This window comes from Macaca mulatta, chromosome 15, assembly GCF_049350105.2.
Source record: "Macaca mulatta isolate MMU2019108-1 chromosome 15, T2T-MMU8v2.0, whole genome shotgun sequence".
NCBI lineage: Eukaryota > Metazoa > Chordata > Mammalia > Primates > Cercopithecidae > Macaca > Macaca mulatta.
This window is the reverse complement of record NC_133420.1, coordinates 59,478,398-60,631,830: the sequence shown is the minus strand read 5'-3', so window position 1 is coordinate 60,631,830 and position 1,153,433 is coordinate 59,478,398. Positions and strand designations below refer to the sequence as shown.

Here is a 1,153,433-nt window from a genome sequence, read left to right as displayed (position 1 = left end):
AAAATAACTAACGTCCCAGGAGCCCCTTATCTTTAGAGCACATTCTGCCATTGACTGATACGAATTCAAACGAAAGTTTCCAGACTCAAGTGTAGCTGGGAAACTATTGGGTCTGTGTTAAAAGTTTCCATTCCTCTGGGTGCTTGCCATGAGACTTTAGACAGGTCATTTTCCCTGTCTGGGCTTCCATTTCCTAACCTGTTACCAAAACATAATAACTTCCAGCAATGTCTGGTTTTCATGGCTAGGTGAACATGCTTTCTAATATGTATACTGTGGCACAAATTCAAGGGCTTATTACTGTTTCCTGAAAAATTAAAATAGAGTTACGGCTTCCAAGCATCAGTTCACAGTAGAAAAGTCAGTATAAGGTAATCAGATGACTGTTATTGAAAAGAACTGATTGGCCTTTAGTTTTAAAGTGTGTGTCTTTCCTAATTATTTTATTGGGGGCTATTAAAATGTCCTTCTCTTGGAAAATGGTGGCAGATCTTAGCTTTTGATGGTTTATAAATTTCTTTGCTTGACCTGACTTGGAAAACAAACAAACAAAAAAATGGACATTCCATGCAGATTTTCCCTATTTTTACTTGAAATATTGGTCAATCCAAAAGTCTGAGAACTACTGGCTTAGAAGATCAAGACTGTGCCTATTAAACTGGTTTTATTGGCCATGAAATGGTTAAGTAGTAACATCCCAGAACTGCTATAATCATGGGATGCTAGTGAATCCCTCTACTCAGATTCTAATCAAAAAGTACCTCCTAAAAATGGACTTTTGGGTGATGTAAAAGTTACAAGAGACAACACAGTATGGTGGTTGAGAGCATGGACTCTGGAGTCTTGCCATCTGCGTTCAAATTCTGCTTCTGCAATTTACTAGCTGTTAACCTCTCTGGACCTTAGATTCCCTGTTTGGAAGTTGGGGATAATGAAAGCACCCACCCCATAGAGTTGCTTTGAATCGTTTTGAGGATTAAATACATTAAGCCATGGGAAACACTTAGAACACGGTTGGCACATAGCAAGTGTTCAAAATATAGTATCTATTATTATTATAGGCATTTACATTTTAGTAAAGCAATAAGTGTGTCTCCAAGTCAATGAATTCCATCTTGGTGTGTGAAAGTTGTAACTGCAATATCGAAAGTACTCCCTGTAATCTTTGAGAAAAACTCACAGAGAAAAGGAAAAGTAGCAAAAAGTTGAGTAGTGTTAAATGTTTTGATTTCCAAAACAATAAAAGAAAATGGATCTGAAAGACTGCACTAATCCTCTTATCAACAAGGCAGTCTGTCAGAAAATAGAACAAAATGGCAAAGAGATGAAAATAGTGGAGAAAGTGTAAGAAAAATAAGGATGAATTCAGGAAATTTGACTAATAGTACTTCCAGACAGTGGAAAAAAAAAAAAAAAAAGAAGGTGAAAAATTATTTTCTTTAAAAAAAGATTGAGTTCTCCAGAACGCAAGGGCATAAGTCTCCAGAATGAAGGAATCCTTGAGAATCAGTCCATAGATTAAAAAACAAACAAACAAAAAGCTCACACCAAACAATTACCACAAAGTACAAGAATACTGATGATAAAGAAAAGACTCTATGAGGTTCCAAACAGCAAAACCAAGTCACATACAAATGGTCAGCAATTATAGTGACTAAAGACTTCTCAGAAAGTAACACTGGAAGTGAGAAGATGATGGAACATTGCCTCCAAAATTCTGAAGGAAAATTATTTTTGACCTAGAATTCAATTCCCAGCTAAATGAAACAATAGAATAGACACATTTCATACAAGCAAAATTTCAAAATATTTTCTATCAGGGCTGTGCTGAGCCATATTGGAGGCCAAAGCAAAAGGAAAAGTCAGTAATGCTGACTTTGTCTTTATCTAAAATTCTGATTTTTTTTCATAATGATTATTTTGCACCCATTTTTATATTTTAAAATGCTGTTTAAAATACCATTTATTGTGATTACTGAGATTTTGGTGCTCCTTTGCATTTTGCACTTGAAGCAAGTGCCTCACTTGACTTTCTCTAGTCCCATTCTTAATTTCCATGACCTTTCTTGGGAAGTTACTGAAATACGTACTTCCCTCAAAAAAGGAGAAAATCAAGGAGATAGACATAGACACAAGGGCAAGGCATGAAACACAGCAGAAAGATCAAGGGAATTCCTGTAATGTTGGTGAAGGGTGATCCTAGGGTGATGGCCATGCCCAAATCAGAGAGGCCAAGAGACCTAGACTGCAGCAAGACAGAAGGCAAGAAGTGGAAACTGATAAGTTCATATGAAAACACAGAGAGGAGGGCATTAAGGATTAAATTAGTAATAATTTTTTTTACTCCAGCAAATGAAAACACAGATAATTATTATCTCCAGACAAAATCAAAAGTTCAAAAATGAAAATAAATAAATAAATAGTATTCTACTAAGTTCAGCTGTGAAAAGCATTTACATAATACTATAAACACTGACTACTGATCTAATTAACATTATGATATGACTATATTAGGAGGATGGGGTAATAGGAAGGATGGGTACACATGGTGGAAATAGGTGTAAAAGAAAGCTAAATCTTTATTTTCCATAGTGTTAAGCACAAAATCTGAAATATTAAGTAGTAGCTGACACTGAAAGCACATGCAACAAAAACAAAAATAAACTACTGGGACTATGTCAAATTAAATAGTTTCTTCACAGCAAAGGTAACCATCAACAAAACAAAAACACAGCCAACCTATGGAATAGGAGAAAATATTTCCAAATCTGACATGTCTGATAGGAGTTAATATTTAAAATATATAAGAAACTCAGACGATCCAGCAAAAAAAACCCCAAATAATCAAATTTAAAAAGGATCAAAAGACCTGAATAGATATTTTTCCTAAGAATATAAATGATCAACAGGTATATAAAAAGAATCTCAGCTGGGTGTGGTGGCTCACACCTGTAATTCCAGCACTTTGGGAGGCCAAGGCGGGTGGATCACCTGAGATCAGGAGTTCGAGACCAGCTTGGCCAACATGGTGAAACCCTGTCTCTACTGAAAACACAAAAAAATTAGCTGGGCATGGTGGTAATCCCAGCTACTCAGGAGGCAGAGGCATGAGAATTGCTTGAACCTGGGAGGCAGAGGTTACAGTGAGCCGAGATTGCACCACTGCACTCCAGCCTGGGCAACAGAGTGAGACTCTGTCTAAATAAATATATATGTAAATACAAATAAAATGAAAAGAATATCAATATCACTAAACAACAGGGATATACAAATCAAAACCACAATCAGATATTACCTCACGCTTGTTAGAATGGTTATTTCACAAAAGTCAAGAGATAACAAGTGTTGTCAAAGATGTGGCGAAAAGGGAGCCTTGTACACTCTTGGTGGGAATGTAAATTGGTACAGCCATTATGGAAAACAGAATGGAGGTTCCTCAAAAAATTAAAAATGTGACTACCAGATGACCCAGCAATCCCATGTCTGGGTATATATTCAAAGTAAACAAAATCAGTATGTCAAAGAGATATCTGCACTCACATGTTCACTGTGCATTATTCACAATAGCTAAGATATGGAAACAACCAAGTGTCCTTAACAGATTAATGGATAAATAAGTAATACACACACACACAATGGAATATTATTCAGCCTTTAAAAAAGGATATTTTGCTATAACTTGGATGGACTTGGAGAACTCTATACTAAATGAAATACACTAGATACAGAAAGACAAATGCTGCATGCTCTCACTTATGTATAGAATCTTTTTTAAAAAAGCCAGACTCCTAGTAATGAGAATAGAATGGTGCTTACTATGGGCTGGGAGGTGGCAGAAAAAGGGAGCGTTTGTCAAAGGGTGCAAGCTTTCAGTTATGAGATGAATAAGTTCTGAAGACCCAATGTACAGCATGGTTACCATAGTTAATAATACTGTGTTATGTACTTGAAAATTACTGAGAGGGTAGATCTCAAGTGTTCTCATCTCTCTCTCTCTCTCTCTCTCTCTCTCTCACACACACACACACACACACACACACAAATGTAACTACATGAGGTGATGAATGTATTAATTAGCTTGATTGTGGTAATCATTTCACAATGTATATACACATCAAAACATCATGTTGTACACCTTAAATATATACAATTTTTATTTGCCAATTATATCTCAATTGTTAAAAATCAAGTAATAGCAAGTTAATTGAGTTATATGGAGATGTGGAAGGAAAATATCAAAAAAATTAGTCAAAAGAGGTGGAAAAAATTTGCTTTTGGGTGGGAGATATGGGAGAAGGCAAAGCAACAGGGCTCCTCTTTTTGTGTCAAACCTTGTAGAGTTATTTGGCCTTTAAGCTATGTATATGATAACTTTGAAAAATATAAAAACTTTTTAAAAATGATGTGTTGATAGGTGTTTTCAGTTTAGTTGAAATGTTTGGGAAGAATTAGAGAAAAGTACATAGACGACTCATCCAAGCAATTATTAACTCCAGGAAAAACAAAACGAAGTACAAAAAGAGAAACACAGTAATACGGTTTGGTTATATTCCCACCCAAATCTCATCTTCAACTGTAGTTTCCATCACGTGTCATGGGAGGGACCTGATGGGAGGTAATTGAATCATGGGGGATTACCCCCATGCTGTTCTCGTAATAGTGAGTGAGTTCTTACAAGAGCTGATGGTTTTATAAGGGGCTTTTCCCCACTTTGCTCAGGACTCATTCTCTCTCCTGCCACCCTGTGTGAGTAGGTGCCTTCCACCATGATTGTAAATTTCCTGAGGCCTCCCCAGCCATGTGGAACTGTTAGTCAATTAAACTTCTTTTCTTTACAAATTACCTAGTCTTGGGTATTTCTTCATAGCAGCATGAGAATGGATTAATACAGTAAATTGGTGCCAGGAGTGGGGGGCTTCTGTAAAAATACCTGAAAATGTGGAAGCGACTTTGGAATTGACTAACACGCAGAGGTTGGAACAGTTTGGAGGGCTCAGAAGACAGGAAGATGTGGGAACGTTAGGAACTTCCTAGAGACTTGTTGAATGGCTTTGACCAAAATGCTGATGGCGGTATGGACAATGAAGTCCAGGCTGAGGTGGTCTCAGATGAAGATGAGGAACTTCTTGGGGACTGGAACAAAGGTCACTCTTGCTATACTTTAGCAAAGAGACTGGCAGCATTTAGCCCCTGCCCTAGAGATCTGTGGAACTTTGAACTTGAGAGAGATGATTTGAAATTGGAACTTATGTTTAAAAGGGAAGCAGAGGCTGGATGCAGTGGCTCATACCTGTAATCCCAGCACTTTAGGAGGCCGAGATGGACAGATCACCTGAGGTCAGGAGTTTGAGACCAATCTGGCCAACATGGCAAAACCCCGTCTCTGCTCAAAAAAACAAAAATTAGCTGGATATAGTGCTGGACACCTGTAATCTCAGCTACTCAGGAGGCTGAGAGAGGGAGAATTGCTTGAATGTGGGAGGCGGAGGTTGCAGTGAGCTGAGATCGTGCCACTGCACTCCAGCCTGGGCAACAGAGTGAGACAACATCTCAAAATAAATAAATAAATAAAGGAAGCAGAGCATAAAAGTTTGCAAATTTGCAGCCCGACGTCGGAATAGAAAATAAAAACCCATTTTCTGGGGAGAAATTCAAGCCCATTGCAGAAATTTGCATAAGTAAGGAGGAACTGAATGTTAATCACCAAGACAATGAGGAAAATTTCTCCAGGACATGTCAGAGATCTTCATGATAGTCCCTTCCATCACAGGCCCAGAGGCTAGGAAGGAAAAATGGCTCTCTGGGCCAGACACAGGGCCCTCCTGCTGTGTGTAGAGTGCCTTGCATCCCAGCCACTCCAGCAGTAGCTAAAAGAGGCCAAGGTACAGCACAGGCTGTTGCTTCACAGGGTGCAAACCCCAGCCCTTGGCAGCTTCCATGTGGTGTTGGTCCTCCACGTGTGCATAAGACAAGAATTGAGGTTTGGAAGCCTCCATCTAGATTTCAGAGGATGTATGGAAGAGCCTGGATGTCCAGGCAGAGGTGTGCCATAGGGGTGGAGTCCTCATGGAGAATCTCTGCTAGGGCAGTGCAGAAGGGATATCTGGGATTGGAGCCCCAACACAGAGTCTCCACTGGGGCACTGCCTAGTGGAGCTGTGAGAAGAGGGCCACCATCTTCCAGACCCCAGAATGGCAGATCCACCAACAGCTTGCACTGTGTACCTGGAAAAGCTACAGATGTTCAACACCAGTCCATGAAAACAGCCTGGAGAGGGGCTGTACCCTGCAAAGCCACAGTGGTGCAGCTTCCCAAGACCATGGGAGCCCACCTCTTGCATCAGCATGACCTAGAAGTGAGATTTGGAGTTAAAGGAGACCATGTTGAAGCTTTAAGATTTAATGGCCGGGCGCGGTGGCTCAAGCCTGTAATCCCAGCACTTTGGGAGGCTGAGGCAGGCGGATCACGAGGTCAGGAGATCGAGACCATCCTGGCTAACATGGTAAAACCCCGTCTCTACTAAAAAATACAAAAAAAAAAAAAAAAAACTAGCCAGGCGAAGTGGCGGGTGCCTGTAGTCCCAGCTACTCAGGAGGCTGAGGCAGGAGAATGGCTAAAACCCAGGAGGTGGAGCTTGCAGTGAGCTGAGATCCGGCCACTGCACTCCAGCCTGGGCAACAGAGCGAGACTCTGTCTCCAAAAAAAAAAAAAAAAAGAAAAAAAAAAAAAAAAAGATTTAATGACTGCCTTGTTGGATTTCAGACTTTCATGGGGGCCTGTAGCCCCTTTGTTTTGGCCAATTTCTCCCACTTGGAATGGGTATATTTACCCAATACCTGTACCTCCATTGCATTTTGGAAGGAACTAACAATGAGTTTGATTTTGCCAGGTCATAGGTGGAAGGCACTTGCCTTGTTTCAGATGAGAATTTGGACTTGGACTTTTGGATTAATGCTGGAATGAGCTAAGACTTTGGGGGACTGTTGGAAAGGTATGATTGTGTTTTGAAATGTGAGAACATGAGATTTTGGAGGGACTGGGCCAGAATGACATGGTTTGGCTGTGTCCCCACCCAAATCTTATCTTCAATTGTTGTTCCCATAATCCCCACATGTTGTGGGAGGGACCAGGTGAAAGGTAATTGAATCATGGGAGCAGTTACTCCCACACTGTTCTCAAAATAGTGAGTGAGTTCTCACAAGATCTGTTGGTTTTGTAAGAGGATTTGCCCCCTTTGCTTGGGACTAATTTTCTCTCCTGCTGCCCTGTGAAGAAGTGCCTTCTGCCATGATTGTAAGTTTTCTGAGGCCTCCCCAGACATGTGGAACTGTGAGTCATTTAAAGCTTTTTTTCTTTATAAATTACCCAGTCTCAGGTATTTCTTCATAGTAGTGTGAGAACAGACTAATACACATAGTATTTTACTTGGCTTAGCACTGAAGAATATTTACACAGATATGTTAGTGTTAACATATTGAATACTGACAAAAAACAAAAATTGTGATAGTATAGTGTGAGGATGAAGGGAGGGAAAGTTGGAGAAGGTTAGGTAAAAGGGTTAAATCCTCTTCTATAAAAGTAGGAAATCGATAGTGTTTAAAATTGATAAATCAAGAAATAAAAGTATGAGCATATCATTTAGAAATGCAGATATAAGTGGCTCACACCTGTAATACCAGTACTTTGGAAGGCGGGTGGATCATGAGGTCAGGAGTTTGAGACCAGCCTGGCCAAAGAGATCAGTGTGGGCAACAGGGTGAAACTCTGTCTCTACTAAAAATACAAAAATTAGCCAGGCATGGTGGCGGGCACCTGTAATCCCAGCTACTCCTGCTGAGGCAAGAGAATTGCTTGAACCTGGGAAGGGGGGGTTGCAGTCAGCTGAGATCGCACCATTGCACTCCAGTCAGGGCAATAGAGTAGTCCAACTCAAAAAAAAAAAGGAAGGAAGGAGGGGAGAAATTCAGATACAAGTATCAGAAGAAACAGCTGAAAGGGTGTAAAATGATTGTCTCAACTCTAGGGAGTGAAAAAGGAAGGAAGAGAGTTAGTTTTCATTATAAATAAGACTTCTAGTATTATTTGACTTTTCAAACTGCATGTATTTCTTGATTAAAACAAAAATTAATGTTAAAAAATAAAACTAGAAGCCGGTAACAGCTACAAGGAGGCTAACTGCGGTTCCAGATGAGGAAGAATTTTTTAATATCTAGAAGTATCCAACAGTGGAGCTGGCTGCCCCTGCAAATAGAGTTCTCTCACCATCTAACAGAGGTATTTGAACAGAAACTATATGCTCAGCCTATCAGAAATAAGGTAGAAGGTTCCAGTTTCATTAGGGAGTTAAACTAAATGAGCTTTCCTATCCTTTTAACTCTAAGACCCTTTTCAATTTTATGCATCTGTGGAAGCTGGGATGTTATTGTCATTTATCTCCTAAATAATTTATTTGAGTATTTTACAAGCATTTGCTTGGTACCTATTTTGTGTCTGATGCTGCACCAGGTCCTGGGTTGGGGATAGGACAGCCGAGATAGACAGGTGTGGTGTCTGCCTACAAGAATCATTGAAGGGCAGTGCTAGAAAGGCCCTCTGAGTTTGTCTGGTCCAGGTCCTTATTATATAGAGAAGGAAACTGAGGTCACAAGATGGGCAGACACTTCCATAGTATTATACAGCATTAGTGGCAGGGCCAAGATCACATCCCGACCTCTGGACTCCTGTGCCAGGAATCTTTTTCTCACCATGCCTCCTCTGAAGAGCACTTCCTTAAAAACAGTTCTAACAAAAATGAAGCTGCTTCTTCATGTCATTTTACTGATCTCATGTAGGCAGTATTGTGTCGGAAATCTTATATTTGAATTGTAGCAATATTTGGTTTCCTGGATATCTGCTTCAGAGGGCATGTGGTGAACCCTCTGAGACACCAAAGTTTGCTGAACCCAAACCTCCAAGTCATTCACCAGAAAGATCTAAACCAACAGAAATGAAACGAATTGACATTGCTTTGTCTCACTATCTCATGAGATGCGTGAGAATTCTTAAGTAGAGAGTTACTGCCTGTGTCATGGGTAAAATCCCAAATCAGTTTGTGGGGTTTGTTATTGTTCCAACAGCTATAAAAGAGCCAACATCTGCATGTACCAACATCTCTTTTTAGTATCGCTTCCTGGATTCTTTTTTTTTTTTTCCGCTTGATTTGGGAGTCATGTCTCTGCTACCTTGAAAAAAATCCCACCATCTTGCCAAACTTCGGTTTCCCCATCTGTCTGCTTGCTCATTTAAATAAGAAAAATCAAGGGCATTAGACTAAACCAGTGGTTCTCAGCCAGGGGCAACTTTGCCCTCACCCTTAGAGGACATTTAGCTCTCTGGAGACATTTTCAGTTGTCATAGTTGGGGTGGGGTGCTGCTGGCATCTAGTGGAGTAGAGGCCAGGGCTGCTGCTAGACATCCTAAAATGCACACAGCAGCTCCTTCCAACCCAGCATTACCTGGTCCAAAATGTCATTAGTGCTGCTGTTAAGAAACACCAGGCTAGATTATTTGGCTTCAAGAGACAGAAACCCAATTCCAGCTTGGTTAAACAAAAGAAAAGAAGAAGAGAGGGTGGTTATTGGAAGGATATTATCATCGCTTAAAAACAAGATAAAACAGGCTGGGTGTAGTGGCTCACACCTATAATCCCAGCGCTTTGAGAGGCCAAGGCAGGGGAGGATCGCTGAGCCCAGGAGTTTGAGACCAGCCTAGGCAACATAGTGAAAACTCATCTCTACAAAAAAATACAAAAATTAGTCAAGCATGGTGGCACACGCCCATAGTCCCAGCTACTTGGGAGGCTGAGGTGAGAGGATTGCTTGAGCCCGGCAGTTGGTGGCTGCAGTGAGCTTTGATTGCACCACTGCACTCCAGCCTGGGCAACAGAGTGAGACCCTGTCTCAAAACAACAACAAGAGGTAAGAGCTAAGCTGAATTAAAAATAAAAAAAAAAAAACCCTCAGGATTAATATGCCTTGGTGACTAGAATAAGCCGTTCAACCCCCATCTGGGGCTACCTCTCTCCTCTCTCTGTCTTCCTTCTGTTCTCATTCTTTTCATGGGACATAGGACGAGCCACCCAAGCTCTGGGCTTGTATCCTCCCAGTGTCACAACCAGACAGGAGAAGGTCCCTTTCCTAGATCCATTATAAAGGATTCTGATTGGTGAAGCTTGGTCACATGCTTATCCCTGATATAATCAGGTATCACCTCCACTTGTGAATTTCCTGTAGGTGCAGAATCCAAGAAGAAAAGTGTTGCTGTTGCTCATCCCTGAGAAGATTTAGAAGTTAAATGTTTTTATGTTAAAAAGGCGAAGAGAATCTTTGATGCAAATTGTATTGGCGGCACTACTGGAAACTACCTGTTTCACTTAAGCAACCAATATCAAATGGCTCCAAATCAAACAAATCAACACCAAATTGAGCCAAAATGTATTCTTTTGCATGATTGCTGTAAAAGAAAAGAACTGACATCTTAGAACAGAATAGGGAAAACAAAAGAAATCCAGAGCAACCCTAAGTTCAGTTTAGCATCCATAAAATTAGCAAAAACATTTTAAAATGCTAATTCACCAACGCAGTTGAAGGTATGAGAAACACCAGTGTATACACTGCTGTTGGAATATAGACTGTTCACTTCTTTGGGAAGTATATTTGGTAATATACATCAAGATCCAAAAACCAATTCTCCTCTTAAAAATCGATAATTAAGAGAATAATTCAGCAGAATAAAAAGGCTCTGCATATAAAATATATATATTTGTATTACTTGCAAAGGATCAAAAAGAACAAACAACTACAATAGTATAGAAATGGTTTGCCAGAGTGTGTTGCGTCCACAGTATGAAGTATTTTACAGCCATTAAAACCAATCATTATGGGAGCATGGCTGTGGCACTCTTAGTCCCATGTGCAAAACCCCTGTGAGTCCTGTTGGTCTCCGGAAAGAGCCAAGCTCTCAGAATAGGTCCTTGCTCAAGTGTTTAAGCAGGTCAAGGCCAAGTTCTCCAAGGTGGTCCCAGTGAAGATGTTCAGCTTAACCAAGAGCCCATGAGATACTATGTGGCAGTGGGTTGGCAGGAGTTGGTAATGGGCACTCCAGTATTGCAGGAGCTTTGGTAACTTACTGTTGGCCTTGCTCACAATGAGGCTGTACACATTCTGCTGACCACGAAGGAGACTGTGGACACCTGGAGTATGGATGTGTCTTCTGCAACAAGTTCCCAGCCAAAATTAAGAGGATGGTCAGATGCATAGTGGGGAGAAGGGGTCGAGTACAATCAGAGAAGCTAGGAAGGCTTCTGACTCTATGCTCCAGGTAGCTGTAAGAGGGTCTCAATAAACTATGCCTCCCAGTGTTCACGTGTTTGTGTACTAACTACCCTTCCCTTGGACCTGGACCAGTCCTGGAACTCTCACTTGTAATAAAAAGAATATGGCAGAAGTGATACTGTATGACTTCTGAGGCTAGGTCAGAAAAAGCCTTGCTGCTTTGACCTGAGTCTCTTGGAACATTCTCTACGAGCCGTGAACTACTACATAAGAAGTCTGCCATGCTGGGGAAGCCAAGTGTAGGAACTCCAGTTGACAGTTCCTGCATAGCTCTGCCTTCCAGCCATTCCCACTAAGACATCACACATACAAGGGAAGTTGTCTCAGATCCTCCAGATCAGTCCATCCACAGGCTGAATTCTTCTATGTGACTTCAGTCACGGAGCAGAAGAATCTCTCAGCTGATCCTGGCCCAAATTCCTGACCCACAAAATGATAATGCAAAATAAAATGGTTGCTATTTTAAGCCACTAAGTGAGGGGGCAATTAATATGCAGCAATACATAACCAGCGTATCACCTTTGGGAGATGCTTGAGAATAAACTCATTATTCCAAAAGCAGATAAATTAAAGGTAAAGAATCAAGCATTTGTCCTGCCTTTCCTTTATGAACTATTTCAAAGTAACCAGATAGTTGATGAGACCAAGCTCTTCTGTATAGAATTATAGCTAATAAAGGAAGAAGGAATATCAGAATTAGAATATCATGTGAAACCTCTGATGAAACATAGTGTTAGACAATAATCATCAATGACTGCTAAAATCATTAGGCAAAAGGCCAGCAAGGAATGTTAGAATGGATGGATCAGGCTGCAAACACCTGAATCCCCTGATCAATATCTTAACAAGCCAAGACTGGAGAAAACCAGCAAGCATGTGCCTTCCGATGTGAGGCAACAAGGAGTACACAGTACCGCCTCTAAAACTTTCTTGCCCTCAAATTCTGTTCCCCTGAATCTGATAGAACTTCTAGACTTCACTACCAGGAGCCAGAGGAACATGTTAAATGATCCCCTGGGGATGCAGTCAGCAAAATCCAGAACACGGAAAATTCTACAGGACAACCAAGTTTCTTCAATACATAATTGTTTTTTAATAAGGGAAGAAGGGGAGCATATTAATTAAAAGAGGTGAAGGGCCGGGCATGGTGGCTCATGCCTGTATTCCCAGCACTTTGGGAGGCCGAGGTGGCTGGATCACTTGAGGCCAGAAGTTCAAGACCAGCCTGGCCAATATGGTGAAACCCCATCTCTATTAAAATTAGCCAGGTGTGGTGGTTGGCGCCTGTAATCTCAGCTACTCAGGAGGCTGAGCTGGGAAAATCCCTTGAACTCAGGAGGTAGAGGTTGCAGTGAGCCGAGATTACGCCACTGCACTCCAGCCTGGGTGAAAGAGAGAGACCATGTCTAAAAAAATAAAGAGATGGACATGGTGGCTCGCGCCTGTAAGCCCAACACTTTGGGAAGCCGAGGCTCTCGGATCACTTGAGGTCTGGAGTTCGAGACCAGCCTAGCCAACACGGTAAAACCCATGTCTACTAAAAATACAAAAATTAGATGGTTGTGATGGCACATGCCTAACACACCTATAATCCCAGCTACTTGGGAGACTGAGGCAGGAGAATCACTTGACACCAGGAAGTGGAATTTGCAGTAAGCCAAGATCGCACCACTGCACTCCAGCCTGGGTGAAAGAATGAGACCACGTCTCAAAAAAAAAAAAAAAAAGAAACAAACAAACAAACAAGAGATATATCAACCAAATTCAATGTGTAGACTTTGTGGATTCTGATATATACATTTGTGTGTGTGTGTGTGTGTGTGTGTGTGTGTGTATTTAAACATAGACTAGGTATTTAGTGATATTAACAATTATTTTTAATTTTAGGTGTGATATAATATTGTGTATATATTTTAAAGATAAAAGATGTATTTAGAGATAAAAAGATATGTGCATCCCAGATATATCTGGGATTTGCTTCAAATGAATGCAGTGGTAAGGGGGTAGGAGTAGACGGGGTGTAAGGAGGCAAGATTTGCCATATGTTGATATTATTGAAGCAAGGTGATGTCGATGTGGAGGTTTTAATATCTCTACTTTTGATACATAATTTATATTTGCATTCAAAAGAAAACAAATAGCTCTGATCAAACAATGAAAATATGGGGGGCAGAGGGGGCAGGAGGTATTTCCAGTGAAGTATCTCTGAGTGATTGAGCACAGTAAAGACATTCTTTACTGCTTCCCCTCTCACCAAATCCTCCTGCATTCATAAGACTAGAAACCTAAAGAGGCATCTGAGGTCACATCTTAAGGATGCATAATGGAGGGGAGTTTGGAGAGGGAACAAAATTATTAAGGAGGATTATACTGTCACCACTCGACACAATGGAGACTGCTGCTTTTAACTGCCTTAAACAAGTCTTACTTCATACCAGAGCTGCGACTCAAGGAGGCGTCGCCATGGGAAGTGGATCCTGCCCAGTCGATCAAATCTTTCTTCTTGGCTGGGTCTTTGAGTGCAGGTTTTCTGCCTATACAACAAGAGAATGGATGTGGCTCTTAGAATGCACTTGAAATTCTTTTTCCTCTTCATGGTGTCTTTGTGGCCAGGTGTCTTGGAAGGCCCAGGAATGAAGGCGCCTCCGGATAAAGTGGCTGTCCTGCTTCTGAGAGGCTGGGGGACCCAGGCAAGTTACTGTCTTTCTGTGAGTCTCTGTTTCCTCGAGACGCAGTGAACAGCGGTATAGCATAGGGTTAGCCAGAGGGCTCTAGAGACATCTGGTTCCACAACTCACCAGCTCTGCAACCTTGTTAGGCCATGCAACTTCTCTATGCCTTATTCCGTATTTATAAAGTAGGGATGATAACTTCCACCTCACGTTGTTGATGAAAGGATAAAATTAGATAATGCATGTAAAGTGCTCAGTGTGGTACCTAGCATAGAGTCCACTCTCAATAAACAGTTATTACAATTATATTTATTTCTTCATAAAATGTGTATTGCAGCTAATAGCCATTAAGGTTCCTCCTAACTCTAATGTTTGAGGATTCATTCATTTATACAACAAATTGTATGTCAGGTGTTGGTGCTAAGGTGAAGACATACCTGGTATTGGGGTTAGGGGCTGAAGTCAGCATATTAGGCAAAAACTGAGCATACTCAAAATTACTCTTGGAAATCTATCTATCATCAGCTGACCACCCAATCATTTGTTCCCCCATTCAGAGGTGATGCTGTGGAGATGCTTCTTGGGGGGTGGGGAGCCTGCATGATCTGGGCAATGGAGTAATAGTAGCTGAGAGCTCTTTCAGGAAGTGGCATTTTGTTTCCTCCTAGGGCCTGGAATGTGAAAGCCATAAACTGTCCTCCATTCAGAGCAAAGCTGTGCTCCCTCCATTGCTTCTGAGCTCCCAGCCCCAGCTCTGGATGAGAAAACGGAGAGCAGCCTCAGTAGTCACTTTCCTTCAACTTCAAGGCTGCCGTGAGATGGTTACCACCTCATGACCAGGAAGGAGCATGCTGCTTTGGTAGGCTGCACACACATCCCTGTGTCGGCCAGTCTCCCACCACCCATTCTCATCATTCCACACAAACGTGAGCCCCTACCATGAACAAGGTGTTGCACGGAGCACTGGCAGAAGCAGAGTGAGTTGAAGGTGGCTTCCTCCCAGGACTGCAAAGTCACAGTCCCCAGCAACAGCAAAGTATGGTCATCAGGACCATAGGAAGGGCCAGAGATGGGCTATGGGGCACTGGGGTCAGGAAGAGTGCCCCATCTTCCTGAAGGGTGATACTGGACCTGGCCCTTGGAGAATAAGAAAGATCTAATGAAGCAAAACACTGGGAGGAGGGTACCTAGGATGAAGAAACAGTATGAGGTACAGTCTGGAGGCAGGAAAGATGGGCTGCATTGGAATCACACCAGGTAGAATGGTTGGTTGGTTGAATTGGGAGGTGGGGCTGGAGAGGTAAACGGGGCAGATGGCAAAAGGCCTTAAGGTCAGGCCAAGGAGAGTAGACTTGATTATGGAGGCAGCAGAGACTGAAGGACCAGAGCTGGGATTGGAAGGAGGCCCCAAGCATATGTGAAGCTCCCCTACTCTTGCCTGCCCCACACCTTTTCATGGGATGTTGCACAGCACACTCCCAGATTTGGAAAGCCCCAGCTATACATCTTTCAGTCCCAGGATCACTTCTTTCTACAGTGGCTTCAGCAGCAACGACAGGGTCAAGAGAGGTCACCCTTTAGGTTTCTCAACACAGTTGCCTTTCCCCTCTGGAGAAACCACACCACGGTGGAATGGGAGAGGTGAGATGAAGGCTAAACACAAGAAAGAGGTTTACTCATAGAGTGTCAGACGAAACAACCTGAAGTTTCCCTGCTACAAAACACTCAGAAACGCTGGTAAGAAATTTTTCAATTATTTTAAAGGTACAGCTAAGCTTACAGGAAAGTGAGAGCATTTTCCTTCTTTAAAAAAAAAAAATAGACTTGGGGATACAAGTGTTGTTTCGTTACATGGATATACTGCATAGTGAAGTCTGGGCTTTTAGTGTAGCCATCACTCAAATATTGTCCACTGTACCCATTAAAGAATTTATCTTCCTTTACCCCCCTCCCACCCTTCCAACTCTCCAATGTCTATCACTCCACAGTGAGGGCATTTTCAAGGTCAAAATGAAGGGAGAGCTGAGCACTGGAGCAGATAGAAGGCTGTAGCCCCTTGCAGAGTTTGCAGCAGGAGATGTCAGGGAAACAGTGGAACTGCAAGGTTGCTTCCAAGCAGGAGGACAGCCTGGGAAGGACTGTGCTGGGAGGTCCTCTGACAGTCTCACTCTGTGAGTGATTCTGAGTCCCTGGCTGCCCTCTGCATACAATGCTTGAAAAAGCTATGCATATTTTGTCTAAAGAAATCACTGATAAGGTGAACGAGCCCCTGACTTGGCTTACCTCTAACATCCCACATCACTTCTGCCCTTCTCTAAGTCTCAATTTTATCATATTTTAACTGGAAATGATGCCACCACAACTGACCTCACAGGACTGCTGGAAGAATTCGTTCAGTATTCAACTAATACATATTAAGTAGGGAGTGTGACAAGTGCTGGGATATGGAGTTGAACAGGAAAAAATCCCTGCCTGCAAGGAGCTTACGTTCTGGTGCGTAAACAGACACTTTATAAACAATATGGACATGAAGTGGCAGAGATCAGCACTAGGTAGAGAGGAAGGAGCTCCCCCCAGCCTTGGCCAGGAGGGTTGGCAGGCCCTGGGGGGAGGTGGTGTTTGAACTGATTCATGAGGGATGGATAAATAGAAATCCTTCACAAGAACTGGGGAGGGCATTCCAGGAATGAGCTAGAAAGCCCAGAGTCCAAAGCAGCATGACATGTACAAAAACTACACATGGCACAGGGTTACTGGGTGGTAAAATGTGGGTAGGATGCGGTGAAAGAAAAGGGTCGATAGGGACACAGCTCACATGATTGGAAGACAAGACCCTGGATCAACTCAAGTAAAACTTATGTGAATTTCAGAGAACTCCTCCCTCCTTGCAATAATTCACAGTCCTATTCCCACCGCCATGACACCCAGTGGTATCCTCAGAGTAGGAGTCAGCCTACTGCTTGGACTTAACCTACCTTCCCCAGAAAGCAGAGCTTGAGGCAGAGGGCTTTTGAGCTGCCATAGATGATCCTCAACTTACCATGGTTTGACTTATGACTTTTCAACTTTATGATGGTGCAAGAGTGATACACATTCAGTAGAAACCATAGTTCAGGCCAGGCGCAGTGGCTCAAGCCTATAATCCCAGCACTTTGGGAGGCCGAGACGGGCGGATCACGAGCTCAGGAGATCGAGACCATCCTGGCTAACATGGTGAAACCCCGTCTCTACTAAAAAATACAAAAAAACTAGCCAGGTGAGGTGGCAAGCGCCTGTAGTCCCAGCCACTCGGGAGGCTGAGGCAGGAGAATGGCATAAACCCGGGAGGCGGAGCTTGCAGTGAGCTGAGATCCGGCCACTGCACTCCAGCCCGGGCAACAGAGCGAGACTCCGTCTCAAAAAAAAAAAAAAAGAAAGAAAGAAACCATAGTTCAAGAGCCCATACAACCATTCTGATTTTCATTTGCAGTACAGTGCTCAATAAGTCACATGAGATATTTAACACTTTATTATAAAATAGGCTTTGTGTTAGATGATTTTGCCTGACTGTAGGCTAATGGAAGTGGTCTGAGCACATTTGAGGTAGGCTAGAGTAAGCTATGTTGTTCAGTAGGTTAGGTGTATTAAATGCATTTTCAACTTACGATATTTTCAGTTTTCGATGGGTTTATTGGGACATAACCCCATCATGAGCCAGGAGCATCCGTATTTTACTAGGGAGCAGGAGTGAGGAACAAGGATAGCGAAGCAGGCAAGAGTGAGGATACAAGGATATATGATGGAGATGGCCACTGCAAAATTCACCATATTACTCAATCTCATGGAAATGTCCCCCGAGAAGCCATGCAATCTGTGTCTCAGGTAGGGTGAACAACCATCTTGGTTTTCTCAAGATGGGGGGATTTTTCCAGGATGTGGAACTTTCAGTGCCAAACCCAGGAAGGTCCTGGGAAAAATGGTAATGAGCTGGTTCCCCAGAATCAGGACCACTGGATTTGAGGATAGAAAAATGGAAAGATAGGGAAGGTAACACTTGATGGTCTTGATTGCTTTATGAGGTGCAACATACAGAGATGGATGTGGGAAACTAAAAATGGGGTATGAATAGTTGAAAGAAGTGGAAGAATGAGTAAAAAGACAGCCTAGTGGCACTAAGAGCCTGGCTCAAATTGAAGACCTTGAATTGTTGCTGAATAGTATTGATTTATTCAGTCATTCATTCACCCATTGATTGTTGGTTACCATGGAAACATTGATCAGTGATGTCATTTTGGCCATACCAATACATGTCAGAGTCTCATGGAAGTTCAGAGCTCCAAGCTGTCAACCAGGGTCATGACTCCATCATGGCCACACCATATACATTACTGAATGCTCTCATTCTCTACCACAGCTGCCACTACCGAGTGGATGCTGATGCTCCCCAAATCTCTAGCCCCAGCCCAAACCTTTTCCTGGGCTTCAGACCTATAAACACCCAACAGGCACCTCAGTCTCAACATCTCCAAACCCATATTCATCATCTTCCCCCCAAAAGCTGCTCCAGCAAGGGAGTGGACTTTCCCAGACAGTCTGTGTATATGAGGATACCAGGTTACCTTCTCACTATCTACTTCCTTGCTTGGTTCTGAAAATGCCATCTCCAAGGCTTCCCCATGGTTTGAGGAATCATGACTTTCAGGGGATACATGTGGGACAAGCTGGAGGAAAAGTGTTTGAGGCAGAGAAAACAGCTAGTGCTAAAGCCTTAAGGCAGGAAAAAAGTATGTTCCAGGGGTGGAAAGAAGGTCAGTCTAACTGAGGTTGGTAGACAAGGAAGAGTCTGGTTCAAAGGGAAGTCGGAGAAGTAAACAGGAACTAGATCACATGGAGCACTGTAGGTTAAGTGAGGGAGATTAGACTTTCTTCTTGGAGCACTGCAAAATCATGTAAGGGTTATAAACAGAAGAGTTGGTGCATTAGCCGAGGTTCTCTGGAGAGACAGAACCCATAAGATATATATAAATGTAGAGAAAAAGATTCATCATGAGGAATTGGCTTATGTGATTATCTGCTATCTGCAAGCTGAAGGCCCAGGAAAGTCAGTGGTGTAGTTCTCATCCAAGCCCAGAGGCCTGAGAATCAAGAGCACTGATGTCCGAGGACAAAAGAAGATGGATGTTCCAGCTCCAGAGAAGAGAGAATGTACCCTTCCTCGACCTTTTTTGTTCTTTTCCAGCCCTCAATGGACTGGATGATGCCCACCCATGTTGGGGAGGGTGGAGCCTCTTTACTGCCTGCTGATTCAAATGCTAATCTCTTCTGGAAACACCTGCACAGACATACTCAGAAATAATGTTTTGCCAACTGTCTGGGTATGCCTTAGCCCAGTGAAGCTGGCACACAAAATTAACCATCACAGTACGCATTATTTGATTTATACTTTTAATTACACCTTTAAATTTGATTTCCACCTTGGCTGCTGAGTGGACAATAGAAAGTACAGGAACAAGACAAACAGAATATAGGCAGGGAGACCAATTAAGGGAGAGCAGGAGATAGGCAGGGAGACCAGACTGCAGTAATCTAGGTGAGAGTTGATGTTGGATGGGACTAAGATGTAATTGTGATGATGAAGAGAATTTTCAGATTCTTGATTAGTTCTAGGGGGGACATTCAACAGGACTTAAGTATGAGGCATGAGGAAATAAATCAAAGATGTGTCCAAGGTTTAAGCCTGATAATATGTGTGAATGTGTGTTATTTACTTGGATGGGGAAGACCTGGGAGAGGAACATGTTTGGAGGCGAAAGGGGAAGCAGGAGTTTGATTTGGGACAAAGCAAGTCTGAGACACCGATTAGACATCCAAATGGAGGTATAAAATATAAGGTTGCATATATATGAGTGTGAGCTAGACAGAGCTGGAGGTAGTTCTGGGAGGCACTGCAGCATATTCAAAGCTTTGGGCCAGAGGAGCTCACCAGGGAGAAGATGGATCTAAAGAAGGAGATATATTGCCAAGACTTAGAGCACTATGACATTTAGAAATCAAGCAGCAAATGTGCAGGGCTGCTAAGCAGACTACAAAGGGAAAACTAAAAAGATATGATATTCTAGAAGCCAAGAGAAGAAAGCAGTTCAAGAAGGGTGTGGCCAATTGTATCAACCATATCATATGCTGCTGAGAGATCAAATAAGGACAGAGAAGTGACCACTGGAGGTCATCAGCAGCCTCGTGAAAAACAGTCTCAGTGGGTTGGAAGAAAGAGAGGACCCATGGCAGAGGGGTGAGCAGAGAATCGAAGGTAAGGAAGTAGACACAGGAGACAACTCCCTGAAAAGGGCTGCTGTGAAGGACAGCAGAGAACTAGATCAGCTGCAGGAAAAGGTAGGGTAGGGAAAAGCCTCTGCAAACCCTGGAGATACTGGAACAGGTCTGCATTTGGGGGTAATTATCTGAGTGGAAAGAAAGAAACTAGAGATGCAGCAGAGATAAGAGAATTGCAGAAGCAAAGTCCTTTAAAAAACCAAGAGGCCAGAGGATCAAGCTGACAAGTGAAGGGGGTTTCTCTTGGTAAAAGCAAAGACACTTTATCCATAGCAATATGAAGACAGGAAGGACATATGAACACAAATTCAGACAAATTGGGAGGTGTGCTGGGAAGATAAAGGTCCTCCTTTATCAAGGACACAGCCAAACCATATCAAGGAGGACCTATATAATTGCTTCTATTTTTTTTTTTCCGGTGAAATATGAGGTGAGGTCATCAGGTAAGAATGAGGGAAGATAACGAGGTGGATGGCCCTTGGGAGAGATGAAAGGCCCCAGTAAGTGAGGGAGGCGAGGGAGGCAGGAGGTAAAAGATGTGAAATAGTTGTTTTGAAGACTGGGGAGTGGAACACATAGTGAAGGGTAGGATTGCTGAGCAGGGCTGAGTGCTCATTTGAGATTTGTGGTCATGAATTTAAAGCAAGACCAGTTGGTCTAGTTATGTGTTTTTCTCTCATGACATTTACCTGCTTGAATTCAGGTGTGTAGTAGTCAGATGTGTAGGCTTAAGCAGAGAACAAATATGAAGGAAGAAGAGTGGAATACAGGAATTAGAAGTACTTGAAATAGAGTAGTTATGATGAACCACAGAAATTAAGCTGGTTAATGAAGGAAGTGAGAACCTGAGGGAAATGACAGATAGTGGGAAAAGTGGAAGGGCCAGTGTATTGGAAGTCTTGATGAGGTGGATTGGAAATATTACCCCAAGGGAGCTGGGATGAAAGGAGGTAGCAGTCAGAGAATGTAGGTTTTTAATGATGGTATGGTCATGGACATGACAAAGGTAATGAGTGACTGGAATGGGACAGATCAAAGGAGTAAATTAAAAAGAAGATACATTAGTCTGTTCTCACACTGCTAATAAAGACATAACCCGAGCCTGGGTAATTTATAAAAGAAAGAGGTTTAATTAACTCGCAGTTCAGGATGGCTGGTGAGGCCTCAGGAAACTTACAATCACAGTGGAATGGGAAGCCAACACATCCTTCCTCACGTGGTAGCAGGAAGCAAAAGTGCTGAGCAAAAGGGGGAAAAGCCCCTTATAAAACCATCAGATCTTGTGAGAACTCACTCATTATCACCAGAACAGTATGAGGGTAACTGTCCCCGTGATTAAATTACCTCCCACTGGGTCCATCCCACGACACGTGGGGATTATGGGAACTACAATTCAAGATGAGATTTGGTTGGGGACACAGCCAAACCATATCAGAAGATCAAAGACAGACATGGAACCTAGAAGCCAATGTATTGGATGTCTCACCCGTATGAATGTTGAAATTACCAGTAATGGTGTCAGGAAAAAGGATAGAGAGGAAGACAGTGTGCCAATGCTAAAGACACCCACAAATGAGGGTAAATAGAGCATTCATATGGGCATCAAAGGAGTGGAGAGTTGAAGGAAGAGGGAGAAGGAATGGGTTTGGAAGTGACCGCAGAAGGCAAGGAGGACCACTTACCCAACTTTTCCACCTTAGGCCCTCAGGTACCCAGTTTTTGAGAGGAAAGACACCTTCCACCTCAGTAGGTTGTAAAAGAAATAATGTCATGAGCAGATATTCAGCTTTCATTTAATGCAAAAAAGTAAGTGAGCACTCAGAGAAGTAGTTGAGGATATTGGAAAGAGTGTAATTGACAGCCATGAGTTCACAAACCCACAGAGAAAAGGTTTGGGAGCACAGGAAGGAATAGAAAATTGAGTCAAAACAGAGACTGTTCAGAGTGGCATGGGCATTAGGGTCCCCTTGACCTGAGGAGCTTGGGTTTCTGGAGATGACTAAGGTGGACAGGAATGAAAAGCATCCTGAAATTAGTATTGATGGTCTCTTAGGGAAAGATAGACTTGAGACAAAGGGCACAATGCTCATTAGCAACAATTCTCTACTGTGCCTGTGAGTAATGCAGAAGCCAGAATGAGTCCCTCAAGGGATTGTTCTCTTGTGGAGTTCACTGTGAAGGCTTCTGGGGAGGGTCCATCTACCCTGAAAATGGATCCCTAGGGCTGACTTTTCCAACTCTTCAGGTGGCGCAGTGTTATGATGCTTTGGAGCACAAGCAGCTCAGAACCTGCCCCTTTGCTGCTGGGTGGTTTGGTGGTGTGGCAGGCAGGTTCCCAAATCATTCCACACAAGTGACATTCGTGTAAACACCACTGCAATTTCTCTGTTGGAGTCTGCAGGCCCATCCTCAAGTTATCAGGGAGAATTTTAATTTTTCTATATTGATAATAATCTTAACAAATAATAAAATCATATTCTACATCCTCTAAATGTGAGGCTACCAGATAAAATACAGGACTCCCAGTTAAATTTAGATTTCACATAAACAGTGAATGCTTTTTTAGTATAAATATATCTCAGATATTGCATGAGACATATTTCTACCAAAAAATTATACTTTATAGCTATTGCCACCTGATGTTAGTACCTGTGTGTATGCATTTATTATATATTTATTACACAATAAAGAGATTTATTATAAGGAATTGGCTTACACAATTTGGAGGCTGGCAAGAACCAGGATCTGCAGGATAAATCCACCAGCTGGAGATCCAGGAGAGTCAATGGCATAGTTCCAGTCCGAAGGCTGCAGGTCTGTGAACCAGAAAAAGAGCCAATTTCCCAGTTTGGAGGCAGTCAGGCAGGAAGAATCCTCTATTACTCAAGGAAGGGTCAGTATTTTTTTCTAGTGAAGTGTCAACTGATTGGGTGAGACCCACCAACATCAGGGAGGGCAATCTGCTTTGCTCAGTCCATTGATTTAAATGTTAATCTCATCCAAAACCACCCTTGTAGAAACATGTAGAATAATATTTGACTAAACATCTGGGCACCCTGGAACCCAGTCAAGTTGACACACCAAATTCACCATCACAGTGTTCATGTTTGCACTGTTTATGATGAAACTGGGACCGAGCAGTAACATTAATGAGAAAAGGGAGGCAGACCCAATCTCAAGGTGTAATATGGCCATGTTAACTAAAGATGAAAGAGTATCACATCTCTGTAAGAAGCAAGCTTTCTCAGAAGTTCAAATAGAGAAAGTTCAAACTGAGTCATCCACACACAGCATTACAGTCATGACAAATTCCAAAGAACCTGCCCCTTAACAGGTTAGCCCCATAGTAACACTGCAATTTAGTGTCAGCAACTAAAAAAAAAAAAATTCCATCATTAATGTATGGGTTTCTATTTTGATTTTGTTTGTAGCATTGTATTTAATTTATAAATTTGTTTTGGTTTGATTGTTTATAAGGCTATATCTAGTTTTACATGTCAACATACTTAAATAATGTTAAACTAAAACTCATTTAAGTAACACATTAAGTACCAAGGAGTCTATGAGATTTTTCTCCTTTTAAATGGGTTCATTAGTCTGTTATTCTTAGTTTGAGAAACACTTATTATAATAATATAAAAGCATTTATGGCCCTTTTTTAGGGGATTTGTGTTTTGGAGCATTTCGTTTGCATAATTCATTGAACTAGATATTATTAGAGGGATTTTTAAACAACAAATGGACAAAAGTGTGTACTGTGTGCTACACTGAATTAGAAAATGTTGCACATTATATTTCCTCTTAGATATATACAAAGAATTTTAGTGAATAAAAGACTTGGAGAAATTGGGCAGAAAAAGATGTCAGATGCTGTTTTACTCAGTGTTCCCAAGCTTAGCTGAGCAAAGAATACCTCTATTCCAGTAACTATCAATATCCTAAGAAATAGCTTTCTTTGAAAAACGAGTTTGGAAAACATTCATCCATAATACTATCTAGAATAAGGATATTCTATTAACATTTTTGTGCCAAAGACTCTTCTAGCAGCCTAGTGACAGCTATGGACATCTTCTTAGAATAATGTATTAAAAATACAAAGGAATACAAAGGAAACCAATTATATTCAAATACAGTTTTCAAAATAACTTTAAAACAAATGGGAGTACCTGAAGGAGAGAAGAGGAAAGGACAAAAGAAATATTTAAAGAAATAATAGAGGCTGGGCACAGTGACTCATGCCTGTAATCCTAGCACTTTGGGAGGCCAAGGCAGGCGGACCACTTGAGGTCAGGAGTACGAGACCAGCCTGGCCAACATGGTGAAACCTCATCTCTACTAAAACTACAAAAATTAGTTGGGTGTGGTGGTGCATGCCTGTAATCCCGGCTACTCAGGAGGCTGAGGCAGGAGAATCACTCGAACCTGGAGGCAGAGGTTGCAATGAGCTAAGATCACACCACTGCACTCCAGCCTGGGCAAGAGCAAAACTCCATCTTGGAAAAAAAAAAAAAAAAAAAAAGTCACATGACTATGCTTTATTTCAAGGGGACAGAAGAGTATATGCATCCACATACCTAAAAGTAAAGGAGAATTGGATAATTGGTGAACATTAATTATCTTCCACGATTACCTGTGATACTAAAAATTATTTCCACACCAACATATTGCAAAGAGATCACAACAGAACACGCTCAAAGAATGTGAACTGTCCCATGAACCAGAGGTCCTACTCAGAAAAGGTGGGAGAACTGCAACTCCTGCCACACCTTATCCTCTCAATACATTCCCAGTATGGACAGACAAAATTCCAAAAAACCCAAGGACATCAGGGTGGCAGCTCTATTTGATTAAAAAAATCTCTTAGTTGGTGGAGGTTGCCGTGAGCTGAAATCGTGCCATTGCACTCCAGCCTGGGCAACAAGAGCAAAACTCTGTCTCAAAAAACAAAACAAAACAAAACAAAGTCTCTTAGCTGCCTAGAAACCAACTTTCTTTGCACTTGCTATGCATACAGTCAGATACCTCTACCACTTGTTCATTCAATATCCCTCGTCTATGCCCAGCTGATGGAGAAACCCATCAGGTATGGTCTACACCCAGGAGTCTAAATAAAGCACTATGGGAACATAGACGAAGGAGCTAATTGTTTTTCTAGTGTTTTGCACTCCAACCTAGCCACTTTTTTCCTGCTTTTGTGATACAAACCTGGGTCCCCCACCTTGCCAACTCTGCAGCTGAGCAGCTTTGTGGCCATGGCAAATCCCTTCACCTGGAATTCTGAGGCTCGGTTTCCTCAGCTGTAAAATGGGAATGATAACGCCTACCTCCCAGGATTATTGTGAGAACAAGAATGAGATAATGTCTATAGAAATGTGTTTTGTGTCAGGCCAAGTTATCATCCCCATCAGCAGCATCATGGCTGTCTTCTACTGTCTAGAAGGGGAGCCCCGGGGCTGGAGAAGGCCCAGGGAAGAGAGGGGTTCCCAGGCCGACCCTCTTACTCTGGGGGATTCAGGGGCCTCTCTCTAATTAACTCTTCCTGGCAGAAGTTTCTTGCTGGACGTGTTTGCCTACCAGTGAAAAGCCAGGTGAGGCTTCCAGGGGCCGCCTACTGGCCCTGACACACCAGGGAAGAATGATGACTCACCAGACTCTAACAGCCTTGCTGACAGGCCCATTGGCCCAGTCCAGGCAGAGGCTGGAGAGGGCTGCCCAGGGTGCAGCGGGGCCATTAGGTTTTATAGAAGTGAAAGAGAGAAAGAGAGAGGGAAAGGAAGAAAAGGGAGAGAGAAAGGAAAAGAAACAAAGGCCCCAAAAGGGAAAAAGAACGGAAGAAAAACAAAGTAGAATGGTGCTTAGGAGGGGCGGTGGGATGGGTAGTTGTTTAATTGATATTAAGTCTGTTTTGCAAGATGAAAAAGTTCTAGAGCTCTGTTGCACAACAATGTGAATACAGTTAACACTACTGAACTGCACACTTAAAATGGTTAAGATGGTAAATTTCATGTGACATGTTTTCCACCACAATTAAAAATATTAAAACACACTTTTAAGAGAAATGAGGCCGGGCGTGGTGTCTCACACCTGTAATCCCAGCACTTTGGGAGGCCGGCCGAGGCAGATGGATCACGAGGTCAGGAGTTCAAGACCAACCTGGCCAACATGGTGAAACCCCTTCTCTACTAAAAACACAAAAAAATTAGCCGGGCGTGGTGGTGGGAGCCTGTAATCCCAGCTACTCGGGAGGCTGAGGCAGGAGAATCGCTTCAACCCGAGAGGCGGAGGTTGCAGTGAACCGAGATCGCGCTATTGTCCTCCAGCCTGGGCGTCAGAGGAGACTCCGTCAAAAAAAAAAAAATAAAGAAAGAAAGAAAGAAAAGAAAAGAAAAGAAAAAGGGGAGGAAAGGAAAAAAGGAGAGGGAGGAGAAAGAAGAGAGAGAGGAGAAAGAAAGGAAGGAGGCAGAAGAGAAGGAAGGAGGGAGGGAGGAAGAGAAAGGAAACGGAAGGCGGGAGGAAGGAGAAAAGGAAAATTAAAAGGAAGGAGATGGAGAAGGGAGGAGGAAACGGACGGAAAGAGGGAGGAATGCGAGAGATAAAAAGGAAGAGCTGGGAGATGGTAAGAAAGAAGAAAAATAGCTGACAGGGAGGAGGAAGAAGGAGGAAGAGGCGCAGGTCTACAGGCGGCCGCGCGCCGCTTCCTCCCTAGGCCCGGCCCAGCGCTCCGGGGCTGCCCGTGACGTCGCCGCCCCGCCGCCCCGCCCCATCCCGTCCGGTCCCAGCGCCCCGGCCTTGTGAAATCGCGCGCGCTGGCGGCCGCAGTAGACCTTACCGCTCTCCTTGGGTGGCTGCGAGTCCCTTGGCCGTGGGCCCTGTGCGCGGCCAGCCCCGGCGGCGGGAAGGCGATAATTGCCCAGAGACGCAGCACTTATCTGAGCCGGTTGTGTAAGGCGCACGGGGGGGGGGCCACGGGCGGCGGCTCTCACGCCTCAGCGGCCAGGCATGCGCGGGGGCGAGGGCGGGCCAGGGTCCCGTGGGGGCGCCTCCAGCGGTTCCCGTTGCGGATGCCGCCCTGTTCCTCAGGAAAGAGCCGCAGCCCGTCACCGCTGGGGATGGGGAGACCCGCGCTCCCATCCCGCTTGGCCACCTGCTGGGGTGCGTGACGTCGGTGGACTCCCACCCGTGCCTCTGAACCCCAAGCGCCTCCTCTGTGTACTAGGGGTAGAAACGCCACCTCTCTGAGCCTCTGGTTGACAGGATAAGAAATTATGCAGGAGAGGTCTGGAACATTGCCAGGCACACATTAGGTACATGGCAAATGGTGGCCTCGATGCCCATAGACTGCCACTCAAAACCAGGTTCAAGTTGTGTCTGCCACTGACTTGCTGGTGACTTTGGGACATTTACCTCCCCTCTCTGGTCTTCAGTTTCCTCTTCAGAAATTGGAGTTTGATGCTCACCATCATCGTGGGCCAGGATGATGGTCTGTGCCAGCTATCTTTGAAAAAGGGTGAGGCCGGGCTGAGTGTGCACTGGGTTTGGACATGGCAGGTGGCTCCTGTCACTTGCTCCTAGTTCCTGGGGCCATGGTCCTTGGAGCTGCTGTTAGAGAGGGATGGAGTGGGACAGGGTATCCTGAGCTTACACCAGGATCCCTAGAAGTGTGATCACACATAGACACACACATATGCACACGCATATACACATACATCACACTACCTACACACAGGTGCACACATAACCCATGGAGGTCTGACAGTAGCTGCAGTCACCCAGCACCTTCTGTGAGCCTTTGAGGCCAGTGCTCCCCAGGGCTTTAAGGTGGTGTTGCTGTCCCAACCAACAAGTAAGAAACTGAGGCTAGGGGAGAGCAGATGAGCTTGGTCCTGGGAGCAGCCACCTGCAGTGGGGCCTCATTCTGCACCAACAAACACTATGAGATTGTAGTCCAACCTTGGGAAGGAAGCAGAGCTAGTCACCTGCTCAGGCTCAAGTCTGGGGTGCCCAAAGATGGTTCCATAGGGGAGCCACTCTTTGGATCTGGCCTGAGAGTCCCTACTTTCCTCCTTCCCCTTTTTAACCTTGAAAAAAATAAAAAGTATGCAGGACAAAAAGACTCAAAGAATAATATAAAAATAAATACCCATCATCCAAAATGAAAAATTTTAAATTAAAAAAGGAGAAGTGGCCAGGCGTGGTGACTCACGCCTGTAATCTCAACACTTTGGGAGGCCGAGGCGGGCGAATCACGAGGTCAAGAGTTTGAGACCGGCCTGACCAATATGGTGAAACCCCATCTCTACAAAAAATACAAAAAAAAAAAAAATTAGCCAGGCATGGTGGCACACGCCTGTAATCCCAGCTACTCGGGAGGCTGAGGCAGGAGAATCACTTGAACTCAGGAGGCGGAGGTTGAAGTGAGCCAAGATTGCACCACTGCACTCCAACGTGGGCAATAGAGGGAGACTCCGTCTCAAAAAAAAAAAAGGAAAAGTTAGAGTATGATGGTTCCCACTTCACCAATCTGTTGGGAGGATTAAAATAATGAGGTGGCCCTTGGAAAGTGAGTGATATACTCACATCAGATTCTCCCAACCACTGTCCTCCTTGCCCTCTGCTTCTGTGACAACAGGCACTCCCAGTTTCCCCTTCCCCGTCTTTTTGCAGGTTCCCACTCCCTTACTCATGCCTGAAGAGTGGTGTGCTTAGGGGCTAACCAATTTAGGCATCCCTCTCTTTTAGGCATCCCGCTCTCCCTTGGGATGACTTAGTGATTGCATACTCTCAAAGACTTCAGGTCCCAGTGTCCTGCGATTGTATGAGATTTTAATTTTGTTCGTTTTGCTAATTCATATTTTCTGTATTTGCTCTCAAACTATGTGATTTTTTAAATAAATCTTTTTAAATAAAATGTTTATTGATTGATTGGGTATTTTTATTCCCAACATGGCTGGGATCCTTAAGCCTCTTGGAGCTCCTTGGAGGGGCCCGAGAAGCCAGGACAAAAATGCCTCTCACCTATATCCGATTCGAATACATAGCCATGTCAGTGGGAAGGAAAAACAGTTGCTCCTTCGGTAGAAATGGCTACTGGAGGAAACTTGATTCATTGAAGAACTTGGCTTGGGAATTTGCAGGATGGTAGCACTCATCAAGGCCTTGGAGATCTTCAGATTCCACCCCCTCATCTTGGAATCAGGAAACTGGAAACCCAAAGGTGATTGATTACTGTCCCCGTCTGCCAGATGGCACAGGAAAGTAATGGCAGAACCAGAATTTGAACATGTTTCCTCACTCTGTGGTCCCTGCTCATTTTGAAATATGTCCCTACCCATCCCAGCAATTGACCCCAAGACAATCTACACACACACACACACACACACACACACACACACACACACCATGAGCAGCCTACTTTTCCATCCAAAGTCTTTACATTCAGAAAGCAGATCAATCTTGGATTCACTTGATTTCCTATGGGGATCTCTCATACTAATCCTTGAGAAAAGTGAACCAACTTAAATCCCCCACCAAGCTCTGTTCTAAGGAAGAATATTCAACTCTGTGGCAATTACATTCCAAAGTCCCTATTTTCTGTAGAGAGCTTCCTTGATGTTAACCACTTTTCTTAGTTATTCTTTTATTTTTTATTTTTATTTTGTTTTATTGTATTCTTTTATTCTACCAACAACTCCACAATGTAGGTATTAGTGTTCTTTTGCCCTATGAGAAAACTGAACTTCAAAAAGGTTAAATAACTTCCTCAAAGGCACAGCAATAAGTGGCAGAGCCAGGATTCAAACACTCATTCTCAGGACACCACACCCTGTACCTCAGTGTTCCCTGGTCCACACTGCCAGACCAGAGCAGAAGTGCTTTGTACAGTTTGCAGGGAATCATTCTTGAAACCCACAGGAAATGGGAGCTAAAATGACTTTGTAGGTCCTCATTTCACATTTCGTTCCATCTTTCAAACAAACCACATTGTACAGAATGGTTTAAATCATGACTTCTGGACAGAGAACCTGAATTGAAATCCTGACTCAACAACTTACTAATTGTGCAACTTTGGGCAAGTTACCTAATCTCTCTGTGCCTTAGAGTCCTCATCTGTAGAGTGTGGATAATAATAGTACTTAATTCATAGAGGTGTTATGAGGATGAAATGAGTTACAACGTGAAAGTACATAAAACACTGCTTGACACATAGTAAGCTCTTCATAAATGGAGAGTTTTTACCAGTGTCATTATCATCATTGCTACACTATTATTACTACTACTAAGAATTTGTGATACACTGGGTCTTAAGATAGTGAATGGGAAGACAAAGATGACATACACACTGTCCTCTCCTTATGGAACTCATCCTATGGAAGGAGGATACAGAAACCATGTATGATTACAATTTAATAATACGGTAAATGTAATAGCAGTGATGTGTGTGGACACTCCAGAGAGTAGACATGACTTGTTCAAGGCAGCAGCAAAGTTAGGACTTGAGCCCAGTTATCCTGAGCCTTTTTCTGTTCCACCTTATTGACTGGGAATGTGCCTGTGGACTGCACATATAGGTGTGACCCCAAAATCTTTGCACACGGCACCAAAAAGAGGTTCCTAAGGCCATGGCTTCTCCAGCTGAAGATGTTACTAAAGTGGAGAGATGGTCAATGAACCTCTGCTGAATGAGTCAGTGAATCAAAGGCCCTGGTGAGAAGCCAGCCAATTTTCTCCCCCCACCCAGCGCGTAGGTTTGAGGCAATGGCAGGGCAAAGCAGTTCTACATGGGCCCTAGAGGACAGCTGGTCCCCCTCTTCATCCTCAAAAGGATGTTTCATCGGGGTACCACCATTCACAGACCCCTCCTTTACCACAGCTATTTCTGATGCCCTCAAGAGAAATTTAAATTCACTCAAATCAATAATTTCCACAGTTCTGTGATTTGTATGTGCCCAACTCTGTAGAAGGGAAGGTGAATCAGCAACACTCCCTACCCTCGGGGTGCTCAAATTCCAGAAGGCAAACATGACAAATTGCTAGCCTACAGGGTAGAAAGTGATCCAGCCCTGAGAAAGGGACAGACCACAGAGACAACCAGCATCCAGATAATTAGAGCTCTCACAGATAATTAGAGCTCTCACAGTACAGTCGACTGAGTAATGTTGCCAAAGATGTCCATCCATGAATCTTGGGAACCCGTGAATATTACTCTATATGACACATGGGTCTTTGCAGGTATGATTAAATTAAGGATCCTAATATGGGGAGGATATCCTGGCTTATCCAGATGGGCCCTAAATGTAAACATTTGTTTCAGCAGCTATAGGAAACTAATACAGATAGATTGCTGACTATGCTAAGCATTCTCATTGAGTTTTTTCCATGAACTCCAAAGCCAGACTGCCAGGGTTCAAATCATGGCCACTTTTCTTTCCATCTGTGTGACTTTAGTCAATTTTCCTCTGTGGGCTTCAGTTTCCTCATTTATAGAAGAGAAATAATATTTAGTAACCTCCTCCCCCATAGGAATGATGTAAGCAATGATATGTAGGAGATATTCTAAATGCTCACGATTATTTGGTTCTCCTTTCCTTCCTAGTTATTTGGGAATCTACACTTCCTGCCCCCTGCAGCAAGAGGCACCATGTGGCTAGTTCTGGACAATGAAATGTGAGCAGTGAAAAGCCCCAGTGGGACCTGGGCCACATGACCACAAGCCTATGGGCACATCACAAGCTCTCTCAGACTCAGTGACAATATTAGACTTCTCCAATGTCCAATGTCCCTTCCAACACTCAGCCCCTAGGACCCTGAGCACCATGTGACAAAAGGGACAGTAAACAAGAGAGCAGGAGAGAAGAGATTTAAAGGGTTCCTGCAGCAGTGTGAAGCATGCAGAGTGTGCATCGTGTGGATTCCCCAGAAGATATGTGCATAGCACCAAAGGTGATCGTAGGCGGCACCAGGATGAACTTCATTGTTATAATAATTAATTTAATTAATTATGGCAAATTATACTGGGTTTCCATCCAAAGTTTCTTTTTAGAGTAAATGTACATTTTTTTAAAATGAGTTAATTTAAAGAAAAAATATTGATTACTCTCACAAGTGGTTTGTAGATAGGGCAAAAATTGTAAAGGCAGAATCAAAAGACTAAAATTATGATGAACTTCCCTGGAACAATGAAAAGAACATGGGCTTTGGAATCAGGCCAGGGTTTGAATCCAGTTCCTCCACTTGTTAGCAGTGTGACCTCGTTACTGAAGCTCTCTGAGATTGTTTCCTCCTCATTACTTTTTAATGGAGATCATTAACCAAACCTCATGTGAGGGGGAGGAGGTGGCGGTGTGAAGGGATAGGGTGGGAGGGGATGCATGGGTGTGTGTGGGGGGGGTGGGGAGGTGTGAGGATTATGGCTTACTTTTACCACTGCTGTCCTTACATTCTTCCTCCTTATTGTTACCCCTGGGTCTTGACCCAGTTTGTAAATCGGGGGCCAATGCAACCCACATTCCCAGATGCCTGGCCAGGCTCCGGGGACAGAACCCAGCAGGACCAGCTTCCTGCCCTCCAGGAGCTCCCAGCTGAGTGCGGCAACTAACACGGTCTCAAAGATCCATAGTCCACAGTCAAAATGCCATGAGAGACAAGCAAAGGTGGTGGCACGGAGGCCCTGAGATGACTCCGAGGAGAGCCACGGGCAACAGAGATGGATTTTGACCCGTGAGTAATATTTCAACAGGTGCTGAGGGTAGGGAATGCAAACCAGATTTCCTTACTCGCTGAGCCTCAGTTTCCTCTTTGGTAAAATTTAAATAGTATTTCCTATGTTTTTGCTATGCTACTGTAAGGATTAAGTGGGATAAAGCGTAGGACGCACCTACCACAGTGCCAGGCTCATGTTAGACCCTGGATAAATAGAGGCAATTACTTTCCTATTATGCTAGATGATAAAGCCCCAGTGGGTGGCCCCTTTCATAATGAAACTGTCTCCTCTTTCCCTATGACTCACCTGCAGGGGATTGCCCAGGGGCACAGATGTCCCAGGCTCCTGGGTGGGTTGGAACTATCAAGCTCCCTGAAGAAAGACTCCCAAGAGAGGGAACATAATTATTCCCCCAGGTCAGAGTTGGACTTCAAGTGCAGCTTTCCACCATCTATGGAGAGAAAGACCATGTCTTGGAGTCAGCCCCAGACCCTTCCAGCCTCCACTCAAAAGCCTGCAGTGCAGGAGCCCAGAGAGACCACCTATTGGGAAGAAACAAGAGACCAGGGCTTAAATCATTCCTTGCTATCTGAACAGCATCACAGCCCTTTCTCCCTCCAGGCCTCCATGTTCTAAGGGTAGGAGTGGGCTGACTGAAAAAACCATCAGGATAGCAAAGACCAATCAGAGCAGACACTGGCAGGGGCCTGGAATGTTACTCCTCCCCGCTGGGTGTTAGTCCTCTGCTTGCTGGGGATGGGGTCGTCCAGGGGTCCTGGGAGGGGCCAGCACACTCAGAACAACAGGAGGAGGCCACTTAGAGAGCTGGAGGGAACAATTCTCAGCCTGCTCCCACCAACCTCCTGCACAGGGTAGTTATGAACTAGATACTGACTTGCTTTCCCGGCTGGATGTCCATCTGCCCATCTCCATGGGCCATTCTTCCCTAGCTCCCCTAACCATGAAGAGAGAGCTAGACACGTAGCCCAGCCTCATAGCCTCTTCTTAATGCTGAAAATGCACAGCTCTTGCCCACAGTTACACAGGTGAATCAGTTGCTCAGGCCCTGGCCATAACCAGGACCCATAACTGGGTCCTGCCATCTGACCCAGTGCAGCTTTTCTTCCCACTGCTAACTGTCCAGAGGCAAAGCATCCCTCAGGGGCAGGTGATGACCAGGACCAAGGTGGTAAGAGTGAGAAGGGCCTGTGGCAGAGGTACAGAATGTGCACTGGGGGCACGGTGTGCTTCCCACAGTGGAAGAGGGCATGTCCTTTCCCCCTACTTCCCCCTGAGTGCTGGAACTGTGTCTGGCATATGCTTGCTCCACCTCAAGGTCAAATGTGCATCCTCCAAGTCCCTCTCCCTGAGGATGGCCCACATCCCCAAAGAAGAGTCTGGGGCCTCATGATTTTTTTTTTGTTTGTTTGATTTGGGCTTTTTTTGTTTGTTTGTTTTTGTTTTTTGTTTCTTCCTTTGTTTTTGTTTTTGTGAGATGGAGTTTTGCTCTTGTTGCCCAGGCTGGAGTGCAATGGCATGATCTCGGCTCACTGCAACCTCCACCTCCTGGGTTCAAGCGATTCTCCTGCCTCAGCCTCATGAATAGCTGGGACGACAGGTGTGCACCACCATACCCGGCTAATTTTGTATTTTTAGTAGAGACAGGGTTTCACCATGTTGGTCAGCCTGGTCTCAAACTCCTGACTTCAAGTGATCCAGCCCCCTCAGCCTCCCAAAGTGCTGGGATTACAGAAGTGAGCCACCTCACCTGGCCAACCTCACAATTTTTGTAAAGCCATACTGAAGTATAACTTACACGCCATGAGATTCACCCATTTAAGTGTACAATGCTATGACTTTTAATAAATTCACGGAACTGTGTAACCATCACCATAGTCTAGTTTCAGAAGTCTTTCCATCATCCCACAAAGATTCCTCATGCCCATTTGCAATCAATCTTTATTTCCATCGCCAGCCCCAGGCAAACCACTACCAGCTGCTTCTATAGATTGGCTTTTTCTGACATTTTATATCAACAGAATCATATAATATGTGGTCTTTTGTGTCCAGCTTCTCACACTTAGCATAATTTTTTTTTTAGTTTTATCCGTGTTGTGGCACGTACAGTACTTCATTCCTTACCTCATTTATTTTGTATTCCTGGCAGTCTGCCAGGGCCTGGCAGATAGTAGGTGCTTAATAAGGGGCTGAGGAATTTCATACGGAGACCAGATGCCCTTCCAAAATGAGGGCAACTATCTGCAAAAATCCCAGCCAATTCCAAGCTGCTACGGACAAAGGCAATGATTCTCATGCATGCTGCCGGTGGTATAAACATAGCAATTTGTTTTCATACCATGACTGTATGGAGTGAACTGTCAGGCCCTCCATCTCAGAGGTGCTGCAGCATCCCATCCACTTGTTTTGAATTTGCCCTTATTCCCCCTTCATCCTGGCTCTGAAAACCACAGTGACTCATCCTTCTGAGATTAGCTCTCCTTCTTCAACCCTGAGTGACTGTATTGCCTGAACTAGTTGGAGAAGAACACTCCAAATACAATCAGAGCTCCTTGAGAGGAAAACAGCTCTGTGGAAAAATGTACTTACCTTGAATTGGCAAGGGCCACCCCCAGTCTCAGAAAGATAAGAAATCGGCTTTCTCTGTCTTGCTTTGGCACCAGATTCACTGGTAGCTCTAGGAAGGAAAGAGGTTGACTCTCTTTTGTATGGTGAATCTATAAATATTTCTGTTATTTTCTGCATAGGCTCTTGGACTCCCAGCTTCAGGCCTAACTCAGTTCAAACACCTACTGTGTTTCTATTTTGTGTCGGGTGCTGTACTAACCTTGGGAGGGGTGGACAGAGACATGTAAGTTCTTTCTTCTTTTGATTGTGGTAAAATACATGTATAACAGAAAATTTGCCATTTTAACCATGTTTAAGTGTGCAATTCAGTGGCATTAATTACATTTACAGTGTTGTACAACTGTTACCACTATCTAGTCCCAAATTTTTTTGTCACTCCAAACAAAAACTGTGTAGCCACCAAAAAATAATTTCCCATTCCCTTGGTCCCCAGCCCCTGGTAAGCTCTAATCTACTTTCTGTCTGTATAAATTTGCCTATTCTAGATATTTTATATATGTGGAATAATACAATGTTTGTCCATTTGTGTCTGGCTTCTTTCACTTAGCATAATGTTTTCAAGGTTCATACATTTTGTCACATATATCAGCACTGCATTCCTTTTTCATGGCTGAATAATATTACTATATACATACAGATGTATATAGAAATATATACAAACATACATAGGAATATATATACACACACATATATAGGAGATATATATCTATATATATGCACACATACAGGAGATATATATCTATATATATGCACACATGCATACCACATTTTGTTTATTCATCTGTTGCCGAACACGGATTGTTTTCACCTTTTAGCTATTTTTGAATAGTGCTGCTGTGAACATTCTTGTACAAGTGTTTCTTTCAACACCACCTGTTTTCAGTTAATTTGGGTATACACCTAGGAGTGGAATTGTTGGGTCATATGGTAACTCTATATTTAACTTTTTAAGGAACTGCCAAAGTGTTTCAACAGTAGCTGCACCATTTTACATTCCCAAGAGCAGCATATGAGGTTTCCAGTTTTTCTACATCATCTACAACACTTGTTATTTTTCACATTTTTAATTTTACCCTTTCTAGTAAGGGTGAAATGATATCTCATTGTGGTTTTTATTTGCATATCCATAATGACCAATAAGACTGAGCTTCTTTTCACATGCTTATTGGCCACCTGTATAACTTCCTCAGAGTAATGTCTGTTGTAGTCTTTTGTCCATTTTTAATTGAGTTGTTTGGGTGTTTCTTTGTTCTTCAGTTGTAAGAATTCTTTGTATATTCTGGATATTAAACTTTATCAAATGTGTGATTTGAAAATATTTTCTCTCTTTCCATGGATTGTCTTTTTACTCTCTTGATAGTTTCCTTTGATTCACAAAAGCTTTTGGTTTTTGAGAAGGTACAATATATCTATTTTTGTTGTTGTTGCCTACACTTTTAATGTCAAAAAAAATATCTTAAGAAACCATTGCCAGGCCAGGCACAGTGGGCTCACACCTGTAATCCCGGCACTTTGGGAGGCCGAGTTGGGTGGATCGCTTGAACCCAGGAATTCAAGACCAGCCTGGCAACATGGCAAAACCCTGTCTCTACAAAAAATACAAAAATTAGCCAGGTGTGGTGGTGTCCACCTGTAGTCCCAGTTACTCGACAGGCCGAGGTGGGAGGATCACTTGAGCCCAAGAGGTTGAGGCTGCAGTGAACTATGATCGTACCACTGCACTTTAGCCTAGGCCACAGAGTGAGACCCTGTCTCAAGAAAACAAAAGAAAATAAACTATTACCAAATCAAGGTCATGAAGATTTGCCCCTATGATTTTTTTCCAATGTTTTTATAGTTTTAGCTCTTACATTTATATCTGTAATTTTGAATTAATTTTTGTGTATGACATAAGGTAAGGGTCCAACTTTATTCTTTTACATGTGGATATCCAGTTTTTCCAGCACCATTTGTTGCAGAGACTGTTTTTCCCCATTGAATGACCTTGGCACCCTTTTCAAAAATCAGCTGACAATAGATGTGAGGGTTTATTTGTGGATGCTTAATTCTATTCTATTGGTCTAATATGCCTATTAGCCTGTTCCCCTGGTCTGCATGCCAGTACAACATGTTTTGATTACTGTAGCTTTGTGGTAAGTTTTGAAATTGGAACAAGTGAGTTCTCCAACTTCATTCTTTGTTAAGATTGTTTTGGAGATTCTGGATCCCTTGAAATTCCATATAAATTTTAGTGTGAGTTTTTCCATTTCTGCAAAAGAAACCATTGTGGTTTTTATGGGAATGCATTGAGTCTGTAGATGACTTTTGGGGTAATCTTGACATGTTTTTACTTATTTAGGTTTTCTTTAACTTCTTTCAGCAATGTTTTGTAGCTTTCAAGGTACATCTTGCACCTCCTTGGTTAAATTTATTCCTGCATATGTTATTCTTTTTGATGCTACTGTAAGTGGAATTGTTTTCTTAACTTCTGCTTTGGATTTTTTATTGCTAGCATACAGAAAGACAGCTGATTTTTGTACATTGATTTTGTATCCTATAACTTTGCTAAATTCATTATTAGCTCTCACATTTTTGTGTACGGGTGGATTTTTTAGGGGTTTCCGTATATAAAATTTTGTCATCTGAAAATATAGTTTTACTTTTTCATTTCCAATCTGGATGCATTTTATTTCCATTTCTTTTCTACTACCCCTGGCTAGAACATCCAGTACCATGTTAAATAGAAGTGGTGAAAGCAATAAAAGCTTCTGGTCCTGGGTTTTTCTTTGTTGAGAGGCTTTTGATTACTGATTTAATTTTGTTACTTCTTACAGGTCTATTCAAATTTTCTGTATCTTTGTAATTCAGTCTTGGCAGGTTTTGTGTCGATTCTGGAAGTTTGTGTGTTTCTAGAAATTTGTCCATTTCACCTAGGTTATCCAGTCTGTTGTTGTACAGTTTTTCATAGCATTCTCTTATAATCCTTTTTATTTCTATAAAGTCAGTAGTAATGGCCCTTCTTTCATTTGTGATTTTAGTAATTGAGGTCTCCTGTTTCTTTTCTTCTCTTTTTTTTTTTTTTTTTTTTTTTTGAGATGGAGTCTCACTCTGTTGCCCAGGCCGGAGTGCAGTAGCGTGATCTCGGCTCACTGCAACCTCCACCTCCTGGGTTCAAGCGATTCTCCTGCCTCAGCCTTCTGAATAGCTGGGACTACAAGTACATGTCATCACGCCCGGCTAATTTTTTGTACTTTCAGTAGAGATGGGGTTTCACCGTGTTAGCTGGGATAGTCTCGATCTCCTGACCTTGTGATCCATCCACCTCAGTCTCCCAACGTGCTGGGATTACAGGCTGGAGCCACCGTGCCCAGCCTCCTGTTTCTTAGTCTAACTAAAGGTTTGTCAATTTTGTCGATCTTTTCAAAGAACCAACTTTTGGTTTCATTGATTTTTCTCTATTTTTCTATTCTCTATTCTGCTTATCTCTTCTCTAATCTTGTATTATTTTCTTCCTTCTGCTAGCTTTGTGTTCATTTGCTCTTCTTTTTCTAGTTCCTTAATGTGTACTGTTGGATTGTTGATTTGAGATCTTTCTTCTTTTTTAACGTAGGTACTTACAGTTATAAATTTCCTTCTGAACACTGCTTTTGCTATATCTCATAAGTTTTGCTATGTTGTGTTTTTCATTTTGACTTGTTTTAAGGTATTTTCTTATTTTCTTGTGATTTCTTCAACCTATTCGTTAAGAGTATGTTATTTAATTTCCACATATTTTTGAGTTTTTAAATTTCTTTCTGTTACCTGTGTCATGTTTTATTCCATTATGGTTGAAAAATATACGTTTATGGTTTTAATCTTTTAAAATTTATTAAGACTTGTTTTGTGGCATAGCATATGGCCTATCCTGGAGAATGTTCCATGTGCACTTCAGAGGACTGGATATTGTGCTATTGCTGAGTGGAGTGTTCTATGTGTTTGTTATGTCTAATTGGTTTATAGTGTTGTTTGAGTGTTCTGTTTCCTTACTGATCTTCTATCTGGTTGTTCTATCCATTATTGAAAGTAGAGATGTTGAAGTCTCCAACTATGACTGCAGAGCTGTCTCTTTCTTCAAGTTTGTCAATTTTTGCTTCATATATTTTGGGACTCTATTTTTAGATATGTATATGTTTATAATTATTATAAAATTTTATATTTATTAGTGGATTAACTATTTTATCAGTATATGATGTCCTTCTTTGTCTCCTGTAACCCTTTATTTAAAATCTGTTTTGACAATAATATATTAATAGCTATCCCAGCTCCCTTTAGCTCACTCTTTGCATGGAATATCTAGTTTAAAAGCATCTTCTTCTGTGAATCCTTACAATAGTCCATTAGCAAAGTAGTAACCCAAACTTGTTTCTTACAACAGTAGTGACTGAATTCACAAGAGCCTGATGATGGATATAAGAACAAAAGTCCTCAGATTTAATAAGGGAGGGAATGTGTCCCATAAATGAAATACATCTAAAATGTTGTTGAGGGACATCAACTCAACTATTTATTTATTCCATAATCTTATGGCCCTGAGCACCTACTCAATGCCAAGCCCTGAGCTGGACATAGCATTGAATCACTCATGACCCATGCTTCCAGGACTTAAAGGATGATGCAAGCAAACGGAGCCATTTTAAGACATTCTTGAACTACATCTGAGTTTCTTCACCTGTGAAAAAGGGATATTAGCAGCATAACTTCACAGAAGTGCTATAAAGGTTAAATTAATTTAAAATATGTAAAGAACTTAGAACAATACTTAGTGCATGTAAGCACCCAATGAATGTTACTTATGGTCATTATCATCGTCACCATGGGCCTTAATCACTCTTTCTTTTGTAAGCCTCATCCCACCCAGTTAAAGTTAAATGTTTTTTCTGAAAAAAAATTTAAATGTTTTTTCTGTAAAAAAAGGAGATTTCAGCAATTTTTAAAATTTAGAATTAATTTCAATTTTACCATTTTATTTTTATGTTTGGCAATGAATATATTCTGGGCAAGCTCCTGAAAACTCACAAGACTATACCTCTGGTGTCCTGTGGATAAAGTGGCCCTGCCCAGAGTGATCATGTAGGGCTGCACAGGCAGTGCTTACTGCACAACTCCAAGGAAAACCAATCTCATAGACGACAAACTGAATGCCCTCATCCCCATCCCCGGGGATGTGTAGTGCAACATTCCTGGCCTTGTTGGTGAGTAAATCAAAGACTACTACACAAAGCAACAAAGATCACTTCCAGTTGGGAAAAAGAGAAGGCTTTATGGAGGGATGGCATCTGATGAAGAGTGGAAAGAGTAAGTTTGCAGAGATGCTCTGTGAAGGGCATTCTTGGCAGAAGGAACAGCAAAAGCAAAGCCAGGGGGGTATGTTTGGGGAAGAGCAGGTAGTTCTATTTGGTTGGAGTAAAGGATGTGTGAAGTGGGGACAGGAAAGTAAGTCTGGAGAGAGGTGAAGAATCCAAATCAGGGACAGCTTTGAGTGGCAGGCTTAGAATTTGAATTTTATTATGTAGGCAATGAGAAGTCATTGTAGGTTTTTGAGGAGGGAGGTGTCATTATCAGGACTATGCTCAAGAAAGGTCCCTCTGGAAGCTAGTATGGGAGGTAGACTGGAGAGGGCAGAGACTGGGAGAAGCAGACCAGCAAGGAGATTATTGCAGTAGTCTGTGACTGACAGAAGGAATGGAGAGGAGGGACAAAATCAGGATGATGTTGGGGAAGTAGAGTGGACATGGAGCATTACAATGGCCACCGGGACAAGTGTAGTGGACATAACTCAAATTTCCAACCCATGTGACTTCACTCCCTAATGTAGAATTGGGTTCACAGGCTGCAGCTCCATTCTCTCCCTGGACCGGTAGAGGATTTGAAAAATAAGTCCCAGACTGTAGGATTCTAACCTATGTTGAAAGTGGCTGATTATATTGTTTTCGTGTCCATGTTGTTTCTCCTCCTGATGACTGGATTATATAAGAGGTGGATGTTCAATTTTGTAAGAGGTTATTAACATATCACATAAAAAGAGGTGTGCATTTGTGAGGCCTTAAAAATGTGGTTAGGGAAGTTCTGGCTACAGCAATTAAAAAAGAGAAAGAAATAATGGGCATCCAAATTGGAAAGGATCCAGTCAAATTATCTTTGTTTACAGGTGCTATGATCTTATATTTGAAAAAATCCAAAGACTCTACCAAAAATTATTAGAACTAATAAAAAATTCAGTAAAGTTGCAGGATACAAAATCAACACACAAAAATCAGTAGCATTTCTATACGCCAAGAGTGAACATTCTGAAAAAGAAATAAAAAAGCAATCCCATTTACAATCACAACAAATAAAATAAAATCCATACACATTTTAGGATTGATTTTTCTATTTCTGTGAAGAGTGTCCTTGGTATCTTGAAAGGGATTGCACTGACTATGTAGATTGCTTTAGATACTATGGACATTTTAACAATATTGATTCTTCCAATCCATGAACACAGAATCTCTTTCCATTTTTTGTGTCCCCTTCAATCTCTTTCATCCATGTTTTATAGTTTTTGTTGATGAGATCCTTCACTTATTTGATTAAGTTAAAGGACTTTTCTCAAGATCTCACAGTTAGTAAAACATACAGACATTATTCAAGCCCAGGTGATCCACGCTGACCCCAAAGTTCAAGCTCTTGAACACTTTGTTACACTGCTTTCCAGCAAAATCAACTCTATAAGCATAGTGGTATTCATGGAGAAATGAAAGCTGAAAGTTCAGGTGGTTGGGTAAGGGTTACAATATTAATAATATAATTCAACATTATTTGAATAGTAATATTTTAATATTTTAAAAAATAAGAAATAGGATGCCAATGATAAGATTTCCTAAGGAGAGCAGGGTAGAAAAATATCTGGAGGCCGGGCACCGTGGCTCATGCTGTAATCCCAGCACTTTGGGAGGTCAAGGCGGGTGGATCATGAGGTCAAGAGATCGAGACCATCCTGGCCAACATGGAAACCCCATCTCTACTAAAAATACAAAAATTAGCCAGGCATGGTGGCAGGTGTCTGTAGTCCCAGCTACTTAGGAGGCTGAGACAGGAAAACCGCTTGAACCTAGGAGGCGGAGGTTGCAGTGAGCTGAGATTGCACCGCTGCACTCCAGCCTGGTGACAAAGCAAGACTCTGTCTCAAAAAAAAAAAAAAAAAAAGAAAGAAAGAAAGAAAGAAAGAAAAAGAAAAAGAAAAAAGAAAAATATCTGGAGTTAGGGTATGCAACTGAAAAGCATCACTGAGAGCTTGCTGATCTGATAAGAAAGCTCCTTTACCAGGCAGAGGGGCATGACTTGTTCAGTTCAGTGGGGCCAGCACAGGGCAGGCAAAATCTTGGGAAATGCTTGGTGAATGAATGAATGAGTGAGTGAATGGATGAGTGACCCTAAAGAGCTGTATAGGAGACTGCTGAGGCTACCTGTTGGGAGAAGTGATGGCTGGTGCTTGGGACAGAGTGTATGAGTCCCAGGAGAGTGTATGTGTGTATGTGTTTGTGTGTGTGTGTTTGTAGGTGGGACTTGGAAGGTGGGAGGAAGAGGCAGGAGCCTTTGAGAAGCTGATGAGGGAAATGTGAGGCAAAAGGTATACAGAAAGAGAAGGTCAGAGAAGAGGGGCCTGGTGGAGGACTTCTGCCCTCACTGGCTTCATCCCAGCAGCTTAGACGTGTTTATTCCCTTAGACAGCAGTTCTGAACCCTCACAGATAACATCATGTGGGTTTCTGCTGTAGGTCACCATAAAGCCTGCACAGTTCAGCCATTCATCCTTGCTACTACTGAGGCTTCAACTCATTCTACCCACTCGTGTCTCAGGGTTCTGTCGTCCCTCAGTTTGCCTGAGGGGTTCAGGTTTCCTGCAGAGAACTTGGGACTTGCTAGTTGCTTTGCCCCCACTATCTCATTTCATCCTCCCAGCAACCTTGCAGATGGGTTCTTCAGTGATTCCCACTTTTCAGATGAGGACCCTGAGACTTGGAGAAGGAAAGTAAATTGTCCACAATCACATACCTAGCAAGGACTGAGTGTGGGATCTGCTGGACTGGGTTCAAGTTCTAAATTTGCTAATGACTTTCTCACCTTCCACACACATAAGGTAGGATTAGGATCCTTGCTCTCTTTCCCTGAAGGGGGCTTTGAAGAGCCATTGAGATGACAGAAGTGAAATCACTTTGTCAGTTAGGGAGATAAGAAATGGAGTGTGAAAAGATACAACCTGGGTTCGAACCCCAGCTTCACTGTTCATTTCCTGGGTAACCATGAATAAATTAATCTCTCTGGACTTTCATTTCCTTACCAACAAAATGGGGGATGATAGCATGTATCAGGAGGATTTAATTAGATGTCATATATGAGGCTGTTAGCACACTCCATGACATAGGAAGCTCTACTAAATGGCAGCTCTTAATAACAGCAGACTGTGAAGTCCAGGAGCTTACTAACTACAGTATTTTTTTTAAACCAAAGGACAAGAAGACATAGAATCTAAGCCAGATTGATGTCAGTGAATGTGATTTACATGGAAATAAGAAAATTCTGAATAAACAAAACTCTCTATGCCAGGTGTGAAAAATAAGATCCTGAGGCACTGGTATTTTTAGCAGCCATTTTGCCTGTCATTCTTGTTTCATTTTCCTAACTCTGTGGGGATGAGTTTTTAAATAATTTAACTGCTAATCTTCAAACAAATTCTCATTCAAGGAGATTGACAAATGCCCTCCATTCATTTTTTCTTTCATTCATTTAGTAGATATTTGTCCATTTAGCAGATATTTACTCAGTACCTGCTTTGGGCCAAGCAGTGTGGCAAGTGCCGGGGATATAGTGGCCATTCCTGGCATCAAGAACTTCTAGTCTAGTCCAGAAAACAGACAAACCAATCACCAGGTACAGCTTCCCTGAGGAGGTGGCACATGAGAAGTCATCTGGTGAAAGGTGGGAGAGGGGGGTAAGGGCAGGTCGGGATGAGGTAAGAGTAGAGCAAGAGAGATATTTGGGGGAAGGGCAAGTAAGAAGGCATGGTGGGGAGGAGCCCAGAGAGATGGGAAGAGTCCTGATCAGTAAGGATGGCCCTGGAACTTTGTAGCAGATTGAACATCTGCTTGAGCTAGAAAAAGTAGGCAAGGGCAGGGAGTGGGGAAGATTCATCACGGCCCCCCAGAAGGGTTTTGTGTGGTTGTTTGTTTAGCTTTGTTTTTAGTTCTAGGATCTCAAATGGGCTAGATTCTGAACCTAGTTCCATGTTTAACCTGATGCTGGATCTTGGCAAGTCACCATCTCTCTCTAAGTCTCATTTTCATCAACTCTAGCTGAGGCTAAGAGAGGAAAGGGGAGGAATCTAAGATTATAAACTTTGAACCCAGGATTCTGGCTCAACACACTGCCAAGTACATGAAAGAGATCTGTTCATATCTAATGCTGGGGGGAAACAGTGCTTATCAAATTGAGGATCTTTCAAAGGTAAACCGCATAAATAAAATAAAGAGCATGAATATGAGTAAGTCTGTGGCTAAGGTTAGTGTCTATGGCAGGATGCTATGGAGTCTAAGAATTAATAAATTCAATATAAGAATAGATGCATTTGAATAAGATTGGTGTGTGAGGCCAACCTAACAAAATCACATACAGCCAGCATTTACCTCCTCTTACTCCAGAAAAGCCTATCTTGCCCCTATTCTTTAAGATTATAAGGATATGGGCATCTTAGTTCATTTCTGCTGCTATAATAGAATAGCATAGACTGAGTAATTTTTTTAAAGAAATTTATTTCTCATGGTGCTGGAGGCTGGGAAGTCCAAGAGCATACAGCCATCATCTGGTGAGGGTCATCACACGGAAGAGGGTGCAAGGCAGAAGACAGAGAGAGGAAATCAGGCAAACTCATTCTTTTTATTGGGAGCCGACTCTTGCAATAAGTAACTCACTCCTGCAATAATGGCATTAATCCATTCATGAGAATGGAGCCCACTTGACCTAATCACCTCTTAAAGGTCTTGCCTCGGCCAGGTGTGGTGGCTCATGCCTGTAATCCCAGCACTTTGGGAGGCCGAGGCAGGCAGATCACCTGAAGTCAGGAACTTGAGACCAGTCTGGCCCACATAACAAAACCCCATCTCTACTAAAAGTACAAAATTTAGCTGGGCATAGTGGCGGGCACCTGTAATCCCAGGTACTTAGGAGGCTGAGACAGGAGAATCGCCTGAACCCAGGAGGCAGAGGTTGCAATGAGCTGAGATTGCCCACTGCACTCCAGCCTGGGCAACAGAGCAAGAGTCCATCCCAAAAACAAAGAAACAAACAAACAAAAAAGTCTTGCCTCTCAGCAATTGCAATGGCAATTAAATTTCAACATGTGTCTTGGCTGGGATAGTCAAATGATAGCAATGAGCAAGCACAAAAAAATGAAGCAGTTATCAACACTGGTGTCTTTCAGAGAGACCAGCTATAGAATGATTGCTAGCCAACTCCTGTCTAAAACCTACTTGGAATTTGGCAACATCTACTACAGATTTAAAATATTTATGTCCTATGACTTAGCAATTCCACTTCTGAGAATCTATTTTTTAAATAATGAAAGTTGCAAAGTCTCCTGTACAAATATTCGTTGCCACATTATTTATAATAACAAAAAAATAGAAACAAATGTCTGTTTTAAGCTGGGTTTCCCCAGAAGTTGACCGTGAGACAAGGTTATGGATGCAAATAGTTTATTTTAAAAGTGACCCTAGGAAGCACCAGTAGGTGGATAAGGCAGTGGGTCAGGTAAGGAAAGAAAGCCTGTAAAGTGTGAGTTATCAAGCCAATTTCCACCATGGGCAACTGGGGCTCTGTCCCACAGGGGAACCCTCAGTGACACTGCAAATCATACCTCAGAATTACCCCACCTGACAAGTGAGGAATCTGGAGTATTTACCCACCAACTCTATATCTGTCATCATTTTCTGTGACTCCTGGGGGAATTAACTTCCTGGAACTTTTATTTTGTTCCACATGCAGGCTAAGTATACTTTCATAGATAGAAAAAAGTCCTCAGGAAAGTCATAGGTGTTCCCAATAAGCAGCCTCCAGCGAACAGAGGTAGGTTCCTATGTGACACAGAAGAGCAGTGACAACGTTAAACATAGGGTAAGTCAATGAAAGACAAAATGATAGATGTTGAGGAAAAATAATCATAAAGCCAATATACACTTATTTGGTGTTCCTTAAGAGATTAGAATAAATGAAGCACACGACAATGTAAAAGCTAGAAAAGAGAACATTACAGAGATGGAAAAAAATGGTGAATGTGTGATTGGAAGGTTTAATCATGTGCTGTGCAAAACCAAAAAAAGAGGCTCCATCTAAATACATTCTAGAAAACATTTAGAACTGAGAGCAATTTTTAAAATCCACACAGACAGAAAATTAAAGTTAACACAAAATAACAAAATTCAATTTGACTTCAAACTTGTCTTCTGCAAAAGTAGCCTGAAAGATAATAAAGTAATATTTACAAAGTTTTTGAGAGTAAGAAATGTTGTGTACCAATAACTTTATATAAAGACAAGTTGGCTTTTATATAGAAAGAAAACAGAGAAATTTGGGAAAGTAGTTCCACTCATTATAAGACAAAAGAGAAAGAGGATATAAAGCCTAAAGGATTTCCAAAGATAAAGTTCTATTAAAAATGAATATCTCAGTCAGAAATGTACCACACAAAAAATGAGGTGGTAGGTCAGAACTGCAAAAACTGCAGGTTTAAGCTATTAGAATTATCAGAATAAAAATTTTAAATTGTATTTAGTATGTATCAAAAACTAAGAGTCTTGAAAATATGAACACAAGACTAGGACAATAACTAAGCATTTATAGAATACTTCTCTCAACAGTAGCAGAATACGTATTCTTCTCAAGCCAAATGGAGCTTGAGAAGATAGACCAAGATAGACCACATTCTGGGCCATAAAATGCACCTTACTGCATTTAGAAGAACTGAAATCATGCCGTTAATGTTCCCAGACCACAATAGAATTAAATTATAAACCAGTAACAGGAAGTCCTAGCTAGTGTGATAAGATACGAAAAGGAAATAAAAGGTATACAGATCGGGAAGGAAGAAATAAAACTGTCTTTGTTCACAGATGACATGATTGTCCATATAGCACATCCCAAAGAGCTGACCAAAAAACAAAAGAAAAACCTCTTGGAACTAACAGGTTGTAGGATACAAGGTTAATATACCAAAATCAATTGCTATCCTATATACCAGCAACTAACAAATGGAATTTGAAATGTAAAATATAATACCATTTATATTAGACTAAAAAAGAGATACTTAGGTACAAATCTAACAAAATATGTACAAGATCTGTATGAAGAAAACGATAAAACCTTTATGAAAGAAATCAAAGAACTAAAAATAAATGGATAGCTATAATCTGTTCATGATTAGGAAAGCTTAATGTTGTTCAGATATCATTTCTTTCCAACTTGATCTACAAGTTCCACATAATACCAACCAAAATCCCAGCAAGTTATTTGTGGATATCGACAATTGATTCTAAATTGTATATGGCTGGCCAGGCACAGTGGCTCACCCCTGCAATTCCAGCATTTGGGGAGGTTGACTGGGGAGGATCATTTGAGGCCAGGAGTTCAAGACCAGCCTGGGGAATATAGTGAGACCCCCATCTCTACCAAAAAAAAAAGTTTATATGATGAGGCAAACAACTCAGAATAGCCACCACAATACTGGGGGACAACATATTTAGAAAATTGACACTATTCAACTTCAAGACTTACTGTAAAGCTATAGCAATGAAGGCAACAGTGTGGCATTGGCAAGATAATTTTAAAAGTCAATGAAACATAACAGAAAGCATGAAAATAGACCTGTACAAATATAGTCAACTGATCTTTGACAAAGGAGCAAAAGCAATTCAGTGGAGGAAGAACAATCTTGTCAAAAAGGGTACTAGAACAACTGGACATTTACATGCAAAATAAAAAAATTAACCTACACATAGCCTTCATACCCATCATAAAAATTAACTCAAAAGAGAACATAAACCAAAATGTAAAATGAAAAACTATAAAACTCCAAAAAGATAACACAGGAGAAAATCTAGATGACCTTGGGTTTGGCAATCACTTTTTAGATACACCAAGGGCATGATCCATGAAAGTAAAAAAATAAAAAAGTTGGACTTAAAAAAATTATATTCTGCATAAGATACTGTCAAGAGAATGAGAAGGTAAGCCATAAAACTGACAAAAGATATTTTCGAAAGATATATCTGATAAAGAACAGTTGTCCCAAATATACAAAGAACTCTTAAAACATAACAATAATAAAACAACCCAATGTTTAAAATGGGCAAAAAATCTGAACAAACACCTCACCAAGGAAAGATATACAGATGACAAAGGATATCATACATCATTAGGGAATTGCAAATTAAAACAACAGTAAGATACCACTTTACATCTATTAGAATGGCAAAAATCCAAAATACTAACAACACCAAATGCTGACAAGGATATAGAAGAAAAGGAACTCTCATTCATTGCTGGTGGAAATGCAAAATGGCACAGCCACTTTGAAACACAGTTTGGCAGTTTCTTACAAAACTAAACATACTCTTACCATATGATCCAGTAATTACTCAGATAACTTGAAAACGTATGTCTGTACAAAAGTCTGCACACAAATGTTTATAGCAGCTTTATTCATAATTACTGCTATGGTTTGAATATTTTTGTCCCTTTCAAAATTCATGTTGAAACTTAATCCCCAATGCAACAGTATTATTAAGAGGTGTGGCCTTTAGGAGGTGATTGAGTCATGAGGGCTCCACCCTCATGAATGGGATTAGATACCCTTATAAAAGTGCTTGGCAGAGGGAATTTGCCCCTTTTTGCACATCAGTCCATTCTGCCATGTGAGGACACAGTATTCCTCCCCTCTGGAGGATGTAGTAACAAGGCACTATGTTAGAAGTACAGTGAGCAGCCCTCATCAGACACAAGGTTGCCTTGATCAAGGACTTCCCAGCCTTCAGAACTGCGAGAAATAAAAAAACCCAGTCCGTGGTATTTTTTGTAGCACCACAAATGGACTGAGACAATTGCCAAAATGTGGAAGTAACTAAGATGTCCTTTGATAGCTGAGTAAATAAATAAATGAGTACATCCATACAGTGGAATATTATTCAGTGATAAAAAGAAACAAGCCATCATGCCATGAAAACCCATGGAGGATCCTTAAATGCATATCACTAGCTGAAAGAAACCAATCTGAAAAGGCTACCTACTGTGTGATTCCAATTATATGACATTCTGGAAAAGGTAAAACTATGCAGACAGTAAAAAGACCAGTGATTGTCGGGGGGAACAAAGGTATAAATAAGTGGATCACAGCGGGTTTTTAAGGCAGCGAAACTATTCTGTATTATACTATAATGATGGACACTTGCCATTATACATTTTTCAAAACCCATACACTATAAATAAAAAGAGTTAACCCTAATATAATCTATAGATTTTAGCAGGTAGTGATGTGTCAATGTTGGTTCATCAGTTGTAACAAGTGCACCACACTAGTGGGGAAAGTTGATGGTTGTGTGTGTGTTGAGGGGTGGGATTGCAGTATGTGAAAACTCTCTGCACTTTCTTCTCAGTTTTGCTATAAATTTAAGCTGCTCTAAAACAGTCTATTAATTTTATAAAAACTGACAAGAAAAAAACGTAAAACCTAGTAGTCCTACAATTGTCACACACATTGAATTGTTTAAAATATTTCCACAAAAGAATCAGCAAACCCAAAAGATTTTAATAGCAAAATCTTTCAAATGCTTAAGAAAAAAAAAATGCTAACAGAAAATGGGGTGGGGCATGGTGGCTCACGCATGTAATCCCAGCACTTTGGGAGGCTGAGGCGGGTGGATCCCCTGAGGTCAGGAGTTCGAGACAAGCCTGACCAACATGGAGAAACCCTGTCTCTACTGAAAATTCAAAAATTAGCTGGACGTGGTGGTGGGCGTTTGTAGTCCCAGCTACTCAGGAAGGCTGAGGCAATATAATCACTTGAACCCGGGAGGCGGAGGTTACAATGAGCCGAGAACACACTGCTGCACTTCAGCCTGGGCGGCAGAGCAAGACTCCATCTCAGAAAAAACAAAAAAAAAAGAAATGAAAAAGAAAATGAGACTCACTGCAGTCTGAATGTTTGTGTCCTCCTCAAAATTCATATATCGCTATCTAATTCCCAGTGCAATAGCATTAAGAGGGGAGGTTTTGGGAGGCGAGAGCTTTCATGAATGGGATTAGCACCTTTTTAAAAGAAGCCAGAAGGAGCTTGTTCATCCCTTCTATCATATCAGGACACAGCTAGAAGGTGCCATCTTGGAAGCAGAGAGAAGCCCTCACCAGACACTAAATGTGCTGTTGCTTTGATCTTGAACTTCCCAGGCTCCAAAACTGTGAGCAATAAATTTATGTAGTTTACAAATTGCCCAGTATCTGAGTTATTTTGTTAAAGCAGACCAAACAGACTAGACGGGACTATTCCCCAATTATTTCATGATGATATCATAAACTTGACACAAAACCTTGAAAATAACATTAAAAGAAAGGATAATTAATTATGGATCAACCTTATTTGTGAGCTGGATACCAAACTTGCAAACAAAATATGAGCAAATTAAATCCAATAATATATAAAAATGATAGTATATCTTGCTCTAGATAAGGTCTATCCCCAAAATACAAGGTGGTTTAACATTTTCAAAAATCAGATTAACATCTCAATAAATGCAGAAATAGCATTTAAAAAATCAACATCCAACCTATGACATAATTCCCTAAAATCCAGGTACAGAGGAAAACTTCTTAACTTAATAAGTGTATACCCCCCCAAAAAAACTATGGCACAATACTGTATTTATTTGTGAAACATTAAAACATTATTTTTAGATAGAGATCAAAACAAGGATGCCCACTATCATCACTTTAATTCATCATTGTATTGAAAGCAATAAAGCAAGAAAAAAGTTACATATATATTTGAAAGGAAAAAACAAATTGTCGTTACTCACAAATTATATGATTATCTACACTGAAAACACAAAGAAATCTAGAATAAATTATTAGATTTTTAAGAGAGTTTAACCAGTTGCCAAATAACCAGTTACAAAATTAATATGAAAAGGTCAGTGCTGTTACATCCATCAGTAGTAAACAAGTAGAAATTGCAATTTAAGAAGAGCTAATATTTTCAATTTTATTTTTTAAAAAGACAAAGTGTTAGAAATAATTTTAATAAGATGCACAAGGCCTTTACTGAGAAAATGGAAAACTTTATTGATAGACATTAAGGAAAATCTAAACAAATTATAAATAAAACATGTTCATGAATTGAAAGGCTCAATGTCATACAAAGTATTGGCCCCAGCCACCAATTTATGAGAAATACAGACGGTAAAAACATGTTGAACTACACCATAAAAATACAATTCAGAATATGGAAAACTCTACAAGACCAACAATCCAGTTTCTTCAACAAATAAATTCCAAATAGGAAATAAAAGATGGAGCAATTATTTATGTATTAAGTGAGATAAGACTACTTAAAGCCAACCCAAAACAAAATGTAGAAACAAAAACAAATAAATTTATGAAATGAATGAATGAGTTGGAAATTTAAACCTTGACTTTCAACAAGTCATCAAGTTGCCCTTGATGATATCAAAGACTTACTGTTAATTTTGGGGGAGTACAACAACAGTGTTGGGGTTTTGACATCTTTTTGAGATATATACTGAAATATTTACAGATGAATTTAAATGATGTCTGGGATTTGTTTCAAAATAATATGACCGCAGGGGATGATGGAGGCACACATGGTACCAAATTGGACAGGATTGATGGCTGTTAGGGCTTCGTAATGAGTACTGAGGGACACATCATACTATTTGCTTTGTATATGCTTAAAATTCCAAATCTTTAAATTAAACATATATATCAAATATACATGTTATCCCTTATTCATTTATACACTTAATATAATCCTAATCAAAATCCCAACAGAAGACTAAATAAATGTAACACATACTATATTAGAATACTAGGCAACGTTTTAAGTGATTCTCTTAAAAAATATTTAAGTACATAGAAAGTCACTTATACATATTGTTAAAGGTAAATTATGAAGCATTATGTGTAGAAAACTTCCATTTATGTAAAAAATAGGCCAACTGAGAAGCAGAACTAGGATAAGGAGTTTTTGCAGAAGGTTAAGTATCAAAGAGGTATGTCTAAGTGAGTGCTTCTTAATCCTCACTATGCTTTGGAATCATCTAGGAGGATTTTTTCTTTTTTTCTTTTTTCTTTTTTTCTTTTTCTTTTTCTTTTTTTTTTTTTTTTTTTTTGAGGCGGAGTCTCGCTCTGTCATCAGGCTGGAGTGCAGTGGCACAATCTTCTCAGCTCACTGCAACCTCCGTCTCCTGGGTCCCGGTTCAAGCAATTCTCCTGCCTCAGCCTCCAGAGTAGCTGGGACTACAGGCACACACCACCACGCCCAGCTAATTTTTGTATTTTTAGTAGAGACGGGGTTTTACCATGTTGGCCAGGATGGTCTCGATCTGTTGACCTCGTGATCCACCCACCTCGGCCTCCCAGAGTGCTGGGATTACAGGCGTGAGCCAATGCACCCAGCCTCATCTGGGAGGACTTTCAAAATATGCAAATGCCCAAGCCCCACACCAAAAGATTCTATTTCAACTGGCCTGAAATGGAGCCCAGGCATCCATAGATCTTAAAAACTCTTCAGATGATTTCAATGTCTTTCCAGGTGATTTTAATGTGCAGGACTGAGAACCAATTATCTAGATTTACGAAGAGAGGCATAGACGGATGGAGAATAGAAATATGATAGAGATGTAATAGATATATGATTGATGGTCAGATGACCGATTTTTTTATAGGTAGATACATACATAGATGACACATGGATAGATAATAGATTTTTGAAAGATGATGAATGAGACAGAAATATGGACAGATAGATAGATAATAGGTAACTAAGTAGATAGACAGTAGACCTGAAGATCTGAAGGAAAGGAAGAGAAAAAAAAAGAGGAGAAAGGGATGGGAAAAGAAGGAATGGAATTTGGAATGACAGGTCAGAAATGGCTCATAACTCAGACCCTAAATGAACAAAAGAAAATGAAACAAAAATGAATGTGGAAAAATAAAAGGTGAATAGGTACAACTAATGCAATGAAATGTTAAAGTTGTCTGTTCTTTTATCTATTATTTTTATTTAGAATCTATACCCCTTACTCATTTCACAAAGATATCTGTGATATCTTAAAGAATGGGGAGTGACTGCTTAGTGGACAAGGGGTTACCTTTTGGCATGGTGAAAACATTCTAGAACTAAATAGTGGTACAGATTGTCAATGCACAATCGATTGCATGGCATTGTGAATTGCTCAATGTCATTAATAGTAAATTTTATGCTACATGTTTTTTACCACAATAAAAAAAATACATCCAAGAAAGATGAATTTTAAACTAAGAGAACCAATTCAAAAGCTCAGAGGATGTTGCCAGACCATTGGGGTGAGTTAATTATTACTACTAGCACTAAATTCCTTCCAAGTCTCCTAGCAGTAAAGCAAAAGAAGAAATCTGGCAGGTTATGGGGTTTTCTGTATATGTTCATGGACTCTTTGTGTAGCAAGATCTCTGTCTCCTTTCACTGCGCCCATTTCTTTTTTTTTTTTTTTTTTTTTTTTTTTTTGAGACGGAGTCTCGCTCTGTCGCCCAGGCTGGAGTGCAGTGGCGCGATCTCGGCTCACTGCAAGCTCCGCCTCCCGGGTTCACGCCATTCTCCTGCCTCAGCCTCCCGAGTAGCTGGGACTACAGGCGCCCACAACCGCGCCCGGCTAATTTTTTGTATTTTTAGTAGAGACGGGGTTTCACCGTGATCTCGATCTCCTGACCTTGTGATCCGCCCGCCTCGGCCTCCCAAAGTGCTGGGATTACAGGCGTGAGCCACGTATCACATGCTGATGATGGCAGGAGTGAAAGTGGGAGTCCTTCGGAAGGTTAGACCCAGCCAGGAAAGGAGGATTTGCGCCGGCTGGGAGAAGCAAGTCTGAGCTCAGCTCCCTCCCAGTGGAGTGCCGATATCTGCTCCCAGCCTGTCATCAAACTGCTCCTGAAGAATAGCAGCCCCTGCCGCTGCCTGGCCTCAGCCTCACTGGTGGGGCAGATGGCTGCTGTTTGTTCAGCCTGAGCCTGGTAGAATCAGCCCTGACACTGATGGCCCTGTCTATATTATGGAAGGGGAGCCGGCTTACCTGCCCGCAGACAAACAAAGCGAATGATTTGACAGGCAAAACAGAGCCAGCCTCCTGTCTTCCAGGCAGCCAAGGGGCTATTCAAACCCAAGACCTGGAAGATTTTCATAGGTGCTGACATACGAAGCCGGAATGCAGAAGGGACAAGACAGAACTGACACCTGTGCAGTCAGGCGTGGCCAGCCACTCTGGATATCCACATTACGCCTTCAGGAGCTTGAAGTAGGCTCCACCCAGGAGAGAGACAGGGAGGAAAAGGGTGATGGGTGGGAGAGAGAGAGGAAGCAGGAGGGGAGATAAGCGGGTAGAGGGAAAGAGACGAGGGTAGAAGGATAGGGAAGGAGACAGGAAAAGAGAGAGAGAGAAATTTGGGGGAGAGGGCCCCAGTTTTCAGGCCTGCACCTTCAGCAAACCTCACCTTTGCTGCTGCCCTTGTTATTGTTCGACAGAGGAAAACCTTCCAGGCCACTCTCCTGGAAGCACAGAACTGCTCCGGAGAGCCAGGAATACTGACCAAGCCACCCACAGCAGGGGCAGGGAGGTCCTGCAAAGGAGCATGTATGGAGTTCCCACTGTACCTTTGTATGCAAGGCACTAGCTAGGGGCTTTACCCTCAGTCACAGATATCATCTTCAAGGAGCCCCTAAGGTAACACCCTATTATCTCTCTATCTTGCACATGAGGAAACTGAGTCTCTATAACAGTAATTTGCCCAAGCCACTCAGCTGGAAAGTGGCATAGCTGGAATTTGAATCCAGGTCTCCCAAGCACCTGACCTCTGCTCTTTCTACCTGAATTAAGCCAGTTCGTAAGACCTACAAGGCCCTGGAATCCATCAAAGTGACTGTGATACTTTCCAGATCTTTGACCCCAGCCATATCCCTTCTCTTCTCTTCTCTTCTCTGAGCCTCAACTTCCTCATTTGCAATATGAGAGAAAATTGTTCTAAAAATTAAATGAGACAGGAAGTTGAGAATGCTTTGTCATTCACTAGGTCAGCACTGCAGAGCTTCATCACATTTTTTTTTTTTTTTTGAGACAGGGTCTCCCTCTGTCACCCAGGCTGGAGTATAGTGCAATTATAGCTCACTGCACTCTCAAAGTCTTCAGTGATCCTCCCACCTCAGCCTCCACAGCAGCTGGGACTACAGGTGTGCACCACTGCACTTGCCTAGTTTTTAAAAATTTTTGTAGAGATAGGGGTTTGCTATGTTGAGAAATCTGGTTTCCAACTTCTGGCCTCAAGCAATCCATTCACCTTGGCCTTCCAAAGTGCTGGGATTATAGAATCACACTTCTTGACTATTCTCAAAAACCACCTCCACCCATAATGGAGGTGGCCAAATCTATACAGATAGAACTCTACCCATCCCTCTCTCAGGACTCTGAAAGAGCATTCTCTGCCCAGAGTCATGAGTAACTTGAAAGCAGAATTGCACCCCACTTGTCTACCCCAAATGATCACCACAGAAACCAACACTTAGTAGGGACTCAATAAATGCTATTGAATGAAAGAAAACATAAATCCGAATGAAAAGTTTGCCACAAGACACATCACGTGCTGTGACGAAGAGCTGGAAATCAAAAGAACCGGTTCTGGCTCTACTAATAATGCATTATGGGCACTCACTGGCCCTCTCTGGATCTCAGGGATCCCATTCATTAAACTGAGAGAGGTGGAGTAGGTATTCTCTGGCAGTCCATTTCAGCTCTAATTTTGTGTGAGGCTGTGGGGTTAAGGGGAAAGAAAGATCACACCTTCTGTAGCCCACCCTCCCCTCTCCATGAAAAGCCAAAGCTACATTACGGTCATATTTGAGGATAATCAGGGAACATTCTAAATAAATGGCATCTATGTGACTCCTGATTTAATCAGAAACAGACAAGCAACATTCTGAACAGCCAGGTCCTTCAGTCTGTGGAACACAGACTCACTCAGGTGCGCACTGAGTTTTACAGTTTGCAAAGTGCTTCACCTCCTTTGTCTTATTTAAACCTCAGCACAGCCCTGTGAGGGGCCCTACAATGGCAGAAGTCATCATCCTGTTTTACTGACCATGAAACTGAGGTCACAGGGATGAAGTGACTTACCCAGAGTCATATGGGGAAACAGTAGCAGAGCTGAGATGTGAACCCAGAACCGGGCTCCTGACCCCAAATTTTGCCTTCTTTCCTTTACACAGTTCACCTGTATACAGGCTGTGAGCAGGAGATGAACTCATTCAACCAAAGCCTGATTTGGAGGTTCACAAGTTTACCACCTGGATGGAAAACTATCCAGCACAATGGAGCATTTTAAAGTCAAATTTGGAGGAGAAGAGTGTATGCAGTGATACCAGATGGGCTTGTGGCCATGGAGAGTCGGCTGTATGGGAGGCAAGAGGCCAAGCCTGGGCTGCAAGCCTCATATGCCACTCAGTGTCACAGCAGGAAGGATGGCCTATGTGCAACCTCTGAATACGGAGATACTGAAAGCCAGCCATGCCCACAGATACATATCCACTGCCCAAGCTCCTTTCCCCATGCCTACCCCTTCCCCCAGCTGTCCTGGTTGTCTTAACCCTTCCCCTGGGACTCCCAGGACCGACCTTGAGATCCTGCAACTAAAAGGTTAAAGCCTGCATCGCAGGGGGGCCAGTCTGAGCAGGCTTCCATTCTGATTGATCCAGGGCATATTCTGATTGGTCAATACCTCCTGCCCTGCGGAGTGTTAAAAATTTTTCTTTAGTTATAGAAAAAATTGAATTTTATTGGTTAAAACATTGTATCTATGATACATTCCTATAAAACAGCAGGAAATTGTAATTCCTGCAGCTAATATGAATTCTACTCAAGAACATGCTATTTTGGTTCTTTTGATGAAATTCTACCCTAAAAACTCTTCTTTCATCAATTCAACAGCTATTGCCATTTAATAGAGAAAGTGGCCACCATTTCCCCTGCATTATTTCTACCATATAATCAGTTCCTAATAACCTATTATTGTCCTCCCATAAAAATCTCTGCATCCTAATGTCTTGGCCTGCTCATTTCATTGTCTGTTGGTAGAGCCTTTCTTTCCTATAACCCACAATGCCCTCTTGTCAGAAGAGCATCCTGAACACAATAAGTATGATGATTGACATTATAGTTTTACATTATACTCTGCCCCTGCTCCAGGCTTTCTAATTCAGAAAATAGGATATTGTTAATATTACTCCCTCAGGCTAGAAGAGACCTTGGGGAATGTCTTAGTGCTTCTCTACCATTTTGAGTTTGAAGATACTTTTTTAACAGCTATAAATTCCACAGTCCTTGCAACATACAAGGTAGATAGACCTTTCAGTAAACATTGAGAAATTTTATGTCCAAAACATGACCAAAAATTCAGTAACATCTTAAAATGAATTTGCATTTTATTTGTCACACAGCTTGACATACATTTGAAAAGCAGATATATATATGTGTGTGTGTGTGTGTGTGTGTGTGTGTGTGTGTGTGTGTGTATAAAAATCAGGTTGAGTATCCCATATCCAAAATTCTTGGGAACAGAGTACTTCAGATTTTGAATTTGGGGGGATTTTGGAATGTTTGCATGTACATAAAGAGATGTCTCAGGGACAGGACTCAGATCTAAACACAAAATTTATTTATGTTTCATATATACCTTATAGACATAGTCCAAATGTAATTTTATACAACATTTTTATAATTTTATGCATGAAATAAAGTTTGTGTACATTGAACCATTGGAAAGCAAAGGTGCCACTCTCCCAGTCACCCATGTGGACAATCTGGTTGTTTGGCATCACCATCATTCCTGACTCTGAATTTATATGCTACTGATTAGCAATCATTTTCTTATGCTAATTCACACCTAAGTACTTGATAGTAAAAAATATGACATACCATTAATGCAGTAAAAAAATAATGTGTTCAGGGTAACTGAGCAGCACAGTAGCATCACCAGAATACCTGCATCAACTGTAAAACAACAGCAACAAGTAACAGCAGGCTTTCATTCTCCATCTACAATGCTGTTTTAATTAAAAAGTTACTGTACACTGTATATTTGGGGTGGTGAGTGAGAAGAATCATCACAAGCAGTTGAGCCAGGCATGATGGTTCATGCTTCTAATCTCAATATTTTGGGAGGCTGACATGGGAGGATCACTTGAGGCCAGGAGCTAGGGACCAGACTGGGTAACATAGTGGGAACCTATCTATACAAAAATAAAAGAAATAAAAATTTAAACAAAATTAGCCAGGCATGGTGGTTCATGCCTGTAATCCCAGCTACTTAGGAGGCCAAGATGGAAGGATCACTTGATCCCAGGCCCTCAAGGCTGCAGTTTTCTATGATCGTCCCATTGCACTCCAGCCTGGGCAACAGAGCAAGACTCTATCTCAAAAAAAAAAAAACAAAACAAATGAACCCACAAACAGTTGAAGGATCAGGAAGGGGGTATGCTGAGACATAGATGGAGTCACTGGTGAGTTCCACCAAATGTTGGAACTTCATAAATTATTCCAATAAAATAGAAGAGAAAGGAATACTTCACATCTCAATCACTGAAGCTACTATTACCCTAATACCAAACAAGATGAAGACATCATGAGAAAAGCATAGACCAATATATTTTATGAATATAGATGTAAAATCTTCAACAAAATGCTAGCAAACTGAATTCAACAACATATAAAAAGGATTATACAACATGCCCAAGTGGTATTTATCTCAGAATGGAAGGTTGGTACAGCATATGAAAATTAATCAATATACTATGGCATATTAATAGAATAAAGGACAAAAACTACAAAATCATCTCAATAGAGGCAGAAAATACATTTGATAAGATCCAACTCCATTTCATGATGCAAAAAAAAAATCTCAACAAAGTAGGCATAGGAGAGAATTTTCTCAATCTGAAAAAGGGAAGGTATGAAAAACTCACTGCTAACATCATACTTAATGGTGAAAAAACCAAATGCTTTCCCTAAGATCAGGAACAGGAAAAGGATGTACATTCTCCCCACTTTTTTTTCAACTCTTTTCTTAGATTCAGCGGGTATATGTGCAGGTTCATTACACGGGTAAATGGCACATTGCTGAAGTTTAGTGAACAAATGATCCCATTACCCGGGTAGTCAGAATAGTACCCAACAGGTAGTTTTTCAACCCTTACCCCGCTCCCACCCTCCCTCCTCTAGTAGCCCCCAGTGTCTATTGTTCCCATCTTTATGTCCATGTGTATTCAATGTTTAGCTCCCACTTCTGAGTGAGAACATGTGGTATTTGGTTTTCTGTTCCTGCATTAATTCGCCTAGAATAATAGCCTCCAGCTGAATCCATGCTGTTGCAAATAAAATGATTTCATTCTTTTTATGGCTGCATAGTATTCCATGGTATATGTATAGCACTTTTTTTTTAATCCAGTTCATCATTGATGGGCATCTAGGTTGACTCCATATCTTTGCTATTAAGCATACTGCTGCACTGAACATATGAGTGCATGTGTCTTTTTGGTAGAATGATTTATTTTCCTCTGGGTATATACCCAGTAATGGGATTTGCTGAGTCAAATGGTAGTATTGTTTTAGTTCTTTGAGAAACCTCCAAACTGCTTTTCACAGTGGCTGAACTAATTTACTTTCCCACCAATAGTGTATAAATGCTCCCTTTTCTCCACAACTTTACCAGCATGTAATTTTTTGACTTTTTAATAATAGCCATTCTGACTGGTATCTCACTGTGGTTTTTATTTGCATTTCTCTGATGATTAATGATGATGAACATGTTTTCATATGTTTGTTGGCCTTGTGTATGTCTTCTTTTGAGAAGTATCTGTTCATGTTCTTTGCCCATTTTTTAATGAGGTTTTTCTTATTGAATTGTTTTAGTTCCTTATAGATTCTGGATATTAGACCTTTGTCAGATGTATAGTTTGCAAATATTTTTGCCCATTTTGTAGGTTATCTCTTTACTCTGTTGATAGGTTATTTTGCTGTACAGAAGCTCTTTAGTTTAATTTGGTTCCACTTGTCAATTTTTGGTTTTGTTGCAATTGCTTTTGGGGACTTAGTCCTAAATTATCTGCCAAGGCCAGTGTCCAGGTTGGTATTTCCAATGTTTTCTTCTGAGATTTTTATAGTTTTAGGTCTTACATTTAAGTATGTGATCCATCTTGAGTTAATTTCTGTATATGGTAAAAGGTAGGGTCCAGTTTCATTCTTCTGCATATGGCAAGACAGTTATCCCAGCACCATTTATTGGATAGGGAATCTTTTCCCCACTGCTTGTTATTGTTGACTTCATTGAAGATCCAATATTTGTAGGTGTGTGGCTTTATTTCTGGGCTCTCTGTCCTGTTCCATTGATCTATGTTTCTGTTTTTGTAGCAGTACCACGCTCTTTTGGTTACTGTAGCCTTGTAGTATAGTTTGAAATTGGATAATGTGATGCCTATGGCTTTGTTCTTTTTGGTTAGGATTGCTTTGGCTATTCGGGCTCTTTTTGGTTCCATATACATTTTAGAATGATTTTTTCTAACTTTGTGAAAAATGACATTGGTAGTTTGATAGGAATAGTGTTGAATCTGTAAATTGCTTTAGGCAGTATGGCCATTTTAATGATATTAATTCTTCCAATCCATGAGCATGGGATATCTTTCCATTTGTTTGTATCACCTATGATTTCTTTTAGCAATGTTTTATAGTTCTTCTTGTAGAGATCTTTCACCTTCTTGGTTAGATACATCTAACTTTGTGAGTGTGGCTATTTTAAGTGGAGTAGCATTCTTGGTTTGGCTCTTAGCTTGAACATTATTGGCACATAGAAATGCTAATGGTTTTTGTATATTCATTTTTTTAAATAATTTTTTTAAGAGACGAGGCCTCACTATGTCGCCCAGTCTGGTCTTGAACTCCTGAGCTCAAGCGATGCTCCCACCTTGGCCTCCCAAAGTGCTGGGATTACATTCATGAGTCACCGTGCCCGACACTGATTTTTATATATTGATTTTGTATCCTGAAGCTTTACTGAAGTCATTTATCAGCTCTAGGAGTCTTTTGGCGGAGTCTTTCTTTAGAGTTTTCTAGGTGTAGAATCATATCATCAGTAAAGAGAAATCATTTGACTTTTTTGTTTTCTATTTGGATGCCTTTTATTTCTTTCTATTGCCTGATTGCCCTGGCTAGGACTTCCAGTACAACGTTGAATAGGAGTGATGACTCTCTCCACTCCTATTCAACATCATATTGAAGGTTCTAGCCAGAGCAATTAAGCAATAAAAGCAGATACAAGGCATCCATATTGGAAAGAAACAAGTAAACCTATCTCTATTTGCAGATGACCTGATGATCACCTCTATTAGCAGATGACTTGCAAAGAAAATCCTAATGAATACACACACACACATACACACAATTAGAACTAATAAACAAGTCCATAAAATTGAAGGATGCAAGCCAATATACAAAAATCAAGTATATTTCTATATGCTAACAACGAAAAATTAAAATGAAATAAGAAAATAATCCCATTTACAATAGCATCAAAAAGAATAAAACATTTAGAAATAAATTTAACAAAATAATTACAAGGCTTGCCTACTTAAAACTATACAACGTAGTTGAAAGAAATTAAAGAAAACCTAAATAAATGGAAAGACATCCATGTTTATGGATCAGAAGACATAATATTATTATGATGGCAATACTACACAAACTAACCTACAAATCCAACATAATCCCTATCAAAATATCTGTTTGTTTTATAGATATTGATAGGCTGATACTAAAATGCATATGAGAATGGAAAGGACACAGAACAACCTAAACTACCTTAAAAAAAAAGAAGAAGAAGAAGAAGAAGAAGAAGAAGAACAGGCCAGGCGCGGTGGCTCACACCTGTAATCCCAGCACTTTGGGAGGCCGAGGCGGGCTGATCACCTGAGGTCAGGAGTTCGAGACCAGCCTGACCAACATGGAGAAACCCCATCTCTACTAAAAATACAAAATTGGCCGGGCGTGGTGGCGCATGCCTATGATCCCAGCTACTCGGCAGGCTGAACCAGGAGACTCTCTTGAACCCAGGAGGTGGAGGCTGTGGTAAGCTGAGATCGCGCCATTGCACTCCAGCCTGGGCATCAAGAGCAAAACTCCATCCAAAAAAAAAAAAAAAAGAATAAAATTGAAAGACCCACACTTCCTGATTTCAAACTTACTACAACACTATAGTAATCAAGACTGTGTGATACTGGCATAATGCTAGAGATATAGATCTAGAGGGAAATTTATAGCTATAAATGCCTATATTACAAAAGAAGAAAACATTATATTTTGCATTTCTCAAAACCCATAGAACTACACAACACAGAATGAACCCTAATGTAACCCTATGGATGTTAGTTAATAATAATATATCAACATTGGCTTATCAATTGTAACAAATGTACCACTCTAATGCAAGATGTTAATAACTCAACAAATGCTAGCAAACTTAATCCAACAATATATAAAAAGGATTATACACCATGACCAAGTGGTATTTATCCCAGGAATGTAAGTTTGATACTGCATATGAAAATCATTAATGGAATAAAATTCAAAGTCCAGAAATAGACCCTTGTATTTATGATCAAGTGATTTTTGATGCGGGTGCCAAGATCATTCAATGGGGGAAAGAATAGTTTTTTCAACAAATGATGCCAAGACAACTAGATATCCTCTCCGTGTCCCCGCCAAAAAAAAGAAGCTAGACTACGACCTCACATTATATACAAAAATTAGCTCAAAACGGATTACAGACCTAAATCTAAGAGCAAAACTATGAAACTCTTAGAAGAAAATGTAGGAGTAAACTTTTGTGACCTTAGATTAGGGGATGGTTTCTTAAATATTATTCCAAAAGTACAAGCAACAAAAGAAAAAAAAAGGTATATTGAACTGCATCAAAATTTAAAATTTTGTGCTTCAAAGGACACCATAATACAACCCACAGAATGGGAGAAAAGATTTGCAAATCATATATCTGATAAGGGACTTGTACCTAGAATATGTAAAGAATTCTTACAACTCAACAGTAAAACAAGTAACCCAATTTAAAAACAAGCAAAGAATTTGAAAGACATTTTCTGAAGCAGATATAGGAATGGGTGATAAGCATATGAAAAGATGCTTGACATCATTAGTCATTAAAGAAATGCAAATCAAAACCACAATTGGTTACCACCTCACACCCACTTGGATGGCTAAAAATCAAACTGACAGAGAATAGCAAGTACTGGAGAGGATGTAGAGAAATTATAAATCATGCTGCTATAAAGACACATGCACACGTATGTTTATTGTGGCACTATTCACAATAGCAAAAACTTGGAACCAACCCAAATGTCCATCAATGATAGACTGGAGTAAGAAAATGTGGCACATATACACCATGGAATACTATGCAGCCATAAAAAAGGATGAGTTCATGTCCTTTGTAGGGATGTGGATGCAGCTGGAAACCATCATTCTCAGCAAACTATCGCAAGGACAAAAAACCAAACACCACATGTTCTCACTCATAGATGGGAACTGAACAATGAGAACACTTGGACACAGCAAGGGGAACATCACACACTGGGGCCTGTCGTGGGGTGAGGGGAGTGGGGAGGGATAGCATTAGGAGATATACCTAATGTAAATGACGAGTTAATGGGTGCAGCACGCCAACATGGCACATGTATACATATGTAACAAACCTACACGTTGTGCACATGTACCCTAGAACTCAAAGTATAATAATAAAAAATAAATAAAATTTTAAAAATAAAAATAAAAAAACTGAAAGAAAAAAAAGAAATTAGAATCACTGGAAAGGATGTAAAATGGTGGAGTTGCTGTGGAAAGCAGTCTGGTAATTCTTCAAAATGTCAAACAGCCAGCAATCCCACTCCTAGGTATATATCCAAGAAAACTGGAAACATGTCCATACAAAAACCTGTACACAAATGTTCATAACATTAGTCATAATAACCAAAAAGTGGAAACAATGCAAATGTCCACCAACTGAAGGATGGATTTTTTAAAATGTCATACAGACACAAGGGAATATTATTATGAAATATTATTCAATGATAAAAAGGAATGAAGTAGTGATACATGCTATGATATAGATGAACCTTAAAAATTATGCTAAGTAAAAAAGTCAGCCACAAAAGGCCACATATTGGATATTTCCAATTGTATTAAATGTCCAGAATAGGCAAATCCATAGAGTAGATTAGTGGTTGCCAGGGGCTAGGGAGAGGAAATGAGGAGTGAGGAGTGACTGCTAATAGGTATAGGGTTTCTTTTGGGGTAAAGAAAATCTTCTGGAATTAGATAGTGGTGATGGTTGTGTAAGTCTGCGATTGTGTTAAAACCCAATAAATAGTATACTTTAAAATAGTGAATTTTATTATATGCAAAATATATCTCAATAAAGCTAGATTTTTTTAAAAGGTCATTATAGCGGCAGGGCGCGGTGGCTCAAGCCTGTAATCCCAGCACTTTGGGAGGCCGAGACAGGCGGATCACGAGGTCAGGAGATCGAGACCATCCTGGCTAACATGGTGAAACCCTGTCTCTGCTTAAAAAAAAGAAAAAAAACTAGCCGGGCGAGGTGGCGGGCGCCTGTAGTCCCAGCTACTCGGGAGGCTGAGGCAGGAGAATGGCGTAAACCCGGGAGGCGGAGCTTGCAGTGAGCTGAGATCCGTCCACTGCACTCCAGCCTGGGCGACAGAGCGAGACTCCGTCTCAAAAACAAAAAAAGGGGGTCATTAGGTCATTATAGCAAACCAGGCAAGAGATTGTTGTAGCTTAAACCAGGATAATGGCAATGAAAATGAATAGAAATAAACAAATCGAATGAATTTCAGGGAAGTAGGAAAGACAGAACTTCTGAATTAATTGACTATGGAGGGAGGATGAGAGTGATATGTTCCAGATAAAATAAGAAGCTAAATAATTTTAAATCATGGAACACAAACATTTGTAGGAAATATGCATATAAAAAGTTTAGAAGGAAAAATACAAAAATGGTAATAATAGCTATATTATAGTAAGAGAAATTAAATAACTTTTTAAAATCTCATTTTCCAAAAGTTCTATAATGTGACTGACTACATTGCTTTTATGTTTAAAAATAGTTTTTGGCCAGCCTCCCAACAGTTTGGGAGGCTGAGGTGGGTGGATCACCTGAGGTCAGGAGTTCAAGATCAGCCTGGCCAACATGGTAAAACCCTGTCTCTACTAAAAGTACAAAAATTAGCTGGGTGTGGTGGCACATGTCCATAATCCCAGCTACTCCAAAGGCTGAGACAGGAGAATTGCGTGAACCCAGGAGGTGGAGGCTGCAGTGAGCCAAGACTGTACCACTGAACTCCAGCCTGGGCAACAGAGCAATACTGTCTCATAAATAAATAAATAAATAAATAAATAAATAAATAAATAAAAATAGTTTTTAAATTTTGTAAAAATTATCAAAGAACAGGGTATCATATTTATTCCAACTATGAAGAAGTAATGATTCCCTATTAATTGAATCAACAGAAAAAATTACAAAGGGAAATATTCAAACATGAATATACGAAGCTTTTTATGTGTACAATCAAAATTTTAAAATAAAGAAAATCAAATTCAGCAATGCTATATACTGGATACATGCTAATACAGGCTTATTAATTTTTAAAAAATCAACCATCCAGTATAAGTAGAGAGAAAAATAACATTAAAGACAATTGATTTTCAATGGCAGTGCCAAGGTAATTCAATGGGAAATGATAATTTTTTCAAGAAATGATTCTGGAATAAATGGGTACCCATGTTGAAAACCAAATGAATCTCAGCTCTTACGCCATCTAAAACAACTTGAAATAGATCATTAACTAAATATAAGAGCTAAAATGTGCAGGAAAAAAATGTAGAATATTTTAGTAACTTTGGGTTAGGCAAAGATTTTTAAAATAGGACACAAAAAGCACCAACTATAAAATTAAAAATTCAATAAATTGGACCTCATCAAAATTTGCATTTGCTCTTCAGAAGGCACTATGACAAAAATGAAAAGCCAACCCACAGACTAGAAGAAAATATTTGCAAAACATATATTTGACAAAGTACTGGCATAAGGAATATAAAGAATACTTACAACTCAATAAGACAGCAAACAACCCAATAAAAAAAATTGGCCAAAATTTCACCAAAGACATGTCATCAAAGAAGATCTACAGATGGAAAAAAGCACATAAAAAGAAGCTCAACATTGTTTGTGGTAAGCAGCTTCTAAGATGGTCCCCAGTGATTTCCAAATCCTCGTATTCACACTCTGTGTGATCCCTTCCTCTTGAGTATAGGTTGGAAATAGTCACTCCTTTCTAACAAATAGAAATATGAATAAAAGTGATAGAAAGCACCTCTGAGATTAAGCTACAGAAAGATTGTGGTTTCCATTTGGGTTCTCTCTAGTTTTCTTTCTTAGATCACCAGCCTGAGGATGCTCGGGCAGCCTACAGAGGTCCATGTGATGAAGAACTGAGGACGACCAGCAATCATGTAAGTGAACTGGAAGTGGATTCTGTAGTCCCAATCAGCCTTGAGATGATTTCTACTTGACTGCAACCTTATAAGAGACTCTGAATTAGACACACCCAGCCCTTCTAAGCCACACCCAGATTCCTAATCCACAGAAACTGTGAGATAATAAATGTTTGTTGTTTTAAGCCAGCAATTTGGGGGTAATTTGTTGCACAGCAATAGATAACAAATATATTATTAGTCATGAGGTAAATACAAACTAAAGCTACCAATGAGATACCTACACACTACCTAAAATTGGTAAAATTTAAAAGACTGAAAATGTCAAATGTTGGTGAGGAGGTAGAGCAACTAGAATTCTGATCTACTGGTAGTGGAAACAAAAGAAATACAGCTACTTTGTGAAATGTATTTGGCAGTTTCTTAAAAGTTTAACCATACTGTCTGCACCCATAAAAAAGAACAAGATCAGCTGGGTGCAGTGGCTCACACTTGTAATCCCAGCACTTTGGGAGGCTGAGGCAGGCGGATCAAGAGATCAAGAGATCAAGACCATCCTGGCCAACCTAGTGAAACCCCATCTCTACTAAAAACACAAAAAAGTTAGCTGGGCATGGTGGCGCCCGCCTGTAGTCCCAGCTACTCGGGAGGCTGAGGCAGGAGAATCACTTAAACCCAGGAGGCGGAGGTTGCAGTGGGCCAAGATTGCGCCACTAAACTCCAGCCTGGCAATAGAGCGAGATTCCGTCTTAAAAAAAAAAAAAAAAAAAAAAAAAAAAAAAAAAAAAAAAAAAAACGAGATCACGTCTTTTGTGGGAACATGGATGGAGCTAGAGGCTATCACCCTTAGCAAACTAATGCAGGAATAGAAATTCAAATACTGCATATTCTCACTTATAAGTGGGAGCTAAATTATGAGAATTCATGGACACAAAGAAGGAAATAACAGAAACTGGAGCCTACTTGAGGGTGGAGGGTGGGAGTAGGAAGAGGGGCAGAAAAGATAGCTATTGAGTACTGGACTTAATACCTGGGTGATGAAATTATCTGTACAATAAATCCCCATGATACAAGTTCACATATGTAACAAACCTTCACATGTACCACTGAAACTAAAAGTTAAAAATAAATAAATAAATAGAAAAAAAATTAACCATACTTTCAAAAGGAATAATCTCTATTAAAAAAATTTAAAAATAAATAAAATAGAAATAAATGCAAACATACAACTACCATATAACTCAAACATTCCTCTCCTAGGTATTTACCCAAGAGAAATGAAAACATATGTCCACACAAAGACTTATACTCAAATATTCATAGCGGCTTTATTTGTAATAGCCAAAAATGGAAACAACCCAAATGTCCATCAATAAGTGAATGGATAAACAAATTGTGGTGTACCCATATAATGGATACTATTTAGCAATATAAAGGAATAGACTATTAATACCACAACGTGGATGAATGTCAAGAGTGTATACTACATTATTTCATTTATATAAAATTCTATAAAATGCAACCTAATCTGTAGTGATAAAGTGGTTCAGTGATTGCTTATGGGTAGTGGGAGTGGGGGATAATTTGGTCACAAAACAACAGGAGGAAACTTTTAGGGGTGATAAATATGTTAATTATCTTGATTGTAGTGAGTCACAAGGTACCCTTGGAGACAACTTAGTAATACTATATAAACCATAAAAAATTTGTGGCCCCATAAATCTTGTTCTTGGGAATTTGTCTTAAAGATATTTCAAAAAAATATAAAAAGCTTTTTATACATTCACAGTATTTTCACCTACACCAAATATACTGGAAATTACCTAAGGGCCTAGCTACTGTGGAAGGGTTAAATCAACACTAGACCGTTTCATTCACAATTACAGATGAAAAACAAGAAGTGAGGAGCCGCATTTAGCTATGTTTATAAAATAATGCAAATGCACTTTGTAAAAAACTACAGAATTGTACTTATGCTATGGTTACACTTATGTAAACATGCATACTTATGCATAAGAACACAAAGGGAAGAAAAACAGAACAGAAAATTCTAGTAGATGAATGATAGGTAATTGGCGTGTGGGTGACTTTTTCTTCCTGATTTGTCTCCTGTAACGTTACAATGTTTTCATAACAGTTTTGAAAATGTCTTCTTGTTGGTTTTGGCTCAGGCTCCCAACCCAGTGATTATTCCATGCCTTGAGTCTGTCAGCTCCCAGCATTAGCACCTCAGTGTGGTCAGCCACAAGCGGAATCAGCCTGCCTTCCTCTGTGTCTTCCTCTAAGTCAGGAGTGTCCAGTCTTTTGGCTTCCCTAGGCCACATTGGAAGAAAAATAATTGTCTCGGGCCACACATAAAATAAACTAAAACTAACAATAGCTGGTGAACTAAAAAAAAGAAAGAAAGAGAGAGAGAGAGAGAGAGAGAGAGAGAGAGAGAGAGAGAAAGAAAAAAAGAAAGAAAGGAAGGAAGGAAGGAAGGAAGGAAGGAAGGAAGGAAGGAAGGAGGAAAGGAAGGAGGAAGGAAAGGAGGAAGGAAGGAAGGAAGGAAGGAAGGAAGGAAGGAAGGAAGGAAGGAAGGAAGGAAGGAAGGAATCTCATAATGTTCTAAGACAGTTTAGGAACTCGTGTTGGGCAGCATTCAAAGTTGTCCTGGGCCGCATGAGGACCGCAGGCCGCAGGTTGGACAAGCTTGCTCTAAGTCATTGATAAAATGCTGGACAGGCTTATGGTATGGTGTAAAGGATGCCCCCTTTTCTTCTCTTGGTAGAAATCATCTGTCACTGTTTGACTCTTTAGGTTATTTCAATACTAATAAATGACAAATTCTAGAAACCCCCTTCCCAAGGAAGGGGTACTAAAAGGTGGATTAACAAAGTGAACCCGAGGAACAAGTGGAACTGCTTGCCTGTGCTTGGAGAGTCTTGTTCATCCACTGGGTAAAGCTGATGTCAATCATCTCTGGCCAGCAAATGCCCCAACTTTCAGAGGCAGCTCCACAAACCAGAGATGAGAATATAGTAGGAAGTCTATGAGAGGGTTAAAACTTTGAAAACAGAAGTAACAGAAGCCTGTGCAGGCTTTCAGAGAGCATTAATATGATTCTTTCCATAGCTGGGCCACTGCTTTGCCTAAAATAGTCTTGTAGGGCAGAGCCCGAGTGGTCAGAGGGCTATTGGAACACCAATGCCACAAGGCAGCTGATAGCCTTTCCCAAGCCTTGTCAACTCCACCTCCTGGCCATTTCAGAAGTGATCTTTCCTCTCTTTCCTTTCACTTCTTTCCATCCCCGCAACCCTTACACACATCCAGGGCTTCACCACTGTGTTAGTCCACTGACCCAGAACCCTGTTCCAGCAGTATGTTTGGTCCCACCACCTATGGACAGTTTGGCCTGGCCAGGACTCAGGGAAGGCAGGGAGTGCCACATACCAGCCACCCAAGGTGAGGCCCCCTACAGGGGCCTGAGCAGCTGTTCCTCACCTTTTCATACTCCTGGATTTCATTCAAACCCACATCAGGAGGGCGAGCTCAGCTCTCCTGGCCAACCCCAGGGTTCCCTAGAGTCCTAGCCTACTGGCTGATGGGCATTATGACCATGCGAATGGCTTCAGGATTGAAGAAAACGCCCCTGAACCTATAGAAGCTGGGCTCCAGCTCAGTGCTGAATCTTTCCCCGACCCTCCTGCCAAAAGTTGGGCTACATCTGCCCAGGCAAAGGCCAGGGCTGCATGCACATGCAAGGCCCTAAGTTTCCAAGACACGAGGGAGAAAAGTTGCTCCTGAGAGACCCTCAGACCCCAGCCCAGTAAGGCCAAATTAGCCAAACTGCCCCTCAAAGCTTCTTATTTCTAGACCCCAGGATCATCCCAGGGTTCCCCAGTACCTGAACCTAGGGTAGAGGATGGTGCTCTGAGTCTGAATCTCCCCTCATGCCTGCTTATCACCTGCAAGACCCCTGTTTCTGGGCTGCTTTGCAGTTGCCCACCTGTCTAGATGGCCTACCTTTCCATTACCATGCTTTCCAGATCCAGTGCTCTGCCAGTTCTCCTGGATGTGCTCCCAATGCCCAGCTAGTGACAGGTCTGAGACTAGCCCCTGGGTCTCCTGATACATTAGTGTATTTAATATGCACAAAGTGGTTAAAACAGTGTGTGTTCATGGAAGAGTTATGTATGTCTGACTTACTATTACTAACTTTCACAACTCTCTTACATTAGTATTTATCCCCATTTTATAGATCGACAGGTTGAGGCTGAGTGGATAAGTGACTGGCCCAAGGTTGCACAGCTTGGAAGAGGCAGAGACAGGAACTGACCCAAGACTGGATGACTGAGTAACAGGCTCTCACAGGAGGGTCACATTGTGACAGAAGACTTGGTAGGGGGCAGTGTCCTCAGATGCTGGGAAAGGGAAGACCAAGGGAGAGTGGAAAGGAGCTGCATTGTGTAGGGAGGGGGCCTTGAATGACAGGCCCAAGAAAGAGCACTTGATCTTGCAGGAGGATGACGGGAAGCATTGAGGGCTTGTGCAGGGCCAGCAGGAGTGCCTGCTGGGAGCAGACTGTTTAGAGCCTTGGACATGTGGAGAAAGCTGATGCCGCATAACCCTGTGTGCCTCTCCACTCTGGGTCAGGCTCTGCTGAGCAGAGGAAGCTCTTGGGCAGAAAGGCTGACAATCTGACTCCCACCCACTCCAGGGTCCTCCTGGGTGGAAGTCCCTCTGTCCTGTCTTGCCACTCTCTGTGCCATCCTCCAGGGCAGAAGAGGCTCGTATGGGCAACTGGAACCTGGCTGGAGTGTGAAGCTGGCCCCCTCACTTCCAGCCCATGGGCTGCTGCGATGGTGACTCCCGGGAGATGCGCCTAGAGAGGCAGGACACGTGCACGCATATTCATAACAGAGGCAAAAAGGCTGACTGCGAAACCGAGAGAGACGCGCACTCCAGGCCTGGGGGGGTGGAAAAGCCCGAGGGGGAGTAGGAAGAGGCCAGAGGAGGGCTGGCTGCTCTCGTGTGTCGAGGTTCCAGTGTCTTCCAGCTACCCGCGCCGCCTCCTCACGGTGCCACCGCCCACCTCATGCCTCGGGCGCCTAGCAGCCAAGCAAGCAATCGGGTTGGGTTGTAGGGGGAGGCAATCAACCCTGTTGCCCCTCCTCAGGAGGCCAGACTGAGCTGCGGGATGGGATCCCTACAGAGACTGACCTGGGGAAGGGGAAAAAGTCACGGCCTCTTCCTGTGCCTCTAGTGGTTGAACTAGAATCCAGGCTAGCTCATCTCCCTTTTGAAGGGGGAAGGGGAGTTATCATTGGCTCTTTTCAGATTGTCTTGCAAACCATGGACTCTCGCCCCAGAAATGAACACCCACAAATTTCAGGTTTCCAAGTGTTCCAAAGCCGCGCACAGATTTCGGAACCAGACCAAGAAACCTGGATTCCCGAAGTCGCCTGGGGGCCGATCCTGAGCCCAGGGTCCCAGAATCTAACTGAAATGCGCCTGCGGGCCGCCACCTTCCCCGGGCCACGGCTTTGCCAGGAATGCCCGCCGCCACAGCTGAACTCCCGCCCACCTGGGTCGGATCAGAAGCGGGTGGTGGCCTGCGCTTCGTGGTCCTCGGGTCCGGAACACAGGGAAAGCGCGTGCAGCCAACCTAGAGCGGGAGCAGGGTCTGGCTTGACTCTGTCCCCAATTCGTTGTGTGCAGTGGGACAAGTCCGCGCCGTCTGGAGCCAGCTTCCCCTTCTCGTTGCGGCCGCAAAGCTACTGGACCTCCAAGCCGACTCCTGCGCTCCCCGCTGCTCTGATAACACTGAGTGTCCCAGGCCTGCGCAGACTGGGTTGGGAGAGGGCTCTGTAGGAGGACTTGCGGGGAGGTGGGTAAGAAATGCTAGGTGCTTCTTACCTATGTAAAAAACAAATTTCCATGATTTCCTTAAATCGAAGAACTGGTTACCTCTGGGTCTGCATGCAGGAGAATCTCCGTCAAGGAATCTGGAGGAATTTTCCTTGACTCCTTGGACCCCTCTCGTTTTTATTTACAGTCTCCAATTCAAAACTGGGGAAAGCAGCTGTTGTAGAAGAACATCTTCTACAGATTCCCAATAGCACCCCCAGCCTCCTATGCACATAAAATGGCCTGCTGCAGGCACGCCTCTCCGGGAGTGCTGGGAATACTTGAAGGGTTGAAGACCAGCGGGAAGCAGACAGAAATCACTGGCCCGCCCATGTCAACACCAACCCACCCCTGCTGGATTGGGAGAATGATTTTCAAGGGGCTGGAACCTGCCCTTCCTAACTTCCAGATGATTCATAAATGTTAAGGAGCACTGTGCCACAGAAGAGGTGAAGACTTGGCCATGACCACGTTCCTTCTCAAGAAACTGAGAAGGAAGAAATGGGAAGAGATAGGAAATGTCCCAAGGAAATTTCTGTGTATGGTTTTGATCCAAACGGGTAAATGTGTGACCTATGTACTCACCAAATCATTTAATGTGAACTCACTGTGGACTCACAGAATCTTCAAATGCATTATTCGAACAGAACATTTATGAAATAGAAATTTAAGGGTCCTTTGTGAAAATCTTAGAATCATGATCTTGGAAATTCTAATCCCATAATGCTAGGTATTTGGTCCCGGCCATAGGAGTAGCTTGATATTGACAAAGTTTGAGAAAACAATCGGAATTCTAGAAGAATGAGGTCACAGACACAAGACATTGAAGATCAGAAAATCCTGAGATAAGAAGGCTTTTAGCCATAGTCGTTGCAGCTTAAAAATAGAGGATCATAAAGTCATGGGACTAATCATTAAAGCACACAATCATGAACATTAGAAGAATTATTAGAATCAGATTATCTGAGCTACAGAATAGTGGATCCAGCACTAACATTTTAGAATTAAGGAAGGAGAGGGTTGTGGATTTACAAGATTCAAATTCTTCCAATCAGACATTCCTACACAGGAATTCAAATTAAATAATATATAACTTAGAGTGGAAAAAATAAAAAACTAGAGAAGTGGCAGCTTCAAGAGTGGCGTCATATTTTCAGGCACAAAATCTTAGTGTCCCCGGTTTTTTGTTTGTTTGTTTGTTTTTGCTTGTTTGTTTGTTTGTTTTAAGAGACCGGGTCTCCCTCTGCTGCACAGTCTGGAGCGCTGTGACTACTCACAGACACAACGATTGTGCACTACAGCCTGGAACTCCTGGGTTTAAGCGATCTTCCTGCCTTAGCGTCGAGTAGTTGGGACTACAGGCTCCCGCCACGGTGCCTGGTTTAGTCCCAGTATCTTAATACATAGGTTTTTAGACTTTGACTAGAAGCTTAAGTCAAAGGAATATAAGCATAGTCCAAGTTAGACTCCCAGTCATGGAATCTTAGAATTACAAGATCGCATTCTCTAGATTTACGGAATCACGTTAGGACAGCGGTGGTCCAGAATTTAAAATCTGGGTATCTGAACCTCAGAATCTTGAAAAAGTTACTGAGAGCCACGAAATCCCGTATTACAAGGTGCCTATAACATAATCCAGTTAAAATTTTAAAATTTCAAGATTTTCCCCCTTTGTAAAAACGAAACAGGACGAAATCTGGGTTTTTGCTTCTTCATTACTTGGGAAGAAGGAAACCAGGAGTTTTGTTTAGCGAGTGGAAAGCCCCTCTCCCTTCGTTCGACCAACCCTCTGCCGGGGAAGGTTGTCAAGCAAACGCTTTGAGCGTTTCCACACACCGGGTCGACGGAGCGAGGATCTGGGCTTTGCCTCGCTCTTCCGAAGACAGTTGCCCAACGCTTGGCCGAGCTAAGCCTGCACTCAGCTCACCGCCACGAAGAACGCGACTAAAACCCTGGAAGGTGTGCCAACCGTTACTCGCCAGAACCCTCCTCTTGGGATCGCCCACCCGCTCGCCTGGCGCCCTCCGCGCGGTTCTGCACCCACAGCCCCTGCCCCAGAAAGCTGTGCCCGGACTGGAGCCATGGGAACCCGCGCCAAGACCCGGAATCCTACGGGTAGCAGGGGCCTCGGAGATCAGCACACGCCCTCCAGCCGATATTTAACAGAGTAGAACACTGAGGCCCTGCGAGGGACAAGGACATGCCCTGGATCTCCCAGTGAATTGCCAGGGAGCGATCTCAGGTTAGGACCAAGTCCCGGCTCAGGGACAGCAGGAAAGGAACTCAGAAATTGGACACCCATGAAGTAAACGTGTCCCGACTGCCCGCCCCTTCCCCGGAGACGCGCCCACCAGGCCACAGCTCTCTTCCCACTTCCCCATCACGCGCAGCCCTCACTTCCCGCTGCGGGAAGGGGCTGCTTGGCTGTCTCTGGGGGTCTTCAGAGCTACCCTGGCCCCGGGGGATTGGAGGAGGAGGTTACCTATCCTGCGTCGTCTTTAATCCGTGCGCCACTATCCATCAAATAGAGACAGATCCTGGGCCTCTCAAAGACGGATGATTGGAAGTGGGGAGTGGCCTAACCCTAAATATCTACCACGTAAGGACTCTTGAGATATCCAAACCCCTGTACAGTCGAGGGATCTGGAGCCCAAAAAGGGAAAGTGGCTACCTCTACCACACAGCTGGGAAGCGCAGTCCTAAGAGACGCAGGTTGGAGACTCCACTAAGCGGAGAAGTCGCAGGGGAGCCATGGCAAGTCACCTTCCCTTTCGGGCCTAGGAATACTCATTCGAAAGATGGGGGGACTGGAGTGCCGAGTGGCTGCGGCAGTCACAATTGGGGTTTGGAAACCATCCTGAAAGGCCCTGGGAGCCGGTCTCCCGGAACTTCTCCCTCCCCATCCCACAAAAACCAAGCGCCCTCTCGGGCAATTCTCACCCACTCAGGACAAAAAAGTGAGATGTGCCCGTCCTTTCACCGCGAATACCAGCCCTTGGCAGAGACCTGAAAAATCTGAAAACTCCGAGTTCGGGCGCCGAGGTCTCCCGAGCGGGTTCCTGAACTCTCGGGGCCTCAGTCTCCCGATCAGGGCGCGAAGGGGACCGACCCGGGGGATCTCCAAGCGCCCTCCCCGCCCTGACGTTGTGGAGCTCCACCACAGCTGCTCCTACCTGGGGAGGTGCGCCCGAGACCCGGGGGGCGGGCAGTCGGGGGGCGGGCAGGGAACCGGTGCCGCCCCATGCTTCCTGGCGCCTTTAAGGAGGAGAAGCCGGCGGAGGGAGGAGCCGGTCCCGGTGTGTGCAGGAGAGCTCCTCGCCAGCGGTCCGCAGGGCTGGAGACCCACGCCGTGGAGCGGACCAGCCTCAGGTGGCCCCGCCTGGGCCCGCACCCAGACCTCGCTGCCCCCGCCTAGCCTCTCTGCCCGTAGCGCAGACCGCCGCCTTGGCCTCGCGGGTAGGGCATGGGCGGCCCCCGCCAGATCGCCCGGCGCCTGGACTAACTGACCTGGCTCTGGCCTTTGAGCCCGAAGCCTCTTCTGCGCGCACAACGTAGGCAGTAATCCTGAAACCAGCCGGCACCACAGACCAGCTGCAGCCACCCCAACCCAGGGATCACTTCCGGACCCCTCGACCGCCCGGCACCAGCGCGCACGGTACCCTTCAGCCGGCGACCAGAGTCCAGTCCCAGTCGCGAGGCCACCGCCGCTGCCCGCCTCGAGCTGCACCACGCGGGCTGAGCCGTCGGCGAGCGGGTCACTCTCGAGCTTCTGTCTGCACAGCGCCAGCCCCAGACGACGGACGCCGAGCCTCCAGCGCGCGCCAGCCTGGGCCGCCTCTCGGGGCCAGCCTGTGAGGATCCCCTGAGCTCTCCGCAGAGGGGCCAAGCGTGCGTTCCCGGGACCCTAGGCCCGCCCCCGCCCCCCGACAGCTGCAGGGATCCAGAGCCCGGGAGTGCGGGACGGCCGCGCCATGACGGCCGAGAGCGGGCCTCCGCCGCCGCAGCCGGAGGTGCTGGCTGCCGTGAAGGAAGAGCGCGGCCAGACGGCGGCAGGGGCCGGGGTCCCAGGGGAGGCCGCGGGCCGCGGGGCGGGCGGGCGGCGCCGCAAGCGCCCCCTGCAGCGTGGGAAGCCGCCCTACAGCTACATAGCGCTCATAGCCATGGCCATCGCGCACGCGCCCGAGCGCCGCCTCACGCTGGGCGGCATCTACAAGTTCATCACCGAGCGCTTCCCCTTCTACCGCGACAACCCCAAAAAGTGGCAGAACAGCATCCGCCACAACCTCACGCTCAACGACTGCTTCCTCAAGATCCCGCGCGAGGCCGGTCGCCCGGGTAAGGGCAACTACTGGGCGCTCGATCCCAATGCGGAGGACATGTTCGAGAGCGGCAGCTTCCTGCGCCGCCGCAAGCGCTTCAAGCGCTCGGACCTCTCCACCTATCCGGCCTACATGCACGACGCGGCGGCCGCCGCCGCAGCAGCCGCCGCCGCCGCCGCCGCCGCCATCTTCCCGGGCGCGGTGCCCGCCGCGCGCCCGCCCTACCCGGGCGCCGTCTATGCAGGCTACGCGCCGCCGTCGCTGGCCGCGCCGCCTCCAGTCTACTACCCCGCGGCGTCGCCCGGCCCTTGCCGCGTCTTCGGCCTGGTTCCTGAGCGGCCGCTCAGTCCAGAGCTGGGGCCCGCACCGTCGGGGTCCGGCGGCTCTTGCGCCTTCGCCTCCGCCGGCGCCCCTGCTACCGCCACCGGCTACCAGCCCGCCGGCTGCACCGGAGCCCGGCCGGCCAACCCCTCGGCCTATGCGGCTGCCTACGCGGGCCCCGACGGCGCGTACCCGCAGGGCGCCGGCAGTACGATCTTTGCCGCTGCTGGCCGCCTGGCGGGACCCGCTTCGCCCCCCGCGGGCGGCAGCAGTGGCGGCGTGGAGACCGCGGTGGACTTCTACGGGCGCGCGTCGCCCGGCCAGTTCGGAGCGCTGGCGCCGTGCTACAACCCTGGAGGGCAGCTCGGAGGGGCCAGTGCAGGTGCCTACCATGCTCGCCATGCTGCCGCCTATCCCGGTGGCATAGATCGGTTCGTGTCTGCCATGTGAGCCGAGCGTAGGGACGAAAACTCAAGACATGTCGGCTGTTCACACGTTCCCCGAAACCTGAGAACAGGAATGGAGAGAGGACTCAATTGGGACCCACGTGGAAAAGACTGAGCAGGCCACAGAGGCTCGGGTCTCCCCGCGCACAGCGTAGGCACCCGGTGTACTCTGTAAATGGAAGGAGGTGGGGCGAGGCAGCCAGAGCCCTTGGACTGGCACAGGGACCCTCGATGGAGCGAAGCCCCCAAAGGGGATGCTTTCTGGCATTCTATCGGAGAGGGTCCTTGGCGGTAACCAGAGGGAAGCGTAGTGTCAACACCTGAGACCAGGATCCAAATTGTGGGAAATCAGTTTCTGCCTTCCATGTACTGCCGGAAACTCGGGCATTTTTACGCGGTTCGGCCTCTAGTGCTTTTAACTGCTTTACTACAATAAAAGGCTCCGGCAGCCAGCGCCTTTCTTCCTAAAGCGAGGACAAATTTGCAAAAGAAGTAGCCTTTTCTTCTTCTTTTTTAAATGGGAGAAATCTCTGCTCTGGTTGACCTGAGCTAGTTTTCCCTGTCTCTGAGAACTGGAGACCTAGCTCCGAGTTGAACTGTGTCTCAGCGCTCCAGTCCCATCACTTGAACCTTCAGTCTCCCCCATCTGTTACACGAGAGGGCTACGGACTCTACCCACCGCTCCCGGGTTGTCATTCAGGGCCCCATCATCTTGGATGCTGCCCTGTGTATTTGGCAGCAATGGTGGACCACCCAGGGCCCCTGAGTAGCCACCCAAAGCTTACCCGCTGTTCTAGGGAATAGAAAAGAGCTCATGGCCAAGCATCTAACCTAAAGTCCCAGGATTGGCTCCAGGCAGCAATTATATCATAACTTATTGAACTTTTGAGCAGGTTGTGCTGGCAATTTCATAGCTGTTACTGCCCAGTCATAAATCTGGTTTTCCATTATAAGGCAGCTAGAAATGCATTCGTTCATTTGTCCACTGTTTCTTGTCATCACGCAGCCCTGGACCCAATGGGTGAACTAAAGTTTAAGGAGATGAGAGGACTCAGGGAGCCCACTGGTGACACCTTTCAGTAGCTGGTGAGGGCTCTTCCATCCTCAACACCCCCTGCTACACCTCAGCAGCCTCCCCATGCAAAAAGAAAAGAGAAAAGTTGGGGCAGTCAGTAAAGCGAGCTTTAGAAAGAAACTGGAATTTTAACTTCATTTTGTATCTTGTTTAAGTAGCAGACTCACTAAAATCAGAGAAAGTCCAATAACTCTCCCCCTTTCCCTTGAGAAATCTTTCAGTTTCGATTCTGGAGCAAAAGTTTTCAGCATTAAATATTTCAGAGGCTCCATTCACAGCTTTCAGATAAACTGGAGTGTTCAGATGGATTGTTTTAATAAAAATGTTTGAGCAAGTGAGTTCTGGCAAGAGAAACTCAGCCTCTTTCTGTATAAACTTAATAAGGAAGGGTCGGGGTGTGAAAAAGAAGATTGTATGAAAAACATTGGTAATTTTTATTTTTTATTTTTGGGACTGCACTATCCTGTTCATGAAGACATGTGAACTTGGTTCAGTCCAAATGGGGATTTGTATAAATCAGTGATCTCCATTAGAAATATGGTGCAAGCCACATATGTAATTTTAAATTTTCTAGTAGCCACATTAATAAAGCAAAAAGAAACAGGTGAGGTTAATTTGAATGATATACTTAACCCAACATAGCAAAAAATTATGATTTCAACATATAATCAACATAAAAATTGATAAAAATTGAGATGTTTTACTCTCTTTTCACATGAAGGCTTTACAATTTGGAGTGTGTTTTACACTTACAGCTTCTCTAAATTTGGACTAGTCACCTGCTAGGTGTTCAGTAGCAACACTGTATTGCACAATGAGGGTCTAGGTGCTGGCCCTTCCTGGCTTTGGTGGTGGTACCTGGAAGCACTTGAGTGCTGACCCTGCCACCCGTGGGCCCAAATTCCAGACCCAGCCTTGTGACCTTGGAAGATTGCAGGTATTGGGCGGCCCTCTTCTTCCTATGAACCTTTGCAGGTATGGAGTTCAAGGGTTCTCCACCATGCAGCTAGACAAGCTGGCTGTCCCAGGCGCAGAGGTCAGAATGACTTGCCTGGTTGGGAAGCATGGGGAAGTAAGAGTCCTCCACCCAGGAGTTTTGTTCTGGGCTGTGGAAGAGCCCAGGCGAGGGACTGGGGCTGAAGAAGGCTGGTTTTTGCACGTAGTTAGTGCTACAGTTGAGCCTTTCTCTGTTTCCTAATTAGCAAGTCCAGTGCTTTGACAGCACCATTAATCTTAAGCCAGTCCCTTCTCCTCTGGGGTCTTCATTTGTGAAATGGGAATTTGTGACTGCTACCTCAGATAATTTTCCTGAAGTTAAACGAGAGGAGAGGTGAAAAGTGCTTTGAAAACTGTAAAGCGCAGGGCACAGCAGGGTCGAAAGGCTTTAAATAAGCGCTGCCTTCTAACAGAGCCTTCTGGAGTGTCGTGATAAAGCCCCGGGAAGGAGAAAGGGTGGGAAAGAGCGGGCGTTTTCGTCCCCCATTCTACTTGTCAACTTGGGGGACAGGTAAGATTGTGCCAAAGGCGAGGGTCAGCACCTGGAGAGAGAGGACGCTGCGGGGAGGGACCTGGGTGTGTGCTTCAGGAACCCCAAGGGACACGGAGACGCGCGAGGGTTGGGATCAAGGCATTGAAGACAGAGCGACAGCCCTTCTCGGCCTCTCGCCTAGACACCTAGAGCTCGCGCACTGCCCAGGCGGGCTGGGAATGGACGCCGCGCGGAGGAGGGAGTACCTTGGAGACAGTGCTCCCCGCCAGGGGCCTCACCCACAGCGGGGTCACGGGCGGCCCCCTTAACCCGCGTGACTGTGGGATCCTGAGAACATTCCGCTGTGTGTCTTGAAACTTTCTAACCCTAGGAATTTGCAAACCCCTCCCAGTCTCTCATCTAGGGGCTCAGAGACTGGAGGTGCCTTTCTTTTTTATTTTTTTCTTCTTCATTTTATGAACACAGAAAAATCCGTTTGTCCCTCTCCGGGCCCTGCACCAGCCAGCGTCGTGTGCAGGCGCCCCCGGGCCGTGGATAATTAGACGCGTTCTTCCCTAATTGCCCAAGGCTCGTTAGAATTCTCCCTAGAGCTGTATCATGTATTTTCTTTCAAATTAACTTTGCTTGCAATTAAGCTTAGGGAACCAGCAACAAAAGCAGACTTGGCCCGAGGTCGTTCACTGCGAAAATGGATTAGAGAACCTTCTTCCCCAATTGAAGGGGGAAGATTCTTGCGGCCGGCGCTTTGGGGGAAGTGCCCCGACGGCAGAGGCCACAACAGGGGAGCAGGAAGCTGCTCACGGGAGTCGGCGTTGGCGGCAGCGGTGGCCTTCCTCATCTGGACGATGTGGGCTCCGAGAAGAGTCAGGATAACGTCCTCGAAATGACTTCTGTATGGTTTGAGCCCAACTCCACACCCATGACTTGGAGCTGCCCTTTGGAGTTACAGTTTACCAAACACATTCATGAACATAATCTCATTTACTAAGAACTTTGTGAGAATTTTCTTTTACTAAAATGTTTTCTTATTACAAAATCAGTACGTGTTCATTGTTTTAAAAGAAATAACAGGTAAGAAAAATAAAGAGGGAGGGAAATAACAGCAAAAAAATAATTTAAAAAAAAAACCGGTGGGATTGGGGACCCAAAGGAACCCATAGTTGGCCCAGAGAATGCGCAGTTAACGCTTAAGTATATATCTTTTCTGGAGTTTGTTTTTGCTTTTGTCTTTTCCCCTGTACAGGAGGCCTGAGTCTTGACTTTGTCACTAAATTGCTGTGAGGTCTTGAACAAGTTCCTTCTGGCACGGGGTGGGCCTGTTTCCCCATCTATAAAATTGGGTGCAGGTCCCCTTTTACCCTTTCACATTTTCTAACGCCTCTTACTTTGGTGACTTGCATGCAAGATGCACTTCTGCAAGGGCCAGGAGCAAGGCTTGGGGGCAAAGGGAGGCAAGCCCTCCCTGTTGGTTTACACAAGAGATGGAGGTCAGTTGCAAGGACATTCCCTGGGAGCTTGCTAGAAATGCTGGTTCTCTGGCCTCACCCCAGACCTCCTAGACCAGAACCTACCTTTCTATAAGACCCTTAGACGATTCCTATGCCCTGGGCAAAGAGGAGGAACTTTGAAAAAAATGTGTTATTGAGCTTAGAGATGCCAGAATAACTTCAAGAAGCCTCCTGTTTCTGGCCCGGAACCCCAGCTAGCGCTCCAGCACTATCTTATGGCTCTGACTGCAGAGAGCAGAGAGGGCAGGGTGGCAAGGGGACAGAGCTGGAGTGGAGTGCTTCATCTCCTCCTTTGGGTACTTTCTGAGTCTTGGAATCCTAGCCTTTAGACTGCACCTCATCTCCTGTTTCCAGCTATATGGGTGACTGTGACAATGACATTCAACAAGAGCATATCTGAAAACATCTTGAAAGCTGGGGTGACAGTGCCAGGGCAGGAAGCTAGGTCCTGACTCCAGGCTGAGGCACTGTAGGGACCTTGGGTTCGATCTCTATACCCTCCCTAAGCAGCAGTCAATTGCCTGAGTATAGAACAAACTTTGCCTCTGACCCCTCAGCTCCAGCCCCAAGTCTGAGGTAGTTGAGGGTTTAGGAGAAAAATTAAGCTTTCTGTTCAGGACACAATGGCCAACTGGAAGGGGTCCCTGCCTCCAAGTCAGTCTGGGCTGAGGGATCCTCTAGTAGAAAGCCTAAGGTCCTCAGTGGCCTAAGGAACCCTCCCCTGCCTTGAACACATACGAGCTTGGCTTTCTGTGTGTGCTCAGCCTATTCCTGAGGGTAGACATGACAAGATAACTAGGGGGAAATGTCCCTGATGAAAAGCAGTTCAGACAGGGGCATGTACCATGAAGGATGGGGCAGAGGCCCAGATTGGGAAAGCATGTTCCCAGAATCACATGGCACCACATGGGGAGAACCAGGACTCTCATCTGATTGCTAGTATAAGTTCCCAATAGGAATAAATAGGAATACTGTGTGTGTGGAGCCTCCATAGAGCCAAAGAAGTGACTTGTGACTTGCCCAAGATATGACAGCTATAAGTGTCCAAGCTGAATTAGAACCTATGCCTCCCCCAATGGAGACTGCATTTGATTATCATCTTAATGAAGGTAATATGGAAGTAAAAGTAATCCAGTGAGGATGTGAAGGTAAGGGCTAAGGAATGGGGATGGACTGCAGCGTGAGAGATGGACTTCCCTGTTAAATAAATAGCTTAGAACTACCTAGAGAGAAAGTAGTGTATTTAGTGCTTCTCAGGTCAAACTAAGCAACGAACAAAATTTTAAATGGGATGGACAGGCAGGGTGGGGGCGAGATGGAAGACCCTTAATGAGTTCTGCTCTCCTGCCCCTGCCCTGTCTCCAACATCTCCTCTCCCTGGCTGAGACCAAAGCCAGCCTTTGCAGAGCCCCTGGCATGGTCCTCAATGTGTGGCCTCAAAAAAGGAATGCTGTCTGCTCCCTGTGGAGTTCCCGATCCCCTCTGCCAGCCCCCCACTCCCTCTTCTGAGAACGGAAGCTCAGATTTCCAGCTCAGCCCAGAAGGGTTAACCAGGAAGCAGCTAGTCAGAGAGGCCCAGGGAACAACTGTCAGCCCCTCCCAGGGTGAGGAAGAGATTGGGAAGCCAGAATCGGGGTGGATCTCAGCCACGGGGCACAGCACCAGTTTATCTCACTATCTGAGAACCTGGAGCAGCTTCTCAAGTGGGGGTGATCAGGGCAGAGTCCCAGCCATGGTTTCTCAGGCATGGAGGTGCTCTGCAACCAGGCAATAAATTGAGAGCCACCACCTCCCAGGGCTCAACTCCTGCCTCTGCTCATGGCCCCAGCAGCCAGCCAGGGCCTCCAAAGAGTACTGCCTCCATTCTCACCCTGCTGCCAGCTTACCTCCCTGAAGCTGAGCTCCAGTCCTGTGGAGAAGGCTCCCTGCTGTCTGCAGTAGAACGCTTCAGTGCCTCACCTGGCACTTGGGACCCTCGGTGATCCTTATGTCAAACTTCTTGCCAGCCACCTCTCCCATCGCTGCCTTCCCACACCCCTAGGCTGCAGCCAACACACCACTTGCTGTTCCCTGTCACTCCCATGTGTTCCTGTCATCATGAATTTTCCCTGACCATTCCCTCTCCAGGAACCACCTAACTCCTTGTCACGCCTCCACGGCCACCAGCCCTGTGGGACCCTGTCATCTCTCCCGGATCACAATGCCAGCTCCCTAACAGGACCCCTGCTTCCTCCCCTGCTCCCTTGGCAGTTTCCCCTACAGCAGCCGATGTGTGACCCAGCTCAAAAGCCAACTAGACCATGTCACTCTCTCACGGAGGCCCAGACCTTGGGACCAGGGAGTGCAATTAGGAACATGGCATTTCCACGAGCAGTCCTGTGAAGGGTTTCTCACACTATGAAAAAAAAACTACATTTAATATGAGTGTTTTCAAAATTTTCCACTCCCACATCATAACACATTCTTTTATCCCAACTTTTTGTCAAAACCTCCCACAACTATTCAACGTTGTGTGAAGTGGGGTCTACCCTCATTTTCCCTGCACAGGTGCTCATAAAGAAAGAATGGTGTCCTCTCCTGGGAACTGCGGTCAGGGCTTTTGATGGCATGGACCAGATGGACCATGCTGAGAACAACTGTCCAGTGGGCAACTCCAGACAGGCATAAAACAATCCACCCTCTTTCTGGCATATAAATATCGGCTTATTTTGTTATCTGGGAAGAAAGTGTGCTAGACACTGTTAGTTGTCTACCCACCCATCTTCTTCACTTCTTTGCTCACAAGACCCTGGTTTTGTTCAGGTTTCAGTTGGTTGTGTCTTATCCCTTGGCGGTGAATCCTGACTTGCATAAGGTAAATGCAGTCACTATCCATCACTCTTGTCAGAGATTGATTTGGAAACAGGTACAGGACACTTTCTGGGCCAATGAGATGTTCAGGGAAGTCTGCTGTGGACTTCTGGAACACATTTATTTGGTCTTAACAAAAAATAGGGGAAGAGAAACAGCCCTTTTCTACCTCTGGATATTGAGTGTGACAACCTGGAAGTGTGGCAGCCATGTGGGACCTGGAGGCACCAGCCTAAGAGAACATAGCAGTCTGTTGAGGATGAGGATGGCAGGGCAGATACGTGGGGAGGGCCTGGGGACCTGAAGACATCACTGAGTGCTGAGAAGCTAACTCTGCAACTGTTCAACCATTCATGGTCCCTGGAGGCTCCTATTGCTAAGGATAACAAATGTCCTCCAAGTTTAAGGCTTTTTCTTTGGGCTTTCCCTTACTTGCAGTCAAATGTATCCTAACTGGCCAGGCACGGTGGCTCACGCCTGTAATCCCAGCACTTTGGGAGGCCAAGGCAGGTGGATCACTTGAGGTCAGGAGTTCGAGACTGGCCCGACCAACATAGTGAAACTCCATCTCTATGGCAAATACAAAAATTAACCGGGCATGGTGGTGCATACTTGTAATCCCAGCTACTCAGGAGGCTGAGGCAGGAGAATCGCCTGAATCTGGGAGGCAGAGGTGGCGGTGAGCCGAGATCGCACCACTGTGCCCCAGCCTGGGTGAGAGAGCCAGACTCTGTCTCAAAAACAACAATGACAACAACAACAACAACAACAACAACAAACAAATGTATCCTGACTGATACAGAAGGTGACCATGACAGGGCAGGGGAAAACTGATTCTTGATTTATTCCCTTTGAGACTTCTCTTGGCTTCTTATAAATAAATGTGCAACTAAGAGATTATCTAGCCCTACCCCTTGTTTTATGGAAGAGAAGCCAAGAGAAAGTAGCTTTCCATGGTTACAGTGAGTTCTCACTGTACACCCTAGTTCAGGGCCCTTCCACAGCTCCAGGGGTTCAGCAGGAACAAAACTAATAATAATCCCAACATTTTCCAAAAGCCACTTTGTTCAGGGGGTACCAGGCATCTTCACAGGTATTATCTCTTTGGATCCTCACAGCTTCCCTGGGAAGCAGCAGGTTTCAAATCCACCCTTTTCAGGTGAGGAAACTAAGGTCCAAGAAAAGGGGGTAATGAGCTCAAGGTGATGTGAACGTTGCACACACGAGGGACCAACCCTCAACCGGGGTGTAACAAATCCTCAGTAAAATGAACCAGAAATCTGAGGCCCCTTCCTCCCTGGATGTGGGAATCAGGAGGCTGGGAGAATCGCCTGCTAGTGTTGACTGGAGCTTGGGAATCCTCTGGCTTCGAGCCTCTGAGTGGGATGGATTCTCCACACGCCCCCAGCTTATCTCCACAGGGCATGTAAGGCTTAAAGATAATGTCTTTGAGTGTGTGGGTCCAGTTGCTTCAGATCCAACAAAGTAGGATGGTTAGTGACCAAGCTGAAAGGAACTGGCTTTTGCTAAAAACAAGCCCTGCCATTGTGGGACTCCTGTCACCCCACCCAGAACCCTCCCAGCCTCAGCTAGGGTTGGTTCCACCAAAGCAAAAGCTGCAGGAGCAGGCCTGTAGTTTACAGAACACCTGGGAGAGGCTGTGGGTAGCTGGGTAATTTCCAAATTAATTGCAGGAGAAAACTAACAAAACAATCTGCAGGCTAAGCATCCCGGGAGCTCACCCATGAGACTGACAGCCTGGAATCCAGCAAGTACAATGCCGCCGACCACAGACAGGAGGGCCCTTCCTCCTTTCGGGGAGGAGGGCTGACTTCCAACAAGGACCCGTCTGGGCCTGCAGCTGGGCCAAGAGGAAAGCAAAACTCTAGAACCAAAACAGCCTTTCCACCCAAAACCAAACTACAATGAACATAAGCAGCTTTCCCGGAACTGCAAGTTTGGTTAGACCAGAGAATGATCCCCTGATGGACGCCTTGTTTTCTCAGCAAGGGACTTTTGGGCCTCATTTTGAAAATTTCTTCCTAAATTCAACCTCAGGAAACTAAGGCTGCTCCCACTGCCCCCTGCAGACTATACACACAGGCACGAAATGAGCCTGAAGCCTCAGCTGTCCTCCTTTTTTTTCTTTTCTTTTTTCTTTTTTTTTTCTTTTTTTTTTTTTGAGATGGAGTCTCACTCTGTGGTCCAGGCTGGAGTGCAGTGGCGCGATCTCGGCTCACTGCAACCTACACCTTCTGAGTTCAAGTGATTCTCCTATCTCAGCCTCCTAAGTAGCTGGGATTACAGGCGCCTGCCACTACGCCCAGCTAATTTTTGTATTTTTAGTAGAGATGGGGTTTTGCCATGTTAGCCAGGCTGTTCTCGAACTTCTGACCTCAGGTGATCTGCCCGCCTCAGTCTCCCAAAGTGCTAGGATTACAGGCGTGAGCCACGGCCTGCTGTACTCTTCATAACCATCAAATCTTGCCTTTGTTGATACTTTGCAGCTTCTCAAAAGGCTGTCTGCCTTCATGAGAAAAGCACTGGTTTAAGTTCTGGCTTTGATACCTGAGAAGTCTTAGTGCCCCCAAAAATCCCCTAATGAGGTAGTGACTATGAACTAGGAATCAGTGGGAGCAGAGTTGAAGCCAGGCAGTCTGGGTCCAGAACTTCTTAGTAGGTGCATGCCACTGTGCCCAGCTCTATGTTTAATCTTTTGAGAAACCACCAAACTTTCCCACAGTGACTGCACCATTTCTCATTCCTGCCAGCAATGCATGAGGATTCCAGTTTCTCCACATTCTTACCAGCACTTGTTATTTTCTGGGGTTTTGTTTGTTTGCTTCTGTTTTCTTATAACCATCCTGGTAAGTGTGCAGAACTATCTCCTTCTGGTTGTGATTTGCATTTCCCTAATGACTAATAATGTTGAGCATTTTTTCATGTGCTTAGTGGCCATTTGTATATTTTCTTTGGAAAACTGTCTATTCAAGTCCTTTGCCAATTTTTATTGTTACTGAGTTTTAGATGTTCTTTATGTATTTTGAATATTAATTCCTTATCAGGTATATGCTTTACAAATATTTTCTCTCATTTACTAGGTCATCTTTTTCCTTTTTTTTTTTTTTTTTTTTTTTAGACAGAGTCTCGCTCTGTCACCCAGGCTGGAGTGCAGTGGCGCGATCTTGGCTCACTGCAAACTCCACCTCCCAGGTTCACGTCATTCTCCTGCCTCAGCCTCCTGAGTAGCTGGGACTACAGGCGCCCGCTATCATGTCTGGCTAATTTTTTGTATTTTTAATAGAGATGGGGTTTCACCGTGTTAGCCAGGATGGTCTCGATCTCCTGACCTCATGATCCGCCCGCCTCAGCCTCCCAAAGTGTTGGGATTACAGGCGTGAGCCACTGCGCCCAGCCTTCACTTTTTGATAGTATTCTTTGATGCATAGAAGTTCTTAACCTTGATAAATTCAATTTTTCTTTTTTGTTTGTTTTCTACTCTTTTAGTGTTATGCCCATGAAGTCATTGTCAAATTCAATGTCATGAAGATTTTTCCCAATTTTTCATCTAAAAGTCATATAGCTTTAGCTCTTCAGTTTAGGTCTTTGATTCATTTTGAGTTCTTTTTTGTGTATGGTGTAAAGGACCAAGTTCATTTTTCTGCATGATATATCTGCTTGTCTCAACACCATTTATTGATAAGATTGTGCTTTCCCTTATGGCAACCTTGAGCAAATCAATTAAATATATACATGAGGGTTTATGTCTGGGCTCTTTGTCCTGTTTTATTGGTCTATATGTCTGTCCTTATGCCAGTACTGGTTGTTTTTTGTTTCTTTCCTTTTCTTAGAGACAGGGTCTTGCTCTATTTCCCAGGCTGCAGTGTGGTGGCACAATCATAGCTCACTGCAGCCTCAAACTCCTGAGCTCAAGGGATCTTCCTGCCTCAGGCTCCTGAGTAGCTAGGACTACAGGTACACACTACCATACCCGTTTTTTGTTGTTGTTTTTGTTTTCTATTTTTGTAGAGACAGGGTCTCACTATATTGCAAGATGAGGCTGGTCTCAAACTCCTGGCTTCAAGTGATCCTCCCACATCAGCCTCCCAAAGTCCTCAAATTACAGACTTGAGCCACTGCGCCTGGACTGCCCGTATTGTTTTAATTGCTGTAGCATTGTAGTAAGTTTTGAAGTTGGGTAATGTGAAGCTTTCAAGTTTATTTCTCTTTTTCAAGATTAGTTTTGGCTATTCAAAATGCGTTTCATGTGGATGTAAGGATCGCCTTTTCTGTTTCTGTTGGAATTTTGATTGCATTGAATCTGTAGATCACTTTGGGTAGAATAGACATCTTAACAATATTAAGTCTTTCTATCCATGATCAGAGATGTTTTTCCATTTATTAGTGCCTTTAATTTCTTTCAGCAATGTTTCAGTCTGTCTTTCACCTCCTTGGTTAGATGTATTCCTATTCTTTCATTCTTTTAGCTGCTCATGTATTTCATTCTTAGCTGCTATTGTAGATGGAATTGCTTTTCTAATTTCCTTCTTAGATTGTTCATTATTGTTGGCCGGGCGCGGTGGCTCAAGCCTGTAATCCCAGCACTTTGGGAGGCCGAGGCGGGCGGATCACAAGGTCAGGAGATCGAGACCACAGTGAAACCCCGTCTCTACTAAAAATACAAAAAATTAGCCGGGCGCGGTGGCGGGCGCCTGTAGTCCCAGCTACTCAGGAGGCTGAGGCAGGAGAATGGCGGGAACCCGGGAGGCGGAGCTTGCAGTGAGCCGAGATCGCGCCACTGCACTCCAGCCTGGGCAACAGCGTGAGACTCCATCTCAAAAAAAAAAAAAAAAAAAAAAAAGATTGTTCATTATTGTTTTATGGCAACGCAGTTTATTTTCTATGTTGATACTGTATTTTGCAACTTTGTTGAATTTGTTTAATAGCTCTAGTAACCTTGTGGATTCTTTGGGATTTTCTACATATAAGATCATATCATCTGTGAATAGAGATAGTTTTACCTCTTCTTTTCCAATTTGGCTGCCTTTTATTTCTTTTTCTTTTCTAATAGCTCTGGCTAGAATTTCCAGTACAATGTTGGGCAGCATAAAGTAAGTATTCTCTTGTTCCTGTTCTTAGGGAGAAAGCTTTCAGTTTTTCACCACTAAGTATGATGTTAACTGTGAACTTTTAAGTAAATACCCCTTACCATTTTGAGAAATTTTCTCTCTATTCCTAGTTTTCTGAGAGTTTTTCATCATGAAAGGATGTTGGATTTTGTCAAATAATGCAACATCCTTTTCTGCATTGAGATGATCATGCAGTTTCTTCCCCTCTTCATTGTATAAAAGTGATGGATTGATTGACTGATTGATTTTCTTATGTTGAACCATCCTTGTATTCCTGAAATAAATCTCACTTGGTCATGTTGAAAATCCTTTTAATTTGCTCTAGGATTTTATCTATTAATCTTTTGTTGAGAATTTTTGCATCTATATTCAAAAGGAATGTTGGTCTGTAATTTTCTTGTAATGTCTATCTGGCTTTGGTATCATAGAAATGCTGCCTTCACGGAATAAATTAGGAAGTGTTTCCTCCTCTTCAATTTTATAGAAGAGTTGGTAAGAATTGGTTTTAATTCTTCTTTAAATATTTGATAGAATTCACCAGTGAAGCCATTTGATACCAGACTTATCTTGGTTGGGAGGTTTTTGATCACTGATTCAATCTCTTTACTTGTTAGAGATCTGTTGAGATTTTTGTATTTCTTCTTGAGTCAGTTTAAGTAATTTGTGTATTTCAAGAAGTTTGTCCATTTCTTCTAGGTTGTCTAATGCATTGGCATACAATTGCTCATGGTATTCTCTTATAATCTTTTTTTAAATCTCTGTGAGGTTGGTGGTAATGTCTCCACTTTCATTTCTGCATTTAGTTATTTGTGGACCACCTTTATTTTTTCTTTGTCAGTCTAGCTAAAGGTTTGTTCATTATGTTGATCTTTTCAAAGATCCAACTCTTGGTTACATTGATTTTCTCTACTGTTTTTCTGTTCTCTATTTGTTAACCTCCACTTTAACCTTGATTATTTCCTTTCTTCTGCTGGTTTTGGGTTTAGTTTACTCTACTTTTAGAAAAACTAAAATTTGGGCTGGGCATGGTGGCTCACACCTGTAGTCTCAGCACTTTGGGAGGCTGAGACAGGTGGATCATCTGAGGTCAGGCGTTCAAGACCAGCCTGGCTGACATGATGAAACCCCATCTCTACTAAAAATAAAAAAATTAGCTGGGCATGGTGGTGGGCACCTGTAATCCAAGCTGCTTGGGAGGCTGAGGCAGGAGAATCACTGGAACCTGGGAAGCGGAGGTTGCAGTGAGCCGAGATCACACCATTGCACTCCATTCTGGGTGACAAGAGCAAAACTCCATCTCAAAAAAAAGAAAAAAAGAAAAAGAAAGAAAGAAAGGAAAGAAAAGAAAAGAAAAGAAAAAGTAAAATTTGGTGTAAAATTAGGTTAGTGACTTGGGATCTTTCTCCCTCTTTAATGCAGTTACTTACAGCTATAATTTTTCCTTCTGAGCACTGTTTTCATTGCATTCCATAAGTCTAGATGCGCTGTATATTCATTTTCATTTGTCTCCAAGTATTTTCTAATATCCCTAATATCCAAATAAGTGATTTCTTTTTTGACCTATTGGTTGTTTAAGTTTTTAAATTTCTATAGATTCGTGAATTTTCTGTGGGTTTTTTGGGGTTTTGTTTGTTTGTTTGTTTGTTTGTCTGTTTTGAGACAGGGTCTCACTCTGTCACCCAGGCTGGAGTGCAGTGGTGTGATCTCAACTCATTGCAATCTCCACCTGCTGGGCTCAAGCGATTCTCATGCCTCAGCCTTCTGAGTGGGTGGGATTACAGGCTTGGGCCACCATGCCTGTCTGATTTTTGTATTTTTAGTAGAGATGGGGTTTCACCATGTTGACCAGGCTGGTCTCAAACTCCTGACCTCAAGCAATCCACTCACCTCGGCCTCCCAAAGTGCTGGGATTACAGGCACAAGCCACCATGCCCAGCCCTGGTTTTATTTTATCGATTTCTAACTTCATCCTTTTTTGGTCGGAGCAGATACTTTGCATGATATCTATTTGTTAAAATCTATTAAGACTTGTTTTGTGGCCTAATATATGATCTATCCCAGAGAATGTGCTACGTGCACTTGAGAAAAATATGTATTTTACTGCTAGGAAGAGTCATGTGTATATGCCTGTAAGGACTAGTAAATTAATTTTTGTATATGGTATGAGGTAGGGGTTCAAATTCATTCTTTTGTGTGTGGATATCCATTGTCATGGCACCATTCGTTGAGGAGACTATTTTTCCCGTGGAATGGTCTTGGTACCCTTGCCAAAAATCAATTAGTCATAGGTGTATGGGTTTATTTCTGGACTCCATATTCTATTCCATTCATCTGTATATCTATCCTTACACCAATATCACTTCAGTAAAGTTTTCTAGTTTTCAAAAAAAAAAGGAAAAAAAAACCCAGCAGATTCAACCCACTTTCTTCTGGCCTTTAAGTCCAACATGATAATTAGAATGAACTGCTTCCAAAAGGATGTGAATAACACACCTTACAACCTGGACTGAGGTTTTTTCATAATTACACTCATGACTTCTGCTCCAATCTGTGTTTGAACACTCTTTGAGTGAGAGGCAGTGTTTCTTAACATTCCCTTCTGCATATCCAGAACAAATAATACAAAGGGAATCTAGAAACTACCTAAACCAGATCCTTCTGACAATGCTATAGAAGAATTAGCTAGGATATGCCATATTTTAAAGTACGGCCATGAGTTCAAAAAACAAGTAACACATGGACTAGCTGGGGAAGCCACAATGGGTAACAGCATGTGTTTAAAAGGCTTTAGCCAACGCTAAGCTCCCTGTGAGTCAGGAAAGTCATGAGGCTTCCATAATAATAAACTTCATTTGTAGCAGCATTAAAAGAAATAGAGTGCCCAGAGTGAGGAGGCGATGGTCATACCTGACTTTGCCCTGCTCAGGGTGTCTGAATTGCCCATGAGCTTCACACTTTTTGATGGACATTGATTAACTGGACTATGTCATAGAAGACAAATGGAATGGGGCAGTGGCTACAACCTGTGTCCCAGGAGGAATTGGGTGAATTAGGCTTGCGTAGCCTGAAGAAAGCCAGGCTGGGGTACATTTCCATTTCTTGAAGTGTCTAAGGAGTTTCCAGAGTGGAGAAGGCAGGAGAGGGAGCATAGATAGGATCAATGCTGTGTAGCATCAGATTTCAGCTAATGAAAGGAAGAAGTTTCAGATAATTGGAGGCAGCCAAGGGTGAATGTAGCTGCCTCAGGCAGTAACAAGCTCTTCGTTCTGGAGGGGTGTCCAAACAGAGTTGAAAACACAGTCAGTGGGGATGTTGTAAGGGAATTCATTCACTGGGTGGGGGTTGGGTCCAAATGACTTTCTTTTTTTTTAGAAAAAGTCTTGCTCTGTCCCCCAGGCTGCAGTGTGATTCTCCTGCCTCAGTCTCCTGAATAGCTGGCATTACAGGCACGCACCACCACACCTGGCTAATCTTTGTATTTTTAGTAGAGACAGGGTTTCACCATGTTGGCCAGGCTGCTCTTGAACTCCTGACCTCAAGTGATCCACCCACCTCGGCTTCCCAAAGTGCTGGGATTACAGGCGCGAGTCACTGTGCCCAGCCCCCAAATGACTTTTGAAGACTCTTACAGCCCTAAGTCTCTAGGATATCAGGCATCCACTTAAGACTCATCTACCTACCCATTTCTTAATTCTACACCCATCCTCTAACAGGCATTCAAGTGACACTCCAAAGGAACAAGGCATTGCAGGCTTTCTACAGGACTATCAATCAGGGTTCTTTGGTTGCAAGTAAAAAAATAAAATAAAATTCTGAATAATTAAACAGTAACAGGAACATATTAGAAGGCATGAGACAGTTCAAAAAACTCAAGGGAGAGCTGAAAAATCAGGCCTCAAAAGAGGACATAATTCAAGACAGTAGCTAATACGTAGGCTCCAGGAACTAATGGATGAGTTGTGAGTCCACTGTCAAGGTAAAGTTGTCACTTGCTGAGCCACTGAGCTCACAATTCAGCTTCCAGGGACACCATGGGTAGTATGTGATATCTCCAATATCACATACTTCCCTTGACTAGTAGGGGACAAAGCACATTGACCAACAAGACAGTTCAATCATGACCAAATCCAATAAAGAAGTCTTCCACAAACCAAATGTAAATCAGGAAGATGTTATTAGAAGAAAGGGATCCTGGGCTGGCACCATAAAGGATTTGTGCCTTGTTTTTTTCAGGTTAAGACAGCAGGGACTGGCCAAGGAGGGAAGGAGACTCTAAAGTCTGTTCCTCCAAACTTTCCCATTGCAGTGAGAGCAATAATTTCCCTGACCCTATAAAAGGCATGTAAAGTGTATCCAGTTCAAAGAGCTTGGGTAACATCGACACTTTGAAATGTGGGGACAGATATCTTGGTGGAAAAAGCACTGAGACGTCTGTTTCCATCAGCAAAGAAGACTAAACACCAAAGGAAACAACTAAAATATCTGAATAAAATATCCCTTAAAATGCATTGCTGAGTCGGCAAGAAATTTTTTAAAATCCACAGAGGCCCAAAATGAAAATGAAATCAGGAATTCTTAGAAATGAGCAAGCCGTAATTGCCCTGAGGGTAGCTGCCAATCCCGGAGGCTCAGCACTGTTTTGTAGGCTTTTTGAGGTACAAGAGACAAGAAATACTCATCTAGGGCCTGTTCAAGGTAGAGAATGTACAACAAGACTATACAAAACTTGAGATTTCCAAAGGTCTACATACTCAGAGTAGGGGTGAATGAATATAAGCTTATTTTCTTTTTGCCTTGTGTATCCCAGACATGGAGCTGAAAATGACCCAAAAGTGCCACAGGGGATAAACCAAAATGCCCCCAAAAGCCTCCTCTAGTCAAATAAGCAGAACAGGGGAAGCCTAGCAAGATGGAAAACTTTTAGACAATAACTGCTCCCCTCTAGCCAAACACTACAGAAAACTGTGACCCCAGGCGTAACCATACCAAAAAGGTCAAGTGAGGAGCCTAGGCACAACTTCGTGCCGCTGTGATAGGTTGAATGATGGTCCTCACAGATATCCAGGCCCTCTGAAACTATAAAAATTCTAGAAGATAACACTGGAAAAACCCTTCTGGATATTGGCTTAGGTAAGGATTTCATGACCAAGAATCCAAAAGCAAATGCAATAAAAAGAAAGATAAATAGTTGAGACTTAATTAAACTAAAGAGCTTTTGCACAACAAAAGGAACAGTCAGCAGAGTAAACAGACAACCCACAGAGTGGGAGAAAAATCTTCACAATCTATACATGTGACGAAGGACTAGTATCCAAAATATACAACAAACTCAAACAAATTAGCAAGAAAAAAACAAACAATCTCATCAAAAAGTGGGCTAAGAGCACGAATAGATAATTCTCAAAAGAAGATACGCAAATGGTCAACAAACATACAAAAATTCTCAACATTACTAATGATCAGGGAAATGTAAATCAAAATCACAATGCGATACCACCTTACTCCCACAAGAATGACCATAATCAAAAAAATAAAAAAATAATAGATGTTGGCGTGGGTAGAGTGAAAAGGGAAAATATACTTCTACACTGCTGGTGGGAATGTAAACTAGAACAATCACTATGGAAAACAGTGTGGAGATTCCTTGAAGAACTAAAAGTGGAGCTACCATTTCATTCAGCTATTCCACTATTGGGTATGTATGCAGAGGAAAAGAAGTCACTATATGAAAAAGACACTTGCACATGCATGTTTATAGCAGCACAATTTGCAATTGCAAAAATGTGTAACCAGCCCAAATGCCCGTCAGTCAACAAGTGGATAAAGAAACTGTGACATACATATATATATATATATATATTATATATATATATATATATAGGAATACTACTCAGCCATAAAAAGGAATTAATTAATGGCATTTGCAGCAACATTGATGGGATTGGAGACTATTGTTCTAAGTGAAGCAACTCAGAAATGGAAAACCAAACATCATATGTTCTCACTCATAAGTGGGAGCTAAGCTATGAGGATGCAAAGGCATAAGAATGATACAGTGGACTTTGGGAACTCTGGGGGAAAGAGTGAAAAGGAGGTGAGGGATAAAAGACTACACATTAGGTTCAGTGTGTACTGCTGGGGTGATGGATACATCAAAATCTCACAAATCACCACTAAAGCAATTACACATGTAACAAATACCACCTGTTCCCCAAAAACCCATGGAAATAAAAAAATGAAAAAAAAAAAAAACACAACTGAATGCTCCTCCACCAAAAATTAAATTAAATTAAATTAAATTAAATTAAATTAAATTTAAAATATGGAGCCATGCTAAAACAAACAAAAAGGATATCCAGGTCCTAATCCTTGGAACCTGTGAATGTTACTTTGTGGCAAAAGGGACTTAACAAATGTGAGTGATAATTTTCTAATGGAGAGACTACACTGGATTATTTAGGTAGACATTAATGTCATCACAAATGTTCTTATAAGAGGGAAGTGGAAGCCAGGTACAGTGGCTCACACCCATAATCCCAGCACTTTGGGAAGCCAAGGAGGGAGGATAAGTTGCCAGCCTGAGCAACAAAGCAAGACCCTGTCTCTATAAAAAAGAAAAAAAAAATTTAATTAGCCAGGTGTGGTGGTGCATGGCTGTAGTCCCAGCTACTTGGGAGGCTGAGGTAGAAGGATGTCTTGAGCCCAGGATTTCAAGGCTGCAGTGCTCAATGATTGAGCCACTGCACTCCAGCCCAGGCAAAAGAACAAGATCTGTCTCTAAAATTTAAAAAATAATAATAATTAAAAAAGAAAGAAGCAGAAGATTTTATACCCCCAAAACCAGGATGTCATGATGAAAGCAAGAGATTGCAGTGATGTGGCCATGAACAAAGGAAAATTTACAACCTCTAGAAGTTGGAAGAGACAAGGAACAGGTTCTCCCCTGGGACTTCCAGAATGGCAAGAACTAGCCTTTCTGACATATGATTTTAGTCCAGCGAAACTGATTTTGTGCTTCTGACCTCCAGAAGTACGAGAGAATAAATATGTGAGAGGTTTTTGTTTTTGTGTTTGTTTGTTTTTGAGACAAGGTCTCACTCTGTTGCCTAGGCTGGAGTACAGTGGCTCAGTCATGGCTCACTGCAGCCTCAGCCTCCTGGACCCAAGCAGTCTTTCCACCTCAGCTTTCTGAGAAGCTGGGACCAGAGGCAAGTGCCACTACACCTGGCTATTAAAAAAAAAACAACCCATAGAGATAGGGTCACCCTATGTTGCCCAGGCTGGTTTCAAACTCCTGACCGTAAGCGATTTCCTCACCCTGGCCTCCCAAAGTGCTGTGTTACAGGTGTGAGCCACCGTACCCAGCCAATGTGTCATTTTAAGCCACCGAGTTTGTGGTAATTTGGTTTAGCAGATGTATAAAACTAATATAGATATCCACAAGAAACTCACTTCAAATGTAACAATATAAGCACGTTGAAAATAAAAGGATCAAAAATATGTATCATGCAAACATTAATTAAAAGAAAACAGGAGGGCTATATTAATATCTAATAAAGTAGACTTCAGAAGTAAAGAAAATTACAGGAACAGAGAGAGACGTTACATAATGTTAAAAGGGTAAACTAACCAAGAACACATATCAACCCTAAATGTGTATGCACCAAAAAACAGCCATAAAATATGTAAGGCAAAAATTGATAGAACTGAAAGGAGAAAAAGACAAATTTGCAGTAATAATTGGAGACTTGAACATCCATCTATCAACAATTGATAGAACAAGAAAGAAAATCAGCAAGAATATGGAACTCAACAATAGCAACAACAAGATCTAACCAACATCTGTAGAACACTCTACCTAAAAGCAGAATACATATGCTTTTCAAGTGCCTATGAAACATGTATTAGCATAGACCATATCTTGGTCCATTAAAAGAAAATAAAAGATAATTGAAATCTTACAGAGTGAGTTCTCCAAAGTCTTCAGAAGTTCTCTGAGACAGATAACAAGAAAATCTCTACACACTTAGAAATTTCTAATTAGTCCATGGGTCAAAGAGAAAGTTTCAGAAATATTAGAAAGGGAAAAGCATGAAAGTGAATGAAAATAAAGATACAACATATCAAAATTTACAGGACACAGCTAAAGCAGTCTTGAAAGGGAAATTTGTAGCATTGAAGGCATACATTAGAAAAGAAGAAAAATCTCAAATCAGTAACCTAAACTCCCACTTTGACTTAGTCCATTTTGTGCTGCTATATAATAGAATACCTGAGACTGGGTTATTTACAATGAACAGAAATTTATTGGCTCATGGTTCTGGAAGCTGTGAAGTCCAAGATTGAGGAGCCAGCATGGGTGAGGGCATTCTTGCTGTGTCATCTCATGGTGGAAGGGCAAAGAGAGAGCAAGAGTGGGCTGAACTCATCCTTTTATAAAGAACCCATTCCTGATATAAAAGCATGAATGGTCACAAGGGCAGTGAGCTTGACCCAAACACTTCCCATTAGGCCCTACCTTTTAACACGGCTACACTGGGAATCAAGTTTTCAATACATGAACTTTGTGGGACACGTTCAAACCATATCACACCTCAAGAAGGTGGAAAAAGAAAAAAATCCCAAAGCAAATACAAAGAAAGAAATAATCAAGAGCAGAAATCAATGTAATTGAAAAAAGGAAAACAACACAGAAAATACAATATTTCTTCCTTTCCAATCTATATGCTCTAATTTCCTTTTCTTGTCATTTTGCACTGGCTAGATCATTCAGCACTGTGTCAAATAAGTGTGGTGAGAGTGGATATCCTTGCCTGGATCTTGATCTTACAGGAAAACGTTCAGTGTTTCACCATTAAGTATAATGTTAGCCGGAGGTTTCTGGTGGATATTCTTTTTTTAATTCTAGTACCCTTGCCTTTACATAAATTTTATAATAATCTTTTCTACATTAACAAAAGCTCTTGTTGGGATTTTAATAGAAATTATGTTAAACCTGGTATATCAATTTGGGCATTTTATAGTTTTTAGCATACATTTCCTGGTACCAGTTTTGTCAGATTTATACCTAATAATTTTTTTATTTGAGTGATTATAAATGGTATTATATTTTTAATTTTGATGTCCACATGTCCATTGCTAATATATATAAATCTAATCAATTTTAATGTTTATGTCGTATTCTATGACCTTCCCGGACTTCCTTATTAATTCTAGAAGTTCTAGGCATTATTTACCCAATTTCAAGACTTGTTTTGTAAACAGTTGCAGTAATAAAGACTGTGGTATCAGACAAAAACATAGATCACTAAAACAGAATAGAGAACCCAAAAATTGACTACACAAATATACTCAACTGATTTGGAAAAGATGCAAAATCACTTCAATGGAGGAAAGATAGCATTTTCAACAAATGGTGCTAAACAATTGTACATCCACAGGTTAAAAAAAAAAAAAACTCAAAGAATCTTAAGTAAGCCTCATACTTTACACAAAAACTTAACTTAAAATGGATCATGGACTTAAATGTAAAATGTTAGACTATAAAGCTGTTAGGAAAAAAAATAGAAGAAAATCTTTGGGATGTAAGGATAGGCAAAGGGTTCTTAAACTTAGCACCAAAAGCACAATCCATAAAATGAAAAGTTGCTAAATTTGACTTCATTAAAATTAAAAACATTTGTCTTTGAAAAATCATTTTAAGAGAAAGAAAAGACATGCTACAGACTGACAGAATGTTTGCAAACCGCATATTTGACAAAAGATTTATATCTAGAATATACAGACAACTCTCAAAACTGAACAGTCAGAAAACAAACAATCCAAGTAGAAAATGGACAAAAAACACAAAGAGATGTTTCACCCAACGGGATATACAGCTGACAAATAAGCACATTAAAAGATGTTCAACATCAGTAGCGATTGAGGATGTGCAAATTAAAACCACAATAGGATAGCACTGCACACCTATAAGAATGGCTAAAATAAAAAATACTGGCAAAGAATCAGAGAAACTTGATCACTCATACACTCTGGTAAGCAAGGTAGCAGAGTAGCAGTTTCATTTTTCTTTCTTTCTTTTTTTTTTTTTTTGTGTGTGTGAGACAGTATCTCACTTTGTCATCCAGGGTGAAGGCAATCATAGCTCACTGCAGCCTTGAACTCCCAGGCTCAAGAGATCTTCTCCCCTTCATCTCCTGAGTAGCTGGGACTGCAAGCACCTCCACCACATCCAGCTTAATTTGTGTGTGTGTGTGTGTGTGTGTGGAGATGAGGTCTCACTGTGTTGCCCTAATTTTGTTTTTGTTTTTGTAGAAATAAGGTCTTTCGGCCGGGCGCGGTGGCTCAAGCCTGTAGCCCAGCACTTTGGGAGGCCGAGACGGGCGGATCACGAGGTCAGGAGATCGAAACCATCCTGGCTAACACGGTGAAACCCCGTCTCTATTAAGAAATACAAAAAACTAGCCGGGCGAGGTGGCGGGCGCCTGTAGTCCCAGCTACTCGGGAGGCTGAGGCCGGAGAATGGCGTGAACCCGGGAGGCGGAGCTTGCAGTGAGCTGAGATCCGGCCACTGCACTCCAGCCTGGGCGACAGAGCGAGACTCCGTCTCAAAAAAAAAAAAAAAAAAAAAGAAATAAGGTCTTTCTATGTTGCCTAGCCTCGTCTCGAACTCCTGGACTCAAGTGATCCTCTTGCCTCAGACTCAGGAGTTACTGGGATTGCAGGTGTGAGCTACCACACTGGGCTGACAGTTCCTTCTAAAGCAAAACATGCACCGACCATACAATTCATTAGCTGCACACCTGAGAATTTATTCCAGAGAAATGAAGAATTATGTTCACACTAAAACTTGTACTTGAACATTTATAGAAGCTTTATTTACATAGTAGCAACAAATAATACTGGGAATAAACAGATGTCCTTCAACAGGTTAAATATGGCACATCAGTGGTTAAACTGTGGTACATCCATATCATGAAATACTACTCAGCAATAAAAAGGAATGAATTGTTGATATATACAACACTTATCTGTAATCTTCAGGGAATTATGCTGAGTGGAAAAAGTCTATTTCAATATATAACATTTATATATCATTGGTGAAACGAAAAAAATATAGAAATGGAGAACAACTTAGTGATTGCCCAGAGTTAAGGAGTGGGTGTGGGTGGGAGGGAAGTGGCTGTGAACATAAAAAGGCAATATGAGTGGTGCTGGACATGTTCCGATGTTGATCTATGTAAGTATATCCTGGTTGTGATACTATACTACTGTTTTACAAGAGGCTACTCTTGGGTGAAACTAGGTAAAAGATACACAGGATCTCCATGTATTATTTCTTGCAGTGCATGTTAATCTCTGAGCATAAAAAAGAAAGTCACTGATGAATACATGCCTTATGATTCCATTCATTAAAAATGCAAAATGGATAAAACTAAATCATATCTTTCTTGTTTAGGGATTCATACCTCTAGGAGTGGTGTTAGAAATACTTTCAACTAGTTTGAAAGATTCGTCATCCAACATCCCCTAAGAGCAATTAGGTTTACTTATCTTTGAGGGGGGAATAATATAGGAGTTATTAAGAAATTATTTTAGGCAGACAGATAGTAAGGGTAAAGGTTCTCAGTGGAAGTTTTCCCGTTATAAGAAAAACCCCCTCGCCCCCAATCATCTATTTTCTAACAGAAAAGGCAGCTTGAAGGGCCCGGCAGGCAAGCTTCGATATGCAAATGTTGGCCATTAGAAACTGGGTTCACTCTGTATGGTGATTCCTACCATCTTCTCCTTGTCGCCACTTGTGCCAAGTGTGACAAGTGTGATGGCCACCTCCAGATGTGTTCAGAACATCATGGCGACTCGCATTTGCATATTAAAGGGCTAAGGTGGGAAGGCCAGGGTTTTCATGGGCTATGTGAATGACACACCTGGTCAAACCAATCCCCTGGTCCCTATGCAAACCAGACACTGCCTCCTCCGGCCTCCCTATACAATGGACTGCCTTTCTGCTGCACACAGGGTTTCTCTTTGTTCCAAGTCCTACTCCCTTGTCTTTGTATGGGGGAGATGCTTTCTTCTTTCTTCCTTCTTTCTTACCTTTTAAACTTTTTGCTCCTTAAAACCAAAAAAATAAAAAAATAAAAAACTTTTTGACTAGTTCAGCACCAACCAGTCAGAGTAGACACCCAGCCAATCGGAACAAATGCCAGCTATCAACAACAGGAAACACTGTACTGTACCTGACTTAGTGCAAAGGGGCCTGGGAAATGGAGTTGCTGGCTGAGCAATTGTTGTGCAGTGATGACTCACACCATGGTACCAGATGCACCCATCCTGGTAGACAGCTAGCTGGCCCTGCCTCAAATCACATAAGGTACCACCAGCTTCCATCTCAGGTGTCTGCTTTCAACCCCTGCATGTCCCCTCCACCACACCCTATCATCCAGACCAGCTAGTCCACCCAAACCATTTCAATGGCAGCAAATGACACACTTCCAGTGTGGTCAAGGAGGGGAAGGTGAGGGAAACTCTCGTCTACAATGGATTCTCAAGTCAGCACACCCACCCCAGCCTTCCCGCTCTTTGCTATTAGACAAATGATGAGACTAAGAGAGGAAAAAGGCCCTCCTTGGGATTACCCAGCAAGTCAGGAGCAGTCCAGGACTCTGGCTGCCTGCACAAGGCTGGCAGCAGTGGGACATGTCTACCCACCTTTCATGGAAGCAGCCCAGGGAATTAGTCCCCATGCCAACGCCTGGCTCTGGGGTTCCTGACACCTTTTCTTCGATCTAGGCCCTTTCAAAAGGAGCATTTCAAATAGGAGCCATCAACACTTACAGAGGGTGAGTCTTAATCCACAGAGAATCATTAGCTTCACCCAAGTGATGGGCCATCCATCAGCACCTCCCCTTCTTCCACCAATTATGTATCTGCTAATTATCCGGGATTAAGAATTGACACGGAGCGACATGGTCATTAACCACATATTTGCACGGCTTATTCATGTTAGTGGGGAGTCTAATTGGACATGCCCACAATGCTGCACAACACATTTACATCAACCTGGTTGTCAGCAGCCAATGAAGGACCACAGGATGTGTTTGGTTCCAAAGGGACTCGGCTCTCGGCAGAAGCTTGTTTGCAGGCACACTGGGTGTCTTGGCTTTCTGGCACTGTGAACTACAGCTTAACTTAGAGCATACATTCAATCATTTCTCAAACAGGCACAGCACTGGCCCCAGGAGGGTCTACAAAGATAAACCGGGCACCATTTCTGCCACCTCGAGGAGGTTTACCTTCTGCTCTCCATGATGTGACTGTCTAGCAGGTCACCTCCTTCCCACCTGGGGCATGTGTGCCATCTACCAGCCCACTCCACATTCTCTGTGCAGGTCTCAGTGCTCTTCCTTCAGCCTGGAATTCTTCTGTCCATCTGGCTCTGTCTGAAGACGCCACCTCCTCTGTGAGGCCTCTCCTGATTTCTGAGACCACACAAATCTCTCCCTGGGCTGCATTTTCATGGCATGCTGCCTTCAGTCAAGGGAACGCATGCAAGCAGAGAGAGCTCAGAGGTGTGTGAGAGAGAAAAGCAGCATGTGTGGTCTCAGAAATCAGAAGAGGCCTCACAGAGGTGGCGTCTTCAGACAGAGCCAGGTGGACAGAGGGATTCAGGCTGAAGGAGTAGCACAGAGATCAGCAAGGAGAATGGTCTAGTGCATGGCACACATAGTACTGGTGGGAAGGGTGTGGCCTGGCAGACAGGGTCACGTCATGGAGATCTATGAGTGTTCTGTTAGGGTCTGGAAATTTCTCCTCTGGGTGTGAGGAACCATGGAAGAGATTTTGTTTTTTCAGTGTGTATGCATAGGTGGATGTGTTTTACTAAAGTTTTTATTGAAATGTGACATATGTATAGAAAAAGTACAAAATTTTTCACAAACTGAACCACATCTGTGTAATAGCACTCAGATTAAAACAACAACAACAACAACAACAAATTATTACTAAAACTCCAGAGATCCACTCTGGCCCTCTTTCAGGAACTACTTACATACAAGAAAAATAACCATCCTAACATCATAAACCAGTTTTTGCAATTTTCTTGTGTGTGGTTTTTTTCACTCCACATATGTTTGCAAGATTCCCCCATGTTGCTAGACATACATGCGAATTGTTGCTCATTGCTGGTTAACATCCCATTGTATGGATGCACTGCAATTGTTGATGAGCTTTGTGCAGTTTCCAGTTTGGGGATGTAAACCTTCCTGCAAATGCCTTTATGTGCTCCTCTGTGAGTAAATCTGCTGTGTACATACCTAGAAGTGGAACTGCTGGGTCATGGGCTATGCATATATCTACTTGAGTAGATACTACTAATTTCCCAAAGTTGTTCTACCCATATACACACCCACCAGGAATGCACAGGAGTTCTCATTGCTCTATATTCTTGTCAACACTTGGTATTGTCAGTCTTTTTGTGTTTTATGCTTGTTTTTCTTGAGGGGAATGACCACCTGGGGGAGGTGAAGTCCCACTTGGGTTGAAGTATACTCACTCTGGCAGGAATGAAATCAGTGGTAATACAGCTAGAATGAAAAAGGCCAATAAAAAGAGACAACATAGAAGTGGAATATACAGGACTTGCACACAAGCTAGAAGTGAGCTTAAGAGGGAGATGGAGGAAGGTTTCTGTATGAGGTGGCTGGGGGGATGAGGGACATCAGATCTAAAGCCAGGAGAAAACATCCCAATTTAAGATACATCATGTTTGAAATGTAGGACAATGAGATGAAGATGTCCAATAAACTGTTAGCTATATGAGTCTGTTGCTTAGGGATGAGGTAAAGGCTGTAGACAGAGTTAGGAGTTATCACAGAGATGGGAGTTGAAGCTGGGCTGTGGCTGAGATTTCTCAGGGGGTTGTGTGGAATGAAAGAGAGAAGGGCTGAAGACCAGACACCCAGCTTAGGGGATGAGCGGAGGAAGAACAAGAGACAACATCGCTTCCCTCTGAAATGCTGGCAGGGACTGTGAAGCATGAGTCAGGCCCTTCTAGCCCCAGCAGCAGCCTCAACAGCCTGGGTCCATCTCACCAGCCACGCAGTTTTCTCCTGAATGAACTTGCATCACTAACCTCAGAAGCTGTGTTGCGAAATCCGCATCAGATTGCGTACCTCTGGTGGCGTCCTAGGGACAATGGGCACTAAAGACTGATAGCATCCTGGGGTTGGAGTCCTTCTCTCCACCTCCACAACATCCCTGCCAATCAGTTATCCAGCACCACAAGCAGGGAACTCATAACTTCCCACGGCATCCCATTTCCTCGTTGAGCAAGTGAGGATCTAAGAAAACCTTTTCTTGCAAATGCAATCTCACGATACTGAAAGTCAAAGGAAAAGATAACGCTATAACTTAATGGTAATGATCCACGACAGAGTGAAATGCAAGGACTCTGCATCCTGGAAAATCCATTTCTATTAACATACCCATTAGCATTTTCTTGTTGGGGTTAGGGTCATGGCGTTTGACTCCCCACAGGAAGCTGCAATTATTTCATTACCATTTACACACTGGTTGGGAATGTGCTCATCCGCTGCAGGCATTCCTCTGGCTTCATCAAGCAGTGAGTACAAGGGCCCTGGAATCTGGCCAGTCTCTCAGGACTGAAGCAGTGCATGCTACAGCACAAATCTACCAGGCTGGACACGTGGGAAGAATGAGCAGCTGTTAGATGAGAGCGAGCCCACTGCAAGGAAAGAGGGCAGAATACCATTCTGTTCACCATTTTTTCGTGTGTGTTTAGCAGCATGTGGTCTTGTGTGGGTCTCTGGAGAAGAAGAAAGAAGATGGAGCTAAGAAATGGTTGTCACCCAGCTGGGCGCCGTGGCTCACACCTGTAATCCCAGAACTTTGGGAGGCTGAGGCGGGCGGATCACAAAGTCAGAAGTTCGAGACCAGCCTGGCTAGCATAGTGAACCCTCATCTCTACTTAAAAATACAAAAATTAGGCCGGGCGCGGTGGCTCAAGCCTGTAATCCCAGCACTTTGGGAGGCCGAGACGGGCGGATCACGAGGTCAGGAGATCGAGACCATCCTGGCTAACACGGTGAAACCCCATCTCTACAAAAAAATACAAAAAACTAGCCGGGCGAGGTGGCGGGCGCCTGTAGTCCCAGCTACTCAGGAGGCTGAGGCAGGAGAATGGCGTAAACCCGGGAGGTGGAGCTTGCAGTGAGCTGAGATCCGGCCACTGCACCCCAGCCTGGGCGACAGAGCAAGACTCCGTTTCAAAAAAAAAAAATACAAAAATTAGCCGGGCGTGGTGGCAGGCACCTATAGTCCCAGCTACCCAGGAGGCTGAAGCAGGATAATCACTTGAACCAGGAAGGCGAAGGTTGCACTCCAGCCTGGGCAACAGAGCAGCACTCCATCTCAAAAAAAAAAAGAAAGAAAGAAAGAAAAGAAAAGAAAAAAAGAAAGGGTTCCCACCCTTGGGGAGACTGGCAGCAGAGGCAGAGACAGGCATGCAAAAGGAAGATGTAGCTGAATTTTTTTTTTTTTTTTTTTTTTTTTTTTTTTTTTTTTTTTAGACAGAGTCTTGCCTTCTCGCCCAGGTTGGAATGCAATGGCACTATCTCAGCTCACTGCAACCTCTGCCTCCCAGGTTCAAGCGATTCTTCTGCCTCAGCCTCCTGAGTAGCTGGGATTACAGATGCACGCCACCATTCCCTGCTAATTTTTGTATTTTTTAGTAGAGATGGGGTTTCACCATGTTGGCCAGGCTGGTGTTGAACCCCTGACCTCAGGTGATCCACCCGCCTCGGCCTCCCGAAGTGCTGGGATTACAGGCGTGAGCCACTGCGCCCGGCCCTTTTGCTTTATTTTTATAAATTAACTTGGCAGTGTTTTTTTTTTACAAGGTAATATTTATAAAGTGTTTTTATAATAAAATAGTATTGGCCAGGCACAGTGGCTCACGCCTGTAATCCCAGCTCTTTGGGAGGCCAAGGCAGGTGGATCACCCAGGAGTTCGAGACCAGCCTGGCCAACATGGTGAAACCCTGTCTCTACTAAAAATACAAAAATTAGCCGGGCATGATGGTGCATGCCTGTAATTCCAGCTATTTGGTAGGCTGAGGCACGAGAATCGCTTGAACCCAGGGGGCAGAGGTTGCAGTGAGTCAAGATTGCACCACTGCACTCCAGCCTGGGTGACAAAGTAAGACCCTGTCTCAAGAAAAACAAAGAAACAAAGAGATAAAAATAAAATAGTATTAAAATGATTTTTTTTTAACAAAAACCAGTGGTCCCTTGGCCTAGCCTGTTCTACCTTCAAGTCTTATTCTCAGGAGGTAGCAACTTCCAACTCTTTAAGCTTGCTCTTATGTTGGTTACCTGCATATTTCTAAGTCATAAGCTATGTCAGAGACTAACAGCTCTCTACAATCCATGTTTTCTTTTTCCTGGGTGTACAGCTAGATCTCATTCTTCAGCTCCTATTCCTGTCTCCTCTTACCCCTTCCAGGTCCCCAGCCCTGAAGTTAGAGGCAACTGGACTCTAGCCAATGAAATGTGAGCAGAAGTGCTACTGCCACTTCTAAGCCTGGTCCCTAAAACCACCATGTACTCCCATGTACTCCTCTATGATCTTTCTTTTTCTTCTTCTTCTTGTTTTAGTTTTTCTTTTTTTTTTTTTTCTTTTTTTATTTTTTGATGGAGTCCTACTCTGTTGCTCGGGCTGGAGTGCAGTGGCACAATCTCAGTTCACTGCAACCTCCATCTCACAGGTTCAAGCAATTCTCCTGCCTCAGCCTCCCTAGTAGCTGGGAGTACGGGCAAACGTCACCACGCCCGGCTAATTTTTTGTATTTTAGTAGAGACGGGGTTTCACCGTGTTATCCAGGCTGGTCTTGAGCTCCTGAGCTCCACCATGCCCAGACTATGATCTTTCTTCTTATGGCTGCCTGGAATGGAGACGATGTCCTGGCAGGCTCTGGAAGCCACATACTAAAGATGAAAGAGCATTCATTAAGCTGGGTACAGTGGCTCACGTCTGTAATCCCAGCACTTTGGGAGGCCAAGGTGGGCAGATTGCTAGAGCTCAGGAGTTCGAGACCAGTCTGGGCAATGTGGTGAAGCCCCATCTCTACTAAAAATACAAAAATTAGCCAGGCGTGGTGGCACATGCCTATAATCCCAACTACTTGGGAGGTTGAGGCACAAGATCATGACACTGCACTCCAGCCTGGGCAACAGAGTGAGACTCCATCTCAAAAAAAAAAAAAAAAAAGCATTCATCAGCCAGTGTCTGAATGAGGGAAAGAAGGAAGTCTGACCTACCAGTCTGCTTCTACCCGCCCAGTACCACTATGAAAAAAGAATTCTATTATGTTTGAGTTGGTATGCCTTTTGACATCTATTTGTTATAGCAATTAGATTACCCTATTAGATATCCATATATTGATTATCAAGTAGAAAATGCACTAGTAACAGAAACCTGAAGATAGAGTGTTATTTTCTCTGACATCAAAAGTAGTTCAGAGTTAATATTGCAGTCTATGATGCCAAAAGGACCTGGCTCCTTACAGCTTTCCTTTTTATAGCTGTGATCTTCAGGGTGTGACCCTATACCTCTGTCTTAGTCTTTCAATAGAGTTGCCAGAGCTTCAGCCATGTCTGCAACTCGGGCAGGAAGCAGTAGAGGGATGAAAAGGCACAAAAGAAAAGTGCTAGTTGAGTCAACCGCCAGAGAAAGAAAGATTTATTAGGGACTTAGAGGGAGGGTGAAATAAGAAGTGACTGCTAATGGGTACACAGGATTTCCTCAAGGAATGATGAAAATGTTCTGGAACTAGATAGTGGTGATGATTGTAGAACTCTGAAACTATCCTAAAAAACACCTAATTGTACACTTTAGGCCAGGCACAGTGGCTCACACCTATAATCTCTGTGTTTTGGGAGGCCTAGGTGGGAGGATCGCTTGAGGCCAAGAGTTCAAGGCTAGCCTGGACAACATAGTGAGATCCTGTCTCTACAACAAGTTTTAAACATTAGTCAGTGTGGTGGTACACACCTGCAGTCCCAGCTACTTGGGAAGCTTAGGTGGTAGGATTGCTTGAGCCCAGGATTTCGAGGCTGCAGTAAGCTATGATTGCACTACTGCACCCCAGCCTGGGGAACAGAGTGAGACCCCATTTCTCAAAAAAAAATTAAGTCATCAAAGTGTACTAAAATGGTGAATTTTATGGTATATGAATTATGTCTCTCTCTCTCTTTTTTTTTTTTTTTTTTTTTTTTGAGACAGAGTCTCGCTTTGTCAGCCAGGCTGGAGTGCAGTGGCAAGATCTCAGCTCACTGAAACCTCCGCCTCCTGGGCTCAAGCAATTCTCCTGCCTCAGCCTCCCAAGTAGCTGGGATTACAGGCGTGTACCACCATGCCCAGCTAATTTTTATATTTTCAGTAGAGACAGGGTTTCGCCATGTCACCATATCATTGTCTTTCACCTCCATATTTTGTCCCACTGGAAGGTTTTCAGGGACAATAATACACGTGGCGTTGTCCTCTCCTATGATAACAATGCCTTCTTCTAGAATGCCTCCTGAAGGATCTGAGGCTATTTTACTTCCTTTTACATAAGTAGAAAGAGTATGCTCTAAAATAATGATTAATAGTATAATAAATACATAAATCAGTAACATAGTTGTTATTGTTGTTGTTATTTTTTTAATTGAAACAGAGTCTGGCTCTGTTGCCCAGGCTGGAGTGCAGTGGTGGGATCTCGGCTCACTGCAACCTCCACCTCCCAGGCTCAAGCCATCTTGCCACCTCAGCCTCCCAAGTACCTGGGACTACAGGCACACATCACCATGACTGCCTAATTTTTGTATTTCTTATAGAGATCAGTTTTCACTATGTTGCCCAGGCTGGTTTCGAACTCAAGCCATCCCCTATCTCAACCTTTCGAAGTGCTGGGATTATAGACATGAGCCATTGCACCCAGCCCATAGTCATTTATTATCAAGTATTATGTACCGTACATCGTGTATATGCTATACTTTTATAAGACTGGCAGCACAGTGGGTTTGTTTATACCAGCATCACCCCAAACACGTGAGTAATACATTGTGCTCTGATGATACAACAGCTGGATCTTGCTAGGCGATAGGAATTTTTCAGCTCCATTATAATCTCACGGGACCACCATCACATATTGCAGCCCATTATTGACCTAAACATCCTTAGGCTATGACTGTACTTGGGTTAAAGATGATAATTACTGTAATTGGTTGACTATTCTAAGGATAATAATTATAGATAAATACAAACATGTATGCAATATAATGGATATGATTAATGTTTATTTTTAAAAGTTGTTTAGTCAGCTAGTAAATATACATATATCTTGTTTTATTTAATATACTGATACTTTGTGTTTCAAAGCGATAGACATAAGCTTTAGATTTAGTAGTTATTTGTATTTTTATATAACAGCATATATCTAGATTCACATGTATAAAAGGATATCAGTAAATCATTTATTATACATCATTATGTAATGCTTATGTAAAATTACTCAAATATTTTATGCCCACATTAGTAAAGTTTCTTTGTCACCAATATATATATATATATTTTTAACTCCTGGTGCTTTCTAACATACTTAGTTAAGTTCCTAATAATCATTGCTCCTAGGCCAGGCACAGTGGCTCAGCACGTGGGTGGGGAGGATTGCTTAAGCCCAGAAGTTCAAGACCAGCTGGGCAACATAAGGAGCTCTTGTCTCTACCAAAAAAAAAAAATAGACAAAAATTAGCCAGGCATGGTGGTGCACGCCTGCAGTCCCAGCTATTCAGGAGGCTGAGGTGGGAGAACCACTTGAGCCCAGGAAGCGGAGGTTGCAGTGAGCTGAGATTGTGTCGCTATACTCCAGCCTCTGTGACAGAGCTAGACCCTGTCAAAAAAAAAAAAAAAAAAAATTGTTCCTTATTGCCATGTGTTACAATGTCACCTGCCTTGTCTTTAGATACTTTTTATACAGGCAAACCTTGCTTTATTGAACTTCACTCTATTGTGCTTTGCAGATATTTCATTTTTTTTTTTTTTTTTTTTTTTTTTGAGACGGAGTCTCGCTGTGTCTCCCAGGCTGGAGTGCAGTGGCGTGATCTCGGCTCACTGCAAGCTCCGCCTCCCGGGTTCACGCCATTCTCCCGCCTCAGCCTCCCAAGTAGCTGGGACTACAGGCGCCCACCACCACGCCCGGCTAGTTTTTTGTATTTTTAGTAGAGACGGGGTTTCACCATGTTAGCCAGGATAGTCTCGATCTCCTGACCTCGTGATCCACCCGCCTCGGCCTCCCAAAGTGCTGGGATTACAGGCTTGAGCCACCGCGCCCGACCGATATTTCATTTTTTACAAATTGGAGGTTTGTGGCAACCCTGCATCAAGCAAGTCTATCGGTGCCCGTTTTTCAATAGCATATGCTCACTTCATGTCTGTGTGCCAGCATTCTTTAGCAATAAAGTATTTTTTACTTTTGTGGATACATAGTAGATGTACATATTTATGGGTTACATGAGATATTTTGACATGGGCATGCAACATGAAATAAGCACATCGTGAAGAATGGGGTATCCACTCAAGCATTTATCCATTGAGTTGCAAACAAACCAATTACACTCTAAGTTATTTTAAATTGTACAGCTACTATTAACTATACAGTCACCCTATTTTGCTATCAAATAGTAGGTCAGATTTATTCCTTTGAACATTTTTAATAAAGTATTTTAAATTATGGGTTTTTTTAGACATAATGCTATTGCACACCAACTTTTATGTGCACTGGGAAACCAGAAAATTTGTTTGATTCACGTTATTGAAATATTTGCTTTATTTTTATTTTTATAAAATACCTATATTATTTCCAAAGTATGCCGGTATCGTTTCTCCTCTAACTACACACACACACGCGCGCGCGCGCACACACACACACACGTATAGAGAAAGAGAGAGAGACTTGCTCTGTCGCCAAGGCTGGAGTGCAGTGGCTCCATCTCAGCTCCCCGCAACCTGCACTTCCCAGGTTCAAGCGATCCTCCTATCTCAGCCCCCCAAATAGCTGGGATTACAGGCATGCACCACCACACCCGGCTAATTTTTAGTGTTTTTAGTAGAGGTAGGGTTCCTCCATGTTGGCCAGGCTAGTCTTGAGCTCCTGACGTCAAGTGATCTGACTGCCTCGGACTCCAAAAGTGCTGGGATTACAGGCGTGAGTCACTATACCCGGCCATCCTTTAACCATCTTTTCTTGATTTTTGCCTTTCCCAAATCCAGGTCTCATATTCAAAACAACAAAATTGTTAAGTTGTTTTCATATCTAAACAACATTTGGGTGTTCTAAAGTAACCACCAGCTAACACAATGGTTTGCTCCTATACTACCTATGAAAAGAATGACAAAAGGAATAATTCGGTTTGTATAGAATATTGTGCATTATAGTCATAACTGCTATGAGAACTCCCAAATCAGGGTGGTGTGCAGGTTAGGGCAGAGTTTTGGGAGAGGTGAATTGTTCTGTACAAAAAGGAGAAGAATCATAATGCTGCGGGGAGGGGAGGGACCTGGGAGAGGGGAGTAAGCAGCCAGCAGGGCGGGGCACCGCCTGAATGAAGGACAGAAGGTGAGAGCCCTTAGGGGCACAGCAGCACAAAAGACTTTGGGAGAAAAGGAATTAATGAGAGGGAATTTTAAGTTGTTTGCCATGGTGTGTGCTATGGGCCTCCTTCCCTCCTGTCATCCTTACACTGTCTTTAGAAAAGTTATTTTTTGTGTGTGAAAGGGGATTCTCCTGGAAGTATTGAAGGATGCAGGGATGAACTGTTGGTTTGTTTCTGAGATGGAGTCTTGCTCTGTCACTCAGGCTGGAGTACAGTGGTGTGATCTCAGCTCACTGCAACCTTCACCTCTTGGGTTCAAGTGATTCTCATGCTCCAGCCCCCTGAGTAGCTGGGGTTACAGGCATGTGCCACCAGGCCTGGCTAATTTTCATATTTTTAGTAGAGACAGGGTTTCACCATGTTGGCCAGGGTGGTCTCAAACTCCTGACCTCAAGTGATCTGCTCACCTCAGCCTCCCAAACTGCTGGGATTATAGGCGTGAGCCACTGCACCTGGACTGCAAGGATGAATTGTATGTGCGTGTTGATGCAAGGCAAAAACACATCATGAAGGGAAGCTGGAATGGAAGTCTCCAGGGTAAATTCCTGGAAATGAGAAAGACTTTCAAAAGCTGTGGAATTGAGGGGGTGTCAAGCTGAGATCTCAAGGGGTAATGGACCCAATTAATGCCTAGGTTCTAGGTGGGAGAAACAGGAAGTAGCATAAGGGATATATCTGACATGATGAAAAGATGGAGTTGGAGAATAGGAAGGCCCAGAGAAGGATGGGGAGATTTAGAAGGAGCTAGAGGGTTAAGGGTCTTCTGGACTAAACAGTGGGGGTGGGGGAGACTATGAGGTCACCTGGCACTCTTTGTCCTTCCCATGCCCACCCTAGAGAAACTGAAGCGCAGACGCCAGCAGAGATTAAATCTTTTTTTTTTTCGTCTCTCTTCCTACTTTTCTAAATGAATTATTACGTTAGTCCAGAGAGACAACTAAGATGGGAACTCTCAGGAAAGAAGACAGCATCATCTTTATGGACAGGGAGAGGTTAGGGTTGAGACTAGGGCTTCTACTCAACACTCACAGACCATCTATCTGGATGTGGTAGAGGGGTTCAGGGAAAATTCCCAGCCAGGGATTGAATTATTAAGAGTTCAGAATAACCGAGGGGAAGCAGAGTCTTCACCCTGTTCATCAGTCCTTTCCATTTAGTTGTGCTGGCCAAGCCTTTCTTTTGTTTTAGGGCTGATCTGAATAGCAACACTGAGCCTCTGAAAGCTTCCAGTCGGAGGCTGGAGCCCTAGTGCTGTCCTTGTGGAGCTGAATCCCATCTCATGGAGCAAACCCTATTAGAGATTTTGTCCCCTTCCTCAAGAGAGGAATACACAGATAACCCTCCTCTACGGTTTTCAAAAGAAGAAAATAGAAAAACGCTTTTACCCACGTTACAAATGAATAAAAAGGAAGTAACATAAAGCTCCGCTCCTGCAGTGGAGAAACACTATCCATGAGCACGGTCTACCTAGAGAGGAGAGACAGCACTGGACCTCAGCCCTCCTTCCTTTCTTGTCTTTCAGCATCAATGCAGAGAGAAGAGGAGCAGCAAAGAGGGTGCATTTCCAGGAAAGCGTCTTAGTCCGTTTGGGCTGCAATAACAGAATACCATAGGCCCATAGACTAAGTGGCTGAAATTGATCTCTCGCAGTTCTGAAGGGTGGGAAGGTCAAAATCAGGGCACTGGCAGATTCAGTATCTGGTGAGGCCCACTATGTCCTCCCATGGTAAAACAGACAACAGGGTTCTCAAGGGTCTCTTTTATTAGGCCACTAATCCCATTCATGAAGGCTCCTCCCCCACAATCTACTCACCTCCCAAAGGCCCCACTTCCTAATACTGTTGGACCAGGGATTAGGATTTCAACTCATGAACTGGGGGGATACAAACATTCAGTCAATAGTAGAAGGTTCTGCCTGTTCAGCCTAGAACTCTCAAGGTCTAACCTTAATCTCTCCTTTCGCATGAGGACCCCGGTCTACAGCCTCTAAGGCTGTGTCAGCTGCTAGAGCTCATTACTCTCAGAAGACAAAGCCCCCAGCAGGGACACTCAAAAAAAGGAATCTGAATCTGGAATACTTAGCTGATTGCCTGCTCTGTCCATCCCCTGAAATGAAAGAATGATAGAGATGGCCCATGGGCCTCACCCACTAGATGGCGCTGTGCGATGCAGTGGGAAGAGTAGCTAGAGGTGAACCTTTGAGGTTCTGATTTTGGACAAATCATTTAACTTCCCCTGAGGCTCAGATTCCTCCTTGAGATACACTTGGCCTGTATCCCCTACAGCACAGGTATGTAGATCACACGGGATAATGTGTAAGAAAGCACTTTTAAGTATAACACGTGGTGACATACTTGAGCTTGTGGACTGTTGTCACTGACCACTCCACTCTGTACCAGCGGCTGGGGCTGTCAGAGTCTAGTGTCCCAGGACCTTCCCCAGTCTTCTCTATGAACCCTTTGCTCCTACCTTCACCACATGTGACTGAGTCTCCTGGTTTCCCAGCTGGGAGAGATTGCCAGAAAGGAGCTTATGTTGACACTGGACTTGCTTGCTCTTTGGAAAAGCAGGTATTGATTAATCTCTTCGCCTTTCCTGTACCCCTTTTCCTAGCATGGCCTGTGTGACTCCAGGGCCCTAGTGCTGCTGGGGTTGGCATGGGAGGGGAATCCCATAGGAAGGGAATGTGAAAGAAAGCCCCAGCATGAGGAACAAGGGAAGTGCCACAATGCCCATGATGTGGGAGAATGTAACTCCCACCAGGCCTGCTGGGCCTTCTACCTATCCCCATTCTGCTTTTTTTTTTTTTTTTTTTTTTTTTGAGATGGAGTCTTGCTCTGTCACCCAGGCTGGTGTGCAATGGTGCAATCTCACCTCACTGCAACCTCCACCTCCTGGGTTCAAGCGACTCTCCTGCCTCAGCCTCCTGAGTAGCTGGGATTACAGGCACCTGCCATCACACCTAGCTAATTTTTGTATTTTTTGTAGAGACAGGGTCACCATGTTTGCCAGGCTGGTCTCGAACTCCTGACCTCAAGCAATCCTTCTCCCTTGGCCTCCTAAAGTGCTGAGATTACAGGTGTGAGCCATCGTGCCCAGCCCCCATTCTGCTTCTGGCTGAAGCTTGTATCTCCTGACTTTTGCAGCCATCTGGGCAGGCTTCCTGATGAGGGCAGCTTGCAGCAAGATGATTCCTGCTGGGAGGGTCAAGTAGATTGACCATAGAAGCTGAACTTCTGCTGTTTATGGGGGCTGGGGAAGATGCTACTCCTTCCGGTTCCCCTTTAACTTCCACAGCTCCTCTGCCTGGGCCCTCTCTCCCTCAGACGCCTGTCTCTAGGCGACTCTGCCAGCAGGTGTTAAGATGGTAGCTTGTCTTCCTCAGCCCTGATATCCAGGAGCTCTAGAGATACAGGTCACAAAGAGAGTGCATTTCTAGGTTAAGGAAGAGAGAAATGCAGGAGGAGAGAAATCTTCTGGGTCTACTTTACAGTCAATGTCTTGCTGACATGCAAAACACCACAGGCTCCCAACTCTTGTGGAATACTGAAGACAAATCAGTCTGGACACTTCTCAGCAGCTCCCAGATCCCAAAACCTGGCAGAACCATATGCAACATGAATAGAGCCAGCTCTTCTGGGGTCTGCCCTCTGCACAGCGAGTTCCTGGAGGTTACAGTCCTGGTCTCTGGTAGTTGATCCCCACTAGATTTTCCATTTGTCTTATTCAGTGCTCTCCTAATGGCCCCCAGCCTAATTTAGGCTGAAGAATCTGCATTGCATCCCCCGTCCCTGTCCCAATCCCAGCCCCACCTCAGGCCCACCTTCAATCCTCTCTCCCATTCTAACTCTCACCCCAGATTAGGGCCTGTGGGGTATCTTTCCCTAGAGCCCAGGAAGAGGTAGAGTCTCTCAACCCAAGGGAAATTCAATACCTGAATTGGCACTTGTTGCAAAAGCAACTAGAATATTTGTGGCATTTACCTTTTTTTTTTTGGTCCAAAGATCTCAGGAAACCTTGAATCCTTCGGCTCTCAACATTGGCCTCTCAGACCTGAGCACCCATCTCCATCCTTGCTGGAGAATGTCCCATCAGCAGCAGGATCTGGGGGCAATAGGAGCACCACCATTGAAAAAGCATCATCCAACACCAGTCCCACCTGGCACAGATACAGCCTGAGAACAAATTCTCATCCAAAGGGCAAGCGTGGACACATACAGTCCTCTGTGGTAAGGGTCAAAGCAGCAAGGAAAGATCTAAGAAAGATGGCACCAAGGTGACCGGAAGCTTCCTGTGAGAGGCCCAGCAAAGTTCCAGTAGGGAATGACAGGCAGAGTATGGAGCCCAACTTGAGGAAGGGTAAAAAGGAAAAAAAAATCTATTCTGGTGCTTAAAAAGCTACCCCATGAGGAGCCTAAGGTCCGACTCTGAGGAGACAAGAAGTAGCTTGAAGTGTCACTAAAGGAATGACTTATCTGGGGTCCAAAAGAGAACCCAGACCAGAGCCATTCACTTGGACAAGAAGTTGGACGAATGTCCCAGGCTGGAGACCATTGACATGGTTCATGACTCTTGCCAACTATATACCGCCCCCTTCTGGGAAGTCCTGTATCTTCCTGGAAACTGAAACCTTGGCACCCTCAGTGAATCCGAATACTGCCTGAATACCTCTTGGAAGCTTTCCTTTCTTGATTCAAGTGCTACATAGGCACTAGAAGCCCAGGTGGTATGGTTTTGAGTGTGGCAGAGATAGAGGTATAGCTTACCTCTCAAGGTGGTTGAATCCATAAAACTTAAGGTGACAGAGGCCCAATCATGGCTCTTCCCAAGTCCACCTTTCTCCCTCAGCCACCCATGCTTCCATGATGGCTAAGCTGAGGTTGCTTAGATCCTTGAAAGAAACCGTTAGATAAGTTGAAGCCAGCAGACAAGAGGATCACAAAAAAAATTCAGTCCTCACCCCAGAGATTCCTTCCCTGCTCCCTCAGCTATAAGCAGAAAGTCCAGAAGGCCCTGAGATTTGGTCACAGAGGACTGTGAGTCCAAGAAGTAAAGCAGGCAAACTTTTAAGCTCCTCTTATCATCTTCATGGACAAATCATGTCAGAGTGAGACTGTAAGGGGGACAAGAAAGGCAGTCCAAAATCACTTCAAGTCAGACAATGGCAGGACATACCCAATGGATGAGAGTGGAGTTATGTCCCAACAGACTCTGGCCATAGAGGAGCAGTACCTAGAGGCAGAGGACAGAGGGCAGAGGGTCTGAAGCGGCTCAGCACAGGGGAGAGCATCTTCTCAGAGTTTTCACTTTAGGAAAAAGATGTTGGAGATTTAGGGATTCCTTCAAGAGCCACGATGTCGAGGAGATAGGAAGTCCAAGGAGACTCCAACTACTAAACCACACCCAGAAGATGTCCTGAAAGCCAGTGAGCCAGGAGATGTCCAGAAGCTAAATGGCCATGAGTGGTCAAGGGCTCCAGTGACCAAGAAATGCCCCCTGTCACCAACAGTTCTGGTGCCCAAGATCTGGAATGTCTAAGCCTTAAAGATGAGTTGAGGCTCAAACTGGAGGTAAAACTGCCAAGCCAGCCTCAGGCTTCACAATGACGTGCCCCTTGCCTCAAATAGCCTAGCTACTCCATTTCCTTTTTGAGTGAGTTTTGATAGTTTGTGTCTGTCCAGGAATTGGTCTATTTCATCTAAGATATTCAATTTATGAGCATAGAGTTGTGTGTAGTATTCCCTTAATCTTTTTAGTATCTGTAAGGTCTGTATTAATGTCATCTTTTTCATTCCTGATATATTAGGAATCTGTCTTCTCTCTTTTTGTTCTTGGCCAATCGGGCTAGAAGTTTACCAATTTTATTAATCCTTTTAAATAACCAGGTTTTTGTTCACTAATATTCCTCTGTTGTTCCGTTTTCAATTTCATTGAGTTCTGCTACAATAAATCATTTAATTTCTGTTTTGTAACTTTTCTCTGGATGCTTTCAAAATAGTTTTCACTACCTCTCATTTCCAGTAGATTAGTGATGATGTGTCTGGACATTGTTTTCTTTGAATTTATCCTATTTCAGATTTGTGGAGTTTCTTCTTTTTCTCTTTTCGTTTTTTTTTTTTTTTTTTTTTTTTTTGTTTTTAGACAGGGCCTTGCTCCTTCACCTAGGTTGGAGTGCAGTGTGCAGTGGTGCAATCATGGCTCACTGCAGTCTCAACCTCCCAGGCTCAAGTAAACCTTTCACCTCAGCCTCCCAAGTAGCTGAGACATGCCACCAGTCCTGGATTTTTTTTTTTTTTTTTTTTTTTTAAGAGACCGGAATCTCCCTATGTTGGCCAGACTGGTCTCAAACTCCTGGGCTCAAGTGATCCACCACCCTTGTTCTCCAAAGTGCTGGGATTATAGGTGTGTGCCTGGCCTGGCTGATTTCTTAAATCTATGTATCTTTCACCATATTTTAGGAGTGTTTAGCCATTATTTCATCAATTTTTATTTTTGCCATCTTTTTCACCTCTCCTTCAGGAATACAATGGCATGCATATGCATGACCTTTAATATTGTCCCATAAATTCTTGATGCTCTGTTCATTTTTTAAGTGTTTTTCCTCTGTGTTCTTCAGATTGGATAATTTCAATTTACCTATTGCAAGTTCACTGACTCACTAACTCTCTTCTCTGTCACTTTCACTTTGATATGGAGCCCATTAAACTGAATTTTTATTTTAGACATTGTAGTGTTTAATCCTAAAATTCCATAGGGTTCTTTTTTTGTAGTTTCTATTTCTCTCCTGAGAACTTCTATCTTTCCATTCATTTCAGGAGTGTTCACCTTTAGTTCTTATAGGATAGCTATAACAACTGCTTTAAAGTCTTTGATAATTCCAACATCTGAGTCATCTTGGGATTGGCATCAATTGGTTGTCTTTTCCATTGATAATAAATTTTCCTAGTACTTTTTTGAGTGATTTTGGATTATAGCTTAGACATTTTGAATACATCATATGTCATTTAATGACAGACATATGTTCTGAGAAATGCATCACCACTTTTGTCATTGTGCAAACACCATAGAGTGTACTTACACAAAACCAGATGGTATAGCGTACTACACATCTAGGCTACATGGTATATCTTATTGCTCCTAGGCTACAAACCTGTACAGCATGTTACTGTACTGAATACTGCATGCAATTGTAACACAGTGGTATTTGTGTACCTAAATATATCTAAACAGGAAAAGAAACAGTAAAACTATGATATTAGGATCTCAAGGGACCACTGTTGTACATGCAGCCCATTTTTGACCAAAACATTGTTATATGGTACATGATTGTATTATGCTGTAAGATGCTGGATCCTATTAAAGTCCTCTGGAGAACACTGATTTCTTTTTTAACCTAACAATTTTTCCCAGTTAGGTTTAGACCACAAATTATGACTCACTTTCTGTGGGCAGAGGTTCCAAAATCAGTTCAGTTTTCAAAGCCATCCCCTGTCTCAGCCTCCCATTTAACATCACTTGCTTTCCCTTGGCTCATTAGTTTTAATCATTAATTATTTACGTCATCCTACTGTATTTTTAAGCTATTTTCATATGTGACCTTGTATGTTGGCAAAGATCAGATATTAGGCAAAAAACTAAGAAATACAAATCTCCAGCTCCAGGATGATGAGGAGGTCCCTGCCTTGAGGTCCCTGAGTGCCCTGGATACCTTGCCTATCCCCTCTTGGACTCAGATCCTGCCTTGGTTCTGCCAGTTCTCTCATATCTCAACTCCTCCCCTAATCCCAGCAGAACCTGAACTCCCAAGTCCGTTGGCAACTCTACTGCACCTCCAACACAGGCTCTGCTCCATCACCTGCCAACATTACAGCATGGCCTTTCTCCTAGGTCTGCCCACCTCTGCATCAGTAGAGCCACCTTATCCAGAGGGGGCACAGCCAATCTTGGACTCCACGCCTCCCCTTTACTGTTGACTCAAGTGACTGAGCTCAGACTTCCCATTCTGACAGTGGCAAGGTCCAGCCCTAGGTATGCGGGAAGAGCAATTCCTACCACTCACATAGCCTAGCTCACTACATGCAAGTAGACAGTGAACCAGTGTGTGGAGCTGACGAGTGAGTGGAGGATCTGCAGGCAGAGACTCCAGACTGGATGAACCACACAGTTTTGGCAAGCATTGGGTCAAGGAGCTCTCTGGTGGCTCAGACCTGCCAGCAACATCATCCACATGGGCGCCTGTCTTCTGCCTGGAGGCACAGCACCTTATTCATAACCCTGTCTCTGGAAGAACAGAAAACATCAGTGCACCCTCAGGGACAAAGTTGCCCAGACTTAGCCAGTCTGCCTGTTCCAAACTAGCTCAGCTCCACAGCCAATGTATGACCTGGGTGGTTTTTGGTATTGTGATCCATATGTTACGCTCTAGGAAAAAGTAAAAATGCCTCTAACCATATTTACTAAATGGAAGAGAGGGAAGATATATAGTTATCTATTTAAATATATATGTCTTATTTATTTAATTAATTAATTTATTTATTGAGATGGAGTCTCGCTCTGTCACCCAGGCTGAAGTGCAGTGTGCGATCTCAGCTCACTGCAAACTCTGCTTCCCAGGTTCAAGCAATTCTCCCGCCTGAGCTTCCCGAGTAGCTGGGATTATAGGTGTGTGCCACCACACCTGGCTATTTTTTGTATTTTTAGTAGAGATGGGGTTTCACCACGTTGGCCGGGCTGGTCTCAAACTCCTGACCTCAAGTGATCCACCCACCTCAGCCTCCCAAAGTGCTGGGATTACAGGTGTGAGCCACTGTGTCCGGCCTAACTTATTTATTAAGATGCACTAACATATCCAATCCATTCCAGCTTGAGTTCTAGACATTTTACTTTCCTCATGTTCCACATATAAAAATAACGCATGTTTGTGATTAGACAGAAAATTCATAATGTACTGAACAGAATAAAGCAAAAAGTCCCCTTCTGCAGTGAGTCCCGAGAATCCGCCCCAAGGTAACCATTGTTAGCATATTTTTGTTTATCCTTCTAGAAATTTTCCACAGATGTGCAAACATAGGTTTGTATAACCTCCTCATTTTACATATATGAATGGGATAATACATACTTGCCATTTATATCCTATTCATATGTTTTCTCACATGGCTACATAAATACATCCTTTAAAAATAAACACTCTCTTAGAAGCATGTGATATCCCAAAAATGTAACCTTTCTGTAGTAACCTTTCTGGAACTCAATATAACCTTTCTGTAAATAACCTTTCTGGAACTCAAAATGAGTTTCAGAAAAATAATGTTCTAAATCGAGGAGTGGGATCAGGGGTTTTTCTGTAAAGGGCCAGATTGTACGTTCAGTTTTGCCCACCAGTCTCTGTCATGTCTTCTTCTCTGGGTTGTTTTTGTTTTGTTTTGCTTACAATCCTTTAAAAATGTAAAGACCAATCTTAGCTCTCAGGTAGTGCCAAAACAGGCTGTGGGCCAGATTTGGACTTTGGACTATCATTTGCTGACCCCTTTTCTAAATGGTGGTTAGGGCTGCAGCTTAGCTCCCAGAAGCACAATTAATCCATAATATTACTGAGATACCAAACAAGATAATATATTTTAAATTGCATTGTAAAGTCTATACTAATATGAAGAATTATATAGTTTTTCAGAGTTTAGCATGGGATAACTTTTAAAAACAAAAGTTAACACAGAATTTAAAAATGTTTTTTATATCTTCAATTGGATGAAGAGTTAGATATATTAGTGAAGAATCTCAGAATTTTCAAGCTATCTATGAGGCAGAAGATAACATTGTATTACATCTAATCCTACTTTTTAAATTTTTATTTATTTATTTTTTTAGATATGGGGTCTTGCTCTGTTGCCCAGACTGCAGGACAGTAGCATGATCATAGCTCACTGCAGCCTTGAACTCCTGGGCTCAAGCAATCCTCCTGCCTCAGCCTCCTGAGTAGCTGGGACTACAGGCACACACCAGCATGCTTGGCTTCCTACCCTTTTTGTCACCACAACATAAACACACATTAACTCAAATGTGATTCTTGTGGTGTAAGTTCATATGCCAAGTGCCCCCCTCCACTGAAAAACAGAGCATATCACTGAGTTTCTGCACTGCAGGCATTGAAAATGCTCTTCTTCCATCTGGTGTTCACAGCCACATGCACTGGCCTAAACCTTGAACCTTCTGTGAATTGCATCTGCTGGAACCTACAAAGGCAGAGAAGGGGCAGAAAGGGTAAGAATAGGGTAAATGCTGGAGAGTCATTTTATGACTTACCTAGATCAGGAAACTAAATTTTTTGTTTTTGTCTGAGATAGGGTCTTTGTCTGCGGCCCAGGCTGAAGTTCTGCACCATGATCTCAGCTCACTGTAGCCTTGACTTCCTGGATTCAGGTGATCCTCCCACCTCAGTCCCCCCACCCCCTGAGTAGCTGGGACCACAGGCATGAGCCACCATACCCCGTTTTTAAATTTTGTGCTTATATAAATATATATACATTTGTATATATATTTGTATACCCCAAAAAAATTTTTTTAGAGACGGGCTTTTGCCATGTTACCCAGACTGGTTCCAAACTCCTGGCCTCAAACGATCTGCCCACCCTCAGTGGCCCAAAGTGCTAGGATTACAAGCATGAGCTGCCGTGCCGCAGCAGGAAACTGATTTTTAACAACATAAACATCTCTATTATATATTTAATTGAGCTTTAAAACTTATGACTTGCCCTTTCTCCATCATAGAGGTAGGGCTTGTTTTAATAACCTCCTGCCATGATTACAATTTTATTTTCATATATATATATTTTCATATATATAAAATAAAATTATTTATTTTTTTTTTGAGATAGAGTCTCGCTCTGTCACCCAGGCTGGAGTGAAGTGGTGTGATCTCGGCTCACTGCAAACTCCACCTCCCAGGTTCATGCCATTCTCCTGCCTCAGCCTCCCGAGTAGCTGGGACTACAGGCACCGCCACCACGCCCAGCTATTTTTTTGTATTTTTAGTAGAGATGGGGTTTCACTATGTTAGCCAGGATGGTCTCGATCTCCTGACCTTGTGATCCACCTGCCTCGGCCTCCCAGAGTGCTGGGATTACAGGCGTAAGCCACTACACCCAGTCTATTTTCTTATAAATGAAATGCAGAGATTTTCCTACAATACCTGGGCTAGGATTAGGAAAGAAAGTAGGAGAGAAAGGGTACTAAAAAAAAACCTGTGAGGAAGGGACTGAGCTGGTGACTGCCTGCCTGGGCAGTGAAGGTGGTCCATGGTACTGCACATCTGTAACCCCAGAAAGGAAACCCAGATGACAGGGGGAAGATGTTTTGTGGCATAACTGAATCCTTTAGGGAGGAGCACTTTATGATACTTCCTTTAGCAAAACATCATCTTGCTTGGTAAACATAGTCATTTTAATTTTATGTATTTATTTATTTTGAGACAGAATCTGGCTCTGTCACCCAGGCTGGAGTGCAGTGGCATGATCTCAGCTCACTGCAACCTCCATCTCCTGAGCTCAAACAATCCTCCCACCTCAGCCTCTCGAGCCCAGCCTGAAAACATATTTCTATAATTAAAAAGACAGGCTGGGCACGGTGGTTCATGCCTGTAATCCCAGCACTTTAGGAGGCCGAGGCGGGCAGACCACTTGAGACCAGGAGTTCGAGACCAGCCTGGGCAACATGGCAAAACCCTGTCTCTAACAAAAATACAACTAGCCGGTCATGGTGGCGTGTGCCTGTAGCCCCACTACTCGAGAGGCTGAGGTGAGAAGATGGTTTGAGCCCAGGGGCAGAAATTGTAGTGAGCCATGACAGAGCCACTGCATGCCAGCCTGGGCAACAGAGAGACTCTGTCTCAAGAAAAAAAAAAGAAAAAGAAAAAAAAATTAGCCAGGCATGGTGGCAAGCACCCGTGGTCCCAGTTACTCAGGAGGCTGAGGCAGGAGGATTACTTGAGCCTGGGAGATCAAGGCTGCAGTGAGCCGTGATTGCACCACTACACTCCAGCCTGGGCAACAGAGCAAGACTGCCTCAAAAAACAAAACAACAACAACAAAAACAGAAGTCATTCATACACTGAATTTTAGGGACCCCCTAGGTCCCCTTGAAGTCTGCTTATTTAGCCAGGTAAGCCAGAACAGAGTGGTAGAGAAAGGCTATCAATAAAGAGAAGGACAATAAAAAATATTACCTAGGTTTACAGGTCATTGAAGAGTTCAGAAGACACTTTCCCAAGCATTATCCTTGCAACAACTCTGTAAGGTCACAGAGCTGGAGGCAGGGTGCAGCGACTTGCCTAGCCCATGGCAGGGCAGAAAGTGCTTGAAGTTTCTGAGGCCAAGCCCAGTGCTCTTCACATTTCCCATCCTGCTTCCCAGGAGGTTCCATGCAGATCCTGTGGGAATGGGTGTTTCTGCGCTTATTCCTCTGTGCATTCTTCGTGAGTGGTTGGATTTCCATGGACTTCACTCTGCCAAAGAGTCCTGTGCTGAATCATATGAACTGCTGACCTTCCAATAAACCAGCATGATTTGCTAAGCATCTGCTCTTGTACTAAGGCAGGCGGTAAGGCCAGGCTAGTGGGTTAGAATCCTAGCCATGCAGCTGACCAGCTTGAGCACGTTACTTAACCTCCACCCAATGTATGAAAAGCGCATAGTCCAGTTCCAAGGACATGATAAAAGTTCAGTAATGCAGACTTTCATTTTTATTGAATCTTCTCCTGCTTTCTCTGGGACTGTAGCATTTAAAAAACCCTACCAATAAGAGGTCGACTCACGTCAACTTCATTTTCTTCTCTCCAAGAGAAAAAGTCACAAACACAGAAACAAAGTCAATGCCTTGTCCATGTGTGTTCATGGGCTTAGCTAATGAGTCACCTGGTTGTGCACAGATCCACTGCTGGAATAATCAGTCCCACCCCTGAAGCCAAGCTTACAATTTACGAAAAATTTAATAAGTGCCACTCGTCCTTCTAATCTCTTCTCACATGTGACTGACAAGCATCAGTCAGCACTGCTTGTACAAGTTACTGTTCTTCAAAGCTGGGGCAGGTGGGCCAAATGCCAAAATTACCTAACCAGCTTGAACTCCTGGCGTTTTCCTCCAAGCCAGTGAAGGGGGAAAAAAAATCTGCTATCAAGGGCTCCCCCTACAGGTACCAAAAAGCAAAGGCTAAAAAGAACTGTTTCCTTTCTTTTTTTGAAAAAGTTTCTAAGGCAGTCCTGAAACCGTAACTTTACTTGTTGACATAATCCCTTTTCCAAAACTCTGGCCAAAGAGTCTTAAGAATCTAAAGGACCAAGAATCAAGCAACCTCTTCCTCTTGATGTACTCACCTCCCACCTATAAAGGACCTCCCAAATGTGAATTTGATACAAATAGGACACAAAACGACTCTAGAGCTGTAACACTATTTTTGATAGTCATAATTATGGCACTTTTGAGTTTTCTTGTAGCTCATTTCCATCTCATTTTTAGGATTAGTGTATATTTGTGTGTGTGTGCATGAACACACCAAAACAACTTCGATTCCGGACATAAAATCAATGACAGTTTTTAAACCACTTGATGGAAGGTTTGAGGGAACTTTTATCATTTACTTATTTTGTGCTACATTTCAGGTATATTTAATTTTCTGGGTTCATGGAATAAGTTCCACGAATAGGTTCATAAATGGTTGCCTGTCTTGAAGGCTTCAAAAAAAAAAAAAAAGCTTGGATGGATAAATAAAAAGTTTCCAAGACATAAAGGAACAGAGAGCTTGTTTCAAATTTGTGCTTCTATTTCTCTCTGAGGGATGGAAGTTCACCAACCAGAGATGCACATTTCCTCACAAAGGACACTTGAAGTTGTGCCCACAGAGACAAATGCTCATACGGGGACTCAGGAAGGACTGGGGTTCAGAAGAGGCTTGAGATCGTGTTATGAGAAACAGCTGAAGAAAAATGGGGTGCTCAGCCTAGGTAAGACCAAGGGGTGGTATGACAGGCTAACTTGGGAGGGCAACCAGCCTGTGTGGCCTCTCTAGTGAGCAGAGCTGTCAGAGGACAGAGTGGATCTCACGTTCAGGAAGAATGTTTTAATAATGAACACTGCCCATAAAGAATAAGCTGCATAGGTCATGGGTGCATACCTCATCTCTGAGGGTGTTTAGGCGGGGCCTGGAAAGGCCAGATACTGGGAACATTGAAAAGACTCAAGAACTGGCAGAAAACGGAGGAGCCAGATTATATTTAATATCCTTTTTATTTTATTTATTTATTTTTTTTTTTTTGAGACAGGGTCTCATTCTGTTGCCCAGGCTGGAGGGCAGTGGCACGATCTCGGCTCACTGCAACCTCTACCCCCTGGGTTCAAGCGATTCTCCTGCCTTAGCCTCCTGAATAGCTAGGATTACAGGCATGCGCCGTTACCGCCCAGCTAATTTTTGTATTTTAAGTAGAGGTAGGGTTTTACCATGTTGGCCAGGCTAATCACGAACTCCTGACCTCAAATGATCCACCTGCCTCGGCCTCCCAGAGTGCTGGGATTACAGGCGTGAGCCATCGAGCCCAGCCTAAAATCCTTCTTAGCTCTAAAATCCTGAGACTGTATAATAAAACCCCAAATAACTTAATAGTCCTCTTGTTATAAGGCTGGTTGGTTACCATCCCCCAGAGTCATTAACATATTAAACAAAACATTTTGTGCTTCAAGCCCTGATTAAGCTTCAAAATAACTTTTCAAAAGAAAAGACAACAAAATCAAACTAAAGTGTAGCCTATACCAGTGTCGACTTCCTTCCTTTAATGTTTACTATAGTTATGTAAGATGGAACCACCGGAAGAAGTTAAATGAAAAGCCGGGTGAAGGGTACCTGGGACCTCTACTATTTCTGCAATTTCCTGTGAACCTCTGATTATTTCAAAATAAAAAACTTTAAAAGATCAAATTAGCCCAGGCACAGTGGCTCATGCCTGTAATCCCAGCACTTTGGGAGGCTGAGGAGGGAGGGTTGCTTGGTGCCAATAGTTCAAGACCAGCTTGGGCAACGAGGTAAGACCCCTGTCTCTACAAAAAATTTTTAAAATAGTGGGGCATGGTGGCATGAGCCTGTAGACCCAGGTACTCAGGAAGCTGAGGTGGGAGGATTCCTTGAGCCTGGGAGGTTAAGGCTGCAGGTGAGCTATGATCAGGCTACTGCACTCCAGCCTGGGCAAAAGAATGAGACCCCCATCTCTAAAAACAAATCAAAAACCAAGAATCATATTAAAGATACTTCCCCAAGGAGTTCTAAGTAACATCAAAGGCAACTACAAACCAGTTTGGCTTAGGAGTACAGTGTCATCAGCCACAAATGACTCTGCACAAGCATCCACAGGCAGTAGGGCTCATTTCAAAACTATTCAAGACTATTCCAATCAGCTCATTTCAATCAGCTATTAAGATTTACAATCATGATTAGGAAAGCATGTATCGTGTTGACAGGCATCTAATTTGGTTATGTTGATCATAAATCCTCAGTTATCTGGGATCACATCATTAAAATCACCTATAGGCAACACATTCTTACAACTGCTTCCTATGTGATACTACAGAGGACCCATTTATAATTACTGTATTTCTAAAACTATAATACAGTAATTTGTTTATGTCTTTTTTTTTTTTTTTTTTTTTTTTTGGAGACGGAGTCTCTCTCTGTCACCCAGGCTGGAATGCAGTGGCCGGATCTCAGCTCACTGCAAGCTCTGCCTCCCGGGTTTACGCCATTCTCCTGCCTCAGCCTCCCGAGTAGCTGGGACTACAGGCGCCCGCCACCTCGCCCGGCTAGTTTTTTGTATTTTTTAGTAGAGACGGGGTTTCACCGTGTTAGCCAGGATGGTCTCGATCTCCTGACCTCGTGATCCGCCCGTCTCAGCCTCCCAAAGTGCTGGGATTACAGGCTTGAGCCACCGCGCCCGGCCATTTGTTTATGTCTTATTTCTTCCATTAACCACGACTTGCAACAAGAACTACATTTTGTTCATCTTATTTTATCACCAAAACCTAACCCATAGTAGCTTCTCAATAAATAGTTGCAGAGTGAGTATATTAAAAAACAGTAATTATAGGCCAGGCACGGTGGCTCACACCTGTAATCCCAGCACTTGGGAGGCCGAGGTGGGCGGATCACGAGGTCAGGAGTTCAAGACCAGCCTGACCAACATGGTGAAACCCCATCTCTACTAAAATTACAAAAATTAGCCAGGCGTGGTGGCACATGCCTGTAATCCCAGCTACTCAGGAGGCTGAAGCAGGAGAATTGCTTGAATCCAGGAGGCAGAGATTGCAGTGAGCCGAGATCATGCCACTGCACTTCAGCCTGGGTGAAAGAGTAAGACTCCATTTCAAAACAAAAACAAAAAAACAGTAACAATTTTCTTGAACTTCTGGGGGTGATTTCCTTTTCTGATACAAAGACATCCAAATAAATCTCAGGGAGTCTCTATTTTAGAATCAGTATTAAATATATATACATATATATGTGTGTGTGACTATGTCACAGAGTCTCTGAAACACAGAAGTTTAATCTCAAAAACTATCTCTAACTACTTGTTTCTTATTTATTAGTTTCCTAAGATATAGGTTTGATTTGGAATCAAATAGAAAGGTCAGGCTTCTCCAGACAGACAGGAAAACCAGTATGAATTATTAAACAGATCCCCTCAACTTGAAAGTCTCTGCTGGAATGACCTTTGTCTAATTTTATCAAGTGCATCAAGAACAGCTTCTTTCAGAAATTAGAGACAGCATCACCTTTGGATTCTTTAATATCGACAGATCAAAAAGCATTTGGTGATCTCTCTGTATTTTATATCTCTTAGTTAAGTTTATTAATTGCATTTTTCAAATAAACATTTTGAATAGCCCAAATCAACAAAAGCCATGAGATCACAAAGTGTTGCTTCTCGGCACAACATTAGCTTGTTCAGAAAATCCAAAAGCCACATCCAAAAATCAATGATGCTATCTTAAAGACATGAGGGAGGCTCCTTAAGACCCTAGAGACACCAAGGACCCCACAGGGTCCATCATATAAACAGGCTCAGAAGCCGGCTTGATCCTGAGAACCTCTGCAAAGCCATCACCAAACCAGCAAGTGACATGCGCTATGTCTATGGTAAAGTAGAAAAGGCGGTCCTGGCAAAGCTTCCGGCGGTACACAGACCGAGGATCCGCTGACAGCACAGCCTCAATGGCACGCTTTGCTTCCTCTGCTGACTGAAAATATTTAAATGACGCCTGACCAACATCTGCAATGAAAAAAACACAACTCAATGAGCACTATCATGCAGGTTGAATTTCATTACAGCAAACTTCAATATGGAATTTGGTTGGTTCCTTAAAGATCACTTGGCATGGAAAGGGTTTGGAAATCTATTTGATCATTACGGAGACTGTCACCTTCAAGAGGTGTTTATTGTCATTAGGTTTAACTTATACACCCCCAAAGTTTTGTTTTACTGAACAGAAAAATCATGGTAGTATTTTTCCTTAGTCTTCTAACTAGGAGAGGTGAGCTTTCATTTTCTGTCAACCAAAATGTCACTTTTCTGACATCCAAAATGTCACTTTTCTATACTCAATGTAGACTTTAATTCCTTGTCATTTTCTTCTCAGAACAGAGACAAGGAAATGCATGACAGTCCCAGCATCCTCAGAAAGCCACAAGAAAGAGAACTAAACCCACACACACCCAGAGCACCAGCTACAGGCAAGAGAGGCTGCACCAGAAAGCTGGTGTCACAGCCCCACAGTTACCAGTAACGTTCCTTTGCTTTGGGACTCTCTCACATTTGCTGTCCCGAAGGAACAGCAAAATTTCCTATGTTTGTAGGATTTTTAATGTATTTTAATTTTTTTAAATAGTGTATATAAAACATAAATTTAAAAAGTAACTGTGATCTAGTTTTTCATAACTACAATATCACATACATCCAAATGAAGGCCAGCCCCTTCCAGGGAGGCACAGACCTTAAAAACACTGTCCCTGCTCAAAATATCATCTCTGGTGGCAGTGGATCTTTATCCCTCTTAGAATGGATTTGATTTCCATAAGTAGCCAAAAATCACTGTGGGCCATATCTAATAAGCAAGTTGGGTAAATAAAGCCATGAAGTACAATTTTTAGTCAAAAATCAATTATATGGTCTGGGCACAGTGGCTCATGCCTGTAATCCCAGCACTTTGGGAGGCCAAGGTGGGAGGATCACAAGGTCAGAAATTCAAGACCAGCCTGACCAACATGGTAAAATCCCATCTCTACTAAAAATACATAAAAAATAGGCCAGGCGTGGCGGCTCATGCCTGTAATCGCAGAACTCTGGGAGGTTGAGGCGGGCGAATCATGAGGTCAGGAGATCGAGACCATCCTGGCTAACATGGTGAAACCCCATCTCTACTAAAAAAATACAAAAAAAAAATTAGCCAGGTGTGGTGGCGGGTGTCTGTAGTCCCAGCTACTCGGGAGGCTGAGGCAGGAGAATGGCGTGAACCCGGGAGGCGGAGCTTGCAGTGAGCCCAGATCGTGCCACTGCACTCCAGCCTAGGCAACAGAGCAAGACTCCATCTAAAAAAAAAAAACAACAAAAAAAATATTAGCCAGTGTGGTGGCACACACCTGTAATCCCAGCTACTCAGGAGGCAAGACGATCACTTGGACCTGGGAGGCAGAGGTTGCAGTGAGCAGAGATTGCACCACTGCACTCCAGCCTGGGTGACAGAAAGAGACTGCATCTCAAAAAAAAAAAAAAAAAATCAATTATATGGCAATAAGATTCCTTTACTGCATGGCTCATAGAAAATGGCTCTGAAGGCGACTCAAAAATGAGGAAAGCTCATCACACTCCCCAGTGATGGCATTTCTAGGAGAGGCTCCAGGCCTCTGGTTGGCCGTCCATCTGGCATGGGTGCCTTCTCCCAATTCCCTGCCTACTCATCCTGCCAGGCTCCGCTCAAGCACCGTTTCCTCCCACACTCCCTCCCAGACCCAAGTCAGGATTCTCCTCTCAGAGTGCCCACAGCACTCTGCCCAGACCTTTACTCCAGCACCAAACTTCCTTCCATTTCAACACCTCTAACCTCTTCTAGACTCAGAGCTTCCTGAAATCACTTCTTATTTCTGCAACAGCTCTCAATTTTGCTGTTTGCTATCAATCAGTTCCTGTTTTGTAGTTACACTGCGTAATTTCTCATTTTAATCATTTTTTTAATCAATAAGGCATATTTCAAACATCTGACACATATTGCACTGCAGTTTAAAAAAACAAAACTTTCCAGGCCAGGCGTGGTGGCTCACGCCTGTAATCCCAGCTACTCAGGAGGCTGAGGCAGGAGAATCACTTGAACCCGGGAGGCAGAGGTTGCAGTGAGCCGAGACCGCGCCACTACACGCTAGCCTGGGTGACAGAGCGAGACTCCATCTCAAAAAAAAAAAAAAAAAAGGAAAGAAAAACTAAAAGAAAGAAAAGCAAAACTTTCCCTAGTAGGTTGCATTCAACAATAACCACAGGACAAGTGGTAAGTGTAAACATAAAGTATCCAGAAGACAGGACTGTTTCGTTCCACCACAAAATCCTTTTACAACTGACCAGCCTCCTCCCATCAACTGTATACAGTGATGAAATTATTTCTATCAACAACACTTTTAAAAACAAAGGATCAATTTTTAAATCAAAAGCTCTGTTTAAAAGTAAAGCCTTAGGGAGGAACGAGAAGCACAACCCTCAGGTGGCATCGGCACTCATGACCACGCGACTGCCACATCCAGAGGTGCAGGGGGTGCTCAGCATACAGCACCTGGCTGAGGTTGGCATGTTGGGGCTAAAACCAGTTCCTGGGCCCTGGCAGGTGGCTGCCTCCACCCAGAGGAAGGGGTGGCTTTTCCTTTGCAAAAGGCAACAGTGTAGGCTGGCTGTGGCTCTGACAGGAAGAAATGGGGAAATCTTAGTGTCAGTTGGCATGTGTCTCTAGTCCCAACTTTTAGACTTCTTTTGCCATCAGAAGAACCTCCTTCAGGTTGGAGTAGCAAAGCCAAATACCCCCCTAGCCTCTTCATTCTCTCCCTGCTAGTAAAGCAGGGGAAAATCTAGTATATTTGGTTGTGTAACCCTTTATTTTCTGGATATGGAATGAAAGTCTTCATTTTCTCAATAAGGAACTCCAGCTTGCCTTTGCATGTCACTGAGATGTGACATCCCAGAAATCACACACGTAGTGATCTGACCCCAGAGATGGCCCCCTGCTCTCCGGGGATACCGACATCAAGTTCCTCTGCCTTTTACTTCTTCCAAGATCAAAACTCAAGTCCTTACAATGGCCTATAAAACCCTTAGGTGACCTCATCCCTTTTCTAGTGCCTCTTTGACTTCGTATCCTTCCACTCAGCCCTCCTCAGTCCATTCTGGCCACCTGACCTCAAACACGCCATGCCCCCTCCACCTTGCGGCTGTGCGCTGGCTGTCCCTCAGGCCAGCATGTCCTTTCTCCGGACAGGCTGGCTCACGTCTTCACTTCTTTGACCTTTGCTCGTATGTGTCTTTCTCAGTGAAAGGCTCATATGGCCCCAGTGGGCCACCTATTTAAAACTGCAGGCCGGGCGCGGTGGCTCAAGCCTGTAATCCCAGCACTTTGGGAGGCCGAGACGGGCAGATCACGAGGTCAGGAGATCGAGACCATCCTGACTAATGCAGTGAAACCCCGTCTCTACTAAAAAAACACAAAAAACTAGCTGGGCGAGGTGGCGGGCGCCTGTAGTCCCAGCTACTCAGGAGGCTGAGGCAAGAGAATGGCGTAAACCCGGGAGGTGGAGCTTGCAGTGAGCTGAGATCTGGCCACTGCACTCCAGCCTGGGCGACAGAGTGAGACTCCGTCTCAAATAAATAAATAAATAAATAAATAAATAAATAAATAAAACTGCAACAGGCTAGGTGCAGAGGTTCGCACCTGTAATCCCTGCACTTTGGGAGGCTGAGACAGAGGATCCCCTGAGCCCAAGAGTTCAAGACAAGCCTGGGCAACAAAATGAGACCTCATCTCTTCAAAAAAAATCAAAAGAGGCCGGGCGTGGTGTCTCACGCCTGTAATCCAGGTACTTTGGGAGGCCAAGGCGGGCGGATCATGAGGTCAAGGGATCAAGACCATCCTGGCTAACACGGTGAAACCCTGTCTCTACTAAAAATACAAAAAATTAGCTGGGTGTGGGGGCAGGCACCTGTAGTCCCAGCTACTCGGGAGGCTGGGGCAAGAGAATGGCATGAACCCAGGAGGCAGAGCTTGCAGTGAGCCGAGATCGAGCCACTGCACTCCAGCCTGGGCGACAGAGTGAGACTCCGTATCAAAAAAAAAAAAAAATCAAAATATTAGCCAGGCGTAGTGATGCACACCTGTAGTCCCAGCTACACAGAAGGCTGAGGTGGGAGGACTGCTTGAGCCCAGGAGGTTGAGGCTGCAGTAAGCCATATTCTTGCCACTGCACTCCAGCCTGGGTGACAGAGTGAGATCCTGTCTCAAAAATAAAGTAAAATAGTAACAACACCCCAACCCTGCTGTATTCCCTCTTAAATGCTTCAGTAACTCTTATCACCTTCTAATATTATATAATGTTGAGCATGTTTGGTATAATAACTTGATTGCTTATTATGCTTTTAGTTTGTTTCTCTCCTCCCCATTAGAATGCAAGCTCCGCAAGAGCACGAATTTTTAAAATCTGTTTTGTTCACTGATGTATTCCAAGAACCTAGACCAATGTCTGGTACCTAGCAGTAGCTCAGTAAACAACTGTAGAATGAATAAATGAACTTCCCTCCTTATATGGCTAGGCTGGCTCCTTACTGAGTTGTAACACAAAGAAGAGCTTTTTGCAATCTGACATCTCCTTGGCAACCAGCTTCTTCTTTTTGATGGAGTCTCACTCTGCCACCCAGGCTGGAATACAGTGGCACCATCTCGGCTCACTGTAACTTCTGCCTCCTAGGTTCAAGCAATTCTACTGCCTCAGCCTCCCGAGTAGCTGGAATTACAGGCACCTGCCACCACAACTGGCTTTCTGTATTTTTAATAGAGATGGGGTTTCATCATGTTGGCCAGGCTGGTCTTGAACTCCTGACTTCAAGTGATCCACCCACCTCGGCCTCCCAAAGTGCAGGGATTACAGGAGTGAGCCACCGTGCAAAAGAGGTATGATGTCCCTCCAGTGACTATGCTTTTTGTTAGCTCTGCTGCTGGCCAGAAGACTCACTCGAGAGACTCTCCTGGAAGGCTTGCTGAAGTAGGCAGGCATGCTGGGAAGCCCACGTAGCAAGGAGCTGCAAACAGCCTTTAGACACTGAGGGCAGCCTCCAGCCAACAACCAGCAAGAATCTGGGGCCCCCAGTCCTACTACAACTGAAACTAGTTACTTCTTACTGGTATCACTGTATCCACATCTTAACAGCCCCTTCCTTCATCCCAGGCTACTGCTTGGGATCTGCTGTGAACTGGGGGAACCAGATAACATTTGTTAAGAACCATGTGTTAAAGTAAGCAGGCTCCATGTAAGAGCCCTGTGGCCTCTCTTCTGCAGCGAAGTGTATGCCTCTAGCTGTGGGACTTTGTTGGGGCAAGTTCTGTGCTAAGAGACTCTTCCCCTCTGACTCTGGGCTCCTAGAGTCCTCTGTGCCAAAGGCTAAGCTGTCTTATCACTTCTTATTTCTGCAACAACTCTGAATTTTGCTGTTTGCTATCAATTGTATCAGAATACAATGCAACATTTCTCTAGTAAGACAGTAAAACAAATAAGAAAACTTTAGGTACATAAGTACAGAACAAGCACAATTCAGCTTCTGAATGATGCTTGAAGACTCTAAGAACTACTGTTAACAAGCAGACAAGGCGCTGTAAGTCATGGGCCACCTCGTGAGGCAGCAGCCACTCTCTGCCAATGCTTTGCTGACAGCCTGGAACTAACTGTGCTGACCACACAGTTGTCCAACAAGACTCATCGTATGATGGTGCTGCAAAAATATTATTTTACACCTGTTTCCTAAAAACCAGTCACACTGACAAACACTCCATATAACTGCCCTCACAAATACCAAACTTGGCTAAATCTCAAAGTTCATCTCTCATTTAGAATGAAGAAACTGAAGATACCTGATTCACCCTGCGAACTGAGCTGCCCAAGGTCCATCTCGGCATGAGGAGTAAACCGCACTTCTAAAGTGGCCACAGGGGCCTCTGTCACCCAGGCAGGAACCACGCTGCAGGGAGCTCCATCAGCCCTTCCAGCAGGTAAGTGAGGGGCCATGGGCTGTGTCTCTGCCCTGCTTCCTTGCAGGACTGCTGCTCCTTCCACTCTCTCTAGCTTCTTGTCTGTACCTTTCTCTGAAAAGCTCTTCTCCGGGCCATATGGGCCAATTTGTTCTTCTGACATACTGGAACTCTGATCACATCTTGATTCCAAACCAAAATCCACTGCTATCTCCCTGTGCATAGGGAATGCTTGCTGAATTCTGGCTGTGTCACTGTGTGTCAGGTAGTTTTCTTCTGAAGTTCTGTCTTCAGGACATTTAGGTTTCTCCTTAGTGCTACGGTGAGGTTGTGGCTCATCACACACCGACAGCTGTCGCTGGTCACAGCTGTCAGTCTTGCTGTCAGACTGGGACGCAGTGTTTGGTGTATGTTGGTTATTCTGTAAATTAAAGTCTGCTAAAGGCTCCATCACATTTTGCGGCGAGTCATACTCAGCTATGTAGGGCTTGATGTCTAGTACTGGTGTGCCATGTATCATGTCAATTCCAGAAAGGTATATAGCTCCACCTATGACATAAAAACGTGAAAAATGAAGAACACTGCAAACATTTGGAGAATACAATCACACCCCAGAATCCTCTAACACTGTCTGCTTATGCCTCACTGCGCTTACTCATAATTCTCTCACACAGACCTGGTACCAACACACATCCTTCTTGCTACCTGGTAGCCTATCCTCTTCTCTACCTATCAAACCCCTACTTGATCTTTGAGGCCCTCAAAGCACACCTTTTACAAAGCCTTTCTGGCTCCTCCAGACAAAAGCATTCTTTCCTACAGTCCCCATAGAGAAGCCTGTGCACAAACCTCTGCCAGAGCCCTTTCCCCGTGGTAGGGCAGTGACCAGCTTAGAGTCTTTATCCCTAGACAGCAGGCAGGCCCCTTAACACAGGCTGGGGCCAACTCATCTCTGTATCACTGGTGCTTCTGTTCCAGGGATATAGTAGTCCTCAATATATCTCTGTGGGACCAATGAAGGTTTCTACTGTGGCAAACAGATCCAAAGGTGGCCCTGTGACCCGCACCTCCTGAAGTTCATGTCCTTATATAATCCTCCCCCTTCAGTTGTGACTGGCTTCTAACCAATAGAATATGGCAAAAGAGGTATGATGTCCCTCCAGTGACTATGCTTTTTGTTAGCTCTGCTGCTGGCTGGAAGACTCACTCGAGAGACTCTCCTTGAAGGCTTGCGGAAGTAGGCAGGCATGCTGGGAAGCCCACGGAGCAAGGAACTGCAAACAGCCTTTAGACGCTGAGGACAGCCTCCAGTCAACAACCAGCAAGAATCTGGGGCCCCCAGTCCTACTACAATGGCAAGGAAATCAATGTGGCCAACAGTGTAAGTGACTTGAAGCAGATTATTCCACAGTCAAGCCTCCAGATAGGAACTCATCTCAGCTGACAACTTAATTGCAGTCTGGTGAGACCATAAGCAGATGACCTAGTTAAGCTGTGCCCATCCTTCTGACCCACAGATACATAATAATGTTTCAAACACATAATAAATGTGTGTTGTTTAAACTGATGATTCTGTGGTAATTTGTTACACAACAATAGAAATCTAATACATCCATGAAGACTCAAAAGATTAAGCAGCACATAAGTCAGCATTACCAAATACTAAAGACAAGTCTCCAGCTGTCCCACTGGACATATGCTGTCCAGTTCCTGCTACACATAGTCATCTACTAACCTTACTCTTGGAAAATAGGTCAAATGAGAACAGAAAAACGGCATGCAGTCATATTTGACTTCGTCTCCATTTAAGAAAAATGTAACTAATACAGGACCCTGATTTCTGACACATGCTTATTATGAATGAGCCTTGAACTCTGGAAGGATGATTCCAGACTTGCTAGATGATGAATTACACCTAATATCTGTAGGAAAAAGAAAAGCACTGTAGCATAAGTTAAAACTTCAAAAGATTTAGTCAGATGACCACCTGGCTGGATGCTATTAGACAGATTATCTAACATTAAAGAGCCCTGGTTTCCTCACCTATGAGATGAGGATTGCTACTGTGTCAAACCCACAAAGCCACTGTGAGATAAGGTACGTGAACACTGTTTACTAACTGTAAAGCACTGCACAAACACTAGTCGTCATACAGCTTATATAGTAATGTCTACAGTGCTACTGTGTTTGCCTTTTAACCTTTCTGACTTGACCTCCCCAATTGAAACATTAAGTTCTTTAGGGCAAGGATTTCTATTTTTATCTGATTTGTTTACCACTATAGCTCCAGCACCTAGGACAATGCCTGGCACATAATCAGTGCTAGAATATATGTGTGGGTTGCATAAATAATCATAAAATCTTCTAGTACTTGCTACCCACGTTGGTTAGCTATTATAAATGATAAAAGTCAATGTGGATCAGCTACTGAATTTTTCTGGGGAAACTACCTAAGGCCCAGTTGAGTACAATCCAGTGAGAGAGTTCAAGTTCTGGGAGAGAACAAACAAAATAACTGCTCTCATCTATTTAGTGTCCAATAGCCTGAAAAATTAGTTTCAGAACTTTTGTCTTACAAGATTCTCAAAATATTCTGTTGAATCACAGAGGAAGTAGGTCCTTCTCCTTTTCCCACTTCACAACCAGCAGGCTGAAGCCTGGATTGGTCTCCTGACTCCTAGTTTACCTGCCATTTCATCTGCTGCCTGTTAGGTCAGAATGGACTGCTTTTCATAAATGTATAACTAGATTATATAAGAACACACAGTTAAAACTAGTTAGTTTAGAACTTCTACAATCTGACCAATGTTTGTCCTTGTAGTGTGATTCATCCCAGACTCCTGCCACATAGCACAGTTGATATCAGCACAGCAGCCATGATGTCTGTCCATTTCCCCAAGACTGCAAGGAAGGAATGATATACCACCAGTCTATGTGTCTTCCATATGTGCATGTACAATGAGTTATTGTGTGTTAAATTGGAAAGTGTCCATTTAATCATTTTGTATTCACTGCATTCCAAGTCAGAGAAACTGTGGTTACTAATTTAATGATTATGAAATTTTTGTTATTTCTAAATAATTTAATAGTTTTGGATATATGCAATAACATAAACTCTGAGCATCCTATGAGAGTTTATTTCAACATTTTTCAATGCTAACATTCTTTTAATCATTGTATTTTCTTCAATGTCTGGTGGTTCTCAGAAAGTTAACATCATTGGTACTCATCTGAATAAACAGCCAGTGGTGAATGCTGTGTTTATTTTATAAGGCTTTTCTGCATAAAGAAAAAGGTAAAAGTAGAAATGAAATGGGTTACCTTCTACCTTTTCCAGCTTGGCCAGGGTCAGTCCTATCGCATTGGGACGATGAGGGCTCCTTGTGGAAAAAACTCCAGTCTTTGCACCATTCAGCCTAGGAGGCTGCACCTTTGCCTTACAGCTCAAATGACCATTTTTATGAAAAACAAACAAAATCCTATAAAAAAACAAAACAAAACAAACCATGGAATAAGAAAAGAGCACAAGTTATTTTACCACAATGATCTGATGGGGGAAAAAATGCAATCTTTCACAAATTAACAGAAATCATGTTTTAAATAGTATTAACTTGTAATCTAGCAGGAAGAAAATAGCACCATCCCCCTTCCTTCTCTCCACATCCTTTGCAGCTAACACAACAACTGGCACACAGTAGGAACTTAAGAGATGTTTGTCAAGTGCCCAATGAACAATATTTACTGTCTGCTGTTTGTCAGGTAGTACGGTAAAATAATTTTACACTCACTTCATGCAATCTTCTTAACTATCTTAAATAATATAATTTACCCCCCATTTTTGGGATGAGGAAATTGAAGTTCAGAAATGTTAAATAATTTTACCAGACCTTCCTTTTTTTTTTCATTTGCCATGACCAGACCTTCCTAAGTAAGATACGAAACCAAGAAGCCATGAAGAAAAACTAACAGATTTGAACTCATGAAACCACAACATTTATGTACTACAAAATGTCAGCCTAAGAGAAAATGTTTGCTACATACATAATGGACCATAGGTTAGTATCTGTGGCACATAAATTGTTCCTACAGATTACTAAGGACAACCCAATATAGGACACTATGCAAAGAACATGAATAAGTAATTCACAAAAAAATGACAAGTAGCTAAGAACCATATGAAAAGATGTTGAGCTTCACTAATAATTAGAAATTTCTAAATTTAGAAATTAAGCTAAAAAAACAAAATATTCTTTTTTCCCATCAGGCAAAAATGTAAAAAACTGATAACATATTGTGTTGGGAAGGGTGTAAGAAAAAGGCCATTTGCATATATTATTGAAGTATACATTGGTTAATTTCAGAGGATAATTTGGAAGTAGTTCTCTAAAATTCTAAATATGCTTACCTTCTAGTCCAATATATCCACTTCTGACATCCTGTCCATAAAAATACACAAGTGGCCAAGAATGTTTCTAAGGGAGTTTGTCACAGTATTATAATAACAACATAGCCCTCCATTAACAAGAGTGTACATGGTACATCTATATTTTGTAATAATAGACAGCTATTAAAGCAAAAAAAAAAAAAAAAAGGTTAATCTACTATCATGAAAGCTCTCCGTGGTATATACTGTTATGTGAAGAAAACATACTTTTTTTAAAAAAACAAATACCCACTCTGTATGTATAAATTTGTTTCTATGTGTATTTGAAAAAGAAAACATTAAAAGGTCTGGCAGAATCTACATCGTGCTGTCAACAGTAATAATCTCTGATGAGGGGTTGGGGTTGGGGAGAGAGGAGGAAAATAGGAGGGATAAGGAAAAATCTCTTTCTATACTTCTGAACCCATGTTTTACATCATCAATAACTTAAATAATTCAATCAGGGTCATAATACAAACTAGGTCAGAACACACGTTTTCTTTCTAATCTAATCTTGTCCCCAAATTAACATGAAAAATAAACTATTTCAGAATAAACACTTAATTTTTAGGTCTCTACCAACAAAAACAGACCGATTTAAACTGCTGATGTTGGGGTGAAGAATGAACACAGACAGAATTTGAAAAGACCACAAACAATGCTAGTATAACACAGGCCCTAATATAGGTAACACTTAAAGTATCCAGATTTCTACAGCGTCTTGTCTTTTAGGAGTATATTTAATTCTACATGAGTCTAGAGCAGGATCTGTAAACTTTTTCTATAAAAGGTCAGGGAGTAATATTTTAGGATATGTAGGCCAACCAGTCACTACAGAGACTATTCAACTCTGCTGCTATAGCACAAAAGCAGCCACAAACAATACATAAACAAATGGACATGACTGTGTTTCCATAAAAATAATTTACAAAAAATGGGCCATAGTTTACTGACCCCTGGTCTAGAGGGCAGAATAATGACCCAGGGGCAGAGTCAAGGAGGTCTGTAATTTCCACTCAACAGAAGGCATTCATCACAATTAGAACCAACTGCAAATGGAACATGCCACCTCAGTGGATCCCAAGCCTCCCTGAGGATGTCTAAATGACACAGACAATCATATGCACAAATACAGTACAAAATTCCATACAGGCTGGTCCAAAGGTAATGAGTTATCTCAATCGATTGTTACAGACAGTTACAGATTGAACTTTTTGTTCTACTTTTCCCCCCTTCTCACTACTGCACTTGTCTTAAAAAATAAAAAATAAAAAAAATCCACGCAAAAGATGAGAGTTCCAGCCTGGGCAACATGGTGAAACCCCGTCTCTACCAAAAATACAAAAAAGAATTAGCCAGGCATGGTGGTGTACACCTGTGGTCCCAGCTACTCAGGAGGCTGAGGTCAGAGGATACCTTGAGCCTGGGAGGCAGAGGTTGCAATGCGCTGCTATCTCACCACTGTACTCCAATCTGGGTGACAGAGACCCCGTCTCAAAAACAAAACAAAACAGAAAGATGACGGTGGTCTGGATGGCAGACTCCAAGGTTGCCTTCAATTGGAGTACTTTATTTGGGGGTAAGTTCTGGCCCAAAATCCTACATCTAACTATAAAATAACTTACCAAACATGAGAAAACTGTTCTAGGCCCATCAGGGAATGTTCAGGATTATTAAAGATGCTCTTTCTAATCCTCAAACAGGCTCGAGAATAGCTACAAATGGATGGCTGTCTTGGAGTACCATTCTTGGCCAAGAAACAGGATTCCAAGTAGCCGATTGGCTCAGTTAAAAGATTCCCTATAGGAGAAAATTAGTTAAGAAATTATTAGTCAAAAGGTCAAACCAGGTTGTAAGAAAACATGTTTTCTCTAATGCATTGGTTTCATAGTTTTAAAATATTAGTGTTGTACAACTATAAAAATGATTTTTATAATGTTCATGAATACGTATATTCTCATCATTACACACACACATCATTCCATACATAGTAATATCCCTTTAGATATACTAGAAATAATGGTCCAAGAAAGAATGAAACGAAGGGGGCATTTTCAGAATACCTACTATGACCATAATTAAAATTCTATGCTACCAGTACTAAGTCATGTGACTTTGGCCAGGGCTATGAGGGCTTATTTATTTATTTATTTATTTATTTATTTTACTTATTTTTTTTTTTTTTTTTTTTGAGATGGAGTCACTCTGTTGCCCAGGCTGGAGTGCAGTGATGCGATCTCGGCTCACTGCAACTTCTGCTTCCCAGATTCAAGCATTTGTCCCGCCACAGCCTCCTCAGTAGCTGGGATTACAGGCACCTGCCACCACACCCAGCTATTTTTTTTTTTTTTTTTTTTTTTTTGTATTTTTAGTAGAGACAGAGTTTCACCACGTTGGTCAGGCTGGTCTTGAACTCCTGACCTCATGATCCGCCCACCTGGACCTCCCAAAGTGCCAGGATTACAGACATGAGCCACCATGCTTGGCCTATGAGGGTATTTCTAATAGAGGAGACAGTGTACACAAAAGTGAGAAATGTCATAGCATATCCAGGAAACAAGCTATTTTGATTGGCTGGAGTATGAAATAAGAGGCAGAGAATAATGAAAGATGAGGAAACACTGGGTATACATAAGTAAGGATGTCTTCAATTGAAAGCAACAGAACATATGAAATAAACTAATTTAAGCAATAAAGACAACTTATAAGCTCATAGTGCTAAAATATCTAGAGGCAAGGTAGATTTCAAGTGAGGCTTGGTCCAGTAGCCTGCTGCCCCTCTAGAATGTAAGCTCCATGAGGGCAGGAGTTTTTCTGTCTTGTTTATCGCTGCATTCTCACTGTCTAGTACATTGCCTGAAAGGGAGTAGGTACTCAAAAAATTCATGTTGCATGGAAGAAAAGATTATATATGTCTAAGCTGATTAACGTGGAAATTGAAAAAGTAAAAGAATAATATGTATATAATCCCACTTATGGAAATTTGTTATATATTTATTTACCTTCTTAAACATGCACAGGTATGTTTGGAAAGCTATCTGGAAGGATATGCACCAAATGTGTGTTTTTTGTTTGTTTGTTTTTTTGAGACAAGAGTCTCGCTCTGTTGCCCAGACTGGAGAGCAGTGGCACGATCTCGGCTCCCTGCAATCTCCACCTCCCAGGCTCAAGTGACTCTCGTGCCTCAGTCTCCCAAGCACGCACCACCATGCCCATCTAATTGTTTTTTTTTTTTTTTTTTTTTTTGTAGAGAAGGGGTTTTACCATGTTGGCCAAGCTGGTCTCAAACTCCTTACCTCCAGCAATCTGCCCATCTCGGCCTCTCAAACTGCTGGTGTTAAAGGGGTGAGCCACCACACCTGGCCAATATTCACCAATTTTTTCAACAGTGGTTTATCTGGGTGGTAAGATTTTTAAACTACCTTTAAATTTAACTTTGTAATTTCTATAATATTTGAAATTTTTTCAATAATCACAAATTAGGCCAGGCACGGTGGCTCATGTCTGTAATCCCAACACTTTGGGAAGCTGAAGCGGGCAGATCACCTGAGGTCAGAAGTTTGAGACCAGCCTGGCCAACATGGTGAAACCCCATCTCTACTAAAAGTAAAAAAATAGAAATAATAATAATAATAATTAGCCAGGCATGGTGGTGCATGCCTGGATTCCCAGCTACTCGGGAAACTGAGTCAGGAGAATCACTTGACCCTGGGAGGCGGAGGTTGCAGTGAGCCAAGATCATGCCACTGCACTCCAGCCTAGGTGAGTGAGACTCCATCTCAAAAAAAAAAAAAAATCAATTTTTTTAATAACATATTTCAAAAGAAAAAAAATGGCCAGACACTATCAATATAAATTTAAAGTCTAAGGTTTCCATGGCTACCACTTTGAATTTATCGATAACTTTTTTATTTTCACATTTCATGGGAGCGTTATCAATTTCTCAAAGTTGACATAAAGACACTTCAGACTTTCATTTTATTTCCTGCTTCCTTAAATCTACCCTACCAGCATAAGCAGTAAGACTCCAGGTCCGGGGCTGTCCCTCACAGTATCTTTCATTACTCTTCACTTCTAGAAGCTATATTATTTGATACATATATTATATGCAACATACATGTAAGTTATACGGCATAATATAATGAAACCCCACGTACACACCACCCATCCCAAAAACTAGAGCATTACCAACAACTTGTATCTTTTTAGGTTGTTTTCCTCTTATCTCACACCCTTCTTTTCCCTCTGAGATAAACAGAAGCCTGAATTTGGTCTTTATCACTCACTTCCTTTCAAAGTATGATTTTGTTACATGTACATGCATGCCTAAACAGCATTTCATTGATTTTTGTCTTTAAGATCTATAAAAACTGGCACCAAACTGTAAGGTGTCTTCTCAGACTTGCTTTTTCTCTCTCAATATTATGAGGCTAAGATCCATCCATACTCTGTATGTCTTTGACAACTTTAATTTTTCTCCAAGTATGTTTATAGGCATTGTTTTTTGTTTTTTTGTTATTTTTCTTTTTGATCTTCATCCATGCTTCTGTGGAACAGATATAGCAGACATCTTAAAAATGAAGAAACTGAGGCCAAACGACCTGGTGCATCTTCTTTATGTCTGGAAGATAAATGGCCGAAAAAGACTCCTAACCCAGCCACAAAATTCCTGTGTCTCGTTTTCATTTGTTCAAGGGACATTTTCTGGCTGATACTCTGGGCACACTGCCTATGAGTTAGCCCTGCTCCACTCAGAGACAGAGAGAGACAGAGAGACGGGGGGGGGGGGAGGGAGAGAGAAGAAAGAAAAGAAAGAAAAGAAAGAAAGAAAGAGAAAGAAAAGAAAGAAAAAAGAAAAGGAAAGAAAAGAAAGGGAGAGAGAAAAAGGAGAAAAGTAAAGAAACAAAGAAGAGAGAAAAGAAAAGAAAAAAGAAAAGAAAGGAAAGAAGAAGAGAAAGATGGGAAAGGAAGGAAGAGAGAAACACTATTTTCCAAGTTGTCTACAATTGCCAGACATTGTGTTAAGTTTGGAGAAAAGATACAAACCAAGAACTCCTACTACAGTGGAATTAATGGTTGGGGAGACTCTCACACCATACTTCAATATCATGGAAAATGTCCTATCAGCAGTAACGTAATTAAAGTCGTCCGCCCTTGACTCTTTGATTTGGAGCCTAGGAATTTATATTATAGCTGATTCATCACTTCACTGAATCAGTCTATGCCTGTTTTTCAGATTACACATATGATATGGCTGCCAATTAGATTTATTTCTATCCTCTTTGTGCATCTCCTTAAGAACATAAGCAAGACAACACTAGATTAGCAACGAACTGAAAGTATACTGAAGAGGTACTTTGTAAGAGTTCTTCTAACTCTGCTACTCTGTTTGGGACCAATCTCAAAATATCAAATATCCATATTCTAATATGTCTGAACTCTTCTGGGACATATTTATATATTCTTTGAATATATATAAATATATATATTATTCTCTGAATATAAATATATATATCCCCAGGAGGCTGGGGATAAGGCTATGAAATACAAATGCTATTTGAAGCAGAGACCTGACACTGTTTGTCCAGAGGAATTCTGGTCTTCTTGCCTATCTCAAAACAACAAAAACCCAAAAGAACAGTAAATACCTACCATTTGGTAAGCACTGTGCTAAGGATTTGGGGGTACAAATAAGAACCAGTTCTCATCCTCAAGGGTTTCCAGTATATTGACAGAGAAGGACAAGTAAATCAACAATTCTAGCTAGGCGCCTTTGCAGGAATAGAGATAAATGAGCACAGGTATACCAAAAACCAGCACAAGAATCTCATGGAAAAGGGGAGAAGTGGTTCCTCAAAGGAGCACGAGAATTAGGACTGGTTTCAGAATGGAGAAAGGATAAAAACAACACAGGGCCACTACACTAGCTCTGTGACCATGGGAAAAACTAGCTTCTCTCTCTGAATCCGTTTTCTCATCTATAAAACAAGGATAATACCTACTTTGGAAAGCTGTAAGAGTACTAATAAAATATGGAAAGCATCCAGTAAAATAGAAAGTGCCCAGCAAGGAGTGCTTTTTAAAGTCCCTGCTCAGGCTTTTTCCTCATTTAAATATTACAACTGTATTAACTGCGTAATAAGTAAAAAGCCAGTAAGTAATCAACGTGGGGTTTTTTTGTATATAGGATTGTCTACATATCTTGCTCTGAAAATAAGTTCAGGTCCTTTTCCTTTCTGCCTGGACTATGAAATTACCCTTCTTAGGCTTTCTGTTTCCACTGCAAGTTCTTCCCCTTCTCAAAATACTCTAGACCAATCCTCAACAATCCTAGAGTTTCTCGTGTTATGCTAACTCTTTAAACTTTTCATGGTCTCTACTGCTAACAGACTTTGTATTTCTTAGCCTGGCACTCAAGGTTCTTCACAATCAGAACCCAAAGGTTCTCACCTCCCTGCTCCATCTAACACTTTAGACTTCTAGCTCCCCAAACCTATACTGTGTAGACTTCTGAGCCCTGGCTGCTGCGTTTTCCTTCCTGTCAAAATATTAGACCTGTTATCTGGCAGTGTGCAACAATTTTTTTTTAAATAAGCACATGTGACCAGGTAATAGCATTTCCAAGAAATTTAACAAAGTTCAAACTTTAGAATGTACACAAACATTTCGGCTTCAAGAGCTTTCTTTTAGAACAATGCAAACTGAAAATAACCTAAATGCTCAGTAACAGGAAGCTGGTTACACGAATTAGAGTACATCTCTAAAACAAAGCGTTATGCTGGTTGCAGTGGCTCACGCCTGTAATCCCAAAACTTTGGGAGGCTGAGGCAGGTGGATTGCTTTTAAGCCCAGGAGTTCGAGACCAGCCTGGGCAACGTGGTGAGAGCTTGCCTCTACAAAAATTAATAATAACAAAACAAAGTGTTAAAATTAACATTAATTGCCCTGTTAAGTTTTTTTTAAATTCTTTTAAAGTTACTAAACAGTAAGGTCGTATAGTATCTCATTTTTCAAGTGTGTATGCAAAGAAACAAGTATGGAAGGTAGACACCAAGATATTGACAATGGCTTTCTCTGGCAGGCTATTTTAATTCTCTTCCATTCGCTTTCTAGTTTCTAAAGCTAAAATATTCCTCTATGAAAACGTGTGAGTAAACAGAAACAAATTCATGCCTTTCTAGGCCCAATTTAAAACTATTTTCTCCGACCGAAATTTTCCCCTTCTCTCTCCTCGTTCCTACAGCGCAGGATGCCTCTCTCCTATGGCATTTACTAATTCCTAACCCGCCTAACACCACCCCCCATATACCATGGCAACGAAACCCCTAAGAGAAAAGCCGCTACGCTACACTTAGCTGCTCCAGCTACTGAGCCAAGACTAGGCGGACAGCGCAAGCCTTGTAACAAAGCCGGAACAACCCCGATGACGTCATCCCACTCGCCGAAGCACATCACGTGGTCGCCGCAGCACATGACCCGTGCCTTCGCCGTAGGTAGAAGAATGACGCACGTCAGTTCCAGATCTTGCGTTTCACACCCCGCTTGGCAACGAAGACCTCTCCAGAGTGTGGCACTGCCAGTCTCTTGGAAGTTACCTGTCTCCAGAGCCGGCTTCACGCAGCCGCACGGGGTCGCTGTAGGCCGACGACCCGGCTCCTCCAAGCCGCGCATGGCTACTGGTTGCTGAGGTGCCTACCCGACGCATCCAACCTTCCGCTTCCGCGCTCCATGCCTGACGCATGCGCAGTAGCCTCGCCGGCGGGGTCCCGCGAGCCCAGGAGAGTGCGCGCGCGCGCAGTGTGGCGCTGAGGGACGTTTGGAGGTCTCCATGGGGCGTCGAACCCCTATCCGGGGCGTGTTCCTTTCCGGGACCCCAATCTCGTTTATCTTAGACAGAACTCCTGCAGTTGCCCGCCCTCCCAGGGCAGGCTGCGGCTCCGGGTTCCCGCGCTTTCTGAGAGGCAACACACCTCGATGAAGAACTCGCAACTATGTGTCTCTCGAAACATTGTTAAGCAACCTACACGTCCAGTATGACCCTAATTTTTAAAGGATGTGTATATGTAATTACCACAGAGCGGAAGGACTGGACGTTAAGAAATGTTAAGAATTCTCCTCTAGCGCCTGTGGTCCCAGCTACCCCGGAGATTGAGGCGAGAGAATCGCTTGAGCCCAGGAGTTTGAGGCTGCACTCCAGCGTGGGTGACAGAGCGAGACCGTGTATCTAAAAAAAGAAAAAAAAATCTCTTTGGGTGGTGGGAAAACAGATGTGATTATCCTTTTTATGCCTCAATTTTTCCATAATAGAAGTTATGCTTTGTCAGAAACAACCCCAAATAAGTCTTATTTCAAGTGTGGCGAATATTATAAAGGAGCCCTACTATGTGCTAGGGGTTAAGGAGTGGGAACTGTTTCTTGTGCTCCACACCTTACCAGAACTGAAGTGAGAATGGAATTTTAAGAGTCAACATGCCATGTATATTGTGGGGATTATTGTCGTTTCTGGACAGCTCTGAGAAGCTAGGAGCTAATATGAATAATTTTTTAATCCAATGCAATGACCAGTTGTCCTTGCAATGATAGCCTATCTTTTACCCACTTGTAATGCTGTCTCTCACCTATAGCTAGTTTCTATGTACATAAATCTCTTTATGGGAGAAAATTTTTAATCTTTTATCTTTTTATCTGTTAACATCTGCAGTATAAAATATTCAAAAGCATATGAGTCCACAGATTGAAAAGCCTAAAAACCATGAAAAGATGTTTCCTTGTCTGTCCATTTGTCATTGATTTCTAGTAGAAAATAACCAGCAGTAGGAGCCAAATAATTAAAGATTGTGGTTTAAAAAATGAAATAAAACTGATCAAATGCATATAGTGTCTTTTGGCAGGTCATTTTTACATGACAACTTGGAAAAGGCTGCCATTTTTTTTTTTTTTTTTTAGGAGGAACAGTTGTGTGCAGCTGGAGAGAAACAAGTTTGAAAACCAGTGTGTGTGTATGTGTGTAAAATTGGGCTGGAATTACTGCACTTGCCACTAGATGGTGATGTTGCTGAAAATGATAGTCCCGCTTAATTTGTGGAAAGAGTAGACTTGGAGAGAGATACTTGCCCGCCTGGAGGGCATGGTAGATGTTGATAATCACACACAAAAAATATGTAATTATTAAGTGTGACAAGTACTGAAATGCAAAGCTTATTTGAATATACTAGTGAAATAGATTGATACCTCTTTTAAAGGTAAAATGTCTCTTGACTGAAAACAGGAACTTAAATACGCAGCACATTTATTAGTCTATGATTTGAAGTTCTTATTATCTTGTCTGGAATTGTATGTGATTATTTGCAGTTTGTAAGACTTAACCTCTCCTCCAGAGGTAAGACCTAGAAATCTGCCTTAAAGAAATGACCTAAATAATTATGTGGTCTTCAGCTTGTACTTTGAGAAGCACTTCTCAGTAGAGTGATTCTTAACCTCTCATTTGGGTGAAGGACCCCTTTGAGAATCAATTAAAGCTTTGAACCATCTCACACATCATTTTGGATATAATATCATAGGGTTCATGGATTTCTAAGAACCTGAGAGGAGGACAGCACAAAGTCAAGCTAGGATTCTTGCAAAAGTTTAATTCTATCACCTCAAGGTTCTAAGCCAAGAACGCCAGAAGAATTTTAGATGCATACTGATGTTTGAACAAGAATGGTGACAAGGCAGAAGTTGTGTGTGAATACAGGAGTGATTTAAGAGGGCAAGCAGAAAGGGTCCTGAGAGGTGGAGAGAGAAATTCTGCTTCCTCTAATGTACTGCATTCCTCTTTCCCTCTACTCCCCCATCTCATTTTTGCGCTGCTGTACACTGTACATATGCAAATCTCTTAACGTCCATCTTAATGCAACACTCTTAGAACTTGAGACTTCAGTTTACTTTTTTTTTTTCCTCTAATTTTGGCCCACTCTGGCAGGTGAAATTGAGACAGAAGCACATTCCAAAGAAGAAACAAAAAGCACTGAGGAAGTCAGATGTGACTTTGGGTGAGTACCTTCCCTCTATGATGTTATTCCCTCATCTTTAAGTGGGGGTGATAATCACCGCCTGGCCTATTTCACATACTTTTGTACAGATCAGATAAAACAGTTTATGTGAAAGTATAAATCTTGAAGTGTCATCGAGAGGTAAGAAACTATTACATGGTTGTGGCCGGACGCAGTGGCTCACGCCTGTAATCCCAGCACTTTGGGAGGCCGAGGAGGGCGGATCACGAGGTCGGGAGATGGAGACCATCCTGGCTAACACGGTGAAACCCCGTCTACTAAAAATACAGAAACAAATTAGCCGAGCGTGGTGGCGGGCGCCTGTCGTCCCAGCTAGTCGGGAGGCTGAGGCAGGAGAATGGCGTGAACCCAGGAGGCGGAGCTTGCCGTGAGCCAAGATGGCGCCACTGCACTCCAACCTGGGCAAGAGAGCCAGACTCCATCTCAAAAAAATAAATAAATAAATAAACTATTTTGTGGTTGTGCTGCCCTCAGTATGTTGTGTAATAAATATAATGGGGGTATGAATCATTGTACAATGAATATATCCTGATGGTAAAAAATTTAACGTACACACAAAAGGGAGTAGGCAGATAGGAGGGAAACAATATTGTAACATCCCACTGTACCAGTGGTTCTCAACCCTAGCTCCACTTTAGAATTGTTGGGAGAGCTTTTAAAATAAAAAGCTCTGGATTGGACCCTGAAGCCAACAAAGGACATTAGTGGAAAAACTCATGAAAACGGAATGTCTGTAGTTAATGATAGTGTAACTATCCTGATTTCTTGGTTTTGACAAATGGGCCATGGTTATGCAAGACGTTAACACTGGTGTAAACTGGGAAAAAGGTATATAGTAACTTTTGTACTATCATGATAACTTTTCTGTAATTCTAAAATTATTCCTCCAAAAACTATTATTTGAAGCATAAAACAATTAAAAAATAAATATACCTATGCCTGTATGTCACCTAGATGGAGGAATCTGAATCCCTGGGGGAGAAGTCTGGACATATATATATTTTCGAAACCTTCCCAGGCGAGTCTAATGTACCAGGAGAGTTGAGAGAACCACTGCTCTCTCATGTTCATTATACCATGAATGCCTGAGGGACTGGGACCCTGTCTTGTTCTTTGATGTAGCTAGTACCTAGCACAGTGCCTATATGGAAAGCTTGTGCAAGTGTGTTCTTGCTGAATGAACCTTTATTTGCAAAAATTTCCTTAGTCCTCTGTAATAACAGAAGGAAAACTGAAAACAAAAAATACCAGGGTAGATTTTCAGACATCTTCCCATCCAGAAGAGTTTCTATTCCTGCCCTGGTCTCTTGTTGTTTTCAGTTAATCTTTGCCATTATCACCATATTTGTCATATTCCTAAAATACTAAAATTGCCATTCTGTTGTTCAAAAATCTTACTTCCTTCCCCATTATTTAACAAGTGATATATTTCTTGGTTAGGTATGCAAAATTCTCTGTGCTCTACTAATATGAGCTTTTTAGCATGCAAAGCCTACTGCTATTTCATATGGACTCTATATCAACTGTAGTTTGCCTGCAGTTTTGAACATGTTTTGAACTCACTGTTCTCTTTGTCACATACAATAATGCTGCTATCCACATCTATGCAAATCGTTTCCATCTTTCAAGGCTTCATGCCTGTGTAATTTTTTCAGGTCACTCCAGCAAAAAGTGAGCATTCTCTGTTTGTATCTACCATTCAAATGGCACCAGCACTTACTATTTTCTTTTGTAATTATTTGCTTTCTGTTTTATTTCCCCAGGAAACCAAATTACCCCACCGTGGGGTGTTAGATATGTCTTCTTACCTCCACAGTTCTTAACATGATGTCATCCACACAGTTAAGCGTGTAATAATGATTTAATGTACATTTTGCACAAATACAATATTTAAAAAGTAAAAATAGAAAATCAAATTTCAAATACAAAAGTAAACTACATTCATCACTCCAAAATATCTTTTAAGGAGAATTGTTAAAACTAACCAAAAGAGCCAACTAAAGCCTGAATAAAAATTTGATGCTACTGTTTCATTAGTAATGAACAGCATTTACAAGAAAACTATACACTCCCCAAAATGTAAGTGTTCAGTCTTAGTCACTTATCTGCTCTTAAGACTTAAATAAATGTTCTTAGGGGGGAAAACCAATTATCCAGTCCTCCCCGCTTCCTTATTTGTCTCTTCCCACCACTATCCTCTCCCAGACATATACACACATACACACACACATTCACACACACTCTAGCATGATATTGTCTATGTGGCAAAGCCTTAAAAAATGTTATTTCTTTCAGATATGGTCTACAAGTAGAAAAAATAATATTAATGAGCATTGTCAAAAGTTTTACAATATTTTGAGAAAATCACGCATAAACTGTTAAGCTCTATGTTCCATTGGACCCCAACTTTATGGTTGAGCATTGTTAAAACAAAGCATAACTATAGACATCATTTTCTGGATGAATCTCGTTCAGAATTGCTGGTATTTCTGGCTCTTCTTTGGGTTTTTCTTTTGTTTCTGTAAAATCAAATAAAATGAAAAAATAGGTTCAATAAATTGTATTGGGACAATTGACTAACCATTTGGAGGGAGAAAAACTGCTTCACAACATACACAACAACAGACCACAGATGGAGTAAATATTTAAATATTTAAATACCATAAAGTTATAGAAATAATAGTGTTTTTAGTAATCTCAGGATTCTAAGCAGAACACAGAGACCAGAAACTGTAAAGGAAAAGACTAGCAGGTTTGAATATCTAAAAATTAAAATTATATATGGCAAAAACCACTATGAACAAAGTTAAACCAAATCAAAGACAACTGGAAAAATATTTGCAACATATACATAGTAAAAACCATTATTTAAAGAGATTTTTTAAATCAGAAAAAGATTGAAATCAAAGATGTTGAATGGGACAAGGATTCAAACAGGCAATTCTTTAAAAATTATATTTATAATAATTCTGAAAAGTTGTCTAGTAACATTAATTATAAAAGGGGGTGATTAAGACCGTTAGGTGAGTTTTATTTTTTAACCTATCGCTTCTTGGCCTTTTGGCTAAGATCAAGTGTATTTTTTAACCTAGCAGACAGGCAAGGATTTTTAAAATGTCATAATGTACAGTGCTGACAAGGGTGTGGGGAAAAGGCACCTGTCTTGTGTGAATCACTACCATGTTTCTGGAGGCTAGTCTGACTGACTGTATATTCAGACTTTAAATGTGGGTACCCTTTGGCCCAACAATTCAATTTCTAGGGATTGATTCAAAGGAAATAATCAGACAAACTTAAGCCTCCAGTGCCTCCATTTCCTTATATTTAAAATGGGAGTATTATTTATCCAGTAGAGCTTTTGACATTGAATAAAGTAAACCATATAAAATATATAATATGGTGTCTGGCACGTAGAAAAGTACCTGATAAGTGTTAACTAAATAAATGTTATTCCCAATGATGTTCATTGAACATTGTTGTAATAGTAAAACTTGGCAGTAAACTGAGTGTTCATCCTCATAGAGACTGGTTCAATAAATTATTGCACATACATATAGCATAGTACTATGCAGTTGCTACAAAAGACATCATAAAGATGGCTCCAATACATATTGTAAATGAAACCAAAAACAAGTTACAGAATAGGATGAGTACTGTCTCATTTGTTGAAACAGAACAACCTTAACATTGGGAACTGGAGATAGAAGATGGTATTAAAGGAGACTTTTACTTGATATTCACTTACATATTGCTTTATTACAATGAACACTTACTACTTTATAATCAGCAAAAATAGATATTGCCATTTAGTTGGTCAAACAAAGCCAAAAATAAAATGAGCATTAATTAATTGACCATATCGATCTTGCTGGGTTTAGAATGAAGCAGTTAGGAATCAGGACGCTGTGTTGGTTAGAGCTGCTTCTCCAGCAGGGTACTCTGTCAGTGAACGTATTGCTTCACATGCCTGCTTTTTACTGCAATGTATTTCTTTAAAGTAGTTCTTCAAAACTGGTATTACTTGGAAACCAGCTAGCCCTATGTTTTTGTTGCACTCATTTTTTAGGATAAAGAGCAAATAAACTACTGAAGGGATTTCTTTAGAAATCAGTTTCCTGGGGATAACTATGGTCTGATAGACTCCAGTCCATTTCTTACACTGTCTACAGTATTGTACGAAGAGAAGTGAAGTTCTCAGTTATGTCTCTGAGGCAAGTGAATTAAAGAACGGTTGCATTATTTTCAAATTGCTATACTTAGAAAAAAGTTTTTCAGGAACAAATCTTGAAATAGAAACGGTTTCCGGTAAACCTGAAATCCTACAGGAATGAGTTCCCTAGTAACAGCTTTGTATTTTACAGCTTTGTAAAATATATAGCTGTATGTTTTACAGCTTTGTATCTCCCTCGGTACTTTGTACTATGAATTTACCTGCCTTCCATTTATCAGGCAAATTAAATTTTCTAGAAAAAGTTCATTCATCAAGCTTTCTTGTTAATGTAGACTTAATTGTTTTTTAAAATATTTTGCAATAATTCACCCTATACTGGGTTCATTTCACTGACTATAGCATCTCATAATGGATGAATAGTATGAATAAGTACTACTGTACATGCTTACATTTTAATTTTTTAACTCTTTGAAATATGCCAAGACGTACATTGGTTGCATGAACATATTGTTTACTTAAAACTAGTCAATAAAATTAATAGTATCCATTGACATAACTGAGAATAACCCAGGATTGTCAGAGAAGGTTGTAAATCACTACTCTGGGGGAGATATACCTACCTTGGTGCTATAAACAGCCCTTACCTTGAGGAAAAGTATAAACATCTTTAGCATCTTCCTGGTGTGCTTTAGGATCCTGGTCTTGGGGCCCACCTGTTTCTTGGTATGGTTCTGGAAAGCATTCTTTAGGCACATCCTTATTTTTATAGGTCTTAGTAGAGAGGTCTTCAGGCCCCGGGGTTTCTTGGTATATTTCAGGTGAATATTCTTCAAGCTGGGGTGTTTCTTGGTATATTTCAGGTGAATATTCTTCAAGCCCAGGTATTTCTTGATACGTTTCAGGTGAATACTTTTCAGACCCAGGTGTTTCTTGGTTTATTTCAGTTGAATAGTCTTCAGAATGAGGTGTTTCTTGGATTGTTTTATGAGAGGGAGCTTTAGGCACAATAATTTCTTTATGTGTTTTATGAGGAAGGTGTTTAGGTTCAACTGATTCTTGGTGTGTTTTTGTGGAAAGGTCTTTAGGCTCGGCTATTTCTTGTGTTTTAGGAAAAAAGCCTTCTGCCTCAGCTTTTCCTTGATCTGTTTCATTGTATTCCTCTGGTTCTGCTGGGTTTTGGTCTGTGTCAAGAATATAGCCTTTAGGCACATCTGGTTTGGGGTACGCTTGAAGGGAGCATCCTGCCAGATCAGCTGTGTCTTCAGATGTTGGACAAGGGAGGACTTTGGGTACAGCAGCTTCTTGGCACATTTTAGGAGACAGATCTTCTCGTTTAGCCATATCTTGGTACATTTTGAAAGGATGGTCTTGAATTACAGCTATTACTTGGCATGCATTAGGAGAGTTGTCTTCAGTTTCCACCATGTCTTGGCATATTTTGGAAGAATTGTCTTGAAGTACAGATATTTCTTGGTACATTTTAGGAGAGAGGTCTTCAGGTTCAGCCACATGTTGGCATGTTTCAGAAGAATGGTTTTGTACTGCTATTTCTTGGTACTTGGAAGAATTCTCCTGATGTATAATACTTTCTTCACATATTTCAGAAAAGTGTTCCTCAGGCACAACTTTTTGCGGGGAGGCTACTGAAGGAAATACTTTGGTTATGCTCCCTAGTGGCTCAGTTTTTTTCTCTGTAGGTGCCAGTACTTTCTCCACTATTTCCTTTTCTATCTGTGACTGAGGCTCCACCTTCAATTGGGTATTTTGTTGTCTCTTTCTGCCTCTTTGATTTCCTTTTCCTGTTCTCTGCTGCTTGCGTTTTTTCTGTTCTCTGCAGAAAGAACAGAATTAGTGTCAGCAATGGTGCTACAGAATTCAAATAAATGCTTGTAATAACAGTGCCAGGTCCCCTACTGCCTCATTGCACAAGGATCATGAACTCATCACTTAATCTCTCTGGGCCTCAGTCTCCTTGTTTGTAAAATGAAGGAGCAGCTCTAGGTGTTCTCAGTTCTTAGGAGAGGGAATGTTTCTCCAGGACTTCTTGGCATTGATACCTTGCTTACCAGGAGCCTTCTTGGTGAGGGTAGTGGATGCGCGCGTGTGTATGAACGCGCGTTTGTGTGTGTGTGTTACAGCATATTCTTAAAGTTTGGTTATGGAAAATAAATAATTCCCATTACAAATTAATAGAGTGGCATTCTGGTTTATACACTAGTCTCTTTGCGTTTAGTCTATGTGTGTTACTTCCCTACGCCTGAGTAAACTCATACAAACCAAGTTTCTAGACCTGCAATCCAGGCACGGCTCCTCATCTGTGCAGGCTGCAGGTGGAGGCTATATATTGCTTGATTATCAAATACATTGTTTTGTGTAAAGAATTCTAAGTTGCTACAATATCTCTCAAATGAGATATATTGTAAGTGGGTCAAAGGCTGCAAAAACACTTCTTGAAGTTAAGAAACCTGGTAGAGGCCGGGCGCGGTGGCTCACGCCTGTAATCCCAGCACTTTGGGAGGCCGAGGCGGGCGGATCACAAGGTCAGGAGATCGAGACCACGGTGAAACCACATCTCTACTAAAAATACAAAAAATTAGCCGGGCGCGGTGGCGGGCGCCTGTAGTCCCAGCTACTCAGGAGGCTGAGGCAGGAGAATGGCGTAAACCCAGGAGGCGGAGCTTGCAGTGAGCCGAGATCGCGCCACTGCACTCCAGCCTGGGCGACAGAGCGAGACTCCGTCTCAAAAAAAAAAAAAAAAACAAAACAAAACAAAAAAGAAACCTGGTAGATAGGCATGAGTGGCCATATTATACTTAATCCTAATTAACAAATTAAAGATCTAGAAGATGAAAGGATATGCATGGAAATTGCAGCCAGTGACAAATTGTTAGGCACTGCAAATATAACCAAATACAGATGGCTAATACAGATGGGCTGGGGGCTGGGGAAAGTACTATAAATAAGCATTTCATCATTTTTCTAAACCTACTGAAATTCTGTTTCATGCTACCCGCTCTATGGAGCCTTCTCTAACAGACTACAGGACTAAAATGTTCTCCCAGCTTAGCTTTCCTATAGGACTTACTGTGAGTACCATGCTAAAGACTAGGAATGCAGGCTGCCTCATACTGTAGTTATTTCTGAAGAAACTGTATTTCTTTTAGTAAACATTTTAGACATTCTTTGGAGATAAAAACCAGAGTTTTTTTATATCTTTATAGTGCCCATCGTTCCTTGCATATTTAAAAAAAGTATGCCCTGTTCCATTTTTTTGTATATATTTGAAATTTCCATTGTAAATAAGTGTTTTTAAAAGATTACCTCACCAAACACAGTTTGAAGTCAATATCAAAAAAGCATATATGTTCACTTCTAATATGAGGCTATAGAAAAAAGAAAAAAAAGGTACAGATGTAACAGAACAGTCTAAAATAATATTGAAAATTATATTTAAAAAAGGAAATCTAGGTCAGGCATGGTAGCTCACGCCTTAATCCCAGCACTTTGGGAGGCCAAGGCGGATGGATCACGAGGTCAGGAGTTCAAGACCAGCCTGGCCAACATAGTGAAACCCCGTCTCTACTAAAAGTACAAAAATTAGCCAGGCATGGTGATACGCATGTGTAATCCTAGCTACTTGAGAGGCTGAGGAAAGAGGATCGCTTGAAACCAGGAGGTGGAGGTTGCAGTGAGCTGAGACTGTGCCACTGTGCTCCAGCCTGGGTGACAGAGTGAGACTCCATCTCAAAAACAAAAACAAAAAAGGCCGGGCGCAGTAGCTCACACCTGTAATCCCAGCACTTTGGGAGGCCAAGGTGGGCAGATCACGAGGTCATGAGATCGAGACCATCCTGGCTAACATGGTGAAACCCCGCCTCTACTAAAAATACAAAAAATTAGCCGGGCGTGGTGGCGGGCGCCTGTAGTCCCAGCTACTCAGGAGGCTGAGGCAGGAGAATGGCGTGAACCTGGGACATGGAGCTTGCAGTGAGTCCAAATCGCACCATTGCACTCCAGCCTAGGCGACAGAGCAAGACTCCATCTCAAAAAAATAAATAAATAAATAAAATAAAAAGGAAATCTAAAGATGACGGTTATGGCACCTCAGCATTTTGAACTATTACTACAAGTAACCAAGGTGACAAGATAAATTATAAAATTCTTATAAATGTTTTGAAAAAGATAGTATACCCAAATTCCTTAGGAAACACATATTTTTTCCTAGATATTAAATGTGAAATAATTCATTATTTAGGTATCTATGTGAGGAGATCTGAGTAATATAATAGTCCATGTCTTCCCTGGTAGTTTTTCAAAAAATACAAAAAATACCTATGTGGCCTAAACTTTAGTCTGTAGTCTCTCATGATTGTAGGCAAGTCACTTAACCTCTACATGCCTTGGTTTCCTTGTAGGTGAAATAAGGTAAATAATATCTGCCCAATTTCATGTGGTGGTTATAAGAATTGGATATAATTACTTACATGAATTAATTATTCAAATATAAATTAGGACTCTAATATGAATATAGGAAACTCTTATAGTGCTTGTGTATGTCAGGCACTGTTTAAATAATTTAGTTATTTTGTTATCTCATATAATCTTCACATCAGTCTATGAAGTAGATAGTATTATTTTCACTTTGCAAATGACAAAACTGAAACATAGAGATGTTGAGTAACTTGCCCAACACTTGTATTTGATAATCAAGCCATATACATTATCCACCTGCAGGCTGCACAGATGAGCCGTGCCTGGATCGCAGGTCTAGAAACCCTGAGTATGAGTTTACTCAGGGGTAGTGAAGTAACACACACAGACTAAATGCAAAGAGACTAGTGTATAAACCAGAGTGCCAATCTATTAATTTATAATGAGAATTCTTTCTTTTCCATAATATTTCCAAGGGTTCTGGCTACGAAGTAGGGCAACCAGGCTACAAATCTAGTCATTGTGGCTTTAACAGCCTGGCTCATAACCATGCGCTCTGCTGCCTCTCTCTGAAACTAATAAAATTGCACTGTATGGTATGTTGTAGTGAGAAAAGAGGGCGCAGGCCTCAGCATTATAGAGATGTATCACCAGAGCAAGTCCAGCCAGCTGCCAAGAGGCTCACCAAGGTGTTATCCATTTGAGTGAATACCCTCAGCCCAGCAAGCCCAGAAACCTGACTCTGTTAGCACACTGAGACTACTTCCATTTATCAGGGGCAGAGCTCATCAAGCAGATTTAAGGAGACTTACATATAAACCTAAAGACCAATTTTTAAATGAACAGAAATACAAAGTCACATAGTAGAAAATACCTGGGCTGGCCAGGCACAGTGACTCATGCCTGAAATCCCAGCACTTTGGGAGGCCAAGGTGGGCGAATCACTTGAGGCCAGGAGTTCCAGACCAGCCTAGCCATCATGGTGAAACCCCAGCTCTACTAAAAATACAAAAACTAGCTGGGCATGGTGGCCGGTGCCTGTATTCCCAGCTACTTGGGAGGCTGAGGCACGAGAATCACTTGAACCAGGGAGACAGAGGTTGCAGTGAGCCGAGATCTCTCCACTGTACTCCAGCCTGGGCAGCAGAGTGAGACTCTGTCTCAAAACGAATGAATGAATGAATAAAAGAGAGAGAAAAAAGAAAAGGAAAGGGGAGGGGAGGGGAGAGGAGAGGATGGCTGAGGGGTGGGGATGGGGAGAGGAGGGGGAGGGGGTGGGGGCAGGGGAGGAGAGAGGAAGGGAGGGGAGGAGAGGAGAGTACCTGGGCTCTGGGCTTGCAAACAAATGCATTGTCTCTGTGGGTAAGTACTTGGGAAGCCAGATAATGATTGGAAGATTGCTTAGTGGGTATGGAATTTGGGAGCTAATTGGATAATCTTCAATAGACCTGCCACAGGACCCTAGTACAAATATTTCTACTGTAAAATAATACACCTGTTCCTAAAAATCCTCACTTTCTGCAAAATCATCCTCTATAAAGTTACAGTGGTTATGAAGGTGGGGCAAATAGGCTTGGGACAAATGATTCAAAGCTTTTGCAACATTTTAACGCTAACTAAAACAATAACTGGTACCAGGAGAGAGAACTTGCTTGGTCCAGACAAGTAGTTTACTGTGGCTGGAGGCTGCCTCAGGGGATAGTAAATACAAATATAGTGTAATTGCAGGCTTAAAGCTGCTGAGACCTGAGCTCTGAGCCAGCGGGGTTGCCATTAAGTTGGGCACAGGAGAGAAGTGCAAGCTGCCACTTGGTGGAGAACTGCGCAAGGCTGGTGTTGTGCCTATCTGGGGAAGGAACCCTGCATGCCGGCTGAAAAGAATCCTGCATATACAACAGCCAGGCTGAAGGCTTTTTCTTTCCAACTGAAGGCTTTAATTCTCTTCCCACTATTCTGGCTTCTTTTGACTAGGAAAAAATCATGAACCGACACAGCTCCCACATTATACTGACATCGTTCTCCTATTTATCAATCATATGTGAACTTGGTGTTATAGAAACATCTGTTGTAGCAGAACAGACAGTGCTCCATAGTGAGGTTTAGGGGTTTAGAAAATGCCCTTCATTAGGAAAAGTGCTTTGCTTAAATTAGTGGTTCTCAACTGAGGGTGATTTTTCCTGTCTCCCCCCAACCCCACCCCAGGAGACATTTGACAATGTTTGGAGACATTTTGTTGTCACAGCTGGGGTGGAAGGTGCTATTGGCATCTAGAGGCCAGAAAATGCTACAAAACATCTGCAGTGCACAAGACAGCCCCCGACACAAGAAGAAGTTCTCCTGCCCCCAGTGTCAGCAATGCCAAGGTGGAGACACTTTGGCTTAGATGGATGCTGCACTTTTGGCTCTTTGGGCTCCCCTTCCAAGCAAGCAAGTCCCCAGTTGTCACAATCATATTTGAAATGGATGCAATTAGATGCCACCTAATTTACAATCATGTTCTTGTACCCCTTTCCTGCATTTACATACAGGTGAACATACAGGTTATCTAAACTCTTTGTCACTCATTTACAGGGAATGTTTTGGCTCACTCCATGGAGAGTTAATCACACTCATTCAGTAAATATTTAGCTAACAGAAAGCTTGGAGAACAATCTTGGAGGCTTCTTCAGTGATGCTTCCCACTCCCAACAGGGTGCTTCTATGTTTATATTACCATAGGAGCTAAACGCCAAGCTTCTCTACAATATAATTTGGTTGCTCAGTGCTTTAATTAAAAGAGACCAGGGAAAAAATTATGTTCCCACCATGTTACCAGCTGTGTGTGTGACTTTCGGCAAGAGATTTAACTCACTGGAGGCTTAGTCTCTGTTTTTCTGTAAAATAGGGACAACCATGCGTGATTTACAGGATTGTTGGAAAGATAAAATACAGTGTGTAAAGTGCACAGCACTACTTGATGCATAACATCCTCAATAAATATATCAGTTCCCTTTCTCTTGTGGTGCTACCATACCCAAATAGCCATTGTGACGTTTCCTTTTCTTGCACTTCAGCTTTTCTTTTTCTAAGTCGTTCTCTGTTTCTCAAACTCCAGGTTCCAATGACTTCTGTAATAAAATGAAAGTTATTAGAGAAAGTGATGAACCATGGTGTTTATCAGCAAAAGTCCTGTAGCCAAGTGGCAGAATCTCTATGCTAGGTTTTTCTCCTAGCTTTTTGAGGACAAGGACTGCATCTCATTTGTCCTTGTATCTCCAGAAAAAGCCTGGAAGCAGACATTCAGCAAATGTTTTTGAATGAAAAGGTCAGAGACCTACTCATACATAGTATTTGTATGTAAGTGTGCTACCAACCTATTAATTTCTTCAAAATAATTTTATATATTGTACAAATAATGAAAAAAGCAGCCATATTTTGCTGTCTTTAACATGATAATGTGTTTTCCTTTTATTCCTCACTTCTATCCAGTGCTTATATTACACAAAGTTGTAAGAATAGCATAGCACAATTTTATCCTTTTATTAACCTAGCATTATATTAGAACTATTTTCCATGATGTAGTCTTCATAATGATAATTTTAATGACAATATGATACATAGTCTGGTTAATGTACTCTCATTTACCCAATCATTCCTCTTGGATTGAGCATTTAGGTTGTTGCTAGTTATCTTTGGCTTGTATATCAAATTATAATAAGCATATTCATTGCATATAGGTTTTCTTTTGGATTTCTTCCTTAGAATGGTGTTTCTTCAAGTTCTTTGGAAAATTAAGAGTTTGATCAAAAAAGTTTTTGCTGCCATCTAAGGTTGAGAAAAACTAATGAGTCTTTGATGTAGAGCTTCCCAGAGCCTGTGAAGTGATACAAATCCACACTGGGACCTCTAAAGAATAGAGCATGCCCCTTGAACAATGGTTCCTCTTGTTCTTGGGATAAGGGTTATTTATAGTGAAAAATTCTACCTTTATTTTTACTAACCTCTAATTAAAATTGACAGTTCCTTCAATTATGAATGTAGGTAACAAACCACAGTAGTTTTGGCAGTATATGACTTTTTTTCAACTTTTATTTTAAGTTTAGGGGTATATGTGCAGGATATGCAGGTTTGCTACATAGGTATACACGTGCCATGGTGGTTTGCTGCACAGATCATCCCATCACCTAGGTATTAAGCCCAGCATCCATTATCTATTCTTCCTGATGCTCTCCCTCCCCCTCAGCATATGACTTTGTCCCTGTAAAGAAATCACACACTTTTATATCACATTATACTTGTTGCAGATACCTTAAAATATTACCTACAGGCTATGATTTGACTTGATACTATTATTAGACCCACCACTGGATATTGTAATCTATAAATAATCATATATATTACTATATCACAATTTTTTATTTTGATATTTGTATCTTAATATAATTATTTCCTTTGGAATCTTATATATTTAATTTTATGCCTTTAAAACTTTTCTTCAAAGAAGGAGTCTCTGGGTTCATCAGAATGCCAAAGAGATCCATGTAGCAAAAAAAAATTTTAAACATGTCTTAGGGTATCTCAAGGACTAAGGTTCCACAAAACATTTTGAGAAATGCTGCTTTAGGATCGATCCAAGGGCTGAGATTAGTGAGTCAAAAGAATAAGCAGTATTATAGCTCTCACCGCTTATTGCCAGATCTCTTTCCAAAAGTTAGACGAAATTTGTGCTACCATAGTTTTACCACAACCATCTAATGAAATTATTGGATGAACTACCCAATGAAACTATTGGGTAGTTTCATTAGCTTTCATTTAAGTATATTTCCTTTTTTTTTTTTTTTTTTTTTTTTTTTTTTTTTTTTTTTTTTTTGGCCAGATCCATTGAAAAGAGAAAATTATCATACCCTGAATTCTTTTCAACAGCCACCAGCTCTTAAGGTATTTTTCATTACCTGGAGAATGGTTCTCTTCTTGGTGAGGATCAAGTGTCTGATGGTGCTTCAAATGAGATTGGTCCTTTCCCAAATCCATCTTGCTGCAATACCTTCCTGCTATTTTGGTCTGACTTCCACAAGCAGCCTAGATCCTTTTTAAAAATATCAAAAACAACTAACACTTAAAAAAAAAAAAAAAAACCACACACACAAGTTTGCCTGTCACTTGACTTCCCGCCTAAAAGTTTTATCTGGTTGGACCACAACTGCAGGCTAATTCTACTTTCTTTATCACACTGCACAGGTGTGAGTAGGGGAAATGGCTGGTGCTAGCAACCTCTAGCATAGCTTGCTATTTATACAGGGAAACTCTCTGGCCACAGCCTGGCATGGCACAACCTCCAGTCAGCACTCTTTCGGTTCTATCTGCCAGGAAGTGTCTGGATCCGATGTTCCTTTTTACAGATGGAAGTGGCCTGGTGTAGAAAGAACACAATCTAGACTCCAACCAGCTCAGTGGCCCAGGGCAAGTCACCTCCCTTTTCTATGGCTCTCTTTCTGCATTTGCAAAATGGGTAAAAAATTCTTGCCTGCTTCATATGGTTCTTGTTAAAGTGAAAATAATGGATGTGAAAATTTTTAGAAAGTGTGATATATATTAATCTTACATGGTTTTCTGTATGTGGCTTTTTTCACCTTAATCTGTTGCAAAATAATGTACAGTTTTGCTGTGTATGCTGTTAGACAAGAAATAGACATAAATAACCAAATTAGAAATTCACAGCAATTTTGTACGCCTTTTTGCTCACCGAATCATTCACAAGTGACTCAAGATAACTAGTGAAATCCATTGTTACTTATGTAGGGGAAGGTGAAAGATTATTTCTTAATGAAAATATCACCACATTGTATCCCAGAAATTAAGTTGAAATCATCAAAGGAACCATCCTGCCTCCAAGCAGTCACCCCATTTGCGAAGAAAAGGAGCCACAGACTACTATGGTTCAACTAAGGAAGAAACCCTGAGCACCTCCTGATAAAGGAAGCCAGTCTGGGAGATGCAGGGTTAATATATGTGTTCTGGATTCAGATTGAATTGAAGTGAGTTTGAATTCCAGTATTGGCATTCCCTAATTCAGTGACCTGAGGCAAGTTAGATAGCCTTGGAGTCAATTTATCTATCCATAACATGGGGACAATATTGGTATCTACCTCATAAAGTTACTAGGATGATTAAGACCAGTAATCCATATGAGGCATTTTATGTGTGCCTAACATATCGAACTTGGTCAATAAATGTTAGCTACCAATAAAAATACAATAACCAGATTTTGGTAAAGCAAGTCATAGTTTAAATGCACTAAAGAAAGAGAAAGTCTGAAGAGGATTCTTTATAAAGAAAGACCTTTGTAAAGTGAATAGATGCCCACTACTTCCATGGAGTCTTAAAGCATTAGAACTGGAAGAGCCCAAAATCATCTAGTCCCTGCCTATTTTATATACAAAGAAACTGAGAACCAAGGAGGAGAGTTGCCTATACTCAGTATTTTATTACTTATTGCCAGCAGCATCTCTTACAGGTTAGGAGATGGGTCATCATTTTGTGTGCTTGATCTTTCCTTGGTATAAAAATGTGTGTGTCATGTAAACATATTAGAGAAACAAGCTGTCAAACACACTAAAGGGTATCAAGAACGACGTAACAAACACCCAAGTATCTGCCACTAAAACTTAACTTGGTTTTTAATTACTAAATCCTAATATTTAGCTTTACCTCTCTCAGTTCCCCAGTCTTTCTCTTAAGTAAATCTCTGTACCTAAAAATTCAGGTAACTTCAGGGAGCCCCTACTCAAAGTAATCCTGCGCGGAACAGCAGACATTCTGTGTAATTTATCTCTTGAAAATTTGGATTTTCAGATATGGGGTTTAAAGAACTCAAACTAATTTTAAAAATTACAAAATAGTATTTTTTAAAATATTGATTCCTTTATTTGATATGTTTTAATTCTCATTAGTTAGGTTGTTTCTTACATTAGGTTAGTTTAATAAAATAACATTATAGAATCCCTCTGGGACACCTCCAGTGGATGCAGAGGTACTTCTTGAATAAAATTATCCTTACTAAGAGCTTGTAACACCCAGTTCAACAATTCAGCAAATTTTACTTAATGCCCCCTCTTGTGCTACGTACTGAGTAAGGCTGTGAGGCTATAGAGATGGATGGTGCAGTGCCTGAGCCCTGTGCCCTGTAGGCTCATAGAGGAGAAAGTGTGTACATCTGTATTGCAAGGAAATAATACTCTTTATGTCCTGTTACAACCTACCTAAGTCAATTCCACCCCTGCACCGTGTTCCCTGTATCTAGAAGCAGAGTGTGGAGGGTCTGTAAGAGGGTGGGGTTTCAAGTTAACAGTAAATTGAAGGTAATATTGGGTGGAGGAGGCCAGTGGAGAGATACTTTGGAGCAAACTAGATTGGAAGTCAGGCAAGGTGTCTCTGGCATGATAAACAGGCCAGAGCGGGAATTTGAGACAGAAATAGCCTACAGTAAGTTTACAAACCATAGTTCATGGACCCTTCTCTCTGTAGAAAATTCTAATTAGAAATTTAGTTAGAATTCTCTAACTAGAATTTCCAGAATGTGTGTTAGGCATTAAAGTCCACATGTTTTTTGACAAATGCTGACTTGTTCTAGAGTTATTTGCATGTATACATAAACCTCTCTCTAGGCCACAAACCCTTAGAGAGCAGATACAGCTTCTGATTCACTTTTCTGTCTCCACAGTATGAGCTGGTGGGAGGCTTGGCTCACTGTAGTCCCCATAATCGCCCTCACTCCCTGCTTCATGAACATGCAGCCTGGGACAGTACTTTATACACTCAGGGCTTGAGGCTGCTGTGACTTAATAATAGCAATATCATCATCTGTGCCAGAGCTCTTTCTCCTGTCATTCATTCTGTGCCCAGCACTGTCTTATGGGCTAGAGATAGAATAATTGAACAACAAAGTCCCTGCCTTTATGAAGTCTACATTTTAATGGGGAGAGATAAACAATAAGGAAATAAATAAAATATATAATGTATCAGATGGTGATGATTGCTTTGGAGAAAACTGAGCTGGGCATAATAGGATAAGGAAAAGGAGGTTGATGGTGGCTGCTATTTTAAATAGTATAGTCAGAGAAGGCTCGACTGATAGGATGACAGGTGAACACAACTGAAGGAGGTGAGGGGCCAGACATGGCATGCTGATATCTGTGAGGGCATTCCAGGTATAGGGGCACCAGCAAATGGCCCAAGGAAGGGAGTGTTAAGGAGGTGGGATCGGAGAGAAAGCCTATTATTCCCCCTTGTAGGATTTCTACTCTGAGTGAGATGGATAGTCATGGCATGGTTTTGGACAGAGGAGTGATACTATCTGACTTATGTGTTTAAAGAATTATTCTGGCTACTGTGTGGGACAGGGGCAGAGGAAGCAAGAACAATCAGAATGGTATTGCAATGATCCAGATGCGAGATGATTAAGGTTTGGATGATGGCAGTGGTGAAGCCATGGTCAGATTCTGGATTAACTTATAACTTGTATATGGGGTGAGACATAAAGAATCAAGATAAAGATTTGTTGTGAACAACTGGAAGGATGGAGTTAGCGTTCACAGGTGAGGAAGATTGGGAGAAGCAGGCTTGGAGGAGATGATCAAGAGTTTCATTTTGGATGTGCTAACAGGTTAGGGAGAAAACAGCAAAGGAGCAGCCAGTGAGACAGAGGAAAACTGGAAAAATGTAGTGTCTTGGAAGCCAAGAGGAAAGACTGTTTCAAAGAGGAGGGACTAATCCACTGTGTCAAACTTTGCTAAAGTAGAGGAAGGATTGAGAATTGTCCTAACAATTGATTTCCTAACAATTCAATTCGTTTCAATTAATTATAGATTATGGAGGTGAAGTAACTTGGCCAAGGGCATGCAGGTAAAACCACCCATATAATTTTGGGGGCGCCCAGTGCAAAATGAAAACACAGGGCTTCTCCTTCAAAAATTGTTAAGAAGTTCAAGATGGCTGTAGCAGAAAATTAAACCCAGCAAGTGTTTCACTGGATCCTTGAAGCAGACTTATAACATAGCTATTATTGTCCTCATTTTTTCTGATCAAGAAAGTGACGCTCAGTGCATTGAGTGACATAACTAAGATCACAGAGGGAGACTGGTAGTTTGCACCAGAAGCTGGGCCTTCAGCCTCCAATTCCCCCTAATTCCTTCTTTTTTCTTTTTCTTTTTTTTTTTTTTTTTTTTTGGAAATGGGGTCTCACTGTGTTGCCCAGGCTGGAGTGCAGTGGCACAATCACAGTTCACTGCAGGTTCTACCTCCCTGGGCTCAGGTGATCCTCCCACCTCAGTCTCCCGAGTAGCTGGGACTACAGGCATATACCACCATGCCTGGCTAATTTTTTGTACTTTTTTGTAGAGATAGGGTTTTGACACATTGCCCAGGCTGGTCTCGAACTCCTGGGCTCAAGCAATACCCCTGCCTTTGCCTGCCAAAGTGCTAGGATTACAGGTGTGAAGCTACCAAGCCCGGCCTGGCCCTCTTCCTACTAGAAGAAACTAGGTATTGAGGGAGAGAGTTGCTTTCCTGCCTCCTGATCGTCTGGAGCAGCTGTAAGTATCAAGAACTTGGTCATGCATTTCAGAGGCCTGACTGAACTGGGCAAATGTAGGAGGGAAGGAAACAGATTGCTGAAACTTCTGCCCTAGGGCCCTTTAAGATGGGCGTGAAAAGGGAGCACAGGAAAAACTAGCTCAGGCCATGTACTGGATGCTGTTTAGTCAAAAACAAGACTGGGTAAAAGTGCCCCAAAGTTAATGCCATTTTAGGCTATATTGATAAAAAATTATAGAGCCTCCAAAACCAGAGAGATGAGAGTCCTGGTACACCTTGGTTTGTCATGCCATAGCCAGAGAGCCATACTGTGAAGACCATATTACTTGAAAGCATACACTGAAAAGAACGAGGGGTACAGGGCTCTATCATTTTCCTGGCTGGGTAATTTGGGGAAAATCACTTAATTCTTTCTGATCCTCAGTTTCTTCCCTTGTAAAATAGAGAAAGGTAATACCTCATGGGGATTCTGTGAGGATAAAAGAGATCATGAGAGCTTTTTATGAAATGAAAAACACTGCAGATATAAGTCCCATTAACCTGGACGGTGTTAATAGTGATATTAGAGTGTTCTAATCATGCACCTGGGCAATTTTCTAAAATACATTTAGGTGGAAAAGTAGTGGAAAGGAAGACAATGGACATTTGTTTTTCTTAGCATTCCTTCCTTGCTGACATACTTTTTCAAAGCTTTTAAATACTTTTCAAAGACTGGATCAAGCTTTGTTTTCCTAAGTGGAGAAGGAGAGTTTCTTGTTCCCCTCTCTCTCAGTCTGTTGATGCATGATAAATGACTTCTGTCTGCTAAAACAGATGCTGCTGTACACATACAGATAACATGTTCTATAACCTACAATGGCTGTAGCCTGCCTTTCAGTCTAGTTTGTCCCAAAGTCCCTCCTCTGGAATCCTCCCACAAATACTGCCTTCTATTAGAGTATAGACAAATAAATATCTCTGAATAAACACTGGTGAGTGGTCATTTATCTGGGTAAGAGCAATTCTGGTCTCACCTTGAGCCTCCCCCTTATCTCTGTCCTTTCATTTCTGAACTTCTGGAACTAATAATGTATTCTCAGTGCCTCCTTTTCCCCCTACACCATTTCATTGCTTTACATCTGGAATCTAGCTTTTTCTTTCACACATTCTCTCATAAATCATCAATGATTTCCTAATGGCCAAATCCAGTGGTCCATTCTCGGTTCTTTCTTTTTGACCTCTCTGCAGCTCATAATTCCTCTGAGTACTCCTATCCTCCATAAAACTTGCTCCACTTTTGGCCTCTCTGATGGTGTGGTGTCCTCTACTCTCTCTCCCTTCTCCTCCTCCTTGCTCACAGGCTTCTCTTCCACTCCCCTAGGTGTGGGAGGTGTTTTCTAAGAGTCCCTGATCCTTTTGAGTTAATACTCTTACCCAAAGACAGTTGATCCAACTGTATACTTTTAGCTACTACCTCTTTGCAGATGTCTTCTTTTTTTTTTTTTTTTTTTGAGACGGAGTCTCACGCTGTTGCCCAGGCTGGAGTGCAGTGGCGCGATCTCGGCTCACTGCAAGCTCCGCCTCCCGGGTTCCCGCCATTCTCCTGCCTCAGCCTCCTGAGTAGCTGGGACTACAGGCGCCCGCCACCGCGCCCGGCTAATTTTTTTTTGTATTTTTAGTAGAGACGGGGTTTCACTGTGGTCTCGATCTCCTGACCTTATGATCCGCCCGCCTCGGCCTCCCAAAGTGCTGGGATTACAGGCTTGAGCCACCGCGCCCAGCCTGCAGATGTCTTCTAAGTAAGTATGTCTGAGTTCTAAGATCACATTTCCTAGTGTTTCTTGGTTATCACTTATTACCTGGATGTCTCACTGCACCTCAAACTTAGCATAACTAAAAGCAAATTTATCTTCCCCATTAAAACTAGGCTCCCTGTGCTTTATTTCTGTTAGAATAGTAGTACCATGCCTGGCCATCTAGTTCTAAGCCTTCAAAACTCTCTTTGACTCTGCCTCTTCACTTTGTCTCTCACATTCAGCTAGATACAGTTCTGCCAGTTCTTTCTTCCCAGTGTCCCACCTGCTCATTCCCTCTTTTCCTGTCCTATACCACCATCCCAGAGAGGGGCCTCAACTTCTCACTGGAAGCATTGGAAAAGCTCCGTAAGTGGCTATCTGCTTTCATTTGCGCTCACCCTCCCGAGTCCATCCTGCACAAACATCCAGAGTATTCCTGCTACAGCTGGCTGTGAACCAGTCACTTCCATGTTTAGAATCCTGTAAAGCCTGAGTATTGCCTGCAGAATAAAGACTAAATTTCCGAGTCTGGCATTTAAGTCTAATTTCCCAATGTTTTTTCCCATTACTTTCCTGGAACTACCCAATGTTTCCATTAACTAGTGCCACTTGCCTTCCCTGTTTTGCCGTGAATCTTTCTAACACCCGCAGTACCTATCTTCATAACTTCCGGTTGTTCAGTCTTCTTTCGTATGTCTGCGCATCCAGATAGTGAGTGCCTTCATCACAAAGCCTTTGATGATGATGATGATGATGACGACAATGACAATGATATGATGAGACTTACAAACTCTACAAACTCTACAAACTCATAATGGGTAGCTGACACTTTATATGCAATATCTCATTTCATTTTTCCAACTAATATTATCCCCATTTCACTGATAACAAAACCATGGTTTAAAGAGGTTATATCCCGAGATCACATAAGCTCATGAGTGGCAGAATTAGGGCTCAAAACTAAGGCTGTCCAACTGCAAAGTTTAGGGATTTAACCATTCTGTTCTATTGCCTTTAACTGCCTAGATGTGGTCTCTCCTTTCTGAGCTATAACTGTGCTTGATTTTAGCCATTTTGTGGTGAATATTACATCAATTTTTTGCACATTTTTACAATATATATATAAAATACTAAGTTCTAGGGTACATGTGCACAACGTATAGGTTTGTTACATAGGTAAACATGTGCCATGTTGGTTTGCTGCACCCATTAACTCGTCATTTACATTTGGTATTTCTCCTAATGCTATCCCTTCCCCAGCCCCCCATACCCCTACAGGCCCCAGTGTGTGATGTTCCCCTCCCTGTGTCCAAGTGTTCTCATTGTTCAATTCCCACCTATGAGTGAGAACATGCAGTGTTTGGTTTTCTGTCCTTGTGATACTTTGCACAGAATGATGGTTTCCAGCTTCATCCATATCCCTGCAAAGGACGTGAACTCATCATTTTTTATGACTGCATAGTATTCCATGGTGTATATGTGCCACATTTTCTTAATCCAGTCTATCATTGATGGACATTTCAGTTGGTTCTAAGTTTTTGCTATTGTGAATAGTGCCACAATAAACATGTGTGCATGTTTCTTTATAGTTGCATGATTTATAATCCTTTGGGTATATACCCAGTAATGGGATCGCTGGGTCAAATGGTGTTTCTAGTTCTAGATCCTTGAGGAATTGCCACACTGTCTTTCACAATGGTTGAACTAATTTACACTCCCACCAACAGTGTAAAAGCATTCCTATTTCTCCACATCCTCTCTAGCATCTGTTGTTTCCCGACTTTTTAATGAGCGCCATTCTAACTGGTATGAGATGGTATCTCATTGTGGTTTTGATTTGCATTTCTCTGATGACCAGTAATGATGAGCAGTTTTTCATGTGTCATAAATATCTTCTTTTGAGAAGTGTCTGTTAATATCCTTTGCCCACTTTTTGATGGGGTGGTTGTTTTTTTCTTGAAAATTTGTTTAAATTATTTGTAGATTCTGGATATTAGCCCTCTGTCAGATGGGTAGATTGCAAAAATTTTCTCCCATTCTGTAGGTTGCCTCTTCACTCTGATGGTAGTTCCTTTTGCTGTGCAGAAGCTTTTTAGTTTGATTAGAGCGCATTTGTCTATTTTGGCTTTTGTTGCCATTGCTTTTGGTATTTTAGTCATGAAGTCCTTGCCCATGCCTATGTCCTGAATGGTATTGCCTAGGTTTTCTTCTAGGGTTTTTATGGTTTCAGGTCTAACATTTAAGTCTTTAATCCATCTTGAATTAATTTTTGTATAAGGTGTAAGGAAGGGATCCAGTTTCAGCTTTCTACATATGGCTATCCAGTTTTTCCAATACCATTTATTAAATAGGAAATCCTTTCCCCATTTCTTGTTTTTGTCAGGTTTGGCAGAGATCAGATGGTTGTAGATGTGTGGTGTTATTTCTGAGGCCTCTGTTCTGTTCCATTGGTCTATATCTCTGTTTTGGTACCAGTACCATGCTGTTTTGATTACTGTAGCCTTGTAGTATAGTTTGAAGTCAGGTAGCGTGATGCCTCCAGCTTTGTTCTTTTTGCTTAGGATTGTCTTGGCAATGCAGGCTCTTTTTTGGTTCCATATGAACTTTAAAGTAGTTTTTTTCCAATTCTGTGAAGAAAGTCATTGGTAGCTTGATGGGGATGGCAATGAATCTTTAAATTACTTTGGGCAGTATGGCCATTTTCACGATATTAATTCTTCCTATCCATGAGCGTGGAGTGTTCTTTCATTTGTTTGTGTCCTCTTTTATTTTGTTGAGCAGTAGTTCGTAGTTCTCCTTGAAGAGGTCCTTCACATCTCTTGTAAGTTGGATTCCTAGGTATTTTATTATCTTTGTAGCAATTGTGAATGGGAGTTCATTCATGATTTGGCTCTCTGTCTGTTATTGGTGTATAGGAATGGTTGTGACTTTTGCACATTGATTTTGCATCCTGATTCTTTGCTGAAGTTGCTTATCAGCTTAAGGAGATTTGGGGCGAGATGATGGGGTTTTCTAAATATACAATTATGTCATCTGCAAACAGGAACAATTTGACTTCCTCTTTTCCTAATTGAATACCATTTATTTCTTTCTCTTGCCTGATTGCCCTGGCCAGAACTTCTGACACTATGTTGAATAGGAGTGGTGAGAGAGGGCATCCCTGTCTTGTGCCGGTTTTCAAAGGGAATGCTTCAAGTTTTTGCCCATTCAGTGTGATATTGGCTGTGGGTTTGTCATAAATAGCTCTTATTATTTTGAGATACGTTCCATCATTACCTATTTTATTGAGCGTTTTTAGCATGAAGCACTGTTGAATTTTGTCAAAGGCCTTTTCTGCATCTTTTGAGATAGTCATGTGGTTTTTGTCGTTGGTTCTGTTTATGTGATGGATTATGTTTATTGATTTGTGTATGTTGAACCAGCCTTGCATCCCAGGGATGAAACCAATGTGATTGTGGTGGATAAGCTTTTTGATGTGCTGCTGGATTCGGTTTGCCAGTATTTTATTGAGGATTTTCGCATTGATGTTCATCAGGGATATTGGCCTAAAATTCTCTTTTTTTGTTGTGTCTCTGCCAGGCTTTGGTATCAGGATGATGCTGGCCTCATAAAATGAGTTAGGGAGGATTCCCTCTTTTTCTATTGATTGGAATAGTTTCAGAAGGAATGGTACCAGCTCCTCTTTGTACCTCTGGTAGAACTTGACTGTGAGTCCACCTGCTGGACTTTTTTTTGTTGGTAGGCTATTAATTATTGCCTCAATTTTAGAGCCTATTATGTCTATTCAGAGATTCCACTTCTTCCTGGTTTAGTCTTGGGAGGGTGTATGTGTCCAGGAATTCATCCATTTCATCTAGATTTTCTAGTTTATTTGTGTAGAGGTGTTTATAGTATTCTCTGATGATAGTTTGTATTTCTGTGGGATCAGTGGTGATATCCCTTTTATCATTTTTTATTGTGTCTATTTGATTCTCCTCTCCTTTCTTCTTTATTAGTCTTGCTAGCGGTCTATCAATTTTGTTGACCTTTTCAAAAAACCAGCTCCTGGATTCATTGATTTTTTGAAGGGTTTTTTTGTGTTTGTGTCTCTATCTCCTTCAGTTCTGCCCTAATCTTAGTTATTTCTTGCCTTCTGCTAGCTTTTGAATTTGTTTACTCTTGCGTCTCTAGTTATTTTCATTGTGATGTTAGGGTGTCCATTTAGATCTTTCCTGCTTTCACTTGTGGGCATTTAGTGCTATAAATTTCCCTCTACACACTGCTTTAAATGTGTCCCAGAGATTCTAGTACATTGTATCTTTGTTCTCACTGGTTTCAAAGAATATCTTTATTTCTGCATTCCTTTTTTTATTTACCCGGTAGTCATTCAGGAGCAAGTTATACAGTTTTCATGTAGTTGTGTGGTTTTGAGTGAGTTTCTTAATCCTGAGCTCTAATTTGATTGCACTGTGGTCTGAGAGACAGTTTGTTGTGATTTCTGCTCTTTTACATTTGGTGAGGAGTGCTTTATTTCCATATGTGTTCAATTTTGGAATAAGTGCAATGTGGTGCTGAAAAGAATGTGTATTCTGTTGATTTGGGGTGGAGAGTTCTGTAGATGTCTATTAGGTCTGCTTGGTGCAGAGCTGAGTTCAAGTCCTGGATATCCTTGTTAACCTTCTGTCTCGCTGATCTGTTTAATATTGACAGTGGGTGTTAAAGTCTCCCATTATTATTGTGTGGGAGTCTAAGTCTCTTTGTAGGTCTCTAAGGACTTGCTTTACGAATCTGGGTGCTCCTGTTTTGGGTGCATATATATTTAGGATAGTTAACTCCTCTGGTTGAATTGATCCCTTTACCATTGTGTAATGGCCTTCTTTGTCTCTTTTGATCTTTGTTGGTTTAAAGTCTGTTTTATCAGAGACTAGGATTGCAACCCCTGCTTTTTTTTTTTTTCTCTATTTGCTTGGTAGATCTTCCTCCATCCTTTTATTTTGTGCCTATATGTGCCTTTGCACATGGGATGGGTCTCCTGAATACAGCATACTGATGAGTCTTGACTCTTTATCCAATTTTCCAGTCTGTGTCTTTTTATTGGGGCATTTAGCCCATTTACATTTAATATTAATATTGTTATGTGTGAATTTGATCCTGTCATTATTATGTTAGCTGGTTATTTTGCCCGTTAATTGATGCAGTTGCTTCATAGCATCGATGGTCTTTACAATTCAGCATGTTTTTGCAGTGGCTGGTACTGGTTGTTCCTTTCCATGTTTAGCGCTTCGTTCAGTAGCTCTTGTAAGGCAGAACTGATGGTGACAAAAGCTCTCAGCATTTTCTTGTCTGTAAAGGATTTTATTTCTCCTTTACTTATGAAGCTTAGTTTGGCTGAATATGAAATTCTGGGTTGAAAATTCTTTTCTTTAAGAATGTTGAATATTGGCCCCCACTCTCTTCTGGCTTGTAGAGTTTCTGCCAAGAGATCTGCTGTTAGCATGATGAGCTTCCCTTTGTGGATAACCCGACCTTTCTCTCTGGCTGCCCTTAACATTTTTTCCTTCATTTCAACTTTGGTGAATCTGACAATTATGCGTATTGGGGTTGCTCTTCTCGAGGAGTATCTTTGTGGTGTTTTCTGTATTTTCTCAATTTGACTGTTGGCCTGCCTTGCTAGGTTGGGGAAGTCCTCTTGGATAATATCCCAAAGAGTGTTTTCCAACTTGGTTTCATTCTTCCCATCACTTTCAGGTACACCAATCAAATGTAGATTTGGTCTTTTCATATAGTTCCATATTTCTTGGAGGCTTTGTTCATTTCTTTTTACTCTTTTTTTCTCTAAACTTCTCTTCTAGCTTTATTTCATTAATTTGATCTTCAATCACTGATACCCTTTCTTCTACTTGATCAAATCAGCTATTGAAGCTTGTGCATGCACCACGTAGTTCTTGTGCTATGGTTTCCAGTTCCATCAGGTCATTTAAGGTCTTCTCTACACTGTTTATTCTAGTTAGCCATTCGTCTAATCTTTTTTCAAGTTTTTTAGCTTCCTTGCAATGGGTTCAAACATCCTCCTTTAGCTCGGAGAAGTTTGTTATTACCGACCTTCTGAAGCCTACTTCTGTCAACTCGTCAAAGTCATTCTCCATCTAGCTTTGTTCTGTTGCTGACAAAGAGCTGTGATCCTTTGGAGGAGAAGAGATGCTCTGGTGTTTAGAATTTTAAGCTTTTCTGCTCTGGTTTCTTCCCATCTTTGTGGTTTTATCTACCTTTGGTTTTTGATGTTGGTAACCTACAGATGGGGTTTTGGTGTGGATGTCCTTTTGTTGATGTTGATGCTATTCCTTTCTGTTTGTTAGTTTTCCTTTTAACAGTCAGGTCCCTCAGCTGCAGGTCTGTTGGAGTTTGCTGGAGGTCCACTCCAGACCCTGTTTGCCTGGGTATCACCAGTGGGGAGACTGCAGAAGAGCAAATATTGCAAAACAGAAAATACTGCTGTCTGATCCTTCCTCTGGAAGCTTTGTCCCAGAGGGTCACCCACCTGTATGAGGTGTCAGTCAGCCCCTACTGGGAGGTGTTTCCCAGTTAGGCTACATGGGGGTCAGGGACCCACTTGAGGAGGCAGTCTGTCCGTTCTCAGAGCTCAAATGCCGTGCTGGGATAACCACTGCTCTCTTCAGAGCTGTCAGACAGGGATGTTTAAGTCTACAGTAGTTTCTGCTGCCTTTTGTTCAGCTATGCCCTGCCGCCAGAGGTGGAGTCTATAGAGGCAGCAAGCCTTGCAGCAGCGCTGCAGTGGGCTCCACCCAATTCGAGCTTCCCAGTTGCTTTATTTACCCACTGAAGCCTCAGCAATGGCAGATGCCCCTCCCCCTGTCGGGCTGCTGCCTTGCGGGTTGATCCCAGACTGCTGCACTAGCAGTGAGCAAGGCCCCGTGGGTGTGGGACCCACTGAGCCAGGCACAGGATATAATCTCCCTGTGTGCCATTTGCTAAGAGGGTTGGAAAAGCGCAGTATTTGAGCAGGAGTGTACCACTTTTCAAGTACAGTCTGTCACAGCTTCTCTTGGCTAGGAAAGGGAAATCCCCCAATCCCTCGCGCTTCTGGGGTGAGGTGATGCCCTGCCCTGCTTTGGCTTACCCTCCGTGGGCTGGATCCACTGTCCAACCAGTCCCGTTGAGATGAACCAGGTACCTCAGTTGGAAATGCAGAAATCACCCATCTTCTGCGTTGATCACGCTGGGAGCTACAGACCAGAGCTGTTCTTAATCGGCCGTCTTGGAATGGACCTCTAATATTTTTTATTTCATTGTTCATGTGTACACATCTTTTCTATTATATTCACTCAGCAAACATTTATTAAGCATTTATTTCTTACTAACCCCTTTTTTAAGAATTGGAGACAGAGAGAGAAATCAAATGAGAGTCTTTTCCTTCAAGGAACTCACAGCCTAATTGAGGGTCGTAGACAACAAGTTAAACCTGGATCTAGAATATAATACAGTGTGATAATTGTATTTATTTATTTACTTATTTAAGAGACAAGGTCTTGCTCTGTCACACAGGCTGAAGTGCAGTAGTGCAATCATAGCTCACTGCAGCCTCTAACTACTGGGCTCAAACGATTCTCCCGCCCCAGCATCCTGAATAGTTAGGACTACAGGCACATACCACCATGCCCAGCTAATTTTTTAAAACTTTTTTTGTAGAGATGGCATCTCACTATGTTGCCCAGGCTGGTCTCAAACTCCTGGCCTCAAGCCATCCTCTTGCCTCAGTTTTCCAAAATGTTGGGATTACAGGCATGAGCCACTGCACTCAGCCCAGTGTGATAATTTTAATATCAGTATTTCTAAATGTTCTGAGCAGAGAGATGGGGTGCTTAATGCTGCTACCATGGGATTGGAAAGACTAGGCTATTACATTGCTCATCCTATGTGTATAGTTGTCTGTATTTATACTGCCTTGGAAAGACCCTGCCATCAGTCAATCAGTTGGGAAATGAAGAGGCATTATATGTATTTAATAGTGTTACATTCACGTTTATTTATTTCACAGAAATAACAATAGCCAACATTTAAAGTACTTGCTTACCACATCTCAAGCACTGCTCTAAGCACTTTACGTATAGTAAGTCATTAGCCTTTACAACAGTCTTGAAGGTAGGTGCTATGATACCCCTATTTTATAGAGGAAGAAACTGAAGCACAGGCTTTAAATCTGTTCTCTAAGACACTCTCCTAGTAAATAGCAAAGGTAGGTGGCTTGAATCTAGAGGCCATATGCTTAACCACCTTCCTCTCCTATCTCTCAATTCTACTTCCTTAGTATTTAATAAAATAAGGTAGCAATATATTTTCTTCAGTAATTCTTTCCCTCTCCTTTCTCACCTTTTCCCCCCTCCTTCACACTCCCTGTTTCCATAATCATTTATTGACTACCTATTCTGTGCAGGGTGTTGGGGACACAAAGGCAAATATAACAACAACAGCAAAAGACATACTTAGAAAATTAAGGGAACACTGAGGAAAGAGATGTCTAAACAGGATGGAGAGAGGAGGTCAAAGAAGCCCTCCTGGAAGAGATGATCTTGAGCTTAGTTTTGAAGGGTGAATAGGAATCAACTACTAGGATACAGCAAGGCTTAGGGGAAAAAAACACAGGCTCTGGAATCAGATCCAAGTTCATTCAAATCAAGTTCTATGTGACCTTGGGCAAGTTACTTAAAATCTTCCAGACTCAACTGTCTGCATATGTAGAATAGGCATTATAATACCTACCTTTTGGCCAGGTGCAGTGGCTTATGCCTGTAATCCCAGCACTTTGGGAGGCCGAGGTGGGCCGATCACCTGTGTTCAGGAGTTCAAGACCAGCCTGACCAACATAGTGAAACACCGTCTCTACCAAAAAATATAAAAATTAGCTGAGCATGGTGGCCCATGCCTGTATAGTACCAGCTACTTGGGAGATTAAGGCAAGAGCATCACTTGAACTCAGGAGGCGGAGGTTGCAGTGAGCCAAGATCGTGCCACTGCACGATCGTGCTCTGGGTGACAGAGCGAGACCTTGTCTCAAAATAATAATAATAATACCTACCTTTTAAGGCTATTGTGAGAATAAGAATGATGACTTATTGAAAGCGTCCTGCACAGTGCCTACCACAAAACAGACCGTGTGTGCTGGCTGTTATGATGATTGTTTATAATCTCATTAACAAAAAGTGAAATAGAACCACTAAATAATAAAGCTAAGCAGAGCGTTAAGAGTTATTATGTAGATAAGGAAATGGAGACCCAGAGAGAAGCCAGTGTCACCCAGGCTGAGTGGCAGTTGGAACTGCAATCCAGATCCTCTGACAGTTCTACCTTTTTCTTTACCTATGTGACATTCCAAACTCCTTTGTTTACAAGTCCAATCCACCTCATCCCCCAGCTTAACGAAGTAGTTCTCAAACTTTCCAATTGTTTATACTCTACCTTTGTGATTTTTACCATGTTCTTGTATTGACATTCTTTTGTGCTATTATTTACTTAGCTTTTTATTTTTCAAATAAACTCATTTTTACTAAAAGTACTTTAAATGAAACTTTAGCCTGGACAACATAGAGAAACTCATCGCTACCAAAAAAAAAATTTTTTTTTTAATTAGCCAAGCATGATGGTGTGTGCCTGTGTTCCCAGCTACTTGGGAGGCTAAGGTGGGAAGATTGCTTGAGTCCAGGAGGTCAAGGCTGCAGTGAGCCATGATCACACCACTGTACTCCAGCCTAGGTAGCAGAATAAGACCCTCTCTCAAAAATAAATAAATAAGTAAATAAATAAATACAATGAAAATTTTATATCATTATTGTAAATGGAAAACCAAAAATATCACCTGTGAAATCATAGGTTTGTGGTATAATATAGTTCTTCAAAGACATCTTAAAGTAAATGCTGAACTATTAAAATAAAAGGTGTTTCAACAAAAATGATCTGCACTGCCCTGAGTAGCATGCATACTACATCTTAGGAAATGCTGGCCTATAGAGTGAATTCTTTTCATGTCACAGAAATTCTAGATCATGTACAAATCTATCCTAAAACCAAACTTCCCTTTTCAGTGGCTGGTTTATATTCAGAAGGCACAGAACATAAGACCCAACTCACTCCCTGGCCTGCCACCAACCTGCTGTTATTCATATCAGCTACCAGCTACCACTGGTCCTTAGTTGAATACTAGTCTCACCTCTTTTAGCTAACTTCTCTAGTCCTTGGAGTTTTAGATCCCTGGCATAAAACATGTACTAGAACCTAACATGATAAAGCTCGTTTGTTTGGAAACTTCAGCACCCTGTTTCTAGCAGATTCTATCACATGGACTTGGGGTTTAGAGTTGGAATAACCTAGATCGGTCCCTGCCCAAAAGGGACCACTACTGGCAAATGCAACCTTCCAAATGGTTCCATTCCAGGTGGCTGCCAGTGGGCCTGTGAACCAATTGAGGTACAGGTGCTTCTGGCTAGAACTGCTGCCACTAGGTGGACATAAATGGCAATTGCACCATTCTGACCTGTCAACTAGGTCATGAGCCCTGGCTCCAGCACTTTTCCTTAGAGGCAATTGGCCTTTCTCTCTAATTCTCTCACACCCTCTGCTCCCCCTCCCTCCAAGTCCTCCTCTGGGTAAGTTAGCAATGGGGATGTTTGCATACCAAGCACTTAGCTAATTGATATTCTGTCACAATCTGCTCAACAAATGTTAGGCTTTTTTGTATTTTGTTAGAATTTAGTGACACTTAGGTTATATTTTTAGCCAGGTTGGAGAGGGAAAAGGAGGAGTTACTTTAGCATGCAGGAAATGTATTGCCAGGTCTTTCTTGCCTGGCATTCTCCTAAGCATCTGTGAATACCTTTAACACACAGCGTTCAGGATCTGATTTGATCTGATTTTATCAGCTTGTATCCTGGGCAAAGCCAACGAGAGGATGAAGAACCTTTTGTGCTTTTTCATGTTCTGTATCATTACCCTTTATTGTTAGTGCTCTCATCTCATTCTAAAGAGGCCAGCCTTGCTCAGCCATGGCAGGCACCTGTGTGGGAGTCACATAGCAAAGTCTGATGCACCGCTAGAAGTAAAGAAGGTGGCAGGTCTGGCCTAGAACTTTGTAATGAGGGTCCCCCCACCATCAGCAAGAAGTACATCTTATTCATATGTTTAAATGTCAGAATGTTCTTGCGATCAAGAGAAAAATTGAAACAAACCCAGACAGAATCGCCATCCTCAAAGACTACTAGGAACACCAAGAATTACCACAGTTCTTTTTTGTTTTATTTTGTTTTGTTTTAAACAGAGTCTCATTCTGCTGCCCAGGATGAAGTGCAGTGTCGAGATCTCTCGGCTCAATGCAACCTCTGCCTCCCGGGCACAAGCAATTCTCTCACCTCAGCCTCCTGAGTAGCTGGGATTACAGGCACAAGCCATCACGCCTAGCTAATTTTTGTATTTTTAGTAGAGACAGGGTTTTGCCATGTTGGCCACGCTGGTCTTGAACTCCTGACCTCAGGTGATCTGCCCGCCTTGGCCTCCCAAAGTGCTGGGATTACAGGTGTGAGCCATCGCGCCTGACTTAAGAATTACCCATAGTTTGGCCAGGTGTGGTGGTTCACGCCTATAATCCCAGCACTTTGGGAGTCCAAGGTGGGCAGATCGTAAGGTCAGGAGTTCAAGACCACCCTGGCCAATGTGGTGAAACCCCGTCTCTACTAAAAATACAAAAAAAAAAAAAAATTATCCGGGCTTGGTGGCAGGCACCTGTTGTCCTAGCTACTCAGGAGGCTGAGGCAGGAGAATCGCTTGAACCCAGGAGGCAGAGGTTGCAGTGAGCTGAGATCATGCCACTGCACACCAGCCTGGGCAACAGAGCGAGACTCTATCTCAAAAAAAAAAAAAAGAATTACCCGTAGTTCTATCTGAAGGGCCTGGGACTTCCTGATGAAAACAAAAATAGGATATCATTTTTATAGCAGCCTATGAGACAACAAAAATAGAATATCATTAAAATTGGAGACTGCATTTCATGTCCGTCTCAGGAAACACTAACTAATAGGAGCAACTGTCACCCTGAAAAGTATGTGGTACAGTGGATAGAGCCTGGACAGCAAACAGAAGAAAGTGGGATATCTATTTCCATCAGGCTGCTATTAACTCTGATTTTGCCCAGTTCAAATAGATGTACAATACTTTGTTCTTATGCAGGGAGGCTGGGGAGAATCCTGTCAGGCAGAGCTTAAACAACCTGTCCATCCAACCAAGGCAGACTGTCCTTCCTAGAAAATCATGCACCTACACTGGCCTATTAAAACTCCCTTAGCACATCCCACTACCAAATATGGCACCCAAATGAATTTAGTCATCTCTATGAGAAGAAATGAATCGAGTGAACCTTCACTAATCCAGTCAATTTAATTCCCCCTTAAAGGGAATTAAATTAAGAACTCAATAATGCAGGCTGACATTTCTGCTTTCTAGTCTAATATAGAAATTATTCCTCTAGCTTTAAATCATGGTTATCTCTGATAGAGGAAATGAACAATTGATCAAGTAATAGGAGTGCCGTGTTGTAGGAAGTGAAGGAGTAGAAAAAATAAAGTGAGAAGTAAGTGATAGAATAAGTAAATAATGAGCTTGAGACTATTCGATAAGCCAGACAGGGATGCTGGCTGGGCAGGAGAGCTATTTGTTTTGGAAGTTACTTAGTAATCATCTCAGGAGTTACATGAGCCTGGGACACAGTGAACACTAAATTTCATAGAATGTCCTGACTGGAAGAACTCTGTAATTTCATTTAGTCAAACTTCCCAAAAGATGCCTGAAAGCCTTCTGCAGACTAAATTTGCTAGAAAATGTTTCTGATTTTAAACATACTATTAACACAAAACCCCAGCAAAGTTTTTAAAAATAACTCTCATGTGTTACAGTACTGATTATTACTTCATAGCCCTGAGAACGGGACTTCACTTTTATGATCCTTTGCTTACAATGTATGTGACCTTGGGCAAGTCACTTCACCTCTCTGGACATTAGTTTTCTTATGTATAAATAACAACTCCAGCCCTGCCTTGCCTGCCTGCCACTCAGGGTAAATAATGGGCTAAAGAAGATAATATTCAGCCTGAGCAACATCATGAGATCCTGTCTCAAAAAAAAAAAAAAAAAAAAAAAAAGCCAGGGCTGGTGGTGCCCACCTCTAGTCTCAGCTACTCAGGAGGCTGAGGTGGGAGGAGCCCTGGAGCCCAGGAGGTTGAGACTGCAGTGAGCCGTGATCACACCATTGCACTCCAGCCTGGATGACAAAGTGAGACCCTGTCTCAAAGAAATAAAAGAGATATTAGTGGAAGTCTCTTGGTAACCATTAAGGTTTGGTGGACATTTTAAAATACTGTATAAGGCCAGGGGTGGTGGAACATGCCTGTAATCTCAGCACTTTGGGAGGTGGATCACTTGAGCTCAGGAGTTCAAGACCAGGCTGGGCAACATGGCAAAACCCCATCTCTCCAAAATATAAAAAAAAAATTTTAAAAATTAAGCCGAGCATGGTGGCACGTGCCTGTGATACCAGCTACTCAGGAGGCTAAGGCAGGAGGATCGCTTGAACCCTGGAGGCGGACGTTGCAGCAGTGGAGATCACGCCACTGCACTCCAATTGGGAAGATGGAAGTGAAACCCTGTCTCAAAATAAATAAATAAATAAATAAAATTAAAAGTAAATACTGCATAAAAGTGTTGCTCTTAGCTCCTACATTCCATAACCAGGGACATCCCATGTGCTATGTAAGAGTAGCAGTGGTTCATGCCTCTCTTTCTTTTTTTGAGACAGGGTCTCATTCTATTGCCCAGGCTGGAGCAGTGATGATCGTAGCTCACTACAGCCCCAAACTCCTGGGCTCAAGTGATCCTCCCACCTCAGCCTCCAGAGTAGCTGGGACTGTAGGCACGCACCACCATGCCCAGCTAATTTTTTTTATTTTTTTGTAGAGACGGGGTCTCATGATGTTGCCCAGGCTGGTCTCAAACTCCTGGGCTCAAGTGATCCTCTCACCTCAGCCTCCCAAAGTGCTGAGATTATAAACATGAGCCACTGTGCCCGGCCTCATGTCTCTCCATTCTACTAAGAGGTTCCTCCCCTTTGCCAATAATTCTTCTCCAGAGTTAGCCACAGATGGGTCACTATAAGAGCATTCTTCAAGGGGTCCTGTGTTTTTTCACGAAAAACAATGAATGGGCTTGTGTGGCCACACCGTCTGCTGGGGTAACAGCCAGCAGATAGTGAGGCTTTCAGCAGGGACAGCTGCAGGCCTCTTGCTTTTCCCCACATCTTCAACTACCAAGGCCACTTGCTCACTAGGCCTCCATTGGCATGGGTGAGCCCTAAGGAGCATGGCAACAGGCAGCCATGCAGAGGATTCTCGTAATCTTCGTTCTCAGGCACAGGAGAACCTCATAAAGGCACACTTGTTGTTCATCCTAACAGGCATTTAGTAAGTGTTTATTATGACTCAGGTCCTGTGCTAGCCACTGGGGATAAGAGCTGAGTCAGATGTGCTGCCTGCCCCTGAGACCTCACAGTTTAGTGGGAGAAACAGACTCATGAGTGTTATACACAGGATATGTTATGATCAGAGCCTGCAGTGTCTGGGCATAGCTGATGGGTCACTGAAATCTGTCTGAGGACTCAGGCTCAGGAGAGGCTTCTCAGAAGAGATGAGATTTAAACTGAACTTTAACGGGCATTTCAGACAGAAGGAGCTGCAAGTACAAAGGCACAGAGATGTGAAAGGGCATCTTGGCTCTGGGCACGGTAGCAGTAAGTTTGAAGTGTCTGGGAGTGGAAGAACTGAAACAGGAAAGGTAGCTGGAGTCCAAGGGGCCTGGCCTTTATCTGTCACAGGAGCCACAGAAGAGTTTTAGGGAGGAGAATGTGATGGGCAGGTAAGACTCTCAGAGCTGTGGCAGTATGAGGGCTGGGTGGGAAGAGGTGAGAAATGAACTGGGGTATTGAAGTGAGAAACAGATTCTAGAGAGATTTAGAAGGTAGAATTGATTGATCTTATTAGAAATTCTAAGAGCTTCTGGGACAGGAAATTAAAAGGGAAAGAAGGCAGACTGAAAACTTAGTGAAGGCCATGAGTAAGATGACAAGATATCTTGCATCAAGCAAATCAGACCTTGATTTCACCTTCTGGACAGCCTGGCCATGATGGCCTATGTAATGTTTGTGGACAATAGATCAAAAGCTTTTTGTTACAGTTTTACAACTTTTGTTAAACAGCTACAGAGTTGGATTCAGCAGATCTGACTGGCTAGGACAGTGTGCCCTTCCTCCTCCCCTCCTGTCCCCACCTCGTGTCTTCGCCTCAAAACAAATTACTTTGTCAAGGAAGAAGCCTTCCCAAGATAGAGGAAGGTTAAGAATTAAGAAACAGCTATGCTGAGATCTCCATATTAAGTCCTGTCTACTTCCATGCATTACCACTAAGAACTGTATCAGTCAGAATGCCCTGCTGCCTGTAGCATACAATTACACACCAAGCATAGGGACAGATTCCCAGAAGAACTGGTATTTGAGCTGGGTCTTGAAGGAAAGCAAAGGAAAAATAAGCACACTAAAATAGTATCCTCCCTGGTGTAGCCCTTTTCTAGAAGTACACCTAGAATGCAACAGAATGTTCTGCAGTGATAGAAATTGTCTTCTGTATTATCCCATATGGTAGCCACTAGTCACACATGACTATTGAAGCAGTTGAAATGTGGCTAATGCAACTAAGGGACTGAATTTTTAAATTTTTATTTTGCTTTAATTTAAATGTAAATAGCCATATTGCAGCTAGTGGCTACCATATTGGACAGCACAGCTCTGGAGTCCACTTAGCATCACCAAGATTCTGTTTCACGTGGTCCTTCCTTGCTTCATTCCCCTCGGGAGATTTGCCTGTCCTGTTCCCTTCTGCCCAGTCCCTCCAGTTTGACATGCTCATTGGCTACCTTCCAGCTTCTAAGACCAGCTCTGTTTCCTGGTTATTTTTTTATTTTCTATTTTTATTTTTTGAGACAGTGTCTCGCTCTGTCACCCAGAGAGACAGAGGAGCCTTGGGAGGCTAGAGTGCCATGGAGCGATTTCGGCTCACTGCAACCTCTGCCTCCCAGGTTCACGTGATTCTCCTGCATCAGCCTCCCGAGTAGCTGGGACCACAGGCATGCGCCACCATGCCTGGCTAATTTTTGTATTTTTAGTGGAGACAGGGTTTCACCATGTTGGCCAGGCTGGTCTCGAACTCCTGACCTCAAGTGATCCGCCCACCTTGGCCTCCCAAAGTGCGGGATTACAGGTGTGAGCCACCACGCCCAGCCTGTTTCCTGGTTATTGATTTCCTCTCTGTCATCATGGCAGAACCCTGAACTATCTTCCATTTGACTCAGCCCTGCTACCTCCCAAGCTTTACTGGTGTGTGGTAGATAATGTAGCCTCACTGGATCATGTTCCTACAGTTTTGGTCCTTTGTTAGGCCTTATTCACTCCTCCCTTCTTTTCCTGGCTATTTAAACCAGGCAGTCAGTAACCTGGAATATTCTTTGATGTTTTCCCTCCCTGTCAACTTGAGTTAGAGAAGGGAACAGTTGGGATGGCGGTGTGTATGTACTGGGGCAGTGTGTGTGTGTGTGTGTGTGTGTGTGTGTGTGTGTGTGTGTAACTGGTTGCATAAATACTTTGATAGGAGGTCTCTGGTAGTAGGTGAAGGGCTCCATCTCTGAGATCTTTGCTGTCTGGCATTTTTAAATTTGATTCATATAAAAAGACCAATATTAATAGATTGATTACATTTGTGGGTGGAAAAGATGGATTCAGAATCCAAGAAACCAAAAGTTTCTTGATGAGCCAAAACACTAGGCCAGATTTAACATGATTATATGTAACAATGACCAATTTCCAATCCTGTATTTGGGTCTAAATGGCAAACTGCCGAGGTAGCATATATGGTTTAGAAGACTTAATGGCTTTAGCTGATTGTGAATCAGTGGTGGGTAACAAGATAATAAACTCTTAAAAAGAACCAATGGAATAGCATCCAAGAAGAGTGATAGGCCTACTCACTTTCCCACTGATTAGACCACACTTGGATCAGTTTCAAGTTTTGAGCACCTCTCTTTAAAACAACAACAAAACAAAACCCAAGAGTTAAAAAAAAATCACCTCAAACAACTAAGGGGACTGACCACGATGGTGAAGGGACTGGTGGCCTGCCATACAAGGACCTGGGACAAGTAAGCTTTAGGAGAGCAGACCATGGGGATGGTCACTGTCTTCAGTCTCCAAAGGGCAATTACAGAGCACTCCAGAGGGCAGGGCAAAAATAAACGAGTGAAAATTTGAGCAGATTTCAGCTCAGTGTAAGGAAAATGTTTCCAATTGTCAGAACTGTGACTTCTGGCAGTCCAACCTGCTGAGGCAGAGTTTAGTGGAGACCCTGGAGGAACGATGTCAAACATGCCCCTAAGCCAGTCTGCTCAAATATTGATTGTCTCCCCAGTGATGGATAGCTAATTCAAAGTTTGTAGGCTCTGTACTTGCTGACCCCGTTTAGCTTACAGGTTCTATATTAAGTGTCAGACTCTTCTCATTCTAGCTCAGCATTCCAGTTAAATAACCTTGGCTCCCTGCATGTGGGAAACACGTTTCAAGCACAGAACCCCTAGCACCAAGCAGAATGGCAACATAATTTTAGCTCCTGAGCAAAACGAGTCTCACAATAGCGTCAGTACAGTGTGCACATTAACATTTGAATATGCTGTATAATAAGCGTGCTAATTACTCTGAGAAGAATACTTGAAGAATAGAATAAGCTGTGATCATTAGAGGAGAAAGGGGTTAGCAATTTATGACATGGGCTGCTGCTTGATATTCAAAAGTACATGATGGCTCTCATCTCAGGTAAAGGGAATTATTGAAACCATAAAAATGTAATGATCGTGGCAGGTAGTGATCAGCATTTCATAGGAAATGTTTGTGGCAAGTCTTTTTTTAAAAACACTTTCAGATTTACTACTAATAAAATGTGTCCCTATTTGGTTGTTTGGTTCCATTGAGCAGTTTGAAATTGAAGCCATTGTTGTAGCGTTAATCTCAGTTTTGTAGAAATGACTGACAGAGTCTTCACCCAGATGAGCAGCTGAGATGGAGAGCCCTCAGGCTGGACACAGGGGCCTGATAATCACCTTGTGCGAACAGAAGCTGGAAAGGGGAGCTGGAACCACACTTCTTGATGACCTAGACCAGCGGTTTTCAGTCTGGTCTACACACCTCTTGGGGATCTTAATACTCTTTCAGCAGGTTCATTAGGTCAAAATTATTTTCATAATAATATTAAGATGTTGTGTGACTTGTTCACAGCGTTGAAAGACTACATATTATATTATTACATTTATATGAAATGTCTACAAAAATTAGTCAGGCATGGTGGCACATGCCTGTGGTCCCAGCTACTTGGGAGGTTGAGGTGGGAGGATCACTTGAGCCCAGAAGGCAGAGGTTGCAGTGAGCATCCTCTGCACTCCACTGCACTCCAGCCTGGATGACAGAGCCAGATCGTATCAAAAAAAAAAAAAAAAAAAAAAAAAAAGAAAGAAAGAAAAAGAAAGAAAGAAAGAAAGAAAGAAAGAAAGAAAGAAAGAAAGAAAGAAAGAAAGAAAGAAAGAAAGAAAGAAAGAAATGTCCATAATAGGTAAACCCAAAGAGAGAGAAAGCAAATAGTAGCTGCCAGAGACTGGGGGAGGCCAGAATGGGGAGTGACGGCTTAATGGGTACAGGGTTACCTTTTGTGATAAAAATGTGCTGGAACTAGGTAGCAGTGGCATTTGTATGACACTGTGAATGTACTAAATGCCGTTGAATTATATACTTTAAAATGCTGACTGTTACATGAATTTTACCATGCACACACACAAAAAAGGTAAAGATCGCATAATGTAGTACATGGGAGAGTCTTCCCATCCAGAATGGAAACTTCTTGAGGGTCTTCTAATCTTGGAAGTTCTCTTTGTTATGTGCTCTTTGAAACCAGCACATGAAACTTCTCTTCATCACAATTCTTTCAGTAGCTACGATTCTTAAAGTAATGAAACATTTTCCCTAGTCCCCCAACACGCTAGGTATTTTAAATCTACTTCTTTTAACCCTGTCTATGCTAGTTTCTCTACCTGAAATATCTTTTCCGTCAACCTGGAAAGCTACTACCTGTCCTTTGAAACCATCTAAAATGACACTCCCTCTTTGAAATCTTCCTGGGTGACTACACACCCCAGGAATTGGTCCCTTCTGCCTCTCTGGATTTCTACAGTACTTTGGTTCTATTCCTTTTAACGCAGTCCTGATACAAGACCTTATCACACTGAATCACAGTTAGAACATATCACTTTTTGTTAATGTCTGTCTCCCCAAAGGTGACTCGTAAGAGCAGTATTTTCTTATCCCTAAAGCACAGTGCACACACATACACAAACACACGCATACTCCAAATGTGCTCATTAATAACTATATGTTACGTACTTTTTTAGAGGCCTTAGAGACATTGACTCACTTAATCCATATAACCTTATATACATTTTATTGATGATTCAACTGAGAAAACAAAAACTTTCAGGTTGTAAAGTGATGTTAAAACAGCAAATCCATATGATAGCAAAACCAAACTTGGCCCTTGGTTGCTGCACATGGTTGCTGCCTGTTTTCTCTAACAAAAGAAAAAAATAGCTAATAATATTCAGTAAATGAAAGAGACTTTATGACTTAAATGACATTTAGGAAGATGTTTCCATACTTTTCAGACTTCATAGTGTTAGGGTTGAGAGGGACCTTGGGGATCTCCTGGTGCAAGTTAAAGGTAAGGCAGGGAAAATAAGGCTTGCCTGTACCAGAATAATCCTGTAGAAGAAATCCTGTTGAAGAAACAGGAACCTAAAGTTTAAGGGGAGAGATCAGGAGGAGGAAAAGAAACCAAGAGAGTGAAGGGGTTCATCAAGGAGAGAAAGGGTAGTTAAGACAATTATTCAGCTAGCACCTTAGAAACCCTGCACAGAAGAGGGCCGGGTATGGTGGCTCACACCTGTAATCCGAGCACTTTGGGAGGCAGAGGCAGGCGGATCACGAGGTCAGGAGATCCAGACCATCCTGGCTAACATGGTGAAACCCCGTCTCTACTGAAAATACAAAAAATTAGGCGGAGCTTGCAGTGAACCGAGATCGCGCCACTGCACTCCAGCCTGGGTGACAGAGCAAGACTCCGTCTCAAAAAAAAAAAAATTTATTTGTTGATTCTGTTTTTGTTTTTCTTAACCCATCCTTGCTCAAAGAAATAAAATACATTCATTTATAAGTACTAAAACACAACCAACAGACTGACCTAACAACGAAAGTTCACACTAAAAGTACAGGGTAATTCAGGCTCCAGGCTTGGTTTGATTTAGCAGATCACCAATGTCATTAAAGCTGACTTTGATGTGAGATGGCTGCCAACAATTCCCAGAGCTACATAAGTCCTTGTCCATAACCAGATGGACAAAGGTCATTTCTACAAGCCTCTCTCTCAGGAGCCCCCAGAGAACCTCTTTTAATCTAAACTGAGTCATATGCCTACAGTGGCTATGTGGGGCCTTGCCCAGTGCCCCTTTTCCCTGCAGATACACCCATCCTTCAGCTGCAGGGGATATTCCTGCTCTCAGCCTCAGGAAATCATTTCATGTTCTCCTAGGGTATAGCCTGAGGCCAGTGACAGGCTGATACGGGAATACACTTCAACTTCGGACAACTCTGAAGGGCTAGCCCAGCTCCCGAGCTCCCAGTGAGACCAGAGAAAGCCTTCATTGTAACTACCCAGCAACTATTTTGCTGGTCAGCTTCTCTCTACACCCAACTCTGTCTTCTTCACTTCCCCACAGTTGTGTGTCCTGAGAACACTTTTCAGTAAACCATCTGCATGCCATGCACAGTAGTGCATGCCTATACTAGGTACAGATGCAATCCTGTACCAGCTACTCAGGAGGCTGAGGCAGAAGGATTGCTTGAGCCCAGGCATTCAAGTCCAGCGTGGGCAACACAGCAAGACCCTGTCTCAATACTAAAAAAATGAAATAAGAAAAAATAACCCTGTCTCAATATTTTAAAAATGAAATAAGAAAAAATAAAAATGGAAAAAAGCCCTTCTGCATGCAACTTTCAATCTGAAATTATGTTTCCGGGGAATTCAGTCTAAGACAGTGCTCATTTCTGAATCAATAAGTGTGACAAGATGTGGGACTATGCTGATAAATTAGGATTAATTGCATGCCCTATCCTAGAGTTGGAATCAACCTCTGTTGCTTAGAAATTAGCATTATAGTCTAGCATGTCAGAGCTGCAAGGGTTTCAAAGATCATGCAGTCCTTCTCCTTTAGCTAATAGAAGACACAGAGAGGGGATGGAACCCACCTAAGTTACACAGTTAAACCAGGACCCTGACCCAGATGTCTTTATTCCAGAGCAGAGTTCTTTCCACTGTAACCCATTTCCCATTTTTGGTCATTAAGCAGAAATGGTAATTGATCTGTCTCAAAGTGACAGGACTGCCTGTCTAATGGACCTCAACATTCTCACAAATAGGTGGTAGACAATCTCTGCACCCCATTCCTTTTTAGCAGCCTAGAATGCCTAATTTATAGACATATTTTTATTTTATTCCATTCAAGATTTTAAAATATTTTTTGAAATAGTGATATGTGCATATGGTTAAAAAATATTTTTAAGTATAAAAAGGTATGCACTAAAAAGTTTCACTCCTACTTCTTCCCCATCCCGCCTACTCCCCTCCCACAGGTAATTTCTCTTACTCAGTTTCTTACGAACTGTAACAAGAACTCTGAAGTCAATTGTTCTGATTACTAAAACAGTCTGGAGAAGTGGCAATACTGCGATGTAGACAGCCTCAGTGAATGAAAGAATGAAATATTGACCAAGCCCAAATTCAGTGTTCTTTCCATAATATCACCATGCTTTTAAAAAGACCTCAGTTGTGTGGTGAGAGCTTAGATATCAGAAGTAGGATGAAAGATATGTTAGCCTGGAAGACAGGCTGAGCTATTGAACCAGGGCCCTTTAAATTCCCTGACTGGACAGAGCCTGCAGAGGGGTTGATTGGCCCAAGCTGTGAAGAGAAGAGGAACTCAACAGGCGGGTGTTTGCATTGAAATAGGACTTGATTCATCCCCGCATCTTCATGTAATTCACCTAGTCACAAAGTCTTGTCAAGTCTTCTTGTGAAATATTTACCCTATCTGTTCCTCACTTTCTCTTCTCACAACAAAAAAACATACTCCAGACTTCAGTCAACTCACACATGGGTTATTGCCACAGGCTTTTTAAAATTTATTATTTATTTATTTACTTATTTATTTGAGAGGGAATCCCACTCTGTCATCCAGGCTGGAGTGAAGTGGCGCGATCTTGGCTCACTGCAGCATCCACCTCCGAGGTTCGAACAACTCTCCTGCCTCAGCCTCCTGAGTAGCTGGGATTACAGGTGTGTGCCACTATGACCAGCTAATTTTTGTATTTTTAATAGAGATGACAGGCTTTCACCATGTTGGCCGGACTGGTCTCAAACTGCTGACATCAAGTGATCTGCCCGCCTCAGCCTCCCAAAATGCTGGGATTATAGGCGTGAGCCACTGCGCCCGGCTGCCACAGGCTTTTTATTGGTCTCCTGGTACAGAAATAGCTTTAACCTAAATGAGCATGTATTGCATCCAGTTTCCATTTATAGCTCATGTGTAAATTTTGCTGGTCCTTTAAAAAGCCTAGTTCTTTCAACTTCCAACTCCATGTAGTGGCAACAACTGCATTAGCGTGTTAGTTAAAAGGCTCAAAGAAGACTTGCTCCAGCTCAGAAACAAGGCTGATCACCAGAAAGATGAGACTTGCCCAGCAAATGGATAAATAAATTGTTTATCCATTGTTTATCAATTGTTTATCCATTGTTTATCCAGTGTTGCTGGGCGCAGTGGCTCAAGCCTGTAATCCTAGCACTTTTGGAGGCCGAGGTGGGAGGATGACCTGAGGTCAGGAGTTCGAGACCAGCCTGGCCAACATGGCGAAACCCTGTCTCTACTAAAAATACAAAAAAAATTAGCCGGGTATGGTGGCACATGCCTCTAATCCCAGCTACTCAGGAGGCTGAGGCAGGAGAATTACTTGAACCCGGGAGACGGAGGTTGCAGTGAGCTGAGATCGCACCCTCTGCACTCCAGCCTGGGCAACAAGAGCAAAACACAGTGTCAAAAAAAAATTGTGATATATTCATACACTGGAATACTAATCAGTAAAAAGAACACCAGGCACAGTGGCTCACACCTGTAATCCTAGTGCTTTGGGACTGAGGTGGAAAGATCTCTTGAGGCCAGTAGTTTGAGACCAACCTGGACAACATGGTGGGACTCTGTCACTACAAAAAATAAAAGAGAGAAAGAAGAAATGAGCTACTGATGCACCCAACAACCCAGATAAATCTCAAAACATCATGTTGAGTAAAAGAAGTCAGATATGAGAGAATACATGCAGTATGATTCCATTCATATGAAGTTCAAGAACAGGTAAAATAATCTATGGGGGCCAGATGCAGTGGCTCATGCCTGTAATCCCAGCACTTTGGGAGGCTGAGACAGGAGGATCACCTGAGGTTAGGAGTTAGAGACCAGCCTGGCCAACATGGTGAAACCCTGCTTCTACTAAAAATACAAAAAAAGCCAGGCATAGCAGCAGGCACCTGTAATCCCAGCTACTTGGGAGGCAGAGGCAGGAGAATTGCCTGAACCCAGGAGGCGGAGGCTGCAGTGAGCCAAGACCGCGCCACTGCACTCCAGCCTGGTGACAGAGTGAGACTCTGTCTCAAAAAAAAATAAAATAAATAATAATAATAATCTGTGGGGATATAATTTAGAATAAGGGTTGTCTCTGATAGGCATTGGAAGGAACACAGGGGGATGCGATAGCAGTACTTTCTATCTTGACTGAGGGACTGGTTATACAGGTGTATACTTTTGTTAAAATTCATCAACTGCATGCTTGAGATCTGTGTATTTCACTGTAACTATTCCCCAATGAGGGGGAGAAAGACAGAGTCCAGGCATGATAGCTCACGCCTCTAATCCCAACACTTTTGGTGGTCGAGGCAGGAGGGTTGCTTGAGCCCAGAAGTTCAAGACCAGCCTGGGCGACACAGGGAGACCCCCATCTCTACTAAATAATAATAATAATGATAATAAAATTGGCCAGGCTTGGTGGCATGCACCTGTAGTCCTAGCTACTTGGGAGGCTGAGGTGGGAGGATTGCTTGAGTCCAGGAGTTCGAAGTTGCAGTGATCATGCCACTTTATTACAGGCTGGGCAACAGAGAGAGACCCAGTCTCAAAAAAAATAATCTAAAAAGCCCAGATGTTGGTAAAAAACAGAGGCTTTCTAGTAGACTCCTCCTCTTTCTCAGTTCCTTACTAAAAAAAAATCTGAAGAAAATGGAAAATTAGGAATCCCCAACACCATAAAAAGTCTGAAAGAAATCTGATGCCAGAGTCTTGGCAGCATTTCTGTTCTCTGTTCTTCTAATGTGCATGCTGCAGCTGCATTAAGAAAAACTGACCCAATTTAGAGCACACATTATACTCACCTGAATTTTATGAGCGGATGCCTGAGAAAAGGAAGGAATGCCCTTGACTGCTCCCACACCATCTGTCCTCTGCCCCTCTGGGACATTGGCCTGATGGGAACAGATCGCTGAGGAGGCAGAGCACTTTTTCCCAGCACCTACACCCAAGGTCAGGACCTTCCTCTGCCAGCTTGCTTGCTTTTTCAACTTAAATCTCATTTGTTTCAGAGTAATACATGGGCAGAGTTTTAAACACCAAATAGAACTACTCCAAAGTCTGGAGGCGCAGTGGCTCACACTTGTAACTCACTCCTAGCACTTTGGGAGGCCAAGGCGGGGGGATCACTTGAGGTCAGGAGTTCAAGATCAGCCTAACCAACACGGGGAAACCCAGCCTCTACTAAAAATATAAAACTCAGCCAGGCATGGTGGCACATGCCTGTAATCCCAGCTACTGGGGAGGCTGAGGTGGGAGGATTGCTTAAGCCCAGGAGGCGGAGGTTGCAGTGAGCTGAGATTGTGCCACTGCACTCCAGCCTGGGTGACAGAGTGAGACTCCATCTCAAAACAAACAAACAACAACAACAACAAAAACAAAGTCTGTTACCAAAAACGGCAGGCCCCTGCCTTGGCCCTTCCCACCTCACTTGTCATTCTCCACAGACAGTGCTCCAAAGACTGTTCTTTTAGCGGTTGCTTCTGTTGTTTACCTCCTTTTATATAAATACTATGACTATATTATTATTTTTTAAATTTTTTGCCATTAACTATTGACTTTCTACTATGAAAAGTAAGACTATCTGTCTTCATCCTTACTCTCACACACTTTTGACTCCCGCCTCCTTTCAGTAGTGGTTACTTATGTGAATGTGACTCTGTATGTGGTGTTTACAGGTGATTTTAAGACCTACATATAACATACCATAATTACATATTTTTATACAACTTTTAAATTTTCCTGGCATTAAGAATAACCTCCTTTTGTCTTCCTTTGGCTTAATTTGCTACAGCCGTCAGAACTGTAAAACTCCTTTCTCTTCTCAGTATGGTTACGCAGGTGGTACCCTTGATTGTTATTTCCTGATGTCCCCACACCACCCCACCCCCGGCCACCCCAAGATCCTTCTGTCCTCTGGTTCCTGCCTGCACGGGATTGTTTTCCGGGCCAGCTGTTCAGCTAATATTATTGGAGTGTATTCTCCAGGAGCAGGGAAAAGGGGTGCACGGAGGGTCAATAGTCTGACACCCTGAATGTATGAAAATGTCTTTATTCTATGCTTACTCTTGAATGATAATTTTGCTGCAGAAGTTCTAAGATGATAACTTTCTTCACAATTTTGAAGACGATGTCAGTTGCTCCACTGTCTTCTAGTTTCCGGTGTTCTATTGAGAAGGTTCATGCCATTTTGAATTCTAGTTCTTGGTTTATGAATTTTTTTTCCCCTCTTAGGACACTTTTAGGATTTCTAGTTTTCTGCAACTTCATTATGATATGTCTTGGTGGGCTAGTTCGATCTGGAATCCCAAAGGAATTGTGTTGTATTATTGTTTGATAATTTCATTATTTACAGCTATCGGTACTAAAAATACTGACATTTGGGGGTTCGTCAAGGAACCTGCTTCCTGATCACCCTAGGGGAAAGTCCACTAGTCTTTAAGACCGACCAGTGGACACAGAGTTCCCACCGAAGCACTTTTTAGTGCCTCTCTCATAAATATAAATGATATTTAAGGATGATCATATACTCAGGAAAGACTCTACAATGAAAGCCAGAACTCTGTGTTACAAAAAGAAACCTGGAGGCCGGGCGCAGTGGCTCACGCCTGTAATCCCAGTACTTTGGGAGGCCAAGGCAGGTGGATCATCTGAGGTCGATTTCAAGTTCAAGACCAGCCTGGCCAAAATGGTGAAACCCCGTCTCTACCAAAAATACAAAAAAATTAGCCAGGCGTGGTGGCGGGCGCCTATAGTCCCAGCTACCTGGGGGGCTGAAGCAGGAGAATTGCTTGAACCTGGGAGGCAGAGGTTGCAGTGAACCGAGATGGTATCACTGCATTCCAGCCTGGGTGACAAGAGCAAAAACTCTGTCTCAAAAATAAACAAATAAATAGAAACCTGAAAATGGAGACAATTCAGAGATCAAATAAAACTTAAGGGGCCAGGCATGGTAGCTCCTGCCTCTAAATCCAGAGCTTTGGGAGGCTGAGGTGTGAGGATCACTTGAGGCCAGGATTTAAGAGACCATCCTGGGAAAAACCAGCCTGGGCAACATAGTGAGACTTTGTCTCTACAAAAAAATTAAAAATAAAAAAAATTAGCCAGGCGTGGTGGCTACTTGGAAGGCTGAAGCATGAGGATTGCTTGAGCCTAGGAGTTTGAGGCTGCAGTTAGCTATGATCATGCCACTGCACTATAGCCTGGGTCAAAGCAAGACCATGTCCCTCAAAAAATATATAAATATATATATTTTGTCTTTTGTTACATATGTTGTACATATGTATGTACATATGTTTGTACATATGTTAGATATAAATATATTTATGTATACATATATTTATGTATACATATATGTATGTATGTATGTTTACGTACATAAATACATATGTATATGTATTTAAAGATGTTAAAATATGTTCACCTGAGCTCCATATGCTTGAAAGAAAAAAAGATGTTAAAATATGTTACATTAATGGAATAAAAACAACATGTTATGAAAAATGAACATTAAAATAAGAAAGAGCCCTTGGAAATTAAAAATATGATAGCTAAAAAAAAAAACCAAATGTGGTTATCTTATTTTTTCTTAAACCAGTCACTTTCCCCCAGAAGACTCTTCCAGTCTCCTGCCTCTGGAGATTAGCCATTAGCATTCTGGAGTAAGCTGGGAAAAGGGGAGTTGGAGGAGTAGCTCACCATTTAGGATGTAGACTTCCAGTTCATCCCCTCCATTCTGTCTTTTCCGTCTTTCTTGAACTCTGATTAGTCAGATGTTGGACCTCCTGGACCGAGTCTCTAGTTTTATATGCAGTTTTCCTTTAGTATATTTCTTTATATTTTTATGCTACTTTCTGGGCAAATTTCCTCAATTCTATCTTTAAATCCTTTTAGTGATTTGGGAGGGTATGAAGATAAGCATATCAATTTACCATAACTAGAAATCCTTCTGATACCTTTCTACATCTTGGCTGATAGTTTGTTCTTTTGCAGAAAGAGAGATAAGAAATGGGCCTGGGGAATCCACAGCCACCCTCATCTGTGCCTGGTGTCCCTGAGCCCAGCGCCTCTATGAGCCTATTTCTCCAGAAAGCAAATTTCTGCTCTTCTGCCATTTGTCCACTGGCTTAGCATTTTCTAAACTCTCCCAGAGGTACTGGTAAGGCCACAGACAGAAAAATAAACGAACAGAGAAGGAGGTTCAGAAATAGACTTAGAGCTGGGCGTCGTGGCTCACGCCTGTAATCCCAGCACTTTGGGAGGCTGAGGCGGGTGGATCACTTGAGGTCACGACTTAGGGACCAGCCTGGCCAATATGGTGAAACCTCATCTCTACTAAAAACACAAAAATTAGCTGGGCATGGTGGCACGTGCCTATAATCCCAGCTACTGGGGAGGCTGAGGCAGGAGAATCGCTTGAACCAGGGAGGCATAGGTTGCAATGAGCCAAGATTGCAGCACTGCACTCCAGCCTGGGCAACAGAGCGAGACTAATCTCAAGAGAGAAAGAGAGAGAGAGAGAGAGAGAGAGAGAGAGAGAGAGAGAGACTCACGAATATGTAAGGATTTAGTATGTTATAAAGATCACATTTCATGTTCATTGGGGGAAAGATGGTTATTTAAGAAATGGTATTGGAATAACAGCTAGCCATTAAAATAAAGAAAATTAGATCTTTACTTCAAACCATACATTAAAAGTCCAAGAAGGCTGGGCGCAGTGGCTCACGCCTGTAATCCCAACACTTTGGGAGGCTGCGGTGGGCGGATCACCTGAGGTCAGGAGTTCAAGACGAGCCTAGGAAACATGGTGAAACCCCATCTCTACAAAAATACAAAAAAATTAGCTGGGCATGATGATGGGTTCCTGTAATCCCAGCTACTCAGGAAGTTGAGGCCGGAGAATCACTTGAACCTCGGAGGCAGAGGTTGCAGTGAGCTGAGATCGCACCATTACTCTCCAGCCTGGACGACAGAGTGACACTCCTGTCTCAAAAAAAAAAAAAAAAAAAAAGTCCGAGTAGATGAAAGATTTCACATAAAAAATGAAACCAGAAGTACCAGAAGAAAATATAGGTGAATACTGATATAATCTTGGAGTGAGAAAGGTCTTTCTAATCATGACATAAAAGCATTAACCATAGAGATTGGTTTGATCCTAAATAAAAATTTAAAATTTTTCTTCATCTCCCCCATATGTGTGTGGTGTATGTATGTGTGTGTGTGTGTATTTACACCTATACATGGAGATATATCTCTATCCTATAAACATTTAAAAAGCACACACAAAAAAACTGGGAAAAATAGTTTCGACATGTATATGTTAGACTATGGGTTAACATTCTTAATATATAAGAGCACTTATTAATAAATAATTTTAAAACACCAATAAGACACAAACATGCAACTTATAAAGAAGTACACATGGCTTAAAAATATCTGAAAAGGTATTTAGCTTTATTTGTTATATAAAGAAGTACAAGTTCCAGAGCATTTCCCTTCCCCAAAAAAGAAGCCCCACACTCATTAGCAGTCACTCCCCATAACTCCCAGTCCTTGGCAACCACTAATCTGTCTCTATGGGTTTGCCTTTTTTTTTTCTTGAGAGAGAGTCTCACTCTGTTGCCCAGGCTGGAGTGCAGTGGCACGATATTAGCTCACTGCAACCTCCACCTCCCTGGTTCAAGCAATTCCCATGCTGCAGCCTCCCGAGTAGCTGGGATTACAGGCACACACCACCACGTCTGGCTACTTTTTTTGAAAATATTTTTAGTAGAGACAAGGTTTCACGTTAGCCAGACTGGTCTCGAACTCCTGACCTCAGGCAATCCGCCCGCCTCGGCCTCCCAAAGTGCTGGGATTACAGGCATGAGCCACCGTGCCCAGCCAGGTTTGCCTATTTTGGACATTACATCTAGGTAGAATCATACACTATGTGGCCTTTTATGTATGGTTCATTTCAGTTAGCATATTTTCAAAGTTCATCAATGTTGTAGCATGTAATTCCTTTCCATTATATGGATATATTTGTTTCCCATTTGCTACTATAACAAATTACTACAAATTTTTATTTATATTGATTTTTTATTTTCTATTTTTATTTTTATTTTTATTTTATTTTTTTTGAGATGGAGTCTAGCTCTGTCGCCCAGGCTGGAGTGCAGTGGACGGATCTCAGCTCACTGCAAGCTCCGCCTCCCAGGTTCACGCCATTCTCCTGCCTCAGCCTCCCGAGTAGCTGGGACTACAGGCGCCCGCCACCTCGCCCGGCTAGTTTTTTGTATTTTTTAGTGGAGACGGGGTTTCACCGTGTTAGCCAGGATGGTCTCAATCTCCTGACCTCGTGATCCACCCGTCTCGGCCTCCCAAAGTGCTGGGATTACAGGCTTGAGCCACCACGCCCGGCCTATTTTTTATTTTTTATTTTTTTTTTGAGACGGAGTCTCGCTCTGTTGCCCAGGCTGGAGTGCAGTGACATGATCTCTGCTCACTGCAAGCTCTGCCTCCCAGGTTCATGCCATTCTCCTGCCTCAGCCTCTCTGAGTGGCTGGGACTACAGGCGCCCACCACCACGCCTGGCTAATTTTTTGTATTTTTAGTAGAGACAGTGTTTCACCGTGGTCTCGATCTCCTGACCTCGTGATCTGACCGCCTCGGCCTCCCAAAGTGCTGGGATTACAAGCATGAGCCACGGCGCCTGACCACAAATTACCACAAATTTAGTAGCTTAAAACACAAATTTATTACCTTACAGTTCTGTAGGTTAGGAACCTGAAGCAGGTATTATTGGGCTAAAACCAAGGTGTTGTCAGAGCTGTGTTCCTTTTTGGAGGCTCCAAGGGAGATTCTTTTTCTTTCCCTTTTCAACTTTGTAGATGCCATCCACATTCCTGGGTTTATGGCTCCCTTCCTCCACCTTCAAGGCCAGCGTTCAAGTCCTTCTCACACCACATCGCTATGGCCTCCTTTTTTGTAGTCAGAATTTACTTTTTTCTTCTCTCATGTTCCTCTTCAACTTTTAGGCACCTTGTGATCACACTGGCCTATGCGGATAATCCAGGATAATCTCCCCATCTCAAGGTCCTTAATCACATCTGCAAAGTCCTTTGGGGGCCATGATTTTGCCTACCACACAGATACACCATATTTTGTTTATGCATTTACTAGTTGATGGATTTGGGTTATTTCTACTTTGGAGGTATTATAAATCATGCTGCTATGAACATTCCTTTACAAGTTTTTGTGTAGATTTATGTTTTCAATTCTTTTGGATATTTGCCTAGGAGTAGAATTGCTGGGTCATATGGTAGCAATATGTTTAATTTTTTTTAAGTGTACAATTCAGTGGTACTTACAAAGTTGTACAACCAAACCAGCACCACAATCTAATTCTGGAATGTTTTCATCACTCCAGAAAGAAACCCCAGACCTGTTAGCAGTCACTCTGCATCCTCCCTCCCCCAAACCTCTGGTAACCACAAATCTGCTTTGTCTCTTTCTACCTATTCTGGACATCTTACATAAACGGAACCACACAGTACATGGCCTTCATGTCTGTGCATTAGCATAATGCACTTAGCATAAAGTTATTAAGGTTTACCTATGTTCATTCCTTTTCATGGCCAAATAATATTCTATTGTATGGATAACCACATTTTGTTTATTCATTCATTGCTAATGGATATTTGGGTCGTTTCCATTGAATGCCTATTAAGACTAATGCTGCAATAAATATTCATGTGCAAATTTTGTGTGGACATACATTTTTATTTTCTTGGGTATATACCTAGGAGTGAAATTGCTGGGTCATATGTAATTCCATGTCTAACTTTTTCTTTTTCTATGAACCTGACATTGTAAACAAAACAATTTCAAAATTGGTTTCCAAAGAGGTTGTTGGCCAGGCGCAGTGGCTCATGCCTGTAATCCCAGCACTTTGGGAGGCTGAGCCGGGTGGATCACCTGAGGACAAGAGTTTGAGACCAGCCTGGCCAACAGGGTGAAACTCCCTCTCTACAAAAACACACACACACAAAAAAATAGCCACGCATGATGGCGGGCGCCTATAATCCCAGCTACTCAGGAGGGTAAGGCAGGAGAATCACTTGAACCCGGGAGGCGGCAGTTACAGTGAGCCAAGATCTAAAGAGGTTGCATCATTTTACATTCTTACCAGCAATGCTCAAGGGTGTGAGGTTGTATGTCATTGTGGTTTTTATATTTCCCTAATGATGATGTTGAGCATTTTTTCATATGCTTATTGGCCATGTATATATCTTCTTTGGAGAACTGTATATTCAAATCCTTTGCCCATTGTTTTTTAAGATGGAGTCTCACTCTGTTGCCCAGGTTGGAGTGCAGTGGTGCAGTCTCGGCTCACTGCAATCTCTGACTCCCAGGTTCAAGCGATTTTCCCGCCTCAGCTTCACAGGCGCCTGCCACCACACCCAGCTAATTTTTGTATTTTTAGTAGAGACAGGGTTTCACCATGTTGGCCAGACTGGTCTTGAACTCCTGACCTCAACTGATCTGCCTGCCTCAGCCTCCCAAAGTGCTGGGATTACAGGTGTGAGTCCCCATGCTCAGCCTGCAATAGTTCTTTATACATCTGAAGACAAGTGTCTTATCAGATATATGATTTGCAAGTATTTTCTCCCTTCCCATGCATTGTGTTTTCAGTTTCCTGATGCAGTCAATTTTAAATTTTCATGAAGTACAATTAATCTATTTTTCTTTTTGGTGTCCTATCTAAAAAAAAAACTTTGCCTAATCCAAGGTCATCCTACTTTTTCTTCTGAGTCTTATAGTTTTAATTCTTACTTATATCTAGGTGTATGATCCATTTTGAATTAATTTTTGTAAATGATGTCCAACTTCATTCTCTTGCTTGTGGACAGCCAATTGTCCCACATCATTTGTTGAAAAGACTATTCCTTCCCTCATTGAACTGTCTTGGCACCTTTGTTGAAAACTAATTGACAACAATTTTTCAAAGATAATACCTAGTTTAGGCAAGAGTGAGGGGAAGCCTTGTACACTGCTAACGGGAGCATAAAGTAGTAGCCTTTGAAGGGCAACTTGGCTACGTGTATACCAGTTTGAAATGTGTACACTCTGATTCAGGAATTGCACTTCTAGGAATTTATTCCAAGGAGCTAAATGTCTTCAACGCTGTTATGTATAATAGTAAACAACTGGAAGTAATCTAAATGTCCATCAGTAGGCGACCAAGTGAGTAAATTATTCTCCAATCCATACAATAAAATATGATGCAGCCTTTAAAAATGAAGTAACTCCAACTAACTTTGAGCAATTTCTGTGACCCATTGCTTAGTGAAAATTAAAAACATATTTTACAATATCATTTATAGAATTCCATTTATATAAAATTATATATGATATATATGCACCTTCATTCACAGAGTAATCGCTTAGAAAATATTCACAAAAATGTTAACAGTAGTCCATCTAAGTAATGGGATTTTGGCTGGCTTTTATTTTATTTATACTTTTTTGCATTGCATGAATTTGCTACATGAATATGTATTGTCTTTATGCCCAGAAAAAGAAAACATATTTTCATTTTTGTAGAAGAGTATCTTCAAGGAATATATAGTAGAAGATTATTCAATGACATGGGAATATGTCTATAATAGACTGTTAACTAAAAAGCAGGTTATACTATCCCACTTTTGAAAAGTATTTTTAACTGTAATATTTCCTAGGTATTATATTTTTTTCACTTCTATATGTGAAATATCTCTTATAATTGACATGAATATTTGATGTCATGGGTTCCCCCTCCCTCCCTCCTGAAAAGCTCTTACTAATGAGATGATGCTTCTCACTATCTGAGACTTGAGAAAATGCCATGTGTGTAGAGAAAAGATTGGAGGAACAGACAACAAAACATGAACAGTGCTTGGCCCTTTAAAAAAGCCTTAGACGGAAATTCTTATTTTCTTCTCTGTAAGTATAGTTTCCAAGTTTTCTATAGTACATGCACAGATAAACATAAAAAGAAGCCAGGGACCTAGATGCCCTTATTTTCAAGGATAAGGATATTTGGTACTTGTAGCCTTTATCAAAATAAGAGACTAGCAAATTTGGGACCATGCAAGCCACCTCAGTAGTGCCAGGGTCTAGCGTGAGACAGGACAAAAGCACAGGCCCACGGAGGGGTGCCTGGCTGGAGAACAGATGGCAGAGTTCAGTCAGCAGGAGCTGGACTCTTGGATCAGTCTCAGTTCCATGTGGACAAGGAAATCCCTGTGAGGTATGAGAGGGTCCAGATGGCAGGGATGCTGGCTAATTATGGAGAAGGGCACTTCGATATTTTCCGTGTCAGGAGCATGTTCCAAGTTCCTCAAGAGTGACCAAGGACTATGTGAAACAGAAAATGAGCCTGACTATTTGAGATTTAAAAACATATTTCCCCCTCAGCCAAAGGGGTAGCACATGGAGCAGAGATGGAAAACTGATGGCCACAGCAGAATGTTCCTAGCCTTGAAGGCCAGCAGGCTCTGGGACGCTGCTTGGGTAAGGAAGGGACTCAGGCTTGCAGTGACTGTGGCTGCGGGGGGCAGAGAAAAGTGACAGGCACTCAGTTTCTCTAACGTGATTATGTCCAACCCTCAATAGTTCTGAGATGAGCAGCCTGAGGCCCAGAGAGGCTATATGTTTTGCCCTCAAGCACACAGCCAGTAAGTGGTGGAGTGGGATTCTCATCTCACTGAAGTCCTTCCCAAAAGGGGAAAACCACTGAAGAAAGTTATATTAATACAGATTTATCATAATGATAGGCGGAAAAAGCAAGTCTCTAAAAAAAGATCTTCAATCTGATCCCAACACTTAAAAACAATATGTATAGTATAGAAAAAATTGCAAAGATATACAACTTAATGGTGGTTATATCTCAATGGCAGGAACTTTTAAATTTATTTTCAGTGTTTTAATTTTCTCTGCACAGTAAGCAAGTAAACCTTTTTAAAACAGGAAAAAAATGTTTTATTTTTCAGAAGCAGTTCTGAGGACTAGTCGATCAAAGTAATGAGAATGAATTACAGTGAGCCCTAATGACAGAGAAATCTAGCTTCTTAGTAGTTATGTGAATTTCAGCAAACCTACTTGGCTTTCCTGAGTCTGTTTCCTAAACACTATAAAAGGTGGATTATCATCCTGTCCTGGGGAGCTGTTGCTAGGATTAACTGAGAAGCAGTACACAAAAGTCCCATGCACAGCACTTGGCATAAGGATGGTGCTTAATAAATATTAGACTTGACTCTTGGTAGTCACAGCTCTTCCTTGCTGCACCAGGAAGGCTGAGCACCTCCAGCTGGTTCAGATAGCAGAAAGGAACCTGGGCAGGGGCCCATTACTGGGCCTAGAGCTTCCTGTACATCTGACACATTCCCCTCCTCTGTTTTTACCATGTGAAGACTAACAGGATCTCCTCCCTTAACCCATTTTCACCTATTTGCCTCTCCCTCTTCCCTTGTCTCAATAATCTCAGCTGCCTAGATGGTATTTTTTTTAAGTACATGTGACATTATTTTTAACATAACATACATTTGCAAAGCATCTGCTCTGTTCTAAAGATGGACCCAAGGTCCTCCTCTCCATTCCTATCATCCAGAAATACTTGTCTGAGTTCTAATTGAGAAGTTAGATCCTTCAACAACTACTATTTGTTGCCAAACTGCGATAATAGAGGTACACACACTAAGTTGTGGAAACTCCGGGGCGGGGAAGAGGTATGTTCTTACCAGTGTATGCACATGTGTATGGAAGAGGACAGGAAGAATGGAAGTATTTCAAGAGTAATCATTTCCTCATCCTATATTATACATCAGCTTCAAATACTGTCATTACTAGAATATGCCCATTCTGTTAAGCTGGTTTCAGAGCCAGTTAAATCAATGACCTAGTAGGGCTGTTTCCTCTCATCTTCAGATTTATTAAAGTCTGTCCACAGCCACAAAGTTTGTGGGGAAGGCTCAAGTCATCTGATGATATGACAAGTAATATGCTGTTGCTGAGGCAGGGGGGTGGGGCACAGGTCCAAGGAGTTACAAACTGGCTCGCGGTGTTCTGCTCAGACATTTTAGAGCTTTTTGGAATACACAGCCATTCTCATTAACAGGCAGTTTTAAGGCTCAAGGGGTGCCAAAACCTGGCATTATTTGATATTTTTATTACTTACTGGTCAAACGTTAACATCAATGGAAGTAAAAAGAAATTCATTCTTAGTTTGGTCTAACAAACTCTTTTTACATTTCCTTATTCCCTTTCAGCCCTTGTTGAAATCCATAAATCCATGGTCACAATAATACTTGCAGATTAGATACAAGTGAATATTCTACATCTTTCTCACACACAGATGCATACAGAGAATGATGTTAAGCGCAGCAATATTCAAAACCCAGGCCCTGTGACAACAGCCCCTTCAGGCCTGTAGACTGACAGTCCCGTAGAAGATGTTGGCAGGGCAATGAGACACACCCTGTTCTGCCTGTGTTATTTATGCCTCTGGCAGTGAAGCCCCTGACAAAGAAGCATGTCACTGGAACACATGCTCTTTGTTCACAGAGGTGCATGCCAGCACCGGCTGCGTAAGAAGGGACAGTGCCGTGTCTGTAGTCTCTCCTCCTTTGGCTCTTTTGCCTTCTATTTGCAGCACATTGTGGCTATGTTTATTAATTACTTTGTAGCTAAATACTATAAAACACACATCTATCCTGTGAGCTATGTACCCTGAGGAGAGTCCTTCACACCCTCCAGTTGGCCATAAAGAGAGGACAGAGTCTCAAGATCTGCCCTGATGCTAAGGATTAATACCATCTCCTCCGGGAGCCACCAGGACTCCTTCAGCACCATCCCCTTTTCCTGCAAGAGGACACTTGCATGCTGTTTGGTATTAAAAGTCCTCTACAACTGTTCCCAACCTACAGCACCAACGCAGCCCCCCACCATGCTATGACTCCACTCAAGATAGACTGATGATGTAGCAGAAGATGGTGGCCTGCAGAGTCAGACCTATCTGGGTCTAAATCCTAGCTCCGCTTCTTGTTGGACGTGCAGCTTAAGATTCCTGAGCTCCTCATCTGTAAAATGATTAAATTATCACCTACTTCAGAAAGTTGTCTGAGAATCAGAGAAATAATATCAAGCCCCTTAAAGCAGATGCTCAATAATCGCTTGTTGGCTCATGAAACCGATTTGGTAGTTCTTATTTTTTGTTTGTTTGTTTTTTTGTAAAAGCCCTCATTGCATAGCCCGGTGGTTCTCATAACCTTAGTTACAGACCTCTTGTAACCTCCTGAGAACATCTGTCTCCATTTTCCCTTGTCATGAAGACATCTGCTGAGACAGTTAACAGGAGTCAGGGAACCACATACTAGAAAGTTTTTCTTTTCCCATATTCCTTCTAAAACTTTCATCTTCAAATGTTAACTCACTCAGTATTTTAAAAGCTGATCTATAATCGGTTTACAATTAAGTTTGGGTTGTTTGCCACTAAAACTTAGGTAAAATACGAATTGGGGCACTTTCCTAACTTCATAAAACTTTATATTAATGCATAGAATTTCAAGTTTTTCTTTAACAAATTGTTCTTAGTTTTTGGTGCTTCTAGTCAGTACAATCTCACATTGTATTTGATATATTATGTATTTACTTATTTTACGCTGAATATAAAGTCATTCCCAGGTGGTCTGCAAAGCACAACACCCACCCCGATCTGGTGCTCTAACCCCTGGGACCCTTTCAGCCAGACCATGACAAAGGCTGCCTGCCAGGTTTCAGCGAAACTTAGACCACCAAGAATTTACACACCTCACAGGGGTGCCCTAACGAATAAATGAGATTTAAAAAAAAAAAAAAAAAAAAAAGGCAGGGAAACCCTGAGGCCCTATTAGAAATGCTAATGGTTTCCTTCTCTAGCTCCTATTAAAATGTTAGAAAACCGAGGGAGACTCTCCTGAAGAGGGTGGAGATGCTAGCCTGCTCTGCGGCTTAGCAAGCGACCCCTGCTGCCATGCCAGGGCCGGCCGGCCACGATTCTGTCCCGACGGGGGGCGCGCGGATCCTCGGCGGCACTACGGACGCCACTCTGCCAAGGAGGCATTGGTGTTCGGCCTGTTGGCCCCAGACTGTGTGGCAGGCAAAAGGTGAACCTCAAAGCCTCTCTGTCCCCGGCTTCTTCACATTTCGCGCCTCCGCGGGCGTCGTGCTGCCCCCGTGAGCCTCCCCGGATGGACTGGGCTTTAGGGACCCCTGAAGCCGGACTGCCAAGCTTCCCACCAGCCCTGCCCGCGAACCTCCGGGCCCGGGCCGCAGACCCAGCTCCGGGCACGACGAGGTGGGGCCGGGAGGAGAAGTCTCAGCCCGGCGGGGGTCGGGGAAGCCCCCCCACCCCCGAGAAAGGTCTTACATCAGCCGCCCCACGTGCAATCGGAAGGAGGGAGGGAGGAAGTCGCTCCTCTACCCCGGCTGCGCCTTTGCCCAGCCTCCGCCCCGCCTGTCGCGCGTCTCCCCGCCCCGTCCTTGGTGCAACCGCGGCCGCCCAGCCGAGCAGCGCCGCGCGGGGCCGAGTGGAGCCGAGCAGCTGCCGCGCCGCGTCGCCGGTTTAAGCGCAGTGCAGGCCGCGGCCGGGGGCGGCGGTAGTGAGCCCAGCGCTGCGCTCCAGCCTCCTTTTCCCTCCATGGTTTCTCTCCGCTCCCGTGAGTAACTTGGCTCCGGGGGCTCCGCTCGCCTGCCCGTACGCCGCCAGCCACCCAGGACCGCGCCGCCGGCCTCCGCCGCGAGCAAACCCTTCCGACGGCCTTCGCTGCGCAGGCCGGGACGCCTCTCCCCCCTCCGCCCCCGCCGCGGAAAGTTAAGTTTGAAGAGGGGGGAAGAGGGGAACATGGACATGAAGAGGAGAATCCACCTGGAACTGAGGAACCGGACCCCGGCAGCTGTAAGCAGAGCCCCCTCCGGGCGCCCCCTCCCCTGATGACTTGCATGTAATGGTGGCCACCTGCGGGGCCCGGCCTGAGGGTTCGCCGGCCCCGGCGCGGGGAAGAGCGCAGCTCGTGGGCTCGGACGGGGAAGGCTGGCGGGCGCGGAGGGGGGAGCGAGCGCGCGAGGATTAACTCTTTGCCGCCCGCGGGCCCCTGGGGCGGCCGGAGGAAGGCAGCGGTGTCGGGGAAAGCAAACTTTGAGCGCTTCGCCCGCCGGGGTCTTTCCCCGGAGGGAGCGCGTGTGCAAGTGGCCGGCGGCGAGGGAAGGAGGCGGGGGTTGTGTAACGCTGGGAGCCATGTTTGCAGCCTCCCGGGATGCGCGGCCGGACGGAGGCCGGGCCTGTCGAGGAGCTGCGCGGCCATCCCCGCCTGGGCCAGGCCGGGCTCTGCGCGCCCCGGGCCGGCCGGGGAAGGGGCGCGGATGAGGCGGGGCGGGGGGTGGCTTCTGTGACCGGAGCTCGCGATGGGGGCCGGCCCGGCCGAGGGCAGCGGCTGTGGAGCGAGGAGGGGGCTTTTTTCCTTTGAAGGGAGCGAGAAGCCCCCTCGGGCGCTTGGGCGGGCGCGGCCTGGCGCGCAGAGCGGGGGAGGGGCGGGCCAGGGCGGCGGAGGTGGCGCAACCGCCGCCCCTCCCGAGGCCAAGTTTGAAAAAAGGACGCGGTTCCCGCCATTTTTCAAGCCTAAAAATAAAACTTTCTCTCTTGTTTCCTCGCTCCCTCTTTGCCCTCGGCCTTGCCCATTCCGACCTCCCAGAGGCAGCCCGGGTCGACCGGGGCCAACCGTTGTGGCGACGGCTTCGCCCTTCCCCCTGCGCCGCGGCGGCGGCGGAGCCCGGGGCTCCTGCCCCGGGAGGATGGCCCCTCCGTGTGGGCGGGCGGCGGCTCCTCACGCCAGCCGGGGCGCGCCACAGGCCGCCGCAGCGCCATGTTGGCGGGTGCCCGTCTCCCTCCGCCTGGTGAGTCGGCCCACGAGCTTGGCCTTGCCCGCCCTCCCTCGGCACTGGCTGTCGGCCGCCTCTTCCCGCGCCGAGCCCTCGGTCTGTTTCCCCCCGCCCCGCCGGGGCTTGGCTCCCACTGGTGGGAGCCGCGCGCCGTGGCCGCCGCCGACTCATCCCGTCGCGGGCGCGCTGCCCACCCCCTCCCCCTTCTTAAAAGGGCAACGGCAGGCGGCCACCCCCGCCCCGCGCCGAGCGTGCGGGGTTTCGGGCGGGCCTCAGCTCGGCGCGCGGGATTTTGGGCGGGCCTCGGCTCGGCTAGTGGGCCGGGCGGCCTCTGGCCTCCCACGTGCTTGAGAGCGGCCTGGTGCGGCCGGCCGCGCGCCTTCCGGGCTGCAGGGGCCTGAGGGCGGCCCTCTGGCGGCGCGGCTGCGTGGGCGTGGGTCCGGTCTGTGGGAATCGCCCCTTTCGTCTCCCGGTTTTAGCGCGGCTGCCCGCCGCCGCGAGCCCCCCGACTCCGCGAACCGGCGCGGGGCCAGGTAGCGCCGCGGCCGGGTGCCCCAGCGGTCCAGTGGTTTCCCGCCGAGGGCGGCCCGGCGGGGCCTCCCGCCCCGGGCTAAGCGAGCGGCCGGGTTTCGTGCCCTCAGGTGGCTGTGGTTAACGAGTCGCGAACTTGTGGGAATTCGTCGACCAGGGTTCACCTGGTGTGCTCGACGTTTATATCCTTGCTTTCTAGTCTTTGAGGTCACCACTAACGCGGGGTGGGCCGTGCTCCACCGCCCGGCGCTGTCCCTCCCGGAGGGCCCGCGAGGTGGGCCGCTCCGGGGGTTCCGAGATGGAGGGTCGCGGGCGCGCGTTTTTCCGACCTTCCGTCAGACATTTTGTGCCCGCCACGTGCTAGCCTATAGCCGGGGCGTCCAGCTCGCGCCACAAAACTTGAGGAGAGGCGTTCTTGCCTTGGGAAGGTGTTCGTTCCAGACTTTTCCATTGCGGCATAATTGCAAATCCGTAGGATATGGACTAGCTAAAATTAGCCAAAGTGTCTGCGAGAGAAGTATACACGTGGGTCTTCAGAAATGCTTTAAAATCTTGAATTTGAGTTCTTTAGAATATGCTCAAACTAAAGGTCTGTTATAATTCTAGAGTAGTGTTCCCTCTGGGAAATAACAGTTGGCCTGCTGTTCCCCTTAGATAATGATTTCATATATGAAGTAATATTGCTTTAAAAACACATGATCTACAGGTGTTCATTTTTCTTTTTTTTTCTTTTTTCTTTTTTTTTTTTTTTTTTGAGACTGAGTCTCTCTTGTGCCCAGGCTGGGGTGCAGTGGCGCTGTCTCGGCTCACGTCAGCCTCCGCTTCCTGGGTTCAAGCGATTCTCCTGCCTCAAACTCCCGTGTAGCTGGGATTACAGGCATGCGCCACCACGCTGGGCTAATTTTGTATTTTTAGTAGAGACGGGGTTTCTCGCTGTTGTTCAGGCTGTTCTGCAACTCTTCACCTCAGGTGGTCCACCTGCCTCGGCCTCCCAAAGTGCTGGAATTACAGGAGTGAGCCACCGCGCCCGGCTGCGTGCTCATTTTTCAAGTAATCAACTTAACCTTCTTGCCAGTCAGGCCAGAGCCATTTAATTCAGTTAAATTAAAACATTTTCTCGGTAATACTATCCACATTTCAAGTGCTCAAACGTGACAAGTGGCTCGTGGGTGCTGCATTGGCAGCACTGGCCTGCAGAATCCACTGGTTTATTAAGTAAACATTTGAAGCCTGAGAAACCATTGAGGTGATGTGGTGCTTTTTGCACTTGGGAGAGTTTGTGAGGCCTTGAGAGAGTGTTGCGGGAGCCAGCTGAGATTGTGGGGGTAGAGGAAGGTTCCCTTAGGGAGATTGAGACCAGTGGGAGTTAGGAACCCAGGTGGACGAATAAAACTTTGACCTAAAACTGAAGGGTTTTCAGGAAAAAATGCTGTAGATTTTGAAGGAAATTCTAAAAGAGAGTTTAAAGTGTTTTTCGCACAGAGGCATCATCTTTAAGGCAGATGAAAAGTTCGGAGATCACTCCCTTAAAATCACATTCAGCTAGTCACATGATACCTTATGTGCGATGTGCTGGAACATACCATAAACACCACAGAAATTGGTGGCATGGTCAGCTGTTACACAGTAGGCTTGGCGTCTGGGATCCTGCAGACTTGGCATGTGGGGTAACATGAAGAATCCATTACCCCGTTGAAGGTATACTATTGTAGGCATAGGATGCTCTGAAATATACAGCAGTGTCCCATGGTTGACCTTAATGATTTTAAAGTCAAGTGAGATGTAAGAGTGTTTGAAGAGGGCGAATAGGGGTTTAATTGTAAATGTGTTCTTATGTTTAAGACCAGGTGGGCTTTTATTGTGTATATGGCCTTTTTCTTATTACTGGGGTTTGAAGAAGACCCTAGTAGTAACACTTTTGTTCAGTTGGGCTCTTGTGTGTTCTGACTGAGGAAGACAAGAAGGTAAACACAAAAGTGTTACTAGGGTCTTCTTCAGTTCACCTATTACTTAACTATATCCCTATTCCTTATAAACACAAGTTTGCCAATTTCCCTAAGGGATGAGGGCGAGGGATTGTAAAGAAATACTGAATTTTTTTTTTCTAAGTCCAAAACAGCTCTTATAGCAGCAGGGTGTATTCTCATAGTGGAACAAAATGGCCTAAGATGGCATTTTAAAGTAATCTTCATGAAGAATGGTGGTTACCGTTTAAAAACATAGACAAGGATAGGAGCTATTTTGCATGACAAGGAAATATTTTATATAAAATATTGGCAGTTCACTGAGAGTAAATTGAACAGTGCTGGAATATACCATATATACACCATGGAAACTGGAGGTCTGGTCAGTAAGATGAGAAGACAGTGACATGCAGTAATTAGATATAAACCACATTTAGTTGTATTCCAAAATTGGAAAAGAATACCTGTTCTTTATGTGAGATTCTTATCCTTCCAGTAAACTGAACATGTCGCTCTGTTAGAAGCACATCATTAACCATGCATCTGGGGACAATCAGCCTTCCTATCAGCTCTGAGTTTTTCATTCAAAGTTAGAAAGCCAAGCATTTCCTTACTGTGGCTTGCAATCTATGCCCCTGCGAAATGCTGGTGTGCTATTTGCTGGATTGTGACATTTCATCTACCAAAATAAAAGCAGTCTTTACCTAGTCCCAGTTTACTGGGAAAAAATGTAGATTGTCTTTAACTTCCATCTTTTTTTGATCCGCACCCCCTCCCCAGCTTTTGACCTCTTTTGTTGTGTCTACTGTGATGTAATTTTGAGCTCAATCGGATATTCTAATTGGTTGCATAGCAACTAATCGGGGTTTTTTTCCTTGTATAAGCAATACATCTTCATTGAAGAAAATTAGATATAGATAGGCCAAAAAAATTGTAGGTATAGATAAGCAAAAAGAGGATAGACATACATGCCTAACCAACCATCTAGACACTTTAGTGTAGAGTCTACCAGAATGTTTACATTTTTTCTAAACTTGGTTCATGCAGATAATCTGAATGCTAGCTAGCTTGTTTTGTTTAGAAAAAAATACAGTGAACATCTTTGTGTGTGTCTTTATTTTATAGACTCGTTATTAATGTCTGCATAGATCATAATTTAAACATCTCAGGTTCACAGGGGTTTTGGCTGTTTTAAATACTGCTGAAATGAACATCTTATAATGTTATTTTTTCCCCCCTGCCAAATTGCTTTTCAGAATGGTTCCCTTATTTTAATACCCACCAGTAGGGTACTGGTGGGTCTTAAACACATTGGAGAACCACTAATATAAATCCGTTCTCGGCTGGGTACAGTGGCTCATGCCTATAATCCTAGCACTTTGGGAGGCGGAGGAGGGTGGATCACCTGAGGTCAGGAATTCAAGACCAGCCTGGGCAACATGGCAAAACCCCGTCTCCACTAAAAATACAAAAATTAGCTGGGGGTGGTGGCAGGCGCCTATAATCCCAGTTATTCTGGAGGCTGAGGCAGGAGAATTGCTTGAACCTAGGGGGGCAGAGGTTACAGTGAGCCAAGATAGCACCACTTCACTCCAGCATAGGCGAAAGAGTGAGACTCCGTCTCAAAAATAAAAATAAAATAATAAAAAGTTCTATTATTTTGAAAACATTTTAAATTAATGGGTAGAAGATTTGAACACTGACTAACTCAGAAGGATGGAAATTGCAAGGATGGCAGGAATTACTTTCTGTATTGTGGGATTATTTCACTTACCATAATAACCAGTATTGTTCTAATTAAAAGAATTGACAACTCACAAAGATCTTTAATTCCTCCATACCCTTTCCTCCTTTTATGGCAGAGACAACTGGTATAGTTGGAGAGCATCACCCCACCAGTTAGGTAAAGTTGATCTTTTTTCATAGTAGCTAGGGGAGTGGCAAATGAGCACATTGAAGAGAATGAAAGGGAAAAACATTTTTCCATCTCCTGTGGCCCCCACCTCCAATCGCTGGGGATATTTCCATGACCTAGACTCATCATAACTTAAAGAAGGACCTCATAGACATTTTGCCATTTAGAACTTAAAATGTGTGTGGTTTTTTTTTTTTTTAAGAGAGAGATAGTGTTATAAATCATTGTTATATCTTCCAATCAGATCTGAAAAGGTATTTGGCCACACTATAGTTCAAATTTTTCAATGAAAAAGTAGTAGGAAACTACTGTTTTGCTGCTAAATGTAGAAAACAAATATAAGAATTAAATAGGAGATAGTATGGATTTTTCATTTTTAAATGTTTACCTTAAATTTGTGTTTGAGAAAAGGCAAGTTTAATTGGAGGATGAGAGAGGAAGAGGAGTGAATTTGGCCCCAAAAGTTAAACTGTCCATCTTCAAGCAGAAGGCCAGTTAACTCTTGGACCAAATAGATCATTATGCACAAATGAACAAGGGCCTGCCTAACGTTTCTTCATTAGATAACAGCTCTGGGAGGATTTGAGATATAAGAAGAAACTAGGACCTTTCTCCTTTGATTAGGACCTTTGGTTTATTCTGAATCTAGATTGGGAAGCTGTGGGATCATCTTGACCCCAGCCCCACTCGGTCTCTCAACCACACTCTTCCCAAGCTGTTACCTCCTTTGCAAGGCAGTTTAGATCTCTATACCCAGAGAGGAATAAAAAGAGATGATGAGGCTTAGTTAGCTCTGTGGAGATCCACTGAGAACCCCAGAGTTGATACAAAGATTGTTTTAAGCTGAAGATATTTGAGATTCAACCGATGCAGAGAGAAGCCTACTTGGAGTTTATCTGGCTAAAAGCAAATTCTCCCTTTGGAGTGTGCCTGTTCCCAGGAGAGAGGCCAAGAGTAAATCTCTGGTGGGGGTGGGGGGAGTAGTCTTACGGCCCTAAGAAAACAAAGACCACTCATATCTATGTAGACAGACATTGTAAACTTGATCTCTCATCTGTTCTGAAAATCCCATTTGTGTTCCCTAAAGAAATCTGTTCTTCCCAAAAAGTTTTTCTCCTCCTATCTTTTCCTCTTCTAAGTTAGGTATATAAGCCCTAAATTCTAACTACTCAGTTATCACTGAGCGTGAGTGCACCTGTGTATGTGTGTTGCACGTGTAAATACACTTTTTCTGCACCTCAAATGCCACTTTTCTGCCATTGAAACAATATCCGAGCTCAGAATACCTTTTCATTAAGGTCCTGTTGAGAACTTTCAACGACCTTGAAGTTGGCTGATGGAACATTTAGACCTGCTATCCTTGGGTACAGCCCTGAGTGGGGCCCTCCAGTGGTCTCTGCTTTATGCAGTAATTCCCATTATCCTCTGTGCTTATTCCCCAGTGACTCATCTTCTCAATATGCTTCTTGCATTCTGTTCTTGGGGTAGCATGTTTCTTTACATTCTCAGCCTTGCTGGAAAAGTCAAGGGACGTGCCTTTTCTGCCTAGCCCAACAACTCTCTGCCCTATTTATCCCAGTATATCCTATTGCCTCTTACTGGTAAGAGGCAATAAAGGTCTCAGGTATTCATTTCCTGAACTTCTCACTCACTTAATAAACTCACTTACATCTCTGTCTATCCTAGCCACTCTCTTGAAGGAGCTGTCCCTCCTCCAACAAGGGTAGAATGATACCTCATTTTTAATATATATTTTTACTACTTACAGTTGAAACTTTTTTTTTTTTTTTTTTTTTTTTTTTTTGAGACAGAATCTTGCTCTGTTGCCCAGACTGGAGTGCAGTGGCGCAGTCTCGGCTCACTGCAACCCTCCGACTCATGGGTTCAAGCATTCTCCTGCCTCAGCCTCCCGAGTAGCTGGGACTATAGGTGCACACCACCATGCCTGGCACATTTCTTTGTATTTTTAGTGGAGATGGGATTTCGCCACGTTGGCCAGGCTGGTCTCAAACTCCTGACCTCAGGTGATCTGCCTGCCTCGGCCTCCCAAAGTGCTGGGATTATAGGCGTGAGCCACCGTGCCCAGCCAAACTTTTTTTTTTTTTCCTTTTAGCTGGGTCTCTGTCGCTGGGATTGTAGGCACTAGCCACTGCACCTGGCCTTGAACAGTTTTTTTAGTGTTGGCTATTTCTGTCTTTAAGAGCTTGTCTGTCCTTTGTTAGTGTTTCTGCTGGGGTATTTATTTTTTCAGTTAGGGTAAAAACGATAGAAGATATCCTCAAGAACAAGATAATGCAAATAGCCAGAATTTCCATAATCGAGAGGTTACAAAAAGTAACAGTCAAATGGGAAAATAATTTTGCAGCGGTTACAATGAACTACTCATTTAAAAGAGAAGTTGATGTTTTAAATAAAGAACTCTTAACTAATAACAGACTCAGATGTTTGTATTCTTTCACTTAGCAATGGATTCTGAAGACACAATCCTAAACACAGAAGACATTTTAAGTAAAGATATGGCATTATTTATAGTAGGGAAAATTGAGCACAAATGTTCAACAGGGAGGATTGTAAAATGATTTATAGTATATCCACACACTGTAATTTCTTTGGCTATTAAAAAATACTCTATGATCAGAAAGTTGGTCACCTTTATGTCCAGGTTTTCATCTTAGTCCCCCGCAATTGTGTCACAAACCTCTGTACAATATTGCTGACAAACCTGTAACCATTTTTTTCCTCATTCAGCAATTACGTAGGCTCTTATATAGTGATATAGTGTAACCGGAATATACATGACCCTGTGATCATGGAGCTTAGTCTAGCAGTGACTTTTTTTTTTTTTTTTTTTTTGAGATGGAGTCTCCTTTGTCACCCAGGCTGGAGTGCAGTGGCACAATCTCAGCTCACTGCAACTTCCGCCTCCCAGGTTCAAGCAATTCTGCCTCAGCCTCCCGAGTTGCTGGGACTACAGGCACATGCCACCATGCCTGGTTAATTTTTGTATTTTTAATAGAGATGGAGTTTCACCATGTTGGCCAGGCTGGTCTTGAACTCCTGACCTTAGGTGATCCACCCACCTTGACCTCCCAGAGTGCTGGGATTACAGGCATGAGCCACCAAGCCCAGGCAGCAAACACATTTTTTAACCTGCATTTGAGTCCTCTGGTACTTTTTGATGACGCCTTGCAGTGGTTAAAGTGGAATTTTGCAAGTTGAAAGAAATGTCTTTAAGAGATGATTTCACTCTGTGAGCTGAGAGGCAGTATGGCTAACTCTAATTCTTCTTCACTTCATTTTTGGCATATTGGTGTGTTTTGTATAACATTTTTGGATTATTTTGGATAGAATTTTAGAAAATCTCCCAAGGTAAATGGGAACATTTTAATTATATTGCAGTATACTGTTTACATGGGTGGGTGATGGCAGTTGACCTTTCTAAAATTTTAATGGTTCGTTGGTTTTATGTTTAGTTTCTTTTTAATACAGAATAAATATATGCTTGTAAAAAATTTAGTACAGATATACGTAAACAGCAAAGGTCTCTGACGTTTTCCATTCCCTTTACCCAGAGGTTACTTTCTGGCCATTTATAATGTTCCAAGCCCTAGTCTCTACAACTTCATGAGGTAGGTTCTATTATCTCCACTTTATGGGAAACTGAGGCACAGAGAAGTTAAGTGACTCAAACAAGGTCACACAAGTTCTGAGTGGCAGAGGAGAACCAGGATTCGATCCCAGGCATCTGTCTCCAGAGCCCAGCTTTTGTCAGAATTGACCTATTGAGTTTTCAGATGTGCTCATTTCTTATCAGAAAAGGGAAGAATGACAGAGATATCTAAATAAAAGTGGAAGGAAGGGAAGAAGTAAGTGGATGTAAAGAGTAAAAAGGATGCCTGGCTTCTGAAGAGGAAGTAGGGTAGTGAGAAGTGGTTAGGCACTTACTATGTTGTGGGTATTGCTGACTTGAAATCTGTTTCATTCTCTGTAAATGGGGGAAGGAGAGTGGTGGTAAAAATAATAAATGATTAAGTACTCTATAATTGATAGCAATTACTAGAGTAGCATCATTGGATGTTGTATGAGAGGATGAGGACACTGTTAATAGCTCCTATTCTCTTTTCAGACTATCAGCATCTCCCTACCATATACATGCTTAATTAATGCTATTAAATATGGTAGGTTCACTAAAAGAATGCCTTTGTTGATGCAGTTAGAACGGTAATTTGCATCACTGTGAGTAGATCAAAGTGGGCTAAAAAGTTGCAACTTTCAGGATGATCATAGAGCAAGAATGGCAACATGGATTATTGTGGTGGATCTGCATGTAGACTATTAAGTAATCAATATTCAAAAGTTCAAATCATCAGATGTGATACTGTTTTTGAGACGGAGTCTCACTCTGTTGCCCAGGCTAGAGTGCTATGGCGAAATCTCGGCTAACTGCCACCTCCTCCTCCCAGATTTAAGCCACTCTCCCACCTTAGCCTCCCGAGTAGCTGGGATTACAGGCACTCACCATCATGCCTGGCTAATTTTTGTATTTTTGTAGGGAGGGGGTTTCACCTTGGCCAAACTGGTCTTGAACCCCTGACCTCAGGTGATCTGCCCACCTCAGTCTCCCAAAGTGCTGGGGCTATAGGCGTCAGCCACTGTGCCTGGCCAGATGTGATACTCTTGGATGGACTTAAATTCTGAAAAAGGAGACTGTGTAGCCTGAAAATGAAATTTAATTTATTATCTAGCAGTTCTCTCCTAGAAACTTGCAACGCAGATTGATCTTTGTTTTGAATTAAGGACTCTTGCATCCTGATTTCTTCCCAGTGTCAAGATAATCTTGGCAAAGATTAATAAAACCAGAGTTGGAAAGTGTGTTGGTGCAGAAACCTCTAGCCAGAATCTCTTAGTGGTCTTGGTAGGAAACATAAAGCTTTCCTCTTTTCCAGTGGTCATCTTCTGGGCCTTAAGGTAGAACCAGCCTACAGGGTGTCTTCACTCTGCATTTGCATTTAGATAAAAGCTGCCCTTTGGGGAACAGGCTGGAGAAAAGAAATAAGGGGAATACACTTATTTCACTTACATTTTAAGAACTATACTTTCTGTTTCTGGAAAAATAAAGAGTGTGTTTATACCCATGGAGTAATATTCCATCTTTGAATCTGTCAGTATATTGTTACTGAAGGCTTAATCAGTTATCTTTTTTTTTTTTTTTTTTTTTTTTTTTTTGAGGTGGAGTCTAGCTCTGTCCCCCAGGCTGGAGTGCAGTGGCCGGATCTCAGCTTACTGCAAGCTCCGCCTCCCGGGTTCCCGCCATTCTCCTGCCTCAGCCTCCCGAGTAGCTGGGACTACAGGCGCCCGCCACCTCGCCCGGCTAGTTTTTTGTATTTTTTTAGTAGAGACGGGGTTTCACTGTGTTAGCCAGGATGGTCTCGATCTCCTGACCTCGTGATCCGCCCGTCTCGGCCTCCCAAAGTGCAGTTTTTATCTTTTTATAACTAAGATCTAGGTCTAAGTAAGAGGCTACCTGTATATATGGGTGTTTTTGCAGGATATTTATGGTAGAAGTTTTTGCATTATTTGTTTTCAATGTGTTTTTGAGCGCTTATCCTCTTTTCTTTGTCATCCACAGGTTCGAGAACTTGTCTTGGACAATTGCAAATCAAATGATGGAAAAATTGAGGGCTTAACAGCTGAATTTGTGAACTTAGAGTTCCTCAGTTTAATAAATGTAGGCTTGATCTCAGTTTCAAATCTCCCCAAGCTGCCTAAATTGAAAAAGGTAAGTGCTTTTTCTTTAACAGTAAAAGAGAATGATCCTGGGAAGGGAAAATGTATGATTTTACCTGTAAGGAAGCACTTAGTGTAGCAGAAAGCACATGGCCTTTGGAACTGGGCAGATATGGGATTGAATTCTAGCCCTAGCATTTCCTTGATGGGCGCACTTCTGCAGGTTACTTAATCTCTCTAAGGCCCAATTTCCTCACCTGTAAACTGGTGGTATTACTTGACCTTGCAGAACTGCTATGATGTTTGGAAATAATGTGTATGTTGGGTGCTCAATAAATAGAAGTTAGGAAGAATAATTACTGTATTTTGTGAGTAATTTATTTGTTAATTGTTATAAAACCAATTCTCCTTTCGGAAAAAAGGACCAAATGCTACATAAAAATGTTTTCTCTGGTCATTGCACATTTAACTGTCACAGAGTCCCAGAATGTCAGAACTGGAAGAAACTTTGCTCCTCTAAGCCAGCCCCTTATTTTATAGGCACAGCAATAGTCCCAGAAAAGTGTAGTAATTTGCCTAAAGCCACCCACAGAAGTGGTTAGCACTAGAGCCAAAACTAGAACCCGTATCTCCTAACCCCCTGTCATTTCCATTGTATAGGAAAAGATACGTGGTTATATAAGTCTTGCAGAATTCTCTGCCATTTCAATATTCACTTTACTAGGAAAGTTAAGTTGTACCTTTATTTAAACTAAGGCACACGTAGAAGGAAACGCAGTAAAACTTGGGCAAAGGTAGGTTGTTCCTAGAGCTTGGTTGAGTTCTGAGTGGGACAGTTAGTTTTTTGGTATTGGGGTTTGTTTGTTTGTTGTTGTTTTGCAGGGGGTGGAGTGGGTTAAGTATAATACATAAGGCTGGGCATGGTGGCTCATGTCTGTAATCCCAGCACTTTGGGAGGCCAAGGTGGGAGGATCACGTGAGGTCAAGAGTTCGAGACCAGCCTGGCCAACATGGCAAAACCCCTTCTCTACTAAAAATACAAAAAAAAAATTAACTGGGCACGGTGGCATGCGCCTGTAGTCCCAGCTACTCGGCAGGCTGAGGCACGAGAATCGCTTAAACCCAGGCGGTGGCTGAGGTTGCAGTGAGCCGAAATCGCGCCACTGCATTCCAGCCTAGGCGACAGAGCAAGACTCTGTCTTGATTTAAAAAAGAAAAAAAAAGTATAATACATGAATTAAAAAGTAGAAGTATTTTTTGTTTTGCTTTATTTACCTTGCGTTAGGTAATATTAATAAATGCTCAGGCAGTCTTCATGAGTTTCAGGTGACCGTTTCTGATGAGAAAGAAATTTCCCCTTCTAAGTATATACTAGAGGTTCAAGTATAATCCTTTTATATTTGCATGGTTTATCAGTGACATTGGAAGCGCTGATTAGCCCAGTTAAACATAGGAAAGCTTTTTAGCATCTATTTACATAAACTTGATGCTAGCAGATCCTTAGTGTGTGTGTTGTGTTGTTTTCCTAGCATTCTGATTTTCCTGAATTACTCTTGGTCTCTGTAGTCTGTAGTCTCAGACTTACTCAGAAATTCAGCCTATCAGTGACCGTTTTTATAGGGACTTTAATAAACCTTTCTGAATTCCGAATAGAGCTTGCTTGAGTTCTGAGGAGGACAGGGTTTTTGTTTTTGTTGGTTTTGGGTGGGCGGGGGCGGGCGTTAAGTTCATGAATTAAAATCTTTTAACATTTAAACATTAATCACTTCACTTATAGGGCTAATGAGAGGGAATCATACTTAAAGGCAGGTTGAGTGTACTCATGATCAATAAGAACTTTATTTTCTTCCTATTCCAGAACACAAACTGGTGTTGTTTTGTTTTGTTTTGTTTGTGAGATGGAGTTTAACTCTTGTTACCCAGGCTGGAGTGCAGTGGCACCATCTTGGCTCACTGCCACCTCTGCTTCCCACGTTCAAGTGATTCTCCTGCCTCAGCCTCCTGAGTAGCTGGGATTACAGACATGCGCCTCCACGCCCGGCTACTTTTTGTATTTTTTTTAGTAGAGATGGGATTTCCACTATGTTGGTCAGACTGGTTTCGAACTCCTGACCTCAGGTGATCAGCCCACCTCGGCCTCTCAAAGTGCTGGGATTAGAGGTGTGAGCCACTGTGCCTGGCCCAGAAACTGTTTTTAACAAGAAATAAGTACTGAAAAAAAAATTGATGTGTAAATGTCACAAATTTTCTAAATTTACACATCTATTTCATTTCAAAATAAATATGCTAATAAGTGTTTTGGTAGATTGCCTTGTTATTCCTACTCCCTGAGATACACATGTTAAAAGGATATGGATGTTACATGTATATGTGATATTCTAACCACATGGTTTAAAACATGGGTCAGGAAAAGTGATCTCTGTTTTTATTTGATTTACTAAAATCACCAATAAAGCTAACACTTGACTCTATTATTTATGGGCTTATGTTTTTAAACTTAGACCATGACTGGGTATTTCACTGAAATATTCCATTGAAAGGAAAAAACTGCTTTGAAATGTTACATTTTCCTCTTCTGAAATATTTAACAACACCTTAAGCAGCTGACTTGTTTTTTTAACTCAGTTTTTCAGCAAATATTCCTATTTTTAAAAGTTACTCTACTCTGCATTATGTAGTACATTTCATTGCATGGCAAAAACTTCATTATATGAAGCTTTCATGCTATTCTAGGTACGTAGCATAATAAGGAGGACATGGATATTTTGTCTGGCTTCAAATCATAGGCCCACTATGGTAATAGCTGGGTGATCTTGAGCAAGTTTGTTTTCCTCATCTGTAAACAGGAGTGGTAATTCTGCCTACCCCATAGAGTTTTTGTGAGATCAGATGAGTTAAGGTGTTTCTAGTGCTTTGAGCAGTGCCTGGCATTTAAATACTATGTAAGGGTTAAAGTTACTAATTGTTGTTGGCACTTTAAAAGAGAGAATTAGAACCAGCTGTGTAGCCGAGTTTTCTTGCCTGCAAAAGGAAGAGCTTGAGTTAGATGTTCTTCACAATGCTTTCCAGGCTCCAATTCTTTCTACTCTAAGGTTCTAATATTCCTTGGTGAACGCTTATTCCCTCATTGGCACATTACTTGCCTGTGCTACTTGACCTGCAGCTTAGAAATTAGAGTAGGTTCTAATAAAGGCTAGTGCCAGGTTTATGCAAGATGTGGCCTCCAGGGAGCTGGTTTCATAAACCTGAGCCTGTTGACCCATTCCCTTTCCTGAGGTTATGAAGCTTCTTTATGGGCTTACTTGTAGGGCCCGTCCCTCTCTCATAGCTTTCAGAGCAACATTCCCTGGTGGCTTCCAGGTGTAGAACTCCACAGTGTATGTCAGTATTGTCCAGAAATTAGGTTTCAAGTGGGCATTGCAAGCTTTGAAGGCACACAAAATAAGCTGCTCAGAATGCACAGACTATTAAACCATTTACCCTTTCTGGCAGATATAGGGTATTACAACTTGTCAAAGGATTCTAATTGGTTTTGACCTACTTTTTAAGTTAGAAAATTTATTTGCTGATGTTAGAAACCAGTTCTTGAGTAAGCTGTTAGTAGCAGCTGATTAGGAAAACACAATACTTCTGACCTTTCCTTCTCCTGTTAATTATTTGGATTTAAACAAAATGAACATGCATGCCCTGATAGAAATATGGATCATTTGATCTTGATACATATTTGAGAACTGTATTGGTTACTTATAATACATTAAATGATTTGTTTTTCTCTTTGTGTATTTGTGTTTGTGCTGTATCCATTTTCTCTTGCAGCTTGAACTCAGTGAAAATAGAATCTTTGGAGGTCTGGACATGTTAGCTGAAAAACTTCCAAATCTCACACATCTAAACTTAAGTGGAAATAAACTGAAAGATATCAGCACCTTGGAACCTTTGGTAAGAAACCGAGAATTTGGAAACTGGGATTTACTGGTCATTTTCATTTTCATTTTTCTTTATAGTGGGGGGGAATTACTGGCAATAATAATTGGTTGAGAAAGTGGTGGTTTTTTACTTTTTATAGAAGTCCCAATTTTAAAGATCAGGGCCTCTCTAATTAGATGTATTCTTGTAACTTTGCTCTCTCCCTGCCTGATATTGTGGTGGCATCCTTCAGAAGAGAATTTTTGGGGGTATTTTGTTTTGGGTCCACTTTTGAAATTTATATATTGACTGTATAGCCTTAAACATGTCTCTTAACAATTTTTTCCCCCAGACTGGCCAAGCCATTATGCACTTTTATACTCTAACAGAAAAGGCTATTTATGTTGTGTGGCATGCCTGAATTGTAGATGGAACAATCAAAGACAGCTCCATTTTAAGCTTTAAGTCATCTAATTCATGATCTTGTATTCTAGCTGGATTACTGTTGCCTAGAGTTTTGCATGGAAACCCCAAGATCATCCTCAGTCTTACATATTGGGATAAGATATGAAAAGCTAAGTTTTAGTGCCACTTGGGTTTTAGACTTGCTGTGTGACCTTGGGCAAACTGCTTCTTCTCTCTGGGCCTCAGTTTCCTCATTTATAGCAGGAAGGATAATAATCCCTGCCTTACTTACCTCACTTAGGAGTTCTGAGAATAAGATAAAGTAATGTATTTACTTTGCTTTGTAAGTTAATGTACTTACTTTGCTTTTTGTCCAGTTTGTGTAGAAGTTGTAGTGGCCAGAAAAGGGCTTCCAGAGGCAGGGGGCTTAATGCAGTTTGTAGGGCAGCCCCGTAGGCTGTGCTATTTGGCAGAGGGTTATGTAGCATATAGGTGTCTTTCAGAATCCAGAAGAGACCCTAGAGGGTGAGACATTTCTTCTCTGTTGTCTCTATTCTGATGTCAGAGTATATTAAAATATGTGGATTTCACATCACTTGTATAGAATGCTCTGTTGATATTTCAGGGGAAGACAGAGTTAAATTGTAGCTTCTTTTATAATGAAGAGGACTTCCTGACAAGAGTTAGAAGATCTTTTCCTTCCTAAACAGTTTGAGACTGCTCCAATACAGATTTAATCACCTTTTACTGAGTCTCTTTGTGTGTGTGTAATATATGTATTCTTTTAGAGAGGTCTCACTAGGTTAGGCCAGGCTGGTCTTGAACTCCTGCCCGCAAGTGATCCTTCCACCTCGACCTCCCAAAGTGCTAGGACTACAGGCCTGAGCCGCCATGTCTGGCTGAGTCTCTTTAGTTGTACATTTCATTAAGTTGTCCATATTTAAGAGCTCATATTTCTCATAAATGTAATGCCTCACCAATGCTCCATGCATTTTGCCCTTTTTCCTATTACAGGTATACCCAGATACTCAGGCTCTTACAGTTTCATTCATTTCCTTCAAACCAACCCCCATTTCTAGTATTTAAGCCAACATTTACTGACTTTTGCTGCATCCAAGGACATGAACATTTGCCCATTGTATCCTTATATAACCCAGGGAAGAGAGAATGACTGTCCTCTTTTTAGAGATGAGGAAGCTGAGTTTAGAGAATGTAGATAATTGTTCGGGACAAATGGCAGAGTAGGGATTCAAATCTAAGTCCAGGCTGGGCACGGTGTTTCACGCCTGTAATCCCAGCACTTTGGAAGGCCGAGGCGGGCAGATCACTTGAGGTCAGGAGTTTGAGACCAGCCTGGCCAACATGGTAAAACCCATCTCCACTAAAAATGCAAAAAATTACCCAGGCATGGTGGCAGGCGCCTGTAATTCCAGCTACTTGGGAGAGGCTGAGGCAGGAGAATCACTTGAACCCAGGAGGTGAAGGTTGCAGTGAGCTGAGATCATGCCTCTGCACTCCAGCCTGGGTGACAGAACGACACTGCATCTCAGAAAAGAAAAAAAAAAATCAAAGTCTGCTGTGCTTTCCATAGCCCTTGGGACCTGTTCTCTTTCCACCTGTAAATTTATTTCATGCCCAAATTTCCTTAAGCTGGGAATTCCAACAGGAGCACCAAATTTTAATTGCTGATGCTTTCCCATTCAGATGGGCTACACTAAGCCTTTGTTTATTGGTTAGTGACAGACATACTAATCCTAGGTTGTTGTGAGCATAAGAAACCCTTCTCCTCCCGCCCCCTGTTTTTTCCCCCTCGTTTGATTTTTAAAGAACAGAGTAGCAGGCAGTACCTTTTCACTGTTGGCCAGTTGATGACTGGCCATTACCTGATTCTCGTGGCAGCCTGAATCCTCTGATGATCAGAAGCGTTTTTCAGTGTTGTAGCACACAGCAATGGAGCAGAAGCAAATACTGTGTGGGAGTTGTTTGTTTGCTTAAGTTTTTTCCGGATCTGGTCAGTAATGTATAAGAGGACCCTCTGGTGGCTGTGAAAGTCTCAGTCCCCCAGGATAGTGAAGGATGAAAAGTAATCTTGGTTGTGTTCACCATTTTTAGAGGATCTGCTATACCCATACACTTACTGGGTGCTTTAGGCATGTTTTATTAGTAATTGTCAAAAAAAAAAAAAACTTGGCTACAAAGTGGATAGAAGTAGCATGGCCCTTATTTTATATTGAGGAAGCTAAGGCTTGGGTGAGGCTGAATCCCTTGTCCAGAGTCACACACCCTGTGGCAGAGCCACAGGGCTGCACACCAGAGCTATTTCGAAAAGCCTGGGGTCCCGCCATTCTGCTGTACTTGGCACTGAGATTCCTGGTGGTGCTAGGTTGGTCTCCTGAAGTTCTAACTTGGAGAAGGTGAAGGGGGGAGAAGTTGGGTCCATTTTGATTTCTGGCAGTATTCTTCAGTGGGGAAAAACACCATCCTCATCCTCATTAACCACATACATTTTGAACACCGTCTACTTTGAGCCCAGTTCTTACAGTCAATGCAATGATTGTGAATGCCTCTGCTTGCTACAGGGACATTAATCGAGAGACAAAGAAGGCATCAATTCAAACTTCCTTGGACACCTTTTTTAAGAGACCTGGGCCATCCAAACCATCCCCCAAAGCCCTTCTAAATTCTAAGAAGGCAAGCAAAATTATTGTTAATAAAATGTTTAATGTTTATTATGGCTAGCCTATTAGCTTACATCAAATTTCTGGTATGGTAGAGTTGTAATTTTTTCTATCAGTATTTACACATTACATTGGGATCCTGAATAATCTGTGTATAGTATATTTTGTGCCTATTGGGCCTTAAAGCACAATTTTACTACTTTCAGCAATTCCAGAGTACTATAGTTATTTGGGATTTTTGTTGTTTTCTTGCTTTCATTTCATTTTTCAACCTACTGATTGGCATGTCCAAATTGTTTGATAAGGGGTGCTTTGCCAGGAAGTAGCCAGAAATCTCACATAATTGTACAGTTTCAGAAACAGGAGCGCCTTGGAGGCCCTGTATACTGGAAGAGTCAGTGAAACTAGATAGAGAAACGACTTTTGGTATTAAAAAGCATTAGATAAATATCAGAGGTTGTATGTGTTTTTGTGCACCTATTTCTAGGAAATAATTCTGAAATATAAATGGCTCATTACTTTTAAGTGGAGAATTTTTAGAGTGAACCTTTTTGAACCTAAGCTGACACTCTAGCTGGCATCGAGTCAGTCTTTGTGAAGAGAAAGCCAGTATGCTAGCTAGCTGTCTGGGGTGGCATTGCAGCATTTTTTTCCTCTTTGGCAAGAAGTCATACCTGGGCTTCTGGAAGTCAGGGCCTGACTGGAAGGAAACCTAATCTGAAAATTACATGTTACAAAAGCAGCTCTATGACCAGAAGGGCTGGGGACAGCTTTCTTAAGAGGTCAAGGAACTGACTATATAAGCACATTGTTTGGTCCACAGACTCTTGGATCATTGTACAATTTGTGTTTTGAGGGGTGCAACGTTTGCCTGTTGCTGTAACCCTGCTGTGTGTTCCCTGCATGAATAAAACAAGTGTGGGAGCCTCTTTCTTGATCAAGAAGATCAAGTTTCTTCATGTGCAGGGGTCAGTAGCCCTTTTCTCTAAGGGCCAAATAGTAGGTTCATTTGGCTTTATGGCTTGTTTATATAGTCTCTGTCACAACTAGTCTGCTTGGCCATTTTAGCACATAAAGAGCCATACATAAATAAATGAGTGTGACTGTGTTCCAGTAGAGCTTATTTTACAAAAACAAGTGGTGGGCCAGAATTGGCCACTGGACCACCGGTTCCCAACCCCTGCTCTAGAGCCTTGAGGCAGATTTTCATATCATTTTATATCTTCTCAGAACTACATAGATACCTTGAGTTCTGAAAATAAGGTTTTGTTTTGTCTGCCTTTCTTCTCAGGTCGTTGTGAGTGTTGTAACAGCTTTCCTAATAAAGCAGCAAAGCCTGTTAAGCATCAACATTTATTTTTTAGAAAGTATTTCATGTGGAGGTCCTTTTAATGTTTGTTTGGGTGTTTTTAGTACTCTTTTCTTGGAGAATACCAAGGATTTTCTCTTGATTCAGAACCATTAAAGGTTGTGTCTGTGAAGCTATCTAAATATATGTACTTATTACTCCTATTCTGGAAGGCACCAGGCTATGTGCTACTTCACATTGGGTTTGCCTTTCATAGGCTGCTCCCTCTTCTATCTACAAGGGTCTACTGTCGCTTCCTGTTGCTATCTCCTGACTTGCCTATAGTGTAGTCTCTTAATTTACCCTTAATCAAAACTTAATAGACCTGGGATTGAAATACTAGTACACATAATAAATGAAGATCTGAGTAAATACATAGACATTTTCCAGTGCACTTTGACTACTCAGAAAACTTAGGCCACCTTTTTATAGCTTAACTGTTTTTAGATAGATGAAACTGATGGTTCCAAAGAAATAAGGTATTGCAACAAAATTTCAAGGTATGGTAAATAAAATCTGAAGAACTTCACATCATAGGAGTCTGGTAACATGTCAGTCTTTTCCCCAAACATTGAAAAAGAAGAGTGTAATGTTTCTCCCTATTTCTGAAGTTTCAACTCTGCGCCCCTCTGCTTTTTCCCCAGCCTGTATTGACTCCTGTCTTCCCTGAAAATAGCTGCATTGCCACACTTTATATTTTATTTCATTCTCTAGTGTTTCATGTCTGTGCCCTAAGTAAAATTGTAAGCACCCTGAGATTGTGTTATAAATCTCTGAATTTTTCCCTATACTACCACCCTAGAACATTAAAGACTGCTTGATACCCAGGAAGTTCTTAATGGCCATTTGATTACTCGAATGTTAACATTTGTTTCAGCTAAATTTATTAAACTGTTTGATTGTCTCATACTGTGAAAATAGCTGGATTTAATAAAAATTATTTTCAATTTATATTGCTTTAGACTACTACGCTGCCAGAAAAACACATAGTTCTCTGGGAGAGTAGATAAAGGAAGAGAGGGACTAAAGTCTAGTAACCTAATATAAAGGTTGCAAAAGACTTGATGTGTTTTTTTGTGTATGAGACTGAATGGGTAGCAGGAATCGAATATAGAGCCTAGAATTTTACCTCTTCAAGAGATGGGTTTGTTACTTATATTCCTTTGGTTTAGGAGTTGTGGTTTTTGATCATTTTCCTCAGAAAAAGTTAGAATGTCTGAAAAGCCTGGACCTGTTTAACTGTGAGGTTACTAACCTGAATGACTACCGAGAGAGTGTCTTCAAGCTCCTGCCCCAGCTTACCTACTTGGATGGCTATGACCGAGAGGACCAGGAAGCACCTGACTCAGATGCCGAGGTGGATGGTGTGGATGAAGAGGAGGAAGATGAAGGTGAGTAAGCTCAGCATCCAGTGAACCTGATGTCTGCCTTTCAAAGCCTCTGATAAAAGCTATTGGATGTTGGCCGGGTGCAGTGGCACACACCTGTAATCCCAGCACTTTGGGAGGCCAAGGCGGAGGGCATTGCTTGAGCCCAGGAGTTTGAGACTAGCCTAGGCAACATGGCAATACCTTGTTTCTACAGAAAATAGAAAAAAAATTAGCCAGGTGTGGTGGCACATACCTGGAGTCTTAGCTACTCAGAAGACTGGAGGCTGAGGTGGGAGAATCACTTGAACCTAGGAGTTTGAGGCTACAGTGAGCCATGATTGTGCCCCACTGCACTCCATCTCAGAAGACAGAGAGGCTGCCTCAAAAAAAAAGCTACTAGATGTTCTTACTATTAAGGAAAAGTGTGTGTGTGTGCACGTACGCATGTGTGTGTATTTTTTTTAATGTAGGCATTCCATTAAATTGATAGCTTAGGCCTATTTCATAAGACCCTGGCCTCAATGGATCCTCCCACCTCAGCCTCCCCAAGTGGTGGGATTACAGGGATGAGACATTGAATCTGGCCCGGGAAGCATCTCCTGAAGCCTACAAGCTAGGTTAGGATGCTGTGCGTATTAAACTGTAAACCCCTTACTCTTACAGGCTTGCCACTCTGCTCTTCTCAAGTCTTCCTACTTCAGGGGTCTTCAACCCACAGGCCACAGACTGGTACCGCTCCATGACCTGTTAGGAACCAGGCCGCATGAGCGGTGGGGAAGCCTCATCTGTATTTACAGCCACTCTCTATTGCTCATATTACTGTCTGGGCTCCACCTCCTGTCAGATCAATAGTGGTTGGTATTAGATTCTCATAGGAGTGCAAACCCTGTTGTGAACTGCACGTGTGAGGGGTCTAGGTTGTGTGCTCCTTATGAGAATCTAATGCCTGATGATCCAAGGTGGAGCTGAGGTGGTGATGCCAGTGCTGGGGAGTGGCTGCAAATACAGATTAACATTAGCAAAGAGGTTTGACTGTACAGAGATCATAATAAATCAATTGCTTGCAGACTCATCAAACCCTATCTGTGAGTGGCAAGTGACAATTAAGCTTCATCTGGTGGCAGGCTTTATAGTGGCAAGTGAGTTGGTGTACTTCAGTTGTACAGCTGCATCTGGTGACAGGCTTTAAGTCAGAATCTGATGCTTATTTTAGTCCGTGCCTGGCCTGCCCATTTTTTTATTTACCACTTCCATCCGCACCTCTTTCCTGCACTGCGTATTCGTCTAAGTCACAGTTTTGGTAGGCCCACAAGCTAACCCTATCCAACATGAGTAAAAAACGTCGCTGGAGAACTTCTTTGTAAAGGGGGAAAGATCCAATAATGAGACAGCGGAAGACAAGACTGCCAATGAAAAGAAAGCTTCATTGAAAAGAAAATACCAAGAGTGCTACTTAAATTACAGGTTCATTGCAACAGACGATTCACATTCTCCAAGCCCACTTTGTATAATATGTGGCAACCAGCTATCCAATAAAGCCATGAAACCTTCGAAACCGCTTCACTGGTTGGGCACAGTGGCTCACGCCTATAACCCCAGCAGTTACGGAGGCCGAGGTGGATCACCTGAGGTCAGGAGTTCAAGACCAGCCTGGCCAACATGGGGAAACCCCGGCTCTACAAAAATACAGAAATTAGCCAGACATGGTGGTGCACACCTTTAGTCCCAGCTTCTCTGGAGGCTGAGGCATGAGAATTGCTTGAACCTGGGAGGCAGAGGTTGCAGTGAGCTGAGATTGCGCTGCTGCACTTGAGCCTGGGCGATAGAGCGAGACTCCATCTCACACACACACAAAAAAAATTGCTTCACCACTTGGAGACCAAGCACCCTGCATTTAAAAGACAAGCCTTTGGAGTTTTTCAAAAGAAATAAATGTGAACATGAAAAACAGGCAATTATTGAAAGCTGCCACTTCATCAAATGTGACTACACTGAGAACATCTCATTCTTAGTGGCCAACTGCATTGCTAAAGCGAAGTCCTTAACTAACTGCATTGCTAAAGTACGCCCTTTACTATTGAAGAGTTGATCCTGCCTGTTGCTAAGGACATTTGTCGTGAACTTTTAGGAGAGGCTGCAGTTAAGCTGCAGTTCAAAAGGTGGCACGTGTTCCTCTTTCGGCTAGCACCATAACTAGATGAATTGATGAAATAGGAGAGGATATTGAGGCACAGTTGTTAGAGAGGATTGATGAGTCACCGTGGTACGCAATGCAGGTTGATGAGTCTGCCAGTGTTGACAACATGGCAACAATGCTTGTTTTTGTGCGATATATTTTCAGGAGGATGTGCATGAGACTATGTTATGTGTACTTCGTTGCCAACCAACACCACAGCTGCAGAACTATTCAAGTCTTTTGAATGATTACATATCAGGAAAACTGAATTGGTCATTTTGTGTCGTATATGCACAGATGGAGCGGCTGCCATGGCTGGACGGCTTTCTGGTTTACTACTCGAGTCAAAGAGGTCACTTCTGGATGTGAGTCTATGCACTGTGTCATCCTTAGAGAAATGCTGGCTAGCTGACAGATGTCACCTGAACTTAACATTTTGCAGGATGTGATTAAAATTATCAACCACATTAAAGTACATGCCCTTAACCCATGTCTGTTCACGCAGCTCTGTGAGATGGATGCAGAGAATACTTCTCTTACACAGAGAAGCGAGGTGGTGTTCTAAAGGTGGATCACTGGCCAGAGTTTTTGAGTTACGAGGCCTGCTCCAGAGATTTCTTTTAGAATTAACAGTCACCACTAGCAGAACATTTTAGTAACAGAATAAGTGGTAAAACTTTTTTTTTTAATAAGTTCAGGGGTTCACGTGCAGGTTTGTCGCATAGATAAACATGTGCCATCCCATCACCTAAGTATTAAGCCCACTGTCCATTAGCTAGTCTTCCTGATGCTCTCCCTCCCCAGCCCCCACTTACAAGTGAGAACATACGTTATTTAGTTTTCTGTTCTGAGCATTGGGATTTTTGACATGTTTCAAACAGTAGCAGTGATTTTGAAAGAGACTGAGCCAGGGCCGCCTTTCTCGCAGCTGGTGCATGATCATCTATCTCAGCTTTCAGAAGAGTTTGAGCATTACTTCCCAACCACAAAAGACCCCAACCTGGGAAGGAATGGATCCACGACCCATTTGTGAATAAGCCAGGTCAATTGACTTTGTTCATGCTTGAAGAGGATCAACTGGTTGAGATCACAAATGGCAGTGGCCTTAAAAGTATGGTTTGAGATAACTTCAAAATCTCTATATTCTGGATTAAAATCAAGGTGGAATATCCCGAGATTGCCAAAAAAGCACTGAAAAACCTGCTTCCATTTCCAATATCCTATCTTTGTGAAGCAAAGGTTTCTGCAGTGACAGCAACCAAAACAAGATTATGGAGTATACTGGACATAAGCAGCACACTTCGGGTGTCAATGTCTCCCATTGCCCCCAGATGGGACTGTCTAGTTGCAGGGAAAACAAGCTCAGGGTTCCCAATGATTCCACATTATCATGAGTTGTGTATCATTATATGTTACAATGTAATAATAGAAATAAAGTGCAGAATAAATATAATGCATTTGAATCATTCTGAAACCATCCCCCGACCCACAGGCTGTGGAAACGTTGTCTTCTACAAAACTGGTCCCTGGTGCCAAAAAGGTTGAGGACCACTGTCCTACTGTACTACAGTCATCATCTTGGGTAAATCTCTTGATTCATAAGGCCTGACACTTAGTAGGTACTTGGTACCTGTTTGTTATTGCCAACTATAAATAAAATAGCTTTCCCTTCAATTGACATATGACCAGAGTTTAAAAAGGTAATGATTTCAAATAACTATATGTTAGATTCCATTTTTCATTCATAAGGGAAAGAATCTCTGATCATAACATAGAATTAAAAGATGATTTTCAGTAGTTTTGGCATTTGACCCAGGATGTTTACATATTTTACAGATTTACTGATTTTAAGAAATAACTAATACTTCCTACCCAAGATATCACTCCTGTTAAGTTTGTGTTTTCTTTGCATGCTGAGTTTGTTTACTCTCAGTCGTTCTTAGAATAAAACACTTCTTACCTCCAGGTGGCTTAGAGCAGCAGTCTCCAACCTTTTTGGCACAGGAACTGATTTCATGGAAAACAGTTTTTCCACAGATGCGGGAAAGGGGTTGGGGGCAGCAGCTGAATGGTTTTGAGATGAAACTGTTCCACCTTACATCAGGCATTAGATTCTCATAAGGAGTGCACAGTCTAGATCCCTCCCATGCGCAGTTCACAATAGAATTTGCACTCATGAGAATCTAACAGGTGATGTGACAGGAGGCGGAGCTCAGGTGGTAATGTTCACTGGCCTGCTCTTTACCTCCTGCTGTGCGGCTCAGGCCACAGACCAGTGCCAGTCCTGGGAGTTGGGGACCCCTGGCTTAGAGGAAGCAGAATGATTAGTTTTCACATCAGTAAGTATAAATACCTCTTTTCTTTAAAAATTAGCACATACAGCAGAAATTATCAAGAAGATAGAGGAAGAAAAGAAGGAGGTTGGGTGCAATTAATGGAAGCATTTTTGCAGTTTTTTTTTTTTTTTTGAAGCATATTGAGACAGGCAAAAATTAATGAGTTATAAGGTGGTAAAATGGACAGAGAATAGGACATCTCACCTACTTCCAAATGTTATGTCCCTTTGTCCCTTCTGTAATTTTTCCATTTTTCCTAAAAACCGTTTGTGCTTGTTGTCTATTTAAGTTCACCTCAAGAACAGCCACATGTGCAAGAGCTGGTAAAGGATATTCCTTGGAAGGTGGGGGGCAGTTCCTGAGAGCAAAGATGGATCAGCCAACAAATACTGGAGCATTTCCTATGTGCCAGGCACTATGGAAAATAGTGATTTAAAAAAAAAAAAAAACAAGATGCCTACCCTCTTGGACCTCACAGAGAAATGGTTATATATACTTTTAATCATAAATAGGCTGTGTATGGTGGCTCACACTTGTTATCCTAACACACTTGGGAAGGGTGAGGAAGGATGATTGCTGGAATCCAGGAGTTCAAGACCAGCCTGGGCAACATAGCCAAACCCCATCTGTACAGAAAAAAAATTGTTTTAAATTAAAAATCGTAAATAATAATTGCAAGTAAGCAAAGTGTGTTGTAATGGAGAAGCACCACATACTCATGGTGAGAGCCTATGACCTGACATTGGGAGGTCTGGTGAGTAAGACTGCCTAAGGAAGTGATGTTGACTGAGACTCCAAGGTGGAGTCAGAGTTAGCCAAGCAAAGAGGATGGAAAGAGCATGCAGAGACCAGGAGGTAGGTGAGAGCATGGTGAGCTCTAGGACCCAGGAGAAGCAAGAATGCCACACTAGCGGTCTGCACAATCAGGGAGAGATGCAGGTGCCTCTCAGCCTCCTGTCCCCTGAGTCACGGGGTTATTATGGGTGTTTCTCAGGTTCCTGATTTGAGCAGCTGACTGTGACTGGTGGTATCATTACCCAAGAGAAGGTACATGATTTTTTTTTTTTTTTTACTTTTTACTGTGAAAAATTTCAGACAGTGATAAAGGTAAAAATAATAGCGAAACAAACCCCCATATTCTTATCACTCAGCTTCAGCAATTATTGGTCATAGCTGATCTTGCTTTATTCCGCATACCCTTCCCTTCTTCCCCACTCTATATTATTTTGAAGCAAATCTTAGCCATTGTATCATTTCATCAGCGAGAATTAAAGTGTTTATCCTGTCTGCCAGGACTTCTAGCCCTCTTGATTTTATGGGACTGTATTGGACAAAGGGACTGAGCTTTATCTCGTAGTAGAAAGAAAGTGACTGCAGTTCGTGGCCTTACCAGGATTTGTTCTGTGAGCCAGCCCACAGATTCTCAATACCTTGTGCCCTGTGGCGCATCGAGGATGTTTAATGAATCCCTTTTGGACTATTTTCAGAAGGAGAAGATGAGGAAGATGAGGAGGATGAGGATGGTGAAGAAGAGGAGTTTGATGAAGAAGATGATGAAGATGAAGATGTAGAAGGGGATGAGGATGACGATGAAGTCAGTGAGGAGGTCAGTGCAGCTGTTTTCTACCCTGCTTCCTATTTGTAATTACAACAAAAGTGGGGGTTTCAAAAAGATGACAAAAGAAAAGAAAAACACCTTTTGAAGAAAGTAGTATACCTGTGAATACATTTACAATATGAATCCGGTTAATTTAGTTTTTGTCTGCCTTTAAATAACTACTAAGTGGAATGCCTACTGAACTCAAACTAGTATGTTCCTGGCTGTGCAAGGTAAGTTCTGGCCCTCTGGGGGAAGGAATGAGTTGAGTATTCAGTATGGTGAGAAAACTGGAAATGTTGAGAATTGATGGTATGTCTGTTCCTTCATTGAATTGTAGGGAAGTCTATGTTTACCAAGTCTAAATTTTTTCTTGTATATTCAGTTTAATTCAGTAAATATATACCTGCTATGTTAAAGAGTTGGGGGTACAAAATGAAATGAGATTGTGGTGTGCCCTGAAAGAGCAGATAGTCTGGTTTATAGAATACCCAATAATAGAGGATCCCTGAGGAAATGAATGCTACACGAGGGCAGGAGAAAACAGTGTCTTGACTTTGACCCTCAAAGAGGTTTGAGAAACAGGCAGACAACATTAGCTGTTAACAGAACGCATCCTCTTTTGCAGTATAAAAATAAGGCTAGGGGTTTGTGTGATCTCATTAGGTGTATGATTGACATTAAGGTTCTGAAAGAAGCTTTGTTTATGAATGGGATATAGAAAGGAATTTTTGTCTAAACCAGTTTTGAAATTTGAGATTTTAAGATGATTTCTTGAATTATCCAAAGTTACATACTAATTAAACATCTAGCAAATGAACTGCTTGCTTCTTAAAAAAATTTTTTTTAGAAAAATTATAAAGCGGCCGGGCGCGGTGGCTCAAGCCTGTAATCCCAGCACTTTGGGAGGCCGAGACGGGCGGATCACAAGGTCAGGAGATCGAGACCAGCCTGGCTAATACGGTGAAACCCCGTCTCTACTAAAAAATACAAAAAACTAGCCGGGTGAGGTGGCGGGCGCCTGTAGTCCCAGCTACTCGGGAGGCTGAGGCAGGAGAATGGCGTAGACCCGGGAGGCGGAGCTTGCAGTGAGCTGAGATGCGGCCACTGCACTCCAGCCTGGGCGACAGAGCGAGACTCCGTCTCAAAAAAAAAAAAAAATTATAAAGCACATTAAGGAAAATCAGTGGGTCTTGGTACATCAAAGTAGATAAAAATAACATTACAGTTTCCTGCTTGATTGATATTGTCGCGTTTATTTGTACTTAGTTTGGCAGAATTTGTACTATTTGCACTTTTCAGTTTGGCAGAATTAATCTAATGTTAGGCTGTTTGCTATTCTTTAGGAAGAAGAATTTGGACTTGATGAAGAAGATGAAGATGAGGATGAAGATGAAGGTGGGCCTAATGCATGCATTTTGATCATTATCAGTCAAAAATTAGATAAAAACATCCATTATTTAGAATTTGATCCCACTGAGAAGAAAATAAAATACCCTTGGCTCTGGCGGTCTACACACACATTCACGTTCTCGTTTCTATCATCCCATCAGTGTGTCTGTGCTGGTGCAGGCTGCTTGCTGCTACAGCAGTTATTCCTGTCTGATGGCAAGGGTCCTGTTGGTCTTCAGTCCTCATGGGTTTTTTTTGGGGAGGTGGTGGTGGTGTTTTGCGACAGAGTCTCACTCTGTTTCCCAGGCTGGAGTGCAGTGGCACTATCTCGGCTCACTGCAAGCTTCGCCTCCTGGGTTCACGCCATTCTCCTGCGTTAGCCTCCCGAGTGTAGCTGGGACCACAGGCACCTGCCACCACGCCCAGCTAATTTTTTTGCATTTTTAGTAGAGATAGGGTTTCACCATGTTAGCCAGGATGGTCTCTCTCCTGACCTCGTAATCTGCCCACCTCAGCCTCCCCAAGTGCTGGGATTACAGGCGTGAGCCACCATGCCCTGTTGTGTTTTTTGAGATGGAGTCTCGCTCTGTCGCCCAGTCTGGAGTTCACTGGTGCAATCTCAGGTCACTACAGCCTCCACCTCCCAAGTTCAAGCGATTCTCTGCCTCAGCCTCCCGAGTAGCTGGAATTACAGGCATGCACCACCACACTTGGCTAATTTTTGTATTTTTAGTAGAGATGGGGTTTCACCATGTTGGCCAGGCTGGTCTCAAACTCCTGACCTCAGGTGATCCACCCACCTCGGCCTCCAAAAGTGCTGGGATTACAGGTATGAGCCACCATGCCTAACCTGGTCCCCATGTTTTAAATATGTTTTTAGGACCAGTCATTTGGTTTACTGCCAAGTGTGAGGTTTCTGTGTTTGGGAGTTATTTCATTTAAAAAAAAAGAAAAGAAGGCTTTAATAATTGAACCATCATTTTCAGAATATATAAATAGATGTAGCAGTTTCCCAGTTTTATCAGTGTTAGTCCTTTCCCCACTACAACCAAGACGAGTGAAATAGCTGTTACTTATTTAATACTGTTGAAAGTATGCCACCCTGGACAACGTAGACCCTGTCTTGACAGAAAATTTAAAAGTTAGCTGGAAACGGGTGGGGTGGCTCATGCCTGTAATCTCAGCACTTCAGGAGGCCGAGGCAGGTGGATCACCTGAGTTCAGGAGTTCGAGAGCAGCCTGGCAACATGGTGAAATCCTGTGGTGGCACGCAGTCAAACCCGGGAGCAGAGATTGCGGTGAGCTGAGATCACACCACTGCACTCCCCTGGACAACAAAGCAAGACTCTGTCTCAAAAAAAAAAAAAAAATGTTAGCTGCGCATGGTGGTACACGCCTATAATCCCAGCTACTCGGGAAGCTGAGGTGGGAGGACTGCTTGAAGTTGCAGTGAGGCTGTGATGGTGCCGACCCACTCCAACCTGAGTGACAGAGGGAGACCTTGACTCAAAAAAATAAATAAAAGTCTCATGGTTGTGTCTCAGAGAATCAGGTGTTCACTGTGCTGTTGGCTCATGTTTTCTCAGCATCCACTTTGTGTCAAGCTCTCAATTACATTTACACTAGATATTACCCTGGTTAGGACCTGGTCACTGCCTTTAAGAACCTGTATGATTGGGAGACCGAGGCGGGCGGGTCATGAGGTCAGGAGATTGAGACCATCCTGGCTAACACAGTGAAACCCCATCTCTACTAAAAATACAAAAAAATTAGCCAGGCGTGGTGGCGGGCGCCTGTAGTCACGAGCAAAGATCGCGCCACTACACTCCAGCCTGGGCAATAGAGTGAGACTCCATCTCAAAAAAAAAAAAAAACCTGTCTGAAATACGATTTTAACATATAGTTAATTTCATTAAAATAACCATGGATTTTATTAGTTGAAAAAGCTGGTCTATATGTAAGTCTCTGTGTCTCGACTACATAATACTCTTAAGAAGTTCCTTTATAGTTAATACTAGTTTGCTACAATTTGAGTCTTAACAATGTTCCATACTAAGTGTTTTTTGTGTTATTTAATTCTCAGAATAACATTTTAAAGTCAGTACCATTGTCCCCATTTTACAGATGAAAAAGTCTTAAAGAGGTTAAGCTTGTCCGAGGTCACTTGAAAATAAGCATGGCTTGAAGACATCCTAGATAGCGCGAGGGTTTTTGTTTTGTTTTTTTGGAGACACAGTTTTGCTCTTGTCACCCAGGCTGGAGTGCAGTGCACAGTCTCAGCTCACTGCAACCTCCACCTCCCGGATTCAAGCAATTCTCATGCCTCATCCTCCAGAGTAGCTGGGATTACAGGTGCATGCCATCATGCCTGGCTAATTTTTTTTTTATTTTTTTATTTTTTTTTTAGTAGAGACGGGGTTTCACCACATTGGCCAGGATGGTCTGGAACTCCTGACCTCAGAACATCCGCCCACCTTGGCCTCCCAAAATGCTGGGATTACAGGCATGAGCCACCATGCCTGACCAGCTCAGGTTATTAATATGCATTTTAGTAACTGCTAGAGTTGTTAAAAGAAACATCTGGAAGAAAACACCTTAAAATTGAGGAAACTGGATTAACTTTCCTGTGTGAGTTGAGGTGCTGCTGTGCATTTTGCTTTTCTTGGTTCTATGGTCACCACTTATACTCACTATTAATCATCTATGTTAATCTGATCAAGTTTACATTGTTTTATCTCCTAACCATCAAAAACTTTGTTGCTGCCTCCATTGGCAATAATCTAAGCAAAATGCCTTGCCACTGTCCTAAAGTCAATTTTTGTTACTGTTCAGAGGAGGAAGAAGGCGGGAAAGGTGAAAAGAGGAAGAGAGAAACAGATGATGAAGGAGATGATGATTAAGACCCCAGATGACCTGCAGAAACAGAACTGTTCAGTATTGGTTGGACTGCTCATGGATTTGGTAGCTGTTTAAAAAAAAAAAAAAAAAAAAGGTAGCTGTGATACAAACCCCAGGACACCCACCCACCCAAAGAGCCAAAGAATAGTTCCTGTGACATTCCGACTTCCTTCCATGTAGTCCCTCTTGGTAATCTACCACCAAGTTTGTGGACTTCACCCCAACAAAATTGTAAGCGTTGTTAGGTTTTTGTGTAAGACTCTTGCTGTAGCGTGGATAGCTGTGATTGGTGAGTCTACCGTCTGTGGCTACCAGTTACACTGAGATTGTAACAGCATTTTTACTTTCTGTACAACAAAAAAGCTTTGTAAATAAAATCTTAACATTTTGGGTCTGTTTTTTCATGCTTTTCTTTTTAATTATTACTTTTTTTTTACATTAGGACATTTTATGTGACAACTGCCAAAAAAGTATTTTTAAGAATTTAAGTGAAATAAACACGTTACTCTTTGGTAAAGCCTAGTTGTATGCTTACATTTTTAAATTACACTCTCATTGTAAGCTCATGTTAAAACACACCAAAAAACTGGTTTATTTGGCATTTTTATATTAGTAGTTGTTGAGGGCAATTGCACAAATTTGTAGGATCTTTGAGCATTTAGACCAAATCCTCATTGATAACAGAGGAGTAAATGAAGCATACTTTTAAAAATAATGTTCAAAATGGAATGCTCTGGTGCCCTGAAAACCAGTAAAATAATGTTAGGTTTCAAGTATTATGTGAATTAAGGGAAAGAAGATAGTGTAAAGCAGACGGCCTTCACCAGAATCCCAAGAGATCTGAATTCTAGTTCTGACTCTGCCACTGATTTTCTGTGTGACCTTGTGTTGACTCTGGGTCACCTCCCAGTCTGTAAAATTGAGGGGGCGTGACCAAATGGCTTCTGAAGTCACTTGTAGCACTGATGTTCTGTGACCCTTGTTGACAGGAAGGTCTGAAGAGGAAAATGGGCTTTGCACTCGGCTGAAACATGTAGGGTTTGACTGATGGGTGAACACAGTATGGTTTGTTGTCAAGACAGGCGTGAAAAGGGGGAATGACATGTGAAAAGCCTCACCAAGCAATGGATAGGCACTGCCTGAGGTCAACTCAGGTTTTCCAGAAGATGGAAATTTTCTCTATTCTTACAGATCTTAAAAGGATTTGGGAAAGGAGAAGGATATTCTGTCTGTATTCAGTGATTAACCATTTGGCAAAAAATAGATGTATGACTGTATTATCAATACAGTTTTTTATAGTGGAAGATTTAAGGATTGTTTTAGTAAATCTTAGCTTACGGCTACTGGAATGAGTGAGGTTTTTGATGCATGTAAATGCAATATGTAAAATTGGAATCTAATTTGAATTTATAACTAACAGAAGTCACAGTCTCTATGGAGCCCCCAAATTCTGTACTTTAAAATCAAAATCTCCCATAGACTTTAAAATGGAGTTTCTTTTTTGCAAAGAAAATCCAAGAAAATTTGATTTTTGATTTTACAGGTATTAACTTTATTTTCCCCAACCATGAGGCCATTTTAGCAAACCTTCAATACATTGTAAAGTGGTTTCTTCTGTAGCCTAGGTGTGTCCTTAAGGTTTTGCTTATTTGTCAAATGTCAAACACAGTAACTGTGAGTGATTATTTTTCCTGGTTTTTTGTTTTGTTTTGTTAGTTTTTTTAAAGAAAGTTTACAGAACTTTCCAGTACCTACCAAGCCTGTAGGGTATGCCGGGCTCATTGGCTAGGCAAAAGGGAAGGGAATTGGGTTAAAGAGACAAGCCAGCCTTTGGTGCTCATAGTAACTAGTCAGGAAGAAAAGACATCAACACAAGTAATATTTACTAGGACCTAGGAGCAAGAGGTTTGGGTAAGTTTTAGTGTAGCTCAGAGGCTGGAGAGGTAGCACCCAACCCTGAGGGAGGGAAGCTTCATAGAAAAGAAAGTACTTGAGCTGCACATGCAAGTATGAATAGCGTTTATAAATAGGAATAGAAAAAGAAGGGAGTATCTTGGTAAGCAGAGGTTAGAGGTAGGAAACTGCCGAGTATAGTTAGATACAAGTAGATTTGATAACGCGTGAATAGATGATGATACTGGACAAGTCATTTGGGCCCTTATAGAGGGCCTTGAAGGTCAAACCCTTTCTGTGCATTATAGTAAAATGTTGATTTCATCTATATGTGGCTGGTGAAGATGCCTTTGACATGGTCCTCAGCTGTTTGGTGATGAGGTCACACAGCAGACTATTTTTGGAGTTGTCTCCCATCTGAAGGGGAACATTGAGAGGATTTGCTTTCAGTTCTGCAGTAAAATGAGTTATAAAATGTCCGAGCTGGATGGCAGCTATGATGGGCTAGATGACTGGTCCCGACTAGCTGCTCCGAAGTTGGTGGAGGTGTATTTCACATACACACCTACATGTGTGATACATTGGTGTGCTATCTTTTTGAAGCTATTATTTCATGCTTTGAAATGTTGAAGCCATTGTTTGTAAAGATGGGGAAACAGGCACAAGAGATGATCCAGGATTGGCCCAAGGTTTCTTTGTGAAGTAGTGAAAGAACCTAGCCTAAAAACCATGGCGCCTTGTTTTCTTTTTTTCTTTTTTTTTTTTTTTTTGATATGGAGCCTTGTGCTGTCGCCCAGGCTGGAGTGCAGTGGCATAATCTCGGCTCGCTGCAACTTCTGCCTCCCGGGTTCAAGCAATTCTCCTGTCTCAGCCTCCCAAGTAGCTGGGACTACAGGTGCCTGCCACCACGCCTGGCTAATTTTTGTATTTTTAGTAGAGACGAGGTTTCACCGTACTGGTCAGGCTGGTCTTGACTGACCTCAGGTGATCCACCCACCTCGGCCTCCCAAAGTGCTGGGATTACAGGCATGAGCCACTGTGCCTGGCCCATGGTGTCTTGTTTTCAACCTCTGCTCTTACCTTTATTTAGTTCACTCCTGTTTGAGGAGTCCAGTGCCTGAAGAATGATACTGGCTAGGGTGGAAATGCAGACTACCTTGTGTAAGATACTGCACCCTACCCGTGCCTGTATCACCACCACCAGGACTCCTGGTACATACTCCAGGATAGGTACAGGAGAGTTGAGTCATCCTGTTCCCTGGCATTCCTATTTGGGCTGCACTACCTACCCCATCACCAGAGAAAGGTGAGACGGAAGCACAAAGTGGTTGTACACTATGCTATGACCTTCCAGTTTTCTCCAGCTCTGTTGCGTTGTGCTGACATCAATTTTAATGAGCCTGTTGATACCGCTGTGTTGACAGTTTGGAAAGGGAATCATGTTACTAGTAGACTTAAGCTTCAGCCAGCCAAACAGTTGCTCTGCAGGAAAACCACCAAGATTGCAGTGAGTGTGAAAGTTCTCAGAGCCAATTAGGTCAGCTTGATAATCTCTGATCAAGTGGGTATTTTATAACTTGTCCCAGGGGTGTTGGGAGGGCATATAGAGAAAATACTACTCTTACTCTATTACTTTTTGTTGAGATGGTCTGACTGTCGCCCACGCTGGAATACACTGGCACAGTCATGTTTCACTGCATGCTCAACCCAGGCACAAACAATCCTCTCACCTCAGCCGAGTAACTGGAACTATAGGCACGTGCCACCATGCCTGGCTAAATATTTTTGATAAAGACGAGGTCTCACTATGTTGCACAGGCTGGTTTCAAACCCCTGGGCTCAGGTGATCCTCCTGACTTGAACTCCCAAAGTGCTGGGATTACAGGCATGAGCCACCGCACCTGGCCAAAATTAATCTATTTCCAATTAAGGGGACTCGACCCTTGGGGTGTCTGTTTAAGACAACACTCCCCAACGCCAGCCCTGGCAGAGGAATAGTGGAGGTATGGTGAGGGAGGCCTCAAACTGAGAATCTAGAGATCTATAGCCCCAACCTGGCCACTGAAGGGTATTTGCTCCGCCTCTGTCACTTCCCCTCTGTGAACCTCCAGTTCCTCAACTGAAACTGAGGCCCAAGCTAAGTGAGCCTGCAGGTTGTTTCAACTGTACAAATCTGCATGTGGTTCACTGTGAGCCTAACCAGCAACAAGGATGCTAATAGTTTTTCATGCTCTTACTCCCAGTTACCCTCTCAAGGAGTAGGTAAGGGTTTGGGCTAGTAGAAAATGTCAGAGCTGTGTTTAGGCTGATGGAATTGAAAAGGATAGACCAGTAGCAGGGGGCCAGATGAGAGCTGCACTGACTTCAGTGAAGGAGGTGTCTTCCAGAAACTGCCATAGGTATATACATAAGTTGGTCAGACTAGTCAGTCATGTAGTAGCATTACAGATGCAGGTTAGCACATATATCTGCCATCGATGGTCATTTATTGAGAGGAATTTAGTCCTCAACTTCCCTGAAAAATAACCTATAATCCCCTTTTATGGATGTGGAAACTGAAGGATTTAGAGGTGAAGTGCCCTACCCAATGTCATGTAGCTAGTAATGGTGGCTGGACTGGGATCCAAACCCAGCTCTACCCAAAGCCAAAGCTGCTGTGTGTCACCATATGTCCCTTCCTAGGGCCCTTGCTCCTGGCTCAGTTATGATGAGAACATCAGTGGGCCTAGTTCTCCCTTAGTCCAAAGTAGGGAGCAAAGTAGACACTAGCTAACAAGACTCATTGGTTCCAAAGGTTCGGGACAGGGTAAGAACAGAGCTACAGTTTCCAGGGTTGGAACCATAAAATGCTTAGGGACACAGGCAAACACTGAGCACTGTAAATACTGACAACTGGCCAGGCACAGCGCCTCGCGCCTGTGATCCCAGCACTTTTGGAGGCCGAGGTGGGTGGATCACCTGAAGTCAGGAGTTTGAGACCAGCCTGGCCAACAGGGTGAAACCCCATCTCTACTAAAAATACAAAAAATTAGCCAGGCGTGGTGGTGGGCGCCTGTAATCCCAGCTACCTGGGAGGCTGAGGCAGGAGAATCGTTTGAACCCAGGAGACAGAGGTTGCAGTGAGCTGAGATTGCGTCATTGCACTCCAGCCTGGGCAGCAAGAGTTAAATTCCATCTCAAAAATAAAAAATAAATAATACTAACAACTGCAACTCTTATGATAATTTCACACTGTGGGAGGCAGCCTTGTCATACACCATCTTAGAGAACTTGCCAAAGACCCTTTGCTTCTTGGAACTCAGTTTTCTCGTTTATAAATTGTGAGAGCCCTGCCTACTCTCTGAGTCAATAAGCTAGACAGGGCCGGACACCCATGAGGAGTAACTTAAGAAGAGCTGGCGACAGCCTATGCCATGGGCCTCTGTCGGTGATAGACTGCACTAGTGTGCATCTGGCCAGGGCCTGAGCACACGAGAAATCCCTAGAAGTGGTTCTGCATAGCCGATGCTAGACCAGCTGCACCTGGGAGTTACAGTAGCAATGTGTGGGTCAGAAGCCAGCAGAGTGAGTGACCTGGCTCTGGGGAGTCTGACAGTGGGTGAAGGGCCCTGCCGGCCCCAAGAATGAGAATTCCCATCCAGCCCTGGCTTATTCCATTCCAGTGACTGGGTCAGGGCCTGATCTGCCCTTAGGCTCCCTTCCTGCTGGAACATGGGGCCATTGTTTCCTGCTTCTGTAGCCACCTAGTTCCCCCACAGCTACCTGTCCAGATCCTACCTACAACCAACCTGCCAAGCTCAGGCCTGACCAGCCACTGACCTGCCTGAGCCCTGCTTCTGACAAAGGGAATGGCCCCTGATGCGCCCATGGCTTACTGCAGTTTACAAGCTCTTTTACATTCATTGTCTTGTTCAAAGGAGGCAGTGTGAGGATCTGACCCCATCTTTCAGACAAGGGAACTGAGGCTCAGGGTCACTTGCAAGGTCCCAGAGTGCAGATCAAGGGTGACTTATTTCCCTGCCTGCCTTATGCTACTCTTGGGAAAGACTAGGGGTGAGGCAACTAATGGGACTGCTAGGACCACTCCATTTAGGCAAAGCTTGTCTCAGTGGATGGGAATTTCTGAAACCTAGAGCTCTCCACAATGCAGGTGTTTTCAGTAAGTTGAAGACGAAAGAAACGAAGCTGAGGAAATCCAAGTTCCCACTCACAGCTTCTCCTGGGTCTGCATTACTGAGCACCTGAGAGCCCTCAGTGCTGGCCCACCACCCCCAGCTTGTCCTCCACCATTGCTCAAGTAACCACACAGCTGGTGCTCTCAGCAGCTCCTAGCTCAGGAACTTTCTGTGACTTCCCAGGTCCTGCAGAGCACTCCTGGCATTGTTTCCCCACCAGCCTGCTCTCAATCCACCTTTCAGCCTTCTTTTCACACTGTCCCCACATGTCCTAGCTGGCCATCTGCACATTGTCGCACTTTGACTTTGTTCAAGCTACCTCCTCTGTCTCTTTCCTTACCTGTACCAGCAAAATCCATCCCAGTGTTTAAGAACCAGAGCAAAGGCATTAGCCCCTGAGAGCCTAGCAGGCAGGAGGCTTCCTTCCCTGGATTTCTCGTTGGATAGCCTTGATGACTCGTTCTGGCCCTGGCAGTGGCTGCTCTGCTCCCTGTCCTGTCTCCCCTGCCAGATAGCACTCTGGGCCGTGTGTCTGATTCCTCTTGCTGGGCCCAGTACGCTGGCACTCAGTGAATGTTTCCTCAATGACCAAATGTATTCATTTCCAGGGGCCACTATGACAAAGTACCACACACTGAGTGGCTTAAACAACAGAAATTGATTGTCTCACAGTTCTGGTACCTAGAAGTCCAAGATCTAGGTGTCAGCAGGATGGGTTCCTTCTGAGGGTGCTCCAGGCCTTTCTCCTTGGCTGGGGATGGCCATCTTTTCTGGTGTCCCTTCACATGGAGTTTTCCCTGTGTATGTGTGTGTCTATGTCCAAACTGCCCTTTTTTTTGAGGTAGAGTCTCGCTCTTATGGCCCAGGCTGGAGTGCAATGGCGTGATCTCAGCTCACCGCAACCTCTGCCTCCTGGGTTCAAGTGATTCTCCTGTCTCAGCCTCTCAAGTAGCTGGGATTACAGGTTTGTACCACCACAACCAACTAATTTTTATATTTTTAGTAGAGAGGGGGTTTCACCATATTGGCCAGGCTGGTCTCGAACTCCTGACCTCAGGTGATCCACCTGCCTCAGCCTCCCTAAGTGCTGGGATTACAGGTGTGAGCCACCGCACCCAACCCGTTTTCCTTTTCCTTTATCTTTTTCTTTTCTTTTTTTTTTTTGAGACAGAGTCTCTGTCACCCAGTCTGTAGTACGGTGGCGTGGTCATAGCTCACTGTAACTGTGAACTCCTGGGCTCGGGTGATCTTCCCACCTCAGCCTCCTGAGTCACTGGGATTGCTGGCATGAGCCACTGCATGCTGCCCGACTGCCCTTTTCCTAAGGATACCAGTCGTCTGGGATTAGGGCCCACCCTAATGACCTCATCTTAACTACGTCTGTAACGAGCCTGTTTCTGAATACAGTCACATTCTGAGGTACTGGGGGTTAGGACTTCAACATACGAATTTTAGGGGGACACGATTCAACCCCTAACATGAAACAAATGAGTTGTGAAAACCTCTGGACTGAGAATGGCAGTCAGGTGCTTCACTCCCCTCACGGTCCGGTGTTTGGACACAAGAGTGATGTGATTAAAAGGAGGACTTGGGAGCTCAGGTCTGGAGAACAGAATCAAGTCCTGGTTTGCCTCCTATCTGTTTTGTGATCTGTGTAAGTCAGTTATTCCCAGCTGTATTTCTCTTTCACATTATATTAATTATATTAATTCCCATCTCCCAATCTCACCAGAATTGTTTCATTTTGAGGCACAGAGGGCTAAAATGGCAGCAGATTATACAAATCAGTATAAGAGGGTCTGGACTCCCAAAAATCAGAACTACCAATCTGGAGTTAACAAAGTTGGTATCTCCAGACATTTGTGGAAACTTCTAATATGCAGTGAAAGGCAGGCACCCTGGGCTGGAAGAAACCAGATCACATCTAGTCCCTCGGCTGATGCTGAAACGCCCTCTGTAACATGCCTACCTAACTTGTTGGATACCTTGGTGATGGGGACCCCACTTCTTATAAGGCAATGTATTCCATCTTTTAAAAACAAATTTGGCTGGGCGTGGTGGCTTATGCCTGTAATCCCAGCACTTTAGGAGGCTGAGGCAGGCGGATCACGAGGTCAGGAGTTCGAGGCCAGACTGGTCAACATGGTAAAACCCCGTCTCTACTAAAAATGCAAAAATTAGTAGGGCGTGGTGGCACATGCCTGTAATCCCAGCTACTCAGGAGGCTGAGGCAGGAGAATAGCTTGAACCTGGGAGGCGGAGATTGTAGTGAGCCAAGATCCCACCACTGCACTCTAGCCTAGGACAGAGCTAGACTCTGTCTTAAAAAAAAAAAAAAAAGAAACAAATTTTTAAATCTCAAAAATAGTGACGCAGGCCAGGCGCAGTGGCTCACTCCTATAAATCCCAACATTTTGGGAGGCCGATGCAGGTGGATTGCTTGAGCTCACGAGTTCAAGACCAGCCTGGGCAACATGGCGTAACCCCGTATCTACAAAAAATAGAAAAATTAGCCAGTCGCAGGGTGTGCACCTGTAGTCCCAGCTACTCAGGAGGCTAAGGCAGGAAAATCACTTGAGCCCAGAAGGCGGAGGTTGCAGTGAACCAAAATCACACCACTGCACTCCAGCCTGGGTGACAGAAGTGAAACCCTGTCTCAAAAAATAATAAAATAGTAAGGCAGCTTTATTTTTTTTAAATTTTTTACCTTGTTACTAATATGATAAACAAATCCTTTTTAAAAAGCTCTTATTTATGCAATTTCCTGTAACACTTTTGGCTGTAATTTTGCCCAGTGGAGCCAAAGAAGAGTGGATTTAATTCAGCTTCTTTCTTTTTTAAGACAGAGTCTCACAATGTTTCCCAGGCTGATCTCAAAACTCCTGGGCTCAAGCAATCCACCCACCTTGGTTTCCCAAAGTGCTAGGATTCCAGATGTGAGCCACCACACCCTGCCAAATTCAACTTTTTTTTTTTTTTTTTTTTTTTTTTGAGACAAATTCTGGCTCTATCAATCAGTGTCTATCAGGGGTATCCTGTCCCTTGTTCCATTACATCCCTATTGATACAGCCTTAGCTGCCAGCCCTGTGATGTCACCATCATACTGCCACAGCCACTGGGCTCAGTTCACTGAAACTTCCTGTGTGCTCTGCTGTGCACAGGGCTCAGCCTTGTCTGCCCCACTTCTCCGTCCTGGACCTGGGCTGGTGATGTTTTAGGCCCCAGTGAATTTTTTTTAGTTTGACAATGCTTGTCCCCTATCATGACTTCCGTGGAGGCCACTCAGCTAATAAAGAAGGAAGCCCTATTTGAATAATGTAGGCTCCATTCCTCATGTCTATACTTAATGTGGGGACAGTTCTTCTAGAGAGGGAGGACCATAAGTACCCAGAGGTTATGGCGGACAGCACTCCCTCCTGGTGTAAATCTAAAACTGCTCAAACCACATGGGACAGCCCAGCCATCCATGTTAGAACTGATGCCATTCTCCCTGGGGAAGAGTCACTGATTCTTCCACTCAACACATTGAGCATCTACTGTGTACACAGCTCTGTGTGAAGTACTGTTTACTTGAATCAGCAGAAGGGCTCAAATGTCAGGAGGTGATGAGTTATATTTACATATGAGAATACAAAAAGATGAACAGGATAGAAATAGTCTCTAGTCCTACCCACACAGAACCTACAGGCTAGTGAGCAAAACACTTATGTAAATATGTAATTGCAATGCAGTGTGTAAGTTCCGTAGCATCGGGTGGCACGGGAACTGAGGAAGGGCAGGGCAGGGACAGAGGTCCAGAGGAAATGACCTGAGGAGTGAGTAGGAGGGAGCCAGGCAACGTGGGAAAAGAAGAGCATTCAGATAGCAGGACCATCCTGTGCAAAGGGCCGAGGGCCAGACGGCTGAGAGATACTCAGCATGGGAGAAATGAAGAGTGAAGAGGGAGCTCGTGAGAGATGAGGTTGGGGCAGGCCAGGAATAGCTCTTGGGGCCAAGTGCGGTGGCTCATGCTTGTAATCCCAACACTTTGGGAAGCTGAGATGGGCGGATCATGAGGTCAGGAGTTCAAGACCAGCCTGGTCAATATGGTGAAACCCCATCTCTACTGAAAATACAAAAATTAGCTGGGTATGGTGGTGGGAGGCTGTAATCCCAGCTACTTGGGAGGCTGAGGTAGGAGAATCGCTTGAACCCGGGAGGCGGAGGTTGCAGTGAGCCAAGATCGTGCCACTGCATTCCAGCCTGGGCGACAGAGCTAGGCTCTGTCTCAAAAAAAAAAAAGAGCTCTTGGGGCCTTTGAACAATCTCAAACAAGCAAGTGGTGGGACCAAAATTTCTTTGTGAAATTGCACGTGGAGGCTGGGTGCGGTGACTCACACTTGCAATCCCAGCACTTTGGGAGGCCGAGACAGGCAGATCACTTGAGGTCAGGAGTTCAAGACCAGCCTGGCCAACATGGTGAAACCCTGTCTCTACTAAAATTGCACGCGCACACACACACACACACACAATAGCTAGGCATGGTGGTGGGTGCCTTTAATCCCGGCTACTTGTGAGGCTGAGGCAGGAGAATCATTTGAACCTGGGAGACAGAGGTTGCAGTGAGCCGAGATCGTGCCATTGCACTCCAGCCTGGGCAACAGAGGTAGACTCTGTCTCAAAAGAAAAAAAAAGAAAGAAAGAAATTGCACACGGAGCTGCATGGAGATGTTTGGGGAAGGAGCAGGATTAGAGGCAGGAAGATCATTTAAAATAGGCAGCAATCTATTCTAGAGGCAGCAGTCACAATGAGGAATGAAGGAGGCCTGAGCTAGAGAAGTGGACAGGCTAGCAAGAGATGAATAGGGTCTGGGGTTAGGGAGACAGGAAATGTAAGGCAGGCGCTCAGATCTGGCACCTGATCAGTGACACCCAGGACAGGAAATGGAGGAGGGAGAGGAGCAGGCTGGGAACAGGACAAGAGAAAAGAATGAGTCTCAGCATCTAGGCTTTGACTGAAGTTACAGGTTTCATCCATTTATTTATTTATTTATTTATTTATTTATTTATTTATTTGACAGGGTCTCACCGTGTCACCCAGGCTAGAGTGCAGTGGCATCTGGCTCACAAGCAGCCTTGACCTCCAGGGTTCAGGTCCCATCTCAGCCTCCCAAGTAGCTGGGACCACAGGCATGAGCCACCATGCCTGGCTCATTTTTGTATTTTTTGTAGAGACCAGGGTCTCACTATGTCGCACAGGCTCGTCTGGAACTCCTGGAATCAAGTGAACCTCCTACCTCTGCCTCCCAAAGTGTTGGGATTAAAGGCCACCATACCCAGCCTCATCCACTTTGTTATTCAACAGATAGTGAATCCTCCTCTGTGCCGAGTCCTGGAATTATGGTTTCAGGATTCATTGGCACAACAGTTGGCAACTGAAATTAGGGGTATAGACAGGTCACCTAGGAAGAGTGTGTAAAATGAGAAGAAAAGAGGGCCCAGAACAGATTGTTCAGGTACTATTTGTTGTTGTTGCTGTTGTTGTTTGAGACAGAGTCTGGCTCTGTCAGCCAGGCTGGAGTGCAGCGGTGCAATCTCAGCTCACTGCAACCTCTGCCTCCCAGGTTCAAGCAATTGTCCTGCCTCAGCCTCCCGAGTAGCTGGGACTACAGGCATGTGCCACCACCCCTGGTTAATTTTTGTATTTTTAGTACAAACGGTATTTCACCATGTTGGTCAGGCTGGTCTCAAATTCCTGACCTCAGGTGATCTGCCCACTTTGGCCTCCCAAAATGCTGGGATTACAGGTGTGAGCCACCACACCCAGCCTGTTGTTTGTTTTTTAAGGGAGGACAGAAGAGGAGGAACCAGCCAGGCAACAAGACACAATGGAGCCAGAGCAGTTGGAAGAAACCAGGAGAGTGATGTCCCTAAAGCCAGTTTTTTGTTTGTTTTTGAGATGGATGTAGCCCAGGCTGAAGCGCAATGGTGCGATCCCGGCTCACTGCAACTTCTGCCTCCTGGGTTCAAGCGATTCTCCTGCCTCAGCCTCCCAAGTAGCTGGGATTATAGGCATCTGCCATCATGCCCAGCTATTTTTATTTGTTTGTTTGTTTGTTTTTGAGACAGAGTCTCGCTCTGTCATCCAGGCTGGAGTGCAGTGGCACAATCTCCGCTCACTGTAAGCTCTGCCTCCTGGGTTCACGCCATTCTCCTGCCTCAGCCTCCCGAGTAGCTGGGACTACAGGTGCCCGCCACCACGCCCAGTTAATTTTTGTATTTTTAGTAGAGACGGGGTTTCACCTTGTTAGCCAGGATGGTCTCAATCTCCTGACCTCGTGATCCACCCGCCTCAGCCTCCCAAAGTGCTGGGATTACAGGCGTGAGCCACTGCGCCAGGCCTGTTTGTTTGTTTTTTGAGATGGAGTTTTGCTTTTGTTGCCCAGGCTGGAGTGCAATGGCGTGATCTCGGCTCACTGCAATATCTGCCTCCTGGGTTCAAGCGATACTCCTGCCTCAGCCTCCCAAGTAGCTGGGATTACAGGCATGTGCCACCATGCCCGGCTAATTTTTGTATTTTTAGTAGATACGGGGTTTCACCTTGTTGGTCAGGCTGGTCTCGAACTCCTGACCTCAGGTGATCCACCCACCTCGGCCTCCCACAGTGCTGGGATTACAGGCATGAACCATCGCACCCGGCCTAATTTTGTATTTTTAGTACAGATGGGGTTTCACCATGTTGGCCAGGCTGATCTCCAACTCCTGACCTTAGGTGATCCGCCCACCTCAGCCTCCTGAACTGCTGGGATTACAGGCGTAAGCCACCGTGCCCAGCCCCTAAACCCAGTTCAGATGACCCTGAAGACAGGGTCCTCAGAAGCCTAGGGTGTCACACGTGTCCATGCTTCCAAGGCCACCAGTAAGATAAGGCCTTAGGTGCATCATTGCTAGTCTGTCATAGAGCAATTCAAGGGTTTGGGTTGGGGTTGAGGCAAGACCAAGGAGAGATGGGCAGCAGGAGGGATAAGTGGAGATAAAAGTGTCCTTCAAGAGGACTGGTTGTGAAGAGGAGAGAGAAGGTGAGAGGTGAAGAAAGGACAAGGGGTGTAGGGAGCTTCCCCAGCAAAAGCTGAAAGACCTGACCAGGATTCAATGCTCATGCAAAATGCCAGCTGAAAAGGGGAGGCTGAATACACAGGAAGGGAGATAGACCATTAGGCAGGTTTTCTCCAAAAACCTCATGATGCATAACTAAGATTGGAGTTTGAGAATTGGAGGATAGAGAATTTAAGTTTGATATAAAGAAAAAATAAGGAACTAAAGAACAGAACTGTGAATCAGTGGAAAGGTATTTGCAGACCAAGGTGGGACCACTGGTACTTGTGAATACTGTAGAAACAGATCCTAGCTCTATATACAGGTTGGACAAAATGAGGGCTGAAGTGCCTTTCAAATATTTAAATTCTTGATCCCATCCCACATTTTATTTTATGGTGAAGGGGTGCACAATTTACAAATGAACTATGCATTTCTGAGAATAAAGTTCTCCTCATTATTTCATTCAAGGTCCCTAAATACCCACTGTGTTCCAAGCACTGGGTTGGGACACAGCAGATCTGAGTTCTATACACCAATCCTTTTCCAGTTAATGTCAGTTATTTAAATGGATCAGGTCAAGTGCGATAGTGCGCACCTGTAATCTTAGCTACTCAAGAGGCTAAAGTGGGAGGATGGCTTGAAGCCAGGAATTGGAGGCTGCAGTATGCTATAATCACACCTGTGAATAGCCACTGCACTCCAGCCTAGGCAATGTGGCAAGATCCCATCTCTAAAAATAAAAATAAAAATAAAAGTAAACAATTTTAAAAGGGGTTTCACTTTGTTGGTCAGGCGCACATCTGTAATTTCAGCACCTTGAGACGCCACATCTGTGCATAGTGGCTCACACCTGTAATTTCAGCACTTTGAGAGGCCAAGGCTGGAGGATTTTTTGAGGCCAGGAGTTTGAGAACAGCCTGGGCAACAAAGTAAGACCCCCATGTCTACAAAAAAAATTTAAAAATTAGCTGGGTATGGTAGCATGTACCTGTAGTCCCAGTTTCTTGCGTGGCTGAGGCAGAAGGATGCCTTGAACCCGGGAGATCAAGGTTACAGTGAGCTGTGATCACACCTCTGCACTCCAGCCTGGGCAACAGACTGAGACCCTGTCTCCTAAAAAACATAAAAAATAAAAAATGGGATCAATTTCTGTATAAGTCATTGTTTGCACTCACCTTGTTGGTAAACTGGAAGCGGCTGTGGCTGGAGGAGAGTTGAGGCATGTTATCTTGGTATTGCTGAATGCTGCAGTTAGCAGTGGAGAGGATCTCCGCTTCATTCCTTCTTTACCATCTCAAGAGCTCCGGAGAAAGCTGGAGGTTTGGCCAGGGACGGTGGCTCACGCCTGTAATCCCAGCATTTTGGGAGGCTGAGGCGGGCAGATCACTTGAGGCCAGGAGTTCGGGACCAGCCTGGCCAACATGGTGAAACCCTGTCTCTACAAAAAAAATGGCAGTGCGCACCTGTAGTCCCAGCTATGCGGGAGGCTGAGGCTCGAGAATCTCTTGAACCAGGAGGTGGAGGCCGCAGTGAGCCAAGGTTGTGCCACTGCACTCCAGTCTGAGCGAGAGAGTGAGACTCCATCTACAAACAAACAAAAAAAAAAAAAAAAAGGAAAAAGAAGAAAGGTGGAGGTTTTTGGAACATTCTCAGAGTGCAGTATTTGTTTCTAAGTCTTGGGGGGCTGTAGAGATGGGGCAGAGGCAGGTGGTTCTTCCATTCTACCCCGAACCCCACTGGACTCAGACTCTCAGGGACACACTATAATGACTGCTAACTTTGGTAGCACCTGCACCTAGTGTGGCATCCTAATTCTTCCATGAAGCCCAGGGACAACACTGTAAAATGAGCATATGATCTTTTACTTCTCACTTAATTCATTCTGTGTCATTCCATTGGTTTGTGAATTGTGTCAATAGACAAATGTTGGGACTGTGGGTGTATGGAAATACATCCAGCCCTTCTACATTAATTCTTATGAAAAAAATCTTTTATTCACCTTTTTTACTGTAAGACGAATTTCCCAGTAATGTAACCTTGATGCAAATAAATGCTGTAACGGTTGTGCCAAAAGTTGCAATTAATAAACCCAGGGTCTTGTTCTTCTTCTCAACCCAATTCTAAAATGAGGGTTTTCTCTAAGATGCAAATTTTAACACACACGAATAATCTTCTTATATAAGGTTGATGGTTTCACTAATACAAAACTCTTAACAGTTTGGATATAAAGTGGCTGTACTAGGATGTATTCAATTTCATAAAGTTCTCCACAGCTTGTAGCCTCATTAGAAACAAAACTCAAAGTCTCAAAAAACCCTCAGAAAACTAGGAATAGAGGGAACTTCCTGAATTTGATTAAGAGCATCTACAAAACCCTGCATTTAATACTATACTCAATGGTGAAAAATGGAATGCTTTCTTTCTAAGATTGGGAACAAGGCAAGGATGTCCACTCTCACCACTCTTATTCAACATAGAGCTGAACATTCTAGGCAGTGTAATAGGCAAGAAAGAAAAGAAAAGGCACACATTTCAGAAAGGCAAAAATAAAATGGTCTGTATTTGCAGATGATACAGTGATGTAGTAGAAAGTCCCAAAGAATCCACACGCACACACACACACAAAATTCCTAGAATCTATATACTGATGAACACATGGAAACCAAAATTAAAAATAAAATACCATTTATAATCACTCAAAACATGGAATATTTGGGTGGAAATCTAACAAAACATGTATAGGGTTTCTATGCTGAAAACTATAAAATGCTGATGAGGGAAATCAAAGAATATCTAAATAAACTGAGTAAAACTGTGTTCATGGGTTGGAAGACTAAACCTAGTAAAGTTGTCAATTATTCCCATACTGGCACACTTTCTATCAAAATTCCAACAAAATCTATTTTTTGCAAATATTGACAAAACTTTTCTAAAATGTATATGGAAAGGCAAAGGAACTAGAATAGCTAGAATAATTTTAGATAGTTTATTAAAATTTAGCTAATTTTAGAGAAAAATCAGTCTACCTAATTTCAAAACCTGTTATGTGGTCACAGTAATAAAGCAGTGTGGTTCTGGCCCAGGAATAGCACATAGATCAATGGAACAGAACACAGAACTCGGAAATAGTTCCACACAACTATTTTTGACAGCTGATTTTTGACAAAGGTGCAAAAGCAATCAATGGAGACAAGTCTTTTCAACAAATGGTGCTGAAGCAACTGGACATCTGTAGGCCCCCAAATCAACCAAACAACAAAACCTTGACGTAAGTCTTACATATTGTACAAAAATTTCCTTAAAATGGACCTCAGCGCCGGACGTGGTGGCTCACGCCTGTCATCCTAGCACTTTAGGAGGCCAAGGCAGGAGGATCACTTGAGGCCAGAAGTTTGAGACCAACATGGCAAGACCTTGTCTCTACAAAAAATACAGAACTCTGCTGAGCATTGTGGAGCACACCTGTAGTCCCCACTATGACAGAGGTTGTGGCGGGAGGATCGCTGGAGCTTGGGTGATGGAGGCTGCAGCAAGCTATTACTGCCTCACTGCCTCACTGCACTCCAGCCTGAGTGACAGAGCAAAATCCTGTCTCAAAAAAAGAAAAAAAAAAAGACCTCAGACTAAAATGTAAACATAAGACCATAAGACTATGTGCTCACTTTGGTGACACATAAACCAAAGCTGGAATGATACAGAGAAGATTAGCATGGCCCCATGTAAGGATGATATAAAAATTTGTGAAGCATTTCATATTTTAAAAACAATTCTATAAACATTTTAGAAAAAAAAAAAGCATAGGAGAAAACATTTGGGATCTAGAGTGAGGCAAAGAGCTCTTAAACTTAGCCCCCAAAACATGATTCATAAAAGGAAACATTTATATATTGGACTTGGTCAAAATTAAAAGCTTTTGCTCTGCAAAAGACCTTGTAAAGAGGATAAAAAGACAAGCTACAGCTACAGACTGGGAGAAAAGATTTGCAAACCACATACCTGACAAAAAGACTAGTATCTAGAAATACGAAGTACTCTCAAAACTCAACAGCAAAAAAACAAGAATAGAATTAGAAAATGGGCAAAAGACATGAAGAGATTCCACTGAAGAGGATATACAGAAGGCAAATAAGCACACGAAAAGATGTTCAACATTATTATTAGCCATTTGGGAAATGCAAATTAAAACCACAATGAGATATCACTGCACTCCTCTCAGAATGGAGAAAATGAAAAATAGCGACAACACCAAATGCTAGTGAGAATGCAGAGAAACTGGATCAATTATGTATTTCTGGTGAGAATGTAAAATCATACAGCCACTCTGGAAAACAGTTTGGCAGTTTCCTGTAAAAATGAAACATGTGCCAGGCGCGGTGGTTCACGCCTGTAATCCCAGCATTTGGGAGGCCGAGGTGGGTGGACCACTTAAGGTCAGGAGTTCGAGACCAGCCTGACCAACATGGTGAAACCCATCTCTACTAAAAATACAAAAATAAGCCGGGCATGGTGGTACATGCCTGTAATCTCAGCTACTCGGGAGGCTGAGGCAGGAGAATCGCTTGAAACCAGGAGACAGAAGTTGTGGTGACTGAGATTGCACCACTGCATGCCAGCCTAGGCGACAGAGCAAGACTCCATCTCAAAATAAAATAAAATAAAAAATAAATAAAAAGGAACACACTACCCATACACAAAACAACCAGGATGAATCTCCAGGGAGTCATGCTGAGGGAAAAAACCAGCCGCCAAAGGTTATAGAACTGCATTGTTCTGTTTATTAAAAACCCTCTTAAGCCGGGCGCGGTGGCTCAAGCCTGTAATCCCAGCACTTTGGGAGGCCGAGACGGGCGGATCACGAGGTCAGGAGATCGAGACCATCCTGGCTAACACAGGGAAACCCTGTCTCTACTAAAAATACAAAAACTTAGCCGGGCGAGGTGGCGGGCGCCTGTAGTCCCAGCTACTCGGGAGGCTGAGGCAGGAGAATGGCGTGAACCCGGAAGGCGGAGCTTGCAGTGAGCTGAGATCCGGCCACTGCACTCCAGCCTGGGTGACAGAGCGAGACTCCGTCTCAAAAAAAAAACAAAAAAAAAAACAAAAAACCCTCTTAAAATGACACAGTTATAGAAATGGAAAACATTAGTGGTTGCCAGGGGTTAGGGAGGGGGTGGGGCTGGAGGGAAGTGGGTATGGATATACAAATCAAAATGATGGGTTTATTGGGGTGTTACGGGAAGGGTCTCAAAAGAGTTGAAACTGGGCAGCTCTGGTGAACTCAGTTGGCAGAAGTCTATGGACTTGCCATTCCTCATGATTTCCGGGTTATAGAGTCATCATTAGCAGACAGAATCATGAGAGAAGAAAACCTGGTTGATAGAGCTTTGGAAGGATAGCCAAACATCAAGGTTGGGCACGATGTCTCACGCCTATAATCCCAGCACTTTGGGAAGCTGAGGTGGGAGGATGACTTGAGCCCAGGAGTTTGAGACTAGCCTGGGTAACATGGCGAAACCCCATCTCTATCAAAAAACATTATCTGGGCAGGGTGGCACACACCTGTGATCCCAGCTACCCAGGAGACACCAGCCTGGGAGTTCAAGGCTTCAGGCATCACTGCACTCCAGCTTGGGTGACAGAGCGAGACCCTGTCTCAAAAAAAAAAAAAAAAAAAATCCACATCCTTGTTATTATTTTTCTTTCCAATTTTAAACATCCTAGCAAGTGCAAAGTGGTATCTCACTATGGGTTTGGTTTGCATTTCCTGATAGCTAACTATGTCGAGCATCTTTTCATGTGCCTATTGACCCAGAGATGATCTTCTATCAGATGTCTGCATCAGGCTGGTCAGCTTCAGGGGACAGTATCACACAGCGGAGCCCTGGTTACTGTGGGGCACTCTGGTTCCTGGGGTTGTTTTCAGAGATGACCATGAGGAAGCAGTGTGGTGAGAAAGGTCTCCCATGAAGATACAGATTTTTTTTTTTTTTTTTTTTTGAGACAGGTTCTTGCTCTGTTGCCCAGGTTGGAGTATAGTGGTGCGATCTTGGCTCACTGCAACCTCCACCACCCAGGTTCAAGTGATTCTCCTGCCTCAGCCTCCCAAGTAGCTGGGACTACAGGCACCCACAACCACACCTGGATAATTTTTGTATTTTTAGTAGAGATGGGGTTTCACCATGTTGGCCAGGCTGGTCTCGAACTCCTGACCTCAAGCGATCCTCCTGCCACTGCACCCGGGGAGATTTTGAAGCCCTAGAATGGAGGAGATTCCCAATGACAGTGAGGGAGAAGCGGGAGAGTTGTGACAGCTTTGGGAACCCTTTGAAGTTAAGGGTGAGATGAGAAGGTGGAGACACATCAGACCCACTGTCCTAACTGGGTACGGGGAGGGGCAGGACCAGCCAAACTAGGGATAAACTGTCAAGATGAGGTCTGAGGGTGGGAAGGTCCCCGCAGGCTGCAGGCGGTAGAAACAGGCCTGGGAGCAGGGGCTCAGGAATGAGACCCCTCCCTGAGTGTTTGGGCAGGTCTGAGCCAACAGGGCCTTACACACCTCTTCTCGTGCAGTCCTCACTACTGCCCTCTGGTGGTGGCTGTCTCCATTTCACAGGGGAGGATGTTGAGAAGTTCCTCTGCGTGAAGGGACAGAGCTCGGAGGTGAACCCCGGCCTGAATTATCCAAAATGCTGTGCACTTCTCAGGACACTGTAGTGTTCCAGCACCCCATAGGGACCCAGTGAGGGAAGAGATTATTGTCATGTGGAAGACATTTGGGGTGGGGGTCTCAGCCAAAACATCCACTCATCAGAAAGACTCCTCTTGGCCACCCATCTAAAGAAGGTCCCTTTCCTAATTTCTCATGCAGCACTCAGTTTCTTCACTGCCCTCATCATAATTCAAGATCATATATTTATATGTGAATATAGTTTACTTTTATCGTAAACTAAAGTTTGCAGGAAAAGGACCGTGGAGGCCTCTTTTGTTCTGCATTCTATCCCCAGCACCTGCTGTGGTACCAGGCAAGCAAGCAGGCACTCGAAACTGCTTTGGTGGATGCAGCAGTGGGGTACACTGGAAAACGGAGGCAAGTGAGGGATGTCACAGGTCACAAGCCTCCACCAGAGACTGAAGGTGTTGACTTTCACCTCCCACACCCTCTAGAGTGTGATGGGAGGTTTGCTCTCTCAGGGACAGCATAAAAATAATGCTTATGTTACAGGGATGAGAACCAAGGTTGGGGAAGCAGAAAGTAGGTGGTGTGACCAGCAACGGTGTGATCAGCAAGGGTGCCTGAAAATGGGACAACTGACAGCCTTGGAAGAAGCAGGCTCTTTGGCCATGGGACCTGAGGCAGGCCCTCAGCAGCTGGGGCTGGGCAGCTTGGGCGGCTCCATGCCTCACTTCCTCCTCTGAGGAACTGGCCAGAAAGCTGACTTCAGTGACGACTCAGGAAGAGTCAGGTTCACCCAAGGAACAGAATGTGGCCTGAGAACAGATGAAGTCAGTTATGCCTCAGTCATCGCTGTCATATTTTCTCCTCTGCACTTGCTCATTCAGAAAATATTTATTGGCATCTACTAGGTATTAAGAAGTCCTTGTGGCCAGGCGCGGTGGCTCAAGCCTGTAATCCCAGCACTTTGGGAGGCCAAGACGGGCGGATCACGAGGTCAGGAGATCGAGACCATCCTGGCTAACACAGTGAAACCCCGTCTCTACTAAAAAATACAAAAAACTAGCCGGCGAGGTGGCGGGCGCCTGTAGTCCCAGCTACTCGGGAGGCTGAGGCAGGAGAATGGCGTAGACCCGGGAGGCGGAGCTTGCAGTGAGCTGAGATCCGGCCACTGCACTCCAGCCTGGGCGACAGAGCAAGACTCCGTCTCCAAAAAAAAAAAAAAAAAAAAAAAAAAAAAAGAAGTCCTTGTAGGCTGGGCGTGGTGGCTTACGGTTGTAATCCCAGCACTTTGAGAGGCCGAGGTGGGTGGATTACGAGGTCAGGAGTTCGAGACCAGCTGACCAACATGGTGAAACACCATCTATACTAAAAATACAAAAATTAGCCAGGCATGGTGGCGTGCACCTGTAATACCAGCTACTCCGGAGGCTGAGGCAGGAGAATCACTTGGACCCGTGAGGCAGAGGTTGCAGTGAGCAGAGATCATGCCATTGCACTCCAGCCTGGACAACAGAGTGAGACTCTGTCTCAAAAAAAAAAAAAAAAAAGTCCTTGTAATCCCAGCACTTTGGGAGGCCGAGGTGGGCAGATCACCTGAGGTCAAGATTTTGAGACCAGCCTGGCCAACATGGTGAAAACCCATCTCTACTAAAAATACAAAAACTAGCCGGGTGTGGTGGCTTGTGCCTGTAATCAGCTACTTTGGAAGCTGAGGCAGGAGAATCACAGGAACCTGGGAGGCAGAGGTTGCAGTGAGCCAAGATTGCGCCACTGCACTCCAGCCTGGGCAACAGAGTGAGACTCCATCTAAAAAAAAAATTAAAAATGCCAGGCGAGGTGGCTCACACCTGTAATCCCAGCACTTTTGGAGATTCAGACGGGTAGATCACCTGAGGTCAGCAGTTCGAAACCAGACTAACCAACATGGAGAAACCCCATCCCTACTAAAAATACAATATTAGCCAGGGGAGTAGGGAATGCATGCCTGTAATCCCAGCTACTCCGGAGGCTGAGGCAGGAGAATTGCTTGAACCCGGGAGGCGGAGGTTATGGTGAGCCGAGATCATGCCATTGCATTCCAGCCTGGGCAACAATAGTGAAACTCGGCCTCAAAAAAGAAAAAAAAGAAAAAAGTCCTGTGCTTGTTGCTGGAGATAGAGTAGGAGAGACTCCATGCCCTGATCTCAAGGAGCTCCTGGCTCCATAGGACACAGTGACAATACAAGGCTCCAGGCAATCTCAGGCAGAGGCCTGACCTGACTTGTCACCTTGTCTCTTTAGGGCTTTGCCCTGGGTTCAGTGCTGGGAAGGTGCTCCAAATGGTTCCTTAACTGAAGGCGCCTACACTTTAAAGGGAAAGACAGACAAAAGAGGTAGATGTTGCTGAGACCAGCTTGGTCAGGGAGACCCCAACCCAGTGGTGCTAGAGGAATTAAAGACACACACACAGAAATATAGAGGTGTGAAGTGGGAAATCAGGGATCTCACAGCCTTCAGAGCTGAGAGCCCCGAACAGAGATTTACCCGTATATATTAACAGCAAGCCAGTCATTAGCACTGTTTCTATAGATATTAAATTAACTAAAAGTATCCCTTATGGGAAATGAAGGGATGGGCTGAATTAAAGGAATAGGTTGGGCAGTTAACTGCAGCAGGAGCATATCTTGAAGGCACAGATCGTTCATGCTATTGTTTGTGGTTTAAGAATGCCTTTAAGCGGTTTTCTGTCCTGGGCGGGCCAGGTGTTCCTTGCCCTCATTCCCATAAACCCACAATCTTCCAGCGTGGGCGTTATGGCTATCATGAACATGTCACAGTGCTGCAGAGATTTTGTTTATGGCCAGTTTATAGCCAGATTTTGGGGGGCTTATTCCCAAAAAGATGTCATAAAGGGTGAGAAGTGGGTGAAGAAGGGGCCAGGCATGGTGGCTCATGCCTGTAATCCCAGCACTTTGGGAGGCCAAGGCAGGCAGATCACCTGAGCTTGGGAGTTCGAGACCAGCCCGGCCAACATGGTGAAACCCTGTCTCTACTAAAAAAATGTAAAAATTAGCTGGGCATGGTGGCGTGCACCTATAATCCCAGCTACTCAGGAGGCTCAGGCAGGAGAATTGCTCAAACCCAGGAGGTGGAGGTTGTAGTGAGCTGAGATTGTGCCACTGCACTCCAGTCCGGGCGACAGAGCAAGACTCCGTCTCAAAAAAAAAAAAAAAAAAGAAGTGGGTGAAGAAGAGGGTCTTGTGGGAGCCCAGAAATGGCTACTGGGGAGATCAGAGAAAGTTCTGAGAGGAAGCAGCTTGTGCACTGAAGGACCTGCAGACGGTAGCCAGGTGAGGCTCAGTGTCGTGAGGGTGGAGGAGCGGGGAGTGTGCAGGAACAGGAAACAGGCTGTGCCAAGACCTGGAGGTGACAGAACATGATCTTTAGGGAACTCAAAATAGTTCTGTGTAGCTGGAGCACAGAGTGGCAAAAAATTAGGCAGGAGTCCTAAAGGTTGGAAGAAGTTTTCTAGGAGCCAACTTCAAAAGGAGCCTGGCACAGTTGGGGTAGCCACTGGGGCCTCAAACTCCAGAGGGTCTAATCTGAAAACTGGACCCCCCATCCTCAACCTTGACCCCATGACCTAGCACTGTGGGTACTCTAGCTTCTCCAAACTAAGTTCTTCCTTGGCCTCTCCTCCTAACAACAGAAAAGAGTCCCTCCTTGGTTAATTTGTTGTTATTACTTGCTTTTCTTTGAGATTGGATCTCATAATGTTGCCCAGGCTGGCCTCTAACTCCTGGGTTCAAGCAATCCTTATGGCCTCAGCCTCCCAAGTAGCTAGAAGGCTACAGGTGCATGCCATTGCACCCGGCTGTCTTTTTTTGTTGTTGTTTGTTTGTTTGTTTGTTTGTTTGTTTTGAGACAGAGTTTTGCTCTTGTTGCCCAGGCTGGAGTGCAATGGAGCGATCTCGGTTCATCGCCACCTCCGCCTCCCAGGTTCAAGCGATTCTCCTGCCTCACCCTCCCTAGTAGCTGGGATTACAGGCATGTGCCACCATGCCCAGCTAATTTTGTATTTTTAGTAGAGACGGGGTTTCTCCATGTTGGTCAGACTGGTCTCGAATTCCCAAGCTCAGGTGATCTGCCTGCCTCGGCCTCCCAAAGTGCTGGGATTACAGGCATGAGCCACCGCGCCCAGCCTGCACCTGGCTCTTAATTTATTTTTATTTTTATTTTATTGTATTTTATTTTTGAGATGGAGTCTTTGTGTCACCCAGGCCATAGTGCAGTGGCATGATCTTGGCTGACTGCAACCTCCACCTCCCGCGTTCAAGTGATTCTCCCGCCTCAGCCTCCTGAGTAGCTGAGATTACAGGCGCGAGCCACCATGTCCAGCTAACTTTTTGTATTTTTAGTAGAGATGAGTTTTCACCATGTTGGTCAGGCTGGTCTCGAACTCCTGACCTCAAGTGATCTGCTCACCTCAGCCTCCCAAAGTGCTGGGACTACAGGCATGAGCTACCGAGCCCGGACTAATTTATTTTTAAAAATCTTCCTACACGTTCTCATCCATTTGGACAGATTGAACATTGATTCATTATCCAAGCACAAAAAGCACCAGAAACTGACTTTAAATCCAAGAATAAGAGTGGAATGAAAATTGAGTCCTTTCCCTCTTTACTATAGTAAGACAAAGTACTACGTTAAATTACTGAAAATTTTTACTTAGTCACAAAGAGCCTAACTTGCTTTCGTGAGATGACTATTTTTAAATGTGATTTCTCTTTTTTTTCCTTTAATTTCCACTTATTCACAAATTATGCAAAACTGCAATAGCTTTCTTCAGTCAAAAGCGACTGAGTTACTTTAGTGCTGGATTTCATTTTCTCTGTGATCAGAGTCCACTGCTCAGCCTCACCCCAGAATGCGAAGGCCATTTAAACCTGAGACACGGCCAGGCACGGTGGCTCACGCTTGTAATCCCAGCACTTTGGAAGTCCAAGGCGGGTGAATCACGAGGTCAGAAGTTTGAGACCAGACTGGCCAGCATAGTGAAACCTCGCCTCTACTAAAAAATACAAAAATCAGCTGGGCGTGGTGGCGGGTGCCTGTAGTCCCAGCTACTGGGGAGGCTGAGGCAGGAGAATCGCTTGAACCTGGGAGGTGGAGGTTGCAGTGAGCTGAGGTTGCACCACTGCACTCCAGCCTGGTGACAGAGAGAGGCTATGTCTAAAAAAACAAACAAACAAACAAACAAAAAACACCAAAAAAAAAAAAAAAAAACTGAGACACTAAACACATGCCATCTAGGGTAGCACACCCATATCTCATGCATGATAAGTGAACATACTTCAACCTCCCTCCCTCTTATTTTTACTTTTAGAGACAGACTGTCACTCTATTGCCCAGGCTGGAGTGCAGTAGCATGATCACGACTCACTGCAGCCTCAACCTCTGGAGGCTCAAGCAATCCTCCTGCCTCAGCCTCTTGGGTAGCTGTGTAGCTGGGAATGAAACCGCCTTTGCAAAATTATGACTGAGACAGTGAAAGAGCTCTAACTTAACTTATTCCAACTTGCTTCTAACCTCCAAGCTGTACTTGTTCATTCGTGGGCGTAGGCTGAACTAACTTTGGGAGAAACTTAGTTTACAGTTTAAACAAAGACACTAACAGCCCTTTCCCAAAGCAGACCTCCTTGCCTGGGCTCTAGATTGCCTTTGTAGGAGTAATATTAGCCATAAGATTAGGAATTATGGTTTAGGAGTTGTGCAGCTGGAGGGGGACAAGATTCTGACCCTCCCTAAACTGCTCCTAAGGTCAGTGCTTGAGATATTTTGCAGACCCTGCACTTGATGGATCAGCTGGCCTCACCCAGATCAATAAACTGGCTCATCTGATCTTGCGGGCCCCGACCCAGGAACTGACTCAGTGCAAGAAGACAGCTCCGACTGCCTGTGATTTCATCCCTGACTAATCAGCACTCCTGGCTCACTGGCTTCGCCCACCCACCAAGTTATCCTTAAAAACTGCTCCCTGAATGCTCAGGGAGACTGATTTGAGTAATAATGAAACTCCAGCCTCCTGCACAGCTGGCTCTGCATGAATTACTCTTTCTCTATTGCACTTCCCCTGTCTTCATGAATCAACTCTGTCTAGGCAGTGGGTAAGGTGAACCCCTGGGTGGTTACAGGACCACAGGCATGCGCCACCATGCCTGCCTAACTTTTTTAGCTTTTGTAGAGACCAGGTCTCACTATGTTACCCAGGCTGCTCTTGAACTCCTGGGTTCAAGTGGTCCTCCTGTCTCAGCCTTGCGAACTTCTGAGATTACAGGTATGAGCCACCGCACCCGGCGTCTCTCTCTTTCCTTTGGTTGCCTCCTGTTGGGTCTCCAAACACGCACCTCCTCACAACCCCTCCACTCTTTGGATTCCTCCATCCCAGGGTCCATTCTTCACCTGCTTTGACAACTGAGCTTTTCCAAGAAAGGGCTATTTTCACTTTTTCTATTTCTTCAACTCCCCTTTGCCACCAAATCTGCTGTCTCCAAGTGGCCCCTTGATCCCCACTGCCACTGGTGTCTTCTCGTTCCTCATTCTTCTGGACTGCTTGGGGCCTTTGATGTTGTGGGTCTCGCCTCCTCAGGACACACACCTGTTCTGCCTCCTGCTTGTTTCTCCCAGGGCAGCTGCACCCGCTGGCTACTCCGCACTGCTCAGCCCCCCGCATGCGCTCTCCTGCAGTAGTTGGGCCCATCCTCGGTCTTTTTCCAAGTCAGAGTGGCTCCCAGATCTCTCTCCACTCGAGACCTCTGCTCTGAGCTATCATATTGCCTTTCCTCCTGCCTGGGCGGCAGTTTCACCTGTGTATTTTCTTTTCTTTTCTTTTTTTTTTTTTTTTTGAGACGGAGTCTTGCTTGGTCACCCAGGCTGGAGTGCAGTGGCATGATCTTGGCTCACTGCAACCTCTGCCTCCTGGGTTCAAGCAATTCTCTGCCTCAGCCTCCTGGGTAGCTGGGATTACAGGTGCCAGATACCATGCCCTGCTAATTTTTGTATTTTTAGTAGGGAGGGGGTTTCACCATCTTGGCCAGGCTGGTCTTGAACTCCTGATCTCTTGATCCACCCGCCTCGGCCTCCCAAAGTGCTGGGATTACAGGCGTAAGCCACCGTGCCGAGTAATTTTTTTTTATTTTTGTTACAGACAGGGTTTCATCATGTTGGCAAGGCTGGTCTCAAATTCCTGGCCTCAAGTAATCCACCCACCTTGGTCTCCCAAAGTGCTGGGATTAGGTAAGGTGTGAGACTTATTAGGCATGCCGATAGAAGTGCATCTTGGAGACTCATAAGACCTCTTCTTTTCCCCCTATTTAGACTTGCAATTCTTGATAACCTGTTTCATTACTCTAGGGAATTGTCAGCCGACCAGCCCTAAGTTTGCATTTTTTTTTTTTTTTTTAAGATGGAATCTTGCTGTGTTGCCCAGGCTGGAGTGCAATGGCGCGATACTGGCTCACTGCAACCTCCCCGTCCTGGGTTCAAGTGATTCTTCCGCCTTAGCCTCCCGAGTAGCTGGGATTACAGGCGTGCGCCACTATGCCCAGCTAATTTTTGTATTTTTAGTTTCGCCATGTTGGCCAGGCTGGTCTGGAACTCCTGACCTCAGGTGATTCGCCCATCTCAGCCTCCCAAAGTGTTGGGATTACAGGCATGAGCCACCATGCCTGGCTAATTTGCATGTTAAAGCAAGCAACTCTTAAGTGAAAAATCAGACAGCAAAATTTACATCTCTAAATACAGAGAGGAAAAAGTCTGGTGTGCTAGAGGGAAATTAAAACTGATTTAATTACCAGTTAAACATAAAATTATAGAAATCTATCATAAAGGTCTTTCAAATACACACACACAAACATACACACACACAGAGATCCTATAGCTTTTACTTCAGAACTCTAGCCATGAGATAAACACAAGTTTACCGGCTTGCAAAAAAAAAAAAAAGTTCTGATCCAAACAGTGGTTTTTATCTCAGTAGAAAAGTAACAGCAGAGTTAAAGTAAGCAGAAAAGAAATAGAGAAAAAGAGAACTTAGAAATTCTATGGACCTTTGGGCTCTTTTTCTTTAATGCAATTGTCGTCTTGTGCACAAAGACCGTAATATTTCAATTTTACACAAATTCTAACAAGTAGAGGTGCCGTAACACTAAGAGGGCCCCAAAGGGGGTTACTCTTCTTGTTTTCTCCGCCTTCTTAGATTATTTGTTTCTTTTTTTTTTTTTTTTTCTTAAAAGGAGGAACTGAGCTGTGTCCTAGGGCTTTTGTGGAGTGCGTCAGTGTGTGCTGTTTGCGGGCAGGACTCCATAGTGTGTCTCCACTACGGCGTTGCTGCCTTCTTAGCGTCTCAGTTTCTGACTCTGGAGGTCTAAGTCCCTCCAGGAGGGCTGAAAGTGCGGAGTCATCAGCTTCCATATGCCCTTCCTGGACGAGCCTTTTTAAAACTAATTTTGGTGGAGGGTTCCCTGTAGGGCCGTTGCACGTCATGAGGGTCAACCCTCCAGACACTCCCACGTGGCGCCCGGTCACTGAGGGGCGCCTTTCAGCTAGGAAGGGCAAAATGCTCTTTCTTTTTTTTTTTTTTTTTTGAGATGGAATCTCGCTCTGTCACCAGGCTGGAGTGCAGTGGTGCCATCTCGGCTCACTGCAACCTCCAACTCCCTGGTTCAAGCTATTCTCCTGCTTCAGCCTCCCAAGTAGCTGGAATTACAGGCACACGCCACCACATCCAGCTAATTTTTATATTTTTAGTAGAGATGGGGTTTCACTATGTTGGCTAGGATGGTCTCAATATCCTGACTTCGTGATCTGCCCGCCTCGGCTTCCCAAAGTGTTGGGATTACAGGCATGAGCCACCGTGACTGGCTGCAAAATGCTTTCTCTTGGGTGCTGAGTAAACTCTGTCATTTACCTATGAAGACAACAGTTCAGTTCCTCACCTAAATGTACACAGACAAGCCAAATTGAGATTAATTTTGGGAGAAAAAGCAATGACGAAGACCCTTTAGAATGCACCTCTGAGTTCAGTGTGGTGACTCACACCTATAATCACAGCACTTTGGGAGGCCAAGGCGGGTGCATTGTCTGAGCTCAGGAGTTTGAGACCACCCTGGGCAACATGATGAAACCCTGTCTCTATTAAAATACAAAAAATTAGCCGGGTATGGTGGTGCATGCCTGTAGTCCCAGCTATGTGAGAGGTTGAGGCAGGAAAATTGCCTGAACCCAGAAGGCGGAGGTTGCAGTGAGCCAAGATTGCACCACTGCACTCCAGCCTGGGTGACAGAGCAGACTCTGTCTCCAAAAAATAAAAATAAAAATAAAGAATGCACCTCCAAACTAGAAGTATGATCCTTAAACAACAGCTTCCTAAGAGAGAAAAAAACAACAGCCAAGACTACTCCTGTAAATTGTGCTCAGCCACCCCTAACTTTGTAGCTCTCGTCCACCATTACACACGCCAAGGTCAAATCCTCTCTCAGTACAAGGTCATCTCTGATATCCCTTGTTAAATCAAGTTTAGCCTAAAGCTGCCTCCTTACATATTTTAAGTTAAGCCTAAAGGGTTTTCTGTACATCGTGAACTATAACAAGTGGAGGTATAAACAAACCATGGCCCACACCTGTGCCAATTACTGAGTTGTTTTTTTTTTTTTTTTTTGCCAATCAAATGTAGCCAACTGTTTAAACTGTGCTCAAATAAGGCAAATGCCGAGCTGTAACCAATCCAGTTGTTTCTGAACCTCACTTCTGTTTTCTGTACATCACTTTCCTTTTTCTGTCCATAAACCTTCTTCCACCATATGGCTGTGCTAGAGTTTCTGAGCCTAGCCTGGCTCAAAAGGCTCCCCAGTTCATGAATTGTTCTTTTCTTAATTAAACTCCCTTAAATTTAATTCAGCTGAAGCTTTGCTTTCAACTGATGTGGTCAGAAGCAGGATCTGAAGTAGAGCTTCTAATGACCCCCAGGGGTGCTGAGTGAACAAGCAAGGTACCTGCAAGACCCATTTGTGTCCACTGATCTCTTGGAGCAGCTGGGGATCATGGTAAGTTCTTGCTCAGATTTCAGAACTCCATGGATTTGTGTTTTGAGCTCTCCGAGTTTCTTTGAGGAAATTTCTGTTCCAAACTGGGTTTGGAAATCACAACAGAAACTGGACTGGGTCCAGGATTGAATTAGATCTGGTAATTAACTGGCTTGGATCATGTTAAGGCCTCTTACATCTGACTGGGTCAGAAAGAAACTGGTAGTAAATGGTAATATTGCAGGGGTTGTAAAATTTGGGTTTTGGAAATCACAGGGATTTTTGTTTTTCACCCCTTTGTTTCATTTTTCTTGAGTGCTTACATAGGAAAAAAAGCATTGGCTAAGTTAATCAAGGGAACCTGAGAGCAAACCCAGTATCTTAGATAAAAATTAGATACTTAATTTCTGAAGAACTGAGTTCCTTCTGACTTATATATACATAAATGTTAGGGCCCCGGAAGCAGCAAAGTCTTACAGAAATGGTGAAATCGTACTAAACGTAACTTAAAGTGGAACATTCCAAATGAATAAAACTGTACTGAAATGCATTTGAAAATGAGGGCTCCCTAATTAGTCTCATCTAGGGATGTCTGTTGATATGCAGAAGAGTTTTTTTATTTGTTTGTGGGTTTTTTTTTTCTTTCTTTCTGAGACGGAGTTTCGCTCTTGTTGCCCAGGCTGAAGTGCAATGGCGTGATCTCGGCTCACCCCAACCTCCACCTCCCAGGTTCAAGCAATTCTCCTGCCTCAGCCTCCAGAGTAGCTGGGATTACAGGCATGCGCCACCGCACTCAGCTAATTTTGTATTCTTAGTAGAGAGGGGGTTTCGCCATATTGGCCAGGATGATCTTGAACTCCTGACCTCGTGATCCACCCGCCTGGGCCTCTCAAAGTGCTGGGATTACACGCATGAGCCACCGTGCCCAACTGATATACAGAAGAGTTTAAAAAGATTTCCACATTTTTATTTAAAGACTTTACAAAAGGCAAATAAAAAGCCTAGGCAACTAATTGATTTAAAAAATTAAACCTGCCTTGTACTCTTTGCTGACAGCTGTGGGTGACAGGATTAGGCACGTACGGGACCTTGGAACATGGGGAAGCTTTTCTCCCCAAAGGTGAAATTTGGGAGCTAATGGGACAGCTGGAAAAGGTCCCTTGGTGACCAAAAAGTGACTACTTGAACTTTTGATTAAGCATCACTGCAATGGGTGGGTGATACGGTTTGGCTGTGTCCCCAACTAAATCTCATCTTGAATTGTAGCTCCCATAATTCCCATGTGTTGTGGGAGGGACCTGGTGGGAGAGAATTGAATCATGGTGGTGGTTTTCCCCATACTGTTCTCATGGTAGTGAGTAAGTCTCACGAGATTTGATGGTTTTATAAGGGGAAATCCCTTTTGCTTGGTTTTCATTCTCTTGTCTGCTGCCATGTAAGACGTGCCTTTTGCCTTCCACCATGATTGTGAGGCCTCCCCCACCAAGTGGAACTGTGAGACCATTAAACCTCTTTTTCTTTATAAATTACCCAGTCTTGGTTATGTCTTTATCAGCAGCATGAAAATGGACAAATACTGTAAATTAGTACCAGTAGAGTGGACCAGTGCTGTAAAGATACCCAAAAATGTGGAAGTGACTTTGAAACTGGGTGACAGGCAGAAGTTGGAACAGTTTGGAGAGCTCAGAAGAAGACAGGAAAATGTGGGAAAGTTTGGAACTTCTTAGACACTTGTTGAATGGCTTTGACCAAAATGCTGATAATGATTTGGACAATAAAATCCAGACTGAAACAATAAAATCCAGGCTGAGGTGGTCTTAGATGGAGATGAGGAACTTATTGGGAACTGGAGTAAAGGTGACTCTTGCTATGTTTTAGCAAAGAGACTGGTGGCATTTTGCCCCTACCCTCAAGATATGTGGAACTTTGAACTTGAGGGAGATGATTTAGGGTATCTGGCAGAAGAAATTCCTAAGCAGCAAAGCATTCAAGAGGTGACTTGGGTGCTGTCAAAAGCATTCAATTTTAAAAGGGAAATAGAATATAAAAGTTCAGAAAATTTGAAGCCTGACAATGTGATAGAAAAGAAAACCCCATTTTCTGAGAGAATGAGAGCCAAGTGAAAGGGGAAACCCCCTATAAAACCATCAGATCTCATGAGATTTATTCACTATTATAAGAACAGCATAAGGGAAACTGCCCTCATGATTCAATTATCTCCCACCAGGTCCCTCCCACAACATGTGGGAATTATGGGAGCTACAATTCAAGATAAGATTTGGGTGGGGACACAGCCAAACCATATCACCATTAAATCTCTTTTTCTTTATACATTCATTACCCAGTCTCAGGTATGTCTTCATCAGCAGCATGGAAACAGACCAATACAGTGCACCTTTCTCTGGCCTCCCTGAGCTCCTCGCCTTCCCCACCCTGCCACAGGCAATGCTTTTCTTTTTTTTTTTTTTTTTTTTTTTTTTTTTTTTTTTTTTTTTTTTTTTTTTTTTTTTTTGAGACGGAGTCTCACGCTGTTGCCCAGGCTGGAGTGCAGTGGCGCGATCTCGGCTCACTGCAAGCTCCGCCTCCTGGGTTCCCGCCATTCTCCTGCCTCAGCCTCCTGAGTAGCTGGGACTACAGGCGCCCGCCACCGCGCCCGGCTAATTTTTTTTTGTATTTTTAGTAGAGACGGGGTTTCACTGTGGTCTCGATCTCCTGACCTTGTGATCCGCCCGCCTCGGCCTCCCAAAGTGCTGGGATTACAGGCTTGAGCCACCGCGCCCGGCCTTTTTTTTTTTTTTTGAGACGGAGTCTCGCTGTGTCGCCCAGGCTGGAGTGCAGTGGCCGGATCTCAGCTCACTGCAAGCTCTGCCTCCCGGGTTTTTACGCCATTCTCCTGCCTCAGCCTCCCGAGTAGCCGGGACTACAGGCGCCCGCCACCTCGCCCGGCTAGTTTTTTGTATTTTTTAGTAGAGACGGGGTTTCACCGTGTTAGCCAGGATGGTCTCGAACTCCTGACCTCGTGATCCGCCCGTCTTGGCCTCCCAAAGTGCTGGGATTACAGGCTTGAGCCACCGCGCCCGGCCAGGCAATGCTTTTCTTTCTTTCTCTCCTTTTTCTTTCCTATCTTTTCTGTTACTCAGGGTGACCATCTTGCCCAGAGACCACATATTGAAACCCCTGGTTGGAGGTTGAATTAAAGATGACACAGCCCAACTGTGGGCATGTTTGAGCCTTGCCAGCTCGATATTGGGTGCTAAGCAAAGTGGCTAATGTCTATGTTTTGCCAAACATATTTTGCTCTGGTCAGAATGGAAAATGTTAATTTAGTTACCCTATGAAACCCTTTGGACAGCATCTTACAAAATTGAGAAGGTTTTGCTTGTGGTTCCATGAAACAGAAGGGAAAAAAAAAGATTTTCTTTTGTGTTGCAGCTTGACTTCCAGAGCTATTGTGTGGTGAGCAGGTTTGCTAGGGCTTAAGGAAAGAGAACCCAGAAATCTGACATGCTGGCAAAAGGGTAAGGATTTCTCATCAGTCAGACTTTTGGCCTCTCTCTCTCTGTGCAAACCAGTTGAATTAATGGTAAAAATGACCATTCCTTTCCTCTGTAAAGTTTGGATTAATGGGAAAAGGGGTTTGTAAGGTGTGAGACTAGTCTTTCTGTGTTGTTCTATAATGGAGGGGGGTACTTTAGGATAGAATGTGGGCCTAGGACTTCATTATCCCACTGTTCAAGCCAGCATGACAAACTGGTCAGTTCCAAACCTTGCTGCAGGTCACAGAAAAAAACAAAACAAAACAAAACAAAACAAAACAAAACAGACTGAATGAGGTCTCCATCTTGTTTTATGTCCTTGGGAGCTTGACCTTGTAACCACGTGGTGGTACTTTCTCTTGATCTCTGTCTTCCAGGGAATAGGAATCTTGGGCTTCATGTCATAGTCAGCTCTAAAAATTATCTTGAACAGTTATAAGTCTTTGGAAGCTCAGAATTGACTGCTCCAGACTCCCTCTGGGAAGAGCAATGGAAACTGTCCGGTGCTGTAGCTTGGCAGTGAAGGCTTCACCATTCTATAATGGTGGCCCAAGTTCAATCCTGGCGTAGGGAATGAATACTTTCTGGTTGATATGTATGTGACCTTTACCATTTGTTGATTCTCTTCCCCTTCATAAACAACTTCTAACTTCCTTTCTTAAATTTTGCTTTTTCTGAGCTACCTTTGAAGATTCTAAGTTTTATAAAAATTGCTTATCACCTCTTTGAAAATACCTTGGCGAGCGAGGGCATGGTGGCTCACACCTGTAATCCTAGCACTTTGGGGGGCCAAAGCAGATGAATCACCTTATGTCAGGAGTTTGAGACCAACCTGGCCAACATGGTGAAACCCTGTCTCTACAAAAATACAAAAATTAGCCAGGAGTGGTGGCACATGTCTGTATTCCCAGCTACTCGGGAGGCTGAGGAAGGAGAATTGCTTGAACCCAGGAGGTGGAGGTTACAGTGAGCTAGGATCGCACCACTGCACTCCAGCCTGCACGATAGGAGCAAGACTCCATCTCAGAAAAAAAAAAGAAGAAAAGAAAGAAAAAAAGAAAAGAAAATACCTTGGCTCATGCCTGTAGTCCCAGAACTTTGAGAGGCCGAGGTAGGCGGATCACCTGAGGTCAGAAGTTTGAGACCAGCCTGGCCAACATAGCAAAACGCTGTTTCTACTAAAAATACAAAAATTAGTCAAGTGTGGTGGTGGGCACCTGTAATCCCAGCTGCTCGGGAGGCTGAGGCAGGAGAATCACTTGAACCCAGGAGGTGAAGATTGCAGTGAGCTGAGATTGTCTTACTGCACTTCAGACTGGACAACAAGAGCTAAACTCCATCTCAAAACAAACAAACAAACCCCAAAAATGAAAATACCTCATACACTTGTGGTTATTTCATAACCTTAGTTGAGGCTTGGTGGTTTCACTTATAAGGTTCCTTTTGGCAAAGTTTAAAAGTGAAAAATGTTGGCCGTTTGGCCTGGCTAAAGTTAGGTAATAAGAAATTTAAAAGGACTTTTTAAGAAGAGCACTATGGTTAAAAGTCAGCTTAATTAAAAGCAGATATTCAAACTCTAACAGCCTGGGACTCCTTGGATAAAACAGGAGGCACCACAGACCCCATTTTGGGAAAAACCTCTGTTTTTCTCATGAAACCCCAGGAATTTGAAGCAGTTAGATCCCTCTCAAAATCTAAGGCTCTGTTATTTTCTGCATTTCATTATCTGATATTTTTGACTTTGGGGGGTATCAGAAGTTACTTCACATTATGAGAGAAATTTAACATGTAATAGCTAGGTAGGAAATATAGTTTTGGGGACAGCTAATGGCAATTATGGGGGAATCCTCAGCTCTTTGCATGTTTGGATCAGAGAAGCATGCTCTTGGCCACCTAGAAAGTATGGAAATGAGCCAGGCGTGGTGGCTCATCCCTGTAATCCCAGCACTTTGGGAGGCCAAGGCAGGTGGATCACGAGGTCAAGAGTTTGAGACCAGCCTGGCCAATATGGTGAAACCTCATCTCTACTAAAAATACAAAAATTAGCCAGGTGTGGTGGGGCATGCCTGTAGTCCCAGCTACTCAAGAGGCTGAGGCAGAAGAATTGCTTGAACCCAGAAGGTGGAGGTTGCAGTGAGCTGAGATCATGCCACTGCACTCCGGCCTGGGTGACAGAGTGAGACTCCTTCTCAAAAAAAAAAAAAAAAAAAAAAAAGTATGGAAATGTCACCCCCACCCCCAGCTGAGAGATAAGACTCCTGTGGGTGATGGGCTAGTCACAGAATGGACTGGTTAGCTTTCGATTGCTTTGCAATGAAATGCATGGTAAAATCATTGCACTGTCTTGTTCCATAGCATTTCTCCTTTTAGGATCTGAGATCTGATTTAAAAATGAAACCCTTAATATTGGGGGAATCCATTTTACCTTCCAGGTGTGCCTACTTATTAGGCCCTAGAAACTGCATGCTTTCCTCACCCTGTTCTTCTAAGGGCTCCACTCTAAAGCCAATAATCCAATTAAGAAATGTAAAAATCCTACAACTACTGGCTCTTCTTCCATCTATCTGTCTGTGTAGTTATATATGCGTTGTGTGTGTGATGTTTATATAAAAGAGCTCTGATTAATTGGCTTGAAGAAAAATAAGCACTTAAATATTTTGAAAGAAAAAAACTGTAATGCCTTTTAGTTCACATGACTTTAGTAACCTTTGGGAAATAAAAACAATTTTAAAGATTATTGGTAAAATAAAGACATTTGGTCTAATTTAGGCAGGTCAGATATTAGGTTTGCTAAATGCTTCAAGGTTATAAACTGCTTCTTTGGCTTTTGAAAATTGTTCAACTTGAGTATAGGAATAGGCTGGGCATGGTGGCTCATGTCTGTAATCTCAGCATTTTGGGAAGCCGAGGCAGGTGGATCACAAGGTCATGAGATTGAGACCAGTCTGGCCACATGGTGAAACCCCGTCTCTACTAAAAATTCAAAAATTAGCTGAGTGTGATGGCAGGCGCCTGTAATTCCAGCTACTCAGGAGGCTGAGACAGGAGAATTGCTTGAACCTGGGAGGCAGAGGTTGCAGTGAGCCGAGATCATGCCACTGCACTCCAGCCTGGGTGACAGAGCAAGACTCCGTCTCAGGAGAAAAAAAAAAGAAAAAAGAGTAAAGGAACAAAGAATGGCTATTCTGGCCGGGAACGGTGTCTCATGCCTGTAATCCCAGCACTTTGGGAGGCCAAGGCAGGTAGGTCACCTGAGGTCAGGAGTTTGAGACCAGCCTGACCAACATGGAGAAACCCCATCTCTACTAAAAATACAAAAATTAGCCGGGTGTGGTATCACATGCCTGTAATCCCAGCTACTCGGGAGGCTGAGGCAGGAGAATCACTTGAACCTGGAAGGTGGAGGTTGCAGTGAGCCAAGATTGCACCACTACACTCCAGCCTAGGCAGCAGAGTGAGACTCTGTCTCAAAGAAAAAAAAAGAATGACTATTCCATATGTAGAGCACCCCCAAGGGCTGCTGGCTGTCCGCTTTTATGGTCATTTCCTAATTATATGCTGAAGAAGGGGTGGGTTATTCATGAGTTTTCCAGGAAAGGGGTGGACAATTCCTGGAACTGAGAGTTCACCCCCTTTTAGACCATATGGGGTAACTTTCTACATTGCTATAACATTTATAAACTGTCATGGCACTGATGGGAGTGTCTTTTAGCATGCCAATACATTATAATTAGTGTATAATGAACAGTGAGGACGACCAGAGGTCACTCTCATTGCCATCTTGGTTTTGGTGGGTTTTGGCCGACTTCTTTATTGCAACTTGTTTATCAGCAATGTCTTTGTGACATGTACCCTGTGTCGACCTCCTATCTCTTCCTGTAACAAGGAATGCTTTAATATCATGGGAATGCAGCTCAGAAGGTTTCAGCCTTATTTTATTTGGCCCCCATTCAAGATGGAGTCACTCTGGTTCAAACGTCTCTGCCATGGTGATAAAAGAAAAACTTCAGCTGAATTAAATTTAAAGGCGTTTAATTGAGCAATGAGCAAGTCACGAATTGGGCAGCCTTTAGAGCCAGAGTAGGCATAGATACTCCAGCCCTGCTTTGTGGTGGAAGAAGATTTATGGACAAGAAAAGGAAAGTGAAGTACAGAAAACAGAAATGAGGTTTAGAAGCAACTGGATTGCTTACATCTCAGTGTTTGCCTTATTTTAACATAGTTGGAACAATTGGCTACATTTGATTGACCAAAACTCAGTGATTGGCACAGATATGGGCTACAGTCTGTTTACATCTCCACTTGTTATAGTTCATGATGTACAGAACACCTTTGGGCTGAACTTAAAGTATATAAGGAGGCAGCTTTAGGCTAAACTTGATTTAACAATTCCCCGCTTTTGGTCATTTTCTCAATTTTGAGAGATTGACCAAAACTTTAGTCATTGATGTTACTATCCCAGCATAAATATACTTATTTGGTCTTGAAACCCACTGGGAAACAGTAGAACAGTGAGTTTTGCAAGGTGGGAACAAGGACTGAGTAGAGAGTACCTCCTTATGCTAGAACGTCCTTTTTATAGAAGAAAAACAAAACCTGGTTTGTTCTAGGACCTATGTGTTCCTTAAAGTCTTAGTATCACTATGTCACATTTAGCACAAGCGACTCCATTTTGGTTTGGTTTGGGGCTTAGAGCTCATTCCAAAACAATGGCCTCCCCTAATTTTGTTTAAAAAAATTCCCCCTTTTTGGTCACATTCTCACTTAGGTGAGAGTTCTCACTTAGGTGAGACCGTGACCAAAACTTAGGGCCTTAATGCCACTCTCAGTTCCCATTATTTTGGGTTTCTGGTCTCAGCGTGTCATTCGTAGGTTATGGTGTCCTCATGGTTTCACATTTCTTTTTTTGAGACAGAGTCTACTCTGTCACCCAGGCTGGAGTGCAGTGGTATGATCTTGGCTCACTGCAACCTCCACCTCCTGGGTTTAAGTGATTTTCGTGTCTCAGCCTCCTGAGTAGCTGGGTTTACAGGCAGGCACTGCCACACCCAGTTAATTTTTGTATTTTTTAGTAGAGACAGGGTTTCACTATGTTGGCCAGGCTGATCTCGAACTCCTGGCCTTGTGATCCACTTGCCTTGGCCTCTCAAAGTGCTGGGATTACAGGAGTGAGCCACAACACCCGGCATGGTTGCACATTTCTTTCATCTCTTGTCATTCCAACTGAAGAGAGCCCATTTGACATTCTAAAGATGGCTGTGTGCAAACACTTAAAACCTTTGAGAGAATACAGCACACCAAGGAGACTACTATTATGACTATTGCAAGGATAACACCAAATGTTTGGACTGTTCTCCTTATCCAGGGCCCCCACAAACCAAACCACCTAAAATTAAATAGATCAAAGAATGAGCTAGATGAAGAGTCTATTTGCTTAACTAAGCAGTCTTTCCACTAATCCCCTACAACTGAATCTCTATAATGCCCGATGTGAGGTATTTATCCTTAGGCCACAAGTGCCAGCCGCTGCACAGATACTTCTGTTTAGCCAGTAAGTAATCTAGAGAAATTCCATTATTTAGCATAACTTTCATAAGATAAAGTCTGTTGTGGAACCATAGACTTTATGGTAGAATCTGCTATAGAAACTATCATGGGGGCATACATTTCTAATCATTGCCCCTTTTACTCCAAACCATAGAAAAAGGACTTAACAAATGATGCCCTTCTAGGGGAGTGAAGGCCTCCTGGCAATGATTTCTTTAACCCATGATGTGGGTTAAGAGGAGTGAGCCAATGTTCTAACAAGCAGCCACAGCTGGAAGGTAAAAACAGATCCCCAAAATTAAGGGTCCCATTTTTATACTGGATCCTGGATCCCCAAAAAGAAAGGAAATGCTACCGGAGAAGACAGTGCAATGCTTCTACTGTGGATTTCATTGCAAGGAACCCAAATCTAATCAGCTCTTTTTGTAATCAGCCCATCCCCTATGGAAGTCTCATATCTAGCAGGGGCGAGGGGGTGGGGTGGAGATGTTTCCATGCCTCTAGGTGGTCAAGAGCATGCTTCTTTGATACAAGCATGCAAAGAGCCAAGTATCCCTTGTAACTGCCATTAGCCATCCCTTAGAATACATTTCCCACCTGGTTATTACACACCAAGGCTAAAAGCTCTCTCACAACGCAAAGTAATTTTGGACACCCCCCACTCACCACCCCAAAGTCAAAGCGTCAGGTAATGTAATGTAAAACGGAACAGAGCCTTAGATTTTGAGAGGAATCTATCCTCCTTCAATTCCTGGGGTTACATGAGGAAAACAGAGGTTTTTCCTAGAATGGGGTCTGTGACACCTCCTCTGTTTTTCCCCAGGAGTCCCAGGCTGTTAGTGACTATCTTAGGTTCTCTCATATGGACATCAAGAATGGCAAGAAGACAAAATGGAGAAAAACAATTCAGTTGACTGAGAAGAAAAAAAAAAAACTTTTAATTTTCCTTCAGAAAAATAAGAAGAGAAAAGAAAACAAACATAAAGGCTTTTAAAATGTATGTACAGTTTGGATATCCACTTTTTATTAAGCTGATTTTAACCATATAACTCTTTTTTTCTTAAAAAACTATTAAAATTTTCTTTTATTTGTTTGAGACAGAGTGTTGCTCTTGTCACACAGGCTGCAGTGCAGTGGCGCGATCTCGGCTCACTGCAACCTCCATCTCCCGGGTTCAAGTGATTCTCCTGCCTCAGCTTCCCGAGTAGTTGGGATTACAGGCACGTGCCACCACGACTGGCTAATTTTTTTTTTCTTTTTTTTTTTTTTTTGAGACGGAGTCTCGCTCTGTCGCCCAGGCTGGAGTGCAGTGGCGCTATCTCGGCTCACTGCAAGCTCTGCCTCCTGGGTTCACGCCATTCTCCTGCCTCAGCCTCCCGAGTAGCTGGGACTACAGGCTCCCGCCACCATGCCCGGCTAGTTTTTTGTATTTTTTAGTAGAGACGGGGTTTCACCATGTTAGCCAGGATGGTCTCCATCTCCTGACCTCGTGATCCGCCTGTCTCGGCCTCCCAAAGTGCTGGGATTACAGGCTTGAGCCACCGCGCCCGGCCTAATTTTGTATTTTTATTAGAGATGGAGGTGTCTCCATGTTGGTCAGGCTGCTCTTGAACTCCCAACCTCAGGTGATCCACTTGTCTTGGCCTCCCAATGTGCTGGGATTACAGGCATCAGCCACCGTGCCCAGCCTAAAATCTTTTATTACCAGACTGTAGCCAGGACAGCCAGTATTTCTGGCTTTTGAATTCTACCACAGGTAACCTCCCATGTGAAATTAATACATTTTAACTAAAGTCATAACCATGGATGCATACAGTGTCTTAAAGAGATGATAAGCAGTTTTTGTTTTTGTTTTACAATAATTGGAGTCTCCCCAAAGGTAGTTCAGCAAAAGTAAAAATAAAGGCAGGAAATCAGAATCAGTCCATGGGGAAAAAGAATCAATAAATGACAAAAAGTTACACAAATAACAAACCAGAAAGGGCTCACTCCCTAAGCTCCCTAAGCCAAGAATTGAACCTAGGCCACCATTGTCAAATGCCAAAGCCTTAGGACTGAGCTACTGCATTAAGCGTTTTCTATTGCTCTTCCCAGAAGGAAGATTTTGAGCTTGCAAAGTCTTTTAACTGCTCAAGATAATTTTTAGGGCTAACTATGACATGAACCCAAAAATTCCTGTCCTCTGGATGGCAGAATCCAAGATAAAGAATCCTCATATGGTCACAAGGTTAAGTTCAAGGACTTAAAACAATATATGAGAGCAGCTTCATCTGGTATTGGTTTCAGGGACTCACAGAAAAGTTTGTAAGTGACCAGCCTGCTGAACTGGCTTGGACAGTTGGCTTATACGGCTCCTAAGTCCACGTTCCACCCTGTGATGCCTCTCCATTATAGAACAACACAGAAAAACAAACTCAGAGCACTAAGTATACCAGATTTTCTATAGCCTAAAACTAGTCTCGTAAGTCTTTTTTTCTATTAATCAGACCTTTGCAGAGGAGACAAACAGTGATGTTTACCATACACACACACACACACACACACACACACACACCAGAGAGAGGCCAGAAAACTTGGCTAGTAAGAAGTTCTTACCCTTTTTTCCGGCATACCAAGTTTCCAGGTTCTCTTTCTCTGCAGCTTCCAAAAGAACGGAGCAGCCTTTGATCACTCTGTTTACTATGCTATAGCTGTGGGGGCCAAGCCTCACTACAAAATAAATAAATAAATAAAAATCATCCTTTTCTGTTTTATGGAACCATAGGCAAAGCTTCGAAACTTTTTAAGATGCTGCCCGATGGGCTGCATGGGGAACCAAATTAACATTTTCCATCTCAGCTGAAGCAAAATACACATAACAAAACAGATACTACACCTCATTCGGCACCCGATATCAACCTAGCAAGGCTCAAACTGTCTCTCTTTGGTCTCTATCATCTTTGATCCATTCAAGGTGGGGAGGGATGGCATCAATGAGTAGTCTCAGGGCAAGGCGAAGAGCAGACAGTTACCCCTTAACAGTCAGGCCTGTTAAGCTTTTTTTTCAGAGCTCACTGACTGTGACCATACTTACAGAGGGGTCTCTGAGTTAGGCCTGCTGGACTTGCATCAGAAATTCCTTCAGAGATCCCCTCCACATATACAAACACACACACAAAGACAAGACAGACAGAAGGCCTTCCAAACCAGGATCCCTAACCAAGAATTCCAAGAGTATTCCTTCCAAACTATCCTCCTATTCTCTGAGAAATCTCCCCGAAATCCTACTGATTGAAGAGAAGTCCAGAACCAAGACTCTTCCTACTAATTAGGGAGAGCCAACCAAGACCCCTGAAGAAGCTGAACCAATTGGGAGAAGGAAAGGGGTGTTGGCAGCGCCTAGAATACTCACCAAATCAGATACCCATGGCTACAGCTGCAGACACTCCACGACGGGGCTACAAACAGACACTGTGATAAGGTTACAGTTACAGGCACCCCATGGTGGAGCTACAGACAGACACCTCGCCATGGAGCTCTAGTTATGGGACATCTCCCCAGGACAATTTCTCTATTGCAAAGTGTACTCCATACACGTTGGGCTAGTAGTGCCCTGCCGATAGAGATGAAGCCAGAGTCAGCCCCCAGTCCAAAACTAGGCGACCCTTGGGCTGGCCTCTGGATCCATCGCCAGACGGGGTGTACAGAACCAGGGGCAGGTAGCACAAGGGCAATCCTGAATGAGCCCCCAAATTTTTACCTGCTCAACTGGTTCGCCATGCCCACTGCCTACACAGAGCTGATTTATCAAGATAGGGGAATTGCAATAGAGAGAGTAACTCATGCAGAGGCAGCTGTGCAGGAAACAAGTTTTATTATCACTCAAATAAATTTCCCCTAGCATTCGGGGATCAGAGGTTTTGGGGTTTTTTTGTTTGTTTGTTTTGAGATGGAGTTTTTGCTCTTGTTGCCCAGACTGGAGTGCAATAGCACAATCTCAGCTCACTGCAACCTCCGCCTCCCAGGTTTAAGTGATTCTCCTACCTCAGCCTCCCAAGTAGCTGGGATTATAGGCATGCACCACCATACCTGGCTAATTTTGTATTCTTAGTAGAGACAGAGTTTTACCATGTTGGCCAGGCTGGTCTCGAACTCCTGACCTCGGGTGATCCACCCACCTCAGCCTCCCAAAGTGCTGGGATTACAGGTGTGAGCCACCATGCCCCACCTTGGAGATCAGAGTATTTAAGGATAATTTGGTGGGTTAAGAGAGGCCAGTGTGTCAGGAGTGCTGATTGGTTGTGTTGGAGATAAAATCATAGAAAGGCAAAGCTGTCTTCTTGCACCAAGTCAGTTCCTGGGTGGGGGCCACAAGATCAGATGTACCAGTTTATCAGTCTGGTGGTGCCAGCTGATCCATCAAGTGCAGTGTCTGCAAAATATCTCAAGCACTTATCTTAGATTTTATAATGGTGATGTTATCCCCAGGAGCAATTTGGGGAGGGTCAGATTCTTGTAGCCTCCAGCTGCATGACTCCTACATTTCTAATCTTGTGGCTAATTTGTTAGTCCTACAAAGGCAGTCTAGTCCCCAGGCAAGAAGGAGGTTTATTTTGGGAAATAACTGTTATCTTCTTTGTTTTATTTTATTTTATTTTATTTATTTATTTATTTATTTTTGAGATAGAGTCTTGCAGTGTCACCAGGTTGGAGTGCAGTGGTGTGATCTGGGCTCACTGAAACCTCCACCTCCCGGGTTCAAGCCTCAGTCTCATCAGTAGCTGGGATTACAGGCATACACCACCACGCCCAGCTAATTTTTTTGTAGTTTTAGCAGAGACGGGGTTTCTCCATATTGGTCAGGCTAGTCTCGAACTCCCGACCTCAGGTGATCTGCCTGCCTTGGCCTCCCAAAGTGCTGGGATTATAGGCGTGAGCCACTGCGCCGGGCCAGGTGAGTGAATTTTAAGAGCCCGGGGCTGGGAGGCCCGGGTCCTAGTCCCAGCTCTGCTCTGCCTTTCTGGATGGCTTTGGACAAGCCAGTGCAACTTCTCGAACCTGTTGCCTCTCATATAATAGGAACCTCCGCCACTTCTTGAAAACTTACTACAAGCCAAGGATTGTGATCAGGGGTTTCTATACGTCATCTCACAGTTCTATTTCATTTTTTTTGCTTCAGAGAGAAAGAAAACGCTCAGGAAGACTGAGTAACGTATATATGAGCAGGAGCTGGTGAATGGCATAGGCTGGACTCGATCCAGTCCCGTGATTCTAACTCTAGCAACCCTGGTTTTTCCATTACACCATAGGGCGCGCTCTCCCCATTCCCCTGAGAGCTGGACATAGACTATGCCCTGCGCAGGCAGTCGTCCGCCTCCTGCAGGGAATGCTTGCTCCTGGGTACACACACGGAACCCGCGACGGTGCGAGGCCACGCCCTGGGGCAGCGAGCCTCAAGCCTAGTACAGGAGAGGGGCGCGGAGCTTCCTCGCCCCGCCCCGCCACCCTTCCCGCGGAAGCCCCGCCCCCCTCCCTGATTGGCTGTCGGGAGCGAGGCGGGGCCTAGGGGATTGGCTGAGCGGCGTCCGCGGGCTGACGTGGCGGGCAGGCGTGTGGGTCTTGTAGCGCTGCTCACAGAAGAGTAGAGACGGCGGCGGCGGCGGCCGAACCCAGACTGACAGTGAGGCGCCGCACCCCGAGCCGCCGCAATGCCGCTGGAGCTGGAGCTGTGTCCCGGGCGCTGGGTGGGCGGGCAACACCCGTGCTTCATTATTGCTGAGATCGGCCAGAACCACCAGGGCGACCTGGACGTGGCCAAGCGCATGATCCGCATGGCCAAGGTGAGGCGGGAGCTCCGGGTACCTGGGATCCGGGCGCCGGGCGCCGGGCGGGGCGGGGCGGGGCCGCGGGGAGCCAGGGCCACACGGCTTCCTCAGCTGGGTACCCTGGTCCGGCCTCCTCCCGCCTGCCAGTTCCGTTTTCGGAATCCTTCGGATCCCTCTTCCTCACCCCGTCCACCACCCTCCTGACCTTTCTGCTCTACAGCAGCTGCCTCCTAACCCGACCTCTTTCCTCCCCGTTCTGGTTCCAGAATAATCTTTCCAAAACTCAGACTTGATCAGACCATTACCCCTGCCTGGCACCTTCTGTGGCTCCCTCCCGCCCGCTGGTAGAGTGGAAACCCTTTAACGTAGCCTTCAAGATTTTAATTACTGGGCCCCTTCCAGCCCGTCATAATTCTTCTCTGACATTCTTCAGCGGCACAGAGTTACTTTCAGGAATGACAGTTCCTGGAAGTTGCTGTGGTCTCTTCTCACCCGACATTCCCTGTATGTGGAATATGAAGTGGTTAAAAGCCGGGGCTATGAGTTCAAATCTCGACTCCACCACTAGCTGTGTGAACCGTTTCCCCATTTGAAAGCGGGGCTTGATAATAACAGTTCTTTCCGCATGGAGTTGTTATGGGGATCAAATGAGATTCTCAGAGCTCTGAGCCCAGCAGTTGGCACACAGGAGTCGGTAAATGCGAGCTATTCGTGATACGATGTTTATAGCTTTCCGTGCTCCCTCTTCTCTTGGGACTGCCATATTCTTCATTACGACCCCAGCCCCCAGCATAAGGCCTGGCCTGCACTATGATTCTTTGGTTTAGAGGTAGCTCACCCCGTCTTTCCTTTCCCTTCATCAATGCTGCTCAACTGATTTTGTATCATTTGTGACAGGTTCTTTAAATGTTTATTTATTTGTCTATCTTAGAGATAGGGTCTTGCTCTGTCACTCAGGTTTTCTCTTATTGTTCTTTCTTTCTTTTTTGAGACGGGGGTCTCTCTGTATCACCCAGACTGGAGTGCAGTGGCATGATCCCGGCTCCCTGCAACCTCTGCCTCCCGGGCTTAAGTGATTCTCCCACCTCAGCCTCCCGAGTAGCTGGGACCCACAGGCATGAACCACCATGCTGGCCTAATTTTGTTGTAGAGATGGGGTTTGGCCATGTTGCCCAGGCTGGTCTCGAACTCCTGAGCTCAAGCGATCTGCCCGCCTTGGCCTCCCAAAGTGCTGGGATTACAGGTGTGAGCCACCACCCTTGGCCCTTACTGTTCCTTTGGGACTGATTTTATGGAAACCTAACCACTGAATCATAAAAATACTTTACAAAAGTAACACTGCTAACATTTTTTGAGTGCTTACTCTACCAGATACTAAGCTAAATGCTGTACATGCACCATCTCATTTAATTTTTACAACAACCCAATGCCATGATGCTGCCGATTTCATTTTAAAGGCTAAGAGAAAATAAGTGACTTAGGCAAGGGCACACAGCTAGTATGATAAATACAGTAAGGGGTTTTTCAGTTTTTGCTCCTAAGCCACAGGGCTCCAGCCTTTCTTATGCAACATTGTTTTCTAGAGGGAAATTCCCACTCTTAATTTGAAGGAGCAGCCTGTTTCTCCTCTTGGAATGCTAAAGTTGTAAAAATATCTGGAGATACTGAAGAATATCTGGAGATATTGAAGCCATAGAAACAAAGCTATACTGACCAGGTGCAGTGGCTGATTCCTGTAATCCCATCACTTTGGGAGGCTGAGGGAGGCAGACTGCTTGAGCTCAGGAGTTTGAGACCAGCCTGGGCCACATGGCAAGACCTTGTCTCTAATTCCATTGAGCTGGAATCTAGGTGGCTGCAGCCTTTAGGAAAGGGATCTGGTCAGCTTTGCTAGAGACACTGTGCAACTTTAGTCAGGTTAGTCTGGGCCTTGGGATCTTTATCTAGACAATGAGAGCTCTGTTGCCCAAGGTCACTTTCAGTTCTAATGTTCTTCGAACTTCCCAGCATCAAGTCCTGACCTTACCATCTTATGATTTGTCAAAGAGCAAGAATAGTGATCTCAGCACTGACATTTCTGGACCCAAGAAGTTTTTAATAGCATGAATACCTCTGTGTCTACAGAAATGGCAGTGAGATAGGACTTTAGTGGGTTTTAATTATTCTTTTTCTTGAGTAGGTTGTTTTTGTTTGAGACAGAGTCTCACTCTGTTGTTCAGGCTGGAGTGCAGTGGCACCATCATAGCTCATTGCTGCTTCAACCTCTGGGGATGAAGCGATCCTCCTACCTCAGCCTCCTGAGTAGCTGGGACTACAGGCATATGCCACCACGCCTGGCTAATTTTTACATTTTTTGCAGAGACAGGGTCTTACTATGTTGCCCAGGCTGGTGTTGAAGTCCTGGGTTCAAGCAATCCTCCCACCTTGGCCTCTCATAAAGTGTTTGGATTACAGGCATGGGCCACTATGCCTGACCTCTTGAGTGTTTTGTGTGTGTGTGTGTTTTTTAATAGCTTTTATAGTCAAACAATCCAGCTTTTATATTATTGTCTCTGCTCAGTAGAAGTCACCTAGGGGCTGGGGCATTTTTGTTTTTCTGCTTTTCGACATGTAACCTGTTCAAAGAAAATGTCATGGAAAAAAGTGCCAGTGCAAAGCAGCTAAAAGCAGAGTTGCTATTGTTGAAATCAGAGAAAGAGGCACAGGGCACTGTCCCTGGATTTTCTTGTCCCTAAGAGGGCCTCATTAGAACAGTTTACATGTCCTGAAGGTAGCCCAAACTGTTTTTATATAGATGGAGAAACTGAGTCCAGAGCTGGGAAGTGACTTATCTAAGAGTTAGGGTCAAAGTTAAAACAGAATCGCCGGGCGCGGTGGCTCACGCCTTGTAATCCCAGTACTTTGGGAGGCCGAGGCGGGTGGATCACCTGAGGTCGGGAGTTGAAGACCAGCCTGACCAACATGGAGAAACCCTGTCTCTACTAAAAATACAAAATTAGCCGGGCATTATGGTGCATACCTGTAATCCCCAGCTGCTCAGGAGGCTGAGGCAGTAAAATGGCTTGAACCCGGGAGGCGGAAGTTGTGCTGAGCCGAGATCACGCCATTGCACTCCAGTCTGGGCAACAAGGGCGAAAACTCCGTCAAAAAAAAAAAAAAGTTAAGCCAGAATCTTTCTTTACTAAATTCTCATCCAGTGCTGATTTTACTATTCTTTGCTGAGTTATATAACTTTAAATCTTCCTTAATTCTTTGATCCAGTATTTTTGATATTTACAATGCAATACAAAGGAAAAAAGCCCCATTTTTTTTCTTTTGGCATGTTAAGAGAAAAAAATAGGGGGGGGGGGTCTCCCATCTCCAAACAACCTTTTCTTCCTTTCAGACTTTCTTGCCTTTTCTGTTTCTCTTCCTTGGAGGTCCTTAAAGTCTCTGTCAATCTATGTTGTTTTTAAAGATGGTGATGTAGGCTGGGCATGGTGGCTCACATCTGTAATCCCAGCACTTTGGGAGGCCAAGGCAGGTGGATCACCTGAGGTCAGGAGTTCAAGACCAGCCTGGCCAACGTGGCAAAACGCTGTCTCTACTAAAAACAACAAAAATTAGCCGGGCATCATGGTGGGCACCTGTAATCCTAGCTACTTGCGAGACTAAGGCAGGAGAATGGCTTGAACCCGGGAGGCACTGGTTGTAGTGAGCGGAGATCACGCCTTCTGCACTCCAGCCTGGGTGAAAGAGTGATACTCTGTCTCTAAATAAATAAATAAATAAATAAAGATGGTGATGTCATGGCAGTTGCCCCAGAATTTTTTTCTTTTTTTGAGAATCTGCGACAGTCACTGAAAGGTGTCCTAATGTGTGTTGTAGGAGTGTGGGGCTGATTGTGCCAAGTTCCAGAAGAGTGAGCTAGAATTCAAGTTTAATCGGAAAGCCTTGGAGAGGCCATACACCTCAAAGCATTCCTGGGGGAAGACGTATGGCGAGCACAAACGACATCTGGAGTTCAACCATGACCAGTACAGGGAGCTGCAGAGGTACGCTGAGGAGGTTGGGATCTTCTTCACTGCCTCTGGCATGGATGAGGTGAGTCCTCTGCTGCTCTGTCATTTGTCACTTTAGCAGACCAAGTGTCAGCAGGCAGCCTGGTGACTTCCGGCTTAGGGCCAGCTCCAGCCCTTGCTCATCTTTTCTGTTCCCAACTATTGGAGAGGCTAGCAGGTGCCAAAGCCCAGTGAGAATCTGTGGGAAGGATGCCATTGTTTTAAAAACAAGTTGTCTCTGGCCAGGCGCAGTGACTCACGCCTGTAATCCCAGCACTTTGGGAGACCGAGGGGGATGGCTCATCTGAGGTCAGGAGTTCGAGACCAGCCTGGCCAACATGGTGAAACCCCGTCTCTACTAAAAATACAAAAATTAGCTGGGCATGGTGGTGCGTGCCTCCCAGTTACTTGGGAGGCTGAGGCAGGAGAATCACTTGAACCTGGGAGGTGAAGGTTGCAGTGAGCCGAGATCACGCCACTGCGCTCCAGCCTGGGCAAGAGAGCAAGACTCCATTTCAAATTAAAAAAAAAAAAAAAGCCAGGCGTGGTGTCTCACACCTGTAATCCCAGCACTTTGGGAGGCCGAGGTGGGCAGGTCACGAGGTCAAGAGATCGAGACCATCCTGGCCAACATGGTGAAACCCTTTCTCTACTAAAATACAAAAAATTAGCAGGGTGTGGTGGCGCACGTCTGTAGTCCCAGCTACTTGGGAGGCTGAGGCAGGAGAATCGCTTGAACCTGGGAGGTGAAGGTTTCAGTGAGCCGAGATCACACCACTGCACTCCAGCCTGGTGATAGAGCAATACTCTGTCTCTAAATAAATAAATAAATAAATAATAACAACAATAACAAGTTGTCTCTGGAAGTAGAGGTCAGCCACACTGAGATCCCAGAGTCCCTCCAAGCTGTAGGGACACCCCCGCTGGGCCAGGTTTCTCCCAGTAGAAAATGGTCTGGAAACCAGGGGCTGGGTGCGGTGGCTCACACCTATAATCCCAGAGCTTTGGGAGGCTGAGCTGGAAGGATTGCTTGAGGCCAGGAGCTCAAGACCAGCGTGGGCAACATAGGGAGACCCTATCTCTACAAAAAATACAAAAATTAGCCAGGCGCGGTGGCCGTACACCTGTAGTCTGGGAGGCTGAGTATTGCTTGATCCCATGTATTTGAGACTGCAGTGAGCCACGATTGGGCCACTGCACACCAACCTGGATGATAGAGCAAGATCCTGTCTCTTAAAAAAAAAAAAAAAAATAGAGCAAGGAAACCACAATTCTGGAGTCTGCCCCTTGCTGACTAGCATTGACTGACTTGAGAGGGGGGACACTGGCACTGTCCAGAAGGGAATGGCTTATAGGATGGTCACCGGTGGTTTTTGGCTTGGCCAAAACCAAGCTGGTGCCAGGTCTCGGGTCCCGTCTGCTCTGTGACCTGCCTCCTTAGAATTCCTTCATGTGTTCTTTTAAATGTAAAAAAATTTTAGTTGTAAAAATAATATTACAGAAAGTTTCGAAAACAAGAAAAAGGGGAAAAAACTGACCCATAATCCCTCTGTAGCAGTTCTTTTTACATATTTCCTCCTGAAGCCTTTTTATATGCTTGTTTTGTTGCCTGCTGGTACTATTTAGTGAACATTGAGTTCTGTGCCTGCTTGTTTCAGTTAACATTATAGCACGAACTTTTACCCCACCTTATGCTTAAATATTTTAATAGCAACGTAATACTTCTTTTGCTGCATGTACTATACTGTACCTAATCATTCCTCTACTTTTGGACATGGAAGTTATTTCAGTTTTTTTTTTTTGAGACAGTCTCAAAAAAACTGGGGGAAGAGTATATAGGATTTCTCTGTGTTCTTTCTTACAGCTGCACGTGAATCTACCATTATCTCAAAATCAAAAGTTTAAAATTAAAAAAAGAAAAGTTTCCTCAGTTTAATTTAATTTAATTTTTTTTGAGATGAGTCTTGCTCTGTCACCCAGACTGGAGTGCAGTGGCGTGATCTCGGCTCACTGCGACCTCCGCCTACCAGGTTGAAGTGATTCTCCTGTCTCAACCTCCTGAGTAGGCATGCACCACCACACCTGGCTAATTTTTTTTTTTTGGTATTTTTAGTGGAGATGGGGTTTCACTGTGTTAGCCAGGCTGATCTCAAACTCCTGACCTCAGGCAATCCACCCATCCCAGCCTCCCAAAGTGTGGGATTACAGGTGTGAGCTACTGTGCCCAGCCCAGTTTTATTTTTTGTTGTTGTTTGTTTGTTTTGAGACAAAGTCTCACTCTGTCTCCCAGGCTGGAGTGGAGTGGCACGATCTCAGCTCACTGCAACCTCCGCCTCCCAGGTTCAAATGATTCTCATGGCTCCGCCTCCCGAGTAGCTGGGATTACAGGCACCTGCTACCATACTCAGCTAATTTTTGTATTTTTAGTAGAGATGGGGGTTTCACCATGTTGGCCAGGCTGGTCTCGAACTTTGACCTCAGGTTATCCACCCGCCTCAGCCTTCCAACGTGCTGGGAGGCAGCAGATCTGATGCCTAGAGCAGTGTGCTTTCCTCAGTCCCTCAGCTGCTGCTGCCTGACTGGCAGCCCAGGCTTCCCAGAGCATAGATTCTCACTGTGAATGCCTGAAAGCTCAACAGAGTCTCTGCATGCACCACGCTCGGTACCGGTTCAAGACTGAAGTTGGCTGGAGAGTCTCTGGGCCCAGGAGCTGCCTTGGGAGTAAGAGGATAGATTTTTTTTTTTTAACCTACATAAAAAACTTACTTAGATATATTGCTGATCTTCCATTAATTATTGCCCTGCAGCCTGGGGCAGAGCCCTCACTCTGCATCCAGTTTCAAATCTGAGACCTGGGTTTGCGAAAATTCAGTTTGAACTGGTGACATAGCAGTCTCCATTCAGAAAGGAATAGGTCTTCTATTGTCTATCAACAACAGAACCAAAGGGACATTGTTGTATTAATTCTTCTGGGCGTACTCACGGCCTGGGGAGAGTTTCTGAGATTGTATGTGGCCTCCTCTAAAGAAACAGGATTGTTTTTCAACAGACTAATCACAATGTTTAGCTTCTGGTTAAATAATATTCTTTTAAAGTATTAGTCACTCCTGGTGCTTTTTTTTTTTTTTTTGAGACGGAGTTTCATTCTTGTTGCCCAGGCTGGAGTGCAATGGTGCAATCAGGTCTCACTGCAACCTCTGCCTCCCGGGTTCAAGCAATTCTGCCTCAGCCTCCCAAGTAGATGGGATTACAGGTGCCCACCACCACGCCCCGCTAATTTTTTTTTTTTTCGTATTTTTAGTAGAGAGGGGATTTCACCATGTTGGCCAGGCTGGTCTCAAACTCCTGACCTCAGGTGATCCACCCTCCTTGGCCTCCCAAAGTGTTAGGATTACAGGTGTCAGCCACCGCGTCCAGCTGCTTTTTTTTTTTTTTTTTCCCCCTGGAGACAGGGTGATACGGTTTGGCTGTGTCTCCACTGAAATCTCAACTTGAATTGTATCTCCCAGAATTCCCGCGTGTTGTGGGAGGGACTCAAAGGGAGGTAATGAATCATGGGGTCTGGTCTTTCCCATGCTATTCTTGTGATAGTGAATAAGTCTCATGAGATCTGATGGTTTTATCAGGGGTCTCTGCTTTTGCTTCTTTCTCATTTTCTCTTGCTGCTGCCATGTAAGAAGTACCTTTTGCCTCCCACCATGATTCTGAGACCTCCCCAACCAGGTGAAACTGTAAGTCCAATTACAGCATACAGCCTTCCCCAGAGTAATCACTTTGAGAAGCACTTTCATTTGGAGGACTAAGTCCTAACCTGTTTGTTAAAAATAATTAGGCTTAGTAGTTTTGTCATCCCTCCTCCTCCTTAGTTTTTTGTCCTCCCCCAGGACACAGTTTTCCTAAAACTTGACCTTACCTAGTGTTGAATCCATAGTAGGGAGAAATGTTATGTGGGCATTTCATTGCAGTGACAATTAAAAACAATAATAACCAATCAGAGTAATGAGAAGCATATGAAGGCGGTTTCCAAAGTGTGGTTCGGGAACCCCTGGGGGATTCGTGAGCCCTTTCAGGAGGTCCACAAAGGCAAAACTATTTCCATAATGATACTCAAATGTTATTTGTCCTTTCCATTGTCATTCTCACAAGTATATAGTAGAGTTTTCCAGAGAGAGGCTAGGTGATATGTGATGACATTATTCCTTTGGCAGTGGCTAACCTAATGGAAGGTGTGTTGCGTGTTCTTTTTTTTGAAGAACAGTTTTATTGACACACCATCCAATTCACCCAATCGAGGACACAATTCAGTGGTGTTTAGTAATATTTACAGAGTTGTGCAACCATTAACACAATTACTGTTAGAACATTTTTTATCACCCCCAAAAGAAAAGCCACCCATTAGCAGCACTCCTCAGCTGCCCCAATTCTCCCAGGCCTAGGCAATGACTTATCGGGGGTTTTTTTTGTTTTTTTTTTGAGACAGTCTCTTGCTCTGTTGCCCAGGCTGGAGTGCAGTGGCGAGATCTTGGCTCACTGCAATCTCCATCTCTCAGGTTCAGGCAATTCTCCTGCCTTAGCCTCCCAAGTAACTGGGATTGCAGGCATGCACCACCCTGCCCAGCTAATTTTTGTATTTTTAGTAGAGACAGGGTTTCACCATGTTGGCCAGGCTGGTCTTGAACTCCTGACCTCAGGTGATCCACTTGCCTTGGCCTCCAAAAGTGCTGGGATTATAGGTGTGAGCCACTGTGTCCGGCCTCAAATTTTTGTCTCTATAAATTTGCCTATTCTGGATATTGCATATAAATAGAATCATACAATATATGAGTCTGACTCATATAACATTTCATATAACTTTCATATAACATTGTGTTTTCATTTATGTTGTAGCATATATCAGTACTTTGTTTCTTTTTTTTTGGCTAACTCATAATTCAGTTTTACAGCTATACCACATTTTATTTACCCTTTTGTCAGTTGGTGGACACTTGGGTTGTTTCTACTCTTTGGCTATTATCTTTGGCTATTAAGAATGATGCTGCTATGAGCTTTTATGTACAGGTTTTATATGGACATGTTTTCATTTCTCTTGGGTATTATACATATGAGTGGAATTGCTGGGTTACCTGGTAACTGTTTAACTTTTTTGAGGAACTGCCAGACTGTTTGCCAAAGCGGCTGCACCATTCCCAACAGCAGGGTTTGATGGTGCCAGTTGCTTCACATCCTTATCATTTGTTATTACCTCCTGATACTAGCCATCCTAGTGGATGTGACATGGTGTCTCATTGTGGTTGTGATTTGCATTTCTCTGATGCATCTTTTCATCACCTTCCAGTGAATTGTCTTTATATATTTTAAGTACAAGTCCTCAAGTCCTTTATCAGATAAATGATTGTAAAAAGCTTTAGTCTTTGGGTTGTCTTTTCCACTTTCTTTTCTTTCTTTCCTTTTTTTTTTTTTGAGACGGGGTCTTGCTCTGTTGCCCAGGCTGGAGTGCAGAGTGGTGCAATATTGGCTTACTGCAACCCTGGCCTCCTGAGCTCAAGCAATCTTCCCACCTCAGCCTCCTAAGTAGCCAGGACTATAGGCATGTGACAACAGACTCAGCTAATTTTTGTAAGACAAGGTCTCACTATGTTACCCAGGCTGGTCTCAAACTCCTGAGCTCAAGCGAACAGCCTACCTTGGCCTCCCAAAGTGCTGGGATTACAGGCATGAGCCACCATGCCTGGCCCTTTTTCACTTTCTTGATAGTGTCCTCTGAATTACAAACATCTTTAATTTTGATGATGTCCAAATTATCTATTTTTTCTTCTGTGTTTGTCTATTTATGTGGTTTAAAAATTTCTCATTTATTTTTATTTTTGAGACAGGGTTACACTATGTCACCCAGACTAGAGTGCAGTGGTGTAATCTCAGCTCAATGCAACCTCCAACTCCCAGGTTCAAGCGATTCTCATGCCTCAGCCTCCCGAGTAGCTGGGATTACAGATGCACAACACCATGCCCAGCTAATTTTTTTTTTTGTATCTTTTGGTAGAGATGAGATGGAGTGTCACCTTGTTGGCCAGGCTAGTCTTGAACTCCTGACCTCAAGTGATCTGCCTGCCTTGGCCTCCCAAAATGCTAGGATTACAGGTGTCAGTCACTTTGCCCAGCCAATTTTAGCTTTTTTTTTTTTTCTTTATTTCTCAGTTTTAAACCACAATGTGATATCACTGCACAGCTATCAGTATGGTTAAAGTAAAAAGTGGTTGGCTGGATGCAGTGGCTCACTCCTGAAATCCCAGTACTTTGGGAAGCTGAGTTAGGAGGATCAGAAATGAAAACTTTGGCCGGGCGTGGTGGCTCAAGCCTGTAATCCCAGCACTTTGGGAGGCCGAGACGGGCGGATCACAAGGTCAGGATCGCTTGAGGCCAGGAGTTCAGGACCAGCCTGGGCAACAATAGCAAGACCCGATCTGTTTAAAAAAATAAATAAATAAAAGCCAGGCATTGTGGTGTGTGCCTGTAGCCTCAGCTACTTGGGAGGCTGAGGCAGGGAGGCAGGAGGCTTCCTTGAACCCAGGAGCTTGAGGCTGTGGTGAGCCATGATTGCACCACTGAACTCCAGACTCCAGCCTTGGCAACAGAGTAAGATCCTGTGTTTAAAAAAAAAAAAGTGATAACACCACATAGTGTCAAGGATACAAAGAAAATAGGTCATTCATATATTGCTGATGGGAATGTAGAATGATCCAGTCACTCTAGAAAACAGTACGGCAGTTTCATTCCTTCTTTTTTAAACAGCTTTATTGGGACATAATTCATGTACTGTACAATTCAGCCACTTAGACTGGGAGTTTCTTATAAAGCTAGATAATGTGTTTATCATATGATCCACCAGTTGTCATTTGGTAATTTATCCCTAAAGAAATGAAAACTTTGGCCGGGCGCCGTGGCTCAAGCCTGTAATCCCAGCACTTTGGGAGGCCGAGACGGGCGGATCACAAGGTCAGGAGATCGAGACCATCCTGGCTAACCTGGTGAAACCCCGTCTCTACTAAAAAATACAAAAAACTAGCCAGGCAAGGTGGCGGGCGCCTGTAGTCCCAGTTACTCGGGAGGCTGAGGCAGGAGAATGGCCTGAACCCGGGAGGCGGAGCTTGCGGTGAGCTGAGATCCGGCCACTGCACTCTAGCCTGGGCGACAGAGCAAGACTCCGTCTCAAAAAAAAAAAAAAAAAAAAAAAAAAGAAATGAAATGAAAACTTAACATTCATACAAAAACCTGTATGTGAGTGTCATTACAACTTTTATTCTTAGTAGCTCAAAACTAGAACAAGCAAAATGTTCTTCAGCGGGCGAATGGTGAAACAAACTGTAGTACATGCGTACCATAGAGTATTACTCAGCAATCAAAAGGAATGAACTATTTTTTCTTTTTTTTTGAGAGAGAGTCTCACTCTATCGCCCAGGCTGGAGTGCAGTGGCACAATCTCGGCTCACTGCAACCTCCGCTGCCCAGGTTCAAGCGATTGTTCTTCCTCAGCCTCCTGAGTAGCAGGGATTACAGGCACACGCCACTGCGCCCAGCTAATTTTTGTATTTTTTGTAGAGATGGGGTTTCACCATCTTGGCCAGGCTGGTCTCAAACTCCTGACCCACATCGGCCTCCCAAAGTGCTGGGATTACAGGCGTGAGCCACCATGCCCAGCCAGGAATGAACTATTGATGCGTGCAGCAGCCTGGATGCATCTCAAGGATATGATGCTGAGTGAGAAAGCAGCATACACAGAAGGGTGCATACTGTACGATTCTGCTTCCATAACATTCTGGAAATAACAGAATTATGAGAATGGAGAACAGATGGGGAAGGGGATGTGGTTATAAAGGGGTGACGTGAAGGATCCTTGTAGCAGTGGCATCATGGTACCTTCTGTATGGTGACCGTGGCAGTGGTCACATGAGTCTGTGCATGGGGTAAAATTGCATAGAATTAAATATAGGCATACATAAATGAATACATGTAGAAATGGTGAAATCTGAATAAGATTGGTGGACTTTGTCAACGTCATTCACCCAGTCATGATATTATACTATAGTTTTGCAAGACATTACCATTGGGGGAAGAGTATATAGGATCTCTCTGTATTCTTTCTTACAGCTGCAAGTGAATCTACCATTATCTCAAAATTCAGTGTTTAAAATTAAGAAAAGATTCCGCAATTTTATTTTATTTTATTTTTTGAGATGGAGTCTTGCTGTCACCCAGGCTGGAGTGCAGTGGCACAATTGTGGCTCACTGTAACCTTCGCCTCCCAGGCTCAAGCAGTTCTCCTGCTTCAGCCTCCCAAGTTGCTGGGACTTCAGGCATGTGCCACCATGCCCAGCTAATTTTTGCATTTTTAGTAGAGACAGAGTTTCACCATGTTGACCAGGCTGGTCTTGAACTCCTGACCTCAGGTGATCTGCCCGCCTCGGCCTCCCAAAGTGCTGGGATTGCAGGTGTGAGCCACCATGCCCAGCTTTAATTTAAAATGTTTATTTTATTTATTTCACTCTGTTGGCCAGGCTGGAGCGCAATGGCACGATCTTGGCTCACTGCAACTTCTGCCTCCTGGGTTTAAGAGATTCTTGTGCCTCAGCCTCCTGAGTAGCTGGGATTATAGGTGCCCGCCACCACACCCAACTAATTTTTGTATTTTTAGTAGAGATGGGGTTTTACCATTTGGTCAGGCTGGTTTCAAACTCCCGACCTCAGGTGATCCACCCACCTTGTCCTCCCAAAATACTGGGATTTCAGGCATGAGCCACAATTTTAATTTTTTTAATTTTTAATTCAGTAAATATGAATAAGTAAACCCACATCAAAAAGAAAAAAAAGATCTGTAGACTCTTTAGTAACTTTTTTTCATTTTTTGAGACAGAGTCTTGCTCTGTTGCCCAGGCTGGAGTGTAGTGGCACAGTCATAACTCATGGCTCACTGCAGTCTAGACGGCCCAGGCTCAAGCGATCCTCCCACCTCAGTCTCCTTAGTAGCTGGGACTACAGGTCCACACTACCACGACCAGCTGATTTCTACATTTTTTGTAGAGACAGGGTCTCCCTATGTTGCCCAGGCTGGTCTTAAACTCCAGGCCTCAAACAGTCTCCTACCTCGGCCTCCCAAAGTGCTAGGATTACAGGTGTAAGCCACTGCTTCTGGCCTCCTCAGTAATTTTTAAGAATCTAAAGATGAAAACATTTGGGATCCCATGCTGAATGCTGTTTACACATACCCCAGGTGTGTGGTGTGTACCCTGGCTCTATGATGATGGCACGGCTATATGGTACACACCTCAGCTGTATGGTACATACCCCTGACTGTATGATGCACACCCCAGCTCTATGGTACACACCTCTGCTATGTGGCCCATATGTGGGCTATATGGCCCTGTGGCCAAGTGAATGGACTCTAGGGTCAGATTTTTAAGTTTGAATATGGCTCTGCCTATCATTTCTGGTATATCCATGTGGAGGTTATTTAACCTCTTTGTGCCTGTTTTCTTCAGTTGTAAAGCGGGCTTCGTAGCAGAACCCATCTGGGAGGGAAAGTGAAGATTAAATGTGATGGTTAATATAAAGCATAGTACACAATCAGTATTGAGTGTTAGTCACAATTAAGGAAAGCAACCCGGGCTAAGGGCTGGGACATCTGGGTACCTGGAGGCTGGGACATCTGGGTGCTTGCCCTGACTTTGCCCTTAACTCTCAGTGTGACCTTGGTGAGCCCCTTCCCTGCCTGGGCCTCCATTTCCTTTTCTGTGTGTGACCCAGCTGCCATCCAGCGACTCTCCCTATTCTGATGTCCTGAGTCCGCACAGAACCAGGGAAGATGTCATCAAGGTGACTGGCACCTGGAATGGGGACTTTTCGGCTTCTGTCCACGTTTCCTGGAAACGCAAGCTCCCTGAGCTCCTGGATCCGACCTAGGGGAAAGGTGCCTCCTTGCTCTGTGAGGCTGCCGAGGCAGAGTCACTTATTTAGGCCGTGCCCTGCAGGTGGCATCAGTTGAGAACCTGGAGTGGTTGGGTGATAGGGAGGAGTCAGTCTGGTGTTTGTAGCAGGGCTTCCCTCTTGGTTTTCCTTCCCTCTGCTCCCCAGGCAGCCCATTTGCTTGGTGTCTGGGATGTGTGTTTTAGAGCCAGGCTCTCTGAGCTCAGCTCCTGGTGCTCACACTCTGTGTGGCTTGGGCTCCTCATGTAACCTTGGAGCCACAGTGGCCCCCCATCTGTAAAAACAGGATTGTTAAGATGCTCCTGGGGCTATCTGGGGCTATCTGCAGGATTCAGGGAGTTAAGCCCGTGGGGTGTCAGCACAGGGCCAGGTCTGCACTCACCCAGCGATGGCTGTTCTGTTGCTTAGAACCCTTTGGAGTTTTTCTGCTTCAGCCTATTTGAGCAGGTAGGTTTCTCTGGATAAGGAATGCCATTTGTCCCCAGCTAGTCCCCTGCCTGACCTAGGGCACAGGCAGTGAGGGGAAAGTTTTTTTTTTTTTTTTTTTTTTTTTTTTTTTTGAGACGGAGTCTCGCTCTGTCGCCCAAGCTAGAGTGCAGTGGCATAATCTCTGCTCATTGTAACCTCCGCTTCCTGGGTTCAAGCAGTTCTCTGCCTCAGCCTCCTGAGTAGCTGGGACTACAGGCGCCCGCCACCACTCCCAGCTAATTTTTGTATTTTTAGTAGAGATGGAGTTTCACCATGTTGGCCAGGGTGGTCTTGAACTCCTGACCTCATGATCCACCCACCTCAGCCTCCCAAAGTGCTGGGATTATAGGCGTGAGCCACCGTTCCCCGCAGGAAAGTGCGTTCTTTAAGAGCCTTTACAAGAGTTAATTTACCTTGCCGTCTGTCAAACTGTTGGAGGTAGAATGGTTCCTTGTTCTGCATTTACGTAGCAAGTGGCTCCCAGTGTTTACCTACCCTAACTTCCTTATAGAAACAGGCATTTATTGAGTGCATATTTTTTCCACACTGTATGCTGTTCTAGGGCGTTCTCTGTGTGCTGAGGAAAGGTTAAGGTGTGGCAGAATTTTATTAAGGCCAAGAAAACTGTCAGGGCTTCTGGTTGAAAGTTGCACCAAGCCTGTGGAACTCAGGTGAAACAGCAGAACGTCTTTAGTCTAAAAGGAAAGTTCTTTTGAGAAGGCAAATGGAAGTCATGACCAAAGAGGTGACTCCTGAGGGACACGCTTCCCTCACACACAGTGGCCATCCCAGCAGAGCCGCCCTTCCCTCCAGCACCTGCCTGTGTCCCAGGCATGGTGCCCTCTGACAGGCCGCTGCCCTGAGGCCAGCCCAGCCTATTTGTGGCTACACCCTTCCCCTGACTCCCTGTTCTCCCCAGCTCATCACCGTGGGCTTTTTTTTTTTTTTTTTTAAGACGGAGTCTTACTCTGTCACCCAGGCTGGACTGCAATGGTGTGATCTTGGCTCACTGCAGCCTCCACCTCCCAGGTTCAAGCAATTGTCCTGCCTTAGCCTCCTGAGTAGCTGGGATTACAGACACATGCCATCACGCCTGCCTAATTTTTGTATTTTTAGTAGAAGCGGGGTTTCATCATGTTGGCCAGGCTGGTCTCAAACTCCTGACCTCGTGATCTGCCCGCCACGGCCTCCCAAAGTGCTAGGATTACAGGCATGAACTACTGTGCCTTGCCTGGGCTTCTTTTTTATCCTGCAGGGTCCAAAAACTGAGGGGAAATTGGGGGGACTTTAGAAAAATCTCAGCTCTACTCCTCTCTTTCCTTACCCCTGACTCAGATCAGTGGTTCCCAGAGTGTCCCACAGGACACAGTACAGAAAGGGGGTTCTGTGGGCACGTGTTGTCCACCCTCATTCATTAATTTAGAATCAATAAAGGGTTTTTTTGGTTTTTTTTTGTTTGGTCACCCAGGCTGGAGTGCAGTGACACGACCTCAGCTCAGTGCAGCCTCGATCTGGGTTCAAGCAATCCTCCCACTTCAGCCTCCCAAGTAGCTGGGACTGCAGGCACATGCCACACGCCTGGCTAATTTTTGTATTTTTTGTAGAAACGGGATTTTGCCATGTTGCCCAGGCTGGTGTCAAACTCCTGGGCTAAAATGATCCTCCTGCCTTGGCCTCCCACAGTGCTGGGATTACAGGCATGAGCCACTGTGCCTGGCCAGAATTAAAAAAGTTCTGAGTCGGGTAAGTTTGGGAAACACTGGGTTTGGAACTCAGCTAAGTTGATTTACTGGGACCCTCAGAAAGCATTAAGGCAGGGTAGTGTTTCTCCCAAATGAGGCGATCCATGGGACCCATTTCTGCATGTTGAACTCAGCTGGGAGCCAGAGGAGAGTTGTACATGGCTGAGCTCCCTTCAGACTCCCACAGACTTTGTGCTATGGGGCAGGAGGGAGAGAGGAGTGCTGAGGCTGCCGGGCTGCATGGAACCCCAGATAGAGAGGGAACCTGACAGCAGGGTGGGAAGGCTAGGGGAAGTCAAGGAGTCCCTGGAGAGAAAGGGGTCACCAGTTGCTGACCGAGCCTGTAGTAGCCCCTAGGCACAGCGATACTGTCTTAGGGCTGAAAGAATCTTCCAGATTTCTCAGATTCCCTTTGCAGGATGGCTCTGAGTGGCAGTTTTCTAAATGGCCACTGGGTGGCGCTGGCTTCCCAAGAGTTGGCAAAATGAGGCGCCCCTTCCCTTTCCAGCAGGAATTGGCCTTTTTCCTTACCTGAAAATTATAGAATTCCATGCAGATTTTACAGCCTCTGTAGTAAGCTTCTGCAAAGTTTTTTTTTTTCTGCACTTGTCCCCTCTCCTTGCCCCTGATCGCTCTGCCCCTCTCTTGAGGTGGTTCCTGCATCTGTTTATGCCCTGGAGGGCCACACCACACTCCCACAAGGTGAACATTATACAAAAGAAAACTCAGTGGAAGATTCCTTCTTTAAACAGAGAGCAATCTCTTCATCTGCCAAATGGAGTGAGAAGGGTAGGAAAATGAGACTTTATTCAAGAAATATATTTAAAACTGATGTTTTTTCAGTTCTGTCTTAGGGCTAGTTAGCAGTGTTAGGAAACACAAACAGGAAAGAGTGAGGTAGAAAGGTATGGAAGGTACTGGGCATGGTGGCTGAAGCTTATAATCCCAGCGCTGTGGGAGGCCAGCGTGGGACAACTGCTTGAGGCCAGGAGTTTGAGAACAGCCTGGCAACATAGCAAGACCCCATCTCTACAGCGAATTAAAAAAAAAAATTAGCCACATGTGGTGGCACATGCCTGCGGTCCCAGCTACTTGGGAGACTAAGGCAGGAGGATTGCTTGACCCCAGGAGTTTGAGACCAGTTTGGGCAACATAGCAAGACCCTGTCTCTACCAGAAAAGAAAAGAAAAAGATGGAAGGGGAAAGGAGAAGAGTTAAAAATAAAGCAGAGAGGAAGAGTAGTAAGAACAGTGAAGGAAGGGAGGAAAGGGAGGAAGGAAAGAAGGGAGGAAAGGAGGGAGGAAGGGAGGGAGGAAGGGGAGGTAGGTCGGTTGGTCGGTCCTAGACCAATCAGAGTTTGCATTTCATTTTAGCAACATCCCTGGGAGAGGGAAAGATTTGTGTGCACGTGATCAAGTGTGAGAAAGTCATTAAGCCCTAATTTATTTCTGAGTCACAGGCATCATTTTAGAACTAAGATATTTGGAACCATTCAGAGACACTGATTTTTTCGACTTTTGATTTCCAACTTCAATTCAAAACAGAAGGACTCAAGAAAACTTTTGAAGGTGATGCGTATGTTTATTACTCTGTGGTGATGGTAGCAGTAGTGTATACTTAAGTCCAAACTCACCAAATTGCATACATTATGTGCAGCTTTTAGTATATCAATTATACCTTATTGAAGCTGGAAAGAAATAATAAAAGGTTTTTGAGTTCTTATAATTTGACAGCAAACTGAGATTTTACTCTTATAACTTATGATCCACTGATTCCTTCAGCAAGCATTTGCTGACATTTACCAGTTTCCTGAGTCTTGTTGATGAATACTAGAGAAGGATGTTGAAGAGCCCTAAATAGGTAACTTCAGGCAGTGACGTTATATCTGAAAACGTGACTGAGGTTCACTTTTCTGTGGGCAGCGTGCTTTGAGGCCTGAAAGGGCTCAGGCTGAATGGGCCCTGCCAGCCATGGATCCTTGTCTAAAGGCTGGGTGAAAAAATGCTCCATTTTCCCCCTTTCGCCAAGGATTGAAATAGCCCCTTTTCCCACGTTTGGCCGAGTAGAGGGGAAAGCCTTTGAGGCTATTCACGTTTTCACTGCCTGGTTTTCTGGGTCAGGATTAGGTCATGACTGTTTCTTATTTGTTCATTTGCCCTTGGGCCCCTGGGGCAGGTAGGGTTTGGCCAGGTGAAAGATTCTTTTCCACATTTTTTTTTTTTTTTGAGAAGGAGTCTCGCTCTGTTGCCCAGGCTGGAGTGCAGTGACACGATCTCAGCTCACTGCAACCTCTGCCTCCCAGGTTCAAGCCATTCTCCTGCCTCAGCCTCCCAAGTAGCTGGGATTACAGGCATGTGCCACCACACCCAGCTAATTTTTGTATTTTTAGTAGAGACGGGGTTTCACCATGTTGGTCAGGCTAGTCTCAAACTGCTGACCTCAGATGATCCATCTGCCTCTACCTCCCAAAGTGCTGGAATTACAGGCGTGAGCCACTGCACTCGGCCCTTTTCCAGATTCTTGTCACCAGCAAAGACCAGCACCAAATGTTGTTTGGTGGACTAATGGATGGGTGGATGAGAATGAATGTTTGCATTTGAATGAAATGACTGAGAACAAATCTTTGCCCGCTTTCAAGTTGTTGAGAGTCCCTCTGCTGCATAAGAGGAGTTTTTCTATTTGTATGTTATTCCTCGCCTGTCATGACAACAGTGTTTTTGAACAATGGTGAAAAGGAGCTCCCTCTTTGATTTTTGTAGATGGCAGTCGAATTCCTGCATGAACTGAATGTTCCATTTTTCAAAGTTGGATCTGGAGACACTAATAATTTTCCTTATCTGGAAAAGACAGCCAAAAAAGGTAAGTGTCTAATTTTTGACATAAAATCCAAGGGAGTCCAAACCTTCATATGTTTACTCCCCTCATGGTGGCCCACTTTGAGGCAGATTTCATGAAGACAAATTTTAGAAGCCTCTTTTCATTTTTTTAAAATAAGAGACAGGGTCTCGCTATGTTGGCCAGGTTGGTCTTGAACTCCTGGCCTGAAGCAATCCTCCCATCGTGGCCTCCCAAAGTGCGAGGATTACAGGCATGAGCCACTGTGCCCTGCCAGAAACCTCTTTTCAATCAGCCTGTACTTTCACTTTTTGTATGCTAAGTTCAAAGAAAATAAATTAAGAATATGACAGTTTTTATAAGACATTTAAAAAATTTTTTAAGAATTTATTTATTATTATTTTTTTATAGAGACAAGGTCTGTCTATGTTGCCCAGGTTGGTCTTGAGCTCCTGGATTCAAATGATCCTCCTACTTTGGCCTCCCAAAGAGTTGGGATTATAAGTGTGAGCCACTGCACCTGTCCTAGAAAATTTTTTAATGAAAATGTGTAAGAAGGATATGACAGTATACATAAAACCTAGTATGGTGATGCATACCTGTGGCCCCAGCTACTCTGGAGGCAGAGGTAGGAGGATTGCTTGAGTTTGAGACTGCAGTGGGCCAGGATCATGTAAAGTCGTTTTACAACATGAACAATGTCATTTGATCATCATAACACCCCTAGGACTGAAACAGGTCTGATTATGATGCTTGATACTTATTTCATAGGGGAGGCTTTTGAGACTCACAGACAGACAGTGCTTTGCCCAGGCACAGCTACAAGTGGCAGCTCTGCACCTCACACTCACTCACACTCTTGAATCAGCACTCATTGTACTGTACTGCCATGGTATACAACCTGTTAATCAGATGAGATACTCATTTTCCTCTTGAAAGTGTGAAATTCCTCTGCCTCTTTAATTCAGTTCGTTTTGCTCAAGAACACTGTCGGGGGGCAGAGGGGAGCCCACCTTCCCTGTGGCCGAGGGCAGGAACCCAACAAGCTCCTCTCTATTCCCCCACAGTGGCTGGCACAGTGTTTTGAGATGTCTGTGGAGTTCAGTTGAATGATGAGACCAGCAGTTGGGATGTGTTGGGGAGAGTCAGAACCTCTAAAGAGAAAGTGCTGATGGTATTGGTGCTGGATTACTCAGGTCGCCCAATGGTGATCTCCAGCGGGATGCAGTCGATGGACACCATGAAGCAAGTCTATCAGATTGTGAAGCCCCTCAACCCCAACTTCTGCTTCTTGCAGTGTACCAGCGCATACCCACTCCAGCCTGAGGACGTCAACCTGCGGGTCATCTCGGTGAGCAGGAGGGGGGGGTTCCCTTCTCGGGCCATTTACTATGGGGAAGACGTAGTCTTTTTTATAACCAAAATTCTAACAAACCATGGCATACTTTATAATTTGAACATCCTTTGACAGTCTTGCTGTTACTAAATCAAATTTGAGCTAAACAGTTGAGGAAGCACATACATTCTAAAGAGTGTGACTATAAATGAAATTTTCTTGGCCAGGTGCGGTGGCTCATGCCTGTAATCCCAGCACTTTGGGAGGTTGAGGTGGGCAGATCACCTGAGGTCAGGAGTTCGAGACTAGCCTGGCCAACATGGTGAAACCCCTTCTTACTAAAAATACAAAAACTAGCCAGGCATGGTGGCGCATGCCCATGGTCCCAGCTACTCAGAAGGCTGAGGCAGGAGAATGGCTTGAATTCAGGAGGCAGTGAGCCAAGATCGCACCAGTGCACTCCAGCCTGGGTGACAAAGTGAGACTGTCTCAGGAAAAAAAAAAAAATCTGTCAACAGACATTTGGGATGGTTTTACCTTTTGGCTATTGTGAGTGATGCTGCTATGAACACTAGCGTACAGATAAATATTCATCTTTTTTCATACTGAGTTATAGGAGGCCTTCTTGAAACTTATGGCTTTTTCTGCTTTGTTATTTGCTGGCTCTCTTATTTTCTAATTCTTAGCATCCCTGAGGCTCAAACTAATTACAGTGACAGCCTTGAGGGAAATTACTCTCTCCCAGGATTTTGCCTACACAGTCATTTCATAGATGGTGAAGTCCAGTCCCAAGTCGGGAAGCCTGAGATCCCACAGCAGCTTGGTGGCAAAGCTGGAACTAGAACCCGGGCATGTCCCCTTAGGCCTTTGTCTCTTACTGTCTCATGCCATCTCTCTCAGTTCCTCCTGTAGCACTGGAAATTTAACTTCATTCAAAAATATGTAATTATCATTAAAACCATTATAGTAACATTAATGGAATTCTGTCTCTCCATCCATACATACTTAGAATCCTGATATTGCAGTTGTTTTCCTTTTATATTTTCCTTTCAGCATAGTATTTGATATTGTTTTTCCCATAATATAAGCTTTCTTACATGTTGCTATACAGCCATTAACTTTTAAAAAGTTAGCCTTTTTGAAAACTGACATTGCTCCTTTTACCTAAACTTTCTTTTTTTACCTACACTTTTCTGTTTCTGCTTCACATATAGCTTATCTAAATCATGTTATTTTTAAAGCTTAAAAATGATTCCTGTGAAACATGTAATGTCAAAAGTAAACATCCCCTGCACTCCCATTCCACAGAGATTCCGATAATTAACAGTTTAGTAGACGTGACCCGTTATTTTCCCTTTCAGTGTATCTCTGTCCCCACTCAAGGTGCTGTCATGTCCTCTCTCTTGACACTACACATTGCAGGAGTTATTCTGCCAGCCTATCCCATCTTGGGCCTGCACATAGTACGGCCGTTTGAATTTCCAAACTTAGCAATCCGCGCTCCATCACACACCCTTAAGCCTGTTTTTCAAGGCCTTTGCCACCTAACCCTCCTAATCTTTTGTTAAACCCCACCTGAGGCCAGATGATGTGGCTCACGCTGGTAGCACTTTGGGAGGCTGAGGCAGGTGGACTGCTTAAAGCCAGGAGTTCGAGACCAGCCTGGCTAACGTGGCAAAACCCCTTCTCTACTAAAAAATACAAAAATTAGCTGGGCGTGGTGGTGGGCGCCTGTAGTCCCAGCTGCTCGGGAGGCTGAAGCAGGAGAATCGCTTGAACCCAGGAGGCAGAGGTTGCAGTGAGCCGAGATCACACCACTGCACTCCAGCCTTGGCAACAGAGCGAGACTCTTGTTTCAAAAAGAAATAATAAATAACAATAAAATAATAATACACCCTACCTGAGTCTACTGTACTCAGCTTTCTGATCACCCTCACCAACAAGACTCACCCATCTTAAAGTGTCTTTTGTTGCATTCAGTGAATTATAGATAATGGATTATTTATCATTTCTGCCAAAGGATTGTTTTGAGATTGGGCTGTGTATATTATTGTTGATATTTGTGGCACACTTGCTTTCAGCAGCTCAGGCTAATTAAATGTGACAGATGGTTTTTGAATGAGGTTAGACATTAATTTACAGTTCTGTTGTTATTCTCAGTGTATTGTGCAATGTGAAACATTCTTAAAATGCATTCTTTGCAGTAAGAGTAACTGTTGTTTTTAGAGCATTTACAATGTGCTGAGTGCTTCTCATGCATTTACAGCAACACTCAGCAGGTATTATCATCATCCCTAGGAAGGAGAGGCTCAGAGAACCTCAGTATCTTACCCCTGGCTGCACAACTAGTGAGTGGCTAAACCGGGACTGAACCAGATATACTTGACCCTAGAGAATATGCATAAAGCACCATGATATTTAACGTTATTTTTCTTTTTTCATTTTAAAGGAATATCAGAAGCTCTTTCCTGATATTCCCATAGGTTATTCTGGGCATGAAACAGGCATAGCCATATCTGTGGCCGCAGTGGCTCTGGGGGCCAAGGTGTTGGAACGTCACATAACTTTGGACAAGACCTGGAAGGGGAGTGACCACTCAGCCTCACTGGAGCCTGGAGAACTGGCCGAGCTGGTGCGGTCAGTGCGTCTTGTGGAGCGTGCCCTGGGCTCCCCAACCAAGCAGCTGCTGCCCTGTGAGATGGCCTGCAATGAGAAGGTACGTCCTGCTGGACTCCACTCGGCTCTGCTGCCGTGTGCGGAAACAGGATGGGCTGGCCCGAGAGGGATGGTCAGGGCCAGCACTCCCTGAGCCAGGCTAATTAAATGATGAAGGAATGGGCTGCCACCCCTGTCAGCTTCTTCAGGCTCTTCAGTAATGCGTGTCACTCTGGCTGGTAGCAGCAGCGGGAGAAACATGTTATCTAAAGGGAACTTTAGCGGTTTCTCTGGCCACCTAGGGTCACATTAGAGTCTTCCACTAATTATCTGAAGCCCATGGCCCCAGTAACTCCTAGACTCCAGAATATGTAACAGTGATGAGGCCCTGGAATAAGTCAAGTCTGGGCTCCCTTGGAGCAGGTAAACCCTGAGAAACATTTAGGCGAGGTGTTCCCTGAGGTACCAGAAGAGCCTGTGACATTTCCTAAGCCAGGGTGGCACTGGTGGAAAGGGCAGTGAGTTGTTGCAGAGGTGGGTGGGTGATGATGCAGCTGTTCCTTGTGCAGCACGGACCTTCAGACAGAGGGACTGGTGGGTCTAGAAGCACTGCCTGGCCTGCTGACTGTCACGGCTTCGTGGAAGCCGTGGCCTGGACCTTCTTGCCGTCTGAGTCATAGAGCCAGGCAGGCATCCTGGGACTGCAGGCACACACACACACCTAACCTGCTGCAGGATGTTGGGGTCAAGGCAAAGACCAAACACCAGGCATGCCTGGTACTGCTGTCATCTTTTATTCTAGTGGGGCCTACCTGCTTCCCCAAATCAAAGATGCATCTATACCAGGAAATTAAAATAAAGTAAAAAGAAATAGTTTCTTTATAGAGGAAACAGGAGAGAATTAGACCAGAAACCAGAGTTAAGTTTTATAACAGTTGAGCACTTAATTTGGCTCTCTGAGCAGACAGTAAAACATAACAGGATGCATGATTATCACTTGACAGACATTTTTTCCTGGCACCACATTCCAAGCAGAATTGATTCCTTGCACTCTCTTGTGGAGGATATAGAGTAATAAAACACGTAATTTATTTGAAAGTATTTATGGAGAAGACAAACATTGGTCATGAGCTTCAGGTAACCTTCATTTCCTCACCTGCCTGTCCTATCTGCCCCTTCCTCGGGGGCTCCTTTTCTTGCCATCTGCATAACAGCCACATTCACCATCTTATGAGTCCTTCATATTTCTATTTTACCAAACAAAGTGGCGGTAAGGTGTGCACCCTGAAGAACAGTGCGTCAGGAGTTGAGAATCTCATTCCTACGTTTCATCTTGGCTGTCTGCAACCCTGGCCAAGTCACCCACCCTGTATGGGCCTCGGTTTCCCCATGTTTACAATGAGATATTGAGCTGGATGGTGACCAAAGGAATTAGAGTTTGCATGTATTAAGAGCATTCTATGTTCCAGGCACATTCTATAATATCACCAATCCTTACAGTCATCTGACAGGATAGTTTCCATTTGACAGAGAAACTAAAACATGGCCTATATCCCACTGACTGGGATTTGAACCTGGCTCCACCTACACAGCCTGAGCCCTTTCCTTCGCACTTTATTGTAAAGGCCACTCCTCTGAGTCTCTGAATTCAATCTACACTGGTTGAATTCCTGCCATGTATGAGATATTCTGAGCAGCGTAGGTGGCAACAGAGTCCCTGCTCCCAAGGTACTGCCTGGGGAGGACTGATCAGGGACCTGGAATGTAAAGTAGTGTACACTAGTTACTTCTGTGAAGCTGGCACTGAATGTTCATTTTGTTCACAGCTGGGCAAGTCTGTGGTGGCCAAAGTGAAAATTCCGGAAGGCACCATTCTAACAATGGACATGCTCACCGTGAAGGTGGGTGAGCCCAAAGGCTATCCTCCTGAAGACATCTTTAATCTAGTAGGCAAGAAGGTCCTGGTCACTGTTGAAGAAGATGATACCATCATGGAAGAATCGGTAGATAATCATGGCAAAAAAATCAAGTCTTAAAATAAAGTGCCATTCTGTGAATTCTCAGTTCCCTTGCTAGTGCTGTCGGATGTGTCTGAGTGAGGCGGGGGCAGGAATGGCGGTCTCCAGGGACCTGGCCGTCATCCACCTCCACCCGCTCCTTAGACAGCAGACGTTTCTGGGCCAGGCCCTGTGTCAGCCCACTGGAGAGAGAAAAAGATCCAGTGATGCAGTCTCTGCTTCAAGTTGGCCAGCTTAGAAGAGGGGGTGGTTCCAAACCACGTCCATATCCTTCAGTTGCTGGGTGGCTGCAGAGAGGGGCGAGAGCTGGCTGCGCAGGTCCTTTCCTTTAAGCCTTCAATCTCACTTCCTTACAGCCCTTTACTTCTCCATTGCCTTTATCCCTTTCCTGCCATTGGCCTCTGTGTCTAGTTGGCATTGTATAGTAGTCCCTCCACATCAGAGAAAGGATTGGTCAAAGGATCTTGTAGGCAGAAAAATGCTGAAGGTTCTCCTCTCAGAGCAGAGAGGGAAATGGCATGTGTTCCTTCTCTGAACAAATACTAAGGGCCATCTGTGTGCCAGGCACTGCTTTAGGCACAGAGGATATAGCCATGAACAGCCCCAATCCCTTCCTCAGGGAACTTTCATTCAGATGGGGGCAGATGCATAAAAATCAATACACTATGCATATATTGAGAGCATTCTATGTTCTAGGTACATTCTATAATATCACCAATCCTTACAGTCATCTGACAGGATAGTTTACATTTGACAGAGAAACTAAAACAAGGCCTATACCCCACAGTGATTCCGTCACACAATATGTTAGAAGGTGGTATGTAAGCCAGGCATGCTGATGTGAGCCTGTAGTCCCAACTACTTAGGAGGCTGAGGCAGGAGGATCGCTTGAGACCAGGAGTTCAAGCTATAATACGATCTTGGATGGGAACAGGTGGGAGTTGTTTACACGTAAGTGAGAACTTTAGTGAGTTATCTTCAGAAGCAGTGAATGCCCCATCCCTGGAGATAGTTAATCAGGGAGCAGCTGACTACTACCAGAAGGCTGCCTAAGGAATAGGCTATGAGTGAAGGCCCGTCTGGGTCTGGGTGCTAGGGACTTGAAGCAACGTGAACTCCCAGTGAAGACCATGGTTAAAAGGGACATTATTCACATTTTATTAAACCAAATATTAGAAAATTGCTGTCATTTAAAAATATCTGCAAGCAATTTGCCAGATCAATAAAGAAATGTCTACAGATTCAAGTCTGAAAGAGAATAAGGTAAGTGATCAGTAACCCTTACCAACATGGAAACCAAGGAAGCCTCATTCCCGTGCTGAGAATATTCTAGTAGCTCTTGCTACTGCCACATGGCAGCTGGGAATACCAGTAGTCTCAGCACTCAGTCGGTACAGCGCACGCTCCCTTGGGAATGCTGATAAATCCTGGCATGATACAGCACTATAGTTTTTTGTTTTGTTTTGTTTTTTTGAGACAGAGTTTTGCTCTGTTCCCCCAGGCTGGAGTGCAGTGGCACATTCTCGGCTCACTGCAATCTCCGCCTCCTGGGTTCAAGCAATTCTCTTGCCTCAGCCTCCTGAGTAGCTGGGATTACAGGCACGCACCACCACACCCAGCTAATTTTTGTATAGGACTATAGTTTTTAAGGCAAGTTTATAACCTTTGGCTCATTTGAGCCTCCCAGCACTGGTAGATAGTGCCATTATCCCCATTTTATAGATGGCACCGAGAAGTAAAAAGTGACTAGCCCTGGTCACACAATTGATTATGGACTGAAACTGCTGCTTTCTGGCTATCATGGGCCTTGACACAGCTAGTTTGTGACCTTTAAGGTCTAGCTCTGTCTCTGCTGCATGAATCCCAAACTTTTAAATCAAGTTCCCCTCTGGGCCATAAGGCCTCATCTCAGACCCCAAGGAAGGCAGTCCAAAGGTAGACTCAAGTGTCATAGAATCACCGGGCACTAGGAAAGCATCATGGGCAGTAGCTCCATGAGAGGGGCCAGAGCACTAGGCACTGGCCAGAGACCAGCTGCATTCAACCTGAGCAGTAGGGCCTGGTGGCCATGAGCACAGACCTGGAACTCACAGCCTGGGCCCAGACCCCAGCTCCACCACCAGCTGTGCGACCTTGGGCAAGTGACTCTGGGTCTCCATTTTGCCATGTGTAGAATTGGGATAACTTTCTACCCCCTAGGGGTGATGAAAGGATCAGATAAGTTTAGTTGTAAAGCATTAGAACAGTGCATTATAAGCTAGTAAGAGCTGTTATTACTTGGCCCCTGCAGCTGTGGGTCTGGGAAGAGGTCTTGATCATCAGGGATGGACAGAGATGTTGGGGTCAAGTGTATTCATCTTCACTCTGTCAGGAATGCCTTCTGCCTGTCACAATTCAGTTTGGGCCATCTCCTAGTAGAATTAATTTCCCCTTTTTCTCACGATTCCTGCAGCATAGTGCTTTAAAACTCTGTCCAGCCAGAGTTTTAAAGTCTTTGGTTAGAAGTTAAGGCGTTTGCAAGGTTCTGTCTGCCTGGTGTTCTGCTACATTGTCTTATATCAAAAGTGCCATTTTTAACTCAAAAACTATTGAAAATTGTCAGTTTTATATCGTTCAAACTAATGCACTGAGAGTCTGTTTCAATTACGAGGATTCGGCGGCCTTAGCCTCCCACCAAGCACCTACGAAGATGCTTTAACAGAACATAACTTCAGAACCATCTAGGGAATTGACAAAACAGGACGCGGAACCTTCAGAACAGAGACACAGGCCCTGGGAAGAGGCCTCCCCCTACCTGCTAGAGGAGCTGGCCTCCCTGTGAGAGCCTACCGTTCTCTATTTCTGTCACTTCGTTCCAGACAGCTGGGTGCTCTTCCCCTTTTTGTCCCAGGACAGTTGGGAAACACCACCCCCTTTGGTTGCTTAGCAACTGTCACCTGCTGATTCCGTCCCAGCATTCCCTGAGAAATGAATAAGCAGGTTGAAAGCTGGGCCTAAGGGCTGGGCCAGGGGACAGGTCAGATGCTTGCTTGGGGGCGGGTGGATGGGGCACACATCTGGCCCCCCCCATATCACCACGGGGTAACTTTACGCAGCTGCTTTCTTTCAGGACCTCAGAGACTCCCCAAATGTACAATGAGATCTGGCTGGGTGACCTGTGACTCAGTGATGGGAACTTGCTGGTTATTAATTCACTGCTTGGGAGGGAAGGGGCTTTCTGAACTTTTCAGGGTGGAGAGAGTATAGGACAAAGCTGCCCTTCCAAAGCCTCCAATTTAGTTGGAAAGATAGGGTCCCAGATTTGTGGCTCTGATAGTGAGATTCTTGTTCCTTGGTTAGACTTCCTGGCGCAGGTAAGCCTGGGGAAGACTGAGACAGGTGAAAAAACTTTTCTGCATGTATGTGCTGGCAGCAAAGAGGTGTGGAGGTGGAGCTATGCGGCATATTTCTGACTGGAGAGTCTCTAAGAAGAGTGGTAGGAGCTAGGTGAGGATAAGGAATTTTGGGCAGACTAGATAAGCCTTGAATGCTAAGGTGAGGCGTTTGTATTTTTTGTTTGTTTTTTCATGGTAACTCCTGGAAGCCTCTTCATAGCTGAGAGGTTAAGTGAAGTTTTAGGAAGATCACTCTAGTTTTAGGGTGGAAGATGAGGACTGGGAGAGGGGTCAGACCAGGAACTGCTAAGAAGCTCTTGCAGCTGTTCTGGAGGGAGCTGTGATGTGGACAAGCTGAAATCGGTGGGGAGGAAGCGGTAGATTCAAGGGACCTCAAGAGACAGAAGAGTCAGGGCTGGATGACTCTCATTCATTCACAAACATTTACTGTGTGCCTACTATGTGCGAGGTTCCTGTGTTGTACGAGGGAGAAGGTTCCCAGGCTGCGGATGACGTATTCAGCATGCTGACGGCTTACCTGTGGGGGTATCACTTTGAAGGAACTGGATTAAAGTAGTGTAAGTGATGGTGGGGTGGGGGTGCGGAGGTCTGATGAGAAGGCAGCAGCAGACTTGTTTAGGGCCTGTTTGAAACTAGCCTAGGAGAGGAAACCTTCAAAGCACTGTAGGCGTGATTGGTCGGGGAGAGGTGGGGCAGGGAGTGGGCCCTAAGAAGCAGGCAGTAAGGGGAGCAACCACGCTGATCTAGGTAGATTAGGCGAGACTGGGCAGCTGCGGCGTACCTGGAGGCTGTCACGCCGGTCCTGGCCCCTAGGGCAGCCGGGCGATGCTGATGGCCCCCTCCCAGAGCCGCAGAGCCGGGTAGACCGGCTCCTGGAAGGTGGCGCGGAAGGTGTGCAGGTGGCTCATGCTGCCCGTCACGTCGTAGAAGGCGAGGACGCCGGCCTCGTAGTCCAGGAAGACGCCGAGCCGGTCGAGGTCGTCGCGGGGCCGCAGGCGGCTGCGCTGACCGTCGTGGAAGGCCCAGTACTCGAGGTCGTAGCGCTTGAGGCACCAGGACTGGCGGTTGCAGCCCAGGCGGGCGGCGGCGGAGGCCCCGCGGCGCCGAAGGGAGGCGTAGGCCGCGCCCACCCACCAGCCGGCGCCCGCCTCCTGCACGTCTACCTCCCAGTAGTGGCGGCCGGCGGCGAAGCAGTCGCGAGCCAGCACCTGCCAGAGCGCGTCGAACCGCAGCGCGGGCACGGGCCCCAGGCTGCCCAGCAGGCCGCACCGCACAGTCAGCCGGTCTGCCGACAGGCGCAGGCGCGCGTGCATCGTGTCCGGATCCAGCGTGGGCGTGCGCGCGTCTGCAGAGGGCGAGATAAGGGACGCACCTGGTGGGCGGGGCCAGAACGGCGCCCCGCCCCCTGGATTCCACCAAAGCACAAAATGCGAAGCGCGGAAATGGCCCGAGGGAGTGAAAGACCCCTTTAAACCGCGACTGCCCCTGGGGCGCGGGCTTGGGGAAAGGGGAGGCAGAGATCACTCTACTGCACATCCCTTATACTGTCTGTATTTTGTGCCGTGAAATTTGTTGCCAATTAATACAAATTTAATTTAAAATTATCCTATCGGCCGGGCGCGGTGGCTCAAGCCTGTAATCCCAGCACTTTGGGAGGCCGAGACGGGCGGATCACGAGGTCAGGAGATCGAGACCATCCTGGCTAACACCGTGAAACCCCGTCTCTACTAAAAATACAAAAAACTAGCCGGGCGAGGTGGCGGGCGCCTGTAGTCCCAGCTACTCGGGAGGCTGAGGCAGGAGAATGGCGGGAACCCGGGAGGCGGAGCTTGCAGTGAGCTGAGATCCGGCCACTGCACTCCAGCCCGGGCTACAGAGCAAGACTCCGTCTCAAAAAAAAAAAAAAAAAAGCCGGGCGCGGTGGCTCAAGCCTGTAATCCCAGCACTTTGGGAGGCCGAGACGGGCGGATCACGAGGTCAGGAGATCGAGACCATCCTGGCTAACACAATGAAACCCCGTCTCCACTAAAAATACAAAAAAATTAGCCGGGCGTGGTGGCGGCGCCTGTAGTCCCAGCTACTCGGGAGGCTGAGGCAGGAGAATGGCGGGAACCCGGGAGGTGGAGCTTGCAGTGAGCCGAGATCGCGCCACTGCACTCCAGCCTGGGCGACAGAGCGAGACTCCGCCTCAAAAAAAAAAAAAAAAAAAAAAATCCGATCACTGTTAACATTAGGGTGTGTGTACTTCCTAATTTCCCCTCCCCTTGCTGCTTTATGGGTTTTCTTTCTTTTCTTTTTTTTTTGAAACGGAGTCTCGCCCTGTAGCCCAGGCTGGAGTACAGTGGAGCGATTTCGGCTCACTGCAAGCTCCGCCTCCCAGGTTCAGGCCATTCTCCTGCCTCAGCCTCCCACGTAGCTGGGACTACAGGCGCGCACCACCACGCCCGGCTAATTTTTTGTATTTTTAGTAGAGACGGGGTTTCACCGTGTTAGCCAGGATGGTCTCAATCTCCTGACCTCGTGATCCACCCATCTCGGCCTCCCAAAGTGCTGGGATTACAGGCGTGAGCCACCGTGCCCAGCCGAAATAGAGCATTTTTCTAAGAGAAAGAAAATGAGTTGTTTTTAAGATTTTCCCCCTTTCTCTCCTGTCTCCCACTTCCTACTTAGCTATCTATCTATCTATTTATTTATTTATTTATTTATTTATTTATTTATTTTTTAAGACGGAGTTTCACTCTTGTTGCCCAGGCTGGAGTGCAGTGGTGCTATCTCGGCTCACTGTAACCTCCGCCTCCCAGGTTCAAGCGATTCTCCTGCCTCAGGCTCCCTAGTAGCTGGGATTATAGGCACCTGCCACCATGCCTGGCTAATTTTTGTATTTTTAGTAGAGATGAGGTTTCATCATGTTGGCCAGGCTGGTCTCGATCTCCTGACCTCAGGTGATCCGCCTGCCTCAGCCTCCCAAAGTGCTGGGATTACAGGCATGAGCCACTGTGCCCTGCCTCTATTTAGCTCTTTAGAAATGTAATTTTAACCATTACCTTCCCTTCACCAGATACTCCCTACAGGGCAAACTTATCTACCTACTTAGAGGGTCCAGAACCAGAACTTTCTCCCACCAAGAGATTGCCTTAAGAGACAACAGTCAATTTACAACCTAAAGTATGCCTGCGACAGAACTCTTCCACCTGGACAGCATCTCAGGACAACAGCCACATTACAACCTAGTTCTGCCCTCAATGGCATCAGCTCAACCACCTGGTAGAAAAGGCACCAAAATGAGTCATGTAGACTCCCATCTGCTTGCTCCTCCCCTGCATGCCATTCATACAAAGTCCCCATTTAAAACTCTCTGCTTTCTGCCCTAAAAGCGAGGCGGTACCGTTAAGGGCAGGAGGAGCCTGTACCTCTTCCCCTAAGCTAAGCTTTGGAATAAAACCACTTTCTTTATACCAGACCTCGCTCTTGTTAATTGAACTCTGCAAAGTGTTGAGCAACTGAACCTGTGTTTCGGTCACATAACATTCTTGTGCAAGTCTTTTGATTCACATATGTATGCATTTCTGTTGGATGTATACCCACGGTGAGAGAAAATGCTGCTCATTATAACCATTTCTATTCGACAATGTTCTAAATGTAGTAGACAGTAACTCAAGGCACAAAAAAAGAAGTGAAAGGCAAGAATAAAGATTGGGGAAATGAAAGATTATTATTCATAGGTGACGTGCTTATTTACAGAAAATCCCAAATAATCTGTAGATAGCTTAGAAGTACTACGTGAATTTATAACAGCCACTCAATATGTCAGTATACAAAAATGGATAAATCTCATGTTGAGTGAAAGAAGCAAAACACAGAAGGGTATAGTCTGAATGATCTACTGAATGTTCAAAAACAGGTAAAACTAACCTATAGTCCTAGAAGTCTGGAGAGTGGATCCCCTTTGGGGATAGTAAACAGGAAGGCACATGAGGAAGACTTCTAGGGAGTGGAAATTTCCATTTCTTGATCTGAAGGTGGTTATGTTTCCTTTTTAAAAAATCATTGAGCTGCACATTTTTTATTTGTGCACTTTTCTTTATTCTCTTTGTTTTCTTTCTTTCTTTTCTTTCTTTCTTTTCTTTCTTTCTTTCTTTCTTTCCTTCCTTCCTTCCTTCCTTCCTTCCTTCCTTCCTTCCTTCCTTCCTTCCTTCCTTCCTTCCTTCCTTCCTTCCTTCCTTCCTTCCTTCCTTCCTTCCTTCCTTCCTCCCTCCCTCCCTCCCTCCCTCCCTCCCTCCCTCCCTTCTTTCCTTCCTTTGTGACGGAGTCTTGCTCTGTTGCCAGGCTGGAGTGCAGTAGTGCGATATTGGCTCACTGCAACCTCCGCCTCCCAGGTTCAAACAATTCTCCTGCCTCAGTCTCTTGAGTAGCTAGGACTACAGGTGCATGCCACCATGCCCAGCTAATTTTTGTATTTTTAGTAGAGACGGGGTTTCACCATGTTGGCCAGGATGGTCTTGATCTCAGGAGATCCACCCACCTCAGCCTCCCAAAGTGCTGGGATTACAGGCGTGAGCCACCGTGCCTGGCAGTTTGTGCACTTTTCTTTACGCATGTTATATTTCAACTAAAGTTTACTTGAAAAATTCATGTCCAGTGTAAAAAGAAAATAAAATTTCAGGACTTTCCTAATTAATTATGCCCAGGGGAAAAGTTAAGCCCTGGAAACTAAGTCACATAATGTGGCTGTTTTTCTTCTCTGGTGCATGACCATTACTTCCTGACTTTTGTGTGGAGATGTTATACATTAACCAGACTCCCTATTCTTCATTCAAACCTACACTAAATGGCATTGGAGATAGAGACCCTTTAGATTGTTACCTGTTTTCAATAGGATGTTAACCCGTTAGGGTGTAATCAATAGTAGAGAATCAAATCTTAAGTCAGTATGTTATTTATTTATTTATTTTTGAGACGGGGTCTTACTCTGTCACCCAGGCTGGAGTGCAGTGGTGTGATCTCAGCTCACTGCAACCTCCACCTCCAGGTTCAAGCGATTCTCCTGCCTCAGCCTCCTGAGCAGGTGTGATTATAGGCACCTGCCACCAAGCCCAGCTAATTTTTGTATTTTTAGTAGAAACAGGGTTTCGCCATGTTGTACAGGGTGGTCTCGAACTGCTGACATCAAGTGACCCACCTGCCTTGGGCTCCCAAAGTGCTGGGATTACAGGCGTGAGCCACAGTGCCTGGCCTTTAAATCAGTATGTTAGCCTTTGTATGGAAAATGTAAATCTACTCAGTGCCTCCGTTTTGATATTCACTGTCCCCCTCCCAACGCCAGGAGCACTGATCAGCATTCCTTGGTTTCCCTCTGTCTCCTGATGGTTACTTTGCACTTGAATAAACTCTGCTAACTGGATACTGAACCTTCTTTAGATTGAGTCTTCTTTAGGTTGATACCCAGTAATTCCACTTTGAGAAATTACTCCTAAAAAAAAATCTAAAAATGAGGTGTGGTGTGTTCATTTTCTCATTCATTAATTCAACAAATGTGTACAAGAATGGATGTTTATTACAGCATTGTTTTAGAAATGAAAATGTAAACATCCAACATTATGAGATTGGCTAAATATGACACATCCATTCAATGCAATGGTCATGCAACCTCTAAAAATAATGATAAAAATAAAAAATTAGCTGGGCATGGTGGCACATGGTGCTCCCACATAGCACCAGCTATGAGGGAGGCTGAGGTGGGAAAATCACTTAAGCCCAAGAGGTCGAGGCTGCAGCGAGCCATAACTGCACCACTGCACTCCAGAGTAAGACTCTGTCACACACATACACACAGTGATAGTATTAGCTGGGCACAGTGGCTCATGTCTGTAATCCCAAAATTTGAGAGGTTGAGGTGGGAGGATCACTTAAGCCCAGGAGTTCAAGACTAGCACGGGCAACATGGGAGACCTCCGTCTCTACAAAAAATTTAAAAGTTAGCCAGGCTTGGTGGCAAACATCCGTGTTCCCAGCTATGTGGGAGGCTGAGGTGGAAGGATCACTAGAGTTCCGGAGGTCGAGGCTGCAGGGAGCCATAGTTGTGCCACCACACTCCAGCCTAGGTGACAGAGTGAGACCCTGCCTCAAAAAACAAAGTTATATATTTATTGATATAGAAAATTGTCACATCAGTGTAGGGTGGGAAATTTTAAAAATTGTTCAAGCTATACTGTTAATTAAAAAATTACAAAGAATATCTATAATATGGTCCCATTAAAAAAATCTGCACACGGCCGGGCGCGGTGGCTCAAGCCTGTAATCCCAGCACTTTGGGAGGCCGAGACGGGCGGATCACGAGGTCAGGAGATCAAGACCATCCTGGCTAACATGGTGAAACCCCATCTCTACTAAAAAATACAAAAAAAAACTAGCCGGGCAAGGTGGCGGGCGCCTGTAGTCCCAGCTACTCGGGAGGCTGAGGCAGGAGAATGGCGTAAACCCGGGAGGCGGAGCTTGCAGTGAGCTGAGATCCGGCCACTGCACTCCAGCCTGGGCGACAGAGCCAGACTCCCTCTCAAAAAAAAAAAAAAAAAAAATCTGCACACATATCTGAAAGAATATATGTTAAAATATTAACAGCGTTCTTTGGGAGGGGCCATTGTTTTTACATATTTGTAATTGCTGATTTTCTACAATAAGCATGCATTACCTGTATAATTTTTTTTTTTCAATTGAGACAGGGTCTCACTCTGCCACCCAGGCTGGAATGCAGTAGCATGCTCACCGCAACCTCTGCCTCCAGGGCTCAAGTGATCCTCCCACCTCAGCCTCCTAAGTAGCTGGGACTACAGGAGCACATCGCCATGCCCAACTAATTTTTGTATTTTTTGTAGAGAAAGAGTTTCCTCATGTTGCCCAGGCTGGTCTCAAACTTCTGGGCTCAAGCTGTCTGCCTGCCTTGGCCTCTCAAAGTGCTGGGATTACAGGTGTGAGCCACCAGGCCTGGCCCTACCTGTACAATTTTTTAAGAGAATAAAAATGTTCATAATATATTAGTAAATGAAAACAGATGACAAAACAGAATGTATAGTATGACACCACGTTTGTAAAATAAAAAGATATATTAAATCTATCATTATATGCATATTATATGTGCTAAAGAAAGCTAAAAGGACAAATAATAACAGCAGTTATTCACAGAAGAGGGATTATGAGTAATTTTTTTTCTTTTCTCATTTTTCTACAATGAACATGTATTATTTTACTTGTCTTTAATAATAAACATTTTTTAAAAAAACAAATTCTTAAAAAAAAAAACAAATTCTAATGAGAAAAAAAGAGGGACCTCCATTTCCATGATCCTTCTCCACCCAACATCCCACCATCTCCACCATCTCCACCCTATCCCCACTCCCGGGGGTCTTACATTTTAGGAAGAGTGATCGCTCTGGTGAGGGGCTGGTTTTCAACAAGGTACCTGGCTTGGTGCTGGAAGGGTCCAAGAGCTGGCAGTTCATGCCTGTAAGGAATTGTTGAGAAATGAGCGCCTGGAGCTCTTGCAAGCAGACAAATAAGACATGCTAAAAATACCACACAACTGGAGATTCGCCTAATCGCGCCCAAGAGCCACACAGATTTAAGGGATTTATGTAAATTTACAGGGACAGGAAAACCCCAGGATGAGGAGGCTGGTGTGGGAGAGCCCTAAACAGGAGGAGGAGCTGAGAAGCGAACAACTACTGGATCCAGCACTCAAGGATGGGCGGCGACTCAGGGAAGACGTGCAAATTCCAGGGTAAAGATGGAAAACAAGAGAGTAGAGCTGAGTCCTCAGGAAGGTCTGAGTGCTCAGAAAGAAGGAAGGAGGGGAGGCTATCCCAACAAGCAGGCATAGCAGGGGCACCCAGGGCCCTTGGCACTTGCTGTGCCCTCTGCCTGGACAGCACCCCCCACACCCTTCCCCCCTTGTCCAGGTTGCCTCCTTCTCAGCTGTTGGGGCTGGAGCTCACTCAGCACCTCCCCAGAAGTGCCTTCTGCCCCCGTCACTCCCAGCGCTCATCACAGGGGCCTGTAGACAGCAGGGAAGCCCACCTGCAGGCTGTTTAAATCAAGTTTGCCTAAAGCTCCTCCTTACTACATCTTTTAAGTTCGGCCTGAAGATTTTTCTGTACATCGTGAACAATAACAAGTGGAGGTGTAAACAGACCGTAGCCTGCACTTGTGCCAATCACCAAGTTTTGGCCAATCAGATGTAGCCAACTGTTCAAATTATGTTCAAATTAGGCGAACGCCGAGCTGTAAACAATCCAGCTGTTTCTGTACCTCACTTCTGTTTTCTGTACGTCGCTTTCCTTTTTCTGTCCCTAAATCTTCCACCATGTGGCTGTGCTGGAGTCTGAGCGCACTGTGGCTCAGAAGGCAGCCGGATTCATGAATCGTTCATTGCTCATTTAAACTCCTTTAAATTTAATTTGGCTGAAGTTGTTCTTTCATCAAGGCAAAAGCCTCTCCCCTCTCCCCCGAACTCTAGAATCCTAGGTCCTACTGCCTAGGCGATACCACCACCTGGGAGTCCAACTTCTCAAATCTCACAGGTTCAAATACTTCATTCCCTCCAGTCCTAAATGCTCTTTCTCACTTCAGAAAATGACAGTTTCCTTCTGCGAGTTGCCCACGTCAAAATCCTTGGATTCTGATCTCTTTCCTCTCTCCCCTGTGACCCCACATCCGCTCTCGTTGTCCCCATTGTCTCCATTGCTGCTCCTTCGATATGGCCAGCTCACTCCCATCACACCTCAGGACCTCCACCCTTGCTTTTCCCTCTGTCTAGAATGCCTCCCCCACATGTAACAGCAGCAACAATCACAATCGCCAAGACGTACATGGTGCTTATTACGCCTGAGCGCTACATGTGTAAGAGCTCATTTAATCCTCACAGTGGCCCAGGAAGGCGACTGCATTATGGTCTCCACTTTACAGATGCAGAAACAGAGGCATGGAAAAGGAAGGTGCCGTGTCTAAGGTGGCAGGGTTCATTAGGGTTCCATGTGGTAGACCTGGGATAGGAACCCAGGAGGCCGAGCTCCAGAGGCCGTGCCTATGACCACTGTGCTCTCTGGCCCGTCAGAGCCACAGAACCTGCAGAATGAATGCTTCCTTTGGGCCACTTTGAGTGTCCCCTTCTCAGAGGCCTTCCCAACTGCTTATATAAAACAGCTCCTCCTCCTTGTCACTTTCCTGTCTTGCATCCTGCCCTGGTTTATTATTATTATTATTATTTTCGAGACGGAGTCTTGCTCTGTCACCCAGGTTGATTTGCAGTGGCATGATCTCAGTTCTCTGCAACCTCTGCCTCCCGGGTTCAAGCAGTTCTCCTGCCTCAGCTTCCGGAGTAGCTGGGATTACAGGTGCACGCCACCACGCCTGTCTAATTTTTGTATTTGTAGTAGAGATGGGGTTTCACCATGTTGGCCAGGCTGGTCTCGAACTCCTGATCTCATGATCCACCCACCTCGGCCTCCCAAAGTGCTGGGATTACAGGCGTGAGCCACCACACCCAGTCTTTATTATTCTTTATAGCAGTTCCTGTCACCTGACATGTTTGTGTACTGTCTGTCTTCCCCTACAAAGACTGTGAGCACCAAAAGATGACAAGGAGCTTTGTGTTGTGCCCTGCTATGCCTGGCACATAAGAGTGGCTTGATAAATGTTCTGAATGAATCATGACAGCAGAGGTGAATGAATGAATGAATGAATGAATGAATGAATAAATGAATGAACGAACGCATAAATGAATCAAAGAACAGATATTTTTGAGCACATGGTTTGTGCCAGGCCCTGCGGGGACCTCCGAGTTGGACCTAAAGCTGGTTCCTACCCTTCACGTGCTTACAAGGGGCAAGGAGGGGTCCATGTGTCCACTTCATGAGCACCCTCCAGCAGGACATGGGCAGGCCCTGGAGCAGGAAGGGAGAGGTGAGATGGCCAAAGAAGGGAGTGAGTCAGGGCTGGGCTGGCAGGAAAGGGCTTCCCAGGTGGGCGCAGCTGTGCCAGTCTGCCTTGAAGGGATGCCAGGCCTTGGCCCCAGCCAGAGGAAGAGGAGGAAGAAGAGTTGGTCATTCCAGCTGGGAGCCCAGAGCAAGGCTGAGATGTGGCAGGCTCCCAGGAGCGATCTGAGGGGCAGAAGCAGGGCAGTGTGACTGGAGAAGGGCAGGTCTCGGTCTCAGGAAGGGTTGGAGGTGAAGTGGTGAGGGTGGGTTAGGCACCAGGCCCAGGAGCCCCTGACAGCCCAGCCAAGGGCCTCAGTGTCGGAGAGACAGGATGTAGGGAGATGATCTTTGCATTTGCCTCTGGGCTAAAGGGCACTAGGGGAGTTAAGGACACAAAGTTGGTCACTCGGTGACTTACTTTCCTTAAGGCGAATGTCCAATGGCGTCTGTAATGTACTCTGCACGGCTTCCACGAGGCCCTTAAAGAAGCTCTTGACGGGCTCAAAGGAGAGGGGCACAGGGTGGCACAGCTCCCCAAGGCTCATCTGCCGCTGCATCTCCTGCTTGGTGGCTGTGTATGCCTGTGTGGGCACACGGGGGTGAGGGTGGCTCTGGGAGATGCAGGCAGCATCCCAGCCTCCTGTGCTGCACCCAGGAACAAACCCACACCACCATGCCCAGGCTCCACCTTGGCCTGGCACCTGTGGTCAGCCCAGGCCATGCCCCCAGGAGCAGAGCCCTGGAGAGACCACACAGCATCCCTGAGGTGGGAGCCATGCGGAGGTGTGGTTTCTCAGGGCTGGCACTGGGGAGTCCTCCCTCTCCCTCCCTCCCTCCTTTCCTTCCTTCCTTCCGTGTTCATTGAGGCCTACTCTGTGCCAGCTATGTGGGCAGAGGGCGGGGTCAGGCTGACATGGGGCCCTTCCCAGAGAGGCTTCAGCCTCACACACACTGCACCACGGGTCTGCCTCGGGTACAAAAAGAGTGAGAGGTCAGTCTCCCTGGGGAAGGAGCCCCTGGAGCTTATTCAAAGGTGGAGCAGGAAACCATGTTCTAAGAATGACGCCAAAGACCAGCAAGGTTCAGCTGCAGTGCTGACTGAGGGGGTGTGGCCACTGCAAGGGACATGTGTCCTGTTTTGGGTCTGGACAGCCCCTCTTCAATACCTTCCTGTGGTGTGTGGCTTCACTAAGGAGAAGCTAGAAACACCCCCCCCAGCTGCCTTTGCACCTGTGCTGTAGGAGTGTGACCAGACGCCTCCAAGCCAAAGCGTGGATTTGGAAATGAGGGTGAAGGTAGTGATGGTGGCATGAGGCGCTCAGGGACAGCAGTGGTGGGGGTTCTGGTCAGTGGTGTGAGTGGTGATGTCTTGCCCAGCAGAGGTGCTGTGGGGCCTATACTGGCAACAACCCCTGGACTTCATTCCTGCTGCCCATCTTCCATCCCGACTCTCTGACCCTCCTGGAGATCCTATGGGCTACCTCATACTCTTCCATAAACTCCTTTCTTGCTTAAAACCGTTCCAGTGGATTCTCATGTTTGCAGGTAAGAACCATGGCTGCACTTTCTGAAGGGCTGTCCTGGCCAGGAGTTGGAAGGAAGCTGACTGCCTCAGGTGATCAGGCTTGGCTGGCAGTGGCAGTGCTGCCCATCCGAGAAGGGGTGGACAGACGGGGGCCTCAGGAGGGAGGGAGGGTGGCCTAGCACTCCGCTGTTGGGCAGGGGCAGGCCCCACCTGGCAGCATGCTGTACATTGGGAGGAGGCTGTGAGATGGCCTCCAAGCCCCATTCAGCCTAGGAGGCCAGAAGTCTAGAGTCCAACCTCATTTTGGTGGGGAACCAGGCCTAACATCACACCCAGAGAGCTGGAATGGAGCTGGCCGGGGGAGACCGAGCACTAGCAGGAAGTCCAGGGTGGGCAGGGAGCAGCTCTGAGGAGGTGAGAGGGGGCTCAGAGGGCAGATGAGTAGGGTAGGATGAGGGGTCGATAGAGGACACATGGCACCACCTGGTAACCCCAAACTCCAGCGGCTAGCACCAGGCCTGACACACAGGTTCTCAAAACATATGTATGATGGAATAAATAAATGCATGAAACCGAGCACAGCTACATTTTGCCTTTGCAGACTCAGAGAACAGAAACCCCAGCCCTTCATCTCTCAGGCCAGAAACCCAGGCATCATCTCAGGATTCCCCCTACTCATTCTCCAATTCCAATCTCCATTCCTGTGGCATCTCTTGACCTGCCTGTTTCTCCCCATCCCCACTGCCCCTGTCTTGGTCCAGGCCACCATCATCTCTCTCCTGGACATTGTGGCCTCCTCCCAAGTTTCCTTCCAGTCTCCCATCCTGGCCTCCCCTGTCCATCTTCCACTCTGTCTCTAAAGTGACTTTTCTAAAGCACTAATCTGACCATGTGAACGCTTTCATCCCTCAGTGCAAAACACTCCCCTGGGTTGGGCGTGGGCGGCTCACGCCTGTAAACCCAGCACTTTGGGAGGCCAAGGTGGGTGGATCACTTGAGGTCAAGAGTTTGAGACCAGCCTGGCCAACATGGTGAAACCCCATCTCTATTAAAAATACAAAAATTAGCCGGGCATGGTGGCACATGCCTATAGTCCCAGCTCTTCAAGGGGCAGAGGCAGGAGAATTCCTTGAACCTGGGAGGCAAATGTTGCAGTGAGCTGAGAATGAGCCACTGTATTCTAGCCTGGGCAACAGAGTGAGACCCTGTCTCAAAAACAAACAAACAAACAAACAAACAAACATACATTCCCGTCTGCTATCTCATTACAGGACAAAGTCTGAACTCTATGGCACATAAGGCCTTCATGAACTAACTACGGCCTATGGATCCAGCTGTGTCTCTCAATCCACCCACCCCTCCTCAAGCCAGGCTGCACCCCAACTGGTTCCCCAGCCTGTCAAGCTCTCACATGTACACTGTTCCTGTCTGTCCTCTCTCCATCCTCTCTATATACAGTGTGCTCCTACTCATTGTCCAGCACCCAGCCCTACCATCACCTCTTCCTAGAAGTCCTCCCAGACTGCATCCTTCTCCCAGCTAGAGAGTGTCAGACATTTCTTGGACATAATTTTGCTGGCTTCATATTTACAAAATTGTTTAAGCTGTATTGTAAATAACTGTTTCTGAGCAAGTCTCCCCACCCAACTGTGAGCTCCTAACGTCCTGGCTCAGTACGTATTGATGAATAAACGAATCAACACATAGAAGGTAGGAATGGTGAATGATTAAAATCAGTAGCTTTGGCACAAGAAAATTTGAAAAAAAAAAAGATGACAAAGCCCTGAAACCGTTTTCTGATGTGAGAATAGCATGCTTCCCCATGGAAGGATTTCTTTGTATTCCAAAGCCTTAAAAACGACCATTATTTAAAAAAAGACAATTAAATGTATCACTTTGTGCATCTTGCCCCTCTTAAAGCACAATACCCATTATGCCTAGGAAAGCACCTCGTATAGAGTTTGGCTAAAACAGCTGACAATGAGACACAGGCCGAACCGACTGAGGCCACATAAAGACACAAGAGTGGAAATCCCCACCTGGGGACTGGCTTGGCTGGTTTTGTTGACTAGCTTATTTCTCTGTCTGATTTTCCAGCCAGAGCCCATACCAATCTGTGGTTAGAGTCGGTGCAACTTTTTAGCCTTGTCCCACAGCCTTTAAAGTGTCTTGCAAAGGTCCTCTAATAAGGCAAGATTTTTCTTTATAGCGAGAAAAAATGAAGCAAAGAGAAAATTAGACACAAAGTGTTTGCCATGAAGCCTTAGTCTGGTTAGTCAAGGCAGATTTGGCTCTGAACTTTCCAAGGCAAAGAAGAGAACAGGAGGAGCTCTATTAGTGGAAAAGCAATTCTAGTGCAGAAGTGACTGCACAGGGATATTGACACCAGACAAGAGTTTCTTCCATGTTTCCCTAAAGACAGGAACACCATCCTCAACAACATGCTTTCCCTAAATGTAGCAATGAGTATAGCAGGGGCTAGCACTTTGAGAGGCCGAGGTGGGCAGATCACCTGAGGTCAGGAGTTCAAGACCAGCCTGACCAACATGGTGAAACCCCGTCTCTACTAAAAATACAAAATTGGCCAGGCATGGTGGCACATGCCTGTAATCCCAGCTACTTGGGAGGCTAGCCAGGAAAATTGCTTGAACCCAGGAGGCGGAGGTTGTGGTGAGCCGAGATCGCACCATTGCACTCTGGCCTGGGCAACAAGAGAGAAACTCCATCTCAAAAAAAAAAAAAAAAGACTACATAGGCAGAGGGCCAGTCAAGGTGCCTTGTGGGTTTAGAGTCAGACAGACCTAGACAGACAGCCAGACCTGATACCAGCTCTGCCACCAACCAGCTGTGTGAGACCAGGTGAGTTATGTCAATGAGCCTCAATTTTTTGTTTATAAAATGGGTGGGCCCACTTTGCAGAGTTCTGGTGAATATTAGTGCTAAGCTACACAGTGCTCAGAACACAGAGGCCTTTGAAATTGGTGGCTGTTAACATTATTTAATTAGCCCAAGATGTGTATTCTCTTCCTAACAATGTATATTCTCTTGACCACTTGTGTGGGGGCAAGACAGTCTACATGGTGACAAGACAGTATTCCGTGTACTTGCTTAGTGTGTCAATACTGTGCTCAATGCCACAATACCTGAGATGAAGTATGGGTGGCAGGTGGCCACTGTAAGAGCAGTGACCCCAGCATTACCTGAAGCCTCTGGACAGGATCAGGCTCCTGGCTGATACTCCAGACCCTGTTGGAGAGATCGTTCACGACGTCAAGTTGCTCTCTGCAAGAGTCAGCTTGTTCCCCGTATACCTGGAGGGCAAGCTGCGTGTTTTTATCAATGAATTTCTTGGCCAGAGCTTCCTCTTCATCAAGTAGTAATCTGAGTTCAGTGAATTTCCCCTTCAGCCAGGTTTTACTTGATTCTGCATTAACCTGAAAACAGAAAAATCAGTTGCAGATGACATGTCTGCCAACCAGGAAATCCAGAATAATCAACATGAAAAAAATTATAACATCTGAAATGTGAATTCAGCAAAGTGGCCAGATACAAGATCAACTTATAAAAACCAAAGCTTTCCTAAGCACCAGCCATCACCAATAGTAAAATGCACGGAGAAATAAAGATCCTTTTGTAAATGAGAGAAAAAATAGCAAAATTTGTAGAAATAAACCTAATACAAAACCATATTCGTGACTGGGAGGGTTCATTACTATAAAGTCATTATTTGTCTCTAAATTAGTCTATAAATTTGATGAAATTCCAATCAAAATCTTAACATGCTGATTAAAAATTATTAAATCATTAGGAGACACAATAAGCATAAGAAAAGCCAACATTGCTTTAAAAAAATCAATAAAGAGAAACCTGATAACAGGTTATCTGCCGTATCTTATAACAAAACAAATGATAAATCTACAGGATCTAAAACCATGTGGCTCAAGCATAGATAAGAGGTCAAAAGCACAAAATAAAGAGCTTTTAAAAGAACTCAAATTATATATGGAAATGTGTGTATGTATGTGTGGTGTAACAGTGGCATTTTAGAATAAATTTTTGCATTTTTTGTACTAAAAATATAAAAATAAAAACAATTAAAATAATATGAGATTTTCCACAATGAAAGGTTAAGGAAAACAAACAAAAAGAGAAGGTCCAGTTAAACTAAAACACTGTACATAGAGCCCAAAGAATAAATCAATTAGATGAAATACAAAACAATTTTTATTTATTTATTTATTTATTTTTATTTTTTGAGAAGGAGTTTCACTCTTGTCTAGGCTGGAGTGCAGTGGCGCGATCTTGGCTCACAGCAACCTCTGCCTCCCAGGTTCAAGCGATTCTCCTGCCTCAGCCTCCTGAGTAGCTAGGATTACAAGCACGTACCACCACACATGGGTAATTTTTTATTTTTAGTAGAGACGGAGTTTCACTATGTTGGTCAGGCTGGTCTCGAACTTCTGACCTCAGGTGATCCACCTTCCTGACTCCCAAAGTGCTGGGATTACAGGCATGAGCCACCATGCCCAGCCCAGAAAATAGTTTTTGATCATTAGATTGGAAGACTTTTAAAAGATTGAAATACAGTCTGTAAGGGTATGTGAAGTAGGGCATTTATATAAACTGTGGGTGGTAGGGTCTATTGGTACTTTGCTTTTAGAGGGCAATATGACAATAGGTATCAATTTTTTTTTTTTTTTTTTTTTGGAGATGATGTTTTGCTCTTGTCGCCCACGCTGGAGTGCAATGGCAAGATCTCGGCTCACTGCAACCTCCGCTTCCCGGGTACAAGCGATTCTCCTGCCTCAGCCGTGTAGCTGGGACTGCAGGTGGCCATCACCATGCCCAGCTAATTTTTGTATTTTTAGCAGAGACAGAGAGTCACTGTTGGCCAGGCTGGGTCTTGAACTCCTGACCTCAGGTGATCTGCCTGCCTTGGCCTCCCAACGTGCTGGAATTATAGGCATGAGCCCCTGCGCCTGGCCTCAAAGTTTTAAATACATTTATTCTTTCATGCAGCAATTCCTCTTACTTTACTTGTATCCTAGAAAGTTCTTTCACATGTGCATGAAGGTCTGTGTTCCAAGATTCTCTGTATATAGCTTCTGCACATAGAGAATAGAGAATAGAATTAGCTGGGTGTGGTAGTGGGTGTCTGTAATCCCAGCTACTTGGGAGGCTGAGGCTTGAGAATCACTTAAACCGGGGAGGTGGAGGTTGCGGTTGCAGTGAGCTGAGATCGAGTCACTGCACTCCAGCCTGGGCGACAAAACAAGACTCTGACTCAAAAAAAAGAAAAAAAAAAAAAAAAAAATTGAAAAATGGGCTTCACTAGCAGAAACAGAAACAACAGTAGTGGGGAGTGAATGTTCTAAGAAATAGGGTCAACCACAAACAGCTCACTAGCACTCAAGCATCCTGTTACAAGCACTCAGCTCACAGTCCACCTGCACCCAGGCATCCTGTCTGCAAGCATTCAGCTCAAGCAGCACAACCTTAGAAACCTCTGCCTCCAGCCCCTGCCTCTTTGCAGACAGCCTTCTTTCTGCCATCTGGCCCGTTGCTCCCTTTCAATGAATGGTTTCACACCATCCCCTTAGAGCTGTCCTCTTGGTGGTGAGTGAATTCTCACAAGATGTGGCTGTTTAGAAGTGTGTGGCTCCTCCCCCATCTCTTGCTCTTGCCATGTGAAGTGCCTGCTCTTGCTTCATCTTCACCATGAGTAAAAGCCTCCTGGGGCCTCCTCAGAAGCTGAGCAGATGCCAGCACCATGCTTCCTGTACAGCTGCGGAACTGTGAGCCAATTCAATCACTTTTCTTTATAAATTACCCAGCCTCAGGTATTTCTTTATAGCAATGCAAGAATGGCCTAATACAGAGACTCTCTGCAGGGCCCCAAGGTGGCACAGGGCATCGCATGGTGAGGGGACTGAGCACTCTAACATGCTAGCTCCGGTCTCTCTTCTGCTCCTTATAAAACACTGGCCCCACTCCAGTGATAACCCTTTCATCCATTAATCCATGAATGGATTGGTCCATTCATGAGGGCAGAACCCTCATGACCCAATCAAGACTCTTTAAGACCTTTTTATTGGGTGATGAGGTATAAGGTCACCTCTTCAATCGCCTCTCAACATTGCCACACTGCGGATTAAGTTTCAATATGGAGCTTTAGAAGGAACAAACATTTAAACCATGACACCACCTGGGATGGCATGATGGGAGAGGTAATCAGCCTATGAACGAGGATATAAGAGAAAATCACTTAATGGGTGTCAGCTGGGAATTAATGGCCAAGTCCTTAATTGTTCTCTGGAAGCAACTGGTTGGGCCTGGTCATTGGCTTCTGAACAACAGACTTTGGACCATGTATACATTTTATTGATTTTAATGGGTTTATAGACCTGTTTTATGGATTAATTTGTAGGCAAATGAATGGAATTTCCCCTAGTATTGCCTCTATGTAAATAAGAACCGAGCCACACAGTTGCCCCAGACCTCTCTGCCACAAAGTACGCCTGCCACAATTCAACAGAAGGCATTGGGATACTTACACACGTTTGTGCTTATTGTAAATGCATCACTTCTAGGATTGTGTCCTGAAGGAAATAAACCACGGTGCCCAAAATAATTACCAAACTGTCTGAAAATTAGGTAACTACCTTAATGAATCACAGGAGATTCATATATGGAATACACAGCCTCTAATACTGACATTGAAAAAGAACTTTTAATGACATAGAAAAGTGTTATGATCCTGAAAAAAAACAACAAAAATCCATATATAAAAGCAACATACAGTTTTGGTTAATAAGGGAGGAGCTGACATGGAAAATCCCCCTTTCTACTTCAAACACAGAGAAATGCTGATAAAAATGAGCAAATTTTAAAATTATATCACCAAGTGCCAAATAAAACAAACACAGCATTTTGGGAGGCCAAGTTGGGCAGATCACTTGATGTCAGGAGTTCGAGACCAGCCTGGCCAACATAGTGAAACCCCATCTCTACTAAAAATGCAAAAATTAGCCAGGCATGGTGGTGGGCACCGGCAGTCCCAGCAATTCAGGAGGCTGAGGCAGGATAATCGCTTGAACCCAAGAGGCGGAGGTTGCAGTGAGCTGAGATCATGCCACCATGCTCCAGCCTTGGCGACAGTTTGAGACTCCGTCTCAAAAAACAAACAAAAACAAAATAAAACAAACAAACAAACAAAGGAAATTCACTGGTGCCAAAACCAAAAAGGAAACACAGTGTGAGTGACCTGGCAGGAGCTGAAGCTAAGCGACCTGGAAGGAGTGGAGCCAGAGGTGCATGCATGCAGATGAAAGCCACACCACAATGGGGCCTGGCCATCCAGGGGGAGCACAGGGTACCTGGCCACATTCCAGCTGAGAGTGGAAATGAGTGACCTGGATCAAGTCAGATCCACAAATAGCTGCTCCATCCATCAACTAGGCAACAGAAAAACTCCATCCACTGGCCCATGGAAAAGAAAAGGAATCTAGTCATCCATCCAGGGTCACAGGTGAAAAGAAAATCACCAGCAAAACAAATAAAACAACAGGTTTGCATTAAGCGGGGCTATAGTCCAAATTCATGGAAACTCAAAACTGAAAAATAATATGAAATGAGTCTGGAGCTACTGAAACTCATAGCATCCCCTGAAGATGCTCATGTCACAGTGCTCTGAAGGGGCACACTCACAATCCATGGTGTATTGGACATCTATGGCAAATACGTACTAGAGACAAGACGATAATACATGTGACAAACCACACAAGAAAATGAACCACCATGCCTCACCTCCAGATTGGGGATATATTATAATTGTATGTACAATATGATTCAAGCTACATTAAAAACATATGCATATACAGGAAAAAAAATCTCAAAATGTGAATAACGGTTGGCCTGAAGTGGCAGGATGCAGGATTATGGATGAATTTTTAAAAATCTGTTTATTTATCAGGAATTGAAATATAAATGTTCACAAGAGCCACGTTGTTAACACTGAAGGAAGTGGGCAGGGTGGAGCTGGGAGATCCCATGCCATGGGAGTAGCCATTGCTCAGCTCCATCTGCCCCCACATGAGAGTGCAAGCATAGGGTGGCAATATCTTTCTAATTTCCTAAATATAAATTTTTATACAAATATGTCTCAGGTTTAAAATGCTGACTACTAATTCCATTTTTATTACTACCTTATGAAGGCCACTTAGGTATAAGTCTAACAAAACATGCAGAATTTGTATGCTGAAAATTATAAAATGGTGATGAAAGAAAACAAAGATCTAAATAAATGGAAAGATATACCATGTTCATGGATTGGAAGAAAACATAGTAAAAATGTCAATTCTCCCCAAATTGATAAACAGGTTTAACATAATTCCTATCAAAATCCCAACAAACTCTTTTTCTTTTCTTTCTTTCCTCTTCCAGGGTCTTGCTCTGTCACCCAGGCTGGTGTGTAGTGGCATGGTCATAGCTCACTGCAACTTCAACCTACTGGGCTCAAGCGATCCTCCCACCTCAGCCTCCTGAGTAGCTGGGACTACAGGCATGTGCCACTACACCTGGATGATTTTTAATTTTTTGTAGAGATGGCAAACAAGCAATGAATAGATACTCAACATCACTAGCCACCAGGGGAATGCAAATTAAGACCATGATAAGGTATCACTACACACAGGTTATGCAGGTTAAGATAAAAACTTGTGACAATACCAAATGTTGTCAAAGATGCAGAAAAACACTCTTTCATGCATTGCTGATGGGAATGTAAAATGGCACAACTACTCTAGAAAAGCATTTGGCAGTTTCTTAAAAAAAAAAAACAGGCAAGTGCCATATGACCCAGCAACAGCACTCCTGGGCATCTAACACAGAGAAATGAAAACTTACGTCCACACAGAAACCTGGACACAACTGTTTAAAGAAGCTTTGGGCCGGGCGCGGTGGCTCACGCCTGTAATCCCAGCACTTTGGGAGGCCGAGGCAGGCGGATCACAAGGTCAGGAGATCGAGACCACGGTGAAACCCCGTCTCTACTAAAAATACAAAAAATTAGCCGGGCGCGGTTGTGGGCGCCTGTAGTCCCAGCTACTCGGGAGGCTGAGGCAGGAGAATGGCGTGAACCCGGGAGGCGGAGCTTGCAGTGAGCCGAGATCGCGCCACTGCACTCCAGAGCGAGACTCCGTCTCAAAAAAAAAAAAAAAAAAAAAAAAAAAGAAGCTTTATTTGTAATAGCCCTAGACTGTACCAGATGGCCTACAATATGTAAATGGTTAAAAAAAAACCTCTATGATACATCCATACTACCTGATTAATGGAATATTACTACTCAGCAATACATGGGAATGAACTAGTGGTTGTCACAACAACTTGGGTGGATCCCAAGGGCATTCTGCTGAGTGAAAAATACCTCAAAAAGTCATTTTCCATTTTTTATGACATTTTCAAATGCCACAATTATCAAATTAATAACTGCCAGGGGTTAGGGATTGCCTTGGGGGAGACAGTGGGTAGGGAAGTGACCATAAAGGTGTAGAAGAAGGTAGATTTTTTTTTTTTTTTTTTAGATGGAGTCTTGCTCTGTCTTCCAGGCTGGAGTACAGAGGCGTGATCTTGGCTCACTGCAATCTCCACCTCCTGGGTTCAAGTGATCCTCCCACCTCTGCCTTCTGAGTAGCTTGGATTATAGGCAACACCATTCCTGGCTATTTTTTTTAGTGGAGATGGGATTTCATCATGTTGGCCAGGCTGGTCTTGAACTCCTGACCTCAAATGATCTGCCTGCCTCAGCCTCCCAAAGTGCTGGGATTATAGGCGTGAGCCACCTTGCTTGGCCTAGAAGAAGGTAGAACTTGGCTGTGATGGAATGGCCTGCATTTTGATTGCAGCAGTAGTTATGCAAATCTATACATGTGATAAGTTGATGTAAAACTATATACACATACCATCCATTTTTTTATTTGGACAGTGTGCTATAGTTATGTAACAAGTAACCCTTGGGGAAAACTAGGTCAAGGTACACAAAACTCTACTATTTTCGCAACTTCCTCTAAATCTATAAAAAGTTAAAAAGTTAGTTGGGGGAAAGGGTCAAGAGAAAGAGAACCATTCTTTAGATTAAGCTGAAACCTACCCCATGCCATCCCTCAGGCCAAGCTTGGACAGCTCTGAATGTGGGAACAAATTTGTAAACTTTCTTAAAATATCATGAGTTTTCTGGGGATTTTTTTTTTTTTTTTTTTTTTTTTTTTTAGCTCATCAGCTATCGTTAATGTTAGTGTATTTTACGTGTGGCCCAAGACAATTCTTCCAGTGTAGCCCAGGGAAACCTTAGACCCTCCACATGGGTCCTAATTCTTTTCTTGGGGGCCCTCAAACCATATCTGCTCAGGCATTTGCAGACAAGGAGCCTGATCTTCAGGCCTCCCCATAGCCCCTCCAACGTGACAGCTTTCACTTTCTAAATCCTTTGGTACTGTTTATCTCCAAGCCCAGAGTTCTGCTCGTGAAGACATGAGGGACACTATTAATGATTAAGCTGGGGCCACAGGTGTGAACCACAAATGTCCTCAGGGTACCGGCAAACTGTCATGAAGACACCTAACAGAGAATGGATTTTAGGTAAATGTGGGAGCCAATTCTGTGGCCTGGCCTGGTCACAGGAGAAACTGGGTACCAGCTTCTCCCATGGTCAGAGCCACTCCTCCTCTTGTGTGAATCAGTCAGGGGTTCCTTTTTATTTTTTTTGATAGGATCTTGCTCTGTTGCTCAGGCTGGAGCGCAGTGACGTGATCCTAGGTCACTATAGCCTCAAGCTTCAGGGCTCAAGTGATCTTCCCACCTCAGCCTCTCAAACAGCTGGGACTGCAGGCGTGCACTACCATGCCTGGCTATTTTATTTTCAGTAGAGATGGGGGTCTCATTATCTTGCCTAGGCTGGTCTCGAACTCCTGGGCTCAAGTGATCCTCCAGCCTCGGCCTCCCAAAGTGCAGAGCAGGGGTTCTTCCAGCTCTCAGTGGGACAGGCCCCAGGAGGGCCTCCCACCCCAGCCCTCACTGCGAGGAGGGAGCAACAGAGGATGCAAGGGGAAGGGACCAGCCCCTGAGGCCTAAAAACACAACTTTGTCACGGTCAAAATGGTTACTTAGAATAACGTCAGTCTCAACTTTCCATTCAAAATCCACAGAGAATCCAAACATCATTATGAAAGGAGAGTGAAGAAAGTACCTATTTGTGGAACAGATCTACACCCTACTTGCTTTCTTTCAGCATGGCAGTGGAATTAAAGAGATACCTGCATATTCCTTAAGCTGTGTTTTGCTTTGTTTAAGGCAATTTGGGATAATGGGCTAGTTACTTCAAGAGAGTGGCAGATGACACTAAGGAGCCAGAGATTTGCCACAAAGCAAAGGAAACCGGAGCTCAGGGACCCTCACTTGCAGGGCCCGATCATGGTCTTGCACCTAATTTTGTCTGTAATTTTGTGTTCTTTTTCTAAAGAACCCTGAATTATAGAAGCTCCAGGCCCCACCAAACCCGATCTGCCCCTTCGCAGTTGGTTTTTATTTTTCACTGGCTCCATATTGGGGGTGCCTTGTGTCTGGGGGGAAATGTGGGTCTTTCCATGGGAACGAGGAAGAAATGTCCACTTGCCTTGAGCTTCTCGGTGGCATCTTCTATCTGGGTTATGTTGTCAATGTGCTGCTGCTTCTTGATTGCCAGCTGCTTTAAACATTCTTGGCTGAGTTTCTGTACAGGAGGGAGTTAGGAAAAAAGTCATAATACTGTCACTTTCCAAATAACAGGCCCCCCGCAGGGGTCACCTCCTCTTACCCTTGTATTCTTTTCCAATGGAGGCATCTGAAGGTGAGGTGACTTGCCCAAAGTCATGTGGCAAGTTAGTGGATGAGCTGGGACTAGGACCTCTCTGATCCTTGGAGGTCCGCATCAGGTATGCCTCAAATCTTGATTTGCACCCCCTCCTCACACTTTACTTTATCTAGGACAAGTCTTGCTTGTGACTTGCTTTCCCAGTCTTTCAAATAGGACTTTAAGGCAAACAGCTTGGGGTCTGGGAAAGAGCATCTACTTATTGAGTATTAACTGAGCACCTATTATGTGCTGGGCCCTGTTCCAGGTGCTGCCCTCATGAAACATACATTCCAGGGAGTCTGTGACCCTCTGGCCCTGGACTACATGAGAGGTCAGTGGGGTTCATGCTTCCTGCTCTTCCCACCTTCCATATCTCTGCTTTTGGAAATTGCTGTTTTCCCCAAAGTCTGTTCTGCACTCCCCTTCCCTAAGGGTGTGATCTCATCTCCATCTTAGCCTTTCTTACAGCTGGCCTTACACTCAGCTGCTGGGCCCAGATCTGGCCGCCCCATTGACTGGGAGCTTCTTGAGGGCAGGCTTGCTTCATTCCCACTCCCCACAGGGACCAGGGGGTGACACAGAAGTGTTTGCTGAATTGAACAGAATTATCAGGGGCTGGTCAGTCATGATGGCTCATGTCTGTAATCCCAACACTTTGGGAGGCTGAGGTAGGAGGATCACTTGAGCCCAAGGAGTTTGAGACCAGCCTGGGCAACACAGTGAGACTCTGCCTCTACTGCAAATAAATAAATAAATAAATAAAATTAGCTGGGCGTGGTGGCATGCACCTGTAGTCCTAGCTACTTGGGAGGATGAGGTCAGGGGCGGGTCACCTGAGCCCAGGAGGTTGCAGTGAGCCACGATCATGCCACTACGCCACTGCACTCCAGCCTGGGCAACAGAGTGAGACCCTATTTCCAAAAAAAAAAAAAAAAAGAATTTATCGTCGGGAGCTGCCAGCTTTTCCCCCAACCAGCCAGGGAACTCTTCCAGGTCAGGGAAGGATCTGATCTATTCCTTGACTCATGGCCCAAAATGTATGCTGAATAGATGTTTGGTGAATGATGGATGGATGAATGAATAATGGGTGAATGGATAGGAAACTGGGTATGTGGACGCAAAGTAAGTATTCACAGTGTCAACCTTACATAATGAGATTCAAAAGCTGAGCATGGTGGCTTGCATCTGTAATCCCAGCTACTCAGGAGGCTGAGGTGGGAGGATCACTTAAGTCCAGGAGTTTGAGACCAGCCTGGGCAACATAGGAAGACCCCATCTCTACCAAAAATCAACAAACAAAACAAAACAAAACAAAAAACCTGGCTGGGCATGGTGGAGAATGCCTCAAGTCCCAGCTGCTTGGGAGGATGACATTCACAGGCTACAGAAATGATTAGCAAAGAAATAAATTGATGGTGGCTAGCTTTGTTTAATGAACTATTCAGGCAAAATAGTTAAGAATGAAAAAATAAAATAAATGTAAATGGGATAAAAGTTTATAAATGAACATTTCATAGTTTTAAAAATTGTTTTCAGGCTGGGCACGGTGGCTAACGCCTGTAATCCCAGCACTTTGGGAGGCCAAGGTGGTCAGATCACCTGAAGTCAGGAGTTCGAAACCAGTCTGACCAACATGGAGAAACCCCATCTCTACTAAAAATACAAAATTAGTCAGGCGTGGTGGTGCATGCCTGTAATCCCAGCTACTCGGGAGGTTGAGGCAAGAGAATCGCTTGAACCCAGGTGGCGGAGGTTGCAGTGAGCCAAGATCGCACCATTGCACTCCAACCAGGGCAACAAGAGTGAAATTCCGTCTCAAAAACAAACAAACAAACAAAAATTGTTTTCAGTAACTTAATATCACGTTATGTTAAATTAAGTAATAGGTCATCATAAAATGTCTGAATCATTTATATGGTATAGAAAAGCTAAATATAAGGCCGGGCGCGGTGGCTCAAGCCTGTAATCCCAGCACTTTGGGAGGCCGAGGCGGGCGGATCACAAGGTCAGGAGATCGAGACCATCCTGGCTAACACCGTGAAACCCCGTCTCTACTAAAAAAATACAAAAAAAACTAGCGGGGCGTGGTGGTGGGCGCCTGTAGTCCCAGCTACTTGGGAGGCTGAGGCAGGAGAATGGCGTGAACCCGGGGGGCGGAGCTTGCAGTGAGCCGAGATTGCGCCACTGCACTCCAGCCTGGGGCACAGAGCAAGACTCCGTCTCAAAAAAAAAAAAAAAAAAAAAAAAAAAGAAAGAAAAGCTAAATATATTTCAATCTGTTAACAAAAAAAATTTAGGCGCCATCTTTCTAGAAATTATGAAATTATTTTAATCTACAAATGCTGGTAGAAAACAGCTAAAAATTACTTACTTCCTAGGTTTTTCACTGGAAATTTGGGTTACTAAGAGTGAAAATTATAGTTAATATATGTGATTAAAACTACTTGATATAAAAGAAACAATTCTATTTACAGAGGGTATAGAGAAAGTCAGATGTGTTTTTGGTAAAGACTGTTGAAAGAGTAATTTTTCTTTTGCATGAGACAGAACTTTGTGTAGTCAAAATGATAACGGGAAAAGGGAAGTAAATTTTTGTCCTAACGTAGAATGCCAAAATAAAAAGGAAGTATAGGACAAAACTGAAGATTTAAGTAAATTCTAGAAGGTCTGTGGAAGATTAATCTCATAAAAGTCATTTTGTATGTGATCAAATTGGTTAAAATAAGAAGGAAATGGCTGGGTGCAGTGGCTCATGCCTATAAGCCCAGAACTTTGGGAGGCCGAGGCAGACAGATCACAAGGTCAGGAGTTTGAGACCAGCCTGACCAACATGGATAAATCCCATCTCTACTAAAAATACAAAAATTAGCTAGGTGTGGTGGCACGCACCTATAATCACAGCTACTCAGGAGACTGAGGCAGGAGAATCACTTGAATCTGGGAGGTGGAGGTTGTAGTGAGCAGAGATCACGCCACTGCACTCCAGCCTGAGTGACAGAGCAAGACTCCATCTCCAAAAAAAAAAAAAAATCAGAAGGAAATGGCTGGTGCGGTGGCTCATGGCTGTAATCCCACCACTTTGGGAGGCCGAGGCAGGTGGATCACCTGAGGTCAGGAGTTTGAGACCAGCCTGGCCAACATGGTGAAACCCAAAATTCCTTGAAAGTGCAGTGGCAGTGAGACAGTTCATGCCACTGCACTCCAGCCTCGGCAACAGCAGCAAAACTCTATCTCAAAAAAAAAAAAAAAAAAAAAAAAAAGAAGGAAATTTTTAATAAGTTTTTCTAAAACTTAAGCATTAATATCAAAAGTACACTCATGTAAGGCCAGAATCTGGGCTCCTGTGTTGGAACAACCACTGGGTTTTATCAGAGCATTGATCTGCTCTTTAATAGAAAATGGTGAGAGATTATTGAAGGTTTATGGAAATCTTACCTTGTGTAGTCAAAACTGAGATTGGATAATTGATAATATACTAATACGTAAGTAATTTTTTTCTTTTTTTTGAGGCAGAGTCTCACTTTGTCACCCAAGATGAAGTTCAGTGGTGCAATCTTGGCTCACTGCAGCCTCGACCTCCCAGGCTCAAGCAATCCTCCTGCCTCAACCCCCCAGGTAGCTGGGACTATAGGCACATGCCACCACACCCAACTAATTTTTGTATCTTTTGTAGAGACAGGGTTTCACCATGTTGCTCAGGCTGGTCTTGAACTCCCGAGCTCAAGTGATCTGCCTGCCTTGGCCTCCCAAAGGGCTGGGATTATAGGCATGAACCACTGTGCCTGGCCTAAAAGTAAAACTTGTTTTTCTCCTTTGAATAAAAATGTAATGTAGTATTAATAAGAGACAGTGAAAGATGTTATTTGCTTTTGCATAGATGGCAAAGAAAAGGTAACAGGGGAGAGTTTGTCCCATGCTGTCTTTTGTAGGTCTCTTGATTGAGAACTGAATCTCCTTTATCAGAGTGATTGTTGCTTTTTGAAATCTTTGAATTATCATTTTGGCTAAATCAGTTACCATTATTTTGTAGTGACCTGTGATTCTATTTTGATCATGTATTTTAAACCTTTCTTATTTTTATATCAAGTGTTTTAAACCTTTAATATTTGAGATACTTTCCAAAATTAAATTTTAAATTCAAAAATTAAGTCTTTTTGACCCAAGCTAACTTGGGCGTAACCAGAACCCCTGGAAGTCCAAAAGAGACACATTAGGCTTATTTGGGATGTCAAAGTCATATGGGAAATATTGTCAAATAAGAAATGCTGTTTCTTTGAGTTATATTTATAAAAGTGTATTACTAATGTGTTCCAAAATTGTATGAGATTCCTAAAAGTCTGATATGTCTTGGTATATGTTATCAGTATGTCATTATCATAATTATTATGATAAACTGTTGTATGCCACACAAATAACCAAATATCCTAGTCAATTTCATCTTTGACCGTGGCTATTCTAAGCCTTTTATCATCCATAGACAATTTTTATTTTACTTTGATTCTTTTTTAAAAAAGTCATTTATAATCAGCTACAGTCCAAAATTTGCTTCTTCTTTAAGGATATTTTTGAAAAAAATCCTGACAAGTACTCTTGAATACAGGTTTCTGGTAACTTCAGAGATCATACCACTGGACTAAGTAAAAACTTCCAGAACTCTAATAAAAACTTGAGGCATTCATGAAGACTGATAACCCAACATCAAATACAGCAAGAATTATTTACATGGGACTAAACTGATAGAAGATAAAAGTGATTTTTATGATTTAAAATATTTGAAACATTGCTGATTCTTTTTATATTGTTTTTCAGTAAAGAAAATTTTTTCTTTTGTCACAGCAACTGGATAAAGTATACTTTTGTGAGCAAAATTGAAATATTTGTCTTTCTCTTTATCTGATTTCTCCAAAATTTGCAAACTATTTGTGAGTATTTATTTTATTTTTTATTTTCATTTTTAAAATTATTATTATTATTATTTTTTGAGACAGAGTCTTGCTCTGTCACCCAGGCTGGAGTGCAGTGGCACAATCTCGGCTCACTGCAGCCTCTGCCTCCCAGGTTCAAGCAATTCTCTTGCCTCAGCCTCCCAAGTAGCTGGGATTACAGGTACATGCCGCCACGCTTGGCTAAGTTTTCTTTTTTTCTTTTTGAGGCAGAGTCTCGCTCTGTTGCCCAGGCTGGAGTGCAGTAGTGCAATCTTGGCTCACTGCAACCTCTGCCTCCTGGGTTCAAGCAATTCTCCTGCTTCAGCCTCCCGAGTAGCTGGGATTACAGGTGCCCGCCACCATGCCCAGCTAATTTTTGTATTCTTAGTAGAGATAGGGTTTCATCATATTGGTCATACTGGTCTCAAACTCCTGACCTCGTGCTCCACCCACCTTGGCCTCCCAAAGTGCTGGGATTACAGGCGTGAGCCACTGCACCCGGCATAATTTTTATATTTTTAGTAAAGATGGGGTTTCACCACGTTGGCCAGGCTGATGATCTCCAACTCCTGACCTCAACTGATCCGCCCACCACAGCCTCCCAAAGTGCTAGGATTACAGGTAGGTGAGCCACCGCACGTGGCTATTGTAATTTTATGACAATATAGTTATTTGCATAAGTTCAATAAGAATATGTTTTCTTTCATAACAGGCCACATTGGAGACTCTGGTAATTTTACCAAGGCTTTTACTGAAATGATATATCTTCATATATGACCAGACTGCTTTGAGGAACTGAAGTTGACTTTACAGAGCCATAAAAAGACCCTTGGTGGCCAGGCTTGGTGGCTCAGGCCTGTAATCCCAGAACTTTGGGAGGCTGAGGTAGGTGGATCGCTTGAGTCCAGAAGTTTGAGACCAGCCTGGGGAACATAGTGAGACTCTGCCTCTATTAAAAAATGTTAACAAGAATAAAATAAAATACAATAAAAGGGGGCCCAGCACTTTGGGAGACTGAGGTGGGCAGTTCACTTGACTTTGGGTTGTTCAAGACCACCCTGGCCAACATGGTGAAGCCATATCTCTACCAACAAATACAAAAATTAGCCAGGAGTGGTGGTTCACACCTGTAGTCCCAGCTACTCAGGAAGCTGAAGTGGGAGAATCACTTGAACCTGGGAGGCAGAGGCTGCAGTGAGCCAAAATTGCACCACTGCACTCCAGCCTGGGCAATAGAGTGAGACCTTGTCTCAAAAAAAAAAAAAAAAAGACTCTTGGAAAGACTGGACTGCCTTGGTACCTTGTCTACACAGTTCCCTTACAAGGTTCCCAACCTTGTGGTAAGTAAAGAATGTCACTTTCTGACAGGTCTAGAAACCTCAAGATATTTTGGAACCTTGAGAAGAGAAGAATTCGCCCAATGTGTGTGGGTATCACAGGCATAGTCTGATGGTAAATCCTTGGTTTGGCTTTTTAGCTGTGAGGCTTTTAAAAGTCGAATCCAGGCCAGGCATAGTGGCTCATGCCTATAATCCCAGCACTTTGGGAGACTGAGGCAGGAGGATCACCTGAGCCCAGGAATTCTAGACCAACCTGGACAACATGGTGAAACCCCATCTCTACAAAAAAAAAGTACAAAAAAAATTAGCCAGGTGTGGTGGTGCATGCCTATAGTCCCAGCTACTTGGGAGGCTGAGGTAGGAGGATCGCTTGAGCCTGGGAGGTGGAGGATGCAGTGAGCCAAGGTCATGCCTTGCACTCTAGTCTGGGTGACAGAGTGAGACCCTGTGTCAAAAAAAAAAAAAGTGAAATCCAAAATTCCTTATGAAAGTTCCAATAATGCAAATTATCAGGCCAAGTATACTACTAAAACTTAATTTGCAAGTAAATTTGTCCTATCAAGACTCATTTTTGCTAAAAACAGGGAACTAGAGAGAGAAAAATTACGTTTCAGAAGAAAATCTTAGCACACCTGTTAGTGCTGCACACCTGTTATTCCTGTTATTAGATTCCAGCCCTGGCCATTGTTTTCGAGTTTTTATTATTTTCCTACAATTTGGACTAAATCCTGAATTATTTCCTGGCTACAACAAGGAAGGTTGTAGAAAAAGTTTTAGAAGCCAATTCCTGGATTTTAAAGAAGGCTTGGGATTTTCTTCATGATGTTTTTAGTTGACTCTCCAGTGGAATAGGTTTGGTGTTGTTCTGCCATAGAGATTCTCTTTTTCTATTTATTTATTTATGACAGAGTCTCACTCTGTCACCCAGGCTGGAGTGCAGTGGCATGATCTCGGCTCATTGCAACCTCCATCTCCCGGGTTCAAACAATTCTTATGCCTCAGCCTCCTGGGTAGCTGGGATTACAGATGTGTACCACCACACCTGGCTGATTTTCATATTTTTTAGTAGAGATGAGGTTTCACCATGTTGGCCAGGCTGGTCTCGAACTCCTGGCCTCATGTGATCCTCCTGCCTCAGCCTCCCAAAGTGCTGGGATTACAGGCATGAGCCACTGTGCCCGACTGCTTATGTCATTTTAATGTAAATTCTTGGTAAACAATTTAGGAACTGCCTCTTCTTTTTTCCTTAAAAACTTATATGTAACTGCTGCTAATCAGAGTGGATAGTCTCGGAAATTTGAATCTATGGTCCCAGTTGGCCATCCTCAGGCTTTAGGCTTGGATAAACTCTGTACTTAATCCTATTTTCTGAATCTTATTACTTCAAGTTGACAGTAGGTAGTGGGTAGGGGAATGGACAAATGGATGGGTGAGACTCTTCAGCCAGATCTGTGGAAAGCAGCCTTGTTAGTTCTGAATAGGTTTTTCAAGCAGCCATTATTATAATTACAGCCATTTCATAAGTTAAAAAAAGGAAGGGTCTGGTGGCAGGGACGGGTCTTGAGCCCACGACTCCACTGGATTGTCCCCCATGATCCCCTTTTCACCTTGGAGTTCCACGGTTGTCACAATGTGGTAGTCTGGAGTCATGCAGTACCGGGGAAAAGCTCAAGATGAGGCCGAGTTCATCACAGAAGACTTCTTGGAGAGGGAAGTGGTAGGATCAACATCTGTCAGACAGGAGGGCCTACCATGCCCAGGCTTCATGAAACCCAGAGAGAGAGAAGGATTTGAGAGGAGCCACAGAACAAGTCAGCTGGAAAGCTGGAGCAGGAGCCCAAAGTCCCTGGGCACTGTTAGGATTATACCTGGGTGAGGTTCTATGGTGACAATGGCTCTACTGGGGGCATCTGGCTAATGGAGTCCTGGGTTCAAGGCCTGACCCTGCCTCCAGAGCCTTCCTCTTGTGGCCTATAAAATGGCCGTAATAATAATGGCTCACCCAAGGCTGCCACGAGTAGGAATGGGAGCGTCTGTGTGGCCGGGGAGGGGAGAGGAGGTAGGTAGTGACAGCTGAGGCTGCTCCAAGGGCAATCAGCCGTCCTCAACTCAAGGTTCACAGGCCCTTTCTATGGATTGCAGATTGAGTAAACCCGAGATGTCTGTGTGGCTTTCTTAGCTACATAGGGCTGTTGATTAAGAGGGAGAGTTTGCACCTCTGTTAACTGGAAGGCAGACTATCTTCCAGCCCAATGGCAGTGTGGTGGATCGGCCATGGTGGACACAGTCAAGGACATCTGGGTACCAGCCTGGGCTCCCAACCTCTCACTCCTGAACCCACCTTTTCTGAAGCTCAACTGATGGCTTTGGCTCGCCTTTGCCCTTCCTTGGGTCTCAGTCTCCCCCTCTGAACTTTCGATCGACCGCTTAGACGCCCTCTGGGGCACCTTTGGTTTCCAGGTTGTAACCCGCCACTGGCCACGGTCAGGTACCTCCCCTCCTCGGCCGTTATGCCTGGACTGGCTCCCCCAACTCCCGCGCGGCGAACCCCGTCCACACCGTCCCCACCTGCACGTGCACCGCCGCCTCCAGCGCCAGGCCCACCGGGTGGCCACGGTGCGCGCCCAGCACCGGGCAAAGCGCGCACACACAGCGGTGGCAGCGGCGACAGAAGAGTTCAGCTATGCGGTCGCCATGCTCCGGGCAGCGCCAGCCGCATCCCTCGACAAGCTCCGACCCCCCAGGGGTCCGGCTGCTAGCCGCCGCGCCCGCCATTCATCTCCGCCACCTCCGGCTCCCCGGGGCACGGGGCGGGGCTCCCACGGGAAACCGAAACCTCGGCCGTGGGCGGGGCGGCTCCAGGCCGGCCGGCCGGCCGCTGGGAGGATGACAGCCTGCAGGGAGCATCCTCCGACCAGCAGGGTGCTCCCTCTGCCCGCCCAGGCCAGGAGGTGGCCTCAGCAGAAATGGGAGGCTCCTAATAAGCCAGCCGGGAGAGGGTGGGCTTCCTGCTTAATGACGCTGGATCACTAACGCCCAGAAAACTGCAGCCCTGGTGATGGGACCAAAGTTGGCTGGACCTTCCAGGGGTGCTCCTCTCACTTTCCCTTGATCCTCTCTTGCCCTTTTCCCGGGAAAGATAATCATTCCCACAACTATAAGAAACCTAGTCAAGCTCAAATAACGACACAGAGATTCTCCAATTGAGTTTATTTCGGACTGAGCAGGAGGATTGCAATTCGGGAATAAATGTGCCATGGCACCCAAGGGGTAGAGGCGCGGAGTACGCAGGGAGGCAAAGGAAAGTAGAGGCTTTTAAAAGCAGAAGGAGGCGGATTGCATACATTGTTTTAAAATAATAATACTTGATTACAAGAATTAATACGGGTGGCTTCAATCCGAAAGTTGAACAGGCAGTTGCTGGGCAGATGTCCTCATATCGTGGCTTTTGTGCATTGCTGTGGTTCTTTGTGCAAGGCTGCAGTTTGGTAATTCCTGTTACCAGGCAAATCGTTGGTGAGGGCCCCCCACTTCATGGCCTCCCAGCACCCTTTAGTTATTTTGTTTGAGACAGGGTCTGGCTCTGTTGCCCAGGCTGGAGTGCAGTAGTGCGATCAAAGCTCGCTGCAGCCTCTAACTCCTGGGCTCAAGTGATTTTCCCACCTCATTCTCTGGAGTAGCTAGGACTACAGGAGCACCATTTAGTTTGATTTTGACATAAGTGACTCTGTTTTGGTACTGACAACTTTCACAGACACACCCCCACCCCAAATTCCAGTTGCCCCCAGGCTCAAGTCTCCAAGCCCACTTTTAAAGCCCTTGGCTCTTTCTTAAGATCCTTGGTCCCCGCCCTGCCTACGCTCCACCCTTTGATTTTTCAAGACTGGAGGACCTGCAGTTTACCCTGCTTGGAACATTCTTCTTCCCAAATGCCCTTTGCCCTGAGTATTCCAACTTATCCTGCAGATTTCTACCTTACTATCTTTGCCTCCAGGAAACCTTCCCTGCTTCTCCTTCCAGAACAGCCTACGTTTCCCCTATCCCGGCCCTCCCCATTCCCCCAACCATGACTGAAAACTGCAGAGGGCAAAGACTGTCTGTCCTGCCTGTTTTCCAGCTTGGTGTCTGACTCCAACAGTAGATAGTTAATTGGTATTTGTGGAACAAATCAAGACAAGGAAAGCTCCTTGTAGTAAAATGTCTGGCCAGATGTTTATTATTTTGTGACATTATTTCCATCGCACATTCCACATCTATTTATTTTCACTTTTATTTATTATTATTATTTTTCACAAAGGTACAAGGAATTTCAGAAACAACATTAAAACAATCATTCAAACTGTTTCAGGCACGGTTTCAATTAAAAGCATAGATTTGATTTCTGACTTCCTGTTTCCTTCTCTGATACAATCTCAAGTTTTGTTCCAGGAAGCACAATTACGGTAGCAGTAAGATGGATACCCGCCAAAGCTCATCTCCTAGTGCTGTCCTCATTCTCAGAAAGTTCCTGAGTCAACAGAAAGGGGACGCCCGGGGTATGGAATAAGGAGATGAGGGCATGCTCTGCCAACTGGCTGGGCCCTGAATGCGCTGGGCGAGTTCCACTACCTCAGCTCAAGAACATAAACAAAAACGTAATTTAAAAAACAGATGGTTTAAAAAAATATCTGATAAAAATTACCTATCCCTCTCCCTTGCTGTGAAATAATTTAAATAATTTATTCTAGATGTAAAAATTAAAAAAAAAGTTTGTTCAAAGACACCTGTGTCCTGTTTTTAAGTGTGCAGTCTGGGTCCTTTGGGGTGGAGAGAGCTGGCCAAGGAATGGCGCTGTGCAGAGGCATACCAGGAAGCTCTCTGGATGCAACCCCACCTCTACCGCTTGGCAGTCAGCGACCTTGGCATGATGTTTCTTCACTTCTCTGAGGCTAGGTCTTTGATTCTGAACATGGGGCTTGGAATACCTGCCTAACCTGTGTTAGAATAGCATGTGTCAGTGAGTGGAGGTGGGAGGAGTTTGTAAACTGTGAAGTGCTAGCCACACAGGTGGGAGAGGTAAGCCTATCCTGTAGAGCTCTGCTGCCCTGGCAATGCCTGGGATTTGGCCTTCTGTTCTGGAGCACACTAAGGCAATCTTGGCTGGCGCATCAGACGGGAGTGAGCCCCAGTGACTGAGTAAATGGAGAATAAGACAAGGAACATGAGCATCTGGCCTGTGCAGACAAGCAGAATAAACCATGGCTAAGGAAGGGGCAAACAGGGGCGCTGAACCCCCATTGTGCTGCAGCTGCGGTTCCCAGAGATGTTGAGGGAGGGCTTGGGACAACACTTCTAGACTTTTAAGGAGCCACCAGCCAGGACTTAAGAGATCTGGGTTGAGTCCCAGCTCCTATCTGGAGCTTGCTGTCCTCTTCATCTTGAAATAGGTACACATGCAGTCTTCCATCCTCACTGTACTGCAGATCACCTGTGGAGCGTATATGAACATACAGGCCCTACTCTGGAGATTCAGCTTCAGTTGGTCTGGAATGTGGCCTGGGCATCTGTATTTCCTGCACGCTCCCAAGGGGATTCTAATGTACACAGCTTGGGTTGAAACCTACCAGGCTGGATGGCCTCCTGCAGTCCCCATCTCAGCTCCAGAATCTAATCGCCCTGTGCAATGGAGATCATCTGCCCCTCCTTGGTAAGGATGGACCAATTTCACTTCTAATCATTCCCAGTCTCTTGGTGGACTATCGTATTGACCACTGAACTTTAGAGTAGGGCTCGGAACACAGATTCACTAAGGAGGGACAAATAAAAGCTTTCAGGCTAGAAGGGAACTTTGGGACCATCTGGTCTTACTTCTTTACCTCGTAGAGTCATTTCAGAAGTCCTCCTGGTTAGGTGGCCAGAGGCTCTACTGGCATGCCTCCAGGGATGGGGGCCCCCTACCTCCTGGGGCACTCTTCTGTTAACTAGGGCTGAAATCTGCCCACATCATCCTGCAGGAGGCAGGCTGTGTACCTGAGGGCCTTGGTGGTGGCAGTCAGCAGTCATGGGCACAGCTCTGAAGTCTGCATCCCTCCATAAGGGACAGCATCTACCCACATCAGGCTGGTTTCTGGTTGGAAAGGTTGGTTTGGACCTCCTGCCTGTGTTGTAGAATTGGGTTGAATGCCCCTGGCCCCTTGCCAGTGTCTGTTAGTTTCTGCAGCAAACCCAGATCACCCCATAGGTAGTTTTCCCTTAGGTCAAGGTTTCAGGTGGCAGATCCTGCAGACAGCAGCTTGTTCCAGGGTACTCCTTGTTCAGATGAAGAAACTGAGACCAGAGAGGGCAGGACTTGCAAGAGGTCACTGAGTAAGCTGGGGCACAGTTGAGGCCAGAAGCAACAGATTTCTACTCTGTGGGCTGAGAACTGCATCAGACCCAAAACAACAAAAAGACAGACCCGGAAAAGCAGGATCTCAGCCCAGCCCTGCCATGAAACAAGTATCACCTGCTTCTCTCTGGGCCTTAGTTTCCCCACCTGTAAAATGAGGAACTTGGGTGAAATCACTAGTTTTCAAACTTCTAAAAAATTTTTTTTTTACTAGCAGAATTGTTTTTCATATTAGCCCAACATATAAAATAAAAGGGAGCTATCTGGTTGGAACACAGTGTGGGGAAGGGAGACACAGCCTTCCTGCTTAGTCTCCCCCTATTCTCTCTCTCTCTTTTTTTTTTTTTTTTTTTTTGAGATGGAGTCTTGCTCTATCACCTAGGCTGTAGTGCAGTCCACAATCTTGGCTCACTGCAACCTCTGCCTCCCAGGTTCAAGCAATTCTCCTATCTCAGCCTCCTGAGTAGCTGGGATTACAGACACCTGTCATCACGGCTGGCTAAGTTTTATTCTTTCTTTCTTTCTTTTTTTTTTTTTGAGACGGAGTCTCACTCTGTTGCCCAGGTTGGAGTGAAGTGGCATGATCTTGGTTCACTGCAACCTCCGCCTCCCAGGCTCAAGTGGTTCTCCTGCCTCAGCCTCTCAAGTAGCTGGGTTTACAGGCATGCACCACCACGCCCAGCTAATTTTTGTATGAGATGGGGTTTCACCATGTTGGCCAGGCTGGTCTTGAACTCCTGACCTCAGAAGATCCGCCCACCTTGGCCTCCCAAAGTGCTGGGATTACAGGCGTGAGCCACCACGCCTAGCCTAATTCTTGTATTTTTAGTAGAGACAGGGTTTCACCATATTGGCCAGGCTGGTTTCAAACTCCTGACCTCAAGCAATCCGCCTACCTCAGCCTCCCAAAGTGCTGGCATTACAGGCATGAGCCACTGCGTCTGGCCCAGTCTTCCCCTATTCTCTGGACCACAGTTTGAAAATCACAGACAGGTCAACCGAGGTCCTTCCAGCTCTAGTTTTCTACTGTGTTTCTTCCTCTTGAGAAGTTACAGCTCATCATGGACCCTTAATAATAGAATTCAACAGAAGGCATCGTCTGAAAACAAAGTCAATTCAGAAACTGTTGCTGCAAGAAGGCAAATAGAAAAACGGCACCATGTCCCACTGGAATCTCTTTCAGCGATGGAGAGTTTTGTTTTCTGGTAAAAAATATAGAAATAGTGGTTGTTCTTAGGGGGACCTGTGGTTTGGTTCTAAACCTCCCCACGGAGCCGAGTGGTGTCCCTGAGGGTGAGGAGGGCAGAAGTCTCTGCTCAGAGCTGCTCTGAGCCCATCCGCAAGTTTTTGATCTCCAGTTCCAACTGTTTGGCCTGGACCTCTCGCTGGGTCAACAGCTCCCGGAGCCTTCGGATCTCCTCCTGTTGTCGGTAGAACATCTGCAGTAACTGGGGAAGAAAGATTGGAAGGCAGGATCACCAGGGTGTCAGAACACCAGCTGAAAGCTAAACTGCTATCCGTCTTTGACTCAGAAAGGTGGAGGTGGTTACATTAACACGGCAGAGGGCTGATGAGGCTGTCACTGCATAGATCTTTTACAAACACCTTGTTTTCTTCACCCAGTAAATGAAATTCAAGAAGACTGGCATGTTTCAGATGTATTTTGCCTCCAGAGATCCTCCATGGAATAGAGGAAAGCATGCCTGGCTGTGAAGTCTGGGGATTGGTGTTTATGCCACCACTGAACTGTGTGACCTTGGGCAAGTTATTTACCCACTCTGAGCTTCTATTACTTTCTCCGGGAAATGGGGTCAGAAAACTGCCCTCATCATTATCATAATTGTTGCCGCTGTGCAGAATGGGTGTTAGATGTTGAGTGATGCCCTAAGGGCCTTCGTTATCCCACTGGAACGTTTTGACACCCCTATAAGGGTGGCAGTGCCAGTGTCCCCACTGTACCACTGTGGAAACGGCAGCTTAGAGACATTCAGTCTCTGGGTCTGAGACCCTAAATTAGTACTCAGCAGAGCCAGGATCAGAATCTATCTGTGAGATGCCGGCCTCTGTGTTCTTAGCCACTTCAGACTGACTTCCAGGGCTGTTGAGAGAATTCAATCACATGCTATATCAAAGTGCCTACCCCAGGATCTGCCACACAGTAGGCACTTAACAAATGTGGACTTTGAAAGCACAGAAAATCCTATAATATCAGAACTGGAAAAACTTTGATATCCATCAGGTCAAACCCTCTTCATTTTACAGATGGTTTCCCACCATCTTTCTTTCTTTTTTGTGACAGAGTCTCACTCTGTTGCCCAGGCTAGAGTGCAGTGGTGTGATCCTGGCTCACTGTAGCCTCTGCCTCCTGGGTTCAAGTGATTCTCCTGCCTCAGCCTCCAGAGTAGCTGGGATTATAGGCACGCACCACCACACCCAGCTAATTTTTGTATTTTTAGTAGAGACAGGGTTTCACCATGTTGGCCAGGCTGGTCTCAAACTTCTGGCCTCAAGAGATCCGCCCACCTTGGCCTCCCACAGTGCTGGGGTTACAGGTGTGAGCCACTGCACCTGATCCCCACCATCTTTTTTTTTTTCAAGATGGAGTCTTGCTCTGTTGCCCAGGCTGGAGTGCAGTGGCATGATCTTGGCTCACTGCAACCTCTACCTCCTGGTTTCAAGCCATTCTCCTTCCTCAGCCTCCCGAGTAGCTGGGACTACAGGTGCGTGCCACCATGCCCGACTAATTGTTGTATTTTTAGTAGAGATAGGGTTTCACTATGTTGGCCAGGCTGGTCTTGAACTCCTGACCTCGTGATCTGCCCACCTTGGCCTCCCAAAGTGCTGTGATTACAGGCGTAAGCCCCCATGCCCGGCCTCCCACCATCTTTATCTATGCCCATTATTTTGGCATAAGACGGAGCTCACTGCCTGTTTGTTGAATGAATTAACAAAATGAGTCAAGCAACCAGGCCAGGCCACACAGATGGTTATTCTCATGCCTCATTTTCTCCCTTCTTCTCAGCCTGGATCTGCTGCCCTCCACCCCAGCTGCCCCATGTGAAAGGCCCACCCCGTTCTCCTTCACACCTCGTTTTCTGTCTTTGGTGGGGGGCATTCGAAAACATCAAAGCCATTTGTCAGCCAGGATTTCTTCTCCTCCAGCCTGTGCTCTGCTGCCCATCTTGGCGTCTTCTCCTCCAACAGGGAGGAAGACCTCCAGCCATCTTCTGCAGCCAGCTTTTCTGCCTGGTTCAAGAGCCGGGGTGAGGCTGGGGCCATGGAATGGAAGACAGGTCTCTCTGCAGGCAGTGGGTGGGGTCTCAGCAGCTCAGAGCCAGGCCTAAGTGACACCAGGATTGGGTCTGGAAGGGAAGCAGAGCTGTGTGAGGACTGGGTGCCCATGGGCAGATGGGCATATAGGGCACCAATGACACAGGCAGCATGCAGAGATACTCAGAGCCATGCTGACCCATGCAACAGGTGTGGGAAATACAGCTACATGTGGACAGGCACAAAGCCACAGAGCAGGGCTACCAGATACAAATACCCACATGTGCCACCCTCGAAGTGAAGCTTGTTTTGTAGGAATAGCACGGTGCGTGCACTGGAGCAGCCCCCCAAGCACTTCAAGCTCACGTGAGACCTTGCCCTTCCTTTGTAAGGACAGTCCCACCCACACTGCACCCCGCCATCTACCAAGTCCATTAGTTCTCTCACCACCTCCAAGAAGCAGGGGAGGCTAGCATCACGGCTACAGATGAGGAAACTGAGGCCCAGGGAGCAAAACCTACTTAAGGTTATCCAGAACTACGACTTGGCACTGGTTCCCTGTCCCCCAAGGCAGAGGCTCTTCCAGTACACCAGGAGGCCCACTCAGCCGCTGGGGTGAGGGTGAAGGAAGTTTGGGGGGTGGAAGGGAGAGGGAGCGGCTGGGGTGGCTGCTTCCGCTGGGCTGGCCTTCATGTTGGCAGGAGCAGGAGAGTGGCTCAGGACAGGCAGGGCAGGCAGAGGGACCTGGGTGGGGGTTGCTGCCTGGAGGACTTCTTGGGTCAAGAAGAATCGAAAAAGGCCAGGCACGGTGGCTCACGCCTGTAATCCCAACACTTTCCGAGGCAGGTGGAGCACTTGAGGTCAAGAGTTTGAGACCAGCCTGACCAACATGGCGAAACCCCATCTCTACTAAAAATACAAAAAATTAGCTGGGCATGGTGGCACGTGCCTGTAGTCCCAGCTACTCAGGAGGCTGAGGCATGAGAATCACTTGAATGCGGGGGTGGGGGTGGAGGTTGCAGTGAGCTGAGATTGTACCACTGCACTCCAACCTGGGCAACAAAGCGAGACTCTGTCTCCAAAAAAAAAAAAAAAAAAAAAAAAGAATTGCAGAGCTAGGGGTGGGGAACGGGGATGGGGAGTCTGGCTAAGGTGGTCCAGGCACCCCGCATAGCCTCAGAGTGTAAAGAAGCTTTCCATGGAGCAAAGTCCCTTGAGCTGGAGTTTCCTGAGCCCTCAGGTCAAGCCCCCTGACTTTCTGGACCTGTATGTGACCATGCTACCCACTGGGGACTGAAGGTCAAGGGCATGACCTCTGAGGTTATGAGAGAATAAAAATCCAGGCCCAACCCCTCTCAGTTGCTTGGGGCCACTGGGCACTCCACGTTCCTGCCACATTTGTCTGGGCCTCTCCTCTGTCTTCCTCACCTTGATTCATCCCGCTGAGCCACTCCTGGGCCGTCAGGGAGGGCTGGGCCCCTGCTGTTGGAGGGTATATGTCCTCTTGGTAGGATTCCGACTGTAGGAGAAATCCAGACAGTGAGGAGGGTGATAGGGTAGGCTGCTCAGATGGGAAGGGCCCTTAGAGCTGGGAGTCCAGGCTCTCCCCAACCCCTGCTGAATTGAGGAAACGGAGGCCCAGAGAACAAAGGGACTTGCCCGAGGTCACGCAGCAGCTCAAGAACAGAGGTGGGCCAAGACCCAGGATTCCTGACGCCCACTGATGTCACCCTGCTGTGAGAAAGGCCGCTCTGTGGCTGCCCCATGAATGTGGGCTCCATGCTCTGGTACCTGACAGCCCTGGATCTGTCTTCTCCAGGACAGGTTCCCCACCTCCCTCCCACGCGGTCCCCACTGCCTTTACCCGCCGGGGCACAATCATGGAGATGGGCTCGATGAGGCTTTTGGTTGTGATCAGCTTGTAGAAGCGGAAGATCTCGCAGGAGGACACGTCAAGTCCTCTCTTTGGCATGACACCTGCAGGCAGTCAGGGAGGGCCAAGAGGTTCTGGCTAGCCTGGGGCCACAGTGAAAGGGCCAAAGCCAGGCTGCACACCTGGACCTGAACAGAGGCCAGCCTCCTCCCAGAAAAGAGCTCAGGGACAAATACCTACACTGGACTGGGCCCTATGTTGGGAAACGGAGTTGAATTAATCAGACTCTTCACCTTCAAATATTTAAATTATTTTAGCTAAACTATTTTTTCTTTCTGAGACTCTTTTTCTTTTCTTTTTTCTTTTCCTTCACTCTGTTGCCCAGGCTGGAGTCCAGTGGCACGATCATAGCTCACTGCAGCCTCACACTCCTGGGCTCAAGCGATCCTCCTGCCTTAGCCTCCCAAGTAGCTGGGACCACAGGCATGCACCTCAATTTTTTTACTTATCTGTAGAGACAGGAGTCTCACTTTGTTGCCCAGGCTAGCCTCGAATTCCTAGGCTCAAGAGATCCTCCAGCCTCGGCCTCCCAAAGTGCTGGATTAGCTGAACTTTTATAGGCAGTTTGCTCTGCTTAAGGGTCTCCATCTCCATCCCCACAGCTCCTGTGACCCAAATGCTCTCAATCAAACTACTCCAGATTCCTTTTGAGTAGGGTTAGCATGGTGCATCTTTCTCCAGTCCTTTACTTTTCATCTAGCCATGTCTTTATGTTTAAAGTGGGTTTCTTGTAGATTACAGAAATATAGCTGGGTTTTTATCCTCAGACACACTTAGAAAGGAGCTGAGGACTGCTTCCTGGAGGCTCTTTTAGGTCAGCCCTTTCCATCTCTGCTCTTGTTGCAACTGCTTAACCTTGACCTGGAACATATCCCTCTCTCGCCTGCTGGGCTCTGCATCCTCTTTCATTTCCTCCAATGTTGCCTCCTCTGAGAAGCCTTCCTTGACTTCCTCCTTTGTGCTGCTGCCCGCCTCAAGTACAGCCCCCATAAGTCAGAGTGTTGCTATGCTGTCCCTCCTTCCGTCTGACTCATCCCTGTCTCCCCAGAGCCAGCACTGAAGCCCTGAGCCCGATTCTCCTTCTTCGGTCTCCCGAAGTGCTGGGATTACAGGCATGAACTTCAGTGGCCCTCACTCACCGATCCCCTTCTGTGGGTTATAGGAGCGGTACTCAGTCAGGTAGCTCAGGTGAGGCTTGTCAGCGCTCACCTCGTAGTAGCGAATGTTGCCATCTCCCTGAGGAGGAGGAGGAAGGGGAGGGTGAGATTCAGAGCTGGATCTCATCAGCTCATCAGCAACCCAGCCATGCAGCAAAAACCTGGCTTTTTTTTTTTATGATCGGCAAACCCATCTCATTCGAGGGAACACCAGGAAACCGGGGGCCCTGTCACTAAGGCAGGAGGGTGATGGGGGGGATCTTCATCTTATTTTATATTTTGTCTTATTTTTTTTAAACAGGGTCTCACTTTATTGCCCAGGTTGGAGAGCAGTAGTGCAATCACAGCTCACTGCAACCTCCTGGGCTCAAGCCATCTTCCCGCCTCAGCCTTCCGAGTAGCTGGGACCACAGGTGTGTGCCACCGTGCCTGGTTAATTTTTTAGTTTTTCATTTTCGTAGAGATGGGGTCTCACTATGCTGGTCTCACTATGCCCAGGCTGGTCTTGAACTCCTGGGCTCAACTGATTCTCTCACCTTGGCCTCCCAGAGTGCTGGAATTATAGGCATGAGCCACTGTGCTGGGCCCAGGCCCTTACTTTAAAATTCAATCCTCCCCCACCATGACCCAAAGCCCACCCTTGTTCCTCTAAGACAGAAGCTCTGGGAAGACAAGTCCAAATCCCGCTCCTATCTGAGAGCAGCAGCAAAGGTCAGAACTGGGGTGGCCTCAGAGGTCATCCAGAAGGTCTTACCATGGGGGACATTTCTGGTTGTCATAATGACTTGGATGGAGGGGGAGAGATGCTGTTCTTGGCATTGGTGGGCAGGGGCCAGGGCTGCCAGATATGGGATAGTCCTACCCAGTGGAGACCTGTTCTGCCCCCAGTTCAGCAGGTGCCCCTGCTGAGAAACACCAATGGTCCCCCCATATCTGGGCCTGCAGTTGGGAAGGGACAAGCTCAAGGTGTCCAGCCAGAGCCCTGGCTCCAGGTGTTCTTAGGGAGCCAGGAGGGTGGGAGGGGTTCCTTCTCACAGGGCACGAGTGGCCTGCCCATCCCTGCCCCATGCTCCCAACAGCCCCAGGTTGCTGTCTGACCCTGTCTCAGGGGTCCAGGCAGTCACCTCCCTCCCGTGCCAAGCCGACCTTCCCCACCACGTAGAGCATGCTGGTGTCCGCGTCATAGAAGGGAAACAGCACGCCCGAGGAGCCGTCCAGGTCCTCCTCCAACAGAGGCACAGAGAGGTCATCCTGCAGGGGAAGGGGAGGCAGGGAAGGCCTGGGTCACTCCTGGGGGCCCTCAGTGGTGCTCCCGGAGATAAGAATTCCTGCCATGGTGCTCTGGGCGAGAGTGTGTGTGTCAGAGAAAAAGTGTGATTTTTTTCTATGTGTGTGCTGGGGGAAGACGTCCCTGGTTCTTGGGTTCCAATGTGTGGGCTACTCTCTGGTGGAGATGACATCTTAAAGGCACTAAAATGCTGCTGCCACCTATTTTGTGAGCTTTCTGCCCTTAACAAATCACTTTTTTTTTTTTTTTTTGAGACAAGATCTAACTCTGTCACCCAGGCTGGAGTGCAGTGGTGCGATCACAGCTCACTGCAGCCTCAAACTCTTTGGCTCAAGCGATCCTCTCGCCTCAGCCTCCCAAGTAGCTGGGATTATAGACGTGCACTACTGCACCCAGCTGATTTTCTGCAGAGATGGGGGTCTTGCTGTGTAGCTCAGGCTGGTCTCGAATTCCTGGCCTCAAGCGATCCTCCCACCATGGCCTTCCGAAGTGCAGGGATTACATGCATGTACCACCATGCCCGGCCATAACAAATCACTTTTGACACACCCGATCTCATTCCAATCTTCCCTTACCTGTTTTTTAAAATTTATTTTAATAGATGAAGGAGACTCAGAGAGAAAGTGTGATTTGTCAAGTCTTTGAAACTCCTGTCAAATGCTCCCTCAAAACACTACCGCCAGCTTGGCCCTCACCTCGCCCCGCTCCACCCTCAGCTGTCCTGATGAAATCTTCCCATACCCGTTAGTACCACATTTGCTCCAGGTGCCCCCTCTGCCCAGATGGCCCTCTCCTTCTCCCTTCCTCCTAGTCGTGGTCCCAGACTTAGCTACCTCCCCTCCTCTAGCCCAGGGCATCCCCTGGATCCTGACCCATCTCCCTAGAGTGGCAAGATGCACAGGGTCTGGGTTCGCCCGGGGCTGTCGGCATCTCCCTGCTATTCATCCCCGGATCCCTGGCACCTGGCAGTCTACACTGAATGTGTGAGACATAAATGGGTGTCTGAATGAATGCATGCATGAATGAATGACGCTGGCTCTCAGCTGAGGGGTGATGGTGAGGGATGGGGTGCAGCCCTCACCTGGTCCCACAGGGCCACCTGCCGGTTGTTCCATCGGGATGTGCCCGTGGACATCAGCTTCTTCAGATTCCCCAGAAACAGCACCTTGCTGGCCCGGTGCCCTTTGTAGTTGGCCTCCTGGAGGGACATGTGCAGTTGGTATTAGAGAAACACTGGAGGGGATGCCAGGGGGCAGCTAGGGTTTCTGGCCTCCCTGCTTTGCTTATGCCGCCGCTCTACCTGGAAGGCCTCCCTTTCTCACCCCAGCTCTGCCTGGAGATTCTTCCAGGGGCACCACCTGGATCCCTGTCATCCACATGGAGTCTCTCCCGGCTATCTTTGTTAAGAGTTATTTTTCTGAGCAAGAACAGAAGCAAACTTCTGCCCAGCTCCCTGTTCTTGCTGAAAAAGTATCAGGCACCCCTACAAGGGTGGGCACTGCCACCTGGCCTGTCTTATCTAATCCTCGGAGAGGAAGGACTAACAGCCCGTTGTTGCAAATGAGAAAACAGAGGTCCAGAGCAGGAAGTGCTTGCCCAAGGCTGCACAGTGGCTAAACAGTGGTGTGCTCGGCTCTCCTGACCCCTGGCCAGGGCTGAGGCACGCCAACAAGCTTCGGAGTCAGACAAGGTTCAGATTCCAGCTCTCCATGGGGGTGAGTCATTTCATCTCTCAAGGGCCTCAGTTTTCACACCTACAAAATGGAAAGGGCATATCCCACCTTCCGGCAATCCTGAGAGGACAGACGGGGATGCTGCCTGTGAAGGCGTGGCCCAGACGCTGACAGCATCACTGTCCTGTTCTCTGAAGCCTCCCCCTGTCCCCACTCTGTCCCTTGCTCCTCTGAGCCTGAGCCAGCCCCTGGCCCAGCACTGACCTGGAGGACGGTGCCTGCTCGGGGGTCGATAACCCGAATCTTGCGGTCTTTGCAGGTGGTGGCCAGCAGGCTGCCGTTGGTGTTGAAGGACATGGAGAGGATCACATCTTGGTGACAGCTAATTGTCCTCATGGGGCTTGTGATGACAGACTCCTTTGTATCCAGGTTCCAGATCATCACCTGCATGGCAGAGAGCCAACTCTGAGCACAGGGGCCACCCCGCCCCTGGCCCCCACAGTCACATGCTGGCCAGGATGCAGTGAAATACAGCATCCCCGGGAGGGTGGCGCAGCTGGCAGCCTGGCCAAGAAGCCTCGGTGGGAGGATGATGTGCAGGCTGAAGCTGCTTGTGGCAGGAGGGGGAATCCCAGGGCCAGGCTGTCTAGTGGTGAAAGGAAAACGCCACCTGCCTCTGAGCAACAAAATATCCACGCTGGGAGGACCCCAGGGAACCAGCTAATCCAGGCAGTTTTAGTTATTAGCAACAGTTTGCACCTCCCACACACCAACAGGGCTGTATGTTTAGCTGCACAGGCTGTGCATGCAGAGCTCCAGGGCAATCCATTCCTATAGCCTAGGATGTGATTAGTGCCCCCTGAAGTTGTGTATAGAACAACCAGCACAAACACGTGCAGCAGCTCTGCAGACACCCTGTACAAACAGATGGGAAAGCGCTTCGGATCGGAAGAGTAAGGGCCCAGGTTCCCTCAGTGCTCCCCACAACTACTTTAGTTATTTATTTTTGAGACAGGGTTGCCCAGGCTGCAGTGCAGTGGCATGATCATGGCTCACTGTAGCATCAACCTCCTGGGCTCAAGTGATCCTCCCACCTCAGCCTCCTGAGTAGCTGGGACTACTGGCACATGCTACCACACCTGGCTAATTTTTTCTATTTTTTTGTAGAAACAGGGTCTCACTATGTTGGCTGGTCTCAAACTTTTGGGCTCAAGTGATCCTCCCACCTCAGCCTCTCAAACTGTTGGGATTACAGGTGTGAGCCACCATGTTCGGCCCCCACCTTCCTTTTATCCATCACAGAGGGTCCCGAGGTGCCTCTGTAAATCCCTGTAGTGTCAAAAGGAAAGAACTGAAAGGCCATAGCTATGGTGCCACCAATTCCATTTGTGTACAGATTGGGAAACTGAGGCCTAGAGAAGTCAAGGCACTTTCCCAGGCTATACTGCCGGTCAGAGACTGAGTCGGAAGAGAATCGAGGTCTCCTGTGCTGCGGGTCCCAATCTACAGAGCCTACCACCTGCATGCTTGGTTGTCAGTGGAGCAGGGTGAGGGGAGGGCAGTGCCATCCCATCACCTCCAGGCAAACTGTAATGAGTTGAACAGGGTCCCCCGAAAACTCATGTCCACCTAGAACCTCAGAATGTGACCTTATTTGGAAATGGGGTCTTCGCAGCTGAAATTAGTTAAGATGAGATCGTAATGGATTAGGTGGGCCCTAGATCCAATGACAGGTGCTCTCCTCTTCCTATAAGGAAGACGGACACACAGAGAGAAGGCTGTGTGAAGACAGAAGCAGAGCCTGGAGTGACGCAGCTATCAGCCGAGGATGCCTGGAGCCACCAGAAGCTGGGAGAGGCACAGAAGGATTCTTCCCTAGGGCATCTGGAGGGAGCTGGCTCTCCCAAAACCTTGGTTTTCGATCTCTGGTCTCCAGAATTGTGACAGAATAAATTTCTGTGGTATTCCAGTTCGTGGGAATTTGTAGGGGCTGCCCCAGAAGAAGAACACCCAGACTCACCTTGTAGTCATAGCCGGCACTGAAGAGGATGTCGGCGGCCGTGGGGTGCCACTCCACCAGGCCCACTCTGCGTGCGTGGCCCACGAGCTCCTTCCTGCAGGCCGTGAGGTTCCTGGTCAGCAGCTGCTTGGGGATGCTCCAGATCTTAATCTGGCAGGGGAGACGTGGCCCAAGGGAGCATCAGCCAGGGCACCTTGGCACCGTCACCAGCCTAAGCCACAGATCTGGCAGTGACCAGCAGAAGGACCAAGGGAGCTCTCTCCATGGCCACCTCCCACTCAGTGGCTATGGGCACTGAGGGGCAGTGGAGGGGCAGCTGAGGGTCCTCAGAGGGACAGGGGCTTCCCCAAGCTCCTCCAGCCCGAGCAGGGGTCAGTGCTGACCAGGGATGAGTCTAGGCCTCCAAATCTGCCCTTGAGAGATCTTTGTCATTCTGCTGGCCTGAGGTGGTGGGCAGGTGGCTGGGTTTCAGGCCTCCTAAGCTAGGATATCCCCCACAGTACAGTATTCTACATGCTTCTTGTCCCAAAGGCCCAGGGTAGAGCCTCAAATGCCAGGATGAAGGGTTTAGGCTGCATCCTCAGGGCACTAGGGAGCCAGCGAGGTCTCTGGAGCAGGGCAGGGACAAACTTCTTGCTTTGCAGGTGCACCCTGGATGGCCTGCAAGAGGAAACTCTGAAGGTCAAGAGGCTGGACTGGATGGGGTCAGAGGCCTGTATTTCATGGTGAGGGCCTGAGGAGAGGCACTGGGACTTCCTTCCAGAGTCATGTTGTCTGAAGATGGAGGGGGCTGCCATGGCGGAGAGTAAGCTCCCTGTCACAGAGGTATACAAATGGAGTACAAGGCGAGCCTGGGATGCTGCTGACTTGACCTTCCTTATTGGTCCTGCAAGGTTCTCTGGCCCGTAGTTGATTTTACGCACTGTTTCCCTTAGAGTTATACAGGTTTTTCAGGTAGACAACTTTGCTTTCAATTCAGCAAATATTTATTTCCTGGTCATCTTGGATTTAAAACCAGGAAGCCAACCCCACGAGAGTAGTGCCAGGTTCCAGATACTTCGGTGTGGTGAGGGCTCTCACCACATAGAACCCCAGGAGGAAGACACACTGTGAACAGGTGTGTTTGGAAGATGCAGGTACCACCCGCAACACTGAAGCAGAGAAGACTCCCCAGTGCTAGAGGAGCGACCGTGCCCTCCAGGCCCTGAACGCAGGGAGGAACACGAATGAATTCACTCCATAAATTCACTGTGGGCATAGCTTCGGGGAGAAAAGCCCCTTCCTTCTTCAGTCCCCCAACAGTTATGTCCTGCCCTGGGGCATCAGGGAAGGGATAGTGGCAGGCAATGAGGCTAGCAAGAGATTTAAGAAAGATCTTGATGGGAGCCTTCAAAGCAGTTCTGAAAAGGCAGGTATTACAAAAGTGGGGACAGTTTCAGATATCTGACATCCTGCCAGAGGCCCTGTACTCCCTAGGGACAGGGCCAATTCTCACAGGACCTGACTGTCCCTTTGGTAAAATCACCTCGGCAGACCCTGTCCTTTATGTTCCTCAGCATCTGCTATATGGAAACCGACACAAATCCTCTTTGAATTTTCTGCTTTCCTTTCCTGATGAACTGGTCTGCTTCTTTTGATCTAACTGAAGGTTTTGCAATACATTCTATTGCCCATTTTGCCTTGGCTGCCAGGGAGCTCTTAGCTAAGCTAGGAGCTTGGCTGCTGCAACCCTCCTTAGCCATCATTTCTAGTATTTCCTCACTTTCTCCATCTGTGGCTGCTGCTCTTTAAAGATGTGTCATGGCACATTGGAAAGAGAATGGGCTCTGGAATCAGGCCTCAGTCTGAAGTCTGGCTCTGCCTCCCACAGGCTGTGAAACATTAGGCAAGTTGCTGTACCTCTCTGATCCTCAGCTTCTCCATTAGAAAAATGTCCTACCTTGTGGGGTTGCTGGGGAGACTGTGAGACGATGAGTATGGTGACAGTGAGGAATACGGTGGCTCACAATAAATGGTGATAATGACTTTTATCTTTATTTTAATCATCTGATCATATCTGTGATTTTTAATTTTTTAGTAGAGACAGGGTCTCACTATGTTGCCTAGGCTAGTCTCCAACTCCTGGCCTCAAGTGATTCTCCCACCTCAGCCTCCCAAAGTGCTGGGATTACAGGTGTGAGCCACTGAACCTGGCACATCTGTGGTTCTTGTCTTAAGCCATATCCATCATATTTTAAAAGTGGGTACGAAATGAACTATAAATAAGTAACACTGCACATTGTTGGGGTAGGAATGATAACCCTGGTACAGAACACAGGCTCAAAAAAGTGAGTGAGACTGAAGCTGCTGGAGTGGTTTTAGTGTCCACATTCATCCAAGGCCCTCACAGCATTTTACAGCTCGCTTCTTCACTGTGGGATTAAGTGGAACATCTTTTCTGATCACCATAAAAATGCCCCTTGTAGCCTTTTATAGCCCCCCAAAAGGATGGGCTTTCCCATCGGAATACACATTTTCACTGGGCTTTATTAGCTGGGTGGAGCTATTATGCCCATTTTATAGGCGGGGAACTAAGGCCCATAGTCCTACAGCACCTAGAATGTCTCCTCCTCTACCTAACTTAACACCTCCCCACACAGTGACCTCAACTCCGCGATGGAGTCAGGGGCACCAGAGCCCAGAACAGGTACCGTTCCACCCCACCCACCCCAATCCCACTCTTCAGGAGGGGCTGACACTCACTGTGGCGTCTTCAGAACAGGAGGCGATCTCAAAATCATCAAAAGGGTTCCACTTGACGTCCAGAACGTTCCCTCTGTGCCCGCAGACCTTTGGGTAGTGGGGGTCCAACTTCCCTGTCTGCAAGACAGTGCCCAGAAGGGTTGGGGAGGAGGTGGATTCCACATTAGCATCTGGACAGTCATGTAGTCAGTCAGCAACCAGTCAACAGGAACATGTAAGGGACAGAGCTGGGTGTGAATCTAGGCCTTACTTCTTATTCCCTGTGTGATCCGGGGGAGTTACTTCACTTCTCTGAGCTCTGGTGTCCTCCTCAGTAAAAGGGAGCAATCACAGGTATTTCACAGGCTGGTGTGAGGATCATGGGAGGGAGTAGCTAGCACATGGAAGATGTTCAATAAAAGGGCATTTCCCCTCATACACTGCTGGCGGGCATGTAAAATGGTGCAGCTCTTTTGGAAAATAGTCTGGCAGTTCCTCAAAAGGTTAAAAGGAATTCCCACATGACCCAGCAATTTCACTCCTAGGTCTATCCCCACGGAAAATGAAAAGATAAGTCTACAAGAAACTGGCTCACCTAATCCCAGCACTTTGGGAGGCCAAGGTGGGTGGATCACCTGTGGTCAGGAGTTCAAGACCAGCCTGGCCAACATGGTGAAACCCTGTCTCTACTAAAAACACAAAAAGTAGCGGGGCGTGTTGGCGTGCACCTGTAATCCCAGCTACTCAGGAGGCTGAGGCAGAAGAATCACTTGAACCTGGGAGGCGGAGGTTGCAGTGAGCTGTGATTGCACCATTGCACTCCAGCCTGGGTGACAAGAGTGAAACTATGTCTCAAAAAAAAAAAAAAGAAAAGAAACTGGTTCACCAATGTTCACAACAGTATTCTTCATAATATCAAAAAGTGGAAACAACCCAAATGCCCATCAAGTGAAGGATGGACATACAAAATGCAGTACATTCACGCAGCGGAATACCACTGTCCCCAAAAAGAGGAACGAAGTCCTGGTCCTTGCTACAGCATGGATGAACCTGGAAAACACTAGAAGAAGAGGCCAGGCACAAAAGGCCACACGTTGTGTGATTCCACTTAGATGATGTTCCAGATGTGGTTTCATTGCCTGAGCACATTAATGCATCCCCCTGGTACCTGGTATCCGGAACCCTAAGTAACACATATGAAAAATGCAGAACAATACATTCATGGAGACAGAAGGCAGATTCCGGTTGCCTTGGGCTTGGGAGAAGGGGCAATAGGGAGTGACTGCTAATGGGTGAGGGGTGTCTTTTTGGAGTGATGAAATGATTTTGAAATGTGACAGTTTATTCACAGTATATTCATAGCCTTGTGAATATACTAAGATCCACTGAACTATACACTTAAAAATGGTTAATTTTCCAACATGGCAACACGGCATAATCCCGTCTCTACAAAAAATAAAAAAGTTAGGCCTGGCATGGTGTTTCATGGTTGTAATCCCAGCACTTTGGGAGGCCGAGGTGGGTGGATGGGGAGGCTGAGGCAGAAGAATCACTTGAACCTGGGAGGCAGAGGTTGCGGTGTGCTGAGATCGTGCCACTACACTCCAACCTGGGCAACAGAGTGAGACTCCATCTCAAAAATAAATACATAAATAAAGAGCCAGGCATGGTGTTGCACGCCTGTAGTCCCAGCTACTTGGAGGGCTGAGGTGGGAGGATTGCTTGAGCCTGGGAGGTCGAGGCTGCAGTGAGCTGTGATTGTGCCCCTGCACTCCAGCCTGGGCAGCAGAAGGGGACCCTGTCTTAAACAAAATACAAAAAAACAAAAATGGCGAATTTTCTGGTATGTGAATTCTATCTCAATTACATAGAAGGGTCTTTTCCCTCATTTTCCCCTTTCCTAATGAGAATCCTATATAGATGCTGGGAGGGACATACAGGTCCCCCAGCCCATGCCATACAGCCCTGAAGCTATTTCCAACTCCACCAACAGACTTGGATTTCTTGAGGTCATAGAGAAACCACACCAGTTCAGTCACAGAACCTTGGACTGGCAGCGACCAATCCACTCATTTTGCATATCACATTGCATGGCCCTGGCAGAAGAGGGACCAGAACCCAGGCCCTCGGCTTGCCAATGCAGCCCACATCCACCATCTAGTCCCAGGTTCTTAAGCCACCCACCAGAATGCTCCCCCAACCATTTTTATATCTAAGTGAAAGAGACAGCTGAGAAGAAAACTGGCCAACATCCATCCATCCCACAAATATTCCCGAGGTGCCCAGGAGACAGGTACTCTTGGAGGGGCTGATTGCAAGGTGAACACACAACACAGTCCTTGACTTTGCAGAATCAATAGTCTCAGGACTTTTTCTAGCGGGACTTTCAAGAACAGGGTGGACTCAGGGAACACCCAACCTTCTCTTCCTCCATCACCTCCCCATCTGTGTAGAAAACACTGTACTTTTTTTTTTTTTTTTTTTAAAGAGACAGGGTCTCGCTCTATTGCCCAGGCTGAGTGCAGTGGTGCAATCATGATTCACTGTAGCCTCGAACTCAGGGTAAAACAATCTTCCCGCCTCACCCTCCCAAGTTCCAAGCTAGAACTACAGGCGTGCCACAGAGCTCAGCTAATTTTTAAAATTATTTGTAGAGATGGGGTCTTGCTATGTTGCCCAGGCCGGTCTCAAACTCCTGGGCTCAAACAATCTTCCCACCTTGCCCTCCTAAAGTGTGGGATTACAGGTATGGGCCACCATGCCTGGCCTGTACACACATTTTAGCAGCTCTGCAAACAGAGGAGGTGGTCCTGTGCCTCCCTCTGGAAATACTCTGGCTAATCCAGCTCTCTCCCCTTAGGAAAAAGTGATCAGAATCTTCCCCCTAGACTGGATCCCCTACTGGAGGGGACACTGCTACAAAGGACATTATTTAACAAATCTGAATAAGAACGGTAGATTAAAGTATTATCACAACATTAAACTTATAGAAGTTGATAATGTACTAGGGTAATGTAAGAGAATATTTGTATTTTTAGGAAACACAGAAGTATTTAGGGATAAAAGGCTAAGATGGATGTAACTTACCCTCAAATGGTTCTGAAAACAAAAAATTGTACACACACCTACACATTCAGAGGGAGAAAGAGAATGGAAAAAAGGGAAAGAATGTGGACTTGTGTCCTTCGTTTGTGATGTACATGGAGGCAGGTGAAAATTTTCTTTCTTTCAAGCGGTCTCTGCCTCCTCCACAGCAGGACAGAGGAGAGAGGTACATGCTTCCTGCCCTGTCGTGGCAGGGCGGTACCTGGAGCTAGGGTCTTGGAAGGACACTGCACCTACAGGCCCTGGCCCAGGTCTCCATGGGACCAACGCTTAAGTCATTAACCATTTTTTTTTTCTTTTTTGACATGGAGTCTCATCTTGTTGCTCAGGCTGGGGTGTAGTGGTGCGATCTCAGCTCACTGCAACCTCCACCTCTCAGGTTCAAGCAATTCTCCCTGCCTCAGCCTCCTGAGTAGCCGGGATTACAGGTGCGCGCCACCACGCCCGGCTAATTTTTGTATTTTTTAGTAGAGACGGGGTTTCGCCATGTTGGCCAGGCTGGTCTTGAATTCCTGACCTCAGGTGATCTGCCTGCCTTGGCCTCCCAAAGTGCTGGGATTACAGGCTTGAGCCACTGCGCCCAGCTGCCAGTGACCTCTTGCTTAGCCTCCAGGACATCCTGTACACTGTCCTCAAGGTGAGTTTTCAAAAATTAAAACCTGACTGTGTTGTGCACCTGCTCAAAATTTGCAAGCCTCTTTTTCCTCATCTGTAAAATGTGAATGAATAATAATCTCTTCCTTGCAGGATTGTTGAGAGTTAAATGAGATACTATGCATGAAGAGCCCAACAGTCAGGTGTTACTATAAATGCTCAGCAACAGAAGCTATTATTATATGTATACGTATGTATATTTGTATGTCAAAACTGAGAAAAAAAACTAAAAGGAATGAGCCAAAATGTTAATCATGGTTATATCTAGACGGTGGAATAAATGGCTGGCTTTAATATCGTTGTCTTTTTTTTTTAGCTATGTAAATTTTGCAATTTAAAAAAGTGTTTACAAACAAAAATACAGATTTTCTGAAAAAATTGGTCCATCCAGGATTAGCCAAAAACTTCTGTTATAAAACTGTAGTTCCTGAAGGTCTCTAGAGACCAGGAATGGCACCCACAGCTGCACTGTCTTATCCTGCACCTGTGGCAGGCATCGCGAATGGATCCCAGCACCCTCTCTTGGACCTCAGACTTGGGGAAACCCAGCATGCAGCAGGGACTTGCCCAGGGTCACTGCAAAGGTGAGGGGCAGAGCTGGGAAGTGTGAGCCTGGTGCTGTACTTCTCGTGCTCTGGGAGAGCACCAGTGCTCTGTGAGTCCGTGCCCTGGTCTCCTTCCTGCACACAGCCTTTCCTTTCTCTTGGATCATTTCCTGGGTCAAAGGCCAAGAGCAGTACTGTGTCTTTGACTGTGGCGCACTGATTGCTCTCAGGGCCTTTATCTCTAGACTCTGGCCCAGGGCCATGCCCCAATTTCTGCAGTGAGGTTTCTCAAGAAAAGCCAGAAGAGCTGACTCTCAGGCTGCCCTCGGGCTGACGGGAGGCAAGCTGCCCAGGAGCCTCATTCAGACCCACACCTCCTGCCTCCCACAGACTCCGGGAAGGTGCCTTAGGGTTAGGCGTGGCTCAGAGGGCCTAGCCCTAGACAGCTTCTCTTCCTTCTCAGCCTTCTCTTCCTTCTCAGCTGATGAGGGAAGGTGCTGGATCATACCACCTCACCCCTCCTCTCTGCCCCACCTCTCCTGCCCTGCCCTGGGCTGGCAGATTGCTCTGCTTCTAAAAGCGTTTTACATTGAGGACCACAGGCAGGAGCGGACATTAGCCAGCCTGGTGGGGTATTGACTGAGCTGCTAAAAGCCTGTCAGGGGCATTTATCATCAGGAGGCCATTTCCACCTTCTGCCCATTAGACCAGCACTCAGCCAGAAACAGGCTTCTGATGGATGGGGTGTACAAGCTCTAAATCAGGGGAGACACACCTGCTCCCCTCGCAGACCCCACAGAACCCTGGCTTGGCCTGCTCTGCCTGGAGAGGCACCATCTCCAAGTCTCCAAGGGGCTGCCCTGGGGCAGAGGGGGAAGACAGGACAGAAGGACCCAGGAAGAGCCAGGCAGGTGGGGGGACCGGATTGGGGATGCTCTAGGGCAGACCTCCATTGCCAGAAAGGCAGAGGTTGTGAGGCCACTGTCACAACCCTCAGCACTCAAGGGAGCAGCTGTTTCTACAACAGCATCATAGTCACGACCTCAAATGAGCATCCCAACAGCTCAGGGTGGAGACTGGGAGACAGGGGTGGCAGGATGGGCAGAGGGAGGACACACAGCATAGCAGAGGTGAAGTGGGCAGGCAGACGCTGGCTTCCAGGGGTGGAATCCCTGCCACATCCCTTACCACGGGGCAGCCTTGGGCAAGTGACCTCAGTTCTCTATGCCTCAGTTTCCTTGTCTACAAAATGACAACAGTAGTAGCACCTCATTCACAGTAAAGCACTGAAGACAGGGCCCGGTACTTGCTAAGCATACTTGCTCAGTACATTAGCCAGAAGAAGCTTGTCACAGTTCATTACCATCACTCAGTTTCATTGTTGTCCGGTATGTTTCAGGGGCCAGGGGATATACTCCCTGGGGGGGCAAACTGTTCTGCTGGGGGACTCCCATCCTTTCCTACATAGCAGTGTCTGCAGGCATGCCCTCCGTGAATGAACTGGTGGCTTGATTGTTTTCCTACTGGTGAACACATGCAGCTGGATCAGACATGTTCCCGTGTCTATAAGAAATAGGTTTTTAAGTGCTTTTTGACTTGGCACAGTGGCTCACGTCTGTAATTTCAGCACTTTGGGAGTCCAAGGCAGATTGCTTGAGGCCAGGAGTTCAGGAACAGCCTGGGCAACAGGCCCTATCTCTACAAAAATTACAAAAATTAGTCCAGCGTAGGGATGTACACCTGTGGTCCCAACTACTTGGGACGCTGAGGCAGGAGGATCACTTGAGCCTGGGAGATCCAGCCTACAGTGAGCCATGATCATGCCACTGCACTCCAGCCTGGGCAACAGAGTGAGATCTTCTCTCAAAGAAAAAAAAAAAAAGCTTTTCTTTAGAAACCATAATCTAGGGAGTCATATATGTGCCAGGCCCAGTGCCAGGTGCTTTGCTCATATTATTTGATTTACCTCCCAACCACCCCAGGATGTAGTACAAGAATTCCCCATTTACAAGTGCAGAGGGCTGGGGCTCAGAGAGGTTGACAATCATGTACTAAGGACAGCAGAGCCAGGACTGGGAATGTTTCCTCTTACGGCCTGGTCTGCTCTTGCTGTCCTCACACCATGGTTATCATCAAGGACCCACTCCTTGAGTATGTTCTTTTCCAGGCTGGACAAACTCCTAGAACTGGAAGAGACTTCCAAAACATCAGACTAGCCCATACCCTGTCTTTCTAGAAGGGGAATTTGTGTGGATGGAACAGATACGTGCTATGGAAGGCTCTGGTTCCAAACAGTTGGCTAGGACAGGGCATAGAGGGCTTTGATGAAATAGGCAGAACCTTGTCTATAGGCAATGGGGAGTCCTGGAAGGCATCTGAGCATCGGAGTGATGTGGACACACATCAGCTTGAGAAGGGTCAGGTTGGCCTTAGTTTTTTGTTTGTTTGTTTTTTGAGACAGTCTTGCTCTGTCGCTCAGGCTAGAGTGCAATGGTGCGATCTTGGTTCACTGCAATGTCTGCCTCCCAGGTTCAAGTGATTCTCCTGCCTCAGCCTCCCAGGTAGCTGGGACTACAGGCATGTGCCACCACACCTACCTGATTTTTTATTTTTGGTAAAGACCGGGTTTCGCTGTGTTGGCCAGGCTAGTCTCGAATGCCTGACCTCAAGTGATCTCCTGCCTTGGCCTCCCAAAGTGCTGGGATTACGGGTGTGAGCCACTGAGTGTGGCCTGTTTTGTTTTGTTTTGTTTTTTCTTTTTCTTAAATAGCGATGGGGTTTCACTATATTGTCCAGGCTAGTCTCACATTCCTGATCTTAAGTGATCTTCCCATCTTGGCCTCCCAAAGTGCCAGGATTACAGGTGTAAGCCACTGTGCTGGCTAAGGCTGGCCTTGAAAAGCATGGCAGTGCCTGCCTCTCCCAGGCACCTGAAGGCCACGGTGTCCATTACGCCCTGAGGCCCATGTCCCCTCTGGCCTGTCTACTCCCAGCAGGGTTCCAGGGCTGACCCCCAGGGACTCTGCCTGCCGTTGCTTTCATTCCTCCCCACCCTCCACACCTCACAGCAAAGTCCACCTTCTTCACCCCCTCCCTGGAGTGACTCTGCGGCAGGCTGGGCCCCAGGTTCAGGAGCACAGTCCTGGCCTCTCCCCAGCCTTCCCCTGCTGCCTTTGTTTCCCTGGGTACAGTCCCTGGTTGCCAAGTCTGCAGGTTGCAAAACTCACCTCCAGCCTCCCTCTAACCAGCTCACCCTGGGTCACAACAGGCAAGAGGGAGGGACCCTGCCTGCAGTGTCACTCCCTCTGGGACATCTGAAACTGCCTGGGGCAGCCCAGCCCCTCTGAGAAGGACTTCCTGGACTCTGTGGCAAGGCCAGACATCTCCCAATCTCAATGCAATATATGTACTTCATTAAATCATTAGCTAGCTTGTCCCTTCCTCGTTCTCACATCACTCGCCTACTGATACCTCTCTGTGCCTGGCACGGAATATAATCCTAGTAACGAGTAGAGGCTGATGCAAATCAGCACCAAACCTCAGGAGCTGCAGGTCAGTGAAGTGAGAGCAAGGTCCCAAGGCCACACCCAGGTCTCGGCTCCCATTCGGGTCCTGGACACACTGCACAGGTCCTCTGGGAAGTCATATTCCTGAGCCTTAGCGACCTCATCTGTGCAATGGGGCAAGATCCCCTATAAATGGGGCTAATGTTCATAAGGCATCAGCATAATCACTCCAAGCCTGGTTACAACACAATAAAGAGCCTCTAAGGCCTGTCTGTGCAGGTAAGTGCTCTGGGATGGCACCTGCACAGTAGTACTGGATGTGGTTACTTAACAAGAAACAGATTGGCCAGGTGTGGTGGCTTATGCTTGTAATCCCAGCACTTTGGGAGGCTGAGGCAGGAGGATCCCTTGAGCCCAAGAGTTTGAGACCAGCCTGGGCAACATAGTGAGACCCCATCTCTACTTATAATAAGAAAAAATAGGCCGGGCGCGGTGGCTCACGCCTGTAATCCCTGCACTTTGGGAGGCCGAGGCGGGCGGATCACGAGGTCAGGAGATCGAGACTATCCTGGCTAACACGGTGAAACCCTGTCTCTACTAAAATACAAAAAAAAATTAGCCGGGCGCGGTGGCGGGCGCCTGTAGTCCCAGCTACTCGGGAGGCTGAGGCAGGAGAATGGCGCAAACCCGGGAGGCGGAGCTTGCAGTGAGCCGAGGTGGTGCCACTGCACTCCAGCCTGGGCGACAGAGTGAAGACTCCGCCTCAAAAAAAAAAAAAAAAGAAAGAAAAAAGAAAAAAGAAACATCAATCAAATACAAGATGTGGACCCCATCTGGACTTTGAGGCAAACAAAAAGTGGCACGTATGTGGCAACCAGGGACCATTTAACATGAATTAGGAATCAGGTGACACAGGAGTTATTATTAATGTGATCCTGGCATTATGGTTATGTCAGAAAATGTCCCTGGTTTTAGAATTGCATACTGACATGGGGCGGGGGGCGGGGGGTGGGGGGCAGAGGTTGAAATGACAAAATGTCCAGGATTTGCTTTAAAACACTTCAGGGAAAAGGGATGAGTGAAGCAAGAGGGAAAACTCTTGATACTTCTAGAATCTGGGCTGAGGAAAGTTCATAATATTATTTTTATCTACTTTTTTTTTTTTTTTTTTTGAGACGGAGTCTCGCTCTGTTGCCCGGGCTGGAGTGCAGTGGCCGGATCTCAGCTCACTGCAAGCTCCGCCTCCCGGGTTTATGCCATTCTCCTGCCTCAGCCTCCCGAGTAGCTGGGACTACAGGCGCCCGCCACCTCGCCCGGCTAGCTTTTTGTATTTTTTAGTAGAGACGAGGTTTCACTGTGTTAGCCAGGATGGTCTCGATCTCCTGACCTCGTGATCTGCCCATCTCGGCCTCCCAAAGTGCTGGGATTACAGGCTTGAGCCACCGCACCCGGCCTATTTTTATCTACTTTTGTGCTTGAGATTTTTCCATAATTATGAACACGAGCTAGATTAGAGCCTTGCTATTGAAAATGCAATTGGCAAACAAGTAGCATCGGTATCACCTAGGAGGAGGGAAGTCAGATTTAGCAAGTAAAATACAGAATGCCCAGTAAAGTTCAAACTGCAGATAAACAGCTAATTTTTCAGTGTAAGTAGGTCCCATGCAATATTTTACTTACACCAAAAATTTGTGAAAATAGATTGACAGTTTCTTATATGGCTAAACATGCAACTCCCTAATGACTCAGCAACTGCACTCCTGGCCCTTTATGCCAGAGAAATAGAGACTTACTTAAATTCACCCGAAAATAAGTACACAAATGTTTGTAACAGCTTAATTTGTAATAGCCCCAAACTCGAAACAACCCACTGGCTTTCAGTGAGTGAATGGTTATGTAAACTGTAGTGCATCCATACCACAGAATACTATTCGGCAATAAGAAAGAACACAGAGGCGGGAGTGGTGGCTCACGCCTGTAATCCTAGCACTTTAGGAGGCTGAAGTGAAAGGATCACTTGAGCTCAGGAGTTTGAGACCAGACTGGACAACATCATGAGATCTCGTCTCTATTGGTAAAAAAAAAAAAAAAAAAAAAAAAAAGAGGCCAGGCAAGGTGGTTCATGCCTGTAATCCCAGCTCTTTGGAAGGCTGAGACAGGCAGATTAACTGAGGTCAAGAGTTCCAGACCAGCCTTGCCAACATGGCAAAAACCCATTTCTACTAAAAATATAAAAAATTACCCAGGTGTGGTGGTGTGTGCCTGTAGTCCCAGTTACTTGGGAGGCTGAGGCAGGAGAATTTCTTGAACCCAGAAGGCGGAGGTTTCAGTGAGCCGATATCATGCCATTGCACTCCAGCCTGGGTGACAGAACGAGACTCTGTCTCAAAAAAATAAATAAAGTAAATAAACAAATACATATAAATTTAAAAAAAGAAAGAAGGAACATACAATTGAGGCCAGGCACAGTGACTCACACCTGTAATTCCTGAAGTCTGGGACGTTGGGGTAGGTGGATCACTTGAGCTCAGGGGTTCAAGACCAACCTGGGCAACATAGCAAAACCTCACCTCTACATAAAAAATATACAAAAATTAGCTGGGTGTGATGGCATGCACCTGTAGTTCCAGCTATTTAGGAAGACTGACGCAGGAGGATTGCTTGAGCCCAGGAAGTGGAGGCTTCAGGGTTGCAGTGAGATATGATCATGTCACTGCACTCCAGCCTGGGTGAAAGAGCCAGACCTTGTCTCAAAAAAAAAAAAAAAAAAAGAAAAAACAAACAAAGAAACAAAACCCCAAAAAACATGATCAATACTCAATATATGCAACAACCCAACTGAATTGTGAGAGAATTACACTGAGTGAAAAAAGCCAAGCTGAAAAGGTTACATATCATATGATTCCATTTATGTAACATTCCTAAAATGGGAAAAGTATAGAAATGGAGAGCGGGTTAATTGCCATCTGGGGTTAAGGAGGGAATGGTGGTGGAGGGAACAGATCTTTGTGATGGAGGAATGTTCTGTATCTTGACGGTATTGATGCCAATATCACAGCAGTGATATTGTACTGTGTGCTATAGTCTTATAAGATGTTACCACTGGAAGAAACAGGGTAAAGGATACACAGAATTTCACTGTAGTATTTCTTGTAACTGCTTGTGAATCTACTATGATGTCAAAATAAAACTTTTAACTAAAAAGAAAAAAGCAAAAATAATTATTTGTTGTTTATCTGAAAGTCAAATTAAACTGGCCATCCTGTATTTTATTGGGCATCTCTGGGAGCTTGTTGGAGATGCAGATTCCCTGGCCCCACTTCAGACTCACTGCGTCAGAACCTGTGTTGTAACACTAAAGTGTGAGAAGTTCTGATCAGTGGCTCCTGGGTGTGTTAGTCCATTTTGCATTGCTATATAGGAACATGTAAGACTGGGTATTTATGAAGAAAAGAGGTTTGTTTGGCTCACAGTTCTGCAGGCGGCAAAAGAAGCTCTGCTTCTGGCGAGGACTGCAGGGAGCTTCCAATTATGCAGACGATGAAGCGGGGGATCAGGTGTGCCACATGGCAAGAGAGGGAGAAAGCAGGCGGCGGGGAGGTGTCCCAGACTCTTTTCAACAGTCAGATCTTAGGTGAACTCATTATCACAAGGAGGGCACCAAGCCATTCATGAGCTGCCCCCATGACCCAGACACCTCCCATCAGGCCCCACCTCCAACACTGGGGATCACATTTCCACATGCGAACTGGAGGGACAAACATCCAAACTGTATCACAGCTCCTGCTGGGTCTGGATTCCTAGGAGTCTGTGATGACAGCGATTAACACGTGTCTTTGAGCTATTTATGATATTTCAAAAAGCCCAAAGAGAATCACACATTTTACCTAGGATCAGGCTGTGCAGGACAAGTGAGTTTCTTTTTTTTTTGAGACAGAGTCTCACACGTTGTCTAGGCTGGATAGAGTGCAGTGGCGCAATCTCGACTCACTGCAACCTCCACCTCCTGGGTTCAAGCAATTCTCTTGCCTCAGCCTCCCAAATAGTTGGGATTACAGGCAGCTGCCACCACGCCCAGCTAATTTTTTGTATTTTTAGTAGAGACAGGGTTTTACCATGTTGGCCAGGGTGGTCTCGAACTCCTGACCTCACGATCTTCCTGCCTCAGACTCCCAAAGTGCTGAGATTACAGGGGTGAGCCACTGCACCTGGTCGACAAGTGAGTTTCAACTCTCCAGTGGCTTCCCACTGGACACAGGATAGAGTCCAGACTCTTGCCTGGGCTTACGGCGCCTTCACAGTCCAGGCCCTACTCCCCAGTCTGACCTCACCTCCTCCCACCACTCTTGCCGACGTGCTGACAATGCACAGACACACCAAACCCATTCCCACTCAGGGCCTTTGCATGCTCTATTTGTTCTGCCAGCATACTCTCCCTCTAGAGCCTCAAGTGGCTCTCTGCTCAAAGGTCACCTTCCCAGGAATGCCTTCCCGGACCATCCTGCCTAAACTAGGTCCCCACTCCCCACCCACGTCACACTCTATCACGTTTTATTTATATCAGTTGTTAGTACCCATTTACACTGAGCAGTTCAGGCAAGTTAGAAACAGTGACAGTTCTGAGAGTTTGAGTAATAAAAGTCAGGAAAACCAACTAACTATTGAATTAATTAAGAGTGCAGTTTGTTTGGTGGACATAATCTTTTACAAGCATGCAGAGCTTGGAAGAAACAAGTAGCAACATGGGCCATCTATTGGGGTCCTTCCCATTTTTACCCTTTTATGTCTTTCTACAAATCCCATTTTGCACTTGTCCCTCCCCAGCTTGAAACATTCTCTCTCTCTTTAGGATACAGGTCACACGCCTTACCCCAGCATTCAAGTCTCTGCTCAGCTGGACCCCGTCCACTTCCTCAGGGTACTCCCCTTCTTCTCCTTCACAGATTGTTTATTTGTTCTGGCCAGACAGCTGTTCTCTGCATTGCTTCCTGAGCATTCTATATACAGTTGCACCTCCATGCCTTTGCTTGTGCCCTTCCCTTGGCCATTTATGCCCTCCCTATTTATCTGGATGAACAACCATTAGATAATTTGTGGAGTCAATGAAAATTTATGAGCAACAATTATGCACCCAACTACATTAGGAGGTACTAGCAGAAAAACACAAATGACTCTAATTCAAAGTCGTCAGGGCATGGGTCTAAGGAAAAAATAGGCTTGGAATGTCCTAATAAAAGAGAATGCTGTGGGAATTTGAGGGAGGAAGTAAAAGTGTCTATCCATGAATATAGTAAATATTTCCATTTATTGAGGTCATCTTTATTAGTCTTTTAACAACATTCTATCATTTTCCTTCTAGGTGGTGCTTGTTTATTCCTAGGTATCCAATCTTCTTTTATTCTATTGCAGATGTTTAATTATATCATCTAAATATCCCCAGTATGTACAAATGCAATTCATTTTTGTGTTCTGATTCTTGTATGCACTACCTTCCAAATACTCGTATTTTTCTAATAATTTGACTACATGTTCTTCAGAGTTCTATGTAGACAATTATATATGTAAATAATAGTAGTTTTATTTCTTCCTTTTCCATCCTAAAACTTTCAACTTGTTTTTCTTTTGCCATCTTTTTGTTCTTTTTTCTTTTTTTTTTTGAGACGGAATTTTGCTCTGTCCTCCAGGCTTGAGTGCAATGGCGCGATCTCGGGTCACTGCAACCTCCGCCTACAGGGTTCAAACAATTCTGCAGCCTCTGGGATTACAGGCATGCACCACCACGCCCGGCTAATTTTTTTTATTTTTAGTAGAGACGGGGGTTTCACCATGCTGGCCAGGCTGGTCTCAAACGCCTGAACTCAGGTGATCCATCTGCCTCGGCCTCCCAAAGTGCTGAGATTACACGCATGAGCCGCTGCACCCGGCTTCTTTTGCTGTTTTTCTTGTCTTTTTTTTTTTTTTTTTTTTTTTGAGATGGAGTCTCCCTCTGTCGCCCAGGCTGGAGTGCAGTGGCCTGATCTCGGCTCACTGCAAGCTCCGCCTCCTGGGTTCACGCCATTCTCCTGCCTCAGCCTCCTGAGTAGCTGGGACTACAGGCGCCGGCCACCTCGCCCGGCTAACTTTTTGTATTTTTAGTAGAGACGGGGTTTCACCATGGTCTCGATCTCCTGACCTTGTGATCCGCCCGCCTCGGCCTCCCAAAGTGCTGGGATTACAGGCGTGAGCCACCGGGCCCGGCCATTTTGTCTTTTCTTTAAGGGAAATTGTTATTGCTCAGTGTGTGGTAGTTAAGAGGACTATTCAGGCTTTGTGTTTCTACTTGACTCAGTATTGACAAGTTACATCTTCCTAGTCTTACTGTGCAGGACATGACCTTTTATCTTATTCCCGATTTTATTTTATTTTGTTTATTTATGTTGAGACAGGGTCTTGCTTTGTCACCTAGGCTGGAGTGCAGTGGCACGTTCATGGCTCAATGAAGCCTCGAACTCCTGAGTTCCAGGGAGCCTCCTGCCTCAGCCTGCTGAGTAGCTGGGACTACAGACATGCACCACTATGCCTCGTTAATTTTTGCATTTTTTGTAGAGATGGGGTTTCACTATGTTGCTGGTCTCAAACTCCTGGGCTCAAGAGATCCGCCCACCTTGGCCTCTCAAGTGCTGGGCCCATAGGTGTTGGCCACCCTGCCTGGTCTGTAGATGCTTCTAACATTTCCCCTTTATGAATGATATTTGCACTATTTAACAAATAAGTCAAGTTAATAGTATGAATAATGTGATAAACTGACATCATGTGTCCCATGACGTGATGATCTAAAAATGATATAGCACCACTCATGCAATATTCTTGCCAAAAATACATAAATGATTCTAATCACGAGGAAACAATTTGGTAAGTCCAAATTTAGAAACATTCTACTGAACAACTGACCTTTACTCCTGAAAAATGTTAATATCATGAAATAAGGAAGGCTAAGAGATGACAATTAATGCGTGGTCCTGAATTGGATTCTAGATCAGAAAAAAAAGCTACGATAAAGGTCATTACTGGGACAACTGATATAATTTGAATTTGGGTTGTGTATTATAATTAGCATTGTATCAATGTTAAATTTCTAGAATGTGGTTATGTAAGAGAATATTCTCGTTCTTAGAAGATACAGACCGAAGTACAGTATTTGGGGGTAAAGGGTCATCTCTATAACTTTTTCTCTTTTTTTGTTTTTTGAGACAGAGTTTTGCTCTGTCACCCAGACTGGAGTGCAACGGCGCGATCTCAACTCACTGCAACCTCCACCTCCCGGGTTCAAGCGATTATCCTGCCTCACCCTCCTAAATAGCTGGGATTACAGGCACCCACTACCACACCTGGCTAATTTTTTGTATTTTTAGCAGAGATGGGTTTTCACCATGTTGGCCAGGCTGATGTCGAACTCCTAACTTAAAGTGGTCTGCCTGTCTCAGCCTCCCAAAGTGATGGGATTACAGGTGTGAGCCAGCGCACATCTGGCCGATAACTTTTTTTTTTTTTTTTTTAAGAGATGAGGTCTTACTCTGTCACCCAGGCTGGGGTGCAGTGGTGCTTTCATAGCTACTGCAACCTCAAATTCCTGGGCTCAAGCAATTATCCTGCTTCAGCCTCTCGAGTAGCTGGGACTACAGGTGTGTACTACTGTGCCCAGCTAACTAAAAAACAATTTTTTAAGAGATGGGGTCTTGCTATGCTGCGCAGGTTATATGTCTATAACTTCTCTGTTTCCAAACATACACACACACACACACCCCCGCCGAGAGGCAAAATGTTAAAACCAGTAAACCAGGTGAAGCTTACTCAGGAATTAGTTCAATTTCATTTGAAATCTTCTGTAGGCTTGAAATTGTTTCAAGATAAAAAGGTTTTAAAATGCTGTTTGCTATAGGTTAGTGAAATTCTCTCTTATCCCTCATCTGCTAATTTTCTTTTTGTTGCTGCTGAGTTTTTCTCATGCCTGGGTATTGGGCTTTATCAACACTTTTTCTCCATTTATAGACATGATCATATGGTTTTTCCTCTTTCACTTGCTAATATGACTATTTACCTTTATAGGTTTACTAATATTAAACCACCTTTAGTTTCTGGAATAAATCCAACTTGGTCCAAATGTATCTTTTGTTATTTACTGTAATTTGCTAGTAATTTGGCATCCATCTTCATGAGTGAGATTGATCAATATTTTTTTCTTTCTTATTCTGTCCTCCTTGCCTACTTTTGGTATCAAGGTTGCAGTGGCCTCACAGAATGAGGAAAGAAGTTGTTCATCTTTTTTATTCATGGAAATGTTTGTAAAAGATTAGAATCGTTCCTTGAAAGTTTTGTAGGATTTGTCTGTAAAACCATCTAGGCCTGGAGTCTTTCTTATGTGTTTGTGTGTGTGTATATGTATATATATATGTGTGTGTGTGTGTGTGTATGTGTGTGTGTGTATATATATATGTAAAACATAAGCAACATGCAAAAAGTGTAAAGAATGAAAATTATCAGCTTAACAAATTACTGGAAAGTAAATTATCCATAATTGCTACCCTCCCAGGCCAAGACATGAACCATTACCAGCACATAGGAGGTCTCCCATGAGATGCTTTCCAATCGTAACCCTCTCCATCCCCCAGGGGTAACTGCTATTCTGTTTTTCACGGTAGTCTCTTCTTTGTTTTTCTTTAAAATTTTACTATGTAATTATGCAACTGTTAAAATATGGTTTAGGGTAAGCTGTTTTTAATTTAAGGTTAATTAAATGATATATTTAAAATTTGTTTGGCTGATTTCACTCAACCTTATCTTTCTGACTCAACCATGTTGTTGTATATACTACACTTTACTCCTTTTCATGGTTTCGTATATTCACTAGTATGGATATGCCATAATTTATTTATGAAATTCTTGGACATACAGGTTTTCCCAGTTTTGCAATAATATGAACAATGCTACTCTGCACATTCTCATGCTTTTGTTCTGGTGCACAGAAGCTCCAGTGGTGCACACTGCGTGGTATAAACCTATGGGTGGTATTTCTGGGTCACAGATATATGCATTTTCTTCTTCTTTCCAAAACAGGTGTGCCAGTTTACACTCCCATCAGAAGTGTCTGATAGTTTACACAACTCTGTATACTTGCTGTCATTTACTAGTGTTAGACATTTTTGACAATCTGATGTGTAGTGGTATTGTACTAGTTTACTAATGAGGTTGAGTAGTTTTTCAAACGCTTATTAGCCATTTGGATTTTTTTTGCTATGAAGTGCTGGTTCAGTGTTTTGTGGATTTTTGGCTACATTTTATACATTCAAGAAATGAGTCTTTTGTCATGTTTATTATATACTTTTCCACTCTATAGCTTGCCTTTCCTTTTGCTATTTTCTTTAAGGGAAATTTTTATTGCTCAATTTTTGTTTGTTTGTTTGTTTTTGTTTTTGAGATGGAGTCTGGCTCTGTTGCCCAGGCTGGAGTGCAGTGCAGTGGCATGATCTCAGCTCTCTGCAACCTCTGCCTCCTGGATTCAAGCAGCTCTCTGGCCTCAGCCTCCTGAGTAGTTAGGATTACAGGTGCCCGCCACTGTGCATGGCTAATTTTTGTATTTTTAGTAGAGACGGGGTTTCACCATGTTGGCTAGGCTGGTCTCGAACTCCTGACCTCATGATCTGCCAGCCTCAGCCTCCCAATGTGCTGGGACTAAAGGCATGAGCCACCGCACCTGGCCTATTGCTCAATTTTTAAAGTACTTAAAGGATTATTCCTTTAAAGGACTTCAGGCTTTCTATTTCTACATGAATCAGTATTGACAAATTGTATTTTTTAAGGAGTTTGCCCATATTGTTAATGTTCTCAAATTTATTGGCATATAGTTGCTTGTATTCATGTCTTATTAGATTTCGAAGTTCTGCTGTGATATTGTTTTTCTCATTCTTGATGCTTTTTGTACCCGTTCTCTTTTATTGTTGGCCAGTCTCTGCAGGGGCTTGTCTATCAACAAACTTTTGGACCTTTTGATCTTCTGTAATGTATCCTTATATTCTCTTCCATGATTTCTGCTTTTTTTTTTTTTTTTTGAGACGGAGTCTCGCTCTGCCGCCCGGGCTGGAGTGCAGTGGCCGGATCTCAGCTCACTGCAAGCTCCGCCTCCCGGGTTCACGCCATTCTCCTGCCTCAGCCTCCCGAGTAGCTGGGACTACAGGCGCCCGCCACCTCGCCCGGCTAGTTTTTTGTATTTTTAGTAGAGACGGGGTTTCACCGTGTTAGCCAGGATGGTCTCGATCTCCTGACCTCGTGATCCACCCGTCTCGGCCTCTCAAGATTTCTGCTTTTTATTATCTCCTTCCTCAAACTTTCTTTGGGTTTATTCTGCTGCTCTTTCACTTTTTTTTTTTTTTCTTTTGAGACAGGGTCTCACTCTGTTGCCCAGGCTGGAGTACAGTGTTGTAATCATGGCTCACAACCTCCCTGGGCTCAGGTGATCTCACCTCAGCCTCCTGAGTAGCTGGGACCACAGGCAAATGCCCCCATGCCCAGCTAATTTTTGTATTTTTTGTACAGATGGGGTTTCACCATGTTGCCCAGGCTGGTCTCAAACACTTGGGCTCAAGTAATCCCCTGGCCTTGCCCTTCCAAAGTGCTGGGATTACAGGTGTGAGCCACCGTACCCGGCTCTAACTTCTTAGATGGAATGTTTAGTCATTACTTTTTAGGCTTTCTTCTTTTCTAATATAAGCATTTGTGCTATAGATTTCCCTTGAAGCCCCGCTTTCCCTACATCTCGTAAGTGTTGTGATATATTTCATTTTATCAGTTCCAAGGATTTTTAAATTTTCATTTGGATTTTGTTTTTGGCCTATAAATTATTTAGAAATATGTTTTTAAGTTTCCAAATGAATAGGAATGTAAGATTTATCTTTTGTTATTGATTTCTAACTCAATTGCATTGTGTTCAGGAAACCTGGTCTATGAGATTCTAATCCTGTATAATCTTTTAACTTCTGAAGTCCTCTGAGGGTCTAAGTCTGCTATTTGTTGTTTCAACTGACTCTCACTCATGGTGGTGTACATGTTTTGTGATCTTTGTGAATTCACATTTCCCTGTGTTTAATCTGTGGGGATCATGTCCATGTTGTGGATCCTTTCCTCTGGAGAGGTTTCATGTCGGTTTCTGCTGTGAGCCAGTGGCACTACTAAGCTGGGATCCCTCTAGCCCCTTCAGGTGTTCTGCCTTAAGGTAGAGACTTAGGGTTGGCATCCTGAATGGACTTGCTGTTAGATTGACCTATGTGAAACTGTTGCTTTTTTGGGGTCAAAACCAGTTGAATATCCACAATTTTATATCGTCCAACCTATACTAGCAACTCTTGCCCTCAGGACAAGCCTGTTCTTCCTGCTTGCTTACTGTTTGCCTCTTCTAGCTAGTTTTGACTCAATGTTTGTTTCCCTTTCTTTGGTGGGGAAGGTGGCTTTGGAGACTTTCTCAATTTCCTGTAATCCCAGTAAAGCATTAAAAAATTATATTTTATTCAGGAGGAAATTAATTTGCAGAATTATTTTGTAGAGAAGAGGAGAGGTGCTAGGAGTAGCTAGGCCAACTGCTAGAGGCTAAAATTCAGGACAGATGTATTTTTCCCAGTGAGGAAACCAAGGCTCAAAGAGATGAAATGACTTACTCAAGGTCACACAGCTAGTAATGGGCAGGGTTAGGACTTTCTAAAAAGCTAGGCTCTTTCCACTTTCCCTCTGTCCTGCCCTGCCTCCAGAGAGCTGTTTGGACCTGGGGGTGTCCTTACCTGGTGCAGGGGGATGACGAGGAAGGCCCCTCCACCAGCACACTCAGTCACAACTGCAATGAAGTGGGGGTTGACGGCACAGAAGTGGTTGTCGTGAACGCTGCGGGTGATAGGCACGGAGTCATAGCAGTTCTCCTTGCTGGCTGGTTTGCCAAAGACATGACGGAACTTGGAGCTCCGGTACTGGGGGTGCCATGACATCTGCAAGAGACAAATGGGACAAAGGGTATGAGGCTCCCTGCCCTGATCATGGGACACACGGAGCTCTCGTCTTAAGAGTACATAAGAGGATACAAGCAGGACAGTGGTCAGTTCAACGTGGACAGTGATGCACTGTGAAGGGTGACCAAGTGAAAATACTCTAATTACTGTTATTTCTATAGACCCGGTGAGATAAGACGGGATGATGTATAGCTATCACTGACCTGCTTGCTGATGTGTTAAGGCTTTTCATCCCTTTGAGTGTGAAATGTAAAAAGGCAGAAAAACCACAGAGAGAATCCACCACATTGACCCCCATCTGCCATCTCACCAGACAGCTCAGCACCCTCAGCCCAACTAAGTAGGTACCACTGCGCTCTCTGGAGCCAGCCTGCCTGGGTTTCAATCCCAGCTCTGTCTCTTATCAGCTGGATGGCAAGTGACTTCACCTCTGGAGTCTCAGTTTCTCCATCTGTAAAATGAAGTCACAAAAGTATCTGTCTCAGCTAGGCATGGTGGCTCATGCCTGTAATCCCAGAATTTTGGGAGGCCAAAGCAGGAGGATTGTTTGAGCCCAGGAGTTCAAAACTAGCCTGGGCAACACAGCGAGACCCTGTCTCTAAAAAAAATAAAAGAGAGAGAGACTGAAAAAAGTATCTGTCTCATAGCCTTGTCATAAGGATTAAGTTAGATGATGTATTTAGACCCCTTGGCGCATGGCAGATACTTGATCAACAGTGGCAATCACAACCACTAGTATCATCTGGGCGTCTTCAGCTTGCTTTGCTCCTCATCCAGCCTTATATTTGTTCACTCAATATTTACCGAGCATCATGTGTGTCTAGGCCCTGTGCCAGGTAGCAGGTAGTTTGGAAACAGTAGGCCTGAGCCCAGCCTTTACAGGAGTGAAGAGTCCTCTGGGTGAGGCTACTAGGAGAGTCTGGGCCACTGGGACTCACCGTACTATGTGTAATAACAGAGATTTGCACATGACAGTCAGGGAGGGCTTCTCAGAGGAAGTGACAACTAAGCTGTGACTTGGAGGATGAGTAGGAGTTGGTCATGTAGGCAGGATGAGGGAGAGCTGGGGGAAGGTGTCTTAGGCAGACAGAACAGTTTGGGGAAACCACCTGTGGTTTAGTAAGATTATCAAAGAGAAATTTAAAAGAAGAAAACACACACACACACACACACACACCATGTATATTGGGTAATGTGAATGAAAAGAATAAAAGACAGGGCAAGGAGAGCCAGATCACGAGTGGCCTGTGAGAGGGTCTAGGCCTCTTCCGTGGCCAAGCTCATACCCATAACACCAGGGGGCCTCCTCTTGGCCAGAGGGACCCTTCTGAATACCAAGCCCTGCCCACCCCACCCCCGCCTCATATCACCCTTGATTTATTATTATTTTTGAGGAAGGATCTCGCTCTGTCACCCAGGCTAGAGAGCAGTGGTGTGATCACAGCTCACTGCAGCCTCAAACTCCTGACCTCAAGGATCCTCCTGCCTCAGCCTCCCAAGTAGCTAGGACTACAGGTACATGCCACCATACCTGGCTAATTAAAAAAAATTTTTTTTCTTGCCATGTTGCCCAGGCTGGTCTCAACCTCCTGATCTCAAGCAATTCTCCTGTAGCTGCCTCTCAAAGGTTGGGATTAAAGGCGTGAGCCACTGCCCCTGGCCTCACATCACCCTTTGATGCTCCCCATTCATGGCTGCCCTACAGGATCAAGGCCAAATCCTCTGGCCTGGCATTCAAGACCTCTGGCTGGGGTCTCATTCCATATTCCAAGATTCATTTCTTCTAGCTCTTCTAAATGGCACCTTCCAGCTTCCTCAGCACCTGCTCTTGCATCTCCAGCCCTCTGGCTCTTTGCCCTTCCCTCTCCTGCTGCTTGGCTTGCCTTTCCAATCCCCCTACCTCCTGTTCCCGTCTCCACAAATCCCAATCCACCCCTTCCCTAGCTCCCAAGCCACTTCCTCCAGAGAGTCCTCCTTGATACCCCAAGTAGCAGAGATCTTGCTCTCCTCTGTTCCCTGACAGCCATCTCTCCCCTTGCCCTTAGCCCTTGACACTGTCTAGCCCGATTTGGGGTTTAGGGCCAGTTCTCATTTTCTCTGCTGGCTTGGCGCTTCCTTGGAGAAGGCTCTGCTCCAGGAGTATCCAGCACAGTGTCTACCTCCCTTGGGCCCCCACCTTCCCTACTTGTGGGAAGGCAGGTTTGGCTGGGCCCACACTGGTCAAGCCAAAGAAGGTGCTCACCCCGCCCACACAGCTGACCCATGAGGCTCTTCTCTGCCCTCAGGTCCTCAGCACGAGATTACATTGTGTGACCTCAGGCAGGTCACAGTGATCAGGGCCTGACCCCTGAGGCAAGCCCTTTAGACAGAACCAGGTAGCAGGTCAACCTTGCAGGGGCTTGTGTATCCTGCAAAGCTCAGAAATTCCAACTCTCCTTTTGGGAGCTTTGCCCTAAACCGGGGCTGCTCTTGCCAGAGCTACAGGAAGCTGCACAGAATGTAGGGATGGACTGACTAATTAATGCCCATGTGATTCCAGAAAGGATTTAAGAAGACTCACAGAAATAGAACACAAGATAGAAGGAACTGAAAAAGCTACAAGAGAAAAAATAGGGACACAAGGAAAACGCAGGTAAAAAGAGATCACCTGAAATGCAGGAGGAGTTAAGTTAGGTGTGCTGCCAGGTCCACCACACAGAGGAGGTAGACCTTAGATTTGGGTCTGAGCTTCCTAGTGGCCAATTCAACAAGGAAAACAGAATCAGAAAGGGATTTATTTGATGTCTGTAAGATAAAAGCCACAAGTTGCTAAGGAGCAGTACATCTTTTCTCTATAGTGAGTTTTGAGAGAAATGGGTACTGGGGGTCCCCTTGGAAAGGAACAACAAGGACAAATGACCTCCCTAGGGTCTTGGCAACTTGGTGGCAGTGGAGGAGCCGCCTTGGGCCTGGGCTGGGGGTGGGAAAGTGAGGAGCAAATCAGCAGGCTCCACTCCAGGCCCCCCATCCCTGCCTCACCTTGAGCAACGGCTAGGGGTGGCGGGAGTGCACCTGTCTGTGGCAGCTGGTGATGCTCACCAGACATCCCATTGCTCCCCTCATGTCCAGGCCCCTTGCAGTCAGGCAGCCATAGCACACATCACTGCCTCCCATGACCCATTAGACAATGGATCATGGGAGGCAGTGATGTGTGTCACTTCCAGGCCAAAGCACATGAAACCTGCCTGTGACCCTCGAGGACTCTCGTCCTTGGCCGAAGGGATGAGAAGGGTGCATGTTTCAGATGGTGCGGCCATAAGGTGGTTGGTCCCTCAGGAAGCATGTGTAGCAGAGCACTTTCTTCTACTGACTTACAGTGCAACAGAGAAATACACTTGTAGAGTGAATCGTGAGATAAGGGGTTCTTTGTCACGGAGCACAGTGACCCATCCTGACTCATACAGCCTATGCAAGTCTGGCCCATGGAGATGGCAAGTGGCTGCCTGTGCTTGGAATGGCCACAGAGAAGGAGGCAGGACCCAGATTGTCTCAGGTACCCGAACTCTGAGGGCAGTGGGGAGCTACTGGAGAAATTAAAGCAGGGGAGAGGCTGGGCGTGTTGGCTCACACCTGTAATCCCAGCACTTCGGGAAGGCTGAGGCAGGTAGATCACTTGAGGTCAGGAGTTTGAGACCAGCCTGGCCAACATGGTGAAACCCCGTCTCTACTGAAAATACAAAAATTAGCCAGGTGTGGCAGTGCGTGCCTGTAGTCCCAGCTACTCTGGAGGCTGAGGCAGGAGAATCACTTGAACCTGGGAGGCAGAGGTTGCAGTGAGCACCACTGCACTCCATCCTAGGGAACAGAGTGACACTCTGTCTCAAAAATAATTAATAATAATTATAATAAATAAAGCAGGGGAGATAGAGGAACAGATTTAATTTTCATATTTTCCTCTGACTACTGAGCAGAGGAAAGGTTAGAGCAGGTGAGAGGCAATGGTCACCTGGGCTGAAGTAGGGCAGTGACGTGGGCAGGATGGTGGGGAGAGGATGTTACTGAAATACCAAGGAGGTGGGATCAACCAAATGTGGTGCCTGAGTGCACGTGGCGGGCCTGGGGTAGTCGCTGAAATCGACACGACCTTACATTAACAACAGCCCTGGCCCCTCTGGACCCTCTGAGCTCTCTCTCTCCACAGCCTGTCTGTGCACCTGCAGGGGGTAACTGGGGTCTGGCCCAACTCCTGAGAGCCACTCCCCATCCAGGAGGAGTGAGGAGGCCGTGAAAGGCCTGGGTAACACCTCCCAAGCTCACAGTCACCTCTGTGGCAATAAGAAGTCACGGTTTTTGAGTGCTTACAAACTGCCAGGTGCCATTCCAAATGCTTTCCATGCATGAATAGAGCAAGTGGGTGCTACCTTGCTCCCCGGTTCAGATGTAGGTGTTGAGGCCAGTAACCCGGTCACACAGCTAGTGCCTGGGGGCTGAACTCAGCTGTCTCAAGCCTGCAGCTTTTGAGCCTGCAGCTCCAGGTCCTCACAGACAATACCCATGATGATAATAGCTCTTTCAGACCCATCACAGCCCTGGATCTCACCTCTGCCCCTAAGAGGAACTGTCATGATCACGACCACCCCGACTCTACAGAGAAGGAAAAGGAGGCCCAGGAAGCTAGCTAGACCCCTCTGGAAAGGCGCCCCACTTCCCCGTGGATGAAGCCAGCTGACGGCAAAGGAGCGTGAACATCAATGCCCTTCTGCCCAACCCCCAATCCTCTCCCCACCCTAACTCTTAATTTGCACTGCTAAGATTCTTCCAGACCTTCTGCCAGGAAGGGAAATTACACAAGCAGGGGGTGGGGCAGCCGCTAGCAAGGCCAGCTACCTCTCCCTTTGTGTGTGGTATGGAAGTGTATGTGTATGTGCACGGGTGAAGCTTGTGCATGCGTGCTGGCCTGTGTGCGTACTGTGTGTGCACAAGAACTGCATCCATCAGGATGTTCATGACTGCCTGTGTCCTCTTGTGGGTGTGCATGCACATGTGCATCCGTTTGGATGTTTAACTGAGGCTGTGTATATACACGTGCATGAGCGCATGCGTGTATCAGTGCATGCATGATTTTAATGATTCAGCAATTCAGAGAACAGGAGTTTCATTTTCCCTACAAGCAGGCACTTGTCCACAAGTAAGTACTGTAGCGGGCCCTTCACCCACAGGCTGGGCCAGAACAGCCTATTCAAGCCAGGTCTATCCCAGGCCACTCGTCCTATCCTGCCCCATTCCATCTGGCTGGGCCCACATCAAAGCCACAGCAGGCCTTCTCAAGTGTGGCACTCTGGGACAGACTGCTGGGGCACAAGGCAGGAGGTGGCATCCATTCTGCTGCTGCAATCCCATGCAGGCTTGGTGGGCCTGATGCCATGGGATTAGGCTCCGAGGCCTGTGAATTCCCCACTCCCAAAAACGATTTAGTCATCTCTGGGTTTTGCATCGCACTGAGTTTATTTCTTTTTTTTTTTTCTTTGAGAAGGAGTCTGGCTCTGTTTGCCCAGGCTGGAGTGTGCAGTGGTGCTATCTCGGCTCACTGCAACTTCCGCCTCCTGGGTTCAAGCAATTCTCCTGCCTCAGCCTCCAGAGTAGCTGGGATTACAGGTGCGTACCACTGTGCCCAGCTAATTTTTGTATTTTTAGTCGAGACAAGGTTTTGCCAAGTTGCCCAGGCTGGTCTCAAACTCCTGACCACAGGTGATCCACCCACCTTTGCCTCCCAAAGTGCTGAGATTACAGGCGTGAGCCATTGTGCCCGGCCTTGAGTTTATTTCTTAATGCCTGACAGTGGCTCACAACTCTCCTGCAAGGTAGGTGGGGATTATTTTCCCCATTTGATGATGGGAAAACTGAGGTGCAAGGGAAGTGACTAGACTGAAGTCAAGTTATGATGAGCAGTGCAGGTGGGAAGTAGTCTGAGGACTAGTTCAGAGACACCGCTTCCTGCTATGCAATGTGCTCCTCTGTGACATACATGTGGGGTATGCGTGTGTGTGTGTGTGTGTGAGAGAGAGAGAGAGAGAGAGAGAAAGAGACAGAGACAGAGAGAGTTTCCTGCCTGTTCCAAAGGCCCCTCTTCCTTGCCCAGCCCTAAACTCATTGCAGGACAAGGGTTAGCTGCAGGGTGGCTGAAACTGAACCCAAACTGGGTGTGGTGCAAACCATTATAATAGATTATTCATTAATTATATTGTTTGTGGCTTTAAGGAAAGAATGAAATGACCTGATTTGGTCTTTGAACAGGATGGGTAGGCATTGCTGGCTACCAGTTCCCCTTTGTAAATTTGTGGTTTCACATATAATATTTGAAGTTTTATCTTTTCTCTCAAAATTTGACTTGTGGGCACAGTGAGCTGCCACCTGTAAGTGCCTGGTGAGAGGGTCTGAACCACCACACTTATGTCATAGCCACAGTTAGGGAAGATTAGAACCACAAGTTACCCAGTTGTTTCAAAAAATCGAAAAGAGGTCACCGTTAATCAGGATAAAGACCGCTCTATGTGAAGGTGCTCTACAAAGGCTGAGAATTTCACACAGTCCACATCTCATTATGGGGGTTCCCTCACCTGGACTCCAATCCCTGACCCACTATTATCCGTCACAGTTCATCTTGATCCTGGCCTTGGTCCCAGACTTGCTGGGAAAGCTCTTTTTTGTCATCCAGAATCCTTATGGGGTCTCTGATCCACCCACTGCGGGAGGGCTATCTGGCTCTGAAGTCAAAGCCCATGGAGGGTAAGGCCACCCTGCTGCCAACCTAGGCATCTGGGTAACCATTTCCCACAGCACCTTCCTTTCTCACCAGGCAGGAAGAAGACAAATACAAGGCTCAGCTACTTCTCCTTTGTAAGGGTTTTATTCACAACTGGCCTCTGTGAATCTGAGGCCAGGCCCTGGTTTAAACCACCACCTCTTGGCACAAGGTGTCTTAACTTTTGCCTTGCACTGGCCAGCAACAAGGTCTGAAGTGATACAGCGGGATCCAGGGTGCTAGGACCTAAGAGTCTTACCCCACAGGGTAATTTTTCCTCCCTCCTTCAAAGCAAGAAGGATCCTTGCCGCTCTCCACAGAAGTAGGGTAACTAACTGTCTTGGTTTGCCTGGGATTGTGGAGGGGTTCCAGGGATGCAGGACTTACAGTGCTAAACTGGGGGAAGTCTTACTTAGGCAAACAGGGATAAGTTGGTCACTCTCCCACCACCACCACCACCAAGGTCTGTATGTAACAATTCTTTTTTTTTTGAGGTAGGGCCTCACTTTGCTGCCCAGGCTCGAGTGCAGACGTGTGATCACAGCTCACTGCAGCCTCAACCTCCCAGGCTCGCGCAATCCTATGGCTTCAGCCTCCTGAATAGCTATGAACAAGCATGTACCACCATGCTTGGCTAATTTTTTTGTAAAGACAGGGTTTCACTCTGTTGCCAGGATGGTCTTGAATACCTGGCCTCAGGCGATCCTCACACCTCAGCCTCCCAAAGTGCTGGCATTACAGGCATGAGCCACTGTGCCTGGCTTACACATAACAATTCTATTGTAAATCCCTAGCAGCCCTGACTTTGTCAAGTTCCCTGCAAGAGAGGAGACTCTAGAATCTATTTCTTAAAGAGCCCAACATACTGAACCAGAGAATAGAAATTTCAAAGCAGAATAATCCAGGAAGCTTTATAAAGAGAGGTGAGGCCGGGCGCGGTGGCTCAAACCTGTAATCCCAGCACTTTGGGAGGCCGAGACAGGCGGATCACGAGGTCAGGAGATTGAGACCATCCTGGCTAACACGGTGAAACCCCGTCTCTACTAAAAAATACAAAAAAACTAGCCAGGCGAGGCAGCGGGCGCCTGTAGTCCCAGCTACTCGGGAGGCTGAGGCAGGAGCATGGCATAAACCCGGGAGGCGGAGCTTGCAGTGAGCCGAGATCCAGCCACTGCACTCCAGCCTGGGTGACAGAGCGAGACTCCGTCTCAAAAAAAAAAAAAAAAAAAAAAAAAAGGAGAGAGGTGAAGAGGATTTCATTCAATCTCCAATCTTCATCCGATATTGGCTTGGTGCTTATTCTGCACCAAGCTGTGTCAGGAGCAGGGTTCGGAGGGGTCAGAGATGAATAATTCAGTCACTGCTCTCCACATGTTCATACCTCTTAGGAAAATGGCCAAGAGCAGGAAGAGATGAGATGGTGTAACCTTGAGGGACTGCTAACATGCAGGGCAGGGGCTTGCAACTTTGCACATTAGAATCACTTAAATCAGACTACTGGGTGGGGAATCCAGATGCCAGCACTGCTTAAGCTTCCCATGTGATTCCAGTGCATGTTAGGAGCAAGGATAACAGAAACACATCATGGATGTGATGCAGTAGTTCTCAAAGTGTAGTCCCCAATTAACCATATCACTAGGGAACTTTTTAGAGTTGCAAATTTTCAAGCCTCCTATCCCAGACCTACTGAATCAGGCATTCTGGGGGCGGGGCTCACCGCTCTGCTTTAACCAGCCCCCCAGCTTCAAGTTTGAGACTCAGTGGTGTAATGGATGGGTTGGCAACACCTGAACCCACTGACCAATCTTAGTATCACTAAAAGAGATAACCAGACATTATGTGCTGCTAATATGAAGCAACAGGAAACACTACTTATAAAGTGGCTTTGCCAAAAAATGAAACCCAATATTGACCGAGTCTTTGTATGTAATTACACACACAGAGTGTGGAGAAACATGTTCAACAGCCACACAGATGCAATCAGGAAAAAAATACAGGAAATCCTACATGCTAAATTTTCTGGTTTTTAACATTAACTCAAAAAGCATCAAAGACCTAAACAGAAGAGCTAAAACTATAAAAAACCTTAGAAGAAAACAAAGGGCAAAACCTTTACAACATTGGGCTTGGCAATGATTCCTTGGTTATGACACCAGGAACAGGCAACAAAAGAGAAAAAAAATAGACAAATTGTATTCATGGAAATTAACAACTTGTTTGTATTTAACAATTTGTTTGTATTTGTATCACTAGCAACAGAGTGAAAAGGCAACATATGGAATGAGAGAAAATATTTGCAAATCTATCTGATAAAGTGTTACTATTGAGAATATATAAAGAAGTCCAACAACTCAACAACAAGCAAGCAAACAATTTGATTTGAAACAATCTGATTTTGTGCACTGTTGGTAGGTAAAATGGTGCAGTTGCTATGAAAAATAGTATGGCAGTTCATCAAAAATTTAAAAATAGAACGATCATATGATTCAGCAACTCCACTTCTGGGATATACAGCCTTAAAGAAATGAAAGCAGGGTCTGGAAGAGATATTGGCACACTCATGTTGATAGTGGCATTATTCACAATAGCTTAAATGTGGAATCAACCCAAGTGTCCGTCCACAGATGAATGGATCAGTAAAATGTGGTATATTCATACCATGAAATATTACTCAACCTTCAAAAGGAAGAAAATTCTACTTTGGGAGGATGAGGTGGATGGCTTGGGTTCAGGAGTTCAAGACCAGCCTGGGTGATACAGCAAGACCTCATCTCTACTAGAAAAAAAAAAAATTAGCTGGGCATGGTGGCGCACACCTGCAGTCCCAGCTACTTGGGAGGCCAAGGTGGGAGGACCACTTGAGCTCAGGCGTTAGAGACTGCAGTAAGTTATGATTACACTGCTGCACTCCAGTCTGGGTGATAGAGCAAGATCCTGTTTCAAAAAAAAAAAAAAGAAAGAAAGAAAAGAAAAGAAAAGAAAAAGGAAGAAAATCCTGACACATGCTATAACATGGATGAATTTTGAGGGCATTATGCTAAGTGAAATAAGCCAGTTACAAAAAGACAGTGTGTGATTCCACTTATATGAGTTACTTAGAGTAGGCAAAAATCCCAGGGACAGAAAGTAGAATGGTGGCTGCCAGGGGCTGAGGGTAGGGAGGAATGAAAAGTTATCGTTTAATGGCTATAGAGCTTCAGTTTTGCAAGATAAAAAGAGTTCTAGAGACGGATGGTGGTGGTGGCTGCACAGCAGTATGAGTGTACTTAATACCACTGAACTGTACACTTAAGAATGATTTAGATGGCAAATACTATGCTATGTGTATTTTAGTACAATGAAATATATATATATTTTTTAAAATATCTAGTTTCTTTAAAGATGACTAGGAAAAAGGGACAAGGGTCATTATAGTTCAGAAGAGGCTTAAGAGATCAGAGGCATAGCAGGAAGTGCAATGTGCGGATCCTGAGTGGATACAGATTCATACAAACCAACTGCAAAAAGGCATCAGGAAGCAATCAGGGAAAGCTGAGTGGGCACCTGACAGTAGTAAAGAATTGTTGTCATTAGGCGTGGTAATAATACTGTGCTTATATTAGACAAGAGTCTTTATCTTTTAGAGACATATACCTAATATTCAGATGAAATGACATAACATCTGGGATTTATCTTGAAATAACTTGGGGTTGTTGGACAGAGGAGGAGGGAATAAGCGAGTAGAGATGAAACAGGCTGCTGATGGCTACTGAAAGTGGGTGAGGGTACAAGAGGATTCATTTGAATCTTCTCTTTCATTTTGTATGTGTCTTTACATTTCCACTGTAAAACATTTAAGCAAGAAAGAAGCAGGAGAGCACAAAAGTGGCCCAGGCCCCGGAGCTTGACTGTCAGGGTTCTAATCTCAACTCTAAATGGCCCTGTCCAACACAGAACCTCTAGTCCCACAAGGCTTCTGAATTAGAGTTAAAATTAAATAAAGTGTAAAATCCAGCTCCTTAGTCACACTAGCAATATTTCAAGAGCTCAAAAGCCACATGTGCTTAATAATCACAGATGAAACCATATAAGCAACACCCAATGAACAGTGTAATTAAAGAACCCACCCATCTCTGAACAAAGTTCTGTTGGACAGTGCTGCTCTATCATTTCCTATCTGCCACTCTGGGCAAGTTACTTAATGTGTCTATTTCCTCACCAGGAAAATCAGGCACTACAAATACACATAATAGCTAACACCTATATTGCTGACTAGGTGTTAAGTATGTTCCACATACTAACTCAACCCTCATGCATGTACTGTCGTAGCCCCATTTTTAAGATGAGGAAACAGGGCACAGATAAGTTATATAACTTGCCTAAGATCACATAGTTAGTGGCTGGGCTGGAATCTGAAGCCAGGCTGTTCAGTCACAGGTCCACACTCTCTCTCAGGGGTTCCTGGACACTTACATAAGGTGAGACGCACAGCATCCAGAGTGACACTTGGTGCATACTTAGTGTTCAAAAGACGTTGGCTAGTAAGATTGTTGTGGTCCCAATGTGTACAGGACACTGAGATGTGATTTAACACAGAACAGGTACATGCCGGGGGCCCAGCATTTTGGGGATCTAAGTAAAAATCCCAAACCAGAAAGCATAAAGCAGCCTGCCAGGGGCCGAGTGGCTCGTGAGAGTTCCAACCCCTGGTGCAAACCATGATGATGGGGGAACAGACACACAGATGCAGAAGGCTAGCTGACAATTCCTACTGATCAAAAAGAATCCAAGAGAGTGCATTTGTGCATCTCTCTGGGCTGGGCTTTCCCGGGTGGAGGCCAGAAGGCCCCGCCCTGCCCTAGTGCTGAGGGGCCTGGGAGGGGGTGAAGGGACAGGGGAAGGAGCCCTTTGCTTTTTCTCCATCAGCACAGCCCAGGCAGGGAAGCAGGAGCGCAGCCATCCAGGGACCCTCCTTTGGGGATCGACCATCACCAGTGAGGCAGAAGCTGTCTGTAGCCAGCAAATGCAAACAGTCCTGTCCTCAGGTCTCCGCCTTCCCCACCCCCGCGCCGCCCATCCTTCTGGTCCAGCACAGATGCCTCTCTGCAGGCCCACAGGAAGTACAGATTGAGTCAGAGAGCAAACCAAGACAAGGCCTCTTTCTTCCTGATGAGATTAGGCCTGAGGGAGTGCCTCCTTCCCACATCTGACACTGCCCAGAGCCACCTCCTCCTGCCCTGCCTCCTCCCCAGCCCTGCCCCCACGGCCCCCACCTGCTTTCTACCCCTCTCCCAGGCCATGCCAAGGCCTAAGCAGCCTTCTTTCTTGGGGACTCAGGCCTCACATATTCCACCCCCAACTCTGGGCCTGCATTTTCCCTTAAAACCCACCCCGGGTCACCTCTGCCTCAGGATAAAGTCCTCTGCTGGACTTGGGTTTTGAGGTCCCTACATTCCCCCTGAGTCTCTGACCTCCTTCTCATCTCCCCAGACCTGTTCTCTGAGACAAACTGGTCTGTCTGCTCTCCCCTCAAAGCATCATGGTTTTCTTTTTTTTTTTTTTTTTTTTTGAGACGGAGTCTCGCTCTGTCACCCAGGCTGGAGTGCAGTGGCCTGATTTCAGCTCACTGCAAGCTCCGCCTCCTGGGTTTACGCCATTCTCCTGCCTCAGCCTCCTGAGCAGCTGGGACTACAGGCGCCTGCCACCTCGCCCGGCTAGTTTTTTTGTATTTTTTAGTAGAGACGGGGTTTCACCGTGTTAGCCAGGATGGTCTCGATCTCCTGACCTCGTGATCCGCCCATCTCGGCCTCCCAAAGTGCTGGGATTACAGGCTTGAGCCACCGTGCCCGGCCAGCATCATGGTTTTCAAAAGAGAAGGGGAGAAGCAAAAAGAAAATAAAGAAGCATCATTTCCCCAGATAATCCATCTTTGCTCACCCCCTCTTTCCACCTAGAACTAAGCCAGCCCAGGTAAGTCACTGGGTGGCTCTTAGCAGGGCTCTTAGAAAGCCCCTTCCTATCACCCCACCTTCCTGGCCCAGCTCCAACAGAACCACCTCTAGGGAGCCTCCCCAGCTCTCAGACTGAGCAGTCTCCCCATCCCATGCGGTCCCATCCTGACATTTGGGGAGGTAGTCAAAGGCAGGGAAAAAGAAGGCACCAGATTCAAGCCCTGGACCCCTATTTGTCTCTATGCCGTAACATTAGAGTATCCTCATATTTTTCTTATAGAATCTAGAAGATTAAATGAGATCATGTACGTAAAAGACCTTGCATGTGTCCGGCACAAAGTAGGAGCTCATCTCATGGAAGCACCCCTCCTCTCCTCCTTTCCTGCCCATTGCGTTTTTTCCTTCTCTTCCTTCCTCCCCCACCAACACACCCATAGGACTGTCAACCCTAGATGGTTCTCCCCTTCTGCTGTGCCCACCTACAGCCCTGTGGGTACCCAGGGGGAGGCCAACCTGACTCCCGGCTTGAGCTTTCACTCACACCAGCAGCTTCTTTCCAATCCCTCCTTGGGGCGCTAGGAGCCAAGGGGCTGGGCCTATCACTGTCATAGCAGGTGTGCTGGTCAGGCTGGAGAATCCTAATTCTTTCACTGTTGTTGTCGTTATTGTTTTGAAACGGAGTCTCGCTCTGTCGCCAGGCTGGAGTGCAATGGCTGATCTTAGCTCAATGCAACCTCTGCCTCTGGGGTTCAAGTGATTTTCCTGCCTCAGCCTCCCAAGTAGCTGGGATTATAGGCGTGCACCACCATGCCTGGCTAATTTTTGTATTTTTAGTAGAGCAAAGGGGCTTCACCACGTTGGCCAAGCTGATCTTGAACTCCTGACCTCAGGTGATCCGCCCACCTTGGCCTTCTAAGATTACAGGTGTGAGCCACCGAGCCCAGCTGAGAATCCTAATTCCGACACCAATTCGCTCCATGACCTTGGGCAAATCTCATCCCTTCTCCCGCTTTCTGTTTCTATCCATATAATAGTAACAGCCCTGCCCTACCCACCTGTTAGGACAGTCTGTGGAGGGCGCTGCAGCCTGCACACGCCAGACACACGCGGGACCACAAGGGCGACAGAGCTGTCCAGCCGTCAGCTGTCCTGAGAAGGTCTTGTCCTGCCTGGACCTTCTGGAGACAGAGCAGAGCTTCTTTCTGTTTAATCCCCCAAATCAAGCCCTGACCAAAACTCCACACAGGTTTATTGCCCCACAATCTCCTTATCTGGGAGTTTCAAGCAACAAGGGTCACTGGGGATTTTCCAAGACACCTCCAGGAGGCTGAAAATCTGATGGCTCCACTTCCTGCTCACTGTCCACTTTCTGGCACAGAGCTTTCGGACCTGTCTTTGGACAGAGAGGGACACTGAGGCTCAGAGAGGAAGAGCGCCTTGCTTCGGGTCCCACAGTCAGCCCGAGGCAGGGCTGAAGCTCGGTAACTCTGGTCCTGGGGTGGGCATCCAACCAGGGGTCCTGCATTCTGTTCTCAGCATGGACCCACAAATCAGCCCTCACTCTTCCTGCCTCAGGGACCTGGGGCCCAGAGTCAGTTCAGCCAACATCATCAGTGCCCATTCTGAGCTTGATGCCATGCTGGGCACTGTAGGGGAGATGCATGGGCAGACCCAGACAGCGTCAGTTATGGGGGAGCTCAGAGGATGGGGGAGGCCCCTACGTAATCAGCAAGCTCAATTCAGGAACCAGGGCTAAAGCCAGCGTTGCAAGTTGCAGCAGGGAGACGGAAATCTGGGGAGTTAGGGAGGGTCCCTGGGAGGATACGACTGAGCTGAGCCTTCAAGGTCAAGTAGAGCAAGCCCAGCAGAGGAGGGAAACGGAGGCACTGGGGTAGAAGGTGCTGTGCTAGGTCACGCCTGGCTGTGGTGTGCGGACATGGAGCCAGGAGCTTGCTGCCCTGGGGTGGGGAGGCTGGGTCTGAGCAAATGCAGGCCAGTAATGGGGCTGCCGCTGGGAGAGAGGCTGGAGGCGCAGTGCTGAGGAGGTGGCACCTAAGACAGTGGGGAGGCATTGAAGTTTGTAACTGGGGGTGTGACATGGTCAGAGCCGAAGTTGACTTAACCCCTGCAATTAGGAAGTTAGGACATTGAGCTTGGGAAACGATTTTCTTTCCTCAACTTTGGGCTGGTATCTAAGGAAGAAATTAGTGGGTTTCATTTTATGTCCAGCTCCAGTGGGCTGGAGGGGTTGCAGAACCCCGTGAGGAGGAGGGGCAGAATTCTGAGGCCTTCTGTGCTTGGACTCAGGAGGAAAAGGGTGTGACTGCCCTGCAACAAGAGTCCCCACATACGACTGAGGGCCTGCCTGCTCCTGCAGATACTGGCAGTCCCACACCGCACTTCCGAGCTCAGCCCCACACCCCACTTCTGAGCTCGACCCGGTGCCCCACTTCCAAGCTCGGCCCCACAGCGGGAAGGAGATGTGAAGTTCTCTTCTGCTACTCTCTCGCCTGCTTGTTAACATGGAGATAAATGCCTCTGCTCACCCGTAATCGGTTCCCCAGGCAGAGTCTGCAACAGCTGGCAGGAGAGGATGGCCAGGTACCTCTTCTCTGCCTCCAGCCTCCAGGAGCTCCACCTAAATTGTTTGTTCAGGCTGGGCCTGCAGGCCAGAAAGGCAGGAGGCCAGACTGATTGCCCTTTTCAGATTTCCAGTGCCAGCAGTCTGGGTTTATGAAGATGAAAAGAGTGCAGGAAAGATGTCAGTGCCCCTGCGGGAAAGGCACTTCTGCCCGCAAGACTGGCTGTGAGGACAGGTGGCCCCATCGCATTTACATGTGTTTGCCTGCTGTGTCACAGCAGAGCATCTGAGGGTGCTCAGAGCACCTGGAGGGCTGGAAAAAAACAAACCCAGGCGGTGGCTCACGCTTGTGACCCAGCACTTTAGGAGGCCGAGGTGGGAGGATCACCTAGGGCCAGGAGTTCCAGACTAGCCTGGGCAACACAGTGATTCTGTCTCTACAAAAAACAAACAAACAAACCAACCCCCATTGTTGGGCCCCACCCTAGAGTTTCTGATTCAGCAGCGTGGGTGAGAGCTGAGAATCTGCACTTCCAACCAAGTTCCCGGTGACTAGGAAGCCTCTGGCCCAGAGGCTGCTCTTTGAGAACTACTGCTATACAGCCCAGCTCTGTGATTCACAACTATTGCTCAGTTTACCCCTCACAACCACCTGGGGGTGCGGAGGATCATCTCCACTTTGTGAGTGTGGCCGGGACACTCGGCAGAGCAGCGGCGTCAGTTTTCTGAGGTTACATGATTAATAAGCAGCAGGAACTCCTGTCCAAACTCCAAGAGCTCCATGAGCACTCAACCACCCCCCAACTTGGTGGCCACTGTGGCTCTGCTCCTTGGCTTTTAAGTCTTCTTCTCAATATATAAATTGCATGCTCTGAGGCCAGCACTCCAGAACCGGGAGTCCCAATCCTCTCCGTCCTCCTTCTCGTGGTGCTCCACAGCTGAAACAAAACCCACCTATTGTGTCTGCTGTCCCATAACAGCTTCGCAGCCCAGTACACGTGCTTAAGATACGGGCTTCAGAGTCAGAGAAACGTGGATCCAAATCCAGACTCACTTCCCTTCTCTAAGTCTCGGTACCACATCGCCACGTTGCTATGAGATGAGCAAGGAGCAGAGCATGTAGCCCTTGGTCCGGGTGCAGCGGCTCATGCCTGTAATTCCAGCACTTTGGGAGGCCGAGGCGGGTGGATCACCTGAGGTCGGGAGTTCGAGACTAGCCTGACCAACATGGAGAAACCCCGTCTCTACTAAAAATACAAAATGAGCTCGGCATGGTGGCGCATGCCTGTAATCCCAGTTACTTGGGAGGCTGAGGCAGGAGAATCGCTTGAACCTGGGAGGCAGAGATTGTGGTGAGCCAAGATTGCGTCACTGCACTCCAGCCTGGGCAACAAGAGCGAAACTCTGTCCCCCTACCCCCACCACCCCCCCTCAAAAATAAAAAAAAGAGCGTGTAGCCCTGGCCCATGGTAAAGTTCTCAAGAAATGGCAGCAACCAGTGGGCCAAGGCAAGCATTTGAGTAGCTTTCCTAAACCTCTCTGTGCCTCAGTTTCCTAAGTTGTAAACCAGGGTCCATGATGGCACCTACCTTATCAAGGAATTGTTCATTCATATAAAATGCCTCAGAGCAGTGCTTGACAAGGGCCCAGCCAGGTGTTAGTCTCCTACATGTATGTTCCTGTTTTGTCAAATATATTTCAGTCTGAACATAGGCTCTTCATTGACACATGTAAACAAAAACATTAAAGAATAGAGTAGGCTACTACTGTGAAGTCAAAGTGTAAAAATCTTGGCAGTGATGGTGATATGGTTTGGCTCTGTGTCCCCACCCAAATCTCACCTCGAATTGTAATCCCCTCGTGTGGAGGGAGGGACCTGGTGAGAGGTGATTGAATCATGGGGGCGGTTTCCCCCAGCTCGTTCTCATGTTACTAAGGGAGTTCTCATGAGATCTGATGGTTGAAAAGCGGCAGTTTCCCCTGTGAGTTATCTCTCTCCTGCAGCCCTGTGAAGAAGGTGCCAGCTTCCCCTTCACCTTCCGTCATGATTGTAAGTTTCCTGAGGCTCCCCAGTCATGTGGAACTGTGAGTCAATTAAACCTCTTTCCTTTATAAATTACCCAGTCTCAGGTATGTATGTTGTTATAGCAGTGTGAGAGTGGACTAACATAGATGGCTGCACAATGGGCATGTATATCATGCCATGGAATTTTATACTTAAAAATGGTTAAAATGGTAAACTTTGGTATGTATATATCACCATCATTAAAAAAATAAAGAAAAGAGAAATAATAGCACCTAGGTATCAGCCCACAGCTTTCCTGAACTCCCTGGCAGCTACAGCTCTGCTTCCATGTTGACTTCCTCGGAGCTCCTACTTCTTTTAGCCCCTTCCGACCCTTGACCTTAGAGTTGGTCCCTGATGTGACTTCAAAAGCAGGGGGCGGGGTGCGGGATGGCCCTCCCTGTCTGCTTCCCCTTTCACTCCTGGCTATTCAGGGCCATCTCTGCCAGGGGCCCAGCAGAGGGGCTTGGTAGGGTGAGGAGGCCTTGCTATTTCCCCAGACACCAGGAGCCTCCCTGCTTCAGGACATGCCTGGACGATATTTCCCCAGGCCCCTGGCAGAGTCGTGGCTCTTCCCACCAACCTCCCTCCTCCCGGTGAAGGAAGGGCCCCTTGAGGGACCAGGGCCCCCCTAATTAGCACCAACTCCCACTGGCCTTCAGCAGGGAGCCCTGCTCTGTGCAGGGAGGGCACATAGATATTCCAAGGTCAGTGACCTGGCTCCAGTAGGCTCTGCCCCCTTTTGCTGTGTGATGCTGTGAAAGCCTCTCTCTGGGCTCCAGTGTCTCAACCCATTAAATGGGCAGGAGCATCCCTGCCTGTAGCCCTCCGGAGGCTGTAGGGAGGCTCTGAGGGAGAATGGATGCAGAGGGGCTGGTTTATTTATTACACGACACAATCGCATCGAGAGGCAGCAGCACAGTGGCTACTGACATGGTTGGGAACCCGCCTGCCGGGCTCAGACATCAGCCGTACCACACACCAGCTGGGAGACATTGGGCCGGTTATCTACCTCTCTTGGACTTAGGTTTTCTCATCCATAAAATGGGGATGATAACAATAAATGAGTTAATATCTGTCAAGCACTTAGAACCCAGCCTGGCACATGGTAAACTCAAAGTAAGTATCTGTTAAATAACTAAACTCCAAACAAGTAAATAATGGTAACCTTTATTGAGTACTCACTGTGAGCCAGGCACTGTCCTAAGTTATTTACCTGCACTCATGGATTGAAATGAACATTTAATAAAAATGAATATGGGCTTTGAACAGGGCTTACAGATTAAACTATGAAGCACAAAGTGTTCATGGTCCTTTATTTTTCCTCAAAGCAGCAATATCTAAAGATCTACACATTCAGGGGAGGGATGAGGGGTGTCACCTGTGCTGGGAAGCACCAAAACCCTCTGAACCGAATGAAAGCAGAGAAAGCCTTGTGCCCTTATCAACCCATGAGTGCTGATTTAGAATCTAAAACTCGAATTCTTCAATTTTTAGCCAGACCCACTCTCTCCCAAATAATTTTATTACATCTAGGGGCAAGCACCAAATACAATACCCCAGAATTCTGCTCTTCTTTCTCCAGCACCCCATTTGAAGAGTCTGAGGGTTTTGGCTCGTACCAGTCTAGCGATGGGGAGCTCACCCCTGCTGGGGGAAGACATGCTCAACCAGTGGACTTCCTCGCGTCTACTGAACAGAAATCTACCATTTTCCCCACTGCCCTATCTGTTCCTGAAGCCCCGCCAGCCACATCCATTGCTTCTGCCCCATGACAGCCTTCCAGAGATCGAAGACCTCTTGACTCAGGTCCCTGGGATGGCTCCACTCAGGGTTGGGGAGTTTCTTGTGTGACTTGGTTTCCCACGTCCTCCCCATTTTGGTTGCCCATATGCTCCAAGCTGTCCCTGTCTTCCGGGTCATACTCGGACTCTGCAGATGGGGGCTGAGAACTGCTCAGTAGAGCGGGTCCCCAAAAGGATTCCCGATGTCACATCTCAGAAAAACAGCACTGGCCAGACCCCAAGAGATCATGGGGTACAGAAAGAGGAAACGGAGTCAGCATGCCAAAGGCCACCCACACAGGGCAGAAGCAGGAACAAGATCCAGGTCTCCAGCCTCCCAGTCCAAAAGAGTGTGCTAAAACACAGAACAGAGTCCTGTCCTCCTATACCTGGATACAGTACCAAACATTTTTGTTCCTTATCTGTGTTGCTCTAAGTAATAGTGGAAACTCGTCTGTGGAGGGACAAATTCCAAAGATGGTTAGGAAAGAAAGGCCTTATAATTGTGAGCTCAGGGCTCAGTGGTCTTATCGAGGCTCTCCTGGACTCACAGCTTTGAAAGGTGAACTGTGTTTCTCCAGAGAGTGCTTTAGGCTGGGAATGATGGCAGACCTTAGGTTTTTTCTGCTAGAAAGGCCTGCAGAGCATCAGCAGCCCCCACGATGCGAGGGGAAAACTGGAGTGCATTCACTCCACCCACATTTTCCAAGTGCCCAGCTGGAGACAGCCCTCGTGCTGGGCTCTGTGGACAGAGGTATTCCCATGGGGTCTGGGAATGGGTAGAAAAATAGAGAAATCCTACTCTGCTGGAACAATGCTTGATCACAAACGTGGTGGCGTGTCAGAGGTGGCAGGAGCAAGGAAAAGACCAGGAGGTTAGAGCAATGGGCTCCAAACCTTTTTTTTTTTTTTTTTTTTTGAGGTGGAGTCTGGCTCCATCACCCAGGCTGGAGTGCAGTGGCACAATCTTGGCTCACTACAACCTCTGCTTCCCAGGTTCAAGTGATTCTCCTGCTTCAGTCTCTTGGGAAACTGGGATTACAGGCATGTGCCACCACACCTGGCAAATTTTTTTTGTATTTTTAATAGTGATGGGGTTTCACCATGTTGGCCTGGCTGGTCTCAAATTCCTGACCTCAGGTGATCTCCAAACTTTTTTGATCATTCACTTCTTCTACAAGAAAAGAAACCAAAAAACAAAAAACAAAAAAACAAAAAAACAAAAAAACTGAGCTCACACCCCATTATCTTATATTCTATACAAGTAACCATTATCAAACCTCGCAAGACAAAACGTACACTGAGTGAGATTCATCACCAACCAGAGTGACTGTAAATACGTATTTCAAAATGTCCCCTAACATAAACGAACAAACAAACTTGAGCTGACTTCTTGTCAGATTTCCTAGCTTGTCACTGTTTTTGTCCTGGGTCTTGTGGCTGATGAAGTGACTGCACTGGAAACCCCAGTGTTAATTCTCTCACTTTTTTTCTCTTTCAAATTTGTTTTTATTAAAAAAAATTTTTTAGAGACAGAGTCTCGCTCTGTCACCTAGGCTGGAGTGCAGTGGTGCCATCATAGCTCGTTGTTGCCTACAACTCCCTTGAGGAGGACTCAAGCAATCCTCCTGCTTCAGCCTCCTGAGTAGCTGGGACGACAGGCATGTGCCACCATGCCCGGCTAATTTTTAAACTTTTTCTTGAGACAGGGGTTTGCTATGTAGCCCAGGCTTGTATCACATTCCTAGCCTCAAGCGATCCTCTTGCTTTGGCCTCCCAAAGTACCAGGATTACAGGCCGGCACTCAACCTCTTCCATTTCCTTGTCTTCACGTACTAGCATTATTAGCATAGTAAGTAAGCACTACTAACAAGTCACAATTTTTCAGTAGGAATCTTTAAAAACCACATGTCCATTTGGTAAGGGCTAGTTAGCTTAAAGTGGTGAATATAATTTGTAAATCCAATCTGGATTAGTCTGGATTAACCTGGATTAATTAACCAGGTTAATTAATTGGGATAACTTCCAAAAACAGACCAAAGAGTAAGGTCATTACCCTTTCTCAGAGTGTTTCCCCTTCTCTCTGGAGAGTCCTGGACCACATGAGACACGAGGCTGCCTGACACCCCAGCTGGGGAGTGTGTCTCCACCTGGCAAATGTGAGTAAAGCTGAATTTTTTTGTTTTATTTGTTTAGATATTTTTTCCTGCACCCCAATGTGCATCTTGCATAGATCACTTTGGAGGCAATTGGGATAGAAGATGAAGAGAGTCAGAGATAATTTTTAAGCTCAAAGGATGGCAGAAATGATCTAGTCTACCCTTCACTTTGCCGGTGAGGAAACAAGAACCTGAGAAGGGATGTGACTTGTCCAAGGTCACCTGGCTGGTCAGTGGCAGATCCTGGCGAGAATGCACATCTCTAGGCTTTGATGCTACAAATGGCTGCTAAAAGTGGCCACAGTCTAGCTCTTTACTGGTCCTTTTACTTTACTGTGCCTCTCGGCTGGCTTCACTCTGAAGCCTCATTTTCCTCATCTGTAAAATGGAACGAATCAAACCAGCTCTTGGGCTGCTGTTTGAGTGCCTGTAAAGTCTTGCTGACATCTGTGGGCTGGGAAGAAACCCTTCCCTAGGCTCTGGAAGGTCCTACATGAGTGGCCGAGATCTGGGACTGCTAGAATATGAGGATTCTGCCTCTGCCTACCAGCCACAATAGTGACTCTGCAGGACGCCGAGCCCCTGCTGCCCAGCATTGTGCTGGCCTGGGCCTGGCGTGTTGGTGGGCAGCTGTGGACATGGGTCCAAGCAATGACCTGCAATCCTGCTCCTATCTCTCATCCTCCCCATCTTCCAGGTCCTTCCTGCCTCCTCCAGGCTGTCCTCATCTCAGATCCCACCTCTCTAAAGCTGAGACCCCACTTGGGCTACTGGTAGGTGGCAACATCCTCTATTCCAAAACCTTCAATAGCTTCTCAGCTGGGGATTCAAAGCCAAGGTGTGGCCCAGGAGTATATCAAGAAGGGATGTGAGGCAAGCGGGGAAGGGGAAGTGGCAGGGACAAGGGCAGGAGGGAGGTGAGCAGTCGGTCGGGCGCAGACACTCAGGAGGTGCATTTTCAACAGAGAACTTAAAAATAGGCCAGGCACGGTGGCACTTATCTGTAATCCCAGCACTTTGGGAGGTCGAGGCGAGTGGATCACAAGGTCAGGAGTTCGAGACCAGCCTGATCAACATGGTGAAACCCCGTCTGTACTAAACATACAAAAATTAGCCAGGTGTGGTGGTGGGCGCCCATAATCCCAGCTACTCAAGAGACTAAGGCAGGAGAATTGTTTGAACCCAGGAGGCAGAGGTTGCAGTGAGCTGAGATCACGCCACTGCACTCCAGCCTCGGTGACAGAGTGAGACTCCATCTCAAACAAAACAAAACAAAACAAACAAACAAAAAACTGCCTCAAAGTCTGACATTTTATGATCATAATGTGCCTGCAATTCTAAACAATGTTAGAGCCAAAACACTCCTCCCTGACAGGGCAGGCTGCACCTACCTCCCTGCCCTTGGCATCTGGCAAATACCTTACGCTTTGCCTCTTATACTGAGCCAAACCAAACCCTATGTTCATCGCATCCCACATAGGCCTAGTAAGTTTTCCCCTCTCCAGTCCTTGGGTTACATCGTTTCCTTTGCCAGTAACGCCCTATCCACCACTCTGTATGACCGGCTGCTACAAGGCTCAGCTTAGAGAAATGCTCCCTCTTCCAGGAAGTCTCCCTGCAAGCATTCCCATCCATCCCCTCGGAGGCCACGGCTCCCTCACATCATGTTTTCACCTCCAAAGGAAAACTCAAGAAAGGAACCCACAACACAGAAAACCATACAAGGAGAGTCACTTCTGAGCTGTGTGACCTCAGACAAGTCCCATGGCCTCTTGGAGCCTCAGTTTCACCTCCTTAAAAGAACCATCTCATCTCCAAATACTCTCCTTTCCTTGACCTGCACCATCCCTTCTTTTGACCACACAGTGAACTAACTCTGTCACTGGGTGAAAATGCTCCACCTGCTTCCAAAGTCACTAATTCAAGCACCCCTCCTGACCGCACCCTCCCCACCTCCAGCCTCCTGTCACCTGCCAGATGTGACCAGCCCTTTGCCAGTGTCCCCTCTGATGGATCCATAAACACAGGTTCAGGCCCGAGGAGAGGGCCCTGGAAGCCACAACCAGAGACCCCTCTCCAGGATGACACAATGCATCAAGCAATGCCCCGACTCCACCACCACGCTCAGCACCAGCTTTGCTGAACGGCCAGCTCCAGGGATGGTGTAGGGGCCATGTGATTCCCATGGGCATGCTGTGGAAGCCCATTTCTTGTCCCCAGTAACCTGGGACATCAGCTCACTCTTATCAACACCCTAAAATGCTTCACCCCACTGACTTTTTTTCACATCATCTGGCAAACCCCAGCACTGGGTGAACCAGGATATCCAAGCTCAGCTGGGAGGAAAACAGTGGACAATAACCAGCCCTGGGCAGAAGGCCCCAGTGCGGTGAAGGCTGCTCCCATGTTGTTTGTGTCCCCCAGCACGACTCCCTCTGCAAGTCAGGCCATGAGAAGGGCACTGCCGGAAAAGCCAGAACCCACGGGCACCCATGTGGCCTCCCTTTTCTTGTATCCAATGCCAATCCATCACTAATCCCAGCCTCCTGTACCACCTTCAAATTATCTCTCTCTCTTGTTTTTTTTTTTTTTTTAGAGATGAGGTCTCACTATGTTGCCAGGCTGGTCTGGAACTCCTGGCTTCAAGAAATCCTCATGCCTCGGTCTCCAAAGTGCTAGGATTATAGGTGTGAGCCACAGTGCCTGGCTCCAAACATCTGTTAAACTTGGTCATTTAGTCTCCGCCACCAACCATCTTGCCCTTGATCTTTTCGAAATACATAAATGTGAGCAGACCATTCGGCGGCCATTGTTCTACTTCCCCAGCCTCACCTTGCCCAGGGATCTGAGCTGCACATGGTGCTTTCAGTTCCTCAAAGGCCTGTTTCCTCCAGCCGGAGAGCTTTTGCAAGGCTGTTTCTCCTGTGCAGCATGCCTCCCTCCCCACCCTCACCTGGTCACCCCCTTCTCATCTTTCAGATCTCAGCTCAACGTCCTTTCCTTAGAACATCCCAACCATCCCCTCGCAGGCCACGGCTCCCCTCACATCATGTTTTCATCTCCAAAGGAAAACTCAAGAAAGGAACCCACAACACAGAAAACCATAAAGGAGAGTCACTTCTGAGCTGTGTGACCTCAGACAAGTCCTATGGCCTCTCTGAGCCTCGGTTTCACCTCCTTAAAAGAGCCATCTCATCTCCAAATACCCTCCTTTCCTTGACCTGCACCATCTGTGCCCTGGACTGCAGCCTTCTGCAGTGACCCTGGACTCAGCACATTCTCTACTCTGCACGCCCTTCACTCCTCTCTCCTCCTCCAGGTTCTGTGGGACTCTACGATGACTGTCCATCTCCCGTTTGGTCGGTGAGCCCTCAAAGATGGACCTATGTCTGTTTTGCTGTGCTTGGTATCTCTAATGCTTTACATACAGAGAGCAATCAATTGTGAACAAAGGTCCTAGTCAAAAAATTACATTGAAAGATAACTTTTTAGGGAACGAATGAATGGGTCAGTCTGGGCGAGGCTCCAGGATGATCTGTGTGGGGCAGATATCTCGACAGCCTTTCTCCAGGGCACGCCACACAGGCCGAGCCACTCCTGGAATGGTTTCAACAAGGATGAGGCTAGTGACCCTGCCAGCAAGCTCTCAAAGCTCCTTCCTGTTCATTATCTCCCCAGCCCTCCTCCACACTCCCCACCCCCATTACTCAGAGTACCAGGTTTTTAATGACCAGGCCACTGGAACATTTCTGAGCTGGCAGTGTGGAGATTCTGTTCTTCCCAAGGGCCAGGACCCAGGAACCTTTTCTTTGTGGGGTTGGATGAGGAAAAATAAGTTGAATCTAATTAGACCAGGTTCAAAGCCCAGCTTTGCCTCTTGCTGGCTCTGTGACCGCGCAAATTTACTCAACCTCTCTGGGCTCCTGCCTCCTTATTTGTAAAAAGAGGACAAGACTATCTAGCTACAATGCGATGGTGAAGATGCAATGAGTGAATACACACTAAGAGTCTCACTGGGGGCCTGCCACGTGTCACATGATTCCAAGACATTTTTTTACATTTTAACATCTCTGAAACTGGGATGCAACTTACAATAATAGTTTTTGTTGCTTTTTCTTTCTTAATGGATTATAAAATAAGGGTACATCTCACAACAGATAAGCCCTGCTTTGAATGAAATACCACAGTAGCTTAGATTCTTTACTTCCCTTGTAAAGAGGCTGGAACGCCTGTGAGTTCCAGCCAGAACACAAATCGTTAAGGGACAAGGGTCTGTTGAGGCCTAGCATTCACCCTGGATCTCCAAAGCTTCATGGAATTTGAAGGCTCAGGCCCTTCCCTGGCCTGGCGCCCCTGTGGATCTGTCTCAGCTGTCCTAGTCTTGCTCAGAAAGTGGCCCAAACTTCAGCAGGACCCTCACCTCTGCCTCTGACCCTCTGTTGCTACTGATGTGGTAGGTTCCACAGTGTGCTTGCAGCCACCCAAAACCCCAAGTCTTTGTCCCAAGAAAAGAGTCCTAGCTCCCACCTTCAGAAACCCCCACAGACGTCTCCTCCAGTGTGACTCCATCAAGCCATCCCTGGACTCTGCTCCCAACTGTTCCAAAGGCCAGCACTGGGGATGTCATCCAGGCTTCACCAAAGTCCTTATGCTGTGAGTGCTGCCTTCATCCCTGCAGCCTGGTGATGTCAGACCGGCCTGATCATTTTATTATCTAAATATCATTATAACTTATATTGCATACATAGTTGGCCCTCTGTATCTGTGGGTCCTGCATCTGTAGATTCAACCAACCTCAGATGGAAAATACGCGAAAAAATAAAAAATACCAATACAACAATTAAAAAATACAAATTTAAAAATACAGTATAACGGGCCAGACATGGTGGCTTACACCTGTTATCCCAGTATTTTGGGAGGCCGAAGCAGGCAGATTACTTGAGATCAAGAGTTCGAGACCAGCCTGGCCAACATAGCGAAACCCCATCTCTACTAAAAATGCAAAAAATTAGCTGGGCATGGTGGTACATGCCTGTGATTCCAGCTACTTAGGAGACTGAGGCACAAGAATCGCTTGAACCCGGGAGGCAGAGTTTGCAGTGAGCCGAGATTGCGCCACTACATTTCAGTCGGGGTGACAGAGCAAGACTCTGTCTTAAAAATATGTATATACGGCCGGGCGCCGGTGGCTCACGCCTGTAATCCCAGCACTTGGGAGGCCGAGACGGGTGGATCACGAGGTCAGGAGATCGAGACCATCCTGGCTAACGCGGTGAAACCCCATCTCTACTAAAAATACAAAAAATTAGCCGGGCGCGGTGGCGGGCGCCTGTAGTCCCAGCTACTCGGGAGGCTGAGGCAGGAGAATGGTGTGAACCCGGGAGGCAGAGCTTGCAGTGAGCCGAGATAGCGCCACTGCACTCCAGCCTGGGTGACAGAGCGAGATTCCATCTCAAAAAAAAAAAAAAAAATGTATGTACAGTATAACAACTAGTTACATAGCATTTACATTGTGTTAGGCATTGTAAGTGATCTATAGATGACTTAAAGTATACAGGAGGGTGTGTGTGTAGGTTACATGCAAATGCTACATCATTTTATATCAGGGATTTTAATATCCACAGATTTTGATATCCTTGGGTGTCCTGGAAGCTGAATATCTAGGAATAACTGTACACATATCACCAAAATCTTTAAAGAAATAAATTTATCTATCATGTATAACATTATTTTATTTTATTTTAATAGAGGCAATGTCTTACTTTGTTGCCCAGGCTGGTCTCAAACTCCTGGCTTCCCAAAGTGCTGGGATTACCGGGAGGAGCCACCATGCCCAGCCAAAACATTTTAAATGTAGAAAAGACTAAAGAAAACAAAATTCTACCACCTAGTGATAATTAGCTTGATGTCTCTCTGTCTGAATATTTTGCTATGTCTGCATGCTGGGGAAAGATTCTTTTCTCATATTCAAACCCAAACAGGCTCATTCCACACGTACTACTCTTTCTCTTACCATGACATGGTGGCCCTCTCTCTAAACAGACTGGTTCCTTCATGGTGGCCCCACGGTGCTCCAGTCCTCTATCCCTACCCCTGGCAGGTCCCAGGCCTCTACAGGGATGTAGTGCTTTGGGTCTGACGTTGTTCCTCCTCATCCTCAGAATGGGGCTGTGATCTGCGATGCGGTCATGGCTGCCTTCAGGGACCCCACCAAACAAAGCCTCACCCAGGCACAGAAATACTCCAGAACTCTTAAATCAAGGGATGTATGTTTAATGGCGGTTGCCTGTCTCTGTCCGATTTGATTGTAGCCCTTTCAAAACCAACCAGAAGTTCTCCCAGCCCCACATGCTGGCCTGGTATTTTCCTAACCCCTAGGGGCCCCAGAAATCACAATAAATAATGAATAGGTAGGTGCCTGGCATTTTGTAGTTCCTAAAGTGCCTCCTTACTTTTATCCAATTTATAGCCTTACAACAAGCCTATAAATTAGGCAGAGCAGGTATTTATTATCCCCATTTTATAAATGAAGAAACTGACACTTGAAGAAGTGAAGTGACTGACCCAGTATCTTCCCTTATTTTTCTACCCTTCATAGTCTGGCCATCTCCAAATCCCACTAACAACCCAGCTCAGGCATTAGCTCCTCTAGGGAGGCTTCCCCGACCCCCCACTTCCACCCTAGGCTGGGTTAGGTGCCCCTCCTGGAGGCCCCACAGCTCCTGGGCTTCCCTATGATAACCGTAGTGCTCCTGCCAGGCTATGGGCCCTCGCAGCTGTGATGGGTCTAGCTCGTCTACACTCACACTCCCCAAGCATTAGAAAAACATCAATAGATGGTTGCTGGGGTGAAGATCATTTCAATGACTAAGGCAGGAATTATTCTCCCCCTTTCACAGATGAGGACACTGAGTCATAAAGAAGGGTGAAGACTTGCCTAAGGAGCATGTCAGTAGCGGGGCCACCTCTCCTTCCTTAGAGGCCTGGGTTCTTTTGCTGCACTGTATCCCTTGTTGTCTGCGATCTTAGACTCCAAACCATTGCTGGAGGCTAGTTTCTGATGTCTCGGGCAGGTCTACCTGGTCAGCCAGGTGTGAAAGGGAGGTTGGCAGGAGGGAGGCTCTGTCTGCAGTGCGCTCAATTCTCCAGCCTGGGCCAACACCCTGGTGCAGCCTTAGGAACAGCCACAGGAGTTGCCCAGTTATTGAGCACGCCATGGACCACACCCTGTGCAAGAACTTCCCTTGCACTTCTTACTTCATCCTGTGGCTGGGGCCATTATGATGCCATTCTGCAGGTGAGCCAGGAAAGACCCTGGCCTAAGGCCACTCAGTGTCTGAGATGGGGCTAGAAGCCAGGGCTGCATCACTGGCAGCAGGCAGCCCCAGGAGTTTGCTGGCACCAGAGCCAGAAATAAATGCACAGTCAGAGTACAGGAGACAACTCTCAGGGGGCCTGCAATGTGGGCAAAGCCCCAAACTCACCTCCCACCCAGGGCTGGCTGGAGGGACAAGACTCTTGGGCCCAGAGAACACATGCTTGCCCTGGTAGTCCCCTGCACTGCCTGTGGGCAGGGACATGCCATTTGTCAGACCCCTGCAAACTCCAGGCTCAAGGCCAGGCTAGAAGCAGCTGTCATATCAACCCTGCACAAATGCTCAGCTCCCAATTTCTTATTTGAATGAGACTTCACATATCTGCTCCTGACTGGCTGACAGATGCTGAGCAAGGCCCCATCTCTCATTGGGCCTCACTTTACCTATCTGTGAAATGATGCCATGAGTGGGGTGGCTGGGTGGGGAGGGGCTAGGTTTGGGGGATGGTATCTTAATGGAACCCACCAACTCTGACATTCCCAGGATTGACTACAGGCAGCAGGGGATGGTGATTAAGACCCTGGATGCTGGAGGCAGATGACATGGATTGAATGTATGATCCTGGGCTAGCTACCCAACTTCCCTGGGCCTCAGTGTTCTCATCTATAAAATGGGAATGATAGTAGAAAAAAGACAGAAAGTAAATGTTTATATTGATTATGTGGGATGAGAAGAGGAGAAGATATGGTAATTTATTTTGTCTGTTTTCCTGCCTTTTTCTAAAAGTCTCCATTATCAAGTGTTTATACTTTTAAAAATGTATTTTCTTTGTAAATTAACTTTATGAGATATCATTTACATACAATATATCCATTTTAAAATGGGAGAAATAATAAGTAACAGTATCTACTGTATAGGTTGTTATGGGGATTGGGTTAATGTACATAAAATATCAGATGGTGGTAAGGAGTGCTAATAAGTGTTTGTTAAATAAATAAGCCCAGGGCCAGCCTGGCTTCCTCCTCATCCTCCTCCTGCTCACCTGGCCTGGACCCCAACCTCTCTTCTAGCACTGAGTTCACTGCCCAGGTCCCACCGCAGCACTCCAGACCTGGACTATTTCTACAGCCGTCTCTCTGCACCTGTCTTCGTCCATTGCTGCTGCTACAACAAAATACCATAAATTGGGTGCTTTGGCCAGGCGTGGTGGCTCATGTCTGTAATCCCAGCACTTTGGGGGGGTGGGGAGGCCGAGTAGGGCGGATCACGAGGTCAGGAGATCGAGACCATCCTGGCTAACACAGTGAAACCCCGTCTCTACTAAAAATACAAAAACAAAATTAGCCGGGTGTGGTGGTGAGCGCCTGTATCCCAGCTACTGGGGAGGCTGAGGCGGGAGAATGGCACGAACCTGGGAGGTAGAGCTTGTGGTGAGCCGAGATCCTGCCACTGCACTCCACTCGCACTCCAGCCAGGGTGACAGAGCGAGACTCTATCTCAAAAAAAAAAAAAAAAGAGCCAGTCATGATGGCGGATGCCTGTAATCCCAGCTACTCAGGAGGGTGAGACAGGAGAATCGCTTGAACCTGGGAGACGGTGGTTGCAGTGAGCAGAGATCGCACCACTGCACTCCAGCCTGGGCAGCTGGGCGAGACTCCATCTCAAAAAAAAAAAAAAAAAAAAAATTTGGGTGCTTTATTAACAACAGAAATGTATTTGTCACAGTTCTGGAGGATGGAAGTCCAAGACTAAGGCAGCAGATTTGGAGTCTGGTGAGGACCCACTTCCTGGGTCATGGAACGCCGCCTTCTTATTGTGTCTTCATGTGGTGGAGCGGGTGAGGGTCTCTCTGGGGCCTCTTTCATAACAACACCAATCCCATTATGAGGGCTCTGCCTTCCTAACCTGATTCCCTCCCAAAAGCCCCACCTCCTAATACCGTCACCTTATGGGGTAAGATTTCAACATATGAGCTTTGGAGGAACATAAATATTCAGACCATGGCAATCTCACAGGAATCACACCAATATTCAAATCTGGCCATGTTCCTACCCAATTCAAAAGCCTTCCATGGCTCCCTGCTGACCCTGGCTGAAAGTCCTAGATTCTCCATGAGACACAGTTTCAATAAGCCACGTAACTTTTCTGTATCTTTGTTTTCTTAACTGGAAAAGAGGAATAAAAAGAGTAGCTCCCTCAGACACTTGCAGGATTCCATCGTGAGCATGGTGGGGTACACAGTCTAGCCCAGAGCCTGCCTGTTCCTCTCTTCCTCTTCTCTTACCATCAGTCTGTTCCAGCTCGCGCTTTTCTGAACACGCCAGGCATGGTCCTGCCTCAGGGCTTTTGCCCCAGCTGTTTCCTGCACCTGAATGGCTGTTTCCCCAGAAATGAGCCTGACTCACCCCTCTCTTCCTTCAAGCCTTTGCCTAAAAATCACCTTCTCAATGAGGCCCCCAGCCCACCCTCATTAAAACTGCACCCCTCTTCCCATCACCCTCGCATACCCTAACCCCTCCTAGATTTGCTCCATCTCATTTATCACCTATTTTATTTATCACCTATTCATCTATTTTACTTACTGTTTTTCATCTGCCTTTCCCCGCATCTGATTGTAAGTTCTTTGGGGGAAGATCTTTCTGGTCTATTTTGTTTAATGTTAGCACCTTCCTCCTTTCCCCAGCACTTAGAAAATACCTAGTACAGGTTGGGTGTGGTGGCTTACGCCTGTTATACCAACACTTTGGGAGGCCAGGATGGTCGGATCACTTGAGGTCAGGAGTTCGAGTCCAGCCTGGCCAACATGGCAAAGCACCGTCTCTACTGAAAATACAAAAATTAGCTGGCATGGTGGCACGCACCTGTAATCCCAGCTACTCAGGAGGCTGAGGCATGAGAATCACTTGAACCCAGGAGGCAGAGGCAGAGATTGCCGTGAGCTGAGATCATGCCACTGCACTTCAGCCTGGGCAACAAAGCGAGACTCTGTCTCAAAAAAAAAACAACAACAACAACAAAAAACCTAGTACAATGTAGGTGTTTAATAAATACTAGCTGAATGACCAAACAAACGAATGAACATAAACACTTAGGACAAAATTAGGCTGGTGGTAAATACTCAACGAATGTTAGCTATTATTATTACTATTAGTGATTCTTCAAAGTGAGGCTCTCATGTCCCTCCTCCTTGACTTCTCCAAGCTCATAATCACACCTTCCTTGTCCTCACCACACCCTGCCAATCTCTCAATTATAGTAAGGAGCACACTACTCTTTAAATACCTGTATATCTTTTTCTATTTAGGCTGAACCAAATGAAATTGCCATTTCTTGTAAGTCAAAACAAGTCACATACTGGCCATTTCATGTGGTTTAACCTAGTAAGTTTCCCATAGCAGCCTGCAGAGCCCCAGGAGGCACAGTTTGCCCACAGAAGCAAAGTCACCTACTCCTGCCCCTTCAGACCAGGTGTGATTGCAAAGCACGTCCAATCTGTTCTGAAGGAGGCAAGGCACGGATTATAGACTTACAATACAAGAAGATTCTGCTCAATTATTTTCTGGACCTCCTGAGATTTAACAGAGAAGATAAAAACACACCAACTTCTAAAACAATCCAGCTTCTGGTCATTTTGAAATAGCAGAGATTTAAGGCTGAAACCCCTCGGTGGGGAGCTAGCTGCCTGCCTCTAAGGAGATTCAATTAACGAATCTCCTTCCAATCTCGGCTTGGCTACTGAGATTTGTTCACTCTAAGAGGTTGGCTGTCAGAGCTCAAACAAATTCAGCAACTGCTGAGTCTACCCTCATTTCACAGATGGGGAAAGTGAGGTCCAGAGAGGGGAACGGATTGGCCCAAGGTAGGGCAGAGGAACACTTCATCCTGGAATCTATGTCTGCTGACTTTAGTCTCATGGTCTTTCTTCTGGATTAAACTGTTTCTATGCTGACCAGACTCTGGTACTGTAAGCTTCAGTGCCACTATTTTTTTAAGTTGTATTTGTCAAATGAAATGTTTATTAAGCCTCAGATAAAACACTGAACACTTCTTCACTAGACGGTAACTTCTTTCTTTATTTTTTTGAGATGTTGTTTCGCTCTGTCGCCCAGGCTGGAGTGCAGTGGTGCAATCACGGTTCACTGCAACCTCTGCCTCCCGGGTTCAAGTGATTCTCCTGCCTCAGCCTCCCGAGTAGCTGGGATTACAGGCATGTGCCACCATACCTGGCTAATTTTTATATTTTCAGTAGAGACAGGGTTTCATCATGTTGCCCAGGGTGGTCTCGAACTCCTGACCTCAGGTGATCCGCCCACCTTGGCCTCCTAAACTGCTGGGATTACAGGTGTGAGCCACTGCGCCCAGGCCAGAAGACAACTTCTTACAAATAACAGCACTACATATGTCTCTCTCTATAGTTACTTCCTTAGGATAAAGCCCTCAAAGTAGCTGGCTAAAGGCAAAGGGCAAGTAGGGTCATTTTCATGACAACAGGCTACCAGATTGCTCTGCAAAATTAAATGCCACAGGCGAATCCCTACAGCCTTGCCAGCGCAGAGTTTCATCCTTTTATTTTTATTTTTCCTAATTTTACAGGAATAAATACAGCCTCCTTTCATTTATTAAATGTTATGTGTTTTCTGGGGGAAAAAAAGGCACTCCAATCTTGGAATCAGGATCCCTGGGCTCGGTTGCTGGTTTGCTGTGTGACCTTTGCCCAGTCACATCCCCTCTGGGGACAGGGGATGCCTATCTGTAAAATGAGGGGGTTGAATGAGAAGATGTCTTAAGGCTCCTTTCAGCTTAGACATTCCATAATTCCATGGTGCACTTAAAAACTATTAGCAATTAAAGTCATAGCATGACTTTTTAATAACCCGAATCTGCCATGCTCCTAAATCAGGCCAAAAAGGCTTACACTAGGCAAGCAGGAAAACAGGGCCCAGATTATACATGTGTCGAGATGACAGGAGACCCAGGTAGCACTTAAGCCTGTGCGTCGGAGCTGGGCTCATGGGCCAGCACGTATACTTTGCCTGCTTTTACGAGGGGATAATAACACTCATTTGTGGTCCGGCTCCCAGTCCTGTGCAGCTCCACCATGGCCGCAGGGCAAGGTCATAGGCACTACTTCAGCCCTAGAATTCCACAGACTTTCAGTCCGAGGTAGCTCACCCCAGGTTCTGCTTGCATACCTGTGATGACAAAGAGCTCACGACCTGTCCAGGGGCCTCCTGCCCTCTTTTGGCTGTAAGAAAGTCCCTGGGTGCGGGGCAGGTCATGAAGGGGACAAGAAAGTCCAGAAGGCTGAGAAGTGATTCTTAGACACCGCTCCCTCAAAAAGGGCAGGCATCAGGCAGGTGGAGAGGAGGCCACATGGGGCAGGAAAGGCCTGCAGAGGGGCTCCGGCTCTCCTCACTCCAGACCTCTCAGAAGGTCCCCAGGAGGGGCAGGAAGCTCGAGAGACATATTCCAGTTCTGAGGCACAGGTGGGTTCTGAACAACCCCCGGGAAAGCGGAGGTCCCACAGTCTGCTCTGGGGCAGACACCTCAGCTCCCTCTTCTTGCCTTGGCTCCCTGGGCTTTGATGGGAGAAACTGCTGGGGCTGGAGGTGAGCATACTTAAGGGACCTGATCACTGCTCCAGGGTGAGGGAGGAAGGGTCAGAGGTTGTTTGTGTGTTCAGAGCAGGACCAGCAGGAGAGGCAGTGACTGGGTAGCAGATTCCAGCCTGGTTTACAACTAATGAGATCCCCATCACAAGGAGTGTGCAAGGGGGCAGCAAGACCTTCCAGAGGGGGTCTTACAGAGGGGCTGGGCCAGATGCCATAGGTCTTCTTTACCTAGGGAGCCTGGACCACAGTCCCTCAGACCTGTGCTCTGTCCCATCCCTTAATACCACGCAGACACAGCCCCTTGGCATTGTTACCCCTCTGAGGTCCAGGCGTGGCCGCCAGTCAACCCTTGTCACACCAGCTAGTGTGTGTCACACCTTATCACACACTAGCTCTGGGACACAGAGCTAGGCACCAGCACCTGGCCCGGGTGGGGAAGGGGAAGGAGCTGTCCTGTACCACTCTGTAAATCGAGGTGCCTACGTGGGGCTGGTCCAGGCAGTCGTGCCGCCAGGAGTCCAGCCACCTCCAACCTAGGGCTCCTCCAGCCCCAGACGAGTAAACCCTCTTGGTGGGCCGGCTGATGCCCCACCTGCACGCCCAGGCCGGCTTGGCGGGGACCCGGGGATGCCCCCCACCCCACCGTTTCCTGTACCAGGAAGCTGAGGCCCAGCAGGTAACGCAGCCAAGAGGGGGAGGGTCCCGACAAGAGTCCCATGGAGCACCCGGGCCACAGCAGGGGCCTGTAGGAACCGGCTGGCCGCGCCCAGAGTGCGCTTCCCTCACCGCGGGCTGGAGGGGTGGGAGGTGCAGACAGTACTCATGCGGGCAGCGAGCCGTCGGGAGCGCGGACCTCGGGGCGGCCCCTCCCAACAACCCCGAGAGAAGGGGGCCACCAATGAGCCCGCTATCCTGACGGGGAAACTGAGGCCTGAAGAGGAGCAGTGCTTTGTGCAAGGTCACGCAAAGGGGCTGAAAGCCAGGTCCCCCGCGCGCCGAGCCCCGCATCCCTCCCTCTCCGAGAGCTGAAGCCGCGGGGGGCTCAGTGCGCACGTCCCGCCCGACGTCCCCATCGCGCAGACCGGGAAGGCACGGCCGGCGGCGCGGGGCCGCCCTACCTTGATGACGGCCGCGCAGGTGGTGGTGGCGGTGGCGGTGGCGGCGGCGGCGTCCAGCTCCGGCTCCGCGCTCCTCGCCGCCCGCCGACTCCCGGCGCCCAGAGCCGCCGCCGCCTCCCTCTGCAGCCCGGCGGGCGGGGCTGGAAGGCGGGGCGGGGGCCCGGCCAAAGGTCCGCCCTCTCGCCCGCCCCGCGGGTCCGCCCTGGCCACCCTTTTCCGCCCCCACGACCCCAACCGCGCTCCTGGCTTCCCGGGGCGGGTCTCGGGGCGCGCACACGTGCTGGGAGCAGGCGCGCACACGTCGCAGTGATTGGGGCGGGTTGCTGGCCACCAGGCGGAGGCTGGGGACAAGCAGAGCCGCCGGCCCCACGTCCCGCCGTGCCCTCTCTGCGTGGTGTGGGATGAGGAACCTGACCTCCGGGAGCCTCAGTTTCCCCCGTGGTGAAATGGAGACAATAACCGCGTCGGCCTCTTAAGGCTGTTTGAGCCCTGGATGTGACAATCCCGGACAGGTACAGTGCGCGCGCAGAGCCCGACCGGGGAAGCGCTCCTTTCCCCGAGCAGTTACAGCTGTTACCGAGGCTTCCCAGTCCGCAGGGAGGAGAGGAGCCGGGAGCGCCGCTGGGAGCAGAGGAGGACGCCCTTCCTTCTCTCGGGACCAGCGGGGGCGCTGCTGCCCAGCCTCGCCGGCTGGGGAGCCCTGAGGACACTAGACAATGGGGAGGCCCTACCTTTGGGTACCACCCCTACCGAACACTACTGAGCCACGCACTGCTCTAAGCGCCTTCTGTGCATTACCTCCATTCACTGTCACACAGGCCTATGAGGTTGATACCATTACTCACCTATTTAACACAAAAGAAAGCTGCGGCACACAGAGGTTAAGTACCTAGGTTAAGATCACACGGCTAGTCATGCGACCCCAGGCAGTATGGCTCCCAGGGCTGCTAAGCTCACAGCCACTCTACCACACCACGTCTCCGAAGAGCTCTTGGTTTTGTTCAGTAAAGACCGTTATCTTGAGGGCCTTGAACTGCTCCGTGGCACATAGTAGGCACTCAATATATAGCTGTGGAGTGGATGACAGAGTACACTATTACTACTTTACATATCTGTATCATTTCTTCTAAGCCTAGCAACCCCTTTATTTAGCCACTATTATTACCTCCATTTTACAGATAAGAAATTGAGGCTTGGAGTGGCAAGGTACTTGGGGAGCTCTTGATTCTCTCCTTAGAATGTGACTCAGCTTTCATAGTCCACTGCACCACTCCCCTGCCCAGAGATGGACGGGCTCCCTGCCTACCACCTAAAGCCCAGTGTGCAGTATGGTCCTGAAAACCCTCAGCCTACAGCTCTGATTCAGGCCTTCTGGAGTCGGACTGCCCAGCAGGCAGGCTGAACGCATGCTTCTGGTGTTAGCATGCAAGAGTTGGGTATCTAAACTTTCAAAGAAGCATATGGATGGCTGGGCGCGGTGGCTCATGCCTGTAATCCTAGCATTTTGGGAGGCCAAGGCAGGTGGACTGCTTGAGATCAGGAGTTCAAGACCAGCCTGGCCACCATGGTGAAAACCTATCTCTAGTAAAAATACAAAAATCAGCCGGGTGTGGTGGCATGTGCCTGTATTTCCAGCTACTTGGGAGGCTGAGGCAGGAGAATAACTTGAACCTAGGAGGTGGAGGTTGCAGTGAGCCGAGATTCAGGATTGCACACATGGGGAACCTGACGCCACAGTGGTCATGACCTACCCAGGATCCCCTAGCTAGAAAACCACATAGCACGTCTGGTTCCAAAGTTGGGCCCATCTGCTAGCACCTTCTATTAGGCCTTAGTGTGGATTGGGATGGGCCAGGAAACCTCCCTCTTCCTCCTTCCCAGTGCACCCACATGGCTGGCTTTTTTTTTTTGGAGACGGAGTCTCACTCTGTTGCCCACCCTGGAGAGCAGTGGCGTGATCTCGGCTCACTGCAAGCTCCGCCTCCTGGATTCACACCATTCTCCTGCCTCAGACTCCTGAGTAGCTGGGACTACAGGCGCCCGCCACCACGCCCGGCTAATTTTTTGTATTTTTAGTAGAGATGGGGTTTCACCGTGTTAGCCAGGATGGTCTTGATCTCCTGACCTCGTGATCTGCCTGCCTCAGCTTCCCAAAGTGCTGGGATTACAGGCGTGAGCCACCGAGCCCAATGGCCGGCTTTGTTAATCTTCCATGTGTAGGTAAACATCTTGTGTAGGACCAGAACATATGTGTGTGGGGTGGGGGTGGGGGACAAGTTCTCCATCTATATGCCCCACGTGGAACTTTCTGTACGATATGGCCCCATGTCCATGAGGGAGGGGGTTGAGAAAGAATGAGGAGACAGTGCCTGGGGGCTGGCGCTCTGTGTTTGGAGGATAGCAGCCTTGAACATGGGCAATCTCTGGAAGTGAGTACCTCTTCTGTTGGGGAATGTTGGGAGGGGGGCCTTCCACCTCCTTTGACCCAGTCCCTTTATTCTTAGGGATGTTGCCCCAGGGAGGTTCCCTGGGTTACTCCCTTTTCCTCTCCTATAGAGCAGGTTGGCCCACAGCTTGCTGGGGGCCTAAGGCCTGGGGAAGGCATGCTTTGAGCTTGAGGTCCTGTCCTCTAGGGTGGGAAGGTGGGGCTGAGAGGGATCGGATCCTGCAGCCCTGGAAGGCAGCAGCCCCGGGGGAAGGGGACGACAGCTGTGGTGCGGGCCAGGAACCTGACACCAGGAGTGGGCCCCAAACACCCTCCAGAAAGAGCAGGGAAGGGCGGGCAGGTGCCCCAGGGGCAGTAGCAGCAGGCACAGATGCTCTGGGGTGGGCCCACTGGTCCCTGCTCAGCCTCCCTGCCATGTGGATATCACGCTTCCCTTGTTGTCTCTGATGAAGGGGAGAAATAGTGCTACAATCCCAGCTTGAGGCAACCATGAGGAAATTCTTCCTCTAATTTTCTTTGGCCTAGAACTATCTACTGAGGGTATACCCAGGAGGCCACAGGCCAGGCATGCCCCTTCCCTGGGTTCTTGGGGAAGGTGTTCTAGGTTCCAGAGGTGGGGTAAACCAGGGGGAGTCCTCCCTGGCTTTGCAGTAAGGGCTCTAGGCTGGAGCACGGCTCCACCGGTGGCTGTGTGACTTTGGATACATTAGCTAATGTCTCTGACCCCTGTCTACTCATTGGTAACCTGAGCTTGGCCTGGGTGAGTTGACGCTGTAGGACAGGCAGTTCTCAATCCCAGCTCCCTGTCAGGGCCTGAGGAGGCAGTTAGTCCTCACTGTCCTGTGTCCCCAACCCTTCTGTGTATGAGAATGCCTGGGCCCCACCACAGGCTCCAGGCATAGGAACCTAGCACCAACATTTTAAAAAAGCTACTCAGGTGATGTGTGTGTGTGTGTGTGTGTGTGTGTGTGTGTGTGTGTGTGTGTGTGTGTGTGTGTCAGAGTTTCGCTCCTGTTGCCCAAGCTGGAGTGCAATGGCACGATCTCGGCTCACCACAACTGCCGCCTCCCAGGTTCAAGCATTCTCCTGCCTCAGCCTCCCAACTAGCTGGGATTACAGGCGCCCACCACCACGCCCGGCTAATTTTTTATATTTTTAGTAGAGACAGGGTTTCACCATGTTGGCTAGGCTGGGCTTGAACTCCTGGCCTCAAGTGATCCACCTGCCTTGGCCTCACAAAGTGCTGGGATTACAAGCGTGAGCTATGGTGACCGCTACTCAGGTGATTCTAAGGTGCAGCCAGGTTACACAGTGTTGGGTCAAATGCAAAGTATCACCCACCCCTCTCCCCAGGAGGGCAGGGAAAGAGCATAGCACCCAGCTCTGAGCAGAGCTTCTCCTCTGCCTGGGGTTGGGGGAATGTGGGGAGATGGAGGAGAGAGGAAGAGAAGCGGAGAGGAGGAAGAGAGGGAAGAAGAAAAGGGGGGAAGAGGGGAGAAAGGAGGAAGAAGGGAAGGAGAGGAGAATGGGGAAGGAGGAAAAGGGGGATGAGGGAGGAAGGAGGGGAAAGGAAGGGGAGGAAGGAGGGGAAAGGAAGGGGAGGAAGGAGGGGAAAGGAAGGGGAGGAAGGACGGGAAAGGAAAGAGGGAAGGAAGAGGCGAGGGGAGGGGCAGGGAAGGGGAGGGAAAAAGGTAGAGGTGGGCTGCCATTTATCCAGTAGCCCCTGTGCCCATTGCCTGATTCTTTGTTGATTGCTGTTGCTGAAGAGGGAATGTGAATTCCAAGGCTAAAGGCAGAGGGACCCCCTGGGCCAGAGCTCCCCGGCAGCTGGGGCTTTTGCAGGCCTCAGGGCCCCACAGGTGGTGTTTCCTTCATAAGAGGGCTGCTCAGCCCGGGCAAGGTGACTCACGCTTGTAATCCCTGCACTTTGGGAGGCTGAGGTGGGAAGATCACGAGGTCAGGAAATTGAGACCATCTTGGCTAACATGGTGAAATCCTGTCTCTACTAAAAATACAAAAATTAGCTGGGCGTGGGGGCGCATGCCTGTAATCCCAGCTATTTGGGAGGCTGAGGCAGGAGAATCGCTTGAACCACGGAGGCGGAGGTTGCAGTGAGTTGAGATTGCACCACTGCACTCCAGCCTGGTGGCAGAGGGAGGCTCTGTCTCAAAAAAAAAAAAAAAAAAAAAATTGGGCTGCTCGTTCCCATCGGTGGCACTTTCCTCTGTGCCAGGCTCCAAGCTCTGCACCAGTTTACCTGCTTTAGCCCTCCTAGGAGCCTCATGGGGCTGGACCTCTCATCATCCCGACGACCAAACTAGGGGCACAGTATCCAGCCTGTGCAGGGTGCAGCTGGGCCCCTTGGCCGCCCTCAAGCCACCAGCACACTTCATCAACAGTTTGGTGGTGAAAGGGCCTCAGCAGATGAAAGAAGTTGAGCAAGAATGAGAAAGGCAGTCAAGCCACAGTGCAGGGTATTCACAGAAAAGCGGGCCCTGGGGCCAGCCAGGAGCCCATGTGGACAGGGAGGAGAGGAACCCTGAGCGTCTCCTCCCCGAGGCTGCACAGGCGGTGCAGTGTAGGGAACTGGGAGCCTGGTGCACCAACCCCTCAAATTCACACCTGTGGGTGACGGTAGGGCTAGGGACCAGCCAGGGCCATCACGGGGCCTGTCCATGGTCCCCAGTGATGGGGAAAGCTTCCTCCCCAGCCCAGATGGGAGCCTCAGATCACAGCCAGGAGGTCCCAGGGCAGTGTCCCCTAATCCTGGGTGGTTTTCCAGAGAGGGGGCTTCCTTGTGAGAACCCCCCACGCCCAGTCCTTCATACCAAAGACAGCCAACTCAAGGCTAGGCCAGCACAGACAGAGGTTTTGCTGAGAAATGAGTTGCCAAAGTCACTGGTATGGCCTTCACCCCCTGCCTCAGGTGGGGACAGACTGAAGCCTCTACTTGCTGAGGAGGGACCTGGAGGAGCCTGACCCTGCACTGGGGCCACAGTGGGTGCTGTGACGAGCCAGCCCTGGCTTGCGCTGCAGCAGTCTCCACTTGCCACCTTCTCCTACCCTCCCAACCACCCATTTTTCAGAGGAGAGGTGACCCTCCGTGCCCCAGCCTGTGAAGTGGGCAGTGGGAGGTCACAAATGGGGCACCTGACCCAGGGCTCTCTGCCCAACCCCCACACCAAGTTCCTGGTGGTGCAGCACACGGGGTTTCCCTGGGATCCCCCCAAAATGGACTGTGAGCAGAAAGGAGGAAACAGGATTCAGTACACGGAGAGCATCCTGGATGCAGACCCAGGCAGCACTGAAAAGCTGCTACCCGGAAAGACGAAACTCTAACATCTCAGGGAACCAGGCAGGGGCTGGCCCTACAGATGCTCACAGAAATAGCAGCCAGAGATGCCCTAGGCTGGAAGGCTGGTGGTGGCACAACCTGGCACCGTGGGCCCATCCAGGAACAATTGGTAACTGAGAACTGTTTAAGTCCCAAAGCTTATGAATGATTTCCACCATTTACATTGTTTCATATTGATATAACCTAGAGAATGTTCCAGGTTACCCTATAGAGGCAGTGCTCTTGCTTGTTTACATGCCAAAGTGCTTGTGGAAGAGGTGACAAGAGGGTGGCACCCCTGGGTAAGTGCATGCCTATGAAGAAGTAGCCCAACCAATGGCTTTGCAGCACACAATGTCCCGGTGGGGAAACTGAGGGCCAGAGAGGGGAAGGGACACCCAGGGCTGGGCCACTGGTCCGTGCCCAACCTCCACGAGTGAGGAAGGCTTTGGGGAGGGAAGGTGGCCAAGTCAGGCCTCCCCCTCCACCTCGTCCTCGCTGGCGCAGCCGTCAGACATGGCTCTGCGCTGGGATGTCCGCCTCTCCATGTACTCGGCCTTAAGCTGCTCCAGCTCCCGTAGCTCAGCCTCCAGCCGCTCCCGGTGGACCATGCGCAGCTGCTGCAGCTGTTTCATGCGGAAGGGGTTCATGTCGTTGAAGGCGATGTTCATCAGCTTCCTGGGAGGAGGGCACAATCAGCCCAGAGCACGTCACCCCACCTGGCTGGCATTTACCCACCTGGCTGGCGTTTACCAGGCTCTCCCAGACAGACATCCCCACATTCCTTCTGCCCTTGTGGCTGAGCCCTGGCCCCTGCCCTCAGGAGGAAACAATGAATAAGATGATTTCCACCCACAGAGATATGTACTGAGGCAGGAGGAAGATCAGAAGAAAGACACCTAACCTAGCAGGGAAGGGCTGATCATGGAGGGCTTCTTGGAGGAGGTGACATGTGAGCTGAGTTTTAAAGAATGAATAAAAGGTGACCAGGCAAAGAAGATAGTAGTGGTGGAAGTGGCAAGGAGGCATTCTAAGTAGAAGAAACTGCAAGGGCAAAAGGCCGGAGGTGAGGTTGTCCTAGGAACTTGTATAATTCTGTTTTCCAGGAACACTGGCCTGGAAAGTGGATGTTCAGGGTAGGGGAAGGTGGGGAAAAAATGAAACTCCATGGAGGCCTCAAATGCCATATATTAAGGGGGCAGACAGATCACTCAGACAGTCAGACTTCCCCGAAGATTTCTAAGCTATTAATAGGAGCATCAGCGTCACTTACCAATTTCTACTTGCAAACATCAGCCTCCCCTCTGCTATGTGTCCTGGGGGTAGGTGAGTGGTGGGAGTGGCAGGGGGGTGGGGGGTCCTCACCGGCTGTTGGAGATGGTCTTGCTGAAGAAGCGCAGGTACTGGTAGATTTCCAGGCCATTGTGTAGCCTCAAGATCTCCTTCTCATTGTACTTGAAAACGGCCAAGGCATAGCGAAACACCACCTGGGGGTAGAGTGGGGGCTCAGGTTGGGCATGGGAGGCCAGGCAGGTCATCCCTGGAGGGAGGGAACCTGATAGACCCAGGCAGTATGGAAGACCCTGGACTGGCTGCAGAAGTTGAGGCCTGGAGGCACAATGTGCAGGGGAGGGCTCCAGGGGGCTGGGGGAGACTGAATACCCTCAAGGGGCACACAGCTTGAAATCTGGGGATTTGGACAGAGTCCTGGCTCTAGCCTGTCTTGTCTCATGACTGTGGGTGAGGCATGCCCCTGTGGAATCTCATGGAGTTAATCTGTATCTTTACGTGAAGCTTTGGCAGGAACCAAACAAAACAACAGGCCAGACGCGGTGGTTCACGCCAGTAATCCCAGCACTTTGGGAGGCCAAGTCGGGCAGATCACCTGAGGTCAGGAGTTCGAGAGCAGCCTGGCCAACATGGTGAAACCCTGTCTCTACTAAAAATACAAAAATTAGCCAGGATTGGTGGCGTATGCCTGTAATCCCAGGTACTCCGGAGGTTGAGGCAGGAGAATTGCTTGAACCTGGGAGGCGGAAGTTGCAGTGAGTGGAGATCATGCCACTGCACTACAGCCTAGGTGACAGAGCAAGGCTCCATCTCAAAAAAAAAAAAAAAAAAAAAAAAAAAAATCTCTGGGTGCTTTGTAAACTGAGGTGTAAACTAGCGCTGAGTTGGGGGACCTGCCCAGGGTCTCCAGGCAAGGTCAGGACAGAGCTGGGTCCAGACCTGAGCTCCGGTCTCTTAATCCAAGGCTTAGTCCAAACAAGAGGAAGAAAAGGAGGGCCCAGGTGACTGGTGGGGGGGGGGAAGGACAGCATAGGGATGTGCCTCTCTGATCATGCTCACACCTCATCTCCACGGAAAGGAAATCCCCCAACTTTAGGACATATCTTCAGAGGCAGAACCACTACTTCTTCTCATACATGCAAAGCACTTTACAGTTGACAAAGCCATGCTCTCAGGAGACGTTCCCAACAGCCCTGACAAGTAAGCGTTGTCTTCTCATTCTCCAGGGGCAAAGTCAAGACCCAGATGGGTGAAGGGACTTGCTCAGGGGCCCCATCCCCTGGCAGCACCCTACCTTGGTCCCCTCGTACAGGAAGGCATCCCAGACCCGAAGGAGGATGTTGCTAATGAGACTGTCTGCAAAGACCACGAGGAACCAGTTGAAGGTGATGAGGGAGAGATCCACGTGGTGCTGCCCCAGGTGGGCCATCAGCCTGGGCAGCTTCTCCGAGAGCAGGTCCTGGAGCACCCGCTGGTCCACCTGGAAGCCAGAGAGAGAGCCTGTCATCTGCAGCCCCAGGATAAGGCCGCCTCCCTCCCTGCCCAGCCTTCCTACCCAGTCAGTCCACACACAGTCCTGAAGCTGCTCTGGGCAAGTTCTTTCCTGCTCCTCAGGAAGCCAGAGCCCAATCTAGCTGGGAGTCAGGTACAGCATCATATCACTCCGCTGCTCCTGACATAGGCCAGAGTCCTCTGGACCAGGGCACTGGGCTCTGCAGTGGAGCCGTGTGGGCTGGCACGTTCTCAGCCCCCTCACCCATCTGAATCCCTTGAGCCAAGCAGGAGCTCAGGGGCCAGCTGATCCTCCTGGCAGTTCAGAGACACTGGTCTCATGCCCACAGGCCTTGGCAAAATGGAAACTTTGTCTCTAGGCTTGTATCAGCTGACATCCACAGCCCCTTCTCTATACCCAATTTGTGCCTGACACCTAAGATGCTAGGCAGATGTCTGGTCCAGGACAGGTGTGTGTGTGGGAGGGCATAATGTCCTGCCTCACCAGACACCAAGGAGTCTTCTCAAAGCAGGGTGCTCCTGGCCACAGTGGCCAGTGACCTCTCCTTGTGGCCACTGTCATGCCTCTGTCCTTGTTTCACTGGATGGGTTAACCACTTTCAGCACTGGCTCCTTCCCTGGCTCTAAGACATGGTTCATTTCGTGGTTTTCCTCCTCCCTGTGTGATGACCCCATTTTATTCCCCTTGCTCTTCCTTCCTGGAACTGCTGGTTGCTCAGTGCTCTCCCCTCGCTTATGTCCTCTTCCAGGCATTAGCGTCAGCTGTGGCAAATAGCCAGTAGCTCCCATCCTCCCTCACCCAGAACCTTGGGTCATCTACGGAGGCCAAGTGTCCAGTTCAAAACCTAAGGTAACTCCCTGAGTCTGAGATGCCACTGACCTACTGAAGGATTTACGGATGAACTGATACAATGCCAGAAATTTACTTCGAGATAAAGCAGGAGGAGTGGATGGGAGTTCAGAAGAAATAACACTGGCTCCCTGGGTTGATAACTGAAGCCAGGTGATAGACATATGGAGGTTCATTATACTATTCCCTCTATTGTATTGAATGTGGGAAGTTTTTCATAATAAAATATGAATAAAAGGGTCATAGAACACACATCAATTTCAGAGATGTTAAGATGTAAAAATTAAATATGTACATTTCCTAGCCTGCCTTGCAACTAGGACAGCCATGAAATAGTTCTGACCAGTAAACTGCAAGTAGAAGTTGCTGGGTCAGGGAGCCAGGTCCTGGTGTTCACCTTCTGCTCCTCCTGGCCTAGGCCATGGCCACAGTGCTGGAGGTGATGTGGCCATTTTGTGATCAGGAGGTGATGGGTGTGAGGATGAAGGCCACATGCCAGAGATGGCAGAGCAGGCAGCTAGGAGCTTGAACCCAGTGGTTCTGCCTGGTCATTTACTATCTGAGAAAAATAATCCCCCACTGAAGCTGTTGTTAGGTTGGGCTTCTCTTCCATGCAGCCAAATGCACTCCCACAGTACAGAGGGAGAAAAGGAAGCCTGACAGATTCCCAACTTTCCTGAGAGCCACAGGCTTCTAGGAACAGCTCTGGGGCACTGCCCTGCATGGCTGCCAAGTCCCCTCCCCGCCCCACTCACCTGGGATGCCGTCAGTGTGTTAGAGTAGTAATCAGTGGGCATGATGGTCTCCACAATGGCCACCAGGCACCAGAAGGCGCTCTCCTCTTCCTCTAGGACCAGCAGAGCGATGGCCGCCAGCCTGGAGTGGTAGGAAAGGAGGCCTGGATTGATTACAGAAGTCGTGGCCCTGCCAGGCAGCATGTGGCAGAGGTGGCTTCCTGGGTTCCAGGGGGAAAGTCCTTCCATGTGAGCACCAGTGCAACCCCACTCCCTAACCAGACTGGTGCTCCTGGCACCTGGGGTGAGACAAACGCTCTTCGGGGGAGGATGACCGGCATTTTCCAGAGCAATGGGGATCACTTCAGAGCAGGGGCTCTGGAGTCAGGCTGCTTGGGTAAATCCTGATCTTGCGGCTTCCTGGGTGACCTGGGACAAGTTACGGAACCCCTCTAAGCCTCAGTCTCATAATAATCACAGGACTGTTTTGATGATGCACAGAGCTCAGTGCCCCACACGGTGCCTGCCACACAGTGAGCTCTTTATAAATGTGAGCTATCCGCACCTTAATATTCACAGGCTTTGAGACCTCGGCAAGCACGCTAACCTCTCTGGACCTCGGTTTCATGATCTGAGATTAGATATTTATTGTTAGCGAGATTAACAATATCTATCCCCCCAAGGCCATGAGGCATCTTGAGACAGACCTACCGTGCCTCGCTCACTGCCTGGCATTTACCAGGTGCTCAATGCACATAACTTTTTTTCCTCCTTTATTTCCCCTGCCCACCAAGTTAGCATAAGGCTCTAATGAAATCATGGGTAAGAAACAAACAAAAACCCACAGGGCTGAGCAGGGAAGTCTTCCTGGGATAAGCACTGTTTTCTCTACTTCTCCCATCTTCCCTGGCAGCTCCCATCCCAGGCCAGTCCAAGAAGACGTTTTCCAAAAAATGTCTTTCCAGGGACTACTGGTCTCCCAAGATGCGAGGTGAACACAAGGTTCTATATTCAAAGATATCTGGGGAATGCTGCACATTCTAGCCCCTGGAGGGTTATGATGTACACAGTCTTAGTAAAGCCTCTGAGAAGTCCTGTGGTAACAAAATCCTGTGGCTGATTCTAACCCAGCGTCACCCAGGGGGTCCACAGAACCCCTGTTGTCCATTGCACCCATGGGGGCTGAGTAGAATGAATGTTCCTCATAGGACCCTGGGGAGACGTCGCTTTAGAAAGCCTCTGACTCTATGGTCATAACGAGCATTTAAGGAACACATTCCGTCATCCATATACTCATGCTTCTTTGGGTTCTCTCTAGATTAGATCATGACCTCCACCTTCTTTTGAGGCTCACAACTCTTAGAAACATGGTTGAATCCCAAAAGAAAAAAGAAATATCCCTTCTCTTTCCCCAGTAGAGTGGGAAGGAATTTCTCCCAACTATGGTTCAAATATTTGTATAAAACCTTCCTGAGTTGAAGCTGAGTGGATGAAGAGAACATTCACAGGTCTCCTGGGAAATAGGAGGCTCTGTTCTCTCAGAGCTGGTGGGGAGGGACCTCCACAGGTCACTGAGTTCAAGGATAGCAAACGTGGCATACACTGGCCTCTATTCTCTTTGTCTGTGCCCAGGGCAGACATAACTAACTGATCATGGCAGCATTCCCTTTGCCTAAGCCCATGGTAGACATAAATAATTGATCACAGTACTCTTTCCCACTGAGTCTGAAGGCTGCCTCAGAAACTCTCTCAGGACAGGGCTCCAGGCAGCTGCTTCCTACTGGTTGTTTCTGGTCTAGACAAACTCCTTATTGCAGTGGTTGAAAAACCAAGACCCAGAAAGCAGAAGTTACCTGCTCAACATTATATAGTCAGTTGGCGGCAGAGTGGAAATAGAACCCAGGGCTCCCAAAGTCTACTCCAGTGCTCTCTCCACTCTATCCTACCCTGTTCCCCCTGAGCCTCAGGATGGCCTCAGTCTAGGGGTTAGCTGCCAGCATTGGTTTGGACTTCAGCACATGTTAAAAAGTCAGTTATCTGAGGCTGGTGGCTAGGATTTACTAACTGCTCAGGGGTATGGCTGAATTCGAACCTAAGGGCATTCAGGGCCCAGGTAGGCTTGCAAAGAAAGGAGTGTGTCGATGGGGGAAAAACAAACTACTTTTAAAGCACTGTACTTATTTTCACAGGGAAATAGGTTTAAAACATTTGCTCTAAATTAGCATTAGCTCATCACGGTGGTCTCCATCACTATCTAAACAAGCTGGATTTGTTGCCTTAGAGGCAGGGTCTGTCATCTTGAGACATCAAACATGCAGTTCTTTTTCTTTTCTTTTCTTTTCTTTTTTTGAGACAGAGACTCACTCTGTTGCCCAGGCTGGAGTCCAGCTGCATGATCATGGCTCACAGCAACCTCTGCCTCCTTACCACCTCAGCCTCCCAAGTGGCTAGAACTACAAGCATGTGCCACCACGCCTGGCTAGGTTTTTTTTTTTTTTTGGCCGGGCTTTGCCATGTGGCCAAGGCTGTCTCAAACTCCTGGGCTCAAGGGATCCACCCACCTCAGCCTCTCAAAGTGCTAGAATTACAGGCGTGAGCCACAGCGCCCGGCCCACACATGCAGTTCTAATGGCTACCACTAGATGGCAAAGAAGACATGTGTCAGGGACCTGCAGGCTTGGGCTTAGAGCCTTCAAACGAATACCTTGCACATGCCACATTTGAACAGGCTTTCTATTATGAAATGGAGTCTTGCTCTGTCGCCAGGCTGGAGTGCAGTGGTGCGATCTCGGCTCACTGCAACCTCTGCCTCCCTGGTTCAAGTGATTCCCCTGCCTCAGCCTCCTGAGTAGCTGGGACTACAGGCACCCGCCACCAAGCCCAGCTATTTGTTCTATTTTTAGTAGAGACGAGGTTTCACCATGTTGGCCAGAATGGTCTCGATCTTTTGACCTCATGATCTGCCCACCTCAGCCTCCCAAAGTTCTGGGATTACAGGCATGAGCCACTGCGCCTGGCCTATTATGTTTACATGAACACCAATTATCTGCACTTGCATATCAAATTAAAGTAAAAATACCATTCAGAGAAAGATATTTTAGAAAACCCATCTGGGGACCTTCCGCCTCTCTTGGTCTCAGTTGTCCCTTCTGCGCCCCTCTGTGGCCTGTGTGCTGCCTCCTTCTACACAGGGAGAAGGTTCTCGCCTTCTACGAGGCTTATCTCAAGTGCCCGTCCTGCTATAGGATTTTTCTCTGCCCCTTCAGCACAGGTTGAACTTCAAAAGCAGGTCTCAAGAAGTTTACATCTACATAAGAGAAAGGTTTCTGTGGGGCCTCAGCACAGCCTCTGACTACTGCTATTTGGAGAGAGGGCACGTTGTAGAAAGGACTGGGTTTGCGGGCTGGGGGCAGCCAGGGCCCAGGGTAAGCAGTTGGCTGGGCCAGCATTTGTGGTGGGGCAATGGGCGGGTTCCTCGGCCTCTCAGACCCTCTCATGTTTCATCTGGGCATGGGGGCACCAGTGAAGGTTTCTGTGAGGATTAAATGCCATCAGGTGTTAAACACCTGGCATCCAAGAGGCCCCCATTATGCATTACTTCCTACCTGGCCTTTGTGTGAAATGCAAAAATTATTATTCATTCTGATCTCATAGCTTCCAGCTCCCTTCACAGCTATTCTTACAAGAGGCTTTGCAGGTTTTGTTTCTCCTGGATTTTAACATGTTCAAACAGATGAGGAGTACAGGGGCTTTTGTCAGACTGTTGAATGAATGAAATTTCTACAGACCTGCCCTGTGGCAGGCATTTAGCGTGGCATGAAATCTGAACATATTTTCCAAGGAGGCTTTGACTGAGAGGCATTACTGTTGGAGTTTAACTCTTAATTCTCAGGAATTGTACATATACATGCTCAATGTCACCCAATTTTAGGCTGGAAATAGAGTATGAAAAATATCTACCTTTGGAAACCACTCAAATTTGAGTAAGGCCACTGAATGTTGATTCTGTGTTAAATAAATGTCACGCGCCACCTATTCTGAAAAAAGAGCAGTATGGCTTATGTAAATTTTGCTTAGGTATATGTGTGTTTAAAGTAAATTGAGTCAAAACTTGCTTTGGGAAAATATCTGCAACTATGCAGCTTCTACTGAAATAGCTGGGGCTGGAGTAGGGGGATGACAGTCCCTCACAGTCTTGGAGGGGAGACAGCCCTGTGAACCAGGTGACCTCATCCCCTATCCCCAGTCCCTCCCTCCATCCCCACCAATTGGACCAGAAGTGGAAATTATTCCTGACTGGGCCAATCAGATTCTTTCTTTGGGGAATTTAGGCCTGGAACACAAGGGGTGGGGTGAGAAGACTCACTGAAAGGCCCAAGACTCAGGGGCTGAGGTCTCCATTCTGACAGCCTTGATGGTCCCTAAATGTCCAAAGAATGAATGGACAGAGGCTGGTCTGCTGAGAGAGAAGGAAGCAGACACACATAATGAAGAGAGGCCAGAGGCCATGCAGCTGCAGAAGGCAGCAGAGCAGTACCTTGGTGCTATATGAGCTTAGGGGATGGCATCCCAGAACTGTGGCACGAAGGCTGCCCCCTGGGGTTGTGCAGGGCTGTGGCCCTGCTGCAGAGAGCAGCTGCCTTGACTTCCAATGACCATCTGGTCCTCAGCTCTGTTTTCTTTTCCTGGCTTCTGTGAAATCCCCTTGTAACATTTAGAAAGTCCCTTTTCCCAGGGTCTTCTGCATGGGTTTCACTGAAAGCAAATGATTCCTGACCCAGAAGGTCCTGCCATGTGGGTGGGGCCATACCCTGTAGATTCCAGCAGGTCAAGGTTTGAGATGCCATGTGAGTTGTACCTCCCCAAGCACAAATCAAAGGAGAGAGCAGGGACAAGGGGCCTGGAGCTCTGAGCTCTGGCCCATCTCTATCTTAAACATGTCCTCTCACCAGCCTGTGGTGGGGAACCTGGGCTCATGTCTCCAGGTTCTTGGGAGGCTCCAAAGAGAGAGAGAGCAGTGCTCTAAAACAGCAGTCCCCAACCTTTTTGGCACTGGGGACCAGTTTCATGAAAGACAATTTTTCCATGGACTGGGGTGGGGGAGGGGTGGTTTTGAAACTGCTCCACCTCAGATCATCAGGCATTACATTCTCATAAGGAACACGTAACCTAGATCCCTTGCATGCAGAGTTCACAATAGGGTTCATGCTCCTGTGAGAATCTCATGCTGCCGCTGATCTGACAGGAGGCAGAGCTCAGGTGGCAATGCTGTCTCGCCCACCACTCACCTCCTGCTGTGTGGCCCCATTAACAGGCCACAGATGGCTATCGGTCCATGGTCTGAGGGTTGGGGACCTGTGCTCCAAAAGGTAAAGGTCACACCTTCACTGGGCTTTGGTGGCTCACCTGTTCAGGCCTTGGCAGTAGCCGATGGTGGGGTTCTGCCAGGAGAAGGCCAGAAGCACCCGACGGAGCTTGTCGGGGAAGCTGGAGGTGGGGCAGGTGAAGTGCTTGTTGTTGGGGAAGGTCCGGTTCAGGTCCAGCTCAATCTGGCGGGCAGCAGGGTGCTCGCGGGCCCGGCCTCGGCTCAGCAGTTCCTGGTAGCAGCCTGGAGTGTGCAGGTGCTGGACACGGAGGTGGACCAGCCACCTCCAGACACGAGGCCGGTGTTCACGGGGCACTCCTGCCCGCAGTAGCTGCTTGAGTTCAGCTGAGGGCACAAGCTCGCCCAGGGCAGCCCAGCGCTCCCGCAGCGGCCGATCCACAGCCTCGAGGCCCAGCAGGTGGTGGGAGCGCACCTCCAGTGCCTGGATCTTGGCCAGCAGCTTCAGGTCTTCGACCTCATAGTCGGGCACCGTCAGGAAGCCGTACTCATCATACTTACTGCCAGCAAAAGTCCATGTTAGCAACACCTTGCAGAACCCTTCCCTAGATAAGGAGTGGTGGGGACAGGGAGGACCCCAGGCCAGGTTCCTGCCCTGCCTTCACTGAGGGTTAACCACACAGCAGGTCACTTCAGTTCTCCCAACCTCAGGTTGCGAATCTGTATAATGGGTATAGGAATCCCTGAAGACCCAGTGAGATCCTCTGTTGTAAGATGCTGGGGGCCTAGGCCGGGCGCGGTGGCTCAAGCCTGTAATCCCAGCACTTTGGGAGGCCGAGACGGGCGGATCACAAGGTCAGGAGATCGAGACCATCCTGGCTAACACGGTGAAACCCCGTCACTACTAAAAAATACAAAAAAAAAAAAAAACTAGCCGGGAGAGGTGGAGGGCGCCTGTAGTCCCAGCTACTCGGGAGGCTGAGGCAGGAGAATGGAGTGAACCTGGGAGGCGGAGCTTGCAGTGAGCCAAGATCCGGCCACTGCACTCCAGCCTGGGCGACAGAGCGAGACTCCGTCTCAAAAAAAAAAAAAAAAAAAAAAAAGATGCTGGGGGCCTAGATAATGCCTGGTACACAGTAAATGCTCAAGAGATATTTACTAATTCTATGCAAATATAAAGGACCCTCTTATTACTCCATGCAGCCTTAGGCCCAAGGAGTCCCGCACTGTGCATACAGAACCCCATTTACCACAGCCAGTAAGCCCAGGGATGGACGGGGAACAGACGGCACCAATGACAGGCAGAGGTGGGAGAGCTGGGGACCCCTTCCAGACGGCCTTTCATTTATTCAACTCACCTCCACTCTATGCCCTGCCTGCACAATCTCATTTAATCCTAATGATCCTGCAAAGCCGGTGTATTTGCCCAAATCTTGTATCTTCTTTTCTTTCTTTCTTCCCTTCCCTTCCTCCCTTCCAATATATTGCCCAGGCTGGTCTCAAACTCCTGGCCTCAAGTAATCCACCCAGTTCAGCCTCCCAAAGTGCTGGGATTACAGGCGTGAGCCACTGTGTCCAGCTCTTTGCACACATCTTATGGAGGCCGAGTACAAGGCTCAGAAAGGTAAAGGGAATTGTCACACATCGAGAGAGCCAGGACTGGCTCCAAAGCTCGAGCTTCTGCCACTGGACTACTCAGCCTCCAGGGGCCTTCGAGCATAGCCACGCTCCTTTCTGTTGTATTTAACCGCCCGTGTCCACTGTGTGCAGCAAGGGCTTGGTGCAGAGGAGATGACCTGCTTGTCTCCCCGCCTCCCCTCCCTGACAGGCACATCTGGGAGGCAGCCACATTTGGGAGGCAGCCTGGAGAAACAGAAAGCACGGGGCTCTGGAGGCAGCCTGTGCCGCAAATGTACTGTAGGGCTGTGGCAGGGGGCTGCCTCCTCTGAGCGTGAACCATCTCAGCTGCAGCAGCACGCTCATGCATGTGAAGATCAGGGGAGGTGATGCTGTGCAGGACTTGCACGTGGTTGGCAGGACCTGGCAGCAGGGAAACTGGGGAGGAGCTGCCAGCTCACATAGACCAGCCCTGGCTGGGCCGCCAGGCTCACCTGATGGGGCTCAGCTCGATGCTGTCAGATGAGGCCTCCCCGGCTTCCCACTGCAGCGCCTCCTGGACAAGCTGCCTCAGCAGCTCTGAGCACTCGCTGGTTTCATCCCCCAGGGCCTCCTGCAGCCTTCTTAGTCCAGCCAGGTACTTGCTTTCCACTTGGCAGTTTCTGGCTTGGAGGTAGGCGCACTGCAAACAGGGAAGGGCTGGTCAGGCTACCTGGTGGGAGCTGGGCGGCCCCAGAAGCCTGAGGCCTGAACAGCTTTAGGCAGCACAGCCCTTCCAGCTCTCATCTGCCCCACTCCCGACTCCCAGACCTTCGTATAAGGGAAAGGAGATGGGCCCTGAGGCCAGTGGTTTTCAGCAAGGCGGGCAAGAGAGGACCGGGCCCAGGTTGGAGCTGGTTCAGAAGAAAGAGGAGAGGGGTGTGCAGAGACAGCACAAGCTCTTACACAGGTTACGGTCCCATCCTGGTTCAGCCACTGCTAGCTGTGTGGCCTGTGGCAAGTTACTTAACCTTTCTGTGCCTTAACTTCTTCATCCATAAAATGAGGATCATACAGAGTCTGCCTCAGGATTTGGGTGAGGATCAGATGAGCGGATGTGTGTAAAGCCCTTCCCAGGGTGCCTGGCACCTGGCAGGTGGTATGACTGAGCAGCTCCCAGGGCACAGACACTGCCCTTGTGGCTGCCCTCTGCTGCTGCCACCTAGGCTCTTTCTGTTCCTCCAACACACATCCCTCCCACTTCACGGCCCTCCTGCACCCTCTTCCCTTGCTTGGGACACTGCCCCCCCAACCCCGCCTCACCTTGAACTTTTGTGTTTCCATTTATACAAGCTGGGTGGTACTAGGCAAGTCAGGCAAGTTCCTTGTTTTCCATTTTTGTGAGATGGGGACAGTGAAAATCTGCTCAAAGCACTGCCATGACCTCTGGGCGACCCCGAATCCTATCTCATCCTGGGGTGGCAGCAAGGGAACAATTCTGCTGCACCTTTGCCCGGTTGCCATCTCCAAACACTTGCCGGGCACCAGCTCCAAGCCATCCTCTGTGCCTGTTCTTCTACCTATCCCACCTGGTGCCCACCTCTGTCGCCTGGGCTGCTTCCTGAGTCCCACCATTAACACCTGTTTCAGGGATTGCTTGCTTTTTTTTTTTCCAAGAGAGTCTTGCTCTGTCCCCCAAGCTGGAGTGCAGTGGCACAATCTTGGCTCACTGCAACCTCTACCTCCTGGGTTCAAATGATTCTTGTGCCTTAGCCACCTGAGTAGCTGGGATTACAGGTGTGCACCACCACGCCCGGCTAATTTTTGTATTTTTGGTAGAGGCAGGGCTTTGCCATGTTGCCCAGGCTGGTCTTGAACTCTTGGGCCCAAGGATCCACCTGCCTCGGCCTCCCAAAGTGCTGGGATTCTAGGCCTGAGCCACCACACTTGGCCCCTTCTCAGGGATTTCTGCTGCTATTCCAAACAGTCTCCCCACTTCCAGGCTCACCTCTTCAAGCCCACCCTCCTGAGCAGTCACAGCAGTCTTCTCGGAACAGGAACAGAAGTCTGATTGAGGACTTCTCCACTCAGAATCCTTCAGCTCCCCAGTTTCCTTGGAGTAAACTCCAAACTCCTCATCTCCAGCCTCATGTCTCACTCTCCCCAGCCCTGCCCCCTGCCTCTCAGACCACACATCTTTTACCATGCTGTCTCTTTTTCTGGAAGGTCCTTCTCCACTGCTTGCCTGGGTAACATTAACTCATCCTTAGGACTCAATTCAGAAGGTACATTTGAATTGGACCCCCAAGAATCCCACAAGCCCAAGTGCATCTTTTTTTGGGGGGTGTGGCGGGGACGGAGTCTCACTGTGTCGCCCAGGCTGGAGTGCAGTGTCTCGATCTCGGCTCACTGCAAGCTCCACCTCCCGGGTTCACGCCATTCTCCTGCCTCAGCCTCCCGAGTAGCTGGGACTACAGGCACCCGCCACCTTGCCCAGCTAATTTTCTTTTTTTTTTTTTTTTGAGACAGAGTCTCGCTCTGTCTCCCCGGCTGGAGTGCAGTGGTCGGATCTCAGCTCACTGCAAGCTCTGCCTCCCGGGTTTACGCCATGCTCCTGCCTCAGCCTCCCAAGTAGCTGGGACTACAGGCGCCCGCCACCTCGCCCGGCTAGTTTTTTGTATTTTTTAGTAGAGATGGGGTTTCACCGTGTTAGCCAGGATGGTCTTGATCTCCTGACCTCGTGATCCGCCCGTCTCGGCCTCCCAAAGTGCTGCGATTACAGGCTTGAGCCACCGCGCCCGGCCTTTTTTTTTTTTGTATTTTTAGTAGAGACTGCGTTTCACCGTGTTAGCCAGGATGGTCTTGATCTCCTGACCTCATAATCTGCTCGCCTCGGCAGCCCAAAGTGCTGGGATTACAGGCGTGAGTCACCGCGCCCGGTCCCAAGTGCATCTTGATTGTGTTACACTCCCTCGATAGTCTACACCCTCCTTGCGGGCAGGAACCAGCCTTATTGGTCTTGATGTCCCTACCCCATAGCTACCTAGTGAACGCTGCTGAACAAATGACTCAGCCACCAGACCACAGGGGAATGGAGAAGAACCTGATACGGGCCCTGCTCACAAGGGTCAGTTCAGACGGAGAGCAGCAGACAGGAAATGAGGAGAGTGAGACGGGGTGGGCAGCATGGGGACCAGCAGAGGGGCTGGGGATGGAGATGGCAGGAACAGGGCCCCACCCCACACCTTTGTCAGGAGGGCCTTCTCCTTCTCAGCCACCTTTCTCCAGATCTTCGTGACCTGGTGGATCTCGGAGTTGAGGAAGCGGTTTTGGGTCCGGTAAGCTTCCATGTCATCCTGGAGAAGAGAGCGAAGTATGAGTTGGACATAAACATCTCCCTGGTCCTGGGGAGTCACACCCTCAAATGAGCCCCCAAAGCTTCTTTTCTTTGGAAACTTCCAATAATGGCAACAGAAGAGGAAGTCTGCAAGAAAAAAAAATTACTTATAGCCCCCTTCTCTATTCTCGATGTCAGCATGATGTGGTAAAGGAACCAATAGGTCTGAATTTAAGCCCTGGGTGATGTCCTGGCTGGAAGGCTTCAGGCAGGCCACTGAACCACTCTGACCCTCTGTTTCCTCATCTGTAAAAGGGGCAAATACCAAGTAACCTACTGGGCAGTTGGGAGACTAAGTGAGATAATGTGTGATAACACTAAGAACAGGGACCAAAACAAAGCAAGTGCTCCACTAGTGTTTGTTTTTAAAATCAACATATTTTATCATATATTTATAATCATACTGTAAAATTAACTCAGTGTCACTTTGAAAAACCTTTCAATGTTGCTACATAAGCTTCCCAATGATCATTTTCAACCTCTGGTGATGATTCTATTGGGTGAATTTACCAGAACTTACTCATAATCCTTTTCCTGTCATTTTTAAATTTGAGCCCGGGGTGTTTGCAGTTGGTTTTTGATTATGAATAATGCTATGATGAACATCTCTGAGTTTGCCTTTTGTAAGCTGCCCATCCAGTGGAGGGAATGAGCTCCCTGCTGCTGGGACATACAAGGAGAAGCTGGACAAGCACTGGGAAGGTTCAAGCAAGGACCTGAGCCTCAGAGAAGGATCAGCTATAGTAGCGGCTCTCAATTCTGCTCAGATGGACAGTACAGAAGCCGTTCAGTCACCTAATGCATGCTTAGAGCTATACCTCACAATTCCAGGGTATTTACTGGCTGAAACTTAGGCCCTTTCTCTCCCATTGTCGTATGGGCTAGAGGCGAGTGCAAGGGATGCTGCAGCAGGGATGACTCCAACATGGCCTGATTGATTTGGAAATGAAGAACATCACACAGAGTTTGGGGCACTTCCTCATCAGGGTCACATGTGCACAGCCCACAGGTGGTCCTGGCCCTCCCTGTGTGGGCCTTCACTCCGGCCAAGATGATCGCCAAGGTCTTCCCAGCCTGGAAGCTCCGATGCATGCCCAGGGGCTGATGCCCTCCGCCCAGACCCTGACACACTAGAAGGGCCTCTGCTCCCAGGGCAGGGAACGAATGCTCCCCATTGATTTCATCATGTCATCCCGACTCACCGCTCCCCTAGGGCTCTCTGTGGTTCCCCAACCCCGGCCACCCCTGCTTTCATCTCTCTCACTGTGCCAAGGCTGAATGGCTGTGCCTCCACTCAGTTTGCTCTCTTCCTTCTCCTGGCTGGACCCAGGGAGTTCCAACCCCTGGTGCCACCCTCCTCCACCTATCCAATCCTGTCCCTGACCTAGATAAAAAAAACAGCTTCACTGTCTTTCCAAAATGCTGCTGTGTGTGCCAGCCACTCTGCTGGCAAGTTTCTGCCTGCTTCTTCTCCACGGTCCCCATATCCTATCCTTATGTGGCAAGAAGTGAAAATCTTGTTTGTGGCCGGGCACGGTGGCTCAAGCCTGTAATCCCAGCACTTTGGGAGGCCGAGATGGGCGGATCACAAGGTCAGGAGATCGAGACCATCCTGGCTAACACAGTGAAACCCCGTCTCTACTAAAAAAAAAATACAAAAAAAAACTAGCCGGGCGAGGTGGCGGGCGCCTGTAGTCCCAGCTACTCGGGAGGCTGAGGCAGGAGAATGGTGTGAACCCAGGAGGCGGAGCTTGCAGTGAGCTGAGATCCGGCCACTGCACTCCAGCCTGGGCGACAGAACGAAACTCTGTCTCAAAAAAAAAAAAAAGAAAATCTTGTTTGTGGTGCAGGGACCAGTCTCCCATGAGCATCAGGCCTTTCCAGGACCACTCCCCACTCTCTCTGGAGTCTAACACTTTAGTGTCTGGAGATATAGAAACTTATGAATACAGACGCTGTGCAGGCTTCCTGCATCACTCCCTTCACCAACACCATGAGGCATATATTCTCTCACTTCATCCTCCCAGCAATCCTAGAAGGGATGTTCTTTTATTATTCCTATAACAGACAAGGCCTCAGAGGCTCTGAAAGGGGAGGTAACTTGCCTAAGGCACAGCCAGTATAAGGCAGATGTGACCACACCCAGGTCTGTCTAATACTTTTTGTTTGTCTTGCTTTGTTGCCCAAGCTGGAGTGCAGTGGCGTGATCATAGCTCACGGCAGCCTCGACCTCCTGGGCTCAAGCAATCCTCCCACCTCAGCCTGTCAAGTAGCTGGGACTACAGGCACGTACCACCACGCCCAGCTAATTTTTTGATTTTGTAGAGACGAGGTCTGACTATGTTTCCCAGGCTATTTTCTAACTCCTGGTCTCAAGCAATCCTTCCACCTCAGCCTCCCAAAGTGTTAGGATTACAGGCATGAGCCACTGTGCCTGGCCAGGACTGTCTCATTCTAAAGCCCCAACCACCAAACTTCCTGCTGGGCACCATCTGAGCTCCCCACCAGCTGGAATCCACCTGGATGCCCATACTCTAGTCCCTGCCCTCCAAGGGTTGTCCTTTGGTGTCTTCTGGCTACACGCATGCAGGCTCGTGTGACCTCTCCCACCCATCAGACAGTACAACAACACATTGAAGATGCTGGCGTTGGCCATGTACCGGCACCGCCTGGTGGTTAACGGCATGAATGCTGTGGCCCCACTGTCTGGGTGGCAATTCTGTCTTGACCGCTGAGCCCCTGGACAAGTTACTTAACCTTTCTGTGCCGCATCCTCTCATCTGGAAAATGAGGATAATAACAGCACTGCCTCATGCGGCTGGGAGAGGATTCTGTGAGTTAATATGTGCAAAAGGCTCAGAACAGTGTCTGGCATGTGGCAAGTGCAACGTGAGCACTGTCTCCCTCACTGAGTTTGCACGACAGCTCGAGAGCTACTGTTCCCTACCCTGCACCCACCCCCTCAGTCGGCTGACAGAGCTCCGAATCCAGTGCCCAGGAACATACGACAAGCCCCCCGCAGTGGAGGAAAGGACCTACCACGACCTGGCCCATCTCCCTCACATCCACAAGGCTGTGGGATAAATATTAAAGTGCCCTAATTCCCACTTAACAGATGAGGAAACACACACAGAGAAAGTAAGTCCCCCTTGTCATGAAAGAGAGCCAGGATCCAAACCCAGGTGTGTTCAGCCCATGGCAGGTGCCCCGCAGGCACTGCGTAGAGAAAGCAGACCCAGCTCTGGCGCCGGCCACTGCTCCACACCGCTGGGTCTCCCTCCTTGATACTACCCCTTCCTCCTCCCAGGCCTAGACGTGCTCATGGATATTTATTTTTCTTTCTTTTTTATTTTTAGAGACAGGGTCTCACTTTGTCACCCAGGCTGGAGTGCAATGGCATGATCATAGCTCACTGCAGCCTCAACCTCCTGGGCTCAAGTGATCCTCCCGTCTCAGGCCCCTCAGTAGTTGGGACTACAGGTGTGTGCCACTACACCCAGCTAATTAATTTTTAATTTTTTGTAGAGACGAGGTCTCATTATGTTGCCCAGGCTGGTCTCAAAATCCTGGACTCATGCAATCCTCCGACCGTGGCCTCTCAAAGCACTGGATTACAGGGGCAAGCCACCATGCTCGGCCACACGCTGGTATTTCTAAGGCTTTGGAAAGAAGGCTTTTGTCACATAAGATACCCTGCTTCCAGCCCCAGCGAAGGCACAGACACGCCGGACAGGGAGGCAGAGTGAGCACAGCCTGGAACAGCAGTGGCAGTGGGCGGCGTCGGGCAGTACCTCTCCCTCCAGCTCGGTGCCCTACCTTGAGTGTTCGTCTTGGCTCAGAACTGTAGGGAGGAAAAAGAGAAACCTCAGAAAAGAGGAAAGCCATAGGACAGTCACCAGTGGAATGAAAGAAGGAAAACTCTGGAGATGGGGGACTGGGGAAGAAGAGAGCCAGCCTGCCTGCCTTTACAGGAAGTGGGAGCCCGGGAATTCTCTTTGGGCCATGCCCGTGGACTAGGCCCTGTGCTTTGTGGAAGGCGGTGGCCCGGGTGTGGGAGGCCAGGTTCTGGCTGCAGCCCTGCCTCTTGCTGCCTGACCCTGGGCCAGTCCTTCCCCCTCACCCCAGCTTAGCTGTCCCTGCCAGAAAATGAGTGGGGCAGACTAGATTTCTGAGTCTTTCCTACCTGATATTCAAGAGGTCAATGATCCTGTTCTCAAAACCAAAGTCTGAATAACAAGGGGGCATTTCTTAAAGTTGGGTTCCTCAATCACAGGGCAGGCAGGAAACCTGAACACTCTCTATCCTCAGACTCAAGACAATGGATATTTGATGGGTCTTCTAAAAGCTGAAAGATAAAGAACACCAACTACATGCAACTCTTTCTCTTTTCTCTCTTTTTTTTTTTTTTTTTATAGAGACAGTGTCTTACTCTGTTACCCAGGCTGGAGTATCACAATTCACTTCAGCCTCGAACTCCTGGGCGGCTCAAGTGATCTCCCACCTCAGCCTCCCGAGTAGCTAGGACTATGGCGGGTGCCACCATGCCTAGCGAATTTATTTTATTTATTTTTAGAGACAGGGTCTCGCTATGTTGCCTAGGCTGGTCTCGAACTCCAGGGCTTGAGCAATCCTCTAGCTTTAGCTTCCCAAGTAGCTGGGACTACAGGCACATGCTACTGTGCCTGGCTAATTTTTTTATTTTTTTGTAGAGATGGGCTCTCGCTATGTTTCCCAGGCTGGTCTCTAACTCCTGGCCTCAAGTAATCCTCCTGCCACAGCCTCCCCACATGCTGGCATTACAGGTGTGAGCCACCCACACTTGGCCTTATGCAACCCTTTAAAGCACAAAGCACAAAACACTGGGCCTCTGAGGATCATCCACTAGTGTATTCTTGGTTAATGTGAATCACATACCCAGAGTCTCCATGTAGCTGAGCTCACTGATCAAGAAAATTCCTGAATATGTAAATTCAGGGGCACACTCAGTCTCCTAGTGAGTCCATGATTACAATCAACTCTCAGGCTGTCTGAAGCTACCTGGCTGATCTAGCGTTCTCTCTCTCTCTTTTTTTTTTTTTTTTTTTTTTATTCTTTTTCCTTTTCTTTCTTTTTTTATTTTTTTTTCCTTTAAGATGGTGTTTTACTCCTTCACCCAGGTTGGAGTGCAGTGGCACGATCTCAGCTCACGGCAACCTCCACCTCCTGGGCCCAAGCGATCCTCCCACCTCAGCCTCCAGAGTAGATGGGAACACAGGCGTGCACCACCACAAATCTTTCTGACCTCTGTGCTGCGCTACCAGGGCTTGCATAGTGGATTCTGGCAGTATGGGTGGAAAGAAGAGGAAGACGCCTGGCTGGAGGCAGGCAGAGTAGCAAAGCAATCAGATGGAAGCATTTTCTCTGCTGTGTGGAGGGCTGAGAGCTTTCTAATCATCTAGCTGCATTTGCATTGGAAAGGTTATGTTTTATTTTAACCCAAAAGAATCTCTGATTTCAGACTAAATAAAGGAAAAGATTCAGGAACTGGTTATGTGGGTTTTCGGTCTTTGCTGAATGAAAGGGAAGTGAATCAGGTTTCACGTCCTTTTCCTTTGTCCTTCTAACAGCCCTAGTCAAGAGGACTAGTTGGGCTATTTGAAGAGAGGTGAGATAACATGCCCAAAGTCACACAGCTAGAAAGAGGCAGAGCCAACAGCCAAACAGGTCAGTCAGACTTCAAAGCTTGGGTGGTGGCCACTCTTCAACACTGCTCACTGAGAGTTTTTCTCTCAAAAACTTCCTGATTTCTTTTTCTTTTTTCTTTCTCCATCTGCCCTCACCCACTAGTTCCTTGATAGAGTAGCACGAGAGTTCTCAAGGTTATATGTCTATATGTACAGTCTCGTGTCGCTTAATGATGAGGATACACTCTGAGAAATGCATCATTAGGTGATTTCTCCCCCCCCCCACTTTTTTTTTTTGACAATGGAGTCTCACTCTGTCGCCCAGGCTGGAATGCAGTGGCCCAATCTCGACTCACTGCAAGCTCCGCCTCCCAGGTTCACGCCATTCTCCTACCTCAGCCTCCCGAGTAGCTGGGACTACAGGTGCCCGCCACCACACCCAGCTAATTTTTTGTATTTTTAGTAGTGACGGGGTTTCACTGTGTTAGCCAGGATGGTCTCGAACTCCTGACCTTGTGATCCGCTAGTTGATTTCATTGTTGTGCTAACATTATAGAGTGGACGTAGACAAACCTAGGTGATTTAGCCTACTACACACCCAGCTAGATGGTGTAGTCTATTGCTCCGAGGTTGCATACCTGTGCACCTGTTACTGTACTGAATACCATAGGTGGCTGTCACATAATGGCATTTGTGTACCTAAACACATGTAAACATAGATAAGGTAGTGTGTTGTGCTATGATGTTACAACGGCTATGAAGTCACTATGTGATAGGGATTTTCCTGCTCCATTGTAATCTTATGGGACCACCACATATGCAGCCCATTATTATATGGCATCTGACTGTACATATGTGGTTGTGAGTGGCAGGGTTTGGGGCAGGACGAACCCTGGTTGTATGGCTCCCTTTAGGGACAGTGGGGGCTATGGGTGCACTCCACAGTCACAGGCCTCCCAGTGGGACAGTTCCTGTCACAACCCTTTAGAGAGGAGGCTGCGGGTCATGGCAGGCAACACACCTCACATAAAATTCCTACCCCCTGTGACACCACTGGTCCCTGTGGGATGGGGAAGCCTAGGGAAAGATAGGGACAGAGAAGGGGAAAGAAGGGGAGGAAAGGGGGAGCAGGGATGGTGGCAGTAGCTAGAAGTGGCAGCAGAGCAGACAGTCCAGACATGGACTGGAGCTCCGCAGACATGAGCTCCAACCCAACTCCAGCTCCCCCACTTCTTCAGCACATGACCCTGGGCAAGCTCCTTAACCTTTCTCAGCCTCAGCATTCACATCTGTAAAGGGGGAGCACACCAGTGGCTGCCTCACCTCACAGGGCTGGCACGAGGACTAAATGTGGCAAAGCACCGAGGGCAGTGCCTGGCACACAGGAAACACCCTATAAATTCTACAGATGGGAGCGGTGACTATTGCCAGTTGCAGGTCATCTGTATGGTGTGCGGGCACAGGACTGTGCGGGGAGGGTTGTGCTGGCCCCTTAGGGCTCTCGGGTGCACTGGGATGGCACTAAGGGAGGCTGACCAGGCCAGGCCCCACACTCAGCTAGTCTCGGGCTTTCATCTCTCATTTGATAATCTAGAGGCACTTTCACTTTGCAGTAGCCCAGGATACCAGGGCTACTGGTTAATGGGTCAATCAAGGCCCAGGCAAACTGCACTGGGCCTTGTGGTAAAGAAAGTGAAGAAGCGTAGAGTAATATTCCCATCAACATGTGTTTCTAATGTAAATATTCTAGGATGAAGGGATATCCCCCACTCCACCCAGCAAACCTTAGGGGTGGAGAGCACCCCTTCCCTGAGGGCCGGGGCAGAGGACCCGCAGGACCGGCAGGCCCTGGAGGGAAGGCCCCTACCTTCAGGTGCTCGATCTTCTCCTGCTGGCTCAGGAAGTCCCTGTCGGCAGCGTCGGGGGGCAAAAGAGACTGGTCAGGGGGGTGCGTGAAGTCCTGGGTGACCTTCTCAGAGAGCTTGCAGATGACCTGCTGCTTGGCGTGGTTCTTGTCCATAAGCAGCTGCACGTGCTGCTGTAGCTCTTGCACCTCCTGCTCCCGCAGGCTCGCTGTGTGCGCCAGGCTCTCCCGCTCCTGCTCCAGAGCCTCCACCCGCCGGCCCAGCTCCGCGATCTGCCGCACTTTGTGCCGCACCAGCTCCAGCCGGTCCTTGTCCTCAGCCGCCGCCAGGTATGCGCTGGACGCCCTCTTCTCCTGCTGGGCGGCCTCCAGTGCCTTGTGCAGGATCTTCACCAGCTCCTGGGCAGGAAGAGGGAAGCATCTTGTGAGCTCAGGGAGGGCCTGCTGGGCGCCAGAGCGGGGCATATGTTATCAGTAGTTCTCCTAACCACCCTGACAGGTGCCCAGCAGCATCCCTGCGGCATCTCATCCTGACACTTTCTCCTTCTCTGTTCAAGTGAGTGTTAGCTGGGCACATGGTTCCCCAGCTTCAAACTGCATCTCCCAGCCAAGCCATGGTGAGGTGTAGCCCAGTGACTGTTCTGCCTAAATGGGAAATGAAAAGTGAGATGGGCAGCTTCTGGGTCCTACCTTTAAAACCAGTAGACACATGCTCCCCTGGTCCAGTTCTCTTTGCTTCTGGCTGGGAAGTGGCAGGAACTAGCATGGCCGCCTCAGAGCCACAGCAGAAGGTACGTGTTGAGAAAGGGCTGCTCGCCAGCTCAGAGTTGCTCACTTACCTCTGGGTTCTTTAATGTGAGTGAGAAACTTCTCACTCGTTTTGGGCCACAGTGCTTTGAACCTTTTTTTTTTTTTTTTAAGACAGCATCTCACTCTGTTACCCAGCCTGGAGTGCAGTGGTACGGACATGGCTCACTGTAGCCTCAATCTCCTGGGCTCAGCTGATCCTCCCACCTTAGCCTCTCAAGTAGCTGGGACCACAGGAACATGCCAACACACCAGGCTAATATTTGTATTTTTTTTTTTGTAGAGATGGGGTTTTGCCATGTTGCCAGGCTGGTCTCAAACTCCTGGACTCAAATGATCTGCCCACCTTGGTCTCCCAAAGTGCTGGGATTACAGGTGTGAGTCACCATGCCCAGTGGAGATGTTTTTGTTACAGCAGCTGAACCCATACCCTGACATATACACATCTATTTCAGGGATGAACAAACTGAGGCCCAGCAGAGAGTAGAGTGGAATTCAGTCTCAACTGGCCAGATTCCAAAGCCTGTGCTCAGTCACTAAGAAAACCAGGGGTGGCAGCTATGTGGCATTACTTTTCCCTCATCATCCCTGTGGCAGACATTATTAGTTCATCTCCCATACTTCTTCCTGCACAGCCTAGTTGAGGCCTCAGAATCCTTCTCAATATAGCATCTAGTCACTACCAATCAAATTGAGGCAGCATTAAAGAGGAAATACACTGGCAATCCCCATGTAAAGCCACGCACAGAGGGCCTCATTCAACCCATTTGTGCCTAGTTCCCTCCAGCCCACCAGCTGATGCCTGCAAAGCTGGTGGAAGGAACTCTAGAAATTTCAGAAACAACAGAGCTTGATTTATTCCTCAGCAGGGTCAACTGATTCACACAGGAACTCAAGGTCTGCTCAGCTCCCTGTGCCTTTAAGCCTGTAATGTCCCCAGGGAGGGCCATGCCTGGACTCAGGCCTATCTGTCCTAAAGCAGGGATGTGAATTCATTTTGGGCCAGGATCAAGATATCAGCAGCCAGGCCCACGTGGACCTCATACCAGGTAGGTATGACTTTCAGGCAACACTGCCCTGCTCTGTGCTTCTCATTTGGAAAAACATGGTTTCCTAGAGACATGTCAACTATACCATACCAAAGTATTAAAACAAATGGATTGGCTGCATAGGCTTATTTGCTAAGAACAATTCTATATTAGAGGAGAACTGCCAGAAACCATGACTTTTTTGGAGAAGCTAATGACAAGACCACCTTAGCCTGCATCTTCTGAAACCTTAGGACTAGTGACCATCCTTTCTCAGGTTCTCTTTTCCTTTCACACCCCCATCCATCTGTCCAACCTTTACCGAGCACCACTGGGTGCCAGGCCAGGCCCTGAGCCAGGTGCTGTGGCCCAGAGAGGGACTGGTGAGAGTTCCCACCTCCAAGGACTGCAAAGGCTGGTGGGAATCAACGCGACCCACCTCAGTGGAATGATCTACTGCAAGTCAGGGGAACAAGGGTGTTTGTGGGAAAGGAAATGACTTCTGTATGGGGTGAAGGTTGCGGGGAATACCAGTCCAGAGCATTTAAATGAAACTGTGAAGAATGAGAAGGGCCAGAGATGGCCAAGCAGCAGGTGGGAGATGAGGGTAGGGACAGCCCTCTGAATGTGGCCAAGCCACAGCCCCAGTAAAGAGCTGGAGGAAGGAAAGAACTACCAAGGAGCTGTGGGAGCCCTGGGGTGTGGCAGGAAGGTGGGGTGAGGACAGCACAGTGATTGCAAACCAAAAGAGAATGTTTGGAATGTTCAGAATGAAGAAGTCAGCTTCTCAGGGCTCAGTGGAGAGAGATTAACATTCCTGTGGCTCCAGGATAACTGGGAGCCTAGGCCATTTTCTGCTTCAGCTGAGACTTGGAGATTACCTTGGATGACTGCCCAGTAAAATAACCAACAGACATCATTGTTCAGACTTGCCCTAGGAGCAGAACCAGGTGGGTATCTTTCCCTCAGTTTTGGGGAGTTGACTCCAAAGCTCATTTCATTACATCTAGCTGTCTCCTTATTGCATTTGGCTCCCAGAATCTAAGACCAAGACAACAGCCCAGGAGGCTCTCCTCCAACCCCCAGAATTCTTGTACCAGAATAAAATAGGCTTGAAAGAAAGGAACCAGGGCAGAGGGAGGGAGCCTCAATAGGACCTGTAAGATGAGGAGTGAGAATGTCATGAATTCAGGAAACCTAAAGTCTGGATTATAAGCAATGTCTTAGGACCAATTCTTAAAAATAGAGGGGTTGATGAAATTAAGCCTTTCTTTTTTTTTTTTTTTAAAACAGGGTCTCACTCTGTTGCCCAGGCTGGAGTATAGCAGTGCAATCACGGCTCACTGCAGCCTCAACCTCCTGGGCTCAAGTGATTCTCTTGCCTCAGTCTCCCTGGAAGCTGGGAGGCATGCATCACAATGCCCAGCTAATTAGTTTATTTTCTGTAGAAACAGGGTCTCCCTACATTGTTCGGGGTGGTCTTGAACTCTTAGGTTCAAGAGATCCTCCCACCTCAGCCTCCCAAACTGTTGGCATTATAGGCATGAGCCACCATGCGCGGCCCAAGTAGTACTTTTAATATCTCTCAATCGAGTTGTTTGGTTCATCTCAGATTTTTATACCTGGTCTTAAGTTGTTATTTTATTTAAATTTTTAAAAATCAATAAATCATCTTTAAAAAATAACCCTTTATCTTTTTAGAGCATTGCTACTTTCATCAGTGGTGGGCCCTACAGGGGTCAGATGAAGGGGCATGGGCTTTGGAGTTCACAGGCCTTGGTTCCCATTCTGGATCCGTGGGGGTGTATCTAATGAGGTGACTCTCAGGAGGGTGGCTCAGGGGGCCTCTTCACTGAACCTCTGCTTTCTCATGAATGGGGCTAACGGTTCCTCCTCCACTCAGAACTGCCTCTAGCATGAGAGAGAAAGTTGCAAGTGTCCCTCCCCAAGCTGACATGCCCAAGGTACCTCCCAGCCCTCTTTCATGTCCTCTGAAGTTTTTGGCTGGAGTTCTAGGAAAGTAAGAGGCTGCACGTTGCCCCACCAAGTTTGCTAAAAAATTACGTTCCTTTACCCAGTAATCCTGATTGAACTAAGGTGGCCCCAGAGGGCCGCAGGCAGGGTTCCAGAGGGGTTCATCATTCCCAGCCGCCAACAGATGGCCAACATCACCACAGACAACAGCCTTCCATCTGCCAGAGCAGACGGTCTTCAGGCTGGGTGTAGTTCTGTCAACTCCAAGGGTCAGTCCCCGGCCAATCAGCCATCTGGTGCTATCTCCTAGAGCCCAAACCTCTTGTGGGGCCAGTGCTGCAGGTGCGGGGACAGATAATGGCTTAATGGGTATTAGAGTCGCCCCGTGGTTTGATATGACACCAGGGGGTATACAGGGAGTGCATTCATTTTTTTCTCAAGAGCAGTTTTGGTGCTTGTGTCTCATACTGGGACTCACCAAGAGATTATGGAGGAGAGGCAGCCCAGCCTCTAGACCTGGAGAAGGAGGTTAGAACCCCAATCCTGGTTTTTCCAGCTGCCTGAGCATGGGCGAGTCACCCAACTCCTCTGAGCTCCTCAAATGCTGGCTCAGCCTCTGGGAGACCCTGAGCATGCAGACGCTCTGAGAACCTCAGTTTCCTTTTCAGAGAAAGGGGATGACAACTATTGTAAGGACAGAGAAAATACACGGGAAGGCTCAGCACAGTCCTGGGGCCGTGCTTCATACCAGCAGTTCCCGTGTTCACATCTTCTCTTACTAGAGAAGTGAGGTGCCCTACTAGACGGTGAGGTGCCCAAGGGCAGGGATTTGTCCCCAGTGTGCTCTCAAGAGCATCTCACAGTGTTTGAGATGGAAAGTCCTAAAGAGTCACTAAAGCCATTGGCAATGGCCAGGTGAGCCAGGATAAGACGCCGAATTCTCATGTCATCCTGAAGCTTGAGGCAGACAGGAGGTGCCTTCCCACTAAAGAAACGCAGGAAGGTACCTCACAGGGGCAGCTCCTGGGAGTCCAGGTGCCTATCTTCCCAGCTGATGGATGGGACTCTAATGAGGGTCTCAGATGCACAGCGGCTCTCCCAGCAGCATTCTGAGTGCCTGGGGGCACCACTGGGCACCCAGAAGTTGTGCTGGCTTTTTCTGTCTCACCTCTTTGGTTTCAGTATCTGGGCTATAGTTGAAACCCTAGAGGACAGGACTGCCGTTCCTCCCTTCCTAAGGTGGAATAAAGACCGAAGTTCCCCGATCACTGGGATGGCCCCACGGCACATTTCCTGGAGGCACTGATGGGCTCTCACTTCCCGCCTGTCTCAGAGCCCCTCAGCAGGGCACCTCACTGCTTGTAGGGCAGGAAGAGATCGACATGGAGGGTAAGGAGGGATGCAGTAATTGCCAGAACAACCAGAGCCTGCATCTGTTGGGCAGCTGCTGGGTGCCAGGTACTGGGCTTTATGAATCTGGGCACAGGTCTCTCCAGTAAACATGGCTGTAACTGCACTTACAGAAGAGGAAACTGAGGCTTAGAGAGGTTAAGAAACTTCTTAGGGCCAGAATTTGAGCCTGTGCTGTCTTATTTAAAGGCCGGTGCTTTGAATCATCCTGAAGACTGAAGTGCATTTGTGGAATGGGTTGAAGAACACACAAATCCACTCATATTGCACAATAAATAGATAAACTAAATAAATCACAACTCATTCTCCTTTTGACCGTCTGTCCCAGGACACAAAGTTGAGGTCTGGTGGAAGGTTACCTGGTGAAAAAAAAATCCAGATTCTTCAATGCGTCAACAACTTCCTCCTGACAATTTCCCTCTGAATATATGGGAGTTGTCAATAGCCTGGGCAACCCTTATTAATCGCCAAGAATCTTGCCTTTATTTTTTGAAGAATGACGAGTCCCCCAGAGATGCAGAGCAATCAGGGGCAAACTTTCATGAAATCTAGGTCTCCCGGGGCCTTTCTACTTCATCTGACAATTTGTAATGTATTAGAAAGAAAGACTGTGTCAAGGGAGGTTGCCCATATATTCAGGATTTCTTTTTCTTTCCAGGTTTGGGTTTGGGATTTAAGCTCTACCAGTCCAGGGATCGAGTAGCTGCTATGGCTCTGTTTCACACCCTCTCAGCTCTCAGGAGCGTCCAGCAGCCTCACAACAGGAGCACCATGATGACAGGAGGAAAAGACAGCTGGGCTGCTAAGCAGCAGCAGACGGGACTTCACGTGGTATAACTACACATTGGGTGTTGCTTTGTTTAATGTCTGTCTCTGCCATGAAATGCAAGCCCTATAAGGGCAGAGCCTGTGCCTTTTGCTCATTGTTCTTTCCCAGCACCTGGAACACTACATGCACATAACAGGCCCTTAATAAAGATTTGGTGAATAAACACATGAGTTAAGAACATATGAATAAATGAGCCCCCTCCTTTGAGAACTCTAATCTCTAATCACCAGTTGCTTCATTAAATGTAACTCCTGGCCGGGCACGGTGGCTCACATCTGTAATCCCAGCACTTTGGGAGGCTGAGGCGGGCAGATCACTTGAGGTCAGGAGTTTGAAACCAGCCTTGCAACATGGTGAAACCTAGTCTCTAATAAAAATACAAAAAAAAAAAAAAAAAATTAGCTGGGCATGGTGGCAGGCGCCTGTAATCCCAGCTACTTGGGCGGCTGAGGCAGGAGAATTGCTTGAACCCAGGAGGTGGAGGTTGCAGTGAGCCAAGACTGCACCATTGCACTCCAGCCTGGATGACAGAGTGAGACCCCATCTCAAAAAAAAAAAAAAAAAGTAACTCCTGACATGCCAGGAATGAAGCCTCTGCCAGTTCCCTTGAGATCTGCTGACAGTGGTCACTGCTTAGGGGCAGAAAAGGCAGACGAGGGGCCAAACCAGGTATAGGGAAAGCATTTTTTCTAGATTTCTTCCCCCCAAAACAGGGCAGAAAAGAAAAGAAATGTACAAGTGATAAGAAGTATTCAGAAGGTAATAGGGCATAAGCCCCACCTCCCCAGCCTAAGTCCTCTGGAGTCAGGACTGGGACACAAAGCAGAAAGGGCCTCCAAGCAGCCAAAGTTCAAACACAAAAGCTGAGGCCTTTCTCTGGAGGAAAAGCAGTCTAGGCCCTCAGTGGAGCCCACCACTGCCACCACAGGCCCTACCAGGCCCCACCAGGCCCCACCCTTGGGATTTATGTAACTGCCTTAGTCACTTTTATCACTCTACAGAGGGGCTGCCGCCCGGAGCTGAAACCCCCTCACATCCCCGCCCTGGGACTCTCACTACTTCGTAAGGTAGCCCCTGGCTTTTAATACCATTTGCTCTCTGGGATGTAGGATTTTGGAGTAGTTTTAATGTCTGTGTGTGTGAGATCTGTTTTCTACAATGACTATATAGCTCTTCCCTTTTGTAACTCTCATAATTAACTTCTTACCATATTAAGCCCAGATATTCCTGTCACTGTTCTGTGTTGGTCCTGGCTTAGCACTGGGCCACACACATGCTGCTTGTTTGCTTTCTCCTGTGACAGTCTCGTGACAGTCATTCAGATATCTGTGCCCAGATATCAGCTGCCAGGTCAAAGCCTCCCCCTAGTTCTATCGACAGCTTCTCCCATGACCCTAGATCCAGATCATCTGCCTCTAAATATTGTCATTTTCTGGGTAGGGGGTGAGACGATGCATGCCCTCCAGGAGGGGTCCAAGGGACAGTTATTAGAGTAGATCTCCAGAGATACCTGCCCTTGGTGCCCTTTTGTGACTTGCTTTGAGTGACATTAGGTTCTTGAGTAATCAATAGCATATTTCAACCTTCCGCAGTTTGGCCTTTAAACACCAGAGCTAGTGCCTGCTGGCCTTTAAAGACCACACCTGCTGGTGCCCAGCAGGGCTACTGCATCCCATCTAGTTTGTTCGAAAGGCTCCAGGAACTGGAGGGGTCCACTGGAACCTGGGCCTCTCTGGGACCAGACCTCACCTTCTGAGACTTCAGCTCCTTAGTGAGCATCAGAACCTGTTGCTCCAAGGCTGCCACTTTCTCCTGGGCAGTTCGGTTCCATGTGATTCCTTCAGAAAAGAATGGGAAGGTGTTGTTCTGGCGCTTGGCTTTCTGAACAAAACTGATGGTCAGAGAAGACTTGGGTCCTGGCTTTGGAGAATCCTCTGGCTCTCTCCCTGCTCAAGAGGAGAAACACAGAAGTTATGATGGATGACATCAGCAGTTCTCAAACCTGAGCTTGCTTTAGAAGCACCTGGAGGGCTTGTTCAAATGCGGATGGTTGGGCCCTAATTTCGGAGCTCTGAATTTAATAGGTCTGGGGCAGGGCTTGAGAATTTGCACTTCTAAAAAGTTCCTAGGTGATGCTGACACAGCTTGTCCAGGGGTTAGACTGTGAGAACCACTGGCCTACATAAACGTTATTGCACTGTGCTAGCCCATCCGCTAAACTGTGCCTGTCTCCTTCCTTCAGATCCCACCCAGCCTGGATGGGTCTCTCATGCCACCCTGCTGGTGTTTGCCAAGTGACTTTCTCCTCGGGCACAAGCCCTGGCAGGATGTTCTGTTCCTTATTTCAGGATCCCACCTCTATGTGCTAGGAGATTTTCAAAGCACACAAATCTGTCTGATGATAGGAACACAGAATGAATGCCTGTACTCTGCATTCTTGCTCCAGAGAATAGCTCAAACATTTAACTTGATTCTTCTTATTCCAAGCTAAGTTAAGAGACATATTCCCCCCACAGCTGATTGTCTCAAGGATGCATAGCCCTTTTAGCTCCTGGGTGACAACCTATGGTTCACAGGCCAAATCCAGCCCACAGCCTGCTTTTATAAATAAAGCTTTATTAGAACACAGCCATGCCCATTTGTTTATGTGCTGTCTATTGCTGTGTTTACTCCTCAAAGGCAGAACTGAGGGCTTAAAACAGAAACCCCATGGCCCACAAAGCCTCAAATCGTTACTATCTGGCTCTTTACAAAAAATGTTTGCCACCCACTGTTTTCAAGTCATTAAAATTTTATTCTTACATCAAACCCAACATCAGAGAATCATTCCCTTGGGTTGCCTTGTCCTGCCCTGACCCAGCTGTGCTTCTGGTCTCTGCCATCAGCCTGCATCAAGGGACATTTAATGACCTGATTATGTGGCCAAGGGCCCTTGAGAAGCTTGTTCACATGGGATATATACATCATGCCTATTATGAGTCCCCAGCAGAAGAAATTCCCTTCAGCCCTAGGAACTTCCAAGAAAAGCTTTGCTTCTTATAAGAAAATATGTTTTTAGTCTTATGGACACTGGAAATAATCTAGCTGCTTGCATTTCCCTCTTTGCCTTGGCTGCTGAGCTTAAAGCCACATTTACTGCCTACCGTCAGATATTTTGTAGGATCATAAATTGATCCTATCTAAATCTCCTAACCCAAATCACTCATTTGTATGAGTATGCATTTTAGTAAACTATTACCTATTTTTGGGGACTAAAGTGTTAAAGGTATTGAAAATAAGAATGTGGTATGGGATCCCAGGATAGGGGACACACAGGGCTTTGGGGATAGGCCAAATGACATAGCATGAGACCAGGCCAAGGGCTGGCCAAACAGTCTTGAACAGATAACGAGTTACTCCAGTAGGTGACAGGAACCAGACACTGAGTGCAAAAACAGTACCTAGATTGCCCAGGTGCAGTGGTTCACGCCTGTAATCCTAGCACTTTGGGAGGCCGAGGTGGGTAGATCACGTTAAGTCAGGAGTTTGAGACCACCCTGGCCAACATTGTGAAACCTCATTTCTACTAAAAATACAAAAATTAGCCAGAAATCGCTTGAACCCAGGAGGCAGAGGCTGTAGTGAGCCGAGATCATGCCAGTGCACTCCAGCCTGGGCAACAGAGCGAGACTCTGACTCAAAACAAACAAAACAACAGTGCCTTGCTGAGTGCAAAACCAGAACAGTCTTGTCCCAGATCGAAGAGAAATCAGGCTACAATGGGTACAAGGCAGCCCACAGAGCTCAAAAATATGTAGTACCTCTTTCTCCTTCCTGTTATGGGGTCTAGGGGAGCAGGGAGGCTCCCTGTAGCACTTGCTGCCCTTTGATACATGACTGTGCACCAACTCTGAGGAAAGGCAGGGCAGGCCTCACAGTGCCCAGTTTATAATTAGAGAAAATGAAGTCTAAGACAGTGGCGTTCAATCAGTGCCCTGGATTTCATGGGAGTGCCTCAAGGACTGACCGGGAGGGGAAGGTGGAGTAAGAGGAGCAGAGGAGGAGTCCAGACTCCCACTCAGGCCTCAACTCTGCTTTTATCTGCTTTATATATTAGATTTTGTTCTGTCACTCACTCTGTGGCCGTGAGCAAGTCACTCCACCCTTCCATGCCTCAGTTTCCTTATTTATTGAATGAGGATAACAACAATACACACAGTTCCAGTTGCTGTAAGAATTAAATAGGTCAATGTAGGTAAAGTGCTTGGTACACACGGATAAAACTTGAAAAGATTCTGCTAAGTCAAAGAAGCCAGTCACAGCATGGTATATTCCATGGTATATTCTACTCACAGCAGATCTCCAGAACAGGCACATCCATAGAGAAAGAAAGGTTGTGGCCACCTAGCGTTATGGGGCAGTGGGGATTATGGTTGATGACTAAGAGTGCAGGTTTCTTTTTGGGGTAATGAAAATGTTCTAAAATTGATTATAGTGACGGTTGCATAATTCTGTGGATATACAGAAAGCCACTGAATTACACATTTTAAATGGGTGAATTGTATAGTATATGAATATATCTTAATAAAGTTATTACAAAAAAAAAATGCTTACTGCAGCACTGGCACAAAGTAACTGCTAGCGTTATAATGATGATGATTGATCCGATATAGCACTGGCCTTCCCTTGGACTGCTTGTTATGCTCTCTGGGGCTTTGACAGGCACTGACTCCTCCAAAGGGTGCTTTTTCTTTTCTTCTTCTTCTTTTTTTTTTTTTTGAGACAGCGTCTCATTCTGTCACCCAGGCATGATCATGACTCGCTGCAGCCTCGACCTCCCTGACTCAAGTGATCCTCCCACCTGAGCACCCCAAGTAGCTGGGACTACAGGCTCGCATCACGATCAGCTAATTTTTTAATTTTTTTTTGTAAAGACAGGGTCTCCCTGTGTTGCCCAGGCTCGCCTTGAACTCCTGGGCTCAAGCAATCCTCCAGCCTTGGCCTCCCAAAGTGCTGGGATTACAAGCATGAGCCACCATGCCCAGCCTTATTTTAACTTTTTACTCTGAAAAAATTATAGACTCATAGGAAGTTGCAAAGATAGTGCAGACATGTCTCAAGTACTCTTCACCAAGCTTCCCCCGATGGTGACATCTTACACAGCTATAGTACACTATCAATTCTAGGAAACCGGTGTTGGTACAACATGTGTGCGTAGGTCTATGTCATTTTATCACACGTGTACATTTGTTTTTGGTTATGTTTGAGACAGAGTCTCACTCTGTCACCCAGGTTGGAGTGCCGTGGTGCAATCTCGACTCACTGCAACCACTGCCTCCCAGGTTCAAGTGGTTCTCCTGCCTCAGCCTCCTGAATAACTGGAATTATAGGCACTGGCCACCATGCCCAGCTAACTTTTGTATTTTTAGTAGAGTGGTGGTATTAAGAGGTGGGGCCCTTGGGAGGTGATCAGATTTAACGTCATGAGGGTGGAGCCCCTGATAAGATCAGTACCCTTAAAAGAAGCAGCAGAGACCAGAGCTCTTTCAGCCACGTGAGCACACAGTGAGAAGGCGGCCATGTGCAAACCAGGAAGGGAGCCCTCACCAGACACTGAATCTGCCGGCACCTTGATCTTGGACCTCCCAGCCTCCACACAACTGTGAGAAATAAATGTCTGTTATTTAAACCACACAGTCTATGGTGTTTTAGTAAGTAGCCCAAGCCAACTAAGACACACACAAACACACAAATGCTGGTTCACTGGAAGGAAAGAAGGCACTTGTGCCAGCCGTGAGGAGCTGGTCCCTGAAGGCAGCTCAGCCCTGGACAGAGGCTCACCTGGGGTGGTGGGGTCAGAGGCCAAGGGCTGCTCCTCCCTCTGAGGCTCCCCACTCTGTGGAGAATCTTCCCCTGGAGGTTCATGGCCTGTTGCCTGGGCCTGCTTGTTGCCACGGATGTTGTGCATTGTGTTTCTGAAAGGAGATGAGAACAGAGGAGCATGAGGCTGAAGCCTGCCTTTCTGCCCCTCTGTCCTTCCCGCCGCCACTGCTGGAGCTCAGGTCTCATCCCTACACCCTATCATCCCGACTGGTCTCCCAGACTCCAGGCACCCTACATGATGCATCCCCACGCATGGCACTCCCAATCTCCTTTACCTATCTCTTTCGCATTCTCATCTTCCACACACTATGTGGCTTGTTAGTAATATAAGCTTGACTTCCTCAACCCCTAACCCTGCAGCTGGAATATAAATGCCATGAGGCAGAGGTATTGTCTGTTTTGTTAACTGATGCACCTAGAACGCCTAAACAGTGCCCAAAATATAGAAGGTGCTTAGTACGGGTGTGTTGGATGAATGCTGAATGGACTTGTTGCACTAACTTTCCCAAAACCTTCATCTGGTTTCATCACTATCTGGCTCAAAAACCATCAGTGGCTCCCGACTTCTGCTGAGATAAGTTGCAAACACCTCCTGACATCTTTCCCTGCTTGCTCTCTTTCCCTGCTCAGATCTGTCCTCTGTGCAGCCTTCACTGACCATCTCATGGCCTCCAAGGGGCTTAGTGCACTTCACAGCTGGGTCACCCTTTGGCCAAGTACTTGTCTAGGCTGAAGCCTCTTGATGTCATTTCTTTATGAACTGGGTACTAACCTACCTGCATGTTTGCTGGTGCCCAACACTGGGTTGTATGTGCCAGAGCCGGGCTCAATACATGTTTGGTTTATAGAAAGGAACTAGATAGTACCAAAGGCTGACCTGAGATCACAGACCACAGAGAAGTTCATAATGAGCTGGATGTAAAAACAGTTCAAGGAGTTTATTCTCCCTTGCAAAGAGATAAGATTAATAACAGGGAAGGGAAAATGATGAAAGGAGTTCACTAGGTCAGTGTATTCCAAACTGAAGGTTTGGCCTCATTGTTAGATTGTAAAACCAGTTTAGTGTCATGACCAGCATTTAAAAAATGAAATAGAAACTACCAGGGCTGCTGCCACCTGCCTGTGTCCATCTGTGTTGCATCGGGGTCCCGAGGAGCTGTTGGGTGGTCCAGGCTGAGGCTGGCTTGTGTGGAAGTCATCCTCGCCTCTGCTTGCTAGCCCTCCCATTCATCCTCTCTCCCAGTGGTCGTCATGCTGGTGTGCATCCCCTGCCTGCTGTGCTAGTTCAGTTTGCTCTTTTGGAAGCAGGAGATAGAACTGATGCTTGCAGGGCTGCAGGACTTGGGCCAAGACCACTTTCGTGAATATCACTGCATCAGGTCAATTTAGTGAAAACATGATACCCACAGTGAGCTTCGACATGAGGAAAGTAACTAAAGGTAACATCACAGTAAAGATCTGGGACATGGCTGGATGCGGTGGCTCACGCCTGTAATCCCAGCACTTTGGGAGGCCCAGATGGGTGGATCACGAGGTCAGGAGTTCAAGACCAGCCTGGCCAAGACGGTGAAACCCCATCTCTACTAAAAATATAAAAAATTGCTGGGCATGGTGGCATGCGCCTGTAGTCCCAGCTACTCAGGAGGCTGAGGCAGAGAAGCTCTTGAACCTGGGAGGCGGAGGTTGCAGTGAGCCAAGATTGCACTACTACACTGCAGCCTGGGTGACAGAGTGAGACTCCATCTCAAAAAAAAAAAAAAAAAAAAAAAAATTCTGGGACATGGGAGGACAACCCCAATTTTGGAGCATGTAGGAACTGTATTGCAGAGGAGTCAATGCTATTGTTTACATAACAGGTGCTGCAGATTGTGAAAAGATAGAAGCCTTGAGAAATGAGCTACACAATCTAGATAAACCGCAGTTACAAGGAACTCCAGTGCTAATACTTGGAAACAAGAGAGATCTTCCTAATGCCTTGGATGAGAAAGAGCTAATTGAAAAAATGAATGTCTGCTATTCAGGATAAAGAAATGTGCTACTACTCAATTTTTTGCAAACAAAAGGATAACGTAGGTATCACACTTCAATGATTTATTCAACATTCAAAATCTAGAAGCTGAAGCATCTCCTGAAGTCTTCCAGTCCTTCTCAGCTATAATCCTAGACTTACTGTCTGTTTCTCTAAAGTACTTCCCAAAATACGGTCCTCTCTAACCCCAAGAAATTGTCTTTTTCAGAGTTTATTTCTCATGTGCGTTGCTGAAGATGTGTATCCCTAATTCTTCATAAGAATCAGCGAGTTGTCAGCCAGGCACGGTGGCTCACGCCTGTAATCCCAGCACTTTGGGAGGCCGAGGCGGGCAGATCATGAGGTCAGGAGTTTGAGACCATCCTGGCTAACACAGTGAAACCCTGTCTCTACCTAAAATACAAAAAAATTAGCCAGGTGTGGTTGCGGGAGCCTGTAGTTCCAGCTACTCAGGAGGCTGAGGCAGGAGAATGGCGTGAACCCGGGAGGCGGAGCTTGCAGTGAGCCGAGATTGCACCACTGCATTCCAGCCTGGGCGACAGAGCTAGACTCTGTCTCAAAAAAAAAAAAAAAAAAAAGAATTAGCGAGTTGTCATGATCAAGTCAGCACATATAAAACACACACATATCTTACACATACTTGTCTTAAACTATATAGAGCTTTTAAAACTTTTATTAAAAACACACACACACACACACACACTTTTGACCATCTTAAGAAGATTGCATATTTCCATCCTGGTCTTTCTAGGCCAGATTTTGTTGTTGTTGTCTGAGATGGAGTCTCACTCTGTCACCCAGGCTGGAGAGCAATGGCACGATCTCGGCTCACTGCAACCTCCACCTCCTAGGTTCAAGCAATTCTCCTGCCTCAGCCTCCCGAGTAGCTGGGATTACAGGTGCCCGCCACCACACATGGCTAATTTTGTATTTTTAGTAGAGACAGGGTTTTGCCATGTTGGTCAGGCTGGTCTGAAACTCCTGACCTCAGGTGGTCCACCCGCCTCAGCTTCCCAAAGTTCTGGGATTACATGCGTGAGCCACCACTCCCGGTCTGGGCCAGATTTTTATATTGATTTTCAGTAAATGTTTATCTGTAATATTTCATTATAGAGTCCAGTAGCTTGATACTTATACTGACTTGATATAGCATGAAGTTTCTAGTGCCACACATGGTTTTTAGAAAACCTTTAAGCCTGGCTCATGTTGGATATAAACATAATATTTATCTTATCTCACAAATGTATGTGAAATGTATAATTACACCTTAGGATTCCAAAAATAGTCTGCAAAGAGTGAGCGGAGGCACCAGATCAATGCTGTTGGTTCTTTACACTGGTGAGATTCTACCTGATGAGTATTAAAAACACTCTACTTTCTGAGAATTCTTTATCACCGAATAGCAGTTGGGGATATGGGAGGAACTAAGGTATGCTTTGTATCTGTGTAGATCATTACTTCCATTTTTTTTTTTCCGCATTCAAAATACTTTTTATGGGGTTGGGAATTGATGATTTCTCCAAAGCTTTTATGAATTTAAAGCATGCCAGTCAATATAATAACATCTGTTAAGAATGTCAGACTTTGGCCGGACGCAGTGGCACACGCCTGTAATCCCAGCACCTTGGGAGGTTGAGGTGGGTGGACTGCTGGAGGCCAGGAGCTCGAGACTAGCCTTGTCAATATAGTGAAACTCTGTCCCTACTGAAAATACCAAAGTTAACCGGGCGTGGTGGCTCATGCTTGTAATCTCAGCTTCTTGGGAGGCTGAGGCTGGAGAGTTGCTGAATGTCACTTGAACTGGGGAGGCAGAGGTTGCAGTGAGCGGAGATTGCGCCCCTGCACTCTAGCCTGGGCGACAGAGCAAGACTGTCTCAAAAAAAAAAAGAAAAACAGAAAGTCAGGTTTTGTTCAAAAAAAAGAAAGAAAATATCAGAGTGCACCCTGCTCAGTCAGCATTAATATTTTGTGAATTACATATATGTGTAGTGAGTATGACAGAAAAATGTATTTGCTTTTACTGTGGCCATGGCTAACAGTTTGAAAAACACTCTATCAGGAGGACATTTACTTAAAAGGCAGCTATAGTGTGGCCAAAAAAGACGAAGTCACGGCTGGGCATGGTGGCTCATGCTCATAATCCTAGCACTTTGGGAGGCCTAGGCGGGTGGATCATTTGAGGTCCGGAGTTCGAGACCAGGCAGACCAACATGGTGAAACCCCTTCTCTATGAAAAATACAAAAAAATTAGGTGGGCTTGGTGGCGTACACCTGTAATCTCAGCTACTCAGGAGGCTAAGGCAGGAGAATCACTTGAACTCGGGAGGCAGTGAGCCAAGATCGTGGCACCGCACTCTAGCCTGGGTGACAGAGCAAGACTCCATCTCAAAAAAAAAAAAAAAAAAAAAAAAAGAGGAAGTCAAAAGTTGGAAACGTGGCTTTGTTATGTAATCTCTACATACAACACACACTTCTAGTTATGTGATGGACAAATTTCTCTGAAAAACTCTTATTCCACAAATACCAAAACATATTAAGATCTAGTTTAAGGCAAAGGAAAGGAAGGGAAACCCAGGGACTGAACATGAAAAAGGATATGAAACTCAAATGGGAAGTAAAGAGGAAGATTAACGTGTAGATTAGATTACTGTTCAGTAAATATCTACTCCCTTCTCCGCACCCCCATGGGAGCAGCTTCTTTCTCCTCTGCTTCTTGACTCTGGGTGTGGGCCATGTGACTTCCTCTGGCCAACTGATGTTAGCAGATATGGTGTAAACACAGAGTTAAAGTGCGCTCGTATGTAAGGCTTGCCTAGTACTCCTGCTTTTCATCATGGGAAGAACATGCCTCAGGTAGCTGCTGCTCCATGGACGATGAGAAACACATGGGGTCAACCTAGATCTTACCAATAACTTGGAGCCAAGACCCGATGAACCTAGCCTAGATCAGCTGGACCCAGATGCGTAAAAAACAAATGCTTTTTATTATATGACACTGAATCTAGAAGTGGTTTGTTTGCAGCATTATTATGGTGAAGGTTAACCAGGACATACGCTTGCCCAGAATAGATTCCAGAAACCTAGAGCCTCAGCTGCAAGGGAGGAAAGAAAACAAGGTCTTGGACATAAATTCTTGGGTCCACAGAGGGTACGGAACTTCAAGACCCCCAGCTTTATGTAGGTATCTCAATTCTCTTTGGACCCAAAGATACCTACGTAAAGCTGGGGCTCTTAAAGGTCCATACCCTCTGTGAAGAGAGAGATTTTTTAAAAAATGTCTGTTGGCAAAAGTGACACAAGGAAATTCTGGGTGAAGGCTCTCTAGCTGTTAATATAACATTACTAAACACACCAGGAAACAAGACGCTGTGAATGAAAGGCAGAACAACAGCAAACAGCATAATTAAGACTTCACATATTGGAATTATGAAGCTACAAGGACTTCAAATATTGGCATTATTAGATAATGATTATAAAATAACTATATTAAACTAAGAAGTACAACATGGAATCACAGAATAAGGAATATAAAAATAGGCATATTTGAGAAAGAATCAGAATTTATAAAAATGTAAAGTGTAATCTTAATATATAAATATATATTTTATATAACTATAAAACCCAACGATTAAACAGAAGATTAGACACAATGGAAAAAAAACTGGTGAACTGAAAGATCTATAATAAATAAATTACCCAGCAGTCAGTAAGGAATTAGATATAACAAATACAACACAGGTTAAGAGATACAGAGAGTAGAATGAAATAGTTCAGCTGTAGGGTGTTTCTCAAACTTCAATGTGCTTAAGAATCACCAGGAGATCATGGTAAAAAGAGATTCCTGGTCTTACCCACAGAGATGTTAATTCAGTAGGTCTGGGGTAAAGAATTTACTTTTGTAATAGGCCCCCAGGTGATGCTGATGCTGCTGGTTCTTAGACCGCATGGGGAACACCATGGGTCCTAATACATGTTTAATTAGAGCTTGCAAAAGAAAGAACAGGCAGGTCGGGTGCGGTGGCTCACGCCTGTAATCCCAGCACTTTGGGAGGCCGAGGTGGGCGGATCACGAGGTCAGGAGATCGAGACCATCCTGGCTAACATGGTGAAACCCCGTCTCTACTAAAAAATGCAAAAAAATAGCTGGGCATGGCAGCGGGCGCCTATAGTCCCAGCTACTTAGGAGGCTGAGGCAGGAGAATGGCGTGAACCTGGGAGGCAGAGCTTGCAGTGAGCCAAGATTGCGCCACTGCACTCCAGCCTGGGCGACAGAGCGAGACTCTGTCAAAAGAAAGAAAGAGAGAAAGAGAGACAGACAGAGAGATGGACAGACAGAAAGACAGACAGAAAAGAATGAAAGAAAGAGAAAGAGAGAAAGAAAGAAAGAAAGAAAAAGAAAGAAAGAAAGAAAGAAAGAAAAGAAAATGGGGAGAGGCAACAAACAAGGAGACAATGGCTGATAGAAATCTTTAGATTCGAGAGGCACACCTATTCTAAGCAGGATAAATTCCTATTCTAAGCAGGATAAATTAAGAAGAATCCATGTCAAAGACAAAGAGAATTTTTAAAGTAGCCAGACAGGTGATTTGCAAAGGAATGACAACTAGACCATTAGCCAACTTCACTACAGCAATAATGGAAGCAATAAGACACCAGAATAAGATAGTCAATGTGCTGAGAATTTTATTCCCTGCGTAACTTTCAAGAGTGAGAGTGAAATACTTTTTCAGACAAAGAAAAGCTGAGTTTACCACCAACAGTTACCCACTAAAGGAACTTCTAGAGGAAGTTCTTGAAGATGAATAAAAATGATCCCCAAAGAAATTCTGTATGCAAGAAGGAACTGGAAGCAAAGAAATAGGAAGACATAAGGATAAATCTAAGCAAACGTCAACTGTAAAAAAATAAACAAACAAAAAACCCCAAACAAATAACATCTGTTTATGTTTAAACAAATAACGTTTAATTAGGGGAGTGAACCAAGACAGAACTAAAAAATTGGGTGACAAACACAAGGAAGACTTGGTTTCACGGAAGTTTTGATGTCCTTATGGTTGTTTAAGAGAAAAGCTGAGATACTTTCTTTTTTTTTTTTTTTTTTTTTTTTTGAGGCGGAGTCTCGCTCTGTCGCCCAGGCTGGAGTGCAGTGGCACGATCTCGGCTCACTGCAAGCTCCGCCTCCCGGGTTCCCGCCATTCTCCTGCCTCAGCCTCCCGAGTAGCTGGGACTACAGGCGCCGCCACCACGCCCGGCTAATTTTTTTGTATTTTTAGTGGAGACGGGGTTTCATTGTGTTAGCCAGGATGGTCTCGATCTCCTGACCTCGTGATCCGCCCGTCTCGGCCTCCCAAAGTGCTGGGATTACAGGCTTGAGCCACCGCGCCCGGCCAAGCTGAGATACTTTCATCAGCTTTAAGACTTAAAGTTGGCTGGGCACGGTGGCTCACACCTGTAATCCCAGCACTTTGGGAGGCCAAGGTGGGCGGATCACCTGAGGTCAGGAGTTCGAGACCAGCCTGACCAACATGGAGAAACTCCGTCTCCACTGAAAATATAAAATTAGCCAGGCATGGTGGCACATGCCTGTAATCCCAGCTACTCAGGAGGCTGAGGCAGGAGAATCACTTGAACCCAGGAGGCAGAGTGGTAATCAGCCAAGATTGTGCCATTGCATTCCAGCCTGGGCAACAAGAGCGAAACTCCATCTCAAAAAAAAAAAAAAAAAAAAAAAAAGACTTAAATATGTTAAATATGTAGAGTAAAATTTCTGAAGGAATTGCTGAATAAATAGAAATATATGACTCCCAAAACAGCAGAGGTTAAACACTGTTCAACGTAACTGGAATGTCTGGGTGATTATTTGTTGAACTTGTTAGACCTTGATTATTAAAAGATGCCTTCCCTTTACTGAGAAATCAAGGCTGTTTCCTTCCACAAATTAAATGAAATAATTCACATAAGTGCAGAACATGATGGTCAGGCACATAATCATAGCTCAAGATTTGCTGCTTCTTCTCTGGCCCTTTCCCAACAGGACCTACACGTTCCAATCAAACTAAATATATATATATATACACACACATACATACATGACAGCCTTATTGAAATAGAAATCACAAACCATACAATTCACCTATTTAAAGTGTACAATTCACTTGGGTGTGGTGGCTCATGCCTGTAATCCTAACACTTTGGGAGGTCAAGGCAGGCGGATCACCTGAGGTTAGGAGTTTGAGACCAACCTGGCCAATGTGGTGAATCCCCGTCTCTACTAAAAATATAAAAGTTAGCCAGGTGTGGTGGTGAGTGCCTGTAATCCCAGCTACACAGGAGGGTGAGGCAGGAGAACTGCTTGAACCCAGGAGGCAGAGGGTGCAGTGAGCCAAGATTGCACCACTGCACTCCAGTATGGGCGACAGAGTGAGACTCTGTCTCAAAAAATCAAAAATTAAAATTAAAAAAGTTAAGTGTACAACTCAATGGATTTTGGTACAGTCACAGAGTTGTGCTGCTATGAATATTTGTGTACAAGTTTTTGCGTGGATATGTTTTCATTTTTCTTGGGGATATAACTAGGAATGAAATTTCTGCATCATATGGTAACTTTATGTTTAACCATTTTAAGGGACTGCCAAATTGTTTTCCAAAGCAGCTGTACCATTTTATATTCCCAACAGCAGGTTATGAGGGCTTCAATTTCTCCACACCTTCACCAATACTTGTTACCAATACTTCTTACTGTCTCTGATCATGGCCATCCTAGTGGATTGCATAATCTCAGCTCACTGCAACCTCCACCTCCCAGGTTCAAGTGGTTGTCCCATTTCAGCCTCCTGGGTAGCTGGGATTACAGGCACCCGCCACTGTGCCTGTCGAATTTTTGTATTTTTTGTAGAGGTGGGGTTTTGCCATGCTGGCCAGGCTGGTCTTGAACTCCTGACCTCAAGTGATCCACCTGCCTTGGCCTCCCAAAGTGCTGGGATTAAAGGCCTGGGCCATCGCACCTGGCTTATTTTTATTTGATTGTTTAAGCTTTTGGTTTCATATCTAAGAAATCATTGCCTAATCCAAAGATTATGCTTTTGTTTCCTTCTAAGAGTTTTACATTCAGCTCTTTTACCCAATTTGAATTAATTTTGTGTATCGTGAGGATGGGGTCCAACCAACTTCATTCTTTCGTATGTTAATATCCAATTTGTTTCAGACCCATTTGTTGAAAAGACTATTCTTGCCCCTATTAAATGGTCTTGGCAAGCTTGTTGAAAATCAGTTGACGTAGATGCTTTGATTTATTTCTGGCCTCTGAATTCTATTCCATTGATCTACACATCTATCCTTACAACAGCACCACAGTGTCTGGATTACTATAGCTTTGTAGTAGTGTTGATATTGGGAAGAGTGCGTCTTCGAACTTTTTTTTTCTTTTTTTTTTTTTGAGACAGAGTCTTGTTCTGTCACCCAAGCTGGAGTGCAGTGGCATGATCTCGGCTCACTGCAACCTCCACCTCCTGGATTCAAGCGATCCTCCTGCCTCAGCCTCCCGCGTAGCTGGGATTACAGGTGCACGCCACCATGCCGGCTAATGTTTTTGTATTTTTAGTAGAGATGGGGCAAACTTTTTTTATTCTTCAAGATTATTTTGGGTACTCTGGGGCTCTTGAATTTCTAGGATCTTGAATTTTAGGTTTAACTTGTTGATTTCTGTAAGGAAGCCACCAGAATTTTGATGGGGTAATCTGTAGATCTATTTGGGAAGTATTGTCAGATTAACAGGTTAGCAATATTAAGTCTTTTTTTTTCTTTCTTTTTTTGAGACAGAGTCTCACTCTGTTGCCCAGGCTGGAGTGCAGTGGTGTGATCTTGGCTCACTGCAGCCTCCACCTCCTGGGTTCAAGCAATTCTCCTGCCTCAGCCTCCCAAGTAGCTGGGATTACAGGCATGTTCCACCAGGCCCAGCTAATTTTTGTATTTTTAGTAGAGACGGGGTTTTACCACATTAGCGAGGCTGGTCTTGAACTCCTGACCTCAAGTGATCGGCCCACCTTGGCCTCCTAAAGTGTCGGGATTACAGGTGTGAGCCCCCATGCAGCCTAGAAATATTAAGTATTTTGATCCGTGAATATGAGGTATCTTTCTAGCTATTTAAGCTTTTTTTTTAAAACAATGTTTGGTGTTTTCAGAGCATACATTTTGCATTATTATGTCAAATTTATTCCTAAATATTTCATTCTTTTTCTAATATTGTTATGGAATGTTTTTGTAATTTTTTTTGTTGTTTATTACAGGTGTATAGAAATACAACTGATATTTCTATTTTGATCTTGAATCCTGCAATCTTGCTAAACTAATTTCTTAGCTCTAATAGTTCTTTCTTAGGATTTTCTGTAAACAAATATCATGTCAACTGCAAATAAAGATAGTTTTACTTTTTTCCTTCCCAATCTGGATGCCTAATTTCATGGTCTTGCCTAATTGGTCTGGCTAAAGCCTCCAGAACAATGTTGAATAAAAACAGCCGGAGTGAAAATCCTTGTCTTATTCCTGATTTTAGGGGGAAAATATTCAGTCTTTTACCATTAAGTATGTTAGCTTTGCAGTTTTCATTGATTCCCTTTTTCAAGCTGGGGAAGTTTCCTTCTACTCATTTTTTGTTTTTTGTTTTTTTCCTGAGACAGAGTTGCTCTGTCGCCCAGACTGGAGTGCAGTGGTACAACCTCCGCCTCCTGGGTTCAAGCAATTCTCCTGCCTCAGCCTCCCGAGTAGCTGGGACTACAGGCCTGCACCACCATGGCTGGCTAATATTTGTATTTTTAGTAGAGACAGGGTTTCACCATATTGGCCAGACTGGTCTCAAACTCCTGACCTCAATTGATCCACCCACCTTGGCCTCCCAAAGTGCTGGGATTACAGGTGTGAGCCACTGTGCCTGGCCTCCTTCTAGACTTTAAAAAAAAATTATTTATTTATTTATTTTTAAAATTATTATTTAGAGACGGTGTCTCACTCTGTCACCCAGGCTGAAGTGTAGTGGCATGCTCATAGCTTACTGCAGTCTTGACCTCCTGGGCTCAAGTGATCCTTCCACGTCAGCCTACACAGTAGGTGGGACTACAGGTGTGTGCCACCACACCCAGGTAATTTTTTGTAGAGACGGGGTTCACTACAATATTTTGTAGGCTGGTCTCAAACTCCTGGCCTCAACCGATCCTTCCACCTCGTCCTCCCAAAGTTCCGGGTTTATAGGCAAGAGCCACAGCGCCTGGCCCTTTCCAGTCTTTGTGAGTGGTTTCATCACAAAGAGGTGTTGAATATTGTCAAATGCTTTTTCTCAGTCCACTGAAATGATGTGGTTTTTCACCTTTATCTTATTAATGTAGTGTATTACATAAATTGAATTTCAGATGTGAAACCAACCATGCATTCCTAAGATAAATCCTATTTTATCGTGGATTAATCCTTTTTATATGCTGCTGAATTCAGTTCGCTAGTATTTTGTTGAGAATTTTTACATCTGCCTTCATAAGCGATATTGGTCTGTATTTTTCTTATGATGTCTTTGGTTTTGGTATCAGAATAATATCAGTCTTATGAAATGAGTTGGGATATGCCCCCTCCTCTTCTGTATTTTGGAAGAATCTGTGAAGAATTTGTATTAATTTTTCTTTAAATATTTGGTGGACTTCACCAGTAAAGTCATTTGGTCCTGAGTTTTTCTTCATGGTATTTATTTATTCATTTAACTAATTCAATGTCTACTATGTAATTAGGTCTTTTCAGATTTTCTTCCTGAGTATATTTTAGTAAATGTGCCTTTCTAGGAATTTGTCTATTTTCATCTAAGTTATCAAATTTGTTGGCACATAGTTGTTCACAGTATTCCCATATAATCCTTTTTGTTTCTGTAAGGTTGGTAGCAATGCTCTCTTTTGTTCCTGACTTTACTAATTTGAGTCTTCTCTCTTTTCTCAGTCTGCCTAGCTAAAGGTTTGTCAACTTTGTTGCTCTTTTCAAAGAACCTCTATTGATCTCTAACTTAGTTTAAAACAAGATCCAGGGGTGTGTGTGTGTGTGTGTGTGTGTGTGTGTGTGTGTTATATAGTTGGGCCCAGAATAAGAAAATACTGAGATTATGCTTTCATGGATAGTACAGCTGAGTGATGGAAGGAAAAATTCATCAGTTGAATTAAGAGCAGAGAGGAAATCAGAACTCAGCACTCCCAATACCTGATCTTTTGCTGTAATTACTAAGCGGTCCTGTTATAAGGGGAGCCCCTGACTCCTTGGCCTAGGGACTTCCCTTTCCCAGTCTTGCTTTCCCCATCTGAAAATACAAGAATGTAGTTTCGTTGAAGAGAATCATGATGATCATGATAGGCACTACTATTTACTGAGCATCACTTTATGCTGGGTCCTGTGCTGAGCCCTGTTACATGGATTTCACAAACCACAAGTCACATGAGTTGGAAAGGGACACAGGGCCACATCCCTATAGCTAGAGGCACTGGCTAGGTAGGGTAACCATTACTACTGCCACACTTTAACCAGGAACTGCTCCCTCCCTGACACGTCCTGGGTCTGATAAGCAGTCCTCCCTGGGGTGTGGGAAAGCACAGAAACCACAACTTAAAGGCAGCAAAAGGCCTTCTAAGCCCTAGCACACATCTCCTCTGGGAACGGGGAGCTTGCTACCTTCTGAAATAGTCCGGCTGGTCACCACCCAGTTAAACCACTATGCTTGGAAGAGCTGTCTCCATTTCATAAATTTATCAACTTTGCTTGGAGCAGTTCATGGACCATTTTCTGTTTAGGTTTAATTCCAGGCCTGCAAGGCCTGGCCAGCATGGGAGTGGTGGTCCTAAAGACTTGTTCTGAAAGGATAATCTTGGGCAAGCCAGTTATCGTCCCTGAGTCTCAGTTTCTTCATCTGCAATGGGGATGCCGAACATATCCATAATGAACACTGGATGGACCCTTCCACGGCTCAAGTTCTAAGCGAAACACTATGATGCATTCCACTCACTTAATCCTCCCAAGACCAGTGAAGTAAATACTATTCTCCCCACACTGGGCAGAGAGAACTGAGATTCGAAGAGAATAAGTAATCAAAACTGCAGAGCAAGTAGGTGGTGGGGCCCAGCAGCCCTGGATGACTAACTCCATGGTTTGAGAACTTAACCATGTGATGACAACACTTCACAGGTTTGTCCAGACAACTCGAGAGCATAAAGCACCCAACACAGTGCTCAGGAAGCTCCCTACCCCCTTCCCTGAGTATGACCTGGGTTCATGGAAGCACCAACAGTGAGTTCCAAGACCAGCCAGAGCAAAGGGGTGTAGGACACAAAGGCAGCTCTCATCTCACCAAGTTATCTGGAGCTTTCAGCATCCCAGGGCACTTCTCTTGCAAAGTAGCCTGGCATCTTCTGTGGCTATGACAAGTTACAGGAGGGAAGTTGCTCTATGACCCTCTGAAGCTTCCTTCCTTTCTTGGTCTCTGCATTTTCTATGTTCCGCTTCTGCTGCCGTGGCCTCTATCAGGCATGGACTAGGCTTAATATTGGTGAGACTTCCCTGGGTACATGCTGGCTGGATAGCTGGACTTCTCAGGCCCTCTCTACCAGCATGCTCCCAATGCACCCAGTTCCCTGTAGGTCTTCCCAACAGATGATCTCCTGCAGGGTGCCCTCCATGTCCGCTCACCCTGTGGGGCTCAACCATGCCCTATACCTGTCAAGCCTCTCTCTCGAGCTTAGATCTCTCTCCTGGGCTCCAGGTCATTCATCCAAATGCCTTCAGGGTAGCTCTATCTCCAGCCAGCAGACCTCAAAGAACACTCATCATCTTTTCCCTAAAACCTGATTCTCTCCTGGAAAGGACGTCACCACCCTCCTAGTCACTCAAGCAAATTCAGACACTGACGCCAGCAGAGGGAAATACTCTGCCCGAGTCACACAGAACCAGGGGTCCCTAATCCAAGTCCCGTGAGCAATCTATTTTGCCTTCTAAGAGCTCTAAGTTCATCTGAAGTCCACACAGAAAATAAATGCCCAGGTTGGGCGTGGTGGCTCACCTCTGTAATCCCAGCACTTTGGGAGGCCGAGGTGGGCAGATCACGAGGTCAGGAGTTTGAGACCAGCCTGGCCAACATAGTGAAATCCCATCTCTACTAAAAATACAAAAAGTTAGCTGGCCGTGGTGGCAGGTGCCTGTAATCCCAGCTACTATGGAGGCAGAGGCAGGAGAATCACTTGAACCTGGGAGGCAGAGGTTGCGGTGAGCCGAGATCGCGCCACTGCACACCAGCCTGGGTGACAGTGCAAGACTCCATCTCAAAAAAAAAAAAAAAAAAAAGAAAAGAAAAGAAACACCCAAACAGGATCACTATTGGATATAGTTTGAATTCCTGAAAGTTTCCACCCCTTCAACTAGAGTAACAATAGTAGCAGCAGCTAATATGTATTGCATGCTTAAGACTGCCAAGCACAGTTCTAAAGCAGTCTGCATGCATTAACCCCTTTAATTACCATGCTAAGCTTGTAAGGCAAGTGCTGTTGTATTTACATTTAATAACAAGGTAAGCAAAGCACTGAGAAACAACTTGCCAACAGCAACACAGCCATGACTGATGGAGCCAGGATACAAACCCAGGCAGTTTGCTTCCAAAATCCAAGCCACACTGTTGCCCTTTTTTTTTTTTTTTTTTTTTTTTTTTTTTTTTGAGACAGGGTCTCACTCTGTTGCTCAGGCTAGGATATGGTGGTATGATCGTGGCTTACTGCAGCCTTGACTTCGTGGGCCTGGGATTACAGTCACACGCCACTATGCCTAGCTAACTTTTCACTTTACTTATTGTAGAGGCAGGGCCTCATAAGTTGCCCAGGCTGGTTTTGAACTCCTGGCCTCAAGTGATCCTCCTGCCTTGGCCTCCCAAAGTGTTGCGATTACAGGCGTGAACCACCACGTCTGGCCCATACTGCTACCTTCTTAGATATTATCTAAAACAAACTCTGACAATAGTAAGGTATATATATAATATATTATTAAATAAAAAAGTAGTTGAGATATGATTGACACAATAAATTGCACAAGTTAAAAATGAGTAATTTGATGCTTTTGACATATATAGACATTTGTGAAGCCATCACTACATCACATTCAATATGATCTCATTTATGCAATATGTATATAGAAAACGTAGAGGAAAGAAATATACCAAATGCTAAGAGTATTTGTCTGGGTGATAGGATCATGGATAATTAAAAAAATACTTTATTTATAACCAAGTGATTCTCCTGCTTCAGCCTCCCTAGAAGCTGGGACTATAGGCTGTGAGCCACCTTGTCCAGTGAGTCATTTTTTATACCCTTCCAGATGTTTCTGATTTCCTATAATGAACATGTACTACTTTTCCAATCAGAACAATGAATTTTTTTGTTTGTTTGTTTTTGGTTTTTTGGTTTTTTTTTTGAGAGAGAGTCTTGCTCTTGTCACCCAGGCTGGAGTGCAATGGCGCGATCTCGGCCCACTGCAACCTCTGCCTCCTGGGTTCAAGTGATTCTCCTGCCTCAGCCTCCTGAGTAGCTGGGATTATAGGCACCTGCCACCATGCCTGGTTAATTTTTGTATTTTTAGTAGAGATGGGGTTTTGCCATGTTGGCCAGGCTGGTCTCGAACTCCTGACCTCTGGTGATCTGCCCGCCTCAGCCTCTCAAAGTGCTGGGGTTATAGGCATGAGCCACCGCACCTGGCCAATTGTAACATTTTAAAGTGATGATGTGATTAATTGAAAATAAAGGCCAGGCGCGGTGGCTCAAGCCTGTAATCCCAGCACTTTGGGAGGCCGAGACGGGCGGATCACGAGGTCAGAAGATCGAGACCATCCTGGCCTACATGGTGAAACCCCGTCTCTACTAAAAAATACAAAAAACTAGCCGGGCGAGGTAGCGGGCGCCTGTAGTCCCAGCTACTGGGGAGGCTGAGGCAGGAGAATGGCGTAAACCCGGGAGGCGGAGCTTGCAGTGAGCTGAGATCCGGCCACTGCACTCCAGCCTGGGCGACAGAGTGAGACTCCGTCTCAAAAAAGAAAAGAAAAGAAAAGAAAAGAAAGCCCATAACCCTCTCCCGGGGCCCACCTCCCTGCAGGAGAATCATAGTGGGTTGAGCTCCACTGAAGGGGCTGCCTGTAGCTTGGCTAGCCCCTCAGTCCCTCTGGCACTTACTGTATTTCAGTTCCCAGGTGCTTGAGTGAAATATTCTGAAGGGCAGGGAAGGGCTGCAAGGCAGCTGCCACACCCACTAGCCCAGGGGGTGTTTTCACAGGGCACAGGAACTCCTCCAGCTCTGCTTCTTCTTGCCCTGGGAACAAAGGAAAGGGAAATCAATCAGCCGGGTCACTGTACCTGGAAAGACAGGTCAGGTGGGATGCTATGGGTGCAGCCCTGACTGGGAACAGCCTGGAGTTGGAGAGTTGCAGGGGCACGCAGGCCTTCCCTGTAGGTTAACAGCAGCAAAATAGGCTTTTCACAAAATGTTCTGCAGCCAGTAAAATGATGCATTTTGCTGGTACAGCCCTCCTGCAAACCCCTTAAAAATATGCAGACCTAGCTGGGCATGGTGGCTCATGCCTGCAATCCCAGCACTTTGGGAGGCGGAGGCGGGCGGATCACCTGAGGTGGGTAGTTAGAGACCAGCCTGACCAACATGAAGAAACCCTGTCTCTACTAAAAACACAAAATTAGCCGGGCGTGGTGACGCATGCTTGTAATCCCAGCTACTTGGGAGGCTGAGGCAGGAGAATCACTTGAACCCAGGAGGCGGAGGTTGCAGTGAGCCTCGATGGAGCCATTGCACTCCAGCCTGCGCAACAAGAGCGAAACTCCAGCTCAAACAAAAAAAAAGAAAAAAAAAGAAAAAAAATGCAGACCTACAGTTAATTCTACATCTGAGAGTTCATCCTAAAGATGGAAGTGCAGACAAAACTTTATGTGCCAAGAGGTTCATTCTAGCATTGTCACAATAGCCTCAAAGTTGGAAAAGATCTAACTTGGGAATAGGTTAAGTATATCAGAATGTCTTCATATAATAGAATATTAATCATTCAAAAACTATGTGAATAAATACTTATAAACAGGGAAACTTGTATGGAATATGATATTAAGTGGAAAAAGCCAGATTAAAAAAACCTGGAAGGCTAGGTGCTATGGCTCACACCTGTAATCCCACCACTTTGGAAGGCTGAGCCAGGTGGGTCACTTGAGCCGAAAATTTGAGACCATCTGGGCAACATGGCAAAACCCCATCTCTACAAAAAACAGAAAAATTAGCCGAGTGTGGTGGTGCATGCCTGTAGTCCCAGCTACTCAGGAGGCTGAGGTGGGTGGATCGCTTGAGCCCAGGAGGTGGAGGTTGTAGTGAGGTGAGATGGTGCCACTGCACTCCAGCCTGGGCAACAAAGCAAGATCTTGTCTCAAAAAAATAAAAAAAATAAAAAAATAAAAAAATAAAAAATTGGCGTTATAGTATTATCTCAATTGTACAGAAAAAGTCTCAAAGAAATATACTCCGCAATCTTTTTTTTTTTTGAATTAAATAATCTAATTTCAAATATTAATTACAATTTTAGGAAAATAACTTTGAGTAAGTGATTTAAAAGGCAGGGACAGGCTTCTCTGTAAAATTATTTCCAATCCCAGGACCATTTCTGGGCTTTTTCTCTCTCCCAGTGTAGAGAATCTTGGAGATTGCTGGGAGGCAGTAAGGTGGTGTGTTCTATGCATCGTGAAGATGTTTAATACTGTGATGACCGAGCAGAATCTAATATTCTTGGCCCTTGTGCTCCCAAGCACTATACTCCGCAATCTTAATAGTGGTTTCAGCTGCGTGATGGGATTTGCAGTGAGCAGGCTATTCTCATTGTATTTTACTGTTTTTTCCAAATTTTCTACGTAAACATGGGTTACTTTATAAACAGAAAAAGAATATGTATTTATCAAAAATAGATGTTTATACAGAGATTTTTAAAACACAGGCAAATATTAGGGTCACATTACTGAGTATCAAAAAACAAAGTAGGACATTTTATATTACTATATGATCTGAAACATGTTTAAATAAAAGGCAGGCAGGAGATCATAACATAAGGTTAATACTGGCTGCCTCTGGGCGATAGGATTATAGGTTCTTTTTCTTTTTAGTGTTCCAAATGTTCTGTGTAAACAGTGATTCTTCTACAGTGAATGACTTCAAGATGTTTAATGTTAAGCAAGCTTTCAAGGCCAAGGAAATTATCCGAAGTATAAGAGAGGGGAGGTGAAATATTTAGAAATTAACTTTAAGTGTTAGAAAAAGGAGAAAAGAGCCAGGACCACTTACGGGTTGGTATAAGCTTGATTAGACAGCCCCTGAGACCTACCAGGGCAGCAGACACTTTCCACTTGGAACCCTCTTACTGGGAGATTGAAATATTTAGGAGTGGAGATTTGTTTATGCACTATATCTGCAAAAAGGGTGTGGGTATAAAAATATTAAATATAATGATGGGGGCCAGGGGAAGCTGTTCAACCTACCTAAAAGAAACTTTGCAGTAGTTCAAACAACAACAGACAGTATATTTGTAAATTCCTAACAGGCTCCGTCAGATCTGGCAGGCAGGCCAGCACTCTCCTCAAATGCCACATCTTTGAGGTCCTCCCTTCCATGAATCCTCTCACCAAACACAGACTGGGTGTTCACCCTGAGGCTTGTGAGTGTGGCTGGAGAAAGAGAAGAATCAAAGCAGAAACTCACAGCCTAAGGAGTAGGGAAGGGGAAGAAGTACACACCCGGGGAACCCCAGGTGCTGGGTTGGGGCAGTTCTGGGAGGTGGAGACAGAGTCTTTCCAATCCAGGTGAGGGAAAACTTCCTGGAGGAGGGGCACTGCAGCTGGGCCTTAAGGACTGGGGTTGATTGGAACCTGCAGGAGGAACCAGGAAGGCTCTTTCTGTGCAGAGCATACAGGCAACGGGTTTCAGACCCAGAACTGAGTTTGCGGGGAGGAAGCCTGGGGAGATGGGGTGGGGAAGGCCAAATAGAAGCGGGTGTGGGTAAGTGGCTGGATCTCATCACGATGGAAACCAGAGCCCCCAGGGGTTTGAGCAGGGGGCTGAAGAACCAAACCTGGCTTTGGGTAGAAGATATGTAGCCGGGCCCTGTTTCTGTGGGGAGGGTGCTGTGACCTGGTTGCAAATCACTTAAAACAAACAAACAAACAACACAAAAAACAAGGGCCAGGTGCGGTGGTTTATGCCTGTAATCCCAGTATTTTGGGAGGCCAAGGTGGGCCGATCACCTGAGGTCAGGAGTTCAAGATCAGCCTGGCCAACATGGGAAAACCCGTCTCTACTAAAAATACAAAAATAAACTGGGCATGGTGACATGTGCCTGTAATCCCAGCTACTCCGGAGGCTGAGGCAGGATAATCGCTCCAACCTGGGAGGCGGAAGTTGCAGTGAGCAGAGATCACGCCACTGCACTCCAGCAGCCTGGGTGACAAGGCAAGACTCCGTCTCAAAAAAAAAAACAAAAAAACAAAACCTAACAAACAAACAAAAACAAGAAGGATACTCTCTACCTTGTCTCCTTCAGAGTTAATGTATACAAAAATGTTTAAAAAGCCATAAAGCCGGGCCGGGAGCGGTGGCTCACGCCTGTAATCCCAGCACTTTGGGAGGCCAAGGCGGGTGGGTCACAAGGTGAGGAGATTGAGACCATCCCAGCTAACATGGTGAAACCCCATCTCTACTAAAAACACAAAAAAGTTAGCCAGGTGTGGTGGCACGTGCCTGTAGTCCCAGCTACTTGGGACGCTGAGGCAGGAGACTTGTTTGAACCCAGGAGGCAGAGCTTGCTGTGAGCAGAGATCGTGCCACTGCACTCCAGCCTGGGCAACAGAGCGAGCCTCTGTCTAAAAAAAAAAAAAAAAAAAAAAAAAAAGAAAAAAAAAAAAGCCATAAAGCCCTATATTGTTGGACTCACATCTTTCAAAGTAGCCGGTAAGCCACACTCTGAGCTGATTCAAAATAAATAAAATTTTCTTATTTATCAATACTTTAACCATCTTATTCTCTTTCATTCAAAGCAAACCAAAAAAACTTAACAGTTTTTCTAAGATTTTGATATCTTAGCAGTACTTCCCTAACTGCTAATATCTGTTTTCTTGTAAGTGCCACCCATGGCCCTAGATCAACTCTGAGACTACATAGAGCCAAGTCCTGGGGGTTGCCATCCTGGTGGGTTTTACCAATGAGGAAATAGCCACTCAGAGAGCGTGAGTTTTGTGGCCAAAGTCAAAGCTAGCATGCGACACCGTTATAGACTCAAACACAGTCCCCACTTTTGCTTTTCCCACTAAACCGCGTGGCTTATCAGAGCAGCCTTTCTAACAAGCAGGTCGTCTAAGACAGGAGGGGCTACCCAAGAAGGCACAAGCCCCCAGTGCAAAGGAGTGTGCAAGGCACGGGCGGCACATGATGGCGATGTCCCAACAGAGACCAGCGCTTCCCGCAGGAGGCAGAATCAATGACCTGAGACTGTAGTCTGGGGCACCCTGGAGAAATGCCCTCCGTGAGTGACCACACAGAGGATTTTCAGCAGCATTTATTTGTAATTCTCCTTTTGCGTAAGCTCTGACGGTTGCCCCACGTCCACTGGGAAGAAGTCACTGCCTAGACAAAGAAAGGGCCTGGCCCAGGAGATCACTGCCTCCCTAGAGGGCCCTGGATAAGTGCCTGGCTGCCCCTCCGCTTTGGGAGGGCAGGTTATGAGTCTCTGCAGCCTGGGGTGTGAATTTCAGCACTGACATTTTCTTACTACATGACTCAGGACAGGTCTCTTGACCTCTGAGCCTTAGTTTCCTGGTCTATGAAATGGAAACAGCAGTAACTACCCTATAAAATTATTGTGAGGATTAAATAAGATGATGCATGTAAAGTGTTGGGGCAGCAGGCATATTTCAGGATGGTACACATTTATGCAGGTCCTTTGTAAACTGTAGCTTACTGTGGCAACTTGCTATTCTTATTATTATAAATCTCGTGGGTTCCCTTTGATCTTTCTTGGCTCTGCAGAGACCGTTGTTTAGGTAAAGTATAAAATGAAGTTGTAAATGCTTAAAAGCAGGAGAGAACATGCCTTGCAGATTGCTCAAGAGCAGTGACGAGACACTTTTTACCAGGAATCTCTGACTCAAAGTCAGACATGGGTCAGGAGGTTTTCAATGGCCCTGGAGTGGGCCGCTGCTTCCTCAGGAAGGGTGGAGGCGGCCGAGGTGGGGCAGCCTGCTCCACATGGCTAATCCAGGCCTTGCTGACTTGCCCAAGACACCAGAAACATCTTTCTAGGTGGGCTAGGAAGGTTATGCCAGGCTCTGGGTCTGGGAGGAGAGTGCAGGCTTGCTGCAAGGCGAGGAAAGGCTTCAAGAGAAGCTCACGTCCCTGCTTCCTGAGTCTCAGGCAGCATCCTCCTCGGGAGACTGGAACCCAGGTCATCACAGCAACTCCATCCCCTTCTCCAATGCCCACAGCAGGGGCTGGCCTGGAAGAGGCCCACCATGTGTGCTGAAGCAAAGCCGCAGAATTAAAGAACCTGCAACAGGTTCGCCACAGCAGAAGAGGGCTGAGGATCCCAGAGCCATGCTTTCACAATCTGCTTCTTCAAATTTCAGTTAAGACACGCAGGAATTCTATTATTGCAGAGGTTTCTCCTGGCCTCTAGTCTGACGCTGACCTTTGCAGCGGCATCAACCCAGGCTGCAGTTTTCTACAAAACCAGGGTTGTCTGGCTCCCTGGCGGATGGGGAGTGGGGGCTGGAGGAGAATGCAGAAGCAAAGAAACCCTTCAAAAGAAACTCCAAAGAAATTCCTAATGATTATTAAGAATGAAAGGAACAGTTATTATAATAGTGATAGCATATATATGTTTGTATATATACTATTATGATAGTAATAGTATGAGTGTATTCTATGCACAGACATATACACATAGAATAACAAGATTATTAAGACAACTCCCATGTATTGAGCACTTACTACGTGCCTGAGGTTATGCTAAGGGGTTTACATTCCTTTCCTCATTTAATTATAAGGTTTAGTGTATTGCCTTACACATTCACTCCACAAATATCCAATGTGCCAGGCAGGACACCAGGGAGGTGATACAGGCAACAAAAAAAAAAGGTCCCCACCCTTAAGGGGAATGGGTGGAGATGGACAAGGACAGGGGTAATTATTAATAGAACACAATGGAACAGGTCTCCCTTGAAGTGTGTGAAAAAAGTGTTGAGGGCCCAGAAAGAATCCAGCTGACAAAGTCTGAGAAGGCTTCCAGGAGGAGGCTGGCAAGAGGAGGAGGCAATGCTGGAGCTTGGCCATAGAGAATAAGCAAGAACTTGCCAGGCAAAGGAGAGAGAGAGCAGAGACTCTGCCGAAGCATCAAGCCCAAGGCGGCGACTGGGGAAGCAGGCAGAGGTGAGATCAGGAGGGATAAGCCCTGAGCACAGGAGTCGGGTTGGGGGTGGCCTTGGATGGCAGTGACGGGTTCAGATTCTCATTTAAGAAAGCTCACTCAGGCTGCAGAGAAGGGGAAGGGTTCTGGCACAGGCCTCCACATGGGGACACTGGGGAGGAGACTGCTGTGACTTTGAGAGATGAGGTCTGACCTGGGCAGTGGTGGCGAGAAAGACCTGAGTCTGATGTGTGGGTCAGAGGGCAAAAATGGCCAGCACAGTGATTGACTGGACTCACTGGCTGGAATTGAGGAAGGGTGGAAGGCAACTCCTAGTGGGTACACGGCGGGAAATCTACCGAGAGGAGGGAAGGAAAACGAGAAGAAGGGTTGGGGCAGATGTATTCAGCTTTGGACATGCAAAGCACCCAGGTACAGAGGTCTGGGGGTACCTTGTAACAAGTCCTGCCCTTGCCTATTTGGCCTCCCTGTCAACTGAACATGCAGCACTTTAGACACTCTGTGGCTTTGTACTGGGGCCTGATTTTCCATGTTCTTGCAGGGGCAGCTGTGAGGTGGTCCATACTGATCCTAAAACCTGCCAATCATGTTCCTGGCTGCAGCATGGGGGTGGGAGGGTGTGGTCTCCTGACTCCTCCACGTTGGGATGATACAGGATTTGGGATCAAGAAACTTGATTCGTGAGTCATCTTGGAGGAAAGGATCCTATCTTATGGGAACACCAGCGATAAAAATCATTGATCTGGCCGGGCGTGGCGGCTCAGGCTTTAATCCCAGCACGTTGGGAGGCTCAGGCGGGTGGATCACGAGGTCAGGAGTTCAAGACCAGCCTGGCCAAGATGGTGAAACCCTGTATTTACTAAAAATACAAAAATTAGCTGGGCATGGTGGCACGTGCCTGTAATCGCAGCTACTTCAGAGGCTGAGGCAGAGAATTGCTTAAACCTGGGAGGTGGAGGTTGCAGCGAGCTGAGATTGCGCCATCGCTCTCCAGCCTGGGCAACAGAGCGAGACTCCATCTCAAAAAAAAAAAAAAAAAAATCGCTGATCTACCCAACTCATGACACAAATCTACAACATTGCATTTTCTTATTAACCCTCCTCACGGCAATTCTGTGAAAGTTTGATTTATTGAGTCATCGTAATAATAGCTCACTTTTATTGGGTTCTGACCATGTGCAGGCATTGTTCTAACCATTTTAGGTATATGAATTCATTTAATCCTCATAACATCCCTAAGAAGTAGGGATAATTTATAAACCTCATCTTATGGGGAAGGAAACAAGCTCAGAAAGGCTAAACAACTTGCCTAAAATTATATAGGACTAGGATTTGAACCCAGGCAGCCTGGCCTCAGCCCAGATTCTTGCCCTAACTAATCCTGAGTCATATCCCTGGCTCTCTGCTTCCTTAGCAGAGGGCTCCTCCCGCTCACTCCCAGCAGGAGGGTAAAGGCTTAATCACCAGAGCCCTGGGTGTGCAGGCAGGAGGGTAGCCCATTGGGTACCTAGCTCGAGGTGCAGGGCAGGCCCATTCCCAGCCAGGGCGGCATCAGGGGCGGCGGGAGGTGCTGGCGGGCTGTTGTGGAACTCCCAGCGCTTCATCTGCAGCTGCTGCAGCCAGTACAGCATCACTTGCTTGGTGGCGGCCTGAGAAGCACAAGGATTAGTTGGCAAGGCCCTGTGCCTGCAGGGTGGCACTGGGTGTGGGAAGAGGGGAAGGTTGTGGGAGGCTTAGGAATGCTCTCTTTCCCAGGAAAAAAAAAAAGGATCACTGTAGGTATGTATGCTTCCTGGCCACAGAAGATCATCAGGCTCTGATCTCCCACTCAGAGGTTCCTTAGCTGCTCTGGGCCTCAGTGTCCTCATCTGTACTCTGGTGACAATAAGACTCATTGCGTAGGGCAATGATGAGGATGAAATGAGACAAGGGTATCACACAGTCCCTGACACACAGTAGGTGCTCAAAATGTGCTCACTGGATAGAGGAATTTGGAGGTGCTGTGAGAGAGGGGAGGTGCACTGAATTCTGATTTGGGTGGGGTCCTGGTACCATCACTATCTCGCAGGTGAGACAGTATCTCACCTGTGTGACATCTCCAAGTCTTTGCTGCCTTTTGTGGAATGGGAGTAATCCTTCTTGCCTTGGGGATGCACCGGAATCATGGATATGAATGGGGACTGGAAAGCCACATGTACATGGTGACGACATGGTGGCACCTTCCAGGTGCTCTGGCCCTCCAAACAAGTTCTTGGTAAATGCTGGTCATTAGTCTCCCAGCACTGGCTGGTGGCTGGTCCAAGCATCCACTTTCACATCCAGTAACTCCTGGATTCTTCAGGAGGGAGGCAAGGCAGGAGCCCTTTCTATAGATGGAGAAACTAAACCTCTGAAGTCGCCCAGGCATGTGGTGATAGAACTGGTCCCAAAACCCTGGTCTATAAGTTGGATTTTATGGCCAGGAGATTAGTGGCTTCATAAAGAAGGCCTGAGATCAGTTGAGGTGGGCTGCAGAAGATGGACAGCTCACCGGGCATGGGTGGGAATTCTCACAGAGCTGCCTGCAATCAAGGCCGCATGAGAATAGCAGCAGGCTACATGGCAACAGAGGCAAGCTCACGGTCTCAGGGGCTCACTGGTGTGCACTGTGCCGGGGTGGGGGTTGGGGGTGGTCTGTGAAAGAAACCGTCAGGCTGTCATGCAGGTACCAATAGGACACATGATGCCCACCAGTGTTCTCTTTCCATACACTCTCCCAGAGAGACCACAGCACCTCCCAGGTTTTCCCCATGACCTTAATGCTGATGAGCTCCAGCCAAACCCAAATACCCCATTTTATTAATTCATTTGACAAGGGTATACTAAGCACTGACATATGTGTCAGAGATGGTGCTAGGCACTGAATACAGGGGTGAGCCAACACACATGGTCCCTGGCCCCTTGGAACTTGAGAGTCTCCTGCAGGGGACATGTACCTGGATGTTCCACGGGCTCCTCATCCTGAGTTTCCTCCTGTCAGTGACTGACCCAACCAGGCAGTCAGCCAGTTACTCCAGCCACTCCTGACATCTCCCCCATTCTACTTCCCTACTATCCCGAGCCACCTCCATTGTCCCCCTCCCCACAGCCACAGATCTAGTTCAGCTGTCACTCTCTCCTGATCACCTTCTGATGGGCTCCCTGAGTACCAGCCTTGCCCTTCCCTTAGTTTCTTCTCTACCCAATAGTCAGACTGGGCTTTTGCTACTTGGCCTAACTCGCCCTCAGGCTCTGCTCTTCAACTCCATCATTTGGGCCCCTCTGTCTTTCTGGCTTATGTGATTTGCCTGGACACTCGGGGCTGTATCACGGTTCCCTACGTTTGCTCACGTGCTCTCTTGGCCTGGAATACCTTTCTCCCTCTTGTCTGCTTGCCACCTATTTCTTTTCTGAAGCCTCGGGTGTGTCCTTCCTCCAGATGCTTTTTAGGCTAGCCCCTTCCACTCGGTGGAAATGACTCCTCCTGTCACCACACCTTCTTGCAGAGACTTACCACAGTGTCTCTACAGAACATTTTAGGGTTCATGCAGGTTCTCCACCAGTCTCTCCCACCAGACTTTAAGCTGTCTGAGAACCAGGGGCAGAGGTGCTTTAGCTCCACACCCCAGAGCCTAGCGCAGAGCCAGGAACAATGGAATAGTATTATAAAGACCATGTGTTGGAGACCCTCTATACAGCAGTCAACCTGTGGAAGAGACACATAGACCCAGGAACCACATGACCTCGTAAATGCCTTCCCTGGCCAGGGATTCCTGAGTTTCATTATTTTAACCAAGTGCCCCAGCCTGGTCACCAGCCATCCCAGTCAGTAAAGGGGAACTGAACCCGGGGGCATCCACAGATACCCACTTAGCTGGAGGTGGGGTTGGAGGGGTGGAAAGATGGGGATGGGGTGGGGAAGGCTATCTCCTGGCACATTCTTCTCTGATGCCCATAGAACACTTAGCCCAGATCTGTCTTTCCAATTAAATTATGAGACACCTCCTCTTGACATGAGCACTCTGACCTTGGTTCCATCACCTTGTGTGTGCACGTGTGTTTATTCAACAAAAAATTATTAAGTACCCCACTAGGTACCAGGCTGTATTCTAGGTGATGAAATTAATTCAACAATTTGTACATGCCTGTGATGTGTCAAATGCTTACAAACCACCTAGGTTCTGAGAGGTAAAGCAACTTGTCCAAGGTCACACAGCTAGTAAGTAGCAAATGTACAATTTGAATGCAAGCCTGTCTGATTTCAGAGAATGTGGCCTTTCTACTGCTTCAGGCTTTCTCAGTTAAACGTGACGATAAAACAAAACCTACCCCTTGCTGCTGATAGGAAAACAGGTTTAGGCATGCCTAGATGAACAATCTAGGTTGACTAGTGAAACCTAAGTGTTTATCTTACCAATCCCTGCCAATCTCTTCTCAGCATTTACTGACCTTGGCCAAAACATCAAGAAACGGGAATCAGAATCCTGGCCTTGAGAGAGGATTGCAAAGACCATATTTTGACTTCCTTAGGTCCCAGGTAAGAAAGTTAAGGTAACTGCACTGTCAGGCACACCCAAAAGTAAAAGTTTTGATTCAGTAGTGAGAGGTCTGAGAGGTAGAAAGACTACGGGATTCCAAGCTACCCCACTCTCTAGATGCATGACCTCGGGCCAGTCCTTTCATCTCCCTCTAACTCAGTTTCTTGATCCGTAAAATGGGTCTGTCGTCCCTGCCTTGTGGGAACCCAATGAGGAAATGGGTGGGAATGCACTTTGCAAAGCACAAAGTTCTTTGAACACGTCGGTGACGACAGTTCCAATCAATTTACTGTGTCCACCACACACTCGCGCCCAGCCGTACCCTGCCAAAAGGGGACCTCACGCCGCTGGGAAGGAGAAAGTCCTTCCAGGAATTTACCTTCAGGGTCATAACCCGGCTGGGAGTCTTGATTTCGAAGATCCCCTCCTCACCGTCCGCCTTGCAGTCAAACACTGCACTGGAGAGGTCGATGCTGTCCAAGGGATTAGCATCCTGCGCGGTCCGCGAATAATACAGTTGACATTTCCTTTCGTCGTAGAAGAACCAGCGGGATTTCCAGCCCCGGATGGGCCCTTTGCCGCCGAACTTACTTAAATACCCACAGAGTTTCTTGGCCTCCAGGGACCGGGCGCAGTCCCCCGATTCTTCCTCCAGAGGCGGCGCCTGTGGGTCCCTGGCAGACTCGTCGGACCCAGGGACAGAGGAGCTGGACTCCCGGGCGTTCTCCCCGGCGCCCTCCATCGCTGCCAGCCGGAGACCGCGGAGGGACGAGGAGTCCACGGGACCACCAGGGACAAATCTCGGAGACTCGGCGGGCAGCTTCCCAAAGGGAGACACCTGGGCGGGGGCGGGGCCGGCGGCGGACCCGCCCCCAGTACGCCACAGGGTCGGGACTGGGTGCGGTGCGTGCGACTGAAAGACCGCAAGCCCAGCTTACAGCGGATGGCCACGCCCCTCCACCGCCAGGCCACGCCCCCGCGGCGCTCACTCGGCTCCCCGCAAGGCCCGGTTGCTTCCGGCTTTTTCTCTGCGCCAGTTAGCCATCTTTACTGAGGGCGGCAGTGCTGCCTGGCTTCAGGTTAAAGTAGTGGCGGCACTGAGGTTAACCGCGGGCAGAGAAGCCTGTCCCTGGCTACGCTTCCCTGGTAGTTCGCATAGTCACCTAGAAAGATGGCGCTTTCTGGCACCCCATGGGCTGCTTGTTCCCTCCCTGTGCCGCGCGGGGCACCGTCGGACGGCGCATCTCGCGGCCATTGGCTGAAAGGAACACCGCTGGGAGGCCCCACTTCGGCGCCGCCCGGGCAGTGCGGCTCCGGAGCTGTCTGCCACTCTTCTCCCCGGTGTTCCTTCAGCCCCGTCAATGACGCCGCAGACGGCCTTCTTATCCCTCGTCTGACCGCAGTGGCCTCCCCAGCTCTGTCCTGGCTCCCATTCGCCTCCTGACAGCGCTGGTCGCGTTGCTTGGGCGCCCAGGCGCAGCCGCTGCGCTGCGGAAACCTAGTGCCACTCCCGGGGCGTAGTTGGGTGCATTACATTTGTTTATTTTTATTTTGTTATTGCTATTATTATTTTTAGAGACGGTCTGGGTCTGTCACCCAGGCTGGAGTGCAGTGGCGCGAGATCAGAGCTCACTGCAGTCTCAGCCTCCCGGGCTCAAGCCATCCTCCCGCCTCAGTCTCCCGAGTAGCTGAGACCGCAACTGCGCACTACCACACCTGGCTAATTTTTAAACAGTTTTTTGCAGAGGGGGGTGTCTTGAACTCCTGGCCTCAAGCGATTCTCCTGCCTCGGCCTCCCAAAGTGCTGGAATTACAGGCGAGAGCCACCGTGCCCGGCTGTTTTGTAAATAAAGAATTTAGGGTTTGACTAACTCGCTCAACTTCTGCCTCATTTTACCTGTTTCCCCTTAAACTTCTCCCCTTCCTTCCTAAGGCGCGTTTCTCCATTAGGGCTGCGGAGCCCAATTCCGTCCATTTCTCTTTAGGAGCTTCATTCTGCCTTTCTCTTGCCCTTTGTTCAGCCCCTCCTCTTACTTCATCGTCTCCCCCCTCAGCCATCGTTAGCGAGACCCTCGTGTGCACTCAGTGATCCTGACAAGAAGCACGTTGGGGGTAAAGGCGAGGGCTCTGGAGTCTCTTTGCATAATTTTCAGATTCCCACTCTGCAATATTGAGTGATTTACTCAACCTAAAAATGGAGATAATAACACTTCTCCCCACCCACCCCCCACCCGCCGCCAGACAGCTTTACGGTGAAGCTAATGAAATTTATGTTCACTTGCATGGGTCGCTGGGATTTGTAGTCTAACAGGTGTAAAGTTGCAACCAGGGAGCATTTCTCCTAAATGCCAGAGAGCTCTTCATTTGTTTTTTTGTTTTGTTTTGTTTTTTCGTTTTTTGTTTGGTTTTTTTCTTTTTTTTGAGACAGAGTCTCTCTCTGTCGCCCAGGCTGGAGTGCAGTGGCGCAATCTCGGCTCACTGCAAGCTCTGCCTCCCGGGTTCACGCCATTCTCCTGCCTCAGCCTCCCAAGTAGCTGGGACTGCAGGCGCCTGCCACCACGCCCGGCTAATTTTTCGTATTTTTAGTAGAGCCGGGGTTTCACCGTGTTAGCCAGGGTGGTCTCGATCTCTTGACCTCGTGATCCGCCTGCTTCGGCCTCCCAAAGTGCTGGGATTACAGGTGTGAGCCACCGCGCCCGCCCTTCATTTGTTATCATTTATAATTTATTTTGTCATTCTAAATAACCATCGTACCTAATTTTGTGTATAATTTTGTAATTTTTTTAAAACCAGAAGACCCTTAATACTGTTTAATTCCAATCCCCACAAAACCTGGATCTACACCTGTCTACCCTTAGAGTTGTTTTGATAATTAAGTAAAATAATACGTGTGAAGCTCTTAGCACAGAATGTGGGACAAATTATTTCTTTTCTTTTCTTTTTTTCTTTTCTTTTCTTTTTTTCTTTTCTTTTCTTTTCTTTTTTTTTTTTTTTTTTTTTGAGACAGAGTTTCGCTCTTGTTGTGCAGGGTGGAGTGCAATGGCGCAATCTCGGCTCACTGTAACCTCCGCCTCCTGGGTTCAAGTGATTCTCCTGCCACCGCACCCAGTCAGTTTCTTTTCTATTTTTTTTTTTAATTTTATTTTTTTGATACAGAGTCTCGCTCTGTCGCCCAGGCTGGAGTGCAGTGGCACAATCTCCAATCCCCATTCTCCTGCCTCAGTCTCCCGAGTAGCTGGGATTACAGACATGTGCCACCACACTCAACAAATTTTTGTAGTTTTAGTAGAGACGGGGTTTCACCATGGTCTCGATCTCCTAACCTTGTGATCCACCCGCCTCAGCTTCCCAAAGTGCTGGGATTACAGCCATGAGCCACAGTGCCTGGCCCCATTCCTGATTTTTAAAACCTCTTTTTTTTTTTGAGACGGAGTCTCACTCTGCCGCCCAGCCTGGAGTGCAGTGGCGCGATCTCGGCTCACTGCAAGCTCCGCCTCCCGGGTTCTCGCCATTCTCCTGGAGCCTCAGCCTCCTGAGTAGCTGGGACTACAGGCGCCCGCCACCTCGCCCGGCTAATTTTTTTTTTTTGTATTTTTAGTAGAGACGGGGTTTCACCCTGGTCTCGATCTCCTGACCTTGTGATCCGCCCGCCTCGGCCTCCCAAAGTGCTAGGATTACAAGCGTGAGCCACCGTGCCCGGCCTTAAAACCTCTTAATAAAACAAACGGCATACCTTATTTGTTCTAGGTTTTCTAGCTAGGCTATGATAAGTGTTTGAAAGAATAATTATAATTACAAATATATTACATATATCAGAAAAACTCAAGTGATGGCCTGCTTTAAAAAACTGTGCGAATGTGTATAGATGTCTCCAGCAGCAAACAAATGGAAAATATAATGGACAACATCCCTTACATAAATGACTTACATAATGAATACCTTATTGCTTTATAGTAGGATATAAGACAAAACAAATATGTCCCTGAGTGGGAAGAGTTAATATTGTAAAGATGCCACATTCCTCAAATTAATCCATACAGTTAATACATTTTCAATCAAACTATCGATAGGGTTTTTTTGTTTTTTTGAGACAGAATCTTGCTCTGTCACCCAGGCTGGAGTGCACTGGAGCGATCTTGGCCCACTGCAACCTCTGCCTCCTGGGTTCAAGCTATTCTCAGCCTCCCTAGTAGCTGGGACTAGAGGTGGGGCCACCATGCTTGGCTAAATTTTGTATTTTCAGTAGAGATGGGGTTTCACCATGTTGGTCAGGCTGGTCTTGAACTCCTGACCTCAAGTGATCCACCCACTGTGGCCTCCCAAAGTGCTAGCATCACAGGCGTAAGCCACCATGCGCGGCCTCGATAGGCTTTAAAAAAACTTTTTATTTTTGAATAGTTTTAAAAGTTACAAAGACAATGGGAGAATTTCTGTAGACCCTACACCCAGTTTCTCCTAATGTTAACATTTTGCTTAATCCTGGTATGTTTCGCAGAAATAAACATCTAACATTGGTAAAAAATTATTGACAAAACTACAGTCTTTATTTGGATTTTGTCTGTTTTCTACTAATAGCCTTTTTCTGTTCTTCTACTAATAGCCTTTTCCTGTTCCAAGATCCAATTCAAGATTCCATAATTAGTCATGATGTTCCCTTAGTTTCCTCTGCACTGTGACATATTTCTGTTTTTCCTTGTTTTTCATGATCCTGACAGTTTGAAGAATACTAGTCAGGTGTTTTGTAGAATACTATCACTTTGGGTTTGTCTCATGATTTCAATGAGGTTATGTTTTGGGGGAGACTACCATAGAGGTGAAGTGTCTGTCTCATCACAACATCAGAGTACATGATATCTGCATAGTTCCTATACTGTTAAATTGTGTAGTTTAAATTTCCTCATTTTATTTTATTTTATTTTACTTATTATTTGAGACAGAGTCTTGCTCTCTCACCCAGGCTGGAGTGCAGTGACACAATCTCGACTCACTGTAGCCTCCACCTCCCGGATTCAAGCGGTTCTCCTGCCTCAGCTTCCCAAGTAGCTGGGATTACAGGTGCTTGCCACCACACCTAGCTAATTTTTTGTATTTTTAGTAGAGACGGGGTTTCACAATGTTGGCCAGGTTGGTCTCGAACTCCTGACCTCAGGTGATCCACCCACCTTGGCCTCCCAAAGTGCTGGGATTACAGAGGACATCAGCCACCGCTGCCTTCTCACCCAGTGGAAGGGGCAAACAGACTCCCTCAAACTTCGTTTACTAAGGCACTAATCTCATTCATCAGCACTCCACCCTCAAGGCCTAATCACCTGTTACAGACTCTACCTCATAATACTGTCACATTGGGTTTTAGGTTCCAACATATGAATTTTGAGTGGGATGCCAACATTTAGACCATAGCACCATTTATCAAAATAGAGTTTAGGTAAATTAGAGAATTACATAGATAAAGTGAAACTGTAAGATATATGCAATGGAATATCACTCAGGCTTATAAATAATGAGATTTTGACACATGCTACAACATGGATGAACTTTGAGGGCATTACACCAAGCAAAATAAGCCAGATAAAAGGACAAATAAATGATACCATTTGTATTTGGTACCTAGAAGGCAAACTCATAGAGACAGAAGGTATCATAGAGGTTACCAGAGGCTGGGGGAGGGAGGAATGGGGAATTACTGTTTAATGGGTACAGAGTTTATTTTATTTTATTTTTTGAGACAGGGTCACACTGTGTCACCAGTCTGGAGTGCAGTGGCATGATCATAGCTCACCACAGCCTTGACCTCCCAGGCTCAGGTGATCCTCCCACTTCAGCCTCCTGAGTAGCTAGGACTACAGGCACCTGCCACCATTCCCGGGTAAATTTTGTATTTTTAGTAGAGACAGGGTTTTGCCATGTTGCCCAGGCTGGTCTTGAACTCCTGGGCTCAAGTGATCCACTGGCCTCACCCTCCCAAAGTGCTGGGATTACAGGTGTGAGTCACTGTGCCCAGCCAGTTTCTTTTCTTTTCTTTTCTTTCTTTTCTTTTCTTTTCTTTTCTTTTTTTTTTTTTTTTTGATACAGTCTCACTCTGTCACCCAGGCTGGACTGCAGTGGCGTGATCTTGCCTCACTGCAACCTCTACCTCCTGGTTCAAGCAATTCTTTTCCCTCACCCGCCCAAGTAGCTTGGATTGCAGGCGCCCGCCATCACACCTGGATAATTTTTGTATTTTTATAGAGACAGGGTTTCACTATGTTAGCCAGGCTGGTCTCAAACTCCAGACCTCAAATGATCCACCCGCCTTGGCCTCCCAAAGTGCTGGGATTACAGGTGTGAGCCACCATCCCTGGTCCAGAGTTTCTTTTTTTTTTTTTTTTTAATTTACTGAGGTGGGATTGATATACAGAAATTTGTACATATTTAAGTATGCACTTTAATGAATTTGGAGGTAAGTATGTATCTGTGAAACCATCACCACAATTAATGCTATTAACATATAAATCACCTCCAAAAGTTTCCTGTTACTGTTTATTATTATTGTTATTTCGTGATAACACTTAACATATGAGATCTACTCTAAGGACATTTTTAAGTATATGCCATGGTATTGTGATCTCTAGACACCATGCTGTACAGTGGATCTCTAGGACTTGTTCATCCCACATAACTGAAACTATATCCTTTGACCAACACCTCCCCATGTTCTCCCTCCCCTCAGCCCCCGGCAACCACCATTCTACTCTCTGCTTCTCTGAGTCCAACTATTTTAGATTCCTCGCATAAATGGTATCATCTAACATTTGCCCTTCTGTGTCTGGCTCATTTCACTTAGCATAATGTCCTCTAGGTTCATCCATGTTGTCCCAAATCGGCAGAATTTCCTTCTTTTTTAAGAAAAAAAATATACTCGTAAGTATACATCTGTTCCTGTATTTAAGTTGTTTTAAAGTTGAATTTAATTCCTTACCTCAAGAATGGGGATCAGAAATCATTTCTCCCAGCTCCACTTCCATAAAATGCAACCAAGGAGTCACACACAAATAGCAGATTAACTAGGAAGCTTTCTTAGAGAAAGAAAGACACACGTTAAACTCTCTGGTGCTGTAGATATAAGGACACAGACTAGAACTCTATCATTCTCATGCGAAAAAGTTGGAAGGAATAATGCAGGCTTCTCAATGTTTCCACCCTGTTACGGGCGGGAATTGTGCCCCTCTAAATTCATTTGTTAAAGCCTGAGGCCAAGCACGGTGGCTCACACCTGTAATCCCAGCACTTTAAGAAGCAGAGGTGGGCGGATCACTTGAGTTTAGGAGTTTGAGACCAGCCTGGCCAATATGGTCAGGTGAAACGTGGTGAAACCGTGTCTCAACCAAAAACACAAAAATTAGCTGGGTGGCGCGCTCTTGTAACCCCAGCTATTTGGGTGGCTGAAGCAGGAGAATTGCTTGAACCCGGGAGGCGGAGGCTACAGTGAGCTGAGATCATACCACTGCACTCCAGCCTGAGCGACAGAGCAAGATTCTGTCAATAAATAAATAAATAAATCCTAACCCCACAGTACCTTAGAATGTGACTATATTTGGAGATGGGGCCTTCAGAGACATAATTAAGGTAAATGCAATCTGATTAGCGTCCTTATAAGAAGAGATTAGGACACAGACACACAGAAGAAAGCCCATGTGAGGACACATCTATAAGGCAAGGAGGAGGGCTTCAGAAGAAATAAACTCTGCTGACATGTTGATCTTGGACCTCTAGCCTCCCGAAGCGTGAGAGAATACATTTCTGTTGTTTGAGCCACCCAGTCTGTTCCTTGTTATGGCAACCCTAGCAAACTAATACACACCCTAAACAATGGAGTGAGCTTCCTTGGGAAACCCATTCCAGACATAGCCCAAAGTGGCTTAGAGCACCCATGAAATTTATCTGAAGCCTTGTTCTATACACATAAATAAATATGGGTTCATATCAGACAGTTTAGTATAAAATATTTTAAATAAATTTCCAAAAAGCAAAATAGTCCAAGCCTGCCCCCAACCACCTCCATATGAGGACTGGGGAGAGGGGCAGAGCGCATAAGCCTCAGCTGGGGTGTTGGGTGTCAAGAAACCTGGTCACTGAAATTTTCATTTGCCAATTGCAATTTTTAGGGGCCTTGTCTTTCTCATCTGTAAAACAGGGATTATAATATTCCTCAGGGCATCCTGCCAGATGTCTGTGAAGACTGAAAGTAATGATAGAAAAATTTTAGTTCAGTATCCCACATCTGCATCAACACCAACATACTCCGGGTTGCTCCAGTGAAAAAAGAAAATGAAGAAGAAAAAAAAATGCGTTTTAAGTTTAGGGATACTATAAGGGAATCTCTGTTGATCTAGTTGCATCCATTGTTGTATATCCTAACAGATGCACTTCTGGTTATTACATCAAAATATGGTCAACACTCCTCCTCACCTTCTTTTCCTTCTGCTGTGGTAGGATTAGCTGCAAGCAACAGGCTGTCAGAAAGCGACATCTTGTGGCCTTTGTGGGACCTGCCCTCCGGGACACAGTACTTGGTGTTCTCAAACTCTTGTCAAGGGCTTAACAAGAGCACAAAGCACTACTCCCTGTCTACCCAAAACAGGTTATTAATTTGACACCCTTAAATTAAGTATATTTTAAATGTTTGTCTAACCCATTCATTTAGTGAAAGCATGAGAAACTGATTTTCTATCAGCAAAATCATGTATTTGTGTTCAGTAGAAGTTTATTACGTGCACTAATAAAGCATTATACTTCAAACTATTTCGAGTTGTCTTCCATGTCAAAATGTTTTCTTCTCTTACAACAGGATAATTTTAGTTCTTTCACTAATGAAGGAGTAACTTACAGGAATGTGGTTATACAGTTTTATTAAAAATATGTTAGGCTTTCTTGTTAGGAAAATATATACTTCACATCTCTATTTTTTGAATACTATCATTATTAATTATTAGCATTATTTATGTTTATTTGACACATAGGATTTTCAAATACATATGTTTTAAAGAAATTAGGTTCACTTAAAACTGTAAGTCATTTGCAAATGGGATTTCTCGCTGATAGTTTTTCTATAAATATTGATTCAGACAGTGATTATCGGAAACTAGAGGAAAGAGAAAGAGAGTTTAGTTTTGCATGAATACCTCAAAATATAACACGATCTCAGAGGCCAAAATGGTCTCCCCAGGCTACCTGGCAGGATCATTGTAATAAATGACCTCTCTGTCAGTCAAATCTTGCTTGACTGAACATAATGGAAATTCAGTTCCGCATGCCAAGCACAGCATTTAGGTACAGAACCTTGAGCAAAATATCTGACACTGCAGACATTGAACATTCTCCTATTTTATATTCCATCTCAAATTCTGAATGTGAAACAGATTCTGCAGAAGGAACTTCAGTTCCAGAGAAACTTTCTTTTAAAGTTATTGTATATTTTAAGAATGAAACAACATGGGGGCTATTTTTAGTTTAATTTTTATAAATTTATAAACCAGAGAAATGAAAAACTGGACTTCTGTGTTTTATGTTCTTGGCATGCTTGGCAAGAAATGTAGCAAAGTCATTTAATGGGTAGAGAAAAGAAATTTCCATGGGAAATTAGATATCAAATCTTGGCAGTATTTTCCTATATTTTTCTAATGTTTCTGGGTCAGGTCACCTGGATTTGAATTCTGGCTCCATCACTCACTCCATCACTCAAGGTTTACTTGGAGTTAACCTCTCTGTGCCTGAGTTTCTTTGTATAATGATAACACCTATCCCATAGTGTTGTTATGTGACTATGTGAGATAAAACGTGCCAAGTGTTTAGCACAGGAAGCATTTAACAAATGTCAGCTACTAACAATATTATTATGAATTCTAGGAACTTTGCTTTGAGCTAATAGAAAACTCCCAACATTCCTTTGATTCAGGTTATAGTTCAAACTCTTATTTTTATTCCAGGCTAGTTCAAACTCTTGTTTATTTTTATTCCAGGATAGCAGACAAGCTAGTTTTTCTCTCTGGTGCATATTCTGCCTGTTGCTGGTTTCACTAAGTAACAGGAGACTCTATGCTGTCCTAGATAGGAGTCAACTAGATAGTAATGTTCCTTCAACAAGAAATAATGTCCCTTTCAAAATGTAAAATGGCCATTGGCCTGAAGAGGTGGTGTGGTTTCATGATCTGCCAGTGGCAAGTTCAAGGAGCTGCCTTGCTCGTTTCTGTTGAGTTCCCCGGGGTCTCACTACAGAGCTGTGCCTTTTGTTGACCTCTTGTGCTGTTCACACGTGCTACAAATCTCAGGGCAGCTCACAATGACAGAAGGCACAGGGCGAGAGGGAGAAGTGAGGTGAACACAGCTCTGTATCACTGTTTCAAATGAAGGTTGACACCACAGAATGCAACAAAAGCCACTCACTCAAATGCCTACACAGAGAATACAGGTAATAATATATATGAGTTAAGTGGGCTGACTGTAAGGGAAAAAAAGCTCTACAGTGTAGGCAGAATAACAAATGTCAATTGATACTTGGACACTGGGTATTAATAGGGAGTGGCGGAGGCTGTGTGAACCGAAGAACATATGTCCCATATAAAGGAAGCTCTCAGCTCTGTTATGTTTTACAAGAGAACTTTGAAATGCAGGTTTTATTCATACAATGATAATACTAAGAAGAAGCACAAAAACACTTTGTAGGCAAACATTGAACTAGTAAAGAAAACACATCTGCTTCCTTCAAATGACATGTGTATCATCAATTTGCAACCTCTGCAACATGGGTCTTTGGGCTTATCCATTTCAGCCTCTCACCCGTTGCAGGCATTCCCTCTCCAGTCTCCCTGTTGGAACCCTTCCTGTGATGGGCTGGTCCCTTCTTCACCAGGCTCTGCATTCTATTATGTAAACGGTTATGTTTACTGAGCTGATGTTGTCTGTTTGGAATTTGCTGCAGTTTTCCTCCTTTGATCCTTTGGAGAACTGAAGAGTAAAACAGCCTTTTTTTTTTTGAGGCAAAGTCTCGCTCTGTCACCCAGGCTGGAGTGCAGTGGCACGATCCTGGCTCACTACAACCTCCGCCTCCCAGGTTCAGGAGATTCTCCTGCCTCAGTCTCCTGAAGAACTGGGAATACAGGTACACGCCACTACACCTGGCTACTTTTTGTATTTTTGGTAGAGGCGGGGTTTCGCCATGTTGGTTAGGCTGGTTGTAAACTCCTGACCTCGTGATCAACCCGTCTCGGCCTCCCAAAGTGCTGGGATTACAGGCATGAGCCACCGCACTCAGCCAGACAGCCTGTTTTATATATGACGGCTTCCCTAGGAAGTAACCGTTGTCATGCCATACTTCCCCATTACCCCCAAGTCTTCCTTAAACTGTGTCGCCCATGACATAGTTTCTAGGCTTAAACTTGTCACTATCCAGTTTCCTACCTCCAAAAGTGCTCCTTCAGAAACCTCATGGTCAGAACTGGAGGTTTAATGGCAGGGCAAACAAAGGCAGACGTCTTGTAAATTTCTTCTCTGATATGCTAAGCAATGGGGACTTCTGCCCTGCCAAGTCACATCTTCCCCTTTTGGCACATATTTTGGGGTAATTAGGGAATGGGGAGAGGAAAAATATCACTTTTGCAAAGCTACGTGGAAAAGTAGAAGAATTTTACTGGGAAAGGCATTTGCTTCAAGTTGACGCATGGGATTTTTTACAGACACTACATTTGCATTTAACCTGAGACCTCGGGTACTCTGAGGACTTCAAAGAGATACGGAAGCCCACCCAGGAAGAGGAAGAAGTCAATCAGATCGGCTGTCTGGGAGGCCAGCAATGGGTGCCAGGCACTTTTGGGGAGCACAAGGAATGTTGGGCAGAATCCAGCCTCCCTAAGGAAGGGAGAAGTATGAATAACTCACAACCAATGGCCTTGAAAGGGTGGGAGAGGATGTGGGTTGGGAATGTCATTATGGTTCCCAAGGCCTGCAGAGTCCCAACTCCTCTCCCCATCCTGTCCTCTCAGAACTTCTCACCTAAACCAGTCTTAGGACTTGTAAGGGGTGGAAGTGATGCCCTGAGGTTATGGTTGGAAGCTGTCTACAGAGGTAGGGAGCACCTACGTGCTTGGAGACGAGGCTTCCCCAGCTTTGAAGGATCTCACCTCTGGATGGAATTAGCAGTGGCTCCTTAGGGCTGAATGGCTATGACTGCATCCAGTGGGACTACATATAGGGATATAAATATGTGAACGTATGCAATTTTTAAAACAAAAACGCTGTCATTCTTTACCTATTTTTTTCATTGCATCCCCTTAATATTATATTATGGAGATCTTTTCAAGTCAATAGATATTAGTTTTGCCTTATTCCTTTTAACAGCTGAACAGTATTCCATAGTATGACTGTATCTTTACATTCAGGTGATTTCTAATTGTTTCTAGTTATAAATAATGTTGCAAAGCCCATCTTTTTTTTTTTTTTTTTTTTTTTTTTTTAAATAGAGGTCTCACTATGTTGCCCAGGCTGGTCTGGTCTTGAGCTTCTGGACTCAAGCAATCCTCCTGCCTCAGCCTCCTAAAGTGCTGGGATTACAGGCATAAGTCACTGCACCTGACATCCAACCTTATGCATATATCTTTTTAAACATTTTCTTTTTTTTTTTTTTTTTTTTTTGAGACGGAGTCTCGCTCTGTCACCCAGGCTGGAGTGCGGTGGCCGGATCTCTGCTCACTGCAAGCTCTGCCTCCCGGGTTTACGCCATTCTCCTGGCTCAGCCTCCCGAGTAGCTGGGACTACAGGCGCTCGCCACCTCGCCCGGCTAGTTTTTTGTACTTTTTAGTAGAGACGGGGTTTCACGGTGTTAGCCAGGATGGTCTCGATCTCCTGACCTCGTGATCCGCCCGTCTCGGCCTCCCAAAGTGCTGGGATTACAGGCTTGAGCCACCGCGCCCGGCCAACATTTTCTAATATTAATATAGAATATAGAACTAAAGTGGAATCGTTGGGCCTAAGAGAATGCCCACTGCTATGATTTGAATGTATGTGTCCCTCTGCAATTCATTAGGTTGGAAATAATACCCAATGTGATAGTATTAAGAGATGGAGCGTTTGGGGAAGTGATTAATCACCAGCACACTGCCTTCATGAACGGGTTAGTGCTCTTACAGAAGAGGATGAAGAGGGCACCCAGTCCCTTTGGTTCTTCTGCCTTCTGCTACGTGAGGACTCGCCAATAAGGCACCATCTTGGTAGCAGGGGGCAAATCGTCCCCTGACACTGAAAGGGCCTTCATCAGTGGACTGACTTCCCAGCCTCCAGAACTGTGAGAACTAATTTTTTTTTTTTTTTTGAGATGGAGTCTCGCTCTCTCCCCTGGTCTGGAGTGCAGTGGCACCATTTCGGCTCACTGTAAGCTCTGCCTCCTGGGTTCACGCCATTCTCCTGCCTCAGCCTCCTGAGCAGCTGGGACTACAGGCTCCCACCACCACGCCCAGCTAATTTTTTGTATTTTTAGTAGAGATGGGGTTTCACCATGTTAGCCAGGATGGTCTCAATCTCCTGACCTCGTGATCTACCCGCCTTGGCCTCCCAAAATGCTGGGATTACAGGTGTGAGCCACCGTGCCCAGCCTGGAAATAAATTTTTGTTACTTATAATTACCCAATCTAAGATATTTTGTTGTAGCAGCAGGAATGGACTAATATACCCACTTATATTTTAATAGATATTGATGTCATGCCCACAAACAACCAACCATAATTTAAGCAGCAAGGAAAACAAAATACAAGAAGATAATAAAGAGAAGAGCACACATTAATGAAATAATATAGAAAAACACAGTAGAGGCCAGGCACAGTGGCTCAAGCCTGTAATCCTAGCACATTGGGAGACCGAGACGGGTGGATTACGAGGTCACGAGATCGAGACCATCCTGGCTAACATGGTGAAACCCCGTCTCTACTAAAACATACAAAAAACTAGCCAGGCGAGGTAGTGGGCGCCTGTAGTCCCAGCTACTCGGGAGGCTGAGGCAGGAGAATGGCGTGAACCCGGGAGGCAGAGCTTGCAGTGAGCCGAGATCCGGCCACTGCACTTCAGCCTGGGTGACAGAGTGACACTCCATCTCAAAAAAAAAAAAAAAAAAAGAAAGAAAAAAAAGAAAAACACAGTAGAGATGCTCAACCAAGCCCAAACTTGTATTTTTCAATAGACAGATAAAATAAAACCTTGTAACTTTAATTAAGTCAGAAAGAGGATGCATAACAATATAACATATGAAAAAGGGACATAATTACAAATGCAACAGTTTAAAAAAATAAGCAAGTACTACAAACAACTTTATGCTAATAGTTTGAAAGCTTCCATGAAATAGACATGTTTCTAGGAAAATAAAACTTTTAAAACTCACTTGCAAAGAAAAAGAAAACCAAACAAATCTATAACAGTTGAAGAAACTGAATTAGTAGATTGAAATCAACCTATGAAACAGTTCTACTAAACGTTCAAAGAACTGACAACTCTAGGCCAGACATGGTAGCTCACATCTGTAATCCCAGCACTTTGGGAAGCCAGGGCAGGAGGATCGTTTGAGGCCAAGAGTTCAAGACCAGCCTGGGCAATATAGTGAGACCCCCATCTCAATTAAAAACAAACAAACTGACAATTCTAATTTTATACCAACCCTTTCAGAGACTAGAAAAAGAGGCAACATCCCCTCAAATCATTTTACGAGGCTAGTGATGACCTTGATTCCAAAGCCAGAATGAAAAAGAAAAAATAAAGGGTCAAATTTATTCATGATTTTAGAAGCAAAAATCCTAAACAAAATAATGGCACATTTCATCTAGTAACGTATTAAATAGAAAATGACCTAGTTAGGTTTATCCTAGAAATGGAAGCATCAGATATATCTACTATAGCAAATCTAATAATGTAATTCACCAGATTAACAGATTAAAAGAGAATAACCGCAATCAGTGCTGAAAAATAATTTATGAAAATACAACACTCATTTATGATAGCAGCTGAGGGAAATGGATCATTTAATGTACCCCATTTGGAAAAGCAGACATGATAGGGTTTGGGAAAGTTCCTTCACTAGAAGTGGTTGGAGGAGTCTTAACTCTTTGAGGCACAAATGTGAAATGATGGACTTTTTCCCAGTGACCAGTTGGACTCTGTGAAACCCTCTTTCCCACTTGTAGGTTCTCTTAATAATATCTCAGGCCTCTCCCTTCATGTTGAGTTACCAAGCATCACTGGACAAAATGATAGACATCCAGATCAATGGAATAGAACTAAGAATCCAGAAACAAACCCTTGCATTTATAGTCAATTGATTTTCCACAAGAATGCTAAGACAATTCAGTGGAGGAAAGAATTATCTTTTCAATTAATGGTGCTAGGATAATTGACTACCCACATGCAGAAGAATGCAGTTGCATCCCTTACGCATACCTTACACAAAAATTAACTCAAATGGATCATAAATGTAAGAGCTAAAACTAAAATCTCTCAGAAGAAAAATAGAAGTATTTATGATTTGGGGTTAGGCAAAACCTTCTTAGATATGACAGCAAAAGCGTAAGCAATAAAAAAAAATAAGTAAATAAGACTTCATCAAAATTAAAAACTTTTATGCTTTAAAGAACATCCTCAAGAACATGAAAAGATTACTCATTGAATGGAAGAAAATATTTGCAAATCATGGATCAAATAAGAAACTTGTATCTAGAATACCTAACAAACTCTTACATCTCAATAGGAAGAATTCAAATTACTCAACTTAAAAATGGCACCAGGTGCAGTGGCTCACACCTATAATCCCAGCACGTTGGGAGGCTGAGGTGAGAGGATCGCTTGGAGCCCACGAATTGGAGACCAGCTGGGCAACATAGGGAGGCTCTGTCTCTACAAAAATAAAAAAATTAGCAGGGAGTGGTGGCTTTCACTTGTAGTCCTAGCTACTCGGGAATTTGAAGTGGGAGGATTACTTTAAGCCCCAGGACTTCTAGGGTGCAGTGAGCCGTTATCAAACCACTGCATTCCAGCCTGGGCAACAAAGTGAGGCCCTGTTCCAAAAAAAAGGCAAAGGCTCTTAACAGACATTTTTGCAAAGAAGATATGTCAATGGCCAATAAATACTTGAAAAGATGCTCAATATCATTAGCCATCAGAGAAATGCAAACCAAAACCACAATGAGATACTTCACATCCACCAGGATGGCTATGAATTTGTTTAAAAAATAGATAATAACAAATGTTGATGAGGATAAGGAGAAATTGGAACCCTCATACATGCTGATGAGAATGTAAAATGGTGTAACTGCAGTGGAAAAATTTGGCAGTTCCTCAAAAAGTTAAAACTAGAGTTACCATACAACCCAGCAATTCCACTCCTAGTTATATCCCCAAGAGAAACAAAAACATTATGTCCACACAAAAACTTGTACTTGAATGTTCATAATATCATTATTCATAATAGTCCAAAAGTAGAAACAACTCAAATGTTTGCTAACTGATAACATGGATAATAACTGCATAAAGTAAAATGTATACACATACTATAGACTATATTAGGCAATAAAAGGTAAGGCAGTCCCGATCCATGCTGCAGTATGAATGCATTATCTTGCATTCATATTGATAATGAACACATGAATATTGAACACATTATCTTAAGTAAAAGAAGCCCATCACAAAGAACCACATATTGCAAGGTTCCATTTATGTGAAATGTCCAAACTTATAGAGACAGAAAGTAGATTTCACAGTTGCTTAGGCTGGGGGTACTTGGGGAGAAATAGGGACTGACATCTAACTCTTTTTGGAGCTATGAAAATGTTCCAAAGTTAGATTGTGGAGATGATTGTATGAATCTGTGAATATACTAAAACATTTGAATTGTATACTTTAGTTCATTTTATTTTATTTTTTTAGGATCTCAGTCTGTTGTAGCGGCAAAATCATAGCTCACTATATAACCTCAAACTCCTGGGCTCAAGTGATCCTCCTGCCTCAGCTTCCTGAGTAGCTGGGACTACAGGCGTGTGACCCCTACGCCGGGCTAATTTTTAAAATTTTGTGTAGAGATGGAGTCCCCTTATGTTGTCCAGGCTGGTCTCAAACTCCTGGGCGCAAGGGATCCTCCTGTCTTGGCCTCCCAAAGCATTAGGATTATAGGCGTGATGAGCCATCATGCCTGGCTGAATTGCACCCTTTACAAGGGTGAATTGTGTGGTATGTGGATTTCATCTCAATAAAGCCGTAAAAAGGAAAGAGTCTCTGGATGTAAAAAAAAAAAAAAAAAAAAAAAGTGCATTCTTCCCAAGCAGGCACTTGAGGCTTCCGTGGCTTGGTGCAGGGAGGGAGGTGATGAGGTTTGCTCTCCCATTCTCTACTTTCTCTGAGATATCAGGGAAAGGAGGCAGGAGAGGGAAGAGGATCAGAACACTGCTTTATGTAACTCCCTGTATGAGGTTACAGTCTTCTTTCTGCTGGCATCACTTCTTTTGTTCCTATCTGGCTGTCTGTTCCCTCTGCCAGGCAGGGGTCTGAGTGCTGGCTTTCCAGTGGGTCCTTCTGACATGATCCTCTGGTGAGCAACTTCTGACTGAGCCTCATCTATCTACTTTTTTTCTCAGCCTCTTAGGATGATGAAATTCTCCCAACCTTCCTCAGTGCCCACTCAACCCAGGGAAAACCCACATCTCCTTGCCAAGCCACGCTGTGGGAATGCCACTAGCTACCCTAGTCCTCCTTCCTCTGCTCAGCCCTCTTTCACGACCTGCCAGCAACACCGGCCTGGGCACTGGGCAGTTCAATGGCTCTGAAGTTTTCAGATGAAAGGCAGTGCCAGTCCCTTACTTGATGAAGGGGAAAGGGTCTGCAGGAATACTTAAGCTACCCCCGATCTTATGGAGGGAGGGGAACTTACCCAAGCCTTCCCGGCTCCCCATGGGATGAGAAGAGATGGCTGCTGCTCATGAATTCTGCTCTCATTTGCCTCCTCTTCTTCCCTGTGGTGGGGGTGACTAGTGAGAGAAAGTGGATGCTGTAGTGCTGGTTCTGCAGAAATCCTGTGAAATTATGACTTCCAGCAGCTCCCGCGTGGAGATACCGGCCCACGTCTGAAGGTCTTTTGAACTCAGAATGGAAGCTCTAAAATCAAATCCAAGACTATTTGGCTTTTGCACTACTGAGTTATAATTAACCCCAGGGGGCCTTCCCCACACTTAGTGAGAAGATGGTGGCCTGCAGTTGCTTCTCCTCCCTCCGCCCTTTACCGAGTACTGGAAATGACTTGAGCTTTTAGGGATGTGTATGGGACACTTTCTCTAATTTTCAAAAACCATCTGCATGGAATCATCTTTATGGAAGAGGATATGGATTTCCTCTGATTGGTTGGGCCATTGTAGCAAGAATTACAGAGAGAGAAGGAGTTGAATGTGCAGGTTTCTGACACTCCTCCAATCTCAAAACTTTCCCTCCCTCCCTCCTTCTTTCTTCCCTCCCCACTTTCTTCCCTTTTTTCTTCTCAGTCCATTTTCTCATCAGTTTGTCTACAATCTCTTATTTCACAGAAACAACTCAGAGCCGGCTTTTCTCTGCAGATGGGGTGAGCACTTTCCATCTTGCCTCCCCTGCCCTGGGATGCTGGCAGAGTCCTTCTGCTAGATCCTGGAGGCCTGGATGAGTGGCCCAGGGTGAAGATCTGGGGTGGGGGCATCTAGTCAATGGGCAGCTTGGGCATAGGGCTTGTGTCTGCATAGGTTCTTCTCTGCTGTGGCAGAGCTGCCAGCCTCTAGCCCTGAGTGAATCGGCCTCCTTCCTGATGTGGAGGTCGCCCTACCTCTTCAACTAGTTTTGACCAACTCCCCACCTCCACCTCCACTCCCACTGGGGGGCTGGCGCCTTCAGAACTGTGGCCACCACAGCCATGACAGGTGTCTGTTGTCACAGCCACCCAGGAGCTCTGGTACTGCCATCATCACTGCCACTGTCACTGTTGCTCAACATGGAGCTGCCCCTGCTCCCCCAGGCTCCACTGCCCTCAAAACCAGGTGTCCCCGAGGCCCAGGATCTCCCAGGGGCTGGTTTATGAGTCGGCCCGAGGAGCCCAGGGGCCTGGAGTGTATCTCCCAGTGTTGCTCTGAGCCACTGGCTTGCTCAATGGCTCCTCAGGTCACGTTGCTGGGTCCGAGGCTCTCAGACTGGGGCCTAGAGCCTCAGATGATACCCTGGGTGAATCTTGGGGGTCTGCAAATCTTTTATAAAATGAAAACAAGAGGGATTTTTATTTCAAGATAATCTTTAAAAAAAAGCATATCCTGGGTCATCTGAATCCAGCTACTTGTGACTAGGGTTTAAAGAAGTGGTAAAATTGGTCTACTCTGGATCAGGCTGCTGTGTTCAAATTGTGACTCACTCCACATCCCAGCTGTGTGACCCAGGACAGCACTCACCCGCCGTGCCTGAGTGCCTTTAGCTGTCGAAGGGTGGTAATAATCGGTTCTGCGCTGGGGTCCCTGTGAGAGCTAAATGAGATTATGCTTGCAAAACACTTAGCCTGGGGCTTAATGGGCATCTGCACTCAATCACGACTCCAATTGTGTGTATTATCAGATGGCCCCACTATTGTCAATGGCTCATGAGAGAAAACAAACAAAGGTGGCCTTAATAGGGAAGTTATATGTTGGAGTCCAGGGACAGCCCAGTGATATTGCAGCATGCTGAATAAATGAAGTTTTCACAGAAGTTTAAATAAAGAAAAGCAGTGTGATAATTGAGTCATCACACCAGGCTGGCTGAAGTCACAGGAACATGCCTGGCAGCAGTCAGGGCTGTGCTCATGTGGTGAGCTGCCACTTATTTTTCAGCAAAACCTCATCTATCCCATTTTATCCATGTTGTTAACATGATTTTTATTGGCTTTTCTATTTTGTTTGGATTTTATATGAATGCTCTAAGCCTGAGTTTATATCTAGTTGGAGCACATTTCATAATTTAAGTCAACACAGTTTGAAAGGGTGTCCATATGTCTCTCTCTCTCTAGCTTTCTGCTTTTTTTCGACAGGGTCTCACTCCGTTGCTCAAGCTGGAGTGTAGTGGTGCAATCAGAGCTCACTGCAGCCTTCAGTAACTTTCTTTATAAAAATAATTTAACTCAACACTAAAAAGGTGTCCACATGTCTCTTTTCTCTTTCTTTCTCTTTCTTTCATTCTTTATTTTTCTTTCTTCTTTCTTTCTTTCTCTTTTCCTTCCTTCCTTCCTTTCTTCCTTCTTTGTCTTCTTTTTCTTCTTTCTTCTTTCTCTCCCTCTCTCTTCCACCCTTCCTCCCTCCCTCCCTCCCTTCCTCCCTCCCCCCCTTCCTTCCTCCCTCCCCCCTTCCTTCCTTCCTTCCTTCCTTCCTTCCTTCCTTCCTTCCTTCCTTCCTTCCTCCCTCTCTCCCTCCCCTCCTATCTCTCTTCATTCTCTCTTTCTTTCTTTTTTTTCTTTACTTCCTTGTTTCTTATGACCTGGTCTCACTTTGCGGCCCAGGCTGCAGTGCAGGGGCACAATCATAACTTACTGCAACCTTGAACTCCTGGGTTCAAGCAATCTTCTCACCTCTGCCTCCCAAGTAGCTAGGACTATGGGCATGCCACCAAGCCCAGATAATTACATTTTTTTTTTTTGTAGAGACAGAGTCTCACTGTGTTCCCATGCTGGTCTTGAACTCCTGGCCTCAAGCAATCCTCCCTCCTGGGCCTCCAGAAGTGCTGGGATTGCAGGTGTGAGCCACCATGCCTGGCCCTCTCTATTTTTTTTTTTTTTCATGTTTGAGAAACACTGTTTTGAGTCTTTTCCATTGGAATTCAGTTGGAGGGAAATCAGATGTATCTTCTCTTCACACAAAAACCCTAACTTCACAATAGTGCCAGACTTCTCCAGTTACAGACATGGTGGACTAGGGTAGCCAAAACCAGCCACGACCTTGGAGAACAAAGATGGCCAAGCTAATGGCTCTTCAACACTGCCAGAGCCTCCAGGCTGGCAGCTTCTCCGGTATCATGTCATTCCTAAAGCTTTGAGTGTGGAGATTGTTTTGCCATCCAGTTGACCATTTTATTGCTGGTCTTATTTTCTAGTATTTCTACTGTTGTATTCAGGATCTTTGAGATTTATGGCTCTATGGGATGACATATTTCCTGTTGCTTATGTAACTTAGATGGAAGTAAGAGTGACTATGCCCTGTGTGATCTAGATGTGATTAATCCTAACTTTCTAGTCCTCCCATACTTGGCTCTGGAGAAGACCAGTGCCTCTCCAATGCTTCTGTGAATTTTGGGAGAGCTTATGGGCTCGTGGTCGCCTCTTGCTCCAAATTCCCACTTATGCAAATAGTATATATATAATATATGAAACATATCATATATCATATATTATATATAACATTATATACATAACATATATAACATATATAATATACATTATATATAACATACATATATACAACATATATGACATACTCTGTTGCCCAGGCTGGAGTGCCGTGGTGTGATCCTGGCTCACTATAACCTCCATCTCCTGGGTTCAAGCAATCCTCCTGCATCAGCCTCCAGAGTAGCTGGGACTACAGGTGCGTGCCACCATGCCCAGCTAATTTTTGTATTTTTGTACAGATGGGGTTTCACCATGTTGGCCAGGTTGGTCTCGTACTTCTGACCTCAAGTGATCCACCCGCCTTGGCCTCCCAAAGTGCTGGGATTATAGGTGAGAGCCACTGCGCTCAGCCAGAGAACGTATTTTTCCCTCTGCATCTTGTGGCTGCTTCTTTTTTTTATCCTTACTCTGGTCTCTACCTAAACATAGAATTCACTCTTTTCCTTTATTTCCACTAAAACTCACAGAGCTTTTACTCATGTAGTAAATTAACCAAAGGTTTAGGGACATTTTGCAGGAGGGAGTGAAATAAAGGGAAGAGAGAGGTTTTTACTTCATGCAACACAAATGATTTAAAATCAAATATTCGACATCCCTATTCTTTTTTTTTTTTTTTTTCTTTGAGAAGGAATTTTGCTTTTGTTGCCCTGGCTAGAGTGCAATGGCACGATCTCAGCTCACCGCAACCTCCACCTCCCAGGTTTAAGTGGGTGTCCTACCTCAGCCTCCTGCATAGCTGGGATTACAGGCGTGTGCCACCACACCCGGCCAATTTTTTGTATTTTTAGTAGAGACCAGGTTTCATCATGTTGGCCAGGCTGGTCGCAAACTCCTGACCTCAGGTGATTCACCCGCCTCGGCCTCCCAAAGTGCTGAGATTACAGTTATGAGCCACTGCACCCAGCTGACATCCCTATTCTTAAAAGCTTTTTAACCACACTGCCCCGTTACTTATCACCCACTCCTCTCTCATTTTTCTCTCCTTCTAACCCCAAATTTCTAGTTCTTTTTCTAACAGAATTGTTCTGCTGTCTCTCTTTTAGCCTTGTCTTTAGAATCTCACCTTGCCCCTAATATAGCATGTCAGGATATTTTCCCTGATGGCGTTCTTCCTAGATGCAGTCTGTTGTGAGGAGATTAGGCTGTTGGCTGCCCCACTGTACCTACTAAAGCTGCTCACTTTACATTCCTCCTGTCTGGGAGTAGCACAAATAAAAGCTTAGTGTTTACAAGACACTTTCTCCTACATGAGCCTCTTTGGCGGTCAGAGAATCTCTGAGTGAGGTATAATGTCCATTTTACAGATGAGGGGTCAGAAGCTCAGAGAGGTGGAATCATTCAAAGCCATGCAGCCAGGTAAGTGAAGGTGTAGGAATTTGCAACCAGGCTGATGATTTTCAGATGTAACGCACGTCATCACACACAGATAGGATGCGTGCTGTCTGATTACGTAGCAATCTGAAGTCACATGGATTCCATGGTAAATGATGAACACACAACAACCTAGTTGTCCTTGGTGCAGCCACAGCAGCCCCTGCAGATGCATGCATTCCACAGAATTGGGCTGCTAGTTCTCTCCCTCTCCCCTCCTCTTCTTTCTCTCTTTTGCTGGCTAGTTTTTACTCACTTTCAGGTCTAGGTATAGGATTGGCTACATAATTTGTGGGCTTCTGTATGAAATTAAAGTGCTAAGCCCTGGGCTGGGTATGATGGTTCGTGCCTGTAATGCCAGCACTTTGGGATGCTGAGGTGGGAGGACTGCTTGAGCCCAGGTGATCGGGACCAGTCTGGGCAACATAAATTTTTTTAAAATTTTATTTTTTAGAGAGATCTCGTCTCTCTAAACAATAAAAAATTATCCAGGTGTGGCGTTGCATGCCTGTAGTACCAGCTACTCATAGGCTGAGTTGGGAGGATGGCTCAAGCCCGGAGGTCAAGGCTGCAGTGAGCTGTGAACATGCCACTGTACTCCAGCCTGGACAACAGAGTGATAACTTGTCTCAAAAATAAACAAGTAAATAAAAAATAAAATTCTAAGCCTTTTCAAAAGTTATTTAGAATTTCAAAATAGTTACAGCAGAGCATTAAGCTGAACATGAGGCCCTTTAAAAACTGTATAGGTTGCAAACCCCCAAAACTAGCCCTGTTTGGAGGTTATGTCCCGCAGGACGCATGCCCAGTCTGGAGTAGGTGCTTATCACATGCTATTGTCATTTCTTCATTAAGCATCTGTCTTCCTATTAGTGTGTGAACTTCTTGAGACCTATATCCTGCTCAGTGTTCACCTGGCACCTAGCACAGGCCTTGGCAAAGATCAGGGGCTCAGTGGATGCCCCATTGAGGGTTTGGGGCTCCTGAAGGTGGGACCTGGAGGAACCAGTGAATTGTCATCTCTGGGCAGGACCCACTCAGGACCATGGACGGGGAGACCAAGTATGATGGAGTGAGCCCCTGGGGTTTGCCAGGGGTTTCAGATGTGGGGTAGAGGCAGAGGAGGGACCAATTCTCTCTTCCAGAGAGTGTGTTAATCATTTATTATCCAGTACCTCACAAACCTTGCTCCTCAAGGCTAAGGGATGACAAGCCAAGGAGGTAGGGGACAGGCAGGTGACAAGTGCTGGGCACACAGCTTGGTGCCAGCCCTCTGGCCCTCAGCCTGGCTCCTTGACCCTTCTTTAGCCTCCTGAGGCTTCTTAGCCCCATCTTCCCTTTGGGTATCCTTACCCACCTCCCTGTTCAGCAGCGTGTGTGAGGCCAGGGAATATCTCCTGCATGTCGGAATATCTCCTGCATGTCAGAATATCTCCTGCATGTCTGAATATCTCCTGGTATCTCCTCAATACCAGGAGAGTTTCAGACAACAGTGAACCCCTCGTGGAGCCCCTCTGCATCCCACAGATTTCTTTTGGTTCTAAGTGACAGAAACCCTACTCTATGTAAGCGGAAAAGGGTATCTATTAGTTTAAAACCTAGAAGCTCAAGGATGGATGTATTTTTAGGTATCACTGGTCCTTGAGCCCAAATAATGCAATGAGAGCTCAGTCTCTCTCTTTTCATTGCCCTCAACATAGAGGGCAAGATTTCAAACTTCTTAAAAACATCAGGGGAAAGCTTTGATTGGCTGGGCTTGGTTAATGAGCATATCCCTGAACCAATCCTGTGTCCAGCAGTGGAAGCAAGGGCAGCCCTCCAGATTTTCTCCCTTCTGCTTTCCAGCAAAAGTAGGGCAGTGCTTCCAGAAGAGCTGCAGGAAGGCAGAGGCGGTTGCTGGTCAGGCAGAGGTGCTGATGGCCGCCAGTCTGCTTTATGAAGTCTACCCAGCACCACCTCCTCTCCCCAGCACTGGCTTCTAGGTCTGTGGTTCCTGATTCTTGTAAAGAAGAAATTGCTGAGCACAGGGAACTGCCTGGAAGGGCAGGCCTTGGCTGGTGCCCCAGGCTTGCTGTTTCCAGAAACCTCTCCCATTCTTCCCTCAGAGCGGATCCCAGTGTTGTCTCCACATCCCAGGGTGAGGAGACCCCCAGACAGAGCTTTCTAAGAGGGCTTCAACTCCAGAAAGCCTTTCTTTGAGGTTGGGAAATACCCTTTTATTTTATTTTTAACTCAGAAATGAGCCAGTCATAACAAAAGGAAGACAGAATGCTTTTGAAGAAGAATGAAGAGCAATGAAGTGCACCATTGCTGTCTGGGCTCTTCCTGCTCATGGCCAAGCAAGGCATCACTTCAGTGATGTGACAAGGAGCATCTTCAACACTTGGGGCATTTCTCTCTTTCAAATGTGTTAAGAGGAGAGACCAAATGTTGTCTTGGCTGACTTCATATTTAGCGAGGCTACATAAAAATTTCTCAGTCTGTGGTAGCTGAGAAATGGCTCTATGGGGGCAGTGTCTCACTGCTGTGGTTGCACTATCTGTGGTAGAATAGGTTGGGAAGTGGACTGAGAAGAGCCGAGTCTCAAAACCAGGACATCTGGGTTCCATGCTGGCCCTCTCGTGACCTTCTGGTTGACCTTGGCTCCAGTTGCTGGGCCTCCGTTTCCCCATCTTTACTAGGAGGGGCTGGGCAAGATGACCGCTGGCATCCTTCTCTGCTCTAATTTCTGTGAGTCAAGGTCAGGTAGAAAAGGAAGACCACCTAAGATTCTGGTTGTTCCTGCCTTTGCCACAGCCTTATTAGGTGACCTTGGGTACGTATTCTTCATGTTGGGCCTGTTTCCCAACCTTGAATAACCCACATCCTGTAGGAAGGCTGCACGAGCAGTGGTGTGGAGCAGCAGGAGCGGAGCAGGGGTCTCTCAGGCCAGGATTCAGACAGCCTGCTCCTTGGGAGGCTCCACGTTGAGGATCCCATGTCCCGGGAAACTCCAGCCTGGGACCGGCCCTCCAGTGGAGTCTGTGAGTCCAGTGCCCTCACTTCTAGGACTGCACCCAGTCATATGAACCTCGGGCCTCCCCAGCCTGCTGTGGCTACCTCTCCTTTTGCTTTGCCTTTAAGGCCCAGCAACCAATGTGGACACACCTCGGTCAAAATGTTCAATTGTGCAAAGCCTTGTTGAAGCCTGTTTTGAGCCACGGGGAGGAACTGCTGCTCAGTGGAACGTCATGGAAGCAGACATGAGTCCCATCCTCAGGGAGCTCAGGGTCCAGAATGGGGAGGGGACAGCGTGGGCATGTACCCAGTACCATAGAGAGGGGCAATGTCCTCAGTCCAGAGCTAGGAAGAGAAGATCCCATTGAAGGGGATCTAGAGAGATGAGTCAGAGCTGCCAGCTGAGGCCCAGCACCCTGGAGAAATAAAAGTCTTTGGGGTGGTTCCACAGGCTCCAGGGGGATGGGGTGATGAGGCTAGAAAGGAGCATGGGACCAAATCTCGACAGGCTGGCAAGGCCCCGAAGGGGAGTCGGGGTTGGGGAGGTCGTGGGTTTTCCATATTAGTTAAGAATCTTGGGATTGCAAGTGATGGGAACCCAGCTTGAACTAACCTAGGCAAAAAGGTCAACGTATCAGAAGAACAGAGAATCCAAGGAACGCCTGAACAACTGAACAGGTGAGGAGGGGCCCAGAGTGCCTTTAAACCTCCCGAAAACAGCTGGCGGAAACCCTGGGAAGTGCTCTGATTGGCTGGTCTTGGATAATGAGCATATTTCTGAACCAATCACTATGTCCGGGGGTGGGAGCAAGGATGGTGGGAGCAAGATTCCGTTCCAATAGGTCCCCTTCCTTACCAAAATCAGGGCTGTGCTTTCAGAGGAGCGTGGGAAGAGACGGCTAACCAGGTACTCTGACACCATCAACTCAGCTGTTGGTCCTGATTGTCTGTTGGCTCAATTTTTTTTTTTTTTTCTGTTTCATGGCAGACTAAATTTCTCTACGTGGAGGAATCCTGAGGAAGTGATTTACCGGCCCAGCCTGGGTCAGGTTCCCACCCTCGAATTAATCAGCTGTGGCCAGAGTTGGGGGTCACCTGGTAACAGGGCGGCTCTGCCGCTGTCAGCAGGAGGCTGGGATGGGCAGTTTATGAAGGCAGGGACAATGCTGAGCAGGCAACCCCAGAATTGTTCCCTGAGTTTCTAAGCGGAGGAATATGGCCCCATCTAACCTGCATTTTGGGATGAGTAGGCATTAAAGACGACAGGTTTTTTCCTTTTATTCATAAAAACAAATTTGCAACAATTTATTAAAAATCGATACCATGCAGTAGGGGTACGAGAAATTCCTCATTTACATTTGATTCTGGCAGTTCCAGTCTAATTTAAAGCGTTTGTGCACTAACATCATTGGAAAATGCCTTCAGGCCGAAGCCTCTTCAGAAATGGACGGTGTGTTTGTTGCATATAAAAGAACAGAACCATTAAATAGCTAGAGTCACTTCTGTGGGTCTTGTTATTTGCGAGGAAATTAAAAAAAAAGGGTGAACCTACAGTATCAGTAAGACAGAGAATGTACTTCGTGAGTTAACCTAGAAGACGGCGCACGCTTAGGAGTCACAAAGGGTTACAGACGCACAGGCTCACCTCCGACAGTCCAATACTTTTGTTTGTTTGTTTTCCTGCTATGCTGGAATAATATTTCTACAGGTATTTTTTTTTGTGTGTGTGTGTGTGTGTATACATTATGTACAATTAATTGTCTCTTTCCCTTTGAAAAATTAATGTGGTCCTTTAAATTAAATTTGGTTTTGGTGAAATCAAGAAAGCAAGTAAATACTGGTAATACACAGTGAGTGACAACACCGATTTTTAGTGCCTAAACAGAGAATGACTTCAACTTGACCTGTGATGTGTTAACATTTTTTTTTTTCCCTAAAAGCTACAGTACCTCCATAACCTCTCTTTGGGGAAGGGGAGCAGAAAGCTATGCTACGTGAAATAGGGTGCTTTGAAATGTTGGCGATGGTAAGATTCCTGTGGGCCCTTTTGTCAAAGCCTGGTGGAGAAAACAGTTTATTCCTGACTGCAGTGGTTCTGGGAAGAGATTATTGCCTGCCTGTTGAAGCTGCCAATAGGTTTCTTTAGGGAGTGAGCGAGCTGCTCAGTTGTGCAGACATCCTGGACGCTGTCATTCGGGCCTTTCTTGAGCAAAGAATGAACCTGTCTAGGAATGTCAGAAAAGTCACTGGGAGCTTCCCTCCAGCCCTGATGTTCTGGGTAGAGGGCTGTGCGGGAAGCTTCTCTGGGCCACAGCCCCGGCTGTAGGGAGGGCTGAAGGTCAGAGTCATACTCATACCTCACGGGTCAGGGCGGCTTCACTGTTTGGTACAAAGCTTTCCTGGACAAGATCAAGTTTCAATCCTCAGAGTGACCTTGTGAGGTAGGCAGGACAGGTGTTATTTCAACCCCAAGTTACAGAGGGGAAACTGAGGCTCAGAGAGACACTAGTGACCTGATCAAGGTCACGCAGGGAGTGGGCAGGGGACTGAGGACTTGAACCCAGGTCTGTCTGACTCCCAGGCCAGTGCTCTTAGGGGCTCAATTAAAAGGGAAGAATGATCTTATGAATGAGAATCAATCTGCTGACGGATCACCCCGGTGATCCCAAGGGGAGAGCTCACTGGCTTGTCTGGATGGAAGGCTGCCTTCTGGAAGCCAAGGGAAGCCCTCAGCCAGCAACTCTCTCCCCTGTGTCTACAGGGATGTCTTTTAGCAGAATGCCTCCGATTCACTTTGGTCAGAAACAAAGTTAGTGGGAAAAAAAAATCCCAGCCAGCCCTTGGGCCCTGATGAGAGAGGTTAAAGTGCACAATCTTTCTTTATCGTGTTTGCTGGGAACGGACATTCCATGATTAGCTCGGGTGGTCCCCCTGGTTACTGGGAGCACTCGATAGGAACACAAGGACATGGCCAACGTGGTGGGTGCATGACAGACTGTCGGTGAATGCTGCAGAGCGTGTCTGCAGTGACGTGCCCTAAATCCCCACGGTCCCCGGAATGGGTTTTATTGTGTTAACGTGTGGCATTTACCAGAGTAACAAACATCTCATTGGGTGACACAGGTCCCATCAGGAGCATGTAAGTCAGCCTGCTGCGGTGCCCCAGTGCTCTGCCTGCCTGCCCCAGGGCTGTGCCTGTCTGCGCTCCTGCAGACTCCCTGTTCCAGGAAGGCTGGGGTCGGCTGGCCTGGCAGCTGGGGGCCTGGTGGCCCTTCCCACCTCCTCCCCCAGAGTGGAGAAGGGCTAGCCTGAGGGGTCACAGCCAGTGATGTGTGTGCAGAGTGCAGAGGTGGTTTCTTCAGAAGCCCCTTGCCTCCTCCCAAGGCTGCTTGAGTCACTCCGTGACTTCCAGCTGGAGTTCTAGCGCCTCTCTCCTTGTCTAGATTTTTTTTTTTTTTTTTGCAAGTTTGATATCCCAGCTCCTCCTTGCTTGCAGATGTTAAGGAAGAAGCCCCATTTCTGTTCCTCTTCTTTGTGAAGAAATAAGAACTTCACAAATAAGGCTCGAGGTCAGGTGCCAAGTCTCCCCCTGCCCCGTCCTGTCCACCTGAGTGCCATCCGAGTGGTCCTGAGAGGCCAGCCATGGTGCCCAGCTTCTCCGCAGCCAGAGCCGACAGTGTTTTTGCAGCAGACGCCTCTGCCCAGTGTGGTTCTGTCACGGGGGAGGCCCCGGGCCCAGGCCTCCCACCCTTACAGGCCCGAGACCATGACTTGGAAGGAGGGTGGCACATGTCTGTGGCGGGGGCTGGCGGTGGGGCTGACACAGGGGCTGACACAGCTGGCGTCCACGCCTCCGATGGATGGGAGGTAGGCGTGGTGGAGGATGGGGAGCTGGAGGGACAGCCGACGCTGGATGCTGGAGAGAAGGAGAGGGAGGAGTGTTAGTGTAGGCTAGCTGGGGGCTCACCAGAAAGTTCCTTGGACTCGCTTTGGCTAAAATATCTGATGACAGGAGTATATTTTTCTCTGAATCCAAGATCTGTCCATTCAATCATCTAACCATTCAGTCATCCAGCAGGTATTTAATGAGGGCTCATATGTACCAGCTACTGTCTTGGGAATAACCAGGGAGACTGGAACAAACAAGGGAGATGAATCTTCTTGAGCTTTGGTCCAGGATTTGGTGATTATTATAAATGTCCTAGCAGAAAAGATGCTCCTTGACTTATGATGGGTTACATTCCCATAAACCCATTGTAAGTTGAAAATATCATAAGTAGAAAAATGCACTTAATCCACCTAACCTACCAAGCATCCTAGCTTAGCCTCGCCTACCTTAAATGTGCTCAGAACACTTACATCAGCTTACAGTTGGGCCATGTCATCTAACACAAAGCCTATTTTATAAAAAAGTGTTAAATATCTCATGCAATTTACTGAATACTGTACTGAATGTGTATCACTTTCACACCATTGTAAAGCTGGAAAATGGTAAGTTGGGGACTGTCTGTATTACTAAGGACAAGGCTTTGCCTTTGTAATAGGGCTTTGCTGCAAACCAGACATTTCTCATTCTCTACTCTTACAAACCTCCACAGGGCTTTCAGTTCCGTCCCTGAAAGACTTCTCGCCTGCTCTATCCTTCCTCTCTCCCCCTCTGCCTCTGCTTTGCCCAGGACCGCATCTCTTCTTGCTGGGCCAATTCCCACAGGCTTTCAGCTTCTTTGGTAACTAGTGTTATCGTTCCAACACTAGGAAGCCAAGGAAGGGACAAAAAGGACACTGATGTGATATTTGGGGCTCCCTAAGTTCTGTCTCTGGATCAGAAGTTTCCAGGTGAATCTTCCATTCTCTCCACCTGTAAGCCCTGCCCTCTGGCAGCCAGTTTCCCTGGAAACCCTGCTTCTGGGTGCTCTTCTGCTGTTTCCCTCCTGGAAGACTCTTTCTCTGCTTCCTGACATCATGAACTGTGTTTCCTTCAAGATCCAGTTTAAATATCACCTTGTTTGTGCTCACTATCTGCTAAGAGAACCCTTCCTCTGCTAAGCAGAACCCTTGGTAAATACTCAGAAATGAAGCCAGCAAAAGCTGGAGGCAAGGTGGAGCTGGGCGTGGGTTAGCAAATGATGGAGGAGCAGCAAGGGAAAAGGGAGCTGCCCTCTGACTCCCTTCTCATTGCCACACTCTTCTGTCTTAATGACTGTCATGTCACTTTGTTGAAAAGGCTGCTTGTGGCAAATGTGCCCAGGTGACTGCTTCTCTGCTTGGCTCAGCCGCCTTCTTGCACAGCTCTCCATGGGTGCAACTTTCATACCGCATTCCTTGAGAGAAGGGACTGAGTTTTTATGGCTTCTTGTGTTCCCAGTCCCTGACCACTCCCGTGCAAAAAACCAAAGCACAAAAACCCCACATCTTAACAAACACCCAATAGGCAAAAGAAATACTGCTGTTCCCATTATAAAGAAGAGGGGAAGAGTACAGAGTTCAGGGAACTTCCCCATGGAAACAAAACCAGAACCGAGGAAGTTGGAATTCTTGCTGCTTCTGTTCAACCACATTGTTTTGTGGTGGAGGCAAATCAATTCATGGGGGCAGCCTTATGCCAACTGGGTGTGCCCTTGGGGTTCATTTAGGTCACTGGTTGGTTCTGAGATAGTTGAGTACAGATGAAGTGCTGCCCACATTTTCCAGAAAGACTCCTCCCAAGAGACACCTCACAGGTATGCATGGAACTACAGTGTTGGAGACCTCATTCTGAAGTTAAAGTTGAACCTGTATAATGTCAGCTGAAGTCTGTGTCTTAAGGTAAGATCATGCTGGCAAGAAGTCCAGGACAAAAAGGGAAGTATAAACTTTGACTTGGGAAAAGGGTACCCTGTCCAAGAAGCCAGGGCAGGGCTGTCTGCCTAGGCAAGGTGGGTGCTGTGGTTGTCAGAGCATTCTTCTGTCTGTGAGGATCCTGTTCACCTTTCCTTCATTCAACAAATGCTTGTCAAGAACCTACTCACTGGCAGAACCTGTGTTTGGTGCAGGGGACCCATGAAGGACTCATACCTTACTCTCAAGGTGCTTACACTCTACTGGAGGCAACTGCTAGGCAAACTGCTGACAAATTCCATGTAACTCTCACTCACTGTCCTGGACTGTAAGCTGGCCAGGCCTTGGAGCTAGTTGGGTTGATAGGCTATTAGCTCTAATACTAAGGAGCCCCAAATGATGCTGCAATTGGTGATTTGGCTGCTTTTGCTGGTTCCTCATTGCTTGTCACTTCCAGAGGCGAAGTTTCAAAGTTTGTATTTCTTTTCTTTTCTCTTTTTTTTTTTTTTTTTTTGAGACAGAGTTTCACTTTTGTTGCCCAGGCTGGAGTGCAATGGCTCGATCTCGGCTCACTGCAACCTCTGCCTCCTGGGTTCAAGCGATTCTCCTGCCTCAGCCTCCCGAGTAGCTGGGATTACAAGTGTGGGCCACCCTGCCCGGCTAATTTTTTTGTACTTTTAGTAGAGATGGTGTTTCTCCATGTTGGTCAGGCTGGTCTCGAACTCCTGACCTCAGGTGATCCACCCACCTCGGCCTCCCGAAGTGCTGGGATTACAGGCGTGAGCCACTGCGCCCAGCCCAAAGTTTATATTTCTAACTTCTGCTTCCGATGTGCTATAAGATGGGAAGGTCTAAAATTGCCTGTGGGAACAAAGCTAACAGAGATGTTCAGGTCTTTGCTTAGATGTGACCATCTCATTGAGTCTTCTCTGACCACCCTATTTAAAATGACACTCCCTGACCCCCTTCTCTGCTTTTTCTCCAAAGCTCCTATTGTTTGACATGCCATATTTTGCTTTTTTATTAAGCTATCACCCTTCTAGATAGAATGGAAGCTCCATGAAGATAGGAATTTTAGTCCGTTTTCTTCACTGCTGTAACCCTAGCACCTATGCCTGACATACAGGAGGTCTCAGTAAACCGTCAAGTAAATGCATTGAGCAAGGTTAAATTTTACACATAACAAAGGCAGTGTGCTGCAGTAGAGAACATTGGATTTGATGTTGGACAGATGTGAGTTCAAGTCCTATTTCCTGCATGTAGCAATTGAGTGAGCTTTGGCAAGTCACCTCCTCTTTTTGAATATTAGTTTATTCATCTGTAAAAAGAGCATTGTAATTGGACTTCATCATGGGATGGCTGTGGAAAGCAAATAAAATAATGGATGTGAGAACATGGTGCGAATTGCAAACTCCTGTGCGGGAGTGACGTATTTAGTCTTCAAGGAGAAGGTACTTACTGTTCTGGAGAGTTTATATCTTCTATGGGATCTTTGCATGTTCGAGAGGGCTCTGTTGTGTTCCACTGTAGCTGGGGATTTTGATCGAGGTGATTTTTTAAAATGGCCTTTCCTCCATCTGAATGCAAAACAATACCACAACACGTTCTGTTAACTTAGTTTTTAAAAATCAACAATGCAACTTTTTGTAGGATGATACCCCAGGAGAGAGAATGCAAAAGAGCCTATTATCCCCCCCGTGTTCTCTAAGCTGAGGTCTGTGTAGCGGCTCTCCCGGGACCCGGGCGGTGAGATGAGAAGCCTCCAGCAGTCAGCAGTCAGGGATGGAAGCAATGTGCTGGGGATTTGTGTGGCATGCCCCGCGCTCTCCTCTCAAAGAACAAAAGGGGCAAAATCAAGTCGACTAATGTAGGAAACATAACTTAGAAACAAGAGGTTCTAACATTCTTTTCCATGGGCACATAGGGATGTAATGACAAAGAAAAAACCTCCAAGGTGTATTTTTCATAGAGCAGCAAAGATTGCAAAGAGAAAGAAGTCAGTAAACTGCTGGTGGGAGAATAAATGGACATAATCTTACTGGTGGGCACTGTTGATCTGTGTCAAACACCATAAAAGGACCTATTTTTTACCCGGAATTTCTACTTCTTGAAATTATCCTAAGGAAATAATTAAGGATCTATGCAAAGATATATACAAGATGTTCAACCTTGGCATCTTTTTTTTTTTTTTTTTTTAGATGGAGTCTCACTCTGTCACTCAGAATCGTGCCACCAGTGGCATTATCTTGGCTCACTGCAAACTCCACCTCCCAGGATTAAACAATTCTCCTGTCTCAGCCCTGAGCAGCTAGGACTACAGGTGCATGCCACCATGCCCACCTAATTTTTTGTATTTTTAGTAGGGACGGGGTTTCACCATATTGGTTAGGGTGGTCTCGAACTCCTGACCTCAGGTGATCCACCTGCCTCAGCCTCCCAAAGTGCTAGGATTATAGGTGTGAACCACTGTGCCCAGCCTCAAACTGAGTATCATTTATAATATTAAAATGTTGGAACTAATCTGAATTTGTCTGGTAATAATGGATTAGTTACATAAGTTATAGGATCTCCATTCAAAATAATATTGTGTAGCCACAAAACATGGTGATTTAAATTCTCTCAACCCTCTTTGTGCTTCAGGACCATACAAGGAGATTTAAAGAAATATAAAAATCAGGTTCCCACCCGAGATTTGGATTCATGTGATCTGGAAGGGAGCACTGGTGTCTTTGTTTTTGCTTCAGTGGGCAACCTTATATGTATGTCATTTTGCATCTACGTGAGTACAGCTGCTCCTCATTATTCATGAATTTTGTATTTGTGACCTCCTCTTCTCACTTAAATTTATCTGTAATCCCCAAATCAATATTTTAATGCTTTTGTGGTCATTTGCTGACATGCACAGTGTGGGAAAATGTGAGTTGCCTGATACACGCGTTCCCAGCTGAGGTTGAACAAGGTGATGCACTGCCTTAGCGCTTAGCTCTTATATTGTAAATAAGTATCTTCCTGGAGGTTTATTTAGTGACATGTTTTTCACATTTTGTGCTGTGTGTTGGTGAGTTTGCTGTTGAAAATGGCCCCCAAGCACAGCGCCGAAGTGCTGGCTAGTGTCCCTAAGCACAAGAGGGCTATGATGTGCCTTATGGAGAGAAAATACATGCGTTAGATAAGCTTCCATCAGGCATGAGCTATAGTGCTGTTGGCCATGAGTGCAATGCTAATTAACTCATATATATTTAAAAAGATGTCTTTTTTTTTTTGAGACGGAATCTCACTCTGTCTCCAGGTGGAGTGCCGTGGTGCGATCTCGGCTCACTGCAACCTCCACCTCCCGGGTTCATGCGATTCTCCTGCCTCAGCCTCCCGAGTAGCTGGGACTACAGGCACGTGCTATCATGCCCAGTTAATTTTTGTATTTTTAGTAGAGACGGGGTTTCACCATGTTGGCCAGGATGGTCTCAATCTCTTGACCTCGTGATCCGCCCACCTCGGCCTCCCAAAATGCTGGGATTACAGGCTTGAGTCACTGCGCCCAGCCTAAATAAGATGTCTTTAAACAGAAATACGCATACAACAGAATTATATATTGATTGGTGGACAAAAATGTCAGCTTGTGATGTCAGCCTGTGAGAGACTCCCAGGGACCTAATCCTGTATAGGAGCAATGGTTCAGTATTCACAATCCACTGTTGATGGAGGCTTTACAGAAAGAACACAACTACCGCTACTGTAAATCAGCAGAATCGACTGTATATCATACTGCTATGGTCTGAACGTGTCCCCCCAAATTCATGTGTTGAAACTGAATGAAGAATGTGATAGTGTTAAGAAGTGGGGCCTTTAGGAGGTAATTAAGTTGTGAAGGCGGAGCCCGCATGGATGAGGTTAGGGCCTTTATAAAAGGGCTTGAGAAAGTGGGTTTGCCCCTTCCTCCGCTCCTTCTGCCATGTGAAGATGCAGAGTTCCTCCCCTCCAGAGGATGCAGCAATTCAGGTGCCATCTCAGAAGTGGAGGCCGGACCCTCCCCAGACACTGAACCTACTGGCACCTAGATTTAGGACTCCCCAGCCTCCAGAACTGTAAGAAATACATTTCTGTTATTTATAAATTACCAAGTCTGCAGTATTGCGTTATAGCAGCACAAACAGACTAAGGCATGGAGAATAAATCCCAAAAGTGGGATTGCTGGGTCTGAATGATTTCTGTTTCAACCAGCAACATTTGAGACTGCCTCTCTCATAACCTGTTTCCTGGCACTCTGAGCAGCTTTTTGATCTCTGATCTGTGCCAGTCTTTGAGGCAAAAATGGTATCTCATTGCAGATTTAATTTGCATTCCTTTAATAAAGAATGAGATTGATCATCTTTTCATAAGTGTAAGAACGATTTCCAGTTCCTTTTATGAGAACTCTCTTTTGCTCATTTTTCTTTTGAGATGTTGGTCTTTTTCTTACTAATTGGTATATAATGATACATACTTTTTGTATTACTGCATATCATTTCTCCTTATATATAAGGGCATAAGCTTGTTATCTGAGTTAATTTTTGTCTTTGTTTGATTTTTTGGCTATACTTATCATGGCTTTTGCATTATGAAAGAAATGCTTTTTGTACCTAAATTTATCAACCTTTCCTTTTGTGATTTCTGTTTTGCATCAAACTGAGACAGGTCCTCCTCTCTCTGAGATTTTTTTTTAAATTTTACTTTGGTTTCTTCTAGTACTTTCATGTTTTCACTTTTTATATTTAAATCTTTTATTCATCAGAATTAATTTTTGTGTACGTGTGAGTTTAGGACCTACCTTATTCTCCTCCAGATGCCTACCCATTTATCCCAATGAAATTTATTGAATAATTCCTTTTCTCCCACAAATTTAAAATTCCCACTTTTACCAGATACTAAAGTTATTAGAAGTAATTTTTATTCTTGTAATTTCTTTATTATCTCAATTTAAACATTTTTGTAATAACCATGTTACATAATATTAATTACAGAATATTGCTACTGTAATAAGACCACTTATTACTTATATAATAAGAATAAAAGGCCGGGCATGGTGGTTCATGCCTGTAATCCCAGCACTTTGGGAGGCTGAGGTGGGTGGATCACCTGAGGTCAGGAGTTTGAGACCAGCCTGGCCAACATGGTGAAACCCCATCTCTACTAAAAGTACAAAAAAATTAGCTGAGTGCAGTGGCAGGCACCTGTAATCCCAGCTACTTGGGAGGCTGAGGCAGGAGAATCGCTTGAACTTGGGAGGCAGAGGTTGCAGTGAGCCGAGATTGTGCCATTGCCCTCCAGCCTGGGCAACAAGAGCGAAACTCCGTCTCAATAAATAAATAAATAAATAAATAAATAAGTAAATTAAAAGAAACAAAGATTTTTCATTGATTTAAACTAATGTTATAACAAATTGATGAATACATGCTAATGGAAAAAACCAAGCCATAGAGAAACATAAAAAAGGTAATGTGGCCGGGTGTTGTGGCTAATGCCTGTAATCCCAGCACTTTGGGAGGCTGAGGCGGGCAAATCACTTGAGGTCAGGAGTTTGAGACCAGCCTGGCCAACATGGTGAAACCCTGTCTCTATAAAAAAAAAAAAAAAGTACAAACATTAGCTGGGTGTGGTGGTGGGCACCTGTCATCCCAGCTACTCAGGAGGCTGATGCAGGAGAATTGCTTGAACCTGGGAGGCAGAGGTTGCAGTGAGCTGAGATCATGCCACTGCACTCCAGCCTGGGCGACAGAGTGAGACTCCATCTTAAAAAAGTAAAAAATAAAAAAAAAAGGGTAATGTAAAATAGTCCCTTCTCACTCACTTTCCACAATACCATTTCTTTTCACACGAGTCAATACTGTTAGCAATTTGGTGTTTGTTTTTCTAAACCTTTTAAAAAATGCATTCACACACACGTATATGCATTTGTGTGTCCCATAATCATAATGTTGGCTTTCATCTTGCTTTTTTCACCTGGAGATGTTTCCATATCGGCACAAATAGACTCACCTCACTTTTTAATAGCTATAAAATGTACCCTGTTTGGCTATATCTTAATTAATGAAACCACCCCCAAATAATGAACATTTAAGTTAATTCCAGTTTTTCTCACCTACAGACAGCATTGTGAGGAACATCTCTGTGTTCTTCTCTGCACACCTGGGAGTATTTGCGAGGGGCAGGTTCCTGCTAGTAGAACTGCTAGGTCAAGAGGTTTAACATGGAGCATTTAGACAGTGCCAGGCTGACTACTAATGCATCGCAGGAGAATGCTCATTTCCAAATACTCTTACCCATTCTGGTAACCTTTAAATTTTTTCCAAAAGGTAGGCAAAAATTTTTGTGTGTGTGTGTGTTTTTTAAAATTTATTTTTGTAGAGATGGGGTCTTGCTATGTTGTCCAGGCTGATCTAAAATTCCTGGACTCAAGCGATTCTCTAGCCTTGGCCTCCCAATATGCCGGGATTACAGGTGTGAGCCATTGCGCCTGGCAGGTTTGTGTTATTGTAGCTTGCAATTCCCAAGTGGGTGGTGAGATTGAGCATCCTATCCTAACTAACTGACCATTCTTTTCTTGCACATTGATGAGGTATATTTGAAACCGTGAAATATTGTTCAGGGAAGAAAGGGTAAACTATTCACTAAGAACAAAAGGGAAAACAAAATGTGTCTGCCCCCAGTCAGGACACTGGGAATGTTGGCCCCAGTGTGTAGGTGTGGAGCTGGAAGCTGAGGGATGGGAAATCGAAGCCCCAGGCCTAGGCAGGGTGGGGCTCAAAGCAGACAGTGAACTGTGGTCAGCAGACAGAGGTTCCAGGTGTGCCAGCTCTGCGTGTCTGAGTCCCGTGCCCTGTTTGAACCTCAGTTTCTTCCCCTAAAAAATGGAAGATGAACAGCTGGTGTTTGAAACCAAGGTCCCTACCACATTCTGGGGCCTTGGCTCTCTTACCTGTGCTCTCAGTGAAGTTTCCCAGGTTGAGGATGTCATTGAGCTCTTGGTAGTGGTTCTGTTTAATGTAGGTGGTCTTTTCTGGTGTGTCCTGCAGCTGCATGGTGACCTCTTCCAAATCTTTATCCAGCTAGAAGACAAAGGTTCCAGTTGAGTCAGGGTCCCTGGCCCAGCCCTGGTAGCTAGGCCACTAGGGCTAAAAGGTAGGTCACAGGGCTGGGCCTTTACCTGTATTCAGGAGTGCCCTGAGAATCAGAGGGGTTATTGCATCTTGGTATGGAGAGGCAGAAGGACCCTGACAGCTCTTTGTTCAAGGAGAAGCTATGATGACAGGGACCTGGGCTTTGCAATTATGTGTTCAGTGTAGGCTTGGGCCTTGATGAAGCAGACAAGCAAGCCCAGGGAGGTAGGGCAGGGAAAGCATAAGAGCTCAGGCTCTGGGCAGGCCTCATGCAAACCCAAGGCTGCCCCTTACTTACAGTGAGGTTCTCCCGGCTTGTGAGAACCCAGTCTCTATTTCTTTTTCTGTAGAATGGGGTAATAATAGTACCTACTTCAGGGGGAGGTTGTGAAGATTTAACGAGATAATACATGGAAAGTTTAGCCCAGTGCCTGACACATAATAAGGGCAACCTGCTACTATAATAATATTACTATTATTACAGGGTCTCACTCTGTCACACAGATCAGAGTGCAGTGGTGCAATTACAGTTTACTGTAGCCTTGACCTCCTAGGCTCAAGCCATCCTCCCACCTCACCCTCCCGAGTAGCTGGGACTACAGGTGCAGGCCGCCATGCCTGGCTATTTTTTTTTTTTGGTAGAGATGGGGTCTCTCTATGTTCCTCAGGCCGGTCTTGAACTCCTGAGCTCAAGCAATCCTCCCACTTTGGCCTCCCAAAGTGCTGGGTTTACAGGCATGAGCTACTGTGCCTGGACTTATAATTACTATTATTGATACTTAATAGGACCCACAGTGGGGAGGACAGACATGCAGGGCTCGCAAGCTCTGAGCCTCACGCTATCACGGAGACCCTGACTTGCAGGGACTCACTCAGAGGAGTTAATCAGGATGGGTCCCAGTCATCCCCACGTTTTTATTTTTAGAGACAAGGTTTCTCTATGTTGCCCAGGCCGGTCTTGAACTCCTGGGCTCAAGCGATCCTCCCACTTTGGCTTCCCAAAGCATTGGGATTACAGGTGTGAGCCACGGCACCTGGCCCATTCCCAGGTTATATAAAAATCAGGTGCAAGTCCTGGGGCAATTCAGCCCCAGAGAAACCTGGGCAATATGAGTGTTGGTAGTTGTGGGGGGTGGTAGTCGGGGTGGGTGGTGAACATCTGTGATATTACCATATCTGTATACATATAATGGCTTTCATCCATGATTCCTGGCTCCTGTATCTCTTGTAACAGTCTTTTGTTGTAATGTTGGGGCATTTTAGGCCTCAGGAGCAGGCCTCATGAAACAGAATCATGCTCTCTGACCTTCTCCTGTCCTTTCTCACCTGCTCAAGGCAGGACTCTAATCTGATTGTAGGTCAAAAGACCTTTATCACAGAGAGAGTCCTGCCCATACCCTGGAGGAAAGAATGCTACAGAGAGGCCAAGAAAAGTCTGAACAGACAGACCTTGCTGGGTTTAGATCATGCGTTTTTGTCCAATCACATTTCTACACAGTTGTCAATCATGCCTCGTGTAATGAAGCCTGCATAAAAACTCAAAAGAACAGGGTATGAAGAGCTTCCGGGTAGCTGAACACGTGAAGATTCCTGGAGCGTGGGGCCCAGGGAGGCAGGGAAGCTCCACACCCTTTCACCCATCCCTTGCTCTGTGCATCTTTTCATTCGTGTCCTTGGTAATAAGCTGGTAAATGTGTTTCCCTGGGTTCCGGGAGCCCCTCTAGCAAAGTAATTCAACCCAAAGTGGGATCCTGGGAGTCCCAACTTGAAGCTGGTTGGTCAGAAGTTCCAGAGGTCTGACTTGTGGCTGGTATCTGAGGGTGGGGTGGGGGTCAGGGGGAGCCTTGGGGACTGAGCCCTCAACCTGTGGGATCTGAAGCTATCTCTAGATCCGTAGTATTGGAATTGAACCGGAGGCGCCCAGCGGGTGCATTTGGTCACAGAAGTCTTCTGTGTTGACTGTTGTATTGGTGCAAGAGCACAGGAAAAACATGGTTAGAGGATTTTTCCAAACAGCATCCTGCTGTAGTATAAGGGAGGAGATCTGATAAATTATCGGATGCTGTTCTGATGTCAGGAATACAGCCATGAAATTGTTTAATACGTTTTCATGTGGAGGAGGAGGGAGAGAGATCCTCTTTTCTATGTGACTTAAATGGCAGGAGTAGGATCAAAGGGTGGGGACAACAGGAGGCCAGATTGTGATTCATTTCCAGGAAAAATAACGCAACAATTTAGAGTTTTAAACAGTGGCTTGGGTTTCCTAACGTGAGTGAACTCTTCCATGCTGAAGTGTGCAAGTAGAAGCAAAATGCGCAGTGACGTGGTAGTGCTCATCATGAGAGGCCTGATAGGGAAACAGCCCGTAATAGGCTTTGGGGGACAGAAACCCTTCTTAGTTTGCTCTGGCAGCTGCTGGTGGGTTGCCCCATCCTAAAGCAGTCATCTTTAGGTGCGCAGACAACTGTGTGGTGGCTCTCTGTGGCAGAATTCTGTGAGCCCCCCAAAGGGCTGCCAGATCTAGCAAATAAAAACCCAGAATGTCCAGTCAAATTTGAGTTTTGGATAACGAGTTCTTTTTCAGTATAATTATATCCCAGTATTATTCGGGCTATACTTTTACTGAAAATATGACTGGTTGTTGAACTGAAGTTTGAATTTAACTGGGCATCCTGTATCTAATCTGGCAACCGTATGTCTCACTTCTTCCTTGCAGCTGTCCAGCTAGAGATGATGTTTCCCAGCCTCCTCTGTCACTGGGTGTGCTCTTGTCAGTTTTTGCTGATGTGACTAGGGCAGAACCAACATGTGCACAATTTTTGGTGTTACTGCTTAAGAGGCAGTCCCTCATGTGGACTTTCTATCTCTTCCCCTCCTGACACTGTGAACCAGACATGCCGTCCACCCAGCTCTCCCGCTATAAATGAGGAGAACAGCCTGGAGAGTTGGGGAAACCAGAGGGCAGGAACCAAGCCCAGCAATGACCTTGGGGAGCAGAGCTGCCCCACCCGATTACCTCTCTCTTCATGGCCATTAGGTAAAAGGGAAATAAACATATTTTCTTTGGGCCACTTTATTTTGGGGCCTTGTTTAGCCAGCATCATAACCAATGTACTTTCCTTGGTCCCTTTCCTGTCCCCCTCCCTAATCAGAATTCCTCTATTAAAGCAATACACAGCCTGCAGAGCATGGGTCCAGGCATACCTCCAACCCAAAGGGAGGGGTAGGCGGGGGGAGGTAATTTGTTTTCCCTTCCCTGGTCTACAAGGCTTGGGCACAAGGCAATCTGGCTATGGTCTCTCTGGAATATTCAAGAACCAGTTGAGAACCCTTAGGACAAAGGCGAGGTCTGCGGCACTCTGTCTTGAAAAGTTTCTTTTCACTTTCTCTTCTCTTGTACATCATATAGATGTGGTGGTTGCTGGGTTGTGCTGGGAGAGTGAAAAACTGAGAGGGAGAGAGACACAAAGAGAGACACAAAGAGACACTAACGTAGGAAGCTACAATAATCCGGAAGCTCACAAATCTCTCTGAGTTCCTTTCTGTCTGGGGATGGCTTGAATCAGGTGGTGCTGGCCTCCAAGAGCCTGGGCGAGGTGGCCAATGAGCTCATGTCGGATTCTGACAAACGCCTCTGTGCGGCTTATGTCACCCCTGGCTCTCGCAGCTGTAACTGCAGCTGATGACACTGCCGGGTCATGCTGCAGGGATGGTCTAGAGGAGCCTGAGAGTCCCTGCACGGGGTCAGAGGGGCTTCAGTGGCAGACGGGGCCCAGCTACTAGATGCGGAGGGAGGTACCTCTGTGATCTTCATTCGCAGGCGATGGTTTTCTGACTGTAGGCCCTCCAGGCGGGATGTGCTGGCTTGGTTCACACTGGTGACCGAGGTGGACGTTTTAGAATCTTCTTTCTTCTGATTCTGAGTGAACTGGAATCGCCTGTTCTGCGTTGCTGCATCTGGGTTTGTTCGCAGGGTGATGAGCTGAAAGGACAAAGGTGGGGGCAGGGTTGAAGAGAGAGCCCTGGGTCCTTCCTCCCATCCCACATGGCAGACTCTCCCAGCAAATCCTGCTCTGGAGGCGACAAGAGGCCCCAGGAAGGCCACAGGCTGGAAGTCAGGAGACCTAGGCTCAGGCCAGACTCTGCCACTTGCTTGTACGTGACGTTGGGCAGGCCCCTTCCCCTCACCATGCCTCTGTGTCCTTCCTGGTCACTAAGAGTCTAGTCTCCTGACCCTGATGCCACCTGCGTCCCAACCAGGGCCCCTGAGGCCTTGCTCCAGCTGCCTAGCAAGTTGCCTTAGGCCTTGCTCCTTGTGGAAAAAATAAGCCCCAAGGGCAACAGCTGTGACAACAAAGAGATAGAGGAGAGCAAAGGCCTGTTTGTTAAACCATTGATGAGTTCTAGAAGCAGGCTGGTAACAAGCTGTGTCATTGACAAAAGCTTGTTTTTCAGCAGCTTAAAACAACACATGGTTATTATCTCAGTTTCCGTGAGTTAGGAGTCTGGGCATCACTTAGCTGCATCCAAAGACATTTTATATAGAAAACAAAAGTTGCCACTTGACCCTGATCTTACCAGCTTATTCTAGAAACATCTCTGATCGAGGCAGGCTCTGGGCTCAGCTCTGGAAAGCAGGAGTGGAGTGACCCATGGCCCCTGCTCACTGGGACCTCATGGTCCAGAGGCGTGGGCTGGGGATGAAGGAAGGACTCAATCTTCACCAGGCCAGCGGGTATCAGGGACAGCCCACCACAGTGCCATGGCCTGCTGGGCTCTGAGGACAGTCTGGAGGGATGGTGGGGGGAAGGGAACTCCAGGGGAAGAACTGGCGTCTGCCAATGCAGGGAAGCCTGGGGGAAACGGCAGGGGAAGGGCAGGTTGGGTGGTGGACAGGGTTCTCTGGGGAGACTAGAGGAGACCCGAGGGTACTGAGAGCCAGCCCAACATCAGAAACTTGATCCTAGAGCCAGGAGGACAATGAGGAGCTATTGAGTGTGACGGAGCAGAGTGCCACAACTGAAGCTTGGCTTAGAGATCATTGGGCCTCTTTTACAGGATGGAAAGAATGTCAGAGTGCCGGCAGGGAAGTCATGGCGTTGCCCTGGAGTCTGGGCGGGTGTGAACGACTAATGTGTGTACACCAGAGGTGTTCCAGTGCAGAGCTCACAGTGCCTGGGGGCTGACTGCATGCCCAGGAGGATGGAGGCACCATGGGTAGCCTGTTTGCTGAAATGGACCCAGGTGATCTTTCCTCTCCCCTGTTCTGAGGCAGATGCCTCCCACTTGGGTCAGTAACCCCCGCCCAGCTTTGTAACTCTGTGTCCTGTTCTTTCCTTTTTGGGGGGGGGTGGTAAAGGGTCTCACTCTGTCACCAAGGCTAGAGTGCAGTGGCACAATCTCAGCTCACCACAACCTCTGCTCCTCCAGGCTCAAGTGATCTTCCTACTTCAGCCTCCTGAGTAGCCGGGACTACAGGTGCGCACCACCACACCTGGCTATTTTGTTTTGTATTTTTAGTAGAGAGGGGGTGTCACCATGTTGCTCAGGCTGGTCTTGAACTCCTGGCCTCAAGTGATCCTCCTGCCTTGGTTTCCCAAAGTGCTGGGATTACAGGCACGAGCCACTACACCCAGCCACCTTCCTTTACTTTTGAGACCCACTGAGGTCAGGCTTCCCTCGACACAGATCACCCTACTGCAGGGGCTCCTGAGAAGAAAGGCCTCTGGCTCACCCGCCCACTGCGAGGTAGGATGATATTTGAAAAATCTCTCTGTCGGGTGCTGTGGCTCATGCATGTAATCCCAGCACTTTGGGAGGCCGAGGAGGGTGGATCACCTGAGGTCAGGAGTTCCAGACCAGCCTGGCCAACATGGTGAAACCCTGTCTCTACTAAAAATACAAATTTAGCTGGGTGTGGTGGCGTGCACCTGTAATCCCAGCTACTCAGGAGGCTGAGGCAGGAGAATTGCTTGAACCTGGGAGGTGGAGGTTGCAATGAGTCAAGAATGTGCCATTACAATCCAGCCTCAGCAACAAGAGCGAAACTGTGTCTCAAAATAAATAAATAAATAAATAAAAAAGAAGAAGAAGAAGAAGAAGAAGAAGAAGAAGAAAAATCTCTCTTCAAGGTGGTCCTGAAGGTCAGCCCTTCAAATACATGGAACACGTAAGTGGCTACTAAAAACGGTGATTTTTTTTTGGCGAGGTGGCTTATGCCTGTAATCTCAGCACTTTGGGAGGCCAAGGCCAGAGGATTGCTTGAGCCCAGGAGTCCAAGACCAGCTTGGGCAACACAGGGAGACCCCGTCTCTATAAAAAAATTAAAAAATTAGCTCAGCGTGGTGGTGATGCCTGTGGTCCCAGCTACTTGGAAGGCTGAGGCAAGAGAATCATTTGATCCCGCGAGGTTGAGGTTGCAGTAGGCCGAGACTGCATCACTGCACTCCAGCCTGGGTGGCAGAGTGAGAAAACAAACAAAAAAACAAACAAAAAAAGCATTATCTCCTAGCTATTAAGAAAAAGGCTGGAAGGAAACACATCAAAAACATTAACAGTAAAGAACACCCCAACAAAACATGACCAGTGATTATTTTTGGGTGGTGGGACAAAGGGAGATTTCTGAGAAACCTGGCCTTTATTCCTCTGCATTTTCTGAACTTTCTATAATGTGAATTGTCTTCATCATAAAAAAGGAATGGGTAAACCTTTTAGAGAATGGAGAAAAGCCAGCAATGCCCCTGTGCTGGAGTCGGAGGGCAGAGGCCAGGTGGTGGGGCCAGCACCCGTACCTTCGGCACAAACACCAGGCAGAGGGTGATGGTGCTGCAGAAGATGATGACCAGAGCCACGATGCAGAACTGCACGTTGGGCTGGTCCCGGGTAAGGAAGGAGACAGCGGCCCCGATGATGCACATGATCCCCACGTTGTAGACGCTCATCCCAATGTACTTGCTGTCGTTGAGTGCAGGGATGCTGACGTTGCGGGTCTCCCAAGCTAAGAAACAACCGAACAACTGAAATGGTGAACAGAAAGGGGAGATGATCGTTACCAAGGGGCGGCACACACCCGCTGCTCTGAGAAGCTGTGGAGTGGAGGGTTACTCAGGAGGTGGGCTGCAGGGAGGGAGGGTGGGGGGCCTTGCTGTCAGCCAGGTCTTCTGGATGTCACCATCTGTCTCCACTTGTGACCCTGCTGAGTTGAGTCCCGCCAAGCAAATGCAGATTGGGGATGTGACAGCTGTCCAGTTCTCCTGCACCCCTATGACTGGTTCATGCACAGACCTGCCCGAGGCCACTGTGGAAGGGGACTTCAGATAAGATCTCAACCTTCTTCCTCACTCTCTAGGGAATACTAAGGCCCAGAAGGGGTGAAGAGGTCTGCCCAAGGTCACACAGCAATATGGTAGCAAAAATGGGCTGTGTTTTTAGAAATTCACTCCAGTCTTTTTTCTATTAAACTAAGCAGATCCCTTGTGTCTGAGACTTCTATTGTCCTCAAGTGCACATGGACGCCCAGAATAGAGACTACATTTTCCAGCTGCCCTAGAGGCTAGGCGTGGTGTGTTACTAGCTTCTGACAATGCCTGTAAATAGCAGTGGTGTGCACATGTTCTGGGAAGCGTCTTTAAAGGGAAGAGGTGTTGCTTTTCCTCCTTCCTAACAGCTGGAGTGGAGTGTGATGGGTGGAGCTTCAGCATCTGTCTTAGATCACAAGGCTATGATGTGGAACCTGTGTAATGATGATGTGGGGGCTGCAAGATACAAAGAGCTGAGATTCTGGGAGCCTTACCCCAGCCCTAGATTGCTTACTTCTGGACTAGGTTTACCTGAGAGGAACATTTCCTGTCTCTTCAACCATTATTATTTTGGGTTTTTCTGTGACTTGTAGCTCTACTCGTAACCAATAGATGTCTCGACAGAAATGGACAGAGTAGAGGCCAGCTGTGATCTGAAGCAGGGTGTCGAGGGTTTAACCCTTATGGGTGGTCTAAGGGGAGGGTGGGCTGCAGGGACAGTGCAGGTGGGTGTAGGGCAGAATGGTGGTGTGGCGGGCAGGAGGAAGAGCCAAGATAGTTTGCTGGTACAGGAACCTCTGCTTTAGTGCGGCCCTCCAAGGGGCCTTCTCACAAAGGCACCTCTTCCGTGTGGCTTCAGCAGGACAGCTTCAGGCGTCTGACAGCTGCATGAACCATTTAACGTCACACCGAGGACCTGTGTTTAGAGATTTGATGGCCGCATAGTGCTGTGTGGTAGAAGCGGGGCTGGACACAAGGCCGGGGGATATGGAAACTACTCTGCCATCCGTTGGCTGGGTGACCTGGGCAAGTCACTTCACCTCTCAGGACCTCACTTTCAACGTCTGTGGACTGGGGGGAATAATAATAATAATAATACCAATGTCACAGGGTTTCTGTGTGGATGAAATGGGAGGATGGATGTCAAAGCACTCTGTAGACTGAAATGTTCTGCACCAAGGTAAGTTCAAAGCTATTTGTAATTGATCTTATTTTATACAACCATGATTATTTTCCTCTCCCTTGTCCTTTATCCTTTCTCTAAATGTGTTATCTCACAGCCTGATTTATTCCTTTTTAAAAATTCCTTTTAAAATGGGGAACCAGGCCAGGCACGGTGGCTCACACCTATAATCCCAGTACTTTGAGAGGCCAAGATAGGTGGATTACCTGAGGTCACGAGTTTGAGACCAACCTGGGCAATGTGGTGAAACTCCAATACTACTAAAAATATAAAAACTAGCTGAGCGTGGTGGTGCATGCCTGTAATTTCAGCTACTTGGGAGGCTGAGGCAGGAGAATTGCTTGAACCCGGGAGGCAGAGGTTGCAGTGAGCAGAGATTGTGCCACTGCACTCAATCTAGCCTGGGTGACAGGGTGAGTGAGACTCTGTCTCAAAAAAATAAAATAAAATAAAATAGGGAACCAGGAGCCCAGGAACCAGATACTGAGTGAGAGAAGAAAACCAACAGCCATTGAAAGCCTGTTCTATATTGGTTCCTTTACCCACGACCCACTGTGATCCCATGGTAGCTGTGCCATCTTGCAAAGGAAGAAGCAGAGGCTTGGCCAGGAGAGGTGACCTGCTTGGGGTCCCACAGCGTGAATATCAGGGCTGGATGGGCGCCAGGACTTGGGCTCTCTGACCAAGAGTCAGTGTGCCCTCCTATCAGCCATGCTACCGATGGGCCACCAAGCCACTGTGAGGGTCCCCACAATAAATGTGGGCTACCCTGGGGACCTAGTGGTTGGCTGTAAATCTCTAAAGAGTGTCAGGAGGAAACACAAAGTAACTTGTTCTTTAGGCCCTCAAATAGTAGATTGAGGGTTCATGGGTATAAGTTACACTGAGGAAGATTTCTGCTGAGGATTAGGAAAAATTTTCTAGAAAAGCACTCCATCTGTGGGCTGAATGATGGCCCTAAAAGATGGCCCATATCTTAATTCCTGAAAACCATGAATGTGACCTTATTTGGAAAAAGGGTATTTGCAGATATAATGAAGGATCTTGAGATGAGATCATCCTGGATTATCTGGAAGGGCCCCAAATCCAATGACAAGTGTCCTTATAAGGGACACATAAAGGAGACCATTGGGGAGAAGAAGAGAAGGCCACGTGGAGACGGAGGTGGAAACTAGAGTCATGCAGTCACAAGCCAAGGCATGCCTGGAACCATCAGGTGCCGGGAGAGGCAAGGAAGGATGCTCCCCTGCAGCCTTCAGAGGGAACACAACTGTCTGGATTTTGGACCTCTGGCCTCCACAAGTAGGAAAGAATACATTTGTTTGTTTTGTAAGCCACTGTTTTGTGGTAATTTGTTATGACAGCCAAAGGAAACTAACACATTATCCATGAATGGCACAGGCTCCTTTGAAGAGGGTGAGCACTCCATCACTAGAGGTATAGAAGCAGTTAGTGAATGAATGCTTTGGGGGAAGCTCAGGGTGGGCTGGGGCTTGGGGCCAAAACATTTGACAGTGGGGTGGACCTAAAGGGCTGTGTGTGCTTCTCCCAGCCTTGAGATTCTGTGGCTCTAAAATAGAAGGAGTAGGGGGGTGGCAGTGGGATTTTAGTCATAAACCTTCAGGGCCAGGAGGCTGGGGACCGTTCCTTGCATATTCTAAATGGTAAAGCATTTGCGCTATCAAATATAGCTTTTGTTGACATGAGCTGGCTGAAGCTGTTAGCTTCATGTGAAGACATACAGTCATCTCTCATCTCCAACCACTTTGGAAGTAGGTGGGAGAAGATAATGAATGATCAAAACATTACAAATAAGTCCAGTTTAAAGATGTCAATATGAGTCACCATAATCTAATTTCACAGAATGAGTCTCAGAATCAAGGAACATCAAGGCTGGAAGGATCATGGAGAGTGTCTAGATTCACTCTTTGTTCAACCAGGGCCGGGGGAAGTGCAGGTCATTGACACGACATGCTTTCCCATGACAGGGAGCTTGTCCTTCTTAGGGGCTCCATGGCATCTGTGGACAGTGCTCCCTGTTATAAGAATCCATCTTTACATGGAGATGGAGTCTGCCTTCCAGCAACTTTGCTTGGGGCTGACGGTTCTGCCCTCAGGTCTGTGCCACCCATTGCTGACAGCTCTTCCAAGCTTCTGGTGACTATGAATGTGTCCTTGTCCAAACCCAGGAACTTTGGCCAGTCCTCAAGTTCCTATTTCTATATTGGGTACCTCCTGTGGACACCCCCAGGGTCATTACCTTGTGCTCAGATTGCAACCCAGTGGTCCTGTTGCTTGCATGGGAGCTCAAAAAACTTCTATGGAAAACCATAAAAGGGTGTCAACTGGTATGAAGTGGGGACCAATCTTCGCCTAGGGTCCTCATACATGCCCTTCTGGCATGGCCTCTCAAAGGACACGGGATCAATCACTAACACTTCTCTGATGAGGCAACAGGTAAGAATGCATTTGAGCAGCACGAGAGGTTCCAGTTTATTTGACTTTTGGAGAAGGCTTCATTTTTGGCCTCTAAGTGGGGTCACACAGGGGTGAAGGGTGGCTTAACCTCCCTGTGGAAAGATCTGAGGATGGTGCAGTGACCAGCTTCATGTCACTGGAGGGCTTTAAGTGGAAGCATGGTTTATATAGGATATAGGAGAGAAGATTCAAGGATCAACCTGGGCTGAAACACGGTGGGGCTGACCTTTCAAGTTCTCCCTCATGTTGGCATATCACAACGTGGCTCCGTATGTGATCTTTGATTTTTTTTTTTTTTTTTTTTGAGATGGAGTTTCACTCTTGTTGCCTAGGCTGGAGTGCAAATGGCCTGATCTCGGCTCACTGCAACCTCTGCCTCCCGGGTTCAAGTGATTCTCCTGCCTCAGCCTCCGGAGTAACTGGGATTACAGGCGCCCGCAACCACACCCAGCTAATTTTGTATTTTTAGTAGAGATGGGGTTTCACCATGCTGGCCAGGCTGGTCTCGAACTCCTGACCTCAGGTGACCCACCCACCTTGGCCTCTCAAAGTGCTGGGATTGCAAGCATGAGCCATAGCACCTAGCATGATCTTTGATTTTAAAAGATGAGTCAAGTGGAAAGAGTGCTGGGTTTGGAGTTTAGAGGTTACTAGGTAGCTTTTGGCAAATCATTCAGCCTCTCCGAGGCTTACCCTCCTCATCTATTAAATGGGGATGATCCCGCCCACCTCCCATGGGCTTAAGAGAGGATCCGCTGAAATGCTGGAAATGAACATGCACTGGATGTCAGCAGACTGCTCTTCCCGGGAGCGGTGCAGTGACAGCTGTGAGGCACAGCCACAAGTTTTTGGGTTACTCTCTGGTTAAGATCTTGACTCTGCCGCTTACCAGCTGGGTGACCTTGGGCAAGACACCAAGCCTCAGTGTCATCAGTGAAATAAGGATGTTACTTGTACCTATCTCATAGGGTTGCTGCAGGAACTGAGATAGCATGCGGCAGGCACTGAGTACACAGAGAGTAACTGCTTAGTCATGGAGGCTCTGTTTATTTTTACATTGATGGAGGCCCCTGGGAGACAGAGGCCCAACAGAGAAGTGTCCCCCCCAACTCCATCTCCTGCTCTGCACCTACCATGAGAAGTCCCTTGTAGGCATAGACGATGCCAAGCCAGATGGTCATGTGGGTGTTCTCACAGTGCTCCAGGAGAGGGCGGATGGAGATATCCCGTCCTGCTGGGTCAGGCTGTGCAAAGAGAAAACAGAGACTGCAGGGATGGCACAGGACACTCTTCCAGCAACAGGGTCCTTATCTGAGAGTCCTTTTCCCTCTTGTGAGCCATAGCCAATGCCCCTGTTCAGTGGGCCATTTGGACTCCCCATCTCTGTGTTCCTAAGGTGTGGAGCCCAGGCCTCAACTAGCATTGACTGCCTTCGGTTTGTTGGTAGCAATTCAACTCTGCACTCCAGTTCTCTGCATAATTCATGCCTCTCCAATTTGAGTCAGAGCTCCTGAGGGTAGGAACTGGGTCACTTCTGTGCCCGTAGGATCTAACACAAAACCTGGCCCAATGCAGGTACCTCTAATATTTGTTGAAAGACTGAGGGTGAGAATGAGGTATAAAGTTATGTCAGGAGGTCTTCAGGTATCTCTGGGGTTACCTCTGTGCAACTGGAGATACAGGATATACTGGCCTGCCTGAGCCTGAGGCCTGCCAAACCCTTCTGAGGAGACCCTCTTGCCCACAGCCCCATTGCTGAAGCAGTAGTGGCAGCCATGTTATGAACCACATGACTCATCCTTGGCCAAGGCTGACTGAACAAAGAACGGGCACCTGACCCCAGGCAGCTAATCCAGAGGCTTGTCAGATACCTATGAAGTTTCCTCCTACAAAGTGCTCTGCCTAATGAGGGTTGATGGAGAGGATCCTTCCTGAGCACATTCTCTCTGGCAGGAACTTGAATTGGGAAACTCTGGGAGATAATTGGCCAGATGGTGGCAACAAGACAAAAAGACACCCAGGGAATGAAACAATATCTACGGTACATTAATTTTTTCTGAACCATTCGAGAGTAAATTGCAGATATCCTGACCCTTCACCCCTGAATATCCTAGCATATATTTCCTAAGAACAAGGGATTCTCTTGCACAATCACATACACTTACTAAATTCAGAAAATTTAACACTGATACAGTATATTATCTCATATACTATCCATTTTCACATTTTGCCAATTGGCTTAATAATGTCCTTTAAAGCAACTGTGGTTTTTCCAATGCAGGATCCAATCCAGGATCATTATTGCACTTATGTGTCTTTGGTTTCCTTTAATCTCAAACAATTCTTCAGACTACTTTGGTCTTTCCTGTCATTGTTTCTGAAAAATCTAGTTCAGTTATTTTGTAGAAGTCCCTCAATTTGGGTTAGCCTGAATGTTTTATATCCAGGTTTTATGCATTCTTGGCAGGAATCCTACATAAGTAAGAGTCACATCAGGGGGACGCGTTGGCACTTTGTGATGTTATCTGTGATCACTTGGTTGACATGATGCCTGTCAGATATCCATTTCAAAGGTACCATTTCCCCCTTTGTAATTAATAAATAATCTGTGGGAGCTACTTTGAGACTGTGTAAGTATCCCGTTCTCCCACAGACGTTCACTTGGTGGTTTCAGCAACCATTGATAATTCTTACCTGAGTCATTTATTACTTTGGTAGCTGCAAATGGTGATTTTCCAATTCTACCATTCTATTTAAACACTTGGCATTCTCCTGCAAAGAAGAGGTTTCCTTTCCTCCCATTTATTTATGTATATCAGTATGTTCCTTTTTTTTGAGACAGAGTCTCTGTCACCCAGGCTGGAGTGCAATGTCGTGATCTCCACTCACCGCAACCTCTGCTTCCTGGTTTCAAGCAATTCTCAAGCCTCAGCCTCCTGAGTAGCTGGGATTACAGGCGCCTGCTACCATGCCTGGCTAATTTTTGTATTTTTATTAGAGATGGGGTTTCCCAGGCTGTTCTTGAGCTGCCGACCTCAGGTGATCCGCCTGTCTTGGCCTCCCAAACTGCTGGGATTACAAGTGTAAGCCACTGTGCCTGGCCTAATACGTTCCTTTTTAATTCAATGTCTTATAATCCTTTGCTGTCTTATTCATGTTGATGCTTAAATTTTTCCAGATTTGGCCAGTGGAAAACAACTTCATGCTACCTTTCTATGTTTTTTCCACATATCACCATAATTTTTTGAGCACTTTCTTACTTCTTGGCGTAATGATTCCAGCACTCCTTGAACTTTTCTTGCTCCCAGCCTTGCAATCAACCATTTCTCCAAGGAGTCCTTGTTCTTTTTAGTGGAGAATGTTGTTTAGAAACCAAGATGTAGGCACTTGATGGTCTCACTGTTCCTAAGTTGTCACTACTTCTAAGCTCTTTTTAAAATAATGTATGTATGTATGTATGTATGTATGTATGTATCTATCTACCTACCTACCTACTTGTCTGTCTGTCTGTCTAGATAAGATCCAACACTGCCGAGTTCTTGCTTGCCTTCCTCATTCCATATTTTCATCACTCTTCTCCCATAGTGGAATCCCTGCCTTCGAACAACATCAAATATTTACTCATTTGTTCAGTCCTACATAGGACACTAAATAGTTGCAGAATTGATACATCCATACAACTGTCAAGCACAAACTTACTAAATTGAAGATTCCTTTGCCATCTGTTTGCCACTGAGAGTATATCACCAAATAACTGTGTTCAGGATGTTATATTCTGATGGAGTGGTGCTGTTGAGGCCCAGGGTAAAGCCACACTCCTGAAGGTAAGGCATGGGCATCCCCAGGGTCCATCACTAGGAAGAAGGGTTACTTTGATGGGACCCAGGGGTAGAAGGCAGATCTTAGGTGTGGTTTGGAAACTATTTTTTTTGGTCTTGCTCTCCAGGCATGGCCTTTGAAGCAGGCAGTGACCTGGGCTTCTGTGAGCTGGGGGAAAGATGGTGCTCCCACGTGGAAGCAGGAGGAGCTAGGAGGGGTGGGACCTGCAGCTTCAGGCCATTTTTTGACCAGATCATCCTGCTGTGTGTTCTCTCAGACTTGATTTGCCTTTTGCTGTCCCAAGCCACAGAAAGCCTTAGCTCAACCTCTTTGGGTCCATGTGCATTGAGTCCACACTTGGGCTGGAGTGCTAGAGGGGATAACATGGTTTCCTGAAGGCTCTGCAGTGAGAAACACCCCAGGGGAGGTGATCTCCATAAACTAAAGTCAGAGTGGCCAGGGGTAGAGATTTCCCCCCCACTGCTACCCACTTAGGAGCTGGGCTGCATTTTATTAAGGGCAATGGGGATTTCCTGACATCCTTCCATTGTTTAATTAAGGTGACAGAACCGGCTTGGTCCAAGGCCAACTGACTTAGCAGCAGAATCTGAGTTTCTCCAATGTGTGACAATCAAACCAACATCAGAATGCAGTAGCACGGACCCATTCCAGTTATGCATGAACGGCAAACCCATTAACAGTGATCATGTCTTTTCTTCTACAACGAACAGCAGTAATTTATGATGGAGTCTTAGATTCTCGGTGTGGAGAAAATCAGTTGTGTCATACAGCATTGCTCAATGGGATGAAGTGCTCGTCACAGGAAACTGACAAGGCTTGTCTGGCTTACACACTGCAGTGGCAGGGAGACCGTCCCTCCTGCTCCTGGTGAGGTGGTGCACAGTGCTTTCACTGAGCCACAGCCTTCTCCTCCCGGACCTGCATTCACTGGGGCTCATCTCTCCCCTGGGGTTCCCCAGAATAATTCCAAGCTCTCTCTTTGAGTCTGCACACCTTCCACAGGAGGGAAGATCTATGGAGAGGGGACACCACTGTGCCGTCCTCCACAAGGCCTCCTTGCCGGTCAGCCTGCTGGAGTTTACCACTGCTCTACAGACTTACCACTCCTACACGCTGAGAATGGAGCTCAGCACTCCAGGCGGTGCTGAGCAAGTCAGCCTGACCTCTTGCTCTGGATCTCCTTGGCTTTCTATGTAATCTGCCACCAGTGATTCATATGTTCCTTCAGGTTGACCAAGACCCATCAGGTAGTTTTCAAAGAACTGCTGCTAGCCCAGTCTTTCCTCTTGTGCTGCTGGCATTCCAGTCTGGCTACCTTTGCCTTTCTCTTCGCTGCTCCCCTTCCCCCGAGCCCCACCTTCACTGCTCTGACCTCTCTGAATCCTGAAATCTGAATTCTTATCTTTGGCCTTTCAGGTCTGCACCCATCTCAGCAACTTCAAGCACAGTCCTGGCAGGAGGGTAGCAAGCACGGGCCCACTGAGAGTTCAGAGAAGTCAGTGGTCCTGGGGTGGCAGAGCTGCTCCCACACCCACCTTCCCCATACTCAGGCACTGATCCAGAAATAAACTGCAAAAATCTTCTGGTCACTAGTGTTGTCCTTATGCAGCCCCATCTCCCTGTCACAGGTCACAGGTCACAGTGGCAGGGGTTGGGGTAGTTTTGGGGGTGATGAGGTTCCTGTTCCTGTGAGGCTGGGGATGGGCATCTGGAAGAAAATCAAGTGACTCCCGTACTGAACCACAAAGCAGACTGGACAAGCTGTGCGTGTTGTCTAGTCCATCCCGATTCTGCCTGGGCCTGGAGTTCGCAGTGGTCTGTGCAGTCACACATGGGGAAAGATGCATCTGAGCATGCAGCCTGCAGGGCCAGGTGGGCTACCCACCCCCCAACCCCCAGTGCTTCCTTGTCATTGTCGTGCACCAAAGCACCACTAGAGGGCACTGAAGAGCCATGTGGAGGGTCCAGCCTGGTGGTGGTGGATTACCCTCTGCTGGGGACACAGAACTACTATAGCTCGGTGGGGCTGGAAACGGTGGAGCCGTCAGCAGCATCTTGGGCTCCTCTGGAAGGCACCCACTGGCCTTATACGAGGCCAGATTTCCAAGCACCATGGAGGACTCCCCCACTTTTGGAGCAGCTGCTGGGGGCTGCTGGGGAAGGACTCAGGCTATACTTGGGCACTGCTCTCGGTCTGTTCCCAGTGTGGACTGTCCATGCAGGCCAGGGCCAGCGAGCACAGGGTGCTGACCCTGCAGACATCAGGGGCAGGGCCTAAGCCCAGGCTTTGGCTTCTTCTCTGCAGGACAACATTTGCACTGCCCTAAGAATGTTTGTCTTGCTCTGGATAACTGGCCTGCAAATATTTTCAATTGTTTTTTTTTTTGAGACGGAGTCTCACTCTTGTTCCCTAGGCTGGAGTGCAATGGTGCAATCTCGGCCCACTGCAACCTCCACCTCCTGGGTTCAAGCGATTCTCCTGTCTCAGCCTCCCAAACAGCTGGGATTATAGGCGCGCACCACCATGCCCAGCTAATTTTTGTTTTAGTAGAGATTGGGTTTCTCCATGTTGGTCAGACTGGTCTTGAACTCCTGTCCTCAGATGATCCGCCCGCCTCAGCCTCCCAAAGTGCTGGGATTATGGGCGTGAGCCACTGTGCCTGGCTGCTTTGTTTCTTTATTTTTCTTTCTTACTTGTTGCTCTCTTTGGCAATTGCCTAAGAAATCATTCATTCATTCATTCATTCATTCATTCATTCATTCAGTGAATAACTGTTAAGCACTACCATTTGCCAGATACTGTTCTGGGCATGGGGCATGCAGCTATAACCTGGATAGACAAGAGCCTTGTCCTCATGGCTCTCCCATTCCAGTAAGACCAGGACAGTTCTCATGAGAGGCAGCCTCAGAGAGAGGGGGCTGACTTCACCTGATAATATCAGCCATAAGGACACCAAGAGCTGCCTTCTCATGAGTGACAATAATGTGCTCATTGCTGGGTTGGGAACTCTATACCCATCATCTTGTTTAAGTCATAAAAATCCAACAAGGTGTTATACTTATTTCACAGATGAGGAAACAGAGGCACAGAGAGATGAAGTAACTTGCCCAAGATCTCCAGCTAGTAAGTCTCGGGGCTGAGATTCAACCCAGGGGTGTGTGACTCTCAAAGCAGCACTCTTTCCTCCTTCACCATGAGCCTTCCCTGATGTGCCCTCCTCTCACACGCATCATTGTGTCAAATCGGAGGAGACAGTGGGTGTAACCAGTTCTACAAACTGCAAAGTGCTTCTTTGAGGGAGGAAGAACTTCATCGTTAAACATTCAATAGTGGCTTCCCCTGAAGCCCCCAGAGCTTTAGGGTGAAGGCTGTGCTTTGGTGCTGCGAGCTGAACTCAGGCTGATAAAATGCTCTTTCCTGCCTGGCAGGGCACCGTGTCCAGCAGTGAGGCCACACCGGTTTGGGACGGCCAGAAGATGGAAGTGCTCACACCTGACTTCTGGTCAGGCTGCTGCTCAGCAGGAGGCACGCAGAAGCTGCCTGGGAAAGCCTCTCCCATCTGTGCGGCAAAAGGAGAGCAGCTGGCCCGAAAGTCCCTCTGCATAATGCAATTACTCACAATGTAGGTCAGTGCCCCCTGCAAATATCCCGCTTTGTCCGGCTGCACAAACTGACAGGCAGGGACTTGGAGCATGAGTGGAGGTGTTGAGGCCGGAAAGGTCAAAAGCCTTGGTCCTGCTACAGACTTGCTGGGTGATCTTGGGCTAATCCCTGCCCTTTTCTAGACCTCAGTTTCCCATTTGTGAAGGGAGCCCATGGGTTAATTTACAGTGTAGTTAATGGGAGTCTGAGTCATTGGGGGATGACTCTATCTGTCCTACATTTCACGACTGTATTTGTCCTACATTCATTCGTTTGAAATCAACTCCATGAGGATTTGTCACATGCCTGCTGTGTGTCATGCACCATGTTGGTGCGGGGGTACAGGGTGAATGAGACCGACATGGTGCTTGCCTTCTTGGAGGGTACATTCCAGTGGAATGGGGGCTGTTCAACACAGGCATTCAACAAACCACACAGTACAGCTCTGAATACAAGCGGTGATAAATATTCCTAAAGGAAACTACGGGTCCTTGGAGGGGTGCTAATGGGGGAAGTTGTTTCAGATAAGGTAGCCTGGGATGGCTACTCTGCAGTGGCGACATTTAGTCTGAGACCTGGTGGATGAGAAATGCCAGCCATGTGAAAAGCTAGGGGAAGAACACACATGGTAGAGGGCATGGCAAGGGAAAAGAACCTGAAATGCAAAGACATCGGTATATTTTAGGAACCCTCATGTGGCCAGAGAGGCTGAAGTGTGATAAGTGAGAGGACAGCGTGGTTTCTCACTCGATAACGTGAGCACGAACTGCCTGGGGAGCTTGTTAAAATGCAGATTCAGGTGCGCAGTCCCGGGTGGGGCCTGGGATGCTGCATTTCTAAGCAGTTCCAGGTGAGGAGCTGATCCAGGGGTCACCCTTTGGGCAGCAAGGCCTTAAAGGATTTTAAACAATAGAGTAACATTTGGTTCTCAACTTAGAAGCAGCCTGGTTAAGAACACAGATTCTCTTTGTCACCTGCACGCCTCTGACACAGACAGAGTGATGACTTAGCACAAGGCCAGACTTGACAGGGCTCCTCTGTATGTTTCTGACCCTGGACCAGACCTTGACAATCAAGTCTTCTCTGCGTCCTGTGCAGGGCTGGCCACAGCGGTCAGGGCCGGGCGCGGAGACAGCCTGGGCAGGGAGGGTGGAGTACAGTGGGTGCATGTGAAGAGGGCCACGCGATTCGCCTCTCATCACGGGGATCTCGGCCGGGGTCGATTGGACCTTTTATTCCTGCCACCGCTGTGGCTGGAACGGGCTCCTAGGCCCGGCCCGGCCAGTGCTCCTTTGAGGGAGGGGGTGCTTTCCACCTTCTGCCCAGCTCCCAGAAGCTGGCATGTAGAACTTTCTCCCTGGGCCATCCCTGCCTCTTTTCTTTTTTTAAACATTTCCAATGTTGATTTTTTAAGTATGTGGAAAAATTGGCAGGTTTTTTTTTTTTTTTTTTTTTGAGACGGAGTCTCGCTCTGTCGCCCAGGCTGGAGTGCAGTGGCGCGATCTCGGCTCACTGCAAGCTCCGCCTCCCGGGTTCACGCCATTCTCCTGCCTCAGCCTCCCGAGTAGCTGGGACTACAGGCGCCCGCCACCTTGCCCAGCTAAATTTTTGGATTTTTAGTAGAGACGGGGTTTCACCACGTTAGCCAGGATGGTCTCCATCTCCTGACCTCGTGATCCACTCACCTCGGCCTCCCAAAGTGCTGGAATTACAGGCGTGAGCCACCGCGCCCGGCCTAAAATTGGTAGGTTTTTCTGCTGGGGGTGAGTGTAGGTGTGCATGTAAATGTGAGTTTGTGTGACTGTGTGTGGGGGGGGCGTATGTATGTGTTGGGTATGTGTGGGGTGTGTGGGGTGTGTGTGTGTGGGGTATGTGTGGGGTGTGGGGGGGGTGTGTGTGTGTGTTGGGTATGTATGCGGTGTGTGGGGTGTGTGTGTGTGTGTGTGTGTGTTGGGTATGTGTAGGGTGTGGGGTGTGTGTGTGTTGGGTATGTGTGGGGTGTGTGGGGTGTGTGTGTGTGTGTGTGTGTGTGTGTTGGGTATGTGTAGGGTGTGGGGTGTGTGTGTGTGTTGGGTATGTATGGGGTATGTGTGGGGTGTGTGTGTGTGTTGGGTATGTGTGGGGTGTGGGGGGTGTGTGTGTTGGGTATGTGTAGGGTGTAGGGTGTGGGGGGTGTGTGTGTGTGTGCGCGTGTGTTAGGGGGTATGTTTGGCCTTTCCAGGCTACATTTCAGAGTCTTGAGATGGTTCTCCTTTCCTGGGAAGGCAGGTGAGTCAACATGGCCTCTTTTGGGGGACATGGAGGATGCCAACAAGGATGCCTAGGCAGGGAGGAGAAAGGGCCTTGGGCTCACATCCCAAGTCCACCTCTTGCCAGCTGTGTGACTTTGCACATGTCTCCCAGCCTCTCCGAGCCATAACTTCCTCATCTACAACCTCCCAGGGCTGGCAAGATGATCAAAGGAGGTGCGGTGTGACTCGCAGGCTGGAGGGACGGGAAAGCCTGCTCCCGATGTGGAAAGCATCGTTATTATCTCCTGCTGCAGAGAGCCACAGAGCGCTGGAGCTGGGAGGAACCTTCTAGATCCCTCAGGGGCTGGACTGCTTATCTCCACAGCAGCAGCCTCGCACCTCTGAGGCAGCAAAGCTAGAAGCTGTCATTTCAAGGTAAGATTTTTTTTTTTTTTTTTTTTTTTTGTAGAATGTTATGATTACAAGTTTGGGTGATTTTTTTTTTTTTTTTTTCCTCAGTATCAGAGATCTGGAAGGGACATGTAAGATCACTCACCAGGGTTTCTCAGTATGGGCACTTCCAGCCACTTTTCTTTGGGGAGGCAGAGTGATTCTTTGCTGTGAGGGACGATTCTGTGCTGGGCAGGGTGCACAGAATCCCTGGACCCTGGGTACTAAAGGCCATGAATGTCCTCTAGTCACTGTGACAGCCCTGATCTCCCTCCTGTCTCCCCATTTCCAAACACGAAGGGGCTTCTGAACTGATCCGGTTTCTCTTCTTACAGATGGAGAAATGCAGGCCCAGAAGAGAACCTGGAACTAGCAGCTGTTTTGGCAGCCGGATGAGACGTCCCCAGGGAGAGCCATGCCTCTTGTGGAAAGTGCCTGCTCCTCACCTTCAGGAAGTTCTTCTAAAATTCAGGAACTGCTTGAGGGGTAAGGGGACCACTGTGCATCTGTGACCCAGGAACAGGACCTGGAGCCTACAGGAAAGGCCTGGGAAAGGGCAGGAGTCTCCAGCAGGCTCAGGACCTCCCCAGGACTTGGCCCTGGGGGTCGGAGACAATCCTTCCTGGATCTCAACACCCAGGAGGTCCCAGCTGATGTGGGACAAGAAACTATTCACATGGTCACCCGATTTTTGTCGAAGTCACATTACTGAGTGGACAGTTCTGCTTGCTGACCTCAGGCAAGCAAATCCCTTCCCCTCAGAGGTCCCCTCCATGCCCACATTCAGTGATTCCGTGGTAGCAACACCAGACAGGAGCAGACAGCCCCAGGCCTGGTTGCTGGGCTCTTGCCTGTACCCCACCCTCAGCAGGATGGGGCAGCCTGGACCCCTTGTGCCCCAACCTGGCAGAAATCAGCAGGATGGTGTTGCCTGGGGGTGCACGTGGGTACAACCAGTGGCTGAACCGCCTCTGTCGTGAGAGTGGAGCCCTGCTTTCCTCCTGTGGTCCAGGGACAAGCCTGACCGGCCAGCAACAGGCAGAGCCAAGATGGGGGGTGGGGGCCACCGAGGACCCTGACCCAGCAGGCAGACGATGGGGAGAATGATGACGGGAGACAGACAAAGACAAAAGGAGCTGAAGAGGAGCCTGGTCCCTCAGACACAGTATGGTACAGTAAGATCCTGAGAGCTGTCAATTAAACCTGGAGAAGTTGTGTGGCTTATACCTAGTACTAAATGACTGGGAGAGAAAAGCACCTCGCCCTTACTTGCTTCCTCGATCACCTTCTCTCTCGTGTGCTTTTGCCCCCTTCCCCTGCCCGGGGCCGTAGCCCAGCGCTGGCCTGAAACTCCTCCTTCCCTGCTTTCTGCTTCTCAGCCTCTTGGTTCCCTCTTTCTTCCCCTTCAGCGAGCTTCTTGAAAAAGGAGACCACACTCCCATCCATCATCTTCCCCTCCCACCGCTCTCCAGCCTAGTTCTGCTGAATTGCTCCCCCATCATTTCCAGGGAACTCCTGGCGGCCAGATGCAGGGGACCCGATTTGGTCCTCTGCTTCCAGGCCCTCGGGGCTGGCCCTCTACCCGCTCCCTGCCTCCAGCCACCAAGGGCATCCTCTACTCCTGCCCAGCCTCTCCCAGTCTGAACTCATCACCTTCTTCCTTAAACCTGCTGTTCCTCCAGGTTGGCTAGCTCAGAAAGCAGCCCAGTGTCTGCCCAGGTAAGACCGGAACCTGGTGTCTCTCCAGCCCTTCTCAGTCTTCGATGCTCACCCTGGCTCCAACATCCAACCGCTTGTCACATACAGGTGAGTGCACCTGTGTGAAGTTCTCTCCCCTCTGCCCTCCCTCCTGCCCCAGGCTCTTGCTCTCGGTCAGGACCTGGTCTCCTCTCTTGTCTCTCCCCATCCCATTCCTCCTCTATGTTGCCTCCAAGTGATCATCCGCACTGTGCTCATCCCATGCTCCAAGACCTTCAGTGACTCCCCAGACTGCAGTAAAGACGTCCAGGCCCCATGATCCCGGACCCCCAATGCTGTGATCTGACCCTCCATACCTGTCCAGACTTGTCCCCATTCCCCAGTCTCAGCCATGACTCAGTCCATCGTCTCTCCTCCTGGTGCCCTTATTGTGGGGTTTCCTTGCCCTGGGACACCCTTCTTCATAGCACGGTGAAGTTTGCATCCATTCTTCCAGGCCTCTGGGGCTCCTCCACATCCACCGTCCCAAACATCTGCCTTCCTGTCTTTTTGAGGAGGACTTACCCTGTGTTGGAGGTATCTGTGTCGGATTCTTTCCGGTTCCGCTGTCACTCCCACCCCTGTCATCTGTACCTCCTCTGACCCCCTCACATTCACTAACTGCTCACCGTGGGCCAGATTCTCTGCTAAGTGTGTTATACACACTGCCTCATTTCACCCACTCAATCACCGCAGGCAATGAGTGCTAGCACCACCCCATTTTAGGGGACATTAAACGAGGCTCCGTAAGGCTGAGTGACCCACTCCAGGTTACACAGGAGTGAAGGAGAGCAGAGCTGTGACTTGAACCCAGGTCTGCCTAACACCTCTTCAAACCTTTAAACCACAAATCTAGATCTTCCAACAGTGTGCCCTGGTCATGTGGCGGGACTGGGTATAAGGGCCCTAAGACAGTGCTCTCCTCTGCCTTGGGGCACATGGGTGGGCCAGGCACCACCAGCCACAAGCAGGCTCTGTGGTCACCGGGTGCTGTGCTAATATTGGGTGCTGTGATGTGAAAGAGGATGGGAAGCCCTGCCCTGAATTAGACTTGATTGTGGCCCTGAGCCAGCAAGGGCAGCCCTCTTCCCCATACTTCCTGCCTGGCCCAGGAGTGCCTGCTCAAGTGCCCCACCCAGCTGCATCTTACCCCTGGCCAGACTTCTCTGGCCAAGGATCCTCTTTTTGGGGGAGAAGGTGGTAACTGGCCTTGGGCTTGGGGTCAGATCTGTGGCCCCCAAAGTGAGTAGAGCTCCCAGAGGGCCCTGCCCAAGCTGTCCAGCTCCAATCCTTGGCCAGGCTGGCATCCCTCCCACCCAGCCTTTGGACCTCCCAGTCCAGACCTTGAAGCAGCTGAGCTGTTCCCGCTCAGCCCTGGTGTGGCCATGCAGAGGCTGTGTCTCTCATCACCTTCTCACAGGGCTCTGCTGAGAACTCAGTGCACAACCTGGTTGGCTGTTCGTCATGACTCCCTGCTGTCAAGTCCAGGCCCAGTTTGGCGTGAATGGAGAGGTGACAGAACTAGAGTGTGAAGATTCTCTAAATCAAGACTCTGTAGCATGCGGGATCCTGGACAGAGCTATTCCACTCTACTAGAGCTGAGTGTGTGCATTCAATGTCAAGGTTTTCAGTTTCATTAGATCTGCCCAACCACCCTAGGAGGTTAGTAGGGCCATCAGCCTCACTTCCATTTTGCATGGGAGAATGCTGAGCCCAGGAGCAGGCTGGAACTTACCCAAGGTCACATATCAAGAACTCAGGGCAACTGAAACTCAAGCATCTTGACTCCAGGCTCAGGGCCCTGTCTATTGTTCATGCTCCTCCCTGGGACTCTGGCTGATTCTGGGACTCCCAGCTCACACGGAGGAAGGCAGGCTGCTGCCTAGATGAACTTCAAGTGTTCCTTCTCCTGTTCCCTGCTACATCTTAGATTTTACAGTGTGTCCTTGGCTAAAGGCAGCCTGGGCACACTACAGCGCCCTAGTGTAACGGATGGCCACGGGCCTTGCACTTGAACCAGGGTCTGGCTCCAGGACTGTGACATGCTCACCCTGAGCCCCAGGTTCTCCTCTGAGAAATGCTGGGGTCACCTGCTTTGAGGGCTGTTCTTAGTATGAAGCAAGAGCACAGTAAGACAAAAGACTACAGAGCCGACACACACACACGCACACCCCACAGTGGTGCATTCCAGAACAATACACTCATTTCATTTCCCTGTTGTCATTCAGAGAGGCAAGCGTACTGGGAGCCACAAAAGTGCAATGTTGCAAAGACTCTTCCAAAATAGGATGCTGTAATGGCTGCTGTGGCCATGCTGGCAGTGTGTGGGGATCTCTGGGTAGCAGCAGGCCATGGGAGAGTGTGCATCCTCCCTTCTGTGCTCTGCAGTGGAGCTCATTTTTCTGGGCCAGGTTCTTGCCTGCCTGCAATCCTACTCTGATGACGGAGTTACCAGTGATGCTCAGGATGCTCCAATTTCATTCTAACTATAAACCTGTTCTCAACTCATCTCTCATATACCCTTTGGCAACAAATATATAGAAATGAACCTATAAACTTAATACACACACATACACACACACACTCACACACATATAAGTCTTCTGAGGTCACATTCTTCTAGTTTATAGGGTCACACAACTTTTGGGCTTGAAGAGACTCAAGTGTCTTCTCATGGCTCTTTGTTAGGGTACAGTCTCTGCCAAGGGCCTACTGTCCAGCCTCTTTGCCTACCTCTGGTGATGAGACACTCACTACCTTCTAAGGAAGCCCAGTTCATTTATGGTTAGATTGGACTTAAATGTGAACATTCTTCCTTATTTTGAGCTGAGCTGAAATCCATACTTCAGGGACCTTTGCCACTGGCCCAGGCTCTGTCCTCTGGGGCTCCTCCCTTGGCTCTAGGACAGCAATTCCCTTTTTTTTTTTTTTTTTTTTTTTTACAGAGTCTCGCTCTGTCACCCAGGCTGGAGTGCAGTGGTGTGATCTCGGCTCACTGCAACCTCTGCCTCCTGGGTTTCAGCAATTCTCCTGCCTCAGCCTCCTGAGTAGCTGGGATTACAGGTGCCTGCCACAACACCTGGCTGATTTTTATATTTTTAGTAGAGATGGGGTTTCCCCATGTTGGTCAGGCTGGTCTTGAACTCCTGACCTCAGGTGATCCACCCACCTCGGTCTCCCAAAGTGCTGGGATTACAGGCGTGAACCACCGCGCCCGGCCTAGGACAGCAATTCTGAGGTTAAAGACAGCAGTTGTGCCCTCTGAGCCAACTATAGGTTTCCAAGGGGATCTGAGCAGGGCAAGACAGTTACCCCCTTCCCATGCATAGTACCCTGTTCACCCGGGGCTGTTCCTGAACTTGCCTTAGTTAGCTGGCAGCCAGACCACAGCACGGAGCTCAGCAGACTACACGGTTAATGCTCACGTTTGTGGAATTTTGGGGCTTCAAATAGTCACACACACATGCACGTGATGTTCTCACACATACACGTACATGCACAAGCACACACACACACCTCTTTGGTGTTCTTCAAAGATCTAAGGGCCCATGCATCCTATGATTCAGAAGTGCCAATATTTTCCTCTGCTGCCCGGAAGAAATATGCTTGTGACCTCCTTGTCATATCCCTCATGACCTTTTAGGATATGCAGCCTAGTGCGAAATTCCAAAAATAGGCTACCAAAGGCTACTGATAGCGACCTTAATGATCTCACAACAAGTAATCATTGGGAAGAGCCAAATGAGAGAAGGGAGTGGGCAATCCAGAGGAAAGATGGGGCCAGGGGAATAAGAACAGGAATGTAGATTTAAGGAAAGTTGAAGTTGTTCATTTTTTTCTGTGAACCAAAGAAGGTGACGTAGCTCTGGCACAGCAAAGCAGTGAGCATATAACTGCCTCTAACTACAACTTAGCATTTGTCCCATATATAATCTCATGTGCTCCTGTAACAATCCCATGCAAGGTAGAACAGGAAGTATTAGCCCTAATTTACGGAGGAGGAACCTGAGGCTCAAGGAACTGACCAAAGAAAAGGTAGAGTGGTAGAAGCTGATGCCCACCAACATCCCATCTGCTCATGCATATTCTCAGCCTTTTTATAATTAGGTGGTGGGGGTGGGAGATCATGTGACTAAGTCTGGCCAGTGGGCTGGGGGTGGAAGTGACATTTGACTCTTGTGGGCTGAAGCACTGAAGACCTGTTGCAAGACTGGCCTGCTGCCTTGTGTTGTGGTCTAGCCCAGAGTTGCCTCATGGAAGACGGCTGCCCTGGAGACCACCTGGCTTCACAGCTGGACTTTGTGTGAGCGAGAAGTAAACCCTTGTTGCATGGAGCTGCTGAGATTTAGAGGTTCCTTATTGGACCTGGCCAATACAAAAGGGCAATTACATTTGTTTTTATGTCAGCACGAGTCAGGCACTTTGCTAAGCACTTTGTGTATGTCACCTCATTCAATTTTTGAAACTATTTTGTGAGAAAAGTATTATTTCCTCTTTGTACTATACGGGGAAGCTGAGGCACAGAGCAGCAAAGCCTACTCGCTCAGGGTCATGGAACTACAAAGGTGTGGGCCGGGCCCTGAATCCGGGTCTGTGTGATTGGAAAGCCTCGATAAACTCTGGGGATTTGCAGAAACAGATGGCTATTGTGTTTCAACACCCTGTTGGGCTAAACGCTTCTTTTGAAGATGGAAGACTGTGCAGATTGCTTTCTCATTCAGATTTTATGCCTGAGTAAAATCCTTGTGCTATGATTTATTACAGCAACACTGATTTTCCAATTTTAAGACAACAATGCAGCTTGAAATAAAATGGAAAGAAAACAGGGAAACATATGAAACCTGTGGTTTAGATCCTCATTATGTCTTGCGGGAACTTTTTGGGGCCTCCTCGTTTTCTCCTCTGCCTCCAGTCTCCCCTCATCCTCTCGACTGCTGGTGTCACTTTCTAAAACAGAACCTAAGCCTGCCCCCACCTGCTCAAAACCCATAGCGGCTCCTTGGCCCTTCCAGCAGCATTTCCTGAATTCAACATCTTAGAATAGGGAAGTATAAATATGCTACATATTTTAATTTTATGCTAAAATTTTAAATTGGCCATTTCTAAAACTTCTTTGGCTAATGGTCTCATGGCCAAAGAAGTTTTGGAAGTGCTAATTTAAACATTAACAATTAAAATTAAATTTATTAAGTAAAACCTACAAGGCTGGGCGCGGTAGCTGATGCCTATAATCCCAGCACTTTGGGAGGCCGAGGTGGGCAGATCACTTGCGGTCAGGAGTTTGAGACCAGCCTGGTCAACATGGTGAAACCTTGTCTCTACTAAAAGTACAAACATTAGCCAGGCGTGATGGTGTGCACCTGTAATTCCAGCTACTTGGGAGGCTGAGGCATGAGAATTGCTTGAACCCGGGAGGTGGAAGTTGCAGTGAGTCAAGATCGCGCTACTACACTCCAGCCTGGGTGACAGAGTGAGACTGTCTCAAAATAAATAAATAAATAAATAATAAAATTGCAGAACTTTCCAGAGCCTTTAACACGCTAAAAGTATATTACACATTTCCAAGAGGCAGATACATAGTTTTGAGGATTTCTTAAACTTCAGACCCTATGGTCTTCTATTCCCTTTTATTTTGGGACAGCTCATGGGATCAATATTGTAAACCACATACTTTGGGTGGATATTGGCTTTTAGGATAAAGTCCGTACTTCTCAAGGTCACATTTAAGGCCTCCCAGGACCTGGTCCAAGGCCACCCTCTAGCCTCATCTCACAAACCCCTGTCTCCATCTGCCCCAGGGTTTAATTCCCCTGTTTCCTCCCCCTAGACTTCTTACTGTCTAGCATCTCACTCCGTGCTAGGGTATGGGGTTCTTTGAGCTGTGACGTGGAGAGAAAACAAGGATTGAGGAACAATGTCAGAAACTTAACAATACAGAGCCTCTATTTGGGAGAATGTTAAAAACACTCTATTAGTGACGTGGCTGATTTGAAAATGGGAAATGATGATTGCGCGACTAATTGAAAGCCATGTGTTTACCGAGGCTCAAAGAATCCCTTTTAGAAATGGGAACTGGGCCCGCATATGCCAATGAACAAGGCAAAATGGGTGCACGTTGCAAACAAAAAGTACCAAGAAATGCTGGGCAGAACCAAAGATATCAATGTAATTAATAAAGTAATTAACATGCACAGGAAGTGCAAAAGCTGCCAGGAGGCTGATAAGAGAGGGTTATTAAAAAAGAATGAGCAGTGTAGCAGGGAAGTGAAATTAAGTTTTGCATTTTTTCTTTATCATGGACCCCCAAAATACTCTATGAGTAATAAATAGGCCTTGACTTACTGCGGATATACCAATGAGGCTGGGGCCAGAATTACCTGGTGATCCTCTCCCTGGACAATAAACACATCATTCATCAGTCAGTCACTGAGAATGTGGGGAAGTCCAATCGACTAGGAGATAGGGGGTATGGTGGGTGGCAAGGTGGTTAAAGGTGCCAGCTTTGGAGCCAGGCTGCCTGAACTCTAATCTCAATTCTGTCACTCACAAATGATGTGACCTTGTGGCCACCATGTAACCTTATCATTACCATCTGTAAAATGGGGCGAGACATAGCATCTCTCTCATAGGATTGAGGATTAAATGGCCCGATACGTATAAAGCCCCTAGACCAGCGAGTGCCTGGCCCGAGCGAAATCCCCCTGTGGCAGCCCACCCAAGCAGCAGCTGCCTGATGACACATGCACTCAGAAAAGGTTTCAAAGATTCACCAAGGAAGGGCAGAGCAAACTGGTGTCTCCTCAGGTCACTTCTGCTGTGGACAGTCACCAGGATGTTTGTAGGAACGGTTTAAACTGGTAGCTTACCATTAGTCACCTATCTGACCCTGGAAGTCCAGGTAAATCTATGCCTTGGTTTCCCCATCAGGAAAATGAGAGATTTGTTTAGATTTCTTGGGTCATTTCCGGCTCTGAAATTCTATGACTCAACACCTAGTCACACAGGCAATCGTTAATTATGGAGGAAGCAAAACCAGCCCTGCCTGGGGGCTCCTTCTCCTCCTCTGCTGCCTTCAAGCTCTATTCTAGGCACCAGGGTCCTCTTGGACCCTTGGGCTGGAAGCTACAGAGTCATTGGGCTACTGTGCCTGTACATGTCCCTAGCCACGTTCACCCACCCTGAGCCCTGTGGCTTGGGCCTCTGAGGCATCTCACCAATGGGGTATCTTGGCCCTGCCCTTCAGGGCTCACTCTGTCTTGCCCCCTCACTGTACCACCTCCTGAGCTTGTCCCTCTCTCAGAGTGGTCTGTCTCTCCCACTCTCATTTTTTTTTTTTCTTTTTCTCATAGAGAAAAGTTGAACAGTGCAACGAACCCTTATGTATTCTCCTCCAGGAATCAATGATGGCTAACATTTTGCCATATCTGCTCCTCTCTCCCTTCCCTCCCCCATCTCTCCTCTCCTTTCTTCTCCTCTCCTTTTCTTCTCTTCTCTCTCTCTCTCTCTCTCACACACACACACGTGCACACTTTCCCCCATAAACTGTTTGAAAATCAATTGCAGACTCCATGACACTTCAGCAGGAATGTACATAACCACGATATTATCATATCTATTAAAATTAAAAATTTCCTAATATTATCTGAAAACTAGAGTAGGCATTATCAAGAGCTCATCACATTCTCCACTGCTGAGTTTCCTATATGGCTCTCTAGTGCCTCCAGGTTAAAGTTCAAGCTCCCTCCAGCCCTGCATCTACTTTCTACCTGTAAGCTGCCAGATCCAATCAATTCTTGAACTCTTCTCCAGATACACCCTTCATTTTCCTGCTCAAGGGGTTTCATCTACCTGGAATATCGACTCCTTGAGGTTCTACCCATCTTTTGAAGACCTGGCAAAACTTCTATGTTGTCCAATAAACCTTCTAAAGTCACTTTAGATACTACAGTGACTGATACCAAGATACAAATGATTGTCAAGATACAGATACTACAGGTATTGGACCTGACAATCATTTAGCCTTCTAAAGCTGTGAAGCCACAGAAGAAAAATACAGTGCATCATGCTCCAGTATTGGACGCTTGCTGTTCTCCAAGAGCACGTCCCCTCTCTCTACCTTTGCTTTCACGGTTTCTTTACCTGGAATGTCCTTATGTATCTTTTCCTGTCTTTTTCTTTTTGAAAGTGAGGTAAGATTCACATAGCACAAAATTCACAATTTAAACCATTTTAGGTGTATAATTCAGTAGTTTTTAATATAGTCTGAATGCTGTGCAACTAGCACTACTATCTCATAGTTTTCATCACCCCCAAAAGAAACCCATATCCATTAGCAATCAGTCTCCATCTCTCCTTCCCTAGCCCTAAGCAACCACTAATCTAGTTTCTGTCTCTATGGATTTGCCTGTTTGGGACATTTCACACCAACAGAATCATACAATATGTGGCCTTTTGCGTCTGGCTTCTTTCACTGAACATAATGTTTTCAAGGTTCATCCACGTTGTAGCATGCGTCAGTACTTCATTCTTTTTGCAGCTGAGTAATATTTCTCTGTGTGGATAGACCACATTTTGTTAATCCATTCATCAGCAGATGAACATTTGGGTTGTTTCCACTTTTTGGCATTCTAAATAACGCTCCTATAAACATTCGTGTCTATGTTTTTGAGCAGATGTTTTCATTTTTCTTGTGTGTATACCTAGGAGTGAACTTGCTGGGTCTTAATAGTAACTCTGTTTAACGTTTTCAGGAAAGGATGAACTATTTTGTACAGCTTCTGTTTTCTTTATCCAAATCCTATTTGTTCTTTGAAGACTTGGGGGGAAAAGTCCCTCTTCTCCTCTTTTTTTTTTTTTTTTTTTTTTGTGAAACATTTCTTGAGGCAGGATGAGCAGCCACCTCCTCTGCGTTCCCACAGGGCCCCAGGCAGAGCTATTCTAGCACTTACCACCTACACTGCCATTGTCAATTAACTTGTCCCCCTGGACTGGGGGAGTCCTGAGAGCAGGGGCTGCACCTAACCCCTCATTGTGGCTCCAGCATCTGGCACATATTGGGTGCCCAGTAAATGTGGGTTTGGCAGATGAATGAATGACATAGGTCTCTCTAGTGGCTCTATGGTGCACCTGAGCTCCACGAAGCCTTCTTCAAAACAGAGGATAGGCTGTGCTGAGTGCCACCTGGATGTGCGAGCCAGCGAGTGTGGGTGGGGCAGAGAGCGTGGAGCGTGAGAAGCCACACGGGAAATGGGAGTGGGAGCATGCATGCATTTTAACCACACATGCGGCAAGTTCACAGACTGCCTTGGAATGAGCCTAATGAGACTGATCCAACCAGCTCATGCCTAGAAGGGGGAAGTGAGGACAATACACATGGACAAAAAGGTAGCAAAGAGCCTTGATCACAGACAGGTGCTGGAGATAACAACAGTCCAGCCCTCAGGCTGGGATAGAGCTCTGTTGCTTAAGGAGCAATTTCCCATCCATCAGCTCATTTGAGAGTGAGCATGGGGTATGAAGGAGCCTAGCTTTGGGGATTAGCAGGCCTGGCTTCTCACCTCTGAGCCCCACTTACCACCTGTGTGATTCAGAGCCCTCCAGGTGCTCCCCTGCACAATGGAAACCGAACGCTCTCTGCAGCAGTCTGCAGGATTAAATGAGTGATGGCCGTGGAAGTGCACTGGAAGGTGTACATCTATCCGGCACGTTTGCTCTTGGCAGCAGTGCACCTCAGGACCTGGGAGGCTGGCAGGGTAGTTATGTCAGTTTTCTTATGGAGTCAGGAAATTCTGGGGCAGGGGGTGGAAACAGAAATCACACTGATTGACCTCCTTCTATGTGCCAGGCTCAGAACTAGGTACTTGAACATGTTATCTCAGTTAATAACGCTCGCAGTAAACCTGTGAGGGAGGAATGAACTTCCCCTATGGGCACTGGGGCTCAGAGAGGGTAAGTCACTCACCCAAGGTCACACAGCTGGGAGGTGGCAGAATCTGGTCCAAAACCTTGTATCATTGTGTTTACAGCTGCCGCATTGTTCCTCCAAAGCCCACAGTGCAGGGGCCTGGGCTGGTGAGTGCATTCTATTTCCTTGGCACGTGAATGTATTTCCAGAAGCCTGCCATATATTTTTAATAATTGGTATGGACATGCAATCTCTTGTCAGCCAGCTTCCTGTCTGCTGTAAGACGCAGATAAGAAAGAAAGAGCCTGAACAGACACAGGAAAATCCTCCACGCCCATCGGCAGAAATCATGCAGGCCCTGAGTACCTTTCTCACTCTAATTCTTCAAGTCTTCTGTGTCTGAATCATGGAAGAAAATGACTTCTTGGGCGAAATATTAAAAGGCCATGCGTGGATGTTCACAGTCTCGCTCTGGCAGCCCTGGTAATAATGGCTCAGAGAGGGCTCTGCAGCCTGTGTCTGGGAGTCAGATTTGATTCCTCTGAGACTCCTGAGCCAGGAATGCTCTGGGTTAGGCTCTGGGGGCCCAGTGGCAATGAGTCAGACACAAGAAGATGGCAACGTGAAGGGCTGGCTTCCGTGGGCTCTGCAAGGGTTCAGGGCAGGGCAGCCAAAGGCCAGGTAATAAATGATGCTCTGTATGAGGGCTAACCTTCATCAAGTGCTCTCCAGGCACCGGGTGTGGACAAGTGTTACAGGCATCCCTTCTAGTCCTCCCCAAAGCTCCATAAGGTGGATGCTTTTCCTATCTATGCCCATTTTAAGGATGAAGCCCTCAGAAATGATATTCATTTTCTAGAGCTGCTGTAACAAACTACCATAAATTGGGTGGCTTAAAACAATAGACAATTAATCCTTGCACAGTTCTGGAGGCCAGAAGTCCAAAGTCAAGATGTCTGTTGGGCCGTGCTCCCTCTGAAGGCTCAAGAATCCTGCCGTGTCTTCAGCTCCCAGTGGCTCCAGGCATTCCAGGCTGTGGCTGCATCACTCTGCCTCCATCTCCACATGGCCTTCTCCCGTGTCTGTGTCCCTCTGTGTGTGTTTTTTATAAGGACACCTGTCACTGAGTTTAGGGCCCACCCGGGTAATCCAAAATGATTTCTTCTGAAGATGCTTAACATAATGACATCTGCAAAGACACTTTTACCAAATAAGGCCACATTTCACAGGTCCAGGGGTAAGGATGCAGATATCTTTTAGGAGGAATGACAATTCAACCCACTCCACTAACCTAACTTCACACAGTAAGTGGCTGAACTGGGATCTGAAGTTAAGCCTAACTCCAGAGTCCACTTGCTTAACCACTAAGGGCTACATGCTGTATATTTACCTGCTGTGTGACCATGGGCATGTTACTTAACCCCTCTGTGCCTCAGTTTCCTCATCTGTAGACTGGGGATAATAATGGTAATTCCCACATGGGGTTGTTGTGAAGATTGAATGACCACTTGGAACAGTGCTTAGCACGTAGCATGCACTCAAGAAAAGCTGTTGCTATGATTATTTTTGCTATTGTTACTCCTAAGACAATGCAGCTTTGTTGAAATCCTAGAAGAAGGCTGAGTAGATCTAGTACTAAGGATGAAGCTGGACTGGAAGGTGATGCTCTCAGATCTAAACTTGCTGGATTTGAATATCTGTTCACTCTCATGAACCATCAACCAGATAATCACAGATGTGAAAGAGATTTAAGCATTTATAAGAGAACATTATGCGCAATTGGATGCTAATAATTTTGAAAGCATCAATGAAGAAAAAGAAAACAAAGGGACTGATGCAAAAAGAAGCAGGAAGTGTGAATGGATCAACCCCAGTGGAAGGGATACTGACTCATCCAATACCACAAGGCTTGGGCCGGGTTCCAGTTCTCATGCGTAGCAAGCAAGGTTATCTCAGGCCAGTCAGGTCACCTACTCAGCTTCAGTTTCCTCTGATGAGTCTCTAAAATGGGGATGTCAAGGTGCTTTGTGAACTTTGCCATGCTGTTGAAATGTGAGACACTGTTATTATTATAGTATGTGTTTGCTTACTATTGAGTGCTTGTATGTGAGTGGGGTAGGCCTGGAGTTGGGGTACCAGTCCAGAGAAGGGCAAGAGTGTGGGTGGGTGGGCTGGGAAAGGAGATTTGGGCAGGACCAGCAATGATTGTGTTTCTTCTGGCTGCTGTCCCCTGAACTTTTGGGGGTGGTTCACAGGTTGTCTCAGCCTCCTGTGACATGAACTGAGCATCTTTGGGGCACATTAAATGTTTCATCCTTTGTCAAGGACAAAATGACTTAATATTTGAAGCTGAATCCACTATTGCTTTAGGGAGAAACTTCAAGCTAAACGAGGGCAGAAAAGAATGAACATCCCACCGCAGGTCTGGCAGTTCCTTTCCGAGCCACCGTGAGTGCTGAGGTGCCCGGACACTGTGGTTCCCTTGTCCTTTTGCTTCCCTGTTGGTTTCTGTGGCCGGTGGTTTCCTTGCGATTGTAGAGTACTTACAAACAAAACTGCCTAAAGTTCTGGTGTGGAACTTGCTCACCCTCTGTCTTCCCATTGCAATGAACAATGCTGCAGAAATAGAAACCTCATAGCTTTTCCTTCTTTCCTCTTCCTTGCTCTCTCTCTTCCACTGGGGAAACCATTGTTCAAATGCTAACACAAGGATTTTCAGAAAAATATGATACCAGAGGGTCCGCGTAGCTCTTTGGGGTCTGCACACACGAACTCCCCAGGTGGGCCTCTCTCTGAGTCTGCGATTCTTTTGTCATCATCACCTTCTCTGGCTGGCAGGGACCATCTGGACTTCAGATTTTCTGGATTCAGCCTTTTCTTCTCTTACTTTCTAGTCTTAAAAATTTATTGTCCTGAGTCTATTTATCACCCTGGTATCCCAGGTACAGTCTTGGGCCCTTCCTAGAGATTTGTGAGAGTCTGGACCAGAGAGTCTCAACTCCAGCTGCACACCAGAACCCACGGCAACTTAAAAAAGTTCCTGATGCAAAGGGTCCTTTCTAAGCCAGTTAAATCAGATATTTTGAGGCATGTGACCTGGGCCAGTATTTTCAAAAAGATCTTTTCTGGGTGATGTAGCCAGGATTGAGAACCACGAGTCTAGCTTCTCTTTGAAATCATTAAACAACAACAACAACAAAACTTCCTCTTCACCTTTGAAACATTACTTATGTTTCTTTTTAGTATCAACATATTCATCCAATATTCAATCCAGCTACTGAGCAACCGCATTACCTGGTCAGCTGTTGTCAAGGCTGACAAGAATCACGCCAGGGAAGCTTGTCCATCCATCCATTCATGCATGCATGCCTTCCTTTGTTCTTTCATTGACTCATCCATTCAACCACATATTGAGCTATGTGCCTGTCTGGCCCTGTGGGAGGCCATGGAGAAAGAGCTCTGAGTAAGATAGTTAAGGGCCCTGTTTCATGGAGCTCACATTCTAGTGGATGATAGAAAATAGATGAGAGAATGAGGAATAAGCAATGTGATGGAGAAATAGGGGAGGTGAGAAAGAATTTTGGGGGACATTTAAGGATTTGGTGATCAGGGAGGTGGCATTTAAGCTGAGATTTGAATGACAGGAAAGAGTCAGACATGAAAAGGTTTGGAGGAAGAGCGTTCCAGGCAGAAGAATCATGAATGCAAAGGCACAAAGTTGGGAATAAAGTGGGAGTGTTAGAGCTCCAGACAGAAGGCCCACATGGCTAAAGTGGGGTGAGCACAGGGAGAGGAACTAGATGAAGTCAGATATAGAGCGGAGACTGGATTGTATAGGACCTGTAGCAAGGTAAGAAATTTGGGTTTTATTTTAAATTGGAGAATTTTAAGTGCAAAATAGTAAGATATGTTGTGCATTTAAAAAATATATCTGGCTGGGCACGGTGGCTCATGCCTGTAATCCCAGCACTTTGGGAGGCCAAGGTGGGTGGATCGCAAGGTCAGGAGTTCGAGACCAGCCTGGCCAATATGGTGAAACCCCATCTCTACTAAAAAATACAAAAATTAACCAGGCATGGTGGCACATGCCTGTAGTCCCAGCAACTCGGGAGGCTGAGGGAGGAGAATCGCTTGAACCCAGGAGGCAGAGGTTGCAGTGAGCCGAGATCATGCCACTGACTCCAGCCTGAGCAACAGAGTGAGACTCTGCCTCAAAAAAAAAGGATCTTCCAGAATGGCAGATGTAAATCCTGCCTTTCTAGTAATTACATAAAATGGATTAAACACTCCAATTGAAATGCGGAGATTGGTAGAATGAATTAAAAAAAAACATGATTTGATTATATTTGTTGGATATGTGACTCACTTTTGATTCAAAGATATAAGTAGGTTGAAAATCTATTCGACAATTTCTTGGCTATTCAGGAAAATGGAATATGAGGCATACAAATTGGAATGAAAGAAGTAAAACTCTCTATTTACAAATTACATAATCTTATGGGTAGAAAATTCTAAAGAATCCACCAAGAAGGCTGGGTGCGGTGGCTCATGCCTGTAATCACAGCCCTTTGGGAGGCCAAGGCAGGTGGATTTCCTGAGGTCAGGAGTTCAAGACCAGCCTGGACAACATGGTGAAACCCTGTCTCTACCAAAAACACAAAAATTAGTCAGGCATGGTGGTGGACACCTGTAACCTCAGCTACTTGGGAGGCCGAAGCATGAGAACTGCTTGAACTCAGGAGGTGGAGGTTGCAGTGAGCACCATTGCACTCCCGCCTGGGCAGCAGAGTGAGACTCCGTCTCAAAAAAAAAAAAAAAAAAAAAAAAACGAAATTGCTGAAAGAAATTAAAGAAGACCTAAATAAATGAAAAGATAGCCCATGTTCATGAATTGGAAGACAATATTCTTAAGATGGCAATACTCCCCATATTATCTACGAACTCAAATCAACCCTTATGAACATCCCAACAGCCTTTTTTACAGACATGAAAAAACTGATCCTATAAATCATACGGAATCTCAAGGGACCCTGAATAGCTAAAACAATCCTGCAAGAGAAGAAAAAAGTCGGAAGACTCACACTTCCAATTTTAATTGCCACGAAGCTACAATAATCAAGTCAGCATGGTGTTGGCATAAGGATAGACATATAGATTGGTGGAATAGAATTGAGAATCCAGAAATACAACTACACATCTATGGTCAGTTGATTTTCAACATGGGTTACAAGACTATTCAATGGGGAAAGGATATTCTTTTCAACAAGTGGTGTCCAGCGGCGGTGGCTCACCCCTGTAATGCCAGCACTTTGGGAGGCTGAGGCAGGCAGATCACCTGAGGTCAGAAGTTTGAGACCAGCCTGGCCAAGAGCCTGTTTTTTTAGTCTCTACTAAAAAAACAAAAATTAGCCAGGCGTGGTGGCAGGCGCCTGTAATCCCAGTTACTTAGGAGGCTGAGGCAGGAGAATTGCTTGAACCTGGGAGGAGGAGTTTTCAGTGAGCCGAGATTGTACCACTGTACTCCCACCTGGGCGACCGAGTGAGACTCCGTCTCAAAAAAACCAAAACAAACAAACAAACAGAAAAACAAACAAGTGGTGCTTGCACAACTATATATCCACATGCAAAATAATTAATTTCCATCACTGCCTCATACCATGTACAAAAACTAACTCAGAATGGATCAAACACCTAAATGTAAGAACAAATAGTATAAAATTCTTAGAAGAAAACGTAAGTGTAAATCTTCATGACCTTGGATCAGACAATAGTTTCTTAGCTATGACACCTAAAGCAGAAATAATAAAAGAAAAAATACATAAATTGCACTTCATCAAAATTAAAATTTTTCATGTGTCAGAGGACACTATTGAGAAAATGCGAAGACAACTCACAGAATGAGAGAAAATATTTGTAAATTATATATCTGACAAGGGCCTAGTATCTAGAATATATAAAGAACTCTTACAACTCCATAACAAACAGATAAATAATTCCATTAAAAATGGGCAAAGTCTCTGAATAGACATTTCTCCAACAAAGATACACAAATGGCCAATAAGCACGTAAAAAGACACTCAGCACCATTAGTCATTAGTCATTTGATAGTCATTCTCATCAAAACCACCAGAAACCTCTTTATATTCACTAAGATGGCTATAATCAAAAAGGCAGATACATAACAAGGATTGGCAGCAATGTGGAGAAATTGGAACCCTCATATATTGCTGGTGGGAATGTAAAGTGATGCAGCTACTGTGAAAAATTGGCCATTCCTAAAAATGTTAAACACAGAGTTACCATGTAGCCCAGCAATTCCACTCCTAGGTATATATCCAAGAGAACTAAAAGCATATGTTCACACAAAAACTTGTGCATGAATGCTCATATTAAGCATTATTCGTAATAGTCAAAAGTGGAAACAACCAAAATATCTATTAAATGTTGAATGAAAAAACAAAATGCAATACATTAAAATAAGGGGATATTACTTAACCATAAAAAGAAATAAAGTGCAGATACATGAAGGAACCTTGAGAACATTACGCTAAGTGAAAGAAGCCAGGCACAAAAGGCCAAAGATTGTTTGATTCCATTGACATAAAATGTCCAGAATAGACAAATCCATAAAGGCTGACAATAGATGAGTGGTTGCTAGGGGCTGGAAGGAAGGGAAAAGAAGGGGTGATGGGCCGGGCGCGGTGGCTCACGCTTGTAATCCCAGCACTTTGGGAGGCCGAGGAGGGCGGATTATGAGGTCAGGAGGTCGAGACCATCCTGGCTAACACAGTGAAACTCCATCTCTACTAAAGAATACAAAAAATTAGCCAGGCGTAGTGGCGAGCACCTGTAGTCCCCACTACTCCGGAGGCTGAGGCAGGAGAATGGCGTGAAACCAGGAGGCGGAGCTTGCAGTGAGCCGAGATTGTGCCACTGCACTCCAGCCTGGGCAACAGAGTGAGACTCTGTCTCAAAAAAAAAAAAAAAAAAAAAAAAAAAAAGAAAAAGAAGGGGTGATGGATAAAAGAAAGAAGGTTTCTTTTTGGGGTGACAAAATTTTTTTTCAAATAAGATAGTGGTGATAGTTGCACAACTTTATGACTATGCTAAACACTACTAGGGTATACGTTTAAAGACTGAATTTTATAACATGTGAATTATATCTCAAAAATAAAAAGAAACAAAAAGAAAAAGATCCCTCCATCTGCCAGTCGGCCATGCAGAGAATGACTTGGAAGGAGCAATGAGCTAGAGTCTGCCTTGGAAAGCTATGGTTACATCCACCACCACCAAACAACTCAGTGGCGTCAACAATAAAGGCTCTTTATTCACCACACCACTTGTTCATCTTGTACCACCTGTAGGCTTGCCTCATCGTACCCTAACTCTGGAATGGCAGATGATAAGAGATGATGGTGGTATGGACCCCAGTCACAGCAGTGGAGACAGACAGAAGTGATGGATTAGGATGTGATTTGGCAGTAGAGTCTGCAGAACAGGTACAAAATTTCTCAGAGAATAGCCCATAGATCTAACAAGATTGCTCTAAGGTGTGTTTCCTCAATTATTCAACTAATATTATTTATTGAGTACGTACTATGTGCCAAGTACTTTTTCAGGTGCTGAGGATATAGCAGTGAATAAAACACAACCCTCCCTCCCCCTGTATTCTCATGGACCTCACGTTCTAGTGAATGGGATGGTATTTGTACAGCCAGGGGAATATGCTATTGTAGCCATCATGACTGAACAGCAATACCTGGCTCTCCCTTTCCTTCTGGGCACACAGTAGGATTGCTCTTCCCTGACTCACTGAACTTGGGCATGGACATATATGATGCATTCTGGCAGTTAGATATGAGTAGAAGTGACATGTGATACTCTGGGGTGGAAGCTCAAAGCCAGTGCACACCTTGCCACACACTCTTTCCTTTTGCCACCAGTTGTGTCCCAGGGGGAGGATACCATGGATGGGGGAAGCTGCAGCTGGTCCTCAGTGGACAAGTGTTACGATGAGAAAATAACATTTATTGCTTTAATCCAGTGAGGGTTTGTTGTTGTTGTTGTTGTTGTTACTACAGCAAAACCTAGCAGACCGTGACTAATGCATATTCTCTCTCACTTCTTTGCCCTCTGAGAGACATTAACCCAGATTCAATCTTAGTTCATACTTTAGAAAATTAAGCCCAGTGTCTCAGCACAGTAACTCAAACTTAAAACCAAGTGTTTGGAGGCAAATGCCATCAAGAGGGTGCTGTTGCTGTTTTTTACAACCTATTCTGTGTGTGTTTCTCTCTCTTTTGTTTTTTTTTGAGACGGGGTATCGTCATGTTGCCCAGGCTAGTCTTGAACTCCTGGACTCAAGTGATCCTCCTGCCTTGGCTTCCCAAAGTGTTGAAATTACAGGCATAAGCCACCATGCCTGGCTCACGCCTGTGTGTTTCTCTGACAGCACCAATCACAGACCTACCAGCAGCAAGCTGGTAACACCACCCTTTATGGACATGTCTAATCTTGCCCATCAGACATGCAGTACGTAAGGGAGCGTGGCAGACAATGGGTATCCCATAAATGCTGAAGGAGCACCCTGATGATGAACCACCTACCAAGAGGTAGGTTGGTTGGAGTTTACCCACAGAAAAGAGGGAACGTCTTCATGGGGATTGCAGCCTGTATTTCTGCCAACACGGATGTGTGGCATTGGGTTAAAAACAATAAAAATTTAAAGGCTCTTTTTGCTCAGGAACAAAAATGGCTTTAACAAGACAAATACAGTGGTCAGAAGAAGCCAGGATGTCACACAAGTTTCTAATCATTCTGTTCACGACACTTGAGAATTTCTAGCAAACAGCCCATGCCCTGAAGAGTTCCTGGACAGGTAGAGATGGAGAAATTCCAGCTTCAGGGCTGGCCCTGGTGCTCTGTCTTTTGTGATTTGTGTCCTAATGGGCCTCTGGCTGGCCCCACGTGCCGCCCACAGACACAAGGGAAGCCAACAAGGAAGATGAAATCAACTGCAATCTCTCACAAATCCAGCACGCCTTTCCACACAAGATGTTCCAGAATTGCGGCTGTGGCTGGCAGAGCCACTCTGTCCGTACACTGGACCCAAACACATCTGTGCCCACGATGCTGACTGCAGAGCCGAGCCGGGGCTGGGCCAGGATCCATGCCAGGAGGCGCGTGGCTGTGGACACCCTTAAAATGTCTCTCTGGCATATCATTCCAATTAAATCTCGCCTGAAGTTCTTGTTTTAATAACTTAATCTAGAATTTACACCTTGCCTCCTCTCCCAGAGGGCTCAAGACAGCACACAACAAAAGCCTAAATACAACAGGACAGTTAAAAATAAAGATGAATGATCAGAAGGTGAGATAATCCTTGAGATAAGATGGTTATTGCAGCTGAGTGTTGAATTTGGCTCCAACTTTCTGGCAGTCAAGGTTAAAAAGAAAACAGAGGGGCTTATCCAGTTACGATTGCCTGATGGAAGGAAGGAAGTAGATACAAGTTCAGGGAGAGAGCACAGCCCATTTCCTGGCACTCAGTTCCATGAGGACCTATCCTGTGGATCTTTATCTCAGGGACACAAACTGAACAACATCCTTCGTAGTAGATGCTGAATCATACTTCACTTGGCAGCCTCAGCCCCAGAAGTGGGCTCTTGACAAAAGGTGAGGGTGTAATATTAAATTAAATTGCAACTCGGCAAAGATATTTCTTCGAGAAGCTGGCTTAATGGGCCCAGACAGATGGGTTGAAATTGGACATATGGAGGCATGGGGAGAACTCCAGGTGGAGGGAATAATTTAGTCAATAAATATTTACTGAATACTTACTTTGAGCCAGGCCCTCGTGGTGGGTGCTGGGGACACACAGATGGCCATGGCCGTTGAGGAGGTCACAGACAAGAGGGGACCGGCACACAGACAGACAATGACCAGTTCTGTGACCAGAATGAGGGTGAACAGTGTGAGGCGGAAGCACAGGACACAGGCGTCCGTCCAGGCAGCCCATGTGGTCCACAGGCCACTGGAGGAGATGCTTCTAAGCTGCCTCTCAAAGGTCAAGCAGGGATTTCACATATGAAGATGGCATATTGGGGGTGGAAAGGGGGGTGTTCTGGGTAGAAGGTGAGCGGGCACAGAGGAAGAGAGTGGGATGCTTCGGAGAGGTAACAATAGCTCAGGGTAGCTGAGCACAAGGAACGAGGAAGGGGGCTGTGAGAAATAAGGCTAGGGAGGCAAGCAGGCCAGATCATCAAAGGCCTCCTGAGCTGAGCTAAGGAGTACAGACTTTATCCTTTAGCTGCTGGGGAAAATTTTAAACAGGAGAATGACGTGGTCAGAACTTCAGACGGGTCGCGGCCCTCCCTAGGAGGAGTTGGCCAGGCTAACGGAGGCAGCCCATGGGTAATGGACCAACCAACGGCCCTTGGGGAGTTCCACTGCCCTGCCTGGACCATGGTCTGCATCTGCCTGGGGCCCCAGCCTGGCCATCCGGGGCACCATGGATAACTACGTGTGACAAGACCAGCCTGACTCACTGTTCAGGGCTGATGGCTCCAGCAGTGAGGACCTATCACTTGGAGTGTGACCCTTAGCATCCAAAGCCTTTGGCTACTAGGCCACCTGTGAGCAGCCTACCGGGCAGGGTAGACCCGGATCTCCAGCACTCCCCCCAACCCAGGCCATTACAATGTCTCTTTATTTTCAAATGAGTAGCGTGAAGTGGAGCTTGGACAGGCTTTATGAAGATACCAGTTGTTTCCTGAAAGTGCCTGCTTTATGATTGACTCTTTTTTCCCCAGAGCAGCTGTAGAGGGAGATAGAAGGTAAGAGTTGAAATTATTTAAAACTCTATGTGTTTGCCTCTTCCAATATCTGTTTCCATAGAAACATCACTGGTATAACCACCAGGCTCAAAGCCAAGTGTAGTTCCATGATTCCAAATCCCCTGTGTGCTTCCACAGAAGAATGCTAAGACCACAGAAGCTGGAGGAAAGTTCTGAAATATCCCTTTGTCCCAAATGGCCCTTAACTTGATTACAGCCCAAATGGCCAGAAAGCCACAGAAGCTAGAGTGTAGGGAATTCCTGACACAGGTTGCTTGGCATCCTGTGGGGACCAGGATGAGAGAAGACTTCAGGGTGTGCAGACAGCCTCAGGATCCTGCCACAGTGGCTGCCCTGTGGTTCTGTGGCTCACCTGGGTGTTCAATATTCAGTGACCTTGAGTGCTGTCTGCCATGTCAGACCATTTCAGAATGGTCAGGTGGAGGCGTAAATGGTGGCCTGCTCTGGAAGGAAGGCTTGGGAAAAAATGAACAACCCTCCATCTAGGATCACACCATCTGTATGTACTGAGTTTGCTTTTGGGGAAAATTATCTCAAATTATTTTCCTTAAAAGAAAAAATCCTGGCTGGGTGCGGTGGCTCACACCTGTAATCCCAGCACTTTGGGAGGCAGAGGCGGGCAGATCACGAGGTCAGGAGTTTGAGACCAGCCTGATCAACATGGTGAAACCCTGTCTCTATTAAAAATACAAAAAATAGCCAGGCATGGTGGCATGCACCTGTAATCTCAACTACTCAGGAGGCTGACGCAGGAGAATCGCTTGAACCCGGGAGGCAGAGGTTGCAGTGAGCTGAGATCGTGCCATTGCACTCCAGCTTGGGTGACAGAGCGAGACTCTCTCAAAAAAAAAAAAAAGAAAAAAAAAGAAAAAATCCCATATGGAGGTGTGTGCATACACTCACACATACATACTGTCAATTCGTGGTCCTAATCTTACTTGATCTAAAAGCAGCATTTGACGCAGTCATCAAAACTTCCTCCTTGCAACACTTTCTTCATTTGGTTTCCAAGACACCAAACTCATCTGATTTTCTTCCTATCGCTAAGCTTCTGCTAGGTCTTCTTTGTCACTTTCCCCCACCTTTCCAGCCTCCAAACATGGGCAGGATCCAGGGTGAGCCCTTGGTCCCCTTCTCTTCTCCATCGCTCCAACTGCTCTTGGTGTCCTCATCCAAGATTGTCATTGCCATCCATAAGCTGACCCCAGCTGGGTTCCCATCTCCAGCCCACACCTCTCCCTGAACTTCAGATCCGTATGTCCAACACCTACTCACCGTCACCACAAGTAGAGTAGGTGCTCAAAAAAGAGCTATTTTCCTTTTTTCCAAGAATACAAATCATATTTTTAAAACCTTTTTAACATACTTGGCAGGTTTATCTACACCTGCTATATCTGAAATGCAGAAACAGCCAATCTTCCCATCAGACTGTAAAGAAGAGGAAAGGCTGAGATGGGACACAGGAGCGCTGAGCATAGGGCCAGTTCACGGGACACCTGTCAGTCCTTGCCTCAGTCTGGGGCATTTGTCTCTGGAGCCCTCGCTCTCCCTTTTCAAATTCTCCCATGTGTGAATGGCTCTCTCTTGACCATCTGCCTGGGGACAGCTCTCTCTCCTGTCCCCTCAACAGTGATGGTTCTCTCTCCTGGCATCCCACTGCTTAAAATTCTCCTTGCCTAGCTCGTCCTCCTGTGCGCATGGCTGTTTGATCACTCAGTGATTCCCGGGGCTCCCGTGGGGACTTCTTCACTTCTCACTGCACCCACTGTCTCTGGATTACTACACTCATTCTCACAACTCTATTCTCAATGCGCTAACTAGCTCCTTCCCCAAAAATCTCCACTCTCTTGTCCTGTGGGACGCTGCATCCCATCTTCTTAGCCCTTTTGCCTAGAAGGCCCTCAGGTGACTCAAACTTATGGCCAGAAATGAATTCCCCACGTTCCCTCCCAAGCCCATTCTCATTCCACACCTGCCTTAATGAAGAGGTTCCCCAGGTACCCCAGGCAGAAATCTGAGCATTGCCCTACCTGCCCCCCATACACTACCCCTTAGAGTCAGTCAGTCACCAAGTCTTGTCATGTCTGCTTCCTATATAGCTCTTAAATCCACACCCTTCTCTGTTCACACTGTGACTGCCCTGGCTTAGGTTGCCATCAGCTCTTGCCTGAATTGCTGCAAAAACATCCAGCTATCACTGGGCCTCCAGCCTCACCCCTCCATCTGTTCTCACCGTGCAGACAGGGCAAAGCTGATCATGTCACTCCCCTGATGAGATATCTTTAATTTTGAAGTTTAAACTCCTCTTCTTAGCACACAAAATCTCTAACAATCTTAGTTCTGCCTGAGTCATTTGACCTTCCTCTAATTTCATCAAAGGCATCCTCAGTTTTGGCCATCAAAACTATTTCACAGTGGCTTTTTTAACTTTTTAAGAAAAGAAAAGATACATTGACATGCTTAATGGTGAAGAACTAGATGCTTTTCCTCAAGACTGAGAACAAAGCAAGTATGTCCCCTCCCGCCACTCCTATTCAACATTGTACTAGAAGTCCTCGCTAATGCAGTAGGTCAAGAAAGAAAATAAAAAGTATACACATTGGGAAGGAAGAAATAAAATTGGCTCTGTTTGCAAATGACATGATTGTCTGTATAGAAAGTCCCAAAGAATCAACACAGAAACTCTTGGAACTAATAGGTAATTATAGCAAAGTTTCAGGATATTAGGTTAATACTAAAAAGTCAGTTACTTTCCTATACAGGCACACCTCAAAGATATTGCAGGTTAGATTCCAGACCACCGCAATAGAGTAGATATCTCAATACAGTACGCCACACAAATTTTTGGTTTCCCAGTGTACATAAAAGTTATGTTGACACTACACAGCAGTGTATTAAATGTGCAGTAGCATTATGCCTAATAAACGATGTATATACTTTAATTAAAAATAGTTTATTGTTAAAAAATGCTAATGATCATCTGAGCCTTCGGTGGTGGTAATCTTTTCGTTGGTGGAAGATTTTACCTCCTTATTGACGGCAGCTGACTGACTGGTGTGGTGTCTGCTAAAGGCTGGGGTGGCTGTGGCAATTTCTTAAGATAATAATGGAGTTTGCTGCATTGATTGATTCTTCTTTTCATAAACGATTTCTTTGTATCATGCGATGCTGTATGATAGCATTTTACCAACAGTAGAACTTCTTTCAAAATTGGAATCAGTCCTCTCAAACTCTGCTGCTGCTTTATCAATGCTGCAGTTCATGGAATATTCTAAGTTCTTTGCTGTTATTTCAACAATGTTCACAGCATCTTCCCCTGGAGTAGGTTCCATCCCAAGAAACCACTTTCCTTGCTTATCCATAAGAAGCAACTCCTTGTTCATGAGTTATTTTTTCCTTTTATTTTTAGTTGACATGTAATAATTGTACATATTTATGGGATACAGACTGATATTTTGGTGTGTGTATAAAATGTGTAATAATTAAATCAGAGTAATTAGCATCCCTGTCACCTTGAACATTTATCATTTCTTTATATTGTGAACATTCAAAATCCTCTCTTCTAGCTTTGTGAAAATATACAATAAATTATAATTAACCATATTCAACCTACAGTGCTGCAGAACATGGGAATTCATTCCTCAAGTCTAGCTGTAAATTTGTATTTGTTAACCAGCCTCTCTCCATACAGCCCTATCCTCTACCTTCCCAGCATTCAGTACCCAGAATTCTACCCTCTTCTTCCATGAGCTCAGTTTTTTTTTTTTTTTTTGCTTCCAGATATGAATGAGACCACATGTTATCTGTCTGTGCCTGATTTATTTCACTTAACATAATGTCCTCCAGGCTCATTCACATTGTTGTGAATGGCAGGATTTCTTTCTTTTTTATGGTTAAATAGTATTCCATTGTGTATATACAGCATGTTTTCTTTATCCATTTGTCTGTTGATGGACATAGAGGTTGATTCCATATCTTAGCAACTGTGAATAATGCAATAAATATAGGGGTGCAAGTATCCTTTTCATATATTGGTTTCCTTTCCTTTGGATAAATACCCAGTAGTGGGATTGCTGAATCATATGGTAGTTCTATTTTTAGTTTTCTGAGAAACCCCCACACTATTTTTCATAATTGTACTAATTTACATTCCCACCAACAGTGTATAAGAGTTCTCTTTTTTTCTGCATCCTTGCCAACATTTGTTACTTTTTGTCTTTTTGATAATAGCCATTCTAACTGGGGTGAGATGATACCTCATTGTGGTTTTGATTTGCATTTCCTTGATGATTAGTGATGGTGAACACTTTTTCATGTATTTGTTTGGCTATTTGAATGTCTTCTTTTGAGAAATATCTATTCTGATCCCTTGTCTTTGTTTTAATCAAATTATTTCATTTTTTTTCCTGTTGAGTTCCTTGTATATTCTGGACATTAGTCCCTTGTTGGATAAATAGTTTACAACTATTTTCTCTCATTTTACAGGTTGTCTCTTCACTCTGTTGTTTGTTTCCTTTGCTATGCAGAGGCCTCTTCGTTTCATATATCCAATTTGTCTATTTTTGTTTTTGTTGTCTGTGCTTTTAAAGTTGTAGCCATAAAATCTTTGCTTAGACCAATGTCTTGAATCATTTCCCCTCTGTTTTATTCTAGTAGTTCTATAGCTTCAGGGCTTACATTTAAGTATTTAATCCATTTTGAGTTGATTTTTGTGTATGGTGAGAAATAGGGGTTGATATGGTTTGGCTCTGTGTCCCCACCCAAATCTCACCTTGAATTGTAATAATCTCCACGTGTCACGGGTGGAGCCAGGTGGAGATAATTGGATCATGGGGGTGGTTTCCCCTGTACTGTTCTTGTGAGAGTAAATAAGTCTCACAAGACCTGATGGTTTCATAAATAGGAGTCCCCCTGCACAAGCTCTCTTGCCTGCCACCATTTAAGATGTGCCTTTGATTCTCCTTTTCCTTCCACCATGATTGTGAAGCCTCTGCAACCATGTGGAACTGTGAGTCTATTAAACCTCTTTCCTTTATAATTTACCCAGTCTCAGGTATATCTTTATTAGCAGTGTGAGAACAGACTAATACAGGGGTCTAGTTTCATTCTTCAGTATATGAATATCCAGTTTTCACAGCATCATTTATTGAAGAAGATGTCCTTTTCCCAATATATGTTCTTGACACCTTTGTCAAAAATCAGTTGGCTGTAAATACGTGGATTTATTTAGGGGCTTTCTATTCTGTTCCATTGGCCTATGGTCTGTTTTCATACAAATATCATCTGTTTTGGTTACAATAGCTTTGTAGTATATTTTGCAGTCAAGTAGTTGAATGCCTCCTGCTTTATTTCTTTTGCTCAGTATTGCCTTGGCTATTCAGGGTCTTTTGTGGTTCCATATGAATTTTCAGATTGTTTTTTCTATTTCTGTGAAGAATGTCATTGACCTTTTGATAGGGATTATGTTGAATCTGTGGACTGCCTGGGGCAGTATGGTCATTTTAACAATATTAATTCTTCTAATCCCTGAACATGAGATGTTTCTGCATTTGTTTGTGTTCTCTTCAATTTCTTTCATTGGTGTTTTGTAGTTTTCATTGTAGAGGTCTTTCACTTCCTTGGTCAAATTTATTCCTAGACATTTTATTTTTTGTAGCTATTATAAATGAAATTGCTTTATTTCTTTTTCAGCTAATTTGTTATTGGTGTATAGAGATACTATTGACTTTTATATCTTGATTTTGTATCTTACAACTTTACTGAATTTATTGATCTGTTCTAGGGTACTTTTGGTGGAGTCTTTAGGTTTTTATAAAATATATAAGATCATATCGTCTGCAAAGAGGAACAATTTGACTTCCCCCTTTCCCTTTTGGATGCTCTTTATTTCTTTCTCTTGCCTAATTGCTCTGGCTAGGACTTCCAGTACTGTGTTAAAGATGACTAGTGAAAGTGAGCATCCTTGTCTTGTTCCAGTTTCTCCATTCAGTATGATATTAGCTGTGGGTTTGTCATAGATGGCCTTTAGTATGTTGAAATATGTTTCTTCTATGCCTAATTTTTTTTTTATCATGAAGGGATGTTGAATTTTATAAAATGCTTTTCTGCATTTATTTAATCATATGGTTTTTGTCCTTCATTCTGTTCATGCAATATATCACATTTATTGATTTGTTTATGTTGAATCATTCTTGCATTCCTAGGATAAATCCCACTTGATCATGGTGTATTATCTTTTTGATGTGTTGTTGGATTTAGTTTGCCAACATTTTGTTGAAGATTTTTTTTTTTTTTTTTTTTTGAGACAGAGTCTCACTCTGTTGCCCAGGCTGGAGTACAATGGTATGATCTCAGCTCACTGCAACCTCCGCCTCCTGAGTTCAAGCGATTCTCCTGCCTCAGCCTCCCAAGTAGCTGAGATTACAGGCGTGTGCCACCAGGCCCAGCTAATTTTTTTGTATTTTTAGTACAGACGGGGTTTCACCATGTTGGTAAGGCTGGTCTCGAACTCCTGATCTCGTGACCCGCCCGCCTCGGCCTCCCAAAGTGCGGGGATTACAGGTGTGAGCCATGAGCCACCATGCCCAGCAAAGATTTTTTCATCTAGATTTAAAAATCTATGTTCATCAGGAATATTGGTCTGTAGTTTTCTTTTTTTATTGTGTCCTTGTCTGGTTTTGGTATCAGGGTAATTCTGGCCTGGCAGAATGAATAAGGAAGAATTTCCTCCTCTTCAAATTTTTGGAATAGTTTGAGAAGAATTATGTTAGTTCTTTAAAAGTTTGGTAAAATTCAGCAATAAAGCCACCCTGTCCTGGGCTTTTCTTTGTTGGGAGACTTCTTATTACGGATTCAATTCTGTTACTCATTATTGGTCTGTGTAGGTTTTCTGTTTCTTTCTGGTTCGGTCTTGGTAGGTTACCTGTGTCCAGGAGTTTACCCATTTCCTCTAGGTTTTCCAAATTGTTGGATATAGTTGTTCATAATAGTCTCTAGTGATCCTCTGTATTTCTGTAGTATCAGTTGTTATGCCTCCTTTTTGTTTCTGATTTTCTTTATTTTCATTTTCTTTTATTCCTTGTTTAGTCTAGCTAGTGGTTTATTGATTTTGTTTACCTTCTCAAAAAAAACAAAAAACAAAAAACAAAAAACAAGTTCTCATTTCCTTCATCCTTTGTATTTTTTTAGTCTCTATTTCATTTAATCCTGCTCTGATATTTATATTTCTTTCCTTCTGTTAATTTTGAATTTATTTTGTTCCTGATTTTCCGGTTCCTTGAGGTGCATCATTAGGTTATTTGAAATTTTCCTACTTTTTTGATGTGGGTGTTTATTGCTATATGTTTCCCTCTTCGCACTACTTTTGCAGTATCTCATAGGTTTTGGTATGCTGTGTTTCCATTTTCATTTGTTTTAAGAAATATTCAAATTCCTTTCTTAATTTCTTCATTGACCTAATGGTTGTTTAGGAGTATGTTGTCTAATTTCCATGTTTTTGTACAGTTTCCAATGTTCCCTTTGTTATTGATTTCTAATTTTATTCCATTGTGATTTAAGAGATGCTTGATATGATTTCGATTTAAAAAAATTTGTTGAGACTTGTTTTGTGGCCTAACATATGGTCTGTCCTGGAGAATGTTCTACATGTTGATAAGAAAAAGGTGTACTATGTTGCTGTTGGATGAAACGTTCTATAACTGTCTGTTAGGTCCATTTGGTCTACGGTGTACATTAATTCTGACACTTCTTTGTTGAGTTTCTGTCTAGATTATCGGTCCAATGCTCAAAAGTGTTAATGTTCCAACTATTATTATATTGGAGTCTACACCTCTTTCGTTAGCTTTAATAGTTTTTTTTAATATATCTGGGTGCTCTGGCATGGGGTGCATATATATTCACAATTGTTATATCTGCTTGATGAATTGATCCCTTTATCATTATGTCATGTCCTCCTTTGTCTCTTTTTGTGTTTCTGACTTAAAGTATATTTTGTCTGATATTTGTATAGCTAATTCTGCATGCTTTTGGTTTCTGTTTGTGTGGAATATTTTTATCCATTCCTTCACTTTCAGTCTATTTATATCTTTTTCAGGAAAAGTGAGATTCTTGTAGGCAGTGTATAGTTGGCTTTTTTTTTTTTTTTTTAATCCATTCATCCAGTCTATGTCTTTTAATTGAGGTATTTAAACCATTTACATTCAAGGTTGTTATTGATAGGTGCAGATTTACTCCTGTCATTTTGTTAATTGTTTTCTGATTGTGTTGTATATCCACTGTTCCTTTATTCCTCTTTTATTATTTACCTTTGTTTTTTGGTGGTTTTCAATACTGCTAACATTTCATTTATTTCTCTTTCTTATTTGTGTCTCTTCTCTACCAGTGAGTTTTATACTTTCGTGTGTTTTCATGAAGGCAGATACTATCCTTTCACTTCCAGATGTAGGAATCCCTTAAGCATTTCTTGTAGGGATGGTCTAGTGATGATGAATTTCCTGTTTTTGCTTATCTGGGAAATGGCTTTATTCAAATTTAGAAATTCTTTCTTTTGCTTGATCTAGTCTATTTTTGAAGCTCTCAATTGTGTTTTTAAATTTCATTCATTGAATTCTTCAGTTCCAGGATTTCTGTTTGGTTCCTTTCTTAATGATATCTATCTCTGTGCTGAATTTCACATTCAAATCTCAAATTGTTTTCCCAACTTCTTTGTGTTTGTCCATCTGTGTTGCCTTGTATCTCACTGAGTTTCCTTAAGATCATCATTTTGAATTTCTTTTCTGGCATTTCATAGATTTCCTTTCTTTGGAATATGTTATTGGAGAATTACTGTATCCATTTGGAGGTATCATGTTTGTTTTTTCACATTTCTTGTATCCTGACATTGATATCTGTGCATCTGGTATAACGGTTGCTTCTTCCAATTTTATGAATTGGCTTTCATAGGGAAATAATTTTTCCTTACATGTGTCTATAGTGTTGGCTGGATAGGGTACTTTGGCTTTGATTCTGAATGGGCTTAGTAGTGTAGTCTCTGTATGATTTCTTTGGCTGTAATCAACATCAGTGATGGCTGTGAATTTCTCAGTAGCTTAGGCTGCAATTATTATTGGAGGCTATGTTGAGGTTTTATTGGAGATAAGGACACCAGGTAAGCTGGTCCTGGGGCCAGCCCCGGGTGGCATGTAGGGGCACTGGGTGTGCCAGTCCTCATGTCCCCAGGTACTGTGTGTGCACATCAGTGGTGTCAATGGTGGACCTAGGTGGGATGGTCCTTGGGCCCCTAGGCAGCATGCATAGGCACCTCTGGTGGCAGAAGAGGTGGCTGGCCAGTCCTAAGGCCACCAAGTAGTGATAATGGTAGGTGGTACTGGAAGGCTGGAAAGGCCAGTCCTAGGGCCCCTATGATGTGTTCATGGATGCCAGTCATGGGCAGGGTGGACTAATCCTCAGATTCCTAGATAGCACGTGTGAGTGGTGATGGCAGCAGGCAGGGTGGACCTGTCCTCAGGTCCATGGACGGTGTGCATGGATGCTGGTTATGGTGAGTGGGACAGACTGGTCCTCAAGATCCCTGAAGTTGTCTGCAGGTGTATGGGGGTCCTGCTGCTGGAGGGGGAGGGGTTGTCAGCATCCCTAGGCAGGCAATTCTCAGGCTCTGGGGAGAGCATGCTTTGGGTCCCTTTGTCCTAGGGGTAGCCTTCCTGGTGTGGTACATTGATATTCTCTGAGGTATAGAACACTGTGTGGGCTAGAGTCCTGGGGACCCAGCTGTGCCACAGGTACTGGCTGGTGTCATAATGCTGCAGCCCTCTGGGTGGATGTGGGGGAATGTCGGTTGGGCTTCAGTATGTATAGATGCAGGGGCTTTTAGGCCCTAGAGCAGGATGTATTCTAGTGGGTGCTGGGCTCTCAGAATGGTGTCCTGATGCAGCACCTTGGGTTTCAGGGGGGTGTGTGAATGGGACCCAGAGTGAAATCCTCCTGGAAAATGCAGTTGTATGGACTCCAGGCAGCTATCTATACTAAGTTAATGGCCTGTGAGTACTGAGGAGCTCTCCTGTGGCTAGTATTTCAGGCATCTGTGATGGAAATGTGGACCACTGAAGATCTCTTTTCCCCACAGTGGAGAGTTCCTCCTGGCTCTGAGCTGATCCTGATCTTCCTTAGATGCTCTATTTTATGTATCTTATTAAAGTTTTATCATGAGATTACAGCAATTCAGGTCACATCTTCAGGCTCCACTTCTAATTCGAATTATCTTGCTATTTCCACCACATCTGCAGTTACTTCCTCCACTAAGGTCTTGAAACCCTGAAAGTCATTCCACGGAAGTTGGAAATGTCTTCCAAACTCCTGTTAATGTTGACATTTTGACCTCCTCCCATGAATCTCAGATGCTCTTGATGGCATCTAGAATGGTGAATCCTTTCCTGAAGGTTTTCAATGTACTTTGCCCAGATCCATCAGAGAAATCACTATCTATGGCACCTATAGTCTTATGAGATGTATTTCTTAAATAGTAAGACTTGAAAGTCAAAATCATTCCTTGATCCATGGACTGCAGAATGGATATTGCGTTAACAGGCATGAAAACAACATTCATCTTCTTTTACATCTCCATCACAGCTCTTGGGTAATCAGGTGATATGGTTTGGCTGTGTCTCCACCCAAATCTCACTTTGAATTGTAATCCCTGTAATCCCCACATGTCAAGGGTGGGACCAGGTGGAGGCAAGTGGATCATGGTTGGGGGTGGCGGAATTCCCCCATGCTGTTCTCATGATAGTAAGTTCTCACCAGATCTAATAATTTTATAAGCATCTGGCATTTCCCCTTCTTGCACTCACTCCATCTTGCCACCCTGTGAAGAAGGTGCCTACTTCTCTTTTGCCTTCTGCTATGATTGAAAGTTTCCTGAGGCCTTCCCAGCAATGCAGAACTGTGAGTCAATTAAACCTCCTTCTTTTACAAATTAGCCAGTCTCGGGTATTTCTTCATAGCAGTGTGGGAATGGACTAATACAGCAGGTACATTGTCAATGAGCAATAATATTTTGAAAAGAATGTTTTATTTATTTCTGAACAGTAGGTCTCAAAAATAGACTTACAATTATTCAGGAAACCATGCTGTAACAGATGTGCTGTCCTCCAGGTGTTGTTGTTCCATTTATAGAGCACAGGCAGAGTAGATTTAGCACAATTCTTCAGGGCCCTAGGATTTTTGAAATGGGAAATGGGTACTGGCTTCAACTTAAAGTTACTAGCTGCATTAGCTCTTAACAAGAGAGTCAGCCTTTCCTCTGAAACTTTGAAGCCAGGCATTGACTTCTCTTCTGTGGCTATGAAAGACCTAGATGGCATCTTCTTCCAGCATAAGCCTGTTTCATCTCCATTGAAAATGTGTTGTTTAGTGTAGCCACTTTCATCAAGGATCTCAGCTATATCTTCTAGATAACTTTCTGTAGCTTCTGTATTAGCACTTGCTGCTTCATCTTGCACTTTTTATGTTATAGAGATGACTTCTTTCCTTTTAAATCTCATGAACCAACCTCAGTTAGCTTTTAATTTTTCTTCTGCAACTTCCTCACCTCTGTCAGCCTTCATGGAATTGAAGAGCTCTAGTTCACTGAGATTTGATCAGGCTTTGACTTAAGGGAATGTTGTGGCTGGTTTGATCTTTTATCCAGGTCACTCAAACATTCTCCGTATCAGCCACAAGGCAGTTTTGCTTTCTTATCATTCATGTGTTCACTGAAATAGCACTTTTAATTCCCTTCAAGAAATTTTCCCTTGCATTCAAAACCTGACTATTGAGTGCACTTGGTCTACCTTTTGGCTTATTTCTGCTTTCAACCTGCCTTCCTCATTAAGCTTGATCATTTCAAGATTTTGGTTTGGGCCGGGCACGGTGGCTCAAGCCTGTAATCCCAGCACTTTGGGAGGCCGAGGCGGGTGGATCACGAGGTCAGGAGATCGAGACTATCCTGGCTAACATGGTGAAACCCCGTCTCTACTAAAAATACAAAAAACTAGCCGGGCGAGGTGGCGGGTGCCTGTAGTCCCAGCTACTTGGGAGGCTGAGGCAGGAGAATGGCGTAAACCTGGGAGGCGGAGCTTGCAGTGAGCCGAGATCGCGCCACTGCACTCCAGCCTGGGTGACAGAGCGAGACTCTGTCTCAAAAAAAAAAAAAAAAAAAAAAAAAGATTTTGGTTTGAAGTGAGAGATGTGTGACTCTTGCTTTTACTTGAACACTTAGAGATAACTGCAGGGTTATTAACTGACCTAATTTCAATATTGTTGTGTCTTAGAGAATAGAGAGGGCAAGAAGAGGAAGAGAGATGGAGGAACAGTGGGCAGAACAGTCAGAATGCACAGAACATTTAACCAATTAAATTTGCCATCTTATCTGGGCATGGTTTGTGGTACCCCAAAACAATTACAATAGTAACAGGAATGACCACTGATCACAGATCACCATAATAGATAAAATGATAATAAAAAGATTGAAATGTTATGAAAATTATCAACATGTGATATCGAGACACAAAGTAAGTAAATGCTATCAGAAAAATGGTGCTTATAGATTTGCTCAATATAAGGTTGCCATAAATTTCAATTTGTAAAAGATGTAAAATCTGCAAAGTGCAATAAAGTGAGGTATGCCTGGACCAGAAATGAGCAATTGAAATTTGAAATTAAAAACACAATCCCATTTACATTAGCACCCAAATGAAATGAAATAGGTGTAAATCTAACAAATTAGGTAAAACATCTATATGAGGAAATCCACAATACTATAATGAAAGAGAGTAAAAAGAAGATCTAAATAAGTGGAGAAATATTTCACATTCATAGATCAGAAGACTCAATACTGGTAAGATGTCAATACTTCCCAACTTGATCTATACATTCAATGTAATCCCAATAAAAATCCCAGCACATTATTTTGTGGATATCAACAAACAAATTCCAAAGTTTACATGAGTAGCAAAAGACCCAGAAGAGCTCACACGACATTGAAGAACAAAGTTGGAGAAGTGACATTCCCTGACTTCAAGGCTTACTATGAAGCTATACTAATCAAGATAGTGTGGGATTGATGAAATAATAGACAGATCAATGTAACAGAACAGGGAGCTCAGAAATACACCCACACAAATACAGCCAACTGATCTATGACAAAGATGCAAAGGTAATACAATGGAGAAAAGATCGTCTTTTCAGCAAATGGTGCTGGAACAACTGGACAACATGCAAAAGGAGTCTAGACACAGACCTTACACCTTTCATAAAATTTTACTCAAAATGGGTCACAGGCCTAAATGTTAAATGTAAAACCATAAAATGTAATAGAAAATAATCTAGGTAACTTTGTGTTTGGCAATGACTGTTTTGATACATTGAAAGTATGATCCATGAAAGAAAAAAGCAGTACGCTCAATTTCATTAAAATTTAAAACTCCTTCTCTGAAAAAGACAATGTAAGAGAATAAAAAGACAAACTGAGAGAAAATATTTATGAAACACTATCTAATAAAGGACTTGCATCCAAAATATACAAGGACCTCTTAAAATTCAACAATAAGAAAACAACCTATTTAAAAAGTAGGCAAAAGATCTGAACAGTCTTTTCACTAGATGGCAAATAAGCATATGAAAAGATGCTCAACATCATATGTCACTGGGGAATTGCAAATTATAACAATGAGATACCAGTACACACCTATTAGAAAGGCTAAAATCCAAAACACTGACACCACCAAATGCTGGCAAGGATGCGGAGCAACAGGAACTCCCATTCATTGCTGTACCATTTTGCAAACCCATCGATGGGTTTGCAAAATGGTACAGCCACTTTGGAAGACAGTTTGGTAGTTTCTTACAAAACTAAACATCCTCTTACCATATAATCAGAACTTGCACTCCTAGGTATTTATCCAAATGAATTGAAAATTTATGTCCACACAAAAACTCACACATGAAAGTTTGTAGCAGCCTTATGTATAATTGCTAAAACGTGGAAGCAACTAAGATGCCCTTCAATGGGTGAATGAATAAACAAACTGTGGCACATTCAGGAAATAGGATATTATTCAGTGATAAAAAGAAATGAGCTACCAGGAAATAAGATATTATTCAGGAGTGAATAATATAATAATATAAAAGGAATATAATAATATAAAAGGAAGTGAGCTATCAAGCCACAAAAATATATGTAGGAACCTTAAACGCATATTACTAAATGAAAGAAGCCAGTCTAAAAACACTACATACTCTATGATTCTAACTATATGACATTCTGGAAAAGAAAAAACTATGGATCAGTGGTTGTAAAGGATTAGTAAAGCACAGAGGATATTTAGAACAGTGAATCTACTCTGTATGATATTGTAATGGTGACTACGTGACATGCATGTGGCAAAGCCTGTAGAACAGTGAACCCTAATGTAAACTAGCGACTGTGGTGAAGAATAATGCATCAATATTGGTTGATCACTTGAAAAAATGTACCAGACAATGCAAGATGTTAATAACAGGTGAAATTGTGGGGGTGGATGGAGGGTACATGGGAACTCTTTGTACTTATGTTAACCTTTTCTGTAAACCTAAAACTACCCTGAGAAATAAAGTCTATTAAGTAAGTATAAATCAAATTTAAAAATTAAATACATCTGCTGGGCATGGTGACTCATTCCTGTCATTACAGCACTTTGGAAGGCCAGGGCAGGTGGAACACCTGAGCCCAGGAATTGGAGACCAGTCTAGGCAACATGATGAAACTCCATCTTTACAAAAAATACAAAAATTAATGGGGTGTGGTGGCGCATGCCTGTAGTCCCAGCTACTCGGGAGGCTGAGGTGGGGGATCACCTGAGCCAGGGGAGGTACAGTGAGCTGTGATCTTGCCATTGCACTCCAGTCTGGGCAACAGAGTGAGATCCTGTCTCAAAACAAAACAAAACAAACAAACAGACAAACAAACAAACAAACAAAAAACCACCACCACCACCAACAAAACCCACACCATACTTTCTGAAGAGTAGATATAATGTATATGTACGATTTGAAGAACGGAATTGCCAGAACCTTACAGGACCTGTGTGCCTGTCTCAATCATATCCTCCTATCCTGCCCACCAAGAGGTAACCACAATCTTGAATTCTGTGTTAGCAATTGCCTTCCTCTTTTTTTTAAAAATGGTTTTGCTACCTATGTATATATCCTTAAACAATATTCTGTTCAGTTTCTCCAGTGTTTGAACTTGAAGCATGTGAAAGCCTGTTTTGGGTATTCATGCGTGACTTGCTGTTTTTGCTCATTGCTGTGTTGTTGAGATGCCTCCAAAGTGATATGTGTGGCTGTGGCTCATTCATTCCCACAGCTGTACAGTCTTCCTTTCTTTGAAAATACCATAATGCACATATCCATTCTGTTCCTGCGGGCCATTAAGGACGCTCCCAGTTTTTGGCTGTTAAGAACAGTGCTGCTGTGAACACTCAGGCTTGGGTCTCCTTGGGCATATGTGTGAGACTTTCCCTAGGGATGTGTCCTAGTGGAATGGCTGGGCTGTGGGGCATGTGCATCTTTGACATGATTCATGTTAAATAGTTTTCCAAGTGGTTGTGCCAATGTACACCGGAGTAGCACTGTGTGTTGTGTTCCCTGCCTATGTCCTCTTAGCACTCGGTTCAGTGGACACATTGCCTGCTCTCCAAATGCAGCGGCCTCTGCCTGAGTGTCCCTCCCAGCTCCCACACCTGCTCAGGCCTCCCTGGCTTTCAGCTGAAAAGCCTTCTTTGACCCTATGAGGCCAGATGGTCATCCCTCCTCGGGCTCCACAGCATCCTGTACCATGGGGGTTGCAAATTAGCCACTGGCTTGTCTGTCTCCCTAACTGCTCCAAGGGGTCCTTGAAGGAAGGGCCACATCTCATTTACTCCTGTACCTCTGTTCAGCATGGGGGCCCAATGCATAGCTGGTGGAAAAGGTGAGAGTGAGGCTGGAATCAGTTTGGGGCATGAGGAGGCTGTAGGGTGCTGAGCCACAGCCGGAGGCTCGGCAGTGGCAGGGGCGTCATGGAGTCAGGCTCCAGGACCACAGCCACACAGTTAGCCTGCTCTGAGAGAGGCTGTGTGCAGCCCCTGAAAGAAGAAAGAGACAGTGAAACCAGAAGTCAGGACCTCTGTCCCCCACCTCAGGGACCCTTTCCACCCGTATGTGGAGTTGGATGGCAACACAGTTGAAAGCAGACCACCTGGGGTAGAATCCAGGCTCCGCCACTCACTGGCTGCGTGACCTGGGCCAGTCACTGAAGGTCTCTGTGTCTCAGTTTCCTTATCTATAAAATGGGGGCAAAAATATCTCTTACCTCACAGGATTATAATAAAGATTAAATTAAATGAGTTCATATTTGTAAAGCATTTGGAACAGTACCTGGCACACGACAAGTGCTACAGAAATACTTATGACATAGAAATGACCGGGCATGGTGGTTCACACCTGTAATCCCAGCACTTCGGGAGGCCGAGGTGGGTGGATCACTTGAGGCCAGGAGTTTGAGACCAACCTGGACAACATGGTGAAAGCCCGTCTCTACTAAAAATACAAAATTTAGTCAGGTGTGGTGGTGCACGCCTGTAGTCCCAGCTGCTTAGGAGGCTGAGGCATGAGAATCACTTGAACCCAGGAGATGGAGGTTGCAGTGAGCCAAGTTCATGCCACTGCACTCCAGCCTGGGTAACAGAGTGAGACTCTGTCTCCAAATAAAAATAAAATCAATCAATCAATCAATCTTTATCAATCAATATCAGAAATGAATAAGGGTGGGGGGCCGGGTTGCCCCCAGTAGGCCTCCAGGGGACTTTTACTCCAAGGACCCGTGAGTACAGTCTCCCAGGATGAATCGCTTCCATGCGTCCTTCCTGTTATTCTCAAGCCCTGGGTTCTGTTTATTTCCCTCTTACTGCTTTCACAGTCGACAGCGATCTGAAGTGATAGGGTTACTTGTCTGCAGGTTTAGTCTGCTCCCCTACTCGCCTGCAGGCTGCCATGAGGCTGTGGCTGCCATGGCTACCTGTGTCTTCCCATGGAAGATGCCGGCCGTGGGGTGCTGAGTGGGCTGTGTGGGGGCTGGCTGAGCCGTGGCCCTGTCCTGGAGAAGCTCAGCAGAGACTTCTGACTTGCTGGGAGTCCTGACCGGGGAATGTTTGGGATGCTGGGGGAGGAAGTGAGGCAGAGCAGGTTCTTGACTCCAGCGGAGCCAGTGAACACAGGGCCACCTCTCCATAGGAGGTAACACAGGTGCTGAAGCTGAAGTCATCTACTTGGCAGAGACGATTCTGGAAGGGGACACAGCATGAACAAAGGCTAGGATGTGTACCATATTGCAGGGCCCACGCCTGGAATCCTCAGGTGCTCCGAGTCCAGAGCACATAAGGGTGTCTGAAGTAGGTAAGGGGGAGGGAGGGATGGGTCACAAAGGTCTTTCATCACCTCTCCCCCGAGCCTAGGCTTTCTGTTTGGAGGTCCTGGACAAAACAGCCCCTTGAAGGAGACTTTAGGATACCTCAGCCCCTGGGCATGTTGTTCAACTACCCTGTTGCATCTGACAGAGGAGGGTCTGAGAGAAACCAACAGCTCGGTGCTGTTTGGTAGAAAAACGACAATAAACAGGGCTGTGGGTGGATAGATCAAAGGGTTCTGTTACCATAGCAACAGTGGGACAGGCCAACCCTAAAATAAAAGAAGAAAAGTAGGCACCCACCAGAAAAGGTTCTGAGAGAAATCTCAGCACACCCCGGAGGGAGACACAGGAACAGCCTATCTGGGCCTTGCCTTGGACAATCTGGGTGGCCCTGGGCCCTGGATAGCACCTTTCGAGGTTCAGTTTCCTTATCTACACAGAAAGGTACTTCTGCAGCACCCTGGGACTCCTCAGTTTGAGAATCATAGCCTTGGAAAGTCTGGAATGTGCTAGGGTTCTATGCACAGAGCCATTGATAGCCACAGTGCTTATTACAGAATAGAAGGAAGGCAGGTAAGAGCCATAATAGCAAACCATCAGCTAGACACGTCGGACTGCACAGGTTTACCTTGTCTAAACGGTCCAGTAGGACAGGCATCCCCATTTCCAGAGTCTACTGACTCTGGCACTGTCAGTGTCTGCCTAACACACCTGGCACCTTGGGAAACCCCAGTGAATACTCAGTTCCCACCTTCATCTAGAATAGAGACGGCAGCCATTCAGCCTCCCCAGCCCACTGTTGGGCTCCACACTGAGCCACTGTGTCTCGTTCTGTCCACCTGGCCCAGCTCCAGGCCTTCCACAAACTCTGCCTGACTCACCCTGCTCTTATTCCTTGATCTCTCCTGGGCCCTCGGTCTGCCCATTATTCTACTTTTTTCTCCTCATTTGTAGAAGGGGAGAACATCCCTGCCCTACTCACTTCCCAGATCTGTGGCCAATGAACAAAGGTTTAAGAAAGCCTGCAAAACCGCTAAGAGCTGCCCAGGTGTTGAAAGGCAAGGTTAGGTACTGGGTGAGAGGGTAGTTAGTGCTACTGTCACTGACCTGCTGGGTGACCTTGGGTAAGTTATACAGCCTCTCTGGGTTTCTGTTTTGTCATCAGTAAAATGACGAAGGACAGCATCTACTTCCTAGAATTGCCGTGAGGATTAAATGAGTTAACACATGATGCCAGCTGTCATCATCATCATCGCTCTTATGATGATCATTGCTTGTTATTGTCACCGCCACAGGCTCTCCCTGGCTCAGGGGCTCAGGTAGCCAATGATAGCTCTTCCTGGTTTGATATCCTGTCCAGATTTCTAAATTCTAGTGGTGGCCGGGGAATTCTCTTGGGATGAAGTGGGACCCACCCAGCTGTTCTGTTGCCCAACTTGCAGGATGAATGGTGACCAGATGTCTCCCTGTCCAAAAGTAGCCTGTCTGCTCGAGCGGACTCAGTTCCTGCCCCCTTGGCCCGTGGGCACAGCCAGTGTTGGGCCCGTCCTCCTTGCTAGTTCTGGTTGTGTCTGTCTGGAGTCCCGCTTCCTCTCAGGAATATGTGGAAGGTGGTCAGGTGGAGGGACATATTTCTCAACCTGTTTCATAAATGGCATTCTCTGCTGCTGCTCTGAATGCATAACTTCTTACCGAGCTGAGTAAACCCTCTGTCTCGAGATAAATGAGCCTGAGCATCTTATTTTCTATAAAACCTTCTTGTCTAGCAGGATAAAAGGTTCTGCCCCCAATGCATAGAATGACCATTTCTGGTTTAGTTTAAGAATTCACACTAAATTCCACAAAAAGATTTCTCTAATAAAGCAGTGAGAGAAACAGATACTTTTTCTCAGTAGAATTTGCTACACTGTACAGAAATCCTACCAAATAGTACACCCCACTGCAGCTCAGCTGTCCCCCGCAAAGACAGTCTAACTATTTCAAATGAAAGTCAACAAAACTACAACCTCCAAAGGGACTCAAACTTCCCTAATCTGGAGAATCCTAGAAAGACCAGTGCGAGTTCAGGGCAAGGCTGACTGCAAGACCTCTAAAAAGTATATTTAACAGTACTTTTATGTGAGGTTCTTTATTTTAACAACAAATATCTGATATCAAATGTGTGAAAAGAAATATATTGCTCATCACTTTGAAAATAACATCGTACCTAGAAGGAGCTTTCAGAATGTTTACTCCCTAGCAGCACTTTTTAGGAGATTTACTTTAAAATTGGGATAAATATGCAATGCCATTTCTCAAGTGACGGATCTTATAAATGAAGGCTTCTACAATGTATGAGAATATACGCTTTTAAAAAGCCCAATATTTCCCCTTCATTCTGCGTGTATTAATAGTAAAATCGACTTCTTTCACAACACCTTATATTTGGTCTCCTTGGAATAACATGTCTCAAATGGAAGGAAATGGAACTGATGAAGTGTTCCCAGTGGGGTACTGGGCAGTCTGGGTGTTGGGCAGCCTCACTGTCCTCACGTGCCAGGGGCTGCATCTGCAGGCTTCGCTCCTGCCGGCGTGGAGGGCTTACCTCCATGCTGTACTTCTCCACTGTCCTCCGCAGGGGGTCCACGGCCTGCCAGCAGATCAGGATACACAGGTCAATCAGCAGCATGCCGCCCACAATCACAAGCAGTTTCTGGTCCTTGATGATCTACAGAGCGGGAAGGAGCGGAGGGGAGCCGATGTGAGAGACAGCGTCCCACGCAGCAACTAGGGGCCCAGGTCAGGGGAGGAACCTGCATCATGAACCCCCCAGCTGGAGAGTCTCCTGCGATTCCCCATCACCCACAGGATAAATCCAGCCAAGCTCCTCTGCGTGACATTCAAGGCCTTTCACAAGCTTGACCTTATCATTCCCCAAACACACGTGTATTTTGTTGAAGTTTGGCCACTCCTAGTCCCTGGTCGAGCTGTGATTTTCACCCTCCAGGTCTTTGTAGGTGCTAGTTCTTTTGTCTGGAATACCCTGTTCTTTCTATTTGGCAAACTTCTAATAATCCTTAAACACCTCGATCAATTGTCACCTCCTCCAGGAAGCCCTCTCTAACTCCTGCAGCACAACTAATTACTCCACAGCACTTTGTTCACATACTTCATTATCAGGAGGAACCACAGTAGTAACAACAATGAGAAGAATAGCTAACATTTAATGAACACTGACTCTGTGCCTGCCTCTAGGTTGATGGTCTCAGAGGCAGTGTCTCATAGAAAGTCAAATATTGTTATTATTCTTATTTTATGGACGAGCAAACTGAGGCTTAGAGGGGGCTAAGTAACTTGCTCAATGTAATAAACTTCATAAGCAATGAAGCCTGGATTTGGACCGAGCTCTGTTTTCTCCAGAATTCACATCCTCAAACATTTACAGCTCCAATCAGAAGCTATATTAAGTTGTATACACGTCTTCCCTCCTCAGTAAACTGGGGAGCCCTAGACAGAAAGAAAGCCCATTTTATTTGTGTTTCCTCAGCACCTAACAGGGCCTGGCATGCAGTAGCTACTTAAAAGTCTGATGAATTGAATCGACATGAAAGAATATAAAAAGAAGAAATATAACTCCCATTCCTCTTTGCAGCCTGGGATATTTTTATTACTCTGTGAGACTCCTAGCCCACTTTACGTCTGTTTGATAGGGATCAGCCGGGGGATAAATATTTTCTGTACCAAAGCTGACCTGTATTTCATTCACTTCATGTTTATATATCCCCTCACTCTCCAGAAAAGCTAATGTGATGAAGTAGTTCTGGGAAAGACTCATGGAAAAACAAACAAAATTCAGGCAGAAGCTTAAGAAATATCACCAGGTTTGGTTTTTAACGATTAAAGCCATTTTTAAAGGAGAAATAAAAACCCGAGGGGCCTTTATGTTACCGAATGTAAAAAGAACACGAGGAAAGTGTTGGCTCAGTGACTGCCAAGGAGATCAAATCCAGCAAAACCGCTTTACCTGGGGGCAGGGCACTAGCAAAGCCCGCTCTGAGATTTTCAAGGATATGGTGAACTGCTGGTGCTTTGCAGAAACCCAGCTTAACTCTCACCCTCTGGGGAACTAGGCAACTACCTGCCAGTCTTGAGAAACTGGGACAAAATACCTAAGGAGCTTAGCAGTTAGGGGATGGGCTGGAAGGAGCCTCATATCTACGTGATGCTGAACAGGAGGCTGTTTGAGCCCCCAGGCATTTGCCTAGCTATTCCTGACCCCTGGAAGGCCTGACCTGCACCTTTCTGCTGGCATACTCCTACCCTGATTTCAAGGTTGAGCCCAAGCAGCTTCTCTTCCTCCATGAATCTAGGCATACCCTGCAAGGGGCAGAGAGGGCTTCAAAAGCTGGGCACCAGAATTTTCCTCTTGTAAATGTCATAAAGTAAATCCTTCCAATTTAATGGCTCAAGTATGAAGTCTGAGGAAGTGTATTTTTTTTTCTTTTTTTAGATGGAATCTTGCTTTGTCACTTAGACTGGAGTGCAATCGTGCAATTTAGGCTTACTGCAGCCTCTGCTTCCTTCCCAAGTTCAAGCACTTCTCCTGCCTCAGCCTCTTGAGTAGCTGGGATTATAGGCATGTGCCACTACGCCCAGCTAATTTTTGTATTTTTAGGAGTGACAGGGTTTCACCATGTTGACCAGGCTGGTCTTGAACTCCTGACCTCAAGTGATCCACCTGCCTCAGCCTCCCAAAGTGCTGTGGTTACAGGTGTGAGCCACAGCACCCTGCTGGGGCAGTGGAATTCTAAAGGATTTAAAATTAAGTGGACCTGAGTTAGAATTCTGGCTTTGTTCCTTGCTACCTGTGTGACCATGAGCCAATCACTTCCTTGCTCTCAGTCTGCATTTCTCATTTGTAAAATGGGCAGGGGTAGGGGGAGGGAGAGAGGAGAGTTTCTGTGTTATTCTCCAAGTATGGTATAAAAGAAAGAACACAGGTTTTGCAAGTAGAAGACCTCGTTCTAATCCCAATTCTTGTCAAGCGCGACCTTGAGCAAGTTGCTTAACTTTGCTAGGACTCAGTTTCCGTTTTTTTAAAGTGCGGTCAGTGATCCCTAAATTGTACAGTTATTATAAGAATAAAATGAGATGAGGTCCAGAAAGCATTTAGTGTCTGGCACAGAGAAGATGATCAACAAATGTTAGCTGGCTACTATTATTTGGGTTTTGACAATTAGTGATTCTGTGTTTATGTGTAAGACATAGTGACATCTAGGGGCAAAATGTGATATTGCACCTAAGCTCTACTAGACATGGGACTAATCATCATGTGTGGATGGGTGCATGGTGGGAAGATGCTGAGAATCAGAGGAGAAGAAATGGTTATTTTCCTTTTGGCACCATTCACAAAACCTGGCATGTAACCAGTGTTTGTGACTGAATGGGTTTAGGCTAAGTAGTTATGAATCGTTTTTTATTTATTAATTGTAGAAATATTTATTGAGTGCCTACCCTGAGTCAGGTTCTGTTCTAGGCACTGAGGATGCAACAGTGGACAACATAAACATTCTGCCCTATGAAGCATGCATGTTTGTGGGGAAGACTAGTAGTGAAAATTACACAAGTACACCCATGGGAATACAAAATACAATGTCAAGTAGAGGTGATTTAAAATAATCTTAAATAATGAAAAGAGAGGGAAGGAAAGAAAAAAAAACACTGATCTGAGCACCAGAGAGCATCAGAGACCCCTTGCATTAGGCAAAGCCATCTCTCTATTCTTAGATTCTTTGACTTCTTTCCTTAAGTGCTGCCTGAACTTCTCTCTGCGTTATGTCAGTGCTCACTGATGCTATCACATGCAGTCCTCTCTCTGGGGGTAGGAGGTACTTAGTGGCAGATGACAGCAAAGGCAGATGAGCACACAGTAATGATTAAGCACCTGGTTCTGGAATCAGATCTAAGTTGGAAATGAACTAACTAGTTGTGTGATCTTGGGTAATTCCCTTCCCACTCTGAACCAGTTTCCTCATCTAGAACATGGGGATAATATTTGCACATGCCACACTAGATTACGAGAGCCTGGCTTACAATAACTGTTCAACAGATCCAGCAATTTTTACTAAATGTGACTTCTGAGTTGTTTAGAGCAGGGATTAGCAAACTATTGATTTGGCCCACCATCTGTTTTTGTAAATAAAGTTTTATGGGAACATAGCCATGCTCATTTAAATGAACGTACCCTCAATTACAAGGAGGGTAAGGTAGAGAAGACAAATTTACACCTTTACCATACTCATTTAAACGAATGTCATTTGCGTATTTGTCTATGGTTGCTTTCATTCTATAAAAGCAAAGTTGAGTAGCTGCAACCGTGACAGAAGAGGCTGCAAATTCTTACCTATTGACTATTTTGGCTCTTTGCAGAAAAACTTGGCTGATGCTTGGTTAAGAGAAAAGGGCATTTCTTTATTTTTTCAAAAAACTTAAGATTTTCTGACCTATTCAGACTGGCCTTCCACTGGGGCCAACTCATTTCTTCAGGGAACACCATTCAGGGGGAATACAGCACGGATGGTGCTCCTGGGGCTCAGCTCTCTAGTCATCTTTAGATGGCGGATGCTTCAGGATAGCTACTAAAAGCCCTCAGCATTTTCCTTAAGTTGAGCCCAGATGAAAGTCTGAGGGTTTATCCTCAGATGCTTTTCCCACTCATGTTATTGTCTGCAACAGAATCCAGTCATATTTGTAGTAAACTTCCATTGTCCTCACACTTGATCTTAGCCAAAAGGCCGAGAAGCGAAACATCTTCCCCCAGAACAGAAGGTGTCATCTCTAAATTTCTACTCTTGTCTCAATGCTTCCATTTGGTCCTAATATGAGGCAAAATAAAGGCTGTAATAAACCTTCTCAATTTAAAAAGATTTCACAATCGGTCTTTAGAAAAAAAGTAACATGCTGTAAAAATATGAAATTTGGAAGCATTAAGTCACCATGTGTTTAATAGCCTTTCATAGGCTTCTTTTCCTTTAATGCTTTCAAAACTGTGGACATATGGGGCATATGGGATGAAGTTTGTATATGTACGTTTGGGGAGGGCAAGCCATCATGGATGGAGGGAGGAGGGGTGGGAGCTATGCAAAGAAGAAAAGGATAAAGAAACTGCATTGAAAAAAGCATATGATTGCATTTGCAAATTGATACAAATCTAGTATATATGTCAGTTAAAAAAAATTAAGGGGGCCACTAAAAAAAGTCCAAACTTCTTTAAAAGAAACAAAATAAGTCAGTCACCAAAGGACAAATATTGTATGATTTAACTTATATGAGGTTCCTAGAGGAGTCAAATTCGTAGAAAGAATTGTGGTGGCCGTGGCTGTGAGGAGAAGAGGGAGTTAGTGTTGAATGAGTATGGAGTTTCAGTTTGGGAAGATGAAAAGGTTTGGAGATGGATGGTGACGATGACTGCACAATACAAATGAACAATATGAACTGCCAAAGGCTTTCAGTACAAGATTTGGTACTAATTTTGTTGTGAAAATGATGAAGGCTAGGTAAGTACATTATTCCAGTGTGAGAAACTCTTTGGGGTCACTCTGGGCTTTTTAGTTATTCCAGGAGCCGGTTTGTGGTGCTGTGGTTAAGTATTATTTACCAACCAAATTACAGGAGGATAGGGTAGAGAAGAGATATTTATATCTTACTCAAACCACAAACTCAATCAGGGAACCAGATTGTTTTGAAAGGGTTGTGACAGGTGTAGTTCAAAATTGGGCTCTTCTTCACAGTGTCAGTTTTTTACATAACCAAGTTGGCTTTTATTGTTATAGTTTTGTTTTTATTGTGGTAAAATGCACATAAACTTTACCATTTTAACTAACCCCCCCCCTTTTTTTTTTGAGCAGCAGCAAGATTTATTGCAAAGAGCGAAAGAACAAAGTTTCCACAGTGTGGAAGGGGACCCAAGCGGGTTGCCCCTAACTAACCATTTTTAAGTGGAGAGTTCAGTGTCATTAACCCAATAGAGGTGGTCCTGATCCCCTCTGTGCATGAACCTTATTGCTCTCATTTCCCTTTCTGTTCCTGATGTCACCCTCACCACCCTTGATGTCATTTCCCCCGCTGGTCCTGAGGCCCTTCTCACCATCACAATCATCTTCCTCTAGATGCCTGGTGACACAATTACCATCCTTTGATGTCCAAACTCTGTCACCTTCTAGTCCTCTAACCTCATACCCTTTAAGGGACTGTTTTAAACCCCACTGTCTCTGACATCATTACCCTTAAAAACAAAAGTAGAAAAAAAGTTTTAAAAAGTTAAAAAAAAAAAAGTAAAGAAAGTTTAAAAAGTTAAAAAAGTGTGTGTGTGGGGCTTGTCTCTCAGATAAGCCCCCTCCCTGGATGCCTGGACCCACTGCAAGCCCAAGCTCTCAGAGTTGGCCCAGACCCTCAGGGGGATCAAGTTTGCCCTGGCTCAGGCAGTGCAGGAGGAAGTGAGCAAAGCCCGTGGCCTCTGGTGATGACACCACATCACTGCCGCACAGGGAGCTTCCAGACAACTGAACTCCTGCCATTTTCCCTGATATGTTTTGTCGATTGTTGCCAGACAGTTGGCGTGTTGTTGCTTGGCAGTCACGTTAGAGAGCATAAAGGCAGGTTCCTTATCACAGATGACCATAGGGATGAATCACATATTAGTACATAGGAACCAACACTGTGCTTCTTCCAAACCAGGATGGAGTTATCAATGGCAGAGCAGCTCTTAAACCAGAGCCGCAGAGCAGGAGGGGCGCCAGAAGTCACCTAGGCCAGTGGCTCTCCAGCCTTGACTTGCTTTGGCCGGGGATGGGGAAAGCACAGGCTCCTGGGCTCCTCCCAAATATTCCGGTTCATTAGGGTCAGGGCGGGGCCCAGGAATTTGCATTTCTAACAGCTTGCAGGCCAGCCACACTCAGAAGCCCTGACCGAGACCATAGGTCCCCAACTTCGGCAGTCTATTAACATCAGCAGGGAAAGCTGAAACACTACTGATGCTCAGCTCCAGCCCCAGAGCCCTCATTTCAATTGGCCTGGGCTGGGTGACTTCTTGTAGTTTTCAAAAGGTCCTGTGGGACTGCAGTGTGCAGCCAGAGCTGAGAAACACTGGGGTGGCCAGGCCTCTCCTCTCATGGAGAGTTGTCATAAATGCTGCCAGGGCCCAGAGACGCAGGGCCTCTCCAGGCGAGCACAGGGACAGGGCGGCAGAGCAGGGCTCTTTCCCCACTCTAAATGCAGCCTGTGGATTTCCTAAGGTGGCTCGGGTGTGGAGCAGGGGGCAAAGAACAGAATATACCTCCACCTCATCTGGAGAGGACAGGGCGCTGCAGTCCTGAAGAAGGACCTTGGCAGTGAAGAGGTGGGTGGGGGGCCTGAGGAGGGAGAGGTACCACCAGGACACCAGGCAGGAGCCCACAGAATCACAGCTAAGGGGACAATACTATATCAATGTATCCCCATTCTACAGATGAGGACACAGAGGTCCTGAAAGATAAGAGCTTTGTTGAAGGAACACGGCAGATCAGCAGTGGAGCAGAGACTAGAACTCCAGGCTTCTGTTTTGCCTGTTGGCCCCACTGCTCGGGCTGGGTTGCTGTCTGCCACTGGCACCAGGTAACCAGGGAGCAAAATGCAGGCTCGGATGAAAAACCAGAACAACAGGCTCCATGTTCCACTGGGATGGGCCCACAGTGAGGATCTGCAGAGGAGGTGTCAGTAAACAGGTGATGCCCACATCAGGATTTGAAGAGTGTGTGCAGGGGGCTAGGGTGTGATGGGTGGGGGACTAAATTGAGAAGAGCCTTTTCGGTAAGAGGTATCACGGTACTATGAGACCCCTCCCCTGGTGACAGAAATGGGTGGACTGGGAGGGAACGCTTCCTCCATGACCTCAAATCAAGAAAGAGGCCTTGGTTTCCAGTGAAAAGGAGATCACTGGGTGGTTTGATAGGAGTCTCTGCAGCCTGGGGGACCCTGTGGACTGGTGTCTGACTCCCGCTTGAGAAATCTAATGGGGGATGATGGACTGGCCAGCTGCTCTGAGGATGGAACAAAAGAGAGGCAGCTGCTACACTGACATCAGCCTTCAGTCCTTAGGTTTGTAGGTGCAAAGGGTGCAGGAGTGCTTTCTGCGCCCCAGATGTGGGCCGTGGGTGAGGAAGAGCTTGTGTGGCCCTGTCCAGGACTAGCTGGAGGGGTGAGGTGACCCCAGGGTAGAGAACTGAAGGATGCTCAGGAGCAGGGGAAGAAACCACAAATAGCCAATTGGGGGAGCATTTCATCTGCATCAAGAGCACGGCAGGAGAGAAAGTCCCAGTAATGAGGGACCCAGAAAAGCACCCCAGGAGTGTAAAGGGCCTGCTGCGATCCTCGCCAGGCCCAGTAAGCCCAATGCCAGCTCCAAGCAAGTAAAGTATTTCCTGCCCCTTCCACCACTCCTAATTCCAACTCCAGAGGGGTTGGACACCTGGGTGGATGGGATGATGGGGAAAGAATGCAGGCTGGCCAAAGAGAGAAGCAGCCAGCCTATACCCCTTTTCCCAAGGCAGGTGGCCGGCCTGCTGCAGGCCTGAGCTGGGAGAGGGAGAAGTTGTGCCAATGAATACTGTTTGAAGTTTTGAATATAATGATAGACTCTACATATTATAATAGTTACTGACCAGAGGACCTTCAAAATCATAAGACTTGCCACAAACTTTATCCAGAAGAAAGGGGAGAACCAGTACCACTGCAAGAGTTAAAAAGGACAGTGGTGGACAAAGTTTCTCTATGACTAAGAGACAAGGTTGGCAACATCATGGCTATACCAAACCTCACGGGTGGCGAATGCAGTCCACGGTGTGAAGGCTGAGCTCCTGTCCTACAAGAGCCTCTTTGAAAATGGAATCATTAAATCCAGTACCAGCCCTGTGTCACCCCTCTCTTTTAAGAGCTCCCTATTGCCCATAAGTTAAAGTGCAAGATTCCTTAATGTGGCTCTAGCCTTCCCTTCCAGCCTCTCCCTGTACCCTGTCCCCACGAGTCCTACGCCCCAGCCACATCAAGCCTCTCTCAGCTCCTGACCACCCTCCTCCTATCCCCAGGCTGCCCTGGATGGTTCCTTTGACAAGGTCCCCAGCATCTCTATGCCCTTTGCTTGGCTAACTCCCACTCACCCTCCAGGCCCCAGCATAGGTGGCACTTCCTCCATGAAGCCTCCCTTGAGTGTTTTGTACCCCAGCACTCCCCACATGTCCCCAGCCAGCCCTGATAACCGTGTTATAAATGCTTTGTTAACTGTCCAATTTCCCCAGTAGGCTGAAGGTAGCAGGAGGTAGGGATTGTGTTTAGCTTGGATCCCCAGCAAATAGCTCAGTGCCTGGAATATAGTATATACTTGCTAGATAAATGCTGAGTGAACACTGCTAATACCCTGAAACAGGAGAGTGATTACCTTCTTCTTCATTTTCACATTTTTGAAGATGGCGTGGACTCTCCAGGTCTTTGCAAACATGGCCCCAAAAGCGGTTGTGTAGCCCACGGTGAGAATCCAGGTCCTGACCTAGAGGCCATGAGAAAACAGAAGCATTGACCTTCCTTAGGTAGATGGACTTCATCAGGTATGAGACCACCCTGCAGGGGGACTTTTCATGACGGGGAAAAATACTCCCCTCTACATATCATTGAGTTTCACTGGCATCTTTCAATCAAATTTCCATTCAATAGGCATTTAGTTCTATCAGTCACTCACCAGACCCAGGGCACTGGGCACACAGGAGTGCAAGATTCAAATCCTCCCTTAGATGAGCCCAGAGAGAGCCAGGCAGAGAGCCACAGACTGCTGAGGTACCACCAAAAGGTGATGGTCCAGCCCTCTGGCCTTCACGTCCCCTCCTCCCTTCCTTCTTCCTGTTGCCCAGTCCTCTCCCCACATGGTCAGGCCATGTGGCTACTATTGTCCAGTGCGACCTCAGAAGGCCAGTTAGTCAGCACAGGCCAGCCTGGCTACTGAGCTCACATTTAGACCTTGGTCCCTGCTCAGGACTGAGGCCCTGTCTGGCTCTCACCTGTTCCTCAGGACCAAGGTGTGCCCTGACCCCTAGCGCTGGGTTGGTGGCTAATGGGAACAGCCGGCCCTGACATGAGCCTACAACTTGGATCCCTTAGGGCTGGAACAGGCTGGCCACCACCTGTTAGGTTTTAGGGGCCTCCAGGACGCCCACTTTCACCTGTACTGCATCACTCCCAGAACCCCCGACCCTCACCATTTAGACTGGACACCCTCTAATACCCAGGAGACTTGCACATCTCCAGGTGGGGGCCCCACATCATGGTCCAGCCCTGGGCTGTGCACCACTGAGTTCTGGGGCCTCCCACTCACTGGGACGGAAAAGCCACGTGCCCCATGAGCTGCAGCTCTGAGCTTGGGTCTTTGCTTTCCCTCAGCTCTGTTGAGCTTAGTTTCCTTTGAAAGGCTCCAACCTGCCTTGGCTGAACACAAGGCAGAAAAGTAGATGTGGTAGGGAAAAGAGAGGCAGCCAGGCTGCAGCAGACAGCTGAGGCCCTCTGCATCCAGAGGAGCTGAGCACAGCAGCTTTGCTTGGCTTCCCCAGGCCCCTTCTAGTTCAGGGCTGGCTGCCACCAGCACAAGCAGGAAGTTTCCAAGAAATGTTCCCAGCCCATTCCCCTGACGGATTCATTCTGCTCCTGCCTTTCCGGCAACTTGACTCTCCGGGTTTTCAGAGACAGAACATTTTGCATTTCCATTTTATTTGTAAAAATAGGAACTATTTTTAGACTGCAAGGCCGACCCACTAAATCAAGGGAAGGACAACAGTATCACAGCACTTGTTCGGAAACACAGGCCTGTGAAGCATGAATGCTGCGAGGGTACAGGTGGGCACTGAGCCTTCTATTTTCTTTTTCTTTGTTTTTAAAATTTCACAAACAAGGAGAAATCAGATGGGTAAAAATGAACCACAGTGCTTTAGAAACAATGTAGAATGGCCACAGTATTACCCAGATGATCATAAAAGGATATGAGAAAAGTATACAAAACAGGGAGGGGGAAAGAGCCAAAGATAGAGAATTTAGACCTAAGCATATTCAATGACCAGAAAATACGTTTGTCATCTGTCAGAGATGCATGGGACTTGACAGTTCATCTTATTCATTCATTCATTCACTCATTCATTAGTTTGCTGGGTCACTCATTCATTAGTTTGTTCATCTTCAACAAGTATTATTAGGCCAGAGGCAAAGTATATAATAATAAAAACAAACAACAAGAAAAACAACAAACACCAAGGTGATTTTTTGGAGGTGTCAGTTAAGCGAAGAAATCCCTTAACAGGTGAAGAAACTGAGGCCCAGCGCATTTAAGATATTTCCCTTAATCATGCCACACAGCTCCAGAGCTGAGCCTGGAACTCGATGCTTCGTCCTGGTCCAGGTCTCTCTCCCTGACATCCTGCTGCTGCCTCCTCCTCAGATGGAGTCTCCTCAACCCAAATCAGGTTCATCTACACCTAGGAGCCAGATGTCAAAGGACCAGGACACACCCAGAGGGGGTAGCTGACCAACCTGTAACACCCTCCGGGGACCTCAACACACTTGTAAAGCTAATTTATTGACACGACTGTTAAGACCAATGGTCTACAGCATTTTTGATAACGTTCTCTTGAACATGTTTAATTTGACAAATTACCATATACAGACCATGGGCATTTTAAAAAGGACAAAGATGAAGTAATATCATCATTTTTACCTCATCCTGTGGCTGACAAAGATCTGTTTTGAGGAGATGTGTCACTCCAGTGTGCTAAGCACTTTTTTTTTTTTTTTTTTGAGATGAGATCTCGCTCTGTCACTCAGGCTGGAGTGCAGTGGTACAGTCACAGCTCACTGCAGCCTCCATCTCCGGAGCTCAAATAATCCTCCTACCTCAGTCTCCTGAGTAGCTGGGACTGCAGGCATGCACCACCGTGCCCGGCTAACTTTTGATTTTTAGTACAGATAAAATCTTGCTATATTGCCCAGGCTGGCCTTGAACTCATGAACTCAAGTGATCTTCCTGCCTCAGCCTCCCAAAGTGTTGGGAGTATAGGCAAGAGCCATTGCATCCGGCCTTAGTGTGCTAAGCATTCTTAATACTTGCTTTAACTTATGTTTTCTTTGAAACAATCATTTCCAGGCCACTTGTCTATTTTGTGAGGGCTAAATGCATTAAGACTCAACCATCTAATTAGTCGTTAGTTAAAACTCAATAATATAAATTTAACCTGGCATCTGGAAATTGCAATATGTTGCCATAAACTAAAAGCAAAGAATAGCTGAGGATGCCTGGGCAGAAAAGAGTTAACGTAGCAGGCCTGAGACCGTTGTCTTTAGGAAGGTCTGATTTGAGGGTTGGTCCTTGGCTGGTATCTGAGAGCCTGGATTCTGGATGGTTCCCACCATCTCCTCAATGGTAAGAGCAGCTCACTGTGCCTAAACGGGTTGTGCAAACAACATGGTTTATGCTGAACACTGCCTTCCTTCTGGGAGTCTGGAATTTTGTTATGTAGTAGGCAGACGGTGTCGACATAGCCATCCCCCAACTAAACTCCCTGGGCATGGCATTTCTAATGTGCTTCCCTGGGCAGCATTGCACACATGTGGTCGCTACTCATTGCTGGGGGAATTAAGCGTGTCCTGTGCACCTCTGCTGTGATAGGGCTATCAGAAGCTGGCACCTGGTTTCCCCTGGACTTCGCCTCCCCATGTGCCTTTTCCTTTGCTGATGCTGCTGTGTATTCTTTCAGTGTAATAAGTCATAGCTGCGAGTATGACTGCACGCTGAGCCCTGAGAGTCCTAGTGAATCACTGAACTTGGGGGTTGTCTTAGAGACTCTCAATGCTGCATCCCATTGCTGTCTGGTGTAGAGAACTGACTAACCACCTTGTCTTTGGGAGCGTTACTGCCTACAATCACCAGACACCTACTGCCAGGGCTCCACAGTCAGTCCCCGTATTGAGTGTTAGTCCAGCTTAAGCTTCTGGGATTTAAACCCATTGCTGCCCCAGAGCCCTCAGGTTAAACTCCAAATTCTTAGCAGGCAGGGTGCAGCCCCCTCCACCCTACCTCTTCTGATATTCCTCAAGCCATCCTGCACTGCTCAGTCTTTCCCCTCACATCACACTGGCTCATGCTGCCAGGTCTGACACTTGCTGTTTCCTCCACCCAAAATGCCATTCCTTGTTCAGTGTTCTTCAGAACTTCTCATGCATCCTCTGAAATCCAAACTTGTGAGCCACTTCCTCCGAGAAGCCTACTGAGACCTTGCAGGGAGGTCCTGACCACTTCCTCCTCATGACTTCTGCCTTCAAGCATGTTTCTGCTCTGCTGGTCACACAGAGATGACATCTATCTGATTACCTGTCTGCCTCTCCCACTAGATGAGGCTACTGGGAGGCAGGGCCTGCTGTGCCCACCTTTAAATCTCTGGAGCCAAGAGGAGACAATCAGGCTGGATGCGCCAGTTTAGGAGGTTGTAAACTCTTTGTCACCACAGATGTGCAAGTTGAGCCCAAGCAAGCAAAATAAAGGAAGACCACAGAGAGAACTGGAGCATTTGATAGCAAAAGAGGCTGAGTTCATGGCCTCAGCTGTTCCTTCTACATGCTGTCTGACAGGTAGTGAGCTCCCCATCACTCCACATATTCAAGCAAAGCTTGGAAGACCCCCCCGCCCCGGCTTCTCCCCCTCCATCAGAATGCTGCAGGGGCATTTCCTGCACTGAGGGAGGTTTCATTTAATGACATCCCAGGTACCTCCCTTCTATGTGGCTCTATGATGCCGAATAAACTAGAAGGTTTTATCTGAAGGGTTCTAATGATTCTGTTTTTCAATATGTTACCACCAATACAAGTCTCTACTGATTCATCAACACCAACCAGCTACTTCACTTTTTCTCCTAAAGTCTTACATGTGTTTATTTTTCTGATTTAACATCTTTCTTTTTCTCCCCTTAGCCATCAAGTACTCAGCCCCCTCTGCAAACTGCCTTGAACATAATACATCCATGGGGGAAGACAAACTTTAGGCAGGCAGCGCCCATCTCAGTCTCAGCTATGAAAAAGGAAAAAGAAATAAGAGCAAATCTCCAAATGGAAGGAAGCATCTATGCCCAGAACAATTCTGCTCAGCCGCTTGCTCCATTGATTTCATGAAGCATGCCTGGCCGGGTGAAGGGCTTTCAATGCCCTTCTGGGGATCAGCATGAAAATGGACACACAACCTCTGCTGGCAGGCCTGCTCTGACAGATGATGGACGGGAGGACGGGACTGCCGTGCTCCGGGTCTCCTTGTTGCCACAGATTCATGTGGGCTTCAGGCCAACAAGTCAGAGGGAGAAGCAAGCTCTGGTGGCTGACTGAACACAGGGGCAAGTCACTCTCCTGCTGTCCAGAAGTTTCTTCAAGGGCCTTTTATTTCATTCTGACTGCTCATTCCAGGTGATCAATAGTGAGAAGGAGGGAAGAAACTCCCAGAGTGCCCCAAAGCAAGACCCAGACCACTGTGAGGTATGAGGTGGGAGAGGTGAGAGGCCTGAGGTCTCCAGGGCCCGTCTTGTCTTCTGGGGCAGGGGCGACAGATAAATCCTGAAGTTATAAGACTTTGAAGAACAGCCTCTAGAAACAGCTCCCAAAAACCCCATCTTGCTCAGGGTGTTTTGGGTAAGACCTGTACAGAAAATCTTCTCTGGAGTTTAGAGTATAGCAGAGCCTTTCTGGGGAAATGGTGCAGGGGGCAAAGGTGACTCAGGACCTGCAGGAGCACTTTGGAACCCAAGTCAGGGCCTAGGGGGCATCTTAGGAGCCTTGGGGCAAATCAGAGAGAGGCTCCCCCTCTGGGAGGAGAAATTTCTGAAAGGCATCCCCTCTGGGCCCTTTCTGAACGACTCCACTCCTCAAGGCCCTCGAAGCCAACAGACTCCAAGAACTTGGCTCAAAGAGCCGATCACAGGCCAAAATTCAGCTCCTGCCCCTGATGCCAACACCCTTGTGTAGTGCAGAAAGTGCACAACTGCCCTTAGCAGCCTTGGCTCGGGCCACAGAACAGTGCAGAATGAGGAAGAGGCCTTTCTTCCTGTTCCCCCACAACCCCAGAAGGAGCCTCAGGACTGGAGGTTGGGGAGGTTTTGGAAGAGCAGCATTCTCAGATGGGTGGTGGCAGGCGGGGGTGGGGCGTGGTGGGGAGGGGGCTGCTATGTGCCTTCATGCAGCTCTGTGGACAGAAGACATGGACGAGTGGGCATCAGGGTCAGAGAGGAAGGTCTGAGAGGCTACACCGTGTGATTGCAGCTGCTGAGAATTCTGTGGGCAAGTATGGTGTATCGTTTAGGACTTCCAGAAATAACTGGAGCTCACTCAGAGGGGTCCCTTATTTTAAGTCTTCCCTGATTTGTCCCTTGCTTCTGGGCCTTACCCACTCCCCTAGGCCTGTCTCTGTCAGTGTACACAACATAGTAAATGGGAACTGTTTGTTTACTTAGGTTTTCAATCTACACTGCCAGCTCCCCAAGGACATTATCTGTGTCTAGTAGGTGCCTGGGAATGTTATCATATGAATGAATAAATTGTGGGAACAAGAGTGCTGAGCAGAGCCAAAGGTTGGAGTGGCCCACATGTGGGCTGTCTGGAAGGGAGACCATCATCTACGTATTGACTCAGGAGTCCGGGGAGTCCCTGATTCCCCACTCAGCCCCTTCTACTGGAAGGCAGTTGGGGGTGGGGAGGCCACTGTCATCAAGCGGGCATCTGCACCCCATCCAGGACTCCAGCTGGCCCAATCAGGCCCTGTGACAGCCAGTCCCTGGGCCCTCTCCCCGAGCTGGTCTGGACCTACCAGGCAAGGCCACCACCAAACCCTGTGGGTGTCTCCTGGCCCAGCCTTCCTGCTGCCTTCTGAAATCACCAAGCACATTACCATGGCCAGCCATGAGAGCCCACCTGCAGAAACAGCCCCAAACCCACGTTATTACATTGCTTTACTTCTCAACTGCCTCAAAAAGAAATCCCCACGCAACAACAACAAAAAAAACCCCACAGATTTATGGCCTTTTCACTAAAAATGTTTCATTAATTCCTACCAGACTTGAATTTACTGGGAGGCCAAGTGGTGTTCCTAGGCAGCCTTTACCTTTCTAGTTAGAGTTAGAAAATTCCAGTACCTCTAGGAGGGCAGGAAGAGGACATCACACTCCCCAGTCCAGTGTCTAGGCCTCCCCTGCCCCATCCCTGCCCAGCTGCCACCCATCTGAGCAGGGTGAAGGGGCTGAAGGGGTGCTTCAGGACTCAAACCCCACCCTGCCAGCTGTGAGAGAACCGCCCTGCTTCCCAAGGTTCGAGGGTGGGGGCCACACTTGGTGTCTTCTACCCCAGGAGCTCCTTCCCTCCCATAGCTGGGTCCCAGGAGACCAGGCTTCTGGTGCTTCCATTTATCTTACACAACCAGTCTCCAAGAGACAACACAAAAATAAAGCATCAGGTACTAATCTTATCTCTGCTCTTCCAAGTGTGGTCTGGGGATGTGGCATCAGCATCCCCTGAGAGTGTGTCAGGAACGCACAGGCCCCCTTCTAGACCTGCTGCATTCCATCCGGACCCCCAGGTGGCTCAGTGCACACTGAGTAGCACCGTCTGTGCAAGCAGGAGCTGGGATGGGGGCCACCCTTGGCAGGGGGAGGAGGGTTGGGACAGATTAGGAACTGGAAGGAGACAGGGAGGGCCTCTGGGATGCTGGTAAGGCCCTGCTCCTTGATATGGATCCTGGATTCACAGTTGAGTTCAGTTTGTGAAAATTCACCGAGTGCCACGCTTATAATATACATATTTTTTTTAGTGGAAAAATAGATAAAAGAGTTGGGGTGGTCAGCAAGCAGAGGCAGCTGGGAGGAGCTAAAGCTGAGCCACGCTCTTCTGAGCGTCCCTCAGGGCAGCCCTGGGCCGAACTGGCTTCTTAGGTCAGATTCCAACCACTACATGGCTGCAGCGTCCTCAGAGGTCCCGTTTGTGTCATTCTTACCTCCCTTGCTGCCCTCCCCAAAGCCCCTTTTGGCACTCAAGGTGGCAGAGGCAGCCACCAGCTTGGCTTTGACTTAGGCAGGACCCAAGTCTGTTCCCACCCCAGTTTTGGTAGAGCAAGGCCACAGAAAACCAGAGGTTGCCACGGGTACCCACACCAAACCGGCCAGCATCAACTGGTTTTCCCAGCCTCTTCTTTTTTCTTTTTAGACAGGGTCTCCCCCTGTCGCCCAGGCTGGAGTACAGTGGTGCAATTTGGCTCACTGCAACCTCTGCTTCCTGGGTTCAAGTGATTCTCCTGCCTCAGCCTCCCGAGTAGCTGGGACTATAGGCACCTGCCACCATGCCCGGCTAATCTTTGTATTTTTAGCAGAGATGGGATTTTACTATGTTGGCCAGGCTGGCCTTGAACTCCTGACCTGGTGATCTACCCACCTCAGTCTCCCAAAGTGCTGGGATTACAGGCATGAGCCACCGCGCCTGGCCTCCCAGCCTCTTCATCCCACGTTTGCTCTGCTTTATCAGTGTCTGTCTTAATGGTATCCAGAGGTGAACACAATTATCCAGACAGTCCCATCACTCGTTCATACATAATGATAATGGCTCAGATGTATGAAGTCTTACTGTGTGGCAGGCACTAGGTGCTTTACATACATGATCTCATTTGATCCTCACAACCCTATTACTATCATCCCCATTTTACAGAAGAGGAAACTGAGGTTCAGAGATGTTAAATAAGGTAAACAAAGTCACACATTAGGAGGTAGTGCCGCTGGGATTTGAATACAGTCAGTCCCACAGCAGAACCTCTCTCTTTGGTGCTCCTCCAATATACTCTGCAGAGCCATCGAAATGAAATAACAGACTCAAACCACTGAATTGTACACATTAAAAGGGCAAAACTTATGGTATGTGGATTATATCTCAATTTAAAAGAATCTGAGACAAAAATTTTGGTAATATTGGCTGGGATAAGTGGTTACCACATCCCTAATAACTTAGTTGACTTTTTTTTTTTTTCCTGGTATAAGCCTGCTAATAAAAAATCTGAATATTATTGTTTTCTAATGAAACATCTCAGTCATCTTTGTGGTCCAACAGAGCTCGTTTTAAACTTCTTCCCTGCTGCCTAGCAGTGTGTGACAGGGCGTCAGTCTTCTGTTCCGTCAGGTGCGGACAGTGAACTTGGCCTTGTCAGGTGGTCGTGAAGGAAAGGCTGCCCCCGGCTGAAAGCTGGCCTTGGTGAATCACAGGGGCTGAGGGCACAGACTCGGGGAGTTAACAGGAAGCTATTGACTAACCCACGCCCAGGAATGCTTCTGAGAGCCCAGGAAGCTGTGTGAGGCCCACGCTGGGATCTAAGGTCCACCTGGAGCCTCCTCATCCTGTCTGCAAAGTCCCTTCTTACTCCTCCCACGCTCGAGCTGGGCTTTCTGCCTCAGATCCACAAGGAAGGCAAGTGCTTTTTCTCTTCCCCACCTGCTGGGCTCCTTGGCTGGGAGGACAGGGGCTGGGATCCCAGAGCCAGGTCAGCTCAGCTGCAGGGGTCCATCCCTTCTCCCTGGCACTGGGGCCCTGGCCCACACCCAGCACCGTCCTTGCAGACAGCTCCATGTCCACAGGGGCCACGTTGCTATGGTGAATCCACTACCCACACAGTGTCCAGGGAGACAGCACGGGGTATCGCTGGAGCTGCTCTCAAGACTTGCAGAAACCAGCAGTGACAGGCTGGGAAGATTCTGGAAAGGGTCAGAGGGAGTGGGGGATGGGAACTAAGAGAAACTGCGTCCCTAGCAGTAGCACTGTGTGTGTGTGTGTGAGAGTGTGTGTGCACTCACTCACACACGCACCCACCCTTGTCTGAGCAGAGGTGTAGCCCCTAGAGAGGCCTAATCTTGTGACTATGATAGGTTTCTGCCTGAGGTGGTGTTCATGGCTCTCACTGTGTTAGGCTGCTACATTGAAATCTAAAAGGGAGAAAAAAGCAGCATGTATATGGCAACAGAGCAGACAGAACTGTGACTTCGGCTGCACCATGTCTGAACCGGGCCTCATGGTCTACCTTGTCCCCTGTCCTTTAAGATTTACAGAACCCAGTGTGGGACACCAGGAAATTACACTGTGACGAGGATGCAAGGTGACAAGCTGTGATGCCTGTCCCTCCTCCTACATCCCTCCATGTAGCACTCTCCCTGAGTTCCAGGCGGCTTTTCTGAATCGTCTTGTTTAACCCACACTGCAATTCTGCAGAGGGAAAACTGTTACGCTCATTTTACAGATGAGAAAACTGAGGTTAAGTCACTTGCTGCAGTCAGGAGCTAGTAAGTGGAGGAGGTGGCAGTCGAGTGCAGGCTGTTGTTGGAAGATCCGTGATCACTACACCACACGGGCCTACTTCTCCTTGCAGCTCCCTGCTTGGTGGGAGTTTGCTGGGAGCAGCCTTCTAGGTCCGAAGAACAGAATCCACGGCACCAAGTGAAATGAAGGAGCTGCCCACCCTGGAATAGCAGGTGGAATACAATCCAAATTGTACCCATCGGGGACTGATACTTAGGCTCTAAATTCAAGAGCTTTCACTTCCTCTTCCTGGGCAATATTGAGAATTAGTAAATAAATGGCCCCAGCCCTAACTCATGTACACATCTATGCTGACCCAATTCGATCCAGGGTAGATAATCTATGCCTTTTCCCCACAGTCATGCGTGTGGACTCCCCTTTACAGAGCTTCTAAGACAGCCTTGACTGCAAATAAATTAATTCTCAGGGGCGGCGAGAACTGGGCCCCAGCATCTTTTTGGGCCCTCATCTTCAGAGCCAATGCTGATTTGTAAAGCGCTTTATGATTTATTCATACCAGCCTTCCCCGGCTTCCCAGGACAACCTTCCCCTCACACAAATGAGCGTGACTCCCAGAATAGAATGTCAGGCTTCATTAAAAAGAAAAGCCCTGGGTATGGGGGATGTCCGTGCTTTTGCTCCCCAGCCTGCGTCACCCCATGGTTGTCGAATTCAGGTCAAACTTGAGAAAGCACCTGTGCTTTCATAGCCTTTGGCTTGTGAACAAGGTGAGATGTCAGGAACTTCTTTCTGGGAAGGAGAGAGTTTCTGAAGGCTGGGCAGCCCTTGATGTCTGCTGCAGGAGTCTCTGCAGTGAAGACTGAAACTCAGGCCTGCTGGAGGCATTCCCAGGTGGCCAATAGCAAGTGATGAGGAGATGGGCAGAGTGGCCCCCGGGAGGGACTGGGGTCGTGGTAGAACGAGGGTAGGATTTTGCTCCACTGGTTCTCAGCTGGGGGAGCGAGGCAAGCCCCTCGCCTCTCAGGGATGCCACTGAGAAAATGGAGTTGCCAAACTTGCCCACAGTATCTTTTTTTTTTTTTTTTTTTTTTGAGATGGAGTCTTGCTCTGTCACCCAGGCTGGAGTGCAGTGGCGCAATCTCAACTCACTGCAACCTCTGCCTCCCGGGTTCAAACGATTTTCCTGCTTCAGCCTCCCGAGTAGCTGGGACTACAGGCGTGCACTACCATGCCCAGTGAATTTTTGTATTTTTAAGTAGAGACGGGGTTTGCCATGTTGGCCAGGTTGGTCTTGAACTCCTGGCCTCAGGTGATCTACCCGCCTCGGCCTCCCAAAGTGCTAGGATTATAGGCATGAGCCACTGCACCCGGCCCCAGTAACCATTTCCATTACTGTAATCATCATAGCATCCTAAAACTTGGGGAGGAAGCCTAAGCACAGATGGAAGAGAGAAATCCTCACTTTCCTCATTCAACCTCATCAGGGTCCCTCAGGAGCAACCTTTTATTCAGGCCTCACCACTGCCCAGGAAAGCTGACCATAAATAAATTGTATGCTCATGAAATTGTTAGGCATCTCAGGGCATAAAAGTCATGCTGATGTAGGAATATCAGAGACTCAGTGGTCTTCACACTTCCACCAAAACTAGCAAGACTTCCATGTGCTTTGGTCATCATTCTCATGCCAGAAGGCCACACTCTTTTTTTTTTTTTGAGATGGAGTTTTGCTCTTGTGGCCCAGGCTGGAGTGCCATGGCATGATCTCGGCTCACTGCAACCCCTGCCTCCTGGGTTCAAGCGATTCTCCTGCCTCAGCTTCCTGAGTAGCTGGGATTACAGGCATGCACCACCCCACCTGGCTAATTTTGTATTTTTAGTAGAGACAGGGTTTCTCCATGTTGGTCAGGTTGGTCTTGAACTCCTGGCCTTGGGTAGTCTGCCTGCCTTGCCCTCCCAAAGTGCTGGGATTAAAGGTGTGAACCACTGCACCCGGCCCCAGAAGGCTGTATTCTTTAGAGAACAACCCCACTGAACCATACCCACAAGGACTTTTGAGCATCTCAGCTTCTTTGTAAGCTGACTCCAGGCACAGTGAAGCCAGGGACTTGCATCTTTTGTATTCACTTTCTTCACTCCCAGAAGGGCAGAATAATGGGAATTATGGGAAGGCCACACTCTTTTGGTCTTTTGGTGGGAATGAGCCAGTTCCAGGCTTGGAGTGAAAAACTCTTGAGTGGGAAGAATGAACCAAGTGACCCTGGAGCACTGGGGTTTGATGGCCATGGAGGTCCCTCCAGGAAAGGAGAGGGGCCTGAGCACACCAGTGACCTCACTACCCCCTCAGTTACTGGGGACTCGACCACACACTTCTCAAGGCACTGCCCAATTGAGGATAAAGTCAGTGTATCTGTAGACCTCTCCCTGGCTAGACAGCTCATGCTCACACTGAAGTTACTGGTAACAGGAACGATTTCTTGATGATGTGTAACAGTCAGTCCGGTTTAATCATTGCAGAAATCCGGGGAGCAGAATCCCGTAGACCGTAAGATCTCAGGGGGCTTCCCTCCACGTGCTGTCCCAGAGTAGAGGGACTGGCCCAGATCAGTCCTCAAATTCTGGGGTGTGAGTGGGGACTTGCAGCACATTTAAGGGGTCCTTCACTTAAGTGTCCCTCACTGCTAGTCTTCAGCCCTTATTATCCAGCAGTGGGCACACTGAGGCTTGTGAACAACAAATGCAGCCTAAAGAAGGCTGCTTTGCCAAAAAGGGCCCACAGTGCTCTCAACGTCTTGAAAGAAAACAGCACCAACAAAGGAGTGGCTTTTGGATTAATCCACTCAGCACTGATCTTTTGACCATCCCCTTCAGCTCTGGTCTTCTAGGCAGGGGACTGGATGAATTACTGCATCTGGGACTCCAAAGAGACCCAACTGGCTAACCCCATTTGGACAGATCTTAGTCAATGTCCAGAAATAAATCCCAACTGGTTACTTCATTCTTAAAAAGTAAGTTCATGATATTTTCAACTGAGAGTTAGTTCCATACAACTATTAAGTGATTGCTAATACATAACCCCCTTTAAAAAAATTACTAGGGAGGCAGAGGCAGGTGGATCACCTGAGGTCAGGAGTTTGAGACCAGCCTGACTAACATGGTGAAACCCTGTCTCTATTAAAAATATAAAATTAACTGGGCATGGTGGCGGATGCCAGTAATCCCAGCTACTTGGGAGGCTGAGGCAGGAGAATCGCTTGAACCCAGGAGGCGGAAGTTGCAGTGAGCCCAGATCGCACCATTGCCCTCCAGCCTGGGCGACAAGAGCGAAACTCCGTCTCAAAACAAAAAACAAAAAACAAACAAAAAAAACTAAAAGGCATTTCTTTGGGCATTAAAATTTTTAACATGTTAATTAACTTTAAAAATAATCTTTCTAAAATATAGTAAATAAATTACACTGCTTTGTACTTCATTAAATATATATATATCTCTCACAGGGATGATACAGCCCCCTTGGGGGCAACTGTTGGTTCTTGAATGTGAAGAAACATTAATCTTTTTTATGTATAAACCATATATATATATATAAAGTACACAAACAGATATACATTATATTTCCGGTATTAAACTTTCATAAGAGGAATCGTTAGGAAAGAATGTCTAAAAATGCTCCGTAGGGGAACAATAAGGAAAAAACCATTCAAGAAAACACCATTAAATAGAAAATAACAATTATAGCTTTTACCATATAACTCAAAGTCAGACATACTAAGATCTATCATCATATTCTTTGATGGTTTTTGAGGTAGAGGGGAGGATCTGTTCCTTCTTAAACGATCCTGACCCTGACTCTTACCCTTGGTGCTGATGCTTTCCTGGATGATAACTTTCTTCCCTCCTTTTCTGTGTTACTCTGTCATTTCTCAGTGGGCTCTCTTCTAACGGTGGCCTGGTAAGTCCATTATCTTTTTTTTTTAAGACAGGGTCTTTCTCTGTTTCCCAGGCTGGATCACAGTGACGAGATCACAACTCACTGCAACCTTGATCTTTGGGCTCAAGCAATCCTCCCTCCTCAGCCTCCTGAGAAGATGGGACTACAGGTGTACACCAGCATGCCTGGCTAATTTTTTGGTATTTTTTGTAGAGACAGGGTTTCACCATGTTGCCCAGGCTGGAAGTCCATTATCTTAACTTTACAGGCAGTACTTATACCCAATGCCGGCCTGACAGTAACATCGTTCTTCCCTGTTGAGTTGAAGAACTACTAAATGGGTTGTTTCCTGCCTGTTCATGTATTTTCATGTATTTCTGGGTTTGCATCTGTGTTTTTGATGACTGAGGTCACCTAGGAAACTTTCTATCATATGCCACTGGCTTATGCAGAATGACTTACGGTGCAAAGTGTTTCAAAAGTCTTTTCAGAGACAAAGGATCCATCCAGGCCAAAGAGAAATATGGACGCATAGGAGAGCATCCCTCCAAGGATGATAAGGTTGTTCATGTACGGACTTGACATCTTTATCAGCCTGACAAGAGAAAGAGACAATAGATTTAACACAACTGTTAATTTAGTTATTCCTTCAACAGGTATTTTCCAAATGCTTGCTAGATATATTTTGTTGCTCAGGCTAGAGGGGAAAGAGAGAAACGGTAAGGTGCCATGGGGCCCCAGGGGACACATCAGCAGGAAGGCCCAAATTTCTAGTCAGATTTTCCCCAGCACCCAGGTGCTCACCCTGGAACCTTCCCCTTACAGAGAAATAACGAAAAGCTCTGTTTCCTCTACCCCTCTCCCCACCTACTGTCTGTCCTTCACTAAAAGGCCTCAGACAACGATATATTTCTAATTGTTGATTTCCCTGTCTCCTTTGTCAAATTCACCCATTACTTCCCCAGGGACAGCTTGTCACATCAGCTTCTTCATCCATTAATTTTCAGTTTAAACAAAAGCATTAAGTCGACAGGTTTTTTTTTTTTTTTTTTTTTTTTTTTTTTTTTGGCTGGGGCTGAGAACTCCTGTCAAATCTAGAGAATGTGACATGTAACTTCAGCCACGTTCCCCACAGTGAGGAGAAAGTCCCACACTACACTCCCCAGCCTTGAGTGAACTGTGTCAAGGAGGCCTAACTGTGAGTCTGAGGGCTGCTTAGGAAAGCTCACACTGTTCCGTGCACAAAGACAGCCACACATGTGGGCAGGACCACCTCTCCAGTCAGCGGGTGACAGAGGTAGACACCAGAGTCCCCACCCACCCACTACCCTTGTCCTCACTAGGCTGCGGTGGGGAGCAGGGAGCATTCTTTATACTTCCAGACTCTGCATCTTTCTCTGTCATTTCCTCCTGGAACCCTGTGGTGACCCCCAGCTGCCCAGCAAGACAGGGTCATCAGTGGGCTGGTAGGTACCTGGCTCCCCCAGCACAATCAGCTCAGAAGGGCTTCAGGTTTCAGGCACCCTGTGGTTGAGGGGCTCTTTTGCAGACTGTAATTACGACCAATTGTTCCCCAACACTTTTTCCTTTGCATTCTGCAATTCTGTTAACCCTTCACATTTTAAACATGCAGTATGTCAAAGGGAGAGGGAAATAAGAAGCCTGCTGCTCTTCCTCTGTGGACGGCACCCTGGCTTTCAAGTTGGGAGCACGGGGTCCAGGGCTTAGACTTGGCCACTCCATAAAAGTGACACCTTGCCAAGTCACTTAGCCTGGCTGAATTTCCTCACCTGTACATGAGATAACTGATCCTGTTAACTAGGACACACGTGATGTTGAGATGACGCTGGGTCCCTGGAGGTCCTTTTGTAAACCATCAACTACTTAGGTGCCTCCATTCTTATTCCTACAGCAGTCAGGGGAGGGGAGAGCTGGGGGTTGGGGCAGGCTTCCCAGAGGAGGTGGGCCTTATAGGACGGATTTAGGAAGAGAGAAGTAGGGGGAGGGATTGGGAACCATAGCAATATTTATTTTCTATCTTTCTGCAGATTTTAAAATAGCCAAGCCAGTTAAAAAACAAAACAAAAACTTCACCTGGATGCTGGCCTGTTTGAAAGAGTGATGGTAACTTTCCCCCAGGAGGCCAAGAGGGGGTAGTTAAGGAATTCAATGAGTTTAGTCTTATGATGGGGCAACTTGCTGTCCTGATGGGACTTCTTGAGGCATCTGGGGTGTCAATCTAACTTTGAGAGCTGATTATGTGCCCAGGCCTGTGCCAAGTGCTAAGAGGTATGCTCAGCATTTAAGCTTTGTATGGAGTGGGCAAATATTGCCTCACTTTTTTTTTGGGCCAGTAGATGTGCTATTTGTTGTAAGTAACATAAAATAACAGGAGAAGAAAACTCTTTTCTGTTTTTCAGGAAATAGGTTTGACCTAAGCAATTGCTATCAAAAAAAGCCAAACAACAACAAAATAACCCTGGACACAGTAGCTCATGCCTCTAATTCCAGCAACTTGGGAGGCTGAGGCAGGAGGATCACTTGAGGCCAGGAATTTGAGAAAAACCTAGGCAGCATAGTGAGACTCTGACTCTAAAAAAATAAATAAATAAAATAAATAAATAAATAAATTAATTAAAAAACCAAGCACACACACACAAAACTCTAGAGCCACCAAATTCCTTCTTTGCAAGCAGGGAGAAACTAAAAAATCTCATAAACCAAAAAACCTGTTTTCTTCAGAATCAGGCTTGTTCCCGACAGCCCACGAGTTCCTGCAGTGTAGCTTCTGGGCACCATGGCAGAGCCACGGAACCATGTAGGTGGTCACGGTGGCTGTCCCCATGATGGCCCACGCTCTGCACCCCTGCTCATTCCACCAAAAGGCTTGGGGCTGGGTTAAGGGATTTGCTATGGACACCAAAGAAGCAAAACGCACTTGGTGAAAACCACCGCCTGGAGTGGCGGCCAGTTCTACCCACGACTGACCGGAATAACTCAGTCAGCTTCTGTCCTCTGGAGAATTAAGGGCATGTGGTGGGGAAAAGAAATTAAGACAAGAAACCAAGGAGACAGTCTGCCACGAGTGGACAGCAGCACTCCGTCGCTGAACTTCAGGGCTCTTCTCTGTGATATGAGGAGTTATCTGGAGGGCCATGCGGGATGATGGAAGGGAGGGCTTCCTGGCCATAATGAACTAACTGTACCAAAGGAAATCCGTTTCACCGGACTTTGTGACCTCCTTCAGTGGTGATTCCCAGCAATGCTAGGGGATAGGGGCAAAGAAGTTTGGGGAATTCTGTCTTCTCTATCTCTCCTCCTGGACCTCCACAAAGTACAGGAGTATATCCAAAGCTCTGAGAAGGCCCATGGATTTGGACTCTTCGATTTTATTTAACTTCCTCAAACTTCTTTGACTACACTCCTGTGCAACTACCAGCAGCCCTGCCTCTGTGTGTGTGTGTTCGCATGCGCCTACTCACACACATGTAACACCTACAACATCCTAGCCCCTGAGTAACACTTTGGGAAACTCTGCCCCGCAGACTTCTGTGGCCCCGGGGAATCTGTCATGTGGCACTCCTATACTGTGTCCACAGGCTTGTCAGTTCAGAAAGTGGCATCGCAGAGGAGGACCAGTCTGGCTTACTTCTGATTCCGGTTCTTGATGTTGAAGAAGAGAAAAGCACTGGCCATGATCATCCCGAGGATGGTGAGGGCAGAGAGGATGCTGTAGAGAGGTAGGGAGATCTTCCGCAGCTGCTCCAGGATGATGGTCTTGTCTTTTGGTGGTTCGGATCCTAGAGGATCAAGAGAAGACATCAGTGAGACCCAGTGCAAGTAATTCCCCGAGAACACCTTTGCCTTAGTGTCCCTGACATCCAGCCAGGCCCTGTGCACAAACTCTACACAAGGCACATCTATCTACTGGGTGAGGCAGATCCGGCGGTTGGCCAGTCTGCCCAACAGGGAGCCTGAGCCAGGACTTATTTCTTTCTCTAAATAGAATCAATAAAGGATTTGTGATGCATTTAATAGCCATTAGAAGACTAGAATTTGATTTGGTCTAATTACACTGTTGAAAAACTATCACCATTTATTCCCCAAGGTAACAACGGCCTGGAAGCACAGGGCTGGGTGATGTGAGTGGGCACCACCGGGTGCCTTTGGGGATGAAGAACTTGGCTTTGGCCTCAAGATCTCTGCTCCTAAACATACACAATAAATGATCCCTCCTCAACGGGATGGACACCTTGCCTGTTGGTTCCATGGTGACACATACGTGTTTTGGCTGTGGAATTTCTGCTTGAATGTCATTGTTTTTTAAAAGCTCTATCTGGCTTTCTGTTTCCATAAGACTGAATAACTGTGGGAGGCAGAAGCTACCTTCCTCTTCCTGCTGTGCCAGAACTGGCCTGGAACTGTGGGATTCCATTTCTCTCTGTGACTGCAGAGGTGCGCTGCTCATTCTTCAAGAGCACCAGGAACCTGGGGGAACCCTGAGGGTTTCAGAGCAAATCCATCTTTCAGTCCTGTTTTAGTTTTAGCAGGCATAGGCTGGTTTGGGATGAGGGATTCAGGGACTCCCCCAGCTTCCTGCAAATCCCTCTTTCTTAGCTGCTATTTTAGGTCAGGTTTCTGCTGTGGAATTGTGAAACTTCAGGGCTTTTCTCTCCAGTAGGGGTATGTGGAATCAGCCGGATGTTACAAAGTAGCCAAGCCTGGGAATCTGGGAGCCCCACCAGGGTCCCAGTTATGCCTCTCTTCTTGGGAGACAAGCAGGAAAGGGGCAGATGTGGCAGCAGGGAGTGAGAACTCCCCGGACGGTCTGTGTTTAAAATACTGCTAGCAAGTTCAAATGGGTTTAGAAATATTCAGTGGCTTTGGCTGAGCGCGGTGGCTCATGCCTGTAATCCCAGCACTTTGGGAGGCCAAGGCGGGTGGATCACTTGAGGTCAGGAGTTCAAGACCAGCCTGGCCTGTCTCTACCAAAACCCTGTCTCTACCAAAAATACAAAAATAGCTGGGTGTGCTGGTGCACACCTGTAGTCTCAGCTACTCGGGAGGCTGAGGCAGGAAAATCACTTGAACCCAGGAGATGGAGGCTGCAGTGAGCCAAGATTATGCCACTGTACTCCAGCCTAAGTGACAGAGTGAGACTCCATCTCACACACACACACACACACACACACACACACACACACACACACAAAAAAAAAAAAAAAAAAAAAGAGAGAGAGAGAGAAAGAGAGAACGAGGGAGAAACAGTCAGTGGATTAAGAGTTTGAACCATCTAAGAAATTTAGGGAAGTTGCCAGATTTGAAAACAGCGAGGAACCTGCTGACGTGGTTAATGTGAAACCTTAAGCAATTCCATGTAAAGTAACATTTATAAGAAAAGTGGCATCAAGGGCCAAAAGTCTGGGCTAAAGCAGACACAAGGAGATGGAGGTAACATCATTTCTTGCTTCCAGAAGTGAAAGCTCACCATCTGGAAGCTTCTTCCCCCTCTGTCCATCATCCTTCCCCAAACACCTGGCTCAGGTGCCTTCTGGCTACCAAATGCAAGAACAGTCCTGGGGTGTCTGTGAGTTCCTGGCTGGAAACAAGCCCCCCTCTGGACACTGATAAAGAAGACTGAGGTTTGGTTCACAGGTGATATGATCACTACTGGGTTTGGAGCCCATTGTGTAGAAACAACTCCAGAAAATTGACAACAGACAAGAGAAAGTTGTCTCCTTCTTACTCCTTCTTCTCTTCTTGCAAAATGGTGGCTCTACAAGGGGTATCTTAAGACTTTGTGGACACCAAATGCTTGGTTTATCATGAGTATTAGTAACAGCAGAAGTCCTGAGTTTTCCTTCTTGCTTTTCATCTGGTCCATTCATTCATTATTCATCCATTCATTACCATTCACTCATTCATTCATCATTAATGATGATTAATCACAATTAATAATCAACTCCCAACTGTCAGGCTGGGACTGAGCACCAATGATACAAAGATGAAAAATACACTGTCCCTGCCTTCAGGGAACTTACACACTAGCCATAGGAAAAAAGAGAAAAGTACTAATAAGCAATCCTATTTATTGAATGCCTATGACAGTCTAAGCAAGATATAGAGATTTTCCCATTTGATCCACCCAACAGCCTCAAGCATAGTTAAGATTATTCCCATTTGACAGAGGGGGCAATGATTTTCTAGGTGTTACGTGGCTCTTACAGCTAGTAAGTGGCAGGATTTGAACTCAGATCTGCCTAACCCTGAAGCTTGTGCCCTAACCACTACACAAACTGCTGCCAGTGATGCTGGGGTCCAGGTGATGTGATAACATCAGACAGGACGCCTGAGCAGGGAGCAGAGTGCAGTCCTGCCTGACAGAGTCAGGAAATGCTACAGAAAGGAGGCGACAAAGGAGCCGAGTCTCGAAGGATGAGCAGAGGAGTTGGCTGTTGGCCAGGAAGCTGAGAAGGAAAGGGCATCCTGGGCAGAAGGCACAGCATGAGCCAAGGCCCAGTGGTGTTTCAGGACAGTTGAGGAACTGTAAGCAGTTCAGCTGGGGGGATCTGAGAGAGAAGACAGAGAAGGGAGGAAGGGTCCTTTTACGGAAGACTTGGGGCCACAGCTCAGAGTGAGGTCCCCTCTCTCTGAGCAGTGGGGACGTGTGAGGCTCTGAGCAGAGGTGGCGTCTTAAGCCTGCCATGACAGCAAGGGCACTTTGACTGCTGAGGGCAGAATGGACTTGAGGAGGGAAGGCTAGCAGAGCGGTGAGAAGCCTCACTGGGGGCTGGTGCAGGGGTCTGAGTGAGAGTGGAACTCAGGCCAGGTGTGGATAGAAGGCCTGGGCTCTGCCCTGAACTGCCTGGCCTCTGTGTTCACAGGCTGATTATTCATGGTCTGGGTAGTGGGGAACGTCTGAGAAGCAGGGAATAGGCCTGGCACAGCTGCTTCCTGTGTTCTCTCGGCCTGGGGGCAGAGCCTGGGGCTGAAAGGCAGGGCCTGGGCATCACCAATGAAGACCTGGTACCTTCTGACTGTTGTTTAGCAACTGTCCTGGCTACTGGTCCCTGCCCCACCAAATTCGTGCTTTTCCTCTCCATTGTGCTTTGTGTCTTTTATTTATTTAGTGCTTCAATCTTTTTTCCAATTTGCAAACCCAGAGTCCTTGTTCAGTAAACCCTGATCTCCCCAGTCCGAGAGCAGACAGGCCGATCTAGGGGACCAGGGCTCTGGTGGTTAGAACGGGCTGTGTGAATTTGGGGAGTCACCCTTGAGGTAATATGTGACGATATGTCTGGTGACAGCTCCCTCAGTTGGGATAGGGAGGCTCACCTGAGTGTGGAGACCACTCTGGTTCTCAGAGGCTGACTAGAGTTTTGCTTTGCAATGTTCTCAAGGCTGAATCCCTCAGATCCAGTGGAAACATAGGAACATGACAGAGTCTAATCAAAGGGTTTGTGGAAGAGCCTTCTCTGGTGCCCTTGCTTTCAAGAAGGAAAGTAAAAGCCCCTGGCACAGAAAGCCAATTTCTGCTGACCCAGTGGAATCAAAGTAACAATACCAGTGTGCTATGGATGTGGCAGCTTTCTCTATTGCTATTCAGTGACTAGACTGTTTGTCCATCCATCCATCCATCCACTGTCCATCTGTCTACTCATCCACTTACCCTCCTACCCATCTATCTATCGGCTTACCCATGCATCCAACCATCCACTTGATCAATTCATCCAGCCATCTATCCAGCCATCTGTCTACCCATCTACCTGTCCATCTATCCACTCACCCACCCACCCACCCACCAACCTATGCATCTATCCATCCATCTGCCCATTCACACACCCATCCATGCATCCACCCTACCATCCATCCATCCATCCATCCATCCACACACCCACCTATCCATCCATCCATCCATCCATCCATCCATCCATCCATCCATCCATCCATCCATCCATCCATCCATCCATTCACCCACCCACCCATCCACTTGATCAATTCATTTTGTCATCAGATACCACCAAGTCTCCAACATGCGTCAGACCTTGGCAGGTGCCAGGAATTTAAAGTCAAATAGGATCCAATCAGGGACTCATAGCTGAATCACCTAGTAATATCAATGTAAAGTGACAGTGGTCACAGGAGAGGCAGAGAAAAAAGACTGCAGAAGCAAAGAGAAGGGAGTCATTAGCTCAGTTGGATGGTAATTAAGGAAGACTGCACAAAAGAGGTGTCATTTGACCTGGTTGTAGGAGCTGAAGAGGAGTTCTCTAACAGAGGAGAAGAAATAATCTTCCAGGAAGAGCAGCAGATAGACAGGCCTTATTGCCAACCCAGTCAAACCCTTTGCCAGAGGAGAAGATAGACCTAAATTTAACAGGGCTACATTACCCCTGGCCATTCAATGGTTTAAACACCTCAGTGTGCACTTCATACAAACTCTAGTGACCCATTCCAGGTACTGGAGCCCGTACAAGTGATTGGAGCCCTGTGCTCAGTGATTGAGTGTATGTATTGAGGATGTACCCTTGACCCCAAAAAGCCAAGGATGCTGAACTTGCCCCTAACCCTTAGACAATGTCCAGGCTTGGGAGCAACTGGGCATGCCCCCTCCTCTGAGAAGCCCAACTGCCTTACCTTGGAACCTGATGGTGTCATTGATGATCTCCAGTGTGTCGGCCACAGCGTTGTACTCTCCCACCTTCACCTCCCTGCTGTCTGTGGGGAGCAAGAGACAGTGACCAGTTAGATTGGGAGTCGGGTTTGTGTCTGGGTGCTCCTATTCCAGGCTCTTGCTCCCCTCACAGGCCCTGGGTATATTCTTGCAGGCTTCCCTTTCTCCAATGCCTCTTCTGGTTAGAATCACAAAACTTCTAACCTGATCTAGGCTGGAACATTCTCTCGTACTGTCTCTGTCTCATCAACTGGTTGTCCATCCTTTGCTTCACACCTCAAAGATGGGGAGCCCAGGCTCCCTACAACTGTACTCTATCTGGTATCAAGTTCTTCCTGGCCACTGAGCTGAACTGTCTTCCCATAACATTTCCCCTGCTCTACTGGCTCTGCCCTCTAGAACCACACAGATCACGTTTGCTCCATCTTCCCTAGGATAGGCCCAGATACTCGAAGACAAAGACAGGTCATTCTGCTGACATCACCCCCCAACTCCTCTTTACACAACAGCACTTCAATCTCCCCGCTCCTCCACCCCAACCCCTCCTTGGGCCACATTCCACAAAGTCAGTCTTTCTGTAGGGTGTAGACCCAAGGACTGACCAATGCACTTTAGGCATGATTTGGTCAGCAGCAAGTAGAGGGCACCATCCCCTCCCTCATTCTGGAGTTCACGTTGCTATTATATGCATCCTTAGGTAGAATTAATACCTTTCAGAAGCCACATTGCTCTGCTGTGTCATACTAAGCACAGTCTCCTACTGCCCTTGGCTCCTTGCACTTGTTCAGTGTGTTTTTAAACCCAAGTGATACATTCAAATTTACTCTCATCCTTCTTGCAGTTCTTGGTGGGTTTAGTTCATTGTTTTGGTCATCGTCAAGGATAAAGATGATGAGGACTGGCCCAGAGTGGTGGCAGAAGAAATGGAGAGGTAGATCAGATTTAAGTAAGGTTTCTTTTTTCCAGGTAAAATCAGGACAATTGAGCGATCAAATGGGAGATGAAAAAGAGGGGCACCAAGGTCATCCGAGGTTCTGGTGGGGATAAGGGGTTTCAGTTCCCATCCCTGGGTGGGGAACCCAGGAGAGGGGTCCAGATACAAGGGGAAGAATAACGAGTTCCATCTTGGATGTGCTGAGCGTGGGGTGCCTGTGGAGCATCAAGGCAGAGATGCTTTTGAGTCTAGAGCCAAGGGGAGAGGTATGGCTAGGGGGTGAGCTGGAGTCATTGGCATGGAAGCTGGGAATTAGAGTCGGAGGCAGGAATGAGACCCCCAGGGAAAGTGAGCCAAGTGAGAAGAGGAAAGGACCAAGTGCAGACTCTGGAGGAGCCCTGACCCCTGGGGTGGGCAGAGCAGAGACTGGGAAGGGGTGGCCAGGACGCAGGAGCAGGGTGCTGGGAGGGAGTGGGCACCTTGGAAGCCAAGGAAAGGCACACCTTCACCACTGGCTGCAGTGCCACATGCCACAGACAGGCTGGGAGAAGCCCCTTGAGCAGGGTCTGAGGATCTGGCATCTGGGAGGATACCGGTGACCACAGATGAAGCAGATTCAGCGGAAGGTTGTGGTTAGAGGGATGGAACAAGGGGCAGTGAGTTTGAGGTCAGAGATAGGGCCCCCAGGGAAGAGCAGGCTTGAGAAGGGTGGGGAGCAGGTAGGAAGGGCTGGGGGCATTGACCAAGCCTCTATAGTGTGCTGGATCAGTGCTATTTTATGTACATTTTCTTACCTAGCTAAAACAGTGTGTGGAGTAGGTGGTCTCAGTCCCACCTTAAAGACAAGGAGACGGAGGCTCAGACAGCTTGTGGCTTTGCCCAGGGCCCCAGTGGTAATAAGAATAGAGCCCAGACTCAAACCCTGGACATTTTCCATAGCCCATGCTCTTCCCTGACAGGGGGCTGCCTCAGTGGGATTCCTGAGAGGTGACAGTTTGTGCCAAGTGCCCACTCCATGGACCACCTGTGCCTCCTGAATGTGGGAAGCACAAAGAGAAGGATCATCCACCCATCCCCAGACGAAGGTCTCTGTGAAGTACAGGTGGGAGCTGCAGACCCTGGCCAGCAAAATGCCTAGAGGTTACATAGGAATTCCAAGGCGTACCCTGAGGAAATGCCTCCTGGGGCTCTAGCTCTAAGTGAATTTCTTTGCAGAAATGCAGGTGCACTGCTGGTCCCTTAGAAACATTCAGAAAACAGAACAGGGAATCCCCTGGGCCACACTTCTGCCTGTGTTCCTCTCACCGTGGGTGGTGGAAACGGGCTGTAAAAGTCACTTCCTTCTCCCCACAAGGGTCCCCGCCATTTAGGGGGCATCACACTGCGCAAGCGGCTGTCGCTTGCCTATGTCACCCGGCCCCTAAATGTCACATTAGCAGAATCTGCTGGGGGCTCCAGCATCCCTGCGCTGGCCTTTTGAAGTCCTGAGCCCTGCAGATGCCCCAATCAGGTCCTGCTGCTCAGAGGAGGCCCTGATTTATTTATTTGATGCACGGAGGCAGCGCATGAAATATGCAGGTTGATCAGAATCAATCAAGAGTGGGGAATGGTGTGGCTGGCACCCCACCGCACCCCGGCCACACAGCCTGCCCCTCTGACTCACACGCCCTGCTGTATGCACCGTCCCACGGCACTGAAATAATACTCAGCTTCCCACTGACCGTAATCATCATAATCTCTCCCTGGGGGCAGTGTTGGAGGCTCACAGGCGCTTCACAAGTTCCTGCATTTAATGCTCACGGCAAACCATGAATTGGGCATAATTCATCCTGGTCTAAAGAGGCAGGAGGAGCCTCAAATAGGTTAAGTACCCACTCAGAGCCACATGCTTAGCAGTGACCCAGCGGGCAACTGAACATGGGCCCCCTAGTTCTGAATTCAGCATACTTTTACCCCCATACTGAGCAGGGCTGCCAATCATTCAGCCCACATTTGTTGAGTGCCTACTGCGTGCAGGGCTCAGCTCACGGTCTTTCATGATAAAGAATCTCTCAAAAGCAGCACTGCAGGTGGTGGGAAGTTAAAGTCATTCCCATGTCCTCGAGCCAGGTGGCCTTGGACATCCTGGATGCTGGAGAGATGTCTATACTAAATCCTCTAGTTTTATCATTTCATTCATTCATTCAACAAACATTACTAGACACCCATTATGTGCCAGGCTCTGTGCTAGGGGCCAGAGATATAGAGATTTTTTTTTTTTTAAATCACAATTGCAGACCTTGCATGACTGTATCTGTAAACTGGGAACTTTAGAATTGATAAGAGGGTTAAGCACGAGAATATATGCCAAGTTCCTAGCTTGGAACCTAATTCATGGTAAGTGTCCAATAAACTATAGTTATTTTATTCATGATGAAAGTAACTGTGGGCTCTATGTGAGGTCCCCAAGCACTCTTCATATTTTCTTCCTGCCATCTGTTCCCCACCATGGTTCCTCCACTTGGGAGGTAGCTTTCCCTCCCTTTACCAAGTTAACCTGTCCAAGCCCTACCCGCCTCTTCCAGGAAGCCTTCCCTGAGTACTGTTCCTCCCATCCCAGTGTCCTAGTTGCCATGGACTCAGGGCTCCGTGCATGACAGCTCTTCATGTTGAAGCCATGTCCTATGTGCGTCCAGGGCTTCTGATTCCTGCTGGTCAGCCTTGCTTCTGTTGTCCCAGGCAGTATAAAGTCTCATCCCCTGCACTCTGCTCAGGGTGCCTCTTGGGTCTGCAGATGGAAGGACTGTGTCCCCTGTATTCACCCGCAGTCCAGCCAGGAGGTGACCATGATAGGCACACAGCCCTCTCAGCTCTTGGGCTTGTTGTTAACTCCTGTGCAAACAAGGTCAACCGGTCTATATCCAGCCTGTATCCAATCTTATTTGGGGTGTAATAACTGCCAGGGGTAGACTTGTCTTCTCACTTGGTTCTGGCTCCAAACTGGGGGAGCCAGAATGTGTCCTTTAGAATTTGATTGTTGTTGAAAATACGCACACTGAGACACAACGTATAACTCTGGGGGATGAAACAAAAGATGATCTTGGCTCAACAAAAATCAAAGATTCTATAAACGTACTTAATTATAGGACACCCCTCCCAAACTCAGGCATAGGAAAGAGCTAGGAGACAGGGGCCCAGAGCTGGTGCTGGCTTTGCGGTCACTCTGTGAGTAGCCCTGGGGAAGTCCCATCCCCCACCTGGGTCTTGCTAAGTGAGGGGGCTGCAAGGGAGATCTCTGTGGCCCCCAACTCCTGTTCAATGATTCTGCAACTGCTTGGAAAGGTCCTCCTCATTCCAAGCTAAAACCTGCTCCGTGTGACTTCCCCTCATGGGTCCTGGCTCTGTGCTGGGGCCCCAGGTCACTTTGGCTCCTGCTCCTGACTGTCCTTCGGACTTGGAACCTGGCGACCACGAGCCTCAACTCTACTCTTCCCCAGGATGAACAGCCATTTCTCAGGAAGTGATTTTTCACTTTCACCCCATCCTAATCTGCTTCCTCTCCCTCTCCCAGCAGCACCTCTCAGCAGCACAGAACAGAGATGGACTTTGTGCTCTACTGTCACAAACAATATGCCATTGCCACATTTTTCATACGTTTAGTTAACTGACCTTCGTTTTGAGATGTTTAACAGGCTAGGTGGACACTGAGCAAATACCCTGGGGTGTAATAACTGCCAGGGGTAGATGTGTCCATGATCTAGGCAAACTGGCCCAAAGGCAAGAGCTAAGTACCTGAGGGGATAGACCAGGTCATACACAATAGGCTATCGGCCCTGGGAGTGCTTTTTCTCTTCTTCTTGGCGACCTCCCTCAGGTCCTTCAGAATTCATCTCGGGGCCAGGTGTGGTGGCTCATGCCTGCAATCCCAGCACTTTGGGAGGCTGAGGTGGGCAGATCATGAGGTCAGGAGTTCAAGACCAGCCTGGCCAACATGGTGAAACCCCATCTCTACTAAAAATACTAAAATTAGCCAGGCGTGGTGGCACGTGCCTGTAATCCCAGCTACTTGGGAGGCTGAGGCAGGAGAATTGCTTGAACCTGGGATGGAGGTTGCAGTGGGCTGAGATTGTGCTGCTGCACTCCAGCCTGGGCAACAGAGCAAGACTCCATCTCAAAAAAGAAAAAAAAATTCATCTCAGATGCCACTGCTTTCAGATATCCTTCGTAGTTTCTGCCAGGTAGACCTGAGTGCCCTCCTCTGAATGCCCACAGCTGCCTGTGCCATCCCTTATCACGCATCGCACCTTGCTGTTGTCTGTGTCTGCTGCTCATTGCACTGGGTGGGCTGTGGGCTCCCTGAGGGCAAGGATCGCATCTTACTCCACTCAGCCCCACCAACCCCCATACCCAACCAGTGCCGCCCAGCACCTGGCAGGTAGGGGGTCACTTCCTAGGAGTGACAGGAAATAATTGTTGAGAAACTTCAGAAGCACAAACCTTAGGACAAAAACCAAAAGGGTTTATCTACATCAAAATTAAGAACTTCTGCTCAGTCAGGACTTGAAGTGAGTTTACAGACAAGTGACAGAATGGGAGAAGATACTTGCAAAGCCTAAAGCCAATAAGGGATTGCTGTCTAGATTACATAAGGAGCTTCTGCAGACTGACAAGAAAAAGACAGTAACTTCAAAGTAAAAATGGTCAAAGAGCTGGGTGTGGTGGCTCACACCTGTAATCCCAGCACTTTGGGAGGCTGAGACAGCGGGAAGATCTCTTCAGGCTACGAGTTTGAGACCTGCTTGGGTAACGTAGTGAAACTCCCACCTCCAGGAAAAAAAAAAAAAGCTAGCCAGGCATGGTGGTGCACGCCTGTAGTTCCAGCTACTTGGGAGGCTGAGGTGGGAGGATTGGTTAAACCTGGGAGTTCAAGGCTGCAATAAGCTATGATCGTGCCACTGTACTCCACCCCAGGCAACAAAGGGAGACCCTGTCTTTTTTTTTTTTTTTAAAAAAAAAAGGTCAAAGGATCAGAACAGACAATTAACAAATGACCAATAAGCACAGAAAGAAATGTCCAAACTCATTAGGAATCAGAGAAATGATACTTAAAGTCACAATATGATATTACTTTATACTTTTAGACTGTCAAAAAATGAGGGATCCAGGAAATCCCAAATGTGGGTGGTGGGTAGGGACACAGGAATCCTCTGCCAGTGGGCATGGATATAGGCATGGCCATTCTGAAGAGCAACCTGGCAGGTTTTGGGCATGTTCAATGTGCACGCAGCTTTTGACTCAGCAATTCTGCCCTTGGAAACCTGTCCTAAGGAAATTCCCAGTTGGATCCATAAAGGGACATGTAGAAGGACATTTACTATTTGTGAGGGTGGAGAGTTGAAAGTGACCTGGGTGTCCGTCCCAGGGGCCTCGATGGGTGAAGTGATAGATGCACCCCACCGTGGCTCCTGCAGGGAGCGGGGAGGAGCCATGCCCACAGGCACACCCAGGACCATGGAGATGACTTCAGAAACAAAGTGCTGAGTGGAAAAAACAAAACTGAACAGAGAAGATACCTAAGCCAGTGGCACCGATGTACGTGGCAACACGCATCTTGTAAGCACACATACAAACACAATATGGGGTGTTTGCCTTTCCTTGGGGGAGGTAGGAGTGGGATATGGGAATAAATGAGGGAAATAAGGGGGATAAATGGATACACAAGAGGGACTTTCACAGACCAATGACAATGACTGCCCATGAAATGAGGTGTGTGAATTGTGTCCTAAAGAAGCGCAACTGCACTTTTCTCAAGAAATTCCTGGGGGGAGAGTGTAAATCTGGGGTCATTGTTAAGAGTGCCCAGGAGAGGAGAAGGAAGCCAACAGTTGTTATGACCCTTCTCTGTGCCAGTCACTGAGACAGGAACATCATAGCCTCACATCATCAGGTTCTCAGTCACTCTCAAGGCAAGGAAAATGATCACCTTCTATTTATTTACTTATTTTTAACTGAAATGAAGGCTCGAAGAGACTGAGCTTCTTTGCCTGTCTGCCAATGATCAGGCACGTCTGCTTCAAGCCTATGTATTTTCCACATGAGAGGGAATGAGTTCCCCATCACTGGAGGCATTCAAGCAGTGGGAATGTTGTATAGGAGAATCAGGGCTCTCTTCAACATGGAAGGTCAATGACTCAATGAAATCCAATATCTGTAAAATATACTGTCTTTTGGGTCACCTTTTTTAGGTTCCCTGAAAGGTAAATCCTGGAACATGAGGGCTGGGAGGTGTCAAGGCTAGGGTCAGGCTGGAAGAGAGTCCACATTCCCATGTGTCCTTTGGTTCCTGCAGGTCCACAACCCTGCTGGTATATCCTGCAGGATTATGGACTGTGACTCCACTCTTAATTATATCAAGTTGAGTGACAATCTAATGAAATGGCCTTTCCAGACCCATGACTTGGTGAAGCGAGCTACAATTGCAGGCCTTCACAGACGAAAAGGTTATTAAAAACCAGCCTCAAGAGTCTCAAAGTAGGGTCAAACTAGCCCTGAAAGTATTCTAGTAGGTTCTGGGAAATCATCTTCCTGCTTTTATAGGCATTGGCATTCGGCCAGAGAGATTATGAAGCCCTGGAGGATCGGGGACTGTATCTTATTCAACTTGGTTTTCCCCAGAGGACTTGGTAAAGCGCCTGGCAGATGCTCAGGAAATGCGCACTGAATACAACCATATCTGTTACCCTGAAGACCAAATAGTAATTAATGTCTGCAAACGGGAAGGACAAGTCTCTCTTTCACTAGGTACGTTCTGAATGACAATTACGTCGTTAGAGTGAAGGAAGACCCCTTCCCTTCAAATCAGGTGCCAAAATATAAAACTCCAAAGCCTGAGCCCTTTATGTTGCATAGAAGCAGTGTGAAATTCAAGCACTTATCATTCCCCGAGATTCTTACAAATAGGCCTAATGAAGGCAGGGTCGGTGAGTTGGAGCGGCAGATGCTGAGTTTTCTCTAAGAACGGCAAAAACAAGGCTCTAATCACAGCTTCACTCAACTTCCTTCCCTGCTGCAAATTCGGAGCCATGTTTAGACTTCGGCAGTAACATGGATACTTTTTTTCTCTTAAGGGGAAAAAAGCCAATTCTCTAGTATTCATCCTCATCTACACGCGGTGTCATGAAAATCAGCCATGGCATCAGGGAGGAGCATGGAACCTGGAGCTGAAAGGGGTTCAGGCCTGAGGCGTGTGCCCAACAGGATGCTAATACCTGCCTTACCTACGGCCAAGGGTGGCTCCCTAAGAATAGCACCTGCCTGGGACAAGGGGAAGAAGGCACGCAATTTATTTGGAAGGTGATCCTAGGATGCACTGTTAGTGGTGTGGGGGAGTGAGACAGGGAAGGGAGCCAGGACAAGGTGCATGAGTGAGCAGGTTTCTTCGTGGGCAACCAAGGTTCGGTCCCACTGTGGGAGCTCTGGGAAAAGAGCCAAACACACCTGGGAGTTGCCTCGCCCAAGGGGAAAGGATGCTGGGGTATTTATCCTCCCGTTCTCATCCATCACTGACACAGGGCTGCTCCTGGAGGCATTAACTCCCTGGACAGCTCATCACACAGCTTGGACGGCCTATTCAATAATCCATCGTGGTAGATAAGGCACCTCTGAAACCCTTTACATTTGGAAAACCAACTGTTGTGTTGATATGCACATGCCCCCTGCATTCTGGTGGCTCATTTCAGTCCTAAAACAACATAGGTCCCTCTATTGGAGCAAGAGGATCAATGTCTATTTAAAAAACATGTAGGCCAGGCGCAGTGTGGCTCACACCTGTAATCCCAGCACTTTGGGAGGCCGAGGTGGACAGATTGCGAGGTCAGGAGTTCGAGACCAGCCTGGCCAATATGGTGAAACCCCGTCTCTATTACAAATACAAAAATTAGCTGGGCATGGCGGCACACACCTGTAGTCCCAGCTACTCAGGAGGCTGAGGCAGAAGAATCGCTCGAACCCAGGAGGCAGAGGTTGCAGTGAGCCAAGATCGTGCCACTGCACTACAGCCTGGGCAACAGAGTGAGACTCTGTCTCCAAAAAAAAAAAAAAAAAAATCATGTAAACAGGAGCATCTGGACCTTATTGAAGGCCCAGCTGCGACCCTCAAGAAAAGCTGGACATAAATGCAGAGAGAGTGAGGGGAGCATACTTGTGCCTGGGCGTATGTGGGAATGTGCAGAGGAGCAAGCTGAGGTCCAGTCCCAGCTCTGCCACTAGCCTGCTGTGTGTCCCTGCTGTGTGTCCCTAGGGGATACTACTCATTCCTGGATCTCAGGAATTCCTGGACTTGTACCATGAATTGGTGGAATGAGATCATCCTTAAGGCCCTGACCTGTATCACCGCTTATACATCGTTAAGTGTAAGGAGCCGCTATAGGGGTAAACGGCAGACATAAAAGCAGCTGGGGGTTTCAGCACTCCAGGAAAACCTGACTTTGCCCCAGAAAGGTGTCATAATGTTGACAAGGTGCTAATCATAATTGCTACTTACTTGCTGAGAAAAAAATATACTGCATATGTAAAAATATATTATATGTATAGTTATATACACACATACTTTTCCATTTAGTTTTTCCCATATTCCATGAAGGTAGATAGGATTATACTCCTATTTTACAGATGAGGACAATCAAGGCTCAGAGAGGCGAAGTCGCTTGCCTGAAATTCTACAGTGAGTAAGTGAGTGGATCTGGGGTGGGTCAGCCCACAAAGCGCAAGCTCTGAGCTGCTGTTTGCTGTACTGCCTTCCTTAGAAATCCAGATATGCCTAAACAGTCGCTGGAGCTGGCGTTTAAACCTAACATATGAAAAAAAAGGCAATACAATTGGCATGCACTGGTAGCTGTGATCAGCCAATCCTTATTTTACAAAATACTCTCTTAGAATGATATAATTTTGAGAACTGGAAACGAGACAAGAGAATTCAGTTGCAATCACTCAAAAAAAAAAAAAAAAAAAAAAAAAAGTAAGTATCTTTGCCAAGATGCTTACTTTGTTCAACCAATGAAGAAGTAAAACTTAACAAATGGAAAAATAATTACGTTTGCCTAAAATTACACCTTTTGTGCACGCCAGAGAGCTGACATGCGTTTCAATGACCTGCCACAGAAAGGCGAATGGGTAAGTCTACAAGATTGCATTACAGTGCGATAGCGCTGAAGAACACCTCTCCTGATTGATCTGAGTCCTGGTGGGATTTGTCTGAATGAATCTGAATAACTCACTTTAATTTCTTGCTTTCCCCTGGATGACACTGGGATCTACTCAAAGTCAGTGGGCACAGCAGGCCCCACTCTTGTTTCGGGGTTTTCCAGAAACACTTGGCTGCTGAAGAACACTGTATTGAAGAGAGGTTCATCTAGTCGTTTTGGCTCATCACCCTGCTAATGGCTGCACTGGTCTGCCTCAAGGAACGCCCAGCCCTGTTCCTCAAGGATGCTCCTTCACATAGCCCCTGTCTTCACCTCTGTTTCTTCCTCATCACACAAAGAAATTGGTCTGGATGGTTTCTGAGGCCCTTCTGACAGCAACAGAAAGTTCAACACATGACCCAGTTTCTTCAAAAAATAAATGGCCTGTAAAAAGCAGGGGGTTATAATAGATGAAAAGAGACTAAAGAGATACTTCAAGCAGATGCAATGGGTGGAATTTGTGTGGATTTTCCAGCAAATCATCTGTGAAGACACCTTTGAGATGATCAGAGGATCCACACAGACTGGGAAATTAAAAGATATTAAAAATTGTTTAATGTTTTAGGTGTGATAATAGTACTGTGATTATATTATAAAAAGTCCTTATCCAGAAGAAATGCATACTGAAGTATTTATAGAATGAGATGAGATCATGTCTAGGAGCTGCTTTAAAACACTACAGCAGAAAAGGGGGGATGGGGTGAGTAAAGATGAAAGAAGATTGGCAAAATGTCGATAATGATTGAAACTGGGTATTGGGCACATGGGGGTTCATTATGCTGTTCTCTCTACGTTAGAGTCTGTTTGAACATTTCTAAAATCAAAACCAAAAACAGCTGGGTGCACTGTTGCATGTCTGTGGTCCCAGCTACTTAGGAGGCTGAGGTGGGAGGACTGCTCGGGCCCAGGAGTTCGAGGCTGCAGTATGCTACGAACGCATCTGTGGATAGCCACTGCATTCCAGCCAGGGCAACATAGTGAGACCCTTTCTCTACAAAAAAACACCAAAAACCCCACATCAATGCAAACATCCTCCGAATACTAACTTAACCCCCACCACTCATAATCTCATAAGCTTTTTAGAGTCATGCGGGAAGACCGAATAGGCCAGGGAAGTACGGTTATCCCTAGGGATCCATGGGGGATTGCTTCCAGGATACCTTGAGGATACCAAAATCCCCTGACGACCAAGTCCCTGATATAAAATGGGGTAGTATTTGCCTATAAGCTACACACATCCTCCCATATACTTTAATCATCTCTAGATTTCTTACAATGCCTAATACAATGTAAATAGTTGTTATACTCTATCATTTAGGGAATAACGACAAGAAAAAACAGTCTGTCCATGTTTGGTACAGATGCAATCATCTATTTTTTTCCTGAATATTTTCAGTCTTCAGTTGGCTGAATCAACAGACGTGGAATCCATGGAGATGGAGGGCTGACCATGGTGTGGCTGAGAAAAAATATTCCAAATAGGTTGAAACGAATGTTTTCAGATAAGTATTTTCAATTGGCTCTGCTTTCTTTTATCTGGAACATCACACTTGCATTCCTTTTGATGTATTATATTGCATAAAACAACATCCCCAAATCTAAATTTTATCAGCTAGAAAGAATAAGCATCAAAATGCCTACCTTGAAATTGAGTAAATTTAATGGTTCCCATTCTCTCCCCGTTCCGGAACACAACTTGACCCTAAAAACAAAACAAAACAAAACAAAACAAACAAGAATAAAAGAGAAATGCCACATTAGCCCGAATGCCACTGATCTCACACCAATTCATTAACTGTACAATGTGATTATTAATACTGGAGGAAAAACAGATTCCCGCTGGACCACAGATGAAAATCAAACTAATTGTTTTTAAATTGGTTGTGACTTTATCTGGTTAATTTGAGGAGCACAAAATCAATAATGGAACTAACACATGTGAACTGAAGCCAAGATAAGCATCATCATGATCACCATGACTATTTATTAAACACTCACGTGTCCTGTGCTATAATGGGGATGGAGTCTTCTGGGGTGCTGGAAAGATGATGGCAAAGGTGGGGCCCGGCCCTGACTCTGCTCCCTGTGCCCCACCCATAAAGATGTGGGGTGTTGCTGAGTCTGTTTGGCTTGAGGACCAGAAGGGTGCTAGAGGTCTGCTGGTATTTCTTATTACGAACAGAGAATGTTTTTCTAAGTTTTTCCTGAATGGTGACGTCAGTCCCAATTATAACTGAGCTATGGTGCTGCAAAAAACTAAGCTTCTTGAGCCAGCAAGACCTGACTAGTGTCACAGGCAGCTGAGCGCCCCTCATTAGGGACCTTGGGGGCTAAACATAGCATCATCTTCTGCATCTGCCCTGCTGGCTTCCAAATGCTTGGCTAAATAAACCAGGAATTTAGAGATGGAATGTCATCTCTTCTTTCCGATGTATATCCCACCTAAAATTCTGCAACCATATGAGGAAATTGACACACACTATATCACTGAATCTTTATGCCAAACGTAAGTGATGAGGGGATGACCCCCATTTTGCAGATCAAGAAACTGAAACTGAGAGAGGTTATGGACTTCACACAATTGTTTAAGCGAGGCTGCTGGGATTCAAATGCAGGTTTAATTTTAAAGTCCATGCTACTTCACTGTAGCATGTTGCTCTTGATCCAGAAGTAAGTTTCTTCCTGTCTTTCCATTATTGTGAAATTAGGAAAAGAAATGGTTTTAAAGGTAGCCTGCTTTTCTCTTACCTTTATGCTTTTGTGACATCAGGCGACAGCACAGACAATGCTCTGGGTCCCACTGAAGTCGTGGGAGAAAACTGCAGGAAGCACTTTTCCTTAGGCAGAAACCTAAAGACTGAGGCCCTGCGGCTTCCAGAATAAAGGGGGATTGCTCAACCTGATCCCAGAACGAGAAACACCTTCCAAGGCCACTGGGACACCTTTTCGAAACCCTGAAGACAGCTGTGAGTAGTATCAGTTTGAAACTAATGCCCACCGAGTTCCATATTCAGGGGAAGGTAAGCAACTCCCGGGAGTGTGAAAACACTTCAGCCAAGGTGAGAGCTGTGATTTTATTTCTAGGGACAACTGAAAATCACAAAACACCTTCTAAAAGGATTACTTTTATGTAAATGGACCACTTTGCCTGAGTGGGAAAGATCGTCCACAAAGAGAATTTTTGTTTGTCTGACAAGATGGAGATCTAATTTACCAATCTTCTGCCAAGCTTTGAAGAATTCCACAGGCATCTAGATTTAAAATGTGCACAAATTCTGCAGACTCTTTATTAGTGAAATTACAAAGTATATGGAATGGTATTCAAAGCTTCCATGGAATGATACGGGAGTGGGGGTGAGAAGAGCTCCCTTTACTTTGTGAACAAAACAAATCTTTGAAGTAAGATCTGTCACATTTTATTTTACTAAAAATAACTTTTTTACTAACAGGAACTCCTTCCATCTCCTTGATTTCTCCTTAATTTCTCAGGGGGTACAGTGGAAGTAGGCCAGCGTCTGTGTCTCACAAACTGGGTTCAGTCCTCTCTCAGGCAAGTTCCAGGACATCTCTAAATTATGGACCAAGCACAGGTCCTGGTATAGGACAGGTGCTCAGCAAATGGCAGTGGTAATTTTTATTTAAACATGTTTAATAGCAGGGAGCTGAAATCAAAAGATGTTAAGCACCAGAGAGCTTTCCAGTCCTTGGGAAGTGAGTTTCAACTCTCACGTGATTTCAACTGGCAAAGTGGAAACCACTGGGCCCCCAGCCACGATGTCTTCACCTCCCAGAATCATCAGCTCCCAAATGACTGACTTCCCAAACAACATGAGCCACTGTGCGTTCTGCCTACCGATGAGAGAAAGTAGAGGGCTTCTGTGACTGGGGTGACCAAGTGCTGATGGAGACACGGATGTGTAACTGGCTACGTTGAGAGTCTGCATCAGCGTTACCATGGCATCTGTTGGGTTTCACTGGCAAAGCCATCCCTGCTACCCTAAGTATCGCCAACTGGATAGGGGACGACTGCGCCAGCCAAGGCAGCCTTGACAAGACCGGGTATGAGGGAGGCCACAGGCCAGTCAGGTGGTTCTCAAGAAATTCTACCCAATAGGTGTCCTCCATATTAAAAGGTGGTCAATTTACAACATTCCAAAAATATTCACCTACTGCTTACTGAATACCCTTCTAGGGACTGCTGCCTGCTCTTGGAGAGCTTTTTATTTGATTAGGAGGGATAGCAGAAACAAGTCCACCAATGCTTAAGAAATTTCAGTTAGCGATGAATGCTATGAGGAAGATCAAAAGGGTGATGGGAGAGGGAAGTCATTTTTTAATTTTTTATTTTTTTGAGACAGGGTCTCGCTCTGTCACCCAGGCTGGAGTGCAGTTGTGCGATATCGGCTTACTGCAGCCACCACCTCCTGGGCTCAGGCGACCCTCCTGCCTCAGCTTGGGATTACAGGCACACACATCATTCCACCCAGGTAATTTACTAAGGGAGCTGCTTTAGTTGGGTAGTTAGGGAAGACTCTGCTCAAGACGTTATATGAGAGCTGAGACCTATCTGGAAAGAAGGAAATATTCCAGCCAGAGGGAAAAGCCAGGGCAAAGACCCTCAGGTGGGGAAGAGATTGGAATATTCAAGGAACAGAAAGGGCCAGCATGGCCAGAGCGCAGTGAGGGAGGTAGGGTGGTGGCAGATGCATAGGTGGACAGGGGCCAGGTCACATTCTATCCAGAGACCATGACGAAGTGTCTGGACATGACTCTACGTGCAATGAACAGCCATGAGGGTGGGGTGGTAGAGAATGGATGGTAGAGTGGCAAACGTGGAAGGAGAGACTCTGGAGGCTCTGGCTCAGTAATCCAGGTGTGAGAGGATGGTGGCTTCGGCGAGAGTGATGGCCAGACTCTGTCCCTCCCCAGCTCAGAGTGCATGGCGAATGTGACTGAGCACTGAGCCCAGAGCAGTGCCTGTCTTCCATTCCATTCCTCTTATTCTGTGTGGTGGATGCCAGGGGTGTGCCCAGATACCCTGCTCAGGATGGAGGCCCTCCTCCCCAGCTGCTAGCATCTGGCTGCTGTTGAGATGCCTTACACCCAGTCAGAGCTATGTTAGTTCAGGTTATGCCCCCTCCCTGGGGGCAGCCTGCAGCTAGCAGTCAGTGTGAAGGGTCATAGATCTAGCCCTGCTGCCTCGATTCAGGACAGCTGTGAAGGACCATGGGATCCCGAGGTCCCCTGGGATTGGCTGAGCTCATGATTGCCACTGCCTCACATTTTGACTTCTCCCGCTGCCCAACACTACTTGGCTTCCTCCCTTCCAGCTTCTGTTCTGGAAAACATTTCCTGATAAACTTCCTGTATGCAAATCTTTGTCTCAGAGCCTGTTTCCTGGGTAATCTAGTCTCAGATACCCTGTCATCAAAGGTCGCTGGGGCTGGCTCTTTCCTGCCACCTGAAGGAGCTGAGCAACAGGGCAGGCTGGGAACAGATGCGGCAATACTGCCACTAGACAGTTTCAGAGCCACTGTGGCCTGCAGTTCAGCCAGGCGAGCTAGGCCAGCTTCAGTTCCTAACATCCCGGCTTGAGAGCTGGGATTTTTTTTTTTTTGGTTTCCCTCCCACAAAGGTTGCACTTCTCCCAGCACATGTAGTCTTTATGTAGAGATAAATGTCACGACTCTCCTTAAGCTTTTGTCTTGTGCAATTCCAGGGTTGTAACTGAGAATCATCATGTTCATTCGAGACCAATCCAGGTGATGAGTTTAATTCTAAGGCAAGGGAGTTTGGTAACTCTGGCCGGGGTGGGGGCTGATAACTGTCTGGTGGCTCACAGTTCACACTCACTCTACTATACTCTCCACTGTGTGGCAGGGACTGGAAGCCCTGAAACCACATTTCCCAGAATCCCCTGCCAGCTGGTTTCCATTTAGGGTGTGCTGATGAGAAGCGGTCATGGGAGATTAGAAAGAACGCATAAGCATGCACGAGGGAAAAGCTTTTTTTTTTTTTTTTTCTTCCTCTGCTCTGGTTGTAGCAAGGGGAGCTACGAGTGACTGCAGGTGTCTGTAGGGCCCAGCAGAGCTTCTGATTCCTGAACCATCGGAGTGTGGGGGCCCCTGGCTGCATGCTCAGTGGCCAGAGATGGGGCACCAAAAGTAACAGAAACAGCAGCAGCAGGAGCCTTGGAGGCCTGTGTACCTGGGCTTTCCCTCCATTATTTCATTTGTATTCTAAATCTGCTCTGTGGTCATTTTTATAAATTCCTTGGAAGTAAGATCCGTTCTCAATCAGCATTCAGTCAAGAAAACAAAAACCACTTCAGGCATTTCAGGGGCAATGGCAACATCATTTTCCTTTTCCTTCTTCCTGCCTGAGGAGCATGGCAATTTTCCAGAGAACTGTATCTGTGACAACGGGCTCTACCTGTTTTCCTCTGCCATCCCTTCCAACAAAGTTGTAACCAGTTCCCTGTATGAAATCTCCTTCTGAAATGCCTGAAGTGGTTTGTGTTTTCTCCACTGGATGTTTATTGATAATGGATTCTAACTTCCAAGGAGTTTGTAAGAATGACCACAGACCAGATTTGGAATACAAATAAAATCACGGAGGGAAACTTCAAAGTGGATAACTTATTAGGATTTTTTTTCCCCTGAAAGAGATGTTGCTAATGTCAAAGAAAGCAGTCTGTTTCATAAAAGTCAATCCAAACTAATAGTTCAGGTTTAATTGGGAGCCATAAAGCTGTATTTTCTTCTTCAGTGAAATCTTCAGAATGTATAGGGTAACTTATGGACAAAAACCTAAGTTTTGGCGTTTGCCAACAAGAGTAAACATTGCTATCTATGTGAGCTTGGATGCTCATTTAGCATTTCTGAGCATCAATTCTTCTACTTGAAAAATAGTAAGAACAATACAAATTTCTCAGGGTTGTTTCTGAGAATTAAAGAAGATGATTATGAAATGAGAATAGCCAGGGATGGTGCACAGCAAAGGGTAACTTATCGTGAAGGGTAACTGTTATTGTAACGCCTTGAGTTAGCAAAATCTCATTTTTTTTTTTTTTTTTTTTGGTTTTGAGACAGGGTATTGCTCTGTTGCCCAGGTGAGAGAGTAGTGGTACAATCGTAGCTCAATGAAACCTCTGGCTACTGGGCTCAAGTGATACTTCCACCTCAGCCTCCCGAGTAGCTGGGACCACAGGTGCTTGTCACCACAACCAGCTAATTTTTAAAACAATTTATTTGTTGTTGAGATAGGGGTCTCAGTATGCTGCCCAAGCAGGTCTCAAACTTCTGGCCTCAAATGATCATCCCACCTTGGCTCCTCTGCAAAGTGCTGGGATTATAGTTGTGAGCCACTGCACCTGGCTGCAAAATCCCATCTGATGTCAGTTCAGAATCCCCAGAAAAGTTAGTGGGGAGTAAAATGGACACTAAGGATTCCAGAAGCCAGTAGGGTTTAACAGTCTCCTCTTAGAAAAACTAATTCTCTGTTTTCATTGTTCATCTTTAATACTTAACTACTAAGCATGAGTAAAATTCACTCCAACAAGTTTATGAGTCTTATAGGTTAAGCCCTTTGTTGGGGCCTCTTTTTTTTCCTTCTTTAATTTCACAGTGGAAGGCAGAGATACTCTCCCTGGGAACATGATCTGGTGTAGGGTCAGAGAGGCAAGAAGGGCAGCTTTCATGCTTCAGCCAGTATTATAGGCAACACCTGGGCAGGGGCCTGAAGCTACTTTGAGTGAAGACTCGCTGGGCTCAGCCGCCTAATATTCTGGAGCCCTGGGCCCACTGAGGTTCAGTCTGTGCAGATCACAGTGCACTTAGGGAAGGGTTTTCTTCCTGAATATGACTCTAGACTGCACTCTTATCTCTGGGCTGTCAAGTTTGCCTTTGGGAGGTGTGAGCATGCATCCTCATTGAGGATTTGACTTGTGCTGTGAGAAATAAGATCTATCCTGACACATCACACTGGCAGGAAAATGTTTAAGTTAATGGAAGTTGAAGGGTGTTAGGGCTCTGAAAACAATACTCCAAAACGAAGGCCTCAGAAGTCTCCTCAGAAGCCAAAATTTTTCTCTGACCTTCTCCTGGCCTCCTGTCTCTCAGTCCCTTGCTCCTCTGGGGCCAATCACAGAAAGTCCAATCCCTCTTCCCCAAAGTGGGTCAGAGAAATCAGGACCCCTTTTCTCCAAAACTAGCCATAAAAAGTAAAAATATTACTCCAGCATTCCCTCCAAGTTTCTGTGTAAAAACTGGCTATGAAGAAATTATGTGACTTACCTTATTTGACTGTAGGTCATAAGACCCCCATTCCAGAGAGAGCCCTGTGCTTCCAGAAGGAAGGAATGCGTGCTCAGAGAGGTCAAGAAGAATCCAGACAGACCAGCCTTGCTGGTTTCCCCAGTCTATCAGTATTGGATCATAGCCTTTTAGTCCAATCACGTTTCTACACGGTTGTCTAGACTTTATTGAACCTCAGCATAAAAATGGACAATTTCCCCTGTATCTCTGGGTCTTCATTCTGAAGGCTCCCATGTATATACATTAAATAAATGTGAATGCCTTTTCTCTAATTGGAAGTTGATTTTCCAGTGAACCTTCAGAGAACCAAGGAGAAAGCTCTCCTTAGGCCCCTACAAAGACCATGGGGGACCCTGGTAAGTTCTGTTGGAGAGGGCAGCACATCAATGTCTGTGTGGGGGATCCAAGCCCATCGTGGACTGTTCTGCTGCCAGCCCTCCCCCCAGGACAGGACTGGTCTCAAAGAAACAATGTAGACTTTGAGAAAACACTGGGGTTAAATTGCTTCTGAGGTGTTGCCAAAAGGGTAGAGATCTGCATGACGCAGGCTTGAAGGAGAAGATGCCCTGTTTCCACAGGGATGGCAGGATGTGAAAGAGAGACAGACAAATAATTGAGTACATCCACCCACATGTTCTGTAAAGATTAAAAAATACTCTTTTTTCTTTTTCTGTATGTCCCCTTGAGCTATAGGAGAGGCCATATTTTGCACACAATTTAAAATATTTTCTTACACCAAAAATTATTTTGTTAGACCAAAGCATTCAGGAATGTTTGATGCACTCATAGAGCCTAGAGCAGCAGGTTTGCAGGGAACTGAGAGAAGGAGTAGAATGGGAGGTGGGGTCTGTCCCACTGCCAGCCTTCGGTGGATGGGCAATAAGGATGCAGGGGCATCTTTCTGAGGGACCATAATCAGACGGCTCAGAGGGTACAAGTAGTGACCCTCCACAAAGCATGTGGTGGCCTAAGGTGGGGCTGTGTGCACTGGAGGGAAGCAGGGACCCAGAGAAGATAGCTGGGTGGATGGCCCAGGAAGGGTGGAGCAATTCCCCCTCTTTCCTTCCACTTATTATAATATGAGACTCAGGCTTATTTAGAACAACAAAATATCAGGCATAAATGAATGTGTAAGAAGTACAGGAAAAGTGAAGTAAATTTTAATACAGACACATGATGAAATATTAGGATACATGCATTCAATCAGCAAGTCCTGTTGGGCACCTATGATGTGCCAGACAGGCGCCAGATCAAACACTGAGCAAAATCAACGTGGTCCTAGATTGCATGAAGTGTAGGGTCTGGTGGAAGACAGAGACATTAAGCAATAAACACATGGATAAATAGGGAATTACAAACTGTGATCAGTGACATTAAAGGAAAAGAACAGGGCGCCAAGAGAGAAAACTACAGGAAGACCCTAATTTAGGCTGGGGGCCAAGGAGGGCCTTTCCGGGACGGTGGCATTTGCACTGAAACCTGAAGGAGCTAGCTGAGCCAAGAGCAAAGGGGAGAACATCCTGGAAAGAGGAAATTGCAAGTGCGAAGGTCCTGAGGCAGGAAAGAGATTGGGAAATCCGAGGACCTGAAACAGTGCCGATAAAGCTGTAAGTGGTCATTGAAGAGGAGCTGAGCAAGAAATGTGATTGGCAAGGTGGACGGGTGCAAGGCCATGCAGAACCTTACCAGCCATGCCAAGGATGCTGAGCTTCATTTTGAATGCAAGAGGAGCCACTGAAGGGTTTTAATGAGGGGGTGATTTGACCTAAGTCCTATAGACGTAAGCATTATATTACAAAAATTATCAAAGGTTGGAACAAGTGATATTCCAATTGTGCCAGTCACTGGCTAGCTGTTCAACAAATTCATTTCCTTTTCCTCCTAGGCACGTGGTCAGACTAGGTTTTCCAGACTTCCTGATGGTTGGGTACGGCCATGTGACAGTCCTACCAATGGAATGTGGGTGGGAGCGACATGGTACTCCAGGCCTGGCCCATGAAAACCTCTCACAAGATCCTGATCCTTCACGCTTCCCCGTTTCCCCACTGTGAACCAGATTGATAGGATCTATCAGAGAACCCTGAGGCCTAAGGAACAGTGGGGACGTGAGACAGAGGGGCCTGGGCCCACGAATGATTACATGGAAAGGCTGTCTAACGACCAGAAGGACCCACTTTGGACTTTGTATAAGAGATAAATACAATTTTACTGTGTTAGTCCACCAAGATTCTCAGATAACTTCGTTACGGCAGCTAGTGTTATTTATCCTAACCAATACAACAATGAATTTAAAAAGTAAAAAAAAAAAAAGAATACAAATTGTATATACAGTATACTCAGAATTATGTAAAAATTACCCCCACAAAGTAAAAATGTTAACACTGGTTGGTCCCAGGGAGTGTGATTATGGCTTTTTCGTTTTACTTTTTAATACTTTACCTATATTCTATAATAAATGGGTATTATTTTAATAACAAGAAAACTTTATTAAAAACTTTTTTAAAAAGATGTTATACGGAAGCACATTTTACAGGCAAAAATAGCAATATCATCAGCAATAAACTAATACTCCCTCTTGAAATAGATTAATTTTTTTACTATTTTACTAATAATTTTACTGACTAATTTATTTACTGTTTTATCTGTGTAAACATAAGCCTGTTTTCCCTTCAAAGTCGAATAACAAACAGAGCAATGAACAAGGAGTCAGAAGACAGATTCAGGCTGAACTTGGCCATTTTCTGGGAAGGGAAGCTGGGGCAAATGCCTTTTCATCTCTGTGCTCAAGCTTCCCTCTACAAAACGTGCAGAGATGATATTGTGCAAGCTACTTTTAGCTTTGCTGAAACATTTGTGTACATTAAGAATTTTTCCCCCGGGGTTCTCCTTTATTAATAGATTTTCAACAACACCCTCAATGGAATGAGGTATGTATGATTATTTCCATTTTACAGATGAGGAAACTGGAAACTGAGAGCCTGAGAGGTCAGGACTTTGCCTAGGGTCACATAATGAGTAGGCAAAAGGACTGGGACTCACCTCAGTTGTGTCAACTTCAAGCTCATGCTTCTAACAACAGGCCATCCTCCCTCCTCTTTGCAAGAAGCAGTCATTGATCAGAAAAAGAGCTCTCAGCAGGGGACTGGATTAAGTACCATGTGACCTTGGGCTAGGGGGATGGTGCATGGGTATAGCAGGAGTAGGCAGAGGAGGAGGAAAGATAGGTAGTCAGGGATGTGTTGGTAAATGTTTAACAGCTGGCTCTTTGGGGAGGAAAAAAAAGAGCTCTGATTTGTAGTGTTTGCCAATTTCCATGGTGTAAATACACCCACCATGGTGGATTTCAAGTTATCAATGATTTAACAGCTGGCTCACAAATTCCTGATAATTTAACAACTGGCTCTCAGCTCTCTCTGGAGCCTGCAGGAGCTGGCTCCAGCACACCCGTAACCAAGCCAGTCCATCTGGCTTCCAAATTAAGATTGTGAATGCAAAATACCCTGTTTTTACCTGCACAACTGGGTGAGAGTCTCTTCCCTGAAACAGGCGAGGAGGCTACAAATCAGAATGGGACTAGCTGGAGAGAAGGGGTTTGTGCCGAATATTTACCTACTGTCTCTCAGCTCCCAAACCTGCCTTCTCTATCCTGCTCTGTGATGCTGGGGCCAGGGCTCCACAAGACACATCTCCCAGACTCCATCCTATTAGCTTCCACCAACAGGAGGCTCTGAGGTAGAGTGGAAGGGGACGATGGGAGTCCCTGCTCTCCTATTCTGTCAGGCAGGGTCCTGCCTCCAGCTTCTTTCTGTACTTTCAGCACCAGCCCTGCTATGCCCCTTTGAGGCGCCACCAGACATCAGGCAGACATGCCCCTCTTCAGACAACAGAATACTAGCTATGCAGGGCTTCTCTGAGCTCCTGGGTTCTGAAAAGCTCATCTCTGTCCTTTCATTTTCCTAGCCCTAAGGGCAGTTTCTTTCTGCAGCTGGTATCCCTTGACTGCCTCAGTGCTCCTTCTGTATTCCTTCCTCCTCCCATCACCTATTAAACAATTCCTTGTATTAAATCCCCTCTGTTTGTTTGAAATGCCTAGCGTGGCTTCTGTTTTTCAGACTGGACTCCTCCTCTCCATCTACCACGTGGTCTCGGGACTTGGTCCTCCAGGCACAAGCCTCCTATGTCAGGTCCCAATTAAAGTGGCCTCCCCTGTTCATGTCCCCTTGGGCACTGGCAATGCTCTCTGCTCCTTCTTCCACACCCTGAACTGAATATGGTAATTGCCTCCTGCTGGATGATGCTTCCGAGGGCAGGAAAGTGCTCTTTACTCTTCAAGGGCTGGGAAGAAGCAGGATGCAGGACTATTTGTTAAGTTGCATTCAGCTGAATTGAGTTGAACGGACTGGGTTCCCTAGTGTTGGTGGGCCATGGAGCAGGATCTGTCAGGAAGATCTACGAAGGAGAGAGAAGGGATGCCGGCCAAGAGCATTTGCTCAGTTAGCTCCCCAGGGTAAGAGGACTGAAAGACATGCAGAGTGGCCCAAGGTGGAGGAATTGCTTGTCACAGAGGCCTGAAGGTGATCACAGGTTGGGAGACCAAGATGTCCTGGAGGCTGCTGGGCCCTGGGGACCTGCATTCCATGGGCCGAATGATGTTGGCTAAGACTATTTCTTTACAATTAAACCAGAAAGGGCTTGGGGCTTATAGTGGGTAGTTCAGGGTTCTAGTCCCAGTTCTGTCCCCAACTCCATGTGTGTTCATAATTGTGTTCCTTCCCCTCTCGGGGCTTGTTTCCTCGCTGATAAAATGAGGGGGCAACTGGCCACATACTATGTTTGAGTGCCTGCTCTGGGACACAGCATGCTAGACCCTGCAGTGTTACACTGACTAAGCCAAAATCATTGTCTTCTAGAAGCTCCCAGCCTAACAGAGATGACAGAATTTTTTTTTTTTTTTTTTGTAAGACTTAGAAGGTAATGTGAGTTGCTAGGAGAGAATGGGTACAGAGGGCTGGGAGCACAGAGGAAGGGCACCTCTCTTTGAGGGGGTGACTTAGGGGTGTAGAGAAGAACGATCATGTTATGCAGGCAAAGAGGATGGGAGAGGAAATGTTCTAGGCAGAGGGAACAGTGCATATGCAAAGCCTAGAGGCGAGAGACAGTGTGGCTCTTTGGAGGACTAGAAAGGAGGGTGACGTTGCTGTGGGTGGTGTGCATGGTAGGGCAGCTGGTGGGAGGCAGGGAATGCAGAAGCTGCATCAGGCAGGGCTTTGGACCTTATGCCCCAAATGAGGGGCCACAAAAGGGGTGTCAGCCGGGAGGTAGCAGGTCCAATGAGCTCTTTCCGTTTTGTGGAAAATGGATGGGCATGGGGGAAGGACTGGAAGCAAGGCAGCCAGTGAGAAGCTGTGGAATCCATGGGAGAGGAGGATGATGTAGATGGAGCAAAGTAGATGATGCATGAGGTGGGAGGGAGGCTGGGTATGGTGGTTCATGCCTGTAATCCCAGCATTTTGGGAGGACGAGGTGGGAGATTGCTTGAGCCTGGAGTTCAAGACCAAGCTAGGCAACAGAGCGAGACCCTGTCCCTGAAAAAATAAAAAATTAACCAAGCGCAGTGGCGCACTCCTCTAGTCTCAGCTGCTCAGGGGGCCGAGGTGGGAGGGTTGTTTAAGCCTAGGGGGTCAGGTCTGCAGAGAGCCATGATTGTGCCACTGTACTCCATCCTGGATGACAGAGTGAGACCCTGTCTCAAAACAAACAAACAAAAACCCAAAAACCCAAAAAACAAAACAACCACAACAAAATATGTATACATATAAATGGGAAGGAAGTGGACGTGGAATCAACAGGCAGGAAGTGAGGAGTGAATGCAGGGAAGAATGGCTCCCAACTTTCTGGTTTGGGCAGACAGATGGAGGGTGATGCCTACACAGCTGGCAGAGGAGAACTGACCAGAGCAGTGACTGGCATCTTTGCCCAGGTTCCTGGGTGGGTGGCTGAGCCAAAGGAGCTTTGTAGCTACAGAACCAAGTAACACCAAGCTTCTGCCCAGGCTCCTCACCACCCCCATCCATGGTTCCTTCTTTTCTGGTCATCCGCAGATGCAAGCATCCCTACGATTAGAAGTATTTAATTTTTGCTTTACTGTAGGTTCTATTTTTGTTAAATAGATTAGTCTCCACCAGGAAAACCAAATTGCTGACCAGCTGACCTGAAAGTCTGAGAGATGCAATTTGCAATCTGTTGGAATCTTTGCTTTAAGCCAGGGTGGGCTGCAGATTGGCCTGGGCGGGCGGTGGAGCAGGGCTCAAATTAGGCAGCTGGTGCAGCAGCCATACAGGCACCAGGCAAGGGGGCTCAGGCAGGAAGAGAAAAAGATGCAGATCAGAGAAACAGGAAAGGACAAATGGACAAGATTTGGTGACTCAGGGCACAGGTGACTCAGAAAGGGTGTCCTGCTAGGAGGTGGGCCTCCTGGGTTCTCCTCTGGGATCCCCCAGTCACACTGGTTGCAGTGTCTCCTAGGGTTTAAGGAGATAAAGCTGATATGATCTAAAGCTGGGCCCAGAATTCCTCTTAAAGAGCAGACAATCTTGGTGCCTCCTGGGGGGAAAGAAAGAACCTCCATGTGTTTCTGGGTAGGAAAGACCATGGCTGTCGGGGGCGGCCAGCCACTCTGCTGAGAAAATAGGCTGGAGTTCATTTTCTTCCTGAGGACAGGGCCTGGGAGGAGGGGAAGAACTTCTCAAACAAAACTTCAAAGTGCAAACTGTTAGGTAAAGAGGAGTGGGAGGTGGAGACCACCCAAGGGTGACTGGGGAGGGCCCAGGTCAGGGGTTTCTCATGTTCATCTTGATGCCGCTCCAATTACTTTCTCTGAAACAGCCCCGCTCTGCCTGGCCCCCAAATCTTCATTGACATCCCCTCACCAGGCCTTGTCAGAGACGACAGTTTTTGTGTCTTGCTGTGTATGAGTGTAGAAATAGAGAAGGAGGTTGCATTTCTTTCACGGATCAATGTGGCTCTGAGTGGAGGAACACCTGAGGGATCAGGCAGTGGTCCAATTCCCAGGTGAATTCAGCAGAGGCAGGAGCATGAGAGCGCGGGTCCTCCAGGAATTTGGAGAAGTCTCGAGGTTAGCTGTGGGCATCCCCGAACTGAGGGATGGCGCCTCCTGACAATGTTTCCAGGCTCCCAGCAGCTGATTTCAGGTTGTACATAAGATGCTGGGTCAGACAGGAGGCTCTCCAAATCTCGGAGACACTCTCTGGCTTGGAAGGTCTGGTATAGGGCCAGTGGGGGTGGTGATGTGATGAAGGGAAAGGAAAGGCCAAAAGGGTTATTTAACTCCGGTCTCGGAGGAGGGGAGGCCACACGCTCTGCAGGAATGCACTAGCTCCCCCTACCTGGCCCTCCTTGCCCCTCTGGATATGCAAGTCCTCGGTGGGCTCCAGCCAACAGAGGAGCCCCTCCGTTCTCCCATGCCTGGCTCAGCCCCAGCCCATCTGGAGCCTCGCCTAACTGGAATGCCAGCCTCAGCAAGCCTCAATTGACTCCCGCCGGAGCCCCAGTGGCTGCGCTCATCCCTGCTCCCAGGCTGGTGGGAGGAGCAAAGGCATATGCAGGGCTTTTAGAAGAGTGAAGTGCTAGGTTCATGCAAAGAGTCCGTGGCCGGCAATTTACACTTTTTTGGGTTGAGCACTAGCTGTGCATCAGACTAGGCCAGGTACTGGAGATACACCAATCCCCAAGACTTAGTCCCTACCCTCAGGAAGCCCACAGTCTAGTGGAGGAGACACACCTATAGATAACCACAGCACAAAGGCACGAGTGCCCTGATTGGCAGAGGGCCTGGGCTGTGGGGAATCTATCCAGCCCAGGCTTACAGAGGGCTTCCTAGAAAGACGGTTTCTCAAAGTGAGCCCAGAAGCACTAGGGAGTGATCGCCAGGCAAAAGGTAAGGCTGGGGATGGTGAGAGTGTATCAGGAAGAAGGAATCACCTGTGTAAAGGCCTGGAGGTGGGAAAGCAGGCAGAGAGTAGGAAGCAGAAATAGTTCTAGGTTGGGAGGTGGCAGAAGAGAGATAAAGCTCTGGAGGCAGGCAGGGAGCAGGTGAAGAAAGGCCTGTAGCAAAGTCACACCAACAAAGAATGGAAAGGGGAGACCTCTTGCTTTGCCAGATATTAAGGCATACCAGAAAGCCACACTAAGAGGAACAGATGGTTTTGGTTCAAAAACAAGCCAGCAGAAGAGAACAGAACCATGGTTCCTAAACTGGGCCCCGAGGTGCCCTAGGGTACCTGAGTGAACTCACCAGGGGTGTTGTGGCGTATTTTAAATTTCCAAGGGAAACAGTGATATTTAACACTGATCACACACCATGTGAACTACTAGCTTGAAGTAATTCACAGTCTCAACATTAGATTGTGCCACATCATTCTGATGACATCACATCTTTGTGAAACTGGGTTTTCAGTGGTTGCTGTGATGAAAAGCAAGTATGTGTAAAAATTGACGAGGAACAGGAAACAATGTGCAGTCTTATTCCAAGGCTTCAGAAGTTGTCCAGCTCCCTGTTCCATTAGTAAAGAATTGTAGTCATTCAGGAATAAAATTACAACTTTATTTTCTGTTTCAATTTCTGTGCACTACTTTTTCAAATGGCCACTAAGTTGTTGAGATTTAAATATTTATTTAGTTGTTTGGATCTAACCGCTTAGAAACTTGTAGTATTTCTTTTGGTTTAGAGAAAAAAATATTGTGTGAAAAAATGCCGTGAAAAAAATTACTGAGACACTAAGGGTGCTTTAAACTGAAAAAGTTTGGAAACTTCTGGAATAAAGGGTTAATAGATAAGCCCATTTTTGGAAGGAAATTTAATTTTCAAAAACATGGCACCATAAATCAAAAGAATGTTTAACTGTTTAACAGATGACAGTTGGAAAACTGGTTGACTATAGAAAGAAAAGCAAAACTTATGCCTACCAAACTCTATAAACAAGAGCAGATATGTGACCAAGTAAAGGTTTAAATGAGAAAGGTGAAGTTAATAGGAGAAAATGTAGGGGAATATGTTCGAAACCCAGAGGCAGAACTTCTCAAACAAAACTTTCAAAGCACAAACCTTTAGCCCAACAATTGATTAATTTGATTATATCAAAATCGAGCATTTCCTAGAAAAAGGACATCCTGGACAAACAGACAATAGAATGAAAGAGGATTTTTGTAAGGTCTAAAATCAACGTGGTCTTAACACCCAGATTATCCAAGGAGCGCCTGAAAATCAACAATATAAAGACAGCAACCCCATCAGAAAAATGGGTGAAGCATCTGAACAAGCAATTTACAGAAGAGAAAAACCAGAAGACAGTAGGCACCTGAAAAGATGCTCAATGTCATTAGAAATTAGAGAAAATTGAATTAAAGTGATGTTGCTTTGTGTCTAATACATGGCAACACTTAGAAATAGAGACTATTCTAGGTATTGGTGAAGACAGAGACATAGGGACCTCAGGCACTTCTGGTGGGATGTCACAGGAGCAGGCATTCAGGACAGCATCTGGCACTACTTAGTCAAATTAAACGTCCACATACTCTTTGACCCAGAATTCCACTCCTGGGATACAGCCTAAGAAATTCTCATTAAGAGGACATTTAGAAGGCTGCTCTATGCAGCTGTGTGTGCGTGTGTGTGTGTGTCTGTGTGTGATGGAGGTGATCTAGAGAGAATCATAACCAGCAGATTACATGTAATGGAAGGACGGATATTAAAAGCACACTGCTTAATGAAAGGAAGAAAAAAGAGGATACATATTATATACATAATATATTTACATAAATATAAATAAAAATGTACATTTGGCAAAACCTTACACCAAAAAAGGTACAATTAGACAGACATAGGGAATGGCAGTGAGAAGTGGGGATGAAAAGGAATGAATGAATGAATGAATGTAACAGAGCCGAGCCTTCCCTGAAGCAGTGATGTTAATTGTCACGAACTGATGACTGAAAGTAACTCAACTCTCTGCACCTGAAGGAGGTTAAACAAAGTAAGATCGAACTTAGGCTTTACCTTAAGGGCAGGGGAAACCAACCAGCGTACCAATGCTTGGTACACATGTGTTTGTTCATTCAGTCAGTCATTTGTGTTCTCATTCTTTCATCACATTTTTGGGATCAGTCTCTTCTGGGCTCTAGGTATAACAGGCAGAGCAAACAGGCATTCCATGGCTCTGGTCCTACTGCAAGGTCAAGTATCTAATCAGTCTCCTCTGGTGTTCAAAGGCTCCAAACCTGGGCAAACCAGGTGGGCCACAGGCCTGGTGGATATTACCACCTTCCCATTTCCTGGTTGACAAAAATGAGGCTCAGACAGGTGAGTCACTGAGTCACAAGGTCACAGCTATGACTGTGAGTGGCAGAGCTGGAATCTGAGCTTGGGTCTGCGGAACTCTGAAGCCAGTTACTTCCCCTCCAACCCCAGCAGGGGAGGAGGGAGAAGCACAGTAGTAGTTCTACCCTGGGTTGGCTGAAGGCCTCCTCTGGGTTAGCTTACTCATTCAGGGCAGGTCTGGGAAGGCTTCATGTAGGAGGCAGCACTGGAGGATGAGGTTGTCTGCTTTTTCACAATCGTACTCCAATGCTAAAAATGCACCTAGGACGTAATAGGTGCTCCACAGACAGTTGTAGGTGAATGGATGGACAAATGAATGAAGAAACGGAGAGGACATACATAGGGCTGTGAGGAGCTCAGAAGGCTGGCACATGAGGGGTGGGGAGGCAGGCCTTGAATCCCAGGCTAAGAAGTATAGACACTGTCAGCTGCAGGGGCCTCCTGCCAAGGTTTGAGCCAGGGCATCCATCCCCTTTATAGGTCATGCTTAGGCAAAGAGAACATCATGCAGCCTTGCCTACTCAGAGTCTACACAGTGTGACACATAACCCATCCAGGACTTACAGCACAGAGTGGTGGAAAGGGTACTGAAATAGCAATCCCAAGATGGCATGCTGGCTCTGTGTCTAGGTTTCTCCATTTGCAAAATGGTGTGTGTGAGCCTGCATTTGCCAGTGTCTGTACGCACACGTGTGTGGTAGAGCGAGCGCAAGGAGTACTGGTTAGGACAGTCTCCCAGGCTCTCCTGGATCTCGCAGTGCTCAGCTCTGAGTTTGATGAGTCACCAGTTGTGCTCCCAACCTTGGAAACAGCGGGCTGGACTGGCAGGCAGGTGTCCCTGGCATGCCTGATTGAGAACCCATTCTCCCATTTGGCTCAACCCCCCAATTAGAAACCCAGATGGCTCCACAAGGGAGTTGGGGGACTATTGGTTTCATGGACTAAGCCTAAAAATCTTCCATTAAGAGACAGGTGTTAGCAGGCCAGGTGTGGTGGCTCATGCTATAATCCCAGCACTTTGGGAGGGAGGCCAAGGTGGGTAGATCAACTTGAGACCAGGAGTTCAAGACCAGCCTGGTTAACATCATGAAACTCCATCTCTACTACAAATACAAAAAGCTAGCTGGGTGTGGTAATCTATGTCTGTAATCCCAGCTACTTGGGAGGCTGAAGCATGAGAATTGCTTGAGCCTGGAAGTCGGAGGTTGCAGTGAGCAGAGATTGTGCCACTGCACTCCAGCCTGGGCGACAGAACAAGCATCTGTCTCAAAAACAAACAAAAGAGACAGGTGTTAGCAAAAAAGGAAAGAGAAATAGAAGGCAGGGCTGCTGCATCGATGGCCCCGGTGTTTGCCTGAGGAGGGTCAGGAGGTTCTTCTAGTGGCAGAAACCAGAAGGCAGGCTGTAACATGTCAGGAGCAGACTATGAACAAACAGTAGAGTGTCTTAGGCTGTTTGTAGGGCTGGAGTGAGGTCAGGAGAAGCTGGGGAAGATGAATCAATGAACCACTTGGGTTCTCTCCTTTCCCCTCCCACCTCTGGCCTGGGCTTGGGGGCATCCTCATTGCCATTAACTATGGCTCTTCTAAGACCTCTGCTCAACTTATGGGAACTGCTAGAGAATTCAAGAGTCACAGTTTCTTATATTTATAGGACTTGTACCTGGTTTATAGCTGCCAATGCACTTCAGAGTGCACATTTATTTTTCTTGCTCAGCAACCCATCCCCCTTTGGATGGTTTTAATTGAGAGACTATGTCAGCCAGGGTCTGTGATAACCACACTCTAAGGTGGCCCCAAATGACTCTTGCCTCCTGGCAGTCACTACTAAATTCTATCATCCCCTCTCAAATTGAATAGGGCTGGCCCCTGTGACTTGTAGGATATTTCTAGAGAAATGGCAGTGTGTGCTTTCCAAGAGTAGGTCATAAAAAGATGCCGCAGCCTGAGTTGTTTTCTTTTAGATTACTCATGCTGGCGAAAGCCAGCCACCGTATGATGGGGACACTCAAGCAGCCCTCTGGAGAGGTCCTGAGGAACTGAGTCCTGCTGATAGCCAGCATCCACTTGCCAGCCATTTGTGGGAGACATCTTGGAAGCAAACCTCCCAGCACTAGTGAGCCTCAGAACGACTGCAGTCCCCACGGACATCTTGCCTGCATTATCCGAGAGACCCCAAGCCAGAACCTTACAGCTAAGTCACTCCTGAATTCCTAACCCACAGAAACTATGTGAGATAATAAATATGTATTGAATGTAACAGATAACTAATACAGGGCCACAGGAGGAAACAATTCATCCTGGACGGCTCAAAAGAAGAGACTTTATTAAAAACTACTCACAGAGTAGGGGGCAAATTGAGGGAGTAGACAAGGGAAGGTGATGTGTCCACTGACCAGCAATGGCAGGAGCTGCTACCATACCTCAGAGTGGAAGGAGGAAATAGTGTCACTGGAGATTCATCAAAGTGGGAGACAAGGAGGAGAAGCCACAGCCACGGAGGAGCACAGCTATTTCAGGAGATGCAGCCCCAAAGCAGGGAGGAAGGCAAAGGCTGAACCTGACCTATCTCCTTCCTCCTGGACTCCAATCTCTTGCGTGTATTGAACCAGAAACCAGAAGACACAGGATGTCATCCACGGGACCAGCCTCCCAGAGCACCAGAGCAGGGCAGAGAATGCATGTATGGAAGACGAAAAGGAGAGAGACAACACAGAGACCCCCTTGGCCCCCATGCTCAGCCTTGAAGTTCTGTGAAGCTGGCTGTACGCAGGGATGGATCACATGACTGGGACTAAGCCAATCAATACAGACTATTCTAGCTATGTGATTGGTTCAGAAATGGGCACATGACCCAAGTCAGCCAGCCAATCAAAACTAATGGGACTAGCAGGGCTTTTGCTGGTGCTATCAGGAAAATGGGCTCCCTTTTTTGCTGGACTTGGTGCTGACATGATGGAAAGCAGAAGCAACTATGCAGAGGCTGAGAATGGACCTGGCCCAGGAGAAAGCAGACCCAGAGATGGAGAGCTGGAGAAACCTCATCCTAGACTTGACTGTTATCTTTGCTGAAGCACAGTTTCCTATTACTTGCACCGGAAGAGTCCTGAATGATCTGTTCTCATCCACATCTTTGGTGACCCTTGAGGCAGCTTTCTGGGTAGGCTGGTGAAGACCATCGATTCCATTTTACAGATGAAGAGACTGAGGTTCATTTCCCTTTATCACATGGCGACCAGTTCATTTTATTTCATGATTAAGTTAAAAACTCACCTAGGTTTTTGGGGTGTGCATGTGTGTGTGTGTGTTTGAGACAAAGTGTTGCTCTGCTGCCCAGGCTGGAGTGCAGCTCACTGCAACTTCCACCTCCCGAGTTCAAGTGATTCTCCTGCATCAGCCTCTTGAGTAGCTGGGATTACAGGCGCGCACCACCATGCCCGGCCAATTGTTGTATTTTTAGTAGAGGACAGGGTTTCACCATGTTGGCCAGGCTGGTGGTCTTAGACTCCTGACCTCAAGTGATCCGCCCACCTTAGCCTCCCAAAGTGCTGGGATTACAGGCGTGAGCCACCGTGCCCGGCCGGATTTTGGTCTATATTTTTGTCATCACATTTTATGGTTTTAGATTTCTGACTTCTATGTCAGTGGCCTTGCTGTATACATGCCTTTTATTGAAAACTGCTTCAAACTCTCTTTAGAAGTAGGTGATACACAATTACTAATTTTAGTCAAACAAGCAAACAAGGCATGGTGGTTAGGAAGATTTTCCAAGGTCACACATCTTGCAGGCAGTGGATTACAGGAAGACAGGACGAAAGCTTGTCGAGGACAAGCCACTCACTCAGTGTCTTCCCAGGGACTTCAGAACAAAGCAGGGGAGCTTTGCAGTCTGGAAGGGGAGACAAGAAAACATGTGTCTTCTCTTGACTCCTGAGTTGGCCACAGTCCTTTTAAGTGGCTTACTGGGATGATACAGTCTAGATTTCTCTGACATTGTCTCCAACTTCCCTCCCCCTTGCTGATACCATTCCAGCCACACTGGCTTCCTTGTCATGCCCACACACTCCAACTTCTTTGCCTGCCTGGTAATTTTTCACTGATGTCAGACCCTTCTTTGGGTGTTAGCTTTTAAAAATACTCCTTGAGGCTGGGTGTGGTGGCTCACGCCTGTAAACCCAGCACTGGGAGGACGAGGCGGGAGGATCATGAAGTCAGGAGATTGAGACTGTCCTGGCCAACGTGGTGAAACCCCGTCTCTACTAAAATTAAAAAAAAAAAAAATTTGGCCAGGTGTGGTGGTGCACACCTGTGGTCCCAGCTACTTGGGAGGCTGAGGCAGGGGAATCACTTGAACCTGGGAACTGGAGATTGCAGTGAGCCAAGATCACACCACTGCACTCCAGCCTGGTGACAAAGCGAGACTCTGTCTCAAAAAAAAAAAAAAAAAAAAAAATTCCTTAAACTATTCTTAAATTTTGTCTGGGACATATTTAAGTTCCTTGGAAGGAGTTTGACCCCTTTGGGTCTTGCCTTTAAGCTTTCTTAGGTGGGACCAGAGCTGTCTTCAGTCTAGGGTTCATTTCACCCCATTCCTGAGATGACCCCCTTCTGAGTATTCTCCCTGTGATTTATTAAATTTTTTCCCACCCAAGCTGGTGGGAACATGAACTATTCCTGGTCCTGCCTGAGCTCCGAGGATCCTTCTGCCTGTCTGTTCCTTTCTGCTGGTTCTTTCCCTCGTCTCAAGTGCTTTCCTCCGCACATGTGCCAGTAAGTACTCAGCTGAGGGTGGGAGCAGACCCCTCTGAAGACCTGCATAGTCCTCCCTCTCCATGGAGCTCTCTCTTCTCCAGTACTCTGCCTATAAACTTCTGCCTCCTTCGTCTCTGAATTCTCAGCTCTGTCTCTGCAACTCAGCAAGACTGCCAGGCTCTGTTTGGGTTCCCTGTGCTGGAAACCCTCCAGATGGTCATCTGGGCGATCGTAAGATTCACTTCCTTTGTGCTCCTCCTCTCAGGGGTCACTGTCCTCTGCTACTTGTAGCACATGTCTGAAAACTGTCATTTCACATAGCATTTGTACTGTTTTTGTTTTTGTTTTTGTTTTTAACTTGTTTACGGCACAAAGGTAAATCTGGTCCCTATTACTCCTCCATCTTGGCTGGAAGTGGGAAGTGGAAGCCTCCAACTCCAGAACTCCAGATACTCTCACCTTAGGACTTTGGGCTGGCTGCTTATCTGCTTGGCTCTCTCTTACCTACTCGCTTGCACAACTCATTCCCTCACCTCCTTCAACGCTTTTCTCAAACGTTGCCTTCCCAATGAGGCCTTCCCTGGCTAGCCCGTTTAAAACTTCTCTCTTCTCGCTGTCCACTGGTAGCATTTCCGATCCTCCTCATCCTCCTACACATTTCTTTCTTTCTTTTGGAATAGCAACTATTGTCTTCTAACAAACTGTATAATTTTCTCATTTAATATGGCAAGGACTGATTGTTTGCTTCCTGGCACTAGATTGTAAACTCTCTGAAGAAAGGGATTCGTTTTGGTTTTGTTCACAACTGTATTCCCAGCTCCCAGGACAGTACTTGGCACACAGTAAGTTCTCAAAAATTATTTGTTGAATAAATAAATGATGGAAAAGGTGATAGAAAAAAACCCCACACAAGCACAGTTATTAAGTTTGGAAATTCTGATGTGTGTGTGGGAGAGTAACTAGTATGCCTTCTGGATCAAGAGCAGAATTCAGAGAAATGGCTGGAAACACAAGTATGGCCTGGTGGTGGAGTTCCTAAAATGCCAGGCTGTATCCTACAGGCAGTGGGGATAGGGAGCCATGGAAGGTTTTGTTTTTGCTTTTTTTTTTTTTTTTTTTTTTGATATAGAGTCTCACTCTGTCACCCAGGCTGGAATGCAGTGGTGTGATCTCGTCTCACTGCAACCTCCACCTCCCAGGTTCAAGCAATTCTCCTGCCTCAGCCTCCCAAGTAGCTGGGATTACAGGCACCTGCAACAATGCCAGATAATTTTGTATTTTATTATCACTATTTTAATTTTATTATCACTGTTTTTGAGATGGAGTCTCGTTCTGCTGCCCAGGCTGGAGTGTAGTGGTGTGATCTCGGCTCACTGCAACCTCTGCCTCCTGGGTTCAAGTGATTCTCGTGCCTCAGCCTCCCAAGTAGCTGGGACTACAGGTGTGTGCTACCACACCTTGCTAATTTTTGTGTTTTTAGTACAGAGTTTCACCATGTTGGCCAGGCTAGTCTTGAACTCCTGGCCTCAAAGTGATCCACTGCCTTGGCCTCCCAAAGTGCTAGGATTACAGGCATGAGTCACTGCACCAGGCTCAAGGAAGGTTTTTAATAAGGAGTACCGTGGCCAGAGATTATTTAGGAAGGCTAATCTGGTGAGTGTGAGAATAAGAGCCAGAATGAATGAGCAGCAGAGGGGACAGAGAAAAAGGGGTGGTGGTTGGGATTTCACGGAGGTGGAGTCAGCAGGGCTTGGCAGATGGAAGGGAGGAGTTGAAGATGATCGCCATATATATCTCTGTAGAAACACGGCTGGTGTGACAGTGCAAACTTTGGTTCTAAAAATCCCGCTGAGGTGGGTGGGAAGGTGGAAGGGGGGTATAAAACCAACAGAGCATTAGAGGTGGCTGACCCTAGCACAGAAACCAGGAAACTGACACTTCCCACCGGCATGAACCTGACAAGCTATATAACCCATTGATCTTCAGTTTCCTCTTCCATAAGATGGTCATAATCACATCTCCCTCACAGGGCTTGTTCCAAGGAAATTTAGTACTTCAGGAGCTTAGTAAACATTGGTTCTCATCATAGAATCTTTTCTTTTCCATCATTTTGGATTCCTAAGAGTCCTGAGTGGTCTGAGGGTCTCTTTGACCATGCCAGGTACCACTCCTCCATCCTACAGATGAATTGAGTCACAGAACTCAGCCCCACATAAGGCCCACTGACTGTGCAACCCAGGACACGTCAGATAGATTCCATGGCCTCCATTCTGGTCACCACCACTCATAAAGGCTGGAGTGGGCAGTGTGAGCCCGAGGAGAGGACCCCAGGCTGGATGTCTGCTCCAAATTCCATCACTTTGTGGGGGGTGTGAGAGAAATGGAACATATTTCCATTACACTGGAGTTTAGAAGGCCAGGATACTCTGTTCACAGGAGACTTTAATTCTCAAGACATCTGTACAGCAGCTAAGGTCATTAAACATGGATTACTGAAACAGCTCTTCATAAGCTAGTTGATGGAATTACTAGATTAGAGGATGAACAGGGAATTTTGTGTACACTGCATAAAGCATTGCAGAGCTGCACATACCACAGGGACTCTGCCAAATTAGTGAAGGGGAGTTGACAGTGGTTATGTGGATTAAAGTATCACTACATATGGCTTATAAAGATCCTGCACACTTGAGAGAGAATATAGGTCACTGTTTTATTATATGCCATGGGTCTGTAAATACATACATGTATGTATGTAAAGACATGTACACATACATACACATGTACAAAATTACTGCCTTCTTCATACGTTTACACTAAGGATATACTAGAGTCATAGTCTGCAGGTGATCAATCACAAAAGTAATTAACTGTACACACTCTAAGGCCTTGAAACTCAAGACTTTTTCAAGCTAGCCTCTACCTTATGTTAGGCAACATCCTATATGTTTTTTCTACATATTCAAGATTAAGGTACATACTATTCCCTCAAGCTTGGGGCATAGAGGAGAAAGAAGACTGGGACATCATGTCCTCTAGGCCCAGAAAACTGGGGCCCATGTGGGACAGGACATGTTTAAGGCCTCTTTGATGTCTATTTCAACCTTTCTTTCCTCCCTGCCTGATTCATTTCTGTCTGATGATTCCTGGGGCCACAGCCCCCAGATAAAGACGATGTTTAATGTATTGATACCTGGGCATGTTTCTAGGGAAGGTGGGGGCTCAGAGGACAATGTGGTCCTGACCTCAGGGACCAGGGCTGAACCTTATGGAGAGAGTGGCTAGGTGGAAGACAAAGGGATGATGTTCACAGGTGGGATGGTTAATATTGAGTGTTAACTTGATTGGATTGAAGGATTGCATCCTTCAATCCAATGAAGTATTGTTCCTGGGTGTGTCTGTGAGGGTGTTACCAAAAGAGATTAACATTTGAGTCTGGGACTGAGGGCTGGGAAAGGCAGGTCCACCCTCAATCTGAGTGGGCACAATCTAATCAGCTGCCAGTGCAGCCAGAATAAAAGCAGGCAGAAGAACGTGAAAAGACTAGACTGGCTTAGCTTCTCAGCCTACATCTTTCTCCCGTGCTGGATGCTTCCTGTCCTCGAACGTCGGACTCCAAGCTCTTCAGTTCTGGGACTTGGACTGGCTTCCTTGCTCCTCAGCTTGCAGGTGGCCTATTGTGGAACCTCACCTTTTGATTATGTGAGTCAATACTCCTTAATAAACTCAACTTTATATAGACATCTATCCTATTAACTCTGTCCCTCTAGAGAACCTTGACTAATACAACAGGGAACATGGTGGAGCTCGGGGCACAAGCAGCTGAGCTCTGGGCCAGTCAGTGGTGTGCTGGTAAATGTTCAACAACAAGGTCTTTGAAGGGGAGAAGAAGGAAGCTCTGAAGAAGAAGGAAGTATTTGCCCATTACCATGGTGTAAATACTCCCATCATGGCCTATTCAAGCTACTAACGTAACATCATAGAACAAGAAGTTGGGAAGAGCTGCATACAGTCAGCTCTCAGAAGCTGGTATATACCAATTCCAACCCAGCCCTGGGCCCAGTTGATCAAGTGTGATACAGCAAGGGTCAGAACAGCCTTCTTCCCCAGTGAAGACTGAGGTCAGCGCACCCCTGTATAAGCTGCATGCATTTTGGGGCACTGGGGAACAGAGATCCAGCAATAAGGTGGTGAGAGCCTCCACAAGTGGCTGTGGGCATGGAGAGTCACCAAGGAGGCTGTGCCACCGGGCCAAACAAGGACAGTTTGTGAGGTCCCTGAGATGCCTCCAGGGACACAGGGAAGACTAGGGGAATTGTGGGGAGTGGTTCTTGAGGTCATGCTGTTCTATAGGTAGGGGCAGCACACAAGGAGGTTTTCTTAATGTTGGTGTAACCTCATGCATAGACTTAGGCTGGAGTGGGTTCTGCCCATTGGCATCATGTTTGCCACCACAGATCATGAAAGTCTAAAGGGCCAGGCTCAGAGCAGGTCTCCTCTGCACACTCCATATTCTCAGTTTTTAATGCACATTTATCAAACATCCTTCTGGACCTGATCTTTGCTTCTGCATGGGTGGAATGTTTTCCTGTGGGATTAGGCCAAAGAGCTGCACCATTCCATTTTCTCTGGGCTGCCAAGTAAATTTTCAGATTATCCAGTGCTTAAAGTATGCAAAATACTGTAGAGTCTATTGATGTATTTCTTTGATTTACTATAGTATTGTTCACAGTATATATAACTTGAGAAACATTCAGTTCAAAATGGGAAGTAATTGCATTAGCACACCCTCCATCATCCCCTCTCTTCTATCGTAACTGGTAAAACACCAAGCCCTATCAATTTTCCTCCTGAAGTCTGCCTTGAATCCATCTGCTCCTCTCTATACCCAATATCACTGAGATGGCTGATACCAGCATCCCTGCAGGTGCTGTTGCTTTGCTCTGACCTGCGCTCCCCACCACAGCCAGAGGGAGCTTCTTAAAAACACCAGTCAGGTTGCTCCCTTGCTAGACACTTTTCCACTGGTCTTAGTATAACATGGCCTCCACCCACCACTCCAGGCTTATCCCACTTTATTCCAGCCACATCCCACTTTATTCCAGCCACACTGGCTTTCTCAAAGGTGCCAGACTTCCTCTAACCTCAGGGCCTTTGCACCTGCTCTTCCCTTTTCCAGGAATGCTCTTCCACCCACTTTACCTAGTTAGCTCCTATTTGTTCTTCAGTCTCAACTCAAAGTCACCTTCTCAGGGAAGCCTTTACTGATCCCCAATCTGTCAATCATCCACAACATTTTACAGTTTGTTATGCACCTTCCTTATTTCATCTTCAAGCCTCCATGTTACAGGTACCCCTGTAACTTTCTTTCAAAGCACTTTTCACTATTTATATTGAAATGGTTATTCAGATGATTATCTGTTTTTATCTGCTTCCTCCTGGGTACAGGGATCACATCTGCTCTACTCACAGTTGTACCCCCAGCAGCCGCCACCCCCATCCCTCTCATACTATAGGTGGTTGTAAATGTCTGTAGAATAAATGAATGAGCAAAGGGAAACAGTCACATCTCTGTGGTTGTACCAGATTTTTTACCTGTGGTCCCATTACTGATAATAAACCTTCTATGGCCCAGAAAGAGTGTTTGATTGGTCCTAGGACATATAATTTCCTCACTGTCAATACCTGATTTCTCCTGTTATTTAACAACAACAAAAGATATATATACATATATATACATATACATATATATTTTTTTTATATATATGTGTGTATATATATTTTATATATATATGTGTGTGTGTATATATATATATATGGTGTGGCTTTCTTTCTTCTACTACCACAGATCCTTCAATCATCCACAACACTTTACAGTTTGTTGTGCACCTTCCTTATTTCATCTTCAGAGCAACGCAGCGAGGGGTCCCTGGTCATTATTCTCACTTTGCAGAAGATAACACAAAGATTAGAGACTTGCAGAGGTCACCAGCTGCTAAGACATCGGGGACAGCATGCAACCTTGATCTGTAGGCTCCGTGCCCAGTGCTCTTCCTATTACACCAAGCTGCCTCCCCCAGCAAGCTAAATGAGCTGCCCAAAAGAAACAGCATCACTTCAGTCTTGCCTAGAATCTTGCTTAAATACTTTCAGAATCATTTTTGCAACTGGAACATTTCTCAAAAGAAGAAAACTAGTTCATCACAGTAATCAAGTCTGTCACAGAGGATGTGTGATGATGTTTGAAAATATAATCCTATGAACATCAGAACTGACAACTCTGAAACATCTCTAGGCTAAATCTGCTAATAACGGTCTTTAGCATTCAGGTTGGCACTCACATGGGTTGGTGTGATACATTTCACAGCAGAAATACCCTAACAAGGAACTTTCTCAAAGAGTAACTGGGTAGAGGACAGATTTTAATGAGGCCCTTTCACACTGAAAGGGTGAAGTGTGACTGAGGAATAAAGGCATCAGATAAAACATGTATTTCCATGAGCCAGATGACAAGATGAGATCTCACATCAGAAAATGTGGCAAACATTTTGTAGAGGTCAGGACCTGTACAGAAAAGGAGTCAAAATATCAGGGCCATTGCCTCTGAAGATCCTTCTAGAGAAAAGTGCTTTGATTAAAATGCAGCAGACACGTGAACTGAAATTACCTCTCCTAGGTCTAGTGTTCACACACTCACTAGCTCAGTTACCCACCCTTCCACCCACAAACTCATCCACCCATTCATCTATGCCTGTCCACCAATCTGCCTAGCCATCCACCTGCTATCATCTATCAATACATCCACCATCTATCCATCCATCCATCCATCCACCCACCTGTCCATTAGTCTACTCACATAATCATCCATCTGTCCATCCATTCATCTGTATCCATCCACCTACCCACACATACATCCACTCATCTATATCCATCCACCTATCTACACATCTATCCTTTCATCCATCCATTCATCCACCCACAAACTCATCCACTCCTTCCTCTTTGTCTGTCCTCCTATCTGCCCACCTGCCATCTTCCCATCTATTAATCCATCCATCTACCCACATATCCATCTGTGCATACATCTATTCACATAACTATCTATCCATCCATCCATTCATCCACCCACACATCCACCCACATATCCATCCATTCATCCATCCATCCATCCGCCTACATACTCATCCATCTATCCACCCATCCACCTATAGCTATTGACCTACCCACACGTCCATCCATCCACCCATCTGTATCCATCCACCTGTCCACACCTCTATCTGTCCGTCCATCCATCCATCCATTTATCCATCCATATTTACCTACCCACACATTTATCCCTCCATCTATATCCATCTACCTATCCACAAATTCATCCATCTATATCTAGACACCTACCCACATATTCATCATTCACTCCTTCCACTCAGTCGTCCAACTATCTACTCACATTCCCACCCCTCCACCCATCCCCCCACCCATGTCTCCACCACTCTACCCATCTGCCCATCCATTCAACCAGCCTGCCAGCCCTTCCTGTGTATCTACTATGTGCAAAACCCTGAGGAGACATTCAAGAAGTAGGGGACAGGGATGATAATAAAAATCTCTCTGATGTATCTGTTCATTAACTTCAGTTATAGGACAGGCCATGTGCTAGAAACCGAAAAAAGAGATAAATCTCAGAAAGACCCTACCCTCAAGGAGTTGGTAGTAGAAGCCTTTGTTGCAAGTGAACCAATTAATTGGAGTCAAAATGATTGCAAAAGAGGGCGAATTCAAGGATTTCTACATTGTGCTGCTGAGGGCCACGTTTCTAAGAGTGGTTTGACTCTGCCCTGTTCAGTGGACACCCACTCCCTGGCCTGTCACCATTTTTTTATTACTGAAAACATGGGAATGAGGTGAAAGGGCATGAAACAAAAAGGCTATTAACCCTGCCACAAAAACCTCATGAGTAAAAAGCACAGTACTGTTTGCTGCTTTGGTAACTACACAAGCTGGCCAAGAAAATCAATGTGCTGCTGCTGCTCCCTCTCCCTTCTTTCTCTCCCCCCACCCCTCTCTTTCTCATTCTCTTTCCCACTCTCTTCTGATTCATTTCTTAAGCTTTTAAGGGGATGACCACAGTGACTTTTAAGATAAAGATAAAGCAATAAGGAGGTCACTGTTTCCCAAACCTTGTCATACGTGTGCCACCCTCATGGTTTTCACAACATCCACCCGCCATCTGTGCTTTCCTTTACTGAATATCTGCCTTAAAAAAAATGGAAAAAGAATGCTTATCTTGCTACCTTAAATGCTAGTTATATTTTTACAGTGCACATTCAAATAAACATGCAACATTAAAATAAAGAGTGTGGGTCTGGATACTAGCTACCATGGTTCCTTCTTGGGCACCTGCCGCTCTGTTGGAAAAGCTGCCATTGCTGCCAGGCTGTCCTCCAGGGCCTGCCTCCTGTGAGATGACCTGAGAGCTCAGACCCAGGTTCCCCATGAAGGCTTTGCTGCTTCTTTGTTACTGCAGAAATTTGCTTACTAATTTTTAAATCCAAAGGGACAGTCAGCAAAGTCTTCCAAAGAGCAAATTTGAAAAAGAAAATGTAATGTTAAATGCAATGTTAACACTAACATAAATGTTAAATGAAGGACACTAACATTGGGCTTCTAGGTAAAATCTCCTTTGAAAAACAAGTTTGAAAACTACTGGAATACATTGATACATAGCTATATACATGATGAATATGAATACCCATAGACCACATATTTAGGGGTGTGTGTGTGTGCATGCATGCATGTGTGTTTGTGTGCATATGAATGTGAGAATGTGAATTACCAAAGATGGCAAGAGCTGCAAGAATCCAACTGAAGCAGCTGGTTGGGGACCCACCAATCACAGAATCTCCTGGAAAATTAATTATAGGTGTTTGAGGGTCTAGAGGACTGTGGAGTTGGTATCCAAATATATTCTTCCTCATCATCCTTGCACTAATTCAGCACATACTATGTCCCAGGCACTCAACATGTATAAACCTCTTTAATTGTCACAGCCCTTTAAGGTAGGCCCCGTTGTTATCTATAGGGGTTACTGGGGGGCTTGCCCAGTATTTTGGCCTCTTTAGGGCCAAAGCACCCTCAATCCCCAGCTCCTGAGAATATGGGCTACTAAGGGTCCCAGCCTGGTTCCTCACTGTGAATTACCCTCCACCATGAGGAACTGCCTTGCCTAAGGATACACCCGCTCTGAGGGCCAGTGACTAGCTGATAAGAGGATACCTGGGCCCAGCCTCTGCACCATCCCAGCTCCAGAGCTACCAGAATCAGCTGGGGCCTCAGTTGCAGCCACACTGCTGTTAGCTTCTTGCTCTGCCCAGGCCTGTCCCCTTCACTTCCCTACAGGTGTATCCAGAGCGTGCTCTCTGACAAATCTTCTGCACACATGTCCCATCTCTGAGTCTATTTACAAGGAGCCTGATCTAAGGCACTATCTATGTTTTATAGAAAAGAAACTGAGATGAAGAGAGGTTGACTTCTTGCTCAAATTTATCCAGCTAGCAAATGGAACCAAGATGTGAACCTAGGAAGTCTATCTCCAGGTTCCATGCTCTTAACCATTTCATACCTCTTAGGAAGACAAAGGTGGGCACCCCCCCTCCAGTCACTTATAGTTCCCCACTTCCCCCCTTCCACAATTTACAATGCCCCAACCAGACTCCAGGTCTTTACTTTAAAATTAGTGGTTTAGGCAGTAATTCTAGGAAGCTTGAATTCCATTGAGAAAGAAGAAGGAGGTGGCAGTGGTGGTTAGAATTTCATGAGAAACTGGCTCTTCCGAGTGTCCTTCTCTCCATCACGCAGGTCTGGCCCTCATTCAGGCGGGCACAGAGTGTCACATCGAGTGTGTGTGAGTAACTTCTGCATGAGCACAGGCAGGCGGAGCCAGTGTCCACCAGGGCCCAAAGCCATGCCATCCTGTCGGCTGAGATTTATGTCAGCTGTCTTCTCCTGATTTCAGAAAACTTCCGAAGCTCCTGGGCTAACATACCTTGACACACACACACAGAGGGGATTCTGGTCTCACATCAAGAGAAATGCATGTAATCTTCAGATTCGTTTTTCATAGGGGATCTGGATATATCTCTGAGTATTTTCCTCAATAGTGGGGCTATCACTAATGTTTAATTATACTATTTACTTTAAAATATTTGCTATTTAGATTTTCAACATTTAAAAATGTACATTCTTAGGTTTCTGTATGCAAAAGCAACAAGACTTTTGCTAGGCTAATAACTATTTCGTTAGCAGGAGCTTGCAAATACCATTATTTCCCTCTAAAATTAGCCAACTACCTATGGTATCTTTAAAAATACTTAAAAAATAAGTGTACAGCTAAATAAAATTGCTCTGTCATAATAAATAATAGCTAAATAAAATTAGCTCTCGCAAAATAAATAATAAAAACTCCTCTGAAGGGAGTTATTACTACTACTACTATTATTATTATTATTATTATTATTTTTTGAGACGGAGTCTCACTCTGTTGCCCAGGCTGGAGTGCAATGGCATGATCTCAGCTCACTGCAACCTCTACCTCCCGGGTTCAAGCAATTCTCCCACCTCAGCCCTATTTCCAAATCCCAAGTAGCTGGGATTACATGCGTGTGCCACCACAGCCAGCTAGCTTTTGTATTTTTAGTAGAGACAAGGGTTTCGCCATGTTGGCCAGGCTGGTCTAGAACTCCCAACCTCAGGTTATCTGCCTGCCTTGGCCTCCCAAAGTGCTGGGATTACAGGCATGAGCCACTGCGCCCGGCTGGGAGTTACTATTTAATGGGTACGCAGTTTCACTTTAGGATGATGAGAAAGCTCTGGAGACAGATAGTGGTGCTGCTTGTATAACATGGTCAATGTGCTTAATGCCACTGAATTTGTACATTTAAAAATGACTAAAACAGTAAACATTATTTTATACATGTTTTATCACAATTTAAAAAATGATAGGGTTAAGAAGATTGAGAACCATTGCCATGGAAAAAGTTTTATAATGTGAGGGACCAAAATAAACGATAAAGAAATTAAAAAAAGAAAAAGGATCACATCTGAATGTGAAGTGTCCCATGGGTTTGTCTGAATGATATGAGGTTTTGGGAGACTGATTTCTCTTTGGTGCATGCCTGTACTTTTCACATTTTCTACAAAGGACATGGATTCTTTTAATAATCCCAAATAAATATGTATTAATATGTGTTATTTTGAAACACATGAATAAGTTAGAACATGGCAGGTGAGGTTATAAAATGCCCTCCCTCCTCCGAATCAGGGGAAAGGTGGGTACAATATAAAGAGTCTATTCCAGTGCTGTGGCCAGAGTTTTCAGTGAGGCTGGCCCAGAATAAGGGGCAGGGGCCTGGCTTCAGCCTTGCCTCTTACTCAGCAGGTTAGGGAGAGCCACAGAGCTCCCCCTGGAAACTAGGGTGGTGGGAAGTGCTGATCTCATTGGTTTATTTCTGCTTTGTCCTTCTCAGGCTGGATTCTTTTGCCCCTAATGGAGGAGAGCTTTTATAGATGTAGGATAATGGTTAAAAGTGAGGGTCGACAGTTAGACGGCTTGTGTTCAAATCCCAGCTTCTCTACTCACTAGCTCCGTGACCTTGGGCAAATTTTTTAATCTCTCAGGTCGAATGAGAGGGTTAAATTACTTAATCCTCTACCTCCTTAACCTCTCAGCTGCAAAACAATGACAATAACAGTCCCCACTTTTTGGGGATGTGTCAGTTTGCTAGGGCCATCATCACAGTACCACACACTAGGTGGCTTAAACAATGGGAATTTGTTATCTCAGTTCTGGAGGCTAGAAGTCTGAGATCAAGGTGTTGGCAAGGTCACTTCCTTCTGAGGGCTGTGAGGGAGGATCAGTCACCTTCTGGTGGTTTGCTGGCAATCACTGGCGCTCCTGATGATATAGAAACCTCATCCCTATCTCTGCTTCATCGTCACATGGCATTCTCCCTGTGTGCCTGGCTGTCTTCAAATCTCCCCTTTTTTATAGGAACACTGGTTATATTGGATTACCTTACTTCAGTACGACCTCATCTTAACTAATCACATCTGCCACAACCCTACTTCCAAATAAGGTCACATTCTGAGCTACTGTGGGTTGCAGTTCAGCAGATGGATTTTTTAGGGGGGCACAATTCAACCCATAGCAGGTGAATGTGAGCATTAAGTGAAATAATACATCTAGGAGCTTGGCATAGCACTCAGCATATAATAGGCATTCAAAACTGTTAGCCATTCCTATTATCATGACATCGGTCATTACAGTGATTTGCTATGACCACCATGTCACTGGCTCCTTCCAAGGAGCCTCCTCTTTGTTTCTCCCAGGGATAAAGACAGAGCCTGCACCTTCTGTTGAAGCTCTCATAAGCTGATACACTCCCCCACACTGCTTTTCTTAAGGAAATAGCTATTTTTTCCCTGACTTGATGAAGTCAAACTTGCAAGCTTTGGAAGGTTAGGCATCAATTCAAACAAATTGCTAAACCACATTATTTTGATCTTTCAAATTTGTCTGACAGCAGAAGGAGTAGGTTTCTTTCCTGTGCTGTACATTGTCTGCAGTCATTTGTAATTGTATTTAAATTAACGGGGGAAGGCAGCCAAGCAACACCTAAGAGCACAAGATTTTGAGACACTTGCATTTAGATCAGAAGACCTAGAATGTAGTTCTGAGCCAGGTTCACCAGTTATGCACTGTGGGACCCCAACATAGCTCCTTTGCCTTTCTGAGCTATAATTTTGTAATTCATTCAATCAGCAAATATATTTCATGGACTAAAATCTGGGTCTTATAGACACCAGGGGTACAGAGATAATTATAGGCCCCACTGTCAAGGGGCTCAGAGTCCAGCAGGAGGAGGCAGATAGACACACAAATAGTGCAGTGCAGAGGGGAACCATAACATCCTTCACTATTAATATGGGGATGGTAGTACCTGCTGTCTCTCTGATGCATCTCACCTGGTTGTTCCCACTGTGAGCCCTTTGGGGGCAAAACCTTACATCTTACTACTCCTACCTGGCCCTGGTCTGGCTTACTGGAGGTGCAAGGAACGCTGGTTGAATTAATTGGATACCGAAATGCTTAAGAATATGGACTTTGAGTACATCAGACTTGGTAGCCTTGCATAAACTCTCACTTACTACCTGTGGGATCTTGGGTTCAAAGTTCAGTCAAATCACTGAACTTTGCTGAGCCTGTTTATTTAATCTATGACATGGTCGATAATTATTTAAATCATCTGTTCACTAAACAAATATTTATTAGGCACCTACTATGTCCCGGGCACCCGGTTCTAAGCCTTAGAGATACAGCCTTAGAGATAAAACAGACAATAAATAAGTAAAATATGTAGTATGTCAGATGGGGCTAGCTGTTGTGGAAAAGAATGAGTAGAGTGGGAGTGGGTGAATGGGGAGGGAGTTGCAATTTAAAGTAGAGTGTCAGGTTAGGTCTCACTGGGAAGGAGAGAGGAGGGGAGAGACGTGAGATGGGTCAGCCAGCCAGATGCAGCTCACTGGAGGAGTGTACCAGGGCCTGGGAATTATATGTCCCATCATATTCAATAATGAGGGAACCGTGCTTAGAATGCTTCCTGGGATACAGTAGGAGCTCATTAATTGATAACTATTATTAGCATGAGTGAATAAATGTAATTGCATTAAGGAAGGAAGATGGAAGAGACTATAAATGCACTCTGTAAACGGCAGTCACACAGCAAGGATTATTATTATTGTAGTTGTTGTTTATTACTAGCAATTACCTCTCAAAAATGTTTCGGACAATCTGAAGTCACAGAGGGCCCATCAGCAATTGCTTCTGCTGCTCAAGCCCTGGGATTTGAGCCCCAGAGAGATGCTTATGGGAGAAACAAGAAATTGGGAGGGGAATAAGGGATGAGTTTTTCTGCTGCCTCAGGAAGGGATTCTTCCAACGCATGTGTGCACGTTCACATGCACACCCGCACACACACACACACATGCACGTGACCTTGTGTGAATTACTGATACCAGGTATCACAGCAAGAATTTGGTAATCACTATTAGCAGACTCAAGAAATCTAAGTCCTGTTAGTACTTCTGTTGTCAGTTCTGATTATTTATTGGGTTGAAAAGTCTTATTAGTTTATAGATGCCTGGAAGGCAAAAGAGTAGAAAAGTGTGATTGAATTTCTCAATCATGTGCGAATTTAATCCAACAACATTAACTAGAGGTTACCAGGAATTATTGAGCTTCTACCAGGCATAAAGGGCTAGGTGAAGTACGAGGGGATCAGAGAAAGGAAGGGCTGTGGTCCCTGAAAATCTGGGAGACACTAATTCGTTGGAGGAGACGAATATGGCTCTCCTACAGGCTACTGCAACGGGCAAGGGTGCATGCAAAATGCACCAGGGGTGAGGGAGAAGAGTCCAGAACCCTCCAACCGGGTGTGGGGGAGGTAAGGAGGACCACTGGTTCTAAAGTTACACATATGGTAACTATAAAGTTATAGTAAAAATTTTCTCTTGAAAATGCTTAAATTTCCCATAAATACACATGGGTGTCTTAGATAGGGTTCTCCAGAAACAAAGCCTAGGACAGGGAATCACATGTCCGCAATTTGTTAACGACGTGTTCTCAGAAGAAACCTGTAAGGGAGAGAAGAAAAAGCAAGAGGCCATGCTCAGATGTGGTTTCAGATGAAGGTGAGCCTCAGCCTGTTCTGGTTGGAAGCCCTGGAGGGTAAATTGCACTGGGTGTTGTACCAATGCATCCATCCATCATTGCTGCAGGCTGATGGGGTGGGTGTAATTCCCAGGCACCTCCAGGCAGAAGGCACCAATCGCCCAATCCTGTAGGGAAGGCAGCAGGTGTGAGCCATTAGCAGAGGCACCTGCAGCAGCTGGGGGATGGGCAAACCTGAGCAGCCCTCTGAAACTGAGCTCAGGAGATCTGCGTGGGACACCATCAGCATCTGCTGCCATTAGCTTTTGTGTATAATGCTGAGTGGTAATGCTTAGGGCTGCTGGAGCACTGAACTAGTCAAAAGGGAGGAAGAGGAGGGAGAGCTGAGAGCAGACGCCTTCCACATTAAGGTAACTTTCCAATCCCTAGAGTGAATGGCCTCAGGAGAGAACTCAAGTGTTCTTGCTTAGAGGCAAAGTTTACTTGGTTCTGTTTGGATATTAAACCACTACAGCCTTCATACAAGTTAAAAGATTTGTTTATTGTTTAGAGGATGAAAGGAGATTATATATATGAAATAGAATGGTACCTCACAGGTATGCAATGATTGTTTGCTGGGTCTTGATTAGACCCACACAAACTCTTCTTTGTAAAGTAGCCAGCTTAATAGCAGTAGTAATAACAATAGCAATAATGACAATGTAGTTCTTAGGCACTAAACCTTACTCTTATTTCCCACAATAACACTTTGAAAGAAGACATATTTACCTCCACTCTACAAATGAGGAAACTGAGGCACAGAGACGTAAATAACTTCTCCAAGGTCACACAGCTCTAAGAGATACATACACTGTGACCTCTTTTTGCTTGAGTTTCCAAATGTGCAATTCTTGTTAGAGTTGATAACTGCCATGTCCTGGGCAATGGTACATTTCAACTGAGTTTGAGGGTGGGCTGGTTAGCCAGAGAACAGACGGAGAGAGATTAGAGTCTCAAATCAGCTCCTATGTTATGTTTGTGTGTGATGCAATTTCACTGGAACAACCGGGGTCTGGGATGTGCTGGGGACACATGAGGTATAGAGAAAGTTCTGGATGGGTTTGCTGTTGCTCCCGGGCAGCAAGCAAGAAAGGAACATGAAAAAGGAACCTCAGAATAGGAAACCGTGGGGTGGCACTGGACGCTAGCACAGGGTCACTGGAACGAGCCCTGTGTTCTAGTGCTCCCAGTTGTTATACCACATTTGGACTATTTCAGAGCTTCTAACAAGTTCTCTAGTGACAGCCTTGAGCACAAAATCAAGAAACAGGCACAATCAGGATAATCTGGGGGATAGAGTCATAACTGGAAGAATGACCAGCCCCAAATGGTATCAAATCTTGACTGGGTAGAGTTTTCCCTATTTCTGGATGGAGTTCCCAGTGCCCTGTTTCTTGTCTTTTTCATTCCCAGATTCAACCTAAAAAAGACTTCTATGAGCTAAATGATGATATCAAATATAAGACACAAATGTCTGGCTGGTGGGAGGCCTGAAGTTTAATTTCTACATTGGAAAGTAAAACCAGGACCCTAAAAGATCAAACATGCAGGAGAGATGGGACAACTCTAACAATATGATATGTAACTCATTTGTGTGTGTGTGTGTGTGTGTGTGTGTGTGTGTGTGTGTAAAATTATCTGTTTTGACTTAAAAAACCAAGTGCACAAACTCTAATATCAGAGTAGGGCGAGGCAACAGTGGGTATGAAATAAACATGGGTTTGAGCCAACATTGCAAATTCCCCTGGAACGAGGAACCTGTTGGTTTTCTCTAGCTACCTAGTTTGACCTTACTTGGAGTACTTGGAATTCCAACCAAACTGAGTTTAACTCTATGATGTCCTCTTTTTAGGTAAAAAAATTGGTAGGGTGGGTGGTGGGGTGGTGACTTGTCTGGGGGGTGGGGGAAGCATTTTTTGAGTCTTAGTAGAAATAATTTTTAAACATCTTGCAGAAACTTTAAGGGGTATACTGGCTAAGGCTGGATCCCTCTTCACCAGCAACAAAAGCAAATAGATCAATAAACTCTGCAAATCGCCATCTGCTGTTCTTCTTCACCTTGGTGAGACCGATTAGAAGATAACAGCCATCGGAGGTGAAATGCCTGAACCTAAGGGTGCCAGCCTCTCCTGACATATGTTACACTAGGATGTCCAGACCCGCTGCTGGTCGAGAGATGCTGGGCAGAGGATGAAGGATGGCTCTATTATTTGGAGGAACTTATGGGTCACCCTCTTTCCAGCTGTGATCGTTCCCACATAAAGTACACCCACCTAGAATGAGGGACAGTCACAGGAAACTTTAGCAAGAATGGAGCCCTCTTCTCATAATCCAAGACATTCCCCGGGAGCCTCTTTCAATTTCCCTATGGTCAAATGCTCTTGACGCCTAAAAGCCCCCATCCAAACCCAGTGTACATGCCCTAAGGAACTCCTGGAAAAGCATGGATTCAATTTTCATAGGATAAAATGAGAGTCTATTAATTTATTTTATTTCATTTTTGAGATGGAGTCTCACTCTATCGCTCAGGTTGAAGTACAGAGGCATAACCAGCCTCTACCTCCTGGGCTCAGGTGATCCTCCCACCTCAGCCTCCCAGGTAGCTGAGACTACAGGTACCTGCCACCATGCCTGGCTAACTTTTGTATTTTTTGTAGAGACAAGGTCTCATCATGTTGCCCAGGTTGGTCACAATATCTTGGGCTCAAGTGATCCACCAACCTCAGCCTCCCAAAGTGCTAGGATTACAGGCAGAAGCCACTGCACCCGGCTGATTCTGTTAATTTAGCCACCACAATCTCAATGTGCTGTCCTTTTAAGAGACAAATCAGAAGATACATTTACCAAACAGGGTATACTGCCGGTAACAGCCATCATATCTTAGCCTGACATACCCAAAGGATTTGTCCACTTTGAGATCTGGGAGGTCACCCTTGTTTTAAGAGACCGGAAACTGGAAAGAGTTTTAAAAAACGATCACCTGAAGAATGTTAAGGCTTTGATTTTCACCTGAAGGCTTAGCCAGTATTTCCAAGCATGTGCTGAAAGGTTATGGTCTCCTGAAGATGAATTTAGTGCATCTTGATTAGGAAAGCCAAATGAAAGTAGTCTGTTCAGCCACCGCACACTGACATGTTAAGTGTTGGGAAGAGGGGCCTGGTATTGCATCCTCACTCCCACCACATGCACAGGAGGGTTCCCCACAGGATGGCTACCTTGCAATTGTTGATTAGCCACCCTAAGTGAAACTGTCTTTCCTCCAGAGGCCTTGGGCAGACCTTGGATACTGCCTAGCAATTGTTCCTCTACTTGTCCATTCCCACTGCTATTGAATGAGGGATTCTTGGGGGAAGGGACCACATGTTATTCCTCTCTATACTCCATACACGCAGTGCAGGGCTTGCTAGAGCAGTGAATGAATGTAGGAGCAAATCCATCGCCAAGAGGTTTAAACCACAAAGGTGTGTGTGTGTGTGTGTGTGTGTGTGTGTGTGTGGCCCAAACAATTCTCAGGTTATTTAAGAATCTCTTAGACTGCTATTTAATATGTGAATTCCTGAGCTTTACCATAAGACCACAGAATCAGAAGTTAAGGGGTGGGGCCAGGGAACCTGCATTTTAAATGAAGCTCCCTGGGAGATTCTCATGCCTTTAGAAGTTTAAGAATCATTGCCCTAATGATAAGCTCTGCTGAACTGGGTTCCAAGCCCTGTTACTTTCAGAAAAGGGGATTCTCAGACTGCTCTGGGCTTTTAAGATTTAAATAGCCAATTCTAGCCTGAGTTTCCTGGTTGCATAATTGACAGAAGAGGAGGATGGAGGAGGGAAAGCATACTAAGACTTCTAAATCATGGAGGGGCAATCCTAGGGCTGAACATCAGAGAGATGGATGGCCCCCAAGTCATCGGTGGGCCATAGGGACATTGAATCCCACTTCAGAGTGTTCCCTGAGGAGAGCCACTGGGAGCAGAGCTTCTAAGAAGATAAAACAGAACTCGCCTTGATTTAAGGTGGATTCCCAACCTAGGGTGCATGGAAGACATTTCTTCATCCACATGCCAAGGCGGGACCACAGGCCCAGCTCCCGGCAGAGAGTGTGCATACTGAATCAATTGAAATTGAATCACGGATATAATTAATTTAATGTGTTTAAACGATTTCCCATGTAGTAAACATGCTAAATGAGGGGGCACCCAGACTAAGATGTCTGCCTAAGAGTGGAAAAATGGATACTGTGTGTGCTGTATAATGAAAACCCTTCAGCAAATGGAAAATGCTTCCATTTATTTCCACCTCCCATGTTCTTTTCCTTTCTAACTCTTTATTTATAGCTGAACTTGGCCTTCTGTGGTTTCCTTGAACCACAGAGACACTTTTTATTTTGTCAGAAGATGTCCTTTTTTCTGTGACCAGAAGACAATTTTAATGAAACCTGTCTACAACCCAGTGACAATCACCTGTTAATATGTGACAAAGGGGATAGGAGGAAGGTAACATGGAATGCAGGACTGTTTCACTGTTGCGGTCTGTCTCCACTAAAGGGGCACTTATGCAAAGAAAAGGGAGATGGTGTTGAGTGGGTGGAGGCAGGGCCTGGGCAGCTACCATTCCCGCTGTGCTAAACAATCTTGCTGCATGGCTCTGAAGGAGTCATTTTCCCTCTCTGGACCTCAGACACTCATCTACACCAAAAAGCATTGAATTTGAGGATATTTAAGACAACTTTCAGTTCTGATGTTCACTGAGTTCTGAGTCACAAGCTGGAGCAGACATAAACAGGTGCCAAGGAATTTCCCATTAAAAAGAAACTCATCCTCAAGCCGTGGAGAACATTTCAGGCAGTCTAGCTAATTGCTCATCAAGTAAGGATTATGTATTATTTGGCTTAGATGAAAGGGAGCATTTAGAAGTGGTTATAACTGATCTCCAATTAAGATCTATCAGGCACGTGGGCAAAATGCAGAGTTCTAGGATTATGAAGGATGGCAAAATGCTTTCTAGATTCTGTAGCTCTCTATTCGTCCATTTCAACTTTGGATACTTTGAATTCATTTTGAAACAGCCCTGCCAAAATGCTACTTGTGGGACCCTGGGCGAATCCCACCCCTCTCTGAGTCTCAGTCCATGAACTTGTAGGATGAAGAGAAAGCACTTTGGAGGTATTTTGATGGGTGTTCTGTCCAGCATTTCTGAGGGAGGGGTCTCAGGGGCTGCAGGGGTGGGGAGGGGGCTGCAGGAAGAGGGGGCTGAACAGGCAGAGTTCAGGGCTCCTTCTCTGTTCAACTGAGAAGCTCTTCTTTAATCAGTTTTATATACCAGGCTCCACGTGAGATTTTATAACACAGAGTTCTGAGAATAAAAATAATTCTTGAAGCTACTGGTCTGAGGAAAGCTGTTAAAGTTTCCAGCCTGAATCTAGGCTGTGCTACAAAAATGGACTTCACCAATACATTGTGGGAGTGAATTTCTCAGAGCCTTTAGTCCAGAATGGCTCTCCTCAGGGATTTTGGAAATCGACTTCGTTTGAGCAAACGTCAGTGCCACCTCAGTGCCTCCCCACTGCCGCCCAGCAGTGGTCTGAAACCCTGCTGTGCATTAGAACTACCTGCAGAGTTTGTTAAAACACAGATGGCTGGGCCCCACCCCTAGAGGTTCTGATTTAATGGGCCTGTGTGGGGCCTGGGAACATGCATTTCTAACAAGCTCCCAGATGATGCAGACCACACTTTGGGAAGGGTTGGCCTGGAAGATAAAGGCCAGTCTCCTCAGCATGTCCCTCCAAAACTGGACCCCAACTTCCCTTCCCAGCCTCCTCATCCAGCTTCCCAGTTTTCCAGCCCAACTAACGGTCCTTCCCTCCCTCTTGCATTTCTCCCTTGCTCACCATGCTCCCTCTGGCCAGCCCCTTTCTGCACGTCTAACTCCTGCCCACAGTTCAAGGCATGGGTCAAATGCTACTCTTCCAAAAAACCTACCCTGACTTTTTCACTAAAAGTCGCAGAAATCCCTCTGGGCTCGGGCTGGGGCTCAAATAGTTTCTCTCACAGTGCCAAGCACTTTTAACCTCTCATTGTTTTTGTCTAGGCCTTGCCCCTGCTTGTGAGCCACAGGCTCTAGGACAGGGAGCCCATCTTACCTCGGAATCCACACCATTATCCACACCTTCAGCACCTGCACAGGGTCCAGCCCACCAGACCAACAATACAAGCCTCAGCACAGGTATGCACGAATATGCATATTCAAGAAATGCCTCAGCCAGCTCAGCTTACCTACCCTTAATTCCCCAAGACAGACTGACTCGACTCTGAATCTTTAAATTAGAACACAGGACAGCACTTTAGCCCACTCAATCTATTCTTCAGATGAATTTTCCATATTTTCTGGAGCAGAGGCAGTGATGAATACATCATGAGACATAAATAACTACCACTTTGGTCCATTACCTTCTGCAGCAACTAAGAGCTAGACCCAAGTTCAAATCCCACGTGACCCTGTTTAGCTATAGTACTTAAATACTCTGAGTTTCAGGTTCCTCACTGTTCATGGGGATAATAAGAGCACCTACTTCCCATGGATGACATAAGGATACAGTGTAATCATTATTAACAGTAACAATAGCATTTATTGAGTGCCTGCTATGTGCCCAGCACTAGGCATATAATATTGAGTCTAACTACGTTATGTACTTAGCACAATGTCTAGCACATAATATGCAATCAAGAAGTATTAGCCATATTATCATTGCTTATTTTCTCAACTTCCAAGCAAGATTTATATTATTATCCCCATTTTCCAGATGAGAAATTTGAGGCTCAGAGCAAGTAGCTTGCTCAATAAATATTAACAAGTTGTATTGTATAATGTGTAATATTTATAACTAGCTTACAAGGTAAGTATGATTTCCATTGTGTGACTGAAAACTGTAGTTCAAAGAAGGTAACTTGTAAATGAAGGCCCAGGATTTGACCCTGATTTTGGGTCCACAGCTTCTCCTGGCCCACCCACCCCACCATCTGGTAAACTGTGCCTGCACTGTGTGCGCAGTCAACTCTCTATGCCCCTTTTTTTTTTCTTTTGAGATGGAATTTTGCTCTTGTTGCGCGGGCTGCAGTGCAATGACACGATCTCGGCTCACTGCAACCTCTGCTTCCTGGGTTCCAGCGATTCTCCTGCCTCAGGCTCCCAAGTAGCTGGGATTACAGGCATGCGTCACCACGCCCAGCTAATTTTGTATTTTTAGTAGAGACAAGGTTTCACCATGTTGGTCAGGCTGCTCTTGCACTCCCAACCTCAGGTGTTCCACCTGCCTCGGCCTCCCAAAGTGTTGGGATCACAGGTGTGAGCCACCATGCCTGGCCTCTATGCCCTTTCTTATCCAAGAGTCATAGAAAAGCATTTTCCCAATGTGTCCAAGAGCACACACTGCCCCTGCCCCTTGTCTGAACAGTCCTGCAATCCTAGGGCCTGCAATTAGTTATTTCGATGATCAGAGATAACAGATCGCATAACAGAAAGCCTGTAACAGCCCCTCTTTTACTTTGCATGTTTACAAGGAACACTAAGGAAAACAAACAGCCCAGAGGCATGGGACTGACCGTGACCCCGAAGAAGTTGGTCTCGTTCATGGCATTGAGGATGATCCTGCCCAGCGTGTGGTCTGTGTAGTTGAAGTCCTGGATCCGCTGGTGCCGGCTGCTGGCATGCAGTGTCTCCATGGCCCTCTGCAGCGTCTTGGCGATGACCCAGATGCCATCGTAGGCATACCCATGGAACTTGCTGGGCCCCACGCCTGACCGCTTGTTGTTGTACTCTCTCTCATACTGCTGTGGAGTCTGGAAAAACAGGCGGATTGGGGGAATCCCAAGTTATACTCAGCAGGGACATCAGGTGCCTGATGCCGAGAAGAACTGCTATTCTTCAGTGCCCACAGGGTGCCAGGTACAGGGCTAGACTCTATGTGCATTATCTCATTTAACCCTCACAACAACCTCATAAGGTGGGTACTGTTGTTGTCCCCATCTTACAGACCCCCCATTTTCAGTGGGTCAACTTGCGTAGTGCCACAAAGCTAGTAAGTGACAAGACTGATATTTAAACCCTGTCTGTTGGCAAGACTAGAAAGAGGGGATAATACACCCTAACCAGGCCTTTCCCTCTATACTTGCAGGGCCTGTGGTGAGGTAGAGGCCCATATCCTGTATGTCTGGATATTAAAGTTATAGACACGTGAACAAACTGTTCAAAAAATATTCTCTATTTCCTCATCATAATAAATACACCTTCCTGAGGATCTGGAAGGCCAAGCTGGAATTCAGAATTCTGGGACTTCTCTGAGTTTTAGGCCAGACACAGCAGCACAGAGAGGGAGCTGACCGTGTACTGATCGGCCCACCCCTCTCCTTCCCTTCCCACCCCTCCCCTTCCCTCCCACCCCTCCCCTTCCCTCCCACCCCTCCCCTTCCCTCCCACCCCTCTCCATCCTGCAGCCCAGCCAGGCTCAGTCCACACCTCCTTCCCCTTCCAGCATCAGTAGCTCCCTGTAGCCCCAAAGGCACAGTCTACCCTCAAGAACTGGGGCAATAGGCTCCCTAGGCACTGGAAGCAGCTCCAGCTTATGGGCTAAGAATTCAGGGCACAGTCTGGAAGCTGGAAGGGGTGCAGGTCTGAGTGGGCTGTGTCCGTGGCTTGCAGATTCCGAGCCCCAAGGGGCCTGAATAAGGCTGGGAGCATGGGACCCAGGGCAGGGCCCAGTTGCTCAGCTGTCAGGCAGCATCTGTCCCTCCTGCTATTTCGTCTACTTTCCATAATATAACAGTCTGAATAGGCCAGCATTGAAAAAAAGATTTTTTTTTTCTCCCATTGAGCTGAATTTCATAAAAGAATTTCATTGGTGATATTAACATTTTGATTGTGGCCGCAAAGGAACAAAACTGCCTTTTTACTCTAGACCTTGGAACTTGCACTTCCAGATGAATGCCCCCCCGGGGGACCCATTACCCTTAGGTCCTTCATGGGCCTTTTTTCAAATCACTTCTCGACTCCTCTGCCAGAAATGTCATCGGGGCCCACTGCTTGGTCTTTGGAAAAACCCTCCTTGGGGACAAATCACACACAGGACACTTGACTCATTGTCAGTTTATACTGAGAAGGGCCCCTTAGGGACAGTCACAGGCACTCAGTCAGTCTACAGCCTGAGGCACAGAGAGGTGCAGAGACATGTCCAAGGTTACACAGCTTGTGTGTGTGTATGTGGGGGGTAGGCGGAAGTGGGTGCTGTGCCAGACTACCTTCCCATTTCATCTTGGCTACTTCTTTCCTCTTTGATTTCTAAAGTAGTAATTGCTTTTTGAAAACCACCACAAGTTGTTTGGGCCATGTCTAGTGTTTTTAAGGAAGGTGGTGGAGCTGGGTCATCAAAGGCTGTGTCTTCTGTGGCTAGAACCCACGGGGGCCAAGAAGCCAAGTCTCTTATGGGGCCACCCACACAGATGCCTGGGGGTGAGTGCCAAGTGCCTCCAGCTGTGGACCCTGCAGGCGATGAATTCTGCGTGACCAAATGTGAATGAGTCCTGGCCGGGAGTCTGCCTTCTCCTTTGATTCAGGGTCCTCCTGGAAGGCCCAGGTTTGATCTGTTTACAGCTTTCCTTGGAAATGCATCCTCTCTAGCTACCACCACTCTGCTCATCACTCAAGATACACAATGGGCAGAAACTCCCTCCAAATCCCAGGTTCCTCAAGGAGACCAGCATTTCTAGCCCAGCTCAGCTCCCTGAGTTCGTCCTGTCACTCACATTCCTCCACCCGCCCACACTCCCCTCCCGCTGGCTCTTGAAGCTCATAGTCATCCCTGCCACTTTCACTCCGCCTGGAGAAGGAGGAAACGGTCCACTATGAGGCTCTCTCTCTTTAAACCTTTTGGGTCCCTTGAGCACATCAAGTTGGCTTGCACCTCAGGGCTTTGCCAAGCCGTTTCTCTGCCAGAAAGCTCCTTGCCCAGCTCTTGGCATGATAATTCTCGGCATTCAAATGTCAGCACCTGTCACTTCTCAGGGATGGCTTCCTTGACCCACCCGTTCTAAAAGCCCGTAGCCTGAGGCCAGGGGTTTTTATCTTCTTTATTGCACTTGTCACTCCCTGCAATTTCCCTCCTTATGTGTTTACTTGCTTATGGTCTGTGGTTTTACTCCTCCCTCCCCACCCACTTAGAATTAAGCTCCATGAGGTCGGGGATGTGATCTGTCTTGATCACTGAGGTACCACCAGGATCTCAAACAATACCTGTGTAAGCCCTTTCTAGGCCTCAGTTTCTCTGTCTGTAAAACACAGGAGCACGCCTATTCACACACTGTAGAGCAAAACTGTTCTTTCCAAATACAAAAAGTTGTAATCCTACTGTGTATGAAAGTATTCATTTTCCTGCATCCTTGACAATAGGTATTTTAATTTTTAACGCAACTGTCAGTTTGTTAAGAAAAACATACATATTTGTTAAGAAAAAGGTATTCTTTTAATCTTAATTTGCATTTCTTTGATTAATGATTAGAATGAGCTTATTGTAAATATTAACCAGCAATCTTAACTTTTTAGGTGAATTTCCTAATTATTTTAGGTGAATTTCCTATACCACATTGCTATGGTGATGGTCACATCATTTAATGCTTTGTTTTAATGTCTCCTTGTTATTTTTCCATCTTTTACTATTTGACTATATTTTCTTTTATTTTTTAAAATGTGATTTGTGTCTATTTCTGGTTGTTAACTACTGACCATTTTAAAAAGATTTAAACATTACTTGGATGTGTGTTTCTCTAATTAATTGCTTTAAGCATCACAGAAATGAGGCCCCTTTGACTTCTTTTTTGGATTTTGCTCCATGAGCTTTCTCTGATGCACGCAATGGCATTTGAGGGTTGGTGGTGTCCATTTTTGAATTCCATTGTTCAACCTAATGATTACATACAGATGACATTTCTACACCACTTCCCTGACCAGAACACAACACTGGAGCAGGCTTCAAGATTTCTATGATCCTTTAAAAGTGGGAGGTCCAGACTTGAGGTGAACATTCCCAGTGTGGTCCCACCAGCTAGTAACTGAGTGTAATCTTAAACTTCCTTGATATAGTTTTGTTTTGTTTTGTGGGACACTAAGGGGATCAAGATCATATTGTCTATTGGATTTGGTCTTGAGGTCAACAAAAGTCCCTAAATAAACTTTACATATGCCACTTGTAAATTCATCTGTCTCAAAAAACTGTCCTCCCCAGGTACAAGGATCAGGAGGAGGGCCAAGAACACTGGAAACACTGCTCTTTACCAGATTTCCGTGGGTAGAGTCCTCGGAATGGGACACAGGTGTAGCTAAGCCCTGAAAGGTGACCTCAATTCTTGCTGTCTTTGCAAGCACAAGGTTGAAGAAATCCCTGCTGCCACATGATATCCTAGGCCATTCATCATCGTTCCCAGGCGATGCCAGCACCAACTCCCTTGGGCAAGACAATGACAGCAGGAAGAAACACACTCACAATTGTTGTAGAAAAAGTAATAGTTGTTCTTAAAGCAGGCCTGCAATTATTCAGGGCAGAAGATTTTCTTCCATTGTAAAGCTCACACCGAATGCTGATTAATTACCATCCTCTGAGGTCAAGTTTATCGTGAGATGCTAAAAGTTTCTGAGAAAATAACTTATGCAGATAGTCCCAATTACTGACAGGTTGGCCTCCAGCATATTTTTTAAAGGCATTTGTTGGAACTTGGAACATATTTTCCCACAGACACTATGTTATAAATAGTGGTTAGGTTCCAAGGCTAGCCCACACAAGCTTGCTAACCTACAATGTGACTAAACTTTATGAGTCTGTCATCCCAACAGAAACAAACCGAGTCCTACTTTCTGGGAGAGGGGAGCCTCATGGACAGAAGAGAGGGCAGGAGAGGGATACATCCTCTTCCACATCTGCAACTGCTCCCCACAAAACTGAAACTGGCAGACTTTCTCGCTGGCATCCCTGTGGGAGGTTCAAATCATAGAATCTCATTTGGAAGTACATGAGAAAATATTTAGTTTGCTGGTTCCTGTGCTGTAGTTTGTAGATCACTTGGGAAGCTTGCTAAAAATGCAGATGCCAGGGCCGGGCATGGTGGCCCACGCCTACAATCCCAACACTTGGGGAGGCCGAGGCAGGATCATCTGAGGTCAGGAGTGCAAGACCAGCCTGGTCAACCTGGCGAAACCCCATCTCTACTAAAAATACAAAAAATTAGCTGGGCATGGTGGCAGGCATCTGTAATCCCAGCTACTTGGGAGACTGAGACACAAGAATCGCTTAAGCCCAGGAAGCAGAGGTTGCAGTGAGCTGAGATTGCACCATTGCACTCCAGTCTGGGTGACAGAGTGAGACTTCATCTCAAAAACAAAAAACAAACAAAAAAAGAACAGATGCCAGGGCTACATTTTGGTTCAGTATATCAGTGAGTGAGTTAACTTAGGCATCTGTATTTTAAAAAACCTTCTCATATTTCAAGCATACAAAAATTGGTAACCACTGATGAATTTCCTTCTGCAATCTGATTATTGTATAATTATTGGATCTTTTCAGTAGCAACTTCCAGGTGTTGGCTGAGTTTCTTCTTATACTCCTCCAGTATTGGGAAGCTCACTATGTCTCTTAGGCAGAACTTTCCACTTAGGGAATGGCTGATGTTGAGGAGACTTTCAGATACAGAGTTTGTGCCTCTCTCCCTGAGACTTTTATTCAGCATGCTACATGTTCCTGCGGAGCCACAATACACACGTCTGCTCCTTGTATACCCAACAGCCCCTCAAAGAGCCAAAGACAGGGAGATGCCACCCCTTTTCTAATGCATTCTCCTTCTTTTAAGCAAAATAATCTCATTTCAGACTTCCACTCTATTAAATCACTTATATCAGACCAAAGCTCCCATCAAGGATGTTTAGAAAAGCAGAATAAAATATTAAAATAGCGATTCAAAGACATCAGGAAACAACCAGGATAGCTAGGACTGAAAATCCATCATTCTGGAGAGAAATGCTTTGAGATGGGTCCCAAATTCTTTGCTGTTTTCTTTTGAGGCATTTTCTGATTTGTAAGTAAGAAGGCTAGTCACAGAAACAGAAAGCATTGGATCAGAGCTTTCAGCAGTCCCTCAGGGATAGGAAGCCAAAAACTGTAGTTCTGGGCTACCAAGGTAGCAAGACTTGCATGGCCAAGGTGCCAGAGTAAAGGGAACAATAAAAAAGTGAGCCTGGTATTAAGACTGGCATTTTTACTTAAAATATTTGATAATTAAGCTGCATAAAGCAAGAGGCTGAGAAGCCAAGCAAAAGAGCCAAGGAAACAAACAGAACTATTTGGAGTTTAATAGTATTGGGAAAATAAAAATTGGAGTCCAGGGTCAGTAAATATCCCAGGATTTCAGTTGAGAACATTCAAGGGTCAAACACTAGGAATCAGGGCAAACCAAAATAGACTGGGCCTTACAAAAACTAAAACTAAACCTGGAATCATCTCAGTTCTTCACTGGATTAAGGCAATTTGCCACTCCTCTAACTAATTGCTTGAAGAGTAATACGCTTTCCCTGGAGAAAGAAAACACTATCTGTAGCCTCCACAATTTTCATACACAATGCATTTAATCAAAATTTACTAGGTATACCAGGAAATAGGACCAGACAATTGTTTTAAAAGAAAAGCAAGGAAGAAAAAGAAGAGAAAAATATATGTAATGGAAACAAATTCATAGGTGATCCAAATCTTGACATAATTAGACATGAACTTTAAAATAGCAAGGTTGGCCGGGTGTGGTGGCTCACGCCTGTAATCCCAGCACTTAGGAAGACTTGAGGTGGGCAGATCACCTGAGGTCAGGAGTTCAAGACCAGCCTGGCCAACATGAGAAAATTCCGTTTCTACTAAAAAATTAGCCAGGCATGGTGGCAGGTGCCTGTAATTCCAGCTACCTGGAAGGCTGAGACAAGAGAATTGCTTGAACCTGGAAGGTGGAGGCTGTAGCGAGCCAAGATCATGCCACTGTACTCCTGCCTGGGTGACAGAGAAAGACTCTATCTCTAAAATAAAATAGCAAGGTTTATATGTTCAAGAAAATTGATTAAAAGATGCAGAATCTCATCAGAGAACTGAATACTATAAAAGAAAACACAAAAAATTCTAAAAATAAAAAATACAACAATTTAAATAAAGAATTCAATAGATAGGTGAAGCAACATATTAGACACAGCAGAAAGTAGATTAGTGAACTGAATGCAGGTTTGTATTCAGACTGAAACATAGGGAGAAAAAAAGTTTGGAAAATAAGAAATGAACATAAGAGATACATGGAATATGTTGAAAAAGTATAATATATGTATAATTTTGTCCTGGAAGGTGAGAAAAGAGAGACTAGACAGAAGCAATGTTTCAAAGGATACTATTCTATTTCTTTAACACACATCAATCCACAGATTCATGAAATCCTATGGAGTGCTATGAACTCCAGGCACGATGAACACAAAGGAAAGTTCACTTCAGCACAGTGTAGTAAAACTGCCAAAGACCAAATCAGAAACAAAATCTTAAAAGTAACTAGAGAAAAAAAGATCCATTACTTCAAAAGAGCAATAATAAGTCAGACAGCTGACTTAATAGAAACAATGGAAGCCAGAAGACAATGGAATGACATCTTTAGTGCCAAAAGAAAATAATAGGCCATCTAAAATCCTCTATCTAGTTAATACATCTCTCAATATTAAAGGTAAAATAAATTTCAGACAGTCAGACACTTAGAAGATTTGTTTCCAGAAGAGCCACAGTAAAAGAAAGACAAAGGAGAAGTTCTTCTGGCAGAAAAATAATAGTAATAATAAACAGAAAAACAGAAAGGTGGGAAGGAAAAAAGTAACAGGAAGTGTAAATGTGTTAGTAGATCTAAATGAAAAATGACATCAGTGCCAAGAATATCCAAGAAAATCTTAAAGAAGAACAAAGATTAAGGATTTATACTACAAGGTATCAAATCATACTTCAGTAAATAAAAGAGAGTGATATTGATTAAAAGATAGGTAAGTAGACCAAAGGAAGATAAATGCAAGTTCAGAAGCTTGTGGATAGATCCACACTATATGCAGTTATTTAATTTATGACAAAGGTGACACTGTAGCATGAGTGGTGGGATGGGAGATTACGGCCTTTTCAATAAATAGTCCTAAATCAATTGATTATTCATAAAAATTAAATATCTTATTTCAGACCATACATAAAATTAATTTCAAGTAGATTCTATGGCTAAATGTGAAAGATATAACAAAACTTCTAGATGACAAGATAGGAAAATATCTTCATGAGCATAAGTGGGTATATTAGGCCACTCTTGCATTGCTATAAAGAAATACCTGATCCTAGGTAATTTATAAAGAAAGGAGGCTTAATTGGCTCATGATTCTGCAGGTGCAGAATCAAGAATCATGGTGCTGGCATCTGCTTCTAGTGAGGGCCTCAGAAAACTTTCAATCACGGCAGAAGCCAAAGGAGGAGTAGGTGTGGCACATGGCAAGAATGGAGCAAGAGACAAGAAGGAAGTTGCGATACACTTTCAAACAGCCAGATCTCACATGAACTCAGGGTGAGAACTCACTTGCTACCAAAGGGATGGTGCTAAACCATTCAGGGGAGATCCACTCCCATGATCCAATCACTTCTCACCAGGCCCCATCTCCAACATCAGGAATTACATTTTGACATGAGATTTTGAGGGGACAAACATCCAAATGAAATCATCAAGATGGGGTGATTTTCAGAAAAATAAAATAAAATAACAAAATCAAATACTGCTTCTGCCTAGTCTCTCTTTCCTCCCTTTCCAGGACACAATTATACATATATTATACTTTTTCAACATATCCCAGGTGTCTCTTATGTTCATTTCTTATTTTCCAACCTTTTTTTTCCCGCCTATCCTTAAAATGCCTAAACAAGGCACAAATATACTAATCACAAAGAAGACTAATAAATTGGATTACATTAACATTAGGAATATCTGTTCATCAAAATATATCAAGAGAGTGAAAAGATAAGCCACAGAATAGAAGAAGATATAAGTAATACATATAACTGTCAAATAATTAATATTCAGAATCTAAAAATAAATTCTACAAATCAGTAAGAAACGGGCAACAGTAAAAATGGGCAAAAGACTTGAATGGGCAATTCACAAAAAAGGATATCAAAATGGCCAATGAAGATATGAAAACATGTCCAACTTCATTAGTCATCAGGGAAATGCAAATTTAAACTAAAACAAGACACCAACCACTGCACACCCACTAGGTTGGCTAAAATTAAAAAGCTGACACACCAAAAGTTGTTGAGCATGTGAACCAACTGGAACTCTCAATCACTGCTAGCGGATGTGTAAATTGGTATAACCACTTTAGAAAGCTGTTTGTCACAGAGTCTACTAAAGCTGAACATATGGCTACTCTGACTCAGAATTCCACCCCAAGTATGCACCCAATAGTAATGTGCACATATGTTCACCATAATATATCAAATGCCTAGACAGAAATCAAACAAAATAAGTACCATAATTCTTTTTTCTTCTTCTTTTTAATTGAGATGGAGTCTCACTTTGTTGCTCAGGCTGGAATGCAGTGGTATATCTTGCCTCACTAAAACCTCCGCCTCCTGTGTTCAAGCAGTTCTCCTGCCTCAGCCTCCCAAGTAGCTGAGACTACAGGCATGTGCTGCCATGCCCGGCTAATTTTTGTATTTTTAATAGAGATGGGGTTTCACTATGTTGGCCACGCTGGTCTTGAACTCCTGACCTCAAGTGATTCACCTGCCTCGGCCTCCCCAAGTGCTGGGATTATAGGTGTGAGCCACTGCGCCCAGCCAATATACACAATCATTCTACACAGAAAACTATAAAACATTTCTGAGAGAAATTAAAGAAGACCTAACTAAATGCAGGGATATACACAATTCATGGATTGGAAGACTTTAATATTAAGGTGTCAGTTTTCCCTAAATTGATCTGTAGATTCAGTAAAATCCCAATAAAAACCAGAGAAAGTATTTATGTATGTGTGTATAAACTGGCAATCTGTTTTTAACATGTATATAGAAATGCAAAGAGACAAGAATAGCCAAGACAGTTTGGAAGAAGAACTAAGATGGAGAACCTATATGAGTAGTTATCGAGACTTATTATAAAGCTACAGAAATTAAGATGTTTTGGTGAAAAACAATGGAAAAGAAAAAAATAAAGTTTAGAAACAGAACCAGATATATAGTCATTTGCTTTATGACAAAAGTAATATGGCAGCACAGTGTGGGAAAAGATGGACTTTTCAATAAATGATGTTGGGTCAATTAGATATCCATGTAAAAGAAGAAAAGGAATCTTGATCATTACCTCACATCCCATACAAAATGAAATTCCAGGTTAATTATAGATCTAAATGTGAAAGGTAAAACAATAGAGCTTCTAAAACACAAGATAGGAAAATATCTTCACAGCCTTGGAGTGGATTCTATTAAAGAGTTTCTGTTCATTAAAACACACCAGTTAGAGGACTTCTAGGTAGCTGAAGACAAAGGAAGCTGTGTATAAATTAGCTTTCCCAAGTCTCCCCAAACTATACTAGCTAGCTTTGTAGCCACAAACATTCTATACAAAATGATACCACATCAATAACTGAAGACAGAGAACATCAAAACTGTACAGACGACTGAATAAGAAGAGAAAAATTAACACATTTCACTTTTGCCTTTGCTCACCCATGCCCTGATACAAGGTTTTGTGGCAAAGGCAGAATGAGGAAACTGTGCCAAAGACAGAAGATGGTGGTTATTTAAGGGTGAACTAGAATAACTACCAGAAAGACTAATCTTCCCTGGTATGGTTTGCATTTGTGTTCCTGCCCAAATCCCATGTCAAATTGTAATCCCCAGTGTTGGAAGAGTGGCCTGCTGGGAGGTGACTGGATCATGGGAGCAGGTTTTTCCCTTCCTGTTCTCATTATAGTGAGTGAGTTTTCACAAGATCGGGTTGTTTAAAAGGATGTAGCACCTCCCTCTTCGCTCTCTTCCTCCTGCCCCAGCCAGGTAAGACATGCCTACTTCCCCTTTGCCTTCTGCCATGATTCTAAGTTTCCTGAGGCCTCTCCAGCCATGCTTCCTGTACAGCCTGTGGAACTGTGAGCCAATTAAGCCTCTTTTCTTTATAAATTACCCAGTTTCAGGTGTCTCTTTATAACAGTGTGAGAAAGGACTAATACACTCCTTAAATCTGAAGATACTAAAAAAAAGCTGTGGAGTTCAAAAGTTCAAAAGCAGGCATCTGAATGGCAAAGGAAGTAAGAAGAATGGTTACATCTGGCAGTGGATATTAACTGGGGTAACACATAAAGGCAGTTTCTGAATTGCTACAAATAGTCTTTTTCTTGACCTGGGTGGTAGTTACATGGGTGCTGTCCTTCAATAAAAATAATTAACTAAATCATAAAAAGCAATCCCAATCCTTCCATTGCTCCTCATCTCACATGACCTGGGTTATAAACTCTTCATCAATCTCACTACTCCTTCCTCCTACCCCTAAGGTTCCTATCCTGAAAAAGAAGAGAATTAAAATTTGTCGAGCACCTACTATGTGTTTGCACTTGGTAAGATATCTTTCTACTGTATAACCTCATCTAATCCTTACAAATCTGTGAGAGAGATATTATCATCCCCATTTTACAGACGAGAGACAAGCATTTTACAGATGAGATACACATCACTGTATCACTCTTAGGTTCAGCTGCATTGTAACAGAAAAAACAAATTATCAGTGACTTAAATGAGATGGTTTATTTCTTTCTCATATAAAAGATGTCTGTGGGGAGGCTGGGCAATACTATGACAGCTCCCTGGGTAATAAGGGACCCAGGGTCCTATTTTTATGCTCCACAATCCTAGAATGACATCTCCTTGTCAAGGTCATCTTGTACCTAATGGTCCAAAATGGCTACTAGAAATCCAGCCATCACAACCACATTCCAGTCAACACAAAGGAGAAAGAAAAAGAAAGGCCATATCCCCCTGTAACAGAGCCTTTCTAGAAGTCCCACATAACACTTCTGCTTATATTTCATTGGCCAGACTTGCAATCCTGGCCACATCTAGCATGGAAGGCTGGGAAATGTATAATACATTTTCCAGTGAGGTGGCAATATACCTGGTTAAAAATCAGAGTTGTGTTATGAACTCTGGTTTGTTGTGTTACAGAACTTAGAAGAGGGTGGGAGAGGTATGCATGTTGGTATAGATGACCAGCCACCATCCAGAGTCACCCAGTTGGGAAGTGTTGGGGCCATGATTCAAGTCTAGCCAGTGGCCCCACCATGGGCCATTCAGCCTTTTCCTTCTGAGCCCATGCCCCTCTGACATAGCGCCTTCTCCCAGTGTCATGAGTGCCTGGGGGAGTAGCAAGGAATGGGAGCTTTGTGAGGGGTGGGGGAGTGAGCAGCGCTGTGAAGCTGGGCTCTCTGGGGAGTTCTCCCATTTTTCTGCAGCACCTTTCCTTCCTCCATGCTAAGCTCAGTGCTTCCCTAAAACTCCAAGTTCTTTGTCACGGTGCTCACAGCGCAGTGGTAATGAGATGGGTGCAGATTTTCATGGTTCATTGGCTCTAAGTGGAAGGATCACTAGATTTGCTGGATTGAATAAATAATCATGGGTGGTCACAGAAGTTTCTTGCCAGAAAACATTACAAAATCTTCCAAAGGATGGACCTGTGCCTTTGATGGAGGGCTAGGGCTACTCCAGGGGTTGCGGGGTGCTGTGAACAGCTCATCTGGGGCATTGGCCCAGCACTGGACCTCAGCATGGGCACAGTAACAGGAGAAAAATGTCCCTATTGGAGAGGCTGAGCCATCGCTGGACAAATCAAGCCAGAATTATAAATGATCACAAAGGAAACAAACCGAACAGGATTTGAAAAATGGAAGTTGACACTTGAAATCACCAATGTCAAGTCACTTTGCGGGAGTAGAACAGTGATGGGGAGCCTCAATGGGGAGAAAGAGCCAATGTTGGGCCCAAGGCAGGGGTCCAGGGCTGTCTTCATGAGGTCCCAGAAGACTGAGCTCTGAATGGTCTCAGAAAGCCTGAAGGTCCACGTTCCCAACACAGGACAGTCCAATGGGAAAGGACTGAAGAACGTGTTTCTGGAGGGAGCCCTGACCTTGCTATTCCTCCTACCAGAAAACTCCTGGTGCCAATCAGTGAGCTGGGGACAGCTTGATGCTAGAGACAGGCATACAAAGGAGGGAACCTTGGAGAATGCATCCGGGAGGGGCCACTGTTCTGCTCCTTTCTGTGACTTTGTCTACCAGGAGTCACCTGTATCCTGGGAGATTTGACAAGAGCAAGTTCAAGAGGACAGGCTGAGCATGGGGAGGGGTTTGACAAATACAACCTGTGCAGGGCTATGCGAGGATGAAGTGAATAAAGCACTAATTTCAGGTACAAAATGTAAAGGGGAGCCAAACATCTCAGTAATCAAGATAAGCATATTTTAGTGTCATGTTGAAAAAATAAAAACTAATGCAAGAAATCCATGATGAAAATAACATCAAAAATTTAAATACAGAATCCAACCTTGGACTTGCATGACTTAACATTATAACCATGTCACAGAGCTTGCTGTAATAACTCCACACCATAGTTACACAGAGTTAGAGAACTGAGCTGTGAACGCACCCTAGAAGTTACCTAGTCCAGGGAGGGAACATGACTTGTTGAGGTTGCAGATTAAGTGGTGTGAATGCAGGATCCACACCGGATCTCTGGAGTACCACACTCTGTGCTAGTGTGTGTCACTCACCAGCAGAGGCCCACCCACTGAGATGCCATAAAAGAGCTGATTTGGATGTGTCCCTAGGTCACAGGTCTAGAGGAGCAGCATGGCAGAGGGGGAAGGGGTGCTGAGTTGGGATTGAGGAGTCCTGGCTTCGAGTCCTGGATCTGCCTCTACCTGCTGGGTGATTGTATTAGATTCGTGGGGCTGCCACCAAGTTCCCACACACTGGGTGGCTTAAAACAACAGCAGTTTATTCTCTCACAGTTCTGGAGGCCAGAAGGCTGAAATTCAGGCACTGACAGGTGTATTGGTCCATTCTCACACTGCTATAAAGAACCACCTGAGACAGGGTAATTTATAAAGAAAAGGGGTTCAATTGACTCCCAGCTCTGCATGGATGAGGAGACCTCAGGCAACTTACAATCATGGCAGAAGGGAAAGTAAGTACCTTCTTCACAAAGCAGAAGGAAAGAGAGAGAGAGTGAAGGGGGAAGTGCCACACACATTCAAACAAGCAGATCTTTTTTTTTTTTTTTTTGAGATGGAGTCTCGCTCTGTAGCCCAGGCTGGAGTGCAGTGGCCAGATTTGGCTCACTGCAAGCTCCGCCTCCCAGGTTTACGCCATTCTCCTGCCTCAGCCTCCCTAGTAGCTGGGACTACAGGCGCCTGCTACCTTGCCCGGCTAGTTTTTCGTATTTTTTTTTAGTATTTTTTTTTAGTAGAGACGGGGTTTCACCATGTTATCCAGGATGGTCTTGATCTCCTGACCTCGTGATCCGCCCGTGTTGGCCTCCCAAAGTGCTGGGATTACAGGCTTGAGCCACCGCGCCCGGCACAACCAGATCTTGTGAGAACTCATTCACTATCACAAGAACAGCAAAGGGGAAATTGCCCCCATGATTCAATCATCTCCCATCAGGTCCCTCCCCTGACACATAGGTAATCCAGGAAATCTCATCATGAGAGCCTGGGTGGGGACACAGAGCCAAACCCCATCATGAGGGTTGGCTCCTTCTAGAAGCTCTAAGAGAGACCCCTCCATTCAATGCCTCTCTCCTAGCTGCTGGTGGCTATCAGCAATCCTCAGTGTTCTCCAATCTTTGCCTTCTTCTTCACATGGCCTTCCTCTCAGTGTGTCAACTCTCCCTCTGCCTTTCTGTCATACAGGACACCTGTCATTGGTTTAGGGCCTACCTGGGTGATCCAGGAAATCTCATCATGATAACCTTAAGTTTTTTTTTTTTTTTTTTTTAGATGGAGTCTCACTCTGTCGCCCAGGCTGGAGTGCAGTGGCGCGATCTGGACTCACTGCAAGCTCCACCTCCCGGGTTCACGCCATTCTCCTGCCTCAGGCACCCGCCACCACGGCCGGCTAATTTGTTTTTATTTTTTTAGTAGAGACGCGGTTTCACCATGTTAGCCAGGATGGTTTCAATCTCCTGACCTCGTGATCTGCTTGCCTCAGCCTCCCAAAGTGCTGGGATTACAGGTGTGAGCCACTGCGCCTGGCTGAGAGCCTTAATTACATCTGCAAAACCCCCCTTTTCCAAAGAAGGTCACACTCCCAGGTTCCAAGGGTTACAACGTGGATATATCTTTTCAGGGGCCACTATTCAACCTACTTTCGTGATCTTGGGATGTCCCTTCCCTTCTCTGGCTCTTAGGTTTTCCATATGCACAATAGTGAGGATGACAAGAGCCCATTGGCTTGCTGTAGTTTTACAAGTATTTGCTTGTTTTCATGGACATTGATGGATCCCAAAATACAGGCATCAATCAGGCAGCCAGTGCCAGGCTGACCATGGCCCCAAGCAGTTATATATAATGCAAATTCAAATTCAAGAAACACTTCTTGAGTTTCTAGAACTATGTTTGACCATAGACTTTTGAAGGCTGTTTGGAGAAGTTGGCTTGTGGTTAGACCATAAATAGGAATGCTTTATTCAACTCTGGGGCCCACACCCTCTAGAGAGAATGTTCAACAAAAGCATGTGCAACAAAGGAACAGGCTGATCATGGGGAGGGGTTTGACAAACACAACCTGTGCAGGGCTGTACCAGGGTGAGGTGAATAAAGCACTAATTTCAGGTGCAAAATTTAAGGGAGAGCCAAAAAATCTCGGTAATTGTGTTAGTCCATTTTCATGCTGCCGATAAAGACATACCTGAGACTGGGTGATTTACAAAAGAAAGAGGTTTATTGGACTCACAATTCCAGGTGGCTGGGGAAGCCTCACAATCATGGCAGAAGGTAAAAGGCACATCTCACACGGTGGCAGACAACAGAAAGGATGAGAGCCAAGCAAAACGAATTTCCCCTTATCAAACAATCAGATCTTGTGAAACTTATTCTCTACCACGAGAACAGTATGGGGGAAACCGTCCCCATGATTCAATTATCTCCCACCGGGTCCCTCCCACAACACATTGAAATTATGGGAGTACGATTCAAGACAAGATTTGGGTAGGGACACAGAGCTAAGCCATATCTGTAATCAAGATAAAAAAATATGGCCGAGACGGGCAGATCACGAGGTCAGGAGATTGAGACCATCCTGGCTAACCCAGTGAAACCCCATCTCTACTTAAAAAACACAAAAAACTAGCCGGGCGAGGTGGCGGGCGCCTGTAGTCCCAGCTACTCGGGAGGCTGAGGCAGGAGAATGGCGTAAACCCGGGAGGTGGAGCTTGCACTGAGCTGAGATCTGGCCACTGCACTCTAGTCTGGGCGACAGAGCGAGACTCCGTCTCAAAAAAAAAAAAAAAAAAAAGATATATTTTAAAAATAAAAATGAATGCAAGAAATCCATGATGAACAAAATATCAGAATTTTAAATAAAGATAGAATCCAACCTTGCACTGGCATGACTCACCTCGCTTTCCTCACCCTAATCCCTGTCCTGTGAATCTGGTCTTTATTTAAAATTTTGACAATTTGTTCATCACAGGTTTTTTTTTTTTTTTTTTGGCATTATTTTTAAAATTGCATTAACATACTTTGTTTAATCTTGATTACCGATGTATCTGGCACCCTTTTAATTTCATGCTTAGTCCCAGCCCCAGACCTGTGAGCTAACAATTGGAAGGACTAGTGCTATTTAGTTTGGAGAAGCAGTGACTCTGTGGTCACTGAAGGACTGTGTGGGACAGAGGGGTCAACAGGATCTGAGTAGCTCCAGGGGGACCTAGGGGTAGAAGAATTAAGGGAGAGAATTCCTTTGCTACTGGAAGATCTGAGAATCTGATGGGAAGCTGGACTCCATAATGTCTAAGAGCAGCTCTGGGACCCCCTGATTCCAAGAAGCAAAGAGGCTACAAATTTCCTTGTGTAACTTCAACCATCTAGTAACTGTGGGGTAATGTAAGAAATGCTTCCTCTTGCTTCAAAGACCATGGGGACAGGGATTGGGCCTCCTGTACTTTTGGAAGCCACCTCAATGGTCCTGTCCCTTCCAGGGGGTGGGCTTATGAGTAGGTTCCCCAAAACAGTGGGGTGAACAGCCCCAAGGTGTCCCATGCATGGGACAGTGATGGGCAAGAGGTCAGCCTCTTCACCAATCCCAAATAAAAACATTTAGAAAAGGAAAGTCAGTGATCTGGGGGATGTTGTTACAAATGCCAAAACATTTCCTCCAAAATACACTACAAAAAATGATCTTCCTACAATGCACTCTTGTGTACTGCTCACAACCCTGCACACAGCCCTGCATGGCTCCCACCCTGGCTGAAAGCCACACCGTTAGAACTACACCCGAGGGATGTCCTTCCTGCAGTGTCTCATGGCTCTCATCCTGACAGCCTCACAGATCTCCTGTGCAACCATTTAAGTCTTTGGTCTTCCTGAAGCCTCTCCAGTTAGTTATTGTACCATCTGCTTTCATGGATATTTTTTTCCCTTAGGTTTTGTGTTTTCCTCAAATTTTATGATATTTTTAGATTAAAATACAGGGTATCCCTGGACCCGAGGATGTTAATAAATTGCAAAATTTGACACCTTTAAAAATAACACTTACTGAATAAATGAGTTATTTCTGCTCATTATTCAACATCTCAAAAAACGTTATATATGCATTGATTTTGGTAGGAAAATATTTCTTTCAACATTTTCTAACCAGGTGCCAGTACGAGCTAAAGCGCTGTTTACAACATATGTCTTAATGATTTGCCATTTCTTGACAAATCGATAAATCATTCGTGTAGAGTTGGTTCCGATTGAGATTACATAATACATAAAATTATATACATATATTTTTCTTTATTATAAAGCTTTTTCTTGATATAAAATTTGGTCTGTAAGAACCCTGGAGGTTGGGTGAATAATTTAACTATCTGAACACAGAAAAGAATTATGTGCACTGCTGTGTTGAATTTTGGCTGCTGTTCAGAATTGAGAAATGGATGTTACCACCTTTACCAGGGCTATCATAACCTGATCTTTGATAAGACTTACAATGATAGAGAATGGTGTGCTTTGGGAATACTTTTACATGTCCTGTATTACGTGGTCCTCGCAATAGCCCTACGAGATAAGCAGGGCAGGAATTAGTAACACCCCTCACGGAAGCATGCAGAGGCCCTCAGGCTGACACACCCTGTCCAAAGTCCTGCTCACAGTCATAACAGCATCGAGGTGCCAGATACCATGCTAGTGGCTTGCACCATCTGCCATCAATCCTCCTGATAACCCCCAGAAGGGGGTTATCACAGATATAGAAGCAGAAATATAGAAGATATAGAAGGGACATCCCAAGATCACAATAGTGGACTGAATAGTGGCCCCTAAAAAGATATATCCACGCAGATATAGAAGCAGAGGCTTGGAGAACTCAGGTTCAAGGTCACACAGGTGGTAGTGGCAAAATTGGGGTTTGATGCAGTCTGGCAGCCCTACAGCATGTGTTTCTCAAAGTCTACTTAAGGCGTCTTTCCTCTCCTCCAGGAGAGCATCGCCACAACTGAGAATGACATCTTATGTAAGAGGAGCATGGGATGAACCTCTGCAGAGTCTAGAGGGCCCTGAAGTTGATGCCAGGACTCCATCCATATGTGTATACATAACATGTATACTGTGTTATGTGCTTCACAGTATCCTTACCTCATTTGGTTCTCACAGTTGCCTAGAGAGGTAAGCAGTGGAGGGTTGTACATAACCACATTTTACAGGTACAAGAGGCTCAAGTGATTTGCTCAAAGTGACACAGGACAATAAATGTGCACTTTTGGCCAATGTCATCAGACAAGATGATCAAAGGAGGTGGGCTGGAAGGTTGAAATGGGGACCAAGGCACTGACCTTTCCTGAGATGGTCTTGATCTGCTTGGAGCTCAGGGGCTCGAAATCCACGCCAATGTAGCCCTCCATGGCAGCAAGCAGATTCTTCCGGAGGCAGCGGGATGAGTTGGCTTCCGTGTGCACCTGCTCCCACCAAGAAGGCTCGTACCAGCCCGGGATGATCCACTGGTATTTACTACCATACATGTTCTCCTCATATGCCTGCAAAAGATGGAATGACTATGAAGGCACCGAGAGTTGCATAGTTCAAGGCTCTGTGCCCTGGAAGATAGGTGGGGAGGAAGGCTTCCTCTTACCAGAGGATTTAGGAAATGTTTAATTACTTGTTTGGTTTCTTTCTTGTTATTTGTCAAAGAATCCAAGGTAGTTTACGGATAACATGTATAATAAAATAATAAGTACTGAATAAATATTAAAACATAAGGGCCCAGAAAAATATAAATTATGTTTCCTGAAGATAGAAGGAACAGAATGCAGACAAACAGACCAAAGGTTCTAACCCTATTCATCATTAAGCTGCAAATTTCACCATGAACTTCCCAGCAGCCCAAGAGAAAAGGGCAACAAGATTATTTACACAACTCTCATTATCAGTAAGGAGAAAACATACCAGATCTTTGGGGAAACAAAGTATTTTCTAGTCTCTAACCCTAAAAATGTCCCATATGGGGAGGATACTGTCAAAGTAGCCAGCTTAGTATCAACACAACCTCTACAGGAAAGAGATTTCATAAAGCTAATTTTTGTATAGATCTTTACTAAAAGCTGAGGCCATGCCTCATAACACAACCCAGGGGGAACAATTTTAAGGGGCCAAGACAATTTAATCTAAGTATGCAGTTTATATAAGATGCCACTTGGCAAACTGAGAAATCTCTCTGAATCTTTATCCAAAACACAGTGTGTATAAATTCAGGTCCTAAAAAAAGTCCCTTACATTTTTATATCTTACATGGATCTTATTTGATTGTCACTCACATTCACTCTGGGAGGTGGTTTATCATCCTCATTCTAGAGAGGAGGAAACTAAAAATCAGAGAGGGCAAGTAACTTTTCCAAGGTCAAACAGTCAGGGAGAAAAATCAGACCTGGATCTAGGTCTACCGACTTCAAGGGTACAAAGCTGCACTGCTTGTTTTCATTGAAAGAAAAAAAGTCACCCCTACTTGACTCTAATTCTTATTGTCATTATTTTATATCAGGAAAATATGGTTTTTGATAGCTTTGATTCGAGCAGAAAAGTCCCAGTTTGTAGGACTGTCAGATTCCATCAAAATTGGGTTCAGAATAAAGTTTCTAAGGGGTGATAATGTTCCCATCAGTAAACAAAATACCCAGAAGTGACTACAGAGAGCAGAGGTGGATGGAAATTTCCTCTGTGCATGGTTGGACTGCATGCATTCTAAACTGAAACCTTAAACAATCTTTCCATTCATCCCTGGGGAGCCACCCACATTAGAAGGAGACGTTGGGAAACCATTCATGTCGCATCCCTTGGCCTACAGCAGGGTTAGTGTGAGAGGACAGGAGGGTGTAGTGAGAGGAGCCTGAGATTGCTCTGGATTCTAGGAAGATTCTTGCTGCTTCCCTCTTAGGCTCCAGGAGGCTAAAGCGAGGGTCATAAGGGTGGCCAGAGCTACCAACAACTCCTGTATGTTAGAGAAAAGTTACCATCAAGTCTAAGAGTCAGAGGGTCACTCCCCTCATCCCAAGTCCAGAGGCTACTCCTCTAAAACTCCCTTAATACCCGAGAAAGTCCAGGCTGCAGTGTGGAGTAACTCATTGGGGTACATGTGAGTTAAAAGATTTGTTCCTTGACTTAAGCTCAGGTCCCCTCTCTGTGGTCTCCACCCATTGGTTCAGTGAAGCATCTGAAGATTAAATAGACATTGCTTAACAAAAGACCCCTTCAACCACCTCGAGGCAGTGATCACGCTGTCTCTTCACTAGACTCCTTCGATGATACAGGACCTTCGCTTCCCTCATTTTAGACACTGTACTTCTCATAATGCAACCTCAGATTGCAGTCATTTTTCTAGCAATTACATTATAATGTTGCCCCAAACAAAACTGTTGTGGAAAATACAGAAAACTCTCATATTTTAATTACCTAACAAAATCCCAGCTGAAGAAAAGCAGGCAGTCTCCTGGGCTTCTCTCTAATGAATGAAATTTAGTTTACAGAAACTTTTTTTTTTTAAGAAGAAATGCCAGATCCTGGCTGGGGACTAGACTTTTGAATACAAGGGTCACCCTAGTAATCCCAGGTCATTTAATCAATGGCAGAGCCTGTGAGGCTTCACAACTCTCATCTTTTACTGACAGAGATCCCACGTGTATTGAGGTCTCATTATGTGTGTGGCCATTTTTATATATTATTTTATTCTCACAACTACCCTATGAGGTATGTACTATCATCTAAATTTTACAGATGAAATTTTCTCAACACATATGCTGGTAAGTCAAAGGGACAAGACTCAAAGTCCATTCGTGAAGTTCCCCTCTTAGCAAAACAAAACAAAAAGATTTTTGGAAGTTTTCTCAATCTTATATGGTTGTGGCAAGGAGACAGCTCCACTTATCAGGAAGGTATGTTAAGAATTAATAGATGCAGAGCGGCTGGGCGCGGTGGCTCACGCTTGTAATCCCAGCACTTTGGGAGGCTAAGGTGGACGGATCACTTCAGGTCAGGAGTTCAACACCAGCCTGGCCAACATGGTGAAACCTCGTCTCTACTAAAAAATATGAAAATTAGTTGGGCATGGTGGCACACACCTGTAATCCCAGCTACTCGGGAGGCTGAGGAAAGAGAATCGCTTGAACCTGGGAGGCGGAGGTTGCAGTGAGCTGAGATCGCACCACTGTACTCCGGCCTGAGTGACACAGCGAGACTCTGTCACAAAAAAAAAATAAAAAGAAGACACAGAGTGAGGATATGAAAAGGCCTTCTGATCAGACACAAAGGCAGATTTTCTTCACACATGATAATTAAGACCATGTGATAATTAATTGAGAGGCAGCACTGAGCAGGAAGTTCAGAGCAGAAAATCAGAGCAGCTCTGACAGTTCTTCAACCAGCTACTGTCCTGTTGTAGCTGTTTCTTGTAAGTGAGTTTTCCAGAAAACAGAAGCTTATTCCATCTGAATGATAATACATTTTGTTTAGAACATTAGTCAATTTTGATGAAGACAAAACTTTTTCTAACATAGCTTCTGACCTTTTGGGGAAAAAAAAATACAGTCAAACAATAGAAGATTTTATGCCATATGCCTGCCAGGTAACTCGTGCACACAACTCCTGGAGCCCCACTTTTCCCATGGAGAGACAGTGGAAAGCAAAGCCTGCCCCACTGGATTGGTTTAAGAATTAAATGAGATAATTTGTGTATCATGCATGGCAAACACTATGTACAGGAACATTTTAGCTACCCCTTCTCTTTCTCTTCTCCTCTTGGTAACCCATAGTTTCATTCTGAACATCAGTCACTGTTCTGGGCTATGCACAGTGGTACTCTTGGGCTTAGAGGAGACTGCCCAAGCACCAGATGGCCCCAGACAGTTGTACTTAGACTTTGGATCCACTTTCCATGCCTTTTTGTCTCCTTTCTAGCTGTCAGGTCTACACTGTCATTTTTCACTATCATCAAGTCCTTCTCCCTCACTCTGAATTTGCTGCTTTTAAACTACTATAGGCTTGGAAAGTAGGGTGCCTGGATTGCTAAGCATATTTGTAGAGCAAAAGTAAGCGGACTTCGAGCGAGGCTCTCCTGCAAGGGAGGTAGACTGGACTTGGATAGATCATCCACTGTCTAATGCAACTGCAGAAATGCCTCCAGGACTCCACTTCAGTATTCCTATGGACAGAAGGGCTGAGGTTGTTGGACACATGAGTTTTAACTAGACACTGGTATGCTTCTCTGTCTCCTCTGCCAGATGGGGAGTTTTGGGAGGGTGGGGCTGTGCCAGTTCTCTCCTGGAGCCCCAGGGCTTTCCACAGTACCTGGTATACAGGGGCTACTCAATCAATGGTTGTGGATTGACCGAATGAATGCATTTCTAATTTACTTGGTCACCTTGATTTTTGTTTTCTTTTTTCCTGAGACAGGGTCTGGCTCTGTCACTCAGACTGGAATGCTGTGGCATGATTATAGCTCACTGCAGCCTCGAACTTCTGGGCTCCAGCAATCCTCCCACCTCAGCCTCCTGAGTAGCTGGGACTACAGGCACATGTCACTATGCCAGCTAATTTTTAAATTTTTTGTAGAGATGAGGTCTTGCCATGCTGCCCAGGCTGGTCTAACTCATGGGCTTAGGCTATCTTCCAGCCTTGGCCTCTCAAAGTGTTGGGATCACAGGCATGAGCCACCACACCTCCATTTTCTCTGCATCTTGTAGAAATGTGGTCTTAGGACCTATGACTGACAAATGGGTACTATTGAGTGAGGGTGGGCCATCCTGAGTTCACACACTTCAGCCCCACGAGCCACTTTGGTTCTTACTGGTTGTAGACATGTAGCTATGACACAATTAAAAAAAAAATCTAATTTCATCATTTAATTAAGTTTCCTTTTGCCTCCTCCACTCCCCATGCAAAAAGACATTTCCTTTTTATATTAAGGTTTACAACAGTAATAGTAATAAACCCTCGCATCAGTAAGGCAGTTAACAGCTGGGGTGAAGCTTTCCCTTTGGTGGCCTCATTGAAGCCTCTCGACAACTCCATAAAGCAGACGGGGTAGGCATCATTGCTTCCATTTCAGAGAAGAGGCAGCTGGGGACCAGAGATGTAAAGCGACCTGATTGAGGTCACACAGCTGGCAGAGCTAAAACCAGAACTCACATTAGAGTGCTTGAGAATTTAGAACAGACCACTGAGGACAGAGGAGAAGACAAAAGCAACATGCCATGCTCATACTGTGCTGATGCCAAAATGAACATTTGCCACAGGGCTATAAATAGGCCTTGCATTTGCTGGAGTCTGCGATCCCATTGGGTGGCAGTTCCAATCTCAAGAACACAGCAACACGCTGTAAAGTTTCCAGGGCAGCATTTGGATGGCAGAGACATGGCTGGCTCCGTGTGTCTCTGCTCTGACTCCAATAGGGACAGGAAAGCTCTCTCGGGGGTCTCTGCTCTGAGCGTCTCCTCCCTCTTTCACTTACCAATCTTGATCCAGCGTGAAAACATTGAACAGTCTCCTTAGGATCTTCTGGACCTTCCAGAAGAACTCCTTCCTAACCAGACAAGACCATAAGTCCTCGAGGGCAGATTCCATCTGGGAACCAACATGTGGACTCTACACTCAGCCCAAAGCCTCTGAGAAACTCCTTGGAATGGAGCAGCGAGTGAAGACTCTTTAAGAGCAACCTCATCTCAAAATACCAAAACTAACAAGAGTGAAGAGGAAAATGGGATGAGAAGGTGGGGTAGTGTCCCTGTGCCGTGTGGAAGGCAGACAAGCCAGGGGGCTTCAGGTCAAAAGGCAGAGAGCTGTGCTGTCTGTTCAGAAGCAGAAACCACGGCTGGGAAAGCCACTTGGAAACTCATCCCAGCGCATGGCAGAGTGAGATCACAGTCACACCAGGGCTTTGGTTTGGCTTAACTCGGAACATAAGGCCCATCTATGTTTCTTGCAAACTGGAGGTGGGCAGGGCCTGGTGTGGCGTCTTCACGGATCATTTTTATTAATTTATTTTTTCTGAAGTTACTTGTTTTCCTCATTCGATCAACACCAATCACCCACCATGCGCCAGCTCCTCGCAAGGCCCTGGGGATACTGGAGAGGGAACACTGAGTTTCTTCTCTAAAAGAAAGCAGGCTCTCAAATTTGGGCCATTGTTTTCCTTTTTAAAGTGGGTTATTTCTGGACCCTAGGTAGTAAGGAGCAAGGTTTTATGAGTTTTGGAGTAAAATTATCAAATCTATTCACTCTATATTTTCCATTTTTCTCATGGTCCTCCTTCAATTTCAATGAGGAAAGACCTCTTGCTACTCTCCACTGATAAATAGAATGCTTAACACAATTTTGTGGAATCTACCAGTAAAACTTGCCAGTAAATGGTGGCCCATTCCATCTTTGGACACCTGAGACCCTATATAAACAACCAAATAAAGATGACTGGTATTTACTGAGGGTTCACTGTACATCAGGTACTATGCAGAGGGTTTTTGCTCAACAATCTTATCAGACAGGTGTTATAATCCTCATTTTACAGATGAGAAAACTGGAGCTCAGAGAGTGTAAACAACATACCTAACTTCAATAATAAGTAGCAGAGCAGGGACTCAAGCCCAAGCTGATTGGCTCCTGAGTGCCAACCTCCATCCAAGATCCCTTGAAAGGTCAGCCTCACATCCTCTCCCTCCTCCCGGCTAAATCAGATGATCGGACAGTTCTCGTTTTGCTCCTGAGCCTTCAAGTTCAAATAACTACACGTGACCATGGCTTCCAGCCACTACTCTGTCCTCGCTCCTTGTCTCTTTTCAATTCCTACACCTGTCCAAAACAGGCCACCAGGAGCTGGGCAGGTCTCCCTAGGTGGGTTCTCTCCAGCAAAGAGCAGAGGGACTACCCTGCCCTGGGTGTAGACATGCAATCTGAGGTCACCTCAGCTCTCTGGCACTGTCCTCACGCTGATGACCTTAGTTACCAGACCCTGCAGTAAACTGGGGGTCATCTGGAACACCCAAAGTCCCTTCTCTTCTCAACACGCAGTACTTCTCAGCTATGCCTCTACCACTTGGGCTTAGGCAGCTTTGTTCTAATATAATATGTTAGGACAATTTACTCTGCTTGGATATAATCAAACATTCCAACCTGCTAAAGTTCTTTGCACTCAGACTCTGTCATCCAATGTATTTCATGATTTCTAGAATTACTATTTATAACCTCATCCACATTACTGACAAAAAGATCAAAGAGGACAGAGATCTGTGGCCCATCACAACACACTACACCTAGAATGACCTCAGTCTAAAAGGTGAAGCTTATTGGGTAGACAGTGACTCACCTGTCTAGGCTTTCATTCTGTTGACTTTTCTCCTGACATGATAGGGAGGATTGGGAGCTGGGACATCAAAATGGAAACTGACTTAGCTCCTGTGTTATGTCCCCTACATCTAACTTAAGCTAGAGATCATATGGAGAAAATATATTTTTTTAGAAGCTAGATTAGGGATCAGGTGAATGGAGATGGAGCCTTGGCTCTGCCATGAATTGGCTGAGGGCCCTTGGACAAGCCCCTTTACTCTATGGAGCTCTAGTTCCTCATCTGTAAAATGGGAAAATCATAATTGTTTCACATGGTTATTGAAAAGATTAAATGAGATAAGGCATAAAAAGGTCACCTTTGTCACCTGTCACACACTAGACAGCTGTAAAGGATTCAGGAGTAGAAAATCAATAGTTAATAATTTGTCCCTAACCTGACTCTGAGCCCTACCTACAGGGCAGGGAGTGGGTCTGAGTCACTTCAGCCTCACCCTGATTTCTGGTATCTCCCTAGCTAAGGTGAGCAGACTTAGAATTAGCCAATAAGGCTTAGACAATGGGTTAGACTGAGGTCCCTGGTTCCTCGATGACAGTATTATTCTGAGCCCTGGGGTGTTAGCTCCCTGGAAAGAGGAAAGAACAGTGAACCTAACTCTTCTGCTTCCAGGAACCCAGGCTCCAGTCCTACGATCCCACTCACAGACTGAGCAGGGAGAGAAGGAGTATGGGAAAAAGCTTCACGAACCTCCCCAAAGACACGAATGATACAACTGTTTTACTTACACAACAGAATACTTTTGCTGCCATATTCTGGTCAAACTGGCCAAGGATGATCCGCACATCATTCCCCTGTGGATGGAAGGACACGTCATGAAGGTGAGATGTTCAGCACCCCACAAAGGGTTCAAGGCTGTGACAGACAACATTCCTGCGCCTCTGGCTCTTAGCCCAGAGCTCTGCCTGGGCAGGTGGGCAGGGCAGAACCTCACCCCCAACCCCAGCCCCGCCTGGACTCTCTAGCCCTCTCTAGGGCTGGTTTTCCTTTGGTTCCTGCAATCAGTCTGCCCTGGTCTCATGGGCAAGCCCTAGAGCAATTCTGTACAGGCTGGAGGCTAAAGCTGACTGTTCTCAGGGGTCTTGCAACCTCCCCTGTTCTCCTCCCACCAGGGCAGGCAAACCCTGAGTCCATGCAGGCATCATCTAACCTTCTTCCTCACTTTACATATAGGAAAACTGAGGCCAGATGAGGAGAAAGGAGCTTCTAAGGGCCCCTGGGGAGTTGGTGGCAGAGACAAGACCCCAGTCAACCACACTCTGCTGCCCTGCCACAGTGTTCTAGCCCTTTCTACCTTCTTGACAGTTAATCCCTCAAGAAATTCCCGGAGCCCACAGAGCTTCCCAATTAAGAGGTTTCGGACTTGCTTTGAGCTTTGTTTGCATCTCAGCTCTACAAACCAACCATGGGTGGCCTCTGGTTGCTCCTTTTCCATCTCAGCCCCAATTTCCTCATCTGTAAAATGAGGATAATGGTAGTACTTTCCTTACCGGATTTCTGGGAAGACTAAGTGAAATAGTCCTTGTAAAGTGCTTAACACAGCGCCTAGCACATAGTGAGCGTCCAACTTTATTTTTAAGGAAAATCTATTTTTGAAAGCTCTACATGGGATTACATTCATTATATCAGTGTGGTTAACAGGAAAGTGCACAGTGACCCCTGTGACTCATTCATTCATTCAACAAACAATTACTGAGCATCAGCCAGAGGCTCTCCTGGGTCAGGTAAATGGGGTCTTCGTTGCTTTCTGGGGCATTGGGATCCAGCTGGGTCCTGCCCCAAGGAGAAGAACAGGCTGAAAGAGAATGGGTGGGGCAGCCACCAGGAGACCAGCCAGGCCCTGGCCCACACACCTGCTCCCCATCCCAGCCGCTTCCTGCCCTCCACAGTGAGGCCCAGCCTTGCAGGTGGTGCCACCTTCCTGCTGTTCATCCATCCCCTCCAGCAGGCCTCATGGCCCTTTGATGCATAAAGTAGAAAAATATGCTTTTAAAGATCAGTTTTTAGCATCTTTCAAAATTGGAAAGTGCTGACTGAGAGGCCATTTTACTCATCATGTACTTTAGCAAAATAAAGAAGGCCTGGATTCTAAAATCATCTTTCGTTTGCAAGCAAGAATGGAAAGAAGAGGGGGAAAAAAACACTGGCTCTGAAAGGACTTTAAAAGATCGTTAACAGAGCAGTGGAAGGAAGGCAAGCCTTTGTCATCACCACGTCTGCAATGCTATAAAAAGTTCTAAGCTGCTTCCGTTCTGTGGACTTGCTTCCAGGCATGCTCCAAGATCTTTCTGCTTGTTTGTTGAAAATTTTTAGCATTTTTTGCTGCTGACAGTACCTACCCATTCATCCATCCATCCATCCATCCATCCATCCATCCATTCATCCAGCAAATATCTATTCATCATCTACTTTGTGCAAAACCCTGTGTTGCTAAACATGGTATGGTAAAAACAGCTTATTAGTTTTTGATCAGAGACCTGGGCTCAAATCACAGCTCCACCTCTGATTAGCTGAAAACTTTGGGTCTTAATCTCCTGGAGCCTCAACTCCTTCATCTCTGAGAAAGGGATAACCCTATGTGCCTTGCGCAGCGGTTGTCAGATTCATCATAACGAAACTCACCCACTGGCTCCCATGCTGCTCTCTGCTGGCTGCCCTCCTGCCTCCCTGGCCACTCCTGCTCATAATCCTCATCATCAGCTTCTGACCTTTCTACCCATCCCTAAATGCTGGTGTTCTGTCCTTAGCTCTTTGCTCCCATCACTCTCCCTGGGCCACCTCCTTCATGACCCCAGCCACAACTGTTCTCTTTGTGCCGTGGACTCCAAATCTCTCTCCCCAGCCCCAGCTTTTCTCCAGTTTCCCACCGGACTCTTCCAGTTGGATTCTCTCAGGCACCTCCAACACAACTGTCCCAAGCTGAATCCACCAGCCTTCCTAAGAGGCCCTTTCCTCCTCCTGTGTTTTCCATTTCTGACAATGGTCAGGAACTTGGGAGTCATCTTAGACTCACTCCTCTTCTTCAACCCTCATCCAAGCCATAACCAGAAACTGTTGGTTCTGTCTGCTCAAAACTAGCTCCTTAATCAGCTCCAACCCTCCAGCCCCACTGCCCTGAGTTTGGTCACCATCATTCCTTACTTAGTGAACAGCAACAGCCTCCCTGCATCCTTGCCACGAATCCTGCCCCATTCACCCATCGCCAAAGAGCAGAGGAAGGGTTCACTCCTAGATGATTGTGTGAAATCTGTGCATGGCTTCCTGAGGTTTGCAGATCAAACTCTGAGCTCCTTAGCACATTCAAGATGTGCTAAAGATAAAGATGGTGAAGATCCTATGCAGTCTTTACCAACTGACTTCTGCTCAATTCTCTATCACATTTCTCATATCCTGCCTTGGCAGTGAGTCCTAAAACAGGACTGCCATTCATTCATTCACTCATTCATTTATTTATTCATATTGCCACTCCGCCCCCCACCCATTCTGCAAGTCTATCCCTCCAGAGTGCCCTTCCCTCCCCTCCTACTCACTTTGCCTGCACGGCTGCTACTCACCCTTCCTACCTTAGCCCAGGCTCCTCTGCTCTGAGAAACCATGTCTCTGTCCCATCAGGCTTGTGGCCACTTCTTCCTCTGTGAGCCTGGAGCACCCTGTGCTTCCCTCCAATATGGCTCAAATCCACTTACTTGTCTGTCTTCCCCACTGAAGTAAGGGTAACTTGACTCATCTCTGAATCCCCAGCTCCCAGAACAAGGCACTACACATATGTCAACAAATACGTGTTTAATGCACGATGAAGTGAATTAATCCAGTGTGCAGCATCACGCACAATGCCTGGCCCGCACTGCTTATTCAGTCACTAGTAGCCATTATCATCACTGTACTAGCATCTGGCCAGCCCCATGGTCTAGACCCTGGGCTCACCATGTCTACTTCTTGAGTAGACCGAGGGAACCATATCTTCACAGCTGACCTCCTGACCACCTGCTGACAGTTAAGTAACCAGCTCTGCCACTTGTGGACCATTTGGTGTCTTCGTTGCTATGACAACCAAGTTGCAAGGACCACTTGGTTCGGTGCTCCCAGGCTGTTAGATTTGGATGGGGCCCATGGGATCACCCATCTGGCTAATCTCTTCCCAGAGAGGTACAAGGCTTTCCCAGGGCTCCACAGAACCAAAATGAAAGCCAGAGCTCTCACTTTGGTGCTCCTTGACCATTAGAGGGCCCTGGAGAAAGATCCGATGCAGAACCAGGTCATGCCTGCTGCAGGAAGCTGTGAACACACACTCCGCTTCTGGATGGTGAGAAAGAGGGGGCAAGATGCTGCCAAGTCTGGGGGGAAGGAGGGGCAGCCCAGAATCCAGGGTTGGGGAGAGGCCAAACAGGGGATGAGGCTGGATGAGGATCTTGGGGGACGCCATAGAGCAGCATAAAGAGTTTGAGGTGCTTCTCAAACTAGGATATGTTCATTCTAGAGCATGGGGAGGTATCCTGAGAGTAGGAAATGCAGATACACCAGGTTCTTCTCTCTGAAGTAGCAACTTACTGGAAGATTCAGGGGTGAGGGGAAAGGTTTTAGATTTGGGGAATTATAACAGCTTTTCCACACATGTGCACACTCTCGTAAAAGTTCCAGAATCATGCTTTTCAATGTTGCATAGCTTGTATCTTTTTCTGAAAGTCCAGAGAGCAGAAAGAAGAAATTTGGGAATAGCAGTAGGCCCTGCTTTCAGCCAAGCCCCCTGCCTCCCTGCCAGGGTGTGGGCCCATTCTCTTATACTGAAAGGGCTTGGGGCAATTTAGGCAGTAGTAGGGGGTAGGGAGGGGCAGCCATAACCATCCCTGAGGATGACAGTGACAGATCAGAGCTGTGATATCACAAAGGACTGGAAACATGGCAGAGGGCGGGGTCTGGAAAATCCTGTGCCCTTCCAGGGACTTGGCTGTGTAGGGGCCCTTCCTGGAGTGAAAGCAGATGACCTGAGTTGGGGCAGATGAGATGGTCAGGTCTAGGGTTGGAGACCACACATGGAGACCTATGTTCACACCCTCAAGAGGCTACTTCCACGGGAAAGGGGCAAACGTGGAAGGAAACAGCCATGGGAATGTGGTAGGAAAATGGGGAGGGGTGTTCAGCCCAAACCCTCCCTCCCCCCAGTGATGGGATGAGTGAGGGAGAGGCCCACTAAACTCCCTCTGGAGAGGAGTCTGATGTTGCCAACCCCGGGTAGGTTTCCTTTCCTCTTTCTTGACTCTGTCTCATCCCTCATCTAGAACCACTTTGTCTCTGGGATGCTTAAAGAGAGCTAAACACACACACACACACACACACACACACACACACACACACACACACACACACACACACGACACTTAGCAAGGATAATCCAATTCAAAGAACTAGCGTGTACCCCCGGTTTGCAAGCAATCTTAACACCATAAAAATAACAACTCTCGAGCCCTTTCTGAGCTGTTGTGCTAATCGGTCCGTCAGCCCCACCCTGGAAGGTGGGCGCTATTTTATACTCACTTTGGAAAGATTCATGAGCAAAGCAGGGTCCAAAGAACACTACAGCCGGGGCAGGTGCACCTCCTTGAGGCTGGTACACCCGCCCTGGCTGCAGTGAGGGTGGGCTGCTGACAGCTCGCTCCCTTCTCTGGAGAACTGCCCTCAGCTAAGGGGAGCTTCCTGGCCATGGGAGCCATGCCATGCCCACACCCCACAGAGAGCAGCCAACAACTGACTCACATTGGTGGAAAACTCCAGCCCCCTTGCTAAAAGGTGGGATCAGCTCTGTGGTGCCGTCTGTGCTCCAGAGACCCCTCTGGGGCCAGGCTAAACTGGTATCCATCCAAGACAGAGCCCCTCCTGCCTCATCCTGCTTCCCTCCCCTTCTCCTAAGAGTACTCCCTCAATAAATCACTTTCCCAAGCATCTCAGGCTCTGTTTGTAGGGACTTCAACCTAAGACGCCAGGTCACACAAATAGGTGGTGGCACTGGCCTTGCCCCAGGTGGGTGTGGTCCCAGAGCCTGAGTGATTGACCCTTCACTCCTATCTACTGCCTCCCAGCTGAGGAGGCAAACCCCACTGGGTCTGAGCTGCTGGAGCTCAGCACTCAATCTGCAGCAACAGCTAATCGAGAAAAGTCATGCAGATGTTGAAGTGAAAGGATATAAATGGCAAATGCAATCCTGAGCCACTAAAATCGCTGGTGTGCATTTAAAAGTGCAGGACAGCAGAGGTGAGGAAGATTAGGGACCATGCCCTCTGGCCAGCCTTCCTTGCCTCCGGAGCATGGAATCTTGCAAGGAAGGTCAAGCTCAACCCTGAGCCTCAGCCTGACCTCTGGGCTGTCTGGAATCTCCTGCCACCCATGCATCTGTCTAGACCCACTCAATGGCTTCCTGTTTTCTCAGAGCCTAGCCTTGCAGACTACCTACTGTGCTGGGCTGCTGAAAATTCAAATGTCACAATGCTATATAAAGAGATGAGATGCTATAAATCCCTAAGGCAGCTGAGCTGTTAGAGGCTGGCCATGACCTGGGCCAGCAGGCACTGCCTAAGGCTTCGGAAGCCCAGGCCAGTCCTGTGCCCCAACTGTCTGGCTGCAGACCTGGAGTGGGCCCTAGAAGGTTAGCCTAGAAGTGTTCTCCAAAGTCCTTCCTGGCTCTGACAAACTGATTCCACACCCAAAATGAGTAGTCTCTTTTATTTAGCTAAAATTTGTCTTATTTAGACCCCATCCCCCACTGGAAATGTCCGTAAAGGCAGAGAAGCACACGCTTCACTCTCAAGGAAGGGAGCGAAGAGGGAATAGCCCACAGCAGCCCAGTGGAAAGCATGGCATTTCTTTAAAGTTTATTCTTGTATCTTGAAAATTCATGTATATTTAACACTCCAATAATGTATCTATGTCATAAGTTAAAAATAATACCTTTTCGTCTCCATGTCTCTGAGCAAACCTGGCCTGTGAGAAAGATGCACCATGTTTATTCTGCAGCTTTGCGTCCCCTTGGGGTGCCTGTATGAACTTCAGTTTCAGGCAGTCAGGATGGACTCCTGACCTGTGGGGGTGGCAGTTCTCCTCAGGTCTCTCCTATCTGGTTGGGAAAAAGGGAGTCAATTCCCTAAGGACTTGTTTTTGGCCAGAGTTGAGAGGGAGAACACAGTTCCCACTAGGACTTTCCCACAGAGCAAGGGGAGGGCAGTCCTCTCAAAGCCTATCTTTGTAGTCGACGTATGACAGGCAGAATAATAGCCACATCCTGGCTGGGCACAGTGGCTCATGCCTGTAATCCTGGCACATTAGGAGGCCAAGGCAGGAGAATCACTTGAACTCAGGAGTTCAAGACCAGTCTGGGAAACATGCAGAAACCCTGTCTCTACAAGAAAAAAAAAAATATATATATTTTATGTATATTTTAATATATTATATATATATAAAATATATATTTTATATAAAATATATATTATATATAATATATATTTTAAATATATATTATATATAATATATATTTTGAATATATATATTATATAAATATATATATTTTATATAAAAAATATATATAAAAATATAAATATATATATTTAAAAATATATACACTTTAAAATATATATATTTAAATATATATACTTTTAAAAATATATAAATATATATTTATAAGTATATATTATATTATATATTATACAAACATATATAATACATAAATATATATATACTTTAAAGTATACATATTTTAAATGATCTGTCTCCCCGCATTTCTTCTTAGTAATAAAACAGGAATTTAAAACAGATATATATATTTTTAAAGTATATATATATTTACATATATATATATAAATTGGCTGAGTGTGGTAGTACATGCCTGTAGTCCCAGTTACTTGGGAGGCTGAGGTGGGAGGATTGCTTGAGCCCAGGAAGTTGAGGCTGCAGTGAGCTGTGATCACACTACTACACTCCAGCCTGGGCGACAGAGTGAGACCCTGTCCCCACTCCCCTAGCCCCCCAAAAAAGGCCACATCCTAATCACCAGAACCTGTGAGTATGTTATGTCACGTGGTAAAGGGAAAAGGCACATTGCAAATGGAATTAAGGTTGTTTATCAGCTGATCTTAAAATAGGGAGATTTTCTTGGATTTTCCAGGTGATAATGTATTCACAGGGTCCTTAAATGCATTCATGTATTCACAGGGTCCTTAAACATGGCCGAGGCAGAGACAGTGATACAGTGTGGGAAAGGCTCCACTGACTATGGCTCCCTTTGAAGACAGAGGAAGGGGGCTGCCAGCTGAGGGATGCAGGTGGTCTCTAGATACTGGAACTAGAGTTTCCCGAAGGAACTTGGCCCTACTGACACTGTGATGTTGGCCTGTCAAGATCCATGTAGGACATCTGGCTTCCAGACAGTAAGACACATTTGTGTTGCTTGAAGCTGTTCAGATTTGTCACAGCAGCAACGGGAAATGCAGATACCGCCCTCTCTTGAGAGGCCTTACCTTAGGCTGATCCTGTCTCCCTCCCCGCTCTGCTGGGGTTCTAGGACACTCAGTTGTTGCTGACTAGTCAAGTAGCTTTTCTGTTCAAAGCTGTCCCCTTAATGTGAGGCTTAAGGATCCCCACTAGTATTGTTGGAGAATTGGGCTATTTTTGTGAGTCACTCAAAAAAGAAAGCCAAACATGGCTCTAAATGGCAGAGACATATTTTCTTTTCCTTTTTTAAGAGTAGAAAGCCTGGCTCAATTTAGAGGGTCTTCATGATGTTGCACTGGGCCCAAATATTGCATTAATATAAAAAGTAAAGATGAGAGCTTTCTGCTTATCTGTGTCTTTCTGTCATTCCCTAGTGCTTTTTTTTTTTTTAACCACTCCTCCACTTAAGGCAAGTAGGTTGCAAAGCCACTTCATTCCTGTTTTATTACTAAGAAGAAATGTGGGGAGACAGGTCATTTAAAAATGTTGGGTATGAGTAACCTTGGAATGTTGAGAGGCTATGCAGGAATCTTTCTGCTGACTGAGGAGTGTGGGTGGACACGAAGCTGGGAGGCATGCCGTGGAGGTTCAGAGCCAGTCCGTAGCTAGACTGCTGAGCTAGAATCGCAGCTCAGTCACTTAATCAGCTTCATGGCCTCAGGATAGTTATTAAACTTCCCAGAGCTTCAGTTTCTCTACCTATAAAATGGGGATAATAATAGTACCTATCTTCAGAGCAGGTGGTGGCAAACACTTTCTATAAAAGTCCAGATAGTAAATATTTTAGGTCTCATAGGCCATATAGTCTCTGTTGCAATTACTCAATTCTGCCACTGTAGCACAAAAGCAGCCAAAGACATTGTGGTGAATGGATGTGTTCCTATAAAACTTTATTTACAAACACAGAGAGTGGGCCAGATTTGGCCCATGAGCTGTAGTTTGCTGACTGCTATTATAAAGTTATTGTGGGGATGAAATGAATTCATGAATCTGTGAGCACAAAGGGAGTGCTTAAAAGTGTCCTCCTTTGATGTTGAAGCAGAAGCGTTGGATGAGGTCAGAAGAAGAGGCTGTGATAAGATGGAGAGAGAGAAGAGGAGCCCTCTGGAAAGAGGTGCCTGCTGGCACAGCACTGACACAGGCAAGCAAGGCTCCTGTCTCCTCTGGTAAATTCACTTGCAATAGGGAAGCTCTGTGGTCCCAGAGACCCTAAATGAATTGCTCACAATCTCTCAACTTTGCTTACTGTCTCGAAGTTTGGATTTTAGAAAGTCCTTTGTTATTATTTTAAGATATTCATTAAAACATAGGGAATTCCATGGCTTCTTTCCCTGAAATTCCCTAATTTTATTATTTAGTGTTTTATTATTTCGTCTTTTCTCTATTCCAGTGTCTCCCAAGTTTCGAACATAATATCAACTACTGATTTTTCAGTCCCTGAGAGAGCCCAACAGTCTGCATATGGCGACCATCACACAATTGGGACGGCCCAGTGCCGTCTCTACAGAGGAAGACATCAAGGCGGGGATGGAGTCCAACCCTGGGTCCACTTGATTCAAAAGCCCCTGTTATGCTTGGTGTGGTGGCTCATGCCTATAATCCAGCACTTTGGGAGGTCAAGGCGGACGGATTACCTAAGGTCAGGAGTTTGAGACCTGCCTGGCCAACATGGTAAAACACCATCTCTACTAAAAATACAAAAATTAGCCAGGCGTGGTGGAGGGCGCCTGTAATCCCAGCTACTCAGGAGGCTGAGGCAGGAGAATCGCTTGAACCCGGGAGATGGAGGTTGCAGTGAGCCAAGATCGTGCCACCGCACTCCAGCCTGGGCGACAGAGTGAGACACACACACACAAAGCCCCCGTTCTGAGTTTCTGTCTGGGATGATGAAAAAGTTCTGGAAGCAGATAATGGGATGGTTGTACAACACTGTGAATGTACTTAATGTCACTGAAATGAACACTTAAAAATGGTTAAAATGGTAAATTTTATGTCACATATATTTTACTACAATAAAAAAACAAAGGGTCACAACTAGAACAGCATTCCCTATACTTTCTGAGTTCTGACAAAAAAGGAAAAAAGAATGCTGGTGATTTCTGTGCAAGTAGGGCATAGGGTTCCTGATGGTGGAGGCAGGGGGCTGTGGATGGAAGGGACTTTTGGGGTATCTGATAAAGTTCTCTGACCTGTGTCCTGTTTGCCTTATGACATTTAGACATTCATTTGATTTCTGTGGCTTTTAAATTGTTGTTTCATTTCACAATAAAAGATTTTCTTTAAAAGTTCCTGTTCTTTCCACAAATATATTTGCTCTCCAGAGCACCTGGACTGAACTGAGGCAATTGCCCCTCTCATGTCAGTTCCAGACATAAGGGTCTGTGGATGCCCCATGGTTGAAATAACGCACCACCAATTCTTCTGAAAAATGGAAATACGAATACAGGGCAGAAGGCCACTTCGGAGAAGGTGCATGAAACAACTGAAATGTCCAGAAAGGGAAATCCGACACCTGGATCTCTCCCCAGGAGTGCCAAGGACTTGGTCTGTGCAGAGCAGCTTCCTAGCCCCGCCTGGAAACAGCTAAACTTTAGCCACCCCCTGTTCAGAACAGGCTTGGAATGAGCTTAAAGGGCCTCGTGACTTCATCACACAGAAATGGTTTTATTTCCTGACTTTCTTGATACAAATTTCGATACACATCTGCTAAATCAGCCTTATTAATTTCATTATTCAGTTCCTCTGTGCTCTTGCCTTTTTTCGCCTGGGTGAACTGTCCAAGAATGAGAGAGAGATGTGATGCCTCCCAACGCTATTGTGTTTCTGTCAATTTCCCTCTCTATTTTTAACAGGCTTTTCTTTCTTTATTTCAGTGAGATGTAATTTAAAGCAATAATAGACTATGAGTGTGTTATTCTCAAGGTGGATTGAAGCCTTATCTATAGAAAATGACTCTCCTGAGTCCTGTTTGACACCTGTACCTTGAACACGCTTTGGTCTGATATGAATACTGGGATTCTTGCTGTAGTTTGATTTGCTTGGTAGACCTCTGCTCAACCTTTTACCTTTACCCTTTCAGTATCATACCTATCAGTACGTTTATCTGAAGTAAATAGCTAGACTTCGTGTTTCGAAACACAATCTGAAAGTCTTTTCCTTTTGATAATGAGTTTGGCCTGTTTGAACTTCCGGTCAGAATCAGTGTATGTGGTCTGCAATGATCTGTTTTGTGCTTTCTGGTTTTCATGTTTGCTTTCTATTTCGAAACAAGGATGAGATTTCCTTTGTTTTATTTTTGTGTTTCTGCAGCTTCAGGTTCTGTTTGCATTATGGTATATTTACCACTGAGTTATTCAAAGCATTCTTTAGCTTACATCTCTCTAATTATGAAACTCATGAGCAAAATGGTCTCTTTTGAGTCCCTCTCCTAGTTAACGCCAGGAGTTAAGCACTCTTTTTAAAAAAAAATCATCTCTTCTTAGGCCTGTGAAGGTAATTTGGATTTTTATATCTCAATTATGCCTATTGCCGTATCTATTTTTGCATTATGTATAAAATTATATGTAATTTTTGCATCTGCATTACACTTTTATAAAATTATTTAGACTTCGTTTTCCTTCCATGGGTTCCCATGATCCCTGCTCAGCCATTTCTATCACGACCTCAGCCGTAAAGTATGCCCTCGCTCTTGGCTGCGTCGCACTTCAGGATTAGCTTCAAGAAGGGGACCTGGCTGGAACATCGTGTGAGCCCCATACAGTGGAGAATGTCTCCCGTTGCTCCACTGTCTCTGGGATGTAATGCTTCAGAGGAGTCGGAGAGTGGCCTGGTTTTTGCATCTCTATGGGAAGTTTGTTTTTTTCCTGGCCTAGATATTTGTAAGATTTTCTCCACTAAGTATGTCAAAATTTTGGCAAAACCTGTCTAAGTATGACTCTCTTTTCACCAGTTCTGCAGAAGCTGGCTAGTTTGCTCATATAGTCTGTACATTTCCATATAAAATTGTTGATTTTGTAGTTCAAAAATTGTAGAATAATGGAAATTCTGTATGGCCCAATCTATAGTTCTAAGTCTGTCTTGAGCCCACTTAAGCTTGTTTCCTATTAAAAACAAAAAAACAAAAAACAAGAAACAAAAAACAAAAAACAAAAATTCTTCTTATTTGAAAACAGAAAAATTGTGGAGACTGTATACAGAGTTCCCATACAACCCCTCATCCAGTTTTCCCTATTATTAATGTTTTATATTAGCATTTTGTGCATTTGTCACAATGAATAAATATTGATGTTATTATTAGCTAAAGCCCATTCTTTAATCAGATTTCCTTAGTCTTTTTCTCAAACATCCTTTTTCTATTCCTGGATCCCATCTAGAATATACCACATTGTATTTAGTTGTCATGCCTCCTTCAGCTCCTTTTGGCTCAGGCTTTCTCTATTTTTGATGAACTAGACAGTTTGGGGGAGTATTGGTCAGGTATTTTGTAGGATGGCCTTCAACTGTAATTTGTCTGATGTTTTTCTCATGGTTAGACTGGGGTTATGGGATCTGGGGAAGAAGACCACAGAGGTAAAGTTATTTCCATCACATTATGTCAAGGGAGCTTTCAACGTGACTTATCACTGCTGACGTTGACCTTGATTGCCTGGCTCAGGGAACGTATGTCAGGTTTCTCAACTGTCAAGTTATTCTTTTTTATCCCCCCTCTTTTCCTACTGTACCCTTTGGAACAAAGTAACTTAAGAAGTGTGTAGTTATGACCTACCTCTTTGGAGTGTGAGGTATCTATGTAAATTATTTTGAATTCTTCTGTGTAGGAGATTTGCCTATGCTCTCCCATTTATTAGTCAATCATTTACGTAAGAGTAAACTGGTGGAGATTTACTTTATACTTTGGGTTATATTCTAATACTACTTTAATTTTTGTGTTCAAATTGTTCCAGCTTTGGCCACTGGGAGCTCTGTCAATCAGCAACTGTACTCCCTTGATACAGCCCCACCAGTATGTGTATTACTCCTTACCTTCTGGTGTTACAAAATACCCCAGAATCATCTTGTCTATTTCCTGCCCCATAGAACCAGCCATTTGTCTAAGGAGCCCTGGTTCCTTTTACTGGAGAATGGTGTTAGGGACCAAAATCTGAATGGTAGGTGTGCTCATTGCTACCATTTCTACTGCTTTGGATTTTGGTTCTGTTTTTGTCCTGGTTTTCCCTTAGGAAAACTCCCTTCTCCAGTATCCACAACTGTTATCCTTTATCTCACTGGATTGATCTCTTTGGCGATTTCCTCTGAATTTTGGGAAAGTATCTCAAGTTTGCCCTCCACCTTATTGATTTCTTATTTTTCTTAGCTTTAATTCTGCTCTCTACTACCTCCAATGCAGATTCCAGTTCTACCATTTGATATCTGGTTTTCTTGCCTGTCCTCTGTACCTCCTTCTCCATCTTAACCCACAAGAACTCAGAAACTTGCTTTTCCTCTGAGGTTTCCAAAAGTAACTACCTTCCCGTCATTCCTGAGTATTATATCCTTGTATCCTCTGGTGCATTTTGTCCAGACTTGGTATTTCATTCACACACACTCAACAAACAGTTGAGCAAATTAGGTTGGGGTTTAGGTGATGGGAAATAGAAGAGTGACCAACACAGATAGAAATTTCTGCTTCCTGGAGCTTACATTCTAATGGGAGGAGACAGACGATAAAGTACCAGGTAAAATGAATAGAAGGCCAGATACTCTTAGAGGTTGAATTGTGTATATTGAAGTCATAACCCCTCGTACCTCAGAATATGACCTGATTTGAGAGCAGGGTCATTGCAGATGTAACTAGTTAGGACAAGGTCATACTGGAATGGGGGAGGCTCTTATCTAACATGACCAGTGTCCTAAAAAGACAATATAAAGAGAAGAGAGGACATGCCATGTGTGGTAGAGATTGGTGTGATGCAGTGGTGAGCCACAAACTGCCAAAGATTACCGGTGACTCCAGCAGCCAAGAGAAAGGCATGGAAGAGTCCTAAGCCTTTGAGAGAGCACGTTCTGTAGTTATAAACCACCTAGTTTGTGGTACTTTGTTGCAGCAGTCCCAGGAAATGAAAATAGGTATCGATCAGTGAAATGGAGGAGAAAATTAGCAGAAAGGGGCAAATGGGAGTTGGAGGAACAGGGATTTCAATTTTTAAATACAGTGTTCAGGGAAAGCCTCTGGGAGAAGGGGGTGACTGGAAGAAGACTGCAAGAGGCACAAGAAGGAGCTGTGCAGGTGTCTGGGTGAGGGGAGCCTTTGCCAACAGATGAGGACTCTGTCATTGGTGCTGCTCTCCTGGCTTATGTGGTGCCAGAATCCTTTCTCAGAAGTACATGCAGGGCAGTGGAGAAAGCTGGGCCATGACATTGCCCAGACATGGGTTTGAATCCCAACCCACCATTTTTCAGTTGGGTGTCTTGGGGTAGTTGCTAACCTTCTTGAGTCTTGAGTCCACATCTGTGAAACAGGAATACAAAAATTCCCTCCATCTGAGGACTTTGGGGAGGATGAAATGAGCAAATAAAGTGAAGGGCTCTGCACAGGGCCTGGCCTGTGGTCAATGCACTGGAAAGGTGGCTATTTCAGCTGTTATTTTCATTATGGTTAATGTCGGTGCTACTTCTGTTGGAGTTGGTTGGTTGATGGGCAGAGAGCCCAGTTTCATCCCCAGTTTCTTGCTGACTTTCAACTAGTATCTCTGCTCTGCACACAAAGGTTCTTTAAACATTAAAGTCTGTAGATGCTGGGCCTCTGGAGCTCAGGGAGCTATTTCAAGTGCCCGGCATGGGGAGATGCCTCTGCGTGTGGCATGAGAACGTCAGCGCAGCTGCAGGCCCCCCCCTCCTCTCCCAACCCTGCCCCAGATGCTTCCTGCAGAGCAGCCACCCCACCCCTGAATCCTCCAGGCCCCACATAGCCTGTGACACTGCAAGGGGGAGACCTGGCTCCAGCCACCTCGGCTGTCAAACAGGCCCTTCCCTGACTACTGTGTCCTCATCTGCAGAGGCTCCCGAGGCTGAAATGTGACCCTTAGGCTCTGTGTCTGCTCTGAAGGAGGTGGTAGACAACTGATATGTTGCTTTCCTTGCTCCCCTTCTCTGGGCTTTGGGCTCCCCATCTGTGAACTGGAGGATTTAGAAGGCAACTGCTGTAAGCTGCTACCTGCTCTGACTGGTGTAACCTGGGACCCACACGAGACAGAAGGGACATATCTGCAGTTGGCATCTGGGGTCTCCATGCCATTGACTTCAAGGGAGTGCCTGAAGGAATGGAGGAGAGGGAAAGAGGAATCTGATAGCTCTGATGACACTGGCATCTGCTTACAAACCTCCAGGAAGTCCCCAGGATAAAAGATCAAACTTCTAAGCTTGGCATTCAAGGCTCCTGGGAACTGACTTCTGTTTCAGCCTCCCTTCTACCCCACTCCAGGTACTTCTGCCTCTGTGGAATTCCTGCTGATCCTAAGCCATGATGAGCATGCCTATCCTACCCTCTGATCTTCCCTCCTACCATGCCGGGCTCCTGTAGGAGGGGATCCCTCTCTTCCTCCACCACCAAATGTTGTCTCTTTATGGAGCCTTGTCTGAGCCCTCTCCCCAGGTGGGATGAGTCACTTCCTCCCTTTGTTGCCAGGCCCCTTTGTTCCTGTTTCCCCTGAGAGGTCTCTCTGTCTTCTTCACCATGCTGGGAGCAATATGAGGACAAGGTCAAGGCCGATGATGTCTATGAGCCCAGGAGAGGGTCTGGTTTATAAAAGCTGTTTGAGAGAGTTTGCAGAATGAATGGACAAATGAAAGTTAGAGACTGACTTACAACTGGGGAAACTTCTAGTTGACCCTGTTTCTAAAGTAAGTATCACCATCCGGATAGGGGTCAGGAGCCTGGGCTTTCAGTTGCAACAACAAGACTTGTTTGCTGTGGGCTTTCTGCAAGACAGTTCCTCTCTCTGTGACTCTTCAAAACAGACATGATAATCATGTGTGCCCTGCGTGCCCCTGACACTGTGTTGAGAGATATAAAACCATCAGGAAAGTGCTCAGTGGCTGTGCACCTGCAGCCAGCACCTCTGGCCAGTGTTGGACAGCAAGGAAGGAAAAGCCAAGGGAAGCCAATTCCTGGGAGCTTCTCCTGTCTGGGATGCCAAGGTGGAAATGAACTTGAGACCCAGACCACACTTGAGGCTCCTTCATAGTCAGGTAATTTGGGCACCCAGGGCATTGAGATCACCCTGTGGCTAGCCACACCTACCTTCAGCTTTTTGACACTGGTACAGGGATCATTGGAGAAGCTCTCGGTGTCTGAAATCTCAATGTCCTCGCCATACAGAACGCCAGTCAGGTCGTTCCGCACCTGTCAGCAAAGAGAAAGCAGAGGGTGGGTGTGCTGGGGACCATAGGAAGGATCAGTTCAGAGGGGTCATCCTGGGGAAGTCAACTGGGCAAAGCGAGTTTCTCTACTCCACCGACAATGCAAAGTGAGTGGTTTTGTTTTACATTATTAACTAGACCAGCCCATGAAAACTTGAGGATTCCCCAGTCCCACCCTGCAACTGACACATGGATACAAGGAGGCCAGACAGGGAAGGGACTTTCTAAGATTGCCCAGGGAGTTCCTGCAAGAGTCAAGATTAGCACCTTTGCTGGTGTTTCTCCACCACATCACACTGTCTCCAAATCAGGCTATTCAATTACGTCTTTGTTAATATGTTGCATTATTTATTTGCAACATTATTTCACTTTTATGGTGAGGAAATAGCTAAGATATTCAAAGACAATACAGAGTAGAGGAAAGAGGAAAGAAGTATGGAACCTGCCTGTGATGTTAAACATAACTATGTGTCTACTGACACACAGAATGAGGAATATCTATGGATGTGAAAAGCAAAGGCCTGCAAACTCCAGTGTTACCAGGACCAGCCAGTGTGTGAACTAGCCTGTGTGGAAGGACATTACAGAATGATAGGGCTGGGCATGGGCTCACACCTGTAATCCCAGCGCTTTGGGAGGCCAAGACGGTGGGATTGCTCGAGCCCAGGAGTTCAAGACTGCAGTGAGCCATGATCATGCCACTGTACTCCAGCCTGGGTGACAGAGCAAGACCTTGTTTCAACAGAGCAAAACAAAACAAAAGACAGCAACAGTTGGTTGCTGAGTTAGAACGTGGGTTGAGGGTTACCAGACCTTCTGATTTTTAGGGGGAAAATCAGAAATTCAGACTTTTAAAATATAAAATCCCCTAATTTTTAAATGTGGATACTATTTTGAATTTAAAAAAAAAAAAAAAACAAAGTAAGGACCGAACCACATAAACTTAAAGTCTGTATCTGGCCTGTGGCCATGGCTGCGCACCCTCTGACACAGAGCGATGGAAACTGGACTTTGTGTTTTGGTAGCAAGAACTAGGTTGGGGTTAGGGGATCCAGCTTCTAGTTCCTGCTGTAGCACTGACTTGCTTGTGACCTCAACCTCTCATGTGATCCTCCCCTTCTCTGGGCCTCAGTTTCTTCCTCTTTAGGAGATGCTTTAAGCACTTCTTGTTCACACCCATTAGCATGGCTATTACCAAAAAGCAAAACCACAAGTGTTGGTGAAGATGTGGAGAAACTAGAACCCTTGTGTATTGCTGGTGGAAATGTAAAATGCTGCCGCTGCCGCTGCTGTGGAAAACAGTATGGCAGCCCCTCAAAAGAGTAAATATAGAATTACCACATGATCCAGCTATTCCACTTCTGGGCACATACCCAAAAACTTGAAAGCAGGGACTTGACAGACAATTTACACCCATGTTCATAAGGGCAAGTGTTCACTGTAACTAAAAGGTAGAAGCAACCCAAACATTCACCGCTCAATGAATGGATAAACGAGCTGTGGTATATACAGACAGTGAAATATTATTCAGCCTTCAAAAGGAATAAAATTCTGACACATGCTACAACATGGATGAACCCTGAAGACATCATGCTATGTGAAATAAGGCAGACACAAAAGGACAAATATTGTATGACCTATTCATACGAGATACTCAGATTAGTCACATTTATAGAGACAGAAAGTAGAATGGTGGTTACCAGCAGCTGAGGGGAGGAGGGGAGGAGGTGTGATGGTTTAATGGGCACAGAGTTTCAGTGTGGAATGATTAAAAAAAAAAAGTTCTGCAGATGCAGTAGTGATAGTTGCACCAACATGTGAATATACTTACTGCTACTGAACTGTACCCTTATAAATGGTTAAAATGACAAATTTTCTGTTATGTATATTGTACCACAATAAAAAAGAACTTCTTATTTCAACACTTGGTGGATCCTTGTAATGTATCCATCAGAGCATTTTGGATAATCTGGCCCTAAATGTCACAGGATGGTTACCATCAAGGAAGGGAGACAAAAGAGACTGTGATGGGAGCTGCCATCTTTTATTTCTTTGAGAGAAACATGAAGTAAATGGAGCCAATGTGAACATGTAATCATTCCGGCTAGCAAGTCCATGGGTGTTTATTTTACTCTGAATGCTTGAAATGCCTTGCGATCAATGTTTTGTAAAAACAAAGACGCTGTCCCAGTCAGGGTGATCCTTGTCCATCCTTCGTTTTTACCTCAACTTGATGGAAGATTGGTGACTAGTCAATGCGGGGGGAAAGTTAACTTTTCCATTGGAGTTTATTTCTGCTGCCTCAAATCCTTTTGGATACAGGTGGGTCCCATGATGAGTTCTGAGCATCACGAGGGTGTCGTGGAACAACAGTCATTATTAAACAGGGAAAACATGCACACGTGGCCCTCCTGGGAGGAGCTCAATGCGTGAGCTCCTGGAAACACACAGTCAAGCCTTGGCTCTCCACTTGCGTGGCACCCACATTCTGAGAAACTACTCAAGCTCTGAAGTCTCAGTTTTCACACCTATAAGATGGGGGCAATACAGCAAGTAGCTCACGGGGCTGACTCAAGGCCCACCAGAAACACTGAAGATGTGGAATGGCTTTGTAAACTCTAAAGTTCTACACACCACTTAGAAGTTGCAGTGATCATTCCCAGGCAAATGGCAAAGCATCAAGGCAGCAGCGGCTTGGGTATCCACATGTGTGTACTAATGTGTGCATGAAAGCTATATATAAACATGGCAGAATAAAACGTTTTATAGGTGATCAGACCTCAAAACAAACGGACAAAACACACCCTAGATGTCACCTCATCCCTCCCCTCATTTCACAGATGAGGAAACTGAAGTGTGATTCCCAGTCCTGGCTGGCTCTTCGGGATTCTGCCCGATGTGGACAGTTTCAGAGGCCCAGTGAACCAGAACAGACCAGAACAGATGGTCAGTGAGGTCCGCCACTCACCGCCCATAATCTCAGCACCAGGAGTCTGTGCTCACCTGAAGTATTTATCCTAATGGACTTTCTGGGGAAAGCAAATGGAGGCAATCAGTAATATTATAAATGACATTTTAAAGTAACAAAAGCATAGAAAAGAAACAATGTAATAGATCTTCCTCACAAGGGAAAAAATTTACATGCTCCTTAAGTGGGTAGAAAGACCCTTTAGTACACTGATGGAAGATTTACTAAGAAAATTTGTAAATACCTGGGTTTCCTTCTGTAACTGCAGTTATCTCTTATTTAAAACAGAGCCAGGCCAGGTGCGGTAGCTCACGCCTGTAATCCCAGCACTTTGGGAGGCCAAGCCGGTTGGATCACCTGAGGTCGGGAGTTCAAAATCAGCCTGGCCAACATGGCGAAACCCCGTCTCTACTAAAAATATAAAAATTGGCCAGGCAGTAGTGGCATGTGCCTGTAATCCCAGCTACTTGGGAGGCTGAGGCAGGAGAATCACTTGAACCTGGGAGGCAGAGGTTGAAGTGAGCCAAGATTGCACCATTGCACTCCAGCCTGGGCAACAGAGCAAGACTCTGTCTCAAAAAACAAAAACAAAAACAAACAAACAAAAACTGGAGCCAATGTCTTGCCATTAATTTCATTTCTGCAAAATGATTTCCTTTTATCTATTAATCTCCTGTATAAAAATAGAAGTATGTTCTTCTCAGAAAGGAAAAACTCTTAATTCCTAATAAAATACAGTCACACACACAACATACTCTCACAAACACACATACACACACACACACACACACACACACAAAGTATGGCAGGGGGTGCCCCTGGGGGTCTAATCTGCATATTGGGCCAAGTGAGGCAGCCACCAGGAGTCTGATTTGCTGAAAGCTCTGGGCATCCTGAGAGGGACGGGGAGAGATGGGTAATGATGGGCAGGGGAGGTTAGAAGGCTGCCCCTCACCTGGAAGGGAGCCCCAGGAGGGCAGGAGACACAGACTGACAGGCAGTGAGGAGAGCTGTGAGCAGGCACCCAGGGCTGCTGGGAGGGAGGTGAGGAAGGACTGGGCTCCCTACAGGCCAGGGCCTCTGGGGTTACCCAAAGGGAAAACTCTCCCCGCTTCTGGTACAGCGGATCCAGGACCTGGCCAAGGAACAAATCCACAAGGAGCTGAAAACATTTGGCATGGAGAGGAACGGATGGGTCAGAGCCCCTGGAATAAATAATCTGCGGTAAGAGGCTTGGAGGCAATAGTTGTTAACTCGACACCTCCTCCTCACCCCCGCGACAAGAACGGGTGTGGCCCATCCATGTGAGTTCGTGCCAGAAAGCATGTCCCTGAAGCAGTGGTTCTCAAACAGTGGCCCCTGCACCAGTAACACCAGCACCATCTGAGAATTTACTAAAAATGCAAACTCTCCAACCCTGCCCAGAACTACTGAATCAGACACTACGGGGTGGGGTCCAGCACCCCATGTTTTAACAAGCTCTCCAGGTAATTCTATGTTTAAAGAAATACCTTCTAAAGGAAGCAGGATACATTTTAAGTAAATGATTGATAATTGTGTGAAAAAAATTTTAATGGCTTGGATGTTTTCCCCTTGGTTAGAAGAGACCAGAATGTATTAACTGAGCAAGGCAACTGACAAAGGGTGATTAAGACTAGGAACCCCACCACCCCCTGCTTTTTTTTTTTTTTTTTTTTTTTAGACAAAGTCTCACTCTTTCACACAGGCTGGAATGTAGCAGCATGATCTGGGCTCACTGCAACCTCCGCCTCTCAGGTTCAAGCGATTCTCCTGCCCCAGCCTCCCGAGTAGCTGAGATTACAGGTACCCGCCACCACGACCAGCTAATTTTTGTATTTTTAGTAGAGACGGGGTTTCGCCATGTTGGCCAGGCTGGTTTCAAACTCCTGACCTCAAGTGATCCACCTGCCTTGGCCTCCCAAAGTGCCGGGATTATAGGCGTGAGCCACTGCACCTGGCCAGGAACTATATTTTAAAAGGTATCACATCTAGAATGAAGGAAGGGACAATCCCTCTGCAATCCATCTCAGACCACACATAGAGCCCTGGGCTCAGTTCTGCTTGCCTTCATCAGGGTAGCGACAAAGTGGTTCACACTCAGAGGAGAGAGGTGTGACTAGGACAGGAACCAAGAGCCCTTTACGGAGACCATGGGCACCGGCTGGAGAGTGTAAAGGTCACAAAGGGTGAAACCAATGACTCCTCAGGCTCCTGTGCAGCTTTGGGAATCAAACAGCCAAATGCAAGACTGTTAATACTTCAACTCAGACTTCAAGTTCTAGGAAGTCCCACATTTTTCATAAAGCTAAGAGCCAGGAGAAATCCGTGGCGTTGAGGGAAAGCCAGCAGTAGGGACAGCCCCACTCATGCTGACCAGGGAGAAAATGCCGCCAGGTCAGATCAGCCATCAGAGCAGCAGAGATGAGTGCGTCTGCCCACAACCTCCCTCCCAGCTGGTTCACGGGGCTGTGGGCGAAGAGAGTGACAGAGACTTGTCACTCCAATAAAGCCATCACAATGGCTTTGCTCCTGCAACTGACTGAACACACAACCTCCGTCCGCACACTAGGCATGGGAGTGCACAGTCTTTATCCATGCCTGCAAGACATAGCGGGAGAAGGGGAGGGGTTGGAGGAGGAAAAGGAGATGAGAGAAAAAGGTGGAAAGCAAATGGAATCGGGAAAAGAGTGTAGGTAAACGAATGACTCAGAAGAATCTTCTCACTCAGCATTTAATTGAGTTCATGTAACCCGTTTAAGCCTAATGTGGGTCCACACTGTCCCATTAGGGAGGCTGGTCCCCACTTCTGAGAAGGCCACAGTGCCACTCCATTGCAAGGCCTCCTCCCTGCTCTGAAACCTGCACCTCTCCATTAAACACAGAACAGCTGCCAGAGGACGTCAGGCACTGCCCTCTCTCTAGAATCACCCAGCCTTGGGTTTATCAAATCACTGCATGACCCGCTGCCTCATGCAGTGATTTGATGGGCCAAATCACTGTGTGGGCCAGTCTGTTCTCTCCACCCACGCTGTCTCCGCTTTAGGGCCCCAGGACTGTATCTGCACGCCCTGCCAGGCTCCCATCCCCTGCAACTCCCTGCTACCCACAGGTAGGGCCAGTGAACTCCTGGCTCCTATGGATCCCCCGCTTGGTACTGGACACTCCTGCCCTCCATGGATGCAAGGTGAGGGGGCCTGAGGTCAGGAGCCCTGGGGTGCAGCCCCCAGTGAGCCTGGCAAGGGACCTTCTCTGACCTCAGGCTCTCAATCTGAGCTCTTGCTTCATTCCTGGGACTGAAATTCTCTCTCATGCTCAGTCACTGCCTGGCTTCTGGGCTTAAGCACCTTCCCAAGCAGCCACTCACCACTTTGGATTTTCCAGAATGGGCTCTGTTTGTCCCTACCAGTCCCACTCCTTCATTCACTCACTTATTCACCCACTCATTCATTTCTGATATTGACATCTCTTCCTTTTCAGGAACCATCTGAGATAGCACCGGGCCTCTAACGATGACCAAAACTGTTCACTCTCCTGGATCTCTGTCTAGTGAGGGCAAGAGGCATTTGTCAGCTGACTGTCCCAGGGAATGTGTAAATGTTCACTGAGACAAGGGCACTCAAGTTCAGGGGCAGGCTTCTGGGAGAGGCTGTAGCAGAGGAGTCAGCCCCAGACCAGGAGGTATGGCAGGGGGAAGGACTCCAGGCCGAGGAGCAGCATGTGTACGTCCTGTGACAGGGGGGAGCTGGTGGAGAAACTAAAAGAATGTCCCAGTGGGCTTAATGCAGAACCTAAAGCAGGGCCTGGGGGAGGCTGTCGGAATGAACTGAGAAAGAGGTAGGTGAGGGCAGCCCGGGCAGGCCTTCCAGTTCACATGAAGGACCAGATCTTGGCCCTAAGCACAGTAACCCATGATGAGGTTTTAAGTGATGGAGTGACATTATTAGAACTATGATTTGAAACAGTTGCTCAGGCTGCTGTGAGACCACTGAGGGGCAGGGACGTGAGGGGAAGAAGAAGGGCAGGGAGGGGCTCCAGCAATGGTCCAGGCGAGGGATTCTGGAGGCTAGATGATACGATATGGGAGGTGGCAAGAAGTGATCGGCTTGGGGGTACATTCAGAATAACTAATAATCTGTATTAGCCATCTGCTGCTGTGCAACAAATTATCCCAAAACTTAGCAGCTTAAACCAATATGCATCCACAGTCCCCCACAGTTTCCATGGTGAGGAATGGGGAGCAACTGAGCTGGGGGTGTCTGGCTCAGGGTCTTTCAGGAGGTTGTGGTCAGGATGCTGGCTGGGGCTGCTGTCACCTAAAGACTTTGGGACTACATGTTGGGATCACCTGGGGAGTTTTAGAAACTGCTAATGCCCTAGCTGCATCCTAAACCAATCAGAACTTCTGGGATAGGACCCAGGCATCTGTGTTTTTACAGCTTTCCAGGAGTTTCCAATGTGTAGCTAAAGTGGCTACTGATTAGGGGTAAGAGCAACAGAATCATTAAGCTCACGGCTCTGTTGCCAGCCTGCCTGAAAACCCCCGAGCCCCCTGTCCCCATCTCCTCCAGACCCAGGGCACCAGGATTGCTCCCCAGCTCTCTCCTGCCCCCTCTAGTGGGTACATCTCATCTTTAATCCCCAGGCCCTTCTACTCCTGGCCCTTAGCACCCCAAGCAGACCCTGACTATGACAGAGGAGAAAATGGAGAGAAGGAAAGGAGGCAGGAGGACATGAGAGAGAAAGCAAGAAAGGGAGAAGAGAGAAGCAGATTATTACAGCAACTTGCTACCGCATTCAGACCACATGTCCCACACAGAGAAGGCTCCCATGGGCAAGTGAAATTCACAGCCAGTGGCTGGGGGCTGCAGAGAGCTCCAGAGATCTCAAGGCACTTGGCTTCTATGGCCAGTAGTTCCCCAGACAACTTCCCTAATGAGGCCACTGCACCAGCAGAGGAACCATCCAGAAAGGTACAGATCCAGGTGAAGACGGGAAGAACCAGGGCTGCACCACATGCACTTTACAACTCTGAAAATTCTAATTAGGTTACGAAATGAACTTGAGAGCAAAGCGAATTCTCAGCTCTCCTATGGAAGCTGAGGTAACCTACTTTGTCATTCAAATGCACTCGCTATATATAGCCACGAATTGTGCCGAAATGTCACTCCTCTTACCTGACTAAAGTGTATAATTATAGATTTACTTCTATTCATTCATGAAATGTGTCTTCACTTGATTAAACAGTTCATTCAAGGAAAATCCATTAAAATATGGAACATGTTAAAATGTGGCTCCTTAGAGGCAGAGGGCACCGTTGTAGCTAAGATGCTAATTAGGATAAACAGGCATTTGAAACACTCAAATCTTTGAATAATTCAGGCCACTTTTACTGGGGCTGGAGCTCCCCAGGAACTGCCATTAATTTAAGCTAATTAAAAAATTAGCCTGGAGAGGCGTAGACCAAAGCCGACTTCAAACACCGGAGAGCCATCATGTAGCAGGGGGGACACCAGGCGCTGGGCACCCCCATGGTGCTGGAGCACCAACAGGTAAGATGGTTCAGGAAATTAGATTTTGGCCTAATGCCAAAAAACCCACAGCTTTCTAATGACGGAGAAGGTGGCTTTGATAGATAGTGAGGTCTTTCAGAGATTTCAGGCATATGCTTAAAAACTTATCCGTGTGGTGTATTTCTGCCTGTCCAAACCTGATGCGCATTCATGAAGAGAGCATTCCTTTTGAAAAATGGAGCCACCTACTTTTTAGATTTCTACAAATAAGTCCACTCTTAATCACCCATAACCAGATTTGAACGTAAGTGAAAAAAAATTTAAAGGGCAAGTATGTAACTGAATATGTATCAGATCTGCTGCACAAGGGGAACAGCTGTACTTGGGGAATGCCTGTGGGTATATATCCAGCTGTATTCAGGTGTGTGTGTATGTGTGTGTGCATGTGTGTGTGTGACCCATGCATGTTCACAGTGCAGAGCCAGTGGGTTGAAAGGTGACCTCCAAAAAAGATAGGTCTAAGTTCTAACCCCGAGAACTTGTGAATGTGACCTTATTTGGAAAAAGGGTCTTTGCAGATGTAACTAACTGAAGGATCTTGGGATGAGATCACCCTGTACAAATCCAATGTTAAGGATTCTTATAAGAGAAAGGTAAAGGGAGACTTGGGACACAGAGACATGAGGGAGAAGTCCACATGAAGACAGAGGCAGAGGGTGGAGGGATGCAGCTGCTGGCAAGGAGCACCTGGAGCCACCAGAAGCTGGGAGATGCAGGCAAGGATTCTCTCCTAGAGACTCCAGGACAAGCCTGCTGACACCTTCATTTAGGACCTCTGGCCTCCAGAACTGTGAGACAATACATTTCTGTTGTTTTAAGCCACCTAGTTTGTGGCAATTTGTTTCAGCAGCCACAGGAAACTAATACACTTGGGGCAGGTTCCCATGGAGAAGCCTGGGCTTCTTGTCCAATCTAGATGCTCACGTCACATGTCAAGGCCTCTGGAATGGAACCCCAGTTTCCCTCTACTTGGTGGCACCATTTGTCTGTCCCAAAGATATATGGTATTTCTTATATCTCCAGAATTACCAAAAGCAGGGAAACAAGTGGAGGACCATAAGCTGTGCATTGTGGAAATGTGGGTGCCCGGGACAGGGGCACTGGCCTCATGGAGCTTCAGTGGAGGGCTCAGGAGTCCGGGTCATTGACTTTGAGTTGACTTGCAAAGAGGTGACCATGAGTACTGGGGCTATAACATTTTCTTCCCTATGGACGTGTCAGCTCCAGGAGGGAAGCATTTGGTTTGTTTTGATCTCAGGATCCTGTGTAGTGCTAAGCCATGGCCGCCCACTCTTAGATGGAGGAGGGTAATATTCTGAGCCCACTAAACCCATCTTGAGCTGGTCTCGCAGGGATGAGGCAACTTCCCAAGGGCTGGGCTGCATGCTGAGGCTGAAGACCCAGCCTGCAGATGCAGGGGTGAGTCCCAGGGGCAGAGCTAGCTGGAACTCTATCAGGGCCCCAATGAAGGAAGAAATCTGGGGACAGCTGTGGTGATCTGGGGGCACCCCTGTGGGGATATATGAGGCTTGAGGGCAGCTGGAGTTCCCTGGGACAGTTCCCTGCCTCCCTCACCATAGCAGAGAGTTCAGGCACCTGTGACCTGAGACCTGCCCAGCTACTCACATCATGCCCTCATGGCAGCTCCTACCTGCTGGGAGTCCAGCTGGCCTACATGGCAATTGGGAGCAGGGATCCCACCTGGCAGAGCTGCAGGCCCCCACGCCCAACCCACAATGCCAGCTCTCAGCACTATCATCGCATTACGAAAGTCCTCCAGAGGGAGGGCAGGGAGGCTGCAGGCTGCTCCTCTCCCCAGCCCACCACTGCTCCTCGGAGGCATGTCTCCCAGAACCGCACACTGTAGGGGAGAAACACACCCTCGGCCCAACTTCAAGAAGGCAACTGGGGCCGCTCCGGCTTGCAAATCAAATCAAATCCCTCTTTCCATCAGCCAGGCTGATGGAAAACTGATTTCTCAGTTTTAGAAATTCCAAAGAATCATCAGTGATGGATAGAGTCATGCCCTTCCCCCAAAGATGTCCATGTCCAAATCCCTAAAATATGTTACCTTATGTGGCAAAGGGGACTTTGCAGATGGGATGAAGTTAAGGATGTCGAGATGGAGCAACCATCTGGGATTATCCATGTGGCCTGACATGATCCCAAGGGTCTTTATAAGGGAAGGAGGGAGGTAGAAAAGTCAGAGTCAGGGAAGAAATTTGTTCGAAGATGCTCTGCTGCTGGCTTTGAAAGTGGAGGAAGTGGCCAGGAACCAAGGCTCACAGGCAGCCTCTAGAAGGTGGGAAAGGCAAGGAAACATTCTCCCCTAAAGCCTCCAGAAGGAACCAGCCAAAATCAAGAACACCTTGATTTTGACCCAATGATTTTGAACTTCTGATCTTCAGTACTATAAGATAATAATTTGTGCTGTTTAAAGACACTAAATTTACGATGATTTGTTGCAGCAGAACAGGAAACTGATACAATAAGCTTTCACCTTGAGATCCCACACATCTCGAAATGCCAACATGCTGTTTGAAGTCTTCCCTTGTTCCTAGGCTAGCACTGACTTCTCCTCTGAACTCCACAGTCCTGGGCTCCAGATCCCTCTTCTCGGTTAAACAGAGAATGTCCTGAGATTCCATACACCTTCCATCTGGGACACCTCCTGCCCCTCCAGATGCCTAGCACAGGGGCTGCCTGAGGAAGAAGGACCAGGTCCAAGCACCTTTCTTGGATAATGCACACAAATTTCCTGTTGGGCATCCCCAACCACCAGTCTTTCCTTTGGCCCTCATTTTCTAGACCTCACCCACTCTAGGAGCAGTCAGTGAAGTCAGGCTACACTGAGCTGTTGGGGAATGAAATTAGCCATCAGACCTTATTGCTTTCCTTGTGACAAACTGCCCATTGCTTTAATTGTTCCAGACTCGAGGGACCAAATCAATGTTTACAAAAACATTGGGTATTAATAAAACAGGGAGGCTATATAGTTAAGGTGATGAATAGAAACTTCTATAGGAAATCGGCAATATGCAAAGTGAGTCTCTGACACCAAACTAGGGACAGATATTAAGAAATCACACCTGAAGCACCAAAGCAAGCCGACTTCAAAACCATTCGCTGGCTCTCTGAGCCCAATCCCTGCTCCTGTCTCTCCAGGAATGGTGGAGGGGATGGCAGGCAGCCACATGGGAAAGTCTAGGCCTGTGAGATATCACTTCGTGCATCCCTGAGGAACTGCCACCAAACCCAGGGGACTGGCGTGGTACCTGGGCCTCAGGGAAAGGGCCAAGACCAGTGGGAGAGGCCACCAGGAAGTAGATTTTAGCTCCCTCAGAGACAGAACTTTCTAACAAGAGAGTGAGCCAAGGAAGGACGGGCCCTTCCCCAGGTGAGAGTGAGCTCCCCGCCATGACCGGTATGCAAGCAAAGGTGGGTTGCTGTAGAAGGGATTCAGGCATCAGATGGAAGGGCAGAAGAGACTACTGGATCCCCAAGGAAGGTCTCAAATTCTCAAACCTGAGAAGTTGCAAACTTGCCCATGGGGAGCTGCCTAGGTGGTACATGTTCTCTCTAGGTGGTACATGATTTTGGCTGGTTCCTTCTGGAGGCTTTAGGGGAGAATGTTTCCTTGCCTTTCCCACCTTCTAGAGGCTGCCTGTGAGCCTTGGTTCCTGGCCACTTCCTCCACTTTCAAAGCCAGCAGCAGAGCATCTTCGAACAAATTTCTTCCCTGACTCTGACTTTTCTACCTCCCTCCTTCCCTTATAAAGACCCTTGGGATCATGTCAGGCCACATGGATAATCCCAGATGGTTGCTCCATCTCGACATCCTTAACTTCATCCCATCTGCAAAGTCCCCTTTGCCACATAAGGTAATAGGACACCCCTGCAGAAATAGGACAGCTTCCGGCCGCTCCGCAAGCTGGATGAGCAGTGGGATCAAATCGTCCACCTTTGCACTTCATGGTGGAGTTTAAAGGACTCCTTCCTGAGACCCTGGGAAATCACTGCACTTTTTATGAGCAACTTTCTTTCCAGTTCTGGATTCCAAAGTGGGTGATTTGTCCTCAACTCGTGTTCCACTCTGACATCCTAAGCTGCTAGCATTTGCAAACCCCACCGCTTGCTTCCACTGGCTCCCTTCTTCTAGGGCTTCAGATCTGGGGTGTGGGATGAGGTGAGGAACTGAAGGGCTGGGACCCCCCTTGGCACAGACAGCAAAAGGCATAGGTGCAAACTGCTCCCAGAGCCCACCTCTCCTCCTTCCCTTCCCTCCACTCCTCCTCTCCCACCCCCATCCCTTACTCCAAGCCCTCAGGGAGGAAGGGGGCCACAGGTGACACACCAGGATTGACTCCGGAGTGAATTTCATCCTCAACAATCTTACAAGGCAGATACCATTCTTGTTTCCATTTCACAAATGAGGGACTTGAAAGATTAAGTCACTTGCCCAAAGCCTTACAAGTAGTAAGTCAGAGGGCCCAGACTGAAACTCACGTCTCTCTGACTTCCAAACATCCAGGAGGGGAGAGAAGAGGAAGAAGAGAGGAAGGGCTTGGGTGGTGGCACTGGCCTGGCCCCTGGGTGGTTCCTGCAGGGAGAGGACCCAGTGAGTGACTTTCTTGCTTGCGCATCCCTCTCTAGACTGGGAGGCCCCGGGGAGTTGAGACTGTGTTGGGGCCTCTCTGTGTGTCCATGTTGGATATAAAGCCTGGCAAAAAGCAAGCGATCGGGACACACAGGAAAGAGAAGCATGGCAGAACTGGACATATCCAGGAAGCAAGGGCATCACAATCAGAATGGTAACAAAAGAAGGAGACAGGAACACCGAGGATGCACTCCACCTTCACTCCTGGCCCCAAGGTCTGCAAAGGGGGCCCTCTGTCCAGCAGACAGAGTGAATGCTGTCACTCTCAGGCCCACTCCTCGTGTCTGAGAGAGAGGCTAAGCTCAGACCATCAGAACTGGGCTGCCACACACCAACTCACCAGCCCTCATTGGACAGCTGGGGAAACTGGGTAGAGACTTGTCCCAAATCACACAACAGTCTAGGTACGGAGCTGGGACTCAAACCCAGTTTCTTGCCTCTAGACCAATATTGCCCAAAGCCATTTATTTAATGGCAGCAACAGAACAGTAAGCCCCCAAGAGAGCCACCAGCTGCAGCCCTTTCAGGACCCTTTCCAAAAAAAGGACCCTTTCCAAAATCCAAGACAGGTGCTGCTCCCAGGCAGTACCTAGCCCCATTCCTGACTCCCGGGGTGGCACCATCTTTGGTGATCCTGGCTTCTAGCTCCAGGGTTCCAGAACCCAGCACAGGGCTTGGCACAGAGCAGTTGCCTGGTAGCACTAAACAGACCTGGAAATCTCCTGACATCAACCACCCTTGGACTCAGAGTTTAGGGCAGCAGCTTTCAAGCCTGCTTGTGCATATGCATCTTCGCAGGAGCTTTGTAGAAATACAGATTCCTGGGCCCCAACAGAGAGATTCAGACACTGGTACAGGAGGGAGGCCAGCAATCTGTGTTTGTACAAAGTGCTGTGAGATCTCGGTTGCACAGCCAGATTTGAGACACACTGTTAGTGCGCTCTAGTCTGAGTGGCCCTTTGGCTTAAACTCCCTTGTTCCTAAGGGCCCTCTAATGGAGATACTATGGTGTACTGCCAGAATCTTCCAATGGACAGAGGAACTCATTCCCCATCTGCCAGGATTTGCCCTTGAATAAAGGAGGCAGCCTCATCCAAGGTCACACACCTTCCCCAGGGCTCCCTGCATCCAGTGACTGGCCCAGCCTTCTGGTCTTCTCTGAAGGGCCATCCTAGCTCCACAGCTCCCCATGGGCAAACTTGGCTGAGGTCTCTCTTGCAACTTCATTGTGTGTCAGCTTCTTCCTCCACCCAGTCCCACCTTTCCCATCCCTTCCTGTGGGTACTGGCTAACAAATCTCCTGTGTGCTGAGCCCCCAAGAGAGCCCCTCTGCTGGCAAAACTGACATTGAACAATCTCACCCTCCACCCACATGTGTCAGCTTGGACCAAACCACTACATTGCCACCAAGTTCTCAGATGACAATATCGCCTGCTGAGAGCCTGAAAAGCAGCTGCTTGCTGTAGAACCCTCATAGTGACTCAAGGACTTTAAGCTTTTCAAAATAATTTCTAAACTTCATTGAAAGTGAGGAAAGGAGTGAAGTGATAAAACTACCCCTATGCCCAGTACAGTAATCCAACTCGTATAATAACTCATAATGTTGGTTATTCTCATTTGCTTTTATCCACATGCTCCAGCCTGCTCTGCCCTGCTTTGCTTATGGAATTATAACTTTCAGATAGGGCAGCACACGAGTGGCCTGGTCCTCTGACTTCCAGCTAGGCTTGGCCAATGGGAGCCCAGCAGGAGTCAGGAGACCAGTGAGAACCCAGTGGGAGTCAGAGGGCCAATGGAAGCCCAGCGGGAGTCAGCAGACCAATGAGAGTCCAGAGGGAGTCAGAGGACCAATGAGAGTCCAGCAGCAATCAGAGGACCAGTGAGAGCCCAGCAGGAGTCAGAGGGCCAATGGGAGCCCAGTGGGAGTCAGGGAGCCTATGGGAGCTCTGTGAAAGAGAGTCAATGGGAGGCCCCAGGAGGAGTCAGAGAGAAGGCGAGAGAGAGTTCAGAGTATTTCTTCCCCTGACTCCTCCCTGGCTTGATTAGAGCCCGTGTGAAGCGGCTGCTCCTTCCACCTCCAGTAGCACTGCCCTTCCCTTGTCCTCCAGAGCACTTGATGCTCCTGACGCTAACCATTGCTAGCCCCTGGACCTGCAGTAGCCCTGGTTGGTTGCACTGACTCTGCCTAAAGTACTTCCCTTAAATCGGACGTCAGCTCTGAAGATGCCATCTGTTTCTTGCCAGGACATTAATTAATACTGTAGATATAAATTTTTCAGGAAGAAATCATCAAAGTATAATTTTTATATCCATATTTTTTCACCTAAGATTATAAGATATACTTTGTAATTCATTTCACCACTGACCATGCATGCGCGAATCCCCTTAGGTTCCGGACCTCAGCCCTCTTGTGTCTAAGTCCTGCTTACCCTTTAAGCCCCATGGTAAACAGCCCTTCCTCCATGAAGTCCTGGATTCTCCAATGAGGGGCACTCACCCCTTCTGAACACCGGCATCCCCTGCTCCTTCCTCCCAGACCCTGCTTTCTCGGCCCTGCTCTGGAGTAACTGGGAAGGTCTGCAGTGATCAACAGCCCAGATAATCCACTGCAGCAGCACAGAGCATGAGGTCCCCTCAGCCCCACAGCCAGTCCTGCAGGTGGCTGGGGGAGGATGCTGGGCTGCTCATGTATGGAGAGGATCTAAACTCTGGACAGCTCCCTCAAGGTCAGGAAAGACAGTTGGCCCTTCCCTTCCCATGGAGCCCATGGAGCCAGCCCCATCCTATAGAGGTGCTGAATGTGTACCCTGGGAGGGAGCTGGTGGGCTAGGTGAGCCGACTGTGTCTTGGGGTGGACACTGCACCAAAGTGCTGAGCAGGCTGAGAGCCTGGGAGCAGGGTCCGAAACTGTGCTAAGCTAAGCAGATTTTATAATGTATCTTCTTACGAGCAGTACTCAGAGACTCCAGGGAACAGGTATTGACTCTGCAGAGTCTGAATGGAATTTTCCAAAGGGGACCAAAATCTGGAGGCACCAAGATTACTGTTCTTGCCATGGCTTGTTAATTTGTCCCTGAGCAACTGCAGGGCCTGAAGGCCCTATCTGAGCCCCTGTCAGATTTTGGCATAATGGCCTGGCTCAGTCAGCACTGGGTGAACAAGGGAATGAATGAGACCACAGGACACCCTATGCATCTGCCTGAGGTGGGTGTCATTTAACACCTGGTGCCCAGCGTTTCAAGGGGGAGGCCTAAGGAGCATCTGTGCTCCAGTTATCAGAGAAGAATAAGGGTTCTTAGGCAGAACTGCCAGAATGCTCCAGAAGGGAAGAGAAAATTAGAGAAGGCTGCACATCCATGATAGACGGGAAACGTCAGAGCAAGAGTGGGGACTCATTTACTGAGTGCCTGCCATATATGGAGCCCTCAAACATATATCACTCCTTGTGGGCATGGGTGTAAACCCAAAATGTACAATTATGACCAGTTTATGGGTAAGTAAAAGGAGATTCAGAACTGTTGAGTCAACTGCCCAAGGTCACACAGCTAGGATGTATGGAACCTGGGATTTAACTTCAAAGTCTATCTCTGTCTACATAGCCTATGCTGGATACTAGTAGCTGGCAACTTTTTGTTTGTTTGTTTTCTTGTTGTTGTTGTTTGTTTTGGTAAAGGGTCAGATAGTAAATATTTTAGACTTTGCAGGACTTACAGGTTATTTCCCAACAACATTGCAAATGCAGCCATACACAATGTGCAAATGAATGCGTGTGGCTATGTTCCCATAAAACTTTATTTATGAAAACAAGGGGCCGGATTTGGTCCATAGGCCACAGTTTGCAAACCCCTGTTCTAGACTCAGGATGAAGAGCCTGTGGTTCTATTTTCCCCTCTAGAAAGGCTGTGGGAGAGAGGCAAAACATAAACTCGAGTCAGGTGACTCCAGACTAGCATACTGGCTATGTCCCCACTGCTGGGCCGCCTTGGGTGAGTAAGAAAACTCTCTGAGCTTTTTTTCTTGTCTGTTAAAAGGGCATAACCACAACTTATCTTTGAGTTGTTGGAAACGTAAGCTAACACATGCTAAGTGTCTACCATGGCTGAAGTTCAATAAATGGCAGTGTTCGTTATCAGATATGACAAAGTCAAGAAGGGGAGGTGGGGAAAACATGCCATGGGGTTGGGGGAAGGAGGGGAAGTGATGGTGGTGCCACTGATACTAAACCCTGAAAGGTATATCTTCTCACAAAGGCTGGCTATTGGCTTTCTGCAGGAGAATGCTACTCTATACCTCACGAAACCCCAAGGGGGATTCATAGGTGCCTGTGATGGGGGGAATCTTTTCACCACCCCCAGAAGGAGCAGATGTGTGGAGCTTGGTGACTCCCCACGGAGGGTAGGGAGGCAGCTGTTCACAGACTTGATATGGCAAATTGTGTGATGTGCTGTCTTCCTGGGGCAGGCAGCCAAGCAGCGATGGAGGAGCCTCTGCAACCCCCTCCCCACAACGCCTGCTGCCCACGTCTGCTGACTCACCCAGGAGGGTCTGGGCATGCCAGAAGAAATCCAAAATGGCTCTCTAGTGAAGCACAAGGCTTTCAAAGGGGATGGAGACTTGGAGACAGGGGAATGGTTTTTTCTGTTTCCACTTAAAGGGCATAACTTTGGCAGAGAAGGGAGGATGTGGGGAAACTCCATCAATATTGCTGAAGGCCAGGATGTGGCTCAGGATGCCAGATGATGAGTCCCTGGCAAGGGACAGAACTCATTGCCCCAAGACTGGCAACACCACGTTTGGCAGGAGAATTCTCCATCTGATCGAGAGGATGCTAAACTGGAACTTGAGAAGGGGAGGAAAAGTGCCCAGGAAAAACTATAAAACCAGATATGAAGAGAGCCAATATATATGAGGAATTTTAAAAGGGGGTCGCGGAACAGGAAATGCTCAGGGATTCTCATATGTCTGTATACCAAAGTACAAAGTATGAGAAACAATGTTAACTATGAAACTTTTGAGAAAGATGGTAAAGCTAAGCACAGATGTCCAACTCCCACCTAAGCTACCTCCTTCTGAAAGTGACAGAAAGGACCAAGGGAATATAAAAATAGGGGGGAATCTGCTTCAGCCTTGGAAAATAGGAAAGAGTGCCATCAATATGCCACCAACTTTGAGGAATTTCTGCTAGGTACAGTGCCAACAGAACCAGATTGAAGGCTGACTCATGGCTGTCCTTCCTGAGAAAGTAGTGTGGTGCTGCAGGGAGGGTGGATGTGCTGACAAGACTGACCTCACAGCCTCTGATGGGTGAATGAGTGCTGGAGGAGAGGCTGGGCCACAGGAAGGTGCAGAGCCTACCTCTCACTAAGGAGTCCACCTGTCACCCTGCAGCCTAGCAGCCTTCAGGAGTGGTTGGGTTATTAGATCTAAGAACAAGCAAAGCCTATTGAAGTCCAGTTTCTGTAGGACAGGCCAAGGCATCTTGCAGACACAGCAGGCAAGTAAACAAAGGCAGAGGCCAGGGGGAACTCTGCACATCTGGAGCAGCTGTTTGACAAACTCACAAAGAAACCATTTAAACAAGAAATGCCCACACCACCAAATGGTTTCCTAATCCCTTTGCTGCTTGCCCCTGGGCTGGTCATATAAAATGTCATAATCCAGTCTTCCAGATAAATATCCAAGGTGAAGAATTTAACAGCATCTAGATAAAACAACGAGGGGACTCAAGAAGAATTCACCCATGCTGTAAGCGAATACCAGGTCATGGAAGGCATAAAATGCATATGGAACCTATGAAAACTTTCTGAACTATAAAGGAAGCAAACAAGGATCGCAAGCAAAGAACGAATATCATCTCTAAAAAGACTTGCTGTAGGAAATGAAAGTAAATTGTAATACCCATTTTGTATTTCATGTAGGTTAAAGAAAATCTGGACTCTAAATCTAAAAAATAAAATAAACAATAAAAGAAACTGAAATAAAAGAAACCAGGCATAGTTAAGATAATAATGACTGGAAATGAATAATGTTATGAGAATTTTAAGAAGCATTAGAAGCAACAAGGAGCAGGATTTAATTGTAAAAAAACTGATGAATATTGTGGAGGACAATCTTGAGATGCTGTCTCACAATGTAAAGGAAAAGGACTAAGATTAAAATGACCAGAGAGAAAACAAAAATATGGAGAATAAACTACAAAGGCTCACTCATGAATTATTGATATTTCTAAAAAAGATACCAGAACAAAAGAATAATAATTAAAGATATAATAAAAGAAAACTTCTGCAATCAGAAGAAAGACTAGATTCCTCAAATAAAAATGTAATCATAATTTAGACAAAACAAAAATCAGCTATGTGCCGTTTTATCTTTATGAGTTTCAAAAATAAAGAAAGAATCCTACAAGCAACCGGTACAGGGGATTAAAAAAACTTTATCTCCAAAGGAAACAAATCAGATTGCATCAGACTTTATTACAACATTGATGTAATGTCTAGAGAGCTTATGATCATGGATATTTATACTTAGATAACTTGTCATTCATAGGCAAAGCTACAGAGAGAAACTGTGATTTATGCAAGGGCATAGATATAAAACTCAAATGACCTTCCTGAAAAACAAAAGATGTACACATGCCACAGAGAGATAAATCAAAAGATGTAACTAATGAAACCGACTCATGTCACAAGAAATTAGTCATGTAAATATGAATTTGAATCTTAAAATCATAGTTATTATAGTACAGTTTCATAAAGTGAAAATCTCAAATAACAACTGAAAAAAGCATATCCACAATGTAAAGAGTAAAATCAAATTAAAACTCAGATTATAACAATACAGAATTATAGGCAGTGAGGGATGGAGAGTAAACAAGTGTACTAATTTCTGTAACTTACAATAGATATTGTTGCATTTCTAGGTTGGCACTTAGGGAAGTAAAAGACTGATATTTTATCAGACTCCAAGTTCTTCAGCTTTGGGACTCGTACTAGCTTCCTTGATCTTCAGCTTGCAGACAGCCTATTGTGGGACCTTACCTTGTGATTGTGTGAATTAATACTCCTTAATAAACTCCTCTTTATATATTAAAAAAAAAGGACAATTGTAGCATAGTTTTATTATAATGAGGATGAGATATTATTTAGCTAAAACTATAAGATTTGATCAAAGCTATAATCAAAGACATTTATATGCTTCAATACATTTAATAGCAACCAAAACAAGAGTAAAAATAAGTATGCACATTAAGAAGTTAGAAGAAGAATGGTGAAAGAAACCTACATATGAAGGGAAGGTATTATTCAGGAGAAAAGCAGAAGCAAATAAATTAAGAAGTAGATAAATCAAAGCACAGCCAGTAAGAATCCAAGGGCTGGTCCTCTGGTTGAAAAACAAGATAATGGGATGCCTTACTGAAGAGTTAACTTGTGTTTTTTGCTATCTTCTTTAGCAAGAGAAATGTCTGAAAAGATGAGTAATCTTTAAAGGAGAAGCAAGTAGACCTCCCCTCCCCCAAGCAATCAAGTAGCTGTTTTAAGAAGGAAGATAAACATGTAGCTCTATTACGTAGCAAAATGGAATAACAGGACCATTTGGGAGTAGAGCTCTAAGAGGAACCCTCTCTGACCTGTGGGGATATGGATATCTGAGAAGAAAAAGCCAACAGAGTTCTAGATCCATAGGAGGAGCTTGAGGATGCTAGGAAGTGTGTCCAGGAACCTAGATTAGCAGCAGTAACCAATCAGACCAGTGTCCACAGCACACCCAAGTGGCAGGAGAAAGCAAGGGCTGCAGAATGCAGGCTCTCCCAGCTTTCTATTAGAAAACCCAGTAGAGTTGTTGGTCATTTTAGAAGAGGGTGATAGATACTTCAAGACAGAGACACTGACCCTAGTGTATCTGGCAGATGGAGTGCTTGATCCAGGTTTAATTTCATTTCAAAAAACAATAAAAAATGTAAACATTTCTTTCCCACAGAATTTAAGATATTAATAACAATTACATCAATAAAAGAAGCAAACTAGCTAATCAAGGGGAAAAGTGCGAAAAACAAGAAAGAGCATATAACAAAAAGCAGAGGCTTTAAAAATTGTCCTGAAATATATGCTAATAAATTTGAAGATCCCAAATAAATGGACTATTTTCTGGAAAATATGTTACTAAATCTATTTAAGGAGTATAAAGCCAAAATCAATAAGCATGGAAGAAGCTACAAAGATAACCTGTAAAAAGGGCAGACTGAAAAATATAAAATCCTGGATGGTTTCATAGACTCACCTTTTTATTTTCAAAGAGCAGTTAATTTGTATCTATAAACTATATAGGACACCTAAAAACATGGAAAGCTTTCCAACTCTTGTCGTAAAACTAGAATATTCCTGACAACTAAACCTGACAAAGACAGCACAATCACAGCAAAATATAAATTGTCATATGTACTTACAGAAAAAATAGATGAATTGGTTAAAAGAGTAACAAACAGCATAAACAAACAGTGGAATGCCAATATGGTTTAATGTAAATATGAATTCCAGACCCATTTATCCAATAGCCTATTCAACCTCTCCATCTGGATATTCAACAGGCATATCTAAACTGTTGACCCCCTTCACTGAAACTTGCTCCTCTGCACTCTCCCTCAAGTTGAGAAGTGATAACTCATTCTGTCCAGTTGCTCAGATAAAAAACTTTGGCGCCATCTTTGATGCCTCACTGTTTATCACTCACACTCTCATTCATTCCATCAGGAAATCTTGTCAGCTCTACTGTCAAAAAATATGTAGAATCTGATTGATTTTCACTATCTAGTTCAAGTCACCACCACCCTCTACTCGGTGGTGTCAAAAGTACCACTTTTAAAAACCTAAGTCAGATAAAATCCCTCTTATTAAAAAAAAAATTCTCCAGTAGTCCAAAAATAAATTCATACTACAATGGTCAGTCGATTTCAACAAGGGTCCCAAGACTATTTAATGAAGAAATAATAATCTTTTCAACAAATGGTCCTGGAACAATTGAATAGTTTCATATGAAAGAATGAAGTTGGAACCTTACCTCACACCAAATATATAAGTTAACTCAAAAGAGACCAAAGATCAGGGATTGTATCTGACTATAAAATTCTTACAAGGAAGCATGGGTTTAAGTATTCATGACCTTGAATTAGACAATGGTCTCTTAAATATGACATCAAAAGTAAAAGCAGCAAAGGAAAAAAAGATTTGACCTCACTAAAATTAAAAACTTTTGTGCAAAAATCACCATTAAGAAAGTAAAAAGAACCTTAGAATGGGAGAAAATATTTGCAAGTCACCTATCTGATATGATCTAATCCAAAATATATAAAGAATGCTTACAACTCAATAACAAAAAGACAAACAACTCAATTAAAAATTGGACAAAGGATTTGAATAGGCATTATCTCCAAAGAGGACATACAAATAGCAAATAAGCACATGAACACATGTTCAACATCATTATTCATTAGAGAAATGCACATCAAAACCACAATGAGATACCATGTCACACCCACTAAGATGGTTATAGTCTCTTTTAAAATGGAAAATAACAAGTGTTTGCAAGGATGTGGAGAAACTGGAACCCTCATACCTTGCTGGTGGGAATGTAAATGGTATATCCATAGATGCAAACCAGAAAATGGTTTGGCAGTTTCTCAAAATGTTAAATGTAAAGTTACCAAATGACCCAGCAATTCTACTTCTAGGTGTAAACCCAAGAGAAATGAAAACATACATCCCCACAAAAATTTGTACACAATGTTCATGGCACCATTATTCATAATAGTCAAAAGTAGAAACAACTGAAATATCCATCAACTGGTGAATGATAAACAAAATGTGTTACATCCACAAATTAGAATATTATTTGTCCATAAAAAAGAAAGGAAGTGCTGATACATGCTACAACATGGATGAACCTTGAAAACCTTATGCTAAGTGAAATAAACACAAAATGCCATATATTTTGTAATTCCATTTGTCATTATAGGCAAATCTATAGAGACAGAAAGTAGATTAACAGCTGGGGGTCAGAGAAAATGAGTGGCTGCTAATGGATGTGGAATTTCTTTTTGGAGTGATGAAATATTATCAAATTAGATAGTGGTAATGGTTGCACATTATTATGTATATACTGAAAACCATTTAATTGTACGCTTTAAAATGGTGGACTTTATGGTATGTGAATTTTTTCTCAATAAAAACAAAATCCAAACCATTCTCCAATAGTTTCCCAACTGACTCAAAGTATAAGCGAAAATCTTCACAAATGTCCTAAAAGAACCACAAATCTCTTGCCCTACCTCCACTCCACACCAACCGCTCTACTTCTCCCACATCCACCCTGTTCCAGTCATCATAGCCTCCCTGAGACTGCTCCAGCACTTCCAGAGTCCCTCCCACCTCAGGACCTTTGTGCATTTGTTCTCTCTGCCTGGAACCCTCTTCTCTCAGGTCTCCGTATAACCTGCCCCTCACTGCTTTCAGGTGTCTGCCCAAACATCACCTGTTTGAGGCTCTCCTTGACTTCACTGCTCTCTGCATGGGATTTCCTACTCCCTTAACTCTACTCTGTCTCCCTAGCACTTACTATCATCTGACATATTTTAAATTTATTTGCTCATTATTTTTAAAAATCATTTGTTTCCCTCACTAGAATGTAAGCTCCTTGAGGGCAGGGAATTTGTTTTACTCACTGATGTGTCTACAGCGCCTAGAATGGTGACCAACACAGGCTAGGCACTCAATACATATGTCTTAAATGAATGAATGTATTACCAAATGAATACAAGGAAACTGATGACTATAATTTGTCACACTAATAGATCAAAGGAAAAATCCATAGCTATCAATCTAAATTCTAAAAAGGCATCTGACATTTTAGCATGCATAGCTAAATAGGTACAAACACTGAGTAAATAAAAATAGAACATCCCTTGAGAGGATGAGGAGTATCTGCTCTTCTAACAGACATCAAACCTTACTAGGAGCATTCTCATTAAAGTCAAGGACAAGGCAAGAATACCCACTGTTATCACTATTTTAAAATATAACTCTAGAACATCTGGTGAATGAAGCAATATTAACAACAATAATATATATTATTCATATGTTAATAATATAAAATAATATAATATATATGTATTATATAATATATATTATAGATAATAGTGGGTATTCACTCCTTTGGACACTGTTCTAAGCCCTAAATGCTTTACATTTGTTAGCTGTCTTAATACTCATGACACCTAACATTATATTAGCATTTCCCCATTATCAGGGACACAGAAAAATTAAACAACTTGCCCAGAGTCACCCAGCTGGCAAGTAGCTGAGCTGGAATTAGAACCCAGACGGTCATTCTGCTATGACTGTCATTTACCACTGTGTAGTACCGCCTCAATGAAAAATGATGAAAATAAAGATGCCATAATGCTGGAAAATAGAAAGCAAGTTTATTCTTGCTCCAGATGTTATTGTATCTACCTAGAAAATCCAAGAGAATTAAGAGAGAAAAACTAGCAGAAATAATAGGAATTCAATATAGCCAGTCATAAGATGTGGATACATACATCAATAGCTTTCTCATATCCCACCAATAACCACTTAAAAACATCAAGCAAAGTAGATCCCATTCCCCAAAGCAATAATAAATGTAAAATGCCTGATAATAAACCTAACTGTTCATGGAAAGGACCTGTGTGAAGAAAATGACAAAACTTTGCTGAGGATCCAACAAGAAACTTTGAATGGAGAGATGTTCCATATGCATGAGTGGGAAGACATCGTATTATAAAGATGTCAACTCTTCTACAAATTAATTAAAGTAACTGAAATTCAAACAAAAATGCCAAGAATTAAACTGGTGAAAATGAAGGCAATTGTTAACAAAGAAAGGAGAGCTGCACATTAGATTATAAAGAAACCCTGAGGTACCCATTCCAGCATAGACAGATCAATGGAACAAAATGTAAAAACTCAGCAACAGTCAAAAGTTGCACCATCCAAGACAGTGGCCATCAGCCACATGTGATTATCAAGCACTTGAAATCCTAGTGACACATGTTGAAATGATAGCATGTTGGATATGTTGCATTAAATAAAATATATTATTAAGATTAATGTCACCTATTTCTTTTTACTTTACAAAATGTGGCTACTAGAAAATTTAAAATTATATATGTTGGTTTGCATTATATTTCTGTCATACAGAACTGGCCTAAATCACATGCTAAAGTGTAATATATTATTTTCTAAAGATAACATTTAGCATAGGCATTTTAAGTAAATCAGAAAAAGATATATTAAGTGCTGAAAGAAAAATTGAGTGACTATAATGGCAGGAGAGGAAAGGTTGATATTTCAGACCGTATACTGAAATTCCAGATAAATTGAAGAATGAAGTAAAAAATATACTAGAAGAAAACATAGGTGTGTATTTACAAAAATTTTGGAGATGGGAAGAGCTTGCCAAGCATAATGGAAAGGTGAAAAAAAAATGGTCTTGATAAATTTGACTGTATAACACACTATATTTTTCATTAGATCGACTAACATCAAAAACAAAATTAAATGTCACATGAAACATGGAGAAATATCTTAACAAATGTGACAAAAGGCTGATATGATACCCTTCCTTTCTAAAGAGCTCTTATAAATCAGTAAAAAAAGAACAGTCTAATAGGAAAAAGTGCCAACGACATGAACAGCCAATTTACAAAAGGAGAAACAGAAATGAGAAATATTCTTAGTAAAAAAGAAATTCAATCTCAATAGTAATGAAAGAAATGCAAATTAAAATAGCAATTGCCAAAAATCAGAAAAGAATAATACACAATATTGGCAGGGAATGCTCCTGTATACTGCTATGAAACTCTAAATTGGTATGATCTTTCTGGAGGACAATTTGGCAATATGTACAAAAGGTTCAAAAATGTGCATATGCTATTTCTAGGAATTTATCTTCAGAAAATAATCAGAGATGTTCCCACAAATGTACAAGTATGAGTTTACTGCATTATTTATAATCAGTAAAAATTGGCAACTACTTCCATGTTCAATAATGGGGGCCTTCTTGAGTAACTGATGGCATACACACAGGGTAGAATACTTTAAACAGGAATTGGATAAAGACGGTGAGAGCAAACACACATCCACCTCCTGTCCCATCTCCAAATCCTTGAAATGGTTGGCCCAAAAAAAAAAAAAAAAAGTTAAGAAAAAAAATCCCAATCGTTTTGGAAAAAACAAGAAGACCATTCATGGACAAGATATTTGCAGAATTATTGGACTATAAGAAGAAAGGGTACAGATTGGAGGATAAATATGACTGGAGGCAAATACAATTCAAAACACATCAGGGCTATGGCACAGATTGGGGTCAAGTCAAGAAGTGCTGTAGCCATTAGGAGTCACGTAGAACATTTGCTGACCTGAGAAAACATTCCCCCGGCATTGTTAAGAAGCCATTTCAATAGCAAGAGCATGTATTTATTTACACACATTCATTTATGTGCATTGAAAAAATGGTAAAGACATCAGCCAAGATGTTAATGATGACCTTTCAGTGGGTAGGTTATGGCCAATTTTAAATTTTCCTTTGTGCTCTTTTGTGTTTTCAAAGTTTTCTGCATTGAGTACATATCCATATCACAATTAAAAAACAATAATTAGTACTTTAAAATAAAAATAACCACAAAAAAGAACTTGACATTTTTATTCAAAGTTTTCTGCATTGAGTACATATCCATATCACAATTAAAAAACAATAATTAGTACTTTAAAATAAAAATAACCACAAAAAAGAACTTGACGTTTTTATGGTAAGAAAGTAACTGCAATCTTCTTGTTTTTTCCTTGAATTACTGCAGTAACCTCCTGGCTGCTTTCACAGCCTCTGGTCTGCTCCTCCCAGTTGGCCCTCAGTGCTGCTCCTATCTCACTTCTCATTTTAAAACCATCCATGGCTCCTGACTGCTGACAGGTAAAGTCCCATCCTAGAGGCAGGCAGGGGTCTTCACTATCCTTCTTGCCTCCCAGCTCATCCTTCCACTTCTCATTCTGTTCATGGCGCTATGGAGCCCCAACAGACTCTTTGCTGTTTCCTGAAGGTTCCACACACCTTCCCAACTCCACTGCTTTGCTCATGCGGCTCTGGCACTACCCAAGCCTGGCAGATGGGCCTTGGGGGAGAAACCGCAGCCAGAATGTACCAGAATAGCTCTAGGGAACCTACACACTACAAGATGCACTATCTGTCAGCCAAGAGGACCGGCAGAAACAACGCGTCCCAGGAAGGGTGGTAGGAGCAGCGTGAAGGGACAGTGCTCTGCTCTGAGATTCCCAACTTGGGGAATAATAAAAATTCAATGCAGGATCCCATGGCAAAAATTCCAAAGGACTGTGAAGAGGTCCCCTTGAGACATGGTTGATCGGCCTATATATTCACCTCCCTGCTTCTGTGGTAGGTGGGGTGCAGAGACTTGGGGGATATTGGCCCCAGACTCCTGGCTTCCTCTTCTCCACAAGGGCAGGCACAAACTAGGGTTCATGTCTATACCTGCCACTTCATGGCTGTGAGACCCTGGCAATTACTTAATCCTCTCTGAGGGAGTCCGCTCTATAAAAGGGAGACAGCGCCAGGTGCTGTGGCTCACGCCTGTAATACCAGCACGGTGGGAGGATCATTTGAGCCCGGAAGTTCGAGACCAGCCTGGGCAACAAAATGAGACTCTGTCTCAACAAAAAATAAAATAAAATAAAAATAGCCAGGCGTGGTGGCGTGTGCTTGTAGTCTCAGCTATTCGGGAACCTGAGACAGAAGATCGCTTGAGCCCAGGATTTTGAGGCTGCAGTGAGCTACGATTGCACCACTGTACTCCAATCTAGATGACAGAGGGTAACCCTGTCTCAAAAAAAAAAAAAAAAGGAGACCACACCATGCTGGAGACTTGAACATAACTACCTGGCACACAGTAGGTTCTCAATAACCGGCAGATGAGATTTTAATCACATTTTCCTCCTCCTGAGGTCCTGATGTCGGGGAGTGCTTCACAGGGCTTGAGTCCTGCCCTGGGAGCCTGGCCTGGAAGTGTCCCTGGTGAGGGTTCTGAGGTCACTGTGGATGGTCCTTTCCCCCAGAGATCTCCTGTGGACTGTTTCAAAGAAGGCACACTCAGTCAACGCTGTGTTCCAGGATCCTCACAGCTTGAGTGGAGGATATATTAATCTAATATCACATGCCCTCTTGAGCAGAGAGTGCAACACTCACCCAGCCCTTCAGGAGCCTGGCATTGGCACCACAGACCCATGGCCAGTCACCCTAGCCTCTCTGAGCAGGGTCCGTGTGGAGTGGAGAGAAGGACTCCACTCTGAGGATCTGGTGTGGAGTGTTAGAGGGAACCATCCACTAGGTCCCGAGGTCTTCCTTTTGAACCACAAATGGGACAGCCATCTTCTCTCTGCTCTGGAGTGGAGGGAGGAGGAGACTAGTGGGCCATCTGTTCCGAGGACAGGAGCTCTGAGCCAGACAAAGGCATCCAAGCTCGGACATCTGTCTTCTCTTCGGCAGGCTTAGCCATGGCAGCCACCACTGAGCAAAACATCCTGGAAATGCAGCAGATGTACACACACCGCTCCAAGATGGCAGAAGCACTAGAGACTGGAGCCCCTGACAGGCGGTGGCATTCACCCAGGGGGGGTCTTCCCACTCTGCCAGGGTGGGTAGGACAGAGCACCTGCTAGTGGGCTGCAATTCCCACGGGGGACATTCGCATGAAAGAACAAGTGTTGCTGGAACCCCAAGATCTGTCCCTGTGGAGCCTCAGCAGAAGACTGAAGGCCTGTGGGGCTGATTCTTGACATTGGTCAAATGCCTTTCCCATTGATTATCTGCTTTGGATCAGAGCTTCAAGGAGAAGCCTATTGCCAGTCCCACTCTCCACCCTTCACCCACCTACCCTCATGAGTTAAATAAACAGGCGGCTAAGTGCTTTTTATTCATCCCAGTGGTCTCCAAACTTCAGTCACTTCTGCACCTCTTAGAGGCCATTTCACCGTGTCCGTGCACCACCTATGCAAGCATTAATTAGTATTTTCAATTGAATGGTCTCACTTTTTAAACAGGGGTTCCATCCTAAGCAATAACATCCATGAAGTAAAGTTTTGATTTGCTAGTCATCATTTTACTTTTTCCTAGTGTATAACACAAATACAGAGTGATTAAAATTATACAAAAGTCATATCATATATTTAAACCATCTCTGGGAAATAATGGACCTACCCCAACCCTTCAAATGCCAAAGAGGCTGCCATAAACAGCCACCAAGGTCTGGACAGGACAGAGAAGAAGTTGTTCCTGCTCGTTGACCTGCAGGCCTGGCCCCTTGCAGAGCTCGAGGGAAGAGCACAGAGGAGAGGATGCTTGCTTGGGCAGGCAGCCAAGTCACCTAAAAGCATTAATAAGTTCTTCAGATAAAAGTTGGGACCAGAGGTGGGGCACTAGTACGATTAGGATTAGAATCTGATCCGTCGGGAGTCCCCTCTGTCTCCTAATGAGAAAAGATCTGCAGATACGCTGGCAGCCCAGGTGATCCTGCAGCCAGGAAGGATGCCAAGGGCAGAGCTCAGAGGTGGCTCCACCCTCCAAGTGTGCCTGGCCTTGTTCTTAGCTAACGTGAGCTTGGGAGCACAGTGGTCCCACCTGAAGGCTGTCCATTCCTTCAGTGCAGTGGTTCTCAAACTCTAGCTGCATCAAAATCATAAAGCTGAGCCCATCCCACAGTGTCTGATTCACTGGGGCTGCGACAGAGCCCAGGTGGTCCTGCTGATGATGCTGGTCCAGGGACCACACTTTGAGAACCACTGGTGTAGAAGTCAGTATTGCCCAATCCTGAAAAGAGGATTAACAACTCAGGAAAAAATTCTCCCAGGATGACAAAGTCAGGAAAATTAACTTAGACACAAACTACCATGTGTGCATTCCCAAAGCCCAACACCGACATCCCCTATAAGCAACCACGTGGCAGGTTCCCAGGGACTGTTGATGCCAGTGGCTGGTCCAGAACTTTCCATTGAGATCTCTAGAAGAATTTCCACCAACAAACAATGTCACATCCAAAAAAGACTTCAAGTTGAGAAATGATGGCAGGACCTGCGTAGAATTCTGCAGGAGTCAGACTTGCTGGCTCTCCAGAACTGCCTGGCCCATTGTGACCATACCCTCTTGCCAAGTTGCCATCTGTCCCACCAAAGGGGCCTCGGGTCAACTCCTTTAGAGTTACTGCTTACTCTTCCAGAGCAGTATCCCGGGAGACACTCCTGCAGGGGAGGACAGGGAGACCCTGGGCTTGCATCTAACCTACGGGTCACCCTTGTTAGAATCATCCATCATTCCCTGCTGCTATTCCGATGGCCCAGGTGACTCAGGCAGGAGGCAGTCAAGAGAGGGAATCGACTCATCACAAGCCTGGATACTGGGGCTGGGGTTTCTCTGCACCCCTTACACCTTTATCTCACCATCCCAGGAACAGGTGGACTCAGGACAACAGGAAGGAAAGAACTGCATTTGTCCCTAAGAATCTGGCCTAATGGATCAGGAATCATGTACCGAAATCCTCACTGAACATGTCTGTACCAGGGAGCATGCAGGGTGAGGGGACACAGGCATCCGCTGTGGCTCTCATCCATCATCTCATCTCATCTCCAGTCCAGTAACAGTGGGTGAGAGATGAGGAAGCAAATGGTGTCTTGTGCTGCATCATGCAAAGAACTGGTATGGGGAGGAAACTGAGGAGGAAGAGCACAGAGACGGCATACCTGGAGCCAGCTGGGGAGGCTGAGTCAGATGGAGGGCAGGATGTTCCTGCCAAGAGAGAAGCCAGCATGGAGGTGTGGCTGGACCAAAGGGGCAAAGGAAGAAGGGACTGCAGGTGAGACAGAGGAGGAGGCCTCAGGGAGACCATAAAGGGTCTCTAGCCATGCTAAGGAGCTTGTTCCTGCTCAGAGCAGCAGGAGAGGATGATGATTCTAACAAGAGTGGCTTCTAGATCAGATGCAAGCCCAGGATCTCCCTGTCCTTCCCTGCAGAAGTGTCTCCCAGGCAACTACTCTGGAAGAGTAAGTAGTAACTTTAGAGGAGTTGACCTGAGGCCCTTTTGGTGGGGCAGATGGCAACTTAGCAAGGGGGGAAGGTTTCAAAGGGCTAGGCAGGGCCCTGGAGGGCCTGAAAGGGCAGGTGCTTTGAAGAGGAAACTCTGCAGCTGGTGACCTTTTGGTCTTGGGCAGATTAAGGGCCTCACCTCAGTGGGGTCTGCCACTTGAGAGAGGTCATCAGTACGGAAAGGTCAGCCTCAGAAGCCTTGAGATCACTGAGGACCAGTGACTAGGTGGGGAGTCTTGGACCTTGGAGGGAGAAAAGGGAAAGGCAGCCATGCTCATGGCAGGCACAGAAACTCAGCCATGCAGTGGGGCTCCTGAATGGGGGCCAGCCACGGGCTAAGGAACCTGATTCTGGATGATAATAAAAACAACAGCTGCCCCTTGCATGGCGTTAAGGATGAGCCAGGCACTTTTCTTCAGACTTTAAGTATCCTAACACATTGAATCCTCCCAAAAACCCTAAGAGGTAGGTGCTATTATTATCCTTATGCTCAAGATGAAAAAAAGATGGCAAAGAAGCCTATGAAAAGATGCTCCACATCATATGACATGAGGGTAATGCAAATTAAAACAAGATACCACTGCATATCTATTAGAATGGCCAAACTCCAGAACACTGACGATACCAAATACTGGAGAGGATGGGGAGTGACAGAAACTCTCATTCATTGCTAGTGGGAATGCAAAATGGTACAGCCACTTTGGAAGACAGTTTGGCGTTTTCTTACAACATGAAACATACCCTTACCAGATGATCCAGCAATGGAACTCCTTGGTATTTACCCAAAGAAGCTGAAATCTGATGTCCACACAAAATCCTGCACATGGATGTTTAGAGCAGCTTTATTAATAATTGCAAAAACTTAGAAGTCACCAAGATATCCTTCAGTAGGTGAATGGGTAAACTGTGGTACATCCTGACAATGGATACTGTTGACCTTTGGTAACCACAGGCTCTTCATCCATGGATTCAACCAACCATGGAGTGAGGATTTTTTTTTTTTTCGGCGGGGGGCAAGGGGGTTGTGGCAGGGAGGGGACAGAGTCTCACTCTGTTGCCAGGCTGGAGGACAGTGGTGCCATCTCAGCTCACTGCTACCTCCATCTCTCAGGTTCAAGTGATTCTCCTGCCTCAGCCTCCCAAGTAGCGGAGATTACAGGCACCCGCTACCATGCCCAGCTAATTTTTTTTTTTTTTTTGTATTTTTAGTAGAGACGGAGTTTCACCATGTTGGCCAGGCTGGTTTTGAACTCCTGACGTCAGGTGATCTGCCCACCTCAGCCTCCCAGAGTGCTGGGATTACAGGCATGAGCCACCACACTCAGTCAGGATGGAGGATATTTTAAAAATAAATAAATAACAACAGAGCAACAAAAAAATAACACGCAGAAAAACCCAATGCAGTGTAACAACTATTTACCTAGCATTTATACTGTATTAGGTATTAAAGGTAATCTAGAGATAATTTAAAGAATATGGGAGGATGTGCATAGGTTACATACAAACACGACACCATTTTATATCAGGGACTTGAGCATCCTCAGATTTTGGTACCCCCGGGGGTCCTGGAACCAATCAATCCCCCATGGTTCCTAAGGGACAGCTGTGTTAATTCAGCACTAAAACTGAACAAGCTATCAAGCAATGAAAAGACATGGAGGAAAGTTAAATGCATATTAAAGAAGGGAAATAAGCCAATCTGAAAAGGCTACATTCTGTATGATTCCAATTAAACAACATTATGGAAAAGGCAAACTATGGGGAATCGGTAAAAAGACAGAGGACTTTTAGGGCTGTGAAAATACTCTGATACTATAATGATGAATACATGTCATTATGCATTTGTCCAAAACCATTCAACATACCCCACCAAGAGTGAACCCTAATGTAAACTCTAGAGTCTGGGTGATGATGCCGTGTCAATGGAGATTCATCAGTTGTAACAAATGGGCCACTCTGACAGGGATGGTGACAATGAGGAAGCTGTGCCTATGTGGGGGCAGGGAGCGTATGGGAAATCTCTGTACCTTCCTCTCAGTTTTGCTATGAATCTAAAATCCTCTAAAAGTAGTCTCTTAAACAAAACAGAGGCACAAAGAGGCTAGGTAATTCTCATGGCCATGTCACTGGGAGTGGCAGGATCAGGGTCAAAGGCCAGGTCTCCATAAGCTCACATCCTAGAATCCAAAATTCTTTGAGCTAAGAGGGATCTTAGAGGTCATCTGGCCCAATTCTCTTAGCTTACAGAAGGGGAATCTGAGACCCAGAGACGGCAAGTGATTGGCTTATGGGCACTTAAGCACTTAGTTGGTTAACTGCAACACAGAATTGAGAGCCCAAAGAATAACTTGGTGAGGATGGCTGGGTAGATCATAAGACTTGAAAAGGGAGACAGACCCAAATGCCCCTGCCTCCCTCTGCTGTCTTCCTAGGCATCCCCTGCCCACTGCCTTCCTCTCCACCCCAAGCTCTATCTCCCTCCTGGGCCTGCAGTGCCCATGTAACGGCACTCAGCACAATGGCCTCTCAGCTCCTTGACCTGAATTCCAGTGACCGGCACCTCCATGCCACAAGGGGTCTTCACACATCACCAGGGCCTGACCTCTCAGTACTTATGCTCCTCTTCTGGCTCTGTCCACAGCCTCCCAACGCTCCAGCTCCTTACTGCAGCCCCTCAATGTGCACACGGGTTACTGGCCTGCCTATCCCTCTCCAACCCAGACTTCGTGGACCACCCCAACTCTTCACACCCCCACTGTTGTCTTCCATCTGGTGGGGCCCCAGTGCTGGATCAAGGCCTCCCTCCACCTTCTCCATCCTGCTCCTCTGTCCCCAGGCCTGCTGAGGGCCACCAAGTAGACGGAGGCCACCAGGTAGATTGGGGCTACTTTGAGCTCAAGGTCTCCCACCACCAGAGGGCGTCACTTCCACCCTGAGCTCCTGACTCCCAGCCAATTATGCAGAACAGGGGTTCTCAACGCTGGCGGCACACTGAAGCCACCTGGAGAGCTTGGACAGGCTCCAATGCCAGGGTCATTCAGCGTGATTGCTCTGGGGATGACCTGGGCATCAGGATTTTCAAGGCTCCCCAGATGTACAGGGGATTACCACTCAGCAGTGGAAAGAAACAAACCACTGCCACATGCCACAGCATGATGGGCCTCAAACACTGCACTAAGTGAAAGAAGCCAGACGCAGAAGACTGCGTGTTCTTTAATCCCATTTATAGGAAATTTCCAGAAAAGGTAAAACTATTCCTGGGGCTGGGGGGTGGAACTGACTACAAATGGGCACATGGGAGTTTTTAGAGTGATGAAGTGTTCTAAAACTGGATTGTGGCGATGGTTGCACAAATACATACTTCTTTTTTTTTTTGAGACAGGGTCTCACTGTCTCCCAAAAAGTGTGCAGTAGTGCAATCATAGCTCACTGCAGCCTTGAACTCCTGGGCTCAAGCCTCTCAGGTAGCTGGAACTATAGGTGCGCACCCTCATGCCCAGCTAATTTTTTGTATTCTTTTTGTAGAGACAGGGTTTTGTCATGTTGTCCAGGCTGGTCTCGAACTCCTGGGCTCAAACAATCCTCCCGCTGTGGCTTCCCAAACTGATGGAATTATAGGCATGAGCCACCACACCTGGCCAACATAAAAAATTTATAAAAAAGAATTGAATTGTATATTAACAACAGATGAACTGTATGATATGTAAATTATATCTCAGTAAGGGTATTAAAAATGAAGAAAAGGAAACGGAAGAAAATCCAAAAATGCACATTTTATTTTGTATTAAAAACAAAATTTCCCTGGTGATTCTAGCAAGGAGCCAGAGTTGAGAACTCAATGTAGGAAGCCTCACCACTCACCCCCAGCCAGTGTCATTGATCTCTGGTCCTCCACAGCACAGGGCCTATCACAGACCATGGCACACAGGAGGCCACACTGATTTTTTGAGTGAACGGACATGCATTCCCAGTTTGCCCCATGAATCCCTGGAGAAACAAATGGCTATTTAGTGAGCACCTACTATGCACAGATCTTTCATTTCTGTTTTCTCACGTAACCATCTCATCTTCAGTACCTGCGAGGTAGGATAAATAGTCCCATTTTACACAAGGGAAAACTGGATCTCTACGAGGACTAGGATCTCACAGTCATCACTTAGCAAATCTGGACTCAGAGATCAGCCCATCTGGTACCAAGTCCTCCTTCTTTGGTTTCATTTACATCTTTCATCCAGAGGGATCATGGCAGAGCAAGTTGAAACTTCCCAGCCACCAATTCTCTCCATGGAAACCTGGTCCCAGCAGCAGCTCTAGATCTGATACATCCTAGGATCAGCATGGGAAAGTGAATTGCCTGGGGTCACACAGCCATGCTTGGCCAAAGTGGGCCTAGAGATCAGTACCTTGGACCCAAGTCCTGAGCAGCCTCTGGGTTACCATGCATTTACCTTGAATCTGAGGGGCTGGGGGTTCTCACAGGAGCACCTGGTCCCTAGGTAGGATGGCCCTCAGCCCTCTATCCCCTCCACCGTCCCAATGCCACAATAATAAGCTCCGTGGGAGTAAAGCCCCTCCACCACCCCCTCCGACTTCAGGATTGCTTTCACTTGACATTCCTTCCAGTGCACCAGTCCGGAACAGAAGTGCTTGACGCTGCTGATCGACCAGTTTCATAAAAGGAATCCAGTTTCCTTTGCACTCATGAAAAGCTGTTAGCCCCTGGCAAGTTTCCAGGGCCTGCACTCCAGTGATGCAGCCCAGACATTGAGAGAGGGATGCCAAAGCCCTTGGGCACAGAGAGGAGTCAGCTGGGCTGAGAGATTTAAATCAAGAGGGGTCCTTGCCAGCAATACCAGCAAGCAGCATCCTGTCCTCGGGAAGAGAGGTTTCCCACTGAGATGCCCTGAAACCCTGGCTGAGGGCCCCGACACGGCTGTGCAAGGGGAAAGATGTGCTACCCAACAGTCAAGACCTGAGATTACCCAGTGAGGACCATGTAGCGAGGACACACAACAGCCCGACGGTACAGCTTCCAGCCCTGCCTGGGCTCTTTACCAGCATGTGCCCTGGGGCAAGAGGCCTCCCACCCTCTGCAAACCTCAGTTTCCCCATCTGTAAAATGGGAACCATCACTCCTCCTTACAGGGTGGCTGTCTGTGAGAGTTTTTGGGAATCTATAAGGCACCCAACCAATGTCAAGGCCCACAATTTACCCTCTTTAGACCCAGTCTGGTGGGAATTTCAAACCTCTTGAGGCTGCCGGCAGGTAGTTCCCATGCAATTCCGGGAAGCTAGAGAAGAAAAGAAGGAGCAATGGGAAGTCTGAACTGAGGGGTTCAGGACCCCAAAATTTAGTCCTGACTTTTCTGTGAACAATCTTTCATGACTTCAGAGGTGCCTTGACACCTTGAACTTTGTCCCCTTCCCTCTCTGGGCCTTAGTTTCTCCTCTACAAAATGAAGAGGGTAGGAGATATGTCTCTAAGGGTCCTTCAGACTCTGACAGCCAAACATGCTATTAGAAAAAATCAGGTCTGGCCGGGCACGGTGGCTCATGCCTGTAATCCCAGCACTTTGGGAGGCCGAGGTGGGCAGTTCAAGAGGTCAAGAGATCTAGACCATCCTAGCCAATATGGTGAAACCCCGTCTCTACTAAAAATACACAAATTAGCTGAGTGTGGTGGCACGTGCCTGTAGTCCCAGCTACTCGGGAGGCTGAGGTAGGAGAATCACTTAAACCCAGGAGGTGGAGGTTGCAGTGAGCCGAGATCACGCCAGTGCACTCCAGCCTGGCGACAGAGCGACACTTTGTCTCAAAAAAAAAAAAAAAAAAAAGAAAAGAAAAGAAAAGAAAGAAAAAAAGAAAAAGAAAAAAGCAGATTTCTCCAAATCCTGGCAAAGTCCATTGTTAATGGGGCCATGGGATGAGTCCTTCCTATCCTCCACCATCCACCTGTTTCACTCTCATTTTAGAACATTTCTCGCTTCTCTATGAAGGCGGCCTTTCAGCAAAAACCTCTTTAGCGTTTGGCAATGAGTCACTCCCGCTGGAGGTCAAGTTCCCTTTGTGCCTCCTCCGAGGGGCTGAGAAACAGAGAGGTGGGAAGGTGAGGAGCAGTCTTGCCTGGGAAAAGCTTGCCTTGTTTGGATACCCACAGACAGTGGGGCCAAACACTTCCACTTTTCAAGCACCTCCAGAAACAACCCTCTCTGTGTATGAACTTTACAGTTTACAAAGCTCTTTCAAATCCATTACTCATTGGATTTTGGCAGAAGCCCTGCAGGGAGGCATGCAAGAGGTTATTGTCCCCATTTTACAGGTGAGGAATCGGAGCTCAGAGAAGTGAGGTAACTTCTCCAAGGTCACACAGCCAATGTATGAAGTGGTCTCTCTTTCCCATGGAAGAGACAGGGGGCAAGAACCTCAGAAGGTAAGTGCAGAGCTGGAGTGGAAACCAGGTCTGCTGATTACCAGCCCTGCTCTGCTCCCAACTTTCTTGCCACCCTGCCTGGCCTTTCCCCATTGCCAGGCTGGTAAGAGGCTGTGTGTCTCCCCCCACCGCTCCCGCTGAGGTCCGTCTAGACCCCTGACTCACACATGGAAATTCTCCGCACAGCTAAAGTTTGTTTCTCTTGGGCTGCTAAGAACACTTGGTTTGTCTTGTGTTTTTGGAGGCTCCAAGTATCAAAAGCACGCATGGGAACAGAAAGGAAAGTGGGAGGCACAAAGCAAATGGGAAAAGAGACAGGTCATTTTGTACTCATCTGAGTGAGGCTAATGTTTCAAATATTTGCTAATATCCACTGTTAGTAAGGATATGTGAAAATGGGAATTTTCAAATGCTGTTGGTGGGACTAGAAATTAGAACTGCCTTTTTGGAGGTCCGTCCCTCTCAAAATTTTAAATGGCCCAGCAATTCCACTTCTAGAAGTCTACTGCCGAGACGCACACCTAGGCATGAGAGTATGGCTGTGCCATTGAAAAGTGGTCAACGTTCAGAGGGGCTGGCTCAGTAAGTTACGATATACCCATCTGACAGAACACCAGGTCCCTTTAAACCATGAGGTTAATCAAGGCTTCTAAGATCTGTTGTAAAGTGAAAAAAGAATATACATGGTATGAAGTCATTTGGCTTTAAAACAAATACACTGAAAAAGTTCTAGGCAGATGAACCCCAAAGTGAAAGCCGGAGTTAACTTTCAGAGAGAAAGCATGATTTAGGTGGCTTGGGGCAAAGCAACACGTTTACATTTTTCCTACCTCTATTTTGGCTTTTTTTTTTTCCACCACAAAACACATACACAAAACAAAAAAATCACCTACCATGTATTAAGGTGTGTTTGTAAGTCATTTAGAACAAACAAAACTCTACCCCATCCAAGAAGACATTGGCATCTTCGGTCCAAGCCAGCCCTTCCCCCAAACTCTCCTCACAGGTGAACACCCCCTGGTGGAACTCTGTGATCTTAGATGGTCATGACAGCATCAATAACAATGACAAGCCCACAGGGGCACTGAGGGAATAAGCCACACGATGTAGCCAAGAAAAAGAATGACAGGGAAGGTCCACTCCTGATGATGGTTTCCACCAGTCCCATGCACAGTGAAATTCCTCAGCTACCAGCTCTATTTTGTCAACGGTGAAACAGCTTTGATCGCACTAACCAACACTTGCTTAAAAGCCCTGTGACAGTACCCATCCCTGACTAAGCCACATTGCCTCTTGCTAGATGACAGCAGCAAGCAGTAAGGGAGGCCGTGTCCACACGAGCCGAGCGTACCTCAGAGAACCTCTGAACGTCTTGCGTCAGCGTGCCCACGCGCTTCCACTGGTAGTGCTTGAGCAACTTCAGAATGGCTGGATTCACCGCGTTGTCTGATGGGACGGTCCGAAAGAAATAAGGGTATTTTTTCTTATCGGCTAGAACAGGCGTGGTTGCAGCAAAAGAAAGCTGAAAGACACAAAAGAGACAATACTTCTTACTGATGAGCCTCGCAGCTGTGACCCAGCGTCTTTCCTACTGGAATAGAGACTGTTAGTTTCAACTTGGAGCATAAACACATGGGGACAGATATTTTTAAAACTTTTTTATTGTAAGAGTAACATACCATAATGGAAGGGAAGGATTAAAAATGCAAAATAAGAAGAAAGAAGGGAAAAAATAGCCAATGATCTACCCTTCCCTAAAGAACCATCATTCATGTTATCGTCTATTCCTTCCCAGTCCTTTTTCTATGCACTGTGATTGGATTTTTTAAAAAGATCCTGAAATCATTCTACATGCACAATTGAACTGTTTTTCCCCATTTACCAGTATCCTTAAAAACTCTTTGCAAACATTATAATAGCTGCACAATATTCCAGCATATGAATATACCATAATTTACTGAATCGTTTCTAATTTGGGGTTATTTCTATTATTTCTAATTTGTCATTATCATCATATTATTCTACAGGCATCTTTGTACATAGCATTTTTTGTTCTATATTTTGGGATGTTTCCGTAAGATAGAATCTGTGATGTAAAATTTCCCAGATAAAGAATATGAGTCTTTAAAGATTTATACTTATTTCCAAAAAATATTTTATCAGTTTGCAAATTTACTAGCCAAGAATGATTAGAGGGCCAATCTCACCATATCTTTGCCAACAGAGGGAGTAAAAAATGTTATTCTAATTTTATAATGATTTATCACCAAATAAAACCCTGAATCATATCGCATTCATGATTATAGATAATGCTGAACTTTTTCCTATGGTTATTAACTAGTAGCATATCCTATTTTAGCAATTACTTTTTCATGTCCTTTGTTTATTTTTTGAGTGGTATTCTAATGCTTTTCTGATTGAATTTAATGAAGATATTTTATATGTATAGCATTCAAACTCAGGCTATTATAGTTGTTGCAAATATCTCAGTTTGTGTTTGCCTTTACATTTTATGTGTGTGTATTTTAATTTACACTTGGTAGTCAAAGCTGTCCATCGATCTCTTTATTATTTCTTCTTTTTCTTTTAAGTGCCAGTTAAGTTGTTAAATTGGATTTTAATTGTCTGTCCCTGAAGGCCCAACCTAAATGTCACCTCTTCCATAACACTTCCTCTGATCTCTGTTCCTTCCCTTAGCCTGAGCCACAGAAGGTAGTTATCATAGTTTTTGATCTTTGCAGTATGATGGTGAAAAGATGGTATCTTGTTATAGTTCTAATTTGCATTTTTCTTAGTATGAATGAGGTTGAGTATTTCTTCTACTTTTTAAAATTTTATTTATTATTTAGAGACAGGGTCCATTCTGCTGCCCAGACTGGAGTACAGTGGTGCTATCATAGCTCACTGCAGCCTGGAACTCCTGGGTTCCAGCGATCCCCACCTGCCTCAGTCTCTGGAGTAGCTAGGACTATAGGGGTATGCCTCTATGCCTAGCTAATTTAAAAATCTTTTTAGAGAAGGGGTCTATGTTGCCTAGTCTGGTTTTGAACCGCTGGGCTCAAGCCTCTAGCCTCAGTCTCCTGAGTCGCTATGACTACAGGCGTGCCATCGCACCCAGCTTCTTCCTATGTGTAAAAGTAATGGTAGTTCCTTTCTGGAAACAGTTTACATTTTTTGCTTGTTTTCTAATTTGACTTGTAGTCTTCCTTATCAGTTTATAGAAATGATCTTTTATATTAAGAAAACTAACCCTTTATAAGTTGCTAATTTTTCTCCCAGTTTGTACTTTGTTTCTTGATGTTGTTTATAGTGCCATTTCCATGTAGACATGTTTTTTTAATGAGGATGAATTTATCAGTTTTTTTCCTTTATGACTTCAAGTTTTGTGTCATATTTAAGAAAGGCCTCTCTTACTCTGAGATTATAAAATAATTTCTCCATGGTTTCTTCTAGTCTGTCTGTCCTTCCTTCCTCCCTCCCTCCCTCCTTCTCTTCTTTTAAAAAAGGTTTCATTCAAACCTTTGACCCAGAGAGAGCAAGGATGAAGCAAGCTCAGTCTTTGCTGCCACCAGCCATCTCCCCGAACCCTTGCTTATCCCAGCAGGAGCTCTGGATTTGATACATCCTAGGGTCCAATTTCAGCATCCGGGGAAACGACATCTGGTACCTTCAGCCTCCAGCTGAAGTTGCTTTATTGCTTCTTCTGTCACCCTAGAACCACTTTCCCCTTACAAAAGTTTGTGGGGGGCAGTAGAGATTTGTTCCCTTCCATGTCTGGTTTAGAGGGTAGACAGCCACTATCTAGACTTGCTGGATCTGCTATCTATTGGAGCTGACCACACAACAGTAATTCAGCCATTACCTGAAGCTACAGAGCCCCTGTAGAAACCAACTTCTAAGATCCAACAAAGATAGAGACACCCCAAGACCGGTAAAGGTCAAGGGTAGAATGACTTTTGTCAATGTTCAAAGATTCTGGGTAGAAGAGGACTAATGAGAGAGAGAAATTTCAACTGGACACACTGAGGAACACTCACATTAGAGTTGTCTGGCCATGGAAAACCTGCCCTCAGAAGTAGTGAGATCCCTGTGTCTGGAGGTGTGCAAGCAGAGACTGGACCACAACCTAGTGAGAACAGAAGGGCTTCAAAGTGTCTGTGAATCTCCTAAAAACTGTAGGAAAGCATTTGCATGGCCATGTATGTGCAGACAGACATGCACATTTTTCTGAAAAAAAGAATCAGTGGCTTCCATCAGACTAACAAAGAAGATCATTCCAACCAAATCAAGGTCTGCGCACCTGCCTTCAGGTGACATTGAGGTCCCATAGTGAGTGCGGGAAATAGAAGCTCTCTACAGTCCCCTCAAACCTACTGTCTGTGATTCTTCTCACGAGATTAAAACAACACTGCAAGCCTCCTATGCTCACAAGTAGGGGAAGGAGGTATTAGAAAAACCTGGGAGCAACTATTTCAGGACAGGGACATCATATATACCACCACATCCCCCAAAATGCTTATCTAATACAATTTGGAAAATATTGGTTTTCTGATGTGATTTCTGAATCACACTCTGGTTGCTACTTTACCGTTATTGTCCCATTAGTTCCAGGTCCACAATTAATTGTTGCTTGAACAACCTCATATGTTTTCCCTGTGGGTAATTACCGTGGTTACTGTTCAGTGAATAAATGGCCCATTGTGTTTACGATAGGCTTGGAGTACAATATGTGCCCCGGGTCTAAATCATGTTGGGTGCAAAATATTAACTGGCGCTGACATTTTCTGCACCATTTGAGATAATGCACGCTTTGATTAGATTGCTTTGCGTCACTGTTCCTCTGGCTTTGGTCTCCTGAAACTTTCTTCCATGGGCAAAAACTGCAGGTGCCCAGTAGTACTGCTGGACTTCAGAACTAACAGACATCTGAGAAATCATCTAGCTCTGGGGTTCTCAGCACACTGGAGTTATCTGGGGAGGTTTTAAAGAATACTGATGACTTGGTCCCACTCCAAACTAACTGAATCAGAATCTCTGGGCATCTAGCCCAAGCATCAGTATTATTTAAAAATTTTCCAGGTGATTATGATGCTCAGTGAGGATTGAGGGCCACAGATGCAGTTCAACACCGCTGGTTTTGAATAAGCAGACTGCAGCCCCAAAATGTGATCTCAAAATTCCACTATAGCTAATAAGAGGTGGAAGCAGGACTTGAACCCGGGTCTACAGGACCATAACACTAGTGCACTTGCTCCCATGGATGACTACCTACCTGCCTCCTACATGCTCCCCAGGCCTTCTTCCCCTATCTCAGTCACCCAGCATCTGGCACCACCAGGGCTGTGAGCATTAGGGCCCTAACTTGGAGACCAAGCTTTCTGAGCTCTCCTGCCTTGTTTCGCATAACGAACAGATTGTGATTGAGGCTCTAAGTTAATTCCTAGCCAAGGATTTATTCGGAGAGTATTTTAAAATTTAATTTATAGTTTTGTTATAATTTCTAGTTTTATTGCATTATTTTGAGAATTTGGCAAGTGCAGTGTCTGCTTTTGGAATTTATTGAGATTTTCTTTGTGGCCTATTATACAATCAACTTCTGTACAAGTTCCATGGTGGCTGGAAAAAAGATGAAATCTCTAGTCATAAGCTATAGAATTCTTTATTAGACTACCTATGCATAATAGATATAACCAAACTAATTATATTATCATATGCTTTGTATTTTTGTTTACTTCATCTATCAAAGGCTGAGAAGTTTGTTAAATTTTTCTCTATTGTCTCTGACCATTTCTTCATGTATTTCAACTGTTTTTGCTTTATATGTGTTCCTTTTTTCTTGTTTTGAGCATAAATGTTCATCACAATTATATCTTCATTTTTCAGCAACGTATACTTTTGCCTACTGCAAATAATAGGCACTTAATAGATATTCATTGAGCGAGTGAAGATTGAAATATTTATCAAGGTAAAATAAACCTCTTTGTCATTTTATTGCTTTTTGTTTGATACTGTATCTCGCTTGTTATTAATATGGCAACCCTTACTGTAATTTTGCTTGCATTTGCCTGTCACTTTTTTACCTCCTTTTATTCGTATTCTATTAAGATCATTTTTAAATACACATCTTGAAAAGAACATACGGACAGATTTTAAAATATGTATGTTTACTGCTGTAGTAAATACTTGGCCTTGGGGGGACACGCCCAAGATGGCCAAATAGGAACAGCTCCAGCCTCCAGCTCCCAGCATGAGTGACACAGAAGACGGGTGATTTCTGCATTTTCAACTGAGGTACCGGGTTTCATCTCACTGGGGAGTGCCGGGACAATTGGTGCTGGTCAGCTGGTGCAGCCCAACCAGGCAGAGCTGAAGCAGGGCAAGGCATCGCTTCACCTGGGAAGCACAAGGGGGAAGGGAATCCCTTTTCCTAGCCAGGGGAAACTGAGACACACAGCACCTGGAAAATTGGGTAACTCCCACCCTAATACTGCGCTTTACCAAGGGTCTTAGCAAACAGCACACCAGGAGATTATATCCCACACCTGGCCCAGGGGGTCCCATGCCCAGGGAGCCTCCCTCATTGCTAGCACAGCAGTCTGAGATTTAACTGCAAGGCAGCAGCCAGGCTCAGGGAGGGGCACCCGCCATTGCTGAGGCTTAAGTGGGTAAACAAAGCCACCAGGAAGCTCGAATTGGGTGGAGCCCACCACAGCTCAAGGAGGCCGGCTTGCCTCTGTAGACTCTTCCTCTGGGGACAAGGCATAGCTAAACAAAAAGCAGTAGAAACCTCGGCAGAGGTAAATGTCCCTGTCTGATAGCTTTGAAGAGAGTAGTGGATCTCCCAGCACGGAGGTTGAGATCTGAGAACAGACAGACTGCCTGCTCAAGTGGGTCCCTGACCCCTGAGTAGCCTAACTGGGAGACATCCCCCACTAGGTGCAGACTGACACCTCACACCTCACGCGGCGGGGTACACCCCTGAGACGAAGCTTCCAGAGCGAGAATCAGACGCAACACTCACTGTTCAGCAATATTCTATCTTCTGCAGCCTCCGCTGCTGATACCCAGGCAAACAGGGTCTGGAGTGGACCTCAAGCAAACTCCAACAGACCTACAGTTGAGGGTCCTGACTGTTAGAAGGAAAACTAACAAACAGAAAGGACACCCACACCAAAACCCCATCAGTACGTCACTATCATCAAAGACCAAAGGCAGATAAAACCACAAAGATGGGGAAAAAGCAGGGCAGAAAAGCTGGAAATTCAAAAAATCAGAGCACATCTCCCCCTCCAAAGGAACGCAGCTCATCGGCAGCAACGGAACAAAGCTGGACGGAGAATGACTTTGATGAGTTGAGAGAAGAAGGCTTCGGTCAATCAAACTTCTTAGAGCTAAAGGAGGAACTATGTAACCAGCGCAAAGAAACCAAAAACCTTGAAAAAAGAATGGAAGAATGGATAACTAGAATAATCAATGCAGAGAAGACCTTAAAAGAACTGATAGAGATGAAAACCATAACACGAGAAATACGTGACAAATGCACAAGCTTCAGTAACCAACTCGATCAACTGGAAGAAAGATTATCAGCAATTGAAGATCAAATGAATGAAATGAGGTGAGAAGAGAAGTGTGGAGAAAAAAGAGTAAAAAGAAATGAACAAAGCCTCCAAGAAGTATGGGATTATGTGAAAAGACCAAATCTACATCTGATTGGGGTGCCTGAAAGTGATGGGGAGAATGGAACCAAGTTGGAAAACACTCTGCAGGATATCATCCAGGAGAATTTCCCCAACCTGGTAAGGCAGGCCAACATTCAAATTCAGGAAATACAGAGAACACCACAAAGATACTCCTCAAGAAGAGCAACTCCAAGACACATAATTGTCAGATTCACCAAAGTTGAAATGAAGGAAAAAATGTTAAGGGCAGCCAGAGAGAAAGGCCGGGTTACACACAAAGGGAAGCCCATCAGACTAACAGCAGATCTCTCGGCAGAAACTCTACAAGCCAGAAGAGAGTGGGGGCCAATATTCAACATTCTTAAAGAAAAGAATTTTCAACCCAGAATTTCATATCCAGCCAAACTAAGTTTCATAAGTGAAGGAGAAATAAAATCCTTCACAGATAAGCAAATGCTTAGAGATTTTGTTACCAGGCCTGCCCTACAAGAGATCCTGAAGGAAGCACTAAACATAGAAAGGAACAACAGGTACCAGCCATTGCAAAAACATGTCAAAATGTAAAGTCCATTGATGCTAGGAAGAAACTGCATCAACTAGCGAGCAAAATAACCAGCTAATATCATAATGACAGGATCAAGTTCACACATAACAATATTAACCTTAAATGTAAATGGACTAAATGCTCCAATTAAAAGACACAGACTGGCAAATTGGATAAAAAGTCAGGACCCATCAGTTTGCTGTATTCAGGAGACCCATCTCACATGCAGAGACACACATAGGCTCAAAATAAAGGGATGGAGGAAGATCTACCAAGCAAATGGAGAACAAAAAAAAGCAGGGGTTGCAATACTAGTCTCTGATAAAACATACTTTAAACCATCAAAGATCAAAAGAGACAAATAAGGCCATTACATAATGGTAAAGGGATCAATTCAACAGGAAGAGCTAACTATCCTAAATATATATGCACCCAATACAGGAGCACCCAGATTCATAAAGCAAGTCCTTAGAGACTTACAAGGAGACTTAGACTCCCACACAATAATAATGGGAGACTTTAACACCCCACTATCAACATGAGACAGATCAATGAGACAGAAAGTTAACAAGGATAACCAGGAATTGAACTCAACTCTGCACCAAGCGGACCTAATAGACATCTACAGAACTCTCCACCCCAAATCAACAGAATATACATTCTTCTCAGCACCACATTGCACTTATTCCAAAATTGACCACATAGTTGGAAGTAAAGCACTCCTCAGCAAATGTACAAGAACAGAAATTATAACAAACTGTCTCTCAGACCACAGTGCAATCAAACTAGAACTCAAGACTAAGAAACTCAATTAAAACCGCTCAACTACATGAAAACTGAACAACCTGCTCCTGAATGACTACTGGGTACATAACGAAATGAAGGCAGAAATAAAGATGTTCTTTGAAACCAATGAGAACAGAGATACAACATATCAGAATCTCTGGGACACATTTAAAGCAGTGTGTAGAGGGAAATTTATAGCACTAAATGCCCACAAGAGAAAGCAGGAAAGATCTAAAATTGACACCCTAACATCACAATTAAAAGAACTAGAGAAGCAAGAGCAAACACATTCAAAAGCTAGCAGAAGGCAAGAAATAACTAAGATCAGAGCAGAACTGAAGGAGATAGAGACACAAAAAACCCTCCAAAAAATCAACGAATCCAGGAGTTGGTTTTTTGAAAAGATCAACAAAATTGATAGACCAATAGCAAGACTAATAAAGAAGAAAAGAGAGAAGAATCAAATAGATGCAATAAAAAATGATAAAGGGGATATCACCACCGACCCCAAAGAAATAAAAACTACCATCAGAGAATACTATAAACACCTCTATGCAAATAAACTAGAAAATCTAGAAGGAATGGATAATTTCCTGGACACTTACAGTCTTCCAACACTAAACCAGGAAGAAGTTGAATGCCTGAATAGACCAATAGCAGGCTCTGAAATTGAGGCAATAATTAATAGCCTACCAACCAAAAAAAGTCCAGGACCAGATGGATTCACAGCCAAATTCTACCAGAGGTACAAGGAGGAGTTGGTACCATTCCTTCTGAAACTATTCCAATCAATAGAAAAAGAGGGAATCCTCCCTAACTCATTTTATGAGGCCAACATCATCCTGATACCAAAGCCTGACAGAGATACAACCAAAAAAGAGAATTTTAGACCAATATCCCTGATGAACATCAATGCAAAAATCCTCAATAAAATACTGGCAAACTGAATCCAGCAGCACATCAAAAAGCTTATCCACCATGATCAAGTGGGCTTCATCCCTGGGATGCAAGGCTGGTTCAACATATGCAAATCAATAAACATAATCCAGCATATAAACAGAACCAAAGACAAAAACCACATGATTATCTCAATAGATGCAGAAAAGGCCTTTGACAAAATTCAACAGCCCTTCATGTTAAAAACTCTCAATAAATTCGGCATTGATGGAACATATCTCAAAATAATAAGAGCTATTTATGACAAACCCACAGCCAATATCATACTGAATGGGCAAAAACTGGAAGCATTCCCCTTGAAAACTGGCACAAGACAGGGATGCCCTCTCTCACCACTCCTATTCAACATAGTGTTGGAGTTCTGGCTAGGGCAATCAGGCAAGAGAAATAAATCAAGTGTATTCAGTTAGGAAAAGAAAAAGTCAAATTGTCCCTGTTTGCAGATGACATGATTGTATATTTAGAAAACCCCATCGTCTCAGCCCAAAACCTCCTTAAGCTGATAAGCAACTTCAGCAAAGTCTCAGGATATAAAATCGATGTGCAAAAATCACAAGCATTCTTATACACCAGTAACAGACAAACAGAGAGCCAAATCATGAATGAACTCCCATTCACAATAGCATCAAAGAGAATAAAATACCTAGGAATCCAACTTACAAGGGATGTAAAGGACCTCTTCAAGGAGAACTACAAACCACTGCTCAGTGAAATAAAAGAGGACACAAACAAATGGAAGAACATACCATGCTCATGGATAGGAAGAATCAATTTTGTGAAAATGGCCATACTGCCCAAGGTAATTTATAGATTCAATGCCATTCCCATCAAACTACCAATGACTTTCTTCACAGAATTGGAAAAAACTACTTTAAAGTTCATATGGAACCAAAAAAGAGCCTGCATTGCCAAGATAATCCTAAGCCAAAAGAACAAAGCTGGAGGCATCACGCTACCTGACCTCAAACTATACTACAAAGCTACAGTAACCAAAACAGCATGGTACTGGTACCAAAACAGAGATATAGACCAATGGAACAGAACAGAGGTCTCAGAAATAATACCACACATCCACCGCCATCTGATCTTTGATAAACCTGAGAAAAACAAGAAATGGGGAAAGGATTTCCTATTTAATAAATGGTGCTGGGAAAATTGGCTAGCCATAAGTAGAAAGCTGAAACTGGATCCTTTCCTTACTCCTTATATGAAAATTAATTCAAGATGGATTAGAGACTTAAATGTTAGACCTAAAACCGTAAAAACCCTAGAAGAAAACCTAGGTAATACCATCCAGAACATAGGCATGGGCAAGGACTGCATGTCTAAAACACTAAAAGCAATGGCAACAAAAGCCAAAATCGACAAATGGGATCTAATTAAACTAAAGAGCTTCTGCACAGCAAAAGAAACTACCATCAGAGTGAACAGGCAACCTACAGAATGGGAGAAAATTTTTGCAATCCACTCATCTGACAAAGGGCTAATATCCAGAACCTATAAAGAACTCAATCAAATTTACAAGAAAAAAACAAACAACTCCATCAAAAAGTGGGCAAAGGATATGAATAGATACTTCTCAAAAGAAGACATTCATACAGCCAACAGACACATGAAAAAATGCTCATCATCACTGGCCATCAGAGAAATGCAAATCAAAACCACAATGAGATACCATCTCACACCAGTTAGAATGGCAATCATTAAAAAATCAGGAAACAACTGGTGCCGGAGAGGATGTGGAGAAATAGGAACACTTTTACACTGTTGGTGGGACTGTAAACTAGTTCAACCATTGTGGAAAACAGTGTGGCGATTCCTCAAGGATCTAGAACTAGAAATACCATTTGACCCAGCCATCCCATTACTGGGGATATACCCAAAGGATTATAAGTCATGCTGCTATAAAGACACTGCACACGTATGTTTATTGTGGCACTATTCACAATAGCAAAGACTTGGAATCAACCCAAATGTCCATCAGTGACAGACTGGATTAAGAAAATGTGGCACATATACACCATGGAATACTATGCAACCATAAAAAAGGATGAGTTCATGTCCTTTGTAGGGACATGTATGCAGCTGTAAACCATCATTCTCAGCAAACTATCACAAGAACAGAAAACCAAATACCGCATGTTCTCACTCATAGGTGGGAATTGAACAATGAGATCACTTGGACACAGGAAGGGGAGCATCACACATTGGGTCCTATTGTGGGGAGGGGGGAGGGGGGAGGGATAGCATTAGGAGATATACCTAATGTAAATGATGAGTTAATGGGTGCAGCACACCAATATGGCACATGTATATGTATGTAACAAACCTGCATGTTGTGCACATGTACCCTAGAACTTAAAGTATAATAAAAAAAGAAAATTAAAAAATAAATTAATTAAAACAAAAAGACAAGTGAAACAAAAATACTTGGCCTTGCATTTATCATCTCGTTGCCCATCTCTTTTTTTTTAATGCTTTCCTTTTTTGTTTCCTTTTGTTCCTGCTGTTTTTCAACTTTGTATCTACTCTCCTCTGTTCTGGCTATGTGAATTAATCTTGCCTCTGGTCTCAGCCTGCCGGAGTACCTTTTAATAGGTACCTTGAGAAGGATAAAGGGTTGACAACTTACTGAGGATGGCCCTGTGTTGCACTGACACATGGCAGAATTCGCCTGGGCATGCAATTCTTGGGCTATCATTTCTCCGCTTTGAAACTGCAAAGTGATGCAGAGGAGAAATTTGGGGCTGGCTTGATTGTCACTGATTGTCGTTCATTTGTAGGTACCCAGTTTCCTCTGCCTGGAGGCCTGAAATATTTTTTTTTTCCCCTTATTCTTGGAATTCAAAAAAATTGCACTCCTGATTTTATTTGTGACAAAGAGAGTCCTATACATGACCTGTATACAATCTATACACTCAAGTATTTCCAACTCAGTAAAAAAAGTATATATAAAATGACTATGCTATATTATATTGTGTATATTATATATTTTATATTTTTATAATATATTTAGCATATTTACTATATATACTACACTTATATTGTATATATTATACATAATACAGCACATATAGTATGTTTATTATATTTATATTCCTATATATTCTTGCCTCTCCTCTGGGACACAGGATTATCTATATGTTGTCTTTTCATTCTTCAAATCTATATCTGTCCTATTTTCTTTCATAATTGCATCTCTTAGTCTTTGTCCTCTTCAATCTAGAAGAGCATCTTATTTTACTCTATTTTATTACAGGGTAAGTGCATATTAGCTTTCACTATTTTCTGGTAAAATGGCTGTATCATCCACAGTCCTAGCTGTAGGACATAAGTATTCTCATATCTTCACATCCTGGTCAATATTTGATATTATCTGACTTCCTAATTTTTGTTAGTCTTTCAGAGATAAAGTGGTACTTCATTATTATTTGATTTTGCAGTGCTTTGCCTGTAATGTGGCTGAGTGGCGATACATAGACATGTTAGCTATTTGGGTTCTTTGTTCTGTGAGTTGCTTGATTTGCTTTTCAACAGCCTCAGTTTTAAGCCTTATTGTCTTTAACATATGTGTACTGTGTTATTGACATTTTTAGTTTCCTATGAATTTTTCATGATCATCTCCCTTTCTACCCCATCCTCCAATTGCAGGTTGTCTATTTCATGGAGCCTGTTTTACTGCATATGATTGAGGAGGCTACACATCTTTCTAAAGTTTTCTTCTTTATCCTACAATAGATCATTTTCAGAGATGGACTCTTCCTCCACTTCTTCTGAGTGCTGTGCTTTTTTTCATTATTTTTGAAGTACTTTTTCAAAGGTGTTTTAAATGTATTCATCCTCAAAATCAAGGTAAGTGTTTTCAGACTTGGCTTATCAAGAGCCACACACATGTGGACGGCACTTGGCCCTGTTTTCTATTTACATTTTAATTGCATATACTTCTCAGAAGGCTGGAGAATAAGTATTTAAGCACAGCTTTTGGTGTCTAGTAGGCTTTCACCTTAGGCTGGTCTACATTAAATAAGTGACATCATCTTTTACCCTCAGTGCCCAATTTTCTACTACTCTAGATCAACACAGCACATTAAATTCCCTTCCTGCACTGCTGCTAGGGTTTTTCTTTCCTGCCTAGACAATTTCACATGGGAAGTCCCTGCTTCCCAGAATGAAATTCACATCTAGCGTGCTCCCCTCCTCTGCTTATCCAGGTTTTTTCCCCATAGGAATGTATAGCTCTGTCTGAATTTAGCGAAAGACAGATGAGAATAAAGATAAAAAAGCACTTTGGTTGTCTCAGAGATCAGCAACTGTGAGGTAGAGGCAATAGCTGTCCAATTTTCTAATTGATAAGAGTCCTGAGTCTAACTCAGATTGTAGGGGAAAGAGGAAAAGGTCTACCTGTTAATTTTCAACACAATTGTTATCTTATAAGGCAAGGTTTGGAATGCCAGGAAGCAAAGCTTAGGATTTTCTCATTCTAGAGCCATCTACTTTGTAATTAATGAAGCTTCTAAACATCTAGAATATCAATGAGTAGTGGGGTCTCTTGGTTCTCTGAGAGTGTGTGTATGTGTGTGTTTTCTTTTTCATGTTTTCTTGTTTGGTTGGTTGGTTGGTTTTCTCTGAGATGGAGTCTTGCTCTGTCGCCCAGGCTGGAATGCAGTGGCGCGATCTTCGGTCACTGCAACCTCCACCTCCCGATTGTTCAAGCGATTCTCCTGCCTCAGTCTCCCAAGCAGGGATTACAGGCACCCGCCACCATGCCCAGCTAATTTTTTTATTATTATTATTTTTAGTAGAGATGGGGTTTTACCATGTTGGACAGGCTGGTCTTGAACTCCTGACCTCAGGTGATCCGCCTGTCTTGGCCTCCCAAAGTGCTGGGATTACAGGCATGAGTCACTGTGCCTGGCTTCTTTTCCATGTTTTTATAGTTTCAAAGGAAAGCTAAAAAAATGTTTTATTGGGTACCAAATGTTTTATTGGGTAGCCAAATACCCTTGTTGGGTTTTTTTTTTTCATTTTTGGTTTATGCCATTTATTTATTTAGTAAACCATATGTTCTCAAATATTGCAAAGATAAATTTTAGGTTAGTTTAGTAAAAGTATTAGAAAAATCGCGAATAAATTTAGTCTGAATTAACCAAATATGTGGCAGGGCCTGCCACCCTCTTTCGCATTGTTCAGATGGCATTTAAACCACAAGGTGGTGTGAAGGTTTTTGAGGTTCGTGATTGGTACCATCAAACTGCTCTCTAATGTGATGGTGCTGCCATGCCTCTGGGGGCTGGTGTATGAGACTGCCCAGCTCATCCCATACTGGCCAGCTCTGGCACTGAGTGGGGTTTTTGCCCACCCCTCTGCTTGCCCCAATCTGTAGCCAGGCTAAACCTGGATCACCAGTATCCTCTTGTCTTGAGCAGTTGCCCAGGGAATCCTTGAGCACATCCTGGCCCATAGAAGATCCTTAAATAGCATCTTGTTCTTTCACTCCCACCCCAGGAACTAACCTGAGTGCTTCCGATAATGATGGCATCCAGGTACTACCCAACCTATGACCAGGCCACAGGGCCTGATGGCTCCCCTGCACTATCCATGGCCACCTGGCCAGAGGAGTGGCAAAATCCTCCAGAATCTTGGTGTCAAGGACCAAATTCACAAAGAATTAAGCACTATAAGTGGTTGCCTTGAAGTCAGGATATGGGCAAGGTGAAGCAGCTTTGTCCTTCATCCTAGAGAGTCAAGACAGTCCTGTACAAATCCTATAACCTAGTTCTCAGTATACAAATTTAGTATAACTGCCCCCCACCCATCACCTTTTATTTATGCCAAGGCTTCCCAGTTATCCCACCTAATCCTCACCACAACCCTATGGCAGGTGCCGTTAGAAAGCTTATAGATACGAAAACTGAGACTTAGAGGTTAAAAAACTTGCCCAACAAAGCAAATTTGGGTGAAAGCACAAAAGCTTTCATGCCCAAGAAAGCATGAAAATATTTCAGCTCTAAATAGTGGTGATGGTTGAACAACATTGTAAATGTACTCAATGACAATGACTCACTTAAACCCACTTTAAAATGGTTAATGTGGCGAGTTTTATTACGTGTATTTTATCACAATAAAAAAAGAACAAAGTAATTTGTCTAAGATCATGCAACTTAGAAATGGAGTGGAACCAGTATTGCTAAGTCATATTGCCTCCATCCTCACCACCACAGCCCCTCAGAAATGCCCCTCAACCTGAATCCCAGAGACATCCTGGCAAAGCCGGGCAGCAGCTGAGTGTGATTCAGACCCCTGGACTCCAAAGACCTTGGGTTTGGACCTCAACACTTTCTTTTCCTAGCTGTGCAAACTTAGGCCACTAGATCTTCTTGCATCTGTAGAACTAAGATTGTGAGCTCTGCCCTCCCTGCTTTGGAGGGGTGATGGCAGGATGTAAAAAACTTTGTGGACTCTGGGGCTTTACAGATGCATAAAGTCCCCTGGACTCCCTATGATTATGATGATGATTGCCAGAGAATTCATAGATACTGGGTTTCTGGACAGTTGTGCACTGGGGGATCCTCTGCAATCTTCCTGGGGGACAGGATTTTTGTTTTTATTTCCTCATCCTACACTCACTCAAAAAAATCCATTCTCTAACATGTCTGAGAGCAAAGCTTGCTTAACAGTGGATGGATGAATGAATGGAGAAATGAACCAACCACCCAATCGGCCAGCCACAGTATAAGCCATCCAAAGGAGAGTTTTTATGAACACATGTCTGACTTGGTGATTGATACTTTCAGACAGCGCTGGGTGGCAGTGGCTCATGCCTGTAATCCCAGCACTTTGGGAGGCCGAGGCACACAGATCACTTGAGGTCAGGAATTTGTGACCAGCCTGGCCAACATGGTGAAATCCTGTCTCTACTAAAAATACAAAAGTCAGCCAGGCATGGTGGTGGGCGCCTGTAATCCCAGCTACCTGGGAGGCTGAGGCAGAACAATCGCTTAAACCCAGGAAGCAGAGGTTGCAGTGAGCTGAGATCATGCCCTCCACACTCCAGCCTCGGTGGCAGAGCAAGACTTTGTCTCAACCAAACCAAACAAAAACTTTCAGACAGACTATCCAAGGTAGAAATTATCATCCATTTTACACCTGAAAAAACTGTGGCCCGGAAAGGTCATCCAGTAGAACAGGGAGGGAACAATTTATGCCACAGCTGCCAGGGCTTCTCAAACACAGCAAGTTTTGGAGGAGACACATTTAACCAGCAGCATGGGATGGGAAGGCAGCCATGAGCATCTCTCTCCAGCTGGAGGCCTCTAGCCTGCTGTGTTGTTTCGTGAGCGTTGAACCTGCATATTGAACCGTGAGCCACTTTAACAAGCAGCATCTGAATGCAGACAGGAGTGGGGAGCTCACGCAGCTACAAGGCCTCTTTAGGGAGCCGGGACACTTGAGCTTAACCCTGTCTCTATAACTGACAGAACACGGGCAAGTCATTTCCTTCTTTTAGATGTCTGTTTTTCTCATCTCTGAAAGTGATGGATTGGACCAAAGATTTCAAAGGTTCTCTGCAACCACAAAAATATATGCTTCTCCAACATCGAAGAAAATGATTAAGAGTCTGTTGGTCTTGCATGGGTGTGTGTTTTATTTAATCTGATTTATTAAGATAATTGCCATTGTGCCTCACTTCCATTTGCAGATACAAACCCAGATGAAAAATGTAAATCCATCTCCCAGCTTCAGGATCTTTATGAAATTCCAAGCCATTGACGAATTCTTGCCTAAATGCAATTCACTCTTTACCTGTTTTGGGGCATCCGAGTTTAGTTTCTCTGCAAAAATAAACCATTTTTTCAGGAGGCAGGTATAACCAGGGGGGCCACAGTTGCTAAGTCCTAGGTAAGGAACTCAGGCCAAATGCAAAGGGATGAGAAAATGATTGAGGCTTGCTCTTTTCTCTGCTGGTTTAATCTTTTTCCACGGCTTTGCTGACTGTTTCTGTAATTAAATGAGGGAGGTATTTGTCATCTAGGGTTCCTTTCAGCCAAGATGAATGGAACGCAACTTTCTCAGGAAGCTTCTGACAAAACACTGTTTGTGGCCAGTGCCAGGATGTATACAAAGGCCCTGGGCTGTGTGTGTTGGGAACTCGGGTCCACTTCAGGTCTGCGCCAGGTCGCCGCTGTGCCCAAGCCCTGGCGAAAAACTGTTTGGACACAAAGTGCCTCAACATAGATTCTGGTGAGATTAATGTGATGTGGAGCGGCTGCAAAGCATTTCCCGAGTTAACAACGGAAAATGAATGGCTGGCGTTTGCGTGAGTTCTGGAAGCCCCACTCCAACAGAAGGCCTTCTGGGGTGTTGTGCATAGACTTGCTGTAAGATTTTAAATCTCTTTAGTCAGAGAGAGCCTGGGCTAGAACCTCTTGGGGAGCAATCATTTCTCTTTTCTGTTAATGAGGTTTAGTTTTTCATTACTCAGAAATGCACAGCAGTTCGTTCGGCTTTTACCACCCCCTGCCATGGCCATAGGCTTTTTTCTTTTTCTTAGAGGCAGGGTCTCACTCTGTCACCCAGACTGGGGTACAGTAGCATGATCATAGCTCACTGCAGCCTGGAACTCGGGCTCAAGCTATCCTCCTGCCTTTACCTCCTGAGTAGCTGGGATTATACACCCACATGCCACCATGCTTGGCTATTTTTTTTTTTTTTTCGTTTTTAGTAGAGACAGGGTTATCTCTACTGAGATTATACCCACATGCCACCATGCCTGGTAATTATTTTTTATTTTTTATTTTTAGTAGAGACAGGGGTCTCGCTGTTTTGCCCAAGCTGGTCTCAAACTCCTGGCCTCAAGTGATCCTCTTGCCTTGGCTTCCAAAAGTGCTGGGATTATAAGTGTGAGCCACTGCGCTCAGCACATTCTTATGGGGAACTTGTGACAATTTGTGAGGGAGGTAAGGGAGACATTATTGCCTTTGTTTCCTGTGGGGGAAACTGAGTCTCAGGGAGGTATAATGACTTGCCTGGGACCCCATAACTAGTAAGAGGCAAAGCAGCCAGGTGCAGTGGCGCACACCTGTAATCCCAGCATTTTGGGAGGTCAAGGCAGGAGGATCGCTTGAGGCCAGGAGTTCAAGACCAGCCTGGGCAACATGGCAAAACCCCATCTTTACAAAAAAAACGCAAAAAATTAGTCAGGCATTTAGTCAGACATGTGGTGCATGTCTGTGGTCCCAGCTACTCGGGAGGCTGAGGCAGGAGAATCAACTGAGCCTGAGAAGTTGAGGCTGCAGTAAGCTGTGATTGTACCACTGCACTCCAGCCTGGGTGACAGAGGAGACCCCTTCTCAAAAACAGAGAAAAAAAGAGGCAAAGCTGGGACCTGAGCTTCGATAATTTGACTTCATGAAATTGTGAACTAATGAGCACGTACCGTCGAGCAGGCATTGCGTGAAGGGCTTAGCACTCACTTCTTCACTTAACTTGCAAAGCAACCCTATGAAGTAGCTGTGATTCTGATCTGCATTTTTCGGATGAGGACACTGAGCCTCAGAGAGGATAAGTGACTCGCACATGATCACACAGCAGGCAACTGGCAGAGCAGGGAGACTAACGTCACAAGTCCCTGCTCATTCCACAGACTGCTATGATTCTTCTCTGTGATTCAACAATTCCCAAAACATATTTACTTCTTTAGTCTAATTTTGATCTTCACAAAAACCCGTGATATCAGTAGAGTAGACTTTATTTAACCCTCATTTTTTAGATGAGGAAACTGATGTTCAGAGAGGTGATTTACTCAAAGTCAGGTGACTTACTCAAAGCCGCATGTTAGCAAATGGCAAGGCTAGGGCTTGGGACTTTTGTTCTTAGAATGCAATCCTCTCTCCAATTTTCCAGGCTGCTTCTCAGGGAGGCATCTGAGGCTAAGACTAGAAGGCAACCAGGGCAATTTAAAAGAAGAGAGAATTAGCCGAGTGTGGTGGTGGGTGCCTGTAGTCCCAGCTACTTGGGAGGCTGAGGTAAGAGGATCGCTTGAGCCCAGGAGTTCAGGGTACAGTGAGCAAGGATCATGCCACTACATTCCAGCCTGAGCGAGAGTGAGGCCCTGTCAGAAAGAAAGAAAAAGAAAAAGAAAAAAGAAAAGAAAAGAAAAAATAAATTTAAAAGAAAAAACAATAATACTTCATCAGTGGGTTAGTATGCTTTTGATTCTCTGTGATGGTCCAATGAAAACATATGAAACCAAAATCATATGTATATTTAAAAAATTCTTCATCCAGAATGTTTTTCTTTTTAAACTTTAATTGTCAAATAGAAACTACATACATAAGCACGTTAGATACTTTTAAAGAATAATAGAAAAACCAATATCCAGCTGCCTATCACCCAGTTTAAGATACAGCATTTATTTATTATGATAAATTGTCAAGTCATTTAATGCTTTGCTCCTTAAGATATAATTGTTTTTGCTATGTGGCATTCTATGATTCTTTATTACCTTCTTCACTCCCTTCTTCAACATTTCTATTATTATTTGATGTAAAGAACATTGGAAAACAACTATTAGTTCTGCAAATCCTTTTATTTTAAGACAAAAATGGGAGTAAATTAGAGAAATGGCAAACCCAAGTCAATGCTGAGAAAGCAGTGTGGCTCATAAGGGTAAGAATGCTGGGTTTCAGTTTGGACAGGCTGTGTCTGAATGCCATCTCCGCCCCTCCCTATGCAACCTCAGAAGACTCCTCCACCTTTGGGAACTTCAGTCTCCTCCTCTGTAAATGGACCGGGGTCAGACAAGCATATTCCCATTTCAGGGCTGTCGTGAGGGTTGGAATAGCACAAGCACCCAATTAATGAGGGCTAACAGTAGATCACAATTTCTAGACTTAAAAGTTACAAGAACTAAGTTAGGAGAATTAGATGGTATTTCTTGCAATCACACAAGGCCTTTTAATTTACAAAGCCCTTTCCTGCATTATTCCACCTCCCTGGGGAAGGCAGGGGAGGAGCGTACCCATTTTACAGATGAGAAGCCTCAGTGAAGGAAAGGATTTGCTCAAACCCATGCGGCTGCCACCACGTAGGGACATCATTCTAAAGCAGGATCTCCAAATTCTAATCTATTATTTTAAAATGGTTTGTTAATTAAACAAATGATAATGATTGTATTGCTTGTCTAATTGTGTACAATTAGAATGTATGTCTTTAATTTTCTCTTAAACTTCTGGTAAAATGTTCCATTTTCCACTCACAGCTGTGCAGGTGACAAATGCAGGAAATTAACAAATTACATTAGAAGCCTCTGGTTTCCTCGGCTCCTTTGCACTTGGCTTTCAGCTGACGTCTTTAGGGGTAAGAAGCATTCTCGTGTGATCACAGCTGTGAAGCCAACTGCCTTTTAATTACCTCACTGCAGAAATCATGTCTCCTCATGTCAATATGGCACCTCTGATCAGTCTGCAAGTTGAAATCACATCTATTGTGGGAGGGGGTGCTGGGGCCCCAGCTCGAGTCTTTGAGTAGGAGAGGATGCAGCATTTCTTTCTTTTTTTTCTTTTCTTTCTTTTTTTTTTTTTTTTTTTTTTTTTGAGACGGAGTTTTACTCTGTTGCCCAGGCTGGAGTGCAGTGGCACGATCTCGGCTCACTGCAAGCTCCGCCGCCTCCCAGATTCACGCCATTCTCCTGCCTCAGCCTCCCGAGTAGCTGGGACTACAGGCGTCACCACCATGCCCAGCTAATTTTTTGTATTTTTAGTAGAGACGGGGTTTCACTGTGTTAGCCAGGATGGTCTCGATCTCCTGACTTTGTGATCCGCCCACCTCAGCCTCCCAAAGTGCTGGGATTACAGGCGTGAGCCACCGCACTCAGCCAGGATGCAGCATTTCTTACTTCTGGGAACATACTTCCTACTCACTTGTCCAGTCCCACTCACAGACACCTCCTCCAGGGAGCCTTCCCTGCTCTCCCTCAGTTCTTCCAGCACTGTTTCTTCCCCTTGTGGGGAGGCACTGAGAAGTGACGGGCAGCCAGGCCCACTTCACTGACTTCTCTATGAGCTCATTGAGGGCTGTCTCTGAGTTTGCTCTGTAGCCGTGGGAGAAGTGGAGGGGAAAGGGAGACAGGAGGGTCACAAAATGCCTTCACACTTGTCTTCTCTAGACAGGAACTCACCCAGTTCTCACACAAATCAGAGCAGAGGAGGAAGGAAAGTACCGGTTTCTCTGGCTGAGGAAAACAGGGTTTGGCCCTCTGTCCCCTTGAGTAGACAGAGCCCAAGCAAAGCTCTGAGCAGCAGACTCCTACCAAGGAATCATTCAGTCAGATAGGCCAAGCTTTCCAAGGAGGCCTGAGAGCCACCTACCCACTGACACTCAGAGGACATGGGATGGCAGTCACTGGGCACCTCACAGCCCCAATCCCAGGGACACCGGGGCTCCAGAAGAAGGGGTCATCCTAGGTTCAGTTTACGCTGTGAGCCAATGCCTTCCATAAGCAAGAAAGTGGAACACGAGACTCCACACCTCTGAAATGTGCTTCATGGTCAGTCCAGAGGAAACTTAGCTGAGTCAAGATCAAAGATTCAAAGATGCTTTCCCAGAATGAGAAGTTTTATTCCACAGGGCAGGGGGTCATCCAGGACCAGTGGGGCTGGGGCAGAGCTGGGGCTGCGCATGAGCAAAAGCACCTGGAACTGAGCGCTGTCATGTGCCTGTGGAACACACAGACCCAGCTCCTCTGGTCAGCTGCAAGCCCACCACCAACCTGCTAGGCCTCAGTTTCCTTACCTGTAAAATGGGAAGAATACATCCTGCCCTAACTCTCCAGGGTTCTGTTAAAAATAAACTGAGCTGGGTGCGGTGGCTCATGCCTGAATCCCAGCATTTTGGGAGGCTGAGGTGGGCGGACCACTTGAGCCTAGGAAGTGGAGACCAGTCTGGGCAATTTGGCAAAATCCCATCTCTATGGAAAAAAATAAAATAAAATTAGCCAAGCACGGTGGCCATGTCTGTGGTCCCAGCTACTTGGGAGGCTGAGGCAGAAGAATTGCTTAAGCCTGGGAGGTCAAGGCTGCAGTGAGCCGTGATAGTGCCACTGTACTTTAGCCTGGGCAACACAGCGAGACCCTACTTCAAAAATAAATAAGTAAACACATGGAGAACTTGGAATATGAACATGTTTTATAGGAAATGAGTCCTAGTGCTATAATAGAAGATGAGGAGATGAGGATTATGAGGCCCACCTGGCCTGCTCTCTCTCCACCTCTTCCACTGCTCCAGCGTCCCCTCTCACCCCTTACTCCAGCCTTCTCTTTCCCAAAGCAGGCTCTCCCTCATTCCGCTCTGCAAAAGTCTTTCTGCACACCTTCCTACCTCCGGTCTAGGCAGGGGGTACCTACCCCACTGCACCCCCATCAGACCTTATCACATGTACTGTCATTGTGCTTAAGCTGTCACAGAATAAGCACTCAAGTATGTGTTGAATAAATGAATGCATGAACGAATGCAGAGGGAGCAAACTGTGTGGGTCTCAGAGGGAAAACCAGGGTCTATGTATAACTGTTTCAGGGAGGCTGATATGGTCAATATGAAGAAGAAACAGTTCACAATAAGGTATTCAAGAGTGAATCAAAACCTTGCAAAGTACTGAGTTTGCTGGGGAGCACTGGAGGTATTCAAGAAGATCCTCAGGGCTCATCTGCCAGAGTCACAGAGGGGATTCCCAAATCAGCAGGGAGTTGAATTAGTCAGCGGTGTGCTTTTTACCCCAGGGAGCATAACCAGTGATTTCAGGTGAGCCCCAGATGACAATTTATACCTTAAGAGGTATGCTTTCCCTTAATTTGCTTTTATACTACTTTCTTAGTAAATGATACTGATTTTTCATTCATGGCATTTAGATAAAATTATGAGTCAATTTAAAGGAACATACTAATTAAGTTAATAATACAAGTTGTACAGGCATTGGCAGAGTCAAGAAAGTGATATGAAAATGATAAAGTCATGGATACATAGGATTACAGGTTCATCAAAGAGTTTTTTTTACCAGAATATATGGTCCTCAGAAATAAAAGTCTCCTACCCAAATCTCTACCACCTTTAATTAAATTAGGTCATAATATGAATTTGAACAATCATAGAATGCACTGGGGAATGAGCACTACCAGATGTGTCAAGAAGAGAGGGTAGTTATCTTAAGTTACACAGAAAAAAAGAGAAATAATTGAAATGGCCTAAGCAATAGGGTTGCCAGATTTAGCAACATTTGGGACATTCTTGCACTAAAAAACAAAGCAAAAATCCTTTTTGTGTGTCTGAAATTCAAATTTAACTGGGCATCCTGTATTCTACCTGCTAACCCTAAGTAACCATTCAGACCAGCTGTGGTAAAAGGCTGACGCTATGCTGTATCACCAGGGGGCTGACAGGCGCTACTGAGAAGTAGGCTAAGGGAGTAAAGAACGAGCGTTTAGTGATCTATTAGTTATGTCTGCAATTAGCATAGAAGGATAAAATAATACCATGGGCGCCATTTATTTATGTGCCATTCTGGGCTTGTCCAACTCCTCATTTTACACACGGAGGACCAGAAAGAAGGGACTTGCCCGGTCTTGCCCCCAAGTTCATGGTTGGCAGGGCTAAGCCCATTTGCTTCTCCACATTGCCTGCTCAGAATTCAAACAGAATCCTTCCAATGCCACAATCACGTAACTTCAGACTATCCTGAGCAAACGTGACCACTCACATCATCAGCCAGGACGTCCACAGCCACTCAAACCCTCCACCTGATCCAATGTCTCATCATGACTACACGGGAATGCCCTAGAATAACACAAAAGATGTGAAACAAAGTCCATGGACACCGGGTTCTGTTGAAGGAGTTGTCACTGTGACAGCAAAGCACTCAGGGATCTGAACCACACGCTGCTGATCGAGTATCTCCAGGGCTCTCAGTTGTACCGTTCTATGTTTGACTCTTGGTAGAAACTGAAAACAAGCATCATTGCTTTATTACAAAGAAGCTCTTTCACTTACTGTTTATTAAATTACATGGAATTGCACTGAATTTGGTTTCTTTTCTTAGTCTTTATGTTCCTTCCTTCCCCTTTCTGGGCCTCGGTTTCCTTAAGGAGACTGTTCTAGGTAGTTTTTATTTCAGCTCTAAAATTTCATGATTTTGTAATTATATGTTTAATTAAATAATGTATTGTATTGTACTGTACTGTATTGTATTGTATTGTATTGTATTGTATTGTATTGTATTGTACTGTATTGTATTTATTGAGACAGGGTCTCGCTCTGTTGCCCAGGCTGAAGTGCAGTGGTATGATCTCTGCTCACTGCAGCCTCCACCTCCCGGGCTTAAGCAATCCTCCCACCTCAGCCTCCCCAGTAACTTGGACTACAGGCATGCACCACCACTCCTGGCTAATTTTTGTATTTTTAGTAGAGATGGGGTTTCGCCATGTTGGCCAGGCTGGTCTCAAACTCTTGGCCTCAAGTGATTCATCCACCTTGGCCTCCCAAAGTGCTGGGATTACAGACGTGAGTCATATGTTTAATTTATAAACCAAAGAGAAATTATTCTGTCTTTAGGCAAGAAAATGAAAATTGCTGGACTAGAGATAACGCCACCAGAAAGGTTTTAAATCAGCCTCTTTCACAAAGAGATTTATTTATTCTAATTGTTTTATGTCTCCATTTAGATATTAGCCTTTTACTTTCACTCTTTTTAATCAAATTCATTCATTAGTTTTCTCAACAAAGATTTACTTTCTAGAAAAATTATAGATGCATTTATCCTTTGACCCAGAAATTCCACTTCTAGGAATTCACACCCAGTTTACACTGGCACAAATGTGACATGTGGCCAAGGTTATTCCAAAAGATTGGAAGTAATCCAAATGTCCATCAGTAGGGGACTGGCTGTACAAACTATGGTACATCCACACAAAGCAGGGCTGTGCCTCTGTAAAAAAAATAAGGAATGTCTTTCTACAGTGATAATACAGTGAAATCTGGGAAAATCCAGTAAAAAAAGCAAGGTGCAGAACAGTGTAGACTGTATGCTCCCTTTGCATAAAAAGAAGAAATGAGGAACAAACACACACACACTTATACACTCATACACACACACACACACTCATATTTTCTTTCTTTTTTTTTTTTTTGAGATGGAGTCTCGCTCTGTCGCCCAGGCTGGAGTGCAGTGGCCAGATCTCAGCTCACTGCAAGCTCCACCTCCCGGGTTCACGCCATTCTCCTGCCTCAGCCTCCCGAGTAGCTGGGACTACAGGCGTCCGCCACATCGCCCGGCTAGTTTTTTGTATTTTTTAGTAGAGACGGGGTTTCACCGTGTTAGCCAGGATGGTCTCGATCTCCTGACCTCGTGATCCACCCGTCTCGGCCTCCCAAAGTGCTGGGATTACAGGCTTGAGCCACCGCGCCCGGCCTCACACACTCATATTTTCAATAAGAAAAACTGGAAGGATAAATTAAAAACTAATAACAATGGCCACATTATATAAGGATGGCATGCAACAGAATGGAAAGAACTTAGATCGGAGCCAAGAATTCTCTGCTATACATTTGACTATGGAACCATATAAAAGTTGTGTATATTTTTTTAAATAAAATTAATCAACAAGGAGAAAAAAGATCAACCCCTAAACAGTGAAAACAAACCAGGACAAAGGAATCTAGGAATATATTAAGTTTCTTTTTTTTTTTTTTTTTTTTGAGACGGAGTCTTGCTCTGTCACCCGGGCTGGAGTGCAATGGCCGGATCTCAGCTCACTGCAACCTCTGCCTCCCCGGTTTACGCCATTCTCCTGCCTCAGCCTCCTAAGTGACTGGGACTACAGGCGCCCGCCACCACGCCCGGCTAATTTTTTGTATTTTTTTAGTAGAGACAGGGTTTCACCGTGTTAGCCAGGTTGGTCTCGATCTCCTGACCTCGTGATCCACCCGTCTCGGCCTCCCAAAGTGCTGGGATTACAGGCTTGAGCCACCGCGCCCGGCCGAAATATATTAAGTTTCTAACAGAATCACATGGAGAAAAATGTGTAAAGAGACTTTTGGATACATTTTCACTGTTCAACGAAGGAGGATATATTCTTCCCCTCCACCATCCTTCCATCTAGCACTCACATGCACACACACACACACAGATACACACATACACATACACACACACACACACACACACACAAATACACACACACACACATACACATACACATACACACAGGTACATTCCCAGCTTTTTATTTTGAAAAATATTTAAACTAAACAAGTTGAAAGAATAGTACGAGGAACACTGTATAGTGTTCCTATAAACCCAAAAATATTTAAATAAAAATATTTAAAACAAAGAAGTTGAAAGAATAGCATGAGGAATACTTTCACTTAGATTCACCATTTTCCACATCTGCTTTCCTCTCTCTCTTTTTAAATATATATAGTATATATTATATTTAGTATTATGTATATACTAATAATGTGTATATATACACACATAGATATATACTAATAATGTGTATATATATATGCATAGACACACATATACATATATGCACACACATACTCTTAATGATGTTTTTGAAGCATTTGAAATTAGCTTACAAATATCATGACACCTCATAACTAGTTCAGAGTGTATCTTGTAAAGAATGAAATTATCCTATATTGTTATATCATTATCACAGTTATGAAAATGAATAATAATTCAGTATCATCTAATGCATAGTCCATATTCAAATTTCTTCAATTTCTCAAAAATGCCCTTTTGTTTTAAAAATTCAGGATCCAATCAAATTTCATGGCTTGCTTTTGGTTGGTATTTTTTATTTTTTTCATTTACAACAGGCCTAGGTTGGCTTTATGTGGTTGTTCTTGTTGTTTTCCACAATAGGGACTTTTTAAGAATTTAGGCCAAGTAAATTATAGAATGACCCATATTTGTCTGATTATCTCCTCATAGTCAGATTACAGTTTAAACACTTTAAAGATATTAAAAATTATATTTTCAAGCTCATTCCACTGAAAAAAAAAAAAAAACAATGAAGGAATGAACCGTAGTAGCAACAAGTATACTCAGCATCCAAATGTTGGTTTCTTAATACAATTTCCTATCAGGAAGAATCAAGGCTCCTTGGAGGAATGGCTGATTCCAAGACTAAGGCAGGTAAAATAGTAAGTGCTCAAATTAGTAGGGGAAGAGAAACAGAAAGAAGCAGGAGGAGGAGAAGAAAGAGTCAAAAAAGGGAATGCTGTTCTGGGGAGGAGAATGCTGGCTTAAATGTAGAGGAAGAATCGAATTAGAAAATGAGGTTGGGTGCAGTGGCTCACACCTGTAATCCCAGCACTTCAGGAAGCCAAGGCAGGAGGCTCAATTGAGCCTAGGAGTTTGAGTCCAGCCTGAGCAACATGGCGAGACTCCGTCGCTACAAAAAAAATTTTTTGAATTAGCCTGGCATGGTGGTATGTGCCTATAATCCCAGCTATTGGGGAAGCTGAGGCAGGAGGATCCCTTGAGCCTAGGAGTCTGAGGTTATAGTGAGCTGTGATCACGCCACTGCACTCTAGCCTGGGTGATGGAATGAGACTCTGTCTCTCAAAAAAAGAAAGAAAAGAAAATGACCATTTTGCAACACCAATATGATACTGAGGCAGGCAAGAATCATAAATTGATGTTAAAACCATTGAGTAAAAGCTTGTGAGGAAATAGGATGTCATATGGTCTCAGAGTTTCACCCCATAGATTACTTCATAATTACAGAGGGGGAAAATGTATATTTACAATAAATTTGGAAGATACCACCTTAACCAAGTGATCAAATGTAGCATCATCAATAATAGTTCAAACTGACATCCTGGGCCCCCTGACTCGATGCACTGGGAAGAACACAGCATAAAAAAAGGTAGTATTCTTGCCAAAACCCAGGAATCTAATCATGAGGAAACAAATGACAACTGTGGGACATTTTATAAAACAATTGGCTTGGGTTTTCCAAAAAAAAGATCACTGTCCTGAAAGCCAAAAATATATGGCAACAAAGACAATGCATGTTTTTTGCTTGTGTCCAAATAAATTCCAATAAGGACAATTTTGAGACAACTAGAAAAATCTCAGTATGGATCACACACTTGGTAATATTGTATCACTGTTAAATATTTCAGATGTGGTTATATTAGGGTTATGTAAGAGGATATAATTGTCTTAGGAGATGCATGCTAATGTATTAGGGGTGAAGTGTCATTGTATCTGCAAACTATTATCAAATGCTTCAACAAAAAAATCAGTGAGTGTGCGAGTGTGTGTGTGTGTGTGTGTGTGTGAGGGTGGGGGGAAGAGAGGAGAAGCAAAAACAAATATGGCAAAATGTAAACAACTGTCAATCTAGATAAAGGGTAAGTGATGTTCATTGTACTTTCTTTTAACTTCTTGTTGCAGGTTAAAGTAACTTTCAAAGTAACAAAATTGGAAGAGAATTTTGGGGGAAAGGTAGAAACATAAACAGAGCAGCAAATGTGGGCACGGTGGCTCACACCTGCAATCCCAGCACTTTGGGAGGCCTAGGTGAGAGGATCACTTGAGGTCAGGAGTTTCAGACCAGCCTCGGCAACATGATGAAACTCCATCTCTACAAAAAATACAAAAATTAGCAGGGTATGGTGGTGTGTGCCTGTAATCCCAGCTACTTGGGGGGCTTGAGGGGGAGGATCGCTTGAACCCAGGAAATGGAGGTTGCAGTGAGCTGAGATCATGCCACTGCACCCCAGCCTGGGTGACAGAGCGAGACCCTGTCCTCAAAAAAAAAAAAAAAAAAAAAAGGCACCAAAACACTGTCTGCATTAAAAATAATATCTCCAACTTACTGAAATATAGTACATTCAATGTATTTTTGAAAATCTATGAATTCATGATGCTGCTTACATTAAAGAGAAAGACTGAGAGAGCACTGAAAACGAAAATGGAAACCAAGGATTCACAGAGGTTCTCCTGGATTCTGGGCCATGAGCTGGGCTCTAAGGTTCCCACCGCAAACAAAGATGCTGCTGCCCTGACCTCACAGAGAGAACAGTAACTATCAGGCAAGACTGCACTGAAGGAGGAAGTGAGCATGCTGTGAGCAGCAGGGGTTACGGACACGTCCACCGGAGGCATGCCCTGGAAAGGCTTCCCAAAGAAGTGGTGCTGAAGCCTTCTTGTTAGCGTGGGCCAGAGGATTGGGCCCAAACAGCTTTGCTGTGCCAAAAGTCCCCGTGCCCATTCCTGTAGGAATGGGCCCAGAGTCTCAGAAGGCACCCAGGATGGGAAGGAAGTCATTCCCTGATACTTGCAAAGCCAACACGCCATATTAGAAGAGGCTAAGACAGCACTATGTAAGCTTTTATGGGAACATGGGGAAAATTGAGAAAATTATGCTTAAATCAGCATTTATGAATCATGTCTAGATCGTTATCTAACCCAGGATTGTTTTTCTCAAGTTGAACCCTTCCCACTGTATAAAGCTCAATCTCTTCATCATGGAAATAATAAATAAGGTAATCATCTTAGGGAACAGATTCAAAGCAAAAGGCTTCTGTATAATTCACAACTAATGCAGACTATGCTCTATTTAGAAAAAAATCAGCTTATTCTTTATAAAACCATCCAGAGCAGGACTATAAGTACTATTCTTGAAATACTTAGCATAGTTATTGATTTTCACCAACAACCAGTCCATCTATTTTCTGACTTCGAAGGAATCATTTATTTTTTATACACAACAAGTTACTGAATGAGTAATAAGTTTAAAAGTGGTGTGCATGCATGTGTGTGTGCATGTGTGGGTGTGTGGGGGTCATGAATGATTTACAGGGAGAACACAGCCTATGTCAGGGGACACGTACTGCCTAGGTCCTCCATGGACAGGCAGGAAGTTCCTTGCCAACACAGCTGGAGAGGGAGGCAGAGACCCGGGGTCTGGAGCCTCTATGGCCCCCAGAGAGGCCACTCTTAGAGGTCTTCAGGGGACCTCACCTTGTGGTCTGCTTGCAGCAGGAAGCAGGGCCAGACTCTATTTTCTTTGAATCTTATTTTCCTCAATCTGAGAACAGGCCTAACTGGGACAATGTCTGCTCTTCAGCCCGGAGTAGTGCAGTGAGGGTTACATGATACTGTGTGACAGGCAGTGTAGTCTTGCGGTTGCAAGCAGGGATTCTGGAGCCACTTAAGAAGGGCAATCCTTTGGCAAGGCACTCAACCTCTTTGTGCCTCAGTTTTCTCATCTGTGAAATGAGAAGAACAACCTCTTAGGGTTGGCATGTGAAGTAAATGAGTTAATTTATGCACGGTGTTTAGAACCATGCCTGGCCCATGGCAAAGGCCATACACATGTTACAAATTGGTTTTGTAATAGGCCCTACAGGTGTGTCCAGTCACAATTCCTGAGCACCTACTTGAGGCAAGGCCCTTGGGGTACTGCTAAGGCTCAGGTGGGCAAGGACTGTCTGGGCCTGAAGGAGTTGTTTAGCAGGTGACACTGAAACCTCATCAGGGATTGTAATATATTGAGGAATGGGCAAAACAAAGGAAGTGAGGAAAATGCTGGGTACCTCCTCCAGCTGGGACCAGGGTTGGGGAAGACTAGGATGCCTTCCTGGAGGAGGAGGTAACACTTGAACTAAATATCAGGAAATACAGAGAACTGAGCCGGGGAGGAGGGGGAGCAGAAAGGGTGTCGTGCAGTGAGAACAACATGGGCAACAACTCTTGAGCTGTGGGGAGCAGGTGCTGTGCCTTAGCATGAGGGGAAAGGACCAGACGGGGAAGGCCACCAGAAAGGTTGGCACCACAGCTCTCTGCCCTACCTGAGGTATGACTTTACACAGGCCACATCAGCTCTCTGGGCCTCACTTCCTGCAGAAGCGGTGTCCTCCACCTGGAAAGCTCTGGTGGAAATCAAGAGACATTAAAGCTGAAGGCCTGGCACAGCTGCAAGGCTGCTCCTCTACTCTGTGTGGAGTTACACGTGTAAGTGGTCTCGGCCCCTGAGCGCTTGCCTGGTTCCTTCTCACAGCTTCTAGACATGGAGGGGACACCAGGCCTTATGAGCCCAGGGAAATCACATGCAGAGGCCCAAGAGGGACGATGCCAGGCTTAAGGCACTGATGGCTCTGAGCCACAGGGCATAATGACACGACATTATTAAGGCTCATCAACTGGCCCAACCCACTCCTCTTACACAGGGGCCCACAGGGAGCAAGAGATACCCCAAGACCACATAGCTCATCCCATGGAGATGACCCCAGATCCCAGGGCTCTGCCTCTACCTGCAGAGATAGGCGAGGATGCCACCTGGGTGACTATGTCCTTGAATGGATGGCCACAGGAGGAAGAAGGAAGGTAATGCACCATCCCCCAGGGTCAGTATGATGCCCCTGCCAAGCCTCAGACCAGGAACCAAGGCTGGAAGAGGCTAAGCAAACTGCCCCAGGCACCAGCTAACAAGCACCAGAGCCTGGATGCAAACAACAGCCTATCTGCCCAAGCCTGAGATGTGGCCCTGATATTACTGGTATGTTGGCTCTCTGGCCCTCCATTTGCCCATCTGCACAGGTGAGCACCACACACCTTACCAAACACAACATGCGACGGGCAGTCAGTGCCATGCCACCACATGCACTGGTGCGTCTGTGCGCAGAGCACCTGCCCAGCGGCTCAGCAGGCATCTTCCCAGTCTCACACTCTAAGGCAGTGGTTCCCACCCATGGCTGCGCCTCAGAATCACCTGGGGTGCTAACACACGGCACAGAGGACGAGGCGCCTAGAAGCAGGACGAGAGCTGGCGAAGGTGAGCAACTTGTCCCGGCTGGCCTGGGACTTTCCTGGTTTGAATACTCACAGTCCTACTTCCTCAATCCCAAATGCCTCAATTTGGGCACCGTCAATCCCGAAACAGGCATGATTGGTCACCCTATGCCTAGTGGGTTTTTGTATTTTACCAAGTTTCCAGGGGATCTTGATACTTACTCATGAAGTTTGAGAACCACCACCATAAAAAAAAAGCCCATTTTTAGTCAATTTTCCTCAACAAAATAGTAACCTTCACTCATGAATTACATGAATGATGTTTTAAGAATAATATTGGCCGGGCGCGGTGGCTCAAGCCTGTAATCCCAGCACTTTGGGAGGCCGAGACGGGCGGATCACGAGGTCAGGAGATCGAGACCATCCTGGCTAACACGGTGAAACCCCGTCTCTACTAAAAAATACAAAAAACTAGCCGGGCGATGTGGCGGACGCCTGTAGTCCCAGCTACTCGGGAGGCTGAGGCAGGAGAATGGCGTGAACCCGGGAGGCGGAGCTTGCAGTGAGCTGAGATCCGGCCACTGCACTCCAGCCTGGGCGACATAGCAAGACTCCGTCTCAAAAAAAAAAAAAAAAAAAAAGAATAATATTGATGGCTGGGCACAGTGGCCCACACCTGTAATCCCAGCACTTTGGGAGGCCAAGGTGGGTGGATCATGAGGTCAGGCGATCGAGATCATCCTGGCTAACATGGTGAAATCCCGTTTCTACTAAAATTACAAAAAATTAGCTAGGCGTGGTGGTGGGCGCCTGTAGTCCCAGCTACTCGGGAGGCTGAGACAGGAGAATCGTTTGAACCTGGGAGGTGGAGCTTGCAGTGAGCTGAGATTGCGCCACTGCACTCCAGCCTGGGTGATAGAGCAAGACTCCGTCTCAAAAAAAAAAAAAAAAATTGTTAATTAGCTGGGTGTGGTGGTGTCTGTAGTCCCAGCTACTGAGGGAGGCTGAGGTGGGAGGATCACTTGAGCATGGGAGGTCAAGGTTGCAAGACTCTGTCAAAAAAAAAAAAGAAGAGGAGGAAGAGGAGGATGAAGAGGAGGAGGAGGAGGAGGAAGAAGAAGAAGAAGAGGAAGAGGAGGAGGAGGAGGAAGAAGAAGAAGAAGAGGAAGAGGAAGAGGAGGAGGAGGAGGAGGAGGAGGAGGAAGAGGAGGAAGCAGAAGCAGCAGCAGCAGCAGCAGCAAGAAGAAGAATATTGCATGCCTGCTGGGTGCCCGGCACTGTGTGACACATTTATTATTTCTATCTGTCATCCCAACCTTATTAGGTTGGTGTTAATCCCATTTTACATGTTTGTCCCCGGAGGGAGCTCATTTTCAAATTCCCTCTCCAGTTCTTTCTAGACGCAATCTGTAATTCCAGACTCAACTCTACGTAATCTGCAGTTGTGCCGATCACTAGCAGCACCAGCTGTACCGTAAGTAGTGCGAGTGATTTATTTATTTAGAATGAATTATTTACACCCCGCATGTTCCCAGAAAAGGGTTGAAGTGGCTGGCGGTGAAAGACGCATAAACAATGAGGCCATTGGAGTTACATGTTGGGAACTGATATTACTTTAGAGACCATGATCTTGAATTAAAAATAGGGGTCAGAACCTTAAATTGAATCTTTCACCAGGCCAACAGGAAAGACATGGGGTGGGTCCTTGCAGGAACAGATTGGGAACCGCCCTGCCCTCAATAGCATCCGGCCCTTCTTTAACCTACCTCTGCTTCTCTGAAAACCAGAAGAGTGTGTGTGCCCTCTAACAGCTGCCTGGGGCTTCTTTCGCCTCTCCTGTAGGTTTTCTGTTTTAATTTTACTGTTCTGAATCACCTTCATGGTCAGTGATAGTTAATTTCATCCACACAACTTTGGATCTGAAGACACATGGAGACCTATACATTTTCAGGGCCCGGTTGGCATCACAGCGGCAGTAACATCACCACCTGAGATCTTAGTGGGCCTGATGGTCTGCAAAGTGCTCCCACATGGTCCAGCATCCCTGTCCCACCTAATGCTCTCAGTAGCCCCAGAAGGGTGGACAGGATTATCGCCATGATACTGTGAGTTCAGTGAGGCTCTGAGGGGGCTGCTAATTTGCCTAAGTTCCCTCTGTCAGTGAGAGGCATCGGAGGGAAAATGACCCGGAGCTTCGGAATTTCAGTCCTCTGTTCAGGCTCCTGCATCAAACTGCCTCTTTGCCATGTCTCCCTCTCTTGGATGGTGGTGTTGGGTGGTGGATTTGCACTGCTCCAGGAGAGCCTGGGAGAGTATACAGCAGGTGCTGCACTTGTTGAGTGACAGAATGAATGAATAAATACAGTATGAGTCAGTGAATGAATGAATGAATGGATGGATGAATGAGTAAGAACAGAACCTCTCTTTCCCTGAAGATTGGTAGGTGCTGCCAGGATCCACGCAAGCCAGGTTGGATGTGGGGACCACATCTCCACCCCTTCCACCAAAGGAGTGGGGGTTTGGATCACGAAGGGCAGTGATACCCCAGGCCAACTCAAAGCTGTGGAGTGAACCTCCTCCTCCGTCCCTCATACACATTATTGGGTCCCTGTAAGTGGGACCAGGCACGGAGAGACTAATTCGACATGTCCACTGTCTTTAGGGTACCACAGTCAAATGGAGGAAGCAGAAATGGAGATAATGATGACACTGTGGTATAGAGACAATCCTGTAACAAGGGATGCTGGACACATGGCGTAACATGCCCAGAGGCTCAGAAGAGCCAGCAACTCACTTGCCAACTCTCACATGCTGGAAGTGGTTTTCAAGGTGAAAAGGAGAGGGCGGGCCTACAGGCGTGGGACCCACTCAGGGGAAGGCTGGGCCTTCAAAGAGCACAGAGCAGCTGAGCAGCTTCAAGGGACTCTGGGTGTTGGAGCTGGGAGATTTGGGGCAAATGAGGTGGGACGGGCAGGCACCAGTCAGCACTTTGTCCATCATGGTGCCTGCCACATGCTCCCCTCTCCATCCCCTCTGGCCTTTGCAGTGGCCTTCAGCTGCCCCACAGCCCTGTGTCCTAGGAGTGCTGTTGCCATGGCCACCATGGGTCCCGCTTCAAGCCAACTTCCAGACTCCTCTGTCCTGAAAACCCTTCTGAGGGTTCCTTCTTCCTTCTACCAATTGTATCCAAACAAAAAGCTACCAAGCTTTTCCTCGCCTCATGTGTGACATGCTGCCCACTTTCAACACTGGGCTTGACTGCACTGGGCATCTGACGACAGCCAGGAAGGACCCTCTAAAGTCCCCAGGTCCTTGAAGTCTCTCTCCTGCCCTCTCTGCTTGGCCAATAGTGCATGCCCTTAGTATCATTTCTCCTCTTCCCTTTCTTCTTGTTTTTAATGAATCCAGAAGGTGGAAGCATCTCATAGATTATTAATGTGCTAAATGGCCCCCCTGGAGACCAGTGCAAAGAAATGGCTCCAACCCGTGCTGGATTACTGGCCTCTATTCTCTTTCTTAGAGAGCAGCAGCAACAGTTTCCAGCTGTGCCTTATCGTACTGCTGCTTCTAACTGGTTTCCAATCAAGGCTGCAGGCTCACTTGCATGTACTGTGGCAAGGGTGTGGCAGTCACATGGCCGGGTTATGGCAGGATTCTGGCCTGGGTGGGTTTTAACTGTTGGGGGCTAAGAGGCAGACGTTGCGTGTACTTTGAGCATCTTGCTGAAGAGCCCACATTCCATCCCTGACTCCTTATTTTCAGAGTCTGCAGTGTCAGAGTGAAAAATCCTGTTGTCCATGCGAAGCATGAAACTCCAATGGCCATAATCAGAGATCTGCTCCTAGCAAAGGAGTCCTGGGCATCATAACAGCAGCTACTGGATTACAGTTTATAAAAGTGCTTTCCCTTGAAGAAAAAACATCTGCACAAAACACAGAAGGTGGGTTTGCTACTCCCATTTTACATAACAGAAAAGGGAGGCTAAGGGAGAGAAAATCAAAGTGCTGGAGGGTAAGCCACGGGCCCCGCGTTGCTATTCCTGTGAGACTTTGGCAAGGCCCTACCCCATCTGGTCTCTGTTTTTCAGTCTGTACAACAGGGAGACTGGACCCAATGCGTGCTAAGCCTCTGCCACCTCTGCCATTCCATGAATCTACCTCAAATTCCACAAGCCACAGCTAAGCAACAAGCAATCTTTTGATTTCTCAGACAACCTACAGTTTAATAAAATAATCATTTGAGAAAATCATGTCAGATCACAAAATTTCTGTTCCAAAATTTCTGAAGCAAAATGGCATCGACTGACCATTTAGAATGATGCCAGAATTCAGTAAATAGCAAAAGGCCTGATTTGGAGGTTCTCACTGATTTGTTTTTTAAATGTCAAAACCAGGCATGCTTTTGAGTTTTCAGAAATCAAATCCTAAACGTATTGGGAGTCCATTGCCAATACCTCTACACACACAGTGTCAACATCCTCCCGTGTGAAAGTCCTCCTTGCCTCCACTCCCTCACATGAGCTTCTCCAAGGAGACAGCCCCATGACACAAGCCGAAGTGTTGCTTCCCAGGAAGGTCCTCGGGGGGAGTGCCAAGGCGGGCCACAAAGCAGGGTGGGCTGTCGAGGGGAGGCTGGGGACAGAGCCAGGAGAAATGCATCTACAATTTAATAATCTGCCACGGCTGCCTTTTAAAGGACAGGCTCTGCGGGATACAGTTCTTGAGGAAATAGTGTTTGCGTTTTCCTATGAGCAGCCCTTTATCCCTTTAGGAATCTGACTTTATTTTCATCAGTGAGACGATTTCTCTCTGCAAGCTGAAGCTGCGATCATCTCACTCCCAAGCAGGAAGGAGCGTGGTCCTGGTCTCTGAGGATGTCAAACTCCCTCTTGCTGGCATCTCTTGGACCTTTCCCAAGCTCTGTCTCCATCTTCCCCACCCAGCTCCAAATTCTCCTGGTTTTTCCCAGGTCCCATGCTTTCAGGACAGATCAGGCTGGTGTGAGATCTGCAGGACCGCCCCCAAAAGTGCCAACACAAGCCACCCTTAGATCTCTGAGGACAGGATTCTGGGTGGGTCTGAAAAAAACTGCAAAGGAAACTTAGTTAGAAAACGGGGGGGTGGGGGTTCCTGAGATGGGAGATGCAGGCTGAGGCTGAGCCCAAGGCTGTGTTAGGGCTCCCCTTGCGTCCGTTTAACAAGAGGCTGCAGCTGGAGAGTCCTCGGGTGACTTTAGGTCTGGCAAGCTCTGATGACGTGCCCTTGGTTCTTAGGGGACCAACTCAAGGCCTAAAAGACAGGCACCTGGCTCTCCATCAGCAAATACGCCCTGAGCACTGTTCTGGCATCACTGCCAGGCCTGTACCAGGCCAAGGGGCAGAGTGAATGAGACACAATGCTAACCTCAGGCAGTTGCAGGCTGGGGTGGGCAGACATAGCAAACACCCTGGGAGGGATGTGCAGGTCAGGTCAGGAAGCACAGGGGAGGCCATGGGAGGCTTTGCAAAGGAGGGGCACCCAAGCTGCGCCAGGAAGAATGAGCACAGTCCTGCCAGCAGCCTGTACTGAGGCCGGCAGCATGAAGGGGCATGAGGTGGGCCAGGAAAACGGCAAGGTGATGGTGCACTCCATGGACTGTGCCCCACCATGGACTGTGAGCTTCATCCTAGCGGCACTGGGATACTTGCCCTGGCAGCATCCCTCCACCCTCACCCCGGTGACCTCCTCTATGTCCTCTTTCCCACACGGGCAGCATCAATTGGAGTTTTTTGGACCAGCAGCATTTGTTAAACAGCCCCGGTGTCTGGGGGATGAACAGGCCTTAGAGAGCTCCTGGCCTGGCAAGTCTTCAGGGGCCAAGAGCATCACAGTCACCTGAGCCACTGATATTGAATTTGCACTGTTACCAAGAACCCCCATAAGTGACTCTTTCCATATAGGTGGAGAGCCACTGACCTGGACTATGCCTCCTCTGTGTATTAAATTTCCCCAACAGCAGGCCTGGCTGAAACCGGACTGCTCAGGGAACTTTGGGCCACAGGGAACTCATGACTTCACAGCCAGGCAGCTTGCTCCATGCTGGAAGCCTCCAGAGGCAGGGCTTGCTTGCAGGAGGTGGAAACCCTGCTCCCCGCTAACTTCAGCCATGGCTCCTGCTTCTCCCCACTTGCACCAGAGAACCAGCAAAATCTATCACAGTCAGTCATGCAACGCTGGAGGTCTGGACTCCTCCCTCCTCCCCAGTGCCCTGTGTGCTCTCCAGGCTGAACACCCTCAGCTCCCCAATGTCTAGACCTTGATCCTTCCCTGATGCTTTCCTGGGTTATGCCCTAGTGGGTTCCTCCCAGCATGAGGCCCAGATCAGAGCCCTGCACCCTGAGCAGGCTCTGACAGTTTGGAGAGGGACAGAGCCACTCTCACCTGCATGTCAGACCCTGGACTCTGTGAAGGTCCTTGCATATAGAGGGAGAAACTGAGGTTCCCAGTGGCTAAGTGACTCAAATCACGACTAAAACAATATTAGCCTCTCTATGCAGCAGCTATGAATCAAGAGGCCCAGCAAAAGGCAAAAGTTAAATTTAACCGATTTCAGCACCAGAGTGAATTTTCACCCCTCTGGTGTGTGAATCCCTATTTTTGTGACACAAGGAAACAGAAACAACTGATTATGCATTCCCGGCTGTCTCTGTCCGGCAAGCATTGCTCCTCCAAAAAGGGCAGCCAGAGCTCCTTTTCAATTACACAGATTACACACAGTTTCCCATTTGTGAAGCTCTGTTGTGAAGCCCAGTCTTGAATAAGTTAAGAGATTCATCAAATCCCTTGGGCACCTGTAGACCCACCCATCCACCCCTTCACCGTCTCTGGAAACAAGCTCAGCCTCCCTGAGTTGGGATGGCTTGGGAGGTCCACAGAGTCTGGCTCATAATAAATGGGGCTATGTTCCCTGAGAATGAGAAGGAGGCAGGAATCCAGGCTCCCAGTCTACTCCCAGATCAAGATCCTGATCTTTGCTCTTATATCTTCCTTGTCTGGCTGCACAAGGCTGGGAGAAATCCAGTCTTCTGGGCTCATCCACCGTTCTGCCTCCCAGGTCCTCAGATAAGTCCAAACTGTTGAGTACCCTCCAGTTCCAAGCCCCCCAGCATCCCGCATCCACGTCCAGTTGCAGCCATTGATCCAGCCCCAGTGTCTAGTAGTGAATGCTAGGGCAGTATTGTCTGGGTTTGGGCATCTTCCCCCACAAGGAGCCTGGGAAAATGCAGAGCGATTCTGTGGAGGTGGAGGCTGAGATTCTGCATGGTCCACTGCCCTCCCCACCCCACAGTCAGAGCCACACTGTGAGAGGCTCTGCCATGGAGCATTTCAGGCCCCTCTGTCCGCCTATCCTCTGCACTTAGCACAGTTCAGTACTCAGTGAGGACCTACTGTGAGCCCAGGCCCTGCGCCAGACACTGGGAACCAGGAGATGAAGAAGGGGTGGGGAAGGGCTGCCCCCAAGAAGCTCACAATCTGATACAGAAGACTGGTATATAGAACAAATTATTTTTCACAACACTTAATTTTTTTTTTCATAGAGACAGTGTACCACTTTTTTTTTACCCAGGCAGGAGTGCAGTGGCATGATCATAGCTCACTACAGCCTTGAATTCCTAGGCTTGAGCGATCCTCCAGCTTCAGCCTCTCAAGTACCTGGGACTACAGGAGTGTGCCACCACACCCGGCTAATTTTATAATGTTTTGTAGAGATGAGGTCTCACTATGTTCCCCAGCCTGGCCTCAAACCCCTGGCTTAAAGCCATCCTCCCGCCTTGGCCTCCCAAAGCATTCGGATTACAGGCATGAGCCACTATGCCCAGCCCATTCTTAAAATTTTATTTTTGTGAATTGAGGTAAAAGATACATATAAAATGTACCATCTTTACCTATTTTAACTGTAGAATTCATTGACATGAAATTTAATAAGAGAATACTGCACACAATATAGAAGGATGTGGAACAGTGTTTCTCAACCTTCATTTCACTGTTAGTCTCCTAAGAAGACTTTATGGCTACTTTTTCCTACTCTTGCCGCCTGGTGAAATTGTAATACCACAGGCATACATAGATCTGTTTGTGTACTAGATCTATATCTATGCTTTATACATTAAAAAAGTAAGAATTTTTTTTTTGCCTCCGCACAAGAACCAATGTTTACTCCCTTGGAGGAGATATCACCCGCTATTGAGAATGCAGGGTGTAGTGGAGGAAAAAGTAATTAATTTACTTTTTGAGCTGGGGATGGGCAGCACCAAAGGAAAGGGGGTGAAGGAGATCAGGGAAGGCATCACAGAGGAAGTGGTATCCAGGGCTTTGAAGGATGAGCAGGAGTTCTGCAAAACAGGGCAGGGCCTCAGCATCAAGTCCCCCTTGCTGGGCAACTGGAGTTCCTGTCTTCCTCCAGACATTAGTCACTATAGTATCCAGTCTCCAAGCTAGCCCCCAGTGAGCTTCACCTCCCCCTGCACCTTGGTACTACTCCTCTCTAAATAAGAGCTAATTTGTGTGATCCACAGATTACAGCAGAAGTTATAGCATGCAATTTCCAGAGCTAAGTCCTAAAAGACTTGGTCTTTTCATGACTCACTTTGGGGAATGCCAGCTGCCTTGTCATGAGTACACACCGGCAGCCCTATGGAGACCTCCACATGGAGAGGAGCCACACTGGAAGCAGATCCTCCAGCCCCAGTCAGGCCTTCAGATGATGCCAGCCCCCAGCCTTCAAGTCCTCCAGTTGGGCCCCAAACACCATGGAGCAAACACAAGCCATTCAGTGTGTCTGAATTCCTGAACCAGAGAAATAATGAAATAATACATGATATTGTTGTTTTAAGCCACTAAATTTGGGGGGATTTGTTACCCAGTGATAAATAACTAACACAATCCCCATCTTGTAACCCAGTTCCCTGTCTTATCAACTCCTCTAGGTTGGAGGGCTGTCCTGCTCATGGCAAGGTCAGGTAGCTCTGGTCTGCAAGCTGGGAGTTTCCAACGTTGTGCTTGTTCCTGCAGCTCCTCAGGGAATTCTGAGGGACAGATGGTTCCAAGTGACACTGAGAATCAGTGGAATCAGTTGGATTCCTCTCTGGGCAGGGGATTTCCCTGGGACCTCAGCCTCTCATGCCTGGACAAACTGTCCATCTGCAGATCCTTCCATCCCTTCCCATCTCCCTCCATCCCTCTGATCATTGAGCAGACTTCTGATGAAGACTGTGAAATGACAGGCATGGGGAAAAAGAGAAGTCCAGGTTCTGTCCTTAAGGAGCTCACAGCCCAGCTGGAGAGACAAACATTTATAAACACACCCCCACATCTGCAAAACCCTAAGAGAGGGACAGGCAGGGTGGAATGGGACACTGGGCTGTGCACACGCTCTGCTAGAATTAAACAAGGGGAAGTGATAGAAAGGCTTTCTAGGGCCCAACTTTAGCAGCCCCCTAGTAGCAGCAGGAAAGGCTTCCTGAAGGAGGCAGGATTTAAGCTGGGTCTCAAAGAAAGGGTAGCACTTGATACACTGGATATAGGAAGAATGGGATGTTTTGGGTGGTAGGAACAGTGTAAGAAAATGTGGGAATGCAAGACCAGGAATGACAAGTAATCAGGGGATTCAACTTGGGGAGTGGGAGGAGACAGGGCAGGACTAACCACAGAGAACACTTAGTTATCACTTACTGTGTGCCAGGCACAACTCTAATCCCTTTTCAATCTTTCAATCCACACGACAACCCCATGAAAACAGTCCTATTACTACCTTGATTATGCAGATGAGGAAACTGAGGTTCAAGGAGGCAGCACATAGCTCTAACTAGTAGAGAATGTGATCCTCAATATTCAGGAGAGCAAGCTCAAGCCCAAAGAAGCTAAGTGACTGGTCCAAGGTCTCCATAGCTGTCCTAGGCACTTTGAGGGCTGAGGCCAGGCTCCCATGGCACACTGAGCCATGCTGGCTTTCAGGTGTGTGGTTAGGTTTGTGGTTAGGTTTGCACCAGAGCACATGGCTGCCTTTCTGGCCTCCTCTTCGTGTTGCATCCACCCACAATCAGCGTGGCCTGCTCCGGCCACAAGGAATGACTCAGCACTCCCCAAGCCCACATACTTTCCCACCTCCTGCTTTTGCACGCCCAGTTTCCTCTGCAGCGGCGCTCTCTCCCATGTCTCCAGCTGTCCAACGCCCTCTCCTCCTTCAGCAGCCAGCTCCACTGCACCTGCCATAGCACCTGCCCTGGGGCTTCCTTGACCCGGGGCTGAGTGAGGGGCCCTCGCCTGGGCCCCACCTCTCTTTCATCACACCTGCTATCGCTTGTGCCCACCACTCCTTGTGGCTGCAAGCTCGGGCTCCACCCCAGCACCCCATGCATGCAGCACCAGACTCAGAGGAGGTCCCCAGTCAATGCAAGTGGAATGAAACAGATCCTCTACGTGGTTAGGCTCCTGCTCACCCTGCCACTCTCACTGTCTTCACCCTGACTCCCCATCCATCACACTCCAGCACCACTTCCCTGTTTTCTGTTCCATGAATATGCCAGGTTCTTTCCTATCACAAGCTGCCTTCCTGCGTTTGCTATTCCATTCATTGACATGGAATGCGCTTCACCCAATGGTCTCCTTCTCACCCTTCGGGTCTCAGCTTGAATGTCACCTCCTCCAAGAGACCTTTTCTGGCTACCCGAAGGCAGTCACTATATATCTCATCACCGTGTTTCCTTCTATCATAGCCAAGTTTCCTTACTACAGTCTTATCTTAAGGGCCAGACTGCCCGAGTTAAAATCCTGGCCCTACTAATTGTTAGCTGTGAGTCCTTGTGCAAGTTATATAGCTTTTCTGTGCCTCAGTTCCATTATCTATAAAATGGGGATGATAAGGTACCTACAGCATAGAGCAGTTATAAAAATTAAATGAATTCATACAGAAAAATACTAAGAACAGTGTCTAGCACATGGCAGACCCTCCATACACAACCTTATTATTATTATTTAATTATTTACTTGCTTCTTGCCTGTCTTCCTCCTAGAATGTAAGCTCCAGAATAATGTGAACCACATCTATCCTGTTCAGCACTGTATCCCCATGTGCCTACCAAAATCCAGGCACAGAGTAAGTTGCCTATAATATTTGTTGGATGTATGTATGGATGGATGGATGGACAGATGGATGGATAGATAGGTGGGTGGGTGGATGGATGGATGGAGAGGTGGATGGATGGACGGATGGATGGATGGATGGATAGACAGACAGATGGACAGATGGATGGATAAGTGGGTGGATGGGTGGATGGATGGATGGATGGATGGATGGATGGATGGATGGATGGAGGGATGGATGGATGGATAGGTGAATGAATGGATGGCTGGATGGATGGATGGACAGATGGACAGATGGATGGATAAGTGGGTGGGTGGGTGAGTGGATGGATGGATGGATGGATGGATGGATGGATGGATGGATAGGTGAATGGATGGATGGCTGAATGGATGGATGGATGGATAGGTGAATGGGTGGATGGGTGGATGCATGGATGGATGGATGGATGGATGAATGGATGGATGGATGGATGGATGCAGCAAAAAAGTAAACATGTGTATGAGCCACCACTCACCCCTGGTGGTCATATAGTTCCACGCTCTTCTTTCCCATCCCCAACAACAGCTAACACTGGCAAGTCTTACCTACAATAGACTGTATGTGTGTTGGTGGAGCATTCAGTGATGTACAAAATCTGCCAGGGCAAAGAGTGAATAACCGGCAAGGAGCCCAGGAAAGACTTAACTGAGGACAAAGGCAGTCTTAGAGGACAAAAGAGAATTTCAGTGGGAAAGGGAGGCTTGGCAGAGAATTGATGAGCGGTCATCTGGTTAAGGGAACATCAAGAGCAGGGCTCTGAGACCCAAAGGTCCAGGACACATGTGTGGAAAGGCAGAGTGTCTGGCAAGGCTGTGCTTTGGAGGAAGTGGAAGGAGCAGGAGATAACAGTGGACAGGCAAGTTGGACTGGCATCAGTGACCCAGAAAGCTGGGCTAGAGAGTCAGTGGTGATCCCTGAAGCCTTCAAATACATGGTGGTAGCATCAGGGCTGCCCTTTAAAGACCCACCATGGGGGCCATGCCAGGTCAGGCCAGCAGTGAAAAGCTATGCTATCACCCAGGAGAAAGTCCAGGAGGCCTGACCTAGGCAACATAGAAACCACATTGTACAAGGAATCATTCCTGCAAAAGACTGAGGGCCAACCAAAGACACCTCCCCACAACAGAAGGTAGCTCGGACCTTACCTGCACCAGATTCCAGCCTTGGAGGGACTCTGCAATGATGGATGTGACGGATGGACAGACACCTCCAAACACCATCAAGTGGTTCGGCCCGTATTTTATTGCATCATAGAAGGCTTTCAACCCTTTCGCATTGTCGCACTGGGAAGCAACACATAGAAAGAAAGGTCTAAATTAGAAACAGCTTTTCCCCAGGGACATGAGCCCAACAAACAAATCTTCCCTTGTGGAAACCTTTTGGGTTTCAGTTCTCCCATGGTGGGGAGTCTCCTTAAGTCAGCCCTGAGTCCATGCTGTGAGCTCAAAGAGTGTGATCTTGGCACCCACTATCCTGTTTCTGCTCCTGCTAAGTGCCCTCCAAATCTAGGACCTCCCTCCAGCACCCCAGCTGTCTCCCTTCAGAGTACACTCATGAAAAGCCCCCATAATGCCTCGCCCTGGGATCTCCCTTTTTCATGGCCATTTGTATTTTAAGGATGATCCCACACTCATTAAAATAGCTATAATAAAACACACACACACACACACACACAGAAAACAACAAGTGTTGGCAAGGGTGTGGAGAAACTGGAACTGTTGTGCCCTATTAGTGGGAATGTAAGATGGTGCAGCTGCTGTGGAAACAGTATAGTGGTTCCTTGAGAAGTTAAACATAGAATTGCCATATGACCTAGCAATTCCACCTCTAGACGTCTACCCAAAAGAACCAAAGGCAGGGACTTGAAGAGACAGTTGTACACCCATGTTCATAGCAGTGTCATTCACAATAGCCAAAAGATGGAAACAACACAAATGCCCATCAACAGGTGAATGGATAATGGAACGGTGGTGTATCCGTGCAATGGAATATTTCCAGCCTGGAAAAGGAAGGAAATTCGGACACATGCTACAACATGGATGAGCCTTGAGGACATTATGCTAAGTAGAATAAGCCATACAAAAAGACAGCTATGATACGATCCCACTCATATGAGGTTATCTAGAGTAGTTAATTTCATAGAGAAAGAATGTAGAATGGTGGTTGCCAAGGGCTGGGAGGATTAGGGAAGGGGTCTTCTTTCTTTGACAGGCTCAGAGTTTCAGTGGGGATGACGGAAGTGTGTTGGAGGTGGATGGTGGTGATGGTAGCTCAACAATGTAAATGTGCTTAATGTCACCAAACTGTACACATAAAAATGGCTACAATGGTAAATTTTAGGTTACATATATTTTTACCACAGTCAAAAAAAAAAAAAAGATGATGATGAGGATAAATCTAAAGAGAAGATTCATTCAGCAAACACTTGCCAAGCACTACTCTGTGTTCAGTCCAGGGCTGGACATTGAGGAAACATAAAAATTGGATCCAGCCCCTGCCAAGGAGCTCCTGTATTAGAGAGAAAAGTTCACCAAGAAAACAGTTCACGGTGACCCACCATGGGAATGGAAAGGGGCCAGGTGCCCACGATGAGTATCAGGATTCAGTTCTGGCTCACTCAGCACCTTTCCATCCTCGCCTCCCTCGGTCAAACCCTGTGGTCATCTCTCCCCTGAAGAGAGGCTTTGGTTTCTACTGGGCATCTTACCTCCCCATGGGCAAGTTGAACGCCCCCACCATCTAAGAGTCTGAGGGTCCTTTGTCAAATATATGAATTCTTCTCACTCTTCCTGCTTTCCATGCACTTAAAACCCAAATTCCTATCAGAATATATCTCTCGAAAGGTTAAAAATGTAATTCTCATGAAAATCGATAGTGAACACATGTCAAAGTTTTATTTAACTCATTAATAAGGGGATCTGCAGGATGACAAAGTGGATTCAAAAGAGCATTTAAGGAACAGGGATTTTTACAGCGACTGAAAAAAGGAATAAGATAAGATTGCCAAATTACATACAAATGTCCCACAGGGTGACAAAACCACAACCTTTGGGGACAGAAAAGAAAATCATTGAAAACCAGCATATCTTATCTGTTTTAGAGGCTTGCAAAATGTTTAGGTCTTAATTAATTGAGCAAAGTTCTATTCCCCCAGTCACATGACCCTTAGGCAGGAAAATGCTCTAAGTATTAGGGTAAAGCGTCACATAATCACATCTTTGTATTATGTACAAGTTTGGGGTCATTTTCTTAACACTCCTTATCACAACAGAAACCACTCAGTCCAGCTGCTGCCTCCCAATCTGGCCTGAGTTCCCTTTGCTCCGCCCTTTGCTCTCCAAGTACACAAACCTCCTTCCAGTTCCCTGAAACCAAATGCACTTTCCTTCCTACCTCTGGGCCTTTGCACTTGCTGTTTTCTTTGCTGGGAACACGATTTCCTTGGTTCTCAGCATGGCTCCTCTTTCCCATCAATCAGGTCACCCTCCCCAAAATATCTCCCACCCCCATTCACTCCCTGACATGCCACCCTATTTAATGCCCTAACATAGTTCCTAAAATTATCTGAAATCATCTTGTCCACTGTTTGTTCACTTGTAGATTGACCGATTTCCTCAACTAGAATGAAAGCCCCAGGTGGGCAAGGATTTTGTCATTGTTTTCACTGCTGTCTCCCCAAAGCTTGGAAAGGGGCCTCAGTCAAGATTCAGTAAGATCTGCTGGGGCCAGGCGCGAAGGCTCACGTCCGTAATCCTAGCACTTTGGAAGGCTGAGGCACGCAGATCACTTGAGGTCAGGAGTTTGAGAACAGTCTGGCCAACATGGCGAAACCCCGTCTCTATTAAAAATACAAAAATTAACCAGGCGTGGCAGCACGCACCTGTAATCCCGGCTACTCAGAAGGCTGAGGTGGGAGAATCACTTGAACCTGGGAGGTGGAGGCTGCAGTGAGCCGGGATCACACCCTGCACTCCAGCTTGGGTGACAGTGAGACTCCATCTCAAAAATAAAATAAAATAAAATAAAATAAAATAAATCTGTTGGATACTTTCCCTTCATCTGCTTTCCTCCTCCTTGCTCTACTTCCACGTCTCTCTTTATTTTTGTCTTTCTCTCCATTCTGTGTCCTCCTCATTTTTTCTGCTTGTCCTCCACCTTCCCCTTAAGTGACCGCAATATGGGATCAGAGTGAACTAGGGTTTCTTGCTCCCTCTTCATTTATTTGAGAAACTCCTCAGAACTGTGGCCCACGTCTGTGCCGACAGGGACTCAGTCCGACATGGTTTCTGGCCTCGGGGAGCTCACTGATGGTGGAGGCAGTGAGGCCGGGGCACGTGGTCACCTCCCGTGGGGGATGGCAGCCGGTGCTGTGGGACAGAGGCAGATCCAGGCTGTGGGCACTGCGAGGAAAGCCAGGGAGGGCTCTGGAAGAGGGAACACTTGAGATGGAAATCGTAGGCGGAGGAGCAGCACGAATACAGGCAAGGAGGTGGAAAAGTGAGACGGGAACAGAAACAACCCAGCTCGCTTCAACAGTGAATGACAAGGATGAGGTGGCCAGGGAGAAGGTTTAGAGCTCTCAACACCAGGCTAGGGAGCTTGAATACTACAGATTTTCGGTAAACAATTCAATTTAAAATTTTTAATTTAATTTAAAAACTGGCCAAGTTAATTTATTTTCCCAAGAAAGAAAGAGAGAAAGGAAGGAGGAAAGAAAGGAAGAGAGGGAGGGAGAGAGGGAGGGAAGGAGGGAAGATTAAGTTCTTACTGCTTCTGGGGCCCTCTATTAATTATCCCTATTCCTTGATTGAAAGCAACACTTCTCACCCCCAGCAGAGCATGAGCAGATGTAACAGAGTAGTTCATGTTTTAATTGTTTCTACCATGATTTTTTTTTTTTTGGAATCTACCGTGATTTACTGAATCATTTCTAGTTTTAATACATTTCTGTAATGACTTTGGCTTGTTTTCTAATCTGTAGCTAATGACAATGATAATAACAGTACCGCAGGATTTATAATCAAAGTTGCATTAAAATAATATTAGCAACAATGAATTTATTAATACATGTTTGCTCAGCAAACACTTTCTGAATATCTAGTCCATGCAAGATTCTGTATTAGTAACAATGTCTTGGCTTCTCACAAATATAAAACACTGGGATATGTCAACTAAAATATCTGAGACTATTTGACAACCAGTATGGGAGTTGGAGGATCTTACAAGGTTCCCACATATTTATCTGACTGAATTTTCACCAGACTGGGTGTGGTAGGCAAAGTTTTGGCCGCATTGACCTTCACCCCTTGGAATTACCTCCATGAATATTTTATGTTACATGGCAAAAGGGACTTTGCAGATGTCATGAAGGTTACTAATCAGTTGACCTTAAATTATTATACAGGTAAGCCCAGTATAGTCACACAAGTCCTTAAAAGCAGAGATCTTTCTTTACCTAATAGCAGAGGGGAGATCAGAGATTGGAAGCGTGAGATGAGTTTGATATGCCATTGTTGGTTTGAAGATGAAGAGGTCCACATGTCAAGAAAGCAGGGACCTCTGTTCTACAATTGCAAGAAACTGAACTCTGCCAGTAACCAGAATGAGCATGGAAGCAAATCTTCCCTAGCTGAGCCTCCAGATACGAACCCAGCCCAGGTGACACCTTGATTTTGGTCATATAAAGCCCTGACAAAGGGACCCAGGGGAGCCACACTGTGCCGAGACTTCTGGCATAGAACTGTCAGACAATAAATAGGTGTGGTTTACATCACCAAATTTGTGGTGATCAGTTACAGAAGCATAGAAAGCAAATACACTCAGGTAAAATGAGAAAAATAAGAATGACACAGTAAGGTTTTCCTTAAAGTTAATTCCATTTGAAAAACGATCCTTAATTTACAGATGAGGTCCTTTGTAGTTGTATGGTGTTGAAATATTTTTCTGTTATAAAAGGATATAAATGAGAGAGGTCTTGTTTTTAATGTCCTGACATGACAAAATAGAAAACATTTTCACCCTATGTAAGTTTCTGTTCCGTGGCCCTCCCCTTCTTGGTGTGTGAAATCCCAACATCTAGGCATTTCTAATCTAGCCCCACACTCTCAATTTCAGATGCAGAGACTGAGGACTAGAGAGGAGAAGGGATTTGTCCACTGTCTTGCCAGGATTAGGAGAGGGATTTCTGGATTCCCAGTCTCTCAGCATTCGAATAGTCTAGAGAACTCAACAGGAGAAGAGAAGTTTAAAGCTAACAGCATTCTAGAAAAGACCATTTCCCCCAGGATAATGCCACAAGCCTAGGTCTCCAGATCAGAGCTCTTGGCTAGAAGCAAGAGAAACAACACACTGGGCACCAAGCATGCTTCCCTGGCTCCCCTAAAGGGAGCATCTTTGCAGTGAATAACAAAATAAATCACATGGATGTATCTGTCCCATTTTCGATGCTATTTTCCCTTATCCTAATTTCTAATGCTGTATCTTCTTACCTAACATGATTCGTGTCCCAAATAGATGGACTTTCCAGCTCACCAAAGGTGAATTTTGGGGGCTGGATCAGCTTAGAGTTTTTTTGTTTGTTTGTTTTGTTTTTTGAGACGGAGTCTCGCTCTGTCGCCCAGGCTGGAGTGCAGTGGCCCGATCTCGGCTCACTGCAAGCTCCGCCTCCCGGGTTTACGCCATTCTCCTGCCTCAGCCTCCGGAGTAGCTGGGACTACAGGCACCTGCCGCCACGCCCAGCTAATTTTTTGCATTTTTTAGTAAAGACGGGATTTCACCATGTTAGCCAGGATGGTCTTGATCTCCTGACCTCGTGATCCGCCTGCCTCGGCCTCCCAAAGTGCTGGGATTACAGGCGTGAGCCACCGCGCCCGGCCAGCTTAGAGTTTTTTAAACTCAGCCCCTCAGAGGCCTAAAGCCCAGCAGATAGGGCAGTGAAAGGAGCACTGAGCTCCTCGCCTTCACTTCAACCAGCAGCTCCTCTGCCATCTGCTTCATCTATAGCATCAGAGCTCCACAGAACACTTAATTTTAAAGCTAGTAGTTTTAAAACACTTAATTACACTACTAGTAGCAAAAGTGTTTGAAAACCACCCAGATGACCCTGAAGGTCCTTACAGAGTATAGTGTTTGTCTCTGGCCTCAGGAAGGGTGGGTGAGTGTCTTATAAGCATGGTGTTTCGGCATACACGCCAGAGGCTACCCACTGTAAGTTAATCCACTGCACATGAATGTACCTAATGATCGAGTCACCAAATCGCTGGGGAACTTCTCTAAGTTTTAGTTTCCTGAAGGACTCCTTGCAGATACATTGCCACAGCCATTTCACAGGATTTGTCCTTTCAGCTCAGGTGAAAGTCAATATGATGCGTATTTCACATTTTCCCTTCTCTAATGCTGCACTTGGAGATGTTCCTCTAAAGGGCTGTTGATTACCCTCCTCTTCTTGCGGACCAGCCCCAGCCTGAGCCAGGGAAATGCCGGAAGCTTTTCGATACCCCATTTAAGGTATCTGTCTGACAGCTTTTAGTGAGCTGTTCACTGGGCAAAACCATCATTCTGAGAAGTTATTTACGGCAAGTTGTCTTTCCGTGATTTGGTTTTTGATGAATTACTCTCAGAGCCACTCTAAGGGGGGTCTGTGTCCTGGAAGAAAGCTATGGGCTTTATCATGCTCTCCTTTCCCCCCCACTTCCCCCACCAGAAACCCCACTCACTTCTAGAGGATATTCTGACTGGTTGGCAATGGCCACAACCTGACCAGCAGGCAGGAAGTAATTCATCACGGTTCATACTTTCATGCAATAGCTCAAAGCTTCATGACTGGCCTAGCCTCTGTCTTCAGTCTTGCCACCTGGAGATTGGCTCTAGCACATAATAGGTGCTCCATAAGTGCTGCCTTCCTTCCCTCCCTCTTCTCTCTGGTATTTGTTACTACCTTCCTTTGACTCCTCATCTACCGAAGCTCATGGTCACTACCTCACAACTCCTGTCTGCTGTTCCACTGCCAAGGGCTTCTCCTTCCCTATAAGGACTTATCACAGAGAACTCATCACTGGCACATATAGGCTCTTAAAATTCAGCACTTAAAAATGGGAACAGATCCAAAAGCCATGAAAATCAATTTTCAAATGAAAAAGTGAGGCTCCAGATGAAATCCATTTTCATTTAAATCTCATTTTTAAAGAATTAAAATACTTTTTTGATTTAAAAATTTCAAAGAAAATGTTGCTGAGAGTTAAAATGTAAAAATGCCAAGAAAATGTCAGAGTTAATAACAACCCATCTGAAACTGGGAATTACTCCATGCAGAATTTCAGAATGGAAAGAGAATTTAAAAGCTAATGTGTCCAACGTGCCTCCGTTAGAAAGTCCCCTCTGGGCCTCCCGCACAGGAGCACTCAGTATGTGCTCACTTCTGTCCCTCCAGTGCCAGGGATCTCACTCTCTCACTAGGGAGCTAATTTGTCCTCAGCCAGCTCTGCTTCTTAGTAAATTCTTCCTATCATTGGCCTGGAAATCAGATAGCTAAGCTCCACAGAGTGACTCAGAGAGATGTCTTCAGGCTAAACTACCCTTAGCCCTTCCAATCATCTCCATACAGGACAGTTTTACAGCCTGCTTGTCCAAGAGTTATTTCACGAACAGCCTTTGGAGGACAGATTTTGGCGGCATGTAGCACCTAGAATGGTCCCGCAAATACCTCCATCTGCCCTGCCCAGGAAAGCAACGCTAGCGGACGTATACCGTGCCCTCAATATGCGTTAGGCACAGTACTAAGAACTCGATGTCAAGGATATTATTCATGCCTCACAATATTATTAAAAGCTATAGGCTGAGCATCCCTAATTCAAAAATCTGAAATCCAAAATGCTCCAAAATCCAAAACTTTTTGAGCACAAATATGCTGCTCAATAAAAATGTTCACTGGAGCATTTTGGATTTTGAATACTTGGATTTGGGATGTTCAGTCTTTAAATACAACGCAGCTATATCAAAACCTGAAAAACTCCAAAATCTGAAACATTTCTAGTCCCAAGTATTTTGGATAAGGGGTACTCAACTTGTACTGTTATTTCCCTGTTACAGATAAGGAATTTGAGGCTCAGAAATAATAACTTGCCCAATTTCAGGTAGTCTAACTTCAGAGCACTGTGTTATTTTAAATAAGAATATGCTACGAAATATTTCACTCACAGAAAAGAATATTCCATATACAATAACTTAATAAGGTATGAAAAATAGTAATGTGAACACACGTACATCCAGCATCACAGTTATGTTGAAAACCTCTGTGCCCACACCTGCACATAGCCCTCCTTCACCCAGGCGGAGCCCCAGGCCTGAATTTTGCATTTATCCTTCTTTTCTTCTTTTTTTTTTTTTTTTTTGAGACCATCTCTCACTCTATCACCTAGGCTGGAGTGCAATGGCATGATCTTGGCTCACTGCAACTTCTGCCTCCCAGGTTCAAGCAATTCTCCTACCTCAACCTCCTGAATAGATGAGATCACAAGGCACATGCCACTGTGCCCAGCTAATTTTTGTATTTTTAGTAGAGATGAGGTTGTGCCATGTTGGCCAGGCTGGTCTTCAACTCCTGACCTCAAGTGATCCACCCACCTTGGCCTCCCAAAGTGCTGGGATTATAGAAGTGAGCCACCGCGCCAGCCCCTTCTTTGCTTTTCTTTAAAGTTTTATATGTACGTGTTTCTTAAACACTATATCATTTAATTTTACTCATTTTTGAACATACATATAAATGGAATTGTGTTTATACATTTCACCTGAAACTTGCTCTTATGGCTCCACGTTACGTTTGTGAGATTTTATACGCTGACTATAGCTGTGGTTCATTCATTTTCATAGCTGTGTAGTATGCCATTGTGTGAATATGCCACTGTTTGTTCATTCCTCTGCCAATGGACCCTTGGGCTGTTTCCAGCATTTCGTTTGGTTGCTGCTGTAAGCAAGATGGTCGAATATTTCCATACCTGCCTCCTGGCACACATATGAAGAGTTTCTCTAGGGTATAAACCTGGAAATTCAGTTGTTGAATCAGAGCGTTTGCTGCATGTTCTCTAAGTGGTTTTATCCATTTACACTCCCATCAGCAGTGTTTTAGAGATCTCACTGCTCCATATCCTTGCCAGCTTTAATTTTTGCCAGTCTTGTGGGTATTTGATATCACATTTCAATTTGCATGTTCCTGATTACTAAAGAGGTTAAGCCATCTTTTCATATGCTTATAGCCTGTGTTTCCTCTTTTGGACTGGTGACTTTGCCCATTTTTCTACTGGGTTGTTTGTCTTTTCCTTATTGATTTGTTCAGAGCACTCCCAGCCACAATGCCAAGCTGAATGAAACAATCACCTCCCACATTCTGAGTATTGACTTCTGTTAATGCGGCCTCAGTCTGCACACCTTCTATTGGGCTCCTACATCATACAGAGCTTGCTGTCAGTCAAAACTACTAAATCAGCACCTATTATCTTGGGTAGCAAAACACCTACAATCCTTCCTTGGTGCCCAGGGGAGAAAAAACCTATGTGATAAAATCCAGCCAACCAAAAGATGAATCAAAAATATAGATCTCAGGAATGGAGGAGGACTTGTGGTAAAAAAAAAAAAAAAAGGAGTGATAGTGAGCGCAAGACCTATTTCACGTGAAACAACTGGCAATGTGAAGATCATAATGGAACATAAAATGCAGGAGGCAGAGGAGGGAAGAGAAGTTGTAAGATTGTTAATTTCCTCTTCTTCCATAGAAGGGCTTTAATCGATACCATCTAAAATTGAAAACTGTAGTTTAAAAGCCAGGATTTTAACCTCACTGCTTTTCATAATCTTTTATTACCCTTGGAGAGACATTTTGGAAACAAATATTTTCTGTAGCACAGGCAAAATTGTTTAATGGTGAGCAATTCCTTCTATTTTACTTTTCCTCATTTGCTTCTGTTACACGCAAATAAATAAAATTCAACAACAATCTAAAGTAGGATGCAATAATGATCTCATTTTATAAAATTATTTCTTTATAATATATGCATAGAGAGATATCTGGAATGAGAATCATTGAATGTTAAAGGTTATGAGATTTCAGTGGTTTTTTTGTTCTTTCTTCTTTTACTTAAATAAAAAAAAAATACAGATTACTTTTATAAAAACAGAAAGTCATTTTTAAACTGGTAAGCTTTCCACACCCAGGATGCTTTCTCAATCACTGAAGTTTCCCTCTTTCTGTTCATCTGTGGGTGATTTTCTGAACCTAAGAACAGACTTTAACATTTATCATTGCTAAATCATGTTCAAAATTAGCCCAGCACCATGTCCAACTGAATTAAACATACATTATATTGTTTTGCCATTGCAACTAATTCACTGAAACATTTTCAATCATCTACTAAGTACTAGAAGCTGTCCAGGAAACAGTAAGTTCATGTGACCTATAAAAATTATTTGAACAGAACAGGTACCCAATAAACATTTACTGAAGTGCTAAATTTAGAAACAAGAATAGTAATAATAATAACACAGTGAGCCCTTATATAGCATTTGCCTGTGCCAGACACTATTCTAATTGCTTTATACACACTAACTCACTGAATCTTCCCAATAACCCTATGAATCATGTCCCATTATTATCCACATTTTAATAGATGAAAAAACTGAGGATCAGAGAGGTGAGTATTTGCCCCAAGTTGCACATAGTGAGTGAGGGGCAGAGTTGGGAGTCAAACCCATGGAGTCAGGCTCCAGAGTCCATGCTCCATCATATCCATGTTCTGTTCTTCTTCTTGGGCACACGGTGAGACTACATTTCCCAGCCCCCCTTATAATTAGGTGTGACTACCGAGTTTTGGGCAATGGACTATGAACAAAGACAATGTGTGCCATGCCCAGGCTGGCCTATAAAACCATTCCATGGGCATTCTGTGCTCTCTTTTCCATCCATAGTGTGAGTGGGGAAAAAAAATCCAAGGACCTGAAACAGGAAGAACCCCCCCCCAGATCCCAAATCCCTATGGCAATCCTGGAAGGGGACATCACCATGTCACGAGAGAAACCATCACAAGGAGGACAGCCTTATGAGCTGACAGCCTCCAGGTGCAGTGTCTTTGGGTATGCCTCAGAGGAGGCCACCCTCTCCCCAGACCCCTCCAGCCATGGACTGAGCATGGCAGAGGAACAAGGGCTCCTCATTTCTGGCCAGTGTAAGACTTGACTACAGGTGATCTCTGAGCCCACTGGTCCAGCTGGAACTTTCTTAGAGCAGTACTGCTGCCAGGGACTCTTCCTACCAGAGCCTCTTTCCTTCTCCGCTCCCTTTACTGGTGTCAAACCCACTGCACAGTGTGAAGGCTCACCCTGCCCATCTCTCTTCATATCCTTTCAAAGGAATTTCCCCAGGGCCCCTCTAACTCTGAGCATCTGCTTCCCAGAACACCAACCAACACACCCCTTCAAGCTGCACTTGACAATGACATAAGCAAGAAATAACTTTCATTCATGAAACTTCTGGGCTATAGAGGTGCAGTCACTACAGAGAGGCTGCATCAACTAACAAACATCCTTAAATGTCTGCTGTAAGCATTTTGAAACATAAAGAACCAGCACACCTGGGAACTATTAAAGAAGGGTAAAGACAGTTGAGAGAGACAAGTAAAGATTACAGGAAAGGGTACAAAGTGTATATGCCTTACATTTTAAAAAGTGTTTTCCTATCATTCAAGACACTTACGTCAAACCAGAACGAGAATTTCAGGGATATAGCCAGAGATAACTAAGGTGTACTGAGCTTGGCTGCCTTTTTTTTTTTTTTTTTTTTTTTTAAGACAGGATCTCCCCCTGTCACTCAAGCTAGAGTTAAGTGGTACCATCGTGGCTCACAGTAGCCTCAACCTCCTGGGCTCAAATGATCCTCCCACCTCAGCCTCCTTAGTACCTGGGACCACAGGTGCACACCACCACCACCACACTAATTTTTTAATTTTTTGCAGAGACATGTCTCACAATGTTGCCTAAACTGGTCTTGAACTCCTGGACTTGAACTCCCGGGATCAAGCAATCCTTCCACCTTGGCCTTCCAAAGTGCTAGGATTACAGGCATGAGTCATCATGCCCTGCTGAACTAAGTTGTCTTATTCCCTTCGGTCCCCCTACGCCTATCAAAGATTTTGGCTCCAAACAGGTGTTTAATACATCCTGGCTGGACTAAATTACTGCTGCCTGGCAGATACAATCACTGCTGGTGGGTAGAGCCTGAAATAAAAGTAGTCATATCCATAGCTCTGTCCCAAACAGCTTATTAACTCCAGCCATCTTGAGTTTTTCACACCCCTTCCCCGGGGTGATGGACAGACCATCTGCTTCTAAAAGTCTCCAGAGAGCCAGGCTGTCCATCCTGAACACTGAGAAAAACTGGCATTTCTGTATTCTCCCTGAAGCTGTCACTCTGAATTCTTGGCCGGCTGCAGACTGTGTTATTTGAGGATGATGGAGCCATAGCACACATCTCTCCTCTGCACTGTTAAAGCCAATTACCCAATTTACAAAATGTTTCTCAAAGACTGGGAGATACAAACTGCGTCTCCTAATTAGCTGTCGGTAAGCCTCCCCACATATGCAGGTGTGACATTTTTAAAAGGCAGGGTCACAAACACAAAGTGTGCTCGGGCTGCCGGTCAGGATGTCGGTGCTCTTTTCTGCAGGTTTGTGCAAATATCACATGTTGGCAGCCCTTCTCCGGGGGTGGGGGCGGGATCGCCCTCTTAAGAGATTCCAAACTCCAACTATGTGTGCCACCAAGCCATCGCCACTCCTTTCCATTCCACAGTTGTGGGGCACATTGGTTCAACATTGGCTGGGCGCCTGAGCTAGGTAGGGGAAGATGAGATGGGTAAGACTGGATCCTTGCTCTCATGGGATTTATAATCTGGAGTGGGTCAGAGATACAGAAATAATTTAGAAACATGTAGTAAATGGTGTAATGGAGGGTTGGACCTGGAGTTAGAGAATATTCATTCATCCCATAAACGCCCCCTAGGTGATGAAGAACCAGGTCCCATGGTAGATGCTGAGGACACATAAAAGGTGACATACAGTCTTGGCCATCAGGGAGCTTTCTGTTCAGGAGGGAAGAGAAGATTCAAACAGCCATAACACGGGGCAGGATAGAAGTGGGAGCAATGGCAGAGACATAAGTCACACAAAAAAGGGAAGGACTATTCAAATCACACTGAGATATTCTGCCAAGACTTCTTGGAGGAGGCGGCATTTGAGCTGAGCCTTGCAAGAGGAGCGGGAGACTGAAGTGGTGGGAGGGCACACCAGAATGAGTTACCAGCAAGAGTGAAGGCTTTGAAATAGGAAGGTGCAGGGCACCTCAGAGAAAAGGTCCATCCTGTTCACTAGCAGGAGCACAGGATGGAGAAGGGATGGGTGGGGTCAGACTGGCTTGAGCCAGCACAACGGGAACATTGAACACAGGAAGGTGTGGTTTTCTTTCCTTCAGGCAGCAGAGAAGTCACTGCAGCACTTTCACCAGGGGAGTGCCGAGAGGGAAGAGGCACTTGCTTTACACAGATGCTTCTGGCAGCTGGGGCAGAGGAGGAAGGCCCAATGGGGAGGAAGGAAGCTGGGGACAGGTGGGTGCATTGGTCCAGGCGTGAAGTGCTGGTGGATGGCTTGGCAAGCAACTTGGCCTAGCAACCCTGGGAAAGACGTGTGTCCACTGGGGAATTCATTAGCCAAAGGTCTGTGAGGCGTAGGTTTGACCAATTCATGATGTCAACAAGACTCGTTCAAATGGGTCCATCTCAGTAGTCTCCTTCATGGGAGGTCAATGATGGGGAAGACTGACGAGGAAAGAGATCGAAGAAAGAATAAACCAGCTATGTCAGGCACAGGATGTCAGCTCCAGACCTGCCACTGCCTCACTCTGTGACCCCACCTCATCTGTGCTTCACTTAAAAAACAAAAATGTTGAGTTAACAGATTTGTCATTCATCAGAGTTAGCAAAGCAAAGCAGGCTATATTTTGGCAACGAACAACCCCTAAATTTCAGTGGGTCACCCCAGGAAAAGTTGATTCCTCTCTCAAGCAAGGGTGGGTGCTTGACACATCCCAGATACCTAGGAGCCCAAGTTAATGGAATAACTGCCATCTTGAATGCAGCCAGTTGCCAATGGGGAAGGAAAATGAAAACTCTGGAGAGGTTCAGCCAGCAATTAAATTGACCTCATTGACTGGACACGGCCCATGAGACAGGCATGGCCCCACCCAAGTAGCAGGGACACAAAGTGCAACTTACTAAGTGAGGAGAGAACCAGATACCAGGGAGCCTACTATGACTGCCACAGATGATCTCTCAGATCCCTTCCAGCCTACAAGTCTGTGTTTTTGTCTGCACTCAAGGCCAGATTTTGGTTCAATTTATACATATCCAGCTAACATTTATTTAATACTGACCTATGTGCCAGGAAATAAGCTAAATTCTTTATATGCATTAGCTCACTTACTATTCATAACATATCTCATTTAATATTTGTAATGACCCCATGGGGTAGATACCATTATTAACATTCATTTAACAGAGGAGGAAAGACAGGTTCAGGGAGCTTAACTGACAAGTTCAAGATCACACGACTGGTAAGCCATGAAGCCTGCATTCAAACCCAGACTATCATCCTCCAAACCTTATGCTCTTAGGAATGAGGCCATCTCTTTAGAGCTGGCCAGAGATAGGGTGAAAGGCCTTCGAGAGCAGTGAGAAGCCTGCAGGAGAGTGTTGTAGAAATGATTATTTCACCAAGTGAAGGAATAGATTCTAATCCTGAGAATCCATAAGGAAAGGCAAAGGGCCAGGGAAAGTGAGGATATGTCTTAGAACAGCAAGTCCAGTAACTCTCCAGGTTGGAGCACTAAAAGCGTGAATGGGAGATGTGAGGGGTGAGACTGGAAAGGGAGGCTGGGGCAGCCTCTGGTAGGCCCTGAGCCGGCCAGTGCCAGCTTAAGGAGGTTGCCCCTTATTCTTCAGTCCATAGCGAGTTTCCTTTTGTTTCACCATTTTATTTTAGTTATTTATTTTTTCTTTTTTGGAGACAGGGTCTCACTCTGTTGCCCAGGCTGGAGTGGAGTGGTACAATCACAACCCACTGCAGCTTTGACCTCCTGGGCTCAAGTGATCTTCCCACCTAGGGCTCCTAAAGCTCTGGGATTACAAGCGTGAGCCACCATGCCTGGCCATTCTAATTATTTTTAAGTGAACAATTCACTGGCATTAAGTGCACTCACCATGTTGTATAACCATCACCACTATCTATTTCCAGAATGTTTTCATCATCCTGAACAGAAAAGCTCTGCACCCATTAAACCCTGGAACTTCTTAAGAGTGCTTTGACCTGATCATGACATCAGCAGAGCTGAGGACAGGGAAGACGACCCTGGCAGCCACTTGAAGGGCGTTATTCAAGTGAGGAAGGGCAGGGCATGGGGAGGGGTGAGAGACCAGTACAGTGGTCCAGGGGCAACGGCAAGTGCAGGGGGAAGGGGTCAGATCAGGAACAAGAGGAAGAGTAACCTCTGGGAGACGGGGGAGTCCTAGCTTCCTTCCTTCAGGCGCTGTGTGAGTCTGGGCCACCAGGACCCTCTGAGGTAGAGAAGCCAGGAGGGGGTGCTGGGCCCAGAGGACACTGCTGAGTCCAGCACTGGGCACAAGGCTGGTGAGGCACTGGCCAGCTGCCCACGCTACCGACTTTCCCTTGGGAGCCATGTCCCCGAATCTGACAGTCCTTCCTGGCACACGGGCCAGAGCTATCCCGACAGCTCCCCTATGTGCTAACACCTGCTGGGCGCCTGCTCGGAGATGAAGGGTGGCTGCAGGGTGGGTCCTCACCCCATCTCCGTGGCCACGCTCATTCCTCAGGTGCCCGCCCTCCATCTGCAGCGACTCAGCTGGAGTGAATTATGTGCCTCGCTTGTCCTCCAGCTGGGGACATGGTGGTCACTCCCCCACCTGACAGATGAGGGCTGGGCTGCTGTCACACATCACTGTGACCGGGGACTCTACTCAAGGGCTCCAATTCTCCGAGCCTGGCGTAAGTCCTTCTGCCTCTCTGCATCACAAGCTGCCGCAGGCACCTGTTTCCAGAGGCCCTTCCCAGGGGCGATTTCCCCAACACCCCAGCATCTCAGATCTGACCCCACAAACACAGTGTTGCCCACATTTGGAGGTTGTAAGGGAGTTCTGGGGTCCAGGCTGCACAAGCAGCCTTGAGCATAGCTGTGTTCCCATCTCAACATCCTGCTCCCAGGTCCCAGCTCCTCCACATCTGAGGTCCTAATGCACCTTCCCAGTGTCTAGCCCCAGGACTCAATTCTGGGCCGCCTCCCACCCCATGGCTGAGAGCCTGCTAAGGAGTCCCCAAGCCCATCACCACACTGCGTGCGCAGGGGCTGGCACCTGGTGCTGCCTCTGGATTCACGGAAGAATGTGAGGCCTGTCCCTGCCTAGGAAAGGGGGCAAAGGGGTTTCAGCTTGGAACCTTGCTAGACGGACAGAGCAGTAGATACCACCAAGTGCTGGGAGGGGAGGGGAGGGGCTCTAGGAGAGGAATTCGCTGGAGGGGTGGGGCCCAGGGAAGGCTCCTGTGGCTCTTGAGGCAGCAGTTTGGGACCAGTGCATTTAGGAGCATAACCCCTGGGGAAGCCCCTTGGCAGGACCTCTCGACCAGGTGGCTGGCACAATTTGAAGAGCAGCAGCCTTTGGAAGGCCAGAGGGAGGTGCAGACCTGCACAGGGCAGCCCATCCCCAGAGGTGAAAGCCAAAGTCCACATCTGATAGGGGAGCAGCTCTCAGGCCTGGTCCTCCCTTTGTATAACAGGGAAGTAATGCTGGGAAGGCCTAACCATGGCACTCGAGGGAGCTGCATGGGGCAGAAGCCCGAGCCCTTTGCTAACCATGAATGCTGAATTTATTGTTTGATGTGCTAGGCGTTTACCGAGGATCAGGCCAAGATCTGCCAGGCACTTGGCAAACAGGAGGAAACAGGTCAGAGCTCCGTTCTCAGGGAGCTCACATGCCAGCGGGGATGAGAGAGGGCACAGTCACCACAGAGGAGGGTGTCTTAGTCTACTTGGGCTTCTATCACAAAAAACCACAAACTGGGCAGATGAGAAACAACAGAAATTCATTTCCAACCGTTCTGGAGGCCGGAAAGTTTGAGATCAAGGCGCCAGCAGATTTGGTGTCTAGTGAAGGCTGCTTTCCTGGTTTATGGACGGCGCCTTCTGGCTGTGTCCTTACATAGCGGGAGAGGAGAACAAGCTCCCTTGCACCTCTTTTATAAGGCGGGATCCATTCATGAGGGCTCTACCCTCGTGACCTAATCACCCCACTTCCCAAAGGCTCTGCCTCCTAATACCATCACTTTGGGGGCTAGTATTTCAACATATGACTCTGGGAGTGGGGAAGGAAACATTTAGACTGCAGCAGATGGGACAGCATACCATGAAAGGGGCAGCAGAGGGTGTGGAGTCCAGAGCCAGCCGCCAGATGCAGTGCCAGGAATCAGGGAAGCCTTCCTGCAGGGGCGGGGTGCTTGGTGCCTTTGCAGAGTCTTGATGCATAAGGAGAAGTCAGCCAAAGGGACAGGGTGAAGAAGGGTGGCCTACCGTGAGCAGGGTGCCCAGGTTCCAACCACGAGGCACTCCCTGCTCAGACACAGGGAAAAGTAAGGCTACATGAGGCCCCAAACTGTCCCCTCCTCAGAACTCTGCTCCATAAACACCTGTCACAGGCTCCTGGGCCCTTTCTCAGATCCAAAGACAAAGAAAACTACCTTCACAAAGCCTGCAGACAGGACAGAAGGCCTTTTTCGGGTTCATTCACTTTCATGCAGGAAAAAAGTATTATTTTTTTCTCTGAATAGCAACCTTGCTGTGAAATTGTTACTCAGTTTTCTTATTAAGTTTAACAAACCCTTCCTGAAACTTGAAAACTATTTGAACCCAGTTTTTCTTGCAATTAAAAAAAAAAAAAAAAAAACTAGCAGGAAAATAAATAAGGCAGACACAGAAGGACAAATACTGTATGATTCCACCTATATGAGATACCTAAGGTAGTCAACTTCATGGAGACAGGAAGAAGAACCGTGGTCGCCAGGGGCGAGGGAGAGGGGACTGGGGAGCTAGTGTTTAATGAGTATGAAGTTTCAGTTTGATATTCCCAGAAGTTCTGGGAATAGATAGTGGTGATGGTCGTACAACAACGTAAATGTACTTAATGCTGCTGAGCTGTATATTTAAAAAATGATTAAAATTGTCAATTTAGTCTATGCATATTTTGTCACAATTAAAAAAACAATCAGGGGGCTGGGCGCGGTGGCTCACGCCTGTAATCCTAGCACTTTGGGAGGCCGAGGCGGGCAGATCACAAGGTCAGGAAATCCAACCTGGGTAACATGGTGAAACCCCGTTTCTACTAAAAATACAAAAAAATCAGCCGGGCATGGTGGCAGGCACCTGTAGTCCCACATACTCGGGAGGCTGAGGCAGCAGAATGGCGTGAACCCGGGAGGCAGGGCTTGCAGTGAGCTGAGATCACACCACTGCACTCCAGCCTGGGCAACAGAGCGAGACTCTGTCTCAAAAAAAAAAAAAAAAAATCAGGAAGGTAATACTTTCCCCAGGACAAATCTCCAGGCCTCTCTAAAACACAGTTTTCTCATCTGTAAAATGGGGGGAGAAATCCATTCCCCCGATTCTTTTGTTGTTGTTTTTCTGCAATAGGGTCTCACTCTGTTGCCCAGGCTGGAGTGCAGTGGCGCCATCTTAGCTCACTACAGCCTTGACCACCCAGGGCTCCAGTGATCCTCCCACTTCAGCCTCTCGAGTAGCTGGGACTATAGGTGTGCACCACCACCCCCAGCTACTTTTTTGTAATTTTTAGTAGAGAGAGGGTTTCACCATGTTGCCCGGGTTGGTCTCAAACTCCTGAGTTCAAGCGATCTGCCCACCTCAGCCTCTCAAAGTGCTAGGATTACAGGCATGAGCCACCGTGGCCAGCCCATTCCTCCCTATTCTTTGAGCTTGGTAGGGAGAGAGAATCCATGCCTTTGTTCTCTGCCAGGTCAGGAAAGCATTTTCCAAATGATACTTTACAAAAAAAAACAAAAAACAAAAAAACCCAAAAAAACTAAAGAGAAATCTAAATGGAACTAAATAATGATATACAAAAGCACAAAATGGCCCCATATCTAGAGGGCCAATTCCTGGATGGACAGGAGGCTGGAGGTTGTATTGATAAGGAAATGAGTTGCGCGAGAGAAGGAGGTTGCCCAGAGTACACAGCAATGGAGCTGAGCCGGTCTCGGTCTCCTCCCCCAGCCCTAAGTCTTCTTTCCCCAGCCATAGGTCCCCAAACCCTTAAGAGGGTATGTGGCTTCGCCATGACACCTGTGTCCCATCCCCTTTGCCTGGCCAAGTCCATGCATCTTGCTTTCTTCTGGAAGTCTTTGCCAGATAAGATGTTCCTTCCATGGGCTGAGTCAGCACCCTCTGTTGGGGAAGGTCCATGGAGCCCCTGTCTCTCTCCTACATCTCTGTAGCTTAAGAGTCAAGGGTCCGGCTCTGGAGCCAGATGTCTGACTTCAAGTATCCCACTTACTAGCTGAAGGACCTTGGGCAGACTTTTAACTTCAGTTTCCTTCCCCATAAACAAGGATGATAATAGTGTTTACATTATGCAGTTACTGTGAAGGTCAGATGAATTCATTCATTCAAAGGGCTGGGAAGAGTGCCGGTGCCGGTGAACACTTGGGAGATGTTAGCTCTTCCGTGTACTGCCTCAGGGCCCCTGCACCTGCACGCACGGAGTGCTCCTACCTGTTTGCTGAATTTTCCCAATCGGGGAAATAAAGGCAGTCACAGCACAGCCTTGGGGGTGGGGGCTCTGGCTTATGGGTTCCCTTCTCAGGCTTCACATTTATACAGCTGTGAAGGACCAGGACCACGCCTGCCCTGTCTGGTCTCTCCTGAGGAAATGGTAGGGGGATATCCTCAAAGCCCCCCTCCCCATTTTATTCCTATAACAGCCTGGCCCAGCCCAGCCCTGCCATGGAAGGAGTGGGCGATGTGGTCACAACAGGACCATATGGGGACCTGCCCCTTGCTATTTCTCACTATTTTGGGCCAATCTGTTGACATGACAACCAGGCTTTTAGACCCTGCCCCCCAGGGCTCTGTTTCCATCCTTATGCTTGCGTTCTGCGTGACACAGCCTCCATTTACCAGCTGCCTCCGTGGTTGGAGGGGCAGAGTCACAGATTCTGCAAGACCCCCCCCCTTAACAGCTAGAGCAGGCAGCAGGTGAGACCTCCCACCGGCATCCCTACTCCCAATATGCATGGGAACTGGCAGCTCCCCTCCCCAAAGCCTGCAAGCCTTAGGCAAGCACAGAGGGAGGTCAGGCAATCACCTAGAAGCTTTGCATGAAACCCCAGGGCTGACTCACCTTCCCCAGCCAGGAGCTGATAAGGCCCATCCCCATGCTGCGCTCAGTCTCCAGATACCCATATTTTAGGAAATATTAGGTCAACAAGGGATCCCAGGGGTTGTCTGGGCCAAGCGCTGCATTGTGAACCCAAGTGGTGCAGCTTGTCTGAGATCTACAGGCCCCCACCCCTGTCAGCCCATGACTCAGGCCACCCCACCAAGATTCCATACATGGTGCTCGAAAATAGATGGCAAAGAGTGTGTGTGTTCTCCTGCATAACAGAGCACACAGAATTTTATTCTTATGCCGGGAACTTTGTGATCACAAACAACATGCCAGGGACAACATACACGGGCTGAGTGCCCCCTAGGGTGGCAATAACAGCAGGCAGAAATAATAATAATAGCACTCAGCTCCTGAAGCTTGCTATGCGGCAGGGAAAATCCTGCACACTTCACAAGCATCATCTCATGAAGCTGCATGTCCACAGCAACCCCCATTTTACAAAGGTGGAAAGAGAAGCTCAAAGAGTTTACATAACCAACTCCAGGACACACAGACAGCAGGAGGGAAGCTGGGCTTGGGGCCAGCCTGTCTGTGCACTCACCCACAACCTCATGAATCTTGGTGGTGGGGGGAGCTCAAGGATGAAGTGGCAGCAAGCATCACTGCCTTCCCAGAATCCCCACAGCCACCCGGGGTGAGGGCACAGGTAAAGAAACTTCCAGCAACACACTCAGAGCAATAAGAAAAAGTGCTGGGGAGGGGAAGAGTAGATGATTGGGAAGAGCAGGGAAGACAGAATTCACTTATAAGTAAGTTCTTTTTATTTATTTTCATGTTTTTGGAGACGGAGTCTCACTCTGGAGTGCAGTGGTGCAATCTCAGCTCACTGTAACCTCTGCCTCCCGTGTTCAAGCCAACTCTACTGCCTCAGCCTTCCAAGTAGCTGGGATTACAGGCGTGCATCACCACCTCCAGCTAACTTCCTGTATTTTTAATAGAAATGGGGTTTCACCATGTTGCCCAGGCTGGTCTTGAACTCCTGAGCTCAGGCAATCCACCTGCCTTGGCCTCCCAAAGTGCTAGGATTACAGGTGCGAGCCACTGCGCCCAGCCTACTTATAAGCAAGTTCTAAGAGCTGTACCCTGAGCCAGGCTCATTCAGAGACAACATCCATCTGAAAAGTTTCTTTCTTAGAAGAGGCCAGTGACTAGAACTGAGGAGGCCGGAGACGCATCTTGGAGGAGGAGGCTTTTGAAAAGGAAGGACAGGAGCGTCTTCATTTTCCACAGCTCAGGAACTGCATCACCTACTCTACAGGTAGAAAGTAAAAAATTCGTGTGCCGCACCCACTGCATCCTCCACACTCTCTAGAAACAGGGTCAACACAAAACTACACAGGGAGATCTACTGTTAATATCGTGCATAAAGAAGAAAACAAAGGAATTTCGCTAGGAGGCTGGCGGGTGCAGTCAGCTGAAATAAATAAATTAAAATGCGACATTGTTGTCTCTGTGTACATTTGTTTTAATTACTGTTTACTGAAAAACTAAAACTTCACATAGGGAAGAAGAAAAAAAAAGTCCCCAAACGTGCATAACCAGCGTCTGTACGACAGATCTAACTTGGGGCGGGTGGGGTGGGACTTTCGTCTTCAGCTGTCACAGCAGCACCCAGCCAGGGGCGCGCACACAGCAGATCAAGCATCTGGAATGGGCTTCCACATGGCTGGCAGACGCTTGGACCTAAAAGCTCATCCAGCGAGCATGAACCCGGCTACCTAGGAGGCGGCATCACACAGCAACCCAGCCTCCGAGCCCGCCCACAGACCACATGGGATGGGCAGAATTTTCCCTGTTCCATCACAGTACACCACGTGTCCTCTATATGGTTTTCACTCTGTCTTTTATTAACGAGCCTCTTGTAGACACAAATGGCTCCCCCGCCCCCTACCTCCTTATCGCCCTGGAGTGGACCTACCTGAAGGCAAGAACCATGCCTGTGCCACCTTTCTTGGGCCTGGCCCTGAGCTCAGGCTGACCGGGAGACAAGACGGCACCCCCAGCTGCTCCATCTGTGGGGAATGGCAGAGAAGGCCTCATTCCTGGGTGGGATCTTTGGTGGCCTTGAAGGTGAGGACTCCAACCTGGGGGTCTCAAACTCAGTTCCTCAGGAGGCCTCTTGAAGAAAGACTGATACGGCATGGCCCTGCTGGGCAGGGCTCTGAGTCTCCACCACCATTTAACCAGAAGGGTTCCCTTCTGGAGATTTTGTATGTGGACTTCCAGCAAATTTGTTGGAATGGAGGGTTCTGTAGCCAAGCAGACCAATGAACACCAGGAGACTAGAGCAGCCCCCTGAGGGCCTCGCCATAGCGTCTGGGCCTCACTCCATCACCTGGGGTCCTCTCAACCTAGGACCTGCAATGGGCACACTAGGCCTGTTTAGCAAATGGACAGAGAAAACAAAACAAAACCTCTCAAGAAACAAGTTTAATCTTAAAGCTTCAACACAGGGTGAGGGGCCAGTGTTTTCTCCTGACCCGACGGAGGTTGAATTACACATGACCTTCAATCCCAGGCTGAGGGGGCCACCTCTGTCCTACGGAGCATGTGGCCCCAGGCCCCTCAGACACAGCATGCAGTGGTGCTGACGGGCTCTGAGTGGGGCATACAGTTATACAGTGACCTGACCAAGGAGGCTCAGGTATAAACTCAGGACACAAAACAGACCTGGGGACCCCACCCAATGTGGCACCAAGAGGCTTTGCCCAAGTCGAGAAGAGGGGGACAGGACAGTGTCTGAATTAGAAGGTGAGGTAGGAATGCCAGGGAGAGATGGGGATGGGTACAAGGCAGTTTGAGGACTGACCAGCCCGGTCTGGCTGAGGCAGACGGTAGGAGAAATGGGCAGAGCCGGAGCGCCAAAGTATTAATAGAAACCTGCCTGGATGCAGAGGGTAGGAATGCGAAGAGTCAATTAAGAAAGGGACAGGCATGCGCTGGCTAATTGCTGAAGCTGGGGGATGGGCTCATGGAGGCAGCTTATCCTACTCTTTCTACTGAGGCATACATCTGAAATCACCCATCATAAAAAGCTCAAGAAAAAATAAGAGGAACAAGGAAGGGCCGTGCGGCCCCCCAAATCTCCCCTTTTCTCATTTCAGTGATTCCAGGCACATCCACAGGCCCAAATCACAGCTAAGACATCGGGGCTACAAAGATGGAACAGCTCCTCTTTCTCTGCTGGGCAGAGCACTTCTTCCCAGGGAGTATTTCTAGCTGACCTCCCCACTCCGATAGCATCAACCATCATCTATAGGCTGACGACCCCAAATCCTAACCTCCACCTCCCTGAAGCTCCAGACCACACATCTCCACCTGGGTGACCCACAGGTCCAAACCTGGACTTGCCATCTTCTCCTAAAATGTGATCAGTGTCCCAGAAAGCAGAATACAGACATGAATGGGTGAGAGAGGGGCTCTAGATTCTGACTCTGAGAAACCTGCTTTCTCTGCATAAGCCTTCTGGATAGGCATGGTGCCCAGCAAGTGCCCAGTCCAAAGAAGGGCTCAGCAAACATCAGCTGTCACCATGACAATTGTTATTTGCATTCATGTTAGTATCAACTTTCACCTCTGCAGGTTCCCCAAGGCAGAAAACTGGGAGCCGTCCAAGACTCCATTGTTGCATGGCCCCTCGCACCTAGCCAGTCTCAAGTCCTGTATGTTCTACTCGCTGAGTGTCCACAGAACCATGTCAGCCTCTGCACCGCACCGCCACATGCTTGTGTCTGGCCTCACTGTGGCAGGTGACTCTGCTTCCAGGCCTGCTATCTCTCCTCTGCTGGTCACCTCCCCTCCAGAGTGATCTCCCTAAAATGAAAAGCTTATCACATCCCTCCCTGATCAAAAGGCTTTCATGGCCCTCTGGTCCCCCAGTGAGCACCCTCTCACTGTGCTTTCCAAGGCTCAGCTCACATGTCACTTTCTGCCCCAAATCCTCCCTGATCCTAGTAAACAGGACTGACTGCTTCCACCCTGTGCCCCGCTGACCTCATACAAACTTCTACAACAATAACAGTGCTGCCCAGACTGTCATAAAATACACAATATCCAAACAAAACAAAATGTATGAGAATATCAATGTAGACTGTCAAATTTTATTTTCTCAAGTAAGGCCATTAAAAAACAAAACAAGGGCTGGGTGCAGTGGTTCACACCTGTAATCCCAACACTTTGGGAGGCCAAAGAGGAAGGATCATTTGAGGCCAGGAGTTTCGGACCAGCTTGGGCAACAGAGTGAGACCTCGTCTCCACAAAAAAAAATTGAAATTAGCCACGCATGGTGGTACACATCTGTAGTTCCAGCTACTTGGGAGGCTAAGGTGGGAGGATCACTTGAGCCTAGGAGTTAGAGCCTGCAGTAAGCTATGAAAATGCCACTGCACTCCAACCTGGAAGATGAAGCAAGACCCTGTCTCTTAAAAAAAAGAAAATAATAATGAAACAAATAAATCAATAAACAAATCCTAATGTCTGCTATCACCACAATTTCATTTTGGAAAGGACATGATAAGAAGGGAGGAGGAGGAGGGAAGGAAGAGCACCATCTCAAAGTGAGGGGTGTTCTTTAAAACAACAAAGTTAGCTCTACTAAAAACTCATCCTTATTTTCCTCAGGGAACCATGGTCTCTTGAAGCTCTGTTAAGGCCAGTATGGGCCAAGGGCTGGTCATTGTGAATGTTTCCTGGTTTCTTCCCATATCCCACTGGAGGCTGCGACTTTCAGGCGGGCACTGCCAGGCTAAGCCCGGAGATGCAAGTGTGGGGTAGTGGATGTCAAGCCCCAGCTGCCTGCGACTGTCAAAGTCAAGTACAGCGCAAACAGTGTGACCAAAGGGAAGACCCTTGGCTGAGTTGCTGAGTTGGTTTTAGAAAGATTTTACTTGAACAGCTCTCTATTTTTTATTATTTTTTTTGAGACAGAGTCTTGCTCTGTCACCCAGGCCAGAGTGCAGTGGTATGATGACAGCTCACTGCAGCCTCAACCTCCCAGGCTCAAGCAATCCTCCCTCCTTAGCCTCCTAAGTAGCTGGGACCACAGGCTTGCACCACCATGCTTGGTTAATTTTTTTTTTTAATGGTTGGTGGCCAGGTGCGGTGGCTCATGCTTGTAATCCCAGTACTTTGGGAGGCCGAGGCAGGTGGATCATGAGGTCAGGAGTTTGAGTCCAGCCTGGCCAACACGGTGAAACTACGCCTCTACTAAAAATACGAAAATTAGCTGGGCGTGGTGACAGGCACCCATAATCCCAGCTATTTGGGAGGCTGAGGCAGGAGAATCACTTGAATCTGGGAGGCAGAGGTTGCAGTGAGCCGAGATTGCACCACTGTATTCCAGCCTGGGCAACAGAGCGAGACTCCATCTCAAAAAAAAAAAAAAAAATTGGTAAAGGTCTCATTACGTTGCTTAGGCTGGTCTTGAACTCCTGAGCTCAAATGATCCTCCCTCCTTGACCTCCCAAAGTGCTGGGATTACAGGTGCGAGCCACTGCACCCGGCCTACAGCTCCTCTTTCTAACATCGCTCAGGAAACACCCCCTACAATAACGATGATCATAATAATCATAAAACAAACCTGCCCAAGCACTAGGGAACAATTTGAAATTGTTAATTGATTCGGTGGGGGAGGAAAAAACTGGAGGAAAGAGAGCGGAAATTCTCACGGAGATGCTCGGTTTCTTTTTTTAGCAAACTACCTCATACGTGCCACAGTCTTCCCTGAAACACCCAAGCGTTCACTGAATTCCACAACGTGGGGCCATAGTCTGTAGTGGAGAGTTCAGTACGCTACAGTCAGAAGCAGACATGGCCTGGGTTCAGCTGTGTGGCCTCAGGCAAATCACTTTGCTTCTCTGGGCCTTCCAATCCTATCTACAAAGCATAGTGATTCCTTATCAAGCTGTAGGGAGGGCCGGAGACACAGGAAAACACAGGCTCCGGAAACACGAGGACTTGGCCACCCCAAGGGACTGCTGCTAGTATTCTTGTTGCTGCTAAGAAGACTGAATGCTCAGCAAGTCTGGACTAAGAGAGAAATGGGTTTCATGTCAATAAATACGCCCACTCTCTCTGCCCTGTCTCCTACAGAGCACCTCATTTCATTTGCCAAGGCATTCCCTGTTTCAGAAAGATAAACAAGATCCCTGAAGGCTGGAAATCATTCTTCCAGCAACTTCCTCATTGCCCGCTGCAACTAAGATCTGGGTGGATATTCTCAGGCAAAGGATTTGGTCTGGAACTTTTCCACTGTGTTTCCTCAATGGCCAAGGTTCATTCATGCTAGAGAGAGGAGGAATTTAATATCGCTAATTACTTTTTAGGGAGCAGTTTCATCCTGGAAATTTTGAAACTGATTTCTTATCCGGTTTCCCCTTGGTTGATATTATTCTCTCAAGATCCTTACTGAGCCTTCCAACAACACTTTTTTATTCTCCTTCATGTTCCAGCTCTACATTTGCTTTTTTTGTCCCCCTTCAAGGGCAAGGATCGCCTCTCTGATTTTTGCCTCCCACCCTGGGCCTGGCCCATGAGTGAGCCTCCACCGGTGCACTAGAAACAAAGACACGAAGATGTGATTTTCCCTAAGCATGCTTTCTGCAACTGCAGCTCAGAAATCTCAAATGGTTCAAGATAAGAAACTGGCCCAAAGCTGATTAATTTTGCAAAACAGACCTTCCAGGGTAGCACACAAGATCTTCAGAAAGAATATTCTGGTTTTTGCTTCCCACTGAGAGCTTCAGGGACCATAATTAGAGCAGCATGGAGCAACAGACTCCGCTCTGGTTCACTAAACCCCAAGAACCTTCCTCCCAACACGGACAAAAATAACGTCTCGTTGCATCTGAAAATATCACCTAGAATTCAGATGTGTGCTCTCTCATTGTGTTCTGTGCATTTTTAAGCAGTTCTGTTTGGCTGGGTTTTGACAGCTGGAAGCTGAGGCTTGGAGACCCGCCTGGGCGCAGGGTGGTGCTTTTCAAAGATGTAGACCACTGCATCAGAACTACCCGGGGGCTTGTTAAAATGCCACTTCCCAAGCGCTATTCCAGACCTACCAAATCAGATTCTCTAGAGCTGCTCCATTTTTAATACACATGCCTGATGATCCGGGTACACACTAAAGTTTGAGATGCCAGCTCATTTTCCTGCCAAGGAGCTTTGCTTATTCCCCCACCCAACCTCCTACACACATCCATTTCATCGGCTTTATTGAGCAACAGTTTCTGCAGGACAGGACATCCATGCAGCTCTATGGAGTCACAGACTGCAGGTTCACCAAAGTTCTCAGTGTCTTGGTCTCTGCTCCAACATCACCCTCACCCTTCCTAAAATAGCCACCCTTTGGGCTCCTAATGTTTGCTTTTGTTCCAGAAGATTGTGTTGTCATGCTTTTCCCTTCTACCCACAACATGGAGAAGGCTGGGCAGAGTAGGGCCTCAGAAATTGCTTACTGATTGACCAACACCTGCATGAATTGGAACACTCACTGGAAAATTGGTCCTTACATATGCATTTGTTTTTAATGCTGGCTGGATGCTCATACTAACAGCGACAACAATGGTAATCATAATAATCATAATGCTGGTGATAAAGATCTTTATGTAAGGCCCTTTCCAGGTTACAAAGACATGTCACACATTTTCCCCTTGACAGTCATCTGTAATACTCAAAACAAACGTTATCACATCCACTTTACAAATGGCAAACTGAGGCTCGGAGACATTAAGTGGCTTTCCTGAGGACTCACAACTAGTTGCTTGCGGGGCTGTTACTCCAATGTAGACCTCTCAGCTCCCAGGGGTCAATCATTCTTTCCCTGATCCAGTAAATAATGACTGAGCCCCCACGATATGCCATTCACCACACCAGAGCTAAGGACTAAGAGCCAAGGCTGACGAGGTCCCTGTCTTCCTGGTCTCCCAGCCAGATCATCCCTAATGACATGGAAGCTGTCATCAGCCAGGAGACAAGATATGTAAATGGCAAGGCAACAAGGCATAACAGAACAAGGCAGGGCGTGCCCATGAGACGAAACCAGGGCAGCAGTGCCCCTCTCCTTCTGTTGAGGCCTCCACAGGGATGTGCAGTGCAACAACGGAGCAGCCAGGCCACCATCCCCAGGTCAGGTTTCCAACTGCACCTGCCCTGCCAGTCTCAGGTGCTGTGAGCCGCAGAACTTGGAGGCAACAAGGGGAGCACCGCTGTCAGCATGAACAGGGGGATTTTTCAGAAAGGGTAGAGCAAGGTGGCCTTGGTACAAGCTGCCATTCCCCAGGATGGTGCTGCAGATCTGCAGTGGGCCACTCGCCACCCTGAGGCTAAGCTTACATCTGCATCTTGGGCTATGGACTCTCACCTGCCTTATGGAGCTACTGTGATGCCCACATGAACGTGATGGGGAAACCCACAAGCCCAGCCTGAGGTCAGCAATCACCATGATTCCTCAGGGCCCACTTCCTTTTCTTAATGGATCTTCTAAGGGTCTAGAGACTGTTGCTGCCATTTGGGGCTATGGCAAGGAGTGCCTCTAGGACGCCCTGCTACCTTCACATCTTTCTTTAACTGAGTCTTCAAACCGTGTGACACAAGCAGACTAGCCATGAGACCCCAGCACATCACTTAACCTCGTAGCATCCTATTTCTTCACCTGTAATTCGGGATAATGGAACTGTTCTCCTCGAGTTCATGTGAGGATTTAAAGAGTAAATACATACAAACTGCTTGGAATAATGCCTGGCACATCAGAAGCACTATGGTGTCTACTATCTTTTTTTTTTTGAGATGGCGTCTCACTCTCTTGTCCAGGCTGGAGTGCAATGGCACAATCTTGGCTCACCGCAACCTCTGCCTCCCAGGTTCAAGCGATTCTCCTGCCTCAGTCTCCCGAGTAGCTGGGATTACAGGCATGTGCCAACACGCCTGGCTAATTTTGTATTTTTAGTAGAGACAGGGTTTCTCCATGTTGGTCAGGTTGGTCTCGAACTCCCGACCTCAGGTGATCCGCCCAGTTCGGCCCCACAAAGTGCTGGGATTACAGGCATGAGCCACCGTGCCCGGCCTATTATCTTTTTCTTATTATCACTTTCCTTTTTAAAAAAAAAAAGTCCAAACAGTGCGAGATCCGCTGCTGCTGAGGAGAGAAGCATCAACAGCAGCACCATGAGAGGTCCGATTGATCCACATGAATTCCTCGGGGTTCAGACTTAAGGCTCATCTTCTTCCTGCTCGCCTGCAGCTCCACTGGCAACCAAACCGCCACTAGCCTCATGTCGCTTCGGTATCTCAACAGAAGAACCTTGAAGGCTATGTGGGATTTGCCAATCTCCCAAATCAAGTATACAGAAAATCAGTTAAGACATCTGGTTTTGAATTCACGCTATGGTAGTGGGTGGAACAATCCAAAGTTTTAATCAAAGAAAGTGGTGTTCAGTTGCTGCTCACAATAGTTGATACCCCAGGATTTGGAGATGCAGTGATAACAGTAATTGCTGGCAGCCTTACAATCAGCTACATTAATAGTAAATTTGAGGACTACCTAAATGCAGAATCTCGAGTGAATAGACGTCAGATGCCTGATAACAGGGTGCAGTGTTGTTTACACTTCATTGCTCCTTCAGGACATGGACTTAAACCATTGAATATTGAGTTTATGAAGCATTTGCACGAAAGAGTATCATCTCACTTATTGCCAAAGCAGACACACTCACACCAGAGGAATGCTAACAGTTTAAAAACAGATAAGGAAAGAAATCCAAGAACATAAAATTAAAATACATGAATTTCTAGAAACAGATAATAAAGAAGAAAATAAACTTGTTAAAAAGATAAAGGACCATTTACCTGTTGCTGTGGTAGGTAGTAATACTATCACTGAAGTTAATGGCAAAACAATCAGAGGAAGGCAGTATCCTTGGGGTATTGCTAAAGTTGAAAATGGTGAACATTGTGATTTTACAATTCTAAGAAATATGTTGATAAGAACACACATGCAGGACTTGAAAGATGTTACTAATAATGTCCACTATGAGAACTACAGAAGCAAAAAACTAGCAGCTGTGACTTATAATGGAATTGATAACAACAAGAAAAAAGGGCAGCTGACTAAGAGCCCTCCGGCACAAATGGAAGAAGAAAGAAGGGAGCATGTAGCTAAAATGAAGAAGATGGAGCTGGAGATGGAGCAGATGTTTGAGATGAAGGTCAAAGAAAAAGTTCAAAATTGAAGAACTCTGAAGTTGAGCTCCAGCGGCACCATGAGCAAATGAAAAATAATTTGGAAGCACAGCATAAAGAATTAGAGGAAAAACGTCATCAGACGACGAGAAAGTAAACCGGCAAGCTCAACAACGTATTTTAGAACAACAGAACTCTTCGAGAACCTTGGAAAAGAACAAGAAGAAAGGAGGATCTTTTAAACTCTCTATTGACCACCAGTTACGTATTAGCTGCCAATATGCCAGCTTGGACATCAGTGTTTGTTGGATCCGTTTGACCAATTTGCGCATTTTGTCTAGAATGATGGATTTAACAGCATGACAAACATTATTTTTGTTGTTGTTGTTCTTGATGGAGATTAAGATGCCTTCAATTGTCTATAGGGTGTTGTGTGCTTAGTAACAGCTCTACCTTTCTTTTTCTTTTTCTTTTTTTATTAAACAGATTATCTTCAGTTGAATGCAAGAGAACATTTTACTGTTGTACAATCATGTTCTGACGGTTTGATTGTTTACAGGATATTCCAAAATAAAAGGACTCTGGAAGGTTTTCATTGAGGACAAAAGGCCATAATATGATGCAAACTATGCTTCTCTATGATAATTATAATACAAAGGTTCCATTCAGTGCAGCATATACAATGTAATTTAGTATAACACAGTTGACCCATGTTTTGACACTTCCATTGTTTAAAAATACACGTGGAAAAAAAAACCCTACATGCTTATAGTGCACCCAGAGCTTTTTTATAACACCCTCTTTTTGTTTGTTTGTTTTGGATTCTTTAAATATATATTATTCTCATTTAGTGCCCTCTTTAGCCGGAATCTCATTACTACTTCATTTTTGTAAAAACATTTAATTTAGATAGTGTCCATATATCGGCCCTGCTAAAATAGAATATAGCATCTTTCATATGGTAGGAGCCAACAAGGAAACTTTAACTCCTTTTTACACTTTATGGTAAGTAGCAGGGGGAACATGCATGTATAGATCATTTCCAGGCAAAATTGTGAAGCTAATGACCAACCTGTTTCTACCTATATGCAGTCTCTTAATTTACTAGAAATGGGAATCACAGCCTCTTGAAGAGAAAAAAGTCACCATTCTGCATTTAGCTGTATTCATATATTGCATTTCTGTATTTTTTGTTGGTATTGTAAAAAATTCACATAATAAATGATGTTGTGATGTTAAAAAAAAAAGTACAAACAACATGCATCAGTGAAGAATCTCTGCAATTGACACAGAATCATTTCTTATAAAACCATTGCTCCATCACTTACAGACTGGCATCTCAGACAGCCTGAATTCTGCCCCCACTCCCATCCAGCTCCTCCGTCACCCACCTCAGGTGCCCTACATCACAGTCATCTTGCAGCTGGCATTTCCCAAGCAGAATTTATCTTTTCCCACTTCTGTGCCTTTGCTCCTCACCTCCCCCCAGTTTCTTGCACCTCAAATGCCCTTTCCCTTCCACCTATGAAATCCAAAGCATGCCCATATTTCAAGTGAATGTCGGGGAGGAGTGGGAATGGTCTCCTGACATTTCATTGGGTGATTTTTCCACATAACAGAGCACCTAACCCCTCCCAGCTATAACCCATCTGGGAGGGCTGAGCCCTGAGCCCTAAGCAATGAGTGGCAAGACTGGTTGAAGGGCAGGGCTCCAAGGTGGGTTTTTGGCAGTGAGCAGGGCATGGTTCAGGGGAGATGGTGCTAAGGGCCTCCAGCTTTTGGCCCCCTCAGAAGGGTGGGGCTGCTGGGAGTGGCCTGGGGCAGAGCTGGGCTCCAGGGTCCCTGGGTGCCAGTGACACAGCCCTTACATCCTCAAAGTCATTGTGATGCCCCGTCTGCTACCCTAATCAGTCTGTGCAGACACTGAGGGCTCCAAACCCAGGCTCAGGGCCAGGACGCTGGGCAGTGGTGCCAGTGGTTCTGAAGAGGGCTTGCCGTAGCAGCACTGGGAGGCTGTTTCCGCAAGCCAAAAGGGCAGAGGGGCCATGGCCAAGGTCAGAAACCCAGACACGGAGGCTGCACTTGGCAATGAAGGGGACATAGAAGCATGTGGATGTCAGGGGCTGTGGCTCACCATGCCCCAAACCAAACTCCTGTCCTCCCTGTGCCCCGCTCCCAGATGCCTCATTTCAGTGAACAGCACCCATCCTCCATCCACCCGGCCTAGGAAGGCAGTGCAGCCTGCCAAGGGCTCCAGAGCCTGCTGCCTGGAACCAACTCCCACTTGGTGGCTTGACAGCGGGCCCATTTAACCTCTCTGAGCCTCAGTTTCCTGCCTATAAAGAGAGGATGACAATAGTGCCTATCTCATGGGGTTTAAAATGAGTCAACCCGTCTGGAGCAGTCAGGACACAGAGCCTGGCCCACAGCCTGCACTACGTGAGGGCTCACTTCTATAGTCAGGTCCTTAGCACCGTCCTGGCTGACAGGCAGCCTGCAAAAATATGCATCCGTGCCCTAACTCCTGGAACTGTGAATGCTGCCTTATATGGTAAAACAGGGAATATTACCTTACATGGCAAAAACGTGATTTAGTGAAGGCTTTTGAGAGGAGGAGCTTATCCTGTAATATCCAGGTAGGCTATAAATCTCATGAGTGAGGCAGAAATAGACTTAGACTAGACAGGCAGGAGACAGGAGACAATGTGACCAGGGAGGCAGAGATTGGAACCACACAGACCCGAGTCAGGGAACGCCAACAGTGACCAAAAGCAGGGAGAGGCACAGAAGGACTGGTTTTCCCCCAGGGGCTCCAGAGAGAGCCGGCCCGGCCAAGGCTTGATTTCAGACTTCTGGCCTCCAGGACTGTGACAGAAAAAAACGTGTGCTCTTTTCAGCCACCCTGTTTGTGGCAATTTGTTCTGGCAGCCACAGGAAGCAAAGACAAGGTGCCTCCTTAATCCCAGTTACTCTGGAAACTGAGGCAGGAGAATTGCTTGAGCCCAGGAGGCAAAGGTTGCAGTGAGCAGAGATTGCACCATTGCACTCTAGCCTGGGTGAAAGAATGAGATTCTGTCTCAAAAACAAACAAACAACAACATAAACAAGGTGCCTCCTTGACATCACTCTCCCCACCTTCCACTGCTTTCTCAAGTCTCCCTCTGTCCAGGGAGGTCATTCCTCCCTGCTGCCTACAGAACCACCATCCTGTCCTCTCCCAACTGGGCTACTTCCACCCAACAATGGGCTCCTCAGCCCCCAACACCAGCATGAGATAAAGACTGGGATAAAGATCAATGCCGCTACCCTGCCTCCCGCCCTGTAAGGCCCTGCGTGGCATGGCCACCGCCACTTCCACTGCCTACCTTGTCCCTAGGTCACCCTGGTGTCTTAGGCTTCAGTCACAGTCCCTTGTAGTTGCCATGTCTCCTTCAGCCATGGAGCCACCACACTTACTGTCACCCCATCCCATTCCTGCCCTATGTATTTCCTACTTGAGCTTCTCCAACAACGAAAACTGCTATGGATTCCTTCATCACATCCCAAGTGCACCCGAGGAATGAATGAATGAATGAATGAAGAATGAATGAATGAATGAATGAATGAAATTGGAAGATTCATATATCCCAGGCATAGCTAATTGGACAAGGTATGTAAACCTAAGCCATAGGCTAGCTGCTGACCTGTAACCTTGCAGGCCCCGGAAAAATGAGCTGGCAAGGCAGAGATTTTTCTCTCTTGAGAATCTGGATTTGGAAATGTTAAGAAAATGAGAAAGTGCTCTTCAGAGCACACACCACTTTCTTAGAAAAGCCTCCCCAATTCTGGGTAGGTTCCCCAGTCACGCACACTCCCACCACCATGTACCTTTCCCTCGTGGCTGTGGTCACACTACATCTGTCTGCCTCACTAGACCCCATGTTCCATGGCAGCCTTGTTCAGCACTGCTTCCCTGGTGCACCCAAGGAGTGAATGAATGAATGGCAATTGACCCAGGAGCCATGTGAGTTCATCTCACAACATAGCTGGAGGCTACACCAGGAGAATGATTCATTCCAGAATCCAGGAGGTAGAGAAGAGGCCTGCTCAGTTCCTGGCTGGTCTATCCAAACCCATCTTCGAGGCTCTATCTGGGCCCTGCCCAGGAAGAGAGAAGGGGCCACCTGCAGAGTGTCCCCAGAGTCAGCCAGTCTGGAGAGTGGACAGCCAATTATATCCCATGAGTTTTGGCTTCAGAGCCTGTAGCTGTTCAGCCAGTAGAAGGGCCCCCTCAGGCCCAGCGTGGCCTGCACAGCTCTGATGGGCTCTCAGCGGCAGAAAGCACAGATGCGGTGTGTTTGGTTCCAGAGGAAAGGACCAGAACTAGGATACGGGGGCTGGGGCAGAAAACTACAGGGAGGCAGGCACCAGATGGAGAATAATGACATTTTTTTCAAAGCCAGGCCTATGCTTGGATGCAACAGAAAGGTGGCCGGTCAGCCAGTCCTGGAGCTGTCCAGGTGTTAGATGCCCCCCTGTGTGACAGACTTAGGAGGGATTCAAGCACTAGAGGGCCCCCTCTAACCCAGAGAGTCTGCACTTTTGTTCTCACTATCACAGTTATATACATTCTAATGTGCTGTCACAGCCTCATCTGTTTCCTGGAGAATGTGACAAGCACTGTTTTATGAAGAAAGTAAACAAAAGAATCCCAGCCAAGGTGGTATCGCAAATTAAATTCACATTTTGAGGTCTCCTCCTCCTTGCTGTAACAAACACACAGCAATGATAGCTGAAATACAAAAATAGAAAATTTGAAGACATAGCATTACTCAAAAATAAAATTCTCAAGGGGGGAAAGAAAAAACCACAACATGGTGAGTGGAGATGAGGCTGCAGGCTTGATGGGCTCTGAGTGCAATACAGAGAGAAGTGCCTGGCATTGACAATTCTCTGGGGTAACAGAGACTCATAGCACCCCCAAGTAAAGGCGGGGGCCAGAGCCACAATCAATGCAAAAGAGAACTAGAGTCAAGCTCACTATATGAAGCAAAGGGTTGGAGCACAGCCAGTAGAGAAGGGCTTCCTCTGCCCTAGAGGAAAGCTGGGACGAAGTTCTACCAACTGCTACCTGCTGCCTTGGCCCACAGGAAGCTGCACGCTCTGGATGGCAGGACAAGGTGGAAAACAGTGACAGATGGAATGCAAATATGGCCAGTTACTCACCCCTTCCTATACCCATGGCCTTTGGAATGACTTCGAATCTCCCACCATCAAAAGTCGAGTTTGCACCCACGACCAGTTTATGCCTATAATTCCAACACCTTGGGAGGCCAAGGTGGGGGGATCGCTTGAAGCCATGAGTTTGATACCAGCCTGGGCAACATGATGAGACCCAATCTCTATAAACATTTTAAAAAATTAGCCAGGCATGGTGGTACACACCTGTAGTCCCAGCTCATCAGGAGGCTGAGGCACAAGAATTGCTTGAGCCCAGTAGATTGAGGTTACAGTGAGCCATGATTGTACCACTGCACTCCAGCCTCGGTGACGGAGAAAGACCCTGTCTCAGGGGGTAAAAAAAAAAGCTGGAGGTGGGTAGAGTCTACTTTCCCACCTTTTGAATCTGGGCTGGCCTTGTGACTTGATGTGGCCAAAAGAATATGATAAAAGTGAGAGGAAGCCTGTTCCAGGCATAGGCCTCAAGAGTTACCGGAAAAAGACAGTTTCTAAGGAGTCAATAACTGGATGGACAGCAGACATCTCTTCAGCAACAAGAGGCCCAAAACACAAACTCTGAAGGGAAATAACTGCATGCCTAGAATTCTGGACTCTGCTAAAGCAGTATTCAAAAGTGAGAGGAAAGGACCTTTTAAGACATCCAAATATTGAGTGTTGACCATCCTTGGCACTCACCATATGCACTGAGTCTAACTTGAGAATGAACTCAGCCAGAAGAAAAGGGAACCCAGAAGAAGGAATGGGGCACAAAAAACAGTGGCAAGCAAAAGCATTAGGAAAATGTGTCGGCGCAGTTAATGAGCTACTAACGATAACACGAAAATAATAACAACTAAAATTTTTGGAACCAAAATTCTAGGAAACAATGATAGAACAGGTATTAGTGGGTTGTGAGGCATGATTACAATTCTCATCAGATTCAGTAGAGGAGAATGATATTGAATAGCATTAGATTTGAGTAGAAAAAAAGAAATTAATTTAGGATATATGCTAAAGTGTTAAGGATATAACCATATCAGCAGAGGAAAAAGGGGGAGTGGCAGAAGGAACACTCAAAATAAGAGGGTAGAAATATATCATTAATCACAATTAATATAAACCAATTAAAACCACCTACTAAAGGACAAACTAGGCCGGGCGCAGTGGCTCACGCCTCTAATCCCAGCACTTTGGGAGGCCAAGGCAGGTGGATCACCTGAGGTCAGAAGTTTGAGACCAGCCTGGGCAACATGGTGAAACCCCACCTCTACTAATAATACAAAAATTATACAGGCATAGTGGCGCAAGCCTGTAATCCCAGCTACTCAGGAGGCTGAGGCAGGAGAATTGCTTGACCCTGGGAGGCAGTGATTGCAGTGAGCTGAGAGCGCGTCAATGCACCCCAGCCTGGGCAACAAGAGTGAAACGGTGTCTAAAAAAAAAAAAAAATTTAAATAAATAAATAAAAGACAAACTAAAATGAGTAAAACAAAATGGGCTATAGAATGTTATATATATAGTATGATGTTTACATAAAGCTTAAAAATACTATAGATTGTTTATAGACATGCACATCTGCAGTAAGACATAACAATAGAGATGGGAGAAATAGAACTAACTTCTAGATAGCTGTTGTTTCTGTGGAGGGAAGAAGCGGGGAGTGGGAATGGAGAAGGATAAAAAGGTGCTTTGGCAGGGGAGGGAGGGAGGGCGGGGGGAGGGAGGGAGGGCGGGGGGAGGGAGGGAGGGAGGGAGACAGACATATGTGAAGATCAACCCTATAGAACTTGACCTCAAATGTAGACTGTAAACTCAATTCATCCAGGAGCTGGCTCTTTTTAACACAGGTCTCAGTGATGCTATTGCCCAGAAACAGACTTTCAGGGTATATTAACCTTCCCTCTGCCTGTTGTTCTCTCAACCTGGAACAGCTTCTCTGTCCTGCAACCTTTTCAATCAAAATTCTTCACCTCCCTCTGTTCAGCTGACACACCACTCTGACGGATCCTTCCATAAGAAGAAATGCCCCTGCCCAGGGACAACCTCGGGTCAGCCCTGGGCTGGCTGGCCACCTCTGCCTCTCTCACTTTATAGGCTCCTGAGGCAGGGATGCCACCCAACTCACCCCTGAATCACCAGCCCCCAGCAGGATGCGGGACACACCAGAGCACACGGTCAATGCAGATGGTCTGGATGGCCCAGCTGTAGACCCCAGAGGCACAGAGTCCTCCTGGTGTGAAATTTACTGAGGAAATGAGGAAGGACCACAAGCCTGTCTCGGCACAGTAACAGGTGGCATTCACAGCGGACTGGTGAAAAGGTATCAGCTGTTCCACGGAAGTGAAGTTCTACATAATAAAGCATATCTCATTAAGTGCTCCAACTTAAGCCGTGTTTGATAGACTAATTTTTAAAATGCGATTTATACATGGCTGCAGGTTTTAGACATGACCTTACTGTTCAAAATTCTTTCTCCTCCCCATCCCCAGTACGTTTTGAAATTGCTAAGGTAACATGTACTTGTAGAAGAGTCCAACAATACAGTCATGGATGAAGCGAGAGGCGCCAAGTTGCTCCCCACTTCCCTTGCCTCCAATCTCACCCTCCAGGAATAATCAGTGTCAACTCCCTGCTCTCGAAAAACACATGGTGCTGTACATAGCCCAGATCCTTTCTTCCAGGCCACTCAGTGTGTGCCCGGAACTGTGCTGGACTCCTTGATACATATTTAATTTCACCCTCTAAACAGCTCTGTGTTGGAGGGAGGGGCATTGCCCCAGAACAAAAGCCACGGTCCGGAATGTGACTCCAGAGCCTGGCTTCCTGCCTCTCAATCCCGGTTCTTTCATCTATGAACTAGGTGAGCTTGTGCAAGTTTGCACCTGCTTGTGCCTCAGCTGCTTAGTGCTAATAACTAGTGGTTCCTTCATGGTAAATTGTGAGAATTAAATTCATACATGTAAAGAACTAAGAACAGTGTCTGACACATAGAAAGCTGATAAATTACTATTTCCATCTTACAGATAAGGAAACTGAGATTCAGAGAGGTTAAGTGACTTACCAAATCCAACCAATGGTTATGAATTTCAAGCCATGGACCTGCCAGGAACATATGTGGCCCCCTGGGGAAGATACAGGGTATGGGGTGTTACACTGCCCTCCATCCTAATTTCCCAACATGCTTTTCAAATCCTCAGGGTCTTTGACATTTCTTCCCTTTCTCACCCTCCGGGTCAGGCAGTACGCTGCCATTTCTTGCCACTGGCTATCAACCCTACATCAGCTGTCTCCATCAACCTTACACTCGTTCCTAATTGGCTGACTTGCTGTAGTCTGGAAACCAAAGATAATACAACTGGTAAGAGAAGTGCATAACACAAGTTCAGCTAGGAACTGAGAGAAGACGGAAGCAGAGCTCCCAGACAAACCAAATGAGCCTTAAGAAAAGCTGGCCAGATGCGGTGCCTCACGCCTGTAATCCCAACACTTTGGGAGGCCAAGGTAGGCAGATCATTTGAGGTCAGGAGTTCAATACCAGACTGGCCAACACGGTGAAACCCCTTCTTTACTAAAAATACAAAAATTAGCGGGGCATGGTGATGCATGCCTGTAATCCCTGCTACTCGGGAGGCTGAGGCAGGAGAATCGCTTGAACCCAGGAGGCAGAGGTGGCAGTAAGCCAAGATTGTGCCACTGCACTCCAGTCTGAGCTACGGAGACTCCGCTCCATCTAAAAAAAAAAAAAAAAAAAAAAAAAAAAAAAAGAAAGAAAGAAAAGTCTTCTACTTCGGCAGTTTAGAGACCTGCACAGTCAGCTGGGTTCTGGATAGATGAAGTGACTGGATCTGTGTTCTCTGGATAAGTGAGGTATTGATGTATGAATATATTTGCCACATTTTAAAATTAAAGTTTCTGATTTAGGCATTTGCTAATTTCTCTGCCCTCAAAATGCAGAACCATGAATCACAATCCCTTTGACGGTGTGTTTCACTTTAAATATCTACATTCCAGGCTTCCCCAGGTAACCGCACGTCAGTTCTAACCACTCTCCTCCATTCACATTCTGAAGGTGTAAATGAGACCTAGAATTTTCCTAGGTGCCTGCTGCATTGCACTTAAATAACTTCCCAATCCACCATGATAAATTCTCTTTATGATGGACGATCACAAGTTTCTGTCAGATGTGTGTGTGTGTGAATGAATGCTAAACTATGCCACAAACCAAACATGCACTGGGTGCCGGCTCTGGGTTGGGTGCTCAAGGGTACCAAGGAAAGCCAGACCCAGTTGCTCCCCGAAGGTGAGGGTCTGGAGATGTGGGGAAATGGGGCCCAGAGAAAGGAAAGGCAGCTTGAGAAATTAAGGGAGGGAATCCTAAAAGGAGTTGAGGATGTCTAGACAAGGAGACGCAAATGCAGCCTGGGAGAGCAGGGACACTGAATGACTGGGAGCCCCAAGGACCTCTAAGGTTTCTGATTTTATTTTCATAGTCACATTGTTGTACTTGTTGGAATCATAATGAAAGCATATGCATTAGAGATATTGCTGTGGACCACACAAAAATACCAAGATTCAGCAGAAGGAATGACAAGGGAGATGGGACCTCCGGCACAGTCAGAGAACTTGGATCCCTAAAGGGATTTCCTTGGCCTTGATTCTCTGATTAGATCCTCTCGAGTCACGATCCTGAGAATCCTAACCTCTCCTCTAGTGAATGCAGGAGACCCAGGTCATTTGTTCACACACACACAAAAAAAGCTTCAGGAAACCCAACACTGAAGTCACAGCAGGGACAGGCTCACTGTGGAGTCAGAACAAGGTCACAGGCAGTGATGGAAGAATCATGGCCAGAGTGGACGTACAGCCAGACAGATCTGCACCCAGTGACGGCCCCACTACCTGCAGTCTGTGTGACCTGGAGCAAGTCCCCTTACCAGTCCGAGCCTCCGTTTCCTCACCTATTGAAATGAGATGACATCTATCCAATTGGGTTATCTGTGAGGACTGAAAAATTGATACAGAAAAAGCTTAGCCCAGTGCCTGGTCTATAGAAAGTGCTAAAAAGAGTAGCTGTGGTTCTTATTCTTGCCATCATTAAGAAACGTGATTTTACCCATGTCAGAGGCCTGTGTCCTCATGGCCGTCAGGCTCAGGGCTAACCAATCCTGCAGCTCCAGTTCTCTGGTCTCAGACTTCATGAAGGGCATCCACCTTTATTCCACAAGATCCCTCTAAACAGCTTAATCACAGGCGCCCTCGGAAGGGGAACGACACTTGGCATAATTACTAGTCTTGTGCCCTTTCTGTAATCTCGACTTTGTGGGGATTGTTCAATCACAATAGTTGGGGGTTTGTGCGCGGTATTTAATTAGGCAGATGAAAGCACGTTAGGATGAAACAATAGTATCTCTAATTTAATGACATGTTCTGCATCTTACCCTGCAACAATGACAAAAGATGCCTCCATGCAAAGGAAAAAAATTGCTCCATCTTTCTCTTTCTCTCTGTCTCTCTGTCTGACTCTTTCTGTCTCTTTCTCTGAATATTTCTATTTCTCTCTCTCTCTGTCCCTCTGTCACTGGGTGTGCTTCTCCCTGTCTCTCTTTCTCTGTTTCTGTCTGCCTCTCTATCTCTGTGAGTGCTTCTCTCTGTGTGTCTCTCTCTGTCTCTTGCTCCTCTCTCTCCAGTTGACATCTGCTTAACATGGTTCCCACCTCTCCAGCAGCCCTGGTGAACCAGCCTTTGCGAAGTGCTCCTGACTCCTTGATGTGATCATGACAGAAAGACTCCAGAAGAGACAGGCCCAGGGGAGAAAGTGAGGCACAGTGTGACTGTCTGGGGCTTCTGGTCCCAATTCTGTAACCTCAGGCATGTCACTCCCCTTCTTGCCAATGATCTCTTCTATAAACTGACAGCTTTAGTTTAAGCCTGGCCTGATTTTTCTTTTAAAAAATATTTATAAAAGAGAAAACATTCAATAAGAACATATGTTGGTGGGGAAAAGTGAAGTTAAGTGTTCTAAGATCTTTATACTGCCTGTAATGAGCATAAATATATTAAGTTTAACATTTTAGAAATTATGTATGTTTCAACTTTGAGGGTAAATATTAAAAGAATAGAAACACTATAACTCCCTAGCAGAAGGAAAACAGAAATAATAAAAATAGACAAACCCAAAAGAAGGTAATAGAAGAAACCTGTAAGAAGGAAGGCAAATATAAGCACAAAATAAAATTTTAACCCCCTCCGCCCCAGAAAAAATGTATTAGGCCTTGTGCCCTTGGAACCAAGATTTGAGGGAGATTTATAAAATTAAACATAGTTTAAGAAGGGATAATTAAACATAATAAAAACAAGATCATTAAGCACAACCCAGAAAAAGAGATTTGCAGGTAACAGGATGATCTCAGAGGTCTTGTCTAGCTCTAAAATTCTATTATTTTAATTCTGGGCTGTAAAATGCCAACATTTACCCAAGTCAATAAACATCAAGAGACTGATATTTCATCGGAATCCAAGTCTGATTTTTCAATATTGATTTTTGTGAAGTCAATTTTGGTTTCAAGTGCCTTTTTAAATTGGTGCTCCTGTGGTGTCAAATGTCAACATTTATTTTTCCAGAACTCTCCTTCCTGTGGGGACTCTGGTCAGCGAATGAAGCTTTTGATACTTGGAGTTCCTTGCTTTTCTTGCTTCTGATTGAGGGCCCTGATTAATAGTGTATGATGTTTTTCACTGAGCCTTTAGGGTTTCCATTGGGATATAAAAAGTAATTTCTGTGTGCACCTCCATCATGAAAAAGCCAGGCGAGGAAGGGTTGCAGTGTGGGTGAGAAAGGAGGGTTCATTTGTGGTCTAGCTGGAAGCTTCCCAAGTTTCACGTACACCTGCATATGAACCCCAGCTCACCACTTACCTGCTGTGTGACCTTGTGCAGGTCACTTACCCTCTCTGTGCTTTGTTGGATCATTTCCAAAATGGACTTAACACCTATCTTATAGAGAGGCTGTGAGAAACCAGTGAGATAGTACATGTGGATGTCTGGCCCAGAGCCTGGCCCACAGGAGGCAGTCAGCAAATGCCAATTCTCCTGAACCCCTTGATTTATTTTCTGTCTACTGCTACATTTTATTTTTTCAAATCTATAGTAAAGCTGAAGGGATAGAACAATTAATACTCATATACCTGTTGTCCTTTCACCAATCACTAATATTTTCTCTCTTTCTTTCTCTCTCTCTGTCTTTTCCCCTGAATTATTTGGGTGCAGTTTGCAAACATAAGATCACCTTACCTCTAATATCAGGGATGTATCACCTAAGGTTAAGGACTGTCTCCTACATACATTACTACTCTCTACCTTAATAAAGGAATATTTTTAAATAATCTTATTTAAAATAAAATCAATAAATTTCCCAGTTGTTCCAAAAATGTATTTATGGGTTGTTTTAAATTCTAGATTTAAAAAGAAATTGACCCATTACATTTGGTTATCAATGTCTCTTTGCCAACCCATCCTTGATTTTTTAAATGGTATTCCTCCAAAGCAAGCAGGGGACAAAAGAATAGCTGATAACTTGGTAGCAGAAGAGGTAAGAAGGAACTCTGGGAATTAGGGTTTGAATCTTCTCTGAGGCATCAGGTCCGGGTAATCTTGAGCGTCATGCTTCCTTTCTGCAGATGTTTTCATTATCTGTAACTGATGGCTTGCACTGGCCCGTCTCAGCACCATCATTATTGCTCCAGTGGAGGGAGTTGAGGCTCAGAGGCCTTTGAAGTCACACAGAGCCCAGTTTGAATCCCACTCGCTATCTGTATGGCCCTCAGCAAACTACCTTCCACCTCTGAGTCTCAGTTTCCTCATCTACAAAATGGGTGCACTAGTACTTGTGCCTACCTTATAAAGCCATCATGAGAATTAAACATGTGAAACACTAGGCACAACGGCAGGCACAGTAATGGCTCAGTGGGGAAAAAAAAAAGCTATTATTGTTATTAATGTTGCAGGAATTATAGACTCTACAGTCAAAGCTCTTATCTGCACAGCAATTACCCTTGGCTTATAAAGAGCCCTTCACAATTTATGAAGCACTTTCTCCATTATCTCCTGTTGAATGCATGGCAGTCCAGGGAAGTGGGCCATGTGGGGACAATTATCCCCACCTTAGAGAGGGGACTCGAGGCTCAAAGAGGTTGAACAGTTTGGCTGAGGTTACCGCTGGTTACAGAAGGAACCAGGACTTGCGGAGTGAAGCAGGGGCACCGCTGCCATCCCACCCTCCAGTTCCAAGTTCTTTTTCTGTATCCATGGCATCCATTCTTGCCTTGAGAACACACATCCTGTCTTATTCCAGACTTTGTGACTGTGCTTCTCAGAGCCCCTGTCCCCTACCACGGATGGAATACGATTCCTCCACCTCGTCAGGCAGCTAGTGTTCACAGAGCACAAAACAGAAAGGCATGCTGCGAACTGCAAAGCATTCTGCAGACTCTGTGGGCCTACTAAGGGCTCCTTCAGGAAATACATGCTCCTTTACAACAGGAGCCAAATAATCAGCACAGAAAATTAAGGTCCCTTCTCCCAGGCCTCATTTCTGAATCATAAACTACACGAATCAAAGTCATTTTGAAAAATGGCTTTTTATTTGTCATGATTTTCATTTCCTCAAAGAGAAGGCATATTGTACTGGGCAAAAATCAATGCTTCCCTGTAATAATGTGCCTACAGATATCCGGTGCTGAAAGCCTCAAGCAGAAGGAATGGAAGTGTATCTATACAATACATCAGTCACATCGAGAATCTGAAGATCAATTCTTTATGGGCTTGCATGAAAAATGCACAATTTTAAAATCAAAATACAAAATAACTATAAGATTTTAAGACCAAAAAATGTGTCTTGCCACCAAAAAAAAAATAGTCTTTAGGCATCCCAACTAAAAATGCATTCTTTTAATGACCCAAATATTATCAGAGCATCCTCTACTTAAGAACCTGGTGACTCTTCCTTCATCCCATCTGCAACTCACATACATTTTACTTATGTTTTTGGTGGTGTGCTTTGTTTTTTTGAGACAGGGTCTTGCCCTGTCACCCAGGATGGAGTGCAGTGGTGTCATCACAGTTCATTCAGTCTCAACCTCCCAGGTTAAATGGATCCTTCCACCTCAGCCTCCTGATTAGCTGGGACTATAGGTGCACACTGCTACACCTGGCTAATTTTTGTACTTTTTTGTAGAGATAGGGCTTCACCATGTTGCCCAGGCTGGTCTCGAACTCCTGGACTGAAGTGATCCTCCTGTCTCGGCCTCCCAAAGTGCTAACTCCCATATTTTATAACTACCAAACCAAAACGCTCAGTATGATAGAAAAGAAGGAAAGCAATAAATGTTTGTTCAGCTAGCTACGTACTGCAGTCTAGGCAAGTTGCAAGAGAAGCAAGAGTGATTAAGACCCACACTTGTCCTCAGGATGCTCAGAGTCAGACTGTATGTCAGACCAGAGCACTCCTCAGCTCAAAATCTTCCTGCGGTGCCCTGTCTCGCTTGGAGTCAAAGCCAAAGTCCTTGCAGTGGCCCCCAGCCCGCTGTGGCCTGCCCTGGGGTGGTATTCTTTGATGTCACCTCTTTTACTTTTCACAGTGGTGAGGCAGGTACTTGTATTAATTTCCTATGACGGCTGAGACAAATCATTGCAAACTTAGTGGCTTCAATGACACAGAGACAAACACAGAAGAGTCTGAGGGCAATGGAGACACTCTGTAATGGTGGCTACGTATCATTACGTATTTGTCCGAACCCACAGAATGTACAACACCATGGACTCTGGGTGATGACGCTGTGTCAGTGTTGGTTCATTGACTGGAACAAATGGACCACTCTGGTGGGGATGTTGATCATGGGGGAGGCTGTGCATGTGTGGGAGGCAGAGAGTATGTGGGAAATCTCTCTACTTTCCTCTCATTTTTGTTGGGAACATAAAACTGCTCTAAACATTTATTTTTAAAATAAAGTCTTCAGGTGGGGTGCGGTGGCTCATGCCTGTAATCCCAGCACTTTGGGAGGCCGAGGCAGTTTGATTGCTTGAATGCAGGAGTTCAAGACCAGTCTGGGCAACATGGTAAAACCATGTCTCTACAAAAAATACAAAAATTAGCTGGGGGTGATGGCCCATGCCTGTAATCCCAGCTACTTGGGAGGCTGAGGTCGGAGGATCACTTGAGCCTGGGAGGCAGAGGTTACAGTGAGCTGAGGTTGTGCCACTGCACTCCAGCCTGTGCAACAGAGTAAGACCCTGTCTCAAAAATAAATAAATAAAATAAACTCTTTTTAAAAAAACATACAAAAACGCCTAATTGTCTCACAATTTTGGAGGCCAGAATCCAAAATGGATCTCACTGGGCTAAAATCCAGTTGTCAGCAGGGCTGCATTGCTTCTGGAGCCACTAGGGGAGAACTCATTCTCTTGCCTTTCCTACCTTCTGGAGGCCACCTGTAATCCTTGGCTCATGGCCCCTTCCTCCATTTTCAAAGCCAGCAGTGCAGCATCTTCTAATCTCTCTTTGACCCATCTTCTGTTGTCACAGCTCCTTCTCTGCCTCTGACCCACCTGCCTCCCTTCTAAGATCCTTGTGTTACTTCAGACCCACGTGGATAATCCAGGATAATCTCCCCTCTCTAGATCCTTAACTTAATCCCATCTGTCCTATGTAGAAAGTAAGATAGCCACATGTTCTGCCATGAGAACATGGATATCTCTGGGGGCCATTTTTCTGCCTACCACAGTCTTCATCATATCCATTTTTCAGATGGGGAACCTGAGGCACAGAGCAGCTCTGTAACTTCCCAGGTCTCACAGGCGGCAAGTGGCTGAGCTGGGATTTAAAGGCACAGTCAAACTGCAGAGCCCAAGCCCTCCGTCTCTCCTGTGAGGTCACCTGGCAGGTGCAGAGATGTTTGAGCCTCTCGATTTGGCTGGAGAGCCAAGGACAATAAGGCGGGCGAGGCAGGGGAGGTCAATGGCAGTGGTCCTGGGCACTGTGGAGTGGCTGGACCAGGTCCTGAGGGGTGCACAATGTGAGCCACACGAAGATCTGGCCTCCCCTTTGACTCACAGGCAGCGTGCGCAGGATGGCAAGCAGCAGACAGGGCCAGGGCCTACAAGTCTCAGCATAAGGCTGCAGGCCAAGCAGACACCATGACCTCACAGCCTCAGTGGTTCCTGTGGACCTGCCTAGAGAACCTGGCCCCCATTGGGATGCTGGTGTCTCACCCCCATTCCATGAGAGGTGGATATATTTTGGCCAGAACTGTGGGAGAGAAAAACTTCAATTATCCTAATTGTTCAAATACCGTCTTCTAGTAGAAAAGAAATGAGATGTTAAACAAAAGGTGGGCGGGTGGTTGTAACAAAGACAGAGAGACTTAGGGTAGGAGGCAGGGTAGGGAGGAAGAGAGACTCTCAGGAAGAGAAAGGAAGAGGAGGCAGCAAGGAGCTGCTGGTAGCAGCCAAGGAAGCAAGCTGCAGGCCGAGCAGACACCTTGACCTCTTGGTTTGCGATGGTCTCTGTGGACCCACCTAGGGAACTTGGCCTGCACAGAATACAGAGGAAGCTGGGAGCTGCAGAACGCTGAGGCCAGCCGCTGGCAAATGCACTGAGAATCAGTGGTGGGCCAGGTAGGAACCCCCAGCCAGGGGCAGACAGGGAGGCAGCTTGCATCAATTTACTGTGGGACCTTGAGCAAAGACTTTTCTCTCTCTGGACCTCAGTTTCCCTTTGTGTATTTGTGGAGAGGAGGGATCGGCCTGTTGCTCCACAGGGCTTTCTGTAGTGCAGAGCCTCTCCTCCATCACCTGCCTTGGTGTAACTGCCAGTAAGCCCTCCTCCCAGCCTCCAGAGGCTTTGCTGGCCACCTGCACCCAGGAAGCACTGCCCAAGCCCAGCCAGGCTACCCAGGCTACCGTCTGGGAACCTGGAACCAGAGCCCGTACATACTGCTGGATGATGTGTCAAGGCCTCAGCAGAGGGTCCCACAGAGGGGGCTACAACCTAGCCCATGCCCCAGTTGCCACACAGCATGCCCACCCAAAGGCACACTTGTGCTCCCTCCAGGCTGCTCCACCCCTGCCCTACCCCCACATTTACCTCCACTCACCCGCCCAGGGAAGGAAGCTCCTGGTCACTGATGGCCGGCTCAGGGCTCAGGACCATCCAGGAGACACCACCATCCACACTGCCTTTCTGTGAAAACTGTTCCCTGTCCTCAGACCCAGCGTGGCCCAGGCCCCTGAGAGAAGACAGCCTGCTGCCCTGAGAGCTGTGTCAGGAGACCTTGGGCAGAGAGAATGAGGACTTGGGAAGAAACTGCCTCTGCTGCTTCCTCGTAGGGGGTCTTGGAAAAGACCCCGAGCCTCTTCCCTGTGAGGGGCTGTGATACCCCTCGCCAGGCTGCTGACAGTGTCAAATGAGACAACAGGGTGGCCGCTGCCTACAAACTGGAAGGCTCTACACAGACGTAGTGTGGTTAGGATCACTCTTCATCAAGGACTCACACACAGCTATGATGTCAGAGGTTTCCCTCCATCTTTAAGACAGACCTAAAAGGAATTAAATCCCTATTCTCCTGCCCCCACAGGCCAGTCACAGTCTGGAGGGAATGCATTTAGGCAACTCTCTCCTTTCCTCCTCAGAGCACCTCAAGAAGCAGAGACTGGTTCCTGCCCATTTCACAAATGAAGAAACTGAGACTCAGAGAGGCAAAGGGAGCCAAGGAGCACACAATATGTAATGATCTGGATTCACACCAAGTGCGCCTGCTTCCAAAGCCTGACGTACCTTAAACAGGGGACATAGCTTAGACAGGGAAGCCAGGGCTCAGGAACGTGCGTAGGGAGGCCATGGGACAGCAGTAGAGGGGAGAGCTCCCTGACCGGGAGAAGGAGCACTGCAGCCGTGGGACCTGCCTGGGCAGAGATTCGGAAGTGAACCTTGAAAACATCATGCTGAGTGAAAGAGGCTGTCACAAAGGACCATACATTGTATAATTCCATTTATAGGAAACGTCCAGAATAGGTTAATCCAAAGAGACAGAAAGTAGATTGGCTGTTGCCAGGGGCTGGGTGGATTGGAGGAAAATCGGGAGTGACTGCTAATGGTTCCAGGGTTTCTTTCTGGGGTGATTAAAATGTTCCTAAACAGACTGTGGTGATGGCTGCACGACTCTGTGAATGTATCAAAAACACTTAGATTATACATTTTAAATGGATGAATTGTATGTTAGGTGAATTATATTAAGATTTCAGAAAAGCTGTTATTTTGTTTTAAAAGGATAAGAAAATGAGTTGGACCTCTTGTTTAACCAGAGGTGAAATCGTAGAGAGGCAGTGAAGAGCCTGGGTCAAATCCTGATCTACCGCTTGCCCTCTGTGTGATCCTGGGCAAGTCACTTAACTCCATGCCTCAGTTTCTGCACAACAGGGATAACAATACTTATATCTCTTAGGATTACGAGGTTGGAGTTAGATTATGTAAATAGCTGTACTTAAAAAGGCTTGGCTCATTATAAGTTCTAGATGAGTGCTTGCTGTTATTTTTATTATCTGAGGCAACACCAAGCATTTGCATGTTGTTTATGTAAAGTTGCATCCTCTGCTCTGCGATGCAGTGGCCTAAAATGCTTCTCTTTGGAAGAAGGATTCATTCAGTCAGTCAACAAGCACTAATTTCTGCCTCTGCCTTGAACTTCTCTTCCAGATGCTCCTGGAGGGCTGAACCAGCAGAGATGTTACAAGGAAGTGATTTCTAAGACACCATTGACATCATCCTGCTTCAGGAATAAGTGAGAACATGAAATGCCTAGGTTTGAAACTGCCTTTCTTGAGTGAGGACTGCAAGGAGAACCTTGGATGCTTTTCAGATGCTTCCTGTGTTTCACAGTCTCTGAGATTTGCTTCCTAAACAAGATGAGGCAGCTGAGCCATAAGGGTGTGGGATCAGCTTCAGGGAGGTCAGCCTCAGCCACTAGTGAGCCGATTTGGGACAGTGATCCTCAATGTCAGATGTCCACATGACACTCACAGCCCACGTGGACTCTGGGACTTTCTGCATGAATAAGCTAGTGAGACTGGAGGCCAAGCAGTCGGCAAGCTGTGGCCCCCTCCATCATCTTCCTCGGAGGCCAAATCCCTCCTGAGAAAGGGCACCTGGACCACCAGAAGCTTGGTCGGGGAGGACAGGGGCCACGCACCCAGGAAACAGGCTCCGGCTTCAAGGGTTGAGGTGCTGTGAATGAGATCGGGATGGAGAGAGTCGAGACAAGCTATTCCCCAGCCTCTTGTTCATTCTTCTGGCTAATGCAGGAATCATGGGGCCAGTCATATGAAAGACTGCATTCCAGAGGGCTTTGTAAGCTGTCCCCACTCGGGTCTGTTAGTCTCATTAGGAAAACCTGACCAACTGTGTAAGTGGTAGAACAGAGAAAGCGTATGCTGTGAAGTGGTGATCGCCCTGTCACACAGAAGTGTCCACACAGGGCAGGTGACAGATGAGCACCCATCAGGGCGTTCTGAAGCGGGTCCGTGAGCTGGCTTATCTGTGAAGCCTCGTGGCCATTCTCCTCAGTGTCTGCCCCCCAAGCCTGAAGCTCAGTCAACGACAAAAGGCAGAAACCAAATAAGCTGGAAGGGGCCCCAGAGGCCATCTAGTCTAGCCCCTCTATTTTACCAAGGAAAAAACTGATTTTACAGATGAGAAGTTAACTTGCCCAAGGTCACGCAGCTCTTCAGGGCAGAGCCTGGAGTTTTAAATTGGCGTGTTCAATTGGGCCTGAAGTTGGACATGGGCAGCCAGACTTTCTGCTGAAAAAAACAGTTTCAAGACTTTATGTTCCAATTGTAGCTAAATGGCTTTTAATCAGATAAGGACACATCTCAAAAAGCACAGAAAATTTTAGAAAAATACAGCTTTCCCTTAAGCACCGTTACAAGTAGCAACTGAAAAGTTACACGATGTAAGATACAAGAATAACTTATGTGCGTTTAAAAGTATCCCACTTAGGCCAACAATAAACCTCATGTGTGTTTAAAAGTATCCCACTTAGGCCAACAATAAACCGTTTTAATTTTAGCTCATTTATCAGATGAGGAGGGTGAAGACCAGGGAAGCTTCAGCAAAGCAAGAACGAGAAGCTTGCGCTGACTCCAAACCCACTCCTCCAAACAGAAGGTTTTTGCAATGACCCCAGCTATCCTAAAGTCATATGTTATAAAGAAATATATAGTTTTAAAAGGCAGGGTAGCTAATTATCTAAGCAGCTTGCTGGCTACAAACATCCCCTGAACTTCACTTTCTGAAGTGAGAGCCTTCCCTGGGCTTTTGCTGGGATTTTATCAGCTCCGGGGCACCATTTGGCTGCAAAACACTTGAGCTTGCTGTGAAATTGCCACTTTATGTGGCAACACCTTTTCCTTTCTCTTTGATATCAAAAGTACATCCATGGCATTTTTCAAAGCTTTTCTATTAGCTACGCTGCTGTACTTGACTTTTCCTCAGAGAAAACACTTTGTTCTCTTCTGTCTGTGCGATCCAAACCACACCTGGAAATGGAACTTTCTCACCCCTCACACACCGCCCTGCCTTCAACAATCTCCTGCCAACTCATTCTCGAGATGTTTTTCCCTAAGAGGAAGGGTAAAGGTTTGCTATGTGACAGACTATGGGTCCCCCTGCAACCAGCTTCTCTTTCGTGCAGATCCCCCAGCTTCCTCCTGTGAAGCTGAAAAGGCCACATGCAAACACGCACGCGCGTGCACCCACCCCTACAGGGGCTGCAGCTCCCGGGCCATTCCGTCCTTCCCCGCAACTGTGTCCTTTACAGGCCTTGCTTTTATCAGAGAAGGGCTTGACTTCTTGATCAATGTTAAACTTGTTACCAAATTTGAAACGAAGTCTAAGTCAGAACCAAAGGTGAAATCCTCAAAGCTTCAAATTCTAAAAAAAAAAACATTCTGGGTAAGAAAAGGGATCATTCCGATACACACCTGGTACAAAACACTAAAGTTAATCTAAAAAGAGACTGAAGAGTTGAGGTTTAATGAGCAAAGGAATTCATTTGTACTTGATGTAATTTTTGATATGATAAAAAATGATGTGCCCCTTTATTTATCAAGAGAAAAATAAGAGATTATCCAGGTTTATGCTATTATTTTAATAAAAAAGAATAATTTTCATAGAAAATACCAGAAGTGATCATATGATAAGCCAAAAATTTCTTCTTCTTATTTATACCTAAGTTGATTCTAATCATTCAGCCTAAGCAAGCACATGTGCTACTGGGAGCTCCTTAAATTACAAGCTGTTTTCTTTTCCTCAAGACTAGATTATAAAAATGAAGCCTGAAAGGAATGGCCATCCTTTCACTCCTACCTCTAATAGCTTCAACATTCTCTGCCCACAGATACTTTTAACTGGATATAGTAGACACTGATGGACTGCCACGTAGCATTCCACTTCTTCTTACATTTTAGATAGACTTGATTTTCATTTGGGGTCACCCCTCCCCCATGTGTGTATGAAAGCCATGCTGTATGGAATACTGGTGCCTTGCTCCAAACCAATTGGCTTGCCCCTTTTTTCTTGATTGTGATTGGTTCCGGTGTAAGCCAATGAGAACATACAATTCCCAGAAGGATGTGCTTGGAAAATTTGGTACAAGGAACTGTGAAGCAAAGGTCACTGAGGTTATTAAAGAGAGTTGTGTTATGACAATCCAGATATTTTTGCCTTTCTGAGCCCCTTCCTCCATTTTAACACTGCATCAGTATTAAGATGAATATATTAATGTTACATCAAAACATTTTCTCCAATCTACAAGGTTTTTTTCTTTTCTTTTTATTTTAAATAAATTAAAACACTTTTGTGAGCTTCTAAAAGTATCCATGCGCCTCATAGATAAGTGAGCCCTATTACAGGATAGAGTTGACTCCAAATCCCACCCTACCTATGGGCTTCTCATTGTGAGCCCATGAATTTCTGTATGGTTTACGTCACTCTGCATGACTCTTCTATTACTGGCAGCCAAGGGTATCCAGATACCCTGGAACAACAGACATAAAGGATCACTGGGTGAGAAGCATCTAGAGTAGGCAGCCAAACCAAATCTGAAATCAGTCAAACCCTGACTTAAATCCCCCTGGCACTAATCTTTCTTGGCCTTAATTTTCACATCTGTAAAGTGGGGATAACACCACCTAATAGACAGGATCACTCAATGAGAGATGAGGCTGGCAGGAGGTGGTGTTATTCACTGCATGATGGTCCTTAATGTCATGATCTTGTTTTCATCATTATGACTGAGGGGTGGCTGTGGATACCTGGCATCAGGTGACAGACACAGGCATCATGAGGACTACGGAGCTTAAGCAGTGGCCCAAACACCTGCGGAGGCAGGACAGACTTAATTTTCACCTCCTTTCATGTGCTTTTCCTTAGCTCAGCAGCAAGAGGGTAGAGAAATGATCAAAACACAGACAGCCAAAAGAGAAAAGAGAAGCAAAGAGAATTTATTTAGAAAATTGGGAGACCACTGGCAATTGGGAAACTAAATTTTCAAGCAAGCAAAGACCAACCAATAAAGGAAAGGAGTCAGTGTGAGAGGCCTCAAGTCTCTGGTAAAAAAATGAAAAAGGAGAGTTGAATAGGATGGCTTTTAAGAGGACACCAACCTACTATAATACTTTCAAACTATAAAGTTGCACCGTCCAACATTGGTAGCCACTAGCTGCAGGTCACTATTATTTAAACTTAAATTAATTCAAATCAAATTGAATTTATCAATTCAGTTCCTTCGTTACACTAACCCCATTTCAAGTACTCACCAGCCACATGTGGCTGGTGGCTACCATTTGAGACAGCACAGACAGAGAAAGGTTCCATCATCACAGGAATTTCTACTGCATAGTGCTGCTGGAGAGTGAAGAAAACGTAATGAAGTGCTATCTTAATATAAAAACTACCAGTGACACCCATCAAAATCAGACTGAGTTAATTCTCAACTCAGAAATATCTCATGAACTTCCAAAATTAGACTGAGTTGATTTTCAACTCAGAAAAACACCTCATGAGTTTCAGTGGTGTGTCCATACACTTAAGAAAAAAGCAGCACAGGGCGCAAAGTCCCAAAATCTGGATTCAAGCCTTGACTATCACACTTCCTGCTAGTGTGACCCTGGAAAAGGTAACTAACCTTCCTAAGCCTCAGTTTTCTCATCTGTAAAGTGTTAATAAACTTTCTATTTTATTTGCTGCTATGATCACATTAGCTAACTGATGCATTCAACTAACATTTATTAAGGGTCTGCTATGTGCCAGCAACTACTTATTCAACACACTGAGGATAAACCAGGTAATGACTGGAAGAGACAGATATCTCTGCCCTCACAGAGCTTACATTCTGAAAGATTTTAGCAAATGTTAGCCATTAATCCTGATAATAACGTTAATAGTCATGACAATACTGTGATTCATATTTGAATTTAATAGAGACTCAGTCCACTCTCAATTAGTTAGAATGTAATTTCAATTTTAAAATAATTGAGTCCTCTAACTCATCTCCCTCCCAAATACAAATCTCAGCTAAAAGTTCTTTAAACTTATGTACGGCTTTGGATTACATCATAAAACCGAACACTTCACTATGACATTTGAATCTAATTCAAGAAAAAGATCTGATTTCAGCAGCTTTTAGTCCAGACTTTAGAAAAAATTAATTATGCATGCATTCAACTAGCAATGAGCAAACTTGATAATTTAGGCAGTTTAGCAATTGGATTGAAATTTTACAGCTAATTTAAAGTACTCTACACTACTGATTTCAGACTTGAGGTTATGAAGCTGAATTAGCCTGGACAAGAGCAAATACTCAGCACTTTCAGCACAAATTGCCGTGACTGGTTTGTAGGAAGCGAAATGACAGCTCATACCCAGCCCCAATTGTCTAGACACTAAGATGCCCCAGGGCTGTATGTATGCCAAGCAGCATTTGTTCTGTGTTCTCTGAAGCAAGACTGGGTCTCATTTATCCTTGTCTTCCCCAGGACCCTTCACAAATGAAAGAAGTATGCCCTGGTGGAAGGGTCACAGTGAATTATAGCTGTGTGACTTTAGGCAAGTTCCTTAACCTCTCTAAGCCTCCAGTTTCCTCATCTGCAAAATGGAAATAATAACAATGCCTTCCAGGTAGTTGTGAAGAAGTAGAGATAATGTATGTAAAATGTCTGACCCAAAGTAGGTGTTCAATAAATGGAGTTCCTTGCCTTATTCAGTGTGGCAGTTTTAAAACATGGCACCAAAACTCTTAAACATTCCTCCCCTTGAGAGGTGGGTTCTGTGTCCCCTCCTCCTGGACCTGAGCAGACTGTGATGGTTCTGATCAATATGGAGTATGATGAGAATGACACTATGGAACCTCTAAGACAAGGTTTCTTAAAGGCTGTGCAGCTGCTTCCTGGCTATCTTGGGATTCTCTCTCAAAACCCGGCCATCATGCTGGAGAAGCCAAAACCATGTGGAAAGGCTGTGGTCAGGTCACCTGGTCAACAGTCTCAGCCATGCTCAGCCTTTGAATCAACTCAGCCCATCAAGGTTTCCAGCTGAGGGCCCAGTCATCATGGAGCAGGATAAGCCATCCCTGCTGTGGTCTGAATTTCTGATCCACAGAATCCTTGAGCATGATAAAATGGTTGCTTTTACCACTAAGTTTGGGATGGTTTGTTAAATAGCAATAAGTAACTGGAACACTCAGTAGGTTTCATCCATTCACTCAACATTTACTGGGGCCTTCTAAGAGCAAAGAAGTGCAGTGAGCTCTGGAGAGCCTCAGGAAGTATAGGCTAGTGAAGAAGTATAAATGTAAATAGTGGTGTGCTGGTAAACGTTTAATAAACAGTTGGGGTTTGGGAAAGCCCTAGTTTGTAGTGTTTGTAGATATCCGTGGTGTGAATATTCCCATCACTGCCAATTTCAAGGAATAAAAGTGAAGTCATCCAGCTTGGAAAATTCCTGAGAATGTAACCTCAGCTTTCATGAGCCCAGTACCAGCCAGCTCCAGACCACCACTGTCAGGGTGGTGTGAGAAGTGTGAGAAGTGCTATGAAAAACATGGCAAAATGTCAGGTGCAAGTGGGTGCTGGCCAGTCCAGGTAATGGCAGCCATTTAAGCCCAAAACTCTCAATGTCTTCCCCAAAAAACAATAAAGAAGAAGAACAAGCCAGGCACGGTGGCTCACGCCTGTAATCCCAGCACTTTGGGAGGCCAAGACGGGTGGATCCCTTGAGGTCAGGATTTGAGAGCAGCCTGGCCAACATGGTGAAACCCCGTCTCTACTAAAAATACAGGAAAATTAGCTGGGCATAGTGGCGTGCACCTGTAATCCCAGCTACTCGGGAGGCTGAGGTAGGAGAATCACTTGAACCCGTGAGGTGGAGGTTACAGTGAGCCGAGTTCGTGCCATTGCACTCCAGCCTGGGCGACAAGAGTGAGACTCCATGTCAAAAAAAAAAAAAAAAGAATGGGAATAGATAAAAGGCCCATCCTCAATATCACTAGAAGACGGAGCATCAGACCACGATGCAGGTCAGATCCCACGAGCAGGAGCCAGGGCGGGGACGGACGTGGAAGAGACTTAGACTGCAGTGCCTTTTTAGGGGTGCTCAGCAAGGTGGATGGAGAGTCCCCAAGTTAAAGGCATCCATCAGAGGAGTCCTGTGTTTCTCAGGAGTGGGTCTGCCTTGTGTCCCCACTCAGCTCAGTGCCGGTTGGGAGCTGTCTGCCAGAAGCATGGCCTCAGCATGAACATGGTAACCGCTTCAGTGCACAGCCACTGAGCTGTGGTCAGTCACAATGGCCACTCCTGAGAGAGCACAGAGGTGAATTTTCAGAGCTGTCACATGGGGCTGAGTGTCGTAGCCTTCAGTTGGGACCCCAACAGCATGTACGAGACTGCCACTGACTATAGGAGTGCCTATCGGATGTAGGGTAGGGCAATAAGCATCAGCTTACCTCCCAACTGCCTCCCCCGACCACTTTGGGCCCCACCTCAGTCTATATACACGGGGAGTCCTGGCCAAAAAGAATGTGGAACCTCTAAATGTGAGCCTGCTACATGGGTGTAATTTTTACATTCTATTTGTAATGAATTGCCTAGTGTCCCCGCAAAATTCATGTCCACCTGGAACCCCAGAATGTGATTTCATTTGGAAATAGGGTCTTTGCTGATATAATCAATTAAGGATCTTGAGATGAAACAATCCTGGATTGAGGACAGGCCCTAAATCCAATGACTGATATCCCTGTAAGAAGAGAATAAGACACAGAGACACAAAATGAAGAAGGGCCACGTGAAGACAGAGGCAGAGACTGGAGTGATGGTGCCACAAGCCAAAGAACACCAGAGCCACCAGAGCTGGAAGAGGCAAGGAGGGAACCTGCCCTAATCTTCAGAGGAAGCAGGGCCCTGCTGACACCTTAATTTTGGACTCTGAGGCTCCAGAACTGTGAGCTAATAAATTTCAATTGTTTTAAGCCACCCAGTCTCTGGTTGTTTACGGCAGCCCTGGGAAGTAACAGACTATACTATCCCCATCAAAAGTGTAGACATCAAGGGTTGGAGGAAGGAAAGCATCAACCCAACAATGAGTGACCCTTGGAACTGGAATGCATGCAACCCATGCCTCTCGCCCTCTGTCACACCTCCCGCTCGCACACCTCCAGTGCAGGAGAACTTAACTACATTTAGGTGAGGCCACTTCTGTTTCTGGCAACTCCCACAAAGCCCTCCCTTACACTGACATAAATATCTGCCTCTCTGTAATCCCTAGGTTCCAGCCTAGCTTTGTTTTCTGAGACCTGGCCTGCTCTGGACAGCCCATCTCCTGCTAAATCTTCCTACAGGCTACTCAGTCCCAGTTCCTTTAAGGAATAATGTAACTTACTCGAAATACAACAATGAACCAGAATATGCTAATGATCTTATCAGCTGTACTCTATAAAGACAATCTTTCCCTGATTAGCATACTGCTCTGTCTCTATTTTCATCAGGGATTCACAAAACTGGCACACTTAGAGCTTCTAGCAACCACAGGGCATTTGGGGACAGCCACTGAGGCTGGGTGGGCACACCAGACCCAAGTTCAGGAAGAGTGGTCCCTTCATTCCACAGGCCTCTAGAGAATGACTCCCAGGTGCCAGAGTGTGGGCTGGCCATAGGGTGGGACGGGAAGGATGGGAGGTGAGAGTGGGGGGCAGTCAGAGGGCTAGAGAGAGAGGAATGGAGTGATTGCCAGCAAGTTACTCCCAGAACAACCATGAGGGAGAGAGAGCCAGAAATACTGCCTAAAACTCTCAGCATGACTCATTTACCTGTCATACTCTAACTTCAACAAAAAGAAAGAGACACACAGAGGCAAGAGGCATGACCGCCTCCTGAGGTGGAATCAGGGCAGGCTTCTAGAAAGAGGTGTCTGTCGGTTGGGTCTTTAAGTCAGATGTGACAATCTGAAAAAAATAGACCAGGCAGAAGAAACTTCTGAATCTTTAGACCATGTTCAAGGAATGAAGACAAGTTCACTGTGGCTGGACTATTTGCAAATGGAAGAGATAAGAATAGAAGCTGAAGTCAAAGATGGTCTTAGACTGGGTATAGGATTCCTCTCTTAAGCTGTGTTTTCCCATGAGACTGGGCATTGATGGTGGTTCTTAAACTTGAGTTTGTATTAGAGGTCACTTGTGGAGCCTGCTTCACAAGCAGACTCTAGATTTGCTATGCTGTGTCCCTCACATACCCCACCATGCCCCCTCCATGCATCAAAGTAGAGCCTGCGCTTCTGCATCAACATGGGGCCATGGTAATTCCAAGACAGGAGTCGCAGATGTCACCTGGGAAAGAGTCCTAGGCTTGTTACCTTCTCCATTATGAAAAATGATGTGGGGGGCATAACAACATATTAGGTCATGCCAGAAACACTGGCAATTTAAGTTCATATGAAAAAAATGCACTGGGGAAAGAAAACCAATTTCAAGTCTCCATCAAGGTACCTGGCAAAAATGAAAGGCCAAGAATTTTCAAAAAATTACCTCTGTGGGCACAGCAGTGGCTTCTGGGGCTGCCACTCTCTCCCTGTGCCTCAGAGTCTGCCTATACTTTGCAGAGGGGAGACATCAGGTCATTTCAGGGTGAGCGCACCTGGGGTATAGCCCCAGTGTCTCAGACGAAACCGAATCATGCCCTTGGAGAGAGGTCATTTCCTCACAAAGGGGCCACCAGGATTAACACACAGTGCATTTTGTTTTCGGTTTTTTTTTTTTTTTTCTCTTTTCTTTGAGATGGAGTCTCGCACTGTCACCCAGGCTGGAGTGCAGTGGTGCGATCTCGGCTCACTGCAACCGCCACCTCCTAGGTCCAAGCAATTCTCCTGCCTCAGCCTCCCGAGTAGCTGGGACTACAGGTGCATGCCGCCATGCCTGGCTAATTTTTTGTATTTTAGTAGAGATGGGGTTTCACTGTGTTGCCCAGGCTGGTCTCGAACTCCTGAGCTCAGGCTATCTGCCCACCTCAGCCTCCCAAAGTGCTGCATTTTGGTTTTGAAAAGCAAAAATGGATTTCAGAAGCAAGAATTTGGGGAACAAAGCATCTCAGAAGCAGAAGTTCCTTTGGGTCAATCTCCCAACTCACACTAAAATGTTTCCAAATACCTCACCCCGAATTGCCCATAAATGCAGAGTCCCAGGCCCTCTTTGGAGGACTCTGGTTTGGTGGGTTTCTAGTAGAGCCAAGGAATTCTTAAGGGGAGAAACGTTTGGAATCACTTAGCTCATGTGGCCTCTTCTTACAAACTTCTAAGGACAGGGAGTGCCTTCCTTTCAAGGGCAACCCATCCCAACTTTGAAGAGCTGCAACCCTTAAGAACTTTCATCTGATATTGAACTGAAAACTTCCTCCTGTGCCCAAGTGCTCCAAGTTCCCAGCCTCTGCAGTGACTCCAAGTAAATCCTTCTGTGACAGGCTGCCTGGTAGGAAAGTCTACACACAGGACATACCTACTGACTGCACATGCTGAATGTGAAAAGGGAGATGCATTTGGCTACTTTGGGAACCTTTAACACCCCCCACCACAAGCCCTTTCTTGTGTTCCTGCACTCCTATTTCCTAAGGGAAAGGAGAGAGTAATGACATTAATAAAAATTATTACTTATTGAATGCTTACTGTAGTAGACAGAATAATGGTCCCCCAAGGATGCCCACATCCTAATTCCCAGAACTTGCATGAGGTTAGATGGCAATGGGGAATTAGATTGAAGATAAAATTAAGGTTGCTAATCAGCTGACCTTAAAGGAGGGAGCTCACAGTGGATGATTAGTGTGGACCTGTAATTACAAGCATCCTTAAAAGTGGAACAGGGAGGCAGGAGGGTGAGTACCCAGTGATGTCATGTAAAAAAAGACTTGACCAGCCATTATTGCCTTTGAAGATCCAAGGGGACCATGAGCCAGAAAATGCAGGCAGCTTCTAGAAGCTGGAAAAGGCAAGAAAAAAGATTATCCCCTAAAGCCTCCAGAAGGAAAGCAGCTCTGCTGACACCCGGATGTTAGCCCACCAAGCCCCATGTTGGGTTTCTGACCTCTGGAACTGTCAGATAATAAAGTTGTATTTGTTCAAGCCACTAAGTTTACGGTCATTTGTTACAGCAGCAAGATAAATCTAATACACTTACTATAGGCCAGATGATATAGTAATATACTACACACTGGATAGTGTCCATGTAATATTCCATTTAACAAAAACTTAAGGATAGGTGTTATTTTTATTCCCTTTTGACATATGAGAAAACTGAGGCATGGATAAACTAAATTACTTGCCCGGGGTCATACAGAGTGGTAGAGCCTGGATTCAAACCCAGTTCTGTCTCCAAAATCCTTTATGAAGAAAGGTGAGGAGGAAATTGAGGAGCTAAAATTAACAGTAAAAAAATGGGAACAAAGAAATGAAAATACCTGGAAGGAAAGACCCAGAACAAAATACATAATCACAATAGTTACCCCAAGGTTGTCCTAGGATTCCTAAGAAATGCCTACGGTCCAAGTCTGAAACCACAGACTCAGATCTTCAGAGTTGTGAGCGTGCTTGAAGACAGTCTAAGTCAAACCCATCAGGTTAAAGCTGGGGAGAATAAGATCCAAAGAGAATAACTGACTTGTCCAAGAGGACAGAGAAGCAAAGCAGAGATGTGTCTGGAACCCAGTGCCCAGGGCCTCTCTGTGGCAGGCCAGCTCTCACTAAAGCAGGCCTCCATAACGACTGTTTTAGTACTGAGTGGTTAAGTTAAATATTAAAAGTTGAAAGAGCCAGTGCCTTTATACAAAGCCTGGAATGTAACAAAAACCCACCAAGAGTTTTGCATAGGCCTTTCCTGAGACTTAAACCATGAAAGATAATGAAGGAATTCTTAACAGGACCCACTTAGGATTCAACAAGTTTTATTGGGAGTCTGAAGAAACTCTCCAGGCCTCCAGAAACAAGTTTATTGGGGGTCTAAAGGAATGCCCCAAACCTCTATGATTTAGCAAGAGACAAGATAAAGGTAATCACCCCAGCACCTGGACCCATTTAGATTAAGCAAGTTTACTGAGGCTCCAGAGGAAGGTCTTCCGAACTCAGATCTTAGTTATAGATTAAAAGAAGTTAATCATGTATGTCTTTAGATGAATGCACTCTTACACATAGATATATAGCTTAGAAGGTACGTAAGTTCTGGAAAACTTTGTAATTTTAAGTTGTCTTATTTTCCAGGCCTTCTCCCTATAACCAGTAACAGAAATAAAAACTCTCTTCCTCCCCAGTTCATCTGCATCTCATTATTGGGCCATGAGAAATAGCAGCCCGACCCTCAGTTTGGTCCAGGAACACCTCCAGTGCCGGTCTCTCCATGCCCCTCACCCTGGCCCTCCTTTCCTCCTTCCAGAAGAGTCTGTGAAGGCCCATGAGTGGCTAAGGTGAGTGGGTCACTCCATCCAGGGCACATTGAAGGAGATGCCGGGAGCCCTGCACCTACAATGTCTCAAAGCAGTGTCCTCACCTGGCAAGGCCTCTTGCTCCTAGATGGTCCAGCAATCATGACACAAACAAGCCACAGTCACCCGGATTATCCATTGTGTGTGCTATCATCTGTCACCACCGTGCATGTTTGGGTTGACCTGCACCATCCCACCAATGAAGACAGCAGCTGCCAGAAGACTGTCATTGCCCTGGAAATGGACTTTAGGGACCCAGTGCCTCCCCCACCACACCTGGGAGAGGAAAAACAGCACACCTTGCAGCGACATACTTTTCCTACAAATACAACTTAATTAACCTGCATAAATTTTAGCCTCATATCTAATCATCAACCATTGCTCTCACACATGCATAGACAGGAAAAAAAAATTCAAATACATGATGCACTTACAATGGTTCAGGAAAATTCTGGTTTTCCACACTCTGCTTCAGAAAGCACCACCTACTATCCCCTTCCCTGACCCAGGAGCCTGTTCCCAGAGATCCAGCTGCTGGTTTGCAACTTGCAGTGTCAGCACTGTCACCGCCAGCTGCCAGCTCCAAGGGTCCTGGTGGTCTCATTAAAAAGAGCCTTATCTCGGGAGGCACTCTGCTGATTCTGGGACCTGCCCTGCCCAGCATGGGAGAAAATGAGGCACTTCCCACCATTCCAATTCCTCCTTCCTAGACAGAGAAAGAGTGGCAACCAGGACAGGTAGTCTTCCATCACCTTGAACTGTCTCTGAAACTCCATTCTTACCTCTTTTCCTGGCAATTGCCTCATTTGCATTTAAAAGGGATTCCTGGCTTAATTCCACTAAGTTCAACTTTTAAGACTTCCATTTTATTTGAATAGTTTTTAAAGTTTTAAGCCTTTGAAAGTACAACCAAATATATATATACACCTTTAAACAATCTGATAGTAATTTTCTCAAAACAGCTAGAAGTCCCCTTGATAAGGGCAGGGGCAGGGTCTTATTCACTTTTGGATCTGCTGCACCTATAGCACACAGTAGGTGCACCAGTAACACAGGTTAAACTGAATTCAATCCCCTAACCTTACATATCCCGGGATAGACTCACAAACTCCATTAGTCATGGATGTTATTAATCTCTCTCTGCTCTCTACACTCAGCTGTTAACTGCCAAAGACATGGCAAACCTGCTGGTGGCATACAGGGGCAGATTACCCTCATCCTGCAAGGCATAGTGCAAATACCCCCTCCTCCATGAAACCACTGATGCCCCATGTCCTTCTGGTCAGAACCCACCCTTCGTGATGCTGAGGGACCACAGACAGAACAATCCTACCATATATGGATGCACATGGAATGTACGAGATGCCCTCTGGAGGAAAAGAGGTGCCACAGACAGGCAAGGATCATTCTAGGCTTTGGGTAAGCTGTGTTTTGCAAGCCCAGAGCAGGGAGAATTCTAACCCCCTGGAGAGGAGGAGGAGGGTAAGGCATCTTGGAGGACTTCGTGGAGGAGGTTCCATCTGAGCAGTGTGAGCAATAGTCAGGCTCTGCAAGGTGAGAGGAATCCCACTGCGGAGACTCAGAGATTCTGAGACAGGGCAGTGTGCCTGAGGGAGCCACTAGCTGATCAGTAGGTCTGATGCATGGAATGTGGAGTAAGATATTAACAGACTGAATATGGCTGAGTTAACAGACTGAATATTCTGAAATTTCTAGAGCCTCAGTTTCCCCATTTGCAAAATGGAGATAATAAGATCTGCCTCCTCAGTGATTCTCAACCCTTAGCACACATAAGAATAGCCTGGGCCGGGCGCGGTGGCTCACGCCTGTAATCCCAGTACTTTGGGAGGCTGAGGTGGGCGGAGCACGAGGTAAGGAGATTGAGACCATCCTGGCTAACACTGTGAAACACCCTCTCTACTAAAAATACAAAAAATTAGCCGGGCATGGTGGTGGGCGCTTATAGTCCCAGTGACTCGGGAGGATGAGGCAGGAGAATGGCGTGAACCTGGGAGGTGAAGCTTGCAGTGAGCCGAGATCGCGCCACTGCACTCCAGCCTAGGCGACAGAGCGAGACTCCGTCTAAAAAAAAAAAAAAATAGCCTGGAGGCCTTATTGAAATGCACATCCCTGGGCTTCCTTCTTCTCCCCTCCACCCCTATTGAGGCACTTATAGAGTCTGATTCCAGAGAGGTCTGAGGTAGAACACAAAAATCTGTGGTTTGGTTTTTTTTTTTTCCTTTTTGAGACGAAGTCTTGCTCTGTTGTCCAGGTTGGAGCGCAGTGGCACAATCTCAGCTCACTACAACCTCCGCCTCCCGGGTTCAAGCAATTCTCCTGCCTCAGCCTCCCTAGTAGCTGGGATTACAGGCACACACCACCATGCACAGTTAATTTTTTTTTTTTTTTTTTTTTCAGTAGAAACGGGATTTCAGAATGTTGGCCAGGCTGGTCTTGAACTCCTGACCTCAGGTGATCCGCCCACCTCGGCCTCCCAAAGTGCTGGGATTACAAGTGTGAGCCACCATGCACCTGGCCAAAAAATCTGTGTTTTAAAATCCCCTCCTCCAGATGCCTGTCACAGCACTCTCACGGGGTAAGAGGGAGGTCCACAAACCCATAAATCACAGATTCAGTTATTTTAGGACCTAAGTTATCCAAGGTACATAAAGCAACGGGCATGCATGTGGCACACAGTGCTGCTCATAAAGTGAGTTCCTCTTCCTTCCTCTGCCTTTGCTCCTGAAATTTATTAATTGCACAGGTTTTGAGCAGATAATCCATTCTGCCTTTATTTTAGGTAGAGGTCCTTTTTGTGTTTCTATGTTGGTTTCTGTGTCTGCTTCCCCCAAACAAGACTGTGAGCTCCTTAAGAGGAGGAACCAAATTATTACTAGCATCCCTGGCATCCAGCAGGGCCCTGGCCAGGTAAGTGTTTTAGAAGGAAAGGAGAGAAGGCAGCACCACCCCCACAGTCCCTGAGCCTGGCTCCATGTTAATTGTGCAGTTAATTGTGCAGTAAGTAGGTCAATGGGCAAGGGAGACCCCAATGGCCTCACTCGAGGGGAGAACAGGGGTGATTTGAGGAGTGGTAAGAATGAAATCCATCAAAAAGCAAGGCTCCTCCAGCACGGCTACTTCCCACTTATGGCAGCCCTGGGAACAGTTCTGCTTCCAGGGCGCATTAAGTACAAGCTGCTTGACCACTCAACAAGTCCTTTATGACATTTCCAGACTCTCAGACCGGAATAACATTAATGAAAGTTTCATGCCCTGATAAATAGTTCATCAACAACCAAGAAAAGTAACGGCCTCACCCTCCTCCCAGAGAGCCAGCCGGGAATCCCATGCTTCCTCTTCTCCTTCCTCAATCTCCCCGTCCAATTAGCCACTGAGGCCCACTGCCTCCAGCATCTGCTCCCGTCCCTCCAGCCCCTGCCCTAGCATTAACGCAGACCCCATAGCTTCTCAGCTGGACATTGGCAACAGACTCCTCAGCAGTCTCTATGCCTCTTCCAGCCCATCCCCCACAGTGTCCTAAGAATCTTCATGGAGTCAAGCGCAAATGTTTCAACTTGACCATCAAGCTCCTCCGAGGTCTGGTCTAACCTAGCTTTCTCTCTCATCTCCCACCACTCTGATTCCTACACTCTTCCCTTTAGCCCAGTGTTTTCAAACTGCAGATCCCACCCTATGAGTGAGACATCACATTATTTTAGCACATCTTGAGCAGGAATTTTGTTTTTTGTTTTTTGTTTTGAGACAGAGTCTCGCTCTGTCGCCCAGGCTGGAGTGCAGTGGCGCGATCTCAGCTCACTGAAAGCTCTGCCTCCTGGGTTTACGCCATTCTCCTGCCTCAGCCTCCCAAGTAGCTGGGACTACAGGCGCCTGCCACCAGGCCTGGCTAATTTTTTGTATTTTTAGTAGAGATGGCGTTTCACTGTGTTAGCCAGGATGGTCTCGATCTCCTGACCTCGTGATCCACCTGCCTCTGTCTCCCAAAGTGCTGGGATTACAGGTGTGAGCCACCACACCTGGCCTTGAGCAGGAATTTTTAATGAAATAGAATAGGTGTGCATTGTACATAGGAAGTTTTCATTTTGTGAAAATTCTGTTTTAGGCGTGCGTGTGTGTGTAGGTATGAATGCACTGTAACACATTATGAAATGCACATCGTACTGTGGGTCTGTCAGAAAGATCTGAAAAGCACTGCTGAGGCCACACTGAATTCACTGCTCCTCTGCTCTGTTCTGTGTGCACTGTTCCATCGCCATAGTTTCCCTCACATGAGTCCCTCCTCCTGCACTGTCTCCCTCGCCTCTCCACCTGCCACCTCCATCTATCCACATCGTGAGCATTTTCCAGGATGTCTTAGTTGATCTCTCTCAGAAGCAGACCCTGAGATAAAGGTGTGCATTTGGGAAGTGATCCCAAAAGGCATGGGTAAAGAAGTGGAAAAGTGAGGCAAAAGAGACTGGAACCAATCCAGGGGACACTGTTGAGCAGGACCCTGCCGTGAGCAACTGCAGTTCCCACTGGGCACTCAGAGGGGAGAGGGAGCTGAGATATTCATCCACTTACCCTGCCAGCCACCGCTGCGAGATCCTAGCAGAGGGAAATTGCCAGGGCAGCATGCAAGGGCATAGTGAGTGCCCAAAAGAGATGGATGGGGCAGCGACAGAGGTGGCTACACAGGTTCTGGACAAAGGTCACTTCCTCCATGGAATCTGCTTTTCTGCTCTGCCGTGCTCAATACACACGTGCCCACACATGCACACAGAGGTGTCCCGGTTCCAACTGCATAGTGGACATTCTTTCCTCTATCTTTGTTCCCGAAATTCACTGATATAAAGATTTTAAGAGAGAAGAGAGTCCATTCTGCCTTTATTTTAGTTGGAGCCCCCCCTTTTGTTTCTATGTCTGTTTGTGTGTCTGCTTTGCCAGATAAGACCACAAACTCCTTGCGCAGAGGGATGGAATTAGCTCAATATTCATATCTTCTTCTTCCTGGGAAGAGAACCCATATTTTCCTTGGGGAACTGCCCTTCCTCCACGCTTAGTCCATGTGAGCCAACTGTATCTCTGTAGCCACAAGGACTAGGGCAGAGATGGGCACGGTCCCCAGTAGGCCCAATGAAGCTTCAATCTGAGGACATTTGTTTACTCTGTTAGGAAAAAGAATCATTTCTTTGCTGGCATTGCTGAAAACTGCTAACTGCCATGTTGCCACCAATAGGAGAAAAGCTTCAAGAGAATAGAGCCAACACCCAGGAAGGGAGGGGACAAGGGAGCCAAGTCCTGGTGACACTGCCTAAGCCTCTGGGGGCAGGCCTTCCCCGAAGTTTCTGAATGATTCAGTTCTGATCCAATCAATTCTTTTTCCCTCCTGAAATTAGCTAGAACTGAGTTTCTGTAACTTACAACCCAGAATCCTGTCCAATGCCACCTGTTGTCTCTCCCCCACTGCACTGTCACCTGGAAGGCACAGCGATGACCCACCTGGATCTCCACATTGCCCAACACACAGTAGGGAAAGACAGCATCTAAAGAGCTAGTTGGAGTGTGGATGCCACCCAAACACATTTGCAGCCCCTGACCACTGGCAAACATAGACACATGGTCACTGACCAGTCATCATCGTCACCTCCAAAGCAGACGTGGAGGATAATTACACACACTGTGGACAGTAAAGAACAGAAAGGATAAGACCGTGGGAAAGGAGTCAGGCAACTGAAGCAGGTCTTGGTTGCCTGTGTCAATCTAAAAGGAACCCTGGGTTTAACCTGGGGACCTTGGAATTTGCCATCATGTTAACCCAGATTCAGCCCCAGAGAGGCCTCTTGGGCAGGACAGTTCTCCAGGTGGCCTTCGGCCAACCCGGTTCTCCCTGCTTTCTCACTTGTAGTTCTCAAGAATAACTGTAGAAGATACTGGGAATGGGCTGGGCGTGGTGGCTCATGACTGTAATCCCAACACTTTGGAAGGCTGAGGCAGGTGGATCACCTGAGGTTGGGAGTTCGAGACCAGCTTGGCCAACATGGCGAAACCCCATTTCTACTAAAAACACAAAAATTAGCTGGGCATAGTGGCAGCCACAGCTACTCAGGAGGCTGAGGCAGGAGAATCGCTTGAACCCAGGAGGCAGAGGCTGCAGTAAGCCAAGATCATGCCACTGCAGCCTGGGTGACAGAGCAAGACACTATCTCAAAAACAAAAATAAAAAATAAAAGAAGATACTGGGAATGTAACATTCTGATATAAGGATGGACTGGCCAGAACAACTAGGTTCTGCTCCTGTCCCTGCTAGAAAGAGAATGTCCTTCAACACTTTATCCCGGAAATACATGTTACCCCAAGGTATAAAACCCAGGGTGGGCTGTTTTCTGGGGTCCCTCAGCTTCAGACCAAGTGAGGCACATGCCGACAAGACTCCATTCATTCTGGGCAGCTTTCCCGAGCCTTGAGAGACTGGCTCACCATGAATCCTAGGCTTCTGTCGACCCTTGTTGCCTACCTGTAGGGAATAAACTGCTTCATATAACTTGTATGTTAGTGTTCTGCCTCACCAGACTCAGGCAAGCAGGCAAAGTACAGACCAAGGTGCAATAGGCTGCAGTAGTAACCAGCATGTAGTGAACCTACTTTGCACCTAGAAGCACAATTTATCAGAGCTGGGAGACTAAAAGCATAGTGTCCAGCCTTGGGGCATGGCAGGGCTGGTCTGAGGTTACTTAGCATGCTGGTGGCATCTCTGGAACTAGAAGCTGGGCTGGTGCTCTTCCCATTGCATGGGAAAGACGCTAGAAGAAGGGTGTCTAGTTCATTCTGTTACTATCATCAGAGTGTTGAAGTTGGAGAGCTACCCTGCACCTTCAGCCTTTCCTCTCTCCATCAACCACTCGCATCAGGATTTTCTCCAGGGTGAATTCACCAGTGCTCAGAAAACTGTCAGCAACTGAGTCTCCACTCCACCCCTAAGGTTCTGAATGTCCCTGTGTATGGGAAAGCCCCATTCTCCAGCCCTGCCTTGGACCAGGTACAGTGTGGGCAGGATACTTCGAATTAACAGGAGTCCAGTTCCTTTGGGAACTTCCCCTGCTGCAGCCAAGCATGTATATTGAACACTATTGAACTTTCAATAACAACAACAATAGTAATAATAACAACAGCAGCTAAGCTAGTAAGTGTTACTTGGTGCTTCCTATGTGCTAGGCACTAAGTGCTTTACATAGACTAACTCATCTAATCCTCACACAAGTTCTATGAGGTAGGTACCATTATTATCTTCATTTTGTAGACGAAGAAATGGAAGCACATAAAGTTTAAATAACTTGCCCACGATTACCTAGCAAACAGCAGGCCAGGATGCAAACCTAGGTAGTCTGGCTCCAGGATCCCTGTTGATGAGCACTGTAATACTTTCTCTGGGCAGAAAAGGGTTAACACAGCAGGTCTGAGACTATGTCCCTAGAAAGATCTGCTGGAGAGGTTGGCCTTGGGTTGGTATCTGGGGACTTGGACTTCAACAGAGTTCCCACCATCCTCTGATAAGAGTGGCTCACTGGGCCTAAATTGTTTATGCAGACAATATGGTTCCTACTAAACACCTTCTGGGAGTGTGGAATTTTGGTATGTGTTAGGCAGAGGGTGCCTACATGCCCAGTGCCCAATAAAAACCTTGCACACTGAGACTCTAATGAGCTTTGCTGGTAGAAACACTTCACAGTGCTGTTACCATTGGTTGCTGGGGGAGTAGAGTGTGTCCTGTGTGACTTCACCGGGAGAGGACTCCAGGAAGCTCGCACCTGGTTTCCTATGGACTTCTCCCCACCAGCCTTTTCCCTTTGCGGATTCTGCTTTGTATCCTTTTGCTGTAATAAATCATAGCTGTGAGTACAAGTGGATGCTTATTGTACTCTGAGTCCCTTTAGCAAATTATCGAGCCTAGAGGTGGTCTTGGGGACTCCAACACATCTTCAAAAGCCCTAAAGCTATCATCTGAAAGAACATCATAGGAAGTCTAGGTTCGGTTGGTCTTGAGTGACATTTTTCCGAGGCCCTTCCTCGTATGTTACAACAGACTATCTCTCTGGTATTGCAGGATGCCTTACAATGGGTTGTCCAGCACTGGGCTGGCACAAGGTCCCAAGGCTAGCAGAATTCTCAGAGGGTCCTCCCACACCTATCTTGCCCCCACAGGGCATCAAAAGTAGGCCTTCAGTGATGAGTAATGCCAGCAACGTGGTTTCACTTACAGAGAAAGTGAGGCTCAGAATGGTTGTGTGACATCTTCAAGGACTAGAACCTAGGTCCCTCGACTTCCTATCCAGGGATTCCCCATGCTCTGTCTCAGAGGGCAGTACCAGGCACAATGAGAAGGGGCAGGGAGGACATTCGGTTGCAATATAAGGAATAATAAATACCCTTTCTATTTAGGGTATGCTCCTAAATAAATGTAACAAACATAGGTGATGTGCTGGACTTCTGGAGATGCTAGAGGACTAGGCACAGTCCCTATGCTATAGAGCTTACCTCTAGGAAGAGGCCTCCTTTGAAGGACTGATCTGCCCATCACTGGGAATGACAGGCCCCTTCATATATTATCAGATCTAGCATCTGACCCTGCGATTCAGCAATTTTGCATTTACCTGATGATGCCAGATCAGCACCCTTTCACACAGCTCTATTCTTTCTCCGACACTTCCTCTGCTCCACATTCTCCTCCAGAGAAAGCCCAGCCCAGGAAATGCGCAGGTGGCTGCCGGAGAAGATGTAGAGGGCTTTGGAAACAGATGGACTGAAGTTTGATCTCAGCTCTACCTCACACTAGCTCTGGAATTCTGGCAAGTTCCATAAGGCTCCGACTCTCAGCTTCTTTATCTGTGAATCACAGGGGCGGAGGAGACTGCATGAAACCCGAACCTGGCCCCGAGCCTGGCACCCGACGGGTTGTGCCCTATCCCCCTGGATACTGAGTGCTGGATGTACCAGTTTTATGAATAGGCCACCTACTTTCCCTTCCTTGCTCCACCAACAGGAGGAAGAATTAGGTTAATTACATTGAGAAGAAATGCAAGAGGGTAATAAGGTCTCTGATCCCATCTTTTGTTCATAAGTTAAATAAATGTAAAAGTTGCTACTCAAGTGATATTAAAATATTTGACCTCATTACCTTGAGCGCTGGTTCTGATATGGGGGTTAGTCACTGAAAAGATGCCAGTTATTCAAGTACGATTCTCATAATAAGAATGACTAACATCCATACACTGCCGATTGAAATGGTCATTATTTGTTAAGTGTTTTTTTTTTTTTCCTCCAAGTAAGTTTACAGCAAAAGGAAAGAAAACTGCCAACAGTCACGGCCCCCAAGAAGTGGACTCTTCATTAAGTCCCCTTCCCCTTTTTATCATTAACCATACAGGGTGTGTATATATTTATATTTAGATGGAGTCTCACTCTGTCACCCAGGCTGGAGTACAGTGGCGTGATCTCGGCTCACTGTAACCTCCGCCTCCTGGATTCAAGCCATTCTACCACCTCAGCCTCTTGAGTAGCTGGGACTACAGGCGGCCGCCACCACACCCAGCTAATTTTTATATTTTTAGTAGAGATGAGGTTTCACCACGTTGGCCAGGCTGGTCTTGAACCCCTGACCTCAGGTGATCCACCCACCTCAGCCTCCCAAAGTGCTGGGATTACAGGCTTGAGTCACCACACCCAGCCCATACAGGATATACTTCTACCACCCAACAGCATTTAAAGATGCATCTCCACGTTTTGACATCATCTTCAAATTTGCCGCTTTAAGGGAGGTATGACAGTGGCGAGTACTTGACAGCACCTCTCCAGGCCCCGCTCTGCCACAGGTCACTCCTCCCACTGCTCCCTCTCCAAGTCTCAATTTCCTCTTCGTCTGGACTAGATCAGGGGTTACCAAACCCAGCTTAGTTAGCATCATAATCAATTGAATAGCTTTTAAATACCGACATTTCAGGCCTTACCCCAACTCCAACCCACAGAATGAACCTTTCGAGAATGGGGCCTGGAAATCTGAATGTTTAGCAAGACCCTTACCCCAGAGGACTCAGTCTGGTGTCCAGCCACAGATCAGCTGGACTAGATTACTATTAAGTTTCTTCCAGTATTGATATTCTACCTTTTGGATGACCTCACTGAACTAATACTTGGTGATAATTCCCCAATTTCTAGGCATCTGAGTTACTTTCCATTTTCCTAAATATGATTCTTTTTAAATGGGTCATGCTGGCTATCATTTTTCTTCATTCACAGGCATCAACAGAAAACACAGAGCCCAGAGGAAAGTCCACATCCTAAAGGTCCATTAAAAAGTGATGGATGTCTCCAAATCCAGGTCAGTTTCAAAGGTAGATTTCTCCCGATTCATCTCTCAGTGATGAAAGGGCAGAGCTGGGTGAATTTGATTTAAATCTAACTGATTTAACTCACCAGTCAGGAAGACTCAATTTGACCAATTTTTCTCCTGCAAAAGATGTATTCTTTTTTCAGAAATATAACCTTAGAGCCTTTACAGCTCAGAGGCAAATGTAGTTTTCTTCTTTGTTAAAAAATACTGATTTCATTAGAATCAAAGCATCCTGGAATTTCAAAGCTGGAAAGACCGAGTGGTCACCCAGTTTCACCCCTTTTGGCCCCAAAGAGGTAGTGAGTGACCTTCCAAGGTCACACAGAGTATTTGACAGGGAAGGAGAATGCCTTCTCCACCACACCCACTGCCTCCAGCTCATTTAGTCCTTCCCAGGGATCCCATGGCTACAAAAGAACACTCAACAATGTCTTCATTTTCCTTTTATCCAAAATTGACTGCAGCGGTGGGATACAAACAGCAGCCAAATAAGAAGAATGCGTTCCTCCTCAATTCACAAGCCCGGGGACTAAGGTTCAGTCACTTAGAAATAAGACTCTCCATTTGAAAGTGCTGCAACAACTAAAAAAATATGCCTATGTTTATACCTACAGGAAAAACAGGTTGAGAAAAATAGGCATAATGAATGGTAGGATTAATGATTTTCTTCTCCATTTTCCAAAACAGTGTTGTGTTGTTTCAAAAATATGTACAAACTTTACAGAAAAACATGAAGCTCTTGGAAAGGTGGCATCCAGAGACTATTGGGAAGAGAGAGGTAGCCATTTAACTTGCTTTATTTCCACTCAATGACATGACCATCTATTTTGGATATTTTCTCCAACAATAAGCATGTATAGCTATGTTAATAAAGTACCCTGAAGTAATTCATATGTCTAGATTTACACCGACTTCAGTGAGAGCTATAAAGAGGCCTCTCCTTCCATTGCTCTTCCCGACATTCACAAGATGTGTTACTCATTTGGAAGCTAATCAGGTGTGGTCTTGTAATATTTCCTCTTTTAACTAGAATTTCTATCTCCATTATTTTCAAAAATTTTTTCATGTGTTTCAGTCCCGTTTCCCCAGGGATCAAAATCATCTCCTGCTTTTCACTGAATAATGCCCTAGCCTGAGCAGCAGTGTGGAATAATTGAGCCAGGCTGCCTGGGATCGAATCCTGGCTCTGCCACTTGCTAGCTGGGTGACCGAGGATGAGTTGTTTAACCTCTGCTCAACCTCAGTTTCCCTGTCTTTAAAATGGAAGTTAAAAGAATAGTACTCATCTCATAGGGTTAACTCCATTTACATTTTTGAAGTACTTAGAATTGTGCCTGGCACACAATAAGTACAATATAACTGACAAATTTCAAAATACCTTTGCCAGCCCAAAAGTTAATGAGGTCATCGGCAAAATCCCAGATAGTGGGACACTACAGGACAAATGACCCAGTTTCATCAACAAATAAGTTCCAAGGGGAAAAAAAAAAAAAAAAGAAAAGGAGGGGGGAAATGAAAGGAGAATCTTTATCCTAAAAGATGCTTAAGAGAGATTTGTACACCATGTTCGCAGCAACATTATCCACAAAAGCCAAGAGGGGGAGGCAACCTACGTACCCATTGCCAGATGAGCAGAGAAACAGATTGTGGTGTATAAATACAATAGCAGATTATTCAGCCTTAAAAAGGAATGAAATTCCAATGCATGCTACAACATGGGTGAGTCTTGAAGACACTGTGTTGAAAAAGCCAGTCAACTATATTATTCCACTTATATGAGGTGCCTAACGCACTCAAATTCATAGGGACAGGAAGTAGAATGGTGGTTTCCAGGAGCCAGGAAGAGAGAGGAATGGGGAGGTGTTTAATGAGTACAGAGTTTCCGTTTGAGATGATGGAAAAGGTTACTGAGTAGTGATGGTGATGGTGGTGATACAATGTGAATATACCTAATGCCACTGAACTATACACTTAAAATGGTTAGAACTGTAAATTTTATGTTATGTATATTTTATCAAGATTATACATACACACACACACACACACATTGTTCCTTTGTTTTTTTGTTTGTTTGTTTGTTTTGAGACAGAGTGTTACTCTGTCACCCAGGCTGGAGTGCAGTGGTGTAGTCTTGGCTCACTGCAACCTCTGTCTCCTGGGTTCAAGTGATTCTCTTGTCCCAGCCTCCAGAGTAGCTAGGATTACAAACACACACCATCAACCTTGGCTAATTAAAAAAAAAATTTAGAGATGGCTCTCGCTATGTTTTACAGGCTGGTTTCAAACTCCTGGCCTCAAGTGATCCTCCCACCTTAGCCTCCCAAAGTGCTGGAATTATAGGTGTTAGCCACCACTCCTGGTCTATAACAATGTTTTTTAAAGATGTTTAAGAGATGTATCAATCAATCACAATGTATGGGCCTGATTCAAAAACAAACTTAAACATTTATGACACTTATTAGACAATTGGAAATTTGAACCCTGACTGGATTTTTTTATATTAAAGAATGTTGATTTTTTAAAAGATGTGATCATGGTTTATAAGAGTACTTATCTTTTACACATACAAACAAAATCATATAACATGTGAGATTAGATTCAAAATAATAAGAGAGAAGAGGAAATGAATTGGGATAGTCATAGAACAAGACTGGCCATGAGCAGACAATTGTTGAAGCTGGGTGATGGGTACATGGGGTTCCTTATACTATTCTGTCTACTACATGTTTGTAAGTTTCCATAATAAAATATGGTCAAACAGTTTATTATCATATATGTCATAGTTACATTATGTGTATGATCTGTGTTCTCAAGGGCCTGGCACTGTTCCTGAGATGACAACCACTTTTTAGTTTAGTCTAGTTAATACTATGGAATTCCAGTCTCAGGACCTAGGAATACAGAAGCCAGGGACCTTCCCTCCCAGCCCCACTCTGCACTCTCAGGTCCAACACGAACTCCCTTTCTATGGCTCATCCATTTAAGGTATTAAAGTAGTGAACAACTTCCCAGTTGCAGGGTGCTTGTCAGCTAAGTTGACCTCATTTTACAGATGAGGACCCTGAGTCCCTGAGAATTTAGTGACTTGCTCAAGCCAGCAAGCAGCAGATTCAGGACTGACACCTGGATCTGTGGTTTTAGATCTGTCCTCTCTCACCTCTCTGAGCAGCTGCCTTTCTCCAGCTCCCAGCCTCCTCACGCTCTAGAAAAAGCTCTGCCTTCTCCCACACCCGCCTCGTCCCTGCTCTCCTTCAAAGTGAGGCTACAGCCCATTTCCGATAAGTCTTCCTCAAGTAGGCTAAAGCTTTTCCCCCCCGGGAAAGCGTCACTTCCCCCCAGTGGAGCAGCACTTTCTCCCCAGTGGAGTGTCGCTCTCACTCTCATTTTCCAGTTTCACATTTGGAGGCAATGGGTCATTTCCAAGGCACTACAGGTGAGAAGAGCTGGCACCAGGTGGCCTTACCAGGTGGCCACCATAAGGGGCTCTGGGGTCTGAACAACCAGGCTCTGCAGTCAATCCCTGTGCCCAGGAGCAGTGGTTCTCAACCTTGGCTGCACATTTAAATCACCAGGGAAACAGTGAAACACACCAATGCCAGGCCCATCTCCAGAGATACTGACCTCATTGGTGTGGGTGGCTTCAGCCATGTGTGTTTGGCTACACTCCTCAGCTACTTTTTTAGCTAATTATTTTTAGAGTCAGGGACTTGCTCTGCTACCCAGACTGGAGTGCAGCGGCACCATACAGTCCACTGCAGCCTCAAACTCCTGGGCTCAAGCAATCCCACTGCCTCAGCCTCCCCAGTAGCTAGGATTACAGGCACATGCCCAAGTCCAGCTAAGTTTTTATTTTTACTTTTTTAGAGATGGAGTCTCTCTGTGTTATCCAGGCTGGTCTCAAACCCCTGGCCTCAAGTGATCCTCATGCCTTGACCTCCCAAAGTGCTGAGATTACAGGCATGAGCCATCGCACCCAGCCCTTACCTATTTCTAAAGCACAGCCAGAGTTGTGGACCACAGCTATAGAGATGGCGGGATCCTTTCTCTAAGTGGTTAGTCTTTTTTACCCACAAAAAGGAACTCTGTTTTAAAACAAATGGCTGAAAGAAAATGAGCATTGGTATAAACATAACACATAAATAAATGCACAGTAAATGTTGGTTGAAAAACAGATTAAGTTAGAGGGAGATTTAAAGAAATGTAACCTCCATGATTCCTAGGTAGGATAAGGTTACTTCAACTGTCCTCCTTTTTCTACCTGAGCTCTAAAACAGAGAAATTTCTAACTTCTCTTTCTGGATATCAATTCAAAATCCAGCAGGATATTATAACCTCCCTCTGTCCCTAATGATTGTTAGCACAGCCTCTTCTTTATGTGCCTAAAAGGACTTCCCTGAGGTTTTCAGTGTAGAGATAGGTGTGTATGTGCGTGCACACACACATATACACACACACACCTCTTTTTATGTAATCAGAAGGGAGGAGAATCTGCATACAGTGCTGACCTTTAGCTCATGGAGAAACTGAGTCCTAGCATTTAGTGGATGTATGTAGTATGCCAGGTACTGCCTGAGCACTTTCGTGCTTCATTTCTCTGCTCTCCAACCACACATGAGTGGGTATATCATTCCTATTGCACACACAAAGAAACTGAGGTTTGGAGAGATTAAGTGACTTGCTCAATGTCACAAAGCTCACAAGGACTATCCTGAGGCTTACATTCTGGTTTTCAGGCTCTAATTCAGTAGTCTTTCTGTCTTACAGCCATAACATCTCTCTCACCTGCTCACACAAAATGTGTACAGACACAGAGCTACACACGATGAGGAAAGCAGACCTATGGTGCACTGGTCGGGTACTTGTGAATATCAACAAGCAATTGTGGGTGTCCACTCTTCCCCGACACCATGATGGGCTCTATGGAAACAGAGCCAAGCACTATTTAAGTGCCTTGATTCTGGGCCCCTCTGCACCTGGTACACAGCCTTGTCATGGCCCATCTCGCCCCCAGCATGTTGTCTGTTTAAACATCTGTCTCATATGTGAGCTCCTTTAAGAGCCCATGACGGGGAGAAAGAATAAGTATTATTTTGGTCATCATTCATTCACTCAACAGATACTTGCTGAATGCTTTCTATGTGCCAGACAGTGGGAACTCAATAGCATGCTGGCATGGAGAGTACATGCTAGTGGTGAAATGGATATTCATCAAACAGTCAAACAAGCAGATGGGTGCTGTGGAAAATCACCGAGGGTTACAGGACATGCAACGACAAGAAGAGGGCCTGATCTGAAGAGTTGAGGCAGACGTCCCTGAAGAAGTGACATCAGAGCTGAATTCAGAAGGACTAGACAAGGGCAGTGGGGAGTAGGGAGCAGTCCAAGAGGAGAGAACTACATCATGTGTATGAAAACACACAAAAAAGCGGAGCCCCTTGGTATTCACCCAAAGGAGTTCAAAACTTATGTCTACACAAAAACCCACATACGGATATTTACGGCAACTTTATTTGTAATTGCTAAAACTTGGAAGCCACCAAGATGTCCTTCAGTAGGTGAATGGATAAACCATGAATATTATTCATTGTTAAAAAGAAATAAGCTATCAAGGCATGAAAAGACCTGGAGGGTCTTTAAATGCATATTACTGAGTGAAAGAAGCCAATCTGAACAAACTACATACTGCTTGATTTCAACTATATGGCATTCTGGAAAAGGCAAAACTATGGAGACAATAAAAAGATCAGTGGTTGGGCAGGGATAAACAGGGGAGCACAGGGGATTTTTAGGGCCGTGAAGCTATTCTGTGTAATATGGTAATGGTGAACGCCTGTCATTATGCATTTGTCCAAACCCACAGAACGTACATCAAGAGTGAACCCGGCCGGGCGCAGTGGCTCACGCCTGTAATCCCTGCACTTTGGGAGGCTGAGGTGGGTGGATCACGAGGTCAGGAGATCGAGACCATCCTGGCTAACACAGTGAAACCCCATCTCTACTAAAAATACAAAAAATTAGCCAGGCGTGGTGGTGGGCGCCTGTAGTCCCAGCTACTCGGGAGGCTGAGGCAGGAGAATGGTGTGAACCCAGGAGGCGGAGCTTGCAGTGAGCCGAGATCACGCCACTGCACTCCAGCCTGGGCGACAGAGCCAGACTCTGTCTCAAAAGAAAAAAAAAAAAAAGAGAGAACCCTGATGTAAACTGTGGATGTTGGGTGATAAGAAAGCATTGATGCAGGTTCATTGATTATACCACTGTGGTCGGGGATGTTGATAATCGGGGAGGCTGTGCACGTGTGTAAGCAGGGGGTGTATGGGAGATCTCTGTATCTTCTCAATTTTTCTGTGAACCTAAAACTGCTTTTAAAAAAAAAAAAAGTCTTTAAAAGAAAAGAAAAGGTACAGAAGCTAGAGACCAGAGAACAAGGAGACCAAAGTAAGAGGTAAGAGTGGTGATGTGCGTGGGAGTCAAACCATGCGGGACCTTAAGAGTGATGTTAAAGATTTTGGTCTTTCATGTACAGACATGTTTATTGCAGCACTATTCACAATAGTAAAGACTTGAAACCAACCCATATGCCCATCAATGATAGACTGGATAAAGAAAATGTGGCACATATACACCACGGAATACTATGCAGCCATAAAAAGGATGAGTTCATGTCCTTTGCAGGGACATGGATGAAGCTGGAAACCATCATTCTCAGCAAAGTATCACAGGAACAGAAAACCAAACACTGCATGTTCTCACTCACAAGTGGGAGTTGAACAATGAGAACACATGGACACAGGGAGGGGAACATCACACACTGGGGCCTGTCAGGGGATGGGGGGCTACAGGAGGGAAAGCATTAGGAGAAATACCTAATGTAGATGACAGGTTGATGGGTGCAGCAAACCACCACGGCATGTGTATACCTATGTAACAAACCTGCACGTGCTGTACATGTATCCCAGAACTTAAAGTATAATAATAATAATAATAATAATAATAATAATAAAGATTTTGGACTTTATCCTAGCTAATGCAAAGCCACTGGGGGTCCCAAGCAAAGGGGTGATACAAGATTTCAATTATGAAAATCTGGCTGCAGGGTATGGAAGGAACTGGGAGGAAGTCAAAGTTGGTACAGGGAGATAATCAGTAGGCCAGGGTAGTCACCAAAGAGCTGCGTATGGTGGCCTACAGCAGGTAATGGCAGAGGGCAGGAGAAGTAAATGGATCCAGGAGATATTTTGGGTGGATATGGCAGAGAGGAGGAAGGGGTGTGGAGGAAGACCTGTAGGTCTCTGGATTGCAGAAATGCATGGATGGTGGGGCCATCCCTAAAGAAAATGCAGGATCATGGAGCAGAACTAAATGGAAGGTGCTGCAGTCACATCTGACAGGCCTCATCCCTGGGCTAATCCCAGCCTTGTGTTGCTGTCTTATTATAAAAACGAGAAAAAAAAAAAATGTCGAGCTGATATTTTCAGTAATAAGTGGGCAAGTACTTCAACATTTAATTTATATGTCACTAGTTTCAAAGCTCATTTTAAAACCTTCCTATAATCTTACCAGGTTTACGTACACTGACATTATAACACCCAAATTATTTCTGATCTAAAAATAATTACCCCGTATGTTGCTTTGCCTGAAAAAGTGTTGAGAGAAATTATTGGCAAGGAATATTTCTTCATTGCCAAAGAACGGTGAGCCAATTACCAGTTATGCCTTAACTCATTTCATCCATTCTTAAGGAAACCTATCAGAGGAGAGCCACATTTCCAGAACACATTTAGGAGTGAGGGTGTCCCCACAGGAGGGCAGAGCACTGTGACATGATTATGGAAACAAAACACATGGGGAAGTCCAGACAAGAAGCGGTCAGCAGCAGGGAGGTTTGTTAACAGGCAGCTGGGTAGGGGTGCTGGCAGGAGCAAAGCTGGCCCTAGATGCTGGATCAGAGTTTGCAAACGGGTGGCTCTTAGGCCATATTCAACCTTGATGTATGTTTTACTTGACTCATAAAGTGCTACTTTTAAAAAACTGAGCTAACATTTAAAAAATCCAAATTTTCAGCTTCTCTTGAAAACTCAGTAGATCTGGTCAAACAGGGCCACGTTTCCCTGTGGTAACAACCAATTGGAACTGAGCAGCTTTTGCCCCTGCAGAGGGCGAGGGCTCTCCCACCTACAACGTTTCCATGATGCCCCATCTTTAGGGCTTTACCCAACTTCAAGTGTCAGCTGACATTTATCATTGCAGTTGCAAAGTGTTGTTTTTCTTATGGTAAAGAAATATTTCTCTGTACCTATGTCTCTATTAAAAGTGAAAAACAAAATATAAACCAAGAAGACTGTATGTTTCCAAGAAAAATGGAGAGTATATTTCTTTACAGAATTAAAAACCCTTCCAGCAGGCATAACACACAGTGTGCCCAGGTCCGTTTCCCTTACGCCTGTTCTCTTCATTCATTTACATTATCTGGCCAGCCCCTGTGGAACCCTGACCAGGGACTCAGATGTAAGGAAGGGACCCTGTTTGGGGAAAAGAATATGAAAAACACACGGCCACAAAAAAAGATCAACATTCAGTTATTAGAACCAGGATCCAGGGTGAGGGCCAGCTCGAGTGACTCAATGATAGTGATTCTGACGATAGTGAAATGATGTGGTTTGACTGTGTCCCCACCCAAAATCTCGCCTTGAATTATAATCATCAAAATCTTCATATGGCAAGGGTGGGACCAGGTGGAGGTAACTGGATCATGGGAGCAGTTTCCCCCATGCTGTTGTCATGACGGTGAGTGACTCTCACGAGATCTGATGACTTTTTAAGTGTTTAGCATTTCCCCTGCTTGCTCTCTCTCTGTCCTGCCCCCTGTGAAGAAGATGCCTACTTCTCCTTTGTCTTCCGCCATGACTGTAAGTTTCCCGAGGCCTTCCCAGCAATGCGAAACTGTGAGTCAACAACATTGCTTTCCTTTATAAATCACCCAGTCTCGGGTATTTCTTCATAGCAGTGTGAGAATGGACTAATACAGTGACCAAGAGCCTTTATTAAGCACTGACTGTGTGCTAAGCAGCATGCTAAGTACTTTACATAAATTCCTTTTAGCTCATTTTACAGACAAGAAACTTGAGGTTCAGAGAGGATAAGTCATCCACCCATAGTCAAGTTATTAATAAACAAGGAAGTTGGGATCCAAACACCAAAACTCAAGGTCTACCACCATGGACGATTTCCCCTGGAGATGCACACCCATATCACCAACGGAGGCATTTAGAAATACACAAGCCTGGGCCCCACCTCCAGAAGATTCTGACTGGGGTAGAGTCTGGGCATCCCTATTTCTTTATAAAGCTCCCCAGGTGCTCCATGGGTTCAGCCTCAGTGGAGAGCCACTGCGTTGAATGAATGAATGAATGAATGCTGGTGTGACCTGGCTAACTCAAGTAACCGACTAGCTTTTCCCACTAGATGAGGTCACCTGGACATGCCCTACGGCAGTCTCCACATGCAGACAAGTGCCTGCGCCCATCCACCACTCTGTCAAACCTCCAGAGGCGGAACCAGCCTCTCTCACACAAAGACCAGTCCTTATTCAATGTGGCATCTTAAAAACGGGTTCTTTTGAGGAACCACTGCCAGTATCCTTCAGGAGTAGGTTTCCTCCCTAGGGCAGTGTGTGCAGAGAACTTTGTTCAAGTAACGCAGGAAGAAAAAAAGACCTGGCTTGGGGGCAACGTGTGACCTCATGAATGTCCCATGGTAACAGTTGTGGCTCATAGGGATCACAAGCCACATTAGTACTAGTCGTGAGACCCCCCAACTCACCCAGAAGACCCTTATCTGGAAGCAGCGAGAAACAGAAATGAAATAGACAAGAGCTCTGGGCAGCATAAGAGATGTCATGCTCTGAAATTTAAGACTTTCCTTCATAAGAACTTTTCTTCCATGTACTCAAAGCCAATTTATTCTCACTCTGGGCAAAATACTCCAAGTCTGACCACGTGAAATATTCAGTTTCTAAAGCTGCAATGGTGGTATTTTCTCAGCCAAGAAAAACTAGTATACGTCCTGAGGCACTGGGTTGTTTTAGATGTTATGGGCCATGAAACAGATCCTGTATATATTCTTGCTTTTTCCACTAGGAAGCTCAGGGCCAAATTTCTTATTCACTTTTGGCAATAATGCAAGACCTTTTGCATATATTTCTCTATACTCACTTCATTCCTGTCTTCATTTTACAATTCTCCCTTGAGCAGATTTTATAATTTTCTAGCTGAGCTATTTATTTTAAAGCACTGCACTGGAAATGTTTATACATCTTTTTTGTTTTACATTGTTAACATTGTTTTATTCACTGCAGAAAATCAGAAGATTACAGATCAGGGGTCAGCAAATGTTTTCTGTAAAGGTCCAGATAGTAAATATTTCAGTCTTTGAAGACCATATAGTCACCGTCCCATATTATTTCTTTTTTTTTTTTTCCCCTGAGACTTAGTCTTGCTCTATTGCCCAGGCTGGAGTGCAGTGGCATGATCTCAGCTCACTGCAATCTCTGCCTCCCGGGTTCAAGCAATTCTCCTGCCTCAGCCTCCCAAGTAGCTGGGATTACAGGCGCACATCACCATGCCCAGCTAACTTTTGTATTTTTAGTAGAGACAGCGTTTTACCATGTTGGCCAGGCTGGTCTTGAACTCCTGACCTCAAGTGATCCACCCACCTCGGTCTCCCAAAGTGTTGGGATTACAGGCATGAGCCACTGTACCCAGCCTAAACAACTCTTTTAAAAACATATGAACCATTTTTAACTTGCAGGCAAAAAAACAAAAAACAAAAAACAAAAAAAAAAAACGGTGCTGTAGTTTGCTGACCTGTGATACGGATTAGAAACTACATTAAACTCTTACTTGCCAGAAATAACCACTATTAAAATTATGGTACATATCCTTTAAGACATTTTATATGCATTTTTTAAATGAAATCTGCATTATATTATACACACTAATTTTTGGCCTTTTTCATCTAACAATAATTCCCTCATATTTTTCTGTGTGGAAATTGGATACAGAAAACACTGTATAAATATTGCACAGCTATGTCAATATTTATTCAACCAATTCTTTCTCCTCGAACATTTAGGATGTTTCCACTTTTCACTACAATGGATAATACTTCTACCATTACCTTAGGATAAAGTCATAGAAATGAATTTTCTAAATCAAAGAAGATACATGTTTTAAAGTTATTTGATAAATATTCTCAGATCACTCTCCAGAAAAGTTATATCAATTTACACAACACTTCCACCAGTACAAGAATATGTGTTTCCTTAATCTTCATCACTAATGAGAATTACCATTTTTTGCTTTTACCAACCTGAGAGTAAAAGGGTATCCTACTGCATTAATTTTAATTTGATTGATGGCTAGCACACATATTTGTGACTAAGTTACACATTTTTACCTGCATTTATTAGCCAATTGTATCTATTCTTTGGTGAGTTTCCTATGGAGTCTGAGTTAGTTTCCTACTGCTACTATAACAAATCACCACAAAGTTATCAGCTTAAAACAACACAAATGTACTATTTTATCGTTCTGGAAATCAGAAATCCAAAATGAGTCTTACAGGACTAAAGTCAAGGTTCTGGCACTGCTAGTTCCTTCTGGAGGCTCTGAGAGGAAGCTCCTTGCCTTTTTCAACTTCTAGAGGTCACCTGTATTTTTTGGCTCATGGCCCCTTTCTTTCATCACTCAAACTTCCTGGTTCCACGCCCACGTCTCCTACTACTCACTCTGACCTCCTGCCTCCTTCTTACAAGAACCCTTGTGATTGCCTGGGGCCTACCTGGATGATCCAGAATAATATCCCCATCTCAAGATTCTTTTTTTGTTTGAGATGGAGTCTCCCTCTGTTGCCCAGGCTGGAGTACAATGGCATGATCTCTGCTCACTGCAACCTCCTGGGTTCAAGCGATTCTCCTGCTTCAGCCTACTGAGTAGCTGGCACTACAGGCACGCGCCATTACACCCAGTTAATTCTTTTTGTGTTTTTAGTAGAGATGGGTTTTCACCATGTGGCCAGGCTGGTCTCGAACTCCTGACCTCAAGTGATCAACCCACCTCCGCCTCCCATAGTGCTAGGATTACAAGAGTGAGCCACTGCACCCAGCCTCAAGATTCTTAACTCATTACATCTTCAAACTCCCTTTTGCCATGGAAGGTAACATTCACAGGATCCAGGAATGAGGATGTGGACATCTTGGGGCGAGGCATTATTAAGACTACGTTGTGGGCCCTTTGCACCTTGTTCCTTGAAGTGTTCATCTCTTTCTTGTTTTTCCTTTTGTGTATTGAGATGTGTTGACTTCCCCACCCCGAGATGGAGTCTCGCCCTGTCGCCCAGGCTGGAGTGCAGTGGCACAATCTTGGCTCACTGCAACCTCCACTTCCCAGGTTCAAGCGATACTCCTGCCTCACCCTCCTGAGCAGCTGGGATTACAGGCGCATACCACCATGCCCAGCTAATTTTTGTATTTTTAGTAGAGATAGGGTTTCACCATGTTGGCCAGGCTGGTCTTGAACTCCTGACCTCAGGTGATCCACCTGCCTCGGCCTCCCAAAGTGCTGGGATTACAGGCGTGAGCCACCGTGCCTGGCCCGTGATGACTATTTTAGTGGATGCTGCAGGCCACTGCCCAAATCATCCATTTTGGACCACAGCACTCATTTCCCCAGCTGCTAGGTGGCTCACAAGTGAGTCTCTCCAGAAATTGCCTTGGCCTGAAGGGAGCTGTTCTGGTCTAGGTTAGGCACCGTCCCTCAGAGCAGCCCGTATCCAGTGTGGGAATACAAAGGCCTGACCCCTTGCCTTGATTCAGGCAGCTCCAGAGCTCCCTGGAGAATTGGTCGAGGCTCCTATTGCAACCACATCACAGCTCAACTTCTCCCGCTTCAGTTCAACTTCTGCTTTACTTCAACTCTTCCCCCTTCCAGTCCTGCTTCCCTCATTCTCTTACAGGTGTTATTCCGAACACCACTTGCCAAAGAAGAGTTCCTACACACAAATCTTAGAATCTCAGTTTCCCAGGGAATCCAACCTAAGGAACTGGCTTCAGAAATCGTTTTCAGAGCAAAATCGAATATGAGATCTTGGAGCTGGCAGTGAGAACCCCACTGTTGGTGGTAGGTGGGGCACTCATAGCCTGTGGCATGCTGAAGCAGTGAAATTGTTCAAACTTTCACCATGGCCAGCTGGAATGGAAGATGGGTAAGGCACTATCACAGGCATTTGAGAGGTTTGAGTGAAGCGATGATCATAAGGAACTTGGAATCAGATGGCTGTTGCTGGGTACAATCAATGTGCTGGGGAAAGGTGAAGAGAGGCTGAGGATGATTAATCACCAATTTCAGAGGAGTGTGAAAATCGAACACATTTGTTAGTAGCATATAAAGAAACTCACATCTCATGTAGATGAAGGGCAGAAAAAGCTGAGGTCCCCAGGAGTTATTTAAAAGGGGAGCAGGGCTCCAGAGAAGGGTAAATTTCCAACCCTGACAAATCTGCTATGCAGAAATCAGGGCTCTAATTGGGGAATGGGACCATGAGACTTGGAATGGAGACACCAGGTCAGTGTATCTGAAAACCTTGCTCTCCAGACTCTCCTGAACCCCGGGCTCCAGTATTGACCCACTCCTCCCTAACACAGGCTAGGGCTGTCGCCTTGCTTAAAGATGATCCAAAGATGCTATTATACGTGCCCACCTCAGGATGTATCCCCCCATCTCTTCCTGACCACCAGACCAAAAACTAGAGTCAAATCACAACACGGCCAGACATGGAAGCCCAGACAAGGTAACACACACCAGAGCTGTGCGACCCAGACAGCATGTCCCACAGGAGCCAAGAGGTGATATGTGGGACTGAATTGTGAGAGTGGTGGCTCGTGGGGGGATGCAGCATCAGGCTGATTAAGGATGGGTTGATCATGATGAGAGGGTCCTTCCATGACACAGAATGTAATGCCCTGGCAAGTATCCTGAGAGAAGGAGTTAACATAATGGCTCTTACAAGCCTGGCCTACATTAAGTGAAGTAGAAATGCCAGAACTGTCATCAAGACGGTGGAGGGAGAAATCACAAAGCTCATAGAAGTAAGCTCAGTAGACAGGAAATTTAACCAAGGCCAGGAGACCATGTGGGGACAGGCAGGGGTGGGGTGGGGTGGAGTGGAGGGGACTGGAGGAAAGGCACAGCATCATGGAGATGTTCAGTGCTGGCTCTCCTCTGCAGACGGGGGATGATGGCGGAAAACGCTGTTACAGAACTGGTCTCTGACAGCAATGGGCATGATAGAATCCCAAATACTAACAGGCCAGACAGCAGCACTTCACTGTCAAAAGCAAGGTGGGTGCAACTGTCATAATTAGCGGCAAGGTCAGAATAGCAGTCAGGAGCCTGGTCCACAGAGATCTAGGAAGATGGTTAACAGAATGGTGTTCCTGGGGAAAGATAGATGGGCAGCCAACAAAAGTATTCCTTCATTTATGCAACCAAAAACTGAAAAATCAAACATGAATGATCAGGAGGCTGAAAGCAGATGCCCTACTAAAAAAAAAAAAAAAAAAAAAAATCTTTCCCTTACCAGTTTATGGACCTGAGACATTTTGCAGACCTGAAAGCCTCCATCTGAAGGAAAGCCTAGGTTCCCATGAGGAAAGACCCTGTAACATCACAACAAACATATATAATAATGACTCCCTCTGTCTTTCTCCAGAGGGACCTCCCAAACTTATACAAGTAACCATAAACTAGAGAAAGAGAAATACCCAGACATTTTGAGGATTGTTAAATACACGGTCTGAGTCGATACTACCACTCAGGGACACAAACATGGCCACCTTGTTAGAACAGAATTATACTAGGGACAGCTAAGAAAAGGCATCTTGGCCCAGGTCCAGATCATAATGAGTCTACTAGGTCCACAGACCCACGCAGTGGTATGTCCCTCTTGTCAAACGTGTGATTGGAAAGGCCGTGTCTGGGCGTTGACAGGACCCCCACACTGGTTCTCTTGTCTACAGAGTAAGAACCATCAGAGTTGAGCAAGGCTGAGCAGAAGCTTCTGAAACTGTTTCTCCCACTTTCCTAGCCAAGATATTATGTCAAAAACAGTATGGCGTCCTGCTGGGGGTGGGAGGAGAATGGCAGAAAGACCTAAGAATAAACAGCTAGTGATCCCCATTGTATTCCCATTTAATTCACCAGTCTAGCCTCTTCAAAAACCAGATGGATCCTGGTGGATGACAGTGGACCACTGCAAAGTCAACCAAGTAACACCTCAATTACACTGCTATCCCAGAGCACTAGCTTTGCTAGATCAGATTAACGCAGCCTCAGGTACATGATATGTGGCCACCAAGTTGGCAAGTCCATTATTTTTCATCCTGTGAGGAAGAAAAATCAGAAGCTGTTTGCATTCACATAGAACAAATGGCAGGATACATTTGTGGTTTTTGTTCAGTGCTATGTTAATCCTCCTACTCTCAGTTACAGTCTGAAGGGCCCTGGACTCTCTGGACATTATGCAGGACACCACATTGGTCTTTTATCTCAAAAGACCAATCTCGTTCATTGGGCCAGCTGAGCAAGAGGGGAAGTATGCTGGACACCGAATCAGACACATGTACCCAGAGGGAACCAGACAAACCCTCCCAAGATTCAGGGGCCTACCGCATCAGGGAAGTATTCAGGGATCCAGCAGTCTGAGATATTCTCTCCAAAGGAAAGAACTAATTATTGGGCCAGGTGCAGTGGCTCAAGCTTGTAGTCCCAGCACTTTGGGAGGCTGAGGTGGGAGGATCGCTTGAGCCCAGGAGTTTGAGACCAGACTGGGAAACATAGTAAGACCCCCATCTCTACAAAATAAAATTTTTAAAAATTAGCCAGGCATGGTGGCCTGTGCCTGTAGTCCCAGCTACTCAGGAGGCTTAGGTGGGTGGACCACTTAAGCTTTGGAGTTCAAGACCAGACTAGGCAACAGAATGAGACTCCATTTCTACATAAAATTTTTAAAAATTAGCCCAGTGTGGTGGCATGCACCTGTTGTATTAGCTACTCAGGAGGCTAAGATAGGAGGATCACTTCAGCCTGGGAGGTCCAGGCTACAGCGAACCACGATCACTCCACGGCACTTCAGCCTGGTTGACAGAGTGAGCCTCTCCCTCTCTCTCTCTCTCTCTCTCTCTCTCGCTTGCTTAAAAAAAAAAAAAAAAAAAAAGAACTAACTATTGCATCTTGCACCTCCCAACACTAAGAAGACCTCTTCAGGTTCCCGAAGCAGCATATTTCATACTTGGGAATACTGTTCTTACCCATTTACTGATTGACACAGAAAGCTGCCAGCTTTGTGTAGATCCCAGGGCAGAAAAGGTCTTTGCAGCAGGTCCATGCTGCAGCACAAGCAGCCCTAACAATTCAGCCATATGACCCAGCAGACCCTATAGTACTAGAGGAATCTGGTGGGAAAAAAACACCATGTGGAGTTTGTGTCAAGCCTGAATAGGACAATCACAACAGAGACCCTAGGGTTCTGGAGCAAGGCCATGCCATCTGCAGCAGAGAACTAGATGCCGCTCGAAAGGCAGCACTTAATGTGCTTCTGAGTCCTGAAGGAGACGAAGTGTGGACTCCCACTCACCAGGGCGGATCTAACTTCTCACACTGCTGAACATCCAACCTGCCAGCACAGAGCTGAGTTCCCATATGACACCAACCCTCGAGGGATGCAACCAGCCACTTGGAGACAAGTTGATTACATTTGAACATCTTCAACCCCAGAAAGGAAGTGTTTTATCTTGACTGTTATCTACACCTGTTCTGGTATGGTTTACCTGTCCTGCCCAAAGAGCCTTAGCCAGCACCACTGTCTGGGGTTTACAGTGTTTGATCCACTGACGCAGATCCTACGTAACATCACCTGAAACCAAGGAACCTGCATGACAGCAAAGGAAGGGTAGCAGTGGCCACATGACTATGGGGCCTCTCACAGACCACATCACTCAGAAGCTACCCGCCTAATGGAGCAATGGAATGGCCTTCTGAAGGCTCAGGCAAGGGGGCCAGCCTGGAGGTGATCCCCAGCAGAACAGGGTACCATGTTCCAGGAAGCAACCTAACGAACCCAAAGGAACAATCTGAATGAACAATCATTACATGGTGCTGTGGTCCAACAGGTAGAACACATGGGTCTGGGAACCAAAGGCTAGAGGTCGGAATGGCTCCACTCAGGATCACTCCCAGTGACCTACTTGGAGAATTCATGCTTCTCATCCTTGCAACTTTAGGTTCTGGTAGGTCTAGAGACATATTGCCCCAAAAGAACTTACTGTCACCATGGAACTATTTTGTGCCTGCACTGTCCAATGCACAAATTGCCTGTGGGTACTGAGCACGTGAAATGTGGTTAGTATGAGTGGATAACTGAATTTTTATTTGTTTTTTCATAGATGGGGATCTTGCTATGCTGCCCAGACTGGTCTTGAACTTCTGACCTCAAGTGATCCTCTGGCCTCAGCCTCCCAAGTAGCTGGGATTACAGGCATGAGTCACTGTGTCTGGTTTATTTTATTTAAATTTAAGTAGTTATTCATGGCTAGTAGCTACTGTATTGGACAGCACAGGTCTAGAGGGCCTGACCTCCACAGGGGGAATTCCATGTGAGACAATGGCAAGAGTACCATTAATCTTTCAGCTACAGAGACCACCTGGTTACTTCAGGTCCCTGTGCCAAGAACCCAGCAGACCAAAAGAGAAGCCACTGCCCTGGTAGGGGTAACTGATCCTGGTCATCAAGAGGGGCAGGGCTGCTCTTAGGTGATGGGGGCCTGAAAGAGTGCATTTGAGGCCCAGGTGATCCACTGGGATAGTGCTCTGTGGTCCTTCGCCCAGTTTTGAAAAATAAATAGTGCAGCAGTCATGGTCTGACAAGAACACAGGACCAGGGGCTCAGGGTCCTCAGGAATGAGGGTCTGGCTCAGCCCACCCAGTAAGCCGCTTAGATCAGCAGAGATGCTGGGGAATATAGAACAGAGAGCAAAGGAGAGAGATGATGGGCCTCAGCTGTTTCCCAAGGCCCACTGTAGCGGTGGGGGCTGTGGCTTGTCCCTCTGACTTCCTCTTGTAAGCTGCCTAGGAAAACAAGCCACAGAATTCTGGAGATGACATGCCAGAGGGGTGAACTTACTAAACAGAGAAAGTGGATGCCAGCAGCAGGAGCACTGGGTGGGGTGGGCCTGCCATCCACTGCCCAGGTCCTCCCTTCCCCTTCAGGAGCCGGGCACCGCTCCCCCAGCTGCAGGGAGTGCTGGCTGCTGACCAGAAGACACCCTCAGCCAAGTGAGCTGCGTTACCCACATTTACTCCCCTTCCCAGGGGCAGCCCACATCCAGCAACTATTTGACATACAGGTAGAAAGACCCAACACTCTTGCCTTGATTCAGGACAAATCTGAAGGGCTCTCCCAGCTTTACGGCTCCCCGCAGCATCAGCTAAGGCCTCTGCTGCAACTGTGTGCTGTGTGGCAGTTCAATCTCTCTGTGCCCAATCCTGCTTCCCTCTTTCCCTTATAGGCACTGTTCTGGAGAATAGCTCTGCAACATAAAGCTCCTGCACGCACATCTGTTTGGAGCCAGTTTCCCGAGAAATCTGACCTATGTTGTAAATATCTGCTTGGTTCTTGTTTATAGATACAGTGGATACTGTGGGGCTCCACGTCAATCCCTTTTGCTGGGGCTATATGCCTGTCCCCCCAGCTGCTAGGACTATTGGCTGCTGACAGTGAACAACTGAGTCCTTTACTGGAATTTGCCCTCAGTGTCATGGAGCTGCCTCATCCCAGGGGGCAGCCCAGGGCCAGTGACTGGCTGATGCAGGAAAACAAAGGCCCAGTCCCACCGCCTCCATTTGGGACCACCCTGAAGGGCCATTATAGCTCCAGGGCTCTCCCTGGGATCAGCAGCCGCGTCTGTTGAAACCACAGTGGTGGTCCGTCTCTGCCTCTGCCCCTCCCTCCTACCATCCTGTTTTGGCCACAGTCGACTTTCCCATGCACTCCCCAATAAACCTTTTGCAGGCAATTCTCCATCTCAGAGTCTTTTTCCTGGGATCCCAACTTCACAGTGGCTTTGATTTTCAGACACTTTTAAATTTTGTATTCAAATGGACCAGTCTTTGTTGTTGTGGTTGCTGCCCCTTGGTATCAGGCTTAGCAAGTCCTACAGCATCCCCTGGTTATATCAGTAGCCACTTCTACTATTTTATGGTTTCCTTCACACTGAAATATTAAAGCTGGAAATGATTTTGCTGTAAAAATTGGAGGTTGGGGAGTAGAAAGCTAAGATTTTAACTTTTTTAATTCCTTTTTTATTGTGGTAAAATACACATAACATAAAATTGACCGTTTTAGCCATTTTGAAATGTACAGTTCAGCAGCTAGTAGTTACTCATGGCTAGTAGCTACTGTATTGGACAGCACAGGTCTAGAGGGCCTGAGCTCCACAGGGGGAAGGCTTTCCATGTGAGACAACGGTAAGAGTACCATTAATCTTTCAGCTACAGAGACCACCTGGTTACTTCAGGCCCCTTGTGCCAAGAACCCAGCAGACCAGAAGAGGAGCCACCGCCGTGGTGGCTCCATCCATCTCTACAACTTTTTCATCACCCCCAACTAAGGCTCTATACCCATTAAACACTGACTCTCAACTCCCCCTCCCTCTCTGCAGCCCCTAACAACCACCATTCTATTTTCTAAGAATTTGTCTTCTCCAGGAACTGCATATAATCAGAATTATACAATATTTGTCTTTTTCTGTCTTCTGTATTACACTTAGCAGTATGTCCTCAAGGCTCATCCATATTGTAGCATATGTCCGAATTTCCTTCCTCTTTCAGGGTAAATTATATTCCTCTGTGTGTGTGTGTATGTGTGTGTGTGTGTGTGTGTGTGTGTGTGTACACCAAATTTTGTTTATCCTTTCATCTGTCAATGAACACGTAGGTTGATTCCCCTATCAGCTACTGTGAATAATGCTGCTATGAACATTGGTGTACAGATATCTGAGTCCTTGCTTTGAATTATTTTGAGTGCCCTTCCAGAAGTGGAATTACTGGATTATATGGTCATTCTATGTTTCATTTTTTGAGGAACTGCCATATTGTTTTCCACGGTGGCTGTACCATTTTACCACCAGCAATGCAGAAAGGTCCATTTTCTTCATATCCTCACCAATACTTGTCATTTTGTTTGCTTCTGTGGTGTTTGTTTGTTTGTTTGTTTTTTAATAAAAGCCATCCTAATGGGTCTAAAGTGGTGACTCGTGGTTTTGATTTGTATTTCCCTAAAGGTTGGTGACCTTGGCCATCTTTGCATGTGCTTAATGGCCGTTCGTTCATCTTCTTTGAAGAAATGTCTATGCAAGTCCTTTGCTCACTGTAATTGGGTTGTTTTAACATTTAAACTTTTTAAATGTAACCAGTCATCCTCAATACCTTTCGTTGATAAATTCAGTTTTTCTCAATCATTTCACATTCTAATTTATTATATATTAAATTATTGTATTTATTCAGGCACGCTTTTAGAGTTTCTATTCTGTTCCACTGACTGGCTATCTCTTTTTGGTTTTAGAGCACAATGTTTTAATTAACATAGCTTTATAAGTCATCCTATTAGCTGTTGTTTTGTTTTGCTTTATGTTGCTTCAAATCATTTTAGGAAAACCGCAGAACGTTAATTCCGTAAGTCTTAAGACCTAGGATGCTACCAATTCATCATTCCACAAATACATGTAGAGGACGATTGCTGGGATTGAGGATGCAGAACAGACTGGGGACAGGGGCTGGGAGCTGGCACAGTCAATGGGGCACATATGTGTAGGAAACCAGAAGCGCACATCATGAAGAATCTAGTTCAAGGAGTCAAGAAAGGCCTCCTTGAGGAGGTAATATTTGAGCTGGAATCTTAACAAGGTAGAACCAAGAGAACTCAACCAGGAGAACGAAGCAAGCAACCAGGGCGGGAATGGGAGGATGCAGCCAGGCAAAGGGCAGGATGCCAGCAAGCTACCTGTGCAGTCTCCAGCTGAGATGGGACTAGGGGAGGATGAGGGCCAGACAAAAGGGCCAGTCGAAGGACTGTGGACTTTCTGCTAGGAACAGTAGGCCATGGAAAGCTTTTAAAAAATGAACAGGTTTATTGAGATATAATTCACATATACAAATTACCCCTTCAAAGTGTACAATTCAATGTTTTCTAATATATTCACACATATGCACAACCATCAATCACCGTAGTCAATTTTAGAACATTTTCATCACCTCAAAAAAAAAAAAAAAAACAAACCCAAATACCATGTAACATCCATTACAATGGCTACTACCAAAAAAGTCCAGAAAATAACAAGTGTTGATGAGGACATAGAGAAATTGGAACCCTTGGGCACTGTTGGTGGGAATGTAAAATGATACAGATGCTATGGAAAACAACACGGTGGTTCCCCTGTGCCAAAAAAACTTATCACATGGTTCAGCAATTCTACTTCTGCGTATATACCCACGAGAATGGAAAGCAAGATCCCAAACAGAAATTTGTGTTCGTGTTCATAGCAGCATTATTCAGAGTAGATGAAATGTGGAAGCAGCCCACATGTCTGTCAACAGATGAGTGAATAGCAAAATGGAGTGTATACATACAAGAGAATATTATTCAGCTTAAAAAGGAAAGAAATTCTGACATATGCTACAACATGGATGAAACTTGAGGACATTGTATCAAGTGAAAGAAGCCAGTCACAAAAAGACAAATGGTGTATGATTCTATTCATCTGGGGTACCTGGAGTAGTCAATATTATAGAGACAGAAAGTAGAATGGTAGTTTCCAAGGCTATAGGGTGGGAAGAATGGTGAGTTATGGTGTAATGGATACAGAGTTTCAGTTTTACAAGATGGAAAGAGTTATGGAGATGGGCGATGGTGATGACTGTACAACATTATGAATGTAGTTAATACCACTGAACTGTACATACACTTAAAATGGCTAAGTAGGTAAGTTTGATGTTATGTATATTTTACCATGATTTGAAAAATGGAAAATGCAACCTCCATATGCCCAGACCTATCTTTTAAAACACACCAGTAAACAGACATCATCTTGCTTCCATTAAAAAGAAAAACAGAGGCCGGGCGCAGTGGCTCACGCCTGTAATCCCAGCACTTTGGGAGGCCGAGGCGGGTGGATCACCTGAGGTCAGGAGTTCGAGACCAGCCTGACTAACATGGAGAAACCTCGTCTCTACTAAAAATACAAAATTAGCTGGGCGTGGTGGCGCATGCCTATAATCCCAGCTACTAGGGAGGCTGAGGCAGGAGAACTGTTTGAGCCTGGGAGGCGGAGGTTGTGGTGAGCCGAGATCGTGCCATTGCACTCCAGCCTAGGCAACAAGAGTGAAACTCTGCCTCAAAAAAAAAAAAAGAAAAAGAAAAACAGGAAAATAATCCATATCTTTAGCAACCACCCCCTACTTCCCGATCTCTGCCAAGCTCTAAGCAGCTACTAATCCACTTTCTGTCTATGTGTTTGCCTGTTCTGGACATTTCACATGAATGGAATCCCATAGGATCTTTTGGACTGGCTTCTTTCACTTATCTTAATGTTTTCAGGTCCATCCATGTTGTAGCATGCATCAGTACTCCATTCCTTTTTATGGGCAAGCAGTATTCTATTCTATAGATCTACCACATTTTGTTTGTCCATTTGTCAGCTGATGGACATTTAGGTTCTTTCCACCTTACTGGCTATTCTAAATAATGCTGCTATGAGCATGAATGTACAGCGTTTAGGTAGACACATGCTTTCATTTCTCCTGGGTACATACCTAGGAGTGGAACTGCTGGGTCATATGGTGACTCTATGTTTAATCATTTAAGTGACTGCCAGACTGTTTTCCGAAGACCATTTACATTCTCACGTGCAATGAACAATGGTTCCAGTCTCTCTACATCCTCGCCAGCACTTGTTATTATCTGACTTTGGATTTTAGCCATCTTAGTGGATGTGAAGTGATATGTCATTGTGGTTTTGATCTGCGTTTGCCTGATCAGGGAAGGCTTTTAAATGGGGGCCCGATACAATCAGACTTTTGAACAGTTCACTCTGGAGAAAGAATTTGAGGACAGCAAGAAGTCCATGAGGCTGTGGTTAAGAGGCCATCACTGTTGTCTCGAGAAGATGATGGTAGCTTGGACCGTGATGGAAGAGACTGCAAAAAGGAGAGAGGTGGGGAACTAGCAGATAAAACCTACGAGGTCTGGAGATCACTGGATGGGGGCATGAAGGAGGTATCAAAGGTTTCTTGTTTGTAGAACTGGGTGGATGATGGTGCTCTCACCAAGAGAACCCAGAAATACACTTTTTAATTGTGATGAAAAAATACATAATATAAAATTTACCATCTTAACCTTTTTAAAACGCACAGTTCAGTAGTGTTATGCATATTCGCAATGTTGTGCAACCAATTTCCAGAATTGTTTATCTTTGCAAAACTGAAACTTTACACCCATTTTAAAAACAACTCCCTATTTCCCCTCTCCCCCAGTCCCGGCGACCATCATTCCTCTTCCCGTCACTGTGAATGTGACTACTCAGGATATCTCATATAAGTGAAGTCAGACAGTATTTGTCTTTTTGTAACTGGTTCATTTCACTTAGCATGATATCCTCAAGGTTCATCCATGTTGTAGCATGTGTCAGAACTTCCTTTGCAAGTGAGAACACAGAAATATTTTTTACTGCCCAGCAAAAAGCATAGGTTTATTCAAACCACTTTCTTCTTCAATACTATACTCAAAGTTTGAATCTAAGCCTTCTTCAGATTCAGATTCTCAGGGTTCGTCTGAGTCAGTGCCTGTCTTGGCCAGATGGGCACAGCATTCTGCTGACACCCTGCTGTTTGTGACCCAAACTGCAAGACCTTGAACTCCTCAGCATCTTTCAAATGAACAGAATAATTCTCAGGCAAACCCAGGGACAAAGGAGATAAGGGCCTTTCATCTGAATTTCCTATTTGGTTATTTGCTGTTTCACTTTTCTTTAAATTATCTGCTGATGGGAACTAGACAGTTTATCTTGAAAGTCTGTCCAAAGCTTTTAATAATTTCAGGCACTTGATATTCCTTCATGACATAAAAGTTGGTCACATCTACCTCCCGTAACTCTGAAAATTTTATGATCTATTCTGGGAGATTTGGCAATTTCAACTGCCTTTAATCATCTTGGCTGGCACGTGACAGGAAATCTTCTACATTAACAATAATTTTATTACTTCGTTATAGTGTCATCTTTTAAAACACATAATAAGCAATCATTTAGGAATCCAAATGTAAGTTAAAATTCAAGTGATTGTAAGGTCTCCAATGAAACAAGTGACCATAGCAACCGAGGTGGGAAATAGATGAAACCCCATGTACACTGAGACGGTGACAATGTCCACAAGAACTTATTCCTTTGTCCTCTGGCAAGATACACCCTGGTTTCCGAAACGTTAAAATGTCCAGGGAAGATGTGCATCTTAGAATCAAGAAGACCTGGTGCATATAGAGAGGCAAAAGGAATATAAGGTTTATGCACAGCTGCAGAAAATGCCAGCCGGCACCAAGAGAATAAAATAGCAAAATAGATAACCACCCCATGCAGCACTTTTTATACCAAGAATCGTAGTGCATGCAGGGGAAAATGCTACATGTGCAGAGGACAACGAATGAGGACTGAGATGAAGATCTTGAGTCATCAATAAAAGATTGAATTAAAATCACCGTATCTTAGAAGGTGGAATGTTAACAGGACTTATCTCTGAGAGGACTAGATGAAGGAAGAAAATTATTACTTTATAAGTATTTTCTTGGCTTTTCTTCTACCATGAATATGTATGAGAAAACGTTTTCTAACTTGAAAAAAAAAAACAGCGAATAAAAAGATTTTAGAAAGATATACAGAAGGGCCAATATTCTAAAAGAAAACACTTTCGGTGTTTAAATGGGAAAACTTTAGGTCCCTGAAAAGAAGCACCCGAGTACAATTCATGACCCGAAGATCCTGAATAAACGAGGCATAACGGAACATGGAAAGCCTTGCATAATTGCCACTATCACTTTGGTTTTCCTATAAAGCACTGTTCAACACACAAGCCCTTGTCTGACCTACGCTCACTGCTAACACTTCAGCTGCTGCCTCTGAAGGTCACGAGGAGCCCTGTTGAGGAGGAGATAAATGATAATGGTTTTTTTAAGGGCAAAGCCTCGTTTGAAGCCCATCAGTCACTGCAAATCCTGTCCACACACCCCACATCAATCCTCTAGGGAAGGAGCAACGGTTTATAAACTTTGCTTAACAGTTAGACTCCCTCCTCCAGCCTGGCACAGTTCAGGCTGTGTGGTCATGTCTGTCTCCAGCATTAACTACAGAGGGAACGGGGGGGTTTTATAAACTTCCCTTGGCAGTTCTCTACCCCAGTGCCCAGGATGGTGCCTGGAACACAAAAGGAGCCTAAGATAGAGTAGCTAAATGGCATGGAAATCCAAGCTTCCACAGGATTCCCACGTCCAGATTCAGCAAAGTGGCTTGTTCTTACAAGTGACTTCACTAAATCCATCCACATAGCCCAGGAATCAACGTGGTGTCATCACCATTACTCTGAACAAACAGATCCCACCCAATCACAAAAGCCAGGAATGCCACGTGCACATCTGCGGGTGCCATAGATCCTTCACCTTGTCCTTTTTCACTTCTAAGTGCTGGCTCCTGGTCTAGGGGCCCTGAGTGCTGGGTGCCTGGGTGGGCAGTGAGGGTTGAGGGTGGGGGAAGAGGCAGAAATAGGTAAGAAAAAAATCCCCACTGCAGGACCTTTTGTGTTCCAGGCACCACAAGAGTCCAGGGCAACAGAGGGCAGGGCAGCACCTGGCATCTCACACACCTACAGTACAGGACTCAGGTGTGATGGATGAAAGAGGTGAGATGCCCACACGGGAGAGTCCATGACAGATGAGACAAGAAGAGGGGCTAAAGGTGGCCGCCCAGCATGGAGGGGTCAAACTGCCAGCCCTTAGCTGGGTCTCAGAGCTGAAGAGATGTCAGTGCTCCTACTGTGAACAGGACTCACGGAGGATAAGGGAGACCCTGAGACTGGAGGGTTTGAGGCCAGGGAAGAGGCTGTGCATGTGAGCCATCCACAGGGGCACTGTGGAGAGGACAGTGTGGAAGCTTCACTTCTCTCTACACCCTCTTCTCTTTCTGCCTCCCTAGGCTTCAGTGGCAGGAGTCCCAAGGACTAGTTTGGAAGGAATCCCCAAATCTGAGAGTGAAAGTTCAGCTGGCCAGGCTCTCCGTTCTCGCAAAACTGGAAACTGAAGTTCACAGGAAGGATGTGTCTTCCCCAGGCCTCTTAGAGGGTGTAGAGCAGGGGATGGAACCTGGGGACTCTGACTCAGAGGGAAGGGCCTTTTCTAGTTCCCACACCAGGTCAAACACATGGAGAGTGAACACAGATATGTTTTCACCTGCTATGAACTGGGAACCAGGTGGCAACTTCCCAGCAAGCATGGCAGGATGGCAATGGTGCTTTGGTCAGTGGCCAAAGCAGGAGCCGCCATGGCTGGAAGAGGCTTGAAAGAGGAGGAACCAGAGGAAGGAAGGCCAGGCGAACGGCTGTGGCAGGTGCACTAACCACAGTGACAAGGCCTGGGCCAGTTCCATGAGCAGTGAGGCTATGAAGAAAGGCTAGGAGTGAACACGATGAGATCTGGAAATGTGAAGGGAGTCAGCGGACACAGGGGAGGGCCAAGGAATAGGAGTGGTTAGAGATGAGGCCAAAGACCTCAGCTTGTGTGACCAGAATGAGGACAGTTCTGGAAAACTAGGAGAACAAGCCACATTTGCGGCCTCAGGTAATGGGCTCAGTTTTAGCTGTGTAGGGCTATGTGTCTATTCTGAAGGTGGGAGTGGGTGAGTGGAATCCAGGAAGGATGTGAAATTAACAGTAACAAGTGTGGACAGCTAATCTGCCTAGGGGCTTCCTCTTCATTTCCCTTGCCCCAGATTGAGAGTCTATGCACTTAAGGATCAGCACTGGATATCTGCCACCTTTTGCTTTCTATAAAGAGATATTGGTTGAACCAATGAAGTTCAGGGTGGTATGGAGGAAGGTAGGCAATACCCCACCAAATGTTGCTGTATTCAGCATTTACAGAGCATCTGTGTGGCAGGCATTAAGAAGACACTCCTTTGACATCCTTTCTTCCTTTCCTTCTTTTAGGAATAAAACCTCTTCTCACCTGTAATACCTGTAATAGGTAGAATAAAGCACATTCCCCCCTCCCATGTCCTAATGCCAGAAACCTGTGGATATGTTACCTTGCACGGCAAAAGGGACTCTGCATATGTGACTAATAATTTTGAGATGGGGAGATTATCCTAGACCCAGATAGGTTTGATGTAATCACAAGGGTTCTTATAAGCAGGAGGCTGGAAATCAGAGTGAATAGTAAGAGATGTGACAACAGAATCAAGAAGCTTGAGTGATGCAAGGAAGGGGCCATGTGCCAAGGAATGCAGGTGATCTCGAGAAGTTGAAAAAGGCAAGGAAATGAATTCTCCCCTCAGAGCCTCCAGAAGGAATCAGTCCTGATGAGCTTTTACCTTAGCAAGACTCATTTTGGACTCCCAACCTCCAGAACTATAACAAATTTGTGTTGTTTTAAGCCATAAGTTTGTGGTAAATTTTTATAGCAGCAACAGAAAACTAATATGCCACACCATTATCTAGCTAGACATTAACCAGCTTCCTTTGTAGCTAGGTATGACTATGTGACTAATTTCTGAAATGGGATGGAAAAGAAGTGACATGTACAACTTCTAAGCCATCTTCAGCTTTAGGACAAGTTGCTTGCTCTGGATTTCTGCAATTTTTTTTTCCCTCTTTTCCCCTTCTGGTGAGCTAAAACACAAATACGGCAGTGACCCTATTGCAACTACACCAATGAGGACAAATCCTACAGCATGATGAGACAACGAGAGTTAAGGAACTTAAATCCCTAAATGACCTTGTGGAGCAGAGATGTCTGGACCAGCCACACTGTTGACTGAGGGAGAAATAAGTGTTCAACTTATTGAAGCCACTACATTTTTGAGCCTCTTTGTCACAGCAGCTTACTTGTAACCCATACTGACAAGGAAGTCCCAATTTAGCTGGACAAACACACACAGAAACAGATCTTTACACTATTATAGGATGGATGCTTTGATACAGAGATGGGCAAGTGCCCTGGGAGCACAGAAGTCTCTTCTGATGCAAGTGAAAGAATTCCAGATTGGGACCTGGGACCTCAGATGGCCATCCACTCAAGCTATGCCCTCAGCCTCAACCTCCCCTGCCTTACAGGCCCATAAAACAACAGTGGTAGCACTAAAGATGAAATAATCTTTTCACATAGCCAAGAAGACTACTGCACTATTTGGAGCCCAACTGCACTACCGTTGCTCAAGTCTTACCATCTGCAGCAGTTATTTTCAGCTCAAGAAGATAGGTCTGGGCCACTTGTACGCCTCCAGACCCAGGCTCTTGACCAAAGGGAGGTGTCTGGCAAACTGCACACTGGCCAGCCCCTAGACAGCTGAAGGTTTGATCCAGACAGCAATCAGATCAAAAATGAAGAGCCCTGGTCACTGGCTTTTCACATATTAATAACTGGAGGTCACCTGAGACAGGTTTACAACATCTTATAGGCATTCAAGAAGTTTTGCTGATTTTTCAGAATTTTTTTCTGGTTTTCATGGTGGTTGTTGGCCATGTTTTCTCTCTTTAGATCTTGTTCATTTTCAGCCAATTGTGCTTACTCTGCCAAAAAAATTTTGAGAAATGAACCAAAAATACCTAAAAGCAGAGTTTGGAAAATGGCCCTTAGATAAGTCAAATCATGTCATTTCCCTGCTGAAAGTTCTCAAACGTCCCACGGCCAGAAAGCCCTATAGGATCATCCCTTCCCCCTCTCGAACTTGACCCTGCCCCACTCCACTACTCTGCTCCAGTCCTAGGGGCCTTCTTATTGTTCTCAAACTCCTCAAGTACACTGACCTCAGGGCCTGCAGTGGCTCTCCCTCCAGCCTCGACCTTCACAGGGCTCTCTCTCTCCTTCCATCCAATCTCTGCTCCAGCTCCATCTCAGAGAGGCCTTCTCTGGACACCAGTTTCAAACAGAAATCACCCACCCCTAAATCATTAGGGCCTGACTCTCCTTTGTTTTTGTTTTTTGTCCTAGTGCCATCACCACTTAATATGTTACCCACCTAGCTAGCTATCTAAGATGTATTTATTTTTACATTGTCTGTCTCCTTTATTAGCACGCAAGCTCTCTGGACAGAACTCTCGTTTTGTTTATTGATGTACCCTCCATCGTCCCCCACTGCCTACAACCTATAATAGATGGTTAATATTTGTTGAATAAATGACGAGTGCACCAGAATTACCAATACATGGAAATCCAGTAGTAGGGAGTACTGATTTTTCTTTTTGCCAACTCATTATTTTGGATCTAATTTTCACCTTGATCATATTGTTTTCAACCTGCTTTAGAACAACTTGTTTTCAGCCAAAACAACTAGTACCATCCTGGGGACACTTCCAACCACCGCCAGCTCTAACCACTGGCACTCTAACCACTTATTTACTTAGAAAGCAAGTCTAATGTCCCAAACAAATAGCATGCACTCCAACGCGGCCCCACCTTTCCTGCAAGGTGCTTTGCTGGAAAGCCTGCCCCTGCTGGCAGCTGACAGAATCACAAGGTTGGTAATACAGGAGCCCAGCAAGGCTGTAATTAGCACTTGACAAGCACTTTAGGGCCTGCAATTTAAATGTCTATGGCATTGTAATTCAGTTCCTCATTGAGGCAAACATGATACTAACCTCATCCAGAAAACGGGATGAAATGTCTCCTCACATTTATGGCCTCCTAATTAGGCCATAATTAGGTGAAGCTCCCCAGCCATCCCACCTCCAAATTTTCAGAGTGCTTTCTCTTTCACATCCTCCCAAAATTCATGCCAGTGACTGAGCCTGCACCCATGGGCTCCAATACATGTTGACTGAGTACCTACTGCAGGGAAGACTCATAATTTCATATGGTTATTTCTCTGTAAGGTTTCCGTATGGTTGGGAATGAATGGCTGTCTATGATGGTCTTAAGGACAGTTGTTGACTTCAAGGTGTTTATGGTCCACCTGCTTGCAGAAATAATTCTGAAATGCAAATCATTTGTATGGAATAGGCTGAAAAAGCATTTAATAAAATTCAGCCCTCATTTCCGATTTTGAACAAAACCCTCTTAGCAAATGGGAAAATACCAATTCTATTATTTTATTTATTTATTTATTTATTTTTGAGACAAAGTCTCGCTCTGTCGCCCAGGCTGGAGTGCAGTGGCACTGTCTCGGCTCACTGCAAGCTTTGCCTCCCGGGTTCACGCCATTCTCCTGCCTCAGCCTCCCGAGTAGCTGGGACTACAGGCGGCCGCCACCACGCCTGGTTAATTTTTTTTTTTGTATTTTTTAGTAGAGACGGGGTTTTACCATGTTAGCCAGGATGGTCTCAATCTCCTGACCTGGTGATCCACCCGCCTCAGCCTCCCAAAGTGCTGAGATTACAGGCGTGAGCCACCATGCCCAGCCTCTATTATTATTTTTAGAACTCAACAAAATGGTTCTTAAGTTCTAGCATAAGAATAAACAGGTGAGAACAGTTAAGACAATCCTTGCAAAGAGAAGGTTCATCATGGAGGAGACTTCCCTTATGAGATATTAAAGTATAATATAAAGGTAAGGTGATTTAAATACCAGGACACTGACCCAGAAAGCATCAGACATACCTACGGAATAGAATAGAAGTTCAGAAACAGATCAGCTATATATAATGTGTCATTTCAAGTAAGCAGAGAAATGAGTCATTCAACAAATGGTATTGGGGCACCGGATTAACCATTTGGAAAAATACGTATCATTAGAAGTTTACTTTATAAAAAATAGATTCTAAACATAGTAAAGAGTTAAATATTTAAAAATCAAACCATTAGTATAACCAAAAGGAGATCTAAGTGGGTTATTTATAAAGCCATGGAGTATTTGCAGGACTTTCTAAGCATGACACCAAAAGCAGAAACCACAAAGATATAAATCTAGCTATGTGAAAATGTTTAAAACCCCTACATTGGGCCAGATGTGGTGGTTTATGCCTGTAATCCCAGAATTTTGGGGGGCAGAGACAGGAGGATCACTTGACATTAGGAGTTCGAGACCACCCTCGCCAATATGGCGAAACCTCATCTCTACTAAAAATTAGCCAGGCGTGGTGCCACGCACCTGTAGTCCCAGCTACTCGGAAGGCTGAGGCAGGAGAATCACTTGAACCCAGGAGGTGGAGGCTGCAATGAGCCGACATGGCGCCACTGCACTCCAGCCTGGGCAAGACAGGGTAAGACTTCATCTCAGGAAAAAAAAAAAAAAAAAAAAAAAAAACCCAAAAACAAACAAACAAAAAACCCTATATTAAAAAATAATGTAAAATTGAAGGCAAGTGAAAAAACTGGAAAAAATATTTACCACACACATGATAGGAGATAGATTTTACCATCTTTTTTTTTTTTTTTTTTTTTTTTGAGAGGTTTGCTTTGTCACCCAGGTGAGACTGCAGTGGCGTGATCACAGCTCACTGCAACTTCTGCCTCCTGGGTTCAAGCAATTCTCATGCCTCAGCCTCCTGAGTGGCTGGGACTACACAGGCACCAGCCATCACGCCCAGCTAATTTTTGTATTTTTAGTAGAGACGGTTTCACCATGTTAAATAAGCCAGTCTCGAACTCCTGACCTCAGGTGATCCACCGCCTCGGCCTCTCAAAGTGCTGGGATAACAGACGTGAGCCACCACTGCACCTGGACTGATTTTACCATTCTTAATACATAAAGCAGTTTCACAAATCAGCAAGAAAGAGCTACTCATATTTTAAAAAATAAGCAAGAGATACAAGTCAATTCACTAAAAATGAAAGACCCATTAAACATTTAAATACATTCAACCTTTCTGAAAAACAAAGAAATGCAAAATGAAAGTTGATCAACTGCCCAGTTGACAGAGCTTTTGATTTTTTTTTTTTTTTTTTTTTTTAGAAATAATTCTCAGTCCTGTGCTCTAGGAAAGGGTCTATGCACCCACTGCTGTCCCAGGACAGTTCAGCAGGAAGTACAGTGTCGGATTTCAGTGCAAGTCCTGCAGTGGGCTCAGGGGGCTTCTTCCCGTCTATGCCATTGCCCAGCTCTGAGGTCTTGGGCAAGTTACTAAACCTCTCTCTTACCCACCCCCAACCCTGAGACGCAGTCTTGCTCTATGGCTCAGGCTAGAGTGCAGTGGCACAATCTCAGCTCACTGAAACATCCACCTCCCGAATTCAATCGATTCTCCTGTCTCAGCCTCCTAAGTAGCTGAGATTACAGGCATGCACCGCCAGGCCTGGCTAATTTTTGTATTTTTAGTAGAGACAGGGTTTTACCATGTTGGTCAGGCTGGTCTCGAACTCCTGACCTCAAAGATCCGCCCACCTCGGCCTCCCAAAGTGCGGGATTACAAGTGTGAGCCATTGCGCCCAGCCCAAGTTACTAAACCTCTCTAAGCCTCTGATGTTTTATCTTGAAAGAGGGATAATAACAGCTCCTACCTACGCTATGAAAATTAAACAAGATCATACATGTAAAAGCCCATACTAAGCTCTCTACAAATGGCCGAGATGACTACGTGTTAAAATACTTAAATTTTGCATCCCCTTTGGCCCAGCCAATCCTAGTTTCTAAGAAACTAATCAGGGCCGGGTGCGGTGGCTCTAGCCTGTAATCCCAGCACTTTGGGAGGCCGAGACGGGCGGATCATGAGGTCACGAGATCGAGACCATCCTGGCTAACACGGTGAAACCTCGTCTCTACTGAAAAACACAAAAAACTAGCCGGGCGAGGTGGCGGGCGCCTGTAACCCCAGCTAGAGGCTGAGGCAGGAGAATGGCGTAAACCCGGGAGGCGGAGCTTTCAGTGAGCTGAGATCCGGCCACTGCACTCCAGCCTGGGCGACAGAGGGAGACTCTGTCTCAAAAAAAAAAAAGAAAAGAAAAAAAAAAGAAACTAATCATGGAGATGCGCATCTATTTTGTTTTGGGGCTGTATGCGGCAGACTTGTTTAGAAGAGGGAAAAAAAAAAAAAAAAAACTAGGAACAACCTGCTGGTTCAACAACAGAAAATTATCCGAATAAATTATGGCCTAGTGGAATTTTGGGAAGCCACTTAAAAATATGAAGTAGAGACTCTGGCAGAGCCAGAAAACTCTTCAAGATATACAGTAAAAGTAAAAAAGAAGAATGCATTTTGCCACAGTAAAAAAAAAAAAAAAAAAAAATTGGTTGTGGGGGGTAGGCCTCAAGTAACAAGCAGCAGATGATCGGAAGTCTATTTTTTCTAAGTCTGATGAAATCACCATGGTATCAACAGTGATTGTGTTAGATAGTCAGGTTATGAGTGCTTTGAATTTTCCTCTCTTTATTTGCATTTTCCAAATTTTCTACAATAAACATAAATTACTTCTATAATAAGATAAAAACACTACTAGTTATCTTTTTTAAAATGCAAACTCTCCAAATACGAAAATAGGAGTTTATTGTTAGGATGATTTTTCAGAAGATGCAAATGTCCTTGTAAGTATGCATTTCCCTTCCCAGCTGGGAAAGGTCCAACCATCAGCGGTGATGGATTCCATTGGCATGATATTGGCTATAATCCAAAGTCCAACCAAAACTGCTCATGATACTCAACGATATCTATCAATTCCTTGGTACATTCTGGAAAGGGGGCTTGTGATTCCAAGATAATGTATCTATCCTAAAACATCAAAACCAAATATTGTGCGATACTCTACAGTAACGTTTCTCAAAAGCAGAGTGAAAGCAACATCTATGGTAGAGATAAACTTTGCCCCGTCCAAAGCTTCTCTTATTACAGATCTGTATTTCATCAGCGCAGTGGCCTCTGCTTGAATTCCCTGCCTCAATGATGGAATTCTGGGCTTTCCTCAAGGCCAGCTGCTGCATCACCACCTCCTCCCAAAACTGCCCTGATAAAAGGTAGAATGAAGGCATTGATGTGATGGTTAATATTGAGGGTCAACTTGATTGGATTAAAGGATGCAAAGTATTGTTCCTTGGTGTGTCTGTGGGGGTGTTGCCAAAGGAGATTAACATTTAAGTCAGTGAACTAGGATAGGCAGACCTACCCTCAATCTGGGTGGGCACCATCTAATCAGCCACCAGCACGTCTAGGATAAAAGCAGGCAGAGGAACATGGAAGGACTAGACTGGCTGAGTCTTCTGGCCTCCGTCTTTCTCTCGTGCTGGATGCTTCCTGCCCTAGAACATTGGACTCCACGTTTTTCAGCTTTTGGACTTTAGGACCTAGACCAGTGGTTTGCCAGGGGCTCTCAGGTCTTCAGCCACAGACTGAAAGCTGCACTGTCGGCTTCCCTCCTTTTGAGATTTGGGGACACGGACTGGCTTCCATGCTCCTCAGCTTGCAGATGGCCTGTTGTGGGACTTCACCTTGTGATCATGAAAGTCAACAGTCCTTAATAAACTCCCCTTCATATATACATTTATCCTATTAGTCCTGAACCCTCTAGAGTTCTCTAGAGAACTCTAATACACTTGTTGAATGAATAAGGGCATGAATGATGCTTCAAGCCCTCAGTGCACACCTTCTGATTTAAATTATGAATTATTTCTTTCAGGTGTCTATCTCCCCACTAGAGTATGAACTCCAAATGGGCAGGTCTTCTGTTTCTGCATTCTTGGATCTCTTCGTCCCATGACAAACCGTGTCTCCTTGATTATAGTTTTTGATTTATTTATTTTATTTTTAAAGACAGGATCTCACTCTGTTGCCCAGGCTGGAGTGCAATGGCACCATCATAGTTCACTGTACTCTCAAAGTCCCGATCTCAAGAGATCCTCCTAAATCAGCCTCCCAAGTAGCTGGGACTACAGCCACATACCATCATCCCCAGCTAATTTTTTTTTTTTTTTTAAGAGATGTGGTCTCACTCTGTTGCTCAGGCTGTTCTCAAACTCCTGGCCTCAAGCAATCCTCCCGCCTTGGCCTCACAAAGTATCGGGATTACAGGTGTGAGCCACTGCACCTAGCCTTGACTAAACTTTAGTCAGGCTCCTCTGATCCTCTTCCCAGCTAGGCCTTGACCTTTGGGCTTCCATGTCTTTGCATCATCCAATTTTACCAAGACCCGTGTGACGCTGTCTTAGGTAGAATCCTTCTACCTAAGATATCCCTTGATATCTGATCAAATCCCTCATCCCCCACCAGCTCCAGATGATGTCTGATCTCCCCAGCTGTCCTGCCTTCACCAAGAACCCTGTCTAGTTGGTTCAGCCAGAATCGTCCCTTACCCCTGACATTTCCTCATAATTTCCCATCCCCCCCAACCTGCTCTTGGGGTATGGCTCGCCACTGGTTCATGCTGTATTCGGAACTGAACCCAGTTCTATCTGCACTGGAGTCTCTTTTCCTCTATTGTAATAGTCCCTGGATAAAATCTGTTTTTTTGTTTTGTTTTGTTTTTGAGACAGAGTCTTACTCTGTCACCCAGGCTAGGGTGCAGTGGGGTGATCTTGGCTCACTGCAACCTCCACCTACCAGGTTCAAGCGATTCTCCTGCCTCAGCCTCTCCAGTAGCTGGGATTATAGGCATGCACCACCACACCCAGCTAATTATTGTATTTTTAGTAAAGATGGGGTTTCACCATGTTGACCAGGCTGGTCTCGAACTCCTGACCTCCAGTGGTCCACCCATCTCGGCCTCCCAAAGTGCTGGGATTACAGGCGTGAGCCACTGCACTGGGCCTTTTAAAATCTATTTTTACCTTTTTCACCTCTGTCTGGCTCTGATTTTCTTTAACAGCCATAAGCCCTGCCCCTTGTCCAGGGCTCCCAGCTCAGTCAGTGAAGGGTCCAGCATCCACACGGCTCTGGCTCCTTGCTTCCCCTCCATCACCCCCACAATCCATCAACCAAACACAAGGGTGTCCACGACAGCCCTCCGAGCTCTGCCTTTCCCCAGCCCTGTACCTCCAGCACAGCCCAGACCGCCCTCCCTCAGCAGAGTCAGTGCTTCTCAAACAAGACAAAGATCCTCTCTTGACATACATGTCTGACCTTCCCCCGCACTTTAACCTGGTTTCCTGCCCTGCCTAAACCCACAGACTTCCTTGTCCTCTTGGCCCTCTCCTGCTGAGGGCTGTCAAAGAAGGCCAGATCTAGACAGGAGTTAAAGCAGCGAAAACAAATTTTATTCAGGATGTTATTGCAACTGGGGGCAAGAGACCTCGGTCTAGACGCAGGTTCAGTTCCAAGCAGAATCAGGGCATGTGGGGATTTATAGCCAAGGGGCAGGGTGGGAGGTCACTGGATGGAACATTACTATGAGGAAATGTCAGGTGTAAGGGGGGATTCTGGCTGAATCAACTGGACAGGATTCTTGCTGAAGTCAGGCCAGGGAGATCAGACGTCACCTGGGGCTGGTGAAGGATGAGGAATTGGATCAGATATCAGGGGTGATCAGATATTGAGGGTGGGGAATTCTCGCTCCACTGACTTAGCAGGATTCTTGCTAAAATTGGGTGATGCAAAGATGGACACAGAAGCCCAAAGGTCAGGGCCTAGCTGAGAAGAGGATCAGAGGAGCCTGACTAAAGTTTGGTCAAGGAGAGACTCTGTCGAGACCAGAGGGCTGTTTCCTGCCCTGCTTCTCTCCGGGCCTGCTCTGGGACCTGCTACCCCAACCCCTGCTGTGTTCTCCAGCTCCTGACTCCGAGGCTGCCCACCTTGCAATGACTGGATTTCCCACAACCCAGTCTGGCACCATTCCACAGGTGCTTGGCACCACCTACACACCATGTAGAAAGCTTATTGGCTCCACAGGACAGGGGCAATGCTTGGGACCACCTACCAATGCCCAACATAGTGCCTGGCACACAGAGGTCTTATAATAAACATCTATAGAAAGGAGGGTAAACGGGAGGGATCTAAGATGAATCCAAAGCCACTAATGGAAGTGTTTTTCTCTCATCTCCGGGCATGTTCGATGGTCTCATGGGATCACCTTCCCCAGCACATGCCCCTAAGGACATTCCTTCTCAGCAGACCTGGGGGCTCCAGCCTGCCAGGGTAGTCTGAATTTACATGAACACACACACTGAGCAGCAGACCTCAGCTCCCCTGTCCTCCAGAGATCATAATGAGTCATCGTCAACAAGGGCCTCTGCCTCTTTCACACCTACTCCCGCTAAGGCTCATTGACTTTGTCTTGTCCTTAAGCAGTTGGTTTCCTGAAACCAAGTGTCCGATGACGCAGTGAATCCTGAAAAAAGAATTTTGGAATCCTGGAGCAATGGGGTGAATGTAACAAGAGGAAATTTGTTTTTTGGCTCTGCCACCTCAAATATTTGCTAATCCTCCTATCTTGGCATCATCAGCAAAATTTGATCAGTATGACTTTTATGACCTTATCCAAATCACTAATTTAAGAAAGAATATGTGGTTTCATATATATATCATCTCCAGGCAAAGAACAGAGTCCCATGGACAACCACCACAGATTGCTTGCAAATGAACATCTTTTGGGTTTGGAGTTTCAACAATTAACAGGTGTGCCTAAATAGACCATCTTTATCTCATTGAAAAATCATTAGTTTTGTCAAATATCTTCATGGAATTCACATGTGTTAGGACCCAACTCCCTGATCTAATCAGTCTAGTAATTTTCTCAACAAAGAAACGGTGGTCAGTCCTGCAGGCCTTGCTCTAAATGAACCCACGGTGACCCCAGTGATCATCACTTCCTCTCTTAATTGTTCAAACCACCCTCTGAGCATCCACGTTGGAATCACAGCTGGTTAGAGTTCCCACCAACCTCCATATCACACTTGTGCAGGCCTCTGTGGACAGCTGGGAGGGGCGTTCCAGGGAAGGGTCCTGGCCAGGTGAGCCAGGCAACACGAGGAGCACCTGCTGGTTCTAGAAAGGGAGAGTGTAAAGCGTGATGGAGATGAGAAGAGCCCGATCTGAGCCAGATGTTGGTGTTGCCCTCGCTGTCTTAGAAAGGGAAAGCATGTTCAGGACAGATAAGCCAAAGGCAAGGGCAAACTTCTGAAGGAGGTCACCACTATCATGAAGACTCCGGTTCTAGTCTTAGCCCTATGTCATCCTATTGTGTGGCTTTAGCAAGTCAAGCCTCTCTCCTTCTCTGGGCCTCAGTTTTCTCATGTGTAAAATGGAGATAACAATCAGATTATCTGTGGAAAGGTAGGCAACTGTATCAGTTGATTTCTTGAGGTCCCTTTGAACGCCAGACACAAGACAGTAGTGCATAACGTTTAGGGATGTGGGCCCTGGAACCAGACTGCCTCAGTTTGAATTCCAGCTTATAAGACATATCACTTTAGGCAGGTTATTGAACCTCTCTGTGCCTCAGTTTTCTCATCTGAAAAATGGGGGCAATAAGAATGCTTACCTCATAGGGCCTTGGTGAGAAGTAGGTGATTTACTACTTATAAAGTCCTTAGAAGAGGCTAAGACTGGGAAATGTGTTCACCTTGACGATGCTAACGGTGCTAATAGCAGGATATGCTGCATTTTCGCTTAGACAAGCTCATGCCTGTGCCTAGTGCATGTAGACAATAAGCCAGGGTTCCCACATTCCAGGTTTCTGAAGGATCTTGTATAGCTCCAAACAAGAGGAGCTGGACTGCAGAAAGCAGCTTTTGCAGCTAGTAAAAGAGTCAGGATCGTCCTCTATCCCCGACATCTTTGCCCAGCTTTTCTTCAAAAGAGTCAAAATGATACGGTTTATGGCACGGTTATGCTCTTCCTAACACTATTATGTCAGTTATCATTACATATACCATACAAAGATCTGAACGCTTTTAAATTGGCTTCTTATACACATCCAAACCACACAAGAAACTCTTTTCAATTGTTTGTTTGTTCAGGTGGGCCTTAAATCTACTCTGACATTCTGACTTCTGACTTCTGACTATAGAGAATGAAAGAATCCAACTGTCCATTTTCTTCCTGCAAAGTGACTTAAAAACAAAAATAGATAGCTCAATCTTTCCATCTACTGCCCCATTTCCTCCTAAAACTGAAATGAGACCTACTTTTGTCCCCATTATCGTTGCAACACTGCTTCTTCTGCAGCTTCCATGATTTCCTCCTTCACACGTTCAGACACCTATCACAGCAGGGCTCTCATGGAAACACTCAGCAATCCCAGATATGCCTTTCTTGACTTTAGTCAAAGACTTTCCAGTGTCATTATCTAATTTAAGCATAAAATCACCCTGAGAGAGGTTGGAGCAGGTGCCTTGCCCTATTTTACAGGTGAAGAAACGGAGTCTCAGAGAACCCAAATTTCAGGAACCAGGACCAAGTCTTCCAAGATCCAAACCTGTATTCTGAACACATCCTTCCTTTGCCTTGGACTCCCACAAAGCCATTACAGCTGTTTTGCTAAACACCTAAAACTGATTTATTTTTGGTAAAAATCCAATTTCATCTTTATACATCAGCTTCTTTATCAGTGGTTGTGAGAAAACCACTGTATTGCTCTATTCAGAATCTCTTCCATCCAAATGTGTAGAGAAGGAATAGCCCACCCTTCTCTGCCCAAAGAGGAAGTCCTGTTTGGTAGCAAGCGCTGGAACCTGGCAGGTCTCAGAAGGAAAGCCATTCTGCATCCCAGCTGGGAACCAAGACAGTGATCCTCTCAAGAGGGGCTGATTAATCCCTAGAATCCAGAATGACAGTGGCCCCCGGAGCGCTGCTGTCCAAACCCAGGACATAGCCCATCAGGGAATAAAGGAGAAACCCAACCCAGGCCAGATATCCTGCCACACTCCAACAGAGACAGGTCTTAGGGACCAACACTGTGTGTGCACCTGCCTCAAAAGGACAACTTCCTCTGCACCCAGACTGGCCGCCCTTCAGCCCGAGGGACAGCCTGGGGAAGTCAGCACCAGTCTTCTGCACTGTGACTGCACAGCCAGGCCTGCCAACCTGGCCTCTCGCTGCTGAGTTCCACGACAGTTATACCAGCACAGATCACTGCTACTCACTGCTTCCCTTCATCAAGAACGCCATTAAGAGAAACGTAAAGCTGATTGCATCTACTATGTCCACCTACAGACCCAACTTAGAGTAAGCTTTAAAAATCCCTCATGGGCCTTCTTCAAGACCCTGAGTCATTTTTCGATTGTTAAAATTAGAATGATCTCAGGGCAGACACATTCCCAAATCTAAGTGATGTCAAACAAGGATGGGTCCCATTCCCATTCAGTGTTATCAGGCATCCGCGGAGTGCCTAGCTCCAGCTGGGGTGTTTGGGAATACATACTCTCACCCTAGCCTCACGGACAAACCCTGCAAGGCAGGTAAACTCATCTCCCTGTTGCACCAGGGGAATGACAGGCTCGATAAGTTACAGGGCTTGTCAACCCCAGGAAGTGACAAAGCCAGGGTTTAACTCCAAGTCAGCCTAATCCACCTTTCTTCCCCTGTGCCCTAGTCTTTGCAGTGTCCCTGGAGGTGACCTTGCCCAGCTCTCAGGTGACTGGGGGTGTGTTCTCCAGCTTTGGCCAACAGGAAACTCTTTTCTGACAGCAAGGCTAGAAGCCAGGACCTTGCGGAGGCCCTCGGCGAGCGCTGATTGATTAAAAAATGTGCTTTCAGACACTGCGGGCCCAAAGGTGACTGTTTCCCAGGCCTTCCAGCTCTCTGTCCACGGTGTCTCTTGCGGTCAGTCACCTAGGTGCTGGCCACATCTGAATGGCTCAGCACTGTCCCCTCAAAGTCCTACCTTCCAAGCTTTGCTCACACAATTCCCTCCTACCACAGGGCTCTTCCCACATCTTCTACCTCCTGTCCTTCAAGGCCAGCTCAAAGGTCGCTTGCGGGGAAAGGCCCTTCCAGGTTCCCCCCTGTGAGAACTCAATTCACCACCTCCTCTTTGTGCTGCTGGAGTTCTGACCGGAGCCTCTGCTAACAGGACCTTCAAATCCTCCTCAGAGCATTTTTGTATTTGACACTATTGTGGCGCTTACTATGTGTCAGGCGGTGGTTGAAGTCTTCAACAGTCACTGATAACTATCAGTGTTGGTAGCCGTCCTATGAAGCAGGTACTATTATTATTACCCCATTGTACAGAGAAGAACAGTGAGGCACAGGGAGATAAAGTGGCTTGCCCAGAACTAACACAGCTAGTAAGTGCTCTTACCAGAGTCACTTGCTTGCATGTGAGTGGCCTACATTGTCCTGTGAGCTCCCTAAGGGCAGAGGTCACACCCGAGTCAAGTTCGGATCCTGGCAGGAGGCAGGTGCTCTGAGCTTGCTCCTGAATGGAACTCAGAGTCCAGCATGAGGTCACCTCCCCCGTGTGGCAAGCTGTGGTGGCCTGAAGTGTGGATATGAGTCCACCCAACATCCAGCCAGTCTGAGCGCCTCCCTGGGCCACCTTTAGAGTCTTTCTGGAGGTGCTTAGGAGGATGAAATAGAAAGTGCATTCTCGTCCATGAAGCCAACAGTGTCTACACATACAGCTCACCATCTATAACCTTCCACTCTCTCCAGGGCTTGGCCCAAAGCCCTTCGGGAACAGCCATGATAGGTGACTCCCAGAAGTCTGGCTGGATCCTGGGACCCCAAACAAGAGAGCAGGACCACAGACCCCATCTGGCTGGACTGTAGCATGCCTTGTGAGCCCAAGGGCACTGGGCTCAGAGTCAGGCTGACTTAGACTCGCTGCCTCACCCCAGCTTACAATGCAGAGCTGCAGTTTCCCCAGGTACGATTGGGACTAAGGAGAAGAATTCTTCTCTTGTTGTTTAATTGTTAAAATAATACCAACAATTAAACAATGAGAATTATAAATGCTGTGCAGTGCTAGAGTTGACTATTTCTTCCAAATGCATCATTCAGTAACACCCTAGTAACAGAAGAACCATTTTATAAGAACTAAATGAGACATCAGCCGCCCTTCAGACTTTACCAGGTCGATACAAATGACATATTCCTTGGAATGCTCAAAGAAGAGATGGGGGTAGGGCAGTCTGGGCTGTCTCTCAGCAACACTTGGCCCAGTTCTCCCTCGACCCCCGGCGTGGCCTATGTTGATAGATCAGCGAGTCTTCCTCACCCGGACACCTCGAGGTTCCTCAATCCCAGCCTCTAAGCCAGGCCTGGCTGCCACCATTGGCTCCCTTCAGCTCTGCCTTGCTGCCATAGCCTCTTCAGAAGCCTGAGGTCTCCTCTGAAACCAGGATGAGGCTCTGACCCCTGAGGAGGCCAATCTTGGGACACAGGCCTCTTTCTCCAGGGCCACCCACTGAGGGCCAAAACAGAAACTGAAGGTTTCAGTCCCAGGCACTGAGCACTTTCCACGTGCACTGATCCACACAGATGCCATCCCCGGGCCCCTCCATGATATCAGGTGGTAGCAGGGGGCTCCAGTATCAGCTATATCTCTAAACTAGCCTTGCCCTCAGCAGCCCGTGCTCTGGCCCCCACTCAAAGCAAGGTCTCCCTTGCAGATCATTCTGCCTTTCCGTCCAGCAGGCCCCACTACATCCTAACAATTTCAACTCCAGAGGCCGGGAGTCACCTTTATTCCTTTCCCTCCCAGAGGACCCCCCTGTTCCTTAGACAAAGTGGCCATTGATCCTCAGTGACTTTAAAGCTTCCTAAGGGGCGGGGCTTTAGAATGTCATCTGAATACAGAGCCAGACCAGAGCTCAGAGCTGACCCTGGGCTTCTCCAGCTCACAAGTTCTAAGCTCTTTCTACTACACCTTGCCACTAGCCAGGTGCACATATGAAAGCAACCACATCAGTGCCCAGCGCATAGTAGGGATTCAATAAGGACCTGTCCCTGTCATTTTGTTTTCTCCATTGTAGACACAAAGTTGGAATTAGGGCCTTCTAGGCCACAGCACGCAGAGAATTCTGAGCAGCCAGGTCAAAGCCAATCTGATGGTTAAAAACCCAGTGTCCACAGGCGCCTGGCTGCTCTCCTTTTGAGGAGGAGGTAGCCAGCTAGCAACTGTTGCCCCCAAACTCTCAAGCCAGACTCAACATTTCCACACTGCCTGGCCCAGAACCCTGAGATCTCCACCAAATACTTGTACATCTGCTTGGAGAAGTCAAAGCTCTTTCTGGAGAAAATGAAAACAGCCCAGCACACTGGCATTCCAGCCGCCCACGCCTGGGCTGTAGTGGACTGGCCCAGTCTGGGTATTTCATATTTTAAGCTGGTGGGCTAGTCTCTCCCCCAGCCACCCAACTAGCAACCCCCAATGATTTGAGGTCTAGGCCCCCACTGATGGCCAGGATCCCAAATTGATGCTTACAGAAGACAGCCCTCACTAACCTTCATGCCCCCAAGTTTCTGCCCTGAGACCCCTGATCAATACCCTGGTGGTGGATGGCCTGCCAAAAACAGATGACTGGCTTTTGAAGGCATTTAACAGTTGAAAGGAAACATGTTAACTACCTCTTGTTCTAGATTCTTCAGTAAGACAGCCTGCTAGGTCACAAAACCTCGGTCCCCTGAAGAACTGCTTTCAGAGTGTTATAATCTAATACTGTGTCCTCCTTTATTAGGGGGTTAAATGAATCACTCACATGAATGGCATCACTGTGTCTTCTATAAAGTTGTCATTGGAAGTATCCAACGGTCTTGAGAGAATGACCCAGAATTGATTACTCTTTGTGTTTAGTTTCAGGCATATTTTATATCTGCACCACTTTACAGCTTCCTAAAGCCCTTCCATATTCTTATATCTCTCCCTTCCTCTCTCTCTCTCTTTCTCCGATCTCTACAATAACTCTATGAAAAAGCAGAGCAGACCTTACTATTCTCATTTTATAGGTGATAAAACTAAGGTGCAGAGAAGTTAAATGATGAGCTCAAGGTCATCCATTAAAGAGTGTCAACATTGGGTCACCCATGGAGAATCCAGAGCTCTTTCCACTGAACCGCCCTACCTCTAACCTAAAAGATTTGTCTCTGGATCCTAAAAGGAAATGTGTCCTCATCACACAGGAACATCAGAGCATCTCTGTCCTGCCTTCAAATCCAGTGTTCAACTGGAACAATCCATTCCTCACCAGATGCCTGATAACATCATCTCTCTCTGTTCCACTTAGGGGCCCAGTTGTGATTTTTATCCAAAATCGTTCTATTTTACCTTGTGTTTAGCACCACTCACGCGAAATGCATTTGCAATGTGCCAGGGGCCGTGCTGGGTGCTCCAGACACAGAGACCTTCATTCACTCACATATATTCTGGAGTACCTGCAGGCTCTGTCCTGGGCTTTGGGGCACAGCAGACACCAAACAGATGCTGTGCCTGTCCTCATGGGCTGGCCCAGCTCGTAGCCTGGTGGGGCAGTGGACAATAACAAGTAGTGATTATAAAGCAGAGTTATAAAGACTTCACTGGGGACACCAGCCCCAAGGGCCAGTGGAGGCTTCACCACTGAGCTCTCGGTGCACCTCAAATCCTTCCAGAAATGGATGGGGCTTAAAAACACCCCCTAACTTAAAAACCCCATTCAATGAAACTCAGACACAGACCACAACTTCTTCATTGGCCTCAAACGCACAATCCCCCACTGAAATAAGAACCAGTTTTTATGCAACTACATAGCATTTCCCATTTTCATATGCATTATAATAAATAATAACAGTAAAACTTAGTATAAAATCTACTCAGTGTGGATCTCTGTGCTCAGTGTTTGACATGAATGCTCCAAGTCAACCCTCAAAATAACTCTCTAAGAGAGTACCATCCCGTCTTATGGTCAAGGACACTGGGGCTCAGGGGACAGGCAGTGTCAGCATGCACACACAGGCTGACTGATGCGCAATGTCTTTCTACAGCATCCAGCTGTCTCCCCCACACCCCACAGGCACTGAAAAAAAAACTAGCATGCCGTTTATAAACGTCAAGATTGGCCTCAGAATCCTCCAGCCGTCACTCAGTCTCCAAATAGTTACTGAGCACCTACTATGTGCTAGAAAGTGTGCTGGACGTTACGGTGAGCCAAAACAAACCAGTTCTTGCACTCATGGGGTTCACAGTCCCCTTGTGGAGCAGGAGGGAGACCAATAGGGATCAACTAATCCAACAAAAGTTAACTTGTGGCTATGATAAGCACTGGAAGGGAAAGTTCATGGTTCTTAGAGAAAACATGATAGGTGATTTTGCCTAATCGGGGAGGACAGAGAATGCACACCTGATCTAGGATTTAAAGAATGAAGAAAGGTGGCAAGAGCATTCCAGGCCACAGTAACAGCTCATGCAAAGGTCCTGTGCAGGAAGGAGCACACTCACCCAAGACACAGAAAGGACCATGTGACTGGGCCTAAGGAAGAGAGGGAGAGTGCTCAGCAGCAATGCTGGGAGTGGGCAGGGCAGACTGCAGAGGGCCTGCAAGGCCGTGGGAGAAGCTGTGTTCCCATCCCAAGAACAATGGTGAGTCCCTGCATGGTATCAAGCTGGGAGGCCGCTGGACTGGATTGCTGGGTCAGTGGTCTTAACTGTCTTCTCTACCCGGGGGTGCCCACCCACACCATCACACTCCTCATGCTTCATGGTAATGATCCCTGGGCCTCCTCCCCCATGTGCCTTTGAAAGCACAGCTATTTTGGAGTTATCTCCATATGCTGTGTAACAAACCCAGAGCCTGGCACCAAGTAGGTGCTTAGCAAGTATACCCTAAATTCATAAAAGAAGCACCACTATTACCCTTGAGATGATCCGAGTCTATCAGGAGACACACCCAGACATAAACACTGCCACCCTGAGTAAACACAACGGAAGGTGACAAGTTCTGGAAGCGACAAGTTCTCCAGGTGCCAGGGGATAGAGAGCAGATCTGTGTGAGTCAGGTGTGTAGACAGACACACTTAAAGTGAGTAGAGAGTGCAGGGTTGGCTGTGTATGACTGAGTGGGTGGACAGAGAAATGGGAGAGGGTGGGGTTGAATCCCAGAGAGAGGCAAGCAGTTGGGGGTGAAATTTGCAAGCAAAAAAAAAAAAAAAGCCATTGCCGCTTGCTTTTATTGGAGGAAAAAAACTTGCCGCTTGCTTTTATGGGAGGAAAATAACTATACGAAGATGTTGGTTTACTCAGAGCGTAAGCTACAGAGATCAAAGTCAGACCACCCAGATTCAAATCTCAGCTCCACACCTGGTTGTTGTGATGTTAAATAAGTCACATAAGCTCTCTAAGCCTCATCTGTAAAATGCGGACAATAAGAGTAAGGACCTCATAGGACTGTAGTGAAGACTAAATGAATGAATGCTGCAAAGCACTGACATAGGTGCTAACATATAGTAAGCACTGGATAAAGGTGAGCTACTGTTGTTCTAGTTTCTTTTTCTTCATCTACCTACCTGCAACTAAATGTTCCCGTTTCCTTTTCCTTTGTTTATGACCATGAGATTTAGAAGCTCTCCACAGGCTTCCCAAAGTTTCTAGAATTCCTAGAGTCCAGGAAGGACCTCTGAAGGTTATTTGGGCTCCAGAGGATGCTTTGTGGAGTGACAACCAAGCCAACTCTCCCATCAAAGCCAAGGCACTCTTTCAGCTGAACTCAGTGGGGGCATTCGCACAGGCTCTGGTCATCTGCCCCAGAGTGAGCATGTGGGTCCCCATCAGCCAGTTACATCCCTGAAACAATTCTGGGCATTTTTCAGAAAGGCTTCAGTGAATGGTAGTTCTAGAAACAAGACGATTTGGATAATATAGTGATGATTATTGTAAGTATGGCCATTGCTTTCAAAATCAGTTTTCTCTGAACAAAGTCAAGTGGATCATAAGAAGAGCATGAAAATATCATTTTTCTCTGTGCCACCTCCTGACCCCGCACCATGAGAGTAGCAATAATGCATCACTCCACAAAGTCCTTCTTTGGCTAGATTTTATCTGAACAGTGACTGATGATGTCCTTGCCAAATGGCAGGAGAAGGGGGTCTGCTTCTGCCAGCAGCTGTGGAACATGGGCATTGATGAAGACAGATGAGTCCACTCACTCAACACTTTGGATCTACCACTAATTTTCTAGATGACAATGACACTTCATCCTTCCAGCAATGTAGACTACTCTAAAAAAATCAGAAAAGTAGAAAATTGGCAAAAGAATGCCCCGATCAGCCCAAAAAAGTGTTCAATGTTCATTCACACAGCCAAGAATTTTCAGACTCTTAAACCCCAGCTCATAACCAATGTACTCTTACTTTACTCACAATTCTTTGTTTTTATTTTTCATTACTATTATTATTTTGAGACAGAGTCTCACTCTGTCACCCAGGCTGGAGAGCAGTGGTATGATCTCGGCTCACTGCAACCTCCACCTCCCAGGTTCAAGTGATTTTCCTGCCTTAACCTCCTGAATAGCTGGGATTACAGGTGCGCGCCACCACACCCGGCTAATTTTTGTATTTTTAGTAGAGACGGGATTTCTCATGTTGGTCAGGCTGGTCTCGAACTCCTAACCTCGTGATTCACACGCCTCGGCCTCCCAAAGTGCTGGGATTACAGGCATGAGCCACTGCGCCCGGCCTTTACTCACAATTCTAACAAACTTGGTTATTTAGTTTGGGGTCCAGACCTATTCTGTCACCATCAGGGAGACGGTCCCTTTCAAGCTGAACATACCCAGTTCCTGAGTCATCCTGGCCACCATAGAAGAATAAAGAGCAGAAGCTTCTGGCCCAGGAGCAGGGAGCCTGGAAGAAGCCTTGCTATTAGGGGATTCCAGGGAATATATTTTCTCACTATACCCAGATCTGCACTGGACCACCTGACTCACCAAGGCTGATGAACTGGCTTCATTCCCACAATTTCTACTAGGACCAGAGCCCAGTCTAGCCTCCTTTGGCTCTCATGCTCTCTGGAGGCGAGAGTAAGATATCAGAACATGTTTCCTAAGTCCTCCGTCCACTGGTTAGTGTACTGCTCCAATAAACTGACCTCCTAAAACCATAATGCTTCTCAGAAGCTGGAAAGTATTTATTTCCTAGGTTTTGATGTACCTTGGAGGATGCTGCATGTATTTGTCAGAGGAGAAGAGAATGACATCACAAAATCTTCTATTGGAACATCCAAGCACCCTTTCCCCTTTTTACACCACAACTACACAGCCCCCAAAAGCACTAAATAAGAACCCGAAAGAATGAATAAAGAGCAAGCAGAAAGCTCACCCCCACACGGCTTGGCATACAAAGCACTTCCTCCATTTGTTAAAACTCTGCCCATTAATCCTTTTAGAACTGGAGAGCTGGAATCCAGGCTTTTAGATCTATTTGTTCGATAAATATTTATTGAGCTCCTGCTCTGTGCCTGGCCCTGAGATAGTGCCTAAGGCGACCACAGAGGAGCCAGACACACCCAGTGCCTGCCCTTTTGGTGCTAACAGTGGAGCAGGGATCCTCGATTAGTGCTGCAATTCACAGAGAACAGCAAAGACTTCCCTGTGGTCTCAGCAACTAACCCAGTACCAAACCCCGCTGCTGACCCTGTCTGGGGCTCACACACCCACGGTTTCAGCCTGGCTCCTCTGTGTGTCCCTGGAAAGCCAGGTACAGACAGGAAGGCATTTCACCAGCCTCACTGTGCACTGTTACATAACGCTAGAGAAGAAGAAGAAAAGAAAGTAATAGATAGAATGCAGCTGCTCACTGGGCAAACCATGCCATTTAATTTCCTCACCTTCCTAAAACCAAAATAAGTAACAAAAAACATTAGAGATAAGAAATCACTTACATTTTACTCCCCAACAACATGGAGGATAACCAACCAGGTGCCTGGAGAAGAGGAATGCCTTCCCTTCCCCCACATCCTCTGCTAACCCCTCCTGTGGCTGGGCTATGCCACGTGTAATTGTTTTTGTCTATCTTGACCACCTGTTGAACAGTGAGCTCCTCAAGGGCAGGATCTGTGTTTCATCCATCTCTGTATCCCAGAGCCTAGAATAGGGCCAGGTGTAGTAAGTAGTAGGGCACTGTAGAAGAAACAGGCAGTGTCTGTGGCAGCCAACCAGGTAGGCCCCACCCTCCTTTGACGAAAGAACCTACAGGAGGAGATGCAATCAGCTAATGATCATCAGCTGCAGCACCTTTAAGACCTGCTACAGCCTTCAAGCTAAGAGTAAAATCTCCCACAGCGGACCTCAGCCAATCACTGAGTTGGGTGGGGATTCTAGAGCCTGGCTCATTGTGTCTGATAGGAAAGTCCTGTAATGGGCAATCTTGGCTCTGGAGCTCTTCCTACCCAACTCTCCTTCCTTCTGCCTCTCCTTCCACAGGTGTCAGAACAGCATCATGGACAGAGGATTTCCCTACCTCTTCTTATCTTTCACAGGGATGGCTTCCAAGATCTCTTATGCTTACAAGTCTATCTTGGCATTTCCTTCCTGAAGGACCCCAAATGACAAGTGTCCACCCAGTGGAGGAGAGCCACCCAGGACGACCTCTGACACACACTGGACTTTCTGTGGGCAATGAATAATCTTACTGTGTTAAGCAATGGAGATTTCAGGATTTGTTTGTTAGTGCAGCACAGCCTCATCTACCCTAACTAACCAAAGACATATATCCTAGATACTGTCTGTTTAGTACCCCTGTTGCATTGTTATTTTGCACTTCCAGCTTGCTAATTTCCCTGCTGAGATCTCAGATTTCTGTATGAAGAAGTTGATGTTACTCTGCCCACAGGGAGGGAAAGCCAAATATAAAAAGAAGGTCCCTTTAAAGATAAAGTTAGCATGCTAACATTCTTAGCCCAATACCAAACACTAAACAGACCCTTAGTGTATCAGTTCCACCCACCACCCCAACTCATTCTTTAAAAAGGAATTTGGGGACAGAGAAGGTATGTCCGTGGATGCCTGGCTAGGTCTGAGGAATTTCTGGGGTGCTCATATTGCCTTCATATTGGGGAGCTTGGGGGTTAGTGCTGCATGCTAGGCACATGCAGAGGGCAGCTACAGCTCAGCAGTTCGCTTGGCCCTGATATGTAGCACCACCTCAGTCCTTAAATGAGGGAGGAAGATCCTGGGGAAGAGACAAGACCAACCATCCCAGGGGGTGTTAACTCAGAAAGCAGACTCGAATAGATGCACCTCCAGTTCAGCGCCTCACCATTTACTCATGCAGGCTGCTCGCTAAGCCCCATAAGGCCCTGAGGGATGAGACTGACCCCACCCTCAAGAGCTGCCAGCCAGTAGGGGAGAAAGCGACAAACACAGCTATGACACAGGCAGAAGGAAAGACACGCCGGGAGACACACATGAATAAAGGCCTCAGTGTCTGCACCCTCTTCTGCCAGCATGCCTTCTCTGCAACACAGCACCAGAAAACAAGGGACCCGTCACACTGCTCTGTATTTACTCTGGGCTTTGAGCTGCCCCACCCATTACACTTATTCCTTGTCACAGTCCTGGGAGGTCAGCACAACGATCCCCAGACTGTACGGAAAGAATAACAATGGGAACAACAGAACAGCAATATTTCCTGAGCACTCGCAGTGTACCGAGCATTGATTGGATGGTGTCACCTGGATCATCTCATTTGTCCCTTATGCACCTGATAAGGCAGTTGGTATATCAGCCCCATTTCATCGATGAAGAAACCGAGGCAAACAGACCTCACCAAGGTCACCAAGCAGGTGAGTGGTGCCCAAATGAGGATACAAACCCAGTTCTCCTGACCCTAGGGCCAGGGCTCATTGGACAGGTGTGAGGTGAGCACGTGGCCTCACCCCTGCAGGAACCCTCTCTCCTTATTCCCCTACGGTGCATCTAATTCCAGTGACTGTTCTGCCAATGACACACACCCCTTCCCCAGACATTGGTTCCCTCTCTGTTGCCCCTCCTGCCCTGTCGGGTCTCAGTGCTGCCCGTTCTTCACAACACCACCTCCTGCCTCCCTGTCTCCATTCAGGCCCCATCACCACTCCCTTCAACTGTTACAGTAATTTCCCAGCCCCTCCGACTCCAGGCTCATTCTGTCTCTGGTCCAGCCTCTTCATGCCCACCAGCCTTGATAGGATCACACCCATGCTCAAAGACATCACACGGCTCCTTGCAGCTCCAGATTAAAGTCTTGACATATTAAACCTCCAGATTAAACCTTCTTGACATAGCATTGAAAGCCGTCCACACCCAGCACCTTTCCCTCTACAAACCCTGCATTTGGGTGAAAACATAACATCAGTGCTCTCCAAACACACTGCACACTTTTTTGCTTCCATTTTTGATCTTGGAGACCCTTCCTGGTATCCAATGACCGTTTCCCAGAGCCTCTGCCTCTCTCTGTCAACTTTATATTCACTCTTCCAGGCTTACCTTCTCCAGGAGGCCTCTCTGGACCTATGTGATCATCCCTTTCTCTAAATGCCCCTGGCTTCTATTGTTTCTTTCTTCAATTTAGCACTCCCCAGCTGCCTGCCTTTGTGGCTATTTGTGATCAGACTCACTGGCATACAAACCCTTAATGGCCTCTGATTTCCTTGGAGGAATCACCTCTCCCCCACTCTGCGTTCAGGTGGTTGGGTGAAGCTGACCTCACCTCCCTCTCTCATAATGAAAGGAGGGCAGAATTTCTAGACCTGGCTCGTCAGGGTCATGTGATTTGTTCGTGGATAAACACATGACCCAATTCAACCCAATGAGATATAAGCTTGAGACTTTTGCTAAAACAGTTGGGAAAGCAACACTCTTCTTACTGGAGTTTCTAAACTGGAAGTGTGTAAACCTGCAGCTTCTAGAGGCCATCTGTGCCACCACATGGGGAGAGGCTGCCTGAGAGTGAAGCCAACACAGAAGAAATCAAAGCCAAGAGGCAGAGAGGAAGATATTTTTAAAGATATCATTAGAGCCCCTGAATTTGGCCATGCCTGCATATAGCACACCTTAGGCTTTTTCAGTTATATGAACCTGTTAAAGTCGGGTTTCTGTTATTTGCAACAAGAATACTAAACAACACACTTACTAAGAGCCAGGCAGCATGCTGGGCAGTGGGGGTGCAGCTGCAAATAAGATGTAAGCCTGAATCTGAAACTGCTCACGTTCTTTTTAAAATTTTTAAATTTTATTTTGTTTTATTTTTGAGACAGAGTCTTGCTCTGTTGCCCAGGCTAGAGTGCAGCAGCACAATCACAGCTCACTGAAGCCTTTACCTCCTAGGCTCTAGCAATCCTCCTGCCTCAACCTCCCTTGTAGCTGGGATCACAGGCGCATATCACCATGTCAGGCTAATTATTTTATGTAGAGACAAGGTCTCCCTATGTTGCCCAGGCTGGTCTTGAACTCCTTGGCCTCAAGCAATCCTCTCACCTCAGCCCCCCCCAAAATGCTGGGATTACAGGCATGAGCCACCACACTCAGCCTATCTTTTTATTTTTTAATAAAATAAAAAAAGTTTATTTTTTAATAAAATAAAAAAATTATATTTTATTGTACTGAGATTTAATTAACTATATTGAGATTTAATACAGTTAAACCTGTACTGAGATTTAATTATCTTACACACTTTAAAGGGGTGATGTTATATATATATAAAGTGTATAATTCCATGGCTTTTAGTATATTCACAGAATTATGCAACCATCTCCACTATCATTTTCTACCTTGCATTAGAAATGATGAATATGTTCTTGCCCTGTTCTCTATTCGCCAGCTGTCTCTCTCAAACCCAGGGCTATGTTTTACACTTTTCTGCAGCATCAACAGCTCCAGTACGTGCTCAGTAAACACCTGCTGAGCTGTACTCAGACCTTTTTAGGAAGCACAGCCTCAATTCAACAGTCCTTTAAATCCTTTCTAAAGCATGGTGAATAAGGGGAAAGATCTTTGGCAAAGCCACTCAAGAAAAACGACATGCTAACCAATCGCTGGGATTTCTACATTAGATCTTGGCATCAGGGTGATCTTTCTGACAGTTTCACCCCTAGACTGGGCTTCTTGGCTCCCTGAACTTTCTCTAAGTTTATTATTGAATGATATAAGATAGTAACATGTGGGAAAACATATAGGTCCAACAATAGGGGAATGATTAAATACGTATGGTACACCCACAGGACAGAATAGTATACAGCCACCAAAAATCATCTTTACAAGGAGGATTTGAGGACATGGGGGAAAACCCAGGATACAACATTAACTGAAGGAAAAAAAACATAAAAGAGCATATGGAGTATGATACATAAAATAGTGAAAAATGTCAACTGGAAGGGAATGATGCTAATTATTAGATGTTATTATTTTTGTGTAGATGGATTATGGGCAATTATTTTTCTTTATGCTTCTCTGTAATTTTCAGCTTTTCCACAATGAATGTTAATCAAATTGAAAAAAACATTATCTTTAACTCATTCCTTGGCTATTATTTTATTTTATTAGTGTGGCGACCAAAGAATAAGAAACAACCACATGGAGACAGGAAGACAGGAAGACCACTTGAACCCAGGAGTTCAAGGCTGCCGTGAGCTATGATGTACCACTGCAGTCTCACTTGGGCAAGAGAATGAGACCCCCAGCTCTTTCAAATTAAAAAAAAAGGCATTTTCTCTCAGAGTTTTTAGATCAAACATTAAGTAATATGGTATATTTACCTTTTTACCTTGACTGCCAGGAAGCTCAGAGCTAAAATATAATACTCAATGCAATAACAAATTTAGCCCAGGTTCTTGGTATAGTAACTTCTATGTTTCTACATAGTTTCTGATGCTTTCTTTTATCTGTATTTTCAGTTGTCTTGCTTGTTCAAATCCTCATTGGAATATATAAACAAGTATTTGCTGAAGCCATTTGGTGTTACACCAGAGAAGCAGACGTTCTGATAGACAGGTATTCTGTTTGGCTGTTTCATTTTTACCAAAACACATGGCATTGAGTGGGGTTTTGAAAATCTACCACTATTCTACTTACAGAAGAGAGTCAATCTGGATGTAGGAGGCTCCTTTATTGAGACAGATTGTCCCCAGTGACCAGATTAACCCATTCCTTGCTAAATCTCCATCTCTCTGCAGACCATATGCATAAAAGTCCATACTGGTGCCCACAGTCACTGGCCATTGAGGCCACTGATTGACAGCAAATGTCAGCAAATCCAGCCAAAATCTGTTCACTCATCCACCCTGTGTTCAAGTCTACAAACGATGTGACACAGCCTGTAAATAATTAGGCAGTGTCCACAAAGACAGTCAATCTGAATAAACTAGACCCTAAACACTCTAACACTGGCCACAAACATTCTTTAGATTGCTCTGGATTTTACTGCAAATTACCTAGACTGATCCTTTCTTCACTCTGGCTCAGGGAGAAAGCACCTCTACTTTAAAGACAAGGCCACTTGTGAATTCACAGGAAATAAAAATGAAGGAAGGAGTCTGGGCACGGTGGCTCATGCCTGTAATCCCAGCACTTTGGGAGGCAGAGGCGGGCAGATCAGCTGAGGTCAGGAGTTCGAGACCAGCCTGACCAACATGGAGAAACCCCATCTCTACTAAAAATACAAAATTAGGTGGGCATGGTGGCACATGCCTGTAATCCCAGCTACACGGGAGGCCGAGGTAGGAGAATCACTTGACCCCGGGAGGTGGAGGTTGCAGTGAGCCAAGATCACGCCAATGCACTCCAGCCTGGACAACAAGAGCAAAACTCCATCTCAAAAAAAAAGGTGGAGGAAGAGGAAGAAGGGAGGCAGGAAACATTTATTTAGTGCTTACAGCATGCCAGAGCATCTTCTACCCTGGCTTGTTATCTTCCTTAAGCTGCGTGTCACCTGCAGAGTACACATAATATTCCCACCTAGGCTTACAGAGATTAAATGCCCAGCTCAAGGTCATCCAGGGTGGAAAGTAACTAGTTTCTCACTAAAACCCAGGCTTCACCTACCCCAAAGCCCTGACTCTGGACCCCTTCAAAAGGCTAGAGACACTTCTCTGTTTGCACAAGCTGAAATTATCTTCTGCCTTCCTTCCCACTGTTTTCTAAATATTCCCACGAATTGAAGAGTCTTCTGACTGCCTCATCCTCTTGACTTTGGGTCCTCTCACTCAGAAAGTCATCAAGACACACTTGAAAAATAAAATGTAAAGGCTTCAACCCACACCCTGAAACGAAGCACCCATCTCTTTGCTGCCACAAACAGGCCAGTATGAAATCTCTTTCAGGGCAGCTTTCTAAAGGGAAGAAACTGATGATGAAAACATTATGCAGCTGACAATACTTGGTGATGATGCAAGCAGGGCTGCCCTATCTAAAAATGTGTTTGTCCCCAAAAGACCGGCTTTGCAGTGACCCCTCCAGAAGAATATGTGCGGTAGCAACAGAGAAACTGTCAAGAAGATATACCTCCCTGTAACTGCATTGCTCTCTCCATTTATGTGTGCCAGACAAGTACCCCCACAGAACTTGAGATGCTCGGGCAAAGACGAGGGCGACAGGAATGTCATTCGGAAATGATTTCACACCGGGTTAGCCCTGCACAGCCAGCCAGCTTGCATCCTCTGGGGCAGAGGACGCCTCTCCGCCTGCAGCAGCCTGCGCGCACCGCTGCCAACTGCCACCGGTTCCTTCACCTTTTATTTACAGCGCGGAGCAAGCTGGTTCACCGGTGAAGCCGGGGAGGCAGGGAATAAGATACAATCTAGATTCTGCTCTTTCTCTGGGGACATAAACAGGGTCCGACCAAGGAGGAGGGGAAGCCCAGATTGCACCACCAGAGCGGTAGCGCGACCCTCCCCACAAAAGGGTTCTGCACCTGGACTCCAGCAGAAGCGCCTGGAGAGTCCCAGGAAGCCAGGGTCAAGCCCAGCGCCTCGGCCCGCTCCGCGCGGTGGAAGAGGCGCCAACCGAGCGTACTGCACAGGAAATCACTGCCCCCTTCAGGCCGCGTCTCAAACGCTGCGGCCGGAGCACAGGGGCTCGCTCAGTCCGGAAAAACTCGCAAACCCGACCTTGCGCGGCCAGCGATCGCTCCTCCAGACCCGCTCCGCACGCTCCAGCCCTGGGCTGGCGGTGAAGGTCCGCTCTGGGGCTTCAGGCAGAACCCAAACCGAGGCCGTGGGGAGGGGTGTTGGGATGGAAAGCCCTTGGCTCTCTGGCTCCGCTCAGGACTGCTCTCCAAGTCCGTGCTCGGGCTACTAGGTAGGATGCTTCAAGCCTGAGCCGGGAGAAACTGCCTGCAACCGCCCGGCCAACAGCAGCGGCGCGGCCAGACACCACTGCACTTCCGGGACGAGAACTGCCAGGGCACTTTCTGAGCAACTAACCCGAGGCTGGGGTCTCCTTTTGAAATCGCTCTGGCCACAGGCAGCGCCGGGCGCGTCCAGGCAGAAGCGCTGCAGAGCCGGTGGCCCCACACCTGCCCGCGCTGTGCGGGCTCAGAGCTGCTGGCGCGCACCAGGCGCTCAGCCACGTTGCACGCTCAAGCCCCTTGGGTTCCGGAGCCTTCCGGACCTCAAAGCGCGGCTCGGCTTCCCTGGGGGCCTGTGAGCAGGCCCGCGGCCCCTCCGGCCCTGGGTGGCCCAGTTTGCAGTCAATGAGCCTGTTCCTCCCACTCCGCACCTCGCAGCCCCATGAGCGGGACCTGGACAGGGGCAGTCAATGTAGGCCTTTGGGGGTCCAGCCCCCACCTTCTCCACTCCTTTTTCTCAGGTCAAAAGAGACCCCAGTCTTCCATCCCACCCCCACCCCTCCCCACACACACATACACACATAAGACCAGAGGAGGGGGTGCTCGGCAAATGTTACCAGCTGTGCCAGCCAAGCCCAGCAGGACCGCGGGGGGTGAGCACTGGGCACCAGACCTCTGTGGCCTCGGCAGACGCGGGCCGGTCAATAGGGGCTCTGACCAAAGGCCGGAGGTTGCCCCTGTCCAAACCACCCACCCCACTGCCCCCCGAAGCCCCGACGGCACGGGCAGCCGGACACTCACCTCGGTGTCATAGAGCCGCAGGTCGAGGAAGTACGGGCGCAGGAGTGACTCGTTGCGGATCTGCTCGATGGCCAGTTCCACGGCGGGGAGCACACCGCGCCCGATGCTGCCCTTGGCCACCTCCTTGGTGAGCGGCATGAGGCCCATGATGGAGAGCGGCGGGCTGCTGGGCGGCGGCCGTGGGGCGCCCCGCGCCCAGCCCCAGGCCCCGGGCGCCAGAGGCAGCAGCAGCGGCAGCAGCAGTAGCAGCAGCAGGCGCGCGGGCGGCGGTGGCGGCGGCGGCGGCGGCCCGGGCGGCCCGGAGCTCCGCGGGGAAGCCATGCCGCGCCGCGGGCTGCGGGCGCCGGCTCACTCGGCCCGCATGGCCTGGCCCGGCCCGCCGCCCCGCGCCAAGCTCTTCCCGCGGCGCCCGCGCAATGGCGCCGGCCCGGGCCCCGGCTCCGTCTCGGGCTCGGGTTCTGGCTCCGCTCAGAACGGCCGCGGCGGCGGCGGCAGCGGCGGCGCCCGTGACGGATCAATCACGCCGGGAAGGGGTGGGAGCGAGCGGAGTGCGGGAGGCGGGGAGCAAGCGAGCAAACGCGGAGAGGGGGGCCGGCGTCTCCGCGCGCGCCTCTCTCCAGCGCTGCCGCCCCGCACCGGGCCGCCTCCGCCCTCCCCCGTGCGCGCTCTGAACCGCTCTCCCGCAGGGAGCTGCTAGGCGGCAGCCCCTGGAGCCGGGCCTGGGGAGGGCGGACGGCAGGAAACGCGGGAGGCGAAGGCGAGGCTGCTCAGCGGCGGCTCGGGCCGCCTCCAGGGACGGGGACGAGCTGTGCGCGCAGGGGGTGGGGGAGGCGCTGGCGCTGCGGCGGCTGCGGGGAGGGCCACCTTCCCAGCACACGCACACACGCGCCCCCGGCCCTCCGCCGCGCCAGCTGCCGCTGCCCGCCGACCGCTGACCTCCAGGCACCAGAGCGCCCGGGGACAGCGATCTGGGAACCGGGACCGCGCGCTGGCACACGCAGTGGCCGCCGCCGCTCCGCCGAGCGCTGCCTGTAGCACCTGCACTGTGGTTTGGAACCGCTTTTTGGAGGTCTGGCCGGGAAGGTCTCGACAGGCGAACGTTCCACGAAGGCGTCCCAGAGGCATCTGCAGCCTACGCTCTCCCGTTCTGCTCTGGCGCCCACGAGCCCCTGACCGAGTCCCAGGGGTCGCTGAAGACGCCTGCAGGTGCTCGAACGCCCGTTGGTGCCAGGCTGCCCGGCCTTTAGGGCCTTGGCTGAGGATACCCCTTTCCTCCCCACCAGACGAAGCGACCGCCCTTTGCCAACCCCAGGCAAAGCTGGGGTCCCAACCTTACGTGCGCTACCGCCCCCTCCAGGCATTTGACCTCCCCGCGTCCCCATTCTTGACGGGCTCCGCCCTAGAAGTCTCCCAGGGTGGGAGCACTATCCTCAGGCCAAGGCGGGGCCGCTCCCCTGGACTTGGCCTTGTCTCTGTCAGGTCGCACTGGCCAATCTTAGCCAAAGCAGTCCCGAGACAGATGTACCCAAGTGAGCTGACCTAAGACCTTGGATTCCTTGTGCCTCTGCATACTTCAAGAATAGGAAACGTGGTCATTAATCTATAAAGTCCCAGGGGCTGATTAATGCGAGGAACACAGTAGGACATCAAATCACAAAACATACTTGAGCCTGAACCAGGGACTGTGGGAGATATCGACGACCTTGTAATAAGAATGGGAATTTGACCTTCGCTGAGTACTTACTGTGCGCATTATGAAGTAATCCCCACAACCGCCCTGTAAGCATACTGTGTTACTCACCCTTACTTTACAGGTGAATACACTGGTGCTCAAGAGAGGTTCTGTAGCTAGTGAAAGCACACAGAGCTACTGGAGGACCGGAACCCAGAGCCAGCAGGAACTCCGTGCGCGGTGCAGTGGGAGCCAGGGATGTGGGACTGCAAGTTTCCTCTCCAGGAGGGGCACTGCCCTGACTCATTTGCTCTGGACATCGGTTCCCTCTGGCATATGGTGAGGGATTTGGACCGGATGATGATGATGATGGCTACACACCAGCTCTACTGGAGTGAGGCAAGGGCAGCTCTGAATCCAGGCTGAGTTGTTAGGAAGCACGAAGATGAGAGTGGAGGCTGAGCAGAACTACTAGAAAGTACCTTGGACAGCGCCAGGGAAACCAGGCCAAATTCTCCCTGCCCTAACTTCTCTTTCTAGGCTTCTGTAGACACCACCTCTCCTGGCTCCACTTGGCACTTCCTTTTCCCCAAGCTGGAGGGTTTGCATGAACAGAGCTCACCTGAGCATCTCCTCTAGGAAGGGAGGAAGGAAGGAAGGAAGGAAGAAAGAAAGGAAGGAAGGAAGGAAGAAAGGAAGGAAGGAAAGGACGGAGGGAGAGAGGGAGGGAGGGAGAGACGGAAGGAGGGAGGGAGGGAGGGAGGGAAAGAAATGGTCCAGAGGACAGTGTAATCCCCAGATACTCGCTCTACTGCTGTCTCACTTGACATCACAAATATCCTCTAGTCATAGTCTTCTGGCACCTCAAACCCTCAGCTCAGGTTTCTGAATGAGCATTTTCACTTGTTTTGTTGTTGCTGTTGTTTGCTTGTTTGTTTTTCATTCTTTCCTTTAGTCATTCGTGTTCTCCTTGCAAGCTATGCCAATATAGAGTGTCCACTGACACCTACATCTGGAATAAGTTGAAAGCTGGGTAACTTTGCCTGACATTTACTAAGAGGTTGAAGGCCCTGCCTGGCATCCTGCCCTACAGCCCCTCTGTCTGCTCTTACAGTGGGGTGACCTGGCCCCAAGATGCATGACCTGGGATCTGCCCTGAATCAGGGGGCACCAATCTCACTCTCCATCAGCATGGCTCCAGGCCAATCTCTGATCTCACAGCCCACTTCTAATGCCTGGGCATCCCTCTGGTTCCAGGATCTTACTCTGGCCTGGTATTACAGTTTGGGTAACTGGGTCCCTGATGTGCTTCCTGAGTCTGAGTTCCTGCCTCAGTCACCAGCCTAGAATGCATGCTCCTCGAGAGCTGGGGTCCAGCCTCTTGCTTTATAATAATCATTCATTCCTTTGACCAGTGTTTTGAAGGGCATACTACCTAGGCAGTGTCATAGCAGCTGAAGATATAGGAAGGAAACAAACCAAAATCCCTGCCCTTGTAGAATTGACATTCTAGTGGAGAAAGAGAGACAATAAATAGGATGAAGAAGATATGTTAGTATGCCCATTTATGAAAAGTGCTATGGTGAACAAAAAACCAGGAAAGAGGATTGAGACTGGCAGAGTGGGGCTTCAATTTGAAATAGGGAGGTCAGGGAAGGACACACTAAGGTGACTCCTCAGCAAAGACATAAAGAAGGTAAGTAAGAAAGACAGGCGAATAGTGTTCCATGCAGAGGAACAGCAAGGGCAGAGGCTCCAAGACAGGAGTGTGCCTGGCATGTTCAAGGAACAATGTAACCGCCAATGTGGTAGAGCAGAGTGGGCAAAGGGAAAAGCAATCAGATCCAAGGTCAAAGGTAGGTAGGACTGTATGGGGCCTCAGCACTGGGAGGACACATGAAATAGGAACCGTGGGAGGCTACCGGGTAGAGCAGTGACATGATCTGATGTATTTTAAGAGGATCACTCTGGCTGCGGAGTGGAGAATTGTTATCAGGGGAAAAGAGTGTGAGCAGGAATACCTGTGAGGAGTCTCTATTACAATAAGCACATTTGGTGGCCAGGCCAGGGTATAAGCAGAAGAGAGGATGAGAATTGGCTAATCGTTGTGCTTCTTATTAATTGGAATAAAATGCATTGGCCAAGTCCCAGGATGTGGAAGACACTTGATTCCTATGAACTCATCTACCTTCTAAGAGATGTAATAGAGACTTAGAAAGCAACGTGCTCAGGTTCCACCTCCAGGAAGTGATGAAACATCCATGTCAGCCCAGGTCTGTATGGCTTAAATTATTATCTTGCTTCCATAATCCTGTTTCCTTAGCAATCTTTTCTCTAAAACCCTCTGCCTACACACAGAAGCCAGTCTCTAAATCCCGGCTCAGAGGTTGAGAGATGGTGCCCACTTCCTTTCTGGAGATTTTGGGGCTCCATCGTCCATCTGGCTGCCTGTCAACAGGACACTCCATCCCTTTGAATGGGATCCTGATGCTGGGAAGCTAACCAGGCCTCTCTGTGCTATCTGCTCTCCTTCCTTATTGGACTGATACCCCCTGCCACCTAGGGCTGCTCAGATCTGCCCTCCAGAGCTGCCTCCTCCCAGGAACTGGGTTGAGTTTTTAACACCCTTTTCCACATTTGATTGTTATCCATGCCTGCCTCTACTCTAACTCCTAACAGCAGCAAGATCTTCTCTCACTTTCTTCTTTAAAACAAAACAATCTCTCTCACTACACACACACACACACACACACACACACACACACGGCTAATATTAGGTTGGTGCAAAAGTAATTGCGGTTTTTGCCACGGAAAGTAATGGCAAAAACCGCAATTACTTTTGTACCAAACTAATATATAGAATTGAGACTGGCAGAGTGGAGCTGCAATTGTGTGTGGGGGTGTGTGTGTGTATGTAAACCACACACAGGCACACACATGCCATCTTTGCAAACATCTCCCATGTTATTTCTCATTCGTGTTTATATGGAAATGTTTCTTTCAATCAAGTAGTCGAGAGCCTATTTTTTTTTCTTGAAGTGCATTATTTATTTTCATTTCCTTGCTTTTTAAAAAATGGTAAGTTATGAATGACGGCTCTAAAAAACACTAACTGAATGAATCTAAGTTGCATATCCCTTTTCACAAGGCATGTTTTTTAAACCATAAAATTAGGTTTCAGGCATCAAATGTGGTCTGGTGACACAGCTTGAGTAACAACAATAGCTACCATTTATTAAACACCTACCTACTCTGTGCCAGACACCTTGGTATGCATCATCTTAATCTTCACATCTGCCTGAAAAATTGGTGTTAGGATCCCAGTTTTGCAAATTAAGAGATTAAGGTCCAGCTTGATGAAATGGTGTGCCTAATGATACCTAGCAGAGGCAGCGAGGGGGCCCAAACCCAATCCTGTCTGACCAGCCCTGTCAAACCCAGTCCTGTCTGACCCCAAATTCCTGCATTTGTCTCTGCTCTACTTGCCTCTCCTTAAAGATGCCTTTATAGAACTGAATAGGACAGACTTAAAGAGACAAAGAACATTGCTGAGGGTCCACACCAGAAAGAAGTAAAATGAGCTAGCCAGGGAACTCCACTGAATTAAAGAGAATCTGGGCCTTCTTTTGGGTTATCAGGGAGGAGAGTGTCTGGCCTGGAGAGTCTATGACTAAATCCTTCAAGAGTCAACAGCGGCCGGGCGCGGTGGCTCACACCTGTAATCCCAGCACTTTAGGAGGCCGAGGTGGGCGGATCACAAGGTTAGGAGTTCAAGATCAGCCTGACCAACATGGTGAAACCCCGTCTCTACTAAAAATTAAAAAAAAAAAAAAAATTAGCTGGGTATAGTGGCATGGGCCTGTAATCCCAGCTACTCAGGAGGCTGAGGAAGGAAAATTGCTCGAACCCGGGAGGCAGAGGTTGCAGTGACCCGAGATCGTGCCACTGCACTCCAGCCTGGATGACAGAGCGAGACTCCATCTCAAAGCAAAAAAAAAAAAAGTCAACAACAAGGCTAGGGCAGGCCAGCAGAACCCAGAGCCGCCTCCTTTACCTATACTCCTCATGTGGTTTGAGAACTGTGGAAGACTGATTCAGTGGGATAGGTCCTGAATGAACACAGAAAGGACATTTAGCTTGTAATTGGATGGTCTCCAGAGAAACACAGACTGGCAACAGGGATTAAATCCCCTCTCATTTAGAGGTTTCAAAAACAATCAGATTATTAACAAAGGGAATCCAGGATGGATAAGAGGCAGAGTTTTAGAACAGAGCCTTAGATGAAGAACAGGCTTAGGAAGCCTCTGTTCCTATCCCTCCAAACATATGAGTCCCTCTTTACCCCTTAGGGACAGTGGTGAGTTTTGGAGTCAGGCAGCCCTGGCCTCAAATTCTGGCTTACTAAGTATTAGTGGTGCAACTTTGAGTAAGTCACTTAACTTCCCAAGCTTCATTTTCTCCATTTGTAAAATGGGAGCAATAACGGTTCCTCTTTCATAGGGTATTGTGAGGATTAGATAATGACAATAGCTAACACATAGTGAGCACTCACATGTGCCAGACATTGTTTAAAGTACTTTACACGTAATTATCTCCCTTATTAAGATAATGCATATAAAGTTCCTAACATAGTACTAGGTACTTACTAGGCATGTAATAAATAATTACATCACTGCTAAAGATGGCAAGATCAGTGTCTGCTGAGGTTCCCACTTCATTACTTGATTCATGAGGTTTTCACACATTTTTAGGCTCCACCAGTTGGCCTTTCTACAGCTTTTACCGGATTGTAACCTTGTGGCAGGAGTCCACAGTGCTCCCTCTCACCCATGGCAGTTCTTTCCCAGAGATAGTTCCTAGGCACCCCCTCATTCTCCACCTCTAGCCAAGTCTTCTTCTTTGGGAGAAATGCCCCCAAACCTCCCCTGGCCACAAGTCTAGAGTCTGCTCATGGCTCTCCTCAAAGACATTACCCAGAACCAACCACAAAACCCTCCACCTGGGCCAAGAAAGATGTAGAAGAGCATGGCCGCCCCTCTGTGCTCAGACTTCTGACTTCTGTCCCCACTGTCCTTACAGTCCAGATTTAGCCACATTTTGCTAGCAGCCGCATCACCCTTTGGCTTATAGGAAGCTCGTGGTTCTCTAAGAGCCCTGGGTTTGTTTTCTATGGGGTTATTGTTGCTGATGCTTCAAATGAACAGCAAGCCACATCTCTCTAACATTACTTCTCAACTGTTTAATTTGAAGGCCTCTGAACAGGATTGAAACATTTCACCTTTGATCATGTCCTGATGTTGCAACCTGTTGAAGGCATCCTGCATGAGTTTGTTATCACTCATATTCACCATCTCTCAGTTAATGCCATTGTCAGTGCACAATAGGATTTTCTTTCTCGTCCTAAAGCATTAATCAAAATGTTAAATAGGAGAATGCCAAAGACACGCCCTGTGACTGCCTGCACTGGGGGTCATCTGCCCCCTCTGGTTCTACAAGTAAACCTACTAAAAATTGCTCCCAACTTCCACATTCTGCAGTCCTCATTTCTCTATCTTGTACTCCCGAAAATCATGAAAAGCCTTGCCAAAGCCCAGCTGAAACCCTGATACATGCTATCTCTCAATTTATCTGACCCATCAGATGAATAACTCCCTGAATAAGGGTGATCGCAACTGGGCTGGTTCTTTGTGAACACATCCACTCCTAGGAAGCACTACTCTCCTTTGTGTGATCACACGTCATTTATCCAATCAGCTCTTCTCAAACACTGCTGACAGTAAACACCCAAATCCCCTACTGCTGAACTCACCATTTTAGGCTCTTGCTGCATCCCCTGCTACCTAACCCTTTCTTTCACTCATCTCCCAAAGATCCTTCAGATGCTCTTTCTGGATCCCAGCTACAGTGTCCTGCTGTCTTGGCAAGTACTTCATCTGGCCCTGGAGACACAGGCTCATTGAAAGCATCTAGGTGCCCTCTAACAGTCTCCTCATCTTTCATTTTATGCCTGCTCGCTCCACTATCTCCTGTTTGCTAGTCATTCTCCACCAATACATCCTGTGTGCCTCTCTTACAGGCCTGGAGACGAGAAAATTCTGCGTTCTTTTCAACAAACACCCATGCTTTCTCCTAATGCACCACACGAAGTACCTTTTGTGGTCCATGGCATTATCCCGATGCTTCAGGTCATTCTGGGATTGAGCACCTTCAGGGTCCAACAGCTTCCTGGCACCTCCATTCCAGATCCTGACTTCCAGTTTGTCTCCATGGCCCTAAGTATGTTTTGTAAATTTTATTGAAATATAACAGACAGTTCAATGAATTTTCCCAAAGAGAACACACCCATGTAACCAGCATCAAGAGCCAGAACATTACCAACACCCAAAAGTCATGTTGCTGGCCAGTCACTAACCTTCGCAAGGGTAACCACCATGCTGACCACTAACACTGTAGATTGGGTTTTGCCTATTCTTGGGCTTGATATAAATGGAATCACCGTCTGTCCTCTTCGTGCCTGGCTTCTTTCACTCAACATTGTGAAAGTCATCCATATGGTTGTATATGACTATAGATCTTTTATTCTCTTATGCATGGTTGTCTTACTTAACCTTTTAAAAATCTGACATTATCACAAAGATCCGAATATATGGTTTTCTCTCCACCCACCCCCAACCTGACTGGTTGCAGTCTCACTTGTATCTATTACTACCTCTATTTGTACATTTCTCCATGCTATCCTTCATTTACCCTGCCAAACTGACCTTTCCAAATCATGTCACCCCCAGCTCAATACATTCGATGGCTCCCTATAACCTGAAGGGTACAAACTCCCACACTTGGTATTACAAGCCATTTACAATGTGGCTCTAATGTTTCCAGCTTTAGCAGCAAGCTCTTTCTTCCCACACCTTTTATATTCTAACTACTTAGAATATATTAGCTGGCCCATAAACATAGACCCCTTTTCTGCCTCCATACCTTTGCTCATGCTATTCCTTCAACTTGGAACGCTCTTCCCACTCTTTCTCCCACTGACAAAATCCTTCAAAACTCAGGTCAAATGTCACCTCCTTTGTGATACCTCCTCCTGTCACTCCAGCAGAAATAATTGCTACCTTTTTTCAGCATCCATAGTAAGGCTTGGTTCATGCTGAGAGATAATACTTATCACTTCTTTAAAAGTTAATTACCACATTTCACCATTCTAACACACACGTTCTTACTCATCTCTGGAATCAGGATGCACTTTGCCATCGATGGCATCTTATAGTTGGAAGTATTTTTTTCTTTCTTGTTGATGCATAAAATAATGGTGTTTAAGATTCAGTGAAATACAGTATTTCATTTTTATCTCAGCATATTCTAGAAGAGCTTGTCACGCTGCATTGTATAGTTAGTTGTCTACAATTCTGTGTTCCTTTTTCATGTGTGAGGCCATAGGCACACACAAAGTCAGCAATCTGTTTGTTGAATGAAGAGATGTGCACCGTTCACTAGAACCTGAACATTTACTAAGTCATGGGAGGCAGTGTGGCAGGGAAGACCTCCTAGTGTGGTTCTTCATAAGGTTCTTCACAAGGCTGAAAGAGTTACCCTTTCCTCCTGAGGTGCTGAGGCCCAGGAGACAGTGGTGGAGGGCTGGAGAGAGCCACAGAAGTCTCTCTCCCTTGTGGCTGGCTGTCATGTCAGCTCACATCGGGGCAGGGGAAGAGAAGTTACATAGGGTTAGTTTAATGCCCAATCCTTGATCAGCAAAGCAAGCTTCATTCAATTATAACATCATTCCTATTGGGTAAATAGGATTTGCTTCTCAAGGATCTGATTTATGGCCTGGTTTTCAGGAGCATGCTGTGATAGAAAGCAGTAGCATCCTGTTGTGCCAATCTTATTCCAAGCCTCTCTTTTTGAGTAACAACAGTGATTCTTTTAATTTGCTTTTTCCTAATGAAATCAGTTATTTCTCCTGCCCATATCACCACTCTATGTTATATTAAATAACAAAGGACACAGATAGGCTGGCATCTGACTTTAGTGGTATTTCAGTTACCTTTTGCCCATTTCTTAATATTTCAGCCTTTTAAATTGTATAGGTGGTTTAGGTAAAGCCAGTATGTTTGTCTTAGTCCATTTGGACTGCTCTAGCAAAATACCATAGACTGGGTAATTTACAAACAGAAATTTGTTGCTCACAGTTCTGGAGGCTGGGAAGTCCAAGAGCAAGGCACTAGCAGACTTGATGTCTGGCAAGGACCTGTTCCTTGCAGATGGCGCCTTCTGTGTCCTCACATGGTGGAAGGAGGACACAGAAGGCACCATCAAGCCTCCTTCATAAGGGCACTAATCCTATTTGAGAGGGTGGAGCCCCCATGACCCAATCACCTCCTAAAGGGCCCACCTCTTAATACCACTACAGTGAGGATTTGGTTTTAACACAAATTTGTTTTGTTTTTTTGAGACAGACCCTTGTTCTGTCACCCAGGCTGGAGTCCAGTGGCGCGATCTCGGCTCACTGCAACCTCTGCCTCCCAGGTTCAAGTGATTCTCCTGACTCAGCTTCCCAAGTAGCTGGGATTACAGACACGCACCACCACACCCGGCTAATTTTTTACATTTTTGGTAGAGACGGGGTTTCACCATGTTGGCCAGGCTGGTCTCAGACTCCTGACCTCAAGTGATCTGCCTGCCTCGGCCTCCCAAAGTGCAGGTGTGAACCACTGCACCCAGCTGGTTTTAATACAAATTTTATAGGGACACAAACACTGGGACCGTAGCAGTGTCCTATTGATTTTTCACATGCTTCTGAAATTTGGAATTACAACATAGTCAAATGCTTTGGGATGATCCACTGTATATGAAGAATGATACTCTCATATATTGTGCAAGATATTGCACTATCCTGCCTGCACAAGACCCCATGAATTCAGATGGATCTGTGGCTGTGTTTAGAGGACTGATTGAGGAGAAACTTTGCTCCTGTGTTCATTAGGATTACTGAACAAGGTAGCAGTTTTATAAGGTTTCCTCCAGTTTCAGGCTGGCTTTATAAAGAATCACTGTATGTATCAGGTATTGCTTTCTGTTGGGTTTTCCTGGGTATTTCAAGGGCATGGGGATTGCCAAACCGATGAGCATGATAAAGTTCAATTGCATGGCCATCTGGACTTCCTTTGGGGAGTTTCTTTGATTGATATCTTTATTTTGTCAGGATCCAGGAAAGCACTTAATTCTTTCGTATGATGTTCATTATCTTTTAGCAAATTAGATGCCTCTGGGAATTTTCTAAATTCCATCTTCTCCTTCAGAAAATGGATACCATTGCTTGCAATGTGAAAAAAAACAATAAATAAAAAGTTTCTTTCTGTCAAGAGTGGCAAACTCTGGCTAATAAGTCTAAGGATAAGGAATAACTGGAGGGGTAAAAACAGATTTATTTTTCACTTCATACCCTTCTATACTGTTTGAATTATCTTTTCCCATAAGCATATATTCCTTTTATTTTAAAAAAAGGTTCTTATATCACTTTGCCATTTTGTTATTGCTGTTGTTTCTGTTTTTCTCCTTTTCTTCTCTTTTGTGAAGTTTGTGCAGAGGATGGCAAGTTTAGTTCATTTAAAAAAATTCCAACAACAAAACAGCAACTAACCCACCATATTTGGTTTCTGTATTTACTATTGTTTTTCCTGTTTCAATTTTCTTTTTATCTCTGCTCTGGTCTTTCTCAATATTAGATTTAATCTTATAATAGAAATAAAATTAAAAAAAAAAAACAATGTCAGTGTCTCTAAACTTTGGGAGGGGGAGCTGTTAGGAACCCTTTAGAGAATTTGGGTGCGGGGGCAGGCATGGTGGCTCACACCTGTAATCCCAGCACTTTGGGAGGCTAAGGTGGGCAGATCAGCTAAGGTCAGGAGTTCAAGACCAGCTGGGCCAAGATGGCAAAACCCCATCTCTACTAAAAATACAAAAATTAGCTGGGCGTGGTGGCATGCCCCTGTAGTCCCAACTACTCAGGAGGCTGAGGTAGGAGAATCACTCGAACCCAGGAGATGGAGGTTACAGTGAGCCGAGATCACACCACTGCACTCCAGCCTGGGCAACAGAGCAAGACTCCATCTAACAACAACAAAAAATAATCTGGGGGAGCTACAGATTCTTATGCAAAGGAAAGTGCAGGCAGCTTCAGGGGTCATGCCCTTCCCCAACCTGAGGTTAATATCTGTTCAGTGCAATCTAGGGTATATTACCCTTTGCATATATCATTGCATGTAATTATCTTTAATAATTGTGTGAGACATCTGTATACCCACTTTTCAGAAGAGAAAATGGGGTTTCAGAGAGGTTGAACGATGTGCCCAAGAGAGCACTGGAATAGTGACAAACTTTGGACAGTAATTTTGGATTTAAGCAGCCAGCCAATCTTTTCCACCACACCACAGCTTGAAGGTTAAGCAAACAACTGATTTTGTAACTTTTCATATTATTGCCTCCCCTTTGTTGAAAGTGGGTGCTTGTTGCCTCATACCATTTCTTTGCTGGTTTTTTGGACAAGACCTGTGGCTTGCATGTTCTTCTCTGGACGTTGTTTGATGCTGGGTGTGAGTCTCCGAGAAGGTCAGTTGATTTACTGGCACATTGGAGGTCCTCAAAACACAATCCAGAAGAGAGTCAGAGGCCCTGGAGTTCCATCCCTTTCACTGCAGCACCCCTGGAATGGGTGGCACCACCTCTGGGGGCAAGGAAGGCAGGTGGGGTGAGGGAGGAGACAGAGGGGAGCCAAAGGAGGAGACAGGAGACTCGCACCCCATTCCCATCATGCTGACATTTGGGGGCCCCTCGGCTTTGGTTCTTTTTAAAATGGGATGAGTGATGATTGTGAGCAATTTTAGCAACAAAAACTGTCTTGAGCATTTACCATGTGATGGACTCCATGCTTAGCACTTTACAACCAGGAAGGGGTAAAGCTGGGGTTCTGACTGATTTGAAAGTCTCTAGAGCCTTCTACCCTAGTAGCTATACCCTTCCACCCTGACTCTGAGGCCCTAACAGGCCCCCTCCAAAAGACTGGCAGCAGATCGAAAGGGATGATAAAAGAGATGCCACGTCCTCCCACATACCTCCGTTCTCCCTTTTGTGAAACCTTTCTTGCCAAAAGTCTACATTTGTAATGTTTATGAAAATAATATTATGATCAATGAAAAATTATGTTCTGTATCTATTCTTAGGCATTTAGGGCCTCCCAACCCATGATGATAACATGAACTACTTTGAAAAATATCTCACTCATTTTGGGTTCATTCTTCCCTAATTCACATAACCACAGTGTCATTCGGGCTTGCTTTAATTTTAAAAGATCTTTTCATAGGTGTGGTTTGGAAGGTGTATTCAAGATGGAGAGCAAGGTGATCACCCCTCATTGTGATTTCTGATCGCTTTGGTACTGGTCACTTCTCACTCCCTGCTGCCCGCCCAAACGTCATGACCTTTGTGCTTCTTTGTACACACAAAACCCTCCCCTTGGAAAGCTTTCCCCACCAACTTTAAACTTCACCCACTTTTCAGGGCCCAGATAAAACTCTGCCTTCTCTGTGAAGCCTTCCCCAGTGTCTCTCCAAGGAGTTGGCACCTCTGTCTTCTGCACGCCCCCAGCTCTTTACCTCCACCTCCTGCGGGCCCTGAGCACTTTCTACCTGGCACCACCAGCACTGCTGAGACTCAGAGCTGCCTCCCCAGGACACTGTGTCTATCCTTTGTCTCCTCTTAAGCCCAGTCCAAGGCCTGGAACATAGTAGGTGCTCAGAAATCTATTGAGACTCGTTGGCAATGGCCAAGACTCATCTTCCACAGTCTCTATAATTTCTCCCATATGCCCATCTGCTCTCAGCATCTGCTGGGTCCAATTCTCTCTCAATCTCCTTGCATGTCCTCCATGTAATCTGTCCTTTTCAGCTTTTTCCCCAGTCTTCACTTGACACTGCATGTTTTGGTAATCTATTGCTGGCATAACAAACCACCCCCAAATGTTATGGCTTAGAATAACCATCCCTTTATTTGCTTATGACTAATGGGGCTGGGCTCAGCTCAAAGTTCTTCTGCTGGCCTTCAAAATGGCATGGATGCTGGCAGACACAGTTCATGGGGGCCACCAATGTCATAGACATCTCACCATCAATCAAGGCTATCTGAGTCTGTGTCTGTCTCCTATGAGTGGAACTCCTTGAGGGCTGGGGTTGTGTCCCCAGAGCCAGCACAGTTCTCAGCAGAGCTGGGGGCTTAGTGAAGAGGAAATTCCCTAAACAAGAACCAGGAAATTTTGGCTCTGGACCAGTTTTGCCCCACCATGACTTTGTCCCAATCCCTACCCCTCTCTGCACCTGTTTCCCCATCTGTAACCATGAGAGGTTCAACAGATCTCCCAGCTTCTTTGAGTGTGGTTGTCATCCTGTGATTTTATAGGACTGAGTCCAGCATCCTTGATAAGGCTCCTGAGGCCCTAAGGGCCTCCCACAACCTGTTTTTCCAGCCACAGACCCCAGGCCCCAGACACATCCCACTTCTTGCTGTTTCCTGGATAAACCGTTTCTAGGGCTCTGTTCCTTTTCTTATGTTATTCCCTCTGCCTGGGCTATCACATCCATCCTTTGAGGATAGAGTGTACACTGCTTTAAACCTCATTTGCAGAGGCCGAGCAAACCACCTCCTTGGTTAGAGACACATTCACCATCCTTTCTATGCGAGGTCCTTCTCCCCTTTTGTTTTTCCCTTTGTCCCTAATTCCCATTCTTCTCCCAACCCCCAACATGGTCACTCCTCCAATGTGCCGGATACATGTCACATATTTATCTATTCTTATAAAATATTCATTCCTCTAGCAATAAGTGCCCAGGCTACCGCTAACTCCATTTTTACAAACAACACTGTAAATGTCCTTGTACATCTTTCCTTAGGGGCGTGCCGGAGAGTTTCTCTGAAGGATATACACTCAGGCTTGGGACTGCTGGATCACAGGTATGTTCATTAGTCTAACAGAAAGTAGAAACTGCTTGAGTATGTAACACAGGGGGACTTCAATGTAGGGAATTAATTACTCAGAGGATGGAAGAGCTGCAAAGTAACTTGGGGATGGGGAGGCAGTCATCTACAACAGCAACAGCAGGAAACTGCCCCCTTCCCCAAGCTGGAGGGTCAGAGGGGAGAGGTTAGCTGGTAAAGTTGGAATCCCAGCTGAGCTGTTTGGCCACTGCTGGCCCTTTGGGGATGCAGCTGCTGCTTGGAGATTCCACCTGAGGCTAAGGGAGGAGGGGAATACGCTGGCTTCTTCCTTCCTCTGACAGTCTGCAGAACTTCTCATATTTCTTGTGATGGGAGCAAGATGGTAGGTTAAGAAGTCCCAGACTCATGAGTCAGTCCTTACCCCAAGTCGACACAGCTCAATGCTGAGAGAAAAAGTATCTTCAGTGCCTAGCACACAGTGACTTCTTCCATGAGGGGAAAGAGTGGACCCATCAGGGCCACCCAGTGGAAATCAGATGACAGATTTCCAGATGCCTGGGAAATGCAAGCTGGAGGGACCAATCCCCATGACACAGCCTACAGCAGGAGGAGGATGAGACCCATCTCAGAGTACACAGGACTGAGGGGGGTGCACCTCAGGCAGGCACATACCCAGCTTCCCTTAAATATGCCAGGCTGCTTTCCAAATGGCCATGCCAGCGAACATGACCCACATCCTTGTCAACACTTAGCATTATCCACCTTCCTAGTTTTTGAAATCAATGGGTATACAATGGAGTCTTACTGTAATTTTCATGTCTCTCAGTTACTGGTAAGGTTGAGCATCTCTTCCTATGCTTGTCAAATATTCAAGTGTCTGTTTCTGTCAATGACCTTTTCTTGGTTTGCAAATATTTCTAGCTACTAATTCCTTATTAATCTCTAGTCAGATTTAGATACTGCAAATATCTTCTCCCTGTCTGTTCACATTGTATCCTTCATTTAAAAAGAAATCTTTAATTTTTATGTAGTCAAATCTTTTATTATCATTTGCCTTAGGGCTTTGTGCTTTATGTGTCTTGTTAAGAAGTTTAGCTCCACTTACCAGCTCTCTCACGTCCCCTCTTTCCTGGATTACAATTCTATACTCCTACACCTGCAGAGAGGGAGGAAGAAGCTTGGTTGTTTCTCCAGATCTTCTACATGACCCAATTTCAAGCTATTTTCTCAGATAGAGATGTTCTCTACCTGTGTTTCCCAGGCTGAGTATTCGTCACTAAAGAAGACTTTGCTTTCTGGGGTGTTAACTTCCTAGAGAACATACTAGACATTATCAGCACAAACAACTCCACAGCTGAAAACAGCAAGGAAGAATATGAAGGAAAGATGCATGCAACAGAACGGGTTTCCAAACCAGGTGCTTCTCAGAACTGCAAGAAAAGGAAGCAAGTAAAAAGTTGAAAGTGAGGATTTCTCAGTTCTCACCTTCCTCAGGTGTCATGTCTCAAGGGAATAAACGTGCCTCAAGTTCATTTTCATTCCTTTAATTTAAAAAAATTTCAGAAAGTGATACATGTTATGGTTATGGAAAGACAGAAAGAGCTTTGAACTCAGATGTCAGACAGACACCAGTCTAACATGGAGCTGACTTGTGATCCTTCTACAAGTCATCCCACCTGTTGGAGCTGCAGTTTTGCCTGGCCTATAAAATGCAATTTACCATGCACACTTTTCCTTAAGAAGTTTCACTTGCAGGGTGGAAATGGAAGTGCTTTACAACTTATACAAATTTTTAAGCACCTACTAAGTGCTAGGCACTGGGGATGCTTTTTCTCATTTAATCCTCACAACCACCATACAAGGATAAATTTATTATACCCATTTTACTGGTGGGAAGACTGAGAGATTCAGAGTTTCAGAGAGATTAAGTAACTTCATCAGGCTTACACAGCTAGGATTATTATTCCCCTTCCCTTAGCCGGACTGGAAACATGCAGCTCTCTGCTTTGGGGATCCTAGCTTTTCTATTTTGTGTTTGTCAAGTTATTTGACACTGAAGCATCCCATTTTCCTGCCCTGGGAACCAGGTTAGAAACAAATTTCAGACAGTGCTTTCCAGATCTTCCCTCCCCTCAGCTGAGGCAGTTCTCTACACTCTGGCAACCCCAGAGATCTCCAAACTCAGTTGCAGAGGCTCAGAGGGTCCCCTGAGACAGCTCTGAAGTGGTTTCCATGGCTCCTAGCAAGTGGTAAAGGGGTAGGAAGACCTTGTCTATCCCAAGGGGCAGAAGGTGAGAGACAGCCCAGCCTTAGTGATGTATCTTCCATTAACACAATAGGACCCAGCCACAGCCCTCAGTGGCACACAGGGAAGGGCACTGACCAAGAGGGAGGCTTTCCCTGAGTTCTGGGGGGTTGGGAGATTGTCCAGCTCCTCAGCCCCCTGACTCCACTCCCAGGAGATGAAGCTGCCTGGAACCCCACCGGTGGACACAGGACGGAGGTGCTGAGGGCACAGCCTGGGTATCTGAGGATGTATTGGGGTGACTTGGAGTAAATACAGCGTGGAAAGACAGGAGCCGTGGCAGCTACCCTCAGGTGTCACTTGCCAGCTCAGGCTAATGATCCTGGGGCCATGACGGGGGATGGCAGGTTCAGGTGTTGCCCTCCCCTTGAGACTGGATAGAGACCCTTTCCCTCTGAGCTCCATTCATAGGAAACTCCCAGGTCCCAGTTGGCAAGCACTGAAGGGCCCAGGGCTGATCCCTCTCAACACAGGTTCATGTCAGCAGATGAACAAAGCATCAGGTGACTCCAGGAGCAATGAATCTCCTTTCCTTTCTTAGAAAATGATTATCAAGTCACAGAATGTCAAAGCTGGAAGAAACCTCAGAGATGGTGACATCAAACCTGTCTTAGAGTGCACATGAGGAAAACAGGCTCAGAGAGGGCAAGCAAGGCTGCTCAGCACAGCACATGTCACCCTGAGCCTACAATCTCAGCAATGCTGTCTGCTTAAATCATTCCTAGCAGCCCCGTGAGAAAAGCCCTCATCCCATGAGACCTCTGCCAAATTTGGGGCTGCACTGAACCGGGGATATTCCTCTAGATTTTGAAAACTTTAAGGCATAGCCCTCTTAGTTTTAAAATTTCACCCTGAACCATTTTGTCTCATGGAGTTTACAGAAATCTTGTTTCTCCCAAGAAAACAACAAAGAAACGATGGCTTCCTGTGTGAAATCCCCGGGAGGTGTAGGACTCAAGAAATATTCTGCTTCTCCTCTTGTAGAGCCCATAGGGAACCAGAGAAATCCCAAGTCTAATGTTTCCTGGGGAGCATCACTACAATGCTGGAACAAATATCAAAGGAAGATGTGATTGGTGGAGTGGAAAAACAGTGCATTTAGAGTTGAGAGACTTAGGTGCAAGTTTGTCACTGATCTGCTGTGTGACCTTGGGCTGGCACCATCTCATTCTGGGTGTTTATCCCCCATCACTTGGAGGAAAGACGGGATGCTCTCTAAATGCCTTTCCAGCTTTAGCACCCACTGGGACCCCAGCTCCCCGCCCTTGCTGTCCCTGGGTACCACCTCCAGCTTTCCTCCTGAGCTTGCAAAGCCTGGGAAGAGAAGGGGTTGAGTGTTTTTCTTCCATTTAAGCTCAGACTTATTGTCCACATTTCTCTGGAAGTGACAGGCAATGAATATGGAGTTCCTGAGGCGCTTTGTCCAGATTTGATCACGGAAATCAGGAGAAAGACAAATAATCTCCAGATTGTCTGGGTTGACGTCGTTGCTAGAGGATGATGTTAATTCTGCTGTTTACAGAAATAAGTCCAGTGTGAGTCGAAGCTTTTTGGTGTCTAAAACCAGATGGTATTTCCTGCCTTGATCAGCCTCAGAGCTTTGGTTCCCATGGCAACCCTGAAGTTCCACCTACTGCAACTTCCCTGTTCTCCAAGCTTCTTCCTCTTCCACCATCGTGCTATGTTGGGCCCATGGAGAATAAAGCCAGTAACCAGCATGTGCACAGCATCTGACAGTTTACAATATACTCCAGCAGTTATTACCTCATTTAATTGTCACCACAGCTTTGCCAGATAGCATTTGCTAACTCCCCATCCTACAGATGGGAAAACTGAGGCCTCAGAGATGAGGCCATCTGCGCTTTCAGCCCTTGATGGTATAGGTAGAAGTCAAACCCAGGTTTCATGATTCGGGACCTCTATTGCACCAGGATGAATATGAATACCCTGCCCTGCAGATCACCTACTATGCTTATTCCTAAATGATCATTTCCACAAATAAATCAGGTCTAATCAAGGCATGGCAACTTTAAGCAAGTTACTTCACTTCTCTGTGCCTTACTTTGCTCATTTGTAACACGGGTTGTAGTAATGACACCTCTGGGTGGATGAGAGGATTAAGCATGCATGTACAACCAGAAGAAATGCTTACTGGTGTTGAAGGGAGACCTGGGAAGGCAGGGTGAGTCTCAGTTCTGCCCTACCTGTGTGACTCTGGGTGGGTCATCTTGCCTGCGGAGCCGGCTTCCCCTGGTGTAGGAGGGAACAGCATCACAGTGCTCACATGCATGTGGTGCTTGAGAAGATTAAGTGCGCCGCCTCTCACGCTGCAGTGCACATACGCATCCCCTGGGGACCCTGCAGGGCCTGCATTTCTCACAAGTGTCCATGGACAACACTTTGAGTAGCAAGGCTGTAGCTAGGAAAGCCCCACGCAGGTGTTATAAGTGATCAGTCATGCAAAGAGCCATGCCCCCAGCAGTAGAAAGCTCAAGAAGCTTGAAGAGCTCACTGCAGGTGAGCAGGAGCCCCTTGGGTGGTTTTAACGGGGTGTGAGATTTCTGTCAGAAGGGCTCCTTCGGCCCGAGCCCTGGGCTCTGCAGAGCCTGGAACTCTTACGGGGTTCTGGTGAAAGCTCTCCCTGATCTTGCTCTCAATAGAGGACATAAAAACATCAATGTGTTACATCTTGCACAACCAAAAAAATTTATTGATAATGACTCGTGAACTCTTTAAAATAAACTTTAAATTAAAAGCTAAGTCAGTGTGACCCAGGAACGGTAAGTGGCCTATGTTTAAGTCCATGACAGACAGGGGATCAACGGAGACCTATCACGCGGTTCTAAAAACAGCCTGCACTTCATGCTTCCCCCGGTTTCCTTTGCTCCATATTCTTCCTTATGTGACTATGGTTTGTAAACTAAATTATGTGCATTTATTGCTACCAAATTAACAAATATTTTCCATTCATTCTTGCAGTAAGTCTGGCCGGTGCATCCCTGGGCCTTGCCACAGGTCCATATCCCAGCTTCTCTGCCTGCTCTCAGCTCCAGGGGCACGGTGGCTGCTGCTGAGGAGCTCCTATGCCCTTCAAGAAACAGTGAGAAAATGATTAAAAGCTTCTGTGCCCAAGGATGGCCTCCATGTCCCAGGCACTGTGTTGGGCATTGAACAACGTGAGTCTTCACAGCAGCCCTGTGAGCCGGGGTGTTGTGACACCAGTGGATCACAAGCTCCTAGAGGGCAGGGAATTTGCTTTGCTCCCTGGTGCATCCCCCGTGCCTACGAGGGTGCGCCATCAGTGTCTGCTGCATGGATGCGCTCGCCTACCCGAGAAAGGCTGTCAGCACCCCCACAGGGCCTCCTAGTCATGTGGCACCCATGAAGTCACCCTACAGAAGCTGCAGTGACAATGGTGTGCAGCCTCCAGCTTCAGCTCCTTCTTCGTCGCCAAGGTTCCCCTCCACACACACACCCAACAGTTTAGAAAGCCCCTTGTCACAGGCCAGGTTCCTTGGGAAGTGCACTCTGAGGTGAAGCAGAGCCTGCAGCCTGTTGCTTAGGGACTGGTCTTGGGACAGACACCTGTGGAAGGAAAGAAGAAATGCAGGACTGTGCGGAAGGAGAGGCCAAGGGCTGTGGCTGAGGCGGGGGACAGAAGTCCATGGGAGTCCACACGGCAGCCTCAGCTGCCTCGAGGGCACCCACAACTGAACAGGTCAGTCAAGTGGGTGTCCACTCCAATGCCTGGGCGCTTCAGGGAACACTCATCTTCGGACTCAAAGGGAGTGTTCGGGTCATGATGAAAGTGGAGACAATTATCCTGCTAAAGAGCTGTGAGCACATGAGGCGGAGAAGCTCTGAGCCATGCTGAGACAGGAAATGAGAACCAGAGGAGTGGTGAAGGGGCGCAGAGCAGGCGAGATGAGCTGGTGCCCTGAGAACGTCCTGACCTCTCCCCTCCACGGGACCAGGACCAGGCAGCCCCACCTCATTCGCTGGCTCATTCTCAAAGCATTTTCTGTGCTGGGCTCTGGAGATACCGGCTGAAGACCCTCAGTTTATCTAGACCTCTCTGACAAAGGGGCACATGTATGTGGGAGGGAGAGGAAAGGAAAGACCCTAGAAGGGTCACACATCTGTCACACTGAACGGCATGGTAGAGATGAACAAGACTCAATGAAGGCAAAACACCAGCCAGGTCACGGGCACGCCCACACCACCCCCGCCCCCACACTCTGCCCCAACCTTTTAAAAAAATTATGGAAACATATGTAACATAAAACCAGCCATTTTAAGTCTATAGTTCAGTAGCATTAAGGACATTCACAACGTTGTACATTACCATTAGCTAATTCTACAACTTCATCATCACCCTGAAAGGATTAAGCAGTCAGTTTCCATTCTCTCAACCCAGCCCAACAACCATGAACCTGCTCTCTCCATGGATTTGCCTGTTGTGGACATTCCACATAAATGGAATCATGGAATATGTGGCCTTTGGTGTCTGGTTTAACTTAGCCTACTGTTTTCAAGGTTTACCCAGGTTGCAGCATGTATCAACTTCGTTCTTTTTTATGGCTGAATAATATTCCATTGTGTGGATGTAAACTTTGTGTATCCATCCATTGGACATTTGGGTTGTTTCCACCTTTTGTCTACTGTGAATAGTGCTGCTATGAATATTCACATACAAGCTTTTGTTTAAATACCTCTTTTCAGTTCCCTGGGGCATATGTGTAAGAGTGGACGTGCTGGGTTCCATGGCCATTCTACTCTGAACTTATTGAGGAGCCACTCCCCCTTCTTTTTATAGCTTTTCATAGAACCACCGGGCTGGAAGGGATCACAAAAGTGACCTAGAACAGTGTTGCTCAAACTTTTGGATTTCACACACCAGTAAAACTAAAACTATCATCACCACACTCAGCCTCTCCCAAAGTAGGAGGGACTTGTGTTGGAATGAAGGCCAGCATGTAAAATGGAAATATCCAGTGTCAAACTCATGGCCTCGTTCTTGCTTTTCTCATTATCACCTCCACCTGGTACTGGTGCGTGGGGACCACTGATCTGGTCCAATCCCCAGCCCAAGTCTGCATCCCTTCTCTAGCTGCCCTGGCACAGGCTGGTCTAGCTTCTGTTCCTGCCTGAAGAATGCTCCCGTCCCCGGGCAGCTCAGATCCCTGGAACGTTCTTTCTTGTGGAGTGCTGGTCCTGTGCCCATGGCCTCCCCAGACCCTTGCCCCACCCTCCAAGGCCCCCCAGCTTCCCCCCATCACCTTCCTAAGGGCCCCTAGGGCTAAGCTACTGGGACCGGGGAAGCATAAACAAGGCAGTCCCAACTTGCAAGAATTCTTACTATTCTTGTGAGACAGGGTCTCGTTCTGTCGCCCAGGCTGGAGTGTAGTGGTGTGATCATAGCTTACTGCAACCCTGAACTCCTGGCCTCAAGTGATCCTTCTGCCTCGGCCTCCTAAAGTGTTGGGATTATAGGCATGAGCCGCCGTGCCAGGCCACTGTTTAGAATTCCTAAAAGAAACAGAGAATCACCAAGCTATTTATAGCTTTCAGAAGCCCTCCTCTCCAAATCGTGAACAAGTTGCAGAGGCTAAACAACAGGTTTCGTTTATTTGTCTTGTTGGCTGGGCTTATTCAAATTCCACGTTCCCCTCTGTGCTGACAACAGGCAGCAAGACACTAGGGAGTGTGAGGCCTGCACTCAGACCAGACTGTCCCTTGTCAGCTGTGTGACCTCGGCAAAGTTGGTTAGTATCTGTGTGCCACAGTCACCACACTGACAGAAAGAGGAGTTTCAGGATGCCTCACAGGGTTCCTGTGAAGATGAGGCAAGGTGACTTCTAGAAGCTGCGCCTGGTAGCACCAGGGGCTCGCTCCATAGCAGCCATGACAGGCAGGCATTTGGACAGTGTTTTATGCCTTGGATGAATGCAGTCAAAGTGGGAAGATAACTTCACAACATTTAATACACACAGGCCGACAAACAATAATCTTTCAAAGAATTAAGTCCCCGCATAAACATAACAATAAAATAATAGTGTCTATGGTGAGGAAAATGGAAACTCACTCTCTTGGGCAGAAACTAAAATGACATTCTAGACTCCTGGCAGTGGATACAGTGGCCCTAGTGAGGGCCCTATAGGGGAAGGCCAAACCCACTCCAGCCACCTGGAGGTAGAGACAGAGTCTCCCTGACAAGGATGGCCATGCCCTGTGTCTCTGCCCTGGAGAAGGCTCCAGCAGGAAATGGACACCTGGGAGGGTCCCTATGCTGATGCGAGACGGCTCCACTCTGCTGGACAGGGCCCCAAGTTGGCGGGGGTCCTGGAGGAAAGGGAGTTCTCAAGGGCAGGGAGATGTGGTCTCAGCCTTAGGAAGGAAGTGCGGTGCCAGGCAGGAGAGCCGAGGACAATGAACTGGGCTTTGTGCTCGAGCTCACTACCTGTGATTCTGTGTGGATTTCCCTTCTGTCATTCCCAAGCTTTGGCAACAAATGTTATTTTTGGGACTGGATTCTCCGCTGGGGGGCTGAAATTAAGGCAGGGACTAAATCCACTCAGGCTACATGTTAAGGAGGAGCAGAGCGCCCTGAGGCCAGAGGATCCACCTCACTCAGGGAGATTCCTTCTGCAGGCCAGGCCTGCAAAATTTGGTATCAGCTTTATTAGGGAAAATATCAGGTCTCTTTACACGTTGAACAGGAACTGCTGGTTAACAAGACACGATTAACTTGCTAGGAATGGACAAGGACAGCGACAGGAGAGTGCTTCACAGCACCTGCTGCTGATGGCACCTTCATTCTGGCTGCAGAATTCTCCCAGGAAGGGTCCCGGGCTCTTCAGGAGGCATTTACTTGGAAGCACAGCTCAGAGTATCTGTCCAAAGTTGTCCAGCCTCCAGCCTGGCCCATGTCTTCAGGCAGCTCCGAGGCAAGAGCAAAAGAGACGGGTTCCCTGCCCCCTTTTTACCCGCTGGATCAGCTTCTACGACTTGGCCAAACTACCTTTCTGTCTGCCGTGCTGGGAATCCCACTGACAGCAAGACCCAGAGTCAGGCACATTTGGGGGACAGGTCCATCGGCCACTCCTCACTTCTGTGGGCTCCGATGCCAGCAGAGCCACGTCAGCAGCTGCTACCTCTTGCCGGAGGGAGTTTCTTCTGGCCTCACCCACCCAGCCATGGCTACGTCAGGGCAGAAGGGAGAGAAGAAAGAAGAGAGATGAGATGAAAGGATTTAAAATGTGCAACCATCTTTGAGGTTTCCCACATCTGCACTGCTCCACAGTGTGAAAAGGGCTTTCACTTTCACCTGATCCGTGGGGGCTGCTATCCCCTTGTAACCAAAAGGGAAACTGAGACTCAAAGGGAGTAAGAAACATGCTCAACATCACGCAGCGCTAGGTCTGACTACGTCCAGAGCTCTTTCCAGGGTAACAGGTTGCTTCTACTCATTTCAAAGGACCAAAACCAGAAAAACACGCACCCAACTGACGCCTCCTCCCTGACGATCTAGAACTTACACATTACGTGCTGCCTTTGCACATGCCCTGGTTGGGATGCCCTTTCTCTTTCCTGCCTAAACCTGCCCTTCGAGGCCCCACTCCAGCTCTCTCCTCTGGGGTCTGCCCAGGCAGAGTCTGAGCCATCATCGATGACTTTCCCTGAGCCATATACCCAACACGCTTCATCACCACACCATCTCACAGACGTGCTTGTCTCCTCTAAGATACTATGGGGTTCCCTTGAGGGCAGAGAAGTCCTTTTTCATCTTTGGAGGCAAAGCATACGAGTGGGGCTGGTACAGGGTAGATGCTCAGTAAATGTTTGGTAACCAAAAGAATTAAAAAGTAAACATTCTCCTCACAAAACCAGCTGGCCTCCATACAATTTTGCAGCGCTGAACTAGAGGCAGGAGCCCTCTGTGGCCAGCGGGAACTTGGACATCCAGTACCCAGGACACACCAGCAAAACACTGCCTGGGTGCTGGGAAACAATGCCCTCCACCCTACAGGAGAGCTCAGGGTGGAGCCTGAGCTCAATGCCCTCAAGGCTGGAGAGCTTTCGGAACAGGGACCCTGCCATCTCAAAGCAGGCCCCGTCCCGACGTCCCACTGCCAAGCAGACCACCTCTGCAGAGAGCTGCTGGGGACAAAAAGGTGACCACCAACGGCCCTGACCCACTCCCAGGGCTGCGAGGCCTCTTGCCTGCCACTGTTCCAGTCAAAGCGGGGCTTCCCCAATGGTGTCCAAGGAATTCCAGTCTTGCAAAAGCACCTTGGAGAAGTGATGAGAGTAATGTGGGAGACGCTACGAGCTTCTTGGTCCTGTGAAGAGGCCTGACACGTGTGGGCATGCTGAAGGTTATGAGAGGCCTGCAGCAAAGATGATCACGTAGCTCGCTTTAACTTGGTGTCTGCCAAACCTACTTGACAGGGAACCTCACCCCACTTTCACATACGCACCCTACTTTTCTTTATGGAAAACCTATTAACATCCTGTGGAACTAGGGTTCCAAGGAGCACACTTTTGGGAAATGCTGGTGAAGGTCACCGAGCAAGGGAGGTGCTTCTTGTTGGGGGGGGGGGGCGCAGCCTCCTGGAGGCAGGCTGGGGACACATGTGGGAAGGGAAGGGGGTGATCAAGGACCAAAAATCACAAAAATAAGCACCCAAACGACCCCTCCTCCCTGACGATCTATAACCTGCACGCTCCGTGCTGCCTGTGCACATGTCCCCACTGGGGTGCCCTTTCTCTTCCCTATCATCCGCATCCAAACATGCCCAGAAAGGGTGCCAGGGACCTCTTGTGAACCAGCACACAAACTTCCTAGGAGGAAAAGCCTTGGACACCTGAGTCCAGTGAAAAAGAAAAGAGAAGCATTGTCTGGAGCCTCTGCTGTCCTGTCTGCAAAACGGGAATAGCCCCGCTCCATCCAGGGTCATCCACTGAGTTCATGGAGGTCTACATTTGTGGGAAGGTGACCCCCCGGCACAGCTGTGTATCATTGGTGTTCAATCAGACTTACTGAGTGGAAGCTATACCAGTATATGGTTATGAAAAAAACAGCACCACAGCAAAAAGCAGGCACAAAACCTCAAAGTACATAACGTCAGGGGCCATGAATTTCAGAAGCAAACAATTCTAGGCCTACTGTTAACCCCTGAAGCCATCAGTAAATTAAAACAAGAATCTGAAGTGCTTCTAGCTCCGAGAGTCTATAGGAGTTAGTGGAAAAGGCACAGGCTTGCAAGCCCACCAGGTCCAGTTCTGAGCCCAGATCTGCTCCTTCTGGGCTGTTTAACTGGCAAGCAGCTTCCCTCTCCCTAAGCATCCAGTTCCCAATGTGCGAGATGAGGTTACACGATGCCCCCTCCAGGGTGGCCATGAGGATGGAATGACAAAGATAAAGCTGCAGCACACAGTAGGGGACGAATGAGTTGTCTCCTTAAAAAGGCTGGAACATGAGACACCTTTGTATAGGTGTCTGTCGGTAACAGCTAAATGAAATACCTTGTCTTCAGTCCTGTGGAAAGTTGGCTTCTGTGGGTGGAAGGCTGAGAGGATTTAGAGGAAAAACACCCACTATCAGGGCAGGGGAAGAAAACGACGAGGCTCTGGGCAGTAAGATAACGACATCCTCTGAAAGCCAGCATAGGGGAGTGGGCTTTCATGGCTGGGGGAGAGACAGATGAGAGATGGCACCTCCCAAGGAGACCAACTTGTGGCTCAGCACTGCTCAGAGTAGAGATTAGAATTCTGTGCAGACCCAGCACTTTGGGCACACTGGTTCTAAGCTCCAAATAAGAGGCCATTGAGCTGCATCTGAACTTTGAACCTGAGTCCAGAGCACAAGGTCTGCCCACTCTACCATGCTGCTTCTCAATGTCGGGACCATCTATTTACAGGTGTTCTCTTGCCCGTCGAGAGCCTGAAGGCTCTGGATGGTGTCTGCACACTTGGCACCTGGTATCTAACATAAATGCAACAAGCACTGGCTGAATTAGTCACTCACTGGAAAATATTTCAGAAAGCCACCGGGTTTTAAAAGTCAGGGCCCCTCTAATTTAGTATAATATGATATGGTAGGAAACAACACAAGACAATTCCCTTTTGAGGAACACAGCATTGACAGGATGTAGAAAAAATTCCAAATTTTCACTTCTTTGCCTAGAACCTTTGAGCACCAGAGGACTTTCACGATATGACCCATTAGTCTTCTGCTTCCACTTTCAGTGCAGAAAGCCCTGCAGTGATATACGGGTGAGCACTGTGGAGTACCAGAGCATCATCTGGTCTGACCCTCCACTTTGCAGATAAGGAAACTGAAAGTTAGGAAGAAGAAGGGATCCACACAGCAGGCCTCCACTTCTTTCCTTCTATAATAGACTGTCTTTGCAATAAAGAAAAACGCGTTTGACATACACATCTTGAACGCATGCTGTAAGCTGTAGCAGCAGGGGCAGTGGAATGCTAGAGCAGTCACACACATAGCACTGAGGGACCCAGCGGCTGAAAGGGGGTCAAAAAAGACTCCATCTGACAGGTGACTTGGACCAGGAGGGACAAGTTGGAAGTTTTAAGGGACGATGTGGCAGGAGGGCTAACCTCTCACCATAATACATACCCCCCATCTAAGTCAAAAGTTGTTGCTGGGAAGCCACTATGTGGAGACTGCACATCCCGGCCTCCTCTGCATCCAGGTGGGGTCACATGACTAACAGCAGCCAAGGGGACGTGAGCAGGAGTGATGTGTGTCGGTTAAGAGCAAAGCAGGTAAGAAGCAGCCATGCCTTCTCCATCGTCCCTTTCCCTTGCTGCCAGCCAGAAGCAAACTCTGAGGCTCCCAGGGAGGGCGGAGCACAGGATGAAAGGAGTTGAGTGCCTGCATCACTGAGTGAACCAACCTGCCAACCAGAAGCACCCCCACTGGACTGCTACATGGGAATCTGTCTCTGTGTGTTGAAGTTCGTTGCAGCAACAAGTACTACCAACGAATGCAGTGGATGTGGAGCAGGCATCCCGAACAAAGGGAACAACGTGACTAAGGAACAGCAGTGTGACGGGGGCAGGGCTGGGGCCGGGGCCATGGCCATGTGAAGGGGTCCCGGGATTCAGAGAGCTCACGCTGGTGGCTGCGGGAAGGAAGATCACGCACAGGGGCTGTTGCCAGGGGCCCTGGTGTTGCTGGCGCTGCTCTCAAAGGAAGAGTGAAAGTTGTGAATGGTTTCCTGTAAAATTTGTCTCTCGCGTCCCTGCGGAGGAAATTGAAAACAGACACAGAAAGTCTTATTAAACCTTTTAACCATTAATTCAATTGACACAGTGTTGTTAATGTTCAACTCATACTTGAAAAACCCATGGGCGTCTCGGGGAAAATAAATTACCTAATTGAAAGAGTACCGAGTTCAATAAAAACATACTGAGTCAGAATCTCCCCAGCACCCAACATCATAGCCTGTCAATGCTGCAGAGGCCCTGGGATGCAGGACCCCAAACCCCTGGACAGAGCGGGAGGCTGAGCCCGGGGCAGGACTGACTCTTCCCGAGTCGCATGGTCCAGATTCGAGGTCTCCTTTCCTGCGCCTCTGTGCATCTTTCCAGTCCTCAGATTTTCAGAAAATCCAACGGGAGCCCAGTTTCCTTCTGCTACAGGATAAGAGTTTAAACTGCCTTTGCTTCCCTTTGCCCAAAAGCTGCCAGATTTGTCTTCACAGAGATTCACTTCTCACTCTATTCCTACAACGCCCCCTGCCCCCTATACACACATTTTCAGATGAGAAAAGAGGGTGGATGTGAATGTTCTGTTAAGCCCAGAAAACATCATCACTGCATACCAGGCTCAGAGGCATCAATACTCAGAGATTAAGAACAGAGACTGGGTCCTAGCCAGAGCAACCAGACAGGAAGTCAAACTGTCGCTGTTTGCTGATGACATGATTGTTTACCTAGAAAACCCTAAAGACAGCTCCAGAAAGCTCCTAGAACTGATAAAAGAATTCAGCAAAGTTTCCGGACACAAAATTAATATACACAAATCAGTAGCTCCTCTATACAACACCGACCAAGCTGAGAATCGAATCAAGAACTCAACCCCTTTTATAATAGCTGCAAATAAATAAATAAATAAATAAATAAATAAATAAATAAATAAAATACTTAGGAATATACCTAACCAAGGAGGTGAAAAACCTCTACAAGGAAAACTAGAAAACACTGCTGCAATAAATCATAGATGACACAAACAAGTGGAAACACATCCCATGCTCATGGATGGAAAGAATCAATACTGTGAAAATGCCCATACTGCCAAAAGCAATCTACAAATTCAATGCAATTCCCATCAAAATATCACCATCATTCTTCACAAAATTAGAAAAAACAATTCTAAAATTCATATGGAACTGAAAAAGAGCCCACATAGCCAAAGCAAGACTAAGCAAAAAGAACAAATCTGGAGGCATCACATTACCTGATTTCAAACTATACTATAAGGCCACAGTCACCAAAACAGCATGGTACTGGTATAAAAACAGGCACGTAGACCAAAAGAACAGAATAGAGAACCCAGAAATAAACCCAAATACTTACAGCCAACTGACGTTTGACAAAGAAAACAAAAACATGAAGTGGGGAAAGGACACCCTTTTCAACCAATGGTGCTAGGATAACTTGGCTAGCCACATGTAGGAGAATGAAACTAGATACTCAGCTCTCACCTTATTCAAAAATCAACTCAAGATGGATTAAGGATTTAAATCTAAGACCTGAAACTATAAAAATTCTAGAAGGTAACATTGGAAAAACCCTTCTACATGAAACCCTTAGGCAAGGATTTCATGACCAAGAACCCAAAAGCAAATGCAATAAAAACAAAGGTAAATTGCTGGGACTTAAACTAAAGAGCTTTTGCATGGCAAAAGGAACAGTCAGCAGAGTAAACAGACAACCCACAGAGTGGGAAAAAAATCTTCACAATCTATACATCTGACAAAGGACTAATATCCGTAATCTACAATGAACTCAACCAAATCAACAAGAAAAAAACAAACAATCCCATCAAAAAGTGGGCTAAGGATATGAATAGACAATTTTCAAAAGAAGATATGCAAATGGCCAACAAACATATGAAAAAATGCTCAACATCATTAATGATCAGGGAAATGTAAATCAGAACCACAATGTGATACCACCTTACTTCTGCAAGAATGGCCATAACAAAAAAAATTAAAAAACAGTAGATGCTGGCATGGAGGTGGTGAAAAGGGAACACTTTTACATTGCTGGTGGGAATATAAACTAGTACCACCACTATGGAAAACAGTATGGAGATTCCTTATAGAACTAAAAGTAGAACTACCATTTAATCCAGCAATCCCACCACTGGGTATCTACCCAGAGGAAAAGAAGCCATTATATGAAAAAGATACTTGCATACACATGTCTATAGCAGCACAATTCACAATTGCAAAATCATGGAACCAACCCAAATGCCCATCAATCATTGAGTGGATAAAGAAACTGTGGGGGGTGTGTGTGTGTGTGTGTGTGTGTGTGTGTGTGTATATATATATATATATATATATATATGGTGGAATACTACGCAGCCATAAAAAGGGATTCATTAATGGCATTTGCAGTGACCTGGATGAGACTGGAGACTATTATTCTAAGTGAAGTAACTCAGGACTGAAGTAACCAAACATCGTATGTTCTCACGTGTAAGTAGGAGCTAAGCTAGGAGAACACAAAGGCATTAAGAATGATACAATGGACTTTGGGGGATAGAGGGGGAAAGGATGGGAAGGGGGTGAGGGATAAAAGACTACATATAGGGTGCAGTGTACACTGCTTGGGTGATGGGTGCACCAAAATCTCACAAACCACCACTAAAGAACTTACTCATGTAACTAAACACCATCTGTTCCCCAATAATCTATGGAAATAAAAAATTAAAAACAACAACAACAACAAAGAACAGAGACTGGGCTGGGCATGGTGGCATGCACCTGTAGTCCCAGCTACTTGGAGACTGAGGTGGGAGGATTGCTTGAGCCCAGGAGGTCAAGGCCAGCCTGGGCAATAGAGCGAGACCCTGTCACAGTCTAGGTTTAGAGCCCATTTCTCCCATTTGCTAGCAGGGTCACCCTGAGCAAGATACTTAATCTCCCTGGGCCTTGGTTTCCTCATCTACAAAACAGGGATGATAACAGTCCCTCAGGTGATGGCTACGGGATTGTCAGAAGGCCTCAGACACAAAGCTGTCCATTGCAGCACTATTTATATAAAATTTGAAAATCTGTATAAGCAACAGGTAGGAAATTTTTAAAAATTAATTTTAGCACATTTCCCCATCAGACCTTGTGTGGGTAGCTGGAGGCAGACAGGTCCTATCCTCAGAGGGCAGCAGCAGATTAAACATATTTTTAAAAATTAATAAATATGGTCAAAATGTAAATTAAATTAAAAATGTATCATCTCTGGCAGACTGTTCTCTACTAAGAGTGAAAAGGGGGGAAAATCCACTGAATGAGCCCAGACTTCAAACTTTCTTTCATTTCATGGGCTCCCTATAGGCCAGAGGGGCCCCTCTCCAGACCCCCCCACAGACACGTCTTGTGCTGATGAGGCCTCCTAGACTCAAGAGGACAGTAAGATTCTCCCTTCATCCCAACCCATCCAAACAATTTTAAATAAGCTGGAAAAATGCCCTCCAGATTCCATCAACACAATCCAAAGGCTGGAGGGTATGACAGAGCATTGGATGCCAGGTCAGAGCATCTGGAATCCCTACTCTATCACTGATTAGCGCCAGCATCCCAGGCCCGCCCCTTTTCCGCTAAGTATCTGTAAAATGGGGATAATGTGACCTGCCAGGGCTGCACTGAAGCTCACCCTGAGATAATGAATGGGGTGGCACTGTGCAAACTGCAGAGGGCTAAAGTGTAAATGGAAGGGTTGACAACAATTTTATTATTAAACACCACCTTAGCCTTAATTGCCTGAGAAATGAGGTCAGGGCAAGACAGGGTTCCGGCCCTCGCTGCCTGCTAACCTTAGGAGGGAGCTGCAGATGATTAAAACCGTAATTGTTTCCTGCATCTACAACTGATTGAAGATGATAATGATAATTGCCTTTAAAAACCCCTGAGTTTCAAAGGACCTGCCTGATAACTCTCAAAAGGGAAAAAAAACCAGCCATTAAATGTAGAAAAAAGGTTCACCTATCTAGTATTTCAAAAAACGCAAATTAAAACAAGGTACCTTTTTTTGCCTATCAAATTAATAAAGATTAAAAAACAAACTGATGTAATACTGGCAAAGCTGCAGTGAAACGAACAACAAACTCTCACACACTCACAGCCAGTGGAACTGTTCACTGGCTCTTTCCAGAAAGTTATTCAGATGTACATATACCTTGATTCCGCCTCTTTGATTCAGTAATTCCACTTTCAGACATCTACTGTGAGGAGATGATTAGAAGGCCTTAGACACAAAGCTGTCCATTGCAGCACCATTTATACAAAGTTTGAAAATCTACATAACCAACAGGTAGGAATTTTTTAAAAATTAATTTTAGCACATCTATGCAAATTTATATGAAAAAGAGTTCTTAATGACATGAGTAGCTGCATATATTTCATATTAAAGAAAGCAGGAGATAAAATTACCCAAATTTATCTCAGTCATATTTTTAAAAAAATTTAAGGGTGTGGTGATGCGTGCTCATAATCCAAGCTACTGAAGAGACTGAGGTGGGAAGATCCTTTGAGGCCAGGAGTTTGAGGCCAGCCTGGGCAACACAGGAAGACCCCATCTCTTTAAAAAAGAAAAAACAAAGAAAAAGGACACAAAACACTACAGAGTAATCTGCCCAAAGGTGAACAGTGTTGGCCTCTGAGCGATTGGATTGTGATTTCTTAAAGAAATTCTTTTCACCGTTTTGGTACTGTGTAAATTTAATAAAATCATATGCACTGCACTGACAACCACAAAAAAAGGGCAACAGAAAGAAACAATGACTTAGAACCAACTAACTCCTCATTTCTGGTAAACCTCCAATATGTAACTCGTCCAAAACTAACAAACTAATGAGCAGACTCGAGCACACATTACAATTCCAGTACTGGGGTGGGTTCATCTGGAAGTGATATGGCTTGCAGGCTGGGAGTCCACAAGCTTTGCTAATATTACTACGCCTAATAAGACTTGCTGATGTTATTATATTATGAGCCAGGTGTTTGGTTAATAGTCACTTAAAAAATTTTAGGCCAAAATGCTCAATCTTATTGATTGTGTAAAAAATGCATTTTATATCACACCCTGTTTTCACGTAAACATATATAACTGAAACATTTTGTCCTTTCTATCTGCAAAAGCATGTTGCTATTTTCTATTCTATTTCCTAAAATGTGCTGCTCATGCCCCATTAAATGGATTCTAAAACCCATCAGTGTGCTGTGGGCCACAGCTAGAAAGACACTGCAGGGAAGGAAAGCTGGGTCTCCCCATCTCACGTGTCCTGGTCTAGGCTCTCCAATGTGTACAGAGCACGAGAGCCATAATGGGTACTCTCTCTTGGTTGGCCAAGCTTGCGCTGCAAAAGAAAAAGTATGAATGTTACAAAGAGAAGTTCATGCCCTATAGCAAAACCAAAGAGGCAGGAACCCTTGATGTCAAGGTCAGGCAAGTCCAGTCTAGAAGAGCCAAGGCCCAGAGCATCTGAAGGCTGTAAGCGCAGTGAACTGGCTCTTGGAAGCCACCTTTGGCCTGAGGAGCTCTTTGCACATCTGAGAACCAGCACACAGTTGCAGTGCTAACTTAGAATAATGCAGCAGAAGTTAAATTTGCTTTTGTACTATTACATTTCTCCTAAACACGCCTTTTCTCGATGACTCATGATGATACACGGTCCTCACTTTCAGAGGACTTTATCTGGTACTATATTTACTCTTGAATAACAGGGTCTTTCTCCAGGGAGGTGGTTCAGATAGGCTCCTTCTCCTTGTACCTATTACTGTGTGGAACTGCCTGACTGCAGGGTGGATGCTGCCTGCTGGAGGGACATGGGTGGGATTGAGTGGTGCTCTTGGCCTGGCATGTCACAGGCACCTGGGCCTCTTGGTTGGGAGCTGGTGAGCTGGGCCCCTAAGTAGGACCACTAACAGCTGTCCCTTCTGCTTCTCCTGATGGGGCCTGTTTAGTATAGGATGCAGACTGTCATAGAACAGGGTTGAGGGGAAGGGGGGATGAATTTGAGAGGAAACTGAAAAAAGGCTCTAGTCTGTATAAACTTTAAGAACAATGTCCTCTATCAGGATGGGCTCAAGATGTCACATCATTCACTCTGATGATGTCAGTTAAGTTTCCTAAGGTTTGCAAACTAGCCCAGTCTGTCTGCTTTTTGTGATCCTGGGCCAAGGAGGACACAGTCACAGAGGGCAGAGGGGAGGTTCTGGAAGCATTAGCAGTTGCTATCTGGTGGCTCAGCTCCCGGCCTGTCCTCTCACTGGCCCTGCCTCCAGAGCCTTTTCTGTCCTTCTTCCTTAACTGCCTTAAGCTTGGATTTTCCCCACTCCATTCTTTCCTTGGTTCACACATCTGCCCTCTGGAGGCCAGGAGGAGAAAGGTTCCTCTAACGCCTGGGCCACAGCCCTTCACCGCCCCACCATCCCTCAGCCACCTCTCCTCCCCAAAGGCCTTTCCCTTACTTGATGGCGTCATCCTTTACCACCTTGGGTGCCTTGCTCTGTCCCTTGGGCTTCCCCACATCTCATGTCTCTTGTTCTGTGCTCCAGTCATTCCTTTATTCTTCAAACACACTGTACACCTCACCACAGGGCCTTTGCACGTGTGCCTACCTCTGCCTGCTCTGCACTTTTCTACTGGTTTCCACTCTTGCTTCAGGTCTCAGCTGCCTTGCCACTCCCTCAGGGGTATCTTCTCAGCCCTGACTCCAAGCCAGGAGCTCTCACAGCACCACCTGCCTCTCCTTTATGTGCTGTGGATTAGTTACACCGAGGCAGCTGGAGTCCTTGGGTGAGTTCCTCAACTTCTCTGAGCCTTGGTTTCCTCATCTATAAACTGAAACTGACTTCAGCAGCTTTCATAAGGATTAAATGAATGACTATAATGTATGACATGCTCAGAGCACAACGCGAGGCACAGAGTGATTCTGAATGGTCAATACCCACACGGTGCCTGAGACATAAAGGCTCTTTTTCATGACTAAATCGGTGCCCCAGTCTTTAGAGATTGTTCTGGTTGATTCGCCTTCTGTGAGCCACCCTCAGGCTTCAGTTTCTTGGATGATGCCCTTCCTAACAGCCGAGATCTGCCTGCCTCTGACAACCTCCATACCTGCCTTACCCCTCTGCCCTCCCCGCTGACATCTAACAGCAGAGCAGAAGCGGTGCTGGTCCGGAAGTCAGGCATCACTGCCCAACTCTGAGCCTGGGCTTCCCTATATGTAAAGTGAGGTGGTCCAGGCCCATGCAACAACCAAGAAATGTTTAGAATCCAGCCATTTACAGAGGAGAAGTAACTAGTAAAGACTGGAGGAAAACTACTTGGTCTTGGGATGCCCAAAGCAATGCTAAGGGCATCCCTTTGAAGGATCACCTCGTAGCCTTCAGGCAGGAAATAGGAATGACGACAGTGACAACAAAAACCACCGCCTCCAATCCTGGCAGGGCTGAGAGGAGCCGCCTCTGCACAGCACAGTGCTGCAGAGAGGTGAAGAGAAAGAGGCCAGGAAGCCTGGGTTTAGAGTCTCCCTCCACTGCCCACCACCGTGTGACCTGGGCACCATGCTCCCCTCCCTAGACTGTGCACCCTTGCCAGCCAGACGAAGTAAGTGTAAGGACACCGGCCTCCTTGGGCTGTCTCCAGGACTGATGAGGGAACATATGTAGTGATTTGTAGATGATAAAGTACCATGTAAATATTTATTTGCTGCTGGTGCTATGTGTCTGTTCAATATTTCTGTGCATAGTCCAGCAACATAAAGAACCATAAAAGTGGCCATGCTCTCTGGTATCTCTGCATACTGTGGAACACAGAGGGAGGGAGGGAGGGAGGGAGGGAGGGAGGGAGGGAGGGAGGGAGGGAGGGAGGGAGGGAGGGAGGGAGGGAGGGAGGGAGGAAGGAAGGAAGGAAGGAAGGAAGGAAGGAAGGAAGGAAGGAAGGAAGGAAGGGAGGGAGGGAGGGAAAGGTAAAAAGGCAGAGATGTCCATTATGGCAATATTCATAATAACAAAATTCCAGGCATGAGACTATTGTCCAGCAAGTGGAAAGCTGTTAGGCAAAGTGTGAAAACGCAGCAGGTAAACAGCTACTGCACATTGTTGCTGGAAAAAAAAAAAAAAAGCCACCCTATATTAAGAAAAAAAGCAGACAGCAAAGGAGTTCCAAAAACCCAACAGCAATTACAATGAAGCTTGCAAAGTGAGTGGTGATTTGTCTTTTTTATTTTTGTGGTTCTTTTTGTTTTTGGTGTGTGTGTGGCTCTGGGTGGGCGCAGGGTGGGAGCATTGATATTTTTAGCTTTAAAGCTGATGAGAAATTTAACATGAGACAAAAATGTGGGAAGCCGACAATAGTGACTGACGGCTGTCTGTGTGCCAGGAGCTCTGCTGAGCATTTTAGTCCTTGACACAACACCATCATCCCCACCCTACAGATGGGGACAGCGAGGCTCAGAGAGGTGTTCGCCTCACCCCACACAGTGAATAAGTGAAGGAGCTGGGATTCAAACCCAGGCCAGCCTGACCCCAGGGCCTGTCTGTGTCAAAGGCTCGAAGGCTCTGCTTTCACAGTGCTCCCGAGGGCCACACCTAGCCCTGTGCATTGAATTAGCTAAATGAAGATTTCAGCTCAATCTGGGGAGAAACTTTATGGGGGAAGAGGCCATGCTGGGAGGCAGTGAGTGCTTGCTCACTGTCAGATATGACAGAGGAGAGGAAGTAAGACCTTCTCCAGATCCCAGGACCCTGGTGAAGCTCTCAGATGTCTGAAACATGGAAATACAAGAAACGGAGAACAGTACCTTGCCTGCATTCAGTTCAGAAATCGCTGCCAGAATCTGCTGCCTGGACCCATCTGTCTTAATTCCCAGCTCCTTCAAGTCACCGTCAGTCAGTGTGAGGAACGCTTCCATGTCCACCTGGGGAGAGAGAGGGGATTCGCCACCATCTGCTGGATGCCACAGATTCTTCCCAGCCACAACAGCAATCTCATGATTATGAGCTATGAGTGCTTATTAGTAGTAAACTGATGATGATTTACTACTTCTAAGTCCTGACTTTATCTTTAAAGCATTGTTGAAAACATTAAAAAAAAAAAACGAACTCTCCTCAGATCTGGCTCTTGGATTTTCTGAACAGATGCATTTTAGGAAGACCCTTAAAATGAGCCAAGTAAGGAAAGTCTCTGAGATAGTCATCTGGGTGGCTAGAACAGGAGAAATCCAAGACCTGCTATTAGAAAAGTTAACTGCAATGTTGCTGTACTTTTAACAACGTCGGATACTGTGCAAACGTATGGCAGTACTCACCTCGTCTCCCCCACCATGCACGAGACAGAGACAGACTGTGGAAAGACAGAGTGAAGAAATAAGCAGAAGCAATAAAGGAGAGAGGGCCATGGAGAATGAGAGCAGAGCTCAGAATAAGGGCATCTCAAAACTGCAAGCCTTGGTTTCTATGGGTGAGATCCTGATAGCTCTGTCAGCCCTGCCTGGCCCCTGGACAGGAAATCAAGCCCTCTGCTCCACTGGTTTCTGTTCCTCTACGGCAAGGTGGAGGGAAGGTCGGAAGGGGCTCCAATGAAGCAAGCACATCCATCACCCTGCATGTCGGACAACAACGGCCTCTGGCATAGGGGTCCACACCTGGCAGGATCCAATCCAGGTCCACTGGGAAGCCAGTCTCAGTGTTAGACCAGAGGAGGGCAGTGAGCACTATGTGTGCAAAGCACCTTCTGAGGATTTCAGATAGACTGAGTCATTTAACCCTCATGACATCAGTGGGGTAGATCACTATCCCCATTTTGGAGACAGGGAAACTGACACACAGAGTTTTTTTTTTTTAGCATTCAATGTAACATGGCCAGTAAGTGGCAGGGCCTGGCTTTGAACCCTGGCAGAGGGCTCCAGCATCTTCGCCCTTCTCCACAATGCTACATCATTCAGCCGCAGATTCCCTGGCCTCCCTCATGGGCTTTTCCTGAGGGCAGTAGCCCTCTTGCTAACATGACTTCACTTCCCTAAGCATTAAGGCATTGGGTCCCCGGTCTGGGCCCCTCCCCCTGGGGAGATGCTGTTGCAGACAATGCTACAGCTTCACAAATCAGACTCCAACAACAGCGCTCATCTGGGAGACGGGACAGAGAACTGGCTGCCCACACCCACGTCTTCAGCCAGAGCTAAGCAGAAGGAGGCTGTGTTGCCCTGGAGACAGATAGGGTGCCAATTCCCACTCACTGCCGGGGGACCTGGGCAGGTGCCTTACCTCAGTTTCCCCACCGAAAAATTATAGTCCCACCATATAAATTACAGGGTGGATGCGAGATCTACAAAGAGAGTTTACAAACAGCTTTATGATCTACATTTACAAACTACAAGATACTATCACACTTTAGAGATATGCTAGTGCCATTTAAAATGAAACTTGCATAACTTCTTGAAAATCCTCAGTCTTTCACTTTATAAGCAGGTTTTATTTTACATTCCCTCATACCTAACAAGATTAAAATTTTTTTTCTTTAAAACATTTGATTTATGTAGGGATAGAGATTTTCTTTCTGAAATTTTCCCTGCTCCCCATCTTTCCTTTTCTCTGTTAACAGTCATTTTACTTTTCTGGATTAAAAACAAACAAAAACCTCGAACCAGGTTTGAGTCACTGGGGAAGAATCTGCTCCTTTAACCCATCCTTAGCCCTCCCTGAGATGCAGGCACCCCTACCCCTCTGGCAACAGTAAGCTCCTGGCATCTCTTGGGTGTTTTATAGCTCACGGAGTGCTGAGGGGCTGAATGGATGGGTGATGCCATTTTAATGGAAACCACCTGCCCCAGTCCTGCTGGACACGAGTCTCTCCCCACAATCCCCACCCCTAGCAGGGACCCCACATCCAGCCTGGCACCATGGCCAGTCCTCAGCGATTCTGACGTCCTCAGCACCTGCCCTCTTGGTGAGGGGCCCTCCACCTCCTAACTGGTCTTTCCCTCCCAGTTATTCTTCCCCTTCTGCCCTTCCAACCCCTGTCCACCTCCATACCAGAGGCTACAGACCTGTCCAGCCTGCATCTACCTCAAGCCCGTGGTGTACAGAAGCAAGTCCACGCTGTCCAGGCCCTGCCTGGTCAAGCTCCATTCCCTCCTCCTGATGGGCTGGCCTTGGCCCAGCCCCAGCCAAGCCAGAGTACCACAGACCCCCTCAATGAATCCTGCTCCCTCTTCCCAGATGCCCTTCCAGGTCCGTTCCCCCTCTTTCTCCAAAGTTCAGCTTAGTTCTCAACCCAGGTCTTCTCTGGCCCTCATTTCATAGACCCCTTCTCTGGGTTCCAGAGTATTCTGGGCATCTGCATTTCCCAGCACCCGGCTCTGGCAGAGGGTCTGGCAGGGGCAGGGTCTCAAGTACTTAGTGTGTGTTTGTTGACTGAATGAATGAATGACTGCATCAATCAATCAATCTTCTGCCTCTCCATCTGCACTGACCTTCCCAATTCTGACCTCCGTCAACCCTGGGAGATGCCAAACTCTCAGGGCTTATTCTAGGTGGAGAGCACCAAAGACGGAATTCCTCTCCTATGACTACTTGTGAAGGGGTAGCAGGAATGAGGCAAAAATATCCCAGTATCCTTTCAATATTCATGCCCTATTTTTTAAGCAACAGAATCCCAATTTTTAGCTGGGCATATTTCCACACAGTTAAAACATATTTCTGAGTTTCTTTTGCAGATCAGTATTGTCAGGTGATAAACTTCTGGTAAATGAGATATGATAAAGACTGTGTGGGACTTTGGGGAAGTCTCTTTAAAAAGGAGGGAATGCGTCCTTTTTCAGTCTCCTTCCATCCTGCTGCCTGGAATGTGGATGTGATAGCTGGAGCTCCAGTAGCTATATTGGACTTTGAGGATACAAGCCACATATACTAGTGGGGGTGGAGCAGAGAGCTAAAAGGGGCCAGATGACTCATCTCCAGACTTTCTGTGGGAAAAATCACCTTATTTTTTGTTTAAGGTACCATTATTTTGGTATTTTTCAATACACATAGTCAAATCCACCTTAATACAGGTAGAAAGATGAAAATTATTAGTCTGTCTTTAGCTTCAATGTGGTAAGATAAGAACATGAATTAACTTCATTCCTCTTCCAAATTCTCACTGATTGACTGTAAGTGCATATTAATGGAGAGAATTGTTTACTGTTGGAAACTAGGGAAAAGTGCTATCTACATGCCAGATACTTCCAGGAGTTTCTGCAAGGGACTGAGAAGTACCCATGGAGCTGTGGTGATTGGGTCTGGTGGCAATCAGCAGGGTTAAAACCTCAGTCCTACTAAAGCCTCCAAGGAAAACACTGGGTTGTGGGTCCATATAGAGAGTGCACCCCTACAGTGTAACCAGCTCATATGTTGCCAGAGAGAAACTAAGTAAAATGAAGAGACACTGAGCTTGGCCCCCAGCAAGCACAGGCACCTGTGTCAAGTAGAGATGAGGGCACTGCCTCAGCTAACCTCACATGAACCTACCACACACAGAGGTCCTCAGCCAGTGGCTGCCAGCCCTCCCCATGGCACCGCCTCAGGCCTCAGCTCCCTCCCTGACCCCAGAGGCTGCAGAAACTTCTAGGTGAGTGAGTTATTAAAATCAGAGCGGTGCGGTGGCTCACGCCTGTAATCCCAGCACTCTGGGAGGCCGAGGTGGGCGGATCACGAGGTCAGGAGATCGAGACTATCCTGGGTAACACAGTGAAACCCCATCTCTACTAAAAAATACAAAAAATTAGCCAGGCATAGTGGTGGGCGCCAGTCCCAGCTATTCAGGAGGCTGAGGCAGGAGAATGGCATGAACCCGGGAGACGGAGCTTGCAGTGAGCCGAGATCGTGCCACTGCACTCCAGCCTGGGCGACAGAGCAAGACTCTGTCTCAAAAAAAAAAAAAAAAAAAAAATCAGAGCAAATCTGCACAGCCTGCCTTCCTCTCCCCGTGAACATTCTCGAAGCTCTGTACGTCAGCTGAAACACCCCCGTTCCCTACGCTGGACAACCACAACAACCTCTGAATGAAGGAGAGGTGAACTCGCAGACATGCCAGGTCAGAAAAAGGGGTAAGGCCAAGAAATCAGAACAAATGTCACCCTGTGAGCCAGAGACACGATACCTCAGGAAGCAGAAGTGTACTTTAAGATGTGTTCTCCTTATATTCCAAGAAGGCATAAACATATCAGCAAAAGCAGGCAGCGATCAGCAATAGGGAAAGATTTCTTGGAGAAAGTCATTGCTAAGGTTTAAAACACCAGGGAGGCAGGAATGGTAGACTGCATATGGCAGAAAAGCAAATAGGAGGAGAAAAGCTACTGTACCCTCTGTTTGTTTCTTGAACTAAAATACAAGCTCCTCAACTGCATCTCAAGTCTGGTGGGGACAATGAGTGATTCTCATGATTGCTCTGCAATTGTGACAGTTTTCACCTACTAAGCGGCTCACTAGAATGTTCTAAACCAGTGACTATACCCTGGTGGCTGGTGGGCCTGTGGAGGAGTTTTACTTGGCTAAAACAGTAAATTTTTTAACAGCTTACTGAGATATAGTCCATCCACCATACAATTCACCTATTTATACAATTCAATGATTTTTAGTATATTCACAGAGTTGTGTAACCATCACCACACACTCAGTTTTAGAACATTTTCATCACCCCCAAAAGAAACCGTGTATCCATTCCAGTCACTCCCCCTACTCTGCCCATTCCACCCGCCCACCCCTCCACCCAACTCTCTGGCAACCACGAATCTACTTTTCGTGTCTATAGATTTGCCTAGTCTGGACATTTCATATAAATGGAAGCACACCCTATGTGCCTTTTGTGACTGGTTTCTTCCACTTAGCAAGATGTGTTCTGGTTCATCCATGTTGTAGCATGTGCCAGTATTTCACTCTTTTCAAGGCCAAATAATATTTCACGGCACAGGCATATTTTATTTATCCATTCATTAGTCAATGGACATTCGGGTTGTATCCACAGTTCGGCTTTCATGAATGCTGCTACAAGCATTTGTGTACAAGTTTCTGTGTGGACGTATGTCTTCATTTCTCTTGGGAATATACCTGGGGGTAGGACTGCTGGGTCATGTGGTAACTCAATGTTTAATATTTTGAGGAAGTGCCAAACTCCAGAACAGTATTTTTTAATGTGAATCTGAATGCTTTTAAACACATAGCAACTCTCTCAGACCACCACAGACCCTAGATCCAGACACATAACACAGGTTCCTCAGGGTTTACTATCAGCCCACTTTTAAGCCTATAAGTCTGCCAGTCAATCACACACAACAAAAAAATGTTTTCAGGACAGAAATAAACTTTTCTAGAGAAAGTAGTGCTCAAAATTACAAAATTCTATCATAACAAAGCTAGCCATAAGTCCTCAGGATTTCACAGTAACAAACTGAACTAAACCCGCTGAGCATGAATTCTATTTCCTCAGCTGTCTCAGTGCAAGAGATCAATTTAGGCTTGCAAAATGAAAACCTACACATTTAGACAAAGTTTTCTTTTACAGTAAGATTTAAATTGACATTCAAAAAGAGCATTCTTACCTCTTGTTCCTCAAAAATGGGCTGATATTTCTCAAGTGATAATTTCTTAAGGATTCCGGTCAGTTCATCTTCAAGAGGGAAAGGTGAAAAAAAAAAATTTTAGAATTTGGTAAAATGTTATCAAAAAAGTGGTCTTCAAACTTCTATAAAGTAGCGGTAATCTTATTTCAAATGAAATTCTATAAGAAACACCAACACAGAAAGCTGATCTCAGCTGGGCTCCTGCAGATGAGGCTGGAGGTGGGTCCTGAGCCACCTGCACCCTCTTCCCCTCAAGGTAGGTCCTCAGCAATTGACAAAACCCCACGTCAGGCTGCAAAGACACAGAGAGTCTGGGCCAGGACTGACTGATTCCCTCCAGAATGCGACCCTCAAGTTCTGGGAGTTGCAGCTGCCAGAACTAAAACTCTGCCTTCTGTGCAAGAAGGCACCGTAAATGCCAATGCCTGCAGTAAATGCCAATGCCAGCAAGTCCTCAGCTAGTGTGAGGAAGAACTTAAGAAAGAAGGTGGTGGGCTTCAGAGCAGAGCCAGGGTTTGGCTCAAGTGTGCAGAGGCTGTGGCCTTCCTGAAGGAAAAAGGCATCTATGTGGAACAGCAGAGCCAGAAGGGCAAAAGAGGATGATTTGGGGTGTCAGAACAGGGAGAATAAAGAAAAGGAGACAAAACCAGCACCTGAGGGGCTTGGAGAAATAATTCACTCACACATTCAAACGTGATTTGCCAAACTAGGCACTGGGGACTCAACAGATACCAAAACAGACAATAAGAAGGCTGATAGGGGCCGGGCAGGTGGTGCGTGCCTGTAATCCCAGGGCTTTGGGAGGCCGAGGGTGAAGGATCACTTGAGCTCAGAAGTTCAGAACCAGGCCTGGCACTACAATGAGATTTCATCTCTACAAAAAATTTAAAAGTCATTAGCTGGGTGGTGTGATGTGTGTGCCTGTAGTCCCAGTGACTCAGGAGGCTGAAGCAGGAGGATCACTTGTGCCCAGGACTTTGAGGCCACAGTGAGCTGCAATTATGCCACTATGCCATTGCACTCTAGCCTGGGCTACGAAGCAAGACCCTGTCTCAAATAAACAAACAAAGGCTGATAGGCAAGACAGCAAGGAAGAAGAGAGCAGCATTAAGGTAGATGACAGCATTTCCAGTTTTACAAACGCTGTTTTACAGAGGATGGTCACGGAAAGACTCTCTTATAAGGTGACCTATGAGCAGTAAATGAAGGAGTGAGTTATGCAGATATCTGGAGTAAGAGCATTAGGCAGCATCCAGACAGGGAAGAGCAGGTGCAAAGGTCCTGAGGCAGTGGATGCAGCTTAAATAAGTGATCAGGAGGCTTGGGTTCCTTCTTTTCTTAACTCACCCTCCCTCCCTCCCCTCCTCCCCTACTTCCTCCCTCCCTCCATCCCTCCCTGCCTCCCTCCCCTACTTCCCTTCCTTCCTTCCAGCAGTGACTACCACTGTGCCCAATGGACACTGAGTAGCAAGGATGGAGAGGTCCCTGTTGTGAAGCTCAGTGTGGCTGGGAGGATAGGATGAGGAGGGTGAAAGCTAATACACAGTGCTATCAGTCAGCCTGTACATGGATGAACCACTTGCTCTTTACAACACCAATGAGGTAGATCCTATTACTGTCCCCATTCACAGATGAGGAACTGAGGCACAGAAAGGCTCGATACCACATCTTGGGTGAGGTCATCTTGCTAGACTATGGCAGAGCAGGGAATCAAGCCCAGTGGTCTAGCTACTAGGCCTGTGCTACGCACCTGCTCTCCACTTTTCTCATGGGTGGTGCATGCTACGGTGAAGAGCAAGAATAGGGCGAGGTGGGGACAGAGAGGACAGCTGACCCAGCCCAAGGGACTAGGGAAAGCTTCACAGTAGAAAGGCTACTGAGCGAGGACGTATGAGACAAATCAAATCCCAATCCACACATAATCTGTTGTATTTCATGACACCAAACCTTTGCTCTTGCCGTTCCCTACACATGCAGCCTTGGTCCACAGTGGTGTGCTGGTAAATGCTTAACAACTGGTTCTCGGGGGGAAGATGTATGCATGTATACAGGCACATAAATCTATTGCAGATTTACTAATATAAATGATTTATGGCACACGATTTACAAATAAAAACACATAATATTCTTTCTTATAAATTCCATATGGCCAATTGATTCTCACCAAATGCTTTCATTTGTTTTTGCCCTACTCTTGTACCCACAGCCAAGGAATATGGCTGGCTGAGAGTTTTGTTTACATGAACAAGAAAGATATAAAGAAAGAAACAACAAAGACTTAACGTTGGAACTTCAGGTGAGCAACTTGGCTGAATCAGATAACGATTTTCAAATACTGGAAGAATATTTTCTCAATTTTTTGTGCGATTCACAAGATGACAGTTACAGACACAACATACTTTTAAGTTTAACCCTCACTGTTAACATTTTTCCATCACTGCCTAGATTACAAGTAGACAATATCTATAAGACAACAAACCAAGCCCTGGATTGCTTGCGACCAGGGAGGTTGAGGCTGCAGTCAGCTGTGATCGTGCCACTGTACCCCAGCCTGGGTGACAGAGTAAGACCCTGTCGCAAAAAAAAAAGCAAGCCCTGATTGATGGCATTTGCCAATTTCCATGGTGAGAATACCCCCATCATAGCCAATTTCAACCTACCAATCTAATATCCCTGAGAGTGAAGCTGAGCAGAGATGCGCAGTAGGAACACATCATTATGGGGTATTCACATTGCAGATATGAGATATACACAACCTCAAGAGCACAAATAATAAAATATACAAAAATGAGTAAAAAATACATTTTAAGTACAATATACTGTTATATTTCTATAATTTAGTTAATTCTAAGTTCATGTGATTTGTAAATAATGGTTGTGTTTAACAACTAGCTTGGGCATTTCCTACAAACTGAACAGTCAGCTCTGGCACCCCACTGCCTGTCTCTTCCCAGCGTCGTGGTCCAGCTGGAGTGCCCGTTTGCCAGGGGAGCCTTCCACGGCACATGGTGCTGATAGCAGGTATGACCTCACCTTGTGTTATACTCTAATGTCATTATGTTGAATGTGTCTGTCTCCCTGTGAGTTCCCCTGGGTGCACAGGTTAGGGCACCCAGGGGACTGCCCAATAAAACCTCCTGGAACTAATGTGAGGCTGAGAAGGTGATGCTGTCACAAGCCTTGCTGCTTCTAACAGGTGGAGTCCAGAGAGGAGGAATGCAGATGGAGAGATGAGGTGGGGCAAAGCTCACATGTGTCCTCGACTGGGACCACATATTTCCCAGAATATCATAAAAACAGAGGATGGATTGCAGCCCCTGGCCTATAACAATCATATACCACAGGACAAACAGCTTGTGGCCTCAAGACCCAGGAACTCTCAATGGAAAAAACTAAGCTTTCTGAACCAGAGAAATTATTCTACAAGTAAAGTGCTATTGGCCCTCTTCTTTCTTCATCCCAATTAGGACTTTGCAAACCATTTTTAAAAATGAACAAGAGGGAAAGAGAGTGGGTATGGGCAGTCCATACAGACATCCACTGTCTCCACTGTTTTTGGAAAACAATGGGGCATAAATACCTAACTGAATCTCCAGGGGCTTCAATTCCTGAAAACCTCAGAGGTGGGAGAATTCACGAGTGTGGAACTCAAGACTCCACATAGAAAATACAGTTGGGGAGGAATGAGTTTGCTGGTGAACCTCTGAGGCCTTGATAAATGATCACACTGGATATCACAAAACAATAAAAGTAGCCCCCAAATAAGTAGGATACCAGTGGCAGCACGCATTTATCAACTTAGTACAGACTAGAGCCTGTGCAGGTGATTCCAACTTATCTTGCTCAGCAGAACCTGTTCAGCACCCTCCTCCTCAGCAGCTACAGCGAGCTGCCCACAAATGCATTTGTGAGGGCCACATACACAATCAGATTTTCCTCCCTGCTGATTTATATTCCTCGATTTGCACCTGCCTGGGCCCCAGGTGTCACCAAAGCTCCCTCCTCTTTCCCCTCTCCCAGCTCCTAGGGGCCACTAGACGGCAGTTTAAAAGGATGAGATTCCTTTCTTCATCTGCCTTTATCTTTCCTGGGGCCTGACTGCAAAGCCTCTGCTCCTGCCCTACCACCCACTCCATCTTCCCTCATCATTCCTGCATGGGGGCTGCAGAGGCTGTAATTCACAAGGCAGGTTCCGAGGCTCTCCTGGCTGCAGCAGACATCAACTGCTTTTGCTTGCCCTCACCCATCCCCCTCCTCCTGGAAACAGTATTTCCAAATTTTCCTTTGAGGAACTCTTTCTCTTCCACTTCCAATACACAAATGTCAGCAGGCTGGACCCCAACTCCGCTCCAAAGCAGACAACTGACCCAAGGGGCATGGCCAATCAACATGTTCCACCCCTGTGGACACAGAGATAGTCAAGGATGGGCAACTGACCCAGGTCATTATAAATACAGCCAAGCCAATGGCCTTACTTGGGATTTTGCTGGACCTACTGAGAAAGTAGCACTCTTTCTGCTGGGGTTGAAAAATTAGTACGAAGACAAAACTATGCCTGCAGCTGCTTGCCACCACTTGGAGAGAGCCTACATGAGACCTGGAAACATTCCCAAAGCACCTGGATTCACGCACGGCTGAAGCACACCCTAGACACTCCCATCATATGAGCCAATGAAATGTCAGGTTTCTTTTTTTTTCCTTGAACCAGTGTGAATGGAGTTTCTCTCACTTGCAACTGAAAGAATCCTGACTGGTACAGGGTCCAGGGAAAGTAAGTTCGTGTTGGAGAAGCATTTCCACGGGTGTATGTTTGGGCATATAAACAAAACTCACCTATACTCAAAAACTCTGAGGGAGCGTACCATACCTTTGCACAGCGAAGACAAAAATACAAGGCAGAATCAGAGAAAAGGAGGGACATGTTTGTTGTAAATTTTCTTAAAACCTGACCTAGGATGGTTATAACAATTAAGGTCACCTTGTAGTTCCTTGCTGCCAGGTCATCATGGTGAGGACTAGGTGGGGTTTCAAGCCCTCAGGGGACTCACCCTCATCTGTGATGGTGCCACTGCTGGAGCCCCCACTGCTCTTGGACTGCCGATGGGATGAGGAGGAAGACACTGAGGACTCTGCAGTGTGCCCTTTGGGTGAGGGGGAGGGCGTGAGGGTTGGAGAGGTGCTCTTGGAGGTAGTGGAAGTTCCAGATGGAGGCCTTTTGCTGGTCTCCAATTTCTGCTGAACAGAGTAAGACAAATCCATAAGCCATCGCCTGTAGGGTAGAAATGATGAAAACAGACACCCACAACAGGGAACATGGGCGGTATCTGACTCAACACAATGTTTAACCGGGGCTATGAAATCTACTTTTAAAAACATTCAAAGCAGAAACAGTATTATCAGAACAATTAAGAGGAAAACCCAACCCTGGAGCAGAGACAGGATGAGATCAAATAGCTGCACGTTATAAGTCAGGAAACCCCGTCCCAGTCCTGCCCTCCGGCTACTTGCATTGTGTCTTTGGCCAAGTCCTCCGAGCTCTCTGGGCCTCAGTTAACCAGTTGTAAAATCAAAGTGTGGCTTACGGAGGCACAAAGTCTCTTTCTGTTCTTGATGCTCCTTCATCTACACCAGTCACTTCCAAGCTTTTCACCAAAGAACACGTATTTTTCCCTTTTTCTCATTGGTTAGCTTTACAACAAAGGCTTTTTACATTAAAATAATTCTAGACATATAGAAGAGCTGCACAGATAGAATAGAGTTCCCATATACCCCTCACACAGCTTCCTGATATTAACATGTACATCATCACAGTATAATGATCAAAACTAAGCAGCTGACATTGACACAACACTATTAACTAAACTACAGACTTCACTGTGTTTCACTGGCTGTTCTTCTCATGTCCTTATGCTGGTCTGAGATCCGATCCAGGACCCCACGCTGCATGGAGCTGTGCTGTATCTCCGTAGGCTCCTCTGACCTGTGACAGCACTGTCTTTCCTTGTCTTTCATGACCCTGACATTTTTGAAGTCTTGGTCAGGTACTTTGAAGAATGCACATCATTTTGGGATTGTCTTATGTTTTCCCATAATTAGATGTGCTTGTGAATGTAGGGGGCAATGACCACAGAGGTGATATGCCCATTCAGTGCATCGTTATGCAGAGAGGACATAGTATCTGATTACTGGCGATGGTAACCTTCATCACTTACATGAGGGGATGTCTGCCAGATTTCTCCATTATAAAGTCACTGTTTTTCTTTTTAATATTATTTGGGCCGGGCGCGGTGGCTCACGCCTGTAATCCCAGCACTTTGGGAAGCCGAGGCAGGCAGATCACAACATCAGGAGTTCAAGGCCAGCCTAGCCAATATGGTGAAACCCCATCCCTACTAAAAAATACAAAAATTAGACAGGCGTAGTGGTGGGCGCCTGTAGTCCCAGCTACTTGGGAGGCTGAGGCAGGAGAACCACTTGAACCTGGGAGGCAGAGGTTGCAGTGAGCTGAGATCGTACCACTGCACTCCAGCCTGGGTGACAAAGTGAGACTCTGCCTTAAAAAATAAATAAATAAATAAAAATAAAAAATAAAATATTATTTGGGAGAAGATTTTTTGGGTAACTATTTATTAAGGTTCTGTCCATTAATTTTGCATTCATTGGCGAGTCTCACTGAGGCAAGTGTTAGTGGTGTTCCCACGGTGATTTTCTATTGCCCTCGTTCCTTCCACATTTATTATCTGTAATACTTCTATAAGGAAGAGTTGTTCTTTCTCTCCCATTTATTTGCTCAATCATTTATTCCTATCAGTATGGGCTCATGGGTATTTTTTATGCTCTGGGCCATAATCCAATATTACTGTTATTTTGTAGCTCATTATTACAGCTTTGGCCATTGGGAGATCTTTTGGGTTGGCTCCTGTATCCTTCTGACGTGCCATCTTTCTTTCTTTTTAAAAGTATTTCCCTACTTTCTGACACCACAAAATACTTTAAGCTCATCTTATATTTCTGTTGACCCAGTACTAGAATAAACCACTTCTCCAAAGCTTTCCAAGGTCCCTTTTATTAGAGAATGGTATTTAGAAACCAAAATCTGGGCACTAGGTTGCTCACTGGTACTGGGACATCACTGCTTCTAGGTCCTGAAAGTGGACAAAGATACATATACACTAACCCTTGTATACACACATAGCCATATCTACTTTTATATCTACTAACTTTGTGTGTGTGCAACTCTCTGTGTATTTAAAAGCATGCACTCATACTGATTCATACCAATATCTCTGACTTCAATCCAACATCCATAGGTTTTGTTCTAGCATTCCTCCTTTGATTCTGTCTCTGAAAGTAAAAACTTTGCTACTTATTTATTCAATCCTGGTATACATGTTAAGTGTACATGTATGCAAAAAAAATTTTTAGCCCATATCCTGGTAAGGATAGCAGAACTGTTAGCCCATATGCTAGTAAGAAAAAAAATATCAACTAGAGTACAGTACTTGTATACAGTATTTTTTGTCTTTAGCCTAATATCCACTCAACACATGATTTTCTCCTCCACCTCCTACAATGTGGTTAGGTCATTCATTTGTAATACACTTAGACATTTTGTCATAGTTTGCATTATATCTTTGGTTCCTGGTTGATTTTGTTTTTTTTTTAATTTGCATACAGTAAAAAAAAATAGCTCTGCTGCATACAATTCCATGGGATCTGACAAACACGGTGTTATGCATCCACCAAGAGAGTACAATACAGAAGAGTTCCATCATCCTCTGAGTGTCCTTAAGCGGTCCTTTTCTAGCTAATCCCTCCTCCTAACCCCAAGCCATAAAAACAAACACTCTATGTTCCATCCTATGACTAGAGAGGAAAAAAATAAACGATTTTTCCTCTGTTCTTACCCCACAACAATCAACACAGAATGTGTCTGTGACCAAACGTATGGAGCTTTCTTCCCCTACACACCAACCAAGCAATCAGTTCTGCAGTGGACACCAGCTGAGTATCCTCCAATTCAAGTTTGACACGATCTATCCAAATACAGCATCAAATCCCACAGGTTGAGGGCTCAGTCCCAGGAGACTGCCCCCACTTCAGATGCCAACTGCAAGCCCCAGATTGCTTTACCTGTGCTTTTGACTGGCCATAAATCAGAGTTCCCACAACTCCCTCTTTGGGTTTGAATAATTGGCTAGTGGCTCACAGAACTCAGGGCAACACTTACTTACATTTACAGGTTTATATGGAATATTATTCAGCCATGAAAAGGATGAAATCCTGTCATTCAAAGTGCTTTTGACTGGCCATAAATCAGAGTTCCCACAACTCCCTCTTTGGGTTTGAATAATTGGCTAGTGGCTCACAGAACTCAGGGCAACACTTACTTACATTTACAGGTTTATATGGAATATTATTCAGCCATGAAAAGGATGAAATCCTGTCATTCAAAGTGCTTTTGACTGGCTATAAATCAGAGTTCCCACAACTCCCTCCTTGGGTTTGACTAAGTGGCTAGTGGCTCACAGAAATCAGGGAAACACTTACTTACATTTACTGGTTTATATGGAATATTAGTCAGCCATAAAAAGGATGAAATCCTGTCATTCAAAGCAACATGGATGGAACTGGAGGACATTATGTTAAGTGAAATAAGCCAAGAATGGAAAGTGAAACACCACATACTCTAACTCATATGTGGAACCTTAAAAAGATGATCAATGAAAGTAAAAAGTAGAACAGCAGATACTAGAAGGTGGGAAGGGAGGGACAGGAAGAGATTTGTTAAAAGAATACAAAATTATAGCTAGATAGAAGGAATAAGTTCTAGTGCTCTATACCACTGTAGGATGACTACCGTTAACAATAATATACAGTTTCAAAAAGCTAGAAAGAGGATATTGAATGTTCCCAACACAAATAATAAGTGTCTGAGATGATGGATATATAATTACCCAGATCTGATCACTATATATTATATGTATCTAAATATCACTATGTACTCTGTAAATATGTACAATTATTATGTGTCAATAAAAAAATAAAAATTTAAAGATATTTCCAGGATATAAATAAATAAATGTATAGGGCAAGGCATGGAGGAAAGCACAAGGAGCTCCCACGCTCTTCCTGGGCATACTACCCTCCAGTAGTCTCCAGGTGTTCAGCTGCTTGGCTCTCTGAACCCAGTCCTTTTCAGGTTTTCACGAGAGCCTCATTACGGAGGCACAACTAATTAAATCATTGGCCACTGATTATCAACTAAACCTTCAAACCCTCTCCCTCTCCCCAGAGGTTGTGGGGTAGAGTGAAAGGCTCAACGCTCTAATCCTGCCTTGGTCTTTCCTGTGACTGGTTGCCATCCTGAAGCTACTTAGGGGCTGCCAGCCATCAGTAAATTCATTAGCACACAAAATGACATCACTTTGGAGATTCTAAGGATTCAGGAATTGTATGACAGGAAACTGGATGAAGACCAAATACACATTTCACAGTTATCACACATCCCTACAGTGTTGCTGTTTCCAGAATGTCATATAAATGGAATCACACAATTTGTAGACTTTTGGGTCTGTCTTCTTTCACTCAGCATAATGCCTTTAGGATTCACTCAAGCAATCGCATGTATCAACAGTGTGTCCCTTTGTGATGCTGTGTTGTGTTCTATTGAATGAATATACTACAATTAGTTTATCTATTCACCTGTTGAAGAACATTTGGGACGTTTCCAGTTTGGGGTGGTTACTTTGTAAAACGAATACAAAGATTCACAGATTTTTGCATGAGGAGAAATTTTTTAAAAATCTACCTAGTAGTCAGCAGTTAGCTGGGTCACATCACAAGTGAATGTTTAGTTTTATAAGAAACTGCCTATCTTTTTCAAGATGGCTGTACCATTCTGCATTCCTATTAGCAATTAATGGGAGTTCCAGTAGTTCCACATTTGTCATCAGCAACTGTACCTTTTTAAATCTTGGCCAGTCTAATAGGTATGTAGTTCTATCTTAATTATGGTTTTAATTTGCATTATCCTAGTAACTAATGATGGTTAAACATCTTTTCATATGCTTATTTTCCATCTTTATATTTTCTTTGATGAAGTATATGTTCAAGCATTTTGCCCATTTTTACATTTATGTTTTATTGTTGAATTGAGGGTTCTTTATTTAGTCTGGAAAAAAAGACTTGTTTGTTTTTTATACAGATAGGGCCTCACTCTGTAGCCCAGGCTGGAATGCAGTGGCAACATCATAGCTCACTGCAGCCTTGAACTCTTGGGCTTAAGTAATATTCCCACCTCCACTTCCTGAGTAGTTGGGACCACAGGCATGAGCCACTGCACCTGGTTCCTGGATAAAAAACTTTTTCCAGATCTATGATTTGAAAATACTCTCTCCTAGTCTGTGGCATGACTTTTCATTTTCTTAATGGTATCTTTTGCAAGGCAAAAGATTTAAGTTCCGATTAAGTCCAAATTTGCCAATTTTTTCTTTTATGTAACATGCTTTTGGCACTGTGAGATATATACGGAGGTTCGTTTTCTTGCAATATGAACATCCAATTGTTCCAGCACTCTTCGTTGAAAAGACTACCCTTTCTCCACTGAATTGCCTTTGTACCTTTGAAAAAAGAATTTAGTTGGCTTGTCTTGTGTGGGTCTATTTTTGGGTTCTCTCTTTTGTTCCACTGATCTATTTGTCTGCCCTTTCGCTAATGCCACACTGGAGCTTTATGGTAAGTCTTGAAATTAGGTAGTGTGAGCCTGCTAACTTTATTCTTTTTCATACGACTATTATAATTTTTTGTACCTCAATATAAAATTTATAATCAGTTTCTAGATCTCTATAAAAAGAGCTTGCTGGGATTTTGATTGGGATTACATTTAATCTGTAAATCAAATTGCAGAGAATTGGCATCTTCATAATTGCAAGCCTTCCATCTCTTCATTTATTTAAGCTTCTTTGATTTATCAGTATTTTGTAGTTTTTGACCTATTGATTCTATACATATTTTATTAGATTTATACCTAAGTATATTATATTATTATATTCCATATAATACATTTTCACATAACTTCAATTTCATACACGTTAAATGTATTAAAAATATTTTTAAAATTTCAAATTAAAAAAATTCTGAATGTCCTAATGCTAAATGTCTATTACTACTGTAGAGAAATACAGCTGACTTCTGGATATTGACCTGTATTGTATCCTGAGACCTTGCTGGACTCACTTATTCATCCTAAGAGCTTTTGTGTAGATTCTTTGGAGTTTTCTATGTGAACAGTCATGTCATCTAAGAACAGAGATAGTTTTGTTTCTTCCTTTCCCGTCTGTATGCCTTTTATTTTTCTTGCCTTATTGTACTACCAATATTTTTGGTACAAAGTTGACAGTTGGAGGTAAGAGACAACAACCTTGTTCCCAGTCTTAGGGGGAAAATAATATTTTACCGTCAAGTATAATCCTGGCTATATGCATTTTATGTCAGATTCAGGAAGTTTCCCTCAATTCCTAGTTTGCTGAGAGTTTTAATGATGAATGGATTTTAAATTTTGTTAAGTGCTTTTTCTGCATATTCTTCTTTAGTCTGTTCATATGGTGAAAGCTAATGATTGATTTTATAATGGTGAACCAGATTTGCCTTCCGGGGATGAACCCCACTTGGTCAGAAGGCATTATACTTTCTATTTAATCATGGGATTAGATTTCCTCATATTTTGTGAAGGATTTTTATATTTATATTCATGAGGGCTATTGGTCTGTCATTTTTCTTTTCATGTTAGTCATAAAAATACATCCTTGTTCCCAATCTTAGGAGAAAAGAAAATCTTAGGGATTTTATATAATAATATAGGGGTCAATTCTCCAAGACATGCAATCTTAAATGTGTACACAGCTCGTGAGGCAAAAACCAACATAACTGAAAGGAGAATAGACCAAACTGCAGTTACAGTTGGACACTTTAAAACTCCTCTCTCAGAGATTAATAGAACAAGTAGACAGAAAATCAGTAAGAATATAGAAGACATGAACAACACTATCAACCAACTAGACTTAATTAGACATTTATGGACATTTATAGAACTCCTCTCCCTCAAACATAACAATAGAATGCACTTTTTTTCCAATTGCCTATGAGAAATTCACCAAAATAGATTACATTCTAGGGCACAAAATAGACCTCAAAACATTTAAAGGGACAGAACTAGAAACAGAACTATAATCAAATTAAACTAAAATCCCCAATAACAGAAAGATTTCTGGAAAACAAATAATTGAAAAATAAACAATATGTTTCTAAATAATCCATGGGCCAAAGAGGAAATCTCAAGAGAAGGGGAAAATATTTTGAACTGAATTACAATTAAAATGTATCAAATTTTGTGGGATGTAGAAAAAGCATCACATAGAGGTAAATTTATAGCATTAAATATCTGTATTAGAAAAAAAGAAAGATCTCTAAACTGTAATCTAAGCTTCCACCATAAGAAACTAGAGAAACAAGATAAAACCCAAAGAAAGTAGAGGGAAAGAAATTATAGATAAGAGCAGAAATCAATGAAATTGAAAACACAAAAATAGAGAAAATCAATAAAACCAAAGTTGGTTCTTTGAAAACATCAATAAAATTGATAAACTTCTAGCCAAACTAATTAAGAAAAAAAGAGAGAAGTCACAAATTACCAATAGCAGGAATGAAAAAGGAGACATTCCTACTGATCCTATGTAATAAAATGGTAATAGATACATACTATTAACAACTCTAGATCCATAAATTCAACAACTTAGATAAAAGGGAATTACTCCTTGAAAGATACAAAGTACAAAAACTTACTCAAATAGAAATAGAACACCTGAATAGTCCTATATCTATCAATGAAATTCATTCTGTAAGTTAAAACCTTCCAAAAGAGAAAATGACAGGCCCAAATGGTTTCCCTGGCAAATTTTATCAAACATCTAAGGAAAAGGTAGTAAGAACTGTACACAGTATCTTCTAGAAAACTAGAAAAGGAGATAATACTTCCCAATTCATTTTATGAGCCAACATGACTCTAGTTTTTTCTTTCAGTACTTTAAAGATGTCACAACACTGTCTTTGATTTGCATGATTTCTGACAAAAAATCTGCTATAATTCCTATTTTTGTTTCTCTGTATGTAATTTCCTTCAAGAAAAGGCTGCCTTCAAGATTTTCTCTTTGGCTTATTTTCAGTAGTTTAAACATAATATGGAGGGGTATATTCTTTTTGATATTTACCCCATTTAGTGTTCTGTGACCTTCCTGGATCTGTGGTTTGGCATCTGTCATCAATTTGAGAAAATTCTCAACCATTATTTGTTTTCATTTTTTAGGCATTATTTCTTTACATATTCCTTCTGCTCCACCTTTCTCTCTTCTTTTAGAGATTCCAATTATCTCTATGCTATGGCATTTGATATCATGCCATGACTTTTGACTACTGTTTGTTTTGTATGTGTTTCTTCTTTCTTCTTTTGTGTTTCAGTTGGGGTAAATTCTACTGATCTAACTTCAAGTTCACTGATTCTTTCCCTGGCTGCCTCAAGTCTACTGAGGTGCCTGTCAAAGGTATTTCTCAACTCCATTACTGTTTTTTTTTATTTCTAACATTTCCATTGGGTTTTTTCTCATAGTTTCCATCTCTCTACTAAAACAGTTACCCAAAGTTACCCATAAGATCTTGCATGTTTGGCCGGGCGCGGTGGCTCAAGCCTGTAATCCCAGCACTTTGGGAGGCCGAGACGGGTGGATCACGAGGTCAGGAGATCGAGACCATCCTGGCTAACACGGTGAAACCCCGTCTCTACTAAAAAATACAAAAAACTAGCCGGGCGAGGTGGCGGGCGCCTGTAGTCCCAGCTACTCGGGAGGCTGAGGCAGGAGAATGGCGTGAACCCGGGAGGCGGAGCTTGCAGTGAGCTGAGATCCGGCCACTGCACTCCAGCCTGGGCGACAGAGCGAGACTCCGTCTCAAAAAAAAAAAAAAAAAAAAAAAAAGATCTTGCATGTTGTTTATACTACTTTCTATTAGGACCTTTAACATATTAATCTTAGTTATTTAAAATTCCCTGTCAAATATTCTAACACCTTTGTCAGATCTGATTATCATGATTGCTTCATTTCTAAGGAGTGTGGCTTTTCTTGTCTTTTTGTATGTCTTGTAAATTTTGCTAAAAATTGGACATATTATAGAGTACAGACTGAGATTTCTAAGCATAAATGGATATATCTTTCTTCCTACTAAGACTTTAATGCTCCTTCTAGCTGATTATATGCCTGAGTGGAAAAAGAACACCCTTCCTGAGATTTTGAAAGACTTTACCAAAAAGCTGGCTATACCACTAATATATTCTTCTCTCTTTTCTCTGCTCTTTCCATGAAGACAGACAATCCCAAATAGAATTTCTGATTAAGCAGGAGATAATTAATATATCCTCACAGATCTATCCGAGCCAAAAGCGAGTAACATGATACTCTGGACCATATGGGCAACATACTGGGGAAGAGGTGGGGAAATATAAGATTATTTGGGATTCTGTGAAATATTTGAATTGTTCTCAATATCCCTTGAGTGGCAGGTTGATTCTGTTAAGGACATCATCTCTACCCTTCCCTCTGCACATAGTTCTGTATGCTGTCCTGCCGTAGGCATACCAACTTGCTTAAACAATCCGATTGGTTTTCAACCCATGCCTTTAGCCACTGCCATGAGAACATGTCCAGGCTTGCTGTAGACACATGTGGCTCAGTTGTCCTGGCCACGTCGGCCACCATCCAGGTGAGTGATCCCTGCAGACCAGAGAACTGCCCACATAAGTCCAGATTAAACTGCTGACCCACAAACATACAAGCAGCTAAGTAATGTTTTTGTCTGAAATGACTGAGTTTTAGGGTAGGAATAGAAAGCTGATCTATCTAGCAGGCCTTCTGGCCTCCAGAGATCTGGGAAGTATTGGTGCACACTCTAACGACATCTATGCCGTGTCTCCTGGAGCTCATATCACACTGATTCATGGCCCTGCTAGATGCCATGCCCTGTGGATATTCCACCACTACAGGGAGTTATTTTAAGCAAAGTACAAAAACCAGATTCAGGAGGCTCATATTTTGAATACTAATTTCTAATTTTTACTAAGGTAATCTTTGAAAAAGCACTTCATCTCTCTATTTTGCTGCTGGGATAGAAAACCCACTTCTGTGTCCTTTGATTTAAGGCTGTGGTTTCTATGAGTCCTGGACTGGGCTGGCTGCAACAGATGCTCTGGCAGGAAAAACATTCCCCAGACTCTCTCCTGAGAGTCTCATTCAGGTACGCTGGGGTGGAGCCCAGAAATCTGAATTTTTAGACGGCTCCCCAAGATCATAACATACTATTAACATTATGTTACAAATGTCAGGTGATTGTTGAAATGGATGGTTTCCCCAGTTTACTGCTTCCTGAATGCATCTTTTGATACAATCTCCTTTCATCAGAATATACTTATATATAATATATGATCAATACATCAAAATAATAGTTAATACTTAATATAATAAATAATAGTTAATGTAATTTATAACTTGGAAATGTCTGCTTATTTCCAACAAAAATTAAAGGAAGCTAATATATAACACATCCAAAAAGACCATCAGAAAATAAACAAAATTTTAGACAACAAAGAAACACTGTATCAAAGCCTCAAAACAGTACACTTCATGAGTAGCTGAGTTTCTTAGTAGCAAAGGTAAAGAAAGAAATACAATAATTATAAAAATTCTTACTATCTGATAAAATATATCGAAGTATCAGTAGAGACGTTTTTCCCCACAGCCAAATTATAAAAGGAACTTAATCGTATAGGACTTTTACACAAATTATTTTGAAGATAAAAAAATGGAAAATAAGTGAATGTATACGGAGAAAGAATCTTTTTGGAGCTACACTGTAAAAGGAATCTAATTATATAGGTCCTATTGCATAAGGGATCTTGAATAACAAAAAGAGTTGTGTAACCAACAGTAGCTGGGCAGAAAATGACTATTTCTCACACAGTACATGTACGTCCTGGGAGCATAAGTCTCTGGAGGTGATTCTTTGGTGGGCAAAGGTCCATGGATGAGGGAGGCTTTCTGTGTTCAGACTTTTCTCACCGAAGGAAGCTTACGACATCTAAGAACTATGAAGAGTAGGGTTATGCCTGGACATAGAGTCCCCTCAGAGGAGGAAAGGGCTATGCTGCACTAGTAGGGAGCCAGTTGGTGGAGGAGCCAGTTCACACTCACGACTAGGAACCCGCACTCTGGGCTCACACCAGAAATCAACCAAGGCGAAGAGGTTCAGGAGGCAGAGGCACAGTCTGAAGGCACTAAAAAACTTCTCGTTCCAGGAAGGCATCTATGTTTTCTTGTCTACTGCATAATCTGTAGACGCTAACAATGTGGTGACTGTTCTCTGGCTGCATTAATGGAAGCACAATGCCCAGAAGCAGGGAGACAAGGTCCCAGCTCTGTCCTGCTCACGTCCTTCCTTCAGCTCCTCCCTGTAGCCTCTGGAGTGCTACACAAGTTGTTCCCTCACCCCAGAACAGTCACACCAATACCCCTGGCCCACCCATACCCCTTTCACCTGGCTCCAGCCTCATCCTTCAGATCCCCATCCAGATGGCCCTGATGCCATCAAACCTGGGTAGGGCCCCCCACCTGTGCCCCTACAGCATCCTTGCTGCTCCACAACAACCCATCACACTGAGCTGTGACTGCCTGTGTCCTTAGAGTGGTCGCCAAATTTCCCAGTTCACAGTTGGGTCCTCACTGTTAGCTGTGCCAGGCACAGAGCAGATGCTCCCAGGATGTACACAATGGATGAATAAGGTTGAAGGACAACAAAGACCACTAAGAACACTGTCAATAGGAACAGCCAACACGGACCTGGGCTTACCCTGTGCCAGGCCCTGTTTAAATGCTGAGGTGTGGGGCTGAGAGCTGAACCCAGGCAGGTTGCTCCTCAACTCATGCTCTTAAACCATTCATCCTCATCAAGGAACAAAAGTGTGCCATGTGCTGGGTGACCTGTGGGGCTGCAGGAAGTGGGTGTGTACCCTGCCACTGTGCAGCAGCCCAGTGCCCCTCAAACCTGGAGATGTGAGGGGAGGTAAATGCCTGGTGCGGGGGACCGATTCAGCCCTTCTCATGAAGCCCAGGAGTGGCTGGCTGGAAGGGACCTGTCTTTAGTCCTGTCCCACGACTAAGGCACTGCCCATGCTCCCCGGCAAGTGGGCCACGTTAGGACAGAATCTGAGTGTAACAGGAGGAGACGCACAGAACAAGCACCTTGCCAACGGGAACGCTGCCACCTGCAGGGGAGGCTGGAAGCTCAGACGGGCTGGACCCCGGTGCTGGCCCCACAGGGCTTGACCGATGGCTGGGTTTCTGCTCCGATAATCCAGCTGCTTTTTTCCTCTGGGCAGCGATTTGGGACAAGACATTGTCTATGCTGCCACCTGAGGAAACACAAAAGGAGTGAACACCGTGGGCACAGAGGGCTTACTCCAACACAAGGGTGGTGGACTGTCGTGTGATGACTGGGTTGGAGTCAAGTCTCCCAGACTCCCTTCCCCATGTGGCTCCAGGACAGGGCTGACAACAGGAGAACTCTGCAGGAGAACCGCGAGGTGGAAGTTTAGGCAGCAGGCTCTGTGCTGCAAAGGTGTGATGGTAAGAGGTGGCAAGCAGCGGCACAGGCAAAACCCAGTCCATCCTTGCTTTCCCCCTGCCATGGCCAGCTTGTGCCAGCCCCTACCAGGCACAGATGCAACACCCTGCACCTGATACTCATAGCAGTCCCTCTGCAGTGCCAGCCAGAAGCTGCACAAACCATCTTGTCCGGCTGCACCAGGGTTTCAGGAGGGCTAGTAAGTGAGTGGTCCCTCACCCTTTCACTCTCCCTTTATGTGGCCACCCCCAAGACTGGGTCAATACATTCCCAAATCCATAATGCTCAGAGTGGTCTGCTTCCTGACTGAACCCTGACTGCCATCTCCCTCACCCTGCTTCCCCAAATCTACAGGTAACCTCGAACTATTATAAAAGAAATGTGCCGGGTGTGGTGGCTCACGCCTGTAATCCCAGCACTTTGGGAGGCTGAAGTGGGCGGATCACAAGGTCAAGAGATCGAGACCAGCCTGACCAACATGGTGAAACCCCGTCTCTACTAAAAATACAAAAAATTAGCTAGGTGTGGTGGCGGGCACCTGTAGTCCCAGCTACTCGGGAGGCTGAGGGAGGAGAATCGCTTGAACCCAGGAGGTAGAGGCTGCAGTGAGCAAAGATTGTATCACTGCACTCCAGCCTGGCAACAGAGTGAGACTCTATCTCAAACAAAACAAAAAACAAACAAACAAACAAAGGAAGAAAGTGATAATACTCAGGGCTGGGAGGTACTCAAGGGGGGACACTAATGACTAACATTTATAGAGGATTTACTATGTGCCAAGCCCTGCTGTAAATATTTCACATGTTTAAAGAGAGCCATTCTGGAGGGCAAAACATCAAAAGCCTCAAAAATAGGCATACTCACAAACTCAGTCACCCTGATTCCAGCAAATCTAAGTAACAGAAATCACTGAACATATTGGTGAATATGGAAGCATGAAGGTATTACGAAGGGAGGTATTACCTACAAAAAGCAAAAATCTAGGAACAGCCTCAGTGTTCAACACAGGGAATTGGTTAAATGAACTGTGATGCCTCATATAAATGGAACACTGTTTGATTATTAAACAAGGTGCTGTAGATATATATGCATCAGCGTAAAAAGGTGCTCACAATCTAGCAATGTGAGGAAAAAGAAAAAAGTAAGTTACAGAGCAGTTTATAGTTTAGAAAGGCACGTGGTTCCAAGAACAGGCTCTGAAGTCAGGCTGCCTGGGTTTGGATCCTGGCTCTGCCTACTAATAGCTATGTGACCCCGGACGAGTTATCTAACTGTCCTTAGCCCCAATCCCCCATCTGTAAAACAGAGGTGGTAACTTCATTGGCTGCTGGGGCACTGAAGGAGATTATTCATTCAAAGGGCTTGGCATGCAACTTGACAAATATTAAGTGCTCCATAAATTATTGTGTCTTTTTATAAATATTCATAATCTAGACAAAAACACTTTCCAGATATATATATATATATATATATATATATATGAAAATGATAATGATGATCTGTAGCGGGTGAGATTATACTTTGTTTCAGTCTCTTGGCTCATCTGGTCTTAAAGCTTTTTCCACTAGAAGCAGGGTGGCTGATATGGTTTGGCTGTGTCCCCACCCAAATCTCATCTTGAATTGCATTTTCCCACAATTCCCACATGTAATGGGAGGGACCTGATCGAGGTAATTGAATCATGGGGGCGGGTCTCTCCTGTGCTGTTCCCATGGTAGTGAATAAGTGTCATGAGATCTGATGGTTTTATAACAAGGAGTTTCCCTGCACAAGCTCTCTCTTGCCCTGCCGCCATGTAAGTTGTGCCTTTCAGCTTCTGCCATGATTGTGAGGCCTCCTCAGCCATGTGGAATTGTGACTCCATTAATCCTTTTTCTTTATAAATTACCCAATCTTGAGTATGTCTTTAATAGCAGCGCAAGAACAGACTAATACAGTGGCCTTCCTGCAAAGCTGGTTTGGTTAATCCTGGATGACCTTAGGGAGGACTAGAGAGTATGCTGCAAGCCCACCATAACTTTGGGGCACTCTGCTTTGAGACCTAATTGCCACCAACTTGCTGTGTGACCCTAAGCAAATCTCTTGCCCATTGTGAGCTTCATTTTCCTCATCTGTTCAATGAAGGGGCAGAATGAGAAGGTCCAAGCTCTAACTTTCAGGGATTTTAAACACTGTGAAAATACCACACATTTATTTTAATCCAAGAAGAAAAAAAAAAGAGCATTCTGGACTTTATTTTCCTTCATCTCCATCCACCCGCATCCCCAAGAAACTGTATAAAATGTGAATTGTGAATTCACTGAAAAATCTCTTAGCCACATCAAGGAGAAAGTCCCTCTTGTGCGGTCATTTCTGCCACTGTCTGCAGCCTGAATATCCGGGCAGCGCACACCCTCAGTCCCAAGGGATTATCCCACCTCCCTGAGTGGCCCTGCCCAGCTACTCACCTGAGCGGTTAAGCAGCTCCCCACCATGCCGGCTCACACCTCCTACCCCACTGGAGCCGCCCGATGAATGAGGCGAGTGGTTGAAGTTTCCAGAATTGGCAGGAGAGGCTGGGCTTCTGGAGAGGCTTGGAAATTTAACAGGCCTGACGGGTGTCTGCAAGAATAAGGCACGTATAGCACTTAGGGAGGCTGCTCCTCCCTCCAGCCGTGCAGATCAGTGTGAGGGTTCCTGCGCTCAGGTGGTGCACACCCCACCAGAGCTCGCTGTGCCCAGCACGGCCCTGCCAGGGCCCATCAGGGGAGTCCCTGAGGGATAGAGCTTGCTTCTATGTGCTGACAACTCACCCATCAGCTCAGTGAACCCATGTGATGTCATTTCCCATGAGCCTCCTTGCTTTCAGTCTCATTCAACTCCAGGGCCTTCCAAGAAAAAACCTGACCATGTTATTCACTGACAACCCATGAAGGCCTCAGCACATCCAGGACAAAATCTAGCCCCCTCAGCACCACCTGGCACAGTAACCAGCTCCCCACCTCCAAGCCTGCTTCCGTGATGCTGTCCCTATTGGTCCCTCAGCCTGGAATGGGTCTTCTCCTCCCCACATCCTTCATGGTGCCTTTCCTGGCCCCATTGTCTCTGGTGCCAGGGCTCCCGGTCACATCCTCTCCACCCTGAACTCACTCCACCCCCTGCTTCACTTGCTCTGCTCCAGGCACACCAACCTCCTTTCGGTTTCCTGCTGAGCCTTTTTGTGCCTTGGGGCCTTTGCCCAGGCAACCTGTTCTACATGGACCCGGCGGCTCCTCCCACAGCGGCTCCTCCCTGTCCTTGGGTCTCAGGTCTCGGAGGCCTTCACTGCCTAAGCGGTGTAATGTGGGCTCTGGTCTAAGATGGGCTCCCGTGTAGGGCTGGCTCCCCGACACATGGCTGTGCTCCCTTCCAGCACCCTCTTTGCTTACACTGTGACTCTTACCACGGCTTGTGAGTGTATGTTTACTGCGGCTGTCTGTGTGTCTGATGCCCCAGTGGACTGTCAGCTCCATGGGGACTTGGTTCTCTGCTGTATGCCTGGTACCCAGCTCTGGCCTCGGCACAAAGGCGGCACTCAGTAGATATGATTAAAGTTGGAGTAGGCTGAATCGCCGCCCCCAAAAAGATACACACTGTCCTAATTCCCAGAACCTTTGACTGTTACCTTATGAGGCACGAGACTGAGGATGAGCTTATATGTGCTTACCTAAGATGTGCTCAAGTCAAGAATTTTGAGAGGAGGAGCTTATCCTGGAATTTCCAGGTGGGCTTTAAATGCAATCACATGTATCTTCATAAGAGAAAAGGCAGAGGGAATTTTGACAAACGAGCAAGCAATGTGACCATGGAGGCTGAGACTGGAGTGACGCAGCCACAAGCCAAGTGAAGCCTAGAGTCAAGAGAAGCTGTCAGAGGAAAGAACGGATCTCCCTGGAGCCTCCGGAGGGAGCGGGGCCCTGCTGACACCTTGAGTTCAGGGTTTCTGCCTCCAGGACCGTGACAGAATACATTTCTGTTGTTTTAAGCCATGCAGTTTGAGGTGACTTGTTACAGCAGCCATAGGACACCAAAACAAAAGTCCTCTTGTAGGTCCTCTGGTGTGGGCACTTCTAAGGGAGAGACAGTGACAGATCCCAGGGCCCTGTCCCCACACTGTGGGCACTCCTAAGGGAAGGACAGTGACAAGATCCCCAGGGCCCAGAATGAGGCCCATCTGCTGAGTAAGCAAAACAGAACACACTTACAAAGGCTATAGCTCATGTTCTCTCTCCCTCTACCTGGGATGCTGCTGCCTGCACTCCACTGGGGAGAAAACTCTTCCACAGCTTGCAAATCCCAGCTCAGCTGTTGCCTCTGCCTGGAGGCCTCCTGAGTGTCCTACCACACACAGTCACCTCTCTGGTGCTCGCACACTCCTCACACTGCTCCCTGCCTCATGTTCTGCGCCTGTGTCTTTGCCACCCAGACCACCGCCTCTTCTAGGGCAGAATGGGGCTGACTGGGCTACATGGCAGTGGGATTCAGTGAATGTTCACTGAGCAAATGAAGCAAGTCAAGTTAATGTTCTGTCCCTCTAAGGTTAAATTATCAAGGAAACACAGCCATAGAAGAGGTCTCAGGGATGGGTTCTACAACTCCCCCATGTTCCTACCTGATCGAGAATAGGGGACTAAACGCAAACCTGTCCTGCCTGTTTTAAGAGTATCTCCAGGCGCCAGGCTCTTGGTCTCCTGCTGGTGATCTGATACTACCATAGCCCTAGGAGGCAGCAGTGAGTGCTGGGGCCAGCCCCATCTTATAGAGATAGAGGCTATAAGTTTCTCCAATCACCCAGCACACGGCCACAGGGTCAGTCCTGAATCCCTTCGTCTTGCCTGTTTGCTGCATCTACCATCTAGATACAGGCTATACACAGAGAGACCCTCCACACTGACAGGGCTGTCAATTTCAGAAACAGACCAACAGCCACCAAGTTAGAAACCAATACAGTCAAAAGGACAGAAGTCACACTCTTGGGTACAAGAAAACACCGGTAGCACACACAGTTGCCACTGAGTGTTTGCTCTTGATCGTGGTTTACCAGCACTTGGCTGGTGATCTTCAGCTATTACTCCCACTCCCTGGGTCCCAGTTTCCTCATCTACTAAAAGGAAGGTTGGATTAGATACATCAGGTCTTCAAACTGTGCTCCTTGGAGCTCTAGGGTTCCAGTAAGGGGACAGATGTTCCCTGCTACCTCAACATTTTAATCTATTTTCCATATTGAGTTGCTCTATAGGGCTTCATTAGACAAAAGGATATCATCCACTCAAAAGAAAAAAAAACGTTGCGATCATTCTGGATTTGTCGGTTTGAGGTCCCTCTGCCTGGAACACACCATGATTTCAGCGAGCAGTGAGTGATGTGTAAAAGCGTGTCAGAAGACAACTTACGGTGTCTGTGCCCCCGCCACCCACAGGGTGGCCCCTGCTGGCTCTCTGGGGCAGCACGGTCTTCATGGGGTCTACCTTCCCGTTGTGACGCGTCCGGGACCGATCAGAGCTCCACAGCTCAAAATTGGAAGGAGGTAGGAATGGGGGGATGACTGCTTTCAGCTTGTCACTCGGCAGTCTGGTGAGGGGAGCTCCATTTCGAAGCTGAAAAAGACAGGCTGAGGGTTAGACAAGACCCCAGCAGGGCTCCCAACTCTGTGGGAAAGACTCCATGTTTTTCCTGCTTCTTGGGGCATGGCGCCACCATCCACCCCTCCACCTAAGCCAGGAGCTATGTGGCATCTGCAGCTCTCCTCCCAGTAACCGCACAACACCCATGTCTGCTCTGCGCCAATGCCAGGCTTCTCCTGGATCTCTCCCCACAGCAGCAAGATCAGAATGGGGCAGAGGAGACAGAGCGCCACGGAGAAGCAGATGATGTTGGTGTGCTATGGGGGACGCAGGGGAACTGGGAGAACACAGAGGAAGGGCGCCACTGCTGTGCAGTGAGGGCGCCTTTGTGGGGAGTGAGTTGAGCTTGAATGACAGTTTAAGCTGGGCCAGTGAAGACCAGAAGGGGCATTCCAGACCAAGTGAGGGGCCAGAATACAGAAAGGCCTGGAGCCTAGAGGAGCAGGACATGGATGCAGTGCTGCGAAGAGACCAGCCTGAGCAGCCGTTGGGGCTGAAGGAGGAAAGGGGAGGGGATAAGGGCTAGGGCCCAGCACCAACCACTTTCTTCCCCAGCCCCCCACAAACCAGCCTGCTCCAGCCACGCCTCCTGCTGCTGACATTTAATTCTAATTTAATTTTAAATTTTGAAAATGTGATTTGGGGGTCAGTATAAAATCTACACAGTAATGACTGTTAGATCATCAAGGAAAGTGTTCACAGATCACGCTCACCTTAATTAAGAAAAAACAGTGAACTTTTTGCCAGATGGTGCTTTGCAGCAACGGGCATCCCACAGCTAAACCTGCCTCAGAAGCCGAGCAAGGCGGGCATCTCCACACCGACGGCTGCACATGCCCATCAGCGGAGCAGCCAGGCCACCCCACCCATTATGGGTGGGCAGGCACACTGGTGCCCTCTACAGGGCATGAGGGGTCAGGGAAGGAGTACACCTCCCAGGTTCCCAGGCTGGCTCTGTCCTGCTTTTCTGACAGTCTGTAAACAAGTGCTGTCCCCTCTTTCCCTCTAGACCACAACAAGCTCATCTAGCAAACAGGGTTGAGTTGGACACTCAGCGACAAACCCACCACCACAAAAGGGTCTTTTCCCTCCCTGGGGTAACAGTCTAAATTGTTGCTATCATTCTGGAAGCCAATGACATTCACAACCTTTGACCCAGGAATTCCATTTCTAGGTATTCATCCTGAGCAAATATCAGGCAAGTGGGGGAAATGAAGGTATAGGGACATGCATCTGAGCTGTTAAAATAACAAAAAACTAGAAATCCCAGAGTCTGACAGTTCAGTCTTAGATAAAGAGACACGTTCCTACACTGGAATGTTCTAACGTAGCCATTAAATATGATGTGGCTACATGGTGTTTGATGACATGGAAAAGATGGTCACAACATACAAATCACAAATAAATTGGATTCAACACAATATGGGAAAGATACTAACAGTGCCAACCTCACGAATATTAAATGAGCTAATATATGCAAAGTGTGGTGAATAGTAGCTGGTACTTAGTAAGAGCTATGGTATTTGCTATTATTACATATAATATCACATTTATTCATGCTAAAAAACTGCTTACAAAAAATACTCAAAAGACATATACCATAAAAATGCCAACCACGGTTATAGCTGGGAGTGTGATCGGGGCGAATTTATTTTCCTTCTTTATGTTTTACTGCTTCTTCCAAAATTTCTAAAACAGCATTTCTGTCTTCACACCAAAAATAATTATTGCTATTTAATAACATGATCAAATGTAAGGCAGCACAAGCTCCCACAGTCAGTGTTAGAACCATCAATTTACACCTGTTGGGGTGGCAGGGAGCCGCGGGCAGATTGGGTCAGGACTCCTCGCTGGGCTCTGCAGTTCCTGACGCTGCTGAGGCCTTTCTGGGAGCCCCCGCTGCTCCCTTGTCCTCTGCAACACTGCCCTCTGCTGGCTAGTATTAGGGTCTTAACACTAAAGGGACTCAAGTCCAACTTTAACCATTAAGCTCTCATGTCAGAGGAAAGGAATGTGAAACTCAGAGAGGGGAGGTAACACATCCAAGTTCATACCACGGAGCTTATTCTGGGCCAGACCCTAGGCTAAGAACTTCCTGGGAGTGATCTTGTTTAAAAACCATAACCATGAGGAATCCCCAAAGTCAGAGACTACAAACTGTCCTACAAACTGTCCCCCAGTATCTATTTTTCACATCTTAGAAATGACACACCTGATGTTTATTTAGATGGGCACAGGACCACTTGGAACAAAGACTTCATTTCCCAGCTTCCCCGCTGTGATTTAAGCAAAGTTGTTTCCAAGAAACCTTTTTTTTTTTTTTTTTTTTTTTTTTTTTTTAAAGACAGAATCTTGCTCTGTCACCCAGGCTGGAGTGCAATGGCACGAGCTTGGCTCGCTGCAACCTCTGCTTCCTGGGTTCAACCAATTCTCCTACCTCAGCCTCCCGAGTATCTGGTATTACAGGCGCCCGCAACCACGCCCAGCTAATTTTTGTATTTTTACTAGAGACTAAAAATACACCATGTTGGCCAGGCTGGTCTCAAACTCCTGACCTCAGGTGATCCACCCGCCTCTGCCTCCCAAAGTGCTGGGATTACAGGCGTGAGCCACTGCTCGTGGCCCCAAGAAACTTCTTTAAAGACAGCTGGCATGTGCCCATGGCTACCTCTTTTCCACTCCTCTCTCCTGCTGGCTGGAATGAGGCCGTGATGGCCAGAGCTCTGGCAGCCATCTTGAACCAAGAGGTGACCTTAGAAATAGAAACCACACATGGGGGACGAACAGGCAAAAAGGACTCAAGTCCCTAACTCCAAGGAGTCATATACTAGTTCTGAACTTTGTTTACTTGAATGAAGTAGGCTGCTATCTTATTTATACCACTGTTATTTGGGGACTTTTTGTTACTCACAGTTGACCCTAATCCTAATACATCTCTAATTTACAGATGAGGAAACTGAGGCCTCCCCAGCTGGACACATACCCTCCTCTTTGACTCCTCTCTCCCCGGTTCTCCACAGCCCAAATGGTGAGTCTTCATTTCTCATGCTGCCCATCAATTCCTACCCTCAATCCCCTGCCTCCCTGAGAACAGGGCCAGGGCTGACACCCATCGGCTGAGCACCAGCACAGCCCTCTCCAGTTTAGAGCTGGCATCTGTTCTGACTCCTCAGTGCCAGAGCTAAGCCTATTGCTACACATTCTGATCACCAACTCTATCTGTGACCACCACAAAGACAGACAAACGCCCATATCCCTCCTTGTAAATCAATCAACTGATGATTGCCAGAGACCTAAAATGCTTTTAGAAAAGCCCCACGCTCACCATGGTTGTCAATAACGTGTCTTCCTTTTCTCCTCTTGTGCTCCCAGGACCTGAGAGACAAATGGAAATTTCCTGAAATGACCCTTCCACGTGTCCACAGCATGAGGATGAGTGACTGGGGCTGGCTTCATCTTGGAAAACCAACTCTCCTGGGTGCTTAAATATTTAATAATAATTGGTATTCGATATTTTAATAGAAGGCAGGCATTTAAAAGGTATATTGGAGAATGTTTTCAGCTTTTCCATAAACCATTGCCGTGCTGGGTCAGACAGTGGTGCCCCCAGCTCAATAGTCTGTCTCAGACAGTGGTGCCAGAGGAGCTAATCCAGTTATGGGGAATCTGACTGTTGGAAGGGATCTTATCCATGTTCCAGTCAGTATGGGAATCTCCTTCAGCAAACTGACAAAGTTATCCAAGCTGTTGAATACCTCCAGTGATGGGGAGCTCACTACTCACACCCTCCCAGTAACTCATTTTATTTCAAGATGCTTTCAGTGTGATAGACCAATCACATTTCATAGTGGGGAAAACCACCTACCAAAGGCAAGAGAGAGGATGATTCCCTGTCGTCCTTCAGCAGGGAGTGTGGGACAGGAACCTGGGCCTCTTGCCACTGGGCAGCACCTTCTCATTCTATCACACTCCTGGTGGTTGTGTCCCTGCCTAAGTCTCTTTTCTACCAGACCAGCCTCTGTGCTCCAGTGTCACATTCCAACATCACCTCACCCCTGACAGCAGCCCAGGAGGTAGGATGAAGGGCAGAGGGTGCAGGCTCAGACCATTCCAAAAATTCTACTGCATGGGCAGGCTTTTCTCACCATTGTCTTTGGTCACAGGGGCTGCATCAGGCAGTGCAGAGCGGCTTGTCCTGTCCTGGGGGGCAGCCCTCATTGTGGAATCCAGAGCTGGCTCAGGCTCGTCAGAGAAAGGCAAAGGCTGGTTGCTGGACAGCCCGCGGGGCAACGTCTGCATCAGTTTGAGCTTTCGGAACCGATTGGACATTCGGTTCCACCAGGACTGCCAAAGGAACGCAGGGCAGAAGTCATGCTCCAGGAAGGGCAAGGAGAGCAGGCCCAGGACCCACCCAGCCCAGAGACAGTGACTACATTCACAGGTGCCTGCCCTCCCCTCTCCTGGGGCCTGGACAGACATTACTGATCAACAATAGCACCCATTCCCAATAAGCCATGGTTACTCACTAAATCTTTCCTGATCCATACCTTAGGCAGTCATTTCCAATAGCCTGGAGGTGGCAGTGAACCCTATTTGCCATCCCTCATCTAATCAATCTCCTCATTGCACATGAGAAATGGAGACCCAGACAGGACTGCTGACTTACTTGAGGTCTTACAGTGAAACAGGGACAGATGGACACAGAGGCAGCTCCAGATTCCTAAGCGTCTATCATTGCATAATCTCCCTCCTCCTGCTCTGGTGATAACATGAGAGGCATCAGGATCTCTATATCAGGGCCTGGGCCAGTCGCTCCTACAGCTGATCCTCACCTATAGAGGACAGGCACTACCTCCCGGGAACACTTGTAACCCATGACCACTCAGAGGTTAATGAACAGCCACGAACGGCGTCTGTGAGGGCCTAGCCTATGGAAATGGCAGTAAAAGCAGGAACGAAGGGAGCTATGAGAACACCAGTCAGGAAGGATGCAGAGCTTGAGCCAGCGCCGAGTCTGCAGCCCTCAGAAGGCGCTGCCGCTCCATGCAGAGTGGGGAGGTGGGCAGACAAAACCAGTGTGTTGTTTTATTTTCTCAGGCATAAAGTAAGTTTGACTTCAAACAAGTAGAGCAGGACGTGGAAGATGAGAAATCCAAAGAGGAAGTCTCAGCTTGCAGTTACAAGCAGCCACTAGAGCTTGTTTCTGGTGTTTCCAGGAAGCTGGCAGGGCCTGTGGACTGCAGGGAGACCCTAGAGTGGCACGATCAGCAAATATCCTGCACAGTAAAGCAGAGACTGCAAATGGATTCCTTGGGAAGAGAAGTGTTTGCTTTGGCCAGCTCAGTACTAAATCATGCAGAATTTTCTAAAATTCCCTATACTTATGAATTAAGATTCCATATCAAAATCTGGATTTCTATTTTTTCCTTAAAAAAAAAAAAAAGAGATCTAGTAATATGGACCCACAGTCCTTTCTGAGACAAGCTCTTGCGCTGTCGCACAGGCTGGAGTGCAGTGACGTGATCTCGGCTCACTGCAACCACCGCCTCCCAGGCTCAAGCATTTCTCCTGTCTGAGCCTCTGGAGTAGCTGGGATTACAGGCGTGGACCCACATTCTTACAAAGCAGCCACTGTTGCCACAACATGGTCACAGTCACCCCAGTTTTTCCTGGTCCCCCTTGTTTCCTATTGCTCAATGCCAGCTCACCTGCCACCCCTGCTGGGACTCCCCAGCAAAAACCAGCCTGGGTGCATAGGAGGCAGCAGGATCCCCGCCAGCCCCCATCTCCCTGGCCCCCTAAGCCCCTTTAAGACAGGAAAAGACAAACCTTCAGCCCACCCTTGTCATCAGGCAGCACTGGGATGCTCCAGGGCTGTCGGACCTTCGAGTGGGGCAGGGGCAGCTGGTGGCTCGGACGGCCTTTGTCTTTATTCACCTGCATGCACACAGATGCCAGCAGTCGAACAAGTTCCGTGTCTATGGACACAAAAGGCAGCATTTTACCTGCAAATATGTCTGTTGGGCCATGAGGAGAAGACTCAAGATGACCCCTATCAGACTTAGAACTCAGTCCTGCAGCTCCAGGGCCTGTGTAATTCCAGAATCAAGGCACCTGCCTCTCCATCTGATCTTCAAAAGGTGGCAAACAAAACCGGAAAGTCCTCTCTCATGAGGAACGCAGGGCGGACAGTGTGTTTAAAAGCGCAGGCTTCACAGCCAGGCTGCAGAGGTTCAGATTCTGCCTCTGTCCCTCCCTGGCTATGTAACTGCACGTAAATTACAAAGCCTCTCTGTGCCTCTGTACAAGTCAGCGACATTAATACCCACCACACAAAGGTATCTTGACGATTCATGGGAATTCCTTTAGAGCAATACAAGTGCCTTAAAAATATTAAGTATTATGAAGTTATGATGAACCCAACTCAGTTATATAAAAAAAGCACTGCAAAAAAGATTGAGAAGAAACTACTCCAAACTATTAACAATGCTTTTTCTTGATGACTATTTCTTTTTTTTTTTTTTTTTTTTTTTGAGACAAGAGTCTTGCTCTGTCACCCAGGCTGGAGTGCAGTGGCACATTCTTGGCTCACTGAACCTCTACCTCCTAGGTTCAAGCGATTCTTTGCCTCAGCCTCCCATGTAGCTGGGGCTACAGGGCCCGCCACCATGCCTGGCTACTTTTTGTACTTTTAGTAGAGATGGGGTTTCGCCATGTTGGCCAGGCTGGTCTCGAACTCCTGGCCTCAAGTGATCCACCCAACTCTGCCTCCCAAAGTGCTGGGATTATGGGCGTGAGCCATCCACGCAGGGCTATTTCTTTTTTCTCTCCAAGTACTCAATAATAGGCATGAGTTTTTTCAAAAGTTTTGTGTAAACACCTTATTAAAAAACCCACTAGGAAAAATATTCCTAGGAACAGGCTGTTTTATTTGGGAAAGGGAATAAATGGCAGTGGAGGCTAGGGAGAAGAGGAACACTGAAAAGATAAGTTTGTCAGAAAAAGTGTGTATGAGATCCAGCAAGAGTGGCTGGGGACTGATGCCAAATAAACAAGTCTTGGCACGTGAAGAAGGTCTCCAATTAGGTGGAGTAGGATCACTAGACTTGGGGCACAGGACTCCAACTCTCTGGCTGGGACAGATCACTTCCCGAGTCTTGGCGACCTCATCTCTTCAAGAGGATGTGAACCTCTGCTTCCCCTCTCAGACCTCTTCGAGGGTCAAACAGAACCAAGTGTGCATCTGTGAAGTGCAGGGGCCTGCAGCAGGGAAGGGGTGGCAAGGGTGGTGGTGCTGTGATGAGGAAGGGCACACCTGCTGGCTTCCTCTCTAGTTAAGAGGGCCAGCAGGTGACTTGTGACTACAGACGTCAAAGTCTTCTCTCCCCACAGCCAACAGCTAGAATCCCAGCACAGGGTTCAAGCCTAGTGGGTCAGAAGGGCCTCGGAGCTTCTCTCTCTCTGGGTTCAAACTCCAGGGTAATAAGATGACAGATCAGAGACCTTTCCCCTTGAGCTGGCTAACTGGAAGCCCAGGTCCCAAAAGAGGGCCTGTCACAGCAGGGGAGGGTCAAAGAGGAGTAGCAGGTACCAGCTGAGGACCAAGAGGGGTGGAACTAATGGCAACATTCCCAGCACAGGACCCTTGACCCTGCAGCCTCTATCTACACAATTAAGCTGAGGGGGCCATCGCTCTATCTCCCATTCTGCTTATCAAAGGGGCCTTTATGTTTCCACCTGAGTGACTCAGGATTTCTGGCTGTGAAGCACAGATGCCATTCTAGAGTGTGTGTGGACTGCGAAGTCAGACATGTCTTATTTTCCTTCCCTCTCTGGAGACTCCTAGGAGGTTGGTGCTGGAAGAAGCCCCCAGGGCCACCTGGTCCAAGTCCAGTGCTCCACTGGGGAGGGAAGGGACTTGCCTAAGGATCATGTGGTAAGCTCCTGACACTTGAGAATGACTTTCCCCCACGAATAATCAAGTGCATAAAATACAAGTCACAGAGGAGGTGGTTGTCTTGACTCCCAGCCGGAGAAATGCTGGGTAGATTTACAACCCTTTTCTTGAAATTACCCACCGGGATCATTCAGCAGCATCACCAGGTCAAAGGCTGTGTATCCATTTTTTGCACGAAGAGTGACATCAGCCCCTTGGTTTAGCAGATATTTGACAATTTCCTTATTCCTGGGAAGAAAATGCTAGAGTTACATTCACTGAAAGCAAAAGTATGGCTTTGCTCCTGGGCAACAAAACCAACAACATTAACTACAAGGCTCAGTCTCTGAGCATTTAAGAAGGGCATGGAAGGGCAAACAGTCTCATTCTCTCATTCCCTAGCACGTGGGCAGGTCAAGCGGGAACATGATTTAAATCAAAGTCTAAGTGTTCCTTCCAGGAACAAAATGAAAACCGAGGCTAGATGTGGTGGCTCACACTTGTAATCCCACCACTTTGGGAAGCAAAGGCGGGAGGATGGCTTGAGCCCAGGAGTTTGAGACCAGCCTGGGCAACATGGGGGGCCTTGTCTCTACCAAAAATTTTGTTTAAAAATCAGCTGGGTGTGGTGGTGCAAGCCTGTAGTCCCAGCTACTTGAGAGACTGAGGCAGGAGGATTGCTTGAGTCTGGGAGGTCAAGGCTGTAATGAGCCATGATCACGCTACTGCACTCCGGCCTGGCAACAAAGTGAGATACTGTCGGAAACAGAAGGGAAGGGGAAGGGAAGGGGAAGGGGAAGGGGAAGGGAAAGGGAAAGGGGAAGGGGAAGAGGACCAAACCAAGGGCTCTGCCCAAAAATCACTGACCCCATGGGAGACCCCACTTCTTCCACCCTAAACCAGGACATGTCCATTGGGTAAGTCTCCTACAGACCAAGGTGTCTGAAATAAAATTTCATCTTGGAATTCAATGCTCATCGAAGAAGAAAACAAACTGCTTTCAGATGACACAGGAAAGTGATCTAATCACCTAAAAGAGGGTAAGGAAAGAACCTCTAATTGGGAATCAGATAACTTAGCAGCTACAAGATGCCCACCCCAAAGAGGAGGCCTCCAGGAGGATGACAGCCCACCCTGCTGGGATGATCACATAAGAAGGGGTTCATAAGCACCCTGTAAACACTGAAGCTTATTCAAAAGGAGAGAGGTAGGACACATCTCACCATCAATCATCACAAGATGACAATGGTATGAATCACCAATGTTTACTTCATACAGGGGCTACTTAAGGAGGTCACTATATCTCAGTGTGAAAACTCCAATGAACCAGTCATTGTGTTCAACTGAAACCAACCTAGAGAACCTTATCTCTCTGCATAAAATGCTTCTGCTGCATGGTTTTTCATGGCCACTGGTGAAATTCTGTGATGGGAGAACAGGAAATCTGGACACAGAAGGGTGGAAATAAAATGAACCTGTGCCGCTTTCATTTTTTTCTTTCTTTTTTTTTTTTTTTGCATGCCTCAATGTCATCACAGTCCTGGGGTTTGTATGCAGCATCTCAGGACCAGAAGAGCCCACTGGAAACCCCCATCTCAGGCCAGAACATATGTCTGGCCTTGTTGCTGAGGGCGTGGAGCTGGCACTGACCCATGGTAGGTCGCCTGCATGAGGGCTGTCCAGCCATGCACGCTGTCCTGCTTGTCAACATCCGCGTGCCTCTCCACCAGTAGCTGCACCAGAGCCAGCTGCCCTGTAACAGCTGCTAGCATCAGGGGCGTCGCCCCGTCCCCATTGACCAAGTTCACGTGGCTGGGGTCTTCATCGGCAATCTCTTTGACCAGCTGGAAGTTTCCTACAAACACAAGCAAGAGTCTGGGTGATCTGTGGGCCTGGGACCATAAGCTGATTTATCCTGTGGTTCACGTAACAAACACTTGCTGGCCCTGCCTCTGCAGTGGGCTGCTGGGCACCATAGGGGATACTAAGAGGGGGTCAGAGATAGCGCTGACTCTCAAATGCTTCAGTCTAGGCGGGACAGAGACAAGCACACGAATGGGTAGAAGTGTTACTAAAAGACAGAAGTATTGTTAGTATCTTCAGAGAACAGATGAAGGACACAGAAGAAGGCAGAAGGAGAATTCAGGTCTTGCTGTGGGGTGAGGATCGGGAAAGGCTTCCTGGAGGAAGGGTCTATATCAAGAGAGAAAATTTTAGGCTAAATGTCTCTTTGTCACAAAGAGACTGGAATGGGTATGCAGACAGGCATTTCAGAGGCAGGAAGAGCTGGGGCATATAGCTAGCCAGTGTTCGGCTGGAGTGGGGCTGGAGGCCCTCTGGAGTCTATGTGTAGAGCTCCATAATAAATACTGGCCTCCAGGATCTGAACTTCCAAACACCAAACACCAAAATGCCTGTTTCTTTCTCAAATAACCTGGGTGGCCCTGCAAAGGACTACAAATATTAGGTTGGGAGAATGTAGTTCTGTATTCTTAAATATCCAAAAAGATCTTCTAAAGCGCTTACCCATTTTCAATGCATGGAAAATATCAGGTCGCCTTTTCTCTTCATCTGGGTAAACAAAGATTTTAAAAGTTAACCACGGAAAGGTTTAATATAACAGAAAAGTCACAAGGGTGTAACAACACAGCCTGGCTTTAAAAAGCATCTAATTCTCAAAAGCAATCTAATTGGAGACCTACGTAATGGACAAATCCAGCAGCCCTTCTGGAAGGTTTATTACCAAAGAACATCTGAAAACACTTCAGAGACAGATCTTGCCAACAAAACACAAAAGAGCAGCAGATCACGGCCCTGATCTCATGCAAATAAAGCAATCATTTTTAGGCAAAACAAATGTTGGCATATCCTTTCCTAGATATACTGAAAAGTCTTGGGGTCTTGGAAAATCTTGGATTCCTATGGACATTGTTTAAAAAAATTTTTTTTCTTTTAAAAACTAAACATACAATCATAATTCCAAATCTGCTGCTGACATACCGAGCAGCTGAGCTCTACGGAAGTTCACAGACACAGCCAACAGAAGAGCCAATGCTCATGTTTTCTTTCCCTCCCATGTAAGAAGCAATCAGAACATGCTCCCTGCCCCAAACCTGCAGACACAGCTGCCCAAAGGCCACTGCCCAACTGGGCATCTTCATGCTGTACCCTGAAGCCCAGCTGCTAGGTTGGGGCCAGACCCCATGCCTACCTGCACAGCTGAGCCTTGCTGCAGCTGCCAGATGCTAGCCCCTCTCTCACATGCTCATCCCACACCTTCCTCCAAGCCTGGGCCAGCAGGTACCCTGCTCCTGTCAGAGGAGGCATCCTCATGGCCAGTCTGCTTGCTAGGGGGCTGAAGGCAGGCCTTCTGCAGTCTTTAACTGATCCCAGGGGACGGAGCAGCTGCCAGAGGGAACTTGTGAATCTGGGCTGACTCTGGTCCAGATAAGCCCTCTTGAGCAGCTGGGAGGAAGCTGCAGCCCGGGGCAAGGAGCACTGAGTGTGGAGTCAGTGCATAAGAATTTCAGTGCGCATTTTTACAGTAAGCTGCCTCTTCATCACAAATGTGGGGATAACATCCCTTTCATCTGGCTGTTGCAGGGATCAAATGATAATGTTAAAGCCCCATTCAAAGAACAATTATTTCTTTACTAGCAACCAGCAAGGTGGACCCCAGAATTCTTTTTATGAGATGGAGTCTCACTCTGTTGCCCAGGCTGGAGTGCAGTGGTGTGATCTCGGCTCACTGCAACCTCTGCCTCCTGGGTTCAAGTGATTCTTGTGCCTCAGCCTCCCGAGTAGCTGGGATTACAGGCACATGCCACCACACCTGGCTAATGTTTGTAAGAGACAGTGTTTCGCCATGTTGGCCAGGCTGGTCTTTAACTCCTGACCTTGAGTGATCTGCCCGCCTTGGCCTCCCAAACTGTTGGGATTGCAGGCGTGAGCCACCGCTCCAGGCCAGAACCCCAGAATTCCTTTTTTTTTTTTTTTTTTTTTTTGAGACAGAGTCTTGCCCTGTCTCCCAGGTTAGAGGGCAGTGGCAAGATCTCGGCTCACTGCAATCTCCACCTCCCGGGTTCAAGCGATTCTCCTGCCTCAGCTTCCAGAGTAGCTGGGATTACAGGCACCCGCCACCACACCTGGCTAATTTTTGCATTTTTAGTAGAGACGGGGTTTCACCATCTAGGGCAGGTTGGTCTCGAACTCCTGACCTCATGATCTACCCATCTCCGCCTCCCAAAGTGCTGGGATTACAGGCATGAGCCACCACACCTGGCCAGAATCCCAGAATTCTTCATGAGAAGTACAGACACTGCCACAGGACACAGTACATCAATTTTGCCTGTGAAATACTATCAAGAAACAATTTTGCACCTGACTTTTAAAAAATATGTCATGTTCCTCCAAGTATTCACGAACCATCTTTGCTGTGGTGGGGGGGTCTTCTCATGCCAAGACCTTTTCACAGAAGAGTGTCACCTGGTCTTAGTGTTTGCTGCTAAGCAACCATCTGACACAAGTTAATCACTGACAGCGGAGCCTGGCCCCAGGAGGCAGGTGCAGTTGTGTCCTGACACCCAGTGACTCTGGGCACGTCTCCTCCTCACTTGGGGCCTCAGTTTTTTCAACTATATCCAAGCAGTCCCAGGGACCCTGTCCCATCCCAAGGAAAAGAAATCTGCTCCAACCTCCACACCACAACCTCAATGGGGAGTCAGGGGCGTCACAATGACAGCTACTGCATCAAAGGTACCCTGTCCTGCTGCTAATGAAAGGCAGAGACCAGGGGACCTCCAAGGCCTTGGTGGGGGCTGGATTTCCAGGCATGGCACAGTAAGAGCTGGGGCTCCTATTATTTATCTCATAATCTGCCATTATCAATAGCACAGCCTGCACCCTACCTGGGGCTCTTCCCAGGGATCCCCCATGGCCAACACACTCCCTCAGGTCCTGCATGTCTGCTGCAGTCCCACCTTCTCAAGGTTGCCTAACCACTCCATTTGACACAGCAGCCTGCATTGTCCCAGCTCTGCCACACCCAACCTCTTTACATTGCCCTCTTTTTTTTTTTTATTTTAACCTCATGGCACTTACCACCTACTTTACTATATATTTAATATGCATATTTCCTATTGACTGCCTATCTCCCCTTATCGAGGCCAAGGTCCTCAAGGGCAGAGATTTGGATCTCATTTGTTAACCGATGTATCCAAAGTGCCTAGAAAGGTGTCTGATACATAGCAGGCCTCAGTACATATTTGTGAAGTATCAGAATGAATGTATGATCAATCAAAACATAAGAGTTTCCATTTATTGGATGTTGTGTATGTGCCAGGGCACTGCGATAAAAATTTTACAGGCATGATCTTACTATTCCTCACAAAAATCTCCCAAGAAAAGTGTCTTTATTGTGACTATTTTATGAAAAAAGACACTGAAGTCCTGCAGGGCTAATTAACATCACCAAGACCACCCAGATACAGAGTGGGAGAACTGAGCCTCAGGCTGGGTCTGCTTGATGGGAACATGACCCGATCCTGCTGGAAGACCCGAGGTTCGCTCCTGTCAAATACGCCGACAACACTGTGGAGTAACGCCAGTTCTCATGTGCTCCCTCTGGGCCAGGGAGGATCTCACGTGACCCCCACAGCAGTCCTGAGGCGGGTGTCACTCCTACCACCCATTTGTGGAGAAGGAAATGGGAGCTTGGTGAACTCAGGCAACCAGTTCAAGGTCCCTTGACCAGCAGGGGCATAGCCAGGGTCGAACCAAGTAGACAGTGACCTTGGCCACATCCACCAATGTGTCTCAGCCTCTGCGTCTTGGTGAAACGAGGGCATCACCATCCCATGATGCCAGGACAATCCCTAAAGTGAGGCCTGTGAGAAGCTAAGCCCGAGGGCACTCCATGAAGATTCAAGATGCAGAGGCTGAGGAAACCTGGGAAGGAAAACACACACACAGCAGAAGAGGCACAGCTCGGCACGCACGGGCAGGTGCAAGTTCTGGAGTGTCCACTTCTGAGCCTGAGTTCCCTCCCCTGCAAAATGGGGGAACACCCTCCTCAGAGGGTCCCTGCGAGGGCGAGGGGAGATTCAGCATGGCAGGTGTGCTGGGCACGACAGGGCCTGGGAAAGGCAGATCCTTTCCCCATCCCCGCCACAAACAACCCAAACCTTTAAAGGAGAGCAATGGCCTGTGTCAAAAACAAAAACAAAACAAAACCCTGTCCTAGGAGACTGGGGCCTAAGTTCTAATTGCCAGCCTTTATGAGTCCCTAACACTCTACTGTGCTGAGTATCTCACACACCAGAGGATAACCTGCCTTCTGCTCACCACCACCCCGTAGTAGTTGTCATTGTGTCCGTTTCACACATGAGGCAAAGGCTCAGAAGAGTCACGCGTTAAACCAGCTTCTAGAGCCCATGCAGAAGGTGCAGGTGGGAGAATCACTTCTAGGTGCTCTTCCCATGGAATCCTCACCTCCTGAGTGCCACTCACTCAGCTTCCAATGGGTGTGTGACCTTTGACCAGCTTTCTTCCCTCTCTGGGCCTCAGTTTCCCACCTGGACAAAGTAAGAGTTCTCTTGGCTTCAGATAGGCCTTCCTAAACTTCACTTCTTTTTCCTTCTCATTTGAGCGTCCTCTTCATTTTTGCCACCTCTCTGTCATTACAGGCTTTTAAAACATGTTTATTTCAGACTTGTTCTGATTGGATGGTATATTTCTTTTTTTTTTTTTTTGGAGAGTGTATTTCTAATAAGCATTTACCAAATTTTCAGCATCTCTTAATTGATGGGGCCACTGTATATTCTTTCAACGGTAACAAACTTAACACTTTCAGGTCTTTTTAGCCAATGTGCCTGAAGCTACTTTCTTCAGTTCTTGACCTCTCAGAGCCAGATGCTTATATACACTGCAGCCCACCTACTGTTACTCCCTGGCTGTCAATCCTGCCATCGAAGTCAGGCCTTTTACATAGACAGAGGGTACCAAGGCTGTGTGTCGCGATCTTATTGCAAATGGTGCATTAGAGGTTTTGAAACGTGGTATGTCCTGTGGCAGATTTGCTAAGGATTGTTTAGACAACTCTTTACATGCCAGAGAGATGGCAAGAAGTTAAAAAAAAAAAAAAAAAAAAGACACACTGCTAGATGTTTTTAAAAACACTAATTTTCACCAATTTTACATGAATTAGGGTTTGAGAAATGATCAGGGCAGAGGAGGTCAGGCACACTATGGTACAGCAGGGGCTAGCAAACTATAGCCCATGGCTCAAATATGCCCCACTGCCTGTTTTCGTAATTGTAATTTATTGGAACCTAGCCACAACTGACTCATTTACATATTATATGCATAGCCACACCCATTCATTTACTCATTACATATGTAAGGCTGCTTTTACTCTAGCAGAAGTGACTACTGTAGTTTTAACAGAGACCGTATGGTCCATACAGTCTATTTGGCCTTTTACAGAAAAAGTTTGCCAAACCTTGTTCTAGAAGGACCCCAGAACCAACTGCATCAGAATGATGTGGCTGGGGAGAGCAGCCTTGTTATGGAGGCTTCTAGACTCTTGCCCAGGGCTACCAAATCAGACTCTGCAGAGAGTGGGCCCAGAACCTGCATGTCACAGGCAACCCCCTGACACTTAAGCACACCACTTCCTCAGTCTCACTGGTCTGCAGGGCTGGACTCTGAGTTCTGTGTGTCCTTCCAGTAGAGCAATCCTCAGCTTAAGCCACATAAACACAATTTGGGGTCCTCTGTGAAGTCACGGAGGGGCATGCAGCCTGACCTGTTTTGGGCCTGACGGTGGTCATCGGGTCCAGGTAGTCTACAAGGTCCCTGTGCTTGCAGTCCAGTGCAACCTCGAAGGCGGTCTTCTCCAGCACGCTGAGGTGGTCAGGGTTGGCGCCCTTCTCCACCAGTTGCTGGGCCACTCCAAGCCGCCCAGTGAGTGCGGCCAGCATCAGTGGGCTCCAGCCCACGGTCCGGGCTGCGCGGTTGGGGTCCGCACCCCACTCCATCAGTAGACGCACCACAGTCTCGTGCCCGTGCTGGATGGCGGCCATCAGGGCCGTGATGTCCAGGGGCTCATCCCTGTTGCCGCCCAACCCCAGTTGCTCGCCCGAAGGGTGGTGATGGTCCACAAAGGCACCGGCTTCCAGGAGCAGCTTCACCACACCCAGGTGGCCGCCCCGAGAAGCCACAGTGAGCACACTGGCCCCTAGCCGGTTCTGGGCATTGACATCAGCCCCGTGATCCAACAGGAGGTGTGCCACACTCACATGCCCAAATCTGCCAGGAAGATGGAGAATTAGTGACACTAAACACACAGCACTCGGGAGACAGCTTTTGTCGTCCTGAATTGTCATGAATTATTAGTCCTGACAGCTAATAATAAGAGTCTTATTCTGGTGCCAAGCACTGTGCCAGTCCCACAGATACGAATGCACCATTATGAAGGTGAGCAGCTGCCCTGCCTGGGTTCAAATCCAGCTCTCCCCACCACCAGCTGCATGACCTTTAGGAAGAACTTTGATTTCTTTGTGCCTTCATTTCCTGATCTGTAAAATGGGGATATAACTGTGCCTACCTCAAGGGTTGTTGCGGATTAAATGAGTTGTATGTAAAGCACCTGGCTCTGTGCCTGGCCACAGGAAGCATTACATCAATGTTAGCGATTGTTAGCTATTACAATTGTTCATGTTACATTACTCAACATGCCAAGGGTTACCCAGCTGGTAAGGGGCGGCATCGGGGTCAGGACAGGTCTGTGTGAATCCCACTGCCCTTGCTTTTTCCCCTACACCATGCTGTCTCTTACATTTCAGACAGTCCATTTTATTCTGTTTTATAGCCTGGGAATCTGTCTCTCTGCCTGTGCTCTAATTTCCACACAGGCAGGGCCCATGTCTGATTCATTTCTACCCACCCCCTCATCCCCAAAAGCACACACCCCATGCCAAGAGGTGTGGCAAGGTTGTGGTCAGCAGATGGGCTAGGCATTGCAGCCTGGAGGCCTGCTGCCACCTGCTGGCAGGAATGTTTGCTGCAGGCGGCTGAGGATCCGGCCTAGGCCAGATGTTCCTCAATGAAGTCACTGCTGGGCCCCTGAAGAGACAAATCTGCACCTACCAACTTCCTAATAAGAGGAGAAGGAAAACAGGTGCCTCTTCCCAGCAATATCTCTTCCTTCTTTTAACACCAGAGGGCAGAAAAGTTATGTTTTTGGTGTCTCTGGTGGGCTCGGAGCTGTGTATCTCCAAGCTAGAAGCAGCCCCGGACTAACAAGAAAACAATGACGAGACGGGGGCTGTCTACTCCAGGTTTTCGAGACCACAAAGCCACTGTCATGTCTGCACCTGTGAGACAGCTTTCTGGGTTTCTCGATGCTCAGCCCTCTTTCCCGGGCGCCAGTTTTGCACCTCATCTAAACCCAGGACCTCCCTCCTCCTGGCAGCTAGCGGCCGGGCCAGGGCTGAACTCTGTCCGAGGCTCCAGCTGAATACCTTCTGGGATGTGAACCTGAACAGCATGAGGCTCCTCAGCCGCGGAGCAAGAGCCTGGTGACACAGCTCCATCAGCTGCAGGGGGCTGGGCCTCTTGACCTCCACTCCCAGAGCAGAAAGGGACAAGGCAAACTAAAACCAACTCAATGCAGAAAGCTGCACCCCAATGTCTCCCCGCCTCCAGTCATGTTCCCTCCTGCCCATCCTCCATGTGACCCCCAAATGATATTCTCCAAACCCAAATCTGTCACTCGCCAGCTTCTGACTGCCGAAGACCTGACTGCTTTGCCAACCTCACTTCCTCCCGCTGCCTCCCCCACACCTTCACCATCAGAGGACTCTCCTGTCCTTATCTACTCAGCACACCCCCAACCGTGTCCTGCTTCAGGAGTCGGCTCAGATCTCACCCACTCCAAGCAGCTTCCAGACCACCCCTCACCAGGCTAGGTCAGTGCCCCTCTTCTAAGCACCTAATTCCACGGGCTTGCCGCTGGCTGCAAGTGAGCCCTCTTTCTCTAATTCTCTCTCTGCACCCACCAACTTCCTAATACAAGTGGCGGGCTCTCCAAGGACAGGACAGGGTTCCAGGCATGTTGTTTCCCCAGCCCCTACCATAGTAGCTGATCCACATCAGGGCTCAGTAAATTTTGTCAAACTAGCTGAGTAAATGAATGCATAAATGGCATAACCACATAGGGGAAGGTCCAGAGGTGAGCAGTGGAAATCACTGAAGAACTGGTGTATCCTCTACTGTAGCAGAGATTTCTAAAAGATTACACTATTTAGTTATCGAACATGAGATAAAATCTAGCATAATCCCTAACAGCATATTACAAGGTGCTGTCACATTTTTATCTCATTTGATCTTAATAAACCCCGAGATAAACTCACAGATTAGGAAACTGAAGATTACAGTGGAAAGCAATTAATCTAAAGCCTCTCAGTTTGAACGTGATAAAGTCAAAAGTTGAACCTGGACTCAAAATCGAAGCTCCAGTATAACCAATTTTTAAGGAGGAAAAAAGGGCCAAATTAGAGCAGAAATAGTGAAATTTGGAATGTTTTCTGAATTAGTGAGTAGCCCAAGAGAGCACTCAACTATGCGGAAAATAAAAAAGGATTCAAGCAAGGCTGAGATAATGTTGTGGAGGCTAAGTTTCTAATAGGTAACTGCTGGAGATGGGCATGCCAGAGGCTTTCTGAACAGGTGCTGTGATTACTGAAGAATTTCAGCAATTAACACCTGTGTTTAAAGAGCTGGCACACATTTTCCCCTCTCAAAGCACCGGGCTGAGAGTCCAGCTCTGCCCCACTGGCAGGCAGGAAACGAAGGGTAGGGAAGGAAGGTAAACACTATGCAACCCTGTCCCTAGGAGAGAAGTCTCGGGCAAATTTGGCAAGCCGCTTCCTCGCCACCAACATCAAGAGGGAAACTATCAGTTACAGGATTCATGGCTGGGAGCACAGGCTCTGGAGCCACCTCCCTAAGTGTGCATCTGTCTGGCGACTTGGTAGCTATGTGACTGAGGCAAGTTATTTAACTTCTCTGTTCCTCAATTCCTCATCTATGAAATGAGGATGACAAGAGTACCTCCTTCCTAAGGTTTTGTATAGATCGAATGAGTTAATTCATTTAAAGCACTTAGCACAGTGCTTGACTGAAAGTAGGTGCTCCATAAAGGTTACTTTTTTTTTTTTTGAGATGGAGTCTTGCTGTTGCCAGGCTGGAGTGCAGTCACAGGATCTCAGCTCACTGCAACCACCGCCTCCTGGGTTCAAGCGATTCTCCTGCCTCAGCCTCCCGAGTAGCTGGGACTACAGGCGCATGCCACCATGCCCACGCCACCACGCCCAGCTAATATTTGTATTTTTAGTAGAGACAGGGTTTCACTGTGTTGGCCAGGCTGGTCTTGATCTCCTGACCTCGTGATCTGCCCGCCTCGGCCTCCCAAAGTGCTGGGATTACAGGCGTGAGACACCGCACCCAGCCAAAGGTTACCTGTTATTTTAAGAACAGGAAAAAACACGGCGGAGCACGGTGACTCACATCTGTAATCGCAGCACTTTGGGAGGCTGAGGCAGGTGGATCACGAAATCAAGAGATCGAGACCAGCCTGGCCAACATGGTGAAACCCTGTCTCTACTAAAAATACAAAAATTAGCTGGGCAGGGTGGCACGGGCGTGGTGGCACGTGCCTCCCAGCTACTTGGGAGGCTGAGGCAGGAGAATCGCTTGAACCCGGGAGGTGGAGGTTGCAGTGAGTCGAGATCGCGCCGCTGTACTCCAGCCTGGTGACAGCGAGACTCTGTCTCAAAACAAAAAAAAAAAAAAGAAAGAAAAGAAAAAACACTAACGTCACCATTTCTAATACTAAAACACCCACAAGAGTCCAAAGGCACAGGGTGTCTGACAGTCTGGCCTGATGCACACAGAGAGCTGGGATGATAAATAGATGCTCGCTTAGACCCAGTGTGGTGGCTGCCAGGGGTGCGGTTTTGAGCAGGATTCTGGGGCATATCCAGATCCAAGGAAGAAGAGCACAAGGCTTGGAAAGTGTCAGCACATGGGCCATGCATTTGCTGACCCTGATATGAGGGACAGACACACTATACATCCTTCTGGAAGTCTTCCATACATACTACTCCTCAACTTGACCTTTTGGTATGAATTACGCAGCAGAAAGCCGGAGCACAACTCAACACAGGCAGAGATGCTACCTGAATATATAGTCGGTGTCACACCAACTGAGGAACAGCACATTTTAAAATACCCAGGCTCAGACTATCCTGCAGGACTTGGTTAAAACTGGTGATCAGGGGTCTCCGAGACACTCCGAGGCACGTTAGTGCTGCAGTCACAAACCTCACTCAGTAAATTCCTCAGCTCCCCCCTCCCCCCATTCCCTGGCAACCGCCTTCTCTCCAGGGGGGACTAGTACATCATTCTACTCATACATAATTCTACTAGTCCTACCAGCTCGTGCACCCAAGCCTTTGCATGGGCCTCCCATCATGCCCTTCCCACATCCCACTTGTTCTGTCCTGGCTAATTCTCAGGCATCCACGTGGAGGTTATCTCCACGTGGATATAAACATCATTTCTACCAGAAACCTTCCCCAACGTCTCCAAAATGGGTCAACTGCCCCCAGAGCTACTCAAACCTTTCCGGTCAAGCTCGTTCCTTTGCCTGGCCTGTCCACCACTGCCCTGGTGGTGACTCTGCCTGGTCTCGGAACATCCTCAACGCCAAGCCAGGAAGGGAAAGCAGGTTCTGAGGAAACCCTTACTGCAATGAGAAATGAATTAAATCAGGCTGGGCGCGGTGGCTCACGCCTGTAATCCCAGCACTTTGGGAGGCTGAGGCAGGCGGATCACAACGTCAGGAGATCAAGACCATCCTGGCTAACACGATGAAACCCCGCCTCTACTAAAATAATAATAATAATAATAATAATAATAATAATAATAATAAATAGCCGGGCGTGGTGGCGGGCGCCTGTAGTCCCAGCTACTCGGGAGGCTGAGGCAGAAGAATGGCATGGACCCGGGAGGAGGACCTTGTAGTGAGCTGAGATCGCGCCACTGCACTCCAGTCTGGGCGACAGAGCCAGACTCCATCTCAAAAAAAAAGAAAAAAAAAGAAATGAATTAAATCTCTAAGGTTCTAAGTCTCTACGATTCTGTTCGTTGTCTCCAGATTCTATTCTGAAAGGCCAAAGTTTCTAAGAATCTGATTTTATGTTAATACAAAAGTATTTCCATTTCTATGCTCAAAGTTTACCAAAGACTACTCAAAGTTTACCATCCCAACTCTAAAGAGTCCTTAACTCTTTACCTCCCGGGACATCTGGCCGCCGGGGAGATCCGGCCGCCCGGGGCCGCGTCCAGGGCCCCCGAGCCCCGCCGCCTCACCTGGCCGCCTGCATGAGCGCGCTCCAGCCGTAGTGGTTGCGGCTGTTGACCGAGGCACCGCGGCGCAGCAGGAAGCGCACCAGCGGTTCGTGGCCCCCGGCCGCGGCGAACTGCAGTGCGGTGTTGCCCGCCTCGTCCGAGCAGTCCACGGGCACCGGAGCCCCGACTGCCGCCGCTGCTGCGGCCCCGGGCCCGGCCGCCTCGGCCCCCACCGGCTCCGCGCCCGCTTCCGGCTCCGCGCCGCGCTCGGCTGGCTCCGCTGCCCCCGGCTCCAGCAGCCGCCGCGCGGTCTCCGTGTCGCCCTGGTCACACGCGCGCAGCAGCAGCTGGAAGGCCGGGGGCAGCCCGCCCTCGCCCATCGCCGTAGCCACGCGCGGCCCGCGCCCGTCCGCCCTGCCGGCCGCGTCGGCTCCGCCCCCGGATACCGCCCGCCGGCGCCCCCTTCCGGCCGCCCGCCCGCGCCGCGCGCCTACTGTGTGCTAGGAGCTCGCCGGGGCCGGGGCCGCGCGCCTACTGTGTGCCGGGAGCGCGCTGGAGCCGGGGCCGCGCGCCTACTTTGTGCCGGGAGCGCGCCAAGGCCAGGACTGCGCACCTCCAGTGCCCGCACTTGGGAGTCCAGGGAAGCTCAGAGGAGACCCCGCTGCAGGCCCGCGTGTCCCCTTCTGCCTCTTCGGCGCCCGCTCGCTGCCCTGTCCCGGAGCTCCAGAGACTTCCTGCCAGGGCAGAGGTGGGAGCGGCGACCCCATCCCCTCTTCACGCTGCGGCCAGGGCCCTGGGCCCGAGTCTGAGTCCGCAGCTGCATGGCCCTTGACTTTACTAGCGGGCTCCGCTGACCCCACCCCAGCCTCTGGCACTGAACCTGCGCTTCCAGAATAAGGAAGCGGCTGAATTAAGGAACGAGCGGGTTTATTGTTTCCTCACAGTGTCCTGCAGTGCCCTTAATGCCCCTCCTTCATCTGGGCCGGGCTGCTGGGGCTACAAGCGCCTCCTGTACCTTTTCTCTCTCTTTTATTTCAACTTTTATTATAGATTAAAGGGTACACGTGCAGGTTTGTTACATGGGTACACTGCGCGACGCTGAGGCTTGGAGTCCCAACGATCCCGTCACCCAGGCAGTAAGCATAATACCCACCAAGAGGTTCTTCAGCCTAGAGTTCCCTCTATCCCTCCCTGGTTAGCGATCCCCAGCGTTTATTGTTCCCATCTTTGTGTCCATGTGTACTCAATGTTTAGCTCCCACTTATAAGTGAGAACATGCAGTATTTGGTTTTCTGTTCTTGTTAGGTCGCTTAGGATAATGGCCTCCAGCTCCATCCATGTTGCTGCAAAGGACATGATTTCGTTCATTCTTATGGCTTCATAGTATTCCGTAGTATTCCATCTTATTCCATCGTGTATATGCACCACATTTCTTTCCTTCCTTCCCTCTCTTACCTCCCTCCCTCCCTACCTATCCCGCTTCCTCCCTATCACCCTTCCTCCCTCCCTCTCTTTCTCTCTCTCTCTGTCTTGCTCTGTCACCCAGGCTGGAGTGCAATCGTGCAATCTCTACTCACTGCAACCTCTGCCTCCAAGGCTTAAGCAATCCTCCCACCTCAGTCTCCCGAGTAGCTAGGACTACAGGCGAGTGCCACCACACCCAGCTAATTTTTTGTATTTTTGGTCGAGACAGGGTTTCACCATGTTGCCCGGCTGGTCTCAAACTCCTGAGCTCAAGTGATTCGCCCGCTGTGGCCTCCCAAAGTGCCAGGATTACAGGTGTGAGCCATTACATATGACTCTGTACCACATGTTCTTTATCCAATCTACTGTTGATGGGCACTTAGGTTGATTCCATATCCCTGCTACTGTAAACCGCACTGCAATGAACATACAGGTGTCTTTTTGATAGAATGAATTATTTTCCTTTCAATATATACCTGGTAGTAGGAGTGCTGGGTCAAATAGTAGTTCTATTTTAAGTTCTTTGAGAAATCTCCAAACTGCTTTTCACAGTGGCTGAACTAGTTTGCATTCCCACCAACAGTCTGTTTTCTTCACAGCCTTACCAGCAACTATTGTTTTTTGACTTTTAAATAATTGACATTCTGACTGGTGTAGATGATGTCTCATTATGGTTTTGATTTGCATTTCTCTGATGATGACTGATGTTGACTATTTTTTCATACGTTTGTTGGCTGCTTGTATGTCTTCCTTTTTTTTTTTTTTTTTTTTTTTTTTTTGAGACGGAGTCTCGCTCTGTCGCCCAGGCTGGAGTGCAGTGGCCGGATCTTGGCTCACTGCAAGCTCCGCCTCCCGGGTTCACGCCATTCTCCTGCCTCAGCCTCCCGAGTAGCTGGGACTACAGGCGCCCGCCACCTCGCCCGGCTAGTTTTTTGTATTTTTTAGTAGAGATGGGGTTTCACCGTGTTAGCCAGGATGGTCTCGATCTCCTGACCTCGTGATCCACCCGTCTCGGCCTCCCAAAGTGCTGGGATTACAGGCGTGAGCCACCATGCCCGGCTATGTCTTCTTTTAAGAAGTGTCTGTTCATGTCCTTTGCAGAGACACAACGAAAAAAGAAAACTTCAGGCCAATATTCCTGATAAACATAGCTGCAAAAATCCTCAATGAAATACTACAAACAGAATCCAGCAGCACATCAAAAAGTCAGTTCACCATGATCAAGGAGGCTTTATTTCTGGGATGCAAGGTTGGCGCAACATGCGCAAATCAATACATGTGATTCACCATATAAACAGAATCAAAAATGAAAACCATATAATCATCTCAATAGATGCAGAAAAGACCTTCAATAAAATCCAACATCCCTTTATAATAAAAACCCTCAAAACAGATTGAAGGAACATACCTCAAAGTAATAACAGCCATCTATGACAAACCCATAGCCAACATCATATTAAATAGGCAAAAGCTGGAACCATTCCCCTTGAGAACTGTTAGAAGACTCTCACCACTCCTATTCAACATAGTACTGGACGTCCTAGCCAGACAACCAGGTAAGAGAAAAAAATAAAAGGCATTCAAATAGGAAAAGAAAAAGTCGAACTCTCTCTCTTTGCCAATAGTATTAATCTATACATAGAAAACCCTAAAGACTTTGCCAAAAGGCTCCTGGAAACGATAAACAAATTCAGTAAAGTTTCAGGACAGAAAATCAATGTATAAAAAGCAATAGCATTTCAATACACCAATAACATTCTAGCTGAGAACAAAATTAAGAACACAACCTCATTTACAATGGTCACAAAATGAAATACCTTCTCTCTCTTTATCAGTGGTCCTTGAAGTGTATCCCACACAGCAGCAGCACCAGCACCAGCTGCAACACTGTTACAAATGCAGATTTTTCTGGCCCTATCCCAGATCTACTGAATCAGAAATTCTGGGTGTGGGTTCAGCAACCTATATTTTAACAAGCCCTCTGGGTGATTCTGATGCACTCTAAAGCTGGAGACCCACATTTGATCTTCATTGCAGGCCTGCCAGCCACCGGGGAGGGCCCAGATGATCATCCCTAGGTTACAGAGGAGGCAACTGAGGCACAAAGAGGTTGTGTCTTGCTAAAGACTCCACGACTATTCTGCAGGAGAACTGTAAGTAGGACTCCGGTCTTCCATTCTCAACAAATATGTGTTGAGTGCCTGCTATGTCCAGACACTGTTCAAGGTTCTTCTGTAGCTCACAGATCCATGAGAGCCTGAGAACCAGTTCTGGAGGCCCCAAAGCCAGGAACAATGACCCAAATCTCATGCCACAGGTGCACCCTGTAGGAAGATGGGGTTGGTTCAGGCCCTTTTTGGTGTTACTGGCTTCAGATTCAGAGGCTGAGGTGGGAGTGCCTGATTGGCCCAACTTCGGTCATGTGCTCATATAATAGTGGGAAGTAGTTTCTGCCTCAGAAGGTAGGGGACTCCCAAATCTAGGAAGGGGGTTCAGATGCTGGGCAGTCAAAAGGATAACAAATGTCTGCTATGAAATATTCTCTCCGGACACCCTTTTTCTTTTGGGAAGCCTTTCTCCCGTACTCACAGTCTGTGTGCTTCAGTGGTTAGCACATATCCTGATTGACTTCAGCACAGGACTTTTTTTTTTTTTGAGATGGAGTCTCACTCTCCCAGGCTGGGGTTCAGCGGTGCAATCCCCACAAACTGCAACCTCTGTCTCCTGGGTTCAAGTGGTTCTCTGCCTTGGCCTCCCGAGTAGCTGGGATTACAGGCACCTGCCACCATGCTCGGCTATTTTTTGTATTTTTAGTAGAGATGGGGTTTCACCATGTTGTCCAGGCTGGCCTCAAACTCCTGACCTCAAGTGATCTTCCTCCCTCAGCCTCCCAAAGTGCTGGGATTACAGGCATGAGCCACCGTGCCCAGCCCAGCCCAGCCCAGCCCAGCCCAGCCCAGGATTTTTGCTAAAGCAATTGAGAATGAGGCCCTCTCTGCTGAGGTTGCCAGCTATCAGGATGTCAGGATATTGTAAGCCAAACTGGTGCTCACTCCGCCACCACCTGAAGACAGCCTGCCTGAGTGAAGTCACCACAAAAGAAAGCAGAACCAAGTGATAGAAAGAGACTAAGTTAGAAAATCCCTCCCCACATTCTTTCTGGTGAGGTTTATTTTGAGGAGCATTGTAGTCATTTGCATTCCAAGCCTTAACAAATGGATAATTTACTATTTTTGTAAATGAATGTGTTCATACTACGCATGCTATTCTGAATCTTGCTTTTTTTGTTTTTCTTTTTTCTTTTTCCATTAACAAATGTCTTGGGCACCTTTCCATGTAGGTAAATACAGACTGCTACATTTTAAAAAAATGGTTGCAGCCCGGTGATGTGGCTCATGCCTGTAACAATCCTAGCACTTTGGGAGGCTGAGGCAGTCAGATTGCCTGAGCTCAGGCGTTCGAAACCAGCCTGGGCAACACGGTGAAACCCTGTCTCTACTAAAAATACAAAAAAAATTAGCCAGGTGTGGTGGCGTGTGCCTATAATCCCAGCTACTCGGGAGCATGAGGTAGAAGAATTGCTTGAACCTGGGAGATGGAGGTTGCAGTGAGCCAAGATTGCATCACTGCACTCAATCCTGAGCAACAGAGTGAGACTCCATGTCCAAAAAAAATTAATAATAAAAATAAAGAAATGATTGCACGAAACACCATTCGGCAGATATACTATAATTTATTTAATCATTTTTATTTATTTCTATTTTATTTTTTGAAATGGAGTCTCACTCTGTCATCCAGGTAGGGTGCAGTGGTGTGATCTTGGCTCACTGCAACCTTTGCCTCCTGAGTTCAAGCGATTCTCCTGCCTCAGTCTCCCTAGTAGCTGGGATCACAGACATCCGCCACCACGCCAAGCTAATTTTTGCATTTTTAGTAGAGACGGGGTTTCGCCATGTTGGCCAGGCTGGTCTTGAACTCCTGACCTCAAGTGACCCACCTGCCTCGGCCTCCCAAAGTGCTGGGATTACAGGTGTGAACCAGTGCGCCCAGCCCATTTAATCATTTTAGAATAAGGCACAGTTGAGTCCAGGTGTGGTGGTTCATGCCTGTAATCCCAGCACTTTGGGAGGTTAAGGCGGGTGGACTGCTTGAGGCCAGGAGTTCGAGACCAGCCTGGCCAACATGGCGAAATCCCATCTCTAATACAAAAAAAAAAGAAAGAAAAAAAACAGCCAGATGTGGTGGCACATGCCTGTAATCCCAGCTACCTAGGTGGCTGAGGCATGAGAATCACTTGAACCTGAGAGGCAGAGGTTATAGTAAGCTGAGATTGTGCCACTGCACTCCAGCCTGAATGACAGAGCAAGACTCTCAAACAAATAAACAAACAGAAACAAGGCACAGTTAGCTTGTTTCCAGTTTTCTGCTCTTATAGAAATACTGCATTGGACAGCGCTTGTAGCAGCCAGGGTCCCACCAGGAAACAGATGGCACACTTGGCTGAGGAGCTGGGGAATGCTTACTAAAGGACCATTTACAGAAGTATAGGCAGGATTTACTAAGAGCCATGAGCGATGGTGCAGTACTCCAGGGCTGATAATAGTAGAGAGCTGTTACCACCCCAGGCCTGAAGGGGATAAGGGGAGAGCAGATACTGGAATTCTGCAAGAGAGAAAACTGCAGAGACCTACCTGATAGGAGCTACAGCCTTTGGTAGAGGGACAGAGTCAACCCACAGCAACTCAGTAGGGAGCTGTCTTCAGATGAATAAAAACCTCTGACCTCACTCCGCTCCTGCCCTCTGATCTCCTGCCAGTGCTCCTCATTAGTAAACCCTACTGGAAGCTAGAGGCTTGGAGCCTGCTGATACAGTTCATGCAGTCTGCCTCCCAGGGCACAGAACAGGGTGAAAAGAAACAGCAGGGACCAATGGATGATGTCTGGTACCTTGCTGCTCAATCTGGGGTTCTTGGGCCAGCAGCACTGGTATCACCAGGGAGCTTGTTAGAAATGTGACATCTTGGGCCCACATCAGACCTACTTAACCAGATCTGGCATTTCAACAGGATCCCCAGGTGACTCACCATACCATACATTAACGTTTGTGAAGCACAGATCCAGCACATCTTTCTATGCAAGTATAGCTATAGCCTTATTGTTTATGAATTCTCTTCCAGCCTTTTTAAATTTTTTCATTGGTTCCTGTGTTGGTTTGGATCCTCTAAGAATCAGATGCCTAGATGTTTGTTTGTTTATTTGTTTGTTTCTGGGAAAAATACCTACAAAAGATAAAGAGGTAAAGTGTGTGCTCCCAGCATTTTGGGAGGCCAAGGTGGGTGGATCACTTGAGGTCAGGAGTTCGAGACCAGCCTGGCCAACACGGTGAAACCCCATCTCTACTACAATACAAAAAAAAATTAGCCAGGTGTGGTTGTGCGCGCCTGTAATCCCAGCTACTTGGTAGGCTGGGGCATGAGAATCGCTGGAACCTGGGAGGCGGAGGTTGCAGTGAGCAGAGATCATGCTTCTGCACTCCAGCCTGGACGACAGAGTGAGATGCCGTCTCAAAAAGAGGGAAAGGGGAAGGTGGGGGAAAAGGGATGGGGAGCCCTCAAACCATGATGCAGGTCTGATACTTGAGAAGGGAGAGTGGGAAGTGAGGAGGGAAAGTCTCAGCCAGGCAGATGGGGGATTCCCAAGCACGGGTTGTGTCCTATATCATGCAGATGTGGCCACGTTCTGGTACCACACCATGCTCAGTCATTGACTGGGAGTAGCCAGAGGATACCACAAAGGATCCAAAGGCATAGCCACTCGCAGCTCACAGTCAACCATGTTTCCCCTAAAAGGTTCCCCTGAAGGGTGATCTGAGCAATGCACCTCATTGCCAACACAATTCCATTCAACCAATTTTTTTTTTTTTTTTGAGACGGTGTCTCGCTCTGTCCCCCAGGCTGGAGTACAGTGGCCAGATTTCAGCTCACTGCAAGCTCCGCCTCCCAGGTTTAAGCCATTCTCCTGCCTCAGCCTCCTGAGTAGCTGAGACTACAGGCGCCCGCCACCTCACCCGGCTAGTTTTTTGTATTTTTTAGTAGAGACGGGGTTTCACCGGGTTAGCCAGGATGGTCTCGATCTCCTGACCTCGTGACCCACCCGTCTCGGCCTCCCAAAGTGCTGGGATTACAGGCTTGAGCCACCGCGCCCGGCCTCAACCAACTTTTTTAAATTAAAATTTTTTCTTAATTTTGAATTGTTTAGATATGACGTCTTGCTTTATTGCCCAGGCTGGAGTGTAGAGGCTATTCACAGACACCATCATAGTGCACTGCAGCTTCAAATTCCTGGGCTCCAGTGATCTTTCTGCCTTAGCTTCCTGAGTAGCTGGGACTATAGGTGTGTGCCACGGTACCAGGCTCAGCCAGCATTTACTAAGTACCTTCTGTGTGCTAGGCATTATGTGTGTTGAATGATAGAAACATGGTCTCATGGCTCCCAGGGTATCCCACATGACTGCAGAACAGTGGGGTCTATGAGTTTTGATATCACAGTTTAGAGGATGCCACTGACAGCTTCATGGGAGAGCTTGGCTACAAGTTGGGCAGAAATGATGGGTGGGGTCTAGGTCGTTGCAGGAAAAAGGAGGAAACATGTTGGAAGGAGAGAGCAGGGGGAAAGGAGGACCAGAGACTGATAGAGTGGATTAGGCAGGAGATAAGAAAGGCTTAGAAGTCAAATAATCTCGAAAGAGTACAATATTTACTCTAAATGTGTTTTTTCCCCTAATAAGGTAATGATTGTTTTAAAGAATTCTGATGTTGTAGAAATATAGAATGTAAACTCCTTGAGATCAATGACTTTGGACATTGTTTACCTCAAATCCCCAGATTCTAGCACACTGGCTCCCAGATGGTAGGTGATCAATAAATATTTGTTGAAAAAAACAAATAAATGGAACAAAAGTAAAAGGACCACAGAATCTCACCCATCAGAAGTAAATATAATATAGTTAATGGTTTGGTAAATATTCCTTTAGATTTTTTCCCCTTTTATATGTTAATATATATTATTTTACAAAAATAGGATCATACTATTCATATAGCTCCATGACTTGCTTCTCTTTTCTTTACAATGCATCTTGAACACATGAGTATGTGAAATGCCTACAACTAACTCATGCTTGTAAATAGCACTGTGGTATATTATGGTATCGTATGGATGTGCAATATTTTATTTTATAATCTCTTGATGGAAATTTGGGTTGTTTCCAACTTTTTGCTTTTGTGTACAATACTGCCATAAGCTTCCTTGTATGCATATCTTTTTAGCACTTATGAGTCTATGTTTGTTGGACAGATTCCTAGATGTGGAATTGCAAAATCAAAAAGATGTTAATATTAACATTTCTAATAAATGTGGCCTAATTGCTTTCCAAAAGATTATACTAGTTTGCATTCCTACCAACAGTGGATGAGAGTGTGTTTTATCACATCCTTACCAACACTGGAATTAATAACCTTTTTCATTTTTGCCAGTCTGATAGGTGAAAAAATATTTCAGGGTAGGTTTATTTTGTATATATTTTAGAGAGATTGAGCATATGTTTATACATGTATAAACCATATATCCTTTTGGGTGGGAACTGTCTATTCAAATCCTTTGCCCGTTCTTATTTCTGTTTGTTCTCTTCATTTCCCTGTTGATTCACATACTGGGTAAAAGGTATCTGCAAATATCTTTTTCTGACTTGCCTTTTGTTCCTGGACTTTCTGTTATACTGGAAGCCTTACAGAATTCAAAAATTTTTTATATAGTCACATTTAGAAATATTTTCCGTTTGGTCTCTGGTTTTTCTCTTTTAATACTTTTATCATTAAATTCCTTTCTTCCTTCTTTCCTTTCTTCCTTCCTTCCTTCCTTCCCTTTTTTTTCTTATTTACTGTGGCATCTTTAGATCATTTGGAATTTATTTTGATGTAAAGTGTGATGTTGGGACTTGGTTTGAATTTTTTCCAATGGGACTTCATTTGATTTTTTTCCAAATGGTTATCAAGTTGTCCCAATTATTACTTGAATTAGGCACATGTTCCTCACTAATATTTGAAATACCACATCTACCATAGATCATATTAAACTCTAAAAGGAATGTAATAACTCCTATGAAGAGAGCTAATATGACAAGTTAAAAGTGCCTTCTAGAGAAATCTACTTGTTGGTGAGCAGCCGATGACATAACATGGTACAATTAGTGAACAGATAAGCCCCCTGAAAATAGCAACAAACCCAAGGGCTTTACCTCTGTTGAAAAGATGCTAGATTTCCAGCAAGCTCCCAGGTGGTGTTTCTGTTCTAAATATCACGCTTCACGCAGTAAGGTGCTGGACATCTTCCATTTGCCCTGCTGACACTCTCTCCACTCTGTTTTGTGCCCCAGGAGGCTGACTGTGTAGACTGTATCACTCAATCTTCCCAACAACCCTGTTCAGGTGGTGCTATCATTATATCACCAATTAATACATGAGCAAATTGAGCCGAGATAAGTAAAGTAACTTGCCTGAGGTCACACTGCAATTGGTGATGGGGCTGGGTTGAGCTCTGGCAAGTGGGCTCCAAGGTTGTGTTCCGACCCCCTAAGCTAAGCTGCCTTTGGATCTCATTGCAGCCTGCCCAACAGCGAGTGGTGTGGTGGGAAATCCTCGCCTGGGAGTCAGGAGACCCAGATACAAATCCTCCCTCTGCCGCTTGCATGTTCTGTAACCTTGGGTAAGTCGCTTCCCTTCTCTTGAGCCTAGACGTTTTCTCATCTGTCAACCTTGCAAGGTTGTCATAGGGTGAAATGAGAAAGTACACAAAAAAGAAAGTCCAGCAGTTTACAGCACACAGTGGGTGCTCAGTAAACAACAGCTTTTATCTATTACCTGGGGCTTGAGCCCATGTCTTGTAAGGCCTGATTGCATTGCTCTTTTCTCTGCATCTGAACTTCTATTGAGAAGCATTCCAATAGCGGATCCAAGACATTATGAATTGTAATCCTTGTCTGTTTTCTAATCTGACCGCAGATCTTAAATGTGTTGGGTGTCTGAACAGAGGCCAAAGGGCTCAGGTCCAGGCCAACCTATCACATCCACCTTCTGGCATTAACTAGCAGACTCTATTATGCGTGGGAAGCAGGTGGGGCCCTGAGCACTGTGGGCAGAGCCACTTCCCTCTAGTCTAATATTAGCAGCAGGTTGTCCTGAGTGGGAGTTGCTTTGCAGGGTTCACCCCAAAACCCATTCCCCTCCTGGAACCTGAGGGAGATTTCCTCTGGGGATACCAGTAGCCAGAGGTTGTGTGAAAACAACAGCAAGTTAGATTCTACTTCTACCTAAGCCGCCAAGTTCAAGGTCCTCTCCCCACCCTGTATCTCAGACCCCGCATTTGTCAAATGAGAGAATTGGACCAGATTTGTGCTTTTTAAACTTTCTGGGCTTCTGGTCTCCTTGAGAATATTTGATAAAAAGCTTTGGACCAACTTCCCATGGTAAAACAGACAACAACAAAAGTACAGCTTACACTTTATCCTTCTACAGGTGATGTAGAACAATTCTTTTCCCTGAGCTAGACACCAGCAGAGGAAGTTCCAGATTAATTTAAGATATGATTTGAAATCTCTGCTATCACTTTTGCATTCAGATATCTGTGTAAACATTACTTCATCAGAGAAGCTTTCCAAACCCCCCAAACTAGATCAAGTTCTACTATTCTAAGCCCTTTTACTGCCCTGTAATTCTTCTTCAAAACACTTAACACAGTTCTAATTATCTTTTTAATATTTGTCTACTCCATTAGACTTACTTCGCCCCTGGCAGCTCAAGGTTCCCACAGCAGTGATCTCATGAACAAGGCAGCAGCTTCATGGCCTTTTTTGGTTGTTGTTTAATAGAAACAGGATCTCGCTCTGTCACCCAGGCTGCAGCGCAGGGCGCATAGTTCACGGTAACCTCCAATTCCTGGGCTCACACAATCCTCCTGCTTTAGCCTCCTGAGTAGCTGGCACTATAGGCACATGCCACCATGCCTGGCTAATTATGAAATTTTTCTGTAGAGATGGGAGTCTTGCTGTGTTGACCAGTCTAGTTTCAAGCTCCTGGCTTCAAGTGATCCTCTTACCTCGGCCTGGGATTACAGGTGTGAACTATCATGTACAGCCTTCATGGCCTTTTGCACCTAGCCTCAGAAGTCACAGAGCTATCACGAGGCGAGCCAGGCGAGGGTTTGCTATTCAGGGACTCCAGAATATGGCAGAAGCTGGGCCTGCAGGAGTCAGTGGGGCAGCGTGGTGTCTGTTGATCTCATCGCACCTCCATCTCCTCATTTGTAAAAGGGAGCTCATAATCTTAGTTCATGGTTGTTTTGTTGGACTGTGTAAAGATCAGATGAGATAATGGCAGTAGAATTCATAGCACCCTGCAGGGTGCATTCAGCCAACATTTACTGAGCGCCTACAATATGCCAGGCGCTAAGGGTTTTACCACCACTGTCTCCTTAATAATGCACCATAGCCCAAGAAGGAAGATGCAAGTCTCAGCCAGCCCACGTGAGGACCCAGCTGAAATGAGCCACCCCGGGGGCTGCGCTCGGGCTGGCGGGCGCCGGGACGGAAAGGGGGCGGCGCGCAGGTGGGGCGGGCCGGGGGCGGGGCGGCGCGGCGGTTCCGGGATCCGGGTCCCGGCCTCCGCCGCCGCCTTGGGGCGCGCTGAGCGCTGGCCGCTATAGGCGGGCGCATGTGGGGGCGCACGGCGCGGCGGCGCTGCCCGCGGGGACTGCGGCGCGGCCGCGAGGCGCTATTGGTGCTGCTGGCGCTGCTGGCATTGGCCGGGCTGGGCTCGGTGCTGCGGGCGCGGCGCGGGGCCAGGGCCAGGGCTGCGGATCCGGGACCCCCGCGCACCCCTCGCCTCGGGCGGCGAGAACCGGTCCTCCCGCGGCCGCCGGTGCCCGCGAACGCGCTGGGCGCGCGGGGCGAGGCGGTGCGGCTGCAGCTGCAGGGCGAGGAGCTGCGGCTGCAGGAGGAGAGCGTGCGGCTGCACCAGATTAACATCTACCTCAGCGACCGCATCTCACTGCACCGCCGCCTGCCCGAGCGCTGGAACCCGCTGTGAGTGCACATCTCGGGGGAGGAAGCCCGCCCTCAGAGCCCCGGGCCTCAGTTTCTCCATCAGAGCATTGGCAGGGCGGGGAGCTGGGGTCTCCAGGATGGCGCGTCTTCCTGAGTCTCTCCGAAGAAGATAGTGTAAGAGCTCATATGGGGGCGGGGAGGCAAGAAAGTAAAAAAGACGAAAGCAGAAAAAAAAAAAAAATCCCAGAAATTGGCAAGTCTGTTACTAAGTGATCTCTTAGCTCCCTTCTCCTTAAGAAGTTATCATTTCCCTGAAAAGGTGGGGGTCAGGGCTAAGCAGACATGTTTAAGGCGAGGACCCCCCAGCACCCACACAGGACAACCCCGCTCTACCCGGCTCACAGTGCCTCCGCGAAACTGACAACTCCGGGCGGGGACCGGCTCCATTCATTCATCTGTGTGTCCCAGGGCCTAAGGGACAAACAGGATGCAAGGGAGCCCCGGACAGGTGAGGCGAAAGGTGGCTAGAAGGCCCCTCAGCACTAGAAAGCCTCCTTGCGCTCTCCCTGGGCATTGGCTTTCTGAGCTTTGGGTGGAGGAAGGCGGGAAAGGGCACGGGGTGGGAAGGGCTCCTTCTGGCCATAATCCACCCCAGCTCACTCATGTGGGTGGTGCTGGACTGGAGCCAGCATGGTAAGAGGCCTAGTTCCTGTTGGAGCTACTGGCTGGGCAGGTTGTGCCCCTGCCTAGGTGAGGATCCAGGGCACACGCTGGCAGCAGGAGGAAGGACTGGCGGCTGCTTCCACCTTTGCCCCTGAGCCTCCTGGGTTCTCACTTTTTCTTCGAGGTGTCAGGGATCTTCCAAGTCCTTTTTTGAGCCCCCTCTTTACAGACTTTGAGGAAAAGAGGGCTCAAAGAGGGGGTTCCCATCGGAGCTGGTGGGGGCAGCCTGCTGTGTGCACCAGGCACCTGCCACTCCTCTCCCCTCCAAGACATTCGTGCTTTCAAGTGTGGAAATAGGTTCAGAAAGGATAGGTGACCCACCCAAGGCCCCTCAGTTGGAATGTGGTAGTACTGGTCTGGAGGGACTATGGCCCTCCTGGCCCACTTGGCACCATGCTGATCTCAGGATTTTGGGGGCCTGCTCCATGGTACCTTGGCCAGAGAGACCATGAATGATGGAATGAGGATGCCCCACCTCTGCCCCACTGTTTCCACTGTCCTCCCTGTTTTGGGGATCTCCTCATGCCTAGCCTCATGCTTCTGCCTGAGGCATTTTTCACTGTTAGTCTTTTTGAGTAAAACTTAGGATTGATAGTAGTTCCTGCACTCACCAGCCTAACGCATGCTTAGCTCCTCAAAACCCCAAGGGTGCCCGCTGAGGCAAGGTGGAGGGGAAGCTTTCAGGTTATACCCAGCTTCAGGTTAAATCCAGCCCAGGGGAGATAAAATCCTGGCTCTTTTGCTTGTCACTTCTGTGATCTCCGGCAAGCTACTTAGCCTCTCAGAGCCTTGGTTTCCCCCCATTTGCAAACTAGGAAACTCATAAAAGTGAGTCTCCATGCATTCTACATAAAAGTGAGTGGAAAGAACACAACTTAGGAATTAATAAAGCACCAGTACCTGGGAGCACACTGTGTGCTTAAATCTTAGTTTTTTTCACCTTTCCCTGTTGCCAAGAATGTACTCAGGAGGTTGCTTTTGAGAGTCATCCAGGGATTGGTTGTAGTTTTTCTTTCCCGGATCCAACTTCCTTTATTGTCCCAGGTTGTGAATATCTCTTTGAAACACTGCAGACAACCTGTGGGGCTTATGGTAACCTGTCTCCATGGTGACGCAGCTGCCCTGTGTCCTCCCAGGATTTGCTTGTAGATCCTGCTGTTGCATTGACCCTGGAAGTTAAGCCAAACCCAGCATGATAAGGAGTGTGAATGCCTCCTGCTTCTAATTCCTGCAGCAAGGCCTGTTGGGTTATTCTTACCCGGCCAGAGAGAAAGGTGAGCCTGAGCTGTGTGGGTCTCCGTTGGGCCAGGCTTTGAGAGGTAGTGTAACTTCAGAGTGGTTAGTAGGGTCAGGGTCTTTTGTGGCATCTCACTTTTATTACAGTTCATCCAGGAGCTAATCAGGGTCTTGAGATTTTGCCTGAGAAACCTGAATGACAGATCATGAGTTCACAGTGTGGGTATGGGGTTCCCTGTGAGTCTAATAAACAGAGGGATAATGAAGGTCCCTGAATGTTGCAGGAAGGAGGGCCCTGAGGGAGCATCTAGTCTAACCAGAGAGGAAAAGCCACACACCCAGGTCACACAGAGCCACAGTCCAGATCTTTTACTCATTCCCCCCTTTTTGGGTGGGTACGATTATTTCTATGTTTATTTTAATTATAAAAGCAATGCATATTCACTCTAGAAATGTTGGCATACACAGAGAAACAGAAAAGGAAAAAAATAAAAATCAATAAACCTACCACTCAGGGAGAACCATTGTTAACATTTTGCTGTGCTTCCTAGACTTTTTAATGAAAGTCTTTACTCTGCAGTGCCTTTTACCAAAGGAAAGGAGTGGGGAATGACTAAGGGACCATTTGGTTTGGCTCTTCCTGGTGTCAGAAGGGTGTGGCACTGTGTCTGCCTTCTTGAAGAAGGCCAGACCACTAAAAAGACGTTTCAGAGTGCTGGTCCTAGTTCTGTGAGACCCAGTATAGACCTTGGCCCTCTATGACTCTAATAATTTACATGTCAGTGGATTCGAGTATGGTTTTGTTAGTTACAGCACTGAATTGAGGAGAAAGGAGGCTCATGATGACTAGGAATCCTTCCTTGCATGGTAACATAGTAAGTATTAATATTAATATAAATAAGTATAGTAAGTATAGGTAGTATAGTAAGTAAGCACAGTAGTATAGTATGACTAGCATCTCAGCAAAGAAGGGGAATTTTTACTCTGAGATGATAGCAGATCAAAGTGGGGAGAAGATAGCTGGGTGTGTGGCCCTGGGGAACTTTAAAAAATATATTGATGCTGGGAATCTTCCCCAGAACAATGAAATCAGAATTTCTGTGGCTAGGACCTAGGCTGAATCTGGTACGCAACCACAGGCGAAAGCTACTGGCCTAGAGCCTGTGGATTTCTGAGTCAGAAGATTTAGGGTGAGTGCTTTCGAGGGCGTGGAGAATACCAGAACTAGACAAAGTAAGGATTAATAACAGGTCAAATACAGTTCAAGCCAGTGATGACATCATAGTCAGTTGAGTGGTGTGTCACAAGGAAATGGTTGTTAATAATGTACTGAAATTTGCAAAAAGTTTTAGTTTTCATAGAATATGGGGAACTCGAGATGATCACTGTAATATCATTCTCATTTGCATTCTGATATTTAGCAGAAGAGAAAGAGTGGAGTAACAGACAGTGTCCTCAGGGCTGGACATTTCTCCAGGTATATCTATGGGGATACCATACGTGTGAACACCAGCCATTCTCTACCAGGGCAGAAGAACTATGAACCATTTGGTCAAGGAAAGCATGGTGTTTGCATTTCTTGACTTGCTCTGATTTTAGACTTGTTAATACTATAATTGCAGATGTGTGTCTGAGTTCAGGGGTCAGAATTTGGGTGCTGGGATGGCAAAGTAGTTCTTTTTTTTTTTTTTTTTTTGAGTTGGAGTCTTGCTGTGTTGCCCAGGCTGGAGTACAATGGTACAATCTTGGCTCACTGCAACCTCCCTGTCCTGGGTTCAAGACATTCTCCTGCCTGAGCCTTCTAAGTAGCTGGGATTATAGGCAAGTGCCACCACACCTGGCTAATTTTTGTATTTTTAGTAGAGACGGGATTTCACCATGTTGGCCAGGCTGGTCTCAAACTCCTGACCTCAGGTGATCTGCCCGTGTTGGCCTCCCAAAGTGCTGGGATTACAGGCGTGAGCCACCATGCCCAGCCTCGTAGTGGTTCTAAACAGGTAATTCAGCAAAAGTATGTCTTGGTAGGGTTGCAGGAGGGAGTAGGACATTAGACTGATGTTTCTTTTGTTTCTCCAACAAAGTTGTGGAAATTTTATGGATTCTTATTAGATTGATCTTGAGAACATCAGAGTGGCATTCTTTCTTGAGTCAGTACTTCAGTACTTCAAATCCACAGAACATGTTCAATTTTGGTTAGTATTTTCCTGATACCTTTTTCTTTCACTCATTCTGTGTCCATATGTTTTTGGTGTGTCTTTGAATAGTATATTGCTCAATTTTGTGTTGTCATTAAAAAAAAAATCCAGGCCAGGCACGGTAGCTCACACCTATAATCTCAGCACTTTGGAAGGCCAAGGTGGGTGGATCACTTGAGGTCAGGAGTTCAAGATTAGCCTGGCCAACATGGTGAAGACCTGTCTGTACTAAAAATACAAAAATTAGCTAGGCATGGTGGTGGGTGTCTGTAATCCCAGCTACTCGGGAGGCTAAGGCAGGAGAATTGCTTGAACCCAGGAGGCTGGAGGTTGCAGTGAGCCAAGATTGCACCACTGTACTCCAGACTGGGCAACAGAAAAAGACTCCATTTAAAAAGAAAAATCCAGACTGACGATCATTGACTTTTAACTAGATAGTTATATCCACTTACATTTATTGTGCTTACTGATACTTTTAGATTTGATAGTGCCATCTTACTTTGTGTTTTCATTTGTTACGCTTTTTTTGGTGTTTTCTTCCTCTTTCTTCCTACTGCTTTTTGAGTTGATAGAGGCTTTTCCCCTCCTTCTCATTCCATTTTTTTCCTCTCTACTAATTTAGCAGTTATATTATCTATTTCTAACCCTAGTGGTAAATTTTAAAGTATGTGTTTAACTCAACAAAGTCTAAAATTAATCATTAACTATGGACCATAGAATGCTTTAGTATTGATCATCTTCTCTCCTAATTTGTATGCCATTTTGCTCCAATATTTTAATTCTGTCTTGCTTTTAAACTGACAAATTAGGATAGCTAAAAATGCAGTATTTATTTGTTCAGATTTATCCACAAGTTTACCATTTTCTTTGCTCACTATTCTTTCCTGAGTCAGAGACCTTTCTGGGATTCTTCTTCTTGAAATACATCATGTATTAACTGCTGTAGAGAGGTGTATTGTGATTCCTCAGTTTTCTTTATCTGAAACTGTTTTTATTTTGCTCTTGTTCGTGAAAGTTTTGCTGGATATATAATTCTGTGTTGGTAGTTTGACATTTGAAGGTATTATTACCTTGTCATCTGGTTTGCACCATTGCTATGAGATGCCTACAGTAACCCAGATCTCTCTGTCATCCTTCTTTCTTTGTCGTTCATTTGAGGCCTTCTTTTATTTAAGCATATTAGGCATACTTATTTTATACTCTCTGTCTGGTAATTATGTTATCTAGATTAGTATTTTCTTGTTGTTCCTGCATGATGAAGACTTCTTTTACTTTCCTGTCAGCTAAGCCATGCATTTAAAAGATTTTTTTTCTTTTTCTTTTTTTTTTTTTTTTTTTTTTGAGATGGAGTTTTGCTCTTGTTGCCCAGGCTGGAGTGCAATGGTACAATCTCAGCTCACTGCAACCTCCACCTCCTGGATTCAAGTGATTCTCCTGCCTCAGCCTCCCTAGTAGCTGGGATTACAGGCGCCTGCCACCACGCCCTGCTAATTTTTGTGTTTTTAGTAGAAATGGGGTTTCACCATGTTGGCCAGGCTGGTCTTGAACTCCTGACCTTAGGTGATCTCCCGCCTTGGCCTCTCAAAGTGCTGGGATTACAGGTGTGAGCCACAGCACCTGGCCAAAAGATTTTTTAAAAACTTTTTATCAAGACTTTTTTGGGTGTATACACCAGGAGGGTTTCCCTAGACATCTTAGTCTTCCATGTTGCCGAAAGTAGAAGTCCTACATTCACTTTTTAGAAATAATTATTTTCTATACTAGTCAGGATTCTTTTGGTTGAAAGTGACTGAAAACCCAATGCAAACTGACTTAAATATAAAAGAAAATATATTGGGTTCTATTACAGAAAAGTCTGGGATGAGAACTCAGTTCAGGTTATTGTTGGCCCTGAATTTAGGGACTCAAATGATGTCATCAGGAGATTATTAATTGGTCAGGCCTGAGGCATGTAACCTTTCCAGGGTTAGGGGTGTGTGTCTGTTTGTGTATATGCATGTGCTTGTGTATGTTCAGCCCTCCACAAACCACATAGACTGACAGTTGGAAAATTGTCTCTTGAAAGAGAAATCAAAGTGCAGAACAGTGAAGAAAGGAGAAAGGATTCTAGGCAGGTAAGACACAAAAATGTATATTATGATCTCCTTGGCCTGTTCTACAGAGGATATGAGTTGATTTTTTTTAAAAAGACATTTATGTGATAGCCTTAATATAAAGATAAAAGAAGATCAGGAGGGGCCAGGCACATTTGGTTACACCTGTAATCCCAGAACTTTGGGAGGCCGAGGAGGGCAGATCACTTGAGGTCAGGAGTTCGAGACCAGCCTGGCCAACATGGTGAAACCCTGTCTCTCCTAAAAATACAAAAATTAGCCTAGCATGATGGTGGGCGCCTGTAATCCCAGCTACTTGGGAGGCTAAGGCAGGAGAATTGCTTGAACCCGGGAGGCAGAGGTGGCAGTGAGCCAAGATCCCCCCACTGCACTCCAGCCTGGGCAAAAAAAATAAATAAATAAAATAAAGTTCAAGAGGCATTAACTGCATCCATTAATTCATTCATATCCATATAATACATAAATAAATATTCTACTAGCAGAGATTGTTGTAGTCCCTACCCAGTAGAGTTGTTATAAAGGCTACATGAAGTAATGTGTATAAAATGCTTATATGGTGCCTCTCCTGTAGTAAGCACTCAACAAATGGTACTGTTATTACCAGGTAAAGAACAAGGCGTGCTGAAAATACAGAGACAGACACAACTCAGTCTCTACCCTTACAACGCACATGTAATATACCAGAAACGAAGGGAAATGATTGTGTGCTGTGATGTGGCATTAAATCCAGTTCTGAGCTTCCTTTTGTCCTCAAGGCAGAAGTGGAACCCTAAAGTGATCCTTAGCTGTCTTTGTATGATCAAAGGACGCACAGCTTTTATCAGTCAGGAAAAGGAGAAAGTGTTTTTTTCTGGAAGGAAACTTAGAGACATTTCAAAAAGATACACAGACAATCTCCGATTTAAGATGGTTTGACTTAAAATTTTTCAACTCTATCATAGTACCCATGCAACCATTCTGGTTTTCACTTTTGATACATATTTGATAAATTCTATGAGATGTCCAATACTTTATTATACAGTAGGTTTGTGTTAGATGATTTTGCCCAACTGTAGACTAATGGAAGTGTTCTGAGCACATTTAAGATAGGCTAGGCTAAGCTGTGATGTTTAGTAGGTTAGGTGTATTAAATGCATTTTCTACTTGGAATGTTTTCAACTTATGATGAATTTATTGGGATGTAACCCCACTGTAAGTCAAGGAACATTGGGTATTGAACCTCGTAAAACAGAATGCCTTTAGGAGATGTTTTCAAAAAAGAAACAAACTATACCAGGACAAGAAAATAAGAAAGGGTAGAGTATTAAATTATTGATCAATGAAGGCATTTGCTATGAGGAGCTAAAGAAACATGATCTAATCTTTAATCTTTAAAAAACGATGTTTCTTTGTGATTATGAAAATTGTAGTTGTTCACTTTAGGACAATGTTAGAATGCACAAAAATATAAAAAATTAAATAAGAATCAGTATTAATCTCAATTCTTAGAGATCACCATTGATATCATTTTGGCATATTTCTATTGTTTATTGTTTATTTTGTATGTGTGAACGCACTCACATACACGTGGTTGTTTCTCGAACTGGCTATTTGTAGATTTCTACCCTGCCTTTTTGATTTAACATTATAGTGTGACCATTTTCCTTTATCATTAAATATTCTCTAAAAAAGTTATTTTGTTGTTTTACATGGTGCCTCTCATGTAGTAAGCACTCAACAAAGGGTGCAGTTATTACCAGGTAAAGTACAAGGCGTGCTGAAAATACATGGCCATGATTTCCTCATGCAGCCATACTATACTATATTTTCTTCTTGTTGGACATTGAAATTGTTTACAACTTTTTGCTATTATAAATAATGTTACAAAGAAAAAATTTTAGAACAAGCCTCCTTCAGGGTATTCTGATTATTTACTTAGGCAAGAAATGTTTATGTATAGTGATATGAGATCAAATAAAAGAGGAACATTTTAAAGCTCTGAATGTTAATTGAAAAATTGCTACCCAGCCTTCTTGTGATTTAGATGACACAAATAAAGAGCCCACCTAGACATTCCAGAATGGTGGCCGTAGGCCATTGGTTTTAGTGGAAACACATAAAAAACAAAAAACAAAAAAAAAAGCAGGGCTGACATATAGTTCCAACTCTGTTTTGTCAAGCAGAGAAGAAATAAATTTTCATCCAAAATAGTAGGGATGTGATTTCAGACTAAAGGATAGTTCTTTACACTGAATGCACTTCACTTTGAAAACCTCACTTCACTGTCCTTATTGTCACTTATTTCTCTTGAACTTGTGCATATTTGAAACAAAGTTTTAGCAGCATCTTAAGAAAAAAAGTCTTTATTTTAGGTTTCACAAAAACACTTTTGTTTTTCATGTAGTGTGAGCAATTAATTTTTCTTTTTGTCTTTTTGGTTTTTTTTTTTTTTTTTGAGACAGGATCTGACTGTGTTGCCCAGGCTGGAGCACAATGGCGCCGTCTCAGCTCACTGCCACCCCGCCTCCCTGGCTCAAACCATCCTTCCACCTCAGCCTCCTGAGTAGCTGGGACTACAGGTGTGTGCCACCATGTCCAGCTAATTTTTGTATTTTTGGTAGAGACCTGTTTTTGACATGTTGCCCAGGCTGATTTCCAACTCCTGGGCTCAAGCTATCCTCCTGCCTTGGCCTCTCAAAATGCTGGGATTACAAGTGTGAGCCACCGTGCCCGGCCTCACAGTTAATTCTTTCTGAGGCTCCTGGTGGGCTACAACTCAACACAATCTAGCTTTTCTATGCATCCTGTCTAGTACTCAGGGGCTTAATAATCAAGACATAGTTATTAATATTTTTATAACACACACATATGTTTACCATTTGCTATAACATGTGTTTGTTGGAGGGAGGATGTTTCTTTTTGTTTTTGTTTTTTGTTTTGTGTTTTTTTTGAGACGCAGTTTCGCTCTTGTTGCCCAAGCTGGAGTGCAATGGCACAATCTCGGCTCACTGCAACCTCCGCCTCCCAGGTTCAAGCAATTCTCCTACCTCAGCCTCCCTAGTAGCTGGGACTATAGGCGCCCACCACCACATTTGGCCAATTTTTGTATTTTTAGTAGAGACAGGGTTTCACTCTGTTGGCCAGGCTGGTCTTGAACTCCTGACCTCGTGATCCACCCACCTCCGCCTCCCAAAGTGCTGGGATTACAGGCATGAGCCACCGCACCCGGCCCAGAGTGGGGATGTTTTGGTAGATATGAGAAATAATGAGATTGAGGAGGGCATTTGTAAGGGCTACTAAAATTGAGATACATAGCTATAGATCAGAATGGACTTGGTGTTTGGGTGTATCCTTCACAACATTAGACCTTTTTTCCCTCTTTTTATATTTAAGTTTTAATTTGGAAAAATTTAAACCTGGAGAAAATTTATGAGACTAGCATAACAAACTTCTATAAATCCTCCGCCTAGATCCACCCATTATTGTTTTGGCCCATTTACTTACTTTTTCTCTTTCTGTATGTCTACTCTAATATTATACACATTTGAGAGTAAGTTACAGAAATAACAGTTCTTTACCTGTCTCTACTTCAGCATGTATTTTCAAAGAACAAGGACATTCTCTCATGATACCGTGATGTAATATCAAGTTCAGGATATTTATCCAATATTGGATGTCTATAGCTGTCCCAACTTTTTTCTTTTTTTTTTTTTTTAAGACGAAGTCTCGCTCTGTTGCCCAGTCTGGAGTGCAATGGAGTGATCTTGGCTCACTGCAACCCTCCTGGGTTCAAGCGATTCTCCTGCCTCAGCCTCCTGAGTAGCTGGGATTACAGGCAGGCACCTCCATGCCCAGCTAATTTTTTTGTACTTTTAGTAGAGATGGGGTTTCACCATGTTGGTCAGGCTTGTCTCAAACTCCTGACCTCAGGTGATCCGCCCGCCTTGGCCTCCCAAAGTGCTGGGATTACAGGTGTGAGCCACTGTGCCCGGCCAGCTGTCCCAACTTTTGTAGCAAGATTTTTCCTTCCTAATCCAGTAACCCCATTGGTTTATAAAATGTCTCAGTTTAGGTCTGTCAGATACTTTCCTTGTGATTTATTTTATGGTGTGTATTACCGCAAAATTTAGTGGCTTAAAATAGCAATAAACACTTGTTATTTCACACAGTTTCTATGGACTAGGAATTTAGGAATAGCTTAACTGGGTGGTTCTGGCTTGGAATCTCTCTTGAGATTATAGCCAAGATGTCACTTGGGATTTTGATCCCCTGAAGGCATAATTGGGTGGGGCTGGAGGTTCTGATTCCAAAATGGCTCATTCACGTGGCTGGATAGATTGTACTGGCTGTTGGCAGGAAACCTCAGTTGCTTGCCACATAGACTTCTCCATAGGGCTGCTTGAGTATCCTCACAGCATGGCAGCCGGCTTTCTCCAGAATGGATGATACATTCCATTGAGGAAACAAAGAGGAATCATCAGTGTTTTATGATGTAGTCTTGGAAGTCATACACTGTTTCTCCTGCTTTTCATGTGTTGTAGTTTTAAAATATGTCCACGAATTCTCTGATAGCCTCTGTCCAAGAGATGGAGCCACTTTCTCCTCCCTTTGAATGTGGACCAGACTCCCTTCTCTGGAGCACAAAGCCTTCCACAGGGTCAGTGCTAAGTTAACTACTTGCACGAGTTGAAAGCCTATGGTGTCTGGGGATTCGACTCCTGGCTGGCTAGGTGCTGGTGGGGATGCCCAGTGTCTTCACCACACCACAGCTTTCATGCTTCCAGCCTGGGCTGACCTTTTCTCAAGCACCCAGAGCAGGGCCTCCAGATGCAGCAGGGGTGAGTATATAAAGCTGGCAAGAACAGCCCCAGCCCCTATCAGAGATTCTCAGATAAGCCTGTTCACAGCTGAAGGGAAATCCCAGTGACAGCAGAGCAACGCCACTGCCAGGGAGCCTTGGAACTTGCTGTAGAGGCTGTCCTGGCATTAGCAAGAGGGACCTGGAACTCATTCCAGGGAAGAGGACCCTGGACTCTGAGAAGGAGAAGAGAAATTGTCCTTATCTTGGTGGGAGGGAAGGCCAGGTGGGGAGATGTGATACAGGGATCTTTAGATTCAGATGGCCCACCTGAGCCTCCTGTTGGGTAGAAGAAACAAGCCAGAACCCTGCAACAAGGTCCCTCGACACAAAGATCTCAGCCCGGTACACACTAGCATGTGCTCTGTGAACCGACCAAGTCACTCCACCTTTCTTAGCCTTTAACATGGGAACAATAAATGCTAACATAGGAAGTCATTTTGAAGGTAAAATGAAGTACTACATGTCATCAATTCAGAGGCGCATTTTTTCCCACATTTCAACATTTCTAAAATTAGCATGTGTCTTAAAAATCAATGCATCTTACCGTTATGCTAGGCAGCACTTGTCTTTTTTTCCCCCCGCTTTTAAGTTTATAGGTACCTGTGCAGGATGTACAGGTTTGTTACATAGGTAAACGTGTGCCATGGTGGTTTGCTGTACAGACCATCTTATCACCTAGGTATTAAGCCCAGCATGCATTAGCTATTCTTCCTGATGCTCTCCCTCCTCCCACCCCCCACAACAGTTCCCAGTGTGTGTTGTTCCCCTCCATGTATCCATGTGTTCTCATAATTCAGCTCTCACTTTTAAGTGAGAACATGTGGCATTTGGTTTTCTGTTCCTGCATTAGTTTGCTGAGGATGATGGCTTCCAGCTCCATCCATGTCCCTGCAAAAGACATAATCTCATTCCTTTTTATGGCTGTGTAGCATTCCATGGTATATATATACCACATTTTCTTTCATCGATGGGCATTTAGATTGATTCCATGTCTTTGCTATTGTGCATAATACTGCAATGAACATATGCGTGCATATATCTTTATAGTAGAATGATTTATATTCCACTGGGTGTGTACCCAGTAATGGAATTGCTGGGTCAAATGGCATTCCTGCCTCTAAGTCTTTGAGGAATCGCCACACTCTCTTCCCCAATAGTTGAACTAATTTATACTCCCACCAGCAGTGTAAAAGCTTTCCTCTTTCTCCACAACTTCGCCAGCATCTGTTGTTTTTTGACGTTTTAATAATGGTCATTTTGACGAGTGTGGGGTGGTATCTCTTCTTATTGGTTCATTAAAGAATGTCGTGTCTTCCAACCCAGGGCTGCTCCACTTTGTTGAAATACTGTAGACTGGAGCACAAAAGTAATTTTCTAAGGTATGACAAAGTTACTACGTGTATTTAAAAGGAGTCCTTACCTGTTAGAGACACATATTGAACTATTTTTAGATGCTACAATATGCTGGATTTTCTTTACAAATAATCTGGGGCAGAGGGAGTGGTGTTGACATAGATGAATCGAGAGTACAGTGGCACAATCTTGGCTCACTGCCACCCCCATCTCCTGGGGTTCAAGTGATGCTCATGCCTCAGCTCCCCAAGTAGCTGGGATTACAGGCATGTGCCACCATGCCTGGCTCATTTTTGTATTTTTAGTAGAAATGGGGTTTCGCCATGTTGGTCAGGCTAGTCTCGAACTCCTGGCCTCAAGTGATCTGCTGGCCTCAGGCTCTGAAAGTGCTGGGATTACAGGCGTGAGCCATTGTGCCCGGCCCTGTTCTGCTTTTTTAATGTTGAAATTTCTGGCCAGGCACAGTGGCTCACGCCTGTAATCCCAGCACTTTGGGAGGCCGAGGTGGGCAGATCACGAAGTCAGGAGATCAAGACCATCCTGGCTAACACAGTGAAACCCCGTCTCTACTAACAATACAAAAACAAAATTAGCTGGGCGTGGTGGTGGGCACTTGTAGTCCCAGCTACTCGGGAGGCTGAGGTGGGATAATAATGTGAACCCGGGAGGCAGAGCTTGCAGTGAGCCGAGATCGTGCCACTGTGCTCCAGCCTGGGCGACAGAGCGAGACTCAGTCTCAAAAACAAACAAAACAAAACAAAATTCTAATAGTTAAGTAAAAGAGGAAAAAACAAATACTTTTGTATGCTAAGGGCTCTTCCTTAACTTTTCATGGGGCTCATCATTCCGGTCTCATCCTAAATGTCACCTCCTCCAAGTGCTGCTCCCAGATTACCTGTCCTATAGTTGCTCTCCTTCCCCCTCTGCACTCCTCTGTTTCTCACTTCCATAGTTTCAAAGTTGTTCTCTTTCATCACTCTCCTTTCCATTTTCCATAGCACTACCACTTTCTGAATTCCTGATTTGTTTGTTTAGTTGATTACTGTCCCCTGAATATGAGCTCCATGGGAGCAGGGGCCTGGCCTATCTGGCACACAGTAGGTGCTCAGGAAGTTTTTGGTGACTGACTGATAAAGGGCCCAGTAACACAATGCTGGCATGTGGTAGACAGCAGATGTCAGTTTCCCTCCTCCTCCTGCCTAGTTTGGCATCTTTGCTCCTGTCCTCTTTGATCTGTCACTTAACTTATCTGGGAAGGCCTTGCCTTAGCAATCCAGGGAGCCTGGCTGGTCTCCAGCATTTCACGCCCTTCTTGAATATCTAACTGATCTCTTGGTCTAATCTTTGGCCAGCCCCCAGCATTCAAACTCTGCCCCTTCTGGTATCCCCATGGTGTTGCTCTCCCACCTTGCCATCAGCTACTTCCCACTGATGGTCTCCAGGTACTGCCCCTTAGTCAGTCCCATGACACTGGGAATTTGTCATCAGTCACTCAGGATAGAATTCTGTGTCAACCAGGGAAACTTCAGTTCAAAGTGACAGCAAATTGCTAAACAAAGAGGGAGCTTATTGGTTCTAATCACTGCCAGTCAGGCCCACTGCTGGCGTTGAGTGGGCTCAGCCTCACCCCACCACATGACTACCACATCTTGGGGGGTGGGTGGCAGTGGGGATTTTGGGGAGGTAACCAGTGTCCTCTGCAGAGTCCTTCCTGGAGTGTTCATAGGTCCTAGCCCCAATTCTAGTTTATGCATTTGGGATACCACCTTTGCTAAGCCTAGACAGTATTGGATGCTGGGAGAAGGTAGGGAGTGGTACAGTGGTACGTGAGGACTCAGAATACTGCGAGTGGTGCATGCTGAGGTGGAGGTGGGCCGGGTGCTGGAGGAGCATTGAGGAGATAACAACTGCCTGAGATAGGTGGTCCCGGGTAGTTCACAAAGGAGAACAGGCCTGAGCTGGGAGCTTGCCAACTAGAGAAGGGAGGAAGGGGCATTCCAGGCAGAGGGAACAGTCTGAGCAAAGGTCTGGGAGTGAGATTGGGGCAGAGTAGACAGAGAGGAGGGCGATGGGGAAGAAAGAAGTGCCAATTCCCTTCCTTCTGATTCTGCCTGGTTTGTATGTTACTCAAATCCAAAAGTTGCTTGACAGCTTAGAACAATATTCCACAGTAAAAGCTAGGTGGGTATCATGGTTAGGACCTTTCTTGGAGTCTGCTGGGGCCCCTACTGCCAAAAGGGGAGCTCCGGAAGATCTTTCAGCAGATTATGTCCCCTTCCCCAGGGGACCATGAACTGATGTCCCCTTTGTCACTCCATCCCCAGTGCCAGCCTGGGCTAGATCCTCAGTTCCTGAAGTTGCGCTGTATTTGCAGGTGCAAAGAGAAGAAATATGATTATGATAATTTGCCCAGGACATCTGTTATCATAGCATTTTATAATGAAGCCTGGTCAACTCTCCTTCGGACAGTTTACAGTGTCCTTGAGACATCCCCGGATATCCTGCTAGAAGAAGTGATCCTTGTAGATGACTACAGTGATAGAGGTGAGTCCTGGCCAGGGCTCTGGGAAGAGCCTGTTCTTCTGTGGCAGTGTCTGGGAGGTAAGACTGGGATGCAGGAGGGCTAGAGTAGACCCAGTAAGGATGGGCTTCCTGTGTCCCCCGCACCCAAAGAAGACCTCGGGATAGCAGCCCAGAAACAGCAGGCACGGAAACTGGAAGGAGCGGGGCATTCAAGTAGGCCCAGCAAGGATGGGCTTCCTGTGTCCCCCTGCACCCAAAGAAGACATCAGAGATAGTGGCCCAGAGACAGCAGGTGTGGGAAACTGGAAGGAGCAGGGCATTCTCTGGGCAGTTTCTGGGACAACCATTGGCCAGTGGAGGTGATTTAGGAGGTGAGGTTGCAGGATGGGCAGGCCCAGATCTGGTAGGGCCTTGGAGGCCGCCATAAGGGTTGAGGCTTAAGTGTGAGCTTGATGGGGAGCTTTGGGGACAGTAAGGTCTAGGTCCATCTGAGGAGCTCGCTGAGCCAGCTGTGTGGGGAATGGTCGATGGCAGGGGAGGGGCTGGGTGAGGATGGAGGCAAAGAAGGGTGGAGGGGCCTCTGTGGCGCCCACATGTAGCAGAGTCTTGGCTTGGCCGGAACTGGCAGTGCCAATGGAGTAGCATCAGCCCGTGAATCCTTGGGCTAGCTGAAGTGAGAGCAGCTAAGCTTAACCAAGGGCAAGTGTCAAGGCTGTAACAGCAGGTAGAGCTGTGGGCTTAGTCTCTACAGCCTGTCTCAAAGGGAAGCAATCCCTGCTGATGGGGCATCTGCTGCCTCAGACACTGCACTTGCTCTGACTTCAAAACTGGCCTCTGTGTGTTCTAATAGGCATGTGCATTGGGCTGTTTTCACAGACTCAATAGTGACTCACACAAGATAAAAATAGACTTCTCACATCACAAATCTGGTGTGCTAGTCTAGAATGGATGTGGTGGCTCCTTGGTGAATGGGGCCTCAGCTGCTTCTGCGCCTGTTCCCACCTTCTCTAGGGTGCCCTGCTGCCTTGGTCCTTGTGGACCGGGCTGGCTTTTCACCTCCTGCTCACTCTGTTCAACCAGAAGGCTTAAAGGGGAAGGAGAGCCACACCCTTCCTCCTGAGGGCACTGCTTGGAAGTTCTCCACACATCCCATTGAGCAGAGCGTGGTTGCCTGGCCACGTGTAACTGCAAGGGAGGCTGGGAGCTGTGACCTTTATCCTGCTGGCTGTGTGCTCAGTTACAGGTCACAGGGAGAATGGGTTTAAGGCACAAGGAGCAGTGTCTGTGACAGTGTGTAAGCCAGGCTGGGGTTTGGTGCTGACTGTAGCCTAGAAGGTGTTAGGTTCTGGGGTTAGGGCACCTGGGTCTGAGGTGAGCTTTCCCGTGATCCAGTTATAGTGCCTTGGGTGAGTTGCTTGTCTTTTCTGAGCCTTGGTTTCTCACCTGTGAATGAGTCTGTCCGCACCTATCTCAAGAGAATTATAGTGGGGAATAAATGGGATCATGTATAGGACAGAACCTCATGTAGCAGCTGGCACATAGTAGGTGCTCATCTACATTTCCTTTTTCCATTTTCCTCCAGGGTTATTTTAAATCTCTCTGTGTAGACACTGGTTCTGGGCCACACTGCATGAGCTTGAATCCCCCTCTAACCCCTAGCAACTATACAACTTTGAGCAATGACCCTAACCAGTTTCAAACTTGGCTTCAGCCTCTATAAAATGGGAATAATAATAGCTTCTACCTTGTAGGATCATCGCGAGTGTTGAATGAGATGAACAGGGTAATGTGCTGGGTAGGTGCTAGGCATTTAGTGAGCTCTTGTTAGATGATAATTTCTATTTTTATAATGTTTAAAAAGTTGCAAAATAAACAGCATTTCACAAATATATTAATCTAAAAGCAAAGAGCAGATTATTTATTTTATCATAATGGGATTAAATAGCGCCTCAGCAGGCAGGAATACAGTATGAATTCCTCTGACACATCTCAATTCTCTCATAAAAATGTGAGGCAATGTGGACCAAGCTTCCCTTCCTGTCATTGTGGGAACTTGGGACAACAGGCGTGATATCCCACTTTAACCTGTAGTGAGTTAGGAGGTCCTGCCCTGCCTCCCCTCCCCACCATTTCTGCAGTGTCAGTGTGAGCTTGATGAAAGGGTGTCAGGCCCTCCCAGATGCAGGGAGACAGTTCAGGCAAACATGAAATTAACACTGACAAGATCCATCATGAGTGCAGGGCAGCCACGCTGCACTCATGGGTTCACTGGGTACTGTAGCTAATTAGCTTTGCTTGCAAAGTTACCTGCCTTATTCCTGCCATCAACTCATTTGTGGTTATAATTTGGAATTTTTTAAAAATTTGCTGGGTGCGGTGGCTCATGCCTGTAATCCCAGCACTTTGGGAGGCCAAGGTGGGAGGATTGCTTGAGCCCAGGAATTTGAGACCAGCCTGGGAAGCATAGGAAGACCCTACCTCTACAAAAAATTTAAAAAGTAGCTAGGTGTGGTGGCGCACGCCTGTAGTCCCAGCTACTTGGGAGGCTGAGGTGGGAAGATCACTTGAGCCCAAGAGGTTGAGGCTGCTGTGTTGAGGTTGAGCTGTGATTGCACCACTGCACTCTAGCCTGGCTGACACAGTGAGACCCTGTCTCAAAAAAAAAAAAAAAAAAAAATCAACCAATGAATGCTTTTATTTATTGATTTATTTATAGACAGGCTGTCACTCTGGTGGCTGCTCTGGGCAGTAGCGTTAGCTTGTAGAATTTGGAGCCGGGTTGCCCTCCTGGCTCTGTAACTTACTTACTCTATGACCTTGGGCAAGTTACTTAGCCTTCCCAGCCTCAGTGCCCTCATCTGTGAAATGGGGATAATACTAGTACCTGCCTCAGAGGATTGTTATGAGGATCAGATGGGTTATCTAGAAATCGCCTCGGTAGTACTTGGCATAGCAAGTCCTCTTTAGTTTTAGCTGCTATTATTATTGTGACTACTATTGAAACTGTAAAGTATTCTTGAGAAAATTTCTATTAGCATAACTACTGTTTTTATAAAAATTGCAATTAGATGGTTCATGTGTTTTTTGGTTTTTAAATGCTCATGAGTCAAAACTGTAAAGCATTTTTTGTAACAGCTTTATTGAAATATATTCACACACCATTCAATTCACCCATTTGAAGTGCACAATTCAACGTGCATGTGTTTTGATGGGGAGCAAATGGTGGTTCTGGAATTCCTCCCCCAACCTCCTCCTGGCCTTCAGAGCACCTCCAACCTTGGTTCTGGGTGAGGTGAGGATGTTCCAGGTGGCAGAGCAAAGGAGGCACCTGTCTGTTTCATCTTCTGTTTGGGACACAGAGGTCCAGAAGGCCCCGGCTTGGGATGAGGCACTCCTCCAAGATTGTCACGGTGACCTCTGTTGCTTTGTTTGCCTCCCTAGAGCACCTGAAGGAGCGCTTGGCCAATGAGCTTTCGGGACTGCCCAAGGTACGCCTGATCCGCGCCAACAAGAGAGAGGGCCTGGTGCGAGCCCGGCTGCTGGGGGCGTCTGCGGCGAGGGGCGATGTCCTGACCTTCCTAGACTGTCACTGTGAGTGCCACGAGGGGTGGCTGGAGCCGCTGCTGCAGAGGTGCGTGAGCCGCCCACCACGGGAGAGACAGCATGTTACCTGGTGTAGGTAGCATGAGGAACAGACTCATCATGTCACTTGAGGGTTAACGGGTTGCCTGGGCTCAGCTGCTCCTCTGTCACTGGGCAGGAGAGCAGTCCCTGCTTCGTTAGGCTGTTGAGGCTATTAAATGATTTAGTGCATGGCAGCTGCTTGCGAGTGCCAGCTGGAGGAGGCCCTGTGTCACTGTTTGCTTTTATTATTTCTTCTTTTTTATTTTTATTTTTTTGAGACAGTTTCACTCTTGTTGCCCAGGCTGGAGTGCAATGGCTGATCTCGGCTTACTGCAACCTCCGCCTCGGGTTCAAGTGATTCTCCTGCCTCAGCCTCCAGAGTAGCTGAGATTACAGGCATGCACCACCACATTCGGCTAATTTTGTATTTTTGGTAGAGATGGGGTTTCACCACTTTGGTCAGGCTGGTCTCAAACTCCTGACCTCAAGCGTGAGCCACCACACCCGGCCTTATTATTCCTTCTTATCTGAGGTTGTTGCAGAAAACTGAGGAAGTATCATCAACCAAGACAGTTTTAAAAATCCTCAATCAAGTAGAATGGCACTCCTAGAGAATACACATTTCGATGTATTTCTTTCAAGCAGGGCTGGCTTATCCCTCACACCCAGGAGGAACAATGCCTAGGGCCCATGAAACTGGAAGGAACCCACATAAATGTTACGTATTTCTTTTAAAATCAGAAGGGAAAAATGAATATCATAATAATGAGTATGTAATAATGAATCTAGCATGGATTGTATTTGTCTTTATTATTATTTTTTTTGTCTTTTTTTTTTTTTTTTGTGGAGAACGGGGTCTCGCTATATTACCCAGGCAGGTCTCGAACTCCTGGGCTCAAGCTATCCTCCCACCTCTGCCTCCCTGAGAGCTGGGATTACAGGCGTGAGCCACCGCGCCCGGCCTGTATTTGTCTTTATACCAGTATAGTCATAAAATATGCTTTTTAATCTGTCTGCTTGTTCTAGAGGAAGAGACCCTGAAAGTTATAATGTGGCCCTGTTCTCAAGGCCATTGTCCTTGCTGTTCCACGGCATCTCACTCTCACCCTCCTACCTTCCCCCATCAAGAAACCACCATCTACTGGGGCCCAATTTTCGTTTCCTTCTGTCTCTTTCCTCCCCATGCTCTGCCTCGTCTCTCTGCCCTTTCTGTTTCTGTGTCATGGAAGTCAGGAGCTGGGCGGGCCAACCAGGAGCTCCCCAGGTGGGAGAGGAAGGAAGGGATCTTTGCTTGGCTTCCCCTCTGTGGAGCAGGCAAAGGGTTGGAGGGGCAGGGTCTCTGCAGCTGGGAAACTGCTTCCCCACAGACACCAACATTGTGGTTGGTAGGGTTGTCTGGAAGAGCTGGGGACCCACTTGCCTTTCTTTCTGGGTGTGACCCAGCTGCCCCCTGCCCTGCCACTTCCTACTGTCCTGGCTTCTTGTCAGCTGCGGGTGCTATAGCTATCTCTTTCTCCTCCTCAGCTCTGATGAACTTCCCCAGCAGCAGATTTGAGGCTCCTCTGGCCTGTGATAGAGCTGGAGACTATTTAGAGCACAGTTATGGCCGAGTGCTCCCTCTGTAACCTGGACCAGTGGGCTCCCCCTCCTCTGTTCCCCCACTGCACTCGTAGATGACCACCTCTACGCAGGTCTGAAGTCATGGGGAGAGGACATTTCTTTCTCTTCAACTGATGGATTAATGCTTTTAGAATTCCTCTTCATCCCACCCTTTGGACACGGGCCAGCCCCCTCCTTGCTGCATGCCTGTAGATGAGGGGATTTTCCACTTCAGTCGTCTATTAGAAATACCTGGGGAACTTTAAAAATATATATATTTTAATTTTTAATTTTTGTGGGTAAATAGTAGGTGTATATATTTATGGGGTACATGAGATATTTTGATACAGGCATGCAATGCATAATACTCATATCAGAGTAAATGGGATATGCATCCCCTCAAGTATTTATCTTTATGTTACTAATAATCCACTCATACTCTTTTTTTAAAATTTTTATTATTATTATTTTTTAGAGTCTTACTCTGTCACCCAGGCTGGAGGGCAGTGGCATGATATTGGCTTACTGCGACCTCTGCCTCCCAAGTTCAAGCAATTCTCCTGCCTTAGTTTCCTGAGTAGCTGGGACTACAGGCACGTGCCACCATGCCCAGCTAATTTTTGTATTTTTAGTAGGGACAGAATTTCACCATGTTGGCCAGGCTGGTCTCAAACTCTTAACCTCAGTGATCCACCCGCCTCAGCCTCCCAAAGTGCCGGGATTATAGGCATGAGCCACTGCACCTGGCCCAGTCATACTCTTAGTATTTTTATCTCTCTCTCTCTCTCTCTCTCTCTCTCTCTCCGTCTATCTATGACAGAGTCTCGCTCTGTTGCCCAGGCTAGAGTACAGTAGGGTGATCTCGGCTCACTGCAGCCTCTGCCTCCCAGGTTCAAATGGTTCTCCTGACTCAGCCTCCCGAGTAGCTGGAATTACAGGCGTGCACCACCATGCCAGGCTAATTTTTACATTTTTAGTAGAGATGAGGTTTCACCATGTTGGCCAGGCTGGTCTCAAACTCCTGACCTCAAGTGATTTGCCCATCTCAGCCTCCCAAAGTACTGGGATTACAGGCATGAACTACCATGCCCACCCAGTTATTTTTAACTGTACAATTAAATTATTTTTTTTTACTATAGTTACTTTGTTGTGCTAGCAACTAGTACGTCTTATTCATTCTTTCTATTTTTTTGTACCCATTAACCATCCCTACTCCCCCAGCCGACTACCCTTCCCAACCTCTGGTAACCATCCTTCTGCTCTCTGTCTACATGAGTTCAATTGTTTTACGTTTTAGCTCCCACAAATAAGTGAAAACATGCAAAGTTTGTCTTTCTGTGCCTGGCTTGTTTCACCTAACATAATGACCTCCAGTTCCATCCATGTTGTTGCAAATGACAGCACCTCATTCTTTTTTACGGATGAATAGTACTCTATTGTGAGTATATGCACCACATATCCTTTATCCATTCATCTGTTGATGGACACTGAGGTTGCTTCCCAATCTTGGTTATTGTGAATAGTGCCGCAGTGAACATGAGAGTGCAGATATCTTTTCGATACACTGATTTCCTTTCTTTGGGATATACGTACTTAGGAGTAGAATTGCAGGATCATATGGTAGCTCTATTTTTAGTTTTTTGAGGGACCTCCAAACTGTTGTCCATAGAGGTTGTACTAATTTACATTCCCACCAACGGTGTATACCGGTTCAACCTGGGGAGCTTTTTAAACACACCAATGTCTGGTCCCATTTGGATCTGACTCTTGGGGCTGGGGCCTCAGCTTCTGCATGTTTCAAAAGCTCCCCAGGGAACTTTGGTGTGCACCAGCATTGGGACATATCAGACTATGGACTGTCCCTAAGGTGGCCCCAGACAGGAGTGGTAACCCTTTCCATCCAGGGGCTTTTGGAAATGTGGGAGGGCATTCTTGGTTGTCATGTCAACCAGGTAGGGTTCCTGGCATTTTGTGTATCAGGGAGGCCAAGTATCCTGCAGATTAGCCCTGTGCAGTGGAGAATGGTTCTGGCCCAGACGCCAATAGCATCCCTGTGGGTCCTGCACATTCTCCAGCCAGGACTGGGAGTCCTATGCTCCAATGCTGGTGCAGCATTCCCCAGTTTTCCCCTTCTTGTAAAAATTAGGCTGTCTGTGGTTCCAGCCAGCTTGATCACAAGCCATCAGTTCCTGGGGGAGCTGGCCTTTGCCAGAGGCCAGCTGGAACTTGCCCAGCAGGTCTGATATTGGCCCTTTCAACCTTTTAAATAATGCCCTCAATGTCTAAATAAGCAGATGTTGGTGGATACCTAGTATGCAAGTTCCTCAATTTGGGGAACTCACAGATCTGAGACTCTGTCTCGTGCAACCTGTCCTGAAGAGTGCAGTTTCCCCGATAGTTGTCATTCTTACCCCACAGTGGTATTTCTAATGTCCCCTCTGACTTTCTGGTGTCATTCTAAGGACAGTGAAAGCTCGAGTCTGGTTGATCTCTGTTTCATTGTCCTGTGTGGCGTGACTCACACCATTCTAAGGACACTGAAAGCTTGACTCTGGTTGATCTCTGTTTCATTGTCCTGTGTGGTGTGACTCTTAGGTCTCAAATTCCAGACAACATTCCTCAAAATGTACTCAAGGAAATCTCGTGTTCACACGTGGTCTAGTCTCAGTCCATCTTTCCTGGTGTGGTGTCAAATGCAAAGAAACACGGCCTGGAAGCATGCTGAGGGATGGCCAGATTTGTAATAACGTTGTGGAGAGAACAGTTGAAACCAACACACAGGCTGATACCTGCAAAAGGAAATTATAGCATTTTTCACTATGTGTAATATTTCACAATAACAAAAATTAAAAAAAAATAACAATAGTTTCAGGTTCTCTGCCAGCCATCTTAGAAACATTTTCCCAGGAAATCCTCACATTAACCCTCTGAATGGATATTATAATTCCAGTGTTACCACTGAGGCCATAGGCTCTGTGTTAGGTGACCATAGGCCGTAGTTAGGTGACTTGGCTAATGTCACACAGCAAATAAATAGCAGGATTAGAATTTATATTCTAATTCCAAAGCTGACCCTTTGGTCTGGGTGCACCTTTGTTCTTAGGAGTTAAGTATTTCTTGATGTTAAGATGTTTCATTGTGATTAAACCTCTTGCACTCCTGAGAAATTGAAATCATAGAGTGTTTGGTCAGAAAGTCCGTGGATAGAATCAGAGCATATTAAAGTCATGGCACTTTTTGTTTTAAAGCCCTGCCTGGCCCCCAGATCCCCCCCATGGTGGTCACCTGCCAGGGCTCTGACACGGCTACAGACACCTGGAATAAGAGAAGCAGGCCTTTCTCAGGTGTTCCTCCCTCTTTTTGGAAGGAAGACAAGAATTCACCCTTGAATTTCCCAATTGTCTTCCTGCTGCCCGTCTGCATAGGAGAAACAGATGGATGTCTTGGGTGCTTTCAGGATCCATGAAGAGGAGTCGGCAGTTGTGTGCCCAGTGATTGATGTGATCGACTGGAACACCTTCGAATACCTGGGGAACTCCGGGGAGCCCCAGATCGGCGGTTTCGACTGGAGGCTGGTGTTCACGTGGCACACGGTTCCCGAGCGGGAGAGGATACGGATGCGATCCCCCGTCGATGTCATCAGGTCAGGAGCTGACCTCTGGGTGACTTGTTTTTTAAGCATGCCTCGTTGCATCTGGCTGACCTGTCAGCGGAGGCCCTCGGGTGGAATGATTAGCTGTCAGCTTAACTACCTCTCCTCTTCCCACTTTTTTGCCTAGAATATTTGTTTATTTTTATTAAACATGTCTGCTACACAAGTCAATTTTATATCAGTATATTTTATTTATTTAATTTTTAAATTGTAGTAAAATATGCTTCATAGAGAATTTACCATTTTAACCATTTTGAAGTATGTAATTTTAGGCTGAGCATGGTGGCTCATGCCTATAATCCCAGTACTTTGGGAAGCCAAGGTGGGAGGATTGCTTGAGTCCAGGAGTTTGAGACCAGCCTGGGCAACATAGCAAGAACCTATCTCTACAAAAAAATAAAGATTAGCCGAGCATGGTGGTGTGTATCTGTAGGCCTAGCTAGCTGGAAGGCTGAGATAGGAGGATGGCTTGAGTCGAGGAGTTCAAGGCTTTGGTGAGCTACGATCACGCAATTGCACTCCAGCCAGGGTGATAGAGCGAGATCCTGTCTCTATAAAAAATAAATTAATTAAATAAAGCATGCAATTTTAGTGGTGTCGAGCACATTCACAGTATTGTGCAAACATAATCTTTACCTGTTTCCAGGGCTTTTTCATCATCCACACAGAAAATATCCCCAACTAAGCAATAACTTCCCTTTCTCCCCTTCGCAGCCTCTGGGAACCTCTGTTCTTTCAGGCGACCCATGTAAGAGGAATCATACGATATTTGTCCTTTTGTAATTGGCTTCTTTCACTTAACATCATGTTTTCAAGCTTCCTTCCTTGCGGTGGCTGAGTGATATTCCTTTGTACATATATGCCACATTTTGTTTATTTATTCTTTTGTTGGTGGACACTTAGGTTGTCTTTTGGTTATTGTTAAATAATGCTGCTGTGAACATCGGTGTACTTCTATCTGCTTGAGTCCCTGTTTTCTGTTCTTTCGGGTATATGCCTAGGAGGGGGATTGCTGGTCATATGTTCATTCTTGAGGAAACATTGTTAGGCCCCTTTGACCTGGGGTGTGGGTGGATCCATGACAGGTGGAAGAGCCCGCTCTGGCCAGTGGGTGAGTCAAGGTCTGAGTAGAGTGGGCCCAAGGGAGGCTCAGCAGCTCTCATTCTGGAGGTGTTGAAGTGATAGCCTTGCTTCTTCCTCCCCTTCCAAGTTCAGAAGCAAGTGGGAGACAGATGTGGGAGTTGGGCAGAAGGAGGTCAGGACTTCAGCCTCACCACTGGTGTGTTGAACCGGAAGGAGGCTCTTAGTTCTGCATCCACATTTGGCAGTTGGGCTTCTGAATCCTTTCACCAGAGTCCTGACCTTAAGATGACCTGCTGCTGGCTGGAGTGGAGCAAGCGAGGAGAGTGTCCAGAGATAAGGCTGGAGAGATGGGTGGGGCCAAGGGAAGGAGTTTGGACCTGACTCTGAGCAGATAGAAGCCACTGAAGGGATCCGAGCAGGAAGTGACCTGACCATGTGCTGCATGCCATGTGGTGAGGGCCCTGGAGGGACCATTTTGGGCAGGGATACCATTAGGAGGCTCTGCAGTCCTCCAGGTCGGAAACAATGGTTCAGGAGATGGTGGGCACTGTGGATTCCAGAGATGTTAAGATGGAAGAATTGGGAGAAATTGAGTAGGAATTGGGGAAGGAAGGAATTGAGAATGGCACCCAGGCTTCTGTAGGAGCCCTTAGTGAGAACATCCTGCTCAATCCCTCACTGAACAGGTTTGGAAACTGAGACACAGAGTAGGAGGCTCTAATCCAGGCTACTTAGGCAGCCTGTCATGAATTCATGGGGAGCCATGAATTCTGATTGCCCCCCTTACCCCACATGCTCAGAGCACCTATCCTCCCCATCCCATAATATCCCTGTGCCTCAGTTATCTCATCTGTGTAATAGGTACCAGCATATCCACCCTGCCTATTTCCTAGATTTTTAGGATAAACACACATGAAGGTGCTTTATATTCTAGAACCTTCCCTCCCACTGGGGATGTTGCTGTTGTCTTCTCAGTTGACGCCACGCTTGGAGTCCAGGGCAGGCCCCGATGCTGGAGGATGTTAACATTTTCAGTGGTTGTGCTCTCAATGTTTTCTTTCCCTATTTCTTTTTTTTTGAGTTGGAGTCTCGCTCTGTCGCCCAGGCTGGAGTGCAGTGGCACGATCTTGCCTCACTGCAGCCTCTTCCTCCTGGATTCAAGTGATTCTCCTGCCTTACCTCCTGAGTAGCTGGGAGCACAGGTGCCCACCACCACACCTGGCTAATTTTTGTATTTTTTTAGTAGAGACAGGGTTTCGCCATATTGGCCAGGCTGGCCTCGAACTCCTGACCTCAGGAGATCCTCCCGCCTCAGCCTCCCAAAGTGCTGGGATTACAGGTATGAGCCACCACACCTGGCCTTTTCCCTATTTCTGCATTCATCCTTTTGCCTGTGCAACTCCAGGGCGTGCTGACCTTAGTGTTCTGCCGTGTAGGCTGGAAGCCGTGGGCCGTTTCTGAAGTCAGTGCTGGCTTCCAGATAAACCTGGTGGCGGGTGGCAGGTGGGGGGAAACAAGGCTGGCTAGCTGGGTCCTGGTGGGGGAAACCACTCGAGCAGGAGAGGACCTGGCCCTCCCGGTGCTTTCAGATGCCAGAGTCGCCTTTAGGGTCTTCTGCGTACTGGCCTCTCAGTGGTATCTGTGAGTTCTTGCCTTGTGAGATCACACCTCCTCAGATGACCATGGCCTGGAGCCTCCCTTCCTCTTGGAATGTGGTCTCTTGCTTCTCTCTTCTCCTTGTACTCTGTGCTTCTAAATGTCCCTGGATTTCTCCCACCCTTAAGCCTTTGCTCATGCTGGAGAACCATTCCATTTCCCTTCTTCTTGGCTAACTGTCCTTTGTCCTGCAGACCTCGCCTCCTCCAGGGAACCTAGTCCTACCCTTTTGCGCCTGCCCTCCTCAGTGTTCCCCCAGGGCCCCGGCTGACTTTAGTTAACATATTTAGCACACACAGAATACTGTGTGCTAATACTGTTGAGCAGTACTCAACAGTGCCTGCTGAGAAGCCTGGGAGCCCCCTCAAGGCAGGGACTGTAGGGTACATCAGTGCTTCCAGGCCCAGCCTAGTGTGGGGCACGGAGGTGAAGGCAGGGTATGCTTAGAGATGATGGATGAACAGATGAAAGGGCTCGTGGTGGGAAGGTAGTTGGGTAACTGTGATGGTTTCCTGCTGCCTACAGTGAAATATGGATGTAACACTTTTTTAGGTCTCCAACAATGGCCGGTGGGCTGTTTGCTGTGAGTAAGAAATATTTTGAATATCTGGGGTCTTATGATACAGGAATGGAAGTCTGGGGAGGAGAAAACCTCGAATTCTCCTTTAGGGTAAGTATTCCAGTCTTCTCTTTGGACATGTTCTTAACTGATTCTCTCTTTGGGAACGATGGGATTTGCTGTGAGAGCCTGGTGGACCCTGAAAGATGATGACATGCATATCCTATAAACATGCTTGCCTTCTTGTTTCAGCTCTTTAAAAAGTGTACTTTTACTAGATTTGGGGCCAGAAAGGGCCTTGCAAGTCACATAGTTCTCTCTCACTCTATGGAGAGGAGGAAGTGAAACCAGGAGAGAGGTGACTTGCTCAGGGTTAGGTTCCTCCTGATCCTGTCTTCTGGAGCCTTTATTTGATTAATTCCTTATGAAGTGGACTCTTTATTTAGCACAGTGGCTTTCAAACCTTGACAGATGTGAAAATTTCTTTTTTTTTTTTTGAGACAGAGTCTCGCTCTGTTGCCCAGGCTGGAACGCAGTGGCACGATCTCAGTTCACTGCCATCTCGGCCTGTTGTGTTGAAGTGATTCTCCTGCCTCAGCCTCCTGAGTAGCTGGGTTTACAGGCATGCGCCATCACGCTTGGCTAATTTTTGTATTTTTAGTAGAGACGGGGTTTTACCCTGTCAGCCAGGATGATCTTGAACTCCTGACCTCAGGTGATCCACCCACCTCGGCCTCCCAAAGTGCTGGGATTGTAGGCGTGAGCCACTGCACCCAGCCAACACATACAAGAATTGCTGGGTAAACTTGTTAGAAAGACAGATTGACAAGCACAATCTAGAAAGCCAGATTTGATAGCTTTAGGGTGGGACCAAGATTCTGCTTTTTGTAACAAGCCTATCTACCGATGCTACTCTACATGGCCCATGGAAACCATATTGGACAACTCCTAGCATTTCAGTAGATTTTCCAGTTAATGAAGTCTTACATTTTAAATATCAAGACTTTGTGTGAATGTTGGTGCTTTTCAGTGGAAAATTAAGATTTTTAATAATATTTTATATGGTGTTCTGCCCTCATAACAACTGTGAATAAACAAGAATTTGGCCTTCTACTGAGGACTCACACCCTCCATAATAAGTACCAGATGCTAGGCTTGGTTGTCCCATCTTTGGGAAAATGAGATGTTCATGGCCATCGGTCCCAGTGTGAGATGGGCTCAGATGCCTCCGCCTGTTCAGTCTTTGGGTGTGCTTTTAATGGTCTCTCTGCCTCTTCCCTAGGTGTCAGGCTGCTCTACCTGTTTCTAGAAGCTCTTCCTTTCCCCCTTCCAAACCTCTCTTCTTCCTTGCTGCTTTCCTCTCTTCTGTGGCTAGGAGATCAGGTAATCAAGCCTGTGTTTTCTGTAATGAGTAAGTGCGTTGCCAGTGAGGTCTCTGTGGATGCTCCTGTGAGTCAAGTGCATGAGCTTTAGTGCATGGACTTTGGGGTCTTGGTTTCCACAGCTTGTTTGTTTTGGGGGCTGCTTTCTTGCTCTTTACCCACATCCTGTGTCATGAGTGTGCTGGGTAGGTGGCCTCCTGCCCGATGGAGGCTGAGCATCTTGGCAGCGCCCATCATGCCTTGTGTGTGCCCGGCGTCCTCGCTGCAGATACTATGGACCTGCAGCTCATCCCCTGCTCACCACCTGACCTCTCCTTTTCTCTGTGTGCAGATCTGGCAGTGTGGTGGGGTTCTGGAAACACACCCATGTTCCCATGTTGGCCATGTTTTCCCCAAGCAAGCTCCCTACTCCCGCAACAAGGCTCTGGCCAACAGTGTGCGTGCAGCTGAAGTGTGGATGGATGAATTTAAAGAGCTCTACTACCATCGCAACCCCCATGCCCGCTTGGTGAGTTCCTCAGCCCACCTGCACTCCATCTGGCTTCATCTGAACAACAGCAGCTAATTGTGGCTTCCCCAACATAGTCAATGTGGTTCCAGAAATAGAGCATAATTTGAGTGCTCAGATACGAGTATGGGGAGAATTTATTCCTCCATTTATAATAATTATATGCAGTCAAATCTTGTTATTTACAGCTGTTATATTCCATAAAGCCACCACAAATACTGAATTCGTGAAAATAGAGCCATTGCTCTTAGGGGAAATACAGGGTTAGGTTCCTGCCAGACTTGGGGCACAGTTTTGTCAGCAGATCAATACAGAACCTTGTTTTCTGTGTGTTTCTGTTCAAAGACACCTATTTAACATATATCGTTGCGTCATTAACATTGCACTCATGGCTAACAGCACGATAACTCATGCCAGAATGAAGCTTACCTAGCACATGTTATTTTCTCTTCATCACAACCTTCTTGCATTTAGGAACACTAGATGGCACTTCAGCACTACGATTGGGGGACACTCTAGAATAGCTGGTGCAGTCACCAATACAAAGCAGAAAAAAATGTGGTGCCCAACAGATGGTGAAAAGGACAGTGGTTTACAGGATGAGAGCTGAAACAGGAAGGCGGTGTGTGCCCTTGTTCTGCATCACCTGAGAATGGGAATGTTGGGCAACTCAAATTTTTTGTCCATGAATGTGTGTGAAAATTAGAAAACACCACAAGTATTGATTTGGAGGTTACAAGTCAATTTTATTACAGCATGTAGGGAAATTCACAGTTACAGAACCAGTAAATAATGAGGCTGGACTGTACCAACATAGACAGTTGGGGATACCTGGTGTCACAGGCCAGGCATTGTCCATGTGTTGTGGTTTTCCTCTTTGTAGCCAGTAGGGGTGAGTTCACAAACACTGGGTACAAGTTAAGGCACAGTTCTTTACCTTAAAGCTATTGCTCAGGGACACACCCACCTTATTAGTTAGGGGTCTGTTACCTCCCTCTAGAGACTTCTTCTTAGCACCCTGGAAGCTTCCCTTTCTAAAACAGGGAGTCTGTTCTGCTTCCATTTCTAGATGGAAGGACTACTGGAGAGTGGCCCAGGCGCCCGCTGCTACTATTTCTCACCATATGTCATGGTCATGGAAACGCCCCCATCGCCAGCATAACAGATGCCCATCTTCCTCCTCACTCAGAGGCCTTGCTGGGCTCATCTCTCTGAACGACAGTGAAGGTGTGCCTGTAGTTGCTGAAGTCTCAGCTCTGTTGGCTTGCTCCTCTGGGTCCCAAGCTCTGTTGGCTTGCTCCTCTGGGTCCCATTGCAGTGACACTGGCCCAACCACCCACTGCACTGAGCCTGTCGGAGGCTGAGGCTCAGCCCAGACTGTGCCCTTCCTCAGAGCAATTTATCTCAGGGACTTGTTGCCTGGTCCAGATCCTTGCTGTGCCTCCACCTCAGGGACCACTGTGGATGAGGGATCTGCCTCTTATTTCCCAGATCTTGGGCTTCACATGCAACACAGTCCACTGCGTCTGCCCTAGCCAGCTCTGCATGACCCATGGCAGGGTGCCTGCTTGCCCTGCATTTGCGTAGCTAGTAGGGCTTTTTGGCAACACAAGAAGGTCTTGCTCTAAGGCTTCTCATCAGGCCACTTCATGGAAGTCTCTTCTGAGTCCTTCCAGCAACCTTGCAGGGTAGCAATAAAATTCTCATTTTATAGATGAGAAAACTGAAGCTCAGAGAGAAGCTGTTGGAAGGAACTTGTCCAGGCCCCATAACTGGTAGGAGGTAGAACTGGGCTTGGGGCCTGTACTCTGCAGCACACCTCTTGCTCTGCTCTGCAGAGCCCATGGGTTCTCAGACTCCCACTCAGCCCCTCTCTGGCTCTGGGCTCCATGGTCATTGCTTCTGCCTCTTCCGTCTTGCCCAGCACCATACAGTAGAAACACCCACTGTTTCCTCATGCACAGTCTGGAACCCATAGTTCCCTTTTCCTGAGGGTCCCCAGAGACTATTTTAGGGAGGCACTGAATGCACCCTTAGGCTGCATGCCCAAGGGCTGGGTGCTAAATGGATACTTGGCTGAAGCTGGGGGCACAGTGACTCATCAGTGACAGACCTCTGGAAAATAGCAGAAATCTGAAATCTTATTCAAACATTTACTTATTATTACCATTTTGTTCAATATTTAACTTGTCAGCTTTTAATTGTTTAACATGACAGTGCAGGTACGGTAACATTTTTGCACTCAGCATTTTTCTTGTGGCTGCACGTTTGCCATACTAAATAGAGGCTTGCTATATTTAAATATGCAAAAGCTCTCAGTCATTAGTTTTGTCCATAAAACCAAACTTGCACAAGTATTTCTTATTGCTTATTTCATATTAATAACATGATTACATCTAGAATATTTACCTGTGTTTGAAAGTGGATATTCAGATATTAGTAGTAAACCGGAAAGTCACGGCATATATCTTGGTGAAACTGACATTTCCCTGGTTGGGTTTCAGGATGACCTCTGATCACAAGCATGGGTCACAGGTCCAGGATCCATAGATGCCAGTGCAGCCCCAAGGCTTGGCTCCTTCACTCCATCAGCAGGTGGGCTCGTGCATCTGGTCACACCCCCCTCCCAACAGAGCACCTAGGAATGGAATTGTCTCTGTGACAGCCTCTCATACTAGAAACTGGAATTAGGTGCAAGGCTGTTTTCTATCCTCTGTGCTCCTCACAGGGCCTGGCATGCAACGAATGCTCTGTCAAAGGTGGCTGGTGGTTAGTAAGTGAGCATCAGTGAACACAGGGGCTTTGAAAGGAAGCACTAGGACCCGTGGGGTCTCACTGTTTTGTTGTTTTCTCAGGAACCTTTTGGGGATGTGACAGAGAGGAAGCAGCTCCGGGCCAAGCTCCAGTGTAAGGACTTCAAGTGGTTCTTGGAGACTGTGTATCCAGAATTGCATGTGCCTGAGGACAGGCCTGGCTTCTTCGGGATGGTGAGTGAGGGTGGTGGGCCCATGGTAGGCAGGGAGTTCCCTGGCCTCTGGGTCTGATCTACAAATCCTGGGGAAGAAGGGCCCCATCATAGGGGTCACTGGCTCCCTCCACTCCCACCCACCTGCCCACCCCCCACCACCTTTTTATCCACTGCTCTTCTTTCTCCCTGTGAGTGTCTGGGCCTTAGGTGCAGAATGTCAGAGCTGGAAGCCATCTCAAAATTGACAACTATTTTGTAGATAAGGAAACTGAGGCTTATCTGGTGTTTCCATGTCCTAGTTTTTACTAACACCTTATCATATTACTTCTAGTCTCAATGACTGGACTAGTTAATAATTCCAAGTTTGGGAGTCTACAGAGGCAATAGTGGGTATAGGGGAGTCATTTCCAGTATTTCAAAAAACCTAAAACATGTTTTTGGGATGAGACCAGATAAAATGTCCAGTGTCTTTTGTTTTTGGTAGGAATGACACCAGCTTTGCGAGGTCTCCTCTGCTGTGATGTGTTGATCAGAAGTGCTCATGTTCCATTCTGAAAGTCTTTGATAAATACAAAGCAGGATATTCATGTGACATTCTATTTTCATTATGAAAATATTCAAACATATGGAAATGCAGAGAGAATGGCATAATGAATACCATCCCTGAGATTCTAGAATTTTCAAGATCCTGCCTCTCTTGCTTTCTCTCTCCTCTGCTTCACCTCCACATTTTCCTCTTTTTAAGCCAATCCCAGGCATTGTGTCATTTATCTCCTCTGCATTTTATGCATTTTCATAACATTTGGACATTATCTTACAAAACTGTAGAAATGAACAAGAATTTCTTGGATCATTTAATGTCTAGTTCTAATTCATATTCCCCCAACTTTTCCAGTTTCTCTTTGAGTAGCTGGCTAATTCAAATTGGGATCCAGACAAGGTGCACACATTGCATGTGGCGGTTGTGTCTTGGCTCCTAAATCTCTTTTAATCTAAGGCAGTCTTCCTTTTTCTTGTTAATATCTTCAACTTGTTGAAAAAACAAGGTCAGTTACCTGTGGAGTGTCTCACTCTTGCAATTACTGTTTTTTTCTTTGTGGTGTCTTTAAGTTGTGCCTCTCTCTCCCCATATTTCTTTAAGATAGAAGTGAATTCTAAAGGTTTGATTAGAGTCAGGATCCACCTTTTTGGCAAGAACACTTTGTGGGTGATGTTATGTATTCACGTTGTGTCCTATCAGGAGCATACGAAGTATGGTCATCTTTAGTGATAAGGTTGACCAGTGGGTTCATGGAGTATCCCTCGTCTGGACCAGTCATTATAAGACCCCCCATCAGCCTCTGTCTCATGTTTTTAGTAGCCACTGATTACCATTGCCTAGATCCATTATTTCAAATGGAGTTGTGAAATGGTGATTTTTCTCTTTCATTTCTTCCACATTAGCTGAAATTTTTCTGTAAAGAACACTCCCTCATTAACTAAAGCAATTTGGTATATGTGAGTTTTAGAATTCATACAGAAAAGGCACGACAAATTTTTTTTTTTTTTTTTTTTTTTTTTTGAGACCAAATCTTGCTCTTGTCCCCCAGGCTGGAGTGCAATGGTGCGATCTCAGCTCACTGCAACCTCCGCCTCCTGGGTTCAAGCGATTCTTCTGCCTCAGCCTCCTGAGTAGCTGGGATTATAGGCACCTGCCACCACGCCAGGCTAATTTTTTTTTTTTTTTGTATTTTTAGCAGAGACGGGGTTTCACTATGTTGGCCAGGCTGGTCTTGAACTACTGACCTCAGGTGATCCGCCAGCCTCGGCTTCCCAAACTGTTGGGATTACAGGCATGAGCCACCGTGCCCGGCCAAGGCATGACAAATTCTTAAGTCTTTTCTTTATTTGCTTATTTTCAGAGTAAGAGTTGGTATTTTAGTTTCCTCCAGTTGTATCTAGTGGGTTGTTTTTTTGTTGTTGGCTCATTGTTTTTTTGGCTTTTTCTCTTCTTAAGTGTCGTTGTAAACTAATGGGTGTTTAAATAGCCAGTGTGCTTCAATGAATTCATCTTTTTTTCTTTGTATTGTTTTTTGAGACAGGCTTCTATTCTGTCACCCAGGCTAGAGCACAGTGGCACCATTGTAGCTCACTGTAGCCTGGATCACTGCACTCAAGTGATCCTCCCACCTCAGCTTCTCAAGTAGCTGGGACTACAGGTGGGCACCACCACATCTGGCGAATTTTTTATTTTTATTTTTAGTAAAGACAAGGTCTTGCTATGTTGCCCAGGCTGGTCTTGAACTCCTGAGCTCAAGCATTTCTCCTGCCAAGCCTCCCAAAGTGCTGGTATTACAGGTGTGAGCCACTGTGCCCAGCCCAATTCATCTTTAAAAAAAAATATTTTAAAATTGTTTTTGGCCAGTGGCAGACCCTTTATTTTGGCTTCTGTGGTCTTTGACACCTTATAGTGGCGTTGATAGCCTCCTTGATTCTGGCCAAGTTGTCCCATTTGATTTTAAACATTTCCTGCCATTCCTCCCAGAAGCCCTGCTCCTTTGTTGGGTAACGGTATTGGGAGTCAGTCTGAATGCTGGTGGTGCCCGTTGCTATGCATTGTCATTGCCTCCAGACCATGCAGTTTAACAGAAATATAATGAGAGCCACAGTTGTAACTTAATTTTTTTTAGTAAACATATTTTAAAAAAGTAAAGTTAATGAAATGTTTAACTCAGTATATCCCAAATAATATCACTTCAATATATAATGAATATAAGTATTTATTCATTGAGACATTTTACATTCTTTTTTCATACTAAGCCTTGAAATCTGATGTGAATTTTGTACTTATAGCATATCTCAATTTGGATTAGTCACATTTCAAGTGTCCAGTAGCCACAGTGGCCAGTGGCCGCCACATGGAATAGCACAGCTCTAAATTTTTTTCATTGGGCAGAGAAAGGAAACTTGTATTTTTGAGAAACAGATCATGAGCTTATATTAATATCTGAAAATCCAATGTAGTCTTAAAAAATTTTCTTTGATAGCATATTCATATTTCTTTGTTCTTACCCTGAAAGTCTTGGTTTTAAACAATATTAACATAATTACTTATTTTCTTTATCCTAAAATATATTTAAAATAGTTTCAAGATAATTAATACAGTACTACAGCTTAAGAGTATTACACTGAATGAGGTTTGTAATTTCTTTGCAGCTCAATTTGTTTATAGAATATATTTCATAGGTAGTATTTTCAAACATACCATGCTCTAAATGATTTAAATTAATTGTTTTTTTTGTTTGTTTGTTTGTTTGTTTTTGGAGAGGGGGAACAGAGTCTTGCCTTGTTGCCCAGGCTGGAGTGCAGTGGTATCATCTCAGCTCACTGCAACCTCCGCCTTCTGGGTCCAAGTGATTCTCCCGCTTCGGCCTCCCAAGTAACTGGGACTACAGGCGCACGGCACCACACCTGGCTAATTTTTGTATTTTTAGTAGAGACGCGGTTTTGCCATATTGGCCAGGCTGGTCTGGAACTCCTGGCCTCAAGTGATCCACTTGCCTTCGCCCCCCAAAGTGCTAGGATCACAGGTGTGAGCCACTGAACCCAGCCTAAAATAATTGTTTCTCTGTGTCTATCACCTGCTTGATTTAGTTAGCTTAATTAATCTAGTTCGAGGTAACAGCCCAGGTATATTTGAACTTGTGCAGCAGTAAGGCTGCCACTAATGAGAAAGGAAGAGAGAGGAGCTTTCAGGCCATGAAGAGTTTCTCTCTCTGGTCCTCAGGCTTATCGACTTAAAATAGGGGTAAGGATTCTTGCCTACAGAACAAGGAAGCACTTTTTTTTTTTTTTTTTTAAGAAATGGAGTCTCACTCTGTCACCCAGCCTGGAGTGCAGTGGCACGATCTCGGCTCACTGCAGGCTCCGCCTCCCGGGCTTACACCATTCTCCTGCCTCAGCCTCCTGAGTAGCTGGGACTACAGGCACCCGCCACCATGCCCGGCTAATTTTTTGTATTTTTAGTGGAGACGGGGTTTCACTGTGTTAGCCAGGATGGTCTTGATCTCCTGACCTTGTGATCCGCCCGCCTCGGCCTCCCAAAGTGCTGGGATTACAGGCATGAGCCACCGTGCCCAGCCAAGGAAGCACTTTTAAAGCTAGAAGGTGCTGTGCAGAAAAGACTCTTACCTTTGCATCTAGCTCTTGAAGCAGGCTCTCCTTTCATGCCAGGTAGCCTCCCCAAGCCTTGTGTGGCGTCTGTTAGTGTGTAAAAATCTGGACCGAAATGCCACATTTTTGTTTTATTTAGCTCCAGAACCAAGGGCTGAAAGATTACTGCTTTGACTATAACCCTCCTGATGAAAACCAGATCGTGGGACACCAGGTCATTCTGTACGTCTGTCATGGGATGGGCCATAATCAGGTAGGTATGAGCCTCAAAAGAGGAGAAAGCTGTGTGTTTTGTTAAAAAAATTAAATATTTGACTCTTTTTCTTGTAAAAATAATATTTGGGAAATATAAAAAGTAGAAGCCTGGGGTGAATGGCCAGACTCAGAGAGACCACTGTTAAAATTAAAATGTGTTTTCTTCCCATCATTTTTTATACATGACACATAGAGATTATGTGTTGTAAATAGTTGTCATAATGTCTGTATGTTTTATATTCCATCATTTCCATTCCCTTCATCATACTTTTCTTATGTTATTAGATATCCTTTGAGAATATCATTCCTAGTGGCCTCTTGATATTTCATTTTGTACCTGTATTGCTGTTTAGTTAACTGGTTCTCTGCCTTCCTGTCTTTGCAATTATAATTAACTCTGCCTCTAACACCTTGGGTCAGATAGAAGGAAGGATAAAGTAACAGATCTGTGTTTCAGATGATTTCCTTATAATTAATTGTTAAGTGGAACGATAGGTTTAATACATAGGGCCACCTTGCAAGGTGGTGTTTAGTGACATTGCCTGAACTGGGGGCCCAGGTGTATCTGTCTGGTGAAGGGCTGTACTTCAGGCTGGGCAGGGGGGGTTCAGTCCTGGGGGAGTCTGAAGACCAGAAAAGGACCCCCAGTGCTGGAAAGCAGTTGACAGGACCCTTGGAGGATGCAGGAATGGAGAGAAGTGTTGGTTATGGGCCTCTGAAGCTTTACCGTACTAAGGAGTTATCAGACACTATGAAACGAAAGGATGGAGATGCAAATGTTTTTCCCCAATCTGGATTCACCCCAGTGCCACTTGAATGTGAAGCCTTCTTATGGTCAACAGTAAACTTTCTTAATTCCAACCCCTGCAACCTTAAATTACTTAGGTTTTCAACACTGTTTAGAACAGCCTTCCTCAAAGCTGATGGTACCTGAGTGCTACCATCAGCATCATCTGGGAGCTTGGAAATGCACCTTTTCAGACTGATCCCAGCCCTTCCGAATCCCAGACTCTTGTTTTAAGCAGCTTTTCAGGAGATAATGATGTGAGCAGCCCTGCTCTGTGCACCTTAAGAACACCCACCTGTGTCAGAATTTTTGGAAGGGGCTGGTGGGGTAGGTGGGTGTCTTGTCAAAGATGCAGAACATGCAGCTTCCTAGGCCCCACCTCACACACAAGGAATCCTTATTCCGTCTCTGGGATGGGGCCAGCAATCAGCATTTTTAACAGGCACTGTAGGTAGTTCCTAGTACACTCAGGTAGGAAAACCGTTGTCTGGGAAGAACCAAGTTTTCCTGTTAGCGGTCACATTACCTACTTGTGCACAACATTTTACATTTTCTAAGAACTGTCAAATTGGGGGTTTGGGAGGAGAGACTGAGGAAAAGGAGAGGAAGTAGCTAGTCAAGGTCACAGAGAGCCCTGAAGAGCTAGTGCTGGGATGGGTCCATTTCCCTTCCTCCCATCCCACACCAACACAGCATTCAGCACTGCAGGCAGGGGGTGACATGCGTGAGCCCTGTCTCACTGTCTAGCAAGCTGGGCAGGCATGGGAAGGGCCATTTCCTCCACGCTCCTGAAGCACTGCAGTAGCGGTCCACTGAGGGCTGTGGGATGTGGAGAAACCCATCACACAGGCTCGTGTTGGTGGTGACGCGGATACATGACCCCAGCCACGCTCTCATGATCCCAGGTTCTTGTCCAGTGATCTTTCCTCTTCCCATGTCAGTGGAATGTGTTGTGTTACATGTTGGCTACCCCATTTTTAGTTTTTCGAGTACACGTCCCAGAAAGAAATACGCTATAACACCCACCAGCCAGAGGGCTGCATTGCTGTGGAAGCAGGAATGGATATCCTTATCATGCATCTCTGCGAAGAAACTGCCCCAGAAAATCAGAAGTTCATCTTGCAGGAGGTAGGTGAACTCTCTCCTTCCTTCGTGCTGACGGTCCCTGGGCTATAAGGGAGACTGTGAGAGTCAGACATTCTGTCTGGCATAGTCCTGGTGAGGATCAGGGATGTGGTCACACATGGACAGGAGCTCTGCTCTGGAAGACCTGGAACCTCAGTCCCAGTGAGCTTGGGGGGCGGTAATGGCAGGAGATTGGAGTCCCCTGGCACTGGGTGTCATAAGCACTGCCTTCCTTCCTCATTGTCCAGTCCCTTTCAGTCTTTTCCATTTCCCTTGCACCCCCATGAGCTGCAGGCACTGGCATGGAAACAGCTCTTACAAATGCATTCAGAGATGAAAGGGCTTTAAACGAGTGAGCCAAATAGCCCAAGTGTAAGGACGTTAGCCAGAGTGTTAGATCCAGTTATAAGCCACCCCATCTCTCTAAGCCTTGTTTTTCCCGGGTCTAAAATAGGTACAATAGGCCAGGCACGGTGGCTCATGCCTGTAATCCCAGCACTTTGGGAGGCCAAGGCAGGTGGATCGTCTGAAGCCAGGAGTTCGAGACCAGCCTGGCCAATGTGGCAAAACCTCATCTCTACTAAAAAACAAAAACAAAAAAATTAGCCAGGTGTGGTGGTACACCCCTATAGTCCCATCTACTTGGGAGGCTGAAGCAGGAGAATCACTTGAACCCGGAAGGCGGAGGTTACAGTGAGCTGAAATCATGCCACTGCACTGTAGCCTGGGACACAGAGCAAGACTCCATCTCAAAAAAAAAAAAAAAAAAAAAGTGCAATTATAGCAGCCTTACTTTAGTGAGGATTAGATGCATAGCCAGAAATATTCTTTGGAAACTCTAAAGCTCGATAGAGATTAGTTGTTACTTGTGGTATTATCACCAAGAAAACCCCTCTGATGGAGTAGGCCCCCCGGATAGTCACCGTTGATGTGAAACTGAGGGTTGCCTCAGACCTGAGGGTGCCAGCCCCGTCACACTTGCAGTCAGCTTGCATCAGGACCTGTAAATCGATCATACCCTTTGACTCACTAAAAAGCACATGAGGGAATAAATCCAAAGAAAATCATTGAAAAGAAAAAAATTCATTGTTTTTTCAATCTCCCTGGGCAGCTTTCACTCCCAATATACTGCTTATAAATGGGTTTATTCTAAAGATGATTAACAGCTGGAATATGTTTTCCTGCAGAAAAATGTCACTAGCAATGACATTTGCAGGCTGCCCAGAAAAGCCACACACCATAGTGTTATCTATTGGATATAGAAAAATAAGAAGGAAAAATACTTCTGCACACCCCAGAAGTCTCTGATCTTCTTTTTTTTTTTGAGACGGAGTCTCGCTCTGCCGCCCAGGCTGGAGTGCAGTGGCCGGATCTCAGCTCACTGCAAGCTCCGCCTCCCGGGTTCACGCCATTCTCCTGCCTCAGCCTCCCGAGTAGTTCGGACTACAGGCGCCCGCCACCTCGCCCGGCTAGTTTTTTGTATTTTTTAGTAGAGACGGGGTTTCACCGTGTTAGCCAGGATGGTCTTGATCTCCTGACCTCGTGATCCGCCCCTCTCGGCCTCCCAAAGTGCTGGGATTACAGGCTTGAGCCACCGCGCCCGGCCGTCTCTGATCTTCTTGAATGTCTTCCTCTTCCCATCTTTCTCCCAACCATAGGCCATTATAAGCCCTCGAGGAATGGTAGTGGACACGAGAAACAATAAAATTAGTTTGACATATCACAAATTTTATCTTAAATTTCAGTGACCATTTAAGGAAAAGGGAGTTTGTTTAGGAGGTTGGGAAGAAGGATACTTAATTGGATTATTTACCTTTCTTCAGGACACTTAATACTTTGATTCATATGTGAAAAGGATACAGCTTGATTTATTGTATTTCATCAGTCATGCCCTAAATATATATATATATAATAAATATATATTGAACAGAAACATTGGAATTCTGAAGGAAATGTCCCCACTTGCATTCACTAGACCATAATAGAAAGCTTGTTTTTAGTTCTTAGGGCTGGATCTTTTTTATTTTTATTTTTGAGATGGAGCCTTGCCCCACCAAGGCTGGAGTGCAGGGGTGCAATCTCGGCTCACTGCAACCTCCGCCTCCTGGGTTCAAGCGATTTTCCTGCCTCGGCCTCCCGGGTAGCTGGGACTACAGGCGCGTGCCACCACGCCCAGCTAATTTTTTGTGTTTTTAGCAGAGATGGAGTTTCGCCATGTTGGCCAGGCTAGTCTTGAACTCCTAGCCTCAAGTGATCCACCCACCTCAGCCTCCCAAAGTGCTGCAATTACATGCATGAGTCACCGTGCCCAGCTTTGTATTTTCTTATGTAGGCCTAAAAACCTCTGAAATGTAATTTCTTGGATTCTACAAAACATGAGTCTGGATTTTTTTGAATGAAAACCCAAGTTCCATGTAGTGATATAAAACAGCACATCACAAAGGTTTTTCACCGATGTTGTTATTCACTCTGACCGTTTGCTGCTCAGCCATGATTAAGTGCGTTGCATACTGCTTATAACAGAGAGGCAGAGGGAAAAGATAAACCCCAGGCCTGAGAGACAGACTTGCTGAGATAACTGAGCAAGGGCTGGCAGAAAGGAGAGGAGCAGGCGGTCATTAAAGAAAACCATCGTCTTTGGGGTTTGGGGATTGGCATGGGGCATATAACCCACTACTCACCCTGATGTGTGACAGGTGAGGAGTTCAGGCAATGTGGCCAAGTGACTGGCTTCCTTATCCAGCTGGTCTGTGGCTGAGCTGGGACTACAGCCAAGTTTCCACACTCTCTGTTTAAATACCTAAGAGAAAGAGATCACGCTGCACGGAATGAGTTGACCTAAGAGGAGCGAAAGAGATAAACAAAGGATCTTTGTTCCTGATTTCCCTGAAGGAAGCCAAGTGCAATAGGGAGATGTAGGGTCTGACACATGCCCAGAGTAGCCAGCAGGTGGCACCATCGGTCCTGTAAGAGGCAAGCGGGACGCAGCCCGTGCAAGCCTGGTGCTCTGGTGCTCCCCTTCCCGGGGACAGTCCTGAGTTGCTGCATTACACGGAAGACACCCCTCAATAAAAATATTTCTAAAATGGTAAAAATCAGACCCTGATCTCTTTAGAACATGTTTTTAGGAAAAAGAGACTTTTCTGATGAACTTGCCTGTCATTCTGTTATCTTTTGTAGGATGGTTCTTTATTTCACGAACAGTCCAAGAAATGTGTCCAGGCTGCGAGGAAGGAGTCGAGTGACAGTTTTGTTCCACTCTTACGAGACTGCACCAACTCGGATCATCAGAAATGGTTCTTCAAGGAGCGCATGTTATGAAGCCTTGTGTATCAAGGAGCCCATCGTAGGAGACTGTGGAGCCAGGACTCTGCCCAACAGAGACTTAGCTAAGCAGTGACCAGAGCCCTCCAAAAACTAGGCTGCTCTGCTTTGAGGAGGGAATCATTTTGCCGTTTGTAAAAGTTGTGTTCCATTTAGTAAAAATGTGAATAAGCTTTGTACTTACTTTGAAAACTTTTTAAATGTTCCAAAATACCCTATTTTCAAAGGGTAATCATAAGATGTTAACCCTTGGTATTTAGAAAATTAAAACCTTATAATATTTTTCTATCAAGATGTATATTTTACAGTCAAGCCTTTTACTTTCATTAGCAAAAGGTAAAGATTTTATTTTGATATTTACAAGAATTCCCAGGTAAGAAGATATCTGCATGGGTGGAAACTGGGTTCAAACAACGTACTTTGCATTAACTGATAATATCTCAGCTGTGGGGTTAAAGTTTTCCCGGTATAGAGAGACTGACACTAGGAACACTGTATTGGTTTATTCAGGTCATTGAGATCTTCTAGATGTATTTTTAAAAGAATGCTTTTTGGTTATGTGTTGCTACCACAGTTAACACTCCATAATGTTCATGTCAGCCAAAGAGGACTAATCAAAGCTGAAATCTCAAAGAACAATTTGCTTTACTAAGCTAAGTAAACTTGAGAGCGGAACTTCTAACAATGCCTCACTATAGTGTGGTTGGTTGCCTTTAGCAACTACCACTATGACTTTAAAACATGTTTATACCATTTTTAATTTTTATCAGACAATAGTGTCAGGGAGAAATGTAATGTTCCATATGAAATTCCTTTTACGAGTTTGTTCATTAATAACATTTAGTAATTTAAATCAGCGTTCGAGTTTGTGCTGCCGCAACTGCTGTGAAAATTTCTCTGAGTAATTCTGATTTGTGAATGATCCCAGATCAACCCTGAGATTTTGTAAACCTGATTAAGTCAATATGAATGATTAAAAAGATGTGAGAACACTGCAGATCTTTGTTTTTGTACTGTAAACCAAAAATAAAATTCTAGGGCCAGGTACTGTGGCTCACGCCTATAATCCCAGCACTTTGGGAGGCGAAGGAGGACAGATCACTTGAGGTCAGGAGTTTGAGACCAGCCTGGTCAACGTGGCGAAACCCTGTCTCTACTAAAAATACAAAAATTAGCTGGACGTGGTGGTGGGCGCCTGTAATCCCAGCTACTCAGGAGGCTGAGGCAGGAGAATCGCCTGAATCCAGGAGGCAGAAGTTGCAGTGAGCCAAGATCACACCAGTGTACTCCAGCCTGGGCGACAGAGCCAGACTTTGTCTCAAAAAATAAAAAATAAAATTCTAGGGTCCCCCATCTGATTGAATGGACTCCTCTCTTGGCCAAGAAGATCCCCTAAAACCTTGAAAAACTAGTTCAGGCCATGATGAGAAGGGGGCAGTATCCAGACAAGCCTCATTACCCTCTCCTCCCTTTGGAGTTTAAAGACAGCTGACTGGCATTCACGTTAAAACACAGCTCTTAAGATGGACCAGACTCTTTGTAGCAATACATACCAAATTCCAACCTGACTCTGGTATAACATCCTATGACCCTGAAGGAAATCCAAGTATTTTACCCCAAAATAGATTTCTTTAACATATCATGAAATGGCCCTGCAAAGCTGTTTCTTGCCAGCGGGAGTGGGACGGGGCTGAGGGGGAGGTTGCGTGCAGGAGGGGGGGTCGAGGGGGGAAATTTACATTCTGTAGAGAATCTCCTTCCCTAACTAGGTCTTTTCAGGAGAGTCTGACACTTTTTAAGGTCTGATAAGAGACCTTCACATCTATTCTCTCTGAAGCCTGCTACCTGGAGCTTCATCTACATAAGAACCTTGGCTTCCACAACCACCCGACACTTAGCTTAGCTCAAAGCTGATTTGGACTCTTCAGGCAGAGCTTAACTGTTTCAACCAATTGCCAATCAGGAAATCTTTGAATTCACCTGTGACCTGGAAGCCGCCCCCCTCCTCACCCCCACCCCGCCACCACGCTTCTTTAAGCTGTCCTGCCTTTCCAGCCAAACAAGTTATGTCTGCTTATAACTTCTGTTTCCCTAAAATGTGTAAAATCAAGCTGTAACCAACCACCTTGGGCACATATTCTCAGGATCTCCTGAGGTCGTGTCACAGGCCATGATTCTTAACCTTGGTAAAAAAAAAAAAACCTCTAAATTGAGACCTGTCTCAGATAGTTTTTGGTTTACAGGACCAATCAGATGGGAGCAATGAAGACACACGTGGAATTGATTAAAAGGTATCAATTTGTGTCTCAGGCTCTTTTTGATATACATTCTCCACTCAGATCCTGGCAAGGACCAGTTTAACAATTACCCAGAAACAACTTGGCTTGGGCTGGCTCGAATCCATCTGATGCATCTTAACTTCCCTGTACTTCAGTTTCTTCTTTGGAAAAACAGGGATAATGAAATCAAGATATGGGATAGCTGTGAGGATTAAATAGCACAGAGCAGGTCAGGGCTTAGGCCCTGGTGTTACCAGAAAGGGATCTGGATCTTGGATCGCGCACAAGAAAGAATTCAGGGTGAGTCCACAGAGTAAAGTGAAAGCAAGTTTATTAGAGAAGTAAAGAAGCAAGAATGGCTATTCCATAGACAGAGCACCCCCAAGGACTACTGGTTGGCTATTTCTGTGGTTATTTCTTGATTATATGCTAAACAAGGGGTGAATGATTCATGAGTTTTCTGGGAAAGGAGCAAGGATTTCCCAGAACTGAGGGCTCCTTCTCATAGACCATATAGAGTAACTTCTTAGCATTGCCATGGCATTTGTAAACTGTCATGATGCTGGTAGGAGTGTCTTTAGCAAGTGAATGCATTATAATTAATGTATAATGAGCAGTGAGGACCACCAGAGGTTGCTTTCATCCCATCTTGGTTTTGGTGGGTTTTGGCTGACTTCTTTACTGCATCCTGTCTTATCAGCGGGTTCTTTGTGACCTGTATCTTCTGCTGACCTTCTATCTCATCCTGTGACTAAGAATGCCTAACCTCCTGGGAATGCAGCCCAGCAGGTCTCAGCCTCATTTTACCCAGTCCCTGTTCAAGATGCAGTCACTGTGGTTTGAACATCCCTGACACTGGCCCACAGTATGGGCTTATTAAATATCAGCTTCTCTTTTCAGAAATGTACTTTAATATGTATTCAAAAATAAACACTAAGTAGTTTAGCTTTTTAAATCTTTATGGGATTAAGCAGCTCCTTAGCAGGCAGGAATAGCTTTCAGCACAGCTCAGTTCTCATCAATGTGAGGCAGCGTGGGCCAAGCTTCCCTTCCTACCACTGTGGGAACTTGTGAAAACAGACGCAATGCCCTACTCAACCCATGAGTTAGGAAGTCCTGCCCTGCCTCCCCTCCCCACTGTTTCTGCCGTGTCAGTGTGAGTTTGACGAAGGGGTGTTGGGTCCTCCCAGATACAGGGAGACAATTCAGGCAGACATAATATTAATGCTGACAAAATCCACCAAGAGTGCAGGGAGGCTGCAGAGGTTGCATTTCTAGAGCGTCTGCTGAGCATGGCAGCTAATTAGCTTTGCTTGAGAAGTCACCCCTCTAACTCCTGCATCTGCTCACATTCAGTCATTTTTAGGCTCAAAAAAAGTCAATATAAAATAAAAATCATATTTTGGGAGGTGTCAAGGGAAATCTTTACACAGACTGGGAGGGAATTTATAATATCTCGAGAAAACGTTCCCTTCACCGATGGGTGAAGAGTCTGAGAAAAAGCCCATAGGGATGTGAGGGAATTCTCACATCTATTCATTGTACCTGCATGGGTTCCCACCTGCCCCATCTGCCCCCCTGGCAGGTGTGAATCCAGAGCTGATGTGTGGAGTTGGAGTCCCGGGGGCCAGCCCCAGCTGTGGCAGATTGTTTCGCCTTCTGGGACTCTGTTGTAGTTTCCTCTAATTTGGTCTTGAGGTCTCTCTCAGGAGATGGGTAAGAACCCATGCCCTGCCCTGCCAGGGCTCCAGGGGTTTGGTCATGAATGTTTATAGTGTGTCTTTCATGGGACACTTCTTTATCCCAGCAGACAGCCTAATGCCTGGGTGTCCAACCCATGACAGGGTGTTCCTCTCACAGAAAACTTGTTTATACTAGAAGATGCCCTTGTGGCTCTTGTCTGACCTGTGCCCAGTTTATTCCTACCAAGACAGCCCCTCTCTAGGAGAGCCCTGATGGGGAAAGAAGGTAGGTTTGGGTGTGTTGGTCAGGTGAGACACAGAAGAGCAACTCAGCAAAACACATGAAATAAGGCCAGGCATGGTGGCTCACACCTGTAATCTCAGCACTTTGGGAGGCCAAGCGAGTGGATCACCTGACATCAGGAGTTCAACACCAGCCTGACCGACACGGTGAAACCCCATCTCTACTAAAAATACAAAAATTAGCTGGGTGTGGTGGTGGCCGCCCGTAATCCCAGCTACTGAGGAGGGTGAGGCAGGAGAATCACTTGAATCTGGGAAGTGAAGGTTGCAGTGAGCCAAGATCGCGCCATTGCACTCCAGCCTGGGTGACAAGCAAAACTCTGTCTCAAAGAAACAAACAAAAAAACCAAAACAACAACAAAAAAAACCCACATGAACTAACAGAAGAGCATATTACAGATCAGAGAGGCCATGGAAGGAGACTTCACAGGGCCAATAGCAGGGTGAAAGCTGTTCAGAATATGCATTCAGCCAGCATGTGGGGAGCAAGAGAGAGGGACCTTTGGGCCAAAGCCTTTTTATTGCCCAGGCTGGAGTGCAGTGGCACAATCTCAGCTCACTGCAATCTCTGCCTCCTGGGTTCAAGCGATTCTCCTGCCTCAGCCTCCCAAGTATCTGGGATTACAGGCAGGCACCACCACGCCTGGCTAATTTTTTGTATTTAGTAAAGAAGGTGTTTCACCATGCTGGTCAGGTTCGTCTCGAACTCCTGACTTCAGGTGCTCCATCCGCCTTGGCCTCCCGAAGTGCTGGGATTACTGGCATGAGCCACCGTGCCCAGCCAGGGCCAAAGCCTTTATTGGGATCCAGGGAAACCAAGCAGGTTTCCCAAGGGGAGTTTTAATTGATGGGTTTAGAACAAGCAGGCAGGAGTTCTGGGAGGTCAGAGGCGACTGGGAATAGTTGCTGTGCATATCTACACAGGTCATGTGAAGTGTAGGGATCGGTGGGCAACTCAAGTAGGTTGTATCTAGCTGTCCCCTAGGGAGGTTGTCACAAGAAGGCAGTTGCATAAGCAGATATCTGGATCAACCACATTGAGGAACTGGGAGGAGGTGGAGAACTGGAAATTGTGTCTCAAGGGTGACTAAGTCCTGCTTCTGGCATGAAAAAGCCCAATTTATATTCAAAACGGATGCTGAGGCAACATAAAATTATAAGAATTCACTACAGACTCATTTTCTTATCTGTATAATGAGGGTAAATATGTCCTCTGTTGATTTCTTAGCTATATTTCTTAGTTACTTTTTTAGCGGTTGCCTTAGGGATTCCAGTGTGCTTCCTGAATTCATCACAATTTTCATCAGTTTAGCATGGAGTTAATTCCAGTAAAATTTGGCAAATTTACACCAGTGCAGCTCTACTTCCTAGCCCCTCCTCTGTGCTATTACGGACATGTATACTATATATGTTATATACTCAATAATAGAAGGGTATAATTACCACTTTCAACAGTAAAAGATTATATTTATATGCGCGCGCACACACACACACAGTCTGTTGTATTTACAGACATATGTACCATTTCCCATGTTCTACATTACTTCCTGTGAATCTGAGTAACCATTTGGTGCCATTTTCTTTCAGCATAAGAACTTTAGTAGTTTATCTAGGAGAGGTCAGTTTGCAACAAATTCAGTTTTTGTTTATCTGGGAATATTTTTATTCTGCCTTCCATTATTGAAATAATTTAGTTGGATCTAGAACTCTAGTTGACAGGTTCTTTTTTTTTTCCCCTTTCAACCCTGGAATGTGTGATTGGACTGTTGTAGGATCTCCCCTGTTTTGAATGGGAAGGTGTCTGTTGATATTGTTACCTCTGTGTGATGATTCATGTTTCTCTTGCTGCCTTCCAAGATTTTCTCTTTGTCTATATTTCAGCAGCTTGATTATGCTGTGTCTAGGTGTGGTCTGCTTGTGTTTTTCATCCTTGGGGTTTGTTGAACTTTTTGGAATATAATTTAATGTTTTTCATTAATTTGGGAAGGTTTTAGCCATTATTTCTTTTTTTTTTTTCCTATGCCTTTCTCTGTTCTTCAAATTGGACTTCTGCTGGTTTTGTTTGTTTTTATAGTCAAAGTCTTACTCTATCACCCAGACTAGAGTGCAGTGGTTCAATCATAGCTCACTGCAGCCTTGAACTCCTGGGCTCAAGCAATTTTCCTGCCTCAGCCCCCCAAGTAGCTGGAATTACAGGCACAGACCACCACTCCCAGCTATTTTTTTGTATTTTTTTAAGGGTCTTGCTAAGTTCCTGGCCTCAAGTGATCCTCCCACCTCTGCATTCCAAAGTGCTGGAATTACAGGCGTGAACCACTGGAACCAGTCTTTATCTATCTTTAAGTTAACTTATTTCTTCTGCCATCTCAAACCTGCTGTTGAGCCTGTCTCATCATCTTTTTATTTCAGTTATTGTAGTTTTCAACTTAATATCCATTTGGTTCTTTATTATAGTGTTTGTTTTTCTGTTGAGATTTCCTATATATTGACTCATTGTTGGTACATTTTCCTTTAATTGTTTGAATATAGTTTTCTTTAATTATTTGACTATATTTGTAATGGCCCATTTGAAGCCTCTGTAACTTTGCAGATTAAAACAAATATATTATCTCGTAGTGTCTGTAGGTCCAAAGTCTGGCCATGGCTTAGTTGGATTCTCTGCTTAGAGTCTCAGCAGTCAAGGTGTCATCTAGGGCTGTAATCTTATCTTGGATTCAGGGTCCTTTTCCAGGCTCACTGGGTGTTGGCAGAAATCAGTTTGTTGGGGTGACAGGATGGAGAACCTCAGCTCTAAAAGACCATTTCCCATTCCCTGCCATGAGGCCCTCTCCACAACATGAGAGTTTGCTCTTTCAAGGCTAGTAGGAGAGTGTTTGTTACTGATTCTTATCTCTTTTGAGGGGCCACTTGATTAAGTTAGGCCCACTCACAATAATTTCCCTTCTCTTTACACAGAAGTCAACTGATTAGGGATCTTAATTACATCCACATAATTGCATCACTGGAGTACTATCCCATCATATTCACAGATCCTGTTCATACTCAAGGAGAAGTGGATTATGTGGGGTATGTACATCAGGGTCCTCTTAGAATTCTTGCCTACCACAACCCACCCTCTGGCCCCCAACAATTGACATCCCTTCCACATGCAACATACATTTATACCCTCTCAAGATTCCCTAGAGTCTCATTACAGCATGAGCTCAAAGTCTAAAATGTCATCATCTTAATCTAAATATCATTGGCTTAAAGTTCAAAATCTAAATCAAGTCCAGGTACAGATGGGCTTCTGGGTGTTAGCCAATAGGTACAGCCACTGGGGCACAATTCCTCCCCATATGTGGTCCTGGGAAACTTGAGTTATCTGCCCCAGCACTCTCAATATACAGTGGTGGGACAGGCACAGGATTACAGTTGTAGACTTTCTGGGTCAAAAAGTGGGGAATACAAAGTCAAAAGTCATCGTGAGTCTGTTGAGTCTATCATGGTTTGGAAATCCAGCCAGGCAAATATTTGACTCTTTTTGATTAGCTTGCAAGACCTAGGAATAATCTCAGGGGCTCTTAGCTCCTTCCTCTGGGCATGGTTCCACCCTCTCATCATTCTTCCTTTTTTATAAGAGATAGCACATATTTACAGTTGAGTAGTTTTATCAGCCTGCTTCCTGAGTTTTTTAGCCCAAGCTGGCAACATTTCTTGGATAATGTTCTCAAGAACTCTGTGGGTCTTACATGGATTTCAGTGCTTTTCATTCCACTAGACAGAAGCCACATCCACAGATCTTTCCAAGCTAATTCCTTTTCTATGTTGGCCTCCTGCTAAGATGTCCAAGGAATAATGGCCTTGAGCTCCCTAGCTGTCCCTGATTGAGTTGAGAAGATCTGTGAGACGCACATACCCTTCATCTCTTAAAAGAGCCCTTTGTGGGACTGAGTACTCTGACCTTTTGATCTTTTACTCTGAGGTTCTAGCCAAAGGCTGTACAGCCACACACTCAGCCTCTTCTCTATGTCACATTTTCCACAGCCATTGACTTTTAGCACCTTTTGACACTTGGAGAGGTGGAGTTTTTTCTAAACAGTTCAGTCCTAGTTCATTTTTGTGCCATGGTTTTCCTCTGTCTCTGTCTCTCTCTTTCGCTTCACTCACATTTTACTCTAAGCATCAAGGAGAAACCAAGCAGCATTGGCAATATTGGATGAAAATCTTTTGCTGCACAACAAGGCTCATCCCTTACTTCCACACACTGTACTTAAAATTAATAATAAATAGATGGTTCATCTTTTATAAGTTCTGCTTTCCACATAACTTCAGGAGACAATTTTTAAATTTTTAAAAATATTTATTTTCATTGATATGTAATAGTTGTACATATTTGCGGGTTAGGTGTGATATTTTGATAACTGTATACAATGTGTAATGGTCAAATCAGAGTAATTAGCATATCTCCATCACCTCAAACATTTATCTTTTCTTTATGTTGGGAACAGTACAAGTCTTCTTTTCTAGCTATTTTTAAATACACAATAAATGATTGTTAACTATAAGTTCCTTGCTCTACTATTGAATACTAGAAACTGTTCCTTACATTTAACTGTATTTTTTTTACCCCTTAACCACCTTCACTTCACTCTCCGTCCCCCTATTCTTCTCAGCTTCCGGTAATCCTCACTCTAGTCTCTACCTCCGTGAGATCCATTTTTTAATTATTTATTTATTTTATTTATTATTATCATTTTTTGAGACAGAGTCTCACTCTGTCTCCCAGGCTGTAGTGCAATGGCTTGATCTCAGCTCACTGCAACCTCTGCCTCCCAGGTTCAAGAGATTCTCCTGCCTCAGCCTCCCGAGTAGCTGAGATTACAGGTGCCCACCACCATGCCCAGCTAATTTTTGTATTTTAAGTAAAGACAGGGTTTCATCATGTTGGTCAGGCTAGTCTTGCACTCCTGACCTCAGGTGATTCTCCCGCTTTGGCCTCCCACAGTGCTGGTTACAGGCGTGGGCCACTGCATCCAGTGGTGTATGTTTGTTTGTTTTTTGAGACAGAGTCTCCCTCTGTCGCCCAAACTGGAGTGCAGTGGCCTGATCCCGGCTCACTACAACCTCTGCCTCCTGAGTTCAAGTGATTCTCCTGCCTCAGCTTCCCAAGTAGCTGGGATTACAGGTGCCTGCCAACATGCCTGGCTAATTTTTGTATTTTTAGTAGAGATGGGGTTTCACCATGTTGACCAAGCTGGTCTCAAACTCTTGACCTCAGGTGATCCACCCGCCTCAGCCTCCCAAAGTGCAAGGATTACAGGCATGAGCCACTGTGACTGGCCCCACGTTTTTAGATCCCACCTATATGTGAGAACATGTGATATTTGCCTTTCTTTGCCTGGCTTATTTAACTTAACATAATGACCTCCATGTTGCTGCAAATGACAGGATTTCCTTCTTTCTTATTGCTGAATAGTATTCCATTGTATATATAAACCACATTTTCTTTATGCATTCATCTAGTGATGAATACTTAGGTTGATTCCATATTTTGGCTATTGTAAATAGTGCTACAATAAATGTGGGAGTGCAGGTATTTCTTCGATATTCTGATTTCCTTTTTTTTTTTTTTTTTTGATATGTACCCAGCAGTGGGATTGCTGGATCATGTAGTAGTTCCATTTTTAGACTTTTGAGGCACCTCCGTGATGTTTTCCATAATGGTTGTACTACTTTGCATTCCCACCAACAGTGTATAAGCATTCCTCTTTCTCTGCATCCTTGCCAGCGTTTGTTAATTTCTTTGTCATTTTGATAATAGCCATACTAACTGGGGTGAGATGATAGCTCATCGTGGTTTTGATTTGCATTTCCCTGATAATTAGTGATGTTGAGCATTGCAGGAGACAATTTTGCTAAGCTTCCTGCCACTATCCAGCAAAGATCCCCTTCCTCCAGTTTCCAATAGCATGTTCCTCACTTCCTTCCTCTTATTGCCACATCCTGAACATCAGTCTTTTGCCCAGGTTGGAGTGCAGTGGTGCAATTTAACTCACTGCAGCCTCAAATTCTGGGCTCAAGTGATCCTCCTGCCTCAGCTTCCCAAGTACATGGGAGTACAGGCACGCACCACCAGGCCCGGCTAATTTTTAAAAATTATTTTTTGTGGAGACAGAGTCTCACTTCGTTGCCCAGGCTGGTCTTGAACTCCTGTCTTCCAGCAATCCTCCTGCCTCGGCCTCCCAAAGCAACCATCCACATTTCCACAAGGAGATGCAGGCTTTATTATGCTCCTCAAAATCCCTCCAGCCTTCTTCATTTTAGGTATTTGTTACAGCAATGTCTCACTTCCAGGCACTGAAATCTGTATTAGTTTTCTATTGCTATGCAGCAGCTGAAAATACCCATTTATTATCTCACAGTTCCCGTAGGTCAGAAATCGGGGCTTGCTTGGCTCAACTTGGGGTCTCAGCTTTGGATCTTGCAGTCTGAAATCAGGGTGTCGGCTGGGACTGCTGTCTCATCTGAGCCTTGGTGTCTTCCTCCAAGCTCACTGTTTTTTGGCAAAATTCATTCCCTGTGGTTGTAGGACTGAGAACCTCAGCTCCTAGAGTCCACCTGTTGAGAGTGTCTGCTGCTGGCTTTGAAGAAGTGAGCTGCCATGTTGTCACAGGGCCACGTGGCTTCGACCTGAGTGTGGCCGCTAGGAGCTCAGAGTGGCCGAGTTCATGCTGAATTCCTGGAAACGGAGACTCATTGGTGGGATTATTACGTAAATAGCAATGTAGACAATGCAGGTGCATTGGAAACTTGGGCTCAGGAACAACCATCGCTGTCATCAGATACTCACCATTCAAGAAGATTCTGTTTTGAAAACTTCCAAAAACTCCCAAGAAATGGAATCTTTGTCATGTGACAGGATGTCTGTTGGAAAGGATTTGTTTTATTTCTAGGGGCCAGTTCTGGATTTCTTTATAGGTTGAATATCTGTTCAACTTAAATTTCCGTCACTAACCTACTTCCCTTTTCTCGTCCTATTAAGACAGTGCTTTTCACACTTTCATGTGCATGGTGGGAATCCCCCGGCATCTTGTTAAAAGGCAGATTCAGGCCAGGTGTGGTGGCTCACGTCTGTAATCCCAGCAGTTTGGGAGACCAAGGTGGATGGATCACTTGAGGTCAGGAGTTCGAGACCAGCCTCACCAACACAGTGAAACCCAGTCTCTACTAAAAATACAAAATTAGCCAGGTGTGGTGGCACATGCCTGTAATTTCAAGCTACGCAGGAGGCTGAGGCAGGACAATCACTTGAACCCAGGAGGCAGAGGTTGCAGTGAGCCTAGTTCGAGCCATTGTACGCCAGCCTGGGAGAGAGACTCCATCTCAAAATTAAAAACAAAAACTCAGGTTCAGTAGGTCTAGGATGGGGTCTGAGATTCCGCATGTCCCCTAAGCTCTTATGTGATGCAATTGCTGCTGGTCTGTGGACCATATTTTGGGTAGCAAGATATTAACGTGAGAATGAGACAGCGAGGAGCAAGCACCCGGTTGGCCAGGCAGTCGTGTTTTCCTTGCACACACACACTAGATGGTGTTGTCGGCTCAGGAAACATGACAGTGCTTTCCTGGCGACCAAGTCTTTTGGTCTAAAAATCCTCCAAGTCAGAGATCCCGGGATGGCAGGCTCGGAAGGCTCCCAGAGACCATGTAGTGCCAGATGTAGCTGATGGGGAACTGAAGCCAGGGAGGGGAGGGGTTTGCCGGATACCATGCAGCAAGTCAGGGACCGATTCCCATCACTCTGCCTGGTAGTCAGTGTTCTAAATGTGTTCGAAGTGGGTGTGTCACTTTTCTTAAAGTGTTACAGTGGTACTCTCTCCCTCTTTTTAAAAATTGTATCTTCAACAATTGGCTTTGCTGTATTACATTATATTACATCTTAAAGTCAAATTCATTTCCTATCTTGACAAAAAGTTCTAGAGACTTTGCCGCACAGCTTGGTGTATCATAGCCACGATATTTATTTAATTAGTGAAGTTGGAAATACTGGCCTCTTACAGTCTCCTAATGTTTGTGAGGTTTAATACACTGCACACCAAATTTCTCACACCTATACACAACTTTCAAGGTTTTTTTTTTTTAAACAAATACTTTGTTTGATCTTATGAAGTCAGTTAGCTGAAGGTTGCTACCTTCTGTTTGCAGCTGCTGGTAATAATAATAATAATAATAATAATAATAATACGATGTGTTTGGCACTTTTCTAAGCATTTCATATAAATGAGCTATTTTAATTCTCAAAATTAAAAAACTTCCACCTCCCACCCACTACCCCTGCTTTAAAAGGTAAGGACACTGAGACTCAGAGAGGCTAAGGAACTGGTCTAAGGTTCCACAGATAATAAGTGGCAGGGCTGGGATTTGCACTTAGTCTTGCTCCAGAGCTCAAACAGCTCTGTCTTCCTCTCTCTGGGAGGGGAGGAGAGGGCCTGCCCAAGTCAGGCAGCTCGTATTCCCTGATCACTCTTAATCCATTTACACAACACTGCCAGTTACAACCTGACAGTTAATGAGAGTCTGTCCCGCTTGGAGAGTGCAGGAGTTTATAGCTGATTTATATCTCTGGGCAAGCACATTTCTTTCAAAAGTGTCAAGTCAGGGAGAAGAGCTAGGGACAGGGCTCCAAGTTCAGAGTTGCGTGTGGACCAAACATGCTCCTCCACATGCAGCTGTCCAGGTGGAATTTCATCCTTGCGATGTCACACTCTGCCCTCTTTCTCTTTTAAACGGGAGGGAGGTGGGAGGTATTTCTTCAGTTTCCCTCTTTGACGCTCCTGCTGCTCAGTCAGAGGTCCACAGGCAGTGGCCAAATCGACTGTGATTGCTCCATCCAGCCCTTATCCATCTCCAGTGTGCTTAATACCCAGGGGATAGAGAGTTCTGTCTCAATCGCCATTTCATGATTCCTCTGTGAATCATCTCGAATCCTTTCTTTTATGAGGTAAGGGTCAGTGGAACAGATTGCTCATGAGACTCTTAAGACAGTTATTTCAGCATCCTATAAAGAAATTGCCAGAATGGGTGTGTCTATTGGGTGGCTCGAGTTATTAACTCAAGCATGATTGCAAAGCACCACTGGATTCTAATTGCCAATGGTTATTTTTCATTTATTTATTTGTTTATTTTTGAGATGGAGTCTCACTCTTTTGCCCAGGCTGGAGTGCAGTGGCACTATTTCGGCTCATTGCAACTTCCATCTCCTGAGTTCAAGCAATTCTCCTGCCTTAGCCTCCCAGCTAGCTGGGATTATAAGCACCCACCACCAAGCCCAGCTAATTTTTGCATTTTTAGTACAGACATGGTTTCAACACGTTGGCCAGGCTGGTCTTGAACTCCTGACCTCAGGTGATCTGCCTGCCTCAGCCTCCCAAAGTGCTGGGATTACAGGCATGAGCCAGCACGCCTGGCCACCAATGGTTATTTTAACAAGCAAATTACCGGGTTATAGACCTAGAAGGGACTTTAGAAGTCACGTGCTCAACTCTTTCCGAATGCAGAAATCCCTCCTCCACGTTTCCAATACACGGTCAGCCAACCCTAGCTTGTCCACTGCCACTTACTCGACAGCCACCTCGTTCTGTTCTTGGGTGGCTTCCTGACGAAGCGGGAATCACTTTCCCTGCAACTTCCCTTATTGCTCTGGGATCCCTCTGAAGCCACCCAGTGTGTTTGCTCTCTCTGCTCCAGGACACCCTCAGAAGGTCAAGGAGAGCGAGGATATGGCCTTGCATCTACTCTGCTCCAGGCTAAGCAGCCCTAGTTTCTTTATTGTGGGGTGTGGTTTTCACTGGGATTCTGGGAGTGAGTGAAGACAGAGGTTTGGACGATATCTGCTGCATGTAACCAAAAATCAAGACTCTCTTCTGTATCCTTGCAGAGAGGTCCAGGCCAGCTCAGGCTGACCCCAGATGCTGTGAGGGTAGTAAAACATTGGCAAGCTGTGGGGTGAGGAGTGGCTGCGTGCATGTGTGTGTGTGTGTGTGTGTGTCTGTGTGTGTGTGAGAGAGAGAGAGAGAGAGAAACAAAAATGGTGTGAGACCCCAAACCTTCATTTTCCATAATAGGAAGTCAAGAATAATCATCTAAAATTGAAAAGTGGCCGGGCGAGTTGGCTCACAGCTGTAATCCCAGCACTTTGGGATTCTGAGGCGGGTGAATTACCTGAGGTCAGGAGTTCGAGACCAGCCCGGTCAACATGGCGATACCCTGTCTCTACTAAAAATACAAAAATCAGCCAGGCGTGGTGGTAGATGCCTGTAATCCCAGCTACTTGGGAGGCTGAGGCAGGAGAATTGCTTGAACCCAGGAGGCGGAGGTTGCAGTGAGCCAAGATTGCACCACTGCACTCCAGCCTGGGTGACAGAGCGAGACTCTGTCTCAAAACAAACAAACAAAACTACGAAGGCAAACACAGGAAGAAATAGCTGGAGGAGTTGAGAATAGAGTCTCTCTTGGGAGCCAGATCTGGGGGTGGGCAGAGGTGGGATGGGGAACTGCTGCTGCTGATTTTATTATAAACCTTGAGAATGATTAGGCTTCTTTTTTTTTTTTTTTTTTTTTTTTGAGACGGAGTCTGTCTCTGTCGCCCAGGCTGGAGTGCAGTGGCCAGATCTCAGCTCACTGCAAGCTCCGCCTCCCAGGTTCACGCCATTCTCCTGCCTCAGCCTCCCAAGTAGCTGGGACCACAGGCGCCCACCACCTCGCCTGGCTAGTTTTTTTTTTGTAGTTTTAGTAGAGACGGGGTTTCACTGTGTTCGCCAGGATGGTCTCGATTTCCTGACCTCTTGATCCACCCGTCTCGGCCTCCCAAAGTGCTGGGATTACAGGCTTGAGCCACCGCGCCCAGCCAAGCTTCTTAAGCTAAATACTTGTATTCCTTTGATAAAAATTATATTTAAAAATTTCCCCAAATGGAGTCTGAGTGTAAACTCTTATTAGTAGGGAAACAATTAGGGACCTCAGTTTGCCTTTGTTTGGCGTGATCGATTGAAAACAGGCCAGGATTTGCAGTAGGAGAAACCTGGGTATAAATTCTGCTTGGTCACATGGACTTTGAGCAGTTACTTACCCACTCTGAGCCACGATTTCCTCTTCTGTATTATAGGGGCAGTGCTAGTACCTCTGCGGGGGTGGTGAGGATTGAAGGAGATGAAGGGGGCCAAGCTGGGAGCCTGGGGCACCAGCCAGAATTGGAGCTCAGGGACCACTTCCTGAGGGAGAGCAGATGCTGACCAGACAAAGATCCTGGGTTGCTCAATCCCAGAAGTGTCCTGGGAACCAGATCAGCCTCAGCCAGCAGAGGGTCTGGGAACTGTTGCTCTTCACAGAAGCCCTGAGTTCTGTGCTGTTTGCTGCCTGTGGTAGAACAAAGAAGTCCTTGGACGTTCCCAATTCTCCTTCATTCTCCATCTGCAGGAATATCAACTTTTCAACACTTCTCTCACAATTAGTCCATCTCCCTGGGAGAACTCTGAATCCAAGAGCTGCAGGGATGTTTAGGGTTCATTTTAGCCCAATCTTTTCACTGTGGAGTTGAGGGCACGGCTCCCTCAGAGGGGACAGGCGGAGGCCCCAGAGGCTAGTTCATACTTTGTGCCTGGAGAAGGGAGGATGAACCTCGGCCACTCTGCAGAACCCTGCGGGCAGTAGGATCTGAAAGACTCAGAGAGCTTGTCCTGATGTGGACTGGGCTCTGTGCACAACCTTTGCAACCAGAAGCTGAAGGGAAATCAAACTGCCTTTTCTGGGTAAGATTCTGGACAATTCTGGGAACTTGTCTGCAGAACAAATTGATTTATGGGGACCCAGCTGTGAGGAACTGTACAAAACAGGGCTCAGAGGAGACACACTCCAGATGTGGCTTCATTAAAAGCAGGAATAGAACAATAGGGCTGAAAGGCTTCTCAGGTCCATTGGACCGTGGATACTTGGAGTCTCGGGAGAAAGTGTGGCAAGGGCCTATGGCATCAAGTGGCTGACTTTGAGCTGGATAACAGCTTAGAATTCATTCCGTCCAACCTCCAGACACTACGGATGGGGAAGCCAGAGGCCTAGAGAGCAAAGGGGCTGATTCAGTATCACACAGCCAGGGTAGCCAAGGTTGGGACCAGAACCCATGTCTTCTGCTGCCGGTTCCAACGTCTGTCCCATCACCTGCCCCTGTCTCTTACTCCAAGAGTCTGCCTTTTAGAAACCAACTCAAGGCTGTTTTCTTAATTAAAAGCCAATCTCACTCTGTTGGTGAGATTGGCCATACCTTGAAGAATGAGGCCAGGACTCTATCTATCTATCTATCTATCTATCTATCTATCTATCTATCTAATCAGCTTTCTTGGATTGAAACTGTCCTTTTGTGTTGCCTAGAGGGAATCCTTGCCCTAATGCTGGGGTGAAAAACTTCCTCCCTACCTCACAGACTTCCAAGGCCCTTGGCGACAGCTTCTATTGGAGTAGTTGGTCCTTTGTCAGGTGTCTGCTGTCTGTCCTCTGAGGGTGCAAGTGGGGGTGGCCCAAGAGATGAGAGCAGGATCCTCTCCAGCTGCATTGCCTCTGTTGGGAATGGATTTCAGTTTTCTGATGCTGGGAAACTAGATTCACATTTGGTAGAATCTCAAATCCAGCTTGGTTTCCCATTCCTATAACAGCATTCCTGATGTGTGTGAAATTCTTCTTTTTCTTTAACACTTTATTTTTCTCAAATTATTTAAAAATATAAGATTACTGCTGAAAATTTGGAAACTACACAAGAATATAAAGAAACCACTTAAGTTCTCACCACCCAAAGACAGCACCATTTGGAATTACGTCCTTCCAGTCTTTTTTTGTGATCATACTTCCTTTTATTTGACTGAAATTGGCTGGATAATAACTTTTGCCCGGTGAGCATAGTTCTGTTGCTTGGAAATACACAGAATTACTCTCTTTCCTAACAAAAATTCAGTTGCATGAAGTCAACATCTGTCCCCAGATTCTTCCTACCTCTGGGAGAAAACCTGAACTCCATTTAAATGCCAAGGTTTATAACAGCACTTCTGATTATTACCATTTACTAAGTGTGCACTACTTGTGAGGTACAGTGCTAACTAATTCTCATACATTCCTTGTTTACTCTCCACAATAACCTCATGAAGGAGGCATTTTCTAGCTCCAAGTTTTAAACGAAACTGAGACTCGAAGAGAATGGGTCCCATTTAGGCTGACGGGAACCAAATTCAGTGAGATGACAGCCTCCTTTATTCTGGACTCTTTATCTCTTATTATGGTGGCCAGAGGACACAGCAGCATTCCTGACACCTTATCAAAACTGCCCCTTGAATGCCATGCTTGCAAAGCAAACTTTTACATTTGTTCCTGATAAATCAATCTCTTCCATTCTGGTTCATAAAGACCTTTTTTCCCCTTATAAAAATCTCTGAGGCAGCATGACTCATGTAGAATTCCTGGAAACAATATTTTTAAAAGCCTCCTAGCTATAGCACCTGGCACAGAGTCCACACCCCCTACCTGGTTACTATTATTACAGAAGGCAGGCGACACTGTTTGTTTGGTTCCCTGGGTTTCCCTCTGTTCCCCACAGTAGAACAATGGGCTAAAAGTAGCTCTGTGCTAAGGAGGGCCCATCCGCTGTGGTTGGTCTCTGAGGTGGCTTCCAGAAGCATCCGTCCTCTCCAGCAATTGGCAGAAACAAGAAGCCAAGAAGATGCTTCCTTGAATGTGGGCCTGTCTGCTCTCATGCCTGGCTCTACTCTCCCTCATCATCTCTCCCATTTGCTGGTGAGGTGGGTTTGTCTGTCCTTGGCGGGAAGACCTCTTCCCTCCCTAGCCTTCAGACCCCAAACCCATGACACCACAGCCCACCTTGCTACTACTTCTGCTGCTGATTCCTCACCCACATTGCTCAAAAGTGACATTCCTTTTAGTGGGGTGGAGCTGTTGAAATGGATTTTAAAATATGGGTTGTATTTGAATTTTTGGTTGTTTTCTAAATTTGGTCACAATCATGTCTTCTTGTTCTAAAACAAGAGAGAAAGGAAGCAGCTGCCCTCTGGGAAGCCTCCAGAGAGGAGAGGGGAAGAAGAAAGCCCTCACTCGTCTCTGTTGATTGTTCTGCTTCCTTCCTGAGCTCTCTAAAGCCAGGTCTGTAGGAGTGGAAAGGGACAGACGTGGCCCTGAAGATGCCCACTTGGTCTCCCTGGCCTGAGAAACTCTTGCAGGGCACATCATAGCCACCCAACAAGGCTACTGGCTCCTACTCATGCCAGACCCGTGTGCTCTGCCTTGTGGGGAACAGAAAACACAGACACTGTCCCCACCCTGGGAGCAAATCCCACTTGAATCTGGCCAATATAATTCAAGGCAGATACAGAGAGGTGCAAGGAGCCCAGAGAAAGGAGTGACCTTGTTTTCATTACAGGGGGTGACATTTGTGCCACCACAGAAGGTGGAGTAGGCTCTAGATAGTTGGTGGTGGGAGTGGGGGCAGTCCAAGGAATGGGGGGAGTGGGGATCCTGCAATATGGAGAAGGGAGGCTGGGCAGGGGAGGCCACAGCTTGGCTGGGTCCACATCTTCGAAGGCTGGATGCCAAGTTGAGTTTAGATTTCATCTTGGAGGCAAGGAGGAGAAATGGTCTGTGCAATGAGGACAAGGCTGCAGCTGGCCAAGCAGTGGTTTCCTCCCATTGCATCATCCTTCCTCAAGCGTCCATCCCCCATGGAGGGAGCTGCAGAGGGCTGGGATTCTGCAGAGGGCTGTGTGGTTTGGCTTCTGTCCCCAGCCCTGAACTAAACCTTTCCTGCCAAGGTCAGGGACCTCTCATTTGCTAAATCCTTTGAAAAGTTTTCTTCCTCATGTGCCTGAATCTCACTGCTGCATTTGGCCTGGTCTGTCCCTGTCTCTTGTTGAGATTCTCTCCTCTTGTGGCCTGTGGCCACCACACATCTGGGTTCTCCATCCACTCTCCCTGCTTCTCAATCACTTCTGTGGGCTTCTCCTCCAGCATTGTTAAGCCACATTCCCCAGGATTCCATGAGACCTGCTTGTGACCCTTCATGCTCTTCCTGGGGAATCTCAAACACAGATGTGGCTTTATTTTATTATTATTTTTTGAGATGGAGTTTCGCTCTTGCCGCCCAGGCTGGAGTGCAGTGGGGTGATCTTGGCTCACTGCAACTTCCAGCTCCTAGGTTCAAGTGATTCTCCTGCCTCAGCCTCCTGAGTAGCTGAGATTACAGGTGCCTATCACCACACCTGGCTTTTTTTTTTTTTTTTTTTTTTTTTTTTTTTTTTTTTTTGTATTTTGAGTAGAGACGGGGTTCATCATTTTGGCCAGGCTGGTCTTGACCTGACCTCAGGTGATCCACCCACCTTGGGCTCCCAAAGTGCTGGGATTACAGGTGTGAGCCACCGTGCCTGGCCAGTTGTGGCTCTAATACCAATAGTTAGTTACCTGTGTCTATCAGGAATTTATTTTATTTTATTTTTTTTTTTTTGAGACAGAGTCTCACTCTGTCACTCAGGCTGGAATGCAGTGATGTGATCTCGCCTCACTGCAACCTCCACCTCCCGGGTTCAAGTGATTCTTGTGCCTCAGTCTCCTGAGTAGCTGGGATTACAGGCTCCTGCCACCAGGCCCAGCTGATTTTCGTATTTTTGATAGAGACGGGGTTTCATCATGTTGTCCAGGCTGGTCTCGAACTCCTGACCTAAGGTAATCCGACTGCCTCAGCCTCCCAAAGTGCTGAGATTATAGGGTAAGCCACTGTGCCTGGCCATCTATCAGAAGTAGCAGAAACCTGTAAAACAGTGACTGAATCAAATTGAGGTTTTATTTTTCTTAGGTAAGAGGAAGTTCAGATTTAGGCATTTCTAGGCTGATACGATGTCTCTGTGGTGCTGAGGGATGGAGGCGCCTTCTGTCTTTCCGCACGGCCGTGTTTAGTGTCTTCCTGTCACCTGTGGTTATAAGATGGCTGCCTCCTCTCACCCCTCCAAGCATTGAACCTGTCTGCATTCAAGGAGGAGAAGGGGAAAGGGCAAAAGACCTGCCAGCTGAGTCTGTCTTCTGTTAAAGAGCTTTCCTGGGGGCTCCACCAGTGATGTCTACATATATCTCTGTATCAGTCAGTTATTACCAGGGTCATGCTCTGTGACAACCACTCCCAAATTCAGACTGGGCTCATCTGAGCAGTGCTCCAGACTTGGATCGGCTGGTCGTGGCTCTAACAGCACTAGTTCTGGGATCCAGAACTTGCTGGGATCTGAGCAAGCAGTGATTACCTGGGTGGGTTCTTCTCATGACGAATCATGAAAAGAAGGAAACCAAACTATGCAAGCAAATAAAAGGTTTCTGCTTATTCCTTCCACTAACATTCCAAAGGAAGTCATGTTACTAAGCTCAACATCAGTGGGTAAGTAATTACACTCTATTCACAATGAGAGAGGAGAAGAATGCATATTTGCTGAGGAATAATCCACATTAACACAATCTCACTGTCCAGCCATGTATGTTGCCTCTTAGCTGCAAAGGAGGTTAAATGTGGCTTTTTTCCTTTCTTTCTTTCTTTCTTTTTTTTTTTTTCCATGTATGTTGCCTCTTAGCTGCAAAGGAGATTAAATGTGGCTTTTTTCCTTTCTCCCTTTCTCCCTTTCTCTCTTTCTCCCTTTCTCCCTTTCTTTCTCCCTTTCTCCCTTTCTCCCTTTCTCCCTTTCTCTCTTTCTCTCTTTCTCTCTTTCTTTCTTTCTTTTCTTTCTCTCGAGTCAGAGTCTCGCTCTGTCGGCTAGGCTGGAGTGCAGTGGTGGGATCTAAGCTCACTGCAACTTCCTCCTCCCAGGTTCAAGCAATTCTCCTGCCTCAGCCTCCTGAGTAGCTGGGATTACAGGTGCCCGCCACCTTGCCAGGCTAATTTTTGTATTTTTTAGTAGAGATGGGGTTTCACCACGTTGGCCAGCCTAGTCTCTTTGGCCAGGCTGGTCTCAACTCCTGACCTCGTGATTCGCCCACCTTGGCCTCCTAAAGTGCTGGGATTACAGGCATGAGCCACTGTGCCCAGTCAAGTGTGGCTTTTCTAGTTGGCACATTGCCATCCTAAACAAATGCAAGGTTTTGATAGTAAGGAAGAAGAGGAGAGTGGATGTCGGCTAGGCACACTTTGCCAGGACTTTTTACAATAGTCATGGGCCAGGAGTTTCCAGGCAAAAAATAATGAAGATAGGGATCACACTGGCTTACAGTAACACTGGAGATGCTTATTATCCTTGTGAAGATATAAAGACAGGTAATGCCACATCTCAAACATATTCAAGACTTACATGGGCCACTGAGTTCCTTTCTCCCATTGCAACATTTCACAAACTTTCCCCCATTTTGGTGTCCTCCCAAGTACTGTCCCTCATTTTGGCACCTCTCCCAGTACTGTCAGAGGTGCAACGACATGATGGGCATGGGGAGAAAGTTACCAGGAGAGGTGGAAAAGTCATCAATGTCATCCCCATTTGGAGTTGCTTGTCCTTCCGTCTTCTCGGGAGATGCTAGCCTCTCCCGAGACACATCCCGATGGGCATATGTCAGTCCCAGCACATGCCCATGAGCCATGAGGGACTCTGGCTGTGTCACATGTCCTGGTCCCAGGGCCCAGCATCGATCTCTTTCATTTGTAGCGTCAGTGGTCCAAATCACTATCAAATATATTCAAGTCCTGACATCATCTAAGGGAGAGGAAGGTGCAAAGCAATCTAAGACAAGAAGTGAGAGCTGGTGTTGAAAGGAGGAGGCTGGGGCATTGCTCACTTCAGGATCACAAGGGCTGTTGCACTGCCTAATCCTAAAGAGCAAAGAAAGCAAGAGACTTTCACTAGATCAGACTTGCAGTTCCTGAAGCAGGGAGTCCAGAATGGCTTCCAAAGTCTGCATCATTATTGCCTTCTTCAGCTTCTCACTCACCACCTACACACTGGCAATTCCAGATCCCTCTCCAGCATGGGTCTCTCCCTAACTGACTACCTGCTGACCATGTCCTCTGCTTGCACCATACAGCCTGCAAACACAACACCTTCTAATCTGGACTCATCATCTTGTCCTCCCCTAACCTACTATTCTTTCTCTCATGCTGCCCACAAAGCTAAAAAAATCTGGTCTATCTCACTGGCATCTATTTCTTTCCCTTTGTCCTAGCAAGAGCCTGAGTATTTCTTTGGGGTCCACTCCTTCGCCTCTTAGTCCTTACAGTTTCTATGGCTCCACCAAAGCTTAAGGGGTGGAGCTCATGGATTAGGTCTAAGTCAATTAGCACAGCCATAGCGATTGGCTGGAGGTGAGCATGTGACCAAAGCTGGTCCAATCAGGGCAAATCTCAGACTATTCATGGGAACGCTTGGACACAAGCTCTTGTGTGTTTTTGTTGGATTTAAACCCGGAAGGATGTAGTTCAGAGAGGTGCTGGCAGCCATGTTGAAAAGATATGGGAAGAACTGTCAAGAATGGAGTCAGCACAAAGTACATGAGCCGGGAGATGGGGGGAGGATATGCTGATTATGTGACCCTCATACTGTTCAGTTATATGAACACTGCACTCCTCTTCCCTTTTTTTAAAGGTCAGTTTGACTAGGTTTTCAGACATTTTCAACCAAAAGTGTTCTGTTACACCCATCTCACTGTAGGGCTACACCCCTGATTCAGCCAGTTAAGCCAGAAACCTGGGACCCACCTGTCGACTCACTCCCCACATCTAAGGGATACCAAAAAGCTCTCAATCCTTTAGCCAGTCCCCTCCCTACCATCCCCACTGCTATTGCCTCTGTTCAGGCCTGTGTCCTCTTTTGCCTGAGCCATGGCCAGTGACCATCAGGTGGCCTCCTCTTCAAACTTGCGGTTTCAATCTCTCCTTCTCCCCACCCAGCAGCGTGGCCTTTCTAAGAGCAAACCTAACCATGGCACAGTGCCCCATCACCTCCCGAGCTCCACTGGTAGGTCCTCCTTGACCTGGCCTCTGACTGAGACTGTGGTCTCACCTCCTGCCACCTGTCACCCCCTGGAAGAAGATGCCTGTTCCACCTGCACGTCCCTGAATGGCCGAGACTGTCTCACACCTCCACTGGAAGATATGATCTTCCTACCTTGTCTTCCAAGAACATTCTTCCTCAATCTCTGATGTCCAGTGCAATCAACTCTGTGTAGCCTTCTCTGACCACTCTGCTGTAGTTGTTTGTTCCTGCCTTCTGCGACACTGTTCCTTATCTTACTTTTATCATAGCAGTTGATCTGGTTTGTGAGGGAGGCCTTCTAGAAAGTGGGTGTGATGTGTCTGATCATTACTCTAGCATTTGCCACAAGGCCTGGCCCTGGGGTGGTCATCCAGTGTCTGCTGGTCAGCTGAGTGAATGATTGAATGAATGAAGGAAGGTAAGAGCAGATCAGACTAGGGAACATTGTACTCTGACTGCTTTTGCTGCTGGGAGGGAGGGCCTTGTGGCTCGGAGGGAAGTTGTAATGAATGGGAAAGGGGAAAGAACCACCAAACCATATTGTGAGGTCACAGTCAAACTGAACTCTGACTGGACATGGTGGCTCATACCTGTAATCCCAGCACTTTTGGAGGCCAAGGCGGGTGGATCACTTGAACTCACAGAGTTCAAGGCCAGCCTGGCCAACATGGTGAAACTCTGTCTCTACTAAAAATGCAAAAATTAGCCAGGTGTGGTGGTAGGTGCCTGTAATCCCAGCTCCTAGGGAGGCGTAGGCAGGAGAATCACTTGAACTCCTAGGGAGGTGGAGGCTGCAGTGAGCCAAGGTCACGCCACTGCACTCCAGCCTGGATGACAGAGTGAGACTCTGTCTCAGAACAAAACAAACAAAAAGCAAAAACAAAGTGAACTCAGTGTAGGACTTTTCTTTACTCTGTAGACACATCCTGAGCTGAGTACAGGCTGCTCTGGTGGCACAGAGGCGAGCTATCTAGACAGAATCAGGTGCTCATGAGTGTTAATTCCACCCAGCGCTGCCGCTTACTACCAGTATGACTTTGAGCAAGCCATTTCCCTTATTTGAGCCTCAGTTTCCCTTTTGGCCTATCAGTTATAGTCCCTGACCTGTCTGCCTTGTAGGGCTGTTGTATGGATCAAAGAAAAAGGCCTTCTAGACCCGGGAGTGCTCTTCGAAGGAGGCCAGGATGCCCATCAGTGACTCATGATCTCAACTTTTCTACCGTTCACCACTCCCACTGTGTTGTGAGGTTTCCCAGATCTAGGGAATCCATGGTCTGTATGGATTACAAGTGTGAGTGGACAAGCTTGGATACCTCTGAGCACACATTCCAAGCTGCCTTTTTTTTTGTTTGTTTGTTTTTTTGAGACGGAGTTTCACCTTGTTGCCCAGGCTGGAGTGCAATGGTGTGATCTCGACTCACTGCAACCTCCACCTCCTGGGTTCAAGCGATTCTCCTGCCTCAACGTCCCTAGTAGCTGAAATTATATGTGCCCACCACCACGCCCAGTTAATTTTTTGTATTTTAGTAGAGACAGGGTTTCAACATGTTGGTCAGGCTGGTTTCAAACTCTGACCTCAGGTGATCCACCTGCCTCGGCCTCCCAAAGTGCTGGGATTACAGGCGTGAGCCATCAAGCCTGGCCTCCCAAGCTGCATTCTTTTGATGGCTACTGACAAAAACTCAACTCCAACTGTATTAAGCAAAAATGGAATTTATTGGCACACAGAACTAAGAAGTCAAGGACTTCAGGCACAGCTGGATCCAGGATCCCAACAATATCTATCCTAGGGCTTTTTTTTTTCTCTCTCTCTCTCTCTGCTTCCTTCTGCTGGCTTCATTCTGAGGCAAGCCTTCCTTACTCCATGAAGGGACTCCAGGAAGCTCCAGGCTTCCATCATTCTTACAGCTAGCAATCTCAATATTTTCAGTGAAAGTTCAGGGATTGAGTTTTGCTAGATTCTCTTGGATCAAGGGTCCATCTCTGGATGTACCACTGTGGAGAAGGGCACTAGAGGGACCTAAGTTCCATGCCCACCTTTGGAGCAGTGGTGGACATAGCACTACCTGAACAAGGCATGGGGAGAAGTGGCTCAGTGAAGCAGGAAAGAGAAGATGTGTGCCAATCAGGCAATAGCAAGTGTCATCAATTGCTAGTGGCCCAGGCAGAGTGGGTGTGAAATCATGAGGTCAGCAGATCTTGTGTCTGGGGCCCCTTCCTCCTTCTTGGTGCCATCTCCCACCCCTGTGCCATCAGCTGGGAGTGGCACAGAACTACTCAGATGAGCTGGGCCCACAGAGCCAGAGGAATCTGTGCGTCTGGGAAGCAGCCAGGAGGTCAGGCCCCCTACGCTTGGGGTGGAAGGAGGCTGCCAAGCCCTGGACTCCCTCCTCGTCCCAGCGCCTCCCTGCCTGGCTGCAGCTAGATCCCCGGAGGCTGACAAGCTCTGAGGGCAAGGGTAAGGGGGTGCCCTGATAGAAAGAGGAGCGACGGGATTCAGGAGGCCTCAGGTTAGGCTGGGTGAGCTCTGGCTCACTGGGGAGCCATCTCTGCCTCAGGCTGGCCTCACAGGTGTGCCACCCGAGCCCAAGGCCCCATGCCTAGATGGGCCCCATGCTTGGTGTAATGCTCTACTGTTACCATCTTGAAATTCTTCAAAGTGTTTGAAGCAGGTGCCTCCAGTTTTCATTTTGCACAACCCCCAAAAGTTATGTAGCCAATCTTGGTCTCAGTTTCCCCACCCGTGTCAAGAAAATGATGGACTAAAGGACCAGAGGAGCTTGGAGGTGACTTCCCACTGACAGCAGAAGCAGGTGGTCCTCCAGGGGAGCTTCTCTGGGTTCACAAGTGGTTATTTCCCCTGAGAAGGTCACCCAAAGCTGCCCCATGTTGCCACCTCCTTTCTCCTCCTCCAGCTCCTGTCCTTTGAGGGGTGGAAGGAGCTACAGCTGTGACCAGCACCCACGACTCAGGGAGCACTCCAGTCCTGAGGCCCAAGGCACACCCTGGAGGGAGCCTTAATGAGCCTTCATCAGAACTTCGCAGACCTTAATGAGCCTGAGAATCACCAGGAGCTTGTTAAAATGCAGATTCTGCTTCAGTAGGTCTGAGTGGGGCCTGACAGTCTGCATTTCTAACATGCTCGAAGGGAATGCCAGGGCTACTGGTCCACGGCCACACTTTGAGTAGCATGGTGCCAGACGGGGGTGTTAAGCCAGATGGGTGAGGACTGGGCCTCAGGACTGGGCAGGGCCGCATTGCGGGCTGGATAAAGGCACAGAGCTGAGAAGTGCAGCGTGTCCACATTTGCTCCGGCTGCCATGACAAGTACTCCAGGCTGGGTGGCTTAAACAACAGAAACTGATTTTCTTGCAATTCTGGAGGTGAGAATTCTCAGATCAAGGTGTGCCCTGGGATGGCTTTCTCCAAGGCCTCTCTCCGTGGCTTGTAGGTGGCCGCCTTCAGTCTCTGTGTTCACATGGCATTCACTCTATGCTTCTCTGTGTCCTAATCTCTTCTTATGAGGACACCACCCGTCAGATTGGGTCAGGGCCCCCCAGTGAGCTCACTCAAACTTAATGACCTCTTTAAAGACCATGTCTCCAAATATAGCCACATTCTGAGGTACTAGGGGTTAGGACATCGATATATGAATTCAGGGAGGGACGTGATTCAGCCCATGGCATGGGCGTGCACAGGAGGGGCACAAAGTGGAAGTCATCAAGCGCTCACTATGTGCCAGGCTTGGAGCCAGGTGCTCTGTGTATTTTTTTCACTTAATCCCCAAACAGCCCTGAGAGGTACAAAGTGAGCCACAAACGCTGTTGAGGTCCCTCTGTGTGCCAGGCACTGGGCTAGGCACACACATACATCATGGCACGGCGTCCCCACAGAGTCTTCTCCTCATGCTCACAGGCGTGGAACCTGAGACCCAGTGAGGAAAGAAAGTGTGCTGCAGGTCACTCAGGGATGGGGCCAGGACTCCGGTGTTTGTAGTCCATTTTCACCCCTCCTTCTCTACCTCCTTGCCTTGCTGCTTGGGAACAGCGGTTCACAAGTCACTCTACATTGCCATCAAATAAACTAGAGGGTCTCTTTTCCTTTTATTTCTTTTTCGAGATGCAGTCTCACTCTATTGCCCAGGCTGGAGTGCAATGGTGCAATCTTGGCTCACTGAAAACTCTGCCTCCTGAGTTCAAGCGATTCTCTTGCCTCAGCCTCCCAAGCAGCTGGGATGACAGGCATGCCCCACCACGCCTGGCTAATTTTTGTATTTTCAGTAGAGATGGGGTTTCAACATGTTGGTCAGACTGGTCTTGAACTCCTTACCTCAGGTGATCCACCTGCCTTGGCCTCCCAAAATGCTGCGATTACAGGTGTGAGCCACGGTGCCTGGCCATTAGAGGGTCTCTAATTGTAGAAGACAGAAGGAAGTGGTGAAAAACAAAAAGACACCTGCTGGCTGGTGAGGTGTCCTGGAGAAAGGCCGCACCCATGCCAGGCACCAAGGCTGGTGTGTGATGAATGTGGAACCCCTGGACCCTTTGCAGTTGGGGTTCTGGAGGTACTCCAGCCTCAGCAAGGGGAGGAGCATGAGGGGCTCCAAGCTTGCCAAATGGGTGGTTCCTGTGGTTGGATTTGGGGCACACTCTGCTCTGGAGAGTGGAGCTCACAGAGCCATTTTCAGTCTCAGTGAGCCCCCAGGTTCCTTCTGCCACTCTGAGCTCTCTTTACCTATTCCTCATCATCAGGACATTTGTGCATCTACACTGGCGGTCATGGGATTTTTTTTTTTCTTGAGACAGAGTCTTACTCTGTCACCTAGGCTGGAGTGCACTGTTGCGATCTTGGCTCACTGCAACCTCTGCCTCCCTGGTGCAAGTGATTCTCCTGCCTCAGCCTCCCAAGTAGCTGGGATTACAGGTGCACGCCACCCCACTTGGCTAATTTTGTTGTTGTTTTTGTTGGCCAGGCTAGTCTCAAACTCCTGGCCTCAAGTGATCCATTCACCTCTGCCTCCCAAAGTGCTAGGGTTACAAGCGTGAGCCATGGCGCCTGGCCTGGTCATGGGATTTTAAAGCAGGCAGGGGCCCTGGAAGGACCCAGTGGGCCAGTCCATTGACCCTTGTTTGGGTCACAGACTCCTTGGAGAACCTCAAGGGAGCCATGACCCCTGTCCCTAGGAGAGCACACCTGTGTGCACATGCACATAGACACAGCTGATCATTCTCAGCTGCGGGAGCCTCCAGCTGCACAATTCTGCCTTAGAAGGCGCTACAGCATCTCCACCCTTGGTGCACACCCTGGGGGATGAGTTCTCACTTTCTGCTGTGCCTACCCAGGGCTTCGGTGCACCACCCTGGTTACCTCTTTTTATTGGAGCCAACTCTGCCTCCCAGTGGCTTCTTTCCATGGGTCATTGTTCTGCTCCTCAGAGCCACCTGGAATGAGGTCACCGTGTCCTCTCTGTGACACAGGAGAGAAGATAAGGATCTATATCCCCTGGAGTTCACCCCTCTCCATGGTGTTCAGCTGTGGCTCTTTCCTCACAGGGCGGGCATCCAGACCTTTCCCAGCCTGTCTTGGCCCCAGACCCATTCCTGTTTCTCAGTGTTCTCATTGAGGGCTGGCCCCAAAAACACAGAATTCCAGGTGCAGTCTGGCCAGCCCTAGGAGAGCAGATCGCTCACCCCGTTTGTTCTGGGTGTTGGCCCCCATTAATGTAGCTCTGGAGATAAACATAACACAGCAGATCCACTGAGCTAGGGGTCAACTCAGACTCCCGGATCGTCTCCCTATAAGCAGCTGTGCAGTCACATCTTCCCTTTCCTCTTTCTAGTATTGGTGAGGTTTTAGACAGAAATCCCAGTTTACACCAGATATTTGGTTTTCTGTCACGTTCCTTTACTGCTCATAGTACCCTCAGCCAAAGGCATTCCCACCCCGAACCTCAGTTTCCTCACAGATTTGTTGGGATGGTGAAATGTATAAGGTCATTGTTGGGGCTTGGAAGGGTGTTCTGTTTCTGTGTGTTGTTGTTTTGGAAAAGATTTCTGGTTGTTTCTAAAGTGCATTTCCTCCCTTTTACATGGAAATAAAACTCTCACCTTGGTGTGCAGATGCTCAGCATGAGACCATAAGACATTCCCAGCCTGTCTTGCGCTGGATGGAAGGAGAGGGCAAGCAGTGTGCAACAGTGCCTGCTTATCCACGCTTCCCACAGTTTCTGTTACCCAAGGTCCAGAACGGCAAGTGATTTTGAGAGAGAGAAAGAGAGAGAGAAGTCACATTCACATATTTTTTATTACTGTGTATTATTATAATTGTTCTATTTTATTAGTTACATTGCTGGCCTTTCACGGAGCCTAATTTATAAATTAAACTTTATCATAAGGTATGTATGTATAGGAAAAAACACAGTGTATATAAGGTTTGGTACCATCTGCAGCTTCAGGCATTCACTGGGGGTCTTGGAACGCATCCCCCACAGATAAGAGGGACTATTGTACTCAATTTCCAGTTGTGCCTTTGAAGAGAAGAGTGTGTCCTCTTTCATTACTGGCTCTGTGGATGGAGGAAGATGTGTGGGGCGCTATCTGGGACACCTGGATGAGTACAGCCCCTTAGGATGGCAGAGCAATAAGACAGAAGCAGCCTGGGCCCCGATGACTTCAAAACGCCGCCTCAGCCTCCTCAGAAAGACTTTTTTTTTTTTTTTTTTTTTTTTTTGAGATGGAGTCTCACTCTGTCGCCCAGGCTGGAGTGCAGTGGTGCAATCTCGGCTCACTGGAACCTCCGCCTCCCGGGTTCAAGAGATTCTCCTGCCTCAGCCTCCAGAGTAGCTGGGATTACAGGCACCCACCACCACGCTCGGCTAATTTTTGTATTTTTGGTAGAGATGAAGTTTCACTATGTTGGTCAGTCTGGTCTCAAACTCATGACCTCGTGATCTGCCTGCCTTGCACTCCCAAAGTGCTGGGATTACAGGCGTGAGCCACCGCGCCCGGCCAGACGGACTTTCATGTGAGTGAGAGATGAACTCCTATTCTGCATAAGCCGTGTTATTTGTGTTGCACAGCTCAGCCTTGTCACAGCCTAATCAATGAGTTTTTTCAGGCATTTTATTTAGAAGAGGCAGTATAGGCTCAAATCAATAGGGAAGAAGAGAGGGACTTGCAAATACTCTAAAGAAGCCAATATTTTTTTTCTTTACTTCTGCTTCTTTCCTTCCCTCCTGCCATTTCTCCCCTCTCCTTCCATCTGATCCTTGAACATTTATTGGGTTCATTTTCTGTACCAGGCCTTCTGCCAGGCACTGTGGATACAGAGATGATTAAGACACAGTGTCTGCTGTAGACTAGCAAGGGAGACAGAGGGCATGTAGACATGCCCTCAAGTCCACGTGACAAGATCACCATGGAGGGCTTTTCAGGGTAATGGGTGGACTCGGAGAAGCAGCCACCTCTTTTGCTTGGGAAGGTGGGAGGGAGGGAGTCGGGGGATTATGGCTTGAGTTGATCCATGTGGGCTGAGTAGAGGTTCTCCAGAAAGAGAAGGGAGGGAACAGCATTCCAAGCAGAGGAAATAGCTTGTGCAAAGTACTAGAAGTGTGCAGGAGCATTGAGTGTGAAGAGCTGTGGGCTCTTTGTGGTGGGAGCGAGGGGTGGCAGACGGCTGATCAGGGACTTGCTTTGCTGCAAAGTGCCCTGCCAGAAGTCACCTCCCTTCTGAGGAGTGCTGAGCAAGGAAGAAACAACTGCTTTGCAAACACACACCTCATGTATTTATTTCCTCTGTTTTCCTCATATCTCTCATCTTTTCCCCTGAATGAGATGCCTTCTGGTTTCACTTAATTTCCACAGGAAACTAGAAGGAGCAACATCTGTCTAAATTCTCCCTAACTCACTCCAGATTTTCAGGGTCAGAATGTGGCCTCTGAGAGTCAGGGTCTCTGTGGGGTCAGAGGTGACAGCTCGAGCCCCTCGTGGCAGCGGAGTCCAGGCACCAGTTCCCTGCACAATACAGATGTTCAGCAAGGATTTTGTTGGGAGCGTAATCAGCTGCCAAGGCAGCCCCTGGAGAAGGGAGTGTGGGCCTCATTCCCATGGGCTCCTGCCCAACGTTCCTTCGTTCCTGAATTTTATGTTCCTGGGAGAGGCTGGAGGCTGAGCAATGCTCCAGCTCCACAGCAGCTGCCCCCTTCTCGGGAAGGCAACAACCTCTTTCCTCACGTGGCCTTGGGACATTGGCCTCCCAACCTGGGGACGTTGTTTTGTTCACAGCTGCATGCTCATGGCATTTATTTAGGGGACACTTTCTCTTCTGCCACCCACAAGGAGGCAGCTTGGAGAAGGAGCAGAGCTGCGCCTCCAGGGATGGAGGTCTGTTCCTGGGGAAAGGGGCTCCCTCTCTTTAAGGCTCAGTTTCCTCATCTGTAAAACAGAGCAGGCTGGCCCAGGTGGCATCTAAGGTGATGTGTGGACAGGTGTGGACTTTGGAGTCATGCAGACTTGCATTCTGCCTGGGCCACTTGGCAGCTGCATGGCCCTGGGGAGGTCCTGAGCCTCGCTGGCTGTGGTGTCCTGTCCTCATCTGTGCATGGAGGACATGGGACCAGGTCATCTTGAAGGGCCTCAAGGGCTTAATGAAGAGGCCAGGAGAGCCCGCTCTCAACAACAATGCCGAGGAAAATCATTTTGTATTCTCCCTTTTGGAAAAATATTTCTAATTCTACGCCTGTTGGAACCAAGCAAGGTCAACACAAAAAAATTGGCCCTCCACTATCCTAAGAAAACTAAAGCAGGAACAATAGAGCAAATATCACATGCTCTCACTTGTAAGTGGGAGCTAAACATCAAGGACACATGACCCAAGGAGGGGAACAACAGGCACAGGAGCCTACTTGAAGGTAGTGGATGGGAGGAGGGTGAGTTGGGTACTATGCTCATTGTCTCAGTGACGACATAATCTGTACAGCAACACCCCATGACACTCAATTTACCTCTATAACAAAACTGCACATATGCCCCGACCCTAAAATAAAAGCTAACAAAATAAATAAATAAAACAAAACATGGGAGGCCGAGGCGGGTGGATCACCTGAGGTTGGAAGTTTGAGACCAGCCTGGCTAACGTGGTGAAACTCCATCTCTACTAAACATACAAAAATTAGTCAGATGTGGTGGCGCTCATCTGTAATCCCAGCTACTTGGGAGGCTGAGGCAGGAGAATTGCTTGAACTCAGGAGGCGAAGGTTGCAGTGAGCCAAGATCATGCCACTGCACTCTAGCCTGGGCAACAGAGCAAGACTCCATCTCAAAATAATAATAATAATAATAATTTTTAACAAAAGAAGAGGCATCCATGATTTACCCTTCCTCCCACCCCTTGCCCCCAGTCTCCACAGATCAGTGGACTGTTTTTTCTAAAGCATAACTGGATGACTCGTTGGGTTGTCCTCTTCCTGCACCCCACCTTACTGTGTCCTCTCATTCACCCTGGCCCCTTTCAGACCCTTCAGCAGTCCAAACTACAACTTCTTCTGGAGCTTGCATTGTCCAAGGATGACAAGAGGCAGCCCTAAGGGGTGAGGGTGGGAGGGCGAGGTGGGGGTTAACTCCTCCAGCGTCTTCATGTGCGTCCCCCAAACCCTCCATCTCGGAAATGCAGGGTGCTATTGGTGTGTAATGATGTTGAGTCGCCCAGGTTCCCCCTTCAAGGTGCTGGCAATCCCCCGTGACTGCCGCACTCCCGCCCTTCCCGCCCACTGCTCCTGCCCACTGCCTCCCCTCTTTCAGATCTTGGTGTCCTGTCACTCTCCTTCCTGATGCCTTGTCTGTCCCCCATCTCATCTTTCAGAACCCTGGGCACTTTTTCTTCCAAGAACTCATCATATTTGTAGTTATACATGGATCTCACCCTCTCCCATTTGATGCCTGGCTCTTGCAATGGATTATAAATGCCAGGAGAGCAGAGGTCATGCTGGCCTTACCGTATTCCCATTGTCTCACATAGTGCCTGGGAAATAGTTGGCTCTGGACAAATCATTGTTGAATGACTGAAGAAATGAATCACCCAGTGAATCTAGAGTGTGGTGGCAATGTGAGCACAACAGGAAAGCAAGTGGCCGCAAATCATGTTGTACTACATAAAGACTTTGGCACTAACATGGCGGGCACTCAAATCATAGTGGTGACCCTGGGGACTCCAGGAAGGCAGGCTGTTTTCCCTCTCGGTCCCACAGAGGAGAGTGTCTCAAGGAAGAGAAGGTGGTCACCTGTGTTGGAATGTTCCTGAGAGGCCAAGGAAGAAAAGGACTGAGGTATGTCTATTGGACTCAGCCACAGGAGGTTATGGTGACCTTGACAAGAACAGTTTTAAAGGACTGGGGAGTCGGAAACCAGACTGCAGGGGAGGGAGCAGGAGTCGAGGAAGTGGGGATTGTGGGTAGAAATTACTCACAGAGACTATTTCTAGACACTAGACCAGGAATGGGAGGAGAGACGTCATTAGCTGTTTCTTACCAAGAAGGATCACATCAAATTCATTTGGAAAATTTTTGGAATAATAATGATTCATCTACTAGATGGCTAGCAAAATAAGATGCCTCAACCCCTAGTCCTACTTCTCACCATTAACTAGACTATGAGAATTGAAGGGACCTCCAATTCTCAACACAGCCCTCTCATTCCATAGAAGAGGTGCCTGAGGCCCAGAGAGGGTCAGGGATGTGCCCAAGGTCACACAGCAGATGAGGGGGAAAGCCAGGTTTTGAAGCAGGCTCCTGTGTGCCCAGCCCACGGCTCTTTTCCTATATTCTATGTCTTTCTTTCCTCTGTCCTTTCTAAACAGTCTTTATTGACTCCAGGAAATGGGAAGGATAGTTATTTTTAGTTTATTCAAAATGAGTAAAATGGGTAATGGTTTTTTTCTCCCCAATATATTAGATCCAAAATATGTCTTATGTAAGAGCTCACTGGGATGAGAAATGGTCGCACATTGAGAACAAAGATTTCTTTGACTATTAAAAGCTCCAGAGTGAACCCTAAACTGGCCCAAATAACTGGGCTCAGCTCTCCTTGCCTAGCTGACAGAAGAAGGCTGGGCAGGGCTGTGTGTGTGTGTGTGCGCACACGTGCACGTGTGTGTGTACAAGTGAGCACATGTGTGTGTGTAGCAGGCTCCCTCTCTGGGGTGATTTCCAGAGCACCAAAACAAGCATCCCGAATCTGAACTTCTTCAATACCATTTATCATCATGATCATGATCATGATCATGATTAATTCTACTAAAATATGTATAAAATTTACCATCTTAATTATTTTAAGTGTATACTTCAGTGTGTTAAGTACACACATGTTGTTTATTGTGCAACCATTACCACCATCCAGAATTTTCCAGAAACCTTTTTATCTTGCAAAACTGAAACTCTATACCCATGAAAAAACAGCTCCCCATTCCTTCTTCCCACAAGGCCCTGGAAATCACCATTCCAATTTCTGACTCTATGAATTTGACTTCTCTAGAGACCTCCTGTAAGTGGAACCATATGACATTTGTTCTTGTGTGACTGGCTTGTTTTACTCTCAGTACCTCTTTGAGTGTGCTCCCCATGCCCCCAACACCCCATGAGGCACCCTCCTTTCAATACCTCTTTGAATGTGTCATTGTGCCCCCAACCGCCCATGAGATACCCTCCTTTCAGCACCTCTTTGAGTGAGATCCTTGTGCTCCCAACCCCCCATGAGACACCCTCCTTTCAGTACCACTTTGAATGTGATCCTCGTGTCCCCAATACCTCATGAGACATTGTCTCCTTTGGCAGAGGATTTGATCCTTGGTTGAAGAGCGACAAGCAACCCTGGGAAGGAAGCATTTCAAGCTTTATTGGCACTTTTTCTTTAGTGCCAATCAATGGATACTTCCTTGAGAGCAGGTTTTGATAGGGTAGGGGTGACCCTGGTTGAAAGCCCTGATTGATTATGGGTGGGAAGAGGGAGAGACTTAATGACAGAGAAAAAAAAATTGTTCTGCCTGGAAAAATGTTGCTGGGATCATTATAAGTGAATCCACGAAACAGCAATTAGTTTTATAACACAGCCACTTCTGAAATTTATGTCCCTAGGTGTGTTGACCTCATGTTATGCTCTGACTTGATTCCTTGGAGAGTCATAAATTAAGTGTCCTCAGAGGACTGCTAGCAATAATCATAATAATCCTCTTGTATTTTGGTTGCATTCTACGCTTTAGGATACACTTTCATTTCTATTATTTTATTTGATCAAAATGACAACAGTGTGTGCTCGTTAGAATATGACTTATCATCCTCATTTTTCAGGTGAGGAAGCCAAGTTTCAGTGGGTGGAAGGGACCTGCTCAGGCTTATACAATCACTTGTTGGTAGCACTGGATTGAGAACCCAAGTCTTTAGCCCAGGCCTCTTTCCACTGTTCCACACTTTGCTGGAGTTTTCTCCCCTCTACCTCCCATTTGACCTCAGACTCAATCCTTCTCCAAGAATAATGCATCACTATGCAGAGGCTCAAATTAGAAACTCCAGAGTCGTCCTTGACATTCCCTTGCTCCAGTTTCATATCCAGTCTTCAATTAAGCCCTGTTGTTTTTAATTCCTGAATATGTTTTCAATACTCCCCCTTCTCTGCAAGTCTGGACTGGCAGAGTCCAAGCCTTTTACTCTTACCTGGAGTTAATCCTTTAGACTGCCATGATGCCCTTTCTGTTCTTCTCTTCCTCTGTTATTTCCCAGGAAATGTGGATTTGAACAAGGTTAGACGAGTTTCCATGTCGTAGAATTTCTCAGAGTTTCTGGCCTGCTAAGAATGGTAACAGTGACTTGCCAAAGTAAGGGGCATGTGTTTGCCATACTCTAAACTTACTTGATCTTTCCTGGACTCCTGTGGTTTATCTCTACCCTCTCCCCCATGCATTTTCCACACTTAAGCTGCATACACCTCTGCTAACTGCAAAACTGCCCTCCTCACCCCACGCCATGCTCCTCCTATCCCTCTGGCCTTCCAGTCCCTCTGACATGTGGTAAGATGCACATGCCCTGCCAGGGTCCCCTCTGCCAGGCTTCTCTATCACCAGCTGTGGCAGTGTTGGTTGCTGGTGCTCACAGCTGCCTCCTCTGGAAGCCACCTTACCAGGGAGGTCACGTTCCCTGGAGCTCCAGAAGCATCTCATAACCAATATCTGACATGATGTTTGCAGTACCTTTTACTTATTTCTCTTTCTCTTTATTTTCCAGTAGCTGGGACTACAGGTGTACACAACCATGCCCAGCTAATTATTTATTTATTTATTTATTTTTAGAGGCAGGGTCTAGCTATGTTTCCCGGGCTAGTCTTGGACTCCTGGTATATTAGTCTGTTTCACACTGCTATAAAGAACTACCTGAGGGTGAGTAATTTACAAAGAGAAGAGTTTTAATTGACTCACAGTTCTGCATGGCTGGGGAGGCCTCAGGAAACTTACAATCATGGCGAAGGTGAAGGGGAAGCAAGGTATATTTTACATAGTGGCAGGAGAGAGAAAGAGAGCAAGGGGGGAGGTGACACACTTTAAAACCATCATTTCTCTTAAGAACTCACTCACTCTCATGAGAACTCACTCACTCTCATGAGAACATCATGGGGGAAACTGCCCCCATGATCCAATCATCTCCCACCAGGTCCCTCCTCTGACACCTGAGGATTACAAGTCGAGATGAGATTTGGTGGGGGACACAGAGCCACACCATATCACGTGGCTTCAAGTGATGCTCCTGCCTCAACCTCCTGAGTTGTTGGAGTGAGTCACTGCTCCCAGTCCAAGATTTATTGTTGTTAAAAGGTCGTGATGCTGATGAGGAGATCAGGAGCCAGGCATTCTGATACACAGCTGGTAGGAAAATAAGTTAGTACCACCATTTGAATAAGGCCCTTTGGGGCAGAGAGTTTGTCTCTGTGTTCACCCCTGGATCTCCAGTGCCCAGAACCATGCCTGGCACTTGGGCACTCAATTAAAATTTGTTGAACAAATGTAAGACAATTTGACAATACATCGTGAAGCTTACATTTTCATATCCCATTGTTTAGTAATTCCACTTCCTAAGGAAACTCTTAAAAATTAGGACAAAGATATTTATGTAAGGACATTCCTCACATTCATTTATAAACTCATAAAACTGGAATCAACCTAAGTGTCCACAGGATGGTGACTAGCTTAATTATGGCACATCCACACTGAGAAATCTGATATAATTGATAAAAATGACATATTCAAAGAATATTGGGCATATAGGATTATGCTATTGATAAATACTAAGTGAAAACAATTTAAAATTCTATGTGCAGTATAATCTTAATTTTTGGGAAAAAAAAACAAAACCAAACCACACTTGTTGATAGTGGGTTGCAGTGACTTTTACTTATTTCTTGTTCTCTTTATTTGCCAAAATGCCCACAATGAATATGTGTTGCTTTTGTAGTCAGAAAAAAAAAGCTTTGAAAAGAAAAGCATAGTTAATAGCAAAATTGTGAGCAGCCAGGAAAAATGGGAATAACTTGTAATAGTATTTTTCCCACTAATACTTCATAACAGATCATTTTATGGTGGGTTAAAGAACATACCTCCTTATTAAATTGGCCTGGCCTTGTTTGGACAACAATGAGGATTAGATTTCATGAGACACTTTGTGTTGTTTTCATGTTCTTAGTGTGTATTTTTCCATGACTTGGAAAATCTTAAAATACTGGCTCCCCTTTAAAAAAAAAAAAAGTTTTACAACTCCTTTGACTGGAATTGATTTCTCCTGTGGCTCTGGGGTCTGTAAAAGGCATCAGGATGCGACAAGGCATTGACCTTTATTCTTTGCCGTGGTCAGAGAATTTCCCTATGACTGGCTCAAGGTTTCCAAGAGGAAGGCAATTAAATGACCTAGCACAATTGCCTGGATCCTGGTCCCTGGGCTTATCTTGATTAGGAGGAAGTGGCTATCTAGTTGTTCCAAATTTAGAGCATAGAAAAGAGCCGGATGTCTGAGACTATCACACAGAGAAAGCCTTAACCCATTGGGGCTTTTGCCCTGCTCACCACTTCCCTGATATCTGGCTGTGTCCACCTTGATGCAGAGCACAGGGACCTTTGGGTTACAACTTTCCCCTTCCCAGCAAGTCTGTCCTAGTTTCAAAGTCCACTGAGAGGCTCATTTCCACGCTAAGATTGAAAAGACGCTGGGCACATACCTCCTGAGAGATTTGTTGGCTTATGCTAAAAGTTCTGTCATCTCTAAGACCGAGTTCAGAATCCTGAGGCTGGTGGTCAAGACCCTTCATCATCTGGCCCCCTGCTGCCCCTCTCCCATTGTTCATCTCTACTACAGCGACAGGGAAGTGTTTATGAGAGCAAACTCCAGGGACTAGAAACAGACGTTGTCCCTGCCCCCAGGGAGCTTACAGAATAGTGGGAAGGTAGAAATTCAGTACACAGAGGGGAGTACATTCGCAGCCCGGCAGAGATCTAACCTGAAAGACCAGATTGGCTTCTTCCTAGTTGTGCGATCTTGGACAAATTATTTTATACCTCTGTGTCTTTGCCACCTCATCTGTTAAAGGGGGATAATATTAATATTACTAATAATACCAAATTCATAAGATGTATGTGAGCTTTACATTATTTGATATGTGTGAAGCGCTCTGTACAATGTCCTCTGTATACCTTCGTCCCTCAGTATCCATGGGGCATTGGTTCCAGGACCCCTCCAGGAATACCAACATTTGAGGATGCTTAAGTCCCTGATACAAAATTGTGTAGTGTTTGCATAGAACCTGTGCACATCCCCTAGATGCTTTAAATCATCTCTAGATTGCTTATAATAGCAAACACAACATGAATGCTATGTAAATAGTTGTTATACTGTATTGTTTAGGAAATAATGACAAGAAAAAGAGTCTGTACATGTTCAGTAAAGAAGACACCATCCTTTTTTTTCCGCTGAATATTTTCAATCCACAGTTGGTTGAATTCACAGATGCAGAACCTGCAATATGGAGGGCCAGCTGTACTCAGTGCTTAGTACATGTTAACTCTTAGAGAAAGAAAATTCATTCACTTAGAGAAAACTTGCTGAGCTTTGACTAGGTGCTGGGCACTTTGCCAGATGCTGTAAATTCAGAAGGGGATAATGCACAGTCCCTGGCCTCATCTCCAAAAACCCCATATTTTATTGGAGACGCAAATGGGAACGGACCAAGGTAGCATAGCTCCAGGCACCTTGTTCCAGAAACTCTGGTCTCCTTTCCTTTCCAAATGTGCCATGCACTTTCATGCTTTGTGCTGTTGTTCCTTATCTCTAAAAAGCTTTCCCTTTTCCTCAGCCACTGAAAACATTCAAGATCTAGCTTATGATGTGTCATCAACACTGTGAAGCCTTCCCTGACTCCCAAACCAGAATCATGGGCCCTCCTGTGTCTCCATCATGCTCTGTATAAACTCTCTGCCTCTCATCTTCCCCTCAGCCAGGGCTGGTCATTACAGGAACATCTCCCAGTAGACTGGAAGCTCTTTGAAGGCAAATTTTATGCTTCACTCATTTCCATGTCCCAGTGTCCAGCACAGGGTCAGGTACATTGTAGATGTTTAGGAAGTGTTGGTTGATTAAATGAATGAATGAATAAATGAATGAATGAATGAATGAATGAAAGCACATCTGACATCATAGAATAAATTGCTGCACTGATGGTGAGGAGAGATGCTTCCTTTCCAGCATAATATTCTATGAGAACACAGAATTTGCTCTGCAAATAGTTGGGTTCCTTCTACCAATTCTATCTGCTGCTGTGAACAAGGCTAAGTTTACTTAATCATAGGTAAGTCGGAGAAAGGGGTCTGTCCTGAGCATGCCTTTCCAACTGTAATATTGTCAGGAGCATCCCGAAAGGGTTAAGACCCTTGCCTTGGTGCTGGTCTTGTGCCAGTCCATTTGGTGTTCATAGTGTAGAGATTATTTAATTGGAAATGGAAGCCAGTATTAAGGCCAATATTGCAACAGAAATAATTGAATGTAAAAACCACATGTGCTTTGGGGACTGGGACACAGAAATTTAATTTTAGTTTCCTCACTTATTTGTTGGGTGATGTAGGAAGGCTCTTTCCCCTCTCTGAACCTCATCCATTAAATGGGGATCATAGGAGGCTGGAGTTGGGGAGGTTGGACTGATTAATCTGTAAGCTCCTTCCGGCTGTGATATGCCCTGTCTGTCACTTCCATGGAACCAGATAAACGAAAGACCAGCTGAAACAAATTGCTGGAAAGTGATGGGGAGGGAGTTCTGGGAGAGGATCCCAGTCCTCGTGAGGTCAAGCTCATGGTTTAGGAACCAAAAGCTCAGAAATGCTCTGAAACCACAGACGATCAAATCCACCCACTGGAGATTCAGTACATGTTTGCTGAAAATTGCAAACTAAAAGCAGACATTTTTGAGTTGTTTGGAGGATGCATGGCTAGACCTAACCAGGATGGTGGGTGTACAGGGCGGTTTATTCAAACGGGAGAGGCCCTGTCTGCTGTCTGGGACCTGCATCCTATTGGGGGAAAGCACGTTCCTGGCCCATCCACCCTGGCCATCAGGACTTAAAGATTCCTTGCTTGGGTCTTGCTCAGGTACTGTGCTTTAAGAACCTGAAGGGTGTTCTTTTGACTCACTATTTTATAGAGACAACAGCAGGGTCAGTTGAGAAGAACTGAAGCCCAGTCTCAGAAGTGACTTGCAGCACATACTTTTTTGAAAAAAATTGACAGATAATTCACACACCGTACAATTTGCCCTTTTCGAGTATCTAATTCACTGGTTTTTAGTATATTCCCGAAGTTCTGCAATCATCTCTGCTGTCTAATTCCTGAATAGTCTCATCACTCCAAAAGATATCTTGAGGCCAGGTGCGGTGGCTCACACCTATAATCCCAGCACTTTGGGAGGCCAAGGCAGGTGGATCACGAGGTCAGGAGTTTGAGACCAGCCTGGCCAATATGGTGAAACCCCGTCTCTACTAAAAAAAGAAAAAAAAAAATAGCTGGTTGTAGTGGCACGTACCTGTAGTCCCAGCTGCTCAGGAGGCTGAGGCAGGAGAACCAGTTGAACCCGGGAGGCAGAGGTTACAGTGAGCTGAGATTGCGCCACTGCACTGCAGCCTGGGTGACAGATCAAGACTCCGCCTCAAAAAAAAGAAAAAAAAAGGTATCTTGTGTATGTTAGCAGTCACTTCCCACTCCCCTCTCCCCTGCGCCCTTGGCAACCACTAATTCACTTTTGTCTCTGTGGATTTGCTTATTCCGGACTTTTCATATAAATGGAATCATACAACATGTAGCCTCCTGGGTCTGGCTTCTTTCATTTTGCCTAATACTTTTAAGGTTCATTTGTGCTGACCATATAATTTTCTCAACAATTAAAAATTACAGGCTCCCGCAGCACAGTGCAGCTGCCACCTGGCCCAACCAGTTTCCTGGACCATGGCCAACCTGAGTGCACCTTCATCACCATCAAGCCAGACAGTGTGCAGCGTGGCCTGGCTGGCAAGATCATCGAGCGCTTTGAGCAGAAGAGATTCCACCTCATGGCCATGAAGTTCCTCTGGGCCTCTGAGAACACCCGAAGCAGCACTACATTCACTGGAAAGACCGCTCATTCTTCCCCAGGCTGGCGAAGTACAGGAAATCAGGGCCTGTCTTGGCCATGGTCTGGGAGGGGCTGAATGTGGTGAAGACAGGCCGAGTGACACCTGGGGAGACCAATCCAATGGATTCTAAGCCACACACCATTTGTGGGAACTTCTGTATTCAGGTGGGGTGATGCATCATTCATGGCAGTGGCTCAGTAATAAGTGCTGAAAAATAAATCAGCCAGGCCAGGCACTGTGGCTCACACCTGTAATCCTAGCACTTTGGGAGGCCAAGGCAGGCAGATCATGAGGTCAGGAGATCAAGACCATCCTGGCTAACACGGTGAAATCCCATCTCTACTAAAAATACAAAAAATTAGCTGGGCGTGGTGGCAGTCGCCTGTAGTCCCAAGTACTCAGAAGGCTGAGGCAGGAGAATGGCAGGAACCCAGAAGTCAGAGATTGCAGTGAACTGAGATTATGTCACTGCCCTTCAACCTGGGTGACAGAGTGAAACTCAGTCTCAAAAAAAAACAAAGAAATCAGCCTATGGTTGAAACAACAGATGCTGGAGTGGATGTGGAGAATTAGGAATGCTTTTACACTGTTGGTGGGAGTGTAAATTAGTTCAACCATTGTGGAAGACAGTGTGGTGATTCCTCAAGGATCTAGAATGAGAAATACCATTTGACCCAGCAATCTCATTACTGGATATATACCCAAAGGATTATAACTCGTGTTACTATAAAGACACATGCACACATATGTTTATTATGGCACTGTTCACAATAGCAAAGACTTGGAACCAACACAAATGCCCATCAATGATAGACTGGATAAAGAAAATGTGGCACATATACACCATGGAATACTATGCAGACATAAAAAAGAATGAGTTCATGTCCTTCGCAGGGACATGGATGAAGCTGGAAACCATCATTCTCAGCAAACTAACACAGAAACAGAAAACCAAACACCACATGTTCTCACTCATAAGTGGGAATTGAACAGTAAGAATACTTGGACACAGGGAGGGGAACATTACACACTGGGGGCTGTCAGGGACTGGGGTGCTGGGGAAAGGATAGCATTAGGAGAAATACCTAATGTAGATGACGGATTGATGGGTGCAGCAAACCACCATGGCAGGTAGCATGGCACCTACATAACAAACATTCACGTTCTGCACATGTATCCTAGAACTTAAAGTATACATATAAAAAAACCCCAAACAAACAAAGAAACAAACAAAAAACAACAACAAAAAAGAAATCAGCCTATGGTTTAAGCCCAAAGAACCAGCTGACTGCAGATCTTGTGCTTATGGCTGGGTCTATGCATGATAGATGGATACAGCAGCAGTCTCTTTCAAGGACAGTTTGGAGTATCCTTGGACATAGCTCTTCATTCCACTGACTTAGAAGCAGAAGCAACAAGATTGATCATTCTTTTCTAGAGCATATTTACCCATAAAGCCATGGAAACAAGAAAAAAAATTACATATGCCTATCAACCTTCCAGTAGCATACATGAGAGCTTGGTGTGATCTACCAACCTCTACTTAGTAGAATGGATAGAGGGCTGGGCTAGTCTAGCTAGGTCTGTTCCAGGTCCTCTCTTCTTCATTAGTCCAGTTCAATTTTGGCCTTTTAAGAATGATGCAGACTTTTAAAATTAAGAATAAAACCTTTGATGTTTTCATTTTTTGTTCCATCTTTGCTGGCAGGTTTAAAAGTCTTTTCCCTGTCCAATGTTATTTAAATACATGTACATATTTTCCTGTGCGTGTATTTAAACCATACTTTCATGGTTTCCTTTTTATGTTTACAACTTTAATTCTTCTGGAATGTGTCAGTGGTGTGAGGTAGGTATCTACTTTTATTTTTTCTCATATGGTTATCAAGTTGCACTGCCACACATTTTTTCCTCATTGACCTGGAAACAACAGCATTACCATATCCTACTTTTGACATATGGCTGGGACTACTGCTGTACTTTCTTTCCTGCATTGGTCTGTCTTTTCTTCAGCTGCTAACATACTGTTAAATTTCTTGCCCCTTTATGATATAATTTAATTTTGTTAGGATAAGTTCATATTATCACTCATATTAAAATTCTCTAGTCGTTGCCATGTGTTTATTATTCTAGCTTAGCTTTGTTAATATAATATGCTTCTTTTGTGTAATGTGCATTGCTGCATTATTTAAGAGTTTTAAATTCTGTCTTAGCAAACAATTAGAAGCCAGTAGCTGTGTGACATGTGATAGATAAAGTTGGCCGAGCCTACATGGGCTGAACAGAGATGAGACGGGGTGGAAGGACCAAGGAAACACTACATATTCATGAGGCCTGAGACACCAAATGTTTATGACAGCTACATCATCCTTAGACCAGCTCTAACTGCCACCTTGGATCCTAAGGACAAGAGCCACCTCTGAGATGACTGAAGAGGGAACAACAAAGGCCTGCGTCTTTGGTGTCCTTGAGCTACAAAAGCTCCCTCTAACTTAGGCGAGAGTGGAAGATACTTCTATTTTATTTAAGCCATGATTACATGAGGCTGAACATGATCCCAACTAAATCACCCCTAATTTCATTTTTATATTTGGTTGTCTGAATTAGCATTTGCAGGACGGTGTTAATAACACTGATGACAGTGGACATTCTTCTGGTTACTGATGCAAACAGGACTGCTGCTGGTATTTCGCCAGTAAGCTTCTTGCCGGATTTGATTTTACATAGAGTACATTTGTCACTTTAAGAAAATGCATCATCAATGACGATGATAATGAAATGTTAAATTTTCTCAGATTTTTTTTTGTTATCTATCAAAATAATTATATGGCATTTTTGCTTTGCTATATTGAGATAATGAATTATACTAAGGTTTTCCTAAAGTTGAAACATACATACAACCCCAATCTTTTTTTCTGTATCTCCTCTGTTCACTTCCTTACATAGATGCTCCATTGTAGCTCATGGCTCTCTCCTCAACCTTCCTTTCATCATTTTTGTCTCCTTAATAATTTATTCTGAGTACTGGGGGAATTGCTTAAGTTTGTCTTCTGATTTCTTGCTCTCCAAAGTGTGATCCAGGGACCAGTGGTATTGGTATCACCTGAGAGTTTGTTAGAAATGAAAATTCTTGGATCCCCACCCCAGACCTACTGAATCTGCATTTTAACAAGATTCCCAGGTAATCCGTGTGCACATTGAAATTTGAGAAATGTTGTAAAATTCCTGGCTGGGCATGGTGGCTCATGCCTGTAATCTCAGTCCCTTGCGAGGCCGAGGCTGGTGGATTGACTGAGCTCAGGAGTTTGAGACCAGTCTGGACAAATACAAAAAATTACCCAGGTGTGGTGGCAGGCACCTGTAATCTCAGCTACTTGGGAGGCTGAGGCAGGAGAATCACTTGAACCCAAGAGGCAGAGGTTGCTGTGAGCCGAGATCCCTCCACTGCACTCCAGCCTGGGCAACAGAGTGAGACTCTGTCACTCACACACACACACACACACACACACACACACACACACACACACACGAAATGCTGTAAAATTCTGGCAAAAGAGGGAACCCTTTCCAAGTTTCCACTGACAATGCAGCCTTTTCCCATTATTACAGTAGTTTGGTTATTTTAGTAGAAATTTAGGAGAAGACGACTTTGGATCACCATTGAGGATCAGAACTCTTAGTGGCAGGATATGAGGAAGGGCAGTTGGCTGCTGTATCTGATGACATGAAATGAAACTGACAGCCCAAATGTCATCAAAATCACCAGCAGGCCTCAGTCCAACAAGAAAGAATCCTTGTGTTACATTTCTGAAGGGCAGCGGGCCTCCTCCAGAGGATCTTGCCCACATTCGTTTGACAAATTTACAGATGCCAGCTGGTATCTACATGAAAGCCTCTTGTCCTAAGCTGATAGAGAGGAATAAAGGGATTCCTGCAGAGTGGTTAGGTTTCAAGGATGCATTTTCCTCTTTTCTTGGTAAGTGGAAGAAACTCCTGAGGTTATTGATGAGACAGATGTCCTACTGTGCTCCAGCACTGTGCCTGAGGGCTGCCCGGGGTTTGGAGGAGGAAACTCACAGCACTGAATTATGAGTATTTGCATATGGAAAGATACACTCTTTAAAAGAAGACATCATATTGCCGATACCCAATTCTCATCCATCATGGCAGATTGGCTGGAAAAATCGGGGAAAGGCACAAAAACCTATTGAAATGATTCTAAAGAGAAAAAGAATCTTTCAGACAAACTGACTCATTCCTTATTTATCGCCACGAAACCCTTTATTCCCTGGAGAATATTGAAACAATACTAGTGCATAACTCTCATTGTGGAATTGAAAAAACATCCTACCTTTCTTAATAGTTTCATGAAATTGTTGTCTCAACAGGAAATTCTGGTTATTGTCACACATTCTTCTTGTTTATTATTAGTAATAATAACCCTTGCATCACTATTGTGCTCTAATCTTTACAAAGTTTCTCCACACAAAGTAGCTCATTGATCTCTCCTGACAGTCTCATGAGACAGAGCAGGGGAGCAGGGTGGGTGGGCATTGATGTGCCCATTTCGTGGAACTGGGGCTCAGAGGACTTAAAGGACTTTCTCAAGGGCTCAATGGGCAGTAAATGGCAGCTGCAGGGCTCACACTTAGGTTTTTTAGCTGCAGGGGAGATTTCCAACACACATTTGGCCAAGCTTGGCCAAGCGTCTTTGATCCTTACTCTTCCCAGCACAATTATTTTGCCTTTTTGCAGTTTGTGCATGCACAAAACAATAAGGAGGATCACAATCCACATGGAAAGTTCTTTCTTCAAAGTTTTGTGCTAAAATGCAATGCTTTAGTGAGGTGGCATTCTTCAGATTAGACTTAGATTGTTAGACATCTCCTGTTCCCTAGAAACTGTCTATGTAAATCCTCTTGTACTTATTACACAACATTGTTGAATTTATGCCAAGAATTTACTGCAGCCTCAATAAGGTGTGACTTATTACAAATTCGGAACAAATAACTATTTATAAGTTCTTTTTTGTTCTCTAAATTTGATTCATCTCACCTGATGAGAAGGGAGAAGGCATCTTATTTCTGTTGTTTTGTAAACTATCTTCTACTCCTCATTTTTTCCGCACTGAACATTTCAAATTTCCCCAAATGTTCCACTTATTTTCCTTGCTCAATGCCCTCACATATATTTTCGTTCCTAGAATTCCCCTTACCTTCTTTACCTTCACCACCTTCCTCACTCTTCCTACCCTTAAAAGGACCTAGTTCAAGAGCTATTCCTCTGTGAGGCCTTTCAGATTCAAAGTTAGACATACTTGGGTTCCTAAAAGCAGTTTGAATGCATTTCTGTCATACCGTGGACCTATCACAGTGTGAAAAGTATTTCATTTAGCTCCATGTAAACTGGGAATTCTAACTGGATTGGGAGCTACTTTGGGGAAGGAAGGATACTTATTCCTCTTTATTTCCCTTGAACTTGGAACCTGACAACTGATAAGAATTCATTAAGGGTTGATTTAATTTCCTTCTGGTTTTAGTGCATCAGGAACTCCTGTTGACCAGATATCACTTTAGTTTTTTCAGTTTAGGTGATAGGAAAGTCTTAAAGGGGACTACTGTTCAAATAGGGTATGAGCGAGTTGTTATAGCCAATTATTTTAAAGAACAGGAGGTAAAGTAAATTTGTCTCACAGATTTATCTTAGATTCTACTCCTTTGTGTCACCAGATGAGAGTTATTTTAGTGTAGAGCTGCTTTTTCAACATCCTTTATGACTTTTTCTAGGACCAGCCCATCTAGAGGAATTCTGAATTGTCTTTGGTACCAGGGCATTTCCCTCCCGAGTTCCTTTACAATTCAGGAATTAATATTCAATAGTTCTCAACCTTGACAGTACGTTGAAATCACTTAGGGAGTTTAAAAAATACTGGGGTGAAATTTTCATGGGGTCCCCTGAAGTCTTTCACTGAGTTTGAAACTATGTGCACAGAGTGACACTCTGAGAGACCTGGCAAGTAATAGCTACCGGAGGACTGTGAGCTCAACAGAGGTTTTGGTAGGGTCAGTGCTGACAGATGTTGGAATTCTGACTAACCATATTAGAGTCACCTTACTGAATACCCTAGACATTCAGTTGAGACCTCAGAAAGGCTGTATCTTATTATCTTCAGAAAAAAGTGAACTGCCTTCCAGAAAGAAAGTCACAACACTCTTTAGAGGAAGCAAACACAGTCCAGACTCTCAATGTGGTAGCCACAATGTGCAGCAAAGAACTTAAAATTACTAGAAATATAAAGATGTAGGGAAAGTCACACCAACTAGATGAAAGAACAGTCAGTAAAAACAGATCCAGGGATGATACAGATAATGCAATTAGTAGACAAACACTTTAAAATAGTTATTATCAATATGTTTGTGGATTTCACAGTTTTTGAAAAATCAATAATATGTTTGTGGATTTTTATCATTTCCATTTTTCTGATGAGATTCTCTCACCTGATTTTAAAAAAAGAGAACCAAATAGAAATTCTAGAACTAAAAAATTTAATATCTGAAATTTTAACAAATTCACTAGATTGGATAAGAGCAGATTGGACACTGCAGAAAAGGTGCAAAGTAGTGGAAAAGGCAAATATGTGGGCACATTAACAGATTTGTTTTCTTAGTACCTCAGCTAGGTGATCAAGGTCATCATCAATAGTCATAAATCATGTTGATGGTATGTACCCTTGGTATGATGTGATGAGAATAGCACATTACCTCTATGGTCTTCCCGTAACTCACAACCCCAGTATCATCATGAGAAAAGCACTAGAAAAATCCAACTGAGATACATTCTACAAAATACCTGATAAACATTCCTCAAAACCGTCAAGGACATCAAAAACAAGGAAAGTTGGAGAAACTGTCACAGCCAAGAGGAGTCTAAGGAGACATGGTTACTAGATATTATGTTGCATCGTAGGTGAAATGTTGAACACGAAAAGGACATCAGGTAAAAAGTAAAGAAACCTGAATAAAGAATGAGCTTTGGTTAAGAATGTACCAATAATAGTTCATTAATTGTAACAAATATACCATACTAATGTAAGATGCTAATAATAATTGAATCTGGGTGCAGGATATGTGAGAACTCTTGCTACTACCTTTGTCATTTTTCCGTAAATCTAAAACTGTTCTAAAATAGTTTATTTAAAATAATAAAATGACAATAACAAGTGCTGGTGAGGACATGGAGCAACTGAAACTCACATTCTTTGCTGGTAGGAATGTAAAACAGTATAGTTTTGGAAGTTTCTTGTGAAGTTAAACACGCACTTATCACATAACCCAGCAATCTCACTCCAGGACATTGAGCCAAGAGAAATAAACACATACTTCCTTACGAAGACTTGTATGTGAATGTTTATAGAGGTTTTAGTCAGAGTCACCACACACTGGAAGCAACAAAAATGTCCACCAACTTCTAACTGGATAAATAAATTGTGTACATCCTTACAATGGAATACAACTAAGCAATAAAAAAGGAATGATCTATATCATAAAAACCGTGACTGATTCTGAAAAGCATTATGCTAAGTAAAAGAAGCCAGACACAAGAGTTCATACTGTATCATTCTATTTACATGCAATTCTAGAACAAGCAAAGCTAATCTAAGGCTTAAAAAAATCAGAACAATGGTTGCATCTTTAGCTCTGAAGACCGAAGGTGACGATGATTTAGAAGGGGCAAGAGGAATTTTCTGAAGTGATGGAAATGTTCTATATCTTGATAGGCTGTGGGTTACAGGGTGAATGCATTTGTCAAAACATATCAAGATGTGTTCAAAGGTATGCAAAGTATACCTCAATTTTTAAAGAGAAGATTAAAATGCTGATGCCTGAGATTCTAATTTTAATTATTCCATATATAGCCTTTGAGATTTTTAAAAGCTCCCATAACCAACGTTAAAAATCACTGTTATAAGTATATGTCTAGTGATAGGATCACCCGTCATTTCTGTTTGCCATGTGGACGCTTCTCTCTGGCTCTGATTTGTAGATCCTGGAAGTTGGATGCATGGGTTTACATGCCTGCTTGGTCGCTGGGTCCCCTGAAGATGGTTAATTGGCAACCAACAAGTGCCAAAGGCCCAAGAAGAAGACAGGAGCAGGTTGGAGCCCCCAAAAGCCCCTCCAGCTCTTCTCTTTCTACTTCTTCTGAGAATGGTCTTGCTTATTCAGGGAGTGGATTGTTATGGTGATGGAAAAAGTAAATAGGAAGGGGATCAGAGGAGGTATTATTATGGAGCAGGGGGGATTCTTACTCCTACACAATTTTAGATAATTGTCTATTCCTCTTTAGTCAGCTGGTTTCACACAGACAACAAAGTTCCACTGGATTCTGCAAGCCGACCTGGTCTTAGTTCTGATTTTGTCCTTTTCATGACTACGGAGAGGCTGTAGAAAGAAGGAGAGCAGTACACATCCACATGGGGAGCATATGCCATCCATTCTGCTGGGAACTTGCTTTCTTTTTTCTACTTCTAGGTTAACACCAAAACAACACCATTTTCTTGTTAGCAAGTTTTCCTCTTTTGAAGATGACTGGCACCCCATTCATATTTTTTAGGACAAAAAAGCTTTTCTTAAAACTTTACCCAACATTAATAAACTGCATAATAAAAACTGAAAGAATAAATCTTAACAGTTATTCCATGGCTACTCTGTGTCTGATTTTTCAGAGCACATGGCCAAGGTTCCAGAGGGGCCTCATTAAAAACTAAAACTTTGACTAATGATAACTAAAACAATTTCATTGAGGGTGCACTAATAAATAAATGTATAAACTTAGACCCTCCCAATTGAAAGGAATTTTGCAGAACATCCAACTCCGTAGGTATCTGTGTAGCTGCTGAGTGGTACTCAGTTTCTTGTGCACCTCTGAGAACAGAGAGGCTCATAAGACAGCCCAGTGTGTCTCTGAGCAGTTCTGACTGAAAGCTTTCCCTGGCGTGGAGCCACAACTCACATCTCTGTAACTCTTAGACACAGAGAATGTCAAATCCCTTTTCCTGTTTGCTGTCCACAAGCTTTCTCTGCAATAAGTTAAACATCTCTAATTGCTTAAAGCTTACCTTCTATGATTTGGATTTTTTTTTTGCCCCCATCAGCTTGCTTTCTTTCTCCCACATGAGTCTTAGTTCCTTTCCATGCAAATCTAACATGATTCATCTGAACTCCTGTTATTGGAGCACCTTCTCAGGGTCAGGCACTAGGCTAAGTGCTGTGGAGAAGGCAGGGACAAATCAGGCTTGGCCTTGTAGGAGAGGGAAGGCTTGTCCACAAAAGCCCCGAGTACAAGGCAGGCTGTTATATGTGGCAGGAGAGAGAGAGGCAGTGTTCTCTTTCCACCCCAATTCCTAGGCTTGAGTCTTGCATTGCAGCACATCAGCTAAAGTATACAGCTATGCAATTTCAGGGCATGGTTAGAGGGGGCTGCTCATCAACTTTTTTTTTTTTTTTTTGAGACAGAGTCTTGCTCTGTTGCCCAGGCTGGAGTGCAGTGATGCAATCTAGGCTCACTGCAACCTCTGCATCCTGGGTTCAAGTGATTCTCCTGCATCAGCCTCCCGAGTAGCTTGGATTACAGGCATGCACCACCATGCCTGGCTAATTTTTGTATTTTTAGCAGAGACAGGGTTTCAACATGATGACCAGGCTGGTTTCGAACTCCTGGCCTCAAGTGGTCCCCCAGCCTTGGCCTCCCAAGGTGCTGGGATTACAGGCATGAGCCACCATGCCTGGCCCAAAAATTTGATGAATGCATGTCAACTGACTAGGTCTCTGTGTTTCAATACCAAATTTTTGGAAGAGAGAATCTGGTTGGCCCATCCTGTGCCAGAGATTCACCCCTTGTTCAATCAGCTGTCAGCAGAAGGAGCAGGGTCACCTGATACAAAAGACCATAGTTTCTGGGCTAAGAACAAGGAGAGTTCTATAAAACATAAGTGTGATTGGTGAGGAAGTGATCGGCCTCTCAGATATATTGTGGATAGTATTACGGATAGTAGATCCATAATATATAATATACATAGGCAAACATAAGCAACGTATAACATCCGTAAGTATTAATTCTGAGCGATGGGAGTTATCCCCATTTTATAGCTGGGGAAACAGATTCAGAAAGGGAAAGTGACTTTTCCAAGGTTACTACTTGTTAATGGCAAAGCCATGGTTTCAATTCAGGGCTGCCACATTGCTTCTTGGCATTCCTTAAGTCTTTCTGGAACTCATTTTTTTATCTGCTTATTCATCCATTCAACTAGAAATTCTCCAGCACTGGCCATGGGCCTGGCATGATGTAAAGCCCTGGTCACACAGACATGTCTGGAAACCCATCAAGAGCATAAGGGAAGGTCCTTGCCCTGCAAAATCTTATAGTTTTTCTAGGGAGAGGAGACATATGAACACCACAAGTTCAGGCATTGTTGCATAAAGTGCCCCCAGGAGTGAACAATACTGCAAAGGCTATGGGATGGAAGAGCAGAGAGAACTCTGGGGACTGGCTGGGGAAGTCTCCTGGAGAAGGCAGAACTCCATTTAGGTGCCCCAGATTAGAGGGGAGAAGGAAGGAAGGACTTCATACAAGCAGAGAGTTGTGTGCATTCTACTTCCTGAACATCGTTCATTTACAGCCGCTTCTCTCCATCCCCCTGGGCCCCACCCTGGTCCAAGTCACTAGCACCCCTTGCCTGGACACAACCTAAGCCTTCAACATATCTACCTTCTTCTTGTCTTGCTCCCCACCAATGGATTGATATTGTTGATCTTTTTTTTTAATTGACAAAATACTTCAATCATATCAAAAAGTATAGTAAACAATGCGAGGGCCACCAAGACACCATCATTTTGATTCAATAGATATAAACATTTCTGCATATTCATTTCAGTTCTTTTACAGAAGTATGATAGTTTCAGCTGAATTCCTGCTCTACCTCTTAACCCTCCCTCCCCTTTCTAATGTTCTGTTAGATTGACCATTATTCCTACATGGTTTTCTACTTTTTCTAGTGATGCTACATTCACAAAGCATATATGGCATTTTGTGTATTTTCATTGGTAATGCTCACATACATAAGGTTCATATCCTTTTGCAACTTGTCTTTCTTTCTCCACTGCTCATTGTTTTTCAGATTTATTCTTGATACAAGGATGTGTTAGGCCATTCTTGCATTGCTGCAAAGGAAACCTGAGAGTGGGTGATTTAAAAAGAGAAGAAGTTTAATTGGCTCATGGTTCTGCAGACTGTACAGAAATCACGGTGCTGGCACCTGCTTCTGGTGAGGCCTCAGAAAACTTACAATCATGGTGGAAGGTAATGGGGAGCCAGCATGTCACATGGCCAGAGTGGGAGCGAGAGAGTGAGGGAGGAGGTGCCACATACGTTTAAACAACCAGATGTCATGTGAACTGAGTGAGAACTCACTCATCACCAAGGGGATGGAGCTAAACCATTCATGAGGGATCTGCCCCCACGATCCGGTCACCTCCCACCAGGCTCTACCTCCAACACTGGGAATCACATTTCAACATGAGATTGGGAGACAAACTTCCAAACTATATCAGTGGAGATCTAGTTAATTCATTTAACTGCTGTAGAGCATCCCATTGTATGAATGAATCACCGTTTACCTGTTTCCCTATAGATGCCTCGTGAGCTCGTTTCTACTTTTTCACTATTAAAAATGGCACTGCAGTGAATATCCTTCCATATATCTCTTTGGGCACATGTGTGTGTGGCTTTTTCCTAGGGTAGAAACCGAGAAATGGAATTGCTGGGTGCTATGGTCTGAATGTTGGTGTCCCTCCAAAATTCGTACGTTGAAACCTAATCCCCAAGGTAATGGTATTAGGAGGTGGGGACATTGAAGGGTGATTAGGTGATGAGAGTTCTGCCCTTGTGAATGGGATTAGTGTGCTTATAAAATAGGCCAAAGAAAGCTCCTTTACCCCTTTTACCATGTGAGGACACAGCAAGAAGGCAACATCTATGAATCAGGTAGTGGTTCCCTCACCAGGCACTGACTCTGCTGGCAATCTGACTTTGGACTTCTCAGCTTCCAGTTTATGGCACTTTGTGATAGCAGCCTGGATGGACTAAGACACTGGGCCAAAAATACACAGATCTTCAACTCTACTGGGTATTGCTAAAGGTTCTTTAACATGGCAGTGCCAGATTCCATGTGCACTCCCCTAGTGTCTGTGAAATAAGAATTCCAGTAGCTTCACATCCTCACAGTCACTTGGTGTTGTCAATGTTTTTGTTAAAAAAAAATCAAATTTCTCCTTCCTTCTTCTATTTTCCCTGGAAGAGAGAGGAATCTTTCTAAAACGCAAACCTGATCATGCCCCTTCCCTGCTTAAAACCCCTCCAGTGGACCCTCACTGCTCCCTGTAAAACTCCCAGGCTCGAGTGACCCACAGGCTCTGTGTGAGGAGCCAGTGCCTGCTCATCTCTCCAGGCTCACCTCTCTCTCCTCCCCTGCCCCAACATGGCTAAGCACACAGATACATACATACACACGTGCGTGTCTGCATACCTATGGGCGTGATATTGTCCAATCAAACTAAACCATATACATTTCCCCTAATCTACTGACCTTTTCCTGTTTGAGGGTCTTGGGATACGCTGCTCTCTCTGCCTGAAATATTCTTCCCCTTCCCCACGCTTTACAGGTTGATTCTCTTTTTTGAGGGAGAGACTGTCTCGCTCTGTCACCCAGGCTGGGGTGCCATGTTGGCTTACTGCAACCTTCACCTCCCGGGTTCAAAAGAGTCTCGTGCCTCAGCCTCCAGAGTAGCTGGGATTACAGGTGCATGCCGCCACCACACCCGGCTAATTTTTTTTGTATTTTTAGTAGAAACGGGGTTTCACCATGTTGGCCAGGCTGGTCTCGAACTCCTGGCCTCAAGTGATCTGCCCACCTCGGCCTCCCAAAGTGTTGGGATTACAGGTATGAGCCACTGAACCTAGCCCGGAGGCTGATTCCTACTAGCTCTCAGCTCTTGGCTTGCTGCCTCCTCCCTGGGAAGCCTTCACAGGCATTCTGAGCCTGCGCGTGATGCCTTTCCTCAGTTTCCTAGCACCCTCCACTTTGGGCCTCATAGTTCTTAGGACACTGACTTGTGATTGCCTGTTTATCATCTCCCTGTCCCACCATTCTGTAGACTTCTTCATATCAGGGCTTGTGGGCTCAGCCTATTTACTGAATGAAATTCTTAAATAATCGGCGGACAGGAGACAGGTCTGGATGGAACAGAAGTGACAAGAGGAGGAGCAGCAGGAAATCAGACAAGAGAGAAAGTGCTGAACCATAACCTCAGAACCCCAATCCCCAGGTAAGGAAACAGACTCGGCAAGATGACTGACCTTGTCTAGAGTCACATATTCGGTCAGCGTCAGAATCGGATTTTATCTGCAGTTACTGACTTCACATTGGGGCGCTCTCTGCGGCATTTTAGCTGTGGACAATGGGAAGGAATCAGTATAGCAGGAGAGAGACAGGGCTGACAGGGAGGGCAGGAAGTGCCGGGAGGGAGGCCTTGGGATCTGGGATGCAGGTGGAGGGCTTGGCTCTGCAGACATAACCCTGGGTCCTCTGGGAGGCGAGGAAGGAAGAAACATTGGGTCAGTTTCCTAGAACAGACACTTGTCCAGGCTGCCCAGGGGGCCTTGGGTGGGCCAGCCCTTCTCCTGGGAGGAGCAGACTTGTAAGAAGAAATGCATCGTCTCCCTGAAGACCCAGCCCACCTGAGTGGCCTCTCCCTGCTGGCATCAGGAGAATGATTTCTCAAGACCTCCCTTTGGCAGGAGGGACACCAGAGCCAAGGACAGCCAGGAAGAATTAGAAGCCTAATACAAGCAGGCAGGTGCGGGCCTGGGGACTGGAGTGCAGCTCCTCCAGCCAAAGGGGCTGCAGAGGGTAGAGGTCAGGCTCAGAGGCTTGGGGTCACTGGCATGTAGAGGAGCCCTTCTGTGCACCTGCTCATGTGTGGCAGGGCAAGGGGACATCAGTAAAATGGGGACAACAATACCTATATGTCATGTGATTATGGTGAGAATTAAGTAAAATTATTATAAAAATGGAAAGGGCTTAGAATAGTGCTTGGCACAGAACATCACTCAGCCGGCTATAGTTATTATTTTTTGCCCACAGGATTGTTGGGAGGAGTGAACAGGGCAGCCGGTGGACAGACCCTGTAAGGCTGGGTCAATGACTATGAGCAGGCTTCTTCTGCTAGGAACTGAACCAGTGAGTGTGGATGAGGATGGAAATCCAGTGGGCAGAGAGGAGGGGCGTGGCCTCCAGGGAACCAGCCTCCTCCATTCCTTGAGTTTCTGCATCATGGACAGCTGCATCACGGACGACACAGGTCACTTTTGGAAAGATGCTTAGAGCTCACACAATCCAGCTCTCTAGCTGCATACAAGGGGAAACCGAGACCCAGAGGATAGAAGTGACTTGTCCTGGGCCATGTACAAAGCACATCCGGGCCCCACTTCTGGACTCGGACCTAAGGTTCCTTCTTCCGTTGCACCAACCTAGGTCTTAGTGTTTGGCATTTCTTCCCACAGTTGTCCTCTGGCTCAGAAATCAACGGGCTCTCACCAGCTCTGAGAACCTCAACCTTTGAGAGCTCCCTGATCTGATTGCTTTCTTCCTGTTTTCCCATAGAAGCCAGTTGAAAAGCAATTGAAAGCCACTTCCACCTCTAGGGACCTCTCCAGAACTCTCCCTCCCTGGGCCTCTCCTGGAGAGGTCAGGAGCAGGTTAGCAGTGTGTACCTATCTGTACCGTTCACTAAGGTTTTCAGAGGCAGGTGGTCTCCTTTTCCTCAAATGGAGTGCCCTCCCTCCCTCCTTTACTGTATCCTCCCTCCCTTCTTCCCTTCATTCTTTTCTTCTTTTCTTCCTCACACACCTTGCTGCGTCAAAACCACCCATCTGGCACACACAGAAGTTCATTCTGAGTGACCTTGAGCCTGCATCTTTGTTGCACAGGTAGAATTTCTCTACCGAAGAACAGTTGCAGGAGAAAATAGATACAAAATGCCAGGCCTGGTAAGAGCTCATTTGTAAGGCATATGTTGACCAACAAGCCAGGAATTATAGGCATGCCAAATGGGGGGAACTGAAGCTTTAGATTTTTTCTTGTAGCTACCCTGATTTTTTGATAAGCTCTTAGAGCAGCCCAGGGGGAAGTCTTGCTGCTTTAATAAACTCTCGTGGGGCCAGAGGAGTCTGGTATCCATGAAGCAGGTTCATGTGTGTGACTTCATCTGAAACATACAACTGCCCTCTGAGGTGAGCGGGACAGAATCGTTTCTCCCACTTTTCTGATGAGGAAATCGAAGCTCAGAGAGAGGTCAAGGAGTTGCTCCTAAAGATCTGACAGACCCAAGGCTTCAAGTGTTCTGACTCCACATTTAGGGCTCCTTGTACTAACAATTCTACTTGAGAGAAATTCAGAGTTTTAAACTTAGGACAAGATCCTACCCTGAATTTTCAGTTCAGAGCTAGAATTAAGTGAATCTGAAGTGGGCATTAGCCACAAAAGGGATAAATTATGGTAAAGATAAAAGTGACCATTGAATAAATGACAACTGGACTGTCCCCTCTGGTCTCCCTGTTCCAGCTTTGAACTCCAAGTTAGACTTTCCTCCCCAAAGCCTTCCCTGGCTCCCTACTCACCCCCTGGGGTGGAGTGGATTATTTCTCCTCTGAGCCAAACTTTTCATGTTCTGTGAGTCTCAAATGCAATTTGCATTATATTGTCATTCATTCATTCCTTCGTTCGTTCACAGAACTCTCTTGTCCCATGTGCAGTGAGTTCCTCAGGGTAGTGACCTTCCCTGGGGCCATATCCTTAGGCAGTGAAATGATTCTGCAAGTGGACTGGCCTGGCCTGGTCTAATTCAAGGACACAGCAATGGGTACCAAGTCTGGTGCTGGGCTTGGAGCAGTGCATTTAGTGACTCAGAGAGGGGCTCGTAGCAAATAGGGTGGTAGCCATGAGCTGGGGAATGGGCATTGTGGGAGGGTCTTGACCAGCAGACAGCTTTTGGGAAAGTCTGGGAGCCCAGGCTATGGCCACTGGCCTGAGGTTTGGGATCAGGACTCACGTCTTTGGAGTTAGGGTTCAGGCACTTACAATGATCTTGGAAGACACAGGCTGCAAGGCCAGGACGGGTATCAGGAATGAGTCAAAAGTCCTTCCCCTTGGAGGCCCAGCTGCCGGGCCCATGGGGGCTGAGCCCTCTGAACACCGCGGCAAAGAGCCAAGGATCTGGGGCTGTCTCAGCTGTGGGGTCAGGAGGCTGGGAGTGGGAAGCCAGGCAAGATATTTTAAGAAGCCCCATTTTTCTCATTTCCAAAAGGCAGAAGAGCTGAGTAGTTACAGTACAAAGAAAAAAAAAACTTTGGTTTAGAAATTGCCCTAACCTAGATTCTTAGATAAAGGGGGTTGCCTTTCATATAGAGCTTTTTGTAATTGCTATGGTAGAGGGGACCATCTCTTTCTTTGTGCAGAACAACCATCATTTCTGTTCCCACCGAATGGCCCTAGTCCATCACTCTGACCCCAAAGACAGGCTGATGTCCAGAAGTCATATTGAGTAACTCAGCTTATATCTTACCAAACCATTTGGATTTTACTTTCTGGGTAAAAAGTTATCAGTTCATGGTCTGTGCGATTACTTTGAAGATGGATCATTCTCATTGCCTCTTGAAGGAAAGTTCCCACTCTCTGCACACTTTTTGCTATAGCAAGGAACACCAGCTGCTCACCTGTCCTCCAAACCAGAGGAACGAAAGACCAAGTTATCATAGACTTGAAGAAATGAAGAGGGAGAACTAATAATATTTATTGAGAACCTGCTATGTGGAGGCATGGTCTTAGGCCTTTCACGTGTATTATTCTATGTGTATGTATTTCCATACACACACACGGCATTGAGGGGAGATAAGGTGTTACTATTCCCAATCTCCAAAGGAATAAATGAAGACTCATTTGCCATGTAACAAAAGGGTTGGAGTGATTTGAACTCCAACTCCAGCTCAATCCTCTCTAGAGATCTCTGGGATCTTCTCTTCACTGCTTGCTCTGTCACCCAGGCTGGAGTGCAGTGGCGCCATCTCGGCTCACTGAAATCTCCACCTCCCAGGTTCAAGTGATTCTCCTGCCTCAGCCTCCCGAGTAGCTGGGACTACAGGCGTCCACCACCACATCTGGCTACTTTGTTGTATTTTTAGAAGAGACGGGGTTTCATCGTGTTAGCCAGGATGGTCTCCATCTCCTGACCTCGTGATCTGCCTGCCTCGGCCTCCCAAAGTGCTGGGATTACAGGCTTGAACCACTGTGCCTGGCCTCTTCACTGCTTTTCTGCACAGTGAAGATACCCAGGAAGGGCTGGTGCTGCCTTTTCAGAGCTGGAATGATTATACCAAAGGCCACTGGAGTCGGTCTGGCCACCAGGAGCTTTCTGATTTCCCAAGTGTCCCTCGTTTACACCCAGTCTCTGATGTCAGCTAGACCACCGGTTGGCTGGCCCAGGTATCCAGATCTGAAGGCCCTGCCCTGGTCTGGGGGACCTTATTGATAAGAAGAGAGTGATGCTGCTGGTTCCCTGCTAGGGGAGCCGTGAACCCAGCCGAGAGGACATGTTGGCTGCACAGGTTTGCCTGCTAAAGGAGCCAGCACAGTTGGTTGCAGGGAATTTGATGAAAATAATCAGCTGCAAACTCCTAAAAAACAAACAGACTTCGATCCAGAGGTTTGAATAACAGCCCCCTCAACCAGATGGCCGCAGGAGCCTCGCCAGGGAGAAAAAAAAGATCTCCCGCCCTGAATTTCCTCTTTGTTCTGGACCCTGCTCTCGGTGGACAGCATCGGTGCACCCCACCCTCTAGAGCGCCAGCCGCCCGGACGGGGCCTTGTGTTAACGGAGCTTAAGGCAGCTTTCCCCAGATTAGGGTTTTGGGACAGGGAATCCAGGCAAAGAAGCGGCTTTCTTGTCACGGTATGAGTCACCACAGGCTGGAGGAAGCACACAGCTGTCTGCATCTGGACCTGGAATGCGGTTTCCTCTTCACAGGACACTCCCAAGGAGACTGGGACTCTTGTGGGTACAGAACAGGAAGTCATAAGCAGGGCCACCCTGTGTGGGGCAGACCTGGACACTGCGGTCCCCTCCAACAGGCCTTCGCGTCCGAGCTATTGGGAAGAGAATGCTAGCTTGCTGCCATAGTAAATTGCAACCATGCCTGGAACAAATGGTGGGGAGTGCATCCTGCCAGACTCAGCCCCTGATGGCTCCAATAAGAGCACTGATGGAAGAATGAGGCCAATGTGGATTTGAATCCTTAGTCTTCTACTGTGTGACCTCAGACAGCTTATTTGACTTCTCTGAGACTCAGTTTTCACTTCCCTGAGTTTTAATGAGAATAATAAAGAAATTACAATTTCAATGCATGTAGCACAGTATCTGGCACACAGCAGGCACAAAATAAACATTGGTTTCCTCCCTCCCAGTCTTCTGGCCCAGACCCTCTTGGTACCAAGAATTTCTTCTAATGCCTACTCCTAAATGCTTTCACTGATCCGTGGTTCAATCTGTCATTCTTGGCTTTTGGCAAAACTTCCAAGTACAATCCTCTCCCATCTTCCCTAAATGGATTCTTCTCTCTCCTCTATTGTTATTTTAGTGACTCTGTTTGCCAGTATGTATTTTGATTTATTAAGCTACCACAGATTCTGTTTGGGAGGAGGCTAGGCAGGGTATGCAATTACAGTGATGTTCCATCAGGCTCATCTCACTTACAAGTTTGTTTTATTATTTAATTTTTTTAATTTTTAATTTTTATGGGTATATCAGGCATATATATTTATGGCTTACGTGAGATATCTTGATATAGGCATGCAATGCCTAATAATCACATCAAGGTAAATGGTGTATCCAGCACCTCAAGTGTTTGTCATAAGGTAATTTTAGGATTTCTTCCCCCGTGGATGGGCGATATGGCTTACTCTCAGCCCTTTGGGAAGCTGAGGCAGGAGGATCCGTTGAGCTCAGGAGTTTGAGGCCAACCTAGGCAACATAGTGAGACCTCCATCTCTACAAACAAACAAACAAAATTAGCTGAGCATGGTGGCACATGCCTGTGGTCCCAGCTACTCAGGAGGCTGAGGTGGGAGGATCTCCTGGGCCTGGGAGATCAAGGCTATAGTGAGCTGTGATCATGCCACTGCCCTCCAGCCTGGGTGACAGAGCTAGACCTTGCCTTTAAAAAAAAAAAAAGAAAAAAAAGCTTCACAACAACAAGCAAATATATTAATACGTACCAAGATGTTAAAGTGTATTAGTCAGGATAGGCTGGACTTCGCTTCAGTAATAAACAACTCTTAAATACGAATGGCTTAAAATGACAAAGGGTCACTTCTCACTCATGTTCCACGTTCATTGTAGGTTTGTGGGGTCAATGTTCACACCGACCTCTCTTAGATACTCAAGGTTCACCACCTGGAATGCTGTGGGCCACTGCAGCAGGGGGAGGAGAAGATGAAGAATCGCTTAGCAGCACTCGAATGCTTCTGCCTGGTGGTAACACACCACTTCCCATTTCACAGGCCAAAGAAGGGACCTACAATCCTATTGTGTGCTCAGGTGGAAAATAACCAGAAACGCTGAGGAACAAGTATTAATGTTGACTACATAGAGGCTCAGTGTTTTAAAATAGTAGAGGAAACCCTGCAGGCAAGAAGAAATTTCAGTATTCTCCACTCTTGCCATTCATCACTAGGGATTTGCTGGCCATTTTAAAATCAGAATATGCCCAGACATTTGCATAGAAGAAGTTCCTTTTGTTTCTCCCTTTGGTCTATTTCAGAGGTCCTGAATTTCCAGTGTACATAAGTATTCTTGTTTGCCATTGTACAACGCTGTGTACACAATCCTAAAAGGTTTTCAGACTGTTTTGGACATAAGCATTTTCCCTGTATGTGCTGAATTTAGAACCTAATTTACTTAGGATGTGACTCTACGGTACTTAATTGATACTAATGCCTGACTTTAGTTGTCCCAAAGTTTCATCACATTCTCCGCTTCTGTGCTTCACTTACAACCCCAGGAGCAAGTTTTTATCCAAAACTCTAAAAAACGTCTTCCACATACATTATCTTGTTTAGTAACTCTTGTAACCCAAAGGAGTTGGTTTATTAGTGGAACATTTCCATTCTACAGAGATGGCAAATGACTTGCTCAAGGACACAGCGCAGATATGTGGAAGTCGAATTTGTGAACATACTTCTGTCTGGCTTTAAATTCTGTGACTTTCTCATGATCCTAGGCAGCCTTCCAGCTGGGACAAGGAGGTCTTGTTTGGAAAGGGAGTTTATAGGCCCTGAACTCTGCTCTGGAAATCTGTGAAAAGAACAGGAGGGAATGAGAGGCTCAGGCCCCATAGACTCTTCTCCCTGCTGCCATCCACACAGGGCATTGTGCTTAGTGAAAGCCCAGTTTCCGCAGGGATTACTTTGGGCACACAACATTTTAGGAGCTGGATGTCCAGGAATTCCTGTTAATTAGGCATGTATTCACCGAATAAATGTTTCCCTGAAGAGCTTTCTGCAGCTGGCCAGTGTTCCGGTTTGGTCCTGGGCGGTGAGATGCCCATTAGTCTAGAAAGCACAACAGTGTGAGGTGCACGCTCACACGTGAATTGCACGTGTAAGTAGTGTAAGTATGTAATGTGTATAAGTGTGTAAGCTGTGTAATATGTGTGTGTAGGGTTGGTCTTTGTGTTAGCCATTCTCTGTTTGTAGGGTCACTAGATAAAATACAGGATGCTCAATTTAATCTGAACTTCAGATGAGCATCAAATTATTTTTTAGTATAAGCTTGTCCCATGCAGCATTTGGAACATAATTACACTAAAAATATGTTATTCATCTGAAATTCAAATGTAACTGGTCATCTTGTGTTTTGGTTTGCTAAATCTGGCTGCTATATCTACATGCATGGGTGTCAGCATAAATGGACTTGCTTGTTTATACCCCAGGGTGCACCTGAACGTGTGTGTTTGTGCCCATGTGTCTCTGGGTGGGTACGGAGGTCTGTGTGCATGTGTACCTGGCTGATAAGGAGTCAGTGGGTGGTTGGGAACCAACTGCTCCACCACCCACAGCTCACCTCCTGCCAGTCCAATCCTACTGGAGCAAGAGGTGTCAGGATGGGCCGGGCGTGGTGGCTCAAGCCTGTAATCCCAGCACTTTTGGAGGCCGAGGTGGGCGGATCACCTGAGATCGGGAGTTCAAGACCAGCCTGGCCAACATGGTGAAACCCCGTCCCTACTAATAATACAAAAATTAGCCGGGTGTGGTGGCAGGCACCTATAATCCCAGCTACTCAGGAGCCTGAGGCAGGAGAATCACCTGAACCCGGGAGGTGGAGGTTGCAGTGAGCCGAGATCGCGCCATTGCACTGTAGCCTGGTCAACAAGAGCAAAGCTCAGTGTCCGAAAGAGAGAGAGAAAAAAAAAGGAGGGGTCAGGATGGGCCTTGAATACCTGGTCAGGGAGCTTGGACTTTCTCCTGAGGGTAGCCACGTAAGGCTCTGAGCAAGGGAGCAAACAGATCTAGATGTGTTCTACAGAAGTCCCTCTGGCTGCATTGCAGAGAAAGAGCTGGAGAAGGCAATACCAGAGGGAGGCTGAGGGAGCTGGATGGTGACCATGGTGAGGGAGGGTGAAGATCTGGGCTAAGGCTTTGGCAGTGGAGATGGAGGGAAAGGGGCCTATTGCAGGACTCATTGAGCAACCATGCAGGGGCTGAGGAAGTCAGAAGTTGCAGGTGGTGTTCATGTTTCCAGCCTGGGCACCTGGGCTGATGAACTGTGGGCCCCTGAGTGTTTACCTTGCTCCCTTCCTCATCTTCAATGTCAGGCACAGTGCCCAGCATGTAGTGGATGCTCTGTGGGTGTTTATGGCATGAATACATGCAAATGTTGATGAGAGAAGTGGGGAATATATCAGGAAGAGGAAGTGGAGAAGAAGGTAGAGGAGGGGGAGTGAGAGGAAGACCAGAAGGAAGAGGAGAAGAAGGAGGGAGAGGAGGAGAGATACATCCTGGTCAGCCCTGGGGATTGACAGTGTCTATTTCATCCCACAATAAAATAGTACCCAGCAGTGAGTAAATGGCAGTGTAAACCAAATCTAAGCACAGTGCCTGGCATATAGTAAATGCTCAATAAATGTGCATTCCAACCTTCTTTTCAGGGAGTAAAGATGCTTCCATTATTCCAAGGAATTTCCTTCCCTGAGCACAGTTTTTCTATTTTAGGGAGGAAAACATCCTTTTGCTTGGGAAGACCTGTCTTTTCTGCCATTGAATTCCTGGGAAATTCAAAGGCACTGGGCCTCAAAGCTTGCTGTGAATCACAGGACAGTTAGAGCCCAAGTGAACAATGGCCCGGTCCCAGGGGATGGCGCTAGTCAGGGTCAACCCCCTCATGGCCTCTCCTTCCTTCTGACATGGCCTTGTCATCTGTTGGGAACTCAGGGATTCTCCTGGGTCTGGCACATAGTATGTGCTGTGTAAATGTTTGCTGTGATTATTTTTGTTATTACTGTCCCTAGGCCTGGTGTTTCCTGAAATTGAATCATTTCTCTCACTCTAAAGCTTAGTTTATTTTATTTTATTCAAGCCTTTGGCTAACACCTCAATAGCTCAGGATTCCCAAAGCAGGGAAGACTAATTCTGACACGATCCCTTCCCGGCAATTTTTAAACACTCATGCCACAGAGGAAGGTAGGCTTCCTTCAAGAGCTCACTTAGTGTAGATAAACATTTGGCCTGTGGATATGCAAACAGTCCAAAAATGCACCTTTTTCTAAGTGTGGGGTCTCAAAAAGGGTTTTCAGGATTCAATGCATATTCATTTAGTCATTGGCTTGTTCATCTAGTAGTTCCCACTGGAATATAAACCAGGGCAGGCTTCTTGCCTGCCTTGTTTGCTATTGGAAACCCAGTGACTGAACAGAGCCTGACACTTCGCAGCTGCTCAATACATATTTGTTGAATGAATGAATGAATGAATGAATGAGCATCTTATCTGTGCTGGGATACCTGGTCTTGGGATACCAGAATTGGACACAGTCCCTGTATTCCATGAGCCTGTGGTCCCAGAACATCCCCTGCATCCAACATCTATGTGAAATACAGAACAGATCTGTTCCCTGCCTGTGAGACAGGGAAGGCCCCTGCAGGGGGCACGGAGCCGGGCAGAAGGAGCAGCACTTCTGCTGGGAATACCAGAGAGGGTGTCTTAGACCAGGTGGCATTTTTTTTTCCTCAAAAGTCTGGAAATTGCCTTTTATTTTTGTTATTTGTTGTATAATATGTCAATGTTTTAATAAGGACTCCATATACACATACGAAAGATCAACCGTGCTAATTATGTTAGGCCAGGTTCATTGAATTCATTTTCATCTTCCAAGTTTTCTTTTCTTTATCAGTCTAATTATAATTTTAAAACTATGATGAATTTTTATTTCTTTTGTCGACATGTAATGTTATACACATTTATAAGGCATATATGAGTCTTATATTCATGGAATGTGTAATGATCAAGTAAGGGTATTTGGGGTATCTGTTACCTTGAGTATTTATCATTTATTTCTATGTGTTGGTATCATTTCAAGTCCTCTCTTCTAGTTACTTTGAAATATATAAAATATTGTTTGTTGTTAAGTATAGTCATCCTAGTCAGATATCAAACATTAGAACTTATTTCTTCTAACTGTATGTTTGTACCCATTAATCACCTTCTCTTCATCATCCCCCTCCCACCTACCTACCCACTCTTCCCAGTCTCTGGTATCAATTATTCTATTCTATAGGCCCACGAGATCAAGTTTTTTAGCTCCCACGTGTGAGTGAGAACATGCGGTATCTGTCTTTCTGTGCCTGGCTTTTTCACTTAACATAATGACCTCCAGTTCCATCTTTGTTGCTGTGAATGACATCTCATTCACTTGTATGGCTGAAGAGTATTTTATTGTGTATCCACACCACATTTTCTTTATTCATCCATCTATTGATGGACACTTAGGTTAATTTCATATCTTAGCTATTGTGAATAGTGCTGCAAGAAACATGCGAGTGCAGGTGTCCCTTTGGTACACTTGAATTCCTTTCTTTTGGATAAATACCCAGTAGTGGGATTGCTGGGTCAGGGGGTAGTTCTGTTTACAATTTTCTGAGACATCTCCATTTTGTTTTCCACAGTGGCTGTGCTAATTCACATTCCCACCAACAGTGTGTTAAGAGTCCCAAGGTGATATTTGCATAGCTTTGGTTTCAGCATCAAGGAGGAGTTGGTGGAAAGTCAACGGAAGGAGCCATGGTCTAGAGCTGGGACATCTTGGTTGGCAGAGGAGTCCTATTTACGTTAGCTAGGGATAGAGGTCACTGGAGCATATGTTCTGGAGGGCGGGGCTCAAGTCTGTCTGGTCCTTTGTTACATAGCCTGGGATCTGGCACAGTGTGGGCTCTCAATAAGTTAAGAGAAAGAATGAATGACACGAGAGAAGAAAGAAAAGATGGGACCTAGACATCTTTCTGGAGGTTTTCTGGGCAACTATAATGGATTTCATTGCCTCCCCATGTCTGGAAGGAGCCTTAAGCCCCACCCCCATTACCTCCATAGCGCTCCACCAAGCGATCATCTAGCTTTGGCTAGGATGCCTCTCAGTGATGGGGTGCTCAATCCCTCCCGCACAACTGGTTGCTTTTTTTATATAGATCTGAGTATTAGAATAGCCATCCTTACACTGACCACAAGGAAGCAGAATGGCGGCAGGGAAAGAGCACTGAACCTGGAGGCAGAAGACCCAGACTTGGCTCCTGAGCCTCCCACTCTCTCATTGTGTGGTTCTTGGGCAGGGGCAGTTGTAGCCAGTGATTATGAGTGTGGGCTTGGACATCTGGCAGATCTGCCTTAATTTCCCTATCTGTAAAATGGGAATAGCAATAATGCCTACATCAAAGGGCACTTGTGTGGATTAAATGAGATAATGCATGTAAAGTTCTTAGTGCCTTACTTGGCAAATTAGTGAGTGCTCAATGAAAGTTAGCTACGGTTTTTCATATTATCATCTTCTTCCTGGCTGTCACTTTCTTCCTCTGTGTAATGGGAATAAGAAGCCCTGCCTTGGATGTCTCTGGGGCTTGGTGTGAGGAGCCAGAGAGAGAATGGGCACGAAGGCTCCACAGAGTGAGGGATTCTGTGTCATTCTCATCACATTGGCTTTTTCTGCAGGAGACTTCACTAGTGTGTGGGTTACCCTGAGATCACTCGTACAACACCCAGATCCTGAGGTTTTTCCCTCCCTTTGATGGCTAGGTTTCTGTTCTTTGACAGCCTGAATCATGGCCTCCAAGATCTTATTTGCTTACTTATTTATTTTTAGCAATAAATAAGTATTTATTTATGGTCATTTATATGATGATCGGGTTGGATTGTCACCCAGGCTGGAGTGCAGGGTTGTGATCATAGCTCACTGCAGCCTCAAACTCCTGGGCTCAAGCAATCCTTCTGCCTCAGCCTCCCAAGTAGCTGGGACTATAGGTGCATGCCACCATGCCTGCATACTTTTATTTTTAATTTTTTTTAGAGTCAGGGATCTTCCTATGTTGCCCAAGCTGGCCTTGAACTTCTGGACTCAAGCGATCCACTCATCTCAGGCTCCCGAGTAGCTGGGATTACAGATCTACATTTAGAACAGGACTGCAAAGAAAGGAAAGGAGAAATGAAGAAAAGGAAGCAGGCACAGTTCTGGCTTTCAGTAGTTCCTTGGAGAGCTCAAGACTCAGACTCTCTGACCTTGTCTGCAAAGGGGGATTGTCCAGCCTTTGAAATAACCATTTCCTTCCCTCCTGGCCTTTTTCAGATCAGAGAGGTGGGAGGGGGCGTGGAGATTTAGTTCCCGGATGCACTGAACAGGAGGCTGTGAGCTCTCCTCTGATGTGCGTCTTTTCTTCAGGGGCTCTGGTCCTGGGAGGCGGGACTCTGGGTTGCCGTGGCTCCTCCTGTGGTCTACCTTGGCCTCATTGCAGGCCCAGCTGCTGCTGACCACGCAGGTTTCTTTTAAGAGGCTTGGCTGACCCTCGGCACAGCTGAGATGTTCTGAGACCTTGAATGTCAGAGATGGAAGCAGCTTTATGATACTCTGGGACAGAGGTTCCTAGGCTGGGGTCCCTGGACTTGGGGTGCTCAGACTATTCTTGGTTCTTTCAAAAGCTGAAAAGAAGCAGCATATAGCCCCTGTGTGAGGGCTCATGGGCTCATAAAAGTATCCAGTGTCTTGACTTTTCTCTGAAATCAGCTCCAGCTGGTCCCTCTGTACCCTGGTGTTGCTGGTGACAGTGATAGCTTCCCATTGAGCTTAACTACTAGAAGTAAGGTGAAGCCCTTCTCACATCATCTCACTGATCTTCAATCCTGTAAGATGGGTATGTTTATGAGTCCTAATTTGCAGATGGAGACACTAAGTGCCATAGGGGTTAAGCACTGTGCCGGAGTTCACACACCCAGCAGCCTGACTCCACAGCCCCAACCCCCAACTATCAGCAAATAGTCCTCTGAAAGCTCAGTTATATAGCTTTGAACACTGCAAAACTCATCATTATTCAGGGAAGAGAATTTAGTAGAGAAAATGTTGAGAGCTAAGTACTACACATAGGAGGAATAATAAAAGGGTTGGTGGAATAGTTGAGGATACGCCATTTTTTATCTTTTATTGATTTTGTTTTGTTTTGGTTTTTGTTTTTTGCTTTTCTTTTCTCTTGAGAGATGGCACATGCCACTTTGTTTTATAAAACAAAAGCCTAGAGAAGTGAGGGTCCTGCCCAGTGTCATCTTGGGAAGTGGTAGCCGGGACAAGAACTTGTTTCATTTTGAGTGGACTCCTTGGGTCTGACTCCGGAGGGTCTCTGGCTAACTAGGAAGCAGGGCAGCAGTGGCTTGTCCCGAGCTGATGGCATATGCCTGGGGGCTCCCTGGAAGGGCCTCTGACTTCCCTCTATCCTGGCAGGCCACTCCCCAACAAGGGTCAGACCACACATCCTGACTAACTTTCCACTAGTCCCCACCTACCTCCCACCAGCTGCACATTGCCTTGGCCTTGCCAGACCACAGAGCCGTTTAGAGCTGGCAGGGGCCAGCAGAATTCATCTTTGGCAAACTCTTCCTTCCAATCTGATCACTGTACATGCACTTTATGATTTGCAAAGTGCTTCCACATCTTCCACATCATTCAACTTGAGACCCAGTGCTGTTCTGGGAGCTGGGTAGTGGAGGGATGGTACCCCATTTTACAAAAGAAGAAAAGGAAGTTCTAAGAGGCAAGGTACCTCGTTCAAGGTCACACACTCAGATAAGAAATGTTGGAGTCAGAAGTTGGAGCTGGATTGATATGTTCCATTCCAGTGCCTGTTGCACCAAACAGCCTCCCTGTTTGGAATGAGGAATTGCAAGAAGCAGTGTTAAGTCACATGCCAAGCTGGGTGCCGCCAAGAACTTTATATTTAACTAACAGCATCACCATATCTTTTTTCCCATAGTGGACAAATATAGGTACCTAAATTAAAACAATTTTATCTGTGTCAACCAAGATTGCAGGCCTGTACTCTGAGAACTCATGATGTAATGAAAAGACACAAATGTTCAAGGCAGAAGTGGTTTATATTCTAGACTCATAACTTTCTCATTGTGACCCTGAGAAAATGTTATGCTCTGGGCCCCTGTTTTCCATGTGTCCAATGAAGATAATAATACCTACTTTGCTTGTTATCAAAATGATTAGGGCCATCATATACAAGTTTCTTTGTACAATTTTAAGGTGTGTTATACAACTATTATACATGACCATGAATCTTCATAAACAGCTAAGGCAAGGGAAATTCACACACACACACACACACACACACACACACACACTTATATATAATTAATGATTAATAAGTACATCCTAAGTGGTTTATATGGCTCATTCTATTAATTGGAACAACAGCCTTATGGAGGCTAGTACCATTATCATTCCCATTTTATAGATGAGGAAACTGAGACCCAGAGATCTTAAGTAACAGGTAGCAAATGGCAGAAGCAGGATATGAAATCTGGATAACAGGTGAGCTCTTTAACAGCCAAGGTGCATCAGGATCACCTGAAGGGCTGGTTAAAATATGAAATGCTGAGTCCCACCCCGTGATTCTAATTCAGTAGGTTTGGTGGGGGGCCTAAAAATTGGATGCTGATACTGCTGGATCAGGGACCACACTCTGAGAGCCACTGTATTAAGCAATGTGCCCAAGACCACATACCCAGCAGTCTGACTCCACAGCTCCAACCTTCAACTACTAGCAAATACATAGTCTTCTAAAAGCTCAGTTGTATAGCTTTGGATACTGAAAAACTCATCATGATTCCGGGAAGGGAATTTGGTAGAGAAAATGTTGCGATCTCAGTACTACATGTAGGAGGAATAATAAAAGTGTCTCACTGCTTGTAATCCCAGCACTTTGGGAGGCTGAGGTGGGCTGATCACGAGGTCAGGAGATCGAGACCATCCTGGCTAACATGGTGAAACCCCGTCTCTACTAAAATACAAAAAATGAGCCAGGTGTGGTGGAACATGCCTGTAGTCCCAGCTACTTGGGAGGCTGAGGCAAGATAATTCCTTGAACCCAGGAGGTGGAGGTTGCAGTGAGCCAAGATTGTGCCACTGTACTCCAGCCTGGCGACAGAGCAAGGCTCTGTCTCAAAAAAACAAAAACAAAACCAAAAAAAACCTGTCTCACTATGCACAGAGCTCTTCTGCCCTGCCAATGGCCCAATCCAGGCCCCCTCAGGCCTGTGACGCAGGTTAGCTGGACATCTGTATGCACTAGATGCTTGACTTATGTCTGGTAGACATATGTTATGCTCATGGAGAGGTGTGGAAGTGGACGGTGATGCTGGGGAGGCCTTTTCTCCTTCAGAAACCAAGCGAGAGAAGTCACCCCATGCATTTGCCTGTGTTTGAAGGCCCTGCAGGTGCCTGAATCTTTGTGGCTGTGGCTACATTAGCCCTTCCCCAGGGCCATCCAGCAGGAAGGAAGGCCATTTGTCTGGAGAAGGCACAGAAGAGAATTCACATGATGTCTCCGCAGCTCCCAGCAGTCAGGTTTCCCTTTAAGCTCCTCACACTCCCAGATTTCAGAAAACAGTCTATGAATGGAGAGAAAAGGCACAGCCTTCAAAAACAGAAAGCACAGACCAAGAATATTTAAATTCAATAAACCTAATTTAATTTATGTTTTTGAAAAGAAATAAGAAACCAACTTCCAGAAGAACAGAAGCATTTCAGAAAACAGGGGTTGAGCCAAAAGCTGTGATCACAGATAGAAGAGAGCAAAAAATCAAGGGCATATGGATATCCACTTGTTCCAGAACTGTATTTGTGGAAAAGACTATGCTTTCTCTACTAAATTGCATTTCTATTTTTGCCAAGAATCAGTTGTCCAGACCTAGAATGCCAAAACAATCTTGAAAAATAACAAAGTTGGAAGACTCAAACTTCACAATTTCAAAATTTACTACAAATCTGCAGCAAGTAAGACTGTGTGGTACTGGTATAAAGACAGACATATATCAATAGCACAGAATTTGAGAGTCCAGAAATACAATCTCACATTTATGATAAGCTGATTTTCTGCAATGGTGCCAACATCATTCAATGGAGGAAAAAAACAGGATCTTTAACAAATGGTACTGGGGTAACTGGATATCCACATGCAAAAGAATGAAGTTGGACCCCTGACTTACATCGTATAAAAACATTAATTCAAAATGAACCAAAGACCCAAATGTAAGAGCTAAAACTATAAAACTTTGAGAAGAAAACATAGGTATAAATCTTCAGGACTTTGAATTAGGCAATGGGATATTTCCTCATTTAGTTTGGTCTTGTTTAACATCTCTCAGCAATGTTTTGTAGTTTTCAGTATAAATCTTGCACAGCTCTGGCCAGATTTATGCCTAAGCGTTTCATATTTTTGTGTTATTGTAAATGGTATTGTCTTTGAATTGCAATTTCCAATTTTTTTTGCTTGTGTATAGTAATAAAATTGATTTCTTTATGTTGATTTGGTATCCTGCAACCTTGCTAAGCTCACTTATTAGTTCTAGTAGCTTTAATGTAGATTTCATCAAATTTTCCCCATTGACAATTATGCCGTCTGTGAATAAAGGCAGTTTCTGATCTGGAGGCCTTTTCCTTTGCTTGCCTTAATGAATTAACTAGAACCTCTGATACAACAGAGAATAGTAGCGAATGCAGAAGGGGAGATCTTCCAGTCTTTTGCATTAAGTATGATGTTAGCTGCAGGTCTTGTAGATGCTTTTTGGCAGATAGAAGAATTATCCTTCTATTCCCCTTCTAGTCTTTTTTTTTTTTTTTTTTTTTTTTTTTTTTTTTTTGGAGACAGAGTCTTACTCTGTTGCCCAGGCTGGAGTGTAATGGTACGATCTCAGCTCACTGCAACCTTTGCCTCCCAGCTTCAAGCGATTCTTCTGCCTCAGCATTCTGAGTAGCTGCGACTACAGGCAAGTGCCGCCACGCCCAGCTAATTTTTGTATTTTTAGTACAGATGAGTTTCACCATATTGGCCAGGCTGATCTTGAACTGCTGACCTTGTGATCTGCCCGCCTCGGCCTCCCAAAATGCTGGGATTACAGGTGTCAGCCACCACTCCCAGCCTTTTTCCCCTTCTAGTCTTAATTTGCTGAGACTTTTAATCAGAAATTGATGTTGGAGGCAGGGCATGGTGGCTCGCCTGTAATCCCAGCGCTATGGGAGACTGAGCAGGTGGATCGTCCGAGATCAGAAGTTTGAGACCAGCCTGGCCAACATAGTGAAACCCTGTCTCCACTAAAATTACAAAAATTAGCCAGGCATGGTGGCATGCTCCCGTAATCCCAGCTACTTGGGAAGCTGAGGCAAGATATTCCTTGAACCCAGGAGGCGGAGGTTGCAGTGAGCCATGACTGTGCCACTGCACTCCAGCCTGGGCGACAGAACACGATTGTCTCAAAAAGAAGAAAAAAAAATTGATGTTGGATTGTCAAATGCTTTTTGGATATCTACTGCTAGAGAAAACACAGGGATCACAGATGAGAGAGAGTTCAAACTTGAGAGTGGCCTCTGTTTTCTCTCAGAAAGAAGATAAAGGGAAGAAAGTGTCCTGCCCAGTGAAAGGAGCCCTTCCTAGGGAGCCACATGGGTGTGTGGGGCGTCTCTGTTCCGTGTCTTTGTCCTTGGCCAGCCTTCCTAGGGTCCAGGTCCTGGCCTGTGGACTCCAAAGCCAGTGCTCTTTCCTCTACACCAAACTGTCTAAAGACTTTGACTCCAGAACACTGCTTGACCAAGGCCCCTAAAATGAATAAAACTTTAGATTCCTCAATAACATAAAACAGTAGCAGTCATTTGCTGAGCACTTTTGGAATACAAGAAACAAGACTGGACCTAGGGTGAGGTGAAGGAGCCATCCACGGATGTAAAATTTAAGGAAGCACTCGCTTGACCCTATGTGCCTCCCTGGCCTCACCCTTATCCAGGCTCTGCAAAGAGCAGTGCTAAATACTTAACCTGCATTTACTCCCTTAATCCACAAAACAACACTTTAGTGATAGGCGTGATTATTGTTTTGTTGTTGTTGTTTTTTGAGACGGAGTCTCACTGTCACCCAGGCTGGAGTGCAGCGGTGCAATCTTCAGCTCACTGCAACCTCCACCTCCTGGGTTCAAGCGATTCTCCTCAGTCTCTCAAGTAGCTGGGATTGCAGGCGTGCACCACCACATCTGGCCTTTTTTTTTTTTTTTTCCTGGGGGGGGGTATTTTTAATAGAGATGGGATTTCACCATATTGGTCAGGCTGGTCTTGAATGCCTGACCTCAAGTGATCCGCCCACTTCAGCCTCCCAAAGTGCTGGGATGCTGGGATTATAGGCATGAGTCACGGCACCTGGCCATGATTATCATTCTTAGTTTACAGGTGAGGAAACAGGTTCAGAGAGGTGAAAGTGACCTGGCCAAGTAATTAGTGGCAGAGCTGGCCTTTGGAGCAAAGTCTGTTCATGTTTTGTCTGTATTCTTAATCAGTGGTTCTCAACTCCAGTGACCCAGAATCACCTGGAAGTTTGGTTGAAACACTGCTGGCTGCCCCCACCCGCCCCCCGCCCCCTGCCCCAGAATTCCCGACTCAGTAGGTCTGCTATGTGGGCAGGAGAATTTGCATTTCTAACAGGTTCTGGGGGCTGCTGCTGCTGCTGGTCCAGGGACTGTCCTTGGAGAACCACTTCACTATGCCTTACTTCCTCCTCCATGACCACTGTTCACTGGAGCTCAGGGGCATGAAGATTCTGAAAGTAAAAGAGAGTCTAAGAAGTGTCAGATCCTTCTGGCTTGCGAAAAAAATGAAAGCATCAATTTCCCTGGACTGGACCAAGAATTTCCAATGTCACCCCTGCTATGCTGAAGCCCCAGCTTTATTCCAGAACGCCCCACACAGAATCAATGAGCGGCTATGAGTTGAGTTGGGGGATGAACTGACCAGTAGTGAGAACCTCTGTGGGGACTTATTCATCTGAAAAGAATGCCTGACATTTATTCTGAAAGGCTTCTTTCTATAGACCCTCAATCCTTGTAGCACAAAATGGGCATTTTCTTCTTAAATATATTTCAAATGTTTTCTAATTTATTCTGAGACATCTGTATCAGAGGGACATGGTACACCAGATTTTTAAAGCCTTTGAAGAAAGGCCATTGCAAAATAACAGAGAGCGGGGATAAAACCAACACAGAGCTATTTAACATGTGATAAAGAAAGGCAGACTTAAACCGGGCTTGCTGAAATCCCCAAGTTTTAAACATGTGACATTTCCAGAGTTGACCCTAGTGTCTGAGGAGCTACGTTTTTCTTTAATCTTCTACATTTTTGGTCTCTAAGAACCCCCATCCAGCTGCACATTGCCCTAAAGTGCAATAAGGGAAAAGCTGATTTTATTCCTTCACTCGATCTTTATTGGGAATATCACAAAGCCCCTTGGCAGGAAATCCCAGCCAGGGCTGTACATTGAACTCACTTGGGAAGTTTCTAATAATCTCTTTGCCCCAGTTATGCCCCAGACCAAGCACAGCAGAATCTCTGGGGGTTAGGACCAGGCATGCCTGCTTTTGAAGTACCCTACCCCGCCACTGTGACACCAGTGCCAGCCAGGGCTGAGAAGCTTTGCTTTAGACAGTGAATTCCTGGAGAATCCCCACTGCCTTCTTCTTGCTCCTTCTCCAGGAGCTACAGCTGATAATGATGCTTTCACACCCTGAGTATCTCCTCCTGGAGTTAGAGCCTTCCTTAGAATGTGGAGGCAGTGGCTGCCTGGGCTCTGATTTGAATGGGAAAGCAACTCCTATTTGTTAAAGATTTCCCAGTGCCAGCCTAGTTTCATCCACCTAATAACCCTAGGAGACAGGTACTACTGTCTTCACTTGGTAGAAGACAAAACTGATGTTCAGAGAGGTGAAGTGACCTTCCCAAGGACACTCAGCTGTCAGGTGGCACAGCTGGGATTTAAAGCCAGGCTTGTCTCCCCTCCTCCTTGGGAAAGATGGAAGAGTCCCTGTTAGCCACAGGGAGCTCCTTCCTTCTCAAGGCAGCTCATTCCTCTTTCAGACATCCAGGAGCCCTCATCCGGCCCCTTTTCAAGCCCCAGTGTCACCCCAGGTTCTGCAGCACGGCTCTCTCAAGCAGTCATGGTGAAGAAATGCGCTCTGGCCAGCGGGGTGGGGTGGCCCTGAATAGTTCTTATGCTTGCACTTCCCATGTCTGTCTTTTTTCCTGATGAAGAATTGCCCTCTGGGGGAAAGGGGACCTCCGAGCTTACCTGGAGGTCAAGGCCAGCTTGCCTGGAAAGGAAGCCTAAGGAACCCTTTTAACTTTGGGGACCACTGGACACCAATGCACTGTGCCTTTGCGATTCTGTGCTTGGTGGTCCTGCTGTTCCCGCCATAACCTACTATTGGGAAAGGAGGGGGAGAGAGGATCCGCTATTGTTTCTTAAGCCCTGCTTCACAGGTAGAGAGCATCAGGAGAGGGTGCCAGGAGGCAGCACGGTCCGGTAGAAATCAATAATCCTGGACCAGAAAATGGGCCCCTGGGTTTCCGTCCCAACTTTGCCACAAACTGACTGATTTTGCAGGTCATGACCTCTTTGGATCACAGTTACCTTATGTGCGAAGCAAGGCATTTGACCTAGAGGAATTTTTTGAGCCCTCAGATTCTATGAGAATTGTGCTTCTCTAGTAACAACAGCAGTTAGGGTGACCCACCCCTCCTGGTTTGCCAATTGGAGCTCTGAAGTCCTGTCTCAGGAAACTCCTTAGTCCTGGGCAAACCGGGATGGTTGGTCACTCTAACTGTTGTCATCTTTTCAGTATATGGCGTGTTTGGCCTCTGGCACATGACAACAGGAGCAGAGTCAGCAGTAGGCTGTGGTCTTACTGCCATACCTTTAGATTCCTTCCCTCATCTCAGAGTGCTGAGAACAGAGGTCGCGGTCCCTGGAGGCCCGACCTCTCTCTGTGCCTTGCCGTGGTCCTCAAGGCGGGCTCCTCTCTGTCTGCCCTACCCTGGACCCTGCATCTGGCCTTGTGAACAGTTCCTGATTTTCTCCAGTTCTGAGGCCCCTTGTTTCTTTAGCTAAAGGTCAGGGTCAGGATGGCTCTCTTGTTGCTGTGCTGTCAGGTGGGGCATGACAAGGGCTCTGTTTGGCTTCTCCCCAGGACCCTGGCATCGAGCATCCCCTCCACAGCCCCTTGGTCAGCGGCAGCCAGCGTCACTGTGTGTTCACTCACAGACCCGGCCAGGCCTGGCCAAGAGTGGGTGGAGCATGCACAGTTCGGGATGGAGCTTGTGCCTCATTGCTGCTTTGAATGTACATGCAGTGCCCATAGCCACCCTGCCTACTGCAGGTGTCAAGCAGCTTCCTGGGTGCTTCTCAGAGGAGCCTCACATCACTGTGGAAGGAGAAGGTCTTTCTCCTGGGTTAATGGCTGAGGACACTGAGGCTCTGAGAGGCACATGGGCTTGAGGTAGCCCATCCAGGGCCAGGACCAGGGCTCCAGTCTGCAAGAGCCTCTTTAGGTCTCTAAGACCCCACCACTCAGGCCTTCCTTGTTCCCAGCCTCCTCATCCATCCTTCCACACCACTGTTGGTGTCATCACTCCACGGCACCACCCGGCTTGTCCCCACTTCATTAAACAACCTGAAAGGACTTTGAAAAGCAAACAAAACCACCTTTTACTTACGGAAACTTTCAAAGAAACACAGAAGGGAACAGTGTAACAGCACCATCCCCCAATACCCCTAGCTTCAGCAGCCACCTCTCCTCTCATTCCATCTGGCCCCACATGCTCCTGCCTTCCTTGTTGTCTGAAGCAGTCCTAGATATCTATCATTTGAACCGCAAACATTTCTGCATCAATCTTAAAGACGAGAACTTGGAGAAATAACCACAATACCATTACCATCTTTAACAAAATAAACAATAATTCCTTAATAGCAACAAAAGCCCCGAGTTCAAACATCTCCTAATGTTCCTTAAATGTTGTCATTAGAATTCGCTTGTTTGGATCAGGATTGAAATAATGTCTGTATATTCTAATTGATAATATGTCTCTTAAGTTTCTTTTGACCTCTAGATTGCCTTGTTCTTTCCTTTTCCTTTGTAATTTATGTTTGAGGTGATGAGTATCCCAATTACCCAGATTTGACCATTACACATTAAATACATGGATCAGAATGTCGTATTTACCCCCCAAAATATGTACAACTATGATAAATCAGTTTAAAAATACAAAAAAAAAAAAAAGAATACAGAGAAACTGATCATTTGGCTGGTAGAGTTAGTGTCTCACAATCTGGATTTTGCTGTTAGTAACCCTTGTGCTATTGTTTAATATGTTTCTCTGTTCCTTGTGTTTTAAAGAAAACATAATGACCTAATGCCATTATCTTAATAAAACTGTTTTTATTCCTTCCCATTCCCTTCCTTTTTTATTTTGCAGAGACAGGCTCTTGCCCTGTCGCCCAGGCTGGAGTTCAGCGGTGCCATCATGGCTCACTGCAGCCTCAAACTCCCGGGCTCAGGCGATCCTCCCATCTCAGCCTCCTGAGTAGCTGGGACTACAGGCAGACACCACCTAACCTGGCTAATTGTTTAAATTTTTTGTTGAGATGGGGTCTTGCTATGTTGCCCAGGCTGGTCTTGAACTCCCACCTTAGGCTCCCAAAGTGCTAGTATTACAGGTCTTACTCCCTTCTGTTCACATTTACATGCATACAGTCCTTCAGGGTTTTTCCTGTTAGTTTGATTAACACTACTCTGTAAATGTTTTCTAGTTTTTATATAGAACTTTCATCATTAACATTCTTAATAGTTACCTACTAGGGTTATGTTCAGCCTTAATCATTCTTCTGTTATTGAATTTGTAAAGGTTTTATCTAGTTTTATCACTCTGATAGATAGTCTTTCATGTCTCTGGTATAATTATTTATGTATGAACTCTATATCCGTGCCTTCATCTGCGTTGGGTCATGTGTCCACACTGCTCCCTCCCTGCAATTTTTGTTTCCAATTTAACAAATGTAAAATGATGCTGTGGTAGATCCAAGATGACCACAGATTCCTTGTTACCTCTCCCATTGAGACGTGGAGTTTAATTCCCCTTCCCTTGAACCTAGGCTGGCCTTAGTGCCTTGCTTGACCAACGGCATGTGGCAGAAGTAATGCTCTGAGACCTCTGAGCTCGTTTTTAAGAAGCCTTGCAGCTTCTGCCCAGGTCTCTCACAATGCTTGCTCTAGGGCATGCTGGCTACCACGTAAGAGATCCGGCCACCGCGAGGAGACTGCGTACTAGAGAGGCCCTGAATAGGAGCTAGGGTCCATATCCCAGCCAAGCCCAGCCTGCCAGCCTCCCCAGGCAGCAGCCATGAGAGTGAATCCTTGGATTCTCTCAACTCATTGGCCAGCTGAGTGTCACAGAGTGAGCCAAGCCCCGCCTCAATTGCTGACCCTGAAAATCATAAAATACAATTAAATGGTGGTTGTTTTAAGCTGTCAAATTTTAGGATACGTTATGTAGCAATAGGTAACTGGAACAAGTGCCTTTATGTCCTTCCCGCAGCCCCCTTAAAAAAAAAAATAAGAAGAACTTTTTTGATTTTGAATAAGAACGATGTTTCTTTGATTTACATTTCTGGTGTATATTTTCACAGGTATTTGGATATGCATTTGTGATTTTTTTTTTCTTTTTAAATTAATTGCCTTTGTAAATTGGCCTTGTTTTGTTCCGGGGTAGGACTTTGACTCCGTAGCATGTTTGAGACCCTGCACATCTAACTCCCACCTATGTCGCTGGTGGGACTTATGCTCTTAAACAAGATTTCAATCTGAATGTCCTGGGAGGTGCCTTCCAATTCTTCCATGATTGCATCTCTTGAATGGTGAAGTGAGAAATGAGATTTATCTTCTGAATCCAAAACCCATGTCTAACTGATCATGGCATATTTAGCGCTACAAATGAAATACAAATAGAAAGACATACTAAGCATCCTTTCAATTCTTCATGACAAGAACACCCTTCTGCATCCATAGCAACCAGGAAACACAGAAACAAGAACATCCTTCAACTCTGAATGATTTCTGCAGTAATAGTATTTTAGATTTTGTGTCTTGAACACAACTATATTTTTATGTTTGCTTTTTGCATATGTTTTGTATTTATTTCATAAAACATGAAAGCATTCTAAAAACACTAAATAATTCTTATCTTACCCTCACCTCTACTAATGATGTTTCTTCCTGCTTAGAGTATTCACAGCATCCGTTGTTATATTTCTGAAAGATTTGAATTTTTTAAAAGTAGAGATCTAATAACATGAGAGAAATTTGAAAACAAGGTAAAAAGTCATAAGCCTACCACTTTGACAGTGACACCATATTTTTATGTCCCCTTGCTGTTTTTACAACTCTGGTGTGTTTAAATATTTTTTCAGACTTTTTCACTTAATATTTTATCAGAAGCATTTTCGACAATCCTTCATAAACTTCATACCCATCATTTTTAAGGGCTATAGAATATTTCTTCAAGGTTTATACCATAATTTACTTAACTACCCTCCTTCCCCTTTTTGCATATTTGGGATGATTCCAGTTTTTCACTATGCAGCTCTTTGATGAATATTTTTCTGCATATGGCTTTTTCCATATTTCAGGGTATTTTCTTAGGCTAGCTTCCCAGAAGGGGATTACTGAGTCAAAGCATATTAACATTTTTATGGCTTCAAAGTATCTTTTGAAGAAGGTAGGTGTTCCATTTCATGAGGTCCACAAACATAAA

General features: G+C 45.6%; 12 protein-coding genes, 2 long non-coding RNA genes, 1 other non-coding gene and 1 pseudogene across 54 annotated transcripts; 6 read left to right on the top strand and 10 right to left on the bottom strand.

The window, feature by feature from the left end:
• Positions 1-11,653: 11,653 nt before the first annotated feature.
• On the bottom strand, positions 11,654-27,614 carry LOC144334618 (uncharacterized). 2 transcript variants are annotated; one of them, XM_077965678.1, is made up of 4 exons: positions 27,183-27,614; positions 23,070-23,169; positions 13,808-13,906; positions 11,654-11,792 (listed from the first exon to the last, which is right to left on the bottom strand). In XM_077965678.1, exons 1-2 carry the CDS (start codon positions 27,482-27,484, stop codon positions 23,136-23,138), a joined length of 336 nt encoding a protein of 111 aa, XP_077821804.1. In that variant the 5' UTR covers positions 27,485-27,614; the 3' UTR covers positions 11,654-11,792; positions 13,808-13,906; positions 23,070-23,135. The 2 variants fall into 2 exon arrangements, with proteins under 2 accessions (XP_077821804.1, XP_077821803.1); XM_077965677.1 differs by lacking the exon at positions 11,654-11,792 and having other exon boundaries at positions 13,438-13,906.
• A 49,182-nt stretch (positions 27,615-76,796) lies between these two features.
• On the top strand, positions 76,797-80,735 carry FOXE1 (forkhead box E1). The gene has a single exon (XM_015117231.3). The coding sequence runs from the start codon at positions 77,484-77,486 to the stop codon at positions 78,600-78,602; it is 1,119 nt and encodes a 372-aa protein (XP_014972717.2). The 5' UTR covers positions 76,797-77,483; the 3' UTR covers positions 78,603-80,735.
• Positions 80,736-106,348: 25,613 nt separating this feature from the next.
• Positions 106,349-118,258, bottom strand: LOC144334619 (uncharacterized). Its single transcript, XR_013404669.1, has 3 exons — positions 118,129-118,258; positions 117,346-117,466; positions 106,349-106,475 (listed from the first exon to the last, which is right to left on the bottom strand). It is a non-coding gene; the product is annotated as an uncharacterized LOC144334619 (long non-coding RNA).
• A 3,967-nt stretch (positions 118,259-122,225) lies between these two features.
• LOC114672758 (uncharacterized) lies at positions 122,226-127,103 on the bottom strand. The gene is made up of 2 exons (XR_003723201.2): positions 125,580-127,103; positions 122,226-123,591 (listed from the first exon to the last, which is right to left on the bottom strand). It is a non-coding gene; the product is annotated as an uncharacterized LOC114672758 (long non-coding RNA).
• Positions 127,104-130,161: 3,058 nt separating this feature from the next.
• TRMO (tRNA methyltransferase O) lies at positions 130,162-148,828 on the bottom strand. 14 transcript variants are annotated; one of them, XM_077965487.1, is made up of 6 exons: positions 148,676-148,758; positions 142,706-142,880; positions 139,979-140,136; positions 138,393-138,579; positions 136,541-137,206; positions 130,162-130,662 (listed from the first exon to the last, which is right to left on the bottom strand). In XM_077965487.1, exons 5-6 carry the CDS (start codon positions 137,175-137,177, stop codon positions 130,403-130,405), a joined length of 897 nt encoding a protein of 298 aa, XP_077821613.1. In that variant the 5' UTR covers positions 137,178-137,206; positions 138,393-138,579; positions 139,979-140,136; positions 142,706-142,880; positions 148,676-148,758; the 3' UTR covers positions 130,162-130,402.
• A 4,149-nt stretch (positions 148,829-152,977) lies between these two features.
• HEMGN (hemogen) lies at positions 152,978-165,082 on the bottom strand. The gene is made up of 4 exons (XM_015117230.3): positions 164,669-165,082; positions 162,751-162,844; positions 155,951-157,137; positions 152,978-153,654 (listed from the first exon to the last, which is right to left on the bottom strand). The coding sequence occupies exons 1-4, from the start codon at positions 164,745-164,747 to the stop codon at positions 153,560-153,562; spliced, it is 1,455 nt and encodes a 484-aa protein (XP_014972716.3). The 5' UTR covers positions 164,748-165,082; the 3' UTR covers positions 152,978-153,559.
• Positions 165,083-209,529: 44,447 nt separating this feature from the next.
• ANP32B (acidic nuclear phosphoprotein 32 family member B) lies at positions 209,530-241,609 on the top strand. 4 transcript variants are annotated; one of them, NM_001266908.1, is given in 7 exon segments: positions 209,530-209,930; positions 220,950-221,099; positions 224,864-224,986; positions 230,586-230,775; positions 236,754-236,872; positions 238,210-238,261; positions 241,088-241,609. In NM_001266908.1, coding segments are annotated over 7 exon segments (756 nt in total). In that variant the 5' UTR covers positions 209,530-209,876; the 3' UTR covers positions 241,156-241,609.
• Positions 241,610-257,953: 16,344 nt separating this feature from the next.
• On the top strand, positions 257,954-258,059 carry LOC114672971 (U6 spliceosomal RNA). Its single transcript, XR_003723484.1, has one exon. It is a non-coding gene; the product is annotated as a U6 spliceosomal RNA (small nuclear RNA).
• A 27,657-nt stretch (positions 258,060-285,716) lies between these two features.
• On the top strand, positions 285,717-311,031 carry NANS (N-acetylneuraminate synthase). The gene is made up of 6 exons (XM_015117229.3): positions 285,717-285,935; positions 289,788-290,003; positions 304,908-305,007; positions 306,180-306,334; positions 308,769-309,035; positions 310,801-311,031. The coding sequence occupies exons 1-6, from the start codon at positions 285,804-285,806 to the stop codon at positions 311,008-311,010; spliced, it is 1,080 nt and encodes a 359-aa protein (XP_014972715.3). The 5' UTR covers positions 285,717-285,803; the 3' UTR covers positions 311,011-311,031.
• Positions 305,666-594,336, bottom strand: TRIM14 (tripartite motif containing 14). The gene is made up of 8 exons (XM_028835036.2): positions 594,327-594,336; positions 346,601-346,839; positions 337,549-337,644; positions 329,081-329,314; positions 324,774-324,936; positions 321,793-321,885; positions 315,169-315,732; positions 305,666-306,372 (listed from the first exon to the last, which is right to left on the bottom strand). The coding sequence occupies exons 2-7, from the start codon at positions 346,805-346,807 to the stop codon at positions 315,197-315,199; spliced, it is 1,329 nt and encodes a 442-aa protein (XP_028690869.2). The 5' UTR covers positions 346,808-346,839; positions 594,327-594,336; the 3' UTR covers positions 305,666-306,372; positions 315,169-315,196.
• On the bottom strand, positions 348,220-419,976 carry CORO2A (coronin 2A). 2 transcript variants are annotated; one of them, XM_077965671.1, is made up of 13 exons: positions 419,644-419,776; positions 398,064-398,186; positions 384,076-384,276; positions 364,483-364,599; positions 361,741-361,890; positions 359,985-360,164; positions 359,129-359,245; positions 357,906-358,010; positions 356,742-356,838; positions 355,534-355,646; positions 355,098-355,188; positions 353,487-353,761; positions 348,220-351,847 (listed from the first exon to the last, which is right to left on the bottom strand). In XM_077965671.1, the coding sequence occupies exons 3-13, from the start codon at positions 384,274-384,276 to the stop codon at positions 351,716-351,718; spliced, it is 1,578 nt and encodes a 525-aa protein (XP_077821797.1). In that variant the 5' UTR covers positions 398,064-398,186; positions 419,644-419,776; the 3' UTR covers positions 348,220-351,715. The 2 variants fall into 2 exon arrangements, with proteins under 2 accessions (XP_077821797.1, XP_014972713.3); XM_015117227.3 differs by lacking the exon at positions 398,064-398,186 and having other exon boundaries at positions 419,644-419,976.
• On the bottom strand, positions 425,590-488,308 carry TBC1D2 (TBC1 domain family member 2). Of its 2 annotated transcripts, XM_001113411.5 has the most exons (13): positions 487,027-488,149; positions 483,599-483,740; positions 475,811-475,946; positions 459,521-459,654; positions 455,450-455,646; positions 447,656-448,051; positions 439,974-440,084; positions 437,244-437,431; positions 435,216-435,692; positions 429,831-429,951; positions 428,008-428,193; positions 426,789-426,910; positions 425,590-426,101 (listed from the first exon to the last, which is right to left on the bottom strand). In XM_001113411.5, exons 1-13 carry the CDS (start codon positions 487,387-487,389, stop codon positions 425,894-425,896), a joined length of 2,781 nt encoding a protein of 926 aa, XP_001113411.2. In that variant the 5' UTR covers positions 487,390-488,149; the 3' UTR covers positions 425,590-425,893. The 2 variants fall into 2 exon arrangements, with proteins under 2 accessions (XP_001113411.2, XP_001113321.2); XM_001113321.5 differs by lacking the exon at positions 483,599-483,740 and having other exon boundaries at positions 487,027-488,308.
• On the bottom strand, positions 515,309-931,991 carry GABBR2 (gamma-aminobutyric acid type B receptor subunit 2). The gene is made up of 19 exons (XM_015117226.3): positions 931,184-931,991; positions 801,767-801,904; positions 758,046-758,216; positions 718,753-718,854; positions 702,728-702,793; positions 694,954-695,154; positions 676,400-676,636; positions 632,223-632,283; positions 620,390-620,470; positions 615,402-615,552; positions 612,215-612,347; positions 597,914-598,021; positions 589,049-589,171; positions 537,476-537,586; positions 532,175-532,399; positions 529,183-529,365; positions 525,203-525,332; positions 519,710-519,827; positions 515,309-516,349 (listed from the first exon to the last, which is right to left on the bottom strand). Exons 1-19 carry the CDS (start codon positions 931,502-931,504, stop codon positions 516,184-516,186), a joined length of 2,826 nt encoding a protein of 941 aa, XP_014972712.3. The 5' UTR covers positions 931,505-931,991; the 3' UTR covers positions 515,309-516,183.
• LOC715220 (septin-7-like) lies at positions 824,730-832,720 on the top strand (annotated as a pseudogene). Its single transcript, XR_013405132.1, has 4 exons — positions 824,730-824,825; positions 830,262-830,305; positions 831,289-831,345; positions 831,461-832,720. The product of XR_013405132.1 is annotated as a septin-7-like (transcript).
• Positions 931,992-954,116: 22,125 nt separating the features above from the next.
• Positions 954,117-1,019,627, bottom strand: ANKS6 (ankyrin repeat and sterile alpha motif domain containing 6). Of its 17 annotated transcripts, none has more exons than XR_013404664.1 (17): positions 1,018,742-1,019,161; positions 1,013,112-1,013,614; positions 1,007,834-1,007,878; positions 1,006,958-1,007,162; positions 1,005,450-1,005,556; positions 1,003,201-1,003,349; positions 1,001,517-1,001,715; positions 1,000,697-1,000,746; positions 1,000,040-1,000,123; positions 997,141-997,344; positions 994,177-994,330; positions 991,348-991,517; positions 979,057-979,243; positions 973,988-974,055; positions 968,213-968,329; positions 958,793-959,420; positions 954,117-955,350 (listed from the first exon to the last, which is right to left on the bottom strand). XR_013404664.1 is itself a non-coding variant. In XM_077965669.1 (17 exons), exons 2-17 carry the CDS (start codon positions 1,013,386-1,013,388, stop codon positions 955,301-955,303), a joined length of 2,163 nt encoding a protein of 720 aa, XP_077821795.1. In that variant the 5' UTR covers positions 1,013,389-1,013,614; positions 1,019,334-1,019,627; the 3' UTR covers positions 954,117-955,300. The 17 variants fall into 17 exon arrangements, 13 of the variants coding, with proteins under 13 accessions (XP_077821795.1, XP_077821788.1, XP_077821785.1 ...); XR_013404665.1 differs by having other exon boundaries at positions 959,073-959,420; XR_013404666.1 differs by having other exon boundaries at positions 979,057-979,240; positions 1,018,742-1,019,160.
• An 11,210-nt stretch (positions 1,019,628-1,030,837) lies between these two features.
• Positions 1,030,838-1,073,934, top strand: GALNT12 (polypeptide N-acetylgalactosaminyltransferase 12). Of its 4 annotated transcripts, none has more exons than XM_077965454.1 (11): positions 1,031,010-1,031,318; positions 1,039,989-1,040,105; positions 1,046,115-1,046,284; positions 1,049,705-1,049,894; positions 1,054,944-1,055,129; positions 1,058,430-1,058,547; positions 1,060,150-1,060,326; positions 1,063,182-1,063,313; positions 1,067,586-1,067,699; positions 1,069,470-1,069,616; positions 1,072,794-1,073,934. In XM_077965454.1, exons 2-11 carry the CDS (start codon positions 1,040,020-1,040,022, stop codon positions 1,072,932-1,072,934), a joined length of 1,461 nt encoding a protein of 486 aa, XP_077821580.1. In that variant the 5' UTR covers positions 1,031,010-1,031,318; positions 1,039,989-1,040,019; the 3' UTR covers positions 1,072,935-1,073,934.
• Positions 1,073,935-1,153,433: the final 79,499 nt, after the last annotated feature.

Bases quoted from the DNA above. Each gene is read 5' to 3' on its own strand.
- LOC144334618 (XM_077965678.1), bottom strand. From the start codon at position 27,484: ATGGGAGCGCGGGTCTCCCCATCCCCAGCGGTGACGGGCTGCGGCTCT. The intron at 23,170-27,182 runs GTAAGGTCTACT...TCTGGTTCACAG, and splicing joins GCAGCCACCCAAGGAGAGCG to ACCTGCAGCCTTCGGACTGG.
- FOXE1 (XM_015117231.3), top strand. From the start codon at position 77,484: ATGACGGCCGAGAGCGGGCCTCCGCCGCCGCAGCCGGAGGTGCTGGCT.
- TRMO (XM_015117189.3), bottom strand. From the start codon at position 148,751: ATGCGCGGCTTGGAGGAGCCGGGTCGTCGGCCTACAGCGACCCCGTGC. The intron at 142,881-148,429 runs GTAGCGTAGCGG...TTTCTCCTATAG, and splicing joins AGTAGCTGGAGCAGCTAAGT to GGAATCTTTTAACTGAGCCA. The intron at 140,137-142,705 runs GTAAGTTATTTT...GTTTTTTTATAG, and splicing joins GAACAGTTTTCTCATGTTTG to GATTTTGTTTGTTTTTCATA.
- HEMGN (XM_015117230.3), bottom strand. From the start codon at position 164,747: ATGGATTTGGGAAAGGACCAATCTCATTTGAAGCACCATCAGACACTT. The intron at 162,845-164,668 runs GTAATGAAAAAT...ATTTTATTACAG, and splicing joins AGAAGAGAACCATTCTCCAG to AAGTCATTGGAACCTGGAGT. The intron at 157,138-162,750 runs GTATGGTAGCAC...TTCTTTCTGCAG, and splicing joins ACGTCACAATGGCTATTTGG to AGAACAGAAAAAACGCAAGC.
- ANP32B (XM_015117185.3), top strand. From the start codon at position 210,437: ATGGGGGCCGGCCCGGCCGAGGGCAGCGGCTGTGGAGCGAGGAGGGGG. The intron at 224,987-230,585 runs GTAAGAAACCGA...CATTTTCCTCAG, and splicing joins TCAGCACCTTGGAACCTTTG to AAAAAGTTAGAATGTCTGAA. The intron at 238,262-241,087 runs GTGGGCCTAATG...GTTACTGTTCAG, and splicing joins AGATGAGGATGAAGATGAAG to AGGAGGAAGAAGGCGGGAAA.
- NANS (XM_015117229.3), top strand. From the start codon at position 285,804: ATGCCGCTGGAGCTGGAGCTGTGTCCCGGGCGCTGGGTGGGCGGGCAA. The intron at 290,004-304,907 runs GTGAGTCCTCTG...TGATTTTTGTAG, and splicing joins CTGCCTCTGGCATGGATGAG to ATGGCAGTCGAATTCCTGCA. The intron at 309,036-310,800 runs GTACGTCCTGCT...TTTTGTTCACAG, and splicing joins AGATGGCCTGCAATGAGAAG to CTGGGCAAGTCTGTGGTGGC.
- TRIM14 (XM_028835036.2), bottom strand. From the start codon at position 346,807: ATGGCGGGCGCGGCGGCTAGCAGCCGGACCCCTGGGGGGTCGGAGCTT. The intron at 321,886-324,773 runs GTAAGTCACCGA...AATTCCTTACAG, and splicing joins GGACATTCGCCTTAAGGAAA to GCATGAACTGCCAGCTCTTG. The intron at 315,733-321,792 runs GTAAGACCCCCG...CGCCCTCTGCAG, and splicing joins GCGATCACTCTTCCTAAAAT to ACGCGCGCACGCCCACGCTG.
- CORO2A (XM_015117227.3), bottom strand. From the start codon at position 384,276: ATGTCATGGCACCCCCAGTACCGGAGCTCCAAGTTCCGTCATGTCTTT. The intron at 361,891-364,482 runs GTGAGTGTCAGC...CTCCCCTGCCAG, and splicing joins CCTGTTCTGAAGACGCCACA to ATTAAGATCTGGAGCATCCC. The intron at 359,246-359,984 runs GTCAGTGCTGGG...ATGTCCCTCCAG, and splicing joins GAGCAGGCACCGTCCTCCAG to GAGGCCAACTACAAAGGGCA.
- TBC1D2 (XM_001113411.5), bottom strand. From the start codon at position 487,389: ATGGAGGGCGCCGGGGAGAACGCCCGGGAGTCCAGCTCCTCTGTCCCT. The intron at 455,647-459,520 runs GTGAGCCTCTGT...CCTCTTGAGCAG, and splicing joins CTCTGACCCCACCACCCCAG to GGAGAGAGCCAGAGGATTCT. The intron at 437,432-439,973 runs GTGTGGGGTGGG...CCCTGTTTGCAG, and splicing joins AGAAGGCCCTCCTGACAAAG to TGCGCCTACCTCCAAGCCAG.
- GABBR2 (XM_015117226.3), bottom strand. From the start codon at position 931,504: ATGGCTTCCCCGCGGAGCTCCGGGCCGCCCGGGCCGCCGCCGCCGCCG. The intron at 695,155-702,727 runs GTAAGTAAAACA...CATCTTTTGCAG, and splicing joins CAGCAAAAGTATTCTGTTGT to GCATATGAGGAGAACATGTA. The intron at 537,587-589,048 runs GTAAGCCCTCCA...CTCTTTGCACAG, and splicing joins TGGAGAAGTACAGCATGGAG to CCTGACCCAGCAGGACGGGA.
- ANKS6 (XM_077965659.1), bottom strand. From the start codon at position 1,019,100: ATGGGCGAGGGCGGGCTGCCCCCGGCCTTCCAGCTGCTGCTGCGCGCG. The intron at 1,000,124-1,000,696 runs GTGAGCGTGGGG...TCTATTTCTAAG, and splicing joins ACACGTTATTGACAACCATG to GTCACCTCTTGGTTCAAGAT. The intron at 955,351-959,323 runs GTGCGTGATCTT...GCCCTGACGTAG, and splicing joins GGCCCCTGGCAACAGCCCCT to CCATGGCTGGGTGGGTGAGG.
- GALNT12 (XM_028834389.2), top strand. From the start codon at position 1,030,948: ATGTGGGGGCGCACGGCGCGGCGGCGCTGCCCGCGGGGACTGCGGCGC. The intron at 1,058,548-1,060,149 runs GTAAGTATTCCA...CTCTGTGTGCAG, and splicing joins ACCTCGAATTCTCCTTTAGG to ATCTGGCAGTGTGGTGGGGT. The intron at 1,063,314-1,067,585 runs GTGAGTGAGGGT...TGTTTTATTTAG, and splicing joins GGCCTGGCTTCTTCGGGATG to CTCCAGAACCAAGGGCTGAA.